Source organism: Macaca nemestrina, chromosome 8 (assembly GCF_043159975.1).
Source record: "Macaca nemestrina isolate mMacNem1 chromosome 8, mMacNem.hap1, whole genome shotgun sequence".
In the NCBI taxonomy this organism is placed as follows: domain Eukaryota; kingdom Metazoa; phylum Chordata; class Mammalia; order Primates; family Cercopithecidae; genus Macaca; species Macaca nemestrina.
The window spans coordinates 3,935,895-4,834,696 of NC_092132.1; the positions used below are offsets into that span (position 1 = coordinate 3,935,895).

At 47.4% G+C, this 898,802-nt stretch overlaps 7 protein-coding genes and 3 long non-coding RNA genes across 59 annotated transcripts; 5 read left to right on the plus strand and 5 right to left on the minus strand.

The window, feature by feature from the left end:
• The first annotated feature begins 18,311 nt into the window (after nt 1-18,311).
• LOC105488400 (G protein-coupled receptor 20) lies at nt 18,312-31,276 on the plus strand. Its single transcript, XM_011752395.2, has 2 exons — nt 18,312-18,428; nt 27,822-31,276. The coding sequence occupies exon 2, from the start codon at nt 27,846-27,848 to the stop codon at nt 28,923-28,925; it is 1,080 nt and encodes a 359-aa protein (XP_011750697.1). The 5' UTR covers nt 18,312-18,428; nt 27,822-27,845; the 3' UTR covers nt 28,926-31,276.
• Nucleotides 31,277-79,453: 48,177 nt separating this feature from the next.
• On the plus strand, nt 79,454-174,940 carry LOC105488395 (solute carrier family 45 member 4). Of its 4 annotated transcripts, none has more exons than XM_011752385.3 (8): nt 79,455-79,720; nt 131,185-131,824; nt 164,703-164,891; nt 166,688-166,867; nt 167,487-168,508; nt 169,305-169,404; nt 170,528-170,739; nt 173,895-174,940. In XM_011752385.3, exons 2-8 carry the CDS (start codon nt 131,584-131,586, stop codon nt 174,258-174,260), a joined length of 2,310 nt encoding a protein of 769 aa, XP_011750687.2. In that variant the 5' UTR covers nt 79,455-79,720; nt 131,185-131,583; the 3' UTR covers nt 174,261-174,940. The 4 variants fall into 4 exon arrangements, with proteins under 4 accessions (XP_070923822.1, XP_011750687.2, XP_011750688.2 ...); XM_011752386.3 differs by lacking the exon at nt 79,455-79,720 and adding an exon at nt 80,650-80,674; XM_071067720.1 differs by lacking the exon at nt 79,455-79,720 and adding an exon at nt 109,634-109,997.
• Nucleotides 128,829-129,762, minus strand: LOC139355733 (uncharacterized). Its single transcript, XR_011606669.1, has 3 exons — nt 129,678-129,762; nt 129,026-129,089; nt 128,829-128,924 (listed from the first exon to the last, which is right to left on the minus strand). It is a non-coding gene; the product is annotated as an uncharacterized lncRNA (long non-coding RNA).
• Nucleotides 174,941-185,186: 10,246 nt separating the features above from the next.
• LOC105488398 (DENN domain containing 3) lies at nt 185,187-259,412 on the minus strand. Of its 8 annotated transcripts, none has more exons than XM_071067719.1 (23): nt 259,214-259,412; nt 251,146-251,425; nt 249,533-249,644; nt 246,279-246,421; nt 236,765-237,015; nt 236,165-236,284; nt 235,005-235,223; nt 230,874-230,995; nt 225,769-225,924; nt 223,133-223,229; nt 221,244-221,347; nt 220,152-220,351; nt 217,906-218,427; nt 210,068-210,327; nt 208,789-208,959; nt 207,356-207,485; nt 204,755-204,862; nt 199,662-199,801; nt 195,495-195,661; nt 194,282-194,415; nt 192,250-192,368; nt 192,037-192,174; nt 185,187-190,665 (listed from the first exon to the last, which is right to left on the minus strand). In XM_071067719.1, the coding sequence occupies exons 1-23, from the start codon at nt 259,313-259,315 to the stop codon at nt 190,465-190,467; spliced, it is 3,996 nt and encodes a 1,331-aa protein (XP_070923820.1). In that variant the 5' UTR covers nt 259,316-259,412; the 3' UTR covers nt 185,187-190,464. The 8 variants fall into 8 exon arrangements, with proteins under 8 accessions (XP_070923820.1, XP_011750691.2, XP_011750690.2 ...); XM_011752389.2 differs by lacking the exon at nt 236,765-237,015 and adding an exon at nt 243,152-243,263 and having other exon boundaries at nt 192,037-192,171; nt 249,529-249,644; nt 259,214-259,411; XM_011752388.3 differs by lacking the exon at nt 236,765-237,015 and adding an exon at nt 243,152-243,263 and having other exon boundaries at nt 249,529-249,644; nt 259,214-259,410.
• A 300-nt stretch (nt 259,413-259,712) lies between these two features.
• Nucleotides 259,713-262,085, plus strand: LOC105488394 (uncharacterized). The gene is made up of 2 exons (XR_011606670.1): nt 259,713-259,960; nt 261,557-262,085. It is a non-coding gene; the product is annotated as an uncharacterized lncRNA (long non-coding RNA).
• Nucleotides 262,086-383,439: 121,354 nt separating this feature from the next.
• LOC105488393 (uncharacterized) lies at nt 383,440-426,554 on the minus strand. The gene is made up of 3 exons (XM_071067410.1): nt 426,470-426,554; nt 385,527-386,686; nt 383,440-383,678 (listed from the first exon to the last, which is right to left on the minus strand). Exons 1-2 carry the CDS (start codon nt 426,552-426,554, stop codon nt 385,653-385,655), a joined length of 1,119 nt encoding a protein of 372 aa, XP_070923511.1. The 3' UTR covers nt 383,440-383,678; nt 385,527-385,652.
• Nucleotides 385,744-742,985, plus strand: LOC105488506 (protein tyrosine kinase 2). Of its 38 annotated transcripts, none has more exons than XM_071067734.1 (37): nt 385,744-385,878; nt 427,521-427,612; nt 457,801-457,889; nt 496,966-497,192; nt 508,009-508,175; nt 524,709-524,796; nt 542,017-542,096; nt 542,379-542,441; nt 557,359-557,413; nt 568,693-568,833; nt 569,359-569,436; nt 583,733-583,840; nt 586,720-586,837; nt 597,652-597,682; nt 601,477-601,529; nt 620,577-620,660; nt 622,098-622,115; nt 623,352-623,396; nt 627,739-627,795; nt 629,960-629,980; nt 631,089-631,186; nt 640,314-640,398; nt 645,996-646,096; nt 657,741-657,856; nt 658,856-658,956; nt 663,057-663,146; nt 666,705-666,909; nt 684,713-684,824; nt 695,712-695,798; nt 699,307-699,444; nt 700,990-701,121; nt 715,572-715,634; nt 726,856-726,895; nt 728,305-728,411; nt 732,997-733,152; nt 736,381-736,461; nt 741,704-742,985. In XM_071067734.1, the coding sequence occupies exons 4-37, from the start codon at nt 496,998-497,000 to the stop codon at nt 741,914-741,916; spliced, it is 3,327 nt and encodes a 1,108-aa protein (XP_070923835.1). In that variant the 5' UTR covers nt 385,744-385,878; nt 427,521-427,612; nt 457,801-457,889; nt 496,966-496,997; the 3' UTR covers nt 741,917-742,985. The 38 variants fall into 38 exon arrangements, 37 of the variants coding, with proteins under 37 accessions (XP_070923835.1, XP_070923843.1, XP_070923834.1 ...); XM_071067735.1 differs by lacking the exon at nt 457,801-457,889 and adding an exon at nt 423,057-423,150 and having other exon boundaries at nt 385,767-385,878; XM_071067742.1 differs by lacking the exon at nt 623,352-623,396.
• A 7,101-nt stretch (nt 742,986-750,086) lies between these two features.
• LOC105488391 (uncharacterized) lies at nt 750,087-764,167 on the minus strand. The gene is made up of 3 exons (XR_011606672.1): nt 763,945-764,167; nt 761,170-763,814; nt 750,087-753,810 (listed from the first exon to the last, which is right to left on the minus strand). It is a non-coding gene; the product is annotated as an uncharacterized lncRNA (long non-coding RNA).
• Nucleotides 764,168-764,706: 539 nt separating this feature from the next.
• LOC105488387 (argonaute RISC catalytic component 2) lies at nt 764,707-883,980 on the plus strand. Of its 2 annotated transcripts, none has more exons than XM_071067764.1 (19): nt 764,707-764,855; nt 815,391-815,586; nt 831,014-831,134; nt 842,211-842,392; nt 844,322-844,458; nt 845,187-845,321; nt 846,156-846,243; nt 846,883-847,030; nt 847,844-847,963; nt 848,112-848,234; nt 852,828-852,961; nt 855,278-855,462; nt 856,956-857,115; nt 860,264-860,354; nt 863,156-863,350; nt 864,722-864,856; nt 868,579-868,680; nt 871,516-871,715; nt 871,976-883,980. In XM_071067764.1, the coding sequence occupies exons 1-19, from the start codon at nt 764,834-764,836 to the stop codon at nt 872,082-872,084; spliced, it is 2,583 nt and encodes an 860-aa protein (XP_070923865.1). In that variant the 5' UTR covers nt 764,707-764,833; the 3' UTR covers nt 872,085-883,980. The 2 variants fall into 2 exon arrangements, with proteins under 2 accessions (XP_070923865.1, XP_011750684.1); XM_011752382.3 differs by lacking the exon at nt 764,707-764,855 and adding an exon at nt 788,649-795,600.
• LOC105488388 (chromatin accessibility complex subunit 1) lies at nt 878,954-892,749 on the minus strand. Of its 2 annotated transcripts, XM_071067765.1 has the most exons (4): nt 892,430-892,749; nt 889,590-889,716; nt 886,389-888,965; nt 878,954-882,128 (listed from the first exon to the last, which is right to left on the minus strand). In XM_071067765.1, exons 1-3 carry the CDS (start codon nt 892,574-892,576, stop codon nt 888,844-888,846), a joined length of 396 nt encoding a protein of 131 aa, XP_070923866.1. In that variant the 5' UTR covers nt 892,577-892,749; the 3' UTR covers nt 878,954-882,128; nt 886,389-888,843. The 2 variants fall into 2 exon arrangements, with proteins under 2 accessions (XP_070923866.1, XP_011750686.1); XM_011752384.3 differs by lacking the exon at nt 886,389-888,965.
• Between the last annotated feature and the right edge of the window lie 6,053 nt (nt 892,750-898,802).

Below are 898,802 nucleotides of genomic sequence, written 5' to 3' on the forward strand. Positions count from 1 at the left end.
GGGCTTTCATCCCACCTCATTTTCTGGGAACCTCTTAGACCCTGGAGGGGCCCTCAGGGCTCAGAGACCACTGTCAAACCAGGAAAACACGCTGTTTCTGGCACTGAAGTTCCCAACCCTCAATCCAAGAACAATTTGGAGAATTTGTGATAAGGCTGTTTCTCCTGTTCTTTCCAGATTCAATGAATGTCCCTGAGCTGAGGAGAAGAGAAGAGAGATGAGGAAGGCAGAGAGGGGACAGGGGGAGGAAAGCAAGGAACAGAAGGAAGAAGGGGAGGACGGGGAAGGGAAAGAGAGGGAGGGAGAAAGGAGGGAGGTGGTGACGGGGAACATAAGAAGGGGAGGAGGCAGAAGATGTTCGGGGAAGGGATGAGAGATGGGCCTGGTGCCTGGGCCCCGTGCCTCCCACTCCTCAGCAGATGAGGCCTGTTGGGGAGGCTGAGGAAGGAAGATTGGTGTCCCCACAGGGAGCAGAGCAGGGCTGAATCTAGAGATGCAACAATGCAAAGGATCCAAATGTCCCCACCAGGCCCAGAAGAGGGCGGGGGCAGCTGGCTCCGGTGGGAGCCAGCTCCGGTGGGCTGTGCAGTGCCCAGCAGCAAGGAACGTGGGGCCAGGGCCTCCAGGCCTGATGTGTGCTGAGGCTGCATGCCGAGCCCCCCATGGGGAGCCCGGTGGGAAACAGAGGGCAGCCACAGAACAAGTGACCCTCCCTGGAGGTCGTGGGCCCCAAACACTGGATGCTGCCCAAGACACGGCAGGTCCAGGCTGAGGAACCCTGAGGTCCCGACCCTCTCACCATGGGACAGGGCCTGCAGGAGGCAGCCTCCAGGCCCCCTGAACCTGACAATACCTCGTCCTCCTGGTGTGTGAATCTGTCTTCCATGGCCTGGGATCCATCCGCGGTTGCCATCTCCCTCGTCCCCACCAGTGGGCACTCAGGGACAGGAGTTGAGTGAGGCTGCATATGCGATTCGGGGAACACAGGCACTGGTGGGAGCAGCACGGCTTGCTGGAGTCCCAGCTTCCTGGCCACTCTGGAGTCAAGGAAGGCTGTGGGTCTCATACCATGTCCTCAGAGCTGCTGACTGCCCTCCACAGGGGCCTTTTTCCCAGGAAAAATCTCTCATTCCTGGGACGCTACCACGGCCAAAAATATGGCCTGACAGGTACCCATCTGACGGGTGCTCCTCAAGCACCCATCCGCGGACACATGCTGGACCTGTACGATGCTCTAAACGGGGGGTGCACACTGCAGCCCTCTCAGCATGGGGGCCATGCACCACCCGTTACCAGGAGAGTCCCCGTGGACATCGGATTACAGCCTGCTGGGCTGGGCTGGGGAAGTGGCCGCCTTCAGCGGGGCACATGCCTCTCCAATCATCCCAGTCCCCCTCTGCAATGACAGGGCCCCAGGGAGCTGTGGAGAAGGGGATTTCTTCTTGCAAACAAAACCCCACAGGGAACCCCAAGTTCTAGCTCTAGTTTATTCCTCTATCCAGCAAGCATCAGTCAAACACCTCCTGCCTGCCAGGCCTGTGCCAGGACAAGGCGACACCAGACCCTGTCCTCCGGCTACATCAGGGAGGAATTGGCGAACAAGGGAAGGAACAACAGGAAGGTAGCAGTGGAGAGGCCAGGCGCGTGCGGTGGCAGTGGTAGTCCTCTGTCCTGCAAATCATCCAAAACCAAACAGCAAGGAAATGCAGGCGGGGAAGCAAACCCAGGAGCCCCTGATGCCCACGCTCTTAGCCACCCATCCACCTGGGTTCGGAAGATGCTCTCGGGGTTCACACTGAGAGAGAGGCTGGAGCTGGGCGATGGCCCAAGTGAGTTCAGAACAGGCTGTGGGGCGGGGGCACTCCCACATCTCTAGCAGGGCTTAGAGAACAGTCAAAAGTGGATTCCAGTCTCGGCGAGGCAGTGAGTATCCCCCCCTTGGAAGGTAATCGAACCTCTCTGGGGACTCTTGGGATGGTAGATGGGAGAGGAGATTTCTCCCCAGAGGGGAGACCAGCCTGCTGTCCCGGGCTTGGCAGCAGCTGAAACTCCTTTTGGGGAATTTTCTTTGGAGCTGATTTATGAGGCACAGGAAGAGCCCAGTGTGGTGCAGCCCCACACCGCTTGTGTCCAAACACAGCCTGTAGCTGTGGGCACCCTCACCCCCTGCTCCTGGCCCAGGGTGGGGCGACTTGCCAGGGCACACAGAGGCCCCTACCAGGAGCTAGCCTGATCCCTGACCTCTGACCCTGGGAGCATTTGGGCAGTGCTGGCTGAGGAAGCAAAACCGCCAGTGTGGCGTCCATCACACTTTCTACGTGTTTTAGCAGCCGGGTTTTTGTTTGTTTGTTTAAGAGACAGGGTCTCGCTCTGTTGCCCAGGCTGGAGTGCCGTGGTGCAATCATGGCTCACTGCAGCCTTGAACAACTGGGCTCAAACGCTCCTCCTGCCTCAGCCTCCAAAGTTGCTAGGACTGTGGCATGTGCCTCCACGGCTGGCTAAGCAGCAGATTTCTTCTTGCAAACAAAACCTTACAAGGAGAAACTCCAAGTTAGAGAACTAGCTTATTCCTATACTAGCAAGCATCAGCCAAACACCTCCTGCATGTCAGGCCTGCACATGACAAGGTGATACCAGGCCCCGTCCTCCAGACACATCAGGGAGGGGTCAGTGAACAAGCTAAGGAATGACAGGAAGATGCTGTGAGCATGGCCAGGCGCGTGCAGGGGCAGCGGCTGGTTCCCCTCCCTGCAGAACGCACCACCTAAGATAGAGGCTGCTCGTAACTGGAGATCAGCAACATCCCCTGTTCACAGAGAGGGAAACAGAGGCACAGAGGGAGCATGTGAATGCGGAGAGGGATCAGTTGAGGAAGGAATTCAATGGGATGAGGCGTAGGTATCTGCCCAAAAGAATTAAAAGCCAGGACTCAAACAAGAACTTGTGGGTGAACATGCGTAGCAGTGCTGTTCACAGTGGCCAAAGCCAGGAAACACTCAAATGTCCGTCAACCATGACTAGATGAACAGACAAAGAAAAGCTGGCGCATCTCTGCAGTGGAATGGCAGGCGGCCGTGAAAAGGAAGGGCACTCTGACCCAGGCTGCGGTGTGGACGATTCTTGAGAAAATGAGGCTGAGGGAAAGAAGCCAGACACGATAGACTGTATATTGCATGATTCCATGTACACAAAATGCCGAGAGTAGGCACATCATAGAGATGAGCACAGATTGGTGGTTGCCAGGGCTCGGTGGGAAGAATGGGGGTTCCTGTTCCGGGCGATGGAAATGTTTTGGAAGCAGAGATGATGGAGCTCCACCCTGTGAACGTACTAAATGAAGCCGGGGTGCACACTTTAACATGGTGACTTTTATGTTATGTGCATTTTTTCCCAAATAAGAACAGGACGCCGCTGTGAAGGGCAGAGACCGCTCATGGGAACTGGATGGCCAGGAAGCCACTGCTGTGTGCCAGGCCCCTTCCAGGCTTGGGGTCATGCCCCCTCATATTAGGCATGGCCACCAGTGTGAGTAGAAGAGATGAATGTGATGGGCACTTCAGGGACAAAGCTTTTAGGAACTGGTGCCCAGTTCTTCCACTCTCCCCTACCACAGGGGACCTGAAGCCTTGTGTTGAGACAGCACCAGCTACAGGCAGTGGTGGAGCCTCTGTCATTCGGGTCCCCAGGCCACCAAGGAGGAAGAGCCCCATCCCCTACCGCACTGACCAGCAATTTGTGGTGTGAGTGACACCCACACCTCCATCAATAAGGCCACAGAAGAATCAGGGGTGTGTGTGGCTGCAGCAAACCCAGATGGTCCTGGCCACTCACCTGCCCTGAGGGGCCAACATTTGAGCTCGGCCCTCAATGAGGTGAGCAGTGACCGGCCTAAAGGAAGAGCGCTCCTGGCCGAGGGAGGAGCAGTGCCAAGGCCCCACAGCAGATGTGTGCCTGGTGTGTTCAAGGACAGTCGGTGGCTGGCAGAGCCCACAGTGGGAGGCACAGGCTGTGGGGCCCCGGCGGCCCAGGTGAAGCACTATGCTCCCTCATCAAGGGATGGGAGGCCCTGGCGGTTTTCAGCAGGGAGGGATGCAATCAGATGTGGGCTCTAGGAGGATGCTCTGGGCCGTGTGGACACTGGGTACTTTGAGAAGCAAGTGGCAGGATCCCAGGCTTCTCAGTGAGGAAATTCAGGAACTCACATAATGGGAAGTGCAGAGGGACTGTGGGCTCTAGGACATGGTGACCATACCCAGCTGTGCGTCTCTAAGATTTTCCCCACCCTCATTCTCAGGCAGGCTTCCCTCATGCTCACAAAAAGGCTGCCTGTCTATCCGGGGACAGGAGAGAGCTCAGAACCCACAATAAGCCTCTGGTCACCTGTCAATGGCCCAAAGCCAGCTAGGCTAACCCACCCTAAACCAATTACTGGCCAGGAGGAAGGGTAGCCAATCTGTGATTTGTCAGCAGTGACAATATAAAACCCTCACAACCCAGCCATGCAGAAAAGGCTTTGAGAGCTCAGACCCTCAGAAAGCCAGCTCCGGCACTGCTCAGCCACTTGCCAAAACTCCCCACTGTCTATAGGGCAGAGCCCAGACTCCTGAGTGTGCCTTTCCAGGCTCTGTGTCCTTAGATGATTTCACCCTTGCAATGATCCTGAGAAGTTAATGTGATTACTCCCTTGAGAGATGAGGCAACCGAGGTACGGGGAAGTTAAGTAACGTGCCCAAGGCCACTCAGCCATCAGGTGGTGGTGGCAGGACTCACACCCAGACAGTGGCCCAGAGCCTCCCCTGCCCCTGCCACCAGCATCTGACTAGCGCTCTCCATGGCGGCCGTGGATTTCAAGCCCTCTGGCCTCTGCCTGAGGTTTTCTCTGCGGGTCATGCTGTTCGCTCCACGGCAGGCAGGTTCGCTCCACGGCAGGCAGGTTCGCTCCACGGCAGGCAGGTTCGCTCCACGGCAGGCAGGTTCGCTCCACGGCAGGCAGGTTCGCTCCACGGCAGGCAGGTCTGCTCCCTGGTCTTCACAGAAAACCAATTCGGGGATCCCCCACTCAAAAAGCTTTCCTGGGCTCGCTCCTCTTAGCAGCTTGAGGCCTCGCCTCAGCACTTCCCCTGGCCTGAGTGACCTCCAAGGCCTCGCCTGTGAGAACGAGGATGAGGCTGGGAACAGGGTGACCTGAGACACCGTGTGGAAAGGACGCCCCGAAACCCCTGTGGTCCCTGCGCTGTCTCCGGCCCCCCTCCCGCACCTGGAGTTTCCGCTGATGGTCCTAGTGTAAACACCAAGGCGGGAGGAGAAGAAGTGTCAGCCTGGCCTTAAACAAACCTGCTCAGCCGGAGATGGGGAGCAGGCTTGCAGGCAGCAGGGGCTCTGGCTGGAGGGATTTGGATGGGATTTAAATAGGACTTGGTTTACAGAGGGAAAAAATAATTATCTACAAGGCCTCGGATAAAGTAAAGCCCATTTGTTCGTGAGTGAATGAAGGAACACGTGGAAACTGATGATGTCTACCTGAGACTGGGCTCAGGCAGTTACTCCGTGGGAGCCCGACTGGAGGCTGGCCGTGGGAAACAAGTGGGCTGACCCCCGGGATCCACTCGAACTGGCATCTCAGTGTGTGCACAGGAGCCAAAGGCCAGCTCAGGCACAGCCACCCTGGCAGCACATCAGAATCATGGCAGAGTCTTTAAAATGCTGATGACCGGCCCAGCGTGGTGGCTCACACCTGTAATCCCAGCACTTTGGGAGGCCGAGGTGGGCGGTCAGGAGTTCGAGACCAGTCTAGCAAACCTGGTGAAACCCCATCTCTACTAAAAATACAAAAATTAGCCAGGCACGGTAGCGGGCACCTGTAATCCCAGCTACTTGGGAGGCTGAGGCAGGAGAATTGCTTGAACCCCGGAGGTGGAGGTTGCAGTGAGCTGAGATCGCACCACTGCACTCCAGCCTGGGCGACAGAGTGAAACTCTGTCTCGGAAAAAAAAAAAAAAATGGTGATAACCAGGTCTCTGCCCAGACCATTAAAATCAGCCTGTCTGGGCCAGGCCTGGACACCTGCGTTTGATGGGAGCTCCCGGTGGTTCTGATGCACAGGCAGGCATGGGCACACATGGGCTCACTGGACCCCACACAGCCACAGACCAGACCCAAACCACAACTGTTGCCTCATTTACTCCTCACACAGCCCCAAACATTGCTGTCCTCACTATGCAGATGGGGAAACTGAAGCACAGGGAGGCTAAGTAACTGCTTCTGGTAGGAGGCAGTGGGGCCTGGGTTGAGATCTAAATCTGCCATCCCAAAACGTCCCCATCACCCCGTTGATGGGTCACTTTTCTGTTGCCTCCTCCCTCAGATCAGGGTCCCCAGGGCAGATACTGTCCTCATCAGACCTGCAGTCCTCAGGACCATGTCCTCCCTCCCTCCGGACTTGCTCCACAGGCTCCTGTGGGGAAGGAGCTGTGTGCTGGAATGGGTGGGCCTGGGTCTGAGTCCGGACTCTGCCCCCTGCCAGCTGAGTTGGGACCCCTGGGCCCTTGGGTAAGGGCTGGGTCCTGGCAGGCCTCGGGGTGGAGAGGGGGTTGGTTCCTGGGTCTGGGGCTCTGGGGCAGGCAGCTCTGGTGGGCAGGGAGGTGCTTCACCCCTGCCCTGCTCCTGCCCAGGTAGAGGACGTGACACATTAAGTATTCCCCCGGACAGTGGACAGGGCTGGGAGGCTTCCGTCGCCCTGCCCAGCAGTCCCACCCAGATGGACCCAAATGCTGAGTGAGGAAGTGCAGAGCCCATGGCCCAGCTCCCAGCACGAAGAACACTGAGCCAGGGGCAGGCTGGCCCTGAACACTCGTGGAACTTTGGCAATTCCCATGCCTCTGGGCTTCGGGTTCCTCATGGGTAAATTAAGGAGTCTGGACTCAATCCAGTCAGGGCCATGCTGCCCGCTGTGCTGGTCCAGTGGGCCGGTTTCCCAGAGGGCCCGGGGGAGGGTGTCCATCCAGGTTCCTGGGGAGCAAGAGCCTCATTGATTGGTGATAACTGCCTGGGACCAGCCAGGGATGAGGCAGGCGTGCACCAGGGCTTCTCTCCAGGCCTGCTGCACCCACGACCTGGGAAGGGAAGTCGGCATTGAGCGACACATTTCTTGTTTTTTTTTTTTTTGAGACGGAGTCTCGCTCTGTCGCCCAGGCTGGAGTGCAGTGGCCGGATCTCAGCTCACTGCAAGCTCCGCCTCCTGGGTTCACGCCATTCTCCTGCCTCAGCCTCCCGAGTAGCTGGGACTACAGGCGCCCACAACCGCGCCCGGCTAATTTTTTGTATTTTTAGTAGAGACGGGGTTTCACCGGGTTAGCCAGGATGGTCTCGATCTCCTGACCTCGTGATCCGCCCGTCTCGGCCTCCCAAAGTGCTGGGATTACAGGCTTGAGCCACCGCGCCCGGCGAGCGACACATTTCTGCCTCTACTGGTGTATAGGCCTGATGGTGACATGCAAGTGACTGAACAATTAGACAGCAGAGGAGTTTCTGTACTAAAATTTATTTTGTATAAATTAATAATAAATACAAATCAGTGGAAAGAAGAAATTAACGGTCCCCTGCTTTCCCGCTGCCCAGAACGAATCCTTGCTAACGTCCTGCGAGCGTCGCTTCCAGTCGCTCCAGGCAGCTTTTCGCTGTTCTTTAAGGAAGAAAAGGACGTGTGTTTATAGAACGGCACGAGCTCACCGTAAAGATGTCAAACACGGCCAGGATGTACAAAGGTGAAGGACGAAAGCCTCCCGGACGCTGCTGCCTGGAACTAACCCCACACAGCGGTGTCCGGCCCCCCCGGTGGCCTTCTCTGCCAGGGTCCCGGAGAAGGACAGATAGACGCATGGTCGATTGGACAAGTGAGGCGGATCTTCCACAGCCCATTTCTCTGTGGGTGTTGACGGGGCTCATCTGAGGCTCATCCCAGTCTCTCTGACAGAAATCTGCCCCTGGAGGAGGGTCTGGGGCATGGGGGCAGAGAAGCCCTTCCCAACAGCTGACCTGGCTCTAACCCTCCAACTCTCAGTGTGGCTTTGGGGACGGCCTGCCCCACTGGCACTGAACGGGGCCGGACCACATGTGGTTCTAACCCACGTGGGTTTTTAGACCCTTGACAGCCCAGACGAACCCTCATGGCACAAACATGGGCAACTGCACACACACACAAGGCCTGGGGGTTCGTGAAACCATTGGAGCTTCCCAGGACCCCAGATCCAGATCTCTGAATCAAAGGATGTTGCCCGCACTTCCCCAGCTAAAGAGACGAAAGAGTCTAAGAGCTTCCTCTTGGAGAATGTTTTCAAATGACCTGACTGCCCACCTGCCCCCCACACAGGAGGTGCCTGGTAGAGACAGAGGCTGGACTGGTGGCTAGGACCCCAGGGTCTTTGCTGGGTCTGAGAGGGCCACACCCCCTTCCCCACCCATGGCCATGCCCTGCCTGCCCACTCCCCAGACACCCACAGGCAGGACGAAGCAAGCATCTGCTTCTACACACACTCCCGCAGTAGTCCACCCCCAGCAGTCCTGCCCCTGCCCCCGGCCCACCCAGAACTGACCCTCAGCCGTGACTCCCACCTGAGACCTGCTGCCCCTCCCGCCACCCACCTCTGGGGTCTCTCTCCTCCCACCCCTCCAGGAAGCCCCAACTGCTCCTCCACCGACCGCCAACCTTAATCCCACCTGCCACACCAGGCAGGGCCTTCAGGGACAGGGCTCCCCCGGGTCTGGCTGGGGTCTGCAGAGTTTCTCACTTACAGCCCTTGCACCCCATGGCCCGGCCCTTGTGGGGAACAGCACAGGTGGCTCTGTGCCCTGGTGCGGGGCCACTGTCGTGAGGATACTGCCATCACCACCATTGCTATCAGGAAGGCCATTTGTCCCCTTGTGTTTGTGGATCTGCTGCCTGGTTTCCTGCCGGGCTCAAGGCTCTCACACCCCCACAGAGAGGGGCCTGAGTCACAGGGTCAGGGAGGGCACCCAGTATGGGCACAAGGCTCATTTCCTGAGAGTGGGGCGGGGAGCGGGGGGAGTGGGGACTGGAGCCCAGAGTCCAGCTCGTCAGAGGGAATGCAGGGCCCCGAACCCAGACCATGACCCTCTTCAAAAGCAGAGGCCCGGGCAGGATAGGAACCGGGGAGCTGGCCCTCCAAAAGCACCCCTGGCCATGGGCAGCCACCCTGCAGCCTGAGAATGTGCCTGCCCCACCCAGGCGCCTTCACCTCTTCCCTGAGCTTCAGCCACTCCCAGTCGCTCCCACCAGCTAAGCAGCTTCCGGGCCTGCTCTCTGTCCTCCTGACACGCCTCATAAGCAGGAAGTGGTCTGGGGCCCTCCACAGGCAGGCCTGCTGGATCCCAGACCCCAGCAGCTCTACTTCGAGAAAGATGTGGGGAGCGCCTGGGAGGGGATGCAGGGAGTGCCTGGGAGGGGACTTTGAGCACCTCCCCATTCCTCACTGGAAGGAGGACCCTCACCTCCACCTCAGGTCAGGGCACAGAGGTCATGAGAAATGCCCGACATAGGGCCACCTGGGGTCTGTGAGAGGCTTTCTTAAGGGGGCCAGGGTAGATGGGGGGTAACCTGCATCGAACTGAGTGTCTTGATGGCTGACTCCAGTCAGAGGATGAGCCCTGATCCTGCTCACACACTGAGCCCTGATCCTGGTCACACACTGATCCTTGGTTGTAGTCACAGCCTGAGCCCTGATCCTGGTCACACAGTGAACCCTGACCCAGGCCTCACATTTGACCCCCCATATGGCCTCACGAGTTGGTCAGGACAGAGAGGTCAATGCTCTCGACTCCAAGTGAGCCAGCTGAGGCTCTGAGCCATGAAGCCCTGGCCTTGGTCAGCTGTCATGCTGAGACCTGAGCCTGGGGCTTAGATTTTGAGCCTGGTTCTCAGACTTTGAGCCTGGTTCTCGCTCCCACCTCCGAAGCGCCTGAGGACTTGGCCTCAGCTGGTGCCCTGGAGGAGCAGTGACAGAGTTGAAGGAGGTAGCCCCTCCTGGATCAGCACCCACGGGGCTGAAGGCAGAGAGGGTCTGTGCCCCAGGCAGAGAGTGAACAAAGGCTGGTAGGGGTCCAGAGCTAGGCAGAGCCAGGGCTGCCAGTGGGGGCTGAGCTCCCCTGGGAGGCCTCCAGGAAGACCGCTCAGGACAGAACAGGCCGATTTTAGGGGGTAGCAGAGACAGGGAAGGTACTTCCTTAGTGAGAGACTCCACAGCTCTTTGGACAACCTCAAACTGGGCCCCACCAGCAAGAGCTGGAATTCTGATCCCAAGGAGTCCTCGTCCCAGCTCCCAGGGCAGGCCCTGGCCACCCTCTGGTCCCTTTTTTAAGCCTCAGGTTTCTCATCTGTAAAATGCGGGAGACAATCAGGTTCACAGTGGCTTGTAGAAACTATTGAGGCTGTGTGCATTTCAGGATCTGGTTCAGATTTTAGAAAGACAGTAAGATGCACCTAGCGGATGTCACATACTCACATGCACCCCATGGGGTCTGGGAAGCACCTCCACCACGCACACTGATGCTTCTGCCGCGAGCCTCGTTGATATGCCCACAGGGAGGGACAGATGGATTCTGAACACCCTCAGGCTGGGTTCAGTCAGTTTATGCGGCTGAGTGAGCTTGTGGCAAACCTACCTAAGTGCTTCCCTATCTCAGAGCAGTTTGGATTTCGGGATCCTGGGTTGGGGCTTCAGCAGGCACACATGAGATCTGGTCTGCAGCCCTCACCAGGGCTCCGCCTACCCTGTTGGGACCGCCCATTGGTGGGTGCCATCCACTCCCCTTTGCTTGGTTCCCAGTGCCCTCCCCTGCCTGCCAACCAGGACACTTGGCATCAGCCTTCCGGAAAGTAACCTACCCCGCCAACAACAGCTTCCCTCCTCCCATTCCTGAGCACTCCTCCAGGGCGGCAGGCAGTCGGCAGAGGCAGCAGGCCTCTATAAATAGTGGCCCTGACTCCTCCACCGCCTCGCTGGGGTTGTACCCCCACTGCCCAGATGGACAGACCCAGGTTGGGAAGGAGACAGGCCGGGACTTGCCCAGGGCTCCCCTGGGAGGTAGGGGTCAGCCCTGGTGAGTAGGGGAGGAACCCACTACAGGAAGGTCTCTGCACAGAGAAACGTGAGGCTCACAGCCAGGGGGGCCAGTCCGAGACCCTGGGCTCACCTGAATGGTTCAAATCCTGGCTCCACCCCCCAGTAGCTGGGGGGTTCCTCGGAGCTTTAGTTTCCTTGCTTATGACGGTGAAGGTAATATCAGCAGTCCATCCCATGCCGCCATCCCCCAAGACCACTGCATCCCTTTCAGTCACTAAGAGATGGTCTCCTGGCCCCTAGGAGGAGAGGGCAGGGTGAATGGGTCCAGTTCTTAGGAGCCTCAAAACCTAGACAGAATGAGATGAAGCTGCAGCAGGAAGGACTAAGGTTAGAAACGGGAAAGAACTTCCTGTTCGTTAGAGCAGTGTGTGCCACCCCGGAAGGCTCTGTGGGGAAGTTTATACAGGCAGAAAAGGGGCCCAAGTGCTTGCAATGGGGCCATGCCAGCCTGGAGCCCTGCCCTTCCCACCCATTTTTAAAATGAGTAGGCATTCGCATTTATTGAGCTTCTGCTATATACCTTCCCACGTGCTCAGCAACAGAAAGGAGGAAGAAACAAGTGAAATGTTGGCCTTGTCTCGGAGGAGTCAAACATTTGGCTGGAGACAAACTTGGCTCAGGAGAATCCCAGCAAATGATCCAGGCCCAGACTGCCCTCAGAATTCAGGGTTAAGACAAACCAGTCAGGGCAGGCTTCCTGAAAGAGGTGGCCGTGTGGCTAGAGGCTGGTTTGGACCTGTGGGAAAGGCCTTCTAGGTGGCGAGAACAGTGGGCAGAGTTGTGCGGGTGGGAAGGCTCTCAGGCTTCTGCAGAGATGGTGAGGAGAAACCTTGGGGTCGCATTCTCGGTCCTGTGCTGGTGGCCAGTGCCTGGGAGGACTTGCTCCGGAAACCCTGAACCCAAGCAACTTCCTTAAAGTCGCTCTCAGAGCCAGAGAGTTCAGAGCCTGGGTCCCCGCATCCCGCTCCGCAGAGGTCACCAGTTCCCCTGCCCATCAGTGCCAGATGTCCAGCCAATAGCTTTTAGCATGTGCTGGCCTAGGTCGTTTCGGCCACTCACAGTGACCAAAGCTCATTGCTATGAGGGAAGGTGGAGGGGTCGGGCAGAGAACAGCAGCCACCACTGCAGCGTCCCTGCATGGACACTACCCCTGGACATCCATGCTCCCAGCTCCTAGGCCAGTGAGGAAGCCATGGTCGGGAGAACCCAGGTACCCAGGGCCGCTCCTCTGAGGCCTGCCGAGCAGACAGACACAGACAGACACAGCTATTCCCGTCCCAAGGGGCCGTCGGGGGCTGGGAAGTGCTGAAATAGAAAGCGGGTCCCGAGCCCTGCTGGGGACGTGGCCTGTTCTTGACCTGAGTGGACTGGGCCAACTCTGGAGGGAGTTGCAGCTCAGCCCAGCCCGGCCAGTTTGTGGTGGCCGGTCTGGGCCACCCCGGGCAGGCGCCTGGACCCAGAAGGGATCTTAGACCCCACACTCTCTCCCCTGGGGTTCCCAGGCTGTGGGGTCCTTGTCACAGTTCCCCAGGGGATGGGTTCCTGGAGCTTCCAGAGAGAAAGCAGGCCTGGCTCAGCGGGAAAATTTGGGGGCTTTGTAAAGGCTGAGAGACTCCAGCTCCACCCTCCTAACTGCGTGACCTTGGACAAGTGACTGCCTCTCTGAGCCTCCCTTTCCTCTTCTGAAGATGGGAACAGGATGCCCCATTATAAGATTATTTGGTGAAGTAATCGACCTGAAGTGCTTCCCCTGTGCCTGGCACGCCAGAAGCACTCAGTGAGTGGCAGCTGTTACAGGTTTGTCTCGGTGAGCACTGCTTGTTGAGTGACTGACCTGCTAGACCAGTGGTTTCAACCTGCGGATTACATCCCAGCAGGGCTCCACGCAGCAGTGCCTCGTACTCGGCCCTGTTTTGTGTTCCAGTGCCTGCGATAAGAGGTGCCAAGCAGGGCCCACATGGCCACCACCCCCAACCACCAAGCCCGCTGGACCTGTGCTTGCTCTGGCGCCTGTGCTGATCCCACTAGAGCCCTCCCTGGCTGGGCCAAGTGTCAGAGGAGGCCATGGAGGCAGGGAGCAGGGCCAGGCCCCTGAGAGGGCCCCAGGGCTTCCTCTCTCCCTCTCCCTGGGGAGTCTATTGCCCCAGCAGCCCCAACGGGGGTCAGACCCCAGAGTTTCGGCCGCCTCCTCAAACCCCAAGTGGAAGGCCCCGGGGTAGTGGGAGCCCAGTGGCCTGGCCTCTGAGCTCCCAGGTTCCCACCTGACTCTTCAGGGGCCAGCTGTGTGAGCCCAAGGGAGGGAAGGGACTTAGTCCCCTTGCTCCCTGTGGGGACCCTCACCAGGAGGTGGGTGATGATAAGTGCTAGTCCAGGCGCAGTCCAGGTGGAACGGGACACACGGGAAGCGATCCTCCCACGGTGGCAATCCTCGGTGCCCCCCACGGTGGCAATCCTCATCCTGCTGTCTCTGCCCTGGGGGAACCCGCCACTCACCCAGCACCTCACTCACCCAGCACCTCCTGGACTGGCCCTGGGTGGGCCTGGAGACCCAGATCATGGGAAGGGCACCCCCTCCCAACAGCAACCTGGCCGGCCACAAGGAGGCCAGGGCGTGAAGGGGCCCCCCTGCCCAGGTGGCAGGAAGACTGGCATGGAGCTGAGCTGCCTCAGAGTTTTGATAGCTGAACCCCCTCTCCGGGCCTTGGTCTCCTCATGTATAAAAGGTGGGGCCAACTTAGAGGATCCCAAGGTCCTCTGGTCTCAGTGTTCCCCCTGAGGCCCTGCTGCCCCATTCTGTAGGCTAAGACTCAGCTAGCCCCACCCACACGCCACACTCAGACCTCACCCCAGGCTCCTGGACACATGGCAAGGCCAGGCAGAGCCAGTGTGAATCCTGGGAGAGCCTGGGAGGCTTGTGACCAGACCTCCTCCACCAGCAATCCCTCCCGGACTGGGTCTTTGGAGCCTGGGACTTTCCCTCTGCCTTCTCACCAATGAGCCCAGCACCACCATCCCCCACCATTCCCTGCAGGGACCCTCCCTTGGCTCCATGGGGCTCAAGGTTGTAGCTGCTTCCATACGGGTCCCCGCAGCAGCACCAGCCCACGCTGGGTCTCACCACCGTGTGCCAGCCGTGGCCAGGGCCACAGCCCCGCCAGACCCCATGATGAGGCAGTGTTCTGGGGGTGCCCCTTCCCACAGTCCACGAGGCTGAGTTTAACAGAAGGATACTGGGAGGCTGCAAGCCAGGCATGGTTCCGGCCAGGGTCTGCATGCCCCCTTTGCTGTGTGACTTTGGACAGGCCTCGCTCCCTCTCTGGGCCTCAATTTCCCTGTGCGTAAGAGCAGGCGGTGAGATAAGATGCCCTGGAAGGACCCCTGAGTGTTGAGCAGGCATAGGGGGGTGTCTTGGGGCACTGAGGGAGCCAGCCCAGAGGGCAGCAGTACCAGCAGCCACGCCAGGATGACACCCTAGAGCTCCAGAGCCAAGCGCTAACTGTGCACCGGGCACAGCACCAGGTACCCTGGACGTCCCCGGTTGTGACTGGATTCCAGGCATTCATCCCATCTCTGGGTACCTCCCCACCCACCTCTCAAAGGCTCTGCCCTGCAGGGCCTCATAGACTGCTCTGGTTCCTCCAGCCTCCAACCCTTGGAGCCCCGACACGTTCTGCTACCGTCAAGTCCGCGTCTTCCCCTCAGATAGGAGGAGACCGCAGACTGAGCCCAGGCTGTCCCCTCACTGCTGTGGGCCTTGGGACTGGTCCTGCCCCTGCGCCCCCAACCCGGTTTCCTTGGTTCCCACTGTGGAGCTGAGCCTCCCTGTGGAGCTGCAATGTGGCCGGCAGGACCCGGCACTTCCTGAGAAGAGGGACACTGCTTCCCAGCCATCAGCACAGGCCACGGGGCTGAGGCTGAGGATCAGAGCAGACAAGAGAGGCACCAGGCTGGGCTCGAACCCAGGGCTGTGCAAGGGGCCCCCACATTCCCTGGACACGCAGGCTCACCTCTCCCTGGGGCAGAGAAGGGCCCCTGCTCACCCCAGCTCTCTGGCAGGTGCCTGCCTGCTACCCAGCAAGTCCAGAGTGCAGGAGAGGGCCTGTGGGCACGGAACCCCCCAGGAAGGAGCCTGCAGGTCTCCCGATCGCCCCTCATCTGGAAGCTCTGCACTCCCCCTCTGCCCCTCCTCCATAGCTCTGGCCTCTCGAGTAGGTGGGAGTCCTCCAGAGCTGGCTGGCATCACCCCATCTTGGCAGGTCCCCTCGGGCAGGCCTCACCCCTCGACACATGGCAGGAAACCGCTGCCAGGGGCCCGCGGCTGTTTACATCCTCAAGTGGCACCAAGACAAGGGTCCCTCAGGAAGACAGACAAAGTCTGCAGTGTCAGGCACCAGCAGGGGTGGCAGAACCCGCCTGTCACCACCGTCTGCAGTTCCCTGTTATCCTGTGCCCTCTCCATCCTGTGGACTGCTCAGTGGCCCGTTGTTGGCTTAATCCCTCAGGATGGGGACCCTGTAGCACCAGCACTGCCCGTGATGGGCGGGGCTTGTCAATCCTGATTGCAGCATGGGCGGGGCTTGTCAGTCCTGATTGCAGCATGGGCGGGGCTTGTCAGTCCTGATTGCGGCATAGGCGGGGCTTGTCAGTCCTGATTGCAGCATGGGTGGGGCTTGTCAGTCCTGATTGCGGCATTACAGGATTCCCAACTGCAGCCACCACAGCAAAAAGACCTTGGCATCACAGGCCCATCCTCCTGGAAGCACAGGCTCTCGGACCCTCTCCAGGGTCACCGGAGCTGCAGGGTCGAGTCTTGGAGTCAAGGTCAAGGATGGAGGACAGGAGCCATGGGTCCACCTGGCTCCTATGGGGGTTCACAAGGGGCCACTTCTGCATCCTGCCCAGGGTGGCCTGGTAGCCCTGCTGGTGGCTCATGTGGAGATATCATTGTGGCACTTCCCTGCACCCCATGGGGAAGGAGGAATGGTTAGGCTGCTGATGCCTCACCGCTGGCAGGGCCTCCAAGGATGCTTCCATGGGCTTGAGAGGGCTCTCCACCAGGCCCAGTTCCCTCCAATGTCTGCCTAAGGGGCCCCTCCCACTCTGCAAAGTGTGCTGGAGCCCAGGATGAGCGGTAGGTGTGCTGGAGCCCAGGATGAGCAGTAGGTGTGCTGGAGCCCAGGATGAGCGGTCCTTCCCTGCGAAGGTCCAGTCAGATACACATGAAGGGATCCTGACCCTGGGCACAGCCACTCTCTGACCTCTGACCCCAGTCACAGACAGCCTGGTCTGACTCGCCAGCCTGGTAAAGATGACAAGGGGGAAATTGTCCCTGTGCCCAGTCTCTTCTGAGGGTTGTGGGGGGTTGGCTCTGAGCTCGGGACCCCCATCCCTGGCGTCCCCCCAAGAGGATCCCTGGGTCCTGCTGAGAAGAATCTCCCTGGGGGAGGAGTCAGGGAGGCTGGCCTGGGCTGTGACCCCTCCCCAGGCAGTTCCCCACTGTTTGCTGGGGGACCATCTCTGAGATTTCTTTGAGAACAAGCCTGAGTGCAAGGCTGGAGCCCCAGGCCCTCAGAGGTGGGCATGAGGCCTGGCACCAGTGCGGTAACTCAGCCACCCTCGCCTGCTCAGGAAATCCGAGGCTCCTCTGGCTCCAGCCCTGCCCAATCTGGGCTGCCTCCAGGCTACCCCCACACAAAAATGACATTGTGTCCACCCCCACCTTCCACAAGCCCGGTGAAACCCTGCCTGCCGGGAGCCAGTGCTGGTCCAGAGAGGTGCGAGAGGCTGATGGCCAGAGACTCCTGTGCCTCTCTGGGCCTCAGTTTCCCCAGCTAAAACAGACATGACAATGTTCTAAAGGAGATAATTGCAGCCTGTGGGCTCAGCCCTGCGGCAGCAGGGAGGCTGCTCCAGAGTAAACAAACCCTCCTCTCCCAGAACTGTCAATGGCTCCCCGTTGCAGCACTCTGGTACCCATAGAGGCTGCTGAGACTTAGTGTGGAAGTCCCCTGCCCACTCCCAGCTTTGCTCCCCAGGAAGTATTCTGATGGCCTCCTGTCCCTCTGCCCATCTGGGCTGCCTGCCTCCCATTATACCTCCCTCTGCCCCCTCCAGGAAGCCTTCCCAGACTGCATCCCTCCCCAGCAGGCTGCGTCAGGACCCCAGGACCCACCTACTCTCTCTTGTTGTTCTGCATTGCAACCAGCCTGAGCTTGGGGACGCCCAGTGCCTCCTCTGGGGAGCCTTCCCTGAATCTCCGGTGTGCAGCATAACCCACTCAGCAGGCCCTCGGCGCTCAGGTGGCTTGAAGATTAAAGTGTGAGTATGAACAGAAGCACATGGGATGGGAAAGAGAGGAGATGGCGCTCTCGGCAGAGGAGACAGTACACAGTCCCAACCACTCCTCAACAACCCTGCTGCCACCCCAGGCTGGCCACAAGGCCTCCCGACTCTGAGGCTGTCTAGGGGGAGGGGCCCTCCAGCAGCCCTCTGGGATCAAGCCTGTCAATGAGCTCACGCTTCCTCCAGCACTGAGGTCCGGGAGCCATGCGCTCTCCCCACCTGCTGGCCTGGGTCATGTCCAGGTCTTTCCCACACACCCAACCCCATATGCCACGTGCCGCCAGTGCGTGGGTGCAAACAGAGGCCCAGATGCCAGGCGTGCAGGCTCTCAGTCATGGGCACACATGGACACAGCCAGACCCAGGACACATGCAAAACAGAGAACCATGCAGGAACCTAGGCTTGCGTGGGCTGAAGCCTCCGTGCACATGCCCCTCCTGGGAAGGAGCCTGGGCTTTCATGTGTTCCCACCTCCTGCCCCGTACACAGCACACACGAGTGCCAGCCACCGTCTCCTGGATGGTGCAGCTGAGGCTCAGCCCCTCCGTGCCTCAGTTTCCCACCTCCTGCCCCGCACATGACACACACAAGTGTCAGCCACCCTCTCCTGGATGGTGCAGCTGAGGCTCAGCCCCTCTGTGCCTCAGTTTCCCCCTCTGTCTCCAGTGGGTGTGGGGACTCTGGCACCCCAGGCCCCTCCGTGCCTCAGTTTCTCCTTCTGTCTCCAGTGGGTGTGGGGACTCTGGCGCCCCAGGCACCCTCCCTCGGGCTCTGAGCCTCGGCTCCTCCTGGGGGCGGGGAAGGAGCCTGCCCCGCCCCCACCCTGCCTTTGCCCAAAAGGAGCCCCAAGCGCTGGCCTGACGTCAGGCCCTAGGAAGGCGAGGTCCGGGCTGCATGCAGAGCTGAGAGCTGAGGACTCACATCTCCAGCCTGCCCGGGTGAAGCACGGTAAGTTCCCCTGTAGGCTAGCCCCAGCCTCCCTCTCCCCAGCTCCCCTAGACAGGAGGCTCCTGAGCTGCTCCCTACTGGGGTTCTCACTCCCAGCCAAGCAGGAGTGGGAAGGGAAGGGCAAAGAAACTGCCTCCAGATCCAGTCTGGGGAGAGCTCAGAGCAGGTCCTGCCTGACAGGGAGCCATTTCTCAGATGAGAAAACGGAGACCCGAGGGAGAACGCGGGCGCGAGCTGGGCCGGCTGCATAAGGGGGAGCTGGCTGCCCACCCAATTCTGGATTTCATTCATTCACTCACTCACCCCTCCATTCAACACTCATCGAGCATCTGCTGGGCTCCCAGAGCTGGGTCTCGGTTTCCTCACCTGGCAAGGCAGCAGGGTTGCCCACAGGCCAGGCCAGGGACAGAGCTGGGGGACCTCAGAGGCTCTTGGCAGGCTCTGGGGCCTCGGCCACCACCACCCCGCAGCTGGGGCAGGGCCATGGTGAAGGCTTTGTAGACACGGGCTCCAACGCCATGCTCCCTCTTCAGAGTGCCCGTCCTGCCATCCCACAGCTCAGGCCCTCTGCAGCAGCCTTGGTGCTTTCTCTACCCCTTAGGGGTGGGGAAACTGAGGCCCAGGGAAGACTTGCTTGCCAGCCCCCAGTGTGGACCTGGAAGCTGGCTCTAGCCCTGCAAAGCTCACACTGGGGCTGCGCTGTGAGAAGGCGGCGGGACAGGGTCCCGAGGGGGCAGCGGGCTGGGAACTGGCCAGCAGCCAGGGTGCTGGCGGGGCAGACGTGGAGCAGCTGGTGACCTCGCAGGATGGGGAATGCACCCCACAGGAGGCTGGGCCTGTCCACTTGCCCTGTCTTCTTCCTTCAACAGCCGGCCGTCTTGGGGCTTCCCTCCCCTCTCCCCACAGGACTCATCCAGTCGCTGGGCTCCGGGGCGGTCTGCTGTGTGGCCGTGGGCAAGTGGCTGCCCCTCTCTGAGCCACATGGTGCAGGCCCATCAGCAACGGTGGGGTCTGTGGCTGGAGAGCCGGGCGTGAGGGTCATGCAGTTTGGACCGTTTCTGAGCAGCTCCTGGGGTCCACAGGGGTGGTCTTGTTGTCTTCTTGTTAAGTAGTGTTAGCATCTCCTCTTTATAGATGAGGAAACTGAGGCTCAAAGAGATCAGAGGGGTCTTTTAAAATCATTTGCTCAGTCACTCAGCAGTGACTCAGTGACTCCGAGGGGCCAGCCAAGGCCAGGGCCCCTGAGGCACTCCAGTTCAGTGAGGGAGGCACAACCAACAGGAAAGCAGGGACGTAGGGAACTGCCCGTGGCAGGGCACTGCAAAGGGAGCCAGGCGGTGCAGGTGTGCGGGACTGCGGGCTCGGGAGGGCCTCCCTGAGGAGGGACGTCCGGGCCCAAAGAAGCTTAAGTTGACCCCTCACCGTACGTCCAGAAGCCCTCCCCACACCCCTGGCATCTCACAGAGCCCTGAACACAGACTCTCCTTCCCACCTCTGGCCCTTCATGCTCACTGTGCCCTTCCCGCTGCCAGGAACACTGTTCCCTCTGATCCTCCCGAGGCCCATCCCGGCCGTGACCAGTCACCTCTCACCCTACCCCGAACTGTGAGATCGGAAAGGTGGGGCCAGGTCTGCCTGGGACCCCTTTGTGCTCCCAGCTATGGGGTCTAAGTCCCGGTCTGACACCTCCAAACTGCACGGGGCCGTGTGGCCTGGGGCCTCTGATTCCCTCTGCACACAGGGCTGGGCACAGCAGAAGGCTGATCCCGGGCACTGGGACAAAGGGCCAGCAGGCAGATTGAGGCGGAGCTCAGCCCCTCCTGCACCCCAGCTGGGTGAGCCCGGGCACATGACTTAGCCCCTCTGTATTAGTTTCCCACAGGCACAGTGGGGCTGGAAGCACCCACCCGGGGCATCTTGAGGGAAGTCAATGAGACCCTGGGAAGGATGAGCCCAGCAGGTGCCCTTCGAATTGCGGGATCATAGCTCTCCCCCGGGGCAGGGGCATCCAGGGCACTAGGGCGTCAGAGGGGCTCAGGGAGGGCCCTGTGGGACAGTGACTGTGGGTGCCCGGAGCCTTCACCAGGTGGCACAGGCAGAGAAACAGCATTCCAGGCAGAGGGAACAGCACGTGCAGAGGGAACAGGCTGAGAGGACCAGGCTGAGGATCTTCAGGCGAAAGGACCAGGCTGAGGCCAGGCAGGTGTACATGACAGAATATGCCCGTCCCAGCAGCTGCTGGAGAGGATGAGGCTGGGGAGGGTATTTCAGGGGCTACTGCAGCTACAGCTATCCCAGCTAGAGGTGAGCAATGAACCCGGTGATGGAGAGGCAGGGAGGGGCTGGCAGGTGACATGCAGTACCTCCAACTGGCCATGCCCCTCCCAGAGACACTGGTGTTTCCGTCAAAGCCACGGTCTCAGCAAAAGGGTTCTCAGCTGGTGGAACTGAGGCAGAGTCGTGCCAGATGGGGCCCAGGTGTCCTTCCCCACAGAGCTCTGTCCGTGCCCACCAGCGACATCTCTCTCTGCACGGGGTGGGGGGAGCCCTGGCTTGTGGGTGTGGGGGCTGGGGAGAAAGACTTAGCTTCTGGCCAGGGCCACTTGGGACCTGCTAGGTGACCTGGGGTGAGTCTGACCCCATTTGGAGAGCTAGAGGCTCAGACTTTGTCAAAAACAGCAGGTGATAGTCAAAAGCAGATGCTGCCAAACCAAGAATAATCATAAAAATAAACAGGCAGACAGTTCCCCCAGTCATGGCTATTTTAGCCCTGGAAGGCCATGAGGGCCACCCTGTCTGGGGTGCAGGCTCAAGCACACACAGACCCGCGGGCACACATGCGGCCTCAGGGCCTCGAGAATCCCCCTGGGCACAAACTCCTGGTCCAGAGATGCCTAATCCAGCCCCTCTCTCCCCAGCCTGCGCTGCGCTCCACTCCGGCCTGCCCTGGGTCCTGCCAGCTTACCTGGGTCTGATTCCCAGCCCCACCAGCTCCATGCTGGGTAACCGTGAGGACACCACTCACCCCTCTGGGCCTCCGGTTCCTCATCTGTAACAGCTGGGACTGCTGTGTGGATGCTCAGAGCCCCTCTGTGGGGAAAAGGCTGGGCCCATCCTCCACACCTCCACAGGCAGCACACAGGGTCCTGAGCCAGACCCCCAGGCAGGCTCAACAGTCACCCTGGGCCACCTGCTGCCCTGGGGCTGGGGCCACTCTGCTGCCTGGTCTCACATGTGGCACGACGGAGGCAGACAGTCTGCTGGGCAGCCAAGAGAGAACTCCCAGGTTGGGGGTGGGTTTGAGAGGAGCCCAGGGAAGTAAGGACACAGCCCTGCCCACCCACCTGCCAAGGAGGGAGGCTGGCATGACCCTGGTGCCCCCCTGGAGACCTCTGGGTAGGTGCCAGCACCCCAAGTCCGGGGATCTGGCCTTCCATGGCCAGGTGCCCAGCAGAAATTCAACAAGCTGTGGGTGGGGGCAGGGAGGCAGCAGCCCCCATCAGTGCTCTGGGCACGGAGTGGTGGTGTGGCCATTGGGATGTATGGAGCAGGAATCCCCGGGGAGGGGACAAGGTCAAATAACGTCCATGCTCGATGCTCATTCCCACCCCTTGGAAGGTTCCCAGGACTGTGAGCTTCACAAAGGCTCTGAGAAGTCCTGTGCTGAGCACACGTGTTGGCCCTGGCCTCTCCCCGCCTGTGAGCAGGCTGGTCCAGTCAGGGCCCCATCCAGGTGCCAAAACCAGGAGCCTCCAGTGCTCCTATGTCACACATCTCCCGTGTTGGGGTATCTGCGGTGTTTCTCACTTAGTCCAGATACCCTGCCTGATTTCATCCATTCATTCAACAAGTATGGTTCCCAAAGTCCCAGCTGAGGGAACTGGGGCTCCCAGTGATGAAATGATTTGCCCGAGGCCTCGAAGGTGGCGGGTGGTAGAACTGGCTTGCAAACCAAAGACCATTGCCATCAAGAGTGGTGATGGGACCAGGTGCAATAGCTCACGCCTGTAATCCCAGTACTTTGGGAGGCCAACGTGGGTGGATCACTTGAGACCCGGAGTTTGAGACTAGCCTGGCCAACACGGTGAAACCCCATCTCTACCAAAAATACAAAAATTAGCCAGGTGTGGCGTGGGCACCTGTAATCCCAGCTACTCCGGAGGCTGAGGCATGAGAATCACTTGAACCCAGGAAATGGAGGTTGCAGTGAGCCGAGATTTCACCACTGCACTCCGTCTCCAAAAACAAAACAACAAAAAAAAGAAAAAGCAAGCAAGAAAGAGTGGTGATGGGAGATAGAGGGTGGGAAGGAATGTAAGTGTGGACACAATGGTCAGAGTGATTGGGACGGGCTTCCTGGAGGAGGTGTCAGCCTTGCTTGGCTGGGAGGACTTGTGGGTAGTGAGGATGGGGCTGGCAGTGGAAGCCAATTCCCAACCAGTACCAAGACACTAGGTAGGTAGGTTTCAGAGGGTCCAGGCCAGGTGGCATTCACCCTGAATGCCAGGGTGAGAAACCAGGCCACACCTTGCCAGCCTTGATGGGGCTTGCTCAGGGCGTTCATGCAGCCGAAGGGGAAGACGGGTGCTGCTCTCTGCCAGGCCGATCTGGGTGTGGGCTGGTGGGAGCCCTGCCCCCACCCACAGCCCTGCCTCGAGATGCTCAGAGTCCAGTGGGGAAGCCTGCAGCACACAGCAGCGCCACAGGATGAGTCCCGGGCTTGAGGAAGCGCAGGGTGCCCTGGGAGGACGCACCAGGGAGAGGCAGCCCAGGGAGGAAGAAGAAGGCTTCCTTAAGGAGGCAAGTCCAGGGGGAAGGCCTAAAAATGGGCATGAATAAGCCGAAAGGGAGAGAGCAGGAACAGCTTGGGGACGGGCCTGGAGGGCACGTGGAGTGTTTAGGCCCCGCTAGCAGATTCCTCTGCAGAAGCATCAGTCAGGTGCAGTGACTGGAGAGGCGCGTCCCCAGCCCCGCCCAGCAGTCTAGGCCTCAGGCCCCTCCCAGGGAGAACCCCCGAGCCAGCAACAGTCCCACCTTGGAAGGCTGTTTTGCGATGTGATACCTATGGGGAGGGCATGAGGGGCATCCTCCTCCACCCTCTGCCCCCTCCCCTGGAGGAGTCAGCAAAGCCTTGAAAGGCTGGGGCTCACAGCGGTGTGCCCACCTGGAGGGGCGGGGGCTCTAAGGGTCTGCCCACATCAAGGGGTGGGCCAGAAACAGAAAAGAAAGAGATGCCGCAGCACACCTGCCCCTGCCCCACCACACCTGCAGCTGGTGCTCCGTCTCAGCCAAGGCCCGAGACAGCCCTGCAGGGCAGCATGTCCAGCCATTCCCACTTCACAAGAGGAGAGACTGAGCCTCAGAGAGGACCCACCCAGGTCAGAGCCCTCCCTCCGTGCTGGCAGGGGCAGTGAGTAGTGTGGGAGCTGGACCTGGTCTAGGCTGCTCGCCCACTCGCCCTCTGAGTCCCCCGCTGGCAGCTTGTCCCATCCTTTCATCCTGAACCCCTACTCTGGGCTGGCACATCAGGACAAGAACCCTCAAGGGAGATTCTATTTTGCCCACTCTACAGATGAGGAAACTGAGGCTCAGAGACTGTAAGGCCACATAGTCCCTTCAGAGATGGAGTCAGGCTTTGGCAGGGCCATCCAGGCCAGAGCCGGGGCTCCATGGCCACACTCCAGGTCCCCACCCTGCCGGGTCTCCACTCACTGACTCTCAGCCCTGGAGAGCAGGCCCTTGTTCCCTCTGTTCTGTCCCCAAGGAAGTACTTGTGTGTGGGTAGGGAGCAGAGCAGGCCTGGGCCAGTGGGGAAGAGAAACCTCCCAGCCCTGGCACAGCCTCCAGGCCCTGAGCCCCAGTACCATGGCAGCACGGTCAGGACATGGTGCCAGCCCCTGCCTACGGGGCTCTGGCCAGTTGGCCCCAGCCATGGAGTCTGCTGTCTCAGACAGGCCCAGGGTACCTGCCAGGAAAGAGGGAGGAGACAGAGCCATCTCCCCCACACCCAGGTTTGGCTTAGGGAAACTGGGCTTGAGGACAGGGCCCTGCCTCCCCTCTCTGGCCAGCTCTGAGGGGAAGACCATGCCTCTCGCCTCAGTCCAGACTCCCAGGGTGAGGCAGAGCTGTGGAAGGCACAAGTGACCCCATTTAGCAGATAAGGACGGTCAGGCTCACTGACCAGGCCCAGGTCTCGGCTGAGGGAGTGGCAGAGCTGGACTCAAACCTGGGTCTCTGTGCTGGTGACTGCGCGTCACCCGGGCCCTCCAGAAAGCAGAGTCTGTGCCTCTTCCACAGGCAGAGCCAGGCAGTCCCGGGAGGGGCAGAACCTGCTCCTTTCCCTAGTCGCTCCCCAGGGGGCCACTTCCATGGGCCCGTGAAGGGTCTGGAGTCCCCGCCTGCGTTCCTCCTCCCTCTGAACAAAGAGGGTGGTGAGTGGGAGCCCCAGAGAGGCCCCTTAATAATGGAATCCGGACATCCGTCACTGTGGGAGGCAGGTGGGGACTGACAATATGGAGACAGAGACAGCCAGACGAAGCTGGGAGAAGAGGGCAGAGACAGGGACAGAAGGTCTGGGCCAAGGGCCCAGGTCGTGGCTGGGATCAGGGCTCAGAGTGCCACAGGAATCAATGCCCATTGTGCTATTAGTTTTTGTTGTTGTTGTTGTTGTTGTTGTTTTTGAGATGGAGTCTTGCTCATCGTCCAGGCTGGAGTGCAGTGGCGCGATCTCGGCTCACTGCAAGCTCCGCCTCCCTGGTTCATGCCATTCTCCTGTCTCAGCCTCCGAAGTAGCTGGGACTACAGGCGCCTGCCACCGCGCTCGGCTAATTTTTTGTATTTTTAGCAGAGACAGGGTTTCACCATGTTAGCCAAGATGGTCTCGATCTCCTGACCTTGTGATCCGCCCGCCTCGGCCTCCCAAAGTGCTGGGATTACAGGCGTGAGCCACCGCGCTCAGCCCCATTGTGCTATTAGGATTGGGGTCAGTGTGTGACCAGGGTCAGGCTCAGAGTGGGACAGGGATCGAGGTTCATCACCTTACTGGGATCATGGCTCAGTGTGTCACCAAGATGAGGGCTCAGCTTTGTTTGAGATCAGGGTCAGACCCTTAGTGTTGGGAATCAGTGCATGCTTTGCTAGCTCCCTCTCCTCACCATTGTGGCCTCTGGGGTGTCCGGCACATTCTGCCCATCCCCCCAGCTCCAGAGGCTGCAGAGCCCCCACATCCCTAGCCAGGACCCCAACACCTCAGCGTTGTTGGTGAGCCTGATGGGCTGGCCCTGGGGAGTTTTCTGGGAGGGCAGAATCCCCAGGGGCCAGGGTCACCCTGGGACTCGCTCCCAGAGGAAACGTTCTGTGTTGTTTACGATTTCTCTCTAATTGGGACACTAATATAGGCCCCGTACAGACAAATTGGAAAAGCAAAAGGCACACAGAAAGGAATCCCAAAATAGTTTTTTGGCCCTGCAGTCTCTCAGTCCAGCTGCGGAGCCTCCTGGACCTTTTCTGACAGTGTTTCATCCACAGCAGAGGAGGGACCCATCTCCTTCCGGGGACCTTCTGGGGCTCCTGAAGCCCACAGCCTCGAGACGCCAGGTTCCCAGCCCCCATGTGCCCAGCCACCTCCCCTCCCCTGGCTGCCTGCTGTGGCCCAAACCCCCTGACTCTGGTGGCCCACCAGGACTGAGGGAGGACTGATCTATTCATCCAACAAATGCACCCATCAATGCCCGCGTCTCAGGGCCTGGGGATAGAGAGCTTGCTTGCAGTCGGGGGTAGCTGGGAGCTGAGCCTGGGCCCTTGTGTGGTGGGGGTGGCAGGAGGGGCTGGACACAGGCTTGGGCAGCACTTGACTCCTCCCAGCAGCCTCCAGGGTAGCACGCACCCAGGGCTGGGGTCCCAGAGGCAGAGGGCATGCTGGGTGACCTCATGCAGGCACTGACCTCTCTGACCCTGAGGAAGAAGGTGGCCGCCCACTGGAGGGACCTGGCCCTCTGAAAGCAAGAGTTCTTTGCTGCCCTGAGCCAGGCCAGGGGCTGTTTGAAGTCAGGGCTCATTGTTCCCCAGGGGTGGGATGGGGCCACGCACTGGTCAGAGGGAGTGGCGGGGCGCAGCGTGTTTACAGCAGGCAGCCACCAGGAGGGGAAGGGGCAAGGGTCCTCCCTTCTCCAGCAGGTGGGGGAGGGGCGCTGTGCAGAAGAAACAGCCCACGAGCCTCCCCACCCTCCCTTACCCCAAAGGCTTCTCCTTTCTCCTGAAAAAGCCAGAATTGCCCTTATTTGGAGGGTCAGCCCAGCTCTAGGGTGGGGGTAGGGCCGTTAACCCTTCATTTATAAATAGAGGGATAAATCACTGCCGAGTTAAACACGCCAGGGCAGGAACATAAACAGAGTGGGTGGCTCCAGCACAGCCCCTCGACCGCTCCCCACCCCGGCCCCCCTGCCCAGGCCAGACGGGAGCTTGCTGTTTATTTGACTCACACCCTGGCTCCAGGCTTCAGCCCCAGCCAGCCACCCCACAGGGGCCTCTGTCTCCTTTTCTGTGGGTTGGGGGGATTATAGGGTGCCTGCCTCTCAGGGGCAGTAGGAGCCTGGGGTGCCCAGTGGGACTGGACCTTGGCTCCCATCCAGCCCCACTGGACAGTCTAGTTCCCTTTGTGAAGGCCCCTCATGAGGACCCCCGTCCAGGGCATTGACCTGACACTGGCCTTGGAGGAGGGGAGAACAGATGGGTGGTCCCGGAGGTTGGGGGCCATGACGGCGGGTGTGGGGACAGGGGAGTGGGCAGGGCAGTCAGAGGTCCCTACCACCAGCAAGGCTCTGGCCCAGCAGAACTGGTTCCTCGGCCACCAACTCTGCTGGTGCTGCTGTGCTGACCCGCTTGCTTCATCACCCCATCAGCAACGCTATCACAGTCATATAGATGAGGAAGCAGGTAGAGAGGCTACATGGCCTACCCAAGCACGCACACTAGTCAGTGGCACAGCTGGGTCTGGAGCCAGGCCCTGGAACTGCACACTGGAGCCCCGTGGTCGTGCCCTTATCAGCTCTCCATCCTGAGGACAGCCCTGCACTGCACATGTTTCCACCTCCTCCTCCTGACAGGACGGTCGCAGAAACCTCCACATTTTGTCAAGGCTCCATGCTGGCCAGTGCCAGGGCTGGAATTTGAACCCGTGTCTGAATCTGAAAGCCTGTGCCTTTTCTGCTGACGTCCGAGGCTCCCTCTGGGTAGAGCCAAGGGAGCAGGCATTTGAGGCCCCGGACCAGGCGAGGGCATGGAGGTGGGGGCTGCTGGGTGTGCCGGGGCAGATGGGCTGGCTGAGTTCCGGGCCTCAGGGCAGGGCTTAAGGCCAGGCTGGCGCCTGGGGTGACCTGGTCTCCTTGCTTCCAGGCCTGGGGTGTGCAGGCTGCCATCATGCCCTCTGTGTCTCCAGTGGGGCCCTCGGCCGGGGCAGTCCCCAATGCCACCGCAGTGACAACAGTGTGGACCAATGCCAGCAGGCTGGAGGTACCCCTGTTCCACCTGTTTGCCCGGCTGGACGAGGAGCTGCATGGCACCTTCCCGGGCCTGTGGCTGGCGCTGATGGCGGTGCACGGAGCCATCTTCCTGGTGGGGCTGGTGCTCAACGGGCTGGCGCTGTACGTCTTCTGCTGCCGCACCCAGGCCAAGACACCATCAGTCATCTACACCATCAACCTGGTGGTGACCGATCTGCTGGTGGGGCTGTCCCTGCCCACGCGCTTCGCTGTGTACTACGGCGCCAGGGGCTGCCTGCACTGCGCCTTCCCGCACGTCCTAGGTTACTTCCTCAACATGCACTGCTCCATCCTCTTCCTCACCTGCATCTGTGTGGACCGCTACCTGGCCATCGTGCGGCCCGAAGGCTCCCGCCGCTGCCGCCAGCCTGCCTGTGCCAGGGCTGTGTGCGCCTTTGTGTGGCTGGCCGCCGGTGCTGTGACCCTGTCGGTGCTGGGCATGACGGGCGGCCGGCCCTGCTGCCGTGTCTTCGCACTGACTGTTCTGGAGTTCCTTCTGCCCCTGCTGGTCATCAGCGTGTTCACCGGCCGTATCATGTGTGCACTGTCGCGGCCAGGTCTTCTCCGCCAGGGCCGCCAGCGCCGCGTGCGGGCCATGCAGCTCCTGCTCACGGTGCTCATCATCTTTCTCGTCTGCTTCACGCCCTTCCATGCCCGCCAGGTGGCCGTGGCGCTGTGGCCCGACATGCCACACCACGCAAGCCTCGTGGTCTACCACGTGGCCGTGACCCTCAGCAGCCTCAACAGCTGCATGGACCCCATCGTCTACTGCTTCGTCACCAGTGGCTTCCAGGCCACCGTCCGCGGCCTCTTCGGCCAGCACAGAGGGGAGCGTGAGCCCAGCAGCGGTGATGTGGTCAGCATGCACAGGAGCTCCAAGGGCTCGGGTCGTCATCACATCCTCAGTGCTGGCCCTCATGCCCTCACCCAGGCCCTGGCTAATGGGCCTGAGGCTTAGTCAGCAGGGCTCATGCCAGTGGCTGAAGGTCGGGGCTATCTGGGCATGCCAGCCTGGACACCCACCATGCCAGGGGTGGCAATCGGTTTCATCTCGATTGATTGGTGATGGCTACCCAGAACACCGCAATGAGTCTAAGGCCACTGTGCTGTGGTTGATTAGCAATGTCTGCCACTGGCTCCAGCTGGGATGTGGCGGCCTGAATGCCAGTGATTTGCTGTTCCTCGGGTATCACGTGCCCACTGAAAACTCACAGGGGTAGCCAGGAGCTGCTCCTCGCTTTGGCCAGTTTGTCTCCAGAAGGAGTTCCTCAGAAAAAAGGACAAAGTGGATTCCATTGATTAGAAGGATGAGATGAAAAAGAAAAAAGAAAAAAGGACAAAGAAATAAAGGTACTCGGAATTCCCAAGAGAGTTAACAACAACAATGCTCCCTCCAACACCCACACAGAAGGAAAAACAAGGACAGAAAGCAAAGGCCAGGGAGCATTAATGTTGCATTAATTGAGGTGTGGGGGAGTGCATGTCTCTGCAAGACCCCCCCCCACTTGAGGCCTCTGTGAATTGCACGATAGAACAGCAGACACCCACAGGCCGCTCTGCTGTGAGCAAGCACTTTGATATTTGGGTTGACACTTGAACCCGCAACAACCCACAAAGAACAGGCGATTTTTCATCCATTTCTTGGTGCTGGAGGGGTCAAGTGACACACACAGGAGCCACAGCTGGGAAATGGCAGGGTCAGAATGAAAACCAGCCCCACCTCCTCCAGTGCCCTTGCACCTCCTTCCACAGAGACTGCACCATCTTCCCAAAGCCCTCACTCTAGGAATAGCCTCAGAACGGCCCACCTGCTGCCCCAGGCAGACGGCAGTGCTCACTGTCCCATCCTATGGGTAAGAAAACCAAGAATGAAGTCGCACAGCAACGAACCCAGGCATGCCGGGCTGCAGCCACCATCTCCCCATGCAAAGAGCCATTTTTCTCCCCTCGGGGGGCAGAGAGGTCGTGACCAGCTGCTCTGGCCCAGCTCACTATGCGCCCCCCTGCCTTCACTAGGGAGGGAGCTTTTCTCTGGCTGGGGCCTCTGGCCATCTGCTCGGAGCTGGACTCCAGGACTGCCTGCCTTTGTGCCTTCTGCCGAGTGTCCAAGATCCCAACCCTTTCGGGACTGGTGTATGGGGAAGGGGGCCTGTGGCGACGGAGAGGAGTGTGGGGCATCCCTGGCACTTCTGGCTCCGAGGCCCTGCCATCATACCTGGCCATAGCCACTGAAGCAGGCGAGATGGGCTCGGGTGCCCAGGCCAGGCCTTTGGCTACAGAGAAGTCCTACATACTCAGGGTGACCGTGGCCTGTGTGGCTGCGAGCAGGAGGGGGAGGAGGAGGAAAAGACTGGGGCTCCCCGACTCGGCTCGAGGCAGAGTCTCCTATCCCCAGTTTAGGGTCCTGGACTTTATATCCCCGTGTTACAAATGGGGAAACTGAGGCTCAGAGGGAGAAAGGGGCTTGCCAAGGTCATAGAGTGAGTGTCTGAGTCATCCAAGGCCAGTACTGTCCTCACCAACCCCAACTGTGGCCATGTGGGGCAGCTGGGGTGGGGGGTGCTGGCCCAGAGGAGTCAGAGGCGTGCCCAGCAAGGTGGTGGAACTGCCAGGGCTGCTTCCTTCCTGGGTCCGGATGTCCAAGAAACAGTGGGTATCGCCATGGCCACCAGCATTCTTGACACTTACCAGGCACCAGGCACAATTCTGGAACCTTCCCCCAGCCCCTAGCTCTCTGGCGTGGTTCAGAGAGGGGCTGTGGCTTACTAGGGATGCAGGGTTCCACAAGGCAGAGGGGTCCAGAAAGGAGGCGGCTGGGGGACGGGGCTGTGCATGCAGAAAAACCCCACTGACCCCAGGAGCAACCTTCATGGCGGCTTTCAGGCAAGCAGGCACCAACGGCGAGCGAGCCGCCATTCCCAGGGCTGCGAGTCGGCACCCACGTGGTCACGCATCTAGAGCTGAGGAGCAAGGGGTCAGGGCTCAGGTGTCCTGCTCAGCCCAAGCCCAGCTGCGGGCGTCTCTTCCAGGCTCATGTGGCCCAGCAGTCCCTGAATGGCCTTGCTCCTCTGGGACACCCCCCCCCACGCTCACAAGTCATTCAGGGCCAGGGGCTCTGGACTCCACTCCTCCAGGGGCTGTGGGTCCTCCTGCTCCATCTTAGGGGGTGCCCAAAGCCCCAGAGACTACCTGCTGGCTCCTCAAGCAAGCTCTGCACGTGGCCTGGGGTATGACACCCCTCTGCCCTTGGTCCCACACTGTGCTGTGAAGATCCCTCCAGGCCGGGGCCGCAAGGAGGCAGGGGGCAGCGGGAAGGGGTGCTCAGGCGAGGGGGAATGGCCTGGGCAAAGGTGAGGCCGAGCGCCGCCTCGCTGGGGCCAGTGAAGGGCCTTCCGTGCAGCTTCCCGGCCCCCATTCCCCTGCCAGTGTTTCCTGCCCCTCCTCCTCCAGTGTTCCCTGTCCCTTGGGCCTTCAGCTTCCCTGTCAGTGCCCCCCAACCTGGCTCCATTCCTGGTTGTCACTCTAATTCATGCTGAAGAGTGAATGGCTGACACTTGAGGATTGCTGTGCTCAAAGAGGCAGGGCTTGCAATTTTTCTGGAACAATCCCTGTCTTCAGGCGGAGGGCTCTCTAAGGCGGGTGAGCCAGGTCCCCCTTTTTGTCCCCATGTCTGAAATCCCATCATTCAACTTGGGTTCCTCGGGCCTCAGAGGCTTCTCAGACTGCAAGAGGCCAGGAGGGGAAGGAGCTCCCTTGATAGGCAAGCCTCAATTTCTCGACACCCTACTCCTCTTTCTCCTCTCCTCAGCCTTATAGCTGGAGGGCAGGGGGCTGAGGGAGGGGGCACCCCAATGCCCTGGACTGCCCCACAGCTTCCCCAGCCGCTTGCTTTCTCCTCCCGATGGCTGGCTCCTTCCCACTTCAGCCTCCTCTGTACCCTCCACTGAGTCCCAGGAGCTTCAAAAGTCAGACCAAGACTGTCCTTGGTCCCACAGGGGCAGAGGTGAGATCTGTGCGCGCCCCCTCTCCACACTTTCATGGGGACAGAGCGTGAGATTTTTGCGCCCCCTCCAAGATCCCCCTTTCCGGATTTTTAAAACGCCCCAGTGACGTGAAATGGTGTGTGTATTTATATCCGACATCAACAATCTCCTGCACGAGATGGCCTTGTCCGGAATTAAAGTTGTTTATTCTATTCCTGCCCACGACTCTGCTCCTGCCGCTGGTGGGGGGCATGGAGCTGGCGGAGGGTATGGAGCAGGGTGGCGGCCCTACACATGCTCCAACTCCGTGTCCTGCGGACCAGCAGGGCTCCACGGGGAGGCAGTGACGGCAGTTTCGTGGTTTTGTCATCCCTGCTGGGAGGCAGATTTAGGGACCTTGAGCTCCGCCCAGCTCTGATGGGCAGTGGATGGAGGGGGCACAGGTGGCCGACTTGCCGGCAGGGTATGGGCACAGCAGCTTGGGTGGGGGTTGGCATGGACCAGCAGAACAAGGGGGCTCCATCCCTGATCCCAAGCCTGCCTACCCAGGGCAAGGACGTGGAGGTGGGTGAGGCAGCCAGACCACCCACAGCCACTGAGTCTCCTATCATATCAGCAGAGATACGGCCTAGAAGGAGAGGGAGCAGATGGGTTGGCTGCTCCGACACCCCAGGCAGAGGGAGGACTGGCCGCCTTGTGGGCCTACTAAGTGCTGCTGCGTGGCCCCTTCTCTGAACCTGGGAAGGTGGGATGGCCACCTCCATTCCCGGAGGAGAAACTGAGGGGGTGGCCAGGTAGGGGGTTCAAACCAGGGCCCCTGGGTGCCCAGTTCTTGGTGTCTGGTCTGGCGCAGCGGAGCTCCGGGTGGGGAGGCGCTGTCTGGGGGCTCATCACTCCCACGGTCTGGCACCCGCGGCAGCCGGAGGCGTCTGGAGGTAAATATTAGGGTCTGTTTAGATTAAGCTCCATTAATAGCAGGAAATGTCGCCTGGGTGCCTGCCCCAGCTTCCTGGGGGCCTGAAGGCATGGGGCGGGGTGGGGGTGCACTGTCTGAGCTGGACACCCCTCCGTGTGCCCTATTGGAGCTGGACACCCCGTATCTCTACCCCTCCACGCCCTGCTTGCCGCCTCACTTAGCGGCTCCGATTCCAGCCTCCCTGCCTCTTCACACACAGTCCTTCTTCTCTCCTTCAAGGCCTCCGCAGCCCAGCGCTCTGTGTTCCCCACCCCATCCCCTCTTGGGGTAAGGCCTCATGGGATGAGAGGGGACCCACGGGGCCACATTTGCCTACCCTCCGGAGCCGGGCCCCCGCCTGAAGGGGTCTGTGCGCCCAATTTACAGAGGAGAAAACCGAGGCTCGGAGACATCATGGGACCAACCCAACGTTCCCAGGCGCCACCTCAAAAAGGAGCTGGAATTCCCCTCCCAGCCCTGCCTGACTCCAGGGTCAAGGCCACCCCTACCTCCTGACCCCCTAACAGGAGTCACAGAAAGCTGTGGGCCAGGGAGAGGGGCAGTCAAGCTCAGCGTCTGCAGGTCTCTGACTGTGGAGGGGCGGGCCCAGGTGCAGGAGGGAGCGGAGGGATGAGTAGGAAAGGCGGGAGGGGAGAGAGGGGCCCAGGGGAGGGGCTGCGGTTGGAGGGCCAGGACAGGCCTGGGGAAGTGGCTCCGCCCATGAGACCAGAGTCTCCTGCTCCCAGGCCTGTCCCCTGCCATTCCCTCCCCCTGGATGGTCCCTCACCCAATCTCCTCGGACCACCTGCTCTGTGACTCCTGGCCCTCACCCCACTGGCCCAGCAGCCTGTGCTTATCCCTAGCCAGGGCCTTCTGCTTGTCACGTCCCAGCCCCTCCTCTGTCCCTGCTCTTCCTGGGGCCGCCTCTTGAAGCTAATTCCTCCCCACCCCCACCCCACCCCCACCCTAGGACAGGCCAGAAGGCCGAGCCTCGCCCTCCAGACTGGACCCTGCCCCACCTTTCCTCGGCCTCACTGATACCTCAAGGACTCAGCACAGATGACCCCTTTACCACCCCTCGGCTCGTTCTGGGCCTCCAGACGTGTCTACCTAACCCTCCCCTGCAGCACCTCCCCGGAACTCAGCTGGAGCTGACGCCAGGCCCCTGCAGAGCCCTGGGGAGTCCTGTGCTCTTGTGCACAGCTGCGGGGTTGCTCAGATCCTACCCCCATGTGGCCAGCCCCAGGGAGAACGGTCAAGTGTTGGGCACAGGACGGCGTCACCCAGGAGGGCTCCAGTGAGGAAGACGTGCTCGACGTCCTTCCCTCCCGGTCATCTCTTTGCCCACCTGGGCCAGAAGGGACTTCTTCCAGATGGCTCCCAGCTGGCCTCTCATGGAGGGTGTGGTGCTGGGAGCGCCAAGTGACGCGAAGATCTGGACAGGCCAGCAGGGCCAGAGGTGTCGTACCCCCGTTTTACAGATGAGCTCACCTACTGCGACCACACACCCTGCTGCCCTGTCCAGCTCGGCCCCTGATTCGCTGATTCCAGGTTGCCTCTGAGCCTGGGCTTTGCCCCTGTAGGTGGGAGCCTAACACCAAACTGCAGGTACCCCTTGCACCTGCCCAAGGGAGGCAGTGGAGGCCTGGCAGCTCGGGGGTCCCCCTGAGACCTCAGCCATGTCCCTGCCCCTCTCTGGGCCTCAGTTTTCCCATCTGTAATCCAGAGCTTAGAACAAATGGATCCCTAGCCCTGGTGTGCGAGGCACCCACCCAGTGCCTCTGGGCCCTGCCCGCCTCCACTGCTGCCCCAGCCCTCAGCACAGCCTCTGCCTATCACGCCTGCATGGGGACGCCCTCCGAAGCTGACGCCAAGGGCTGCCGTGGGAAAGGCTCTCTTTTTGGTAAACCAGCCCCAGGCTCTCTGTCTGTCCTTCTCCTACAGCCGCCAGCTCCCCAGGGCACCAGCGTGGGAGTCCCGGGCAGAGCAGGGAACTCCCCGAGCCACACCACAACCCAGGCAGGCCTCGGGACGCTCTGTGCTGAGACGGAGTGGAGGTGGGGTGTGAACCTGGGTGGGAGGAGTGGGCCAGGTGGGCTGTCACCTGTCCTGCACTGGAACATCGGGGACCCGGGTGCCTCCCTGGCACGTCACAGCATCGAGGGCCCCTGGGTGTCCAGTGTGCTGTCTGACCTCCCAGTGAGAGCTGCCCTTTGAACTAGCACTTCACCCCAAGGGCCAATCAAGAAATGCCACATCATCGATGTGCTTACGATTTCGATGACATTGTAGCATCACTGGGTTTTGGGGAATCCTGGGTGTTTTACATAAAGGGAGTCCACAGGCATCTTCAGCCACCAAGGGTCCCTGGGGGAACAGGCACCGACCATCTGAACCTGGTGTGTCTGGGCAGGGCTCCCAGGGGACTGGGAGGGCTGGGGCCACCACTCTCCTGGTACCTGCCGCACTGCCCATGAGAGGCCCATCCCCTTCCAAATGCATTGCACATTTTACAAACTATTCTGCTTGGAAACTCAGCAAACGAGCTACCTGTGCCGGGAGGGGGGCAGCACGAGGGCCCAGCACCCATCGGGCCTTCACATCCGGGCCAGCACCTGTGTTCTGCAGGCATCCAGGCGGTATCAGTGACCTCGGGTCAGGGTTCTCCACTCACCCCCACAGGCACCCCTCCTAGTGGTCTGGTGGGGTTGCAGGGTTGAGGTCCAGGAGTCCAAATCCCCCACCTCAACCATCCTTTCCAGAACAAAGCCATGGAAGGGTTCGGGGGAGCTCCCAGAACCCTAACTCAGAAGATCACAGAGAGGCTGCCACCGCCAGCCCAGAGCAGGCCCTCCAGAATACAGCCCAGGTAACAGAATGGCCCGGTCGCTGGGCCCCTGAATCACACTAGCCCCTGAGCAAGTTACACATCTTTCCTGAGCCTCAGTTTCCTCTATGTCAAGGGAAGATTACGGACACGCTCTGCCTTAAGGCAAGGTTGCAATAAGTAAATGAGTGCGTGTGGATCTGTGTGTACGCATGTGTTGTGTATGCCTGTGTGTCTGTGTGTCTACATGTATGCAGGCATTCATGTGTACATGCAGGAATGTGTGTGTGTGCGTGTGTGTGTGTCTCAGTCCCCTTTCTGTTGCTATATCCACATGAACAGAACACTACAAACTGGGATAATTCCTAATGACTAGGAATTAATTGGCTCAACAAATTCCAGAGGCTGGGAAGTCCAAGATGGAGGGGCCCCAACTACTGAAGGCGAGACAGAGAGAGAGACACAGAGACAGACAGCGTGCCAAACTTGTCCTTTCCTGAGCAACCCACTCCCAGGATAATGAACCATTCCCTGCTTTTACCTTTTGTTGCTTTGGGGGAAAAAGAACCATTCCTGAGATAATGCATTAATCCATTCATGAGGGTGGTGCCCCCATGACTCAAACACCTCCCAAAGGCCCCTCATTCCAACACTGTCACACTGGTGATTGAGTTTCTGATATGCGAACCTAGGGGGACCTGTGGGAACTATAGCAGGATGCATGTGTGAGTGTGTGTGTACGTGTATGTATGTACAGTCATGCGTCACTTACTGGCAAGATACATGCTGAGAAATGCATCATTAGACCATTTCCTCACTAGGTGAACATCACAGACTGTCCTTACACCAACCCTTTCGGAATGGCCTCCAGCAGCCCTTGGCTGTACACTACAGCCTCTGTACACTACAGCCTCTGTACACTACAGCCTCTGTACACTACAGCCTCTGTACACTACAGCCTCTGTACACTACAGCCTCTGCTCCTGGGCTGCAAACCTGTACCGCATGTTACTGTGCTGAATCCTGTAGGCAACTGTAACGCGGTGGTTGGCAACTGTAACGCGGTGGTTGGCAACTGTAACGCGGTGGTAAACAATCTAAACTAGAAAAGGTAACTCATTGTGCCATAGTGTGAAGACTGCTAGGACATCATTGGGCAACAGCAATTTTTCAGCTATTTAGAATCTGATGGGACCACTGTCATAACAGGCAGCCCATCATTGACTCAAACGTTATGTGGAGCATGGTTGTATATGTGTCATGTATCTGTGTGTATGTTCGTGTATCTGTATGTGAGTCTGTGTGTATATTGTGTATGTATGTGCATATATATGTATGTGTATAGGCATGTGAGTCTGTGTGTATGTTTGTGAGTCTGTGTATGTATTGTATATGTGATGTGCGTATGTACGTGTGTATGTATGTGAGTCGGTGTGTATGTCTGTGTGCACGTGTGTGTATGTTTGTGTTTGTATGTATATGTATATGTCTGTATATTTGTGTGTGAGTCTGTATATGTGTGTGTACATGCATTTATGTTTGTGAGTCTGTGTGTGTATGTGCCTATGTATGTGTATATGTGCATGAGTCTGTGTGTGTGTCTGTGTGTGAGTCTGTGTTTGTGTGTGTGTATGTGAGTCTGTGTGTCTGTGTGTATGTTAGTCTGTATGTGTGTGTATGTGTTGTGGGGGAAAGAAAGAGAGATCAAACTGTTACTGTGTCTATATAGAAAGAAGAAGACATAAGAGACTCCATTTTGTTCTGTATTTGAGATGCTGTTAATCTGTGACCCTACCCCCAACCTTGTCCTTGCAAGAGACATGTGCTGTGGTGACTCAAGGTTTAACGGATTTTGGGCTGTGCAGGGTGTGCTTTGTTAGACAAGTGCCTGAAGGCAGTATGCTTGTGAAAGGTCATCACCATTCTCTTAATCTCAAGTTCCCAGGAACACGTACACTGCCAAAGGTCACAGGGACCTCTGCCTAGGAAAGTTAGGTATTGTCCAAGGTTTCTCCCCATGTGATGGTCTGAAATATGGCCTCGTGGGAAGGGAAAGACCTGATCATCCCCCAGCCTGACACCCATGAAGGGTCTGTGCTGAGGAGGACTAGTATAAGAGGAAAGAAGGCCTCTTGGCAGTTGAGATAGAGAAAAGCATCTGTCTCCTGGCCCGTCCCTGGGCAATGGAACATCTCCGTGTAAAACCGATTGTATGTTCTGTTCACTGAGAAAGCAGAAAACCACCTTAGGGCTGAAGGTGGGACGTGCTAGCGGCAATGCTGCTCTTTATGCACTAGAAAGGTTTATGGAGATGTTTGCATATGCATATCAAGGCACAGCACTTTTCCTTAAACTTATTCGTGTCACACAGATCTTTATTCATATGTCTTACTGCTGACCTCCCTACGATGATCCTATTATCCTGCCACTTCCCTTTTTCTAAGATGGTAAAGATAATGATCAATAAATAGTGAGGGAACTCAGAGACCGGTACCGGCGCGGGTCCTCTGTATGCTGAGTGCTGGTCCCCTGGGCCCACTTTTTCTTTCTCTATACTTTGTCTCTGTGTCTCATTTCTTTTCTCAAGTCTCTCGTTCCACCTAACGAGAAAGGCCCACAGGTGTGGAGGGGCAGGCCGCCCCTTCAATGTGTGAGTGTGTATGAGTCTGTGTGTATGTGAGTCTGTGTGTGTATGTGAGTCTGTGTGTATATGTGAGTCTGTGTGTGTGTGTATATGTGAGTCTGTACATGTGTATGTGAGTCTGTGTGTGTCTGTGTGTATGTGTGTGTATGTGAATGTATGTATGTGTGTATGAGTCGGTGTCTATGTGAGTCTGTATGTGTGTGTCTGTGTGTATGTGAGTCTGTGTATGTGAGTCTGTATGTGTGTGTATGTGTGAGTGTGTATGAATCTGTGTGTATATGAGTCTGTGTGTATGTGAATTTGTGTGTATGTGAGTCTGTGTGTATCTGAGTCTGTGTGTGTGTGTATGTGTGTGTATGTGAGTCTATGTAAGTCTGTGTGTGTATGTGAATCTGTGTGTATGTGAGTCTGTGTGTGTGTGAGTCTGTATGTGTGTGTATGTGAGTCTGTGTGTGTATGTGAGTGTGTGTGTATGTGTCCTCCCATAGTGTTTGGCACTCAATTAGTGATTGAACTGAGCTAATGAAAGGAGCAGGGCTGTCCTCTGGAAGTCCCCAGCATGTTCATTCGTTAATTCAATCAACAGTTTCTCTACCCACCCAGTGCCAGGTGTAACTGAGTGCCTCACTCCCAGCAGAGCATTTGCCTACACACACACACACACACACACACACACACACACACACACACACACACTTAGTCTATGCACCATGATCACAGTGGCCGACCCCTCCACTGGGGCTCATTCCCCTGGGGCCAGCCCTATTTTCTCTGGGCTTCCCCAGAACTTGCACACACGTGGGGGTGGGCAAAGCTAAGTGGGCACATTCTGGGCCCCAGACCAGCCGGGGCAAGCCACTCCAGCTGGCCCCAGCCCCTCCGCTGATCTGCTGGGAATGCCCGCAGGAGGGAAGTGCCTGGGGCATGTGACCACCAGGTGGCGCTGCTGGCCTGGGAGAGGCTGCAGAGGCACCTGGACCCTCTGACCTTCCTCTGCCACCTGTCTCTCAAGGAGTTGTCACCAGAGCTGGGCAATCCAGGAAGAATGCTTGGAGGATCTGTGACTTCCTGACTGGCCTGTGAGAGACCGCCCCTCCCTCTAGGTCTCTTTCCCCGCCTAGGGGAGGGCTTGTGCTCAGGGGTCACAGCCTGGAGAGAATGTCTGTACTCCTCCTTACCTGAGTGACTTTGCAGGTTCCTTTGCCATCCCAACTTGGGGACAAGTGAGGACGTCTTCACCGTGTGCCTGCCCCCTGCCAGCCTTGCAGATGGAGTCGGGTACAAGTGCCCTCCACCCTCCACGCACAGGCAGGCTAGCTCCTCCCCCCTCTGTATACCCGGACATGAGGGGTTCTTTTTTTTTTGAGACGGAGTCTCCCACTGTCACCCAGGCAGGAGTGCTGTGGTGCGATCTCAGCTCACTGCAACCTCTGCCTCCCGGGTTCAAGCGATTCTCCTGCCTCAGCCCCCCAAGTAGCTGGGATTACAGGTGCGCACCACCACGCCCAGCTAATTTTTGTATCTTTAGTAGAGACAGGGTTTCCCCATGTTGGCCAGGATGGTCTTGACCTCGTGATCTGCCCGCCTCGGCCTCCCAAAGTGCTGGGATTACAGGTGTGAGCCACAGCGCCCGGCCTGGAGGGATTCTTACAACACCTCCTCCCAAGCAGAAGGAGGCTGAGGCACAGGAAGTGAGCCCTCGCTCTGCCCAGGGCACACAGCTGGGTGCAGAGCCCACTCCTCACCTTTGCCTTCTCTCCAGGTCCTGACGCAGTGTGCTGCCTCACAGAGAGAAACTGTTTTCCCTGTTGTAGAGATGGGTGGGGAGCATGCAGGGAGACAGAAAATGCCTTGTCTGGAGTCACCCCAGCGAAGAGCAGTGGGGCTGGGGCTGGGCAGCTGCATATGGATCAGGGGGCCGCTGGGGCGCTGCCTCTCCTTCTGGATGACAGGCTGCACTTGCAGGGACTTGGGGGAAGCCAAGAGTCCCCACGGCCATCCATGGTCCCCAGGTTAAAAACCTCATTCACCACTTGTGAGCCTAGAGAGGCCAGAGCCCTCCACCCCAAGTCACATAGCCTGGCAGCCGAGCCCACTGTGTCACACAGCCTGGCAGCCGAGCCCACTGTGTCACATAGCCTGGCAGCCGAGCCCACTGTGTGGGCAGGAGCGAGAAACCAGCCCGATGGCTCGGATGTCCTGACAGACAGTCCTGAGCATTGCTAACCAGATCACTGGCACTTGCCCCAAAGCCGGGTGGCAAGGGAGAGAGTGCTTTGGTGTGTGTCACTCGGCGGTCTCTGGCCCCTTGGGTCAGGCAGAGGGGACAGGCCCCATCTGTAGGGACAGAGGGAGACAGTGACAGTGTCCAGTAGACCCCTGGCCCGACAGCTGGGCCATGCCCCTGCCTGTGTATCCATCTGCCCACTGAGGTTCAACTGAGGGTGGCCTGGCCTGGCAGGTGGGCACAAGGCCCAGGTCCCAGATTTCTAGAGAGGTCGATGGGACCTCCTGTCAGGGGGCCCAAGGGAGTGGGCAGTGTGGTCGCTGGGCCCTGAGACCCTCTGGGGAGCCCGGGCATGGCCGGGCCAGGGGTCTTTCCATCCCACTCCAGCTCCCAGGCTCCGAGTCGCCTGCCACCTGTCTCACTTCCTTCCTGTCCACCAGCCCGCAGGCTCCCTGCTGCCACCTGCTCCAGCGTTCACTCTGCCTCATCCCTAGGCCTTTGCTGGACTGGGGGAGGCCGGAAAGATGGAAACAACTCCAGAAACCCAGAACCTTGATTCTTTTTGTTTGTTTTTAGTTTTGAGGCAGGGTCTTGCTCTGTCGCCCAGGCTGGAGTGCAGTGGTGCAATCACAGCTCACTGCAGCCTCGGCCTCCTGGGCTCAAGCAACCCGCTCACCTCAGCCACCCTCACCCCAATGCCCATAGCTGGGACTACAGGCACATGGAACCATGGTCAGATCTTTTATATATATATATATATATACTTTTAGTAGAGATGGGGTCTCAACATGTTGTCCAGGTTGGTCTCCAATTCCTGGGCTCAAGGGATCCTCCTGCCTCAGCCTCCTAAAGTGCTATAATTAAAGGCATGAGCCACCGTGCCTGGCTGATTCTTTAAACCAGGATTTGAAATTCTTTCTTTGTATCTTGTCCCTGCAGTAGCTAATAGTTCTAGAACCTTCTATCCATTCACTTCCCTCTTCCCCTGTGGCATGACCCCCACAAATCTTTCACAGAGGAAGCCTCAGGCCACAGTGCTTTCCAAGGACCCCTCTAAGGGGAAAAGTTGGGGGCCAGCCTGAGGGAAGGGGCTCCCGCTGTGTCTGTGTGGGAGCCCTTGGGAGATGATGCTGGCCCCCCAGGGTGGGTGCTGGGCCTGCGGGGGAAGGTAGAGATGCCACACCTGAGAGCCAGCCCAGGGGTCCGTGGGGCCACGGGTGCAGGGGAAGGAGAGGCCGGGTGGTCAGATAATACACTGCCCACCCCAGGGCCCACCTGAGCCCATGCTAGGTACATTGTTTGTGGGGCTGGGACCAAATCCCAGGTCCAGCCCTTGACTGTTGTGTGACCTTGGAGGAGGTGAGTTCACCTCTGTAAGCCTGTTTGCTCCTCAGTAAAACAGCCATACTCATGCTAACTTCTTGGGTGGTTGAGATGAAATTCTGGGGAAGGGGCAAGGCACACAACTTAGCACCACACACAGCCCATCTATCATCCAGTATGCATTTATTGAGCATCTACTATAAGCCTTGGCATGGAATCAGGATGAATGAGGGACAATCCCTGCCCTCAAGGAGCCCGCAGCTCCAATCCCGGGCAGTGAGGGCCTGTCGGAAATGTAAGCTGGGCTCAACTGCCTGCAAGAGAGGTGGGAAAGGCTTTTCAGAGGAAGTGACATTTAGCTGGGTTTTGAAGAATGAGTAGGAGTCTGTATCTGGAAGGGCATCTGCTGCAGCAGGAACTGTGGGGGCAGAAGTAGAGATGCAGCTGTGTCGTGGAAGCACGGGGGTCACAGGGCCTGGCTGGCTGGCAGAGGAACCTCAGGAAGGTCACCTCCCCTCTCTGGGCCACAGTTTCCCTATCTCTGAATGAGGATAAGCATGTCCACCTCCCAAATGGGGCGGTGGCTGTGGCAAGCGCGAGGTGAATGCTAATGTTCCCCATTTAATTTTCCATGTTCTGTTTTGAGGCCAGTCAGGGTTATTTCTGTCCACACTCAGCTATTTCCAGGCCCAGAGTCCTCCTTTCCCACAGAGGACAGCGCTGGGCCTGCCCCAGCCCACTGCCTACTCCCAGGCCGTGGTGGGAGGCCGAGGCAGGGGGCACCTGGAGAAGAGATGCAGACTCAGGATGGATCAGAGGCAGGGTGCGGCCCCAGCCACTCCAGGAAGCCCAGGGCTTCAAGGGCCCCGTGTGAGGTCCCCGAGGCCAAGCAGCCCCGTTCCAACCCCCTTTTCCAGGTGAGGTGGGATGGAAGCTCCCATGTAGTCAGGGTAAGAGAGCAGAACATTCACCATGCCCCCCAGAGACTGCCCTGCTGCTGCCCAGCCTGCCCAGGCAAGGAATCTTCCCATCCCCACAGCCACAGTCCTGGTGGGCCCCACCCGGGCCCCTCCCTGGTCTCCCAGCTGCGCAGTTCCCACCATCACCCGCATTCCGGCCCAAGGGGTTGACCCAGGGGTGTGACATCCGGGAAGACAAGGGGTGGGCGTAGGGTGCTGCCTGACCTTCTACAAAACAAGTTGTCTTCCTGGTAGCCCTGGGCAGCTGGCCAAGGGATGGCCCATGGGGGCCCCGCCCTCTAGCCAGGTTCCCTGCTGCTGGCCAAGAAGCTGGGGTGCTCTGGGCCGCCTCCCTCTCCCTTCTGCAAAGCCCTTGATCCCCACAACCTCTCTCCCACCCTGAGAGCCTGCCAAGGGTCCTTCCTGGCCGTCCCTGGGCTCGGCCTCCTTGTGGTGGGGCACAGGATTGGGTGGCAGGAAAGAACAGGGGTGGCTGGGGCTGGGCAGCCAAGGTGGGCAGAGAAGAGGCACAGAGTGGCAGGTGGGGAGGGAGGGGCACAGCTGGAGACAACAGCGTGTGGAGGCTCTGGGCAAACACATCTCATATCCAGCCCGTTCTGAGCGATCCATCAGTGTGGCTGCCCCTGGAATGTGCGGGGGTGCCAAGGCAGAGTTGCAGAGACTGTTACTGATATGCGTCGTGGGGTGAGTCGGGGTGGGGGACATATATCCCCACTTAGAACTCTGCATTGTAGATCCCATGCGTCCTGACACCTCAGTCTGCTAACATCTAGAAACCTCAGCATTTGAGAATCTTCAGGTCCAAGGGTTCTGAGAGCTTAGAATTGTAGGATTTGTGAATTCTAGAAACAGGCAGGAAGATCACCTGCAGGGTGTCTCCTCTGCTCATGCGGCCTGGAGGAACCTCTCGGTAATCCCTGGCCGACCCCTCCCCAGCACCCAGCCCAAGAAGCAGCCTCAACCACCTCCCTTCCCAGCCCAGCCTCAGCAGTTGCCCAAGCTGCAATACCTCCTCCCATCCCCATCCTCAGACAGCGCATCCCTCCTGCAAGGTCCAGTCTGAAGCCGCCACCTCCCCCAGGAGGCTTAGCCGTCCTCCTCAGCCCAGCCTGACTCTCAGGATCACGCTCACCCTGGGGAGGCTGAAGCCACCAAGTCATGGTCCCAGTCCCAAGGGGAGGGCAGGCCTAGAGCAGGGGGAGGTGTGGTGAGAACACAGCCTCGGACCCACAAAGAGGAGTTCAAACCCCCTCTCCAGCCCAAATGGCCTGGGCAGTGCCCTTGCCCGTCCACTTCAGTGGCCTCACCCGACTACTCACGATGGCTGCAAATGGAAACCGCCCACGTGTCCCTCAGCAGCTGAAAGGATGACTCCACAGTGGACAATTACTCGGGTGTAAAAAGGAGCAAAGCACTGGCACATGCGACAACGTGAAGGGACCTCAAAGGCATCATGCTAAGTGAAAGAAGCCGGACACGAAAGGCCACGTAGTGAACACGCCTCCAGAGACGTCCAGAACAGGCAAAGTCAGAGGCAGAACGCAGACGTGCCAGCCAGGACTGGCTCCCTCGGGGGCTCCCAGGGGGGATCTGTTTCCTTGCCTTTTCCAGTCCCTGGGGGCCCCCTGGACTCCGTGGCTGCGGGACCGGATGCCAAGGCCCTGGGGCAGGGCACGACCACCAGGACCCATTGGGAGTTGGCATCTGACTCCCTTCCTCTGCCCTGGGTGCCCCCAGTGAGGAAGAGCAGACTCTCAGCAGCTCTGCCCAGAGTGGCCTGGCCCATCAGCCACGTGCCCCCTCAGCCTTCCTGCAACCATTCAGAGACAGCAGTAAACCCTCCTCCATCCCAGTGTGTGGGCCCAAAGCTGAGATCCCAGCCCAGGTCTCCCAGCTCACAGCACTGCCCGGGGCCACCCTCCTGCTAGACGTCACCACATCAATGAGCATCTATCCTGTGCAAGGAAGAGGCCATCGATGGGGTCCAGGTGAGGGGACAGCCAAGCCCACCAGGAAGTGGCCTTCCCTCACCTGCCCATTCTGGGCCAGGTCAGCTCCAACTGGAGTCCGAGCCCAGGCCCCTCCAGTGGCCTCTGCTGGCTGCAGCAGACTGACCACCCTGGAGACCCTCCTGTGCCTGCCCCAAGACCCTCCATGCCACCCTGCCTCCAACTTCTGTCTTCTGCCCCCACCGCGCCTTCGTGGCCCTGCAGGCCGCCCATGCTCTGTAAATCCAGCCCACCTAGGCACCCCGAGAGACATCGGACCCATCACATCCTGCTCCCTCCTCTGCCCCCACCCCCATCCGACTGGCACTCCCTTAGGGCAGCTCCTTCGGGTGGTGTCCTCTCTGAGTCCCAGGGCCTAGCACTCAGCAGGCCCTGGGAACATCAACCAGGGGCCCTTGAAGCTGTGTCCCTGGACACAGTCCCTCTGCCCCAAGCCCTGGCACTCTCAGCCCAGGCTTGGCAAAAGCTCCTTGTCCTCCAAGGACTCGGCTGCACTAGCCACTCAAATAAATTGATGTTCCCATCTCCGCTGACTCACGGATGAGAACATGGGGACTCCTGCCAATGGCCACACGCACCCCCAGCCCCACCTGGGAATAGCACTGCACCCTGCGGGGACAATGTCATGAGCCTGAGAAGCCACCAGCTTCCCCCACTCCATCAGCACCAAGCTTTAGCCTGCTTGAGCTGTTGGGGGCCCCCTGCCTTGGCACTGTTCCTAATAGAGCCTAGGCTGTTGTGTGAGCCTTACAAAGAGGAGGGATAGGCCGGGCGCGGTGGCTCAAGCCTGTAATCCCAGCACTTTGGGAGGCCGAGACGGGCGGATCACGAGGTCAGGAGATCGAGACCATCCTGGCTAATATGGTGAAACCCCGTCTCTACTAAAAAAAAATACAAAAAACTAGCCAGGCGAGGTGGTGGGTGCCTGTAGTCCCAGCTACTCGGGAGGCTGAGGCAGGAGAATGGCATAAACCCGGGAGGCGGAGCTTGAAGTGAGCTGAGATCCGGCCACTGCACTCCAGCCTGGGCGACAAAGCGAGACTCTGTCTCAAAAAAAAAAAAAAAAAAAAAAAAAGAGGAGGGATACCAGGCATCATCTTACAAATGAGGAAACTGAGGCTTGGGAAGGGGAGGAGGTTGTGGGTCCCCGTTCCCTGCCTGCTGTAACACTGTAGGCTTGGGAAGGGGAGGAGGTTGTGGGTCCCCGTTCCCTGCCTGCTGTAACACTGTAGGCTTGGGAAGGGGAGGAGGTTGTGGGTCCCCGTTACCTGCCTGCTGTAACACTGTAGGACTCAGAACCTGGCCAATGCCTGGAGGCGGCTTCCTCGGCCAGAACTGAGCCTCAGGCTGCTCCCACCCCATCTCTCCCCCAGTCCCATTGCATATGGAAACCAGAAAATCAATCCTAAGTCCCCTAGTCAAATGAACGGACCCTCCTCTTGGCCAAGGACATTCCAAAGTTAACCTGAAAAACGAGTTCAGGCTGCGGTGGGAAGCGGGAGCCGGATACACCTTGCTATCCCTCCTCCCTTTTGGATTTCTGGCAGAACGGTCTTTCAGTCTGATAAGAAACATCTACCATTGATTCTCTCTGAAGCCTGCTGCCTGGAGGCTTCATCTGCATGATGAAACCTTGGTCTGCACAACCCAGTATCTTAACCCAGGCATTCCTATCTACTGACAATGACTCTTTCAACCAACTGCCAATCAGAAAAACCTTCCAATCTGCCTATGACCTGGAAGCATCCCCGCTGCCAGTGTTCCGCCTGTCTAGGTGTAACCAATGTACAGCTTATGTGTATTGATTGATGCCTTGTGTTCCCCTAAAATGTAGGAAACCTAGCTGTGGCCTGACTACCTTGAGCACGTGGTCTCAGGGTCTCCTGGGGCTGTCATGGGCCACCAGCCATTCATCGTTGGCTCAGAATAAATGTCTCAAATACTTTAGGGAGTTTGACTTTTTGTTGATATATACCTCCAGGCAGGTCTCACTGCAGACTCACTGGGCCTCGGGGGCCTCAAGGACCAGTGTGGCCCCTCCTCTTGGAACAGACAGCAGAGGGAATCCCCCCAAGCCAAGAGGACTTGGGGACCCTGTGGCCCAAATGGGTCATTTCACAGAATGGGAGACTGAGGCCCACACAGGGAATGGAGAAGAGTGAGGTGGAGAAAGGCCCTTCCCAGCCCTGGACGGCCCCTTAACCCTTTTGTTCCCCCTCGCTGCCAGGCTTGTGGCTGGGTAGGCCTGGGTCTGCAGCCCTATGGGGCCTGGAGGGACAGCTGTGTGAGCAGAAGGTGCCTTGCGGGCCAAGGCAGAGGCATCAGGGCCCAGCCGCGTTCAGCAGGAAGAAGGTCTGTGAGTGGAATGTGGGGGTGCAGCAGGGTAGGGGGTGGCCAGCCTGCAGCTCAGATGCTGCTCTGGGGCCTCAGCTGTGACCACGCTCAGCCTCTGTGTCCTCCCCTGTAAAATGGGAGGAATCGCCTTCCACACAGGACTCAGGGCTGGATGAGGGCTGGGTGGCCACCACCACCTGCCCTGGGACAGCAGGAGCTGCAAAGTCAGGCTCAAGGCCTGGGGGAGGAACCTAGTGCTGGGTGCCCAGAGCCCAGACGAGATGGGTGTGGGGGCAAGGAACCTGGCGCTGGGTGCCCAGGGCCCACACAAGATGGGTGTGGGGGGAAGAAACCTGGTGCTGGGTGCCCAGGGCCCACATGAGATGGGTGTCGGAGGAAGACGACCCCTCCCAGGGCACCCCAACCAGGACTCAGGGACTTTGCCCACAGGTTACCCTCTGGATCTTTTGGAACATTCTGCTGAATAAAAACTGGATTTAAAAAAAGAGGCCAGGCACGGTGGCTCACGCTTGTAACTCTGGCACTTTGGGAGGCCAAGGTGGGCAGATCACTTGAGATCAGGAGTTCAAGACCAGCCTGACCAACATGGTGAAACCCTGTCTCTACTAAAAATACAAAAATTAGCCTGGCGTGGTGGCGCATGCCTGTAATCCCAGCTACTTAGGAGGCTGAGACAGGAGAATCACTTGAAACCGGGAGGCGGAGGTTGCAGTGAGCTGAGATCGCGCCACTGCACTCCAGCCTAGGCAACAGAGAGAGACTCCATCTAAAAAAAAAAATGAAAAATAAAAAAGGTATATTCTATGAAACTCTATTTGGGGTGTGCTCTCGTTTTTAACAAGTATTTAAGAAGTATGCTGGTGCAAGGTGTCTCTAAATGCTTCACAGTGTTATCTTCAGCAAACATTTTATCTGATGGTCTTTTGAATGAGGAGCTCCTGAACATTCGGCAGAGGAGGCAGAACAGAAGAGAGAGGGCAGGCAGGGGCGTCTCCCTTCTAATCAAGGTATGACTAAGGGCACAACCTTATTTCCAAACTGAATAGTGGACAAACCGGGAGAGGGAGAGTCTGGCAGGTTGAAGCGATGCTATCAGTGCGGCTGACATGTCAATCACGGGGCTGGCCACCGTTCACAGCTCTGAGGCTTCTGGATCTTTTCTGCTTCTACTCTGCTCAGGCAAGCCTAGCCAGGCAGGGACTGGAGTGGGGGGCTGTTTTCCAGTTCACAGAGGAAGTCACAAGGCCCTATGACACTCGGGGCCTCGGGAAAGCCAGCCAAGGACCAGGACAGCTGTTTCGGCCTGACAGCGTCTACTCTTGGGTTAAGCATCACCCTCCGTTTGAAAAATAGAAGTGAGGCTGGCAGTGGCTTATGCCTGTAACCCCAGCACTTTGGGAGGCCAAGGCGGGCAGATCACTTGAGGTCAGGAGTTCGAGATCAGTCTAGCCAACATGGTGAAACCCCCCGTCTCTACTAAAAAATACAAAAAACTAGCCAGGCGAGGTGGCGGGCGCCTGTAGTCCAAGCCACTCGGGAGGCTGAGGCAGGAGAATGGCGTAAACCCGGGAGGCTGAGCTTGCAGTGAGCTGAGATCCAGCCACCGCACTCCAGCCTGGGGACAGAGTGAGACTCCATCTCAAAAAAAAAAAAAAAAAAAAAAATTAGTCGGGCGTGGTGACAGACACCTGTAATCCCAGCTATTCAAGAGTTTGAGGCTGGAGAATTGCTTGAACCTAGGAGGCAGAGGTTGTGGTGAGCCGAGATTGCACCACTGCACTCCAGCCTGGGCAACAGAGCAAGACCCTGTCTCAATAAATAAATAAATAAAATTTTAAAAATAATAATAATAAAACAGGCTGGGCATGGTGGCTCACGCCTCTAATTCTAGCACTTTGGGAGGCCGAGGTGGGTGGATCACTTAAGGTCGGGAGTTCAAAACTAGCCAACATGGTGAAGCCCTGTCTCTACTGAAAATACAAAAAATTAGCGGGTGTGGTGGCATGCACCTGTAGTCCTAGCTACTTGGGAGGCTGAGGCAGGAGAATCACTTGAACCTGGGAGGTGGAGGTTGCAGTGAGCTGAGATCGTGTCACTGCACTCCAGCCTGGGTGACAAAGCAAGACTCCATCTCAAATAATAATAATAATAATAAAACAGAAGTGGCATGGTGGTTGACACATGTAATCCCAGTACTTTGGGAGACTGAGGCAGGCAGATCGCTTGAGCCCAGGAGTTCAACATTAGCCTGAGAAACATAGTGAGACTCCATCTCTACAAAAATAAATAAATTAATTAGCCAGGCATAGTGGTGCCCACCCATAGACCCAGTTACTCAGGGGGCTGAGGCAGGACGATTGCTTGAGCCTAGGAGTTCAAGACCAACCTGGGCAACATAGGAGACTTTGTCTCTATTAATAATTTTTTAAAATTAGCCACGCCTAGTGGCACGCACCTGTAGTACCAGCTACTTGGGATGCTGAGGCAGGAGGATCACTTGAGCCCAGGATGTTGAGGCAGCAGCGAGCTGTGATCGTGCCACCACACTCCTGCCTGGGCAACACAGCAAGATCCTGTCTCTAAAAGGAAAAAAAAAAAAAAAAAGAAGCAGCAGCATTCGAAGGAGGATCACAGAAGACCCCCAACTCCCTGGTGATGTCACCCTGAAGTCCAAGAGAGCTGAGGCTGGAGTCTTGAGTGGAAGGACCTGGCCTGGATTGGGCTGCAGCCTTGGGGTGGAGCTGGATCTAAGACACTGCTCTCTATCACGCCGGGCTTCCCCTGTGGCGCGGCACAGCGTGGGCTGGGCACCCTGTCTGGGATCAGCGTGCTCCCTGCAGGATGACAGGGTAGGCCTTAGGGACGTGTATGGGACTCACCACCCACAGCAGGGACCCAGGTCCTTCGCCATCTGGCTGGGGTCAGCCTGCCTGATGCATTGCTTCCTGCTCACCACCCCCAAGCAACACTGCAGTCACTGCTTACTTCCGTACCAGGCCTTCGCTGCAGTCACTGCTTACTTCCGTACCAGGCCTGTGCACTTGCTGTTCCCTCTGTTTCCCTGGCCTTTCCTCAGGAGAGCTTCTATGCCTCCTTCAACACACAGCTGGGCCGCTATGTGGTCTGGGAAGCTCTCTCTGAGCAGAGGCAGCCACTGTACCCCAAGGCCCGTGGGCCCTCGTCCTCACCTCCATTCAGCTGTGGCCCTGCTGGATGGTCACCATCCAAGTTGATACTCTTTCCCAGGGCCCTGTGAGCCCAGGGACTCCATCTGCTGTCCCCCGACTCCCTGCTGCACCTGGCCCAGGGTTCTCCACGAGGAGCTACTCCATGAAGGCTCAGGGACCAAATGTGGAAGCCCCAAACATGGGCTCCAGGGAGGAGGAGAGACAGGCAGGGGCATGCCGTCAGATAGGGACAGTGAGGACACAGTTCACATGCTGATCTGTGTCATCCACATAGGAACCTGGGGAGATGCCATTCTCTTCTTCCCAAGCTATAAGAAAGGGAAACTGAGGCTCAGAGACATAAGAAACCTGCTGGGTTTCAGGAGTCTAACCTACCAAGGACCCCAGGATGCCTCACACCCTCCCCAACCCCACTTCCCAGCACCAAGTTGAAGACAAACTGGACCCACACCCTGACCAAGGACCACCACCACCTGCCGCTGCCCACCTGCAGCCCCCAGTCTTCCTGCCTGGAAGCAGGCATGAGAGTGCGTGTGCACATGTCCACACAGGCATCTGCTGCACACCCACCGGCTTTCTGGTCCCCTAAACAATCTGTCAGCTGTGACTGCCCACGTCCTGGCCCAGGTGTGTGCAGAGGGGTGGGATTAGGGAGGGAGCCTGGAGGATCTGCAGGGAAGGCCAGGTCCGGGTCAGGGACTCAACCAAGATAACTGATGGGGTGGAGATGGCTCAGGCTTTGAGCAAGGACTTGGAATGTAATCCTGTGTCCAGATCCTTGTCAACAGGAGGCTTAAAACATGAGCAAAAGGTTGGCACTCAAGAATGACTGGCCTGCCCCTCCAGGGCCCAGGTAGGGCACACCTGTTGGGTCAAAGCTCTGGCTTCTGGTCCAGCAAGATCCAGCTGAAGATGGTTACTAAGAGGCCTAACTTCAGAAAGCACCCTAAGCTCTATTACCTCCTGAGCCTCGGCCCTGGTCATTCCTGATACTCGTCGAGCCCTGACCTCAATCATAATCTGAGCCCTAGCCCTACCCACAGTCTCAACCAGGGGCCTTTATCGGGCAGTGCCAGTGCCCAATGAGTCCTTGAGCTGCAGCTCCATGACTTCTTGGCCCCAGCTCCAGCCCCTGAGGATGTCAGAGCTGCGTCCCCTGCCTGCGAGCTGCCCCGTCTCTGGACCCCCAGCCTGCAGCTCAGTGGGAGTCCTCAGGGCTGGCAAGCGTGCTCCGCATGGATCTGGGCGCCAGGTGCTGGGTGGAAAGCTGCATTACATCTGCTCTCCTGGGCACCCAGCAGGAGGCTGAAACAAGGGACTGGAGCTGAGGGTGGCGATTTCTCTCCAGAATATTTCCCATGCTCCTACTGTTTGCCAGGATCTGAAAGACTCACAGGCCCATGGGTTCCCCTCTCTCCCAGGCTGCGGTCCACAGAGGAGGTGCCAGCTGTGTGGGGTGCTGGGCATTTGAGCAGCCTCAGGCAGCCGGAGGTGTCAGCCAGGCAGAGTGGACAAGAGCCATGCAGACAGAAGTGCAGGGGCCACTGGGAGACCCCAACAGTCCACAGGAGGCTGGGGCATCTGGGTGGCAACAGGAGGGTGGTGAGGACCCAAGGCCTGGAGGTCAGAAAGGGGATGGCAGCAGACTCTGGGAGAGCAGTGGGGCTGGGACAGAGAGGGATGAGGGGCTGTGCATTTGCCGGGGTCTTGGCCTGTGGTTGGGAAGCCTGGGGTTGGGTGGGGCTGGGGATAAGGGCCTGAGCTGAGCCCCAGGGCTCTGGCGAGGAGGCTGGGAAAGCGGTGGAGGTAGAAGACTGGCAGGAGGTGTGTGTCTGTGCACACGGGCGTACACACACACACACACACTCACACTGTGTTTGCACCATTGACTCCTGGGCAGATGCTTTTCCCCACTACCATCATAACTTCCCTTCCCCTCCACCCTGCCAGGACATCTTTTCCCAGACTTCCCACTCCCAGGCCATTGCCCCACTTTCTCCCCATCTAAATCTTCCCAAACTGCCAGCTCTCCTCCTCCCGGAAGTCCTTCCTGCCAACTCCTGCCCCCAGGTCTCCCCATTTTGGCAGAGGTTGGCATGCAGTGACTGTCCCTCCCTTCCCCAGCATCCATCCAGCACCCACCGCAGCCAGACCTGTCCTGGATCCTGAGGGCCGAGGCACATGACATGTAGACATTCAGGGGACAGGTGGCATCCTACTGCACGTGCATATCCTCATCTAGCCCTCACACTCTGAGGGTGGGCACTGAGACAGTCCTGTTATGCAATGAGGAAACCGAGGCAGGAGGCTAAGACACTTACCCTCAGTCACAGAAGGAATTTTGTGTCTGAAAAAGACCAAACTCCCCGCCTCCAGGTCTCTGTAAACATCTCTGGGAAAGGGTTTGGCTGCCTCTGCCATGGGATCGGGGCTGGTCATGGCCTGCCTGCGGTCTCACCCACCTGTGTCCTCCGTGGGTCCCTGCACACAACCCCAGGCTTTCCTCCAGCCCTTTCTCTCACCCCTCCCTTCACGCTTTCCTCTGCTGCTTCCTCCTCCTCTTCCCTCCCACACTCCTGTCCATCTTTGGTGCAAAGACATGAACTTGCTTCCCACGGACCCTGATCCCATCCCTTCCAGGCCCCATCTTGACTTCTCTAGGTCTTTTCCTAAATAAATTCCAGGGAAGGACTGGGGGCTGGTCTCATGGTGATGGGCTTTGCTTCCTTTGCCAAGTGCTATCACATTTCATCTTTGCAGTGACCTGGCTTCATCCAAAGCACCAGGCCCAGCCCCTCCAGCCTCACCTCCCTCCACCAGCCGCCCCTTTCTCTGGCTCCAGCCCCTCCCTCCCACCTCCAGACCTGTCCCCAGGTGCACTCTCTCCACCCATCTCCTCCTTCACCTGCTCACCCCCTGCCCTCCACAGGTCCAGTTGAGATGCTGTTTGCTCCGGCAGCCATCCTGGCCTGCTCTGTCTCACCGATGATCCTTTGCAGTGTCCCTTCCCTCTGCCTGCAACACCCTGTCCCACCCTCCTTCTCTGGAAGCCTGGCTCTTTGTGCATCAGCAGGGGAGATGAACCAAATGCTCCGGATGGTCCAGAAATGCCATTCTTCTGGGCCTAGAAAAGAGAACTGGGTAGGAATCTCTTTTGAGGGGCCAAACCAGATGCCAAGCCCATGAGCCCAAGGATGGCATCTGCTCAGAGGGGATTTTTCTAGTTCTCAGGGAGGGCTGTAAACCTAAAGGCAGGCGCTGGCACAGTCACCCCGATGTCCAGGGGCACACTTCAGCCCTACCGGAACACCATTCCCTGCTCTGTGCCCCCTTTGCTAGAGATCAGTGTAAACACTAGCCCAATTATTTATTGTCAAACTAAATAGACAGGCTTCAGACTCTGGCAGGATCTTCCCATTGAATTCTCAAGAACGTATTTTTGAATTATATCTTAGTATCCCATTTGATAAGAGGACACCAAGGCTCAGAGAGGTGAAGTAATTTGCTCAAGGGCACACAGCCCATTGTGACTGAGCAGAGCTCGAATCCAGAACTGCGGAAGCCCAAGGGCAGCCTCCCTCCCTCTCCGTCAGCTGCCTGGCTTCACCCAGCCTGCTTACAGGGACCTGCTGCCCCCACCTGGGTTAGGGGTGGGCTCTAAAGATGATCACGGTGCTCCTGGCCCCATCATCACATAGGCGGGGCTCCATCCTGCTTCTGCCACAAGCTGGCTGACCTTAGGCAACTTACCTAACCTCCCTGAGCTGCTGCTTTCTTTTCTGCAAATGAGTTACTAGGATTTATCCTGCATAAACAAGACATGTAAAAAATAAACCAAAAGGCTCCACACAAAGCCTGCTATGCAGGTCACCCTCAGTACGTGTCAGCTTCTGCAACAGCTCATGACTGTATGCTTAACACTGGAAAATCAAGGAGTGTTACAGGACCAGAGCAATAAGGCCCCAGTGATGGGGTTTCAGGCACTGTGACAGCATTCAGGGGTACAGGAAGCTCCACAAAGGCCCTGAGGCCCATGGCCCCTCCCCCCGGCGGTCACCAGGACAGGTGGAGCAGTTATGGGCCCTCGGGATAGATGACCTGTTGCCGTCCATTCTTTTCGGGGTAAAGTGCTCCCCTCCTTTCAGGGAGTTTATGGGGAGCCCCCCTTTCTGCTTGGTCCTGGCCTGAGCATCTCCCAGCGTGGTGGTGCCACTGCTCTGTTCCCTGATGCCTCTGCCCAGACCTTGGCTGCAGGGCCCATGTAGCAGAGAATTACTCCCACTTCCATAGACAGTCCTGAGGCTAAGAGCAGAAGCAGGTGCTGGCCCAGCACCCACCTCTCGTCCGCATCCTTTCCCAGACTCCCTTCCTTCCTCCACACATCCTGGACACGCCCAGCTTGGGTCCTTGGCCGCACAGCCCTCAGCGTAAACCCAGAGGTCAAGTAGGTACCCCTGGCCACACGGGCGTAGGAGCGAAGTCCTGCAGGGCTCCCCCTCCCCTAAGCTTCCAGCCAGTGCCCCCACCCCAGCTTCGTCTGGGCTTCGAAGGCTTGGTGGAGCCCCTGCGAGATGCTGCTCCCGCGGAGGAGGCCTGTCCCATTGCCGTGGGTTCACTCTTCTGCCACTTTATTTTCCCAGAAAGGCAAAAGACAACTTGGGATAGGAGAGTGGGGACAGAATAGAGTCTGATATACTTGAAATTGGAAGCAAAAATCCCAGCTCCCAGGGGCTGGGAGAGAGGCCGAGGGCAGTGAGAAGGTGGAGCGGGGACACACCAGGACGCAGGAGTCTGCAGGATCACAGCCGAGGGCGTGGGGCCCACCTGACCAAGCAAGAGCAGGGGGCCCAAATTAGGAACTTCCCGAGGGGAGCAAGCCCTGGAGAAAGCCCAGCGTGCCCGGCTGCCCTCTGCGTCCCCACGGGCTTCTACACCTCTAGCCCACAGGCGACCCGGGCAGGGACCTGACCTCGACTCTTCTTGCCCGCAACCTCCTGCACCAGCGCCAGCAAATGTTGCCCCTCCTGCTGCTCCCCAGCTTAATTCCCAGCTGAAAACAGAGGAAAGGCATTGGCAAGACCAAAGCCACTTCTTTCCGGAGGCCCTGGATTCTGAAGCAGGTGCCCAGGTGTACGGCCACACCGGACTCCCTCTCGATCCTCCCTGGATCTGAGCTAAGGCCAAGGGCCGGCCCCAGCCCTGGCTGCCTGGTAACTATGCCCAGAGGCCCAGCACAGAAGGTGTAGCCTGCAGAGGCACTGGGCAGAGGGACGGAGCCCTGAACGTGCGCAGAGGACACACCATCTGCGGGAAAGCAAGGCCATGGGACTGAGTGAGTGGTGCAAGGTGCACTGCCCACCAGCAGGGACCCCCATCCATGTGCTACGTGCTCCTCCCAGGCCATCCAGGTGCCTCTGCTAGAGACAGTCACAGTTTGTGATCTGTTCATTTGATTAGTGTCTGCCACAGCCTGTCAGCTCCCGGAGGGCAGGGTTCTGTCTCTGTCCCTTCCAGCTGGACCCCCATATCCTAGCAGGAGCTCTGCCCATATTTGTGAGAAGAAGAGGAAGAGGGAAGGAGAAGCAGGCACCCTAGGGCCGGCACAGAGGGCAGGTTGGAGGGTCTGGGGAACTGATTCAGAAGATGGATGTGGAGCAGGGGTGAGTTACCCTCCACAGCAGCTCAGAGTTTGAGTCCTGGGAGCAGAGTTCAGCCCACGTGAGAAGAGGCCACATCCCAGGAATGAGGAGGTGGGCCTGACACCTTCCTTTGTGGCTGTGGACCGCTCTCCTTTAGGGACCACGTGCACTCACTGCCATCTCATGCTGGCCCTAGGAGGGGTGAACACCCTGATACCTCCATTTTCACAGAGGAGCAGCGGGAGTCCCAGAGGTGAAGGTCCTCACCAGGCAGGCAGCTGGGATCTGCTCCTACACTTGTCCTCTGCTGCCCCAGGTGCAGACAGGGGCCGAGGCTGAAGCAGGAGCTGGCCTGCTTGCCTGCTCTGTGTTCCCTGAGAACCCTGGCAGTCTAGTGGGGGCAACCCTGGCACTTCCAGAGACCCCGCGCTGTGCGGGGGAGCCCCTCATGGGCTCAGGCGCAGGTGCATGTCCTCCCTGCCCCAGAGGCTCTCGCCTCCTGCCACAGCTGGGGGCCGCCTTGGCTGAGAGCCCAACAAAGTGTGAAGTGCTTCCCGAGGGAGTCCCCGGGGAAGCCCCAGCCCCGCCTGCTGTGGCTGCATCAAGGAGGCAGCCTTCCTTCCGGGCTCATCGCCTGGGCCTCTGGGGTCAGGCCTCGGGTCACCCTCCGGCTGGGACAGGAAGCCTGACATGAGTCTGGAGTTGGGGGTAGGGCAGGGCCGGGAGCCGGCCCAGCGGGATGGGGATGCCGGCTGTCTGGGCAGACACCAGCAGGGTCAGGGAGGAGACTGGGGCAGGGTAGCTGCCCTGTGACCTGCCCCCCAGGGATGCCGCAGAGCCCAGGCCTGCCCCTCCCCTCCCGTGCAGGCTGTGATGGGCTGGCATCTGAGGGGAGGGCCAGGAATCCCGCCACAGCTCCAGGCCAGGCACCATCTTTCCTGCCCTAGAAAAGGGCCTCCCTGCCTCTACTCCGGCCACCACAGCCCGATGTCCACATCTGTGTCATCCAAGACTGCAGCCTGAGTCTCTTCTGAGTACGTGAGGTGCAGCTAGTCCGAACTGAGTTGTATAGTAAGCGTGGAATACGTCCCCACGTAGTATGGGACAGACAATGTGAAATACCCCATTCATACTTTGTTATATGAATGACACGTTGAGATAATATATTGGATATATTAGATTCCATAAAATATTTTATTAAAATAATTTGCATCAAATTCTTTTTCCCTTTTCCTAACGTGGCTACTAGAAAATTAGAAATTATTCACAAGGCTGGCATGAGATTTCTATTAGAGAGTGCTGTCTCTGACAGAGGGAGTGTCTCCAATCTAATTGACACCCGTCCCTCCCTTGCTTAAATAAAGCCCATCGGGTCTGGGGAAAGTCTCCCGTATCCAGTGTAGACTTCTCCCAGGACTCAGTCTCACCTCTGCCCGCCAACCCCACCTTCCGGCTGCCCCTGTGGGGTCACATCTCCTCCCACTGCTGGGCCCCCGTAAGCTGCTCCTTCGCTAGGAGTGCCCTTCCCTAACCCTGCTTCCTCCTTTGTCTGGTGATGTCCTCTGGGCTTTCACAGATGCCGGGAGTGTCACCCTTTCTTCAGTGCTCCCATGCCCACCTCCCCTGTCCACCCCCAGCAGCCCCTGCCTCTACTCCACTGGCTTGGGCTCAAGAGGCGGGGCACGGTGCCGGGCTCAGGTAACTTGCCTCGGAGCGTCAGTTTGCTCATCTGTGAAATAGGACCCACACTCATGGGACCCACGTCCCAGGCGGTCACTCAGCTCAAGCGAGGTCATCTAGACAGCTCCCTCGGGGCTGCTGCACAGAAGGAAGCTTTGGCTGGAGGATTAAATGTCCAGGTCACCAAGCTGGCCACCCTCCTGAACAAAGCTGGTGAATTCTGAAAGAAACAGAAAAAGTGTTTCCTGAGCACCAGCCCTGCGCTGGGCCCGAAGGTGATCGAGCAGGTCCAGCCTGGCGCCTCCCAGTGCTGTGCTGAGAGGGCCTCTTCACCTAGGGCAGGGCTGGCTTTCAGACCAAATCTGGCCAGCCACCTGTTTCTGTAGGACTGCAATCTAAAATGGTTTTTACATTTTTAAATGGTTGAGAAGAAAACTAAAGAAGGGGCCAGGTGCAGTGGCTCACACCTGTAATCCCAGCACTTTGGGAGGCTGAGGCAGGCAGATGACCTGAAGTCAGGAGTTCAAGACCAGCCTGGTCAACATGGTGAAACCCTGTCTCTATTAAAAATACAAAAATTAGCTGGGCGTGGTGACGCGAACCTGTAATCCCAGCTACCAAGGAGGCTGAGGTGGGAGGATTGCTTGAACCCGGGAGGTGGAGGCTGCAGTGAGCCAAGATCGCACCACTGCACCCCAGCCTGGGTGACAGAGCGAGACCCTGTCTCAAAAAACAAACAAACAAAACGAAAACCAAAGAATGAGAATATTATATGAAGTTCTATTTTCAGTGTCCACGAATCAAGTTTTGTTGGAAGCCAGCCACACCCACTCCTTTACATCTGCTCTAAGGCTGCTCACAAACTGCAGCTGCAGAGGTGAGTCTTACAACATAGACCTCATGGCCCACAAAAGAGAAAAGATTTACTCCCTGGGCCCTTCCCAAAGGAGTTGGCCAACCCCTGCCTTAGGTAATCCTCCAACCCCTTGGGTGGGTGCTATTGGCCAAGGAAGAAACCGAAGCACAGAGGGACTAAGTGTGTCCCCTGAGGGTCCCAGCCTTTAGCTGTGCTCCTACCCGTCATGATGCCTGGTGCCCACCCCCAGCCCCCGGACCCAGAGGTCAACTACGAGTCCTGCTTTTCCCGCCCACCTCACACCCAATCTTGGTGTTGTCTTGTTTTGTTGACTATGTGCCGTGTTCTTAACGTGAAGGCGTCACTCACACTTACCGGAGGCCCTCGTCTGCTGGGCGGTGCTCCGTGCCTCACACACATCTAAACAACCTTAACAACCCCCTGTCATCTGCCGGGGCTGCCGGAACAAAGTTCCACTCGCCAGGCCCGGGCGGCTGAAACAACAGGCATTTATTGCCTCGCAGCTCTGGAGGCCAGAAGTCTGAAATCAAGGTGTCAGCAGGCCGGGTCCCTCCGAGGGCCAGAGGGAGGGGTCTGTGCCAGGCCTACCTCCTTGGCTTGCAGAGGGCCGTCCTCTCCTTCATGTGGCACATCTGTCTCCAAATCTCCCTTTTTCTAAGGACACAGTCACATTGGATTAGGGCCACTCCAATGACCTTATTTAACTTGATTACCTCTGTAGAGACTCCCTCCAAATAAGGTCACATTCTAAGGACTTCAATTTGAATTTGGGGAGTTGCAATTCAACCCGTAACACCCCAAGAAAGAAGACCCTCCCCCCATTTCACAGATGAAGAAAGAAGACGCTCCCCCATTTCACAGATGAAGAAAGAAGACCAGGCTGGGCGCGGTGGCTCAAGCCTCTAATCCCAGCACTTTGGGAGGCCGAGACGGGCAGATCACGAGGTCAGGAGATCGAGACCATCCCGGCTAACACAGTGAAACCCCGTCTCTACTAAAATATACAAAAAACTAGCCGGGCGAGGTGGCGGGCGCCTGTAGTCCCAGCTACTCGGGAGGCTGAGGCAGGAGAATGGCGTGAACCCGGGAGGCGGAGCTTGCAGTGAGCCGAGATCCGGCCACTGCACTCCAGCCTGGGCGGCAGAGCAAGACTCCGTCTCAAAAAAAAAAAAAGAAAGAAAGAAGACCCTACCCCATTTCACAGACGAAGAAAGAAGACCCTCCCCCATTTCACAGATGAAGAAAGAAGACCCTCCCCCATTTCACAGATGAAGAAAGAAGACCCTCCCCCATTTCACAGACGAAGAGGGCTGGGACCCCTGCTTCAATGTGGGCTGGGGGCTGCAGCCCTCCCTGGAGAGGGAAGCTTCAGGAGAAAGTGGCTCCCAGCCTGGTGGGGCGAACCAAGTTTACCAGGTTGATTGTCACAGCTACATTTCAAAATCTAGGCCCTTGCAACAGCCTCCTCCTCCTCGGCCTCCTCCTCCTCGACCTCCTCCTCCTCGATTAATTGACCTCAGGTGCCCACAGGGGTATTGGTGTGTCTTCTCCAGGTCCCACCCCGCCTGAGGAGCTGCCCTGGCACCTCCAGCCCGGCTGCCCCACCCCCGGTTGGCATATTCTCAGCTCGGCATATTCTCAGGTCAGCCTGCTGCTGTCTAGCTGTGCGCCCCGGCAGGCATCTCTCTGTGCCCACCTGTGAAATGGGTGTGATGTAGCTCACATGAGTTCGTACTGTAGCAGGAAACCCCGAAGGAAACCCTGAGCCCTAGAAGGAGCTTTGCGGGAAGCACGCTGCCAGAGACCCCCCAGTAAGCAGTCACGGCCATCTGCTGAGCTCCGGGGTGAAAGCTGGCAAACTGGGGAAATATCTTCAGTGCTTAGGGCACTCCTGCAGGGCTGGACTTGCCTAACGGCGGGGTAGGCAAAGTAGAGCTGGACCTCGGGCTGCTTGCTCCAACCAAAGCTTCCCCTCCTCCACCCCTCCTTGTCCCCACCCCTCGTCCTCCCTGGCCTCCAAGTCCCCACTGTCTCCAGTTAGTCTATCGGGGTATCCGTGTCCTTGAGCTGGTCCCAGCGCCTTTGTTCTTTTTTTTTTTTTTTTTTTTTTTTTTGAGACGGAGTCTCGCTTTGTTGCCCAGGCTGGAATGCAGTGGTGCGATCTCGGCTCACTGCAAGCTCCGCCTCCCGGGTTCACGCCATTCTCCTGCCTCAGCCTCCGAGTAGCTGGGACTACAGGCGCCCGCCACCTCGCCCGGCTAGTTTTTTGTATTTTTAGTAGAGACGGGGTTTCACCACGTTAGCCAGGATGGTCTCGATCTCCCGACCTTGTGATCCACCCGCCTCGGCCTCCCAAAGTGCTGGGATTACAGGCGTGAGCCACCGCACCCGGCCCCCAGCGCCTTTGTTCCTGCTCTGGAATAGGAATGGCCAAGAAAGCCTTTGGGAGGGGTGCTGCGTTTTAGTTTAGATTGGAGGGCATGCGAGCTGGGCAAGGCCGGGCAGCATCTGACTGAAGGAACAGTGTGTGCAAAGAGGCCAGAGTGTGAATGACCTTTGACCCCAGGCCCTCTCTCCTTGCCCCCACCACCCCACCCCCGCCTTCTGTGGCTGTGGCCCTCCAAGGGGCTGGCAGCCTTAGAGGGTCTCCAGGCCTTGCTGTTTTTGCAGTGCTGCTCCTTCAGCCCGGAATGCCTTTCTATCTTCTCCGTCTGCAGAGACCCTGCCTGCCCCATACCTCCTGGCCAGGAGTCCAGTCCCTGTGTGCCCTTCACGTCCCTGGGCCTCAGTTTCTCCATTCACAAAGTGGGCTGATCCTGTCCTTGCCGCCCCTCATGGTGGGGGTTGGTTATAGGGTCGGCAGAGCCCCTGGAAGTAGAATCCTCTGTCAACCACATGATGTCCTATGTGTGTCGGGGCCACAGCAGGTGGCGGGGGGCTCAGACCCAGGCATGGCAGGCACCGCGTGCAGCTTGCTCAGCAGCCCCAGGGCCTCCCCATCCCCCGGGGGGTCATGTAGCAGCAGCCACGCCACGGGGCGCTGCCGGGGTCCATGCCGAAGGCTGGCCAGTCTCAGGACCGGGGCCGGCTCTTGTCTCTTTGTTTTTCTTCACCGTTCTGGGTTTGATATCAAGGGACTGCCACGTGTTGATGCGAGAGCCCACTGTCACCCCCAGAGCTCAGTCAGAGCTGGGGCTGTGCTTCCCGGGGTGTCATGCTAGGTGACCTAGACAGAATGCTTGTAGTTCCCCAGCAGCTTCCAGGAGCCTGAGAAGCTTCTGGAAGGAGCTCACTCTCAGGGGTGCTCTGGCCTTGGGCTGAAGAGCTTGTGTCTCATTGCTGCCGTCTCATCGCTGCCCACTTTATGGAGGGCATATCACACCCTCCTGCAAGCCCTGTGGGCCGGTCGGGCTGCATTCCCTGTCACGGATGAGGAGACTAAGGCTCGAGGTGAAGGCTCCTCCCACCCAATGTGGGCAGAGTCCTGGGACGGAGCACAGGGTTCTTGAAGGAGCCACCAGGGATAAGCAGAGACCTTATTCAGGGGACCCCGGGATTATGGCCAGCTCCGGAGGCAGATGAGTGTCCTGGAGCCACCTGAATGGGGGATCAAGACCCTCCAGCCCATCCAAGTCGGCACCTCCTATAGCAGGCCAGCCTTCCTGGAGCCTCCGTGTGGCACCACTTCAGCCAGGGCCACCCATTAGTCCTCCCCTCCCAGGGCCCCTGAGGTGGGTACTGCTGGTGTTCCCACTGTACAGGTGAGGGGACCGAAGTAGAGCCCAGTGCTTCCCAGCAGCCAAGGTTGGAGCCAGCATTCCAGCCCAGCCCTCTGGCTTCTGAGCTGAGGCCCCGGCCCCTCCACCACACCCCACTCATGGCGACGAGGGGAGGGAGGGCCCCTGGACTCTTCGTCAGGACAGATACGTGAGGCCCAGAGGAGCACAAGGCCTTCCGGAGGGCTCCAAACACGGCCAGGACAGACTATGCCCTGGGCCTGCACAGCTTCTGGTGGCTTCACCCTGGGGAGCCCAGAGCCCAGGCATGAGGCTTCTGGTCTTGTGTCTGCTGCAGGCCGGTCAGCAAGACTCTGTGCCTTGGACAGCCCTGGTTGGGCGGAGCAGCCATGTTTAAGGTGGGTGGGTTTTGTTCCTCACTGGCCTCCCACAGACCAGGCTCTGGGCTGGGCACCAGGATGGGATGGACAGCCTTAGTCCCTGCAGAAGTCACCAGGCGTCATCACGGGGGCCGCTGGGAGGTGGCAGCTGCGCATCAGGGTCCTCCCCCGAGAGGCATCTGTCCACCTGATCAGTGCTGTGCATGCAGCCGGACGCACAGGAGTCTGCACACAGGACTCGCCTGGTCAGTGAGGCCCGCATTTCCAAGCCCAGTGGGCCCACAGGACAGTGGCAAAGAGGCTGTGACTGGCATTCCTTGCAGAAAGCAGGGGTCTCCTCGAGGGGCGCCTGGAGACACGTCCCAAAACAGCTGCTGGGCCGAGAGCCAACAGGGTGCCCAGCACGGGTAGATGGAGCATCAGCCACTAACAGGAGGAGAGGTGGGGTGGCCTTGGCTTTCAGGGACCCCCACTGAGGCCCAGGCCATGGCAGCAGGAAGAAGGAGCTTTGGTCCTGCGCCTGGCCAGTTCCTGTTTCTCTGAAGCTGTTCAAACCCTTAAGCCCAGGGCAAACTCCCTCAGGAAGACGTGCACGACAGACAGAAGCGTGTGTCAGAAAAAAGGGGCAGGGGACAAAATGCAAAGCAAGACACCCTGGGGCTGGGGCATGGGACACTGAGGGACTGTGAGTGTGAGCAAGGGACAGGAGGGGTGTGTGTGTGCCTGTGCAGCGGGGCACACCCAGCGGGGCAGGATCTGTGGGCACACATAGACCAGCGGGACAGTGGCAAAAGGGGAGTGTGGGACAGCTCCCGGCGTGGGCACGTGGATGTGTACATGTTTGTGCATGCACACGTATGCGAACCTGTTCACCTGCAGTCTGAGGCAGAATGTGGGCACACCTGTGCGCTCTCAAATCCCCATCTGGTGCCCTGGTGGCCCCCACTCAATGGGCTACAAATCTCTCTCATTGGCATCAGAGAAGTGAATGCTCACAACAACCTGTACCAGTGCCATGTGCTATACACATGGGGAGACTGAGGCACAGAGCAGTGAAGCAGGTTGTCTGATGTCATAGCTTGCAGAGAGTGGAAGGGACTCCAACACCTGGGTCCGACTGTGCCTGTGCCCTTTGACCCCACCCCATCTTGGGGCCGGGATAGCCAGGATGCAGCCTCCAGGTGGGCCTGGGGTTCATTCATCCATGAAGCCAGCCTCTCATGGCCCTGGAACAAAGGGGCTGAGCTGTGGTGTGTCACCTGCTGGGCCAGCATTCACAGCAGAATCCCTGACCCTCCCCGGGCCTCTGTGAGGGGACGTCATGGCCGAATGTTGTATATGTGGAAAGTTGGCCTCGACCCTCCATGTGATCTCCCCAGTCACAGACCCGGCTCCCCGGACATGCCTGCCTCCCCCGGTGGCTGTGCACCTGCCCTCACCCTGGAAGCTGGTGGGACTGAGGCTTTGCCTGGAGGCCCAGGAGGGTCAAGCCCAGCTCCTCAAAGCCATGCTCTCTGGAGACTAAGGAGGATATCCCAAAGGCCCGGACCCCCCACGGCTGGGGCCCCCAGACCAGCTGCAGCCGCAGAAGTTCCTGCTTTGGGAAGGAGCGGGTGGGGAGGGCGTAGCCTGAGGGTGTTCCAGGTGTGGGGTGTCAGCAGGGTCAAACCAACCTAGCAGGTTGAGCAAGAACTGGGTTGGTCTCGTTCATTTCTGTACCCCACCCCTGCAGGATGAGAGTGACCTTATTACCGGCCTTAAGGACAGCCTGGGGCAATGGACACAGGGGCCAGGGCTCTGCCTTCCCCTAATGAGTGTCCAGGCCACTGGGCCACGCCCAGGCCCATTTCTGCATCGGTAAAGGGGGATCAGAATATGGCCCTAAAATTGCAGGTGGCCTCAAATGAGCAAGGGATGAAAAGTGTCGGCCGGGCGCGGTGGCTCAAGCCTGTAATCCCAGCACTTTGGGAGGCCGAGGCGGGCGGATCACAAGGTCAGGAGATCGAGACCACAGTGAAACCCCGTCTCTACTAAAAATACAAAAAATTAGCCGGGCGCGGTGGCGGGCGCCTGTAGTCCCAGCTACTCAGGAGGCTGAGGCAGGAGAATGGCGGGAACCCGGGAGGCGGAGCTTGCAGTGAGCCGAGATCACGCCACTGCACTCCAGCCTGGGCAACAGCGTGAGACTCCGTCTCAAAAAAAAAAAAAAAAAAAAAAGAAAATTGTCTAGCATGGAAAATGCTCCACGGATGTCAGCTGTCATTGGTCATTGAGGCTCAAATGGCATCATGGCTGTGAGAGCAATGGGGTCATACCTGTATCAGAAACCTGAACAGGAGTTGAGGGGCAGCAGGGGGTGAGGGGCCCCCCAAATGCCCAGTCACCTCTGGACTCAGAGATGGTATACTCTCACATCCAGCCCTTTGACCAACACAAGGCTCCAGTCTTTTTATTTTGTATTTTATTTTATGTATATTTTTATTTTTATTTATGTATTATTATTATTTTTTGAGACAGAGTCTCACTCTGTTGCCCAGGCTACAGTGCAGTGGCGCGATCTCTGCTCACCGCAACCTCTGCCTCCCGAGTTCAAGTGATGATCCTGCCTCAGCCTCCCAAGTAGCTGGAATTACAGGCGCCCACCACCATGCCTGGCTAATTTTTGTACTTTTAATAGAGATGGGGTTTCACCATGTTGGCCAGGCTGGTTTCAAACTCCTGACCTCAAGTGATCCACCCGAAATCCCAGCCTCCCAAAGTGCTGGGATTATGGGTGTGAGCCACTGTGCCCAGCCATTTTTTGTATATTTTTATTTCATTTTATTTTGTTTTATTTTTAATTTTTAAAATTTTTTTGATTTTTATTTTTTGAGGTCGAGTCTCGCCATGTTGCCCAGGCTGAAGTGCAGTGGTGCAATCTTGGCTCACTGCACGCTCCACCTCCAGGGTTTACGCCATCCTCCTGCCTCAGCCTCCCGCGTAGCTGGAACTACAGGTGCCTGCCACCACGCCCGGCTAATTTTTTGTATTTTTAGTAGAGACGGGTTTCACTGTGTTAGACAGGATGGTCTCGATCTCCTGACCTCATGATCCTCCTGCCTTGGCCTCCCAAAGTGCTGGGATTACAGGCGTGAGCCACCGCGCCTAGCCCTTATGTATATTTTTAAATTTTTGGTAGAGACAGGGGTCTCACTTTGTTGCCCAGGCTGGTCTTGAACTCCGGGACTCAAGCGATCCTCTCACCTCAGCCTCCCAATGTGCTGGGATTACAGGCATGAGCCACCGCGCCCAGCCTTACTTTACTTCTCATTCGAGTCCTCTTGCTGGGGAAGAGGCTCCACTATTAATGGCCCTGACCACTCTTGGGATCAGCAGTCTGGACTCTATGGCTGGGTGACTTTGATGTGTCATTTAACTGCTCCAGGTCTCAGTTTGCTCATCTGAGCAGAGGGAATCGTGTTAGCACCTGGTCCAATGAAGCAGGCTCTTAGAGGGTTGGATGAGTTGCTGTGAGAGGTGCTGGCCCTTCAGTCCCACCAGCGCCCTGGCTGCCCCTGCCCTGTCAGCAGGCTCAGGCCTCCTCCTCCCAGCCAGCCCCTGCACCCCAGTCCCTCCTGCTCTGGGGCCTCAGAGTTCTCCCGGGGAGGCACCCCCCTGCCCCTCCGACAGCCTGCACTCTCCCCAGCCCTGTCTCTGGTCTCTGGGGATGGGTTGCCAGGGGAAGGGGTGGGAAGGAATGAGAAGAGGAGTCAGTTTTGAAAGAATTCTCAGATGGAAAGGCCTCAAAGGAGCTGGTCGCCTGGTCCAGGCCTTGGGGAGCAGGAGTGTCAAGAAGAAAAAGATGATTCTGGAAGCTCTGTGAAGATGGGCATGGAGAGGGCCAGGCTGGCCACCAAAGCTGAGGTCTCGGGGAGGTGGGAGGCCGGGGCCCAGCAAACCAAGGCCATGTAGCTCTGTCCTTCCAGGTGCCCACCCGCCCAGTCCCTGAGCCTGCACACCGCTGCACAGATGGCAGAGCAGAGGGCTTAGAGGTCCCCCAGGCAAAGCCTTCAAGCAAGAGGTGGGCGGATGGGGCCTCGAGGCTGCAGGGATTTGGCCATTCCATCAAGCTCCCAGAGGATGGTACCCACCCGGGGACTCAGCCACCAAGGTCCCCTCACACACCAGCGTGCCTCTTGTTGGGTTTTTTCTTTCCAGGGCACTCCCCACCCTCCCCTGCTCTCCACCCTGGCCTCACCCACCCTTCCGCACCCATCCGCCCCCATCCACCCCCTTCCACCCGCCATCCTTGTCTGCCTCACGCAGGTTCATTCCTTTCCATTGTCTTCTGGACTCTGGTCCACCCAAAGTGGGCGGCCTCCAGAGCAGGGAGTGCCCACCGGCTGCTAGAGCAACTACTGTCACCTGGCAGGAACCCGCTGGGGCCACTCAGAGCCCGTGGAGACCCACTGTCTGATAACCAAGCCCTCTTCACACACAGGTGACTCCAGCTCCCGACACTGGCCAAGCACTCATCTTGGCCACCATCCTCTGTGCCTTTGCTCAGGTGGTACCTGCTGCCTGGAATGCCCACTCCTTCAAGTGACCCCGACTGCAAAGCCTTCTCCAGAGAGCCTTACTGAGTCCCTGGGGAGGGACGCTTCCCTGGCCCTCCCCGAGCCTCTAAATTATCTTGGTGTGTTGTACAATTGAGACCCGACTGGGCTGCCTGGGAGATGGGAGGTCATTCAGGGCTGGGACTGTGGCTAAGTGGCCGTTGAGTCTGTAGTACCTAGGACAGGTCCTGGCACAGAGAAGATGGTTCTCAAATGAAAGAGAAAGAATGATGAATGGGGCTACTGGTTCAGAGAAAAGAGACCAGGTCACCCTGAGTCCACTTTAGGGCTGTGACTGTCACATCACCTTCATGCTGAGTCCTGGCCTCAGTCACAGACTGAGTCTTGATGCCACTCCTTACCAATCCTCATAACTGACCGTCCTGATTCACACTGAACTCTCTAGTCACATTCTGAAACCTGTCACAGGCTGCACTTTAACCCTGGTCACACACTGAGCCCTGATCCTGGTCACACACCAAACCCTGATCCTGGTCACACACTGAGCCCTGACCCTGATCACACACTGAACCCTGATCCTAGTCACAGACAGAGCCCTGATCCTGGTCACTGAGCCCTGACCCTGGTCACACTCTGAGCCCTGATCCTGGTCACACACCAAACCCTGACCCTGGTCACACTCTGAGCTCTGACCCTGATCACACACTGAGCCCTGACCCTGGTCACACACTGAGCCCTGACCCTGGTCATACACTGAGCCCTGACCCTGGTCACACTCTGGGCCCTGATCCTGGTCACAGACGGAGCCCCTGGTTACACATGGAGCCCTGGCCCTGGTCATAAACAAAGCCCTGATCCTGGTCACAGATGGAGCCCTGACCCTAGTCACATACTGAGCCCTGACCCTGGTCACAGACAGAGTCCTGGGCCCAGTCACACACTGATCCCTGATCCTGGTCACACACTGAACCCTGATCCTGGTCACACTCTGAGCCCTGATCCTGGTCACACACTGAGCTCTGTCCCTGGTCACACTCTGAGTGCTGATGCTGCTCACACACTGAGTTCTGACCCTAGTCACACTCTGAGCCCTGACCCTGGTCACACACTGAACCCTGACCCTGGTCATACCTTGAGTCCCGATCTTGGTTACATACTGAGTTCTGACCCTGGTCACACTCTGAGCCCTGATCCTGGTCACAGACTGAGCCCTTGCTTGGACATTAATCCCTGACCCTGGTTATATGTTAAACTCTGATCCTTTCCTCGACTTAGCATTGGCTCTCATTTTACCCACTAAGCCCTGACCCTATTTGCTTCCCGGCTGAGCCTAACCCTGTTGACTGACTTGTGACCTCTTTGCTATCTGCTGTACCCCTCCCTCACCAGGTAGCCTGGAAAAGGGCTCCCAGCTCAGCTCCACCCAAATCAGAGGTGGGCCTGGGAAGTGTCTGCTCCGGCTGCAGTTGAGGAGGGTGGAGCCTCCCTTCCCACTCATGGGTTGCCAGGCAGTCTGCTGCCTCCACCCTAACCCACTGGCCCAGGGTGGCATCAGCACAGCCGCCCCCACCTCCCAGCATGCTGTCGAGGGGCTGACCTTGGGCACTTGGCCCAAATACTCAGAGCCGGAGAGCCCAGTAAACACCCTGGAAAACAAGCCTCCTGGCACCACTGCCTCGGGAAATGGGGTCAGCCCTCTCTGCAGCCTGCGTTCCTGGCTCCAGACCTCAGGCACCCCGGGCAACTTCTCTTGGGCTGTCCCGCCTAAGGGCCAGACAGTAGCAACCCTGCCATGGGCAGCTGCCTAACAGGCTGCCACCCTTGACCCAGGATGCCCTGCTGCACCCAGTTGCTATGGCCCCAGTCGCCTTTGGCTTCAGCATTGCCCTATCCCACCTCCCTTTTTGTTTTTTTCTTTTGAGTCAGGGTCTCACTCCCATCGCCCAGGCTGGAGTGTAGTGGTGCAGTCTCATCTCACCGCAGCCTCAACTTCCCAGGCTCAGGTGATTCTCCTACCTCAGCCTCCCAAGTAGCTGGGACTACAAGCGCACCATCGTGCCCAGCTAATTGTTTGTATTTTTAGTAGAGATGGGGTTTCACCATGTTGGCCAGGCTGGTCTTGAAATTTCAGGCTCAAGTGATCTGCCCACCTCAGCCTCCCAAAGTGGTGAATTACCACTGGCTCACTGCAGCCTCAAACTCTTGAGCTCAAGTGATCCTCCCTCCTCACTTTCTGGAGTAGCTGGGACTAGAGGTGGGTGCCACCATGCCTGGCAAATTTTTAAAATTTTCTGTAGGGTCTCACTATGTTGCCCAGGCTTCAGCTGATCTTCCCACCTTGCCCTCCCAAGTGTTGAGGTTACAGGCACGAGCCAGCATGCCCAGCAAAAACCACTATTTGTTAAGTGCCTGTGGGGTGTTGTGTACCCACGCTTAGACCAGTGCCCAGCATGGATGGGGCCCCATTGAGGCTTTGCTGAGCCAACGAGGGCTGGCTTCACACCCACATTTTCCCTGGTTGCTTCTCACTAGGGCCTTGGCAGTGAGGTGCTAGCACCCCACTTCACAGGTGAGAAAACTGAGGCTTCAGGAGGCTTATGTAAGCTTTTACAGTCGCGTTCTACTCCCAGCCCTCCAGTGATTGCGCCCTGCAGCTTCAATGTTTACCAAGAATCCAGCCACGGCTCCTCCACTGCCAGCACCCTGCCTGCAGCCATCAGCTCCCTGAATTGTCAAGAAGCATCCCGCGCCCTGTGCCCTCCAGCCACCCTCAGCAGCAGCCTGAGCCTTTTTAAAATACCAAGATCCCTGAGTCCCTCCTCTGCTCAGACCCTCCTGGGGTTCCTGTACCCCACTCAGGGGGCTTTGCTGGCCACCTGCTATCCATAACAACAACTTCCTTGCTCTGCCCTCTTCGCGTATTTAGTACCACCCGGTCTTCCACTATGTATTTATGGCTATGTTTCTTGGATGTGACACCCTTGAGAGCAGGAACTTTATCTATTTTGCTTCACACTCCATGGGACCCTGACCACCTGTGCTTCTTGCAGAATGGGAGGATGCATGAATGAACGCGTGTGTGCATGAACGCAGGAACGTGTGAGCACGTGAGTGAACAGGAGAGCATCAGACCTGGGATGTGCCCCATTGCCACTAGTTTCTCCAGGGCGTGCCGTTTCCTACAGGGCCTCCTTCTAGGGGAGGGCACATGCCTGTACCCACCTGTACCCTAGACAAGATGCAGCTGGGAGCCAGGCCAGGCACACTCGCTCATTCACTCCTTTCTTGTCCATTCCTTTGCAAGTTGTGAACTGTGTACCAGGGACCCAGGGATGGACAAGGTGAGCTAGAGCCCACCCACATAGTGCTCACAGCTGAGGGCAGCGGGTTGAAGGCAGCTGGGGCTGGAAGGGGGCTGGCTGGCAGGGGGCTGGCTGGCAGGGCCAGGAGAACTGCAGCAAGGGGGCTCAGGGCAGCACTACTGTGCCTGATGGTGGGGTAGAGGGTGTCCAACTCCCACTGGGAGACCAAGCTAACTCCTCTGCCCATTCCCTCTCTTCCTTCAGGCCCCTCCTCAAAGTCCCCTTCAAGGGGGAGTCCCCCTGCCCCCTTCCCTGCATCTCCACAGCAGCTGTCACTGGCCAGCTTACTGCACGTCACTTGCTTCCTTGCTCCTTGGCCATCTCTCAGCGGGGATGCAGATTCGAGGAGGTGTGGCCTCCCTAGCATCTATGGCAGGGTGCCTGGAGCAGAGCAGGTGCTCAATGTTTTTTTTTTTTTTTTTTTTTTTTTGAGACAAAGTCTGGCTCTGTTGCCCAGGCTGGAGGGCAGTGGCACGATCTCGGCTCACCGCAACCTCTGCCTCCCAGGTTCACACCATTCTCCTGCCTCAGCCTCCCGAGTAACTTGGACTATAGGCGCCTGCCACCACACCCGGCTAATTTTTTGTATTTTTAGTAGAAACGGGGTTTCACCGTGTTCACCAGGATGGTCTCAATCTCCTGACCTTGTGATCCACCCGCCTCGGCCTCCCAAAGTGCTGGGATTACAGGCGTGAACCACCGCGCCCGGCCAAGGTGCTCAATGTTTAGTGACTGAGTGAATGAACGAATGAATGATTAGAAATCACATAGGCCAGCCTTTGGCACCTGGGCAGGTCTCAGTGAGTATTAACTATTGGTGCAGTGACACCCCAGGTGAGCTCTGGTCCTGCCCTTGCCTTTTAGGCCCCCATCTGTAAGGGAAGACAAGAACTGACTCCACAGGTCTGCTCAGAGGCTCCAATGAGACTGTGGACAGGAAAAGCATGTTGTAAAGTATAGGTGATTCTTTAAATGATGATTCAGGACTTAAAGCCTAGGTGGGCTTTATTTTTGCTATGTGCTGGGGGAGGCAGGAATTATTGAGAGCTGGGGTGGTCTGGGAGGGCTTCCTGGAGGAGGACACATGGGACAGGCAGACCCAAGGGAAATGCTGGGCACTACCAGCAGGATGAGCAGTGTAAGCAAACCCAGGAAAAGGGAGAGCCAACCCAGAGGGCTGAGGGGGCTGCTGACTGAGCAGGGGCAGGGGTGGGAGTCTGGAGACGAAGCTAGGCTGAGGACCGTGGCCTGGAGGCGATGTCTGGGAGGGAGGCTTACCCTGGGTTCCACCCTGCCCTGGTGCCATCAGCAGGTGGGGCCTGCCCCAGGGACCTTGGGTGGGGTGACCCCAGACATCACCTGCCTTTAGCCTTCAATGTGAAAAGCCGTGCCAGATGCCCCAACCTGCTGGCTGCCCCAACCTGCTGGCTGCCCTGGGTGGCTGCCTCCCTGCCTCCTCTCCAGGTCACCCTGGTCACTTGGTTCATGGCTATGGCTCCAGTGCCAGCCCCTGTACTGGGCCCTGCCCCTCCACCCCATCCTGAGAGATGGGCTAGAGATGCTGGCAGATGCAGCAACCACTCCACACTCTGACAGTCTAGGAGCCCCTGGCAGGCCCCGTGACCTTGTGCAAGGGGGCACGAGGACTCAGAGCCAGATGGCCTGGATTCAAACCCTGGCACAGCCACTGACTCGCTACATGGCCCTAGGCCTGCTACCTCTCCTCTCTGTGCCTCAGTTTCCTCTTCTAGCAGATGGGGAATCTAATGGCACCCAGGGCAGGGCTGCTGTCAGCACGAGATTACTGTGATCAGGCAGGGGCCCAGCTGGCTTCAGAGCCTTGTGGTAACTGATCCGCATCATTATCTGGGCCCTGACCGGCCCAGCTGAACAAGCACTAGCCAGCCGCTGCCCCACTAGGCTCTAGATCAAATTTCTCAGCCCCACCCCATATGCCCCACACACGGGCCTCAAGGAGCTCTGTAAGACCCCCATCTGGAGGCTTAAAGACCTCCTCAGGAAAGAGGCCAAATGCTGAGGCCCCTCAAACCTGGACAAAGTCAGTGTCTGATCATGTTGACTTATTTTCCAGGTTTCATTGTGAGATATAAGACAGCTACAGAGAAAGGCATAGCAGAGCCGCAAGCGTGCACATCCCGCTGCCGGGCGGGTGTGGAGCCTGCCCCAGCCCCTCACCCCTCTCGTGCTTCTGAAACCTGGCCTTTGTCCAGGGAGGGCCCATGTGGGGAACGCCCTTCAGTGAAAACCTGCCTCAGTCTCTTCTGGGGAATCTTCAGGGTCTGCCCAGGCCTGGAGGACCAGCACTGTGCTGACAGCCACAGCCAGTCCTGGGCAGCTGCCCTCTCCTGGCACTGCGGTCACTGATGAGCTCTTCCTAGTAAATGACCTCCACTGGGCCCTGCACCATCATTTTCTCACATAATCCTCTCATACAGTCCTTTGTGCTAGAGAAACAAAGATTCTGTCCACCTCACCGATGAGGAAACTGAGGCTCAGGGAGGGGAGGGGGCTCACCAGGACACAGAAGCGGTGGAATGACCGGGATTGTATTGAACTTCCAATGAGACACACCAGTATCTGCAGCCGTGTGGCCCCAGGTGTCCATGTGACCTGGGGTATGACCCCGAGTGGCTAGATCACTCTATCACCAGGTAGCTGTGTGACTCCTGGTGATTGCGACCGTGGGCAATCGCATGCCTTCAGGTAGCCACGTGACCCCAAGAAGCTCACATCATAGGATGCCACATGGCCCCTAGGTGGCCATATGACCCCGGGCAGCCGTATGACCCCAGGAGGAGAAGCTGTGGGACCCCAGAAGCCCACTGCTCTTAAGCCAGTTCAAGAACCTGGAGGTTCCAGGATTCGTGTCCCAGCCCTGGGGCTGCCCTGAAAGCCCTTGGCTGCCCAGGACACTGGGTGGGCACATGCCCTTTAGGGTCTCAGGTCCCCTCAGGGCACCTTTCTGGGACCTGAGGGGTGTGGACCCCCCACCTGCCTCCCAGGGCTCTGGCCCCTACCCTCTGCAGAGCTCACGCCCTCTCCATTTTGCCTCAGGGCTCGCAGAGATTAGGTATTTTCTCCAAGGTCACACAGTAAGCTAGAACTCTGCTCCCGCGCCCTTAGCCACACCTAAGCAGAGGCTGCTCCTGGGGAAGGGGTGGAACGGGAGGGAGGACGCTGGCAGGATGAGTAGACACAGCCTGAACATCAGCACCCTAACAGCGAGAGCCAAGCGGGGCAGTGTCTTAGGAACACCTGGCGACACATGAGCATGCTAATTGACATGTTGGGGCTTTGTGAACGAGTTTGTTTAAAAACATGTTCGTTGCATTGAAAAGAGAAAAGATTTGTGAAGGAGCACAGGAAGTGTCACTAAGGGACTGTCTGGCTGGGACACTGCTTCAGCTCGTCCCCTCTCTTTCCTCCCTCTTTGGGACCCACCTACTTGCCCCGCGCCCTGCCGCCCCCGCCCCCGCCCCACCACTGTGTAGGCTGCAGTCTCTGGAGAGAATCTTGTGCCTCCCTTCTCTAAGGAAGCTGGGCAGGGGTGCAGGGCAGCTGGAGCACAGCAGGCCCTCGGTTAAAGGCGGGTTGTTGTTTGAATCATAGTAAAATTGGAGCCAGTTCATGGAGGGCTTCCATACGTACCACCTCCCTCCCTCCCTTTCCTTTCGAACTGGGATCAATGGTTATTGCTCTCAGACACTTTCTCATGGCAGGAGAGCACCAGGGACACTCACAGAAGAGAAAATGGCAAATGCCAAGGACCGGGGGTGGGCTCAAAAGGGTGGCACAGACAGTCACCTGGTGTGACAGAGGAGAGAGCCAGGGGAGGGGGGACCTGCCAGGCCTGCCAGGAATGTGGAGTTCCCGGCGCCCGCGGGCTCTGCTGGCACCCGCATGCCTCACCAGCCCTCTAGCCTCCACCTCCTTGGGGGCTTCCTGCCCGGAAGCCCTCCTGCTCTTCCTGGGAAGAGAGGCTGCTCAGGCAAGTCACGCTAACTCTGAGCCTTGGTTAGTTTGTCTGTGCAATGGAAAGGCTGACAGAGGGCCAGGGAACCTGAGGGCAGGGGCTGGAGAAGTCTGAGTGGCCTTCATTCCTTCTCCTTCTCTCTCGGTTTACGTGTTGTGTGGAACACCTTCTACCTCTCTCCCATGGCCCAGCGTGTTCACCACAAGGTCCGAAGAGGGGAGGCTTGTCTTTTCAACCAAGGTAGGAGTTGTCCACGCCAGGTCACCAGCTGGCCTCTGGCTTGGAGTAGGTCACAGCATGTTTGTGGGATGTGGATGTTTTGCACCAAACGGGTTCTTTCCCTTTCATTTATGAGGCACAGAGAAGGAGAGGAAGGGAATGATGCCCAGCAATGGTAAGATGGATGTGTTCACGGACATCATGCTTTCATTCATTCATTCAGCCCGTTCACCTAAACTAACCAGATATGACCCCGGTATAACTCCCGGCTCTATCTCCTATCAGCTGTGCAGCTGCAGGGACCAACAACCCATGTCGCAGCTTCCTCCTCCGCAGGATGACATCCATCTCACAGGAAGGTGTGCACACATGAGGGCTGGGGATGAGAGGGGCCTGGCCCCGCTCCGAGGCATCCCCCGGTGAGGCATGGAGAAGACAAGGTTGGAACCTAAGCAGCAATGAAGGCCTCACACCCTGGACTCGCCCCAGCATCGGTGCGGGGGGTTGTTGTGCTCACAAAGACGCAGGATTTGCCACAGCATTTGTAGGGCCCTTCTTCAAAGCAGTGAAGCATTTAAAGATGGCAACAGCAGAGCGCTAAGCCAAGCGTGGAGCTATTCTGAGCACTGGGTATGTGTGACTACACAGGACAGCTAAGGGCTCAGGCACACCTGCTTCAGAGCCAGGCCAGAGTCCATGTCTTTCTGACCCCTGGGCAAGAGGGCTTCCCCTGTATCAAGCTCTCTCCTCACAGGACTGGGGGACCAGTCATTTAAGGAGGGGATGGAGTGGGGCAAAAATGTGTGGGGGCCCCGAGGATTCCATTCCCAGGCTTCCATGGGCAGCTGGACAGTGGGGCCATAGGCCATGGACACATCTCACCCTTCTTGGTGGTGGCAGGTGGGATGAGGCCCTGGCAGGGTAGGCTGGGAAAGAGTGCTGCAGGGTGGCCCTGCCACTGCCCTCTTGCACAGGCATGCACACACACATGCACATGCACACACATGCATACACACACATGCACATGCACACATGCACACACACGTGCGCACACACACATGCACATGCACACACGCATGCACACACATGCACATGCACACACATGCACATACATGCACATGTACACACATGCATGCACACACACATGTTGAGGTGCTTGCACAATGGGGATATACTTTTTCTTTTATTTTTTTTTTTCCAAGATGGAGTCTCGCTCTGTCACCCGGGCTGGAGTGCAGTGGCCGGATCTCAGCTCACTGCAAGCTCCGCCTCCCGGGTTTACACCATTCTCCTGCCTCAGCCTCCCGAGTAGCTGGGACTACAGGTGCCGCCACCTCGCCCGGCTAGTTTTTTTTTTTTTTTGTATTTTTTAGTAGAGATGGGTTTTCACCGTGTTAGCCAGGATGGTTTCGATCTCCTGACCTCATGATCTGCCCGTCTCGGCCTCCCAAAGTGCTGGGATTACAGGCTTGAGCCACCGTGCCCGGCCGATATACTTTTTCTTAACCTTACTCTGATCTCTGTGTTTAACTCCAGGTTATAGAAATAAATCAATTGGATGTTTCCACATCTCAGGCTTAGAAACTGCCTTCTAAGTTTCATTCACATGAAATTTCATGCCTACACTTCCATTCTTTTTTTTTTTTTTTTGAAACAGGGTCTATCTCTGTCATCCAGGCTGGGGCACAGTGGTGCAATCATAGCTCACCGTAGCCTTGAACTCCCGGGCTCAAGTGATCCTCCTGCCTCAGCCTTCCGAGTGGCTGGGGTTACAGGCATGTGCCACCACACCCAGCTAATTTTTGAATTTTTTGTAGAGATGGGGCCTAGCTATGTTGCCAGCCTGGTGCATACACTTCTATACTTGCATTCAGTTACTCTTCTAGAAACTTTTTTTGTTTTTGAGATGGGGTTTCACTCTATCGCCCAGGCTGGAGTCCAGTGGTGTGATCTCAGCTCACTGCAACCTCTGCCTTCCAGGTTCAAGTGATTCTCCCGCCTCAGCCTCCCAAGTAGCTGGGACCACAGGTGCACACTGCCCCAATCAGCTAATTTTTGTATTCTTAATAAAGCTGAGGTTTCGCCATGTTGCCCAGGCTGGTCTAGCACTCTTGAGCTCAAGCAATCCACCACCTCAGCCTCCCACAGTGCTGGGATTACAGGCATGAGCCAACATGCCCAGCCCCAGTAAATATTTATGGAGTGCCTACTACAAGGCTGACCCTACACTGGGCTCCATGGCTACCATGGCTGGTATGTACCCCACTATGCGCTCCTTACGGCGAGAGATTGGATCGTGTTCCCAGCTCCAGTACTAGGACCCGGCAAAGCGTGTGGCACATAGTAGGCACACACTCAGTAGTTGGTTACTGCATGAATGATAATGAAGACAATTCAATCAATACTAGCAATTTGTGAATAAACAAAGTCTTTGCCTATCTGTCCTCCTGATTGTATTGTCATTTTTAAAAGCATTGTTTTGCTATTTTGTTTAAGCTTCATGACAACTTGTGAACTAGGTACTATTAGAATGCTCACTTACAGAAGAGGACTCAGGGAGGTTAAGTAGGCGCCCAGGCTCACACAGTTGGCTCACAGCACAGCTGGAATTGCCACTGCCGCCATCCTTTGGCCATTGAAATAAAAATCACCAGGGAAGTAGATATACTGGTTGACCACTCACGATGTGTCTGATGCTGCTTTGGACTCTCTGTCTACAGATCACTGATGTACTTATTAACCCTCTGTTGAGATAGTGCATACACATGGAAAAACACACACATCTTTTATTTATTTATTTACTTAAATAGAGATAGGGTCTTGCCATGTTGCCCAGGCTGGTCTCAAATTCCTGGGCTCAAGCAATCCACCCTCCTTGGCCTTCCAAAGTGTTAGAATTACAGGCGTGAACCACTGTGCCCAGCAGGCACATGCATCTTGACTGCACAGCTGGAAAAGTCATCACAAATTGAGCACACTGTAACCAGCACTCAGACCAAGACACAGAACACAGCCAGCCCCCTGACACGTCCTCTGTGCTCTGCTTCCTGGCTCTGGCACCCCTCCCTCCAAGGGTAACCACTATCCTGACTGCTAACCCATATACACATTCTACCACTTTATCCACATGGAAACATATATGGCTTTTTATCCTCTGGCTCCTTTTCCTCAACATCATCTGTGAGAGTCATCCATGTTGTTGTGTGTAGTTGTCGATTATTCACTGTCATTGCTGTCATTCCACCGTGTGAATATATCACAATTTATGTATCCATTTAATGGCTGATGAGCATTTCAGTAATTTCCAGTTTGGGGCAATTATAAACAGTGCTGCTAGCAACAGAAACATGATGTTAGGTGTGTATCCAGGAGCAGAATTGCTGGGTAATCAAGGCCTTTCAAAAAGATTTTGAAAGTTGTACCACTTTGCATCCCCACCAACAGTGCCTGGGAGTTCCAGTTGCTCCACTTCCTTGTCAACACTTGATATTGTCAGATTTTCCCATTTCCGATGCTCTTGGAGACTCTGCTCTGCACTTCACTTCTAAATTCCTTTAGCAACGGGTGAGATGTATCTTACGATTTCTATTTTACAGATGAGGACACCAAGGATCGGAGAAATGAAGTAATCCCTCCAAAGCCACTTAAACCCTGGCAAGGGCACAGGGCTGGGACATTAACAGGGTTGGCCTCAGCCCATCACATCTGTCTGTTAAAGTCGCCTCCCCAGACCTTGTCTTGATGGGGTTTCCCAGCAGCCGTGCCCTAGGGATTGTGGCCCTTCTACACGTGGAGAGAGACGGATCAGTGCCCCTGGCAAGGGCCAGACCTGAGAGGGAGGCCCAGACTCCAGGAAGCTCTGGGTCGGGTCTTCTTCCCGCCCTGCTCTCCAGGCTGGAGAGGGGGCCCGCAGAGTGCGGGGCGTTGCGTCAGTTGGGGACGGGGTTGGCCCAGGACCAGGCAGGTCTTCGGAGGGTGCCAGGGAGGGGAAAACAGGAGAATTTTCTACTGCAGCGGAGGAGGGGCTGCAGCACCTGGGTGGGGCCCACCTCGCTGCGCCTCGGGCAGGGGCGGAGGGGCGGGAGGCTGCTTGCCAAGGGGCTGTGTTGCCGGGGGACGGGGCCTCGCGGCTAGCCGGACCCCTCTGCGAGAGAGGTGCGAGAGGAGCGGGGAGAGAAGGTGGGGATGGGCGGGGGCCACCTCCTACGGCTGCGGAGAGCGATAGGGTGGATTGGGGGCCAGCTCTTCAGGGGGGAGGGGGCGGACGCTCGGTGCGGAGGGGCCGGGGCCGGGGTCGGGGTCATAGCGGGAGGAGGGCGGGGGCGGGGCTGGGCTAGGGCCGGGGGCGGGGCCACGGCTAGACGGGGGCGGGAGCCGTGGAACCCGCGGGGGCGGGGCAGGGGGCGCGGAGGGGCGGGGCGGCCGTTCGGGGGCGGGGTGGGCGGCGGAGGAGGCCAATGGGCGCGCGCGGCGCAGACCCCGCCCTCCGAATCCCCGTCCCGCGGCGGCGGGTGCTGCATAGTCATGAGGCGCAGGGGCCGGCGCTGCGTCAGCGGAAGCGGCGCGGAGCGGCTGTTTCCGACCCGATAAAGCGGCGTTGTCTCCGCGCGCCGGCCGCAGCCTCGCAGCGCTCCCTCCGCGCCCGCGTCGGTGACTGACTGACCGCCCGGCCGGCCGGCCGAGGGAGCAGCCCCCGCCCGGACCCGCCGCCGCCTCCCGACCCCGGTGCGCCCGGGGCTCCGCGCCCCCGTCGCCCCTGCCCGGCCCGGCCCGGCCCGGCCGCCCCGCCGCCCCCGCGGCCCCGGCCGGAGGAGACAGGTGAGTGGCCTGCCGCCCGCAGCCGCCCACCCCACGGCCCTCTGCACCTCGCACCTGGGCGCTGGACACCTGCCGCCTCCCCACCCCCACCTCCTGCACGGCCTCGGCCTCCAGGTCGGGTCCGCGCGGCAGCCGCAGACCCGCACCTTCTCCGGGGGAGGGGACCTGCCCCCACCCGGCTTGCGCTGGCTCCTCAGGGTTCCCCCATTACTTCCCGCCTCCTCTTTTCGGATTGCACCTGCCCTGGTCCCCAGCCCTGCACCCTCTCTGATTCCCCCACCCTGGCCTCCACCCCGGAGCGCGCGCCTTCATTTGGACCCGGCCCCCTTTCGCACCCATCAGTCCTCCCCACCCTCAGTTCCTCGGATTTCTCTACCCAGAGAGGAGCCTGGCGCTTCTAACTCCTGATCCTGACCCTGTCCTGTCCTCCTAACCCCTGCCTGCTGTCTCTAACTTCTGAGAATTCAACCAGGGATGCACCACTTGCGAAGTGGCCCCCTCTCCCCTGTCTGGACCGGTCCTCCCAACCGAACACACTTCCTTCTTCCCCTTCCCCCTCCCCTTCTTCTTCCCCTCCTTTCGCTCTCCCCAGTGCACACACGCCCCTCTCAGCACTGCTAGCCAGTGTCCCCCACCTCGGACCCCCAGCCTGCACCGCCAGACTGTGGCTCTGCCCCGGTCTCATCGGCACTGTGCTCCCTTGTGTCCCTTTGAAGATACCTTGATTTTCTGAGGCCGACCTTGTCCCTGGAGGAAAGAGGCCAGGGCATCAGTTCATCCAAGCCCAGAGTCCCTGCTCTGTGGAAGTCTCCGCACCTTTGCGTCTCAGCACCCGCTGCCCCTTTCCTCTTTGAGCTTAACCCGTTCCTCCCCCAGGTATCCTGCTCTGGATTGGAGCACATCCGGCAGAGGCTTTTCCAGCGGAGGCGGATCCACACGGGGCCCAGCCTCCTGGTTAGCTATTCAGAATGATTCTTGAAGGCGGGGGCTAGGGAGGGCTGGGAAGGGCCGCTTGACCTCCTAAGGAGCCTGAGGTTTCTTGTCTCTCCAGTGCGGGTCACTGATGGAGTGTGGCTTCAGGTTCACAGACCTAGCCGTTGACCTCCATCTGATATCTCAGCTGACTCCAGCAAAACGGGGCTTGTCGTTTTTATTATTGTTATTGGGCTGTCTTTTCCAGTCTAGGACCCAGAGCGAGGAGGGTTTACCAGATGAGTGATTCAAGTAATTGTTGTGGGGTCATATGATTCTTGTGGGCTGGCAGATTCTGAATCGAAGCCCATTTCTGCTGGGGAGAAGCGCCACTGCATCTGCCTGGCATTACTGAGAGCGCCCTGCGCTTCCATTCCCCAGACGGTCTCATCCTTCCTGTGTCATTGGCAGACAGGTAGAGTGTGGTAGGAATCTTTTCCTTCTGCTATTTTGTGCTGGCTTTAGGAAAAAGTAAGAAAACAAAAAGCTGGAGTATTGGTGTACAGGTCAGGGAGTGTAGCGCATGGGGATCAGAGCAGGTAACACTCACCGACCTTTAAATAAATGTATGATATCCTCACTTTCCTGCTAGGTTTGAATTATTGTTAAAAGATCAAACAGAGATTATTTAATGCTTGGGAGAGGTTTTGCAGAAGCCACTTGAGGATGAAAGGCAGTCGTGCAGGTTCCGGGTGGAGGAGACTCAGGCGCGGTTAAGAACTCATGTGCTTTTAGAGAGGCTGGGGAACTAGGTCGCCTTACACATTAAGGATTTCACATCCATTCAGGCTAATTGTTTTTGTGGCAGTGGCTGTAAAGGAAAGAAGCAAATCGTTTGAAATGTGTTTGAAATACATAACTGGGTATTTAAAGGTGTATTTTTGTGGTCCAGGTGTTCACAGGGCGGGGAGGGGGGAGGCTGCCCAGGGCCACCTCCCGGGGCTTGTGGGGGGAGTGGCCTGCTGCCCTGCCGAGATGCTTGCTGCAGCTTTGGCCCTTGTTGCATCGTGAAAGCCCATCAGAGATTGGACTGGGTGAGCTCCAAGGTGTCTTGCAGCTTGTAACACCCTCTAACTTTGCTTATTGGAGAGGAGGGGGTGGGGGAGGGGCGGAGCAAGCCTGTAAACCGGATTCTGCCTCCTTTCCGTGAGCCCTGAGATCCCTCCCCAGCCCGCCCCGCAGATCTGCAGGGAAGGAGAGGGCTGCGGCAGCGGCAGCTCCCCGCTTTCCCGATGGAGGAAAGGAGCGGAGGAAGGTATTTCAGCCGATCTTAAGGTTGCTCGGTGGTGAATGGATTGTATCTGTGTTGTCAGGAGAGAGGTGGGGAGGACGGAGGAGCGCAGCGCTGGGGTTCGGGCTGTGATTGGCGTTCTGACTGTGGTGCATCCCAGTGCCCTCTCCCGCTCTTCCCGAGGGCCCCGACGCCCAGTGGCTGGCTGGGCTGGTTTGTGACCAACAGCCTCGTGGCCTGACACGGAGTGAGGGTGACTGACAAGCACTGTAGGTGGCAGACAACCCCAAATTGCCAGTGCCCTTCTTGGGAACACCCCTGGCAGAGTCATGTCTGTAATTTGTGGAGCCAGAATGTGCTGGAAGCCGCGTTCCTGCTAATGATGGGTGAGGACTGCTCCTCACTGGCCGCCTAGGTTCCCCAGGTTTTCATCACTGCGTAATTATGCTGACGGAGGCGCACTTAGTAAAACACCAGCAGCAGGGTTGTCTCCACCTGAGCCAGGAAACAGATCTGACCAGAGGGAGCGAACCTCTCAGCTGAAGAGCAGCCTTGTAGAAAGGAAGGGGTGAGAGAGGACCCCAAAAGCAGGCGTCTGCAGTGGGTTTTCATGCAGAGGACCTGAGCGACTGCACCTCCCCCACCCGCTCCTAGACAAGGTCCCCTTGTTTAGATTAGCTTAATTACCCCCACGAAAATCAATGAACAAGGATCTTTTTAAATGTGAAACTTTCAAAATGTGCTCCTAGTGGCCTTTTCCCCCCAGTATCAAATGCTAACTAAGCCTTTGTGAAATCAGGCACTTTCAGAGGACTGGGAGACCTCTTTAATGTTCATGGAAATGAATCTTCTCTACTCTGGATCAGGAGGGGGCCTGCCGAAAGAGAAGCTTGACAGGTCATATCGCCATTTTCAACCCCTTGCCATTTGGGTGGAGGTGACAGGAGAAACAGCTAGTGGAGGCCTCATAGTGTTTATGAAGTGGCCTCCTTGGCAAGTGACTTTTCGAGGAGGCATTTTAAGATTAAAAACATCCACAGACTTAGAGGGCAGCCGCATAGCCCACTTAGTGTTTCATATCCCGGATAGAGTGGCCCTTGGAGAGCCGTGGGTGGGTCGCCATTGTCCCCACCTCAGACGACGTGGGTGTTAGTGCTCCAGAAAGGCAGTTGGTAGGGGTCATTTGTTGGTGCCACTAGTTAGATTTCGGGAAACAGCACAAAACCCTGATGATGGAGAGAAGGGCTCTGAGTTCTCTTTGGCTCAGCTGCTGTGTAGCTTGGGGACGTCAGGTGAGAGGGAGAGGTAGTTCTCTCTCTCCCTTTGTTTTTGATTTTTTGAGAGAGAGTCTCGCTCTGTCACCCAGGCTGGAGTGCAGTGGTGCAATCTTGGTTCACTGCAGCCTCCGCCTCCCAGGTTCAAGTAATTCTCCTGCCTCAGCCTCCCGAATAGCTGGGACTATAGGTGCACATCGCCATGCCCAGATAATTTTTGTATTTTTAGTAGACATGGGGTTTCACCATGTTGTCCAGGCTGGTCTTGAACTCCTGACCTCAAGTGATCTGCCCACCTGGGCCTCCCAAAGTGCTGGGATTATAGTCTCTCTCCTTGACGTGCGTGTGTGTGCATGTGTGTGCGTGTGTGCGTGCATGCGTGTGTGTGCATGCGTGTGCGTGCATGTGTGCGTGTGTGTGCATGCATGCGTGTGTGTGCATGTGTGTGCGTGCATGTGTGCGTGTGCGTGCATGCGTGTGCGTGCGTGCATGTGTGTGTGTTTAAGAGTCAGGGGATCTCATTGTGTTGCCTAAGCAGGTCTTGAACCCCTAGGATCAAGTGATCCTCCTGCCCCAGCTTCCCAAGTAGCTGCTGGGATTATAGGTTCATACTACCACACCTGGTGGGATTTCTCTTAAGTGAGAGGGGCTGGGCTGCAGCTGCATTATTTTGAGGGTCATCCCAAGGCCCACCTTCCTGTCTAGTGAGGGCTCCAGAACACAAGTTCACTCTGAGAGTCTGTGGGGAGCCCCGGGAGGCAGGGGTGTGTGTGTGGGAAGTAGTGCTGGGCATTTTGTCCCCAGCGCAGGAATAAGGGTGCCAGCCAGTCCAGAAGTGGGATCCTGAGGCAGCTGAAGGGATTTGCATAACCTTTCAAGTCATTGAGCCCGGCCATCTTACCCTCCCACCTCTGCTGGGCACAGGCCCTGGTGAGGGAGGTATTGTTCAGACCTGGGTCTCGGTACTTTCATCCTCCTAAACCTGTGGAAGGATTTTGCTGGCAGTGAGAGGAAGCGTCATTCCTGAACTCTGGCCCAGAGGTGCTGAATTTGCTGCATTGAAAAGTGGCTTCCCCCCTGGGATTCTTTAGGCTGCTTGCTCTGAGTTTTTGTAGTTCACCCTGAGGTTTCTCCTGGGGTTCTGCCTGGAAATCCTGGAGCCACCTGAATTGACTGGCAACCAAATTTTTCCTGTTTCAAAGGAAGGAACATCTTGATTGAAAAATGCATAGCAAACCCTTGAAATAGATAATAAAGAGGGATCAACACAGTGTGCTTACCTGGTCAGGTGTGGTGGTCATTGTACTTTTATATATGACCCTGATTGCACAATTTTAGGACATCACTCAGGCCGGGCACAGAGGCTCGTTCCTGCAATCGCAGCACTCTTGGAGGCTGAGGCAGGAGGATCACTTGAGTCCAGGAGTTCCAGGCCAGCCTGAGCAGCATGGCAAAACCCCAGCTGTACAAAAAATACAAAAATTAGCCGGGCATGATGGCACATGCCTATAGTCCCAGCACCTTAGGGGGCTGAGGTGGGCAGATTGCCTGAGCCCAGGAGTTTGAGACCAGCCTGGACAACATGGCAAAACCCTGTCTCTATAAATACAAAAAAATTAGCCAGGTGCGGTGTCTCACATCTGTGGTCCCAGCTACTCGGGAGGCTGAGGCTGGAGGATTGCTGGAGCTCAGGAGGTCCAGGCTGCAGTGAGGGGAGATCACACCCATGCTGCACTCCAGCCGGAGCAACAGAGTGAGACCCTGTCTCAAAAAGAATAAAAATAAAAATTAAAAAAAAGACATTGTAAGTCCGGAAAACAACGAGTAAGTTCCTTGTCACCAACAATTTAGTCGTCATTTTAGGGAAATACATTTATTCAAGAGCATGGTTTTTGGTTTGGTATATGGGAAGGGAATATTTTTTAAGTTCTTCGACGGGGAGTGGTTTGACATCTCCACGCTGGAGATGAAATCGCGTCTTAAGAGCATGTTAGACATGAGGGGAGGGGGACTGCCTGAGTGTCGTAGACGCAGCTCTTCTGCTGTCAGTGATGGGTGAGTTAGGAATGGTTTTTAGAGTTACGTTGCTGTCAAGCAGAGGCCTGCAAATATTTTTGCTCATGTGTTCTGTAAAATAACTTTGAGGCCTGGCACGGTGGCTCACGCCTGTAATCCTAGCTCTTTGGGAGGCCAAGGCACGTGGATCACCTGACGTCAGGAGTTTGAGACCAGCCTGGCCAACATGGCAAAACCATCTCTGCTAAAAATACAAAAATTAGCCAGGTGTGGTGGTGCATGCCTGTAATCCCAGCTACTTAGGAGGCTAAAGCACAAGAATGGCTTGAACTGGGCAGGGGGGCGGCGAGGGGAGGTGGGTGGGTGGTGTTGGTGATGGTGATGGTGGTCGTGGTGGTGGTGGTGGTGGTGGTGGTGGTGAGCCGAGATTGCGTTACTTCACTCCAGCCTGCGCAAAACAGCCAGACTCCGTCTCCATCTTAAAAAAAAAAAAAAAAAAAAAAAAAAAAAAAAAAACACTTTGAAAAACAATAGACACGTTTTTAAGTTGATGTTTAAATTTTTTGGTCCTAATTTTAAACAACTGCAAAAGATGCAATTTCTAGCATAATGTTGGCATTTAAAAGTAACCTTAGTATTGCTTTTTAAAAGGTATCCAATGTTAAATATCCTAATGATGCCTGTCATTAGTCACCCTTTAATAAAATGAACAAACCGTTCTTAACAGTCTTGACATGTCATGTTTTTTCTTTGTGAACTTGTATGTTTGCTCCGTTTGAAAGTCTTTTTATCCCTCATTCTTCTTTTCCTTTTTTTGAGACAGTGTTTCCCTCGGTCACCCAGGCTGGAGTGCAGTGGTGGGATCAGGGCTCACTATAGCCTTGACCACCTAGGTCCATGCAATTCTCTCTCTTCAGCCTCCTGAGTAGCTGGGACCACAGGTGTACGTCATCATGCCCAGCTAGTTTTTATTTTTATTTTTTGCAGAGATGGAGTCTCACTGTGTTGCCCAGGATGATTTTTTTTTTTTTTTTTTGACAGGGTCTTACTCTGTCCCCCAGGCTGGAGTCCTGTGGTGCGATCATGGCTCACTGCAACCTCGACCTCCTGGGCTCAAGTGATCCTCCCACCACCGCCCTCCAGGTAGCTGGGATTATGCCCAGCTAATTTTTTCTTTGTGCTTTTGGCAGAGACGGAGTTTCACCATGTTGCCCAGGCTGGTCATGAACTCCTGGCCTCAAGTGACCCTCCCTCCTGCCTCAGGTTCCCAGACTGCTGGGATTGCAGGTGTGAGCCATCGTACCAACCTATGGACTGTTCTCCATACTTCTCTGTGACAAAAGTATATATATATTGGAATTTCAAACATTTCTGTGATCATTAGGCTATGTTAACATAATCCAGAAGAATGTTTTTTGTCATTGTAATTATCAGTACAGAATTGATCACAGAAGCATAAATATCATTGATCTTGATAAACAATTACTAAATGCACAAAATAAAATTACATTGGAAGGAGATCTCAAAGAACTGGGGGGCGGGGCCCATTTAAGGTACCTTAATTAAAGGGATAATTGAACTGTTTTGGTATCAGGTACACCTCTGTTGCTGGAACATTGCCTGGGAAGAGTGCCTTCCTCTTGTCTAGGCGGGGCAGGTAGGGTGGAGGTGGGGGCTCCCTGGGCACTGGGACTCTCTCCACGGCAGCTTCTCAGGCAGTCCAGTTTTAGGAAGGCGTTTATGGGGACCTTGCGGCTCTCTGAGTTCCCCACACCGGAGGCCCTCTCAGGATGCCCCTGTGTTTGCACAGGGTGCTTGTGGTGCCACCGCGCTTAGTCCACAGGTAAGGCCCATGCCACTTTGTCAAATCACGGTACCCATGCTGCTCTGTATTAAGCTTTATTATTTAATTACATGTTTTCTAAATGTGCTATGTTAAAGGGCAGAAGATGAACCATTTCATGAGCAAGCATGTTGCAGCATTTTTATTTGGTTGGGCTAAAATAGTAAGCCTATGGAATTGTGCCTTGGGTTAAATTTTAATTCGTCAGAAAGGTGTGTTAGAAGCAGAGAAGACCAACATGGCCAGACTTTAGATTTGTTAGCGGTTTTTGCCTGGCAGGAATCTGGTCACCCTGCTCCACCCTTCTTCCTGCAGGGGCATCACTGTGCCCGTTCTGGAGCGGGGCAGCTGGTCTCAGGCCATCAGGTCGCCGCTAGGATCAGGGCCATGGGGTGGATTGGGAAGGTGGGCCTCTCCCTGAGAACCAGATGAGGCGGGTGCGGGGCATTGATACTTGGTCTCCCTGAGAATTTGCGCAGATCTGGAGATGCTGAAAAAGTAGAAAGATTTACTATTTTTAGCCTTTAGATCTAATGAAATTAGGTATGAAAATCGGTTTAGTAACCAAAAAACAACTACTTCCCTTCCCACTCAGAAACAGCATGCTGAGGACTGAGTGCAGTAGAACTTTGCGTCGTGTGATGGTTTTATGACATAAGAGGAGATTTGATGGAGCTGGGGTCTCTGGTGTCTCCCAGCCACTCGCCCAACTCTGTGGAATCGGTAACGTGGGTCCGCCTGAAGTTTTAACCTGTCTTCTGTCCTCAGGGCTGGCCATTAGGAGTCCACTTAAGAATGCGTCACTTCCAATTCGGCTGTACAGATATTTGGGGAGGCAATGACGTCCTCCGTGGGGCCAGTGCCTTCGTTCCAGGGATGGGTGAGGAGAGGAGCAGTTCCAAGGTCATGTTCTAGGAATCCTGCGCTTCAAACACCGAAGAATAGGACCAGGAAGACAGGCCAGCCCCTAATCACCCCATAGAACCGGATTAGCCTCCTTTGGTCCCTTCTCCAAAGCAACAAATCCTTATTTTTTTTGGTATTTTGGGTGTCGATACTGAAATCAAGGTTTCAGGCTCTTAAAAGACTTTGAGAGACGTTTTGGCTGCTGAAGAAGACCAGGTACAATGGAGTCCAGTTGTTTCTAGAAATTCCTGCCCGAACCTGGGGCTTTACTTCAGTATGCAAATCTGCTCCCAGCCAGGAGTACTAGAATAACTGCTAGTGGTTTTTTTCGTGTTGCTTACGTAAAACGGCATTAAAAGCTTGGAGTGTGGACGTCCTCCCCCATCAGGGCCTGCGCACCACCTCCCTCTGCTGGATGGAGCCAGATCCCGGGGCTGCGGCCACGGCTGCTCCGCCGTCGTCAACCGTGCCCATTCGAAAGGCAGCTCTGATTTGGTGGCAAGAACGAAGCCCACAGCTCAGGTGGTCTTGTTATGGACTTGCAGCACTTGCAGCCTGGAGCTGGTGTCCCTAGTGTGACAGCTGTCTCCCTAGGTAAGCTGAAGGCAGTGTCAGGGCTGTTGAAAACATGTCTAGCCCACTACTGAACTATTGAGGTGTTGAGAGCGTTTTTAATTCTTTTTTTTTTTTTTTTTTTGAGACGGAGTCTCGCTCTGTTGCCCGGGCTGCAGTGCAGTGGCCGGATCTCAGCTCCCTGCAAGCTCCACCTCGCGGGTTCACGCCATTCTCCTGCCTCAGCCTCCCGAGTAGCTGGGACTACAGGCGCCTGCCACCTCGCCCGGCTAGTTTTTTGTATTTTTTAGTAGAGACGGGGTTTCACCATGTTAGCCAGGATGGTCTCGATCTCCTGACCTCGTGATCCACCCGTCTCAGCCTCCCAAAGTGCTGGGATTACAGGCTTGAGCCACCGCGCCCGGCTGCGTTTTTAATTCTTAAAGACATGGGGTTCCCCGTCTGCTTTCTCCTTCAGTGGAAACCTGAAGCCTGGCGTCCTCATTGTGGGTGGGGTACAGGGAGAGTTTACAGTCCGGGCTGGGCCCTCCTTGGCTTTGTGACCTTCCAGAAGCCACCCAGTGCTCAGAGCTTCTGCTTCCGTGTGGTAACTGGGACGTGTGAGGGGTCTGTCTCCAGCACTCAGTAGGCACCTGAGAAGGGGTCACAGCAGCACTCACGCTGCCAGACAGTGCGGCATCTGCATCCGTGCTGGGCGCCCAGCTGGGACCTCTGGAGCAGCGCCTGGTAAGGGCGCTGATGAGGGAGAGGAGCCACCGGGTACGGCCGGCCTAGTGCAGTTGTGGGCCCCTGGGTCGCACTGCTCCTCAGCTCCCCCACCCCCTACTGAAAAGTGCCTTTTGTCCTGTGCCTGGAGAAATGCGGCAGTGCCCTCCATGCCTTGGATTCGACTGAGGCAGCTTTTTGGTCATTCCCCATGCCGGGTAGGTGCTGCTGGAGGGGGCTCTGTGGCCAGCCCTGCTGTTGGCCCACACGAGATGCTGGTTCCCACACCCATCTTCCCTGGCCAAGAGCTTGGAAGGAAGGACCGCTGTCTGCCACAGGTATGGGCAGCTGTGCCCAGCTGGCACTGCCCTCTGGGTTGGCTCCCTGGCTCCTGCAGAGGTCGGGGAGGAGGTGCTGCCGCTCCCTTTTGTTTCCTGGTTGTTTCTTTCAGGCTGTCCAGTTGGCTTGCTGGGTGAGCCTTTGGTGCCCACTTTTGCCCTCTTGTTGGGCACTGTCAGTAGGCTCAGACTGTGAGCTAGCAGGGGACTGGGCCTGCTGTGGGTTGTACGTTCCATTCTGGAGATGGTCCCTAGGTGGCTGCTCTGTGCCAGGCGTGAGGCAGGTGCCTGAGAAGCCAGCCATCTGGGCAGGGTGATGGGGCAGGCCTGGGAACCCCAAGGAGGGCATCTAACCCATGGCTGGGTGCGGAAAACGTCTGAGCAGGTGGTCCTTGAAAGAAACAGAATGTTGTTCTTAAAATCTTCTTACTATGGATGTTTCAAGACATGCCTAAAAGTAGTGAAAATAGTGTAATCATGTCATCCTCAATTCATCACCCGTTAGCAATTTTGTTGACTCTCGCTAGTCTTTGAACTGAGTTTTCAAGGACACGGCCTGTGGGATGAAGGGAAGAGCTTTGCAGAAAGAGCCTGGGGAATGTGGACATGAGGACACGGGGGATGGTGGGCCAGTCGGGTTTGCCACAGGGGCTGTGCCCGCGGCGGTGGGCCTTCCGAGCAGCACTGTGGTCCACCTTCCACAGCTGGAGTGAGGAGCTGGGTGAACAGTCACATGGAGAAGATACGGTTTTTTGTTGTTGTTGTTGTTGTTGTTGTTTTTGCGATTTTGGGTGTCGTCTTTCTCTTTAATACCATGGCTGTGTGTGAGAAAAATCTTGGTAACTTTTCCTGAAATGAAATGAGGTAATGTTTAAAGCTAATCAAATTTAAAATAAAATTGGAACATTGTTTTTCAACAAGTGAACTAGCCAGTGGCAGTTTTGCTAATTCAAAAATCTATGCAAAAAGAAGAAAGCATTTTACCATTTCCTAGATCTCTGCAAATGGAAAGTCTGCAGGTGCAGGCTGTGTGTGGCAAGGCCGCTGGCCGGGCTATCAGTCCCGGGTTGGTTCCTGACAGTTCATGCCGTCTTCACAGCAGTGCGACTGTGCCGATAAGGGCCCTGTGGCTGGTTCCAGTTTGTGGTTGTAAAGTTCAGACAGGTTTTTGATGAAGTTTTCTGGGTCTGTGGGAGAGCCTGGAAGTTCTGTAAATGCAGGCGGTGGTTTCTGCCTGGTGATGATAGGGTTCTAGGAAATAGGTTTTAAACATTTCCATGTGGATTTTCTCCTGATCCCCTCAGAGCCTTGTCCATCTGGGGATTTATTTTTGCCCACACGGTTCTGCCTCGGCTTAGCAGGCCTTAGGCGTGGACCCCAGGCCTGCCTCCCCCGCCAGCATCCACTTGCCGCATTGCCAGGCAGGGAGAGTGCCCGGCGCCCACCAGGTGCCTGCCTCCTCTTGGTGGAGCCCTGTTGCATTTGGCTTTAATAACTCACAGGGGAAGGTGGCCAGGGGGCTGCCTGTGCTTTCTGAAGCACCATGTGGATGGTGTAGAGGAGAATCCAGAGGGAGCAGTTTCTGACCCTCCTCCCAAGGCCCTCACTGGTGTTTCTAGTACAGTGTGGCAAACCTTGGGGGGGACTCAGTAACTTAGGGGGGTCAGGCTGCTTCAAATACATACCATAGACCACGTGGCTTTGCAACAACAAACATTTCTTTCTCATGTTCTGGAAGCTGGAAGGCCAAGAACAGGGCACAGGCAGATGGGTGTCTCCTGAGGACCCATTTCCTGGTTCAGATGTCGTGCCGCCTTGCTCTGTCTTCGTGTGATAAAGGGCATGAGGGTCTTTCCCTCTACTTTTTTTTTTTTTTTGCGCAGCAGAGTCTCGCTTTGTCACCCAGGCTGGAGTACAGTGGCATGCTCTTGGCTCACTGCAACCTCTGCCTTGGCGGGGGGGTGGGGGGTGGGTACAAGCAATTCTCCTGCCTCAGCCTCCTGAGTAGCTGGGACCACAGGTGTGCACCACTACACCCGGCTAATTTTTGTATTTTTAATGGGGGTGGGGTTTCACCATGTTGGCCAGGCTGGTCTTGAATTCCTGACCTCAGGTTATCCACCCACCCCGGCCTCCCAAAGTGTTGGGATTACTGGCGTGAGCCACCACGCCTGGCCTTCTTTTTTTCATTTTAATTAAAGTTTTTTTTTTTTTTTTTAAATGAGGTCTTGCTCTGTTGCCCAGGCTGGAGTGCAGCAGCCCAGTCATAGCTCACTACAGCTTGAATTCCTGGGCTGAACCATCTTCCTGCCTCAGCCTCCTGAGTAACTGGGACTACAGGCGTGTGCCACCATGCCTGGCTAATTTATTATTATTTTCTGAGACAGGGTCTCACTCTGTTGCCCAGGCTGGAGTGCAGTGGTACCATCTCTCAACTCACTGCAACTTCTGCCTCCTGGATTGAAGCGATTCTCGTGCCTCAGCCTCTTGAGTAGCTGGGATTACAGGTATGTGCCACCATGTCTGCCTAATTTTTGTATTTTTAGCACAGACCAGGTTTCACTGTGTTGGCCAGGCTGGTCTCAAACTCCTGGCCTCATGTGATCCGCCCACCTCAGCCTCCCAAAGTGTTGGGATTACAGGCATCAGCCACTGTGCCCTGCTAATTTTAAGTATTTTTATATAGAGAGGGTCTCACTATGTTGCCCAGGCTGGAAGCCTGTCTTCTAGGGGCCAGGCTTGGATGGTGGTCTTGCCGGGCTGACCCCGGGCTGTGGACACCTTGTCCCTTTGTGCCAGAGGGGGAAGAGCTCCGGCACCAGAGCCGGGGAGCCTCTCATGAGACGAACTCCGCACCATCCTGGGCTGTGCGGGGTATGGGGCTGCTGGGCTGCTGGAGCTCTCAAGGCCTTTAGCCTTGAGAAGTTGTTTTCTCTCATCACATTGACTCAAAGGGTGACCTGCTTGGGTGCTTCCAGTCTCTGGAGACCTTTCAGACTGATGTTGGGTTCTGAGTGGTCAATCAAGGGGCGTCAGTCAGTGCTGCCGTGGGGCAGTTCAGGGAGGTAGAGTTGTGTTTTCTGCATCCCCCTGGGTGCTACGGAGTGGAAGTGGGTGCTCCAGACCAGCTTCTTTGTATCTTAGATGCCTTCACGTGATTGCAGAAGGGATTTCCTTATACCTGTCCCCTGCTGAGTGCTGTAGTTCCTGATAACATTGAAACTTTCAATGTTAATAGCCCTGTGATGTGCTGATATCTCCATTTTAAAAAGAGAGAGATCTTCATGGAGGCATGGAGCCTAACTTGGAAGGTGGCGGCCCTGGGAATTCTGCCTGGTGCTCTTGGGCTCTTCCTGCCAGGACCAGGAGGTCCTGCAGAGATTGGATCCTGGTGCTTCCCTCAGGGGCCTGGGGCAGATCTCTAAGTTCTGGGAGCCCCAGGGCCCCGCCCATAAAGCAGGCATGGTCCCAGCATCCCTCCTGCTTTCCTGTCACAGGGGCTGCCTTCCCTGGCTCACGTGCCTCCAGCCTGTGGCAGCTCCTCTCTGACCACACAGCGCTGCTTCCTCCTGTCCTGCATGTGTTCTCACTTCCCCCTCTGGAATGTCCACACCTCTCTGCCAACCCAAGACAGGCCTGCCTGCGGCTGTTTCCTGAAGCCCAGTGGGAGGAGTGTCCCCGGGGACCTGCTGCCCCCGCTCTGCTGGGCGTGAATGCTCCATTACCTGCCAGTTCCTGACTCACCTTCGAGCTGAGGCTGCCACCTGGGAGTGCCCTGGGAGCCCCCAGAGGGTTAGGTGAGGCCTGGGTTTGGCATTGGCCCCCAGTGGGGCTCTGCAAGTGGTGACTTAGGAGCTGACTGCCTCCCAGGGTGCCTCCCATCCAGGGGTCCTGCACCAACTGGGCCTGGGGCTCAGCACCACCACGCCCCTCCTGTGTATTGCCCTCTGTCTTCACACGTGTGTTTCTTCTGCCATGCCAGCTGGTGGCCCCCATTTAGCACAGGCTGGTGGCCCCAATTTAGCACCCTGGGACATGGGTTACCATGTAGAGCTCACAGCCTTTCCTGCCATGGGAGTGCTGGTGCCGTTCCACTGCTCACGGGGAGCTGGCTGTGAGGGGACCGCTCTGGGGAGGCCTCATGGGGCTTCACAGTCCCAGCCTTGGACCAGCAGGGACCGTGTGTCCCAGCAAGCCTCAGGCCGGCCTTGTCCCCACTGGCCATCTGCCTGCAGTGCTGCCTTGGAATCAGGTTGGTGAGGCAGGTGCTTGGGTCAGGGCTGCCTCTGCGACCTCCTGCTCTGCTTCCAGGCAGGGGCTGCCCCAGGTGCACATTCCCTCTGCACACACTGGTCCCTCCTGATGCAGCTCACTCATCCACAGCAGGTGTTGACTGAGACCCCCTTCTGTCCAGCCACCCTGACCAGTGGCCATGGGTTTTCTCAGGTGGCACATGTCCCCAGGAGCTCAGGCAGGGTCCCTCGGTTGGCCCTGGGGGAGTGCTGTGCTAACCGTATGCAGAGACCCTGGTCCGCAGAGATCCTGGTCCAGGGACTCAGGGCCTCCTGGTCGGCAGCGTGGCATGCCCAGGGGTCTATTTTTTGCTCCCAGCTGGCCTGAATCCCCAACCAGATGTCTCAACCCTTTTTCAAACCACTCTTTCTCACTTTTTCTTGTGTAGATCTTTACATTGGATGAATTTTTTTTTTTTTTTTTTACATTTACTTTTTTTTTTTTCTTGAGACAGAGTCTTGCTCTATTGCCCAGGCTGGAGTGCAGTGGCACTATCTCGGCTCACTGCAAACTCCACCCTCCAGGTTCAAGCGATTCTTGTGCCTCAGCCTCCCAAGTAGCTGGGATTACAGGTGTGCACCGCCATATCCAACTGATTTTTGTGCTTCTAGTAGAGACGGGGTTTCACCATGTTGGCCAGGCTGGTTTCGAACTCCCAACCTCAGGCAATCCACCCGCCACCCTCCTCGGCCTCCCAAAGTGTTAGGATTACAGGCATGAGCCACCGCTCCTGGCCTGTTACCATTTTTTGATTGCAGAGAAGTTTTATACACAGAAAATGCATTTCCAAGCGTGCCTTCCCCCTTGTCCCAACACTCTTAAGCTAAGCTCAAAGGCTGCTATGCCACACTATCTTCATAGTACTTTTTGGATTCCATCCTATACTTTGTACAGTGCTGTGATATGTATTTTGTTTTATTTTATTTTATTTTATTTTATTTTTTGAGACAGAGTCTCGTTCTGTTGCTCAGGCTGGAGTGCAATGGCGTGATCTTGGTTCACTGCAATCTCCACCTCCTGGGTTTAAGCGATTCTCTTGCCTCAGCCTCCCAAGTAGCTGGGATTACAGGCACCTGCCGCCACTCCCGGCTAATTTTTTGTATTTTTAGTAGAGACGGGGTTTCACCATGTTGGCCAGGCTGGTCTCGAACTCCTGACCTCATGATCCACCTGCCTCAGCCTCCCAAAGTGTGGGGTTACAGGTGTGAGCCACTGCGCCTGGCCGCATTTTTTCACTCTGTGGGCTTGAGGAAGCAGGTGTCTGTAGTCACAGTGAATTGCTGGCATGCATTACGTAGGCCCACACATCCAGCCTCGGTGGGGGTGGGAGGTGGGGGGTGGGGGCGCTGTCCTCGAGTCACCATGCGTGTGGGTGTCCGATCCCCATTTCTGATGACTGACCTGTAATCTGGGCCCTGGGGGGTACGTAGGCCTCTTGCCTGAGTGTCCCAGAGTCAGGCATCTGCGCACTTGTCTGTCCTGCAGTTTAGAACCAGCTTCAAGGCTGATGGTTCTAGTCTTGATTTGTTAACAAACTGATCAAGAATTTCTTAGAGTCACCCTTCATCATTGTTGATAGGGTGTGGTTTTTGTCACTGACACCTTCCGTGACCCATGAGGACTCTGTCTGCCTGTGTGTGTTGTGGAGTGATGTAAGTTGCTGTGTCAGTCAGGTCCTCGTGTTGCCCGGCGGCAGGTGGCACCTGCAGAGAGAGAGAGGAGGCAGTGGAAGGACTGGACCGAGGGTCAGGCAGGGCTGAGGGACACCAGCAAGGAGGGGTGAAGCCTCATGCTGTTGCTTCCACTCCAGGCCCAAGTGGCACACAGAGCTGTTACTGGAACCCCCCAGGGGAGCAGGGGTGTAGGAGTGGGCCGCAGCCTTCTGAGGAGGGACCTGAGGAGCCTGTGTGCTTGGCCAGCCTCCCGCCCTGGGCAGGTGGGGGCTCTTTGCTCCACGGCCTCCTTGTGTGGTTCCTTGTTGGGTGGGAACTGTGTCCATAAGTTTACGGTAACTTGGAGCCTTGGGAAGGAAGCAGAAGGAGGGGACTGTGTTGGCCCGCATAGCTGAGGAACCTGAGACCAGAGCCGGATTGGCGGGCCCATGTGCTGCGTGGCCTGAGCCCAGAGCTGGAATGGCAGGCCCAGGGTGCGGCGTGGCCTGGTCGGGGATGTATGCGGGTCTCCTGAGTGTGAGCCACTCTTCTCCTGTGAGAACCTGCCCCGGGTTGTGCATGGATACCCGCTTGTCTGCTGCACACGGCTTCGAGGCAGCTCCAGGGCGGTGAGGGGTGGGGAGTAGGGCGCACGAGGTCTGGTTTCTCTGTGCTGTGATACCTGAGTTAGTGCATGGCCTCCCAGCACCTGGCACGCAGGAGCAGCAGCTCTGAGGGCCAGGCCAGTATGGTGGCCGGACCCCGGAATCTGAGGGTTGAGTGGTGGTGTCCCAACCGCTTCTTTAAACCTAACATGGAGATGAGATGAACGTTTTATCTGGAGGACGGCTCATGCTTTGGTTATGAAATGTGAAACCAGTATTTTGCTGTTTTTTTCTAGCTCAGTCTTTCCTTGGCTGGGTCTGTCCTGGGTTGCTTTTCAAAATGCATGAGTTAACACCCTATACGGAGGGTTCACTGCAAGCTCACTACTACCCTGGCGAGCCACGCCAGTGACATTTACCCAGGGACTCCACTCCAGACACCACTGCTTGCCTGATTTATTTTATTTGACAGATGCCACTAGTTTTACCTGTAGTTGTTCATACCTTTGTCCATTCCTCTGGGATCAGTTCTAGAAAATGCGGTTTGACTGTTGCTTTCTGGCATCACCAAGTATGTGTTTGATAAGCTTCAGAAAATCTCAGCTCTGTAATGATCTGCGCTGTTCCTTATAGCTTTTCCTAAACTTAGAGAATATATTTTCCTTTGTTTCCGTTTGCCTGTGGTTTTGTTTGTTTTTTTTTTTGTTTCTGTTTGCCTGTGGGTTTTTTTTTTTTTTTGTATGAACCTAACTTGCTCAACTAAATTGTGAAGTAAACTGCAAAAGGGAGGACCCATTAAAATAAAAAAACTGTGAGAAGATAATGTAATAACCACATCACAACAAAAATTTATTTCGCCAGTTAGATGAACATGTGTGTGTCCCCCAGCCCTCTTTCTCCAGTCTGGGCTGGTTCTGGATCTTTTCTGGGTCATGATTCCTTTGAAGATCTGGTAAAAGCTGTAAACTTGTTCTCACAAAAATGCAAATAGATGCAATTTTGTATACAATTTAGGGGATATTTTGCTAGTGCAGTGGCTCATGCCTGTAATCCCAGCACTTTGGGAGGCCGAGGCGGGTAGATCACCCCCAGCACTTTGAGAGGCCAAGGTGGGAGATCAACTGAGGTCAGGAGTTTGAGACCAGCCTGGTCAACATGGTGAAACCCATCCCTACTAAAAATAACAAAAATTAGCCAGTCGTGGCGATGGGCGCCTGTAATCCCACATACTCAGAAGGCTGAGGCAGGAGGATCACTTGAGCCCAGGAGGTGGAGGTTGCAGTGAACTGAGATCGCGCCACTGCACTCCAGCCTGGGTGACAGAGCGAGACCCTGTCTCAAACAAAACAAAACAATTTAGGGGGTGTTTGTGTGTGTCCAGGGAAGATCCTCCCCAGGCCCCCCACATCCCCGCAGTCTCAGGACCCCAGGTTAGGATCACACACAGCGTGGGCTGCCTGGTCTGTCTCTGGACCCAAGGACAATGTGCTTGGCCTGATCGTTCATGGGAGCTGTGTTTGCCAGCCCTGGAGGAGGGCAGCCTGGTTTCATCCCCAGTGGAGATGAATCCCAAGGGTGGCTGTCCTCACGCCTGGGTGGTTGTGTTTCATGTCGTTGTCGTGACCGAAACTGGCCGAATCTGCAGAGTGACTGGAACACTGCCATGGTGGTGGCATGGACACCTCATATTTACTTTGTGGGGAAACATCAGGTAGTTAAAATTAGCAATGAGCACCACGGAAAGTCAAGGTTGTCCAAAAGAATTGTGCAATGTCACATTGAGAAATGTGGCAGAGATAAGACTTGGCAGCGTTGGAGTGGCGGGTGGAATTCTCAACCCTGAGCCCAGCCTGAGTGGGAGGGCCGGGCTTGGAGCTGCAGTGCTCGGGGCCTTTCTGTGAGTGCTGAGGAATCCTGGAGAGGAGCCTGGGGTCAGACACCTGCACGTGTGGTGAGCTCACAGCCAGATGTGCACCACGCACTTAAAAAATAAGATTCCTTTATACACAGTGCAGTGTTTGATTACCGTAGAAGATATAGATCATGTATAATATATACGTGTATATATTATGATATATGGACATGTATAGTTATACATAGGATGTGTAATGGTTGTACTGTCTAGTATAATGTAACATAGTATGTTCTTTGCTTTTTACTTCTTTAAAGTTCTTTGTAGGGCGATGTCTGGATATCAGAGTTCTCTGCTAGCTCATTTTCCCTGCTGAAGTGAGGGACTGCATGCTTTGTAGGGGACTGAGATCTGGGATCTGAAGCTATAGGGCCAGGGGCACCCCACTCCAGTGTCCGGGGCCTCCAGGGCAGAGGTGGCACTTGGTGAGCTCCTAGTGCTGAGCCCACCAAGGGTGGTGGTGCCTTGGAGGGTGGTGAGGCCTTGCCTTACCTGGAGTGTTCCCTGGGCTGGGCTGGAAGACCCCGGGCCATGGGCTTTAGCCCCCACTCCTGGCCTCCCTGAGCCCCCCTCTGCAGAGGCCCCAGCCACAGGGGCCCCCTGAAGGTCCCTCTGGCCCCTGGCCTCTTAGCTCCTCTTACTACAGGAAGCTGACCCTTTCTAGCATGGCGTTTGCCAGAGCAGGAAGCTGGCTTCTCAGCAGGCCAGCGGCTCTTCTCTGCCCAAGGAAAACCCAGTCATACCCATTTGTAAAAATCGCCCCTCTGCACTCTTCAAATAAAACTGATAATTCTCAGCAATCTGTTTCCCATCTGGAGCCCTGAAAGATTAGAATCCTTGTTCGAATGCTGAGCCACGGTTGAGATAACATCTTTGTTATCTCAAAGACTTCACTCCAGACGACTGTCATAGATGGAAGGGGTGAGTGAGTTAAGGGGAGCTAAGGTTTGGGACTTAGGTTTTTGATCAGTGTAGGATTTAATGTCTTTCACTAAAAAGAACAAAAGTACAACCCCTGTTGTCTCCAAGTCTCCCAAGCAGCAGCCCTGTTTCTCGCCCCTTCTCGAAAGTGCAGTGTGCACTCCCACTCCATCCCCGCCTCTGCCCCTCCTGCTCTCGCCCTGGCCTCTGTGCCCACTGCTCCCTGGCACCACCTGCTTCCGCTCATCCTCTTCCCCAGGCCCTGACTCCATCGCGCACCTGGCTGGTTTCATGGCTGGCTGAGGCCCTGCTTATTCCTCTGGGACCACATCTCCTGCCTCTGCCTCCCTCTTGGGAGCTGGGATCCTTTCCTGGACCTCTTTTCCCACCCACGCCCAAGGATTAGTGCCTCCATGTTACTGACTCATCTCTCAGTGCAGCCCAGACCGCTTCCCAAGTTCTCCTGCTGTGCCAGCTGCCTGGCCATCTGCATTTGGACAGGGAGTCCCACAGAAAATGTGGGTACATGGGGACTTGTGCCCCTTGCCCTGATCTTCCCCAACCCAGCAGTGGCTCTGCATGAAATAACCAGGGCCAGCACCCCACGTGAGTGCCGCAAGAGCAAGGGTCCCGTCCAGTCCCTGCTGTGTGTCCAGCAGACCTCAGGCAGTGCGACCCTGCTCTCTGCGGTTCGCTGGGCCCTGGCTGCCTCAGTCCTGCAGGACAGGACAGCACCATAGTCAGTACATAGGTCTGTGACTGTGTGACGTAGGCCTGTAGGAGAAATTCCTGTGTCTAGACGAGCTGGGCTCCAGAAGATCTAACTTGGTGGGGCAGGAGAAGGGTGCTACTCATGAGCGGTCCAACCAGGCGTGGTCCCCATCAGACACGGTCAGGGCCTTTGCCTGGAGCCTTGTCCCGTGGTGGGTCACTGTGTCGTTTGTGAAAATGTGGCATACTGGTGCACTTGCAATTTACAATTCTCTTACTGGACGTGAGCTTGAACATCTCTAAGTGCCATTTGCACCTCCTTTTCTGTGAACTTTCTATTTCTAGTGTTGGTTTCGCACTGGGCCACCAGCCTTCTCCTGCAGGTTTTGAGTGAGTTGCTCAAGGGCAGCCCTCAAGGCTCTGAAGGGCAGCGTGAATATGAATTCCCAGTCTGTCTTAAAACATTGAAGACATACTCAAGCCTGTGGCCCAGGCTGCAGTGCAGTGGCAGGATCATGTTTCCTTGCAGCCTGAAAGCCCTGGACTCAAGTGATCCTCCTGTCTCAGCCTCCCAAAGTGATCCTCCTGCCTCAGCCTCCCAAAGTGTGAGCCACTGCCAGAAAGGAGGCTGCTGACGTGACATGGGCTTGAAGAGGCAGGGAGAGTGGGAGAAATGTGGGGGTCAGCGCAAAGCCGTCTAGTCCCCCTCGGTGACTGGGCAAGAGGGTATGAGATGGAGCTGCTCTTTCCCTGAGCCCTGTCTTCCTCCTGGTGCCCCTGGCCCGGGCCCTCCTGTGTGCTGCCCTGTGGACTGTGCCCTGGGAGGTCTGAGAGCTGTCTCCTCACCGCCCCCCTGAGGCCTGTCTGCAGATGCTGGAGATTCCAGCAGTTCCACCCGGCTGCCTGCTTCTGCCCAGCAGAGAGCCTGCTGTACCTTGGCAGCTCTTGAACAGAGTGGCAGGTGAGAGGAGGCACTTTTCACCTGTTACGGCCTAAAGCATTCTCTCACTAGACTGACAAGATGCTGCACAGAAGATCCTTTTTAGCTAAAGACATGCTAGTGTTCACATTAAAGACAGTATTCAACTGTCTGTAATTGTCCAGTCAGCCAGGGAGGCCAGAAGCCCGGCGTCCTGGCCATGGGAATGCGAAACTCCAGACTTGCTGTGAAGGGTTAACGAGGGACTTTGGGGAGAAGGCCGGTCTGGCAGGGGTACAGTCTGTGCTCTGTGCCTTGCCTGTGGGTTATTTCCTCTTGTGCAAACACCTGTGGTATCCAGGCGACCTCACCTATCAGACCGTCAGAGCGGCTGAGTCATGATGCTGTAAGTTAGTATCCGCCAGGAGAGGTTTTCCTAGTTGCGGTTATGTCTTCTGCCTGTTAAAATCAGTCTTTTGAAGAAAGCGTGAGCTGTGCTGAGTTTATAGTCTGTCTATTATAGGTTGCTGCCGGGCTCTGAAGGCCTCTCTCTCATGATGATACACACGCCTTCGTGGGTGGTTTTCAGTTGTAGAATGAAAGCGTGTAGAAGTGGAAGGAACCAGGAAGGTGCTCTGTTCACACCCTAAGGCTTTGCACGTGACCTGGAGTGGTCAAGCGACTTCCTCAAGGTCACACGGTGCTTGGTCGGCCTGGGATGTTTTCTGATAGTCTTAGGATTCAGTGATAAAAGTACTAACTAGGATGAGTTCAGGAGGGAGCCCCATGGCCGACGGTGAGAGAACTCTGCAGCTCTTCCCCGCCACAGCTGACATTGAACTATGGAGTTATTTTGGTTGGCTTCATTGTAAGGTTTAAAGTAGTTCGTGAAGAGCAGTTGCTTCTGTTTTTCCCGAGTCTTGAACTTAACTGGGGAAAGATGTGGGAGAGGTTGGAGGCCTCTTGACTATGGGGTGGAGGCTGCTGCTAATAGGCAAACAGGTGGGAAAGTTAAAGGTGGGGCCTGACCCGTTCCTAGGGGCTCCCGGCTGACAACAGAGGGGTCACATTGCTGGGGGGCAGGCTCTGAAGAAAGCATGAGCAGGAAGCAGGGTCAAATGCAGGTGAGCGCAATTACTCTTTTAAATGTTCCTCAATGGGGAAGTACTTTCTTGTGAAGTATAAATTCCTCAGTTTGTACCTGCCTTCATCTGGAAAGGGTTCCAAGTGGTTTAAATAGGGAGTGTGGGTAAAGGGTGCCCCGAAAGGGACCAGGAAGATACATTGGTAGGCTTCTGTGCTTCCCTGGCTCTGCCTTTAACAACCGCACACGTGAGGCCACCTCTCGGAGTGTGAGTTTCCTGAGGGCGCAAATCCCATGTCTCACGCAGGGTGGTGAGGGTGGAGGCCTTTTCCGAACCTGCAGTAAACCGCCGCCGCCCATTCTCCTCGGCTCCCGAGGGAAGGAAGGGTGTCACGAGCCCACACCTCACCTTCCGGAGGAGGGGCTGTGGGCGCCCAGTGCCTTGGGCGCCTGAAGGGCTGGAGCCAGGCCTGTCTCCCCTTGTGCCTTTTTGACTCCTCTGGCCATAGCTCCTGACCAGGAAGTCCCCAGGGGAGGGAAGCCAGTGTGTCCTTGGTCCCTGCGATGCGACTGCCCACACCTGTGGGATCAGTAACAAGAGCCACAGAGCCATGAGGTGCTGCTGGAGTCTGCCCCCGCCCTAGGCAACCGCAGGCCCCTCAGGCCGCTGGTTCTCCTGAGGAACAGCGTGAAGGAGATACCTGGCTCTGTTCTCACGTGAGAAGCACCATACAGGTTCCAGAGGTCTTGAGGGTGCCCTATTGGGATCATGGCTGGAACTCATGATCTCACATCTTTAGGATGCACTCGGGAAAGACCCAAAGCCAAGGATGTCTTCAGGTGCCCTGGGCCGGTCAGAAGCGGGCACGGGGCGTTTGCAGACCCCTGCCTGGTGTCGTGCTTTCTGCCGTGGATCGTGTTCCTGCCTCTCGGTCTTGTCCTGTTGGTCCTTGTTATCTGAGGGTGGCACTTTCCTAACTTGGGGTGCGCGTCTCTTGGGGAAATATGTTTAAATGGACGCGGCCATGGATGTGCAGTGGGTGGAATGCAGACCTCACAGGACTTTTAAAGATGCATTTGTTAGAGGCTGACTGCTCGTGTGGGCTTTATACCCCGGTCTTGTCTGAAGTGGGGTCCTTGTGCAGAAAAACGCCAACACACCGTGACCTCGGGCCAAGTGCAAGGCCCGTCACCATGGAGTGGGGATTCGGTAAAGGTTTAGTGAAGGTCGAACCCGTGTAACTGGGGAGCACATGGGGGAACCACCTATCTTCCAACATAGACGAGGCCCCGTCAAGGCGCAGGCCGAGGAATCTCAGCCACAGCAGTAAAGGAAGCCTTGAGGCTCCGTGACCCGAGGATGGCCGCTGAGGTGCGGGTGCGTTATGGTTCCCAGTGGACGCTCTCTGGTGGCTGCTGTTCCAGGCAGGGCGGGGCAATGACCACATGCTGAAGGCAGGAGCTGGCGTTTCACCCGCCCTCAGTCTGTGCTGGACCCCGCTGGGCCCCTGGAGAGGAGAAGCTGCCCATGAGGTGGGGGAAGCCTGCTTGGGAACCAGTGACCCCGAGCCCCACTGCCAGCTCTGGACCCTGTTCTGCTCAGGCCTCCGCTGGCTGCTGGTTCCTGTCAAGCCGGCCCTGCTGGGGGCCTAGGCCCCGGGGAGTTGGGGTGTGGGGCAGCTCTGCATGCCACGGCGGACGCTTGGGACAGAGAGCTCCTAAATGTCAGCCGTTACTGGGACGGGGGCGGGGCAGGGGGCACGGGCAGCTGTTCTCTTCCACTGTCAGGCCCTGGTGGGGACACAGAAGGGCCTCCCATGGTGGGGAGGGGCAAGGAGCCTCCTGCCCTTCAGCCCTTCTTCGTGGGACCCGGCAGACACCGGCAGGCTTTGTACTGGATTAGGCGTTTCATCCCCCAGGAGAACTTTGCCTTAACCAAATAAACAGAGTAGAGTTACTTGGGGCCACCGGCCAAACTAGAAATATTTTGGATCTAGTGATCTTTTTCTTTGGGTCACTTTTCACCGTAGGAGGTTTTGACCTGTATTCCATTTCAGAATAGGAAGAACGGCTTATTTTTCAGAGTGGCAAATAAGGAAAAGAATGAGAGTATCTCAGAGTCTCTGTTTTCAGCGGCCCTCCTGGGAGAAACATTTTTATAGACACCAGACGTCCTCGTCAGCCCCGCCAACTTTCCATCCCCGGATGGCCGTGGAGTGCCGGGGGCGGCCCCTCCTTCCTGAGCTGGTGCGAGGAGAGACCCGCACCGGCCAGGGTGGGCGCTGGGCAGGTTCCCTCAAGCACACACTGCCGCCCTGGCCCTGTGGCCACCTGTTCTTTGCTCTCGAGGCCCCAGGTCCCTGTGCCCACCAGCCGAGCTGTCTTTTGGGCTGTCCTTCTTACATCACAGACCTCAGAGTCTTCATGACTTGATGGTACACAATTGATCTAGGTGCAGGCAGTTTTGGGGAAGGTGACTGTCATCAAATGATCACTGAGTCATTAAGCAAATTGCATAACGTGTACGTGAAAGCCAGTGGGGAAAATGCATCAGCAGTCCTCGTTAAAGGAAGCTCGTGCCATTAAGATGAGCAGGAAGACTTCACGTCTCAGGCTTCCTCAGCCTCTTCAGGTGCCATGAGCTCCACAGAGCCTGCTTGGGTCTGTGTAGGTGAAACTCTCCTTCCACAGAGCTCATGTTCAGAGCTGGGCTTTGATGTCCCTAAATACTTTGTAACACGCTGGTTCTGGGAGTTTTCTGTTTTCAAATGTCCGGCCATCACGGGCCCTGCTATGGTAGGGAGCAGGGTGGAGCCAGAGGTTTCCCTTTGTAACCTGGCTGCGGTTGATTCTTCTGGGTCCACGTGGAAGCGTGGCTGGGCTGTACCCACACTGACACTTTCCTTCAGCTCCTTCAAGCTGCCCAGCAGTCGCTGTAGGAAAATCCTTGAGGCTTTGTGCTTGGGTGGCTGAAAGCTGACTGACCACAGCCCCGTGGTGCCCTTTGTCCCTTGCTGCCCCCTGGGACTAGCCTAAAGCGTAGGCAGGGCTGACACCGATGTTGATGCCTGGAATTGATTTCTGGAGCGGTTGGGACATCCAGGGATGCAGTGTGAGAAACCTTCATTGGTTCTCCTCTCTGCTGCCTTACCTGTCCCAGGGCGCACTGCACTGGGAGCTAGAGGTAGGAGCTTTGGGGCTGGGAGGGAACCTTCCCAGGACATGAGACTGTTGGGCCTGCTAGGAGGCCAGGCACTGCCATGGGTGCTCCTTAGAGAGAAGTACTGAGGCTGCCTGCTTGTCTTCGCAGAGGCTCCAGTGTTCTTGGGGTGTCTTAGCCTTGGCTCCCCCCAGAGTCAGGCTTTAGAGGTTCTGCTTCTAGCTCAGGACTTAAGGAATCACGTGTTTGTGAGGTTGTGGGATAGGAGAAGCAGTGATGTGACAAATTTTGGATGCAGAAAATCATAAAATCACAAACATTCCAGAGGCAATAGCGGTGGTTTATCGGCACTTCTTTATCCCTTCAGGCTTTGCCAGAAACTTCTGCCGGCTTCTGGTGCTGAGCCTCAGGCAGGATGCTGGTCTGCGACTTTGCTGCAGGGCTGTGCAGGTCTCCCCTGATGGCCTGGGCACAAGGCCATGCTGACATCGTGTGGCCCCTGCTCCGCATCTCTGACTCACGTGCCAGCCAGTCCAACTTCTGGGCACCCAGACGAGAAGTCACTGTGGCACTTGAGCAGGAAGGGAGCTGAGCTCAGGCCCACAGACTTGAAGCCGCGTGTTCAGGCGCTGGAGGCGTACAGCAGACTCTTGCGACGTCGTCCCAAATCGCGAAGGCAGTGCCAGCCCTGGGGAAGGTGGTTGACTTCTTGGCATCTGTTACCTGTAGCCCAGGCCTTGGATGATGGGTTGAAGTTTAATGTTGTGAAGTGCAGAGGGAAGGCGAGTGCAGAGTTCATGGGAAAGGGAGGGTCACATCCACGAGCTCTGCACGGGGGCGGTGTGAGCTGAGCGCAGCACCCCTGAGCGGCGGCCCAGCGGGAGGGCAGCGATGGAGAGGAAGGCTCAGAAGTGCAGTTTGGTGGAGGCGGGGCCCCCTAGCCAGTGAGCATGACAAGCAGCTGCTTAAGTTTGTGGAGCCTTCTTCAGACTCATTCAGAGCGGTTGGCCGGTTTTCAGGAAATTCAAGGAAACTCCATCGTGGGGCTACCTCGGAAGGCAGGGGGAGCATAGTGTCAGGTCGGCTCTGCTCATGCGTCATTGTCCTCTTTGCCGAGGGCCCCCCTTGGTCTCCCGGGCTCCGTTTCTGCCCTGCAGGTTTGAGGTTGGGCAGAATCAGCTTGGATGCTCCTTCCATCCTCGACATCCTGAGACCTGGGCCTCCCTGTGTTTCTGACGATCGTCCTGCTTCCAAAGGAGGTTCCCATGCGTCCTTCGATTTGCTCTGGGTTTCTCCAGATGAGGAATCGGAGGTCAGTCCTGGAAGGCCCATGGCTGACCCATGTCCTCACCAGCCATTTGTCCTGGTGTTAGGAAAGGTGCCTTGCGGCTCAGGGCAGGAGCCAGCCATGTGTCCTGGCATTAGGAAAGGTGCTGTGCAGCTCTGGGCAGGGGCCAGGCTTTCACTGGCTTTCAGATAACCAATGCGAAGCACTTACTAACCTAAGGTTTTCGTTTTCCAAACCAAAAATGTATCCCTTTTAGTGACAACTGGGTAAAAATCCTCATGAAACCAATGATATCATCATTATTAGATGATTCTTTTATTCTTTTGAGCCATTGAAACAAAAATTAGACCATGTTTAGTAGCTGCTGCTTTTCCGCTAGATCGTCCTGTGTTTTTTGTCTTTCAGGTTGAGTCTGTGTATGTGCAAACACTGTCATGTATCGAACCAAGGATTTGACTCATCCTAAGGCCATTTCAGAAAGTCGCCTTAGTTGACACTACCTTGTCTCTGAGAGCAGTTGAGGTGCCATGTGCTGCTGCAGCGCTTTAAGGCCAGTGGCAACCACTCTGTCCACGAGAGCCTGCTGTGACAGGCACTGCAGTGTGTCACCACCTGCCCTTTACAACACTCGCAGTGTTGCTCCCATTTACAGGTGGGGAAACTGAGGGCTGATCCTGTCACCGTCACAGCTACTGTAGGAGACTGATTCAGAGTATTTTGTTTTGTTTTGTTTTTGAGATGAGTCTTGCTGTGTCCCCCAGGCTGGAATGCGGTGGTGTGGTCTCGGCTCACTGCAACCTCCGCCTCCTGGGTTCAAGTGATTCTCCTGCCTCAGCCTCCCGAGTAGCTGGGATTACAGGCCCCCGCCACCATGCCCTGCTAATTTTTGTACTTTTAGTAGAGACAGGGTTTCACTGTGTTGGCCAGGCTGGTCTCAAACTTCTGACCTCAGGTGATCCACCGGCCTTGGCCTCTCAAAGTGCTGGGATTACAGGCGTGAGCCACCACACTTGGCTGAGACTCATTCAGACTTTTAAAGTCCATTTCTCTACACCAGGGGAACTCGTGCGATGCTGAGAGGATGCCTGGACCCCGCTGTCTTTGAGTAGGACTGTGTACAGGATGAAGGCAGCCTGGTGTAGGACGCACAGCCCGGTCTTGCGGAGACCTCACGAGGCCCTTTTCCCTTTCCTCCCCTGTGAGGAGCAAGGTCGTGCTAAGACAGTCCTTCGGGAGGTGCCTGGACAGGGCCCTGCTCTCTGCACACCCACCTGTTGGGGAGGATTCCAGTTACCTGTGCGAGTCAGGCTCTGTCCTGGCAGCTTGCTTCCTGTGTGTGTGGAGCTGCGTACTGTTGCATTACACGGACAAAGACCCCCATGGTGGAGTTATGGGTGGGGCAAAAACACACCGTGCAGAGGGTGGGCCGGCCCAGCACCCACTCAGCCTGGCTGTTTGGAGTCTCGACCTGGGATTGCTGATGGCGTGTGACCCACTGCCTCAGAGCTGGCGCCAACACCATGTTGCATTTGGTTACCCAGGCAATTAACTGTCTTTCAAGAAAGTAAGTTGGTATCAAATCTGAGCTTGAATGCTCCTTTGTTCCCTTTTATTCCAACAATCATCTTAAAACCTGTCCTTTTAGTTCTAAGTTCATTTTCCACCTATTTCTGTTTGCTGTGGGTGGCTTATCTGTTGCCAGGCACTTGGCCATCAGGGATCCAGGAGACAGAGTCGCAGCCCCACCTTCACGAGCCGGTGACCCCAGGACAGCGTGGGCAGGGGGCACGTGGGGCCCAGAGGATTGGTGCCCTTGCCCTGTCTCACTCACGGTGCCCAAGGTGAGTCCTGCTCAGCTCGCAGGGGGCTGGATGCGGAGTGTGACACGGAGCGAGGGGCCAGTGTGGCGCTGGGTGCAAGGAGGTGCCTGGGGAGTCGAACTGTGTGCAGCAAGGCTGGAAGCAGTGCCTGGGCCAGTGCCTCGCTGCCCTGTGGCCGCCGCCGCTGGTTCTTGCTTTAGAACTGCTGCCTTGGCAGCTTTCACTTCTCATGTAGGCGAGTCCCAAGCTAATATTTATCCTCCAAAGTATCTTAACAATGCTAGAGTGCTGAGTATTTGGGGGGTACTTTATTAATCTTTGAAAGAGTTATTGTTACGTTGATAAACTGAGGCACTGTTTACAATAGCCAGATTGTGTTTGGACTTGCAGCCTTTAATTCTGCAGTTAGTTTTTGTTTGCAGATGGAATTGTTTTGGCTGTTCTTGTAAAGACTCCTTTGTTCGTGTGGGTTTTGTTTGTTGCCGGCCAGCACGGGGCGTGTGCCAGCGAGGGCAGCCTGGCCAGGGAGGGGTGCGCAATGCGGTCAGGTGTTTCCACTGCATGATTGGCAGACTTCTCGGGAATGCGGAATTGTGTACTTGAAGCCCCCAACTTTTTATGAGTTGTCGGTTTACAACTGAAGGCATCTCCTTCCAGAGGGAAGGCTGGCCTCCCTCATCAAAGACTTGCAACATATGTGAAAGAGCAAGTGGCAGATGTAAGAATGGGGTAGAGAGCATTGAGGTGTGGTCCGGAGGATTTCAGGTGTAAAGGAAAATTACACTGATAGCCAACTTGCTCCTTCAAACAGTCAGCTAGGAGTCTGTCCTGCGGAGGGTACTTTTTAGTAAAGCCAGACTTGTCCTGGCTCCCCTCCAGAACCGTTTCCTTCACCTGGCAGCCATCCTGAGCTTCTGAGTAGGCGGATGGGAGGCAAGGAAAGGGCGCTTAGCACGGTGGGGACGCAGCCAGGGCCCCGAGGCCACAGGGGCTCCCACGAGCATCGGCCCTTCCATCCCAGGCTGCGTGGGGGAAGGAGGCGAGAGGAGAACCAGCAGAACCTGGAGGTGGGTCCCAAAGAATGTGGGAGCCGTCACAGAGGTGGGGATCGTGGGGTGAAGGCTGGAGCTGGAAGGTCTGGAAGCCAGGCCCAGCTGAGCCTGTGGAGAGAAACTGTGCCCACAGGCTGGAGGCCAGGGTAGGGGCTGGGGCCTGGCTGGTCTGACCTTGAAGGGGACAGAGCAAGCTGAGGTGGGCTGCCCTGGAGGCTGGAGCCCTGGGACCCAGCAGCCTGGCAGTGAAATGTGCCTGGGGGCAGCAGGAACAGAGCCCGGGGCAGAGGATGCCCCCAGCAGGTCTGAGCAGCCCCGCTGTGCCCTGCAGTGCCGCCCACTCGCTTGCGGGTGCTTCTGTGCCCTGTTGAGACGTTAGCAAGGAGCCCAGCTTCCTCTCTGATCAGCTGACTGCATTGCGTTTTCCTGCTCACTCGCGGTTCCTCTATTTTCCCCACCTGCTTGCCTGCGCTGCCCCTGGGGGCTGTGGTCAGCAATCAGCTGCTGGTGGCCAGGGGGCGGAGGCCTGTCTGTCCTTCGGCCGACCGGCCGCCCGCCCCACCTCCACCTCCACCTCCACCACAGGTGCTCACCCCCGTCTTGCCAGTGTCCTCGCGGGTTTCACAGACCGAGGAGTCCCCGTTGGCTCAGTTGTTTGGGTTGCACTGAGATCCCTTCGGGGAAACCCACTGTCTCACTAGTGTGGCCTCAGCCCAGGCTCCCCACGTGCCGCGGGAGCTCAGTTCAGCTGCCTGGTGCTGGGGCTGTCGGGGGGCTGCTGCTGAGGCAGGTGCAAAAGTGTAAGGGTGTGTCCTGGAACTATCCGCAGATGAGAAGTGAACTGTATTTAAAACAGTGACTTATAAGCCAGGCATGGATGGTGGCATGCATCTGTAGTCCCAGCTGCTTGGGAGGCTGAGGCTGGAGGATTGATGGAGCCCAGAAGTTGGAGGTCACCCGTGAGCTGTGATTGAGCTGCTACATTCCAGCCTGGACCACATGGTGAGACCTTATCTCTTTTTTTTTTTTTTTTTTGAGACGGAGTCTCACTCTGTTGCCCAGGCTGGAGTGCAGTGGCCGGATCTCAGCTCACTGCAAGCTCATCCTCCCGGGTTCACGCCATTCTCCTGCCTCAGCCTCCGAGTAGCTGGGACTACAGGCGCCCGCCACCTCACCCGGCTAGTTTTTTGTATTTTTTAGTAGAGACGGGGTTTCACCAGGTTAGCCAGGATGGTCTCGATCTCCTGACCTCGTGATCCTCCCGTCTCGGCCTCCCAAAGTGCTGGGATTACAGGCTTGAGCCACCGTGCCCGGCCGACCTTATCTCTTAAAAAAATTTTTTTTGCACGTTGGGAGGCCGAGGCAGGTTGATCATGAGGTCAGGAGATTGAGACCATCCTGGCTAACACGGTGAAACCCCATCTCTACTAAAAAAGTACAAAAAAATTAGCCGGGCATAGTGACTGGCGGGCGCCTGTAGTCCCAGCTACTCTGGAGGCTGAGGCAGAAGAATGGTGTGAACCTGGGAGGCGGAGCTTGCAGTGAGCGGAGATCATGCCACTGCACTCCAGCCTGGGCAGCAGAACAAGACTGCGTTTCAAAAAAAAAAAAGTTTAAAGATAACACAATTTAAAGTTTTTTTTTAAGTAACAGGATTGACTTTTTGGTGAACTAAAAGTATAATCTCAAACATACATTAATCGTGTTTATTTTAGCACATGTGGTATCTGTGATAAGCTTTCAGGTCTCACTGTCATTTGAAGTTCACATAAAGTAAATACGGTTTATTGATGAATTTGAGGACTCCATTGTGACCAAAGTAGCTTGGCTTAATTATTTTTCTAGGTTTAAACACTGTTATGTGTCAGCTTCATGAACCTTTGTCCAGCGTTTAGCAAGGTTTTAATAGTCCGGCAGGGATGAGTTGACATTTCTGCAATTAGTCTTGTTGGTGGCCCATGATGGTCCTTTCATTCCAGTCCTCACCGGACCCGAACCTGCCTTGTGTCCCCAGATGAGGAGGATTCTGATGAAGTTCGCCAGTGTCACAGGATGCAGACAAAATGATGTCTGCCCATGTGTGGCCAGCGTGTGTGGCTTTGCATTGCCCATTGCCGTTGTGGCGCACCCGTCTGTAGAAGGTGGCACAGGCGCCTCACCGCTGTCCTGGGCATCCTTCAGAGCCTGGCTAGCAGGTGTCCGAGGGCTCTGCCTGCCTTCCCTTGCTGCTGGGAGCTTGCTGGAGGTGACGTCCTATGCTGGCTCGCAGGAGGCCATCCAATCCTGGAGGGCAGTGCTTAGGCTGGGGGGACGTCAGCACCTAGGAATTAATGAGTTGGAAAGGGACCCGTTGATGTATTCAGCTGAGGAGCCCACGTGAGGCGTTTGGTCGTGGGAGTCCAGCGCTGTCTGGGCCTCAGGCAGGGGGGATGCTGTAAACTACTCAGACAAGAAGTAGAGCTTCTGAGCCCGCGTGGGCCTGTGGCAGGCCGTGTCCTGTGGTCTCTTTCAGCCTGGAAAGAAGGGAAAAGAGCAGTGGACTCCTTTCTCCCTGGTAGGCTCAGTGCCTTGTAGTTGGGGCTAACTCATACCTGTGAGTACAGTGCTGTGCAGAGGCGTGGGCGACACTGGGGCAGAGTCCCAGTGAGGTCCCCACCAAGGATCCTGGAGGAATGAATAGCACCCGGGTTTCAAGAACATTTGGGAGGAACCTGCTGTTTTCCCGGGTAGGGTTATGGACCTGCCCCTTTCATGCCGATGCCAGATCAGGGAAGGCTTCTGTAGTGTTTCTGTACCAAATGGCTGAAGCCACCAGCACCTCACGTCCCAAGTCTCTGTTGGAAGGTCTAGGCCATCTGAGATTCAGTAAGTCATCTGAAAACACTCCTGAATGTTATATCATGTATCCAGACTTGTGTGATGTTGGACAGGGAACCAGAAAATCTGTTTTTAAAGGTAATTTATTGTTGGTTTGTTTGTTTTAATTAAAAGTAAATTTGGCCAGGCGAGGTGGCTCACACTTGTAATCCCAGCAATTTGCGAGGCTGAGGAGGGAGGATCGATCCCTTAAGCCCAGGAGTTCAAGGCCAGCCTGGGCAGCATAGTGAGATCCCATCTCAAACAATCAGCTAGGTGTGGTGGCACATACCTGTAGTCCCAGCTTCTTGGGAGACTGAAGTGGGAGGATTGCCTGAGCCCAGAAGGTGGAGGCTGCTGTCATCTGTGATTGAGCCACTGCACTCCAGCCTGGGTGACAGAGCAAGATCCCGTCTCAAAAAAAAAAAAACAAGTAAAGTTTAGGTGCTGTAGGAGCAGACAGACTCTATGAAACATGCAGAAATAACACCTTTTTATCTGCATCCATACCTTTCTAAAGAACTCATTGTGATCATAATGTACACTTGATTTATAACCCGCTTAAACTTAATAATGGGTGAGTATATTTGCATGTCAACAAATTGTCGTTCATCATGATTTTTATGTGGATGTGCCATACTTTATTTTACCAATCTTTTTTGGACATTTAAGGTGTAGTAAGCATTGCTCTGTAGTGTTTTGTGTTTGTTTTTTTGTTTTGTTTTGTTTTTGAGACGGGGTCTCACTATATTGTCCAGGCTAGAGCACGTCACCTATTCACAGGTGGAGTCATGGTTCACTGCAGCCCCGAATTCCAGGGCTCTAGCGATCCTCCTGCTTCAGCCAACTGAATAGCTGGGACCACAGGAGCATGCCACCAAGCCTGGCTTCCTGTGGCTTTGTTTTCTTATGATAAGTTCTAAAGGGTGAAATTTTGGGATCAAAAGTTGTACTTATTTTAAGTTTTTGATACGTATTAACCAGGACTCCAATTTTTAAGAAGTCATTTTTGTTGACTTCGGGACTGTCCCAATTAATTCCATAGGTGATATTGTTTATCTTGAACGTGGCTGCTGTCCATAATCCCAAGAAAATGCTTGGTTCTGAACAGCTGACTTTTCCAGATAAACGAGGGGCTACTCACTGAACTATAGACTGACTTTCCTCATCACAGAAAATGGGGGACCACGAGGTTATGGGACGACTCCTGTCTCGTAGAGGAGGGGAGATGTTCCGTGGGTTTTTAGTCGAAGCCCCAGTGTGGTTGGGGGAATTCAGAGCTGGCTCTCGTTGACACCACCTCCTCTAGAGTTGTCCAGCCACTTCCCTGCATGGAGACAGGAAAGCACGAGAGGAAGTGACCATTCTGCCCTCTCTCCTGTCTCCCGTCTGCAGTGGCTCTCTGAACTGGAATGCCCCTGAGGCCCCCTTTTCCTTGTGGTGAACCCCTATTGTGAGTTTACACGAGGGGTCCACGAGGAAGTAGAAGGGCTTTGCAAAGGGCCACAGAGCATCATGAGATACCCTGTTGGAAGTGTCATCTAGAGCCCATGTTTTTAGTGGCTCAGCCGTGCCATGCCATCCAGTAAGTAGCAGAGGTGACCCATTCTGTCCCTCGAGGTGGCTGGCCTTCAGCCTTACTTTCAGGCCGAGCCCCTGGTATTGAGGAGAGTGAAGGGGAGAGGGTCCCATGGTAGTTTTGTTGTTTTCTTGGTCTTAGAAAGTAGGAATAAATCTAGCCCCAGGCTAAGGCCATATGTAAGTGTTCGTCCTTCACCCATACTTTAGTTTTTTTTTTTTTTTTTTGATCCCGGGTTTGAGCGATTCTCCTGCCTCAGCCTCCCGAGTACCGGGGATTGCAGGCTCCCGCCTCCACGCTTGGCTAATTTTTGTATTTTTAACAGAGACTGAGTTTTACCGTGTTGGCCAGGCTGGTCTTGAACTGTTGACCTTGGGTGATCCACCCACCTTGGCATCCCAAAGTGCTGGGATTACAGGCGTGAAATACCACACCTGGCCCAAGCTGTATTTTTTTTTTTTTTTTTTGAGACGGAGTCTCGCTCTGTCGCCCAGGCTAGAGTGCAGTGGCATCATCTTGGCTCACTGCAAACTACGCCTCCCGGGTTCACACCATTCTCCTGCCTCAGCCTCCCGAGTAGCTGGGACTACAGGCGCCCGCCATCATGCCCGGCTAATTTTTTGTATTTTTAGTAGAGACGAGGTTTCACCGTGTTAGCCAGAATGGTCTCCATCTCCTGACCTCGTGATCCGCCCGCTTCAGCCTCCAAAAGTGCTGGGATTACAGGCGTGAGCCACCGCGCCTGGCTCAAACTTTACGTATTTTTTAAAAACGAGCTTTGACTTTAACATTTCCGAAATATCCATCATACTTCCCTTCAAACACACGGACGTCGTGTGTCCTGAGTGCACACCATAATTGAAAGAGCTCTGTATCATTGGACAGTTAGCCGTTTGCGGTTTTCACTTTTGTAGCACTACGTTCACTAATTTTCTGCTTGCGGATAAGTTCAGGACCTGGAAACCACTTTGATTTGACTTGATTTTACATGGAAGTACCATCAAAAGGTCTAATTCCATCTTGGCAGTCATTAGTGGTATCCCTAAATTGTGCCCTGTCTGTGAGGTCAGTGCTTGATTATATGTGTGTGATGTGAGGGTTTCTGCTTCCATGTTTTGATACCATTTAGCTGCTTTGCCTGCTGTCAGGAACACGCGACCTGCCTCTCCCACGCTGCGCGTGACAGGCTGAGTTTATTTCTACCTGGGTTTGCTCCTAAAGTAACCGAGACTCAGAGGAGACCTAGTTTATCCTAGGACTTATGGGCATTTCAGGTCGATACTGGCGCCTGATTTTCCTGAGTTTCCCAGCTGAGATTTCAGGGGCTGCACAGGCTGGAAGCATGCCGCCGTTTCCATGGCAGCCAAAGCGTCCTTGGGACCCTGGCGCACACACCAGGTCAGTGCTTGAGTGTTTGGGAAGAAGGGCACACCCCTCATTGCCTCTTAATTGAAAATGCAAAAACCTAGTCAGCTGATGTGCAAATCAAGGAGACTATATATAGGTAAGAAGGGAGATGAGCAAAACTTTGTTCTAGCAGAAACTCAGCGGTGCAGGGGATATTTTCTTTTGGGGGCAGCGTGTCCTTGTTTTCGTGTGATTTCCTCTTAAATGAGCTTTTCTCGCGTGTTTGCTACGTGTCGGACACTGCATCTTCTTCCTGTTGATGTTTAGGTAACAGTTTGTTTTAGTAGATGAAGAGGGATTCTGTTTAAAAAGGTGTCTTATTTCAAATCGTAACGCCTTAACCCTTAAATTTTAGAAAGTGGAGTAGTAATTGGAGTATTTACTACCATGTAAATTGTCACTAGCCTTTGCCTGTTTAAGTACACTGTTGTGTTTACTTTACGTCTGGTGTTGTGGAGGGAAGGGGGAAAGCTGGGGGGCCTGTTGGAACTCAGCTCCAGGCAGCCCTGGCGGGGAGGCTGTTTGACCGATGTGCCTGGGACACCACCACTGAGGGGCAGCGGGCAGAGGTTATAGCAGGAGTGGGGTTGAGGGCCTGAGGGTTGCAGGGGCCATGTGGCAAGGGCCCTGTGGTTGGGCTGGGCTGGCAGGCTCTCCGGAAGGGCTTGGGGAGCCAGGTGGGACCCCGTGAGATGAGGAATGGCTGGTCTGACTCGGTGTTGTAAAGGACTACCCGGTTCACAGTATTGAGAGCGGGCACTGAGGGTAAGGGTGGAAGCTGTGAGACCAGTCATGACCCTCCTGTGGTAGCCCGGGCGGGAGATGCACTGGCGTGGAAGTGGAGAAGGTAGGAGGGGAGGTTCTGGGTGCACTGGCAGAGCCCGGTCTGCGAGATCAGCCGTAGCGTGTGAGCTGGTGAAAACCTCACACATGACTTCCTGTTCAGATTTGGGCTTTAGTGTATTTTGGGGACTGTCCTTACCTGCGTCGGCAGGCTTCATAATCATGATTCTAAACTGAATGAATTTCTGATTAGAATATGGCAACCAAGAAGACTGCATTTCCTGTCTCTATATGGTTCTTGAAGATCAGGAAGGTCAATGAAAACGACAATTTTTGAAAGAGACCCTTTCAGCTCAGCCTGCCTGTGTGTTGGGTGCACACATGAGTGCATGTGTGTGTACGCAGGTGTGTGTTGTGTGCACGTGTGTGAGTGCATGTGCATGGTGTGTTGCACGTGTGTGCGTGTGTGTGTACACAGGTGTGTTGCACATGCGAGTTTGAGTGCGTGTTGCGTGCACACGTGTGTGAGTGCATGTGTGTATGCAGGTGTGTTGTACACGTGGGTGTGAGTGCGTGTGTGCAGGTGTGTTGCACGCGTGTGTGCATGTGTGTACACAGGTGTGTTGCACACGCGGGTGAGTGCATGTGTGTACGCAGGTGTGCGTTGCATGCACACGTGTGAGTGCATGTGTGTACGCAGGTGTGTTGCACATGTGGGTGTGAGTGCATGTGTATGCAGGTGTTTTGCGTGCACACGTGTGTGCATGTGTGTGTACGCAGGTGTGTTGCACACGTGGGTGTGAGTGCATGTGTGTGTACACGTAGGTGTGTTGCATGCACACGTGTGTGTGCATGTGTGTATGCAGGTGTGGGTTGTGTGCACACGTGTGTGAGTGCAGGTGTGTGTTGCACACGCGGGTATGAGTGCATGTATTTGTATGCAGGTGTGTTGCATGCACACGTGTGAGTGTAGGTGTTGCACACGCGGGTGTGAGTGCATGTGTGTACGCAGGTGTGTGTTGCATGCACACGTGTGTGAGTGCATGTGTGTGCAGATGTGTGGCACACGTGGGTGTGCATGCATGTGTGTATACAGGTGTGTTGCGTGCACATGTGTGAGTGCAGGTGTGTTGCAAATGTGTGTGAGTGCGTGTGTGTACACAGGTGTGTTGCACACACGGGTGTAAGTGCGTGTGTGTATGTAGGTGTGTGTTGCATGCACGGGTGTGTGCATGTGTGTATGCAGGTGTGTGTTGCTTGCACACGTGTGTGAGTGCATGTGTGTGTACACAGGTGTGGGGCACATGTGGGTGTGAGTGCATGTGTATGCAGGTGTGTGTCGCGTGCACAGGTGTGTGATTGCAGGTGTGTGTACACAGGTATGTGTTGCACATGCAGGTGTGAGTGCGTGTGTGTGCACAGGTGTGGTGCACATTCAGGTGTGAGTGCATGTGTGTGCACAGGTGTGTTGCACACGTGGGTGTGAGTGCATGTGTGTGTACGCAGGTGTGTGTCACGTGCACGTGTGTGAGTGCATGTGTGTCTACACAGGTGTGTTGCACATACGGATGTGAGTGCATGTGTGTGCACAGGTGTGTTGCACACGTGGGTGTGAGTGCATGTGTGTGTACGCAGGTGTGTGTCACGTGCACGTGTGTGAGTGCATGTGTGTCTACACAGGTGTGTTGCACATACGGATGTGAGTGCATGTGTGTGCACAGGTGTGTTGCACACGTGGGTGTGAGTGCATGTGTGTGTACGCAGGTGTGTGTCGCGTGCACGTGTGTGAGTGCATGTGTGTGTCTACACAGGTGTGTTGCACATACGGATGTGAGTGCATGTGTGTGCACAGGTGTGTTGCACACGCGGGTGTGAGTGCATGTGTGTGCAGGTGTGTGTTGCATGCACACTTGTGTATATATACTCAGTGTCTGTCCTGTGCTGTGTCAGTGCTGGGGTGGTGTCAGGAAGCGTGTTGGTGAACTGCGGCTTACCCCCACACCCACGACCATATCAGTGAGCATGGCTTCCCCCTGCCCCCCGCCGCCCTCGCATCGCCAGTTGTTTGGGGGATAGAACATTGTCTACTGGAGGAGAACTGAGCTTCCCTGTCCCATTCTAAAATGGGGTCAGGAAGGGGATTACTCTGCTGCCTGCTCCCATTGGATCCACCCACAGCCTCTCGAGGTAGAGGCAGGCACCCCGTTGTCCAGCTGTGTGTGGCCTTTCTGAATGATGTGGTTCTTGGGCATTTGAGCCAGTTGCCAGCCATGTGCCCTGCCCCACAGGTCCTGGGAGTTTCTGGTAAGATTCCACAGCTGTTGGTAAGTCTGAGGTTTGCCTTTGCAGATGGAAAAATGGCTTCCAGAATTGAGTGTGGTGCCAGCCAGGAGAGCCCAGGAGTTGTGAGGTGATGTTCTAGCCTGTGGGGCAGGGGCCTTGCCACCAGCGTCCTGCAGTTGGCTGTGACTTCACCAGCAGGAAGGTTATCTTCTCCAGGAAGTCTTTGGGTGCTCTTCTAGTGAGCTCAGTTGCCAGTGGATTTCTCAGCCATAATGTGTGGGGTTAGCCCCGTGTGCTGGGCTCCGGAGGGGTGCGAGCGTTCTGGCTGGTCAGTGACTATGAGAATAGCGTTATTGGTGTCAGTCAGAGCCTTTGTGGGAACAGCGCCGTTGTGGGTCCTTTACTCCGGCTTGGCGTTAGCACCCAAGATGCTTCCTTTGCTCATTTTCAGGTCGTTCTGAGTCCTTGTCTTGCCAGGCCATGCTCTCTGCCTGCCCCTGGGGTCAGGAATCTTGCAGTGGCTGGGGAGACACAAGCACAAGACTGACTAGACATGGAAGTACGAGCTGGTCGAGCTGGTGCTGGGGCTGTGGGGACCCAGAGGGAGTCCACCTTTTGTCATGGGGCCCAGGGAGCCCCGTGGGCCGGGGGAAGGGCCTTTCGGTATGTGCAGTTTACTGTTGAGAAAGCAGGCCCAGCAGAGGGAAATGAGTTTGCACCAGGCCTCCAGGAGGTCGAGGTCTGGGCGAGTCTGTGAGGTCACGTGGGCATCAGACACAGGACAGAGGCTCTGTCGCCCAAGTTGGAGGGCAGCGGTGCAATCCTGGCTCACTGTAGCCTCCACCTCTTGGTCTCAAGCGGTTCTCCCACCTCGGTCTCCTGAGTAGCTGGGACTACAGCTGTGTGCCACCAGACCTGGCTAATTTTTTTTTTTTTTTTTTTTTTGGTAGAGATGGGGTTTTGCCATGTTGCCCAGGCTGGTCTGGAACTCCTGAGCTCAGGCGATCCTCCTGTGTCAGCCTCCCAAAGTGTTGGGATTACAGGCGTGAGCTACTGCACCTAGCCTGTTTGTTTAATGCATTTATTTATGTAGAGATGGGGTCTCGCTATGTTGCCCAGGGTGGTCTTAAACTCCTGACCCCAAGCAATCCTCCCTCAGCCTCCCAAAGTGCTGGGATTGTAGTGGTGAGCCACCACACCCTGGTTTTCTTTATTAATGGAGTAATTATGGGTTGGTCTGGTCTTCTGCCTTTTGCACTTAGGGATTCATTTCTTTATGTGGGTGCCTGTGCTGGGTGTGTGCTGGACCCAGAGGTAGTCCAAGCACACTGTGCCCTCAGGGTCTGTGGGGCAGGAGGCAAGGTCTGCAAGCAGGCGTGAAAAGGGGCAGGGCAGGGGTCTGGAGGAGGCAGGAGGAGCCAGGGCACTGTCTCGGCCTTGGGCCAGGCCACCCTGTATGGTCAGCAGAGAAGTGTAGGGGAAGGCATGCTCAGGGCATGGGCACTGGGCTGCTTCTGCTGTGGGGATGCCAGCCATAGACATGCTGTGGCCATACGGTGTCCACTCACTCCCGGGGGCCCTTCCAGAATTTCCTCGATTCAGTTTCTTCATACTTAGGGTATTTTATAAAGACACGCACAAATGTACAGACACAGACAGATATAGATCCAGAGATGCAGAAACAGACACACATGGACACAGACACACGTACACATACCCACACAGACTTAACACACACAGGCACACAGAGGCAGACACACGGACACACCCACACCCCCCCCCCCCGACACAGACACACAGGTATTGACACACAGACAAACCCACACATACACCCACACACACACACACACACACAGGCAGACATCGACACACACACACCCCCCCGCACGTACACAGACACATAGGCAGACATCGACACACACACACACACACACCCCCCTGGCCTCTGCCCACTCCCCTGTGCCGCTGGAGGTTCACAGCACGCTCTGATTGAAAGGAGAGCAGAGAAGAAGGATGTGTGGTCTGCTGTGCGTCCTTTTCGGTTTCTGAAGTGCCCTGACTTGTGGCACAAAACACACAAAGAGGGTTATCGGAAGATGTAAAGCACAATTAAGCTTTAGATCATTCATTTCTAGAGTGTTGGGGTGTTGTTCTAACTGGGATACTCTGAGGGTAAAAGGGGGGACACAGTAGCCGCCCCGCCAGGGTGACAGCGCAGCCTGGAGCTGTTGGCGTGAGGCAGTGCTCGTGACGTCCCCTCTGCCGCGTGTGACTCAGGAGTGGCCGTGGTGCAGACTCTTGGTCTCTGATCCAGTGGGTCTGGGGGGAGCCCCAGAACCTGCAGTTAGGGAAGCCGCTCGACACTGGTCCACGTGAGGTGCTGAGTATTTGAAGGACGCCAGATGTCACATGGCCTCATTGAAACTGGTATGAATTTTGTATTTCTTTAGCCCACGTGTCTTGGGCTAGAGGCTCCTTGTGTGATGAGAGGCTGCCAAGCTGGATTTCTACAGGCGATGCATAGCACACCTGGAGATGGGCGCCTCCGCGATTGGGCACTCTCAGGTGTAAGCAGGTGGCACAGAAAGCTTCCCCAAGTGCACGGCGGTCAGCATGGATGCCCCTTAATTCCTTTCTCATGAAGGGTTTTGGTTTCTTCCTAACCCTGGACAACAGGGGATTATCAGGAGTTTTTGATTGCCTTATTTATTTATGTAAATACAAGGACACAACATTGAAAATCAACAAACTTTACTTTCTAGAGCAGTTTTTTTTTTTTTTTTTTTTGAGACGGAGTCTGGCTCTGCCGCCCAGGCTGGAGTGCAGTGACCGGATCTCAGCTCACTGCAAGCTCCGCCTCCCGGGTTCACGCCATTCTCCTGCCTCAGCCTCCCGAGTAGTTGGGACTACAGGCGCCCGCCACCTCGCCTGGCTAGTTTTTTGTATTTTTTAGTAGAGACGGGGTTTCACCGTGTCAGCCAGCATGGTCTTGATCTCCTGACCTCGTGATCTGCCCGTCTCGGCCTCCCAAAGTGCTGGGATTACAGGCTTGAGCCACCGCGCCCGGCCAGCAGTTTTAAGTTCACAACAAAATTGAGAGGAAGATAACAGATTTCCCGTGTGCCCCTGCCCCCACTCCCAGCCTCCCCCAGTGTCCATGTCACCGGCCAGAGTGGGACATTGATTACGGTGGATGAGCCTGCAGTGACACGCCTCTGTCACCCCAGTGTGGAGGTCACGTCAGGGTCTCCACTCTGGGCGCTGCAGCTCCAGTAGGCTGGCAAATGCATAGTGACATGTGTCTGCCATTAGAGTGCCATACAGAGCAGTTCCACTGCCCCGACACCCTCCTCCGCCTCTCTTCCTCCCCAGGCCCTGGTCACCGCTGCTCCTTTTACTGCGTCCTTAGTTTTGCCACTTCCAGAAAGTCGTCTGGTTGGAATCATGCAGTTGGAAAAGCCGTTTCAGAGTGCCTTCTTTCCCTTAGAAATACGCATTCAGGGTGCCCGCGCATCTTTTCATGCATGGCTTCAGGGCTCATTTCCGTTTAGCGGCAAATGACATTCCATCGTCTGGATGTTCCACGGTTTATTCAGTCACCTATGCAAGGACGTCTTGGGTGCTTCCAAGTTTTGGTGATGATGAATAAAGTGGCTGTCACATCTGACAGCCGCACAGGTTTTTGTGTGGACATAAGTTCTCAGCTCTGTTTGGTAAATACCAAGGAACTTGGTTGCCGGATGGCATGGTTGAAAGTATGTTTGGTTTTGTGAGAAGTGGGCAAAGTGTCTTTCGGAGTGGTTGTGGCATTTTACATTTCTGCCAGCAGTGAGCGAGCGTTCCTGCCCGACATCCTCTCCTGCGTTTGCTGTTGTCGGTGCTCTAAGCCTTGGCCGTTCTGATAGGTGTGTGGTGGCACCGCGGCTACATCCGCTTAAGGACCTCGGGTGTGGAGCATCTTTCCATATGTTCATTTGCTGTCTGTGTATCATCTTTGGTGAGGTGTCTTCAGACTTTTTGCCATCTTTTCCCCCACATAGCAAAAGATCATTTATTGGCTCTTGTTCTTCCAGCTCTTTGCTTTGAAACTGAGCATACACTACTCTGTAAGCCTCAAAATCCAACACATCACGTGCATCATACTTTCTATAATGAGAATCCATCTCACACAGTGTAAAGCTACTGCACTGCCTCAAAACTGCAATTCCCCGGCACTGTCCGGCATCATCAAGTAGTCAGAGCATTCTTGCCCGCACAGGGCTTCTGTGAACTCTGCAGGCACACATGTGCACAGTCGCACGCTCACTGGTGAGCCTGCCTCCCTCCCACAGCATCTCCACTCCAGTGCAGGAGCCTGGTCTGTCAAACCGTATAGCCATGCAGGCCCCGCGGGACATGGCAGCATGTGGTCTGCAGGCTTCCCAGAGCTGCTGCCCTGGCATCGTTCCTGAAGGACAGCAGTGAAGCTGCTGAGGCCAAGGGAAGGCCAGAGTCCAAGGAAGGCTGTGGAAGTGTCACCAACGTCTCCTGGCTTGTGGTGAATGCAGCACTTGCTTTATGTGCACACCGATCTGGCCGTTCACAGGCAGGTCACCTTCCCCGTCCTGCTATCCCCCACAGTTCAGGGGCCTGCCCACAGCTGTCCTGGGGCTCCCTTGCTGCGTCGTGTTGCTTGACTATGTGCCTACTCCGAGTCCAGTATAGCTCAAGACAGCTTGCCAGGCCAGGGTACCACAAATTGTTAGAAAATTAATATTTCCTTCATTTCAATATCTTAATGGTAGAGTGATGGCGAACGTTTGTGGGAATACGGCACTTCAATATCTGGGTCCTCTTGTTAGGTCCGTTTTGGAAATTTCTGCCCTTCCAGCACACACTGCTTCCAGTCTTTGCCACTCGGAATGCCCCACACTTCCCGCCCAGCCAGGCACGTGCCAAATACACGGGGGGAGGAACTTGTAGAAGCGCTCATTTTCTTTTCGTTGAGTTTTAAGGACTCTTTGTATATTTTGGATGCCAGTCTTTTATCAGATAATGTCTTTTGCAAATACTTCTACCCCATTTGTGGCTTGTCATCATCTCTTGACACACACTGGTTTTGTGTTGGAAGTCAGTGGGATTTCTCACAAGCTTTTCAGGAAATAGCCTTAGAAGCAGAATTGCCAATGCTGCTATTAGTGTTCCTCTCCATGGCCATCTGGAGAGGCAGGAAGACACGTGCTGGCCGTGACTGGGGGAACTGCACTGGTGAAGATGGAACGGGGCCGTCTGAGGCTGATGGTAGTAGTGGGTTTGTCTGACTATGGGTGCCCCTACTCATGCCTGTTTCTAGGTGGTGGGTGCAGAAAACACACAGCTGTTCCGTGAGCTGGCCCCCATCAGCATGTGCCACCCACAGGCGGTGCCTGCACCCCACGGCGTCAGGCCCATGCATACATGTACATGCGCTTCGTGTGTAGGGCTGTGAAAGGAGCAGCGCATGTTTGTGGTCACCGTGCGGACGTGTGTTGTCCGGACTCGCTAGACCACTTCCCGGGAAGCGTGGCTCGTGGAATTCTCCTGTCGCTGTTGAACGCTGGTACTGTGCTGTAGATCTGAAAGTTGGACCCAAGCTTGAGATGTGTGTCAGCAGCAACTCTCCAGTTACCTTTTTGGTGAAATGTAAGTTGACAGCCAGCTTTTCCACTCAGCAAATTGTAGGAAGTCATGTGTTTTGGCATCAGTTACCCTTAAATTAGAAACAGGACAATAGAGGAAGTTGTTGATTGGAACAATTGTAGTTTCGCTTGTCTGAGTGCATCTGCGAATCATAACAAAATTGTTGTCACCGATTGCCCCGACAATCGCTGGAACAGGCTCCAAAGGGAAGCTTGCTTTTCTATGCTAGGGAAAATCTGCCCGAAAAGTTGTACTTTTCTTTTGAACATAAGATACCAGAACAGGTCACAACTTAACTTTTGAGCTTCTCTGCATTTAAAGCAGCTGAGGTGGCGGCGGCTCTCAGGGGTATAGGATTGCCTGTGCTGGGGGAAGGAGGGGCGTGACGTCATGCCTCGGTCGGCCGTTTTCAGCTCTGTACTGAGAAGAATCATTTTCCTGTTTTCAGATAATGCTCTCGTGCTTATAGAAAATAGTTTCCTTACAGAAAACAATTTGCTTGCTCTAAGAAAGTGACCTCATGGCTGTAGTTTGCTGGGCGTTGGACTGGTTTTATGGTGTCTGATTGCCCCCGCTCAGTGTGAAAACACACCCTGCACTGGTGCCCGGCCCCTCCCTGCACACTCCTCCCTTCTCTTCTTAGAGCTGCTTTCCTTTCATTTCTTGTGAGGCCCTAGAGATGAAGTGACTGGGGGAGGCCGTGAAGGGAAGGATTTCAAACTGCCTCAGAGGCTTCGTGTTCAGGAAATATGCACCACATGGGCCCTTGTTCCAATCCCAGCGAGGGCTGTGGGTGAGGAGGACCAGAGGGCCTAGAGGTGTCCACTGCTGTCTCTCTGGAAATGGACCATCACATCCAAACATGTGTCCATGAACTTTGGAAATACGGTCCATCTTTAAGTGGGGGGCTGTGCATACTTTGGTAATGGTTTGGTAGACTTGCTAATTTGATTATATTCTTTTTTTGGTCCATTCTCGCTCAGACAACAAAAGAATTAGATTGTAAACTGAAAATATAAGAATGAATAGCCTTAATTAGATGGGAAGGGACACAGGGGCCTTTCCAGCATGATAGACGGGTTCTGTCTTGATAGGAATGTGTTGAAACTGTCTGAGTAGTACATTCTCACTACATGTAAATTATACCTGACTTCGTAAACAACACTTACCAGCTGTCATGATCTAGCCAGTTAGAGAACATAAGGGCAGAGGAAATCCCATTTGCAGTGACCATGACAAAGGTTAATTAGGAGAAAACGTGGAAGACCGTGGAAGGGCTGCTTTTAAGTTCTCCCCAAAGGCGCTAGGGAGGACGTGGACAGGTGCAGGAGCGCTGTTGTTCTTGGAGAGAACAACTCAGCAGCCTGAGGATATCGGCTCCCCCCAGGCTAGTTTATAACATTAATGGAATCTCAATAAAAATACCAACAAAGACTTTTTTCCCAGAGCGAATCAGTCTGTTCTTAAAGTTCATAAAGTTCATGTGCTCATGAAGTTCTTGGCAATAAACATGAGAGAATTACTAGGACAGCGCTGATGGGGGAGAAGCAGCAACATCAGGACCCTCCCCTCCCCCAGCAGAGGTCGAGATGTCCCGACAGCCTCTCTGCCTCCCGCAGCTAGGTAGACAGGCACACGGGTGGGACAGATTGCAGCCTTGAGAAACGGAGACGCGCACGTCGACATTTGGTGTGTGCAAAAGAGCAGTCCCAGGGCTGGCAGTGGACTCTCAGATCAATCATACTGCGACACCCAGAGGGCCACTGGGAGACGCAAAGTGGCTGCTAACTCACACCACACTCGAGCATATGGATCTGAGGCCTCACAGGGACCCACATAGTTTTCCACTGGGAGCTGTCATCTGGGTTGAACATTCAGTAGCCTGTTACATGGATTTCCTGACCAAGACATGTTCTTGTGTTCTTAAACGTATCAGAATTTGCTAGTACCTTTCCCATGGGCTGTGGGCCCAGTAACCTGTCCTTCAGCCTTGGCCCTTTAACTGAAGAAATGCTCATGCTGGTGCTTCCGGCACCAACCCGGAGGCTACCAGCTCTCCTTTCAGAGTGGCCAGTGCTGGGGCCGGGTCACCATGGCCTTCCCTGTGTGCTGTCCCCTGCAGTTCCACCCGCTAGATCTTTCCGTATTGACTAGGTGATATGACCTTTAACTAACTTACTTTCTTTTCTTTTCTTTTCTTTTCTTTTCTTTTCTTTTCTTTTCTTTTCTTTCTTTCTTTCTTCCCCCCCCCCCCTTCTCTTTCTCTTTCTCTTTCTTTCTTTCTTTCCTTTCGAGACGGAGTGTTGCTGTGTCACCCAGGCTGGAGTACGGGGGCGCAGTTTCGGCTCACTGCAACCTCTGCCTCCCAGGTCAAGAGATTCTCCTGTTTCAGCCTCCCCAGTAGCTGGGATTACAGGCACATGCTACCATGCCCAGCTAATTTTTTTTTTTTTTTTTTTTTTAAGTAGAGATGGCGTTTCACCATGCTGACCAGGATGGTCTTGATCTCCTGATCTTGTGATTCACCTGCCTCAGCCTCCCAAAGTGCTGGAATTACAGGCGTGAGTCACTGCACCCGGCCATGACCCTTGATTCTAAGTACAACACTTAAACTTTATTTTTAAATTATTTCCTGACTTCTCCTAAAATGCTTACAGAATCCCCAGGGCTTGGCAGAAATAAAATGTTTGGAAGCACCAGCTGCACCAGGTGGCATCCTGCTGTGAGCTGTTGGGTGTTGTCTCCAAGATACTCACCTTGAAAACTGGGTTAGTCCAATGGGTGCATATCCTTGAGGAAATTAAGGTTGGTTAACATGAGGTGATGTTGTTGTGATGGCTAATTTAGCCTTGTTAAGATTACTGTTTGGACAGTTGCCTCAACTTTGCCTGTTTTTAGAAGCTCGGAAGCTTGCATTGGTGTTGACACCCTAGGTTGATGACATTCCTTGGATAAGTTCATGAAGGTATGAGACATTTGGTAGATTTTTGTACTTACTGCTACTTTAAACAAAGTCAAGATATCTAAAGATATTTGTTGTTTTCATCAATATAGATGCCAGTGAAGTCACCTGTGTAAAATCCGTGTACTGTGCCCCTGCCTCTGCCCTGCTTGAGGAAGGCAAGCCAGCTGTGTTCATGCGTAGGCTACTTGCGTAACAGGTGACACCCGTGCCATGCTCATGCTGTTTCATGAGGACTTCAGGGAGGCATGAGCCGGTGGCTGGTCACCCGGAGCACGTGGGCATAACTTGAGCATATAAAATAGTTTCCTTAGAGACTGGTGGGGTGGGGAGTGGTTTTCCAGTGCAGACACCCCATAGTACCTATCAGCTGATCAGCCTTGTTTGTTCATTTGCTTCATTTGTTCATTTAACAAGCCTCATCGAGCTCTTACTGTGTGGCTGGAAATGGTGCATATGGAAGGGAAAGCCCAGGTTCAAGAAGGATGGACATTGCCCACTGGGGACTGATGCTGGGAGATCTGGGGACAGATGAAAGCAGGGGATGGGGGTCTCTTGAGGGGGCTTCTCTCACTGCCTGGCAGGGTTTGGCCATCCACCAGTAGCTGTCATAATCCTTTGTGCAAGATGGGGATCACCCATTCTAAAGGGGTCCAGTGAGCCCTGAGAAGAGTCTCTCAGACTGGGGTGGTTGAGCTGAAGGTGGGAAGGGCAAGAGGTGGAGATGCATGGCCGGCAGCATGGGCAGAGCCAGGCTCAGCAGAGAGACTGAAGGGAGCAGGCTGGCGGAGAGGCAGCCTGCTCCGAAGGGTGATCCCTCGACCGATGGGCAGCACTGCCCAGGCATGGTTCTAGAGCTAGGGGGCCTGATGTGGGGCCTGGGTGCACGGCTGAACGTGCAGCGCCGTCCCTGGCAGGCTGGGTCAGCAGTCCCCCAAGGTGTGAAGCCGTCGTGCTGGCCCCTCAGCCTGCTGAGCAGCGGTGTCTGGCGGCTCGCCCTGACCGTAGCCATGCAGATGCTCTGGCGGTGTGAGCTAGACGCCTTTCCCACCCAGCGGCTGGTCTCCCTCCTTTTCATCTTCTCTTTGAAAGGTCAGTTTTACACCGGTTGTTAGAAGTTTGGTAGGAAAGCCCCAACATTTCAGAGGAACTCCAGTGAGGTAGCTGACTTTCCATGTCAAGGGAGCCACTCCTGCACCACTCTGTCCTTCTGTGGATTTGCAACTCTGTTACTAAGAGTAACAGTACTGTCCCCTCCTCCCCCTGTTGTCGCAATCAGAGATGTCTCGAGTCATTGCCAAGTGTCCCTGGAGGGTGCAGAGTTGCCCCCGGTTGAGAATCGCTACCTTCAAATAATTCATATATTACTTTATTACAGACATTTATTGCCTAACTGTCAGCTCTTACTGAAATGAATCTTAGGAACAGAGACTGCTTCACTTCAGGCACAAGTCTCTGAGGACACCGCAATGGGACAAAGGGCCAATTGAGCAGAAGTGCAGGATCAGATGTTTATAATTAAGTCATTAGGATTTCTTAGAAAACTAATTGCTTTTGTTCCTGCTCAAAACCCAGCTGATGTGTTCAGTCTTTGCAGACGTGTCTGGGTGTTATTTCTTCTCACAAAAATGCCTCCTCTTACCTGGTGGAAGAAAGCAGTTAAAATCATTGACCCTATTCTGGTACAAGATTGACAGACTGAAAACAGGGAAAATCGTGACATTTTCTGTTAGGAATGATTCCAAAAAGGTGGGGGCGGAACAAGAATAGCAGAATGTTGGTCCTTGTTAAACCTGATGGTTTCTTATACTATTCTGTTTACTTTGTGTATGTTGGAAATAGTTCTGGCCGGGCGTAGTGGCCCACGCCTGTAATCCCAGCACTTTGGGAGGAAGAGGCAGGTGGATCACGAGGTCAGGAGATCGAGACCATCCTGGCCAACATGGTGAAACCCTGTCTCTACTAAAAATACAAAAATTAGCCGGGTGTGGTGGCGCACGCCTGTAATCCCAGCTACTCGGGAGGCTGAGGCGGGAGAATCGCTTGAACCCGGGAGACAGAGGTTGCAGTGAGCCAAGATCGCGCCACCGCACTCCAGCCTGGGCAACAGAGCAAGACTGTCTCAAAAAAAAAAAAAAGTTCCATGACAGAGTTTTTTGAAAAAATATTGCGGTAAGGTGACAGTTTGGAAACTCTTGTTTTAATTGAGGTGTTTCTATGGTAGAGGACATTTGGCAAAGTTGAAAGAATTCTCAGATAAGGGCTGTCGTGTGGAATTGTAGCGACGTTCGGGGGACGTAAGAAGCAAACACATAGGTAGCACTGCTTGAGCCTTTGGTTCTGAAGGAATTAGTAGGCATTCTGGTTTCCGCTGCGGCGTGAAAGAAGATGTAGGGAAGAGCTGGAACGGAAGAGCCAGGTGCACGGCTTCCTTAGGTGCTATACGGAACCTCCCGTACAGAGAGCCCTCTGTCTCCTGGGGCCCCCGCGCCGGGGACCCACCTTCTCCGTCGAGGCTGCGTGAGAGAGGAGCCAAGTGAAGACGGCACCTCGAGGTTTCTGGTCTCTGGGGAGAAAGAGAGGAGCTAATTAAGACCACCTTTGGTTCGGTGGAAATTAATGAGAAATACTTTTATTGAAACCAGTTGTTGGAAAAATTCTCAGTAAGGTATTGGCCCATAGACCGGGTGCGGTGGCTCATGCCTGAAATCCCAGCACTTTGGGAGGCTGAGGCAGGCAGATCTCGGGGTCAGGAAATCGAGACCATCCTGGCAAACACAGTAAAATCCCATCTCTACTAAAAATAAAAAAAAATTAGCTGGGTGTGGTGGCGGGCGCCTGTAGTCCCAGCTACTCAGGAGGCTGAGGCAGGAGAATGGCATGAACCCGGGAGGCGGAGCTTGCAGTGAGCCAAGATCGCGCCACTGCACTCTAGCCTGGGAGACAGAGCGAGACTCTGTCTGAAAATATAAAAAAATAAAAAATAAAAAAAAGATACTGGCCCACAGACCTACCTTCATATAACCTTGAACACCATTTAGGTATGTTTTCAGGGGCTCTTTCTGGCACTTCAATTGAACTGAACCCGGTGTCTGGAGACCTAACTCCAGAAGTTCTGAACTTGGGGTGTTCCACATCCCCGATCTTATCTTACCTGTGGAGAGATTGACCTCATTTCCTCAAACATTTCCAAGGCAGCATTTCCAGTTGGCTTATTTCTGCTTTATTGTATGTGTTTGTCCAGGTGGAGAATTTGTCACCAAGCTGGGTTTGTCACTGGAGGCAGGGTGGTGGAAACGCGAGGGTTGGGGTGATAGGGTTCCACAGACCCTAGCAAAGCTGCGTATGGGTTGGGAGTCTCCGAACCCGTAGGTACCATAGTCAGAGTTTGGCACATGCGTGCATTTTTTTCTGAAGAGAAGGTCTGTAATTTCATTTTATTACCAAGAGGTTTTATAACCTAAAGGCCAATATCACAGGGTTCCAGGTGCCTTTGGGTAGATTTCGAACTCCCTGCTGGACAGAGAATCATGCTATCCTCATTCCATCCAGCCTCCTCCTACTTTTAATTTTTCTTTTTTTTCTTTTTTTGTTTTTTGAGACAGGGTCTCTGTCACCCAGGCTGGAGTGCAGTGGTGCGATCTTGGCTTACTGCAGTCTCCACCTCCTGGGTTCAAGTGATTCTCCTGCCTCAGCCTCTGGAGTAGCTGGTATTACAGGCTCCCGCCACCATGCCTGGCTAATTTTTGTGTTTTTAGTAGAGACGGGGTTTCGCCATGTTGCCCAAGCAGGTCTCGAGCTCCTGACCTCAGGTGATCCACCTGCCTCAGCCCCCCAAAGTGCTGGGATTACAGATGTGAGCCACTGTGCCCAGCCTGCTTTTTGTTTTTCATTTCCACCTGTCCAGGCAGGGTCTAAAGTTTCCCTTTTTGGCTGGGCACAGTGGCTCATGCTTGTAAATCCCAGTGCTTTGGGAGGCTGAGGCAGGGGAGATCGCTTGAGCTCAGGAGTTGGATACCAGCCTGGGCAATATAGTGGGGACCTTAGAAAAATTAGCTGGGTGTAGTGGTGCACACCTGTAGTCCCAGCTACTCGGGAGGATGAGGTGGGAGATCACTTGAGCTCAGGAGTTTGAGGCTGTGCACTCCACACTCCAGCCTGGGCAACAGAGCGAGACCTTGTCTCTAACAAATTAGACTTTTTTAAACAAAAGTTTAACCTTTTGATTCTCTTTTTCCTACCTTCCCCACTTTTCCCTTCACCTCCTTACTTCCCTCTCATGATATCTGCAGCCAAAGGGCGTCGCCAGCCGCCTCCAGCCTGCTGGAATAGTTACGTGCTGTGGTATACGGGGTGGACGATATTGTTACTGGCCAAAGAGTGAATATTTCTAGCGTTTTTCTCTGTCTGCTCTTTGATCCTGCTTTCCTTGATTGCCCCACCTTTGTCCTTCCCCAGGATTCACTTCCACATGAGAAAATGTTTTTCGAGAACGTAGGTTTGGTTGTTAGCACGGACGTACCCAGAGTGAGTGGCAGAGAGGCGTGTGATCTCGGGGCAGGTCCTTGGGGCACACAGCTTGCTCGGGGGTCAGGCGGCGCTCCACAGGGCCATCTGCTGGCCGCCCCTGACTCTGGCCGGGTTGTTTTCCTGTTTTGCAGATCATCCAGTCACTCGATGGGGATTACCAGCGGAACACCTGTTTGTGTCACCTTCCCACCTCTCTGTAGCAAGAAAATTCACTTCAGCACCTCTTCAGTAATAATGATGAAACTGGTATTAACTGAATGGCAATTATGGATTTTTAACTCTAATTCACAGTAAACCAGCAAGCCATATGTTTAAAATCCAACCAAAAATCGTTGTGTGTTGCTGCATGTCTCATACCATTGTGAGAAGTTGTGAGACACCCACCTGTGCAAAGAGGAATGTAAGTGTTACTTGCCCGAGGAACACAACCGAAGCAGAAAGAGAAGACGTCTTATTTATCATTACAGATAGATGAAAGCATTATTTATATAGATAGAATATATAGATAAATATATATATTTTTGGTGGTAATGAAAATGGCTCCGCAGAATGCCGACCCGGAATCTATGCAAGTTCAAGAGTTATCCGTGCCCCTGCCGGACCCACAGAAAGCCGGAGGCGCAGAGGCCGAGAACTGCGAGACCATCAGCGAGGGGTCCATAGACCGAATCCCCATGCGCCTGTGGGTGATGCACGGGGCGGTGATGTTTGGCAGGGAGTTCTGTTACGCCATGGAAACCGCTCTGGTCACACCAATACTGTTGCAGATTGGTAAGTCTCCTCCCCGTCTGTGCGCAGTGTACGCTGAGCGGAGTGCTAGCGGACTGGGCGTGGCTCTGATCCTCCGGAGGTGGAGGATGGCATGTCCTGGAGAACCGCGGGCACAGAAGTCTTGGTCTCCTCTCCCTTCAGCCTGCCCTGATGCTGGTTTTCTTCTCCTGTTTTTAGCCAGGTTTGGGGAGGAACGATCTTCGTATGTTGACGCTGAATTACAGTTTTGGCAAAGTAGCTGAGTGTCTGGGGCAGATTGGCACTGAAACATACTGACTCTCAGCCGGGGCCCATCTCCCCCGCTGTCCCTGCCAGGGCACAGTGAACGATGAGCAAAGATTAGGGTCGCCAGCACTGACAGTCACTGGCTGTGTCATGCAGGCGAATTTGGGAGACCCTCTGTGCCACACTCTGATTCTTCGTGTGTAAAGTGATTGCAATCGCACACCAACCCAAAGAGGGTCCCAGGTGCACTTAGAACAGTGCCTGGCTGTGGGAGACACTGAAAGATGCTGTCATCTTATCATTGTTGCTGTTGACTTGAATCCAAGGTTATTGTGGACGGTAGATGGCTCAGTGACAGGCATTTCCAAAAGCATGAAAATTCACAGTCACATGCAGGTGGGCATGAAAACACAGAAATTCACAGACACGCAGGTGGGCATGAAAACATGGAAATTCACAGACACACGCAGGTGGGCATGAAAACATGGAAATTCACACACACATGCAGGTGGGCATGAAAGCATGGAAATTCAGACGCGCAGGTGAGCAGGAAAACACGGAAATTCACAGACACTCAAGCGGGCGTGAAAACACGGAAATTCAGACACGCGCAGGTGAGCAGGAAAACACGGAAATTCACAGACACACTCAAGTGGGCGTGAAAACACGGAAATTCAGACACGCAGGTGGGCATGAAAACATGGAAATTCACAGAGACACACACAGGTAGGCATGAAGGCACGGAAATTCAGACACACGCAGGTGACCAGGAAAATACGGAAATTCACAGACACACTCAAGTGGGCGTGAAAACACGGAAATTCAGACACGCGCAGGTGGGCATGAAAACACAGAAATTCACCAACACTCACAGGTGGGCATGAAAACATAGAAATTCAGAGACACTCAGGTGGGCATGAAAACACAGAAATTCGGACTCACAGATGGGCATGAAAGCACAGAAATTCAGACGCGCAGGTGAGCATCAAAATACGGAAATTCACAGAGGGGTACAGGTGGGCATGAAAACATGGAAATTCACAGACACACGCAGGTGGGCATGAACACATGGAAATTCACAGAGACACGCAGGTGGGCACGAAAACAACGGAAATTCACACACGCATAGGTGGGCGTGAAAACACGGAAATTCAGAGACACCCACAGGTAGGCATGAAAACACGGAAATTCACAGATGAGCGCAGGTGGGCATGAAAGCACGGAAATTCACAGACACAGGTGGGCGTGAAAACACGGAAATTCACAGAGACACGCAGATGGGTGTTAGAACACGGAAATTCACAGACACACACAGGTGGGTGTGAGAACACGGAAATTCACAGACACGCAGGTGGGCGTGAGAACACGGAAATTCACAGACAACGTGCAGGTGGGCGTGAGAACACGGAAATTCACAGAGACACGCACAGGTGTGTGTGAGAACACGGAAATTCACAAACACGCGCAGGTGGGCATGACCAGACTCACATGTGCAAGATGTGTTTCTTCCAGATTACTGGGCAAGAGAGCGGGGACCCTGTAGGGAGTCCCCACGGGGAGTGTCTTGGGCCCGAAAAGTTTTGTCAGAATGTTTAGTTTTCCTTATGATCTAAGGAAGTTTTGAGATCTGTCATTTTCCAAACCCTTAGCCATATAAGGTATCTGGGTAAGAGGCAGACAATTTAGAAGCATCAGTTTTATTCTAGAATTCCACATGTTGCACAGTAAAGTATTTTTAAGCCTACTTATTTTGGTGGTTTTAGGGATATTTGTTGGTACAAACATAATAAAGTGTTTCTTGTTCCGTGAGCGCTCACTCAGCGCGGCTCCCTCGGTTACGTGCACGGATCTGACTCCAGCATGAAATTGTAGCGTTTTCTCCCCCTGTGTGCGGGGCGGCCCTGCTGGCATCGGCACCGACTCCCTGTCACCCTGCCGTGGAGCTGATGCTCATTATTACCGAAATCACAGGAGATACTGTGTCCATCCCTCGATCGTGTCGCTTAATACATTAATGAAAAAGCACTCATCTTACTTTTCTAGTGCTTCCATTATTGCATTTCAGCGTGCTTTTCCGTTTGCAGTCCTGTGTCTTTTTTGATCTTTAAAAACCTTGTTTTGAGAAGGCTTCGTGAGAAGGCCAGAGGACCTGGGGCTCAGACACGGTTAAAGGACTCTTTTCTGGAGGGCTGGGGAGTCGGACGTAGGGGACCGGGTTCAGGTCGCGCTTTCGTTCTCTCCTGTGTGTGTCACTCTACATTTATTCTGCTTGTGCTCCCTGGGTGCTCATCATATCCTAGGGCATGGAGGGCGGACAGGACCCACATCTGTGGGCTAGGGGGCTTTGCTCTGTGGCAGGGGGGCACTTCGAGAAAGAAAGTGACCCGACCAGCGAGGGAGAGAAACGGGCTGGGTCAGCGTGGGCAGGCCTGTATGGAGAGCAGGGCAAGGGCTCTTGGGCATCGCATCCAGAGGCCGAGGGAGGGGAGACCTGGATGTGTTCATGGAACTGAAGGACCACTTCTGTGACTAGACCTTAGCCAGGGAGAAGTTGGGTAGCAACTAATTTTACTAAACATTTATTTTGTCCCTTCAGTGTGTAAGGACTTGGCACTGAGGCAATTATGAAAGCATTGTCATAACAAAGCTCAGGCGGTTGGAGTTACGAATTGGGCACCATCCTTCAGTTTCTGGACAATGAGTTCTGGTCGTGGTGACAAATACAAAATTTAGAACCTCTGGTTCCTGAGAATGAGTTGATATGATAAAGAGTCGTTAGGAACTGCTTTTCCCTAGTTTTCTCTATGGCGGATGATGTGTATTGTGGCTTTAAAAACCTGAATGCTTCCGCGACACCTTGGAATTTTCATACTTTATAGATGGTGGGTCTCAATTTCTATACAGCTTAGCACATTGCGTTGTTTGGTTTTGATTATTACATGAGACTTGTATAGATTTGAGAAAATTTCGGAGGACAAATACAGACGCTCCTCACCTTGCAGCGGGGCTACGTCCCAGTAAACCCATCGTTGAAAATATCTTAAGTTGAAAATGCGTTTAACACACCTACCCCACCGCACGTCATAGCACAGCCTCACCTTTCTTAACCATGCCCAGAACACTCACATCAGGCTGGGCACGCTGGCTCATGCCTGTAATCCCAACACTTTGGGAGGCCGAGGTGGGAGGATCACTTGAGCCCAGGAGTTCAAGACTAGCTAGGGCAACATACTGAAACTCCGTGTCTACAAAAAATAAAAAATTAGCTGGGTGTGGTGGTGTACACCTGTAATCACGGCTATTCAGGAGGCTGAGGTGGGAGGATTGCTTGCACCTGGGAGATGGAGGCTGCAGTGAGCCATGATCATGCCACTGCACTCCAGCCTGAATGACAGAGTGAGACCCTGTCTCAAAAACAAAACAAAACAAAACAAAAAAGAACCACTCACACCAGCCTATAGTTGAGCAAAATAATGTAACACAGAGCCTATTTTATAATAAAGTGTTGAAGATCTCATGTAATTTATTGAATACTGTACTCAAAGTGAAAACCAGTGTGTATGAGGACTCAAAATACGGTTTCCAGTGAATGTGTATGGCTTTCACATTAGCATGAAGTTGAACAATCGTAGGTCCAACTGTCATAAGCCCAGGACCTGTCTGCATATGTACTTCACTACACTATATATGTAGTGCATATTAAAGGTAGCTTTCCGAAGTTGCAGGGGTGTCTGTTCCATATAAACCTCCAGAAATGGTGACTGAAATGGGAAGAGTTGTAGTAAGTGGTTAGGCTGTGGCAAACTGACCCTAACCAGATGAAAGTAACCTTTATTGACCCTAAGCACTACATAGTTCACGTAAAACTATAAGCCCTGGTCTGTGTTGAGCAGGAGAGTAGGAACTGTGAATAGAAGGTATTTTTACAGGTGATAGGAACAGGGCTTTAATGAGTTTGTTCTTAGATGTGCTTAGATTGAGTCCAGACAACAAAAGGCCCAATTTATTTCTCCAGGTTTGACTGAAATTACACTTACAAGGACAACGTAGTGACCCAAGTTTTCCCTGATCGGAGTGGGAGTTTCTTTAAAGAGTTGTCTGCCGTCCGTACCCAGAGATTTGGAAATACTGTTCCCCCAGTCTGGGCAGTTTGACAGTTGGCATGAGATGTCCACAGTGGTGTGGCTGTCGCCATTAGGACCTAGAATATTTTCATCACCCCAAGGCTCCCAATGCCCCCCACATCAGCCACTGCACTGCCCCCAGCCACCACCAACCTGCCTCTGTTGTCATGGTGCTGCCCGTTCTGGAATCAATGTAAATGGAATCACATAGCATATGGTCTGGCTCTTGTCACTTAGCATAATACTTTTCTGATAGATTCATCCATGTTACTGCATGAATCAGTACTTTGCCCCTTTTCAGTGCTGACTAGTGCTCCACTGAATGGACGTGCCGTCATTTGTTTTCATCCATCAGGTGGTAGAGATTTGGGTTGTTTCCATTTTGGAGGCTGTGATAATAAAGCTGCTGTGAACATTGACCTGCAAGGCCCTGTGTGGATGTGTTTCATTTCTCATGAGTGAGTCACTGGGAGTGGCTTGCTGGGTCCAGTGCTTTCCAGGGCATTGGTACCTCTTGCATTCCTACCGCAGTATAGGAGAGTTCCCATTTCTCCACATCCTCGCCAACACTTAGTGTTGTCAGTCTTTTTAAACTTCATTCATTGAAGTGGGTGTGAGCCATATCTCATTGCAGCTTTAATTTGCATGTTTTTTTTTTGTTTTTTTTTGTTTTCTTTAAGATGGGGTCTCACTCCGTCACCCAGGCTGGAGTGCCATGGCACTATCACAACTTACTGCAGCCATGACCTCCTGGGCTCAGCTGATTCTCCCACCTCAGCCTCCCAGGTAGCTGGGACTACAGGTGTGCACCACCACACCCATCCAATTTTTGTATTTTTTGTAGAGATGGGGTTTCACCATGTTGCCCAGGCTGGTTTCAAACTTCTGGGCTCAAGCCATCTGCCCACCTCAGCCTCACCAAGTGCTGTAATTACAGGTGTGAGCTACTATGCCTAACCTGTGTGTGTGTGTGTGTGTGTGTGTGTATATATATATATATATATATTTTTTTTTTTTCTTACACTTTATTGAGACAAGGTTTTGCTATGTCACCCAGGCCAGTCTTGAACTCTTGGACTTACGTGATCCTCCCACCGTGGTATCCCAAAGTGCTAGGGTTACAGGCGTGAGCCACTTTGTTTTGTTTTGTTTTAACAGGGACTCTGTTTCCCAGGCTGAAACACAGTGGTGTGATCATAGCTCTCTGCAGCCTCAACCTTCCTGGGCTCAAGCGATCCTTCCGCCTCAGCTTCCTGAGTAGCTTGGACTATAGGCATGCACCACCATACCTGGCTAATACTTTAAATTTTTTACGGAGATGGAGTCTCATTATGTTGCCCTGGTTAGTCTAGAACTCCCGTGCTCAAGTGATTCTCCTGCCTCAGTCCCAAAGTGCCTGGGCTATAGGCGTGAACCACTGTGCCAGGCTCCTCGTCATTTTTCTAATGATACCTTTCAGAAAGCAAAAGTTTTAAATTTTGATGAAATTTGGTGTATCAAATATTTTTTTTTGTTCTTTTTCAATTAAGAACTCTTTGCCTGATCTGAAGTCTTTTTAAGAGTTGGAGGGTCTCGCTACATTGCCTGGGCTGGAGTGTAGTACTGTGATCATGGCTCACTGCAGCTTCAACTCCTGGGCCTGAAGTCTTAATGATTTTCTCTTACGTTTCCTTCTAGATTCCTTAATAGTTCTCTCACCTAGGTCTGTGATCCATTTTGAGTTCATTTTTGTATACCATAAGAGTTGAGGGGTTCCCCCTCCATCTGGCACATGGAAATTGAGTTGTTCCAGCACCATGTGTAAAAAGGCTGTCCTTTCCCATTGAAATCCATGGCGCCCCTGTTGGCATTAACTGACCACCTATATTGTGAATCTGTTTCTAGGCACTGTTCTGTTCCTTGGATCTATGAGTCTGTTCTTGATACAATTGATTAATTTCTGTAGTTTTATGGTGCATCTTGAAATTAGGAAATATACCTACCTTTTGAAACTTGTTTTTGGCCAGGCATGGTGACTCACACCTGTAATACCAGCACTTTGGGAGGCCAAGGCAGGAAGATTGGTTGAACTCAGGCGTTCGAGACAGCAAGACCTCATTTCTAAAAAAGAAAAAGAAAACTTGTTTTGGCTGTTGTAGGTCTTTCACATTTCCATATAAATTTTAGAATTATCAATTTCTACAAAAAGCCTGCTGGATTTTTACTGGGATTGCGTTGAATCTGTAGAGAATTGACATCTTAATTTTGAGTCCTTCAATCCATGAACATAATAGATCTTCTCGATACATTTAAGTCTTTAATTTCTCCTAGGAATGTTTTGTAATTTTCAGTATGTAGGTCTGTCACATACTTGAAGTATTTCATTGTATCATGTTATTGTAAATGGTACTGCCTTAATTTCCACTTCTGGTTCTTCATCGTTCTGTAGAGTAGTATAACTGATTTTTATATATTGACCTTATACCTTGCAATCTTGCCAGACTCACTTAGTAGTTCCAGTAACTTTTAATTATAAGACCTGTATTGGTGTTCCTTCTTTCCTGATATTGGTAATTTGATCAGTCTGGTTAAAGGTTTATCAATTTTGCTGGTCTTTTCAAAGACTCTGCTTTCAGCTTCATTCGGTTTTTTCTTCTGTTGTTCATTTCTATTCTGTTAATTTATGCTCTTATATTCATTTTGTTTTCTTCTGCTTACTTGGTTTTTTAATTTGCCATTTTTCTAGTTTATTATTTTTCTATTATTAGATGGGGTCTCACTGTGTTGCCCAGGCTGGCTGGACTGAAACTCCTGGGCTCAGGAGATCCTCCTGCCTCAGCCTCCTGAGTAGCTGGGATTGCAGGTGTGTACCACCACAACTGACTACTTTTTCTAGTTTAAGGTCGAGCCTAGAGCATTGGTGTTTTTTAGACTTTTCTTTCCTAATAAAATCATTTATTAGAAATGGCTTCATTTCTAATAAATAAAATTGCTGGTATGCAGAGGGGTCAGGGAGGAATATCAAGAGACTGTAAGAGACCCCTGAGATACCCTCTGTGTGACCCCGGTGACCTTCATCCCCTGGTTTTCACGGCCTTGTGCAATCCCCTCCCCTTGAGTAATTCCTGTTAACCAATAGAATATGGCAGCACTGAGGGAATGTGGTCTGATGCGAACGTGTGACTCCACCTTGCTGGGAGATCCTCTCTGTTGCTGCCTTGGCCTGCACATTTTGATGAGTCAAGCTGCTTTCTTAGAAAGACCCATATGGCGAATAACTGAGCAGGAGGCCTCAGCCAACACCCCCAGGGCCGAGGCTGTCGGTCCAGGAGCCTGAGAGAGGCCCTAAGCCAGAGCTACCCCACAGAGCTGTGCCTGGATTCCCGGCCATAGGAGCTGTGTGGCCGTAACTGTCGCTCTGTGCCGCTGGACGCTGTGCAGTTTGTTACGCGGCAGCAGGAAACCCGAACACATGCTCAGAATATTCTGGTGGTCAGACTCTTGGACTGCACTGCTTCCCCCTGTATAACTTAGGGTGCGTTGGTATCTTTCCCATTGTCTGAATCCTCATCTTGGTAGAAGGGGTACGAAAGTACTGCAGATGAAGCATGTTTGTATTGATAAATATCTCAGCAAAAACCTTAGATGATAACTCGTTTTGAAATATCAAGCAATAGCAAGTCTGCCCTTTCTCTCTTCCCCAGAGAAAACTTTCCCTTTGGAAATCAGCAAACTGGAAGCTGTGAGAAGCAAATTAGCTCCATCTCTGCCATCAGCAGAATCAGTAGAGGAGTTGTTCGAAATCTAGGAGCAGCCAGCTGATGCCTGTGTGTGTGCGGTGGCCCTTGATGGCAGTTTCCTAAAGTGATTCACCCTGCACCATCCTTACTCCAGGCAGTGTGCCGTCTTCTGCAGACGTCAGTGGTGACACTGCCTGTGATGCTGCTGGCAGACAGTGCTGCTGCCCCTGGGAGGCCCCTCCCTTCCCCCCCGGCAGACAATTCTGCCGCCCCTGGGAGGCCCCTCCCTTCCCCCTGCCCTTGATTCCTGGCCTGAAGGCTGGTCTTTAGGTCCCGTTGCTTCCTCTTACTTCCTCCCATGTGGCCTCCCTGGAGTCCTTGCACCACACACAGTGGGGTTGGGACACGCTGAGGGTCTGTGAGTCCCATCTAGCTCTAAGGGTCCAGCTTTCTCTGAGTGACAGTTTGGGAGCTGTCTGCCATCAGGTGACTTTGGTGTGCTCGTGATGCTGAGACCAACTTTTTGGGGTCTCCTGGGAGACCCTGATGCTCTGGGATTCTCCAGGCTGCCCCCTGGGTCAGCCTTGGGGGAGGCAAGCAGTAAGGGGGGCTCTGGGAACCCTGGACAGAAGAGCGGAAGGCCCATTGTTCGTTTAGTGATGAATTAACACTTTCCTTTATGATGATGATTCAAGTCCTGTTTCTGGTTTCTCTTTCATTTCCATTATTTGCTCAAGTGACAGAAATTTCCTGTCCCTCCCCAAAACGGTGGTGGTGGAGGTAGCAGCAGCCAACAACCCAATGTTGGCTCCTCTCGGAGAATCCAAAAATCGATCGTTTTCCATGTGTGCAGCCTTACTTATCTCTGCAGATACCAGCATCTCGTTTCTTCTGGAAGCGTGTGCAGAGTTAACACATATGATGTGCTTAGAACAGAGCCTGTAATTTTAGCTGTTATTACTGTCATTATTTATTTTTTTTCTCCACTTGGGTTCCTAGTCACCGGCCTTGGTAACTTTCATCGAGGGCCTCCCTCGCACTGAGTGTTGAAAAGTCACTCAGTGGTTCAGTTTGCACCCCATTCATTGCACCCCAGTACAGCCCAGCCTCCACCTCCCCCCCAACCCCCACATGTCTTCTTGCTGAATGCACAGGGATGTCCTCATTTCCAGACTCGAGGTTTTCTGGGCCCTGGTGCTGGCCCTGTCTCCATCGCACAGGACTGAGTGGGCCTGGCTTCCGGCTCTGCCTTCCCTCACTCTTTTCCTGTGTGTGTCCTGTCCTGAGCCCCATCGGTGTCACACTGGACAACTCCAGGGTCTGTCACACTCAGTACGTTTGAGAGAGCAATGCTTTCAAAAATGGTGCTGTGTTGGATTTGATGAAACACAGCCCATCTATCTCCAGGCCAGACTTGTCTCTGCAGCTGTTTACTGCTCACGTCCGCCTGTCCTGGCCCCGCTGCATGCTCCCACTCAACACACTCCACAGTGTGCGCCTCTCTTCAGTGTTCACGTTGCTCCAGGACCCCCTGCAGCCCTGTCTTTCCACCCCTTGTTCCTGCAGGATGCCCTCTCCCTCCTAGACGGTGCATCCCCTAAGGACCACGTCCGACTCACCTTTGTTCCAAACCATGCCCAGCATGGAACAGAGGCTTGCGGGAATGAAGGAATGACTTGCTGATGAAGGGGAAATTGACGTGCCTTAGGCGCCTCACATGACCACCGGCCAGAAGCTGATGCATTATATTCCAGAGGAGGCTAGAGGCCATTCTGCCTCCGGCCCAGGCATGGCTGGACTCCATCTGGAGCTGCTCACTTGGAGGAGGCACAGGGGAACCTCCTGCAGGCAGGGTAGGGAGGAGGCCTTTCAAACCCAGGTGTTACCAGTCAGCACTGTGGCCAAGACAGAACCTCCTGTGACCTCAGGACGGGCGGAGCGCACCGTGAAGAATCAGGGGCAGTCTCCCAAGTAGCCGAGTTGATTGGGAGGGCAATTGGGTATACAGCTGACCCTTAAGCAAGTCGGGTTAGGGGTGCTGACTCCACGTGCAGTCAAAAATCCATGTGTATCTTTTGACTTCCCCTAAAACCTGACTACCGATAGCTTCCTGACTGGAAGCCTTACCAATCATGTAAGCAGGCAGTCAACACATCCCTTCTATGTTCTATGTGGTATATGTTTACAGCCAAGTAACCTGAAGAAAACAGAGCTAAGAAAAGTATAAAGAAGAGAAATGTATTTCCTATTCGTTATGTGGAAGTGGACCGTCATAAAGGCCTTCATCCTCATCTTCATGTTGAGTAGGCTGAGGAGGAACAGGGGTGGGTCTTGCTGTCTCGGGTGGCAGAGGCGGGAGAAAATCTGTGTAAGTGACCGGTACAGTTCAAACTCACATTGTTCAAGGGTCAGCTGTATTTAAATTTATTTTTGAGACAGGTCTCTGTCGCCCAGGCTGGAGCACAGTGGTGCGATTACGGCTCACTGCAACCGTGACCTCCCAGGCTCAAGCCATCCTACTGTCTCGGCCTCCCAAAGTGCTGAGATGGTAGGTGTGAGCCACTGTACCCGGCCTGTATTTAAATCTCGCAAAGTTTCTGGCAAATATCATTTCAGTGTTAGTATGGTTGATGGCAAGTGGTTCTGTTTTTCTGACAGTGGAAGGAATGGGTTTTCCTGTTCTTAAAAACCCTTTCTAGTTTGTGGGAATAAAAGCGCCATTGACACAGATGCCATTGCGCTTCCGTGCTTGCCGCAGCGGGGGACTGTGCACCTGGCGGAGCTGCCCTCGGTCACGTCCCCACACCACTGTGTAGGCTCGCTCATGCCTCACCCTCACTCCCACATTGGAGGACCTGCTGAGCCACATGCGGTGTCTTGGGACACAGAAGGCAGACATAGGGTCCCCTGACCTTCCGGCAGCCCAGTGGGGAGAACAGTCGTGGAAACAGGTTGCTGCAAGGTGGTGCTCAGAGGGGGTCTGACAGTGTGTGGAGGGACCCCAGAGCAGGAGTAACACTCCCAACGCTAGCAGGTTTTTCTTTTTTTTTTTTTTTTTTTGAGACGGAGTCTCGCTGTGTCGCCCAGGCTGGAGTGCAGTGGCCGGATCTCAGCTCACTGCAAGCTCTGCCTCCCGGGTTTTTACGCCATTCTCCTGCCTCAGCCTCCCGAGTAGCCGGGACTACAGGCGCCCGCCACCTCGCCCGGCTATTTTTTTGTATTTTTTAGTAGAGACGGGGTTTCACCGTGTTAGCCAGGATGGTCTCGAACTCCTGACCTCGTGATCCGCCCGTCTCGGCCTCCCAAAGTGCTGGGATTACAGGCTTGAGCCACCGCGCCTGGCCAACGCTAGCAGGTTTTTCTGTGGCTCCCAGCAAAGCCTTGGAGGTGGAGCCTCTGTCACCACCCAATAGACGGGTCCTGGCCCTGCCTGCTCCCTACTGCACATGGGCTGGCTTAGCTTTGAAAATCCTGTCTCCTCTTGTGAGATTCTACAGCCTCCTGCCACATTTCCTGGCCTGGGATCCACATTCAGGTCCACATTCAGCTTCCTTCGGTGTTTGTATAAACCCAGGATGGTGGTGGGTGGGCTCCCCCGACACGTGGCCTCCAGTCTCGGGCCTGTGCATTGAGGTGCTCGTGGAAGACAATATCTGCCGGCTCTCTTCCCAGCAGCCTGTGAGTGAGAGCAGGGAGTGGCAAGCTGCCTAATGGAGGAGTTTGGCTCAGCGACTTGTCCAGGGTCAGTGTGGGCTTGTTATCTGGGGCACTCATCGATGTACCACGGGAGCTGCGGCAAGCAACCAACCAAGCAACTTTGTATTCTCATGAGACCCTCAGGTTCTTTTTCCCAGCGCTCTCTTGCCTGTTCTTGATAATGGGGGAGTATGGTGTTCTGTCTGATACTGGAGCCTGCATTGCTAATCGCAGCACTTCCCGCACTGGTCTAAACATCCTCTGTGGGAGAACGATGTAGAATTGTCACAGCCAGGAGCCACGTTCATTCCCGCTGCGGAGGTCACTTGGGCCTGGCTTGTTAGATACCCAGGTTTAAGAAATGTAAAAATCATGATGATTCCAGTACTTACTTACTTTTATTTCTTAAATTCTATCTGTCACATGAGCTGGATTATTTAGAAGACTCTGGGCCTTTCGGTCATCGTCCTGGTCGTCCCTGTTAGTTGTGCAGGATTTTGTTTTCCTTTTATGGTGAAGTTTGAGTCTGTGGGTTTTTATTTTCAGTTGCCAGTTGTCCCGTGATCTCAGCTAAATGTGCATATAATGATGGCCGCACTTGGCGGGATGCGCTTCCCTTTTCATCTCATCTGTGCAGGGAGCTTGAGGACAGGCTCCCAGCCACAAGGAGGACTGCCCACTCACTCTTTTCTGTCTGACCTGGAGATTCGGGCGGTCCGCTGTCCATGCGAAGGCCACCGCACACTCCCTTGTCTTGTCCCTGTATGCACCATGACTTCACAGTGGCCATCTCTGTCCCGGCAGGAATAGCCCTGCGCCCCCTTCTTCCTGGCCAGGGTGGGACCTGAATCCTTGATTCCACACAGCCACCTCCTCTTCTGAAGGTGCTCTAGAGCAGAAGCAGTGCTCCCTCCTAGCGCTGCGGGGATTGCTGGGCTCCCAGGCCTGGGAGGAAAGGCTTGGAGGTGGCACAGAAGGCGGTGGGGGTGCCCGGACTGCTGGCTGGCTGTGAAGGGAGAGATAGCCCACCTGTCCCCAGAGGGCCCTGTCAGCACCATCCCATGAGCAGGTCCTGCCCCACAGAGCCAGCCCACCAGCGGTTCCCAGACCCTCACCCAAAAGGGAAGTTGTTTTTCTTTCTCTTTTTTTTTCTTTGACTGTGTTGTAAAGGATGCAAAGGAACTGTTTTTAAAATATAAATTCTACTTTCTTAAATGGACAGTGCCTTCACCAAGTTCAGAGTTGAGAAGTTACCATAGGGCAGACTGCAAGGTTTCCATCCACTCCTGTCCCCCAGGCTCCCATCTGCCTTCTCCAAAGGCAGCAGCATCCCCAGCTTCTACACAGTTGCACCCCAGGCAAGCGTCCTTGGACCTCGCCACTGTCCCCAGAGCAGCTCTTGGAGAACAACAGTGCAGATAAAGCCCCTGGTTCTGCGTCCACCACGTTGCCCATGAACCGTCTGTCGCCCTCCTTGGCTGTGCTGCGCGGCGCCCTCCTGGCTGTGCTGCTCCTCCGCCTGCCCGCAGAGCCACTGCTCACTGCAGCCTGGCCTGTTTGTGAAGCTGTGTGTGTTGTGCACTACATTTCCACACCATTTATTGAAAGATGCGCTTCTGGAGGAGACTTTTACAGATATGTACATTCTTAGCCCCAGGCTCAGAGTAAAGGAGTTGAGAACACACCCACAAACCGGTGCCCGTAGGCCCGCAGCACCACCCCGAAGTGGGGAGAGGGGAAGGGTGTGAAGTGGCCCCGATTTTAGTTGAGACCCAGGAAGATCCTCCCCGTCCCATGGATCCGGGCGGCTGCCCCCGGCTGCCCTCGCAGGATGGTCTGGAGGGCAGAGGAGGGCTCTGGGAAGCATCCTGCAGGCCCCGCTCTGCACATCCACGAGCGTCTCCCCTGCAGCACGGCAGGCGATGCGTGTGGCGTCTCAGAGCTGGGATCCAATCACAGTGTCGGGCAGCCAGTTTCTCATTTTACTTATTTATTTTTGAGACAGGATCTCGCTCTGTTGCCCAGGCTGGAGTGTGGTTGTGTGATCACGGCACACTACAGCCTCGACCTACCAGGCTCAAGCAATCTCAAGCGATCCTTTCACCTCAACCTCCCGGAGTGCTGGGACGACAGGCGCCGTCCCCACCACTGGGCCAAAAGGCATGTTGTGGAACCAGGCTCTCCGGAGCCCTTTGGGAGCCAGCCCCCTGTCTCTGAGTCACGCTCAGTTCCGTCGGAGCATCCTTCCCGCTGGGGTGTGTTGTTCCCATGTAGCCGTTTTCCCTTGGGAAGGAAAAGTCCTGTCTCCCCTCCTGTTGATTGTTTTCTTCTTGGTTCAGGAAGTATACTCAAGGGAAAAGGAAAATCATGTAAAAGAAAAAAGGGGCGTTCTTTGTTGCAGTCTCAGTTTGACTCATGAGTTAGAACTAGATTAACGTGAGAGCCTAACTTCTCTCCACTCGACAAAGATCGTGAGCAATAGAGCATCTGAGAATGAAGAAGTGACGTCTGCAGATTTATTTGTGGGGGAAGTCAGGTTTATTCTTGTCCGTCTCATTCAGGAGGCTGGGCGTGATGACTAAAGCTATGCTCACTTTATATTTGTCCATTTGTTTAAAACACCAGACTTTCCATTCTTCATTGTCGTTCCGTGTGAATCGAGATTCCTAGGATACGGTTTGTTGTAGCTTGAAGCTCGCCTTTTCTTCCTCTGGGAAAAGTCTACTCTTTAAAAGCCTGCCTCACACAAAACACTGGAAGTTTAAAAAAATACATGAAGTGCTGGTCACTTCCCTCCACTCCCTGAGTTGTGTGGGGCCCTGACCATTTGATGCTGGGTGCTGGTGGGAGCAGGTGTGCAGAGATGACTAGGCCTCAGCCCCACACTGAGTCACCTGCAGAGGCCATGCCCTGCAGAGCCCAGTCTCATGAGCCAAGCCCTTCTTAGGAACTCAGCATGTTGCCTCTAAAACTGGGAGCCTTCTTATGCAACTGACGATGGCTTAGTGTTGAAATCCACCTGAAAACACATCTTTGGCAAGAATTGAGAGACATTCCTACTGTGTTCAGGTGAAAATGCACCTCATGATGCTGTGTGCGTGCGTGTGCGTGCGTGTGTGTGTGTGCGTGTGTGTGTGCTTTGCTCCTGCACCCTCCTGGAGTAAGCACGCACTTTGCTAAGCAGGTGACTAAGCAGTTGGTTACTTTCTTTCTGCAGGACGCATCTAACTGGGCAACTGTGTGAAACTTGGAAGCTGAGTTGTGTTGCAATTCCCTTGCCTGGGAGGTTGGCAAGTATTTTAATAGTGCACTTCTGCAGTTCAGATACACTCGATGCCTTTCTGGAAGTTCCTGTGTGTGTGATGACACTCTGAAAGGGGTTCAGTAAACCTATTTTGTTTTGTCTGAAAACACCCAGTGACCCAGGGGTGTCTGCAGATACCACACTCTTGGTTTGTTTTCCGATTTTGAAAAACCACACTCAGCACCTAGCTAACCCTAAACAGTTTCCTTTCTGGCAGGAATAATTCCTAAGGGACATGTTTGCCCCAGTCACGGGGGTCACCCAGCAGGGCTTTGTCACAGCAAGCATCTGGGGACTAGAGTGGACCCTGCAGAAATTCACTGCGTGGCCCAGGCAGCAGCCCTGGCTCATAGCATCCGGGTGGTTGAGATTTTCTCCGTCATGCTTCTGGTCTGATGGTTCTTTCCTCCCCATACTAACTCAGATGAGCTGGAAACTGCTGTTGAGGAACCTGGGGAGACTTTACTAGAAGAGTACCTTGCACTGGGGTTTCCCAGGCGTCCTTCATAGCACCTCCCACAGCCTGGGCTTTCATGGGGCTGCGTGTCTGCAGCTCCTCAGGGCAGGGCAGCCTGCTCTGCCCCCCGCCGGCCTCCTGGCAGCTATACTGTGGGTGCAGGCACCCCACGTCTAGTATCATGCCTGGTATTGGGGAGGGTGCTAAATAACTCTATACTCAAGGGCTCTTCGAAGTTACAGAGTGAGCAGTGTCTCTGTAGGGAGAGGGTGGTGGATGTTGGATGAAGCTGGAGAGCTTGGTGCCTGCTGCCCTCCAGGGGCCGGGGGAGATGCGGTGGTCAGGGAGACTGTGAATGGCCATAGCTGGATAGACTCAGTGAAAAGCTGTGTGATTCCACTCCTAGGAGGGCCCTAGAAGTGTCAGATTCATAGAGACAGAAAGCAGAATGGTGGAGGCTGGAGGAGGAGAGAGGAGTGCATGTTTCGTGGGGACAGAGTTTCAGTTTGGGAAGATGACATTGCTCTGGGGTGAGTGGTGGTGATGGTTGCACAGCAGTCTAAGGGTACCTGCTGCCCCTGAGCTGTGCACTTACAGTGATTAAAAAGGTAAATTCGATGTTGTGTTGTTTGATCACAATATAAATGTGAAAAAAATGGAACGACTTGACAAAGCTAAAAGTTGCATTTCCTGCTGACTGGAGGCTTAAAGCTTGATGGTGACGCAGGCCCAGGCTTGGAGCTGCGACTGCCCACTCTAGTCCAGTGGGAGAGGGTTTGGAGACTTGGGCAGGCGTCTGCTGCCCCGGTGTCCTAGGCATCCACGGTGCAGCACAGGTGGCCTGTGGCCAGCTAGCTGCACACCAGAGGGAGAACCATGTATGTGGGCTGGACAGCATTCCAGAGATCTTGACCAAAATAGTTGAAAAACTTCTTGTGCAAGGATGTTTTGTTTAGACTGGAAGCCTGGATTTCCTTGCATTTCAGATCATTGTATTTTTTAAACAATAAAATGTCAACTATGGTAATTTTTCCCAAAGAGTTACACGCCTATTATTCTTTCATCAAGTACTTACGGAGCACCTACCTGCTAGGTGCTGGGCATCGTGCCCAGGGCTGGAGGTGAAACGGGCAGCCCGAGGCCTCCAGCTCACTTGGAGACACGAGCACGTGACCTGGCGCTCCCAGTTCGGTGAGGTGAGAAGCGTGCTGAGAGGAGACACTGGCCTGCTGTGCACTCGCTCCAGGGATCATGGAGCGCCACGTCCGGGAAGGCGTGGAGGGCGGCGGTGAGGGACACTGTGTGGCTTTGGGGTGAGGGTTGTGATTTTTGCCCTGGAGGCCCTCCAGGTCTGGAGGAGAAATATTAGGAAGGACAGTTAAAATACAAGGCATTAGCTGCTCGCTTCTAAAGGTAAGCATGGAGTACAGGGGAACAAGGCAGACGGACACCCAGCGCCATGCAGACAGAAAGAGGGGCTGGAAGCCAGGGGGCACTGTCTCCAAGTTGCAGGGGTGAGTAGGGGTCCGTGAAGTAAGGGTGGCCCTGGGCACAGTCTGGGCTGTGGTGTAGTGGGGAGACCGTGGCATTTATGGAAATGGTGACTAGTCTAGCATGGCAGAAGTGTGTGAGCTCAGTGCAGAGTGGTGTGACAGGCAGGGAAGGACCATATCACAGGAGGCCTTACATGCCACTCCAGGAAGGTGATTTACAGAGAAACCTGAGCAATTCTGCCCTTTTTCAATATTGTGCATATGAGCAGTGGTAAAGTAACAGTTTTTAAATCCTTTATGGTAAACAATATATCATATTTTGGCAATTTCCAAACTTACTAGATGACTATAATTTTCAAAATCTTAGAACATGAACCATAGACATTTGAATTAAGACCAAAAAAATCAATTATTTCTGCAGAAAAATGATCATTTAACAAAAGCCAAAAGGAAATTAAATATTAACAAAACATCACAAATATGTTTGAACCGATAGGACTAGATACCAGCTAGCTCAGGGACCGATGGAGGTTCGTGTTAATCTGTGGGGCCATGTGTTAGTGCTGTCTGTGGCACCGCCCAGTGACTCTCTGAGGAAGGGTGCACTGTTCTCAAAGGAATTACTCCATAAATGTTTAATATTTCCCTTAAACATGTATCAAAATAAAGTTAAAGTACGGAAATACGTGGGTTTTTTGTGAAAGGAAGTTTTAGAATAAATACGGCAGTTACTTTGCCCTTAAAAGCAATTAGTATGCGATGTGTCCACCAGCAAGATGCTTCCCAGATGATGGTCATTTTGTCATTTAAAAAAACGGACTATTTAGATGTTACAGAAGATACGAACACGTGTGATTATGTGAGTAGTAAGTTAATAGGATTTGTCTTTGGGTGCAGAATAGGTTGTTCGCCCCCTTTTTAAAGTGAAGCATGGGCTTGGATGTGTAGACATATTTTCTAGCTTATACACGATTTGGGAACGTCACAGAAACATTAAATGTTGAATTGGAAGTAACTGTTAGACACTCAATACCAGAGGATTTAGGTATAGATGTGTTACGCAATGGAAGACTTCGGGGAAACTGAGAGTTTGAGTTCCAGTGTGAGGGCAGTCAGGGCTGGGTGAGCGGGAAAGTCTGGGGACAGCTTTCTCTGGATGTCCGCATGTTGAGTTAAATATGGCTTGGGAAGCCAGTGCCTGGACTTTCGTGTTAGGGATGAAAGTCATCAGGGACAGTCGGCACTGCAGGCTCTACTCAGGCAGGGGAGAATCCAGGCACTGACTGTAATGTTTTTGTTTTTGTTTTTGTTTTTGAGACGGAGTCTCACCCTGTCACCCAGGCTGGAGTGCAGTGGCACGATCTTGGCTCACTGTAACCTCCACCTCCTGGGTTCAAGCGATTCTCCTACCTCAGCCTTCTGAGTAGCCAGGATTACAGGCACACACCACCACACTCGGCTAATTTTTTATATTTTCAGTAGAGATGGGATTTCACCATGTTGGCCAGGCTGATCTCGAACTCCTGACCTCAGGTGATCCGCTCACCTCAGCCTCCCAAAGTGCTGAGATTACAGGCATGAGCCACCACGCCCAGCCAACTCTTAATGTTTTGCACATTTCAATCCAGTTGTTTATTTAACTTTTTGAACATGCACACGCTTACATTTTTCATTTGAGAACGTGACTAATGAGAATTGCTGCCCATGTTTTGATGGCGAGGTTTCTTTTGTTTTTGACCTACTAGCAGTTTTGTGTAATGCCTGCCCCTCTCTTCCTCTTCCGTAAACCCAGGACCTGAGACCTAAGCTCTGAAATGCTTCCCCATTCTCTGCCAAGCCCAAGGCCAGCCTGGCTCCCTGTGGCTTTTTGTTTTCTTCGGATAATTCACCAGTTCTTATAAGCTTACTTTATGTTATAATCGTTGTGGGGTTCACAGAGGGTCTTTGGTCCTTCATATTCTTCAGAATACGAATACGTCCTCCTCCGTGACAGCCGAGCATGGTTTAACTGCAGCCGCACCGGAAGTGCACTCTGTGGACACACCGGCTGTGCCCTGGGTTGAAGTGCCCCTCACGGTAACCTGACACTCATGATTTATAAATGGAGCCGCCTGTGTGTCTCATGCATTTAAATTGCTTCACCTGCATGAAGAAGCGGGCGGCATTTGAGCAGTCAGTGCTGTTCCCTGTTGGTTTCATATCACCTGCTTTTCAGCACTGCTGCTGCTGTGGATCAGGGACTTCAGAGTGTGACAATCCTGGACAAGCCTTAACAAGCCCAGCCATGGCTCCTGTGGGTAGAGAGCTGAGCTGGTCACCTGCATCTTCACTAGGAGATGAAGCAACAAACTCAGTGCTGGGAAAGTCAGTTTTGGTTTGCAGAGAGCCTGCTGAGAACCTGCGAGGTAGCAGGCGCTTTTCTGTCCTCAGGGAAGGCAGACCAGCGCAGGGACACACATTTAAACAGCCGGTATCATGGTCACCAAGGGGGAAGGCCGTTCCAGGCTGGGGAGCAAAAGCTCACAGTGACGCAGTCCGGGGAGGTCGAGTCCCGCCGGAGCCCGGCTGTGCTGGGAGGAGGGGCCGGAGCGGAGTCTGGAGGTGAGCTGCATCCAGCTTTCCTGTGCCAGTGCAAGACCTCTCCGAGGCCTGTTGTCATTAGTGTAGTTATCAGGGAGGTCATCTCAGGCCACCACCACAGCCATGGCAGGGTCTAAGGGCCCTCTCCTGGCTGCGCACAGGAGAATATCCCAGGGCAGGCAGTCTGCATCAGGACCTGGGGTAGATTCAAGCTGGCAAGTTATACACTCCCTGTCCACCTCTGGACCCTTTGCTGGTGCACACGGAGTTCTTTTGGGGAAGCCAGGCCACCCAAGACCCTGTTTGGGTAGAAAGATGCTAAATATAGTAACAAGAAAGGGAAGTGTCAAAATGGGATAGCAAATAGGGTTCAAATCGCCAGCCACGAGCAGGGAACAAACACGGATGCCCCTCTTCAACACTGGCCGGGGAGCCCACCCCACACCTTTCAGTCCTGGGAAGAGCCCAGGCTAGGCCCACGAGGAGGTGGCCTCTCTGTCTCTAGAAACCAGGGCTCCAAAGGGAAAAGTGACCTCCTTGAGGTCCTGACGGCGAATGAAGAATCTGAATTGGAGCCACCCTTTCCTTCAAACCAGGATGCCCTCCACCAGCACCATCAGGCCAGGGCTGAGGTTTCCGAGGGACGAGATGTGAATTAGGCCTCAGTGGACATAGAGAAGTCCCCACTCCCTCAGGTGAGCAACGCAGGCCCCGATGTTGGCGATGATTCACTAATGGTTTATGCGGACAGCGAGCTGTTCAGGATGACTCAGTTCTCATAAAAGCCCAGTGATGATGTTTACAGATTTCTGCAGATCAGGAAACGGACACTCAACAGAGCTAGTCGATGGTGGAGCTGGGATTCAGACTCAGAATCAGCCTCCACTCAACCATGGTGCCATAGTGCCGGCCTCTGAAGGCCAGCTCAGCCCAGAATCAGGCCCAGCCACAGACCCACTCGACCTGCCTAGCCAAGGCCCCACACCAGGGAAAAGAGCAGAGCAAAACGGGTGCCACACTCCACAGCCGTTTCCCAGGGGCATGCCATCTTGGGCAGAAGTGTCATAAAGAGAGATATTGTTAGAGGGTTTTTTATTTCATTTTCTTATTTATTTGTTTGTTTGTTTATCGTGAGACAGCCTATGTTGCCCAGATTGGAGTGCAGTGGCGCACTCCTGGCTCACTGCAACCTCTGCCTCCTGGGTTCGAGTGATGCTTGTGTCTTAGTCTCCCAAGTAGCTGGGATTACAGGCGTCTGCCACCGTGCCTGGCTAATTGTTTTCTGTTTTTACTGCAGATGGCGTTTTACCATGTTGGCCAGGCTGGTCTCGAACTCCTGGCCTCAAGTGATCTTCCTCAGCCTCCTAAAGTGCTGGGATTACAGGTGTGAGCCACCGCACCTGGCTGGTTTTTTTTGTTTTTGTTTTTGTTTAATTTTTAAATACCCAAGATCTTTATTGAGAAACCGTAATAATAACCATCAGTAAGAATTCATTTTTTCCTTAATTTCCACAAGCTTGCTAGTTTTAACTTAATAGCATTCTCAAACCACTTCTAAACCAGTGTGTGGCAGGAGGCAGGGTATAATGAACAAATGTCTGCAGCCCAGCTGTGTGCTGGAACCAGCTCGTACTGGCTCCTGAGAGCCAACTTAAATTTTCAAAAACTTTGTGGGCTGATCGTTAAACACATGCATTGTGGAAAAGTTACGTGCTTACAGTTGATTTAGGTTAGCAGAGTTAACGCGCACTTAGCACTTCCTGTTGCCCGACTCCCTTTCGCCTCGGTGTGTCTGCCTGCCGTACCTGCAGGGCACAGGTGCTTCTCAGCACTGGCTGCCGCTCCTCTCAACTCCCGTTCAGTGACGTCACCTCAGCAGCTTGAGATTGGGCGGGGTGGTAGCGTCTGCACCACGGAAAGTGGCAGCCACTGAAAGGAGACGCCAGTCCAGCCCAAGCTGGTCGTGAGGCGCTTACCTGGGAGCCACTGAGTGTGTGTGTTCACCTTGCAGCTCGTGAGCAGTCACCTGGGAGCCGTTGAGGGCGTGTATTCACGTTGCATCTAGTGAGCGCTCACCTGGGAGCCACTGAATGTGTGTGTTGACCTTGCAGCTCGTGAGCGCTCACCTGGGAGCCACTGAATGTGTGTGTTGACCTTGCAGCTCGCTCACCTGGGAGCTGTTGAGGGCGTGGGTTCACCTTGCATCTCGTGAGCGCTCACCTGGGAGCTGTTGAGGGCGTGGGTTCACCTTGCATCTCGTGAGCGCTCACCTGGGAGCCGTTGAGGGCGTGTGTTGACCTTGCAGCTCACTCACCTGGGAGCTGTTGAGGGCGTGTGTTCACCTTGCATCTCGTGAGCGCTCACCTGGGAGCCACTGAATGTGTGTGTTGACCTTGCAGCTTGCTCACCTGGGAGCCGTTGAGGGCATGTGTTCACCTTGCAGCAGCAGCGTTCCCTGTCTTCACGTGAGGCCATGGCGTGATCATTCCCTGCTTGGGCATTTGGGGTGTTTCTGGCCATTCATTATAATCAAAGCTATAAACAGCAGTATATAAGGGTGGCAGTTGGGTTTCCCCTCTGTCCCTAATTCAAACCATAAAGCCTTATAGCTGAAGGGGACATTTGCTGTCATCTTATCCAAGCCTTGGACGTGAACCAGCCCATGGTCAAAGCATGGTGTGCAGAGCAGTGGGGCTGGCGTGTGATGGATTGTTGAGATTCCACGGCCTCATGTGCAGGAGTCTGAGGTGGGTTCCCCCGCTCAGTCCCTAGTATCTATGAGCTTGGGCAGATGATATAATCCATTGGAGGCTCAGCTTCACCCCTGAAGACCCCTTCTGTAGACCGGCTGCAGAGGTGAGATGCAGAGCCTGAGTCGGGCACTTGGCATAGGGCCTGGCCCCACTGGAATGTGCTGTTTCTGCCATTTTAACTGGGCCTGGGCAGTGCTATGTGACCTGGAGCCTTGGTGACCTGGGCGCTACTTTCCAGTGCCCGTGGAGAGAGGAGAACCTTGGTAAAGAACGGAACTGGGGTCTCCTGATCTCGGGCCGTTTGCCCTCACCAGGCTTTGTTGAGAGGTGACCGGCACTTAGTGTCGCAGTGTACTGGGCCTTCCACACTCGGACCAGTCTCATGTGGCAGTAACTTCCTAGTGGCTCAGCGCCGTGTGGGGAGAGTGCTTCCTACTGTGCCTCTCAACGTAGTGGGCTGGGCAGGGCCCACAGTGGCTCTGTGTCTGATGGGGACGGGGGTCCCCCGTGGTCCCTGGGTCTCTGCCTGTGCCTTGGTTCTAGGGTTCTTTGTCTAGAAGATGCCAGGTGGCCAGGTGACCCGAACACTCAGTGTGGGTACCACAATGCCAGCTGTCCGCCCACCTGCTGTTGCCAGGTGCTCCCGCACATGACATCCGACTCCAGGTAGCTGCACAGCAGCCCTCTGGGAGCAGCCCTCCTAATGTGTCCTGTTGATCCAGTGGTGACCTCATGATCCAAGCTTTTGACCTCGGGGACTTGACTGGTCATCTGGTCCACAGAGTACTAGGTTGGACCAAACCGGCCTCCTCATGGTCCTCCCCCCACCAGCTTGCAGTGTGGCCTTCACGGGGACCTCTGTGTCCCAGCCCAGGCACCTTTGAGGGGTCCCTGCTGCCTCTGGCGTGAGGGGCCACGCCCTCAGCCCAGAGCCAAGGCCTTCCTGGCCTGGCTGCCGCTGCCCTGTCTCCGGCGCTCCTTCCCACACTGTGCCCTTCATCCTACCCTCTGCACCCGGCCTGGGACCTGCCAGGTCCTTTCTCTTCCGGGGTGACCTTCAGCCCTAGAAATGTGACTGAATGTGGCTCCTCCCACACTAGTGTTCTTTGTTTGCAGAGAGGGCCTGTCAGATGCTGGTCTTTCCCCCATTTCACAGGGGAGAAGACAGGCTGGGAGGGGTGGGGGAAATGCCTCACTGGGTGTCACATGCTGTTGCCGCTGCCACCATAGTGTCCCTGGAGCAGGAGGTGCTGCCCCAGCACCTGCATTCCTGAGTCCCCGGGTGGGGCAGGTCTGGTTCCACGTCATCGGAGCTGTCATCAGCGCCGCGTCCCAGTTTGGCAAAACGCACTCACCACGTCTGTGCCACGTGCTCTTCGGCAGTATTGCTCTTCTTCTCATTTCTTCAGAAAATGGACAGTGTCAGCACTGCACTTCCCTGGGCAGGAGACTTCAGGTGGCTAATTCCACAGGAAGATAGTGTCAGGTATAGGTGCCGGAGCAGCGGCCGGACCCTCCCCAGGTGCAGCGTGAGCTTGGGCAGCAAGGCCGGGGCAGCGGAGGCGGCACTGGCCTGGGCGCTGCTCCTGGCAGTCCCCAGCCATCAGGGCCCTTCCTGCCCTGCTGCTTACCCCATCCCAGAGCTGGGCACACCTGGGGCTTCAGACCTTCAGGTGGCCGCCGGAGCTGCTGTCTCAGGGCCTCTCTCTGGCACAGCTGTTTGTCTCCAAGGACTGTCCTGTGAGTGTACGAGGCCCTGCTGGCTGTGCTGGGAACCCTCGGCACCCACAGGTCTTCGCGGCCGCTTCCCTCTCTGCCTTCTGTCCCGAGAGGCTTTCTGATGGAAGGGTGGGGGCTTCAGGAGTGGCCCTCCCTTGTTGAGATGGGGTGCTCGATAGCGCCTTTAACTTTGAGGAACTCCGGGGCCCGGCCCTGATAGCCACAGTGGGTCTTACTTGAGTCGGTGATGCAGAAACGGAGGCCTGTGCTTCTTCACCTTCTGGGAAACCTACTTCCAAGAGTCTATTCACCGGGCCGGCTGTGTTGTGGAAAATAGTCTAATACGGCCTCTGATATGTAATTCATTTACCGAGAGTAAGTGGACTTGCAGAGAACTTTCTTACCATCGTATGATGGTGCTGTGGTGTTATCCTTCCAGCGTTTTGAACTCACTGCCCGTGGACGTCATCAGAACACCACGGCCGCAGGAGTGCAGGCAGGGATCTAGTGTTGGGCGCTGAGCTGTGCGCGCCGTGTTCTCCTTTAATCTCCAGAATGCCCACCTTTCCCAGCATGCCCATTTACATGCAGGGCAGCATGTTCGAAGCCCAGGCTGCTCCAAAGTCCCGCAGCCAGAGTCCTGCAAGCTCAGAGCTGAGCATCTCTGCCCGGAGGCCATGTGGTCCCTGCCGTTGGCCAGGCCCTGGCTGTGAGGGAGGTGCAGGTTGGGAAGTCTGGCTCATCACCCGGCGGGTCTGTGGCCAGGGCCCACCTAGCACGTGCTGGAGTGGCAGCAGGGTCTCTCCTATGGGTGGAGGCCGTGGTCTGCGGGCGCCGTCACCCACCATGTGCTTGTTGAGAGCCTCCTACGACGCGGTCCTGGATGGTACGGATGCCTTAAAGCTCATGGCCTTGGCAAAGGAGTGCCTGGACGCCAGGGGAGCCGCCCCTGCCCGGGGAAGGCACTGGCCGGGCCCTCCCCAGTGGCCATGGCTGAGGCCCTGAGTGGAATGTGAGCCTGGTGTTTTCTAGAAGAGGAGGTGGGGTGGGGTGGGCGGCTGGAGTCTGGTATGGAGAGGGAAGCGGCCTGGCATGGGCTGCCCAGACAGTGGGTAGGGTAGGGTCTTGCGGGCTGCAGGCAGCAGGGTGGACTCTGAGGGCACTGGACGCTGCGGCGGGTGTGAGCAGTGAGTTTTTAGGTGGTCACTCTGGCTGCAGGTGGTGGGTGGGTTATAGAGGATGAGGGAGGAACCAGGGGTCAGTTGGAAGCCTGCTGTGCTCACAAAACTCTGCTCCTAAGAGTGCAGCTCTTTTAAGGGCACTAAGCAGTTACTGAGTGTCAGGTAAGGGGGAAGGTCGAGTACTTCAGGCAGAGGCAGCAGTGTCTGTGACGGTCCCATGGGCGGGAGGAGCTGATAGGAGACAAGTGTATGACGGGGATGTGTGGCCGAGGAGGCAGCGGCACCTGGTGCCAGATGGGCTGTGTGGCGGGTGGTGTTGGTGCGCGGGGTCCTGCCAGCATGAATGGTGGGTGACAGAGCCTTTTCTCTGAGATAGGGGATCCCAGAGGAGGTCTAGATATGAAGCGGCAGATCAAGAGATGGGTTTGGGATGTATTGAATTAGAACTTTCCTTTCTCTCCTCTGCGGCCTGGGGTAGCTGTCGGCTTCTGAAACTGATGAGGCAGCTGAGGGTATGGCCAGCTTTGACCCCTAAGCTTAGCGAGGGCTGCAGGACATGGACTGCATTTTGTGCTCTTCAGGAAGCTTCCGGAATCTCAAACCAAAGGCCATATGGTTGCTTATACAGCTACGATAACATCACTGTGTCATCACAAAGATGTTTGCTTATTGCAACATCTGTTTGGAAGAGCCGTGAGGATGGGTGGCTGTGCCGATAGGGCAGAGAGCAGCCCATGTTCCAGCCGCGGGGGGTGCGAGCCCCATGAGCCAGCCAGTGAAGACAGGTGACTGCCAGTGAAGACAGGTGACTGCCAGTGAAGACAGGTGCCCACAAGTTGGACACAGGGGTCGGCTCTGAGACAGTACAGCAGCTGCAGAATGTTCCTGCTGGCTTTCTGGAGCGTCAGTGTCCTGCTTGAGCCTGGCCGAGGGCCTCTAGCCAGGCTGTTGAGGCACCCGTCCTTGTTGAAGAGGAGAAACAGTGGCCCCCTGGGAGTTGCTGGGGGGCACTTGGCACAGGGCTGCAGGGACAGCATCATCGCCCTGGAAACGAAGTCCAGCCTCAGGGCCGTCCCGTCCAAAGACCCTTCGGAGTCTACTGAGGTCAAATTAATGGAGTCTTCAGAAAGGCTAGAATGCGCAATTTCAAAACAGCTGCCTCCACCCAAATCACCCCATGTAAAGCTTGCAGTGAGCCACAGCCTCTTGGGCACCCGACAGCTCCACTCCACACAGCTCTCCCCTCAGGGCTCTGCCTCACCCTCTAGAGATGAGGCGCTGGGTCCCGGCTTTCAAGTTTCAATTCCTCCTCTCCTATGAAAGGCCAAAGCCCGGGAACTTATTGTCTCCTGCCCCTTCACCGCCAGATTCCCCCGCAGGGCTCAGGGAGCCATAGCTGGCACTCTGGGAGGGGATGGGTGGGCCATGGGTGTTGGAGTGGGGAGGCAGCACATGTGAGAACACTCAAGATGCTGCTGTCCCCCCCACCCTAAATGATGGCCCATTTGCAGTAGGCTCAGAAAAAGCACCTGATCTTGCCCTTCTTTTCACCCCCTCCCTGCCTTCCTGTGGCTCTAGTGGTTCTGGAACATTCCTTGCAGCTGTGGGGCCCTTGCCAGCACAGAGCCTCGGTGCCAGGGGACCCAGTGCCAGTGGCCCTTCCCCTCTTGCAAGCAGGTGGCCCGAGCCCTGGGGGCCCGGCTCCCCTGGCCCAGTGTCTTTCCTGTCTGAGGCCCTTCAGAAGTGGCTCCCGACAGGGTTCCTTGACTTAAATTCATCAGAGGTCACTCAAGGATGCTAAGCCTTTCCCACGCAGGACTTGTGCTCACGAGTTTCACGGCACTGTGGCATTTGGTCCCAGCACAAAAGTATATCTCTATGTGGAAGCTTTGTCCATTGAAAGAAAGGATGCAAGTTCCTGTTCCCATTGCGGATCTTTTGTTAAACATTTATAGGCGACTTTCCCACTCCCTGGCACACCCCCCCGCCCCCGCCAGCCTCCCCCCACCAGAAAGTCCCAGTTTATCACACACGGCACTGTGAACAGGAGCCGCCACACGTGACCCGAGCGTCGCCCGTGACCTCACACAGCCCGCGGCCGAGCGGTGACACAGTGAGTATTTCCTGTGAACAGGGAACCTTCCTGGTCCCACCATTGTTGTTCAGCTTTTCCCTGGGAAAAAAACAAAACTTATTTACTGGGCCCGGCGTTGTGTTTGTGTGGAGCCGGGCTGGGAAATGCCCCATCGGAGGCGTCCCAGTGGCAGCCCCCTGCCGCGAACCGGGGAGACCGAGTTCTCACCACTGGGGACGGCGGAGCAGGATCCGCGAGGCAGGCAGGCGGCAGCTGTGCCCTCCCAGGGCCGCTTTGAAGATGTGATGAAAAATGTTTATTTTTCTTGCCAAGATGCTTAAAACAAAGGGAGCTGTCCCCTGTTACTCGGGACCACTCAGTCCTGCAGCCCAGCTCTGTGGGCACCCGGCGGGCATCCCGTGGCCGTGCTGCCTCAGGTGCTGGGGACTGAGATGGAGCTGCTGCCTTCCTATTGGGCTTGAGTTTTCCTTGCAGCCTGGAATTGAAATTGACTTTTAGGCCGACTGGGGAGGGAAGAATGAGACACAGACACTGCTGGCCCTGTCCTGGCCCCCGGCCTATCTCTCCATCCTCAGCCTGACCTGCTGGTGGTCCCTGCGGCCTTCACCCCATGACCACTCCCGAGGGAAGCCTCCTGCGCCCCTGGCAATGCTCCTTCCCTGCGTACCCCAGTCATGGGTCTCCTGCTCTGGCCAGATTCTGGGTTCCTCCAGAGGGGACAGGCCAGCACCTGGGGTGGTGCCAAGCCCACCGAGAGGTTCAGCAGCGACAGCTGTCGTTGGGTGTAGATGCTTGGTGCTAAGGTGCACCACCCCCTCCAGGGAAAGTGCACGGGGCAGGGCACCTTGCGCATCAGCATTGAGAGCGCCCCAGCAGGAGGCCCCATGTGGTTCTTGCAGCACTGAGCACTGTGGGTGGGAGGCACAGGTGGTGGTGCCACGGCGGGCTCTGCCTTTCCACTGGTCCCCTTAGAATGTGCCAAGTGCCAGTCCCGACGTGCAGACTTGGGCTTGTCTAAGCAGAGGGGAAAGATGAGAAAGGAAGCCCCGCAGTGTCTTGTTGAGGATTGGAACACGGCCCCTGATACCACAGGGTGTAAAGTTAAAATCACGATGTCAGGCCACGAGGAACAGTCAAAGGCTTCTAGGCACAGTCCGTGACAGCTGTGTGGTTTGAGGGGCCGCCCTGGGTCCCAAGGCAGGCCAGCCAGGTGTGGGGGTGAGTTAGTGGGGGGTCAGAGAGAGGCGTGGGGGGGCCTGACCTAGGGCTGGGGGCTGGCAACACAGGAGAGACCGGGGCCAGGGCTGCACAGGGGCCAGGTCAGCTGCAGGGGCTATAGGAGTCAGAGCTGAGGGCAGAGGGGAGGAGGCTTGCTGGTGGAGGAAGACCTGGGGCCAGGTCCCACCAGGCTCTGGAGGGACCTGTGGGGCAAGGGTGGAGAAGCGGCCTCTGCAGGAGGACTGGGAGCCAAGGGCCTGGTCTGGGCCCAGCGGTTCCCCCAGTGCCCTGTCTCTTGTCTCCTGGGGTGAGAAGCCTCCCTTGTGGGGACGGCTGCCTGGTCCAGGGCTGCTCGGACCCAGCGTCTTCCCGTCTCAGGGCTGGCAGCACGAAGGCAGGACAGGCCTGTGCACGCAGCACCCCCTCTAGATTGGGTGGGCTGGGTCGCACCTGCAGCTCCTCCCCGCCCTCCTGACACCCAGCCAGCGCTCGGGGCAGAAACCAAGCAGGAAGGTGACAACTGGAAGAGGGAATGCCTGGGTTTCTCACTTGGCACCGCTTTTAACCCGACTGTTGGCCTTTGTTGATGCAACACAGGGTGGCTAAAACTTGGATGGGTAACTTCACTCTGCCTTTCTTGAAGAACCCACAGGCAGAGTTAGGGTGGAGTTAGGAGATGGGGCGGGAATTTCAAACCCTCGTGTTAAATAAAACCGTGGACATCTCAGAGGAATGTAACAGTATAGTCTGTGACGTATCAGTCACAGTGGATACAACTAGGATACAACTCAGTGTTATTAGACATTTTTTTTTTAAAGGAAAAGGCGACCCTTGCTGGAGGATGGCAGCAGTGGAGGCTGACCCGCGATGTCGCACGTCGCACTGGTCAGAGGGGTGTGTGTAACTGCGCCCAAGAACAGAAAGCACTCTCAGAATGGAGAGCAGGGAGTCCCAGCAGAGAAACGGTAGCTACAGAAAAAGAGCCAAGTGGAAATTCTAGGTCTGAAAAATAAAGTATCAAAATAGAAAATGAACCAGATGGGGTTAACAGCAGATAGGAGAGGACAGAAGAGTCAGTGGACTTAATGATTCGTCAATGGAAATGATCATATGGAGATTAAAGCTTGAAAAAAGAAATGAAGAATGCTCCAGGAAACAGAGGGATGATCTCAAAGGTCTGTCTGTCATGGGAACCTCAAAAGAAAGGAATTAGAGAATGGAACGTAAAACTTTTGCAGGGGCAGGTACAGTGGCTCAGCCTGTCAGCTCTTCAGGAGGCCGAGGTGGGCAGATTGCTTGAGCTCAGAAGTTTGAGACCAGCCTGGCCAACATGGCGAAACCCTATCTCTACAAAAAATACAAAATCTAGCCGCCGGGTGTGGTGCACACCTGTACCCAGCTACTCGAGAGGCTGAGGCACAAGAATTGCTTGAATCCAGGAGGCTGGAGGTTGCAGGGAGCCGAGATTGCACCATGGCACTCTAGCCTGGGTGACAGAGCAAGACTCTGTCTCAAAAAAAAAAAAAAAAAAAAAACCTCCACAACTTTGAGGTAAGACATAACGGAATGTTTTCTAAACTTGGTGAAATGTATAAATCTACAAATTCATGAAGCTCCAGAAAGCCCAGCCAGGATGTGTGCACAGAAATCCGTATCTAGGCTCGTCATTGTCCAACTGCTGAAAAGTAGCAGTAAAGAGAATCTTTAAAGCAGCCGGAGGAAAAGAGATCATTACATACAAGAGGACACTCATGGGAATCACCACAGCCGCCCTGTCAGAAACCACGGGGTTCAGAACACAGTGGATCACATCTTCAAAGATCTGGGCTGGGAGGAATTAACCCAGAATTCTGTGTGCAGCAGAAATATTCTTCAAGAATAAAAGTGTAATAAAGAGAGTTCAGACAGAATCGAAGAGCATTTGTCGTCAGCAGAGCCCCTCCTATTAGAAATGCTAAAAAAAAAAAAAAAAGAAAAAAGAAAAAACCTACAGAAAATCCTTCAGGCTTAAGAGAAGGGCTATCAGATGAAAAGTCAGAGTTTTCAGAAAGGAAAGAGGACTGCTGGAAATGGTGAAGTGGGTTGGTTCAGGTCAGCTAGCATTCCAGCCCTCTGTGGGTCGCAGGTCCCATCTGGTGCCAGACTAGGGCGAGTGGTGCGGAGAGAGGAGGGAGCGGTCTCTCGGGAGCGCAGTGGGCGGCTGAGGTGGCTTCAGTGCTGTGTGGAAAATGCAGGACCTGGCGTGCCCAGGGTGGGCGGGGGCCTCCTGGGTGGATGGCTCTCAAGGAGTTTGAAAAGTGACAGCAGGAGGGGTTCCCAGGCAGGGAGGTGAGAACCAGCGTGCTGCTAGAGGAGACAGAGCCCTTCTGGGAGCCCAATCCAGAGGAGCCAGGGCCGCACACGGGCCCCCTGCCTGTCTGTGTCGCTCAGGAGCAGCCCTCCCCTCCCCACCATGACCGAGATGCGGGGGGAACAACGTGGCTTCCCAGGGCTATGTCCTTGGGGGTGGTCCTGCCCAAATGTGACCCAGAGGCAGCCAGCTTGGGAGCCCCAGCTGGGTTTGCTGACATATTGGTACAATCTGCATGTGGTGGGAGTAATAACCGCCTCCCAGTCTTTCTGAAGTTTTGAGTGTCGTGCCCTCTGCGTAGTTTTGATAAAGAGACTTTTCTGGGAAATAGGCTTCCTGATGGATAATTATTAACAAGGGCAGGGACTCGGCTCCAGTGAAGCTGAGGAACCCGCGTCTGCCATGTAAACTCTCACCCATCCAGCGGACATGCTCCACAGACTTCTCGCTTCCCGAAACATCAGTCCTTTCTGCTGACTTCTAGTAGGAATAAAATTCACCCTTCCTGAAGTTGTGTGCAGTGCAAAGGTCAAAGCAAACACCTTAAATTCTCGGCCGAACGCGTATTTGAGTGGACACATTAGCAATAATTTTAAAAGGTGCTTCCCTCCTCCTCTGAAAATGATTTCCTCCTCCCACACAAGCTTATTTTTCTTGCTAGTTCAGCACAATATTCTCAATGGATTTTGGCAGTGTAAAATGTTAGCCAGATGAACCGCTGGTGTGCCAAGCACCTTTACTTTGTGAGGAAGCGTTTTACTGACATACAGCATGGGGAGAGGGCATAGATCTCAAGTCCCCTGCGGGATGAACTGGCACCACGTGATTGAAGCGTGGGACTCCCATCCGGATCAAGAACAGACACCCGGCCCCGAAGCCCACCCCACTTCAGCCACTGCCCCCTGCAAGGGCGACCGGCACCCGAGTTCTCACAGTGGAGAGTCCTTTCCACGCCTTTGGACGTCACACGACAGGCGTCAGAGGTGTGTGGTCATCTGTGTGGGCTTCGCTCAGCACTGCGAGTGGGCTCGTGTGCACGGCTGCACGAGGCAGCTGCCCGTTCCCATGCCGTGGTGCTTGTGACTGCTGACATTGCGTGCCCGCCTGGTTGGCGATGGACACACAGGTTTCTGTGATAGGGAGGCAGCGTGTAAACTCAGGGACAGAGTTTGAAATCAGGTAACCCTGGGCTGAAATCCTAGCTGTGTGACCTGGGGTAGATTACCTAACCTCTCTGAGCTTCAGTTTCCCTGTCTACAATAGGCACAGTATTTCCTACCTCCCTGGATGGTCAGGAAGGAGAATGTGAGCGTGATAGGTGCCATCTGCAACCCTTTGGCTCCAGCTGGACACACTTATGGTGCATCCCCCCACCCCCACTCAGTAGCCACACAGAACAGCCTTTTGCCGGCAGTGGGGACCCTCCGCAGGACCCTCTGTGGTACATTTTCAGCCAATGAGGTCCGAAGTCGTGGGCCCTTCCTGCCTCTGTGAAGCTGCAGTCACCGTCCTGCTCTTGTAGACCGTCTGGTGTCAAGGGACAGTGGCCCTGTGCCTGCCACCCTCAAAGTGGCCTTCAGCAGCCCCGAGGCCCTGGTCAGCGCCAGCAGTGTGGAGGGGCTCTCAGCCCTGTGTCCAGCCCCGGGCGGGGCGCCCTCCATGTGCCTGCACAGTCAGTGTGTGCTGCCCCTTAGGCTGGGGCCTGTGCAGGTGGGGCCCACTGGCCCTCCAAGGCCTGGGTGCTTTTCTCTGGCCACCTGATGCTTATAGTTGGGGCCGGTTTGATTTCAGATCATCTGGCCTTGCAGAAAAAGGGAAGTCTACTCCGTGGAGACAACCTGAGCGGGGGGTGTGCGCATGCGTGCATGTACACAGCGGCACCTGCCTGTCGCGGGGCTCCCAGGCAGACTGTGGCAGAGCCCGGCCAGTGCCTGCCTGTGCGACGGCCCTCGTGTCCCTTGCAGGCCTTCCGGAGCAGTACTACAGCCTCACCTGGTTCCTGAGCCCCATCCTTGGCCTCATCTTCACACCTCTCATTGGGTCTGCAAGTGACCGGTGCACCCTGAGCTGGGGCCGCCGGCGGCCTTTCATCCTCGCCCTCTGCGTTGGTGTCCTCTTTGGCGTTGCACTTTTCCTTAACGGCTCTGCCATCGGTAAGTTTCTCGGCCACACCTGGCGTCCTCACAACACAGACGAGGGCCTGGCCCTGGGTAGCTCCACTCAGTAAAAGCTGAATGGTGTTGAATATTCAGGCTGACCCTCTGTGGGCCTGGCTGGGCAGCCGAGGCCGCCCTGGCGGTAATCACCCGTGGTAGCGCTGAAGCCGGCCCCATGTGGGAAAGCTGGAGGAACCTGTTCACAGGGAAACGCTTCCTGTTGTGATCATTTGTTTTTAATGCGTATCTGACACCACGTCCTGTTTCCAGCATTCTTTCAGAAATTATCTTTTCTTTTTTTGTTCTCCTTTTCTTCGACTTGGTGTTAAAATGTCCAGAACCTGGTTTGATGTTTGTGTTTTGCCTTCTTGGTTGTTGTTTCCTTTTGAATTAAAGCACCTCTGTGTGGGAAAATAGTTTTTGCCTTGAGGGCACCCATCAAAAACTGTTAAAAACATTTTTCTGGCAACAGCTTTTTGAGACAGAGGAGCTTAATCTGTCTTCTGAACTAGAGGAACTTGCCCTGGGTCTGCACTGATGCAGAGGGAGCTGAGGAAGTTGAGCGGCAGGAGGAGAGGCCCTGGGACGCTTCTCAGAGCCCGAGTGGTCACTGGCCGTGGGGTGGGCTTTGTCGCCAACAGGCGATGCCTCTGATTGTGTGCAGGGGTGCGGCTGCCCTGGCGCCTGCTGGGCGCGGAGCTGCCGGCCCCCTGCCTGTCTGTGTCCCTCAGGAGCAGCCCTCCCCTCCCCACCATGACCGAGATGCGGGGGGAACAACGTGGCTTCCCAGGGCTGTGTCCTTGGGGGTGGTCCTGCCCAAATGTGACCCAGAGGCAGCCAGCTTGGGAGCCCCAGCCCCTCTGCCTCGGAGCCGTCGCCTGCCCGTGGTCTGAGGAGGCCAGCAAGGACCACCTGGGCAGAAAGCCCGTCTCCCGCGCCTCCCGAGACGGGGCAGGTGTATCTGCATTCAGGCTAATCACAGCACCTTGGGCCTGGGTCCCGGGCCCTGGCCCGCAATCCTCTCATCTTGTCAGGAGGGCACTGCGTGTCTCCCTGATGGGAAGTGGAGACCCAAGTTGAGCCTCAGCCATCAACATTGATCTGGATTCAGGGCCAGACTCCCCTGAGGCAGGAGGGACATGTGTGGGGACAGCTGCTTTTGAGTGCCGGCAGCCCACTGCAGGAGGACTCGTAGGTGAGGCGAGGCCCCTGGCACCTTCCTCTGCAGAGCCACGTCTCCTGAACCCAGGCTGCCCTGAGAGTTTGTGTGCAAAACCCCCAGAGTTTGGGGCATCGTTTCCTTTCAGACCTAGATCAGGCCCAGTAAAACCCCCTGCGCCTGCCTTGCCAAGTCTTGTCAGTGTCCCCTGCGGGTTGTCTGTGGCGTGAGCACTTTTCCCCGTGGGCGTCTGCTCTACCATGTGTGGCCTTCTTAGCAACACTGAATTCATGCTTCCAGCACAGCAGCCGTCCTCTGACCGCCAGGGTCGAAAGGTCCATTCTAACCCTTTCTGTTTGAAAAAATGTCAAAGGCAAGTAAACCCTTGGAGGTGCGGTAAACAGCTAACTGAATGGGGAGAAAATCCCTGGAACCCACAGAAGTGTGTAAAACAAAGCCCAGCTCCTTTTCACTGCCTTTGTGCCTAAGAGCCTCTCTCTGTCTTGCACAGGAAGGCTGGCGTGGTTTTGCGACCGTGCCCCCTCCGCATGCCCCTTCCATGTGGCTGTTTGCTCTCAGGCCCACCCTGGCCAGTGCTTGAGTACCTGACCGCCCTTCCGTGTGCTCTGCGCAGGTCTGGCCCTCGGCGATGTCCCCAACCGGCAGCCCATCGGCATCGTGCTCACGGTGCTGGGGGTGGTGGTCCTGGACTTCAGCGCCGATGCCACTGAGGGGCCCATCCGCGCCTATCTGCTGGACGTGGTGGACAGTGAGGAGCAGGACATGGCCCTCAACATCCACGCCTTCTCTGCCGGTAACGCTCCTGCACCGAGCCAGTGTGGCTGGGCTCCAACGTGCCTGGACCTGGTGTGGGGAGGGGACGGGAGCCTGTGTTGTCGGCGCTGCCTCATCAGGCTGCATGGAGGGTTGAAGCAGTGGGCAGGGTCTCAGGACTGGAAGGTAACCAGGGGCAGCCCCTCCTGACCACTGAGCACAGTAGGGCCGAAGCACTGAGGAGCCTCAAGGGGCAGGAGGCCAGGCCTGCAGGGAGTGATGTGCATGCTTGCACAGTGAACCTCCCGGCCCTGCCCTGACATCGCCCTCCAGCAGGGTGTGTTCCCACCCAAGGTGAACGTGGCCAGCTCCTGATGCAGAGGGAATGCCCATCAGTGCAGAGAGGCGTCCACTTGTGTCTGCCCGGGGGTAGTCTGCCCTTCACTGATCAAGCGGCAGTTCTGTTGGGTCGGAATTCTCAGACCCAGGAGCAGCTGCAGTTTCTTATTTTGCTTTTCCTACTGCTTTCTCCTTCTCCATCCCCTGACTCCTATCATGAGGGCATCCCTGGCCCCCTGTTAGAGGGAGAGGCCCTCCCAGAGCTTTCCCCCCGTGGCCTGGTGCCACCAGCTCACTGGCTGCTGCTTCCTCCCATGCAGGCCTCGGCGGGGCCATCGGCTACGTGCTGGGTGGGCTGGACTGGACCCAGACCTTCCTGGGCAGCTGGTTTCGGACCCAGAACCAGGTGCTCTTCTTCTTCGCCGCCATCATCTTCACGGTGTCCGTGGCCCTGCACCTGTTCAGCATCGAAGAGGAACAGTACAGCCCACAGCAGGAGCGCAGCACTGAGGAGCCCGGCGCCCTGGACGAGGGCGAGCTGCACAGCATCCCTGCCTTCCCGGACGAGGTGCAGTCGGAGCACGAGCTGGCCCTGGACTACCTGGACGTGGACATGGTGCGCAGCAAGAGTGACTCGGCATTGCATGTGCCGGACTCTGCACTGGACCTGGAGCCCGAGCTGCTCTTCCTGCACGGCATCGAGCCCTCCATCTTCCACGACGCCTCCTACCCTGCCACCCCCAGCAGCACCAGCCAGGAGCTCCCCAAGACCAAGCTGCCCCGCCTGGTCACCTTCCTCAAGGAAGCCGCCAAGGAGGACGAGACTTTGCTGGATAATCACTTGAATGAAGCCAAAGTCCCCAACGGAAGCGGCTCCCCCACAAAGGATGCCCTCGGCGGCTACAGCAGGGTGGACATGAAGCCCTTGGCCACGTCGGGCTCCGTGCGGCGGCGGCGGCATGCGTTCCGCAGGCAGGCCTCCAGCACCTTCTCCTACTACGGCAAGCTGGGGTCCCACTGCTACCGCTACCGGCGAGCCAACGCGGTGGTGCTGATCAAGCCATCGCGCAGCATGAGCGACCTGTATGACATGCAGAAGCGGCAGCGGCAGCGGCACCGGCACCGGAACCAGAGCGGGGCCACCACCTCCAGCGGGGACACCGAGAGTGAGGAGGGGGAGGGCGAGACCACCGTGCGCCTGCTGTGGCTCTCCATGCTGAAGATGCCCAGGGAGCTGATGCGGCTGTGCCTCTGCCACCTCCTCACCTGGTTCTCCGTCATCGCCGAGGCCGTGTTCTACACCGACTTCATGGGCCAGGTCATCTTCGAAGGCGACCCCAAGGTGAGTGCTCAGCCACCGGAGCGGAGCCGCCCTCTCTGCCCACCTGCAGGTCACTGAGAAGCTCACAAGCTCTTCCTTGTGCCCACGCATGTCAGGGAGGCCGCAGGGTGCCTCCTGTGCAGGTGAGGGACCCACGGCCGGCAGCTAGCCCACACTCTCCTCTGGGAACTTGGTGGGGGCCATCCTGGGGTCACGGGGTGGGTTGCAGTGAGGCCCGTGGTGAGCAGTCGTGAATGTTGATTCTGGTGTGAACGGGGTGTCTGTTACTGTGTGTAACAGCAAGTAAGTAAGATAATGGCCTGCTGTCGCCCATGCCAGGCTCCTTGGCGGCTCTTCTGGTCCCTGTGGTAACGGCTGGGTCACACCTGTGGCTGCGTTTGCCAGGAGAACCAAGGTGCCCTCAGCACATGCTCGGGCCTCCTGTCTCCACACGGTCCCTCCGTTCCTGGGTCCAGTCTGAGCTGCTCCATGCAGTGGCTCCGAGGGCTATGGCAGAGGCTGCGGGAGTGTCACTTCTGCAAATCCAGACCAGTCCAGACTGGGGACAGGGGAGCGCACCGAACACTCCGCGTCTCGCTGTGGCGGCAGAGTCACATCACAGACCGTTCGCGGTCGGGGGGGCATGGAAATGCTTCACAGATAGCAACCGACTTGGGGTGGGCTCTCCTCCTGGATGGGACTTGCCCGTCACCGCTCTTAGAATGAGCAGCTGGCCAGCAGTTCCCATGGGAAATACGCTCCTGGGCCTGGAGGGCCTAGCGGATGCCCTCGTCAGCCCGTCTCATTTCCGGAACAGGCCTCCTCGAACTCGACCACCTGGCAAGCCTACAACGCCGGGGTCAAGATGGGCTGCTGGGGCCTGGTCATTTATGCCGCCACTGGTGCTATTTGTTCAGGTAAGAGATCCCCAAGTCAGGTCAGCACTCGCACCCCAGAAAACTCTCAGCGATTAGAAATGCGGACAAGAGAATCCTGCACCTTAGAAGCTGGGGCCATCAGTCACACCCTGATTTCTGGGTCCCTCAGAACAGGACAGTCCCTTGGGGAGAAGCATCGAAATTCCCATTTCCTCATTTTAGGGAAAAAGGCCGCTGTGGGCTGGCACCAGGAGCAGTGTGTTTTGAGACCCCTTTGGGGCCTGTCCTGCTTGTGCGGTCCCATGATGCCATCCCATGTCAATGGCGCCTCCTGACACGCTGTCCCTGGCCCCAGCACAGAGCTGGATGGAGGCCTGGCGATCAGAGCGGTGGTGGAGCAGGGCCCAGGCACGTTTCACCCTGAGGGATGGGGCTGGGGTGGCAGGCTTCCATCCTGCAGCGAGGCTCACCAGGAACCAGGGGTAATTGGGTCAGGGGTCTCTGAGCCGAGTACAAATCGGGCTGGCCCGCCTGGACTCTGAACATGGGAAGGCCAGCTTCATTTCAGCCTCAGCTGCATGTGAGGATGGCCGAAGTAAATGCATCTTGGTCAGTGGCAACCAGCGCAATGGTAAACAGCGTTGCCACTACTTGAACAGAGGAATTCTCAGCAGAGCACTTTCCCAGAGGAGGTGACATCTGAGCCGCCGGGTCAGGAAGGGTGAGGGAAGAACAGAGCGGTGCCCATGAGAAAAAACAGCAAAAATGCGTGTTCCCAAGGCAGGACTGTCCACTGCTGCCCACATCAGGAGAAGAAATAGTCCCAGGTGTACAGCCGGAGAAGGCCCTGAGTGGACCAGATTGGCCTGGCAGGGCAGGAAGGCCCCTGGGAGCTGCAGGAAGGGCCGGGTTATGAGGTCTGGGACAAGGAGGGCCGACTTCTGTCTGTGGTGCTGGAGCCACTGGGCATCCCGGCGGGACCGTGAGCTTACAAGCAGGTGCCGGAGGCCTGTGCTGGCTGTGCCTGCCTGAGCGGGTCTGGGTTCAGCTGGAATGAGTGGAGGTCGGAGGGAATGTGGGGGGTAAGGGAGGGATGGTGGAGGGAGCCTGACAGGAGCCAGCCACCTGCCTACTGTCCCTGTCCCTGTTCCCCTCTCTGCAGCCCTGTTACAGAAGTACTTGGACAACTACGACCTGAGCGTCAGGGTGATCTACGTGCTGGGGACGCTGGGCTTCTCCGTCGGCACAGCCGTGATGGCCATGTTTCCCAACGTCTACGTCGCCATGGTCACCATCAGCACCATGGGCATCGTCTCCATGAGCATCTCCTACTGCCCTTATGCCCTGCTGGGCCAGTACCATGACATCAAGCAGGTGCGTCCCACTGTAGCCGTGAGAGCTGCACTCCAGCCTCCTGAGCGCCTTCCCTCCACACAGAGCAGAGCCCTGCGCTTCATGACACAGATGGCCCTCCTCCCTCTCCGGTTCTGAGATGGCCCCTTCCAAAGCCCACAGAGCCACCACCTGCCCCTGGTTGGTCCCTGGCCACAAAGGGTCTTTTCCTTCAGCCACTCCCACCCCCTAGCACCTCCCAGAGGCTTCTGGAGGCAAAAGCACGTCCCTGCCCCTTCGGTCCCCTCAGGCCCAATCACGTTTCCCCGAGGGGGAAGCTCCAGCCCAGCCTTGTCCACTTGGATGGGAGGAAAACCACCCAGGTATGCCTATACTTCCTGGTAGCCACATTTAGAAAGTGAAAAGGCCAGTGAAAACCATTTTCATAGCATATTTTATCTAACCTGGTGTATCTAAAACATTATTTCAACATGTACTCACGAAGAAAGTCATTGCGATACCTTACACTCTTGCTAATCGTTGAAATTGGGTGTATGTTACATCAGAGCACATCACAGATGAGACAAGCTTTATCTCAAATGCCCAGTAGCCACAGCACAGGCAGACTCTTGCCTCTTTCTGGACTTTATGCAGCTGAAACATCTGGCTTCTTCCTCTGGGATTCACTCACTTGCTTGCTGGCAGCAGCATGGCCAGCCTTTTCATGTCACAGTGTGTGGCCAGATGCACCCTGCTTTGTGGACCTTTGGGTGCTTCCAGGTTGGGGCTGTTGCAGGTAGCACTGGAGGAATGTCCCTTGCCATAAACACCTCCTGTTGTGCCCATGCTCTTGGTTGATAGTCTCCTTGGAGAAGATGTGGTGTGTGTGGTTTGAGGTAGGGATTCAAGACTTTTATTTTTTCCCCTACATATGGGTGTCTGCCCAGGTCATGACCCAGCGCTGTTCCCTGGCCCTCTGTGCAGTGCCATCTTTGCCATAAATTGGGCTTCCATGTAAGCGTGTGTTTCCGCTTTCTTCTCTTCCGCTAGTATGTTTGTTCTTGGACAAATGTCAACTGTCTCAAACTAGTTTTATAATAAGTCCTGAACACTGGTAGTAGAAATCCCTCAACTTTGTTCTTCAAGATCGTCTTGGGTATTCTTAACCATTTATTTGTCATCTAAATGTTAGGCTCAGCTTATGGGCTTTTAAAATTAGAAACACATTATATGGGTCAATTTGGGAGAGTGAATGACTTTGTAGTATGGAACTTCCTAAGTGTGACATACCCTTCTATTATTAATCCTCAGTGCATCTGGAGATTCTTTGGGCCATCTACGTACACAGCCACATCATCTGTGTCTAATGAGCGCTGTTTTCTCCTTCCTGATCCTTCATACCTGTTATTTATTTTCCTTGCCTTCTTGGAATGGCAGGAACCTCCAATACTAAATACATAGAAGTGGTGTTTGCTCTTTCAAACCCAACAGGGGAATATTTAATATCTTACTAGGAAGTATGATGCTTTTTTTTTTTGTTTTTTTTGAGATGGAGTCTTGCTCTGTTGCCCAGGCTGGAGTGCAGTGGTGTGCTCTCGGCTCACTGCAACCTCCACCTCCCAGCTACTCAGCCTCCTGAGTAGCTGGAATTACAGGCGCCTGCCACTACACCTGGCTAATTTTTGTATTTTTAGTAGAGATGAGTTTTCACCATGTTGGCCAGGCTGGTCTCGAACTCCAGACCTCAGGTGATCCACCCATCTCGGCCTCCCAAAGTGTTGGGATTACAGGTGGAAGCCACTGTGCCCAGCCTAGAAGTATGATGCTTTATTTGTGTTTTTTTGAGAATGCGTCCATTTCATCTGCACTTTCAGAATTATTAGCATTAAATTGTTTTCTTATGATCTAATGTGATGGAACCTATAGTGATAACACCTTTTTCCTCCTCTATTAGTTATCTGAGACTTTATTGATTTTATCTGTGTTTCAAAGAACCTTTGGTGTCTCAGTCCTCCCTGCCGCGTGTCCATGTGCTTGTGCGTTCATTGCCACCCTTTGCTGTCTCCTGCCTTCCGTTATGTCTTGGTTTAATTTGCTGTTGCTCATTTCTTACTCTGATTTCCAGCCTAATATTTGCATTTAAGGTCAGTTTTCCTCTACACACACCTTTAGCTGCACCGTGCAGGTTTTAATGTTGTGTTTACTTTTAAAAGACTTTTATAATTTTCATTGTGATTTCTATTTTGAACCATGAATTATTTAGAAGGACATAGATGGATTTCTGACATTTGGGCTTTTTCCAGTTGTCATGTTGTTACTGATTTCCGGTGTGATTCCTTAATGGCTAGAGAACATACGCCATGTGACTGCAGCCTTACAGTTAGCTGGGGCTTCCTTTGCGGCCCAGCACATCACGCATGTCGGTAAATGTTCCATGTGCGCCTGGAAAGAATGTGGGTCCTGCATCTAGTGCCCCGTCTCTGTCAGTGAGGTCAACCTTGACATTGCTTAGCTCTTCTCTCCTCTTATTGCTTTTGTCTGTTTTATGAAAGGTATATTACAGTCTCTCACTGTGATTATGGTACACACATTCAGAGCTGCTTTAAAAGTTGTTTTAGCTTCTTAATGGACTGACCTTTTTTTCCCACTATCTCTAGGAAAAAGCCTCTGCGGAGATGCTGTCTAATAGTAGTAATAGATGTACGGCAGCTTTCTTTTGTATGTTTGTGCAAGAAACACAAGTGAAACTGCTCAATCTTTCCGTGGGTCCGGCCTCTTTGTTGCACGTGGCCACCTGCAGTTATACTTTGGGAGGCATCAACCTGGGCTCACAGGACCCCTCTCCCCTCAGCCCCTGCTGGAGACCACCAGGGTGAGGGGGAGCCTGCCTGGTGGAGCGTGGCCCTGCCACCTCTCCTTGAGACTCGAGGCCAGGTTCCTGGGAAGCCCACGTCCCGATTGGATTGACAGAGTTGCTTCCACGCCTGCCCTCTCCTTGAGCTAGAACTTCCCACCTCTCCCGCCTGCAGTGCTGGGCAGGAGTTGGGGGCTGAGGGTGCTCAGGCAGGAGTGGTTGCCAAGAGACTCGGTGGAAGACAGGTCGTGTTTCCAGGCTTCTGGGTTAATATTCACAGTTTTGAAGTGCTGGTGGCGGCTGCCTTCTCCAGCCACTCACCGCCTTGTTTCCTCTCTTGCAGTATGTCCACCACAGCCCCGGGAACTCCAAGCGAGGGTTTGGCATAGATTGCGCCATCCTGTCCTGCCAAGTGTACATCTCACAGATCCTGGTGGCCTCCGCTCTCGGGGGCGTGGTCGACGCAGTGGGGACTGTCCGCGTCATCCCCATGGTGGCCTCTGTGGGCTCTTTCCTGGGCTTCCTGACGGCCACATTCCTGGTGATCTATCCTGACGTGTCAGAGGAGGCCAAGGAGGAGCAGAAAGGCCTGTCTTCCCAGCTGGCCAGCGAAGGCGGGGCCGGTGGGAGCAGCGAAAAGCCCACCGCGCTAAAGCTCACGCGGAAGGAGGGCCTGCAGGGACTGGTGGAGACGGAGTCCGTGGTCTGAGCCACACTCCCGTTTACACACATTCCACCGGGCGGGCGGGCGGGCGGGTGGTGTGGCCAGGCCACAGGCGGGAGCAGAGACACCGCGGAACCCTGCAGCTGCTGTGGCAGACCCGGCAGTGCGGGCCAGAGCCCCTCCGCCCCCATAGCCACGATTCAGCAGTCGTAGCGTAGGTTTGAGCTACTAGGCAAAAATACCACACTAACCACTTTTTCGATAATTAAAAAAATCATTTGAAATATTTTTTTTAATTGAAAAAGATCTTTTAATTTCAGCTCTTTTATTCTGCAGGTATATTATTCTGCATGTTTTAAAATTATATAAAACATTTATAGAGACAAGCAATTTAGAAAAAATAAGATTTTGCATTTCTAAAATTATAATTGAAAACAAAATCTGACATTCTCTGCTACGTCTTATCTGAATGGTTCAGATAATGGTAGTGTAGCCAGTGACTAAAGTATTTTTACCAAATTTCCTCTCTGTAGACGCCTGCAGGTATTGACGTCTGTCAGGTCTCGTCGCGTTGGCTGGTGCCGCAGCTGTGGAGAGTCTTTTTCTTTATGATTATTTTAGAAAAAAAATTTTCTTTTCCGCAATGTGGTTTTCTTAGAAGAACAGCATGTCTTTTCCTCAGCGAGTTTGGCACATTGTGCCCAGGGCAGCCCTGTCCTTGGGCAGCGGCCGCACACCAAAGCTGGGAGGAGGCTGGTCCGGGAGGCCTGGGCAGAAGACAGTGATTCGCAGGGGCGGCTCCCAGACACCGTGCCCAGGGATGGGATGGGCACCACCTGGGGGCGGAGCGTGAGCCCCAGACGGGCTCCTGCGTGTGCGCGCGAGTGTCTGCGCCCAGCCACGGGACGCCGCTGGTCCCGTCTGAAGGACTCTCTTAGGAGGCCAGGTTGCCCCTCCAGACCCCTCCCAACATCGGGGAAGGAAACGTTGACTTTCACTGCACTTTGATGCGTCTCTAAACCATTTGCTGGCGATTCCTGAGAGCAGAGCTCCCGGTGGGCCCTGCCTCCCCCGCCGCAAGGCTACCTCGGGCGTGTGGATGTGCGAGGGCCTCCCCGCTTGTGAAGGGGACATGCGTGCTGGAACCTGTCAGAACTCCATGCCTTCCTCGCCTGCTCACCTGTTCGACGCTGGAATCAGGACAGGTGCAAAGGGAAGCGTACGTCTGGGACAGCGAAGGCCCGTGTCACTGGAGGGTTCCGCACAGTCGTTCTGGTTTCAGCAAATAAGCAAAACTCGGGCAAGTACTGCAGCTATTTGGAAATGTTTTCCAAACCACAGTCTCTTTAGAACTAAGCCGTTGCTGCTCTTCTGATTTGAAGCGGTCAGTGTAAGCTTACTGAGATCAGGAGACGGAGGCCCCGCACATCATACGGATCAAGTCAGACAATTGTAATACTTTTGCTGCCTCAAGTTGTTTTTTAAATAAAGTACTTTGAAATGCATGAGAATCATGCTGCAACATAATCATTCTAGAGCAAATATATATATACACACACACATATATATATATATTTCAAGATGAAGCTAAAGCAGTTTTGGAATAAATTACTTGAATTTTCTGTGTATTTAGAGGAACGACTGTTTAATGTACTTGATGGGCCTCTGGTCTTGCCATGTCTCCTGCCGCTGGTGGCACTTTGTAGATTGTGTGTTTGTGTCCGGGTGGCAGTTGGGTGCCTGCTCACGCGTGGTGTGTCCGCCAGGCCACGGTGTCCCAGGATCGCAGAGGACTGACTTCAAGAACATTTTCTGTATGTGTGGAAACTTGAGAATGGCCTTGTGAATCTCATGCTTGGACAGGGTGAGTCCGACTACTGAAAGTGCTGCCAGCTTTGCTGCGAGCCCTCCGGCCAGCGGGAGCCCCGTGGACTGGGCACTCTGGCCCTTCTTCTCTGGGGGACGGCACCCCTGGCTTCCTCACCTCGGCCGGGCATCTGTGGCAGCTCACTCTATGCAACTTGATCCTCTAGTGGCTTTAAGACTGTAGGTCCCCTCTCTGAGACCTGGCTGTGCTTGTCAGGACCTCGAGGCGCAGCCCCCGTCATAGCTGGTTTCTCCAGCTTCTCATCCGGACAACTGTAAAACAGATGGCGGCAAGAGAGCAGCAGACATGGGGTGGCAGCGGCCTGACCCGAGTCAAGATCCGACCCAAACCACACCAAACATGGGTTCGGCTGGGGGCCGCCCCTTGCCCAAGGCTTCCCACCCTCATCTGAAGGTCCAGGGACCGGATCCAGGGCTCACCAAAGCCGATTCCTCACCAGCTGGGAGCGCAGAAATCTCAGGGCCTGGCTGCGACTTGAGTTTGAGGAGGAAGAGGGGCCTCGCAACCCCCGTCTGAACAGTGTGTGAACCCTTGAGATCCCAGCCTCGACTAATCTGAAGTAAGGATAACAAAGACCATTCAGTGCCCTGCGCATGACCTTGCCACAGTCGCTGTCAGAGTATGAACGCGCCGGAAGCCAGGGCCAGCCAGGGACAGGCGTGACTGTCAGGTGCTCCTCGGTGACAGGAGTCAGTGGCCGCACACTTTGTAGACTCGTCAAGTTATCAGCCCTTCAGGTGTTTGCAAGCAAAGCCCTTCTTAGTGTGCAGGTCAGTGTGCGGACCCCAAATGTGGGCACCGCGGGGGCTGGGGTCCGGGGTCAGTAGAGTCGGTTTCTGGAGCTGCCTTCCTGGGAGGCAGGCACGGGTGACCAGGGCCCTCGCAGTGCGTGTGGGCCCGGCCTGGTCACAGCGAGGACCAGATCGCCGCATCCTTTAGCCTCAACCCCTCCCTTGCACTGAGATTATTTCCAGATTGCACTCTCTTGAACCTGTCCGTGTCGTCACCTTGTGTCTTAAGGGAAGCCGAGAAGGGCAGGCGGGCCGGCTGTCTTGTCTGCAACACGCCATTGTGCCCGCAGCTTGTGTTGGTCAGGCTGCCGCTCAGGTGTCTGTGGCTTCTAACCTTGTACCTCAGATAGATGCAGTACCAAGGCGGGGCTGGGGACACTGGTCAATGTCAAAGGGGAGGTGCTCTGGCTGGCAGCCTTGCCCCAGAGGAAGAGGAGGCCGTGCAGGTGCCCCTTGGGGAAGGTGGCCAGCTATCCAGTGCTGAGGACGCAGCTGGAGTATGGCTCATGGCACCCTTGGGGTTTGGGCTGTGCAGGCTGGTGTCCCAGGTGCCTCTGCGCGCTGGCTGGAGTGTCAGGCAGGGTGTTGGTGCGTCGAGTCTTGTGTGATGCGCACAGACCGGTTACCAAACTAGGAGAACGTTGATCTCGTTTGTGGTGGTTTTGTTCCCTATACAAGTCAGCTAAGTAAAAAATCTTTTAACGAGCTTCCCCTTAACACACGGCAGAAGTTTCCAGGTGCCGGAATGCGAGCTGGTGGGAAGGGGCAGAGGCTGTGAGCTCCCAGCTGGGCCGGTCTTCCTGTGACCCCTTTCCCAGGTCTGTCGACAGACTGGCATCATGACGTTCCTGGCGGCTGAAGAGCTAGCTTTGGAGTGTTGTTTTTCTCACTCCCAGGCAGGCGTCTTAGCTGGAATCATCCGACCTGCCACTGAACATGCCAGCGCCGTGTGCTGTCTCTTGGATACCTGTCCTTGAAAACTTCAGGCCCCTGGGAGAAGCACTCCCTCCAGTCCTGTCCCCTGGGGGGAGGTAGGGCCGCTGAGCCCTCCTCAGATGGTTAGTGGCTTCCAGCAGCTCTCAGGAGTGTTTCCTGAAGACCCCAGGTGTGGAGGACTTGGTCTGTGACCATCTAGAACCCCAGAGCTGAACAGGAAGCCGTCCTTGCAGCAACAAGAGGGGTGGAAGGGGTGCTGCGGGCTGCCCTCGGCTCTCCCACCTCTGGGGCGGTGATGTTCAGGTGATAAGTTTGAAAAATACTCAAAGATACCAACTCTTCCTTTCTATGGCTAATGGTTTGTGCAGCCACCAGCGATGGCGGCCCCTATTAGAGACCCAGTTTGTAAAACACCAAATACTGCTGCTGTCCACACTAGACATTAACCGAAAAGATGGACACCTTTTCCCACGCTGTTTCGCTTCTGCCTCAACTTTGGTCCAGCTTTAGCCACCACACAGCGTGCGAGGGACTGCTGCTGCGGAATCGGCCTCATCTGTCCCTCCGCCTCCCACCAGCACATGCCGCTTCTGAGAGACACCAGCTCCCTGCCTCCAAGCCTGCTACCACAGGCCTGTCGTGAGGGACCCCCGCTTCCGAGAGCTCCTGGGGGGGGTTCTGCCCTTCACCGCCTGGGAGAGGTGTCAGTTCAGTTCCGGGTTGAAGAGGCCCGTGCACACAGCATGTTGGGGACCCAGCCTAAAGTTCTTGTCACCTCCTCATGCAAAGCCAGCCATCACTCTCCGGCCAGATCCCCCAAACCTCAAGGTGGCCCCTTGACCAGCCCCTCCTTGGGGCCTCCAGGAGGACTGAGCACCCCTCCCAGCGGCATCCCCTTGCCCTCCACAGGGCTGCCAGGGGCACGTCGCAGGGGCACCGTGGACTGAAACCAGCCCCTGGTGACAGAACGACCCGTTTGTTGGAAATGCCTCGTTGCCAGAGGAACTCCCCAGGCATCTCGGAATGAAACTATTTAGTTCCATTGTGAACTGGCCACAGGACAGCTTTTTATCAACTTATTAAGTTGGAGCACTATAATAGCTCTTGCTGATTTAGCAATGGTATAAGTGTGTGTTAAACACATAATGTTACATTTTATGAGGAGGTCGTAAGGAAGGGTCGTATCACTCGACTCTTTTCTATTAGTTGGGTGACAGTGGCCTCATGTTTGTGTCTGTGTGTACACAGAGCCCTTGGGTTCTGCTCTGTTTCTTTGCCAGGTGAATGTTTGTGGCATGCGCTGCTGTCCACGCCCCTCTGTCCTGCACAGGGTTCAGCTGTGCAGTGCCCTGATTTCTTCCATGCACAGAGAACCTCCTTGCGTCTGTTTCTCTGTTCCTCTGTGGCTGACTCAATAAACTTTTTCCCTCTGACATGATGATGTGGGTGTGTCTGTCACTTCCCTATGGTCTCCTGCCTTCTGTCTTCCTGGAGCCTAGTGGGTCTAGTAGGCTGAGGCCTGCAGAGAGGAGCCGGGCCCAAGTATGACAGCATTTGTTCCCCAGAGACCCCGTCAGCTCACAAACCTGGGGCCTGTCCCTGCAACCCGCGCACAGGCCCCCTCAGCCGTAGCCCCTCCATGGGTGCTCCTTGTGCCTGGAGGTGTGAGGGGTCTTGGCTCAGGCAGGGTTGAGGCCTAGGCCTTCTGCAGGCCTGTTCTGGTGGAGTCAGGGTGGGGCCCGCAGTCTACCTCTGCTGAAGGGTTCCTGACTGTCTCTGAAGCCAGTGTCCTAAGGAGGCAGCCTGTTTGCTGTTGCTGCCAGCAGGAGTGGCCATGCTGGGCTGAGGACGGGGCGCCCGGTGTGTGCGTCTGGCTTTGGCACCCCAGGGGACATAACAGGGTCCTGGGGCGGCCGGAAGAGCGCTCCATTGACCTTCCTACAGGCAGAGTGAGTCATCTCTGTCCTCTGGCACCTCACTGAGGGTTGTGGCTGGCAGTTGGCAGTGAAGGAAATGAAAGGGAGGGGACTTGCCCCAGGTTACCCGGCAGCTGGGGTTTGAATCCGGAAGCGAGTTTTCTTCAATGGCTCTTCTGATTTGTGGGGCATGGAAGGGGTCCCAGCAGGGCGGGGGTGTGGGGTAGAAGGGATCTGCTTAGGCTAGGGAGAAAGGGAGGAGGGACTTTGATAGTTGGGGGGTGTCACCCCAGGGCTCCTGGATGGGACCTGTGCAGTTGGGGGCCCACGGAAGCCAGGAGCCTCCGGACCTGGGGACAAGTCCCAACTGGGCCAGTCTGGCGCTGTTACCTGGGTGCCCTGCTGCAAAACGCAGGCTGATCGCCCTGTCGTGGGGACTAAAGGGATGGCCGCCGTCCTTCGGCCAGATGGGAGTGGGGCGGAGAGCCAAGGCCGCCCAGACTCCGCAGCCAAGACCCCATTTGCCCTCTGGGACTCCGCTTGCCCTCTGGGACTTTGCCCGGGACCCTGCCAGACGCCTTGGCTGATGACAGCCCACGGCGTCCCCCGTCGTCCTCCCGGTAAGCGCAGCCCCGCCCTATCCCGCCCCGCCGTCCCTGGCAGGGAGGGGCCGCGGGAGCCTCCGCCCACCATGGCACGCCCCGCGCCCCCAGAAGTGGGGCTGGGCTTTGGGAACACAGGTGGAGGCTCACGGCCGCGGAGGGCGGCAGGACCCAAAATCCAGGCGCTTCTCTCCCAGGTGGAGGAGGCAGCCAGCGAGAACAGCTTCCTGCAGGGGACGCCCGGCCACCGCACCACTGTGGCCACGGAGACGCTCCCCGCCGGGGCGGGCCTGGAGCAGTGGGAGCCCGAGACACCGGGAGCCCTGCACCCCTGTGGCCGCCCGGGGCCCAGTGCCTGTGGGCAGGGAGGTGGAATAGGCACCCCACGAGGACCCCCGCCCCCGGGTCGTGGGCGGCCATGACGGCGGGGCAGGGGCGAGGGGCGTGTGTTTCTCCGCCCCCCTAGCTGCCTCACCCGGCGCGGGTGCCTGGCCCGCCTGAGCGAGCACCAGACCTGCACCCCGCCAACGCGCCCCCGAGCGACCAGGCTAGGAGCGGACGCCGGGCACTGCGCCCCTTTCCTGGCCTTTCCCCAGGATGCTCACCAAGGATGACCCCTGTGTGCCCAACGGCCATCACAGGGCAAGAAGAAGTCGCCAAGACAGAGAATCGGTGCCCCAGGCCTCCCAACCCGCAGTCTTTTTGTGTGTGTATGTTTGTTTGTTTGTTTGTTTTTGAGACGGTGTCTCACTTTGTCACCCAGGCTGGAGCGCAATGGTACAATCTCAGGTGACTGCAACCTCCGCTTCCCAGGTTCAAGCGATTCTCCCGCCTCAGCCTCCCAAGTAGCTGGGATTACTGGCTCCTGCACCCGGCTAATTTTTGTACGTTTAGTAGAGATGGGGTTTCACTATTTTGGCCAGGCTGGGCTCGAACTCCTGACCTCAAATGATCAGCTTGCCTCAACACTTGGTCTCCCAAAGTGCTGGGATTACAGGCATCTTTGTCTCCACACTACTGTTAATTTTTTTTTTTTAATGAAATTTGGACCACTATGCAGAGTTTTGCAATCTACATTTTTTATTGTTTAGCAAAATATCTTAAACTTTCCTTGTTCCTGCATGTAGACCAACTGCATTCTTTAATAGCTGTTAGCATTCTAGGGTATGACTTTTCTTTTTTCTTTTTTTTTCTTTGAGACAGGGTCTCCCTCTGTTACCCAGGCTGGAGTGCCTAAGCTTGATCATGGCTCACTGAAGCATCCTGGGCTCTGGCCATCTTCCTGCCTCAGCCTCCTGAGTAGCTGGGACTGAAGGTGCACACCACCATGCCCTGCTTTTTTTTTTTTTTTTTTTTTTTTTTTTTTTTTGTAGAAATAGGGTTTCCCTATGTTGCCTGGGCTGGTCTTGAACTCCTGGGCTCAAGCAGTCCTCCTGCCTTGCTCAGCCTCCCAAAGTTCTGGGATTACAGGTATGAGCCATTTGTTTGCCCATTTTTAAATTGAGCTGTTCATCTTGTTATTGATTTGTAAAAACTCTTTATATATTTTGGATAAAAATTATTTGTCAGATACAGTATTGCAAATATTTTCTTTTTTCCTTAATGATATATTTTGATAAAGTCTAATTTATCAATTTTTTCTTTAGTGTTTAGCTTTTTTTGTGTGTGCTTTCTAGAAAAATCTTTGCACCAAGGTGGCAAGGATATGCTTGTTTCTAGAGCTTCTAGCTTTACAGTTAGGTCAGTGAGCCACCTTGAGTTAAATTATGTGTAGTGAGATAAGTGTTGAGCTGCTTCCCTTTTCCATACATTTATCCAGTCGTTGCAGCACCATTTGCTGAGCAGACTTTCGTTACTGAATTGTCTTGGATAATTTTTGTTTTGTACAGTCAGCTGACTTTATGCTTGTGCATCTAGACCCTACATTTTGTTCCATTGGTTTAATTATCTATATTTATGTCAAATCCTACCCTATTTTAATTACTATAGCTTTTTGGTAAAGCATAAAGGTATACCAGGCTTCTAGCTTGAGCCATCCCACCTGGCTTGATCTTCTTTTTGAAGGTTATCTTAAATATTCTACTTTGCATTTCCATATATATTATAATCAAATTCGCAACTTCTTTTTTAAAAATTATGTTACCATTTTGATTGGGATTAAATTGAATCTATCAGGTCAATTTGAAGATAACTAACATCTTTAAAATATTTAATCTCCCAGTCCATGAAAATGGTGTATCTTTTATTTTGGTCTTTAACATTTTCTCTGAGCAATGTTTTTGAGTTTTCAGTCTTTTATATCATTCATTAAATTTATTTCTACTGAATGTGTTCTTTTATGTTACTGTATTTTAAAAGTTTACAAGTTGTTTTCTGTTAGAATATAGTAATGCAATGATTGTATATTGACCTTGTATCCAGTACCTTATAGAAAAAAACTAGAAAAATATTCTAGTTTTTAAAATAGATTCTTTAGGATTTATATAAATGGTCTTGCTGTCTTCTAATAAAGACGGCTTTGCCTCTTCCAGTACAATTATCTTTTTTTTGCCCCTCATGTTCTGCTGAACCAGTACAATCTTTATGCCTTTTTTTCCCCCTATTGCCCTGGCTAGTATCTCTAGTACAATGTTAATAGTAAGGGAGAAAGTGAATATCCCTGCCTTGTTCCCATTCTTAGGGGGAAGGCAATTAGTCTTTCACCATTAAGTATGATGCTTGTTGTAGGTTTCTTGTAAATGCCCTTTATCAATTTGAGGAAGTTCCTTTTTTCTGCATCTATCGAGATGATCGTTGCTCTTCTCCATTGTTCTACTGATATGTTAAGTTACATTGACTGAATTTTGAATGTTAAATTCACCTTGCATTTTGCAACCCCACTTGGTCATGATATATTAACCTTTAAAAATATTGCTGGATTTGATCTGCTAATATTTTGTTTAAGAAAGTTGCATCTGTGGTTTGGTTTGGTTTTGTTTTGTTTTTGAGACAGAGTTTCACTCTTGTTGCCCACGCTGGAGTGCAATGGCACAATCTTAGCTCACTGCAACCTTTGCCTCCCAGGTTCAAGCAGTTCTCCTGCCTCAGCCTCCCGACTAGCTGGGATTACAGGCATGCACCACCATGCCCAGCTAATTTTTTTTGTATTTTTAGTAGAGATGGGGCTTCTCCATGTTGGTCAGGCTAGTCTCAAACTCCTAACCTCAGGTGATCTGCCCACCTTGGCCTCCCAAAGTGCTGGGATTACAGGCGTGAGCCACCGTGTCCGGCCCTTTTGTTGTTGTTGTTTAATTGAAGTTTTTGAGGAACAGGTGGTGGTTGGTTACATGGATAAGTTCCTTGGCGGTGATTTGAGATTTTTGTGTACCATCACCTGAGCAGTGTACACTGTACCCAATGTGTAATCTTTCATCCCTTGCCCCTGTCTCACCATTCCCCTCTGAGTCCCTAAAGTCCATTGTATCATTCTCATGCCTTTGCATCCTCATAGCTTAGCTCCCACATATCAGTGAGAACATATGATGTTCTCCATTCTTAGAATAATGGTCTCTAATTCTATCCAGGTTGCTGTGGATACCATTACTTCATTCCTTTTTATGGCTGAGTAGTATTCCATGATGTAAATACACCACATTTTCTTTATCCACTCGCTGATTGATGGGCATTTGGGCTAGTTCCATATTTTTGCAATTGCGAATTGTGCCGCTATAAATATGCACATACAAGTGACTTTTTCATATCATGACTTATTTTCCTCTGGGTAGATACCCAAGGAATTTTGCATCTATATTTCTGATGGAAATTGATCTATAATTTTACTTTCCTTTAAGATCTTTGTCAACTATAGGTTCATGCTGGTCTCCTAACATGAGTTTGGAAGGGTTCTCTCCTCTTCTATTCTTCTGAAAGGGTTTCTGTAAATTCTATTATACCATACTTAAGGGTTTATTAGAATTAACTAGTGAAAGCAATTGAGCCTAGAGAGCTCGTCTTTCTGGGAGATGTCTTCTTTCTGGGAGATTTTTGACTACAAACCAATTGCCTTTATAGACGTAAGACTCCTCAGATTTTATTCCTCTTTGTGTTGGTTTCATGAAGTTATTTTTAAGAAATTTGCATATTTTATCTAAACTAGTTATTCATAATATCTTTGTGACGTATGTAAGATTTGCATCCCATTTCATTCCTGATATTGGAGTGAAATTCGTGCATGGGTGTGTTTTTCTTGATCAGCCTTGATAGGGGTTATCAATTAGAGAACCAACTTTTGCCTTTGCTGATTGTGTTCCCTTTCATTGAGTTTTGGTCTTTATTATTACCTTCCTTTACTTATTTTGTTTAAGTATGCATTTATTTTCTACATTCTTATGATTAAAATTTAGATAGCTGATTTGAAACCTTTCTGCTAATAGAGGCATTTAAAGTTATAATTGTTCTCCTTAGCTACATCTCATACATTTTGGTTTTTAATCTTCTTTAAAAATGAAGAGAGAGCATCTCCCTGTGTTGCCCAGGCTGGTCTCGAACTCCTGGGCTCAAGGGATCCTCCTGCCTTGGCCTCCCAAAGTGCTAGGATTATAGGCATGCGCCACTATGCCCGGCCTGCATCCCACACATTCTGATATATTGCGTTTTCACTATCATTCAGTTCAAAATATTTTCTAATTTCCTTTGTGTTTCTTCTTTGACTGATGGGTTATTTTGAAGTATGTTAATTTCCGAACAAAATTTTAATTTTGGGATTTTTAGGCATATTATCACTGTTGATATCCCATTCCATTTCTGTGTGGTCAGAGAACATAGTCTGTAATATTTAAATCTTCAAATTTATTTTATAGCCCAGCATGTGATCCAGCTTGATCCCAGCATATGATCCAGCTTGATGAACGTTCCCTGTGCACATGAAAAGAATGGATATTCTTCTGTTGTTGGCTGTAGTGTTCTATGTCAGGTCAGGCCGGTTGACAGTGTTGCTAAATCTATATCCTTGCTAATTTTTTATTTACTTTTTCTTTTTTTTTTTTTTTTTTTTTAGACGGAGTCTCGCTCTATCGCCCAGGCTGGAGTGCAGTGGCGCGATCTCCGCTCACTGCAAGCTCCGCCTCCCGGGTTCACGCCATTCTCCTGCCTCAGCCTCCCGAGCAGCTGGGACTACAGGCGCCCGCCACCTCGCCCGGCTAGTTTTTTTTTTTAGTGGAGATGGGGTTTCACCGTGTTAGCCAGGATGGTCTCGATCTCCTGACCTCGTGATCCGCCCGTCTCGGCCTCCCAAAGTGCTGGGATTACAGGCTTGAGCCACCGCACCCGGCTATTTACTTTTTCTATCAATTTCTGAGAGAAGAGTGTTAAAATCTCTATGATTGTGGATTTTGCCTGTTTTCTCCTATAGTTCTACCATGCTTGCTTCATAACTCTTAAGTCTCTATTATTAGTTAATTCATCTTCTTGATGAATTGACCTTATTGTTATTATGCTTTCCCTGTTTGTTTCTTGTAGTGTACCATGAAGTATGTTTTGTCTGACAGTAATGTAACCATACCAGCTTTTTAATACTTACTGTTGGCATAGTAAAACTTTTTCTTTTTCTTTGTTTTCAGACAGGGTCTCACTCTGTCACCCAGGCTGAGTGCAGTGACATGATCACAGTTCACTGCAGCATTGACCTCCCAGGCTCAAGCGATCCTCCCACCTCAGCCCCGTGAGTAGGTGGGCTACAGGTCCACACCACCACATCCGGCTAATTTTTTAATGTTTTTATAGAGATGGGGGTCTCACTGTGTTACCCAGGCTGGTCCTGAATTCCTGGGCCCAAGTGATCCTCCTGCCTCAGCTTCCCAAAGTGCTAAGATTATAGGTGTGAGCCACCACATCCAGCCTAAAACTTTTTTCATCCTTCTACTCTTACCTCATTTGTGTTTTTATATTTAAAGTGAGTCACTTATAGACAACTTATAGTTGGGTTTCCTTTTAGATCTAGTTTGACAGCCTCTGCCTTTTAATTGGAGTATTGCATCCATTTACACTTAATGTAATTATCAATATGGTTAGGTGGAAGTCTACCATCTTGCTACTTATTTTCTGCTTGTCACATCTGGCTTTTTGTTCCTCTGTCACTGCTTTCCTGTCTTTTTTGGTAAATCTTTTTTAATATTTAATTTTGTAGCCATCCCTGTGGGGATGTCAGTGATGCTCAGGCCCCACTACCTGCACCATTGTCCTACTGCATCTCCTTTGAGCCTCCTGTCAACCTCTGCACACAGGGCCTCAGCCCCTAGCCCCGGATGCCTACCACTAGACCCAGCAGAACCGTAGCAGTGGTTTGCTGGCCCAGCACCTAAAGCCGCAGAATACGCCCCCTTGGCCCTCAGGGAAAGATGCAGAGCTAGTGCGACTTACTCTTCTTCACCACCAAAGTAAGGTGAGTTTCCCCCCTCCTTCATCCCAGGATCCTCCCTGAATGGGCCAGGGGCTAACACATCTCAGGACCACCAGCCTCAGCCCCTCCCAGTGCCTTGTTAAAGGTGAGAGCACTGGCGGAAAGAAAGGCTGCACGCCAGGGCAAGAGCAGCTTCTGAGGGCCTCCCGAAGGCCAGCCCTACCTTCTTGGAGGGAGGAGTATATGCCCCCAACCTCCGCTTTGCTCTTAGTACTTGGACCACAGTATCCTGGGTGTAAAATGGGGGTGATCCTCTCCATGCCACAGGGTCCTGAGGGTCATACACAACCGTGCCCCTAAAGCCCCTGGCACAACACCTGACCCCGGGGCACACGGGCAACACACAGGCAACAAACGAGCTGGGAGAGTTTCCTGTGGCTGCCAGAACAAACACCGCAAACAGGCGTGGCGGTGGGGGTCATGCACCTGACATTTATTTTCTCACCATTCTGGAGGCCAGAAGTCTGAGATCCAGGGGCCGGTAGGGCCACACCCACTCTGAAGGCTCCGGGGGAAGAAGCGTCCTGGCCTCTTCCAGCTCCCCATGGCTCCAGGATCCTGGGCTTGTGGCTGCATCGCTCCTGCCTCTGCCCCTGTCTTCACGTGGCCTCTCCTTATGTGTCTTTTCCTCTCCTCCTTAGGACATTTGTTGCTGGATTTAGGGCCCGCCCAGAATCCAGGAGGGGCTCATCTTCAGATCCTTAATTACATCTGCAAAGACCCTTTATCTAGGTAAGGTCAGATTGACAGGTCCCGGGGGTCAGGACATGGACATATGTTTTTGAGGGCGCCATTCAACCCGCAACAGGAGCCATCGCATTCTCATTTCTCCTCCCTTAATGTTTTCACGGGCCCAGCACACAGGCCAGGATGGCCCATTCTTTGAGATGTTCCTGGGAGCCCAGCAACAGACTGGGTGTTCAGTGTGCCCCCGTCGGTCTCCATGTGGGCCCTGCAAGAAGGAACACCCCCGCTTTACAGGGGATTCAGGGCTTGTGGCCAGATCTGCAGCTAGGCCTGGATAGCTCTGCAGCTAGGCCTCCCAACTGGCCCCAGTGCATCTGCCGTGCCTGTGACCCCAGGCTGTGTCTCTAAGAATCCACCAAGGTTCCAGGGCAGATAACTGCAGAGCTCCTCGCAGTCCTATGCACGCCTCGGCTCACACTGCAGCTCAGCGGCAGCAACGCAGGCAACAGAAGCCAGCCCTGTGTCTGTGAGCCTCTGCCTTGCCTTCTGGGGGATGGCACAGTATTGCTCCAAGACATGCAGACAGCTGCGGACAGCAGAGACAGTGAGGCAACCCTGCCGCACTCTCCAACCATGCCCTCCTCAGCCATGCGGAGAAAGCACCCCTTCATCTGTGCAAGCAATCCTCAAGAAGTAGACAAAATTCACGCACTTTCAATTCAGATGTTACAGTCACATCCAATGCTAAGGGCTGTCCTTTGAAAACAGCTGATGTACACACATCTTCCAAGAACAAATCATGGAAATGTTACCAGGTGATTGTCTCTACAACCTCTGCCTCAGTGATGGGGACTTGGGGTAAGCTTTTGGTTGGCGTTGTGAACAGTGCCCGCTCCCTAAAGCAAGCTTTCTTTTCTGTTGTTTGAAATACGGCAGGAGAACTTAAATTCTATTAAAATATTTCCGGTTCAAGAGAAATACTTTTTTGCCCCAATTTAATTCAGGTTTCTAAAGCAGAGGCAGGGACGGCATCACAGTCTGTTGAATGAATTCCGGCTCATTTGGGGCCTTTCCATGACAAATCGCTCCTAATGGAATCTCTCCGAAGCACAGGGAAAAACATTGAAGGCATCAGAGTGCCCTTTCCATTTCAGTAAACACTGGCCGGGATTCTGTTTGCATCACACAGAATCAACGTGGAACCCAGGCCTGCCCAGCACATGTTCTCCCTGGCTAGCACCTCGTTCACGTCTGTTTTCTCTTTTATATGAGTGACCATTTCCTAAAACGCAACACCCTGTCAAGTAAGATCTTGGAAGTTATCACCATGGAGAAAAGACCTGAAGAATCTGCATTAAAATAACGTGACCGGTGCCTAGAGTGAGGAAGGAGCCCGTTCAGAATGGTCCTGGGTCATTTTCAAGACCTTCCCCCAGTCACTGTTGGGTGAAGTGAGGAAGCTGGACATCAGTGTTTATTAAACCAAATTTATTCTCCACAAGCTGAAGATACCTGAGGTTACATGAGGACTGGCATTAAATAATGTATACATGTATTTCTGACAGGCTTTTATCATAAGGATTCATGTATTTACAGAAGCAAAACCCAACCTCTCCCCAGCTAGAAAGTGGAAAGGTGTTCCCGCTGCAGGCACAGCCTTGGGGGAGGATGAGGCCACACAGTTCTGCTCCGCCCACATTCTCAGACTGCCCCAAGGAGTTAGTGGCTACGCAAAGCTGAGCCTTGGGGGAAAACCTGGTCCATGGTGTGGACTCTCCAAAATGCAGACCCAACCAGAGACCGGGCCCACCTTTCCATCTGGAGGCACTGCAGAGTTTCTGAAAGTGGCCCATCCCAGGAGCCTGGCAAACACCCCCAGAGACCCTCAGGATGAGCCAGCTCTGGGGCTGCGTCTTGGGAAGCCAGGGCTCCATGGCCCAGCTTGTGGATGGGTGCCCAGGGGGCAGGCCCCACGCCCTCAGCACGTGCTGAGATGCTCCCTCCAGCTCCAACCACCACACCAGAACCTTCCATAGAACATTTAAGTAATGAAATCTCAACATTACAGTAAAAAGGTGCAAAGGGTCTCTTTTGCAAATATTTCTGTACAGCTAAGATCTTGCTGAGTTCAGTAAAGCATCTTGCACGTACACATGTGCAGTGTGCACGCGAGTTCCGGGAAACTGAACGGCACACTGCAAGACGAGATCATACATGATGGTATTTTCCTGTTGATCCCGTGTAGTTTCCTGAGCATTGTATTTTAGATGGAACTTTTTCTGGTCTGTGATCTTTGGTAGAAAAAAGGTCTCTAGGATTATTATAAAAATTTTACATTTACTAAAAAGAAAAGGAAAAAAGACAGCTTGCCTCAGCTGGCCCAACCCCTGTCCCAAACACCTGATCCCAGGGTGGTCCCCTCCATCTGAGTAGGCCCTGTCCACCTTCTCTGATGGGAGAGAGACCACAGTGGTTACCTGAACCACCCTTCTCCCAGGCCTCTCTGGAGGTCCCGGGGCCCCCGGCTCACTGTCATGTGCCCAGCCCAGTGTTCCTCGGTGACTCATAAGGACTGGGTGAGTGAATGAATGAAGTAAGGAAAGGTAAAACCAGAGACGTGAGGGCCACGGGTCACCTGTGACTCGGCCAAGCTGCTGGCTTCAGTGCCAGCCCCTGGTTGTGGATTCCAGAACTTTCTAGGCAACACACAAAGTAACCTCCCAGCAGAGGTTATCACAAACAAGATGCAGCTGCCCGCCTGAGACACACCCCAACAGGAAACACCCTTGGTGCAGTCTAACCGGGGTGCCCGAAGGCCTGAGAGAAGGTGCGTGGCCATGGGTCTTGCGGCTGGCCACACGGTAAGCGGGCTCCACGCCGAGCCTGGGCTGCTCTGTCCCGCCACTCCTCTGGGCTTCTGATCCTGGCGGGCTCTAGGGGGCAGCCTGTCCCCACACACAGGGCACGGTTCCACTCGGCAGGCTCAGCCATGTTTACTCCCCTTTCCAAATGGCGATCTTCCCCTCCTCCCTGCCCGACCCACTCAGCACGTATCTGTCCTCGGCCGAGCACAGTGTCCTCACGGTGTCCGTGTGCGCCACCAGCTCCTTCTCCACGGTCTTCCTCTCCGCATCAATCACGTAGATTTTCCCCCTGGGTGTTCCCTGCCACAGCCCTCGGCTGCCCACCCAGACCTGCCAGGGAGAAACAGGAGTGGTCAGTGGGGAAAGAAGCCCCTCCCAGGCATGCCAGGGCTTTGACCGGCTACCCGGAATGGATGCGTGTGCCTCCAAATCTATGGCCTTCCTGGAGAGGGGCTCTGCCGCCTGAGGGTCAGGGCCACCTGGCAGGTGCAGAGGACCTTTCTCAGGCTTAGAACTTAATGGCCAAGGGGCCTCTAGGGAACAAGACTGCACTGCGTGCTGGAAAGGTGCTGGGGGTGCATCTTAAGTGTTCTCACCAAACAAAAAATGCCACCTGTGTGACGTGACAGATACGGTAATTAGCTTGTGATTGTTTCACAATGTATATCGAAATATCACCTTGTATACCTTAGATATATATAATTTTGTCAATTATATCCCAATTAAGTTATGGGGGAAAATGCTAAATGAATTCCCCTCTCCCGCCCCCGCCCCACCATGTCTCAGACTTGCTCGGGGCCTGGAAGTCCAGCTTTCCTTCCAATTTCTCCCTTTTCAGATGAGAATGTCTAGCCTCTGCCTGGCCCAGCCTTGTATTTTGGGAAGAGACGACTGTTTCTAGCTGCGCAGGTTCACCGTGGAAGAGAGGTGAGTTCTGCCCCAGGTGGGACCCGCCCACAGCTCACCCACATCGGAGGGCACTGGCTTCACTTGGAGATCTGGGGCTCCGAACTGATGCTGGCATATGGGCTAGGACTTCGGGGGATGCAGTGACGGAGGGGGTGTATTTTGCATATGGGACAGATGTGGATTTGGGGGGCCAGAGGGCAGACTCTAATGGGTTGAACGGTGTCCCCCCAAATCCATGTCCTCCCTGAACCTCAGAGAATGTGAGCTTCTTTGGAAACAGTCTGCAGATAGTTCAGATGTGGTTAATCCAGTATGACCAGCATCCCCATAAGAGACACACACATGGAGAGAGAGCGCCGTGTGGCGCAGGCACAGATTAGAGTGCCACGTCCACAGTCAGGGCACGCCAAGGATGGCGGCCACACGAGCGGGTGGCGGAGAGAAGGGCCTGGAGTGCACGCTCCCCCCGAGCCCCCAAGGGAAGCAGCTCTGGTGACACCTTGGTTTTGGACCTCCGGCCTCGAGAACTGTGAGAAAATTAAATTCTGTCATTTGAAGCCATCCAGTTTGGGGGAATGCACTGTGGAGTGCTTGGACCACACCATGAAACCAGCACATGGTGACCTGTGGGCCCGCTGGTGCCAACCCTGCGCGTGCCTATTAGGAGGGGGGCCTGAGAGGCTAAGGCAGGAGGGCACGAGGGCGTGCGGCTGGCTCTCGGGAGCATGGGGACGCAGTCAGGGCAAGTGAGACCTGGAGGGGATGCAGGGGGTGGCGGGCCCTCCACCCTACCTGCTTCTTCACCCGGATCATGCAGATGATCTCAGAGCAGTCCTTGAGGGGCACCCTCTGCGGGAGCTGGGCCAGGTCCTTCAGGCTCCAGATGTAAACCTCGCTGTGTCCTGCACAGGCCGCCCACAGCTGCTCCTGCTGAAACACAGGGCACAGTGTGGGCTGTGGGCCCGGGCCACGCGCATGCTAGGCCCACAGCCCCTGCTGGGATACCTCAGGAAGGAGCTGGAAGGCCAGGAAGGAGGTACTGATGTCTTTGAAGTGCTCTTCAATCTTCAATTCTTGACAGAGGAATCCATTCGTTGTCATGACCATGATGCTGTTACCTGTGCCTGCGGAAGGAAGGCGCTAGGATGGGGCTAGGCAGCGCCATTGGCAATGTAAGAGGCCAGCACCAGAGCCGGGCCCACTGCTCTTTCCAGCGTGGTGACAGGGGTATCGCCATGTGCCACATGGCGCCTGAGGTGCGCACGGGTGAGGTCTACCGGGAAAAAATGCAAGATAGAAACCTGGGTCTTTAAGAAGAAATGAAGGTCACCAGAAAAGGTAAATATGTGGGCAATTTCTTAATTTTTCTTAATTTTCTTGAAAGATCATTGACTGCTTAAGCAAAAAATTGTAAAGAATATATTATTGGGATTACCACAGTTGACACTGTTGTAAACTTCTTACCCTATCTGTGAAGCAGTATCATAGTTAGTTAAGGAGGAGGGTGATCGGTTAAGGTTGCATATTGCAATTCTTAGAGCAACCACTGAAAAATAAAACAAAAATATAATGCTTAAAAACAATAAGAAGATTAAATTAAACATAAAAATATTCAATACAAAAGAGGGCAAGAAAGGAAGACAAAACAAACAACAGATGAGGTGAAGAAGGACAATTGCTGGCTTGCACCCAACCACGTTGCTACTGGCCCTGAAAGTGAGCGGAACAGTGGGCAGGGGCCTGCACGGGCACTGTTCCAGAGGAGGCGTCAGTGGGCACCGGGCACATGACAGAGTGCTCAGCACCATCAGCCGTGAGGGAGCCACAAATCCAAACCACAGGACACCACTTCACTCCCACTGGGATGGTGTCAGTAAAAACAGGTGAGAACCAGTTTGGGTGAGGATGTGAAGAAATGAAGCCTGAGACTGCTGGTGGGGTGGAAGCTGATGCCGCCACTTCAGAAAACAGTCTGACAGTTTTTCAAACAGTTAAGCAGAGTTAACCCAGTGCCCACTTGGGGCAGGGGAAGGATGAGCAAGTTGTTCCATATGCACACAATGGAATATGACCCTGCAAGAAGGAACGAGCTATTGATATTGATACTCAGAACGTCAGCGATGAACACCGTAAACATTCTGCTGACTGAATAAAGCCAGATACAGAAGAAGGCATACTGTAGAGCCCATTTATAGAAAGTTCTGTAAAAATCAAATTCAGAGTGACAGAACTAAGAGCACTTGTATCCCTGGAATGGGAGCGTGGCCTGGAAAGGGGCGCAGACGCTTCCAGCTGTGATGGAAACGCTGCATATCTTGACTTGTTTCATGGTTGTGTAGTTTAGATGTTTGTCAAAACACAACAAACTGAGCAGTTTTTGGCAGGCTTTACTATATGCGAAGCATGCTTCCATTACAAAGAAGAAAATGTATTTCCAGCCGTCACTCAAGTAATCTGGCACACGCCGAGGAAGACCTCAAAGTGAAGGCAACTTCCGTGCTCTGGGGTGTCCAGAAACGCAGACACAGCCACCAGGCAAAGCACCTGCTCCTCCCATCACCCCCTGGCAAAATGCCCAGTCTGGGTCCACGGAGAGTCCCAGGCTGCAGCTCTGTGCCAAGCGGCCGAGGGTAACAGGGCACGGGCTTGCCAGCTGCCCCAGGTGTGGAGACATGACGCACACACAGGCCTCCCAAGAGGAGCAGCCGTGACTCCGGGGGACACCTGGGCCAGCTTCAATCCCAGAGCAGGACACAGCGAAAGCCAAGGTGAGGGGCAGGAGAGCAGTGGTGCCTCCGGGCAAGGCAGGTGTCCCATCAGCCACCGGGTGGAAAAGCTGAGGGAGGCCTGGGGAACCCGCAGGAGCAGCAGTGCAGGTGGAGTAAAGGTTTCTGTGGCCACAGAAAGGGAACCCAAGTTTAAAATAAAGACCGGAAAGGCATGAAGCAAAGGAAGGAGGCTTTCTGCTCTCGTTCAGCATCCTTTTCCCAGAGCAGGGAGGTAGGCTGCCCGCTCTGAGGGCAGGGGCCGGACTTACAGCACCACAGGTGGCCACCGTGCAGTCTGATGGATGTGAGGCCGCCGCTCGACAGCTGGAAGCGGCCGGTCACCTGCAGTGTGCTCACATTCCACGCCAGCACCGTGCCATCCATGCTGCATGAGTACACCTCGCTGGGGGCACAAAACACACACCCACACACCTTTAACTCGGGCCCTTGAAAACACTGCGCAAGTTTTAACCCAGGGAAGAACCAAGTCGCCATGAGACAAAATGTGCTCAACATGATAACCTGCAAACATGATAATAACGTGCAAACATACTGTGAATGCGGCCACAGCCAGGCTTGGCTCAAATGTAACTGACTCGGCAGAAAAAGACGGGTTTCTCGGGACATGCACCTCTCCCACTACCACAAACCGCAGGGTCAGTGAGGTGTTGGTCATAGAACCACAACATGACCATGAACTGAAATGGAACCTCGTCACAAGGGACCAGGGAGCCAGCACACTCCTCAGAGCTCTCAGGTGACATGGGCTGGCTGCAGGTGCAGGTGCAGGTGGCTGTGGGGCGGGGCTGGGCTCGAGCCTGCACCCTGCGCCACCCTTGCACCTCCTGAGCCAGCTTTGTTTCCAGGCTAGCACCTCCCTTCCCACCCCAGCAGGGCCTGACACAGGCACCCCTGACACTGAGTCAGGGGAAAAAGGAGTGGGGAGTGGAGCCCCTCCCCCAGGGCTGGGGCTGCCTGGACCAAGTGGGCAGCCTTGAGCACCTTCCCCACCACGGGCCTCTGCTTGAGGAGACCCCACCTCCTCCTCCCATCTCCCTAGACGCCCACTGTGTCCACCACTGCTCCCACTGTGGGACATGGCAACAAACCGGCAGCCCAAGGCCAACACTGAGCACGCAGGCGATTCCCAGGCGAGTGCAGGCTTCTGACACCATGGCTGGTGCTCCTCTGGGAGGCTGTGCCCTCTTGGGGCTGCCCCAGGCCACCATGCCCACAGCAAGCTCAGCAGGAAGGCCAGGTGTGGAGCCTTCATCACCACGCTTGGCCCCCGATGGTCTCATGGGTTCTCCGCACCCGTGAGCAGAAGTGGACCGAGGACACCACCCAGCTTTCCTCGTTCCAGATCCACTTCACTCTGTACGCCCTGCCTGGCCCCTGTGGGCATGAGCCTTGGGAGCCCTACCCGCTGTACCCTCTGCCCACCCATGAGCCAAACAATCCCTTCTCCCCAGCAGAGCCCACCTGCACCTGGGTACCCTCTGTCCGTCCTGCACAATCAAGTCCGTGACACTGGAGCAGTGGTCTGTGAGCTGCTTGTTGCAGGACATGCTGTGGACGTTGATGATGTAGATGACAGAGTCTTCTGAGCCAACCCACACCTGGTTCTGGTCGGCCATCACCATGCAGTTCTAATGGGAGGCCACAGGAATGTGAGAAATCAGTCAGTCTCGATACTGGTGAAGTCATATTCTATACATTTACTGCAAATGCTGAATTAGCAGATATGGAGCCACTGCTCCTAGGGGACACGCCGGCTCAGGGTCCTGGGAGCCTCTGGCCCTGACATTCTCATCCACCCATCAGTGCATAACCTTGTTCTCTGCGTGCTCTGTTTACAGACACCTCATTGACTATGTATGGTTGACTCATTAACACGGAACCCACGGCTGCCAGCACTATCACTGCGGCCTGAACCAAGCTCATCTCACACATGCATTTTCTCTGCAAGACACGCCAACGCCTCCTCATGCTTAGGGAGCTGGATGCTTGAGGCTATCTGAAATGGCAAAATCACCAACAAAAAGCAAAAACGCGTGAAAACCGTGGCACCAGTCAGGCCAAGGAAAGGACACCCATTGGCCCAGAAAATACACATCGGGCGACTCAAGTTTCTCCCCACTCTGTGCACGTGCATGTCTGTGGATCGCCAAGAAAATGCCACGAGTATCTGTTTTGGGAGTTACAAGTAAATATTAGCAGGTAGTCGAATTTGCAAATACAGACTCTCTAAATGATGAGATCGATTATATATGAACGAGCAGAACTGGCAGTGCTCCCAGGGTCTAGAGGGTGTGCTCAGGGTTTCTGGCTAAGCAAAGTCAACACAATGATTGCGTTTGGACTTTTTGAAATCAGAATTTTTTAAATTTAAATTTTAATTTTAATTTTTTGAAACAGGATCTCACTCTGTCACCCAAGCTGGAGTGCAGTGGCATGATCGTGGCTCACTGCAGCCTCAGCCTCCGGGGCTCAAGCGATTCTCTCGCTTCAGCCCCCCGAGTAGCCGGGACTAGAGTCATGCGCCACCACGCCTGGCTAATGTTTGGCATTTTTAGTAGAGATGGTGTTTCCCCACGTTGCCCAGGCTGGTCTCCAACTCCTGGATTCAAGCAATCTTCCTGCTTCGGCCCCGCAAAGTGCTGGGATTATAGGCGTGAGCCACTGCGCCCAGGCTTGACATGCTTGTAACTAAGAATGAGCTGAAAAAAATTAAATTTAGAAAAATAATTTCCCTAATTTTTCCTTTTTTTTTTTGTTTCATCTAAAGCATTACTAGACTTTTGTCAATATTTTTACTGTATCATGGATCTTATTTATCATCTGAGACTCATGATTTGAATATGGGGGGAAATGACTTAGCAATCTCTTATTACCTTGCTAACATGTAAAGTTTGCTATTCAGGTATCTCAGAGTGGTCCCACCCTCTTGGTGGTATGTACTTGAATTCACAGTATTTGTTTTATAGCAGTTTTGCAAGCACATACTGTACCATGGATTGCCACATTATTTTTAGACAAGGGAGCACAGCCATCAAAATTGATGCCACGGCCGAGTGTAGCGGCTCACACCTGTAATCCCAGCACTTTGGGGGTCCGAGGCAGGAGGATTGCTTGAGCCCAGGAGTTTGAGACCAGCCTGAGCAGCATGGTGAAACCCACCTCTACTCAAAATACAAAAATTAGCCGGCTGTGGTGGTGCGCACCTATAACCCCAGCTATTCGGGAGGCTGAGGCGGGGGTATCACTTAAGCCAGGAGGTCAGGGCTGCAGTGGGCAGTGACTGCACCACTACACTCCAACCATGGGCAATGCGAGTGAGACGCTGTCAAAAAAAAAAAAAAAGATACCAACCAATGCCTAATATATACTTAGGTATATACTCCATTGGAGTGTTCTTTTCACATTAAACATGGGAAAAAAAAATAAATCCTATCATGCTCGAGGAATAAGGCATGAGCGTTTCTCGGCAGATCCCATGATGCGGTGGCTGCTCGGAGGGTGAACCCACTGGATAGGAGGACAGTATAGATGCGAAAATATTTTGAAAAGTATAAAATGCAATTTAAATGTGAAAATCATCTGCAAATCCGTGAGCAAGAACAGAAGAAACATGGACAAAGGGCGCACAGCCCACGGTGCGGGGGAGTGTGGGGCCGCAGAGCATGGGGAGCTACTCGGCAGCCTCTCGGGCAACAGGGAAGTGCACACAGATCTGCAGGGAGGGGCAGCTCCAGCTCTGACAAGCAAACAGGGAAAATCCCCAAGAAATGATAGTCTGGAGGCAGGAGGGGCCGCTGGAGGCCTGGAGGGATGAGCAGGGCCGGAATCCCAGCTTCCACACTCAGGATACCACAGTCATGGAAGAGGCGACACCATGGCACTGCCAAGGACACATTACTAAAAATGTATTAACAGTTGTACTTGTTTTAAAATTATCAGAAACAATTCAAACTTGCTTTAAATCGGGGGCATGCAATCTTTTGGCTTCCCTGAGCCACACTAGAAGAAGAAGAATTGTCTTGGGCCACACATAAAATACACTCATATTAACGATCGCTGACGAGCTAAAAGGAAAAAGATTGCCAAAAAAACTTATCATGTTTTAAGAACGTTTACGAATTTGTGTTGGGCCTCATTCAAAGCCTTCCTGGGCCACGTGCAGCCTGCAGGCCACAGGTTGGACAAGCTTGCTCTAAATGAAAAGCCCAATGTGCGACGAGTGGACACTGAGTTTTGCTGGGCCCTGGTCTCTGCCACCTGGCACAGGGGGACAGGATAACACTCAAGTCACTGCAGAGGCAGTTGTCTCCTCTTTTGGTCCAAAAGAGACCCAGTAACCACTATGCCACAAGGAAACACCAGGGTTCCCAGGAAACTCTGCAGGTTCATTTGAAGGCCCTGGTCCGTGGGAATCTTAGTGCTGCAGTATGGGATGGAAGACACTGTTCCCAGCCTGGGCAACACGGCAAAACCTCATCTCTACAAAAAATACAAAATTAGCCAGGCGTGGTGGCGGGCACCTGTAGTCCCAGCTACTCAGGAGACTGAGGTGGGAGGATCACTTGAGCCCAGAAGGTCGAGGCTGCAGTGAGCCGTGGTTGAACCACTGCACTCCAGCCTGAGCAACAGAGCAAGATCCTGTCTCAAAAAAGAAAAAAAAAGGAAATTGTTCCCAAAGGGTCATGTGAGGCCCCTAATAAGCAGGCAGAGACCACAATGGCTCCACTTCACAGAACTGACATCTATTTTTTTATTATTATTATTGTTTGTTTGAGACAGGGTATGGCTCTGTCACCCAGGCTAGAGTGCAGTGGCGCAATCCTGGCTCACTGCAGCCTCGACCTCCTGGGCTCAAGCGATCCTTCCGCCTCAGCTTCCCAAGTAACTGGGACCACAGACACGTTCCACCACGCCCGGCTAATTTTTGTAGAGATGGGATCTCACTCTGTTGCCCAGGCTGGTCTCAAACTCCTGGGCTCAAGGCAATCCACCCACCTCAGCCTCCCAAAGTGCTGAGATTACAGGTGTGAGCCCCTGCAATCCACCTTTATTTATTTATTTATTTATTTTTGAGACGGAGTCTTGCTCTGTCACCCAAGCTGGAGTGTAGTAGCCCGATTTCGGCTCACTGCAAGCTCCGCCTCCCGGGTTCACGCCATTCTCCTGCCTCAGCCTCTCGAGTAGCTGGGACTACAGGCGCCCACCACCATGCCCGGCTAATTTTTTGTATTTTTTTAGTAGAGACAGGGTTTCACCGTGTTAGCCAGGATGGTCTTGATCTCCTGACCTCGTGATCCGCCCACCTCGGCCTTCCAAAGTGCTGGGATTACAGGCGTGAGCCACCACGCCCGGCCGAAATCTATTTTTAGATGGGGGCCTGAAATCTACTTTTAGATGAGAAAGTCAAAGCCATTATCTTCTCCTTCAATAAGGACATGTAAGTAGAAGGTTGGTACAAGCTTACATTTAATTTTAAAACACTAGGTAAAAGTTAAGACCCCCTGTTTACAGAAACTGAGTGATGCTGTGGAATAGTTTGTATCCTCCTGTCGAATATGGATGAACACACTTAGGTTTCAGAAATCACGTGAATCCAGAGGCTTCTTTCCTGACACTTCATGTACTCACCACTTTTGCAGTGCCCACTTTAAAGGAGTGCTGGTGGATGGTCCAGGAAGAAGCATCGAACACAGTCACCTTGCCATCGCTCAGAGCACACCATAACTTGGGGTGAGCATCTTCAACTTTTTCGGCTGGGTCAAGATGCCCTAAAGAAGAGAGAGCAGCCCAAAACTGTTCGGAGGGAACGCTTTTGCTGTAGCACCAGGTGACTGGTGCCATTACTCAGGTGTCTCTTGGACCCGCCTGAGAGCCATGTTAGGTGCTGGACATACAAAGATGTGCCTAGGCAGAGGCTGCCCTGCCCTCTGGGAGCTCAGAATCAGAGGGGGCAGCTGGCTGGTGGGGGGGCCACACAGATAGGGGCAGAGCCACAGGCGGACGCAGAGCCGAATGCCCGCGAGCTTTGCTAAGCCAGGAGCTGCCAGCTGAGTGATCATTCACTAGAGAAAACAGCCAGGCAGAGGGAACCGGAAGAGGAGCAGGTGGGCACAGAGGGAGGGAGGCAGGGAGGGCGGGCAGCTGGAGAGATGGCGGCAGGGGCCATGGCGCCCCCCTCACCCTCGCATGCTGCGGGCTCCACATCCTTCTCAACACTTGGTGGTGTCCATCTTTTTAATTTTGGCCATTCTAAGGGTGTGGAGCTTTTGGCTTTTAAATTGTGCTTTAAGTGCATTTCTCTAATTGCTAATGAGCCTGATGGCTTTAACTAGCCATCCCCATGCCCTCCTGTGGGAAATGTCTGTGTCTCATTCTCCCTAGTTTGTAACTGTTATTATTATTTTTGCTTTATTTATTTATTTATTTATTTTATTTTTTTTTGAGACGGAGTCTCGTTCTGTCGCCCAGGCTGGAGTGCAGTGGCCAGATCTCAGCTCACTGCAAGCTCTGCCTCCCGGGTTTACGCCATTCTCCTGCCTCAGCCTCCCCCAAGTAGCTGGGACTACAGGCGCCCGCCACCTCGCCCAGCTAGTTTTTGTATTTTTTTTTTTTTTTTAGTAGAGACAGGGTTTCACCGTGTTAGCCATGATGGTCTCAATCTCCTGACCTCGTGATCCGCCCGTCTCGGCCTCCCAAAGTGCTGGGATTACAGGCTTGAGCCACCGCGCCCGGCCTATTTATTTATTTTTTTAATAGACGAGGTCTTGCCATGTTGCCCAGGCTGGAATGCAGCAGCATTCACAGGTGCGATCACAGCAAACCACAGGCTCTGACTCCAGGGCTCCGGCCACCCTCCCGCCTCGCTGGGACCACAGGCATGCCCAGCCAGCTGTCCCGGTGTTCTGGATATGAGCCCCTAACTGACTCCATGGTGCTGTATTCATAAATTACATATCAAAATACCATAAAGCAAAAGACTGGTGAATCTGACTACATTAAACACAATGATTTTAGCAGCAGCCATTTTAAAGATCCTTCCCAGTCTGCAACTTGCATCTGCAACCTCTCAGAAGTGTATTCTGTCCATTTCCTGTGGCAGGGTCTGGTAAAGGGGCCGTAGGCACCGTGTCCGACCATGAAGATGGCAAGAAGCCTCCGAGACAGCCCAAGAAGCAGGCCCCGGAGAGGGACAGGGATGATGAGGCTTCCAGCAGAAAGCAAAACGGACCAGAACCTCAAGGGGCCGAAAGCACAGGCCGCAGGGAGGCCCAGCCACAGCTGGAACTAAGACCCCTGGCGGAAAGCACGTGCTCCCTGTGCCTGGGCGGTGGCGGCCTGGACTCCACTCCTGTTTCAACACCTGCATCCCTGCCAGGACAGCTTTTGCCATCTTCACCTAGAGTGAGCGTTGCCCTGGAGCCTGTTGCACGTTCAAGAATAAACTTTAAAAATCTGACAGTGGCACGTCACGTGACACCTCTAGTGGCTTCTCACCGTCATTCCCACCTGAGCTGTGAATGTAAGGTAAAGCCGCCCAGAAGCCTGCCAGAGGGCGCTCTTTGGTCTTCTCCCCTCAATTCTGTATCACCATGAATTAAACCAGCTCATTTGAAAGGAGGAAAAAAAAAGGTCTTCTTTTTAAAATCATTGCTTTAGGCCAGCTGTGGTGGCTCACACCTGTAACCCAGCACTTTGGAGGCCAAATCCGGCAGATTGCTCGAGCTCAGGAGTTCAAGACCAGCCTGAGCAACATGGCAAAACTCCATCTCTACAAAAATATATATATACAGAAATTGGCTGGGCGAAGTGGTGTGCAGCTGTAGTCCAGCTAATCAGGAGGCTGACGGGGGAGGATCGCTGGAGCGCAGGAGGCAGAGGTTGCAGTGAGGCGTGATCGCGCCGCTGCACCTGGGTGACAGCCAGACCCTGTCTCAGAAAACATAAAAATAATAAAATCATTGCTTTTAATATAGTCAAATTCAACACTGTTTTCCTTTATGGTTAGTGTTTTTATATACAATTTACGAATTTTTTCTTTACCATAAACTCATGAAAATATTCTTCTACCCTGTCACCTAGAAGTTTGCTTGCTTTCATTGTTCACATTTGCCTGCTTTTACCACCGCATTTAGATTTCAGCCTCCTTGGGCCTGACCCTGGTGCGGTCTGAAGGGGCGAGGTTTCACCTTTCCCCCGAGGATATTCAAGCGACCCCCGGCCCTGGGGAGCTGCCTCCGTCCTGAGTCCAGAAGGGCAGGCCTCCCGGTCTCTCTGGGGTGCGATTCCAGTGGTCTGTTGCTCCGATGGGTGAGACACTGCCCTGAGGGGCACGCTCCCCCTGGGCAGAGCCTGGGCTGACCTGCGGCCTTACGGCCTGCGGGTTGGTTCTCCTCACTCCTTGGAACCTGTCGGAGACCCAGCCCCAAGCTAACAGGAGTAACAGGACTCCCGCTTCTTGATGGGGCCTGACCACCTCTTGTCCCTGTAATCCCAAAAGGCTTGCAAAAGCCCTGCTCGGCTACCAGCTTCTCGGCCACCCCTTCCAGAATTGGCAGCCACAGGAAAAGGCGGTTTCCCCATTCTCCACGGCTGCTTTCCACGCTCTCTGCAGGCCTTTGAGATGCTCCTGGAGGGGAAGCCGCCTGAACTCCTCGCTCATCACAACGGGAAGCCCAGAGTGAGTTTCATTTCAGGGAAACCAACCGGGACCTAAAAATACCATGCATTCAAATGCCATGGCCAAAGTGTCTTGATCTGTGGAGTTATCTCTGGCGAAGTCGGCACAGAGCCCGGCTTAGACACATCGGGTAGGCCTCACGCGGGGCGGCCCTGATGACGCTGCCTGCTTGCTCAGACAGGGTCTATGGCGTTCTTGGGTTTCTTGGCATCCCGTGAAGAGAGAAAAACTCTCTTATGGGGAAATCGCTTCACACACAGCTTCTCTGCCCACCTGAAGCATGAGCTCTGTGTGTGAACAGCCAGGTGCTCTGTGAAGCCGCAGACACGGCCTGTGAGAAGCGGTGACGCCTACGGCTGACACCTGCAGACGCAGATGCAACAAAGTGACGATTTTAAAAATCCCTTCTGGGCTGAGTGCAGTGGCTCACATCCGTAATCCCAGCGCCTTGGGATGTCAAGGCGGGGAGATATCTCTTGAGCCCAGGAGTTCGAGATCAACCTAGGCAACATGGCGAAACCCCGTCCTTTTTTAAAAAACCCGTAATTTTTTAAAATCACCTGGTTTTGGTGGCACATGCCTGGGTTTGGTGGCACGAGCCTGGGGTCCCAGCTACCTAGGAGGCTGAGGCAAGAGGATCACTTGAACCCAGGAGGTCGAGGCTGCAATGAGCCGTGATTGCACAACTACACTCCAGCCTGGGCAACAGAGCAACAAGACCCTGACTCAAAAAAATAAAAAACATAGCCGGGCACGGTGGCTCAAGCCTGTAATCCCAGCACTTTGGGAGGCCGAGATGGGCGGATCACGAGGTCAGGAGATCAAGACCATCCTGGCTAACATGGTGAAACCCCGTCTCTATTAAAAAATATAAACAAACAAACAAACAAACAAAACTAGCTGGGCGTGATGGCAGGCACCTGTAGTCCCAGCTACTCGGGGGAGGCTGAGGCAGGAGAATGGCGTAAACCCAGGAGGCGGAGCTTGCAGTGAGCTGAGATCTGGCCCCTGCACTCCAGCCTGGGCGACAGAGCGAGACTCCGACTCAAACAAAACAAAACAAAACAAAAAATAAAAAATAAAAATCTTTTCTGCCTAGAACTGTATTCCTTTGTTATCCCACACCATGAACCCTCAACATAAGCTTCCCTGCTGCATTCTCCATAAGCCAGAATTAAATAAAACTGTTTTCCACAGTTTAAACGTGCAACATGACAGCCATCTTTGTTTATACCAAGACCCTTGGCCGCGCCCATTTCCTTCTCCTGCCACCACCCTGATGCGGCATGCAGGGTCCCAGGAAAGTCAAGCACAGTAGGCAGGTGCAGGTGCACCCAACGGAGAAGAGGGACTGGCAGGCACTTAGGGCTGCACAGGCTCCTTGTCATTCCAGTTGCTATGACAACAAACATCTGAGGCGTCATCACCTTATCACAGTGACAAAAAGATCCGATTAAGAGCTTCTGGGGAAACAGTATGAGCGAGAATCACCTTATCACAGTGACAAAAGGATCCGATTAAGAGCTTCTGGGGAAACAGTGTGAGCGAGAGTGCTTTAGAAAGTGCCAGTGTGTTAGCCGGGCATGGTGGCAGGTGCCTGGAGTCCCAGCTACTCGGGAGGCTGAGGCCGGAGAATCACTTGAATCCAGGAGTTGGAGGTTTCAGTGAGCCGAGATTGCACCACTGCACTCCAGCCTGGGTGACACAGCAAGACTCCGTCTCAAAAACAGAAAGAGCTAGGGTGACCGTCGACTGCTCTAGAAGGTGAGGGATGGCAGCCCTGGGGCGGGAGCTCAAGTGCTGGTGCCATTTCCATCAACCGTGGGCTCTCAGGCTCCGGTCACCGTGAGGCCAAGTCCACAGAGCGGTTGGACCAGCTGCACACATGTCACTCAGCACTTCACCTCAGAAAGCAACAGGCACCTTGTCCCCACTTACTCCGTGACACTGGCTCCCCTTTCACTTCGGGGCTGACCCTGAACCCAACCTGAGCGTGTCAGGTTGTCTGAAAACTGGCAGGGAGGAGTGGGCAGAGGGGCCTTACCCGGAGTGTAGAGCAGCGCGTCCACCGCTTGTGGGAACATCTCCCCTGCCGAGGGGTTGATTTTATGCTTCAGTGTTTCCACGGTTGTCTTCGGAAGTCCCATGGGCACTGAAACACAAGACACTTGGAGTGTTACTGTCACGGCCTCGAGGAGATGGACGCGACGCAACAGCCTCACGCACTCTGATTTCTGCAGAGTATCAGCTTGCAGGTAAAACTTCCTAATTTGTGAAAACGAAACTCTCTTGGACCCGGGGCGCTGAAAGAAAGTCACGCACTCTCGGCCTCCTTTCCTGGTTGTCACCTGGTGTGCGAGTGAGTGGCCAGGCGCATCCCCCACCTGTGTCCACACCACGCCTCCACGCCCCTATGCCTCGAGCTGCCTTTGTTTAATCGCAGCCTTCTTCTCTGCTCCTGAGCCATCCCATCTGCTTGCTACACCCAAACATAACACAATGCCCAGCAAAGCGGAAACATAACATTCTCCTCAGTAACGAAGGCTTCCCAAGATGAAACCCAGAGACCTAACCCATGAGCGCAGTTTCCCAACCTAGAACCAGGGGCACGTGGGGCTGGATAATCCTGGCTGTGGGCGAATGCCCGGCATCCTGTGTGCCGTGGGATGTTGAGCATCATAAGATGCCAGTAGCATCTCACACACAACCACAGATATCTCCAGGCGCTGCCAAATGTCTGTCCGCAGGGAGGGGTGCAACGTCGCCCCTGTTCAAAACCACTGCTCCTCAGGATATCCTAACGCTCCTCTTGCTATCCAATCCAACCCATGTTTCCAGGCAAAACCTAAAGCGGCCTCCTGCCTGGAGGCCCCTGGGGCCAGCCTGCTCTGCGGCCTCTCCTGCCATCCCCTGCGGGCGCCTCGGCCTCCTGCATCAAGGACTTCCTCAGTCCCCGCCGTCCAGGGCCTGCCCCTTAAGTGCTGCTCTTCCATCATTTTGTTACTCTCACGACCACCTGAGAGACTGGTCCCGTTATCCCCATTTTGAGAAAAGAAAGATGAAGAACCCGACACACATCAACATCCGTGATCGACTGAGGATCGCACTGTCAGCAGGGGGTTGAGCAGGACTCCGCACGAGGCTGACGGGCTCCACCGGGCTGCAGTGAAAGCCAGCTGGCCGCGGCCAACGCCTCTTCAGCTCCTGCCTCGGATTATGACACCTTCGGTTATTATTTAATTCCGTACAGTCGGAGACCTTCCATCATGACTTGCCCATAAGCTACTAAATTAAGCTCAGGCTCGTGTGTCATGAGCTTTACCCATGGGAAAATGTTTTCGGATTTGTGAGGAGGGCGCGGGAGCCAGCGCACCGCACCGAGTGACACCAGCGTGGCAGCCCCCCTCTGCCGTCATGCGCTGCTAGCAGAGGCGTTAGAAGGCTTTCCTGTAAACGCCCGACAGAGATTAGTCATGAGTTTGGAATGAGATCAACCGCTGAAGTAGGGCGGTTGTTTGATTTTGTTCCCAAGAGAAAAAAAAGAGCAATCAATGTCTGGTTCCAGGACTGCTGGACAAAAGCTCCTTCAGGCCACTCGGCCGGCCTTGCAGGAACACAAGCACCTGGGCCTGGCTGCTGCTGCAGCTCAAGGTCCCCCGGGTCACGTGGGAGAGGGATTCTGTGCCCAGAAAGTGGCAGAGGTCCTGCAGTTGGTGACAGACGCCACAAAGAGAGCAAACTGTACCCAAGCGAATAAACACGTAAGTGAGGTTTGTTCCTAATTCTGGGACAATGTTTTAAAAAGCCAGAGTCCCCTAGATCTATGCCCAAGGGAAATGAAAACAGGTGTGTACACCAGAGCTTGCACATGAATGACCACAGCAGCCACAACGCAGAGACCACGCCAGCGCTCACTCACTGATGAAGGGACAGACCAAACGTCCTTCACCCGAACAATGTCTATCACTCAGTCACAAAAAGACCAGAAAACCCTCGGCTTGAAGACCTTCACGAGAAGGAAATGGGAGTCCAGCAGCAGCCCCTGTGGCTTCCAGAATGCAAGAGCCAGATCCACATCTACAGGATGGCCAGAGGGTTCCTGTCTGGGACAGCTGACCCCATCAAGAAAACAGCGGATCCTGACGTGCAGGGCCTCTCCTCACCCACGCAGCGGCGAAGCCCATCAGTCAACAGGCCGGCTGTGCAGAGGTGCCCAGCTTCTCAGCAGGTGCATTCCTAACTGCAAGCCCCAGACACGCGCTCCCCGCCAGTCAGAGATTCCAGGAGCCGCTCCACAGCCTCCCACAGGTTTCCACTGTGCTTCCGCCAGCCAGAGGAAAGGCTGCTGTTTGCAACTAAGAATCACCACAAACGCTTGCAGCGTACTCTGGAATGCTATCCAGACACACAAACGACGAGGTGCCTCAATCGGATGGATGAGCAAGGGGCTCCAAGGTGCACTGTGCAGTGAAGGAAGGAAAGATGCTGGACAAGGTGTGCGACTCGAAAGTAAATTACAAATATAAAAGAAAAAACCGGGAGATCTGGGCTCGGTTCTACTTGATAAAACAGACATCGACCAGATAAAATCACTTAAGGTGTGTAATCGGGACAATGATCCACGCTAAGAACGAGCATATCTTACCTTCTTTCCTCATCTTATCGAAGTAGGATAACTTGGAGGCAGCGTAGATGGCGCCTGGTGACTGCAGCGTGCCCACGACGGCGTCCATCAGCAAGACGTGGGTCAGTGCCTGCTGGACGTACTGAGGGTCCTAGAACAGAAACACGTGCCTTTCAAAACAGCAAGAATCGCTAAGGTCAGTTCACTGGAGACCTTGTCTCCTCACACAGAACAATCCTTCCAAAACGCATGTTTTCAAAGTGACATGAAGAGTTTAAATCACCGATGAATTTGGATCTTATGTCATATATTTTTTCTCTTAGTTAAGACAAATATGGATTGTTCATACCAGGGCTTGGCCAGTGTTTTCTAGAAGGGGCTAGGCAGGAGGCATTTCAAGCTTTGTGGCCAGTCTCAGCTGAGATCACCCGCTGCCTGCCACTGCGGCACGGGAGCACCCGGGGACATTTCATAAACAAGCAGGCAGGACTGTGTTCCAGTAAAACTTTACTTACAAAGACAGTCCATAGCCCTACGGGCTTTGGTTTGACTATGCTGGTGTATGCTCTATAAACCAGTGGGTACAGCATCAGATGGCTAGTCCAAAAGCCACAGGGCACTGGAATCTTAGACAGGACCCAGTCACCCTCCGCCCTGTGACCGGGAACTTCCTGTATTAACAGCAGCCCTCCTGCTGTGGCCCCATTGTTTCTCCTAGCACTGCCACTGCAGTGGGTGCCATCGTCCCCGGCATTTCTCTGAGGATTGGTGGGGCTATGCACCTCCTCATAACCTGGTGAGCGGTTCCCTTTCTATGAGTTCCACGTTCATGGTCTTTGCCCATTTGCTAAGGTGTCTTCCTGTCTTGTCCCGCCCTTGAGCAGCGTGGATGCCTCCCCTACACACCACCTGCCCATGGTTCCCTTCATTATGGTGCAATTGTCATTTGATATCATCAAAGCTATCAATTTGGCCCAAAGTAAATCAAGGTACAACAATCCCTAGAAAATCATCTTAACCCTGTGGAAGGAAAGCAGCACTGTCCCTGCCAGATTCCAAATCCCGTGACCGTGAAGAGTCGCTCAGAGCAGGGGAGCCCAAAACCCCCAACTCCAGCCTGCGGGTGTGGAAGCACCAGCACCGTCCAGCCCCTAGCCCCACTCTCTGGGACGTCGCCACCCCGGAGCGGGCAGTGGAGCACCCACACCTGCCCAGACCGCCCTGCGTCTTCTCATCATGCCCTTCCCTAGCGCCAGGAGGCCTCTCGCTGGGCCACACAGACCACGACATCTTCAATGCTTCTGTCAAGATGGTGCCCGACAAACTCACTCTGCTTAGGAGACCCAGACCTGACCCCGAGCACTCACGGCTGAGGACCACCACAGGACCCACAGGTGGTGAGAGGCCCCCCGAGGCAGCCACAGCAAAGGGCAGAGGGGACCCGCGTCTCCCACCTTGTGGTCATCGGCCAGCTTCTTCCCAGCCCACATCTCCTTCACCATCAGGTGCCAAAGGTCACACTCAGTTTTCAGGTTGGCTTCGAAGACTTCTTTCTTGGACGCCACTTTGATTTTTAGAGCGGGTATTCTCCTAAGTAGAAATGCAGTAGAGGTGCTCCTCACCTCCTGCAGAGGCAGAAAAGAAAGAGTTAGGAAGGTCACACTCAGAGAACACGTGGATTAACCAGAGACAGTGGCAGAGCGGGCTCTGGAACCAAGAGGCAGATGGGCTGCAGGCACGCACCCTGCTGGCACGCGGAAGGCAGGGCCGGGGCGAGGGGCGGTATTCCCGTGGACGGCAGGTGGGACTCGCCGGGGTGCAGCACCTACACGCACCCACACAGCTGGGCTCGCCCAGTGTCTGAAGGCGGCGCATTCTTTCACAACCTGAAATACGTCTCTCTCCCGCTTTTTTTTTTTTTTTACTTCCATCTCCCTTTCTTGGTACTTATTTACCTTTCTTTGGAATTCTAGAAGGAAGTCTGGCAAAGCAGGTGTGGAGAAAAGAATACACTGAAGGCCAACAGCAAGAGGTGGATCTACTGGCCGAGCATTTACTATGGGCTGCGACTGTGGCTTGACTGCCCTTCCGGCTTCTATGACCACTCAGCAGGTGATCACATAAAACACTCGGGTATCTGACGTGCCTCTTATAGTCCCCTTAAATCTGGGAAAACAACTACAGGCGTAAGATGAATCAGGATGAAATTCAGATTTCCTCGACAGGGAAAATGACTACCTTTAACGTATGATGCTAAAACTGTTCGAAGATTTTTTAATTGTTATAAAATAAACTTGTTATGTTTTACATGAACCAGGTCTGACTGTGACTAGAAAATGTGAGCTACTGTGGCTCACTGTGGCCGGCACACAGCAGTTTCTCAGTAGACATCTCACGGATGAACGAACGCATCCTACTGTCCCTAATGAGAATGTCAGCCCACACTGCTTCTTGCTTCCTGCCTCCCAGATGCAAGTCAGTTGTGTTAGAAAAGCAGTTACCATTCTAAGCCTGCTCCGTACGTAAACGATTCAATCCCCACCACCCACTGAGAAGGTATCAGCCTTATTCCTGCTTTACGGATGAGCAAACTGAGGGACAGGAAGCCAAGGGGTCTGCAGAAGGCCTGCGGCTGGTACTTGGCATGGCTGGCAGAGAGCTCAGGGCCCGCTCCAGCCATCTGCCTCCTAAACACAGGTGGGGTCCGGCGCCGCCTGCCCGTGCTGCCCTTACCTCTATATTTCTGAAGGTGGAAATCTCCACGTAGCCTGGCCTTCCTTCGGTGAGGAGGAACAGACGCTTCTGGGTCATGGCGATCTTGCCAACGCCTAGGTTCGTCCTGACGGAGCTGGACAACTTATACACACACTCGTTTTTATCCAGGTGTTCCATCACCAGCCACGGCAGACTGACCTCCTGGGCTTCTGCTTCTGTCTCCTTCCAGCAGTTGTAGAAATCTTTGAATGTTTCTGGGTCGATTTGTTTCTGCTGTCCTTAGTTTTATAAGAAGAAAAGAGAGGTATCTTACAGGCACGTACATCGGGAGCCGCAAGGGCCTCTGCACGACCTGAAGAAACCACGAACTACCGGAACCCGGCAGCAGGTGGCGCCAGCACTGGGCACTGGATGGAAACTGCCTAGAAGGTTTTCCGGGGCCTTCCCGGGCAGCCCAGGTGTGTCCAGCTGTCAAGGGAGGGGCACACGATCTAGGCTGAGCCCGCAGCCCTTTCCAGCCCCCCACTCTGGGACGGCCATGGGACCTGCTTCAGGTAGTCACAGCAACTCCTACCTTTGGGTAGGAAAGTCCTTTGGAACAAGGACACTCTTCTAATGGTGACAAAGACCTTCCTCATCACTAGAACTGGTGGCCACTGTCTCGGGGTCACGAGGGGAGCTAGTGCTAGGATGAAGCTAATGCCGGGAAGGTTGGATCCTTAGCGACACTGCCCTGCCACTGAGTCCGCCTCACCTGAAACTGGTCTGACCTCCACACTCTTTTGTTACAAGCAAATCATTCGCTTTTGTTGTTTGCAACTGAAATCATCTCCGCTGATGAGAAGCGGTCACCTTCCCGCGAGGCCAGCACGCACGGGCTCTGGGGTCAGAGGGGCCTGAGCCTGAGGCCGGCTTCATGGTTGTTCACAGAGACTCCTGGCAAGTCGTGGAACGAACCTGCTTATCTGTCAGCTGGAGATGGGACGACCCCTCGGAAATCCCAAGTCCCTGCCGGCAGGTCCTGCCAACTCAGGCCCCTAGCCTGCCTGCTCGGCTCTGCCTCCACCCTGTGTCCCAAGCCTGTCTGTCCCTCTCTCCATCCCCTGACGTGCGGCAAGTCCCCCTCAATTCTGCACAGGAAACCCCTTCTCAGTGGCTCCTGCCTTCAGAGCCAGCCCCACTCACAGCCTGCTTCATTCGGCACTCAGAGCCACTTTTCTAAGATGCAAGGAGGAGCTCCCGCTCCCGTTTTCAACACTCAGGGCTGCTTCTGTACACCACCGCCACATTCCTCCAAGATTGGGCCCCACCTACCCACCCACAGCCCAGCCATACCACGCATGCTCCCAAACAGGGCGTGTTGTTACACACACACACACACACACACACTCATCCTGCCTGCTCACACCAGGAAACTCCTACCCATCCCTCAACACCCGGGTAGACGTGCCCATGCACAGCCTTCCCTGATAAGAAAGAGACATGCTGGCCAGGCCACTGCTGAGCTGCACACACGCTTCCCTTACCGCACTGCTGTGTCCAGCAATACTTGCTATACGCCAAGAACCACAATTCACTCGATACGGGGTCCTACTTACAGCCACCTTGTGAATGAGGTGGCTCATTCACAAGGGGAAACTGAGACATGGAGAGGAAAGCCCTTTGCCAGCACACCTGGGCTGTGAGGCCTGGCAGACGGTCTGCCCAGAGCTGGGGTATGCCTTCCTGCTGGTCGCTACTTGAAAGGGGAGTACCTGTGACCCCAGATCCTCAGATCCTCAGATCCCGAGTCTGAAACCAGAAGACGTGGCTAGTGGTCCAGCTCTGCCACGCCCCTGCTCCGATTCCATACCGAAGCGTCAACAGCGACGCCTGTCTAGGGAATCTGCTCTCATGGCCACAGCTGAGTCCGGGACAACTGAGTTGTCACGGCAGCAACTTAAAGAGGAACGCCACGGGAAGAGAGTCAGCGCTGTCACAGGCTCAGGAGGAATTTTTTATTTTTTTTTTTTTTTGAGACGGAGCCTCGCTCTGTCACCCAGGCTGGAGTGCAGTGGCACGGTCTCGGCTCACTGCAAGCTCCGCCTCCCGGGTTCACGCCATTCTCCTGCCTCAGCCTCCCGAGTAGCTGGGACTACAGGCGCCGCCACCTCGCCCGGCTAGTTTTTTGTATTTTTTAGTAGAGACGGGGTTTCACCGTGTTAGCCAGGATGGTCTCGATCTCCTGACCTCGTGATCCTCCCATCTCGGCCTCCCAAAGTGCTGGGATTACAGGCTTGAGCCACCGCTCAGGAGGACTCTTAGTCTCACTTCGGAGTCACAGGCACTGGGGGCCCTGCAGGGTGAGCTGAGCAGGAAGGCAGCACACGGCGGCGCAGGCGCCAGGCGGTTATGCGAAAATCTCCACCAGGTGGCGGGATTCCCAATGAACTCTTCTTTTTGCCTGTCTGTATTTTCTAGTCACCAGATCCAAACAGAAGAGAAATATGCAGCAGTAAGGGTCTCTCTAGGTGCAGGGTGATTGTTCCAAAGAAGTCACAGAAGAAGACAAAGGAGGGTGCTGTGGCCCAGTGGGCAAGGCCTGTCAGGCCAGGTCTCTGCAGCCCCTGTGCTGGGCAGTAAGGTCATCTGTGAGGTCGCAAAGAGCATGTAGGTCCTTCCCCGACTCCACACCTAAGACTGTTTGCCAGAGTCCCTCTTCTGTTTCAGAAATACCATTCAACACAGCCACCTCTGCCTCGGCCTGGGGCGCCTCAGCCTATACTTCCCAAGGGTTCTGAGTTGCTGGATTTATTTTAGTTTTTATTTTATTTTATGTATTTCATTTTCTTTTTAAAAAATTTAGAGACAGGGTCTTGCTCTGTCACCCAGGCGGGAGTGCAGTGGTGTGATCATAGCTCACTGCAGCCTCAAATTCCTGGGCTCAAGCCATCCTCTAGCCTTGGCCTCTCAAAATGTTAGGATCACAGGCATAAGCCAAGGCACAGACTCTGGGTTTAAGGCAGAAGCACTTGTTATGTGAATCACATCACATAAAACAATCTTTTGGTCAGGTGGCCAGGCGAGGAGAGGCCCAAAAAACAGGAAAAGGAGAGTGAGTGAGAATGAATGGGCAAAGCCATCACCTAATGAAGGAGCCAGACACCCTGAGTGTGGAGCCCCAGCCACGGGTCCTGCCCCTTGCACCACTCAGGGCAAATCTTCTAGCTACCTGGTCCACAGCAGTTACTGGGGCTGGGCAGGGTGAAGTGAGTGTCACCAGAGCCTGATGCAGCTTCTTCTCACAGACAACAGTGCTGACCTCAGGGTGAGGGCACTCAGGGCTCTAGAAAACCCCAACCATGGGAGGAGCAGCAAGACCAAAGTCCCATCAGGCAAGAAGCAACACTCACCGCAGCTGCCGCCAGTGCTCAGCCAGCTGTGGACACCACGCCACCAGCACTGCAGCAGAACAAGACAGTGCATGCCCAAGGTCACTGTGCACACCCACCACCACGCATACCCACAGGCACTGTGCACACCAACCGCCACTGTGCACATCCACTGGGCACACCTACCCCAGTGCACACCCAGACACTGTGCACGCCCACCACTGTGCACACCCACCCGCACTGCACACACCCACAGTGCAGCACGCCAACGACTATGCTCACCCATAGACACTGTGCACACCCACCGTGCATGCCCACCACCGTGCACACCCATACTATGCAGCACGCCCACCACTATGCTCACCCACAGGCACCGTGCACACCCACAGACACCGTTATGCACACCCAGACACCGTTATGCACACCCACAGACACCGTGCACACCCACAGACACCGTTATGCACACCCAGACACCGTTATGCACACCCACAGACACCGTGCACACCCACAGACACCGTTATGCACACCCAGACACTGTGCATACCTACCAAAGTGCAGCCACTGTGCACACCACTGTGCACACCTACCACAGTGCACACCCCCAGACACTGCACACACACCCCACCAGCACCATGCATACCCATGGCCACTGTGCACACCCATTATGCACACCGACCACTGTGCACACCCAGACTGTGCATGCCCACTACCGTGCACACCCACGGCCACTGTGCACACCCACTGTGCAGTACAGCCACCACTATGCACACCCACAGACACCATGTACACCCGCAGCCACTGTGCACACCCACTACTGTGCACACCCATGGCTACTATGCAAACCCACAGCCACTGTGCACACCTCTGGACACCAGGCACACTCAGGAGCCTGTGCGATCCACAGCAGCTGCCATGCACGCGCTTGTTGCACAGGCCCACGTGGGCACAGTGCCCAGTCCTCATTTGACTCCAGTTCCACACAAACACCAGCTGTTAACCTCGCTCTCGTCACCCACACGCCTCCAATACAACTGTTCCTGCTCAGCTCGGTGGCGTGCAGGCGACGTCACCAATGGAGCTGTCCATGGATGTCTTGCTTCCGCACGGCCACGCTGGAGGCGGCAGACACGTCAGCGTCCCTGGGGAGGGCCACCTCACGGGCAGCTGCAACAGGGAGCATATTGGCCTTGCGCTGTTAATAGCATATTTTGCCATTAAAGTATGTAATGATGAAATTGCAATAATTTTTTTGAAAAAAATCTCTGATGTATTCTTGTATCACATAAATTCATCCAAAGATGGTGACACTGAGCTCTGACCACTTTTTTTTAACAAATGCCCATTTGGCCAAAACATATATTAGGTGCTGCTTTACACTGGTAACTTCAGGCTCACATATCCCAGAATCAAGACCATTTCCTAACCTAATCGGCAACGTAAGCAAGGCCAAAGTGACAACAGGGCCACTGATGGCATTATCCCAACCAGCCAGGTCTGCTGGACAGGGCCCACACACCCCACTGCAAACCCCCTTCCCGGGCTCCCTTGCAACTGGGCGGCCACATGACACGATTCTGCCCAATGAGAGGAAACAGAAGTCACTGTGTGGCAGGGGCGGAGGTGCCTTAAAAGGTGGACGGACCCTGCTCTTGTGGTGCTAATGCCCACGGCCGGCTCGTGACCAGGAGTCAGCAGGCTGCTCCAGGCCACAGAGGAGTGACAGAAGGAGCTGGCCCAAGATGACTCCTGTCACATGAGAGACAGGCACCCCCAGTGGGATTCAGCCCCTGCCCTGCCCCACAGGTGGCTGCTGGGTGGTGCTCACCATCCACAGGAGCTCGACGGAAGTGGGTCCCACCCTGCCCTGCTTGGCTGGTGCCTCGTCGCAGTGTCCCCAAAGCACAGCACGGGAAGTGACCACAGAGCATCTGAGCTCACCCTCATTGGACTCAACAACTGGGACCAGTGAGCGCACGACTGATGGCTTCACCACACAGGGAGAGGTACAGCGCGTGCACACACACACACGCAGGCTCTCACACACATATACATACACACATTTTCATACCCACACACATTCATATACACACACACACACATTTTCACACTCACATTCATACACACACACACACACATTTTCACACCCACACACATTCATATACACACATACACACACACATTTTCACACACACATTCATATACACACATATACACACACATTTTCACACCCACACACATTCATATACACACATACACACACATTTTCACACCCACACACATTCATATACACACATACACACACATTTTCACACCCACACACATTCATATACACACATACACACACATTTTCACACCCACATTCATATACACACATACACACATTTTCACACACACATTCATATACACACATATACACACACATTTTCACACCCACGCACATTCATATACACACACATTTTCACACCCACACACATTCATATACACACATACACACACATTTTCACACACAAATTCATATACACACATACACACACACATTTTCACACACACACATTCATATACACACATACACATTTTCACACACACATTCATATACACACATACACATTTTCACACACACACACATTCATATACACACATACACACTCGGCCATGACATCCCTCAGAGGCCACAGACAAGATAAGCAAGGAAACCGCATTCCGCAGCACCTGTTCACAGCCGGAAGAGCGACCTGCCAGGCCTCTGTCACCAGGACAGCTTCTCCCGAGGGCCTGAAGATCCCTACACATCCGTAAGGAAAGGAAAAGCAGCCCAAGATAAAAATGGGCAAAGATCATGGCAACGCAGCTCGCAGAAAAGAAACCAGAACTGCTCCCGAGCACGTGTGCTGTTTGCGACGTCAGTGTGGCATCCTTGCACACTCACAACGGGTGAGAGTCGAGACCGAGGAACGTGTGCTGCCTGGCAGGATGGAAGCGCAGCCCTCGCCAAGCCCGAACGACGGTTCTCACATCTCAAAGCAGGCCCTGGGTACACATCTGAGAGGGACTGACCCACACATACTCCAGGAAACAGGTGCGACACCACTGATGGTGAAACAGGTGGACAAAAGGTGCCCACACACTACAACACAGGCAGTGGTTGAAGTGAATGAACCCAGCGGATGTGGAGCGACACAGATACGTCTCAAAAACACCATGAGTGAACAGCACGTGCAAACTCAGACATACAGTGGGACAATTCCCATTCTCCCGCTTTTGTGTTTAAACTCACAAAACCTAGGCCCTGTGTCAGGTGCATCCGTTTGTAGTAAATGCATAAAAACATGGCCAGATAAAAGAGCTCCAGCTTGGGACAATGGCTCCCTCTGGGGAGGGAGGGACAGAGGCGCACGGGGCCCGCGCTGGGTCTAAGCACAAGCCCACTGCACTCCATGGGAAACGCAGCAGGTGTCAGTCTGGGCGCAGGACCGTGACATTTGTCACAGGACCCTGGCATTTGTCCCATGTCCCTGCTTTTGCATGTGTCTGCAGCATTTCAGCCGAGGCCATGGTTCTGTATAGATGCTGAGCAATTCTCCCAGGCAAGGAGCGTCTTCATCTCCCATCAGCAATTCTACGTCCCTTCCACCCACACAGAGCGCAACTCAGAGCCCAGCCTGGCGACGTGTTTAAGATCTCAGCGACAGGCACATTGCCTAAGGGCCCCGCCAACCACACCCGTTCCCAGGTAAGTGCCCAGAGCAACAGTAAAGACCACGGTGCTGCAGCGGTCTTGCCTGTCACCTGCTGGCGGCTTACCTCACCACTGCTGTTACCTGACCATTGTCGTTAAGTATTTAAAATATATGGACCAGCCATGGTGGCTGACGCCTGTAATCCCAGCACTTTGGGGGGCCAAGGCAGGTGGATCATCTTGAGGTCAGGAGTTCGAGACCAGCCTGGCCAACATGGTGAAACCCTGTCTCTACAAAAATACAAAAATTAGCTGGGTGTGGAGGCACATGCCTATAATCCCAGCTACTCGGGAGGCTAAGACAGGAGAATCACTTGAACCCAGGAGGTGGAGGCTGCAGTGAGCCAAGATCGTGCCATTGCACTCCAGCCTGAGAGACAGAACAAGACTCTGTCTCAAAAATAAATAAAGTAAAATAAAATATATGGGCCTGGCTCAGTGGCTCATGCTTGTAATCTCAGCACTTAGGGAGGCCGAGGTGGGTGGATCACTTGAGCCCAGGAGTTCGAGACCAGCCTGGGCAACATACTGAAACCCTGTCCCTACAAAAAATACTAAAATTAGCTGGGCTCAGTGTCACATACCTGTAGTCCCAGTTACTCGGAAGGCTGAGGTGGGAGGACTGCTTGAGCCCAGGAGGTAGAGGTTGCAGTGAGCTGTGATTGCACCAGTCCACTCCAGCCTAGGCGACAGAGCCAGACCCTGTCTCTAAATAATAAAATCGGTGATGGTGCCAGGCGTCCTCTTACCTACAGTCAAGGCCTCGAACAGCCGCTGGATGGTGCTGGCGTCCTTCACGATCCCTGACTCCTGGACCCGCTTCATGAAGTCGTCCAGCTGCATGTACTCCTTGGGCAGCTCGAAGTTCTTCACGTGGTCGTCCAGCTTCGAGGCCTCGTGCGGCTTGTCCAGGATCTCGCTGATGAGCCGCATCAGCTCCGGCGCCCGCTCCGCCTGCGCCCGCTCGGGGGCAGACATGGATTCCACCGTCCTCTTCACCAAATCAGCGGGAAAGATCCGTATGTCTGTTTTATACAGATTCTGGAAGTCCAAGAGGGCGCTCAGCAGCTGTCCTTGCATCAGATGAACGAGCCCTCGGAGGTAGAAATAGCGGGCCAGGAGCAGAGAGTTATCAGGGGCCAGAAAGTCCATGGCCTTGCTCAGCAGGGTGACAAAGTCGGCATAGTACGTCTGCACGCACTCGCTCACCAGCGGAAAGTGGATTTCGGGAATCTTGAATGTATATGGGGACTGCGGCGTCACATTCAGAACTAAAACATTAAGGGGAAAAAGGAGACCATTAGCACAGCCCTTACAAATGAACACGTGTCCCTGTGACATCATCTTGTCAAGGACGATGTTTCTCTGGATGCAAAATAAAATGAGAATGGGTGTGTCCCTCCAGAAAGCGCCACGCACCCACTGCCCTGGGAGGCATGAGAGAACCCTCACTTTGCTCCCATGGCACCCCCGGAAAACAGCAGCCAGCATGCACTGAGCAATCTGACTGCTACAACCACTAATACTATTGAGGTATCGGGTACTGAGGCTTTATTTGAGGATGAAGCTAATAGTCGAAGCCAAGATGTACTTGCTAGGCAGGATGACCACAGCCCTCGGGGTCATCAAGCTGTCGCTCATGCGGCTCCTGGGGTCCGAGCACAGTGATCAGGAGGAGCCGCGTGGTGCTTGCTGCCTGGGCCTGAGACAGCAGCTGCAGGTGCCCCGGGGGTCAAGGCCCCGGCCTCCCAACAGTTTCTCCCATCCACTAGGGACAGGATGTACCTCCCTGAGAAGGCGCCAGGCAGGACTCAGCCTCTCCATGCACTCCCGTCTCTGTAGAAATGTCCCAACCACAGTCACAGCCCCTCCCCATCCCTGGCCCTGCTCACTTTAGCCCTGGCCCTGGAATGCCAGCTCCACGAGGGCAGGGGCCCTGGGCTCCTTCACAGCTCTGGCTCTAGAAAGTGCCTGGTGCCCCCGCCTCCTATCACACGTGTGTATGTGTAAATATGTTATTTATATACATGCAGTCCACACACACACACAGACACACACAGCCTGCGGTGCCTGGTGCCCCCGCCTCCTATCACACGTGTGTATGTGTAAATATGTTATTTATATACATGCAGTCCATACACACACAGACACACACAGCCTGCGGTGCCTGGCGCCCCCGCCTCCTATCACATGTGTGTATGTGTAAATATGTATTCATACACATGCAATCCACACACACACACAGACACACACAGCCTGCAGTGCCTGGCGCCCCCGCCTCCTATCACACATGTGTATGTGTAAATATGTATTCATACACATGCAATCCACACACACACACAGACACACACAGCCTGCGGTGCCTGGCGCCCCCGCCTATCACACATGTGTATGTGTAAATATGTATTTATACACATGCAATCCACACACACACAGACACACACAGCCTGCGGTGCCTGGCGCCCCCGCCTCCTATCACATGTGTGTATGTGTAAATATGTATTCATACACATGCAATCCACACACACACACAGACACACACAGCCTGCGGTGCCTGGCGCCCCCGCCTCCTATCACATGTGTGTATGTGTAAATATGTATTCATACACATGCAATCCACACACACACAGACACACACAGCCTGCGGTGCCTGGCGCCCCCGCCTATCACACATGTGTATGTGTAAATATGTATTCATACACATGCAATCCACACACACACAGACACACACAGCCTGCGCTTGTGAAGGATGCCGAACCATGCAGAGCGCCCGTTATCTTTAGCAGTGACACTGGGTGGCAGAAAATACAGACAAGAAACAATTTTCTAGAAGGCACACAGTTGGCAAAATGAATATTCTAAACATTTCAAATAACTCGGCTGCTAAAACAAGCCCACTCCTCTCCCCTGAAACAAGTTCCAGTTTTGCTCAACGACTTGCAGTGCAGGAATGGGGGGACCGACACACAGCACCACGATGGGGGGCAGCCCTTACCTGCGCCGCTGCCCGTACAGCCTGCGGTGTCCGTCAGCCGGAGCGAGGAGTTCCTGGGCGCCAGCTCAGGCATGGCGATGTCCTGCAGGTTGGGCATGCTGACCACCATACGCCTGTGGGTGACCTGCAGGTGCGAGGACTTCCGAGACGCTATTTTCTCAACAGTCGGTCTCCTTGGACTTACAAGCGTTCCATTTATTCTGGGGTAGGAAAAAGCAACGCTTTACTTTATAGACACAATAATGATTGCAGAATAAACCTAAACTAAGCATTATCCCCAGTGTAACAAAGAGCATGTGATACTCTTACAGACCAGTGGAAAGCAGACTGGTAAGAACGTGTTGCCCAAATCTCACCAAGTGCAGCCTCAGGGAGACCCAGACGCAAGCCCAGAAGAAACCATCATAAGCCAACAGGAGCCCTGACTGCAGCGGACGCATGTTGGAGGGTGCTCAGGCAAAGAGCAAGGAAGAGATGGAAAACAACAGGCTTCGAGGATGGGGGGAGGTGGGAAGAGAGAAAGGAGATGGGAGAGAGTGACACCAAGGAAGACACAGGGCCGCAAACCACGGGGAGCACGCTAACATCAGGCATGTTTCAAGCGTTCCCTCAAGAAGTAGAAACAGGCCAGGAGTGGTGGCTCATGCCTGTAATCCCAGCACTTTGGGAGGCTGAGGTGGGTGGATCACCTGAGGTCAGGAGTTCGAGACCAGCCTGGCCAACATGATGAAACCCCATCTCTACAAAAATACAAAAATTAGCCAGGCATGATGGCGGGCGTCTCTAATCCCAGCTACTTAGGAAGCTGAGGCAGGAGAATCACTTGAACCCAGGAAGCAGAGGTCGCAGTGAGCTAAGATTGCGCCACTGCACCCCAGCCTGGGCAACAAGAGTGAGACTCTGTCTCAAAAAAAAAAAAAGAGGTAGAAGCGTAGAGAGAAGAGCTTCCCAGCTGTTGCCCAGTTCATCATGAGTTTCTAAGCACAAGGCATTTCCTGTTGACTTTCTCGTTTACTCATTTGAATAAAACTGAGGTCCTTGGACACTGTGATCCCTAAAGAGCTGTGGATCCAAAACACGACAGTGAAGCACCTGTCCTCCTCCGACTGGGTGTCGAGGTCCATCTGAGCAAAGGCGTCCATCCTCCTATTGAGCCGGGCTTTAAGGAAAGAATGGAACATGTAGGTGTCTAAGACCTGGAAAAGACAGAAGGCTGGTCACTGGGCTGTGCCGACTCCCCAGGTCCCTGCTCCAAAGCCCCTGAGCCTCCTGGCACAGAACTGGGCACCACCACTCATGCCCAGTGGATACTGACTGAGTGAACCAACTCGAGGGTTTTCTGTTCTTCCTCATTCACAGAGGAGAAGAAATGGCGGCCATACATTCACACAGCGGGGCCCACATACCCACCCCGTGAACAAAAGCGTATTTCATCATAGCTAAAAGAGGTGGACACATGCTTCTGGCCATAAGGCACTAGGCAAGGCTCAGACATATCCTCTTGACATAAACTGTAAGGAAACTCGATAAAAAAGAGAAACGACTGTTTTCAGACACTGGACAAGAGGCAGGCTCGTGGCTGGTACAGCCGCAGCACTGAGGGTGTGGAGGGAGCTCACAGAGGCTGGGGCAGCCGGAAGCCTCGGGCTTCTGGAGAGGAGGGAATGATACAGGGAGCCTGTATCAGGTCTGTATTAGGAGCCTGTATTAGGAAACCTGCATCAGGGTCTCCCTAAGCCTTTGCTGAATACCCCGCTGCCCAGGCATAGGGCGAAACCGCATCAAACCAAAGAATGACTGGGAAGCTGTCAGCAAAACTCTCCAAGCTCACAAGGGCAGAGAGCCAGTCACGCTCCCAACAGCCAGGGCGGAGGGTCCTGGCTGACCCCCAGCCATTCAGGAGACCCGGGGGGGCGGGGGCACATCACTTAGCAGATGGGCTAGATTATAAACCAACCCTAGAGAAAGGCTATTCTCGGCCTACCCCAAAGCTGTAAAAAAAAAAAAAAAAAAACCCAAAAGGATCAAGGGACTCTTCAGGCAGCTTCTATCGCCTGCCAGGGCAAAGCCCCCGACGTGATTATTTTTTTGTAATAGTCACAAATGGAAAAACCCAAATGCTCAGTAGCAGGTGGACAGAAGAACGAAGCGCACTCTGTCCCAACCACAGGACATTCCTAGCAAAAAAAGGAGCTGCTGCTGAGACACACAGCAGCCCAGCTCGGTCCGAGGCAGGAGGCTGAGGGAGAGAGACAGACAGAGCGCAGACCGTACGACTGCACAGCCTGAGACTCTGAGACGGGCTGACCGTCTATGGGGACGCACGCAGGTAGAGTTGCCGGGACCTGGGGAGGGATGGGGCTGACTGGGGTCATGGGAATGTTCTTTCTATGTCCAGGTTGAGGAAGTGGTGATACAGATATGTACATTTGTCAAAATCCATCAAACCACACACTTGAAATGGCCATATTTTAAGTAAATTATATATATATATATATTTTTTTGAGACGGAATCTTGCTCTGTCACCCAGGCTGCAGTGTAGTGGCACCATCTTGGATCACTGCAACCTCCACTCCCCAGGTTCAAGCAATTCTCCTGCCTCAGCCTCCTGAGTAGCTGGGATTACAGGCACCCGCCACCACGCCTGGCTCATTTTTGTATTTTTAGTAGAGACACGGTTTCACTATGTTGGTCAGTCTGGTCTCAAACTCCTAACCTCAAGTGATCTGCCCGCCTCACCTCCCAAAGTGCTGGGATTACAGGCGTGAGCCACTGTGCCTGGCCATAAGTAAATTATACTCTTAAAAAGCTGATTTTTTAAAAAAAGAGGGAGAGTCACATGACCAAAAGGAACCGTGCTAAAACAAACTTTTTGGAAAAATTGATACACTTGAGAAAATTTATTTTGAAAAGTATTTAAATACAGAAAAGGATAATGGACTGAACACACATAGGCACACCCACATCCCACAGCTCTCACCTGCTTATAAAACTGATGGTCCCCTGCAGCCCTGGTTTTGAGAAATTCTTCACTATTAAAGACTCTGTGTTCATAATTTAAATGATTCTTTACATCTCTGACAAAGAGAAAGATAGTCTGAGTGCTAAAACATTCTTAAATACATGAAAAAATAGACCACTTTTAGTAGCAGAAAAATGGTTACAAGAGATACAAACTTTGAAAAAGCTGTATTCTTCAGAAAGATTCTTGATTACCAAAATGATACGACATGGATGTATTTCGTGGTCAAGCATAAATTTCCCCCAACTAGAATGAAACTCCAGGAGGCAGTGTTCCTGTCCTCACCTTCCTCCAGCCCACCATTTCCTTATGCAAATTAAGACACAAAAATCAGTTGTAGTTCACACACATGAAACTGAGTTCAGGGTGGGGAGCCCAGAGGGGCAGCTAGACTCTCCAAGTGCTAACCAGCTTGGCCGCCAGCCTCCCCAGACAAGTCACTTCACCTCTGTGTTTGCTTGTTTGTTTAGATGGGGTCTCGCTCTATGGCCCAGGCTGGAGTGCAGTGGCACAATCTTGGCTCACTGCAACCTCTGCCTCCCGGGTTCAAGTGATTCTCCTGCCTCAGCCTCCCAAGTAGCTGGGATTACAGGGACACACCACCACACCTGGCTAATTTTCATATTTTTTGTAGACATGGGGTTTCACCACATTGGCCAGACTGGTCTCAAACTCTTGACCTCAGGTGATACACCCACCTTGGCCTCCCAAAGTGCTGGGATTACAGGCATGAGCCACCACACCTGGCCCACTTCACCTCTTGGTACCCAGTTTCCTCAGATCATGTTATAAACCCATCGAGATTTTAGCACGTGATCTCCCAGATCTAAAGTAATATACAAATAGAACGAACAACCTTACAGGGCATAGTTAGTACATAATCTGTTTAGTGTTTTCCTTGAGAGAATAAGTTATTTCATCTAGGGGAAATAAAGTTTTATCATCTGTAATCATATCTTCTGCTTCTTTTTATAAAGAGCCAGGATCTTGCTATGTCGTCCAGGCTGTTCTCAAACTCCTAGGCTCAAGGGATCCTCCCGCCTCAGCCTCTCGAGTGGCTGGGACTATTCTGCTTTTCTGTCAACTCATTGAGCTTGTAAAATATTAAGAAATTAAAAAAAAAAAAAAAACTTGTTCATAAAATATTTCATTTTCAAAGAACAAAAGGAAAACAACATATTTAGGACCACACTAATTATTGCCTCTTTGGGCAAAGATAATATCACGTCTGTAATACACCATCCCATTTTTTCCTAATAAATTATTCACTTTATGCAAACAAATACATCAAAAGAATAGGCCATTCAGGCCCAGCGCGGTAGCTCACACCTGTAATCCCAGCACGTTGGGTGGCCAAGGCAGGAGGATCACCTGAGGTCAGGATTTGGTGACTGCCCTGGCAAACATGGCGAAATGGCCACGTTTTGGCCCCATCTCTACTAAAAATACAAAAAATTAGCTAGGCGTGGTGGTGTGTGCCTGTAGTCCCAGATACTTCTGAGGCCGAGGCAGGAGAATCACTTGCACCTGGGAGGCGGCAGTTGCAGTGAGTCGAGATGGCGTCACCGCACTCCAGCCTGGGTGACCGAGTAAGACTCTGTCTCAATAAAAAAAATAAAAATAAAAAAGCCATTTAAATTTCCATTTTGAAATAATTACACAGAGTACGATCAAGCCAGCAGCCTCTGTGCTAACCCCCTTCCAAAGCAGAAGGCCCCTCAGGAACAGATGAGGCTAGCATCGGGGGTTCCTCCTGGACTCAGGGAGCAACCAGCGAGAAGGAGAGGAGGAACACTGCCAGAGAAAGAAAGGGTGGGTGGGAGAAGGCCCAAAGGCTTTTGTATTACCAAGTACTTATCTATGAAGCTATCATTTTTGCCAAACATTCCTTAAGTGACCGCATATTTAGGCCAGAAATAGCAACTCAATACCTGCACCATATCACACTGAAATAAACACACTTGACTTGTCCACTTAACCAATTCTAGCTCAAGCACTGGGGAAGCAATAGCATGCGGGAGGCAGCTAATGCAGTAATTCCTGGAATGAGGAGAAAGAAAACTCGCTAACGGGCACATCTTGAGTGTCCCACCTGTCCTGTGGCTCTCCCATAGATGGTTTCATCATCTAGCTTACGAGTCACATCAAAATGGCCTGTCTGTCCCTCACCAGCCCCTGGATGCAGGCCTCGTGGGACAGAGCCCTCCGTGGACTGAGCCAGAGACCGGAGCCAGTACAGGCCAGAGTGACAGGTGCTCCCTGCAGGTTAATCAGATTTGTGTCTTCCTAGAGGGCTGTCCCAAAACAGCCACCTGCAGGGGGTCACCAGGAGAGGGTGTTAGGAAGGCACAGTCACCAGCAGGAGAGGGCGTTAGGAAGGCACAGGCAGGGTCAGAGTCAAAAGAACAAACTTCCCGTAACTGCTGATTGTAACAGTCACAAGAAAAGCTTTGGCGGAGCGGGGACCGCTGGTGTTTGCCAGGCAGATGCTGCTAATGGCCTGCCCTCTGGGGCAGGGTGCACGATCCCCATGAAATGAATGGCTGACTGGCTGGTTACCTCCTCATGGACGCCGGAAACGTTCTCTCACGTACCTGAAGATGCTCACAAGCAGCTGCAGGGTGGTCTGCTGTATCTGGCAGTTGAGTTTCTGCTGCCAGGCCCGCCGGTGGGCTTGGGCCTCGTTCAGGTCTGTGCTGGAGAGGAGGTGGGCGGCATGCAGCTCGTGGTGGAGCTGGAGGCTCTGCACCCTGGAAGGAGGCAGACCGAAGCTGGCTCAGCCCCAGCGCCACGGGCCACGGCCGCCCACCAGCGGCACACGGCCCACCAGGTAAATGAACACTTCGCAGGCTCAAATACCGATCAATAATTTGAGGGGCGGGTGATCGTTAAAAGTACATCACTGGGGCTGGGCGCGGTGGCTCACGCCTGTAATCCCAGCACTTTGGGAGGCCGAGGCGGGTGGATCACCTGAGGTCAGGAGTTCAAGACCGGCCTGGCCAATGTGGTGAAACCCCGTCTCTACTAAAAATACAAAAATTAGCCAGGCGTGGTGGTGGGAGCCTGTAATCCCAGCTACTCGGGAGGCTGAGGCAGGAGAATCGCTTGAACCTGGGAGGTGGAGGTTGCAGTGAGCCGAGATCGCGCCACTGCACTCCAGCCTGGTGGACAGGAGGGAAACTCTGTCTAAAAAAAAAAAAAAAGAAAAGTACATAACTGGAAGAGTGGGTTCACCTCCACACACGGACTCACATGGGCCTCGACTTGGACTCCGCACACTTCACCCAGGCCAGATCATTCCCTCCTGCCACTGTAGTGAGGGCACTCCCCCTTCTAGGACACCAAAGGCTTCCAGGTAAGGCTGCCTCTTGACGGGTCACTCAGGGCTGCCTAGAAGGGACAGTCACGGCTCCCCCATGGCTTCCCCTCTGTACTTCCTGCCCAGGCAGGATCAGATGCCCCTCTGTGCCCTGCAACAAACGTCCTGAGTGTCACCACTCTTGGCCCACCAGGACATGGCCACAGGCTCACCCCAGAGGGCCTTACTCAGGGACAGGAACTCACAGATATCTGTCAATCCTGAGTCACCATGAGATTGGACCCCTGGCCTTCCCAACACCACTCAAGGCTGCATGTCTAGAGGGACGTTAGAAATATACAAAATAAACAGAACCAACGCATATCTGGTCACACATATTTCTTGAGGACCTACTATATCCTACTTTTGCCATACACTGATCTGTGTGCTGGGGAAGGGTGGTGGACACAGGCCAAGCCCCTGCCTGCATGGCACTTTCATGTGAGTGGGAGGAAGTAGGAAAGAGACAAATCAAGAAAACAGGAGATAATAGGGACATCAGGCAGAGACGCACGTCAGAGCGATGGGCTAGAGAGACATGATGGTCAGATTGAGCGAGTGGAGAAGAGTTCTCCCAGGAGATGACCTGGAACCAGAGATGTGACAGGAAGATGCAGACGGGGGACCTGATGGACCCAGTGCGGCCCAGCATGGTGGCCGGGGTTGGGGAGGGTGTGGGCCGGGTCAGCATGGCTGGCAGGAGCCAATCTTCTCTGTGATGGGAAGGGCGCATTGGCCACAGGCCCCTGCCGCTGCCTGATCCTCCTGGAGACAGGGACAGAAAAAGGGAAGAACAGGATTCTGGGTGGAGTGGCCCACCAGGGGAGTGGCAGGCAGGCGGCGCCACAGCCAGGGTTCTCTCCAAACATGCTGAGGGGCCAGCCCAGCCCTGGCTGGCCAGACTCACAGGACTTGGGCAACTACCCCTGCCTAGAGGAGTCTCAAGAACTGCGATGTTTACCAGCATTAAACTGGCCTTTCATCTGGAAGAACACGTAGAATGCCAGGGAAAGAAATTTTGATGACTTCCCTCATGTAAAAAGGGCTATGATGCCACCTGGAGTGGCAGCTTCTCTTTCTGCATCTTCTGGTGCAGGGACAGTGGGGTCTGAAGGAGATGGCCATCCCCTCCCCCGGGATCCCGTGCCTCCCTCACCCAAGACGCAGCCAGCACAGCCCTGAGCTGGGGACCCTGCCCCTGCTGCCCAGGGAGAGAGTGACTTCCATCAGAGACGAGGACAGCAGTGCAGAGAGTGACCAAGAACCAAGGGTGCTGGGGAAAGCTGGGGAAGAAGGGGGCTGCCCTGTCCCTCCCAGTCACATGCCTAGGTGCAGAGAGATGCACATTGCACTCCGGAGCCCCCTGAGGACGCCCCCCGACACACACCGCAGCCCACAGCCCGTATTATGAGCTCAGAGGCCTCTTATAGACAGGTCACCTATGGCACATGGATTAGCTCGTGTTTATAAAATAGTCTCCAAAAATGAGACTGTGGGAGACACAACATCCTGCATCCCCATTCTGGGGGATCTAGCCAAAGCGGGGTCCAGCCTCCGCACCGTGTGCTTTCCTATTCCGGAATTCTAACAAGACGACGAGGACACAGGCGGAATCCCACCTTCCTGGAAATGCTCAGAGCTCCACCACAGTCTCACAAAGCTCAGTTCTGTTTCAGAATGCCACACTCTAAAAGTCAAGGAAGCAGCTGTGGCTTACCAGAAAGCAACTGAGATTGGGAAAGCACGTGTCTCCTTCAAAGTTCACACAGACGACAGCTGCCAACAGAACAGCTGCTCAGGTGCCCCTGGCTGGGGAGGAGAGCCAGCGATTCCACAGCCCAAGCAAACAGAAACAAACCTTGCCTGTGCGAGACCATCGCTTGGCTTTAAGGCCTTAGGGAATTTTTTAAGATGCAAGAACAATAATAAAGGTAGTTCTCTGGCCGGGTGCGGTGGCTCACACCTGTAATCTGAGCACTTTGGGAGACCCAGGCAGGTGGATCACCTGAGGTCAGAAGTTCGAGACCAGCCTCGCCAACATGGTGAAACCCGGTCTCTACTAAAAATACAAAAATTAGTCAGGCGTGGTGGCGGGTGCCTGTAATCCCGGCTACTAGGGAGGCTGAGGCAGAAGAATCACTTGAACCTGGAAGGCGGAGGTTGCAGAGAGCCGAGATCATGCCACTGCACCCCAGCCTGGGGGACAGAGCAAGACTCCATCTCCAAAAAAAAAAAAGGTAGTTCTCCTAAACATTTACAGAAAACTTCCAGGTAGAAGGAATAATCCACACCAAGGTAAGAGTCAGAAATCAGAAAAGCCAGGTGAAAGGCCAGGCCAGAAACCCCGCTCCTCCTTCCCACTCCTCCCAACGCAAAGACAAAGGAAGGCGGAGAGAAGACAGGTGACTGCTGACCCAAATCCAGACTGCATCACAGGCTTCACCAGGAGCAAGTACAGCCTGGCTGTCTGCAAGCCTCAGCGCTCTGCTCCCTCCAGCATCACCTCCACGACCCGCACTCGGGGCCTGACTGCAGTCGGATCCCACAGGCTGTGAGGACTCAAGAGCAGGATCTCTCCTGCTATCATTTTATAAAATGCTGAAGGGAAAAATGAGCTCCACAGAGCAACCCCGAGGGAGCCCTGGCACCGAAGCTGAGTCACTGCTTGGGGCACACCCAAGAGGACCCAACACCTCCATCCTGACATCATTAGCAACTACACCTCCTCTCACCCTCCCCTGACCAAATCCCTGCCAAGCCTCTCCACCTCAACAGAGGCCTCAGGGCCCCCAAAGCCTGAAATATTATTTGACCCTTGTTGGAAAAAGTTTGCTGACGCCTGATCTAAGCCAATGAGGTTGAGTAACAGAGATGAAAGAAAACATAAACTATAAAACACTACGAAAAAATTAAGTTCCAGGCCGGGCACGGTGGTTCACGCTTGTAATCCAGCACTTTGGAAGGCCAAGGTAGGCAGATCATGAGGTCAGGAGTTCAAGACCAGCCTGGCCAACATAGTGAAACTCCATCTCAACTAAAAATACAAAAAATTAGCCAGGCATGGAGGTGCAATCCCAGCTACTTGGGAGGCTGAGGCAGGAGAATTGCTTGAACCCGGGAGGCGGAGGTTGCAGTGAGCCAAGATGGCGCCAATGCACTCCAGCCCAAGCAACAGTGTGAGACTCCATCTCAAAAAAAAAAAAAAAAAGAGAGAGAAAGAAAAAGGAAAGTGCCAATACAGTGCCAGGAGTGAAAGAAATGGACAACTTCTAGCTCGGAGAGAATGGGTCATACCCATCAGAACCCAGCAGACTGACGAAGTCATGGGACAGGGGCCATGGCTGTCCTGTCATTAGTACACAGGCACTGCCCAATTCCGGGTATATGTTGGGGATGCAATACACATCCAGTGAGTGAATGAATGAATGAATGAATGAGTGAATGAATGGATAGGGAACTTCAAGGATCACAGGCACAGGAGCCTGGGGCACAGGAGAGGTTGGGTAGGTTTCCTGGGGCATGTCACTGTCTCTCGACTTGAATTAATATTCAGACAAGATTGGAATAAAGACAAATCACTTTCATTTCAAAATATTCACGGCTGGGCGTGGTGGCTCATGCCTGTAATCCCAGCACTTTGGGAAGCCAAGGCGGGCGGATCACTTGAGGTCAGGAGTTTAAGACCAGCCTGGCCAACATGGCAAAAACTGAAAATACAAAAATTAGCTAGGCATGGTGGCGGGCACCTGTAATTCCAGCTACTTGGGAGGCTGAGGCAGGAGAATCACTTGAACCCGGGAGACAGAGGTTGCAGTAAGCCGAGATTGCGCCACCGCACCCCAGCCTGGGCAACAAGAGTGAGACTCCATCTCAAAAAAAAAAAAATTCACAAATAATTTCCAAACTATAATACATAAAACATCTATCAATTATATAAAATTGGGGCCAGGCACGGTGGCTCACGCCTGTAATCCCAGCACTTTGGGAGGCCGAGACGGGCAGATCACGAGGTCAGGAGATCAAAACCATCCTGGCTAACATGGTGAAACCCCGTCTCTACTAAAAATACAAAAATTAGCCGGGCGCGGTGGCAGGTGCCTATAGTCCCAGCTACATGGGAGGCTGAGGCAGAAGAATGGTGTGAACCCGGGAGGCGGAGCTTGCAGTGAGCCGAGATCGTGCCACTGCACTCCAGCCTAGGCGACAGAGAGAGACTCCGTCTCAAAAAAATAAATAAATAAATAAAAATAAAAAAATAAAATAGGAAAAGATACTTGAAGTGGCAAATACAGAATCTGAACAAAGACAGTCTGAAATTCATACTATTATGTTTCCCATTACCTCTGAATAAACGTCTGGGCCGCCAGGAGGGGGACATCAGGAATGTCCACATTATCGTCCGTGGACTTGGAGTAGGTGATGCTCCCATGATCAATATTTACCAGAACTAAACCGTCAGCTTCCTAGAAAACAAGGAATCATCTGTAAAGATTGACAGAAGAATCTCAGAATTTGTATACCTCTTTGAAAACACATAAATATGTTTTGAGTTCACTAAGACAGTGTCATCGTTAATTAAATGATCCTCTTTAAAATGCACACATAGGCTGGGCGCAGTGACTCATACCTGTAATCCCAGCACTTTGAGAGGCCAAGGCAGGCAGACTACTTGAGCCCAGGAGTTTGAGACCAGCCTGAGCAACACAGTAATACCCTGTCCCTACAAAAAATTTAAAAGAAATTAGCCGAGTGTGGTAGCATGTGCCTGTGGTCCCAGCTACTCGGGAGGCTGAGGCAGGAGGATCCCTTGAGCACAGGAGGTTGAGGCTGCAGTGAGCTGAGATCACACCACTGCACTGAAGCCTGGGCAACAGAGCGAGACCCTATCTCAAATAATAATAATAATAAAATAAAATAAATGCACACATAGCCTCATATGTTCTACACCTCATATGTTCTACACAAAAATCTAGTATATATCATGAGCTACGTTAATGGGCTAAATTTGATTAAATATGCCTCTCTCTTATTTTTCTTAATTGTGGTAAAATAAACTGTATCAATGTAACCATTGTTAAGGGTGCAGCTCGACAGTGTAAGTGCATTTGAGTGGCTGTGCAAGCATCTCCCCCATCCATCCCGGAATGCTTTCATCATCCCAAACAAACTCTCACTATCCAGCACAGCTCCCAGCCTCCCCTCCACATGCGCACTAATCTGCTTTCTGTCTCCATGAATTTGACTCCTCTGGGGACCTCAAATGAGTAGATTCATGAACATTTGTTCTTTTGGGACTGGCCTATTTCACTCCAAGTTGACGTCTGTGAGGCTCACCCATCTGTGGCATGTGTCAGAACGTCCTTGGCTTCTTCAGCCTGAATAGTCCATTATGTGGAAAGACCACATTTTGCTTACCCATATGCCTTTCTCTTTCAGTGAAGATTCCAATACAGGCCGGGTGTGGTGGCTCACACCTGTAATCCCAACACTTTGGGAGGCCGAGGCGGGTGGATCATGAGGTCAGGAGTTTGAGACCAGCCTGGCCAACATGGTGGAACCTCGTCTCTACTAAAAATACAAAAATTAGCCAGGCATGCTGGTGTGTGCCTACAATCCCAGCTACTCAGGAGACTGAGGCAGGAGAATCGCTTGAACCCGGGAGGCGAAGGTTGTGGTGAGCTGAGATCACACCATCACATTCCAGCCTGGGCAACAAGAACGAAACTCCATCTCAAAAAAAAAAAAAAAGAAAAAGGAAAGAAAAGATTCCAGTACATGTTGTTGTCAAGGTTTCTCCTAGCCTGGTATAAACACTGCATGTACTGCTTTTGGGGAGTCTTAGAGGGAGCATTCCAGAACTTCAGTGAGGGCACCACCAACCCCCAACGTCCACTGTGTTGGCTCAGCTCCCCAGCCAGCTCTGCCCCTCCAAGCACGGGAGCACGGGCAGGGGCCTGGGCTAAGAGACCACACAACCCTGGAATGTTTGAGATATGCACCTGATGACTTGGAGAGGCTATTGTGACAGAGTACACAAATACTGAGTCATGTGCCTGAACCCCGCACTTCAATAGCCCCGGAACGCGATGCCAGGTTCCCGAGGAAGGCCCCGACTCCCCGGCTCTCATTCTGGGCCCGCCCTTTAGAGTGCGGTTCAGGCGGCTACGTGAAATATGCGCAAACACATTCTTGGCCTCAAAACCTTACAAGGCAAATACACAAAATGCTAAAGCAGCGAGGCACGCGGCTGGTCCCCTGGACGTGTGAACGCCCAGCATCTTTGGGAGATGCAAGAGGGTTTTGTGGAGGCGCATAGGATCACTCCAGCTCCTTCCTGCAGATTGCACCGCCAGCCACAAAAAACAAAAACACCCAAACAAACCCAGAAGAGCAGCTGCTTCTCCTCGTATTCTTCACAACAGGTAAGTGCCTCAAAGGTGTCCCCCGCTGCTGACTGGAACTGCTAAGCTAACATGTGAAAAAAAGCTGTCCGCCTAAAACAGCCTGAAACACGATTTTCTTCCCCTAATGACTAAAAAAAGAAACAACTTTAAACTGCAGAACACAGCTTATTTTCTCCTCGTCTCGAGGCGGGATGGATGACGCTTTTCCGTTCCTTCCACGGAGGTCTGCCTGGCCTTTTCCTGAAGTGTGTTTTCCCCAGTGAGTCACTCGCCTTGGCAGGAACACACAAGCACTTCTCCCCTGCAGCGGGGACCCTGGCCCGGCCCAACCAACGGGCCCTTCCCAGCACCTGCGGGGGAAGCATCCGGAGCCTGGGATTTGCTTTAAAATGCTCTGGGAAAAGCGGGGCTGGGGGTGACTGCGAAGCTGGCAACAGGCTGAAGACTGTGAGGGGTACATGACACACGCTGTGTTCTTCTATTTTTGTGCACACTTAGAAATTTTCAAAACGGGGCAAGGCATGGTGGCTCGCGCCTGTAATCCCAGCACTTTGGGAGGCTGAGGTGGGTGGATCACTTGAGGCCAGGAGTTTGAGACCAGCCTGGGCGACATGGTGAAACCCCGTCACTACTAAAAATACAAAAATTAGCCAGGTGTGGTGGCACGTGCCTGTAATCCCAGCTACTTGGGAGGCTGAGACAGGAGAATCGCTTGAACCTGGGAGGCAGAGGTTGCAGGGAGCCGAGATCAAGTCATTGCACTCCAGCCTGGGCAACAGAGCGAGACTCTGTCTCAAAAAAAAAAAAAAGAAAAGAAAGACATTGTTCAAAATGGAAAGTTAAATGTAAACCTACCCTGTACAAACCACCAATAAGCACAGGAAAAGACGCTGAACATCATTTGTCACGAGGGAAGTGCATATCAAACCACAGTGAGATATCAGCTCCTCCTCACCAGGAGGGCTACCATTAAAAAGGCAGACAACAACCAGCGCCGGCGAGGACGTTAGGAGAAGCTGGAACCCTCGTACTGCGAGTGGGAGTGTAAAGTGGCACGGCTGCCTTGTGAAAACAGCTTCGCAGTTCCTCAAAGGGTTAAACAAAGAGCTGCCTAACGACCCAGCAATTCCACTCCTGGGGACGCACCCGAGAGAAACAAAAGCACACATCCACACAAAAACTTGCACACAAGTGTTCACAGCAGCCAACAGGTATAAACAACCCGCATGGTCATCACTGAACAGTGTGATGAAGATTTTATCACGACGACCTCATTGTGAGTGGATGAACAAAATTCAGTCTATTTATACGATGAAACCCTAGTTAGCAATAAAAATAAAGTGCTGAGAGATGCTACCACGTGGAGGAGTCTCAGATCCAGGATGCGAAGTGGAAGGAGCCAGATGGAAGGACCATGGGTGGAGCGACTCTGTTCCCACCAGAGGTCCAGAACCGGCAAACCCAGAGACAAAGCGCATGGGCGAGGCTGTCAGGCCCTGGGGGCTGACTGCTAACGTGTGATGAAAATTTCCCTTCTAAAATCAGACGGCGGAGGATGGTTACACAACTGTACAAATATCCTAAAACCCACTGAATCATACATTTTCATTGGGTAAACTTTGAGGTATGTAAATTGTATCTCAATAAAGCTATTTTTAAAAACCAAACCCAGTCCGCCTCCTGGCATCACCGCAAGATTTAGCACGAATCCATCAGCTCACCCACTAAAAACACGCTGTGTCAGATGCACAGAGGGGCCGCAACAGCAGCACCTGTGAACACCTCCCTGCTGTGGGCCCGGGCTGGCAACCGCCTCACTCGGCCCCCACCGGGACAATGAGGTGGGCACACTCACTGGCCCGTCTCCACTAGGAGACTAAGGGGTCCCGACTTCACCACAGGACAATGACACAGCCAGAGAACAGCTGCTTCTCACGGTACCCGTGACCTCTCCGAGGTGCGCAGACCCCGCCTTCACCGCAGAGCACTGTCAGTCGCGTCTTCCCATGTGTCCCCATGATGGACTCACGGGAATTTAGCATTCCAAATCAAAGGTTCACTACTTAACCTTGCTGACTTCTTCGAAGTGGTCGAGATGGCAGCCCATGAGGAAGGACGTGGGGGCCATGACGAAATCTAGCATCTGGTCCGACAGGATGGGCACGAAGGGGTGCTGCCACTGCAGCGGATACAGGTAGGCCATGAAGCACTCAGCGACCAGCGTCAGCAGAGCCCAGTCCGAGGAGAAGAAGACGATCCGCTGTTCTGTCAGGAAGCATGTCAGGACCTGAGGGGAGAACCCGCCGCACTGAGTACACGCTTTAAAAAAAAAAAAAGGGCCGGGCGCAGTGGCTCAAGCCTGTAATCCCAGCACTTTGGGAGGCCAAGACGGGTGGATCACGAGGTTAGGAGATCGAGACCATCCTGGCTAACCCGGTGAAACCCCATCTCTACTAAAAAATGCAAAAAACTAGCCGGGCGAGGTGGCGGGTGCCTATAGTCCCAGCTACTCGGGAGGCTGAGGCAGGAGAATGGCATAAACCCAGGAGGCGGAGCTTGCAGTGAGCTGAGATCCGGCCACTGCACTCCAGCCTGGGTGACAGAGCGAGACTCCATCTCAAAAAAAAAAAAAAAGGTACAGACAGGGTCTCGCTGTGTTGCCCAGGCTGTGATCATAGCTCACTGCGGCCTTGAACTCCTGGGCTTAAGCAATCCTCCCACCTTGGCCTTCCCAGCAGCTGGGACCACAAGAACGTGTCTCCACATCCAGCTCATTTTAAAATTTTTTTGTAGAGACAGGGTCTCCCTATGTTGCTCAGGCCGGTCTCAAACTCCTGGCCTTAAGCAATCCTTACACTTCGGCCTCCCAAAGTGCTGGGATTACAGGCACGAGCCACCGCACCAGCTCATATACACCGCACCAGCCCAGTACAATAAAGAGAAAATGCTCGTAAACACACCACCCAACAAAACCAACAAACTGCGGGCTCTTCCCTGGTCTCTCAGCTCCACCTGCCAAACAAAAGCCACCTGAGACCCTGCAACGAGTGCCATTTGCAAATACCATGCACTGCAGGGAACGCTGGCTTTAAAAAATAATAATATACATTTTGAGTATACCGGTCGGTACATTGTGGAATAAACTCGCATCTTCATCTCTGATCATCACTCTGATGCCCCACTGAGCCAGGGAGCACAAGACGTGCTGGTCGGGGCAGGGATGCGCACCTGCAGCACCTTCTCAGGCCGGAAGCACAGCAGGGGCAGGTGAAGGTCCAGGTCCAGGATGGGGCTTTCGGGGTCTGCTCGGGCAGGAAACACAATCTGGAGCGGCTTCATGTGAAATACCTACGACAGCCAGTGCCCACCATTAGTTCAGAGAGCGGCTCCGGGCAGAGGCTGACATGCACTAGAGTCACTATTTCGGCGCCCAGGGCATCAGACTTAGAAAATGTCTCTGAAGACACAGGCTGCCACGTTCGATTCTGCAGAACAATCGAATGGTCTAGAGATACACAGAACTGCCGAGAAAGGCTCAAACATAAATTAAGTACTTAATGTCTTTTTCTAAGTAAGCCACAATTCCTTAAGCTCTAATTAATCAGCAGACTACTCATTGCCTAAACAGAGATAAACTACAAAGCAGATATTTGTCCCAATTAAGACAAATTCTAAATCAAGCATGTTCAAATTATTCTTAGGTATTATATATTCTTTTTAGTTACTGTATGCTATGAACTCTCTTAATATTTTCAATTGAACAGTCAAAGCTCCTTCAAGACATGTACAGTTAAAATTTTAAGAAAGACATTTTTCTAAACGTATTACTTTGAAGTCACACTTTGGTTCAAATTTTGTATTCACAGAATGGCTACTGAGACACGGCTGGACCTGGCGGAGGAAATCCAGAGGAGGAGGTTCAGTTCCTTCACTGAGGGAGGGCTTCTGAGCCTGCCAGGAAACGGGCTGCCAACAGCGAGTTCCCGCCACCCGGGTGCTGGCACGTGGGAGGCCCTCAGGAAATGCTGGGTGCCCGGCTCGGCACCCGAAGCTCCAGGAAACGAGCAGAATGGACGGATCTAAGTATAAGCAAAGCACAGGGAGACAGAGAGGAGAGACGTGATCAGAGCAGACGGCTGAGACTCCATCACGGGAGCGCCTGGAAGGGTGAGAAATCAAGAGAATCGGGGAGCCGAGGTTGGCTGGGGGAACAGGTCACAAACAAGGTCTCCAGTGGCCCTGCTTTCTCCCAGTCACCCAAGTCTGTATTCTAAGCATGCCTGCATACGAGAAACTGAAAACAAGAAAAGGTGGTAATTTCTTGGTGGTGGGGATACCAGCATTGCTTCCTAACGAGACGCAGGTCCTTGAATAACGTCATTTTGTTAGAATGTTGATAAGAAAAAGGAATTGCGTCCCAGCGGGGGGCACCTTCACATTCTCCTTATGCCCGTGCCCGGCTAGGTTTTTTCCAGATCTTCTGGTTTCCTGCCACATCCTGAAGCCCAACTGGCCCATGCGGACAGGTCCCGGTGTGAGCAAGCACGGGAGAGCATGGGATTGGCCCTGCCATAAGACAGCATCTGGCCAGGGCTAGTTCTTGCCTTGGCCCTAAGCTGCTGGGATGGGCTTTGTCCACCCTCAACCCTGAACTGCAATAAGCAGGTAAATGATGTTCTTCCTTATTTTAATCAATTGTTCTTAAATGTGTGTACAACTCCCATCTACTTCAATGTTTAATATCAGAAGTGCTTTGGGTCTTTATTTAGAAGTTCGGTAATGTTTTTATGACCAGTAGTATGCCATAGGAACTTAACTCTTGTCTGTATCAATTAGTTGATGGTGAAATTGATTTTGTGACCCAGGGCTTAATGTCGCAGTTTCTGAGAACCTGCCAGCCACACTAAGGACCTACTGTGCTTGGGTATCTTTGCTTTCTTGTTACCAGTTTGTTTACAGAAGCAAGACATGTTAAAAATTAGGCAAATTCAGCCAGGTGCGGTGGCTCACGCCTATAATCCCAGCACTTTGGGAGGCTAAGGCAGGTGGATCACCTGAGGGAATTCAAGACCAGCCTGATCAACATGGAGAAACCTTGTCTCTACTAAAAATACAAAATTAGCCAGGCACCATGGTACATGCCTATAATCCCAGCTACTCGGGAGGCTGAGGCAGGAGAATCGCTTGAACCCAGGAGGTGGAGGTTGCAGTGAGCCGAGATAGCACCATTGCACTCCAGCCTGGGCAACAAGAGTGAAACTCTGTCTCAAAAAATAAATAAATAAATAAATAAAGGCAGATTCATTTATGTCAATAAAGTTCTTTTATGTAAAAGAAAAGAAAGCAAAGTTAAATTATCCAACTCGTGGCACAGTATTAATAAATGTCAAGTTTATGTGAAACATTTTAAATATTTCAAAAAATACGGTGGCTCACGCCTGTAATCCCAGCACTTTGGGAGGTCAAGGCGGGCGGATCACGAGGTCAGGAGATCAAGACCATCCTGGCTAACACGATGAAACCCCGTCTCTACTAAAAATACAAAAAATTAGGCGGGCATGGTGGCGGGCACCTGTAGTCCCAGCTACTAGGGAGGCTGAGGCAGGAGAATGGCGTGAACCCGGGAGACGGAGCTTGCAGTGAGCCGAGATCGCACCACTGCACTCCAGCCTGGGTGACAGAGCGAGACTCTGTCTCAAAAAAATAAATAAATAAAAAGAAATGTGTCAACCAGCTATCCAATTAAAGATTAAAAAAAAAAAATACAAATGCTAATCACTCCACCAGCCTTTGGTTGGTCTCTAGAAAATCACTAGAGATTTTCTAGCATATAATATCCATAGTCTCTGAAGTGGGCTGTTATTTCACCCACTCCACAGAGGAAGAGACTGAGGAGAGAGATGTTTAAGGTAAACAGTTTCCAAATCTCAGCTTGATTTGAGCCCCAGGAAAGAGCAGGTGTCACACATAAAGCAACATAGAAAATGACTCAGGTACAGTACATGAGAGTGTGTGTGTGTGTGTGTGTGTGTGTGTGTGTGAGATTTTGCACACCCAATTAAGCCCAAGATTTGTGAAGCAAGTAAAATCAGTCCCTCTGGCAGGCAAGAAAATGCAGATGAGCGCAGAGTGAGGCTGTTTCTAGTCTTTGCCCTGCTCTGGCTGGTGGTCCATGCACCATCAGAGGAAGGAAGCTGAACGGGAACCAGGGAGCCAAGGCACAGGGCACGGCCCTCTCCTCTACTCCCTGTGCTATGGGGCCCCTCCCTCCTCCCTCCTTTCCACCAGCACAGATCAGAGATAACCCAGACCAGAAGTAACAAGACACAGACACACACACACTCAAAACACAAGACCCGTCTCACTGCTGCTTTCTAAAACAGCCTCGAAGCTACCTTGTTTGCAGTGGGTTCTAGAAAATACGGCTGGGTTAGCTCCTGCACCAGACGAGAACCTTGGCCTACACTGACCTCTTGGATTTATTCAAAACAATCAACATTCATATATGACATTCCCTAAAACAGATCATGAGCATTATACCAACTTAGAGCCAGTAGCTAATTAGACTTGATATGGAGAGCCGCACTGAGTCAAGCCCGATACAGACTGTCACTCATTTAGACACTGTGTCATTTAGACACACGCACAGGACACAGATCAGTGGGCACTGACTGGCTAACACTGGAACCCGAGGCATCCCTGCATGCGCTCGCCCACCACACAGCTCACTGCTGGGCAGCTCTGTGTGGGCCTGGCTGTGAGCCCTGGATATGCAGTGCTGGGTGTGGTCTCTACCTTCATGCAGCTCAGAGTCTGATGAGGGAGATGAACGTTAAACAAAAACACACACACAGAAGCCCTAATTACAAACTGTGCTGTGCCCTGCGGGATGAGAACTGGGTGCTATCAGAGAGACGGGGAGTGGGGGTCACTCAGGGAAGACGATCCAAAGACCTGACCGCTGAGAGTGACCAGAGATGAGCCACAGCTGGCCACAAGAAAACAGAGGAAACACTGTTTCTGGAAACAGTGTGTGCAAGGGCCCTGTGGCGGTAGCTTCACGGAATGGACAGGAGTCCAGTGAGGCCGGAGAGCAGCACGCCATGGGGAGTGGCATAAACAGAGCTGGAGAGTGAGACAGGGTCCGGGCTGCAGGAGTGAGGAAGGCAGACAATGAGAAACTGTTGTGGGGCTTGGGGAAGAGAAGCAATGTCCATGTGTTAATAATCTCTGCAGCCACCGTGCAGAGGACAAATGGAAGGGTCAAGAATGAACCAAAGCAGACAGGCCAGTGGTCCCCAAGTCACGCAGCGGGGAGCAGCTGGTGACCCAGAATTAAGTGGCAGCAAGGAAACGGGCAAACTGCAAAGGAACGCTGAAGGTAGTCCGGCCAGGCTGAGTGATGGACAGAATGGGTGAGGGAAGAGCAGGCCAGTGGCGACCCTCAGTCACCTTCCTCACGGGTGTGTCGAGATCAAGGAGCCAAGAGTCATCAGCCCAGGAGACATGGAAAAGCGCTGGGAGTGCTACGCGCTCATTCCTTATGTTCAAAGGCCGAGTGCGGCTCATTACTGCTGACCCTGAGACTGCTTTGGAGCCAGAGGTCTGGCTCTGTTCACTGATCGCACAGGCTCTCAGTAAATACTTGCTGAGTCCACAGAACAAGAACATAAACTTTAATGATTTCACTGCACATACTGTTGACAAGAAAATACCAACTATCCACATAAAACCGATGTACAAAACACATGGCCGATACACATTCCCTACAAAGGCTTCTGGGAGCAGAGCTGATGGAGACCTGCGGCCTGCTCTGTATCTGGACTGGAACGCACTGGTAGGATTTTCCACCCAGCAGATTGGTGGGGTTGGGGTAATGTTAAAAACGCACATTTTAAGTTCACGATCATGTGTCTTCTGATATGAGAAACTTATTTTTTCCATTGTCAGTAAAGAAAAATGTAGAAGATCAAGATTAAGACATATAATCTTTCAGAGGACTAACATAATGAAACTGAATCGACATTTACTAAACATTTTGAGACGTTTGACAGGTGTCTATTAAAGGAAAAAATAAAAAGCAGCATCCTAAGTACGGTTAAAATTAGTTTGGAACATGCTGAGTCAAACGGGTTTCTTCACGGAGCTCAGCAACCTGACATGTTTCTCAACAAACAAAAGGGGAAGGCGGCCAGCCACATCTCCAGCTTCACTTAACCCCAAACCCTGTGTCTTGAAATCACCAATAACATCTCTCAGAAAAAAAACCAGCTTGGGAAATGTTTGCCTGTTCATTAAATAACACAGCACTACATCTAAGAGTAACAAAAAATATAAAACCAGTTACTTCTCATTAATCACACTGTACAAGAGAAAACACTAACAAATGAAATACAATATCCAGGCCGGGCGTGGTGGTTCACGCCTGTAATCCCAGCACTTTGGGAGGCCGAGGCAGGCGGATCACAAGGTCAGGAGATCAAGACCATCCTGGTGAAATCCCGTCTCTACTAAAAATACAAAAAATTAGCCGGGAGTGGTGGCAGCGCCTGTAGTCCCAGCTACTCGGGAGGCTGAGGCAGGAGAATGGCGTGAGCCCGGGAGGCGGAGCTTGCAATGAGCCAAGATCGTGCCACTGCACTCCAGCCTGGGCAACAGAGCAAGACTCCACCTAAAAAATAAACAAACAAACAAAAAACAAACAAAAAATGAAATACAATATCCAATATTAAAGACAAATAAATAAATGAGAAATCTGTAATTTGAATAAATTATTCTACAAAGGATTCAGGTTTCCATGTATTATCTGCATAGGGAGCTATGAACTGACGTCCTAACCACTGAAGTACCCACGACATGTTACTAGCTCTGTTTATCACAGGCCGCTCTGTAAAACTCAAGTCTAAATATTTAACTTTTCACCTTTAGAAAGAGTATATAACAGTTTCCACAAGGACCTTGAGAAACATAACGTAAGCACAGCGTTAATGGAAAAATCAAACTCTCTAAAATATTTTAAAGGGGTTTATTCCCAGATGGCCGGGTTACAGTTTGGTTTTGTGCATTTTACAGAGACAGGAGTGATGGGCAAACACATACATCAGTCCCTGGAGGGTGATGTTGGTTTGGCCCAAAAAGGTGGGGCATCTCAAAGAGGAAGGAGGGCATAGTCATAGGCAGGTTTTAGGGATTCTTTACTTGACAATTGGTTGAGAAAGTTGAGCTACTGTCTAAAGACCTGAAGTCAGTGGGAAAGAAGGACTGAGTCAAGATAAGGGGGTGTGGGGCCGAGGCCCTTGTTACATCAAGGAAGCTTCACGGGTGGCAGCCCTCAGAGGGAAGAGATGGTGAATGGCTCTTTTCACACTTTAAAAGTGTCAGGCTCTCAGTTCATCGCTCCTAGATCTGGGAAAGGCCGAGAAAGGCAGGCCTGGCTGCATGAATAGACTCTCTACAGATGCAAATTTCCCCCAAAAAGACAGCTTTGCAGTGCCATTTCAAAATATGTCAAAGCAACATACTTTGCAGTAAAATACTTTGATTTTCTTCAGGGTCTGCTATCTGTCGTGGATGCTATAGCAGAGTCAGGCTGGAAAGTAAGCTACGTTATACCCGTTTAAGGAGCCCTTATGGTTGGTGAGGAGTGACTTCACCCTTGCTTTGCGTGACCTTAGGTTTTGTTCATAATTTGGAATCTTATGGCCACAGAGAGTCTGTTCTGTCAGTCTCAGGATCTCCATTTTAACCTAACGCCGGTCAGCGGTGCCTAAACTCCAAAAGGCAGCGGGCATAACAAGGCATGTCTGACCTTCCTTCCTGTCATGGCCGGGAATTTCATTTTTAAGGTTTTTCTAGGGTCCCGTTGGCCAAGAGGGAACCGTTCAGTCGGTAGGGAGGCTTAGGATTTTAGTTTTAGTTTACAACCCTATACACAAACACCCCACACACGCACGCAAGAGGGAGAGGGTAGAACCAGGCGTGTCTGATCTCCCTTCCATTCTGGCCAGTAATTCTGTTTTTTGGGTTTCTCTGGGGGCCCCTTGGCCAAAAGGGAGTCCAGTTAGTCAGCTGTGGGCGGGGAGGAGGCTTAGAATTTTATTTTAGATTGACAACAGCTAGAACTTCAGAAATAGTTGTAAACATTTACATTATCTTCAACGTCTTACTTTTACTATTTGCAAAGAGAAAACAATAGAATTTTCAGATATACTTTACCAAATGCAGTGGTCCAGGTGGCGGGCTGGGTATTAAAGATAGCTTGGCAGCAAAATCTTTTATAGGACTGTCAACTTCAAAATCTTTACAGAGCTTTAGATTAGCCAATAAACTGAAATTCAGAAAACAAAAATCAAACCGCAAAATGAAAATGAGAACCCAGTTATCATCCTTAGCGTTTCTAATCATACTGGAATCTCCCCAGGGTCTGCAGCAGCGGCTCCAGGACCTTGCATCAAGAGCAGAGTCACCAAGCTGTTGGACGGTAGCAGAGTGGCCCCAGGTTGGCAGTAGTGCCTGAAAGGTGGCACAAAGGGAGGTTTATTTTCAAAGGGGGAGGCCTGGTCATGCTTTGTTTCCTCATCTGGGTGCTAGTGACATGTGTGTGTTCAATTTGTGGAAAATCACTGGAATTTGTGTGTTTTTCTGTATGTGTGTTTTACCCCAGTAAGGAATAAAAGAACAAACATCTGGAAGGAGAGTGCTTGAAAAAGTCTGTTTCCAAAATGGACTCTGACTTTTAAAGTACTGTACACAATTTAAAATTGTAAGAGGGGCCGGGTGCGGTGGCTCATGCCTGTAATCCCAGCACTTTGGGAGGCCGAGGCAGGTGGATCATGAGGTCAGGAGATCGAGACCATCCTGGCTAACACGGTGAAACCCCGTCTCTACTAAAAATACAAAAAATTAGCCGGGCATGGTGGCGGGTACCTGTAGTCCCAGCTACTCGGGAGGCTGAGGCAGGAGAATGGCGTGAACCCGGGAGGCGGAGCTTGCAGTAGGCCGAGATAGTGCCACTGCACTCCAGCCTGGGGGACAGAGTGAGACTCTGTCTCAAAAAAAAAAAAAAAAAAAACTATAAGAGAGGTGGGTGTGGTGGCTCACACTGGTATTCCCAGCACTTTGGGAGTCCGAGGCGGGAAAATCACTTGAGGCCAGGAGTTCAAGACCAGCCTGCGCAAAATAGTGAGACCCCCGTCTCTACAAAATATTTAGAAATTATCCTGGTGTGGTGGTGCGCGCCTGTAGTCCCAGCTACCTGGGAGATGGAGCTGGGAGGATCACTTGAGCCTGGGAGTTTGAGGATGCAGTGGGCTATGATAGCGGCACTGCACTGCAGCCTGAGTGACTGTGAGACCTTGTCTCTCAAAAAAATTTGTCAATAAAAATTTAAAAAACAACTGCCCATACTCTGATTCCCAAAACACAATTAAATATACTCTTGCCCATTTTTTGTCCATGTGGAGACATATTTTGCATATTATCACGCTAACAGAACCGTTTTTTTAAAACTACAAATTCATGTTGTCACACTGCAATTTGAATCTCTGTCATTTGCCTCTTTTAGCTGCATTCTGTTTCCGTATTTTGCCCCTTCTAGTTCTGATCACACAGTAACGGGCACTGAGAAAGAAAGAAGCATGAAAATGAGCACATTTTTCAAGTTAAATATGTGTTTGCATTAATGTCTAGCAGGAGGATATGTGTTGCCAATCACAACACCTCCTTTCTTCCTGTCTTCCCAGGACATCTGTCTGGCCACCACCCGTTCATTTCAGCTAACAAAAGGTGGAACTAACCATCTACATTTTACAGAAGAGGAAACTAGAGACTAGTGAAAATGTTGTTTACCTTCAAGTAATGAAGATCATCAGTTAGTAAATAAAAGGGGACCACGTCCAGGCTTACTCTGTCACTTCCTGGGCACTGGTGACAGACATTCAGCAAACATGCGTATCCTCAATTCACCTGCTCATTGACTACGACCCAGTCAGCTCTCTGTTCTCAAACATATTTTATGTCTATGGCAATAAAATGTAGATTAGACCCAAACTATGTCTAAAAGCCAGTTATATTTTAAGACGTAAACCACTAAAGTGCTGGGATTAGAATTACAAGTCATTGATTTGAACAGTAAGGTTCCAGCTCACTCCCCATGGGGCTCATCCCTCTGGTCAAGGCAGAAGGTCTCAAATGACTGTGCTTTTCAAGAAACAGAATAGCACCAATTCAGCGATTTGCCATAGCTCATTCTCCAGCACGATGACACAAAAGGGAACGTTGTTAACTGCTTTCTCCTCGACCTTTAATCAAACAAGTACAAATTCTAAGACTGTAACTTTACGAGACTCAAAAGAAACGGCTCCATGCACAAGTGCCCACTGGGACTGACCATGTCTGAACTCGGACTACAGCCCCCGAAGTCACAAAAGCATCCTTTGATAACGAGAGCCTACTGGGTTCTACACGATGTCTTTCTGATTTTTCACAAGTTCTTTACGTTCTCAGCCTTTCTACTTACTATCAGCAGGGAGACAGTTACAGGTTCTACAAAACAAGATGGCAGGGTCTTGCTTTGTCATCTAGGCTGGAGTGCTGTGGTGCAATCACAGCTCACTGCAGCCTTGAACCCCTAGGCTCAAGCCATCCTTCTGCCTCAGCCTCCCCAGTAGCTGGGACTACAGGCACATACCACCACACCCAGTTAGTTTTTAAATTGTGTTTTAGAGACAGGGTATTGCTATGTTTCCCAGGCTTGTCTCAAACTCCTGGGCTCAAACAATCCTCCCATCTTAGCCTCCCAATACACTGGGATTACAGGTGTGAGCCACCACACCCAGCCAAGGTCATCTTTAAAATGTCAATAAACCTCATTGGAACAAACAGCAGCCTCCTAATATTCCCAGCTAGGAAAAGAGTTTTTCCTAATATATGCCTCTTTGTGAAAATCTAAACAAAATGAAAATCCTGCACATCAACCTTACTTCCCACAGTGTGGCTTTATCCCTTTCCTACCATGCCATTACCGTATGTTACCAGTCACAGAGAGGAGCGCCTGCTGCCGCACCCCCCTGCCCACTGCCCCCAGCCTTAAGCAGCAGCCTAAGAGGCACAGAGAACTGCCCCTCCTACCGCCCCCAGCCCCCGGTCCCCCAGCTCACTAGGGGAGGCACAGACAGCTGCACCCCTACCACCTCCAGCTCCCTGGTCCCTTGGCTCACCAGGAGAGGCACAGAGAGCTGCCCCCCAACCGTCCCCACCCCCCAACCCCCCGGTGCCCTGGCTCACCTGGAGAGGCACAGAGAACTGCCCCCCACCACCCCCAGCCCCCGGTGCCCCAGCTCACCAGGAGAGGCAGTCCTTGAGGGAGTTGTAATAGGGGAACCTGGAGACCACGCACACGGCGTAGGGCACGAAGCAGCCAGCAGCGCCCACAGCCGGCCAGGACGGCTCCCAGTGCGTTGTGCCATTGTAGAAACAGTACTCATCCTACATGAAAAGCAACAGTGACATTGTCACCTCCCCACCTTGGCAATTCCAGTATCTGTTTCCAGTTGGGTCATGTTTCAGCACAGAACAAGGTGAGAGTCCACCATCCCCACCCCTGCAACGCGTCCAAGCCAGCACTGGCCCTCCAGTCAAAGTCTACAGGGTCTCTGTTTGGTGCCTGCACCATTTGAGGTGCTGAGGCTACAAAGAGAGCAAGAAGCATTCCTGCCCCAGAGAAGCTGACAGCCTTGAGATAAGAAGGAATGCATGATTAGAGCACAGTAAGACCCAAGACACACAAAGGACTCTGCTTTACAAGGGGGGAAAATGCAGGAGCCACGCACAGGAAGCGGCACCCGCACGTGCCCAGGAGGACAGAGCAGGAGAGGAGGCCTCAGCCTGTGTGGGAGCCACAGCAGTAGTGTTCTAGAAGACCCAGAACACCGCAGGGCTTACAAGTGGCAAAGTATTTGGGGCTCACCAACTGGGCCCTGGGGAAGTGTTGTCAGTTTGGGGTTTTTTGTAGGGATGGAAGGGCATGATGATAGCTTCAGTTTGGGAAATGGCTGGATTTAGGGTACCTATAAGATATCCAGGTAAAGGGAGACGTCCAGGAAATAGTCAGCTACATCATTCGTTTATCTAGCAAAATTTAATAAACATCCGCTTTCCGAGGGTCAGTCTACTCAATTCCAACCCTGCCTGCTGCTGTGTCATCTCGGGCGGGTCTTTTAACCGGTCTCTATCACCATGTCTCCATCTGTCATTTCCCAACCTCATTCACTGTGGTTAGGATTAAATGAATGACTCTACACAAAGTGCTTACATCATGCCTGGTGCTGAGCTGCTCACGCGCGTGCGTGGCAGCTGCTGCTATTGTTACAGTAGCCGGGGGGAGCTGCAGCTACCCAGACACAATATGGTTCCCACCCTCAAGTCACGTAGTGTCAAGTCAAATCACGTAGTGTCGGAGGAAAGGCAGAGGAGAGTGTATGAGAGGGGCTGGGGCTGTGTTATCAATAGAACGATAGTTGCGGGCTGGGCATGCAGCTCACACCTGTCATCCCAACACTTTTGGAGGCTGAGGCAGGATTCCAGTAGTTCAAGATCAGCATGGGCAACATAGCAAGACCTCATCTCTACAAAAAATAAGAAATATTAGCTGGGCACGGTGGCGCGCACCCGTGGTCCCAGCTACTCAGGAGACTGAGGTGGGAGAATCCCTTGAGCTAGCCCTGGAGATCAAGGATGAAGTGAGCCGTGATCGCACCACTGCACTCCAGCCTGGGCGACACAGCGAGACCGTCTCAAAAAAAAAGAAAGAACGATAGATATAGCAGTCATCCGGATACATGGTGAAGAAGGGGAGGTGAGTGCTGTGGGGCCTGGGGACACCCCGAAACTACACAGCTGCTAGGAGGGCAGGAGCGGGGCCAGGCATGCCCACGCCAGGCCGGCAAAGTGGGAACAGTGGCATCTGCTGTACTAACGCAAACCAGAGGGGCTGCTCCTTTGTTTAACATGTGTATTTAATGATAACGAAAATAACATGCTCATTGCTCCTGGTAGGTGTTACTTCACAGACAAACTCCCAAGGTGCTTTTCTGAAAGATCCAACATTGTGGATCCTTTCTCATCTGGAACACCGGCTACACGGAGGGGCAGGATTCTCCACCTTCCTTTCATCCCTCATTAACATAACCCTGGAAGAAAGGCCAGGCACTGCTGGCAGCCAGGTCACAGAGGCAGACGCCGGTCCTCTGCATGCACCGCCCAAGATCTGACCTTGGTTCTGCTCTCAGCACACTGTGAAAATGACCTCTCCCAAAAACATAAGATTATGCATTCAGAGCATCAAGTAGTAAGTTTTGCTCCTGCATATTCATTAAGAACATCCGGGCCTGTCAGTGCTGCCCCATGAGTTTCCAGGGACAGAATCCATGTGATTATACCTCACACCTCCCAATACTCAGTGTCACACGTGTCAGCACGCTTCTATCAACAAAGAAAACACGTGCCCTGGGCTCCGAGGGAATCCAGGCCAGCCACTTCTCTCGACTGCATGGAACTCACAGACTTCCCTTCATGGCACCAGGGCACCTAAACTAAGGCTCTGGCTCACTTTTTGCTTCGGGAAACCCTCTGGACGTGTGCAGCTGGTCACCCTGCAACTTTGGATACATCATTTCCCCTACAAGTTCCCCAAAGGCCCTCTGATTCACACACGGCCCTACCCACACAACACTCGCAATATGTGTGACAGACCTAATATGCTGTAAAGTCCAAACTCCAATCGCTCACACCGAAGACAAAAGGCAGAAACAACCCACAGGTCCGTCGACGGATACATGGAGAAATAAAATGTGGTCCATCCAAACGATGGAATGTCATTCAGCCATAAAAGGCCACGGGGCACTGACACATGCGTCCACGCACAGGAACATCAAAACATGCTAAAGGGAACAAGCCAGACAAGCAGGCCACGTGTTGTAGGAGTCCACTCACACGAAGTGGCCAGAATAGATACATCCAGAGACAGAAAGGGGATTAGCCAGCCAGGCGCAGCGCTCACACCTGGAATCCCAGCACTTTGGGAGGCTGAGGCGAGTGGACCACCTGAGGTCAGCAGTTCGAAACCAGCCTGGCCAAATGGTGAAATCTCGTCTCTACTAAAAACACAAAAATTAGCTGGGCCTGGTGGTGGGCGCCTGTAGTCCCAGCTACTCAGGAGGCTGAGGCAGGAGAACCACTTGAACCCAGGAGGTGGAGGTTGCAGTGAGCTGAGATGTGCCACTGCACTCCACCCTGGGCGACAGAGTGAGACTCCATCTCAAAAAAAGAAAAAAAAAAAAAAGGGCAGCAGATTAGCCATCGCCAGGCAGGAAGGGGAAGCAGGACTGAAGCCTTAATGGTATGGGGTTTTCAGGGATGATGAAAACGTTTTGGACCCAGACACTGGTGGCGGTTGCACAATGCTGTGGATGTACTTAATGCTATGGAACTGCACACTTTAAAATGGTTAAAATGGTGAATGTTGTGTTATGTGTATTTCACTATAATAAAAAATCTAAACCCAATGTCAGAGGGGAGTAACGGGAACCACCTACGTGCAGGGGCCGGTAGTACTGGGCCACCACGCCGTAGGTCCTATTCCCGCAGACATCGGTCAGCACCAGGAAGTGGACGCGATCCTCCTTGGGTTCAGTGGCCACGCACACACCCCCTGCAAGCAGAAAGAGACAAAGAAGAATCCTGTTCTTGCCATGTGGCCTGGGTTACCCACGAGCTGATTACTTCACAGTGTTCAGGACACACCTCTCCAGTCATCAGTGGCAGCGCCTTCATGTCCAAGGTGAGTTCATTCTTCCCATCATGCCTCTGGCCATCTCTCCTCCCTGTGTCCCTCCCCACACAGCAATTTCTTTACAAGCTCTCAAGCACCTGCTAGCCAGTGCCAGGGCTTGCTGGGCGCAGCCGCCCATCTGGCACCTGTCCTGAGTTTATAATCCCTGTGACCAGGAAATAGCACCAAGTTCTGAGGTGGGTGCTTATGCTAGGTGCTTTGTCTGACTTTCCTGAAGGCCACCAGAAAAATAAAGCCCCAAAACGCAAGCTCACCTGTTAACCGGAACTGGTGAGCCTGGGGACTAAGTGCAGGCCTGTGCTTCTTGCCCCAGTGAAACGGAAAACAGGAGGTGGGAGGGGGAAGCTCAGGCATGCTGGGGTGGAACAGTTGCAGATGAACTGGGTATATATATATATATATTTTTTTTTTTTTTTTTTTTTTTGAGACGGAGTCTTGCTCTGTCGCCCAGGCTGGAGTGCAGTGGCCGGATCTTGGCTCACTGCAAGCTCTGCCTCCCGGGTTCACGCCATTCTCCTGCCTCAGCCTCCCGAGTAGCTGGGACTACAGGCGCCCGCCACCTCGCCCGGCTAGTTTTTTGTATTTTTTAGTAGAGACGGGGTTTCACCGTGTTAGCCAGGATGGTCTTGATCTCCTGACCTCGTGATCCGCCCGTCTCGGCCTCCCAAAGTGCTGGGATTACAGGCTTGAGCCACCGCGCCCGGCCTGAACTGGGTATATTTTTAACCCACCTGTCACTGCAAGACTTCATTTTAAGTGGAAGGGGAAAAGCCTTGAATGCACCAGGAACAAATGGTTTTACCTGGCAGTCCACACAGCCTCCCTTCCAGGACTCAATTCTCCAAAACACCAGGACCACACTCAATGATTTACATTTCTTTCAGCTTTAAAATCCCCAAGGTAGGTCGAGCGGTGGCTCACACCTGTAATCCCAGCACTTTGGAAGGCCAAGGCGGGTGGATCACTTGAGGCCAAGAGTTCAAGACCAGCCTGGCCAACATGGTGAAACCCCTTTCTACTAAAGACATAAAAGCCAGGCGTGGTGGTGCGCACCTGTAATCCCAGCTACTTGAGAGGCTGACGCAGAAGAATCACTTGAACCCAGGAGGCGGAGGTTGAAGTGAGCAGAGATTGTGCCACTGAACTCCAACCTGAGCAACAGAGTGAGACTCTGTCTCCACACACACACACACACAAATCCCCAAGATTAAGAAAACTAAATCCCACAGAAGAGGAGGCAGTGAGGGTCCCTGGCTCTGCCGCTCGCGCCACTTCCCTTTGCCTGTGGATTTCTGGGAACAGATCACTCTGGGCGGCCGGCAGCAGGAGGCCCCTAGTGGTGCCCACCTCCCAGACATACCTGGAAAGCACAGCTGGGGCAGGGCGAGGAGGTCCACGCCGCCGGGGACGGTGACATCCTCAGGCTCTGGCACTCTGGAGGGCCCTGAGAGGCCTTTCCACTGCTCTGGTCTGGGCCTCTCTCTCTTCTTTCTGAAGGAGCGCCTCCTGGTTTTACCGAGAGTGCCGCAGTTTGCACCAGCCATTTGACTGTCCCCTTTACAGATAAAAGGAGGCACGAAAATGGACAAGACCTCTGGATCAAGAGCAGAAAGATGTTTGACTCCCTTTTTCTGAGCAACCTAAGAAAGGGAAAAATAAGAGTTACTTCTTGTTCCAGGGTGCCCTTTCTGTCTAAGCTTCACTGTTTTTCTCCTCCCCTCGGTGCCCACAAACACTAGCGCCTCAGCACTGTCATTCAAAGGTGTCACTGGTGTGAGTGGCTTTTCCCACCTGAGGCTCCTGACAGTAAAGGGCTCCTGGGAAGCGTGTTTTAGGAACCTGCCAGGCCCTACAATCAGGGAAGCCATGTAGCCTCGCAGAGCCTGGCTCTTCAGCTGTGCACATGGACAGCAGGACCTTGCCTCCTTCCTATAAAGCACTGCGGTCCAGCCTGGGGACTGGGATCCAGACCTGAGCTCAAGTCCTGGCTGTGCCTCCACCTCCTGGCAGCAAGCTTCTTTGTCCCTTTAAGGGGCGAGTACAGGGAATAAGGGAGACAATGTAGGTCCGGTACTCAGCCCAGTGGGGCTGCCAGGAGCCCATGGATATACTTACTGTTCAGCCCGCGCTGGGTGGGGGGCAGGCTCTATATTGTCAAACCCCATACACACATTTACCAGGGCCACGGCCTCCGCGCCCCCACCCGGGCCGGTGCTGCCTCCTTTCTACCACACGGATCTGGGAAGATGCATGGGGTGAGAAACGGCACTGGTGGGTACAGAGGAGACACGTGCCCTTCCTCGGCTGACCAAAGAGCCCTCGAATCAATAAAAGGGGGGCATTTGGCCTGTCTCCACTTTAACTTGGCATAATTTTTGTTTTCGCCTTTTTTCTTCCCATCCTTCCCTAAAATAATATAAAGCACATGGGCTGTCCCTTCGATCTCTCTTCCATGTTACTACTATGCCCAATACAGCTCCTCGTACTGAGCTAGCACTAAACAAATACTGCTGCCCGGCTGAGTTCAGATCTTTCCAAGGTGGGTAAGCTGCAGTCTGTGAGCGAGAAGGAAGTGGTTCCGGTGCTAAACTAGCCTGAAACAGCAAAGCCTGAAGCAAGAGGCCCTGGGTACCCAAGGCATGGAGAGACAGGAAGCGGCCGAGGGCAGGTAGTCAAGGGTCTTTTTTTTTTTTTTTTTGAGACGGAGTCTCGCTCTGTCACCCAGGCTGGAGTGCAGTGGCACGATCTCAGCTCACTGCAAGCTCCGCCTCCCGGGTTTACACCATTCTCCTGCCTCAGCCTCCCGAGTAGCTGGGACTACAGGCGCCTGCCACCTCGCCCGGCTAAGTTTTTGTATTTTTAGTAGAGACGGGGTTTCACTGTGTTAGCCAGAATGGTCTCGATCTCCTGACCTCGTGATCCGTCTGTCTCGGCCTCCCAAAGTGCTGGGATTACAGGCTTGAGCCACCGCGCCCGGCCTGGTAGTCAAGGGTCTTTAAGGGACGCTAGAAAGGACAGCATTGCCGGGCACAGTGGCTCATGCCTGTGATCCCAGCACTTTGGGAGGCCAGAGCAGGAGGACTGCTTGAGCCCAGGAGTTCAAGGCCAGCCTGGGCAACAAAATAAGACCTCGTCTCTACAAAAAATAAAAAAATTAGCCAGGCATGGTGGCGCATGCCTGTGGTCCCAGCTACACGGGAGGCTAAGGCAGGAGGATCGCCTGAGCCTAGGAGGCTGAGGCTGCAGTGAGCTGTGATCACACCACTGTACTCTGGCCTGGGTGAAAGAGCAAGACCTGGTCTCAAAAAAAAAAAAAAAGGAAGGAAGGAAGGAAAGAAAGAAGGAAGGAAGGAGGAAGGAAGGAAGGAAGGAAGGAAGGAAGGAAGGAAGGAGGGAGGGAGGGAGGGAGGGAGGGAGGGAGGGAGGGAGGAAGGGAGGGAGGGAGGGAGGGAGGGAGGGAGGGAGGGAGGGAGGGAGGAAGGAAGGAAGGAAGGAAAAGAAGGAAGGGAGGGAGGGAGGGAGGGAGGGAGGGAGGGAGGGAGGAAGGAAGGAAGGAAGGAAGGAAGGAAGGAAGGAAGGAAGGAAGGAAGGAAGGAAGGAAGGAAAGGAAGGAAGGAAGGAAGGAAGGAAGGAAGGAAGGAAGGAAGGAAGGAAGGAAGGAAGGAAGGAAGGATAGCACCACCACCCAGAGAAATGGGACCTTGGCTGATAGAAAAGGCACAGCCAACACTCAACATTCCAGTAAGACGCAGCAGTGATAAAAGGGGAGCTCTTACGCTGGAAGAAATTTCAACAACGGCAGCAGTTTCCATCAGTAAGCACACTCTAATCTCTATATGACGATTTGCATGCTACATCACTCAAATTCCGTCAACAATTGCTTTACATTTGGAGAAAAAAATGTATCAGTAGGAACCAGGACAAAACATGGGAAATCCATATTATTGTATAATGTAAAAGCTCTAGTGTAGCACGCATTAAAGAAGTCCATTTCCTCAATTACATGTCACTTTCTCTAAAACTTTCCTATCAGAATTGGACGGTTCTGACCTAACAAACGGAGCATGTTCAAGGCAGCACATGAGATGAGTGAGCAGCCCTCCTCCTGGATCCTGGAACTGCCTTGATCCCGCCTCCCTTCTGGTTTCCCTTGGTCTGACAGCTCCTCTCTGGCCCCCACAGACCCTTTTCAGTCCTGCTTACATGTTGCGACTCCCAGGCCTGGGTCCTTCGCCTTCCTCCTGGAGGACCTCAGCACTCATAGCACAGGCCCAAACGGACAGCCCAGAGCCCTACTCCCAGCCTACAACTCTTTCCAGTCCCAGGCTCCCCCTGACTGCCTCCTGCCACCCTCACAGCACCTCTGGGGTCCCTTAAACTTACAGTCTCAAAAGTTAAGCTCCTGCTAGTTTCCAAAAAGCCTGATCTTCCACCTAAGTTCTCTGCAACAAATACAGTGCAGTTCAGGTCTTCAGAGCTGGGACTCCAGACCCTTGGGCCCTGCCCCCATCATGCCCCACCTGCAGACCCACACCTCAGCCACTGGTCCTGGAGAGCCTCTCCATCAGCTCGCCGCTGCCCCACTGCACCATGTTTGCACACCAAGCACCTGCGTGACCCGTGGCTCCGGGCAGGTAGCGAGTAACCAGAAGCAAAGCCTTGGAGGTTTCTGTCAGGAGAAGAAGGAAGACACTGCCTCCCACCCAGCCCAGGGCTCCCCACTAGCATCTGTGTCCACTCTCTCAAAGAGGGACGTCCCTGTCTGACTGCAGACCAGATACTTTGTGGCCCCAACCCAGCCCTGAAGCATCACAGTCCCATCCCCACATTGAAGAAAGCATGTTTGTGTCACCACGTCATGATACTACATCTTCCCATGTGTCATACGTGGGCATGAGTCATAGGACAGTGCACCCCTGAGCAGCAAGCCAGCTCACTCCCTAAGCCAGGATGCCCCCAGAGCCAAGCATGACTAAGCCCCCTGGGGTTCTCAGGACACACAGCACCTCTGCAATGACCCTGCTTTTACCCTGCTTTCCCCTGCTCTTCCATGGGCTCAGGGCCCAGCCCCTTACTGCTCCACCTGCGCTGGGGCAGACCCTCCACCCCCCACACTCACTGAAGAAGGTCTTTGCCACCCTGCAGCCAGGACCACAGGCTCCTCCAGGCCTCCACCTCCCAGCTCATCACCCCCGGAGCATCTCGGCCCTGCCCAGCGGTATTCCACTACCTTCCATTTGAGGAGGTGCGGTGCAGCAGAAATTGTGTTGTATTCCTCTCTGTCCCCACATTTAGCAGAGAAGATGACTGAGGCGATACTGTTCCTCATTCACACTCCTGGCACCTGGGATCTCTTAGAGGCACTCTCAGCCTGGACGGAATATTGGTTCGGTTGACTTGACTAGTTCAGTTGGTTGACTAGAGTCAACACCTGACCTGTCATTCCTCTAGTTATCTCTAGTCACTTATAATGATGTGCCCCAGATCCAATCAACTTGGCATTCAGTTGCTCACCATACACCTGTTTTTTCTCAGGATGAAATATCTGTTGTCTTTTCTGAATGGACAAGCAATACAATCTCATTTTGAAAAATAACAATATAGAGGCCAGGCACAGTGGCTCATGCCTGTAATCCCAGCACTTTGGGAGGCTGAGGTGGGCAGATCACCTGAGGTTGGGAGTTTAAGACTAGCCTGACCAACATGGAGAAACCCCCTGTCTACTAAAAATACAAAATTAGCCAGGCATAGTGGTACATGCCTGTAATCCCGGCTACTCGGGTGGCTCAGACAGGAGAATCACTTGAACCTGGGAGGCGGAGGTTGTGATGAGCCGAGATTGCACCATTGCACTCCAGCCTGGGCAACAAGAGCGAAACTCCGTCCCCCCCAAAAAAAAATAAATAAATAACAATATAGAAATAATAAAGGAGCTAATAGAAAGGGATGACATACTTTGTACAGGGTGGCTACATCCTTCCCATTTTATGCATTTTTATGCATTTTATACATTTTAATGCATGTATAAATGTATAAATTTGTTTCACAAATGTAGTAATCCTACATAACAGGTTCCATTAGCTGTTTTAACTACTCCATGTGGCTGACCTCCCTATTCACAACTGTGCAGTATCACAATAACACAGCATGTGTCAACTCAGTCATGTATTGACCCAGCCTCCTCCCAAGAGATGTGTGGGTGGCTCTCAAGTCTTCACCACACTGAACAGAGCAGTGACACACACTTGCACGCACCCAGTTCTTTCCCTAGAATAAATTCCTGAAAATGGAAGTCTTGGCACAAGAGTGTTCAGAGGTTACTTGGTGATATAAGCTGTGGCTGCCCTCAGCCACCAGACCCCACCACCACTGAGATGCTAGTCACCTCTGCCAGTCTGTGGCAAGACGTGAGGTCATTTCCCGTTCTTCTGTCCCGGGTGCGGACTTACTAAACCCCTACCCAATCACCATCATTTTGGTTTTTAAAACTGCTAATTAAAAAGCAAAAACCAGAACACTCTAATTGACTTGAGTTACTTAATTTCTAAGTTAGAACACACAGTGGAATTCATCTTCGCTATAGGATTGGCCATTATTAAGGGGATAAAACAAATTCATAGATTTTTTTTTTACTACTCTCCAACTGTTTAGTTAGAATTAAATGAAATTTAAAATCCAGTTTCTCAGCTCACTGGCCACTCTACAAGCTCAGTGACCATATGGCCAGTGGCTATTGTACTGGACGGTGCAAAGAGAGGACACAGACTGCCATCACCCAGGAAGATCGGCTGGCCGGTGCTGTTCCGAAATGGAAAGTCAGGATGATGTCCACTAAAAACCATAATAATGGAGCTTCACACGCACAAATTATGCAGGTGACCTGCACTATGGAAGGTACTCAGAACACTTTCCACCCCTGTGTGATGGATTTATGATGGATCCCGTCACACCTATGTCTAGTCTCCATAGCAACTAATAAAGGGGTGGCGGTGAAGGGCTCTATATTAAAGGGGTGGAGGGGAATGTAACTAACCACAGTAACTAACATCAGTCTACGTTCTCAAATTCTCCGTCACCATTCCCAACAAAACAAACACTACTCCCCCTTCTAGGAAATGAAACAAAAAGGGGCCTCCGCTATCCAACATGAAGCTGGATATTCCTCATACCTCCGGACCTCTGTTTTCATGTGTCATCAAGAAGGAATGCCTGGGCCACAGAGAAATGGGGATTTGTAAAAGTCAAGGTAAAACTTATTTAAAAGTCTTCGACATTCAGGCCAGGTGCGGTGGCTCACGCCTGTAATCCCAGCACTTTGGGAGGCCAAGGTGGGCAGATCACAAGGTCAGGAGATAGAGACCATCCTGGCTAACAGGGTGAAACCCCATTTCTACTAAAAATACCCAAAAAATCTGCTGGGCATGGTAGCAGGCACCTGTAGTCTCAGCTACTCGGGAGGCTGAGGCAGGGGAATGGCGTGAAGCTCCAGGGAGCGGAGCTTGCAGTGAGCTGAGATTGCACCACTGCACTCCAGCCTGGGAGACAGAGCAAGACTCCAACTAAAAAAAAAAAAAAAAAGCCTTGGACATTCAAAATAGAACTGCCGGAAAAAACCTAAATAAATAAAATCATATGTTTGCTTAACTATAACATCAATGTTGACCTTAAAAGTAGGATGGATCCAAGAAATTGAATCCATCCCCTAATGCTCCTTATTTTCTTAGTCCTTCACCATTTTTCTTTCTGCCCTTTGCCAAACCCCTAACAGAATCAAAAGACAAAGTAAAGAGGACAAAGTTAAACACGCACAGTAGCACACTGTCCATACTCTCACTTAACCTGGGAACATGAAAATGTTGTAGCGTGTTTAGTTCAGGAATGCACCATTGGCAGGGCGCAGTGGCTCACTCCTGTAATCCCAGCACTTTGGGAGGCTGAGGTGGGAGGATCACTTGAGCTCAGGAATTGGAGACGAGCCTGGGCGACACAGTGAGACCTCCTCTCTATTAAAAAATAAGAATAATAATAAAGAAATTAAAAAAAAAAAAAAGGAAAGCACCACTGCAAATATTCCAGTTGATTCACTCTGCTCTCAAAAGACATGTCTCACACCAAGCAACTAATACCATGTTGTAACCGCCCCGGAGGAAAGACGTCCAACAGCTGAGGAGACCACAGCAGCAACTAGGTCATTTCTTATTCGAAGAAAAAGGAGGCAATGCCATTTGGCAAATTCGAGGTAGAGAGACAAATCAATTCATGACGTTGCGAGGAGACAGAGTTCAAACGGGATCTACTGACATGACAGGGCATTGAGGGGAAGGAAAGGTTGAGGGAAACGCGGAAACTATTTCCATAGGAGAAGGCTTTTTCACTGAAGTCGAAACTGGCTTTGTACTGACGCCTAGCAAGGGAAACTCCCTGGACACTCACAGACATTCATCTGGTTACTTGCAGGAACATTCACCTTTCCGGGTGACACCCTCTGCCCTGCAGTCTTTATTTTCCCTGGATAGCCCAGTATCATTTAAATACTCAGAAGCCTCTCTGCCTTTCAGTGCTGTCGTCTGCAAAGAGATGAACGGACCTGTGCAGACAGCTAGCCAGTGATGCCGGGATCTCCTGGTAACATGACCCAGTCACTGTGTCACAGACAGGCGGGCCAGGAGGAAACCAGAGCCACAGATGGATTCCAGGGAAAGCCAGCGTTACAGAATTAGGAAAAGCTGGGGAAGAAAAAGGAAAACGAGAATTTCCAAAACTGCCGCTTTCCCAGCAGAAGGGAGATGAAGTTGTCACTTTGGCTGCGAGGGTGCAGAGATGGAGGAAGGGTTGGGGGTGGGGATGGTACTGCAAGTGAGAAGAATAGCTATAGGCTTCATGGCAAAGCGGTTCATGCAGAATACGCGAGGCCGGCGGCTAACTCCAAGACTTGCTCTCTCATTATTCCGTTCTGGTGCAGAACCCACTACGCAGGTGACAACACATCCCAGCATAAAGAATGAAATCATTCAGGGCTGGGCCCGCTAGACCGTGAGGCTCCGGCGGCTTTCGCCCGTTGTCTGGTGCACCCCACCTTCAGCACCTGCCCAGGATGGGGGCGATTGAAGACAGAGGCCCCAGAGACGCTCCGAGGCGAGGCACCCCCAGATTCCCGGCTGGCAGCCCAAGTTCGCAGCCGAGGGCCCAGGGCGGGGAGAGAAGGGGAAAGGAAGGAAGAGGAGCAGGACGCTGCTCGGGGGCACCTGCCTGAGTTCAGACGCCGTCCCCGGCCACAGGCGCGCAGGGTCAACGCCTGGGGGACCAGGACTCAGCCCTCGGAAAGTCCGCCCCAGCCCGCGGGGCACCCGGGCACCCGCTCTCCGACTACTGCCCCGGCTGCCGCCTCGCGGCCCACGTCCGCCTCAGTTTCCCCTCCCGCCCCTTACCTGCTCGAGACCTCGGAGGCTGTCCCGGGGGGCGCCCAGCAGCGCGCACAGCTCCAGCAGCCTCGAGGGCAGCGACAAGTGCTGCGACGCAGCCTCCGCCATGGCTGCCCGCCGCCCGCTGCGGGTACCGCGCTCGGGTGCCTCGGCCGCTCAGCCGCCCGCAGACCCCTGGGGACCGGCCGCGCAGCCTGGGGTTCGGGTGCGCTGCGAGCGCCGTCCGCGGGGCGGGGCTGGAGGCAGGGCCTGGAGGGGCGGGGCCCGAGCCGAGGCGGGGCCTGGAGAGCCCCCGCGGATCCCGCGGGGAGACAGAGCTTGGGGGCGGGGCTTGACTGGATGGGGAGGTGCTGGGCGGGGCCTGGAGTGGCTGGCCCGGCCCCAGGGCCGGGGACTTAGGGGCGGGGCCAGTCCTGGGGCGGGTGCTGCTGGAGACCCGCGCGCGGTCGTCATTTCCGAACCGGCCTGCGGGCTCTGGCGCGTGCGCGGCGTCGTAGCACGCGCCCCCTTCCTTCGGCCCGGCCCCGCCCCGCCCCCCGGCAGCCCGCTCCCTGGGGAACCGAGGGAGGAACGGGCGGGGTCCTCAGGTGCCCGGCGACGTCATCCAGCCCCCAAGGCTCCAGGGCGCAAAGGGTCCCCTGATCTGGCAGTCCCCGGACCCACCCTGGAGAGCGTGGGGGCACAAAGGCCGGACGCGCCGCCCGCCGCCGCCTCCAGGAAGGCCTCCCTTGCCAGGACAGCGGAGTTGGCCGGGTGTGGACAGCAGGAAGGGCCGGCGGGAAGGGGGTTGGAAAGATCCACTCCTGGTTAATAACTCTGCCGGGTTAACCTAGGGCCGGCCATGTCCAGTACGGACTTGAGTAAAATTCAGCAGGAAAGGGAGCAGGGTGGGCGCTGCTAGAGGGAGGCTTCAGGACTGAGGGTCAGAGGCCCAAGGCCTGGCAGGGCCCTTACGTCGTGAGCTCCAGGGAAGCTCCAGCTCCATCAGGTTGGCCTGATGACCGGTGGACCACGGGCCTCTTCCAGCCTCAGGCTGACCCCAGAGAAAGGGCAGCCCACAAGCCCTGGAGGCCGACTTGCTGCCTGGTCATTGCTGCAAAGCCTGGAGGGGGCCCAGGCTCAGTCCCCGCTGACCTTCGGCTCCCTTTACCCTGCCATAGCCATCTGTGTAACCCAGGGGAAATGATTCCAAAGGGACTTCCACTTCTGATAAGCTATGATTCTGTTTTTTAAAAAACAAAACTCTAAATTGCTTAATGTCAAACATCTGTCATCTGCTGAACAGGAAAAGGAACAGTAGGTACAAAGCAAGGCAACATCAGAAAGGGGAGCCCTGAGGAATGTCTCCCTCCTTCCGCAAGCTGGGTGAGGTCGTGACTGCAGCCTGACTCACCGGTTTTCTTTTGCTTACTAACCTAAAGATGGTGAGGATCCACTGGTTCTCCCTCAGGCCTGGAGGCTGCCTGCCATGGGTGGCTCTCATCGGTGATCTGAGGCCACAGTTGTTATAGTCTCCGACTTCAAAAGAAAGACCGATTTCACGCACAATTGCCTGTCTCTCTCGACAGTGGCATCGGTTTTTTGTTGTTGTCTTTCTGTTTGTTTTTGAGACAGAGTTTTGCTCTTGTAGCCCAGGCTGCAGTGCGATGGCGTGATCTCAGCTCACCGCAACCTCCACCTCCCAGGTTCAAGCGATTCTCCTGCCTCAGCCTCCAGAGTAGCTGGGATTACCCACCACCACACCTGGCTAATTTTTGTATTTTTAGTGGAGATGGGGTTTCACCATGTTAGCCAAGCTGGTCTCAAACTCCTGACCTTAGGTGATCTACCTGCCTTGGCCTCCCAAAGTGCTGGGATTACAGGCGTGAGCCACCACGCCCAGCCTCGGTGGCCTCATTTTTAGCAGCCTCTGCAAAGCGCACAGTCTGAGTCCATCGCCCAGAGTCCCCAGCATGCAGGAGAGAGGCTCTCAGCCTGGGCTGGAGCCATGAGCTACTCCCTGAGGGCCTGGATCTGGCTCCTTTGTGTGTTGCTGTGTGACAGGTGAGCTCAACGGCCCTAAGCCATGACTTCCTGAGGGGCAGTGGTCAAGATTCAAGGAGGTAAACACATGGCAGCTCTTGCCACAAGGACCCAGTGAGGCTCAAGTGAGAGTAGGTCTCTGCTGTCCCTTTATTGCCAGAAGGCCAAATGCTTTAAGGAAGAGAGCTCCAGCAGTGTACAGAGCTTGCAGTTGACTCCTTTAGGCCCCCTTTTCTTCCTCCTTAAAACCAGATAATTGGGCCAGATGACCTCTGAGGGGCTCCCAGCTCTGCGCTTGTTAATACATTCCTGTCTCTCGTGCCACAGGTCCTTCCAAAGTGCCTACAGAAAGCTTTGGCCCATCCTTGAAAAATTGCTGATGGGTTTGGAGATACAAGGTGGAGATGACTAGCAGTCAAGCTCAAAGGTGGAAAAGTCACATCGAGGCAGATGAGCAGATGAGGGGACCTAGAGAAGAAGAGAGGGGCATGGAGAGCCCAGCCAGCAGGAACAATTGCCCCAGTAGGCAGCACTGCCGCACATCAGAGTCAAGGAAAGCAAAGCTCAGACTGGATAAAAGAAACCTGCAAACACAGTCAGTGCTCACTGCATGTGGGCTCAGAGCACGTGACCCTCCTTCCCTGTGTATTCCTGTGAAATGGGTTTACTGCTCTAACTCTCAGGGACACTGTGAAGATCAAACAAGAAAATAGAAATAAACATAATTTATAAACCATAAACTACCGATACCAAAAGAGGGGCGAGCTCAACATTGCGAATGTGCTGATACTAAACGGTTCACTTTAAGATGGTCTTACGGTGTGTGAATTTCACTCGAATAAATTTTTTTAATGGAGTTTATGGGGATGCTGCAGGATGTCAATAACCTTTGGACATTTTAGCAGCACTTTAGGCATTAAAATTATTTTTTTAAAAATATAGGATGAAGGGAAAAGCTTCTTGACATTGGATTTGGCAGTGATTCCTTGGATATGACCCCAAAAGCACAGATAACAAAAGAAAAAATAGTTAAATTGTCTTCATCAAAATTAAAACTTTTGTACATCAAAGAACTCTTTCAAAAGAGTGAAAAAGTCACAGCATAAGAAAATGTTTGCTGATCATATACCTGATAAAGAATTAATATTGGGAGCCAGATGCAGTAGCTCATACCTGTAATCCCAGCACTTTGGGATGCCAAGGCAGGCAGATCAGTTGAGGTCAGAAGTTCGAGACAAGCCCAGCCAAAATGGTGAAACCCCAGCTCTACTAAAAATGCAAAAAGTAGCCAGGCGTGGTGGCGGGCACCTAGCTATTCGGGAAGCTGAGGCAGGAGAATCGCTTGAACCCAGAAGGCAGAGGTTGCAGTTAACCAAGATCATGCGACTGTACTCCAGCCTGGGTGACAAAGTGAGACTCCATCTCAAAAAAAAAAAAAAAAAAAAAAGAGTCACTATTCAGAATATATTAAGAATTCCTACAACTCAACAACAAAAAATATCCAGCCCAATTAAAAAATGGGCACGGACCCAAATCGACATTTCTTAGAAGACACACAAATGGTCAATAAGCTCATGAAAAGATGTTTAACATCACTAAGCATTAGGGAAGTGCACATCAAAGCTAAAATGAGATACCACGTCACACTTATTAGATGTTATTTTTTAAAAATAACACAACAACAAAAAATAAATGTGGGCGAGGATGTGAAGAAATGGAAACCCTTGTGGACTGTTGTTGGGGATGTAAAATGGCACAGCTGCTGTGGAAAACAGTATGGCAGTTCCTCACAAAACTAAACAGAATTACCACATGACCCAGTGATCCTACCTCTGACATATACTGGAAAGAACTAAAATAAGGCGCTGGAACAGACACTTGTAACCCAGGTTCACAGCTGCACTATTCATAGTAGCCAAAAGGTGGGAGTAACCCGAATGTCCATCAGTGGATGAACGGGTAAATAGATTTTCTTTCACTGGCAGTAAAAGCTGTGACTCTGGAGGCAACTGCATTTCACACAGCTCTCCACACAGGTGAGTGCACGGCTGTCTCGTCTCTTTCCTATGCTGTGTCTTCAGAGCTAGCTATGATATGACATGTTGTGATATGTACGTATTGAATATACGTCTTTCCCATACAAATGCAACCAGTTTATTGAGGGCTTGATGGAGGATGTGGAGTGTGGGGGAACGGTCTTACATTTCCAATTTAAAAATCTCAACAACAACAAAATAGGGGACAGAAGGGCAAGAGTTTTGGTCTTCTCTAGAGCAATGGCACTCTGTCCCTAGAAGAATGGTAGGAGCGGGGCATGTTCATATGTCCTTGAGGTGTGACCGCACATGGGCACACAGTAGCCCAAAGCACATCCCAGCCGGGAGCAGTTCCTTTTATGGGGCCGCCTGGGCAGGAGCCAAGGTGCTGGGTTTGAAACAAAAAGGAGTGACTGTCCCACACTAAGTAACTCACCAAACCTCACTGACCTCAGTTTTCTTATCTGTAAAAAGAGCAATGCGGGGCCTGGCTCAGTGGCTCACGCCTGTAATCCCAACACTTTGGGAGGCCGAGACAGGTGGATCACCTGAGGTCAAGAGTTTGAGACCAGCCTGGCCAACATGGTGAAATCCTGTCTCTACTGAAAGTACAAAAATTAGCCAGGTGTGGTGGTTCATGCCTGTAATCCGAGCTATTCAGGAGGTTGAGGCAGGAGAATCGCTCGAACCCAGGGGACGGAGGTTGCAGGGAGCTGAGATCGAGTCACTGCCTCCAGCCTAGGTGACAGAGCGAGAGTCCATCTCAGGAAAAAAAAAAAAAAAAAAGCAATGCCTACGTTGCAAAGCTGCTGGGAAAATCAAATATGCCAATAGATGTGGACGAGCCCCACACAGAGAACGGAAAGCTGCCTGCGTAACTATTATATTAGAGTGTTTGGACAGACTAGGGAGCTATCGTACCTGCATTAAAGGTCAAACTTTGGGGCGTCTACGAGACCCATCACAGTCTGGCCTCAAATAAGTGTTCCCATCGCACCCCTCCTGAACAACTGTGACTCACCCACTGTCCCCCTAAACATGCCCTTCCCTGCAGGCTGCCCAGGACACACTTTTCCTACTCAGTCTGCAACCCACCTACTCGTCCTTCCAGGTCTTGCTCAAACAGCACCTTCAGGGGAGCCGCCCTCCCCTCATCCCCAACTCTCCCGGCGAGAAGTGGGGCTCCCCCTAAACTCCAGAACCCTCCACCCTGCGTTCCAGGCGTTTCATTCTCAATGGCCTGGTACAAATCCTGACCCGATATTGGTAGGTATTTGACCTTGCACAATGCGTGGAGTGTCCCAGAGACCGTGGTCGGTGATAAAGGTGCAATCGGCGTTGCCCTCTGCTGTCATCGTTCACAGAGATTCTCCACAAGGGCCGGTCTCCCAGCTTGATGGTGAATGGGGAGCAGGTGAAGTTGACACACATACCCCAGAGTGCACAGCCCTGAACGTCCACACATGACAAACACACAATCCCGTGTGTAGTATTTGGATGCACTCTACCTTGTTACAACTGGAGTTCAAACAATTGGATTATGTATTCCTCACATAAACTTTGAAGTGGGGTTAGCTGGATCTGCATGCAATGATACACACTAAGCTTCAGCTTTTCTGGGAAAGCATAATCACGTCTCTGTAAGCAAAGAAAAACACAAGTCTGAGTGAGCAGCTGTCTCCAACAGCGACATGATGGGGACACTCTACTGCCATAGTGCAAGTCACATGCAAACACTTCCAAATCCAACCCCTGCTCTCACTAGCCCTGTGACCTCGGAAGTCCCTTAACCTCCCGAACTTTGGTTTCCCCGTTTCTTTTGCAATGTTTATTGACCACCTGCTATATGCTTGGTCCTATGATAATGGCTAAGAACACAGAAGAATAAACTAAAACTATAGACCTCCCCACTCGACAAAGAGCTCACAGTGCAGAAAATGTGTGTTCAGTGGAGAGAGGGAAGCAGAGGTTGCCCTGGAAATAGAGAAGTAGGACCCCTGACCCAGCGGGAGATTCAGGTGAGAGGAGAACACAGAAAATCAACCATGAAAGGGGAAGAGGCATTTTCTGGGGGAACAAAGGCATAGAGGGCAAGGCAGGCTCAGCAGCGGGAACAGCACCGGCAGAGGCAAGGCTGCAGGAACAGCACTGTGTGTGCAGAGGCCGCCGCACCAATGCTTGGATGCTGCCGAGAAGTGCCTGTTTCATGCTTGTTGTGCTGCCCAGTCCCTGAAGCAGTGCCCAGTGCATGGCAGGTGCTCTGTACACACCGAGGGGAGCAGTGGAGAGGGCCAGTGGGCTGGCGTCTGTCCTGGGGTAGTAGGAGGCTATTAGGACTTTGACCAAGTTAGAAATGGTTCCAGACTGGTATTTGAGAAAGGGGACCCCAGCTGCAGGGAGAGGCAGGAAAGTGAACATGAATACTGCAGTCTCCAGGCGAGGGCAGAGGATCCAGACAGGCTGGGAGGGGAGCAGCAGGAAGACGGGCAGGAGGCAACTCAGGAGCACTGGGATGGGGTGGCGGTGGAAAGGGGGCCAGGGGCCATCCACGTCTCAATTCTCAAACTCCACAGGTGAGATTCAGCTCCTGTTCCACCACTGCAGCTTTGACCCCACCGTACTCCAGTGGCCTGTGGGCCTGTCCTCCCATGGGCCTGTCCACTCGCTGAGGGCAGGGCCTACAGCTGAGATGCTCCTGCTGTGTCCCCAGAGTTGCACAGAGCAGGTCCTCACTCGTGTGGGGAGAGCCCAGGAGCACCAGGCTGGCAGGGGCAGGGGGAGGCGGGGTGTGGAGGAGCCCCCAGGGGGTTGGTTTGGGACAGGTTGACCTTGCAGAACTGTGGACATCTAAATGGGCCATCCTGAAAGCGGTGTGTGCATCTGTGTATGTGCATGTGTGTAGTGTGTGTGTTTAGCAACTGTGTGCTGTCATGTTTAGGCCTGAGCCTTTCTCCCTTCTCTCGTACTGGGAAAGGGAGGGAGAATTGTAGACAAAGCCAGAACGCAGATACAATGGGGATGGTGATACAGACTCTGGGGAATAGACACCAGGGAACAAGCCCTTCACCATCCACAGTGAGAACGGTCACGTGATGGGGTCCCAGCAAACAGCACAGGTGCTGTGAACATCACCGTTAACCATGCCACAGGTGGGCCGCCTCATCAAATGCCCCTGGCTTGCTCAGGCAGCCCCCTCCTGTCCTAATCAGCTATCAACCCATTTATGAAAAGTTGGTTTCCCTTTAAAATATGAATAACTAGGCCGGGCGCGGTGGCTCAAGCCTGTAATCCCAGCACTTTGGGAGGCCGAGACAGGTGGATCACAAGGTCAGGAGATCGAGACCATCCTGGCGAACACGGTGAAACCCCGCCTCTACTAAAAAACACAAAAAACTAGCCGGGCGAGGTGGCAGGCGCCTGTAGTCCCAGCAACTTGGAGGCTGAGGCAGGAGAATGGCGTAAACCCGGGAGGCGGAGCTTGCAGTGAGCCAAGGTCCGGCCACTGCACTCCAGCCTGGGCGACAGAACGAGACTCCGTCTCAAAAATAAATAAATAAATAAAATAAAATAAAATAAAATAAAATAAAATATGAATAACTAAGAGGAAGACACGTGTTGTCAAACACGTAACTGTCTGGGCTCACGTTAGATGGTGCAACCTCTACCTGCTGAGTTCATGTAGACAGTGCAAGTTCTGAGCTCAGTCTCGCAGGGCTTTGGAGGGTGCAATGGCAGCTCTCAACACTGGCCACCAGTAAGACCCATGCGGAAAATTTGGACAAACCCCTATGGCCAGGCCCTGCCCTCAACCGCTCAGAACATCTAGGGGGCTGGGGTGTGGGCAGCGGAGGATCCAGCGGCGTCCCCAGGTGACTCGGATGTGCAGCCAGACACCGCTGCTGGGCTAATGCTGTATTTTGTCATTTGTGAAACGAAAGTAATGACACTTCCTCCTGAATGAGGAAAACATTGGGCTCCCCTCCATAAGCACTTACTGCGTGCCTACTCTGTGCTGGTTCCCGTGGTGCCTACCAGTGCTGGCACACAGTGGGGCTGAACACACGTGGTGAGTTCAGACCTGCACTGACCTGCACCTGGCTCAGCACCTACAGGCTGGGTAACCCTGGGCCCCTTGCTGAACCCTGTGGACGAATGTTCCCATCACCTGGCCCTGTGGCTGACACGCACAGTGACAGAAGTACCATGAGTATTTGACGAATAAAAGCATAAAGGTTAAATTCCACTGCCCACTGATCATGGCCAACCTATGCAATGGGCTGCCAGTCAGCAGAGATTCGCTAACCCCACATGGAGTACAGCACACACTGTGATACCACTTCACAAAGTCCAGGAGCAGACAAAGCACAGGTAAGTAAGAAAACCACACAGAGGATCACCGCAGGGTGCACACCACGTGCAGGGTGCTGTACTCCCTGGGGGTCCCTGGGGCCATCTTGGTGGCACCCTGTTCCTTCAGCTGGTGGGACAGAGCTGTTCATGTTGTAGTGATTAGATATATTCTTTGTAAATATGAGATACTTTATCAGGAAAAAAAAAAACATCAGTGGTCTCATCTCTTTTTGGAATTCTACTGTGTCTAAAACAATTGCCCAACTGCAGATATCAAGCAACTGTCTTAGACTCCAATCCCCAAGAAAACTGCCTAAATCTAGAAAATGCCGGACTGAGGAAGAACGATAAAAAGATGGGAAAGGGGCGTGTTCCCTGGCTTCCTTTGTTGCCCCACAGCCTGGAGGCCTGATGGTGAGAAGGGCCTTCCACTCTAGGCAATGCCTGCTCTGAATAGCCCCTAAGGAGCCATTGAAGAAAATTCGGCCGGGCATGTTGGCTCATGCCTGTAATCCAGCACTTTGGGAGCCTGAGGCAGGCGGATCACCTGAGGTCAGGAGTTCAAGACCAACATGGCCAACATGGTAAAACCCCATCTCTACTAAAAATACAAAAACTAGCCAGGCGTGGTGGCAGACGCCTGTAATCCCAGCTACTCAGGAGGCTGAGGCAGGAGAATCACTTGAACCCGGGAGGCAGAGGTTGCAGTGAGCCAAGACTATACCACTGCACTCCAGCCTGGGCAACAGAGCGAGACTCAGTCTAAAAAAAAAAAGGAAATTCTAGGAAGCCAGGGCTGAGGAAGGACGTCGGGAACCTGTTGCTCCTGCTGGCAGCTCAGAGCTGCACGGCTGAGCAGCCACACTCACTTGCGACATTCTCTTCCTCCTGGGTATGAAGAAAGACAGGAAGCTGTGGTCTGGCTGCCGCTATGTGCTTGGTCAGGGAGGAAGGGGACAGGTGTGAGAACTATCTTAACCCATCCGGACTGGGAATCAAGGCAAACAAAAATAGACAACTGACAGTAAATAGGCAGAAAGGGGGAAGTTAGGTGTGAACGCCACTCACCCAGGGCCCAGGAGGGAAGCTGGACCTCCCAAGGTTATTGAAAGGCACTCTGCACCTGCGGCCTGCTGCCCTGGATGCCCTGCCCCCTCGTCCTCCGTGGCCAACTCCAACTTGCCTTTCATCGACTCAGATACCAACTCCTCCAGGAAGCCCTCTCTCACCTGCCCCCCTACTTCCTCCATCCAGGCTGTGCTGCCCCCCACACCTCTCAGAGCCTCCTCATGTTGCTCCTGACCATGACCATGTGGGGGGCAAACCCGTGTCCTTCATGCCTCTCCACAGCCCTGCCCTTGGGCCTCCAACTATGAGCCAACCTGACCCCTCCCTTGTCCCCACTCCAGAGCCACCGCCAAGCCCCCACACATGGGCACTTCTCATGAGGTCCTTGTGGGAAGGGCACTGTCACTGGAGGCAGAAAGGCCTGGGTGCAAGCCCCGCTCCACCCTTCGCTGGCTGTAGGGTAGGGAGGTCGCCACACACACCTCAAGGGACTGTCGTGCAGAACAGGATGATGGGCAGGGCCTACTGTTGGGTGGCGCTCAGTGACTGCCAGGCACCCCCTGCTCCCCCAGCCTCAGGCTTTCCCCCAGTCAAGACCCACTGGTTCTCTGCAAGGCAGGGCAAGGGCAGACATGGCAAGGGGCCACCCTAGTGGTGGTGACGATGGCTGCCGGTCACCTGAAGCTGGAGGCGTTCCGCGTGTGTGCACATTCTCTTACCGATCTTCTCAGCAACCCTATAAACCCTATCACCCCATTTCACATATCAGGCACCTGAGGCTCAGCCAGGTCAGCCACATGGCCAGGAGCATGCAGTGGTGAGCAGGGGAGCAGAGGTGTACGCCTGGGAAGGTCCAACGCCAAAGTCCAGGCGCCAGGCACTCCGGGGAGGAACTGCTTCTCCACATGGGGCCAGAGCCTTCCCAGGCTGGACTTCCACTCCTGTCCCCCAAATAGGTCCTGCCCACCCTACCCCGTTGCCCCTGCTGCAGGTGGTTCTAAAGTTTGCTTGGGGCCAGGCACGGTGGCTCACACCTGTCATCCCAGCACTTTGGGAGCGGGCGGATCACGAGGTCAGGAGATGGACACCATCCTGGCCAACATGGTGAAACCCCGTCTCTACTAAACTACAGAAAAAAATTAGCCGGGTGAGGTGGCCCGTGCCTGTAGTCCCAGCTACTCAGGAGACTGAGGAAGGGGAACCATTTGAACCCGGGAGGCGGAGGTTGCAATGAGCCAAGATCGTGCCACTGCACTCCAGCCTGGTGACAGAGCGAGACTCTGCCTCAAAAAATAAATAAATAAATAAAATACATAAATAAATAAATAAATAAATAAAGTTTGCTTGGTGGTCGACAAGACCTCCCATGCTGGAGTCTTATAATTAGAAGGGATTTAAAACCGTCTGGCCAAACTCAGTCAACTCTAACTCCTCTGGGCCCAGCGAAAGTTCAAAGCCGCTTCCTCCGATTCATTCTCACAGCGCTTTGTGAACACCCCAGTGGGGCCCCAGTGGCGTAGATGCGGGGGCAGACCGGTGGCTTCCCTGTCCCACTGCACCCAGGCAGAGGCTTCTGCTGGGTCCTGAGTGCAGTGTGTAGCTAGGAGGCTTGGAGAGGACACAGGGGCTCCCGGTCATCCAATGCCCAGATGGGGCTCAGGAACTCAGACAGAGCCCACAGGGCCAGGCTGCAAACGCCACATCCCCTCTGCCTTGGGCAGGAAAAATGCCTTCCCAAGAGCAGGGGCCACACCTTCTGAGGGCTCCCAAATCCCCCAGCCTCCAGGGGCCCGTGCAGGCCAGTCCCCAGCAGGGCACACTTTTTCCCAACAGCCCAGGACGGGTGTCTGCCACCCACCCCACAGGGCAGGGCATGACCTCCTGGAGGTGCTGGCCCAGCTAGCAGGTGGTGAGGTTGGGGGCCAACCAGGCACCACAGGCCTTGACCACAGGCACCCCCCTGACCCCTGGGCCTGGCTCAGGCTGAACTCAAAGGCAGCAGGCCCCCAGGTAAAGGCAGGGCAGAGGCCTGGAGGCCAGCCACCACCCAGCCCTGTCACTCCTCTCCCATCCGACCGTGGGCGGAGCCACCGACAGCCATCACCCAGGGATGTGTGTGTGTGTGTGTGAAAGAGAGAAAGAGGGACAGACAGAGAGGGAGAGGGAGATAGGAAGAAGGAAAGAGTTGGGGAGAGAGAGGGAGACAGAGAGAGGGAGATAGAACAGTCTGTGGCTCCGTGGTAGGGGGTGCCAGGCAAGGGGGGCTCTCCTGAACATGCGTCACCTCTGAGTCCCCACTCACCCTTGACCCACTGAGACGTCCTTTTCAAGCACCTGGAATCTTTCCAAGAAGTACACACACAGATCTTCACGGCGCCACCAGGAAAAGGAAGGAGCCGCACGTCCTCCCCCACGCATCTAGGAACCCTCCCCCAGGCAGAGGGAGGAGGCGGCAGGCCCCATCCCATCAAATCATGTGGAAAAGCCTGGTGGGGAGAGTTGGCTAAGGGTGGATTTGTTTAAAAACAGCAAAGGCCTTGGGCCCCAGGTTTTCGCACCTGTGGGCTCCGGGCCGCAGTTTGTTTCAGGAGCTCTCCCACTCCCGCTAGGGAATCAGACCCAGAGGAGAGGGGTGAGGAGCCCGTGTTCTCTGGGCCCACACTGGTGACTGCACTGACACCCAGGCTGGGAACCTTCTCCCCTGCAGGTGGGGATGCCACAGGCTCCTCCACTCCCCATTCCCACCTTCTTCCACTCGCTCCAACTCCCCCAGAAGAGAGGGTCCCAGGAACCTGCAGGTGGCTCGGCAGCTCTCCTCCCAAACCCCGCTGCTCAGCCTCTACCTCCAGCTGTCCCCCACGGCCCTCACCCCTCCTCTGCTCCTCTCCTGCCCACCTTGCCCACTGGACTGACTGGTCGTCCTGGGGTCTCAGGTCAGCACCATCAGCACAGATTCTATTGACAGTGGAACTAGAGCCTTCCCAGTGAACACCCCACCCTCCTGGGCCATGCCTGTAAGCTGGGGCCAGGGTACCCCCTCAGCTTCATGCTGTCCCCTACCCCAGTGCTAGATTGGGGAACCACATCTCTATGCCAGCCAGCAGTGTGGCGGGGGACAATAAGGTCAGGGGCTAGACCACCTCCCACAGTGCCCCCTGAGCCCTGAGGACTTCACCCCCTCCTGGGGCTCAGCATCCTAAGCCCAGACCCATCTCCTTCCCAAAACCCGCTCCCCGCAGAAAGAGGTCGCACCTCAGCAACCACAGCTGCCACCCTGGCTGACGGAGCCAGACACCTGGGTCAGCCCGGCCTCCTCATGCCACTGCTGGATGCTGGGCACTGGTCCAGTCTTCCCCGTCCCCACCGAAGATGAGCCCCTGCCTCTCAGGCCTGACCGCACTACATCCCTGCATCAGCCCAGCGCCTTGGGAAGCCAACACTGAGACACGATTAAACAGGCAGGAGCTGAATGACAGGCACCTGTGGGATAACCTGGGGATGGAGCTGGGGGCTGGGAGGGCCCTCGGAAGCTGGAAGGGAGTGAAGTGCCCCAATGTCCAAGTCTACCCAGAAACCCCGAATGCGACCTTATTTGGAAATAAGGTCTCTGCGATGTAATGAGCTGAGTGAAGATGAGGTCATCCTGGAATAGGGTGGGCCTCAGATCCAATGGCTCCTTATAAGAGGAGAAGCCAGCCAGAGGCACACACAGGGGAGACGAAGGCCAAAAGTGGGAACATGCACAAACCAAGGGACACCGAGGATTTCCAGCCACCACCAGGAGAGGCAGGCATGCCTCCCCTCCCCCAGCCTGAGGGGAAGCCTGGCCCATTCACCTTCGCTTTGCACTCGACCCCCCTGCCCCCCACATGCCCATCGCTGGGAAGTCTGGGCTCAGTGCATCGTCTGTATTCAAAGCATTGTTTCAAGAAACGAGTGAGTGAGCAAATGAACTCAAATGTGTCCTGCTATTGTGTTGTTGCTGCATGAACCTCAGCAGAGCCATATGTTCATTCAGCAGCGGCCAGGACCTGCATCAGGTTCCAGAAAGCAAAGAAAAGCAGCAAGGCCCCGGGGTCAGGGGCCAGGTCCAGGAAAGGAGCCCCACCCAGCCAGGTGCAGGGTGCAGGTGAGGCTCTCATAGCCCCGGTGCCTCCCTGTGGACTCACGCTCACGGTCCTGCGCTCCCAGAGCTTGGGAGATGGCGGGGGTCTCTCCACTCTGCGTTCCTCTCCAACCCCTGGTCTGAGTGCCGGGGCCTGCTGCTGCCCTTTGCTCCCTCTCCCATCCCCACTGCCACAGGCTTGGCACCCTCCTGCTCCCAGTCACCACAGCGCCACCCCCCACCCTGATGGAAGAGCCTCTGGGCACAGGGTTCTGGATTACTCTAGTCCTGTGCTGCCCACACGGGAAATCAGCCACACAGGGTGCGTCCCAATGGAGCTGTGCTGTGGGTGTGAAATACACATGATGTCAAGGACTTGGCAGGAAAAAGAATAGAAAATACCTGGTTATTCATTTATAGATTGATCACATGTTGACATGATAATACTTTCAATACAGTGATTAGTAAAATATCATAGGAAAATTAATTTCACCACCTTCTTTTTTTTTGAGACGGAGTCACACTCTGTCGCCCAGGCTGGAGTGCAGTGGCGCGATCTTGGCTCACTGCCATCTCTGCCTCCCAGGTTCAAGTGATTCTCCTGCCTCAGCCTCCCAAGTAGCTGGGACTACAGGTGGCCACCACCACACCCAGCTAATTTTTGTGTTTTTAGTACAGATGGGGTTTCACCTTGTTGGCCAGGCTGGTCACGAACTCCTGAGCTCAAGTGATCCGCCTGCCTTGGCCTCGCGAAGTGCTGGGATTATAGGTGTGAGCCACCGCGCCTGGCCTCTTTTTACTTTTTAAAATGTGGTTTCTAAAATTACATCTGTGGCTCGAATTCTATTTTTTTAAAACAATTTTATTTCTGATCATTATGAGTACCTGTACTTATATATGTATATGTGACACAGGCATGTGACACATAATGACCACATGAGGGCAATTGGGGTATCCGTCACCTCAAGCACACGTCATTTCTTTGTGTTAGTAACATTCCAGTTCCACTCTTTTAGCTGTTTTTAAATATACAGTAAATTATTGTTGACTGTCTTCACCCTGTTGTGCTATCAAATACGAGATCTTATTTATTCTAAAGATATTTTTGCACCCATTAACCATCCCCATCCTGCAACCCTTCCCAGCCTCCGGTAACCATCCTTCTACTCTCTGTCTCCGTGCGTTCAGTTGTTTTCATTTTTAGCTCCCACATATGAGTGAGAACATGCAAAATTTGTCTTTCTGCGCCTGGCTTATTTCACTTAACGTATTAACCTCCAGTTCCACCCATGTTGTTGCAAATGACGGGATTTCAACGGATTCTATTTCTTTTGGACAGCGCTAGTCCACTTGTAATGAGTCTCTTGAAAAGGAGTCTGGAAGGCACCTCACCTCACATTAACCGAGTGCCTGTAAGTCAGGGATGCGGAGATACGTCAGTCAGGGTCCTGCCTTCTGGGTCCTCCCAAGGGGCCAGGTGACCTGCTCCAGGCTACACTCCAAGGCCAACGAGGGTGCAGGTTTTAGAAGCGGGTCTTGGGGCTTGCTAAGCATGGGTGTTGGTGTTTTCTTCTCAGAGAGGCTGGCATTCCACCATGACTGACAGAGAAGCAAGGTTCCCCAAACCCAGACATTGGAGGAGGATTTACAAAAAGAGCTTCTATGGTTTTGTATTTACTATGGGGTTTTTCTTACAATCATCTTACAATTACGATGGGGTTTTTCTTACAATCATTTTCTTACAATAGCCCCTTACAAAGGGGACTATTTTTATTAACCACTTTTTAAAGACATGTAAATGAAGTGCCGAGTCAATCTGTAATTCTGCTTTCCCTTAATGTGAAATCTTTCTTTAGACTAAAACTTGTTTATGTAAAAGAAGGTTTACTGAAATAAACCATGTGCTTCTCATGACCCAATCACTCCGCAAGTCTTTTTAACCTCCAAGCTGGTCAGAAAGGCTGTTCCTGTCACCTCACCACGCTGGCCGCAGTTTGGTGATAGATACTGAGTCCCCTGTTTAGTTTTCCCGAAAGCGTTGCATTCTCACTCTGGTTTTTGCTACCTTATCACAAGAGCTAAGCACCTGCTTTTGCTGTGTCAACATCCGGTTTTAATCTTCCCAACTAGCTCATAGTTGAAATACCTGGCAAGTGTGTAATTGATCATTCTAATTGGAGACAAACACCCAGAGAAACATAAAGGATGCATGCTGGGAAGCACGTGGCTTCCTCACAGTCTGCAAAACTCCGCAGAGCTCTTTAACCCTGGTTTATGGAGAGTCCTCTGCGTATTGACGACAGCCGTACTCATTGGGTTTTGGAACCATCTACACATTTTCCATCATTTAATCCTCCCCATACTTCAAGAGGGAAAAGCAAGCATGCCCACTTGACACAGAGAGAACTGGGGGGTCCCAGCTAGCCAGCAGGTCACCCTCACTAGGGGCCCGCTTTGTCCTGGGGACTCCGAACAGGCTTCTCCTATCGCTTCCAGACTCCCGTTAGTCCTGCTTCAGAAGAAGTCCTGCTCAGAGGCACCTCACAGCAGGTCTGCAGCTGGGAGTCCAGCCCCCTTGTCCACATCCCTGGTGAGGCCTGGTGCCCTGCCGTGTGCAGCAGAAAGAAGCACTGGTGCTCTGCCCTGAGGCCTCGCCCCCTGCACTTGCCGCCACAGTCCAGTCTTAGAGCATCTTTGTAGCCCTGGCCTCTTGGGCAGAGCCCCCGTCTGCCTCCTAGTCATGGCTATGGGAGACCACCCCAGGCAGCCTTCCTCCCCAGCCTGGCCTGGTGGAGCCCCCTTTGGACCCTGCTAGGGTCTTGGCTGGACCCCAGCTCCCCCGCTGAGCTGACATTTGTAGCCACAGGGAGCTGGCCATGCTCCTCTGGTAGCAGTTTCCTGGCCAGGCAGCCACATGCTGGCCTAGGGGCCCAGGCCCTACTGATCTCTCCTCTTCCAGGAAGCAGCTCTCAGCACAGCCCTAGCCCGGAAGAAGGCTGGAGGTGCCACCTGACCCCCTCGGCCTCCGCACTCTCCTCTGCCCTGGTCCCTGCATCTGGCAATGCCTCCCAGTTTCCCTCTCCTGGCGAAGCACGAGGATTGTCAGGCACCTACCCTGCTTAGGATTCTCCAGTGGCTCCCAGTGCCCTCAAGACATGCTGCAGTCCCGTGGCAGATTCAAGGCCCTCCACAGGGCAACATGTTCCATTGAGATCCCTGCCAGCCCCTCTGCACATTCCCAACCCCCACCCAAGATAATCTTGGCTACATCTAATTCTCCAGCCCTTCTAGCCCTTCCTTGCCTTTGCCCAGGTGCTCTTCTGCTCCTTCCCCACCTGCTCCATGCAGTGCCTCCTCCTGACTCACCTGTGCAGGCGTTCCCTTGCTGGTGCCCTCACCCCGTGCACACACTGCTTTGTAACTACAGAACAACTACTGCAACTCAGAACAGGACGTCAAATTCGGGTCCAGGAATGGCGACCTTGCAGGCATGGGGCTAGACCCTGGAGGCACAGGGATGGACAAGGCAGGGTCTCTACCTATGAGGGGCTTAACTGCTTGTCCAACAAACAGGTGCAGAAACAGTCCATCCCAACAGAATTCCCCAAGGACAGCCCCAGAACGCCGCAGATACAGTCCGTCCCAACAGAATTCCCCAACGACACCCTCAGAACACCACAGAAACCGTCCTTCCCAAAAGAATTCCCCAACGACAGTCCCAGAACACCCCAGAAACAGTCTGTCCCAAAAGAATTCCCCAATGACAGCCCCAGAACACAAGGGCGTTGGAGCCACGCTGTGGGAGGAGGGGCTCAGGAAGTCTTCCCGTGGGGGAGGCTGTGTTGGCAGAAGCTGGAGTGGCCAGCATCCTGGTTTCCCCGGGACTGTCCCAGATCTAGCACTAACAGCTCTGGTTCCCAGGAAATCGCTCAGTCCCAGACAAACTGGGAAGGTCGGTCACCATAGCAGAGCCAGGTGGCAGCCTCTTCCTGGTTCAGAGGCAGAACCAACGGGGGAGCAGCCTGGGGCCCTCAGGAAGGGCTTGCTTTTAGCAGCCAATCCACTGAAATCCCGAAGGACCCCAAAGCTGGGTGCCCCCACCGTATTCTGCGTACCCACTGGCCCATCCTCCCAGACCCTACACATAGCCCCCAACAGCCTGGCAGTCTCCGTAGAATGTGTTCAGGTGTGGCCCACTTGAGAAGCAGGTTCAGGGCCCAGGGTGATGGTCTCGCATGAGTGAATGAATGAATGATTAAGTGAACACATGAATGAACATACGGCTCCTACTTTCTCTTTTTCTTTCTTTTTTTTTTTTTTTTTTTTTTGAGACAGAGTCTCCCTCTGTCGCCCAAGCTGCAGTGCTGTGGTGCAAACTCAGCTCACTGTAACCTCCGCCTCCTGTGTTCAAGGGATTCTCTTGCCTCAGCCTCCCCAGTAGCTGGGATTCCAGGCACCCACCACTGTGCCTGGCTACTTTTTGTTTTTGTTTTTACTAGAGACGGGGTTTCACCATGTTGGCCAGGCTGGTCCCAAACTCCTGATCTCAAGTGGTCTGCCCACCTCTGCCTCCCAAAGTGCTGGGATTATAGGCATGAGCCACTGTGCCCAGCCCCCCTTTCTCTTTAAAGACATTTTGCAAATGAAGGGCAGAGCTGGTGGATCATTCTTACCTCACATATGCACCCCTCCCATGACAAAAGCGAATTTTCATTTAATTCTGCCCCTGCCCTCCTTCTGTTCTCAACATGTGATGGTCCTGCCTCACTCAGAGCAGAAGCAGGAGTGTGGGTCCCTTGCTCACGGCTGTATCCGCAGAGCCTGGATCAGCCCCAGGAGTGGAATGGGGGCTCGTGAGAATTCCTGGGATGAAGGCTGAAGGAATCCCCTCAAATCCTCAAGACGAGCCACGGGATTCCCCCTCAACCCAACCCTACAGATTTCCCCACCCTGACCAGAACGTCTCCAGGGGCTCCTGCATGCATCTTGGCTGGAATGAGAGATGGACACGTGGCCTGCGTGGCCTGTGGGGCCATCGCAAGAACAGCATCAGGACAACAAAGCTGATGCGGGGCCTAATAGCTCAGGAACTTGGTGCTGTTGATAAGCAACTACATCTTTTTTTATTCTAAAGATTTTGTTTTTGAGACGGAGTCTTGCTCTGTCACCCAGGCTGGAGTGCAGTGGCGCGATCTCAGCTCACTGCAACCTCCGCCTCCTGGGGGTTCAAGCGATTGTCCTGCCTCAGCTTCCTGAGTAGCTGGGATTACAGGCGCTCGCCACCACGCCTGGCTATTTTTTATATTTTTAGTAGAAATGGGGTTTCGCCATGTTGGCCGGGCTGGCCTCGAATTCCTGACCTCAGGTGATCCACCCATCTCAGCTTCCCAAAGTGCTGGGATTACAGGCATGAGCCACTGCACCTGGCCAGTTTTTGTTTTTTGGGCTTTTTTTTGAGACAGGGTCCTGCTCTGTGGCCCAGGCTGGAGTGCAGTGGTATGATCACGGCTCACTGCAGCCTCAACCTCCTGAGCACAAGCAGTCCTCCCACCTCAGCCCCCCAAGTAGCAGGGACCGCAGGAGCACACCACCATGCTGGCTAATTTTTGCATTAGCCTCAAAGAGGAAGGAAATTCTGATACGTGCTGCCACAGGACCGAAGCCTGAGGACACGGCGCTCCGTGAAAGAAACCAGTCAGGAAAGAGTAGATGCCGTGGGATTCCACTCACCTGAGTCCCTAGAGACAGAGAGAAGCGTGGTGGGTGCCGGGGCCTGGGGGAGGGGAATGGGGAGCCAGTGTTTCATGGGATGGAATTTCAGCCTGGGAAGATAGACAGTGAGGAGCGTGGTGGGTGCCGGGGCCTGGGGGAGGGGAATGGGGAGCCAGTGTTTCGTGGGGTGGAGTTTCAGCCTGGGAAGATAGACAGCGAGGAGCGTGGTGGGCGCTGGGGCCTGGGGGAGGGAAATGGGGAGCCAGTGTTTCGTGGGATGGAGTTTCAGTGTGGGAAGATAAAGTCGTTCTGGAGATGATGGTGGTGATGGTCGTACAATGTTATGAATGTGCTTAATGCCACTGAACTGCACACTTAAAAGTGGTAAACATGGCCGGGCGCAGTGGCCTGGCCAATATGGTGAAATCCTGTCTCTGCTAAAAATACAAAAATTAGCCGGGCATGGTGGCAGACACCTGTAGTCCCAGCTACTGGGGAGCCTGAGGCAGGAGAATTGCTTGAACCAGGAAGGTGGAGGTTGCGGTGAGCTGGAGGAATTTTACAGTCCCCAACAGCCCATGTTCCCAGCACTGCTACCTTCTTGCCTCACAGCCAATGGCAAGGATGGGTTTGTGCCCCCAAAACCCACCCAAGGTGGGCAGATGGACTGGCAGGATCAACTCTGTCCTCTAATGGGTTCCCGTGAGGAGAGGCCCCAAGCACAGCCCCACTTCATTGTTTAAAACCTTTTTTTAAAACAGTATCTGTCGCCCAGGATGGCTGGAATGCAGCGGTGCCATTGCAGCCCACTGCAGCCTCGACTCCCCCAGCTCAAGTGATCCTCCTGCCTCAGCCTCCCAATTAGCTGAGACTACAGGTGAGCATCACCACACCCAGCTAATTTTTTCTATTCTTTGTAGAGACAAGGTCTCAGTATGTTACCCAGGCTGGTCTTGAACTCCTGGGCTCAAACAATCCTCCTGCCTCAGCCTCCCAGTGTTGTGATTACAGTCATGAGCCACCGCACCCAGCCAAAACTTATTTTTATTACCCAAGTCATACACATTCATTGTAGAAAAAATAGAAAATACATATAAACAATTGGCAAAACAAACAGCAATCGCCTGTAATCCCAGCACCCAGAGAATTTATCATTAACACCATGTATGACCCAGATTTGTGCAGAGAAGTGCATGTCAGCATTTTTAGAGGCTGATTTCATATTCGTATCTCCAGAGGCCATGTGTCTCCTGCTATGACATGGACAAGATGAAAAAAGAAGGTGGAGAATGTGAGGAACGGGGCCTGATGGATTCCAGTAGGGGAGGGCCCTAGTAGCCTCCCGAGGGATGGCGTGATGTAACACAAGTGGCTTGACCTTGTCCTTACACCTTCACGGTTGGAATTTACCCTAAAAAACAACCGACCAGGCACAAGAAGGTGCTGTGGTGGACGAGCCGTGCCAGCGGCCACATCCACATGATGAGCACGATGCTGCTACCAAACAGAGGTGTGGAATCTACGTTCATGAAACATGGGAGGTGCGAGCAGATTCATGGTTTTCAAAACTGACTGTTAGTTCCTCAACGGATGAAACACAGGGTTGCCATCAGTCCCAGCAGTCCCACAGCAGGGACCTCACACCCCCAAAAGAGCTGCAGGCATCACACCCCCAAAAGAGCTGCAGGCATCACACCCCCAAAAGAGCTGCAGGCATCACACCCCCAAAAGAGCTGCAGGCATCACACCCCCAAAAGAGCTGCAGGCATCACACCCCCAAAAGAGCTGCAGGCATCACACCCCCAAAAGAGCTGCAGGCATCACACCCCCAAAAGAGCTGCAGGCATCACACCCCCAAAAGAGCTGCAGGCATCACACCCCCAAAAGAGCTGCAGGCATCACACCCCCAAAAGAGCTGCAGGCATCACACCCCCAAAAGAGCTGCAGGCATCACACACCCTAAAGAGCTGTAGGCATCTCTCACACCCAAAAGAGCTGCAGGCGTCACGCACACTCAAAAGAGCTGAAACTGGTCTTCAGATACTTGTACATGAACGTTCATAGCGGCATTATTGATGACGGCCACGATGTGGAAACTACCCAAGTTTCCATCAACAGATAAATGAACACATCAAATCGGGTATCTCCATACAGTGGAGTTGTAGTCAGCCATGTGAAGGAATGAAGGGCTGACTCATGCTACAACGCGGGTGAACCTGGAAAACACCGTGCCCAGAGAAAGAAGCCAGCCACAAATGCCCCCACCTTGTATGATTCCATTTATATGAGATGTCCAGAATAGGCAGAGCAAAGAGAGAGAAAGTAGATTGGGGGTTGCCAGGAGCTAGGGGGAGGGAGGAATGAGAGGTGACTGCTGGCGGGCTTGGGGTCCCCTTCTGGGGTGATGGAGCTGTCTTGGAACTGGACAGAGGTGGCGGTAGAAGTTAGTGAGTGCAGTAAGTGCTACTGAACTGTGTACATCAAAATGGTTAATGGTGAATTTTGTTATGTGAACTGAGTTTTCCTTTAAAAAAAAAAAACTCTGAGTGGTGCTGTAAGGCCTCGCTTCTCAAAGTGAGGTCTGAGGACCAGCAGCGTCTCATCAACCCAAGCCAGTCAAGAATGCAGAACCCCAGGTTCCACCCAACCTCCCCTGCTGTGGTTGTGTGGACACACCCTCCAGTCTGAGAGGCTGTTTAGCAGGGCACGTCCCAAGAGGAAGGGCTGTGCTAGATCCATCTTGGGGGTCCCAGCTCCCCCTTATCCCTCCTCAAGAGCTCACACCCTGACTCCTGCAGGCTACACTGGACCTGTTTGGGGAGACCCTGCTCCTCCCACACCCCCTCATTCCTGCAGCTGTGATCACAGCTGATTGGACCAAGGGTGGTGTCTGACAGCAGTCCCTGTAACCTGTGCTGGGTGTCCTGGCTCATCAAGGTGGGCTCTGTCTCTCTGGGATCTGGCCCAGGAGACCCCTGGGAAGCTGTGCTGGGAGCAAAGGAGGAGAAGAGCTGCTGCTCAAGGGGAGGAGCCACTGCTGGGGGCCAGGGCCCTTCGGGCACCTCCAGCCACCCACTCGTCCCGCCTGCAGCTTTAGGTTCAACAGAGTATGGACAGTGTGTGGAAACAGGATTGGATGAAAGGGCTGATCTAATGTGAATAGACAGCAGGGAAACCCAGCGGGGCCTCTCTGTCGGGATTCTTCCCAGAAGGATGCGGGGCAGGACCCTCTCTACAACAGGGGTCTTAGGACCCGCAGTCAAATGAAGTAGTCAGATCGTTTCTTTAGGGCCAGTTTTTACACAGAAAGTCAGAGAGAAAGTTTGCGTCATATTTTTAGGTTTTACGGCTGCCTTTGGGAGAAAGGGGTTCTGGCTTCCAGGACCTGCCTTGGGGAAGAGGGAGTCTAGTCTCTGGTTAGCCTTTGTGGGAGAAAGGGTCTGAGACAGGAGGGCAAGAGAAGGTCAGAGAAACACTTCTGCTTTTTTTTCTTTTGAGACAGGATCTCGCTCTGTCACCCAGGCTGGAGTGCAGTGGTGCGATCAGGGTTCACTGCAGCCTCGACCTCCTGGGCTCCAGCAATCCTCCCACCTCAGCCTTCCAAGTAGCTGGGACTCCAGGCACACCACGGTGCCTGGCTCATTTATTTTATTTTCATCTTTTGTAGAGATGGGGGTCTCACTATGTTGCCCAGGCTGGGCTCCAACTCCTGACCTCAAGTGATTCTTCCACCTCAGCCTCCTAAAATGCTGGGATAACAGGCGTGAGCCACCACACTCAGCCAACTTTTGCTTTTGAGGCTGCTTCTGAGTCCCTCATTTTGGGGTGTTGTTTTCTGAGCCCCAACAAAGGTCAACCTCCCAAGGCCCCTGGGGCTGCAGATGAGGGGTCTGGAGTGGGGTGGAGGTGGGCATGGGCAGGCTCAGGGCCAGGCTGACTTGGCTCACAGGGGGGCTGTGTGTCACCCTAGGCTGGGCACCTTTCCAGCCTCCACAGCCTCACCTGAATAATGGGCAGAAAGAGGCCAACCTTGCAGGGAATTGGGAACACTAGAAACCTCCACGGGGACCGTCCTCAACACAGCAGGGCCTGCAAGGGGGCTGTTACCCAATCTGGGCAGCACCTGCCATGGAGCCCTGGGGGTGGATCCTGCTGTTATTGGCACTTCGCTCCAGAGGCTCTGCAGGAAGTGGGGAGGTTGCACAGCCACAAGGAGTCAGGGCCACTGTGCCAAGAGGCCTCCACTGCCACGGCCACGCTCCCCGGGTCAGGACCCTGGGGCCTCACAACAGCCTGAGAGAGTACCAAGCACCAGCACCCAGAGGGACTCAGTGGAGAGGCCGGGCACCTGTGTTCCAGCCCCTCTCTTGCTGGGCCTTGGGTCCAGATCCACCGCCACGTGCTCGCTGAGGTTGGAGCTGTCTTTCATCCCCATCCCCAGGACCAGCCCAGGGGAGGTGCCAGTAGGACTCAGGAAGACAGTGCAGAGCTCCCTGAAAATCAGGAACAGGTGACCCTTGGCACAGTGAACACAAGCCCAACTCAATGGTGAACAAGCTCCAAGTCACGCAGTGTCACCCTATGTACTTGAAAGCATTTGATTCTCTTATGCTGCACTGAAAACAGCCTTGGCCAGGTTAGGCGGGAGAGGGAGGAAGCAAGATTGGGAAAGACTTCACGGAGGAGTCACTGTTTGGCTGGGGTCTTGAAGGGTGAATAGGAGTTTTCCAGGCGATGAGAGTAGAGAGAGGGGGACAGGCACGGTGGTTCATGCCTGTAATCCTAGCACTTTGGGAGGCCAAGTTGGGAGGATTACTGAGCCCAGGAGTTCAAGACCAGTCTGGGCAACTGGCTTTATAGAAACCCTGTCTCTACAAAAAAAGGAGAAAAGAAACTACAAAAATTAGCCAGGCATGGTGGCACATACCTATAGTTCCAGCTACTCAGGATGCTGAGCTGGGAGAATCAATTGAACCTGAGAGGTCCAGGCTACAGCAGGCTGTGATGGCACCTTGCTCTCCAGCCTGGGTGACGGAGCGAGACCCTGTCTCAACAACAACAACAAAACAAACAAACCAAAAAACACAAACAAGAAAATAGAGAGGCAGCTTCAGAAGAAAGCTCATTCCCCAAAACACAGTCCGGAGTGGCCCAGCAGCCTCCATCTCACCTGGGTCTCAGGGTCTCCGGCCTCCCTGAGGCCCCGCTGCATTGCATTAATGATGCCCAGGGGAGGCGTGCTCCTGTGAAGGTTTGGGAGGCACTGACCAATTGGCAAATACTTTCAGGGAGCGCCTGTCAGGCCTCAGGGGAGGCACTGGGGGCCCAGACATGAGCAGGCTCTGGACACTGCAGGGGCCCAGCCTGATGGGGAGGAGGGCGGCGCTGCCCTGAGCGGGCATATGCTTCTCTAGGTCTCCAAGGGGGAGGTGGTGTCCACGGAAGAGGGTCAGGTTGAGGGCCCTCTAGGTGCCTGGCAGAGGCATGTGGGCGGGCAAGCCTGGTTTACTTGGGGGCCTGCAAACGGCTGGCCTGGAGGGGGATGACATGAGGACAGGGTGGGCTGGGACATGCTGGGAGTGCAGCACCTTACCACCCAAAGGGCATGTGGACCCAAGCCCGGAGGAGAACTCTGCCACTCAGCAGTGACGGCCCGGCAGCTGTGCAGACACAGGTGAGATCCTGCCAGGGGTGCTCTTGGCCGCCTCTGAGCCACTTGTGCTGCAGGGCAGCTCCTGGCACACCACTAAGCACCCCAGCACCGAGTCTCGGCCACCCCAGCACCGAGTCTCAGCATCTCAGAAGCTGGCTCAGCCCAGCCCCCGGCAGCACCAGTGCCCAGGGCCTCAGGCCCCCAAGGGCAGCCTCAACCAGTGAGGGGTAGAAACCCCTAAAGCACCCAAGGGGTCCTCAGAGGGTCCCCAGGGATGATCTTGCTGATGTTCATTTCTGTCACTCACAACTTAAGGAGATCTGCACGAGAAACCGGCTGCCACCTCCAAGTTGCGCCCAGCAAGGGGTTGGGGGAGCCTCGCCCCGTGAGTTCTGCCAGCCTAGTGCCTGTTCGGGAGGAGCAGTGGCACCAGGAGGAAGTCTGAGCCAGCTCTGCCCACTGAGCGCTGAGCTTGGAGAGGGCTGCCAGCTTTGCTCCAGGCCGCTGTTCTTTCTCCCTCCCTGGCCCTAACTCCTGCACCCACCGGGAGCACTGAAGGGGTCTGGCTGGTGAACATGTCCCAGGAAAAGCATGGCAAAGAAGGCAGGAGGAACCTTTAGCATCAGAGCCTGCACCAGCAGGACTAATCTCGAGCAGCCCTCGCAGCAACCCTCAGAGTGGGGAGAACCATCCCCATTTCTCAGATGAACACACTGAGGCCCAGGGAAGGGACACAGCCTGCCCTGGTCCAAAACCTGGTTCCTCCAGCTTCACAGCAGGGGCTGAGTTACTGCCCCAAAATGTTTGCAGCCAGGGTCGTGGTGACTGCGAGAACTGGAAGCTGTCCCATCACCTAACAGTGAGTGTGGTCAGGGAGTGAACGAAAGGCACGGGAATCCATCAGTGGCTCTGGGGTAAGGACGCCACCCCTGGCCCGCCGGAAAACCTGTGCACCAAAGAGCTGGATGTGGAAAAGTGGGCCCTGAACCCAGTTTCACCCCGATGTGGTCATTCACAGGGATACAGATGGGTCATCAGAGCAACACGGCCGTGAGTGTTCCATCCTAGCACCCCAGGCACTGTCCCCACGCGCTGCCCTTGGATGCCCAGCTCCCCCAACCAGGCGTGGGTCTCCCCAGAAATAGCTTTGCTCCATCTCACTCTTTCACTCATCTCCCCTGTGAAATCACCTGTTTTGAGTCCTATTCATGGGGACAGCTCTGATAGTCATGAAAATCCCAATAGGCATGCTGTAGTGCTTTATTAATATTATTATTATTATTATTATTATTATTATTATTATTATTATTATTATTTGAGATGAAGTGTCACTCTGTCACCCAGGCTGGAGTGCAGTGGTGTAATCTCCGGTCACTGCAACCTCTGCCTCCCAGGTTCAAGCAATTCTCATGCCTCAGCCTCCTAAGTAGCTGAGACTATAGGCATCTGCCACCACGCCCAGTTAATTTTTGTATTTTTAGTAGAGACAGGGTTTCACCATGCTGGCCAGGCTGGTCTTGAAATCTTGACCTGAGGTGATCCGGCGCCTCAGCCTCCAAAAGCGCTGGCGTTACAGGCGTAAGACACCATGCCAGGCCAATAGTGCTTCATTCTTTATCATGTACGTGCAGACTTGTTATAAGCTCACTTGACCCTCATAAAAACCCTGTGATGGGCAAGGCAGAGGTTGCCCATCTTAGCCTGGGTTCCCCGGAAGCCCACTGTGAGACAGGATCCCAGGTGCAAGCTGTTTATTTGGGAAGTGACCCCGGGAGCAGTGGGAGGGCAGTGGGGAAGGGCACAGAGAAGGGGGAAGCCACAGGGGCGCGTTCATGGTACAGTGACCACCTGCCTGCTTTGCCCAGACCAGAGAGTTTTCTGGGACGTGGGACTTTGGATGATAAAACTGAGACCCTCCTAGACAAGCCAGGACGGCTAGTCTCCCTGGTTCGTGAGCAGAGCTCTCCTGTGAGCAGCTGGCCTCTGTCCGCTGGGGCTCTCGGGCAGATGCTGCAGAACTGGCCTCTGAGCTGGCCCCCACAAGGAGTGAGGGAGCTGGGGTGCTTATCCTCCGTGACCCAGGGCCACATGAAGAGCGGTTCCTGGGCACAGCTCCCTGGCACGTGCACTCTGTCCTCCAGGGGCTGCTGGAGAGCGTTCCTCTGGCCAGACACAGCCCTCAGGCAGAACCACGAGGGTGGCACAAGAGGGGATCATAAATGTCAAGGGGGCGTTGGGGCGGGGACATCCGTCGTTCTTGCTTCTTCATGGCCTCCACTGAACAGGCCGGGAAACAAGCTGTGAGAGCCCACAGTCGTGGAACTGGGCCGGGGCTCCAAAACCCTCACCCAGACATTGTTCTGGGCTACTTACAAATAATTTTGTTACAGTCATTTTGTCAAATCTATTTTAATTTAATTTCCTCTCCAATATCCAGATCATGGTTTTTTCCCCTTTTTAAAACATGATTCCAGTGAATAAACACCTTGTTGGCAATGATTCATTCCCAAGCCACCCTGTGAGGAGGGTCCGCCAGACACTCCTGGTCTCATGCCAGTATCCACGCTCCCCTTCATCTCTGCGAACAGAATCCTTCTATTACTGGGGATGGCAACATGCCCAGCGAAACAAATGACATTTGCCAGCCTCCCTTGAAAACAGGAACGAGCAAGCTGCCCCTGGTGATGCCTCCAGGAAAGTTCTTGTGCACGACTCTCTTCCTTCTTTTCTTTCCTGCTCCCTGGAGTTGAGATGTGATGGCTGGATCTTCAGCAGCCTATCTGTACCACAAGGTGATAAGGATGGCAGAATAGAAAAAGAGAAGGTGCCTGGGTCTCTGGTGACCATGGAGCTCTACTAGCCATAAATTATGTAGTTCCAGATTTTTTTTTTTTTTCTTGAGACGGAGTCTCGCTCTGTCGCCCAGGCTGGAGTACAGTGGCTGGATTTCACCTCACTGCAAGCTCCGCCTCCCAGGTTTACGCCATTCTCCTGCCTCAGCCTCCTGAGTAGCTGGGACTACAGGCGGCCACCACCTTGCCCGGCTAGTTTTTTGTATTTTTTAGTAGAGACGGGGTTTCACCGGGTTAGCCAGGATGGTCTCGATCTCCTGATCTCGTGATCCGCCCATCTCGGCCTCCCAAAGTGCTGGGATTACAGGCTTGAGCCACCGCGCCCGGCCAGTTCCAGATTTTTTAATGTGAGAGAAATCAGCTTTTACGTTGCTTAAACCACTATTGTTTGAGGTTTTCTATTATATGTCGTCTACTCTAATTCTAATGGCTGTGGAAGGTATAACTCTTATCTCCATCTTATAAAATTTGACATTAAGCACCTACTATGGGCCAGGCTCCAAGCTGAGCTATTTACATATACAGTGCGATCTTGGGATATAAGAAATAAGGGTCTCTACCCCTGGTTCCTGGCATACAACTCCTGAAACCCTGGTAATCTCAGAGCTCTAAGAATGCCTTTTGTGTGCTTTTGAGATGGCTGATGCCTTGGGACTCCTGGATCACTTCAGGATGGGGCGCTGGTTGATCAGCCTTGGGACTCCTGGATCACTTCAGGATGGGGCGCTGGTTGAGGGTTGATCACCTGAGATCAGGAGTTGGAGACCAGCCTGGCCAACAGGGTGAAACCCCCTTTCTATTAAAAATACAACAATTAGCTGTGGGTGGTGGAGCATGCCTGTAATCCCAGGAACTCAGGAGGCTGAGGCAGGAGAATCGCTTGAACCTGGGAGCCAGAGGTGGCAGTGAACTGAGATCGCAGCACTGCACTCCAGCCTGGGTGACAGAGCGAGACTCCATCTCAGAAAAAAAAAAAGAAGCAACCAAGCTTGTCCAACTCATGGCTCAGGACAGCTTTGAATGCAACCCAACACAAAGGAAATCCAGCAAAGTAAATTCTTAAACTTTCTTAAAACATTATGAGATTTCTTTTGTGATTTTTTTTTTTTTAAGCTCATAAACTATCATTCATGTGAGTGTATTTTATGTGTGGCCCAAGACAATTCTTCTTTCAGTGTGGCCTGGGGAAGCCAAAAGATTGGGCATCCCTGGAGTAGACAGTTGGGTCTTTCAACCCCATCCCCGCTTCTCTGGGGAGTGAAGTGGAAGCTGAAGGCTGTGTCGATCACTGATGGCCAATGACATAATCAGGCATGCCTATTTAAGGAAGCCCCTCAAAACCTCAAAAGGACAGGGTTCAGGGAGCCCTCAGATAGCTGAACACATGCAGGTGCCTGGGGGTGCCGCTGGGAGGGCCTGGGAGCTCCGCGCCCCTCCCCATGCCTGCCCAACACGTCTCTTCCACCTGCTGTGCATCTGCACCTTCGTCACAGCCTGTGTCATAAATGGGTAAACGCTGCTCAGTGCGTCCCTGAGTCCTGTGAGCCGCTCCAGCAAGTCATCAAACCCGAGGAGGGGGTCGTGGGAACCCTGATTCATGGCAGGTCAGTCAGAAACACAGGCCACACCTAAGGCTCGCGACTGGCATCGGAAGTGGGGGCCATCGTGTGAGACTCAGCCCTCCAGGTGGATGGCGTCGGAATTGAATTAAATGAGAGGACACCCGTTGGTGTCAGCTGAGGAAAAGAATTGCTTGCTGGTGGACAGAAATCCCCACACACATTTGGATGAAGTATTCCGTGCTGAGTGGCAAATGATGTGTCTGAGAGTAGGAAAAAACCCATTTGGTTTTGAATCTCAGATGCTGTCTTATTAATTCTCACAGCGGCTCTGGTGGTAGGTTTCATCATCCCATTTTCTAGGGGAGGAGGCTGAGGTCAGGGAGGTAACACGGCTTGCCCGAGTCAGTAGCCAGGCCGGAACAGAAGGCCTCCTGACTCTGGGGTCCTTCCTGTCCTGTCCCAGCCACCCCAAAGGAGAAGAAGCTAGTGAAGGAAATGTTCTCAGCAATGGGACGGTGAGAAACAATTTGGGAGTAAGCAGAACTTTCTGGCTCCCCTAAAGCTGCAGTGCCAGAACCTGTCTGTTCACAATGTCAACCAACCACCTGCTAAACATTTAAACATTTAAGCCCTCCGGGACTCAGTTTTCTCATCTGTAAAGTGGGTGGGGTAGGGCTGGGCTGCTGTCAGCCATCGAGACACCCCCAGCTCACCTCTGGGATTCTAACAGTGTCCTCGCACCTGTTTTGTTTGTTTTTAAAACAATTCCATTAAAAAATGAGCAAAGGATCTAAATAGACAGACAGACATCTCTCAAAAGAAGACACACAATGGCCAACAGGTGTATAAAAAAAATGCTCAGCATCACTATCATCAGGGAAATGAAAATCAAAACTGCAATATGATATCATCTCACCCCAGCCCGAATGGCTGTTATTAAAAAGGCAAAAAATAACAGTGGCAAGGATGTGAAGAAAAAGGGACTCATCCCCTGGTTGGTGGGAACATAAATTAGTACAGCCATTATGGAAAACAGTAAGGCGATTTCTCAAAAAACTGAAAGTAGAACTACACGCCATCCAGCAGTCCCACTACTAGGTATTTAAAGGAAAGGAAATCCATCTGTTAAAGGGATGTTTGCACCCCCATCAACACTAACGGCAGCACTATTCACAATAGCAAAGATACGGACTCAACCGGAGAGCCATCAACAGATGAATGGATAAAGAAAGGGCGGTCTATTTACACAATGGAATACCATCCAGCCGTAAAATAAGAATAAAATCCTGTCATTTGCAGCAATGTGGATGGAACTGGAGGTCATCGTGTTAAGTGGAATAAGACAGGCACAGAAGGACAAATATGGCACGTTCTCACTCACACATGGGAGCAAAAAGAAGTGTATCTCATGGAGGTAGAGAGTAGAATGGTGGTTAACAGAGCCTGAGAAGGGAAGGGAGGATGGGAGAATGAAGAGAGGGTGGCTAACGGTACAAACATACGGTTAGATAGGAGGAAAAAGTTCTGACGTTGGATAACAGAGTAGGGTGACTCTAGTTAACAACTACTGTATATTTTACAATAACTAGAAGAGAGGACTTGAAGTGTACTCAACACATACAAATGATGCATACTCAATGCTGGGCACCAGTGGCTCACGCCTGTAATCCCAGCACTTTGAGATGCTGAGGCGGGTGGATCACTTGAGGTCAGGAGTTTGAGACCAGCCTGGCCGACATGGTGAAACCCCATCTCCTAAGACGACAAAAATTAGCCTGATGTCGTGGCACATATCTGTAGCCCCAGCTACTCAGGAGGCTGAGGCAGGAGAATGGCTTGAACCTGGGAGACAGAGATTGCAGTGAGCTGTTGAGATGGCACCACTGCACTGCAGCCTGGGTAACAGAGCGAGACTCCAGCTCCAAAAAAAAAAGTGGTACCTCCTGGAGATGATGGACACCCCAAATACCATGACATGATCATCACATCACACGTACTGTGCATGTGGGAGAATATCACACATACCTATGAGAAGGTGTAGGTTTTATGTATCAATGAAAAACAGCATTTCTGCCAGGCATGGGGGCTCACGCCTGTAATCCCAGCACTTTGGGAGGCCGGGGTAGGTGGATCACTTGAGCTCAGGAGTTTGAGACCAGCCTGGCCAACATGGTGAAACCCCTTCTCTACAAAAAATACAAAGGGCATGATGGCAGACACCTGTAATCCCAGCTACTCTGGAGGCAGAGGCAGGTGAGGCTCTTGAACCCGGGAGGCCAAGGCTGCAATAAGCCAAGATCACGCCATTGCATTCCAGCCTGGGCGACACAGTGAGACTCCGTCTCAAAAATAACAACAGCAACAAAATTCCCTTTCCTCCCCGACAAGGGGGGTAACATCAGAAGCACTACCTGAGCCCCTGTACAGGCTGGGAGGGAAATGTTTCTATCGTTTGAGAACCTTCTGGATCAGGCAAGAGCCCTGTGGAAGCGAAAGAGGAAGCGTCCTTCTGTTTACCTCCCTCTGGTGGCGTCATACTTCCTTGCTTTGTGCATAACCTGCAGGCCGGGGGCCCACCCGTCCCCTGGGAGCGCCTGGCTGGCTCAGAGGTCTCTGCAGAGCAGTGCAGAGCAGGCTTTGGCTGCTCCCCCAGAAGCAAGAGCTGCTCCTCTGGAGCCCATGGTGCTCTCAAGCACTTTGGTCCAGCCGCCCTTGGCAACGGCAGCACAGAGGTCAGCCCTCAGTGGCCAGCACATCCCACGGGGCGTCCCTTGGTGCAGTGGAAGGGGGGATGGCCGCAGCCAGGGCTGGGGGTCCTCCAAGAGGGCAGGGATCCCAGAAGGCACAGGTTCCAGCCCCAGTGCCTGGCTTGAGAACTGTGTCTTAAACAATAGAATTCTTTGTTTCAAAGAAAGTTTTGGCAAATCCCAGTGAAGCTGGGTGGGAGTGGGAGCTCAACCTTCCCTGTCCCTCCTCCTGCTCCTGGGACTTACAGAGGAACTCAGGGCCCTGGGAACATGGGGCTTCCAGGTCTGGAGCAGTGGGGCCTCCCTTTGGTCTGTCTTCAAATGGTCTCTCTTCAAATGGCCACTCTCACGACCCACAAGGGCACCCTTGTGGGTCATAAGAGTGGCAGTTCCCAGGCTGTACGTAGCTGTTCCGCTACGTACCCCGAGCCCGTCGCCTGGTTCACTCTGTCCAGGGTGCCCTGGGATGCAGGCTTACCATGTCACCCACCCCTCTGGCCTCTGCCCCTACCTGGAATGCACCTTGTGGGGTTTTACAGAACTCTGTGGAGTGGCATATCTGCAGGTGCTCAGAGAGGACACATGAGAGAAAGCTCTTAGGACAATGCAGGGGCTTAATAATGACATGCTCAGATGAGGTCCCATCTATCCTGAGAGTCAGGACATCTGAGCTCTGGTCTGGCTCTTTTGTCCGTAACTAGCCTGGAACCCCCACCCCAGGGCCTCAGTCTCCCCATGAGTGAAATAAGGGCCTGCGCATGGGGCTCTGTGGGCCCTCCCGGTGCTGACACTGCAGCTTTGCCACTGTCAGACGCAGCTGGCTGGGCTGAGTGGCAGCCTGGGGTCGGGAGGGGCTGCTTCTGTCCTCCGTGTGACTGTGGGCAGCGCACTTCCCTGCTGGCCCCAGGTTCCTCCTTGGTCTGGGGGAGGGTGTGATCACGTGGTCAGACACCATCAGGCCTTTGACCATCCTGCATCCTAGCTCTGGCTACAGCCAGGGTCACAGGGCCTCTCGAGAGAATGAGCTCCAGCTGAGACAGCAGGCAGGTCTGCAGGAAGGCCGGAGGTCAGGCTGTGAGACCCAGGTCAACGCTGGGCAGGAAGCAGACTCCTGTGAGGCCCCCGAGCAGTGGCCACACTGGCCTCTCACAGACCTAACACCTGAGGGCAGGAGGGGAGCATCTGCAAAAGCTCAGACACCTCCAGGAAGTTTCGGGCTTTTCTCCATTTCTAATCTGTGTGTGGTTCTCTGATCCAGCAGTTCTCAACTGGAGGAAATTTTGGGCCGGGCACTGTGGCTCACGCCTATAATCCCAACACTTTGGGAAGCCGAGGCAGGCTGATCACTGAGGTCAGGAGTTCAAAAGCAGCCTGGCCAACATGGTGAAACTCCATCTCTACTAAAAATACAAAAATTAGCTGGTCATGGTGGCAGGGGCTTGTAATCCCAGCTACCCGGGAGGCTGAATCAGGAGAACTCCTTGCAGAGGTTGCAGTGAGCTGAGATCACACCACTGCACTCCAGCCTGGGCAAGAGTGAGACTCCATCTCAAAAAAAAAAAAAATCAACTGGGGGAAATTTTGTTCCCAGGGAATATTTGGCAATTTCTCGAAATGCTTTTGATTGTCACAACCGTTGGGGGTGGGGGTGCTACTGGCATCCGATGCGCCAGGGAGGCTGCTCAGCACCATGCAGTGCATGGAACAGCCCCTCACCAGAGAATGAGCCCCAAATATCAGTGTCAGGGTTGTGAAACCCTGGTCTACACCAAATCCCGTCCACTCTCCAAAGCCCTGCTCCAATTCCACCTCCTCCAGGAAGACATCCCTGGTCCCCAGTGTGTCATTAGCGCCTCCATTGGTTTTCTGATATTCTTTGTATTTGTGGTAGCAGCAACACTCTCCTACAACGCGAGTAGCACCTACCATTTCAAAATCGCTCTCATTTCTCACCTTCTTACACAGCCTCAGAGAAACATACAAAATACGCGTGCACCTTAGTGAATTATCATAAAGTGAATTCCTTTGAACCACTTTCCAGGCCAAGAAAGAGACCTTTGTTGCCCCTGACTCCCCCGAGGTACAATAACAGCCCTGTCTGCTGCTAAGCAACCACCGTCCTAACTTTTAGGGAAATAGCCTCGTTGTGGGTTTTGTTTTACAGGCTTATCACCCAACCCAACCATCCTTCTCTAGATAATGTAGTTTAATCTTGACCTTGTAGACATCTTTTTTGTTTTTTTTTTTGAGACTGAGTCTCACTTTGTTGCCCAGGCTGAAGTGCAGTGATGCAATCTTAGCTCACTGCAACCTCCACCTCCCGAGTTCAAGCAATTCTCCTGCCTCAGCCTCCCAAGTAGCTAGGATTACAGGTGCACACCACCACACCTGGATAATTTTTGTATTTTTAGTAGAGACGGGGTTTCACCATGTTGGTCAGGCTGGTCATAAACTCCTGACCTCAACTGATCCACCCGCGTTGGCCTCCCAAAGTGCTGGGATTACAGGCATGAGCCACCGCGCCCAGCCTTGTAGACATTTTCGATGTGCCTTTTGATAAGCTCTTGTCACCTGCAGGCGTGCCTCCCTCCTTGTCTTTTCCTCGCCCTGTTTCCTGCAGCCTGCACTGTGTTGCTTCAGGCTCACTCTGCTGTTTGACACCCTCCTCTGTCCTCTACATTCTCTGCAAATTGGCAGCTGGGTCTAGAAGCTCCGTCAGGCTCCTATTCAGTCCCTTGGGCGAGTCCAAAGGTTGTCTTGTGTTCCCACTGCAGGGCACGGGAAGGCCAGCTTGTCTCTCCCCTGGTGACATCAGTAGCTCCTGATGCTTCAGGCCCAGGCCCATTAATTCATCGGGGGCTGCAAAATGATGCAATTCTGACTCTAATGTTCCTGTTTTAGTTATTCTGTGGCAACCTTTTAGAAAGAGATGCTTCTTTTCATCTGCTGCTGGCTACCCAGTGGCACAGTTCAAATAAGAAATGGGGCTGGGCCAGCCGTGGTGGCTCACGCCTGTAATCCCAACCCTTTAGGAGGCCAAGGCAGGTGAATCACCTAAGGTCAGGAGTTCAAGACCAGCCTGGCCAGTATGGTGAAACTCCATCTTTACTAAAAATACAAAAATTAGCCAGGTGTGATGGCATGCACCTATAGTCTCAGCTACTCAGGAGGCTGAGGCAGGAGGATCACTTGAACTGGGGAGGTGGAGGTTGCAGTGAGCTGAGATTGTGCCACTGTACTCCAGTCTGGGTGACAGAACAAAACTCCGTCTCAAAAAAGAGAAAAAAGGAATGCATCTTATCTTCTTTACCAGTTTTGAGAGAATGACTTAGTTCCCTCTCATCTTCCATCATGGAACAATCAAAGTTTTCTTGTTTAATAACACTACAAACACATGAATTTAAACATATTTGAGGCCGGGCGGGTGGCTCCCACCTGTGGGAGGCCGAGGCGGGCAGATCACCTGAGGTCAGGACTCAGGACTAGCCTGGCCAAAATGGTGAAACTTTGTCTGTACTAAAAATACAAAAAAAAATTAACTGGGCCTGGTGGTGCGCACCTGTAATCCCAGCTGCTTGGGAGGCTGAGGCAGGAGAATTGCTTGAATCCAGGAGGCAGAGGTTGCAGTGAGCCAAGATCGTGCCACTGGACTCCAGTTTGGGTGACAGAGCAAGACTCTGTCTCAAAATAAATACATAAATAAACAAACATTTGAAAGCTTCAATCGATGGCAATGACTATCCTTTTCCAAGCTCAAATGGTCCCATCCTTGCCTAGTGGATACCTCTTAAGTTGGCTGCGGAAGCCTTGGAGGTAACCCTGCTGTCTTTGACGGTTTCGTGCTGTGCAATGTGTCAGGATGGCCCCACTCACCTTGCAGATTTCCTGCTCCAGACCTGGAATCAGCCATTGCTCCAAAAGCCCTGGTTTCTTGCTATAGGAGTTTGTATTTCAAGACCACAGTGTGGATTCTAGGGATGCTCATTGCTACTGGGTTGTTTCCGACACACCCCCCCCCATCCCCGCCTTAAGACCTTTACAGTAGACAGAGCTAGGAAATATACCAACATTTTTTGTAAAACATAAAGGGCCTCATGAGTTCAAATATTTCCAATTAGAATTCAGGACTAGAGTTTTGACTTAAACTCTTCTATATTACATTTGCTGTCTCCTTTATTCCACACTTAGAACTCTGCCTCTCAGGAAAATTAATGTACACTGTCTCTCATAGTTGTTTATGTGCTCTTCTCCACTTTCTGTACTCAACAGTCTTGGAATAACAATAGTAAAATCCTAATAACAAACACCACTACTGCTACTAATAACACTACTGCTACCAATACTCTACCAAGATTACTGAAAACAATTACATTGTTCTCATATGCTCTCCCCATTCTCCATCCAGTTTTCATATCCCATCTATATCTACATGGTCAGAGAATGTAGCCATCACATGTAAAATGTACAGTCCTAACAAGGGGAAAGGAGTGAGGCTGGCAAAAAAAAAAAAAAAAAAAAAGTCAAATAAGCTATAAGTCTGCCTTTCTTCTTGGTCCTCCTGCACAAATAGTTCACAACCTTCCCACATCCAACTTATCACCAGACCTTTGGCTGATAGAAAAACGCAAGTTAGCTCCCTGCAACCTTGGTGTTAGCGATACTTCACGTGGCCCACTCCAGCACACAGCTCAGGCACCATCCTATGAAATCCTCAGCAAGCCTTTGTCTCCTGGCCATCAGCTCCTCTCTTGCTGATCTGCCCATTGCACCCTTGCAACGTATTTTCATACTTTATTTATTTATTTATTTTTGGAGACAGAGTCTCACTGTCCCCCAGGCTGGAGCGCAATGGTGTGATCTCAGCTCACTGCAACATCTACCTCCCAGGTTCAAGTGATTCTTCTGCCTCAGCCTCCTAAGTAGCTGAGACTACAGGCACGCACCACCATACTTGGCTAACTTTTTGTATTTTTAGTAGAGACAGGGTTTCACCATTTTGCCCAGGCTGGTCTCGAACTCCTAAACTCACGTAATCTGCCCACCTCGGCCTCCTAAAGTGCTAGGATTACAGGTGTGAGCCACTGCGTCCTACCTTTCATACTTCAATAAATCCGCCTTTCTTTACCTACGACGTCTTGGTAAATTCCTTTACCTCCAGTGACACTGGCCCCAAGTAGTCACTACCCAAGACATTATACTCTCCTTTTTAACCTTCATTTAGCCTTGGTTCTTTATCTAGTGCTTCTGTTAAGGACTCTCTTTGTTGCCTGAAGGTCATTCTCTGATAGGGTCCTTGGGCCCCTCAGGCCTTGAGAACATTATTTCCTGAGTCCTTTGGGGCTGCTTTTTGTTTGTGCCTTTTATACTCGAAAGTCTGTTTTGCTGGGTGCATTGTGCTTGGCTCACATTTTTTCTTGAGTATTTTAAGTACAGTATGTTTCTCCTTTTTCTTCTGGTAGAACATGTTTTGGTTGAAAAGTCGGACGATGATCTAATTTTCATTTTAGTATAAGTCCCTCACTCTTTTAACCTGTACTCAAGGATTTTTTTTGTTTTTTAAAGATTGGTAATTTTACTAGAACATGTTTTGGTATTAGTTACCCTGGGTCTGTATTCTCAAATATATGGTGTACTCTTTCAACATGTAGTTCCAAATATTTTTGTTTTAGGGAAGTTTTCTGAGGTAGGGGTGTTTGTAGTTATTCTGTTCCTTTCCTAGGGTCATCTCATGGAAAGAGATGTTAGTCTCGTCAAATGTTTCTTCACTGCCTAACTTGGAACCTCACTGTTCCTAGACGTCACCTCCTGCTGCCCCTGGCTCAGGGAAGGCACCTTAGTCTCTCGGCAGAGCAGGCCACAGCCTCCAACACCCAGACCAGCCCCCTAGCCAGCTGCTTCTGCAGCCAAACACCTCATTGTCCAACCACTGCCTGAGTCTGTGGGTCTACCTCACCCTCATCCGACATCCACAGGGCAGCCAGAGCCCCCAGGTCTCAACACACCCAGCCCTAGAGTGGCAGGCAAGGTTCCCTGGGAGCACACCCTTGTCTCTATCTTCCTCTTGTCTTCTGGTCACATCTGTGCTGTTGCTGTGAGTGGGCTGAGGATCTTGAGATGTGAACCACTGTGGGTTTCCCCCGGACTTCCTGCTACCCGCAACCCTTCCCCCATCTGGGGTGAGTGGCCCAGGAAAGGGGTGGCAGAGCGATTCTGCCACCCACGAAGAACAGAGGGGCTGAAATCGAGGCTGCAGCAGAAACCCAGGCTCTGGCCGTGCCCTGCCTGCCACCCAAGCCTGCAGGGAGGGCGATCCAAGGACCAACACAGAGCCGGTCCCACCTCGCTTCAGGCCAAGTCCCTTTCCAGGCTGGGGTGGGAATGATAGAAGCTCAGAAAAGTTTGGGGGGACTGGAACGCCCTTTCCTTCACCTTCACTCCAGCCCGAGGCAGCCTCCCAGGCAGACACGTCTAGAGTGGCAGAGCGCATGTCTCCCGGGGCCCAAGAGTGCAGCTTTGGGCAGACCCACAGGGGCCTGTCTGTTAGACACAGGGCCCACAGCCATTTCCTGTGTGGTGAGATGCCCAGAGACAGACGGAGCTGGGGCCACCCGAGCAGGCGTCAACATGCAGGGTCAGAGGCCCCAGCTTCATGCCAACCACAGCCTGGACTAGGACAGACTCCCAGGACAAGAGGAGGCCCCAGAGGAACTGAGAATAAGCCAGATAGCTAGGAACAAGCTGGCCACGGCCCACATCACATTCAGCCCTAAAGCCACATGCAGCATCGGGTACGGGGCGGGAGCTAATCAATGTTTGCAGAACTGGAAATCCCAAGTCATGTGAACAGAAGAATAAGCACACTGTGTTTGACTGGTCAGAAAGCCAAGGAGCTTGCCCAGTCATCCAGCAAGAACGTGGGGACGTTGGGGTCTGAGCCGGGGATTCTCTGAGGCCTGAGCCCAGCCCACCACCCACCCATCATGAGCCATGCTGAGTGCTAAGTTGGCCCCAGCCTGGCTCCTGGCTGGTCTGGGCAGGCCACCAAGGCCCTGAGGCTGCAAGAAGGTGTCTGGCTAATCCCCAGGGAGGGCACATGTCCGGGAGGGAGGCCTGGGCCTCTCATGGAGCCAGGGGGTGGAACTGAGGCCTGAGCAAGGGCTATGTGGCTCAGCTTTGGAGTGTCTCCAGGAGAGAAGGGTGCATCCCCGGCCGCAGAGCAGACCCTCCCGGCCCATCCACCCCACATGTGCCCAGAAGAGGAGGAGCTTCTCAAACTGGTTCCCCAGGGCCTGGCCTGGCTGGAGCCCTAGCTGTCCACTCTCCTGGCCTGAGCCGGGTTTGATTTCCTGCTACTTTGGAGGGGAGGGGTCCCGAAGCACCTAGGCCCCTCCCACTCAGAATGCAAGTGCAGCGGCTGCCAGAAGTCACTCATTCATTCGCCGATTCCGGCTGTGCGCTGTGTATGTCAGGCACTGTTCTGGGTGAAGAGGGCGGCAGAGAGCAAGCTGGCAAGCTGGCCTCGTGGAGGTGGCATTCTAGCGAGGGAGTCAGACACCAAGTAAGGGGTGACATGGAGAACACAGCTAAATTGACACAGTGCCAGATATTGTTCTAAGTGTTTTGTTTATGTCACTTAATTGTCACAGCACCCATGACATAGATATGTTGCTGTCTCCACTTTGCAGATAGGGAGGCCAAGACACAAGAGTGAACCCAGGAAGTCTGCAGCCAGAGTCCGTGTTAAATACATGAAATGGGGAGGGGATCAGATGTGGGAGTGCAGAGCAGACAAGGAAAGCAGTAGCAGGAGAGAAGCGCATGTGTGTCTCTGTGTGCATGTGTGTGTCCATGCATGCATCTGTGTGTATAGGCATGTGTGTATCTGTGTGTATAGGCATGTGTGTGTGCATGTGTATGGGTGTACATGTGTATAACTGCATGTACCTGTGTGCATGCATGTGCATGTGTGTACTGTATGTGTGTATGTGTAGGTTGTGTGCATGTTTGTCTGTCTGCATGTATGCATATGTGTGTTTGTGAGGGGGTACATGTGTGGCTATGTGTGTATATCTGTGTGTATATCTGTGTGTATATCTATCTGTGTGTGTATCTGTGTATATATCTGTGTGTGTGTCTGTGTATATATCTGTGTGTGTGTCTGTGTGTATATCTGTGTGTGTCTCTGTGTATATATCTGTGTGTGTATCTGTGTGTATATCTGTGTGTGTCTCTGTGTATATCTGTGTGTGTCTGTGTGTATATCTGTGTGTATATCTGTGTGTGTATCTGTGTGTATATCTGTGTGTATATCTGTGTGTGTATCTGTGTGTATATCTGTGTGTATATATCTGTGTGTATATCTGTGTATGTATCTGTGTATATATCTGTGTGTATATATCTGTGTGTATATCTGTGTGTATATCTGTGTGTATATCTGTGTGTATATCTGTGTGTGTATCTGTGTGTATATATCTGTGTGTATATCTGTGTGTATATCTGTGTGTATATCTGTGTGTATATCTGTGTGTATATATCTGTGTGTATATCTGTGTGTATATCTGTGTATATATCTGTGTGTATATCTGTGTGTATATCTGTGTGTGTATCTGTGTATATATCTGTGTGTATATATCTGTGTGTATATCTATCTGTGTATATATCTGTGTGTATATATCTGTGTGTATATCTGTGTGTATATCTGTGTGTATATCTGTGTGTGTGTCTGTGTATATCTGTGTGTATATCTGTGTGTATATCTGTGTGTATATCTGTGTGTGTATCTGTGTATATATCTGTGTGTATATATCTGTGTGTATATCTGTGTGTATATCTGTGTGTATATCTGTGTGTGTATCTGTGTATATATCTGTGTGTATATATCTGTGTGTATATCTGTGTGTATATCTGTGTGTATATCTGTGTATCTGTGTATATATCTGTGTGTATATCTGTGTGTATATCTGTGTGTGTATCTGTGTATATATCTGTGTGTGTATATCTGTGTGTGTATCTGTGTGTATATATCTGTGTGTATATCTGTGTGTATATCTGTGTGTATATCTGTGTGTATATCTGTGTGTGTATCTGTGTATATATCTGTGTGTATATATCTGTGTGTATATCTGTGTGTATATCTGTGTATATATCTGTGTGTGTCTCTGTGTGTATATCTGTGTGTATATCTGTGTGTGTGTCTGTGTGTATATCTGTGTGTGTCTCTGTGTGTATATCTGTGTGTGTGTCTGTGTATATATCTGTGTGTGTCTCTGTGTGTGTATCTGTGTGTATATCTGTGTGTATATCTGTGTGTATATCTGTGTGTATATCTGTGTGTGTATCTGTGTATATATCTGTGTGTATATATCTGTGTGTATATCTGTGTGTATATCTGTGTGTATATCTATCTGTGTATATATCTGTGTGTATATATCTGTGTGTATATCTGTGTGTGTATCTGTGTGTATATCTATCTGTGTATATATCTGTGTGTATATATCTGTGTGTATATCTGTGTATCTGTGTGTATATCTGTGTGTATATCTGTGTATCTGTGTATATCTGTGTGTGTCTGTGTATATATCTGTGTGTGTATCTGTGTGTATATCTGTGTGTATCTGTGTATATATCTGTGTGTATATCTGTGTGTATATCTGTGTGTATATCTGTGTGTGTATCTGTGTATATATCTGTGTGTATATATCTGTGTGTATATCTGTGTGTATATCTATCTGTGTATATATCTGTGTGTATATATCTGTGTGTATATCTGTGTGTGTATCTGTGTGTATATCTATCTGTGTATATATCTGTGTGTATATATCTGTGTGTATATCTGTGTGTATATCTGTGTATCTGTGTATATCTGTGTGTGTATCTGTGTGTATATCTGTGTATATATCTGTGTGTATATCTGTGTGTGTATCTGTGTATATATCTGTGTGTGTGTCTGTGTATATATCTGTGTGTGTGTCTGTGTGTATATCTGTGTGTATATCTGTGTGTATATCTGTGTGTGTGTCTGTGTATATATCTGTGTGTGTGTCTGTGTGTATATCTGTGTGTGTGTCTGTGTATATATCTGTGTGTGTGTCTGTGTGTATATCTGTGTGTATATCTGTGTGTATATCTGTGTGTATATCTGTGTGTATATCTGTGTGTGTGTCTGTGTGTATATCTGTGTGTGTGTCTGTGTATATATCTGTGTGTGTGTCTGTGTATATATCTGTGTGTATATCTGTGTATATATCTGTGTGTGTGTCTGTGTGTATATCTGTGTATATATCTGTGTGTGTATCTGTGTATATATCTGTGTGTGTATCTGTGTGTATATCTGTGTGTGTGTCTGTGTGTATATCTGTGTATATATCTGTGTGTGTATCTGTGTATATATCTGTGTGTGTATCTGTGTGTATATCTGTGTGTATATCTGTGTGTATATCTGTGTGTGTGTCTGTGTGTATATCTGTGTGTGTGTCTGTGTGTATATCTGTGTGTGTGTCTGTGTATATATCTGTGTGTATATCTGTGTATATATCTGTGTGTGTGTCTGTGTGTATATCTGTGTGTGTATCTGTGTATATATCTGTGTGTGTATCTGTGTGTATATCTGTGTGTGTGTCTGTGTGTATATCTGTGTGTGTGTGTCTGTATATATACCTGTGTGTGTGTCTGTGTATATATCTGTGTGTGTGTCTGTGTGTATATCTGTGTGTGTCTCTGTGTGTGTATCTGTGTGTATATCTGTGTGTGTGTCTGTGTATATATCTGTGTGTGTCTCTGTGTGTGTATCTGTGTATATATCTGTGTGTGTATCTGTGTGTATATCTGTGTGTGTGTCTGTGTGTATATCTGTGTGTGTGTGTCTGTATATATATCTGTGTGTGTGTCTGTGTATATATCTGTGTGTGTCTCTGTGTGTGTATCTGTGTGTATATCTGTGTGTGTGTCTGTGTATATATCTGTGTGTGTCTCTGTGTGTGTATCTGTGTGTATATCTGTGTGTGTGTCTGTGTATATATCTGTGTGTGTCTCTGTGTGTGTATCTGTGTGTATATCTGTGTGTGTGTCTGTGTATATCTGTGTGTATATCTGTGTGTATATCTGTGTGTGTATCTGTGTGTATATCTGTGTGTGTGTCTGTGTATGTCTGTGTGTATATCTATCTGTGTGTATATCTGTATGTGTGTGTCTGTGTGGGCCTTGGGGGAGGTTGGTCACCATCTCTTCAGTCTTGTGGGTGGATTGCTCTCTGGAGGGGTCTCTCCCAGGCACTTGAGGTGGGCTCCCTGTCTCCATTATGTGATGTGACCAGGGCCACAGAAACCAGGCTCCCTATGCCCACGCCCACCCACTTCAGACCTGGAGAAGGGAGGTAGCACACACAAGGGCACACACGGCTAGAAGCCTTACCAAGCAGATGGATGCAGAGATGGCTCATTCATTCATTCATTCATTCATTCTCCTAGACAACGAGGCAGACAATGCACTGAGTTCTGAGGAAGGACCGGGGGAAGGAACCATATTGCTGGGGACACGTTCAAATCCCAGCTCTGCCTCTGCAGCTATGAACTGAAGGAGCGCAGGCCTCCCTTGGAAAGTTGCCCTGGGGATCGGGAGCCATCGGGCTGTGAAGCACACACCCCCCCGCCTCCTGCTGCCGCACAACCTCATGCCCCCTTTCCGGACCTCTTTTCACCCTGTCTGGGCCTGGCAGGCTCAGTCCTGTCACTCCTGCCCTCCAATGTCCAGGGGAGCTTTGTGCACAGAGTCGGCTGCTCCGCCCACATTCTCCCCTGCTGGGGCTGGACAGAGAGCTGGGGCTGTCTGCCAGAAGAGGCAGGCCCGGTGTTCTATAGAAGGCACTGGGCTGCAGAGGCAGGGGTGGGCTCGAGAAACAGTGCTCCTCGCACAGGCAAAGATGGGAAGGCCCCAGTATGGGGCACTGGGGCCCAGAGAGGGACTGTGAGCTCACAGGTGGCCATGCCAGAGACTTGCCCTAGCAGCTGGGTGTCTGCTCCTGATAGGATATGGGGTTGCACCTGCACAGAGTTGACGAGAGGAGATTTGCAATGTGGAGACATCCTCCCTCACCCCCAGCATAAATAAGACACATGGAAGAGGTGCCCGGAGCACTGTGTTGAGCGTAGACACCACCCGTGTAGACAGCCGCACTGTGGCGCATTGTCGAATCGGGTGAGTAGATGGAACCTCAGGTCCCAGGTCCCTCCATCTTTGTATGGGTTTGTTTTGCTACCGCTGTTCCGCACAGCCCCCCAGTGCCTGGCACACAGCAGGTGCCTGATACATACATGCTGAATGAATAAGGAAATGGACAAATAAGAAGGTATGATGGAAAGGACTTATGCTGCCAGGAGGCAGGGAGGTTCTGGGTGACTTTTTTTTCCTTTTTCTCATTTTTAAATGGCTTTGTAATAACTACACTATATATAACTTCTAATATGAGAAAAAACAGTTATTTCAAAACATTGAAATAACCACACAGCTGGGGTAGCCACAGGGACATGAAGGGGCTTTTGGCCAGAAGCAGCCCTGTGACTCCCTCACAGTCACAGTGACCAACATCGCGTCCGCACATGGCCACGATGTGGATGTGTCCCAGGAACCACTGGCGCCAAGGGCTGGGCTGGGGCTTTCTTTCCTTTTCTCATTTCCTCCATGGCTATCACATTCCTGGGTGACCAATCATATTCAGGAAGAAAGGCAGGGTGAAGGTGCCCCCTGTGCAGGGGGAGTCAGCCACGGAGGTGGGGGTGGGGGCCGTGAGGGTGTGAGGGCTCTAGAGCCTGGGCTGCTCACCTCACTTCCTGGAGCCCCCATTTTCCCACCTGTAAAATGGGGTGCTGGCACACACCCCCGGCGGTTGTGAGAAGTGGCTGCTGCCGGCTCAGCAGCACTGTGTGCCTGGAAGGCCTCTTTCCTTCCCTTTCCCTGCCCTGCTGCTCACAGGGTTGAGCAAGACTCTGCTTATGCCGGTTTGCTGCCCACAATCTCAGAACCCACAGTGGCTGCACCTGACTTGGCTGGGTCCCGCCCCACTCATCACTGGGCGCCACAGCCCTGCTGCTGGGCTGCAGACACCTCGCCCCTCTGTAACATGTGGTCAGTAGTACCCATCTCTCAAGCCCCTTGAGAGGAGTGACTATGCTCAGAGGATCCTCTGGCCCCAGCCCCACCCTCCCTTGTGGGGACCTGCACTTCCGCCAGCAGCTTCCTCTACTGTGCCTCGCCGCAAATATGATCTTGATAAATAACTCATCTTCATCTTACTGAAAGGACTTAGGGCAGAGATCTAGTTTACAACATGGTCCCCACAGTGTCTGGCTCCTAGTAGACTTCAAAAAATACTTGTTGGATGGATGCGTCAAGAGGTAGACGGGTGGGTGGGTGGGTGAACTGGAGAATGAAGGATGGGTGAGTGGCTGGGTGTGAGTTTAAGTCACCTGTCACCTCCTTAGAGCTTGCTAATGGCGGAGCTGGCAAGGGTCCCACTTCAAGTCCAGACACTCACCACTTCTCTGAAAGAGGTCTGTGCTGCGTTTCACTCACACCCAACAACATGTCTGCATTCACTGGATCTGCACATCAGGGACCCCCACAATCGTACCCCTCTCCTGATTCCTCCCCTGGGATCCACCCCGGGAGGTTCCAGCCCCTCCCATCTAGGCGCATGTTTAATTTCTTCCTCCAGACATTGACAAGGTCAGTGTCACAGACCCGGAGCACGTGGCATCACCCAGAGCTTCACTCAAAGAGCCCCACATTGGTTTAATGTTCTGCTGTCACCATCAAGGAATGATCAACAATTTTTCTTTTTTAACTTATCCATATCGTGAAACAGATTATGTTATCTTTAAACTTGTGTTTTGTAAGTGAAATCCAATGGGACAGCGTCAGGTTGTGTGAGCAGAGGAGACCTGCGTAATCCAAGTGTCCGGGTCCTTGCCGCCCTGTCCACATGCAGCGTTCACCGTGTCCCGTGAGCACAGGATTCTGGTGGGGCCGAGGTGCCTGGGACGTCTGAGATCTGGGCTCCTGTGGGGTGTTGGCAGAATGCACGAGCCCCAAAGGTGACAGCGGGTTTAGATTTGTGCAGCCTTCCCATTGTCCGGTAAGATCGAAATACACGTGCCTGTAGGAATTGTGCACTACACGCGTGTCATTGTGGCGCATCAGTGCACAAGTGAAACGCCTTGCGCCTAAGACGGCATCACACCACGAAATGATGAGCCGAACGATTCATGCCAATGACTCGACTGCTTGTTTTTCCTTTACTTAGAGTGACATTAATTACCAAACTTAAGGCAGCAGGGCAAGTCAGGAGGAAGGAAGGGAATGGGAGGAGCCGGCGCTGAGCCCCTCAGGCCCTGAGTCCGGGCGCTCCCGGGGCGCAGGAGGACCACTGGTGTCACTGCACTTCCCGCAGAAAGACCCCTGGTGGTGTCCACGGCCATTCCTGTGTGGGCTCATTCATTCATTCAGCCGGTCCCCCGCAGCGCGCCCCGCCCACCTTCAGCGTGGCCTGGGACAGGACACCGAGGGGCTCCAGGTGGGGATCAGGCTGGGGAGGGCACTGCAGGTCCAAGCGGCAGGTGAAGGCGAGGAGGAGACACAGCCGGGCCCACGAGAAGAGCTTCCTGTCACTAGCAGGGACAGTGCAAGGGGGGCACTGCGAACACGAGGTCCCTTCTCTCCCGTGCCTCAGAGTCCGCAGGAGGAAGCTCAGTGCCTGGCTCCGGCTCGCCTTCCCAGCAGCAGGGAACTTCGCGGAGAGGGCGCGCGCCCCCTAGCGGGCCCGGGGAAGAGGCCGGGCCGGTCCCAGCCTCCCCTCCCTTGAACACACCTCTCCGGAGGCCAGCCTCTCTGGGGAGGAGAGGATGCCCAGCAGGCCGTGGTCTCAGCCGAAGCTTCAGGAGGGAGCTTAGCCTGACCCTGTAGGGGACTCTGCAGGGTGAGCTTGTGGCAGCAGGGCTTTCCTTACTCCCACTGCTAGTGGTTGGCTGAGGGCTGCCCTGGGAGATCTGAATTCCCAACTACTTCTGACTCTGCATGTATAGACAAAGCAGAATCTGGTAGCCCAAGATCAGTCCTTCAAATAAAAGCTTCAGGTTCCAGCCCTCTAGAGGAAGCACACCCAGGTCAGGGGAAGGATGCACACCCGCCCACACAGTCTGTGTGCACAGGTGCACAACTGGGGCTCAGTACGGAGAATGCATACGGGACTTGCCTATGCACAAACTGTCGCTGGAGACACCGGGAGTCTGGCACCAGCGGCTGCCTCTGGGGAGGACCTGGGAAGCTGGGCAAGTCACTCTTCCGTACTCTTTTTAACTCTGCACAACAGATAACTTTTACCTACTCAAAAAATATAATCACATTAAAAGCCAATCTTGCCACATTCGTGGATCAGAAGGCTTACTAGTGTTACAATGGCAATACTCAACAAATCGATACATGGATTCTGCGCAGTCAAAATCTATCAAAACCTCCCCTGACTTCTTGGCAGAAACTGACAAGCTGAAACTAAAGTTCATACAGAAATTCAAGGGAACCAGAATAGCCAAAACAATCCTGAAGAAAGAATAAAATTGGAGAAGCCACACTTCTTCATTTCAAAACATACTACAAAGCTACAGTAATTAAGATTGTGTGGTACTAGCATAAAGATAGATGAATGGAATAGAATTGAAAGTCTAGAATAAGCCCTCACAATTATGGTCAGTTGATTTTTGACAGGGTGTCAAGACAATTCAGTTGGGGGTAGGGAGAAATGGTCTTTTTAACAAATGGTGCTGGGACAGCTAAATATCCACATATAAATGGATGAAGTTGCACTGCTCCCTTACACCACTGTGAAACCGATATACGGGATTTCCTCCATGGTTCCTGGCTTGTAACCCCCATAGCCCTTGCTATAATCTTTTGTTATAATGTTGGGGCACTTTAGGCCTCAGGAGCAGGCTGCAGAAAGCAAAATCTCTCTGACCTTCTTCTGTTTTCCTTTTATATGCCCAGACAGGACTCTAACCAGATTGTGGGCCAAAAGACGCTCATTCAGCCAGGCGCGGTGGCTCATGCCTGTAATCCCAGCACTTTGGGAGGCCGAGGCAGATAGATCACCTGAGCTCAGGAGTTCGACAGCAGCCTGGCCAATATGCTGAAACCCTGTCTCTACTAAAATACAAAACGTAGCCAGGCATGGTGGCAGGTGCCTGTATTCCCAGCTACTCAGGAGGCTGAGGCAGGAGAATTGCTTGACCCAGGAGGCAGAGGTTGCAGTGAGCCAAGATCGCACCATCATACTCCAGCCTGGGCGACAGAGTGAGACTCCATCTCAGAAAAACAACAACAACAAAAAACAGGCCGGGCACAGCAACTCATGCCTGTAATCCCAGCACTTTGGGAGGCCAAGGCAGGTGGATCACGAGGTCAGGAGATCGAGACCATCCTGGCTAATACAGTGAAACCCTGTCTCTACTAAAAAATACCAAAAAAATTAGCCGGATGTGGTGGCAGGCGCCTGTAGTCCCAACTCCTGGGGAGGCTGAGGAAGGAGAATGGTGTGAACCCAGGAGGCGGAGCTTGCAGTGAGCCAGCCTGGGGAACAGAGCGAGACTCCGTCTAAACACACACACACACACACACACACACACTCATTCCAGAAAAGGTCCCACCCCATACTCTGGAGGAAGGAATGCTACACGGAGGAGCCAAGAAAGGTCAGAACAGACAGGCCTTGCTGGGTTCCGATCATGTTCTTTTTGTCCAGTCACATTTCTACATGGTTGTTGATCATGCCTATGTAAAGAAGCCGCTATAAAAACCCACAAGGATGGGTTCAGGGCTTCCAGATGGCTGAACAGGTCCCTGGAGGGTGGTGCACCCAGGGAGGGTGTGGAAGCCCCTCACCTCTTCCCCATGCCTTACTTGAAGAATCTTTTTTCTTTCTTTCTTTTCTTTTTTCTTTTTTCTTTTTTTGTTTTTGTTTTTGTTTTTGAGACAGGCTCTATTGTCTAGGCTGGAATGCAGTGGCGTGACCACAGCTCACTGTAGCCTCGAACTCCTGGGATCAAGCAATCCTCTCACTTCAGCCTCCAGAGTAGCTGGAACTACAGGTGGACATCACCACATCAGGCTAATTTTTTAATTTTTGTAGATATGGGGTATTGCGATATTGCCCAGGTTGGTATCAAACTCCTGGCCTCAAGTGATCCTCCCGTCTCAGCCTCCCAAAATGCTGGGATTCCAGGCAGGAGCCACCACGCCCGGCCAGAGCGTCTCTTCATCTGTATCCTTTGCAGTTTCCTTTATAACAAACCAGTAACTGTAAGTGAATGTTTCCCTGAGTTCTGTGAGCAGCTCCAGCAAGTTAAGCAAACCCAAAGAGGGGGTTGTGAGTAACCCAAATAGAAACTGGTCCGTCAGAAGTTCCCGAGGCCCAGGCTTGTGACTAGTGTCTGGAGCAGGGGGGAGTTTTGGAGACTGAGCCCCCAACCTGTGGGATCTGATGCTGTTTCCAGGTAGTGTCAGAACCGAAGAAGAGGACCCCCAGCTGGAATTGATTGCTTGCTTACCGGGGAGCAGAAATCCTCACATATTTTGGGGTCAAAGAAGTCTTTGTGCTGATTATTATTGTTTTGGTGTGAGCAGAAGAAAAGCACAGTTTGAAAGGTTATTTTAAACAACCATATACAAAATTTGCTAAAAGTAGATCAAAGACCTAAACATAAGAGCTAAAACTATAAAATTGTTAAAAGAAAATACGGGAGTAAATAAATCATCACCGGTCAGACACGGCGCATGGTGGCTCACGCCTATATCCTAGCACCTAGGGAGGCAGAGGCAGGAGGATAGTTTGAGCCCAGGAGTTCAAGACCAGCCTGGGCAATGTAGCAAGAGCCCATTCTCTTTTTCAAAATTTTCTAGTTTTGAGACGGAGTCTCACTCTGTCACCCAGGCTGTAGTGCAGTAGCATGATCTCGCCTCACTGCAACCCTTGACTCCTGGGCTCAAGCAATTCTCCTGCCTCAGCTTCCTGAGTAGCTGGGATTATAGGCACCTGCCACCATGCCTGGCTAATTTTTGTATTTTCAGAGGAGACAGGTTTTCGCCATGTTGGCCAGGCTGCTCTCCAACTCCTGACCTCAGGTGATCCACCGGCCTTGGCCTCCCAAAGTGCTGGGATTACAGGCAAAAGCCATCGCGTCCAGCCAAGACCCCATTCTTGATTTAAAAAATAATAAAGGTAGCCGGATGTGGTGGCTTATGCCTGTAATCCCAACACTTTGGGAGGCCAAGGCAGGCGGATCACCTGAGGTCAGGAGTTCAAGACCAGCCTGACCAACATAGAGAAACCCTGTCTCTACTAAAAACATAAAATTAGCCGGGTGTGGTGGTGCATGCCTGTAATCCCAGCTACTCGGGAGGCGAGGGCAGGAGAATCACTTGAACCCAGGAGGCAGAGGTTGCAGTGAGCCGAGATTGTACCATTGCACTCTAGCCTGGGTGACAAGAACAAAACTCCATCTCAAAAATTAAAAAAAAATAAGTAAAAATAAATAAATAGAATTCATCATGACCTTGGATTAGGAATGGTTTCTTAGCTATGACATCAAAAGCACAGGCAACAAGAGGGGAAAAATAGATAAGATAGGTGGCTTTCATTAAAAGTAAAAACTATTGCTCTTCAAAGAACTCATTGAGAAGTGAAAAGACAAGCCACAGAATGGGAAAGAATATTTGCAAATCATACATCCGAGAAAGGATGTGAATCCAGAACATATGAAGAGCTCTTACCACCTAAAAATAAAAAGGCTAACAATCCAATTCAAAAATGGGCAAAGGATCGAAAAAGACATTGATTTCTTCAAAGAAGATACACAAACAGCAACAGCACACGAAAAGACGTTCAACATTATTGGCCATCAGAGAAAGGCAACCAAAACTAAAATGAGAGTCCACTTGTTTCAGTCTGTTTAGGCCACAGGGTGGCTTAAACAACAGAAATTTATTTTCTTACTGTTCTAGAGTCTGGCAATCCCAAGATCAAGGTCCCGTCAGGGTTGGTTTCTCACACAGCCTCTCTTCCTGGCTACAGACAGCTGCCTTCTCATAGTGTCCTCACATGATAAGAGAAAGAGAGAAAAATCTGGCATCTCTTCCTCCTCTTCTAAGGATGCCAGTTCTCTCGGATTAGGGCCCCAACCTCCTGACCTCATTTACCTTTAATTACCCCCTTAAGGCCCTGTCTCCAAATACAGTCGCTTTTGGGGCTAGGGCTTCAACACATGAATTTTGGGGAACACAATTCAGTCGATAACACTGCTCACACCCACTAGGCCGCTTACTCAAAAACAATGACAAGTGTCATAGAGGGGATGGAGGAATCGGAACCCTTGGGCCTGCTGGTGGGAAGGTGAAACGGCACGGCCACTTTGGAAAACAGTCTGGCAAGTTCCTTAGTCAAACGTGGGGTTTTCATATGACCTAGAAATTCCACACATAGGCCTAAGAGAATTAAAAACATGTCAACACAACACACATATACACAGATGCCCACAGCAGCATTATTCATAACAGCCAAAGTGTAGGAACAGCCCAAATGCCCATCAACTCATGAATAGATAAATAAAATGTGGACTCTCCACATAAGGGAGCACTCTCTGGCAATAGGGAGGAATGAAGTACTGGCACACGGTATGCAGCCTCCAGTGGATGGACCTGGAAACATGCTGAGTGAAAGAAACCAGACACAAAGGGCGCACTTTGCATGATTCCATTTACATGAAGTGGTCCAGAGAAGGCAAGTCATAGTGACAGAAAATAGATCCGTGGTCATTTAGGGTTGAGGGTGATGGGGAAATTGGGAGGTGACTGCTGTTTTTTTTTTGTTTTTTTTTTTTTTGAGGTGATGAAAATGTCCTGGCCAGGTGTGGTGGCTCACGCCTGTAATCCCAGTGCTTTGGGAGGCCAGGCCGGGCAGATCACCTGAGGTCAGGAGTTCAAGACCAGCCTTGCCAACACAGTGAAACCCCGTCTGAAACCCTGTCTCTACTAAAAATATGAAAATCAGCCGGATGTGGTAGGGGGCGCCTGTAATCGCAGCTAATTGGGAGGCTGAGACAGGAGAATCACTTGAACTCGGGAGGCTGAGGTTGAAGTGAGCCAAGATCGCACCATTGCACTCCAGCCTGGTAACGAGACTGAAACTCCATCTCAAAAAAAAAGAAAAGAAAATGTTCTAAAATTGATCATGGTGATGGTTGCACAAATCTGTGAATATACTAAAAATCACTGTACACTTTAAATGGGAGAATTGGATAGTATATGAATTCTGTCTCAATAAAACTCTTCCAAAACAAACCAATAAACAAAACCAGTCTTGGGAGGAGGGTTTAATTCAGCTGTAGACTGTGAGGACGGCTGGAGCTGGGCTCAAATCTCAGCGCTCCACTAACACCTGTGCCCCTGGAGCTGCGGCTTCACTTTGTAAACATGGGTTCCCCCTCTGTGACCTGGAGCCGGTAACATCACCAGCTCTGGGGGGTTAAGGCAGATGAGGCAAGAGACTGTCTCACAAGAAGGCTGCCCCCAATCCAGGCTCAACCCTGGGGCCGTGGAGTGCTGTAAGACCTCTCCAGCCTCCTAGCTGACCCCCACCCCCTCCCCGCTCACATCCCTGACACAGGATGCAGGTCCTGGGACCTTTGGGACCCTCAGTGACCACCCCACTTACGTCTCCAGCCTCTGCACTCACCAGCTTCCCAAATGTGAATGTCTCCCCAACTTCCACGCCTTTACTGTTGTAGATGGAATTGTGGCCCCAAAAAGATATGCTCAAGTCTGAAGCCCCAGTGCCTGTGGATGGGACCTTACTGGGAAACAGGGTCTTTGCAGACATCATTCAGTTAAGAAGAGGCCATGCTGGATTAGGGTGGGCCCCAAACCCAGTGGCTGGGGTCCTTATAAGAAGAGGGAAGTTTGGAAAGAGAAAGGCAGGAGAAGGCCAGGCAAGGATGGAGGCAGAGATTGGAGTGGTGGCTACAGAGCCAAGGAAGGCCATGTATGGTTGGCAACCACCAGAAACTAGGAAGAGGCAGGGAAATACCCTCCCCTTGAGCCTTCAGAGAGAGCATGGCCCTGCCCACACCTGGATTTCAGACTTCCAGCCTCCAGAACCACGAGAGAATAAACTCCTGGTGTTCTAAGCCGCCCAGCTTGTGGTGCTTGGTCATGCAGCCCTGGGAGACAAATTCACTGACCTGTTCCTACCACAATGCCACTGCCATTCACCTTCCCCTGTCCCAATACTGCCCCATTCTTCCAGGTCCATGTCAAAAGCCTTCTCTTCCTCCAGGAAGCCTTCCCCAGGCGTCCTCCTTCCTCCTCCCCCTCCCATTGCCATACCACCTCTGCAAGAGTCTGCTCCTGCCCCCAGCATCCCAAAGCACCCTGTACCCGAATATAAAATGTATCACATTCTGCCCTAATGTGAAATATGCTAGGTGACCTTCTTGAAGCGTTTCCAAAGATGCTTCCTTCCTGGAAGGAAAGGGGTTTTGAAGGATGAGTAAGAGTTTGCCAATTGGCCAAAAGTTTGATGGCTTTGTCCGGTCAGTGAGTTTATTTATTTGCTCATGTATGTATTCATTCAATAAGTATTTGTTGAGTAACTTTTGCACTGACTTGTTCCCCAGAATGTGACCCCTGGGGGCAGGATAGCACCTCATGGATCTCTGGCCATACCCGTCCCGCCCAGGAGCTTCTGGCAGCTCTGAGTCAGCCTCAGCCTGAATTTATGCTTAGCCAAGGTTTGTGAATCAAGGGTGTTTTCTAAGTGTGTGTGGCAGGAGGAAGAGGACAGAGGGCCTCCAGGGTTAGTGAAAATGGAGGCCCCGCTGTGTTGGAAAGCACACCGGCTGGTCAGACGGTCCCAATTCCAAATCCTGGCTCTGCTCCTTTCCAGCCCAGTGGCCTGGCAAGCTCGAGGGCCTGCTGCTTCTGTGCAATGGGGACCCTGGAGGCATCCCTGCCGGGCCCTGGAGCCCCTCCCGCAGTAACTAGTGCCGGCCAGCAGGGGGCACAGTCGACCCTCCCCGGGGCGAAGGCCGGGCTGAATTCCAGGCGGCGTTAGAGCCAGTGCCCCTCTGCCCACAGGCCCCCAGCAGAGCTCCAAGATGCTGGTGACTGGCCAAGAAGGAGCAAGGAGAGTGGTGAGGCTGGCAGGGGCCAGATCACGGGAGCCGCTGGTGGTCTGAACACAGGGGAGCCACGGGGTTGGGTGTGCATCTCGAACTTTCTCTGAGGCAGTGCGGTGGAAACAGGCCTGATGCAGCAGGAAGGCCTGTGAAGAGGCCAGTGCCATCTCCATGGGCAGTCCCAGAAGGTCAGGACTCCAGGCTGCTGGGGCCAGGCTCCTCAGCCTGGCCTTTCTCAGTGGCCAACGACAGAAACCCACAAAGGGCTATGCGGTGGGAGGACCCAAGGCCTGCCATGCAGCTGGCCTGGAGGATGCTGGAACTAGGGCTGGGAGAGCTGTGGGACTCCCGTCTGGCTCTCCTGTGTGCTCCTCTCCACTTCATGGCCTCCTTCCTCTCTCCTGCGGGTGACCTTTCTCCACGGGTAGTAAGTGTGGCCCCTGACAGCTCCCAAGCCTTGTGTAAAAGTCCCAGGGAAGGAAGTCAGGGGCCCCTCTCAGGCAGCTACCCATCCCAGACCATTAGTCTGTGCCTGGGGACAGTCAGGCAGCAGCATGGGGTCCCTGGGAACCATCTGGATGGGGCAGGGATACACAGCTCCCGGAAGGAAGGAGACACGTCAGACCTCTGCAGCCAGCAGACCCCGGCGGTCCTGGCCTCGCAGACACCTGCTTCCCAAATATGGACTTCCCCTCGTTTACACAAAGGTCTGTGTGATGGCCCAGACAGCTGACACGTCAGGCCGAGGCACACGTTTCCCAGCATGAGCCCACGTGTCTTCCCGAAGACCCAGTGCAGGAGGGCTTGGAGGCATCGTGAAGATCTAGGTTCAAGTCCTGGCTCTATCACTATGGTAGATACACATTCTTTAGTATCCTTTCATTGAGAGGCAGGCCCTGTGTCTGCTCAGCCAACAAGATATGGCAGCAGTGATGTACTTCTGGACCTGGGCTTGGAGAGAAGGACAGTTCCTGTCTCTAGGCTACTTGCTCTTAGAATTCAGCTGCTGCAGTGTGAGGAAACCCAGGAAGGCGCCTCCAGCCCACAGAGAGCTCCCAGCACACAGCCGGCTCCAGCCAGCGGACCAAGGGTGCGGCCCCACTCCGAGGCGGCTACCTCGGCTCATGGAGCTGCCCCAGCAGATGCCACAGAGCACAGCCACACTGTCCTCACCAAATCCTACCCAATCTGCAGGTTTGGGAAGAAAACAAAATGATTTATGAAATGCTTTAAGTGGCTGAGTTTGTTACACAATCAATACTAGAACCCTTATCATGAATATGACCCTGGGCAAAATAGTCAAGTTCTATGAAACATGTTTCCTCATGCAAAAGTGGACAGAGTCTCCGCCTTGCAGGATTCCAGCGCAGGGAAAGCACCGAACACAGCACAGAATGGCTGTGTGGGGAGTGGCCCGTCATTTATCAGTGGCTACACTTGAGGGTGGACTCTTGAGGACAGGGACAGCCCCCATCCACCTCTGTGTCCCCGGCACGCAGTAGCTCAGAGGAGTTGAAACAAAAGGCCCTGGATTGTGTTCCTGTGGGAGCCCCCACATCTGAGTCCTCTCTGGGGATCCCAGTCCCCCACCTGCCTGGCCTGTACCCCACCCACTCTCTCCCAGATGGGCTACACTGCCGCCAACATGCATGCCAGCTCGGAGTGCCCTGCAGAAGCTGCACGTCAGCTCAGTCTCCATGCACTAAGGCTTTTCAAGGGGGCCGAGTGCCCACCTGGCACCTGCACCCTGCTAATGGGCCTCCCCAGCTGGCATGTGTCCTGCCCCTCCCTGCCTGGCCTAACCCGCTGGGGCTGCAGGCAGGAGCTGGGGGTTCATGACCAGATGAAGGCTTTGGGGTTCAGTGTTGTCCAGCCTGGACCCTCAGGCTTCGGGGGAGCAGGGATCCCGTCAGGGAGCTGGGATCAGTCGGCACCCGGCCCAGCTCCGTTTCTCAATTTGATGCAGGAAGTCACTTGGGAAGTTTGCAGAAGGCTGAATCAATTTTATTCTCAAGGTAAAGCATATGCGTGCGCGCGCGCGCACACACACACACACACACACACACACACACACACACACACACACACACATACCCTAATCCATGGGGGAAGGCAGGCAGGCAGGAAGAAGCCAGACAAAGAATAAATAATGGTACTTTGTAATCCAAGCCACAAGCAGATGGCCGGGGAAGGCCAGGAGTTCTCTGCACAAAGCCACTGCCCCAGTGCAGCACGACCCTTGCCAAGGTCACAGCCTGGTGGGAAGGAGGGGACAGACAGTACACGCCCAGATGTCAGAGTAAGGGGGCCCCCTTACTGGGCCCAGGAAGAGGCCTGCTCTGACTCTAATCTTTCTGAATCTCTTATGATCAGGACAGAGACACACAGTTTGTTACACCATTACCACCACGCCCTTTCCCGGGGCTGAGGCAGCCTCACGTGCCAGCTGGGGCCAGGTAGGCTGCAGAAGCGGGGGAGAGCCTTGGTGTCAGGGAAGGCAGGGCGGGAGGGTGAAGGGGATGAGAGCAAGCAGTCCCAGTGTGGAGCCAGCACCCGCAGGGGCCCAGAGGTCACTGTGAAAGGACACGCGGGCTACAGGCAGGCAGGGCTGTTTTTAGCCCTGTGCCTTTCCTGCTGTGTGTCCTTTGGGAAGTCACTCACCCTCTCTGTACTACAGTAGTGTGGCCTGTGAAATGGGCCACAGCTGCTCCTCAGAGGGGCATGGGTGACTGTGTGTGCACCTAGCTGCCCGAGGGCTTCCCCGCCAGTCACCATCCTGCCTCAGCCTCTCAAGTAGCTGGAATTACAGGTGTGCGCCACCATGCCCAGCTAATTTTTGTATTTTTAGTAGAGATGGGGTTTTGCCATGTTGGCCAGGCTGGTCTGGAAGTCCTGACCACTGCACCCTGCCAGTCAGCTCTTTCTGAAAGCTCTCAAACACAGAAGGGCTGATGGCAGCAGAGCATTAAGGAACAATGTGGCCTGACTCCTTCCTGATGAGGCCTCCATCCAGCTCCTGGCTTCCTGCTCGGGCACATAGGCTGGGGGTCCAGCATGTGGAAGTCCTAGGTTTCAATGTGTTGCAGGCTCCAGTAGTGGAGAAGGCACTGGGCTGGGTTGGCCTCCTGGCCAGACCCTAGATGTGGAAACTGATTTCCATCATCAAGGCAAGAAAATGAGAGAAATTACAGAAGGCATTTTAACACATCTGCAGAATTAAACAGACAAAAAAGACAAGAAGGAGATGAAGGAATTGACTGATAGAATCATGACACTGTTTGGTGAGGAACTGTTCTTGTATCTATCGATTAGCTGCAAACATCTCTTATATACTTGACCAAAACAAAAACTTTGCCAGATTTTAAAAAGCAGAGATTTTACAGAACATTTCTCCGATCACAGTCCAACAACATTAGGAATTAAAAAAAAAAAAAAAGATGACCAACAGTCTAACAACTTGGAAGTTAAGAAACATTCTGGCCAGGCAAGGTGTCTCAGCACTTTGTGGGGCTGAGGCAGGAGGATTGCTTGAGGCCAGGTGTTTGAGACCAGCCTGGGCAGCATAGTGGGACTGTCTCTACAAAATAGTTTTTAAAAATTTAGCCAGGTATGGTGGTGCATGCCCGTAGTCCCAGCTACTCAGGGCGGGGGGTGGGTGGTTGAGGCAGGAGGATTACTTGAGCCCAGGAGTTGGAGACTAGCCTGGGCAACATAGTGAGACCCCATCTCAAACAGCAACAACAATGGCAAGGCTTCTGAGGCTGTATATTGAGGCTCAGTGGAAAAAGTGCTGCTGCTCTTCACAGATGGCAGCCATAGACAAAAGAGTGGTGGTCCCGTGGCCATGTGTACACTGCAGTGAGCTGAATAATAGATAACAATAAATAGTCATACTGGATATCTTGGCCCCCAGAGATACCCAGGTCCTAATCCCTGAAACCTGTGGAGGTTACTTAAGACAGCAAAAGGCTTTGCAGATGGGATTAAGTTAGGGACCCTGAGATGGGGAGATTACCCTGGAGTATCTGGATGGGCCCTAAATGCAATCATAAATGTGATTATGATGGAAGTCGCCCGGTCATGGTGGCTCATGCCTGTAATCCCAGCACTTTGGGAGGCCGAGGTGTGCAGATCACTTGAGTCCTGGAGTTCAAGACCAGCATAGCGAGACCCTGTCTCTACAAAAATATATACATGTGTAAAACTTTGCTTGGCATGGTACTGTGCACCTGTAGTCCTAGCTACTTGGGAGGCTGAGGTGGGAGGATCACCTGAGCTTGGAGAGGTCAAGGTTGCAGTGAACCTTGATCACGTCACTGCACTTCAGCCTGGGTGACAGAGTAAGACCCTGCCTCAGAAAAAAAAAAAAAAAAAAAAGGGAAAAAAAGGAGCTTACTGCCCTTGGGGACTGGGGGCACGGGGACCACGGGAAGAGAGAGTGGCAGATAAAGTCATAGACCTGAGCCTATCCAGAATCCACGGCCTGGGCACAGCATCTGCCATGTGGACGCCATGGACACACGGGTCTCCCCGGGACAACAAAAGTAATAACAGCTGTATCGTGGTCATTGCATGTAAGAGTTGAGAAGACAAGCAGAAAGAGGTGAAATAAAGTACCCAAAACCAGCACTGCCAGAGGAGCTGGGACCCACACACAATCCTGGCTGTGTGACCTCAGACAAATTGCTGAACCTCTCTGTGTTCTGGTTTCCTGATCTGTAAGATGGGCTTACTAATGGTGCCTGCTAAGGTCTGAATGTGTGCGCCTAAATTCTCATGTTGCAGCATAACCAGCAATGCCATAGCACTAACAGGCCTTTGAGAGGTGATTAGGTCATGAGGGTGGAGCCCTGGAGAATGGGATTAGTGACCTTATAGGAGAGGCACAAGGGAGCCGTTCATGCCTTTTTCCCTTCTGTTCCACCATAAGAGAACAGTGTTCATCTTCCTAGAAAGGATGCAGCAACAGGGTTCCATCTCGAAGCAGAGAAAACAGTCCTCACCAGACACAAACCTGCCGGCACCATGATTTTGGGCATCCCAGCCTCCAGGACTGTAAGAAATAAGTTTCTATTGTTTATGAATCACCCAGGCTGTGGCATTTGGTTATAGCAGCACAGACCCAGACAGCAGCCTCCTCAGAGGGTAGCTGCAAGGGTTAAATGCAAGATAATTCTTGTAAAGTACTTAGGACAGCAGCATCCACAGTTAGTTACCTCCACAGGTTTATGTGCCCCCCCATCCCGTTCCCCAGGAAGGAGCACACAGCGGCCCAGAGCCCAACCTAGGGCACCCAGAGTTCTGGGCACGCCTGGGCCTCTCTCTCTGAACACCCCCCTTAATCCAGGCCACAGCGGACTCTTGCCCAATGAAGTGGTGGGGGATGCCCTACCCCTCCTCCCCCAGGGACACAGAGGTCAGTCAGAGGTCTCCCATCTCCAGGTCCAACAGGCCAAGCCCTCAGGAGCTCTCAGCATAGCCAGGAGCCCTGGAACCCCTAATGCCCTGAGAGAAAGGACCCCCCAACCCTGACTTGGCCCTTTCCTGCAGGGTGTCAGCAAAAGACCCGAGAGGCTGCAGCCCAGGCTGTTGGGGACAAGGTTTTCCAAATCCACTTCTGTGACAAAGCACATCCATTGTTCTGATTTTATTTATACTCAACATGTGCTGATAATGAATTCTTCTCAACAATATGGGGTAAAGGAAATGTCCAACTTCTGAAAGCCTCCTCTACAAGGCTGGTGGGAAGTTCAGTGCAGTCATTCCAGGACCCCTGCTTCCCCCAGTCACCCCTCAGGGTCCAGCTGTGCCCACGTGGGAACCCGCAGTTCCTCAGCTCCTGGGCTGGGCCCAGTCACCCTTGCAGGATCCTGGCCACAGTGAGGAACCAGGTGCCAGGGGCCACATCCTGAGGGTCATCTGCCACCTGCCAGACACCTGAGGCAGGCACACAGCTCTGCCTCCCTCCCGAGCTGGTGAGGAGCTCTCAGAACTTCCCTCTGTCCTGCCTGCCCCACTCCGGGTCCGAGTACTTCCCCCTCCTCCCTGTGGATGGGGAGACAAGAGGCTAACACCAGCTGGTTTTTGTCTTCCTAAGCTACAAATCCACAGGTGCAAGTCCCTTTTGTGTTTAAAATACAAAAGAAGAAAAGAAAAGAGAGCAAAAGTAAAGATCAGGCATTGAGCTCTTTGGATGTTTGAAGTCTAGAAGTAGGAGCAGTTGGGGCATGGCATATCTGGGAGATAGCAGTTATCCCAATATTAGTCAGGGGTCTTCAGAGACAGAGCAATAGGAGATGGATGGATGAATGGATGGAGAGATGGATGGAAAGACAGACAGACAGATGGATAGATGAATGGATGGGTAGATTGATGCATGTATAGATGGATGGATGGATGGATGGGTGGATGGATGGACAGATGGATGGATAGATGGGTGGATGGACACACAGATGGACAGATGGATACATGAATGGGTAGATGGGTAGCTGGATGGATGGATAGATGATTGATTGATTCATTGATTAATGGATGGGTGGGTGGGTGGGTGGATGGATGGATGGATGGACGGATGGATGGATGGATGGACAGATGGATAGATGAATGGATAGATGGGTAGATGGATGGATGGATTGATGATTGATTGATCCATTGATTAATGGATAGATGGATGGATGGATGGAGATATAGAGAGATATGAGAGGGATTTTTGAGGGGAGTGGGCGCACTCCATCATGGAGACTGAGAAGTCCCACCACAGTTCCCTCCACAAGCTGGAGAACTCTGCCGGCAGCAGAATTCAGTTCAAGTCTGAAAGGCTCAGAACACAAGACGCCAATGCTGTAACTCTCAGTCCAAGACCAAAGGCCTGAGAACTCGTGGAACCACTGGTACAAGTCTTAGAGCCTGGAATTCTGATGTCCAAGGGCACAGGAGAGAGTCTCAGCCCCAGGAGGGAGAGAGGAATTCACTCTTTGTCTCCTTTTTTAGGCTATCTGGGCCTCCAGTCAACTGGATGGTGCCTACACTCACTGGGGACGGGTCTTCCCTAGTCAGTCTCCTCTGGAAGCAGCTGCACAGACACATCCAGGAACCACACCTCACCAATTCTCTAGATACTCCTCAGTCCAGTCCTGTCGATGCCTACGATTAACCCTCATAGTCCACACGTGCTGGGCCTGCTATCTCTCCCCAGCCGGTGGGGACCTGACTAGGCCAGGGATGGGCCCAGCTAAGTAGCCTGTTGGAAGCCTGGGGAGGGGACTGGCATGAAGTCTGAGGACACCTGCTCCAAGTTAGCAACCCAGAGGGGTCAAGTTCAAGGCTCAGGCAGAAAGTTCAAAACCAGGTTGATGGGCCAAGTGCGGTGGCTCATGCCTATAATCCTAGCACTTTGGGAGGCCAAGGCAGGAGGATCACTTGAGGTTAGGAGTTTGAGACCAGCCTGGCCAACATAGTGAAACACTGTCTCTACTAAAAATACAAAAGTTAGCTGGGTGCAGTGGCACATGCCTGTAATCTCAGCTACTCAGGAAGCTAAGGCAGAAGAATCCCTTGAACCCAAGAGGTGAAGGTTGCAGTGAGCCGAGATCACACCACTGCACTCCAGCTTGAGTAACAGAACGAGATTCTGTCTCAAAACAAAAAACAAAACAAACAAACAAAAAACAAAAAACAAAACCAACCAACAAACAAAAAACCCAGGTTGATAGAAGATGGTAGATAGATGCCAGGCAGGGAGCAGGGAATCCTGGCAGGCTGGGGCTAGGATGCCAGCAAGCTGAGGCGAGTGGCTTGGAGACCCTGTCCACATAGAGATGGATGCCACTGCAGGTTGGCAGGGGTCTAATGGGACCTCCCTTGCGCCCTGTGCCCCAGTCGGCCAGCCAGGCCCTGTTTGCCACACATTTCCCAGGGCTGGATTCTGGTCCCACCTTTCCTTGCCTTGTCATATGGTCCCCACTCAAGTCCCATCTGGGTTCTGGCCATAATCCCAAAAGACACAATCCCAAACACTATAATTCCAAATGTTAAAATCCTAACAGAGTAAAATCTCTACAATCTAAAATTCACAAAATCACAATCCTAAAAGATCAAAAATCCTGGAAATATAAATCTGGAAGAAAATAATTTTTCAAAGTCATTTTAAAAAATTATTTACATTTTTAACAGGAGATTTACATGAGAAACATTAAAACATGACAGAACACTTCATAGGCCATTTTACACAAGGAAACAGGCAAAAATGACATACATATATTTCCAAGTATAAATAGGTACACTAACAACAATCAGGAGGGTATGACAGTTATGAGCAGACAAAAAGTGAAATGTATAAGCACACAGCACTGTGGCTAGAAATTAACCACAGCTGGTAATTGTGTGCACCCAGCTTTATAACTGTGGTCATCTGAAATACCCCGATGGACAACCTAAGTCTTTGACAAGATCAATCAAAAACCATGATGGGGCCAGGCGCGGTGGCTCACACCTGTAATGCCAACACTTTGGGAGGCTGAGGCAGGCAGATCATCTGAGGTCAGGAGTTCGAGACCAGCCTGACCAACATGGTGAAACCCCGTCTCTACCAAAATACAAAAATTAGCTGGGCATGGCGGCGGGCACCTGTAATCTCAGCTTCTCGTGAGGCTGAGGCAGGAGATTCGCTTGAACCCAGGAGGCAGAGGTTGTAGTGAGCAAGATCACGTCATTGCACTCCAGCCTGGGGGACAGAGTGAGACTCTGTCTCAAAAAAATAAAAAGAAAAAATTTAAAAACCATGATGGGTCATCACAGCACAGGCAGTCACCCAAAGAGCCGAGCTCTGAAGACATTTTGTCTTTCACAAATACAGTCATATAAAAAGAGCGCCTATTCATTTACTGAGGAAGTTTCGATGTTTTTCCATACTTGTCCAATGCTTACACACACAGTCAGCATGTGATAATGCAGCTTCATGGAGTCAAATTTCTAATGTCAAGGTAGCAGAAGAGAAGTCCCAGCTCTCAGAAAGAGACCAATTCAGGCCAGGCACAGTGGTTCACACCTGTAATCCCAGCACTTTGGGAGGTCGAGGCGGGAGGATCACTTGAGGTCAGGAGTTCAAGACCAGTCTGGCTAACATGGCAAAATCCTGTTTCTACTAAAAAAAAAAAAAAAATACAAAATTTAGCTGGGCATGGTGGCGGGCGCCTGTAATCCCAGCTACTCAGGAGGCTGAGGCTGAGGCAGGAGAATTGCTTGAACCTGGGAGCGAAGGTCACAGAGCACCAAGATCATGCCACTGCACTCCAGCCTGGGCGACAGAGTGAGACTCCGTCTCAAACAAACAGAGACCAATTTGCCTTCTTACTTTGTTCTCTCAGGCCCCTGGCCAATTAAATGGTGCCCACCAACAGCGAGGGGAGAGCTTCCCCACCTAATCCACCTAGACTCACTTACCAACCGCTTCTGGAAGAACCTTCACAGAAACACCCCAATTTTTTTTTTCTTTTGAGACAGGGTCTTACTCTGTTGCCCAGACAGTAGCACGATCCCAGCTCACTGCAACCTTGACCTCCTAGGCTCAAATGATCCTTCCCCCTCAGCCTCTCAAGTAGCTAGGACCGTAGGTGTGCACCATCATGCCAGGCTAATTTTTGTATTTTTTTTTTAGAGATGGGGTTTCACCATGTTGTCTAGGCTGGTCCCAAACTCCTAAACTCCAGTGATTTGCCCACTTCAGCCTCCCAAAGTGCTGGGATCACAGGCATGCGCCACCGTACCCGGCCCACGCCCAAATTTCTTAATTCAGTCAAGTCAGCACCTAAAATTAAGTCCATAAATCCACCCATTGTCAGCTCAGCACCCATAGGCACCTCCTGAAACCATACTATTTCCAAATAAAGAGAACAACAAGGTACTAGCTCGCCTGACTTGATGCAGCAAATACAGTGCAACTATCTTGTGTACAACCGAAAACGCACTAATCCTTTCCTCGGAATTTGGCTTTCAAGATTTCAACATTCAAGATTTTAATCTCTTGGAATTGTGATTTGGGGGATTTAGACTTTGGAGATTTTGACCTGTTGGGGTTTCAGCGTTTGGGATCACGGCATCGGGATTGTGTCTTTTGGGATTATGATCAGCACCTGTACCATCTACCTGAGTTGGTCCCTTGGAACCAGCCGGAACTGGACCTGCTGCATCCCCCTTTGGGGAATCATGACCGAGCCCACCAGCCTATCGTTCTTCCTCTCCCACCCATCATCCATCCACCTACTCCCCCATGAAATCTAATCCAGCAACTTTTGTCTTTCGTCGTAATCCTTTATTCTTACTGTGTTACCCAGATGTAAATTGATTCAACAAGTACAACTTACCCACCCACTCCTTTATCCATCTACCACTCACCTGCCCACCTATCGAGCCACCCATTCACTCGTCTGCCTACCTATGTATTCACCATTCCTCCTCTACCTATCTATCCACATAGATTCCCTCGCCCATCTGTCTATCTACCTATTCACCTATCCATCACCTCCCTACCTGCCTATTCACCCACCTATTCACTTATCCACCCAGCCAGAGATCCAGGATCCCTCCACTTCCCCATCCAACTATCCATTATCACCACGCATCCTTCCATCCTCTCTCCATCCACTCTCTCCATCCATCCCACCATCCCCCCACCTACCTTGCCAGCAATCTCATTCCTTCTTTCATCAAAAGCCCTGAGCAGCTACTGTGTTGCGGACCTTGTTCCTGGGGGCTAGTGATATATAGAGATCATTAAGAAGGCTACACTCAACAGCAGGGAAGAGGAAACCCACATATGTGAGCATGGCGGTGCAGTGTGGCGACAGCATGAATGAATAGAAGATGTCCAGGCTGCAGTGGCTGAGGCGGCGGCACCAGCCTCTTTTTGTGGGGACACTAGGAATGTTTCTCAGATGATGGCACATTTGGGCTTCAACTGATGCATGGGTGGGCATGCCCCAGGGAGTGAGGGGACAAGCAGGTGCAGAGGTGCACAGGTGTGCACAGAGGTGACAATTTCACAGCTGGGAAGATGTTCTCAGCTGGAAGGTGTGAGCAGCGGCTGGAGAGGGATCGGGCTGGGCAGGTGGGTTAAGGTCAGACTGCAAAGGACCGTGAACTTGGCTGTGAGGGTCTAGTCAGCTCCTGGGAAGCAGCCAGACCCACAGAAGTACTGAGGCTACGCCTTACCCCAGCAGCCCTCCTCCTCCCATCACTGCCCTGCCACGCCTCCCTCTGCCTGTCTGCACCAGCCTTTCACCCAGCCCCTGTCCCGTCCTGGCCTCCACCTCCACTTCTCAACTCCCCCAACACCAACCACTTGGCACCCCTGATAGTCCCCAAAGCAGCGTCTGCCTCACCTTGTCTTCCCACGTGCTGTCCTACATCCTGGGGCACACGCCTTTGCTCTTGTTCTGAACCAAACTCCTTGACATCCACTGTAAATGACACCTCTGTCCCCTCCCCACCCTCCAGGGCAGTGGACATTTCCACCCCACCCATCCGACTTGCCTGCATCTTGAACAGACCCCCTCTGCCATTTTCTCACCAGTGTGTGTCAAAGGGCCTGCGTCTCCTGATGGGTTGAGACTGTGGAGGCAGGAACAGTGCCTCGTCCACCTCTGTAAACCTGGTGTTTCACATGGTTCCCAGTATACAGCAGGTGCTCAATAGGTGCATGTTATGTAAAGTGAATAAATGGTGGAAAATAACTTTCACCCTTGTAACCTGGAAGGCCTTACGTTACCCTTAGCCAATTGTGAACTCTGAGCCACCGAGGCCGTCAGGGTCCACTTGTGAGTGAGGATCCCTGGGAGGAAAATGACTGGGAATATTAGGGAAAACAGGCAAATTAAAAAATAAAACAAAATATTCTGCATAAAATGGAGCCATCACAGGTCAGAATCACCCTTTGAGCCCCCAAGGATTGACCCAAGAAAACAGTGCTTGGAATTGCGGTCAGGTGGGTTTAAATCCATTTGCTGTGTATCAGCTGGGGTACCCTGGCAAGCTGCTTGGCCTCGCTGAACTCAGTCTCCCCATCCGTCAAGTGGGTCCAAAAAAGAAGCATGAGGCCCTGCTGTGTAGCCCCAGGTGTATGCACCAGGCCCACCCTGCCCTGCCCAGCTGGCTTGCAGACCAGTGCCAGGGCCCCTCCCAGCTTCCCTGAAATCCACAGGCCTTCCTAGGCCTGCAGTTTAAATTAGGCCCTCTGTTTTCCCTCTACTTGGCGCAGAAGGGCACCATCTATCAAGCACTTCCCTCGTGACAGGCACGGAGCCAAGGTTCCTGTTTGCTTCTTCTGATCTCCATAAGGGAGGCAATGATGCCATCCACAGGGGACAGGGACACTTGGAGCGGTGAACGCACTGCTGAGGTCGCTCGGTCAGTAACTGGTGGAGACTTAGACACGAGGTGTCTGACTCCAGAGCCCCTGGCGGCCCAGAACCGAGATCTTGACTGACTTTGGAACCACCGAGAGCTGCACAAACACTGACGCCTGGGACCCCCAGGTTCGATTTCACAGCCCAGGCTGCTGCCTTGACCAGGATTTTCCATGCTCCATGGGTAACGGGCAGTGGGAGGGACGCTGCTCTCTGTCATCTCCACACACAGACCTCTGGTAGTGGGGGTGAGTCCTGTGCATCCTTCTGTCTGTCCCTGCCTGCAAGTTCCACGTCCACTCTCTCCCCTGCTGCCCACAGACTGGGTCAGGGCCCCTTTGTAGGATCCTTGGAACCCTCCAGTTTCACTTAAGGCTGGCCCGGCTTCCCCCTGAGGCTGCCCAAGAAGGCCTCAGGATGGGCTGATGGTGTCCCCCCCCATGTCCACTCAGGACCCCGGAATGGGACCTTATTTGGAAATGGAGATTTTGTAGGCGTAATGAGTTAAGATGCAGCCATGCTGGATGACAGTGGGTCTTAATCCAATGGCTGGTGTGCTTCTAAGCAGCAGCAAGGACACAGAAACACGCAGGGGAGGCCATGTGCAGACCACAGCAGAGACCAGAGGGAGGCAGCCACAAGCCCAGCCGTGCGCGGAGCCACCAGGAGCTGGAAGAGGCAAAGAAGCTTCCCCCAGAGCCTTCAGAGGGGGCGTGGCTCTGCCAGCACCTTGATCTCAGATTTCCAGCATCCAGGGCTGCGAGAGATAAATTCTGTTGTTTTAAGCCAGTTAGTGGCAGTTTCTTAATGGCAGTCCTGGGAAACAAATATGAGGCTCATTCCCTCATTTCCTGCTCCGGTGGAGTTCTAGAAACAGCAAAAGCCCTGCTGCTTTGGGGGTGTGCTTGTGCAGGGGCAACTGTGAGGACCTGCCGCCCAGCCCTCCAGCTTCAGGGGCTGCCAGACCCAGCTGCCGTCCTGCCTCCCACGTGGGCTCCTGGCTGGAAACTGAGTGCAGAGGGGCCACCAAGGCAGGCCCAGTCCTGAGAGGCGCATGCTGACTCTGAGGGGCCACTTACACTCCAGGACTCCTGATGGCCTTGCCAAACCTTCCAGACTCAGGGCCATCCAGTATGCTCCTGCAGCCCCCTCCCTCCCCGTAAAAATGTTTCCGAGGAGCTAACCACTCTGGGTCTGGCCCCTCGGGACTCCTCCCAGCCACCGCCCCATCCGTATGGCCATCCCCACAAAATAGGTGCCCAAACTGAAGCTGAGAGAGGGGAATCGACTCGCCCAGGGCCACAGAGCTGCCCTCCACCCCCAGCCCGCCCCCACCGTCAGATCAGCAGTTCTCAGAGGCCTGTTGCCATGGTGCTGGAGGGAGGAGCAGATTCCTGAGCTACATCCAAAAATACACACCAGCTCCTTCCTCCCTCCTGACTTCCCTTCTCCCAACCAATGTCAAAGCCTCCTTTTGTGCAGCCTGAGGTCCAGGGCCACTTCCTCCCAAATCAGCCACGCAGCAGCCGGGCGGGGGAGCCCTGACTTCCTGGGCTAATGTCTCCAGACCCCTCACCACCCTCCGACGATAAACCACGGGTGGTTCCCAGAGCAGGCAGGTTCTTTCCTGCCTCTGTGCCTTCCCGCATGCAGTTCCCTCAACCAGAATGTCCTTCCTCTTCCTTCGGGTCCCAGCTCCAGCTTCACGTCCACTGGGAAACCTTCCCGGAGGCTCTGCCCCCACCTCCAGCACAGCCGTTTTCTTGTTGTACCCTGGGGTGGTTGGCAGGCCTGACGCTCTCACTGGGATGTGAGGAAGGAAGCGGGAGAGAGAGAGAGCTGACGAGATACAAGTCCCCCCAGTAATCCTCCCACATTCACACAGATCCCAGGCGTGCTGGTCCTGCTCACCACTGCACCCACAGCTCCTGGCACAGGTCTCAGCCCTTTGCAGCCCAGCAGGTTCCTGACCAATGACGGGCTGCTTCCTGGGGGTCCCAGCTCACTCAGCTCTGTTCTCCAAGGGTCCAGAGTGGGTGCTTGGGGAATGTGTGGAGTGAATGAATGAACGCCAGGCTCTCTGCAGGCTCAGGCGGCTTTTCTGAGGCATGCATTCACCCGGACCTCTCCAGGACTCCACACGAGAAGGCCCACCTCAAAGCCTACATCACAGGGTGGGCTTGAGGTGGAAGAGGGAACGAAGCAGGAATAGTTACCAAGGTCCTGAGCTGTGTATGCACAGCCCGTTCCTCAGTTAGCCCTCATGACCACCCTGGCAGCAAGGCTGAAGAGTAACCAGTAGGAGACTAATGAAGAGACTGTAGGTCAGGGAGGTGAAGTCACTGGCAACAGTCAGACACCGCTGCTGTGGAGCCGACCTGACTGGTGCTGGCCACCCGGGCACAGAGGAAGGGGGCACAGGCGGCTCTGAGAGGGGCCTGGGGCTGAAGGGCACATAAGATCTCAGCCACAGGTCACTAAGAGCTCCCGGTGGTGGCCCCAGCTCCAGTGGTGGGAGAAACCGGTCAGACCTGTCAGGTTCCCAAAACTTTCCACTAAAAACCAGTCTTCCCGGCAGAGGTTACCTCTGAAACAGAAGGGGACTGTGGGCGGGGAGCAGAGAACTGGCAGCTTTTACTTTGCACAATTCCATAACGATTTGGATTTTTACCAAGAGCACGGATTACATTTTTTTTTAATAAAAAGAAAATTAACATCTGACTACCCAAGACCTCCACCTTCCCTGGAGCCTTTGGCCCTCGAGGGCAGGTGTGGCAACGACCAGTGATTCTGTCTTCCACTAGCCCTCAACCAGTCTGCACCTCCTACTGGCTAGGCCACGCACCCAAAGGTGCAGGTTCGTTATTTATTCATTTGCTCATTCACTCCATCACTACTCTGTGCCAGACCTTGCTCTGGGTACTATACAGGGAGTCAGGCCCCTGCCCTCAAAAAGTTGCCAGTCTAGTAGGGAGTCAGGCATGAGAACCACACAGCACAAAACAAAGGGGAAAGCACTGAAAATGAATGTGAGGTGGGAGTGTGGCTGTGGGAGCAATCTGGGAGGGCTGCACAGAGGAAGTGACCTTTGAGTAGTGCCTTGGAACATGAATAGGAGTTTGCCACAAGGAAAGGAGCTGGGGAGATGTTCTGGACAGCAAGGAGACTGTGAGCAAAAATGTGGGGGTGACCCAGGCATCAGGAGAAGTTTAGGGCAAATGGAACATGGGTTGTGGGGTCTGGGATTGGGGGCAAGGGATCAGGCTGGAGATGAGGACGCAACCCAAAGTCTCAAGGTACCTAGATGACCAACAAACGACTTGGAATTTTTCCTTTGGGCCAATGACTTTGAACTTGCTTGCTGAGGCAGGGCTTTTAGTTTTGGGTTCTGATCCAGTAGGCCAGGGTAGGGCTGACACTACACGCTGGCAAAGCTCCCCAGCAGATTTTGATGGCAGAGGGTGTCCACTGCTGCAGCCGGGACCGCTAGAACTGGAAAAGCAGGAAGTGACAGGGTCCAGCTGTAGCCTTGCTGTGAGGACACAGTGCGCCAGTCCTGGAGGGCCACCCTGGGGCTGAGCTAGGGTGGGACTGCTCTCGGGTAGGGCTGTGGGGCAGAGAGAAGGGGGTGGGCTTGGCAATATGGTGCATGTGAACACGGCGGGGACCCCCAATGCCTGGCTGGGGACAAGGCAGGGACAGGTGACTGAGTCAAAGGTCCTTGTGCCCAGCACTGAGCCCTTGGCCCTCCCACAGGGCAGCTCAAAGGAGCCACTAATGACCCCAGGTCACTGTCCCTAGAAGTATTGCTTCAGAACACCTTTTGCTGAGTGGCTGCAGGACGGGGGTCTCCTCCTGTGGGGAGCAGCTCACCTCATGAGCTCCCTGGTCCTTGCACATTTCTGGCTAGGAGGGGCCCCAGGAGCTGCTCCCGTGGGAGATTTGGAAGGAGGAGGTGAAAGTGGCAGCAGCAGTTTGTCGCTCACACGTGTTGCTATTGATCTGCGTGCCGCCTCCCTGGCGTGAGGCAGTAGCAGGCCACAACTGGCCCACATTTCCTTTGTCCCATTCTTGTGCCAGGTGTGTTTAACTGTGTGACAGAGGCCAGGCTCAGTCAGGCAGGGCGCCCGCACCACCCAGGGCACTGGCAGACACGAGTTTCAGCCTACACCGCCGGCTCCAGCTCACACCTGTGGTTCCGGCTTGTTCTCTCTCTCACCCATGTGTCCTCCCTCGTCCCTCCCCGCCTACCGGTCCTGTGGACCCAGAGCTCCAGCGAGACTCAGGATGGCAGTTATCTGGGGACCGCAGGCTGCCCCCACCACCAAGCGCGTGCATATTTGGATACACATTCTGTGGGGTCTGCTTCTCGGGTTGAGTCCTGACCTGAGGCCTCTCCCACTTCCACACTCAAAGCATAGCCGACGTCCCTGACCCCGTCGGGGGCACAGTTGGAGACCCCCTTCCTACGCCAACACACATCACATGCACACAGTGAGTTGTGGGAGCAGAAGGGTAAACAGAAGCCCTGCTTGGTATTTCCAGGCTCACCAAGTAATGAACATCGCCACTGGTAGAGTCCCCGTTGGGGTCCTCGGAGCACCCCCTGACTGCCCTACCATGAGATGGTAAGCAGCTATATCTTCAGAAGAGTAAACTGAGGCTCACAACAGTGAGCTGCCTGAGGCCGCAGGGATGAGGGACAGAGCTGGGACTTAAACCCAGGTCATCGGACTCCAAGACACTCCGCTTCGGACCACATAGCCAGCTCTCTGGAGCGCCAGTGGGGGACTCATTCTCCCTGCCCCCCATCCCCACCCCCGCTTACTCATCCACTCAACATACCTTCCTGTGCCTGGCCCTGCTGCACGGGCGGGGATGCAAAAGTGCTGAGTCCTGTTTCAGGGTGTCTGTCTCCAAAGGCAGCATGAAGGTGTACCCTGAGGCCCCGGCTTCAACCCCTGCCTACGCCTTTCCTTCCCTCTGTGTGGCCTGGGCAGGAACAGCAAAGTCTTGGCATGAGGCAGCCCCAGGTTCACATCCAGGCCGCCCCACTGACAGGTGGGGTCTTGGGCAGACACATACTTTTCGGCCTCAGTTGAGGGGAGGACCACCCCACTCAAGGAATCAGTGAAGATCCTGAGTGTGGGGCTCTGGGCACAGGGCAGGGCACAGAACTGGGGCCAGAGAGAAGCCCACTCCCTTCCCACAGTCCAGGCACCGTCTGCCTCAACCTACTAGAGCCAGCTCACCGGGGGTTTTCCACACCTGCTGGCCTTGTCTGCTACCAATTAGGAAGCAAGGTAATTACACAGTGATCGCAGACATGTGCTTCTACTTCTTAATGAGCTGTGGGTGCTCAGGCAGAAAGGGCAGCAAGGGCTCCATTCTCTGATATTTGAGGGCTGGGCAAGCTGCAGGGCCCTGAGGGCCAGCTGGAGCAGCAGCTTTCAAGCCTTCTAACCTGGTTGGTGCCTGAATACATTCTACAAACAATGCCTTATATGGACACCCAGCATCAAAACAGGTGAAACCTGGGCTACCTTGGTGGAAGGGGAATGTGGAAGGTGGGGGGCTGGCAGAAGAGTCCAGAGTCCCATTCGCCCCAAGAAATAGGGTCTGGGATGGTCTTGGCAGTGCACTCAGGGTAACCAGAACAGAGGGGGACCCCAAGGGAGAGGGGCCCAGCAGCCACTCTTCACCAATTGGTATTGGCATGGAAGGATTTCATTATCTTTTTTCTTTTTTTTTTTTTTTTTGAGACAGAGTCTCACTCTGTCGCCAGGGCTGGAGTGGAGTGCAATGGTGCAATCTCGGCTCACTGAAACCTCCGTCTCCCAGGTTCAATCGATTCTCCTGCCTCAGCCTCCTGCCTCCTGAGTAGCTGGGATTATAGGCACACACCACCACACCCAGCTAAATTTTTTTTTTTTTTTTTTTGGTATTTTTAGTAGAGATGGAGTTTCACCATGTTGGCCAGGCTGGTCTCGAACTCCTGACCTCGTAATTCACCCACCTTGGCCTCCCAAAGTGCTGGGATTACAGGCATGAGCCACCGCGCCCAGCCAGGATTTCATTATCTTAAGAACTATATGTTCACACCCGTGTGGCAGGGCCAGTTAACTCAGCTTTCACAGTAAGAAGTCAGTCTATACAAATCAAAATAGAAATACATCCTCGAAAAAAATCATAATGATTTCAACCTGTTAATGTTTTCACAGTTTCTTTTCTTAAACTTAAAGGAATGTTTTTGGGACACTATGTCTCATATAGAAGAAATATTTATGTGAATACAACAACTCCATTGACTTCCCTTTTACTTCCTTCTGTTAAATCCAAGTAAATAAATTTAAAATAGTATCCAGTAAAATAAATTTAAAATAGTATCCAAAATATGGCAGGGCACAGTGGCTCAGGCCTGTAATCCCAGCACTTTGGGAGGCAGGAGTGGGTGAATCACCTGAGGTCAGGATTTCAAGACCATCCTGGCCAACATGGTAAAACACTGTCTCTACTGAAAATGCAAAAACTAGTCTGGTGTGGTGGTGTGCACCTGTAGTCCCAGCTACTCGGGAGGCTAAGGCAGGAGAATCACTTGAACCTGGGAAGTGGAGCTTGCGGTGAGCCAAGATCTCACCACTGCACTCCACCCTGGGCAACAGAGCGAGGCTCTATCTCAAAAAAAAAAAAAAAAAAAAAAAAAGTATCCAAAATCTGATCCTTCTGGTTTTGTAAAAGTATCTCGGCCGGGCGCGGTGGCTCAAGTCTGTAATCCCAGCACTTTGGGAGGCCGAGACGGGCGGATCATGAGGTCAGGAGATCGAGACCATCCTGGATAACCCAGTGAAACCCCGTCTCTACTAAAAAATACAAAAAAAAAATTAGCCGGGCGAGGTGGCGGGCGCCTGTAGTCCCAGCTACGCGGGAGGCTGAGGCAGGAGAATGGCGTGAACCTGGGAGGCGGAGCTTGCAGTGAGCTGAGATCCGGCCACTGTACTCCAGCCTGGGCGACAGAGCCAGACTCCGTCTCAAAAAAAAAAAAAAAAAAAAAAGTATCTCTGCCCATCTGTTCCTTCATCCATCCTGTTTGTGTATTTGCAGATAGCGTTGTCCAACATAATGTTCACCAAATATCAATGGTTATCTCTGGCTGGTGGGATTTGGGATTTTTTTTACTTCTAACTTTGGAATTTTCAGTATGTTTTGATTTCATTATATGTAATGAATAGGTATCACTTTTATTTTTGAAAATTTTAATTTTTATGAACTAGTTTTGGCTTGAGTTAAAAAATTATGGCCAGGCACAGTGGCTCATGCCTGTAATCCCAGCACTTTGGGAGGCTGAGGCGGATGGATCGCGAGGTCAGGAGATCAAGACCATCCTGGCTAACACAGTGAAACCCCATCTCTACTAAAAATACAAAAAAAAAAAATTAGCCAGGCGTGGCAGCAGGCGCCTGTAGTCCCAGCTACTTGGGAGGCTGAGGCAGGAGATTGACATGAACCCAGGAGGCAAAGCTTTCAGTGAGCTGAGATTGTGCCACTGCACTCCAGCCTGGGTGACAGAACGAGACTCTGTCTCAAAAAAAAAAAAAAAATTAATTAATTAATTAAAAAATATATATATATATATAATTTTTTAAAGCAACAAATTCTGATTACTTTTCTTATGGAGAACTACTAGAAGAAAACATATTAAGACCGTTGACGAGAATTGATTCCGGAAATATTGAAACGATGGATGATTGCTATTTCTTATTTTTACTTTTTTTGTTGTTGTTGGTCTTTTTAACATTTCTAAAAGCAGGAAAAAACAATTTTACTTTTAAAATAAGGAGAAAAACAAATCATGGAGATTGTGAAACAAAAGCAGCTGACATAACAGCTTGGCGATGAATTATTCATTCAACAAATATTTATTAAACAACTTGATGTCAGGTTCCAGTGTTCACTGTCATTTTATGGCTTTAGGTTTTTGATTACTACATTCTAAAGCTTTATTTTCTCTTTTCTTGTACATTTTCCCTGCAATTATCATACGTTGCCATTAGATGACAGTAAGCATATCTATTCTGGGACATACATGCTTTGCTGGTGTCTCCGCTAAGACTTTCAGTGAAGCCACCTGTTACAGATTTGTGAGTTCTCATTGATAACACATGCTTTTGTTGTTATACCATCTAACAATGTTTTCTTTTTAACTTGGAAACATTATAATTCATAACATAATCATGGCTCTCAACTCTTTGTCTTCCTCAAATAAATGCTTCAGACACAAGTCAAACCCATGATACAACAAACAAACGCGATGCGTCTGCACAGAGGCAGAATGGCCAAAGGCAAAACACCTCGGCTTTGGAAGTGGATAGATCTCAGTTCACATCCTGGCTCTATCACTCCCTGGCTTCATCATCTGAATGAAACTTCTTCGCCTCTTTTGGCCTCAGTATCATTTATCTGCTGGGGACTTAATGGTGCCCATATTGCAGGATTGTTTTGAGATGTGCATGAAATGGTGTAGGTAAATAAATCAGGAAATAGCAGTTCTTATTATTCCTGTTGCCATTTTCACCTGGAAAATGCCTAGACATTCTTGAAGACCCATGTCTTAGTCCCCTGGGGCTGCTATAACAAAAATACCATAGACTGGGTGGCTTAAACCACAATGATTTATTTCTCTCAGTTCTGGAGGCTGGAAGTCCAAGATCAAGGTGCCAGTGGATCCAGCGTCTGGTGGGAGCCTACTTCCTAGTGTGAAGGTGGCAGGTGCCAGGATCCTCTCTCCTGTGTCTCTTCTTGTAAGGACACTAATCCCATTCATGAAAGCTCTACCCTCTTCTAAAGGCCGCACCTTCTAAAAATCATCACATTGCCGGGCGCGGTGGCTCAAGCCTGTAATCCCAGCACTTTGGGAGGCCAAGGCGGGCGGATCACAAGGTCAGGAGATCGAGACCACGGTGAAACCCCGTCTCTACTAAAAATACAAAAAATTAGCCGGGCGCGGTGGCGGGCGCCTGTAGTCCCAGCTACTCAGGAGGCTGAGGCAGGAGAATGGCGTAAACCCAGGAGGCGGAGCTTGCAGTGAGCCGAGATCGCGCCACTGCACTCCAGCCTGGGCGACAGAGCGAGACTCCGTCTCAAAAAAAAAAAAAAAAAAAAAAAAAAATCATCACATTGGGATTAGGATTTCAACATAAGAATTTTGGGGGTCCACACATTCAGTCCATAGCAAGCCAGCTCAAATAGCTCCTCCTCAGTGAAGCCTCCATTCACGTTCCTAGTCCTCTGTTCTGTATTATAGTCCTTAACCTATTAGGCTGTCAGTGTTTGCTTTATATCTTTTGAGGCTGTGTTATCAGGTGAATGCAAATTTGGGGTTTTATATCTTACTGTTAGAATGACCATTTTATTCTTTTGAAATATCCCTCTTTATCTCCTAAGGTCAATTTTGTCTGATAATAGTTTATACCAGTTCCCTCCTTTCTTTCTTCTTTCTCTGTGTGTGTGTGCACATGCATATATGCACATATGTATGTGTGTGTATGTTTGCATGCATGGTATATTTTATTCATCCTTTTACTTTCAATTTTTCTGTATCCTTATACTTCAGATGCATCTCTTGAAAATAGCAAATAGTTGGGTGGTGGTGTTTTTTTTTTTTTTAAACCATCCTGGCAGGCCGGGCACGGTGGCTCACGCCGGTAATTCCAGCACTTTGGGAGGCCGAGGCATGTGGATCACATGAGGTCAGGAGTTTGAGAAAAACCTGGTCAACATGGCAAAACCCTGTCTCTACTAGAAATAAAAGAAAATAGCTGGGCGTGGTGGCATGCATCTGTAATCCCAGCTACTTGGGAGGCTGAGGCAGGAGAATCGCTTGAACCTAGGAGGCAGAGGTTGCAGTGAGCCCAGATAGCACCACTGCACTCCAGCCTGGGTGACAGATTGAGACTCCATCTCAAAAAAATAAAAAAGCCTGGCAATCTTTGTCTTTTTACTGGTGCATTTACATTTAATGCAATTACTGATATATGTGGGTTTAAATTTACCATATTATTGTTTGTTTTCTATTTGTCTTATCGAGTCTCGCTCTGTCGCCCAGGCTGGAATGCAGTGGTGCGATCTCGGCTTACTGCAATCTCCACCTTCCAGGTTCGAGTGATTTTCCTGTCTCAGCCTCTGGAGTAGCTGGGACCACAGGCGCATGCCACCACACTGGCTAATCTTTTGTATTTTTAGTAAAGACGGCTTCACCGTGTTAGCAAGGATGGTCTGGATCTCCTGACCTCGTGATCTGCCCGCCTCGGCCTCCCGAAGTGCTGGGATTACAGGCGTGAGCCACCGTGCCTGTCCTCTACATTCCTTTTTTCCCCTGTCTTGCCCTTTTACTTGGTTATTTAAACATCTTTTGTTATTCTATTTCTCCCTTTATCAGATTATTAGTTATGCATCCTATTATTTATCTTTTAATGGTTACTCTACGAGTTACAACATGCGCCTTGAGTTTTAAGACATTACCATAACTTTTTAAAAGCATTTATCACTTCCCAGATAATATAAGAATGTTGAAATTTAATTCCATAAACCTCTTTCCTAAGTTTTGTACCGTTGTTAATTCTTTTTATTCTATGTATGTTTTAAATCCCATAAGATGTTACTGTCATTGTTAGAAACAGTTAATATTCACTTAGTTTTATCTATATATTTACTTTTTTGGACACTATTTCTTTTAGCATTACTACCTTCATCTGGGATAATTTTCCTTCTGCCTGATGAACTATCTTTAGTGTTTCTTCTAGTGTGGACCTGCTGATGACAAATCCTGACAGCTTTGGTTTATCTAAAAATATCCTTATTTCATGTTCATTTTCAACTGTATTTTAGCTGAGCTTAGAATTCTAGATTTGCAGTGGTTTTCTTTTTAAGAGATGGGGTCTCACTCTGTCACCCAGGTGGGAGTGCAGTGGCATGATCATAGCTTAGTGCAGCCTCAAACTCCTGGGCTCAATCTGTCTCCCTGCCTCAGCCTCCCAAGTAGCTGGGACTGCAGGTATGTACCACCACACCCATCCTTCTGTTGTTGCTGTTGTTGTTGTTGTTGTTGTTGTTTAGAGAGATGGGGTCTTGCTATATTGTCCAGGCTATGGCAGTGGCTTTCTTTCAGCACTTTGAAGACACCCTACCATTATTTTCCAATCTCCATGATCTCTTCTGAGAAGTCAGCTCTTGGTTCTATTATTGCTTCACATAAAATCTTTTTCGCTAGCTGTTTTGAAGACTTTCTCTTTGACTTCATTTTTCACTAGTTTGGCAATGACATGCCTCACTGTGACCTTCTTTTTATCCACCCTGTTTGAGACGGAGTCTCGCTCTGTCGCCCGGGCTGGAGTGCAGTGGCCGAATCTCAGCTCACTGCAAGCTCCGCCTCCTGGGTTCATGCCATTCTCCTGCCTCAGCCTCCCGAGTAGCTGGGACTACAGGCACCCGCCACGTCGCCCGGCTAGTTTTTTGTATTTTTTATTAGAGACGGGGTTTCACCATGTTAGCCAGGATGGTCTTGATCTCCTGACCTCGTGATCCGCCCATCTCGGCCTCCCAAAGTGCTGGGATTACAGGCTTGAGCCACCGCGCCCGGCCTGTTTCTTTCTTTTAGAGACAGAGTCTCACTCTGTCGCCCAGTCTGGTGTACAGTGGCACCATCATAGCTCACTGCAGCCTGGGACTCCTGGACTCAAGTGATCTTCTGACTACGGCCTCCAAAGTAGCTGGGACTATGGAACTACAGGCACATGCCACTGTACCTAGTTAATTTAAAAAAAAAAAAGAATTAATGGGGCAAGGTCTCTTAAAAAACAGCCTTGTTGTCCAGGCTTGTCTTGAACTCCTGGCTTCAAGCAATCCTCCTGCCTCAGCCTCCCAAAGTCCTGGGATTACAGGCATGAGCCACCATGGCCAGCTACAGCCATTATTTCTTCAAATATTGGTTCTGGCTTATTCTCTCCCTTTCTTCTGGCTTCTGGGACTGTAATTGACATATGTTAAATTTTTTCACAATGCTTCATATTTCCCTCATGTTTTTGTCTATATTTTTCATCCTATTTATTCTTCCCATGCTTCAGTGTGAACATTTCCTGCTCACCTAAATTCTAGTTCATTAATCCTCTTTTCTACTGTGCCTAATCTGTTGTTAAATCCTATATTGAGCTGTTGAGCTGTTGGTTTTAGTTGTTATATTTTTTAGTTCTACAACTACTTTTTAGTCCTTTTTTTTTATTTTGAGACAGAGTCTTGCTCTTGTCGCCCAGGCTGGAGTGCAGTGGCACAATCTCGGCTCACTGCAACCTCTGCCTCCCGGGTTCAAGTGATTCTCCTGCCTCAGCCTCCTGAGTAGCTCGGATTGCAGGTGCCCACCACCACACCCAGCTAATTTTTGTACTTTTAGTGGAGATGAGGTTTCTCCATGTTGGCCAGGCTGGTCTCGAACTCCTGACCTCAGGTATCTGCCTGTGTCGGCCTCCCAAAGTGCTGGGATTACAGGCGTGAGCCATCGTGTCTGGCCTACTTGGTTCTTTTTATAAGTTCTAGTTTTTGAAAACTCTCCATCTTGATATCTATATGTTAAACATTAATCACAGTATTTTCAAATCCAATATTATATCACTTGTGGGTTTGTTTTCATTGTCGGGGTTTGGTTTGGTTTTTTCCTCTTGCTTTTCTTTCATTGGCTTTATTTGATTATATACCTGGTAATATTTTTCTTTTCTTTCTTTTTTTTTTATTGAGACGGAGTCTCACTCTGTCACCCACACTGGAATGCAGTGGCGTGATCTGGGCTCACTGCAACCTCCATCTCCAGGGTTCAAGCAATTCTCTGCCTCAGCCTCCCGAGTAGCTGTGATTGCAGGAGTCTGCCATCACGCCTGGCTAATTTTTGTATTTTTAGTACAGACGGGGTTTCACCATCTTGGCCAGGCTGGTCTTAAACTCCTGGTCTCATGATCCACCCGCCCCAGCCTCCGAAAGTGCTGGGATTACAGGCGTGAGCCACCGCGCCCGGCCTTTGCCTGGTAATTTTCTATTGAACACCAGATTCTGTGTTTAAAAAAATCACAGAAGCTCTGGAGGATTTCATCTTCCCACAGAAATGGTTTAATTTTCTTCTGGCTGGCAGTTAGAGTTAGGAGAGATTACTTGGTACAAACTAGGAAATGAGAGAAACTGAGGCTGAATTTCAGACTTTGTGAGGATTGGCCTTAATCCTAGAGCATAGTTTATGTTTATTTTGAGGTTGGACACATATACCTCATGATTTGGAGGCACAATGTATGTTCACCATGATGATAAGAGAACCAAGCATGTGTGATAAGAACACAGATCACAAGATTAAATCTGGCAGGGGAATCCAGGAAGGCTTACTGGAGGAGGCACCCATAAACTGGCCTTTGTGCCAGTTAGGATTTTAGTCTGCTACATGTATAGCAACCCATCCTAGTGGCTTAACCATGAAGGATTCATCTTTCTTGTGAAACAAGAAGCCTGGGCTGGGCCGGGCGCGGTGGCTCAAGCCTGTAATCCCAGCACTTTGGGAGGCCGAGATGGGCGGATCACGAGGTCAGGAGATCGAGACCATCCTGGCTAACACAGTGAAACCCCGTCTCTACTAAGAAATACAAAAAATAGCCGGGCGAGGTGGCAGCGCCTGTAGTCCCAGCTACTCGGGAGGCTGAGGCCGGAGAATGGCGTGAACCCGGGAGGCGGAGCTTGCAGTGAGCTGAGATCCGGCCACTGCACTCCAGCCTGGGCTACAGAGCGAGACTCCGTCTCAAAAAAAAAAAAAAAAAAGAAGCCTGGGCTGGAGCAGCCATTTGAGACGCAGTGTTTACAGGAGTCTCCAAAGAAAACCAGGGCTGTTTACAGGCCGATCTTCCTTCGATAGCTCTGAACTTCCATTTTTTCCCCATGGCATCTTGAGACTGCTGAAACTTCAGCTTATTCTCTCAGCAACCACTTTTTCGGGGGCTTTTTTGGCCTCTGCCCTGTGAGCAGCTCAGGATTCAGCAAACATCATGAGGGCAATAGCTGCATAGGATGCCAGGCTCTCTCCTCCTTTTTTTTTTTTTTTTGAGACGGAGTCTCGTTCTGTCACCCAGGCTGGAGTACAGTGGCCGGATCTCAGCTCACTGCAACCTCCGCCTCTCGGGTTCAAGCAATTCTCTGCATCAGCCTCCCAAGTAGCCGGGATTACATGTGCCCGCCACCACACCCGCCTAATTTTTGTATTTTTAGTAGAGACAGGGTTTCATTATGTTGGCCAGGCTGGTCTCGAACTCCTGACCTCAGGTGATCCTCCCGCCTCGGCCTCCCTAAGTGCTGGGATTACAGGTGTGAGCCACCGCACCCAGCCTACTCTCTCCTCTTTAGTCTCCTTTGGTCAGAGTTCTTCAACCCCAGGAGCCTTGGTAGCCATGAACGCCAGTGGTTGTCTCTCTAGCTCTGGGAAGCTGCAGAAGCTACAATGCTTCAGGTTGGAGCACACCCTGAGGTGGAAAGCGATGGAGAAGGTCTGTCTGACTTTATCATGTTCCCGTCTTTCTAGGGTCTTGACCCCCACAATTGCAATGTACGCTACAAAGCTCTCCAATTGGTTTTTCTTTCTTTCTTTCTTTTTTGAGATGGAGTCTTGCCTTGTTGCCCAGGCTGAAGTGCAGTGGTACGATCTCAGCTCACTACAACCTCTGCTTCCCTAGTTCAAGTGATTCTCCTGCCTCAGTCTCTTGAGTAACTGGGATTATAGGCGTTTGCCATGACACCCGGCTAATTTTTTGTATTTTTAGTAGAGACAGGGTTTCACCATGTTGGCCAGGCTGGTCTTGAACTCCTGACCTCAGGTGATACACCCGCCTCGGCCTCCCAAAGTGCTGGGATTACAAGCGTGAGCCACCGATTGATTTTATTTTGCAGTGTTTCCGGCCTTCGTAGTTGTCTTCTGCGTTGGCTTACTATGCGCTACTCCAGCATAGCTGGCAGCAGAAATTACGACACATTGTTGTAAATGCCTGTGCACCCGACTGCACGTCAATGCCTCAAGGACAGGGACTGAGTTTCCTTCCCTTGGTATGGACATTGCTGCCACCAGGAAGGCTCTTCTCATCTCAAGTCTGGGTGGCACCCCGGTCTGCACCTGCAGCTCCACACAGCGTCCCTCACTATAACACACCTTCCGCTAACTGCCATTGCTCTTCTACCAGTCAGCCTCCCTTCCGAACACTGGCAGCCTCAGGGCAGGCAGGAGCTGTGAGCAAATGCAAGCTGAGTGAAGGCCAACTCGGGGCTTTACTCAGCACCAACTCCCCCAGTCCCTGAAGACCACAGGCTCCTGAGAGCAAAAGGAAGCAAGCATCAGGGCAGAGAGGGCATTGAGTAACTGAGGGAACCATGCCAGCCTTTTAGATCCTTATGAATGACTCTTGGACACGTCTCAGGATGTCCTGGCCGGCACCCGCTGACTGCTCCAGCTTCGACAAAGCTACTCAGGAATGCCCAGGCTTAAGGGGCTCACTAGCCTCACGTGCAAGAGGGACAGTGGGCAAGCTTGTGCCTGTACGTCCAGACTACACGTGGGCCTGCACAGACACAGGCAGGGAGCGCCTTTAGAGGACACCGTGGATGTGCTGCCTGGGGACAACGGGGCCTTCTGCATCTGCAATACCATGGTCGTAGGTAACATGTACTCAACACTTTGTCACTCACTCTCCTCAAGTAATCTCATTGGCATCTCCTGGATGTTGGCAAAATGATTCTCTCTGAGTTACACGTAGGAGAATGAGGCCCGGAGAGCATCATGACTGGCCACGTATAAACTGGTAGAGCTGGGTTGGACCTAGGCAGCCTGACTTCGAGCCCATGGGCACGGCCACTAGGTTTGGCTACCTCCTAGCACGCCTGCAGAAAAGGTTCTGAAGTTCTCCTACCCGGGGCTGCATTTCTGAAAAAGTCAGCTCTTGGTTTGTGGCTCTGACTACCTCTGCTAACAGCCCTCTCACTGATCTCTTTGCTGCCAGCTCCTGCCCCTCAGTCTCCACCACACTGCCACTGGGATCTCACCAAGCCGCTTCTCAGTGTGGTCAGGGGCACTCAACATGGAATCAATCTGAGCTGCTGCTGCTTTTTTTTCTTTGAGACAAGGCCTCTCACTCTGGTGCCCAAGCTGGAATACAGTGGCATGATCTCAGCTCACTATAACCTCCGCCTCCTAGGCTCAAGTGATCCTCCTGCCTTAACCTCCCGAGTATCTGGGACCACAGGCGCATGCTACCATGCCTGGCTATTTTTTTTGTATTTTGGTAGAGATGAGGTTTCATTATGGTGCCCAGTCTGGTCTCAAACTCCTGAACTCAAGCAATCTACCGACCTTGGCTTCCCAAAGTTCTGGGATTACAAACTGAGGTTTGTTGTTGTTGTTGTTTTGTTTTGTTTCATTTTGTTTTTTTAGACAGAGTTTTGCTCTTGTTGCCTAGGCTGGAGTGCAGCGACACAATCTTGGTTCACCACAACCTCTGCATCCCAGATTCAGGTGATTCTCCTGTTTCAGTCTCGCAAGTACCTGGGATTACAGGCATGTGCCACCACGGCCGGCTAATTTTGTATTTTTAGTAGAGATGGGGTTTCTCCATGTTGGTCAGTCTGGTCGTGAACTCCCAACCTCAGGTGATCCACCCACCTCGGCCTCCCAAAGTGCTGGGATTACAGGTGTGAGCCACTTCGCCTGGCCACGATCTGAGCTTCTTAAGGCCTTCATGATCAAGCTCATTATTTATCCCCCATTATAATCACCACCTCCTCATGGCAACACACACATGCATGCATGCACACCCTCATACGCCTATGTGTACGCACACAGACGTGTGTGCATACATGACCCACGTGTTGTGTGTGCACATGTGTATGTGCAGGTGGACATGTATGCACCCACAACCATACACAGAAATGTTACATCCCTCTGACCAGAGTGAACTACCTCCTGTTTCCATGGAGTCCTCACTTCCCCACCCACTGCCTCGCTGCAGGCTCTCCCTGCACCTGTTGCCTGCTGGGTTCCTACCCAGCTAAAAAGATGAGGCAGACCCCGCCAGTGCCCTCCCAATATCCATGCCCCCGCTGCCTTACTAACAGAGCTCTGACTTTGTTCTGCCATGCTCAGGTCAAAAATCTCTTTTGCAGTGAGGAGTGACCTTGGGGCCTAGCTCAAAAGTCTACCAACTCAGACAATGTGAGCTTGGCTGACTTTTTGCTTTTCAACCCTCACCCTTCCCTCCTTCCCTCCTTTGGCTATAAACCCAAAGCCTAGAAATACAGCTGCCATATTGCAGCGTGAGGACAAACACCATACTCTACAGAGGGTAGAGCGGGAAGCTGGAAGGAGCCGCACCCTTCACAGCCTTCTCGAGTGGCTACTGCAGCCCTGGACTGCCTCCTTCCAGGCTTCTTGCTTTGTGAGAACAGTAGTCTCTAATGGGCAAGCCGCTATGGATAGTTGCTGGCATATGTCGCTGACTGAAATCCTAATTGGCAGCCGGGCGCTGTGGCTCACACCTGTAATCCCAGCACTTTGGGAGGCCGAGGCGGGCGGATCACGAGGTCAGGAGATCGAGGTCATCCTGGCTAACACAGTGAAACCCCGTCTCTACTAAAAAAACACAAAAATTAGCCGGGCATGGTGGCGGGCGCCTGTAGTCCCAGCTATACGGGAGGCTGAGGCAGGAGAATGGCTTGAACCTGGGAGGCGGAGCTTGTAGTGAGTGGAGATGGTGCCACTGCACTCCAGCCTGGGCGACAGAGCGAGACTCCGTCTCAGGACACCTCCCCCAGTAAGCCTTCCTGGATTCCCCTGCCAAATTTATCTGGTGCTCTGTGTTCTTATCACATGGGGTGAGTTATGTCATCATCGCAGTTCATGTACACTGTGACTCCACATCATTAGATTCTCCTGTCCTTCACTCACAATCAAATGTAAGCTTCCTGGGGCAGGCCCATCTCACTTGCCCAGGCATCCCACATTCGTCTTAGCCTAGTGCCTGGCAAGATGACTTTGTACAACGTTGAAGAGAGAACAGAGGCACCACTCATGGAGCCCGGGTTCACGTCCTGGCCACCATGTCCCAGCTCTGTGATGCTGAGTTACCTGTGTAAGCTGCTGTTTCTCCATCTATACAACTACAATCATTCATCTCCTGGGTGTTGCAATGTTCAGATGAGTTCATCCATATGAATAAGATTTGGAGACAGAAAAGCTGCACTGTACAAAATGGAAATTATCATCAACGTCCGTGTCTAGTAAGGGTTGCTGAATCAGAGCCTTGTCATTCACTTAGGACCACAAATAGCAACACACACACACACACACCGGATACACACACACAAACCATACACACAGGCATGGACAAATCTCTTAAGCCAAAGCAACTTGAACTTCCCTTGGAGGCCACCCAAACCAACCTTACCCACAAGATGGTTCATGCTTGATGACATGGTGCTGATTTGAGAACTAGTTGGACTTCTATATGTTGTTTTCTTTGGACCAAATGTGGTGTCATCACTGTATATTTTGGCATGTGGAGTCCCTGCTCCCTCACACTGAGACACAGGGGAGGCCTTTAGATGGCTTCACAAGTGAGAGAGCTGGACATAAAAAAAACCTTTCAGCCAGGCGCGGTGGCTCACGCCTGTAATCCCAGCACTTTGGGAGGCTGGATTACGAGGTCAAGAGTTGGAGACCAGCCTGGCCAACATGGCAAAACCCCGTCTCTACTAAAAATACAAAAATTAGCAGGCATGGTGGTGGGTGTCTGTAATCCCAGCTACTCAGGAGGCTGAAGCAAGAGAATTGCTTGAACCTGGGAGGAGGAGGTTGCAGTGAGCTGAGATCAAGCCACTGCACTCCAGCCTGGGAGTCAGAGCAAGACCCAGTCTCAAACCAAAACAAAACAAAAACCCTTCCAACCAAGGCTGTCTAACTGGAGGTTTGGAGAAAGGTAGCCTGGCCCATCCCAGTGCCTGCAGCAAGCAGAGGGCCCCGCTCCAGGCCTGCACCTGGGCCTGGCAGGGGCAAGAAAACCCAGCCTGGCTCAGGGCTGGCTCAAGGCAGGCAACCAGGGCACTGAGCCCAGGGTCAGAGGGTCCCAGGCCTCTCTCCCTCGTGGTTCAGAAACAGTATCCAGGTTGCTCATTCATTCAACAGACATTGCCTGACCTCCTACTGGGTGTCAGGCCCTGGGCTCGGCTCAGGGAGCACAGACTAGGGAAGGAATAGAAAAGAGACAAACATCTGCTGGGCACCCTCCTTGGGCCATGCACTGTATTGGATAATTTCAAGAATTTCAGGCCGGGCGTGGTGGCTCACGCCTGCAATCCCAGCCCTTTGGGAGGCTGAGGCAGGTGGATCACAAGGTCAGGAGATCAAGACCGTCGTGGCTAACACAGTGAAACCCTGTCTCTACTAAAAATACAAAAAATCAGCCGGGCGTAGTGGCGGGCGCCTGTAGTCCCAGCTACTTGGGAGGCTGAGGCAGGAGAATGGCGTGAACCCGGGAAGCGGAGTTTGCAGTGAGCCGAGATCGCGCCACTGCACTCCAGCCTGGGCGACAGAGCAAGACTCTGTCTCAAAAAAAACAAAAAATGAAAACAAAAAATAATTTCATTCAATTGCTGCACTGTAATCCCAGCTACTCGGGAGGCTACCCTTTGAGGCATTTGCTTATTTTAAATAGGTGTGACCAACTTTACTGGCTTAAGATACAAATAATGTCGATTTTAAATATTAAAATTACTCTCTTACTGGAGCCTCCCAGATCAGCCAGAAGGCCATCCTATCTCTCTCTCTCTCTCTCTCTCTCTCTCTCTTTCTCTGTTTCTCTCTCTCTTCCCTTCCTCCCTGCCTTCCTCTCTCTCTCACTTGCCCTCCTTCTTGCCTCCTGTTTAGAGAGAGGAGAAGCTCAGAGCAGCCTTTTTGTGGGCCTGGGTTTCACCTGCCAATGCTCTGCCACACACCCACCACATGGTCGGGTGCCACCCTCGCCCAGAGGTGTGATTCTGCATATCCGGCCTGGCAGCAGCTTCTTGTGAATGGGGTTGGAGGTGGGCAAAGAAGGTCATCCCCAGGGCTATAGCCATACTACAGGGTTGGGCTCGTGCCCTTTAACAACGAGGGTTAGCATGAGGCCCCACACAGACCACGGTTGCTCCTCAGGGCATGTAACTCAGCACCACGCACCTTGCCAGGGTGAGTAGGAATCAGGTCCCGCCTCTCTCCACATCCACTTTGTTCCTCCCATGCCCCGACCTGCTCATTAGCAGGAAATCCAACATCTCCATCTTGGGGCCTCTGCCCTCCTTGACTGTTGCAGAACAAACAACAGGTGCTGTGCTCTAGGGTCCAGTTCCAATTTGGGTCTGAATTTTCCAACAGCAAATGCACAGAGGACACCTGGGTGCTCCTATTACTCCCAATAAAAAAGAGAAAATGGGACTAAGAGGGAAGAAGTGACCTGGATAAGCCACATGGCTGGGAAGTAGCAAGACCAAGAGGCAAGCCTGAGTCTGCCAGACTCCAACTGGGGACTGTCTCCTAATTCACTGCTGTACCAGTGTGGGGTTCCACCCATCAGAGATGAGACAAGAAACAAGTACTCTTTAGGGGATGGCAAGGGGGCAACCTTGGGGCAAAACTCCAGGCTCAGAGAGGATATGAGGGATCTGGGTGGAGCCAGCTAGATGGCAGGAGTAGGGAGGACCGTGTTTTTTCCTGGCCAGGAGCCCCGTTGGGTTGGGGTGCATTGGAGGAAAGAAGGACGGGTTGTGGGGCCCCGACCAAGCCGAGCACAGATCATGTCCCAAGGGCAGAGCCAGGAGAATCTAGGGCAAGTCCTAAGTGCTGGGATGAGACCTCATATTGGTTAGGACATTTCTCCAAAGAAGATGTGTGAGTGGCCTAAAAGCACATGAAAAGATGCTCAGCATCATTAGTTATCAGGGAAATGCAAACCAAATCCACAGTGAGATGCCACCTCACGCCCATTAGGAAAGCTACTATCAGAGGAGAAAAGCGAGTGCTGGCAAGGATGTAGGGAAATTGGAATCTCTGCCAGGCCAAGTGGCTCATGCCTGTAATTCCAGAACCTTGGGAAGCTGAGGTGGGCAGATCCCTTGAGCTCAGGAGTTCAAGACCAGCCTAGGCAACACGGTGAGATCCCATCTCTACTAAAAATACAAAAAAGATAGCTGGTTGTAGTGATGCACGCCTGTGGTCTCAGCTACTCAGGAGGCTGAGCTGAGAGGACTACTTGAGCCCGGGAGGTCGAGGCTGCAGTTAGCTGTGATTGCACCACTGTACTTCAGCCTGGCTGACAGAGCAAGACCCTGTCTCAAAAAAGAGAAAGAAATTAGAATCTTTGTGCACCGTTGCAGGGAATGGCAGGTGGTGCAGCCGCTGTGGAAAACAGTATGGTGGTTCCTCAAAAACTCAAAATAGAACTACCATATGATCCAGCAGCCCCCCTTCTCGGTTCATATCCCACAAAACTGAAAAAGGGACTCTCACAGATATTTGCACACCCATGTTCATGGCAGCATAATTCACAATAGCGCAAAGGCAGGAGCAACCCAGGTTTCCATCTACAGACGAACAGATCAACAAAAACATATTTTGTTGTTGTTGTTGTTGTTGTTGAGACAGAGTCTCGCTCTGTTGCCCAGGCTGGAGTACAGTGGCGCGGTCTCGGCTCACTGCAACCTCCGCCTCCCTGGTTCACACCATTCTCCCGCCTCAGCCTCCCGAGTAGCTGGGATTATAGGTGCCTGCCACCACGCCTGGCTAATTTTTGTATTTTTAGTAGAGACGGGGTTTCACTATGTTGGTCAGTCTGGTCTCGAACTCCTGACCGCTTGATCCACCCGCCTCCGCCTCCCAAAGTGCTGGGATTACAGGCATGAGCCACTGCGTCCGGCCAATGAAATGTAGAATATATAAAACAAAACATGATTCAGCCTTAAAAAGTGTGAAAATTCTGTCCACGCTACCACATGAATGAACCTTGAGGACATTATGCTTTTGAATTAAGCCAGCTAGGAAAGGACAGATGCTGTATGAGTCCACTTATGTGAGGTGCCTGGAGAGTCACATTCATGGAGACAGAAAGCAGAACAGTGGGTGCCAGGGACTGTGGAGAGGAAGGAAGGGGAGTCAGTGTTTAATGGGGGGACAGAGTTTCAGTTTGGGAAGATGAAATCATTCTGGAAATGGATGGTGGCGATGTGTGCATAACAACAGGAATGTACTTAATGCTACTGAAATGTACACCTAAAAATGATGAAGATGGTAAGTTTTATGTTACGCATATTTTACCACAGTTAAAACAACAACTATAATTGTTTTATTATTTTTCACAATCCCTGTGGGTGAGGAATTTGGGAAGGGCTTGGCTGGGATTCTGGTTGGTTCTGGATGGTTTTGGCTTGAGGTCTTTCATCAGGCTCTTATCTCCTTGAAGGCAGGAACCAAGTCATAGTTATCTAACTGACTGACTGACTCTTCCAGTCTGGGGGGCCTCTGGGAGCACTCGGACCCTGGACAGCCAGGCAGCACAGGGGCTCAGGAGCCCAAGGCCCACTGCCAAGAAGGAAGTGCCAAACAATAGCCCCCAAGAGGCCTGTCACTCTCACAGCCAGATTTGCACTTCCAGGGACAAAGGAGATTTCCTCTGTGGGAAATGATACCTGAGGGAGGGCTTCCTGCAGAAGCCAAGAAAGCGCTGGAGAGGAGGACAGCAGCGGGGAAGTGAGCTCTGGATACTCATGTCCCTGGTCAGGGGCACAAAGCCAGCCCACAGGCCACTAAGGGCCTGGCATATTCTACATGAGTTGGGCTCTGAGCCTGGAGGTCAGCGGCCAGGGCATTAGGGTCATGAAAACACTCCTTTAAACCCCGGCTCCCCGTGTACCCTCTGTGTGACCTACAGCCCTCTCTGTAAAAGGGGGACAATGATGAATTCAATGTTCATTGGGCATCTAGGCACTGAGGATAGAATCGCAAGACCAGACCCAGGCTTGCCCTCACTGTCCTCCTGGGGAAAACCAACAAAATAAACAGAGGCAAATAAAAATAAAACACCATGAATCCCAAGTGTGGGGTTGTTGAGGGTGTTGATTCATCTCACCCCCTCACCTCTGCAATTAGAATTAATTAGGAAACAGAATCAGCAGGTGGTAAAGGCTGAAATGTCAGCTCCGTGCTGGAAATGAGAAGCTGCTAGAGTTGTTCTGACTCAGAACCAGATGGGCTCTTGCTCCTTCCTCCTGAATTAAACACAAGCATCCCGGGAAGGGGCCGAGCAGGGCCAAACACGGGTGGTGCCCAGTAGGGGAGAGCTGGCCATGGGGAGCCATCCCAAGGGCCACAGGCAGGCTGGGCCTCCCGGACTCCGCAGGAGCCCTCTCCCCAGGGAGTGATGGGGAGGGACCAGTGCTGTTCTGCCCCCACCCAGTGGAATCAGCCTGCCTCCATGGAAACCTGAGGAGGGGGCAGAGGTGTCCCTATGGCAGTAACAAGTGTTCTGCAGGACCCAAATAGGGGCTGAGATCTGGAGTGACAGGCTAGGGCAGGTGGTAACCAAGCCAGGAATAGGGCAAGAAGGCAGAACCAGCAGGTGAGTGGGTTTCTGTGTGTGTGTGTGTGTGTGTGTGTGTGTGTGTGTGTGTGTGTGTGTGTAGGGGTCTTTTCCAGAAAGATGAACTGCCAAGTGCACAGACAGAGGAGGAGACTCTGGTGAAGTCCCGGCCCAGAGCTCATCTCCATTGTGAGGGGCCTCAGGAAAGGGCGCCTTCCCAACCCCTTTCCTGTCACTCTGCTTGGAGCTTGGAGCCAGGCCAAGGGGGAGACCATGAAGAGGAGTGCAGGGGAAACAGGGAGAAGGGGGGAGGACTGAGAACTACTTGGTCGGGACCAGTCAGAGGGAGGGAGGGGAACATGAGGGCTGGAAGCAGAGGGGCAAGCGGTGGAGGCTCCACAACAGGGGTGAAGCTGCGGTGGAAGACGCACCTGTCCCCAGGAGCGGGGGTGAAGCTGGGGTGGAAGACGCGCCTGTCCCCAGGAGCAGGGGTGAAGCTGGGGTGGAAGACACGCCTGTCCCCAGGAGCTCTTGGTCTTGCTGCAGGCAGAAGAGAACCAACTGACTGGGTTTGGTCGGGGGGTCACTCCTGGAATCCCAGCACTTTAGGAGGCCAAGGTGAGTGGATCACTGGAGGTCAGGAGTTCGAGACTAGCCTGGTCATCACGGCAAAACCCCATCTCTACAAAAAAATACGAAAGTTAGCCAGGCGTGATGGTGCACGCCTGTAGTCACAGCCAATCAGGAAGCTAAGGCATGAGAATCTTTTAAACCTGCGAGGTGAGCAACAGAGCAAGACTCTCAAAAAAAAAAAAAAAAAAAAGGGACAGATGGCCCTGAGCACTGAGCACGGGAGCTGTGGAGTGGTGGGTGGGCTCCCTGTAGGGCCCTCCCTGGGGCAGGGCTGGCCCTCCCATCCCTGCAGTTGCAGAGCAGCCAGCTGTCCTCCCAGGTGAGGTGGGGTCCGATCATTGTCCCCGTGTGTAACAGTCTGAGTTGTGTCCCCTAGGAGATCTGTTCAAGTCCTAACTGCTTGGTTCCTGTAAATGTGACCTTATTTGGAAAAAGGTCTTTGCAGATGCAAGTGAAGGATCTTGAGCTGACATCATCCTGGCTTTAGGGTAAGCCTTAAATCCAATGATTGGCATCCATATAAGAAGTGGGAAGACAGAGAGGGAAAACCATGTGACGGTGGAGGCAGGACAAGCCAAGGAATGCCAGGAGCCGCCAGAAGCAGGAAGAAGCGGGGAGGATCCTGCCCCAGAGCCTTTGGAGGCAGCGGCCCTGCCAGCACCTGGACATTTGGCCTCCGGAACTGGAAGAATAAATTTGTGTTGTTTGAAGACACCCTGTTGGTGGTCATTTGTTACAGGAGCTTTGAAAACAAATATACCACAACAGCCCTTCCAGGGTCCTGCAAGCCTGCAAGCAGGTGACAGAAACGCAGGTCTCGTTGGCACCCCCATGCAATGGAGCTTGGCCGGCCACGGCCACAGGGGCAGCATGTGGGAAGCGGGAAGGCAAACATGCTCTAAAGGCGGCGCTCACCACGGCTGGTCTGGGGGCTGATGAAGTTTCAGCCTGTGCTCCTGAGACAGCTGAGACTCTCCCGGCCTGAGACCTGCAGACCTCAAGGGGAAGCAATCTCAGCGAAAGTGCCGCCTGCGGTCCGCGGTCAGGCAAGGAGGAAGTGGGTGAGCACAGCAGGAGCTCAAGGACGGGACATGGGGGTGTGCCCAGCAAAGCGAACAGCAAAGGTGAATTTGCCGGGATGCTGATAAAGCTTACACTTCTGTGCCCCCTCTAAAGCCCTGTACCTGCTTTTGTAGTTTTTTCTTGAAGGGGACGCCCCTCAATTGTATCAGCATCAGGTGCCACGAACCCTGGATCCCTCCCTGCTAACACCAGGGCCGCAAGAGCATATTGCACATGCAGAGCCAATTGTGTTGATGTTTTCTCAGGTTTTCTGTTATCTGACCATCCAGCCAACCAGTTTTTTTATGCAGCCGTTCATGTAGCCCTCTACACAGCCAGCCAACCTCCATGACTGAGTCTCTGCCACAGGATATACTCTCTACTCTCAAGAGACTCATGCTTAGAGGCAGGGGAAAGGGGGCATAAATAAGAAGCAATTAAACTGGCTCTGCCAGGAGGAGCCGGAGGCAAGAGGAGAGCTGAAAGGAAGAACTGTGATGGGAATGGTTGCCTCAACCTGGAAGTCAGGACCGCCCTACCATGGAGGTGACCTGAATTTTGAAGGATGCGTAGGAGTCACCGTCAGACAAGAGGGAGGGCAGCTCAGGCAGGGGAACAGCAGGGGCAAAGGTATGGGACAGCGCAGGGCACTTGGGCACTCACTGTGACTCAGCCCTCCTGTGGCACCAGGACTGCTGGATGGAAAGGGAAGAGCAGGGAAGGCCAGGGCCAGGCAGTGGGGAGCGAGGGCAGGAGGAGAGACGGGTAAGAGGGCCTCGCGGAGTGTGCGGGTTTCCTGTGGCTGCCGTGACAAAGCACCTTACACAGTGGGGGCTGAAAACAGCAGAAATGTATTGTTTTACGGTTCTGGAGACTGAAGTCTGAAATCAAGGTGTTGCAGGGCCAGGCTCTAAGGGCAGAACCTTTCTGCCTCTTCCGGCTTCTGGTGTCAATCTTCAGTGTTCCTTGGCTTTCAGCTGCCCCCCTCCAATCTCTGCCTCCAATGTGGTGTTCCTGTCGGTCTCTTGTACCTCTTCTTATAAAGACAGTCAGAAAAGTTTATGCCCTCCTAATTGAGCCTAACGTGATTGCATCTACAAAGACCCTATTTCCAAATAAGGTTCTATTCACAGTTACTGGGAGCTGAAGTTCAACAGATCTTTTGGGATGACATAATTCAATTCACGACAGGGAGGAAGAATTGCGACGACTTGCTACTGATGTGATGCCGTGGAGTGAGCAGAAAGCTGAGGAGTTCCTGGGTTTAGGAGGAAGTTGGGACCCACACATGCTGGCCTGGATGGCCCTGGTCAGGAGCTGAGGTCTCTAAGATGAGCTGGGCATGGTCTGTGACCTATAGGAGCTCCTGGTCAAGCAGGGAGGCAGGAAGGAGCCCAGACCTGCCAGGCACAGAGATGAGCATGTCTTAGGGACACAGGGCAGGGGCAGAAGTGGCCTGAGGGAGCAGGGCAGGCCCCAGAGAAGTACCTGTAGACTCGAGCCAAAAATGCCGTTGTCGTCTCTGACTGATGGCTCCTGGGTGTGCCCATCCAGCCTGGCCTCTCCTGAGCGCCTGGCTCCTGTGTGTATCCACCAGCTCAGTCCTCTCTGTCCCGTCAAGTTCCACACACCCTCAGCCAAATCCACCAGCCTTGCTTTCCAAAACGGCTCTTCCTGTCCTCAACCCTGGCCTCTTCAAACAGGGCTCTCTGCGAAGTCCCTCGACCTGCCCTTGAGGGTGGCCTTCCCACAACCCCCCCAGCCTCCACCTGCACCTGAGCCTTACTTTCACTTGTTCCCAGGGTCACCCAAGGCTTCCAAGCATTTAGGCAGCAAGTAAAAGAAAACAATCCTTCCCAGCTGCCTCTGCCCGGCCTCCAGCAAGCTCCAAGCTGGTGCATGTTTTCTCAACTTTCTTTAAAAACAAGGTATAGGCCGGGCACGGTGGCTCACGCCTGTAATCCCAGCACTTTGGGAGGCCAAGGCAGGAGGATTACGAGGTCAGGAGATCAAGGCCATCCTGGCTAACATGGTGAAATCCTGTCTCTACTAAAAATACAAAAAACTAGCCAGGTGAGGTGGCGGGCGCCTGTAGTCCCAGCTACTCAGGAGGCTGAGACAGGAGAATGGCGTGAACCCGGAAGGCGGAGCTTGCCGTCAGCCGAGCCCGCGCCACTGTACTCCAGCCTGGGCAGCACAGCGTGACTCCATCTCAAAAAAAAAGGTACAGTTATCCTTCGATATCTGTGGGGGGATTGATTCCAGGACCCCCACAGGTACTAAAATCCAAGGATGTTCAAGTTGCTTACATAAATTGGAGTATTATTTGCATACAACCTACACACATTCTCCCAGATACTTTAAATCATCTCTAGAGTACTTACAAATACCTAATATAATGAAAATGCTATGTAAACAATTGTTACACTGTATTTTGAAATTGTGTATTATTTTTATTGTTGTATTGTTATTTTTCATTGTGGATTTTTTTCCCCCAAATGTTTTCAATCCACAGTTGGTAGAACCCAACCCACAGATCCCCGCAGCTATGGAGGGAGCCAACTGTCATCGCGGTCCCTCCTCCTAAGTTCGTTACAAAGAGTAAATGAGAAAATACATAAGAAGGACTTGGCACAGTTCCTGCCAGATGTTATCACTGTTATTATTAGAACCAAAGGAGACCTGTGGAAACTCAAGACCCAGAGGGTTAAATTTACCGGGGCCTTTGATGGAACTATTCACAGATCTTTGGCCGGATGTAGTAGATCATGCCTATAATCCCACAAGTTTGGGATACAAAAGCAGGAGGATGGCTTGAGCTCAGGAGTTTGAGATTGGGCAACATGCCAAAACCCTGTCTCTACCAAAAATTAAAAATTAGCTGGGCATGATAGTGCACGCCTATAGTCCCAGCTACTAGGGAGGCTGAGGCAGGAGGATGGCTTGAGCCCAGGAGGTCAAGGCTGCAGTGAGCCATGTTTGCACCACTGCACTTCAGCCTGGGTGACGGGGGAAGACCCTGTCTCCAAAAAAGCAAAATATATATATATACACAACGTTTTGCCTTGAGGAAAGTAAACTTCTAAAAGATTGTTGGACTTGAAAATGGAAGCATAGATATAAACTAACTGGGCCTTTTTTTTCTATGGAGAACTCCCCTATGGACGGTCTAAATTTCCTATTACTGAAATCTACTATGCCCACTCACCCAAACCTAGTCCCCCTTTTTTCTTCATTGTCTCATCACCTCAGTCACATTGGGGCAGAAAAATGTACACTTTAAAGGGATTTCACGTGTGCCCACTGTTTATTCTTTTTTTTTTTTTTTTTTTTTTTTTTTTTTTTTTTTTTTGAGACGGAGTCTCGCTGTGTCTCCCAGGCTGGAGTGCAGTGGCCGGATCTCGGCTCACTGCAAGCTCCGCCTCCCGGGTTCACGCCATTCTCCCGCCTCAGCCTCCCAAGTAGCTGAGACTACAGGCGCCCGCCACCACGCCTGGCTAGTTTTTTTGTATTTTTAGTAGAGACGGGGTTTCACCATGTTAGCCAGGATAGTCTCGATCTCCTGACCTTGTGATCCACCCGCCTCGGCCTCCCAAAGTGCTGGGATTACAGGCTTGAGCCACCGCACCCGGCCATGCCCACTGTTTATTCTTATGTCACTTAAATGTCGCCTCTGCTATGTACAAAAGCCTGGTTGAGATGAGCACTTAGAAGGGGCAACATTTGGAGGGTTTAGCCTCACAGATGGTCGACTCTCTGGGTTGGCAAATTCCAGTCTGGCTTCCTTTGCTGTTGTCACGGAGTTGCCGTTGCCATGGCATTTGTGTGTGTGAGGGAGACGATCCTGCATCTCGTCAGCTTCTGGAACACTCACCCAGAGCCTCGGAACAAGGTGGTGGGAAGACCGTCTGCAGAGAGAATAAAGGAGCGTGGGAAGGAGTCATTCTGGGCTCTCGCACCCTGTGTTAATAGCAGCTGGGGAAGAGGAAGGGGTGCCTCTGTCATCTCTAAACCAGAAGGGATGGATTAAGGCACAGTGCAAATATGGACAGGGGTGACTGCAAGGCCTGCTGGGGTCTCAGCAGCACAGGCCAGTGAGGCAGGGGATGTCAGATGGAGGGCCTTCTACTGGCTTTATGCCTGCCCCCTCCCCTGCATCAGCCAGCTCCCCATTCGACAGCCTAGGTCACATTTTTAAAACATAAATTACATCATTCCACTGTTCAAAACCCTTCGGTGGCCTCCAGTCACCCTCAAAATGGAATCTGAGCTCCCTTTTTGGCCTACAGAGCACCTCATGATCTGAACTCCACTTCTGAGCTCTCCTTGATTCTTTCATCTGGCTTCCCTCACGGCCCTCCGCCCCGGTGGAGCTTCCTTCTGCTGTCCCTCATATTTGGCAGGTTCATTTCCTCCTCAGGGCCTTTGCACGGGCAGTTTCTTTCTGGAAGGCTATTTGTTCAGGTTTCCACAGGAGGGCTTCTCCTTGTCATTCAGATCTCAGGTCCAATGTCACCTCCTCAGAGAGGTCACCCCATGTGAAATGCACAAGTACAGATCCCTCGGACCCACTACATTTTCTTCATGTCACTCAGAGCTATGATCTGTTACTTGTTTGTTGCCTGTCTCTCCTAATAGAACAAAAGCCCAGTGAGGACAGAGGTTTGCCTGTTTCCCAAGAACCTAAATAAGTGTATGGCACACAGAGAAGCCAGCATTTGTTAATGGATTCTGAAGGAATAAGTGACCAGCAGCATTGGAACCCATGGTCTCCTTTCCTCAAAGCCAGTGCCCTTAATACTGGAATAAACGAGGTACAAGGCCTGGAAAGGCACTTCTCAGCACCCTGAGGAGGGGCAGACAATACCACAGAAGTCCTCAGCCACAGACCCCTTTCCAAGGAGACTCCATTTCTAGGGATCAGCTCTTTGATGGTTAGTTGGTTAAAACCATCACGCTGTGTCAGTTGAAAAGAGACTCGTCTAGAATCCTGCTATGGTCTGAATGTGTCCCCCCAAAAGCCTGTGTTGGAAACTTAATCCTCGAGGCAACAGTTTTGGGAGATGGGGCCTCATGGGAGGTGTTTCGGTTACCAGGGCTCCATTCTCATTAACGGGTCAGTGCCAAATCTGAAAGGACTTGAGGCTGTGGGTTCCATCTCCTGTTCTTTCTCACCCTCTCGCCTTCCACCATGGGATGATACAAAAATGCCCTTGACAGATGCCAGCACTTTGATACTGGATTTCCCAGCCTCCAAAACTGAGAAATAAATTTCTTTCCTTTATAAATTATGCAGTCTGTGGTATTCTGTTATAGCCACATAAAATGGATTATGACAAATCCTGATCTTGTTCTTGACAGTAGATCCCAGTAACAGACCATCAGACAGTCTGTTATTCCTGAGATCTGATCCTTGCCATTCAGATCTCAGGTCCAAGGTCACCATCCCCATTGCCTCCTCATTATATGCCCAGCAAATGTGTAACTTGATGCCTGACTGTGCCTGCTCCTGTTCCCCTCTCACGCTTCTCCACTGCCCAGACTTTGGAGCTCAGGTTCTGGCCATGTCTCATGTCAACGCTCGGCTGCCTGGACCCTGGAGAGCTGGCGCATTCTGTAGACAGAACCCCAAATCTATAGAAGCTGGTCTGTTTACACTGGGGGTGCTCAAACTAGGGCTGGGATCCAGGAAGCTGCACTTTAACATGCAACCCGGATGCCTCATGCAGGGAGCAAAACTCCATCGCCCCAAGCAGCACCACTCACCTGCTGGCTAAAGAAAAGCTTTGAAAGTGGGATGGGGTTCCAAGCAGAGGACCAGCTTCCCAGAAATTGATAATGGAAAATAAAAAGTACAAAAACCATGCCGGGGAGGAGAGGGTGGAGGTGTCTGCTCAGATCCAAGGATTGGGTGCGGAGTGGAAAATTCCAGAAAAGGGGAGATGAGGTGGCAGGAAGGGTGGGGGCAAGGAAGGAAGAGAGGGTCCAGGATGGAGTTGTCTGTACTGGATAGGAGTGTCTCAGTTAAAGCCAGGCACCAGGAAGAAATAAATTCTCATGGTTATAGGTGCACCCATTTCTTCCATGCCCTCTGTGTACCAGCTGCTATGCTCATTCCTTCGCCTGTGTCATCTCATTCAACCCTGGCATCACTGAGAGTCAAGATCACACTCCACATCCATCCGATTTACAAATTCATGCAATTCACAAGTTTTCTTCTCACTCCCCATCCCAACAAATAATGCCACCAGGAGACAAGAATGAACAAGACAAGATTCCCACCTTCAAGGAATCATGGATCCAGTGCTGGAGGCAGGGCACATACCCAGAAACATAGAAGACACGTGAGACTGCAGGGGCGGGACAGTGTCTGGCCTGAGCTGTGCCCTTCAGCTTCCGAGACAAAGTGCCCGTGAGGCAGATGAAGTCCACTGCCGCCACGTGCAGGTTGCTCGGGGACTGCCTCTACTCCACGGGTGCTCAGATCGAGGCCACAGATGGCTGACTTACTTGAACAGCCTGCTGGGCTTTGCAATCTGGTTTCCTCAATGTTGTGCTCGGTTCTAGAAACTGCAGCCCGCAGACAGCGAGGTCACTTGGCTCCTGGATGCGCTGCCCTATCTGGACCTTGTATCCCTGGGCCATGGGCTGTGAGGCAGGGAGAGGGGCGGCAGCTCAGGGCAGCAAGCCTTGGTGGTGGCGTCACCACAGAGACACTGGGGGATGCCCGGGGCAGCAGGGGTGACCTGCAGAAGGGACAGAGCAGCTCCCGGGCAATCCTCGGCCCCACCACGACAGACTCACAGGGGCTTGGCTGTCTCATGACATGAGCAGCTTGCCCTGGCTTTGAGGGGAATCTGAGGAGCCTGACCCTGGAACTTTCTTTTGAACCTCCCGGGTTCAAACAATTCTCCTGCCTTAGCCTCCCAAGTAGGTGGGATTACAGGTGCACACCACCATGCCCAGCTAATTTTTTTTTTTAGTAGAGAGAGGGTTTCACCATGTTGGCCAGGCTGGCCTCGAACTCCTGACTTCAGGTGATCCACTCATCTCGGCCTCCCAAAGTGCTGGGATTAGAGGCATGAGCCACTGTGCCAGCCTGGAGCTTTCTTTTTAAATACAGAACAGAAAATCTTGGCTGAAGGCCCTTTACTGCTGAGCTTGCATATTTATCTGTGTGTAAATCAAACCCAACAAGACCACCAGTGAAGTGTAACTGTGACATCTGACATGAAGGAAGGAAGCACTTTCCATCAACCACTCATGCCTCCTTGTTCTTGTTGCCTCCACATGACGCAGATGACTACACAGGTCATTGGAGCTGCCATTTAATTTACAAGGAAAACATTAACTCCACGTTTTTACTTTTCAGCTCTAAAAGACAAGCATTTATATCCTGATTCAGATCGAATGTGTAAAAGTCTCTTCCTGGTCTCAGAATTCGTTTATTTGTTTCTCAGAGATCATAGTTATGGCCCTTCTACATGCAGGGTTCCGTGCAAAGTGCTGGGAAGTGTTTAAATGAAGGGAAAGCAATGAATGCTTGAATGACCTCATCATCAAATATTAATAGCAATCATGTAATGAGTTTCTATTAGGCATCATCTTTATTTCATGTAATCCTCTTAAGAACCTTATAGTAACATGCATTTGGCTGCAGATAACAGAAAACCCAACCCTCTGGCTTAACCAAGAGGAGATCATTTCTCACCTAACAAGTTCTCCAGAGATCAGCGTTCCAGGACTGGTGTAGTGACTCAACAACCTTGTGAGAGACCAGACCCAGATTCTTACTGCCTTTCCACTCTGCCTTCTGTGGTGTGCTGGCTTTTGTTATCATGCTGGTTGCTTCAAGGTCACAAGATGACAACTCCATCTCCAACCCCAGCTTCATCTGATAAATAAGAACAATGTCCACAGGCACCACTAGCCGCAAAGAGATTTTGGAGGAGCACGTCAGGTGGGCACATTGCCATCCCACACAAAATTAGGATCTGTTGGTAATGAAGAAGGGGAGTATGGACCCTGGGAGAGAAACCAGCAGTTTCAGCCGAACTATGCGATGGATATAATCTTCCTCTTACAAATGAAGCTCAGTGGCTGGGCGGGGTGGCTCACGCCTGTAATCCCAGCACTTCGGGAGGCCAAGGCGGGCGGATCACAAGGTCAGGAGTTCAAGACCAGCCTGGCCAATATGGTGAAACCCCGTCTCTACTAAAAATACAAAAACTATCTGGCCATGGTGGTGGGCGCCTGTAGTCCCAGATGCTCCGGAGGCTGAGGCAGGAGAATCTCTTGAATCTGGGAGGCGGAGGTTGTAGTGAACTGAGATTGGGCCACTGCACTCCAGCTTGAGCAACAGAGCTAGACTCCGTCTAAAAATTTAAAAAATGAAGCTCAGTGAGATTAAGTTACTTGCCTGGGTCCCATGACCAACAAGGGAATGAGCCAGAACTTGAAAGTGTATTTGAATGATTGCAGAACCCATGCGCTTTGCACTGTGAATTTGGGTAACAAAAACATAAAACACAGGCTGGGCGCGGTGGCTCACGCCTGTAATCCCAGCACTTTGGAAGCTGAGGCGGGCAGATCACGAAATCAGGAGATCGAGACCAGACTGGCCAACATGGTGAAACCCCATCTCTACTAAAAATACAAAAAATTAGCCGGGCACGGTGGCACATGCCTGTAGTCCTAGCTACTCGGGAGGCCAAGACAGGAGAATTGCTTGAACTCAGGAGGCGGAGGTTGCAGTGGGCCGAGACGGTGCCACTGCACTCCAGCCTTGGTGACAGAGTGTCTAAAATAAATAAATAAACAAACACAAAGAATTTTTCAAGGCCGGGCACAGTGGTTCACACCTGCAATCCCAGCACTTCAGGAGGCTGAGGCAGGAGGATAGCTTGAGTCCAGGAGTTCAAGACCAGCCTGGGCAATATAGTGAGACCTTGTCTCTAAAAATAATAACAATAATAACATTAAATTCAAATGAAATTAGAATTATTTGTAGGATAGAGGTGCTTATTGGGTCCCCTGTGTTGCCAGGATCAGGGCCAGGACTGGGACACGGGGCAGCTAGGAGACTCCTGGAAAGGACAGGAAGCATGGTAGAGCCCCTGGGCCTGGCCCATTCTGGGCTGTCTTGCCCACTGTGGTCAGCAGGCCTTCTTTGATTCAGTGTCTTGTGGTGACTCAGTGTCTCTCCATCTCCCCCGAGAGCTCCTGCTCCCATCAGCCAGCTCGGAGCTTAGGCTTACTCAGAATTGGGTTTCCAACACCTCCTGCTTACTCAGGGTTTCCTCTCGCTTACTCATAACCTTCTCTCTCCCATGGCCGTCCTGGCTCCTGCTGCTTCAGGGCTCGCTTTCTGTGTTTCCTTTTAGCTCCAGCTCCCACCACCAACTCTGGATTCTTTCTGCATCTCCCCATCCCAGTGAATGAGACAGATCAGCTGGCCAATTGTCCTGGCCTGGGCAGCTTCTCAGGTGCAGGAGGTCGACAGCATGACCACCCTCAGAGCTCGTCTCTGAGAGTGAGCTGCTCACTCCACTTTGGTGGGGTCTGGGGCCATCTGCTTGAGAAGCACCTAAGATAGTTTCCCTTGGAAGGGAAGGCATATGCGGGCAGCACCATGGATGTATCTGGTACATCCCCTCTAACCTGCCTGATGCTTCCAATCAACACCTCGATCTCCCACAAGCACCCCTTGCCTGCTCAGCCTCTCAGCACCTTTGCTCATTTGCCGCCTTCTGCCTGGAGTGCACTCCTGCTCTGCTATCCCAGCTCTGATGCCACCTCCTCAGTGGGATCCTCCCAGACCACCACAGTCAAATGGCACCTTTCCCTTCTTAGGGCCACTAAATCCCTTTGTCCTGCTTCCTTGGGAGTATCTCATGACACTTTGACTTGTAATCATTTGTGTGTAATGGTCCCCTAAAGATGTCCGCACACTAATCCTTCTGCCCTGTGAATATGTGTCCTTACATGGCAAAAGGGACTTTGCAGATGTGATTAAATTATGGATCTTGAGATGGGAATATCACCCTGGAATATCTAGTGGGCCCAATATAACCAAAAGGGTTTTTTGATTTCTTTCTTTTTTTTTTTTTTTTTGAGATGGAGTCTCTCTCTGTCGCCCAGGCTGGAGTGCAGTGGCACGATCTCGGCTCACTGCAAGCTCCGCTTCCCAGGTTCACCCCATTCTCCTGCCTCAGCCTCCGGAGTAGCTGGGACTACAGGCACCCGCCACCTCGCCCAGCTAGTTTTTTTGTATTTTCTTTTTTACTAGAGACAGGGTTTCACCGTGTTGGCCAGGATGGTCTTGATCTCCTTACCTCGTGATCCGCCCATCTCGGTCTCCCAAAGTGCTGGGATTACAGGCTTGAGCCACCGCGCCCGGCCAAAGGGCTGCATCTTATACATCTTTGTACACATTTGAAAAATATCTACTGATCACATTATTCTGTTAGCTATTAACTGTATCAATCATTCATTCAGCACCCCTTTTCTACCTTGCTCTGAGCTTCTCCTACTAGAACAGTGTTGGGAGGAAACATTTTCTAGAGGAAGGGAAAACATCTTCCCTGGACCATCAGTATCAGTCCAGCCCTCCATACATTTTGGATGTGTGTGTGTTTAGGGACAGGAACTCTGTCATCCAGGCTGGAATACAATGGCACAATTATAGCTCACTGCAGCCTCAAACTCCTGGGCTCAAGCAATCCGCCCATGTCAACCTCCCAAAGCACTGGCACGAGCCATCACACCTGGCCCATATTTTTATAATAACATAAAACAATTCTTTTACCATACAATTCACATATATTGTAAGGAAGTGTTATAAAATTTCAAGGAATATCTTGCTTCAAGCAAGTGATTTTGGCCTCCATTTCAGGCCACCTGATAAGGTTTGAGAACTAGCCAAAAGATAAGATCTAAACTTTTGCAGCTTGCGTGCAAGGTAGTCTAAACCTGTCCTCTCCAGAGTCCTCAGTGGCCTTCCCTGCCACGAAGCCTCCACACTTGGCCTGTCCAACGCCAGGATTCTACCAATATCAAAACAGTTCCATGTTAGCAAATGTTTTCCCTCCAGCCTAGGGAGACTTTTCCAGCCCTGGCCCAGCCCTGCTCCTTCTGGAAGATTCGGCACAGTTGCCATATCCCCTAGGAAATGTCCTCCTGCATGCAGAGGTCAGCGGATGGTGGCTCCAAGCAGAGGTTGAGAATGTTAGTCGTTCGAGCTACACCATCTCTATGCCAAACTGTTGCGCCATGGAGAAGCAAGAGGCCACAAGAGTGTTCTCCCCTTCTGCTGGGGACAGTACTGAGCAGAGTTTAAGGTTGCGGCTTCTCAATATTGTCTCAGTCACATGGCGCCAGCTACAAAATTTGTGGAACTCAATGCAAAGCAAAAATGTGGCACTCCTTGGCTGGGCGCAGTGGCTCACACCTGTAATCCCAGCACTTTGGGAGGCTGAGGCAGGCAGATCACTTGAGATCAAGAGTTCAAGACCAGCCTGGCCAACATGGCAAAACCCTGTCTCTACTAAAAATACAAAAATTAGCTGGGTGTGGTGGTGGGTGCCTGTAATCCCAGGTACTCAGGTGGCTGAGGCAGGAGAATTGCTTGAATCCAGGAGGTGGATTCAGTGAGCTGAGATCACGCCACTGCAGTCCAGCCTGGGAGACAGAGTGTCTCAAAATAAAAAGGAAGTGTGACACTCCGGCAGGAGGGGGAAAGGGGAAAAATGGAAACTATCTCCCCTTGCATGGCCATCACCCCAACCCATGGTGGAGGGCAACCCCCAAAAGATGCACCCTCTGTACCCAGACATATTTGGTACCTGGCTCAGAGGTAGGTGCCATGCTGCTGCCAGCCAAGGATGGGGACAGCCACTGCGGTGTGGGAGGCAGCCCCAGACACTGTGGAAGGCAGTGTTGCCACCACTAGGGGTGAGCATAGGAAGAATGAGCTGGGTGTGCCCAGAGAATCAGGACTAACACAGGGAGACAGGGAGGGGACAGGGGCGGGGCCATGTGTGAGCTGAGGCTCCAAGCCCCAGTGTGTGCTCCATTTTCTTATCAGACTTCGCTTACACAACACAGATTCAAGGATACAATTATTAAGAATTTCAAGTTGGTGACTGCAGAGCATTAACCCCCAATCATAGGTCCCCCTTCTGAACATGAGGCCCTCTGTGACTGTAGTGGTCACATGCTCCGGAAGCCAGTCCTACAGGCACACTCTGCTCCATCTGCCAGACATGGCAGCCTGGGCCTGCTCACCCGCTTCCCGCAGATGTGGCCCTGCCCATCCGTCAGGATGGCAGCTGTGGGTCAGGCCCCAGCCAGTCTCCAGCAGCGCTCACAACAGTCTCCAGGAGGGCTTGTCTAGGACATTCTGGGCAGCCAGCATTTGCTTGGGCCATAATGGCCCCAAGAGAACAACCAAGAAGTCCAGGCCCTTGTCAGAAATACTTCTTCTTTTTTTTTTTCCTGAGAGGGAGTCTCGCTCTGTTGCCCAGGCGAGAGTACAGTGGTGTGATCTTGGCTCACTGCAACCTCTACCTCCTGGGTTCAAGCGATTCTCATGCGTCAGCCTCCCAAGTAGCTGGGATTACAGACACCCGCCACCACGCCCAGATAATTTTTTTATTTTTAGTAGAGATGGGGTTTCACCATGTTGGCCAGACTGGTCTTGAACTCCTGACCTCCAGTGATCTGCTCGCCTTGGCCTCCCAAAGTGCTGAGATGACAGGTGTGAGCCACCATGCCCGGCCAGAAATACTTTGCTTATTCCCTACCCCATCAGCCTGATGCCATCCCACCCCACACACCAGGTCCCCAACTGCACCCTTCACACTGACAGGAATCTCAACAGAGAGCTGTTCACGTGCCCACAGGCGCCCTCCGCAGATGGAGAAACCAGTTCAGAGCTTCAAGGCGACACAGCTGGAGAGAGGCTGAGCTGGGCCACACCCTGAGCTGTCAGACCTGAAAAGCTGTGCTCCTACCCAGCTCTTCCCCCATCTCCGCATTTGTGAGGCCGATCCAGCTTCCTTCCTGGCTGGGCTGCTGCCATTTTCCCCCCTGCCATATGTACCCGTTCCCTGAATTTACATTAATTATTCAAGAGCAAAATGAGCACTGGCTTCTGAATAGCTAGCACATCTCCATGTGCCTAAGACTGCTCTCCAACGCACTTTCCTGGAAGGCAGGCAGCAGTCCCGGGCCCCCTGCTCAGCCTTTGCCTCCCTGTCTTTGGTTTGTAGCTACATTTCCCCCTTTCCTCTTTTGGTATGTTTCCCTGTGCTTATTAGATTTCTTCGCAGTGGCTCATGTATTTTGATGTCCAGTTAGTAATTTCTGCCTCCAGGAGGGCTGACCAGTATGGAGACGCCCCCACACTCCCTGCGGCCTCTCAGGCCTTACCCGTCCTGCTGGTAGTCACCCTGATCTGCACTGTTGGGAGGGCCAGGCGAACCCCAGAGCTCCAGGAAGCACAAACTCCTTATCTATTTCCTCCCAGCCATTGTTTTGTCTTAAAATAGGAATACAACACTAATATATTTTGCAGGCAGGCATGCTTGCTGGATAGAGTAAGTGTTACAGAATGCACTGACAGGGACCACGGGAGGGCTGCAGCAGTGGGAAAGACAGGGACTTTGGAGCTGGGTTACCTGGGTTCCAAACCTGGCTCTGCATCTATCACAGCTGTGGGCTTCTGGGCCAATTACCCCAATCTGGGCCTCAGTGTTCTCATCTGTAAAATGGAAGTAACAGTAGTAACTACCTCATAGGGTTGTTGGTAAGTTTAAATGGATTAAGACTGGTAAAGCAATTGCAATGGGGCCTGGCACATATGAGTGTTACACAAGCGTTTGCTAGATAATTGACACTTTCCTATTTACTTTTTGAATTCTGGACCAAATGAGAAGGAAATCGGAAATCTGAAGATCAGCTTTATCACCGTTAGGGCTGAATTTGAGAAGGCTTGACTCACAGCCACCCTCATACACTCCCATAAGAATTCAGCATGCCTCCTGCTGTGGGCTTGCTGGGGACTGTTCTGGAAGCTCCCTGTGTCCCCCTCACCCTCCACCAAGGCTAGCAACCAGAGGACAGGGCAGGCTGGTAAGGGAAAGAGCTGGTGGGGCCGAGCACACCCAGTCTCAGGATTCCCAGATCAGACAAGCTCTTCCCCCAAAAAGAGGGCACAGGAGAGGCCAGAGCAATCCTCCCCTTCTCTCAGACTTGGGGGCTTGAGAACAGTGGGGGAGCCTTCCCATCTACGGAGGACACTAATGACAGCCATGAATGAAACACCTGCTGTGCATCGCACACATGGGTCTTGTTGCTCTTTGTAACAGTTTACCAGGAAGCATCACCCTTCTCATTCTTAAGATAAAGCCATCAAGACACACAAAAGTTAAGTGACTTGCCCAATATCACACACGAGGAAACAGCAGAGTTAAGATGGCTGTCTGGAGTTCTTTCTTTTTTTTTTTTTTCTCTCAAGACGGAGTCTCACTCTGTCGCCCAGGCCCTCCCAATCCTGGGTTCAAGCGATTCTCCTGCCTCAGCCTCTCGAGTTACTGGGATTACAGGCATGTGCCACCACACCCGGCTAATTTTTGTATTTTTAGTCGAGACGGGGTTTCGCCATGTTGGCCAGGCTGGTCTCAAACTCCTGACCTCAGGTGATTGACCGGCCTCAGCCTCCCACAGTGCTGGGATTCCAGGCGTGAGCCATGGCATCCTGCCAGCTGCCTGGAGTTCTAAGGCATGTGCTCTCTCCCACCTGACCTAACCCTGTCCAGCTGAGTAAAGTGCAGATTCACAATTGTTCTGAGAAGAGAAAGCAGAGTTTGGTAATAGGTAGTGAATACTGTCTCTTTCCTTTGGAAGAGAAAATGCTCTGGGCATTGACACTCTGTTCAGGATCGAGACACAACGTGGTGAAGGTGGTGGTGCACACCCCCCGCCTCTTCTCTTAAATGTGTCCCGGTAGCGGCTGGGGAGCCGGTGTCCTTATGGGGCTACACACGTGCTCCTAAGGGGGTGTGGCAGACAAGAGAGACAGAGTCCCTACCACTGAGCCCCGCAGACCCAGGCTCCCAGGTTCTGCCTCTGAGACCCAGACGCAACATGGTGTGACTGTCGCTGTACTGAGAGGAGTACCAGAAAGAGCAGGAACAGAGAGTAACGACCTCTGGAATCTCTCAGGGAGACGCCGTGACTTACAGGTGGACAGGCTTAGAGCAGGCACGCTGAGCAGTCGGGTCAGCACGGGGAAGGCCTGAGAGGAGGGATCAGTCATGTGATTTGGGTGCAAGTAACATAAACAAACTCTGGCTGGCTGTAGCTCAAAAGGGATGCATTGGACAGATGCAGAGAGGTCAGCTCTCACAGTGACAAGGAGGGCCAAGGACCAGGCTTCAGGTAGCCCAGGAACTAGGGCAGCCCTGCGTGGGTGGCCTCTGCCTGGTGGGCCTGGCTTCTTCACCTTTTCGGAGGTGATGAGGAGCCGCCGAGGGTCTGAACAGGAGTTTGTGCTCTTGGAGCACGGCTTGTGGGGAGCAAGAGGCCAGTGTGGGAAACTATTACCGTAACACCCAACCGAAGGGAAGAAAGCCTGACCTAGAACAGCACCGATAAAGAAGGAGATCACAGGGGGATGGGCTAGAAAAGATTGAGGAGGCAGAATGGACAGGGACTGGTAGCCAGTTGGAAGAAGGGAATGGGGGCAGAGAGAAGAGCTGGGGGAGGGTCTGGGTCGGGGTAGAGGTTCCAGGAGTAGTAACAGCCTGGTGGAAGAGGGGAGCTTCTGTTTGGGGTATGCTGAGCATGTTGAGCTTGATACGCCAGCTAGACCTCTGGGTCTGGAACTCTGGGCAGAGATGTGGCCCAAGGTTCAGATTTGGGGGCCATCAGGGCAGGGTGACCAAGGAGACTGCGTGAGAATCATCAGAAGTGCAGGAAGCCCAGAAGGAGGGGAGAAAAGCTGGGCCTGGGGCCACGCCCTCATCACTCCCTGCCTCTCGAAGGCGGGCACCTCCTCAGTCCTGACCTCTGAAGCGCACACTGTGGTCTGCACAGGGCTCCGGGCTCTGCTGGCACCTGGTGAATGCTCTACTGGAGCCTAAGTGACCTCTGCTTCTTTGATCTTCCAGGGCACCTGGCCTAGCACTCAGCACTTAGTAGGTGCTCAGTGAATACTTGTACCTGGACTTAATTGGAGGGAGACAGCAGGCTGCAGTAGGTGCTGTCTGTGTACCAGAAATCAGGCATCTTCAGGGATGACCTGGAGGGCGGTGTCCACAGCTGGGCACGCTTTCTGCCTCCCAACCCTTTAAGGCAAACAGCTATGTTTATTTGAACAAGAAACCTCGACTTGGCATATCCGTGAACAGAAAGGGAATACAGGCTGACACATCCCTTCCAGCTCTCAAATCCTACGTTCTCTTGAGAAATACAAATGAATCCATACATTTCAGGACAGGCCACCCACTCCCACCAAAGGAGGATCCCAAGGGTGATGAGTACGCAGTGTTCTGGCTGGGTTTGAGATCAAATTCTTGCCTTACAACCCCTCATTCACTGGCACCTTGTGCCTGCCATGATCCTGACTCAGCATCCTTTGATCCTAACGCCCTTGTCAAGGGCGCCTTGGCCAGCCCTGCTTCTCACAGAATGATCTGGGGCTCTGGTCTCACCTATATGAAATCTCAGCTGGTTTGTAACACCAAGTGCCTTGCAATTTGTTTGTCTTCAAAATCTGCCGGCTACTATAAGTCACTCTATTGGAGGTGAGGAATTTTCCCAAAGCGTTGTTTTAAAACAGGCAAAGTGATTTATTTACTGAGCACCTACTGCCAGCTTTGCACTTCGTGTGCAAACAAGGCTTCATCCTTGCCCACGGAGACAGCTGTGGGTGGGGACTGCTAATGGCTTGTCACAGGCTAAATGTCACCCTTTTGTGAATTCATAGTTGACAGACCAGGAAAGTGAGGCTGAAGAGGGCAAACTGGCTTATGACTCCCGACTCTGTATTCTTGTATTCTTTTCTCCAAGGCAAAGAAAAACCTGCGTTGGCTTTTCACCAAAAACCAGAGAGCTGCTGTTTTTCCTGTCTCTGAGGCATAGATTGCATTTCCACCCCACTGAGTCACCTGGGTTTTTTCCAGGTAGAGATGGCAATTACCAACCATGGCAAACCCAGCATTACTAGGCCCCTGGTGGAGGTGGTTCTGGGCTGCAAACAAGTCTCAATTTTAGAGAGCTTAAGTCCTTCTTATCCTAAGGAGTTTACAGGTTAGGCAAGTAAAAAAGTACAAAACAGCTGGGTGCAGTGACTCACGCCTGTAATCCCAGCAATTTGGGAGGCTGAGGTGGGAAGATCACTCGAGACCAGGAGTTTGATACCAGCCTGGCCAACATAGTGAAACCCTGTTTCTACTAAAAAGTACAAAAAAAAAAAAAAAATTAGTTGGGTGTGGTGGGGGCACCAGTAGCCTAAGTTACTCAGGAGGCTGAGACGTGAGAATCGCTTGAACCTGGGAGGCGAAGGTTGCAGTGAGTTGAGATTGTGCCAGTCACTCAACAAAGGCTGAATTCAGTATGTGGTAATCTACATTCTTAGCCGGGTTCTGCCCAGATCTCCTGCGTTCCTCACGTGACTCTGTGCTGATTTGCTGAATGCCACAAGTGAGTCATTTACCTTGCTATGCCTCTGTTTCCAAATTACTGTGATCATACTGGTTAGAAACACTGTAAGAAAGACTAGATACCATCTGCAGAGTTTGGGGGGTGGTGCCTGGCATGTCATGCTAGGTACAAATGACAGAGTTAAGAAAGATAAAAACATTCCCTGCCTTTAGGAACGCCCAGGTTAGAGCCTGGGGGTTGGGAGGGGGCAAGAGAATAATTAAAACAAAGGATGGCAGAGCCAGACATGGGGACTGTTTGGAAGCATAGAGCACAGCATTGAACCCAGACTGGGGAACCTGAGCTGGGGGCTTCCTGGAGGAAGTGACAACTGAGCAGAGTTGAGAAAGATGGGTGAGGAGGGCAGGCCAGGCCTAGGAATGGGCCAAGGGCATTTGCTGCAGCAGGAGCAGCTTGAGCAGAGGCAGAGAAGCTGAGAGGGGTGGGAGATGACTTTGAGGGGTGGAGCTGAGAGTTTATGGGGGTTGGGGGAGGAGGCTAAAGCAGTGGGTAGAGGCCAGATTCAGAAGGGCCTTGGGGGCCAGGGGAGTGGGCACTGGCACCCACGTGGGCTGCTGCTGAATGAGGGTTGAGTCAGCTCCAACTTGGTAATGGGAGCATGGGGACAGGATAGAGGGACCCGAGCTAAGGAGCAATCCCTGATGGTTTCAGGCCTGCCTGTGGAAAACCGCAGGGATGCCAGATCCAGCTCGAGATCATCTCCACTCTTAGTTGGATTCTGCCTAGAACTCCAGTGCCCACACGGCTCTGGTCTTTATTTGCTGGATGCTACAATTGAGTCACTTTCCTTGCTTCATTCAGTCTCCCCCTTTGGGTGACCATGCTGGTTACCAACACTGTTGACAAGTGATATGGTTTGGATCTGTGTCCCCACCCAAATCTCATGTTGAAATGTAATCCCCAATGCTGGAGGTGGGGCCTGGTGGGAGGTGACTAGATCATGGGGGTGGTTTCTAATGGCTTAGCACCATCCCCCAGTACTGTCTCCTGATTGAGTTCTCAGGAGATCTAGTTGTTTAAAGGTGTGTAGCACCTCCCCCAACCCTTGCTCCTGCTCCAGGCTTGTAGGACGGTCTGCTTCCCCTTTGCCATCTGCCCTGACTGTAAGTTTCCTGAGGCCTCTGCAGAAGCAGAAGCCGCTCTGCTTCCTTACAGCCTGCAGAATCGGTATCTCTATAGCAATGTAAGAATGGCCTAATACAACAAGGATGCTGTGGGAACGAGGCGATGCGTCTAGAGTGTTAGGGTGTTCAGGGGAGTGGGCGCAGACTTTTCCCCTGTCATTTATTGGTGGCTCTGGTGCTTGTGAACTTCTCCCAGCCCGGCCGCTAAAGTATGTGCAGTGCCTGTGGGTTGTCACACACGTTAATTATCTGGTGAAGGTTATAAACGACTGCTTGCTTTGGCTAGATAACTTTCAAGAAAAGGGCTTAATCACCGTCACAGTTAAATGCAATAGCATAAAGCTGGAGAAGATGAAAAGGAAAATTGCTCAAGCTAAAGAAAAAATGACATTTCAGAAGAAGCAGAAGTAGAGATGAAGACCAATTGTAATTTAAAGTGACAACAGGCCAGATGACATAATTGCTAGCGTCTGGGTTGTTTCATGTTAGAAAGAGGCAGGTACACACCAGGCCAGACAAGAGGCCCTAGGGCAGGGGACAAAAGGTTTGACCCTAGGCAGTCTCTTAACCTTGCTGTGCCTCAGTTTTCTTATCTACAAAATGAAATAATAACATCTAATATGTAAGTGACAACGAGAGAATATGAACTCACATGCCTGAGATCTAACAGGTGCTCAAAGACTGTAGTCATGATCGTTGAGATTCATATCAGAGGAAACAAAAAGTAGGCACAGAATTAATCGGTGCTTAGAATGAATTTCATTTTGCTGGTCTAAAATGGAGCTTTGTTTTAAATGGCCCTGTCTTATTTGTTTCCAAATCATGACAGTATCATCTTATCAAATGAGATAGCATGTAGACAGACAATGGTATGCTTGTAAATTAACAACAGGCTCTTGGTGGGGAGGATCCCGATTTACGGTGTTTGTCAGTTTCCGTAGTGTAAATGTTTCCACCATGACCAATTTTAGGCTATCAATGTGACGTTACTGAATGCAGAGTTGGGAAGAAGGAGGCATGGTAGCTCATTTACACAGTTTTATTCCCACCATATAGATAACAATAGACAAAAGCATAGGTACTTGGCCGGGCGTGGTGGCTCAAACCTGTAATCCCAGCACTTTGGGAGGCCGAGACGGGCGGATCACGAGGTCAGGAGATCGAGACCATCCTGGCTAACACGGTGAAACCCCGTCTCTACTAAAAAATACAAAAAACTACTGGGTGAGGTGGCAGGCGCCTGTAGCCCCAGCTACTCGGGAGGCCGAGACAGGAGAATGGCGTAAACCCGGGAGGCAGAGCTTGCAGTGAGCTGAGATCCGGCCACTGCACTCCAGCCCAGGCAACAGAGCGAGACTCTGTCTCAAAAAAAAAAGAAAAGTACTATGTAGTAAAGCAATTAGGGAGTGCCGAGTTGTAAATATCTTTTACTTTCTTTCTTTCTTTTTTTTTTTTTTTTTTTGAGACAGGGTCTCTCTCCGTTGCCTCGGCCCAGGCTGGAATGCAGTGGTGCGACCTCGGCTCACTGCAACCTCTGCCTCCCGGGTTCAAGAGATTCTTCTGCCTCAGCCTCCCAAGTAGCTGTGATTACAGGCACCTGCCACCATGCCCAGCTAATTTTTTTTTTTTTTTTTTGAGACAGAGTCTTGCTCTATTGCCCAGGCTGGAGTGCAGTGGTGCGATCTCGGCTCACTGCAAGCTCCACCTCCTGGGTTCACGCCATTCTCCTGCCTCAGCCTCCCGAGTAGCTGGGTAATTTTTGTATTTTTGGTAGAGACGGGGTTTCACCATGTTAGCCAGGCTGGTTTCAAACTCCTGACCTCAAGTGATCCACCCGCCTCAGCCTCCCAAAGTGCTAGGATTACAGGCATGAGCCACCACGCCTGGCCACCTTTGTTTTTAATAGAATTTATTGTTTTAAAATGTCTATGTTTAACCATCAGCTCTCATGAGTCAGCATAGCTAGCTCCGACACTCACTGCTTCATGCAGAGTACCTGGTGTGGAGAGCGGCACACAGCAAGAGCTCAATGTATGTCCATCCCTTTTCTCCAGCTCTGACATCATCTCACCGGCTATGAGGTGAGAGGAAAAGAGAGAAGAGGGAAACGACGGTGGAAGAAAATGCAAGAGGAACCACAGTAAGATGGAGCATGAGCTCAGTCTGGAAGGTTCTAGACCTTTCAGAGATGAAGAATTTCTATAAAATGAACTAAAGTGTGGATCCATGGGGGATGCTTGTTTCTTGTGGCTGCCTTACACCAACGCTCTTCCACCAGTATGAGACTCCCAGGGAGTGGACAGGACTCTTCCTCCCACTATAGAAACCCAACAAGGATTCTCCTGCTCTCTCCCCCTGGCAGCCAGGGCACGGAACTAACCAGCCGATTGAAGGCACCTAGGTGGAAGTTTCAATCTTGAGCAGTGATGGGAAGATAAGATCACTGCAAGAATAGATTCCTGGCCGGGTGTGGTGACTCATGCCTTTAGTCTCAGCACTTTGGGAGGCTGAGGCAGGCAGATCACTTGAGGTCAGGAATTCGAGACCAGCCTGACCAACATGATGAAACGCCATCTCTACTAAAAATACAAAAATTAGCTGGGGGTGGTGGCGCATGCCTGTAGTCCCTGCTACTCAGGAGGCTGAAGCAGGAGAATCGCTTGAACCTGAGAGGCGGAGGTGGCACGTGCCTGTAGTCCCTGCTACTCAGGAGGCTGAGGCAGGAGAATCACTTGAACCTGGGAGGTGGAGGTTGCAGTGAGCTGAGATCGCACCACTGCACTCCAGGCTGGGTGACAGAGTGAGCCTTGGTCTCAAAAAAAAAAAAAAAAAAAAAAAAAAGACCAGATTCCAGGTGGTATATGTGGCAGGGCAGGTGTTCTTCTAGAAAGCCCCCAATCTCCTGCTCCTCAGTTTCCCTTTGACTCACTGAGTCCCCCCAGAATCCTTCTGTGGCAGATCCTCCTGGGTGCTTCCTCAATTTCATTCTAATATATTTTTTTTCCAATTTGTGATTTTCTGGCTAAAAGACTTCATTTCCCATCCTCCTTTAAAGCTGGTGTGGCCGTGTGAGTGGGTTCCTGCTTAAGGAGTGTATACAAGAGCATAAGGTGGAGCCTTTGGGAAAGTGCCATTTGGCTACTCCCCCTTCTTCCTTCCTGCTGCATGGAACGTGGAAGCAACGGCCGGAGCTCTAGCAGCTATCCTAGATCTTGAGATGATCTTGAGAATGGAAGTCATGCTTGGTGGAGCAAAAACATAGAGTCTGGGGCTCTGATACACTTATGGAGTCTCCAGATCAGTTCTCTTCTTTCTGCCTCTGGGTTTTGTGTAACAGAATTAACCCCTATATTTTCCCTGTTGTAGCTGGGACTTTTAACCACAGCTGAAGCTAATCCTACTGATAGACCTTCCAGTAAACCTCTTCTTGGGTTGGTTTCTGTAGGTAGCAGCCTTACTAACTCACACTCCATTTGTTCTCTCCTCCACAATCTCAAGCCCCACATTCTGGCTGGCCAAGTCTGGCCTGCCTTGTTAATGACCCAGCCGAGCCTGCCGTCCTCCCCAAAGGACATGTCATCTCACACTCCTGTGTCTCTGCACATGCTGTGCCTTCTGCCACGGATGTCCTTTCCTGACCTTGTCTACTTTTAACACTCGATGCAAACATCACCTGTGCAGCAACATGGCTTGGATGGCTCTGTGTCATAATTACCTGTTTACTTGTCTGTTCTCTACCAGACTGTGAGCAACCTGGTGTTTAGCATGCTGTGCAGCGAGTCCTGGGGCTCAACGCATGTGGCTTGAACGAGGGAATGAACATTATAGACATGCGAGGTGATCTCAAGTGTTATAACTAGATCCATCAATCTCTTGCCCAGGCCTGCTGCCTACCTGGCTGTTTTCACACATGGAAGAGATTTCTGTGCGTCACCAGGGCTCATTTCCTGCCATAAGGCACTGCTGTCCCTCATCCATTCCAAACACCAGTCTGATTCTGAATGCATGATGTGAGACTTGAAGGTGTTTGGGACATTAACATTGTCCCTAAAAGCAACAGAATAAATAAAGTAATGGATTATTACTCAAAGCAAAATAAATAAATATCCATCCCTACTGATATAAATGACTGAATAAAATAACAAATACGGGAGGAGACAAATCTCTTATGCAGAAGAATCCCAATTATTTATGTGGATACCCCACCCTCACGGTGGGGGAGCATCACTCTTCATTCTTGAGGTATGGCTGAAGTATGGGTGCATATAGTGGCTTCTTCCCAAAGTGTAGAGTTTTCAAGGGAGGGTGGGGAGGGTTACTATAAGTTGGAGAAAACTGACAGACACTACTTAGCCAGTGAAAAAGGTCAACACCAACAGTCACAATTCAGGCCGATAGTATGTGCCCTCGATAAGATATGAGAACAATGGCATCCACCTCTGTGGTCCTCCTCCTGATAACCTATAATTCCAGGCTTGTCAATGGAAAAAATCAGACAGATTCCAATGGTGGCTCATCCTACAATAACATCCAACCAGTAGTCCTCAACACTGTCAAAAAAACAAGAAAATTCTGCTGGGTGCAGTGGCATGCACCTGTAGTCCTAGCTACTTGAGAGGCTGAAGTGGGTGGATCTCTTGAGCCCAGAATTTCAAGGCTAGCCTAGGCCACGTGCAGTGGCTCACACCAGTAATCCCAACACTTTGGGAGGCTGAAGCAGGCAGATCACCTGAGGTCAGGAGTTCCAGACCAGCCTAACATGGTGAAACCCTGTCTCTGCTAAAAATACAAAAATTAGCTGGGCGTGGTGGTGCATACCTGTAGCTACTCAGGAGGCTGAGGCATGAGAATCGCTTGAACCCAGGAGGCGGAGGTTACAGTGAGCCGAGATCACACCACTGCACTCTAGCCTGGGTGACAGAGTGAGACTGTCTCAAAAAAAAAAAGAAAGAAAGAAAGAAAGAAAAGCTAGCCTAAGCAACATAGCAAGACCTCATCTCTCTCTCTCTCTCTCTCTCTCTCTCTCTCTCTCTTTTTTTTTGAGACAGAGTCTCATTCGTGCCCAGGATGGAATGTGGTGGCGAGATCTCGACTCACTGCAACCTCCGCCTCCCAGGTTCAAGCGATTCTCCTGCCTCAGCCTTCCGAGTAGCTGGAATTACAGGCATGTGCCACCATGCCCGGCTAATTTTTGTATTTTTAGTAGAGACGGGGTTTCACCATGTTGACCAGGCTGGTCTCGAACTCCTGACCTCAGGTGATTCACCTGCCTTGGCCTCCCAAAGTGCCGGGATTACAGGTGTGAACCACTGTGCCCGGCCTCATCTCTTAAATAAATAAATAAAACAAGAAAATTCTGAGAAATGGTCAAAGCCAAGAAGAGACTTAGGAGACACGATGATTGAATGTTATATGGTGTCCTGGATGGGATCCTGGATGGGATCCTACTGAAATACATTCGGTAAAAATGAAGGAAATACGAATTAATTATGGACTTTTGTTAATAATAATGTATCAATATTTGTTAATTAATTGTAACAAATGTATTTTACTAACGCAAGATGTTAATAATAGGGGAAACTGGTGTGGAGTATATGGGATCTCTGTACCATCATCTTGATTTTTGTGCACATCTAAATCTTTTCTAAAAAGGTCTATTAAAAAGAAAAAATAATGTTCTCAAGACACTTGGGAGAGAAACAACAACAATATCTATTATTAATTGGGGGGCCCATAACCTCAGATATGTTGCCAATGATCCTTTTTTATTTTTTTTTTCATTTTAACTGTTGTACAATGTTTATCTCAGTCAATGATCTTCAGCAACTCTATGGGTAGGTGTCTCTATCAGTCAGGGTCATTTGTTAGCAATAGAGGTCAACTCTGGCTGATTTCAAGGTAACCAGAAAGGGGAGGACAAGGCACAGTCCTAGCACTGAGGGACAGCAGGCAGGCAGCCGGGCCAGCTCTGCAGGAGCCACACCGGTGCTCATGTGGGAGCTTGGGAGCGCTGTCTCATGGAAATGCCTCAGTTCTGGTTGCCTTTTCTCTCTGAGACTCCAGAGTGGCATTTCTGGGAGAGAGTCAACGGCCCAGAAAGCTGGGTACCATACTTGCCAACATCTCAAGTTGGGCCAACCCTTAGCAACCCTACAGGGCCCATGAAATGTAGGTGAGGCGTGTTCCTGAGGGAAAAGCGGGGTTCTAGTACCAGAACAAGGAGGCAAGGAGGGGATCTCCAGTATCCCTTCTCTTTCTACTGGCAAAAAGCCCCCTCCCACTTCATGTCCCTGTGGTTTGGGTTGACTCTACCTCCAGTTTCGGGCCAGGTGTAGAGCCTGAGCCTGGCCAATCAAAGCAAAGGAGACTTTGGCTTTAGCTGCTGGAAAAGGCGCAGGCTTTTCTACATGGGTCGTTGAAGGGACAGGATAGAAACTGTGGGTGGGGGCATTTTATCATCACAGGGGGAGAGCTGTGTGAGACTTGAATGTAAGGCTGAGAGATGGAGTGAAAGTTCTCAGCAGATATGCCTCAGTCAGCCTGACTCTGACTCTGAAGTTCCAAGAGTGAGTCAGTTCCTTTTTTTTTTGTAAAAATGTATGATTCAATGATTTGTAGTATAGAGTTATGTAACCATCACCATTATCTCATTTAGCATGATATTCGCATCAGTTGAACACAGCAGTTGAAGGATATTTTGAAACATTCAACCATTGTCTTTGGATTTGCATACTGTATATGCAAAAGTTGTATATATTATATACAGGTAGAAGTAACATGTGAAGAATGACACCAATTCTTGATATTGCTGACTAGAAAAATATTAAATATGAGAATGCAAATAAATTTGTTAAAATTTAAGCAAGATTTAATTATAATTTTGACATTAAATTTAAAAATTTCAACTGTATTTAAATTTGATATAAAATTAATATATTTTGATATCAAATTAATATATTTGATATAAAATTAATGTTTGATATTAATTAATTATAGTTTGTACTTAACTTTTCATTTAATAGAAGATTTGGAATAGAAATACAGCCATAGAAACAAATAGTTGCTTTGTAAATATATATGAAAATATTAATTTTTTATTGTTCACATTGCCCTTATATATTCTATTCTGGTGAAAGCATATTCAAATATGTACATTTTGAACAGAATCAAGTCTTTTTAGTATTTTATGTTTTTAACTTTGTTTTTGAGATAGGGCCTCACTTTGTTGTCCAGGCTGGAGTGTGGTGGCACAATCTTTGCTCACTGCAGCCTCAACCTCCTGGGCTCAAGTGATTCCCCCATCTCAGCCCCCCGAGTAGCTGAGACTACAGGCATGTGCCACTATGCCATGCTAATTTTTGTATTTTTTGTAGAGATAGGGTTTTGCCATGTTGCCCAGACTGGTCTGGAACTTCCGAGCTCAATCGATCCGCCCTCCTCGACCTCCCAAATTGCTGGAGATTACAGGCGTGAGCCACTGCACCTGGCCCAAGTCTTCTTTTGTTAATCATTTATTTATTTATTTATTTATTATTTTGACACAGAGCTTCCCTCTTGTTGCCCAGGCTGGAGTGCAATGGTGTGATCTCCGCCTCCCGGATTCAAATGATTCTCCTGACTCAGCCTCCCAAGTATCTGGGATTACAAGCATGCACCATCACGTCCAGCTAATTTTGTATTTTTAGTAGAGATGGGGTTTCTCCATGTTGGTCAGGCTGGTCTCGAACTCCCAACTTCAGGTGATCTGCCTGCCTTGGCCTCCCAAAGTGCTAGGATTTCAGGCATGAGCCACAGTGCCTGGCCTTGTTAATCTTTTGAATTAATGCTGTCCACAGTTTGTTGCATGGAACTGCAGCTGCTCTGCACACTGTTATCAACTCATAGCAGGATAAGTACAGAAATTAAGAATTTTAGAAACTTTCAAAGCAATTTGACACAGTTGTTTTGACTCTAATAACAAAAATTGGCTCATGCCTGAAATCCCAGCACTTTGGGAGGCTGAAGTGGGAGGATCACTTGAGCCCAGGAGTTTGAGACTAGCCTGGGCAACACAGCAAGACCCCATCTCCACAAAAAACAAACAAACAAATTGGCTGAGTGTGATGGCACATGCCTGTGTTCCAGCTAATCCGGAGGCCAGGGCAGGAGGACTGCTTGAGCCCAGGAGGTCAAGGCTGCAGTGAGCCATGATCATACCACTGCATTGGAGCCTGGGCAACAGAGCAAGACCCTGTCTCAAAAAAAAAATTGAGGCTTGTGTCTTGTATGTCTTTACTATGTATGTATGTATGTATGTATGTATGTATGTACATATTTGAGACAGGGTCTCACTCCGTCGCCCAGGCTGGAGTGCAGTGGTGTGATCCTGCCTCACTGCAACCTCTGCCTTCCAGGTTCAAGTGATTCTCGTGCCTCAGCCTCCTGAGTAGCTGAGACTATAGGTGTATGCCACCACGCCTAGCTAATTTTTGTATTTTTGGTAGAGACGGGATTTCGTCATGTTGTCCAGGCTGGTCTCAAACTCCTGACCTCAGGTGATACACCCACCTTGGCCTCCCAAAGTTCTGGGATTACAGGCATGAGTCACTGCACCTGGCCTGTCTTTACTTTTTACATTCTTCATTTCTAATTTTTAAATTACATTTTACAAAAGTATGAGTCCACAAAACATTAAAAAAAAAAAAAAAAAAAAAAAACCTGCTCCATACTACAGACAGTTTGAGAAGCATTGCTTTAGATCATTGAGAATTAGCACAAGTTAGGTGGGGTCCGGTGGCTCACACCTGTAATCCCACCACTTGGAGAGGCTGAGGCGAGACGATGGCTTGAGCTCAAGAGTTCGAGACCAGCCTGGGCAACATGGCAAAACCCTATCTCTACAAAAGATACAAACACGCATCTGTAGTCCCAGCTACTCGGGAGGCTGAGGTGGGAGGATCACTTGAGCCCTGGAGGCAGAAGTTGCAGTGAGCTGAGATTGTGCCACTGCACTCCAGCCTGGATGACAAAGTGAGATCCCATCTCCAAAACAAACAGACAAACAAACAACCCCGAAAATACAAAAATGGAGCTCAGGAAAAAAAAAAACAACAACAAAACAACAAACAAACAAACAAAAAACAAAGCTGAGAAGAAGAAAGAAACGGGAACTCTTCTAAGTGGCAGTCTGTTTAAATTTTACAAACTGAAACAATGGAAGCCTCCTGTTGAACATAATTCCAACAAGATTTGCAAGATTTGCAGAGAGGACATTTCTTTAATGAGGAATTAATACTAACCAAAACAATGAAAAAGATCAAGAAAGGGAATTTTAGGCTGGGCATGGTGGCTCACACCTGTAATCCTGGCACTTTGGGAGGCAGAGGCGGGCGGATCACCTAAAGTTAGGAGTTCGAGACCAGCCTGGACAACATGGTGAGACCCCATCTCTACTAAAACAGTACAAAAATTAGTTGGGCATGGTTATGAATGCCTGTAATCCCAGCTACTTGGAAGGCTGAGGAGGCATGAGAATCACTTGAAACCGGGAGGCAGAGGTTGCAATGGGCTAAGATTGTGCCACTGTACTCCAGTCCGGGCAACAGAGCAAGACTCTCTCTCAAAAAAAAAAAAAGAAAAAAAAAAGAAAAAAAGAAAGAAAGAAAGAAAAAAGAAAAAAAGAAAAGAAAGAAAGGGAATTTTATCAGTTCCATGACTAGAACTGGTCTGATGGCATCCCTGCAACTGCATGGTCATTATAAAGTGAAGAACTTAATGCAGGGAGAAGCCATGTAGGCCTCACCTCCTCACCTAGACTCTTTCTAGTCGCCTTCAGGGCAGGCATGAAGACACAAGCCTGTAATCCCAGCAGGTGCTGTGGTGCTGTGAGCACCATTTCAGAGCCAGACAAGCTGGGTTTGAATTCTGGCTCTGTTCCTTACTTGCTGGGTAGACTGGAGCTGAATAGTCATCACCTTCTGGACTCAATTTACCCATCTGTAAAACATGCTTAGTAATACTTATCTAAGGCAGTCGTGAAAAGTAAATGAGATAATAAATGATTTGAGGCAGAATTCCCCAGAAAATGTGAACATTTTTTCCCTCTAAAGGCTGTTGTAGGGACAGTAGCAGGTACAGAGCACTCATTAGCTCTAGATGAACTGTGATTGGAGCCTTTGCTACCAGGTCCAGACTGAAGGGGTATCTCAGGTCAGGCAGGTGGGGGATTGTTCCTGGCCTGGACCTGCTGAGCCTTGCAGAGGGGAGGATTTTCCTTCACATGCAGTATTTTGGAGGAGGGGGTTTGGGGGTGGGAGTGGGCTTGGGGCCCAGGCCAGGGAGCAGTATCCCTGGGACAGACCCCTACAGTGAGGTCCTGCTCTAGGCACTCAGCCTCCTGACAGGGCTTGCTCACTTCCACTCAGGGGAACTTGGGGGCACTGAGTATGGGTGAGACCTTGAAGAGGCCCTGTTAGTGCCTCTTGCGCCACAGGGTCCTGGAACACCCTGGTGGGGTAAACTGGGCGCAATCTATGTGAGCAGGAGGGGCTGGGATGCTCTTCAACCTAGGAAGAGTTGTTCCCACCTCCCCGCAGGAGATGGGCACCCCTGCGGGACCCCTCTTCCCCCTATCTCTGCATTCCTATGTGACGTGTCTGTGGAAAGTGAAATTTCAACTTGTAGTAAAAACCTGCATAGAGGCCAGGCATGGTGGCTCACGCCTGTAATCCCAGCACTTTGGGAGGCCGAGACGGGAGGATTATTTCAGGTCAGGAGTTCGAGACCAGCCTGGCCAACATAGTGAAACCCTGTCTCTATTAAAAATACAAAAATTAGCCGGGCATGGTGGCGGGCACCTATAATCCCTGCTACTCCAGAGGCTGAGGCATGAGAATCACTTGAACCCAAGAGGCAGAGATTGCAGTGAGCCGAGATTGCGCCATTGCATACCAGCCTGGGCAATAGAATGAGACTCAGTCACAAAAAAAAAAAAAAAAAAAAAAAACCCAACAACCCTGCATAGCCTAATTATTCTGTGAGCCCAGAATGTTCCTGAATAGCGACCACGGATTTGTTTTGCTCACTCCTGGGCAAGCTGCAAGTGGTGACTGTGGCCTCAGCAGAGGGCAAGGGCCCATTTGACTTTATACGGGACAGAATTTGGAGGTGGGAATCTGTCTTCAGCCCCCTCCTCTACGCCTGCTTTCCTTCTAGATGTCTTCCCTAGGGGCATCCTCTGCCCCTGCCTTCTGCTCTTCCACTCTCCCCATTTTACAGAGGAGGAAGCTGAGACTCCGGGAGGTTGAGCAGCCTGCTTGGGGCCATGGGGTTGTCATGTGAGGGAGCTGGGATTGGAGGTCAGGTCTGTCAGACCCTTTCTCCATTCCACCACTCTCCAGATTCTTGAGGCCCAGCATGCCGTGGCGATGTGAGAGGCCCATAGCTCTCAGGGGCACATTTAACTGGATTGAAAAGTACCCCAGGCACCTGTCCCCTGGGTCTCACTTTCTCTCATTACAGCTTCTCCAGACAGATCTGCAGGGTGGTCAGCTGTGATGTGGGCAGGAACCTGGGCTTCAGCGTCTCTTCTGTGATATCAGCTTCCACGCCCCCATGACTGTGCATCCACCCCTGGCCTTAGTGTGTGTTTCTGCTTCTCCAGCGTGAGTGAGCCCCTCCTGGGAGGGAGCCCTTAGCCGACCAGGGAGGTGGGGGGCTTTTCAAGGGGGAACTGCTCCCAGGCTCAGCGCAGCTGCTCTGCCAAGACACAGGAAGCTCTTCCTGAAAGCTTCCCACGCAAGGTCAGCGCTCAGCCCATCTGGCGCAGTGCAGGAAGGGGAGAAGCCAAATTGTGTTCTCTGCTTTGTTTTTTTGTATGAGGGTATGAGTGCATCAGAGACTGTGCTGGGGAGAGGAAGGAGCACAGGCTTTGCAGTTGGACAGATGCAGCCTTGAGTTCCAGCCCTGCTATCTGACTCATTGCTGCTGCTGCCTTTTTTTTTTTTTTTCTGAGCAGTAGTTCTCAGTAGTTCTCTTTTCTTTTTTTTTTTTTTTTGAGATGGAGTCTTGCTTCTTTGCCCAGGCTGGAGTGCAACGGGCCAACCTCAGCTCACTGCAACCTCTGCCTCCCTGGTTCAAGCAATTCTCCTGCCTCAGCCTCCCAAGTAGCTGGGATTACAGGCATGTGCCACCATGCCCAGCTAATTTTTGTATTTTTAGTAGAGACAGGGTTTCACTGTGGTTAGCCAGGCTGGTATCGAACTCCTGACCTCAAGTAATCTGCCCGCCTTGGCCTCCCAAAGTGCTGGGATTATAGGCGTGAGCCACTGCGCCTGGCCATCTGAGCAGTAGTTTTCAAATTTATAAAATGGAGGTGCTGATAATAGCGTCTACATCACAGGGTTGCTATGAGGTCTAGAGACAGTGTATACAGGTTCTGACCCACAGAGACTGAGAGAAGTCAGCCTTCCTTGACTCTGTGCTCTGGTGGTCCTTTGAATACCCCCTCCATCATCATGCAAATTATTAGTAATCCGTAAAGCAATGCTATAGTCAATCAATAACACCTATATATGCTAAGCACCCTGCTGTTTTATGAGAATGGTTTGTTTCCTCTACAACCTAATTTTTTTTTTTTTTTGAGATGGAGTCTCGCTCTGTCGCCCAGTATGGAGTGTAGTGGCACCATCTCCGCTCACTGCAAGCTCCGCCTCCTGGGTTCACACCATTCTCCTGCCTCAGCCTCCTGAGTAGCCGGGACTACAGATGCCCACCACCACACCTGGCTAATTTTTTTGTACTTTTAGTAGAGACGGGGTTTTCCTGTGTTAGCCAGGATGGTCTCGATCGCCTGAGCTCACGATCCGCCCGCCCTGGCCTCCCAAAGTGCTGCAATTACAGGCGTGAGCCACCACGCCTGGCCTCTCTACAACCTAATTTTAATGTACATCCTTTAGAGTCTCCATTTTACAGATGAGAAATTGAGGCTCAGAGACATTATACAACCTTCATAGGTTTATTGGTGAATGGTTAAACTTGAGCCTGGGTCTGTGCCAATGTTCATCTTACTCCTCAGCCTGAGTTCTTAGACACCATAAAGTATGCCCAAGAGGTAAGACAAGCCACTGTTTCCTAGGTTTGTCCCTTTTCCCGTTTGTATCTCTGTCTGCCCTTCTCCTTTGCATTACTTCTTCCCACCCTTTTCTGATTTTCTTCTTTTATTCAGCATAATAATAATCAAAGCTGCCCTTCAAGAACGTCAGTTTCAAATGTATCGTGGCAGAGTCCAGGAAACAATATTGTGTAACACACTACCTTAAAACCTAAAGGCTTAAAACCACATGTATTTTATTGGCTCACAATTCCGTGGTTTGGCGATTTGGGCTGGGTTCAGCTGGGCAGTTCTTCCATCAGTCTCTCCAGGTCTTATGTAGCTGCAGTGGGCTGAATGCTTCACAGGGGCTGGGAGGTCTAGCACAGCTCACTCACATGTCTGGAGGTGGCAGCTTGCTGGCCAGGGTGCTCAGTTCTCTTCCACACGGCCTCCTCATGAGGCTAGCTTGGGCTGAAGAGGGGGAAAGTGAAAGCAGCACGGCTTCTTGAGGCCTAGGCTTGGAATTTGTACAGTGTCACTTGTGACACATCCTATTGGTCAAAGCAAGTTACAAGATCCATCCACATTCAAGGGGTGAATAAATTCCACCTCTTCTTGGGAAAAGTGTCAAATAATTGATGGCCATTTTTAGTCTACCATGCTAAGTGCAGCCCCTTCCCCCAAAGTTATCCTTAATGCAGTCCCTTTGTGCCTCCACTCCCTTCTTTTAATTCCCATGCTCTTCTTATCCTTGTAATAATAAGCTCTCACTTCACATCACCCAAAGCTTCGTTCATTCACTGGACAAATACTTATTGTGTGCCAGGACCTATTAGTGAACAAAACAAAGCCCTTGCTCTAATGAATCTAAGATTCTAGTGGAGAGACAGACAATCAAGAAATAAACAAGAACACAGTGTTGGGCCATGGAGAACAATAGGTACTTTGGAGAACAACAGAACAGACTAAGTGTGGACTGTGTGTGAGAGGATGGCAGGGCAATGGGTGGTTCCTATTATATACAGAGTGGTCGGCTGGTATCAATGAGGTGACATAAAAGCAGGGTCTTGAACGAAGTGAGGAGCAAGAAGTTCCAGACAGAGCAAACAGCACGCACAGAGGCCTGAGGCTGGCATGGAGAGGCAATTCCTTACAAGTTTATATGTAGTAAAAAGTAACAAAACCCAGAAAAACACCAACCTTAATACATCTCATTAAAGAACAAAAAAACCCAAAACATTTAAATATGGTAAAATCTTGATAAGCAAAAGCTTTTTTACTTTTTACTTGATTTATAGCTCCTAATGTAATGACGTGTGTCACCTCTCTGGGCTTCAGGGTGTTCACCTTTCAAAAAGGCCTCCCGTGCCTGTCTGTCCTGCCTCCTGGCTTGCGGTTAGCATCAAAATGACACCATAAAAATGAAAGTTGCAGCCTTGAGGGTTCTTCTGGTTTCATTTCCGACCGCAAGGTTGCCAGAGTGACTTTTTTTTTTAAGTAACACAAATCAGTTATGACTTCCTGCTTAAAGCCCTCCAAAGGCTCTCTGTTGCCTAAAGTATAAACTCTAGGCACCTAAGCAAGGCCCCGCGCAGCCGTCTGCATTTTTCAGTCCCTCCAACCTCGCCTTTTGCTATTTCCCCCACCCCACCTACGGCACGTTCCAGTCATAACCAACCAGCTCCTCGCTGACAAACTGGCTCACACCGCGGAAGCCCGGGTGGGTGTCGGGGCGAGCCTTCCCTCCTTCGCCTGGAGGAGTCCGGCTCAGGTCTGTAGGCCTCAGGAGGGACTGCGGGGCTCGTTCCCTGCTGGCGTTCATTTAGGTAACCTGTCTACCTCCAGTGGACTTCTAAGTCCCTTTCATGATTTTTCATCTTCCAAAATCAAATCATGGCCCAGCCCAACTTAGCTATAATGCCATGAAAAGAATCTCTGAGCCTCAGTTTCCTAATCTGCAAAAAGGGCCCAGGAACCGCTCGTTAGGGTCGGTGTGGTGCCTGGAGAGTGCACTGCAAGGCCCGGGGTCCGCAGCGGGTGCCCAACTCTGGGGGCGGGGCGGCAGGGCAGCTCAGGAGGGAGGTTCTCCAGAGGGGACCCCTTAGGGATTTGGGGGCAGGGAAGGGGACAGGGAGGGCTTTCCCGAAGTCCGTCTAATCCCGCTGGCTGAGAGCGCGGCAGGTGGGACCCCAAGATGTCCGCTCGGCGGGGCGACCCCGGCCACCCCCGAGACCAGGGCTTTCCCCGTCCGGCCGCCACGCCCGCGCGCGGCCTCAAGCCACCCCGAAACTCCGGCCTGGTCACCACAGAGCAAATTACCGGAGCGGAGCCTGACTGCGCGCTGGGCATGCGCGGGCAGCGGCGCGCATGCCCAGTCCCCTCGAGAGGCGGAAACTTCTGACGGAGACGGGGCCGGGCGTGCGCTGCCGAGGGAGGGCGCGCGCCTCAGCCGGCTGCCGCGCACGCGCGCGGGCCCGCGCCGACGCAGCACGGCCCCGCGCCGACGCAGCACGGCCCCGAGGGCGCGAGCCCGCGCCGCCGCAGCCGCCGCCGCCGGGCCGGGACCGCTGTGCGCCCGCGGCGTGAGGCGTGGGAGGTAGCGCGGTTGCCGTCGCCCGGCGCCGCCCCGTCGTCGTCTGCCTTAGCCTCACGGCGCCCAGCCGCGATCCGAGTGAGTGCGGGGCGCGGGGTGCGGGGCGCGGGGTGCCGGGCGCGGGGTGCGGGGCGCGCTTCTTCGGTGCAGCGGTCGTGGGCTGGGCCGCGGCCCTGAGGGCGGAGGGGCAGAGCGGGGCCGCCCAGCCAGTCCCGGGGCGGATGCAGCGGAGACCGGCCCCTCCCGCGCCCCCGGTCCCGGTTCTGGGAGGAGGGGAGGCCGGTGACCGTGAGGAGGTTGGGGCGCCCGCGGAGGCCGAGAGGCTCCGAGAGGCTCAGAGGCTTAAGGAGGTCAGGGGGCGCGCGCTGGGAGGCGGGAGCTTGGGGCGCTGGGTGGTCGGGAGGCTTGGAGAAAACTGGGCGGCTGAGGGACATGGGGAGGCGGGGGCTCGAGGAGGTCGGGGATTCCGGGGGCGCGCGGGGAGGCCAAGAGGTTCGGGGAAGACAGAAAGGCTGCGGGACGTGGGGAGTCCGGGGGACGTGAGGAGGATGGGGGGCGACTTTCGAAAAGGCCGGACTTGCGGAGAGGCCGAGGGGCCTGAGGAAGAGGAGGCGGCCGGGGCTCGGGGGGCGCGCAGGGCTGCCAGAGGCGGAGGACGGACCGGCCTCCGCCGGAGCGGACCCAATGCCTGAAAAACAAAAGGGGAGAGGCAGGAGGAGGAAGAGGGAAATCGCGGGGACGCCGGCAGGGTTCGGCCGGACGCGAGAGGGAGGCTCGCGACGGCCCGACCGGGCTCCGGGCGCGGCCCCGCGAGCAGCCAAGGGTGGGCTCCGAGCGGCCTGCCGGTGCCGGAGCTCCAAGCCCGCCGTGTGCCCGAACGCAAACCCTCAAGTTTGATAGAGCCCCGTGGGTTTCTTGGCGGGAGCCCTGGAGCCCTCACTGGAGTCCTCACTGGAGTCTTTGTGCCTCCCAAGTTTCCTCCTCTTCTCCGCCCCCAGCCCCCGACTCTGCCGCGGTGGCTTAGGCGCAACTGTTAGCCGAATTTCTGTCTGGGTTCCTTGTGTAGCGGCATCCTGTTCTTTCTTAGAAGGTGGTGTGTGTGTGTGTGTGTGTGTGAATTGGTTTCATTTAATTGCAGGATTTTGTAGCTAAAATCAGTGAGGGTAAAGTTCCCCCCCCCCCCCGAGTCATTTCAACAGTGTCTCATTCTTGTATAGTTAGCCTGCAGCTGGGATTTTGGCAATGAGACTAAGATAATAGTAATATTGTAGTAATTATGGGAACTGGTTATACATTCAAGCTGAAAGCTGAAGGCAGTGCAAGAGTTTGGAGATTTGTATTTATTTAAGACTTAACCATCGCTGGGATTTTTACTTAGAATATAAACGTTTTCATGGCCGGAAAAACAGACCACTACTATATGAAATGAAATACCAGAGCCTCAACCTTAAATTTTATTTGGGAAACGGGTAATGAAAATGATGTCTTCGAGAGTTGAGCACTCTGTCCCATGTTTGAAAACTTCTGAACAGTCGGATGCAAGCACACGGATGTAGTTAAAAGACACATAAAAGTAAATAGCATTCAACGTATTTTTGTTGGGGTACAGTATAGGTAATATTTTCATGCAGTTATACTAGTCAGTTAATTGGAAAAGCCTTATGACATTCAAACAAGGAACATTTTAAGGATGTTTTTGTCCCAGTGTCTTTGTGTTTTGTATTTGTGGTTGTCCTTGGAGGGGAAAAATAGGCTGAACCTACCATCACTTTGAACCTTCTTGTTTATTAAAGTGCAGAGACATCAAAGTCAATATTATAACGTTTTCCTTTAAAAAATTTCAGGTCACTATCAAATAATCTAGTTTAATAATGAACACAGGCAAAGATTATTTAAAACACATGTTTCCTTTTAAGGGCGCCCACAATCACCTGAGACTTCAGTGTAGACGCTGATTAGGAGGACATACAACATCATTAAGTGGTGGTGCATCAAGAAGCAAGTCATTGGGTAAATAAAGACATGGAAATCAAAACTCCGTGTTTACGATTTGGGGCAAAGAATACTGGGGCAAACTCTGAGAGGAGACGGGACCTAAAAAGCCTTATTCTTTGAGGCTGGAAGCCCACTGAAAGTGAATAATGTTAGATTAGGAGTGAAGTTCCATGAATCCAGCAGTAAAATTGTGAGGAGGCAGTGAGGATCATTAAAACGTTTTATACTAAAATGTTTTTTGAAAAGCACCATGTTTCTTGATGGAAATTACATAACTTACTCTCTCAGTCCTCAAAACCATGTTCTCCAGCTAGTCAGATGTGTGTTCTTTTAGGGAGTTGGAGAAATTGTCTAAGAAAATCCTATTGTTAAAGCTACCCTCCTTAAAAAAAAAAAAGATTGGGTCCTGTAGAGGAAATTATTTATATTGTATTCTATAATGTAAAAAATAATTTTGAAAACTGTCCTTTCCTGAACGTTGATTTGAGTTAGAAAGGTAGGATCTTAGTTCATATCTCTATAGGTTATGGAAACCTTTTTCCCTTTGTATTTTGTGATGTCTTAATTTTTAGAAAATAATTAAAATTATCTTAAGAGTTACAAAAGATGCATTTCAAAGTGTTAATATAAAATTTTAGTTTTTAAATTTAACATTTTCAGTTTAGGTATTCTAAACTGATGTTGATTTAGACCTCGATCAATTCTTGTTTTAAATTTCAGTAACATTAAAAGTTATACTATTTTTATCATATTTGAAGTGAATTTTTCTTTTTTGCTAGTGAAAAACATCTGAGAAAAGTTTAGTTCCTGTAGTACAGGCATATCTTGGTTTGTTTCTAGACCACTGCAATAAAATGAGTCACACACATTGATTTCCCAGTGCATATAAAACTTTTGTTTACACTATACTGTAGTAAGTGTGCAGTAACATGTCTAAAAAAGCAATGTACATTTCTTTTTTTTGAGACAAGGTCTTGTTCTGTCACCCAGGCTGGAGTGCAGTGGTGCAGTCATAGCTCACTGCAACGTGGACCTCCTGGGCTCAAGTGATCCTCCTACCTCGGCCTCCCAAAGTGCTGGGATTGCAGGCGTGAGTCACTGTGCCCAGCTAATGTACGTGACCTACTTAAATACTATCGGTCATCTGAGCCTTCAGCAAATCATCATCTTTTTGCTGGTGGATGGTCTTCCCTCAATGGTGATGGCTGCTGACAAATCAGGGTGGTGGTTGCTGGAGACTGAAATGTCTGGCAGTTTCTTAAGATAACAATTAGGTTTGCCACATCAGTTGACTCTTTCTTTCATTAAAGATTTCTCCGGAGTATGTGATGCTATTTGAAAGCATTTTATCCACAGCAGAACTTCTTTCAAAATTGAACTCAGTACTCCCAAACACTGCCATTGCTTTATCAATAAGTGTATGCAATATTCTAGATCCTTTGTTGTCATTTCAACAGTGTTCACAGTATCTTCACCAGGGGTAGATTCCATTTCAGGAAACCACTTTCTTTCCTCATCCCTAAGAAGGAACTCCTTATCTGTTCAAGTTTTATTATGAGATTGCAGCAATTCAGTCACATCTTCAGGTTCCACTTCTAATTCTAGTTCTCTTGCTGTTTCTACCATATTTGCATTTACTTTCTCTACTGAAAACGCGAATCCCTCAGTTATCCATGACAGTTGGAAGCAAGGTCTTCCAAACTCCTGTTCATAATGCTATTTTCACCTCCTCCCATGTATCACGAATGTTAATGGCATCTAGAATGGTGAATCCTTTCCAGGATGTTTTCGATGTACTTACCCAGATCCATCAGAGGAATCACTATCTATGGCAGCTTTACCGTTATGAAACATATTTCTTTTAAGACTTAAAAGTCAAAGTGGCTTCCTAATCTATGGGCTGCAGAATGGATGTGGTGTTAACGAGCATGAAAACCTCATTCCTCTCCTTGTCCATCTCTCTCAGAGCTCTTGGGCAACAGGTACTTTGCCAATGAACCGTAATATTTTGATAGGAATTTTTCTGAGCAGTAGATCTCAACAGTGGGCTTAAAATATTCAGTAAACCATGCTGTAAACAGATGTGCTGTCATCCAGGCTTTGTTATTCCATTTGTAGCGCAGAGGCAGAGTAGAATTAACATTGTTCTTAAGGACCCTGGGATTTTCAGAATGGGAAGCTAACATTGGCTTTAACTTGAAATCACCAGCTGCCTTAGCCCCTAACGAGAGTCAGCCTGTCCTCTGAAGCTTTAAAGCCAGACATTGGCTTCATCTCTCTGGCTATGAAAGTCTTAGATGGCATCTTCCAATAGAAGGTGGTTTCTTTCTTCATTTAAAATGTGTTGTTTAGTGTAGCCACCTTCATCAGTGATCTTAGCTAGATCTTCTAGATAACTTGCTGCAGATTCTCCACCAGCACTTGCTGCTTCATCTTGCAATTTTATGCTGTGGAGATGGCTTTTTTCCTTCAACCTCATGAACCAACCTCTGCTAGCTTCCAGCTTTTCTTCTGTAGCTTCCGCATGTCAATTTACAGAATTGAATAGGAACTTTCTCTGAATTAGGCTTTGGGTCAAGGGAATGTTATGGCTGGCTTGATCTATTTGGACCACTAAAACTTTCTCTATACCAATAATAAGGCCGTTTTCTTCACCTTTAAAAAAAATTTTTTTTTTTGAGACACAGTCTCACTCTGTCACCCAGACTGGACTGCAGTGCAGTGGCGTGATCTTGGCTCACTGCAGCCTCCGCCTCATGGGTTGAAGTGACTCTGGGGTCTCAGCCTCCTGAGTAGCTGGGATTACAGGTGTGAACCACTGCGCCTGGCCAGGGCTGTTTTACACTCTTGTCATTTGTGTGTTCACTGAAGTACCACTTTTAATTCGCTTCAATAACTTTTCCTTTGCATTTACAACTTGGCTGTTTGGCACAAGAGGCCTCACTTTTGGCCTGTCTTGTTTATTTTATGTTATTTATTTATTTATTTATTTATTTATTTATTTATTTTTATTTGTTTTGAGACAGAGTCTTGCTCTGTCCCCCAGGCTGGAGTGCAGTGGTGCGATCTTGGCTCACTACAAACTCTGCCTCCTGAGTAGCTGGGACTACAGGCATGCACCACCATGGCCGGCTATTTTTTTTTTCTTTGTTTTTTTAGTAGAGACGGGGTTTCGCCGTGTTGCCCAGGCCATTCTCGAACTCCTGAGCTCAGGCAATCTGCCTGCCTTGTCCTCCCAAAGTGCTAGGATTACAGGCATCACCGCTGCACCCGGCCCTATCTTGATTTTTGACATTTGTTCTCACTAAGCTTAATAATTTCTAGCTTTTGATTTAAAGTGAGATAGGTGGGACTCTTCCTTTCACTTGAACACTTTGAAGCTGTTATAGAGTTCCTTTTTTTTTTTTTTTTAGACAGGGTCTTGCTCTGTTGCCAGGTTAGAGTGCAGTGGTGTGATCTCGGCTCACTGTAGCTTCTGCCTCCCAGGTTCAAGCGATTCACCTGCCTCAGCCTCTGGAGTAGCTGGGACTACAGGCATGTGCTGCCACGCCTGGCTAATTTTTTGTGTTTTTAGTTGAGGCAGGCTTTCATCATCATGTTGGCCAGGATGGTCTTGATCTCCTGATCTTGTGGTCCACCTGCCTCGGCCTCCCAAAGTGCTGGGATTATAGGAGTGAGCCACGTGCCCGGCCTTTTTTTTTTTTTTTTTTTTTGAGACGGAGTTTCACTCTTGTTGCCCAGGATGGAGTGCAATGGCGAGATCTCAGCTCACCACAACTTTTGCCTCCTGGTTCAAGCGATTCTCCTGACTCAGCCTCCTGAGTAACTGGGATTACAGGCATGTACCACCACACCAGGCTAATTTTGTATTTTTAGGAGAGATGGGGTTTCTCCACATTGGTCAGGTTGGTCTTGAACTCTCGACCTCCCATGATCCTCCCGCCTTGGCCCGTTATAGAGTTGCTAATTGTTCTAATTGCAGTATTCTTGTATCTCAGGGAATAGCAGGCCACAGGAGAGGGAGGAGAGCAGAAGAGACAGGCCAAGTAAGTGGAATAGTGGAAATGCACATGTTTATAGAGTAAATGTGGATCTCATGTGGGTACAGGTCATGGTCCCCTCAAAACAACTACAGTAGTAAGATCGAAGACCACTGATCATAGGCCAGGTGCAGTGGCTCACACCTGTAATCCAGTGTTTTGGGAGGATTGCTTGAGGCTGGGAGTTCAAGATCAGCCTGGGCAACATAGTGAGACCCTGCCTCTAAAAATAAAAAGAGATCACTGTTTACAGATCACCATAACAGATGTAATAATAAAGTTTGAAATATTGTGAGAATTACCAAAATGTAGCACAGAGACACAAAGTGAGCACATGCTGTTGAATAAATGGCGCTGATAGACTTGCTCGATGCAGGGTTGCTGCAAATCTTAAGTTTGTAAAAACTTTTTAGTAAATGCTGTTAATTATAGCCTGATTTGCGCAAATACTCTAATGAAACGGTTTATAGACAAAAGAAGGAAGTTGATGTTTTTGCCTTAGTGGCACTCTCCTCCCCCTTAGCAGTTGGAAGCCTCAGAAAAACACTAGTAGCATCACTACAAAGTTTACATGTTTTTAAGAACATGAAAGTATTTCCTTACAATCCTTAATTGAATTTTATTTAATTGAAATCTACCTAAATCTTACTGATACACATTTTTTTTTACTATAAATTCATTTTTTTTCAGAAACAGATAAATGACAAAAATCATACATTTGGGTGGGGTGTGGTAGCTTACACCTGTAATCCCAGCACTTTGGGGAGCCGAGGTGGACAGATCGCTTGAGCCCAGAAGTTTGTGACCAGCCTGGGCAACATGGCACAACTTGGTCTCTACAAGAGATGCAAAAATTAGATGAGTGTGGTGGCGTGTGCCTGTAGTCCCAGCTACTTGGGAAACTGAGGTGGGAGGATCACTTGAGTTTGGGAGGTCGAGGCTTCAGTGAGCTGAGATTGCACCATTGCACTCCAGCCTGGGCGACATAGTGAGACTCTGTCTCAAACAAACAAACAAAAAAAGAGTCACGTTTGTGGGTTATGTGTGCCTAGGGTCTCTTTTTTGCCCTCATATTCCTTATTAAAATTCCTGCATTTTGGGATTGGATTCTGCTGTGAACTGTAGGTGCTTGTTGTGTCTTTGTCTCTCTTGACCAAAACACTCTATGTTTGTCTTTGCTGGTCCGATGAAAGAGCTTAGCAGTTTTATGTGTTACATATTTTGTAGTGAAATGTGTGTTGTCTTGTGAGAATGTAAGCTCCACGAGGGCATAAACTTTGTTTTATACATGATTGAATCACCAGTGTCTTACACAGTAATATTTATTGAATGAGTAAATGAAAGAACACAGGTGTATTAATGATTATTGGAGAACTGTTACTTGCGTCAGTCAGGTGTCTACTATTTTGTTTGCCCTGGTAAAGAACCTCACTTAAAGATTACATAGGGGTAAGGCACGGTGGTGCATGCCTGTAATTCCAGCACTTTGGGAGGCAGAGGCCAGCCGCTCACCTGAGCTCAGACTCACATAGGACTTGATACCAGGGAAGAACTTGGGGTTATCTTTTTTACCTTTGTCTACCGTATTTTAAATTACTACTATCAGACTTGGGCCAGGAAAAAAATACTGCTCTGCTCTTTCATAATTTTGAAACTTTTTTTTCTGGAAATCGATCTTGTAGGAATTGATTCGGACTCATCCTAAGTTCTGAAGACATAGTAAGTTGTTTGAGGTGACACAGAATGATGGAAGTTTTGATTACTTGTCCAGAAGCTCTAATGTATCTTTTGCTAATCAACTGGATTAATTGGATGCTTTACAAAGGTTTAACATTATGCCCCTAAACCATTTAAAAGAACAAACATCTTCCTAATATTGAAGTGTGTGAATTATGCACTGTGCCGCTCATCCTTGACCTTGTTCAGAGTCTTTTGCTGCTGTGCTGCTGTTGAGATAAAACATTTTGAAAGTGACAGTTCAAAATACATTCACTCCGGTAATGGAAGTCAACATTTGGGTACAGAATCTGTCCCTGAGATTTTGCAGTTTGCCTTTCAGTGAGTTCCTCTATAGTCTTGCTATAGTGTGAGGGGGTAACTCATTCACACTGTTCATGCACACATTCCAGTAAGCTCCAGGGGCTTTCAGTGGTTTTCAGAGTAGTGACAGCATTTGTAGCATCACTGTCATCTAGAAACTTGCTAGAAATGCAAGTGCTGAGGCCCCATCTCTGGCCTCTTGAATCAAACGCTAAGGGTGGTGTTCAGCACGCTTTTTTATTTTGTTTTGTTTTTGAGACAGATTCTCTCTCTGTGCCGCAGGCTGGAGTGCAGTGGCGCGATCTCAGCTCACTGCAACCTCTACCTCTAGGGTTCAAGCAATTCTCCTGCCTCTGCCTTCTGAGTAACTGGGACTGCGGGAGTATGCCACCACGCCCAGCTAATTTTTTTTTTTTTTTCCGAGATGAAGTCTCACTCTGTTGCCCAGGCTGGAGGGCAGTGGTGCAATCTTGGCTCACTGCAACCTCTGCCTCTCGGGTTCAAGCAATTCTCCTGCCTCAGCCTCCTGAGTAGCTGGGATTACGGGCGCACACCACCACACTAGGCTAATTTTTGTATTTTTAGTAGAGATGGTGTTTCACCATGTTGGCCAGGCTGGTCTCAAACTCTTGACCTCAGGTGATCTGCCCGCCTCTGCCTCCCAAAGTGCTGAGACTACAGGCATGAGCCACTGTGCATGGCCTATTTTGTTTCATTTTAAATTTTTTTTGCTTTTCTTTGAGACTGGGTCTTGCTGGAGTGTAGTGGCGTGATCACCGCTCACTGCTGCTTCGACCTCCCAGGTTCAGGTGATCCTCCTGAGTAGCTGGGACTACAGGTGCATGCCACTACGCCTAGCTAATTTTTGCATATTTTGTAGAGACCATGTTACCATGTTACCAGGGCTGGTCTTGAACTCCTGGGCTCGAGCAGTCCTCCTGCTTTGGCCTTCTGAAGTATTGGGGTTACAGGCATGAGCCACCATGCCTGGCTTCGCAAGCTTTGTAAACTTGCTGTCTTGGTGCTTTGATGCATGTTAACGTTTGTGAACCGCTGCTTTAGGATATTTTGAAAGAAATGCAAGTCATAGGAGGCAAAAATTAGTCTTAATTTGAGGTATGTGTATGGTATCTTCTTGGCCACTTAGATTTGCTAAGGAGATTGCCCTCACTTCAGGAATCTAAATGTGTTTTTTAGGATTTTCAGAATCTTGGGAAGATCTCACAACTGCTTTTGTTAAGATTTTGAATGTTTTATGCTGAGACTGATTAATTATTTTAAATCTTGGTTTGGAATTTGAATGAACAATTTTACATTGAAATAGCAGTTTGTATGGCTCCTGGACTTGTGGCTTTTGGCAAATGTCAGTAGAGTGTGTGTACATGTTGGTGCTTAAGGCACAAGCTCCCTGGTGGTTTTGTTTTGGTGCTAAAAAATTGGCTAACATATAATAGAGTCAGGGTGATTGCCAAGACTTGGGGTAATTAATGAAGCTGTATTATGTGAATTGATTTTTATTCCTGGTATTGAATTATTGCCTAAATTTAATACATTCTTTTGCCTTTTGCCCTTTCTCCTAAGAAAAGCTTAAATAAAAATTAAGCAGTCCACAACGATGAAGTTGGTGATGTCCCTTAAATCTGTTATATCTTATGCAGAATTAGACACATAACTTGGCAGACAGAATGTTGTGAGCTCAGAGATGAGGCTTCTGTATTATCTGTTAGGTATCTTTGAGTCCCACACAGCTTGATCATAATACCATTATAGGTGGTCAGTAAATAATGTAAGGAATGAAAAAGAGTCTTCCATCTATTCTGTGGATTTTCAGCGTGTTGATAGTTGAGGAATTTAGATACATGAAAGCCTTGTAAAGCATTTCAGAAAAGATCAAATGTCTGAAGGGAGTCAATTAGAAAGACTAAAATGACTTTGTTGTATAGTCTGTGTTGTAAAGGGTATTTAAGTATATGAAAGTTAACAAGTTAGAGAAGAAAAGTAGGGATGAGCAAAATTAATGTAATCTAAAAACAACGAGAAGGATATTTCCACATGAATTTCCTACTATGATCTTTCAACTGTGCAGCTCAATGAAAGCAAAAATAATAGAAATGAGATGGTGGGAAAATTGATCTGGAACAATTTCTTCTTGAAACAATTTGTTGGCCTGGCATGTTGACTCACGCCGGTAACCCCAGCACTTTGGGAGGCCAGGGCAGGAGGATCACTTGAGCCCAGGAGTTTGAGACTAGCCTGGTCAACATGGTGAAATCTTGTCTCTCCCAAAGAATATGATAATAATAATTAGCCAGGTATGGTGGTGCATGCCTATAGTCCCAGCTGTTTAGGAGGATGAGGTGGGAGGATTGCTTGTGCCCAGGAGGTCAGGTCTACAGTGAGCCATGATCACACCACTGCACTCCAACCTGGGTGACAGAGGGAGACCCTGTCTCAAAAAAAAAAAAAAAAAAAAAATTGGTCAAGGAGAGTGAAACTTATAACTTATAGTCAGTTATATTCTGCGATGACCATTGTACTTTTAAGAGTGCCTGGCCTATAGTAGCTTTTCAGGAAATGTTAGTAAATAAATGATTCTTGTGTTACTTGTCACTAAAAGGTTAGGCTCCAATCATTGACCATTTTCTCAGCACAGTTTCCTCTTCTCTGCTTTTATAACCCGTCTCCCTTTTGCACCCCTTTTGGTGGTTTCTGTAGTGTATCACCTTGTGGTTTTAAATAGCTTTTTTCTGATTATAATGAGGTTGCACTTTTTTTTTTTTTGAGACAGAGTTTTGCTCTTGTTGCCCAGGCTGGAGTGCACTGGTGCAATGTTGGCCTACCGCAACCTCTGCCTCCTGGGTTCAAGCGATTCTCCTGCCTTAGCCTCCCGAGTAGCTGGGATTATGGGCATGCACCATCATATGCAGCTAATTTTGTATTTTTAATAGAGATGAAGTTTCTCTATGTTGGTCAGGTTGGTCTTGAACTCCCAACCTTAGGTGATCTGCCCGCCTCAGCCTCCTGAAGTGCTTGGATTACAGGTGTGAGCCACCGTGCCTGGCCGAGGTTGCACTTTCTAAAATAAATTTGCGGGCCATTTGGATTTACTGTTTTGCCAAGTGCCTGTATTTTTCTATTAGGTCTTCTGTTTTTTTTTTTTTTTTTTAAATTCATTAATTTGTAGCCTCTGTATATATTCAGAATCCAAGTCCTTTGTTGGTTTATACATCTTGCCACTATCTCCTACTTTGTGGCATGCGGTTTCACTGACTCTCAGTAGTTTTTGTTTGTTTGTTTGTTTGTTTCTTTGAGATAGGGTCTTGCTTTGTTTCCCAGGCTGGTGTGCAGTGGTGCAGTCATAGCTCACTGCCAACTCCAACTCTTGGGCTCAAGCAGTCCTCCTCCCTCAGCCTCCTGAGTAGCTGGGAATACGCATATATCACCCTGCTTGCTAATTTTTTAAATTTTTTTTTTTTTTTAAGAGATAGGGTTTTCCTATGTTGTCCAGGCTAGTCTCAAACTCCTGAGCTCAACCAGTCCTCCCGCCTTCACTTGCCAAAGTATTGGGATTACAAATGTGAGCCACTGTGCAGAGCCTCAATGGTGTTTTTTTTGATAGAAGTTAAGTTTAATATAGTCCAGTTTATCAGTCTTTTCCTTTATAGTTCCTACTTTTTTTTTTTTTTTTTTTTTTTTTTTTGAGACGGAGTCTGGCTCTGTCGCCCAGGCTGGAGTGCAGTGGCTGGATCTCAGCTCACTGCAAGCTCCGCCTCCCGGGTTTGCGCCATTCTCCTGCCTCAGCCTCCCGAGTAGCTGGGACTACAGGCGCCCGCCACCTCGCCTGGCTATTTTTTTGTATTTTTTAGTAGAGACGGGGTTTCACTGTGTTAGCCAGGATGGTCTCGATCTCCTGACCTCGTGTTCCGCCCGTCTCGGCCTCCCAAAGTGCTGGGATTACAGGCTTGAGCCACCGCGCCCGGCCAGTTCCTACTTTTTTTTGTCTTCCCCTACCCTGAGACTGTGAACTAATTCCTCTGTTATTTTCTAAATGTTTAATAATTTTGCATTTCATCTTTATAATTCACTTGGAATTGATTTTGGTGTATAGTATAAGGAAGGGATTAAATCAATTTCATTTTAGTATGTGTACATCTAGTTATCCCAACACCATTTATTGAAAAGAGTATCTTTTTCCCTGCTTCTGCAATGCCACTTTTGTTGTAAATCACTTGTCCATATACGTGTGTGTCTTTTTTTTTTTGAGACGGAGTCTCGCTGTGTCTCCCAGGTTGGATTGCAGTGGCGCGATCTCGGCTCACTGCACCCTCTGCCTCCCGGGTTCACGCCCTTCTCCTGCCTCAGCCTCCCGAACAGCTGGGACTACGGGCGCCCACCACCACGCCCTGCTATTTTTTGTATTTTCAGTAGAGGCGGAGTTTTACTGTGTTAGCCAGGAGAGTCTCGATCTCCTGACCTTGTGATCTGCCTGACTTGGTCCGAAAGTGCTGGGATTACAGGCGTGAGCTACTGTGCCTGGCCATGTGTGTGTCTTTTAGACTCTTGTGTTTTTGGATTTTTTGATTCCACAAACACTAAGCTGTCTATAAATTATTTTAGCTTTATAATAAGTCTTATCGCGTTGTGGAACCCTTCCTACTTGGCTCTTCTTCAAGAGTACCTTGGCTGTTCTTGACATTTTGCAGATCGATACATGTTTTAGAATTACTTGTCAACTTCTAAAATAATTCTTCCAGATGTTGTTTGGGATTACATTGACGGTCTACATCTATTTGTGGAGAATTGGATTGTTACAGATCTCTGAATATTTTTGTACAAGGCTTTGTATGGGTGTAGACTTTTGTATCTCTTGGGAATGGTTGGACTAGGACTGGAATGGCTGTATCATATGGTAGGTGTATGTTTAACTTTTTTTTTTTTCTTTTTGGAGACAGGGTCTCACTCTGTTGTCCAGGCTGGAGTGCAGTGGTGTAGTCATGGCTCACTGCAGCCTCAGCCTCCCAGGCTCAAGTGATCCTCTGACCTCAGTCACTGGAGTAGCTGGAACTACAGGCACTCACCATCACACATGGCTAATTAAGAAAAAATTTTTGTAGAGACGAGATCTAGTCGTGTTTCGCAGGCTGGTGTCAAACTCCCATGTTCAAGCAATCCTCCAGTCTTGGCATTCTAAACTGCTGGGGTTATAGGAGTGAGCCATATCACCTGGCCTGTTGAAATTCTTAAAGTGCCAAACTGTCTTCTAGAGTTGTACCATTTTGCATTCCCACCAGCAGTGGATGAGAGTTCTGGTTGCTCTACATCATTAGGGCAACACTTGATATTGTCAGTCTTGTACATTGTAGCCATTTTAATTCGTTGTGTAATGGAATTTCATTGTGGTTTTAACTTGCGTTTCCCAAATGACTGATAGTGTTGAGCATCTTCTTGTATGGTTATTTGCCATCCGTATATCTCTGAAGAAGTGTTTAAATCTTTTGTGCATTTTAAAGTTGTTAGTTGGGCACTGTGGCTCACGCCTATAATCCCAGCACTTTTGGGAGGCAAAGGCGGGTGGATCACTTGAGGTCAAGAGTTGGAGACCAGCCTGGCCAACATGACGAAACCTCATCTCTACTAAAAATACAAAAATTAGCTGGGCATGGTGGCGGACGCTTGTAATCCCAGCTACTCAGGAGGCTGAGACAGGAGAATTGCTTGAACCTGGGTGGTGGAGGTTGCAATCAGCCAAGATCCCACCACTGCACTCCAGCCTGGGCGACAGAGTGAGACTCTATCTTAGAAAATTGAAAAAAAAAAAAAAAAAAAAAAAGGACTGTTTTTTTCCTCCATTTTTTTGGGTTTTGAGGGTTCTCTATATATTCTGGATACAAATTGTTTATCAGATACATACTATACTTTTCTCCCAGGTTATGGGTGGCTTTTTCATTTTCTTAACAGTGCCTTGTAAAGCATAAGTTATACATTTTGATACTGTCCCATTTATGAGTTTGTTGCTTTATGGGTTGTGTTTTTGTGTATGTGTTACATTTAAGAGTTGCTTAATCCTAGACCACAAAGGTTTTTCTGATTTTTTTTCTCCTAGAGGTTTTAGATTTTACATTTAGGTTTATGATTTAATTTTTGTTTATGGTATAAGATTTGGATGCAGATGATTTGTAGGATTCTTTTGAGGCCTGGAATGAAGGTCGCTTCCTCCAGAGAACACTTGTTTTTTTGTCAGCCAGTCTGGGATCTCCTTAAACTAAATTCAAGGCTTGAGGTTGTTTGGACCCCTCATAGATCTAGTTCTGCTGGATAGTTGGTTCATTACCAGTTTATTCTCTGGAGGTGTGTAGCCTTTTGGGTTCTTGCTTATTGTAGTAGGGTTTTGGGTTATATGCTTTGGAGGACCCAGTCTTTTATTCCTGTCTCCCCTCTCTGCACTGTCATAAAAATGAAAGTTGAGACTTTTCAGAATTAGCAAGTGCCCTGAGGGCAGAGGTGGTTTCTGTGCTTATCTCTTTGGCTTCCTGGTTTCCCTTTAATTTTTGCCTGTTATTTCTTGTCTTGTCAGATTCTGGTTGCTTTTAAGATTAGAAAAATAGTCTGTCCATATTTTCTTTTAGTCTTTTTCAGGAGGAGTGTTGGACCAAATGACATTGCCTGAAATTAAGAAGCCAAGACACGTTTTTTTTATTTCACTCCAGAGTCTAGACCTGAACCTGATGTCTGATATGGTAACCACTAGCTACAAATGGCCAATTAAATTGAAATTAATTACAGTTAAGCAAAGTTGAAAGGCCCATTCCTCAGTTATGCTAGTCCCACTTCAAGTGCTCATTAGCCATATGTGGCTAGTGGCTACCACATTGGGCAGCGCTGGTATAGAACATTTTCATCATTGCAGAAAGTTCTAGTGGATAGATATGGCTCAACTATGAAAACCTCATCAGGGACTTGCACTGGTATGTGGATCTGCATTTGAAAACCGCTAATGTGGGTATCCTTGCTGTTTGAAGTTTGAATTTTTTGGAATCTATGTAGCTAGACAGATGATTGCGCTCTTTTAATAGACTTCTGTGAAATCTATCCCTAAGGTACAATGTAGATTCTTAGACTGGTTTAGGTGGTGAAATTTGAATCTGTGGCACACTGAGTAGATAACTATTAAGTATTGATATTTTAACTTACAAATATCTGTCAGTTTTAACTGAGAAATTTTGTGAAAGCATTTATTATATGTTGATCTGTGTCTTAGACCCAGTGTCTCCCACTGCACCTGCCCTGCCGTCCCTGCCCATAGGCAATCATAGTGCTGTGCAAAGTTGCAGGGCACTATGGGGTTCTGGCAGGGGTGTCACAGCACCCACTCTTGAGAGAACAATAGGAATTAGCCAAGTGGAGAGGGGAAGGATGGGGGAAAAGGTTCTAGGGAGAAGAAAGCATGGGCAAAAACCTGGATGTTGGTGAGAACCATGTGGAGATTGGTTTGAAGCATCTTAAATTTGATTTCTAGTATCAAGAGAGGTAGCTGAAACCACAGATTTAAAAAAATGTCATGAGGCCAGGCACAGTGACTCAATGCCTATAATTCCAGCACTTCAGGAGGCCTGGGCAGGAGGATCAGTTGAGTGCAGGAGTTTGAGACTACCCTGGGGAACATTGTGAGACCTTGTCCCTACAGAAATTTAACAAAATTAGTTGAGCATAGCGGTGCATGCCTGTAGTCCCAGGTACTCAGGAGGCTGAGGTGGGAGGATTACTTGAGCCCAGGAGGTTGAGGCAGCAGTGAGTTATGATCATGCCATTGCACTCCAGCCTGAGTGACAGACTGAAACCCCCATCTCACAAAAATAAAAAAAAGAAAAAAAAGAAGATATAAAAGGAAAAGCTACGTCAGGCTATTCTGTCCATTCACACAGTATTTCCTATTAACTGGTAATGTAATGTTGTTATGGTTGTATTGGGATCTCTTGTTCTAGCTCACAGAGTACCAATCTTTTGAGTATGTGTCCACAGTTGTTAGGGTCAGAGGACATGCCTGAGGTAGTCCCAGCTGTCCCTTTCTGCCAACTTAACCGTGTACTAGATTCATGCCTGGTAGTTCCTGGGCACATTTCAAGGAACTCCGGGGATGTTGAGTGGAGTCATTGCCTTATTGTCTATTACTCTAGAAGGAGGAAGGGTTCAGGTAAGTCAGTAAGTTAAGCTGTGGTTTAGGCTCTGTACAAGAGCCTAAACCAACCAACCAACCTTCCTCCCTCCCTCCCTCCCTCCCTCCCTCCCCCCCTCCCTCCCCCCTTCCCCCCTTCCCTCCCTCCCTCCCTTCCTCCCTTCCTCCCTTCCCTCCCTCCCTCCCTCCTTCCCTCCTTCCTTCACTTCCCTCCCTCTAGGAGAGTGATGAACCAGCCTTCTTGTACTGGAGGAATACACCATCCATCTTCATAAAGACTGGCAGGCACATGTACAAGTTCACCAGTTATAATGCTTTTCTTACACATTAAATTAGAGAAGTAGGTGTTTGTACTGGGGCTTCAACAAGGACTTGGAAAACTTTAAGATAATACAACTACATAGTATTCCTTTAGGTGAATGTCTTTTTACTTTCTCAGATCATTGATGAAAGCCTTAGCAAAGTTTTTTTTGAAACAGAGTCTCACCCTGTTGCCCAGGCTGAAGTGCAGTGGTGTGATGTCAGCTCACTGCAACCTCCAACTCCTGGGTTCAAGTGATTCTTCTGTCTCAGCCTCCCGAGTAGCTGGGATTACAGGCACCTGCCACCATGCGTGGCTCATTTTTGCATTTTTAGTAGAGACAGGGTTTCGCTCTGTTGGCCAGGCTGGTCTCGAACTCCTGACCTCAGGTGATCTGCCTGCCTTGGCCTCCCAGAATGCTGGGATTGCAGGCGTGAGCCACTGTGCCCGGCCTAGATTTTAAAATAAGCATCTGTTTGTTTGTTTTTTTAGTTGCCACTAGTAAGGATGATGGAAAACTATATTTTGTACTAAGGATTTTGAAAGATAGAATTCTTTCAAATGAGAATTCTGTGACTTTTCTGTTAAATGCGTATTTAATAACTAAAATTAAAATACAAAGCTTCAATTTGAAAGCCTTGTGGAAGTTTTCAAACATATACAGAAACAATGTTGTAGTGAATTCCCTGTTTATTCATTACCACTTTCAACCATCGTCATTATTTAATAAGTATTGTTAACTTCTTAAAGGTACTGGTTCATACTTAAAAGTTGTGAAGGCACTTGCTTTTGAAAACGTATGCTGGCCGGGTGCGGTGGCTCACGCCTGTAATCCCAGCACTTTGGGAGGCTGAGGCGGGCAGATCACGAGGTCAGGAGATCGAGACCATCCTGGCTAACACAGTGAAACCCCGTCTCTACTAAAAATGCAAAAAATTAGCTGGGCGTGGTGGCGGGTGCCTGTAGTCCCAGCTACTCAGGAGGCTGAGACAGGAGAATGGCGTGAACCTGGGAGGCGGAGCCTGCAGTGAGCTGAGATCCGGCTACTGCACTCCAGCCTGGGCGACAGGGCGAGACTCCGCCTCAGAAAGAAAAAAAAAAAAGAAAACATATGCTAACATTGGACAACTCTTGGTAAAATGTGACATAATTCATGATGCATTTCTTTAAAGAAGATAAGGAAGGAATTGAATATAGCTCTGCAGCTTTTCTAAGGTTCTTCTGTGAGTGGGTGATGCAGCTGACTGTCCTGTATCTATCTTTTTTTTTTTTGTTTTTGAGATTGACTCTTGCTTTGTCGCCCAGGCTGGAGTGCAGTGGCGCGATCTCGGCTCACCGCAACCTCCTCCTCCCGGGTTCAAGTGATTCTCTTGCCTCAGTCTCCTGAGTAGCTGGAATTACAGGCACCAGCCACCATGTCTGGCTAATTTCTGTATTTTTAGTAGAGACGGGATTTCACCATGTTGCTCAGGCTGGTCTCGAACTCCTGACCTTGTGATCCACCTGCCTTGGCCTCCCAAAGTGTTGGGATTACAGGCGTGAGCCTCTGCGCCCGGCCCCCATATCTATCTTAATGATCCAGTGCATATCTGTCTTAATGATCCAATGTGTATCTTAATGATCCAGTGAGCTAAGCAAGGCAGTGGGGACTCTCCACAGACTTGGAGCCTTTAGTTGGAAGGTTCTTTTCTTAAAACTGTACTTGAGTCAAAATAAACTGTAGCTTGCTGTGCTTTGCTATATTGGTTTAATGTTCCTGATAGCAGTACCTGTCTGTTTTTAACTGAGTCATTGTTTTTTTTTGTTGTTGTTTATTTATTTTTTTTAACTGAGTTGGTGGTGAAGCATGGAGCTTTAATAGAGCAAGATTTATCCAAATATGCTAGTCTTTTTCCAAAAATGATTAAACTGAAGAGATACAAAATAATATGTGTAAAATATAAGGTAGAGATGAAGAATGCTCTGAGCTCTGAGAACCTGGAGGAAGGAGAAGGACACCCAAGTCAGCCTTGGTTAAGTCCCTAATTATGCCCTAGGTCAGGGGCCAGCAAACTTTCTTTGTGAAGGGCTAGACAATAAACATGCTAGGTTTTGTGGGCCACCTGTGACGTCTCACAGGTACTCAGCTCTGTTGTACAGTGCTACAGCATCCATGGGCTGTATGTAAAGGAATAAGCTGGCTGTGTCTAGTAAAACTGTATTTCTAGACACTGAAATTGGAATTTTCTATAATTTTCACATGCTATGAAACATTATTGTTTTAATTTCTTTAACCATATACAATGTAAAAACCATTTTTAGCTCACAGGTTGTACAAAAACAAGTGGAGCCACATTGGCCTGTGGGTCATAGTTTGCTGTTCTCGTGTAGAGGGTGATAACAAAGCAAACTCCTAGGTACCTCCTGCCCAGCTTCAACAGTGGGATTTTCCCATGCCCTTGAAAGGCCCACGTGTGTTCCCTGATCACATCCCCTTCCCTCCTGCCCCACAGGTTCTGTCCTATCCCACTCCCACCCCTCACACTGGTGCCACTCTGTAAGTGAAGCCTTATGTCACCCCTCCTGAAGACATCCTCCCTCGCTGCGCTCAGTACCTCGTTTCTCTTCAAGCCCTTTTCACCATCTGTTACTGTTTGTATTTTACTTTCTAGTTTCTTTCTCTCTTGGCAGTGACATAAAGTCTATAAGGGCAAATGTTTCTCTGTTCCCTGTTGAATCCCTGACATTTAAAACAGTGGTCATTGAATGATACTGTTTTTTACCTTTTCTTTTTCTTTTCCTTTTTTTTTTTTTTTTTTTTTTTTCCAGAGCAGGAGTGGAAGTTTATTGAAAAGTTTTAGAGACTGGGTGCGGTGGCTCATGCCTATGATCCCAGCACTTTGGGAGGCCAAGGTGGGCAGATCACGAGGTCAAGAGTTTGAGACCAGCCTGGCCAACATAGTGAAACCCCATCTATACTAAAGATACAAAAAAAAAAAAAAAAATTAGCTGGCGGCGGTGGTGGGTGCCTATAATCCTGGCTACCCGGGAGGCAGAGGCAGGAGAATCGCTTGAACCTGGGAGGCGGAGATTGCAGTGAGCCGAGATCACGCCACTGTACACCAACCTGGGTGACAGTGTGAGACTCCATCTCAAAAAAAAAAAAAAAGCTTTAGAGCTGGAAAGAGGAAAAGTAGACTTGGAAGACTCCCAAGCAGGCGACTTGAAGGACAAATACCTGTTTTTACCATTTATTCACGTTTCGTCTGTTTTGAACTTTATTTTATTTATTTATTTATTTTTTTGAGACGGAGTCTCGCTCTGTCACACAGGCTGGAGTGCAGTGGCACGATCTCGGCTCCCTGCAACCTCTGCCTCCCGGATTCACGCCATTCTCCCGCCTCAGCCTCCCGAGTAGCTGGGACTACAGGCGCCCGCCCCTGCGCCCGGCTAATTTTTTATATTTTTAGTAGAGACAGAGTTTCACCATGTTAGCCAGGATGGTGTTGATCTCCTGACCTCATGATCTGCCTGCCTGGTCTCCCAAAGTGCTGGGAGCCACTGCACCCAGCCAAACTTTATACTAAGGGTATCATGCTATATGTCTTTATATGACTTGATTTTCTTTTTTCCTCCCATCTAGTACTCTGATTTTAAAACTTAGGTGCTGTATGTTAGTTTTCATTCATTTTCACTGTTGTGTAATCTGGCCTACAATTGATGGGCGTTTGGATTGTTTGCAGTCTCTTAGTAGGGCAAATACTGCCACACACGTGAACACTCTTGTTGCTCATAGACATGGATGTGCATGGTCTATGTATCTAGGAGTGTGATTGCTGGGTTATAGGGCTGACCAGTCTTCAACCTGGCTAGTTAGCCAAATTGCTTCCCAAAGTAGTTATACCAATTTATATCACCACTAATATAATGGCTCCTTGTATTAGTTTGTTTTCACGCTACTGATAAAGACATATCTGAGACTGGGTAATTTAGAAAGGAAAGAGATTTAATTGACTTATATTCCACATGGCTGGGGAGGCCCCACAATCATGGTAGAAGGCAAGGAGGAGCAAAGTCACATCGTACATGGATGGCAGCAGTCAAGAGAGCTTGTATAAGGGAACTCCCCCTTTTAAAACCATCAGATCTCTTGAAACTTACTCACTATCACGAGAACATCATGGGAAAGAGCCCGCCTTATGATTCAGTTACCTCCCACCGGTCCCTGCCACAAACATAGGAATTGTGGGAGCTACAATTCAAGATGAGATTTGGGTGGGGACACAGCCAAACCGTATCACTCCTGTTGTTCCACATCCTTGTCTGTAGTTTATTTTGTCTGACTTTTTCAGTTTTGTCATTTTGGAGGTTGTGTCATATCTTTTTGTGGCTTTAATTTGAACTTCCCTTATTAGTAATGATGTTGAGCCACTTTTAATATATTTGCTATCTGTTTTGTCTTCTGTGAAGGACCTATTAAGTTTCTGGCCTTTTTTTTTTTTTTTAATTGACTTGTAGCTGTTCTATGTGTGGATTGCAATCCTTTATCATTATGTGTTGTGAATATTTTCTTCCAGTTTGTGGTTTGTTTTTTTACCTGTGAGGTGTTTTGGAACTAAAGTTCTTAATTTTAATATCATAAGCTTTATTTCTTTTTTCCTTTATGATTAGTACTTTTTATTGTTTTGATTTATTTATTCTCTCTTTATCCAAGGGTTAAGTTTTGATGTGAAGTATTTTTAGTTAGTTCATAAAGCATTTATTATTATTATTTTGAGACAGAGTCTCATTCTGTCACCTAGGCTGGAGTCCAGTTGGACCAGCACAGCTAACTGCAGTCTTTTTTTTTGGACAGAGTCTCGCTTTGTCGCCTAGGCTTGAGGGGAGTGGTTCTATCTTGGCCCACTGCAGCCTCCGCTTCCTGGGTGCAAGCGATTCTCCTGCCTCAGCCTCCTGAGTAGCTGGGACTACAGGCATGCGCCACCACGCCCAGCTGTTTTTTTTTTGTATTTTTAGTAGAGACAGGGTTTCATCATGTTGGCCAGGATGGTCTCAATCTCCTGACCTTGTGATCCACCCACCTTGGCCTCCCAAAGTGCTGGGATTACAGGCTTGAGCCACCGCGCCCAGCCTGCTCACTGCAGACTTGACCTCCCAGGTTCAAACGATCCTCCTGCTTCAGCCTTCCGAGTTTCTGGGACTAGCAGGTGTGCACATCACCACACCTGGCTAATTTTTAAATTTTCTTTAGAGACAGGGTCCCACTATGTTGCCAAAGTTGGTCTCTAGCTCCTGGGCTTGAGCAAACTTCCCGCCTTGGCCTCCCAAAGTGCTGGAATTACAGGCATGAGCCACCACACCTGGCCCATAAAGCATTTATTGTTCTATTTAATAAAGATTAATATTTAGACATATTTTGTAAATTCTAAGATTTCTTTGATGATTCATGATTTATTTTAAAGTGTTTGATAAATCACAAACAAATGAACTTTTTTTCAGTGTATCTTGTGACATTTCTAGAATTGGATTATAGTCAGAAAATGTGTTCTGTATGGTACCAATTCTTTGAAATTAGTGTTGTCTTAAATAGACCTATATTGTAATTGACTTTGGCTAAAATGTTGGTGTCAACTCAGAAACTTTTAGATACCTAGTCACTTAAACTCCAGCTATGCCTAATTTATACCTTAGTTATGAAAAAAAAAGTAGACTAACAGATTATTAGGCTTTTAAAACAGTTAATAGAGTTTCTGTTTATTTTCTGCCTCTGGAAACACTTGTGTGTTTTCTGGTTGAAGTTGGGGTGTTAATGTACATTGTCAACTTTTGGATTCTGTTCTACCCAAACTGAAGCTTAAAGACAAGTGACTGTCTCAACTGCCAGTTTGTTTTAGCTTAGCTGACAGGCAAGGGGTTCTTGCTGTGACTGCAGCTGCTTTCTTTTCAGTGGCATTTGTTAATTAAGCTGTTTAATTTTGTGTTGCTCTCTCAAGGACTGATTGTTAAGGAAGAAAGAAGATTTTTAGCTTGTGGTTATGCTGGGTCCTTTTAGCCTGGTGTTTATTTTGGGTGTCCATTTCATTTTTTTCTCCCCAGAAAGTAGCATTAACTTGAAAATTATCAGAGTTAAATAGTGGGTCAGAAATTAAATTTTATCTGTCTCCTCAATCTCAGGCATTAGTACTTGAAGTGTCTAGGTATTGTGGTTTGTGTAGAGAGGTATTGTGTAAGTGTCTAGGTGTTGTGGTTGTGTAGTCTATTTAAGAGAAAACGCATTTTATCTAAGAAACAAGACCCAACTTCAAATATTGGCTCTGCCTTTAGTCATGTGACTTGGTAAGTTAGTTTCTGTGCTTTTCAGTGTCTTTATTTATGAAGTATAGTTTTTATGGTCTTAGCCTTTGAGGTTATATGTGCAGTTACTGTGTAGAGTGGTATACAAATGTAAGGTGCTAATGTTATTAATAGTATCTTTAACAGACGTAAGTAGTGTTTTACTATTAAAGGCACAGGTCCTTTCCATTTGTGTGTTTAACCAGTTCTTGAGCTGGTTCATTCAGTTAATTCATTTGTTTGCCATTTAAAAAATACTGTTTTGTGCATGGTACGGTATTAAACCCTGAAGGTATAGACTTGAGGGGGAGTGAGACTGATATAGTTCTGTGGCATGCAGCATGATGTGTGCAGTTGTGTCTTAGTGTGCTCTGGCAATCTAGAGGGTAAGTCCCTCGCGATGCCCAGCCTCAGGGGTCAGCAGACTTCCCGTTAAAGGCCAGAGAGTAGAAACTTCAGTCTTTGGGGGCCACATATACACATACAGCCTATCACATATCCTCTCGTTTTTTCTTCCTTTCTTCACCCCCCCCCCCCAGTGCTTTAGTAATGTAAAAATCATTCTTAGTCCAGGAACCATATAAAAACTGGCTGTTGACTAGATGTGGTGACCTCTTTGTAAAATGTTGTTCAGTGGAAGATGAGAAGGGCATTCCACTCATGTGCAAAGGCATAGAGGTGTGAGAGGCTGGGGTTTTGTGGAACTGAATATTTTTATCACATCTGGAGAAATAGGTTGGGTTGGGTAGAGAAGGAGATGCAGTTGATACTGGGCAGGATCAAAGCAGTTTGCACTTGATTCTGATATAAATTTTTTATGTCCTAGCACAGTGAGAACAGATTTGGATGGTAGGAGGATGGCTGGACTAGAGGCACAAGGGTCAGTAAGGAAGGTAGTAATCCACATTAGAAGGGGAAAAGTCACCCAACCTTTGTCATTAAGGAAATGGCTCACCTGCTGTTATTTAGTAAAGTGAGAGGGATAAAGTTCAGAGGTTGAATTTAGTAACACACAGTCTATTTAATAATAGACTATATGTTCTTTTAATTATATTGTACAAATAAATGAAGGACTTAAGGGCACAACTGAGGAAATGGAGAGTAGGGATTGATTTGAACCCTGTTTCTGAGTTAATCTACAGGTGTGACTAAGTGAAATGGCAAGGCTGAGAGAGAAGGAATCCAGCGTAATTCCAGGATGGCTTCCAGATTTCTTCTTTGGTGATGAGTTCATGAAGCTCTTTTTGCTCTTAATTTTTTTTTCTGGAATATATTAGTGATTGCTTTGAGGAGGGAATGTTGTCTCCTAGGTCCATGAACCCCTGAAATTCTAAGCAGAATTGTGTATGTATGTGAGCTGTTTTTCCCTGGGGAGAGAATTCTAGAGCTTTCATCATATTATCAGAAAGGAGTCCAGCCAAAAGGAGGAACCACTTTCTGTTAGATTGTACACATCTGGTGTACTCTCAGGGTTTGTGTTGGCAAGGGCAAAGCATCATCCCAATCACAGGATTTTTACTTTAAATGTAATACATCTCAAACTGCCGAGTAAAATGCAAACACATGGAACTGTTTTCTAAGTTGAACTGTATCAACCAGCAATTGGAATGTTTTTCCCCAGTTTCTCCTCCTTTCCGAAAGACAAAACAAGACACATTTTTGGTACACGGAAAGCCAGCCGGAGACTGACAGGCATGGAGTGCTTCAACATGCTATGAACATTAGAGAAAGCTAAAGTTTGTAGAGTATTAGCATATCTTAGTATTCATGTGGCTATGAGAGATGGTGTCACTTTTAGGTAGGATATACCAGTACCATAAATGAGTGTAGTTTCTTCAGTTGGATTAGAAATGTGTGAATAGTGAGTTGTAAGACAATCCCTAAATCGTGCTGTCATGGTGAGCCCTGAGTTGAGCACAGCAGGAGAAGCAGTGCGGCTGGTGAGCAGTTGTTGAAATAGGAGCATCAGGCAGATTCATGTCGTGTTCTGGAGTCTGCACTGGATTGGTTCATATTTGATGTCAGCATTATTACATGTAATTTAGGGATTACAGACTACAGATAATAGCAGTCCCTGCAGAGATTTGATGAACTTGAGAAGCTGCTCCATACGGAGCAGAGAGAACTTAAGAGAGGAGAGAGTGGAAATGGGGCAATCTCTAAGAAAGTTTCTCCTTTCCTGTTGAGAAAAATTGTGACTTCTATTAAAGGCAAAGTGTGATGGGGCAAAGATACAAGAAATGATGGAATCTAGCAGTGGCATAGAAGTCAAAAGTGAAAACCTAGACTGATTAAGATACCACTCTCAGAATTCAGGCTGGGGATAATTGTAATCCCAAGGCAGGGAAAAAGCTTTGAATCTACTTTGCCTAGGTCATGGCAAAGTTTCGGTGGCAAGTTTTGTTTTCTGTTTGGAAAAAATAGTATTAGATCCTAAGGAATTGCCCTGAGAAATCAGGTAGCAGAAATAACTTAGTTTAAGTGCATGTTGTCAACATGTGGGTTAATTTTTAACAGTACGTGGCTGATTATGTGGTTGGCAAAAAGTTGATGTCTTTGAATCATCTATCCTGTGAGTTTGCCTTTTTGACCATTTTATTGGAAAGCAAACTTTTCTGCTGGGGTGTGTGTGTGTGTGTGTGTGTGTGTGTGCCCCTTTTACTCTTTGCTTTAAGTAATCTAGAATTTTTGGGATATATCTAAACTTAGGATCCAAAGCATTTACTTTAGAGATGAGTAAATAATCCAGAAAAGTCAAATGACCATTTGATGGAGAATCGTAGGTGAGCTTACTCTCCAGCCCCATCCAAAGGTCAAGCTTGGTGTTTCCTGTGGCTCAGGGTCCCCAGGTAAACAAAGACAGCCTTATCAGACAAGAGCTTCCAAGAGCTTAAAGATTACCTCCCAGGATCTGGGCAAAGGGCCGAACTTTTCTTTTTTTCTTTTTTTTTTTTTTGAGGCGGAGTTTCGCTCTGTCTCCCAGGCTGGAGTGCAGTGGCCGGATCTCAGCTCACTGCAAGCTCCGCCTCCCGGGTTTACGCCATTCTCCTGCCTCAGCCTCCCGAGTAGCTGGGACTACAGGCGCCCGCCACCTCGCCCGGCTAGTTTTTTTTGTATTTTTTAGTAGAGACGGGGTTTCACCATGTTAGCCAGGATGGTCTCGATCTCCTGACCTCGTGATCCGCCCGTCTCGGCCTCCCAAAGTGCTGGGATTACAGGCTTGAGCCACCGCGCCCGGCCCTGAACTTTTCTTTGAGCAAGGTGGTTAATCCTTTACTGCATAAGCCCTAGCAAAGCAAATTATTATTTCTGTCATTACTAGGGAGTTTAAGAAATTATTATTGCTCTTAGATAGAAGATATGTTGCAACCACATACAGTAACACGAAACTGAAAAATCAGAATTTCTACACACAGGTGAGGATGTCTCCAGAAGTGTGTCATACTTGACATCTGTTCTAACATTTCTATCAGGAATTTGAATAAAGAACAGGAGTTACACTGGGAGATAGCTCATTTTTAGAATTTTAGATTTTTAAAATATTTTGACAGGTGGTAATGAAGTGGTAAAATCCATAGGGTGAAAATTGTCAGCAATAAATGTAAAATGGCAGACTTAGTTTAAAAGGAAAAGCAACTGAGAAAGTTAGAGCTGGACAAAACGTGTCTACCTGTGTGCAGAAGACCTGGGAATCTAGTTGACTCAAACAAGGATTGGCGAACTTTTTTGTAAAGGGGCAGGTAGTGAATATTTTAGGTTTTGCAGACGAATAGGCAAAACAAGAATAGTATGTAGGTATTTAAATAATGAGAGAAAACAAATTTCCACAAATTTTCATTGACAGAATTCAAAATATAAAAAAGTAATTGAGGCTGGGTGCAGTGGCTCATGCCTGTAATCCCGGTGCTTTGGGAGGCCGACAGAGGCAGATCACTTGAGGTCAGGAGTTTAAGACCAGCCTGGCCAACATGGTGAAACCCCATTTCTACTACAAATACAGAAACTAGCCAAGCGTGGTGGCATACGCCTGTAGTTGCAGCTACTCGGGAGGCTGAGGCAGGTGAATGACTTGAACCCGGGAGATGGAGGTTGCAGTGAGCCGAGATCATGCCACTGTACTCCAGCCTGGGCGACAGAATGAGACCCATCTAAAAAAATAACAATAATTGAGCATAATTAAAAAAAAAATACACGTCTAATGAGAGGAATGGATTTCTTTTTCTTTCTTTTTTTTTTTGAGACGGAGTCTCGCCCTGTCACCCAGGCTGGAGTGCAGTGGCGCGATCTCTGCTCACTGCAAGCTCTGCCTCCCAGGTTCACGCCATTCTCCTGCCTCAGCCTCCCGAGTAGCTGGGATTACAGGCGCCCGCCACCATGCCCGGCTAATTTTTTTGTATTTTTTAGTAGAGACGGGGTTTCACTGTGTTAGCCAGGATGGTCTCGATCTCCTGACCTCGTGATCCGCCCGCCTTGGCCTCCCAAAGTGCTGGGATTACAGGCGTGAGCCACCGCGCACGGCCTTTTTCTTTTTTAGGGGAGGAGGTGGACAAGTTTGGCTAAATTAGAGTTTGAACTTAGTGTTTACTATTATCAACATCAATTACAGGTGTTCATCTCTTAATGCTAATCTGCAAGGAGATTTTGCATATTTTATCTTTGAAAATGTCTTAATCCTGACAGGATACATCCAAATACTGATAGCAGTTCAGGAGCATATTCGTTGCTTAGAAGGCATTTATAGAATTCTATAGATTCTCCTTGATAATTGCCTTCTAGCATGTCATCGCATTACAGATTAATCACTTCCTATTGGTGGTTAGATGGAAACACCTCAGTTGCACAGTTAAATGGATTTTGAAATATGTAAATTTTCTTTGTACTTGCATCAGAGTTTGAAAAATGCTACTGGAATGTAGTTTGAACCCAGAAAATATATCCGCTGCAAATTTGCACAGTATTGAAATTTTGCTTTTTGTTTTAACTTTTGACATATAAGAAGTAAATAAAGAAGCTTTTAGTGCAACTTGTGATTCAAATGTTAGCTGTCATTGAAATGACTTCACTGCAGTATAAGTTCCTCATATAAGTTACTGTTTTCCTTTGTAAACTTAGGTTGAATCCATTAAGAAACATCAAGTCTGTAGAAGAAATTGATTGCAGAGCTATTCAGCGTTTGGTAACAGTGTTAACTGAAGGAGGTTCTTTTAGAAAAATTTGAGTCTTGACTCTGAGGTCATAAAGTTACAATAAAACCTACCACTGTCCGTTTAACTGCTGTGTGGTAGGACAAGTCAAGATACTCAGTTTCTATTTCTGACAAACTCAAGAAACTGAGAGTGGTTAAGTCTACAAGAGCTAATGAAGTTCATTGTGGATGCTACTGGTCCAATAACACCTGACAGATTTAAATACTTTCTACGTAGTACTTGCTGATGAATAATCGTAACACTTTCTTTTTTTTTTTTTTTTTTTTTTTTTTGAGACGGAGTCTCGCTCTGTCACCCAGGCTGGAGTGCGGTGGCCGGATCTCAGCTCACTGCAAGCTCCGCCTCCCGGGTTCACGCCATTCTCCTGCCTCAGCCTCCCGAGTAGCTGGGACTACAGGCGCCCGCCACCTCGCCCGGCTAGTTTTTTGTATTTTTTAGTAGAGACGGGGTTTCACCGTGTTAGCCAGGATGGTCTCGATCTCCTGACCTCGTGATCCGCCCGTCTCGGCCTCCCAAAGTGCTGGGATTACAGGCGTGAGCCACCGCGCCCGGCCTACACTTTCATAATTTTTGTAAATTTGTGCAGCAAATCATTTTTCTGCTCCCCATATATTTTTACTATCACCAGTTGTCATGCATCTTAGCACATTCCACTTCAGGTTGTACTAAATTAGTGTTCAACTTTGAAAATATTCTTTCTTGTAGTTCCACACCCACTGTTCTTAGAGACTAATTTTTTTGTTACTTCAAGCTTGGGATTGACTCCTTGAATAAATAGTTGAGCAATGTCAACAACCAAGGAAAATCATTAAAAAATTATTTGCCTTGTTTTTGACTGACATTGATGTTGTTCTCCATATCCTCAACTCTGAGCAACTGTTCTTACTGAAAAGCTTATAGTCTTAAGCAAGATTTTTTTGTTTTTTTGTTTTTATGACATATTTCTTTGTCTGTTGTAGTCAGACATGTTTGTCTGTTGTAGTCAGACAACTTAACATGGTTAAGTTATTCACATAAGATGGAGGGTCATTTACGGTTTTGAGCAGAGAAGTGATGACATCTGATTGAGGTTGACTTCATCTACAATGTTGAGGATAGGCATTAGAGCAGCAAGGTTAGAAGCAGGGTACCTGTCAGGTGGCCATTGAGTTCATTTGAGTGAATGGTGATGATGGCACAAGTCGTGGTGGTGGTGGAGGATGTGGAGCAAAGTGGACAGTTTCTGGGCAGATTTGCCTGGAAGAGCTGACATTATTTGCTGACAAGGTTGAACGTGGAGTGTGAGGAATAAAAGAGACAAGGATGACATCCATTGTTTTTTGGCCTGGACAGCTGGAAGAAGGGAGTTGTCAAGAACTGAGATAGAGAAGAGTGTGTAAAGAAGGTTTGGAGGGGAAAGATCAATATCTGAGCTTTGAAATGTCTCTTGGACATTTTTATTCACTTAATTGATGTTTCTCTTCTCTAAGGATCTAGAAGCTGGTCCCCAGCATAGTGTATCCATCAGGATTTGGTCAGGAAAAGAGAAGCTGCTCTAGACACTTTTTTAAATACACAGAATTATAGTCCTTCACTACTGTTGGAAGGGTTGGAGAATTGAAGGTCAAGGAAGCAGCTGTTTACAGTGTGTGCTTCCCAGGAGCTCATCTGAGATGGGCAGTGGTCTCAGAATTGAAGCCTCTGCTACAGTGGTTGAAGTGGATGGTTCTTGGAGTCTGTCTCCGAAGCTGCTGGAAATTCCTAGTAGGAGCTGCCCTATCTTGGTCTTAGTTTCTGAAGTAGGTGAGTTATTTTTTTCTCCCAGCACATCAACCTGCAACTGCCTCCAGAGGGTAGTGTTCTCTTCCATCTTACCAGTCTTTCACGAGTTGCTCTTATTAGTTGACTCTAACCCTGAGTTGTAGCAGCTTGGGGTTTCTGGGAAATGTAGTTCTGGCTTCCCTATGTCACACAGGTGAATATAGAAGGTGGTGGTAATGATGCAGAATTGACAACAGTCCAGCACAACAACCAGGCAACTGGATTTTCAAGTTGGGATTTTGGAAGAAATCTGAGCTAGAGTTAGCATAAAGCTAGCTTTTAAAGTGAGCTTGCCTAGGAGGTGAGCATAAATAAGAGAAAGGACAGAGTCTTGGGGAACTCTAGAATTAACAAGTTTGCAGGAAGAGGAAGAACAGCTGTAGAGACTGGAAGGAAACCACCTGTGAGGTAAGAAGAAAACCAGGAGAAGATGGTGTCCTGGAAACCAAGAGAAGGGAAGCAGGAATAATTACCTGTCAGTTGCAGCTGACAGAGGAAGTAATATCTAAGTATTGACCATTGGATTTAGCAGTATTGAGGTCATTGTTAATCTTGGATAGAGAAGTTTTGGTGGAGAGGTGCGATAAAGGGAAGATAATTAGTGATAGCAAGTATATTGTGTGTGTGCTTGTTTATAGGATTATTTGTATAATAGCTGTTTTAAAGTCTTCGTGAAATAATTCTGACCTTTGTGTCATCTCAGTATTGGCTTGTCTTGATTTTCTTTTTCCATGGGAATTGAGATATTCCTGGTTCCTCCTATGCAGAGTGAGTTTGGATTGTATCCCCCACTTTTTTGGATATTATGTTAGGAGGAGACTGTGGGTCTTGTTTAAATATGCTGATTTGGTGGTGGTTTGAATTCTATTCCTCCCTCATCCACCTGCTACTGTTTACTTTTCGGAGTCTTCAAATAGCTTCTGCAGTTATTCTGTTCAGGCTTTCTAGTTGCTTTCGAGAGGAGTGACAGGGTGCAGTGTGCTTGTTTTTCCTTATCTAAACCTGAAGCTGTTCACTTTGCAAACTGCTTCTGTTACTCTGGTAATGGTCACCAGTTTCAGCTGGGCCAGGATGCTCAAATGATTTTGTGTCCCTGATCAGTTATCTCTCTCAGTCCCCATAGGAATTGCTGCTTGAATTATTTCTTGAATTTGGTGTATAGATAGATCCTTTTTTTGGTATCTGTTCCCATAGAGTTTCTTTTGGTGTCTTTCTCAGGTAGACAACATGGCCCTTATCATGTACCATGATAGCCATTAGTTCTCTCAAGTATGATGGATGAGTTGTCTTGTGTTGAATGTATTGACTATGCCTATTGATTAGTTTAAGTAGAATAATATCTCTTTGACATTTTAAGCCTTTCACATAATATAATTTTGTGGGGATAATTTTTACAGTGCAGAATAGAACAGTGGTGAAGAGCACAAGCTATAGACAGATTTTTTCTTTGCATTCATATCTGATCTTTGCTCCCTGTATGATGATGACCAAGCTCCTTAACCTCTCTAAATCTGTTTTTTCTCATCTGTTAAGTAGAGATTATTGTAAATTGTAATTCTTTTGTAAATGTGATATATAGTTCTTAGTGCTTGGCTAGTCATATAAATAATTAAAACTGATTGGTTTTTTAGGGCAGGATCAACTTGATGTTCATAAGTACAGTTTGTAACAATGTAGTTATTTCTGCTGTGGGAATTGAAGGGCTAATCTTCATCATTACCTGATTTATATTGATCTGAAAACTGTAAAACAGTTTATATTTGTCATTTGCTATGCATCCAAAATGGGCAAGTTATTACTGTTAATACTGGTTTTTCAAAATTCAGTAATTTTATAGCCTCTTTTCTTTTAGGGTATTGGTTTAGTCAGTAACTTAGTACCAATTGGATGGCAAACGCTGTACTAAACACCAGTGCAGAGATAGTGAATGAGACACAGTATTCCCACCTTTGAGCAGTGCCAGTCTAGTATTAGAATACTTTTGGCTAGAAAATTATTTTGAAGCATAAAAGAAGCTTTTGTTTGTTCGGGTGATTTTCATAACATATTCACATTCTTGATACATTTTGGTTTTTCAGAAGGTTACTTCTGGCCTGTGTTCTTTCAGAATATTGGTTGCAGCTTGTGTTAAGTGCAGGAACTGTTGACAGACTGAGTTTAGAAGAAGGGAAAATTGGTATAAAGTGGTTGTGTATTTTGAACATTGGGGAGCTTCATAGATGAGTTAAATTGTTAGGAAATAGCTTAAGAAATGTTGGGTTTAGGCCGGGCATGGTGGCTTACGTCTGTAATCCCAGCACTTTGGGAGGCCGAGGCGGGCAGATCACGAAGTCAGGAGTTGGAGACCAGCCTGGCCAACATGGTGAAACCCTGTCTCTACTAAAAATACAAAATTAGCTGGGCGTGGTGGCAGGCCCCTGTAATCCTAGCCACTCGGGAGGTTGAGGCAGGAGGATTGCTTGAACCTGGGAGGTGGAGGTTGCAGTGAGCTGAAATTGCACCGCTGCCTTCCAGCCTGGGTAACAGAGAGAGACTCTGTCTCAAAAACAAACAAAACAAAACAAAAAACAAAGAAAGAAATACTGGGTTTGAGCCTTGTTTAGCACTTAGCGTCAAACAGACATTTTCTTTTCCAGGGGCTCATCCTACTTGTTTAATTCCAGCCAGATAACTTATAATTTGTCAATATGTCATATTGAACATTACTTAGCTGTGGTAAGAACTTTCTGTCATGCTTGCTTTGGAAAGCCCAGATCATGTTTATTGTTTTAACAATATTATGTGGTTAATTTAGGAAGCAAGAATAGCAGCATGATTTTGAGGGCTGATAAACCAGCGTTTGAATCCCTGATCTCTCCCTCCTTTGCTGTGTGACCCTGGAAAACTTAGTAATTTCTTTAAGTCTCTTTCCTTGTATGTAAAGTGGAAAACAATTACAGCAACCAGTTAGGGCTGTGAGGAGTAATGAGCTAACATAGACACTCCACACACAGGAAGCTGCTATTGTTATGATCAGGATTGTTATTTGGCGGTAGTGAGAAATGAATGATAGAAGGCTGGCCAAGTTGGATTGTGCATTGAAATGAGAACATTGAAAGCTAGGTGGTGAAAGGAAATATTCTACGTGATAATGAAGCACAGATTTAGTGTGGTATGGAAAATTTTGGTTTGCAGGTTAGAAAGGGAACAGGGTTCAGAGCAGCCCAAGCATCTATTTATACCTATCTTAAAATACACTCATTCATGCACAAAGGGTAGGGAATATCCATCTTAAAATATCTTCAGAGTTGAGAACGTGAAGATAAACATATATATCATTGTATAATAAGCCAACTTTAATTTTTCTTTATTCATCTGGAGAAAAAGAATTTAAGACTTTTAATTTTATAATTTGAGAAATAGCTACTTTATACTCTATTTGAACTAGTTCCAATTTTTATGCTTATATTTTATCAGTTTCATAGTTACAAATAGATTTCTATTCTTAGTAAAGATGGATTAAATCATGGAATAAGGAGAGTTAGGATTGAGGAGAGTTAGGCTTGAACATGCATTAAGTTGCCTGTTGCTAAAACAGCAAGTGGGCAGTAAGCCTAGTGTTGATAGAATGGAGGCTTGTAACTTGCTTAAATTCTCCTTAAACTACATAGAATAAAACATAAAGCAAAAAGCGATTATCAGAATGTGACTAAGGTACTCAGTGCTAGTGTATCCATTCATTTATTCATTAAGTCATTCATGCATCATATAAATGTTTATCGATAATCATGTGCTCTAGATGCCGTTTTAGATAATGGTGCATACTGTTGGGTATACAATGGTGAACAAAAAGCAGATGTGGGGAGTAACTGGGATGGTTTGTCTTTGCATTTAATGAAGAGAAGAAAGCCACTTCCAAGAATGTCAGAGTAATTCAACAAGTGATGTTTTTTAGATTTACACTCCTGATAGAAAGGAGGCAGGAAAGGCAGAGTGCATGGAAAGAAATGCTTCCAACTGCAACCAACTGGAGCTTTTTAGACCTTTACTTTGGTTTTAATTAATAGTGCTTAAGTTTTTTACCTGGTGTGTAGATCCTGAGGCTGCAGAGCTGAAAGAGATTGTCACTGTCCCAAGAATCTTTTTCTTTTTGAGATGGAGTCTTGCTCTGTCACACAGGCTGGAGTTCAATGGCGTGTTCTTGGCTCACTGCAACCCCCGCCTGCTGGATTCGAGTGATTCTCCTGTCTCAGCCTCCCGAGTAGCTGGGATTATAGGTGTGTGCCACCATGCCTGGCTAATTTTTGTAGTTTTAGTAGAGACAGGGTTTTGCCATGTTGGCCAGACTGGTCTCGAACTCCTGACCTCAGGTGATCCACCTGCCCTAGCCTCCCAAAGTGCTGGAATTACAGGTGTGAGCCACCATGCCTGGCCTAGAATAGTGTTGTTTACTTGGAGGAGGAAGAGACTGATAAAAAAGGCAAAATTTTAATGACCATTCTAGTAAGCTTCACCACAAGATTCCTTTGGGGTAGTGGTCATGTCGCTGGTACCATGTGTGTCCAGTACCTTGTGCAATGCCTGGCTTGTGTCTGTCACTTAATAACCTATATTGAGTGAAGAAATGCTGTGGAGTGCAGGAGAGGGGCATCTAATCTGGGGGGAGACAAAGCAGCTCCCACCACATGTACATCCAGTTTAGCCATGGGAAAAGATCTAGGTAGAAGGAGCAGCAGATGGCATAGAGATGTGAGAGAAAGTACAAGTTGCTCTGTAAACTGACAATGGTTTAGTTTTGCCAGAGTGTAGGATTCATAGGAGGCAGTGCTGAGAGACATTAGACTAGAAAGTTAGACTTGGCTTGACCAGTAAGGGTCATAATAAAGAGTTTGGATTTTGTTAATAGTAATAGTGTTTTTTCCTAAACAGTAGAAATCAGGTTTCCTAATGCCCAGGCCGACACTCTTCATATTACACGGTGCATGCAATGTCAAAAAAGGATTATTAGGTTTTAGGTTCCATATCCATTCATGATAGCAGGACCATCAAAATTTTGTAAAGCCATTGGTGAACATTCTGTCTTTTGGAGAGAAAGAGGATATAGGATAAATACTTGTTTTCTTGGGAGTAAAGAATATGTAGTTGAAACTCATTAAAGGGCAAGCAAGGTCTGAGTGTTTTTGAATTTTTTTTTTTCCTGAAATGATGCCAGGAATGTATAGTAGATCTCTGTACATTAATAAATGAAAAAACTTTTGTATTTGCATATACTGTTGCTAGCATTATACATGGTTCTGAAAAGTGATAGTTAAATGAGAAATAGTCTCAGTGGCACATGCCTGTGGGATCCTAGCACTTTGGGAGGCGGGGAGAGGCCAAGGCGGGTGGATCGCTTGAGTCCAGGAGTTTGAGACCAGCCCGGGCAATATAGCAAGACTCCCGTCTCTACCAGAAAAAAAAAATAATAATAATTAACTGGGGCGGAGGGTGGTGCCCACCTGTGGTCCCAACTGCTTGGGAGACTGATGGAGGAGGATCACATGAGCCTCGGAGGTTGAGGCTGCAGTGAGCTATGATTGCACCGCTGCAATCCAGCCTAGATGAGAGTGAGACCCTATTTTACAGGAAAAAAAAAAAATTAGCTGGGCGTGATGGTGTGGCTGAGGGAGGCTCAGGTGGGAGGATTGCTTGAGCTCAGGTGTCTGAGGTTACAGTGAGCTAGGCTCTCCTCACTGCGCTCCAGCCTGAAAGATAGAGCGAGACCCTGTCTCTTAAAAAACAGGTAAATTACTGATTATGGTTCAGTGGACTGAATCCTGTGGTAGAAACATTGATGCGTAGGGTAGTGCATCCACATCAATCTTGGGTGGGAATAGGGCCATGGAAGGCAGGTTTTTGGTTACACTTGAACTGAACTTTGAAGGATGATTAGGAGTAAGCTGGGTCGGGGAAGGGAAGAACCTTGCAGGCAGAAGGACTGGCATAAGAAAAGGCTTATTTGTAAGAAATAGCATGGCACATTAAGGGAAGTTGAGGTTTTTCAGGATGACCCTACCATAGAAAGGGAATGAGCAAGTGATGGAAAATGAGATAGGAAGCTAGTGGTTTGGTTCTGTTCTTTCTCTCTCCTTCTTGCTCTTAACTCCCTAACCCCCAACCCCCGTCAAGTTCTCCTCTTCCCTGTTCCCCCTGGAATATTCTAGTTGGAATGGGATGGTGAGAAATATTGCGAGGAGGAAAAGGTAAAGGCTTAGAAGGTATGCTTTGATGCCCCAGATAAATGTCAGCAGAATAAGGGAACACAGTTGGAAAATTGCTTTGCAAAGCAAAGAATTTCTAATATCCCTGAAAGTAATGAGAGCTATTGAAGACTTTTGAGTGGTTCACATAATTTGTTTTAGGAAACGTCACTCAGGTAGGTACTGGTGAAGAAGCTGAATTGAAGGGGGCACTATAATAAAGAAAGTAGATCAGTTAGGAGGTTTTGTTTTGCTTTTGTTTTTTGCAACACCGTAACTTGAACTAAATGGATGGCCATGGGATTGGAGAGCAGGGATTTTAGGGGTGAGAGATCAGTGAGGTGAAAGCGTTAGATTGGGTAACTCGTCATGGTTAAGGACAGGATTTTTGGGGTGAGACACCTGAATTTGATTCTTAGTTTGGCTTTTTATTATTATGTGACTTTGGAAAATTAGATAACCTTCTAAATCTGAACTTCTGGAAATGTGTAACAGGAATAATTCCTTGAGAGGTTGTTTTGAGGACTGAGTACTCCTAAGACTCTTAGCACAGAGTATAGCTCGTGGAAAGAATTAGTTAAGAGAAGGTGCTATTATAAGGTGTTCGTTGTTATAGGGTATATATTTTTATAGGACGAAGAACATATATAGACTGTATTAGAGGGAGAGGCAAGGCCTTAAGGTTCATGCATATTAGTATCAGTGGTCTGTTATAGGGCTCAGGAAACTATAGCACATGGGCCAAATCTGCTTTTGTAAATATGTATTTATTGGGATGCATTCAAATTGTTTATATATTGTCTATGGCTGCTTTTGCACTGCAAAGGGAATATACTTAACACAAAGAATAGGGTCCCCAGGAGAGTACTTAAAGGGCAAGCAGAGGAAGCCTAGGTAGGTTGGGTGGGGGGACCTACAAGGGCCAGGAAGTTTGTAGGATTGCCATGAATGAGAATGTTACAAAGGAGGGTGGACGTTCTGTGGGTTTTTTTTTTTTTTGGGCGGAGTCTGCCTCAGTTGCCCAGGCTGGAGTGCAGTGGTGCGATCTCCGCTCACTGCAAGCTCCGCCTCCCGGGTTCAAGCCATTCTCTCGCCTCAGCCTCCCGAGTAGATGGGACTACAGGCGCCCGCCACCACGCCCGGCTAATTTTTTTTTTTTTTTTTTCCCAGTAGAGACGGAGTTTCACCGTGTTAGCCAGGATAGTCTCAATCTCCTGACCTCGTGATCCACCTGCTTCGGCCTCCCAAAGTGCTGGGATTACAGGTGTGAGCCACCGTTCCTGGCCTACTTTTGTTTAAAAAATATGTATGTGTGTAACCACATTCAGTTAAAAAATGATTGCCAGCCTTTTATTCCCTTTCCCATCATCTTCTGTGACAGTCATTTCCATTAAAAAAATAATTTTACACCATATTAAGTGTCTCTAAACATTAGGATTAACTTTTGTATAGTTTTAAACTTTATAGGAATAGAATTATACGGTATATATTCTTTTGTGACAATTGATCTGTGACAAATTGACACTGTAGAGCAACAGGGAAGAGATACTTTTTTGGTAAATGGTGCTGGGTCATTTGAGTATCCGTATAGGGAAAAATAATAATTTGCTTCACACAATAAAAAATTTCAAGTGGATTTATAGATATGAAAAGATTAAATAAAACTGGTATAACGGCATTTAATAGAAATATATTGTGAGCCACATGTGATTTTAAATTTTTCTAGAAGCCAAAGTTAAACAGGAAAAACAAATAAATTAATAATATTTTGTATTTAACCCAGTAATGCTCAAAGACATTTTAATTTGCGAGTAATTTAAAAATTATTAGTATATTTTATTTTGGGGGGTGAGGATACCATAGTTTTAGCAATTCAATGTGTGTTTTACACTTACATCTCAGTTTGGCCTACTTTCAAGTGCTCCTTAGCATGTGGCCAGTGGGTACTATGTTGGAGAGCATAGTTTTAGAGGATAATGATGGATAACATCTTATTATCTCTGGACACAAAAAGCAACCATAAAAGAAAAATCGATGAATTGTGCTACATTAAAGTTAAGACATCATATTCCTCAAAAGACATTATTAGGCTTCGCGTGGCTTTTGTAATCCTAGAACTTTGGGATGCCACAGCAGGAGGATTGCTTGAGCCCAGGAGGTTGATGCTGCAGTGAGGCATGATCACACCACTGTACTCTGGCCTACAGACATTATCTCAAAAACAAAAAATTATTAGGAGAGTGAAAGGCAAATTACAGAGTGGGAGAAGATATTGGTAAATCTTAGTTCTAACAGAGTTTACATAAAAAATACGTAACATGTCAAGAAAAAGGTAGTTCACTCATTAGCAGGATGGACAAGAGACTTTGAACTGCTATTTCATGAGTGATAGATGAAATAAAATCTATCACTGTGGATTTGTCTTTTTCGTTTTGTAATTCTGTTTTTGATTTTTATATATGAGTTACTTAACGACAGGAAATGCATTAGGTGATTTCATTGTTGTACAAACATCATGGAGTGTACTCAGCAAATTTAGATGGTAGCCTACTGCATGCCTGGGCTATAAGGTATAGCCTATTGCTCCTAGACTGCAAAACTGTACAGCATGTTACTGTACTGAATATTGTAGGCAGTTGTAACACAGTGGTAAGTATGTGTGTATCTAAACATAGAAAAGGTACAATAAGGATATGATAAAAAAGATTAAAAAATATGCCTCCTATAGGTCTCTTACATGCATGAATGGAATGGAGCTTGCAGGACTGAAAGCTGCTCTGGGTGAGTCAGTGAGTGCGTGGTGAGTGAATGTGAAGGCCTAGATTATCACTGTACACTACTGTAGATTTTATAAACACTGTACACTTCAGCTACACTGTTTATAAAAATATTTTTCTTTAGTAATAACCGTAGCTTACTGTAACTTCATAAACTTTTAAATGTTTCTAAACTTTTGACTCTTTTGTAATAATACTTAGCTTACAACAGAGACACATTGTATGGCAATACAATTATATATGTATATATATTTCTTTTAATACAGGGTCTTGCTCACTATCTCAGCTCACTGCAACCTCCCCTTCCCAGGCTCAAGTGATCCTCCCACTTCAGCCTCCCAAGTAGCTGGGACTGCATGCGTGTGCCACCATGCCCAGCTAATTTTTTCTATTTTTTTCTGTAGAGATAGGGTTTCACCATGTTGCCCAGGCTAGTCTCAAACTTCTAGACTCAAGCAATCCATCTGCCTCGGCCTCCCAAAGTGCCGGGATTATAGGAGCGAGGCACTGCACCTAGCCACTATTTTCTTTATATCCATATTCTATGAGCTTTTCTGTATTTTTAAAAAATTTTAATTTATCATTTATTTGTTTGTTTTTGAGATGGAGTTTTGCTCTTGTTGCCCAGGCTGAAGTGCAATGGCATGATCTCGGCTCACTGCAACCTCCACCTTCCGGGTTCAAGCGATTCTCCTGCCTCAGCCTCCGGAGTAGCAGGGACTACAGGCATGTGTCACCGTGCCTGGCTAATTTTATGTTTGTGGTAGAGACAGGGTTTCTCCATGTTGGTCAGGCTGGCCTTGAACTTCTGACCTCAGGTGATCTGCCCACCTCAGCCTCCCAAAGTACTAGGATTACAGGTGTGAGCCACAGTGCCTGGCCTAATTTATCGTTTTTAAACTTTTTTGTTAAAATGAAGACACAAATACACACATTAGGGTAGACCCACACAAGGTCAGGATCATCAATATCAATATCTTCCACCTTTGTATCTTGTCCCACTGGAAAGTCTTTAGGGGCAATAACACATATGGAACTGTCATCTCCTAGGTTAACAGTGCCTTCTGGAATACCTCCCGAAGGACCTGCCTGAGCCGTTTTACAGTTGTTGTTGTTGTTTTTAAATAAGTAGAAGTCGTGTACTCTACAGTGATAATTAAAAGTGCACAGTAAATAAATAAGTCAGTAGCATAGTTGTTTATCAAGTGTTATGTACTGTACGTAATTGTATGTGCTATACTTTTAAACGACTGGCAGCACAGTAGGTCTGTTTTCCCCAGCTTCACTAAAACACATGAGTAATGTGTTGTTTCCCCCAAGTGGCTTTTTTTTCCTTCCCCTCTTCCCCGCCCTCCCGTGTTCTCTATCTATTGTGTTACAGAAATTTCTCACATGTCTGGTATTCATTTCCTTGTGGTGAATCAAAAAAATTCTTCGGAAGCTTTAGTAAGTGAGTTCAGCCTTTTGACTCTGACTTTTGCATCAGGATATTCTGGATGGCCCATTTGTTGGGAAATCCCCAGTGTTGGTATCTTTAGATCTTTCTTCTTAGACTTATCAGGTTCCTGCAGGGTAAAGACCTGACTCTCTGAAGTTTGGCAGGAGAGTGCATAGAGGGTGGTGGAGGAGCTGAAATGTGTGTTCAGTGACTAGATCGACCTCTGTTTTGTACAGTTGGGCAGGGTGGCTTTTGTCTAAGGATGCTCTCCTTTTCCAGAGAGCCCCCAGTCTTCTGTCATGGTTGGGGAGTCCCATGAAGGCGTGGTGTTGAGACTTTAGCTGCATCGTAGATAGTCTTCACCCAACCTCCACCATCCTTTTTGCCTCCTCCTTCTTTACCCCTTATTCTGTCTGCATTTAGTGCTGCCAGTTCTGAACCTTCTCCCGACATGGCTGTGGAAATGGAATTGGTTCTTAGTGTTTTTGGCTGCTGGCTTGGTCTGGCTGCATTGGGCCTGCTGAGTCATTTGCTGTGCTTCCAATCTTTTATAGTTTGTTTCCTCCAAGTTTTTCTGTTTTCTTGTTTGTTTGGTTTCTGTCTTCGGTGTTAGAGGCTTTTCTTGTAGCTTCAAAAATTCTGTTACTTTTTCTTTCATTTCTCCCTGGCCCGTGGGTTTGCTTTTTAAATTTATCTTTTTAATATGTCTGTATTAGTTTGTTCTCATACTGCTAATAAAGACATACTTGGGACTGGGTAATTTATAAAGGAAAGAGGTTTAATTGAATTCACAGTCCCACACGGCTGGGGAGGCCTTACAATCATGGCAGAAAGTGAAGGGGAAGCAAGACGTGTCTTACACACGGCAGCAGGCAAGAGAGTGTGTGTGCAGGGGAACTCCCCTTTATAAAACCCTCAGATCTTGTGAGACTTACTCGCTATCATGAGAAGAGCGTGGGAAAGACCTGCCCCCATGATTCAGTTACCTCCCACCAGGTCCCTCCCACAACACATGGGAATTATGGGAGCTACGATTCAAGATTTGAGTGGGGACACAGCCAAACTGTATCTATCTCTTTTGTATAATTTTAGTGGAAGTGAAATAGATATGTATATTCTGTTTGCCATCTTCCTCTGAATTTGTTAGCTAACTTTGTCAGATTAATTATGCCTGTTGATGTTTTAATGGTTCTTAGTTATTTCATGTATATTTCCTTCAACTAAAATATGGGTGTGAAGACAGGGCTTTTCCAAATTTGTTATTCTTCATTCATATGTATGGTAAGCAGTGAAGAAGCTGACTGTAAGGTGGACAGTACAATAAAACCTTGAAAAAAACTAGTGAAATAATGGTGGTTTTATATGTATCTCATATATAAATATATTATTATGTATATATATATATCTCTTGTCTTTCAGGTTCTCTTTGCAATGGAAAGAGGAAAGAGAAATTAGAATTGTTTTTTAAATTGTCATTTGATTTCTTCAGAGTTATTGTGGCCTTCTGAACTGTGAGTATAATTCTCTTGCTATACTTGTGTCTTGAGATTTTTGGTTTTGTTTTTTCTTTCGCCTTAGTGTCTCTTTGTCGTACAATGGAAATAAACAAAAGGTAGTTGATTTTGCAGAGTGGGTTAGGGAAGAAATAGAAATCGTTTAGTGCCTATTATGTGTAGATACTTTATATATTTTTTTCTGAGGTAGTATAATAATGGTTAATAATAACATGCTTAGAATAGTGTCTGGTACATTATAAACACTCTAAGTTACAATTACTAATTGAATCCTCACAATAACTTTATAAGTAAGGTTTACTGTTCTTCCCTATTTCACATTCGCATAAACCAAACTACAGAGAGGTTAGAGGTTACTAAGTTAGGGCCGGACACAGTGGCTCATGCTTATAATCCCGGCACTCTGGGAGGCGGAGACAGGAGGATCGCTTGAGTTCAGGAGTTTGAGACCAAGTGGTTGGGTGCGGTGTTTCACGCCTGTAATTGCAGCACTTTGAGGGTCTGAGGCAGGTGGATCACTTGAGGTCAGGAGTTCGAGACCAGCCTGGCCAACATGGCGAAACCCCATCTCTGCTAAACATACAAAAATTAGCCAGACATGGTGTTGCACCAGCTGTTGTAATCGCAGCTACTTGGGTGACTGAGGCAGGAGAATTCCTTGAACCTCCATAGGAGGGGGTGGAGGTTACAGTGAGCCGAGATCGTGCCACTGCACTCCATCTAGAGCAAGACTGTCTCCAAAAAAAAAAAAATTTGAGACCAGCCTGGATAACAACAAGACCTTGTCTCTCTGAAAAAGACATAAAAACAAAAAGCAAAAACCAAAAAAAAATCTGACAAAGGGGGTTGTTACAGAATCTCCCTTATGGGGTTATTAACGAAGATGCTGTGAGATATGCGTAAGATGTTCACTCAAAATTGTTAGCAATGATTATTTGGTGCCATTTTTCTCATTTTAATGAGCAGAAAACCGAGCTCTAGAGAGATTATATTACCTGTAATTTGTCAGTTTGTAACTTGTAGATCTTGGTGCATGTTTCACAGTTTAGAAATCATACAATTGAGGGTAATCCTACTTTGTCTTGTTTCCAAAGATTGCTCTTTCTTCTAAGTCTGGTGGTAAATTGAGGACGGATATGTTCATAGAATATTTATAAATCTCTTTTGTAGACATTTTGTTTTATGTTGTTACAGTAAATAGCTCATGAACTTGGACTTCATGGAGTCAGAATTCATGATAATTTATAGCTGTATTGAATTTGACTTTCGCAAGTGTTTTTGGAGTACGGACCTAGGATTATTTTTTAATTTCCACATGAGTGTCAGTGCACGTCTTTCTTTGTTCTCTTTTCTCTCCCAAATCTATTTCTAGGTATTAGTGAAGGGAAGTTATGTCATACAGTTTCCATTTCTTTGCAAGGCCTAGAAGTCTTGGTCCTGTGTCCCCCTGTCCTTCATGGGCTAAGGGAGAGGAGCCTACTCTGTCCCTTGTGCTGTGTCACATGTGATTATGTCACAGTGTGAGAAGGTCACAGCCCCTCTGTTTGTGTCCTCCTATTTCCCTCCCCCCTGTCCGTATTGTACCTTTCTTCCTATAACAGTGCATTCTGTTTATTTGGGTGCGAGTCCGTGTGTGAAGGCAGTTTTTGTTATTTCATCTCTGCTTAACCGGCAGTTAACTTTCACTAAATGCTGAATTAGGACTGTTTAATGCTTGTCACAAAATAAGTTCTCTTTTCTTAGTAGATCTGAGCAAAAGAAAGAATACCAAATGTAACTTTTCAGCAGCATTAGCTGTAAAAATATTTCCTCTTGGTATAGCACAAGACAGTTTCATAGCAGAAATACAAAACTTAATATTCTTAGTGTAATGTGCTGGAAAACGAAAGCCTAAAGAGAGCTGAGATGACAAACCAGTTCTTTGTGACCCAAGAGCCAGCTTATTGGCTCATTGGAACTTTAAGAAAAAAAGTGTTTTTTAAAAAAATTTTTCTTTACAGATAGAGTATTGCTCCATCACCCAAGCTGGAGTGCAGTGGTGTGAGCATAGCTCACTGCAGCTTCTGAACTCCTGGGCTTAAATGATTCGCCCATTTCAGTCTCCCAGGTAGCTGGGAATATAGGCACATATTCGAAAAATTTTTTGTAGAGATGAGTCTTCCTTTGTTTCCCAAGCTGTTCTCAAACTCCTGGCTTCAAGTGATTCTCCCACCTCAGCCTTCCAGAGTGCTGGGATTATAGGCATAAGCCACCGTTCCTGGCCTTATTGGAACTTTTTAGCTATAGGACAACATCTACCCATCCTCATTTGTCTTTTTAAAATCACTTGAAAATATGTAAACCCAGGAAAATAGCCAGTGTTCCTGTAATTCCCCCCTCCCCCACAAATTCTGGACAGATGGTCAGGCCATATGTGTAAGTCTGACTTCCAATCCATTGAATTTCATGATGTAATGCTGAGATATAGGTCCCTTATTTCAGAGTTCCCCGTCATAAGTCCCTTGGGCCATTTGAGCTCCTGCAGTACAGGTCTGGTTCCGAAGCAGCTAGCTTTGGCAGAGTTGGTTCTTGGTCCTTGCCTTGATTTTAAGTGACACATTGGAAGACAGAAATTTGGGAAGGAGGTGTTTTAGAACCAGAATTCTAGGCAAGCAAAGGAAAGTCTGGGAGGAATTGAGTTGCTGGGATATATATGGAGATAATTTTCAGGGTTAATGTGGTATGGGAAGGTGGTGGACAGAAAGGAAGGCCTCCCTGAGCCCCTTCTGCAAAATCCCGTATTTGTGAATAAAAGCATCTTTTATAGCATGTGGGCAGATGAGCACAGCTGAGATAGATTGGGAGTGTTGACTCAAAAAAATACTTTTTTAATTATTTATATTATTAGGTACCTCCTAATATGTAGTGGTCCCTCCATATCTCTGGGGAATGGTTCCAGGATTCCCCCAAGATACCAAAATCTGTGGAGCCTGTCTCTTACATAAAATGGTGTAATATTTGCATATAACCTATGCATGTCCTCTCATATACAGTTGCCCCTGAACAGTGCGGGGTGAGGAGTGCCCATCTCCTTTGCAGTTGAAAATTTGTGTATAACTTTTGACTCCCCAAAACTTAACTACTAATAGTGTCACAGGATCCTTGGGGTGTCGCTTCACCAGCCAGAAATCACGTTGGCCGGTGGCACCTTCTGCCTGAGTACTGCCCATGCCCACTGGGCTTGTTCCGCCCACTCGGCTTGGCATGCTGTGCTTGGCTCACACTACAAGCCTGGATCCCACACCTGCCAAGGGCGAGCCAGGTGTGGAGTTGTGAGGGATGTGTGGGTGTGTGAGCATGTGGTCCAGCCACCTTGCACACCCGGCTGCTGTAGCAGGGTGGACAGCTCCAGGCACTGGCACAGGTGCTGGTTCTGTGCAAGGCTACAGCTGGACCAGATGTCCTGCATTAAGCTTCTGCTGTGGGAACCTGCATCTGGATGAGGGGAACAAGGTGGCACCAGAAGAGTGGAGATGTCAGGAACTGCAAAGCCCCAAAGAGGGTGTCATAGCCCTGGCTTGGGGGTTCTCTTCTGCTCGTTGCTCACAACATGGCAAGCAGGAGGCCATGTTTCAGTGCTGTTTGTGTTATAGCTCTTTCAGTTCCTCCGTTCGGCAGGTCCCGAGTTCTTATCCGGTGTCCAGGAAGAATGAGGTACACGGAAAACTGGAGGGTGAGCAAGGTGGAGAGGGGCTTTACTGAGCAGCAGAACAGCTTTCAGGAGACCCGAAGTGGCTAGCTCCTTTCCACAGGCAGGTCATCCCAATGAGTGTCCAGATCTCAGCAGAGAGGAGACTCGCAGTGGGTAGCTCCTTTCCACAGGCAGGTCATCCTGGTGAGTTGAAGGGACCCAAAGTGGGTAGTTCCTTCCTGCAGCTGGTAGTCCTAACATCTCCGTGAGTCTGGCTGAGTCTGGGGCTTTTAGGGGCTGAGAAGGGAGGAAGTGCCGTGGGCGGGCCCGTAAAAAGCTCTGGAAGTTCTTACTCCAGGCCACGGACTCCACCCAGAACTGGTGGCCTGGCCCCTGGGCTTCAAGGCTTCAAGGCCCCCTGGCTTGAAGGTGGAATTTCACGGGGGACCTGCCCCTTTCTACCCAGAAGCCTTTCTGCCTTCTCCCACCATCAGCATGCCATCCATGGCACCTAGGCTGTTTGTAACGAGGTGTGCCTGCAGGCCTACACTGAGCCACTCTCAACTCCCTCTTGGCCTCCCTCCCATGCTTGTCGGTGCCCAAAGTCTGGAGTGGGCCAAGGCGGCAGGGGGCTGGTATGTCAGCACTGCCTCGAGTGTGCTCACACTTGGCCAGGTTGTGACAGACTCAGGCTCAGCCACAACTTTGCTCTGCCCTGGAGTGGGCTGGGGAGAGGCCAGGAGCCTGTGAGGGCAGGGGGGCTTCCTGGACCCCTAAGAACGCAGGGATGCCCAGGTCTGGAGCCGAGGCTAGGAGGCTGCAGCTGTACCTGGGAATGCGGGGCTCCCCTCTACCAACTCAGTGGGGGATTGGGATTCCCACCTGTTCCCAGCTCTTGCTGGCCCTACTGCAGCCTGTGTCTTGGCAGCAGCCCCTCCAGATTGGCTTCTGCTGCCATCAGTACGGTAGACTGGAAGCCTTATTGAGAATATAAACAGTCGATTAACACGTTTTGTATGTTATATGTATTACATACTGTATTTTTACAATAAACTAGAGAAAAAAATATTAAAATCATAAGGAAGATAAAATTACTTATTCATCAAACGGAAGTGGATTGTCATAAAGATGTTCATTCTCATTGTCTTCATGTTGAGTAGTAGGCTGAGGAGGAGGAGGAAGAAGAGGGATTGGTCTTGCTGTCTCGATGGCAGAGGTGGAAGGGGAGGCAGGAGAGGCAGGCACACTCAGTATAACTATTATTGAAAAAAATCCCTCTATACGTGGACCTGCACCATTCAAATCCATGTTGTTCAAGGGTCAACTGTACTTTAAATCATCTCTAGATGGCTTATAATGCGAAATACAGTGTAAATCCTTTGCAAATAGTTGTTATACTGTATTATTTGGGGGATAATGACAAGAAAAACGTCAGTACATGCTTAGTATAGATGCAACCATTGGTTTTGTTTTTCCTCAAATATTTTAGATCCATGGTTGGTTGAATCTGGATGTGGAACCCACTGACATGGATGGCTGACTGTATTGTATGTTAAACTTTATCATTTGTGACTTCTCTGTTTTGAATGACCTGTTGATTTTCTGATTTGGGATATAAAGGTTTAGCTTATTTATGTTATTCCCCATATCTCTTCCTGCATTACTTATTGTTAAACAGTTTATATGTGTATTTTTCTTTTAGAATTCTTCTATTGTAGTTTTAACAATGTCTGTCTTTTGCTTGGTTTATTGATTTATGTCAATATCTTGATTCCTTTGTAAGATAAAGATAGTATTGCCCTAAATATTGACTCTCCCCCCCAATTCCAGCATGTCTGCCTGTTCTGCCTCGTATTTTATGTTTTTGTTATTCCTTTTATTTTGGGATTTTTACGTTTGCATTTTATCTGCAACTCCAAGTGTTCTGGGTACTGCTCATGGGTTGAACTCTAAAACTAGTTTATTTTTAATGTGAAGTTTTCTTGAGCTTTCCCAGCTTAGCTTTCTTTCAAGGTCGGTTTTTCTCTTTGTTTTCTCTGGTACTTATTTCTTTTCATGACGGTGGTATTCCCTGTATGTCTGATGATCCTTTATTGTCTGTAAGTGTATAGGGAAGCAGGACTAGCCACTTTTCTGAGTTAGATTTAGCCCTTGATGGGAATTCAGAACTGAAGTACTTTGCTTCAGAATGCCTTTAGTCTGTGGGCCCCTAAATAACAAAATAAAGTAGAGTTTTACTGTAAGGATGTTAACACCTATACCAGAAACCTTTGCTTTATTTTCTAGAGAAATAGCCCCTTGGGATTTTTTAAAAATTAAAAAAAAAAAAAATTTTTTTTTTGGTCTGAGGGTAAATGCTGAGTTAGCCTGGGCACAACTAGTCAGTTAAACCCTCTGTTTTCACCCCAGGCTATTAGCATCAGCCCTCACCAATACCTCATGGCCAGGCCCAAAGCCTCATCAAGATTCACTTGAGTTTTGTCTCTGTTTTACACATCACTGTGCATGTAGCTCCTCTTTAATAGCTAGATATTTGTTGAATTCTCGTCTTTTGGTGGCTCTTCCCTTCCTCTTATTTACCTTTAAAAAAAAAAAAAAAACAACGTGAATACTTCAGTTTCACTGAAGTCTTCACAGGAATAGAACTCATTACTCCATCACCTTGAACTTGAAACCACTGAGGATTTTAGGAGGTGGGGTGGCATGTTGATCTGTAAGGTGAGGGTTTTAAGAGGTAGAGTGATATGTTGGTTTGCTGTATGGCTAGTTTTAGAGTTAGATGAGCCCGAGTTCACACTTTGGTGGTGCCACTTTTAGCTGTGGAACTTTGGTCAAAACATTTTATTTTTCTTTTCCTCAGTTTCCTCATTTATTGAGACATTGTTTGTACAAGGTGATGTGGGGACAGTTGAGGTAGTTCTTTTATAATGCTTCTGTATTTCTCTAAAGTAGGATTTGAAGTCATCTCCTAAGAATGAGTAGAAAAAGCAGTGCTGGGGTTGATTTGATGATAGTGGAGGAGGTTTGAAATAGGGGTAGTGAAGAAGAGGAGAGAGCCAAGCAGGGATGGAGAAGGCTTGCCTAGGAGTGTTGTGGTTCAACTGAGATTGGTGACAGTTAAATTAGAATGTACCTATTTTTTTAGTTGATGGCGTTTTTGTCTGGTGCTAGCCCCTAGCAGTCCAGGTATATAGTCTGGTATAAGTTGTCCTTATATTTGTATTGAATCATGAAATGGATTTTTTTCCAGGCTTGTTTATTGGAAGGACGGTGGGAGTTGGTAATACTGGTAAAGGATTGGTTTAAACTATGACTTTACAATTCAGGAAATGTTTGTTGAGCTTCTACTAAGTGCTTGGCATGGTTCTAATTGCTTTAGATAGGTGTATCAGTAGACCAAACAGAGTCTGTATAGTGTAGGGAAGCAGATAATAAAAAAAAATAGGCAAATAAGTACATCATGCGATGTACTGGAAGGTGGGACATGGGATGAGAAAAAAGTAATGCCATAGTGTCAGTGAATTTGAGGTCTGAATAGGGTAGTCTTAATAAGCCTCATTGCAAAAGTGAGCTTTGAGCTAAATACAAAGGAGATGGGTGTATTCATGCAGGAAACCGCAGGCTCCTGTCCGGTCTTCCATCTGCTTCCCAGAAGCTATGGAAATAATCTGTTTTAGGTGTTGATTTTAGCATTTACATCCTTGTTTCCTAATAGTATTTGTGTGCTCCATTAATTTTAGGAAACATTATATGCTGAACTCCTATCATGGTAGGTAGGGATTTTCTCTCTCTTACGTGGTCTTTCCTCTCCCCCATCTTCCTCATGTAGTTCTAGAACAGTTTTTGTTTAGATCCGTATTTTCGTTTTTAATTATTTTGACTTTTAAATATAACTCAGTATTGAGCCAATTAAAGTAGTGTGGTTACATTTCTTATTCAGCTTTGTTTTTCTTGTTTTCTTGGACTGAAAATTGCAGTTGTCCCTCTTGTTTGCTTAATATTCTTTTTTTTTTTTTTTTTTTTTTGAGACGGAGTCTCACTCTGTCGCCCAGGCTGGGGTGCAGTGGCCGGATCTCAGCTCACTGCAAACTCCGCCTCCCGGGTTTACGCCATTCTCCTGCGTCAGCCTCCCGAGTAGCTGGGACTACAGGCGCCCGTCACCTCGCCCGGCTAGTTTTTGTATTTTTTGGTAGAGACAGGGTTTCACCGTGTTAGCCAGGATGGTCTCGATCTCCTGACCTCGTGATCCGCCTGTCTCGGCCTCCCAAAGTGCTGGGATTACAGGCTTGAGCCACCGCGCCCGGCCAGTTTGCTTAATATTCTTAGGTCTGGCTAAGATTTCCCACTCTGACAGCTCTGTAAGTAAAGCCTCTCAATTCATTTCCATGCAGTCAAGTGTATTCATTTTGTCTTCACCCCTGAGACAAACCCCTCCTGGAGCTTTCCTTCTCCTTTTCCCTGCTTCAGTCTAGAGAGGTTGCTTTCTAGACCTGCTATAAATGGTACCAGGGTGGAGAAACCTGTGGTACTAGCAAAAATAAGGTGAGAACAGGTAAGACAGGTAAGTAGAAAATACTGATTGGAAAAATTGATGGGAAGGACAGAGGAGGAATGGAGATGATTTCTTCTTGGGGAAGTGTATTAAGGAGAAACTGTAGTTGAGGAAGGTCATTCTAGGTAGTAAAAATGGTGCCAAAAAAAAAAAACCATGGAGATGGAAGTGATCTGTTATTTTTTGGTGACTTGAAAAGCCTGTTTTGTGTTACCTTGTTAGATTATGTGTTTATTAACTTATTGGCTTTGCCCTGAAGAGCTTTAAAAAAAGTTTAAATGGGAATTGTGACAATCAGGCCCTGAAGAGCTTTAAAAAAGTTTAAATGGGAATTGTGATAATCAGAATGTTAAACACCGATATATTTTTTGTTTCATTTTTTTGAGAAATAAAGATCTCATTTTGTCAACCAGGCTGTAGTACAGTGAATGGCATGTTCATAGCTTACTGTAAGCTTGAGCTCCTGGGTTCAGATGGTCCTCCTGCTTCAACCTCCCAAGGAGCTGAGACCACAGGCGTGAACGACTGCGCCTGGCTAATTTTTAAAATTTTTTGTGGAGGAAGGCGCTCACTATGCTGCCCAGGCTAATCTCAAACTCCTGGGCTCAAGCGATCCTCCTGCCTTGGCATCCCAGAGTGCTGGGATTATAGGCATGAGCCAGTGTCCGGCCTTGATGGTAAATTATTAATGTCCTAAAATCTGAACATAGGGTGTATCAGGAACACTTGAATTCAAGTGATAACCTTAAGCTGTTGATTTTATGTATTGATTTACAGAAAAATATTTATACATTGGTTACAAAAACTTAATAATCTTGGCATCTAGCTATCCAAGCCAATTCATCAGTGCAGGAATGAATGCTGTAGTACCACTTCAGCTTTCAGGCAAGAACAAGGTGAATGACAACAGGAAATTTAAGAAGCTGCTCCGTGTTTGGCCAAACTGGGGAGAGGGCAAGCAGAGAAGTTGGAAAAATGTCATTGAGGCATGTAAACTCAACTTTCGTTTGTATGGCATAGCTATATAGAGAAAATTAAGCCATCAATAATGAGATACTAAAAAACAAAGAGATTAGTTCCTTTCTAAAAGAAGCATTGCTCAGTTTGAAATGCTGAGGCAAAATGCTAAGAGATAAGGTTCATAAGTGGTCTTCATGATTGCAAACTCTAGGGTACTTTTTGTGTAAATGCATGGGACTTCTCATGGATGATCAGGCCCTTATATTCAGTGGGTGCACTGTATACAGATATGACTTGCCGTCTGAAGCTTTGGCTTTTTACTCAGTTTTGTGAAGAGCACATCTTTCTCATCTTTATTTACATTTGTGATTCAGGAGTCGTGGCTGAAAGAAATAGTCCTAAATCATAATAGCTGTCATGTGTCAGTCATTGTGTTAATTCAAATCTTAATTCTTTACAGCAACTCAGTAAGGTTTCGGTTACTATTCTCATTTTACAGATGAGAAACTGGGCTTAGAAAAGTTAAGAAAACAGTCCAAGATTCCTTGTGGCAATATCAAGTTCTCCATTTCCTTACAGTAAAGCTTAGCCCTTAAGCTTAACCACAGTGCACAGTTGGGAGTCATACATTTAACAGAGAGAAGAATAGTGCCACCTACTGAATTGCCAGTGACCCTTTCCCCTCTAGTATAGTACTTCCTTTTAAAATGTATCAGTCGTATTAAAATGCGGTATTTCTGCAAAGCCTTGCAAATGTCTTAATCATCTGTGTTGCTGGCTCATACTGAGGGAAGAGTGTAGTTTCATAAAATACTTGTAAAAACAGGGAAAATTTTGATTTCCTGATTCTGAATGTGGGCAGGCAACTTTGCGTAGGATCTTACCTTCAGAGAAAGGAAGAGACGGGGATGAGTGTTTTTTTCTTTGAATCCATCTTTGCATATCATAGTGTTGTGAGTTGGGGTGGCAAGTAGGCAGTTTAGATTTTTACCCAGTACTCATTAATTCCAAGTGGCTTAACAAAATATACAAACACTTTAGCATTTTTTCCTTGATAAACTGTCTGATTAAAAAGGATAGGTGTCTCAATAAAAATTTCAATGAAAGAGTGGCCAAAAGATTTGAACAGATGTTTCATCCATTTCATATGAATGAGAGTAAGCACACAAAAAGATGTTGCACATCAGTAGTCATTAGGAAATGTAAATTACAAACACATGAGATATCATTGCAACCCTATTAGAATGGCTGATGTTAAAAAACAAAAAGAAGATGACAGTGCCACATGACAAGAATGTGAGACAGTTAGTACTCTCCTGCTTTGCTGTTGGAAGTGCAAAATGTTACGATTGCTAAAGAAATTAGTTTGGCACTTTCTTATGAAGTTGAACATAGACTTGTCACCCAACCCAGCAGTCCTACTTCTAAATATTTACTCAATAGAAATGAAAACATTTTCTTACAATGACCTCTCTGTGAACGTTTATAACAGCTTTATTTGTAATCACTGGAGACAGCTCAAATATCCATCAGTTGATAAATGGATAAACAGATTTTGGTACACCTATACAGTGGAATCCTGTGCAGCAATAAAAAAGGAACTAACTGCTGACGCACCTAACAAAATGGGCAAATCTTCAAAGCAGTCTACTAAGTGAAAGCACAAAACTCCATATGACTGTGATTTCATTTATATAACATTTTGGTAAAGACAAATCTGTAAGAACAGAAATAAAATCAGTGGTTGCCTGGGGCCGAAGAGAGAATTGAGTACAAAAGAGCATGGGAGCACTTCTTGGGGTGATAGAAGTAGTCTGTATCTTCAGCATGATGGTGGTTACACAGACCCATTTGTATTAGGCTGTTCTTGCGTTGGTATAAAGAAATACCCAAGACTGGGTTATTTGTAAAGAAGAGAGGTTTAATCAGCTCACTGTTCTGCAGGCTGTACAGGAAACATGGCACCGGCTTCCAGGGAGGCATCGGAGAGCTTTTACTCAGGATGGAAGGTGAAGTGGGAGCAGATGCATCACATGGCGAGAGAGAACAAGAGAGAGAGTGGGAGGTGTCATACACTTTTAAACAACCAGATCTCACGTGAACTCACTTATCACCAAGGGAATGGCACTAAGCCATTCATGAGGAATACACCCCCATGATCCAAACACCTCCTACCAGGCCCCACTTCCAACACTGGGGACTACATTTCAACATGAGATTTGGCTGGGAAACAGATCCAGTCCTTATCACCATCCACCTAATGTTTTTACTGTGCAAGTTATGCCTCAAGAAATAAAACTTTAAAAAGAGAAGAAAAATTTGACTTACATGCAAACAGATATTATCCATCTACTCTTGCACACATATATGCACACACACACATACACACACTCATTAAAGCTTGAATTTTCTTTTCAGTTGGATCAACATCTATTTGTCTGGATTAGGTATCACCAGAGTTTAAGTGAAGTAGATTTCAGTGTAGACACTGCTTTTGAAAACACAATCTTGGAGTCCTTGGTTCATTTATGTAATCTGATATTTTTGTGGCCTAAAGGCTTTATATTTGTCTTTGTATGAGACTGTATATTATAAAGGTCATATAATTAGCAGAAATAAAAGATGTTTAAAAGTTATTTTACTATTTGTTGCTCAAGTTCTTGTAACTCTGGAGAAAAATAGTTTTATCAGCTTTATAAATAAAAATGCCATTTCTTATATTGATGAAACTATGCAGTCTTCAGCTCCATCTTTTAGTTAATGAGCTATAATGATAGGATACATTTATGTTTTAAACTGCTAGAATTAAGAACGTACACAGTAAGCCTAGGTGCAGAGGTTCATGCCTGTACTCCCAACCCTTTGGGAGGCTGAGGTGGGAGAATTGCTTGAGCCCAGGAGTTTGAACAACATGGCAGCACCTCATCTCTACCAAAAATTTTAAAATTAGCCAGGTGTGGTGGCACATGCCTGTGGTACTCAGGAGGCTGAGGTGGGAGAATTGCTTGAGCCTGGGGGTGGTCAGGCTGCAGTGAGCTATGTTCACCCTACTGCACTCCAGCCTGGGCAACAGAGCAAGTCCTTCTCTCAATTAAAAAAAAAAAAAAAGAATATATGCAGTAAATAATAAAAGTTAGTTTCATTGATCTTAAGGCTTTGTTACAATTATAAATTAAGTTTCTTAAAAGTACTCATGAAGTTGGGGTGGTAGTTCATACCTGTAATCCCAGCACTTTGGGAGGCCAGGGCTCGTGGATCACTGGACCTCAAGAGTTCAAGACTAGCCTGGCTAACATGGCAAAACCCTGTCTTGCCAAAAAAAAAAAAACCCAAAAGTTAGCTGGGCATGGTGGTGCATGCCTGTAGTCCCGGGTATTTGGGAGACTGAGGTGGGAGGATCACCTGAGCCTGAGGGGTCAAGGCTGCATTGAGCTGAGATCATGCCACTGCACCTCAGCCTAGGGGACTAAAGTGGGACCCTGTCTTCCCAAAAAAAAAAAAAAAAAAAGTTGCTCATTACTACTTTGTGGTACTTGTTGATGTCCTGTGGAGCGGCCAATTAGCATTTTTTTCCCCAATAAACTCTTGATTAAAAAGCCACGACACTGAGTAGGAGTGGAATCAAAGCAGAAAGTTGTGTGTTCTAATTTTCATTTAAAAATCAGTTTATTTTAAATGATGAGCTCATCATTTTATGATCTTCAGGATATGCTATAATATGTGGCACTAACAGAATCAGTGATAGAATGAGGTGCATTACAGTAGGACTTCCTTGAGTTGTTTTTTGTTTATTTAATGCATATGCTCTTCTGTGTCTTGAGGCGTGCCTTGCTGTCTGCAGAAGATGAGACCTGTTTATTACAGCCTCTGCAGAGTACTATTTATGTGTTGATCACACAGTATCTACTGGTAGCTTCTTTGACAATTGGTGTTTGGGAACAGGAGGGAGATTACTGATTGTTCTGCTTTTTGTATTTTACTGTCTCACTCCGTCCTTGTGTTTTTCTCTGGGAATGCCTTCATTAACTTAACCTTGGTTTTGAAGGCTTAAAAGTGTGCTGGTATGCTTTTTAGAATTGGTGACAGTTCCAGTTGGTGTAGCCCAGGTGGCAGTCATTCATGGTTCACTTGTCATTGCATGAACTTAGGATAGCTGTTCATGTTATGTTCATTTCACTTGAATTTATGTGTGTGATTGTTGTATTATACATGTTGAATTTATTTTTTTTATTAAAAAATTTTTTTTTGAGATGGAGTTTCGCTCTTGTTGCCCAGGCTGGAATGCAATGGTGTGGTCTCAGCTCACTGCAACCACTGCCTCCTGGGTTCAAGCAACTCTCCTGCCTCAGCCTCCCAAGTAGCTGGAATTACAGGTACTCACCAACATGCCTGGCTAATTTTTGTATTTTTAGTAGAGGTGGGGTTTTACCATGTTGTCCAGCCTTGTCTTGAACTCCTGACCTCAGGTGATCTGCCTGCCTTCTCCTCCCAAACTGCTGGGATTACAGGCATGAGCCACTGTGCCTGGCTATGTTCATATTAAACAATTTTATTTTAAGCCTACAGCACCTAGTGTTTTCAGGCAGCCTCCCAATCCCAATAACTACTAACCAGACCCCACACTGCTTAGCTTTTGAGATTGGGTGGCATGGCTGTAGACCATGGTCATATTTTGGCAAGTAATGTCCCTTATAGCAGTTCTTTACCTTGATACAGGATCCTATCTGGAATCACTTGTAATATATAGTCATGACTCTTTAGTCTTTTTTTTTTTTTTTTTTTTTGAGACAGAATCTCGCTCTGTCACCCAGACTGGAGTGCAGTGGTGCTATCTCATCTCACTGCAAGCTCTGCCTCCCAGGTTCAGGCCTGCCTGAGTCTCCTGCCTGAGTCTCCCAGGTAGCGCCATCCACACCTGGCCAATTTTTTTGTTTCACTATTTTGGCCAGGCTGGTCTCAAACTCCTGACCTCAGGTGATCCACCTGCCTCGGCCTCCCAAATGCAAAGTAGCATTTCTTTCCTGGTATACAGGATGTTGTATTTTTCATCATAAACATAACTGTTAATCCCAACTTCTTCAAGCAAAAGTCTGTGTTTATTACTTGCCCATCCTATCAGGGATATGTTAGGATATGTCAGTGTGAACAGTAAGTATAGCTGGAGCTAGTGATGAGTAAATGTGAATAGAAGAAAAGTAAGTGGATTTATTCTTTCATTCAGGACACAGTTGAGTGCCTTCAGTGGCCCAGGCCCCATGCTCTACTCTGTTCTCTTGTTATTTTTCCCCACTCATCTTTCAGATTATTGCTTGGTGATTTGGAGTTGTTTTTGGCACCTCCCCTAGTTTTTGGTGTAAATTTTAGTAACTCAGTCTCTCCCCTTTAAAAGATATCTTTCTTAATTTGTGACATCGAGATTATCACTAATAAATAGTTAATGCTAGAGTAGGACAAATATCAAAATAATTTTGCATTATATAAAACTTTTACAAAGTGATTCACCATAAAGTGAATAAATGTGTACATACTACCTAGTTTTTATCTCCTAGTGACAACAGCTTTGAAATTAAAAAATCCTGGTAGAATAATGGTGTTTGGGTATATGTATGACATAGGTGACAACATGACCTAGAATGAGGGACTAGGTGTGACTTCTAGGCCACATGGCCAGAATGGTATGTAAGATTTGACTCGGGAAGATTTGTGCAACCCCAAATGATAATTTTATTCTGGACCTGTGGGGTTGATGAAGGCTACCTGTTGGACTTGTGTGGAAACTGGATCCTAAATCTGTCATCTTTTGATGGAGTGGGGGCAGATGAGACTTGATCATTGTTAGAGCTGAACTTGCAGTATATAGAGCTGAACTTGTATAGTACACATATCAATAGCAGTGATAGATTTCGGAAAACTTGGATCACTTATGTATGCTTGTCATTCTTCTGCAATTTCCTGAATGAAAAATTTTGAATTAGTAAACATTTAAAAATGTATAGCTTTTTTCGAATCTGGCTTTAAATGTTTAGAATAAGTCTTTGGATTTAAAGGTTAGGATATACTTTTATTCATTACACAATAAAGTTTACTGTGCATACATCTGGAAGATTGTTCAGACTGTTGAAGATGTATCCTTTGTTTGCCCCAGCCCTTTCCTTTTCTTCCCCAACCCTACTTTTTATTCACGTAAGAAGATGGAAGAGGGAAGGAAAGCAGGGTGTGACTTTTTATGCAAAAATATTCTTTTTTTTTTAAAAAGTACTGAGAATGGGGTCTTACTATATTGCCTAGGCTGGATTTGAACTCTTGGGCTCAAGCGATCCTCCCGCCTTAGCCTCCTGAGTAGTTGACGTTACAGGCATGCACCACTGCACCTAGCTAAAATATTTTGATTATGAAAACAGAGTCAGTTTGTAAGTGGATTTTATTGAGAAGAAGAGGATAACAAAGCTTGGTCAAATGTTTGCATGGCATTTGTACAGTAATCATGATGGCTGTTTTTATTTTAGGACATACTGTGGCTGCTGCCAGACATTTACCCAAAGGGTGGCGCAGAGTTGTTTCCTCAGCTGAAGCTCTTTGTTTTGTACCACTGAGCTGAGGCTGGAGTTGCCCCCAAAGCAGTGGTAGGGCACTTCCCACAAGGGAGTGCTCCAGACTATCCTGAGATGGGGCTGGTTGGGATTCCAAATAAAGAAGTACTAAACACCAGGGTGATCAGTCTAGAGCATTTATTGGGGAAACTTACGGAGGATTGCGACAATCCTCGTGACAGACAGCAAAAAGGAGTGGGGCGGTGTTCTCTCTAGATGTGTATGCAGCAAGGGGATTAATGTGTGGAGTTTTTATGAGAGTTTGAGGAATTTGTCTCAGGTCCCGGGCTGGTTTCTTTCAGTGTTTTGTGCAGCAACTTAGATACCTTTATCAATGCCTGGGAATGTTCAAGGCTCCATACTGAGTTCAAGCCTGCTAGGGAAAACCTGTACGTGGCTGGGTCACAGAGTGCTCAAAGGATTCTGATATTTGGTCAGGACATAGAATGAAAGCACAGGGAACAGGACAGCCCTACACTAGTGGACTTAGTGATGGGTGCCTTCTATTTGCATCGTCTCTCTTTGCATGAGGGGAGACAAAGATACTCTAGATTTAGTGCTGTGAATTGTGTTAGATGTGAAGAGGAGGTTGTGTTGTCTTCTTAGATAACTGTTAGAATAATGTAGAGATCAATTAAGTTTGAGGATACAAAAAACGAGATTGTACTGAGTATTGTTTTCAGCAGAAGAAATAATTTCGGTCATGTTCTTTTTGTTTTGTTTGTAAGAGATGGGGTGTTGCTTTGTTGCCTGGGCTGGACTCGAACTCCTGGACTCTGGTGATCCTCCTGCCTCAGCTTCCCAAGTAGCTGGGACTACAGATGTGCAGCCCTGCCACTGTGTCCCACTGAATCATATTTTATATGGAAAGATAACATTGTAGTAAATTGTCTTGTGTTTTTGTGGTCACATTAAAAATATGTAAATTTATTTGATATATTTTGGGACTAGGAATATGTGGTTACATTAAACCCTGTATGTAGTAATGCCAGTATTTTCGTTTTCTTTCCAATTTTTGTTAGATTAAATCAGATTTCTGTTTTTTGGTGTTTTTTATATTTTTATTTTTTACTTAAAGATGACATTTGATTTCCTTAAACTTGGGAGATACATACTAGCACATTCCTGTAGTCAAAGGTGGTTCTTAGGTAGTAATTCAAGGGTGCCATTTAGAGTATACTTTAAGCCACCTGTAATTATGTCCAGGCTTTATATATACTTATAGCATAAAAATAAACTTTCATTCTCTCATATTTAAGTCCATTTTATATAGACAAATTCATGGCATAACTTTATTTTCAGAAAATCAGGTGTGGAAATACTTAAAACCACAGCTGAAGTAAATTATAATTTCCCCAGGAAGTAAGTATAAAAGTACGCAATAATGAGTATAAAAAGAAAATTTAAATTCTTTAACATATATTTTGTGGTTTCTTGCCCTCCATCACTTATTTTAAAAAATGGATGGTCTTTAAAATATGCAAATTAGGTGTATATTTTAATGACACCTGTACAACAGGAGATCCATGTTTCCGTATTACATTAATATAAATCTTATTTGTCTAGGATCAGAAATCAAATGCTTTTAGTTGTTGCTGTTAGTTATCTTTACATCTATTTTTGATGTGTAGTTTTCCTCTTTGTGAATAAACTATTAACTATTAAGATGCATGGAAAGGCCATATCCCAAAAGAACAGTAGTCATTAAAATAGCTTTATGTAATTAACTGAAAGCAATATTTTTCTCTAAAAGGTTATCTTCCTAGAAAGTTAAAAAAACAGATGTTGTTCTGTAGAATATCTTTGTCCTGTTGGACTGAGGAGCTGCAGATAATGGTAATTTTTATATTTAAAACTGTTGTGGGACTTAAGTTTAAAATTTTATGTAGTTGTAACTTTGCCATGCTTAAAAATCATAGCAACCAAAGTGTCTGATGTGATGTGTGCTGTGATACATTCGGAGATGGCTCTTTAATTTGCTGGTGGAGGTGTGAAGGTTAAGGAGATCCAGTTTTTGAATTGGTTACAGATTGTTTCTGAGACAGATCAAGATCTGATCTCTTTTTTTTTTTTTAGGTCAACTAAAGATGCCCCTGAAACATAACAGCATTGGTCGGGTGCAGTGCATCAGGAAGGCCCCCACATTTGCATCCCGAGTAGAAAGTGGGCCCAACAAGTTGTTCTTTTTGCTTTTAGTTGAGGTGTCTTTTATTATAGTGGCCCCTCTTCCTCTGTTTTACCTTATACTTCGTTGTAGACTTCGTGAGTGCTCAAGACATTGCTAAGAATTTAGGATGATGTTGATTTATGTATACAGTACATGTTTGTCTTCTCTTGACCTCTTTAGGTGATAAAGATGTATAAAAATTGATCCTGCTTCTCGTTTTCCCACAATTGATTTTATTAGTTAAAAAGATTGAATTCACAAAACTATAAGGTTCTGACCTACTTAATTTTTTTTAATTTTAGAGACCAGAGTTTTACTCTAGCTCAGGCTGGAGGGCAGTAGCACTATCATAGCTCACTTGTAGCCAAGCAAACCTCCTGTCTCAGCCTCCTGAGTAACCAGGACTACAGGTGCGTGCCACCATGCCTGGCTGATTTTTAAAAATTTTCTTTTTGAAGAGATGGGGTTTCACTTGGTTGCCTAGGCTCTGATCTACTCTTAAAAGCTGAGGACAGGTCAGGTGTGGTGGCTCACGCCTGTAATCCCAGCACTTTGGGAGGGCCGAGACAGGCAGATCACAAAGTCAGGAGATTGAGACCATCCTGGCTAACACGGTGAAACCCTGTCTCTACTAAAAATACAAAAAATTAGCCAGGCATGGTGGTGGACACCTGTAGTCCCAGCTACTCGGGAGGCTGAGGCAGGAGAATGGGGTGAATCCGGGAGGCAGAGCTTGTAGTGAACCGAGATCACACCACTGCACTTCAGCTTGAGCAATAGAGCGAGACTCCTCAAAAAAAAAAAAAAAAGATGAGGACGTACTGAGCATTAAGATAACATGAACAGCGCATTAGGAAAAACCTTTCATTTTGTTGGTTTCAAATAATAGAGTGAATCTCAGATAGAGGTCTTTGCAAGCCAGTTTGGCATTGGATTCAGCTTTGAACCCCTCCCAGTCTTCCCTTGTCTCTAGTATAGGATAAACCCATTTATAATCAGGCGAGGTCTTAATAACTTTCTTCTGGGAGGACCTGTCTGCAGTTGATGGGTCCTGAGGCCAGAGAACCATGGATACATCTCAGCCTAGGTGTTATTTGTGCTCTGTAAGAATCTGTCAGGAAAGTCACTCTGAGGTATAGGTGCTTACCTCTGGACCTGGGGTGCTTGCCTTCAGTAAATTGTAATCCTGATTCTTGATTCCTTCTTGAGTTATTAATATGATTCATTTTTTCCTTTCCACAGTAGTTCCTGCTGTAATATGCTCTGGGGCCCTGGGATGTTTCATGGGTATAAAGTAGCTTTTTTCCTTCTGTTTGGTTCTATCATTTATGGACAGTTTGACTAATAGATATAAAATAAACATTTATATGTTGTTGAAAAGTTGTTCTTATCTTCCCCTTTCTTTAATGGTCTCAGTTCTAATTAGCTATACACATTTAACTATTGTGATAATACTTTTAACCTCTGATTGACAACTTACTTAACATCATGTGTCACTTGTTAATGTTGTAATTGCAGTACTGATTCTTTACACGAATTGGCTATTAGAAAAATGGATTTGTGTGGTGGATTTTCCTTCAGTTTTATTTTTTATGTTTTAATCATTTTACTGTGGAAATTAAAAAATATTTATAAAAGAGAATAGGATAATGAGCCCCAGTTGTAACATTCTGTTGCCTGTTCCAGACTTTTCTTTTTGCTGCGAGTATTTTAAAACTAATCGTAGACATCATATAATCATATAATTTTACCCATGTGAGTTCAGTATATATCCCTAACAGATAAGAACTTTTTAAGAAATACAATCACAGTTTCTTGGTAGCTGGCTTTTAGAGGTTCAGTTAGACTGAGGTTCAGTTTTAGGGGGTAGTAATACTTGCTGTTGGCTTCACATCCTCCTTTTTGGGACAGTAAAATTAATCATTAGTTCAGATGGTGTCATGATTCTTCCCTCCAGTGTCTTTAGCAGTCATTGATGGCTCACACCTGTAATCCCCGTACTTTTGGAGGCTGATGCAGGAGGATCACTTGAAGCCAGGAGTTTAAGATCAGCCTGGGCAACAAAGCAAGAACTCATCTCTACAAATTTTTTTTAAAAAATTAGCTTAGTGTGGTGGCGTACACCCATAGTCTCAGCTGTTCAGGAAGCTGAGGAAAGAGGATCAGCTGAGCCCAGGAGTTCAAGTCTGTTTGTTTCACTTTTGCTTTTGACTATTAGAGAGCAATGGGAACTCTCATACACTATTGATGGGAGCATGAATTTGTACACCTACTTTGGGCAATAGTTTGTCAGTACCTACTAAACATTAAACATGTCCACATTCTGTGATCTAGTGGTTCCATTCCCATGTGCATATGAAACAGAAATATGTGCACATGTATACCAAGAGATATACAGAAATCAGCAGATACCACAAATTGGGGCTTCTCCCTTTCAGTCCCTGCAGAGCTGGTTGTTAAATGTTTATCAGCATATTTTACATGCATATATCCCTGTCTTTGACATACATTGATGTATTTATGGTATCTAGAACAATGTTTGGCATATAGTAGGTGCTCACTAAATAATTCTTAGCAGAATTAATGGAAGAATAATCCTTTTAGGGTGGTTTTTGGGTGATTGGGAACGTTGCTAGTTTGTAGGACTCAGTTTATGGATTTTATTAGTCAGGAAATTTTGGGTTGCAAATGGCAGAAGCACACCTCATATTAGAAAAAGCACATATCATTTTAAGTAATTTGGAATCCCAGGGGTTGGGTTGGTTTCAGATGTGATACGCTGCTTCCCTCTACTTTCTTCTTTCTGCACCACAAGTTCGTCTTGGGGAAAATTCTTCTTATTCTTCCTCTACTGACTGGTATCAAGGGACTAGCGTACTTCAGTAGGTCAGTGTTGGGGTTGTGTGGTGGTGGAAAAGAGGTGCAAGGTAATTGTACCCCCCTACTATTTGAATGACTCAGATTCATGGTTCTGTAGAAGTTGGCTAAGTAAATAAATGATGCTGGACAGGTATCCCTGCATAGTTCCCTTATAAGAATTGTCAGGTTTTACAGGCTGTCACGTAAATGCCTGATGTTTTACTCTTAGAAAAGTCCTTGTATGTAGTTTATGCCCTTTCTACAAATAGTACTTACAGAGATGAGAATGCCTTGTTGAAGGTCACACTATAAGTTGAGAAAGTGCATTTGAATAAAATTGTGTCTTAACTCCAGGAAACAAGAATTTCCATTCTTACAGGTAACTTATTTTAAACATTGAGCAAATTAAAAGTATAAAACGTTGGGAAAGGGGATGGTGATTGTTGCTAAGAAAAGGTGAAGTTTTGTTCAAGACACTCAGCATTTGGCTTGAGGGTAGCAAGTACAAGTAATTATCAAAAATTGGTAGAAAAGTATAGGGAAAGGAAAGATCAAAATGGAGTTTTTAATGTCTTCTTTTTCTATGTAAACACAGTAACAGTCTAATATCTAACTCCATTTTGAGCTCTTTCTTTTCCCTACAGAAAACATCTTGTGAGAGATCAATAGAGAGTTGTTTTCAGAAGTGAACTTTATATGCAGAAAATAGGAGTCAGTCTATAATAACAGATGGTCAGAAAATTTCATCACTATCATAGCAGAGGCTTAGCAGAATATAACTTGATAAACATTACTTGTTTAAAACTTTGAGGCCGTGTAGCAGAAACATTGGGGAGGTGTTATTTCTCATGGGTGGTTTAGATCTCTTAGAGCGTTCTGGGCCATTGTAAGGTCTTGTGCATTTGTTCTGAGTCAGATGGGAAGCCACTGGAGGATCTTGAGCAGAGGCGTGATGTAAATTTTAAGAGACTTGTTGGGATGGTTGTGTTCTAAAGAAAAGGAATCAAGGATGATGTCAAGGTATTTTCATTAGCAGCTGGGAGAATGGAGTTGCTACTTTCAAAAACTTTTTTTTTTAATTTTAGCTTTTAGAGATAAAGTCTCCTTATGTTGCCCAGGATGCTAGAGTGCAGTGGCTATTCACAGGCGTGATCATGGCATGCTGACAGCCTCAGACTCCTGTCCTTAAGCTATCTTCCTGCCTCAGCCTCCCAAGTACCTGGGACTACAGGCACATGACACTGACCCCAATGCTATTTACTGATTTGGGAAAATCTGTTTCAGGATTAGGTTTTGGGGGGAAAGCCAAGGGTTTATTTTTAATTTCTTATAATTGTAAACAAGATTTTAGAGCAATGATTTGTTAGATTCATGATTTCTGTAATGTTTATAGTTCCTTTAGGAATTTTAGTTATTTATTTGTATTTCTTTTTCTTTCTTGGTTGATCTTCTAGAATTTATTGTTTCTGAATACCAACTGGTGGCTTTTATTTGTTAAAGGTATTTTTTTGTCCTTTAGCTCTATGTCATTTATTTTATATTTATTGGTTCCTTTTCCTTATCTTCTTGTGTGGAACTTTAATCTTTGTCTTGTAAGACTTGAAAATCTCTACTCACTGCCTTTTAGAGGCTTTGTGTTTTTTTTTTTTTTTAATTGACATATAATTCACATATTATACAATGACCACAATCACCACCATCAATTTTAGAAATTTCTATCACCCCAAAAGGAAACCCCATACCCACCAACAATCACTCTTTATTCCTTATCTTTAGTCCAAGGAAACCACTAATCTACTTTCTTATAGATTTGCCTATTCTGGACATTTTGTATAAAAGGAATCATGCTGTATGTGGTCTTTTGTGGCTTCTAACACTTGGCATAATGTTTTCAAGGTTCATCCATGTTGTAGCATGTATCAGTACTTCATTCCTTTTTATTGCTGAGTAATATTTGACAATTAATACACCTTTATACAGTAAGAATACTAATGCTCTAGGATTTAGCCTGCCAAAACCTTGCCTGATTTTTCTGTCTTCTGGCAGCAGTTTTCTGTGAATGCACAGGCTAGATTCTCCACCTCCTTCTTCTTCTCAGAATTGGTAAATATATACTAAAGGTAAACGTAACTGCAGAACATCAGCTGAACTTCTGTGGTTTTGAAGTTTTTTAGCCCCTCCTGTTCTTACTGTCTTCAAAGAGATTATTTTTTATATTTTATGCAGTTTTTCTATTTTTTCTAAAGGAAATGCTCTTCTATTGCCAGCTGTTGCATCTGTCTTGGATTTAGAAATCTCAATTCTTTTTTTTTTTTTTTTGATTACTGTTGTTAGAGATCCTGGTTTTAAAAAGTCAGGGGACCATGTGGGGTGGCTCACACCTATAATCCCAGCACTTTGTAAGACTGAGGTGGGCAGATCACCGGAGGTCAGGAGTTCAAGACCAGCCTGGCCAACATGGCGAAAACCCATCTCTACTAAAAATACAAAATTAGCTGGGCGTGGTGGCACACATCTGTAATCCCAGCTACTTGGGAGGCTAAGACAGGAGAATCACTTGAACCCAGGAGGTGGAGGTTGCAGTGAGCCGAAATGGCGCCACTGCTCTCTAGCCTAGGCGACAGAGCAAGACTCCATCTCAAAAAGGCAGGGGAAGGAGGACTCTTAGTGAGTTAGCTATATACGAACCCCCATCTCGTTTGTCTTCTGTTGTGCCCTGATGAGGCAGCTGATTTTAGTTTCTGCTGCTGTTAGTCAGGATCCTTGGACAGAAAAAGAGTGAATGAATACATTATTTCTGCTGTATCATGCATGATGCAAATATCCATAATTTTGCTAACAAGTTCTTTTATGGCTTGTTTCCTTTAAAGTTCAGACATTTTATGAATTCAAGAGCTTACTGGTCCAGTGTAAAAATTACATTGTAATTGTTTCAATTAAAGTAGATATGACTTTGACAGTTTTGCTTACTGTAGTTCTGGTCCTTGAAAAAAGAAATGGTGGCTCATGTCTGTAATCCCAGCACTTTGGGAGGCTGAGGCAGGCGGATCACTAGAGGTCAGTAGTTCGAGACCGGCCTGGTCACCATGGTGAAACCCTATCTCTACTAAAAAAATACAAAAATAAGCTTGGCTTGGTGGTGGGTGCCTGTAATCCCAGCTACTTGGGAGACTGAGACGTGAGAATTTGCTTGAACCTGGGAGGTGGTGGTTGCAGTGAGCCGAGATTGCACTACTGCACTCCAAACTGGACAACAGACTTTATCTCAAGAAAAGAAAAAAAAAGAAAATATCTTTATTCTTAGAGTGGAACTTTAAAAATTGAGTGATCATATTTAACATGCATTGAGCAGAAACGTTTCTAGTTTCACAAACCTCTGAGAGTCATGTGATTGAGGAGAATGGGGTCAGTGGGAAAGAGTAGAATGTGGATCTTTGGACAGTGCCAGGACTAGGCTGAGGCATTTGTCTTGACATACTATCTAAAGAGTCACCAAAAACCTCAGTAATTAAGATGAATAATAATTTATTGCAGCTTTTTTTTTTTTTTTTTTTTTTGAGACTGGGTCTCACTCTGTTGCCCAGGCTGGCGTGCAGTGGCCCAATCACAGCTCGTTACAACCTCCACCTTCTGGGCTCAAGCAGTCCTCCCCCTCGGCCTCCCAAGCTGGGACTATAGGTGTGTGCCACCACAACCAGCTATTTTAAATTTTTTTTGTAGAGATGGGGTCTCACTATGTTGCCTAGGCTGGTCTCGAACTCCTGGGCTCAAGTGATCCTCCTGCCTTGGCCTCCCAAAGTGCTGGGATTACAGGCATGAGTCATTGTGCGTAGCCTACAGTATTTTTAACAATCAAAAATTTATGCAAAAAAATCTATAATGAGCAAGATACTTTCAATTTTTTAATTTAAAAAAAAAAACCATGAGGTCTTGTTCTGTCACCTAGGCTGGTGTGTGGTGGCACAATCATGGCTCACTGCAGCCTCAGCCTCCTCCGTCTCAAGCAGTCCTCCCACCTCAGCCTCCTGAACAGCTGGGACTACAGGCAGGCGCCACCACGCCCAGCTAATTGTTTTGTATTTTTTATAGAGATGGGGTTTCATCTTGTTGCCTAGGCTGAAGATACATTTTAAAGTAAGTTTTAAGAAGGTATAGAAGAGTATGTAAAATGCATTATATTGGTGTAATGCAAAAGAAACTGTATCTGCATATGTGTGTTCTTGTATATGCATGGAACACCTCTAGAAGATTACACAAACAATTAGGAACAGTGATTCTATCTAGAGAGAATGTGATGGAAAGAAAATAGGGTGAAGTGGGGGGTGATGTTTATGGTTCATTGCATATCCATTTGAATTTTGTACCATGTATTTAATAATTGTATTTTATTTTCTTTTTTTTTGAGACAGAGTCTCGCGCTGCTGCCCAGGCTGGAGTGCAGTGGCGCGATCTTGGCTCACTGCAACCTTCGCCTTCTGGGTTCAAGCAATTTTTGTGCCTCAGCCTCCTGAGTAGCTGGAGTTACAGGTGTGCGCCACCACACCCTGCTAATTTTTGTGTTTTTAGTAGAGATGGGGCTTTGACCATGTTACTCAGGTTGGTCTTGAACTTCTGGCCTAGATCCGCCACCTCAGCCTCTCAAAGTGCTGGGATTACAGATGTGAGTCACTGCTCCTGGCCTGTATTTTCTTTTTTTCCAGTTAAACTCATAGCAAATATATCATGCAGGTGTATTTTCTGATCAAAAGAATAAATGAACGTAAAAAGCAAATATATTAAAGAAACAATATCCAGTAAAGTCCTTAGTACTTAGAAATGAAATACCTTTCTAAATAATACATGAGTCTAAAATCAAAAGAGAAATTAGAAAATGTTTCAAAATTAGAAAGTTATTTGAAACAATAGTAAAAATATAACATCAGTCTTTATCATGCAGCTTGAAAGAGTACTTAAGAGGGAACTTTATAACTTTAAGTGCTTATATAACTAAAAGGAAAAAATTGTCAATTATCTATGTTTTTGCCTTAAGAAGCTACAAAAACCCAAAATAATGAGAAGTAAAGAGAGATCAGCAAGAGTGTGGTGCAATGGAACATAGGACAGAAGAAAAAGGAGTTTTCAAATATCTATTTCTCTTGAAATCTTTGCAATTTAGGAATGGGAGCTGCCTCTTTTGATACATTTTCATTGTTGTTGTTGTTGTTGTTAATGAATATTTTCCAGGGTCAGTGAAAAATTTTCAGACACACCATTTAAAAATAGTCATTCATTTTGATGTTCCAAGGTTTATTTATTCACTCCCCTTCTATCAAGCATGTAGGCTGTTAACAGTGTTTCAGTATTACAAATAAACCTATTATAAGCCTCAAACTGCCTTCAAACTTAGAGAAGATTTATTGGAGGTTTGTTAGACCAATCTCCCAGAAGTTAGACTTCTGGGTACTCTGATTTGTGTGCTTGTCTTCTGATGGTCTGTGAACTCCTTATGGGATAGGACTCTGTTCCAATTATTTTGGGATCCCTACTGCTTAATTTATTGCCTATGCACAGAAGAGGCAGACAGTAATGATGCACTTACAGTGACATGGAGCCTTTATTATGGGTGCTGTCAAAGCCCTTTATGCTTATAATATTTAATTATCATAATTGTGAAAAATACATACCATTTTAAACTTTAACTGACAAGAAACTAAGCAATAGAGAGAAAGTTAAAAAAAAGTGCCAGGGTCACACATCTAATACTATGTGGCTGAGTCTGAGTTTTAAGATACTTGAAATAAACTGAATGGACCTTTAAATTTAGGGTGATGGAGAAGATGATTTGGGCTTCAGAGTTGCATGTGGCTTTGACATTTTACTTTTACAGTCTAATTGTGTCACAAGTCCTTGTGTATGTGAGCCTCAGTTTTCTTTTTCTTGAAAATGATGATATTAGTAATTACTTCCAAGTTTATTAGGGGAGCACATTTTAAAACACATACATATAAAGCCACCTTATACAGGGCTGGAACAATATTAAGCTCTTAGTCAGTGATTGGTTGTTGTCTCTTTTTCCTGTCTCTCTCACTTTAGACTTGTTCTTAAGCTCTCAAAGCTTTTCTCTTTTATAAAAGTAAACATAATTATATTTGCAGATTTGTTATAAAATATAAATGAGATTTACTCTTTAAAAATGATTTTAACATTTTTAAGTTAAAAAATTGTGATAAAAATGAATTTTAAAAAATTTGAAATTTGACATTTACCAGTTTTTAACTCTACTGTTCCAGTAGTATTAAGTATATTACATTTTTGTGAAACAGATCTCTAGAATTTTTTTCATCTTGAAAATGTGAAACTCTATGCCCATAAAGCAGCTTCTGTCCTTCCAGCCCCATCTCCTGGAAACCACTATTCTACTACCTACTTCCGTAAGTTTGACTGTGTTAGGTATGTTATATAAGTGGAATCATATGTTATTTATTCTTTTGTGACTGGCTTATTTCACTTAACATAATGTCTTCAAGGTTCAGCATGTGTTAGAATTTCTTTCCTTTTTAAGGCTGAATAATATTTCATTGAATTTATATACCACATACTTTTTATTCATTTGTGGACAAACACCTGGGTTACTTCTACCTTTTGGCTATTGTGAATAATGCTACTATGAATATGGGTGTTTGAATGTCTCTTCCAAACCCTGCTTTTAATTCCTTGGATTATACCCAGAAGTGGGATTACCGAATCTTTATGGTGGTTCTAGTTTCAGTATTTTTAGGAGCCTCCATGTTGTTTTCCATAGCAGTTGTACCATTTTACCTTCCCATCAACAATATACAAGGGTTTCGATTTCTTCATATCCTTGTCAAACCTTATTTTCTATTTTTAAAAAATGTAGCAGCTATTATAATGGGTGTTAGGTTGGTTTTAACATTTCTTAATGATACACATTTTTAGATAGAATTAGAAAAGTGACTCCTGAAATCTCTTGGTCAGCTGGAATAGCATCCATTCATACCAGCATGACAAAACCAAAAGCATATGGGAGGGAAATTGACCAAAAAAGCCAACTACTGTGTAGCTCCGTTTGGAAAGAAGAAAAGCTTATTTATGTCTGTTGCTTGGAATATAGATATGGTGAGGGATAGATCCACACTAGATGCTACTGATATATCCACATATAGACACTTTTTTTTTTTCCTTTTTGAGATGGAGTTTTGCTCTTGTTGCCCAGACTGGACAATCTCAGCTCATTGCAACCTCCACCTCCCAGGTTCAAGCGATTCTCCTGCCTCATCCTCCCAAGTAGCTGGGATTACAAGCATGCGCCACCACGCCCGGCTGATTTTTTGTATTTAGTACAGATGGAGTTTCACCATGTTGGGGTGGTGTTGAACTCCTGATCTCAGGTCAACCACCTGCCTCGGCCTCCCGAAGTGCTGGGATTATAGGTGTGAGCCACTGCGCCTGGCCTGATACAGAGTATGGAGTCTGTAGTAATGGTTAGCTTTTTCAGGCTGTCATGAGGGATAAATTTAAAATGTATATTGTTGATTTTTCACTTTTAGCTGAGAAATGCAGGTTGTAGAAGGGATTTACATTTACCACAAGGGGTCCTCCTGACACCATCAGACCCCCAGGCCAGTATTAATATGTCTGTGACTGCAAAGCCCAATTTCTGACGAATAACCCAGAACCTTTACAGCCTTATCCGTGTTTTTCTCTGCTTCAGTTAGCTTGGAAAGTTAACCTAACTTGGAAAGATACAATTGCTTGATACTGTTGCTATTTGTTAAATAAGGTGAGCCGTCAAACTGTGGATAAATTGCATTTATAGGGTAAAAAAAATTGATGGTGATTAAATAAGTTGCATGTGTGTATATGCATTTTCCATAAAATAAAAGTTCTATGTTTCTTTTGGACAATGTTAGTGTTAAGTAACTACTGGATTGCCTTTTGATATTTGCATTATTATGGTCAGTATAAGCAAAAAAAAAAAAAAAAAAAACCCTCTGTTTTATAACATGTATGGATAGATTGAAAATTTTGGTGAGCTTCTTATTCTGTCCTGTGTTATCATGCTTCTACCACTGCATCTGAAAAACGAATGCAACGTCTTCTTACAGATTTCAGGAGCCTTTAAAAGAAAGCAATTACAGCAGTTAACCTCTCAACAGTTTCTAAATCTGGAATTGAGCTTTGATCTCTGTCTGTATGGCAAAACAAAAATAAGAAATTATCATTAATTAGAGTCCGTGAAAATATTGCTTAGATTAATAAGGTCAGGGTTTTGTTGTTTTTGTCTTTTTAGATAATGAAATAGTTTTTATGCCATTAATTTTAGAGGTACTTGAGAATACACATTTTATTGTCTTACCCAATTGACAGAAATATTAAATAAGGTTTTCATGGTAAGAGTTGCATTTTCCCATCTATTTTTTGTATTTCACTGTTGCTTAATTTAGTGGTTATAGTTATTTTCTGGTGATTTTGATACATCTGTCAAGTACCAGCTACATGTCTAGCAGGTAGTGTGATGACTTTTATCTGAATTTGTATTGGGGCAGGATTACTGACACCAGAGGGCTATCACATGAGCCTCACGATTTGGTGAATTAGGATGTTGCATGGGGATAAGAGCAGCTTAATCTATCCCATATTCTTTGCTGTGTTTCTTCTCTTCCTTTCTTTGTCCCGTTGGTCCTCACTGTGATTCATTTGCCCTTTGTAGGCCTGTTTCCAGACTCTTCTCTGGAAACCTTTATAGCATCTGGAGGTAGGTGATACCATAGGTGGTGGTTTAACTGTGTCATCTGACTGGTGTCCAAGTGCCTGATGCATATCCCAGCTCTGCAACTGATCAATTAGTTGTAATATTAGGTATGTTACTTAATTTATCTGTTCCTCAGTTTGTTCATGTGTCATACGTGGATTGTAATATTATCTATGTTGTTGGTTGTTAAAAGTATTAATTGAGAAAATAGGTGGAAAGCACTGCAGCAAATTGGTGAAGTACGTGGACTCTGTAGCTAGACTGCATGAGTTTGATTTCCAGCTTTGCAACTCAAAAGTTCTGTGACATTGTGAATTTAAGTTACCTGGTCTCTCTGTGCTTTGATTTCTTCATTTGTAAAATGGGGATAACAGTATCTACCCCATGGGTAGTTTGTTGTGATAGGTAGGTGAGTCAACATTTTTAAAGTTATTGGAAGAAGGCTTGGTACAGAGTTAGCATTCACTTGGTATCATCATGTTAAAATTCTATTTTCATTATTATTAGCGTTGCTATTATGCTATTTTGTGACTGGCACGTAGTACTCAATAAGTGATAGGTATTGTTGCTCTCCTCATTTTACTGATGAAGAAACTGAAGTTCAGGATGTTGAAATGATTTTCTTTGTCTCACAGGCAGAACTGGGGTTCCTTTGCATCTTCCAGTTACAAATTCAGTGCCTTCTGCAGTTTCCCCAGAGCTCCTCAAGAATAACGGAAGGGAGGTATAGTAATTGTTAAGAAACTTTGCAAAGAAAGTGAATAATGCCAATACTGTCACCTTTTGGAATTTGTTGGTATTTCCTGTTGTTTGTCTTTGGAAGGTGATTAGATTTATTATGACTAATATTTCTTTGGTCTTAACCGAGTCATAATTTTTGTTGATAGACTAAAATTTTTGAAAAATTGTTTTCGTGGTGGAAACAGCAAGACAAAATGACAGGAATGGTAATTAGTAATCTTACTGGAAATGAGCGCAGTATAAGATACCTGACATTCTAAAGTTAGGATATATTGTAATTATCAAGTGCTAATTGGAGGAACCATGTTGTAAAACTGTCGAAGTTATTTAAATCTGTAACTCCCTGATTGATGCAAACATAAAAGAGGTGAAAGATGATATATTTAGAAGTATACATGTATGATATGAATAATAATTTTTTTTTACATTCCTCCTGTCGATTGGCATAAAAGCATTTATCAGTGCTTTACTTTGCCAAGTAGTGCTGCCATGGTGTTTGGTATTCCTTAAGAGAGACAAACTTATGACAATTATATGAGAAATGTGAAAGTTAGGCTGGTATTTTGTGAACTGCTTTTGGTGACATTTACAAGTAGTTCATTTCCTAATAGTTCATTCCTAGGGACCTTCTCATATATGGTCATGGTTTTGTAGGTAAGTCAGATTGGACAAAATTGTACATCATATGAAGGGGTTTAGAGTTCTCTCTTATGCTTACTGATCTTGCGTATAACATTGTTTGCAACCCTGATGATTTTATGTAATCTCACACACTATTTTCATTTGTGCTCTATTAAAATTTGTGGTGAAAGTTTTAATAGGAGTATCAGTACAAAATTACGTGATTTTTTTTTTTTTTATGTGGGGTGGGAAGAGGCAGTCTACGTGATTTTCCTAGACTTTATGTCCGTTTTTCTTTTCTCATATTCTTGAGAAAGCAAAGTTTTCATAATGTTTAGTTCACTTATTCATTCAATAAGTAGGTACCAAGCCTTTGTACTGTACTGAGATCTGGAAGTGAAGCAGTGCCCGGGATGGAGGCACGCCATACTGTCACTGATGTCCGGACATACGTATACCTTCTCTGTGACCATAGCCTTGAAAAGAAAAATTCTCTTTGCCATCTTCTCATTACTTAGAGGTGATAGGCGGGTCGGTGGAATATGGCCTACACATCTTACCATTTTAGTAAGGCCCTGGAGACAATATGTATAGGACAGACAGAATTTCCGTCACGGAGCTTGCATTGTAGTAGGGGAAGCCAGGCAATAAACTGAATGTTTAAGTAAATCATGAGGTGTTTTAGAAAGTTGTAAGTGCTGTGGGAATAAAGTGAAGCAGGGAGAGCAGATGGGCCATGCAGTTTCAGACAGGGTGGTCTGGATAGGCCTCGTTGAGTAGGCGACATTTGAGCATAGATGTGGCAGGGGGAAGGGAGCAAGCCATGTGGATAACGCGGGGGCAAGAGTGTCCCACATAGAGGGACATCAGTGCAGAGTCCCTGACGTGGGCAGGGAGTGGCAAGGAGGTCAGTGTGGTTCGTGCCAAGGAAACTAGTGGATCCTTGGCGATAGAGGGGAGCCATATCACGCACGACCTTGCGGACTGTGCTAAGTATATAGGTGCTGAACCTGGGAAAGTTGGGGAACTGTTGGTGAGTTTTAAGCAAAGGAGTAAAATTGTGTGATTGATGTTTTGGAAGGATCAGTGCACAACTCAGAAGAGTTGTGAATAGAGTGTAGGGCGGTGAGAGCTGGAGCAGAGAGACCAAGTAGGAGGCCTATGGCTATAATCCAGGCAGCCTGGACCGGGGTAAGGCCAGGAGATGTGGTGAGAAATACATGTATTCTGATTATATCTAGAAGGTAAAGACAAGAGTTTACCTTTCAAGTAGGATTTACCAGAATTGCTGTAAAATATGCCAGTACTAAAAGAGTTTCATGTAAAGGTCACGCAACTTTTAAATAAGTGGTTGGCTTTTATATTAGTATGTAGAATTCATAAATAAGGGAATATAGAGGACTGCTTACCCTTTTTCACTTACATTGCCATTATCTGTAGTCTGTTTCTGTTCAAGATGTCACTGGATTAGGAATTTAAAAGCATAATTTGTCAGGAAGAAAATAATAAACACTGTATCACCAAAGTAGCCAGTACTTGCCTCATTTTGCAGCTCTTTGACCTTGGGCAAGTTGCTTGGCCTCTCTGAACTTCATTTTTGTCTTCTGTGAAAACAGGGAAGTAGCTGCTTCACTGAGATTGTGTTATGGATTAAATGCAGTTTTTTATATATAACTATAGTTGCTCGATAAAAGGTATAGGTTATTGCTAGCAGTATCACCTGTATCCTCTTCAGTTCTTCTCTGTGGCATGAGTTGGTTCCTAACATTTCCATAGCTGCTGTTTCAATCTGGTCTTTACTTAGTCTCCTTGGTCTCTGACCTGGGTAATTTATGCTCTTTCATATCTTAACATCTTCCCATACTCTCAAGATCTTGCACATTAGGAGATGATATTTGGATATTGAAATAAATTATGAAGTAGTTGCAGGGATAGGAGAGAAAACCCCCATCTACTGGTCACTTTAAAGTCACAGAAACCAGGTTCATCCCTCTCCCTCATTCTCTATATTCACTTTTCTTGTTTGTCCTCTTGTCCTGTCTGTCACTGCAACTGCATTAGCTCCAGTCACCACCACCCTGTGCTTATATGACTCTCTCTCCTGCTCAGCTGGTCCTGTGGCAGCTCATCAGTCTGACTAAAAAATCCTTTCTACGGTGGGATGGTGTGCTGTGGTATGAAGACCCTGGCATCTTAGATGAGCGAGTGGGCTTGGTAGATTATTGAAATAAATTATGAAGTAGTTACAGTGGTAGGAGAAAAAGTGCCCATCTACTGATCACTTTAAAGTCACAGAAACCAGGTTTATCCCTCTCCCTCATTCTCTCCATCACTTGTTCTCTTGTCCTCTCTGTCACTGCGACTGTATTAGCTCCAGTCACTACCACCCTGTGCTTATACCACTCTCTCTCCTGCTCACCTGGTCCTATGGCAGGTGTTCAGTCTGACTAAAAAATCCTTCCTGTGGTGGGGTGGTGTGCTGTGGTGTGAAGACCCTGGCATCGTAGATGAGCGAGTGGGCTTGCTAACTCCTGTGCCTCTTCCTAGTCTATGACCCTGTCTTTAGTCTTAGTGCTCTCATTTTTAAAAGAATTTTAATACCACATTTGCTTAAAAGATGGGAAAATTACATGTAATCAGTACTTTGTGTGTAGAATATAATTGTAGGTTGCTAATGAAGGTAGCTTTTATTTTGTAACTTTTGACAGCCATAAGTTGCAAGGTGGACTCAGTGTGCTTGGATTATTTGTACAGTCTGTTAGTCGATGGCTCAGATTAAATTCCAGTCTGTTCTCACGGGAGTGGGTCAGATATGCTTGCTGGTGAATGTGCTCTTATCCTTCCCATCATGGCAGTGGTCCTTTACAGTCTTGGTCTCTTAGTAATGGTGGAGGCTGGGGATTGTTTTTCATGTATTCTAGTTTATCTAGTTGCTTATTTCCTCTGTTCTTTTTCTAGCTTGCTTGCGTTTTTCTGGAGCCTCTTTCTTCCCAGTGTTCCCTGGGGTCATAGTTCATGCTGGTGAATGATGTGTTTTCAGTGGAGCATAGAAGAGGTCACTTGAACTCTGGCTACTATTAGGAGCCTGGAAGTAAACCTAGAGACAAAGCCATCATCAAAAGTAGCATGTTAGAAATGAAACAACTGTCCTGGGGCATCACTGGACACAAATAAGCCTCTTGTTCTCCTCAGGCTTTGTTAAGCTATTCTTTTCAGAAGTTAGTGACTTCATAAACAAAGCCTTGGTCATTTTCACTGTTCAGTAAAATACTTGATTTTTGATTGGTTTATACAAGTGTACTACTAACAAAATTACCCACATTTGGGAAAGCTAGAACTGTAGAGTCTCAGTGTGTCTTATGTATGTTCAGAGAACAAAGGCACCAGGAGCCTAGTTACTAATTATCTTACTGCTAAAGTGGAATGTGTTTAGATAGCTAAGTTTTTGAGATCATCTTGACTATCTCACAGTTTGAATGGAAAAACTAAGTAGCTCTGCATTTTAAAAAGTTGCTAGTACAGATTGTAAGGTTGTTTTTCTGTCTGTCTTCTTTAGTATGAGTTTATTACTCGCTTATGTTTTGAAACTAAGGAAGGAAATCATGCCTCTTGGATCCCTCAATATTCCCTAAGCTAATTTTAAAGAATGTGGCTACCTCAAATTCTTGATTTTCTGTTTTCGAGAGAGTTTTAAAAATTTATACACTTACTATGAGCGTACCAACCAGGAAAAATATTTTACCACGAAAATATTTGGGTACCTATGGACATAGAGACATAGATAGATCAGGATTTTTTTTCCACAAAGGATTTTTATTTCATCAAAGTAATTATTTTAACTCTAAGGTCATAAAGAATTAGGTTAGTAAAATGACAAAGGCATGACTTTGAAAACAAAAATGGTTTGAGAAGCCACCTACAGACATGATCTGGGTCAGACTTGATTTGCAGCTTACTCGATTTTAGAATCGGTTGTCAGTTTTGTAAACAGAAGACTGCTGGATGAATTGAATAGAAGGGTGAGATTAGCATATTAATAAGTTACTGGCTACTGGCCTTCTTTTTCTCCTCCCTCTTTTCCCTCCCTCTTTCTCCTTCCCTGAATGAATCTAGGAATACAGACCCGTGGGGTCACATTACTAGCTGGTTTCATTCTGTTCAGTAGCTTAATCTAGCCAGGATGGTCTGTGTTTCAGATTGCGGAAGCATGAGAAGATTCTGTAACTGAGAGGCATTCTTCAAGCTGCTGGAAAATATTACAGAAGGAACACCTTCCAAATTTTGCTTCAAGCTCTGAAAAAAGGAGCACACAGGGGAACCTTAGTCTTGCTTGTGGATCGAAGCAAATACTATCACAGCGAGGAACTGGGACTTTGTGTGCGGACTCCTGGCTTGATCTTATAGGATTGGGTGTATGTTGTTGGAACTGGCAGGCCAAGAGGCCCTGAAACCAGCAGGTGCCATCTATATGGAGAAAAGCGGCTGTAGTCCATTTCCAGTGTGTTGGGCTAAAGGTATAAATAACTTAAAAATACGTTCAGTTTTGTTAAAATTCATGCTTTTGCACCGAAAAGGTAGATAAATGTTTTTCAGAATTTATTTCAATATATTTACGGTTAAAACTTTGAGGAAAAATGGAAATTGATTTGGTATGGGTTTACAGCTATTACATGAAACCAATTAGATAGCTTTTCATATAGTAAATGAAAATATTTTTTATGGAAACGAATTTTAAGTGCATTAAGCTATCTTTTAATGTTCTGTCCCATGTCTCTTAATAGTTTTATTTTTTCTTTTAATTTAAGACATCTGTATGTATTCTGTAATCTGGAAGTTTTTAAGGAAAAAAGGAATTTTAACTTAAACAGGGTTGTAGGAAAAAAGAGTAACATGTATTTTTTACTTTAAAAATTAGTTTTCTTTACTCACTGTAAAGATTGTATATTCAGTTTGAAACTCCATATTATTGTAAGGTGGGCTTAGGAATACCATGCATAAACAGTTTTCTTTCTTAATGTTTTTAGGGTTTTTATTCACATAAAAATGTAAATATAAAATACAGCATTTTCATTGTAACATTCAAGACAGTATTTGGGAAACATATTGAGAAGTTAATGCTATGTAATTTGTGCTTGACTACAAGCAGATCAGCTGTTTTGCTTACAGTAGTAGAGAATGTATAAGTTAGGAAATAAAGTTCTTAATGAAGAATATAATAAAAATATTTTTTATTATTATTTCAAATATATTTAAATATAATGTGACTCCACTTAGGAAAAATTTTTAAAAGGAGGAAGCTGCACTGTTGTAAAAGGTTGCGGTTTTATAAGTAGAGGTATAAACTGATTCATTTTAGTTTTTGGGGTAAAAATTTTGGTACCACTGGGATATTGGTGTGTTAGCACCAAATTACAGTTTCACCATTAAAATGGTTTTTATTTAGTTGTTACTGTCATCTATTGATTCTTTCCTAGGCTTTTAAACATTTACAAAACATGCGATATAAGAACTATTTTAGTATTCACTTTGTTCACTTGTTTGTGTAATTAGATACTCAGAGTAAATATTTTGCTGAGTTAAATTCACACTCTTGGATTTTAAAGAGTTTTGGGAATGGGAACTTTTTAAAATTTTAGTTTCTCAGCATCAGAAATGTATAGCATAAGTGAGTGTGACCAATAGTGTTCATAGCCAAAGAATTCTATACTTGTTGAAAATTTTGATCTTTTCCTGGATTTGCTGGAGTTCGTTTGCATATTGCCACCTCCATTGTATGATAACATTGTGTTAGCACTGATGATTAACAATAAGGCTCTGATTTCCTTCTTGGATTCAAGATCTACACATCCAGTACCAGTGGGATATTAAATTATCAGCTACTGGATTTCTTTTTATTCAGTGTGACTTTAAAACTGTGAACTTTGGAAGAAAAGAGATTATAGTGTTTTTACTCACCCCAAAGCGATTGATGGAAACAACTTATTTTTCAATTAAGTTTGCTGGCTGTTAGAACAAATGAATAAAACTATTTTTAACTGAAATATGCATTATGATAGAGGTTAGGGTTGGGTAAGAGAGAACAGAGCTCACACATATAAAAGATGGGAAAAGGTAGGGATCGTGTCAGGGGTCAGAATCAGTTTCCTGTGTAGGGCCGCAGCAAGCCATCTCCTCATGGTTTTGCTTTTGAGTTGTTCAGAGGAGGTTCTGACAAAACCTAGGAGCTGTTGTCCTGTCCCTTCTTGGTGCTGCAGACACTGCTTCCATTGTGATTGCCCAGTGTGTAACTATCTTAGTAAACTTCCTCTCTCTCCCCTCATGTTACTCTTGTACCAGGACAGGAAGGCAGGAAACCTTGTTTTTATGCTGGTTAACTTTGTGTGATAAGGACAAAGATGTTGGTATATAGGAATTGGCTGAATTGGTTATATTCAAGTATAAAAGCTACAACTTGTAGATAAAGACACAGTAAAAAGCTCAAATCCAAATAATACACAAATCTCTATCTGCAGTTAGACATTCTAAACCACACGTTTGATTTTATCAGTCACATTAACCTCAAAAAGCACAGCAGTGTCCCAATTTAAGAAGACACATAAAATACCAGGACAAGCTAAAAATAATAGAGCAGACTATATTTGTATCCCTTGAACTGAAACCTTTAAGGTATCCTTAAAGCATTCTGGGGCGTTTGAACCAAGCTCATTGTGCAGTTGAATTTGGTGTAAAGAATCCACCTTAGGTCCCATCCAAGGAAGATTATATTTTAAAGTATTAAAAAGGACTTTGTTTTAACATGGGTTCAACTACATCATGATTTTCTAGGTTTAAAGACAGTTTTGATTCAGAATATTGAATTAAATGTAAATGTTCACAGTGTTATTTTAGGTTGCAAGACTATCAAGTGCAGAAAGTCCTGTTTGGGGAGTTATTTGATTATATCAGTTTTTACATTATTTATTTCATGTTTTTGAAAGGCTGGGAAGGACTAAAGAGTTTCAGAGATTTGGTTGTTAAATCCTGATCTGATCTCTTGATTTCTCCAGGTTTGGGCCTTTGTCCTGTTGCTCATTAATAGCACAATTATTTTATCTTTTCAGTGCCTCAGACACCCCAAACTCTTCCTCTCAGGCCTTTATACCTTCTGTTGCATTTTCCTAGAGCCATCATCTCTGCATTCTCTGACTAGCCAGCTCCTACTTAACCTTTTAGGTCTCAGCTTAAATGAGCTCCATGAGGAAGTAAGTGTCTTCATCTTTTACTCACTGCCATATGCTTGGCACATACTAGGTGTTTGTGAAATATTTGTTGAATGAATCAATGACTAGTGTGCAAAGAAAAATACCTCAGAGTAGAATGCATGGTACTGACATTAAAATGCAAAAATTACCGTGGGAATCTCACTCCGGTGCTCTCATTCCTCTCGGTCTAAACCAAGTTTTCTCTAATGTTCCCTCCTATATCCTTTTCTTCTGGTATTGTATAACACTTACTGTGATTTGTCGTTATATACTTTTTTGGATTTCTGTCTTCTATTAGACATAAACTTCACAGAGATAGTGTCAGTTTTTTTTCTTCTTGACAAATAGTTGACATAAACGATTATTACTTTAATGAATGAATAAATTCTATATAGGGTTAGATTTGATTTTAAAAGGCTCTTTCAGAGCTAAAATCTTGTGATTAATACAGTGTTTTGTAGGTAAATCTAGTTTTAGGATCATTGAACTGTCAGAAATAAATATTCCATGTCAAACTTTTGGCCATTCTAATTTCGTTGAGTTTGTGTTCTCTTTTTTCTCTTAGAGTAAAAGTGTATACCCCGGGTTTAAACATAGCACTCTGCCCATAGTGGGTGGCTAATGATGCTTTGGTCTTGAGCTGTTGTTAATTCCTATAGATTTATTTTAATATCTCACTGAATTTTTTGCAGTTTCTTTCCCTCTTCTCTTCTCTTCTCTTTTTTCTTTTCTTTTCTTTCTTTTCTTTCATGGCAGAGTCTTGCTCTGTCGCCCAGGCTGGTTCAAGCAATTCTCCTGCCTCAGCCTCCCAAGTAGCTGGGATTACAAACGTACACCACCACACCTGGCTAATTGTTGTATTTTCAGTAGAGACGGGGTTTCACCATGTTGGCCAGGCTGGTCTCAAACTCCTGACCTCAAGTGATCCACCCGCCTTGGCCTCCCAAAGTACTAGGATTATAGGTGTGAGCCACCATGCCTGGCCAATTTTACAGTTTCTTTCTGCTTTACCTCAAATCATGGCATTTTAAAAGAGAGCTGTGTTTCTTAATAGCTAAAACTTATTCAGAAATACTACATGCCATGCTGTGTTCTGAGCATTAAACATGCACAAAAAACATACATGTTGTCCCATTCTCACAAATGTTTGTAAGCTGTCTGAGATGGGAAATATCATTATCCCCATTTTACAGATGAGATAATTGAGGTACTGATAGATTAAATAACTTGACAATTGTTGCTCAGCTAATATAAAAGGCAGAGCAAGATTCTGAACAGTGGGAATCTAACTGTAGTGCCTGTATTCTTAATCACTATGCCATACACACCCAAATAGAAAAATGGTAGGATCATAATGGAATTGTCTATTTCATGTAATTTTGGCATTTTGATATATGTACTGTGTCATCTACTCTCAGATGTTTTCGTTCATTCATTCATTCATTCATTCATTCGTTCATTCCACAGATATTTAATGAGCACCAAGTATGTGCCAAGCCCAGTGTACTTGGCATATGCCAGTGAGTCAGAGATACCTACTCCTTCATGTAGTTATTCTTCCAAGTGAGGGGAAACAGTGAATGACAAAAATAATAAATAAATAAATTGGTTAGTGTGATAGAAGGTGTTAAATGTTACGGTGAAGGTGAGGTCAGATGACAGTCTTATTATATAGAATATCTAGGTGTAGACTGCACTGAAAACGTGCATTTTATTGAAGACTTGCAGGAAATATGGGAGTTAGCCAAGTGGATACTTGGGAAAAGAAAGTTCCAAGTCGATTGCATGGGTAGAGCAAAGGCTCTTGCTGGGGAGAATGGCATTGTGGCCAGAACAGAGTGGATACGGGGTTATGGCTATCTCTCCAATTCTTCGTGCCTACGAGGTGGTGGTTTAACCAGAGACACAGGCATGGGTTAAAAGTGAGGCCTGCTAGAAACAAGCCACAGTTTGCCCATCTATTCTAATCCACATTCCTTAAAAATAGCTCCATGAGAGGAGTGAATTGGCCTTTAAATATCCTCCTGTGGGAAACACATGCCTCATTCTGGTTCTCTCAACAGATGTCTTAACAGAAAGACTGGTGAACTCTCCCTTTTCATTTCTATTTTGAATATTCGTAACATCAACTCATCCACAAACATAAGGCAGTGGGTATTAAACTTTATCTCATATTCTTTTCTGGTCCTCATTATTAGTATTTGGGGAAGAGACTGCTGGTTTTGCCCAGTTTTTTCCTCTTTGTATATAATTTTAGAGCTGTCAGTGGATAGGTTTCTTTTTTGTGTTTTGAGACCAAGTTTTGCTCTTGTCACCAGGCTGGAGTGCAGTGGCGTGATCTCGACTCCCTGCAACCTCCGCCTCCCAGATTCAAGTGATTCTCCTGACTCAGCCTCCTGAGTAGCTGGGATTACAGGCATCCACCACCACACCCTGCAAACTTTTTTTGTTTTTTGTTTTGGTAGAGATGGGTTTTATCATGTTGGCTAGGCTCGTCTCGACCTCCTGACCTCAGGTGATCTGCCTGCCTTGGCCTCCCAAAGTGCTGGGATTACAGACATGAGCCACTGTGCCCAGCCTGGATGTGGGGTTTTTACTCAAATATGACCCTCTATGTGAAGGAGAATAACAACATGTCCCATATTATGCTTATTGACCCGGTGTTCCTTGTGTTTAGCATTCCCACTCCCAACCTTCTGAGTGTCCTGGTTTGGGCAGTAAGTTATATGGGAACCCTAAAGTGTGTCCTCCTTTGATCACCCTATATGTATGTATGTACCTATGTGTGTATGTGGCATGGTCTCGCTCTGTCATCCGGGCTGGTCTCAAATTCCTAGGCTCAAGCAATCCTCCCACCTCGGCCTCACAAAATCTGGGATTACAGGTGCGTGCCACCACACCCAGCCCGATCCACTATTTAAAATGGACTCATCCTCCTGCCGTCACTGTACCCCATCCCTGGTTCTCTGTCTTGTCTTTCTATTTGCTCTTAACCACTATCTAACATACCTAATGGTTTATTTATTTACTTCTTTGGTTTAGCTGCTGTCCGTTAGTGAAATGTGCACCCTATGAGACAAGGGAAGCCTTTCTGTCCTCCTCATTGCTGTTTTTCCACTGCCTAAGACATAGTAGACTTTTTTTTTTTTTTTGGAGACGGAGTTTTGCTCTTGTTGCCCAGGCTGGAGTGCAGTGGCGCGATTTCGGCTCAATGCAACCTCCGCCTCCTGGGTTCAAGCAATTCTCCTGCCTCAGCCTCCCGAGTAGCTGGAATTACAGGCTTTCATCACCATGCCCGGCTAATTTTGTATTTTTAGTAGAGATAAGGTTTCTCCATGTTGGTCAGGCTGGTCTCAAACTCCCAACCTCAGGTGATCCACCCACCTTGGCCTCTCAAAGTGCTGGAATTATAGATGTGAGCCACCGCGCCTGGCTGGTAGACTCTTATTTTAAATGGATGAATGAATTAAATCTTGTCTTCTGGGAGCAACAGAGGTTTCAGTCATTAGAAGCAAATGAGAGAGTGATGGAGATTTTTGTGGAAATTAAAAAACACTTGTTCTACAAAGAAGGGAACAACAGACACTGGGATTTACTTGAGGGCAGAGGGAGGAAGGAGAGAAGCAAAAAATAAATAAATAACTCTTGGGTACTAGTCTTAATACCTGGATGGTGAAATAATCTGTACAACAAACCCTCATGATAGAAGTTTACCTTTATAACAAACCTTCACGTGTACCCCGAACCTAAAATAAAACATTTTTAAAAAAAACACCCAAAACTTGGTCTTTCTAGTGCTTTAAGGGTTAGTGACTCTGATTTTTGTAAAGGGTTGACAAATCTTTGATTTCAGATTAATCTATAATTGTTTAAACCACAAGGAATTTATTGTAAATCCAATGGTTTTCTGTGTGTTTTTTTTTTTTTAACAGTGTTCAGTTAGAGAAAAATCTAACTTTAAAACAGTTATCCCTGATTATTTTAATTTTGCATTTGAACATTATTTGTATACATTTTTATAATGTCACTGATTCGTAGCTTACGTAATTTTAGAATTGGATTTAGGTGTATATTAACTTCTTTACCTAAAAAAGTAAAATACATTTATTTTCTTTTTGTTTTTTTTTTTTTTTTTTTTTTGAGATGGAGTCTTGTTCGACGCCCAGGCTGAAGTGCAGTGGCGTGATCTCGGCTCACTGCAAGCTCCGCCTCCCAGGTTCACGCCATTCTCCTGTCTCAGTCTCCTGAGTAGCTGGGACTACAGGCGCCCGCCACCTCGCCCGGCTAATTTTTTGTATTTTTAGCAGAGATGGGGTTTCACCGTGTTAGCCAGGATGGTCTTGATCTCCTGACCTCATGATCCACCCGCCTTGGCTTCCCAAAATGCTGGGATAACAGGCGTGAGCCACCGCGCCCGGCCTATTTTATATTATACCTTTCTTTCTTAAAAATTGTATAAAATGAGTCATGTTTTAAGTGTTTTATAGAAGTTTGATGTTGGAATGAAACCAATGATTAGTAAATTTTTTCTTTGACTAAAACAATAATGAAATCTTTGGTTCATTTGGTGATATTTTTGGTTGATTTTCCATGTTCTTATTCTCATAGATTTTGGTTAATTTTTTTGTTACTGATACAGTGTTCAGTTGAATTTGTAGGCTTGTGGATAGGAAGTCTCAGCAGTTTATAAGTTGAACTAATATATTTCCCTTTTTCAAAAATTGGGGCTGTGTTGAATCTATGGATTGATTTGGGAGAATTGACTTACGAACAATATTGAACAATACAGTAATGGACATTGTATATCCAGTTATTTAAGTCTTTTTTTTTTTTTTTTTTTTTGAGACGGAGTCTCGCTCTGTCACCCAGGCTGGAGTGCAGTGACTGAATCTCGGCTCACTGCAAGCTTCGCCTCCCGGGTTTACGCCATTCTCCTGCCTCAGCCTCCCGAGTAGCTGGGACTACAGGCGCCCGCCACCTCGCCCGGCTAGTTTTTTGTATTTTTCAGTAGAGACGGGGTTTCACCTTGTTAGCCAGGATGGTCTCGATCCCCTGACCTCATGACCTGCCCGTCTCGGCCTCCCAAAGTGCTGGGATTATAGGCTTGAGCCACCGCGCCCGGCCCCAGTTATTTAAGTCTTGTTTAATTTTTCTAAGCAATGTGTAATAGATCTTAATGTGGCAGTCTTGGTGGTTTTTGATGATATTGTAAATAATAATTTTTGGCTTTTAAGTTTAGTTTTCTGGCCGGGCTCAGCGGCTCATGTCTGTAATCCCAGCACTTTGGGAGGCTGAGGTGGGCAGATCGCGTAAGGCCAGGAGTTCGAGACCAGCCTGGCCAACATGGTGAAACCCTGTCTTTACTAAAAATACAAAATTAGCTGGGTGAGGCGGCATGTACTTGCAGACGCAGCTACTCAGGAGGCTGAGGCACAAAAATCACTTGAACCTGGGAGGTTGAGGTTGCAGTGAGCAAAGATTGCACCACTGCACTCCAGCCTGGGCAACAGAGTGAGACTCTGTGGGGAAAAAAAAAAGTTTAATTTTACAATTCTTGGCCTAGTGTATAGAAATAGATCGTCTTACTAGTTTATCTTGTAGCCTTATTATAAATTCACTTATTAGTTCTGGTGATTTGAGTATAGAAAATCAAAATAAATCTGAATGTGTTATTGGCAAATAAAAACCGTTTTGTTTTCTGACTTTTATATCTTCATCTGTGTCTTTGCCTTGACCAGGACCTCTATTATAGTATTGAGAAATGATGAGAGGAGACAGATTTTCCTTTTTTTCCCCCTGAGGGAGAACATGTTCAGTGTTAAGTATGTTAACTTTAGTTTTGTCTGTTTTGTTTTTGTGGATATCTTTTTTCTTTCTTTTTGAGACGGAGTCTTGCTGTGTCGCCCAGGCTGGAGTGCAGTGGTGTGATCTTGGCTCACTGCAACCTCCGCCTCCCAGGTTCAAGCTGTTCCTCTGCCTTAGCCTCCCAAGTAGCTGGGACTACAGGCGCATGCCACCAAGCCCGGCTGATTTTTGTATTTTTTAGTAGAGACAGAGTTTCACCATATTGGCCAGGCTGGTCTCAAACTCCTGACGTTGTGATCCGCCTGCCTCGGCCTCCCAAAGCACTGGGATTACAGGGGTGAGCCTCTGTGCCTGGCAGATACCTTTTTTCAAATTGAAAAAGATTGCTTTTAATTCTTAGGTTTCTGAGAGGTTTTTTTTCTTTTTTTTATTATTATTATGAGAGGTTGTTGATTTTTGTCTAATGCTTTTTCTGTATCCAGTTGCTCATATGAATTTTTCTGTTTTAATTTTTATAATGTGATGAATTGTGGTGTTTAAAATTTGTATTTATCTTTATTTTTTGAGAAATGAGGTCTTGTTGTTAATATGTTGCCCAGGCTGATCTCAAGCTCCTGGGCTCAAGAAGTCCTGCTGCCTCAGCCTCCTGAGTACCTGGGATTATAGGCACGAGCCACTGTACTAATTATGAATTCGTTTTTAATGTTAAAACAATCTGTGTTGCTGAGATAAACCCCACTTGATCATGATGTATTATCCTGATTTTTTGTTTTTTTTCTTTTATAGAGACAGAGTGTTACTCTGTTGTCCAGGCTAGAATGCAGTGTCATGATCATAGCTCACTATGTCCTTGAACTCCTGGGCTCAAGCAGTCCTCCTGCCTCAGCCTCCTGAGTAGCTGGGACTATAGGTGCATGCCACCACACCTGCCTAATTTTTAAATTTTAGTAATTTTTCTAGAGCCGAGGTCTTGTTTTGTTGCCCAGGCTTTTCTTGAACTTCTTGCCTCAAAAGAGCCTCCTGCCTCAGGCTCCCAAAGTGCTTGTGTTATAGGCATGAGCCACCACGCCTGGCCTATTCTATTTTTATATAGCTAGATTTGATAATAATTTGTGCAGATTATTTGTACCTATGTTTATGAGGGATATCTGTTTGTAATTTTTTTCCTTGTAATCATTTTATCAAGTTTTCATATCAAGGTACTGGTGTTCTAATAAAATAAGTTGGAAAATGTTCCCTTTTTATGTTTATTTATATGATTAATTATGTAAAGTTTAAGAAAAACATTATAGTGATAGTAATAGTAGCACTTTCGGTGGGGTAGTATTAATTAGAAAGGAACATGAAAATAAAACATTGATGGAAATATTCTGTATCTCGGTCTAGGGTGGTAGTCATAAGGGTGGAGATAAATGTACACACGTATGTATATATGTGTATTTTAAAAGTCATTGAGCTGTTCACTTTAAGATTTGTGTATTTTATAAATTATACTATTAAAATCAGACTATAAATGTGTCTCACACTTAACATTGCATTTCTGAAAATCAAGCATTTTTCTATTTTGCAAAGGGAAAATTATATACATCAGCAAAAAACATTAAACCAGTTTCTAAAAAAACTGTAAAGACTAGATGTGAACAAAATCTAAAATGTAAGATTGAAAAGTATTTAAAACATTGTTTCCTGATTACCAGACAATATGGTTAACAGTTGTTTGTATGTGGAAAATGTGCCTGCTGTTCACTAAATATTACAATGTATGATAAAGCAATACAGCATGAAATAAAATTGCCAGAAAAAAAAGGCAGACAAAAACCTACAATAAAAAAGCACTGGGTGCTGTGGCTCATATCTGTAATCCCAGTGCTTTGGGAGGATGAGGTGGGTGGATTGCTTGAGCTCAAGAGTTTGAGACCAGCCTGAGCAATATGGCAAGACTCCGGCTCTACAAAAAATAAAAAAAAAAATTAGCTGGACATAGTGGTGTGACACTTGTAGTTCCAGCTACTTGGAAGTCTGAGGTGGGAGAATTGCTTGAGTCAAGGAGGTTGAGGCTGCGGTGAGCCGTAATCACGCCACTGCACTCCAGCCTGGGCGACAGAGCAAGACCCTGTCTCAAACAAACCAATTTCCTATAATTATGAAATGAGATTTGAGGCCTTTAGAAAGTTGAGGAAGGAGGTGAAGAGCTTGAAGCAGTCCTTGTAATTGGTCAGGGAATGGGGCAGATGGTTTTGGAGAGAATGGGGCAATTCAGGCCAAGAAGTTACTGAGATGTCCTGTCACTTCGTGTGACTATAGAGCTGGGAAGATTCTGGATGATGTTCTTTCAGTGGTTGATGAATTAGAGTAGGAAAATGGGAAACTAGAACTTCGTTTGCATTCCCATTGGCTGTATTCTTAATTCCTCTGTTTGGGATTATAGGAAGTATTAGAGTATCTGTAGAAGGAAGACTTCTTATAGCAGTCACTTTCAAGTGTTGGAGTCCCTTAATTTTCTGATTTTTGGCCTCCTTTTCAAACTGTGATTATGAGACTCTACAAGTTAAGTCCTACAAAATTTAGTTGGATTGTAACTTGAAACTTTTCCATACATACTTTTGTTTAAAATTATATATGAAGTTTTAAAGATATAAATTTATATTGGCCAAAAAATATTATGTTGAGAGATGTGTGTAGTCTTTGATGTTAAAAAAAAAGGCAAGGGAAAAATCCAGGACCTTGTTAACCAGGGAGGGAGATGTTCTGTGGGTGATGCTAGAGTGTTGTATTTCCTTCAAGGTCTGTTTTGTTACCTCCCCTACTCTTTTATTTTTCTAAGAAACAAAATACTGTTAGAGTATCATATATGTTAATACTGTTTTTTGACTGTGAAAATCTTACTGTTTTGTAGAATTGGCAGAATCAATGAGACAGTAACAAATCCTGACTATTGTATATTCTTATTTTAACTTTTATGTAACTTCATAATGGAGTTGTATACTCATGGTAGATTTTCAGTTTAGAAAAAAAACCATATTTTTTTTTTAATAGGACAAGCTTTAGGAGAAATTTTTAAAGGAACATTTGTGCCTAATTTGGTTATTGGATTATGAATACGTTTCAAATATACCAGATGTTACCATAGTAAGAATAGTCATCTTTTGTTTCCTTTTTTGACAACCATTTATAAAGATGTGAGGGGTAACAGGAAAGATGTTGATTAGGACTAGTTAATGATTCCATGGGAGGGTCTCAGTAGATTTCTGTTTGAAGCATATTCCTACTTTGAATTCCCCTTTTCTTGGCCTTAGAAAATTCAGTTCATCCTTCTTTAACAACTATTATTGTCTGTTGAATGCTAACTTTGTTTCATGTATCTTGGTAAACACTTTATTATTTCAACTCCCACTTTACAGATATGGAACTTGTGGTGACTTAAGAGTTGTATAGTTGTGAGGGCTAAGCACAGTCCTTGTATGACAGGTACCGCTGCCCTTCAAGATCTTATTCAGACGTCACCACCTGTAAAGCTTTTCTTGATACGTGCTAGTTCCTTAAAATTTCTACCGTCTTCAGTTGTAGGCTCAAATATTAGATTGGGCTTGCTTCTTCAAAATTTTATTTTGGGGATTTAGGTGAAGTTTTAGCTGTCCTGTAATCTGTAGGGTCTTGCTCATGGAAAGTACATAATGGCTCAAGGTAGAGATAATTTCGTCTTGAAATTCTGAGGGATATACTTAACCACTTAAAGTCATCAAAGCCTTAAGAGTTGAAATGCTGTTGTAATAAATTATCTATTTTCCTTACTGTGGGTTGTCTGCATATAGAGGTTCTCCTTCCTCCCCTCCCCCCTCCCCTCCCCCCTTGCCCCCCTCGCCTCCCCCCTCGCCTTCCTCCCTCGCCTCCCTCCTCCTCTCCCCCCTCCCCTCCCCCCTCCCTTCCTCCTGGATTCCAGTGATTCTCCTGCCTCAGCCTCCCAAGTAGCTGGGATTACAGGCACATGCCACCAAACCCAGATAATTTTTGCTTTTTAGTAGAGACAGGGTTTCACCATGTTGGCCAGGCTGGTCTCAAACCCCTGACATCCCAAAGTGCTGGGATTACAGGCGTAAGCCACCGTGCCCGGCCCAGTTTCACATATTTTACTATGGAAAATTTCTGGTAAAACATAGTGTGTTGAATGCATTCTTATACTCAAAATTGAGAATTAAGTGAGATTTGGCATGTTTTCTCTCTCCTTGGCCTCTGGAATCCTGGCAAGAGACTGAAAGGTTCTTTTCTTTGGAAACTGGTCTTAGCAAAGGGCTCACTTTGGACATCAGGAGAATTGGCCGCTTCTGAGGGCTGTGATATGGTTTGGCTGTGTCTCCACCCAAGTCTTATCTTGAATTCCCACATGTTGTGGGAGGAACCTGGTAGGAGGTAAATGAATCATGGGGCAAGTCTTTTTCGTCCTGTTTCTGTGGTAGTGAGTAAGTCTCACAAGATCTGATGGCTTTATAAAGAGGAGTTGTCCTGCAAAAGCACTGTCTTTGCCTGCCATCCATGTAAGTTGGGACTTGCTCCTCCTTGCCTTCCAGCGTGACTGGGAGGCCTCCCCAGCCTTGTGGAACTGTAAATCCATTAAACCTCTTTTTCTTCCCAGTCTCAGGTACGTCTTTATCAGCAGCGTGAGAACAGACTAATAATACAGGCTACTTCTCTGCTTAGCCCAACCACCAGCACATTGTGCTCACATTCAGGGCTTTAAGCCAAGGATGGACAGCCAGATATTTAAAGACAGCCTCTGTTTTCAAAATGTGAGACCAAAACAAACAGAAAAAAACAACTTGTGGGCAACAAGATGAAACAGCAAGCAGAAGGAAGCTAAAAGAAAAATATTAGTATCTCCAGAGAGCTGAGAGATTTGCACCCAGGAAAGACAAGTAGGAGTCTTCAAAAGTACTCCTATCTGGGCGCGGTTGCTCACACCTGTAATCCTAGCATTTTGGGAGGCTGAGGTGGGTGGATTGCTTGAGCCCAGGAGTTCGAGACCAGCCTGGGCAATGTGGCAAAGCCCCGTCTCTACCAAAAAATACAAAAATTAGTGGGGCATGGTGATGCACACATGTAGTCTCAGCTACTCAGGAGGCTGAAGTGGGAGGATCGCTTGAGCCTGGGAGGTCAGGGCTGCAGTGAGCCATGATTGCACCACTGCACTCCAATCTGGGCAGTAGAGTGAGACCCTGTCTCAAGAAAAGAAAATATTATGTCCAAAGAATAAGACAATTTAAGAAAGCACAAATAAACTCTGTAGAAACATTGGAAAGTAATGTCAAAGATATCTCCCAGAACATGGAAAGAAAGGACAAATTTAAGAGAAAAGAAAATAGGATGATGAATCCAGAAGGTCTAGCATACAAATAATAAGAGTTGAAAATAGTTTGTAATTATAACTGAGAAAGAAAAAAAAGGATAAAACAGCCTCAAAGAAATTATGTAAGAACATTTCCCCAAGCCAAAGGATAAGGGTTTCTGGTTTGAAGGTTCCCAAATCGTGGAACCCCTTTAGCTGCCTCTCTGACTTCCTCACAGGCCCTCTACTCCTCCTCCGTTCTTTCTAGCATCAGTGCAGGCATAATGTATTGTAATAATTATGTAACAATTTTGATATTTTTCTTTATAATGCCTATTACAATTGTTTTTTTTAATAATATTTGTTACATTTGTAACTAATTTTGTATATGTGTTTGTCTGTTTCCTTACCAGGCTAAAAACTTTTAGAGTGAGATTATATATATGTATTTTAAATTAATTTACCTTCTATATGGGCACACCTCTTGCAGTACCTAGCCTAGTATAGTAGGGGGCTCAATAAATATTTTTAGAATGTAATCTGCGGGAGGTGTGGCACATTCATGAGAGGCATGAATAAATGAAGCCAGATGGCTTTGCAATAGTAAGTTGCAGCTCGCTTTTGGCTGAGTACTGTGATGATGGGAAGTTGCTGCAACTCATCTGTGTGTTGCCACACAGCAATATGGACCTCTAGTAACAGGGTTTTCAGGAGAATTGAGAAACCCAGTAGGCCCAGATGCAACAGGGCTTAGTTGAGCTGAAGCGAGGTTGATGGAGCTAGACTGCCCAGGGTTGAGTTCTGTGTTCTAGGTACAAGTATACCTCCGAGATAATTGTGCTTTTGAATCCACACCACTGCAGTAGAGCAAATATTAAGTGTGCAATACCATTCTTACTTTTTTTAAAAAAAGTAATGCCGTAATTTACAAATACTTTATTGTTAAAACCAAAAAAAAAAAGGCTACTCATCATCTGAGCCTTCAGTGAGTCAATCTTTTGCTGGTGGTGGGTCTTGCCTTGATGTGGACCAAGGTGGTGGTTGCTGAGGGTTGGGGTGGCTTGGCAATTTCTTAAAATAAGACAAGAGTGAAATTCACTGCATTGATCGAATCTGTATATCACGATGATGTTTGGTAGTATTTTACCCATGGTAGAACTTCTTTAAAATTGGAGTCAGTCCTCTAAAACCCTGCCATTTCTTTATCAACTAGGTTTATGTAATATTCGAAATCATTTACTGTCATTTCAACAATGTTCACAGCATCTTCATCACTGGTAGATTCCTTCTCAAGAAACCACTTTCTTCATGCATTCATAAGGAAGAACCTCCTTATCTGTTCAAGTTTTATCGTGAGATTGCAGAAATTCAGCCCTATCTTTAGGCCCCCCTTCTAATTCTAGTTTTCTGCTATTTCTACCGCATCTACAATTACTTCCTCCAATAAAGTCTTAAACCCCTCAAAGTCATCTGTGATGGTTAGAATCAACTTCTTTCAAACTCCTGTTTATGTTGCCTTTTTTTTTTTTTTTTTTTTTTTTTTTTTTTTTTTTTGAGACAGAGTCTTGCTGTGTTGCCCACGCTGGAGGGCAGTGGCGCAATCTTGGCTCACTGCAACTGCCTCCCCCCAGGTTCAAGCAATTCTCCTGCCTCAGCCTCCCAAGTAGTTAGGACTACAGGTGCCCACCACCACACCCGGCTAATTTTGTTGTTGTTGTTGTTGTTGTTGTTTTAGTAGAGATGGGGTTTCACTATGTTGGCCAGGCTAGTCTTGAACTCCTGACCTCACGATCCGCCCACCTCGGCCTCCCAAAGTGCTGGGATTACAGGCATGAGTCACCGCGCCCAGCCCATGTTGCTATTTTAACCTCCTCCCATGAATCACGAATGTTGTTAATGTCATCTAGAATGGTGAATCCTTTCCAGAAGGTTTTCAAGCTACTTTGCCCAGATCCTTCAGAGGAATCACTATCTATGGCAGCTATATGTATTTCTTAAATAAAAGTCCAAATGACTCCTTGATCCACAGTCTGCTGTATTAGTCCATTCTCACACTGCTATATAGAAACTGAGACTGGGTAATTTAAAAGGAAAGAGGTTTAATTGACTCAACAGTTCTGCATGGCTGGGAAAGTCTCAGGAAACTTACAATCATGGTGAAAGGTGAAGGGAAAGCATGGCATGTCTTACATGGCAGCAGGAGAGAGGTGAGAGTGCAGGAAAAATTGCCGTTTTTAAAACCATCAGGTCTCGTGAGAACTCCCTCACTATCACAAGAACAGCATGGGGGAACTGCCCCCATGATCCAGTTACCTCCTACCAGTTCCCACCCTCAAAACATGGGGATTACAATTCCTGTTGAGATTTGGGTGGGGACACAGCCAAACCATATCAGCTGCAGAGTGGGCATTGTATTAGGCAGGCAGGAAAACACTCATCTTCTGGTACGTCTTCCTCTTAGCTTTTGGATGACAGGAGTATTGTAAATGAGAAGTAATATTTTTAAAGAAATCTTTTCTTCTGAGCAGTAGGTCTCGACAGTGGGTTTAAAATATTCAGTAAACCATACTATAAACAGATGCGCTGTCATCCAGGCTTTATTCTTCCATTTATAAAGCACAGGCAGAGTGGATTTAGCATCATTCTTAAGGGCCCTAGGATTTTCAGAATGGGAAATAAGTGTTGGCTTCAACTTAAAATCACCAGCTACATTAGCCCCTAGTGAGAGTCAGCCTGTCCTCTGAAGCTTTGAAGCCAAGCATTGACTTCACCTCTAGCTGTCAAAGTCCTAGATGGCATCTTCTAATTTCTTCTTCATTGTGTCATTTAGTGTAGCCACATTAATCAGTGATCTTAGCTAGGTCTTTTGGACAACTTGGTATGGCTTCTCCACTGGCACTTGCTGCTTCATCTTGCACTTCTATGCTATGGAGATGGCTTTTTTCCTTCAACCTTATGAACCAACCTCTGCTAGCTTCAGACTTTTTTTTCTGTAGCTTCCTTACCTCAATTTATAGAATTGAAGATGGGCTTGCTCTGGATTAGTCTTTGGTAAGGGAATGTTGTTACTGTTTGATCTATCCAGACCACCAAAACCTCGGTGTTGACAATAAGGCTGTTCTGCTTTCTTATCATTTGTGTATTCAGTGGAGTAAAATTTGTATTTCCTTCAGTAACTTTTCCTTTGCATTCACAATGAGGCTTTTTGGCACAAGAAGCCTAGCTTTTGGCTTCTTTCAGCTTTCGACATGCTTTCTTCTCTAGGCTTAATCATTTCTGGCTTTTGATTTAAAGTGAGAGGTATGGGAGTGTTTGTTTCACTTGAACACTTAACAGGCCGTTGTAGGGTTATTAGTTGGCTTAATTTCAGTATTGTTGTGTCTGGGAATAGGGAGGCCTTAGGAGAATGGGGAGAGATGAGGCAGCAGCGGGTTGGTGGAGCAGTTAGAATACACACACGTATCAACTAAGTTCGCTATCTTACATGGGTGCCACGTGTGGCACCCCAAGACAGTTATAATAGAAATATCAAATATCATGAATCAGCATCACAAAAATAATAATAATGAAAAAGTTTGAAATAATTGTGAGCATTACCAAGATGTAACACATTTAGTAAAGTGGGCATGTGCTGTTGGAAAAATGATGCCCATAGACTTGCTTGATGCAGGGTTGCCACAAACCCTTTAATTTGTTTTTTGTTGTTGTTGTTTTGTTTTTTAAAAAAGGCAGTTGGACGGATTGTCAATTTCTATGATTGTTGGGGAAGGCAAATTATACAGGGCCAGGGAAGATGGTACAGGTTGAGTATCCCTAATCCGAAAATCTGAAATTCGATATGCTCCCAAATACTCAGCTTTTTTGAGCGCCAATATGATGTTCAAAGGAAACTTGTTGGAGCATTGCGGATTTTGTATTTTCTGATTTGGGATGCTCAACCAGTGAGTATAATGCAAATATTCCAAAATCTGAAAAATAAATCTGAAACTCTTCTGGTCCTAAACATTTAAGTAAGGGATACTGACTCAGAGAAGAGGGCAGAAAGGACCAGAGTGGTTATTCAACAGGTTAGTAGATTGAACCAGCACAAGATAAAGCAAGCATGTGTTGGAATGTCTAATATAAATTTTTTCGCTAGGACCAGTTGGAATATCCGATTGTGTCTTCTTCGTTCGGTAAATCGGATTGAGCAACTGTCTTCATAGTACTGAAAATAGTAGAAACAGTGAGATCTGCTTGTTCGGTCTTCACTGGTATTCTTAGTATAGGCTTCAATCTTAATAAATGTGAGTTTCTTAAGACATTGTGTCAAGTAACTCATTTCACTGATTTACTTGTTATTGGTATGTAAATATTGTACTTATTTTTGAGGTATATGTGATACCTGAATACAATATGTGATGATCAAATCAGGGTAATTAGGATATCACCTCAAACATTTTTCTTTCCTTTGTGTTGGGAACATTACAATTCTCATTTTAAAATATACAATAAATTATTAACTGATTTTCTTGCTGTACTAACCAATACTAGAACTTATTCCTTCTAACTATATTTTTGTACTCCTTAACCTACTTCTCTTTATCCCCTGTACCCTTTCCCTTCCCAGCCTCTGGTAACCACCACTCTACTCTGTACTTCCATGGGATTCACTTTTTTTAAGCTCCTAACTGTGAATGAGAACATGCCATATTTGTCTTTTTGTACCTGGCCTATTTCACTTAAGGTAATGACCTCTGGTTCCACTCATGTTGCTGTAGCTGACAAGATTTCGTTCTTCTGTTGCTGAATAATATTCCATTGTGTATATATACCACATTGTCCATGTGGATTCCATATCTTGGCTGTTGTGAATAGTGCTGTAATAAGAATGGGGATGCAGATACCATTTCAATATACTGATTTCCTTTCTTTTGAATATGTATTCAGTATTGGGAGTGCTGGATCGTATATTTTATTTTTGATTTTTTGAGAGACTTCCACACTGTTTTACATAATGGCTATACAGCTTTACATTCCTACCAACAGAGTGTGTAAGCGTTCCTCTTTCTCTGCATCCTTGCCAGCACTTGTTATTTTTTGTCTTTTTTGTAATAGGTATTATAACTGAGGTGAGTTGGTATCTCATTGTGATTTTAATTTGTATTTTCCTGATGATAGTGGTGTTGAGCATTTTTTCCATATATACCTGTTGGCCTTTTGTATGTCTTCTAGTGAGAAATGTCTGTTCAGATCTTGTGCCCATTTTTAAAACAGGATTATTTGTAATTTTGAGGTTTTTTTTAGAGACAGGATCTGGTATGTTGTGTCTTCATTCTCATTGGTTTCAAATAACTTACTTATTTCTGTCTTCATTTCTTATTTACCCAGTAGTTGTTCAGGAAGAGCAGGTTGTTCAGTTTCCATGTAGTTGTGAGGTTTTGAGTGAGTTTCTTAATTCTGAGTTCTAATTTGATTGCACTGTGGTCTGAGAGACCCTTTGGTATGATTTCCATTCTTTTGCATTTGCTGAGGAGTGTTTTACTTCCAATTATGTAGTCAGTTTTAGAGTAAGTGTGATATGGTGCTGAGAAGAATGTGTATTCTGTTAATCTGGGGTGGAGAGTTCTGTAGATGTCTATTAGGTCCACTTGGTCCAGAGCTGAGTTCAAGTCCTGAATGTCCTTGTTGATCTTCTGTCTTGTTGATTTTGTCTTATATTGACAGTGGGGTGTTAAGGTCTCCCGCTATTATTATGTGGAAGTCTAAATCTCTTTGTAGGTCTCTAAGAGCTTTATGAATCTGGGTGTTCCTGTATTGGGTGCATATATATTTAGGATAGCTAGCTCTTCTTGTTGCATTGATCTCTTTACCATTGTGTAATGCCCTTCTTTGTCTTTTTTGATCTTTGTTGGTTTAAAGTCTGTTTTATTAGAGACTAGGATTGCAACCTCTGCTTTTTTTTTTTTTTTTTTTTTTTTTTTTGCTTTCCATTTGCTTGGTAAATATTCCTCCATCCCTTTATTTTGAGCCTGTGTGTGTCTTTGCACGTGAGATGGGTCTCCCAAATACAGCACACCAATGAGTCTTGACTCTTTATCCAGTTTGCCAGTCTGTGTCTTTTAATTGGGACATTTAGCCCATTTACATTTAAGGTTAATCTGGGACACAGCTAAAGCAGTGTTCAGAGGGAAATTTATAGCACTAAATGTCCATAGGAGAAAGCAGGAAAGATCTAAAATTGACACACTAACATGACAATTAAAAGAACTAGAGAAGGAAGAGCATACAAATTCAAAAGCTAGCAGAAGACAAGAAATAACTAAGATTAGAGCAGAACTGAAGGAGATAGAGGCACAAAAAACCCTTCAAAAATCAGTGAATCCAGGAGCTGGTTTTTTGAAAAGATTAACAAGATAGACTGCTAGCCAGATGAATAAACAAGAAAAGAGAGAAAATCAAAGAGACACAATAAAAAATGATAAAGGGGATATCACCACTGATCCCATAGAAATACAAACTACCATCAGAGAATACTATAAACACTTGTATACAAATAAACTGGAAAACCTAGAAGAAATGGATAAATTCCTGGACACACACACCCTCCCAAGATGAAGTCGAATTCCTGAATAGACCAATAACAAGTTCTGAAATTGAGGCAGTAATTAGTAGCCTACCAACCAAAAAAAAGCCCAGGACCAGACAGATTCACAGCTGAATTCTACCAGAGGTACAAAGAGGAGCTGGTACAATTCCTTTTGAAACTATTCCAAACAATGGAAAAAGAGGGACTCTTCCCTAACTCATTTTATGAGGCCAGTATCATCCTGATACCCAAACCTGGCAGACACACAAGAAAAAAAGAAAATTTCCTCGATGAACATCAGTGCGAAAATCCTCAATAAAATGCTGGCAAACTGAATCCAGCAGCACATCAAAAAGCTTATCCACCATGATCAAGTCAGCTTCATCCCTGGGATGCAAGACTTGTTCAGCATACGCAAATCAATAAACATAATCCATAACATAAACAGAACCAATGGCAAAAACCACATGATTATCTCAATAGATGCAGAAAATGCCTTCAATAAAATTCAACACCCCTTCATGCCAAAACTCTCAATAAACTAGTTATTGATGGGACATATCTCAAAATAATAAGAGCTATTTATGACAAACCCACGGCTAATGTCACTGAATGGGCAAAAGCTGGATGCATCCCCTTTGAAAACCGGCACAAAACAAGGATGCCCTCTCTCACCACTCATATTCAACAAAGTATTGGAAGTTCTGGCCAGGGCAGTCAGGCTAGAGAAAGAAAGAAAGGGTATTCAGATAGGAAGAGAGGAAGTCAGATTGTCTCTGCAGATGACATGATTGTGTATTTAAAAAACCCCATCATCTCAACCCAAAATCTCCTTAAGCTGATAAGCAACTTCAGCAAAGTCTCAGGATACAAACTCAGTGTGCAAAAATTACAAGCATTCCTATACACCGATAATAGACAAACAGCCAAATCATGAGTGAACTCCCATTCACAATTGTTACAAAGAGAATAAAATACCTAGGAATCCAACTTACAAGGGATGTGAAGAACCTCTTCAAGGAGAACTACAAACCGCTGCTCAAGGAAATAAGAGAGGATACAAACAAATGGAAAAACATTCCATGTTCATGGATAGGAAGAATCAATATCGTGAAAATGGCCATACGGCCCATAGTAATTTATAGATTAGATGCTATCCCCATCAAGCTCCCATTGACTTTCTTCACAGAATTAGAAAAACCTATTTTAAATTTCATATGGAACCAAAAAAGAGCCTGCATAGCTAAGACAATCCTAAGCAAAAAGAACAAAGCTGGAGGCATCATGCCACCTGACTTCAAACTATACTACAAGGCTACAGTATACCACACAGTATGGTAGTGGTACCAAAACAGATATCATGGTACTGGTACCAAAACAGATAGACCAGTGGAACAGAGGCCTCAGAAATAACACCATACATCTACAACCGTCTGATCTTCGACAAACCTGACAAAAACAAGCAATGGGGGAAAGATTTCCCTATTTAATAAATGGTGTTGGGAAAACTGGCTAGACATATGTAGAAAATTGAAACTGGATCCCTTCCTTACATCTTATACAAAAATTAAATCAAGATGGATTAAAGACATAAATGTAAGACCTAAAACCATAAAAACCCTAGAAGAAAACCTAGGCAATACCATTCAGGACATAGGCATGGGCAAAAACTTCATGACTAAAACACCAAAAGCAATGGCAACAAAAGCCAGATTGACAGATGGCGTCTAATTAAACTAAGAGCTTCTGCATGGCAAAAACAAACCAAAAAAGCTATCATCAGAGGGAACAGGCAACCTACAGAACAGGAGAAAATGTTTATAATCTGTCCATCTGACAAAGGACTAATATCCAGAATCTTCAAAGAACTTTAATTTACAAGAAAAAAACAATCCCATCAAAAAGTGGGTGAAGGATATGAACAGACACTTCTCAAGAAGACATTTATGTGGCCAATAAACATATGAAAAAAAGCTCATCATCACTGGTCATTAGAGACATGCAGTTCAAAACCGCAATGAAATACCATCTCACACCAGTTAGAATGGCCATCATTAAAAATTCAGGAAACAACAGAAGCTGGAGAGGATGTGGAGAAATAGGAACACGTTTACACTGTTGGTGGGAGTGTAAATTAATTCAACCATTGTGGAAGACAGTGTAGCAATTCCTCAAGGATCTAGAACCAGAAATACCATTTGACCCAGCAATCCCATTATTGGGTATATACCCAAAGGATTATAAATCATTCTATAAAGACACATGCACACGTATGTTTATTGCAGCACTGTTCGCAATAGCAAAGACTTGGAACCAACCCAAGTGCCCATCAATGATAGACTGGATAAAGAAAATGTGGTGGCCGGGCGGTGGCTCACGCCTGTAATCCAAGTACCTTGGGAGGCTGAGGCGGGTGGATCGCCTGAGGTCAGGAGTTCAAGACCAGCTCTGACCAACATGGCAAAACCCCATCTCTACTAAAAATACAAAAATTAGCCATGCGTGGTGGTGTGCGCCTGTAATCCCAGGTACCCAGGAGGCTGAGGCAGGAGAATCACTGGAACCCGGGGGCCAGAGACTGCAGTGAGCCAAGATTGTGCCGTTGTACTCCAGACTGGGTGACAGAGCAAGACTCCCATCTCAAAAAAAAAAAAAAAAAAAAAAAAAGTGGCACATATACACCATGGAATACTATGTAGCCATAAAAAAGGATGAGTTCATGTCCTTTGCAGGGACATGGATAAAGCTGGAAACCATCATTCTCAGCAAACTAACACAGGAACAGAAAACCACTCATAAAGTGGGGGATGAACAGTGACAACACATGGACACAGGGAGGGGAACATCACACACCCAGGGCCTGTCACGGGGTCGGCGCGGGTAGGGGAGGGATAGCGTTACGAGAAATATTCCTAATGTAGACGACGGGTTGATGGGTGCAGCAAACCACCATGACATGTGTATACCTATATAACAAACCTGCACGTTCTGCACCTGTATCCCAGAACTTAAAAGTATTTTTTTTTAAAAAGCCAGATCTCGCTTTCTTGCCCAAGCTGGAGTTCATTGAGCATGATTTTAGTTCAATGTAACCTCCAGTTCCTTCTATTGAGTTTTCTGAGCTCTTCATAGATTCTGGTTATTAATCCATTGTCAGATGGGTAGTTGCAAATACTTTCTCCCGTTCTTTTTGTTGCCTTTTTGCTTTGTTAATTGTGTCTTTTGCTGTGCAGAGGCTTTTTATCTTGATGTAATGCCATTTGTCTTTATTTTTGCTTTAGTTGTCTGTATTTTTGAGGTCTTATATTGAAAAATTCTTGTCGAGATCAGTGTCCAGAAGTGTTTCCCCAGTATTTTCTTATAGTAATTCCATAGTTTCAGGTCTTAGAGTTGAGTCTTTAATTCCATGTGGATTTGCTATTTTGTGTATGGTGAGAGAGAGAGAGATGTAATTTCATTGTCCTGCATACAGTTATCCAGTTTTCTCGGCACCAGGTATTAAAGGAACTATCATTTCCCCATTACATGAACTCGGAGGCTTCCTCAAAAATGAATTGGTTGTAAATGTATGGATTTATATTTGAGATCTCCAGAGTTTCATTGCTCTATGTGTTTTTATGCCAGTACCATGCTGATTTGGTTACTATAGCTTATTGTAACTTTTGAAGTCAGGTAGTGTAATGTCTCCAGCTGTGTTCTTTTTGCTCAGGATTGCTTTGGCTATTCAGGGTCTTTTGTGGTTCCATATAAATTTTAGGATTTTTTTTTTCCTGTTTCTGTGAAGAGTGTCATTGGTATTTTTATAGGGATAGCATTGAATCTGTAAATTGCTTTGGGTATTGTTGCCATTTTAACAATATTATTTCTTCCAATCCATGAACATGAAATATTTTTCAATTTTTTTGTGTGTGTCCTCTTCAGTTTCTTTCTCTTCTTTTCTCTTTTTGAGACAGTCTCACTTCATCACCCAGGCTGGAATTCAGTGGCACAATCTCGGCTCATTGCAACCCCCACCTCCCGGGTTCAAGCTATTCTCGTGGCTCAGCTTCTCAAGTAGCTGGGATTACAGGCATGTGACACCATGCCTGGCAAATTTTTGTAATTTTAGTAGAGTTGGGGTTTCACCATGTTGGCTAGGCTGGTTGTGAACTCCTGGCCTCTAGTGATGCGCCTGCCTTGACCTACCAAAGTGCTGGGATTAAGGCATGAGCCACCATACCGAGCCCCTCTTCAATTTCTTTCACCAATGTTTTATAGTTTTCCTTATATAGATAATTTACTTCTTTGGTTAAATTGACTCCTAGGTATTTGATATTTTTTGTAGCTGTTGTAAATGTGATTGCTTTCTTGATTTATTTTATACATTGTTCGTTGTTGGTGTATATAAATGCTACTTATTTTCGTATGTTGATTTTGCATCCTGCTACTTTACTGAATTTATCAGTTCTAAAAGCTTTTTGGTGAAGTCTTTAGGTTTTTCTAAGTATAAGATCGTGTCATCTGTCAACAAGACTAATTTGACATCTTCCTTGTCAATTTAGATATCCTTTATTTCTCTTGCCTAATTGCTCTGGTCGGGACTTTCAGTACTGTGTTGAATAAAAGTGGTGAGAGTGGGCATCCTTGTATTGTTTCAGATCACAGAGGAAAGGCCTTCGCTTTTTCCCTCAGCTTGATGTTAGTTTGTGAATTTGTCGTATATGGCCTTCTATTATTTTGAGATACGTTCATTCTATACCCTGTTTTTTGGGAATTTTTATCATGAAGGGATGTTGAATTTTATCAAATGCTTTTTCTTCATCTATTGAGATGAGACCGTATGGTTTTTTCTCCTTTGTTCTGTTAATGTGATATATCACATTTATTGATTTGTATATGTTGAACTCTCCTTGCATCCCTGGGATGAATCCTACTTGATCATGGTAATTGATCTTTTGAACGTGTTGTTTAATTCAGTTTGCTAGTATTTCATTGAGGATATTTGTGTTTACGTTCATCAGTGATGTTGGCCTGTAGTTTTCTTTTTTTGTTGCATCCTTGTCTGGTTTTGTTATCAAGGTAATACAGCCCTTGTAAAATGATTTTGGAAATATTCTCCCCTCTTCAATATTTTTGAGTAGAAGAGTTTGCAGTAGAATTGGTATTACTTCTTAAAATACTTTTTGTAAAATTCATCAGTGAAGCCATCAGGTTGTGGGCTTTTCTTTGATGGGAGACTCTCTATTACACCTTGTATCATTGACTCATTAATTGGCTTATTGAGGCTTTCTGTTTCTTCATGGTTCAATCTTGATAGGTTGTATGTGTCCAAGAATTTATCAGTTTCTTCCAGCTTTTCTAATTTGTTAGCAAATATTGTTCATCGTAGTCTCTTTAAGAGTCTTTGTATTTCTGCAATAATGGGTATAGTGGCTGAGTTTCAAGAAAACCAAGGGAATCTTGGTTAACTCTTTTTGGTTTATTTTTCTTTTGGTAATTGTCTTTTATTTCCTGGCCTAGAAAGTCCCTTAGCCAGAGTCAGAAGCCCACCTAGATTCAAGGGGAGGAAATACAGATTCCATGTATTAACAGAAAGTGTATCAAAGTCACATTGGAAAAAGGGCATATTAAACATTAAGTAATTTAATGTTAGCTGCTTTGTCTAGTAAAATTAATTTAGAAAATTTAGGTTAGCTTTTTATGAGAAAATAAAATCAAGTGTTATAGAAAAGACCAAAATGATTGAGAAGATAACTTTTATACCAGTTTAGTTTAAGGAGTCACTTTAACTAGAAATATTACCCAGATTCTTAAAGCTCTTCAAGTTAGGTCATAATTTCTTTTAATTTAGCTGTCTCAATTTGCTTTCCTTTGCTTATTCTCACTTATTCTAACAGCAAGCTACTCGTCTTTTTGACACCCTCCCTCCCTTTACAGCTTCAGCAAACATCTCAAGTTTTATTAAAGGGTAAGTGTACTTAAAGCATAATGAGGTGGTTCTCTTGGTGGGATCTTAACATGTACAGTAATTATAAATGAGGTAATTCTGGAGTAAAGAGTAGGGTGTTTATTATGTTCGTTGCATTTTTTCCCCCTTTTTTGTATGTGCTGCTTTATGTAGCATTACATCAGGTTGTGGGTTGAGCCTTGGAACTTAACTCCAGAGTTTATTAACACTTGTTTCTTCACATCTGGACTTGGAACTGCCCTATTTCTTCAAGAGAAGAAGAAAGAGTTAGGCACTGAGAACCCTTGATATGTTTCCTATGTTAATTAAAGGGAGAACTAAAGTTGTAGACAGCTGAGCAGCAATTATTGACATTCCATCTTCTCTCCCATTCCAGTCCGCATTTGGTCTCTTGCCTACAGTGATTTAAACTGGGCAGCCTGGCTGAGCTAGGACTCAGTAAAGTGCAGTCAGCAGACTAGTATTGGTGCTGGAACTATTAACAGCTTAGGACAAGATAAGGAAATTTGGTGTAAGCATCTAGACACCTTACGGCAATTTGATAGTGATTTTATATCGAAATTCTAATGACGGAAATTTTGTGTTTGGCTTAGGTATGTCTTTTTTTAAAAAAAACTTCATTTTTCTAGAAATTCCTTTTCATTGTATTTTACAAAAGAATTGGTCTGTGATAGGTTGGAAATTAAAACTGGTTCTTCATCACAGATGAGAAGGACTGGTCTAAGCCATGTAAAAACAGTTTTTGGTTTTAAAATCTTTTCATTTCTGCTTTGATAATTTATTGAAAAAGATATTCTGTAGTGTGCAGAAGTGGCAGATCTCTGTGAATAATTAATCTTGAAAAGTTTTTAAAAATGTAATTGGTCACAGAAACAAGGGCTACGATAACAAAGTCCTGTGAAAAGATTACCTTTCCATGGTGAGGGGGTGAAAGAAGACGTTCTTCATTTAGAGACAGACAAAGAATTGGCAGCCCCAGCTGTTCAACTTTAGCCAAGAATCAGAAACAAATACAGAACCACACAAACAACACAGGGAAGTCTGTTAATTGGTAGAAACAGAATAGTCATTGTAGCAGAAAGCAACTCTTGAAACTTGTCATTCTGTAGTTGAGGCCATTTTTTTGAACTGACCAACCTGTGATGAGTGCCCAAGGAGGTGACCCAGATGCCAGGATCTCAGAACCCTCAAGACCAACAAAAAGACAAACATGAAGACATGTGAATGCCACCAACAGGGTACTTGGGAGGATAACAGCATGAGGCACAGACCTTCCCGGAGAGAGTTGAAGAAGGCCTGATGGCAAATATATTGCCTATTTGAGAATTTATAGCACAGATCAGATTTTGACAAGCAGATAAAACATTAAAGTGTAAAACAAAATAGCATTCTTTTTTTTTTTTTTTTTTTTTTTTTTTTTTTCTTTTGCTAAGTTCTGAAAGGATAGGAGCAAAATCACATTCTATAGTGGAAAACTGCTTCATTCTGGTAACATTGCAACAGAGGTTTATCTTGTAAAAAATGTTTTGGCCTAGTTTTTGAAGATAAATGATAGTTTTATTTGTTCTTTCCTAACCTTTATGTTTTACTACCCCACCCTTTTTTTGGGGGTGTGGGGCAGCTATGGTACTTGGCAGTGACTTCTAAAACAATGCTGTACGCAAGTGGTAATGGTGGGCATCCATGTCTTATTTCCAGTTTGGGGAGGGGAAATTTTTTCCCACTAGTATTTACATTTCATATAGATACTCTTCATCAGATGTACGAAATCTCATCCTATTTCTAGTTTGCTACGAGTTTTTATCATGAGTGGTTGGTAAACTTTATCATATGTGTTTTCTGCATGTATCAAGGTAACTGGCTGTTCTTTCTGAAAATGTGGTAAATTACACTGATTGCTTTTTGAATGAATACCTTTCTTTTATTCCTAGAGTAAACTTTTGGTCATGACATGTTATTCCTTTAAAATATTGCTGGATTAAGTATGCAAATTGTTAAGATTTTTGCATCTGTGTTTATAAGAAAGGTAGACTTATATCATTTCTCATCCTGTTCTGTCAGGTTTTGATATCACTGTTCTGCAGGTGTCATAAAACAAGTTGGGAAATGTTCTGTATCTGTTTTCTGGAAGAATTTGTGTAAGATTAACATTTCTTAGTTTGTTGAAAGAATTAAAATGTTCCTTTGTGGGGAGGATTTTAGATGGACTATTTTAAATAGAACAGTCTAGTTTCATTTTATATTGTTTCATTTTGCTGTGTTGTGTTTTGCAAGGAATTGTGCTTATCTAAATTTTCAAATTCATTGGCATAAAGTTATTAATAATCCCTTATTGTATTACTCATTATCTCTTACCTCTTATCTTCTCCATTATTGATGTTGCTGGTTTCTCCTGACTCATTTTATCTTTGATCAGTCTTTCGAGAGGTGTTTCAGTTTTTTTTAGAAGAGTAACTTTTGATTTTGTTTTGCTTTTAAGTTGTCCTTTTAAATATGCATTCTTCTTTTAATTAAAAAATTTTCATTGGTACATAGTGGGTATATATATAAATTTATGGGGTACATGAGATGTGTTCATATAGGCATACAGTGCATCATAATCACATCAGGCTAAATGGGGTATCCATCACCTCAAACATTTCTCATTTTTTTGGTGTTACAAACATTTTAATTATACTCTTAGTTATTTTTAAATGTACATTTTTGTTGGCTGTAATCCCTAGTTGTGCTACCAAATACTAGATGTTATGCATTCTCTTTTTCTGTAAATTAACCATCCTCCCTTCACAGATGTATATTCTTAGAGATACTCAACTATCACTTCTAATACATGAATTTAAATATGTAATTTTTTTTTTTTTTTAAAGGAGACAGGGTTGTGCTCTGTTGCTCAGGCTGGAGTGCAGTGATACAGTCATAACTTAAGCTCTGGGGCTTAAGCAGTCCTCCTGCCTCAGCCTCCCAAGGAGCTGGGACTATAGGCACACACCACCATGCCCAGCTAATTTTAAAATTATTTTGTAGGGATCTCACTGTGTTGCCCAGGCAGGTCTTGAACTTCTGGCCTCAAGCTGTCCTCCCATCTCAGCCTCCAAAAGTGCTGGGATTACAGGCATGATTCCCTGTGTCCTGCCAAACATATAGATTTTACTCTAAGCATAGCTCTGTCTACTTTCACAGTTTTGATATTTCTTTTCAGTGCATTATTTAATTCAAAATACTTTTGAGTCTCTTTTCGACTTAAAGGGTTACTTGAAATACACTGCTTAATTTCCTGACAATGGAACATTTTCTAGTTATTTTGTAGTTGTTGTCTAGCCTAATGCTAGACACAGAATATACTTTGAATAATTTTAGTCCCTTGATATTTATTGAATCTTGCTCTTTCACTCAGCATATGGGCAACTTTAGAAAATATTTCTTGTGTACTTGCAAAGATTATGTATTATCCTATTAGGTATAGTGTCAGTTAGATCAGATTTGTTCATCGTGCTCTTCAGATCTTCTATAGGGTACCAAAAGTTATAAGGGTGTATTCATGTATACTCAGAAGTGCCACCCCATTCCTGCACTTTCCATCTTGGTCACACCTCTCCCATGTGTAACCAATCTCACTGGACTCCCATTTCTACTTTATGGAGTTATTTTGCACATATGAGCAGACACATTTGTATTTTCCTATTTTCCCCATTTTATTCAAAAGGTATGCTGTGGCTGTGATTTGCACTTTGGGTTTTTAACTTAATAAATCCTGGAAATCATACTTAGTCAATTATAGGGCTCTTCTTTCCTTTCCCCCCGCCCCCAACAGATTCATAGTACTCCATTATGGGAATGTACCATAGTTTATTCCATTAGTCTCCCATGAATGGGCATTTAGGTGTTCCCTAATACTTTGCAAGGCTGCAGTGAATAACCTTATGCATATGTATTTTCATGTTGTTGTTAAACATATCTCTTCACTTGGGATGATTATAACAAAATACATAAACTGGGTGGCTTATAAACAACAGAAACTTATTTCTCACTGGTCTAGAGGCTGGAAGTCCTAGATAAGAGTGACAGTATGGTGGAGTTCTGGTGAGGGCCCTTTTTTCCGGGTTTCAGACTGTGGACTTAGATGCTCAGGCATATCTCTGGAGAGCAGAGACAGGAAGCATGCTCTTGGACTTTCACAAGGACACTAATCCCATTCATGAGGGCCTCACCATTATGACCTCATCTAGTCCACATTGCCTCCAAAAGACCCTACCTTGTAATAGCATCACATTGGGGAGTATGGTCTCAACTTACTAATTTTGGGAGCACACAAATGTTTAGTTTGTAACAGTGTATCTTTTCATAAATTTCTAGAAGTGGAATTGCTGGATCAGAAGGCACATGTAGTTTTGTTATTGTCAAATTCCTCTTTATCCATATGATAGAAAATTCACATTCCCATGAGTAGTGTATGAGAGTTCCTGTTTCCCCGCATCCTTACCAACGGACAGGGTACTGCTGTGACCTTTTTAAAAAATCGACAGTTGTTTATGTATTTGTATTTTCACAGAGGTAAAATTCCCATAACATAAAATTTACCATTTTAACAACTTCAAAGTGTACAATTGAGTGTTTTTTAGTATATTCAACCATCACCATGATCAAAATTCAAACCATTTCTCTCATCCCCAAAAGAAACTCCTTACCTATTAGCAGTCATTCCCAACTCTGCCCTACCCCTAGCCACTGGCAGCTGGTAATCTTTCTTCTCTATAGATTTGTGTATTCCTTCATATAAGTGGAATCACAATTTGTGATCTTTCATGTCTGATTCCTTTGTAGTATAATGTTCTCAAGGTTGCTCCGTGCTGTAGCATGTATCAGTGCTTCATTTCTTTTTTTGCTGAACAATATTTCATTGTTGGGTATACCACATTTTGTTAATCTGTTTATCCAGTGAAAGATGTGGATATTTGGGTTATTTTCACTTTTCAGTGTTGTGGGTAATGCTGCTGTGAACATTCACATGTGAGGGTGTTTCATTTTGTTTTGTCTCAGGGTCTCTCTCTGTCACCTAAGCTGGAGTGCAGTGGCATGATTACAGCTCACTGCAGCCTCGACCTCCTGGGCTCAAGCAAGCCTCGGCCTCCCAAGTAGCTGGGACTACAGGCACATGCCACCATGCCCAGTTAATTTTTGTGGTTTTTGTAGAGATGGGGTTTTGCCATGTTGCCCAGGCTGGTCTTGAACTCCTGAGCTCAAGCAATCCACCTGCCTGAGTCTCCCAAAGTGCTGGGATTACAGGCATGAGCCAGTATGCCCAGCCGTGAGTTTTTATTTGGACATACATTTTCAGTTCTTTTGGGCGTATGTCTACCTAGAAATGGAATGGTAGGTTCACATGGTAACTCCGTGTTTAACCTTTTGAGGAGCTGCCAAACTATTTTCATAGCAGTTGCACCATTTTATACTCTTCCAGCAATGTAGGAAGGTGCCAGTTTCTTCACATCCTTGCCTACACTTGGTATATCTTTTTAATTAATTGGATTGTCTTTTGCATTCTTTTCTATCATTTCCCCCCTCATTTTAAAAGAATTTCTGTATATATATAGGGTATTAGCTTATTTCTGTGATATATGGTACATGTGTTTTTCTTTTGTGCTTTTGGCATCTTTTGACTTGGTTTATGGTTTTCCTTTTACTGTGCTGTCATATCATTTTTTTTTTTAACTAATTGGAAAGTGATTTGGATGAAAAGATGTTATTTGTGCTTTGTTTGATACCAATAGAGGGTTGGCCCTTTTCTTTGCTGGGCAGATAGTGGGGAGCTGACAGGGTCTGGCTCTGTCCCCCAGGCTGGAGAGCAGTGGCACGATCTCGGCTCATTGTAGCGTTCCCCTACTGGGTTCAAGTGATCCTCCCACCTCAGCCTCCCAAGTAGCTGGGACCACAGGCTTGCGCCACAACTCCTGGCTCTTTATTGTATTTTTTTGTAGAGATGGGGTTTTGCCAAGGTGGCTAGGTTGGTCTTGAACTTTTGAGCTCAAGCAGTCTGCCTGCCTCAGCCTCCCAAAGTGTTGGGATTATAGGCATAAGCATCTGTGCCTGGCTGGATCTGTGGTTTTGTGTTTGTGTGTGTGTTTGTTTTGAGACAGTCTTACTCTGTGGTCCAGGCTGACGTGCAGCAATGTAGTCAGAGCTCACTATAGCCTCAACCTCCTGGGCTCAAGCTGTCCTCCCACCTTAGCCTCCTGAGTAGCTGGGACTACAGGAACACACTACCATGCCCAAGCTAATTTTTGTATTTTTTAGTAGAGACAAGGTCTTGTCATGTTGCCCAGGCTGGTCTCAAACTCCTGGGTTCACGCAGTCTTCCCGCCTCAGCCTTCCAAAGGGCTGGGATTAGAGGCATGAGCAGCCATACCTGGCCTGCCATGATGGTTCTGAGCAGGTATTGTACTCCAGGTTTACAAAGTTCCCTTTGCTTCTGCACCCAGCTGTTCTCGTTGCAAGCCTGGGAATGTCCTGATATTATTCTGGTTTATTCCTGAGGTCTTACTCCTGTTTTCTAAATGCTTTCACTGTTTTGAGAGGCTCCTTCTCAGCTCAGGTTCAGGATTCAGTAACTGTCTTCAGGAGACAACCCGCAGAGTGTTTGACACAGTCTCCACCCTTCCTTCTCACCAGAATCCAAGATTTGATCTCTTGCTGCCAAAAGCTCTGCTGGTTTCTCTCCCATTAGTAGACTTTTCCTGGCCCTTCAAGCTCTGAAGGGCTCAGAATTGGCAAATGCCCTGTGGGAAAAAGCAGCCAGTTGTTAAGTATCATTTCCCGTCTTCATCTGTGTCACTCATTGTCTTGGTTGCCTCAGAATGTCTTCGTCTTGAGCCCTTCAAACATTGTTTGGGTTAAAAAGATTTTTAATCTGGATTTTCGTTTTTCTCAGTGGGTGTTCAGGCTTGTGCAGGCTATTTCTTCACACTCAAATAGAAGCTCTTTATCACACTTAAAAAATGTAATTGTGCATGCTTTTTTCATTTTGTTTTCAGTTGCTCTCTGTCTGATTCTCCTGTTAACAGTGAGTTGGTTAAGCCAGGGACCTTATTTTAATTATAGTGTTGTTAATCACCAGTGTGTAGTATATGTAATGACATTCATTGAATTTGTATTATACGAAGAAAGAACTTTTCTCTTAGGTAAAAGTTTTCAAAAGTAGGCAGCAAATTCACAAATTTGGCTTTGCTATGAGATTTTCCAACAAATATAAAGGCTATGATAATAAAAGGGGTGGGGATGGGGGTGTTATATTGTTTGTAGATACTTTTTGACACAGCTGAAATTGGAGTCCTGGCCTTTTAATAATTTGTTTAACAAATATTTATTCTGTAAATCAGGTCCTACTCTGGGTGTGGGGAGAGATAGCGATTATTTTAGTGGGTTAGGTCTCTATTCTCCTCAGGCTCCTTCTGCATATAACTTGAGAGAGTATAGGACATTTCGTATAAACATCAACATATCACATTGTAATTGGTAGATTTCAAGTATTATACACCAAAAATTATTTTGTTCTCTTAACAGAATATGACAGATACCTAGCATCTAGCAAAATAATGGCAGCTGCTTACCTTGACCCCAACTTGAATCACACACCAAATTCGAGTACTAAGACTCACCTGGGTACTGGTATGGAACGTTCTCCTGGTGCGATGGAGCGAGTATTAAAGGTCTTTCATTATTTTGAAAGCAATAGTGAGCCAACCACCTGGGCCAGTATTATCAGGCATGGAGATGCTACTGATGTCAGGGTAAGTACGTTTTTCCATGAGACATCTTTAATGTTTATTTAGGTTAAAATTTAATGGCGTGTATGAAGAAAGATAGTGTAATAATTTTCATTTAACTTATCAGGGACTTTTCATATTACAGAAACGTTATTTTTAAGATTTATTAGTTAATATGTGACTGATCAGAGTTCTAATTGTTGTAAAGTTTCTTAGAAAAATAGTGACTGAATCATATTTTAGTCATAAAATGCCATTGACTTGTTTTTCCCTCGTAGGTTTCTTTTTTTTAACTCTTGGGTGAGTACTAGGAAACAGTGCAACTAAAATAGCCTCTAATAACTCAAGAAATAAACTACTTTTCTAGAAAGTGTAATTTTGAAGGTATTTGCATGATTTCAGATAGGATAATTTCTTTTAAAACTCTTGAACATATGCTGTGTGTCAGACACTGTGCTAGGTTCTGAAGATGTGAAAGGTCCCTGTGAAGTCCTTGATCTTACAGCTTCGAGCCTGTAGAGGGAGAGACATCATGAATGTGACTATAGCACAGTGCAGAAATGCCTCAGGGAGTTGTTGTGGAAGCTTGGAGGAATAATACCTTTTAAATGTAGAAGTTAGTACTGGAAAGTATTTCCTTTGGGTCTGGGAAGTGAGTAAAGATAGTGATACAGAATTATGGGAGAAGAGCATGCTAGGCAAAGGTAACTACATCTCCCTGAAAGTGGGGAATGAGAAGGTAGCACTGTGATTTCAGAAAGCTGAGTTCAGTATTTAAATGTTCAGTATTTGCTTAGGTGAAGTGTTAAATACCTCCTCTTTCTTCCCCTCTCCACCTAGTCTCTATTCATCTTTAAGGAGTAGAAGTTTCCGTGACAAGGAAGTTTAGATACGTCTTTTTTATTTTCTTTCTTTCTTTTTTCTTTTTCTTTTTTTTTCTTTTTACAGTAGCTGAATTAATTAATTTACTACTCTCTAACTTACATGCCCTTATTATTTTTAACCAAAGCAAAGGGATTGGTAGAATTTAGATTTAAGGCTAAAAGGTCGGGCACAGTGGTCCATGTCTGTAATTCCAGTACTTTGGGAGGCCAAGGTGGGCAGGTCACTTGAGGTCAGGAGTTCGAGACCAGCCTGGCCAACATGGTGAAACCCCATCTCTACAAAAAATACAAAAATTAGCCAGTTGTGGTGGCACATGCCTATAGTCCCAACTACTCAGGAGGCTGAGACAGGAGAAACACTTGAACCCAGGAGGCAGAGGTTGCAGTGAGCTGAGATCGCGCCACTGCACTCTAGCCTGGGCAACAAAGCGAGACTCTGTCTCAAAAAAAAAAAAGAAAAGAAAAGAAAAGGGATTTAAGGCTAAAGTCTTATCTATAAATTTTACATAATTTTTTGTTACCTCTAAATTTTAATATTAGCGAACCATTTCAAATGGATTATTAAAAATATGATAGCCTCTTTTTTTACAAACTCTTTATGAAGTTGGTTAGCTTTTTTGCTTTTTCTGTTTTTTTCTGCTTCTGTGTTTTACTTTTAACTTTATAAACACTGTCATTTAGTGGAAAGGCCTGAAATGAGGGTCCTTCCGTAAGGTTTTTCAGATAATTCATACTGGAAAGAAATCTTGATGTAACTTGATGTAAGGCTTTTAGTGTATATTCTAGTCTTTGTAGATTTCAGATACAATGAATGAGGAAACTCTTCAATAAAACCATTGTATCAGCCCTAATAAACTTCAGAGCATTCATACAGGAGGCAAACCTTTCGAAGATTATGAATTTGACAAGACATTTAGAAAAAATGTTCAAGACTTACATCAGAAAACTCACCTAGGAAAGAGTGTAACAAATGTGCCATGGTTTTAGTATCAAACTTTCTTCATGTAAGGGGATTACTACCATAGAGCCAGTGTCAATGCAGGCATGTCAGCCTGTAGCCAGTGTTAAAAACTTCCTAGTCATACATTCATATTGTGAAGAAAAATTTACATCAGATGCAAATGTGTAAGTTATCAGAACTCATTTATCAAACTCGTGAGTATCAATCTGATCAAATGTATGTGACCACAAACAAGGTGTTTTATTTCACAGTAATTGGCAAATCATCAGTCAATGATTTTCAGATTGAGGCAGAAAAATCACAGTTGGCATTGAATTCACCATAGCCTTTCCTGGGATAGCATGAGGTTCTCATGATACTGAGTCACTGTAATGGAAGATTGGATGTTATTCATAACCCACTTCCATTGAATGCTTTAATGCTATAACATTTGAAAATGCAATATCGTAATTGTAAATTAATGAGTGGATTTGCACATCTGAAGAACATAAGAGGTATCAGACAAAGGAACATTGTGGTTACAGAGTATTGTCAGGAAAGAGAAAAATGGAAGAAACATGACAGCATTTGAAGGCCTGATGACCTTAGAACAGGAAGTGGGGATTGTAGGATTTAGATTGAAGAATTAGATTAGTAAAGAATCTAAGTATAATTACTTGTCAGAAAGAAACTGACCACTGAATAGCATCAAAGGGCATGCCACACAACTTTTCTGAAATGATACAGCTTCTTGTTATTCAGGTAGTGAATAATTCGATTCAGTCTTAAACTCATAGCTACATTGTCCATTATCGTAGCCATGTGCAGCTGTTGAGCACTTGAATGTGGCTAGTCTGAATTGACATGTGCTATAGTATAAAAATATATACCACATTTCAAAGAGTAAGAAAACAGAATAAAATATCTCATCAATGTGTTATGATTACATGTTGAATGGTAATACTTTTGATATAGTAGGTTAACTATATTACTGAAATTGAATTCACCTGTTTATTTTTTACTGTGGCTACTAGACATTTTAAAATTACTTATGTGGCTTGCATTATATTTCTGCTGGATAGTTGAGCTCTATAGAAAGCAAATTCTCAGAAAGACTGCTTGGATCAGAAAAACTAAAACCTTTTGAGGAGTTTAAAGATTTGTTTTCACCAAGAATGGATTTTTGTAACATTTCATTGTAGAGGCTTTCTCGTGCTTCACTTAATAAGTATTAGTGCTTTTACAGTTGTGTGTGCTAATTGTATGTTAATTAATGTTTGGTTGTTGAAAAGATTCACAAGATTTCACTGTTTATAGGCAATGTCCATTACAGCGACAGTAGTAAAATGATACTCATTGAAGTGATCTGGAGATCTTGGGTCCAGGCTTCTTGGCCTTGGACATGATTTTTCTGTAGATGTGAAACCATTACTGGCTTATGTGTAAAGCACCTTGGTATGAGGAAGTGGTAGGGATCTGTGAGAGGGTCACACAAGCATTTCCATCTACATAGCCAAGCTCAACCTGTGGACCTCCCCAGGCGCTGCCAAAATCAGATGCACCTTGTCAGTCCAGTTATTATTACAAAATCGCACTGACAAGCTGGTATATTCTGCCCCTTAAACAGCTCAGGATCCCATGATCACAAACATCACTTATCTTGGCCATAGCTTTGGCCAAGTGTCAGTACCGTGCTTCGGGCAGCCCTAGAGATAAGCGTGGGGTCAATCTAGAACAGCCAAGAGAAACCCAGGCTATACAGTGTTGAATAAGACCAGTCATCTAGAAACATGGCAGTGATAATTCAGAAAAATAATGACATAAAATTCCAAATTCTACTGGAGAAATCGCCTATTTAGGAGAAAGAATGACATTTACACCAGACTTTTCATCAGCAGTGCTGGATGCAAGAAGATATTGGAACAGTATCTTCAAAGGACTCAGGGAAAATAACGTGTACCTTAGAAGTCTATATCTGATAAACTGTGAATCAAGATAATGTGAAATGAAGGTATCTGCAGAGAAGTAGTGACATAGAAAGCTAATAGCATGGGCTGTCTTTGAAACAATTAGATGATATAATTCTGCTTGGAAAAAAGTGAGCCCAGAAGAAGATACTGTAACAGGATGCAAGAGACAGTGGTCCATTGTCATACTTGCTGCCTTGTATGCTGTCTTGTACCTCTCTTAATGTCCCCGTAGTCTCTTGAATCTACCACCATGATTTAATCCAACTTTCTGCCTATTCTCCATCTGTCGCCATCCTGTGATTGGTCTCATTCTAGATTTGCAACCTTAGTGCTACCCAGCTGTCAAGCTGTATCCCTCCATCTTGTTCTCTCCTAGACAGCCATTTCAAACCTCCTCCACTTTCATGAACTGCAGCACTTGAAGAAGTCCACACATTTCCATGTCTTCCCTTTCCCCAGCATTTGTACCTCACTTCTCTGTCTTTAAACTTCTTGCTACAAAATAACCACCCAGTGCTCCTGTCAAAGGGTTACCTCATCTTTTAGTCACTTAGATCCATTTGCAATCATCCTTTATTCCTCTTTTGCTCTCAAGCCATATCCAATACATTAGCTAATCCTGTCCACATTATCTTCACAAATATATCCAGAACCTACCCATTTCATATCGCCTCCACTGCTACCCCTTTCTTTGAGCTCCTCTCCAGTAGCTGCCTTAAAATGTCTCTTCCATACATTATGGCATGGTATCCTAACTGACATCTTGTTTCCCTACTTGCTCTCCTTAGTCTGTTGATAACCCAGCAGCCAGAATGATCCTGGAGAGATAAAAGCCGGAGTACTTCACTCCTCCACTCAGAACCTGGTGTCATTTAGTCAACATGATCCTTCGAGAGTCTCACCCATCTCCTCTACCCCATCCCATCGTGCCCTGTCACCTTCTGTCCTAGTCACTCACTTTTTCTTTGTTTTCTGTTTGTCTAACATGCCAATCACTGAATCAGTGATTTGCTTAAAACCCCCCAAGAGCTCCCCATTTCTTCCAGACTAAAAGCCAGATTCCTTTTGTGGCCTACAAGGACCTACAGGATCTGGCTGCTTGCTTGTTCTCACTCTGCCCTTACTAATTCTGCCTCCAGGGACATCCCAGTCTAAGAATGCTCCCTTATGGCTCACCATTTCTGTTCTTCTGTCATTGTTTTATTTTCTTCAGATCATTATTATTGACATTGTCTTGTACTTGATTTGTTTGCTCATTTATTAGCTGTTTTCTTCCCCAACTTCTCAAGTTCTGTGACATCAGGGATCTTTGTACTTCATGGTATTATTGCCAACGTCTTCAACAATGTCTAGCAGGCAAACACCAAGTGCTCAGTAGGTATAGGTACTTTTGTTGAATGACTATATGGCATCCAAGGCGAAATGGAATATTTCTGACAGAAATATGTTAGGAGAATTGGCCACAGAAGTAGAAAGCCTTAATTGACAACCACAAATATATTGATTTAATAGCCAAAGATTATGCCTATTCAAAGCGATACCCCACTTTACTGATATCTCTATCAAATCTTTGTACCTAGCTTACTTTTTAAAAAGACATTACAGGGATGAGAACAAATAATTTTATGCCCATACACCAGGCAAGTACTGGGCAAATACCATATGATGGTGCTTAAGATTGCACCACCATTGAGTTCTTGGACAGTATTCTTATCACATTCAAAACCCCTTAAAACTTTTCTGACTGGTACATCGAATTTTTCTAAATATATAGCATAGCCACAGGTTTCAGTACTACTCATGAGCTAGTAGGGAATGGTTGGTAAATCTGAATCTGTAATAATTGTAAATGGAAAAAAATCAGTTCATGTAGTTTGCTAAAATATAGGTGTGTTGGGTTGGATTAATACTAATTACTGTTACCAAGCTGGTAGTGAGAAGACTAGCAATGGGAAGTAACATTGTGTTCAATTTAAAATCATCATTCTGATGGTAATGGGAAAATTTTCAGTGATTTGGGATTCTGCAAGAACAAACTGTGCTATAAACAACTGGTATCTGTAGGGGAAGGGAATTCTTCAGGGAATTTTCCCTGAGTTCGGCCGTAGGGAGGTGCCTGGAGGACTTTTCAGAGCAGTCCAGTGGTCTTCAGTGTTTATTGTTAGGTGTCGTCACTGCACACTTCATGTTTAGAAGTGTAAGCTGTTCTCTCTGATAGAGGAGCAGTGAATGTGTATTTAAAAACATTTAAAAACAATTAATTGATTATTAATAAAAATCAGTTAAACATTGATTATTATGAATTCAAATAGTTTTGATTCTAGAAAGGACTATGAAGGTCTTAGAAAATTAAACTCTTCCTTTACAGGATGGAAAGTATCATCTAGGAAGAAAGCTAGAAAGGAAAGCTTTAAGAAAAAGCATAAAAGCTGTGTTAAGGAGAAGAACCTAAGCTAATAGAGCATGAGAAAGAGAAACATTTTGATTTCAAAATCCTTAGAGATAGTGATTGAGGTAGTGATTTCCCATAGGTAGAATGTTGGCTCCTAAAGATGCCTGCATCCTAATCCCCAGAACCTGTGCAGATGTCCTCTTACGTGGCCAGAGGTACTTTGTAGGCGTGATTAAGGCTACAGACCTGAAGGTGGGGAGATGATGAGTCCTTCACTGCAATGGGCCTTTTATTACTGTGGTCAGTGGGAGGTGAATATGAAAGAAGGATCAGATGCAACATTGATGGAAGGAGAAGACCATGAGCCAAGGAGTGCAGGTGCCCTGTAGAAGCTGGAAAAGGCAAGCTAAGAGCCTCCAGAAAACAGCACGTCCCTGCTGACATCCTTATTTTAGGCCAGTGAGACCCATTTCGTGCTTGTGATTTACAAAACTAAAAGGTAATGCACTTGTTGTGTTTTAAGCCCCCAAATTTGTGGTGATTTATTACGGAGGTAATAGGGAACTAATACAGTGACCGTGGACCATCAAGATAAAAAAGTGCATTCTTTGTCTTAGAAGACTTTTAGAAGGACTCCTAGTTTAGTACTGGACCAAGAGGAGGAAATGTACTAGGTGTTGGAGAACAGGATTTGAATTTCTGGATCTTGTTTTTTGATAACCCAGTGATGAAAGCCTCCAAGAAGAATGATAGGAATCCCTTGGTTTTCTAAAGCTGAAGAGTATCTGAAAGAGAAACACAATGAGAAAAAGAAACACTATACTATAGAAGAATCAGTAATGATGATTATATTTGGTAATTCTTAGGAAGCAGTAAGGAGATGAACAGTGTCATCAATGTGTGTTGCTTCAAATATCTCTTCTAGTAATAAATCTGAAAATTAAGTGTGAGGCTATAGCTAAAAATATAAAATATCCCTTTTTGTCCCCTTTTCCCCACAAACCACTTAATATTCATTTGCACATATTCATTGTCATGTCTTTGTCCTGTGAGACTCTAAGACATCTGAGGGTCAGGATTGCATCTTAACCGTTATTGTGTCACTAGCATCATGCATGTAGTGGGCACTTCAGGTGTTCATGAATAAATGAATGAACATTCATGAAAGAATGAACATGGAGGAAAGAGTCATGTAACCTATTTCGAACAGTGGTGAAGGTCATTTGTTTGAAAGTACTATCTCAAAGGTAAGTGGCTAAATGGAACCAAGCAAAATAATAAAAACTTTCAGAAATGAACAAAACTATGGCCTCATCTCACTAGTGAATAATCAGGGAAATTAAACCATCATAACAACAGTAAAATACCTGTGGGAGTTTTTTTGGTCATCAAATTGATCATCCTAAGATTAATTTTACTCATTATTAATGTGAGATAAATGATACTTTGTAACATTATGCATCAAGTATAATTGGTATAGTTTTGTTGATGGGCAGGAAGTTTGGTTGTACTTATCAAAATGTTTCAGTTAAAGGAAATTTTGCCTGTTTCTATGCAGTGGTCATAAATACTTTTGATGACAGCTAGAAGAATGTTCATAGCAGTATTTTCATTTACACCTTCCTTTCTCCCTCAGAACAAGGAAATCTTTATTCATCAGTAGTAAAATGACCTTGCACATTTAATGTTATGTTTCTGATAAGATACAGGCATGATGTAAACACTGGCTTCTTTTATTTTAACCTTAAAAAGAATCCTTTTACCATGAATGTCTATATGAGAATTTAATCAGAAAAGTTGTGTATTTTTGACACTTGGGATATGAGAGACAGGTTTCAGAGTAGCCAACTGTTGTTTTGTATTTCATAGGACCATATAGATGTGTCTTCAAAGCCACAATGAGAAATTTAAATTTAATTCTGGTACCTTTAGTGGCATTTTAAACACCCATGTCCTATTATCTTTTTAGAGACAGTCATTTTTATTCTAAATGTATGCGTGTGTGATGTGAAAATGGGGCACTTCCATATGGCAGCACTGTAGAGTTGGTTGAGTATACATTCCTCACTAAATACATAGTTTTCAGAATTATTTGTTGAGTTATCCAGACCAGATATTTAGTTCTCAAAATTACTTAAGTTGCTGAGTATATACATTTAGCACCACATATTTAAGCACTTTGTATATTTGTAATGTTTGCCGTTACCCAGAGAAATTTATAAGCGTGCTAGAGAATGAGCAGTAGTACAGAGTGCAATATGGATGCATAATGAGAAAGCAAAAAATGAAACAGAAGGTAATATCTGTGTGTTTATTGCTTTTCACTATTCCATGGAGAGTGAAAATTGAAAGCTGGTTTACTCATGAGGTACTACTGTATGCAAAGGCAGTGTTACTCAAATCCACACTTGAAGTCACTCTCAGTCTCTTCAGGCAGCATGATCAAGTGAATGTAATAAGATTCTCTCTGTTCCATAAAACTCCAAGACAGAAACCTGCCTTTCCCTAACAAATACCACGGTTCTGGGCTAAGCCTCTTTGAGACTGGTTTGCTGCAGGTCTCCTATATGTGTGCTGTGAGTTCAGAGGAGATGAAGTGACTTTTTCATGGGGTCACTACAGAAGGCAACCAGAGAAGCTGGGCTTTTTCTTAGGATGTGAATGGTGACAATTATAAGAAATGATTTGTGTTCCTCACTGCCTTATATTCAACATCAGTTTATGGAATGATAGACCAAGTGACCTGAGGCAGATGTCTAGAGACCAGTGTAGACATTGATCGCAGCTCTAACAAGAGAGAGCTGCCTCTTGAATTGGTAGTAGTAGTGAGTTGTGGAGCAAGGAGACTTACTGACCTGTGCTTTACCAAGGGTAACTAGTGTTGGTGTGTACTAGGTGTTGACCTGGCAGAGCTGGACAGGGAACCAGGAGCTTTTGTGGGAATTTCGCAGAGGTGCTAGCTTCCATCCTTTATAGTTCAGGGATTTGTGTGTTGTCAAGAAGCTGCAGAAGTCACTTCTGAGAGAATTGTTAAAAGGTGCTCCTTTCTCTAGGCAAGTTCCCCACCCCAGAGTACAAGGTTTAAAGACTAGAATGTGGACTCTCTGCCCTCGGCTGGACATCCTTGTGTAGGTAGGGTACTATCATTTACAGTGGCCCTGTCATGAATTCTGGGCCTTGGATCAAAAAGCCAGGAAGAACATTTTATGCTTCTGTCAGTTCCACATAGGAGTATGTAGGCTGTAAGCATCCTTCCTGTCCTGATGAGAATTAATCATCTTTATGAACCTGTCTTTGACTCTTCCAGCCTGGTCTGTTGTTCATGCTTTCTCTCTTGATACCATGTTTACTCCCTTCCTTTGTCCCTCTCTCTGCCACTTCCTGTGCTTGATAAACAACTTTGTACCTGGGATTGAGTTGTCTGAAAGAGAGATTGACTCTACCACTTCATTCACTCAGTGCCCTGGGAGGTCTGCCACATACCAGGTGCCAGTATCGGGAGCCCAGCACAGCAGCACACGTCCCCGGTGTGCATATACTGGGTTTTGGACAGTTTTTGTATATGGTACATGTTACGATTTGTCTTAGATTATGGAGAAGACTGGGGATAATATCCTTTATTATGATCAGCAGCATTGTGCTGTAATAAAGCAATACTTGGTGAGTGCAGGAACTTTTATGTATGTCTTACAAGTTTTATTATAACTTCAATTAATTGCAATTCTAAAAACTAGTGATTATTTTCTTTCATGGACATTTTCATTTTAATATCAGCATCATTTAAAAAAATACTTGTCTTATCACCTAAAAGATTGAGGTCACAGTTGGTTGTGATTTGCATACCCTCATGTAAAGGGCAGCAGATGGTTCTGTCATGTTCCCAAATGAGTCTTCTATACATGCTGCCCACTTAACAACATATTCTCCCATGGCCCTCATACCTAGGTAGGTACAGGGCAAGAGTCAGTTCTAACACTTAACCTGTCCATTGCTCCAGGAGAAATTTCACCATCTCTAAGGAACATTCCCTGATGACCTCATTCAAAGGTGACCTTCTCCTCTGAACTCAAGGGAACACATGTTAGAAGCATTAGATTTGGGAATATTTTTAAAGAGCAAGTAATAAACTGATTAAGCCCTAATTCAAAGAACTTTTCATGTATCTCCAGTGTCACCAGAAACATAGCCTTAAGTGTGTGTTCCTGAATGTATGTTTTTTAAAAAAATGATTATGAATGTTGCAGCCTGGTCTTGAACAGTATGATCTCCCTGTTCTAGAAAGTATAACCCCTTCCTTGGGTCTCGACCTTAGAAAGTAGTAACTGAAAGATAACTGGTGTGCTTTGATAGGTTTGGGGGATGATGATAGTGGAATTGCAGAAATGTATTTTTAAGTTTACATGCCTTATTAATGACGAAAGGAGATAATCTCTTTATGTTTTCTTTTCTAAAACTTCTTGTTCTTGAAAATACTATTTCAGAAACAAAGATTCCTAAGTCATTTATTTAACTTGATATTCTCATACCAAAGATTTCTGATAATTGACTAACAGAAATGAATATTGCATTACTTTTTAGCATATAGTTTGTTTTTTTTTTTTTTTTTTTTTTTTTTCAGTTTATAACAGTCATTCTTGTGGGGGGTATGTTTTAGGGCATCATTCAGAAGATAGTGGACAGTCACAAAGTAAAGCATGTGGCCTGCTATGGATTCCGCCTCAGTCACCTGCGGTCAGAGGAGGTTCACTGGCTTCACGTGGATATGGGCGTCTCCAGTGTGAGGGAGAAGTATGAGCTTGCCCACCCACCAGAGGAGTGGAAGTAAGATACAAACCTGCTTTGGTGTGATGCACACTTGATTTCTTTTGCTTTTTAAAAACATGCACAAGATAACAAATGTATATGTTTAATTTCCACACTGCTTGTCATTACATCTCTGGTATAAATAAAATTGGTTAGTAATTATTAACCAGTGATCTCTTCTAGACCTCTAGTCTAGCTTTTGGATATTATTAACTATACTTTGAGCCATCCGATTTCAGGCTTCTGTGATGGTCTTTTGCTAGCTGATTTCTCACAGTGCTACTTTGTTTCAACCTTTGCTCCCAGTAAAACTCAAATCCTATATATATATATATTTATGTTTTCATCCCTTGTCATCCTTTTATGGAGCAGGAGTTGCTATCACACCTAAATACCTTATTAATGGGCTACATAGCTTGTTTCACTATGCCATGTAATCTAGAGCACACCTACAAAGAGTAAGTGTATATTTGATATTCACATGCAATGTTAAAATTAGGAAGTAATGTCTTAGTGACTCCTGTTGAAATGTTAAGGAAAATAAAATTATTTCAGGGCAAATTAAAAGAATTCCCTATAATTGTTCTTTTTCTGGTTCTCCCTAATAATTTTTTTTTTTTTTTTTTTTTTTTTACTATTAAGCAACTCAAGTTGTTAGTAGGAAATTGTACATCTAAAATACATTTGAGAGAGGTGTAACTTGTAAAAATGGGCTTCTTTTACTAGGGCTCTAATTTTTATAGGTAATGCTACAGAAATAAAGACAATTGTAGATTGAAGAGTGCATTCAAAGGGTCAGTAACTTTGAAGGATCTAGATTAATTAGGGTAGACATTTTAAAAGAAAAAGCATGTTTAGGTGAATAATTTTTGTTTTTTGAGACAGAGTCTCGCCCTGTCACCCAGTCTGCGGTACGGTGACATGAACATGGCTCACTGCAGCCTCTTGGGCTCAAGCGATTCTCCCACTTCAGCTTCTTGGGTAGGTGGGACTGTAGGCACACACCACTACGCCCAGCTAATTTTTGCATTTTTTGCAGAGATGGGGTTTCAGCATGTTGCCCAGACAGGTCTCAAACTCCTGGGCTCAAACAGTCTGCCCACCTTGGCCTCCCGAAGTGTTGGGATTACAGGTGTGAGCCACCATGCCCAGCCTGAATAAATCTTATGTTGAATAACACCCTACCCCAGTTACAGAGTTCATCAAAGAAATACAGTTGTATTTTCAAATTTGTCAGATAGCTGGTACCAAGTTAACAAAATACTCCTTGAGAATATAGTTTGGTTGGTTCACATCAATGGCTAGAGAAGATTTGACCTCCAGCTATTTAGTCTGTTTAAGCAAGTAAGCATTCCAAAACAAAGGATATGTAAAAGTTAGATTAAAATACCTGCAGGGTTTTTGTTTTGTTTTGTTTTTTGAGATGGGCATCTTGCTGTGTTGCTTGGGCTGGTCTTGAACTCCTTTACTAAGGTGATCCTCCTGTGTCAAGGTACTTATTTAACACAATTATATTATCTTGGTTTATATGGACATGTCAGATGCCGACTTTGTCATAATGAAGTCCTTAGTGCTCAATAAAATGGCCATTGAATCTAAATCTCTTAGTAGATTGTTGTTGTTCTTTTAAGCCAATTTATTTACTTTGTTTCAAGTAAAATTGAATAGGCACTGCTTTACTGACTGGGTCTTGAATCCTCAAAAGGAAGAAAAATTTAGATGGGGTTATATAGAAGTTCTCATAGATTGACCCTACTAGATTAAAGGATGATCAAGATATCGCTCCTCATAATAATACTAATGATGATGATGACATTGATGCCTTGTCATCATGAGTGGCTGAGCCAGGGACTCTGCCATCTGTCTGCTTCTTACACCAGAAAACTTAAATATACATTTCATTTTACTGTTCCCAAACCCTATGAGTTAGAGACTATCGTTGTTCTTATTTTACACATGAAAACAAAATTGATAAACTTTTAGTTACGTAGTTTGTGACACAGCTTTTGATTTGAATTTAGCTGTCTGGATTCATAGTACAGGTTTTTAAAATTAGATTGCCTATCTCAATATAGGAATAATGTTGTCTTAAACACTCTGAAAATGTAGCTAGGCTTTTAAGATTAGTGAAAGTTGGCCGGGCATGGTGGCTCACATCTGCAATCCCAGCACTTTGAAAGGCCGAGGCAGGCAAATCACTTGAGTTCAGGAGTTCAAGACCAGCCTGGCCAACATGGGTGAAACCCTGTCTCTACTAAAAATACACAGATTAGCCAGGGATGGTGATGGGTGCCTGTAATCCCAGCTACATTGGAGGCTGAGGCAGGAGAATCACTTGAACCTGGGAGGTGGAGGTTGCAGCGAGCTGAGATCATGCCATTGCACTCCAGTCTGGATGACAGAGTAAAACTCTGTCTCAAAAAAAAAAAAAAAAAATTAGTGAAAGTTACATGCATAGTAGGTAGAGATGATGACAGAAGAAAATGTGACAGATAAACTGATGAGGTATTTTCAAGAGTTATGAGGGTTAATACTGATGGTTCTGTATATTTCAAAGGGGAGGAATTTAAGTGTCAGTAAGGAGCAGGAGACTATCAAAAATAACCAAGAGAATTTGGATAGTCCAAATAGAAGTTCCAGAAATCATAGGATAGATAAAATAGCAGATTAGACATAGCTGAAAAATTAGTAAACAAGACAAAAAATTTCCCGGAACATACCACAGAGATGAAAAGATGGAAAATGTGAATGTAAGTTGATGTAACATAAAGAGTAAGAAGGTCAACCCATTCCTAATAGAAACTCAAGAAGAATAAAAAAGAATGGGGAAGAGAGGAGATAATCCTAAGAGATAATGGTTGAGAATATTTCATAATCAATGAATGACATGAGCCTTCAAATACAGGATTAACATAAAATCCCAAACAGAGTCAATAAAACTAAACTGATGCTTTGGCAGATTGTATTAATAGTAAAATATTGTTGTACCAGAGAACACAACAGGATGACACCCAGAGAAAAATTCAGACTTTTCAACAACAATAATAGATGCCAAGAAAATAGTGGGATAATATGTTCAAAGTGGTGGGGAAAGTAGCTGGCAACCTGTATTTGTTTGCCCAGTTAAATTGCCATTCAAGAACAGGGTGAGATAGAGACATTTTCCTCAGAGGATTTACCACCAAAGGAACCTCTGACAAAAACACTTTAGGAAAAACGAAAGTGATCTCTGAAGGGGAGGGTCTCGGATGCGAGATGGAAAAAATTGGGTAGATCTAAATATGCATTGGCTCCATGAAATAAAATAGTAACTGAATTTGAAGAACTCACACATAAAATATAAGCAGAAAGGGAACAAAGTATATCAGACAAATAGTAACCAGGGGGAAAAGGATTATACCCTGTTAATATCATGTGAAAAAAATTGTAAACATCTTTTAAAGCATCATTAGGCATGTAGAAGGCAATTACAATACAAGCTATTATCACCAAAAATTTAATAAATATTCCTCACTTAGCTTCCTGGATACCAAACTGCTTTGGTTTTCCTTCATTGACCATTCATAGTCTTTCTGAACTGTTTGGCTTTTAAATGTTGGGGTGCTCCAGTAACCTCTTTTCTTCTCTTTTGTTCTCCCTACACCTGCCTTGGGCATTATATCATACATTTGATTGGATGGAGGTGGGAAACTGATAAATTAGTGCAATAACTCAGGCAAAAATCCTAAAAGATGGTGCAGTAGGGGAATAATAATAGAAGTGGTGAGAAACAGTTGTACAGGGTTGTGTTTTTAAGGTGGGAGCTGATGGGATTTGCTGATGTATTTTTTAGAATGTAAGCCATCCAATTCTATTTGTAAATCATTTGGGCTCAGAAACTTCCAGTAGTTTCTCATCACACTCAGAGCATACTCTGGAGTTTCTGATGACCTCACAGTCCTTATCTCCTTCTGCTCTTCCTCTTCCTCCTCCACTCTGGTGACATTGGTCCCTTTTATTTCAGTTTTCCTTCCATTAAATTCTTTAATATATTTTAGAGTTCTTTCCATAAATACTCAAGTTGGGATCTGATGTGATGGTTTCTTCTCTATTGCCAGACTTTTTAGTTGTTGAATAATATAGCCCTTCATCTTAATTAAGGCTTTCTTTGTCTCACCTCCCTTTTTTCCTTTATCTTTTACAACTTTTCACATATTCAACTCTAGCCCCCTGGCTTTCTTATTGGGGCCTTTGAACTTGATGTGACTCTGCTGAGTATGTTCTGCCTCTTCCAGGCATGGCTTGGACCTCCTCATTCCAGGAATGTGCTTGAATGTCACTGCTTCCCTATGGTCTCCTACTGGCTACCTAAAGAGCCCACTGCCTACCTGAAGCTCCTTGTGATTTTTCATCAGCTCATATAGTGTGTTAATTTTTTACAGACTTCTGAAGACTGATATTATATATGTGTTGTCTATCTTTCTTTCTCAGGGACTTTGTTTTCTTCACTCCTCTATTCCTGGTTCTAGTCATGTCTGGTATACTATAGGCACCCAATAAACAATATTTGAATAAAAACTGAATAAATAATATACTGATAATGCATGTGTAAAAGAAGCCCAGACGCAAAGTAATGTGATGGTATAGAAACTTGTTTTCAACTAGGAACCAAACAATATTAGCGTAAGTTAATAACAGTATTACCATATTAACACATGTTGTTTACTGTGTGTCAGACATTTGATGTAGTACATCAAAATTAATTTCTGTTATGATAGTCTTATGTAGGTACTCTCTTTTTGCCATTTTACTTGTGAGAAAGCCTTAGTTTGGAAAGGCTTAATAACTTTTCCTGGAGATATATGGCTTAAATCGGTGGTATAGTAGAAATTGAATCCAAACACTTAGCTGTTTCTTCTCTACTCCTGTATTAGATACGTAAGTACAAGAAGCTGAACATGACAAATTTTTTTTCTGTCACCTGCAGACATCTAAGTTCATAGGTGGGTATGTGAAGGCAGCTGCAGTTCTGGCTTTATTTCTGAGGAGTAAGATCTCAACAGTCAAATGAAAGTTCCAGGACTCAGCAATATAATGGGGTATAAATTTTGATTTCCATGACATTTTTGGACATAGCTTCTTCTTTTGTGCTATCTGCTGTAGATTCTATTCATACTGTTGAATAAACCTGAAATATAGACTTGTTCACTTGGTCTTCACTCTTTAAACAGCTTGGTAAACTAGCTTGCTGCACACATATTTGGTCGTAACTGTCTCAGGCAGGATGACCTTAGAGAGCTCTGTCATGACATGTTACTGGTTGAAAGGAAGGGCTGGATTGATAAATGGCTATCCATGTAGGAAGAAGAACAACAAAATTGGATCCTACCTCAATACACAAATCTATGAGATGTACAAACATCACATGCAAAACTTTAAAAAAACATGTTTTGTGGGAAGTGTAATTGAATGTGTCTCTGACCCTGGGTTAGGAAGATTTTCTTAAGAGCTCCAAAATGTTCACTATAAAAAGAAAGAATGGCAAATTTTACTGTACTAAGATTAAGACATTCTGCAAAAGATACATTTTCAAAGTACAAGAACAAGTTGCAAAGTGGGAGAAGGTATTTGTAACACATGCAGTCAACAAAGGGTGGTGTTAAAGAGTTCTGATCAATAAAAAATTGCTGACGGGGCACTGTGGCTCATGCCTGTTACCCCAGCACTTTGGGAGGCCAAGATGGGTGAATCACCTGAGGTCAAGAGTTCGAGATCAGCCTGACTAACAGGGTGAAACCCCGTCTCTACTAAAAATACAAAAATTACTGGGCATCATGGCAGACGCCTGTAATCCCAGCTACTGGGGAAGCTGAGGCAGGAGAATTGCTTGAACCTGGGAGGCAGAGCTTGCAGTGAGCCAAGATCGTGCCGCTGCACTCCAGCCTGGGTGACAGAGCAAGACTCCATCTCCAAAAAAACAAAAACAAAAACAAACAGACACCTCAATAATAGATAGGCAAGAGACATGAAGGTATTTTCATAAAAGAAAAAATAAGTTTGGCCAGTTAACATAGAAGGCACTGTCAGCTTCATTATTGATCAGGGAAATTCAAATCAATAGCTCAGTGAAACTCTGCCTCCAGTTGGCGAGAAGTCAACTGTCTGACACTCTCTATAGCTGGAGAGGCTGTGGACCTGACAGTCTTTCACCTGCACTGCTAGGGAGAATGTTTTAATAAATTGGTGAAACCACCTGGGAATCCAGCTTGGCATCCTCTTGAATGTCAAGTGATTACATGCCCTACCATCCTGCAGTTCTCCTTCAAGTTCTTTCAGAGACTCTAGCTCTACTTTCTATACTAGGCTACAACTGCAATAATGTTCATGGCATAAGCAGTGACAGTTAAGTCACTTGGGGATTATTCACATGGTAGTAGAATGTCACACAAGTCAAAATTAATGAACTACAGGTACGAGTAACAATATGAATGAAGCTTAGCTGTATAACATCATGTGACAAAATAAGTCCTAGCACAACTTTGTGAGTACGCTAAATACCACTGATTTTCTTTCACATCTTAAAATGGTTAATATTTTATGTGAGTTTTACCTCAATTTAAAAAAGTCCTGGAATATGACGTACAGCATGACACACTTTTTATAAAGTAAAAGTGAAAACACCTAACGAGATTGTTGGGAACACATGTTGGTTAAGACCACATAGAACATATAAATAAGGGAATGGTAAATTCCTTCAGAAGTCACTGGAAGGCCCAGAGCCGTGGCTGGGGTAGCCGCCAGCTCTTCGCAATCCCCACACAGGCTCCAGGGGAACTTGTGTTGACCATTAGGGTCTGAGGCTGCGTTTGAAAATCACTCCTGAAGTGTGCATGTGTGCCCCAGCCTGTCCCCAGTGCTTTTTCAGTCAGTCCAGGGGCAGGTGGGAGCTTACCTATTTCTGGGATGCTGGGAGAGCCTAGTTAAGTAGGTAGTATTTGTTAGGAGCTTGAGTCAGGCAAAACTGTTTAAATTATGCTACCAGATCTAGTTTATAATACAGTAAAAGATATGAAACTTTGGGAGATTTCCAACAGATTTAAACTGTAAAGTTTTTCACTCAAATAATTAAGTGAATTATAATTTAAATTATATTGATTGTCTGAAATCACCTACATAGAGTGATCTGTGTGGCTTCTGACTGAGTTAATTGGATATCACTATTCCTTTCAGATGTCGAATTCAGGGATTTGAGGACCAAATCTAAGAGAAGCCTTTTTTGGCATTTGAGAAACAAAATTTACTGATTTATTATTAAACATTTACTGAATACTTCTGTGCCAGATACTGACAATACCAAGGTGAATACTTTCCTTTGAAAACAACTGATTCAGCATGCCTGCTTTCCTTTGAAATCTTACATTCTTCACCTTAACTCGCTCGCTCTCCCTCCCTTCCGCCTGCATTTGGTACAGTACTGGGTTGCCATAGCAATATATAAGAAAATGAAAGACGAACCCCTGCCCACCAGTATTACAATTTAATCCTGGGTTATACAGTTGAATTCTTCCCCTGTTCTGTCTCCTCCAGTGTCTTCCTGTTTTCTGATTCTCTTCTCTCCCACTTACCTTCCTCTCTGTTTTCATCTTCTCATGGCTTTGTAGCATCATGACAAGGCTCCTCTCTGAATTCTTTTCTTTCCCCAAGTTCCTAGTTTTTAGTGAATTATTATTTCTCCAAGAGTTCTCTCCTCCTCGAAAGTACTGAAAATGGAATTGAGTTAAAATTTTGAGATAACATGGGGAGATATTGCATGTTTTACATTGTTAAGTCTCCCTATCAGCCTTATGTTGTCTCTCATCTTTAATCAATTTTTTATTTATTTACTTATGGTCAACATATAGATTGTATAATGTAGGCTGTAAAATATATATAAAAGTAGGAAATTTAAAAGCATGCAGTGGGCCACGCGCGGTGGCTCACACCTGTAATCCCAGCACTTTGGAAGGCTGAGGCAGGTGGATCACTTGAGACCGGGAGTTCAAGACCAGCCTGGCCAACATGGTGAAACCCCATCAGTACCAAAAACACAAAAATTAGCCAGGCGTGGTGGTGCACGCCTGTAATCCCAGCTACTTAGAGGGGCTGAGGCAGGAGAATCACTTGAACCTGGGAGGTGGAAGTTGCAGTGATCTGAGATAGCATCACTGAGTAGCTGGGACTACAGCCTCACACCACCACACCTGGCTAATTTTTTTGTATTTTAGTAGAGATGGGGTTTCACCATGTTGGCCAGGATGGTCTTGATCTCCTGACCTCGTGATCCGCCCGCCTTGGCCTCCCAAAGTGCTGGGATGATAGGTGTGAGCCACTGCCCTCGGCCTAGTATGGTTTATTTTTTAAAGAAAGTCTTGGTTAAATAGTTGTTTTGAGACAAGGTCTTGCCCTGTTACACAGGCTGGAGTGCAGTGGTACCATCATAGCTCGCTGTAGCCTTGAATTCCTGGGTTCAAGTAGTCCTCCTTCCTCAGCCTCCCAGTTACCTAGGACTAGAGGTGTTTGCCATCACACTCAACTAATTTTTTTTTTTTTTTTGAGACAGAGTCTTGCTCTGTCGCCCAGGCTGGGGTGCAGTGGCCGGATCTCAGCTCACTGCAAGCTCCGCCTCCCGGGTTCACGCCATTCTCCTGCCTCAGCCTCCCGAGTAGCTGGGACTACAGGCGCCCGCCACCTCGCCCGGCTAGTTTTTTGTATTTTTTAGTAGAGACGGGGTTTCACCGTGTTAGCCAGGATGGTCTCGATCTCCTGACCTCGTGATCTGCCCGTCTCGGCCTCCCAAAGTGCTGGGATTACAGGCTTGAGCCACCGCGCCCGGCCTCAACTAATTTTTAAAATAATTTTTTTGTACAGACAAGTCTCATTGTGTTGCCCAGGCTGGACTCCAACTCCTGGCCTCATATGGTCTTTCTGCCTTAGCCACTGGGATCAGTGTTTATAGTTTTGACTACACTAATTCAAAGGTCTTTTTTTGGCAGAGGAGAGGGGAGACAGGGTCTGTCTTTGTCATCCAACCTGGAGTGCAGTGGTGCAATCATGACTCACTGCAGCCTTAACCTCGTTGGCTCAAGCCATCCTCCCACCCCAGCCTCCCAAGTAGCTGGGATCATAGGCACATGCCATCACGGTCGGCTGATGTTATGTTATTTATGTTATGTTATGTTGTTATGTTATGTTATGTTATGTTATGTTATGTTATGTTATGTTATGTTATGTTATGTTATGTTATGTTATGTTATTTTTAGTAGAGACAAGGTCTTGTTATGTTGCCCAGGCTGATCTCAAACTCCTGGGCTCAAGCACTCCTCCTACCTTTGTCTCCTAAAGTGCTGAGATTACAGGCATGAGCCACCATGCCCCACTTCTGATTCAAAGGTCTTATTTCAGGTTTTATTTATTTTGTTATTGCTTTTAATGGTTGTCATAGCAAAAAGTATTCTTGACAAAGATATGCATAATTAAATAGAAGGGATACCACTGTGTGTGTGTGCTTTATCATGATACTGATTTTTCATTACCAATCACCAATTATGTAAACCCTTGTTGAAATTTGGTCAGTGAATTTCCATATTCCATGATCATTCCTTTCAATATAATTGATTTTGAAATATATTTTCATATTTTAACATCAGATTTTTTTATTTAGTGGAGAAATCTTGAAATGTTAGAAATTTTTGTTTTCAGATTTTTTATGAGCAGTGCATCCACTCCTTTTTGGTGACAAAGTTATAAATTCATGGAAATAGTTTAGACTTCAAAATGGTCTGTCCATAACATGACAACATGCTTTTCTTTGTTGTTTTTTAAATTTTAATCATGGATTAAAATTTTGGCCAGATAATTCTATGTTGTGGGGAGCTTTTGTATATATATGTTGTATGGCTTCTACCCACTAAATGACAGGAGCCCACCACCCCACCCTCTTTAGTTGTAACAAGCAAAAGTATGTCCAGTTACTGCCAGTTGTCTCCTAGGGGAAACAGGAAGGGGGCAGAATCTCAAGGTTCAGAACTACTGCTCTAAAATATAACCAAAAATTGTTTAAAAATCTCCAAAAATTATTCTTAATTTCATAAACTATCCCATCAGTATTCAAAGTTTGACTTGTTTATTAAATATCATGACAAAATTTTTAAAGATAAATTATTTGAATTAGGATCCAAATTAGGTGTGCCCTTTGTCTTTTCAGTCTTTTGTAGTCTATAGCATCTTCATTCAGTTCTCCCCTTTACTTGCAGTTTGTGAAGGAAGCTGTGTTACTTGTCCTACAGGTTCCCCTCATCTGGATTTTGTCTGTAACATCTGTGTCCTTTGTCTCGGATGCCTTCTAATGTCTTCTCTGCAAAGCCTTTGTGTCATCTTTACTAAGTTAATTCTTACTCTATAATATATTCCTATTATGAAGGTTATATTTTATTATTTCTGTTTACCACTTATTTCTAAATTGAACACTTAGCTCACTTGTTTTCGTTCATTCATGTTTACCAGTAAATGTATTTTACTATAAATAGTCATTTTAGTTTTGTCTGTGTCTCACAACTTTGTTAGATAGTGTTTTATTATCAATCAGTGTTTTGATATTTGTTTCAAGATTTTAGGAAGAAACCAAGGGGTGGATTAAGTGTGTTGTTTAGGTTTCTACCATATGTGCTTATAAAACAAAAGATTATTGGTTATGGATTTATTTTGTTGCATTATAGGAAGAATAACAATTTTATGGTGTTGACTCTTTTTTAACTATGTTGAGATGATTCTTTGTGCCTTAGTACTTAGTTGATATTTTCATTCCTTCTGAAAAAAAGGTATGTTCTCTTATTATAAAGAGGGTGAGTGTGTTTGTGTACATTTTTTCAAGCTTATTGTCATATTATTTGAAGATTATATTGTTCATACTTTGCTTGAAAAGTGACATTTAATGTATTCAATGTATATATTATACACATATATTTTGCTACATGCTCATCTCAGAAGAAACTATTCAACTGTAATTGTTGATGTACTTTTTTTTTTTTAGTAATTCTGTCTTGTGATTCTTTATGATTTTAAGGCTATGTTGTTAAGTACGTGTAAGTTCATGATTATAATATATTCATCTATACTTTCTGTTAACAGTACGTAGTGCCCCCTCTTTGTTTATGTGTTTCCTATCAGCAACATATTTATTATCTTTGTATGAAATGAATTGTAGCCCATTAAATTAGAGGTGTGCCCATTCCCAATTTCATTCTCTATTCTTTGCTTCTGGAGGTAACTGATATCCTGATTTTTGTCATAATCATTTTTTTGTTTTAAAAAAAAGTTTTACTACTTACGTATTGTCCAAATCTGACATCATGATCATTCATTATCTAAATCGGAAAAAAGTGGCTTCATTATGCTGTTAAGGGAAAGCTGTGCTGATCAGTCAGTCTCCCTGAGGAGAACACACTACTGATACTATACAAGGTTTTTGGAAGTATGAAATTGAGAAGCTGGCCAACTTTCAGAGGTGGGAATGGGTTGGCATCAATTTTAGACACATGGTTACACAAGTTAGACTGTTCATCTTTAGAAGCATGTTCTTTAGAGTTAGTTCCTGTTTGGCTGAATTAAAGAAGGAGCTGCCAATCAGTTGACCTGTAGATGCATGTTCGTTGAGGCAAGTTATCAGTTGATTGATTAAAGGTGCTTTAAAATTAGTTTCGAGTTGGTCTGTGGCTGTACAACTGGAATTTATTGACCAAGCTGATTTAAAACTGGTTTTGTGTGTGTGTGTGTGTGTGTGCGCGTGTGTGTGTGTGTGTTGGGGGGGGGGGCGGTGTTTGTCACCACAGCTACAAAAGGGTCAGTCTTGTATTTGTGGGAATTTAAAAATTCTCAATATAATATCAAAAGTTGCAAAATAGTACACAGAAATCCTATGTACCCTTCAGCCAGTTTCCTTAAATATTAAAATCTTATATAATAAAGCTAGTAAAACCAGGAGATTAACATTGATGCAGTCCTAGTAACAAATCTATATGACTTTTTCACATTTCCCAATTATTCCACTTACCGTTCCTTTTCTGGTTCAGGACCAATTCAGAACACCACATTATGGTCATGTCTCCTTAAGTCTTCTCTAATCTGAGACAATTCCTTAATTTGTGTCATTATGACCTTTACATTTTTGAAGAATACTCACTGGTTATTTGTATTGTGTTCTTCAATTTGAGTTTGATATTGTTTTTTATGATTAAGGTTATGCGTGTTTGGCAAAACTGCCACAGTCAAGATGTCCTACCTTTCTCGTTGCATTATATCAGGAAGTCCATAATGATGACACAACTCAATTTACAGGTGGTTCTAACTTGGATCATTTGGTTAAGATAATGGAAGCCAGGTTTCTCCACTACAAGGTTACTGTTTCCCCTTTATAATTAAGAAATATCTTCTGGGAAGATACGTCGATACTGCAACATTCTCTTTCTCATTTTCACCCACTAATCTTAGCATTCATTGATGATTCTGTCTTGCAGTGATTATTACTATAATTGTTGCTAAATGATAAATTTCTCTTTCCATTCTTCCCTTTTTTTAAAAAAAATGGAAGTCTATTGTAAGAACAGACTGTTCACACCACAGTTTTTTTTATGAGGGCATCTGTGTTGTGTGAAGTTAATGCTTTGTTTACTTCACTAAAGACAGACTAGCTAGCTAACCCTTCTCAGTATCAGGACTATCATATTCTTAATCTAACTCAGCTTTTCAAAAACATACTGTCTTCCTCCTTATCCTCAGTTGGTTACTTTTGGGTGTCTTAGTGCTCATATTTGGTGGTAAGACTGAGGAAGCTAGATGACAATGGCATGAATAAGAACATATTGCCTAAGAGTAGGAACAGAAGAATGATTTTATTTAGGGCATAGTATTTAGCTGCTGTTGGGAATCCATGGAGAGGCATATAGCAGAGAAGTGGAAGTATGTGTCAGGATGCAACTAGACTCTTAAAATGGCAAACAGACGTGTAAAGAAAATGATGAGTTTTGTGTAAGAGAGTAGAGTAGGGATGTCAGCTCTAGTGGGGCACGAGAACATGGTGTCAGACATTGCAGTTTAAGGACTGAGGAAAGTTTCAGTAGGGTTTTGTGTGAAATTTGCTAGACTGTAGTGTGTTGAAGCAGGGAACAAAGTTCTTTTTAACTTTCATTTTAGGTTCAAGGGTACATGGGCAGATTTGTTACATAGGTAAACTGCATGTCACAGGGGTTTGGTTTACAGATTATTTCATCAACCAGGTATTTTTTCTGATCCTCTCCCTCCTCCCCATCTACCACTCTTGTTAGTCCCCAGTGTCTTATTTCCTGCTTTATGTGGATGTGTTCTTGTCGTTTAGCTCCCATCAAAATTCTTAACATTATCTAAAGGCCTTGTCTAACTTCACATAAGCAGGCTTGAGTTAAGTTCCTTTCTGTTTTTAAGACATAGGTGCCTTCTCCTCGTTTCATTGTGCCTTTAAATATTCATGTTCTTGCTGGAGAGGAATCCCATGCCTACCTCTAAATAGCTGTGGGATCTAGGGAAGATTATGTAATTCCCTAAAATTGTCTTGCCAATCTGTGAACATAAGGTGAATATTAACCTGCTATTATTTCTCACCCAGAATCTTGCTGTCTCCTCCTAGTCTCCCTACTTCTTCCTTTGGTCCCCATTGTCTGTTCTGCATGGTATATACCCTAATCATGAAAAATGAAAATCCTGTGATGTCACTTCTCTGTGCACAGCATGCCCTTGACTTCCTTTCTCATTGAGAAAGAACCCTGCTATCATGACTTGTAAGGGTCTGTGTGAAGCTTCATTTCTACTCACTGCCCTCATGCAGGCTGTCCCAGCTACACTTGTCTTCCCAAGCATCCTCCAGCAGCAGGGCCTTTACATAGTCTGTTCCACCTGATTAGAACACTTTTTCTCTGCACATAACTGTATAACGCCCTTCCTCATCTCCTTTGTTTAGATCTTTGCTCAGATATCATATCAGAGTGTCCATCATTGACTATCCTTTATAAAAAAATACTTAATCATTTGTTATTCCCCTTACTTTGATTTTTTTTATGACGTTGACTGCCATCTCACATATATTTGTGTATTTGCTGTCTGACTTCTGCCACAAAAATGCAGACTTTTTGAGACCTAGCACTTTGCCTGTTATTCACTGTTGAATTTCCAGCACCTCCAACTCTATGTGAGACATGATCTGTGCTGGAATAAACAGTTATCGAGTTATTACTAATGATAAACCTTAGAAACTATTTATTATGATATGCCAGTGACTGTTCTGGGTGTTTTGTGTCTACTGACTCATTTACTTGTAACATCCTTATAAGGAAATTGAGGCGCAGAGAAGTGATAGCTGACAGTGAATAAGTGACATGGCCCCCCGTAGGTGATCTTTATCTAGAGCCTATGTTCCTTGTGCTCCTCTAAAAAGAAATCTTCTGTGTGAAATGCTTATCACAATTCCTGTCATACCCTAAATATTCAGAAAATGTTAGTTGATAATCATCAGCAGCATCAGAATGCTGGATTTGGAGCCAGGCTGCCCATTGTTTCATTTTGAACCTCAGTTTCCTTGTCTTTAATATGGGAACTTCCTGCCACCAAAAAAATAAATAAAATGGGAGCCTCCTTGGACCTGTTTGAATCAATGACATATAACCCTGGAACTAATGATTTTTTGCTGAGCATTTTTTTAGTCTGCAGAATGCGAATAATTATACCTTTCTTCTCTGATTATTAAATTGATTAAGAGAAATAGTGCACGGGCCAGATGTGGTGGCTCACACGCTTGTCATCCCAGCACTTTGGGAGGCTGAGGCAGGCGGATTTGTTGAACGCAGGTGTTCAAGACCAGCCTGGGCAACATGGCAAAACCCCAGCTCTACAAAAAATACAAAAATTAGCCAGGCATGGTGGCATGTGCATGTAGCCCCAGCTACTCAGGAGGTTGAGGTGGGAGGATCACTTGAGCCCGGGGAGGCAGAGGTTGCAGTGAGCTGAGATTGTGCCACTGCACTGCAGCCTGGTCAACAGAGCCAGACCCTGTCTCAAAAAAAGAGAGAGAAATAGTGCACATAAAGTAGTTATGTGCCTGGTAAATCCTAAGTTGAAAATAAATGAAATCTGTTATACTTGTATAATAACCCAGTGTAGAATATCTACAGTAAGTTATTGAAGTCTTTCTGAGAGTAAAAGTGAAATGGAACCGAATTGTTTGGCAATTTTGTATTTTAATAAAGTGGACATTTATAAGTCTTAGCAGAACTTGTATATGTGTAGCACACTTTGCTTCCTCAAAAGATTGCATTGAAATTTTGTTGAGTGGTTAAAAAAACAATACCATTAAGCTACAGGATGGGAGATGATATTCACTGTGTCTAACAAAGGCCTCAAATCTAAAATATATAAAGAACACCTGCAAATCAATAGGAGGTAAAGGCTTCAAATCTAGACTATATAAAGAACACTTACAAATCAGTAGGTGGTGAAGGAGAAAAGGTAGACCATTTAGTAGGAAAACAAGGACAAAAACTTGAACATGGCCAAGGGTGGAGGCTCACGCCTGTAATCCCAGCACTTTGGGAGGCCAAGGTGGAAGGATCCCTTGAGACCAGGAGTTCAAGACCAGCCTGGGCAGAAAAAATAAAAAACTCAACAGGTACTTCACAAAAGGGGATATTCAAAATGACCAAAAAGTATGTGAAAATACTCACTTTCATTACTTTTACCAAAGAAATGCCAATTAAAATCACCATGCACTATTACAGTATGCCAATCAGAGTGAGTAAAACAAAAAAGTTAGAAAATGCCAAGTGGAGAAAAGGATATAGAGGAACTGGAACATCCCCATGGTGTTGGTGGAAGTTTGACTTGTTACAAACTCTTTGGCATGCTGTTTGATAATATCTGCTAAAGCTAATGGATGTATTTGTTATCCAGTGCTCCTAGGTATATATGCAACCGAATTGTGTACATATGTTTGCCAGAAGACATTTAGAGTGTTCATATGGGTAGAGCCACACATACACATAAAGAGAGAATGAGAAAGATAAAGAGCATTCTGGTGATGTTGGTTTGTTTTATCCATTCTTAAAGCTTAGCTTTCTGAGCAAGTAAGAGTACATACTGTGCAATCCACTGGTAAAAATTTAGACATGGGAAGTCGTGGAAGATGTTAGAAGTCAGGGCAGTTCTTCCCCTGAGCAGTGGTGGAGAATGACCCATGGGGTTGGAAGGACTTCTGGGCCTTAAGAGGCCTCTTAAGGCCCAGAAGTCCTGTGCTCTGTTTCCTTGAATCACTGAGCTGTAGCACATCTATGATACGTGCTCTTTTTTCGTGCTAAAATGTTTAAAAATTACATTTAAAGATTAATTGATTATAGCTTATATTTAAAATCATCTTTCAGAGTAGGAATGCTATACTCAAAATAATATTGTAATTGTAGACTATAAATTGAGAAAATGACTAATTTGTAATTGTTCTGTTTTGTGAATTATTTTTAGATATGAATTGAGAATTCGTTATTTGCCAAAAGGATTTCTAAACCAGTTTACTGAAGATAAGCCAACTTTGAATTTCTTCTATCAACAGGTATTAGAGGCTGCTTTAATATACTTTTTTGTTTGTTTCTTTGAATCCTATTTATTACGTATTTTTATTTTCAAATTTGATTAAAGCTAACATTTGGAGGAATAGAAATTTGTTGCTGAATGGCAATAAGAATATTTTAACTAGTATGGAATTATTAATTTTTTTGTTCTTTGTGAGCTTTTGTATACTTGAGTAAATCTTAAAAGATAACTTCTATTATATGGAGACAGTAAGTCTACAATCATTTCTTGAGCTTTAAATACTATTATTATGCCTGAATATCAACGAATTTGTCATAGGTAGAGATTGTTGCAGAGCCGACTATACCCATATAAAATTGATTTGCTTTGCTTTTTACCCCGTAAGGCATCAGATAGACAATAAATATATGTAAGGTAAAAGGCCAAAAATGTTAATAAACGTCAAAAAGACATTTGTACGTATAATTTTGTCATTAAATGTACTTGGTAATTTTTTTTGCTTTAATAAAAATATTTATTAACTAACTATTCCGGACCTGAAATGCAGAAATAAATCGCATAATCCACACCTTTAAATTCTTCTGTCTAGTGGAGGATTCCTGTAAACAGTGACTTTATGTTTGATCCTTTGCTGTTAGTAAGCACGAATGATGTGACTGTGCATAGAAGAGTCTGCTGACCTAGTATAGATTTGGTATTGAGATGGCTCCACTGAAAAGCATCATTTGAGTAGTCTCCGACTTTGTAGAATAAAGAAGAGTTGTGTTTTCTAGACAAGAACACGGAGGGGAGAGAGAGAATGTGGTACAGTCTTAGCTAAAATAGTTCATAACATTTTGGTGAGAGAGGGACCACAAACATCATGTAAACAGGGGTTTAGGTTTTCTCCTGCAGATATTGGGAGCCATTTAAAAACCTTAGTTAGTGAATGCCTTAACCAGAGTTGTTTTTGAGACCACTGTGATTAGATGGCAGTATCAGGGATATATTAAATTTTTAAAGGATTGCAAGCATGTTTAGAGGCTCTTCAATCATTCTGGCAAGAAATTAGATAAAAGTGAAAGTACATTATAATACGCAAATTTAGTGGATGGATTTGATAGGACCCAGAGATTGAACTAAAACAGGATGTGAAAATAAGGAAGAAAAAGGCTTATTATGTAAGTCTAGGCACTTACTGCCGTGAAAGAGCAATGGTGAATTAGATTCAAAAGAAGGAGGTAAGAAGGTAAGTTGTTCTATATTTTTCTGTGTGAGATAATGATAGATGTTACCACTTAAAAGGTTCAAGCTGAGAGAGTAGAAGCTAAGGAAGTTTCCAGCTGTTTGCAGGGTTGTGTCTGTTTTCATCTTGTCTGTGAAGAAGTCGTCACATAGGAGATAGGTTGGGGACTGCTGCTTTACCTAACACCTTTTTGGCACCTGCGACCAGTTTTGAGGACAGTTTTTCTACAGACCAGAGCCACAGGGTGTTGGGGGTTGGAGTGTAGGGGGATGGAGTGTAGGGGAATGATTTTGGGATGAAACTGTTCGACCTCAGATCATCAGGCATTAGGTTCTCATAAGGAATGCGCAACCTAGATCCCTCGCATGTGCAGTTCACAACAGGGTTTGTGCTCCTGTGAAAATCTAATGCCACTGCTGATCTGACAGGAGGCATAGCTCAGGCGGTAATGCTCGCTTGCCCACAGCTCACCTCCTGCTGTGTGGCCTGGTTCCTAATAAGCTACTAACTGGTACTGATCCATGGCCCAGGGTTTGGGGACCCCTGAGGTAAGGGATTGGTGACAAGTTTTGAAGGTTTACGATAATACAGAGTTGAATAAGAGAGGAATTTAAGTTGGTAAAATGGGAAGATTAAGAAGGCATTTTCAGATTCCAGCTGAGCTTATTGGAAGCCTACTCATTGCAAAAATAATGTTCAGCTTACAGACTGGTTCTGATGTACTGTTACATCTCATCCTTTAGCAGTCTGTTGAACTTCATATTTTGCCTAAGGAGATAATGAGAGTTTAAATAACTCATATTTATTTAGTATTTTTCTTTTGGTATGTGATCTGTGTCACTATTGGTATTATTTCTTGGAAAAAAATTCTACCCACCAAGGACATACATGGGTACTTTAGTAACACTGATTTCTGGAATGCATAATACAGGACTAAGTGACTCCTTTTTATAATTTCTAGGCTAACCTAAAAGTCTGCAACTTTTTTGTTCCTTGTTCACACTGTTACTAGGTTGTCCTACTTTTTCTTTGTTGGAAGACTTTCCTATATGATAAAGTGAGTACTGCACATACCAGTGTATCCCAGATTTTATTTTACTAATAGGATATATCTTATGGTAGTCTATAGAATTCAGTTCAGCGGTTTTTATAAAACCCAAGAGAAAGCTAAGTGTAATGAACCTTTTAAAAATTCAGTCTATCCTTGATACTGCCATCCAGTCAGAGTGGTCTAAAAAAAATTCTGATCAAGACATTCACTAAGTATAGTTAAGTGTTAATGAAATTTTGCTTAAAGGAATATGCAGTCATGTGCTTGTTCTGTGTATAATAGCTCTGTGATTTTAGGTACCTCTGAGTCTCTTTCTGCTTAATTGTTTTATATATTAAAATATAGATATGGAATAACTATCCTATAGGACTATTATGTTCATTAAATGAGATAAAATTGTCTGCCATATAATTGCCCAGCGACATTTTGAATTTCAGTCTGTAGACAGTAGCAGACTTAGAGGATTCAGCATTTGCCATTTGCATGTCACCATACAAGTGTGAGCTGCACATTATGGGATGGTACATAGCTTTCCTTTTTCCTTCCTATGTGTACTCTGTAGAACCTTTCAGCTCCTCCACCCCACTCTTTGCTGTCATTCATTTCTACAGTTTCTCTTTTTGTCTTTTTAATTTTTAAAAATCTGTTATCGAGTACATTTTAATATGTTTTTAAATTTTATTTTATTTTTATAGAGACAGCGTCTTGCTCTGTTGCCCAGTCTGGAGTGCAGTGGCATGATTATACCTCACTGCAGCCTTGAACTTCTGGGCTCAAGCAATCCCCCTGCCTCAGCCTCCTGAGTAGTTGGGACTATAGGTGCATGCCGTGATGCCTTGCTAATTTTTAAAAAATTTTTTGTAGAGATGGGAGTATTGCTGTGTTACCCAAGCTGGTCTCAAATTCCTGTCCTCAAGCAGTCCTTCTGCCCTGGCCTCCCAAAGTGCTGGGAGTACAGGCATGAGCCACCATGCTTGGCATGGCACATTTTTAGAAAGTTCAAAAAATACTTCTAAAACATTACTTAAATTTTCTGTATTCTAATAATCACTTTCATTTTGTGTATCCTTTTATAATAGTTTATCAAGTACATACATTTTAAAAGAAAGTATAGTCATGGTCACTTTCCTTTCCCATTGGTGTCTGGCAATGTCGTCGTTTTTCCATGCCAGTGTTTCAGGCTCAAGTAATGGTAATTGGAGGGAGTTAAAGGTGGTACCAAAATCATAAAAAGGGAAGGGAGGAAGAAAGAAAATACTATGATTGACTGGGTGCGGTGGCCCACGCAAGACCCTGTCTCAGCAACAACAACAAAATACTATGATTTGTCAAAATTAATGAATTGGCAGTATACCAAAAGCCTTGAATATGTTCATGTCCTCCAGTTTGTTGGGTGACCCTATTGACTGCCATCTTTACTGTAAGTGAAAAACAGTTGAAACCTTGGCAGTTTCCTATGATTGGACCTAATAATTCTACTTTTATGAATTTATTCAAAAGAAATAGTAAGATTTACACATGTATGCATACATATACAAGGATGCTTATAGGCATATTACAGTAACAAGAAAGAAATTAGAGGTGTTGCAGATGTCTTTCAACAGGTTAAATGTACTGAGTTTCAAATTTATGTATCCCTCATTAACAGGGAGGTACAACTGTTCATAGATGTGGAAGGTATTAACAGCATTAAATGCTGTTGTTTAAAACAGGCCATGTGTATAACATGTATAATTTTCATTTGTGTGGAAAAAAAGCATATTTTTAAGTTTTACCCTGATCTGGCAAGAAAGTTCTGAATATAGTATGAGTTTTTATTGCTGGTTTGGTAAGTAATTAAATATTTGACTTCTCCTGGTAAAGCCTCAATGCAGAATCTGCCCTACCACATGCTTGGCAATTCCAGAACTATTATGAGTGACCCATATATTGTCCTACACAGGCAGCACCAAACTTGGGAAAGGGTTTAATTCCAAAGTTACAAAATCAGTTTGGAATCCAGAGTTTTCTGCTATTTAAACACATGTGCAAATGGGGCGCAGATAAATCAGTAATTGTCCTCATCAGCTTTCTATAGCCAGAGTATATTTATCTGAGAATGCAGCTGAAACATTATGTAAGTATTGTGTGTAAGAACCTTCACTGAAGTATGAGATAAATTAATCACTTTATAATGGTCTCAGAATGTGATGATATGCATTCTCTGACCTTTAAAGTCTTTAATATTTGATGCAAACATTTAAGATGGTTACATATGTACATAACATACTTCCACTGAATTCTAGGCTAAATCAGTGATTTTTTGGGGGCTCAGAATTTGATGATATTGATACTTTTTAATTCTGTAGATTCTATAATATCTAATATATATATATATATATATATATATATATATATATATATATTCTTTTTATAAGGTGTGATAATTGGTGATATAATGAATACCCGTGACCCTACTGCTCAGATGAAAAGAACATCCTGATACTTCCCTGTCCCATGTTCCTGTAGCCCACCTCACTGTACACACTGCCCTTTCACTCCACTCAGGGTACTGTTACCCTGAATTTTGTTTTTATCCTTCCCATGCTTGCTTTTGTTTGCCAGTTGTCATGCTTTTACAACATGTTTTTATTCTTCAGTTCTACCCTTAAGGTAAAAGCTGACCTTAAGTTCTCCCATACACTTCTGTATTCCTGTCATTACTTGAGTATCTTTTGTTTTGTTTTGTTTCCTAGCTCATGTAAGCATTCAAGAAGATTAAAAAAAATTAATTTGTTCAGCATTTTTAGTTGCTTTCAGCTAGGAGGTTGGTCAGGACATTCAGTATACCTTGTTGGTATAAATGGAAAAGTGATCATCCATGGATTTAATAATTTATCTCTTTAGCTCATTTTGAAAATAATTTTGCATTGTAGTTAGATACTGTGGCTCATTTGATACTAATTGTTTAAGTTCTGTATGGACTTGTTTCATCATCTTACACATATTTAGATATTGTTAAGGTTCCAGTTTTGCTTGAGTGGAATGTGTCTTCTCTAATTGTTTGGCACAGGCTCAATAAATAGCCATTCAAGATTATAAATTGTGCTGTTTAGATCTATCTTTCTAATATTCTTTTTTTTCCCTGCTTGAAAAATAGTATTGCTGGGCACACAAATCAGGGTAGGCATTTTCTGTCAGCATTTTGATGGTTATTTCCTACTGTCTTTAATTGTTTATTTGCTGTTGAGAACTCAGCTCTCATTTTGTCTTTCTGTGTAGGTGACCTGTCTTTTCTCTCTGGATGGCTTGAAGATCCTTATTTCTCTTTGGTTTTTGCAGCTTCATTACAAACGAGTCGTGGATTTTCTTTCTTTTTTTTTTTCTTTTTTTATTTTTCTTCCCTTGCTTGATCTGTGTCATGCTACCTGTACCTCTAGGGTCGTTTTCATCAATTCTGGAAATGTCTTAGATGTTGTCTATTCCGATATGACCTTTTCTCAGTTTTTGTTGTTTCTTCTGGGATTTTGGTTTAGATCTATGTTAGAACTCCTCAGTCTCTCCATGTGTGTTAGCTGCTTGTTCATGTTTTTAATTTCTTGTCTTTCTAAAGGATACATAATTCAGATCAGTCTAGTCTGTCAGATTACCAGCTTTCCTCAACCGTGACCAGTTTTGTGTTTGGTGCATTTATTGATTTTTTTGCTTATGATTAAAAAAATTTTTTTAAATTGCCAGGCTACTTTGTATGGCCCTTATTATTTGCTAATCTCTCTGCCTTTTATTAATATTTCTTTTACCATTCCATATATAATGAATGTCTATTCTGAATATGAATTATAGCATCTGAAGTCCTTGGGCTCTTCACATTTGTTGTTGGTGGCTTTCACAGTGACTTTTTTCCTTGTGTGTGAGTTCTGAACTCTTGTTTTGTTGAACTTCACATGTGGAAATCTTTAGGGCCTAGTTTGGAGATTCTTTCCTCTAAAGGTTTGTATTTGCTTGCTGGGAAACAGAAGTTACTACCAAATGGAGACCCTTTGAGTAGATTTTGAAGATGTCGCCTTACTACATGAATCTTAAGATAAGCTCTCTCACTTTGGGAAAGTAAGGAGCAGTGGTCAGTCCTCAGCCAGCTGAGAGTCCACTGTTCCCATATCTTACAGCCCATGGCTTCTACCAGGATCTTAGCTTGTATTTATTCCTATTTCATCACTCTGCCCCATTTTCCTTTACCTTCTTGTGACCTCAGTAATGTAAGAATAATTGTTATAATGCATCCAGAATCTGATCCTGGTTTATATAGCAGGTCCCTTTAGCAATGCTGTTGGAATCCTAAGTCATTGAATTGTTATGATGCTTAATGGCCTTATCACACTTGGATTCATACAAAGGCCCCTTGTAGAAGGGAGCTTGGAGATTCAAGGAGCTGATAAAAAGCCACTGTGGCTGGAGGGCAGGGTAACAGATGAGACAGTAAGGGGTGGCTTGAGATGCCCTTTTCAGTCATCTGACCTTGATAGTGAAGACACTGAGAAGCCAGAGAAAGTTAAGTGCAAAGGGATGACAGAGTTCAGATCCAGGTTGCAAAAAACGTCGTTCTCACTGTTCTGCTAATAGTATATAAGAAGGTAAAGGTTACTATGTGGAGACTTACTGGCGTCAACAAGCTTCATGACTGAGTGTGATCACTCTGATCAATTGCTTACATTTAACTGTGGGGAAATTATTTCTCTGTACCTCAAAGTTTTATTTTTTCTACGACATTGTATTATGAAACTTCAGATGTACTGCTGTGTTAAAAGAATTTTATAATGAACACCAGCATACCAACCACTTAGATTCTACTATTCATGTTTGTTATGTGTCTTTTATTACATAACGGTTTTTATCTCTCCATCCCTTTAGCCATTAATCCATTTTAAATTTTCATACATTTCGAAGTAAGTTTCAAGTGTCAGCACACTTCAACATAAGTATCATTAACCTAGAATTCAGTATTCAATTACGGTTTTTGTTTTGATTTATACACAGTTAAATACATAAATATTAAGTATACATTTACTGAGTTTTCACTGATACATTCACCAGAATAATCTGAATCCCTATGGAATGTAGAATATGACCATCACCCCGGAAAGTTTCCCACTGACCCTTCCCAGTCATTCCTTGCCCCCAGTCATGGGAAGCAACCATTGCTCTTCTGTTTTTCCCACCGTAGTTTAGTTTTGCCTGTTTTAGAATTTCTTATAAACAGATTTTATAGTGCACATTCTTTTATGTGAAGTTTGTTTTCTCATGATGTTTTTGAGATTTCAGTAATTTTTTTATTGTTGAGTAGTATTCTATTATGTAAGTATATTGTAATGTATTTATCCATTCTTCTGTTGATGAACATCTGGACTGTTTCCCCCTTTTTTTTTTTTTAACTATTAATGAGATGACTAGGAACATTCTTTGGCAAGCATTTTTGTGAACATGGGCTGGGACTTTAATGTTAGATGAAATTTGTATCTACCCTTTGATCCTTCACGGTTGTATGATTTTATATTCCCTCCAGTAATGTATGAGAGTTCTGGTTGCTCTACATTCTATCCCGCATTTGATGTTGTCAGTGTTTTGTTTTAGCCTTTTGACTGGGTGGGTATGTGGTTGAATCATGTGGTGATTTTATATTCACTTCTCTGAGTACCAGCTAATCGTTGTTTGCGTTGTTTATTCTTCCATGTGCATATTGAATGTTAGTAGGTCTCCTTTTTTGAAAATATGGTTAAACCTTTTTGCCCAATTTGTATTGTTAAATTGTGCACTTTTTCTTCCCAATTTTTTTAAAATTGTGGTAGAACACGTACTTAACCATCATAAAATTTTCCATCTTAACCATTTTTAAGTGTGCAGTTCAGCGGTGCTACATACATTCATAATGTAGCACAACCATCCCCACCATCCTTCTCTGTAACTCTTTTCATTTTATAAAACTGAAAGTCTATAGACAATATTTCCCCATTTGCCCTCCTTGCAGCCCCTAGCAACCACCATTCTACTTTCTGTCTCTATGATTTTAAAATGTAGGACTTTTCATATGCCTTGGATACTAGCCCTTTGTCACAATGTTATGTTTTGCTAATATTTTCTCTGAGTCTGTAGCTTGTCTGTTCATTTTCTTAACTGATCTTAGGTTTTCTTTTTTTGTTTTTTTGAGACAAAGTCTTGCTCTGTTGCCCAGTCTGGCGTGCAGTGGTGCGATCTCCACTCACTGCAACCTCTGCCTCATGGGTTCAGTGATTCTCCTGCCTCAGCCTCCTGAGTAGCTGGGACTTCAGGCGCCCACCACCATGTCTGGCTAATTTTTTGTATTTTTCGTAGAGACAGGGTTTCACCATGTTGGCCAGGATGGTCTTGATCTCCTGACCTCATGATTTCACCCACCTCGGCCTCCCAAAGTGCTGGGATTACAGGTGTGAGCCTCCGCACCCGGCCCTTTTTTTTTTTTTTTTTTAAAGTCTGGAAAATGGGCAGAGGGGATTGTTGTGAATCTTCAGTGAAACAGCATATCAAAGCACTTAGAAATGTCTGGCACATACTGAACACACTCCTTAGTGTTCTCTGTTTTAATTTCTATGCAGATGAATCAATATTTTTAATGGGGCCAGACACGGTGGCTCATGCCTGTAATCTTAGCCCTTTGGGAAGCTGAGGCTGAAGAACCACTTGTGCTTGAGTTTGGGCTGCAGTGAGCCATGGTTGTGCCACCGTACTCCAGCCTGGGTGACAGAGCAAGACTCAGTTTCTAAAAATACATGTATTTTATACATACATATATATGTATATATTTGGTTTAGCCAGGGCAGAAATAAAATTATTATGTTTAAATTATTTCTACCACCACTCCTATCCCATGAAAAGAAGAGAGGGAGGGAAATAGATGGATTACAATAAAATACCCTAATTTTATTATTTCTCTTTCTGAAAATTCATCCAAGTCCATTTTGGTAGGGGTCATGAGGAAAACACTGACAAGTGTTTGAGTGTTATATTACTGGTTGGACATAATTATTAAGGATGCACATAGTTGCATTAAAAGATGGCCTAAATGTGACTACCAATGTGGAAATTTCAATGACTCACTAAATACTTTGACCTATTTGTGAATATTCTGAAATATAGTAATCAGCATGCTCTAAAAATAAACTAGAATCTTGTTATTAACACTATTCACTGTAGAGCAGGAATTTATAAAAATGAGTTTGACAATAAAGCTAATGACTCATGAGAAAGCAGGAAAAGTTTGTTTTACCCTGGAATCAAATTTTTTCTTTGCCATATAACATTTATTTTTTCTCTCTCAACTTTGATTTGTTAAAGTTATAAGTATTTCATTGGCAACTTTTTGCAAATGGCGGTGGCTGTTAGTTTGAAGACCAGTGTCCATGTTTAGTCAAGAAGTCATATTAGTCTGCATTGAGGATGCTGAACTTGTATAGAAATCTTTTAGCACTGTTGAAACGTTCAGCTCTTCAGATGCCTGAGCTTGATGTGAGTTTGTCATTGTTTACACCTACCGGAGTTAAGACTTAGAATGAATATGTCCACCCATTAGCTTTTAAATGACATTAAATAATCAGTGGTTTCCTTGACAAAAGGAGTTTCAGTAGGAAGTTGAAGAGAATACTGAGTCTAGAACTGCAACTTAACTCTATAATATAGAATCTAAACTTAACTATAGAATCTTGTGAGGTGCCGGGGCGTACTTACTTATTGGTCAACTTCCTTTTATTTTTATTCCAGTTTTCTTTTTTATTTTTACAAGTTTTCAGATAATTGTATCATTAGAAATTGACTTCCTTCTCTCTATTTTCTTGGCCTTAAAACTGTCAGTTAAGAAACATTTTGAAATTGCAGGTCTAAGAGGGAAATCTTAGTTTAAGCCTTAGTTAAGCCTGGCATTCTCAGGATGGGAATTATCAGCTGCCCTTTTCCAGACAAGCTAAAATGTAATATAGGTCTAACTCTCTTATTAGAAGGTTTATTTTCTGTGCTTTGAAGATTTAATTGTGTACATTTCTTCTCCCCTTTTCACTCTTGTGTATTTTTGGTAATTGAAGGAGAAGCACTCATGGTTAATAAAGAGTGTAACATTCATACACACGTGTGTTTATTGTGGCACTATTCACAATAGCAAAGACTTGGAACCAACCCGGATGTTCATTAGTGATAGACTGGATTAAGAAAATGTGGCACATATACACCATGGAATACTATGCAACCATAAAAAAGGACGAGTTCATGTCCTTTGTGAAACTGGAAACCATCATCCTGAGCAAACTCTCGCAAGGACAGAAAACCAAACTCCGCATGTTCTCACTCATAGGTGGGAATTGAACAGTGAGAACACTTGGACACAGGAAGGGGAACATCACACACTGGGCCTGTCATGGGATGGGGGGAGGGGGAAGGGATAACATTAGGAGATATACCTAATGTAAATGATGAGTTAATGGGTGCAACACACCAAAATGGCAGATGTATACATATGTAACAAACCTGCACGTTGTGCACATGTACCCTAGAACTTAAAGTATAATAATAATTTTTTAAAAAGTGTGACGTCATATGCAAAAGTTTGCCAAGCAGAGACTCTGGCCTGAACTTGAGTGTTTAAGGTATGTGTTGGAGGTCAGTCTCATAGGCATACAACCGCCTACGTGACTGACCTCATTTATTCACATTCCAGACCCTAGAGAGAAAACAGGTGTTTACCATCAAAACTGTGTGCATAAATTATCTGGTTCAAATTGGTGGCCAGTTTTTTCACCAGTTGGTGGTCAAATTTTGGCTGTCTTCAGGTATGCAAAAGTGCTCTTATCAGACAGAACATTTCAGGGGTTTAGTTTTTAAGAGACTAAGGTCCAGTCCTGAAAATATACCTTTCTTGGGAATAAACAGGATTTGAGCATCCCAGACCTGCCGCTGAGTTAACATTTTCCTGCGTAATTTGCCTTTTCTTTCCTGGAATTAAGTTACTTCTGCTCAGTCTTCAGCTCTTAATTTAAATGGTGCTTTCCGTGTAAAGCACCATTTACTTGTGCATAGTACCCGTACATTTCTCATATAACATAATACACATTTAAAAATACAAAATTTGTTTTATTGAGGTATAATTTGCATACAATAAAATAATCAATTTAAGTATGCAGTTTAGTAAGTTTTGACATTTGTATACAGTCCGGTAATTACCACTTCAGTCATGATCTAATCCAATATAGGAATAAGGAAATTGATATTGGCAGAATACTGTTAACTAGACCGCAAACCTAATTTAGATTTCACTGATGTTTACACACACTCAAGTGTGTGTGTTTGTGTGTAATTCTGTGCGGTTTCATCACAGGTGCAAATGTATGTAATCATCATAATCAAAATGCAGAACTATCCTGTGAACACAAAATCCCTGTTGCGTTATTAGTCACATGCTATCCCATCCCTAACTCTAGCAACCACTGATCTGTTGTTTATACATTATACTTAACTGTTGTTAATCTGTGGTACCTACCAACAGGGTGTGCATTCAGTGAGAGCAAATAAGAAGTCTGTCTTCTTCACCGCTGTATCCACAACACAGTAGGGCATGGGTTTTAGGTACTCAATTTATTATCTTCAGTAATTTAATATTGAAAATTGACTTTTAATCCTAATGCCCTGATATTCCAAACTTTTAGATGAGATTTGTTAGAAGATGTCATGAAAAAAGTCCAAGAAATAAAGGAAATTTTTGAAGTTTGAGAAATCAGATTGTATGTGTGCATGTGCTCCCACCCAAGTACACATGGGCACACACACACTCAACATCAAATTTTCTTTTAAAAGATTGCTGTGCAATTGGATTCTTCATTTACTACTTTTTTTTTTTTTTTTTTTTTGAGATAAGGTCTCGCTCTGTCGCCCATACTGGAGAGCAGTGGCACGATCTCGGCTCACTGCAACCTCTGCCTCCTGGGTTCAAACGATTCTCCTTCCTCAGCCTCCTGTGTAGCTAGGTCTACAGGTGCACACCACCATGCCTGCCTAATTTTTGTATTTGTAGTAGAGAGATGGTTTCACCATGTTAACCAGCCTGGTCTTGAACTCCTAAACTCAGGTGATCCACCTGCCTTGGCCTCCCAAAGTACTGGGATTGTAGGTGTGAGCCATCATGCCTGGCCCCTTCATTTACTTCTGATAAAATTTGGGGTTACTTAACCATTATAAATGGACAACAAAGAGAGATAATGGAAACACTTGTTATCATATAACTTTATGGTCTATCCTCAATAGAACATTCAAAGTAATTATTTTTAAATTAAAATTTACCATTACCTTTGTGTAAGTTCCATGTATGTTTTATTCACTACAATATCCTGGCACATGATAGTCATTTTGTAAACATTTGATAAATTAATGCATAACTGTTAAATACTATGTTAAATGACATTGAATTGTTTAAATGTATATAACTCATTAAGATAGCATAATTGTTCATTTGTATCTTTTTATAGCTTAGGTATGAAAGAAGAAAAATTAAATTAGGATTAATTTGGAGCTGCCATTGAGTTCCATCTGTATATAAAATACTTCACCGAATCTGACAAAAACTCAAGTCAACTAGGCTCTGAGAGTAAAATTACTTGCTTTTGTTCACCCAGCTAGTAAGTAAGCCTAGTCAGTTTTACCTTTGTCTGCCCTCTGCCCTGTCCTCTTTCGGTGCTACCAAGGAATTCTGAGTCCAATTGATAAATTTGTGTAGCTGTTAGAATATTCAAAAGAGACCAAAATAAGACAAAATCTCATGTGGTAGCCAAAGCATTGAGTTGACATATGCAATACATTATGGAGTAATTTAGCATCAATATTTTCTATTAGAAAATGTGAACAGTTTTTATGTTAAAACCTGTGCTTCATTCTATTACAGAGTGAGATGAAGGAACTCCTTAATACACATACAATACTTGCACAAAGAAAGAAGTCCAAATCCATCCTAGGTTTTTTTTTTCTTCTTTTTCTTTTTTGATGCGATCTAGGCTCACTGCAAGCTCCGCCTCCCGGGTTCACACCATTCTCCAGCCTCAGCCTCCTGAGTAGCTGGGAGGCGCCTGTCACCAGGCCCAGCTAATAAATAAATATATATATATATATATATATATATATATATATATTTTTTTTTTTTTTTTTTTTTTTAAGTAGAGACGGGATTTCACTGTGTTAGCCAGGGTGGTCTCGATCTCCTGACCTCATGATCCGCCCACCTCATCCTCCCAAAATACTAGGATTACAGGCGTGAGCCACTGCGCCTGGCCCATCCTAGTTTTTTTTTTTTTTTTTTTTTTTTTTTTTTTTTTTTTTTTTGAGACAAAGTCTTGCTCTTGGCCCTCAGGCTGGAGTGCAGTGGCACGATCTCAGCTCACTGCAACCTCTGCCTCCTGGGTTCAAGTGATTCTCCTGCCGTAGCCTGCCAAGTAGCTGGGATCATAGGCATCTGTCACCATGCCCAGCTGATTTTTTGTATTTTTAGTAGAGGCGGGGCTTCACCTTGTTGGCCAGGCTGGTCTCAAACTCCTGACCTCAGGTGATTTGCCCGTCTCGGCCTCCCAAAGTGCTGGGATTGCAGGCGTGAGCCACTGCGCCCAGCCAACAAATTGATTTTTAAAAATCAACTTTCAGAAGTCTTCTTTTGGAAGAATCTTGCAAATTTTCCTGGACCTGGATATAATCCACAATAGAAAAAGAGAATACAACATAGTGACAGTGTTCCAGCACCTTAGGAGATGCGCGATGCATGTGAATCTGTTGTGGTTGATACTCGGGATGCAAGGGTAAATGAGAGGTGGTTCCTGCTTGTTAATCTTCATTCTAATAGAGAATAACTGCACTGTGGAAGGGTTCACAAGTTGTAGGTACAAACTAAAGCTGGAGTTTTAGGGGTTGATAGATCTAGATTTTGAATCCTGACTTTAATACTTGCTTAACACAAAGTTAAGTTTTCTGATATTTATATATAATAGGACTAATAAACTCTACCTTGAAGAATTATTGTAAAGATCAGAAATATATGTAAAATGCTTAGCGTAGTAACTGGTCCCTGGTGGATACTCCTTAAGTAGGATTATTATCTACTGCTATCATTTTGATAATTCTTTCAGGCTTTTTCTGAGGCTGTAAAATGGGGATGATAATAGTACCCATCTCACAGTGGTGGTATGATGATTAAATGAGTTATTACATGTAAATCTGCTTGACATGGTGCTAGGTATATATACTTTATAGAAACTTAAATGCTTGATAAATTTGGTTTCACAAATGATAGCAGTTCTGCTGGGAGTTAGTGAAAGAGAGGTAGTCAAGAAGTGTTTTATAAGGGAAATGAACCAAGTGTGTACATAATTCTGAGTCTTGAAGCCCAGCCTCAGGATGTGACCTCCTCGCTCAGTGGCTTGAGAGAACACTCTCTAGAGCCTAGATAACAGGGAGCATTGAGACACTGAACAGAGTTTGCTTTCTCTCCGGCGGCAGAGGGGAAGCTGCTTTGGGGCTTGAGGGGAGGATGCGGGTCTGTGGTGATGCCTTATTCTATTTCAGATCTATACTCTTTGCAGAATACTTTGATCACGTCGGGCCACAAATAGATTCAGTCTGTGATCATACAGTTCTGATAATCGAGATTAAAGCTACAGGAAAACAAGTCTCAGAACTTTGAAATCATTCTCATAAATGAGATTTTTAAAATGAAGATTATTAAATTATAATTTCCCCTTTTTTCATTTTTACAATACAAATTTCATTTTGATGATGAAATATAGCATTTGATTATTTTTCCTACCTGTGAATAGTGTTTAAAAATTGTGGCAATTAATCTTCAAGATTAATTGAATTTCATAATGGTGCATTTTCCTCAACATGTAATTGGTGGTCTGCAGTAGTTCCTCTGAAATCTGCATCGGACAACTAAAAGCCACTGAATGTTTCCATCAGAGTAGCTGTGGTATTTTTCTGCCTATCTAAATACCTGTCTTGGTTTAATTCTTGCGCCTTTATTTTTGTGCTCGATAATAAACCTAGTTATGATGCAAAACAGGCTTTAGATTGAGACTTATTTTTTGTTTTGTAGAAACAAGAGCCAATTGAAGTTAAACAAATCGTTCTAGACCTAAAGCTTTTTACTTAACTGACTGGATTAATTCAGTTGCAGTTGATCAGTCTTGAGTGCCCGCTATGTGGAAGTAGTAGAAACTGTTGTTCCTTGTAAAGGATGGAAAATACATATGGAAAATAACATTTATGTACCCACCCTCCAGTTTGATGACTGTTCACTCATTTGTTTACTCATTCATTCAATAAATATTTATTGAGCACACAGACTTAGATGCTAATGCAGAAAATAAAGGAAGGTTTTGAGACAGAATATTCCTTAAATCAGTAATAGCACATAGTTGTCTACTGCTAGCTGAGGGAATGTTTCTCCTACTTTAAGAGAAAATAATGAGTAAATGTTCATACTTTTTAAATGCATATTAAGTTATGAATTCCTGGTAGGTTACAGAGAGTATTCCCATCTGATGTCTTTTATCTTCTCTGTAACAGAGATATGGCAGGCTTACTGGAGGACGTATGAAATCAGTGAATTGTAGAGCTTCCTAGGCAAGCATTGTTCAATTTCCAGATAGTTTTAACTGGCCATTTGAGATTTGTCTTCATGAGTTGAAAGTGGAGTTTATACTATGATTTCTCCAGCTGCTCATCTAAGCATGAAGAGGATGAGTGGGTAGGTTCAACATGGCTTGGGTTTACCAAGCAATTCAAACAGAGGGATAATAGGAGACAGGGGAGCTGGTTGTCTTTGCAAGAGATGGTCATAATGAGGAACCATCCAGTATGAAGTAGACAAAGATTGGTATGGAGTGAGAGGTGAGTTAACTGGGGATGGAACTCTTTGAACAAATGAGCTAGCAGGCTAGTAGGCAGTTGTTGAAGAACGGGATGTTTGAACATTTTTTTAGGGCAGAAGTCAAGATACTTTTTGTGTAAAGGGTCAGAGTAAATATTTTAGACTTTGAGAAACGAGGCAAAATGGAGGGTATTATGAAAGTACAGAACAAGAGAGAAGACAAATTTGCACAAATTTTTGTGTTGATAAAGTTCATAATAGAGTGTAGTTTTCTAGTAACACAGGTGTGCTGCTGAAGAGAATGGGATGCTTCTTGGAGGAAGGGGGGTAACATTTCATGTGAGGTTCAAAATGGGTGCGCTTATCAAAATAAATTGCAGATTTTAATCTCTTCAGGCTAATCTACAAGGAAATGGTACACATTTCATCTTTGAAAATGTGTTCACAGTAACAATTACTTGCAAGTATTGATATCACTCTTATCAGCTTTTAAAATTGAGTTTATTCATTGTTTAGAAGGCATTTCAAGAATTCCATTAGATTCTTGTCTTTGCTTTAGACTTTAAGCTTGTATTACTTTGCAGATTAATCACTTAAAATTGATGGTTAGATGGAAACACCTCAGCTGCACATTTAAATGGATTTTGAAGTATGTAAATCCTTTGCCTTTTCATTGGAGTCCAAAATATGCTGCTGGAACTGTAGTTTGAGGTCAGAAAATACATCTGCAAATTTTTGTAGAAATGGAAATTTCCCTTCTGGTTTTCACTTTTGACAGCATGGGAAGGGTGTGGAGCAGCTGAAGGTTATTATGATTCAGACTCTATTCATTGTTTCTTAATGTCCCATTTAAGTGGTCATAGATTATATGAGCTTTTCTTAATAGGAGACCGTTTTATTTCTTTAATATTTTTTGGTATAACTCATGTTTATATCTTTAACATCAAGCATAATTACTGACACAATGTAAACTATATGAAAGGTACTCAGGAAACATTTATTGAATGCATATATCTAATATTTTTCTTTTAAAACAGTGTTGTTTATCCTATTCCTTTTGTTGTAGGTGAAGAGCGATTATATGTTAGAGATAGCTGATCAAGTGGACCAGGAAATTGCTTTGAAGTTGGGTTGTCTAGAAATACGGTAAGATGGTAACTATACATTGAGGCCTTTATTTATCAATTTTTAAATTATTTTTGAATATTTTGCAGGTATTTTCCTTTTCTTCATAATGATTATCAGTGAAATACTGAATAAAATTTGAGTAAATTATGAACTGTTGGTTTGGTGCAAAGATAATTGCAGTTGTTGCCATTGATTTTATTTATTATTCAGCTGCCTCTCCCCCAGTTTTTATCATTTAACAACATAACCTTTCCTTATATATACATGTAAATGTATATCTTCCCTCTTCCCTGATTTTAGGCGATCATACTGGGAGATGCGGGGCAATGCCCTAGAAAAGAAGTCTAACTATGAAGTATTAGAGTAAGTATTATACTTATAAGCTATACCTGCAAATATGCGGAACTAAATTAGTTTGTAGTTTATCTTAAAATTAAATACTGATACTGAAACACTACTATTTCTAAAATTTTATGTCTGGAAGAGGAAAAGAACAGAATCCTTGATGACATTAATTGTGTTAGTAAACATTTAGATTTGTTGATAGATGTCTTAAAGCTAATATTGTATATGGCCTGTTAACGTACACATTTTGTCTGTGTAGAGTTAATCATAGCAAGGTGATATTTTTTCTAATTTATATTGAATTCTACAGCTGCCTATAAATTGCTTATAAATTATTGTTCGTAGTCTCCGTATAAGTTACTACAGATTGTTTTTCACAAACGGAGATACAGAAGTTACTCACTGCTCATGTATCAGAAAAATCTAGAATAACTAGAAATTTTTCCAATAATGAAATTAATTTGTGCATTAGACTGTTATATTAGATTGTATTAAATTAACCCAATCTGGAGTTTACGTTGTGGGAGACTAGAAGCCCTATACTTCATCTTTTTCATAATTAATTCAGCAAAAGATAATTGAACATTGAGTCCTTTGTAGCTAAGTGCCGGAGATTCGGAAATAAAACAAAATTTTAACCCCCAGGAAGCATTTCACTAAAAGGAAGACTCTCAGACAAGTAAGCAAAATTATAACATAATGTGCTAGAAATGAAAGTGGAAGTATCAGCTGGGTGTTTGCAGGAGAATGGTGCTTGATGTGTGAGGTGTTTTCACATGGAGATGTTATTTAACCTAAGTCTTAAAGAATGAGTGGTTCACAAAGTGTAGGTATGTGGGGTTTGTTGCATGGGACCCAGGAAGCCAGTCAAGAGGATAAATCAACATTTGCAAAGGCATAGAAACATGGACCATCAGGCAAAGGTTAGGAAACTCTAAGTTGGTTGTGAGTAGATAGAATAGCATTCTTATGAGGGAGATAGGGACGTGTATACAGGGACCAGGTCGTTACCTCTCTAGTACATTATTCAAAGAGTCTGGACTTAGCCTTTGAGCATCGCTAACTCATCATTTCAAGCAGGACAATTATATGATGAGATTCGCAAGTTAGAATTCCATATTTGTGAGATTAGAATTTTATTAAAGAAGTTTAAAGATGGAAGCAGTGAGTCAGGAAGCTGCCGTACCTTTCTTGTCCATGTGAGAATGATGAGGCTGTGAGACAGAAGGAAGCAGTGGCCATGGAGACCTGGGCTAGCAGAGGCAGAGTCTGTGTGACTGGAGCCTGATTATATTTGAATCAAGGACAGGGAGGAACCCAAGGAGTCTCTTGGTTTTCTCTCATGGGCCACTATGGATACCAGTCACAGAAAAGCAGTGTGCTTGAGGAGAAAGAAAACAAGTTACTTGGAGCATGTTGATTTTTAGTTCTAAGGGAACATTCATGTTTTTTAAAATGAAAAAGGAAAGATCACTGTTCGTTTATTTCACTGTTATGAAATCACAAATACCAGCAGCATTAAAAATCATCTCTTATGGTACTCTGTGCTTAGATCTTGGTTTCTAGTACCATTCTTCAGTGGAAGGAACCAGAGCTCCTTAGAAAAATGCAGTTCGAGGGAGAGGAGAAAAAATACAAGGGTGAGCCCTAGAGCTGCTTGTAGTGCCAGAAAGAAGGAAGTGCTCAAAAAGCAAAACGATGGGGCCGTGTCAGAGGATGAAGGAGCCAGTGGAAAAAGTTCCCAGTGACAAAAGCTGGAACAATTTGAGCAACAAATTAAGTTACATAGTAATAGATTATAACCCAAAGTATGAATACCCATGAATCCATAGTAATATAAATACTTGAATCAATAAATATTTAAAGGAGCAGTGACAAATTTCCTCTACAGAAAAATTCCAAAAAATTTATGTAGATTCCCTCTCTCAAAGGAGGTAGGGCATAAAACTCATCTCTAACATATGAGCTACATTTAGTGACTTGTTTCTAAAGAGTATAATAAGGAAAGGAAGTGTGGGGAAAAAGTAACTTTACAGTGAAGAAACCTGACAGGCATGACCTCAGCCAGGTGGTCAAAGTCAGCATAACCAGTGATCAGTAGTGTTGATAGTGTGCAACCATGATGTAATGTGTTGAGAAAGACACTTTACCTCTGTAGCCTTCCTCATAACAAAACCCCATAACCTGAGTCTAATCATGAGAAAAAACATCAAACAAATCCCTCTTTAGGGACATTTTACAAAGTACCTAACCAGTACTCCTCAAAATTGTCAAGGTGATGAAGGAAACAGTGGAAGTCAGAGAAACTCACATATCCAGGAGTTGCCTAAAGAAACATGATGATTACATGTAATGTGGTGTCCTCAATAAGATCTTGGAACAGAAAAAGGATAGGGAAAAAACTGATGAAATCTGAGTACAGAGTTTGTTAATCATAATATATTCATACTGGGTTTATTATTTGTGACAAATGTACCAAAGTAATGCAAGATATTAATAGTAGGGGGACCTGGATGTGGACTATACAGGATACTCTCTTTGTAACTCTTTTGTAAATCTAAAACTATTGTAAAATAAAAGGCCTATCTAAAAAGAAAATCCTGATGGGAGAATTAAGCAAGTAGTTAGAGATGATCTAAAAAGGTACAATAGATGGCAAATAGTTACGTGAAGTCAAGAGAAGAGTGCTAGTTCAGTGGCCTGACTGAGTTACATACAGGGAGAGGACTCCAGGAACACATGTGATCATCTTTCAGGGTCGCTGTGGAAGCCTACCCTAGTGTAGTGACTGGGGAAAAAGAATGATGTGATTTGTATTCTACCTATCTCTATGTGAGGCCAAGACAGGAAAATGAAATAGCAACTGAGAGATAGAGTCTGTGTGAGAACCAGAGGTGTACAAAGGAATGAAGACAGCCAGACATACTGTCAAAAGGATACAGGAAGAGAGATACTTGAAAGAAATTTCCACGAATAATACATTGACATGTTTTTAATCGCCAAAACAGTTAAAGAAAAGCAGATTATCTGTCAAGGTGAATTTCTGAGTGGTACGTTTGGAGAGAAGAATTTTAAGTTCAAGATCTGTTTGAAATGAAAGTCAAATTTTGCACTGAAGTTGGTGTAAATTGGGCTTATTTCTAGAAATTACAGAACTTCAGATGATCAGAGAAGAGACGAATAGAAGAGGACAAATTAGGGCTTTAACCAGTGCTTTCAAAACGTTACATAGTTTTTGTCAGGGGTCAGTGAAATGGAGAATATGAGAATTGCTATACATGTCTACGGCCATACCACCCTGAACGTGCCCGATCTCATCTGATCTCGGAAGCTAAGCAGGGTCGGGCCTGGTTTGTACTTGGATGGGAGAATTGCTATACATAAGTAAGGGCTTGTGATTATTATTGCTTGAAACAGAAGAACTAGACAGCATGAGTTTGTAAATTAGATCCTTCTTAGAGGACTGCATGGAAAGTTGAATTATCTGTTGTTTTGATATGGCTGTTTCATCTTAGTTAATTTATATGTGCGATATTTAAAGTAAGTAAATATGACAGTTAAAAGAAAGAGGAATCTTGAGTTTCTTGTAGTTCTAGGATATTATTGTGCTTATTTTGCTGTCCCCTCTTTCTAAATTCCTGTGCTTTTGTTCCATGTTAGTGATTCTTTGCAATTATACAACTTGTGTGAATTCAGCACCCTGTCTCCTTATAAGTAGATTAGTTGAGTGACTTCTTAAAGCAGAATATCTGGGTTCAAGTCCTTATTACACCTTGACTATTTTATTTGCCAGGTTTTATTAGTAAGCTCTTGGTGTCTGTTTCCAAACGTGTAAAATGGGGATATTGGTGATACATATATAGGAGCGTCGTAAGGAGTGAGATAATTTATGTCAAGAGCTTAATACATATTGTACCCAACACTGAATAAATGCGGACTATAATTATGATTATTATCCATGGGAGATACTGATTGTCAGTCAGGATGAAAACCAAACTGTAGAGTTTCTTTAAAGAGCATTAAGAAAAAAAAAATGATAGAAAACAATGTTATTGTTCATCTGTTGGTTTAATTTTGAGCCCTTTTAAAATGATTTTTAATTTATTTGTTTTCAAAGGTAATAATACATTCTAGTTAGAGAAACATTGAAACTACACTGTCAAATAAGAAAATTTTTTCAACTCCTCTTACTGATAACCATCATCATAGTTTTAGTAAATATCCTTATAGCTCTCTGTTTCAACAATTGTGTGCGCATTCAATGCATAGTTTTAATATAAGTGGAATGATCCTATATGCATCTTGCCTTTTTATTCAACTTTATGTTTAATACATCTTTCCATGTGACTAAATAGAAATATACATTAGTATATAGTCCACCCATGAGTATACAATACTACATTTAAACAGCCACATAATAGTTGACATTCAGTTCAGGTTAATAATAGTGTAAGGCATGGTGCCATTTTTTGTTCATTTTTGCCTATATGATAGGCAACAGATGATAACTTGCTTTATATTAGTTTGATTACTGGTAATATTAAACCTCTTTGCATATATGGCCATTTTTAAGTTTTTTTGTAAATTAACTATTTTAAATAAGCTTTTCTAATATGTTTATTTTTTCTTTATTGATCTTAAGCAGTGTTTGTCATGTTAACACTATCTTGTAATGTTAGTTCTGTATTTTCTTTCCTAGCTCGTCATTTTCTTTCAACTATGTGTATATGGCTCTCATCATACAGAAGTTTGTCTTTCTTTAATGTAGTAAAATGGTATTTTCATTTTGGTTTTTGAGTTTTAAGATCCTATTTTTACAAAGGCATTCCAGAAGTTAAGATTGTTAAATGTTTGTTTTGAAACTTTTGTGCATTCATTCTGTTTTTATATTTTCAAATGTGTGGATTTTAAAAATATTTTCTTTTTAAATTAACTTTTGACTTAATGGCATTATGCTCAGATAGCATGGTCTGTGTGACAAGAGCCTCTCAGCTTTTGTGGAGCCTTCCTTTGTGGACCCTAGAATAAGATCATTTTCCCCTAGTGTTTTATCATGAAAAAGTTTCAAAAATACAAAAAAGTTGAGAGACTTGTTCAGTCAGCATCTATGTGTCTAGCACCAGAATGCTACAGTTATTAACATTTTGTTGTATTTGCTCTGTGTGATCAGTTGTTATAAATGTTTTAGTGTGACTTAAAAAATGCATTTCCTATTCAAGCTTGTTAACATACCCATCTGTGATAATGACTTTGCCAGTTTCTTCCTATAAGTCTATTTATTTTTCCTTTGTATTTTGAGGCTCTTTTATTTAAACATCCAAACAATATGCGTTTTTGGTAAATTGAATCTTGCATCATTATGTAGTGATCTTCTCTATGCCTGATAATTTTTTGTTGTTGTTGTTGTTGTTCTGAAATCTGTTTTGCCTTCTTTGGTTAGCCTTGACCTGGTTTATACATTACCATTTTTTCACTTTCAACTTTTGTGTGTCCTTATACTTTTTAGGTGTGTCTTTTAAAAATGTCATAGTGCTGGATTTCTTAAATCCAGTTTGCTAAGTATGTCTTTGAACTGATAGGTTAAGTACATTTGTATTTCTTAGGATGCGTGATATATTGGACTCGCTTTTATTGTCTGTTTCCAGTGTCCTAGAAATGAATTGTGTGTGACTGCATGTGCTGTTTATTTCTTAGTTGGTATTCTTAGTCCACATTTTCTTCTGTAATTACTTTGAAATTTACAAACATCTCTACTCTTTCATTAGTTACCCTTACATTTAACCTTCTATATTAACCAACTCCAGATTTTAAACTTATCTAACCCTGTCTTAAAGCAAGGACCTTGAAACACCTTAAGTCTCCCCATCTTCTTCCAACTTACACATCATTTTTTCCTGTTATTTTAGTTGTATCTTTTCAAAATTGAAACTCCAAATATTAGACATTATTATTATTTTATACAGTTATTATTTTTGGCTTTCCCTGCATGTGTATTATTTTATTTCTTAAACATCCTTTATTGGGCCAGGTGCAGTAGCTCATACCTATAATCCCAGCACACTGGGAGGCCAAGGTGGGAAGATGTGTTGACCAGCATGGATAACATAATGTTGCAAGACCTCATCTCTACAAATAATTTTAAAAACTAGCCAGGTGCAGTGGCACGCAGCTGTGGTCCCACCTAGTTGGGAGGCTGAGGCTGGAGGATTGCTTGAGCTCAGGTTGTTGTGGCTGCAGTGAGCTGTGATCATGCCACTGCACTCCAGCCTGGGCAACAGAGCAAGACCTTGTTTAAAATAACCATGTTTGTATCTCAGACCACCTTTCTGGTATGCTTTTCCTTTTGTTCCAAATATATTGTTCAGATCATTGGGTTTTTTTTCCTCAACACCGTAAAGATATTCTGTTATGACTAGAAATGTCTATTGACATTTCTTTGTGGTTGCTTTTTCTTTTAAGGTCCTTTTCCTACTTTTCATCTTTTCTAGTTTTATTCATGTCTTGTGCTTCGATTTCTTTTTATAAATCCAGTTGGAATAAGGCATACTTCTCAATTCTGTAGATTCATGTTTTTCATCTGGAAAATATATGCCACTGTCTCTTTAATAATCAATAGATGCATTTCTGATCTTTGCTATCTCTTACATTTTTTGTATTTTCTATCTCTGTCTCTCTGGATCCTCTTTTTTGGGGGGGATTTTTCCTTGGATTTGTTGTCTAATTCTTTAATTCTCTTCAGTAGTATCTTTATGCCATACGTTGTTCATTTATTTCATTCTACCACTTACATTTTTCATTTCTAGACGTTCCATTTCATATGATGTAATCTTCTTCATGCTTGGTAACCTCTGCTATGCGCATCTGTGGTGTTTGCACCATTTATTTCTTCATGTTTTTTATGCATAGCTGTTTTCTGTTCTGTATTTGACAATAACCTTGAGGTACTGGGATGTCTCAATCTGCTGTTACTCTGACTCTCACTCAGGCCACCAAAGTGGCTTGAATCAGAGGCTAGTGGCCCTAGACTGAGCAAGCTGAATTCCAGGGGGCTTAATTTCCACTGTTGCGGCTTCTGACAAGAGCCAGGAAATGATACCACTTCCGACTCCCTCAGGTCCAGTCTCAGTGCCCAAGTGCCGGGTTCATCGTCCCCACCTTGCAGGTACCGTCGGTCCAGAAAGCCAAAAAGTTTCCCTTCTGCATGTCGTGCTGTGTGTGTGTGTGTGTGTGTGCGCGTGCGTGCACTGGGGGCATCCTAGAAACCTGCATGTTTATCTCCCTATTGCCTAAACATTCTTCATTGTAGCTCAATCTATCTTTCCAACATCAGTTTCCCTTTTTCTTTTACTTTGAAGTGTTTTTTTGTTTGTTTGTTTATTTTGTATTTTGAGACGGAGTCTCACTCTGTCTTCCAAGCTGGAGTGCAGTGGCACGATCTCAGCTCACTGCAAGCTCCGCCTTCTGGGTTCATGCCATTCTTCTGCCTCAGCCTCCTGAGTAGCTGGGACTACAGGTGCCCACCTCCATGCCTGGCTAATTTGTTGTGTTTTTAGTAAAGACGGGGTTTCACTGTGTTAGCCAGGATGGTCTCGATCTCCTGATCTTGTGATCCGCCCGCCTCAGCCTCCCAAAGTGCTGGGATTACAAGTGTGAGCCACCGCACCCGGCCTAGAAATTTTTAATATGTAGTTTCTGATGATAAAATTCTGTTTTTAAATCTCTCTCTCTTAAAAATTTCACCCTTGTTCTTGAACAGTAGCTTAACGGATGCTGGTCAAGCAGTCTTCCTACTTTGGCCTCCCAATGTGCTGAGATCATAGGTATGAGCCACCACACCTGGCCCAATAATAGCATACCAGCAAAAACATTAACCTATTTATATTTTATATAATAAAGATACTTAACAACATTGCATTTGGTCCTGTCTTCCATTGCGGCCATTGTAAAGGCTGATGCCAGTGCTTTAGGAGTGGCCTGGCTGAGAGGATGTGCAGGGACTTGCATGCATACACCATGGCTGTTCTATCACAGGAGCAACTGGGGACCCTAGCGGCCCCCATACCTCAAGGAGAGCATTGGCATTGCTTTTTCCTATTGGTTTTGGCTAGTAACTTGGAGCCATTTAGAAATTTATTTATTTCTTCAGTACAGAAAGGAAGTATACATGAATGCAGAATACTACTTGTTTCTTATTAGTTCTTTTCATGGTTCTCTTTTTCCTTTCTAATAAGAAAACTCATGAAATGTTCCACATAATTTATTAGATTCTGGCAGGAATTTTAAAGTCAAACTCAGTTGTTTACAGCCTAATGCAGAATACCCTTTCAGCTTTACTGTATTTTTTTTTTTTTTTTTTTGAGACGGAGCCTTGCTATATTGCCCAGACTGGAGTGCAGTGGCGCAACCTCGGCTCGCTGCAACCTCCTCCCAGGTTCACGCGATTCTCCTGCCTTAGCCTCCCAAATAACTGGGATTACAGGTGCCCGCCATCATGCCTGGCTGATTTTTTTTTTTTGTATTTTTAGTAGAGATGGGGTTTTACTATGTTGGCCAGGCTGATTTTGAACTCCTGACCTCAAGTGATCAGCCCACCTCGGGCTCCTTAAAGTGCTAGGATTATAGGCGTGAGCCACCACGCCTGGCTGCTTTACTGTATTAATAAATAACTTTTTTTGTTTCTGTTTGTTTGTTTTGAGACAGAGTCTCTCGCTCTGTTGCCCAGGCTAGAGTGCAGTGGCATGATCTCAGCTCAGTGCAACCTCCAACTCCCAGGTTCAAGTGATTCTCCTGCCTCAGCCACCCAAGTAGCAGGGATTACAGGTGTGCACCACCATCCCCAGCTAATTTTTATATTTTTAGTAGAGATAGGCTTTCATCATTTTGGCCAGGCTGGTCTCGAATGCCTGACCTCTAGTGATCCACCCGCGTTGACCTCCCAAAGTGCTGGGATTACAGGTGTGAGTCACCATGCCCAGCCATAAATAACTATTTTGAGTTATACTAGTACTGCTACCGCTAAGGCACAGTTTCTGAGAGTGAGACAAATACTATCTAGAAACTTAAGGGTTTTTTCTTTAAACCAGCTAAAGAGTTCATTAGTCTTTCTTTTTCATGTCTTTCCAATCTAGGAAGAACCAAGGTACCTTTTTTGTAGGCAAAGGAGAAGACAGTGAAGTCCCCCAGCCCCTGTCCCTGGTACGTTACTTCCTGTGGGTTCACACAACAGGGAACAACTGGAGTGTAAAACAGACAATACTTTTATTTACATCTTTTGTAAATAAGAGGTGAGGAGGAGAGAAAGCAGCTACCGTCTGGTCACAAAAACATCCCCAGCTTCTAAGTAGAGATCCAAAACACTTCTAGTATTAAACATTGGAATAAATGTAAGCACACATTTTTAAAAGTCTGATTAAAAAGAAGACATAATTATTTACCCAGTTATTCCAGTTCAAGGTCATGGGTGGCTGGACTCTATCCCAGCAGCTCAGGATGCAGGGCAGGAGCCAGCCCTGAACAGGATGCCATTCTTGTCACAGGGAATACTCTCTCCTCCCTCCCTATACTCACTCATCCTAGGACAGTTCAGATACCAGTTCCCCTAACATGCATATCTTTGGGATGTGGGAGGAAACTGGAGTAACCATAGAAACCCCACACAGACACAGGGAGAACATGCACACTCCATATAGTGACCCAGCTGGGAATCGATTTTTTTTTCTCATCTACATTATAATGAAACAACATTAAATAATAGTGACATTATTTATGAACCTGCTGTTTAGTACTTTCCCTTAGAGGAACATAGGAGAAAACATAGTCACATAGCCATACCTTGCTACAGAAGAGACTGGGGAAGGCAGCACTGTACCTGACCAAAAGACAACTTCATCCCCAGGATGAAGGGAAGAATGTCATTAAGAAACAGCAATCTCCATTGCAGTTAGATAATTTTAGCGTTTGTCTATTGTTAAGAGGCTTGAGTATAATTTAGAGGTGAAAGTACCACCATACTATTTCTGAATTAAATATACTCAATTCTGACAGTTTTGGAGAAAAGGTAAGATAGAGTTACTACATGGAAATGCCTGTTTAAGTTATATTTGAAGTTAGTTTTGGCTGCATTTTTGCCTAGGTTTTAAGTATTTGAGGGATTGTGTTCACAAAATATTAAACAAGGTCGCCAGACAAGAATCTTCTCAGAAATACTGCCAGAAGAGAAATAAATTTACCTTTGACATAAGAATTTGCTTATAATAAGGTTAGTTTCTTTTTAATATGTAAAGACAGTTGATTGCCATCGGAGGCTTCTGAAAGCCAGCTGTGTTACGAATTTGTAGATGTGAATACACACGTGCAGGATAAGACCACAGGCTGGGACTAGACGGGCACTGTAGAGGATTCATCTCAGTGAGTGGGGTATGCTGATGGCAGTCAGCTGGTGCAGGTGGGGAGGGGCCCTCCTACACAGCCTCTTTTCCTGAACGATTCTGGATGGCCACTATGGTGTGAAAGGAGGAATACGAGGAGGTGCACAGTCATCATGCAGGGATGTGGGAGGGCAGAGCTCTCTAGGGATTTTCCAAAAATGCTAAATGGCAACAGGAATCAGTGGAGTAATGAATGGGATTTTGAGGTTTAGCAAAAGAGAACGAAGACCACATCAGTCAGCAGTGTTCTAAATCTTTCACTTAAAGGATAGAGGTCAGTTAAACATGAAGAGAGTTCTGGTTAAAATTGGCCACAAAAACCTTAAATCTCGATGGCTAAGTGCATTGGTTTTAAACTCTTATAGTACCTTTCACACTGTGTGGTAGTTAGTTGTTTATGTAATTATCTCACTTAAGAAAAGGAAACATATTAGTGATTTTTCTACCCCATGATCTCTTATGGTGCCTAGTATGTCATACAGTCTCCGTGAGGAAGTAAACGAATACAGCCTCTCTAGTCTTTGTAGCTTCAAATCTAAATGATTTGAATCTTAGTGAATAGATCATAGAAACTGTTTTTGTTAGTTCTGAGAGAGAAGTAGGAAAGGTAATACTTAGAAGCCCTCTGCTATGTATATACAGGCAATCCCAATGAAAGGCTTCTTGTTTAACGTACAGCTGTCTCCTGTAAGATCTGCTGCCTTCTGCATTGTCATGGTAGAGCTCTCTCCTCACCCCTCTATACCTCCTTTCCCCAGTCTTTCTGAGCAAGGCAGGAACCTTGTGTGGTTGTGCCTGTGGTAGCTCTGCACCTATCCCCAGTGCTCATGCATTTCACCCGTCTCTGCCCTTACTGAGGAGCCTTTGGGCCCACAGCAGCAAGCCCTAGAGAATGAGGGTGCCCGAAGTCCTAGATTCATTGCTCTGTCGCAGCCCCACCCATTGCAGCTTTCTGCAACAATGGAACTGTTCTGTGGGTGCCCCACTGAGTTTGGTGGCCTCTAGCCCCACGGGACTGCTCATCACTTGAAATGTGCTGAGCATTGCAGTTGGGAACATAATTTTTAATTTAATTCAACTAATTTAAGTATAAATAGCTACATATCACTAGTGGTTGCATATTGGGCAACACAGTTCTAACCTAATGTTAGTGTCTTGTCATCTGTGTATGGGTTCAAGAGTTTTCTCTGAACTGATGTGGGAATCTAATAAACTGATGCTTGGGTTTGGGAACTGGGGTTTGGCAGTATTCTAAAAGCTTCATGTGAGCTAGTTTTTTATTACATGAGTTTAAATGCATTTAGGACATATCCTTTGACAGTTAATATAGTCAGGAATTATTATATGATAAAGGTTAGTAATTATGTTTTGTTTATGATGTATAAGTTGTATTTGTTGTTTTATTCACATACAGGACAGTTGTATAGAGTTTGGGCTCAAAGAAGGTTTTTATGCCACTTGAGGCAAAACTACTGCTTATTAGAGTGCACGTTGTAAACCAGTCCCAGACACACAGATCGTGGAGAGAGGCGACCTCATATTAAAAATGGGACAGCCTACAAGTCCCTGCTTGGTTTCCTAAGGCTTTAAATTTAGATATCTATAATAGGCTTTCCCTAAAATCTTTTAACATAGTGCGTTAGGTGTGCTCAGAGTCCTCTATCACAAAACCTGAAGTAGTTTGACTTCTAGATTAAATTAAAATGTGTTAAAGGCAGTGTTGCAGACTTTTTACCATGACCTTGTGTGCTTGAGCCTCATTTTTATTTTCTCAACTGCCAGGTGTCAATAAAGTTCTAACATATGGACAAATGTTACAAATTCATTATTACTCAAAATAAGTTTAAGAAAATCTATACTGTATATATGCTAATTATTGGCCTTCAGGTGTTTTTTTTTAAATGGAGTTGTCTTCACCTTTGAAGTAAAAGCAATACCTAGTATTCGTCTTTATTTTCAAAAAATATATGCTTCCTTTCATTTTTCTTGAATCATACAACACTTTTTGGTTTATCTTTAATTTTCTTATTTGTGACAGCAATGAATATGGTAAGTTTTTTATTTCTACCTGGCTCTGAGAAAAATAGATGTGTAACTGGGTTGACTAATAGCAGTTGACAGCCACACAGTCGGGGAGAGGATATTCCCTGCCTTGGTCTTTCCCTCAACCAAATACTGACATGGCCAGTTGCCTTCTTGAAATCCCTACTAGAAGGGCATGTATGTACACCTCGCCCAGCCTCACATGTCTAAAATAGAACTGTTGATGCCCACCCACCTTCCCGTTCTCGGTGCATAGCTTCAGCATTCCCTCACACCTCATGTCCACTCACTCATCCCTGTTGCCTCTGTCCACAGTAGCCCCTGAATCTCACGACTTCTCACGACCTCTACTGTCCACCAACAAACCTCAGGTCAGGCCATGCCTCCTTCTGCATTAAACAGTGAGGCACACAGGGCATGTAGACCAGAAGCTGTCCAGACAGCAGTGCTTTCTAAGGCATTCTTCTATGGCAGAACAGAAACTACCCCCTTCACGTTCCAGGAACTTCATAAACAGTTTACTTAAACCTCAGCACCACTGTGTGGTAGTAGTTCACATCCCCACTTTACAAGTAACCGGAGGCTCACAGGTGTTAACAGCAAGTCCATCCTATGGCAGAGCCAGGATTCAAATTAAGAACTCTCTGAGGCCGGACGCAGTAGCTCATGCCTGTAATCCCAGCGCTTTAGGAGGCTGAAGCAGGCAGATCACTTGAGGTCAGAAGTTTGAGACCAGCCTGGCCAACATGGTGAGACCCTGTATCTACCAAAATTACAAGAAATAGCCGGGTGTGGTAGTGCAGGCCTGTAATCCCAGCTACTTGGGAGACTGAGGCACGAGAATTGCTCGAAGCCTGGGAGGCAGAGGTTGCAGTGAGCTGAGATTGGGCCACTGCACTCTAGCCTGGGTGACAAAGCAAGACTCGGTCTCAAAAAAAGAAAACCTCTTTGATATGAAAATCAGTGCTTGCTGTTATGGAATAGTGGCTTGAAAATGTAGATAGAGGCAGAAATGATCAAGAATACCGCCTTGTAGATTCCAGAGTGTGTCTTTTGTGTACTAATTTTGCTACTTCCCAGTAATGATTGGCATCAAAATCCTTAAAATGCAAAGACGCTGTGTTTTTAGGAGGCAAAATGAAAAGGAAGAACTTGTGTGGATACTTTTCCCCCTTCATATCCAACTGTCAAAATAGATAATGATAGTTCTGTAAAGGTAAGGAAGGGGAGTTACAAACAAAAGTGGCTAGAGACAGAAATGTAAAATCAGTAGTTGTATGAATTAACTGATGGGTAAAACCAGAAAGTAGTATATCATAGAAGCTGAGATAATTTTAGGATGTAATGAACATAGTAATAGCAGAATAAGAAAGAATGAGAACTGAGACCAGTTTTGGATTTAGCAGAGGAGGAATTCATTGGTTTAGGTACTACTAGCAGTCAGATTATAGAACAAGGGATTTAAAATGTTTGAATTATAGTATCATGACATGATGTCTATAGTTTTGTTTATAACGCCAGCCAACTTACAGTTATGGATGAAGAAGTCATCCCTGTTTCTTGGTACTTTATATTCAGTTTGTTATATGTGATATATTATGTGATTCTGAAAAGAAACCTGTATTTCCCTTTTCTCCTTGATCCTTTTATGTGTCTCCTGACATTCCTTAATGTCGTCAGAGGCATTATTTCGTATTACTAGCACACGAGTGACACCTAGTGGCCAAAACATCTGAGTAAGTTAGTAACCAAAGTACTAGGAAAAGAATCAGCTGTTCTTTCTAACCTATTTTCTTGGCCAGAGCGTTGTGGTTCTTGATAATAATTTAATTTTGTTGCCTGACTTAAAGAACATTGCTGTGATTTCCATAAATTAACCTTTTTTACCTAGGGCAAATCACGTAAATTTATCTGTTTTTTTTTCTCCCCCTAATGTGAAACTGAGATAAGCGAATGAGTCCCTTGATCAAAAAAGTCTATTTTTAAATATAGTCAACTTTTAGGATAAACCTAAGGGATTTATTTCTGTAACTTGTAAGGCATATCCTGAATCATTTACTAATCAGGCTAGCTATTTTCTCTACAAATACAGTATTACCCATTTGGAACTGATGTTTATAACCTTCAAGCAATATCTGAAAAAGGACAGTTTTTAAAATACATTATGATTTACAAAGAGGGAATATTTTAGAAGAGTTTTCAATAATAAGGGTAAAAGGAAAAACCAAAAGGATTTCTATTTAAATCAACTTGTATTTGTGTTTTCTGTACATATCTAGAAAATGATTTGTCCCATCCTTCCTGTGAATATACTGGTAAATTAAAGCATTATTATACTTGTTTCCTTCCTAAATAATATATGGAACGTTAAATAATTTACAGTGCTTTTATGTTCTTGCAAGTTTGTCATTATATTAATTGATTTGGTGGTGTTATTTGTTAATACGCTTCTTTTTATATTTCAGAAAAGATGTTGGTTTAAAGCGATTTTTTCCTAAGAGTTTACTGGATTCTGTCAAGGTAATTAGAGTCTCCTTTATCATAATAAAATAACAAAATTGTGCCAAGACCTTCTCCACAGTGATAAATTGCTTTTGGGAAAGTAAAGTGTAGTTTCCTTCCTTCCATGTAAAATATATGATTTTAAAAACTGACATTTATTCTAGTCACATAGGTTTTTAGTATAGCTTTCTCCCATAAAACGTGGTTTTACTTCTTGATTGTATTTGATACTCTGCTAAGCATAAAACTAAAAAAGTTACGTGCACAGTTATTCCTGTCATCTAGGTCTCTATAGGTTCAAATATTTTGACATGCAGAAGAAAATGAGCAATATGTAAAAAAATTGTGATGGTGGAATCATTAGTATTGTGTGTATGTGTGTGTGTGTATGTGCACGCACATGCGTGCGTGTTAGTGCATTTTGAAGGTGTGTCTTTTGTTTTAACTCTTTGGATGCTTCCCCATATTAGTAGCTTTGGCAGAGCCTCAGTTCTTGTCCTTCCCATATCCAGCGTGCAGAGCACCTTGGAGTGAGGTGGGAGGACTCTGAACTGTGATTTCCCCAGCTAATCCAGAGCACACATCAAGATTTTCAAGCGCAGCAGGGGACACAAACTTTAGGGTTAAGACAGAGTCTGGCTTAGATGAGCTCTGCCGTTTTCTAGCCTCAGGGTCTGGGGTCTGGTTTCTTATTTCTACAGTGAAGAAAATAGTATTTTGTAGGGTTGATGTGAATATTTAACAGATTAGTAAATATATTACTTAACCACAGTACCTGTCACATAGCAACAGTGGATGTTACTGCTCTTACTTTTTATTATTTCAGAGATCATATTCTGCATGCCATCAGCTGAAGCCCAAGCAGGAGAAGACATACGTTATGAGAAAATGTAGCTAACTTTGGATAAATTGCTTCATTTTTTGGTATTTCAGTATACACATCTGTAAAATGGGGATAAAATCCATTTCTAACACATGAGATTAATATGAGGATTAAATCTTAGACCAAAAGAGACAACTGTCAATGTCATGTTGATTATCATTGGGTCAGAGTGTTGGTATAATTTATCAGATGCAATCTGTGACAAAAGCTCTGTATTCAGATATCTGGGTCCTGCTCTCTGTCAAACCCATCCAGAATAGGACTGTAAGGATTAGTCACTGGTTCCCTGACTCCAGAAAGTAACAGTATCCCTTCCTCTCTCACATAGCTTCTTGATAATCTCATAGGAAAAAACATAAAAGTGTTGACTTTAAAATACAAAGCATTCTACAAATGCAATAAGACATGCATTTAAGAATAGTACAGGAAAAATATACTCTTTATATCAGGCTCTTTTTCTAGTGACGCTACTCAACTTTTTGAGTGTTCCTTCAAGTTTCCTGATCTATTAGTGAAATACTACAGTAAGTTGTTAGGGAACAGAGCGCACTCAATTTAGTGTGGTTGAGGCTAGGACTACAGATCTAGACACTGTCCCAGTCTACAGGTAGCCCACAGACCATTGGCATGAGTGGGTTGAGTCAGATTTGAAAGAGAACAAAGAGTTTTAAATGAAGTTTGGCACAGTGGAAGGGGAATGAGAGAGAATGACAGAATTATGTCCTTTGGGAGAGTTACTAGGTGTGGGTGACCCATGCTCTTGGAGTTGGGAGAATGGGAGATTCAGTTTGACCTGGAATGTTTTTGGTGTGGGAGCTGAGAAGGCATGAGAAGACCCGTAAGTGGAAGGGATGCTGCTGTGCATAAACCTGCTGGGTGTTGCAGTGAGGAGGATAGTGGAGACATTCAAACAAGTGTAAGCTACAGTCTTAGTGAATTTACATTGTTATTGGATAGAAGAGTACCCTACCCAAAGTGCTATTGATGGTTATATCACATTAGTAGTATTGGTCAGTGGTTTTCAGTTACGAAGCACTGGGTGGCCTCAGAATTATTGCAAGGTCTCCTTAAATTTGTATGTGTATAAACAATTAGGAAAAGTTTGACTGTTGTCATTTAGGAGTCCAGTACATTCTCGATTTTTAAAGGATCCCCATGCTCAAAACAGGGAACCACAGGTACAGGTCACAGGTGACCAGTGCCATGGTGTGAGTGTAGCCAGAGTGAGACAGATGCCCAGAGAGGTTCAGTAGAGGACTGGCCCTGTCTCCTCCATGACTACTCCTTCCGAACCTCTGCTTCAGTGGTCCCTCTCCTGCTCTTTTCATGGTAAATACTCTCTTCTATCTTGGGACCCTGTTTAGTTTAGTATCTTAACTTTTAATTCTACTTTTCTCTCTCCTTTTTTTTTTTTTTTTTTTTTTGGAGACAGAGTCTCCCTCCATCACCCAGGCTGGAGTGCAATCGTGCGATCTCAACTCGCTGCAACCTCCTCTTCCCGGGTTCAAGCAATTCTCCTGCCTCAGTCTCCCAAGCAGCTGGGACTACAGGTGTCCGCCACCATGCCTGGCTAATTTTTGTGTTTTTAGTAGAGATGAGGTGGTTGGGCTGGTCTCGAACACCTGACCTCAAGTGATCAGCCCACCTCGGCCTCCCAAACTGCTGGGATTACAGGCGTGAGCCACCGTGCCTGGCCTCAATTTTTAATTATATCGTTTGTTACTTGATTGTATTTTATCTGCCTTCCTCCACTCTATTTTAAGATTCTTGAGGGCAAAAACAATATCTGTTGCCATCTCCACTCTACACCCTTTGTTTGACATAGTGCCTGGCATGTAGTAACATTTGGTAAATCCTACTTAATGAATAACAGCAATATGATGAGTAAAATCAGGGGAGACCCTTTCTGGACACTGAGTACAATGTGAACAAAAGGCGTGAAGACAGGATTAAGTAAGACTCTGTAGAAGATAGTAGAATTGAAAAGCTAGAAAGTTTCTTTCCTTGGGTATGCCTTCTCTACTGCTCTCCATCCTAACCCTCCTAAAGAAAACGCCTCCTCTGCAGGGGATTTGTGCAGGTATCTTAGAATATGTTTCCAGGCTATCCTTTAGGCTTCCATTGCCCTGGCCTTTGCTGCTGACTCCCAGGTGCTTTTTTTTTCTGCCATCTTGAGCTGTGTCTAGCTATCAGGTGACTCCTGGTAGCCAGAGAGGGCTCACTTCCTAGAAACAGTGAGCCCTGATAGCCAGAGAGGGCTAACACCCTAGAAACAGTGAGCCCTCTCTGTTTCTAGGCTCTCTAGGAAACAGAGGTCAGACAGGATGGGGTTTTGGCTGAGTAGAGTCAATATGTGATGATTGTGGGCTGTCACTTGATGTGGGTTTAAATGCTCAGATAGGAGTTGAGGGGGATTGGGGACTCACTGTAGGGTGTGTGGAGTGTGCAGTATGATCTCTTTTTGGATTTTAGAATATAAAACCAACAGCAACATGGAGCACAGATTGAAAGCAAAAAGACCAGAACTGAAAAGAGTTGAGAGGTGATTAAGGAAGATGAGATGTGCAGTGATCAGGGCCTGGATGGAATGGCTTCTGTAAGAATGGGAGGGAAGGATGACTAGGGGGACTTGAGAAAACTTTTTTTTTTTTTTTTAAAGAGACAGGGTCTCACTCCATTGCCCAGGCTGGAGTGCAATGGCACGATCTTGGCTTGCTGCAGCCTCAGCCACTCAGGTTCAAGCAATTCTCCTGCCTCAGCCACCTGAGTAGCTGGGATTACAGGCATGGATCACCATGCCCAGCTAATTTTTTTTTTTTTTTCTGTAGAAACATGGTTTTACCATGTTGCCCTGGCTAGTCTCGAAGTCCTGAGCTTAAGCCACCCATCTCCACCTCCCAGAGTGCTGGGACTGCAAATGTGAGCCATCACACCCAGGCCAGAAAAATAACAGATGTGCTTTTTGAGCAATTCAATTGTTGCTGATTTTGATGTAAATAGAATTAATTTTTAGCTACTGTTAGCTATGGATTCATCAGATTCATGGAGTGGCTCATAAATAAGGTTCTTAGAACTGGTTTCTCACATGCCCTTTTTAATAAGGGAATCAGTGTAATTTTGTGTACCCAAAAATGTGTATTTGGCTTAGAAATTCATATCCTTAGCCCAAGATTTTTTTCACATTTGACATAAATTCTTTGAACATTGTACTGATTGCCATGAAACTTCTATGGAATATGGTACCAATATATGCCCATGGGGGTAACAACTATAATACAAATTAGATGGTGTCTAGATAGTTCCTTCTTCAAAGCTACTGCCAGTGAAACTTCAGCTAACTAGAAATTCACACCAGTTTCATGTTTCTTCTGAAATAGCTCTATAGAATGGCTAGGTCAGTTAACATTGGCTTTTCCATACACAGGCTACATTTGTTTCCCCGGTAATTATTTTGTTTTACCTGCTTTTTTCCCCTTTCTATTTATATTTGTAGAGGATTATTTATAATAACATTCACATTGAATTGTTGAAAGATTGCTTTATTATCTTTAGTGAAACTTGGATTAGCTGTGTTTTATGCCAAAAATGGAATCTGGGATATATGTGCCTCAATTACTAAGAATAATTTGCAAGTATTTTAATTTCTATCTCATTGATGTTAGTAGTTTTAAAGACACATTTGAAAAATCACTGTACCAGTAAAACTGTCAAACCCAAATTAAGGGACATTCTACAGAATTCTGATGATTACTCTTGAAAAATATCAATGTCATGAAAGATAAGACCCAGAAGCTGTAACAGCTGGAGGAGGCTGAGGAGACAAGATATGTAAATGCAGTGTGGAATGTGGAGCAGTGAAAGGACATCAGTGGACAAACTAGTGAAATTGGAATCACTTCTGTAGTTCAGCGAATGTTGTCCTACCAGTGGGTACCAAGGGTGCTTCCCATTCTGGCATTGCAGCTCTACTCTGAGCTTAAATTAGGCAGCAAGTCAAAATAGGCAAATTTTAATTTATTGCAATATAATTCACAGTAGAAACCTAATTTCAGAATTAGAAATGTTAAGAGATCAATAGTTATCAGTTTTTTTAGTATCTGATTCTCAAGTAATAATGTGGTTTCCTAGAATACTACCAGGAACACATGATTTTATTCTTGGAGAAAATAGTCATTATTTTCATTTCTAGGATGAGCAGATAACTATTTTAAGCTTAACATTTTCGCCAAGCACAGAAATGCGTAGCTTGGTACGGTATTCAGCAGTGAATTCCTGGTATCTACGGTGTGCCAGGACCTGAGTTGGGGATGCTGGGAGGGAGTGAAACCTGGTTCCTGCTTACGGATCTTATCATCTGATGTGGGCCCTGTAGATAGGAGTAAGAAGAAGCTCTCTTCATGCACTTAGCATTTGGTGTTTGGGTTGATAAGTTATTCCTTAAAAACTCCCTTATTGCAGATTTTCCTTGGCATTGCCTTACACCCTTGGCATCTGGGAAGCCCTAGGAATCTATCAGCATCTGATAATCATTAGGTTGACTAATAGGAAATTATTTTTATAGCTCAACATGGATGAATAGCAGCAGTTTCTTATGTTTCATCCTAGTAATACCACTTCATTTTGAAAACGTATCACATTCTTAGTAAATTTATCACTATACATAAATTGGTTTAAAATAAACTAGTGTGCATAGATAGATGCCTTGTTTCCAAAATCCAGGTAACACAAGCAGGTGTTGAAACTTGAAATGAAATGCAGAACAGTCTTGTTTACTGATACAGGTTCTGCAAGTGTATTGATTAATATCCAGAGATTCTATGCAGTTAGATTTTGTGGAATTTTTTTCCTCACTGAGTAATTAGGAAGGAACTAATGCATTCTAAGATATCCTTCTCATAAAAACTAATTTTGGAGTTTCTTTCAGACAGCAAAGATTTTCTAGTTTCTGTCCAGCACTGAACACTATAGGTTTAGAACTCATAGTCCTCCTTGGCAGTCACATTTAAGTACAGACCATAAGAACTTGGGTATATTCCTGCCAAAAGTGCCAACAATTTTTGTTGGTGGAGAACGAGAGAGTTGTTTCTGTGTCCATAGGAAACTAACTCTGAATGATATCGTTTTCCTTTCTCCAGTTGCTTGAGCTTATTGGTTTGTTGTGTTGTATGTTGCTCTCACTTCTTGGTTCCCAGCTTGTTAATGTGTAGGATTAGCAAGGTAACACTGCCTACAGAAAAAGCAGCACGTTTTCCCACATTCAGCTGAATGAGACAAATACAGTAAAATTAGAGTCCAGACTGTCTGTCTCTTAACATTGCATAGTTATTACTTTCAAACACATTTGCCGCAGTTACTTGCAAATTTTCCAGCAGGTTAAATTATCGGAGAGAGCAGTTGAGTTCTTTACCACCACACACATTGCATGTCTAAGAGTTTGGGATGAGAAAATGAGGACCAAACCAAATTGACTCACTTTATTTAGCATAGGGTTGATGGCTTCAATCCCTGTCGTAGAAGAACAACACACAACTTCTTTTAAGTTTCTTAGTCATCAGGAGATGCTGTTGCCAAGAGAAACAAGGAAGGCTTGAATTTAAAGGAGACAGAGGGTAGAGAGTTGTTGGGTTACATTTGAAGAATGTTATGGGTGTAAAGTCTAACAGGACTTAGCTACTGGTCTAATGTGAGAGGAGGAAGAAGAAAGTACAGGGCCTGGCCTCAGATTTCTGCCCCGTACACATAAGTGCTCTCTACTGCTACTAGTCAAGAGACAGAATATTGAAGCAGAATCTGAATTGGGTGAGACTGCCAATGATGCATTCAGCTGTGTGAGTGGTGAAATAGAAGTGCCTTGAGACTATGGAGGTCAAAGGGAAGGGGTATAGGAAAGAGTAAGTTCAGAGTGATAGAGTTGGAACTAAGTCAGATGTAGTATATGTTAGGGTCCAATTAGGTAGGGCCAATAAGCCACCACAGCTGGAATCTCAGTGCTCTTAGTGATAGGTTTTAGATGCCTGTGGAACTGTCAGGTAGGCAAGTATGTATACATATATATATGAGCATTTGAAGCTCAAGAGCAGATTCCATTTCCTCGGCTTCATAGAATATTTTAGGTTAATTTTAAAAAGCATTGAACAAATGAGCAGATGTCAGTATATAATATTATTGCCAATAGTTTGTATATAAACCAGCAGCTGGTTGAGAATTAGTTCCAAAGCAGAGAATTGACTTTTTTTCTGGATCTATTTTATATAGTTTTTGATCAATGCATCTCAGTATTTACCTGAGTTGAAATATTCCTCTTAGAGTCATGAATGAATATACCAACATTTGGTTAATGTTAATAGAAATGTTTTGTCATTGTGTTCTGGTCCCTGTGCTCAGTTGACAACTGTTCCTTGCAACCGCTACCATATTGCAATTTATTGTATCATACACTTAAAGAGATTTATGATATTCCAGGGCTTTTACTGGACTTATTTTCTATTAATACTTATAGATAGGAGACATTTCTTACACTCAGAGCATTTGTACATTGAGGCAGCATGTTCTGTGATAGAAGTTTGAAACTAAAGAAGTCTGAACTATCTTCCCACTTACTTACTAGAAAGTGAAATCTAATTTATCACAGGATAGAACCAGATTTTATTCATTCATATTATCTGAGAGTTTGCCAGAATCCAAGTTGTTATGGCAGAAACATATAATTATTCGTTGTAAAGCACAACATCGAGTTTTAGCTGCGGGCTACACTCTTTTCTTTGGGGTAACAAGGCAGCACATGCTCCCTTCTCACCAATGTGGATCTTACATAAGTGCCATGTCTAAAAATACATTCAAAACAGTATGAGACCCATAGGGATGTGGTGGTTGTTTGTTCCTGGTTTCTTCTATCAAGCAGAGCATCTTAGAAAAGGAGGTGTTTGAATTGGTCACATAGCAAGTAAAAAGAAATCAAGCAGTTCTGGATTAGAATCACGATTCTTCTACCCCGTCATTGGTTGGTACCTAATGTTTCAGAGTCTCTGTTTGCTCAGTAATATATGAAAAATAGTATCTTCCTTGCAAGGGTCATTGTGAAGACTTTGTTTATTTTCACAGAAGGGCCTACAGATGTCTTTTCTGGCATCATTTTTTTGGGGGGTGTGTGTGTGTTTTAATCAGTGCCTAATAGCACTATATGCACAGAATTATACTGTTCCTCCTGTAGCCATGAATGAAGACCAGAATGCTCTTTTTCCAGCTGCACTCTGAATTTATTGAATACCTGTTCTGATTATGCAGTGTATGCCAAGTGCCAAGCACAGACTAGAATTTCCTTAGTGGATTTGTTCTGGGTCCAAAGTGTAGCGGGCCTGCTTCTTAGAGACTGCTTTATATTCAGCAAACTCCCAGGCTACTATATTGTTAGTTTATAAGGAGAAAAACATCTCATAGGTAGCTACAAGCAGTACTCAAATCTCCATGTCCAATCTGCATGCTCTGTTGTAGAGTCTGTCCTACATAAGTGATCATAAGCAGAGAATGTTTGGAAAGCCTGGAGTCAAACCAAAAATATGCTTCTCAGACTTTTGTTTATAGAGCACCTGAGGCTGACCAACTCACTCTCTGTGTGATACATTTTATAGTCAAGCCTTGCTAACCTTGAACCCATTTTATTGCTCTTCAGTTTAAGTTCTGTGAAGCTGTCATTAATCCTTTTCAAAACAGGTATAATTCTCTTATTCCACTCTGTCATACTCACCTGTCAAAACCTCAGCCCTGGTTAAAACCAACTGTTGGTCAGCTTACTTGGCTTTGGCCTTCTCTTTTGTCTTCATTTTATTTGCAGGTGACATCCAGTCCTGTGTATTTAAATACTTCAGTTGGTCGCTCTGAAATTTCTACCAACAGTGCTGCCCTCTCCTGAGCTCCAAACTTATATCCAAATGTCTCCTTGATGGTTCATGTTGGAAGACTTTACGATCAAACACGTGTACAGGATTAACATGACTTTATTTTTTTTTTTTACCACGCCTGCCTCTTATGTTTGCCTGTTTGTTCCATCTAAAACTCTAGTTTTCCTGTATTCTTCACTTTCTGGTTGTCTTGCATATAATATCCAAATGTCCCAGAAGTGCCCTTTTCTCTCGTTCACCACTACGTTGGGGTCCATGCCACTAGTGGTTCTTCTTGGTCTGTTACAGTGACCTGAGTGGTCTTTCTGCTTTCACTCCTGCACACTCCCCCAACCCTCTGTGTGCAAGAGCAGAGCGAACTTTTTAAAATAAAAGTCACATGCCTTAGGTAATCCTCCCATGTCCCACTCTCTTGGCTCATTGAATTCCTGTCTTCAGGAATCTTGTCCACTACCTTACCTCAGCCTCTCACTCTGGTCTTACTCATTTCCAGTAATTGAACCCCCTCCCTAATTGTGTGTATCCTTCTCTGACCACAGCTCCTGTCTTTCCAGCTCGCTTTCTGTAGTATCCCAGATCCAGTAATCCTTGGATCCCACTAGGACCTTCAAGCCACTACAGACAGGCTGTCACCTCCATGACCCACCAAAGTACGCCATGCCCTCCTAGTTCACCGTGTACCTGACTTAGCAGCCACACTTCAACCTGGACCCCTGACTGCTCCCCATCTCCCTGACCCACTGAGATTAGCAGGTTACCTAATCCATCTTCCCTGTCTGCTAGGCCAGCCAGGACCTCCCCTCGAACTCCACTGGGCCCTTACTGGCGTGCTCGACAGCTCCACTTAGATTTCTTGTATTCTTCTGGCATTCTTTCTGACCTTCACCCACCAACCTGTTCCTCTCACAATTTTTGTCATTTCAGTTTAATGGCAGCTATTAACTATCAGCATATCCTGTTGGTTCTGTGTTTAAAATAAATCCATTGGAGTCTAGTTACTCTTAAAAAAAAAAAAAAAAAGAAAGCTAGGATCTGACTACTACTCACCCTCTTTCTGGTTCTGTACTTGTGCCAACTGTCTCCTCCTGCCTGTATTATTTGGGCTGCCCCGACTTGGTTTCTCCTGCTCCTTTCATACTGTTCATAACACAGTGGCCAGAGTATCCCTGTTAAAACCTCATTCAGGCCGGGCGCGGTGGCTCATGCCTGTAATCCCAGCACTTTGGGAGGCCAAGGCAGGTGGATCACTTGGGGTCAGGAGTTCAAGACCAGCCTTACCAACCGGATGAAACCCTGTCTCTACTAAAAATAAAAAATTAGCTGGGTGTGGTGGTGCATACCTGTAATCCCAGCTACTCAGGGAGGCTGGGGTAGGAGAATCGCTTGAGCCTGGGAGGCAGAGGTTGCAGTGAGCCGAGATCACGCCACTGCACTCCAGTCTGGGGGACAGAGTGAGACCCTATATCCAAAAAAAAAAAACCTAGGTCAGATAATGTCACTCCTCTGCTCAAAGTCTCCTGAGGACTTGGCAACTCCTCGGGGTCAAAGTCAAGTTGTTACCATGACCTGCATTCTCTTGCCCCTCTTCCTTACACCTCATCATGTTCCCTTTATCCATGGCCGCCTCAGGCTGCTTCACACACCAAGGACTAGGGGCTTGCTGCTTGGAAAGCATTTCCCTCCACTATGCAGATTTCCATGTGTATAAGTAGAAAACTCAAATAAGCAAAAAAGGACCAGAAGACCACCTATCATCTTCACGATAAAAGCGAAAGCATCGTTGCTTTAAGTCATTCGTGGATACATTGCTGTGTGCTCACCAGGACCCACACGTGTGCTCTTGCCTTTTAAAGGCATCTGTACTCTACGCTGACTTTTTTGTCATCTTTTTTCATGTAACAATGTGATATGAGTTTTAATGCCAGTAAATTAGTTCTCCAAAACAGTTCTTGAGGCTGCATAGAATATTGGTTGAGAAGATAGATACACCATAATTTACGTAACCAGGCTCTATATTACTGTAAACAGTTCTGCAGTGAATCTCTTTGTTCCTGAATCTTTGCATGTATCTCAAAGATAATGTTCTGGAATTTTATTTTCTGGATCAAGCATTGTGGTTTTTTAAAAGTTTTTGATTTGTGCTGTCCTTCAGAAAGATATAGTTTTTTCCCTCCTAACAGTGGAATGTGTGAGTACCTTTATACCTTTTGCCTGGTCTTTTCTGAGTCATGTGCACATATAGGACAAACTTCTGTTTAAGAAATAAAACTCTGTACATGAACTTTACAGGTAAAAATGGTTAAAATGGTAAATTTTGTGTTATATGCATTTTGCCACAATTAAAAGAAATAAAGCTCTGATAAATACATTTATGGTTATTTGACAAGTATACTTTTTGGCAGTAATATGATTGTAGGTGTTAGTATGTAGTTGGTAGGAGAGAAATCTTACTATTATTGTTTTGGTCTTTACTCATTGCTGAGTTTTTCAAGATTTTTGGTAATTTTGTCATGCAGGCCAAAACACTAAGAAAACTGATCCAACAAACATTTAGACAATTCGCCAACCTTAATAGAGAAGAAAGTATTCTGAAATTCTTTGAGATCCTGTCTCCAGTCTACAGATTTGATAAGGAATGCTTCAAGTGTGCTCTTGGTGTAAGTATGGAAATGTGGGAAATAGTGGGCTAGTTTGATTTTACTTTTTCTTGTCTCTTACTGTATATCTAAATTTCTGATGAAAAAAATGCTAACTTGTCCCATTTTTTCAATGAAATGATATTTTGTCATTTTACCATGTGAAAAATAGAAAAAGAAAATAATGTGAGAATAAAATCACCTTTTTAAAAACAGCATGCCTATTTTCATAATTAGATTTTTTAAATTTTATCCCTGTGATTTGTTAATTGTTATCTAAGGGCTAGTTTACCTATTTAGATAATCATCCCAGAGAAACTCTTGGCATCAGGCATGTTGAAATAAGCACAGTACATCTTTGTATAGGCTTAACAGATCCTGGGTCAATTATAGATATTTAAATATTTTATCTTATTTGGTTAGATAGATTAATAGCAAACCAAACCAGCCCCTGCTTTGGTCCTTTAACATATCCACGGCTCTTTATCTAAAGTATTTCTTTTTTCCTTCTGCCACCTCTGTTCTCACTTGCTTCACCTTCAAAAGTCAAGCTGGATTATTTCAGTGGAATTGGCAATCGGCCCAGAAGAAGGGATCAGTTACCTAACGGACAAGGGCTGCAATGTAAGTCTGCTCTGACCTTTCGGGAACTTGGCTTTAGACAAAGAAGAATCAAATTAAGGAAATGGGGCATTCTTTTGGAAAAGATCATTTTACAATTAAATTTTCCTATTGCACTGCATTTATTATTCAACAGAGTGGAGCACAAGTAAGATAAAGTCTAGACGCTGTTGAAATACCTCGGAATTACTTAGTTTTGGAAGGAAAGGAATCATACAAATCTTACATGTGTTAGTGAGACCTGAATGGGGTTGTTATCTGGAGAAGTTTTAAATGCTAATTTTTAAAATTAAGTTCTGTATATGATTTGGGTATATTTGTACTGACATCTTATCCTCTGAAACAGCCTTTTCAGGTTATTTCCAGGAAAAAAATATTATACATTCACAATTCTCTTGAAAGCCTTATTAGCCTTATTTACCTTGAGGAAAAAATGTCCATCAGATGGAAACTCACACTTCTACCCCAGACCTCACTTCTTTTGTTACTTTCCTAGCAGAAGGGCTGACCATTTCCTGTGTGATCCTTCTCATTCTTCCAACAAGTATTACTGAGAACCTGCTTGGTGCCAGGCAGTCTAGAGGTTTGAGATAAAATAAGGAACAAAACAGAAGTCCTTTGTCTTATATAGCTTATAGTCGAGTACACAAAATAAATATGGAATACATCTGTGTCATACAACAATAAGTACTGAGATGAAAAGTAGAACAGTGTAAGGGTGGGCGTACTGAGAAGGGCATACTCCCATTTAGATGAGTGTTCAAGGAACATGATTCTAGGGGGTTCTCAGGCCTTGCACTAGTAACAGTTCTTTTCCACTTACATAGTTTAGTGATTTGAACTTTTTACTTAATTTATTCATACCTTGACCTGTACATATAATTTTCTATACATATATAATTGTGCCAAACCATGTCTCACCTGCTTTTTTCCAAGTGTACTCTGGTTTCCATTCTCACTCTGCTCACCTCCTGCCTCTACCATTTCTCTATTCTTTTCACTTCAGCCTTCTCTGTAACCCCCCACCCCCTGCCCATGCTTAACATGTAAGTGACTTAGTAATCTTCTGTGTTTTCCCCCATATTCCTGTTTTGTTATTCAGAAAGGGGGTCATCATCAGGCACACTGTCCTATTTGGTTATTTCACTCTGTGAACCTGGTAGAAATTTTTCAAACCCCCCCCCCTTTCTTTGCCCCTTCCTCTCTGGGGGCCAGTTGGGATTCTGTGAAGGGCAATTACTTTGCTTTTAGATTTCTGCCCCAAGACAATGACGTAATAAATACTCGTTTATATGTATCTATGTGCTGCTGCTTTTTCTCCTTATGGAAGAGATGTCCGAGGATGGAAGTGCAGGGTTCATTCAAATAGTTGTAATTTTAAAAGAAGCTGTTGGATTGCTTTTTCAGAAAAGCTAGAAAACTTCATATTGTCACTGGCAGTATATGGGAGTACTATTTTCACACTCATTGGATAGCAGTTCTAATAGCTCTTTTAATTTTTCCATTTTAATAGGTGTAAAGTTTTTCTTGTAACTTTTTTGCTCACTTAGATGTAAAGCAAGGACCTACTAACTTTAAACATGTTTTCGTGTCTTGGCCATTTCTCTTCTCACCTCTGTGAATTAACTGCTCATATCATATACTTTGCCTTTTTTACCAACACAATTGTCCTTTTAAATTAGTAAATCTCTTCACACATCAGGGAAGTCAGTGTGTTTTCCTGTTATCTTTTTTTGATTTTTTTCCCCCAAATCTTGTGTTGGCTGTTGACTTTAAACAGACCAGCCTGCCTTGTCCCACACCCTAAGGATGACCACTGTCCTGACTTCTGCCATCACTGATTAAATCTCATTAAATGCTGCTGTGTCAGCTGGATATTCACAGAGGAAAACAGAATACATTTTTGTGAAATTTTGTGAAAGTGAGGTTTGTTTGATACTATGTTTCAGGACTTCTTTTATACCCTTCAATAAGATCTCAATCTTTTTCATATAGGTTTTCCATATTAAACAAATTCATAAGTATTTCACAGTTTAGGGCCTTATTTTGAATGATTTTTTGGGTGTTTTTTTGCCACTTACAATTTAAAATTTATATTGTGAGCATAGAAGGATATTCTTGGTTATTGTATATCATATAGTCTGCAACCTTATTATTAATTAAATAGGTTTTTTATTAGAGTTTTGGATTTTATAAGTATATAATGATGTAATCAACAAAAGAATAATTGTACCTTTCACCTTACACAATTTTTTCCTTAGTCACAAGGAGCTCAAAGATCATGTTTAATAACAGGGCAGTAGACAATATTCCTATTTTGTTTTAGATTTTAATTTATCAATTAAAAGTGTGTCATTATTTGGGATTGTTTTTGTTGTTGAGTTTTAATAACATGTCTTTAATATTTTGATCTTTTGCATAGAGTTTTCTTCATGAGTAGCTCCTGAATTTAATCGAAGACCCTTTTAGCGTCTATTGATATGATCCTTTTTTCTCTTTTAATTTATTATTATAGTAGATTATATTAATAGTTATGGTAATATTGAGCCAATTAATAATATACAATATTCTTGTAAAATATTGAGTTATATTTGTAGAATTTTTACAACTATTTGTGAGATTAATCTAGACTTTTTTATGTTAGCTTTGTAAGACATGGTGTTACAGTTATATTAATTTCATTAGGTGAACTGGAATCTTTTGGTGATTTTTTTTTAAACTTTTTAAGCTCAGGGGTTCGTGTGCAGGTTTGTTATATAGGTAACCTCGTGTCACACAGTTTATCATGCAGATTATTTTGTCCAAACCCAGGTATTAATCCTAGTACCGATGAGTTATTTTTCCCAATCCCCTCCCTCCTCTTAGCCTCCACCCTCTGGTAGGCCCCAGTGTCTGTTGTGCCCTCTGTGTGTCCTTGTGTTCTCATCTTTTAGCTTCCCTTATAAGTGGGAGCTAAAAGATGCAGTATTTAGTTTTCTATTCCTGTGTTATTTTGCTAAAGATAATGGCCTCCAGGTCCATCCATGTTCCTGCAAAGGACATGATCTCATTCTTTTTTTTTTTTTTTTTTTTTTTGGCTGCATAATATTCCATGGTGTGCGTGTACCACATTTTCTTTATCCAGTCTACCATTGATGGGCATTTGGGTTGATTCCGTGTCTTGGCTTTTGTAAATAATGCTGCATTGAATATACATATATATGTGTCTTTATAAAAGAACAATATATATTCCTTTGGGTATATACCCAGTAATGAGATTGCTGGGTTGAATGATACTTCTGTTTTTAGGTGTTGAGGAATTGCCACACTGTCTTATTATTTTATGTATTATTGTCAGGTACGTTCCTTCAATGCCTAGTTCATTGAGGTATTTTAACATGAAGGGATGTTTAATTTTATTGAAAACCTTTTCTGCATCAGTCAAGATGATCCTGTGGTTTTTGTTTTTAGTTCTGTTTATGTGATGAATCACATTTATTGATTTGTGTATGTTGACCCAACCTTGCATCCCAGAAATAAAGCCTACTTGATCATGGTGGATTAGCTTTTTGATGTGCCACTGCTAGGTTTGGTTTGCTAGTATTTTGTTGAGGATTTTTGCATCTATGTTCATCAGTGATGTTGGCCTGACGTTTTCTGTTTTTGTTGTGTCTCTGCCAGGTTTTGGTATCAGAATAATTCTGGCCTCATAGAATGAGTTATAGAGGAGTCCCTCCTTTTCGGTTTATTGGAATAGTTTTGGTAAGAATGGTACCAGCTCATCTTTAGAATTCAGCTGTGAATCCATGTGGTGCTGGGCTTTACTGGGTTGGTAGGCTATTTATTGATTCGATTTCACAGCTCATTATTGATCTGTTCAGGGATTCAGTTTCTTCCTGGCTCAGTCTTGGGAGGGTTTATATGTCCAGGAATTTATCCATAGCTTCTAGATTTTCTAGTTTATGTGCCTAGAGGTCTTCCTGATATTCTCTGATAGTTATTTGTATTTCTGTGGGATTGATGGTAATATCCCCTTTATCATTTCTAGTTGTGTTTACTTACGTCTTCTCTATTAATCTAGGTAGCAGTCTATTTTGTTAATTTTTTTTAAAAAAAAAACAACTCTTGGACTCTTTTTGGTTTAGCAACAGGCAGGAATGGTTTTTCCCATCTCACTCTCCTTCAGTTCATCCTGATTTTGGTTAGTTCTTGTCTTCTTCTAGTTTTGGGTTTGATTTGCTCTTGGTTCTCTAGTTCTTTTTTTGTGATGTTGTTAAACTGAGATCTAACTTTTTGATGTGAGCATTTAGTGCTATAGATTTACCTGTTAACACTGCCTTACCTGTGTCCCAGAGATTCTGGTACATTGTCTCTTGGTTCTCATTCATTTCAAGTCACTTCTTGATTTCTGCCTTAATTTTATTATTTACCCAAAAGTCATTTGGGAGCAGGTTGTTCAATCTCCATGTAATTGTGTGGTTTTGAGCAAATTTCTTAGTCTTAATTTCTAATTTGGCTGTGCTGTGCTCTGAGAGAATGTTTATTATGATTTCAGTTCTTTTGCATTTGCTGAGTACTCCAAGTTTACCTCTTCACACTGCCTTACCTGTGTCCCAGAGATTCTGGTACATTGTGTCTTGGTTCTCATTCATTTCAAAGAACTTCTTGATTTCTGCCTTAATGTCATTATTTACTCAAAAGTCATTCAGGAGCAGGTTATTCAATTTCCATGTAATGGTGTGGTTTTGAGCAAATTTCTTAGTCTTGATTTCTAATTTGTGCTGTGCTCTGAGAGAATGGTTGTTATGATTTCAGTTCTTTTGCATTTGCTGAGCAGTGTTTCGTGTTCAATTATATAATTGATGTTAGAGTATGTGCCATATGGTGATGAGATGAATACGTATTTTATTGCTTTGGGGTGGAGAGTTCTGTAGATGTCTATCAGGTCCATTTGATCCAATGTTGAATTCAAATCATGAATATGTTTGTTAATTTCCTGTCTCAGTGATCTACGTAATATTGTCAGTGGGGTGTTGAAGTCTCCCACTACTATTGCCTAGGAGTCTCAGTCTCTTTGAAAGTCTCTAAGAATTAGATTTATTATTATGAGTGCTGCTGTTTGGTTTTTTATATATTTAGGATAGTTAGGTCTTCTTGTTGAATTGAACCCTTTACCATTATGTACTGCCCTTCTTTGTCTTTTTTATCTGTGTTGGTTTAAAGTCTGCTTTGTCTGAAATTAAGATTGTAACCCCTGTTTTTTTTCTACTTTCCATTTGAATGATAGATTTTTCTCCATTCCTTTATTTTGAGCCTGTGTGTGTCATTGCATGTGAGATAGGTATTTTGAAGACAGCATACCAGTGAATCTTGGTTCTTTATCCAGTTCTGTGTCTTTTAATGGGGGCATTTAGTCCATTAACATTCAAGGTTAGTATTGATATGTGTGGATTTGAGCCTGCCATCATGGTATTAGCTGGTTATTGGGCAGACTTGTTTGTGTGGTTGCTTTATAGTGTCACTGGTCTGTGTACTTCAGTGTGTTTTTGTAATGATTGGTAACGGTCTTTCCTTTCCATATTTAGTGCTCTTTTCAGGAGCTCTTGTAAGGCAGGTCTCATGGTAACAAATTTCTTCAGCATTTGCTTGTCTGAAAAGGATCTTATATCTCCTTTCTTCTTTATGAAGCCTAGTTTGGCTGGAATTATAACATTTTGGGTTGGAATTTCTTCTAGAATGTTGAATGTTGGCCCCCAATCTCTTCTGGCTTGTAGAGTTTCTACTAGAGGTCTGCTGTTTATCTGATGGGCCTTCCTTTGCAGCTGACCTGGCCCTTCTAGTTTCCTTTAACATTTTTTCTTTCATTTTCACCTTGAAGAATTTCATGATGATGTGTCTTGGGAATGATCTTCTCTTGGAATATCTTACTCTGCCTTTCCTGAATTTGAATGTTGACCTCTCTCGCTAGGTTGGAAGTTTTCATGGATCATGTCCTGATATATGTTTTCTTAGTTGCTTACACTCTGCCTAGCTCTTTCAAGGACACTAGTGAGACATAGATTTGGTCTCTTTACATAATCCCATATTTCACAGAGGCTTTCTTCATTCCTTTTCATTCTTTTTGCTCTATTTTCTGACTGTCCTATTTTAGAAAGACAGTTTTCAAGCTCTGAAATTCTGTCCTAAGCTTGGTCTGTTATGCTATTAATACTTTATGGTTGCATTATGAAATCTTTGTGGTGTGCTTTTCAGGTCCATCAGGTTGATTATGTTCTTTTCTATTCTGGTTATTTTTTCTCTCAGCTCCCGTATTGTTTTACTGTGATTCTTAGCTTCCTTGTATTGGGTTTCAATGTACTCCTACATGTCAATGATCTTCATTCCTATCTATATTCTGAAGTGTATTTCTGTCATTTCAGCCATCTCAGCCCAGTTCAGAACCCTTGCTCGAGAGGTGGTGTGGTCATTTAGAGAAAAGAAGGCACTCTGGCTTTTTGAGTTGTTAGAGTTCTTGCAGTGGTTCTTTCCATCCTGTGGCCTGATGTTTCTTCAGCCTTTGAAGTTGCTGAGCTTTGGATTTTGTTTGTTTCTTTGTTTGTTTATCCTATTTGATGACCTTGAGGGTTTGATTGTGGTAAGGTAGACTCAGCTGACTGGCTTCATTTTTGGAATATTTTGGAGGGCCAATGCGCAGCTCCCAACTCCTGGACTGTGTGCTCTAATTCTAGGAGACTGGTATTGGGCTCCAACTTCGTTCTCTGGCTCCCGGAGGTTAGGAATCCACTGTGCTTGCAGGGTGGTGGGGGTGCTCCCAGACCACTGGTCACTACACTCCAATGGGTGGTGTCAGCCAAAGCATTTCACAGTGTGGTGGCATAGGATCCGTCCTTGTTCCCATGTGCCAGCAGTAGTGGCAGCACAGTGGGGTCCACGCTCATCAGCCAGGCAGGTTGCTAGTGGGTACTGGGGTTCCTGTCTCCATTCGGGCATTCACTACAGTGGCAGTAGCAGCATGGTTTGGGTGGGGGGGTGCCTGTTGGCAACTGTGCAGCATTGGTGCTGGTGGTGGTGATAGCACAGGGTTGGGTTGCTGGCAGGTCCAGGTCTGTGTGTGCACTCTGTGTGCTGTAAGCATGGGCGTTTGCTCAGGGTAGAGGAGAATCTGCTGTTCTCTGTGCCTGCTTTCACTCTTGGGGTAATGTTGACATAAACGTGGGGTGCTGGCAGTGGGGGCAGGGCTCTTTTGCTCTGTGCCTGCCAAGGCTCCAACTGAGGTGGCAATCAGGCATAGGTAAGTTTGGGGGTTGCGTGCACACATATACTGGTGAGGCACGGCAGGCAATACCTGCCTACACACACAGGTGCCAGCAAAACTCTGTTAGGGATTGCTGTGGGCTAGAGGAATTTGCAGTGTAGGGAGGGAGCGGGTGGGCTGGGGTGTGGCAATGGGGGCTGCCCCGCTGGAGCCCTCTGCTGGTCAGCCACTGCAGGAGCTATGATGTGGGCCCCCAGGGCACCCAAGACTACCCTGCAAGCCGGCAAGTTCAGGCTGGGGCCCTAGGAGAAGCCAGAAGCCCAAGGGTGCTCAGGTCGGACTAACCCCCTTCTGATAGGTAAGCTCACCTTGCAGAGTTCAGGTCCAACAGTTCCCCTAGGACTCAAGTCTCTTATGAGAGCAAGTCAGGGCTTCCCTGGCCGTGTTCCACTACAGACGCTCCTGCACCAAACCCTCTGGTCTCCACCTCAGCTGGCTGCTATCCCTACCACTTCTCTAAGCAGCTCTCCCAGCGACCTCAAGTGTCCGTAGTAGTTGAGGGGCCCCATGCTGGGATTTAAGAGGCCCGTAGTGAGAGCAGGTTGCTCCTTGCCAGTTCCACTCACCCATTCCCCCAGGGTAATTGTGGGCCAGAAATGAGTCTTGGTGCACCGTAGCCTCTTGCAGGGTTCCCAGCTTCCTCCCCTTCAGCCAAGCATCTGTGTCTTTCCTTCATCCACTCTCGGTGCCTTCCCTCTCTCTGGTGGTTTTTAATGGCCTGAAATATTTTAATTCAAATTGGAATTGCATGTTTTTTAAAGATTAGGTAGAATTGATCTATGTAACAACATGATGCCTTTTTAAATGGTAGGTGTTTATCTTTTTAATCACTTCAATAGTAATAGATCTTTTTTGAGACAGGGTCTCACCTTGTCACCCAGGCTGGAATGCAGTGACACGATCATGGGTTACTGCAACCTCTGCCTCCTGGGCTCAAGCAGTTCTCCTGCCTCAGTCTCCCAAGTAGCTGGGACTACAGGTACACACCATCACACCCGGCTAATTTTTGTATTTTTTTGTAGAGAGGGAGTTTTGCCATGTTGCCCAAGCTGGTGGGCTCAAGTAATCTGCCCACCCCATTCTCCCAAAGTGCTGAGATGACGCGTGAACCACTGTGCCTGGCCTAATAGTAATAGATCTATCCAGATTTTCCACTTGTGTCAGCTTTGGTAATTTAGCATATTATCCATTTCTCTACATTTTCATCTTGCTGCCATAGAGTTGCCTCTCATAGTTCTCTTAAAATCTTTCCAGTAACTTTGTCTCTATATTCCTGTTTCATGCCTAAGCTCTTTTGATTTGGCTCTTTTTCAGACTTGTAAAGGTCTATCTATTCTCTAATTGATTTTTGAAGGACAAGTTTAGTGATTTATTGCAGCAGTACTCTTCATTTTCATTGATTTCAGTATTTTTCTTCATTAATTATGTTTTTATAGTATCTTCATTATTTTTGTCCTTTTATTGTGCTCTTCCCTTTAAGTGCATCTTTAAAATGTATTCTTGTTTACATTGGAGGCCATTTTCTTCTTGCACAACTTTGAATGTGTCTTACCTTTCTAGGTATGTGGTATTCTTCTTTTCACTGTATTTCTGTATACTCATTTGAAATTTTATCTTTGGCCAGGCACAGTGGCTCACACCTGTAATCCCAGCACTTTGGGAAGCCAAGGCAGTCATATCACTTGAGGTCAGAAGTCTGAGACCAGCCTGGCCAACATGGTGAAACCCCGTCTCTACTAAAAATACAAAAATTAGCCAGGCGTGGTGGCGCCTATAGTCCCAGCTACTTCAGGACACTGAGGCAGGAGAATCGCTTGAACGTGGGAGGCGAAGGCTGCAGTGAGCAGAGACTGCACTCACTGCTTCTCTCCAGGCTGGATGACAGAGCGAGACTCCATCTCAAAAAAAAAACAACAACAAAAATTTTATTTTTATTTCTCTTTTTCATTATAGCATTATTTAGAAGAATATTAATTTTCAAGTAGCCCTGGGGTTTTATCTCATTTTTATTTCTATGAGCATATTATGAGCCAAAAATTTCATATTGGCTTATAAGCAGGTAATATGATTTTTAAATGTTAACTGTTTCACATTTGTTAAGATCTTCTTTATGGCCAAGCGTATGATTTTTGTAAATGTTCCTTGAAAATATATATGTTTTCCATTTGAGTTTATCAGGACCTCTGTGCCTATGAAATAAGAAGTATTTGTTACATAAAGTAGAAGAAAGCAAGATTGGAGCAATCAGGATAGATCCCCCAGAAGATTCCATACACTGCACTTCTCACATTTCCCTGCCACACTCCTCCTCCTCCTCGTTTTTTTCTGCCTCCCATGGGTGAACTTCATGTTCCTGAATGAGACCAACCCTTTGCTAGGTAATGGCTTCTATCCCATCTTACCTGTTCATGGTAATTCTTCAATTCTGCCCACTCTTTCCTGTAGCAGCAGACATTTCTGTCAGCATAGAAAAATGTATAGTTTCTCTTGTCCTAAAATGCCCTCTTTTAGCCCTGTGTCCCTCTCTCTCCCTGGTCTCCTGTCATTTATTGCAAAACTTCTTGACAGATTATCTAACTGCATTGCCTACAATTCTTCCCACTATCTCTTCAACCTGCTTCAACCAGACCTTTCCTGCCTACTGCCATTATTCCACCATTGTCCATCCACCAATGCCTTGCCAAGGATAACAGTGATCCTCCTGTAGATAAACCCACTGGGTACTTCTGAGTCCTTATCTACTTTACTTGACTTCTCAGTGCTGTCCAACAGCAGCATGATGCAAGCCTCATAGGTAATTTAAATTTTTCTAGTAACCACATTTAAAAAGGTAAAAAGACAGGTGAAATTAATTTTAATATATTTTATTTGATCCACTATATCCAATATATCATCATTTCAACATATAATCAGTATAAGAATTCCCGAGACTTTATCTTATTTTTATCATTCCAAGTTTTTGAAATCTGGCATGCATTGTACCCTGCCAGCATATCTCAGCCTGGAGGAGCCACATACCACTGGGTACTCCATAGCTGTGTGTGGCTTCCTGCCACCAATTGAACAGCACATCCTCAAGTGCCCTTTCCCTCTCTTTTTGCCCTTGTAATGACCATTTACATGCCTATCTTGAGTGTTACCTTAGTCATTTTGCATATATATTGTGTACAGCTGCCTTGTGCTAAGTGGTAGGCTAGATTCTGGTGGTGCAGTGTTGTACCTTTATGTAATATACCTGGTCTTAAGCTTGTGTTGCCCAAGTCTTATTCTCTTTTTTGCAGTGAAACTTTTTCTGAGGCTCTATTTCCTCCCTTCTCTCCTTCCCAGTAAATTAGATATTTTTATACAGCACCGTGTATTGCTTTGTTATAGTCCTTATCACAGTTGTAATGGTTTACTTGTGCAATATTTGTTTCAAGTCTGGATTCAAGTTATCATTGTTTGCTGCCATATTTCTGATACTTGGAACACAGTCTTGCACCTAATAACTTCTCATACTTCATTCACTTACATGCCAGGCATGGCCCTGCTTCCGTGTAATCTGGTGGTGGACAAGGTGGACATGATACTCCCATCCTCATGGGGTTTTCCTTCTAGTTATAAAATAGGATATAAGAAAGAAAATAAGCAATATAAATAATGTGATGTGCTAAAGGGCTATAGTAGGGTGGTATGAGAGAGAGTATCTGAGTGTTTGATTTAGAGTAGGTGGGCACTGCCAGCCCCTGTTAACCCTGTTCTCTTTATAACATGTTTTAAATTATCTTTTGCTATCCTGAAATTAAAATTACAGAGCATGTTATTCCCCTACTCAAATAATTTTTTAAAATCTCTTTATCAGTATCTAAAAGTTCAGCACAATACATTGGAAGGCACTATAGTCAGATGCACCCACTTAGTAATGACTTTTAATTTGAGGGAGGGCAATCAGAAGTCACTCCATACAAGTGGGATAGGAAAGTGATAGGGAAAATTAATGTGGCTGACCTTGGGGAATAATGCCAGAATGAGGCAGAAAAACAATTTTAAAAAATGTAATTTCCATAATCTAGATGTCTTACTATGCCTTCGAATTTTTTCTTAAATTATGTGATAGCAATAACAAGGACTAATTGAGATAGTATTCCTCATTTCATGTGTCACCACCAACATAATGATGTTCAGCTCTCAGTCTGTTGGAAGGAGCCTCTGACATCTTCTGTTACATACGTGCATGCAGTAGCTACAGATGCAAACTGATACAGGTGTGTCACTGACCAAAATAACTATAGCAAGTCTTACCCTTGGTGGTGTCATTCTCCAAAACGGTGAGCGACTCTTAATAAAACTTCAAAAACAGCATAATATAGGATTCCCTTGCATTACACATAACTTGCGTTGCTGGAAAATTCAATGCAGAGCATACTTTGTGGTTTTAAACAGACTTTGTTTCTAGAGTCAAATTTTGCACTGACATAAATACACACCAGGATATTTGAAAGCCATTGAGGATACAGGACAATTTTTTATTGTGCAGGAATTACCCATGCTTCACGTGACATCTAGCACCCTTGGTTATCTTTCATATTCCTTATTAGTTGGTCAACTAAAAACAGCCCACCCCTGAAATGGTTCTACCCCAACGAAACTAGAGCACATATCATCAAGACAAGATCATAACAGTAAGTTAGGTCAGAGAGGCAGGCAGGGGTCAAATCATGTAGACAGTTTGCTGATAGAAGTCATGCTGTGTAAATCATGTAAGTTATGATGCTTTGTATTGTACCTTTTTAAGCAGGGGAGTGATATGATCTGGCTTCCAGGTAGGGACATTATATTGTAGCATGGATGAAGGGAAACCAGTTAGGAAAAATGGCAGGACTCTAAGCAGAATATCATATGGTGGCCTGGACCATAGTGACAACTGTGAAGATGGGAAATAATAAACACATGGATTCTGGATGTTTGGAGCTGAAGTTGCCAGGGACTTGTGGAGAGATTGGATAATGGGGAAAGGGAGAAGAATCAGTGAGAATGCCTTTATTTTTGTTTTTATTTTTTGGCTCAGGATCTGGTTGAATATGATCCTTTTTTTTTTTTTTTTTTTTTTAATTTATTTTTTTTGAGACACAGTTTTGCTTTATCCAGGCTGGAGTGTAGTGGCATGATCTCGGCTCACTGCAGTCTCCAACTCCGTGGTTCAAGTGTTTCTCCTGCCTCAGCCTGCCGAGTAGCTGTGATTACAGGCACATGCCACCACGCCCAGCTAATTTTTGTATTTTTAGTAGAGACGGGGTTTCACCGTGTTGACCAGGATGGTCTTAATCTCCCGACCTCATGATCCGCTCGCCTCATCCTACCAAAGTGCTGGGATTACAGGCGTGAGCCACTGCGCCCGGCCAAATGTGATGCTTTTTATTGAAGTCAGGAAGCCTGGAGGAAGAACATGTTTTGAGAGAGTACCCTTTTGACTATGTTGTTAGTAATCTCTCGCAGACACCCATGTGGTAATATGACATAGGGAGTTGGATGCATGAGTCTGAGTTCCAGGGAGATGTCAGGGCTGGAGATGGTACTTAATGCGCCAGGACTGTATGGTATTCGTTTGCCATGGCACAACTAGGGGGAATAACAGGGCCCACCCAGCACAGAGCTGTGCAGCCCTTTCACATTTATAGATTGAGTAGGAGAGAAGCCAATAAAAAGAACTGGGAAAGAGAGACCAATGAGATGGAAGAAACCCCAAAAGGGCAGGATGTCCCAGAGGATAAGCGGGAAGAATATGCAGAGGGACTGTGGGACATGCTGTGGAGAAGCCTAGGCCCAGAGAATGGAGGACTGCCTGTGGCCTCCTGGGGGAAGACAGGAGCCCCGCAAAACATACGTCCCTACAAACAGCGCAGGAAGATGCTTTGCTGGGAAGGGCAGCTCAGTGTGAATCTTTTTTTGAACAATTCCAGCTCAGTTGTAGTGGCATCGTCTGTTCTCCATGAAATGAGAAGGGGTATTAGCTGTCAGAGTGGCCTTAAGCAAGCAAACTGTTTTGAAGAAATGTATAGGAATCTTCACATGCAAAATGATCATCCTCATGAGATGCTAGAAGGGTGGAAGATACATGTATCTTCTATATGTATTTTTTTGAGGAAGGGTCTCACTGAGTTGTCCAAGCTAGAGTGCATTGGTGCAGACTCAGCCTCCTAAGTAGCTGGGTCTACAGGCACAGACCACCATGCCTAGCTAATTTTTTTTTTTTTTTTTTTTTTCTGGTAGAGAAAGGGTCTCACTATTTTGCCCAGGCTGCTTGAACTCCTGGCCTCAAGGGATCATCCCACCTCAGCCCCTCAAAGTACTGGGATTATAGATGTGAGCCATTGCTCCCAACTTTATTTTTTTTCTTTTTAAGAAAGAGAGTGTTTATTAATTTGTGCAGCAGTAATAGAAGGAAAAGAAAAAAAAAGAAGCAAAAGTTTATACTATTTAGGAAAATGACCATAGACTCTCCTGGCATGTCTTAAGAGGTTATTCTGTATTGGGAAGGGCCCTTTAGATACCTACTGTCTCCCTAGCTACAGAACTCCAGCAAGTTTTAGAACTTACTGTAGCCCAGGGTGCATGGAGAGTAATCCCAGATCCTCTTTCTTTGGGAATGGGAGCAGAATGTTCTCTCTAAGAATTCCGTATGTTTCCTCCCAGGCTGGCAAACGAGTCAGGCCAAAGGTTGCTTCAGCTTCCCTCCTTCCTTTATCTTCTGTTCTCTCTCGGTGGTAACTGTACTCTCACTCATCCGACTCACATATGGGTCTCCTCAGCACATCACAGAGAGCAGACCTGGACCTGACCTTGAAGTGCAGGAGACAGTCTCAAGGCTGCTCCCCTGGGGCAGCATGGAGAATCTGGTTTTTTCCCCAGACCTTCAGTCTTAGGGAGGATGTTTTCAGGACAACAAGGATTTCACAGAACATTTACAGACTCCGTGAAATGAGTTTTTTATCCGTAGTCTAAAGATTTTACCTTTCCTTTTTATAGCCCACACATCTTGCTGACTTCACTCAAGTGCAGACCATTCAGTATTCAAACAGTGAAGATAAGGACAGAAAAGGAATGCTACAACTAAAAATAGCAGGTGCACCCGAGGTAAGGAACTGTTACATTCATCATTAAGGGAAAATGGTAACATAGTGGTGTTTTAGAACTATTGACTTCTTTATGAAAAGGATGAAGTTTTCATGGATCATCAGAATCACAACTTTCTTACATATTGAAAGGGTTACATTACAAATAATAATGATTAAATATCCCCAAGAATAGGACAGGAGACAGATTTAAAAATCATTCAAGAACATTATTGTAAAGATAATGATGATTAAAGATTATAATCAGGCCAGGTACCATGGCCCACACCTGTAATCCCAGCACTTTGGGAGGCTAGGGAGGGCTGTTCACTAGAGGCGAGGGGACACATGGTGAAACCCTGTCTCTATTAAAAATACAAAGATAAACCAGGCATGGTGGTGCACACGTGTAATCCCAGCTACTTGCGAGGCTGAGGCACAAGAATCTCTTGAACCCTGGAGGCAGAGGTTGCAGTGAGCCAAGATGGCACAACTGCACTCCACCCTGGGTGACAGAGCAAGACTGTGTCTCAAAAAAAAAAAAAAAGGATTATCATCAAGTACCAAGGAAATTAACTTCTTGGAATTATATGTACAGTCATGTTTTGCTTAACAACAGATACATTCAGAGAAATACCTAATTCCCTGATTTCTTTGTTATGCAAACATCAGAGACTGTTCTTACACAAACCTAAGATGGTTGTAGCCTGCTATACACCTAGGCTATACAATATAGCCTGTTGCCCCTAAGCTACAAACCTGTATAGCATATTATTATACTGAATAATTCAGGCAATTGTAACACAGTGGTATTTGTATCTCTAAATATATGTAAACATAGAAAAGGCACAGTAAAAATACAGTATAAAAGATAAAAAATGGTATACCTGTATAGAGCCCTTACCATGAGTGTGCTCGCAGGATTGGAAGCTGCTGTGGGTGAGTCAGTGAGTGAATGGAGGGTGAATGTGAAGATCTACGACATTACTGTGCACTACTGTAGTCTATAAACACTTTACATACTGTATATGAAGTATACACCATATACTTCAATTTATTTTTAAAACCTTTTTCTTTAGTAGTAAATATTAGCTTACTGTAACTTTTATATTTTATAAACTGATTTTTTTCAGCTTTTTTGACTCATAATAACAATTAGTTTTAAATATATTGTACAGCTGTACAAAAATATTTTCTTTTTTTACATAATTATTGTGTAAGCTTTTTTCTAGTTTTAAAATGATTTTCTCTATTTTTTACTTTTTAAAATTTTTGTTAAAAAGTAAGACACAAACATACACACTAGCCTAAGCCTACATAAGGTCAGGAATATCCATATCACCATCTTCTACCTCCACATCTTGTCCCACTGGGAGGTCTTCAAGGGCAGTAACCCATGAAGCTGTCACCTCCTATGAGATCAGTGCTGCCTTCTGGAATACTGCCTAGAAGCCCTGCGCGAGACTGTTTTACAATTAACTTTAAAAAAAAAAAATAAGTAAAAATACACTCTATTTTAAAAAAAAAACAGTAAATACATAAACCAGTAACATAGTCATTATCCAGTATTATGTGCTGTCCATAGTTGTATGTGCTGTACTTTTATAAGACTGGCAGCACAGTAGATTTTTTTTTACAGCAGCTTCACCACAAACATGAGCATTACAACTTCAGGATGGCTATGGCATACCCGGCAATAGGAATTCTTAGCTCCATTATATAAATCTTATGGAACCACCATTGTATATGTGGACCATCATTGACCAGAACGTTGTTATGTGGTGCATTGACTGTATATATACTGTAAACTGAGTTAATTTCCACACTGTGTTGTCCATGGTATTCTCTGGGTAGAAATAATTATTACGTGATTATAATAATAATTATTATATGATTATAATAATTATAACAGCAGCAGTACCTGATACTGGGCACATGCTACCCGTGGTTCTTTATGCAGAAGCCAAGAGAAGCTGTGTCATTCTCACAACCAAGGAAGTAGATACTTTGATATACTTTGGTTAACCCCATTCTGTAGTTGAGGAAACTGGGGCATAAGAGGTTGGCCACATCAAGTAATTGACAGAGATGGGGTTCATACCCAAACAGTCTGGATCCAAAGCCTATATTCTTAACAGGCAACAGTGATTTAAAACAAGTGGCATGAGAAAGAGCCATTTGGCAAATGCTGCCTAATGTGGTCCTTTCTGCAAGATGGAGAAAATACACTCATGTGTGAAAGGATCTGGACAGTCTGGTGGCACACATGGTTGTGCTGGTGTGTAAAGCATGTTTTTTGAAGCTCATCTCTTTCCATCAGCACACCAGGATTCTTTGGTCTGTTATGGCCAGTTCTCTGGGTGGCTTTATTTGCAGCACTCCTCACTTTGGCGGATGCCTCATCACTCTTCTGCCCTGTGTTTCTGTGAGTTTGGTGACATCTGAGGGGCTCTAGGAACTCTTGTTGATTCTGGAGATTAAACAAATACTAATTTTCTTTTACATTAGAAATTATGATGGATGGTTGATAAAAAATTTAGTCCACATGAGTTTCTGATAGAAGTCATACTTTAACTTGCTGATTGTCTAAATTCTTCCCTTAACTGGAGTATGCCAGAGGGGCCAGACATTCTGAAGGAAAATATTTTTTCATCTATATTTATTCTAGAGCCCCAGTTTAAAAGATTTTTCTGTTTTCATCTGGGTTTGCGTTTGTCACATATTCTAGGAATAATGTCCTTAAATATCAGATTTCCTTTCTCAAATCTTATGACAAATCTTGTTTCATTCCCACTCTTCTCTGTTTTCAAGTGTATAGAGATGTCTGATGTCATAGCACAGCTGCCCTTTGCTTACAGGGAAGAACAATAAAGTCTGTTTTCTTGGTCTATTCTCCTTTAGCCTCTGACAGTGACGGCACCATCCCTAACCATTGCGGAGAATATGGCTGACCTGATAGATGGGTATTGCCGGCTGGTGAATGGAGCCTCGCAGTCATTTATCATCAGACCCCAGAAAGGTGAGGTGCTGTTTCTGAGCATTCCCAATTACATTTCTACCAAATATTTAGCTGAGCTTGCCCCTAACAGCCTGTTTATCCTCTTTTAGGTAACTGTAAAAATGAAAACCAAATGAATAATTCAACTCAGTATAATCTGAGTACTTACTTTTCTAGGGATGGTGATCCATTTCACACCTTCCACAAGCTGGGAGCTGGGTTTGAATAGAGCCTTAAAAAAAAACATTGTATGTGTTTTGAGCTACCTACTTAGAGGATTTTCTAAATTACCATTACTATTTTTAAATACATTAGTATTTTTAAACTTTTGGGTTTAAATAAAATTCTGGTTTTAAAAAAAGGAATCCCTTGTAACTCACTGTAAATAAAGTATCCTCTCTATTTTTTCTTATATATCTCAAAAGCTTAGACCATTTGAAGAATAAAATACATTCTAAGTCATGAATCTTTAAAAAATCAAAGATTAGAATGAATAAATATCCTAGAAACATCACTATGAAAACGGTGCGGAGTTTCTGCAAGCATATAATGAGGAATGCTTTTGAGGATTTGGATTTCTAAAAGAATCAAATGAAAATATTCCCAGCAGGATAATAGCATACATAATGTGAAGCAGGAAAAGACTGAATTTGGAAATTATGGGACTTAAGTTCAAATCATGAGTCCTCTGTGACACCATCTATAAATTACTTTTCTGTGCCTCAGTTCTGTTATCTGTCAAACACGAAGAACAGTAACTGTCTTCTATGGTATTAGGAGGATAAAGGACTTATTTGTTTATAGGCTTGGAACTATGCCTAGCACACTTGATGCTCATAGATTTTAGTTATATTGTTGTTCCTGTTGTTGCTACTAGTTTAGTCTGATCTTGACACTGTATTAACCTAGACTTTGAGATACCTCATCTGTAAAAGAATGATACCTACTTTGTAGGGTTGTTAGACACGTCCCAAAGAGTAACTGTAAAGGAGCTCACACTGTGGAAGTGGGGACTCTGAATGTGGGTTTTGTCCTTATTGCCAAGACCCTTTCTAGCACTCACCTCAGTGACTAGGATGATTGTAGAGGGAAAAAAAAAATCCTGAAGTGCAGTGTGGTGTGTGTTCAAGTCAGCGGAATTGTATTAAACAGTGATGAGGATAGAGAAAAGGCCAAAGCCCAAGTGAAGCAGATAGAAATGCAGAGGATCCAGCCTTGCCCAGCAGGGAAGTACTCTGTTTACAAAGCAGTTTGAGAAAGGGATGGTGTTTGCATGGGAGGTATATGTGTGTGTTGTGTGTTTTGTAGAGAGGAGTCATTGGACCCTTTATTTATATATCTCAAAAGAGGTAAGTGATGGCGCTGTGCCCTGAAAACAGCAGCTGAAGCCATGAGCCTTCGCTGAGTAAACATAAATCTGTGTGATTCCAGGACGTGGCTTTTTCTAGAGAAAAAGTGTTTTTCCCACAGTGATCGCACCAGTAAGGCCTATTCGTATATTTTTCCTAACTTTTCTTTGTATAAAACAGAGGAATGAAGTTGCTTTCAGAAATCTCTAAAGTTACTCTCAGTTAAAGCCTTTGCAGCTATAGGTCTTGATTTTTCACTTTGTGCTTTATTTTTTATTTTTATTTTTGACATTTTCTTCTTCCAGTGTCACACTTTATACTTTAAACAGGAGTATATGCCTTATAAATATTATTTAAATGTTTTCAGATAATTTCTTTACATAAAGATAGCAATTTAGGAAAAATGTTAAATGTGATAGATTGACCATTTCCTTTTTAGTAAATAATTTTTTATCTTTTATCTTCAGTTTACCAAAAGGTCCTTGAAATACACATTTAAAAATAACATTGGTATGTCAGGCATTAAATGAGCCTTCCATGTTTAAAACGTAAACATCTTCCTATATTGATTTCGCTATTAGCTAGCTTTTTTTGATCTCTAGGGAGAAACATTTTGATTTCAAAACATGAAATGTGATGCTTTTTAAGCTATTTGTTCATATGAAAAGAGCATTAATGAAAATACTTGTCATGAAAAACTAGATAGGGTATTGGTTGTTTCCAATTTTATATTGTCTTTATAAAATGAATTATTAAACTTGATAATTTTCTTATTCTCAATCATAGCATGTTTATGTATTATATAACTATTTCATCGTAGATCCCTAAGGTGAAGATATATTGCCTAGTTAAAATAATATTAAAGGCAAACATCAAACATCTTTAGTGGGTTGTAGTTAGAAATACATGTTGACACAGCACATGTGCATCTTTTAATTGAGATTTTTTAAGAATTCAAATGTTAAACATGTTTCTACAACTCTAATGTACCATTTTCCTGGAAACATGCTTTACATAATAATTATATATGCCCATCTGTCTTCTCTAGATCATAAACTACTTATACATGTATACGTGTATATGCATAACATAGCATGACAGTAATAAGTGATCAGTACATTCTACATGTGAACTGGGTGTGCCCAGATGCATTTTGTTAGTTCTTTGATCTACCGTAGTTACTTTGGATTTATAAAGTGCTTTTTAAAAGGGATGTTACCTTGTCATAGTGGCTCATGTCTGTAATTCCAGCTGCACAGGAGAATCCCTGAGGCCAGGTATCTGAGACCATCCTGGGCACACTGTATCTAAAAAAAAATAAGTTAATTAAAAAAAAATAAAAATAAAAGGTGATTTTACTGGGGAGACCATAGTAAGAGCCACAAGCCAAATTGTCCTGGACTACATTCCACCACAGTCTGCATAACCTTGGCCCTTACTGTAGGACATTATCTAATCTACACCTTACCTGAAAGAAAGTTTACAATCAATTTTGCAGTGTTAGTAAAATTCTGTAGTAATATTTTTTCAGAGGAAAGTGAATAGTGTAATATAGAGTTGTAATTACATAATTTTAAGTAGGTTTTCTATGTATAGAATGATGGTGAATACTGTACATTTCAAGGGAGGGAGTGAATGCTTCTAAGCATGACAAATTCTGAAAGATATAAAAATAAAATTGTTATATTTAATTACATAATTAAAACACTTATGTGCTGCTGAAGTGAGCACAATTGCATAATTAAAACAATTCGTTTAGTACAAGGTAACATTTTTAAAGCTATGATGACAGGGGAAGATATCTATGACACATATAACAAGTAATTAAAATTTCTCATTTTCAAGTATTCTTCCAGCTCATTCAGTAAAAGACAAGCTAGTATAAAAATGGGTTACCTTTTAGAGGAATGGACACACAAATGTTCAGTGAATATATGGATACAGTGATATATTTCATTTTATATTTACTACGTTGACTAAAGAAACCTGATAACCACCACTGGCAAGACTTCTGGAGAATACACTCTCATGCCTGTGTCATTGTAAATTGGTACATTTTCAGAAGACAGTTTAGGAGTACTCTGCCCATTTGTCTGCCTCTTGGAAATCAGTCATGCAAACCACTGACCTGAGGAGGATATTCACTATTGCATTGTTTATAAGAGCAAAAAATGAGCAAAAATTAATAAATGAGGGAGTATGCATACATGATGTAATACTACGCAGCTGTTTAAAAAATAGCTCTATTAATGTATTAAAAACCTACATGTAAATGTGTGTGTATGTCTCCAAACTTTTGTATTTATAAGCATTAAATAGTCTGGTAAGTTAAGTCACCAGTTTCAGTTAATGAAGACTTCTAAGAAGAATGGAAGTACATTTGAACAAAAACATTAACTCCCAGAATTAGACATTTTAGGTAGTGAGTCCTTAGGGTTTTCTTAAATGCTGCTTCTACTGATGGTGTCTGTTGCCATTTTTCTGTATTCCATTATTCTCTTTATAAAAATATTCTCTCAGAATCCTTCTGTTGCTTATCTCCTTCTTTATACCTGCCTTTCTACCCACGCCCAGCTACTTAGGAAGTCTCCTATTAGCCAAAAATATAATAATGGATTCTTTTTTCTTTCAGGAAATAGAAATTTCAACAGCGTGCAAACAGAAATCACACTAATGTGTCATTTGAAAGGCTATATTATTAACAGTTTGGGTATGAGTAAGGTGGTGGTGCTGGTGGTGAGTGGTGGTCATGTTCATGGGATAATAAACTTATCAGGTCTTTTCAGTTACTCTGAATTTGGTCTTCCTGGTGTGACTTGGTTATTTTGCTTGAAATAGATGTTCAAAATGTCAACAAGTGATGGCTTGCAGTTTGGCTTGAATTCCTATGATGTGCAGTGAGTTGTATATATACAGCATTAAGCCTCACAACCATCTCTGCAAATTAGAAGAATTAAACAGTTTTTCAGAAAGAGTAACATGGGGTCCTAGGCTGATTTTTTTCTTTCTTTACCAAACAGTGGTTGGAGAGTCTCCCAAGTGCCAGATACTCCGCTAGGTATTAGGGATGCCATTGGGCAGCTTAAGTCTTACCGTAACCTTAGGCAGGTTGAATAGTCTGTGGAGAAGTATGATATGTGGCAAATACTCTGTGGATGCAGCAGAAACATAGAGGATGCCACTCAGTGCAGACTGAGGTATTCCAGGAAGGGCTCCCTGCAGGAAATAGAACTTGAATTGAGCTTTGAAATATTGAGGAATGTTTCTACCCGAATGAAGGAAGAGCACCTTTCAAGGCATGTGTGGTATGTTCAGGGGAATACAATGTGCAGCAGTATAGAATCAGGGAATAGTGACGAGTAATACCGAAAAGCCAGATTGGCCAGACCAAACACTGCATGCTTTCAACATGTAGTTGTTGAGCTCCTCCCATTTTCCAGGCACAGTTCTAGGATAGAGGTTGTAGCAGCAAACAAAATAGACAAGGTTTTGCATGCATGGAAATTTTTTGTAGGTGAGGACGTACATGCAATAAACAGAGTAAATTAATAGAGAAAATAAATACTGTAGCATATAATATATCAAATGGTGTTGAGCTGTATCGAGAAAAATAAGACAGGGAAGAACGTAAGGGATACAATTTTAAATAAGGTTTTCAGGGAAGGTCCCACTGAGAGAGTCGCACCTGAAGGGATGGAAAACAGAACCTACAAGGATATCTGGCTATTCCCTATTAAAGGCTGGGGAGTGCTAGGAAGCATACCTGGAACAGCAGAGACCCAGGTCACTAGAATGCCTAGGGGGGTGATCCCAGGGCTGGTGGTTGGTCAGGATGTAAAGGCATTGTAAGGGCTTTGGCTTGTACGCAGTGATTTGGGAAGCCATTGGAGGGTGTGAAGAGAGGAGTTAATGTGATCTGGTTTATGTTCTAGAATAAGTACTCTGGCTGCCGTGCTGAGAATAGACCATGGTAGGTCGGCCTGGGTACAGATAAAGTAGAGGGACCAATCAGGAGCCTATTACCATGATGTAGGCAAGTGATATTTGGGTCAGGGGTTCTGGAATGACAGTGACAAGTAAGAGGACTTTGGATAGAGTTGGATAGTAAAGCCTCGCATTTGCTACACTGGGTATGGATTGGGGAGCAGCGAGGCCCTGTGATGACTGCTGGCTCCACGTGAACAATGGGTAGTATGCAGGTGCACCCACCAGGACTCAGTTCTGAATATCGGCAAGTCCCAGCAACCTTCAGACATCCAGAGGGAGGTGTCAGGTAGACAACCAGATGGAGAAGTTCAGGTCAGGCGAGAGGTCCAAGCTAGAGGTATGCGTTTGGGGGCTGCAAAGTGTGGGTGGTATTTGACGCTTTGAAACTGGATGAGGTTACCAAGGAAGTGAGGTTAAGAGGTACAGGTGTGAGCACTGGGTTATCTAATCTTCAGACCAGGGAGATAAGGAGGAACCAATAAAGAAGACGAAGAAGAGGTGCCCTGAGAGGACAGAAGAAAACCATGAGAATATAGTACAAGGTTCAGGAGGCCCAGGGTGGGAAGCTCTCAGAAGGACAGAGTGATGAGCTGTGTTAATTGCTAACTGTAAGTGAACAATTGGGTTTAGCAAGGCAGATGTCATTGGAGATGCTGAAAGAGTATTTTCTGTGTATGGGGGTGGAGGGAACTGATTAGAATGAATTCAAGGGCAAATGCAAGGAGAGGAACTGTGGACAGCAAGTGTAACTACACAAGAGCTGTCACCAAGGAGCTGCCTAGAAGGGCACGAGAGTGGTGAGTGGTAGGTGGGTGCCTTCTCAGCCTCCCATGCCACTCTACAGACACAAGGCAAAGATGACAGGCAGAGCAATGTTTGTGTGCTGAGAGAAGTGAAGCAGTGCCTCGTAAATTAAGCTGGGGTGTTTAAATCTCATCCTGAAAGTTTTTGAGAGACACTAAAATGTTAAGCATAATAACTTGCTTGGTTGATGAATTTGTAATTTGGGAAGTTTATTCTGAAATCATTTAGCTCAGATGGATTGGAAGAGAGGACCGGTTAGGGGGCTGTTACATTAATTCAAATTAAAGAGGTTAAACCAGGGAGGGCTCCATGTTTCCTGGTTTGCCAAATTAAGGCTGCAGGAAAGAAAGAGTCTCCCTCACCATTGAACAAAGTCCTCAGCTTCACTGTGGTCAGGCCAGCATGAGCCAGTCACTGTGTCCTGCTCAGCAAAAAGGGAGCTCACCCTGAACTCTGTAGATAGCCGCCTGGCTCACCTTCCAGCCAGCCACGTGCACGGCTCCTTTGGGTGACAGCTCCGAGACTTGACTTCTTTTATACATTCATTCCATTGGCAGCCACACACACCTGTGGAATTGTTTTCCTTCTGTTTCTCTGTGCTTCCTGCACAGGTTTGTCTGTTGTTACTAGTGAGTAGTTTTATCAAAATGCAAAATGCCTGGTCCTTTGACAAGGAGTGTTGACTAATCTTAAGAAACCCTTCATCTTTTAGTTTCCTGCGAACGAAGTCTTTTACCAACTTAGCATCTTAGTTCTTTATTAGGATTAGGCCGTATGTATCGGGAGAACCCACTCCCGATGGTTAACCTGGGTTCTTTTCTATTTCCTAAGTGTCTCGGCTAGTTTGAGAAATAAAGGGAAAGAGCACAAGAGAGAGAAATTTAAAGCTGGATGTCACATGTCGGCAGATTCTGTGATGTTCCCTGAGCATAAAACCAGCAACTTTTTATTAGCGATTTTCAAAAGGGGAGGGAGTGCACGAATAGGATGTGGGTCACAGAGATCACATACTTCACAAGGTAATAAAATATCACAAAGCAAATGGAGGCAGGGCGAGATCACAGGACCACAGGATGGGGCGAAATTAAAATTGCTAATGAAGTTTCGGGCACACAATGTCATTGATAACATCTTTTTTTTTTAATTATTATTATACTTTAAGTTCTAGGGTACATGTGCATAACATGCAGGTTTGTTACATGTGTATACTTGTGCCATGTTGGTGTGCTGCACCCATCAACTCGTCAGCACCCATCAACTCGTCATTTACATCAGATATAACTCCCAATGCCATCCCTCCCCCCTCCCCCCTCCCCGTGATAGGCCCCGGTGTGTGATGTTTCCCTTCCCGAGTCCAAGTGATCTCATTGTTCAGTTCCCACCTATGAGTGAGAACATGCGGTGTTTGGTTTTCTGTTCTTGCGATAGTTTGCTGAGAATGATGGTTTCCAGCTACATCCATGTCCCTACAAAGGACACAAATTCATCCTTTTTTATGGCTGCAGAGTATTCCATGGTGTATATGTGCACGTTTTCTTAATCCAGTCTGTCACTGATGGACATTTGGGTTGATTCCAAGTCTTTGCTATTGTGAATAGTGCCGCAATAAACATACGTGTGCATGTGTCTTTATAGCAGCATGATTTATAATCCTTTGGGTATATACCCAGTAATGGGATGGCTGGGTCATATGGTACTTCTAGTTCTAGATCCTTGAGGAATCGCCATACTGTTTTCCACAATGGTTGAACTAGTTTACAATCCCACCAACAGTGTAAGTGTTCCTATTTCTCCACATCCTCTCCAACACCTGTTGTTTCCTGTTTAATGATTGCCATTCTAACTGGTGTGAGATGGTATCTCATTGTGGTTTTGATTGGCATTTCTCTGATGGCCAGTGATGATGAGCATTTTTTCATGTGTCTGTTGGCTGTATGCATGTCTTCTTTTGAGAAATGTCTGTTCATATCCTTTGCCCACTTTTTGATGGGGTTGTTTGTTTTTTTCTTGTAAATTTGTTTGAGTTCTTTGTAGGTTCTAGATATTAGCCCTTTGTCAGATGAGTAGATTGCAAAAATTTTCTCCCATTCTGTAGTTGCCTGTTTGCTCTGATGGTAGTTTCTTTTGCTATGCAGAAGCTCTTTAGTTTAATTAGATCCTGTTTGTCAATTTTGGCTTTTGTTGCCATTGCTTTTGGTGTTTTAGACATGAAGTCCTTGCCCATGCCTATGTCCTGAATGATATTACCTAGGTTTTCTTCTAGGGTTTTTATGGTATTAGGTCTAACATTTAAATCTCTAATCTGTCTTGAATTAATTTTCATATAAGGAGTAAGGAAAGGATCCAGTTTCAACTTTCTACTTATGGCTAGCCAATTTTCCCAGCACCATTTATTAAATAGGGAATCCTTTCCCCATTTCTTGTTTTTGTCAGGTTTGTCAAAGATCAGGTGGCTGTAGATGTGTGGTATTATTTCTGAGGGCTCTGTTCTGTTCCATTGGTCTATATCTCTGTTTTGGTACCAGTACCATGCTGTTTTGGTTACTGTAGCCTTGTAGCATAGTTTGAAGTCAGGTAGTGTGATACCTCCAGCTTTGTTCTTTTGACTTAGGATTGTCTTGGCAATGCGGGCTCTTTTTTGCTTCCATATGAACTTTAAAGCAGTTTTTTCCAATTCTGTGAAGAAACTCATTGGTAGCTTGATGGGGATGGCATTGAATCTATAAATTACCTTGGGTAGTATGGCCATTTTCACGATATTGATTCTTCCTATCCATGAGCATGGTATGTTCTTCCATTTGTTTGTGTCCTCTTTTATTTCACTGAGCAGTGGTTTGTAGTTCTCCTTGAAGAGGTCCTTTACATCCCTTGTAAGTTGGATTCCTTGGCATTTTATTCTCTTTGAAGCAATTGTGAATGGAAGTTCATTCATGATTTGGCTCTCTGTTTGTCTGTTACTGGTGTATAAGAATGCTTGTGATTTTTGCACATTTATTTTGTATCCTGAGACTTTTTGCACATTTATTTTGTATCCTGCTGAAGTTTCTAATCAGCTTAAGGAGATTTTGGGCTGAGACAATGGGGTTTTCTAAATATACAATCATGTCATCTGCAAACAGGGACAATTTGACGACTTCTTTTCCTAACTGAATACTCTTTATTTCTTTCTCTTGCCTGATTGCCCTAGCCAGAACTTCCAACACTATGTTGAATAGAAGTGGTGAGAGAGGGCATCCCTGTCTTGTGCCAGTTTTCAAAGGGAATGCTTCCAGTTTTTGCCCATTCAGTATGATATTGGCTGTGGGTTTGTCATAAATAGCTCTTATGATTTTGAGATACGTTCCATCAATACCGAATTTATTGAGCGTTTTTAGCATGAAGGGCTGTTGAATTTTGTCAAAGGCCTTTTCTGCATCTATTGAGATAATCATGTGGTTTTTGTCTTTGGTTCTGTTTATATGCTTGATTACGTTTATTGATTTGCGTATGTTGAACCAGCCTTGCATCCCAGGGATGAAGCCCACTTGATCATGGTGGATAAGCTTTTTGATGTGCTGCTGGATCCAGTTTGCCAGTATTTTATTGAGGATTTTTGCATCGATGTTCATCAGGGATATTGGTCTAAAATTCTCTTTTTTTGTTGTGTCTCTGCCAGGCTTTGGTATCAGGATGATGTTGGCCTCATAAAATGAGTTAGGGAGGATTCCCTCTTTTTCTATTGATTGGAATAGTTTCTCTTATCAGGAAACAGGGTTTGAGAGCAGACAACCTGCCTGACCAAAATTTGTTAGGTGGGAATTTTCCTTGTCCTAATAAGCCTGGGAGTGGTACAGGAGACCGGGGCTTGTTTCATCCCTTCAGCTACAGGAGATGGGGGCTTATTTCATCCCTTTAGCTTCGACCATAAAAGATGGCACGCCTTTAGGGGGTCGTTCATAGGCCTACCCTCAGGGCGCATTCTGTTTCTCAGGGATGTTCCTTGCTGAGAAAAAGAATTCAGCAATATTTCTCCTATTTGCTCTTGAAAGAGGAGAAATATGGCTGTGTTCCGGCCAGTTCAAAGTTACCTCTCGTTCCCTGAACATCGCTGTTAACCTGTTCTTTTTTTAAGATGCCCAGATTTCATATTGTTCAAACACACATGCTCTACAAACAATTTGTGCAGTTGACACAATCCTCACAGGGTCCTGAGGCTACATTCATCCTCCTCAGCTTACGAAGAAGATGACTGAAGGGATTAAGAGATTAAAGTAAAGATAGGCGTAGGAAATCACAAGGGTATTGATTGGGGAAGTGATAAGTGTCCACAAAATCTTCACAATTTATGTTCAGAGACTGCAGTAAATACAGGCATAAGAAATTATAAAAGTATTAATTTGGGGAACTAATAAATGTCCGTGAAATCTTCACAATTTATGTTCTTCTGCCGCGGCTTCAGCTGGTCCCTCCGTTCGGGGTCCCTGACTTCCCGCAACAAGTACCCTTTAAACAATTGTATCTAATAGTCAGTGTATGTTTGTTATAAATATTGAAAATAAAACCATGAGAACCTAAGGTAGACAGTGTAGCAACTTTCTTTAAAGGGTCATTGCTGGAATACCAACATAGGCCTCATCCTTCTTCCCTGAATCTAGGCACCATCTTTTCAAAAGGAGTGAAAAGAGCCTTATACATCTCTTGTCTTTTTCCCCGCAGAAGGTGAACGGGCTTTGCCATCAATACCAAAGTAAGTACTGCTTTTTTTTACTGTTATTTTGTTTTGTTGGGAAGTTTAAGGAAATTTCCATGCTTTATTCATTTTCCTAAAAAAATTAAATTCAATATACATGATCAAGGAACTAGGAAACAATTCTAGAAAGAAATCAAGTCAGTTTTAAATTTTATTAAGTATTTAGGCTTAATCAAAAAGTTTCAATTTTTCCTTTAAGTTCTATGGGAGAGCTAAAGAATAATCATAATGTCGAGAGCCTGTTGTTAAACATTTGCTTCATATGTTATTGCTAATCTTTACAAGAACCTGAAAATATGTGGCATTCTGGCTATTTTACAAGTATAAAAATTAAAAGAAATGATTTATGTTAATTTTCTTGTTTATTTCCTGAATTTCGTAGTAGGTGTGTTGATCTACAAAATTAAAAGAATCAAATAGTAATACCAAAATAACTTATATAATTTTATATTCTCAGCCAATTTGCTAGGAACTGGGGACTAAGATATGAGTGCTAAAATCTAGGCAATCAGATACACAGGTAAACACACAGTTATAGCTGTGTGGTAAGTGCTTGCAGAGATGTTTGCACTTTCCAAGACACTAAAGAGGAACAGTGAGCCTAAGAGACCACTGGAATAGAGAGGGTAAGGCCTGAGCTTTGTTCTGTCCCTCTCCTTGTTCTCCGTAGCCAGTCCATTACTATTTCCTCCAGTTCCATGTTCTAAATGGATCCATCTGCTTCACCACCTTCCCACTGTGTCTCCCCTGTGTTTAGCTATCTGGGCTACCCAAGTACACTCCTGTGTTGGGGGTCCCCAAGATCTAGGAGTCACAAGACTCAGCTATGATGTATTACAGCAGATAGACACAAAGCAGAATCAGCAAAGGATGAAGGCGCATGGGGTGAAGTCCAGGGAAAACCAGACACAAGCTTCCAAGGGTCCCTTCCCAATGGAGGCCAAAGGACACTCTGAATTCCCCAGCAATGGATTATGACGACCTGTGTGAAATGTTGCCTACTGAGAAAGCTCGATAGAGACTTGGTGCCCAGGGTTTTTACTGGGGGTTCTTTATATGTGCACACTCTGCCTGGCATGCATCCAAACTCCAGACTCCCAGAGGGAAAGCAAGAGTTCAGCATAAACCACATTTTTTGTACAAACATTTTAGGCATAGCGTACCATACCTGTCAGGGGATGGTGGCAACTCCGTGAAAATCCGAGTTCCCAGATACCAGGCAAGGGACAATCGTGTAAAGTCAGTCACAGTCCTGCTACATTAACTCTTTTCTGTGTACTTCTGCTAAATCAGTCTCTGTCCAGTGTTGCTCCTTAGCCTATCCGTGCTCTGTGCTACAGCTTGAGGAAGCTTTCCTAATTAAATATCTTAGATGACCTACTCTTGCTCTTAGGATACTTTGCAGTTATTCTTAACCTAGCTTTCAGGAGCCCGTGTGATTGTTCCCTGCTCACTTTAGCCTTGGTTTTTGTTACTCCTCATACTATTCCTCAGGTACACTGAACTTTTTTTTTAATTCCAGGAGCAAACATCCTTTCTTTTCCCTGAAGGTCTTTGCCAGTATTTTGTCTTTGCATGATTCCCTCTTCTTCCAACCCGCTTTTCCTTGCTAAGCCCTACTCATCTTCTAAGTCTCATTCTACATCACTTCCTGTAGAAACCTCATTGACCCACTCACAAGCCAGGAGAGCATCCCCATCATGTTTTCCTATGATCGTTTCTAGTTATTAATTGCCAGAGTCCTAAACATGGCCTTTTAACCTGTCTGCCCTCCCCGGGCAACCTGGCGAGTTGCTGACAGCCAAGGTCATATGCAGTACTATGGGCCTCGCGCAGGCAGGGTCTGCAAGTGGCTGGTGCACCTCTAGCTTTGGACAGTGCACTCTACAGCATCAGCAGTGTCTGATAGAGGTTCATTTGGGGTCATATCAGGGCAGGAACTAATGTTTATTTAGTGTACCTTTAGTTGTGGGAAGTTAAGGGATAATTTTGGGATTAAAATCAAAGCTGGTCAATGTGGTGTGTTCCTGTGGTTCTGAGGCTGAGGCAGGAGGATCACTGAAGCCCGGGAATTTGAGGCTGTGGTGTACTGTGATCATGCCTGTGAATAGCAACCACATTTTAGTCTGGGTGACTTCATAAAACTCCACCCCATTTCTTACAGACACACACACATATAGAGGAATCATGAACATAGGTATGAAAGTGAGTGAGGAAGGTAGTACATTAGAAGTGTTAACAGATACAGGAAACTAAATAAATGAAGCAAACTTTACAAGAGTGGAATTTCCACAAATCTTAAAGCATCAGGACACCATTATTGCTATTGATCAGATAAGTGCTGAAATCCAAGCTGTCGTGATAAAGTTGCTTAGCGACAGCATACATGACTGTGATGCGGACAAAGGAAAACCCCAGTGTTTTGGCAACAGAACAAGGAAGGAAATGATGTAATTTGTTGATTTAAAATGTGTGTCCTCTGACTGCCCAATATAGTTCAAAGGTAAGTTGTGATAAATCATGTAGCTGCAATGAAAGAGAAAGTAATGAGTTGTTAGAAAACAATTTTGATTAAATTTTTATACTAAAGATATAAAATTTCAAATATTTGGAGAATTCTGTAAAACGAACACAAGTCTATGGCTGTTTGCCGTGATTATTATAGAGATTATACAGTTTCACATTAAATAGTTATAGTGCTTCAAAACGATGTACAAGTTGAGCATTTCTAATCTGGAACTTCAAAGTTCAAAATGCTCCAAAATTTGAAACTTTTTGAGACCAACATGTTGCAGCAAGTCGAAACTTCCTCACCTGACCTCATGTGTAACAGGTTGCAGTCAAATCTTTGTTTTGTGCACAAAGTTATTTAAAATATTGTATGGAATTACTTTCAGGTTACATGTATAAGGTGTATATGAAACATAAACAGATTTCATGTTTAGACTTGGGTCCTATCCCCTAGGTTCCTCATTATGTATATGCAGACATTCCAAAATCCAAAACATCTGAAATTTGAAACACTAGATTCTAGTTCCAAGCATTTTGAATAAGAGATATTCAACCTATATTGTTTTAAGTGTCAGTATTTCATCTGGAAAAGGTTTGCTTTTATAAAAAGACCAGGTAACTTTGACATCTAAAGACTGTGTGGTTCCTTTTTTCCCTGTGTTTTGTGTTTTACTAACTGTACTTGCATTTTTTAAATGGCAGAAAGACTTTTGGCCAAAATTTTATTTTTTGTGGGTAAATATGTAAAACTAGCATTAAACCATTTCATGAAGCAAGTAGCAAGATACAGTGAGATTACTTTTTTAAGTATGTAAGTAATAGTACATTTTAATATATTTCTTGATAATTTTTTACATGCCGTAAGTTTAAGAAGGACCAGTCATACTATAGTATTTCATGTTATGTTTTAGAGAGCAAAATTCACTTCCAGGTGTATGGTTTTTCTCTTACAACTTTGGGGCAATCCTTTACTGTGTAGCATTTACATTTACATTTTTATTTAACCCATTCATACCAGATTAAATTGTATTGCATTGTTTTAAATTATTGTCAAGAGTATCTTTCTCACAACAGTTCAACATTCCTTCAGTTGTGTATTTTAATTTCTGATCTTTAAAGCATTAAAGCAGCCTGGCTATTTTAATAGAATCCAATTTTTAAAGAAATCACCTGTCTAAATTTTGTCTTCCTCATCCAAGGCAGTTCCCTACTTGATGAGGCCGAGTGGTGGGGTCCTGGGGAAATTGCAGGGCTTACAGCTTTGCTCTTGTCTGTCACAGGTTGGCCAACAGCGAAAAGCAAGGCATGCGGACACACGCCGTCTCTGTGTCAGGTAAGGGGCTCTAGGTAGCAGACCTCGAAAAGCACTGTCATGGGGTAAGATGATCATAGATGTCTATTTTTGGTACAATTGCTTCATTCTAGAATAGCTTATGAAAATAAGCATTCTGGCTATCTAAATTTGTATAATTTTACCATCATTAAATAGTTTTCAGTATGGCTCATAGATTTTATTTTTTTAGATGGGACATAGGTAAAATACCAGATCACTCAGCAAGTTATATAGAATTCCAAATTATTTTTGGGTTTTAATAATATCATGTTAATCATATCCAGAATGAAGTTGCCATTATAATTTATCTTTGCAATTCAGTAGAATATACTTTGCATATTTATTTTTTGAAGTTCAGGAAATATGAGATATTTTAAAACAATTTTTGTATTTCACAATTAATATGCTGTTTGAATATTGCTTTTTTAAAAATATAGTTAAGATACTGGCATGAGCATTATCTTAACTATTTGCTGGTGCGATTGTGTTGTACTTTCCTTGGTATGTTTCAAAATAGATATGCCTTTTTCCCCACTTAAAAATGTGGGAAATAAAGGAAAGGGGGAGGATGAGAAAGCATCTTCTGTGGGCCCATTTGATATCTTAAAATACATATGCAAATATATACATCTGTATATGCACATATATACATACATAACCGTATACGCACATATATAATTTGTTCTTATGTATGTGCATACATATATGTTACATTTCTGAAATAATAGTTTCCTTTTAACTTTAGCATCTCACTTAGAAAAGACCCAATTCCTGTTTATTTTGAATCAGTTTTTTTTGGGACAGAGTCTCACTCTGTCGCCCAGGCTGGAGTGCAGTGACGCGATCTCAGCTCACTGCAACCTCCGCCTCCCAGGTTCAAGCAATTCCCCTGCCTCAGCCTCCCAAGTAACTGGGATTACAGGCACCCACCACCACACCCTGCTAACTTTTGTATTTTTAGTAGACACAGGGTTTCACCATATTGGCCAGGCTGGTCTCAAACTCCTGATCTCAGATGATGCACCTGCCTTGGCCTCCCAAAGTGCTGGAATTATAGGTGTGAGCCACTGGGCCTGGCTTCCTTGTTTGTTTTTCTTTTTAATTGTGCACAAATGTCCCATAAGCCCTTCCTCAAGAAGTATTCTTGCTTGTATTTGCACACTTGGCAAAGATACTCAATAAAGGTGAATGATGTGTGATACTGCCGAAGTCCTACTGCTTGAGAAATCATTGCTCACTTCCTCATTAAGTAGACGGTTGGAGTGCTAGAGCTGGTCTTATGGACAGCTTCGGGGTTGCCAGTATGTTCTCAGGTAACAGTTAATCATCCTTATAAGCCTAGTTGTGACTTCATGGAGTAGCCCTAGTTTACAGTAGTGACACTGGGGCACTAAACAACACTCAGTGTTTGCATTTGTTGAGTCTGTGGTGGGTACAGAGAGTTGGCGAACTTGCCAGGCCCTCATGGAGTTTGTAATCTAGTTGGAGAGAGAGAGACCACCACACATGCTACAGTCATAGGAGGGAGCAGCTGCTGGGCGTCAAAGGATGTTCTGCAGGATGTTCTGTAGAGTAGGTGAGATTTGAGCAGGGCTTTGAATAACTCACAGGCCCTTTGGTCCATCTTCTTGCCAAACTGTAAAGCAGCTTTTGGGATGAGCCCTGGGGACTTCCCTTTTGGTGCTTGCCACACACTGTCTCCACAGTCTCCCCAGACTTGATCAAGAGAGAAGGGAAATGTCCCATTATGTTAATAAGGACTATTTCTGGCATCTGTCTTTGGGTAACAAAGTAATGAAATGTAATAAAATAGGCCCCAGCAGTACCTTCAAATCTTTTTCCTCCTATTTTACTAATCTCTTTTAATCAATACTCTCCTTTCAAGGTTTAAACCTCAGATGTGTCTTTTAGCAGCTGGTCACCACCAAACTTTTGGATTTTACTTCTTCCAGCCAACCCCCACTTTATGATCTCAGTGTTTTCATCCTATTTCAGAACCCCATTAAGAATAAAGTTAGCTGGCATTTTATGAGTACTTTTGTAGATACTGTGTTCCAGGCTCAGGTTTATGTTCTGTGTTCTTGTATATGTATCATCTCATTAGTCCTTACAACAAATCTATAAGATAGTTTTTCTTATTGTATAGCTGAGGAGACTATGTCCCAGAGAGGTTAAATAATTTGCCCAAGGTTACACAGTTGCTAAAATCTGGAGTCATTATTCAAACTCTAATGTCTGGCTTTAACACCCACCTGAATTACTTGTGATCCTGCTTTCATTGTTTCTTCCTAGGTATTCCTTAACTAGGAGTTCATACTTCAGTACCTTCTCCATGTTAGTTCTTAGATTGCTACCATGTTGATTTAAATAGGCAGTTCTCTGGTGAGAAACTTTTAGTAATAATTTAGTATCCATCAGATGAAGTTTGGGCTCCTCAGCTTAGCCCTCCAAGACCTTTCATTATCTGCCCACCACCCACCTTTCCAGTCCTCCCTCGCCTCCTCATCTACATTGTTCTTTAGCCAAAAAAAGTTGGTGGCTGTGCCTCTCCCAACCTCCTTATCTCTGTTGTTCTGCTTGAGCTATTCCATCCAGACTTGCTCTTTTCATCATTACATGTAAAAATATTTTCACTTTCAGAGTTAGTAATACTTCTATATATGACTGTCACTTAGGTGATTTAAAATCCAAGCAAAGAATAATTGGTGTCCAGTGGATATTTAATGACATAGCATTAATTGTTCAGTCTCTCGTTTGTCCTTAGTCATTCTACCTACTACTTGCTCACTTACGTGGAAACCAAACAAGTGTGGCATATTTCTTTTCTTGTATTCCGGCCCTCCCTCCCTTCCTTTCTCCCTTCCTTCTTTCCTTCCATCATCCTGACATTCAATGGTGTGTTATGTTTCTATCTTCCACAAAAACTATAAAACGTAAAAACTGACCAGCCTAGCTGGCCAGGAACCAGTGCATTGTATTTAGCCCCAAAGCTGGTAATTGACATTTCTAGGGACATCTTTGTTAAGCCAATACCTAGAAAAACAGTAATATTACTAAATCCCAGGGTTATTTCTTACCTGCCTACCTGGAAACACTGTACTATGTGGGATGTAGTGCTGACACACCATGGCAGAGGCCCTACTGCTCCTGGATCCTTGTGATATTCTGCATGTGCTTCTTCACAGTGAGCCTGTTCAGTGTCTAGGATAGTAGGGTGAGGCTGCAATCAACTATATGCCAGCTACAATTACTTGTTTTTCTGTCATACGATAGCTCATTTAACCCCCAACAAGCCCTAAGGGATTGATGAGACCTCACTTTTACATTAATCGAGCCAACAGGTAGTTCTTGAGTGCCTGCAGCATGCCAAGCACAGAATTCTAGATACTGGAGTTTACTAGAACACAAAGCCACGTCCCTCCCTTTATGGAGTTTACGTTCTTGTGAAAGAGTCAAGCCATAGATAGTAAATTAAAATAAAGCAGGTAAATTGAGAGCAACAGGAAAGCTGTTTAAAATTGTGATCTGTATGACAATAAACCTGTATATGTATTAACTCTTGTGGGATTGTAAAGCCCTTCATAAATGCTAAATATTATTTAATCCCACAGTGGCCTTGCAAGGTCTTTATTGTCTCTCCATTTCACAGATACAAAGAATTAAATTCAGAAAGGTAAGCAAACTTGTTCAGTGTCACACAGCTTGAAAATGATGGCACTAGGATTGGAACTCAGGTCATTATTACCCTCTAGGCTCTACTGCCTGTCATGAGCAATTTGAGAGTGTACTCCCCTGTACTGATGAACTACTGTTACACTCCCAAGTGTCGATGAAGGTGGAGAGTCTTTGTGGGATTTGTCTGGCTCTCCCGTTTTTCTTCACAACCAAAGAGTTCTTACCTGACCCAAGCCTGAGCTCACATGTCAGTACCTCATAGAAACCTTTCCTGACTACTTTAAGAAGATCTGGACTCTTCCTCCTCAGAGCACTATACATTTCTCTCTCATGCATAGTCCTAAAATGGATGTCATTGTGTTTTAGAAACCATCTTGTCCATAAAACCATGAACCCATTGCATGTAAAGACATGTTCTGTTTATCTCTTTATTGTCTGGGATATTAGTTTTATAATTGTTTTTAAATAAATCCATTAACTCCATAAGGTATGGAGGTATGCTGGGACTTAGAGGAATGCATTCTGGGTAGTGAGAACAGACAGCAGAAAGGCAGGAATGTTTGGAGCAATGTCACTGGGGTTCTCAAGGGGTTACCTGTAAGCTTGTCACTGTAAATTGTTCTAGATTTTTTTCCTAGGAATCATTGTAAATAGTTCTAGATTCTTTCCTAGGAGATGTTGGGCAAGGGAGGAGAGGATAACCAACAGAAAAAGTGAGAGTCTAGATAACTTTAGGACAGTTTGCAGCTCTTAGTGGATCTCTCTTGATGGCAAATAAAGTAATATCCTTACATTCCAGAGAGAAGATACCGGGTACTTTTTCATTATTCATTGCAAAATAAAGGTAGTTATTGGATCACCTTCAGTAAGATTGCAATGACAGTTGATGTTGAATATATGAACAGTGTATCTTTGAAATTCACACAGTATTTCTCTATAAAAATAAGTGTAAGATTAACAGAGATTTACAAAAATATCGAACAGAACAACATGTTTTCCTGCCTATATTCTTCTGAGAACCTAAAGAGGTCTTTTTTTAGCCTAATTATTAAGTTATAAAGAAACTTGTGCTTATTGTGGAGCTCAGGTACAACTTAGAACATATCTGAAATTTGAGTGCTGCAGTCTTTCATAAAGTATGCTGAAAGAGGAGATGTGGCATCTACGGGGAGGGGGTGCTTAAACAGTGGTAGTGTGGGTTAAAATTACCCTGGAAATCAGATAGTTCCAAATCAGTGAGTAAAGCTGTATTTTAAATATTTTGAAGATATAAACTTGGGGTTTTTGTTTGGTTGATTATTGTGTTTGGGTTTTTTTTTTTCTTTTCTAAAATAACCAAGCCCTTGATCAAGCAGTAAAACCTTAATTATGACCAGAAGTACAAGATAACACATGATAGTAGTACCATTGCATTATGCACATGACTCTTGTTACGTATTTGGATTACACGTGTGGGACTGGAGATAATACAAGTTTTCTCATCTGTATCTCTGTCATGTAAACCAATGTAGTGATCTTTTTCAAATGCTTGATTTGATTGTCTCTAAACCCTTCATGCTAAAGGACAATTATACTACTTTGTGATACTTTTTTTTTTCCCCCATTCTGTCGCCCAGGCTGGAATGCAGTGGCATGATCTCGGCTCACTGCAACCTCCGCCTCCCACGTTCAAGCAATTCTTCTGCCTCAGCCTCTCAGGTAGCTGGGACTACAGTTGTGCACCACCATGCCCAGCCAGTTTTTGTATTTTTAGTAGAGATAGGGTTTCACCATGTTGGCCAGGCTGGTCTTGAACTCTTGACCTCAGGTGATCCACCCACCTCAGCCTCCCAAAGTGCTAGAATTAAAATTACAGTCTTGAGCCACCACGCCTGGCCCTTTGTGATACTTTTTCAGTATTTGTTGCAATTTAAATAAATTTTTAATTTTCTAACAGATTATTTTGGTTCAGTTGTTTATCATGCAGCATAATTTCCTTTATTTAAGATTACTTTTAGGTTTTCCAGGTTAGTGACTGGAAATTATTCTGAACTATTAAAACATCTAATGAAATAAATATTATTTGTATTTTGTATTAAGCTGCTTCATTACAGATTCTAAAACAGCTCACTTGTATATGCAAAGGTGGTTTGTAAACTGTAAAGTTCTATAAAATGTAAGGTGGTATCATCTATAATAATTACTGCATTTTATCTTTCTGTGTGGTCTCTGATATACTAGGTTTGTTACCTATTCATGACTATGCCACTTATAAATACAGGTAGTTATTTACATATGCATGTGGCTTAGAGATCATGCCTGGCCCATCCACAAGTGTCATTTTGTTTAAACCTCATGAGAGTCTTCGTAATATTTTCACCTTACACATGAAATTAAGACACTCAGAGCCGAAGTGGTTTGGCCAAGTTCACACACCTAGTGAGTAAAAGCCTGCTGGAAATCTTGATCTTGGACTACAAGGTTTGTTCTCTTTACATTAGACCATATTGACTCATTTATTTCTTTTTTTTATTTCTTTTTTTTTTTTTTTTTTGGAGACACGGTCTCCCTCTGTCACCTAGGCTGGAATGCAGTGGCTTGATCTCAGCTCACTGCAGCCTCAACCTCCCGGGCTCAAGCAATCCTCCTGCCTTGGCTTCCCAAGTAGCTGGGACTACCGGTGTGCACCACCATGCCTGGTGAATTTTTATATTTTTTTTGTAGAGACAGGGTGTCCCTATGTTGCCTGGGCTGGGCTCAAGCGATCCGCCTGCCTCTGCCTCTGAAAATACTGGAATTACAGGTGTGAGCCACCGCACCTAGCCTATGTTGGCTCATTTCTAAAGCTTGATGATATAAATGTGTGGAAGGGAATAATACTTTGGAAGAGTTTGAGTGTGATTCGATTAAGGTTCTTTTCCCCCCATTTATTAGGAATAGGATAGTACTGACTCAGTTCCAACTCTTTCATTAAAATTCAGAAATGTGCCCTGTATTCAAGTTTGAAAAAGGTTCTTCTGTCTAGTTTTACACTCTAGTTTCAATTTTGATAATGCTGTGGGTTACCAAGGTAGCCTCTGTTGCTGAAAGCTTGATTTAAATGCTAGCCTTTAGGAATTAAAAGGGGAAAGAAAAGAAAAAAAAACTTTGCCTTAATTTTAGAGCACTATCACCTGTTATATAAGTAGTTCATTTTTTTCCCTACCAAATCCAAGGGACGCTGAAAAAATTAAAAAGTAAAACTAAATTTAGGCCAGGCACAGTGCCTCACGCCTGTAGTCCTAGCACTTTGGGAGGCCAAGGCAGGCAGAGCCCAAGAGTTTGAGACCAGCCTGGGCAACATGGTGAAACCCTGTCTCTGCAAGAAATGTAGCCAGGCGTGGTGGCGTGTGCCCATAGTCCAAGCTACTCAGAAGACTGAGGTAGGAGGATCCCTTGACCCTGGGATTTGGAGGTTGCATTGAGCTAAGATCACCCCACTGTACTCCATCCTGGGTGACAAAGAGAGACCCTGCCCCCTCCCCCCCCAAAAAAACAACTAAATTTTAAAAGATAAATTCATTTTTGTGAATTATATGATTTGTGACATAATGTAATCAAATTAATTCTTCTAATAATTTTTCTGTGCACAAAGTACTAGGTGTTGAATGTTATTGACCTATTCCTAGTACCTGGCTCACTGGAAATTATTCTAGTTTCAACAGTCATGAATAGTGTTTTGTAGTCAGTCTGGTATTAGGAGAGACTCCAAACCATTGAGAAGTGTACAGTTGTCACTGACTTCATACAGACTGGCTGATTGTGTTGTGCATGAATAAGGAAGTGAATAATCAAAATAGCCCAGCTGTGCTACCTTCTTTCCTATAGCCTTCCCTCTCCCACCATTACATCATTTGAACTCCCTATGCCACTACTGAGATTTGGGTGTTCTTCTTAGTCATACCCTTTCTTCTATGGGTTCTAAAGCAGTTGAGAAGAATACTTGGAAGTCATGTAGGTTTTGAAATATCAACATCGTATGTTGTTAAGTAGTATCTTGAAAAAGGACCCAGAACCACTCCTTCACCCTTGAGTTGAACTTCTTGTCTCAGCTGCAGTCAGTGCAGACAGTGCAGACAGAAACTCACAGACCTCCCTGGCAAGGGGTAGCCTGAGGCACTTTCAAATTTTTAAAAAGGCTAAATGAAAAGCTGAGCAATAATGAGTACAACAAAAATCTAAAGTGGATTTTTGTTTTTATAAACTTGTTCCAGCCCACAGAAATCCAGCTCAGTCTTAAAATTTTGTTTCCAGAAGAGATTATTCCCATCTTCTCCCAAGCAGCCTCCACGCTATAAAGGAGAAAGAAATATATGAGAGTATTATAAACAAAAATGTATTTTTGTCTTTATAAAATAAATGCTTCACAGTTGGCAGTGTTGGGTATACTTGGCTCATGAACCATCTTGATCCTCTGGCGAAACTTATTAACAATAATTAAGCTTCTCAGTCTTTTTTAAAAAATGTGTTACTAAAACACAAGAAGCCCAAGTATCATCATCTTACCAAATATAAAATAAATATTGCTATCATCAAAAGGCCTAGTTTTTTTTTCTTTGAAGAAAATAATTTTAAAGGGAATGCTTGAAAGTTTAAAATATAAATTCTAGAATTTGACCTCAAGTCTTCCCCCACCCAGTTTGTAGCTTATAGCTATACAATAATTGTGGATTAAAATCAAACTGCATGAGTCAAGACAAAATATTTTTGATACCTTTACAAAGAGGAGACCATGGAAATGAACAAATATTAAGTGCCTACTGTGCTTTTGAATTTTGAGTTTTTAAAACTTTTTATGGAAAATTTCAAACATATACAGAAAAGAGAGAATAGAATTGTATCATGATTTTTCATATCATCATCACCCAGATTCAGCAACTAAAATCTTCTAGCCAATTTTATTTCACCTCTGCCTCCATCCGCTTACATACACACATAATCCCTACTGGTTATTCTAAAACGAATCTAAGGCATATTTCACCTATAACTATTCCTAAAAGATGAGACTCTTTTTTTTTTACAAAACATTATCAGCTATCCAGTCAGTGTTCAAATGTCCCTTATTGTCCCATTTTCATATGTGGTTTCATCTAAACAAGAGTCAGACAAGAAGTACTTTGTGAATTTGCTTGCAGCATCTCCTGTATGTGTCAGCTAGACCTTGTTGATTGTTTGTTAACTAGTTGCAATTAATCTGTTGAAGAAATTGTGTCCGTTTTCCTATTCTCGTTCTGGATTAGGCTGATTACATCTCTATGATGCTGTTTTGTTTAACCTATTCTTTTCTGGCCCCTTTATTTCCCATAAGCTGCTTGTTAGAATCTAGAGAAGTTTGATCCAGCTTGGACTTGATTTCCGCCCCGCCCTGCTCCCCCACCCCGCCGCCAAGAAAACTTCATAGGTGATGTACATCTGGTTGTTCTTTGTGATGTGAAGACTAATCAATGGGTTTAGGTCCCATCATTCTCTGATCCATACATGGGAACGTCCCCATGAGCATTTCACCTAATAGTTTTAGCAGCTATTGACATTAATGCTTAGGTTTCATCAGAGGCCACAAAATGGCACCCTGTGAATCCTGCCATTTCTTCTCCCTTTGTTTAGCTGGAATGCTTCTAGAGACAGCTTTCCCTCACCAGCTGCTTCATTACGCTCGGTAACAGGCTTCTTCTGGGAAGACAGGAAAACTGCCTTTTCTTTTCCTTTATTTACCAGTTTTTAAAGTAATAAATTTTACCTTGCTAGTCAGATGTCATTCTTTGAGATTTTCTTTTTAAAATGTCAGTATGAATTTGTGTGTTTTTCACATGTTGGGATAGGAGGTTCCCCCGTGACCACCCCAGGTTGGATGATTACTGGGAAACCTGTTTCCTGGAACACAGAGCTCAGGTAGTGTGCAGCTTTGTCAGCACCACACCCTCATGCCCAAGGAGAAGAACAGAATTGAGAGGTATGGTCAAAGGAGAATATCGCCTTACTTATGTAACTAGAAATAAAAAGGAAAATGCTAATCCAGTTGAACTATTCTCATTGTGCTCTTTATCCCATTCGTACCTGTTCCTCCGGAAGCCCCAGACTCCCTTGTTGCTCACATACCCTCTGCATACCCCCTGTTTTGTCTTCATTGCTTGATTTCCCCCAACTTCTAAAACACTACACCTGTGTCTTCTGGGGCTTCTCTCTATATTCTTCTTTGTCACCTTCCTCTAACTAAAACTCTGGAGGTCACTGATACCCCTTGGTGCCTCTGTAGCCCTACTGATGATGTCTGAGAACCATGGTAGCACTAGCACTGGAGATGAGGTAAATATCCCTTGATTTTCATTGCCCCTTTCAGACTCTTCTCCCTCAAAAACACCAGCTTTGAATCTCACATATCAGAACAAGGCTATCCTATGTTCCTCAAAGTTCTGAGCACCCAGTTCACTGTCACTTCTCCAGCATTCCCCCATCGTAGTTTGGAAGGATTTCAGTAATCATGGTAGGCAGTTCTTCCAGCATGTTGTCTTTTTTTTTTTTTTTTTTTTTGTGGAGATGAAGTCTCACTCCGTCGCCCAGGCTGGAGTGCAGTGGCGTAATCTTGGCTCACTGCAACCTCTGCCTCCGGGTTTCGAGCGATTCTCCTGCCTCAGCCCTCCGAGTAGCTGGGATTGCAGGTGTGCGCCACCACACTCAGCTAATTTTTTGTATTTTTAGTAGAGACGGTGTTTCACAGTGTTGGCCAGGCTGGTCTCAAACTCCTGACCTCAGGTGATCTCCCTGCCTTGGCCTCCCAAAGTGCTGGGATTACAGGTGTGGCCCACTGTGTCTAGCCCCAGCACCTCTTCTCTCCATTCTTCCAATGGTGCTGTATGCTATTCTCGTTCCTGTAGGGCCTACACTTTATCTACAACTATGACTTTCCTATAATTTCAATTTTAAGAAAGCCCTCTCTGACCACCACCTCCAATTTTTCTAGCTTGTTCCTTGATCCCATCCCCATTCTGCTGTCTACATCACACTTTTGTGTCTTCTCTGGTTTCTTAACAAGCCTAAAACCCCTGATTGATAATTGTATCCTTCCCTGGCATACGTCCTCATCATCTCTGACCTACTGTTTTGTTTGTTTTTAACTCACTTGGCAGAAACACTGCCAATAAAGCCAGCTTGTTCTGTCCCATGTCTGCTGTAGCACAACTGAACCTTAAAGTGAATAGCACAATTAGATCTACTACTTTTTTTTTTTTTTTTTTGGAGACAGAACCTCTCTCTGTCACCCAGGCTGGAGTGCAGTGGTACGATCTACGATCTTGGCTTACTGCAATCTCCGCTTCCTGGGTTCAAGCAATTCTTGTGCCTTAGCCTCCTGAGTAGCTAAAACTACAGACACTTGGTTAATTTTTGTATTTTTGGTAGAGACAGTATTTCTCCATGTTAGCTGGTGTCAAACTCCTGGCCTCAAGTGGTCTGTGTGCCTCAACCTCCCAAAGTACTGGGATTACAGGCATGAGCCACCAGGCCCAGCCCAATTAAGTCTAACTTGTTACCAGTCTACCTTCTATCACTTGTTACCTGGTCAGGAATTTTCCCTGCTCTACTACTGTTAGATTTTTTCCCTATGTGCAGCAAGCCAATCATTGTGGCAACAGGTTTTGCCAAAGGGAAAAGATCTTATTCCCAAGGCTGCAATGCCATGTGAGAGATGAGAGAACAGATGTCAAATATGCCTCCCCAAAGATGAAGTTTTAGGGATATTTATGGGATAAAGGAGCAGGGCAGTTGAAGGCATGGGAAAAAGTGAGTGGGTATAAGGAAAAGTGAGTTAATAAGTGATCTGCACACACATAGGCTTTCTGACTCTTCATAGAAGGCATGTTCAGAAAATGGTAGCATTACCATGATCTGAGGGAAGAGTTTGCAGCTCTGATGTCATATGGTCGTCTCTCCTGCATTGGCATAAGCCCGTTTGAAGGATCAGTGGCCTCAAGCTGCTTGAGCTGGGCAAGAGCTGCCCTCTGCTTTCTGAAAAACAACTTAAAGCACCCATTACTGCAGTGACCTACAGGAAGCTAGTGGGAGTTTAGTTATGGATTGTCTGGCTATTTGACTTGCTAGTGGGAGTTTCTAAATCTTAAGTGACTAAAAGCAACTGATATTATTTGGATATTTATTCCTGCCCAAATCTCATGTTGAAATGTAATCTCCAGTTTTGGAGGTGGGGCCTGGTGGATGGTGCTTGAATCATGAGGCAGATCCCTTATGAATGGCTTGGGCCATTCCTTTGGTGATGTGTGATCTCTGGTTCTGAGTTCACATTAGAACTGGTCCTTTAAAGTATGTGGCTCTTCCCCACCCCACCCCTTGCTCTTGCTTTTGCTGTGTGATGTGCCTGCTCCCTCTTCACCTTCTGCCATGATTGTAAGCTTCCTGAGGCCTCCCCAGAAACCGAAAAGATGTCAGCACCATGCTTTACATAAAGCTGGCAGAACTGTGAGCCGATGAAAACCTTTTTTCTTTATAAATTACCCAGTCTCCAGTATTTCTTCATAGCAATACAATAACGGCCTCATACAGCAAACAAGGCAGGTTAAGTTTGGCAGGCTTAATCAGGTTAGCTCTGGTTTCATTTGCACATCACCCACTCTGATTTCCCCACCTTAGTAGCCCCCTTCTGACATCACTGGTCCCCTTATGATAGAAGAACTCTTTATGTGAGTTATTGTGATTCAGTGTTGCTCCTTATTGAAATTGCTGTGCTTTTGCTTCCAGAATACCATATTCTTCCTGCCTCACTCCTTGTTATTCAACACTTCACGCCTGAGGATCCCAGGACTCAGTTCTTCTGACACTTTGTGTCAGCCACAGTCACCCCTTTGGGGATCTCATTGTGTTTCATGACTTAATTATGCTGGTGACTCTCAGATTGTTATCTTAGTTTTTCAGACTTCTTTCTTGAACTCCAGACCCCTGTGGCCACTACGTTCTCACCAGTGTGGAATCTAGTGTCTCATAAGCATTTCAGAGTTAATATACTCGAAATGAACTGATATTCACACCAAGCCTGCTTCTCTCCCCTTCTCCACTCACTAAATGGCACTACTTTCCTTCTGGCCGATCAGATCATCCTTGGGGTTATTCTTGATGCTATTCTCTGTTTTCTTCTCCCATATCCAATCTATTGACAAATCCAAATTGTTCCTGGAAATAAACTCTGTACTTATATTAATTTTGCATAAGCTTTTTCCTTTAAGGTTTACACTGGGAATATATTTAGAAGACCGAGTCATAGATTGAAGTTGCCCTGTATATGTACTCTGATTAGTGGCAATTACAAGTGGATTTATAAAGGAAAAAAGAACAGACAGTTCTTAAATTGTTTACCAAGAATTTGCATTAAAATAATATAAGTATTGGCCAGGTGTGGTGGCTTACACCTGTATTGCCAGCTCTTTGGGAGGCCGAGGCAGGCGGATCGCCTGAGGTCGGAGGTTCCAGACCAGCCTGGCCAACATGGTGAAACCTGTCTCTATTAAAAATACAAAAATTAGCCGGGTGTGGTGGCGAATGCCTGTAATCCCAGGTACTCAGGAGACTTAGGCACAATATTTGCTTGAACCTGGAAGGCGGAGGTTCAAGGTTCAAGGTTCAAGATTTGCTTGAACCTGGAAGCCAAGATCACGCCACTGCACTGCAGCCTGGATGGACACAGCAAGACTCTCAATGATAATAATAATAAACTATTGATTGTCCATTGTTCTTTATATCACAGATTCCAGGAACATGAAGATAATGTTTTAGTGGTTTAGGTGCAGTGGGGAAGATGCCCTTAAAAACAGTAATTTCCTTTATAAGTGTAAATTTCTTTGACAGAGGATTTCAAAACAGGCAGCTAAATGTCAGAAAGTTGTATTTTGGAGACTGATTTATTTTGATAGGTGTTCTTTTCAACTTAGCTTGTTTTTAATTAGATTACTGACTTCAAGTTGGAGCCCTTTAATGAATTGGGCAAATAAAGCATTTGCAGTTTTCAGGGCCTAATATTTAAATATTTGAAAAGCAGGCATAACTGGAAGGCTCAGCGTAAAAATCAAGGGCCTAGTATGGTGATTCACACCTATAATCCCAGCACGTTGGGAGGCTGAGGCAGTCAGATTCCTTAAGCCCAGGAGTTAGAGACTAGCATGGGCAACATAGCAAAACCTTGTCTTAAAAAAAAATCAAGGACCCCCCCCTTTTTTTTTTTCTAATGGTCTTTTTTTTTTTTTTTTTTTTTTTACTTTTTTATTTATTATTATTATTATACTTTAAGTTCTAGGGTACATGTGCATAACGTGCAGGTTTGTTACATAGGTATATTTGTGCCCTGTTTTAAGGCAGGGTCTTGCTTTGTTGTCCATACTGGAGCGCAGTGGCATGATCTTGGCTCACCACAACCTCCATATCCCGGGGTCAAACATACCTCACACCTCACCCTCCCAAGTAGCTGCGAACTACAAGCACACACCACCACACTTGACTAGCTTTTGTATTGTTTGTAAAGACAGTATTTTGCCGTGTTTCCCAGGCTGGTCTCCAACTCCAGAGCTCAGGTGATCTGCCCACCACTGCCTCCCCAAGTGCTGGGATTACAGGCATGAGCCACCATGCCTGGTTCCCACTTTTACATTGAATCCTGGTTCCCCCAAAAGAGGGAAATACCATGGTGTTTACTGAGAGGGGTTCCTATCCAGACCCCAAGAGAGGGTTCTTGGATCTGGCTCAAGAAAGAATTTGAGGCAAATCCATAGGATAAAATGAAAGCAAGTTTATTAAGAAAGCAAAGGAATAAAAGAATGGCTACTCCGTAAGCAGAGCAGCAGTGTGGGCTGCTGGACTAAGGATACTTATAGTTACTTCTTGATTATATGCTAAACATGGGGTGGATTATTCATGAGTTTTCTGGGAAAGAGGTGGGCAATTCCCAACACTGAGGGTTCCTTCCCTTTTTAGACCATACAGAGTAACTTCCTGACCTTGCCATGGCATTTGTAAACTGTCATGGCACTGGTAGGAGTGTCTTTAGCATGCTAATGCATTATAATTAGCATATTGTAAGCAGTGAGGATGACCAGAGGTCACTTTTGTCACCATCTTGGTTTTGGTGGGTTTTGGCCAGCATCTTTACCACAAGCTGTTTTATCAGCAAGGTCTTTATTATGACTTGTATCTTCTATCAACCTCCTGTCTTATCCTGTGACTTAGAATTCCTGACCTCCTGAGAACGCAGCCCGGTAGGTCTCAGTCTTATTTTACCGAGCCCCTATTCAAGATGGAGTTGCTCTGGTTCAGATGCCTCTGACATTAGGACCAGGCTACATAATGTTCCACAGTGTTCCATGCTGCAGAGACATTCCTGCGATGCTAATGGGTGACCCAACACCAATCAGCCCATTCTGCCATCTGCCATAGGAGTCTTACCCCTTGGTGGTGTTTCCTTAGCCTCCAAGTGTTCAAATTTTGCTTTTCTTATCTAAATGTGTAGAGAAATAAGTAGCCCTCTGCAGTTATAACCATTCACTGTGACCACTGTTAGCCACTCCAAAACTGCCGCTTTTGCTGGTGACTTGCCAATTGATCACATGTTGCCACACATACAAAGGTCAAGTTCTCCCTCACAGTATGGAGTAATCCCTGTACCCCAAAAGCCAAAGAGAACAAGTAACTCAGTACAAAAAAGAACAGAGAATGAGAAGAGTGACATCGTCTGTCATTTTTCAAAGGCTTCCTGGGAGCCTTCTAAAAGGGAATAGGTAGGATTGCAGTAAGCTAGTTGAGACTGAGGTAAATATGAACCAGCGTAATCACATAGAAAGTTGGACTGGTAGGCCGGGCGCGGTGGCTCAAGCCTGTAATCCCAGCACTTTGGGAGGCCGAGGCGGGTGGATCACGAGGTCAGGAGATCGAGACTATCCTGGCTAACATGATGAAACCCCGTCTCTACTAAAAATACAAAAAACTAGCCGGGCGTGGTGGCAGGCACCTGTAGTCCCAGCTACTTGAGAGGCTGAGGCGGGAGAATGGCGTGAACCCGGGAGGCGGAGCTTGCAGTGAGCCGAGATCATGCCACTGCACTCCAGCCTGGGAGACAGAGCGAGACTCCGTCTCAAAAAAAAAAAAAAAAAAAGTTGGACTGGTGAGAAAGGAAAAGTTGCTCAGAGCAGCCTGAGGTATGTGAGGTCTGCAAAATTTATCAGGCCCAGAGAGGCAGGAGTGCAGGGCTTCAGTCATGCCCTCCTCACCCCTATCCTGCACCCAGGCCCGGAGCAATTGTTGAAAAGCATTTTTTTCTTGACTAGCGGCCTTACCCATTATCTTCACATTCCTGGAATTTGCGAAACAATGTAGGAACTCTCTCTTTTCCTTTAAAGGGAAATATTAATATTCTGAATGACTCTTGACATCATTCAGAATAAAAGCCAGTGCCCTTACCATGAGCTAAGAGGTCTTAGACACTCTGATACCTCACTGAGTGTGTCTCAGTGCCACCTCCCCCTTCCCACTCCCAACTCTTCATCCGCCTCACCTGACTTCCCTGCTGCTCCTCAGCATGTGCTCACACTGACCTCTGCAGAGCCAAGGCCTGTGTGTCTGCTGCACTGGCCTCCCCTGATGTGTGCATGGTCCTTTCCCTCTCCTCCTGAAGTCTTTGCAGATGACTTCCTCCGTAATCACCATATTTAAAATGATAGCCCCACCTGAAAATACTCCTTCTTCTGCTGGTTTTTCACTAGCACTTACATGTTGACATCCCATATAATTTACTTATTTTATCTTCCTTCTCCCTTACTAGGACGTAAGTTTAGGTGTCTGTTTTGTTCACGCCTCTAGCTCCAGCACCTACATGGTATGCCTAGTTTATGGCAGGTATTCAATAATTAAAGGGATTATCTTGAATACAATAAAAGTCCTAATCCTTTTTGTTTTTGTTTTTATGATGTGTGGTAATATTCTTGGTATTACTCAAAAAGAGTTGTACTTTTTTAGAAAATTCACTTTTTCAGTTAGTATAAAGAATATTCAGTCCAGTTTAGAAATGAACAGTAGGAAAATAAGAAGAGCCAACACTTGTGGAGTGATTACTCTGTTCTAGGTGCCCAGAGAATCCCATGGAATCCTTTCCCAACCTCCTTACTGGAGGTAGCTTCCGTTATGACCCCATTCTACAAATGAGAGAACCAAGGAACAGAAGTTGAGCAATGTATCCAAGGTCAGAATGAGTAATTGAGCCAGTATTTGAATCCAAACTGTCTGGCTCCAGAGCTAGTGTTCCATGTATCTTTTATTTTTCTGTAACTTTACCCTTGAGAATGGTTGTAAGAATAGTAATGTGATGTCTCTCATGTTCTTTCCTCCAGTTCACTATGTTTATGTTTTGGCTCACTTGCTTTATCACTCTATAGGTTTTTTTGTTGTTGTTAGTTTTTTTCCTTGAATCATGTGAAAGCAAGTTACAGACATGGTGCCCCTTATAAACATTTCAGTGTGTGTTTAAGACCAAAGATGTCATCTTATATGATCAGAGTATAATTATCAAAATCAGGAAATTTAATACTGAAGAAATGCTCTTATCCACAGTCCAAATTATTTCATCCCAATAATGTCCCGTATCGCTATTGCTTCCTGATCTTTCCCTTTCCCAGCCTCTAGTCCAAAATCCCATCCCGCATCAAACAGTGTATCCAGTTGTCAGGCCCATTTTGGCGAGACAAGGTCTCCCTCTGTTGCTAGGCTGGAGTTCAGAGGCTCTGCCTCTGTGGTCCAGGCTCTACCTCCTAGCTCCAGCAATCCTGCCAACTCAGCCTCCTCAATAGCTGGGGCCACAGGTGCACAACACCACACCTGGCTAATTTTTGAATTTTTTTGTAGAGACAGGGTCTTGCTATGTTACACAGGCTGGCAGGCCCATCTTCTTAACTGAGAGACCAGTTTATACTTTACTCTAGGGCCATCATATACAAACTCCAGAAATTTAGTGTGTGTAAATGTAGCTTTTCAAATCAAGCAATAAGATGAAATTGTCAGTAAATGTTAATGGGATCAGCCGGGTGCAGTGGCTCATGCCTGTAATCACAATACTTTGGGAGGCCAAGGTGGGCAGATCACCTGAGGTCAGGAGTTTGAATCCAGCCCGGCCAACATGGTGAAACTCCAACTCTACTAAAAAAAAAAAAAAAAATTAGCTGGGCGTGGTGGCAGGTGCCTGTAATCCCAGCTACTCGGGAGGCTGAGGCAGGAGAATCCCTTGAACCCGGAGGCAGAGGTTGTAGTGAGCTGAGATTGTGCCATTCCACTCCAGCTTGGGGGACAAGAGCGAGACTTCTTCTCAAAAACAAACAAACAAACAAAAAATGTTAATAGGATCAAAGCATGCCGTTTGAAAAATATTACTGAAGCGTACATTTCTGTTCTCATTTCTGTTCCTAATATGTTGACAATGTCAATAAGATTGTTACCATCTTGGTGGGGCAAACAGTCCTGACCCTTATTCTTGGGTCCATACTTCTGATCTTTCTTTATGATACCCTGTGAGTATGCAGTTAAATGTTGATGTTACCTGTGTCTGTCATATGTTAATGACTGCTGCGTCTTAAAGGGCTACATTCCTGCGTCCCTGGCTTTGACTTCACTTTCACACTTGTCCACAATTGCTATTACCATACTGCAATTGCTGCTTGCTTTCTCATTTTGCTATATGCTTCTGGAGAGCTGAGATGTGTCTTATTGATCCAGCTTTTTGACTCTAAAATGAGCTTTGAGTACGTGAATGAGTGAGCAAATGAATCAATATTGCTAGTAGAGGTTTTGCAATTTATGTTTTCAAAGATCCTCATCACCGGTTTTTATGTTAAGGTAATTTATGTAAAGTATATAACTCAAGAGCTGTGAGTGTCTTTGATAATAATTTGGGGAAAGTTGTTCATAAAACTGTTTCACAAATGAAGAACTGCTATTTTTCTGCTATTTTTTTTCTGTATGGTTGAATGTATTCACAAGAGTCTTGAATTATTTATTGATCTTTGTTTTTTCCTTTAAATGTTGTCATTTGGAAAAATATCTGAATGTTCAATTGGCTGGCTCTACAGAGCTGGGAGAGTCTTAAGTCTTGTTTCTGTATCAAGTGCTAATCTACAGGAAATTCAATTTTAAAATATTAGTATGTTCTTTAAAACTCTAGTCAATCATAGTAGGAAATAAGGCATGCCAATGGTCAAAATAAAAGCATTGCAATTTTGTATCTGTTTTTATAGATAAGCCTTTAAATGTAACAAAAGTTGTCTTTTGTATTGAAATAATTTGTTTCTATTTTTCTCTTTCCCCTCTTGCCTCTTTATAAAGGAGTCAGTCACTGCCAACATAAAGTTAAGAAAGCTAGGCGCTTTCTCCCTTTGGTCTTCTGTTCCCATGATCCTCCTTCTACGGGTACTGCACTCATATTTGCACAGGCTCTCCTATTAACCAGAGCACTCCAGAGAAACTAACTCTAACTTGATGCTTATAGATTATCCTGAACAGATCGTAGCTTTATCGAATATTAGTGTATGTGCTGTTCATTGTTCAGAAGCAATAACGGGGTTGGGGTGGGGGCAAGGTTTTATGTCTGACCATCTTTGGGTTACTCTCGTGAAAAGAAGATTTTTTGTTTGCCTGTTTGCTGGTTTTTAAATGCATGACAGGGCAAGAAGTTGTTTCTCAGTTTCATTTGTGCTGTTTGAGTGTTTTCCCACAGAGGTCAGCAGGATCACACTTTTTGCATTATGGATTTCCTAATATAGCATGCAACTGAATGAAGGAGAATGGTCATAGTGACTCCCTAGTTGTCTGCTTTTCATGCTTTGGGGACAGATACTTAGGGCTGCTGCATAGTAGAGACAACTATACCATTTGGAGCATTTTCTAGAAAAGCAAAGATTGTTTACAATAATTGAAACAGTAATTTCTCCAAACTATTCAAAACAAAATTTCTTCCGTGCAAACTTAAATGGTAACCTTTGTTGTCAGCAGAGCTTCAAGTACCGCACTCCCCACAGTTTATAGTAGTGGGCTTGGCCTGTGTCTACCTTGTAATATTTTTTTTTTTTTTTTTTTGAGGCGGAGTCTGGCACTTCTTGCCCATACTGGAGTGCAGTGGCCCGATCTCGGCTCACTGCAAGCTCCGCCTCCTGGGTTCACGCCATTCTCCTGCCTCAGCCTCCCGAGTAGCTGGGACTACAGGCGCCCGCCACCTCGCCCGGCTAGTTTTTTTGTATTTTTTAGTAGAGACAGAGTTTCACCGTGTTAGCCAGGATGGTCTCGATCTCCTGACCTCGTGATCCGCCCGTCTCGGCCTCCCAAAGTGCTGGGATTACAGGCTTGAGCCACCGCGCCCGGCCTACCTTGTAATATTTAAATCCCACTGGCTCATTGGAATGGGCTTGCTAAGGGGTTATTCCCTTCTTATAACTAAACATACAGATTAATAACTAGCTTATTTGCATTTTTATCTGAGGGGACACAAGTTCCCTTTGAGGAAGGTAGAAACCATTTTTAAAATTTAATTGTAAGAGGCAGTCAAATTAACTTTGCTTAGTGTGGCAGAATCCAGTTTACACTCTAATACTTTAGCTGTGTAACTTCGTGTAATACATTGACAGCTTTAAACTTGGCATTATGCCCTCAGATTCAAGTAAACATACTACCACTACAATCCTTCTTTATCTTTTGAATTAAACCCTGGGGGGTAATTTTTTTTATTTTTCTTACACTTTGGTTTACTTGTCATTTTAATAGTGTTTTCCCCTCTCTTCCCTCTTCTCCTTCCTATGTCTCCCTCCCTCTGTTCCCTACTTCCCTTTCTTTGCATGCCACCTGGATCTGCAGATGAAATTAGTGGGGACGGTAATATTTATTTTCACATTTGTGTTATTGCGATGATAATTATTTATGGAAATAAATATAGTTTAGTATTTAATGAAAGGCAAAATGTGCTTTTGATCGAACAGAACCAAGTACAAAATGGTATGCAAAAATGATATTTTAAAAATTGCTTAGGGCTTTGGCATGGAAAGGATAACTATCAATTTCTTAATCACATTTTAGTGGTAAATTTGAGTTGTATGTATTCCTAGTAAATTTTCTAGATTTCATTATTAAAACTTTTCTGAGAGTTCTTAAAAAATGTCAAAAGCAAAATTAGTAACACTTGAAAGCCATAAATGGTAGAGGCCCATACACTCTGTTTCACAAGTATAATATCTACATGATAATTCTTAGTTTGAGAATGAGATAGTAGAAAGGAAAGAATGAAAAATGATTTTAAAGACTCACAGAAACTAACAGAATTAGGGAAATAACAGCAATAATGATAACTGGTTTTTCAAACGGTTGATAGCACTTAAGGTAGAAATTTAAAAGTTTAAAATCACATACTATGTCTTACATTTCCCATCTACTTGATATACTGCTTGCATGAAACTAAACTCCTTTATACTAAAAGAGTAAGATTTTATAAAGTAAAATTAAGAAGGAATTGTGGCCGGGCGTGGTGGCTCATGCCTGTAATCCCAGCACTTTGGGAGGCCGAGGTGGGCAGATCACCTGAGGTCAGGAGTTCGAGACCAGCCTGACCAACATGGTGAAACCCCGTCTCTGCTACAAACACAAAAAATTAGCCGGGCGTGGTGGGAAGTGCCTGTAGTCCCAGCTACTCAGGAGACTGAGGCAGGAGAATGGCGTGAACCCAGGAGGTGGAGCTTGCAGTGAGCCAAGATCGTGCCACTGCACCCCAGCCTGGGCGACAGAGCAAGACTCTGTCTCAAAAAAAAAAAAAAAAGAAGAAAAAGAAAGAAAAGAAGGAATTGTGTTTTTTTCCTCCTGATTAAATGAAAGAATGCTTTTACTGATGATTTCACCTATGTTCATTTTTGTAATAGGATAGAGATATTGATAACTTGAGTATAACAAGCTAAGCAATTTCAGTAAAAGGTCTTAAAAGTGCATGTTCTTTACAGGATTTGAAGTCAGAGATTTGAGCTTCATTTTTAGACTGATTCTGTGATAATAAATTAGCAGCTGCAATTCATCAAGAGCTTTCTGCACATGACACTTTACTGACTTGATTTCTCATTCTCACAGCAGTCATTCAGAATATCACTGGGTATTGTCCTCACTGTTTTGCAGGTGAGGAAAGTGATAATCAAAGGATTAAGAGGGACTCTAAGGCTGCTAGAGGCAAGTGGTCAGGTCTTAGGCTCCAGCCTTGCCCTTTTTCCACTGCCCCATCCAGTCAGCAACTGACTAGCTAAGGGATTACGAGCAAATTGCTTTATCTCTTGGGTGGTCTTCATCTGGGAAAGGTCTCAAGTGGTTGTTGTGAGGATTACTCTGTAAGCATCAAATTTTAGATAAATGTCTGCAAACATTTTCGTGTATTTTCCCCACCTATGAATTTCTCAATACTATGAATTAGCCAGGGCAAGTGTATTTAACCCATTTTACAGGTGAATAAGCTGAGCTGTAAGGCTAGTCACTTATTCTTGGTCAGTAAGGCCCATGGACCAAATGTGGCCCAACTGTTTTTGTATGCTACAGTTTTTTGCCTGTGAAATAGGGATGGTGATCATAGTACAACCTCAAAGAATTTTGCTGAGGATTAAATGACAATATATGTAATTATTTACAACAGAATGTAGTATATGGTAAGCTCCCAATAATATGATTAGTAGTCAATGTCATTATTAAATATAGAATGCAGATCTAGCTTCATTTGTGCCCAGGCCTTTGAACCTGTTTCCTTTTTTCTTCTTATTTTCCTTATTTTTTGAATTAAACCTTGGGGGGTAATTTTTCTACTTTCCTTAAACTATGTTACACTAACATGTGGAGGGCCCAGAAGTTTCAGGCTGGACTCCAATTTTTTAGGGCCCTTGAGTATGTAAAAATACCTATTATATCAATGTAATACTATCTCACAATCCTAAAAGCCAGGAAAGAAAAGCAAAATACAACCACATCAATGTCAAGAATTCTTGGGAAGGCTGGGTGAAGTGCTCCTGCCTATATTCTCAGCATTCTGGGATTACACTTGAACCCAGGAGTTCGAGACCAGCATGGGCAACATGACAAACCCCATCTCTACAAAACATATAAAAAATTAGCAGGCATGGCGGTGCATGCCTGTAGTCCCAGCTATTCGGGAGGATCACTTGAGCCCAGGAGGTGAAGGCTGCAGTGAGTCAAGATTGCACCACTGTACTCCACCCTAGGCGACAGAGCAAGACCCTGTCTTCAAAAACAACAAAAAAAGAATTCTTAGAAATATACACCAGGTATTACAATTTGAAAACTCATATATAGAAGGTTATAAACTTTTGCAGATCATGTACCTGCAACATTGCTGATTTTACTCCATGAATTCTCTATTCACATTACCTCATAGTACACACACCTGCACCCCAAATATAAGTAATTCCCAGACAGCTTTGATACATCCACAAAGATTTTATATACAATTCATACAACTAAAAAAAAAAAAAAAAAAAAAAAAAAAAATTTACAGATTTTCTGTTGTGATTGTATGAATTAACTGAAATATATGCAACATGATATTTTCAACAATGTGTGCTTGCCTGATACATATTAGCCTATTTATTTTTACTCCTTCACAATTATTTTAGAGGTTGGTATCTCTACTGAGGATTTTATAAAATGAGACAGTCCCTGAAGGACTGCTGTCAAACCAAAAAGATTGGCTGAGAGTATCAGCACATGGGAATCCTAGGTCCTCAACTGCCAGGTCCTTTTCAGAGAGCCTTCAGAAGCAGCAAAACAAGAAGAAGAGCTACTGTTCCTTGATGATCTGTTATGTGCAGGGCACATCTCCACTTTCTGTTGTGTCTCCTGTAATCCTCATAACAACCCTACAAGGTGGATGATGCTATTTTACCCACGAGGGCACAGCTGAAGTATTGCCAGGTGAAGTGACTTTCCAAAGCGCAAGCATTTTTCCCCAAATGGGCTTGTGTATTTTGTCACATGTTTTGCAGCTCTGCCATTCACTTCTGTGCTGCCTCACACAGATTAAATCCTTTGCCTCAGTTTCCTAGAGGTACAGTGTTCCTTTACTGATTGCTGCACTGCATTCATTCTTTTGGTTTAGCATGTGTTTCTTGAGAGACCTTCTCTGTGCTAGGCACTGCTTTAGCTGCTGAGGACACAGTGTTGAGCAAGATACATGAAGGTTCCACTCTGGTGTCTGTTCCATTCTGGAGAGGTGGGCATACAGTTCACAGGAAACAAAATTATATCAGTTTGTTTTAGGTAATGAGGAAAATGAGCCAGGGAACATGATTAAGAACAATGAGATGGGGGCAAATTAGTTTGAGGAGAGATCTCTGAATAGGTGGCTAAACCCAGAATTGGCTCTAGGCCAACATAAGCTTTGGTGCATCATGGTAAAGCCCTCAGTTGGAGGTCACTGCCACTGGTGTTAGCAGCAGCTTTATACCCTTCTTCATTAAGGCATTTTACAACCTGTCACCTGAGAGACTTGGGTTTCTGAACAGGCTTTTAATGAACCTTTTCAGCCATATGAAGCTGTGGTACTTGTGGTGACAAGTGCAAAACATTTGCTTAGTAACGCCATGAGCTACGTGCAGGGTTGTAGAGACTCTTCAGCAGTTTGGGTTACAGGGCAGCCTTGGGAAGGGAAGCAGAGGTGCAGAGTTTGAGTGGCTCTTTCTCCCAAAATCCTGCTGCAGCAGAGCCAACTCATGTGCTTTACTTCTAAAAGCACATGCTTTATATGAAAGGAAGCAGTGAGGGTGCCAGGGCTGTTGTGTAGAAAGGCAGCTTTAGTTTCATTCATTTTCTGAGGAGAGCATCACAAAATTGAGCATGTTAAACTGTGGAATCAAAAGAGAAATGATTGTGAATGGCCATTTGTGTGGCTTCTGTTGCCTTAGCTGTTAGAGTAGATTCCTCCCTCGCTTAGTCCTTTTTGTTGCAAGTATGTTAGCAGCTTCCTTCCATCCCCAAATTTTCTTTCACAGGGTCTTTTGATAAGCCATCTTACACAGAAGCAGAGCTATAGGCCTACAGATGCCAATTTACTGTTCTTAGTGTTTGCTGAAAACAGATTAAGAGGGAGAAATACAGAAATAAAAGAATGTATGATTTGGAGTCTATTAAAACTTTGAGTATTCTTATAAATGTAAAAGAATAATATAGATTGTCTGCCTGTCATATAGGACTTAGGAATAGTTTACAAATAATAACTGTCTTAAAGAGAATTGATTTATTGGTGTTATATTCTGCTTCCCCAACTTTTTTTTTGCTGTAATCACTTTTAATGATGATTATATAATAAGAAGTGAATTCTTCCACTTGTAGATTTGATCTCAGTCATTACCATAGATGTGGAATGATTGATTCCCAGTGACTGTAAACCATATATATTCTCTATTTTCTTTGAATTCTATACCTTTAATATCTGAATGCAGTAATAAGGCAGCACAGAAGAAAGAACTTATAGCTTTTAGTTTCTCTGGTGTTAAACAAGGATGCTAGGTCAAAATATCAAAATAGAGCTCCTTGGAAATGATGCATCACAAAATACTGTCCCTGCTTTACTGACTCACAAGAATGGCCCAGCAGTTAAAATCCTTATACATGGAGCAGCTAAAGATTTTCCTTTTTCCAGAAAAAGAAAAAAGACAAGGCTGAAGTGATTTTTCAGTATAGTTGTTACCCACATGAATGACTGTTTTCTTCAGATGGGTATTTTGAAATTTCCCATTAATACAGTGGTGGACTTTTAAGTTGTTGTATTACCCAAAAAGAGTAGATAGATACCTTGGAACTTCTTGACATGATCTCAGAAAACTTCATTTTAATATGCTGCTTATTCTCCTTTTTTTCTTTTTAGATCTACCCTTTTGACATTAATGCCTAAAATATCTGAGTTTGAAAGTTAGGAAACAAATTCCTGTTGCATTTCTCAACCCTGAGCAAATGGAATGAATTAGCACAGTTAATCTCAAAAATTAGGCTGCCATTTATTTTCTAAAGGTTCCATTCAGATTATGCTGTCAAGTCTAATTGTTAATAAAATCAGATACTGTGTTTTGGAGATAGCGGTCTTACTTGGAGAAAGCCCAGTAGACAACTGTAGTTTTAAACATGTATTTGGTGTAGTTGAGGAAGAGCTTTGCGGTTGGTAGCTTGGTTAATTTGAAGCATATACATAGTTGTTTCATGTCTTTCTTTTTTTCACAAAGGCTTTCTGTGTTAGCCCTGTTTGCTCTCCGATAGACAAGTCTGTGTATTATAACGTATTGGACAATGATGTCACTTTTATTTCCATAAATGACTCATGTGTGAGCAAAATTTGAGTAATAGTGTTTTAAGAATATTTCAGCATGGTGGAGGATTTAAGCAGATCACTTTGCCTGTTTTAATTATATGAAATACCAGGAGGTCAGTTGTTTATCCTCTTTCAACATATTTGTTTCTTTTCCTGCAGAAACAGATGATTATGCTGAGATTATAGATGAAGAAGATACTTACACCATGCCCTCAAGTAAGTAAACTTCTGATTTTGTTCTTGCTCAGACTTGACAGGTACCTCCTTGCATTTAAAAGTTACTGATACTTACTCTCTTTTTAGAGCCATTTTTAATACTTCTTGGGTGCTGAACAGAAATATTCTTTTCAACCTTTACCATTCTATGTTACTTACATATGCCCACTCAAAGGTCAGAAGCCTAAAACTCAAATGTCTGTAATAATTTTTAGTTACAGGATTTTTGTAATCTTGTTTTCTGACTCTATCGTAATAGAAGCTTTATTGATTAGGGTATTTTCTGTCTGTAGAAAATTAGTATTATTGGTTAAGTATATATGTGAATGTGTGTATGTATACACACACAATATATATACACACACATATATGTATAATACACATACATACACACACGTATACCCATACATTTACACACATATAGTCAAAGATTTGCAGTTTCCCCCTTGAAATTGTTTATTCTTTGTTGCCATTGACTAACCAATACAAATAGCTTCTAACCATCGTCAGTCTGTACACCTCAGGGATGGGAAGTGTGGGGAGAGAAACAGAACTCTTAAAGGACCTTCATACAGCTTGGAAATGTCAAGATTCTGCTTCTCTCTGTGATATGCAACTTGTTGATTAAGGAAAGTCTTGAAGCCCCAGGTCTCATGTTGGAGTATGTAGTCTCCAGATCTTGAATTAGATAAGCTCTTGAAATTTCATTTGCATAAAAAAAATTATTTTTTAATTTTCTTTTCTTTCTTTTTTTTTTTTTTAATGTTCCACACAGTACTGGCTTGAGTTAAAAAAAAAAAAATTAAACCTGCCTTTTAAAGAGTCTTCAGAAGTTTTAGTAGTTAATTCAAAATCTGAATGTCCTGATTTTAGTAGAGCTATATATATTTGTAAAATAAATGTTATAGGTGCCTTATTCTGTTGTATAAATATTCTTATAAATATTCTTATTTGAGTGTTCTGTATACATTGAGGAAGCATTACCAGAATGAAGAGAAACAACCCAGTGTTGCCTTTCAAGTGTGCATTGTGCCCTGTGGACCCATGTCCCCTTTCAAGAGCTTCTTGACTAGAGAGTTATTCGAAAGAGGCCAGAGCTGAAACTTGTGTGTACATTTTGATTGCCAGTATCAGTTTGAAAAATTGTTTAAACTAGGCCGGGCGCGGTGGCTCAAGCCTGTAATCCCAGCACTTTGGGAGGCCGAGACGGGCGGATCACGAGGTCAGGAGATCGAGACCATCCTGGTTAACACGGTGAAACCCCGTCTCTACTAAAAAATACAAAAAACTAGCCGGCCGAGGTGGCGGACGCCTGTAGTCCCAGCTACTCGGGAGGTGGAGGCAGGAGAATGGCGTGAACCCGGGAGGCGGAGCTTGCAGTGAGCTGAGATCCGGCCACTGCACTCCAGCCTGGGTGACAGCGCGAAACTCCGTCTCAAAAAAAAAAAAAAAAAAAAAGAAAAGAAAAATTGTTTAAACTTAGGTTTAACTTTTTGGCATGGTGACTCACATCTGTAATCTCAGCACTTTGGGAGACAGAGGCAGGAGAAGTATTTGAGGCTAAGAGTACGTTACCAGCCTGGATAACATAACAAGATACTGTCTCTACCAAAAACAAAATAAATTAGGCGGACGTGGTAGCACGTGCTTGTTGTTTCAGCTACTCGGGAGGCTGAGGTGTGAGGATTGCTTGAGCCTGTGAGGTCGAGGCTGCAGTGAGCCCTGATTGCACCACTGCACTTGGCCTGGGCAACAGAGTGAGACCCTGTCTCAGAAAAAAAAAAAAGAAAGAAAAAAAAATATCAAAGCACTTGTTTACTTTTTTGATTAGCCATATAGTCACTTGTACATTCCTGCAGGTACTCCAGTTTTTATTTTTATATTTATTATTTATACTTGAGCAGTAAATGTCCAACATGGATTTCATCCATACCCCACAAAAATAAGTTATAGGAACTTTAAAGCATTGTTTAACTAACATTGAGTTAACTTGAAGATACTTAGTTTTTACTTGTATTTAGTTCTTTTAAATTCATATTTGTGCTTAAAATATTTTAAAAATTATTATTGAAATATTCTCTTCAAGTTTGTGTTGTTAACCTAATTGCTATTAGTTATTTCTAAGCAAGGTCTTCAATTTTTTTCTCTCTTAATTGCAATACAGAAAGCTATGGAATAGATGAAGGTAACAGGATTCCTTTAAATTAACTGCATTTGCTTGCAATTGCAACCTATGGAGTGATATGGGATGTTTCAGTTTTTGGTTAACTTATTTTTAAACTATTTGTCATTGGTTTACTCATACTGTTAAATCAATGGAACTACTAGCTAAAGTGATTTTAAAGAGGGAAATAACTATCTAAATTTTGGGTTGAATGTTCTGTATTTATAATTTGATAAACCAGGGAGAACATGTAAAAATATTTGGCTCTTGGTGTATTTCATTGGTGATTACACTGCTGGAACATATATGCGATAACCTATAGAGATGAGTTTCTTACCTGAAATAAATCAAAATACAAAGTAGCTAAATGGGTTATAATTGAATCTGTTACATTCCTAATGGGCATTTTCTTTCCATGTGCCTCAAAAACCTACTGAATAATCTATTTGGTATAAATTACAATAACAATACATTAATTTGAGGCACATTGTCTCAAAAGTATAAAGTATTTATGATTTATAATGTTGATATGTCCTACCTTGATTCTGAGTCATCTAATTTTGAATTCGTTTTAAGAAACTACCTCTTTAAACTCTTTTAGCTCCATGAGTAATATAGAGCTAGGATTATCATGAAGTGGAAAACTCTTAAACTTTCAAAACATAAAGTTTACTTATGACATAATTTTATGTTGCTTCCATATTTACAAACTGTAGTTATTTGTAAAATAATTGCTTTAAATAACTGTGCTTTTATAGCCTTCATATATTAATACCTAAACTAATAGTTCTTAATAATTAAGCATATAATTTAATAGTTGGAGCAATTATTTAGAAAACTATCAAATAGATATAAAATAAATCAGAAATTTAAAAACTCCTAGGAACTACATGAAAAATATCTACCTTTAGTAGAACTCATTGTTTCAGTAGTTTCTAATACCATAACTAATTATGTGAATTCCTGTGAAAATATCGTTTAAGAGAATTCCACTCTGTTTAAAGCATTTTCATAGATTGATGTGCCACAGATGAAACTTTTACTATGGATGATCAAGAAATATGTCAAGTGTTAGTTCTACGTTTGGAATATTTTACTTAAGTATTAATATGTGAATTATGTTTTACAGCCAGGGATTATGAGATTCAAAGAGAAAGAATAGAACTTGGACGATGTATTGGAGAAGGCCAATTTGGAGATGTACATCAAGGCGTTTATATGAGTCCAGTAAGTCTTTTAAGACTACCAAACAACTAGATTAATTTTGACTATTTAAGTTTAAATTGCTTTTGTTTGTCTTTATGAGTCCTTAGTTCTTCTAGGTATTAATATTTACAGGTGTCTTTTATAAAGCTCTTCATAAATGTCAACTTATACTTGGCATAGTCAGAAACCAAAAAGTGGCAACAATAGCTCCTACAAGGCTGGGCTTTTTATTCATTTTACTCTTTCAGCCTTTGTCATCGGTAATAGTTTTTATAGGTGACTGTTCTTTGGATGGAATTAGCAAATCAGACGAGAGTCAGAAACAGTCAGTATACCTAGTTTACCCGCATTTTTGAGAAAGGAACATTGATTTGCCCCAGTTTACCCTCCAAAAGAGATTAATAAATTTTAAAAAAGATTGCTTTAGGCTGGGCGCGGTGGTTCACGCCTGTAATCCCAGCACTTTGGGAGGCTGAGGCGGGCGGATCACGAGGTCAGGGGATCAAGACCATCCTGGCAAACACAGTGAAACCCAGTCTCCACTGAAAATAGAAAAAAAATAGCCGGGAGCAGTGGCGGGCGCCTGTAGTCCCAGCTTCTAGGGAGGCTGAGGCAGGAGAATGGCATTAACCCGGGAGGTGGCGGAGCTTGCAGTGAGTGGAGATGGCGCCACTGCACTCCAGCCTGGGTGACGGAGCGAGACTCCGTCCCAAAAAAAAAGAAAAAAAAAGATTGCTTTAATAATAGCTTAATGGAGGTATCATTTGCTTACTATGAAGTTCACTCTTTTAAAGTATACAATTCAGTGCTTTTCAGTGTATTCACAAAGTTGTGCAGCTATCACCACAGTCAATTGGAACATTTTCTTCACCTCAGAAACTTTATACCCGTTAGTAGTTAATTCCCATTCCGCCCTTCCCCAGCCTCTGGCAGCCACTCATCCACTTTCTGTCTCTATAGATTTGTATATTCTGGACATTTTGTATAAATGAAACTATGGGTTTTTTATTATTGGCTTCTTTCACTCAGCATAATGTTTTTAAGGTTCATCCGTGTTGCAGTATTTGTCAGTACTTCATTCCTTTTTATTGCCAAATAATACTCTTTTGTATAGATATATACCACCTTTTGTTTATCCATTCATCAGTTGATGAATATTTTGGTTGTTTCTACTTTTTGTCTATTGAAATGTTTCTGTGAACATTCATATATGAGTTTTTCCGTGGAAATATATATATAATATATGTAATATATATGTAAAATATATGTATTATATATATAATATATATATATATTTTTTTTTTTTGGTGAGGCGGAGTCTTGCTCTGTCGCCAGGCTGAATGAAGTGGTGTGTTCTCGGCTCACTGCAACCTCCGCCTTCTGGGTTCAAATGATTCTCCTGCCTCAGCCTCCTGAGCAGCTGGGACTACAGGCATGCACCACCACGCCCAGCTAATTTTTGTATTTTTAGTAGAGATGGGGTTTCACCATGTTGGGCAGGATGGTCTCGATCTCTTGGCCCCATGATCCGCCTGCCTCGGCCTCCCAAAGTGCTGGGATTACAGGTGTGAGCCATCGTGCCTGGCCCTGGATATATGTTTTTAGTTCTCTTTTGTATATGCCTGTCAGTGGAATTGCTTCATCATATGGTAACTATTGTTTAACTCTGTGTGTGTGTGTATGTGTGTGTATGTGTATGTGTGTGTGTGAGAGAGATAGACAGAGAGACAGACAGGATCTTGCTCTGTCAGTCAGGCTGAAGTGCAGTGACACAATCATGGCTCACCGTGGCCTCAAGTTTCTGGACTCAAGTTATCCTCCCTTGTAACTAGGACTACAGGCAAGTGCCACCACACATAGCTAATTTAATTTTTTTTGTAGAGACAGCGTCTCTCTACATTTCCCAAGCTAGTCTCCAACTTCTGGATTGCAGGCATGAGCCACTGAGCCAGCCAACTTTTTCTTCCTTTCTTTTTTTTTTTTTTTTTTAGGACAGGGTCTTACTCTGTCACCAAGGGAGTACAGTGGTACAAGCATGGCTTTCTGCAGCCTCAACCTCCCAGACTCAAGTGGTCCTCCCACCTACCAAGTAGCTGGGACTACAAGTATGTGCCATCATTCCCAGCTAATTATTTTATTTTTTTTTTAGAGACAGGGTCCCATGATGTTGCCCAGGCTGGAATGTTTAACTTTTCGATGAACTGCCAAAATGATTTCCAACACAGCTGTACCATTTTATATTACTAGCAGCAGTGTATAAGAGTGCAAATCTCCACATCTTCACCAACATTTGTTATTGCATGTCTTTTTAAATTAGATTGGTGATTTTTTAAATAACATTTTAGACTAATAGTACAGTCATGTGCCATGTGTAATGATGGGGATACTTTCTGACAGATGCATCTTTAGGCGATTTCATGATTGTGCAAACATTACATTGTATACTTATGCACACTTAGATGGTCTAGCCTACTACACGTCTAGGCTATATAATATAGCCTGTTGCTCCTAGGCTACAAACTTGTACGGCATGTTACTGTACTGAATACTGTGGGCAGTTGTAGCATGTGGTATTCGTATATCTAAATATAGAAAATACTGTAAAAATACGGTATAAAGTATAAAATAATGGTACACTCATATAGGGCACTTACCATGATTGGAGCTTGCAGGACTAGGAGTTACTCTGGGTGAGTTGGTGAGTGAATGTGAAGGCCTAGATTATTACTGTACACTACTATAGGCTATAAACACTACACTTTGGCTACATTAAATTTATCTTAAAAACTCTTATTAAATTAACCTTAGCTTATTGTAACCTTTTTACATCATGAACCTTTTAAGCTTTTTTCTATTTAAATTTTTTAAACTTTTTTATTAACTAAGATACAAACACATACAGTAGGCTAGGCCTACACAGAGCCGAGATCATCCCCATCACTGTCTTCAGCCTCCACACCTTGTCCCACCAGAAGATCCTCAGCGGCAGTAATGTGCATGGAGATGTCATCTCCTAGGGTAGCAATACCTCCTTCTGAATACCTGCAAAAGGCCCTGCTTGAGGCTGTTTTACAGTTAACTACTTCTTGTTTTGTTTTGTTTTATAAGTAGAAGGGGCTGGTGTGGTGGCTCATGACTGTAATCTCAGCACTTTGAAGACTGAGGCAGGAAGATGACTCGAACCCAGGAGTTCAAGACCAGCCTGGGCAACTTAGTAAGACCCTGTCTCAAACAAAAATTTGAAAATTAACCTGGCCTTGTGGCTCACACCTGTAGTCTCAGCGACTTGGGAGGCTGAGGGAAGATCACTTGAGTCCAGGAGGTCAAGGCTGCAGTAAGTCTTGTTCACACCACTGCACTCCAGCCTGGACAAGAGAGTGAGACTCTGCCTCTAAAAAATAAATAAGTAGGAGTACACTCTAAGATAACAATTAAAAGTGTAGTATATTAGAGAAAAAGAAAAAGTATAGTAAATACACAAACCTGTAACATAGTCGTTTATTATCATCATGTATTAATCACTATACATAATTTATGTACTATTGTATGACTGGCAGTACAGTAAGTTTGTTTACACCAGCATCACCATGATCACATAAGAAATTTGATTTCTATGATGTCACTAGGCAGTAGGAATTTTTCAGCTTTTTTATACTCTTATGAGACCACTGTGGTATATGTGGTCCATCATTGACCAAAATGTTACTTTGTGGCACATGACAGACATGCTTGCTCAAGAAACTGTCTTTGAACTAGAATAGTAGCAGGTGAACAGAGATGGCTCTAATAAAGTTACAATAACAGGGAAAATTAACTCATTTTATACCCCTGCTTGGAAACTACAAATCGCCATTTTTTTCCTCAGTAACTCCATGTTTACCCATTTTTAAGTGTCCTTTACATGTGTACTAGTGATGCTCTGAGCATTACTTTTATAACCCAAAAGTTATAAAAGGTTTTTATCAGAAGTAACAGATAATTGCCACCAATAAACTAACCAAATTAGTTCAGTGTTTTAAAGTTCAGTTTTGAAAGCCTTTACTCTTGTTCTTATATCAAATTGTATGATTTATTATATATTTTAGCTGTTTTTACTCCTTCTTCAATTTTTTTAAACTATGGGGTATTATCTATATTCCACATTCTCTTAACTCTGCACTTAGAGGCAAAGTGGAGTAGAAGGAGCAATGGATCCAAATTTAGTGGGAAAAACAACAACAAACAAATTTAGATCTGGCTCTGCCTCAGTTTGAGAAGGGGGGAGATAAGGTGACTGCATTACTGGAATTTAACTAAATTATCTCTGAGCTTCCTATAATCTCTACAATTCCTGATAGGTAAGCATTCTAAAGTTCCCAGAGTACCATGACTTACACACAGCTGATAGCAGGATAAGTGGACTTTATTTCATTCACTTTTAAAATATGTAATCCATTTTAGTTGTGAAAATACAAGATGATTTTTTAAAATAGCCATAATCTAAATTTATTTATTTATTTATTTATTTATTTATTTATTTGAGACAGAGTCTCGCTCTATCGCCCAGGCTGGAGTGCAGTGACGCGATCACGGCTCACTGCAAGCTCTGCCTCCCAGGTTCATGCCATTCCCCTGCCTCAGCCTCCTGAGTAGCTGGGACTACAGGTGCCCACCACCACGCCCAGCTAATTTTTTGTATTTTTAGTAGAGACGAGGTTTCAACAGGTTAGCCAGGATGGTCTCGATCTCTTGACCTTGTGATCCACCCAAAGTGCTGCGATTACAGGCGTGAGCTACCACGCCCAGCCTTGTTTTGTTTTGTTTTGTTTTGTTTTGAGACGGAGTTTCGCTCTTGTTGCCCAGGCTAGAGTGCAGTGGTGCAATTTCAGCTCACTGCAACCTCTGCCTCCCGAGTTCAAGCGATTCTCCTGCCTCAGCCTCCCAAGTAGCTGGGATTACAGGCATACACCACCACACTGGGCTAGTTTTGTATTTTTAGTAGAGATGGGGTTTCTTCATGTTCTTCAGGCTGGTCTTGAACTCCCGACCTCAGGTGACCCACCGCGCTCGGCCGATAATCTAATGTTTACTGAATGTTTGTTGAATGAATTCCAGTCCCTGAGGATTCACATTTTGTTAAATATCTTTTTCTTTTTCTTTTCTTTTTTTTTTTTTTTTTTTTGAGACGGAGCCTTGCGCTGTTGCCCAGACTGGAGTGCAGTGGTGTGATCTCTGATCACTACAACCTCCGCCTCCCAGGTTCAAGTGATTCTCCTGCCTCAGCCTCCCGAGTAGCTGGTATTACAGGCACACACCATCACACCCAGCTAGTTTTTGTATTTTTAGTAGAGACGGGGTTTCACCATGTTGCTAGGCTGGTCTCGAACTCCTGACTTCAAGTGACCCACCTGCCTCGGCCTCCCAGTGTGCTGGGATTACAGATGTGAGCCACCATGCCCGGCCTGTTAAATATCTTTCTTGTGTATATTGTATATGTTTGTTTTGTTTTTAATGTGGGAGTCTAATTTTATAGTGCAAAGCAATCTGTTCATTTCTGTAAGTTTCTATTTTAAATCCTTTTTCTAGAACATACTCTTTAGTATTCTATAAAATCAAATAATATTTTATCAAGCATTCTTGATAACTGGTCAAAATGTAACTTGGCATAAATTTCATGGGCAAGGACCTACCATTGGGTACTTTAAGATTCAGTTAATTATTTCAGCAATTTTGTAACCATTGTCTGCTCTGTGACAGCTTCTGTTTCTAGATGGTGCAGGGGGGATATAACTTAATTCTACCCAAGGCACAAGTTGACAGGCAAAAAAGACATACACTAAATCCCAAGAGGGTCTGAGAAAAACAATGCATGGACAAGGGGAGGTCAAGATGCTGTTCCACATGGGATGGTCAGAAAGACATTCTGACAAGATGTGTTAGCAGAGCTTTGCAGTAAGACAGAGAGTGGAGCATGAGCATTCTCATGGGGAAGCGTGTTCTAGGCAGAAGGAACAGCCAGTGCCAAGGCCATGAGGCAGGGCAGGACAGGACACCACCAGGAGGCCCGTGTGACGGCAGAGTAGAGGGATAGGAAACAAGGGGAAGGCAAAAGGAAACCTTTTGGAGGCTAGGAGAGCCACCAGGGGGCATGTGTGGGGCTGTGTGAACCTTGAGGGTAAGAATTTTGACCTTCATTCTGAGAGTCAGTAAACATGAAGTTTATCTGATTGGCACATATTTTTTTCTTTATTAGGCAAGGTTATCAGGCTTGTATTTTCTTTTCTTCAGGCACCTGCTGATCACTTGCACATTCTCTCATCATTATTCCCAGCCTTAAAATTCATTATTAAATCTAATTTTCTCTTAATTCATTCTAGAATAGCTTTTTTCTAGATTTATTTGTTAAGATATTTTAAATGTCTACTAGTTGTTATTAATTCAGAGCCTAATCATGGATCTCTTGTCTAGGCATAGTGGTCACAGGGTGCTATTTTCATTGAACAATGAAAAACTTCTCTCTTCCTTAAATATTGCCTGTATTTTACAGAAGATTTTAAAAATCTATTTCAAGTAATTACAGATTAGTAACTTTTTAGTTTTTAGAAAAAAGCCTTTGCACATGTTCTGGTCTTACTTACTTTGAACTGACCCGTTCTCCAGCAGTCTGATCTCTGTAACTGGCCCTTCTGACAGTTGAGCATTCCCCATACCTCTGCTGTCCGCTTTAGCAGCTGCTAGCCGCATGTCCCATTCACCAAACTGATGGCTGAGCCTCTTGATCTGCTCGTATGTGGCATTTTGTGTATTTGCCAGCTATGAAATCTTATGCTTAGCATTCATTTGAAACCCTAGGTCTTTAAAGAGCAGTATTTTGTTTGCATTTCCTTAGACTGTCTTAATAAAGCACCATATTTACTGAGTATTTGATTAGTTGACAGGATTGATGATGGTTTTATGGTCTTACGGAAGATTTTGTTGCTCTGATCATCTATAGAATGGGCATTTTCTGTCAATTATACAGTATACCAACCGTACGATTTTCTCGTATACCTGTTACTTGCCGCCAGCCCCATATTTAGCTGGAAAAAGAATTCATGGTCATGGTCCTAAAGAAGTATACAGTCTAATTAAGGAAGACAAGACTAACTCATTCAAAGCAAAGTGGTTATATTTTAGCACAGATATGGTTACTGATTCTAAGGTTGTAAACTCAAACATTTAGTAGATAGATATTCTGAGCTCTTGTTCACATTCTGTGTGAGCCAACTACTCTGTCCTCCAAGGGCTATGTCACCATTACCACCTGAACCCCTTCCTTGAGGCATCTGGCACATGGGCATGCCTCCTCCGGAGGTGAAGAAAGGGACTGCAGTCCCTGAGCCGATGAGGCAGTTCTCTTACCATTCAAATTTCTCTTGTTTGAAAATGTTTTATTTCCTGGAAACATATAGTATACAACTAGTGTGAAGTCTAAAATAAATAAAGGTACTTAAAGTATTTTGAAAATATGCGACAGCTAATTTGTTAAACAAAACACAATTTAAGGTATTTTTAAAATATGACACATCTAACATATTAATGAACATCTGCATTTAAAAGAAAGATATTAATAACATTAATTCTACAATTCTTTACTGAGCATATAATATGCATCAGCTATACTAATGGGGATTTTTTGACACAGAGGACAGGCAAGTTACTTGCTGTCTTGAAACTTACATTTTAGTGATGGAGAATAGACAGTAGTTACGTAAATGACAATATTATCTCTGTGTTATGTATAATTATATAAAATGGTGTTAAAGACAGTAATAAATGTACATAATGACTTTTTGGCTTTCAGAGCAACACATTTTCTTGGTTTGTCTCCTACCTTCCTGGTCATCCCTTCTCAGTCCCCTTTGACATTTTCCGCTCTTCTCCCTGACCTCTTCATGTTGAAGAGCTTCAAAGCGCAGTTCTTGGACCTCTCTCATCTCTCTTGGTGATTTCGTCCAGTCAGATGAGCTAGGCTACTTCTGGATTTCTATGTCCAGTTCAGATTTCTCTCTTGAACGCCAGTGGCAGTATCCTACTGGTCACTTCACCTGTGTGACTTGGCTGTCTTACTGACATCTCAAGCTTATTACATCCCAAGCCGAGCTTCTGATCTTCCCCTTCCATCTTGTCAGTTTTTCTGGTCAAAAACCTGAAGTTGACTCTCTCACACCTGCATCATGAACCACCTTTGCCCTAGCTTCAGAGTATAGCCAGAATCTCAGCCCTTCTCTCCACCTCCACTGCTAGCATGTTTGTCCAAGCCACCATCACCTGTCACCTGGGGTACTCTGGTAGCCACCCATAGAACTCCCTGTATCTCTAAACTTGCCTCTCTGCAGCCATTTCTCAGTACCACAGCAGAATGGTCCTTCAAAATTTTGGGTCAGGCCATGGTACTCCAATGTCCAAACCCTACCTTCGCTCTCCATTTCACTTGAGTAAAAGCCACATCTTTCTATTGGCCTTGAAGACCCTGTGTGGTCTGGCCCCTTTGTTCCTCTCTGACTCTGTTATCTTCACCCTCCTACCTTCCACCCTCTGTGCCAGCCTCACTGGCTTGCTCATGTCCCTTAAGCACACTATGCACTATTCCCTGCTGTTCCTTAGCCAGCTCCCTCTCCTCCCTCCTTCAGTTTTTTGCTCTTGTCTCATCTGCTCAGTGAGGTGCACCTCATACAGCAGCCTCCATCCCTGTCTCCATATCCTGATCTGCTCTCTCCCTTTTCTGTAACGCAGTTACCTTCTAACATACTATGTAATTAATTCCTTATTTATTCTCTGTGTTCCTCACTGGAGTGTAAGCTTGACAGGTACAGGGACTGCTGCCTCTGCTGTTCACCAGTGTATCCCAAGCACTTATAATAGTACCAGCCACATGGTGTATCTTCAATGCATGTTTGTAGATGAATGAATAAATGAATTGCTGTAATGTTTCACATGCATGACCGTTTTTCTCAGGGGATTTTATACTGAGTGTTTTTAAGTATTCCTCTCATTCTTGAGATTTTGCCTTTCTGATTCTGTCTGGTCCATAACCCACATAGTTGCAAAACAGACAGCTTTTCATGAATCGATTAATATAGCAAACCTTTTTGCATGTGTGTGTGATTCTATAATTTCCCTAACACAGGAGAATCCAGCTTTGGCGGTTGCAATTAAAACATGTAAAAACTGTACTTCGGACAGCGTGAGAGAGAAATTTCTTCAAGAAGCCTGTAAGTTTCTAGAAATTTCTGTGGAACTCCATTTGATTTTCTATCTGTGAAATCCAAACTGTGTCTAAAGAAATAAGAAAAATGATGTTTTGACTTTTAGGAGACAACTATGTTTATTATTTTGCCTTGCAAATTAATGTCTAAATTTGTATAAGCACCTATCTACAGATTTTTCCAGGTAAACCATCATGTTTTATGTATAAAGGTAGATTGATGTACATTTCCTTTATACTTCGGTACTTATGCCATTACACATCTTTGCACTGCAATTGGTGCAGATATATAAGCGATCCTAATCTTGATGCTGCCCAGACTCTGGGAATGTAGAGGTGAGCATGACACACGCAGTCCCTGCCCTGATGGAGCTCATAGACTAGTGAAGGAATAGGGCTCTATGACCATTCCCCTTGTCCTGCTACAAAATCAGAACAAATCACCCAGGCCAGGTGCGGTGGCTCACGCCTGTAATCCCAGCACTTTGGGAGGCCAAGGCAGGAAGATCATCTGAGGTTAGAAGTTCGAGACCAGCCTGGCCAACATGGTGAAACGGTCTTTACTAAAATTACAAAAAATTAGCCGTGCGTGGTGGCATGCACCTGTAGTCCCAGCTACTCAGGAGACTGAGGCAGGAGAATAGCTTGAACCCCAGAGAGGGAGGTTGCAGTGAGGCGAGATAGTGACACTGCACTCCAGCTTAGGCAATAGAGCAAACTCTGCCTCAAAAAAAAAAAAAAAAGGAAAGAAAGAAAAAGAACAAATCTCCCAAAAAGAGGCCAGGTGCGGTGGCTCACGCCTGTAATAAGTACTTTGGGAGGCCGAGGTGAGAGGATTACTTGAGCCCAGGAGTTTGAGACCAGCCTAGGCAACATGGTGAAACCCCGTCTCTATGAAAAAATTTAAAAATTAAAAAAATTAGCTGGGCATGTTGGCACATGCCTGTAGTCCCAGCTGCTTAGGAAGCTGAGATGGGAAGATCACTTGAGCCTGGGAGACCCGTGTCGCAGTGAGCTAAGATCGCGCCATTGCACTCCAGCCTAAGTGACTGAATGAGACCCTGTCTCCAAAAAACAAAACAAGAGAAAACTTCATGCAAGAAGAGACCTCAGCAAAGGACTCTTCTGATGGCTTCCCAGGTAACTTTAGCTAGAAACAGTTATCTTTTTTTTTTGAGGCAGGGTCTCTCTCGGGTCTCGCTGTGTCACCTTCTGGACTCAAGGGATCCTCTCATCTCAGGGCTGCAGATACCTGGCACTATAGATGCACGCCACCATATCCAGCTAATTTTTTTTTTTTTTTTTTTTGGAGAGATGGGTTTTTGCTGTTTCCCACGATGTTCTAAAGTTCTAGGCTCTGCCTGCATCAGCCTCCCAGGGAGCTGGGATTACAGGCATGAGCCACTGTGCCCAGCCCTTAAAAATAATTTTCTCCACCTCCATTCCTCTGACTCTTGGTTTGTGCCTCCTCTGAAGAAGCTAGCTTGAGTGAGCTCTGCATGAATAGGTCTTCTTTCCCAAATGTAAGCTCTTCAAGAGCAAGGATCTTGTACACATCAACCTCTTCCTTAACTGCCCTCAAGCGGTGATTTTCCTCTTCCTCCTTTCCTATGGTTTGCCTCTTGTCATGCTTCAGGCCCCAGCTTAAACATTACCTCCAATAGAGAACCTTTTTCTGACCACCATATTTAAAGTCTTCCCTTAGTATTTTTTGTCACACAAGACTACGACATTTTTCTTCCTAATGATTCCTAATTAAAGCTACATTGTTTACAAATGATTATTGTCTGTCTCTTCCTCTCGTCCTCTAAGGCCTTAAGCTCCCTGGGGACAAAGACCATGTCTGTTTTGCTCACCACTCCATACTCAGTGCCCTGTACAGTGCTTGACACCTAGAGAACACCTGGTAGATGTTTGTCATTCTGGTGTCCTTCATTATGTGTGCATCAAATGAATGCCTTCTGCTTTCTGTTGTAAATATTTACCACCTAACAGTCCAATAAATTGTAATTCATAGAGTAAGCCATGTGGTGACTACATTAATTAAGTCTCAGTACATCCTTAATCCTATTCCTGAATCTTTGACTTAAGATACAAGAGAAGGCCTGGCCAGTGACTTCTGTCTTGACTAGTTCATTTCTACATAGCACCTAGGCCAAGAAAACAGACCACATCAGTCATCATCACCCAACACCATGTCTGCCTTACCTTTGCTGGTATTCTTGTGCATTTTATATTTTCAAAAATGCAAATTTTAAAAATTGGTTATCTCTTCCTAAAATTCTGAACAATTACTGTGTTGTGATTTTGTAGGACTTTGGAATTGTCATTACAAAAATCAGTTACATTGTTTTATAGGAGTAATCAAGTCGGGCTAATGTTTTTGTCTTCGAGAGGGTTACTCAGCAGTTATTTCAGGGAAATATGATAGATGCACTGTATCTAAACTTCTGTAGGGCTTTACCAGGCTATGTATAAGAGAGAAAATATGGCCTCGATCAGGAATAGTTAAATTTTTTCTTTAAAGGGCCATGTAGTACATATTTTAGGTTCTGCAGATCATGCAGCCTCTGTCCCAAGTATTCAGCTCTGTCATTGTACATCCATAGACAGGACAGAAAAGAATGAACAAGAATATGTTCCAGTAAAACTTTATTTACAAAAGCAGATGGCAGCCCCTGGGCCTTAGCTTTCTGCCCCAGATTGGTATATAATAAGGTAAACTATTCTATGTGTTGATTTTTAGTTCAGTTTGGATAGAGTTTCCTAGTGGCCACAAGACTCTCTTAGCCTTGTGCTGGTTTGTATTTCTAATAATTACTTCTGAGGAAATATGAAAGGCTTGATAATTATATGTGAGAATAATGTAAAACCAAATGTTAAATAGTTACTTATATTAAATTGAAAGTAGAGTTGTAGTAAATATGCTGGGTGCCTGAATGTTTATCCAGAAATATCACGGTATAAGCAATGAACTGAATGTGTCAAGGTGAGATTTAATTATATGTTTTGGATTATATGCTGGGTGTTTACATTATATGGGTTTTTGTTGGTGGTGGTTGTTGAAAAAACCTGCCAGGTCCTGTTCTTGGAATATGAGGGAAAACTTGTAAAACACATAAGTGAGCTAGATAGAACACCCACTAATATTGTTTTGCCCATTTCAAAGTCTTTGCCCATTTCAAATAGATCATTCCTCACAATGATCAATACCAGCTGCTCTGTAACATGTTGGCAATATTACATGTTGATCATATTTTTAAAATTACTTCTGTTATTCTAATTTCCTTGCTTGGCATCAGAATTATTTTTCCCCATTTTTATAGTCGTGAAATCAGGTGTTTTTGGACCCACTGGACCACGTCACCTTCAAAATCACTTCCAGTTTTGAGATCCTATAGTTCTGTGAATTCTGTCCTGTCTTACTAATCCTAGGATACTGTGCAAGTAACCTTAGCCCTGACATTAGAAATTATAAATGCATACACCTTAACATACATGTCCACACACAGATGTGTATGTCTCTATGCAGTGCCCTCTTGGTCATCTTGGCTCAATTAGGCAGTCAAACTCATGTTACTGCCATAGGCCACATTTGGCATCAGACACTCCTGAGAGTACTACATAAACAAAGTATGCCAGAAAGGCAGCAGCTGGCATTTCTCTCATGTGAAAGTCCTCACGGCTGTCCTGGAAACTTTTTTTTTTTTTTTTTAAGACGGAGTCTCAGTCTGTCGCCCAGGCTGGATGGAATGCAGTGGCACAATCCCGGCTCACTGCAATATCTACCTCCCAGGCTCAAGTGAGTCTCCTGCCTCAGCCTCCTGAGTAGCTGGGGCTACGGGCGCACACCACCACACCCAGCTAATTTTGTATTTTTAGTAAAAATGGGGTTTCACCATGTTGGCCAGGCCGGTCTCAAACTCCTGACCTCAGGTGATCCGCCCACCTTGGCCTGCCAAAGTGCTGGGATTACAGGCGTGAGCCACCATGCCCAGCGGAAAATCTTTTTTAGGGCCCTGAAAGCAACCATTTAAATTTAAGAGGACAAGACCACAGTGGTGGATGCAGGAACAATTTATGTCCAAGATAGAAATCTTTCGTGAGTGCCCCATGGGTTGTGCTTCCAGGATCTTGCAAGGAACACACCTAGTTACCATAGTCTCCACACTCAGGGCAGCTTCTAGCTACAGCTTTGCACCAGGTATTTTTAGTCCCATTTCACTTCCTCCCCCAGCAATTTACCAGTCAAGAGTGATTTTTACTGTAAAGATGGTTGCTTACTAAATGAATTACACACTCCTACTTATCAGATTTCTAGAGGAAAACCTAGGAATCTAGCCCAAGGTCAGATCTGTCCATAGGAAAAAAGAAATGGTCCTCTTCTTCTTTCTTCTCCTCCTCTTCCTCCTCCTCCTTCCTTCCTCCCCATCATCCTCCTCCCCTTCCTCTTTCTCCCCTTCCTCCTTCTCCCCTTCCTCCTTCTCCCCTTCCTTCTTCTCCCCTTCTTTCTCCTCCCCTTCCTTTTCCTCCCTTTCCTTTTCCTCCCTTTCCTCTTCCTCCCCTTCCTTCTTTCCCCCTTCTTTCTCTTCTCCTTCCTTTTCCTCCCCTTCCTCCTCCTCCCCTTCCTTCTCCTCCCCTTCCTCCTCCTTCCCTTCCTTCTCCTTCCCTTCCTTCTCTTCCCCTCCCCTTCTCTTCCTCCCCCTCCCCTTCCTCCTCCTCCTCTTCCCCCTCCTCTTCCTCCTCCACCTCTTCCACCTCCCCTTCCCCCTCCTCTTCCTCCTTCTCTTCCCCCTTCTCCTCTTCCCCCTCTTCCTCCTCTTCTTCCTCCTCCTCTTCCCCCTCCTCTTCCTCCTTCTCCTCTTCCCCCTCCTCCTCCTCCTCTTCCCCCTCCTATTCCTCTTCCTCCTCCTCCTCCCCCTCCTATTCCTCTTTCTCCTCCTCCTCCTCTTCCCCCTCCTATTCCTCCTCTTCCCCCTCCTATTCCTCCTCCTCCTCCTCTCCCCCTCCTCTTCCTCCTCCTCCTCCCCCTCCTCATCCTCCTCCTCCCCTTCCTTCATTCTTCTTCTTCCCCCCTGCCATATATGCAGAAGGAAAGAAGGGTTTTTCTTAACAGTGGTTATCTTACACCTCAATAGTAGGACATACCTTTTTGTGCCAATTTATGCCCATTTGTGAGCTGAACTGACCTGTGGAGTTGAGTTTAAAGTTCCCCTATTGCCAGCCTTATGTCTTAATTGAATTAGTCTTCAGGAAAGCTGAAAAGAGTTTTCAGAAGTATAACTAGGCCGGGCGCGGTGGCTCATGCCTGTAATCACAGCACTTTGGGAGGCCAAGGTGGGTGGATCACGAGGTCAAGAGATCGAGACCATCCTGGCCAACATGGTGAAACCCCATCTCTACTAAAAATACAAAAAATTAGCTGGGCATGGTAGCGGGCGCCTGTAGTCCCAGCTACTCAGGAGGCTGAGGCAGGAGAATCACTTGAACCCAGGAGGCGGAGGTTGCAATGAGCCAAGATTGAGCCACTGCACTCCAGCCTGATGACAGAGCGAGACTCCATCTAAAAAAAAAAGAATAACTATGGAGAACTTTTTTCCCTAGTAACAATGCGTCAGTTTGACCATCCTCATATTGTGAAGCTGATTGGAGTCATCACAGAGAATCCTGTCTGGATAATCATGGAGCTGTGCACACTTGGAGAGGTACTGTGATCCCCAAACCTTACCTTCTGGACTCAGTGTTTGATATCTTTTGCTTAAGAAAGGGAAATATAAACAGTTTATATCTTGGATTTTCAGGAGAGTTCTGATTTAGGATGTGTCTCGTGTGCGTGTGAAGAGACCACCAAACAGGCTTTGTGTGAGCAACAAGGCTGTTTATTTCACCTGGGTGCAGGCGGGCTGAGTCCAAAAAGAGAGTCAGCAAAGGGTGGTGGGATTATCATTAGTTCTTACAGGTTTGGGGATAGGTGGTGGAGTTAAGAGCAATGTTTTGGGGACCGGGGGTGGATCTCACAAAGTACATTCTCAAGGGTGGGGAGAATTACAAAGAACCTTCTTAAGGGTGGGGGAGATTTTAAAGAACCTTCTTAAGGGTGGGGGAGATTACAAAGTACATTGATCAGTTAGGGTGGGGCAGAAACAAATCACAATGGTGGAATGTCATCAGTTAAGGGTATTTTCACTTCTTTTGTGGATCTTCAGTTGCTTCAGGCCATCTGGATATATATGTGCAGGTCACTGGGGATATGATGGCTTAGCTTGGGCTCAGAGGCCTGACATTCCTGTTTTCATATATTAATAAGAAAATAGAACAGTGGTAAAGTGTTGGGGCGGTGAAAATTTTTGGGGGTGGTATGGAGAGATAATGGGCGATGTTTCTCAGGGCTGCTTCGAGTGGAATTAGGGGCAGCGTGGGAACCTACAGTGGGAGAGATTCAACTGAAGAAAGATTTTGGGGTAAGGGGTGACATTGTGGGGTTGTTAGAAGGAGCGTTTGTCGTGTAGAATTATTGGTGATGGCCTCGATGAGGTTTTGTATGAATTGAGAAACTAAACGAAAGACACAAGGTCCGAATAAAAGAAGGAGAAAAATAGGTATTAAAGGACTAAGAATTCGGAGCACCCAGGACATCCAATTAGAGAGTGTCCAAGGGAGTTCAACGTTATTGTTTGCTTGATTGGCGAGTTTTTGGGCTCTATCCTTGAGTTTTTTTATGTTGTCATATGCAAGGCCAAATTGATTTAGGTAAAAATAACACTCTTCATTTTACAAAGTCCTCCTTTTTCAGCAGTGAGTAAATCAAGGCCTCAGCGGTTCTGGAGGACAACTGCAGCCAGCTAAAGAGTCAACCTGGGCTTGAAGAACAAAGTTTGTGAGATATCTGTAACACTAGCAGAGAAGTCATTAGAGGGGCTGTGGAATGTTGTGGCAGCGGTTGAGATGCCTGCTATTCCAGTTCCGAGTGCAATAGTGGAGGCAGAAAGTCCTAGACCCACAAGTAAAGGGATTAGTGGGATGACTCTTTTTTGTTGTGTTGATATCACGAGGGGAACAGGCAGTTGTTCGTTCCCATCTGCAAACTGGATTTTGGTGGTAAGGAAGACTAAAGTACATGTGCCTGTCCAGTTGGCAGGTAGGCACATGTAGGTGGAAGAGCCACATAAAGAGAAGAGACCTTGTGCCAGGCAGAACTGGAAATGTAAAGTGAAAAGGTGAGAGGGTGTCCTGACAGAGGAGTCCTGCACCCCAAATCCTAGAGCTCCAGCAAGGGCAGCAGCCGTTAGAGGTTGTAATGGGGACTGATGGTGCACCTGCATAGAGGGAGGGGTTCGGTTCTCATGGTGTATGAGAAAGCTCATAGTGTCTACAAGTGACCTTTCACTGCCATTCATGGGGCTGGATATAAGCAAGCAAGAGGAGGGGCTAGGAGGAGATTCAGACAAGCAGGGGGAGGGTAACCAAGGATGGAGTGAGATGCAGGGTAAGTGTCTTCCTAAACAATAGTGACTGCCAGTGTTTTTGAGTTTGTCAGTAATGATAGAGGGCTTATCTGTAATGCAAAGTTGGAACGCTCCCATCTGTTTGGTAATGTGTGTGGCTGGGTTCTGGAGATAAAAAGGAACATTTGGACAGTGGAAGGTTGCCTAAAGGGATTCCAGGAGACTGTTGTCGGGAGATGCATAAAGGAGTGGCAACGGGGATAGTTGTTTGTGTGGTTAGGGATCCAAATATGGGGGGCGTGGAATTGACATAAGGAGAAAGGTGCCATAGGTAGATGCAGAGAAGTGTGGCAGCTTGTTGGTGTGAAATGTCTGGGGAGTTCTCACCAAAACTGTCTAGAAAGTAAAGAAGTTCCTCAGGCGGGTAAAGATGAGGACTTTTAAAGGAGGTTCTGAGGTGCAGGGAGACGGGAGAGGTAGCCCAGTCGGCCTGTAGAGTGGGGATGACTGTAAAAACAGGAAGAAAGGGAAACGCATAGCCAACAATTCTTTGCTAGAGAAGGATTGGAGGCAGTGAGGAGAGTGGGTGAGATTAATAGTATGTTGGAGGTAACTAGGGAGAGGTAGAGAGTGGCATAAGAATAGGAATGAGAATAAGAGTGAGTATAAAAGTAAAGAATAGAACTTCATCAGGGTGGGAGTATTGGAGGGTCCCTTGCCACTGAAGATCTTCTTTCTGTCCACTTCAAGAGAGACTTAAGGGTGGTGATTTGAGGTAAAACCAGGAGCCACTAAATACCAAGAGCCTGAGAAACTGAGGTGGGAAGGCCAAACCGAGGAATTATGTCTGTCAGAAGGGAGGAAATGACCGCAGTGGCCTTCTCAGACCCTGTGGGAAAGGCCTCTACCTATCCAGTGAAAGTGTCTACCCAGACCAAGAGGTATTTTAGTTTCCTGACTCAGGGCGTGTGAGTAAAGTCAATTTGCCAGTCCTGGGCAGGGGCAAATCCCCAAGCTTGGTGTGTAGGAAAGGGAGGGGGCATGAAAAATCCCTGAGGGGTGGTAGTAGAATAGCAGATGGAACACTGAGAAGTGATTTCCTTGAGGATAAGTTTCCACGATTGCAAGGAATTGAGAGGTGCTAAGAGATGGGCTAGCGGCTTATAACCTACATGGAAGAGCTTATGAAATGACAACAGAATAGAATGGGCCTGTGAGGCTGGAAAGAGATATTTTCCTTGATCCAAGAACCATTTGCCTTGTGTGGGATGAGATTGATAGGTGGAAGTTTCAGTGGTGGAGTAGGTGGGAGTGACCAGATGAGGAGAAAAACTGCTGTAAGGGATAGGAGTTGGAATGCAGCTGCTTTTTTAGCTACCTTATCAGCATAAGCGTTGCCCTGAGCGATGGGATCTGATGCCTTTTGATGGCCCTTGCAGTGTAAGACTCCAGCTTCCTTTGGAAGTAAAGCGGCCTTGAGAAGAGTTTTTATTAAAGAGGCATTAATGATGGAGGACCCTTGTGTAGTGAGGAAACCTCTTTCAGCCCATATAACAGCATGGTGGTGCAGGATATGGAAGACACATTTAGAGTCAGTATAAATATTGACGTGTAATTCCTTTGCAAGAGTGAGGGCTCAAGTTAAGACAATGAGTTCAGCTTGCTGAGAGGTAGTGGAGCGGGGCTGAGAGGTAGTGGAGTGGGGCAAAGAGGTAATTTCAATGATAGATGTGGAAGATACTATAGCATAGCCTGCCTTTGCTGGTATGTGGCAGTTAGGCCTGGTGGAACTGCCATAAATAAACCAAGTGTGATCAGGAAAGAAGGAGGAACAGGAAAGAAGGAAATGGAGTGAATGTCAGGTGGATCAGAGAGATACAGTCGTGGGGGTCAGGTGTGGTATCAGGAATAATGTGGGAGGCTGGATTGAAGTCCGGGCCAGAAACAGTGGTAACTGTGGGAGACTCAACAAAGAGTGAATACAGCTGAAGGAGCTGGAGAGCAGAAAGTATATGTGTCAGGTGGGAGGAAGAAAATAGATTTTGCAGGTTATAAGAACTGTAGAGAGTGAGTTGAGCATAGTTTGTGATTTTGAGGGCCTCTAAAAGTATTAGGGCAGCAGCAGCCACCACACACAGACATGAGGGCTAGGCTAAAACAGTAAGGTCAAGTCGTTTAGACAGAAAGCCTACAGGGCGCGGTCCTGTCTCTTGTGTAAGAACTCCGACCACACAGCCCTGCACTTTGGCTGTGTGTAATGAAAAGGGTTGGGATGAGTTAGGGAGAGCTAGTGTGCGGGCAGCTTCTAGGGCTGTTTTTAAGGAACAGAAAGAGGAGTAGCAAAAGGATTTAGGATCTGTGGGGTCAGCTAGGTTTGGTTTTGTGAGTTTATATAATGGTTTTGTTAGGATGGCAAAAGCAGGTATCTAAAGGCGAAAGTATCCTACCGTGCCCAGGAAGGAAAGGAGTTGTTGTTTTGTAGAAGGGGTTGGGGTTTGGGAGATTAGCCGGACACGATCAGCAGGGAGAACACGTGTATTTTCATGCAGAATTATGTTGAGATAGGTAATGGATGAGGAAGAAATTTGGTCTTGACTGAAGTATTGGGGGCTGTCCTTGAAGCCTTGCAGCAGTACAGCCCAGGTAATTTGCTGAACCTGATGGGTGTCAGGGTCAGTCCAAGTGAAAGCAAAGAGAGGCTGGGATGAAGGAATAGTAAAGAATAGTAAAGAATAGTGCAAGGAATAGTAAAGAAAGCATGTTTGAGATCCAGAACAGAATACTGGGTTGTGGAGGGGTTGTGGAGGGAGGTATTGAGGATAGGAGAGTATATGGTTTTGTCACCACAGGGTGGATAGGCAAGACAATTTTTTTGATAAGGTGCAGATCCTGAACTAACCTGTAAGGCTTGTCTGGTTTTTGGACAGGTAAAATGGGGGAATTATAAGGAAAGTTTACAGGCTTTAAAAGGCTGTGCTGTAACAGGCGAGTGATAACAGGCTTTAATCCTTTTAAATCTTGCTGTGGAATGGGATATTGGCCTTGAGCGGGGTAAGGGTGATTAGATTTTAATGGGATGGTAAGGGGTACATGATCCGTCGCCAAGGAGGGAGTAGAGGCGTCCTATACTTGTGGTTTAAGGTGGGAAGATACAAGGAGAGGATGTGAAGGAGGCTTTGAACTGGGGCAAAAGGCGGCATCGAGGTGTGTCTATAGCCCAGGAATAATAGTCAGGGAAGCAGATAATTTAGTAAAAATGTCTCGACCTAATAAGGGAGCTGGGCAGGTGGGGATAACTAAAAAGGAGTGCATAAAAGAATATTGTCCAAGTTGGCACCAGAGTTGGGGAGTTTTAAGGGGTTTAGAAGCCTGGGCGTTAGTATCCACAACAGTTATGGAGGCAAACGAAACAGACCCTTGAAAAGAGGGTAATGTGGAGTAGGTAGCCTCTGTACTGATTAAGAAGGGGACGGATTTACCTCCCACTGTGAGAGTTATCCGAAGCTCCGTGTCAGTGATGGTCCAGGAGGCTTCTGAGGCTATCAGGAAGCGTCAGTCTTCAGCCACTAAGGCGAGAAGATCTTAGAAGGAGACAGAGCCTTGGGCCAGTTGGACAGTCCAATCTCCAGTGGCGTCCCGCACAGATGGGACACAGCTTAGGAGGAATCCCGGGCTGCGGGCATTCCTTGGCCCAGAGGCCAGATTTCCGGCACTTGCAAGATCCTGGGGGAGGAAGTCCTGAAGGAACGCCTGACTGCTGTGGCTTAGGCATTTTGAAGTTTTTGTGTGCTGGAGATACGGCTGGGGTTTCTCTCACAGCAGAGGCAAGTAATTGCAACTTTTCTCTATTATTGTACACCTTGAAGGTGAGGTTAATTAAGTCCTGTTGTGGGGTTTGAGGGCCAGAATTTAAGTTTTGGAGCTTTTTCTAATGTTGGGAGTTCACTGGGTGATAAAATACATATTAAGAATAAGGTGGCCTTCTAGCCCCTCTGGGTCTAGGGCAGTGAAACGTCTAAGACTTGCTGCTAAACGAGCCATGAACTGGGCTGGGTTCTTTACCTTGGATAGTTTCTTTAAGTTTGTCATAATTAACAGCTTTATAAGCTGCCTTTTTAAGCCCTTCAAGTAGGCAGGAAAACATATAATCTCACCTAGCTATACCTGGGGAATTGGCCTGATAGTTCCATTAGATAGTTCTAATGCCTTCCTGCAGGTCTGGCTCATGAAGTCAGTGGTTATCAGCGTGAGATTTGGCTAGAGAAGAAAACTCTTTCCCATTCATCTGGGGAGAGGGTAGAAGTTAGGATGACATTTAAGTCACTCCAGGTTAAATTGTAGGACAGTTAGATATCGGATTTCCTGTATATATTTAGTGGGGTCTGATGAGAAAGAGCCTAAACACTGGCTGATTAGGGAAAGGTCCGATAGAAAAGCACATGTACCCTAACTGTGCCTTCAGCTCCAGCCACCTCTGTAAGAGGAAATTGTTGGGCAGGTGGGGGAGGGCTAGTCACGGAACGAAACTGTAAACCGGACCAGGTGTGAGGAGGGGAGGTGATAGAAGGATTATAGGGTGGGAGAGCAGAGGCTGAGGAAGAATTGGGGCCTGGCTTGGCCTGGTGAGGAGCAGCCTGGGGAGGAGGGGAGAGGTCAGATGAGTCTGTAGAAAAGGATTCAAAGGACTCAGAGCTTGGGGTGGAGACTAAAGGAACAGACAGGAGAGAAAGAAAAAAGATTTGGGACAAGTCGCATTGGGAGCAGAGACTAGGGAGGGACCAAAGTGTAAAAGAATGCCTGGACGTCAGGAACCTCAGACCATTTGCCATTTTTTGATAAAAGTTATCTAGGTCTCGTGGGATGGAGAAATCAGAAGTGCCATTTTCTGGCCACTTATAACAATTGTTGAGTTCGTACTGGGGCCAAGCGGTGTTGCAGAAGAAAATAAGACACTAGATTTTAGGTCAGGCAAGAGTTGAAAAGGTTTTCAGTTCTTGAGAACACAGGTTAAGGGAGAGGAAGGGGGACTGGAAGGTAGAAGGTTGCCCATAGTGAAGGAGGCAAGTTTAAAGAGAAGGGTAGAGACACGGAGAGAAGGGGTGGGGAGCAGCCCTGGGCTGCAACGTGGGTGAGCAGCCAAAGCAGGGGTCCCCGCAATTGACTTGCCACCAAGGGAATGTGGGTGAATGACCAAGGCAAACGTCCCCACGGAGATCAGACACCAATGGAACGTGAGTGAATAATCAGAGAGGCATCCCCGCAATGATTAAACACCAAGGGAAGGGTGCCTTCTCGAGTTCGTGATCGGCACCGGAGTTTTGGGCCCACAGATAAAATGTGTCTTCTTTCTCTCTACCAGAAAATGAAAGGAATTGAAATTCAGAGAAGGGAGATATTGAAGGGTAGCACCAAGATTGAAAGGAGAAAGAGGTTGAGGGATAGTGAGAGAGGTTGGAGAAGAGAGTAAAAAGAGGCCGCTTTCCCCAGTTTAAAATCAGTGAAGTGTTCCTTGGGCTGGTTGGTCAGAGGACCCGAGGTTGTAGGTGGATCTTTTCACGGAGTGAGGGTGAGGACAGGGGACTGGTCTCCCGAAGGAGTCCCGCTGTCCTGGGTTTCGGCACCAGATGTCTCACATGTACGTGTGAAGAGACCACCAAACAGGCTTTGTGTGAGCAACAAGGCTGTTTATTTCACCTGGGTGCAGGCGGGCTGAGTCCAAAAAGAGAGTCAGCAAAGAGTGGTGGGATTATCATTAGTTCTTACAGGTTTTGGGATAGGTGGTGGAGTTAAGAGCAATGTTTTGGGGACCGGGGGTGGATCTCACAAAGTATATTCTCAAGGGTGGGGAGAATTACAAAGAACCTTCTTAAGGGTGGGGGAGATTTTGAAGAACCTTTTTAAGGGTGGGGGAGATTACAAAGTACATTGATCAGTTAGGGTGGGGAAGAAACAAATCACAATGGTGGAATGTCATCAGTTAAGGGTATTTTCACTTCTTTTGTGGATCTTCAGTTGCTTCAGGCCATCTGGATGTATACGTGCAGGTCACTGGGGACATGATGGCTTAGCTTGGGCTCAGAAGCCTGACAGGATGTATGTCATTAGGTTTTGGTTCCAAGAATGTGGGTATAAATATCTTCATCATTAAATTCCCAAAGCATCCCCTTATGCAGTACTGGCAGCAATATCTTTCCCAGCCAAGTACTTTATCAGGACTGGTAGCAGCAGATGGCCAAATGTTTTTGTTTTATTTTGTTTTCTCTCTGGTGCCATTGCCTAAAAAACTAGCCCATTGATCTGAGGATGAAGCAATCTTAATGGAGTTTGGGTAAATTAATGCTAAATTTAGGTAAATCTAAACATTTCCTTAATCTTTTTGGGAATTCACTTTGTAGCATCTTTTCTTTGAGAGACAAGTTCTCCTTCTGTTGCCCAGGCTGGAGTGTAGTAGCATAATCACAGCTCACTGCAGCCTCGACCTCCTGGGCTCAAGCAATCCTCCCCCCTCAACTTCCTGAGTTGCTGGGACTACAGGTGCATGCCACCATGCCCGGCTAATTTTTTAATTATTTATAGAGATGGGGTTTCACTATGTTGCCTAGGCTGGTCTTGAGCTCCTAGGCTCAAGTGATTCTCCTGCCTTGGCCTCACAAAGTGTTGGGATTACCTGGCTGGTAATACCTTTTAAACCAACTCATTTAAATCACCATTTCTTTTTTCTTTTTTTTCTTTTATTTTGAGACAGAGTCTCGCTCTGTCACCTGGGCTGGAGTGCAATGGCACGATCTTGGCCCATTAAAACCTCCGCCTCCCAGGTTCAAGCACTTCTCTTGCCTTAGCCTCCTGAGTATCTGGGACTACAGGCATGTGCTGCCATGCCCAGCTAACTTTTGTATTTTTAGTGGAGACAGGGTTTCACCATGTTGGCCAGGCTGGTCTCGAACCCCTGACCTCCAGTGATCCTCCTGCCTTGGCCTCCAAAAGTGCTGGGATTACAGATGTGAGCCACCGCACCCAGCCGTACTCTTTTAAAAATGATGACATGATTGTATATTTAGAAAACCCCATCGTCTCAGCCCAAAAATCCTTAAGCTGATAAGCAACTTCAGCAAAGTCTCAGAATACAAAATCAATGTGCCAAAATTACAAGCATTCTTATACACCAATAACAGACAGAGAACCAAATCATGAGTGAACTCCCATTCACAGTTGCTTCAAATAGAATAAAATACGTAGGAATCCAACTTACAAGGGATGTGAAGGACCTCTTCAAGGAGAACTACAAACCACTGCTCAGTGAAATAAAAGAGGACACAAACAAATGGAAGAACATTCCATGCTCATGGATAGGAAGAATCAGTATCGTGAAAATGGCCATACTACCCAAGGTAATTTATAGATTCAATGCCATCCCCATTAAGCTACCAATGACTTTCTTCATAGAATTGGAAAAAACTGCTTTAAAGTTCATATGGAAGCAAAAAAGAGCCCGCACTGGCAAGACAATCCTAAGCCAAAAGAAAGCTGGAGGCATCATGCTACCTGACTTCAAACTATACTACAAGGCTACAGTAACCAAAACAGCATGGTACTGGTACCAAAACAGAGATAAAGACCAATGGAACAGAACAGAGCCCTCAAAAATAACACCACACATCTACAACCATCTGATCTTTGACAAACCTGACAAAAACAAGAAATGGGCAAAGGATTCACTATTTAATAAATGGTGCTGGGAAAACTAGCTAGCCATATGTAGAAAGCTAAAACTGGATCCCTTCCTTATACCTTATACGAAAATTAATTCAAGATGGATTAGAGATTTAAATGTTAGACCTAAAATCATAAAAACCCTAGAAGAAAACCTAGGCAATACCATTCAGGACATAGGCATGGGCAAGGACTTCATGTCTAAAACACCAAAAGCAACAGCAACAAAAGCCAAAATAGACAAATGGGATCTAATTAAACTAAAGAGCTTCTGCACAGCAGAAGAAACTACCATCAGAGTGCAGGCATCCTACAGAATGGGAGAACATTTTTGCAATCTACTCATCTGACAAAGGGCTAATATCCAGAACCTACAAAGAACTCAAACAAATTTACAAGAAAAAAAACCCCATCAAAAAGTGGACAAAGGATATGAACAGACACTTCTCAAAAGAAGACATTTATGCAGCCAACAGACACATGAAAAAATGCTCATCATCACTCACCATCAGAGAAATGCAGATCAAAACCACAGTGAGATACCATCTCATACCAGTTACAATGGCGATCATTAAAAAGTCAGGAAACAACAGGTGCTGGAGAGGATGTGGAGAAATAGGAACACTTTTGCACTGTTGGTGGAACTGTAAACTAGTTCGACCATCGTGGAAGACAGTGTGGCGATTCCTCAAGGATCTAGAACTAGAAATACCATTTGACCCAGCCATCCCATTACTGGGTATATACCCAAAGGATTATAAATCATGCTGCTATAAAGACACATGCACACGTATGTTTATTGTGGCACTATTCACAATAGCGAAGACTTGGAACCAACCCAAATGTACATCAATGACAGACTGGATTAAGAAAATGTGGCACATATATGCCATGGAATACTATGCAACCCTAAAAAATGACGAGTTCATGTCCTTTGTAGAGACACGGATGCAGCTGGAAACCATCATTCTCAGCAAACTATCACAAGAACAGAAAACCAAACACCACATGTTCTCACTCATAGATGGGAATTGAACAATGAGAACACTTGGACACAGGGTGGGGAGCATCACACACTGGGGCCTGTCATTAGGTGGGGTTGGGGGGAGGGATAGCATTAGGAGATATACCTAGTGTAAATGACGAGTTAATGGGTGCAGCACACCAACATGGCACATGTATACATATGTAACAGTATGTATATACATACATATGTTGTGCACATGTACCCTAGAACTTAAAGTGTAATTAAAAAAAAAACTGTGAGTAATCGAGTGAACAGCTCTCTCACTTTCTCCAGAATACAGAAACAAATCAGTGCATCACCAACACTTGGAAACTCATTAAACAAGTTCTTGTGCCCCACCCCAGGCCTGCTGAATCAAACACTGGGCGGGGGGGCGGGGGAAGCACCGTGTGATTTCATCAGCTGAACATCTCTTCCTCCTCCACCCTACATTTCCAAATCAAATGGAGTGCTGATTATAATTTCTTGTTCACAGTATTTTTCTGCTTTTGCTTTTGGAGAGTTTGCTAATTCTTCTGGCTCAAAAAATATGGCTAAATATTTCTCTCATCGATTATTTAGAATTAGGTATTGAATGTGTATGCCTTTCTTTGCCATGTTAGCATTTACCTCTATTAATGGTGTCAGTGGTAGCACGAACAAGTAAGTGCAGTGTGATAAATACCCAACATGACTCTTCTGCATCCAGGACCTCATGGGGAAGGAAATAAGAGAGAAGATTCCTTCTTGTCTCTGCTTTCTCCTCATTACATTATCCTCGTATCTTCCCAGAGCTACAGTAAAGTTTGAAGTGGAGATAACTGACTGTATTAGCCTTGTTTGGATAGTAACTAGATCGTTTTTCTTCCAGTTATTATTATTTAGCAATAATTTGTACTGTGCTTTTATTCATTCCCTTGAAGCATATCTTTCTATATTTTTTAAGAAATTTGTCTGTAGTCAAAAAGATTTTAATTTCATGATAGGATTTCAAGTAAAAAATAATCTGAATCCAGAGTTTAAATGTTTCATTTATTATGCTTTGTTAGAAGAGACTTGAAGCCATTCTAATATTATTAAAAATGCATTGAAAACGGCATTATTGTTGAATGTACCTTTTTGCTTTTGATTTCAATTCACTGTCACTAATTCTTTCTTTCTTTTTTCTTTTGGCCATTGTTCCAAAAGCTGAGGTCGTTTTTGCAAGTAAGGAAATACAGTTTGGATCTAGCATCTTTGATCCTGTATGCCTATCAGCTTAGTACAGCTCTTGCATATCTAGAGAGCAAAAGATTTGTACACAGGTAAGATACAGTCATAAATCTGTTAAGTTCCCTTCTGAAAAGTAGTGATCAAGAAACAGGGACCTATTTGGACCGTCTTTGGACCCAGGGATCCCTTTGGTACCATTTTGTACCAGTTCTACAAAATTGTATTCTGTATATCATTGGAATCTATTGTACACAGTTAATAGCAAGTCATTCTGCATTATGTCCTGTCAGAGTGAGATGCCAGGGCTTGTTAATACACAGTTACAGGATTTTTACACACGTGCAGTTTAAACATTGTGATACTTTCAGGTCACTTATTCCTTACACAAACGCTATAGAGAACCTGTACTTGGCAGCAGAGCAGTGAACATGTGGAAGTGGTCTCTGAAACGAATATTGTCCTGGAACTTCCCGGGACAACACAGCCTTATGAGTGACATCTGTTAGCATTCTGCAGAATTTCTGTTTATAGCCTGAGTCTCTGTTTGAATGCAAGTAAAGACCCTTAAAATTTGTTTGCCAAGTATCATATTAGAATTGGTGTTTTGTTATCCGGCATTAAAACAAACTTCATCCAAAAAAAAAAAAAAACAAAAACTAAGGCTCTGAAAAAATCAACTCCATCAGCAAAATCATTTAAAAGTTTTCAGAAGGCAACTTTTATCTAATGATATCCCTTCAGGAATGGCAGTGTTATAGGCCCCAGTTATATATCACTGTCTATCAGTTAATGCAATTGGTAATATGGTTTTATGAACAGTAATAAGGATTTTCATTATTTTAGAATATACTTTGCCATCATTCAAAATAATCATTTATTAATGGGTAAATATCTGGCAAAAAGAATATATATGAAATAAATTTTGTGTGTGGGTATATATGAGATTTATTGTATATATCCTATAATATCATATAATCTGCTTGCATTGTATATAAGCTGTCTTTCAAAGTGCCTATTGGTATGTCTTTATCTACGAGCTTATAGGTTTGTTTTTCTTATTTTAAGTCTTACTGTCTGAAATTCTTTATCAGGGACATTGCTGCTCGGAATGTTCTGGTGTCCTCAAATGATTGTGTAAAATTAGGAGACTTTGGATTATCCCGATATATGGAAGATAGTACTTACTACAAAGGTAAGAAATCAGGGCAGTACCTAAGAAATAGGCTTGGAATCTTTAACGTATTTCTAAAAACAGTATGTTCTAATACGTTCACCTGATCTTTGACAGAGATATAAAGTTAACTAAATGGAGGAAGCAACAGTCGTCTCAGTAATGGTGCTGGAGCAGTTGGACATCCTTAGGCAAAAAATATACCTCAATTTAAACCTCTGAATCCCATTTCAGATTAATAACTCAGAGTGGATTATGGACTCAATTACAAAATATTAAACTTTTAGAAAAAAACATAAGAGTAAATATTTGGCATCTAGGCCTAGGCCAGGGATCCTTAGACTTGACACCAGAAACAAGGATTCATAAAAGGAAAAAGTTGATAAACTGAACCTCATAAAAATTATAAATTTTTGTTCTGCCAAAGACCCCGTTAAAAGGATGAAAAGAGGAGCTACAGAGTAGGAGAAGATGTGTGCCAGGCACATATCTGACAAAACTATTATCTAGAATATAAAAGGAACTCTTAAAACGTAGTAAAAAAATGACACAAAGAATGCACTTAGAAATTGGCAAAAAAATAGGAAGGGACATTTCAGTGAAGAGGATATATGGATTGCACATAAGCATGTGAAGATGTAGATGTTCCACATCTGTGTCCATTAGGAAAATGCAAATTCAGAACACAATGAGATTACAGTACATACCTGTCAGTTGTTAAAGAATATGCTGGCGAAGATGCAGAGAAACTAAATTGCTGCTGGGAATGTAAAATGGTAGAGGCATTCTGGAAGAGAGTTTGGCAAATTCTTTAAAAATTAAGCATACAAGTATTATATGACCCAGGAATTGCATGTCTGGACATTTCTTCTGAAGAAATGAAAATTTGTACACAAAACCATACTCAAATGTTCATTGCAGTTGTATCTGTAATAGCCAGAAATTCAAATCAGCTCAAATGTCTTTCAGTCAGTAGACACGCCATCATCTTACACCAGATGCAGCTGGTTGTATCGATTGCCTCAGTGAAGGGGATCTGACTTAAAGATACGCAGGCTGCTAACTTCAGCACCTTGGATCCATTAGTTTGGTGGGATTTTTGTTTGTTTGCATGTTTTGAGACAGGGTCTCGCATTGTTACTCAGGCTGGAGTGCAATGGCGCAAACATTGCTCACTACAGCTTTGACCTCCTGAGCTCAAGAAGCCCACCCACCTTAGCCTCCCAAATTGCTGGTACTACAGGCATGCGTCACCATGCCTGGCTAATTTGTTGTAGAGATGGGGTTTTGCCATGTTGCCTAGGCTGGTCTTTGATCAAACTCCTGGGCTGAAACTATTCTCCTGCCTCCACCTCACAAAGTGCTGGAATTACAGGCATGAACCATCAGGCCCAGCCTCCATTAGTTTTTTTAACTGAAATCTAGCTTATGTCAGTTGTCTTTAATTTTGCCAATCTTGGAATCACATTGAATTGGTTCTTCAAATTATTACTGAAATAATATTTTTCTGAATAATGTTTTCATATTCCTAGAACTTTAAGGTTTAGATAAATCCATATTGTGCTATTAATACTGCTAATTATGACTACCATTTTACAAAGGCCAATTTCTTAGGGTATTTGATTTTTATATTGCAACAAAATGAACCCAGATTTTTACATGCAAAGCTAGTCTCTTATTTTAATCTCATAACTATTTTCTTTCCATATATCGTCTGTATATTATTGCCTGTCACTTTGATTTTTAAAATTCATTTTAAATTTTTATTTTATTTTATTTTGAGACAGAATCTCGCTCTGTCGCCCAGTCTGGAGTGCAGTGGCGCTGGCTGGGCTCACTGCAAGCTCCACCTCCTGGGTTCACGCCATTCTTCTGCCTCAGCCTCCCGAGTAGCTGGGACTATAGGCGCCCACCACCACACCTGGCTAATTTTTTGTATTTTTAGTAGAGATGGGGGTTCACCGTGTTAGCTAGGATGGTCTTCATCTCCTGACCTCGTGATCCGCCCACCTTGGCCTCCCAAAGTGCTGGAATTACAGATGTGAGCCACTGCACCCGGCCTAATTTTTTAAATTAATTTTTTAAATTAAAATTTTTTTATGACAGGGTCTTGTTCAGTCACCCAGGCTGGAGTGCAGTGGCATGAGCACAAGTCACTGCAGCCTCAACCTCCTGGGCTCAAGTCATTCTCCTGAGTAGTTGGGACCACAGGCACATGCCACCATGCCCAGCCAATTTTTTTATTTTTTTGTAGAGATATGGTCTCACTTTGTTGCCTAGGTTAGTCTTGAACTCATGGGCTCAAGTGATCTTCCCACCTTGGCCTCCCAAAGTGCTGGGATTACAGGCATGAGCCATTGTGCCCAGCTACCTGTCACTGTTTTTAAATGATCCTTTGATATATGAAAAGAAGATCAGTTGTTTATTCATTAAAATTATTTAGTCATTTAACTTAAAAAAGACAAAGTCAGCTTTTCACTATTTTTAAATACATTTTATATCCAGCTTTGATCTTAACTGTCCCAAGTCCTAGAATTCCAATAAAGAGCTAAATTCCAAGTAGTATGATGTCCAGATTTTCGTATCATTCGAACAGCATTTCAAACAGGCAGTTGACAAATTCACACAAATATTTTCTCAGAAAGGTTAATAAGTATACATTCCATTAGGCTATAGAAATAAGTGCAAACTCCAAATAGAGATTCTTCAAAATACTCCTCTTTCTAGGAATTCTAATAGTCTTCAGAGGCAACTCATTGCTTACAGAAGAAAGTCCAGACCCTTGACATGCTGGCAGAGCCCAGCTACTCATGCTCCATGCTTTTCTGAATCAGAGTGGTATTCCTGTGCCCTGCTCCCTTAACCAACCCCTTCTGCTCTTACATCCTCTCCCTGCAGCCTTCCCTGGTCATCCTCTCAGTCACTGTTTCGTCTCCACTTTCAGGACACTTGGCATGCATTCACTATCTCTGTTACACCTTGTATCAAATTTGAGTATACTTCTGTCTGCCTTTTAGAATGAGAATTCTTTGAAGAAAAGGACTCGGGATTGTTCATCTTGAGAACTCAGCAGTTGAGGAAATGTTTGCTAAGGTTTTGAGTGGCTTGCCTTTGTGGCACAAAGAAAACATTTAGGTCTGAAAAGGGAGCTGATTTCAGGCTTCCCTAGAGAAGTCATTCTCAACCCATTGCCCCTTCCTGCTCCTCACATGCCTGATTATTTGTGGAGTCTGCGTTGGTGCATTCACCTAGTGGCTAACATGTGTTTGTAATTCCCAAAATCAATACTCAAGGTGCTTTCATAGTCATTTGAGGACATGCACAGAGCAACAAAAAAATTGAGTATTCCCTAATACCAAAATGTGCAGCTGAGGTTCAGCAAGGCCGCAGTCTCTCCCTTCTGTCGCAGCCAGAGGTGGGAAGACAGGGTCAGGGCTGGGAGTGAACGGCACAGGGCAGAGCCAGCAGCTCCGGCTCTGGTGCTTGGAGAGGTTTGAATCCCAACTCTGGTACCTGTTAGTGGGGCAGTCTTGGGCAAGTCACTTAACACATCTGAGCGTCCTTTTCTAAAAGAAATATAACCTACCAGAATGAGTTGTTTGATGAGTTAAGATTGTAATCTATGTGAGATACGAATATATGTGTACATATTTCTCCTGAGAGCAGTGGTTCTGTGTTTGCAACAACTTTATATAACATTAACTACCACCAGTGAGGATCGACTATATATTATTTATTATTAGCAGGATATGTGTATAGCAAGCATTCTAAGCTACAGATAAGTATCTCTTCTGTAAATTGTGGAATCTTACATAATGGAGTTGCACCTAATACCTGCACCTAAACCCCTGGTAAACTGGGGTTTGCTCTCCCTCCCTATTCTTTGCCTCTCTATAGAGAAAAGGACATTAGTATTTTATTTATCTACCATCTAACCATTCCTCACCCCTAAGTGACCTCAAAACATAAAGGAAATGAAAAGTAGTTCTCCCAAAGAAATGGAAGATTCAAGGGGTCAAATAGTTAAAGCTTTTTCCTTTGATACTGAAAATCTCAGCTTGCTCTGTTAGATTCTTAAGCAGATAACAAGGAAAATTTATTTTCTAAAATTAATCTTCTAGCTTCCAAAGGAAAATTGCCTATTAAATGGATGGCTCCAGAGTCAATCAATTTTCGACGTTTTACCTCAGCTAGTGACGTATGGATGTTTGGTGAGTATTCTTAAAAGTTTTGTATTATTTAAAAATTATATTTCATATGTTATACAAAAAAAAAAATCTCTCTTTGGAATATGTAGGTTGATTTGCCTTCCCTAACCTGATCATCTCCTCATCAGACTTCTTTTGATTAATTTGACAATAAATAGCCTGGCATCTACTGTGCATCAGCTTCTGGGCACAGCTTCCATAAGGGTCCACAGTTCTGATTGCCCAGCTCCTTCCATCACTCTTCCTTTCTGTTCCCCTTTGCTGTCTCTTCTTTCCTCACAGGGGGATATTTTGCTCATTTCCTTCTTTCTTTTCTCTCTCTCCCTTAGCCGTCTAATTCATTCTTTTCATATGAATGACATTAAACAGTAAACACCTGGCCCCTCCAACCCTGAGTATCTAAAATTCTACCTTGTCTCTTTATTCTGGGGTCCAAGCTCCTTCCTAACCTATCTCAAGACTTGGAAATTTGATCCTTTGTTTTCTGTAGCTTCTGCTTTTTTGATAATCTCATTTGTTCTTCCTCACCTGCTGTAAGGTCATCATTCTCCTGCTCAGTGGTTATTGAAATTCCTTCTAGCTGGTGTAAAAGTGTGGCTCTCATTTATTCTTTGCTACTTATTTAAAATACTTTATCCAAATTTTAAAATTACTCACTATTTTTAACATGAATGGCTCTTCCCTCGACCCCACTCTTCATTTTTCTTGGTGTTATTCCTTCTACCCAGAATGCCTTATCCTTATACCTTCTTCTTCCAGTTGAAATCCTACCTAACCCTCAAGGTCCACCTTAAATGTCCTTGAAGCCTTCCTCTTCCTTTCTGTACATTTCCTACACTTTCTCTCTTTGTCATAACACTCATGTTGATTCTGTGAATAGACTTGTGGACATGTTATCTCTGCTAAATTAAAAACTACTTTGGAGGAGATGCCCTGTTAAGATTATGTACTTTTTTCCTCTTATAAATAAAAATAACTGATCAAGTATGTGTTCTTATGTTTTTTTCTTCTGTTTACTTACTGTTGATTCTTAATCATCATTTAATGTCCCAATAGATAACTAGGTGAAGGAAGGAACTTTCAAATAGAACAGGATATGGCATGACATGATTAGAAAAAGCTCTGAAGTCCAATTGATGTGGTTCAAATCCCAAGGCCTTGATTATTAGCTGTGTAATCCACAGAGCAAGTAACTTACCTTTTCAGAGAAATTTCATGTTTCAAAACTTCTAAGATGCCTGTTTTTTTACATGTTGACATTTCTAGAACTGGAGTGTATCTTAAAATCAGTGGCATTTTACAGTCGGTAATAATTGGAGGCATTTTTTAATGTAATTATACTTGCTTTCACTCGTGGACTTTGTTTTGTTAATATTGTTACTGTAGTGTCTGAATGACTTTGAAAGAGCTCTTTTGGTAAGAATAAAATAAAAATTCTAAGAGGGAAGAAAGAATTGTATCACACTTTAGTTTTCAACATTATTCTCCCTTTTTTGGTCATATAAACTAATGATGTTTCCTATAATCAGTGGATGTGATTTTTGTCAAATGTGATATAATGCAGTATTTAAAGAAACATAACATAAGGTTATTGTGAGGATTAAAGGTAAGATATGAGGCTGGGCGTGGTGGCTCATGCTTGTAATTCTAGTACTTTGGGAGGCCAAGGAGGAAGGATCACTTTTAACCCAGGAGTTCAAGACCAGCCTAGGCAACATAGCAAGACCCCATCTCTACAAAAAATAAAAAAATTAGCTGGTTTGGGTTGCGTGTGCCGATAGTTTCAGCTACTCAGGAGGCTGAGGTGGGAGCATCACTTGAACCTGGAAAGTGGAGGCTGCAGTGAGCTGTGATGGAGACTTTGTCTCAAAAATATATGTATTTGTAAAATGTCTAAGAAGTGTGCCAGGAACACATTAAGTTCTCCAGAAGTGATACCCAGTGTTGCTACTACTGATGATATTGTTGTAACTTCTTGTGAGAAAAGCAGTACTAAGGCATTATGTTTGTTAGGTACTCTTTACATTGAAATTCTTGGATTCTTGGCTAAGTTCAGAATCTAATTCACATCAAGATGGTAATATGCCTTGCTTCCTTTGAGGCAGATTTCACTCTAGGTTCTAAAGATGCAAAAATAAACTCACAGTTCCTTTCTTCAAGGCATCAGTTGTACATTGTTTTGTGATAGAAGTAGATTTGAAATGACAGAAACTTTTCCCAGAGGAAAAGCATTATAAAGAACTACATTACAAATGTACCTACAAAGAAGAGAGCTTGTGAGGAAGGTAAAGGGATGTTTTTGGTGTGTTCCACAGGTAGCAAGAAGCCCAGAATAACCAAGTGCAGAGCAGTGATGATAAGGCACTAGGATAAAACATCCGCCCTTTACACCACCAGTTCTCTCCATTTCCTTTCCATTGGCATTGTATGTTCATTGCCAGTTTTAGGTTTCTTGTTTGTTTTAAAGGTGAATTTTTAATTTTTTTTTTAAATTTTAGATTCAGAGGGTCCATGTGCAGGTTTGTTACATGGATATGTTGCACAGTCCTAAGGTTTGGGCTTCAGTGGAACCTACCACCCAAATAGTGAACATAGTACCCAATGGGTAGTTTTTCAACCATTACCAACCTCGTTCCCCCCCTGCTCTTTTATTCCCCGGTGTCTGTTGTTTCCATCTTCATGTCCATATGTATCCAGTGTTTAGCTCCCTCTTATAAGTGAGAACATGCAGTGTTTGGCTTTCTGTTTCTGTATTAATTCACTTCGGATACATGACTTTCAGTTGTTTCTGTGGTGCTGCAAAGGCCATGGTTTCATTCTTTTATGTCTGCATAGTATTACATGGCATGTATGTACTACATTTTCTTTATCCCATCCTAAAGGTGAATTTTTAAGGATTGTTCAGAAGATACTGAGAAAGTATTGGATTTCCCAAGGGTAGAATGCAAGTAAACTTTTTGCGGTCACACTGTGGCATTTATAGACAAGATGACTTGAAGCCCAAAGAAGTTCACATCTTTCCTGGGGGAAAACAGTGACCAGTCCATCAATCAACCAGATAATGACGCCTTTATGCACTCTAGATAAGAAGAGGCCAACCTTGTTAAGGGAAACTTTTTAAGGAATCTTAGTTTTCCAAAAGCATAAGACTTAACACTAGTATTTTCTTTATTGGACCTCAGGTCAGCTGCTCTAATTATAAACAGGTGAGACTGAAGTGGGGCAGATTAAAATTCAGCGTTTCCTGAACTAGTTCATTAAGCCACGAAGTACCACTGTAGCTAGTGGGCAATTTTCTAATAGTGTTTTTCTAGAGAAATAAACTGAGAAAAATTATAGCATTTTCCTTGATAATAATTTAACATTTCATTATTTACATCATATTAAATCATTAGGTTATTCTTATTTTATACTAGAGTGAATATAATGCTGCTTTGGTAGATAACTTGCCCATTACCTCCCAGCTGGTACTCTAGTGCCTAGAAAAACGATTTTCTTGGAACCTGGGAGTTACACTCTTCATACTGAGCTCACTGTTGTGTTTTCATTCCCACTTGACAGGTGTGTGTATGTGGGAGATACTGATGCATGGTGTGAAGCCTTTTCAAGGAGTGAAGAACAATGATGTAATCGGTCGAATTGAAAATGGGGAAAGATTACCAATGCCTCCAAATTGTCCTCCTACCCTCTACAGCCTTATGACGAAATGCTGGGCCTATGACCCCAGCAGGCGGCCCAGGTTTACTGAACTTAAAGCTCAGCTCAGGTAGGAGTTGGCGGGAGAGAGGGCCTGGGGGTGGGGGCAGATTATGCTGCTTCTCCTCCTTGCAGTAATAGCATTTTAAGGTCATTATATCAGTATGTCTAAGGCCGAACTATTTTTCATTCAAATGCAATTACTTCTAAAATTGATTTGCATTTCTTTTTACCTTGCTAGAGTCTTAAGTAAATTATATCTTTAAAATTTTAATAAAGCTCCAATTATGGTCAAATCTCTCTCCCCTAGCTTCTGACTTAGCATGGCTTGCAAGATCCATAATAACATAGTCCCTAGTTACCTCACTCATCTCATCTAACACAACCCTCTATCTCTATCTCCCTCACACTTTATGATCCAGCAATACCTACTTATAATTCTCCTAACACAGCTCACTGCCTTTTCACATGCTGTCTTCACTCCCAGAAATCCCTTTCCTGACCTTTGCCACCTGTAAACTTTTATTCAGTTTTCAGAACCCAGCTCAGATGTTACCTGCTTCAGGAGGCCTTCCTAATCAGCCTTGCCCCGAAAGAGATAGTTATTCCTTTGGCACCTTTTGAATACTTCTGTTTTTATATTTAAAACATCCATTGCTTGTTCAGGTGCCGTTTTGTGGCTCCTACTTTGTGCCAGGTACTGTTAAACCCCTGGAGGAAGCACGCAGGGACATTAGTGTGCTGAATCCCTCAGAGAAGCATGTGTATACTCTACCCTGTTGCCTGGCCTGGAGAGGTTCTTGTTTGCTTGTCTGTGTCCCCAGCTATACTCAGAGCTCTTGACGGGCATCATTGTGTCTTACTGATTTCTGTAGCCGCAGTGCCAAGCATAGGATCTGGCACCATATAAGTGCTCAATAAACATTTGTTGAATTGAATTGAATTGGAGTCTAGAATGAGACTTAATACTGTAATAAACAAGATATTGTAATATAACACATAGGCATGAGAAGCTTTATTATATAAACAATACCATGGTTCAGTGTGTGCTGTGTTACCTGTTTTCACACTTGGGGACTTCCTCGATTTTACGTGAGTGTTTATGGGTTTGTTTTTCATGCTGTATTTTAGTCTTTTTCCTAAAAATCATCAACTACAGCATCCAGGCTTTCACCATCTAGCCCAGCCTTCTCTCCACATGTTCAAGCTGTTCAACCTGCTAGACAGGATTACTTTTAAGGAGAATATTTCAAAGAAGAATTAAGACCCATAGATAGAAGCACAAAGGATTCATCCAGTCTGAAAATGTTTGCTAAGCACCTTTGTTATTCTAAGCTAGGTTCTTTGGGTTCAACAGTGAACAAGACCCAATCCCTGCCCCCAGAGAGTTTAAAGTCTGGTGGAGGAGACCGAGGTATCACCGGTTATTACAATACAGTGAGCACCACATCAGAAAGACCAGCCACACTCTTGGTCTCCGTCCCCATAACTCTCACGCGCTGGCCTGGTTCTACTTTTCAAGGCCCCATAGAACAACCCTACTCTGCCTTTCACACGATAGGCCTTCAGGGTAATTCTAAACAGCTTCCTTACCTCCTCTTAGCTTCTTCTAGCCAAAAATCTTCAGTTCCTTAATTAATTCTCATATAACTTAACTGCCTATTCTCTCACTTTTACAGCTGGTTTTTGGACATGCTTTATTGCATGTTTTGCTCCTATTTGTTCCTCCTTGATCCTTCCTCAGGATTTGACAGTTTCTGTCCTTGACATTGTTCCTCTCTGATACCAGTTCTATCACCCTACCTTCCTGGCATCTCTTTCTACCTCACTGACTTGCCATCTCTCCACCATTACTATGAGTATTAACTGAATCTCTGTTCTCAGCCTCTTACTTTCTCCCATTTTCTCTCATTACTCTTCCTGGATGTCTGACCCATTCACACGGCTTTGCTTCTCACCTCTCTCTGTCTGTAGTTCTGGTCCTGCCCTTTTCTCAAGTCCCAAACTTACATTTTAAATTGCTGGCTGGGCATCATGTTTATCCAGAAAGCAAAGCTGTTACATTCTCCTCTAAGCCAGCCCTTCCTCCTCACTTCCTCCAGGTTGGAATAGTGCCTTTATCTTCGTCACCATCTTGGAGTCATGCTTCACTCCTTGTGCACACCCCCCATCCTCCATCCCGCGCTCTTCTCCCATCTGTCTGGCATGACCAGCTTAGTCAGTCTTCCTGAACTGTCACTGGAAAAATAACTCCTCTGGTCAAAACAACTTTCAGTGGGGTTTTGTCACCTTTCATGTTTGGTTAAAGGCTTCCACGGTAACATTTAGGCCTCATTACATTATGGCCTGAGATTGTCTTCCCATCCCTTTCACACATGGTAGCTAAACTAACCCTCCTCTCAGCCCAGGATGCCTCCTCCTTCACTTGGGGAGATCCTACCCATCTTTCTCGGCTTCTTTCATGCACTGGGTCTTCTGTGACTTCACAGCCGACTGGCCTCCATCCTCTGAGTCTCCAAAGCTCTTTGTTCTTATCAGGCTTACCCTATGCTGCCGTAGATGGCTGCAACCCGTGTTCAATTCAGTTTGATAAACACTGTTGAGCACCTACAGTAGCTGAACCTGGTGCTAGTCACTGGGGCAAAGATGACTAAAACACTTTTCCTGCCCTCGAGGAGCTCACAGTCTAGTATGTCTCATCCCCTACTAGACTGAAGCTCCTTGAGGACAGGGATGGTCATACTCACCTCGGTGTTGCCTGAACCTCCAGGCCAGAACCTAGCTAGCTAGATACAGAAAGGGTCACCCAGGCACTGAGTTCAAGGCTTAGAACATATGAGTGATTCTTAACATTAAGGAATGCTCCACTGAGGTAAATTATCTCCAAAAAGTATCCAATACATATTTTTAGAACTACATATAATTACTTTAAATATGTACCTGTAGTATAATTTATGGATATCTTCTTATATACTACTAGCACAGGTAATTCAGCATTCATTCATTCTGCGTTGTTCTGTTTTAGAAATGGTGTTTAACTTTGCATTTTGAACATATATAATTGGGCTACCAAATAGGCCACCATTTTATATTATAAAATGTAACTATATAATATAATTGCTTACTTGAACATTTACATATAACAGTATATCACAATAACTAAATAGGTTACTAATTTTTTCAAAATTTTTATTATTTCCAGGATTTTAACAAAAAATAAGTTTGGATAGCCCTTTGGTAGTTAAAAACCTTGGTAGTTAAAAATGTTTCCCAAATCCCATTCTTCTTCTTGACCTCGAAAGAATTCTCCTTCCCTAGCTCAAAAGAATATTTGCAAGTAGACTCAAATTACTGTGGGATTCCCCTTATCTTTAACTGGAGTGTATGTGTGTGTATTTTATTTTGTTGAGGCGGGATCTCCTCTGTTGTCCAGGCTGGAGTGCAGTGGCACCATCTCTGCTGCCTGCAGCCTCCACCTCCCATGCTCAAGTGATTCCCCCACCTTAGCTCCCGAGTAGCTCAGACTACAGGCATGCACACCACACCACCACACCCAGCTAATTTTCTGTATTTTTGGTAGAGATGGGGTTTCGCCATGTTGCCCAGGCTGGTCTCAAACTTCTGAGCTCAAGCAGTCTGCCCACCTTGGCCTTTCAAAGTGCTGAGATTGCAGGCATGAGCCACCATGCCCAGCCTTGTATATTTGTTTTTGACTATATTAGTTGAGAAGTGATTTTTGGTATGGAACCTTTTGGGCAAACTCATAGGAAAATCACCTTGGTCATACTTTGATGAGGTGATGTCTATGACTCAAGAAACCTGTCCTTCCTACATCCTGTTTATTCATAGGTATTAATTCATTGAGAAGTAGAATGAGATTAACCTGCAAGTGGTCTGTTATCAAGTATAAAAAATTCCTCAATAGGAATACCTTTAATTGATCAATACTGAAATTTTCTTATAATGCATACTTTAGCATTTTTGTGCTTTATGACTGTCAGGTTATAAGAGCGCACTAAGTATTTTTTGAGTGAGCGCACTAAGTATTTTTTGCCTGGGCGCAGTGGCTCACTCCTGTAATCCCAGCACTTTGGGAGGCCAAGGCGGGCGGATCACCTGAGGTCAGGAGTTGGAGACAAGCCTGGCCAACATGGTGAAACCCTGTCTCTACTAAAAATACAAAAATTAGCCGGGCGTGGTGGCAGGTACCTGTGATCCCAGCTACTCAAGAGGCTGAGGCAAGAGAATCGCTTGAACCTGGGAGGCAGAGGTTGCAGTGAGCTGAGATCGCGCCATTGCACTCCAGCCTGGGAGACAAGAGCTAGACTTTGTCTCAAAAAAAAAAAAAAAAAAAAAGAAAGGCATTTAACTGCTGATTAATTCAGTTAATTCTTTGTGAAGTACTATGACAGGGAAACCATAATAAACAGCTTTAGTATTTGCCTTTTTGCAGGTATATTCAAAAATAATATGTCCCAACAGTACTCTTCTTGACTAAGGTGTTGGTACCACTATTTTAAAAAAGAACATCAGCTTTATCTCAGATTAGAAAAATATTTTAGGTTAATATTAAAATTCTTAAATATATTTTAGGCAAATTAGGGCAGTAAACAAAATTATCACTTTAAAATTTTGTGTTATGATTTTTGTATATTTTAAAACTTTTTATTGGTGTTTAATAAACACACCAAGAAGTGACAGTTTACTGGATTTCCACCAGTTGGATACAGTGTGTCACCAGCATCCAAAATGAAAGTACTACCAGCATCCCAGAAATCTTCCACATGCCCCTTTCCAATCACTGTTCACCCTCCACGGGTAACCTCTATCTTGACTATAGATTGGTTCTGCTTGTTTTTGAACATGATGTAAATGGTATCAGTCAGTACTTACTTCATATATATATAATTTATTTTACTCAACAGTTTGTGGGATTAATCCATATTATTCATGTAGTTATACTCAATTCTCATTGTTGTATAGTGTTCCATTTGTGCATATACTATAGTTCATTCTACTGTTGGTGAAAATTTGTATACTTCTAATTTGGGGCTCTCAAGAATATTGCTCTATAAATTAGATGATATAGTGAGTGGTACGTAAACAGATTTACCTGATGCTTTATGTTCTAAAGAACACCAGTCTTGTAAGTATCACCTTGGAAAACAGTCCCTGATTTTGAACTGGTCTTCCATCATTGAGCTCTTTAGGAATATTTTTAGAACCAGTACCATGTGCATTGATAGCAAGTCTCCATCCTCTACAGTTAGCTCTTCTAGTTATAACATTGAAATAGCTAGTAGTTATAGAACAATTTCTGTTGGCAGGCATTGTGCCATGAACTTTTATACACTATTTCACCTTAATCCTCACAGTCCTGGGACATAGAGGTAGTATCTTCATCGTCAGTTTACGATGATGAGGAGACTGAAACTGTATGGTTAGGCACCTGACAGAAGGACACAGAGCTGGAATTCACCTGAGTCCAGAGCTTGAGCTATGAGCTGTCATGCTTTACTGACTGCCTTGATGTTTATTGGCTAGAAGTCATTAAGTGTGCCTGCCATTTTTTGATTTGGACTGGTGAGCAGGTTGTTAATATTGGTTAGTTAAAAAGGAAAAAGAAAAAAAAATACTATTACAGAGAATTCCTGCAGCTGATTTTCTTACATTGTTTATCAACCGAAGTCCTTAAAGGGAATGGCAGCATCATTAGCAGATGCACAGAGGCCCTACCCACAGGCTTTGAGGGGGACAGGGCTTCCTTGTGTACTTTCAAAGTATTTTCTTACTGGTGTTACTTGTTTTATTGGCATATTTTGAGTGTGTTGTATTTTGCTGCTGTGGAACACAATAATTTCACATACATTGGGGAGCAGGTTTGGAAGTTTTGAACAAGTCACCTAGAGTTGACTTCAAGTAGATCAGAGCCAAACCATGGCACAGTGTCATCCAGAGAGCCTGCTGGGAACTGCTTGTATACAGAGCTTTCACTCCAGCTGGGGGGTGTTGGAGGTTTTTGTTTGGGGGTTTTTGTTTTTGATTTTGTGTGTGTATGTTTCTTTTGGTTTTTGATTTCTAGTTATTTGTCTTAACCATGTGCTGTCATGTTTTGCTTCTTAACTTTATCAAACAAAACCAGCCTTTGGGAGAATGTTTGGTCAGGGCTATAGCTTAGCTCAGCATGGGTGCAGACAGATTTTCTTACTTTTTTCTCATATCACTTCTCAGTATCATACCTAAGTGAAGTTGCAAGGCATCTAAGGAACACAAACTATTTCAGTTGATCTGTGAGACTGCCAGTTCAAGCTATTATAGCAACACCTTGAGAGTAAATGGGCATGTGTGCGTGTAAAATTTTTCAAAGAATGTTTAAAAGATTGTGTGGCCTTTGGCAAGTTACTAAGCCTCCCTTGTAAGAGCAAGATCACAAATATACTACCCATATTCTCAAGATTAAATAAATAATCTGGCCAGTCTCAGTGGCTCACACTTGTAATCCCAGCACTTTGGGAGGCCGAGGCCTGAGGTCAGGAGTTCAAGACCAACCTGGCCAACATGGTGAAACCCCGTCTCTACTAAAAATACAAAAAAATAGCCAGGCATGGTGGCAGATGCCTGTGAATCCCAGCTACTCAGGAGGCTGAGGCAGGAGAATCGCATGAACTCAGGAGGCAGAGGTTGCAGTGAGCCGAGATCGTGCCACTGCACTCCAGCCTGGGCAACAAAAGCGAGACTCTGTCTCAAACAAACAGATAAATAAATAAATAATCCATGTCCATTGCTCATGGTAAGCACACACACTGTGTTAGCTAATTTAGAAGTAGGTAGTAGTAACAACAAAGCTTTCCTTGAAAATCCAGAAGGGACCTGGCAATCTTAGAGTACAGAAGAGTTATCAGTTATAATTAGACATCCTTAAAAATATATAGTTATTTGTATTTAATTTTAAGGTAACCAGTAACAGAATTGTGCAGAATTATGAGCTTTGGAATGACAGATCTCACTTTGAATCCTGACCCCACCACTTTACCGTCCTTGGGAAACATCTTTAGCTTTTCTTTTCTTTTTTTTTTTTTTTTTTTTGAGACGGAGTCTCGCACTATCATCCAGGCTGGAGTGCTGTGGTGCAATCTCTGCTCACTGCAACCTCCGCCTCCCCTGGTTCAAGCAATTCTCTTGCCTCACCCTCCCAAGTAGCTGAGATTACAGGCGTGCACCACTGTGCCGGGCTAATTTTTTTTGTATTTTTAGTAGAGACAGAGTTTCACCGTGTTGGCCAGGCTGGTCCTGAACTCCTGACCTGAAGTGATCCACCCTCCTGGGCCTCCAAAGGTGCTGGAATTACAGGCATGAGCCACCATGCCCGGCCTTCTTTCTCTACTTTTCTAAAAAGTGTAGTACTCTTTCTACTCAGTAGCTACTTTCTAGGGTTCTTATGAGTTTTGAGTGAGTGTTAGCTATTCTTATTATTCAGATAATAAGAATACCAAGATACTTGAATTTTAAAGTATTAATCTGTGAACAGCATCTTAAACATGTTTAACCTGTTTTGGATTCTTCACTTATCCCACAACGTGAATTTTAAATTAGAAGTCCTAGGTTTGATTAATGACATGAAATTGCTTGTACTACTGTGTGTTTTTTTTAAGTGATTTTGTATTTGCTTCCAAAATTCCTTTCAAAGGTGGTGTCTCAATTCCTCTTTAGTCATTATACCAGTTTGTTTTTTTTTTTTTTTTTTTGCATTGCTATGCTGTTGGGTCTAGATATTATCTAGAAGAGTAATCTGTTTCACAATTATAGCTATGTACAGTTAAAATGTTCACAACGTGTGAACTTTAGGAGTTTGTTTGTGTTCTGTTTTGGCCCTCAGTCCTCCCAGTGATAAAAAGCAAACTGCAAATCTGAATTTAATAGGAATTTAATGTAAAATGTAAATTGTTTCTACTGAAAATTATATCTTAGCTGCTTCATATCTAACAATAATTCTTACCCCTCATTGGGTCTCACCCACACATCTCTATCGTAGTACTGTCTTTGCACAATTTGCCAAAGTGCACAATTTGGCACTTTGAAACCAATAACTTAACATCTACCTCTCTTTCTCTGCCTTAATTTTTTCTCAGACTTGCATTTTAGCAATACCTTTTGTATTATGTTTTTAGTGCTTGCTCTGGAAATTACACTATACATCTTAACTTTTCATAGTTTACTTAGAGTTAATCATTGTACTTCATATAAAATATAGAAACTTTGCCATCAGGAATGTCCATTTACCACCGCTACCTTGGTCCATTATGCTGAAGTTGTCATGTATGTTACACTCACATATGCCATTAACCTCACAAATGATTATGATTTTTGTCTTGAATACCATTTTAAAGAAAGTAAGGAAACTCTTCTATATTTAACTTCGTACAGTGCTCCATTCTTCTTGAAGAACTTATTTCCATTTGGTTTCCCATCAGATGAAGAATTTTTTTAGCATTTCTTGTGGTGCACATCAGTTGGTGGTGAATTCTATTAGTTGTATATTATCTAAAAATGAGCTGAACTTAACTTTGTTGACAGGAATTTCAGGTTAACAGAGTTGTAATTTTTTTTTTCCCAGCACCTTAAAGATGTTCTTTTACTGTCTTCTGCCCTGTTATGTTTAATGAGAAGTCACTGGTCATACAATTGTTACTTTGTATGCAGTGTGTCATTTTTCTCTGGCAGCTTCCATGATTTTCTTTCTTTGATTTTTCAACAGTTTAAGTAGGATGTGCTTGGGTGTGGTTTTCTTAATGTCAATTGTGTTTAGGATTTGCTGATTCAAAAGGTTGAATCTATAAACATATCCTTTATAAAATTTAGAAAAACTTAGATCATTATTTCTTCAGATATATTTTTCTGTTCTGTTTTCCTTCTCTTCTTCTGAGATTCCAGTTGCATGTGTGTTAAGACTTCTGATGGTGTCCTTCAGGCCAAGTCCCAGAAGCTCTCATTGTCACCTTCTCTTTCCCTTGCTCTTCCTCCTCTCCCCATTCCTGACCTTCCCTGCTTCAGATTGGATCATTTTTATTCACTCACCTTCAGGTACTCTAACTCCTTTTCTATCATCCCTATCTACTGATCACTTCATCCAATGGAGATTTTATTTCATATACTGTATTTTTTGGTAATAGAATTTCTGTCTGGCTCTTTTTTTTTTTTTTTGTATTTCTCTGCTGACATTTCCTGTAATTCATTATGAATAAATTTTCTTTTATGCTATTGAATATAATAGCTTCTTTTAAATCCTTGCTAATTTCAACATCTGAGTCATCTGTAGAATCAGTCTCCTTTAAATTTTTTTTTCTCTTGAGAATGGGTCACATTTTTATGTTTTTTTGTATATCAAGAAGTGTTAGATTATATCCTAGACATTGTGGCTGATGGGTAGGTAGCAGAACTTCTTTCCACTGTGAGCAGCAGTGCAAATCTCTGTTCAATTATTTTAGCCTTAGCTAGGCAGCTTGGAGTCTGCACTGTGTGCATGCTTCTAGGATCAGCAGAGATTTATTTAGAATATATACTCAGAATTTGAAACACTTCTTCCCTGGCTGTCTTCATTCTGGGATTTCTCCCTTCCCTTTTTTCCGGTTACCTTTATGCTAGCTGTGGTTGCTCCAAACTCATTTCTCTGGTTGTTCAAGCCAATAACACTGGCGCCTGCCTTCTCACTAACGGCCATTAGAAAGTGGGGACCCACCCAGTGCCATTCTCTTCCTTCTCATGACAGCTCCCTCCAGAATCTGGCTGCCTGTGGTTGCTCTCCCATGCTGTCATAGTTGTTTCTTACATCCAGAGTATATAGTTCCTATCTGCAAAAGGTTGGTCAAATAAGAGCTACTCACACGTAGCAGAAACAGAAAAAGATGTCAGCATTTTAAAGTAACATTTGCGGAGGCTCATGCCTGTAGTCTCAGCAGCTCAGGAGACTGAGATGGGAGGATCACGTGAGTCCAAGAGGCCGAGGCTGCAGTGAGCCATGATCGAGCCACTGCACTCCAGCCTGGGTGACAGACCACAATCCCAATTCAAAAAATAGAAAAAAATAAAACAATCTTAGCGGATATCAGGGTTTTTTAAAAATAATTTTGAGATCGATATAGCACAATAACCAAACAAAGGCTTTATTTACTGCAGTTGGAGAAACAATAAGAGAGAAATGTGATTTCAATATATCCATGAAACTGAATTTCCAGTCTACCACTGGTGACTAAAGGCCATAATCTCCAGCATTACTGCTTATGAGAAAAGAGAAAAAGAGCAGAGGCATAAGCAGCAATGCTGTGATCATGACCTTTAGCCACTAGGTCAGCTACTTCCAGGTATACCATCCCTAGCTTCATCTCAAGCCTCAGACTTGTTTTCTGCAAAGATGGTAGGGTTTAGTTTGGTTTGGTTTGGTTTGGTTTGGTTTTAAAAGGTCAATTCCATTCCTTTGTAGTGAGGCAGCTTTGGCTAATTATAAGAGATCATGTTTCAAAACCGGTATTCCCGTGAACTTGCCAAAACAAGCCAGTTCCCGCTTGACTTTTTTTCCTTCAAATTTATTGCTGCTCTTTCTCTGGGTGTTTTCCAGATTAACTTAAATAATTGCAAACCCAGACTGATTTTATGTCCAAAGCAAATTTTATGATCAGGATCGTAAAACAGATCCTTTGTTTTACGTGATTCCTTTGTTTAAGTATCAAAATTCAATCTTTTTAAATAAGTTTTTCTTCCTGCATTTAATAAAGCAAAAAGTATTTATTACATTTAAAAGGAGAAATGTTTTGTATTTGCAAAGAGAAAAATTAGTAGTACAGTCAGTCTCAGGGAAAATAGTACAGAAATGAAGACAAAAGCACAGTTCTTTCCTAGCGGTAAATAAGGCAGGTAAAAGTACAGAGCTAATTAACATTTACTTAGAAGTTTACTAATTTTTCATTAATACATATGTTATTTCTCCATTCTAACAATAGATAGGGTAGACTGTGATTTTTACTTATAAATGAGAAAACAGGTTCAAGTAGGCAAGATCTCCTCTGGGATTGCATAACTCACCAGAGAAGCAGCTTCGATATCTATCCGTTGCTTCTTCTGGGACAGCTTGAAGAACTCAAACACTTAGAATCAATTGGCCTTTTCTACTTCTGAAAATTGTCTTTATTGGAGCTGTACTTTTGTGTCTTAGCTCCATACTGGAAATGAAGGACCGCTTTCTTGCTCACCATCAAGTTGTATAGGGAGTGTTGCAGGCCAGAAGAAGAAAATCAGACCACCTGTTTTTATGTCCTTTTACTGTGAATTGATCACTTCAATGATTTTATTTTAAAGTAAGAGAAGTAAAAAATAAAACTAACACTAAATAAAGCACTCCTTTCCCCTCTTCAGGATTCTGTTCCTTAGTGGTGCACGTGGATCAACAAAGTGTAATTATCGTTGTGCTAATGTTTGTTAAATGACAAGTCTCAGCTTTCATTGTTCCATCTATTTGCAAGTTTGAGACTTGGAAACCACCATTCTGGGAAAAAACATGAGGGCTCATTTGTTGCCAGTTCACATTAGGCAGCTAAGAGCTTTCAGATGGAATGTATTGCTACTAAAAATATTTATAGTTTGGGAAAATATGCTTCAATTTGACCTCCTTGATACTCTGCACATTCTAGTTTGTTACTCTGGATTCTTCAGCAGCTGTAAAGAGAAAAGTTCAGTACTGTCTCCTTGTGCCCTCTTACTCCATCTATGGACTAGTCTTCCCATTGTAAAAACAGATATTTTTTATGAGTTATTTATATTCTTGGTTCCTCTGAGCAGCAAATTATGGTTTCTCAGAAGCATTTTGACATGCTATTTTGGGTATGAGAATGAACTAGTGAGATTGAAGGAACTTGCTTCCCAGTTGTCATTATGTTCTTTGAGGAACAAGTCTGGGATGTTTAATTAAAGAAATATAGGCCGGGCGCGGTGGCTCAAGCCTGTAATTCCAGCACTTTGGGAGGCTGAGACGGGCGGATCACTAGGTCAGGAGATCGAGACCATCCTGGTTAACACGGTGAAACCCCGTCTCTACTAAAAAAAAAAAAAATACAAAACACTAGCCGGGCAAGGTGGTGGGCGCCTGTAGTCCCAGCTACTCAGGAGGCTGAGACAGGAGAATGGCCCGAACCCGGGAGGCGGAGCTTGCAGTGAGCTGAGATCCGGCCACTGCACTCCAGCCTGGGTGACAGAGCGAGACTCTGTCTCAAAAAAAAAAAAAAAAGAAATATAGAAGTGTCTGTAATATGCAAGTGATACTTAGCTTACAAGAGAAATTAGATTCATGTCTGACAACTGTAGGGAGCTTACAAGCTAAATCCCACAACATGGCAATATGTGATTAAGGGCTGAAATGAAACATTCAGACAATAAATTCAGTGGGTCAGAGAATAGGGGAAGTGTGTGTGGGTAGGATATATCAGGGCAGATGGAGCCTGAGAGGGTCTTCTTGTGGCAAGGGACTTCACGGGACCCTTTTAGAGATTCTTGGGGAAAACAGTAAGTAGCCTTAAGACCAGAGTGGCCCATTTCACAAAACAATCTGTGTGAAATAACATTGCCTGATGAGAACCCTTTGAAAACGGAGTTCCCGTTGCCTTAAAGAATATGTCCCACTTACCCTTCTCTCAGCTTGCCTGTATTTTAATTATTTGAAGGAGTAGAAGAAACACACTTGTTTTTCCCAATTTTTTTTTTCTTGATTTTTACGGACTTTTTACCTGTTTAAAACTTTTAGGAACTCTAACTGAAGGTGTGGTGTTTAAGGGTCAGGAGACAGAGAGCAGGGCACCGTAAAACCACCAACCAGAGATGTGCTTCTCTCTCAGGCCAGCTAGGCCTTCTTTGTTCCTGGTCTCTGACTGGTCCCCTGCTCCCAGTGACCATCTTGAGGAAAGCTGCCTGCAGGTCCTTTCCTGTTTGGCCAGTTGAGAGAACAGGGGCTAGGCATGGTGGCTCACATCTGTAATCCCAATACTTTGAGAGGCTGAGGTGGGAAGATCACTCCAGTCCAGGAGTTCAAGACCAGCCTAGGCAACACAGTGAGATTTTTATTTATTATTTAATTGTTACAAAAAATAAAAAAGAATCCGCCAGGCCTGGTGATGTACCTGTAGTCCCAGCTACTCAGAGAGCTGAGGTGGGAGGATTACTTGAGTTCAGGAGTGATCGTGCCGCTGAACTCCAGTCTGGGCTACAGAGTTAGACCCTGTCTCAAAAAAAGAAAAAAGAAATTGGCCAGGCACAGTGGCTCACACCTATAATCCCAGCACTTTGGGAGGCCGAGGCAGGAGGATCACTTGAGCCCGGGAGTTTGAGACCAGCCTGGGCAATAATAGCGAAACCCTGTCTCTATAAAAATAAAACTAAATTTGAAAAGAACAGGAAGCTTGATAATGTGCTCTTCTTGACTAGTCAGTAGACCTGCTCCACTGATAGGGCTTTATTCATCCATTTACCTGTCATTTATTAATTCATATTATGCTTCAGGGTCAGTGCTAATTCTGAGCATTTGAAAGTGGGCCTTCGGGTAACAACTCTTGGCCTAATGGGAGCAAAAGTCAAACAAACAGATATTTACAATGTCTTTTGGCAAGAGTTAAGAGCAAGTTAGGCACTAGTTTCTTTGGAAAAGAGTAAGGAGAGTAATGTAACTTAGCCTAAAGGGAGGAGGGAGCTTCAGGTAAGATTTTTCTGGAGGAACTGCTATTTGACACTTGAAATACAAGTGAGAGTTGGCCAGAGAAAGAAGAGAAAGGTGTTCCAGGCAAGAGACACAACATAAAGAGGCATGGGAGAGCATAATGGGTTCAGAGAACTTGCCAGGACTTAAAGGAAGAAGGGCTATAGGTGAGGAAAAAGGGAAGTGAAGCGAGATTAATCACTTCACTTTTAAAAGCAATGGTAGTTCCCACCATGTGTGCACGTGCCCCAGCTCTAAAAAAAAATACGTATTTTTAACTCCATTAGCAGCCTTTTGAGGTATGGATTTACTGGTGTTTTACAATCTAGAAAGTTAAGATATAGCTTCCCACGTTTTCATTGGTAAATGTTCAGGACTGGGTGAAGCTATATTAGCTCATACCAAAGTATCAACTCCTATTCCTTATAGTTGTAACATCTTTACATTTGTCAAGTTCAAAGGCGTTGTATATCAGTGACTGCTTTAGCAGGCATATTGTTGATCTGTTGGTTTGACTGATGGCCAGTCTTAATAGTTGTATTGCTAACACTTCATAGGTGATTTGATGAATTTATAAAAAGACATGGTTGCTCCTTTGAATTTCAAGCTCAACTTGGATTTTAACTCATTTGAAATATTTGCACAGGCGTATAGTGTAAGCCTCTAATCCCAGCTTCTCTGGAGCCCAGGAGTTCAGGACCAGCCTGAGCAACATAGTATCACTCCATCTCTTTTTTAAAAAATAAAAAATAAACAAATAAATAAATAAAGGTAGGAGGCCAGGCGTGGTGGCTCATGTCTGTAATCCCAGCACTTTGGAAGGCCAAGGCAGGCGGATCACTTGAGGTCAGGGGTTCGAGACCAGCCTGGCCAACATGGTAAAATCCCATCTCTACTAAAAATACAAAAAATTAGCCAGGCGTGGTGGCACGTGCACCTGTAGTCCCAGCTACTTGGGAGACTGAGGCAGGAGAATTGCTTGAACCTGGCAGGTAGAGGTTGCAGTGAGCTGAAATCGCGCCACTGCACTTCAGCCCATTCAACAGAGCAAGACTCCGCCCCAAAAACAAAAAAGAAAGAAAAGAAAAAGACTCATAGCTCTTTGTGGGAATGGTAGCCATTAGCTACACAGGTTATTATCTGATGGGGAATTTCTAATAGTTCTTTCGATTTTTAAAAGTCTCTTGCATTTCAGAGCTCGTCCCATAAGCTGTCTAATTTTCATTTAGATCTTCTTCACAACAACCCTTCAAGATAGGTAGTTAGGGAGGCACCCCATTTTGTGGATGAGGCTTGGAGGGACAGAGTTGTCCATGGTCTGTCTGTGGCAGAATTTAAACCTGATCTCCGTGTGACTCAAACTCCTTGAGTTTGATTGAGCCTTATTGTTTTCCCATTCAGTTTTTTTTTTTTAACCACTAATGATCCCTGAATTTACTCAGCTTAGTTAAACATCTAATAGGTAATGATAATGCATGTATTTTATCCATATACAGTATTTGTTCATTTAGCAAATATTTAAGTGTCAGCTATGTGCAGGCACTGTTTCATTCAAAGTATAACAAAAGGTGTTTAAGTCATAAATTAAAATATATAAGGAAAATTGAAATATAAAGGTGTTTGTTTTCACATAAGAAATGGACAGAAACCATTGCTATGCTTTGGACATGTAATGCTTGTTACATGACCAAAAGTACACAAACATTATGTGCTTGGTGTGAGTCTGTAACTGTAACCTGCTGAGACGCTGGGACTCTTCCTCCCTAACCACCCCCAGTGCCTGGGGCAGTGCCCTCTCCCGCTGAGTTCTGCAGCTAGAACGCACCAGGCCAAGCTCTTCTCTACTGCTCAGTCACAACACTCATGTCCTGTTTCAGTGTGTTTTGTTGTTGTTGTTATTGTATGTATGTATGTATTCATTTATTTATTTATTTTGGAGACAAGTCTCGCTCTGTCACCCAGACTGGAGTGTAGTGGTGCTATTTTGACTGACTGCAGCCTCCACCTCCCATACTCAAATGATCCTCCCACCTCAGCCTCCCAGAATGCTGGGATTACAGGCATAAGCCAACTTGCCTGACCCTGTTTCAAGGTTTTGAGTATTTCTTTTCTCTTAGACAAAGCACCTCAAAGACCTCGTCACGTGCCTCTTGCACAGAGCAAATTAGCAAAGTTAGCAAATACTTGCTGAATGAGCAGCCCTCAAGTAAATGCCATTAGAAATGCCCACTGATGACAAGTAATGCTTATAGCAGATGCTCTCACAGCCATGATCTCCCTTAATCCTCCCAGCAGCTGAGGGGAGCGTTCTTCTGATCAGAGGGGCAGGGCAGAGAGAGTGGCCCTCTCAGGACCCCTGTGCTCCTTCCCCAGACCTGTCCCTAAACTTCCCTGCACCACTCACCAGGAGTCCCCTGGGCCTGGCACATGGGACCAGGTTCCCAACAGTGCTGGCACCCAATGAGCATCTTGCCTGTCAAGGCTGCTGCACAGTTCTTAAATACTGTGAAAAGTTTTGTGGTTTTGCTGAGCCACGATCATCTAACTGGAGCAAGAAAGAAACCAAAACCATATCTTGAGAATGGAGTGGGACTTTTGACTAAAAGCTTTTTATGTAAAATGCTTATGTGATTTTTTTTTTTTTTTTTTTTTTTTTTTTTTTTGAGGTGGAGTCTTATTCTGTTGCCCAGGCTGGAGTGCAGTGGCGCGATCTCGGCTCACCACAACCTCCGCCTCCCAGGTTCAGGTGATTCTCCTGCCTCAGCCTCCCGAGTGGCTGGAACTACAGGCATGCACCACCACACCCAGCTCATTTTTGTATTTTTAGTAGAGACGGTGTTTCACTATTTTGGCCAGGCTGGTCTTGAACTCCTGACCTCGTGATCTGCCCACCTCGGCCTCCCAAAGTTCTGGGATTACAGACGTGAGCCACCACACGTGGCCCTGATATGATCATTTCTTGAGGCAGACATTCCCTTTTGTTTGGGGGATGAAAAAAGTCTTACCATCTGTAGTGATGGTTTGCTGACTTGGGGCAGTTATGAAATGATTTTTGTCTCTTTTCCTGACTCAGAAGGTGACTGTGTAAGTTGAGTTGTGTGAGAAACAGCACACTCTTAGCCTCCAGCCAAGCAGGAATGTCTTTTTAAACAGCAAATTCCCAGATTAGAAAGTCTGGTGCACTGATGTCACTCTTTCCTGAGTAATTTCTGGCTGGTTGTTTACTGCATACTATCTACCAGGAGCCTAGAAACTTTGAATGAGTGTCTTTATTAGAACTCTAGAGTTGTAGGAATGTAGGAAGAGCTATTTGCCACAGTTAAGACAAGGGTTTCAAACTGCTGCCTGCTGAGCCCTGGGGCATCTGCATGGAATGGGAAACTAGCAAAGTCTCGCTTTGGCTGCATTCTGAGGGGTTTATGTGATGGCAAACAGCCAAGATGAAGAAGCTGCCTAGCAGTCGCTGCAGAGGCTCCAGCGGCTGCAGCATTATATGGGACTTCAGATAGCTTCTGAGTAGTCAAGCAGTGGTAAGTAGCAGTGTTACCAACTATGGGGTGTCCAGCTTAAAGCAAGGAGTATTTTCAGAAGCACTTGTAAATACTGTCGCGTTTTTGCTTATTTTCCTGATCAGATAAAGCACCGGTTAAGCTGAACGATAGGAAGATTGTATTGAGCAATTTAGGGAGATTATTGGCCAGATTGCTAATTGATCACGTAAGTGCTGGTGTGATCACATTATGTGTGAAAAGAATCTGTCCTCAGACATGTATATGCTTGATAAAAGTGCTGCGTGGGATTTCTCAGAGGAATTCTGTTCTGCTCAAGATCAACTTTGGCTTGCAAACATTTCATCTTGGCCCGTCCTTCATTTTCTGCAACTTCTTTTTCTTACCAGCTGTCTTTTTCTTACCTATGGCTGTGCTTTAAATGGACTTGCCCATTTGGACCAAGGCTATTCTAGAATCATTTCGTGAAGACTTAGAAACCTGATCCTTCTTTCCCCTGTGTCTAGGATCCTTTCTTTATTGTTATCATGTACTGTTAGCCAACTGGTGTTCCTTAGATAACTCAGGGTGGGGTCTCGTGTGTGCTAACTCTGGGTTGTCAGCTCCCCTAAGACAATGTGTTGTCTCTCTAGCACAATCCTGGAGGAAGAGAAGGCTCAGCAAGAAGAACGCATGAGGATGGAGTCCAGAAGACAGGCCACAGTGTCCTGGGACTCCGGAGGGTCTGATGAAGCGCCACCCAAGGTAGCTACAGTCCTCACCCCAACTCTGGGGTTGCTTTTACTAACTTTTGAGATTTACAGTTAGGCAACTGTTTTCTATGAGGAGAAAATCAAATATCAGGTTATTCTAAGAGTAATAGTTATAACACCAACTAATTGTTTCCTTTTTGCTTGTCTTCTCTTATTACCCTCATGTGCACTCACTTTCCTCATTTGTATTTCAAGTAGGGGTTCTTTGAAGCCATGAGCAGTTGGATTAGATGTCATCTTAAAATGCTTTTCCTATGCTGCCGTAACTTGGAGGAGGTTTTCCCTTTGTTGGTTGTCAGAGATCTCCCTAATGATCAAGTCTGGATTAAAATACCAAACTAGGTCACAGATGCTTTGCATTTTGCTTTATTTAAAAATGAGTCTGTTTCCACCTGACCATATTCCTTTGTTTGGTTTTGTTGAGAACTCTGCACATTTTTTGCCTTTTTCTTTTCGTAGCTGGTGGCTGGGTTGTTTGTTGGGAAAGAGAGCACATTGCAGTTGCTTTTGTTTCCTTAATAAGATCTTCCAGCAGCATCCTTAGACCCTACTTGCCCACTTATGTTCATATCCTTTACTGGTGCCCTCTCCTGCCTCAGAGAGGTCAGCCCGGCCCTTTTACAGCTGCTGGGCCATGCCATGGCTGGGGGTTTTAGACAGAGTGACACTTTCCCTAGATTAATAAGTCTTTATATACCATTGGCTTTTGATAGGATGCTATTTTCACACACTGGGTTACTTGCCATGAATACTCCAATTCTGTTCTTTTTCTCGAAAGTTAATAGATAATAGGATTTTTTGTAGTTAGTAGTTATTGACTACCACCATTTGATATTTGATTAGTTAAAAAATATATTAAGAAACTTTGATAATTCATTTTCTTTATGAAAAGTATTCAGAAATTTGATAAGACAAAGTACTGTTTAAATATACCAATTTTTTTTATCTTGAAGGCTGAAAACTTTTATTTTCTTGGTCGTCATTTTGAACTCTGTAACATTAAACATACATTGAAAGTGAAAATGTGATTAACACAATTATGCAGATGTTTAGAGACAGAGGGTGCCTCAGACCAGCCCCTTCTACAGAGAGAAGGACCGAGGCCCAGAGAAGAAACACATACCTGTCTGATGGGTGTTACATTGAACGAGGAGGCAGTGGGAACACCTGATGTTTCTCTGTCATTCCCAGCTTAACAACAACAGGAAATCCTTAGTTACCCACAGGAAAAAACAAACATGTACCCCACATCCCAGCATCTGAGGCTCTCCGTGTTCTGTTTACAAGTTTGCCTATTTTTAAATTTGTTTACTACTGCAGAATAGTCCAGTACTGAGAGTCGGGAGAATCTTATCATTAACTTCTCAGGCCTTGAAGTCAAGTGGATTCATTCACATGGGGGTCTGCTATTTACAGTCTGATGACTGAGCAGGTCACCTACCTACTCCAGATCTCACATTCCTCATTTGCAAAATGACTATTTGTATTCCCTACCTCTTGGGTGGGGATGTTAGAAGATAATTCACTGTCCAGCACTTTATTTAGTACACAAGTGCAAAGGAACATAAGTATTTGGTAATGAGCACCAAAGAATGCAACACTTCCCTAAAACTCACAGGATTAAATCAACTCTTCAGCTACACATATGTCTATATCCCAATCTGCTGGATTTTTAATGAGCTTAATATGACTGATTTTCTAAATTAGGTTCATGGGCAGCGGTGATGAGGCTTCTCAACTTCTTTTTTGGTTTCAGAGTACAAAGACTAGTTTGGCTTAAATATTTAAATATCCTTAACCCTTCTTTTTTTTTAAGGTATTTTCAAAATACATATTTTGAGATTCTTTTCTATAAGCACATTGTTGCACTCTACACAAAGGTTTATTTGTTAAACAGATAAGGAAACTATAGCCCGCTGTGTTTTTGTTAATTAAAGTTTTATTGAAACACAGTTTTATTGGAACACACCCATTTATTTGTGTATTATACACAGCTGCTTTCACCCTACACAGGTGTAAATGAGCAGTTGTGACAGAGACAGTATAGCCTACACAATTTAAAATATTTACTCTTTGACCTTTAAAGAAAATATTTGGCAACCCCCAGATTAAAAGTTTTAATGGTGACCGGGCATGGTGGCTCACCCCTGTAATCCCAGCACTTTGGGAGGCCAAGGCGGGCGGGTCACCTGAGGTCAAGAATTTAAGACCAGCCTGGCCAACATGGTGAAACCCCGTCTCTATTAATATCCAAAAATCAGCCAGCCGTGGTGGCGGGCACCTATAATCCCAGCTACTCAGGAGACTGAGGCAAGATAATTGCTTGAAACGGGGAGACAGAAGGTGCAGTGAGCCAAGATCACGCCATTGCACTCCAGTTTGGCCGATAAAGTCAGACTCTGTCTCAAAAAAAAAAAAAAAAAACTTTTAATGGCTAGAAAATCATCTAAAATAGCATAGATATACAGATACTTGATGATTATTAACAAATACTAGTATGTTAATTGTTGAACTTTCATGCCAGTCAGAATCAAGTCCTGTATGCAGTTTTTACCTTCTCAGTGTTCATCTTTAGAATCAAATTCTGCTTTTATGGTCACAGTATTTGGCACATCTGAAATGAGTCTGTGATTTCCAATTTGGTAGGCCACTATTTCCTCACTTCCTGTACTTTGTAAAGTGAGAATTCGTTAGATTCTGCTGAGTTTTCATAATTCTGCTTGTGATATATTAGAATAAGTAAGTCTTAGATTTATTTTTTTATTTTTATTTTTATTTTTTTGGAGACAGAGCCTTGCTCTATCGCCCAGGCTAGAGTTCAGTGGTGCTATCTCGGCTCATTGCAACCTATGCCTCCTGGGTTCAAGCAATTCTCCTGCCTCAGGCTCCTGAGTAGCTGGGATTATAGGCACCTGCCACCATGCTTGGCTAATTTTTGTGTTTTTAGTGCAGTCAGGGTTTCACCATGTTAGCCAGGCTGGTCTCAAACTCCTGACCTCAGGTGATCCGCCCACCTCAGCCTCCCAAAGTGCTGGAGTTTCAGGTGTGAGCCACCACGCCCAGCTGTCTTACTTAGATTTTTTTTTTATTTCTACCTTCCTTTCTTTTTTTAAAATAAGATGGGGTCTCACTATGTTGCCCAAGCTCTCTTGAGCTGCTGGGCTTAAACAATCCCTTGCCTCAGCCTCTAGAGCCACTTAGATTTCTGAAATTTAGATAGGATCTCAGGCTTCTGTAGATAAATTTTCTGTTGTTAATACTAATATAGAAAAATTTTAATGTAGCTTAATTAGTTTTATAAGTGAAAACTTGTATAAGTTTTATAGGTGAAAAGTCTTTCTCTTTCCCAATCAAGATTCAAAATTAAGTTTACTTACATACAGGCCGGGTGTGGTGACTCACACCTATAATTGCAGTGCTTTGGGAGACTGAGGTAGGAGGATCAGTTGAGCCCAGGAATTTGAGACCAGCCTGGGCAACAGCATGAGACTCTTATCTTTACAAAAAAATTTAAAAATTAGCCAAATTTAGTGGCATGTGCCTGTGATCCTAGCTACTCAGTGGACTGAGGCAGGAGGATCACTTGAGCCCAGGAGGTCTAGGCTGCGTGGAGAGCCATGTTTGCACCTCTGCATTCTAGCCTGGGCAACAGAGCAAGGCCTTGTCTCAAAAAAAAATTAAAAATTTTTCAATTTTTTTTTAAAGCTTACTTATACTTGGTTAATAGTAAGAGCATTATAACCACAAAGCCAATTATTAAGAATATGTATGGATCGCTTCATCATGCTTAATACCAATTTTTTCATATAATAATCATCTTTAGAGAACTTTCCCTGAGACAAGCCCTGCATGGGAGTAGCGCATTAAATGCTCATTTTCATCTGTGCCTGTTGCTTTCCTGCAGATTCCCACTGGATCAATGGAGAGCCTCAGGATGAAGGTATCTTAGAACAGCCATTCTCAAAGTGTAGTTCTTGGACCTCTGTAGGTCCCCATGACCATTTCAAAGGTCCATGACATCAGAACTCATCTGATAATGTTTTGTTATTTGCCTGAGGCGGGTGGATCGCTTGAGGCCAAGAGTTCGAGACCAGCCTGGCCAACATGGCGACACCCGGTTTCAACTAAAAATACAAAAATTAGCCAAGCATGGTGGTGCCCGCACTTGTAGTCCCAGATACCCAGGAGGCTGAGGCACAAGAATCACTTGAACCCAGGAGGCAGAGGTTGCACTGAGCTGAGATCGCGCCACTGCACTCCAGCCTGGGAAACAGAGCGAGACTGTCTCAAAAAAAAAAAAAAAAAAATGTTATTTGCCTTTTCCACTAATAGAACTGCTGACACCTTAGCACAAATCAGGACAGTGGCATGAAGTTGTACTAGACATCACTGTGTTCTTCACCCCTGTGCTCACACACAAAAAATGCCATTTTACAGAAGAAAGGCCTTGATGAATCTGTGAAAAATATCTGACATGAAGACCCAGGAAGGGCATGTTAGCCCTGCTGCTGCACACCTAGACGCGATGTCTTGTCTTGAGAAAAGCACTATACAGTTGAGTTGCAAGCTGGACTAAACACTTTTTTTTCATGGAAGGCCAGCTTGACTTGAAAGAACAGCTGGCAGACATACTGTTCAGAGTTGGATATTTGGTAGACATTTTCTCAAAAGAGAAAGAAGTGAGGCTGTGACATTGAGGAAAACAACTATTTGTTACCAGTGATAAAATTTTTGTTTTCAAGCAAAAATTAGAGTTTTGAAAAACTTACACCGTGATCTTGACAGCTTTCTAAATTCTTAGACTGTTATAGTAAGCTCAGGATGATATTAACATGTGTTATTTTAAAAATGTATGTTGTTTACTGAAATGTGTTAACATTGGGAGGATCTGTGCAGCTCAGTAAATCAGTATCTTTCAAATGACCTACACAGGATGTTAAAAATCACACATGAGTATAAGTTCCATTGAAACTACAAGAAAAAGTAATGGATTTTTTTTCCCTTTTTTTTTCTCCCTTAATTCTATGGATTTTAATGTAACAGATGATACCATTGTAAATTCCATATTGCAACTCACCTTTAAGAAGCTGTCACTAGCCGGGCGCGGTGGCTCAAGCCTGTAATCCCAGCACTTTGGGAGGCCGAGACGGGCAGATCACGAGGTCAGGAGATCGAGACCATCCTGGCTAACACAGTGAAACCCCGTCTCTACTAAAAATACAAAAAATTAGCCGGGCGTGGTGGCGGGTGCCTGTAGTCCCAGCTACTCGGGAGGCTGAGGCCGGAGAATGGCGTAAACCCGGGAGGCGGAGCTTGCAGTGAGCTGAGATCCGGCCACTGCACTCCAGCCTGGGCGGCAGAGCGAGACTCCGTCTCAAAAAAAAAAAAAAAAAAAGAGAGAAGCTGTCACTTGCATTTTGGTGTCGAATCAAAAAACAGTACCACAATTGTGCTCAAAATCTACGGAAATACTCCTCCCTTTTCCAGTTGTACAGCTCTATGAGTTTACTTTTTTTCCCCCTCATGTACTGCAACAAAAGAGAATATCGTAAGACTGCAGAAACATATGAGAACCTGCTGCCTTCTGTTAAGCCTAACATTAAAGCGAATTTACGTAAATGTAGATGTACATGTGTTCTTCTCAGTTTGGTTTGTTTGGTTTTGAAAAGGTGGTTTTTTTAGTATGTGATGAGCTTATTCTTAAGTGAATTAATAAATACTTTTTAGTATCTGTTTTAATTTCTAACAGTATGAGTGTTGGTAGTTATATTCCAAATAAAAACTCTTTAGAGTCCTCAGTAATTTTTGAGACTGTATAGGGGTCCTGAAAATGATGAAATGTTTGAGAATAACTGCCTCAGAACATTGTTCTCAACCCTAATCAAACCCAGCACAGCATTTATATAAAAAATGATTTTATAATGTCCCATTTACTAATCCTGAAATAAAATACATAGGTAATAGAATGACTTACCAATTTCAGAATATCAGTGGAAGAATACTAGTGTTTGGAGACCCAACTATACAGGAGAAATTAAAAAGAAAATCATTTTTTATAACGTTATGCATGCATGTATAAAGCACTCAGGTCGAATGACATTGGGAGACATGGTGGCATAGCCAGATCCTTACACCTCTTTGTGGACTCACCATGAATACAGCAGTGACAGAGCAGACCCCCACAGCTATAACTGATAGGAATTTCATTAGTCTTGGTGATGTCATTTTCTAGAATGGTAAGAAAATCTTGGTAAATTTTAAATGAAACATAATAAAATTGCCCATCAGTATACACGGTAGTTGCTGTCCTGGAAAGTTCAGTTCCTCATAAACTATACAGAATACCTATACAAACTATACAAAATATATAAAGCAGAATTCATTCTGTGTTCAAGCGACAGGGATTTTATTGTTGCTGTTGTTTTACTTACATAAAGTTGAGAGAAACAGCAGAAAGTCCTGCGGGGACCAGGCATGGTGGCTCATGCCTGTAACCCCAGCACTTTGGGCAGCCAAGATGAGCTGATCACTTGAGGCCAGTAATTTGAGACCAGCCTGGGCAACATGGCGAAACACCATCTCTACTAAAAATACAAAAATTATCCAGGCGTGGTGGTGTGCACATGTAATCCCAGCTATTCAGGAGGCTGAGGCACGAGAATTGCTTAAACTCAGGAGGCAGAAGTTGCAGCGAGCCGAGATCACACCACTGCACTGTAGCCTGGGTGACAGAACGAGACTCCATCTCAAAAAATAAAAATACAAAAATTAGCTGGGTGTGATTGCGCATGCATGTAATCCCAGCTACTTGGGAATCTGAGGCATGAGAATCACTCAAACTCAGGAGGCAGAGGTTGCAGTGAGCCGAGATCATGCCACTGCTCTCCAGCCTAGGCAACAGAGCATGACTGTCTCAAAACAGAAAAAGAAGTCCTGTGGGATATGAAACAAATCCTGTTGTTCAGGCCTGTCCCCTCACTGCCAGAAATCTCACTTGCTGACCTCTACCTTAATGCCAGTTGTGCGATCATGGAAAGCACCCTCACTAATACAGTTCTCCCTTGATATCTGCAAGGGATGGAGATTAAAATCCACAGATGCATAAATTCCTTACATAAGATAGCACAGTATTGCATATAACCTACATACCTCTTCCAGTATACTTATTTTTGTTGTTGTTGTTGGCTTGTTCTGTTTTTTGAGATGGAGACTCTCACTCTCCAGGCTGGAGTGCCATGGTGTGATCTCAGCTCACTGCAACCTCTGCCTCCCGGGTTCAAGCTATTCTCACGCCTCAGCCTCCCAAGTAGCTGGGATTACAGGCGTGCGCCACAACACCTGGCTAATGTTTTTGTATTTTTAGTAAAGACAAGGTTTCACCATGTTGACCAGGCTGGTCTCAAACTCCTGACCTCAGGTAATCCGCCCACCACGGGAGCTGGTTATTGTACTCCTTTTGTCATCGACAGTAGGGAGGCATAGAGAGCTGAAGCACCCTACTGTGAACACTGACAGTCTGGCTCAAAGCCTGCCCTCTTGACCACCATGCTAACCTCCAATTTGTAGAGAACAGAAGTAGAGCTGTTTTACCAATACAGTTGTGCTCTCCATGGCTGTTGGTTAGCAACATTTGATTTTGTGGTGTCCTTTGTGCAAATATTTTGTCTATCATAAAACATATTTTCAACTTTTTACCTTTTATTTTTATTTTGAAATGGAACCTTGTGTTATCATTTGCTACCCAGTTAAGTCTTTGCATCACTGTGAGATAGTTTACATTGGTTTTGCCATTCTCTGATCTATTTATTTTGTATATTCCTTTTTATTTGGTGAGTCAGAAGTACGCTTTTAGAATAGCATCATGGCACAGCAGATTTTGGAGTCACGCAGTTCTACCACTACCACCTATATGCCCCTATTTAGATTGCCCAATTTATCTGAGACTCTGTAAAATAGGGATTATAATATTGCTTCATAGCAATGTCGTGATCAAGATTATCAAATTGTATGTAAAGTAGGTAGTTCAGTACACACAGAATACACAGTAAATTGCACCTTTTTTTTTTTTTTTTTTTGCCTGAATTTATCAAGAGTGCATCACTGTGCAGCTGTCAGCTCTGTTTATTGTTCCAGTCCCCGGCTCTGCCTCATTCCGTTCTTGGACTCCAAGAGCATTTGATTCAGGAAACCCTTTCCCCTGCAACCATTATTAATGCTTGTATATTAACACATATCTTTAAAACAAGTACAAAGGTAGCCGAACTCTTTTTTTTTTTTTTTTTTTTTTTTTTTTTGCCTCTTTTAATTCAACACAACCATGTCGTAGAACACCCTTTGGAAATTGCCACCATAGCACACAGAGTAGAGAAAAGCCTAGAATGCTCTCTTTATACCCTTTTCCTGTTTGGGGTGTCTTTGGGGGAATTCATGTTGTTATTTAGTTAAGTTTAGAGCAGACTCTATCTGGAACACTGCTTGAAACATGACAGGGCTAAGCGAAAAGGAAGGATTTTTCGCCCTCAGGAATTTAGCAGCTCATAATAGCAGGGGTAGAGCAAGTGCAAAGTACCTGCGACCCAGGGTAGGGTTTGAAAAAGGCCTCCTTAGGAGAACAGAGGACATATGTTTATGTTAGGCTGGCAAAAGCAGGAGCTGTTCTGTGAAAAAAGTAACATCTAAAAGACTGAAAGGATCAGAAGTATTCTACAGATGGAGGGAGGAGACATTCCAGGCAGAGGGGACAGTATAAGCAAAACTGAGGGGGACGTGAGACTGATTTAGAGACCAAAACATACTCTGGACCTAACTAGAGCAAAGCACGTGTTCACCCAGCACTGTGGGAGAGAGACAGGCACTAAAGAGTTTTCTTTCCTAAAAGTGATGGGACTTAAATCCATTTCATTTTATTCTGGACTTAATTTGGCTAGACAGTAATGGGTTTCCACCTTGTTAAATCCTCCAAGTTTTAAAAGACTTTATTGACTTCTTCGAGACTTCTGTTTCAGACTAAATTGTTCTTTCACTATGAACTTTGAATTCATTTATCCCAGAAACAAAGTGAGAATTTAAGACCTGGAAGTGACTTTAGAGATCCTCTAGCTCACCCCCATCTTATGGATGAGGATCTAGAAGCCAGTCAGTTTCATCACTTGACCATAGTAACACAACCAGGAAGTAGGCAAGCAATAGAACACAAGTGCCTTCTCTGCAGGTCCCGGACTGCTGGACAGAGAGCATTTGGTTCCCTCGGGCTCAGAATATTCAGTATCCCATTTTGTTATTAATGATACTTCAATAGCTTTATTAAGATACAATTTACATACCATACGGTTTATCCACTGAAAGTGTACAGTTCGGCTGGGCACAGTGGCTCACTCCTGTAATCCCAGCACTTTGGGAGGCTGAGGCAAGCAGATCACTTAAGGCCAGGAGTTCAAGATCAGCCTGGCCAACATGGCAAAACCCTGTCTCTACTGTAAATACAAAAATTAGCCTGGTGAGGTGCCGCATGCCTGTAATCCCAGCTACTTGAGAAGCTGGGGCATGAGAATTGCTCAAACTCGGGAGGCAGTGGTTGCAGTAAGCCGGGATTGTACACTGCACTCCAGCCTGTATGGTAGAGTGAGACTCTAAATAAATAAATTGTACAATTCAATGTTTTTTAGTATATTCAGAGTTGTGCAACCATCACCACAACCAGTTCTAGGACTACTGTTTTTAGTAGAGACGGGGTCTTACTGTGTTGCCCAGGCTGGTCTCAAACTCCTGGGCTCAAGTGATCATCCCACCTCGGCCTCCCAAAGTGCTGGGATTACAGGCGTGAGCCATAGCGCCCAGCCTAGAACATTTTTATGAAATGTTCTAAAATGAAATCCTGCACCCATTAGCAGTCATCCCCCATTTCCTCCTCCTTCCGACCGCTGGCAATCACTTATATACTTGCTGTCTATATTAATCTTTCCTAGTCTAGGTATTTCATTAAAGAAATCGTATGTTCTTTGTGACTGACTTTTTTCACTTAGAATGTTTCGAAAGTTCATCTAAGTCGTAGCACGTGTCAGTACTTTATTCCCTTTAATTACAAATAATATCCCTTTCATAGGTATACAGCATTTTGTTTATCCATTTATATCAGTTGACAGACAAGGACTGTTCCCCATTTTTAGCTACTGTGAATAATACTGTTAAGAACATTCATATACATGTTTGTGTTTACTTATTTGTTTTTTTCAAAGATACAGTCTTGCTATGTTGCCCAGGCTGGCCTCTTAATTCCTTGGCTCAAGCGACCCTCCCACTTCAGCCTCCTGAGTAGCTGATGCACATGTTTTTGTGTGGATATATACTTTCATTTCTCTGTTACATATACCTGAAAGTAGAATTGCTGGATCATATGCTAGTTCTCTATTTAGTTTTTCAGGAATAGCCATACTGTCTTCCATAGTGACTACACCATTTTACATTCCCATCAGACTGGCCTGATTGGTTTTCAACTCCTGACCTCAAACAATCTGCCCACCTTGGCCTCCCAAAGTGCTAGGATTACAGGCGTAAGCTACCGTGCCCTGCCCAAGATTTAAGTTTTCTTCTAAGAATCTTAGAGTTTTTAACTTTTACATTTAGACATGTAATCCATTTCGAGTTAATTTTTGTGTGTATTGGGAGGAAGAGGTCAAACTTCTGTTTTTCACGGGTAGCTGTCCACTTGCCACAGGATCATTTGTTGAAAAGACTGTTGTTTCCGCATTGAAATGTCTTAGCATCTTTTTATCATTCTTCTCAACTAAGCTCTATTAGGAAAACGTCTTTCTCTATTCATAAAGTACAGGTTTGTCAAAATCCAGAGGTTCATTCATATGATGCTCTGTTGATTTTACAGCCCAGCAGACCGGGTTATCCTAGTCCGAGGTCCAGCGAAGGATTTTATCCCAGCCCACAGCACATGGTACAAACCAATCATTACCAGGTATGCCAGTCATTACGGGTATAAACTGTGTTACTTGATTATTTAGCACTTTTGGGATAGAGAGGTACATTGTGCATGTTTTTATTTGTGTACTTATGAGTATGATTTGGCCGATAGAAAGCTGGGAAAGTGGTTACCCTAATCATTGACTGATGTTGTCTCAATACCCCACACAGAGGGCGTTTGCTTTCACGCCTTCTTCAAGTGGACAGGGCCAGGGCCTGCTGCCATTCTTAGGCACGTTTTCATCCACTCGCTATGGTAAAAGGCAAGGTGAAGCCAGCGGGCACACACTCTGCAGAGGGAGTACTGAACTGGACAGTTTTTATGGAAGGCAAGAATAAAATTCAAAATTAACAGAACCCAGATGAAATACCCTATGGACAAGTGTGAAAAGTGTTAGATTTATAGACAGATACCCTGTGCAAATTAAAAAAAATTATCCTTGAATGAAAAGGGCCTGAAACAAAGTAAACAATTCATTTGTTTCAAGAAAAAGTTATTAACTTTTACTGAGGTATACCTTACAATGCGCACAGGTCTTTGTTCCGACAGATGCATACCCCAGTGCATCCCATCCTCACTTCAGGATATAGAGCGTGTCTGTGACCCCGGCAGTTCCTTTGTGCCCCTTCCCATCAGGCACCTCCTGCCCCAGGAGCAACCACTCTTCTCACTTCTAGTATCAGAGATTTCTGCTTGTTCTAGAATTTTATATAAATAGATCATATAGAGTGTGCTTTTTAGGCCTTATCTTTTTTTAACTCATTGTAATGTCTGTAGAAGTCAGAGTCCTATTGAGGGTGTCGGTACTTAACCTTTCCTACCTCCTTCACAGAGTTGTTGAAAGCATGGTTTAAATTAAGGCCTCTTGGGTCAAAATGGGCAAAAAATCTTAACTTTGGTACTTAACTGTCAGTAATAAGGGAGAATGTAAGCACTTTCTTATTAGAAAAGATAGGTCAGTGGTAGTTTAGAACAGCAAATTTCAGCCTCTTTAGCCTCCAGATTCTAATGTATTAATTCTGGAGCCCAAGAATAGCTTATCGTTAGCAAGCAACCTCAGTAGGTTCTGAGGTAGATGACTCAGTCAGACCTATGTTTTGGGAGACATTGTTCTGAGATGGCCGCTTGCCTGGCAGAAGAGGAGTGAATCATTTTTCTTGGGCACCTGTCTGTTCATTCAGCAGGGTTGCACTGAATGTTCATCTACTCTGCCTGGCACTATTCTAGGCACTGGGAATATGAAGACAAATAAAGTACTCTTTTTTCTCATGGAAGGAGCTCACAGGGCCCTTTGTCAGTTTAGATTACTACCAGTTCCATAAGTGAAGAAGCCAAAACCCTGACCCAGCACAAGGGTCAGAGCAATGGGAAGTACACAGGTGGCCTAAAGAAAGAAACCCCACCTCTATGATTGCTGAGAGACCCTGAGCTCTGGCAAACAAGCAGATGGGCCCCAGAGTCTGTGCCTGGCTGGTATGGAAAGTGAACTGGCCCTGAGTGGGAATTGAATACGAGCATTGTTTTGAGAAAACATGACAGCACCTGCTTAATGAGACAAGCTGTTAGCAGAGAGACAGTTCTCTTTGTGTCCCAGCAGGCCTGGTCTGTGGCACTGTCAAGATTTGAAACTCTCATATGTGTTTGTTAGTGGCTGTCTGTCACCAGTGCAGTGGAAGCCCCTGAGAGTGAGGACTTGTCTCTATTTTAAGGGCTTAGAACAGCGTGTAAAAGTGAGTAAATAGAGAATTAAGTAAAACATTGATTTTTTTCATTGAACTAATGTGTGATTAACCTTTCCCAAGCCTAAATTTTCCTCTCTTGTAAATGAGACCAACTATGAGACATTTCCTGAAGTTACTTCATTTTTAGCCTAAAGTGATCCTTCTACATGGTTACTATTATGTAGAAAACTGCCTTAGACTATTTTAAACCTCCTTGTGAAAATTCCTAAATGTTGTCTGGCAATAATATGTCCCTTTTCACCAAAAATCTTGATATAGCATTTTGCATTTAGTAGCAGTTTTTATTATTAAGATATTTTCATTCAAATAAACTGTGAGAACTAACTATATGTCTCACTTGAAAATTCATTAATTTTATATTGTCCATATGGAGTTTTGGTATAAATTAATGCCTAGAGACCGAATAAATGCACAAAACCTTTGTTGAAGGGTGTGTTGATATTTGGAAATACAGTTTTGGCTGTGCTTTATCTCACTAAAAAATTAACTGACAACACCCACCATGCAGCACTAGCCTAATGAGGTGTGGAAACTAATACTGATTCTGTTCTCTGTCTTTCTCTTGATTGAGAGAAGGAACCATATAAAGAAACCTGTCTTATTTTCCCTCTGCCTTGAAATTTTTCTCTATGTCCAACCGAATGTCTTCTCTCTGCCTTAGTCATCATTGTTAGAATTTAAAGGTACGACTTATCCTACCATCAGCTCTCAGGTCATTAGAGGACAAACAGTTGAGGGGTTTTGTGTGTGTGTGTTTTGTTGTTGTTATTGTTAGGGGATAGTGCTTGGTTGGGCAGGAAAGGGGGTTTCTAGAGCAGAGTGTGGCACAGCCATTTTTGTGGCTTCCTGTTGCTTTTGCATCCAAGGATGGCCTGCCCTCATTATTTTAGTAAATGTGAAATTCCAAAGAAACAATTTCTTATTTTCTAGTATATACTTGCACTAGCTCTCTAATGCAGCCATAACAAATGTCCTTTCTTGAGACTTTAGCTGAGAGTCCATTTCCTTGCCTTATCAGCTTCTATAGGCCACCCACATGCCTTGGCTCACAGTCCCCTTACTCCGTGTTCTGAAGCCAGAAGTTTTTTGGGTTTTTTTGTTTTGTTTCGTTTTTTTGTTTTTTTGAGACAAGAGTCTCGCTCTGTCACCCAGACTGGAGTGCAGTGGCGCGATCTCGGCTCACTGCAAGCTCCTCCCCCCGGGTTCACACCATTCTCCTGCCTCAGCCTCCCGATTAGCTGGGACTACAGGCGCCCGCCACCGCGCCTGGCTAATTTTTTGTATTTTTTAGTAGAGATGGGGTTCACCGTGTTAGCCAGGATGGTCTCATCTCCTGACCTTGTGATCCGTCCACCTCGGCCTCCCAAAGTGCTGGGATTATAGACTTGAGCCACTGTGCCCGGCCCAGAGCCAGCAGTATTAACTCTCTCTGACCCTTCTTCAGTGGTCCCATGTCCCTCCCTCCTCTTACACTTCCCTCTTGCACTTTTAAGGACCCTTGTAATTACACTGGACTCACTCAGATATCCTGGATACCCTCCCATCCCAAGGTCCTTGACTTACAACCACATTTGCAAAGTCTCTTTCACCATGTAAGGAAACATATTCACATGTTCAAGGGATTAGAACATGGGTATCTTTGGGGGGCCATAATTATGCCTACCACAATATTCTCTGTAATTTTAGTTTCCTTTGTGTATGAAGCAGAACTGTGCAGATGTTATAGTTGAACATTACCTTGCCTCCTTACTCATTCACAGGTTTCTGGCTACCCTGGTTCACATGGAATCACAGCCATGGCTGGCAGCATCTATCCAGGTCAGGCATCTCTTTTGGACCAAACAGATTCATGGAATCATAGACCTCAGGAGATAGCAATGTGGCAGCCCAATGTGGAGGTAAATCGGGTGTCTTGGGCTTCAGTTTGTTAACTTATAAAGGATGGCAAAGCTGGGCATGGTGGCTTACACCTGTAATCCCAGCACTTTTGGGAGGCTAAAGTAGGAGGATTGCTTGAGCCCAAGAGTTTGAAACCAGTCTGGGCAACATAACGAGACCCTGTCTCTACAAAAAATAGAAAATTAGTCACGTATGGTGGTATATGCCTGCAGTCCTAGCTACTCGGGATGCTGGGGTGAGAGGATCGTTTGAGCCTAGGAAGTTGAGACTGCAGTGAGCTGAGATCGTGCCACTGCACTCCAGCCTGGGCAACAGAACAAGAACCTGTCTCAAAAAAAAAAAAAAAAAAAAAGTAACAAAGCATGGCCTAAGACACCTTTTATTTCTAAATCCTAAGATTTATTGATTTTAATGACTTTTTTTTTTTTTTTGAGACAGAGGCTCACTCTGTCTCCCAGGCTGGAATGCATTGGTACGATCTCGGCTTACTGCAACCTCTGCCTCCCAATTGTTTGAGGCAGATTCAAACAATTCTGCCTCAGCCTCCCGAGCAGCTTGGATTACAAGCGCAAGCCACCACGCCCAGCTCATTTTTGTATTTTTTAGTAGAGGCAGAGTTTCACCATGTTGGCCAGACTGGTCTTGAACCCCTGACTTCAAGTGATCCACCCGCCTCAGCCTCCCAAAGTGCTGGGATTGCAGGCTTGAGCCACCATGCCCGGCCATATTTTAATGACTTAATTCAAAGATCAGGATACTCCATCTACTCAAATGCTTTCTGGTTTCATGAACTTTTTTAACTAAAAGAACCCAGGGAGAAATACTAAAATCTTTAGTCCATATATTTGAAAGGCAAAGCCCTCAGTGGAATATAATCAGCATATGCATGAGGCCAACGAAGAAACAGGAAGACAGAGCATTCAGTTCTTTGGATCATGTTAATTTTTACTAAATTTTCCTGGTAAAACCAAGAACTACTCTTACAGTTTAAAAATTTATTTGAGCTGGGTACAGTGACACACACCCATAGTTGCATCTACTCAAGGGGCTGAGGTGGTAAGATAACTTGAGCCTAGGAGTTCAATGCCAGCCTGGGCAACATAGCAAGACCCCATCTCATTAAAAAGAAAAAAAATTACTTATTTGAATAAAAGAGCATCTATAGTTGTCTGCTACTTATGTTCTTTTATTTAATATTTAATACTCTATAATATGTATCATATTTCAGCCTTCTATTCTAGATTGTTTCTACTTTTTTACTATAAGTAACAATGTATTCTTTGCACATATTTTGTGTTATTTCTTTAAAATAGACCCCTACAAGTGAATCTGTGAGCTAAAGGGTTGTATACTTGTTAAAGATGCTTGATGCACATTAAATTGCACCCTGCAGAAAAGTTACTCCCACAAGCACGGTATGAGAGATCCTGTTTCTACCATACTTGCTGTTCTGCTTATCTTTTCTTGAAAGACGCATAAAACAATGTAAGAACATAGGAATAGACTTAAGAGACTGGACATGCTGTTTTCAACCCTTCTTCCAGGACTCTACAGCATTGGACCTGCGAGGGATTGGGCAAGTGTTGCCAACCCACCTGATGGAAGAGCGGCTAATCCGACAGCAACAGGAAATGGAAGAAGATCAGCGCTGGCTGGAAAAAGAGGAAAGATTTCTGGTAATTGTGTTTCTGAAAGGCTTCTTTGACTTTTTAAGCCATGTTAGAGTCTACTATATTGCAAATTATTGCAAAATGTTATGTTTCAAAGCAGGAGAGTTAGTTTTACAACTACTCCTTAAAACTTGCAATAGGCCGGGGCCGGGCACAGTGGCTCAAGCCTGTAATCCCAGCACTTTGGGAGGCCGAGACGGGCGGATCACGAGGTCAGGAGATCAAGACCATCCTGGCTAACACAGTGAAACCCCATCTCTACTAAAAAAAAATACAAAAAACCAGCCGGGCAAGGTGGCGGGCGCCTGTAGTCCCAGCTACTCGGGAGGCTGAGGCAGGAGAATGGCGTAAACCCAGGGGGCGGAGCTTGCAGTGAGCCGAGATCCAGCCACTGCACTCCAGCCTGGGCAACAGAGCGAGACTCCGTCTCAAAAAAAAAAAAAAAAAAAAAAACTTGCAATGGGCCGGGCACGGTGGCCTATTTGGGAGGCTGAGGCAAGCAGATCACCTGAGGTCAGGAGCTCGAGACCAGCCTGGCCAACATGGTGAAACCCAGTCTCTACTAAAAATACAAAAAGTAGCCAGGCGCATGCCTGTAATCCCAGCTACTTGGGAGGCTGAGGCAGAAGAATTGCTTGAACCAGTAGGCAGAGGTTTCAGTGAGCCGAGATCATGCCATTGTATTCCAGCCTGGGCAACAAGCGAAACTCCATCTCAAAAAAAAAAAAAAAAAAAAAAAAAAACTACTTGCAATAATATGGCTGGATGTGGTGGTTAATGCCTATAATCCCAGTGCTTTGGGAGACCAAGGCAAGAGGATCACTTGAGCCCAGGAGTTCAAGACCAGCCTAGGCAACACAGCAAGACCCTGTCTCTACAAAAAATAAAAAAAATTAGCCGGGCATTGTGGCTTACACCTATGGTCCCAGATACTTGAGAGGCTAAGACTGAGTCCAGGAGTTCTAGATTGCAGTAAGCTATGATTGTGGCACTGCCCTCTAACAGATCCAAAATCCCTGTATCCAAAACCCATAAGGGCCATGTGTGTTTCATAATTCAGTATTTTTTAAATACTAAAAAGTTAGTGTAATATGCTGAACATTATACATTATTTAAGACTCTAACAACATGCCAGAGTTAAAACCACCAGTATTTCTATAGCAAAATGGAAATAATCACATTAACAGTTAAATAAAGATTATAAGATGCTTCATCTGTTCAGGTTTTACTACCATATTAGTTTGTTTCAAACATAGAAAAGCACACTTAACATTTTCAGAACTTTTTAGGTTTTAGAAATGAGGATAGAGGAATGTGGACTTGTCCTTTTATTATCTTCATTTTAACAGAACAGGAGAGAGAGACCCAGAGAGCCTCTGTGCCACAGAGCAAGACGGTCTCTTACAGGAAAAGAAAAAAGAAAGAAAAAGCTTGCGATAATGGATTATTTGCTTTTATAATTATCTTTTAGGGATAAATTTCTCTAAAATTTTAGTAGTATCATTTTGGGCTCAGAGCTATGAGCATTTGTTTGGTTTTTCATTACCGCATTGTTTACCCAGAAACAACTCCTGCTTCCATGTCAGCTTACATATAAACTATTGCATCTTGCTACTGCAGGCTGTGTAACAAGACAGCTAAGATTTGCCTTCCTGGCATTTATGGCTGATGTGAACCTCCTTCCGGATGTGTCTGGACATATGCATGGGAAATGTCTTCCTTCAGGCAACCCTTATTGAAAACCACTTCAGAAGTCCCTTGGGGACAGAGAGGAAGTGGTGGGACAGAGCAATCTCTGTATGTTACTTGACACAAAGGTCCTTTTAGACTCATGGTCCCTGCTGCCAAGCAATTCTGTGCCCTCAGCCTCAGAACTAAGGACTGTGAGAACCTATTCCCCACTCTCCTTGAACCCGGAATAGCTATTTCAGTCTTCCTGTAGTTGCCTCAATCATATTATGGCCGAAAGAAGCCAGGATTCATAATTTAGAGCCAGTAACTTTACCTGGTCTCTCATGCTTTGCATCATTAAACATTCACTGACACTAACTTTGTGTTAAATTTAACCAATTTAGAATTTTGAAAGCATAGGATAAAACTTTCCTTCTGAATTAAAACAAATCTTGAGATTGTAAGGCAGATGGGAAAAAAAATTGTTATTTTTAGCCTGGCACGGTGGATCACACCTGTAATTCATCCCAGCACTTTGGGAGGCCAAGGTGGACAGATCACTTGAGGCCGGGAGTTCGAGATCAGCCTAGCCAACATGGTGAAACCCTGTCTCTACTGAAAAAAAAAAAAAGAAAAAAAGGTGCAGTGACTCATGCCTGTAATCCCAGCACTTCGGGAGGCTGAGGCGGGCTGATTACTTGAGGTCAGAAGTTCGAGACCAGCCTGGCCAACATGGCAAAACCCCGTCTCTACTAAAAATACAAAAATTAGCCAGGTGTGGTGATGCGTGCCTGTAATCCCAGCTACTCAGGAGGCTGAGGCAGAAGAATTGCTTGAACCTAGGAGGCAGAGGCTGCAGTGAGCCAAGATGGCACTCCAGCCTGGGTGACAGAGCAAAACTCAAAAAAACAAAAATTAGCCAGGCATGGTGGTACACACCTGTAGTCCCAGCTATTCAGGAGGTTGAGGCATGAGAATTGCTTGAACCCAGGAAGAAGTGGTTGCAGTGAGCTGAGATTGTACCGCTGCACTCCAGCCTGGGTGACAGAGTAAGACTCTGGAAAAAAGGGAAAAAAAAATGTTATTATTTACTACCACTAATCTGAGTGAATTAATTTGGATATTATATCTATTCTAAGAACATATGTTCTCTAGCCCTACATTTCAAAACTATTTTTTGTCCAGATAGCCTCTTTTACCAGGCAGCATTGATTTGTATTTTTAAAGGTAGATGTTATAAATTCTCCGAGCTAGAGTTCTTGTATTTCAGTCCCATATATGACTGCATTTGGACAAAGGGTTTGCTACCAAATGTTGTGAAATGCTACTGCTGTTCTATTGCTCTGACAAAGAAGAACATCAGGAAGAGCAGAAGAGGACCCTGTGTATCACTAGGGGTATTGGGGGAGGCAGCAGAGTGGATAGCATTTGAGCCAAGGCTTAAAGGAGAAATTGGAATTTTTAGGGCAGACAGGCTAGGGAAATACATTCCAGGAAGAGTGAAGAGTGTGGGTAATGACATGGGGTCAAAAGGCTATATTCCAGCCAGGCACAGTGAATAATCTCAGCTGCTCGACAGGTTGAGGCAGGGAGATCGCTTGAGTCTAGGAGTTTGAGAGTAGCCTGGGCTTAGCAAGACCCTGTGGCAAAAAAAAAAAAAAAAAAAAAAGCCCTAAAGGGAGGAGGATCAAGTACCCAGAATTCCTTATATAAAATGTCTAATCTCTAACAAAAAATTACAAGACATACAAAGGAACAGAAATATATATGAATGATACACAAAAGAAAAAAAGACTGTTGTGGCTGGGCACAGTGATTCACGCCTGTAACTCCAGCACTTTGGGAGGCTGAGGCAGGTGGATCATCTGAGGTCAGGAGTTCAAGACTGGCCTGGCCGACATGGTGAAACCCCTTCTGTACTAAAAATACAAAATTGGCATGCCTATAATCCCGGCTACTTGGGAGGCTGAGGCAGGAGAATCGTTTGAACCCGGGAGGCGGAGGTTGCAGTAAGCCAAGATCATGCCACTGCACTCTAACCTGGGCAACAGAGCGAGACTCTGTTTAAAAAAAAAAAAAAAATGCACACACACAAACTGTATTATAAGAACTTCCTGTATCTGGATGTGACCAAAGCAGAGCATGTTTGTGGGGAAATGGAAAATATTTCTTACTATGTGTTTTGGGTTTTGTTTTTACCTTAATAACCATGTAATTGGAGCATCTTCATTTGGTCCTAAACCTGTCTGTTGGGTAACTTCTGAGATAGCTTGCCTGGTGCTAAACTTGGAGGCCATGATGGCATCGAGGCAATTTCCCACTCAAGTACCTTTCCTTTTTTTTTTTTCCCCAAAACAGGGTCTCACACTGTCACCCAGGGTAGAGTGCAGTGCAGTGGCACAATCACGGCTCATTCCAACCTTGACCTCCTGGGCTTAATCTGTCCTCCCACCTCAGCCTCCCAAGTAGCTGGGACTGCAGTCACGCACCACCACGCCCAGCTAATTTTTGTTTTTGGTAGAGTTTTATCATGTTAGCCAGGCTAGAACAAGCATCTTTCTTAATGCTCGTAAGTTGGTATTGTATTTTTATCTTTGCTTGTTTTCCTTACTAGACTGAGCACCTCATGAGTGCAGAGACCATGGACCATGTCTTCTTTTTGTGTCACCTCAAGGATGACACATTACCTACACCAGGGTTTCTCAGCCTGGGCATTGTTGACATTTGGGACTGGGTAATTCTTTGTTGTAGGAGACTGTCCTATGAATAGTAGGAGTTCTTAGCAACATCTCTGGCCTCTACCCACAAGGTGCCAGAGAACCTTACTGAGTGCCAAGCGTGAAGCTTGAATGAACTTACTGTATTATGATGTGCAGTCCTGCGTTCTCTCCCCCAACCCCCTGTACTCTCACACATGCTCACTCTCACCCTCTTTCTCTAATAAAACATAAATTCCTTAATGGCAGCAGCTGTGACTTAACTGTCTTCATCCTGCTTCATTTTTCTCCTAATATTTCTCACTGTGTGACAATGTCTCACTTGTTTTCCTGTCTCCTCCACTAAAGTGTAAGCATCACAAAAATGAGAACTTTATTTATTCAGCACTCTCCCCCAGCTCCTATAGTACCGTTTGTTCAGCAGTAATAAGGCTCAAGCAGTATTTATTAAGCGAATGAATGTACTGCCATACAGTGTTAAGCATCTAAATGTTAGAGGTCAAGAGGGAGGAAGGAAGAATCTGGGGCAGGAATCATAGCGTTTGTGTCACTATTTTTCATCTAAAAACAAGTAATGCATGAACCCTGGGGAAGTAGATATAATTATTTTACAAATGAATAAATTAAAATGTAATAGACATAAAAGTCATGGGGGACCTTTTAAAGTTCAGTTCCCCGGGACTAGAGAATTGCAGTGGATCTGGAAAGGCCAAGGACCTAGAGTGATAAGAAGCACCCCAGTTGATTTTTGAGACGTGGTCCCAAGGTCACTCTCTGATGTTAGGCCTGGCAGTGTTTTTTAAGATTTGAAGCAGATGTCATCTCAGAAAGATCACCTTAGGGTCGGGCACCGTGGCTCGTGCCTGTAGTCCCAGCACTTTGGGAGGCCGAGGCGGGTGGATCATCTGAGGTCGGGAGTTAGAGACCAACATGACCAAACCCCATCTGTACTAAAAATACAAAAATTAGCCAGGTGTGGTGGCGCTGTCCTGTAATCCCAGCTACTTAGGAGCCTGCAGCAGGAGAATTGCTTGAACCCAAGAGGCAGAGGTTGCAGTGAGCTGAGATTGTTCCACTACACTCCAGCCTGGGTGACAGAGTGAGACTCTGTCTCAAAAAAAAAAAAACCACTTTAGCCTTGCCTTGCTGACTGATGGCTCAGAGGGCAAGATAGGAAATGCAGAGATCCATTAGGAAGTTGAGTGGTCATTCAAATAAATGACAGCAGGATCTAAGCTGGAAGAGGCAAAGTGGGAAGGAGCAGAGAAAACAGACTTAAAAGGGACAAGATTGGTGAATTGGTATAGGAGGTCAAGAGGAAGGAAGAATCCAGGACAGAAATCATAGCATTAGTGTCACCAAAAGTAACATTGTGCTACAAAATGAAATAAAATTCAGAATGAGGAGTCCATGTCAGGGAAACATGATGATGCCAGGTTTGGACATTTGGGATATGCAAATGGGAATGCAGAGGAGGTGGCTGGATATCAGGCATAGAGCCCCCAGGAGGTGGTCTGGGCTAGAGATTCAGATTTTTAGACAGCCGCATGGAAAGCTTGGCAAACTGGGAATAACGCCTGGTGCAGGTGTAGTGTGAGGACTACCCTGACCATCTGTCAGTTGGAAGGTAGTGTGTGTCGGATGTAGAAGCGCTTGTGACACTGTCGAGTGGTGATGGTGGCAGCTAGGTGTCTGGGTATGCACACACATGCTTTATGGTCCTTCATTTGGTGAAGGGACTCTAACAATGATAATTGTATCTCATTGTGGTCCTTTTTATGCTGTGTATGTGTAAAAATTACTGTTGGTTTCCATGGTATCTGCTATTTACAAGCTTGATTCTGTGCCTTGGCCTTTGGCATGAGCTAGACCCAGAGCTATTGGTCTGTGTCCTTGTAGCCACCAGGCCAGACCACTGCACCTACTTTTAGGTTAATCAGGTCATTGTTGAAGCTGTGTGTCATAAGTCTTTCTGTCCTCTTAGGCCAAGGAAGCTTCCAGTACAGGGCTTCTCAAACTGCATGGAAGGGCCAGTTTGTATCTTTCTAAACCGTTGCAGACCAATACTCTTGTAAAATAAAATTTCAAAATCATTGACTAGAAAGACATAAAAATATAAGCCAGACTTTTTTGACGGCCCAAAAATTACTGTTTCAGATTGCTATAAAAATGTCTAAAGATGCTTACCGGGCCGGGCACGGTGGCTCACGCCTGTAATCCTAGCACTTAGGGAGGCCCAGGCGGGCGGATCACGAGGTCAGGAGATGGAGACCATTCTGGCTAACATGGTGAAACCCTGTCTCTACTAAAAAATACAAAAAATTAGCCAGGCATGGTGGCAGGCGCCTGTAGTCCCAGCTACTTGGGAGGCTGAGGCAGGAGAATGGCATGAACCCAGGAGACGGAGCTTGCAGTAAGACGAGATCACGCCACTGCACTCCAGCCTGGGTGACAGAGCGAGACTCCGCCTTAAAAAAAAAAAAAAAAGATGCTTACCTGCTGTTTTCATCTTCATAAACTGGTTCATTCCCAGACCCACCCAGACCTACTGCTCTGGTCCTGCCATTTACTTCAGTAAGGTCAGCTCTGCACCGTGTTAGATAAGTTCTGTTCTTATTTAAAAAATTAACTTGCTTTAGTATTACCCAAATTTTAGATCAAAACCAATGTCTTTTGAATTCCTTCTGCTTTCAGAGATCACATCATCACATCATTTTTTATGGTTGCTACTGCTAGTCACATCTCTTACTTTTTGAGTACTTCAGTGGGTCAGGAGTCCCCCCTCTGGATCTCTGCATTATCTCAACGACTCTGCACAGAATGTGTTTTATCGTAGCAGCCCAGATGCTCTTGCTCAAGGTCAGGTGGCCCCACAGAAGATACTCTGTGCTATACCTAGCTCTCCTTTTTTCTTTTTTTTTTTAATTGAGACAAAGTCTCACTCTGTGGCCCTGACTGGAGTGCAGTGGCACAATCCTAGTTCACTGCATCCCTAACCTCCTGGGCTCAAGTCATCCTCCTGCCTCAGCCTCCTTCCAGAGTAGCTGTGACTACAGGCATACGCCACCAAGCCTGGCTAATTTTGTTAGTTTTTTTTATAGAGATAGGGTCTCACTTTGTGGTCCGTGCTGGTCTCAAACTTCTGGGCTCAAGCGATTCTCCCACCGTGGCTTCACAAAATGTTGGGATTACAGGCATGAGTCACCCCACGGCTGGTCCCACACTCCCTTCTCTTGTTCCCACGTCAGATACTGTCCTTTCTGAAATAGTTCTGTGCCTGCAAATATACTCTGAAAGCTGTCTTACAAAGTGAGTGCCAGAGAGTGCTGGCAACCTTAGTTAGAACCTCAGTTGGTTGACAGAGCTTTCTTTCCTATTGGGCATTGCTTAAAAATAGAGTAACTTTGCAACTTGCTTCTTTTTATTACTGTGTGCACAATAATTTTCTAATGTGGTACTATGCTTAAAACAGGATTTTAATTTTAAATGAGAAAGCCCTGTCTATATAAAGCCTACTTTGTGTTTTGAGAAAGAAATATGTGAGCATTTTTCCCTCACATAGCAGATCCAGTCAGTCTGAATGAAAGATGAATGCCAAGACAGGGAACTAGAAAGCAGTGGCACAAGGCTGTCTGTCTGAAGCCAGGCTGCTGTCCCTGCATGTGCTATGCAGCAGGGCCACAGCTCTCCTATTTTTGCCCTCATACCAGATTCCAGATTTGAAAGCAATACAGTATAGTGAAAAGAGAAAAGACTGAGCTATAAACCTTAAATTTGAAGTTTTCCAGAGCCATACCCACCCACATGAGAGTAGAGACTGTAGCTAAAAGGAAGTGTTTTTTTGGTTTGTTTTTGTTTGTTTGTTTTGAGATGAAGTCTCGCTCTTGTCCCCCAGGCTGGAGTGTGATGGCGTGATCTTGGCACACTGCAACCTCCGCCTCCCGGGTTCAAGCAATTCTCCTGCCTCAGCCAGCCGAGTAGCTGGGACTACAGGTGTGCACCACCATGTCCAGCTAATTTTTGTATTTTGAGTAGAGACGGGGTTTCACCATATTGGCCAGGCTGGTCTTGAACTCCTGACCTCAGGTGATCTGCCCACCTCAGCCTCCCATAGTGCTGGGATTACAGGCGTGAGGCACCGCACCTGGCTGAGAATCCATTCTTTCTGATTGACTGTCTCTGGCTGTATCGCTCTTCAGTTCCCAGTGGGCCCTCATCTTTCATTCAGGAGGCCATGTGTGCTGTATGAAGAAAAAAGCTCAAGTATTTATTTCATTCACAGAACACAAGTAGCTTTGATTTTAAATGGATAAGCCTTTCTCATTTTAAAATTAAAATCCTGTCTTCAGGAAAATACCACATTAGGGAATTACACATTAAAGAAAGTCATTTCATGAAATTTATATAGAAATAAAAACAGATTAATTCATGTAAACACATGAAACATAATAGCTTACTCTGTAGGCAAAAATATAAATGAGTTGCATTTTTTGTTTAAGTAAAACAGTAAATATTTCCTGCCTATAGAAGGTACTTACATCTGTTGACTGATTGAAGCCCACCTCCACTGTTGAAGAGCTGTGTTACCCCAAGCAACTAAATCTTTCTAAGTCAAGTTCCTCGTCTATAACATATCTCATGTGCCTTGGATATTAATTGAAGCATTCCTTCAGCAAATAGTTACTACACATCTATGTGCACAATGCTGCCAGGCACTTCTTCAGTTCTGATAATGACTGATTGAGGTAGGTATTATTCTACCTATTTTACAGGTGAGGAACTGGGCCTAGACAGGTTATATGCCTTGTCCAAAGGGGCATGGACAATCAGTTCGCTAGAAAAATGCACAGAGCGTTCATTTCCTCCACCTGTTTGTCCCGTGTTCTACCAGGTAACAGAGATGCAGCGGTGAAGCAGACAGCTTCATAGCCTCTGTCTTCATGGAACTTTGCATCTCATAATAAGAAACAGAAATGTTCAACTATTTGGGGAAAGGGAGGAGGAGAGGAACAAGTCACAACAATATATTTGAGTATCTTCTTTATGAATTGGTTGAGAGTTCTAAGATGACAGCACAGTGGTGCTAGGGCGCAGTGAGAGAAATGCCATCACACATTACTGACGTAGATGAGAATCAGGACAGCCTTGAGCAATTTGGAAACTTATACCAAGATTTTTCAAATGTTCCAACTCTTTGACTTAGGAATTCCTTTCTTAGAAATCTGCTCCAGAGCCAGGCACAGTGGCCGAGACAGGAAGATCACTTGAGCACAGGAGTTTAAGACCAGCCCGGATAACATAGTGAGACGCCCCCCCATCTCTAAAAGAAAAAGGAAAAAAATCTGTCCCAGGGAAACAATCAGGGACTTAGTCAAAGATTTGTATACAAAGGTGTTCATCTACAACCTATTTATAAAGGATTTTGAAAATGACCCTAATGTCCAACAATAAAAGAACTGTTTATTTTAACTCTTATGTGGCACCAACTTAGTACTTTGCAAATGTTAACTCATTTCATACTCCTAACAATCCTATGTGTTGGTTACAGTTACTGTTCCATTTTAGAGATGAAGAAATTGAGGCCCAGGTCACACAGCTTGTAAATACTGGAGCCTGATTTGAACCCAGGCCACCTGGTGCCACAGCCCACACCCTTTACTACCATTGTCTATTTTATGATGATAGTCATGCAGTGGAACATTGTGCAGCCTTAAGCATTGTTTTGTCAGCTTGCCCTGTGTAAATGTTATGTGAAGGCTGCAGAATCATATAATGTGGTTCCATGTTTGTAAACATACATTTACACCACAGTATTAACTAATGATAATTACTTTTACATTTTAATTACTCCATAATAACTAATGACAATTATTTCCAAATGGTAAGGTTGAGTGATTTGTAATTTTTTCATCTATTTTCGCAGTATCTTAATTTTTCTACAGTAAGTGCATGTTTCGTTAGATTATTGACAAATGAGGGTATATACGATATTTTAAAATAACCAAAATCCTGTAACTATTAAATGACCACATCATAACTTGGGCCTGGTGGGTCTTTTGTTTTCTTAGACTGTAGCTCTAACTGGGCATGGTGGCATGCATTTATAGTCCCAGCTACTCCAGAAACTGAGGTGGATGATTGCTTGAGGCCAGGAGTTCGAGGCTGTAATGCACTATGATTGTGCCTGTGAATAGCCGCTGCACTCTGACCTGGGCAGCAGATCAAGGCCCTGTCTCTTAAAAATAGAAACTGTTGGCCGGGCATGGTGGCTCACATCTGTAATCCTAGCACTTTGGGAGGCCAAGGCGGGTGGATCATGAGGTCAGGTGATCGAGACCATCCTGGCTAACACGGTGAAACCCTGTCTCTACTAAAAATACAAAAAATTAGCCGGGCGTGGTGGCGGGCGCCTGTAGTCCCAGCTACTCGGGAGGCTGAGGAAGGAGAATGGCATGAACCTGGGAGGCGGAGCTTTCAGTGAGCTGAGATCGTGCCACTGCACTCCAGCCTGGGCAACAGAGGGAGACTCAAAAAAATGAATAAATAGGCCGGGCGCGGTGGCTCAAGCCTGTAATCCCAGCACTTTGGGAGGCCGAGACGGGTGGATCACGAGGTCAGGAGATCGAGACCATCCTGGCTAACACGGTGAAACCCTGTCTCTACTAAAAAATACAAAAAACTAGCCAGGCAAGGTGGGGGGCGCCTGTAGTCCCAGCTACTTGGGAGGCTGAGGCAGGAGAATGGCGTGAACCCGGGAGGCGGAGCTTGCAGTGAGCTGAGATCCGGCCACTGCACTCCAGGCTGGGCGACAGAACGAGACTCTGTCTCAAAAAATAAAATAAAATAAAATAAATAATAAAATAAAATAAAAATTGTTGTCCTTCCTGCTACAAGAGAGTCAAACCTAATCACCTCCACTCTCTGTTTAGAGCCCTTCAACAAAACCCCTAAGCAGACCCAGCTCCCAGCTTGTCCCTCAAGTAAATGGGCAAAAGAGGAAAGGATAGTTTCAGACATTTTAAAAGTTGCAAGAATGGTACAAAGAATTCTCACATTCCCTTTACCTGGAGTCTCCAGTTGTTAACATTTGACCTCATTTGCTTTGCATATTTGTACATACCATTTTTTCTGAACCATTTGGAAGTAAATACCAGATATCCTACTTTTTAAAATAGTTCAATGTGAATTTCCTAAAAGTAAGGATGTTCTCTTAAATAACCACAGCCGAGTTACCAATGTTGGGAAATTAGCAATAATACAATACTGTTAGCTAATCAACAGACTCTTCATGTTTTACCAGTTGTCCACAGAATGTCCTTTCTAGAAAAAAGTCGTGGATCGTGAGATGTATTTAGTTATCATATCTCTTGAGTTTCCTTTAAGCTTAAACAGTTCCTTGGTCTTCCCGAAATCTTTCCTGACCTTGATATTTACGTTGAGTAATGTTCTGTGAATTGTCAACCTGAAGTCTCGTCTTCTCAGGTACTTTTTCTCAAAGTCCATTGTGTTTTGGAATATTTTTCTTAAGTATATCTGGGATGTTTAGGCCCCAGAAAGCTGCCTCTTCATTCAGACAGTAGCAGAACCTCAACATTCCATGGAATAGAATCTGTGAGTTCTACTCCATGGAATAGGACCGCCCCAGCGAGTTCCCCTTCAGTTGCCAGTTGGAATCAATGGTTGAAATATTACGTGTGTTTGCCTGGTTTCCTTTCTGTCTATTCATGTCTATCTTACCTGTCAGAGAAGATTCTATGCTGGAAGTCAGGAACTACCTACCTCTCAGTTTTCTCTGGAGCTCTTTCACACCCAACCACAGCTGTCCACAACTAATGGGATAGGCCTCTCTGGTAAGACACAGCATACTTTCTGCCATAGTCGCCAACTGCATGCCTCTGGGTTTGACTTCCCCTGTGTGGGCATTAGTTATATATATCACATCTGCAGTAAGAATTCATTTTTTAAATTATTGTTCCTTGATATTATAGTACATATAAACACCGTACAATGTTTTAAGTTATGCTTGTCAGAGTTTGGAAATACTTATTCTAAACTTTTCTGGTTTACTCATTGACAGAGTTCTAACAGAGCGAAGTCTTGCTTAGTCACCCAGGGTGTAGTGCCATGGCACAATGGTAGCTCACTACAGCCTCAGACTCCTGGGCTGAAACCATCCCCCCACCTCAGCCTCTCCAGTAGCTGGGACTCAGGCACACACCATCATGCCCAGCTAATTTTTAAAATTTTTTTCTTTGTAGAGATGAGTTCTCACTATGTCACCCAGGCAGGTCTTGATATCCTGGCCTCAAGGGGTCCTCCCACCTCAGCCTCCCAAATAGGTGAAATTGCAGGCACACACCACCACACCCAACACTGCATTTGAGGATTTAGGTCATTTTCCACCTATATTTAGCTATTGTTTTTAAATGAATATTTTTACATTAAAGAGAACATCTTTTTTTTATATAGTAGCATAGAGGTTAATTCAGTCAACATTGATGTGTTGAGTGCGCACCAGCCGGAAACTGTGCCGGGCACTAGGGATATGGGGCTGATATACATGAGCTGTTTTGTAATTCTGTTGAATGAACAGGTAACAAGTAAGTTGTGACTTTTGCCCTCTTTGCTTACTCTCTGCTACTGCTGTCAAGTCTGTCTATTCTGTTTCAGGATGCCTCTGATTATTAGAATGTTTTTCCATAAGTGAGCCAAAGTCTGCCCTAAATTCAGGGACAACACGCAAGTTTCACCTTTTCCCACATGGAATCCCTGAGGACTGTTAACAGCAATCAGCCAGAGCCCCCTTTTAGTGATTAGCCATCAGGAGCTCCTTTACCCACTTCCTGGTAGGAGCTGTTCTCAGACCTTAGCCAACTACCTGCAGGCACTGTGCCTGAGAGGGAAAGAAAGGGGGAAGGGAGGAAGAAGGCAAAGGACACTGCAGGGCCCCTGTCCTGGAAAGTCTGTTTACCTCTGAGCCATCAGAGGATCACTCTTATCTTAATGGTGGCTGTGTCCTTTACCAACTTCCTACTACACCCTGGCACCCACCACTGACCCCTGCTTTCATTAGAGATAGTTAAGACAGAGGCAGAAAGCCTAGGAGGAACTGGTACAATGAAAGGGGTTTGGGCTACAGCACTGGAATTGGAAAAGAAGGGAGAGGTGAAGCTTATGTCTCGATCCCCTACCCAACAAGTGGTTGCAGATGGTGTGCTCAGTGACAGGTTCAGGTGTGGGGAATAGGAGATACACAGACAAATAAGACATCAAGATGCTCCATCTCTAATGAGGGAAGTAATTGTGCATGATATGTGCCAATGTAGAGAGATATCTGTAAGGCACAGGCTAAGAAGCGACCAGCTCTGCTTGAATTAGGAAACATGCTGCCCAGAAAGGGTATCTGGCTGAGCCTTGAAGAGTAAACAGAAGTTTTCCAGGCAGAAGTATGTGGCCACTGTGGCTGAAGGCTCCACGGAACCCATGCTGCAGGAGCACGGGGTTGTTTTCATGAGGAAAAGCCTTTCTGCCCTGTTCCTTCACCATAAAGACATGTAGCCTACTTCGTTTATTCTGATACTGGTGAAATTTCTGTACTATTATTTACATGAAATCTAGATTTATCTGTTTGGTTTCTATATTCTAGATGCAGTGTGGGAAAGCAGTCTTGTAATTGAATTCATTTGCTGCTTTGGCAAGACAGCCAAATCCGTATGAGCCATATTCTGTCAGAAAGCCGCAAGTAATGCCTGGTATTTTTATCCTGGGGTTGCAGGTCTCTGAAGAAGAAAGCCTGCTGTGCTACTTGGAGTAGAAGTGAAGTGTAGGTTCTCCAGCACTGGGTGGGCCAGTGCAGGTGCCAGTCTGTAAGGTGTGCGTGTGTGGAGAGGAATGCGGTTCTTCCCAAGGCAGCCAGCCTTCATTCATCATCACTGGAATTCTTTTGAAATTGGGGAACTTTCCACTATGAGAACAATTGTGTTATAAAGGAAGGAATTTAATACAGAATCTGTCGATAATTTTCAAATCAAAAATGAAATTGTTTTGATTTTGTTTTAATTTCTTCAGAAACCTGATGTGAGACTCTCTCGAGGCAGTATTGACAGGGAGGATGGAAGTCTTCAGGGTCCGGTAAGCCTGAGTTTTCAGCAGGATTTGATTTCCAGTTCTCCTGTGCGTGGACCATCAATGTTTATGTCATAAGATTTCCAAATTGACTTATAGTTGTAATAGGGAACAGAATATTCTATAAATAAAGTTAACATTTTAAGATTCTGAAAATCTGTGATGTACAGCCTAGAATTTTTATTCAGATACAGAAGTTGTCTGCACTATTATTGATAAAGGCTTTTTCATTTAACTTTTATTTTCATTTCAGGGGTACATGTACAGATTTGTTATATAAGTAGATCGCATGTTGCTGGTGCAAGGGCTTGGTATACAGATCATTTGGCACCCAGGTGATAAGCATAATACCTCATAGGTGGTGTTTTGATCCTCACCCTCCTCCCACCCTCCACCCTCAAGTAGGCCCGGGAGTCTGTTGTTCCCTTCATTGTGTCCATGTGTACTGAGTGTTTAGCTCCCATTTATAAATGAGAACATGTGGTATTGGTTTTCTGTTCCTGTGTTAGTTCACTTAAGATAATGATAATTACCTCTAGCTCCACCCATGTTGCTGCAGATGAAATGATCTCATTCTTTTTGTGGCTACATAGTATTCCATAGTGTATACATACCACGTTTTCTTTATCCAGTCTATCATTGATGAATATTTAGGTTGATTCCGTGACCTTGTTATTGTGAACAGTACTGTGATGAATATAAGCATGCATGTGTCTTTATGGTAGAAAGATTTATATTCCTTTGGGTGTGTGTCCAGTACAGAGATTGCTGGGTCAAATGCTACTTATGTTTCAAGTTCTGAGACATCGCCAAACTGCTTTCCACAGTGACTGAAGTAATTTACATTCCCACCAGCGGTGTCTAAGTGTTCCTGTTTCTCCACAACCTCGCAACTGTTAATTTTTTGACTTTTTAATAATAGACATTCTGACTGGCGTCAGATGGCATCTCATTGTGGTTTTGATTTGCATTTCTCTAACGATTAGTGATATTGGGCATTTTTTCATATGCTTGTTGGCCATGTTTATGTCGTCTTTTGAAAAGTGTGTGTTCATGTCCTTTGCCCACTTTTTAATGGGGTTGTTTGGTTTTCTTGTTAATTTGCTTTAAGTTCCTTATAGATGCTTGATGTTAGACCTTTGTCAGATGCATAGCTTGCAAATATTTTCTCCCATTCTGTGGGTTGTTTATTCTGTTGATAGTTCCTTTTGCTGTAAAGAGGCTCTTTAGTTTAATTAGGTCCTATTTGTAATTTTTTGTTTGTTATGATTGCTTTTGCTGTCCTCATCATGAAATCTTTGCAAGGGCCTATGTCCAGAATGGTATTTCCTAGGTTTTCTTCGAGGGTTTTTATAGTTTTAGGTTTTACATTTAAGTCTTTAATTCATCTTGAGTTGATTTTTGTATATGGTGTAAGGAAGGGACCCAGTTTTATTCTTTGGCATATGGCTAGCTTCTTGTCCCAGCACCATTTATTGAATAGGGAGTCCTTTCCCCATTGCTTGTCTTTGCCAGCATTGTCAAGGATCAGATGGTTGTAGGTATGAAGCTTTATTTCTAGGCTATTTTGTTCTGTTGGTCTGTATGTCTGTTTTTGTACCAGAACTATGATGTTTTGATTACTATAGCCTTGTAGTATAGTTTGAAGTCATGTAATGTAATGTGATGTCTTCAGCTTTGTTCTTTTTGCTTAGGATTGCTTTGGCTCTTCAGGCTTTTTTTTTTTTTTTTTTTTTTTTTTTTTTTGTTCCATATGAATTTTAGAATAGCTTTTTCTAATTCTGTAAAGCATGTCATTGGTAGTTTGATAGGCACAACATTGAATCTGTAAAGCACTTTAGGCGGTATGACCATTATAATGGTATCTATTCTTCCTATCCATGAGCATGGATTGTTTTTCCATTTGTTTGTGTCATGTCTGATTTCTTTCAGCAGTGTTTTTAATTCTTTATTGTAGAGATCTTTCACCTCCCTGGTTAGCTATATTCCTGGGTATTTTGTGTGTGTGGCTGTTGTAAATGGGATTGCATTCTTGATTTAGCACTCAACTGATGTTGTTGGTGTAGAGAAATGCTACTGATTTTTGTACATTGATTTTGTACCCTGAAACTTTGCTGAAGTTATTTTTTTTTTTTTTTTTTTTTTTTTTTTTCTTTTTTGAGACGGAGTCTCGCTCTGTCGCCCAGGCTAGAGTGCAGTGGCCGGATCTCAGCTCACTGCAAGCTCCGCCTCCCAGGTTCGGGCCATCTCCTGTCTCAGCCTCCTGAGTAGCTGGGACCACAGGCGCCCGCCACCTCGCCCAGCTAGTTTTTTGTATTTTTTAGTAGAGACGGGGTTTCACCGTGTTAGCCAGGATGGTCTCGATCTCCTGACCTAGTGATCCGCCCATCTCGGCCTCCCAAAGTGCTGGGATTACAGGCTTGAGCCACCGCGCCCGGCCTGAAGTTATTTATCACAGGGGTCCCCATCTTCCTGGGTCACAGACCGGTATTGGTCCATATTCTGTTAGGAATTGGGCCACACAGCAGGAGGTGAGTGGTGGGCTAGCCAGCATTAATGCCTGAGCTCTTCCTCCTGTCAGGTTAGTGACAGCATTAGATTCTTATGGGCATGTGAACCCAATTGTGAACTGCGCTTGCGAGAGATCTAGATTGCACACTCCTTATGAGACTCTAATGCCTGATGATCTGAGATGGAACAGTTTCATCCCAAAACCATCCCCCACCCCATCCCCTGAATCCGTGGAAAAATTGTCTTCCACGAAACCTGTCCCTGGTGCCGAAATGATGGGGGACTGCTGGTTTATCAGATCTAAGAGCTTTTGGGCCAAGACTATGGAGTTTTCTGTATATAAAATCATATCATCTGCACACACAGAAGTTTGACCTCTTCTTTTCCTATTTGGATCCCTTTTATTTCTTTGTCTTGCCTGATTGCTCTGCCTAGGACTTGCGGTACTAATGTTGAATAGATATGATGAGAGTGGGCATCCTGGTCTTATTTCAGTTCTCCAGGGGAATGCTTCCAGCCTTTGCCCATTCATTCAATAAGATGTTGGCTGTGAGTTTGTCGTAGATGGCTCTTATTATTTTGAGTTATGTTGGGTTATGTTCCTTCATTACCTAGTTTTTTGAGGGTTTTTAACATAAAATGAGGTTGAATTTTATTGGAAGCTTTTTTTTTTTTTTGCATCTATTGAAATAATCCTGTGGTTTTTGTTTTTAGTTCTGTTTATGTGATGAATCACGTTTAATTGATTTTCATATGTTGAACCAACCTTGCATCCCAGGGGTAAAGCCTACTTGTTTGTGGTGAATTAGCTTTTTGTTGTGCTGCTGCTGGATTCGTTTTGCCAGTATTATGTTGAGGAATTTTGTATCTATGTTCATCAGGGATATTGGCCTGAAATTTTCTTTTTTTGTTGTTTCTGCCAGGTTTGGGACTCAAAATGATACTGGCCTCCTAGAATGAGTTAGAGAGGAGTACCTCCTCCTCAATTTTTTGGAATGGTTTTAGTGAGAGTGCTACTAGCTCATCTTTGTACATCTGTTAGAATTCAACTGTGAAACTGTCTGGTCCTGGGCTTTTGGTGGTTGGTAGGCTGTCTATTACTGATTCAATTTCAGAGCTCATTATTGGTCTGTTCAGGGATTTGATTTCTTCCTGGCTCAGTATTAGGAATGTGTATGTGTCCAGGAATTCATCCATATCTTCTACATTTTCTAGTTTATGTGCATAGAGGTGTTCATAATGTTCTATGATAGTTATATGTATTTTTCTGTGGGGTTGGTGGTAATGTCCCCTTTGTCATTTCTGATTGTATTTATTTGGATCTTCTCTCTTTTTTTAATTAGTCTAGCTAGTGGTCTGTCATTCTTATGTATTCTTTCAAATAACCAATTTCTGGTTTCATTTATCTTTTGTATGTTTTTTCATGTCTCAGTTTCATTTAGTTCAGCTCTGATTTTGGGTATTTCTTGTTTTCTGCTAGCTTTGGGGTTGTTTTGCTCTTGTTTTTCTAGTTCCTCAAGGTGCAATGTCAGGTTATTAATTTGAGATCTTTCTAACTTTTTGGTGTAGATGTTTAGCACGATAAACCTTCCTCTTAACACTGCCTTAGCTTTGTTCAAGAGATTCTAGTATGTTGTATCTTTGTACTTATTAGTTTCAAAGAATTGCTTGATTTCTGCCTTACCCGGAAGTCATTCAGGAGCAGGTTGTTTAATTTCCATGTAATCAAATGGTTTTGAACAATCTTCTTAGTACTGATTTCTATTTTTATTGTGCTGTGGTCCTAGAGTGTGGTTGGTGTGATTTTGGGTTTGTTTTTAATTTGCTATACAGTTGTTTTATAACCAATTGTGTGGTTTATTTTAGAGTATGTATCATGTGCAGATGAGAAGAATGCGTATTCTGTTGTTTAATCATCAGGGACGTTAGCCTAAAGTGTTCTTCTTTTGTTGTTTCTGCCAGGTTTGGGACTCAGAATGATTCTGGCCTCCTAGAATGAGTTAGAGAGGAGCACCTTTTAGTAATAAGCCAGACTCTCTGTGACCTAAAGAAATATGTACGTCATTTCTCAGCCTTTTGGCTAAGATCGAGTGAAGAAATATATACACATATTAGCTGTTGTTAACACAAGCTGTCATTTGCTAAATTTCTTGTTGTTGTTGTTTTCGTTTTTGTTTTGAGACGGAGTCTCGCTCTGTCACCCAGAGCTGGAGTGCAGTAGGGTGGTCTTGACTCACTATAACCTCCGACTCCCAGGTTCAAGTGATTCTTGTACCTCAGCCTCCCGAGTAGCTGGAACTACAGGCATGCACCACCACGCCCAGCTAATTTTTGAATTTTTAGTAGAGACAGGGTTTCACAATGTTGGCCAGCTGTTCTCAAACTCCTGACTTCAAGTGATCCACCTGGCCCATTTGCTAAATTTTTATACTCTTACTATATGGTTATAAAAGTCTCCGGAGTCACAGAAAACTTGTTCAAGCAAGATTTTTTTTCTTCTGGATGTTGCAGGGGGAGAATGCCTGAAATTCTCTTTAAAGAGCTAGTTTATGATTATTCCAATTATATTTAACCCATTTATGCCTAGTCTTCCATTATTGGAACGCTAAGCTTGTGGGAGTTATTTATATCCTACTGCCCAAGGTCATTGCCAGTGTCTGATTTTTCCACACCAAAAAATTTGCAGCCTCCAGCATAAATAGGACTTATTTTCACACCAATTCTCACTCCTTCTTAACATTTTAGGACCAACTACGTGTTATGCATTAGTCTCTTCAACATAAGGAAGCGGCCAGTTTGGGGTTGGTTGGCTCTTGTTTTTCTAGTTCCTCAGGGTGTAATGTTAGGTTATTAATTTGAGTAATTTGAGATGTTTTTGTTTTTGTTTTTGTTTTTTTTGAGACAGAGTCTTGCTCTGTCACCCAGGCTGGAGTGCAGTGCCAGAATCTCAGTTCACTGCATCTTCTGCCTACCAGGCTCAAGCAATTCTCCTGCCTCAGCCTCCAAGTAGCTGGGATTACAGCCACCCGCCTAATTTTTGTATTTTTAGTAGAGACGGGGTTTCACCATGTTAGCCAGGCTCATCTCGAACTCCTGACCTCCAGTGATCCACCCGCCTTGGCCTCCCAAAGTGCCGGGATTACAGGCGTGAGCCACTGCACCCAGCTGAATTTAAGATCTTCTTAACCTTACTAATTTGAACAAACCAACGCCAAATTTCCATCAGCAAATGTCTAAGTTAAATGCAGATTTCCTTAAACATTTGCTGTGCCTGTGAGGTAGCAGAGTTATGGAGTTAAAGTTTTACCCTAATAAGGGTGAAACTACTGAGTTGACTTCTAGTCACATGTGTGTGTATGCAACTGTCAACACTTACCTTAACATCTTGCAAACATTTTTTCTATATAAAATAGCACCCAGTCGGGCACACTGGCCGACATTCTTTAGTTCATGAGCAAGGAGGTTTCATTATCAGCCATTTAACATTCCCATACACTGAGCTCCTTCCTTGTGTTGAAGAGACAGATGCATAACAAGCAGTTGGTCTTGGTGTGAAAATAAGTCCTATTCAAGATACTAGCTATTTAGAACATTGCTAATAGGAAATTTGTTAGATAAGGAAAATTCTTTGTGTTCCAGTGTGTGGCCCATAGAAGGTACTCAGAAAAAAATGTGAATTTGTTAATTAATCAAACCTGGATAGAAGGATTATGCAGAAATGCTTTATTAATAAGAACTTGTGGCCAGGAGCAATGGCTCACGCCTGTAAGCCCAGCACTTTGGAAGGCCGAGGCAGGTAGATCACCTGAGGTCAGGAGTTCGAGACCAGCCTGACCAACATGGTGAAACCCCATCTCTACTAAAAATACAAAAAAATTATTCAGGCTTGGTAGCAGGTACCTGTAATCTCAGCTACTCAGAAGACTGCGGCAGGAGAATCGCTTGAACCCGGGAGGCGTAGGTTGCAGTGAGCCAAGATTGTGCCATTGCACTCCAGCCTGAGCCAGAAGAGCAAAACTCTGTCTTTAAAAAAGAAAAAAAGAACTTCTAAGACAATCAGATGACACACGATGGGCCCACCTAAGATCTCGGTTTGCTTTGTGCCAGGTGGAGGTAATAGTAAGAGTGCTTAGTGCTAACTGACGACCTGGCTTAGTACTGCGAGGTGCTGTGTCGCATCACTCTTGACACATCGGGTACTGTCGTCATCCACATTTCACAAATGAGTAGACCAGGACTCAAAGAAAACTTGCCTAAGTGCCCCCATTTATGCACATATAGCCAGCCTTTCTCAACAGACTTCACTGACTGCCTTCCTGGGGACTGTTAACATGCTATGACCATTTCTGGTTTTTTTCCCCTTTTGTGCTTTCCTAAAGATGATAATTTGGTTTTGGCCCTATTTGTGAAATGCTCCAGCTTTTAACACTTTTAGAAATGTGCCACGGCTTCAGGGAGAACCCTTTGACTAGAAAGCCATGTAGACCGTAAATGGATGTGAACTAGTTAGTAAACATTAATAACTGACTAGTGGAAAATTGATCCCATCAGTGTGCATAAAAAGTAAAAATTTATTTAGACTTTAACACACAGGTTGACAGCATGTTCATTTTGTGATGACAGCCTAGTTGTCTTATTAGGTAAGTGTTATTAGCCTCAGTTTACAAATGGAAAAACCAAAGCCCCTAGCAGCTCTGCACCTTTTCCAAAGTAGCTGGGTCCACACAGAACCTTGCACGAGGCCTAGCTCCACACACTCATCCTGTCAGACTTCTGAAGCAGGGTCTCTCCTTTACTGTACCTGAGTACCCGAGCAGGTTGTACGTGATCACACATTGGCTAGATTACTCCAGGATGTTCTGAGAATAGGATTTTCTAGTTCATCAAACTTTCTTGTTACCCAAGTATCAACCAGAAAGTTCTTTGTATTTTTAAACCTTTTAAAATGAGCATGGGGCCAGACGCGGTAGCTCACACCTATAATCACAATACTTTGGGAGGCCGAGGCGAGCAGACCACCTGAGGTCAGGAGTTCAAGACCAGCCTGGCCCACATAGTGAAGCCCTGTCTCTACTAAAAATACAAAAAATTAGCCATGCATGGTGGCACACACCTATAATCCCAGCTACTTGGGAGGCTGAGGCAGGAGAATCACTTGAACCTGGGAGGCAGAGGTTGCAGTGAGCCAAGATTGTACCACTGCACTCCAGCCTGGGCAACAGAGCAAGACTCTAGCTCAAACAAATAAACAAAAAAAACATGGAGAGCACTCAGCTGGCCGTGAGCTTGCTGGCTGGGGACAGGCGCCACATAAATTTAAAATTTTTTTAAATTTAAAAGGGCATGGGTTTTATTGCCTGAAGCGGTGAGTACAACACAGCCAATAGACACTATCTGTTGTTAAGTATTGACCCGTTTCCACCATTCCCTGCCCTCACGCCTCTCTATCTACCCTGACCACCTCGCCGTTCATCACACATTCGATGTGCCCTACTGGGACTCCTCTGTCTCCAAGCTACTCTTCTCCCAGGTTGCTACAAGTGTTCCCTTTCAGGGATCACTTTCTTAGAAGGCCTGACCTTCCTACTTAAAACTGCAGCTTTGGTCTGGGGTAGTGGCTCAGGCCTGTAATCCCAGTACTTGGGGAGGCCAAGGTGGGTGGATCGCTTGAGCTCAAGAGCTTGAGACCAGCCTGGGTAACATGGCAAAACTTTGTCTCTACAAAAAATATAAAAACTAGCCAGGTGTGGTGGCGTGCACCTGTGGTCCCAGCTGTCAGCTACTCAAGAGGCTGAGGCAGGAGGGTCACTTGAGCTCAGGAAGTTGAGTCTGCAGTGAACTGAGATCACAGCACTGCAACCTAGGTGACAGAGTAATACCCTGTCTCCGAAAAACAAAAGGGCCAGGAGCAGTGGCTCACGCCCGTACTCTCAACACTTTGGGAGGCCCAGGTGGGCGGATCACTTGAGCTCAGGAGTTCAAGACCAGCCTGGCCAACATGGTGAAACCCCGTTTTTACCAAAAATGCAAAAAATTAGCCAGGCATTATGGTGGGCGTTTGTAATCCCAGCTACTTGGGAGGCTAAGGCAGGAGAATCACTTGAACCTGGGAGGCAGAGGTTGCAGTGAGCCAAGATTGTGCCACTGCACTCCAGCCTGGGCGACAGTCAGACTCCGTCACTCACTCACTCAATCAGTAAATAAATACCAAAAAACTTGTAGCTTCTCTCCTTCTATCCCAGCCATCTCCTTTCTTTGTGGGATACAGCTTCTCCTAACAGAACACAGAATATACTAATACATATTCATTGTTTATTATCTGTCTCCCTCCACTGCATTGTTAGCTGTTTGCTTCCCAGGCAGGATCTTTGTTTTTTAGCTCGAACAGTGCCTCGAACAAAGCAGGTGTTCAATAACTGTTCATTGAACAAGTGAATGATATGAAAATGATCTGTAAAGGAGAAAGTGCTACACAAAAATAAGTTGATATGGTATCATTCTTCATACCTTCAGGCTCCGAGACTTTTTCCAAGTCTTTAAAATCAGAGGTGTTAAATGACATGTTGAAAACAACTTGATCGTGTGAGGGAGGAACAATTTTAATTTTGTGTGCTATTTTTATAGCCCTTGTATTGTGAAGAAGTGGATCTCTTTTCAGTAGAAAGTAAAGCACCTTGAGTTAGATCTATTAGCCAGTTCATTATTCTAAAGTAAGCGAGAAAAGTCTTTCTTTTCAGAAGTAGAACATAATTCCAAAAAGATTTCCTTCCAGGTAGTTAGCCTCAGAAAGACTATTTCAAGTGCAGTTTCAGGTATGACAACTTGAAGGAGAACTGGTGTTAAGTGAAACTTTATCGTGTGCCTGGAACAGAAGTTCTGGGCTGTGGTTTGGCTTCTCTGGCTTGGCCTGGAACTGATGGAGGTATAGCAACAGGTCCTGACACACACAGTGCTTTGGGGATGATGACAGTGTAGGCCCATGGGAATCTACACACCCAGTGCTACCAAGCCCCTTTCCATCATTGTTCTGGTTGTACCCGTTTTTGTGATAAGCATAGTTGGGAGGCCAGGCAGGAGAAGATGCAGACACTGGGAAGTCCTGGGATTTTAAACCCTATAGAGGTAAACTGGAGACATCCATATAAGAACATTTCAAAATTTTTTTATTTGTATAAATTTAAGGGGTATAAGTGCAGTTTTTTGTCATGGATATATTGCATAGTGGTGAAGTCTGGGCTTTTTGTATAACCATCACCCAAATAGTGTACATTATACCCATTAAGTAATTTCTCTTTTTTTTTTTTTTTTTTTTTTGAGATGGAGTCTCCCTCTGTTGCCCAGGCTGGAGTACACTGGCGCAATCTCGGTTCACTGCAACTTCCACCCCTCCAAGGTTCAAGCAATTCTCCTGCCTCAGCCTCCCAAGTAGCTAGGATTACAGGCATATCACCATGCTGCCCGAATTTTTTTTTTTTTTTTTTTTTTTTTTAGTGGAGACGGGGTTTCACCATGTTAGCCAGGATGGTCTCGATCTCCTGACCTCATGATCCGTCCGCCTCGGCTTCCCAAAGTGCTGGGATTATAGGCATGAGCCACCGCGCCTGGCCCCATTAAGTAATGTCTTAACGCTGTCCCCCCCTGCCCACAACTCTTCCAAGTCCCCAGTGACTATTCCACATTCTTAGGTACATGTGTACGCAGTATTTAGCTCCCACTTATGAGAACATGCCTGATTTGATTTTCTGTTTGTAAGTTGTTTCACCTAAGATAATGGCCTACACATTACTGCATCCATCCCCACTGCTGCAAAAGACAAGAATTTATTTATTTATTTACTTATTTTGAGACAGAGTCTTGCTCTGTTGCCCAGGCTGGAGTGCAGTGGCGTGATCTCGGCTCACTGCAACCTCTGCCTCCTGGGTTCAAGCAATTCTCCTGCCTCAGCCTCCCAGGTAACTGAGATTACACGCATGTACCACCATGCCCAGCTAATTTTTGTGTTTTTAATAGAGACAGGGTTTTGCCATGTTGTCCAGGCTGGTCTTGAACTCCTGACCTAAGGTTATTGCCTGTTTTGACCTCCCAAAGTGCTGGGATTACAGGCATGAGCCACTGTGCCGAGCCAATTGTATTCTTTTTTATGGCTAAATAGTATTCTATTGTATACATATACCACATTTTTTTTTATCCAGACATTCATTGATGGATACTTAGGTTGATTCCGTATCTTGGATATTGGGAGTGGTGCAGTGATAAATATAGCAGTGCAGGTATCTTTTTGATACAATGATTTGTTTTCCTTTGGCGTATACGCAGTCATGGGATTGCTGGATCGAATAGTAGTTCTATTTTGAGTTACTTGATAAGTAGTTCTATTTTGAGTTCTTCCAGTTCATTTTCCATAGAATTTGCACTAATTTACATTCTCAGCCGTGTAAGAACATTTTAAATGGGTTATGACCACCGTATTTGTGGTTCCAGAGTGTCCCATGCTTGCTTCTCTCACAGCCCTTTCCACACATCCTATTGGCATCATTTGCTTATTTGCCTGATCCCCCACCCCAACTGAGATCTTATGCAGCACCCTGTCTTGTTCATTTTGATACCCCAGAATCTAGCCTAGAAGTTCAAGGAGGTAGATAGACAAGGTGGGAGAGAAAGGTCATTACCCAATTGTATATACCAGTGCATTGACTGAACTTTTCTTTTCCCACAGATTGGAAACCAACATATATATCAGCCTGTGGGTAAACCAGGTAAAGAAGAAAAGAATTGGGCGGAAAGAAGTTAGTTTAATTTGATGAAAGCAGGTTTTGAATGTATATGGTGTCGTAGCTTTGGAATACCCTCATGATTAATTTTGCCTCTACAGACCACAGCAAGTACGATGTTTACCACATTCAGCTCATTACTAGAGTATTGGGAAAAAGAATTTGTTGGTATAATGCATCAGAAATACCTCCTTAGGGTTGCAGTGAGCCAAGCTCATGCCACTGCACTCCAGCCTGGGTGACAGAGCAACACTTGGTCTCAAAAAAAAAAAAAAAGAAGGAAAGAAATGCCTCCTTAGAATGCAAGATTAGAGTATTTTGTAAGAACAGCAGTAGGCATTTATTTAGGAGTGGTTTCTTTCTCTTTCCTTTTTTTTTTTTTTTTTTTTTTTTTGGAGACAGAGTCTTACTCTGTCACCCAGGCTGCAGTATGGTGGCGGGTGCAATCTCAGCTCACTGCAACCTCCACCTCCTGGGTTCAAGCAATTCTCCTGCCTCAGCCTCCCAAGTAGCTGAGGTGTGGTGCACACCACCATGCCTGGCTAAATTTTCTTTTCTTTTCTTTTCTTTTTTTTTTTTTTTTTTTTAATTTTAGTAGAGATGGGGTTTCACTGTGTTGCCCAGGCTGGTCTTGAACTCCTGAGGTCAGGCATCCGACCACCTCAGCCTCCCAAAGTACTAGGATTACAGATGTGAGCCACAGTGCCCAACCTTCTTTCTCTGTTTTTTATTTATTTATTAATTTTTTTTTTTTTTTTTTTTGAGACAGAGTCTGGCTTTGTCGCCCAGGCTGGAGTGCAGTGGCCGGATCTCAGCTCACTGCAAGCTCCGCCTCCCGGGTTTTCGCCATTCTCCTGCCTCAGCCTCCCGAGTAGCTGGGACTACAGGCGTCTGCCACCTCGCCCGGCTAGTTTTTTGTATTTTTTAGTAGAGATGGGGTTTCACCATGTTAGCCAGGATGGTCTTGATCTCCTGACCTCGTGATCCGCCTGTCTTGGCCTCCCAAAGTGCTGGGATTACAGGCTTGAGCCACCGCGCCCGGCCTGTTTTTTATTTTTTTGAGACAGAGTTTTGCTCTTGTTGCCTAGGCTGGAGTGCAGTGGTGCTATGTTGGCTCACCACAACCTCCACCTCCCAGGTTCAAGTGATTCTCCTGCCTCAGCCTCCTGAATAGCTGGGATTACAGGCATGCACCACCACACCTGGCTAATTTTGTATTTTTACTAGAGACGGGGTTTCTCCGTGTTGGTCAGGCTGATCTCAAACTCCCGACCTCAGGTGATCTGCCCGCTTCGGCCTCTCAAAGTGCTGAGATTACAGGCGTGAGCCACTGCCCCCAGCAGTTACTCTTTCTTAACACACATGACTTAATGGCAATTGTTCTCTCTCACCAGATCCTGCAGCTCCACCAAAGAAACCGCCTCGCCCTGGAGCTCCCGGTCACCTGGGAAGCCTTGCCAGCCTCAGCAGCCCTGCTGACAGCTACAACGAGGGTGTCAAGGTGGGCATCTGAGCCTGTGCAGCACCTTCTGCTTGCAGGATTTGTGGTGTCCCCTAGTTTTCAGTTGACGGTGTTCATGTCATAGAATGGAGTTGGTGCTGAAAATAGAACAGTGCAGAGTGGAACTGCAGTGAGACCCAGTACTCAATTGGTCTGGTTCTGAACCCCTCTGAGAGTCAGGGAAAAGCTTTATGCAAATATTTTCTTTTCCATTTTCCTCTCAGTGTAATAGATTTTAGGAACTCAGTCAGATTCTGATTTTCTACACACATCTTCCTCTAATCAGACAGAATGTTTTCTTTAGGGTAAAGTGCCGAGATTGTTTCTGGTTTTAAAAATTAATTAAACCAGGATGCTTGGGGTAAGTGAGGACTTTCGTAGGCTCCAAGTTTGTAAGTGTGGCTTCATGGAAGACTTATTTATTTTCTATTTAGAGTTAGAATTGGATTTGTAAAAGCAGTGTATGCTGAGTAGAGCCATCCTCAAACCAAGGGGAGTGTTTGACTCACGCACAAACAACCATAAGCTTCTGAGTTTGGCAGTCAGAAGTCAGGTGCAGCCTGCCCCAAGGGGTGCCAGCTGGGGCTGTTGGTGCCTGTGACTCTCCTGGGTCCCCACCAGCCCTCACCGAGTGCTGGAGCCATTAGAGCAGCAGCCCTCCTCCCTGAGAGATCTGACGGAGGAGGCTCTTCTTTTCTAACCTGGGTCCTGTAAGGAGATGGGATCTTCTTACTTTCCACTTAAGATAACAAATTACCTCTCAAAACAGACCCTATTCCTCAATTCTTATATGCCTTTTATTCACATTTTAATATCTCTAAAATTGGGATGGTGTTTTGGTTTAATTGGCAGGATTTTTTTTTTCTTTCTTAGTGGTTCATTAAAAAATGTTGCATCTTGGGCTGGGCACAGTGGCTCACGCCTGTAATCCCAGCATTTTGGGAGGCCAAGACGGGTGGCAGATCACGAGGTCAGGAGTTCGAGACCAGCCTGGCCAACATGGTGAAACCCCGTCTCTACTAAAAATACAAAAAAATTAGCTGGGTGTGGTGGCGCACGCCTGTAATCCCAGCTACTCAGGTGGCTGAGGCAGGAGAATCACTTGAACCCAGGAGGCGGAGGTTACAGTGAGCTGAGATCATGCCATTGCACTCCAGCCTGAGCGACAGAGCAAGACTCCGTCTCGAGGTTAAAAAAAAAAAAAAAAAAAAGATGCATCTTATAGTGGAAGACATCTTAAAATCTGAAAAATATCACATCAGGTTAAGATAAACTTTGCTTTACCAGTAACCACCGTTTATTGAATGGCTTCCCTTCACCAAGTTCTGTGGCAGTCCTTTTTCATGTATTATCAGTTCTCATGTCAACCTCACAGGATTGGTAGTGGTATCATTTCTCAAATGACCAAGGCTCACAGAGATTAAGCAGTTTGTTCAAGGTTACACAGCCTCCACATAGCTGAGCTGTGCTTGGCCGCAGGCTTGGCTGAGCACGTACTTGACTCAAAGGCACTGGCCTCCAAAGCTAAGCTTAGTTAGATGTGGATACATTGTTGTCTTCTCAGAGTCATCAGAAAGTTAGTCCAGGGTAAGAGAAAATGTCATCTCCAGGCCCAGAGTGATAGCCTGCAGCTTAGAGGGCACACGTTTGCCAGTGTTCATTGAGGAGGTGACCAGAGGGTGAATGGGCAGCCACTGGCACAAACTAGCCTGCTCTCTGTGGCCATAGTGAAAGTACCAGCTGGGCTAGGGATGCCTCTGCCCTTAGGGTTGGTGCTCAGAGTTCATGCCAGGGGCTTGTAAGTACCTGGGAATCAGGAACTTCCCCAGTTCACCAGGCCTCCAATCCCTAGGATGCCTCCTGACAGTTCTGTTAAAGACACACTGTCTTCTCCAGGGAAAATTGAGGAAGGACACACCCTTCCCAATATTGGCTTCTTTCAGTAAATTTCAAAAAAGGTGCCAGACATGGTGGCAGACCCCTATAGTCCCAACTACTCGGGAGGCTGAGGAAGGAGGATCACTTCAGCCCAGGAGTTTGAATCTGGCATGCGCAGCATAGTGAGACCCTATCTCTTTAAAAAAAGAAAAGGGGACAAAATGAGATTAATGAATTACTTCTTATTTTCATAAGCCAAAAGAACAGACTTTCAAAATGGCTTGTATTACAATGAAAAACCAACTTTAGAGGTAGATCAGGTACCACCTTAGAATTCTGACATATGCTTATGTGTCATAGCTGGAATAACATAATGAATATAATTAGGAATACCCTTAATGTAGGGTATGAAGCAAATTGAAATCTTGAAAATAATGTGTACTTAAAATATATTAAGTAAAGATTTCCCCCCCTCCCCCCCCACCGAGACAGAGTCTTGCTTTGTCACCCAGGCTAGAGTGCAGTGGTGCAATCTCGGCTCACTGCAAGCTCCACCTCCCAGGTTCACGCCATTCTCCTGCCTCAGCCTCCCAAGTAGCTGGGACTACAGGCACCCACCACCACGCCCGGCTAATTTTTTTTTTTTTTTTTTTTTTTTTTTTTGTATTTTTAGTAGAGACAGGGTTTCACCGTGTTAGCCAGGATGGTCTCGATCTCCTGACCTTGTGATCTGCCCGCCTCGGCCTCCCAAAGTGCTGGGATTACAGGCGTGAGCCACCGCACCCGGCCTAAGTAGATTTTTAAACAATGTGAAATATACACCTGTTTCTTCATTGTCTGCTTGGTAGAGGTCATTGAATCCATCCTAAAAGAACAGTCATGGTAGTGCATGCACACTGGCCAGGCTGGGCCTGATATCTTTAAATGCAGCCCCAAGTCAGGAATCTTTATGATAGCATTATGGCTAGATGATGAAGTGGATCTCACGGATATTGGGGGGCTGGGCTCAGGAATTGAGGCTGCTTTAGTTTCTCCTGAATCTCTGAGAATTCAGATGGGCAGTTTTCAGTAATTAAAACCATATGTCCTCCTCCTCCTTTCTTTTTGAAGAGCCCTCATTCTATTGATCTTGCACTGCTGCTGGATTGTTCCTCGGGCTTTGCATGTTCCCTGCATTTGTTTTGTAACTGAGCATGGTGCATGGCAGACCTCTCTGTGCAGTGTGCTGGGGCAGTGAGCAGGTGGCACAGTAGCCACACCCTGGCAACAGTGAGTGAGAGCTGGTGGGCAGGCTTGGAAACTAGCTCCTTTTTGTTCTGCTCATGTGTTTTTATGGGGGATTTGTCTGATGCCTTTATTAATATTGTTTTTCTTTTTTCCCTTTCTCTGATAAATTCCTTTAACTTTTCCTCACCTTCCGTTCGACAATAGCCATGGAGGGTAAGCACATTGTGTCTTTGTGTGTCTGTCCAGCTCTCTCTATCACACCTGGCTCTGCATGTAACTTTGGACTGGAAAGCAGGAAGCCCAAGTAGGAGGGCACTTCGGCCTGGTTTGTCACCTCTCATGACTGACAGATGCCAAAAGCAGTGTTTATATATGCTAAAGAATGAGACATGCACATCTTTGCAGTAAATGAATTATTCTTGTGCTTTTCTATCTCATACCCAGACTTTGGAACAACCAAGAATTAATCTGTTCCAGATTACTTGGGCAAAAGCACCCAAGGGTTTAGAAATTGGAATATATTTAGACTGAGCACTGGCAGCAGGTTCATGATTGAACTATATATGCTACAAGTTAGTCTTCTTTAAAAAGTGTATATATATACCATTTTATTCCTGCTATAATTCTAACCAGTTGGAATTTTTAAATACTGCTGAGGATTTCCCAAAGGCCCTCATGTTATTCCACCATCAGTGCTCAAGTTATCTCAGTAACATTTCTTGATGTCTCTTCTGTGCCCAGGCCCTAGGTGGACATTGTTACATCTTTGGCCTCATCTTTCCTCATCACAGTTGCCCGGGTGAGAGAGCTGAGGCTTTATAAGCGTAGGCCCAGGTGCTTTCCAGCAGTCAGCACAGAGCTGGCTGAAACCAGGGTCTCTGACAGGGAGGCTCCTAGTGACACTACTACTGCTTTGACTTCAGTCATGACCTGCAAACAGATGCTATCCCCTTAAAGTGCATTCATGTGTCAGCTTTTTATAATTGTAGAAAGAACATGTTTCCTTTAGGCAGCTGAGGGCAGCTAAGCTGAGCCATACCGTTTTCACTGCAGAATTCAAACTAAGTGGAAATCCTTATAGTCTTCATGTAGAATATTTAACTCTTTAGCCAAATAAGTAATTTTGTCTAAAATTCAGTAAATCCTCAGATGGATTATTATCTTGTGGTAAATGATTTTGGGGTGAGGGGACGTTGAATCACGTCTCTGAAAGAATCTGGGGTTTTTAGTATAATATGTATGATTCCATCTCATTTCCTTTAACTGAGCTCAAAGTTAGAAAAAAATATTGCCTAATTTATCACTTGGAGGAATTACTTTACTGTCATTCTCAATCTGAACTATATCCCGTACACACAAGAAAATCAATGACCTTCTGCAATCTGTTTTCATCTCTTGTAAAGACCCTCTCTAGCTTGATTGTGGTGATCTCACGCCATCTGCTGGAGAGCAGAAAAATGACTGGCTTCTGTGTTGTCAGCTTCAGCCCCAGGAAATCAGCCCCCCTCCTACTGCCAACCTGGACCGGTCAAATGATAAGGTGTACGAGAATGTGACGGGCCTGGTGAAAGCTGTCATCGAGATGTCCAGTAAAATCCAGCCAGCCCCACCAGAGGAGTATGTCCCTATGGTGAAGGTAAAACACAGTCACATTGTGTACTGGCAAAAATGTTCTTGTTTCCTGGAAGCTGTGGTGCCAGCTGATAGATGTCTCTAGGGACCCCCACCCCACCAAAGTCAGAACGGATGCTTTAGAAGGTCTTCACCAAGGCTCCACACAGAGACAATGTCAGTGAGAACCGCAGTTATTCTGGAATGCTGTTCCTACCTTATTTTCATCTGTCAGTAAACACTAGGATGGGAGTGTCTTGAAGCAGTACACTCTTTTAATAATTATCGCTCATACATAAAGTCTGCAGTGAAAGAGAAAGCTGCAAAAGTATGCTTACAGTATGATGCCATTTATGTAAACTTGAAAAACATGCAAAATAATCCTGTGTAAGACTTAGGGAGATGTGGTTACGTTGTTAGAATGAAAGATAAGTAGAGGAATGATCATTATCAAATTCAGATCCCACACCTCTAAGGAGGAGCCAACTGAAGAAAGGTACATTGGGAGGATTTATCTGTGTTGTTCTTCTTAAGCTGAGGGTTGGGTATGTGGGTGTTCATTGAATTTTCTTTTAAAAAGAGTAAAAATAAATAAAAATACCATGCCAGTAAACTAATGTTTTCCAAATTGTGTTCAATGGAGTGGGATCCTAGGAGACAGTGACAGGTGTTCTGTGAAAAAGACTGGGTGCAGTGGCTCATGCCCTTAATCCCAGCGCTTTGGGAGGCCGAGGCAGGCAGATCACTTGAGGTCAGGAGTTCAAGACCAGCCTGGCCAACATGGTGAAACCCCATCTTTAAAAAAAAAAAAAAAAGGACAGTGGGTTCAAGGAAGGTCAGCAATGGCTCCTATTAAGGAGTACAGACTGGCATGTTGGGTGCACAGAGGTGTGTCCTGCAGTTCAGAGAGTGTGGTCAAACTTTGCTGTAAGCCAGTATTTCTGAAACATACTCGAACATACTTTTTTTTCATTGTAGTAAAATACACATAACATAAACTACCATCTTAACCATTTTTAAGTGTACATTTCAGAGGCATTAGGTACATTCACAATGTTGTGCCACCCTCAGCACCATCCACTTCTATAACCCTTTCCTTGCAAAACCGAAACTCTGTGCACTTGAAAGAACACTCCTCTTTTCCCTCCCCCAGCCCCTGGCAACCGCCATCCTACTTTCTGTCTCAATGAATTGACTACCCTAGGTACCGCTTGTAAGTGGAATCATACTGTATTTGTCTTTTTGTGACTGATTTATTTCACTCAGCGTAGTATCTCAGAGTTCTTCCATGTTGTAGCATGTGTCAGAATTTTCTTCCTTTTTAAGGCAGAGTAATACTCCACTGTGTGTTCACGCCACATGTGGTTTATTTACTCAGCCTCACAGGGTACTGGGGTTGCTTCCACCTTTCAGTTGCCATGAAGAGTGCTGCTGTGAACATGGATGTACAGATATCTTTTTGAGACCCTGCTTTCACTTCTTTTGAGTGTATACTCAGAATTGCTGGATCACTGATAATTCTATTTGTAATTTTTTGAGGAGCCACCATTCTGTTTTTCACAGCAGCTGCACCATCTTACATTCCCACCAACAGTGCACAAGGGTTCCAGTTTCTCCATATTCTCACCAAAACTTGTTATTTTCTGGAAGGTTATTTTGAAGCTTGGGGTTTTGTGTGTGTGTTTTAAAAACTAATTGTCATCCTAATGGATGTGAAGTGTATTTAAGTGTGGCTTTGATTTGCATACAGGTCTTGAACATCTGTTTGCTTTTTGAGCATTTGTGTATCTTTTTCGGAAAAATGTCAAGTTTTTTCTTTTTTTGGCCTGTTTTTTAAATCATACTGTATTTTGCTGTTGAGTTATAGAATCCTACAATTGTTGTTTTTGGGTTTTTTGTTTTGTTTGAGATGGAGTCTCATTCTGTCATCCAGGCTTCCAGGCTGGAGTGCAGTGGCACGATCTCGGTTCACTGCAACCCCTGCCTCCGAGGTTCAAGTGATTCTCCTGCCTCAGCCTCCCGAGTAGCTGGGACTACAGGCATGTGCCACCACACCTGGCTTATTTTTATATTTTTAGTAGAGACGGGATTTCACCCCGTTGGCCAAGCTGGTCTCAAACTCCAGACCTCAGGTGATCTGCCTGCCTTGGCCTCCCAAAGTGCTGGGATTACAGGCATGAGCCACTGTGCCTGGCCGCTACAACTGTTTTTTAGTATACCTATTAGCAATCTTTGCAACAGCTTCTTATAAACCATCAATATGGAAAAAGCTGCTTGAAAGTTGTAATGTTTCATGGAAAGCACAGTTAATCCATTCTGGTTCATTTTTCTGAAGTGTATCACGTAATAGTTTTAACCAAAGTTCTTAAGGATGAACTTGCATGAACCCACAGCCAAGTTTAAACAACTCAGCAGTAGATGAAACCATTCAGAATTTTGTACATTTTAAGATTTTATATGGTGATTTTATAGACACTACTTTTTTAACCATATTCCTTCAGCCAAATGACATTGTTTTTGTATGTTGATCCAATTATAAGTAACTGTCATTTTCTTGCTGGTTTTATTCATATTACATGTAATTTGATGTCTTAGTCATTATATTATTTGATCCCCATAAGGATGACGGTAATAAAAATTTGGAGTTTAAAATTATTTGTTTTAAATCATAGTTAGACTGTTTTTGCTACAACTCGGAAGTGGCAGGGAGCAGTGTTTCTGCCCAGTGTACATAATAGATGAAGCCTGAGATTCAGAATGGGGTCCAAAGCAAGGCTGCCCCCTTGCATCCGGGGCAGTAGTGTCATCTCTTGCCAGCCTCATGAAGTGTTTGAATGTACCTGGGTGAGAACACATTCAGTGAACACACTTGGGGAAAGGTGTTACTATTTATCCTAACCTGTGTTGGCAGGGTTGGCATGTTGGAGCCAGGAGGGTGGTATAATCTGCTTGGAAGCAGTAGATGAGAAAAAAAAAATCCTGCTTTCCACCCTCAGCATCTGTGTGACTTTTCTTACATGAACTTCTGTTCTTCAACCCGCTCGTTAGGGTATTAGAGCAATGAATAGTCAGATCTAAATCTTTTGGGAGAAAAAGGAGCTTCATGACTTACAAGATAGGGCTTAGCACTGAGAAAAAGAAATACAGAAATTTGCCTTGAAACTTGTGGAAAGCAAATTAAAATATATATAACTGAAAGGCATAAAAATCCTTTGTGTGTGTTCTAATATTGGTTGTGATTCTTGTCTGTTAGGAAGTCGGCTTGGCCCTGAGGACGTTATTGGCCACTGTGGATGAGACCATTCCCCTCCTACCAGCCAGCACCCACCGAGAGGTAGGGCACAATCTTTCCCTTGCAGCCCTCTGTGACAGCACTGGGTAGGGACACATTCAGGGATGTCTGTGGTGCTGAAGGCAGCTCCTCAGTCTGTGGCCGACAGAGACATCGACTGCCCTACAAGCGATGACCTTCCCTCTAACACTGGCCCCAGCCAGGACTGGGCTGTTCATTCTAGGGCATAGGGGTGGTGTGGAGCAGTGGCCGCTCAAGTTCCAGATTCTGGGTCTTCCTGCTGCTAGTCCACTGCAGAGCCACTGTGCGCGGTCCTCACCCGAGATACAAGTGGCTCTGAGCAGTGGACGAGGAAGGCACATGGGAAACTGCTGCTGGTGCCGTGAACCTCAGAGGTAGAGGAATGCTGATATGAATGGGGCGGGTATTGTGCATGGTCTGCCTCCTCGAATTCTCCGTAAAAATAGTTGAGCTTGCAAATGATCCTGGTTTTCCATTTCAAGTAGTAATATAAAAAATTTATTTTAGGCCAGGCATGGTAGCTCACGGCTGTAATCCCAGCACTTTGGAAGGCCAAGGCAGGAGGATGGCTTGAGGCCTGGATTTCAAGACAACATAGTGAGACCCTATCTCTACCAAAAAATTAATAAATAAAATTATTGTCTTAAAAAATTCCAGGCCAGGCTCAGTGGCTCACGCCTATAATCTCAGCACTTTGGGAGGCTGAGGCAGGCAGATCACGAAGTCAAGAGATCGAGACCATTCTGGCCAACATGATGAAACTCCATCTCTACTAAAAATACAAAAGGTAGCTGGGCATGGTGGCACACGCCTGTAGTCCCAGCTACTCTGGAGGCTGAGACAGGAGAATCACTTGAACCCGGGAGGCAGAGGTTGCAGTGAGCCATGATCGTGCCACTGCACTCCAGCCTGGCAACAGAGTGAGATTCCATCTGACAAAAAAAAAAAAAAAAAATCCTTTTAAATTAATAAATGTCTTTAAGAAGCTTCTTAAGGCCTGAGTGTGGTGGCTCACCCCTATAATCCCAACACTTTGGGTGGCCAAGACGAGGATGGCTGAAAGCCAGTTTATGACCAGCCTGGGCAACAAAGTGAGACTGTCTCTACAAAAAATTTTTTAAAATTAGCTCTGTGCAGTAACTACTCAGGAGGCTGAAGCGGGATGATCGCTTGAGCCCAGGAGTTTCAGACTGCAGTGAGCTAGGATCAAGCCATCATACTCCATCCAGGGTGACAGAATAAAACCCTGTCTCAAAAAGAAAATGTTTTAAGGAATAAAAGTTGATCCAAAATACCGTAGCCCAGCAACAATTATCATTTTTGCTACCTTTTGGCAATTTTGTTTCAATTATATGACTAACAAATGAAAGGAAGCGCCTGCATTTGTTGTAGTGTCTTCGAGCCTAGGATGTACACTCTGTGGTTGGGATTGACAAACGCAGGTGGGATGCATCCCCACTACAGAGTCCAGGATCTGCAGGCTTCAGCCTTGCTCCCTGCTGACTCCAGCTGCCTGTTGTTCTCGTTTCTAGGGCAGCATAGGCAGTCCTTCAGCACAGCACACACTTTTTGTTTGTCCTTTTTATTTTGAAACCATTTCAGATTTATAAGAAAGTTGAAAGATTAATACAGAGAATTCCCAACTTTCCTTTTAGTTTCACAGCCTTTTAACGTGTCAGCACATTGTCATCCCTGCTCCATTGTCTGTGTGTGTACACACATCACTTCCTGCTGTCCAGCAGCTTGAGAATGGCTGTGTATCTAATGCCCTCTTCCCCTTTAAGATTTCCATTTATATTTGTCATAACAACGCCATTGTCCTACATAACCACCACACAATCACCACATTCTGGAACTTTAACATGATGCAATGCACTGTGCCACTCTGCAGGGCATGTTCCAGGGTCGTCGGTTGTCTCTGTAGCACTTTCCCCTCACCTGCGAGAGCCAGGCCAGGATCACATTTGGCTCGTGTTGCTTTCTTCATCAGCCTATCATCTGAAATGGCTCCTCAGCCTTTTTTTTTTTTATCTTTCATGACATTGACATTTTTGACAAATATAGGCTCAGTTATTTTATAGAGTATTCTTAAAGTTGGATTGAGGGATATTCTGTAAACATTTGTTTCTTCCTAGTGAGATTGAGGTTTTGCATCTCCAATCAGGAATACAACATAAATAATGCTGAATTCTTCTCAACATCATACCCAGAGACATACGATGTCCAGGGGATGTTCCAGTTGACGAACTGGACATAGACTTCTGAAGGACGGTTGGACACAACTCCTGTTGGTGATTCCTTTGTAAATGGCATCGATTTATATGCATAAACCCTTTAACATGTTTCTGAAAAGGCCTCTGACTGGTGCCTTCACATCCCAACCAAGTGGTGTTCTCTGTCTTATCTGCTTCAACGGGCCTCTGGCTTTCCATGACAAGCCTCAATTTTGCCCCAAAGCGGAGAAGTTCCATATACCAGAGGCAAGAAAATGGTGTCCTACCAAGTGGATGTTTTAGCAGGACTATTTGTCAACACCTACTCTAGTTGATAAAGTCAAAAGTAATCTTTCCATCTCCCGTGATTCCAATACACAGATTGCTCTCCTGTATACATTATTTTTTTAATTATTAATTTTTTTTTAGACAGGGTCTCACTCTGTCACCCAGGCTGTAATGCAATGACTCCATCACAGCTCACTATAACCTCCAACTCCTGAGCTCAAGTGATCTTCCTGCCTCAGCCTCCCAAGTAGCTGGGATTACAGTTGTATACCACCACGCCCAGCTGATTCTTTATTTTTTTGTAGAAACAGAGTGTTACTGTGTTGCCCAAGCTGATCTCAAATTCCTGCTTCAAGCTATCCTCCTACCTCAGCCTCCCAAAGTGCTGGTGTTACAGGCGTGAGCCACCACACCTGGCCTTAAATTATTTTTGAAAAGAAGAGGAACCTGTCTTTGATCCTGCATCTGCCTTTCCATGTCCTCATGCCTCCTCCTGTCCCCATTGTATTTCCTGAAAGAGCAGCCCATCCCTAATGGGGCCAGCTCCTCACGTAGCAGCTGCACTCAGCGCCCGCTCAGAGCATTCCAGTGCTCCAGCTGTTTGGAAATCTCTCTGCTGTAACGGCCCTTCAAGGTCTCCTAATTGCCAGAGCCCCTGCTTTCCCCTCAGTCCTAACTCCCCCTTGAGACTCCCTGCTCTGGCCCAGAGCTTCCTTACTTCTCTCCTGCTAAGACCTCTGCTCAGGCTTTTGTTCCCTGCCACCCTTGAGTGTGATCATCTCCTAAAGTGCTACCGCTTGTTTTATTAAAAAATACTTTTTCACTTTGGTAGTTCTTCTCATTCTCATAGATTAAAATATTTGATGTCTCCCAAACCTGTGTTGATTTTGTGGAACCCCTCCCTGAGCTTTGATCTCCAACTGTCTGTCATTGGCAAGAATGGTCTGCTTTCGTTGTTTGCTTCCACAGTCAAGTGACAACACCATGCTTTTGCACATCTGCTCCCAGCAGTTCCCCATCCCCTACACACATGCAAGTGACCACACACCTTCCATCTCTCATCAGGTCTCAGGTTGGTCCCTTCACCCGCACATCCATCACCTCTCCTCCGAAGATGGCCCCTTAGATGGTTTATCTGCCTCTTGTCTCTTCCCCTTCCCTTCCATTCAGCCTCCACATTGCTGCCAAGAGCCATCTTTCTAGAATCTCTCTCTAGATTTTGTCATTCTCCTTCCTAAAAATCTCTTACCCTCTTGCCAAGTCCTGCCAAATAAAGATCAACTTGGTGTGGCTTTCACAGTTGAAGCCAGCCTGCTTTTACAGTATAGGCCAAATTCAGACAAATTCTCTCTGTGAAGTCTTTCTGACCCTCTCTGATACAGAATGCGTTGCTTCTTATCTGCGTGCTTTTCTACTATGTGATTTATTCCAGTGTTTTATAGGGTCCTGTGTATGCTTTTCCCACTCTAGACTGCAAGTAAAAACAGGTCTTCCTTCTTGTGACCACAACACCAAGTGTCTTGTACATAATAGGTGCTTCATAATTGATAAAAGAGCAAATGGATAAATCACCATTGGTTGAAGAAACAGATAAGAAGGATCATTAGACTTTCCCATGCAAAGCATTCTAACCCTGTAGGACAGCATTGTGTGTGTGTGTGTGTGTGTGTGTGTGTGTGTGTGTGTGTGTGTGTGTGTATGCATGTGCACATAACGGTTTGGCTCTGTCACCCAGGCTGGAGTGCAATGGCACCATCTTGGCTCACTGCAACCTCCGTCTTCCAGGCTCAAGCCGTCCTCCCATCTCAGCCTCTTGAGTAGCTGGGAATACAGGTGCACACCACCGTACTCAGCTAACTTTTTGTATTTTTTTGTAGAGATGGGGTGTCACCATGTTGCCCAGGCTGGCCTCAAACTTTTGAGCTCAAGCCATCTGCCCACCTCAGCCGCCCAAAGTGCTGAGATTTTATAGGAGTGAGCCACTGTGCCCTGCCACCATCCTTAAACCATTTTTTGTATAGCCAAGGAACGTCTTGAGATAGAGTTGGCATAGTAGAAAGCACAAGACCGGAAGTCAGGACAGAGGGTTTTATGCTGGCTTGGAGACTAACGAGCTGTGTGGCCTTCAGCACATCTTTCTGTATCTCAGTTGTCCACTCTCTGATGTCAGAGTGTTTGGAATAGATGATCTCTGAGGTTCTGTCAGATTCTGTGGTTCTATTATGAAACAAAAGCCCGGCCAGTCATTTGAGATTAATAAAGTCTAAACAGTGAGCACAAATGGAGACTTAAGTTAGTCATGGTGTCAGGGAAGGCTTTGAATGGAAGGAACAAGATGCTGGATCTGCATGTGTGAATGGGCATGCACACACAGGCACACTATAATAGCTGAATTTCTAAAGTAAGTAAAAAATTTTTTAAAATGCATAAATGTAGTGTGGGAAGTTAAAATAAGAAAAAAAAAATTTAAAGATTGATTTTTACGTCCTATTGCTTCTAAGAAAGATTTATTTGCAGGAAATAAAGTTTTCTTCTCATGGAGGCACTGAAAGAAAGGCTCATAAAAATTCCCTGAAAAGTTCATTGGTGCAGGGCTCGGTGGCATGTGCCTGTGTTGCCAGTTAATGGAAAGGCTGAGGCAGGAAGATTGCTTGAGCCCAGGAGTTTGAGGCAAGCTTGGACAACATAGTAAGAACATCTCTCTAAAAAAGAAAAAAAAGATCACTGGAAACAGTTCTCCTGAACTATCTCTTGTCTTTCAGATTGAGATGGCACAGAAACTATTGAACTCTGACCTGGGTGAGCTCATCAACAAGATGAAACTGGCCCAGCAGTATGTCATGACCAGTCTCCAGCAAGAGTACAAAAAGCAAATGCTGACTGCTGCTCACGCCCTGGCTGTGGATGCCAAAAACTTACTCGATGTCATTGACCAAGCAAGACTGAAAATGCTTGGGCAGACGAGACCACACTGAGCCTCCCCTGGGAGCATGTCTTGCTACCCTCTTTTGAAGATGTTCTCTAGCCTTCCACCAGCAGCGAGGAATTAACCCTCTGTCCTCGGTCGCCAGCACTTAACAGCTCCAACTTTTTTGAATGACCATCTGGTTGAAAATCTTTCTCATATAAGTTTAGTCACACTTTGATTTGGGTTCATTTTTTGTTTTGTTTTTTTTCAATCATGATATTCAGAAATGTCCAGGATCCAAAATGTGGCATTTTTCTAGGAATGAAAATTGTACATGAGCTTTTAAGCATCATGAAGAACAGTTTATGTTCACATTAAGATACGTTCTAATGGGGATGGCCAGGGGGTGACATCTTAATTCCTAAACTACCTTAGCTGCACAGTGGAAGAGGAGAGCATGAAGCAAAGAATTCCGGGAAACCCAAGAGGCTGAGAATTCTTTTGTCTACCATAGAATTATTATCCAGACTGGAATTTTTGTTTGTTAGAACACCCTTGAGTTGCAATATGCTAATCCCACTTTACAAAGAAAGAATATAAAAGCTATATTTTGAAGACTTGAGTTATTTCAGAAAAAACTACAGCCCTTTTTGTCTTACCTGCCTTTTACTTTCGTGTGGATATGTGAAGCATTGGGTCGGGAACTAGCTGTAGAACACAACTAAAAACTCTTGTCTTTTTTCACAGAATAATGTGCCAGTTTTTTGTAGCAATGTTATTTCTCTTGGAAGCAGAAATGCTTTGTACCAGAGCACCTCCAAACTGCATTGAGGAGAAGTTCCAGAACCATCCCCTTTTTCCATTTTTATATAATTTATAAAGAAAGATTAAAGCCATGTTGACTATTTTACAGCCACTGGAGTTAACTAACCCTTCCTTGTATCTGTCTTCCCAGGAGAGAATGAAGCAAAACAGGAATTTGGTTTTCTTTTGATGTCCAGTTACACCATCCATTCTGTTAATTTTGAAAAAAATATACCCTCCCTTTAGTTTGTTGGGGGATATAAATTATTCTCAGGAAGAATATAATGAACTGTACAGTTACTTTGACCTATTAAAAAGGTGTTACCAGTAAAGTCTTGTTGTAATATCCTTTCTTTTGGTTCTATTTCTTCAGATGGCTTTATTTTCAGGTGACTAGTCAGATAAGATAACATACAAGAGAGCTCCCAATAATTATCAGGAAGCCTCTCACTAATTAGTTTCCCCTTTTTTTTTTGTTTAATATTCTAAACAAGTCAAAGATGTTACCACAGAAGGGTAGCCTGGCATAAGTTAACCTTTTCATTCCATTGTCACCTATTAAATGCAGAGCTCAGGATGGAAGTAGCAATGGTCTTCAATGAAAGAACCTTCTCCTTTGCAGGGTCTCAGTATTCCATAACTCGGACTCAAAGCATAATTCACTTGTCAAGGAAATTGTTAGCATCTCCCAGGCCCACCCTAGTCTTGCTAGAATCTCCGTGAGCCACAGAGCAGGGAGCAGATAGAACTGGGATCTCCAGTACTAGGGACTCAGAGACTCCAAAGGGAGGGATTTGAGAGAATTTTGTCCGGGTAAATACTCTTGGGTGCAAAAGCAGCTTCATCTTTGGATCTGTGACAGTTACTTCATCTGAAGCAAATGTCAAGGGAATGTCATCCTTGTGAGTTTTTTCTAATTTTTGGCATTCTTGGGTCTCTTACATTTCCATTTCCTCATGTTTAAAGTGGTGATTATGAGAGTGAGCTAAGTCCAGTGTAAATGGTAAAGTGCTCTACATACCTTGTCAGGGACATCGATGTTTGACCTGTCCAGTCTACTCTCAGAGGTTTAGGAGCATCTGTGGCCTTCACCCACTAGAAACCAGTAGCACTCCCACCAAGCCGTGACAACCAAACTGTCCGCAGACATTGCCAAAGGTTCCCAGGGGAAGGAGGGACAGAACCACTCCAAGTTGAGAACCACTGTTTCAGATAAGAGTTTACCTGCAGTTAATACATTAATACATTTTGCCTCATGGTCTCACTTAGGAACACCTAGAATTGTCGGTAAGTTTCACATCTTCCTATAAACCAAAGAAAATTTTGGTTTTTAGAGCAGGTGGAGAGATCAACATCTCTCCACATCTCTCAACATCAGCGCATGGGCCAGAGGTCAGAGGTCAAGCACAGCCACCAGAGTTGAGCAGAGGCAGTTCACATCCTGTGAACTTAGTGGCCTGAAGGGCTATCAGGACCATGAGGTGACTTCCATTACAAAACAAAATGGAGAATTTCAAATATAAAGACCCAGAGAAAAGTTCATTTGAAAGTGAAAGTGTTCAAATTACTCAGCTTCAGTATACTACCTCAATAACAGCTGCCTAATGAGACAAACCATACATGGCAGCACCTGAAAACCTGTCCAAGTTAGCTGGGAGAAGTGTTCACAATCTCATCATTTTTCTCCTATTTTTTTATTTTACATTATTAATAAGTAGATAGAGAAAAGGGTGCATAAATGTAGATCTTACTGAACTTTTCCCAAACGAGTGCCCTCTTGTAACTACACGCAGGGTCAGAGAATAGTAACATCACCCCGGAGGTCCTGGCTCCCTCCCGCACTGCTCCCCTAGAAGGGCAATTACCACCCTGCTTTGCTTTTATCAACTTGAGTAGGATTTAACTTGCATACAATAAGAGCCATTGAATAAACAGCTCAATTTTTTTTCAAATGTATACGTCCAGTTAGTGACAAGTACGAGGAAGATGAGAAAGAGCCAGCACTTGGGAAGTGCCCTCATGCCTCTGGAGGGCAGGTCCCTATTTCTTCTTTGTAACCTCTGGTCTGGTCTCCATCGCTAGAAATGGCTTCTTACACTTCAGACTGCTTCTAGAGCTACACCATATATACTCTAATTTCTGGCTGCTTTCACTACGAGTGATGTTTTTGCATATCCATGTTGTTTGTATCTGAAGTTCATTCTTTTTTATTTCTGATAATACTCCATGGTAAGAATATATTGCTGCCTATTTCCCTGTTCACCTGTTGATAACTCAGACTCAAAGCATAATTGACTTGTCAAGGAAATTGTTACAGCATCTCCCAGGCCCACCCTAGGCTTGCTAGAATCTCCGTGAGCCACCTGTTGATGAAGGGGACATTTGGGTGGTTTTCAGTTTCTGGCTATTAGAAATAAAACTGGGGACAGTGTTTCCATTCCTCCTGGGCAAGTAAACTATGAAGGAAAGTTCTGGAACATCGGTAAGTGTATGCTTAACTTTATTAAAAACTGCCAAACTGGTTCAGTGACTTTATACCATATTCATGGATGGACATTCCAGTTGCTCCACATTGTCACCAACGCTTTGTAGTGTCAGTTGTTTTTATCCTCCATATCTGATGAAGTTGAGTGGTTTTTTCCCCCCTGTACTTAACCATTTATGTTTTTGTGAAGCATCTGCTCAGATACTTTGCGTTTTCAAGAAAACTGGACTGTTCGTCATGTTGCTGTGGAGTAATGGGTGTTCCTTATACACTCTGGATACCGGTCTTTGGTCAAATACTTGTTTTCTAGGTATTTTCTCTCATCCTGGGGCTTGACTATTCATTTTCTTAACTGTACCTCCCTGTATTTTTATCTGAAAAATTGGCAGAGGGGTTGTTATGATTGGGATTTCATTGAGTTTATAGATTAGTTTGGGGAGTATAGATGTATTAGAAATTGAGTCTTCAGAAACATGAACTTCTTTTTTAAAAAGAAGATCTTGGCCAGTCGCAGTGGCTCACACCTATAATCCCAGTACTTTGGGAGGCCAAGGCGGGCAGATCACCTGAGGTCAGGTCAGGAGTTTGAGACCAGCCTGACCAACATAGTGAAACCCCATCTCTACTAAAAATACAAAAATTAACTGGGTGTGGTGGCATATGCCTGTAGTCCCAGCTAGTCAGGAGACTGAGGCAGGAGAATCGCTTGAACCCAGGAGGCGGAGGTTGCAATGAGCCAAGATCAGGCCACTGCACTCCAGCCTGGGTGACAGAGCAAGACTCCATCTCAAAAATAGTAATAATAAATAAGATCTTTAGCCAGGTGTGGTGGTGTGCACCTGTAGTCCCAGCTACTCTGGAGACTGAAGTGGGAGGATCACTTGAGCCCAGGTGGTTGAGGCTCCAGTGAGCTGTGCTCACCACTGCACTCCAGCCTGGGTGACAGAGTGAGATGCTGTCTCTTTTAAAAAGTAAAATAAAAAATACTACTTGTTTTGGCAGCACATATACTAAAATTGGAACTATACAGAGATGATTAGCTTTAAAAAAATTTTTAAAGCCTGGGTGTGGTGACTCACGCCTGTAATGTCAGCACTTCGGGAGGCCAAGGCAGGTGGATCACCTGAGTTCCCCACTTATCCTGTGCCTCTTTCTGTGCCACTGCTGGAATGCAGTCAGCTTGCACAATGGTAAGGATCTGTTGGCAAGGGTTACAGATTTTACATGTTTACTTAAATCTGCTTTGAATTGTAAGGGGTCATCTTTAAGTTAGGGACATCTTTAACAGTAACTTTTGCCCCTGCCTGTGACCAGGGATTACACACTACAGCTACTATGCACCAAGAATTCAGTACTAGTTCAGGCCAGGCACAGTGGCTACACGTGTAATCCCAACACCTTGGGAGACCGAGGTGGGCAAATCACCTGAGATCGGGAGCTCAAGAACAGCCTGACCAACATGGTGAAACCCCGTCTCTACTAAAAATACAAAAATTAGCCAGGCAGGGTGGCAGGTGCCTGTAGTCCCAGCTACTCGGGAGGCTGAGGCAGGAGAATCGCTTGAACCTGACAGGTGGAGGTGGCAGTAAGAAAAGATCATGCCACTGCACTCCAGCCTGGGCAACAGAGCGAGACTCTGCCTCAAAAAAAAAAAAAAAAAAACCCAGGTGTGATGGTGTGTGCCTGTGGCCCCAGCTATGTGGGAGGCTGCAGTGGGAGGATCACTTGAGCCCCAGGGGTGGAGGCTGCAGTGAGCCATGATTGTGCCATTGCACTTCAGCCTAGGTGACAGAGCAAGACCCTGTCTCAAAAAACAACCACGGTTTATTATATACAGGGTCATACAGTACGGCCAACGATGCACTACAGATTGTACACCAGCTAACTGCACCAGAGTTTGAGTATTACAGTTTATTATATACTGGGGTTATACATTGCAACTGACTAGGTACCATGGGTTGCGCACTACAAAGTAGGAGTCAAAGGGTGGAGACCGTTCTAGCCTATTAAGGTCAAAGTTCCAGAACAAAATGAGACGCTGTAGGTAATGCCTGAGGCCTGGAAGGAAGTGTGGATTTGGCCATAGTAGGAGTGGAGATGGGCTGAGGTTGAGATGAGAAGAGTCGGGCAGGTTGTGGGAAGACCCATGCTTGGTGTTTTTGTGGTCCACTGAAGTATACAGGACGCTGTCAGCAGCAGCCTCTAGTTCAACTCATACCACCTGAGTGATACGAGGCTTATCCCTGGTTCACAGGTGAAGAAACAGTTACACAGTAATCTGACAGCCACGTGGTTAGTAGGTGCCAGAACTGGGTTGGAAGCTGGGTCTGCCTCACGTTTAGGACTGTAACAACCACTAGGCTAAATGCCTCTCCCAAATTCTCCCCAGGGATAAAGACCGCACAAATTACATTTTGAAATTATCTGATACCTGACAATATCAGAATTGTCATATTTGTTTGGATTTCCCATCCACACAACCCAGTAAAATCAAAGCTCAATGCCAAAGTAAAAAGGCATTGGTGATGTACCCCAAAGGTCTTTCGTCCAGAAGGTCTAACCCTTTGCAGATGACTGGACACGCTGGAATGATGAGCCCAGAGGGCTCTGATCTCCACCTAAAGTGACACATCCTTTGTCCTTTAGTTGTCCCTCATGTTCTCTCTCAATGACAACAGCTAACACTGAGTTCACATGTGCCAGGCACTGTCCTCAGTTCTCACAGTGACCCTCTAAGGCAGGAGGGCTTAATCTCTTCACTTGGAAATGGGGGTTTGGGAGTTTAAATTATTAGGTCACCTTGGCGCTGGAACCCAGCCCCTAGGTGTCCTGGCTTTCAGGCTTTTACCAGGTTTAGCAATGACCAGGTGTAGCAGTAATGAGGAGGGCTGTGTGTTGTTTAAAACTTTTGAATCATGCCTGGCTTTAATTTGTTATCTTTCTGCAAACAAACAGACTGGGCATAATGGCTGACACCTGTAATCCCAGCTACTCGAGAGGCTGAGGCAGGAGGATCACTTCAGGCCAGGAGTTTGAGACCAGCCTGGACAACATAGCAAGACCTTGTTCCTACTAAAAACTAAAAAATTGGCCGAGCACCATGGCTCATGCCTGTAATCCCAGCACTTTGGGAGACTGGGGCAGGCAGATCATGAGATCAGGAGTTTGAGACCGGTCAGTATGGTGAAACCTCATCTCTACTAAAAATACAAAAATTAGCTGGGTGTGGTGGTGCGTGCCTGTAGTCCCAGCTACTCGGGAGGCTGAAGCAGGGAAATCGCTTGAACCGGGGAGGCGGAGGTTGCAGTCAGCCAAGATTGTGCCACTGCACTCCAGCGTGAGCGACAGAACAAGACTCCATCTGAAAAAAAAAAAAACTAAAAAATTAAGTGGGCATGGTGGTGCATGTCTGTAGTCCCAGTTACTCAGGAGGCTGAGGCAGGAGGATTGCTTGAGCCCAGGAGTTCAGGTTTACAGTGAGCTATGATCACCCACTGCACTCCAGCCTGGGTGACAGAACAAGACCCTGTCTCTTTAAAAATAATATTTGAAATGTAACTGGAGTGTTATCTCGGACTATCATTTTCAAGATCTACTGGATAAAACCCAGATAAAGCTTCTGTCCAACATCATACTGGGTGGGCACTGATTAATGAAGTAATTAAAACTGATTTTATTAAATCATTTTAATATGCCGTATTAAAATGCTGTAACTTTGGTCAATCCTCATCTTATTTCATCTTATCAAATGCTTCATATTTTCTACTCCTAACAGCAAAAAGTAAAAATGATATGTGAGCTTCCAGAGTGATTGTGGTGTATATATATGTGTGTGTGTGTATGTTTATCTATACACACACACAAACATATATACACTTTTTCTTTAAAAAACAAACAGTGAGGCCCTCCTTTGCAGAGTGATTGTTTTTTAAGCAGTGTGTGACTTGGTTTCTTTACATTCATAAGAAAATCTGGTCATGATATTTAACAGCATGGATGGAGTTACTTCTGATTTTTATATTTGATTTTCATTTAATAAATCCCCAAAGCCAAAAAAAATCATTATACATGTTCACACACATTTACCAAATGAATTTCATGCTTTCTAGCATACTCCTTACTTCGTAACTTACTACTCTAAGCACACATTATATTGTATTATTATAAATTATGTTAAAGTGGATACAGTATGATTTATTTTCTTGCTCTTGTAACATGGTAAAATAGATACATTAATTATATATCATTTTAATGTTTACTTGACTGCATTTAGCAATCTGTCTTACAAATACATTTTGTATTTCTCCGTGGCTTCTATAATAATCCTGGAAATGTGTATTAGAACATTTATTTGAATTGAAAAATGAAGTCACGTAACAGAAAGTGAGTCTATCTGGCTTTCTTGTTTGACAAGGGGGACGGGCTCTGCAAACCAGATATCAGATGCCATATTTTTCCATAAATTGAATAAGCTAAATCTACAGTTATAACTTTGACAAAAATGTATTAATATTTAAAGAAGTAATATAACTTTTACTTAAAAAACATTTTATTGCAACTGGGCAAGGTGGCTCAACCCTGTAATCCCAGCACTTTGGGAGGCTGAGGCGGGCAGATCACCTGAGGTCAGGAGTTCAAGACCAGCCTGGCCAACATGGCGAAATCCTGTCTCTAATAAAAATACGAAAGTTAGCCAGGTGTGGTGGCGGGCGCCTGTAGTCCCAGCTACTCCAAAGGCTGAGGCAGGAGAATTGCTTGAACCCGGGAGGTGGAGGGCAGTGAGCGGAGATTGTACCACTGCACTCCAGCCTAGAGCAAAAAACAAAAAAAACAAAAACATTTTGACCAGGCGCGGTGGCTCACACCTGTAATCCCAGCACTTCGGGAGGCCAAGGCGGGTGGATCACAAGGTTAGGAGTTCAACATCAGCCTCGCCAAGATGGTGAAACCTTGTCTCTACTAAAAATACAAATATTAGCCAGGTGTGCGGTGACAGGCGCCTGTAATCCCAGCTAGTCGAGAGGCTGAGGCAAAAGAATCGCTTGAACCCAGGGTCGGGGTGGAAGGTGCAGTGAGCCAAGATCATGGCACTACACTCCAGCCTGGGTGACAGAGTGAGACTCTGTTTCAAAAAATATATATATTTATTGGCAAAGACATAAATGATTTAACAATATTTTTATGTTCCTCACACCTTACTGAACATATTAGGTTAAACTTGATCCTTTTAAATTAATATTAGATATCAGCCTCAGAAAATTCTTTTTGTTTTCATTGAGGTAAATGTACATACAGTGAAATGCACAGTTTAATGAATTTTGACAAATGCATACACCTGTGTAACCATCACTCAAATTGAGACACAGAACATTCTCATGGAGAGTTCCCAGCCCATAGGCAAACACCGTTCTGATTTCCAACAACATAGATTAGTTTTTGCCTGTTCTTGAATTCACATCAATTGAACATACAGTGTGTGCTTTTTTGTGTCTGGATTCATTCACTTAACACAATGTTTTTGGGATGCATCCATGTGGTGTTTTTTGTTTTTGAGACAGAGTCTCACTCTGTAGCCCAGGCTGGAGTATAGTGGCGCAATCTCAGCTCACTGCAACCTCTGCCTCTTGGGTTCAAGTGATTCTCCTGCCTCAGCCTCCCGAGTAGCTGGGATTACAGGTGCCTGCCACTGCACCTGGCTATTTTGGGGGAGTTTTAGAGACAGGGTTTCATCATGTTGGCCAGGCTGGTCTTGAACTCCTGACCTTGTGATCCACCCGCCTCAGCCTCCCAAAGTGCTGGGATTACAGGCATGAAACCACGCCTGGCGTATAATTTTATTTTTAATTGCCGAATAATATTCTATCGTGTACATATACTACAGTTGGTTTACTATTCTCCTATTGATAGACATCTGATTGTTTCCAGTTCGGAGCTTAATGAATAAAGTGGCTGTAAACATTTGTGTACAAGTCTTTTTGGGTAGGTATGTTTTTATTTCTTTTCCTTTTTTTTTTTTTTTTTTTTTTTTTTTGAGACAGGGTCTCACCCTGTCACCCAGGCTAGAGTGCGATGGCATGATCCGAACTCACTGCAGCTAGGCATCCTCTTGTCTCAGCCCATAAAATGTCGGGATTACAGGGATGACCCACTACAACTGGCCAACTGTTTGCTTTTGTGAAGGTCTGTTCAAATTTTTTGCCTATTTTTAAAAACTATTTATTTATTGAGATAGGGTCTCAGTCTGTTGCCCAGGCTGGAGTGCAGTGGCTCAGTCATGGCTCACTGCAGCCTCCACTTCCTGGGCTCAGGTGATCCTCCCACCTCAGCCTCCCCAGTAGCTGGGACTGCAGGCATGCACCACCACATCCGGCTAATTTTTGTGTTTTTTGTAGAGATGCAGTTTTGCCATGTCACCCAGGCTGTTACCCATTTGTAAAAAATTGTTTTATTTATTTATTTATTTTACAGTGAGTCTCACTGTGTTGTCCAGGGTGGTCTTGAACTGTTGATCTCAAACAATCCTCTTTCTTCAGCCTTCCAAGTAGCTGGGATTATAGGCGTGAACCACTCCATGTGGCCTTTTGCTGGTTTTTAAAAATCAAGTTGTTTATTATTGATTTGTAGTCATTCTTTATATATTCTGGATATAAGTCCTTTGTCAGCTATATGTATTGCAAATATTCACTCTCAGTCCATGGCTTGTCTTTTTATTTTCTTAACAGTATATTTTGATGAGCAATAGTTCTTAATTTGAATGAAGTTCAAATTAACACTTTTGCAACTACTTAGTGCTTTTTGCATCTTCTCTAAGACATCTTTGCCTGCCCCAAGGTTGCACGATATTTACCATATTTTCCTCTAAAAGCTATCTCACTGCAGCTTAGACCTCCCAAGCCCAAGCGATCCTCCTACCTCAGCTTCCCAAGTAACTGGGACTTTCTTTTCCCCTTTTTTTTTTCTTCTTGAGACAGGGTCTCACTCTGTCACCCAGGCTGGAGTGCAGTCACATAATCAGAGCTCACTGCAGCCATGAACTACTAGGATCTAGGTGTATGCCACCAAGCCCATCTAATTTATATATTTTTTATAGAGACGGGGTTTCGCCACGTTGCCAGGCTGGTCTTGAACTCCTGGGCTCAAGCAGTCCTCCTGCCTGGGCCTCCCAAAGTGCTGGGATTACAGGCATAAGCCACTGTGCCCCACCATATTAGTTTTATATTCAGGTCTATGATTTGTCTTGAATTAGTGTGAGGGATGTGAGGTGGATGTTGAAGTTCATTATTTTCCATATGGAAATCCAATTATTCCAGCACCATTTGTTGAAAGAAATATTTCTCCAATGTCTTGCCTTGGTACCTTGGTCAAAAACCTATTGGCCATTTATGTGTGGATTTATTTTTAAACTTGCTATTCTGTTCCACTGTTCTCATCTGTTCTTAGGTCTATACCACATTGTCTTGATTACTGTAGCTTTATAACGACTCTTGAAATCAAGTGTAGTCAGTCTTTAAATTGGCTATTGCAAGTCATCCAATTTTGTTCTTTTTCTCCAAGATACTTTATTTTTGGCTCTTCTAACTCACTTGCAGTTATATTTACATTTTGGCACCAATTTGTCAACTTCCATGTTTTAAAAGGCCCCTTGGGATTTTGACTCAGTTAGCTTTCACTGTGTAACAGCACATGTTCACCTCGAGACACCTCTGTGCATTAGCTGGCGGTTGGCTGATGCAGCTGCATGTGGCTGGGAGGCTCTGCCTCCAGATGGACCTGGCTTCACATTCCCTTGGCGACCAGGCTGAGGAAGATGCAGGGAGGAAGGTTTCTCTAGGCCACCTGGCTGGGACCAACCCCGCAGCCAGACGGGGCAACTGCATGTAAGCCTCTCAGGGCAGGACTGCTGACATCCTGTCCACCGCTGGTAGTCACATGGTTGAGCTCAGCACCACTGGGCTGAGGAATCAACTGTGAAGGCAAGGGAGCGATGACTTTTGGACAGTAATCTCATCTATCACACCTTTCTGCAGACACCCAGACTCAATTTGGGTCACAAAAGATCCTTTTTTTTTTTCTTTTTTTTTCTTTTTTGAGACAGAGTCTTGCTCCGTCGCCCAGGCTGGAGTGCAGTGGCCGGATCTCAGCTCACTGCAAGCTCCGCCTCCCAGGTTTACACCATTCTCCTGCCTCAGCCTCCCGAGTAGCTGGGACTACAGGCGCCCGCCACCTCGCCCGGCTAATTTTTTGTGTTTTCGGTAGAGATGGGGTTTCACCGTGTTAGCCGGGTTTGTCTCGAACTCCTGACCTCAGGTGATCCACCCGCCTCGGCCTCCCAAAGTGCTGGGATTACAGGCGTGAGCCACCGCGCCCGGCCACAAAAGATCCTTTTGAAAGCCAGGTGACTTCAGTTGTAGCTTCCATCACCCTGAGGCAGGACGACTGAGTGGCCAGCTATGGGTCCTCACCCAGGACTGTCAGGAGAGCACCGTGTGAGTTCTGGAGGATAGCCTGGGAGGAGTCAGAGCACTGAGTCACTGTAACAGAATTTCCTTCCATTCTCACCCATGCTTCCTGGGACCGCAGCTGTAAGCACTGACATTCACAAACATGGGGGATGGAAAAGAATTGTTGAAGAGCCCTGAGTCCATCAATGGGCCACCCGGTTCTTCCTGAACCTGGGAATGAGAAAAAGAAAGGTTGACTATTTTCCTTAAGAGATTATTTCCAACAAAAATGTATACCTAATGAGTGACACTTTCATGACTAAGAATTATTATTCAAACTTTGTAATACATTTGTGTTTGATTAGTTGTGTGCTGACAATTGTAATAAGTAAACCCAGAAGAATTTTTTCTTTTTTTTTTTTTTTTTGAGACGGAGTCTCGCTCTGTCGCCCAGGCTGGAGTGCACTGGCCGGATCTCAGCTCACTGCAAGCTCCGCCTCCCGGGTTTACGCCATTCTCCTGCCTCAGCCTCCCGAGTAGCTGGGACTACAGGCGCCCGCCACCTCGCCCGGCTAAGTTTTTGTATTTTTTTTTTAGTAGAGACGGGGTTTCACCGTGTCAGCCAGGATGGTCTCGATCTCCTGACCTCGTGATCCGCCCGTCTCGGCCTCCCAAAGTGCTGGGATTACAGGCTTGAGCCACCGCGCCCGGCCCAGAAGAATTTTTTCTAACACTTGGTCTCACAGGAAATAAAAACGTAAGATTTCAATTTATATATACTTTTTGTTGTAGACAAGTATATAGCATAATCAATAAGATTTTCAAACATAAAAGAATTTCCTTAGGATAAAAACATGTGGAAGAATTAAAATGGAAAATGGGTTCTGTGAGGAATGGGTTCTGTGAGGAAAGAGCAATGTGAAATATTAAAGAAGAGGTGGTTCAGGTACAGTCCTCCGTGCCCTCAGAGTCAACCAACTGTGGATGGAAAATGTAGTCAGGCCTATGATGGTTCTCTCTGTACTGAAGGTGTACACACATTTTTCTTGTCATTATTCTCTAAACAATACAGTATAATTATTTACTACATGGCATTTCACATTGTGTTAGGTATTAGAAGTAATCTAGGCCGGGCACGGTGGCTCACGCCTATAATCCCAGCACTTTGGGAGGCTGAGGTGGGCGGATCACGAGGTCAAGAGCTTAAGACCACCCTGGCCAACATGGTGAAACTCCATCTCTACTAAAAATACAAAAATTAGCCAAGCATGGTGGCGGGCACCTGTAATCCCAGCTACTCGGGAGGCTGAGGCAGGAGAATTGCTTGAACCCGGGAGGCCGAGGTTGCAGTGAGCCAAGATCGCACCACTGCACTCCAGCCTGACAATACAGCGGGACTCCGTCTCAAACAAACAAACAAAAAGTAATCTAGAGATGATTTAAAGTACGTGGGAGGATGTAGGCTATATGCAAATACTGCACCATTTTACATCAGGGACTTGAGCTGTGCATTTCGGTATCCACTGGGGGTCCTGGAACCGATGCCCCACAAATACAGAGGGACAACTACACTGTTTTGACTGGATTATATAAGATATCAAATCGATATGGTATTTTTCTTTTCCATCTGGTTACATTTTTAAAAGTGATATGACAGTTTTATTTTTAAGTGTCAATATTTACAATGTTCCAGAAGTTGTATTCTTTGTAACTATTTAAACGTACATAATATTTTAGGTGTCAACTTAATATGTAAGGGGGGTAAAAAAACATTTAAAATGACATTTGGGGGTATGTAAACAAAACTGAAGACTGCCGATGTCGAGTGCATTCAGTGTACGGTGGAGTCAGAAGAAACCCAGAGATTGGCTACAGACTCCCTGGTGTGATCGTGCCACTGTACATGCTGGGACTAAGCTGCTGGGTTCCAGCTTGGCTGTGGGATCCCTCTGCCTCAGTTTATCATCAGAGGATGAGGGTAAGTGTTCCGAGGCTTGAATGAGTAAACACTCATGCAGTGCCTCGAACAGGTACTTGGGCCAGAGAAGCGCCCTGTGCCAGTGTCTGCCTTTTGATGGAAATGCATCTCTTAGGAGGCAGTGCAGGAGCCCATGGGCTGTTAGGTCATCTTCCCATGGACCCGTGCCGAGTTCTGCTTCTTCAAGAAACACAGAACAAGACTTTTCCCTTCTCTATATGTGAGCCCAATAAGAGTATATTAGTCCACTTTGGGCTGCTATAACAAAATACCATAGACTGGGCAGCTTATGACCAACAGAAATGTATTTCTCATAGTTCTGGAGTCTGCAAAGTCCAAGATCAAGGCGCCAGCAGATTCAGTGTCTGCTGAGGGCCTTCTTCCTGGTCCATAGATGAGAGCTTCTCCCTGTATCCTCATGTGGTAGAAGGGGCAAGGCACTTACCTGAGACCTCTTTTTTTATTTTTATTCTTTTTAGAAATGGAGTCTTGTACTGTCACCCAGGCTGGAGTGCAGTGGTGTGATACATCTTATTATACCCTTGAACTCCTGGGCTCAAGAGATCCTCCCACCTCAGCATCCCAAGTAGCTGGAACCACAGGTGCACACCACTGCAATGGGCTTTTATTTCCTCCCCCCCAAGACAGAGTCTCACTCTGTCACCCAGGCTGGCGTGCAATGGGGCAGTCTTGGCTCACTGCAACCTCTGCCTCCTGGGTTCAAGCGATTCTCCTGCCTCAACCTCCCAAGTAGCTGGGATTACAAGCCCACACCACTATGGTGGGCTAATTTTTATATTTTTAGTAGAGACGGGGTTTCACCACGTTGGCCAGGCTGGTCTCAGGTGATCCGCCTGCCTCAGCCTCCCAGAGTGCTGGGATTACAGGCGTGAGTCACCGTGCCCCGTCGGCTAATTTTTTTTTTCAAGACAGAGTTTTGGCCGTGCATAGTGGCTCATACCTGTAATCTCAGCACTTGGGAGGCCGAGGCTGGTGGATCACCGGAGGCTGGGAATTTGAGACCAACCTAGGCAACATGGCAAAAACCCATCTCTACTAAAAATACAAAAATTAGCCAGGTGTGTTGGTGCACTCAGCTACTCAGGAGGCTGAGACATGAGAATAGAATTGCTTGAACCCAGGAGGTGGAGGCTGCAGTGAGCTGAGATCGCACCACTGCACTCCAGTCTGGGTAACACAGGGAGACTCTGTCTCAAAAAATAAATAAAGAAAATAAAGAAAAAGAAAAAAAAAAAAGATGGAGTCTCGCATTGTTGCCCAGTCTGGTCTCAACTCCTGTTCTCAAGCGATTCTCCCGCCTTGGCCCCTTGAGGAGCTGGGATTATAAGTGCCAGGCAAACAAGGCCTCTTTTATTTTATGTATTTATATTTATTTTTTGAGAAAGGGTCTTGCTCTGTCACCCAGGCTGGGGTGCAATGGCATGATTTCAGCTCACTGCAACTTCTGTCTCCTAGGCTCAAGTGATTCTCCCACCTCAGCCTCCCAAGTAGCTGGGAGTATAGTCGTGCGCCACCATGCCTGGCTAATTTTTGTATTTTTCGTAGAGATGGGTTTTTGCCATGTTGGCCAGGCTGGCCTCAAACTCCTGAGCTCAAGTGATCCACTAACAGGGCTTCTTTTATAAGGGTGCTAATCCCAATTGTGAGGGCTCCATCCTCATGAAACAATCACCTCCTAAGGGCCCCACCTAATACCATCACCTTTCATGTTAAGATTTCAACATACGCATTTTGTTGGGGGAAACACACACTTAGATGATGGCAAAATGTTTGAAACAGTGACTCCTCCCACCCACTGCCTGAAATTGTCCTGTTATGTATCCTTCTGCTTCTCAATTCTGATGGCCCTCTTCCATGTGTGATGCCACTGGGAAATGCAGGCTCTTGAAACAGAGGAGCTTAGGAGAGTGTTGGGCTGTTATGTAGAGAGTATCCACTAAGGGACCAGGCCCTCATCAGGAACGGGACACATGTGCTCTCACTGTTGGTCACAACCAGCCATGTTCCCAATGAGGAGGCCACACCAGTCTCAGTGGGCTCACAGGGTATCCAGGACTGGGTTCCAGAGCTGCACACCCCACCTGCTGCCTCTTCACAGAAGTGGGGCATCTACCTTCCTCAGGCTAGTGTTGGTGGAACAAAAACACAAAGCACAATGTCAGTGCCGTGCCATTCCCTGTCACCCCAGCGTCCCAATCCATGAGCTTGCCGTCTCCCTCCATTGTGATATTCTGTCATGTTTCACAGATTTCTGTGCAGAGGTTTTGTACATCTTTCTTTTCATTTGTTCTTCCATTTTTAACTTTTCTTTTTTCTTTCTCTTTTTTAGTTTTTTTGACGGTCTCCCTCTGTTGGCCAGGCTGAAGTACAGTGGCGTGATCACAGCTTACTGTTGCCTTCAATTCCCAGGCTCAAGCCATCCTCTTGCCTCAGCCTCCCAATTAGCTGAGACTACAGGTACACGCCACTGTGTCCAGCCTCATTCTATTTACATTTTATTTTTAGGCCAGGCCTGATGGCTCATGCCTGGAAACCCAGCACTATGGGAGGTTGAGGTGGGTGGATCACTTGAGGCCAGGAGTTCGAGACCAGCCTGGCCACCATGGCAAAACCCCGTCTCTACTAAAAATACAAAAATTAGCCAGGCGTGGTTGTGCACGCCTGCAGTCCCAGCTACTTGGGAGGCTGAGGCACGAGAATTGCTCGAACCTGGGAGACAGAGGTTTCAGTGAGCCAAGATCACGCCACTGCCCTCCAGCCTGGGTGACAGAGTGAGACTCTGTCTCAAAAATAAATAATTTTTTATTTTTAATTGTCATTAGTATATAGAATTATGGTTAATTTAAAAATATTGGTCTTATAGCCAAAATCCTTGCTAAACAATGTATCACTATATTATTATTATTTTTTTTTGGGTCGGAGTCTTGCTCTGTCGCCCAGGCTGGAGTGCAGTAGCTGGATCTCGGCTCACTGCAAGCTCCGCCTCCTGGGTTTACACCATTCTTCTGCCTCAGCCTCCCAAGTAGCTGGGACTACAGGCACCCGCCACCACGCCCAGCTAGTTTTTTGTATTTTTTAGTAGAGACAGGGTTTCACCGTGTTAGCCAGGATGGTCTCGATCTCCTGACCTCGTGATCCACCCGCCTCGGCCTCCCAAAGTGCTGGGATTACAGGCGTGAGCCACCACGCCCGGCTATATTATTTCAAAGAAACATGATGCTAGATAAGAATAATAGTTTAAAGGAGTCATTGTGGAAAAGCTGAAAGTTGACAGTTGTTTACATCATTATATGCTCGGCTTCTTTGACAATATTTACTTAATGTTTCTCCCCATAGGAAAGATAGGTTTTGTTTTGTTTTGTTTTTCAGATAGCATCTCGCTCTATCACCCAGACTAAAGTGCAGTGGTACGATCACAGCTCACTGCAGCCTCAGCCTCCCTGAGGGCTTAGGTGATCTCCCACCTCAGCCTCCTGAGTGACTGGGACTACAAGCACACAACCATGTCCCACTAATTTTTGTATTTTTTGTATAGATAGGGTCCCACTCTGTTGCCCAGACTGGTATCAATCTGTGCTCAAGCCACCTGCCCACTTCAGCCTCCCAAAGTGCTGGAATTACAGGTATAAGCCACCATCCTTAGTGAAAGATAGCTTTTCTCTTTTAACTCCAGAAAATGCTACAAGATGGATACACCACATCCACACAAATCTCCCAAGGAATTTAGAGAAGATGCATTTGGATGAATTTGTAACTCTTGACCTTAAACAATTTGGGGCAGCACCTCTCATTGTGCCCTGGGTGGTCCTCACATTAGGCTTAGAAACACTAGCTGGGCTGGGCGTGGTGGCTCACGCCTGCAATTCCAGCACTTTGGGAGGCCGACGCAGGTGAATCGAAAGGTCAGGAGTTCGAGACCAGCCTGGCCAATATGGTGAAACCCCATCTCTACTACAAATACGAAAAATTAGCTGGGCATGGTGGCACATGCCAGTAGTCCCAGCTACTCGGGAGGCTGAGGTAGGAGAATCGCTTGAACCCGGGAGGTGGAGGTTGCAGTGAGCCGGGATTGTACCACTGGCACTCCAGCCTGTGCAACAGAGTGAGACTCCATCTCAAAAAAAAAAAAAAAAAAGAAGAAGAAAGAAAGAAAGAAAGAAAAAGAAACACCAGCTGTCCTCAGGCTGGGGCAAAGGAAGGCAAGGGCACCCACACCTCGTAGGTGAGACACCATCCTTTGAAGAGGAACTACATTCAGAGTTAAATTTAGGGAGCTGTAAGTAAGTGTGCCAGACTAAAAGGCAGAGATCAATGCCTGCCTGAAAAAAATACAGTTTGAAAAGAAAAAAATAATAAAACAAAAATAAAATGCAGTTTGACTGGGCATGGTGACTCACGCCTGTAATTCCAGCACTTTGGGAGGCTAAGGCGGGCAGATCACTTGAGGTCGGGAGCTCAAGACAAGCCTGGCCAACATGGTGAAACCCCATCTCTACTAAAAATACAAAAACTAGCCGGGCGTGGTGGCATGCGCCTGTAATCCCAGCTACTGGGGAGGCTGAGGCAGGAGAATCACTTGAACGCGGGAGGCGAAGGCTGCAGTGAGTGGAGATTGCACTCATTGCTCTCCAGTCTAGGAGACAGAGCAAGGCACTGTCTAAAAAAAAAAAGAAAAATGTGATTTGAAAGGTGACAGAGGGCCAAAATGAAGTACCTCTTGTCTAGAGATGGTTACCTGGAGAAGCAGAAGGTGTGGCCTGCATTCAGACCTGTTCACCAGTCAAGGGAACACCATATCCAGGCCCCTCCACCCCATCCTGCCAAGGGGGCCCGGCTGGCAGACCCAGTGGAGGATGGCACTGGCAGATTTTAAAGAGAGTATCATGGCCTGTTTTTGTTCTGTTTCTGAAACAGGGTCTCACTCTGTCACCCAGGCTGGAATGCAGTGGCACAGTTACAGCTCACTGCAGCCTCGACCTCCTGGTCTCATGCAATCCTCCCACCTCAGCCTCCTGAGTAGCTGGGACTACAGATGTGTGCCACCATGTTCAGCTAATTTTTAATTTTTATTTTGTAGTGATGGGGTCTCCCTGTGTTGTCCAGGCTGATCTGGAATGCCTGGCCTCAAGCAGTCCTCTCACCTTGGCCTCCCAAAGCACTGAAACTCTGGGCACAAACCACTGCATATGGCCTGCTTAGTTGTAGTTGTTTTTTTTTTAGATGGAGTCTCGCTCTGTCGTCCAGGCTGGAGTGCAGTGGCACAGTCTTGGCTTATTACAACCTCCACCTTCCAGGTTCAAGCGATTCTCCTTCCTCAGCCTCCTGAGTAGCTGGGACTACAGGCGCGTGCCACAACCAGCTAATTTTTTATATTTTCAGTAGAGACAGGGTTTTGCCATGTTAGCCAGGATGGTCTCAGTCTCCTGACCTCATGATCCACCCACCTCAGCCTCCCAAAATGCTAGGATTACAGGTGTGAGTCACCGCTCCCGGCCACCTGCTTAGTTTTTAATTAAACACACACACACACACACACACACACACACACACACACACACACACACACACAGTCTGGGCACAGTGTCTCACACCTGTAGTCCCAGCACTTTGGGGGACTGAGGTTGGTGGATCGCTTGAACCCAGGAATTTGAAACCAGCCTGGGCAATGTGGTGAAACATCATCTCTACAAAAATTAGCTGAGCCTGGTGGCATACTCCTGTAGTCCTAGCAACTTGGGAGGCTGAGGTAGGAGGATCACTTGAGTCCAGGAGGTCAAAGAGGCTGCAGTGAGCTATGATTGCACCACTGCACTCCAGCATGGGCAAGAGTGAGACCCTGTCTAGAAAAATACAAAAACAAAAAAATAAGGTCAGGTGAGGTGGCTCATGCCTGTAATTCCAGCACTTAGAGGGGGCCAAGGTGGGAGGATCACTTGGGCCAAGCAGTTCAAGACCAACCTGAGCAGCATAGTGAGACTTGTCTCTACAAAAGTTTTTAACAATTAGCCAGGCACGGTGGCATGCACCTGTGGTCCCAGCTACTCAGGAGACTGAGGTGGGAGGATCACTTGAGCCTGGGAAGTCAAGGCTGCAATGAGCTGTATTTTCACCACTACGTTTCTGCTTTGGTGACCCTGTCTCAAAGTATGTATCACTCAAAGAATCACAGACTATTAGAGCCGGAAGGGATCACAGAAGACCTCTATCTCCATGTTTCCTAAAGTATGCTCCGTGGAACCTCGAGGTACCTCGTGAAAAAAGGGCTCTGTGGCTAAATGGGTTTGGGGCAGGTTGCATACTCTCTCACGCCCTCCTTCCTCTTTGTAGAAGCATGACTCTTCTCACTTTGCTAAAGGCTCTGAGAAGACCTGCAGACAATAAACTTATGTATTGTTGTTTGATCCAGTGCTTCCCGATTTACCTGACTTCCCAAAGCTTCTTTAATCATGTGCAGAACATGTTTTAGGAACAAATGATTTGCTCCAGTGCCTGCATTTTAGTCTTGAAGAAACAAAGGGCCCCCAAAGCCGAGGGCTTTGTCAGCCCTGTGGCCCCAGGAGCTTGCTCTGTACTGCCCCAAACCCCTCCTTTCACTCTCATGGCGAGTTGGTGCCTTAGACCAAGTACACCCAGCGTGCAGACCCGCAGTCCAGGCTGCTGCAAATGTCCCTGGCTGGGATTAGAGCATCTTATCAAAGCATCAGGATCCTAAAACACAGAGGAAGGAATTGTATCAGGGAGAAACACTGGGTCCAGAAGACCCAGAGTCAGCCCAGTCACCATCCGGGTGTGGATGTGGGTCTAGGGGAGAGAGCAGCAAGGGCTGGAGACATGTCCCAGCAAGCACCGAGAGGCACAGTCAGATGAGTTAAGCAGGTTCACTGATGGCAGGAGAGGCAGCAGGCAGAGGGGACTGCAGTTCTCAGCTCGGCTGGGTGGTGGATCTGTTAGCCATGCTGAGTGAGGAACACCAGAAGAAAAGCAGGTTGGGAGGAGGGTAGCGATGGGGCTGCAGGAAGCGGGCTGAATTCCTGAACACAGGTGTGGAGGGTGGAGACCTGGAGACGATGGGCTTATCTAGGAAAAGAACAGAGGGAACCCCCCACCGGTTCCCCACCCCCGTGCCCCAGAGGGCGAACTCAGTGACTGCCTGGGCCCTGGGGATGGAGATGGGGCAGACAGCAATGGCACCCCTCCGCCAGCAGAGGGCCACGGTGTCAGCCACATCCAGAGAGAAGTGACACAATGAAGCCCTCACAGACATTATCTTGCCTTCTGGAACTAAACCCTAGCAACAAAGTTCCCCAGCACAGCGCTCAAAGGAGCAGAAGGCGGGCTGAGGGGAGCCAGTGACAACAGAGCCTTCTGGGCCTTTGCCGAGGCGTACAGTGGCTGACAGCAGGGCAGCTGGGCCTCAGGGATTCCGGGCAGAAACGAGTTTTGTGGATGTGTCAGGGAGACAGGGGCAGAGAGAGAGGGTGGGCAGCTGCGAACTGGGGAGACTGATGCGGTGGCACGGTTCATCAACAGGAAAGTGGTAACATTCGTGATTATTCAAAAATTCCCATGAAATACTATAGCAAAGGTACGGAAAAAGTATATAAAACGTAAAAGTGCAGTTTAAGGGATGGCCGCCGAATGCAGGGCAGCACTGCAGGAAGGAACAGGCCTGGCACCTCCAAATCCCCCAGGGCTCTGCTGGGGTCACAGCCCACCCACCCCAGCTGTATTCACCATTCTGACACTTAGAGTAACCACCTTCTTGCTCTTCTGTCAATTATTTACTACTTAATGATGCATCCCTAAACAATGCAGTTTAATTTTGCCTGTTTTGGAATTTTTGTGAATGGCTAGATTCCACCCTGTGAAGATGACCACTGTTTCTCCATCCTGCCTTCCGTGGTATTCAGTGCCGCGCAGTCCAGGCTGTGATGAACAATGCCATGCACACTGCCACCCGGGTTTCCCGGTGCTCATAACTACACATTTCAGGAGCACGTTTTGTATCAGCAACGTGGTGAAGACTGATGTCCTTTTGAGTTTTCGGAGGAAGTGCTGGTTCTCCGGCCCTTCTTCAGGGCTGTCCTCCAAGACTGCACAGAACTAGTTAGGACCAACCTGTTGGCTGCGGAGCTCCTGGCAGTCACAACTCCTGTTTATTCTTCGCCTGGAACAGGGCCTTGCACCCAATATGCAGACAGCCGATGCCACGGGGTGAAGGAATGTGCCGGGAAATCTGGAAAAAGGCGACCAGTCACTGTAGACTGTGGGTCACCCTCTGCCTTCTAATCCCCCGCCACTCAGGGGAGAAAGGAGGTAACCACAGGCTGGCTTTTCCAGGAAAGCCGCCGAAAAACCAGACGGACCCAGCGGGACGGCACAGAAATGCTCGGAGGCGCACGACGTTCCGAGGAGGCCCCGACTGCTGGAATGGGCATGTCCGCTGATCTGATCCCTGATACCAGCTACAATGCACTAAAAACTTCTTGGACTTTCTAACTGCTGTAAACGGATTAGCTGGGTTCTGGGGCCGCGCCGGGAGGTGGCGGTGTGGTCCTGCGCGAGCGGCCGGCCGCGTTCAAGTTCAAGCTCCGGGCTGGGAGGCAGCTTCCCGACCTCCGTGTTTCTGTAGTAACTTAAAGAGCCAGGCTGGGGGCTGAGGGGCTCGCGGGGGAGGGTTCCTGCCCCCGGGGGCGGCGGGGAAGGCGAGGGCGCGTGGGCGACCCCGCTCCGGCGGCACAGCCAGGGGGCCCGGCTCCTCCCCGTCGGGAAGACGCGGCTTCTCCGGGCGGCGGGGAAGGGTCCCCGGGGCCGCGCCCGCCCCCGCGCCACCCGGGCCGCGCCGCCCTCGGCCCTCGTCCCCGCTCCCGCCCGCGCTTCCCACCGCCCGGCCAGGTCCCCAAGCCCCTCCCCGGGTCCCCGCCCCAGGCCCCGCCAGACCCGGCGCCGCCGCCGCCGCCGCCCCCGCCCGCGCCCGCGCCCGCGCCCGCGCGCCCAGCCCCGCTCCCCCCGCGAGCGCGCTCCCGCCACCGGCCGCGCCTCCCCTCCCCCTCCTCCTTCCTCCCCCGCCCTCCCGCTCCCGCTCCCGCCGCCGCCTCCGCCCGCCGCCCCGGCCGCGTCGGGTAAACCTGTTTGGAGAGGCGGCCGCGCCGGGGCGGATCGTGCGGCCGGCGGCTCCCTCGCGGCTCGCGGCGTCGGGGCCCGTGGCGCGCGCGCGGCCGCCCCTCGGCCCCGGAGCCCCTCGGCGGCGCCACCATGTACTCGGGAGCCGGCCCCGGTGAGTCCTCGCGCTCGGGGCGCCCGCCCGGCCGTTCGCGCGCTCCTGCCCGTGGTTGGCGGGCCCGGCGCGGGCGGCGGGGGCCGGGGATCGGGGGGCCGCGGGGTCGGGGCGGCGGGGGCCGGGGGCGGGCGAGCCGGGGCCGGGCTTGGGGACTCGGGGAGCGGCGGCGGCGGGGCCGGGCCGGCCGTTTTCTCGGCGCCGCGTTGGACGCGCAGCCCCGGCCTCCTCGGCCCCCGCGAGTCGTCGGGGCGCCCCGCGCGGCCTGGGCCCCTCCCGCGCCTCGGGCCCGCGTCCCAGCGTCCGCATCCCCCGCCCGGGGCCCGGCGGGCTGGGGCCGGGGCCGAGGCTGCCGCCGCGTGTAGGCCCGAGGCCCGGAGCGCCCCGCTTGGCCCGGCCTCGCTGCCCGCGCGGGGATGGGGGCGCCGCAGCCCGGCCTGGCCCGGCCCTAAGCGCCCGAGGGGGTGGAGGCCGGCTCGGGGCGCCCGGCTCGGGGCGCGCACGGCCGGGAGGGGAGGGGGCTGCGCCGGTCCCGACCCCAGCCGCCGCGAGTCTGAGGCGCGCTCCGCTGTGGTCCAAGATTCTTGCTGCCAGCACTTCTTCGGCCCCTTTTCCCAAGGAAAGTCTGGAAATGCTGAATTTTGGCCAATTCCTGTAGTTAGGACTGCCGCCTGGAAGGGGGAGGACGCGGCTCCCCGGAACCCTCAAACTGCGTGCGCGGCTCGTTCTCATTCCAGACACGCCGGCCTCCCCATTCAAGTGCTAATTCCTTTTACAATTTCCTAGGAGAGGTGAGGCGAGGTGGATTCCTGTAGCACCCCTTGTTGCTAGTCGGCCTTTCTCTGGAAAAGTTCTAAAAAACTTAAAGCAGTAACGCATTGTTTTTCTTTTTAAATGCAGAGTAGAAGGCGGTTTCCTTGCTGGGCCAAGAAAACGGTCAAGTGTTGTACTGCTTTTGGCGTGCTCCCACCAGGCACGTGGCTCCTGGCTCTCCCGGCCGGCCTGGCCGCTGGGACGGGGCACCGCCTGCTCCCCTTTGTCCGCTGGGCCCCAGTCGGGCCGCAGCCTCGCCAGGCTCGGGGCTTATGTTTACCCGGCCGGTGAGGAGGCTCGCATTCCCGATGCTGCCCTCGCTGCTGCAGACCGGCCCCAACTTGTGCGGCCCGGGAGGCCCCCTGGCCCACCTGGGTCCATTGATGGGGGCCCCCACTGCTGAGGCTGTTGGCTCTGTGCCTTGCGAATGTCGCGTCTTTTTTCTGATGTCATTTAGAAAGCTTCAACAAGGCGGAGTCTGACCAACTTTTCAAGCCATGAGGGCTATCAGCAGTTTGAAGAATGATTTTCCCCCTACACCTGGGAGGGCCACAGTCCTGGAGCAGATGCTGGCCTCTGGAGGCCCTGAGTGGCGAGGCGCCCTCGTGGGAAGGGACCGGGCATCCCCTTGTGTGAGTTGGGACCTTCCAGCTCCTTCCTATAGAGGAACACAGCACACACGGGACTGACAGCACATTTGTTCAGGTTATCAGTTTTAAAAGTTGGAGGCCCAGAAAAAGTGAAGAGCCTTGAGGAAGGTCAAGCTTTCCGTGTTGTGTTTTGCGTGTTAGTTAATTCGCTCCGCTTGCGGAGGTTGCTGGTGTTTGTGAAGACAGACAGCCAGGGCTCAGAGAAGCTGAGAACTTCACCAAGGTCACGCAGCAGTGAGTGAGTGTCGGGACCATCAGTCGGACTTCCGAGCTGGTTCTCTGGGTGCCTTCCTCAGGGCAGTGCCTTTCAGGCCCTATAACCCAGACCCACAGCAAGAAGTGTCTGTTAGGGCTGGACTGGACCAGCACCTGCCCGCCTACTTGTCATTGACAGTGAGGCTTCAGGAAGCAACCCCAGCTCACTGCTGTTCTTTACTGTGTGCTCTGCCCTGGGACGCTGGCTTGTCGATTTCATTTGTCAGCGTACCTTGGCCCTCAGGATCCGCAGGCTTGTTTCTGTCACTCGCTGCTGTTTGGAGATTGTTGCTGTGGTGTGGGCCTGGTAGGGAGCGGACCCTCTGGAACAGGACAGTGGTTGAAAGAATAAATGTGTCTGCAGGATAATTCATAGCTAATGGCAGGATGGGAATGAACCCAAGTTTCAGGTTGTACAAACGTGCTGTAATTATAAGTCTGTGGTGCAGTTCAATTTTATGCTACACATTAAGGCTTTTAATTTTGTGTAAAAGGAATTTTTGGAATAGTCTTCATTGAGACTCTTTTTAATCTTATATTTTCTAATTTAGAATTATAAGACATTCCATTTGAATTATAGAAAAATTACATTGAGAGGCCAAGGCGGGTGGATCACGAGGTCAAGAGATTGAGACCATCCTGGCCAACACGATGAAAACCTTGTCTCTACTAAAAATACAAAAATTAGCTGGGCGTGGTGCTGCGCGCCTGTAGTCCCAGCTACTGGGGAGGCTGAGGCAGGAGAATCGCTTGAACTCTTGAGGCAGAGGTTGCAGTGAGCCAAGAGGGCGCCACTGCACTCCAGCCTGGAGACAAAGTGAGACTCTGTCTCAAGAAAAAAAAAAAGGAAAGAAAAATTACAAATAGTTTTGCTACTTCCAATTGTAACACCCTTATTAGGCAACTTACTAATTTAAAAAACAGTTCACAATAGCTCTACATTATACCAATCACAAACAAATGCTATTACATATGTGAATGCTATTTAGAATCTGAAGTTAGAAACGTGACTGTTTTTTCCATTTTTTGAACTGAGTTATTAGGATGGGTGGATTCTCCGGTGACCTTGAACTTTCATTGATGAACAAATTAGTTGTTTGGTTTTTTAACCATTCAAAGGCCTTGAACTGTGTCTGGTGATCGCCTCCCCCAGGATATTATCTCTTATGACTTTGCTACGCTTTCAAGCTCCTGTGTATTACACCCCTCGCAGATTTGCCACAAAGTAACCTCTGTGACATCTAAGACTTGACAGTTGTCTAAATAGGATTGTGACTTTGAGAAGAGCTGACCTTCACCATGGTTTATAGAGCCATTTAACTCCTCCTGCCCCCTCTCTCCCTACCCCTAGTGGTCCCCATGAAGCTATGGCCAGTTCTCCCAATACTGGTGCCCATTTGCCATGGCAGGATATCGTGGTCTACCCATGGGGCAGCAGACATGGCTGAGGCCATCGCAGTATGGCTGGGTATGTGTGCAGAGTCCCCCTTGGGTCTTTGATAAACCCTGGGGAATAATTTAAGTAAGTGCATAGGAAAAAAGATGTAAATGCTTCCAAACTCCTAAAACCTGTACAATTTGAAGAAGCAGAATTATTTTTTAACTTCTAGTTTCTATCTCAAAAGTGTCCCCAATGCCAGTCGGGCTTATTCTGTCTGAGCTGTGCAGTGAATGCTCTCCTGTAATGGTCCCGTCTCAGGTGGTTTTGTTTAATGAATCGTTATTCTGAATCTTCGAAACGTAACATTTGAGTTTTAAAAATAGTTAATATTGTGAAATAATTGAAAAGACACAAAAGTAGAGTGACTTGTTTAATACCCTCCCATTTATCCATTACGAAGCTTCAACAGTCATCAAGGTTTTCCACATTTGCTTCAAATATGCCCCTTTTCTTTGTGGACATTTTCCAAAGTGAATTGCAGACCTGTCATTTTACCTCGCTATTTAAGTATGCGTGTCTAAAGCAATGGAGACATTTTGAACATACCCCAGTGCCGTTATCACAGTTAACAGTCTGTGATCAATTTCTCTCATTTTCTCAGAAATGTGTTTACAGTTGGGTGCTTTGGATCCTGAATTTTAACAAAAGTTCACACACACATTTGGGTCTCTGCCTTCCACCTCTAAAGCTAGCCCACCCTCTCTCTTCTCCCTGCATTTGACTTGTTATATTTATGTCTTTTTTTTTTTTTTTTTTTTTTTTTTGAGACGGAGTCTCACTCTGTGGACCAGGCTGGAGTGCAGTGGCCGGATCTCAGCTCACTGCAAGCTCCGCCTCCCGGATTTACGCCATTCTCCTGCCTCAGCCTCCCGCCACCACGCCCGGCTAGCGTTTTGTATTTTTTTAGTAGAGACAGGGTTTCACTGCGTTAGCCAGGATGGTCTCGATCTCCTGACCTCGTGATCCGCCCGTCTCGGCCTCCCAAAGTGCTGGGATTACAGGCTTGAGCCACCGCGCCCAGCCTTTTTTTTTTTTTTTTTTTGAAACGGAGTCTTGCTCTGTTGCCCAGGCTGAAGTGCGGTGGCACCATCTTGGCTCACTGCAACCTCCTCCTCCTCCCGGGTTCAAGCGATTCTCCTACGTCAGCCTCCTGAGTAGCTGGGACTAAGCCACCACGTCCAGCTAATTTTTGTATTTTTGGTAGAGATGGGGTTTCACCATGTTAGCCAAGCTGGTCTCAAACTCCTGACCTCAAGTAATCTGCCCATCTCAGCCTCCCAAAGTGCTGGGATTACAGGCATGAACCACCGTACCTGACCTCCGTCTTTTAAAATCTCTTTTCTTCCGAGCATTTGTGCCTCCCCTCCTGCTCCATTTTTTTCTTTAATGGTTTTAGAAAGAACCTCATTGCTCAAAATCTTTGTTTTTTGGTCTCCATTTTGTTGAGGGGGGCTGTTTGGAGACCCAGTTGCTCATGGTTTTAATTCTGACACATTTAAGTGGTGTTTTGTTTTGTTTGTTTTGTTTTGTTTTGTTTTGTTTCTGAGAATTGGGGTTGCTCTGTGTTGCCCCAGCTGGAGTGCAGTTGCATAGTCATGGCTCACTGCGGCCTCAAACTCCTGGGCACAGGCTGCCCTCCTACCTCAGCCTCCCTAGAAGCTGAGACTACAGGCATGTGCCGCCATGCCCAGCGAAGGTTTTTTCACTTTTTTAGAGGTGGAGTCCTGACATGTTTCCAGGCTGTTAAGCATGTTTTGGGGCAGGTCCCTTTGCATGTTTAATTTTCAGTTGCGGCAGAATCCTTTTTGTGGTCCTCTTTCAGCAGAAGCGACGCTGTATAACCTATGGCAAATATGGAGGAGAACTGGAGAATCTTGCTCAGTTTATCTCATAATTATTTCAAATAAGAGGGATTCTTTTCTCCCCAGTGTTGGGTTGGGAACGGCTCCCTCCTTCAGTTACCTCTGCCCTTATCGTTTGTGGCCAGCTCTGCGCTCCCTGTGGTTGCTGCCTCCTCCTCACTGGGGATCTGCTGGCCCACGCCACATATTCAGAGCCCTAAGCCTGCTGCTGCGGTCAGGGGCCTGCACTTGTTCGCCGTAGCCACTATTCTAATTTTTTCCTCCAAAAGTTTAGGAACTTGAAACCACTCTTTGTTCTCGGTCCTTTACACGTTGTGACCAAATCACCAGGCCCCTCTGGTTTCTCTCTCCATGGAGTTGTATCCAGGGTGAGTAGACACTTCATCATCTGCGCTGGGAGTTTTCTCCAGGGCAGTGGGCACCTGTAAGCTTTCCCTGGTACGACACAAGACCTGTCCGCGCAAAGCGGGGTGGACGGGCGGCCTCTCAGGTTCAGTGCATTTTTAAAATCTGGGGCTTGTGTATAGCTTAAAGACGAACAGGCTTGAACATTTTAAACTTGTTTCACCCCTCATGGCACTGCACTTCCTGAAATCCTCATAAAATCTGATGGGCGTGAGTGTGGTGTCATTGAGGTTGCCACTGGTTCTTTCCAAAGGGTGCTGACGCGCGTCCCCGTGGTGAGCTGGGAGAAGCAGGGTGTGGGAGGTGGGCCAGGCCTCCCTCTGTCTGCCAGGAGCCAGGCTGTGTGGATTGCGTCAGGAACTGGAAGCCCTACCTCTTTCTTTTTTTCCTTCTTTTTTTTTTTTTTTTTTTAAGACGGGGTCTCACTCTCATGGCCCAGGCTGGAGTGCGGTGGCACAGTCAAGGCTCACTGCAGCCTCAGCCTCCCCTGGCTCAGGAGATCCTCCCACCTCAGCCCTCTTGGGCAGCCTCCCAGGTAGCCTACAGGTGTGCACCACCGCACCTAGCTAATGTTTTGTAGAGACGGGGTTTGCCCTGTGTTTCCCAGGCTGGTCTGGAACTCCTGGATTCAAGTGACCCACCTGCCTCAGCCTCCCAAAGTGCTGGGGTTACAAGTGTGAACCACTGCGCCCGGCCCCTGCCTTTTTCCTCTTCTCACTGTTGTCGAGGTGGACAGACAGGAGTCTGGTCAGAACTCCAGCCCCGTCCACATCCGCTTGCGTGGTCTCAGTTTTCTCGCCTGTGAAGTGGGGACTTTGGCCTGGATGCCTAGCGTCCTCTCCAACCTGACTTCCCTCATACAGTGACTCTTCTGCCTTCCCACCTGGCCCCGGCCAAAGGGCACGGGCGCCTCTGCTGGAGGGGAGTGGCACGTTCCCCACAAATCCCCACGAATCCTTAGTCTGCATACTGTGACCCAGGACAGAAGAGAAGGTGCTGGAGGCCTGCAGTGACAGCCGGAGTTGAGGTCACATAGGCTGGCAGAGCCTGGCTCCTACTCTTTCTTGCAGTGTTTCTTTTCCTGTTTGATGTGTCAAAAAAATCCATGACTCCCAGAGTCAGGCATTTATTATTATTTTTTAATTTCTAAATTAATTAATTAATTAATTTTGAGACAGAGTCTCTCTCTGTCGCCCAGGCCGGAGTGCAGTGGCACACTCTCGGCTCACTGCAACCTCCGCCTCCCGGGTTCAAGTGATACTTGTGCCTCAGCCTCCTGAGTAGCTGGGACTACAGGCATGCGCCACCACACCCAATTTTTTTTTGTATTTTTAGTAGAGATGGGATTTTGCCATGTTGCCCAGACTGGCCTCGAACTCCTAAGCTCAGGTAATCCACCTGGCTCAGCCTCCCAAAGTGCTAGGATTACAAGCGTGAGCCACCATGCCCGGCCTATTATTATTATTATTGTTATTATTTTGAGATGGGGTCTCACTCTGTCGCCCAGGCTAGAGTGCAGTGATGCAGTCACGGCCCACACGGCCCACTGTAGCCCTGACTTCACGGGTTCAAACGATCCTCCCACCTCAACCTCCCAAGAAGCTGGGATGATTTTTTGTAGAGATGGGGGTCTCCCTGTGTTGCCCAGGCTGCTGTCACTCCTGGCTTCAAGTAATCCTCCTGCCTTGGCCTCCCAAGGTGCTGGGATTACAGGTGTGAGCCTCCACACCCAGCACAGAGTTGAGCATTTCTTAGAAGCATCTGTGACCTGGGCCAGGTTTGGGACCCACTGGGTTTGGGATAAGGGTGGGGAGGGAGGTAGAAGCCCTGGAGCATCCCCATGGGAGTGGAATTGAGGGAGGGAGGAGCCCATGCCAGAAACCTGGAGGACAGCTCCAAGACAGTGGGGTCAGCGCATCTGTGGGAGATAGCGTGTTGGGTGCCCCACAGGGGACTTTGTGGGGTTCTCCTTTACTGATGAAGTGTGCAGTTCTGACAAGTGGCCGCCATGCTTGTGTGCGGTGCCCCCTGTGGTTTCATGTTGCTGTGAACACCACTAGTCCACTACCAGACGGAAGGGGACTTCTGAAGGTGATTACTGGCGCTTCAGTAAATGCCATGCAAATTGGCCAATACCTGTTTTTTTTTTTTTTTTTTTTTTTTTTTTTTTTTTTTTGAGACGGAGTCTCGCTCTGTCGCCCAGGCTGGAGTGCAGTGGCCGGATCTCAGCTCACTGCAAGCTCCGCCTCCCGGGTTCACGCCATTCTCCGGCCTCAGCCTCCCGAGTAGCTGGGACTACAGGCGCCGCCACCTCGCCCGGCTAATTTTTTGTATTTTTTAGTAGAGACGGGGTTTCACCGTGTTAGCCAGGATGGTCTCGATCTCCTGACCTCGTGATCCACCCGTCTCGGCCTCCCAAAGTGCTGGGATTACAGGCTTGAGCCACCGCGCCCGGCCGGCCAATACCTGTTTTTAAGGACCTGTATCCCAAAACAAACAGAACTGTAGCAAGGCTTAGAAACAGCCAGACTCAGGAACTCAGGTGGCTCCTAACCCGAATCTCTTATTGTAATTGACATCCATCTTGGGAAAATCCTACTGGGGTAGTAACTCAGGGCAGCGTTGTCCTTTGCCGTGTCGTTGCTGAGTGTTTCAGCTCTGGGGTTTTGTCCGTAGAGAGTTAGGGTACTCTGCGGCCGGAAGGCAGCCACTAGACACTTTCATCTTGCAGCTGTACCTAAAAAGATCCAAAACCAAAGTTCACAGGTCATAGCCATTTGAGATGTTTGTCAGGTTTGACTCGTGAGTAAAATAATACAACTATTTTGAGTTTGTGTTTCCAACATCATGCTGACTGGTTGGAGGCGTTTGCAACAGCGCTCTTGTTCCGACGGTCGGAGGACCCTAGGGTGCTTTGCCCTGTTTGTTTTTGAGCTTTGATGGTGAAAGGACCCTCCTGTGGGACCCACGTTCCCAAGCCTCTCTGGCGTCTTACTCTAAGTGAGCTTATTTAGGGCGGGAAGCTGGTGGGCACTGGGTGTAAATGGGGACCCTGTAGCCCCTGCTTTGGGGTGGGTGTCCGAGTCCCTTATGATTGTAGGGTGATCAGTGCCCTGTTTTGTGTGGCGCTTGGCGTGCTTGGAGACCTGGATACCATTCTGGTCTGAGCACGGCCCCATGCTCGTGTGCAGGCTGAGCAGTGGGAATGAGAAGCCTGGGGAAGCCCTGAGGGATGGCGGCCTACCCTGCTCCTCAAGCTGGCAAGCCGGGGCATCATTTGTTTTACGCTGTTTTTGCAGGGACAAAGGAGTTAATAGAGTGACACAAGTAAAAAATGCAGAGAAAGCAAGGAAGATGCCAAGAGTGATGAGGGGGTGACTTGGAGCAGATCTGTGTGTGGAGGTGCCTGAGCTCTGGGGAGTGGCTGGGGGCCCATGTGACGTTGCAGGATGCCCGCCTCAGCATGACACCACCCCCAGCGCAGGCTCAGGTCAGGCCCACCTCAGCGGAATCCTGGGCACGTGACGGGCGTCTCGCCTCACCTCTCTGAACCTCAGTCTCCTCTTCGTACAGAGTGAAAACCTCATTCTCGTGGTGGCGGTGCTTTGATCAGAGCAGATGACGCGGGCGACCTGCAGTTGCGTCCCACATGCGGGGCCCTCAGAAGGTCCCTCTGATGGTGACTGTTACTCCCTGTGGTGAGGGCGTTCCTCTGCCTGGCAGTAGGGCGGGTGCTCCTCCTCCCTTTGATCCTCTTTGTTGACCTCTGGGTCTTTACTTTGCAAGCAGGGAGGGATAAGAAAACATTTTAAAAAACTTATCTCTGATAAATAACACTCATCTGTTTGGTGTCCACAGCGGTCTTGAGAGGCTCGGGCTGGGGACCCAGAAAATGGCCTGTGTCGCGCAGAGCTCACCTCCATACAGACCCAAGTGCACCGGACCCCAACAGCACTTGGGGACCTTCCTTGCCCTCTCGTAGACAGGAACAACACTGAAAGGGCGCCAGCTGTGCCCCCCGGGCCACGAACCAGACTGAAGCCGGTGGAACTAGAAAGCCACGTGCTGCCCGTGGCTTTGCCGTGGTGGCTCGAGTGGCCCCATTGGTGACTGGGGCAGGGGGACGTTGCTGGGCACGCTTTGGTCCCTGTGCATGCTGCTGCTTCGTGAAGTATGCAGTTTGCAAGATGCTAAAATGCGTGGCTCACTGTAAGAACGGTCACGTTAGGTGTGGATGGATTCTCAGTGCTGAGACGCTCACTCATCACACCTTAACTTCGCTGTTGGCCCTGGAAGCTTTTTGGGGGGTGGTCCCTGTTCTGTGCAACTCCCCTGAGGAGTGCAGAGCATTCTCCTGGAATGTTCTGGAACACTTGAGGGTAACCCTGTGGGCATAGCCTAGCCATTCCAGGACTGTCTGGTGAACGCAGGATCTGGGTCGGGGATGCACATGGTGAGTCGGCAGGAATTCCGGTTGGACTCCCCCGGGGAAGCTTCGCAAAGGATGTGCCATTGGAGGGAGCCAGGCTGGGGTGAGGCCCGTTCATGGCGTGTGATTGAGGAGAGGGCTTGGCGGCAGCATCAAAACAGAACTCAGCAGTGCGCCAGGTGTAAAGCACCCCCTGGGTACGTAGGATAAAAGACCATGGTCGAACAGGGTCAGGGGCTGGGGTTGGGGAGGGGCGAGTTGCCTGGTGATCAGCACAGACCCACCAAGAAGAAGCGGGACTGGGCCGGGCGCAGAGGCTCACGCCTGGAATCCCAGCACTTCGGGAGGCCAAGACAAGCTAATCACCTGAAGTCAAGAGTTCGAGGCCAATATGGTGAAAACCCGTCTCTACTAAAAATACAGAAATTAGCCGGCCTTGGTCGCGGGCGCCTGTAATCCCAGCTACTCGGGAGGCGGAGGTTGGAGTGAGCTAAGATCGCACCACTGCACTCCAGCAAAGGAGGGATGCAGCCAGGGCCCAGGTGCAGGCTGAGGCAGGGAGGTCAATACCAGGGACGTGCAGCAGGGACCAAGCAGAGGAGGGATGCCAGCTGACTTAGTCTTTAAAAGGATCCCTGTGGCTACTGTGTTAGAAACAGACCAAGATGGGGGGGGGTGGAAGCAGAGAGGCCTTCCTGGAGGAGGCTGCTGGGATGGTCCCAATGGAGGGCATGCGCTGGGGTGAGAGGACCACTGGAAGGAGCGGGAGAGGGGTGTGTGCCATGCACTGTCCCCTGCCTCCAGCGTGGTGTGTCCGTGGTTGATGCTGCTTCTCTTTGAGCCCCGTCCCATTTTGCGTTTCTCATTGCAGACCCCAGTGGCATCATCTTGTTGACAGATGTTTCAGAAGATGTCACCACATGACAAGGGTGTGTGTCTGTCTCCCTCTCTGCTCCTTTTATGCCCCCCATAGTGTCTGGCATCTGAAGGCCAAGCCTTCCTCCCTGCCGGGGAGCACACGGTGCCAGGGTTGCCCATTGCTCACTGGTGTGGATGTTCACAGTTGGCGGCCTCGGAATGCGAGGACCAGAGCCTCCTCCTGAGCCCCCAGCCTTGCTGTTTGTTGGGGACACTGGCTGCTCAGTGCTGCCGTCTCCCGCAGCTGCGTCTCCTGGGTGTAGCCCGGCGTGTTCTCTGTCCCGAGTGTCTTTCTTGCAGACCGGTGGTTGGAGCTGTAGGGGTGGTTGGATGCAGGCTCTCCAAGTTTGGGTTTGTTCTGCCGCTGTCCATCCCCGTCCAGGTTGAGGTGGTCATGCGCCGAGCACGCCAGCTCTGTGGCCTGGGGTGCGTGCAGTGTTGATGATCTGGCTTCACTTCTACAAATGGGGACTTGCCCTGCTTGGCTGGTTGGGGTGTGCTTGAAGACAGGGGCAAGGCTGGCCCCAGTGGGCTGCCTCCCAGAGTGAGGCAGGGCTCCAGAGGAAGCGGAGCCGAGTGACCCGGTCGAGACCTCCTGGGCGGGGGCTCTTCGGAGCTGGCCTGAGGAGAGTGGGTGCCACCCATGCAAGCCAGTGTGAGTGTCTGTTATGTACAAGCTTGGTTCCAGAAACCCAGGAGGGGACGGTCCATTGCACTCACCCTGCATCTTCCTGGCTCCCTGTGCATCTCGCCCTATGGTGGGCTCTCCTGTCCACGTGTTTCCATCCCCCACTGTGACCTCCTTGCCCCGGGATCATCTTGGTTCCCTTGTGTCTACTTTGCAGTGTTCGCCATGTGTTTTCTTTTACTCACTAAAGGCTTACTGCCTTTGGTCATTTCTTTAAGAGTTAAATCTGCATGTTGAAACTCACTTGCCCTATTGAAAAGTTCCATAGCCATCCCACCCTGGGACCTCTTCTTGTGGTTTGTGGCTCCGTGACAAGTGGCCTCCCAGGGCTGTGTTTGGGGTGGGAGGTGGCGTCTGTGGCCTGGCAGGGGTGATGACGGTGGCCATTATGGAGGAAGGGGCCATGGGGCCGCATCCCGTAGCTCTGATGGAGACAGGTAATGGGTGTGCACGGGAGGGAAGCATGGCCACGTCAGAGGGCACGCAGCAGGACGGTGCCCTCTGTTCCCACCAGCCCTGTCCTTCTGGGGGTTGCTAGGTCCAGGCGTGCCCCGTGTCCATCCCGGGGTCAGACCGTTGACTGGCTGCTGGAGGCTGAGTGCCTCCCTGTGTGCCCTCAGGAGACAGGTCAAGGCTGGAGTGCCGGGGGGACATGTGGCAGTGACATCAGATGAACCATTGTAAGATAAACAATTCAGTGGCATGTAGCGCATTCACTGTGTGGTGCAGCCGTCATCGCTGACTACTTCCAGACCATCTCATTCCCCCAAGAGGAGACCCCATGTGCATTCAGTCGTCACCCCCATTCCCTCCCACCTAGCCCCTGGGGACTCCCCGTCTGCGTTCCGTCTCGCTGGATTGACCTATTCTGAGTATGTTCTACAGATGAGGCCACACAGCCAGTGAACGCTTGTGTCTCCTTCCTTCACTCGACATGTCTTCAAGGCCCACGTGGCATCAGTGTTTCATTTCTTTTTGTCATCAAGCATCTGAGTGGATGGATATGTCCCAGTTCATCCATAATTTGTCTTGTTTCCACCTTTTGACTCTTATAAACAGTGCTGCTGTGAGCATTTGTGTACAAGTTTTCATGTGGACGTGTGTGTTAATTTCTCGTGGGCTGGGTGAGATGGTGACTCTGTGTGTAACTGTTTGAGGGCCCGCTGAGCTGTTGTACAGTGGCTGCACCATTTCCATTCCCGCCAGCCACTGGCGAAGGGTTCAGTTTCTCCCCGTCCTCATCAACACTTGTTATTATCATCTGAAACTTTTAGAAAGTGAACCATACTAAACCATTCCTAGCAGATTAGTTACCAGAGTGAAAAAAATGTTGGATGTAAGATGTCTTGCCCAGATCACCTAATGGATATTAGGTGTGTTCATTTCTTCATGCCAGAATGTACAGCATATTTGGAACCTGGATGACTAAATGAACATAATAAAGGTAAACATCATTGAACAAGGCTGAAAAGGGAGTCCGGTACCCACACTCCATCCTGGATGCCTCATATGTCAAAGAAGCTTGTTCTCTGAGTCAGTGTTGAGTGACAGCTATGCGCTGGGGTCATGCCCGCGACTGGGGACAATGGTGAATGGACACAGTCTTGGCTTCTGCCCTGCGAGCTCACAGTCTGAGTCATGAACGCAGATGTGAGTCTGTGAGCAGTCACACAAATCCATGGAAAATGGCAGGTGTCTCCAGCGCAAGCAAGTGCTTGGTCCAGTAGGAGGGGCAGGAATGTGGCCCCGAGCGTGGGGTGTCAGGGACTGCTGCGGCCAGAGGCTGCCAGAGCACGGCCATCGTCCTCCAGCCCAAGGAGGAGCAAGTGTGGGAGACAGCGAACCCACCGGCTGCAGGGTGGAAAATGGTTGGCACGTGGCTTGGAGATCATCAGAAATGGTACCTGTGAGGGCAACTGTGGGCGGAGAGATGGAGCAAATGTGATGTGAGGGAGAGGCTGGTGAGAACTTCTGCTCCTTTGGCATGGATGGGCACAATTCAGGAGTCAGGGAGATTGCTTGAGCCCAGGGGTTCCAGGCTACAGTGAGCTATGATTGCGCCACTGCACTGCAGCCTGGGTGATGGAGCGGGACCCTATCTCTTTTTTAAAAAGAAAAAAGAAAAGGAGACCAGATTTATGTTGAATTTGCAAACTTTGAGGAAAAAAATTTTTTTTTTCTTTATCTTGGGGACAGGGTCTTACTCTGACACCCAGGCTGGCTTGCAGTGGCGCAATCTCAGCTCACTGCCTCTGCCTCCCTGGCTCAAATGATCCTCCTGCCTCAGCCTCCCACAGATGCATGCCACCATGCCTGGCTAATTTTTTTGTATTTTTTGTAGAGACGGGGTTTCGCCATGTTAGCCTAGGCTGGTCTCAAACTCCTGAGCTCAAAGCACTCTGCCCGCCTCAGCTTCCTAAAGTGCTGGGATTACAGGCGTGAGCCACCATGCCCGGCCGAGAAGTTTTAAAGGGCTTTTCATTGTGGAAAAATTCAAATGTACTTAAAAGTGGAGGAGGAAATATAAGGAACTCTCATGTGACCATCACTCAGCCTGCCCTCCTCTCCTGCCCCGCACCCTCCACCGTTTGAGTCATATCATTTCATCCATAAACATTCTCTTACCATTGTACTTGACAATGATTTTAGGCTTACAGAAAAGTGTCCAGAGTAGTGCAGGGCTCCTATAGATGGCTTCCCCTGTTGCCATCATCTTGTCTGATCCTAGGGCAGGTTGGCATTGCTATAGGCCTCTTACCCGGCCTGCAGCTCTTAGGCACATCTGTCCATTTGACTAATGGCCATTTTCTGGATATTCCATGTTCGCTGCTGGAGCCCCCTCCTGCCCAGGCTCCCATGTGGCCGGTGCTGTTGCCTGAAGGCTCCTCTTCCTCTTCCCTTCCTCCTGACCTGGGACCCCTTCAGGTAGCCCCGCATCTTTTCAGCGTGCCTCTTCACATTCTCAGTTTCTCTTCTGGAACCTGCAAGCTGCTCCGGGCTCCTTGTATTTTTCCTGCACTAGCCCGTTTCATCCCTGAGCTCCTGTTCTTTTATTGGAGGATGGTGCTAGAAACACAGGTCTGGACGCAGGCAGGAGACACACATGTCCACACTAGCATGTGTGTGCACACATGCTTATCCACTGCATTCATGTTGAAAACCATGGGATCATACCAGCGTTTCAGATTCACGTCCACCCCAGCAGGGTTTCTCGCCTCCTCCATTGCTTATAACATTAACAGGTGTTAAGAAGCCTGGCGCTCACTGTCCACAGTGTGTCTGCTTATTCGTTGAAACCTAGCGTGCCCGTAGAGTGTGGAGAATTGCCGGCCCTCACCCCTGCGAGACAGACTTTCTGACCGGAACCCTCATATGTGTGTGTGGCTCTTTTTGTCTGTGGCCTTCCAGTGCAGTTGGAACGCTGCTTTCAAGAGTTGCCTGGGGGAGGTCCGTCCTCCTCTGCTCTGCAGTGCAGTGAGCGCGAGGCCTCCCGCGGCTTCCTTAAGCCTCTGGCCTGCCTGGTCCCTGGCGCCAGGTCTGTTTTCCCTGCTCCCTTCTCTCTGACCCCCTTGGTCTGAGCCGCACCTCTCAGCGTTGCTGGGCCACGTTGTTGTTTTATTTATCTTGTGTCCTTGCATCCGGAGTGGTAAGACATTCAGTGGATGGTTTGTGGATGGTCATTAGTGGTCCAGAGCGGTAAATGAGGCTGTTGTTCGCGTTGCACTTACAGCTCCTGTTAGGGAGCCGGTCCTGGTGTTGCCCGTGGATGTTAGGGTTGCTGCCGAGCCTGCGCCACAGCCCATCCCTAGCGACTTGGCGACAGTGGCTGCCAGGTGCGGGTGCGGCTGTGTCTTGTATGTGTGTGGGCAGCCCAGGGCCAGGGGCCCCCTCCTTCCATGGCAGCCTCTGTCTGCATCACAGAGATAAGGCCACGGCCGCCACCAGGATAAGCAGCCAGCAGCTGCTCTCAGAGGAGCCGCCCTGACCCCTCCCATCATGCCGCCGTGGGGTTTCCACACAGAATTTTCCTTGGGCAGAGTTGCTTTTTGATTCTAGTTTTTTAAAAAAACTGTTCTTTCCATCATGATAGAAAGACATGCTCATTTCAAATAATTTAGACGATGTGGAAATAAAAGGAAAAGAAAAATCACCTGTAATATTACTCACAAGAAATATGTTTTCTTTTTTTTTTTTTTGAGACAAAGTCTCACTCTCTCACTCTGTCACCCAGGCTGGAGTGCAGTAACACAGTCACGGCTCACTGCAGCCTTGGCCTCAGGAGATCCTCCCACCTCAGCCTCCCGGGTAGCTGGGACTGCAGGTGCACCCCGCCACCCTGGCTGATTTTTTGTGTTTTTTGTAGAGACGGGTTTTCACCATGTTGCCCAGGCTCACACGTTTTCTATACATGGGTAGACAGTTGGGATCAGCCACATTTATGATTTTCTGTCTTTCTTTTTCAATTGTCTTGAGCATTTCTGAGTACTATTTATTTGGGGGAGGTATATTTACAGTAGTTTTGGGTTTTTTAAGGTCTTGCTTTGTCACCCAGGCTGGAGTGCAGTGGCATAATCACAGCTAACTGCAGCCTCAACTTCCTGAATTCAACTGTTTCTCCTGCCTTGGCCTCCCGGAGTGCTGAGATTATAGGTATGAGCCATTGCGCTTGGCCAACATTTTTTTTTTTTTTTTTCCTGAGATGGAGTCTTGCTCTGTCGCCTACGCTAGAGTGCAGTGGCACGATCTCGGCTCACTGCAACGTCCGCCGCCCGGGTTCAAGTGATTCTCCTGCCTTAGCCTCCCGAGTAACTGGGATTACAGGCGCCCACCACCATGCCCGGCTAATTTTTTATTTTTAGCACACCCTTAGCCTCCCAAGTAGCTGGGATTACAGGCGCCCACCACCATGCCCAGCTAATTTTTTATTTTTAGTAGAGACGGGGTTTCACCATGTTGGCCAGGCTGGTCTTGAGCTCCTGACCTCATGATCCACCTGTCTCAGCCTCCCAAAGTTCTGGGATTACAGGTATGAGCTACCACGCCCGGCCCAACTTTTTTTTTTTTTTTTTTTTTTGGAGACAGTCTCACTCTGTTGCTCAGGCTGGAGTGCAGTGGTGCGATCACGGCTCACAGCAGCCTCAATCTCCCAGGCGCAAGCAGTCCTCCCACCTCAGCCTCTTGAGTAGCTGGGACTACAGGTGTGTGCCACCACACCTGGCTTTTTTATTTTTTAGTAGAGACAAGGTCTCACTATGTTGCCCAGGCTGGTCTCAAACATCTGGGCTCAAGCAGTCCTCCCACCTCAGCCTCCTTAAGTGCTGGGATCACAGGCCTAAGCCACCATGCCCAGCATCCAACAATTTTGTTGTTGTTGTTGTTTTTATTTTTCTTTTGAGACAGAGTCTCTCTCTGTCACCCAGGCTGGAGTACAGTGGCGCGATCTCGGCTCACTGCAAGCTCTGCCTCCTTGGTTCACACCATTCTCCTGCCTCAGCCTCCTGAGTAGCTGGGACTACAGGTGCCCGCCTCCACACCCAGCTAGGTTTTTTTTTTTTTTTTGGTATTTTTAGTAGAGATGGGGTTTTACCATGTTAGCCAGGGTAGTCTCGATCTCCTGACCTTGTGATCCGCCCGCCTTGGCCTCCCAAAGTGCTGGGATCACAGGCGTGAGCCACCGCGCCCAGCCCGCATCCAACAGTTTTTAAAGTAAAAGGATGATGGCAGCACACAGATCAGAGGTTGGGCTCCTGTGGGACAGGATCACGCCCGTGGGCAGCTGTGCTCGGTTCTTGATTATTCTCCACCCACCAGCTGCGTGACCAATATTGGTGTGTCATCAAAACTCTTCATTTGGGCATGAGAGTGGTGTTTCTCAGCCTGGCGCAGTGGCTCACATCTGTAATCTCAGCATTTTGGGAGGCTGAGGCAGGTGGATCACTTGAGGTCAGGAGTTGGAAACCAGCCTGGCCAACATGGTGAAAACCCCTGTCTCTATAAAAATACAAAAACTCAGCTGGGCATGGTGGCAGTTGCCCGTAGTCCCAGCTACTCAGGAGGCTGAGGCAGGAGGATTGCTTGAACTCTGGAGATGGAGGTTGAAGTGAGCCGAGATCTGCACCCCAGCCTGGGCGACAGAACGAGACTCCATCTCAAAAAGAAAAATAAACAAAAAAGAATGGTGCTGCTCTCACAGGGTCACTGAGATTCAACAGGTCAGTACGCCCGAGAGCGTGATGTGCAGCGAGCACTTGTGTTAGCTGCTAGTTGTGTTGTTGTTTCTCTTACATATATGCCTAGAACACCCTCTTTTTCAGAGTGCTTCCTTCCAGCGTCTGACAAGGTGTTTGGGGATGAGGGGGGTCCACTCTCTCACTGCCGGAGGCTGGACCTGCCTCCCGCTGCATCCCGGCATCCCGCATCGTCGCTTGCAGAGAGCAGAGCTGCAGGAAGCATTTGGTGGAGGGTGCGCGGGGGTGGAGGGTGTGCGGGGCTAGAGAGCGGGGCGGGGATGGACAGGCTGCCTGGTGAAAACACACAGGGCTCCGCTGGACGCAGTCAGTGCTGATGTGTGTCCCTTTCCTGAGGGCCGTTTACAGGTGCTCCTTGTAAATCCACCTGTGCTCAACCCCTGCTGGGTGGAGGCCATACCGCAAGGTTGAGCGAGGTGGGGGCAGTGAGCTGTCTCCCCCGAGGCTCTCCTGTTCTGTGAGCCTGCTATCGGGCAGTTCTAGGGGCTCTGGCACCAAGGCCCCGGGCTCCTACCCAGGCCCTGCCCACTGCTGCTGCCTCTCTGCCTGGCTCCTCCTCTGTAAAATGGGGATAATAATAGTGACTGCTGTCATTGTTAATTATTATAAATAATACCTATGTGCTCATAGGAAATTACGTGTCATAACCATCAGAATATGACCATAACGCATTGCATTTTATTATAATTTAGTTCTTATAAACAATTGTTGATTATAATTCGTTGCAATTATTAATAAGTGATTGTGTTAATTACGTAATAGTTACTATAGTTAATAAGCGTTGTTGTTGTCATAATTAGTAACAGGAATTACACTGTGGGAGTGAAGTGAATTAATGCATGGCAAGTCTTCTTGGAGCATAGGAAGCCCCTGGTGCCGGCGGCTCGCTGTTGCGATGGGTGGCAGGGCTGTCATCGGTCCTTTGAGGAGTGAGCCTCTCCTGTAGGAATCTCAAAATGATGCTTTGGTAAGATTGTGCCAGTGCTGCCTGGATAAAGCAGGGTACAGGTGGGACGGCGGTTGGGGTCTCCTGAGGAGTCTCGTCTGGCATGGACTGTGGGGTGTGGGAGCCTCATGGGGCTTGGTTACAAGGGTGCTTGTACAAGAATGTGGAGGACTCAGTGCAAACCTTGTCTTGTTCTGAGGAAGGCACGTGCTCTGAGGGGGAGCCTCTTGGCTCGGGGCTCGCTGATGACAGGGTACGTGTTGATTCAGATGGAAGATACCAGAAAGCATGTTTCTTACAAAATGCCCTTGTAATGGGAACAGGCGTCTTTTGTTCTTTTAAGTGACTCTGCAGGTATTTGGTCCCATCGTTTGCTTGGATATTGTCAAAGTTTGTTTTCTAAACAAAGCCCCAAAGAGACAGAGCAAACACAGGAGTGCTGCAACTCAATCGTGTGTTTAATTGAGAACAGACCGTGGGCAGGATCTGTGGCGCGCAAGGGGCGTGGCTGTGGTGAGGCCGGATGGGCAGGAGTGTGGTCTGGTTCTGAAAAGCAAAACCACCTCGAGCATGGTAAAAGTTTCATTTCACTGTGGCTATCCCTAAACATCGGCTGTAATGGACAGAAGCCACCATTTCCCACCTGATGTCAACCACTTCTGTTCTGTCCCTGAAGTGTCAGCTCCTGGCCAGGCAGTGGGGGGGCCCCACTTCATGCTGGTTCTGTGGCTTTGAACTCACGAGCCTGCCACCCTTCTCTGAGCGGGCTGTGTGCCGGGCGGAAACACTGCCTGGGCCGGGGCCACCGTGGCGTGAGAAGGGCCGCCTGGGGGCCCAGGGCCTGGAGCAGGTGGGCAAGGAGTGGGTGCTGACTGTGTGCTCTGGGCCGTCGGCGCAGAGTCTTGCAATTCTGGCCAGGGGGCTGTCTCCGTTATTTCACTCCCTGTTTGTTTATTTTATTTTGGTTTGCTTTGTTTATAATATTTTATTTTGAGACCAGATCTCACTCTGTTGCCTGGGCTGCAGTGGAGTGGCACGATCTGGGTTCGCTGCAGCCTTGACCCTCCTGGGCACAAGGGATCCTCCCACCTCGGCCTCCCAAAGTGCTGGGATTACAGACATGAGTCACTGTGCCAGCCTGCTTTTGTTTATTTCAAAAGTGGAACATTTTAAATGCTGTGTTTGGCAAATCAGGACTCATACAACAGTTAGTGGAATTGCGCTATGGATAATGAATATGTGAATGGCAGTGTCAGCAGGGAGTGGCCGCAGGCTTGGGTGTGATGAAAAGATGGTACCAAGAGACACACGGATGGAGTCTGAGGCTACAGGAGTGACTTGAGCGGTCAGAATGAGTTCTCATGACTTCAGTAACAGCAGCAGCAGTTACCAAGGGCATGGCAAGCGCTGACTGCCAGGCACTGGCAAAGGGCTTTAGGTGTTCATGACTCTGTGGGTCCTGCCGTCCTTCCATTTTGGAAGTGAGGAGACTGGGGCACAGAGGGGTTCAGGTCACACAGCAGTAAGTACCGGATCCTGGATTTGGACCTGGCGGTGCCTGCAGGTTCTAGAACCTTGACTTGTGTGCTCATGGTCTGGTCGTTGGACCCCAGACCCGGGCGGACGTCTTAGTAAAGTGTAGGCTGCATTGTCACTGCAACAGGTTGCTGAAGACATGAGGAGAGTAGCTTGTATGGCTTTGCCATAGTTATGCAAACATGCAGGACTTTTAGGGGACTTCTCTGAAGTAGAGCAAACTTCATTAAGGAATAAAAGGAGAAGATTGGCTCAGAATTTAGTGGGTTTGGATTTCCCAGTGTTTTCATTAAGGAATTGGTTGAATGTGTTTTTTTTAGGATACTGTTTTGAATAAATGAATATTGACTTGAGTCCTGCCTTTGCTTTTGTTTCGTTTTGAGACGGAGTCTTGCTGTGTTGCCCAGGCTGGAGTGCAATGGCGTGATGTCGGCTCACTGCAACCTCTGCCTCCCGGGTTCAAGCAATTCTCCTGCCTCAGCCTCCCGAGTAGCTGGGACTATTGGTGCTCAACACCACACCCGGATAATTTTTATAGTTTTGGTAGAGACGGAGTTTCGCTGTTGGCCAGGCTGGTCTCGAACTCCTGACCTCAGGTGATCTGACCCCCTCGGCCTCCCAAAGTGCTGGGATTACAGGCGTGAGCTACCACGCCTGGCCCCTTTGCTTTTGCTTTTACATCGTGGGTTTCAGTCTCTTTCGGTCTGGTTCCCTCTGGTGTACCCTGTGCGGCTGACTCTGTAGGGTACAGATCACTGAGAGGATTTGCAGCGCCTCACCCCTGGGGCTGACGCTTGGGACATTTTCTGAAGCTCCTCCTACGGCTTCCTGATAGCCGAGGTCGATCTCCACATGCTTCTGTGGAGCATGATGCCAATTGGATAAGAAGGTGAAAGACCTTTGTAAAGCTCCTCTCCAGCCTCCCTACGGGGACCCTTCTCTTTTACATCACAGCGGAAGAGGCTGCTCTTAGGGAGGGGTCTGGGAACACAGTTGAAGGTGCATGTTTTTTTTTTTTTTTTTTCTTTAAGTTCTAGGGTACATGTGCACAACCTGCAGGTTTGTTACATATGTATACATGTGCCATGTTGGTGTGCTGCACCCATTAACTCATCACTTACATTAGGTATATCTCCTAATACTATCCCCTCCCCCTCTCCTCTCCCCACAATAGGCCCCGGTGTGTGATGTTCCCCTTCCTGTGTCCAAGTTTTCTCATTGTTCAATTCCCACCTATGAGTGAGAACATGTGGTGTTTGGTTTTCTGTCCTTGCGATAGTTTGCTGAGAATGATGGTTTCCAGCTGCATCCATGTCCCTACAAAGGACACAAACTCATTCTTTTTTATGGCTGCGTAGTATTCCATGGTGTTTATGTGCCACATTTTCTTAATCCAGCCTATCATTGATGGACATTTGGGTTGGTTCCAAGTCGTTGCTATTGTGAATAGTGCCACAATAAATATACGTGTGCATGTGTCTTTATAGCAGAAACAGAAGGTGGATGTTTCACAGCCATTTGGGGTGCCCTGCGGCCCTCTGCTTCTGTTGGTCACCTTGGCGTGCGCATTGATCTTCGCCCTTTAGGCCCTGGCGCTGCAGCCATCAGTGCATTGAAGTCTGGTCCCATCATGTGCCCAGACTTTGCTGGGCTTGTGTGCAGTGCCGGGTTAGAGCTGGGGATAGGAGGACACCCAACTTCAGGGCAGGTTTCTTTGTGTGCTTTTTTTTTTTTTTTTTTGAGATGGGATTTTGCTCTTGTTGCCCAGGCTGGAGTGTGGTGGCGCAATCTCGGCTCACTGCAACCTCTGCCTCCCAGGTTCAAGTGATTCTTCTGCCACAGCCTTCCGAGTAGCTGGGATTAAAGGCGTGCACTACCACGCCTGGCTAAGATTTTGTATTTTTAGTAGAGACAGGATTTTACCATGTTGGCCAGGCTGGTCTTGAACTCCTGACCTCAGATGATCCGCCCACCTCAGCCTCCCATAGTGCTGGGATTATAGGCGTGAGCCACCGCGTCTGGCTTTTTTTTTTTTTGAGACAGAATTTTGCTCTGTTGCTCAGGCCAGAGTGCAGTGGGAATGATCATGGTTCACAGCAGTTTCAACCTCCTGGGCCCAAGTGATCCTCTCATTTGAGCCTCCCGAGTAGCTGGTACCACAGGCATGCACCACTACATCTGGTTACTTTAAACATTTTTGTTGTGGAGACGAGGTCTCTCCATGTTGCCCAGGCTAGTCTCAAGCCCCAGGACTCAAGCGATCCTCCTGCCTCGGCTTCCCTAAGTGCTGGGATTACAGGTATGAGCCACCATGCCTGGCCAGCTGTATTTATAGTCTGATAGAAACCAGACCCAAATTTCTGCAGTGGTCTTGTGGATAGAGTTCCATTTGTCATTGATTCTGTCAGTATTACCGTTATTCCTGAGGAAACCTCAGGCAGGGCTGCTGTGTTTTTAAGAAAATACTCTAGATGACAATCCACTCCCAGAAAGGGATGTTCAGACGGCAGCTCTTCAGCCGTTTTCGGTCAGGGCCTCCTTACATTCTTAAGTTACTGAGAACCCCAAAGATCATTTGTTTATGTGGGTTATATCTATCGTATTACAAATTAAAACAGGAGTTTAAAAAACATTTGATACAATAAATGTCATTTTATTATATTAAATATGTATTCATATAATTGTTTTTATGAAAGATAATTTCTTCTAAAACAACAAAATATAATAAGAGGGGCATAGTTTTACATTTTTCCTAAATCTCCTTCAGGTCTGCCTTAATAGAAAGCATCAGCTGGCTTCTGGATTCCGTTGACAGGGGTATGTTGAGGTTTTTTTGTTTTTTGGTTTTGGTTTTGGTTTTTGAGACGGAGTCTTGCTCTGTGGCCCAGGCTGCAGTGCAGTGGTGCAATCTTGGCTCACTGCAAGCTCCGCCTCACGGGTTCACACCATTCTCCTGTCTCAGCCTCCCGAGTAGCTGAGACTACAGGTGTGCGCCACCACGCCTGGCTAATTTTTATGTATTTTTAGTAGAGACGGGATTTCACCGTGTTAGCCAGGATGGTCTCGATCTGCTGACCTTGTGATCCGCCCGCCTCAGCCTCTCAAAGTGCTGGGATTACAGGCGTGAGCCACCACGCCCGGCCAGGGATATGTTGTTTTGGTTTAAGTATAAGGAAAAAAAAAAAATCTGGCTGGGCTCCGGTGGCTCATGCCTGTAATCCCAGCACTTTGGGAGGCAGAGGCAGGCGATCACAAGGTCAAAAGATCGAGACCATCCTGGCCAACATTGTGAAATCCTGTCTCTATTAAAAATACAAAAATTAGCTGGGTGTGGTGGCGCACACCTGTAGTTCCAGCTACTCGAGAGGCTGAGACAGTTGAATCACTTGAACCCAGGAGGTGGAGGTTGCAGTGAGTCAGGATCGCGCCACTGCACTCCAGCCTGGGCAACAATGCAAGACTCTGTCTCAAAAAAAAAAAAAAAATATATATATATATATATATATATATATATATATATATATATATATATGACCTCATACAGCTTTGTAACTGGAAGGGAGGGTTATTTTCAAAGCCTTTTCAGATAATTACGGATATTTATTGCTACTACACCAAAACTCGAAAAGCAGTAGTTTCTTTTTTTTTTTTTTTTTGAGACCGAGTTTTTTGGCCTTTGTTGCCCAGGCTGGAGTGTAGTGGCGCAATCTTGGCTCACTGCAACCTCTGCCTCCTGGGTTCAAAAGCGATTCTCCTGCCTCAGCCTCCCAAGTAGCTGGGATTACAGCCCCCTCACCCGGCTAATTTTATATTTTTAGCAGAGATGAGGTTTCACCACGTTGGCCAAGCTGGTCTCAAACTTGATCCACCCACCTCAGCCTCCCAAAGTGGTAAGATTACAGGCGTGAGCCACCACGCCCAGCCAGAAAAAGCAGTTGTTTCTTGAAAGTCAGCCGCAGTGTAGAATTGCAGCCCAAATGGATCCTGCCTTCCATGTGGTTAGTCCATCATGCACTAGGCGTCTGGAACACACTGGCTCACGGAGTTACACGGGCCTTGCAGTAGTGACACATTTAGCAGCACAGATCATCAAAACATCCCATTCACGAATACTGTTGAACTCACCAGAATTTTTTTTTTTTTTTTTTTTTTTTTTTTTGAGACGGAGTCTTGCTCTGTTGCCCAGGCTTGATCTCGGCTGACTTTGATCTTGATCCCAGGCTGAGTGGCATGATCTCGGCTCAGTGTAACCTCTGCCTCTCGGGTTCAAGCGATTCTCCTGCCTCAGCCTCCCGATTATCTGGGACTATAGGCGCCCATCACCACGCCCGGCTAATTTTTTGTATTTTTAGTAGAGACGGGATTTCACCGTGTTAGTCAGGATGGTTTTGATCTCCTGACCTCGTGATCCGCCCGCCTAAGCCTCCCAAAGTGCTAGGATTACAGGCGTGAGTCACCGCACCCGGCCGAACTCACGAGAGGTCTTTTAGGTATTTGGAAGCATGAAGCTCATGGTGGCGAATATAAGTTTTCCACAATTCTAGTTTTTATGTTAAAGCTTGAATTTTATGATTGCAACAAACACCGTCAGCCATTTTCTTTGAAGTGCAGGTCACTCTGTCTCCTTGGAGAAGACATCTGCCCAGCACCCTACTCCAGGCCACAGCTCGAAAGGCCACACTCAAGTGCCTGTCCTCAGGGTAGCCTCACACTTAGGGGTATGTGGGTACGTGCACCTGCCAGTTCCTCACAAAGAACATTCAGAAGGCTTAAGAGGCTGGGCATGGCCAGGCACAGTGGCTCACGCCTGTAATCCCAGCACTTTGGGAAGCTGAGGCGGGCAGATCACCTGAGGTCAGGAGTTTGAGACCAGCCTGGCCAACACGGTGAAACCCCATCTCTACTAAAAATACAAAATTAGCCTGGTGTAGTGATGGGTGCCTGTAATCCTAGCTACTTGGGAGGCTAAGGGAGGCAGAGGTTGCAGTGAATTGAGATCATGCCGCTGTACTCTAGCCTGGGCAACAGAGCGAGTCTCCATATCAAAAAAAAAAAGAAAAGGCTTAAGAGTCATTGTGGAATAAACTTGATTCTTTTTGCTGCTTTCTCCGGGACGTTCTGAGGTAGGCCGGTTCTGTCCCTGTACTGTGCACGTGCTGTGGTGGTGAGTCCAGTGTCTGAGGGCACCGCCGGGCACTGCCGCCTGGCGCTGTGCAGATGCACCGGCTGTTTCACCCGAGCCCCCGGAGCAAATGTCAGCACCGGGAAAACAAGCAGCTCTGGCCCTGGGGACCCCCCTGAAGCTCCCCAGACCACACTTAGAGAGCCGCGAAGTCAGAAGACTCCTAGGTCCTCTTCTGTTTAACTCTCGAATGATCGCACTCACGCGCGTGCCTGCTTAATCCCGGAGTGTTTTGGAGAGATGTTCCACTTTAATTAAATTGTATCATGATTTACAAACATGTTTGAATAAAACCACCCAAGAAGACCATCTGATTTGGAATCTAAAATCTCATGTGCATGGAGTGGCTGCCTGGCTGAGTCTGTGAGGGATTTGGGGGACTGTGTGTTTTTTTCAAAGTCTTTGGATGGACCGTTGCTTTGAGCAGATGGGGGGTTGGCCATGGGCAGGACAAGGGCTCCTAACCCCTCTGGTGCAGAGGCAGTGGGGCCCAGGGGCCTGTTGCCTTCAGGAGCCAGCCTGGGCTGGGCGTGTGTTCTCTTTTGGGCTGCAGGTATGGGAGCCGGGCTCCCTGCTCATGGTGAAAATAGGCCGCTTTCAGGAGCAGTGTCTTCAGAGAGTTGGAATTCTCTTTGTGCTTTTTGTGGAGAAGTTTTTAAGTTATTCCCTTATTAAGAAAGCCTCTGGCCAGGCATGGTGGCTCACACCTGTAATCCCAGCACTTTGGGAAGCTGAGGTGGGTGGAAACCTGAGGTCAGGAGTTCAATACCAGCTTGGTCAACATGGTGAAACCCCATGTCTACTGAAAATACAAAATACAAACAGTTAGCTGGGCATGGTGGTGGGTGCCTATAATCCCAGCTACTCGGGAGGCTGAGGCAGGAGAAGCACTTGAGCCCGGGAGGCAGAGGTTGCAGTGAGCCAAGATCATGTTCCACCCTTTCCTGATCTCTTGTCTTTGCTGTCTGTCTTGGTTTTTGGTTTTGGGGGTTTTTGTTTTTGTTTCTTGAGACAGGATATCCCTCTGTCACCCAGGCTAGAGTGCAGTGGCTGATCATAGCCCACTGCAGCCTCAACATCCCTGACTCAAGCAGTCTTTGTGTCTCAGCCTCTCAGGTAGCTGGGATTACGGGTATGCACCACCATACCTGGCTTTTTTTTTTTTTTGTAGAGTCAAGGTCTTGCTGTATTTCCTGTTTCCCGGGCTGTTTTTTAATTCCTGGGCTCAAACAATCCTCCTGCCTTGGCCTCCCACCATGCTGGGAATTATAGGTGTGAGCCCGTGTGTCTGGCAGTTGTAGTCTGTCTTTTTCCGTGCTGGGATTACAGATGTGGGCCCCCGTGCCTGCCGTTGTAGTCTGTTTTTTGTCTTTTTCTGGGCAGTCATTTGTTTGTACAACTGATGTCTTGAGCACCTGCTCTGTGCTGGGCCCTCTTCTAGATGCTGAAGAGAAAGGAGCAACCAAAACAGAGCATTCCTGCTGTCGGAGAGCTATGATCTGGGGTGGAGGGGGATGGGCAGACAGACTCAGGATGAAGGGCAAGGTGTGTTCAGGTAGGGTGGTTAGGGAGGCCTCACTGAGATGGCAGATTCCTGAGGGAGTGAGGCCGCAGCTGTAGCAGAGGGAGAATTGATGGCCAGGCTGGTGCGGCAGCAGCGGGCCGGGTGATGGGTGGGCCGCCGTGCCGACCTGCTGTGGCCACACTCCTACTTGCAGAGTCTCAAGGTTGCCAGCTGTTTAGACAATACAGACTGACCCCCAAGTGTGGGCTGGAGCCCGTGTGATCTCCCCAGCCCACCCGGCAGGCCCCACTGCCCACCCACCGCACTGCCGGGTGCGGTGCCCATCCTGGGTTCCCCGTTTCTGCTCATGGAAATTCCTTCTTTCCAAGATTGGCTCAAAACAGGTTTCTTATGGAACTTTGCCAAATAGCTGAGGATCCCGCAGTCCTCTCTGCAGCCGCTTAGCACTTGGCTCACGCTGGCTTTTCCTTTCCATTCTGGTGATGTACACAAGCCTGTGGCCCGCAGGGAAGGACTGGGAGGTCCCTGAGGCAGCATCCTGTTCCCCGCCAGGCCCCTGGCACAGCGGAGCCTCCAAGAGATGCTTGCTGGATCTGCAGACATTTTTCGGGGTCCTGTGGGTGTTAGGCCTGGTGAGGCAGTGACCCGGTGGTGGAACCGAGGTGGTGGGTGGGGACGGCCTGTGGTGTATTTGGGAGGAGCAGGACCTCACCATGGGCCCCCTACACAGTTGCAGATTCTTGCGAGGGGTGCCCCATCACCCCACGGGGCTGACTCAGGTATCCAGACATTGCCAGGATGCTGTTCTGTGACCCTTGCTGCCCTGGAGCAGCTGAAAAATATTAGATCTGGCAGGGACACTCCTCACTGCCTTCGTCTGACTCAGGGCGTTTTAGGGGTGTCGGATCAGTGGCCCCAAACTGCAGGTGTTTGGCCTGCGCAGCAGAGGCTGGGGAATGGCACTTCCCTGTTGATCGTCCTGGCTGGTGCCTGCCTGGGTGGCACTGGATGCAGTCCCAGGTGGCACATGGTGCCGCCAGCCATGACCTTCCCTCAGCCTGGACCTGCTCCGTCCGTGGTGTCTGCTCAGCTCCCCGCTCCAGTCTCCTGCTTGCTTAATGCCTGCCTGCCAGCTGCGGGCAGCTCAGGGCCCTGAATAGCACTGGGAGGGGACAGAGAGCTGGCAAAGCACAGGAGCTGCAGACCTGTCTGTTGGGGTCTCCACGGACGACTGTGGAGAAAACAGTAGAGGGTGACATGGCTGATGTCCTTGGGACTGTGGTGATTTGCACAGAGAAGGAGACCAGGGAAAGTAGCCACTGTGCTGCCAGAGCTCTGCAGATTTGCTGCCTGCCCTGGGGATGTGACAGGAGACCGGAGCGTGCTGGAGGGGAAAGAGGGCAGAATGGTAATCAATGGCAGCGTAAGAAGTGCCAAGTGTAACATCCACCTCTCACAGGTTATCTCTGTCTAATGCTAATGTCTGAAAAACAACAGCTTTGCTTTCTCCAGACAGAGCTCACAAGCCCAGATCACCACTGTGTGTTTAGGAGGGGTGGTTAAAGGTCTAAATAATCTGTTGTTGCTGACAATTCATTCATTCTATGTGTCCTTCACCAAAGACCACAGGGGAAGGTATCAGTTCCTCCAGGGGGAGTATAAAGGAGCTACGTGCTGAGCAGATTCATTGATTATTGATTAGATATTCCATATGTTTGTAAAGTATGTGGAACAAAACGAACCGGTTTAAAGTACCTAACTCAGCTGCGTTAAGTCTGTCATGATGTTGGGCGTGCATCACTCCATCGAGGTCCGGACGTTTCCGTCACCTGGAGCAGAAGCCCTGTGCTCCATGAGCAGCTGCTTCCTGTGGCCCCCTCCCAGCCCCTGGCAACCACCGCTCTGCGCCGCATCTCCATAAGTGGCCTGTTCTGAAGTCATACGTGTGACCTTTTCTGTCTGGCCTCTTTCGCCTAACAATGCTGTAAAGGTCCATCCATGTCATAGCAGGTGCCAGTGCCCCATTCCTTTTCATGGATGTGTAATATTCCACTGTATGGATAGAATACACTTTGTTTATCTATTCATTTGTCAGTGGACATTTGGTTTTTTCCATACGTGTGTGTGTGTGTGTGTATGTGTGTGTATATATATACACACATACACATAATTTTTCTTTAAGAGATGGGGGTGAGACGGGGTCTCACTAGGTTTCCCAGGCTGGAGTGCAGAAGCTATTCACAGGTACAGTAATAGCACATTACAGCCTTGAATTCTTGGGTTCAGGCAATCCTCCTGCCTCAGCCTCCTGAATAGCTGGGACTTCATGTGGATACCGTTGCATCTGGCTCATTTTTAAATTATAGAATTTTTTTTTTTTTTTTTTTAATTTCAGACGGAGTTTCACTTTTGTTGCCCAAGCTGGAGTGCAATGACATGATCTTGGCTCACTACAACCTCCGCCTCCTGACTTCAAGCGATTCTCCTGCCTCAGCCTCCTGAGTAGCTGGGGTTACAGGCATGTGCCACCATGCCCAGCTAATTTTGTATTTTTAGTAGACACGGGGTTTCTCCATGTTGGTCAAGCTGGTCTCCAATTCCCGACCTCAGGCGATTCACCCGCCTCGGCCTCCCAAAGTGCTGGGATTACAGGCATGAGCCACCTTGCCCAGCCTTAAATTATAGAATTTATTATTATTTTTATTTTTTTGAGACAAGTCTTCCTCTGTCACCCAGGCTGGAGTACAGTGGTGCAGTCTTGGCTCACCGCAACCTCCGTCTCCCAGGTTCAAGCAATTCTTCTGCTTCAGCCTCCCGAGGAGCTGGGACTACAGGCGCATGCCACCACGCTCAGCTAATTTTTGTATTTTTAGTAGAGACGGGGTTTCGCCATGTTGACCAGGCTGGTCTCGAACTCCTGACCTCAGGTGATCTGCCCACCTCGGCCTCCCGAAGTACTGAGATTACAGGCGTGAGCCACCCCTCCCAGCCAATTATAGAATTTTTAATTTGCTATGCTTCCAAGCCTTGCCAGGATGATAACTTTGTATGTAACTTTGTCAGAATGTATAGGCTTAGTTTGGCTGGTTTTTTTTCACATTGTGCTGAAAGCATGAACTTTTGGAGAATGTTTAGTGAGTCCTCAATGTTGTGGAGAGGTTCTTGGAAACTGCATTTTTAAGCAAAACAAAGTACATCAGGTTCTTGAATAATGTTTTGTTTTAATGTTGATTAGGAAAAAAATATTTGTTAAACATCATGTCACTTAAACTTGCCGTTTCCAAGAACTGTCAACAGTGTTAAGTGAACTGTGTGCTCCTCGCCTGCTCTCGCGGTAGGTGGGGGCTCCACGCTCCTGCTGCAACGTCTTCCTGTGCTGGAAATGGGTAGAGGCATCTCCCTGGGTCCCCTCCTTAGGGATCAGAATCTACTTGGTTTCTTCAGACAAATTAAAATGTCATCGATGCCCTGGGAGGATATACCTCAGTGGTATTTCTTGGCATATTTAATTATGGAAAAAAATCTTACTTTATTTATAGTAAACCTTTTTGAGTTGCAAATATTTTACTGTGAGCATGATTGATTCATAATTATGAGAAAGCAACTTAGTCTGCATAATTTGTTTATAACATTGGTCATGTTGAGTATATTTGGAGCCTCGAAGGCATGGAATATTGAGCAGAGTGCGGAAAATAAAGCGGTTTTTGACACCGTGCTTCATTTTGCAGGTACTAACTGACTTGTCCATTTGCTAAGCCTCATCCCACCCGGCAGTTTTCCTGCCCAGCAGCTGTTACCGCCCCCATTCTCACTTGGCCCCCGTGCCAGTTCGGAAGCCTTTGAGCAGGTTTGTAGCTTTCTCCTCCCTTCCTGCAGAGAGTACCTTTAATTTAGCTCCATCAGCCACTTGTCATCATTCCTTTTCTTGTCCAAGTTTATAGTCAAGAGCGGTGGCTGGGAACTAGAGCTACCCCTGGACCAGCAGGGGGATGGGTCTTCATCAGCTGGGTCCCGGCGTGGCTTCTGACCTACCGCTGGGCACCCCTGCGAAAGCTGCAGATCCTCCCCCAGAAGACAGCATGCGGTGACTTGCACAGCCTCAGACACGCCTGGCGTGGTACCCCCATGCATCCTCCCTACCCCAGAGCCCTGCACCCCGTCTGTCTTCAGCCCAGGCTGAAGACAGCCTGGTCACTCCTTCATTTGCTGATATATTTTCTAAGCCTTTTTATTGTCTCTTTGTTTGAATGGGTATTTGTACACATAATTAGCGTTAATTTCAACATCGCTAAGCGTTTTTGCTTACGTAATTTTCAAGTTCTTGAACATGAACTCCCAGCTGGATGGAAGGTGCCACTGAGCAGAGACCAGCATGGTGCTTCTAACTTTCAGACAGTGCACAGCACGTTTCACTCATTCTGATGAGCTTGAGAATGTATCTGCTCCAGTGCGTTGTTTCCCTGGTGCACCTCAAGGGCTTGTGGCCTACAGCAGCATTTCCTACCGTGTCTGAGCCTCCGGGGCTGCTGGGACTGCATGACCCAGAGGGACGTCTGGTCAGAGGCCAACTTAACCTCTCGGTCACCTTGGATGGGGTCTTGCATGGGCCTGGATGATGGGCCCACTCCACGAAGCTCCTTCATCCTGAGGGAGGGGCAGCCCATCCCCGGGAGAAAGGAATCCCAGCAGAGGGCACAGCAGAAGCAGCTGACACCTTTGCAAGCCCTGAGGGATGCGGAACAGTCATGCCTGTGCCATTTGCCAGGCAAGGCACATGGCTGAGCTTGAGTCTATGGAAGGGGCCACAGCAGTATGGGGCTGGAGTGAGCCCCTCTTGAGGGAGTCTGTTAAATCCGGCCCCACTGGAGCGCAGACACAGCTGCAGCGCGGATGAGCCTCAGGGACAACATGGCGCGTGAGGGAGGCCAGGCACAGAGGGCCACATGCACGACTCCACCTCTAGAAATGTCCAGACTAGGAAGAGCCATTGAGAGAGAATGCAGGTGCGTGTGCCAGGGGCTGGGCTTTGGAGGGAACGAGGTGTGACGGCTTAATGGGCACGTGGCTTCTTTTGGGGGTGACAAAGGTGCCCAGGAATTGGGTGGTTGCATTGGTTACACAACAGCGTGGATATGCTAAAGGCCACCTCAGTGTACACTGGAAGATGGCTAAGGTGGTAAATTTATCTGAATTTTAACAAGAAGAAAAACCGGGCCCTGGATCCCTCCTCTCATGCACATTTGTCATCCCAGCTCTGCCAACGTAGCCCAGTGTGGAGCTTGAAGGCACCGCACCCTCTGCTTTGAGGTGTGTGTTTTGGCTGACAGAATTCCCAATGAGATCTGGGGTTCCGCCGTCTGCTGAGCCAGGTCCACGGGGCCAGATTAGACCCCATCTGTAATCTCCGCCACGCCGCCGTGGGGGCCTGAGTCAACCCGCACTGTCTGAGGCCCCCACCAATTCTGGGCTGGTCTCTGAAGTTGGGGCCAGCAGCAGGCCTGCCTTTCGGATAGCAAATAATAGAAGGAAATCCATAATTATCATTTAAAAGATGTGGCCAGAACACTGCACGTGGCATGGCCTGCGATCCAACATGCGTGCAGGGGTCATCGTTAACTTTTCTTCAGTCCTCTGAGGAAGTAGAACACCATTTCGATTTGTTTTAAATTGTGAGCTCGTCTCTCTTCAGGAAGGAATTGATCAAAGAAGCAAACACTCCTGGATATTTTGTCTGCTTGATTTTCAGCAATTTACTCCTAATTAATTATTCTGACTAGGAAAAAAATGGTAGCTCTCCGGGATGCCAGTGTTTAGAATTGACATTTCAAATAGCTGGTTGGACAAATTGGGGAAATTTTCTGATTTCTGTCATTTGTTAAATTTGCTTTTAAGTATCCCTCAGGGAGCTGTATTCATTCCAAGTGCGGGGAATTAAAGTTGAATCTCCATGCAATTGAATTAGCCTGAGCCACGAGGATGGGCTGCAGAAGCCTGCTGAAGCTTACAGGGAGATTTTACTTAAAGCTAAAGCTTATTTCACGGAGTCTGTTCTGACTGTTTTCTAACACCACCATGATGTACAGTTTACTGTTCCACGTGTGCCCTGTTTTGTTAACATTGGAACAGTTTTTCTTTTCACAATGTACGGTGATTGTAATTTAAGATAAATGTGGGAGTATTCTTCTACCTAAGGAAATGCTGAGTCGAAATGCTGGATTTCCAAATATATCACAGGGGAGAGGACAGTTTTTTCCCTTTATAATGACAGTGTTGCCAACATGACCTTATAGCTGTGTAGGCTGGGGATATTTTGATGTGTAATAAGAAAATGTCACAGAAGAGATAACATCAATAGAGGCTAAACTTTCCCTTCATGATATTTATTTTTAACATCTATTCCACTCTGTAATACGGACCCTCGGCCGGGCGCGGTGGCTCACGCCTGTAATCTCAGCACTTTGGGAGGCCAAGGCGGCTGGATCACAAGGTCAGGAGATCGAGAACATCCTGGCTAACATGGTGAAACCCCGTCTCTACTAAAAATACAAAAAATTAGCCAGGCGTGGTGGCGGCGCCTGTAGTCCCAGCTACTTGGGAGGCTGAGGCAGGAGAATGGCGTGAACCCAGGAGGCAGAGCTGGCAGTGAGCCGAGATTGCACCGTGGCACTCCAGCCTGGGCGACAGAGCAAGACTCCGTCTCAAAAAAAAAAAAGGACCCTCATGTGTTCATGTGGGAAACCTAGTGACTAGGGAGGGAGGGATATGATCGTTGCGGTGGATGAAGTTCTTAAAACAAATGAATGCAAACTCAGTGGCTCTTGCAGGAATCCAAGCCCTGAAGAAGCTTATTTTCCCTTCATGTAAATTTCCAGGGCTGTGTGGGCTTAGCTGCTCTGCTCCATGCAGCTATTCAGGGATTCAGGCTGCAGGGCATCTTCATCCCAAAGGGGAGAGACCGTGGAGGAGGAGGCTGTGTGGTTTCTGTGTGCTGGCCCGCCGCTGACCTGCCTATCACGTAAACCTGCCAAAGCAGGGTGCCTTACCTAGGGGTAGGAAATATTTGGGGGAAAAAAGCAATAAAAAATATTATAAAATTTGAAAGTACAGTATAATAACTATATAGTGTTCGTTTTAGGTATTGTAAGTAATCTAGAGCTGATATAAGGTAGATGGGAGGATGTGTTCAGGTTCTAGGCAAACACCAAGAGACGACTCTAGCTGGCAGCCACATGCTCTGTTGCTCCAGAAAAAGAAGCAACCAGGCTGGGGCAGACAGCCCCAGACCGTGCCATGGTTGGGGAGCGAAGGGAGAACTAGAACCTACCTGGAGACCATTCACCACGTGGTTCATATGCATCAGCCTCACACTTGCCAGGCATGGTTCTAAGCTCCAGGATAGACCAGGGGCAGAAACAGAGACGTTTCTCTTTGGGTGTGCCTGGTTCAGGGAGGACCCGCGATGTAGTGTGCCAGGCAGCAAGCACTGTCGAGGTGAGCACAGCGGGGGGCTGGAGCTGCTGGGGCACGTACCTTTTTTAACAAGGTAGTCAGCAGGCTCTAAGGAGGTGACATGGAACAAAGACCTGAAGGAGGTGAGTGGGTGAGCAAACCGCAGGGATCTGAGGAAAGAGTAGACAGGAAGTGCAAAGGCCCTGGGGCGGGGAGCGTGTTGGGTGCCTTGTGGCCGGAGGGCCTCAGAACCCGTGGGAAACTGACTGCCTCCAGGTGCAGGTGAGATGCTACTGGGGGACTTAAGAGTGGAGGGATGACCCGGTCGTCCTTCCTGGTGTCTCTAGCTGCTGTGTGGACACAGGGGGCCTTGGTGGGCGCTGTGAAGTGATCCAGCTGGGGGAAGATGGCGGCTTTGGCCTGCATGCAAATGCTGGAGGTGAAGTTGACAGATTCTGGGCACAATTTGAGTTTTTTTGTTTGTTTGTTTTGTTTTGTTTTCTTTTTGAGACGGAGTCTCACTTTGTCGCCCAGGCTGGAGTGCAGTGGTGTGATCTTGGCTCACCGCAACCTCTGTCTTCCCGTCAATCCTACGGGGTCTTGGTGACCCACTCACAGGGGTTTGAAGGAGGCAGAGCAGAGAGAGGGAACATAGGACAGACGTGGCACCAGCAGACATGGAGGCCTCTTTCCAGAAGGATGTAACTCTCCTCCGAATGGGAAAACAGAGCATGTTTTGGATTTCTTTTTTTGTTTTTTGAGACAGAGTTTTGCTCTTGTTGCCCAGGCTGGAGTGCAATGGCGTAATCTCGGCTCACTGCAACCTCTGCCTCATGGGTTCAAGCAGTTCTCCTGCCTCAGCCTCCCAAGTAGCTGGGATTACAGGCACCCACCACCACGCCCGGCTAATTTTGTATTTTTAGTAGAGATGGTGTTTCTTCATGTTGGTCAGGCTGGTCTCGAACTCCTGACCTCAGGTGATCTGCCCGCCTCAGCCTCCCAAAGTGCTGGGATTACAGGCGTGAGCCACCGCGCCTGGCCCCGTGTTTTGGATTTTTAGACCCCATGACGCTGACTCCTCCATGTGCTGCAGGAGTCTGAACAGAGGCTACAGTTAACACAAGGCCAGGAAGCAGAGGCCTTGCTAAACGCAAGAGTAATTAAAGGACATGTCTTTCGAGTAGACTTCCTACATGTCCCACTTTTGTGCCTTACAGCGTTTGTTGTTTGTAATGACGTTTTGTAGAAAATAACTTTTCTAATTGTTGCTCACATATAGGAATGCATTGTGGTTCAGCAAGCTGGCTGGATTCTTTCTGGCTCTAACAGTGCGCCTGCAAAGGTGTCTCGTCTTCACGGAGGCCGTCACGTTGTCTATATGTGTCTTTGTGTCCATTTGCCTTTTAAATCATGAGTGGGCAGGGCACGGTGGCTCATGCCTGTAATCCCAGCACTTTGGGAGGCTGAGAGAACCAGATCACTTGAGGTCAGGAGTTCGAGACCAACTTGGCCAACACGGTGAAACCCCATCTCTACGAAAAATAAAGAGCTAGCCACGTGTGGTGGTGGGTGCCTGTAATCCCAGCTACTCTGGAGGCCGAGGCAGGAGGATCGCTTGAACCTGGAAGGCAGAGGTTGCAGTGAGCCGAGATTGCGCCACTGCACTCTAGCCTGGGAGACAGAGTGAGAATCTTGTCTCGGGGAAAAACAAACAAACAGAAAAATCATGAAAGAATCTTGATTTCCAGACAGGTGACAAGATGTAAACCATAGAAGGGATGTCTGCACACCAGGTACCTCATTTAGAGAGATGGCTTTGAGCACCCCGGACGAGTGTGTTAAATTTCTCGCTTAGGTGGTGGCCTGGACCCTTTAGGTAGTGTAAATTCAAAACCCAGACCTGGGAGTGTCGGACCCGGAGCTGCAGGTTTTGGGGGGTTGGGGGCATTCACAGGCCCTCCTGCTTTTCTTCTTTCAACTCTGGTTGCTCTTGGGCAGGCTTCGTCTTCATCATCCCAAAAGATGTTGAGCCCTTGGAATCCAACAGACTTTGTTTCAGATTCCAGCACGCGTGTTTCTGCTGTGGCCCCGGTGGTTAATTTGGCTTCCCCCGTCTCATGTATGAAACGAGCGGGTGATAATCCTGGTCACGGAATTTTGTGTTCTGGTTAAGAAACCACAGCGGCGTCACCACGTCGTGGACGCTCAGTGCACATCCCTTCGATGCTGGCCTGTAGGTGGGATGGCAGAAACTTCAGATGTGGGGACAGTTTCGCTCTGGGGACTGCTTCCCGAGCGGGCGCATCCTGCTGGATTTTAACACTGCTGGGCACTGTGAGGTGGCAAGATGAGGAGGCCGACCCTGTCCTCACTGGGCTCCGGGTCTGATGGGAAGACCTGCACCTCTGCCTGTGAGCTGCGGACTGCAGGGTAGCGTGGCCTCGGCGTGAGCAGCAGGATGGGAGCCTCAAGGAGGGAGAGCTGGGTTTGAGGAAAGTGGCCTCTGTTGTCGTGTTTCTGTCGTTGAGCAGATTGAGCAAAAGCAGAGGCAGGAAAACGCATGGGGAGGCTGGTGGTGTGAGCCCACCGTTGCCATGGGTCCTGCAAGGAGGTGGCCGGGTTTGGGCCCTGAAAGTTTTGGAGAAGAGTTGTCTTGTGCACAGTTGTCTTGTGCCATCTAAGTTAATTCTGCCCCGTTGGGGCAGGTGTAGCTCCAGTTTTCAGAGGAGGAAATAGGGCTGGGGGGTGGCAGGCAGAGGAGCAGCAGGCCAGAGTGCCAGAGCAGGCGGAGAGCAGCCAGCACGCGCTTCCTCCTGGTGGGGCTCAGACAGGCTCGGCACGCAGGGCTGTCGGGCAAGTGGGAGGAAGAGCTGTGGCTGAGTGGACCGGCGGTCCAAGGGCACTGTGGGCTCGTACACACAGGGAAATGGAGGCACTCCCAGAGGAGCTGACTGTCAGGCCCGGCACAGGTTGAAGAAGGGCTAGGCATTCTCCTGGTAGGAAAGGTGGCTGCGAAGCAGGAGAGATGTAAACTCTTGTCTCTGGGTAGAAATGTCAGCAGCATTTGCTTTTTCTCAGGTAATGGAACACAAACGTCTGCTTCCTGTTGAGTCCTGCTGCCTTTGCCAAAGAGAACTTTTTTTGGTGCTGTGGCTTCAGAACACCTGACCGCAGCCCTGGAAGTTGTCCTCCAGCACAGAACACACCGTCTTGGGGTTCAGGCGTCTTCCCATACGGGTCGTGGACACTCGTGTGGGTGTCTGTTTCCCGACCCCAAGGCCGGCAGTGGCTGAGCTGCTCTGTGGGACCCCAGTCCCTCTTGCTGTCCTGCATCATCCCCTCCTTTCTCACCCTCCTGGGTTAGATCTTGTACAATAGTAAGCTCAGTGTTCAACCTGGCACCCAGAAAGGAGAGCCTTGCGCCCTACAGCCCAGCATGGGGCCCCACCAGGGTCAGGGCCTCCCGCAGCCCAAGCATCCGCTGGCACTGGCACTGGCATCTGCTGTGAGGCCCCTGGCGGGCAGGGTCATCTCTTGGTCCTCCCAGGTGGCAGATGACGCAACACCCCGGCGATGAGTGGAACGGGCGTGTGCGTTTCAGCTGATGAACAGGAGATGTTGATGGATTTTGCTGCCTCGCTGATAAAAATAGACATTTATTCTTAGCAGAAAGGCTAAGATGTGTTAGTAACCCTGTGGGACGGAACTTAGATGGCAGTTTTTCATTTTTGATGTCTTTTTTTTTTTTTTCTTGATTCTTTTTCCCTTAAATAAGGCCTCAGAAGCTAATCTTGTAGATCAGGCTGAAAGTGACAGGAGTGGGCCTGGGATTTCTGAATGCTCATTTCTTCTTCTTCCCTCGTCGAGATTCAGGCTTGAAGCCAGGAGGCCGTCCCCCTGGAAAGGGCCCCCACTCAGGCAGGGAGGCCAGGGTGGCCCCGCCCAGCCCCCCTTCGGTGTCCCTGCCTGCTGCCAGAAATGGAGTCAAAGAAAGCCATGTCAGCCAGACTTCAACTCCAGCTGGGTATGAGCACCTTGTGCCACCGCTGCCCACGCCACCCTGCATCCACGCCGTGCTGCGTTGGCGCTGGAGAGGCTGGGAGGCTCTGGGAATTGGAATCCCTGGCTGTGCTTGCCGGAAAGGGTGTATGTAAATGAGGCGGTTTTCCTGCCACCTCTGCAGATGATTCAGCCCAGCAAGTGTGAGGAGGGAGGGGACGTCCCTGCCGGAGCTGGCCAGGCCCTCCCCACACCGTGCAGGGCGTGGTTATAAATGAACGAAACAGCTCTTCTGATGAGTGGTTTTTTCCTTCTATACAATTCCAGCGTGAGTTCGCTTTAACCATGATGTTAACCCACATTGTGGCTTTAGTTTTCTATTTCAAACAACATGTTCATCAGCAACAGGGCAGAACAGTGGGACACACTCTAGGGCCAGGGTCCCTGTCTGTACCTTGGCTGGCTGGCTGGCACCCTCAGGCAGGTCCCCCTGGGCTGGCGGGCACCAGGGGAGTTCTCCCGGACAGGGCTGTGTCTCGCAGGATGAGACAGTGGTCACAAAAACGCAGCAGCCATGCGATGACATGGGCGCGTCCCCCACCCTGGCCACTTGCCTCTCCCCTGCTGTTCCACCAACTACCTCCTAGCCTCCATGTGACCGGGACGTGCTGCCTCACCTGTAATACCACTTTGTTCATCTGTGAGACTATGCTGGGCAAACGGGCTCACTGCAGATCTTGAATTGGGCACTTTTTAAATCTCTCCGGGCATCTGTTAAATGGCAAAATGACTATCTGTGCTTACGTCTTAAGCTTCTGTTTTCTTTTCTTTTCTTTTTCTGAGATGGAGTTTTGCTCTTGTTGCCCAGGCTGGAGTGCAATGGTGCCATCTCGACTCATCGCAACCTCCACCCCCAGGGCTCAAGCGATTCTCCTGCCTCAGCCTCCCAAGTAGCTGGAATTACAGGCATGTGCCACCATGCCCAGCTAATTTTGTATTTTTAGTAGAGATGGAGTTTCACCATGTCAGACTGGTCTTGAACTCCCGACCTTATTGGTCAGACTGGTCTCGAACTCCCGACTTCAGATGGTCTGCCCGCCTTGGCCTCCCAAAGTGCTGGGATTACCAGCATGAGCCACCGCACCCAGCCAGCTTCTATTTTTCTTTAACTTAGGGATATGTCAGAGGAAAATAGAATGATGTATCTGACACTCATCCTCCTCCCAGAATTTGTTCATTTTTTAAGAATAATTTAGTTTTGAATAACAAATATAATAAACTTACTTAAAAAATACAGACGCACAGGCCAGGTGTAGTGGCTCATGCCTGTAATCCCAACACTTTGGGAGGCTGGGGCAGGAGGATCGCTTAAACCCAAGAGTTTGAGACCAGCCTGGACACCACAGCAGGGCTCCATCTCTATAAAATATATATATATATAAAATATAATATTAAATATATATATATATATATATGTAGCCTGCCATGGTGGCACACACCTGTAGTCCCAGCTATTCAGGAGGCTGGGGCAGGAGGATCGCTTGAGCCCTATGATCGCACCAGTGCACTTCAGCCTCAGCAACAGAGTGAGACTCTGTCTCATAAAATAATAAAATATAAAATGAATAAATAGAAGCACAGAGAAGAGTAGAAAGACTATAGCTTGACCACTCAGGAGTAATCACGATAAATATTTTGTTTTATAATCCTTCCGTAAGTTTTCCCTTTCATACACCAAATGTGTACGTGTGTATAATACAGGACAGATGGGATTGCATCAAACACCTTTCTGAAGCTTTTCCCCACTTACCAACACATGGAACTCTTTCCGCGTAATTGATGGAGAAGCACGGTGTCACTAGACTCTCCTCAGTTCATTGAACCCATTTTCTGCTGATGGACCTTTCAGTCCTTCTCAGTCTTTTCACGTGTAGACGCCTGAGTATTTCCTTAGGACAAATGCCTAGTTGCTGAGTTACTAGATCAGAAGGCTTGTAATTTTAAAAGGCTTCTGAAACAAACTTGAAATCCTCCCACATGGATGGGAGTGGCCATTTTTTCTCATACGCACTATCCAGTCATATCCCTCATCATTTCCTGTTGGAGTTTTTGATTTCATTAATTTATATAAACTGCATATTTAGGTTTATACCTTTAGGTTTGTGTATTTATGATGTCAAACAAGTTTCCCAGTTTGTCATGCAATTAGAGAAATATGTGCGTGTGTGTATATATATATATACACACACACAGTGGTTTTTTTTTTTTTTTTTTTTGAGACGGAGTCTCACTCTGGCGCCTAGGCTGGAGTGCAGTGGCCGGATCTCAGCTCACTGCAAGCTCCGCCTCCCGGGTTTACACCATTCTCCTGCCTCAGCCTCCCGAGTAGCTGGGACTACAGGCGCCCGCCACCTCGCCCGGCTAGTTTTTTGTATATTTTTAGTAGAGACGGGGTTTCACCGGGTTAGCCAGGATGGTCTCAATCTCCTGACTTCGTGATCCGCCCATCTCGGCCTCCCAAAGTGCTGGGATTACAGGCTTGAGCCACCGCGCCCGGCCGACACACAGTTTTTGTCTTTCCCTTGAGACAGGGTCTCACTGTGTCACCCAGGCTGGAGTGCAGTGGCATGATCTTGGATCACTGCAGCCTTGACTTCCCCAGGCTCAAACAATCCTCCCATCTCAGCGCCCCTGAGTAGCTGGGACTGCAGATGCATGCCACCATGACTGGCTAATTTTCTTTTTTTTTTCTTTTTTTTGTTTGGACAGATGGGATTTCACCATGTTTCCCAGGCTAGTCTCGAACTCCCGGCCTCAAGTGATCCACCTGCCCTGGCCTCTGAGAGTGCTGGGATTACAGGTGGGAGACACCACGCCCAGCCAGAAATCTTTTGCAACCTCTTTTTGGTTCTAAGAAAGAGGGCCAGGCGCAGTGGCTCACGCCTGTAATCCCAGAAAGAGCATTCCCACCCCAAAACTATAAAATGTTATTAAATTTTAAAATATTTCTGTGGATGTTTTTGTTCCATTTAAAAGTACTACCTATTTACAGTTTCTATTTGAAATTTATTTTGTAATAAGATGTGAGAGGGAGCTCACCTTATTTTTTTCCTTCAAATATTCAGAAAATTGTTCCGACTGAGTTATTTCTCTCCTGTCCCCTTAACTGGCATGCCCCCTCCGGCCAACCCGAGTGCCGCCAGTGGCTTCCCTGCCCATTCCGGGAGATGGTGATGGGTTTTCTCCCTGCCCTCTTCTGAAGATGAACGCCCTGAGAGCAGGAGCAGGAGGTGCTCAGGCAGTGTAGGGTGAGTGGCATTGTGCGTTGAGGTAGAGTTTAGGAAACCATTAGCACAGGGCTTGGCACCGGCAGACCTCACTGGTGGGCAGGTGCTCCTGTGCTCGCAGACAGAACTGAGGGAACTGAGTGAACCTGGTGAGGATGGATTGTCATGCATTTGGTTCCTCCAGCTCCTTTTGTTTGATTTAAGCATAGCTGTTATCAAAGGAGTTCAAGGCAGTGTGGCCTGGTGGCAAGGCTTGCGTACTCTGGTAGCTGTGAGTGCTGTGTGTGAGTCCCAGCTCTGCCTGTCAAGCGTCCTTGCGGACACCTCGGACCACATCTGTAAGGATAGGGATCCTGCCTGCCTTGCACATGGTAGGGATTAAAGGAGGTGATTTGCCTGAAGGTGTCTTCACTGTGCCTGGTACAATGGTGGTGGCCATTGCTTCTTCAATTATGGGAACTTAAAATGTGAATACACATGTTAAAAAGGGAAGTAAACATTTTATGTAGGTATTGAGAAATGTTCTAGGTATCTAGGATGAATCAGTTACTGTAAAAGGGCACAAAGTTTTTTTGTTTTGTTTTTAACTTTCCTAGCTGCTTAGCACAGATGTGAGGCATGAGGGTGGCAGATCAGTGTATGTCGGCCGGGCACTGTGGCTCACGCCTGTAATCCCAGCACTTTAGGAGGCCAAGACGGGTGGATCACTTGAAGTCAAGAGTTTGAGACCAGCCTGGCCAACATGGTGAAGCCGCGTCCCTAGTAAAAATACAAACATTAGCTGGGTATGGTAATACATGTCTGTAATCCCAGCTACTCGGGAGGCTGAGGTGGGAGAATCGCTTGAATCCAGGAGGCGGAGGTTGCAGTGAGCCGAGATCACACCACCGTACTCCAGCCTGGGCGACAGACCGAGACTCCATCTCAAAAAAAAAAAAAAAAAAGTTACTGTCTATTTTTTTTTCTCTTTGAGACAGAGTCTCGCTCTGTCGCCCAGGCTGGAGTGCAGTGGCACGATCTCGGCTCACCCCAAGCTCCGCCTTCCGGGTTCACGCCATTCTCCTGCCTGAGCCTCCCAAGTAGCTGGGACTACAGGTGCCCACCACCACGCCCAGCTAATTTTTTGTATTTTTAGTAGAGACGGGGTTTCACCGTATTAGCCAGGATGGTCTCGATCTCCTGACCTCATGATCCTCCCACCTCGGCCTCCCAAAGTGCTGGGATTACAGGTGTGAGCCACCACGCCCGGCCTATTGTCTATTTTTATTGATACATAATAGGTGTATGTATTTTCAGGGAACATACATGTGATAGGTAGGTCAGATTCTTGTATGTTTTGGGTGAAAAAAGGATTCCGTTTGGAGAACAATACTCTTTCTGAAGTACAAGAGATGTCACGTGGACCTGCGTCAGGGCAGTCAGCTGATTTGATGGCTGATGTTGGCGGAGGGGCAAGCTGGAAATCACAGCCCCAGCCCAGGTGCCCTGGCTGTCACCTCACCCCGTGGAGCTCCTGGCTCCTCAGCTGTGCAATGAAGATGAGTCCAAGAGAGAGGACCTGAGAAGAGACAAGAATGTGCTGGAAGTCTTGTACTGGAGTAATGTCGATGCTAAAGAAACGCTGGCTTCTTAGTTGAAACAGGCCGGGTGCCATGGCTCATGCCTGGAATCTCAGCACTTTGGGAGGCCAAGGTGGGAGGATCACTTGAGGCCAGGAGTTTGAGACCAGCCTGGGTGACATAGCAAGACCCCTGTCTCTACTAAAAAGGATAAAATATAAAATAACCAAACGGTAAAGACTATTTGTAAAAGGTAGAGTAATAGCCTTCCTATGAATGCCTCATGGTTTTGTCCTAAAAACAGTTGGGATTGAGTCATAAACCCATGAGGCATTTTTACTAAGAGTTGGTGTAACAGCAAGATATTTTTTTATTCATCTGTGCATTCATTCAGTCAACAGTTACACAAAAACAGACACAGTCCTTACTATGTTGCAATGCCTACATTCTAGTGGGAGAGGCAGATACAGAGTCAGAATTACGAAAGAAATCTAGAGTTGAAACCAGAAAAGGCTGCAGAGAAGAGTCAGAGAAATGTACACATAAGGCATTCTTTTTTTTTTTTTTTTTTTTTTTTTTTTTGAGACAGAGTCTCGCTCTGTGGCCCAGGCTGGAGTGCAGTGGCTGGATCTCAGCTCACTGCAACCTTCGCCTCCTGGGTTTACGCCATTCTACTGCCTCAGCCTCCCGAGTAGCTGGTACTACAGGCACCCACCACCCCACCCAGCTAGTTTTTTTTAGTAGAGACGGGGTTTCACCATGTTGGTCAGGATGGTCTCGAACTCCTGACTCGGGTGATCCACCCACCTCAGCCTCCCAAAGTGCTGGGATTACAGGCGTGAGCCACCGCGCCCGGCCTTACTGCAGTATTTCTAGTATTGTTGAGTAAAGACAGATGGTGGATCAAAGGGGATGTTTTTGACTTGTGAGGGAAAATGTATTCAAAATTTATGGGGAAAAGTTTTCTTCGTAAAGAGCACAGGGGTGGCTTTCAGGACTGTTTCTCAAAGAGATAATGGTGGTTGCAGTTTCATTTTGAACCACAGACATTTATTTTAAAAACCCCCTGTAGAGGAAATTCCATGTTGATGGTTAGTCATCTGAGGGAGCTTAGTCAGGTGTTTGTTTATAGTGAGTCCTAGACTGTATGGATGTGTCATGCTCTTCCTGTGCACACTGTATTTCTCACTAAAATAAGGGTAAAATATTTTCAGTCTATTACTCATTAAACCAAAAGAGGGGAGGGAGTGGTTTCGGGGTGATCATCAGTCTGATCTGGGGACGTGGGCTGCGTGTGTCGGCCTCAACAGCGGCACTCTATCTTCTCTGGGGGGTTCTCCCTGCTGTCCTCGCCCAGCACCTTCTATAGCCCCTGCCTTTGGGGTGACTGCTGCCCTGCTCACGTTGCCTCCCCTGGCCCATTCTTTTGGTGTTGCCAAGAACTAGACTGAGACAGCTTGGAAATGCTCCAATAATTTCTACTCAGGGAGAACAGAAACGAAAGCCTTCCAGGAACTGCGCCCCCAGAACACAGAAGTGCTCAACAGAAGTGCGAAAACGCTGCTGGAGGACAGCCCCGCTGCCCCCGCGCTGAGGGCTGCCCCCACCTGAGGCTGCACCCAGAGCTTCCTTCCCTGCTTCATTCCGACCCAGCCTTCCCATGGGCCCAAGGGAGTGAAGGCAAAAGCTCCTTCTCAGGGTGCGGATGCAGCCAGGGAGTGGTGGTGGGTGGCCACACCCGGTGTCCCCATGCCCACACAGGAGGAGGGGCAGGGGCCATTGCCTAAGCGGGGACCCATGAGGTCCTGAGGCTGCAGCAGGGTCTGTCCCCAGGGCAGAAGGGGCCCAGGGCTCCGGTCGATTGCCAGAGTTCCCCGGCATGGATTCTGTGTGCCTGTGCCCCAGCTGCCCATTGCTACATTGAGACCCCGTCGGTGGCATCAGCTGGCTCCTGGGCCGATGCCCCTGGTTTTGAGGAGCACTGATGCCATGGCTCCTGCTCAGAGCTGAAGGGTGTACTCCTCCTTCTCGCTGAAGAGCTCTGGCTGGAGGCGAGAACAGCGCCCCCTGTGGAGGGGGTGACCGGTCCCTGGCGAGGTGGGTTCTGTTGACTCCCTTCCGCTGTGGGGCGTGTCTGTGCCTCCGCTTCCTCGGCATCCGTGTTCAGGCGGGTTCTGTGGCCAGAAACCTGGGGCCCCCACCTGTGCCTCCGCTTCCTCGGTGTCCGTGTTCGGGCGGGTTCTGTGGCCAGGGACCTGGGACCCCTAAAGCGTGAGGGTTCCTTTTCCTCCCCATCTTGTCACATTTGACTTTTGGTGTGTCCTCACAGACCTGGGCGGCTCCAGAGCCCCTGTTGAGGTCAGTTTGCCCCTGTTTGGGAGTCAGACCCGGGGGAGGGGGTAGAACACATTAGCTGGGGACCCAGCTCCAGCCATCCCTGCACAGCCATGGCACCTGGGCCGGACGCGTATCTGTGAACATGGGCTGGGTGAGGCTTTGGCTTTGGCTCTAGCTCACCGTGGGCTCGTTGGTGGCCCGGGCCTGGCGCGGCAGACAGTGTACAGTTGTCTGCACTGCTGCTGACAGGAGCAGATGTTCCGTCTGCATTCCCAGCACACATTCTGAGACCGTCTCCATCCGTTTCACCAGAAAAGCTGCCGTGACTGTGTTTAGCGTCAACTTGCGTGGCCCTAAGGGAGGCTTGCCTGTGTAGACAACAGGTGAGTTGTCACCCACGTGTCCTGATTTTAGCAGGAGAGTACAGCTTGATAGCATGTACTCTCTGGTCTGTGCTCACTGAGCCATCACTCCGTCCTGTTCTGCTGCTCGAGCTGACGGCACGGATCTTGGTGGCTGCTCCGCACCTGACTTGGCCCAGGGTGTGGCACAGAAGTGCTTAGCAGCCCTGAGCTATCTTTTTCACTTTCTTTGGCCTGCACACTTTCTGGTTGATGCCCAGTGTCATGAATGCAGAGTTCTAGGAGGACCGTCGGGAAGCATGGCTTTGAATAATGACTCACTCCGGAGCTCCGGAAAGTGCTTTGCGTGTCATTTGGGTGGCAGATCGTTAACCGTTTACATCCCCTGAGACATGGGTGCTGAGCACCGGGCCGGCTTCCTAGGAGACAGCCATGGGCCCCTGTGCCAGCCTCACAGCAAGGCTGCCACCCAAGCTCAGGCCGCAGCTGCGCAGCCTGTGGGTGCTGACCTGGGCCTGGGGTTCACTCGCCAGTAGCTAAAGCGGCTTCACGCAAGAGCTAGGCTGTTCATTTATTTAATGACTTTGAATTTCTGCAGCTGCTCTCCCCGACCTCAGGGTACACATCTGCGGGGGATCCCGGCAGGCCTTCACTTTACTCTTCATGCACCAACTTTCCACCCGTCCCTGTCCCTTACTTAGATAGCCCTCAGGGCAGGTGGCACAGAGTCTGCTCCCCACGTCCCTCCCTGAAAGGTCGGGGAGGAGCCAACTCCGAAAGGGGTTTCTTCGGGGGACCACCTGCTCCTGCAGGAGGCTCGCCTGCTGCCCGCCTCTGCTGACGTCCGCTGTGTATACTGAAACTTTTTGTTCCCCGTGACCCAATTGCTCACACAGGAAGCCGATTACTCATTCACTATGTTTCCCTTTCACTGTGTGAGATGCAGCTCTAAAAATGGAATCTTAAACGTGCTGAGTGATCTCGATTCAGTGAACGTGGCACGGCTGTGTACGTGACGCTGCGCTGGGTTCCGGGCTTTGCTCTCCGAACTCGCTCTCCAAGGAATGGGTATGGCCTTAAGTGCAGAGGGGTTGCCAGCCCTGGGCCCTGGGTAGCCATCGCCCCTCCCAGGAGCAGCTGAGGTCCCTTCCAACCACAGGCACACTTTACTTTATTGCCCTGCACAAAGAATGTGTGCTTTTCTCCTTCCTCCCTTCCCTCCCTCCCTCCCTCCTTTCTTCCTTTCCTCTCTCCTTCCTTCCTTTCCTCCTTCCTTCCTTCCTTTCCTCCTTCCTTCCTTCCCTTCTTTCTTCCTTTCTTCCCTCCTTCCCTCCATCCTCTCCTCCTTCCCTCTCTCCCTCCCTGCCTCACTCCCTTCCTTACTCCCTCCCTCCTTCCCTCACAAGTGGAATGTTTGTAGCAGCCTGAGGAACTCTTTTGGTGCCATTCTTCCAATAACGTGTGCTCACTTAGTGTCTCGATCAGCATTTTTTAAGCAATAAAGTGTTTTTAAATTAAGATATGTACATTATTTACACACAATGCTATTACACAGTTAGTAGACTACAGTATAGTGCAAACAGAACTTTTGTATGCACTGGGACACCAGAGCATTGGCGTGACCTGCTTCATTGTGGTGGTCTGGAACCGAGCCTGTAGTGTGGCTGAGGTGCACTGTGCTAGGATCCTGGGATTCCTGAATGAGAGGATTTGCCTTTCTGTTTCCAAAGGTTTCAACCTTCAATGCAGAGACAAGACTAACACTTATGGAAGCAACTGGAAGAAGCCCATTTAAAATAAGACTGTTTGGTTAGTTGGTGGGTAGGACATGTGGCGGGGCGTGCCGCCTGTGGCCTGGGGAGGAGGTGCCCGTGGGGTGTCCGGAGAGAGCGTCCACAGAGAGGTGGAACCTCGATTACTCCTTGGAGCATCCTTGGAGGATGGAGGAGATGGGGGAGGATGGCTGCTCCTAGTGGGCCTGGAAGTAGTGGGGAGGTGAGGTCGAGTCTTGGATGCAGGCCAGGGATTTGGGACTCGGCTGTTGGGCAGGCAGCGGCAACCAGGACCTGCCCCGGGAATGCCAATGTGGTGGCATCTTCTTGGTGAAGGCATCCCAGATGCCCCCTCCTCGCGGGCGTTCATTTCTTCAACAGAGAGCACATGGAGAGCGCATCCCTAGGTGGTATTAGAATTCCCTTTAAAACCATCCGTGTCAAATGTGGCGAGTGCGTGTATGGCCCATCCATGTCTTGTAGCCTCTTGTACATTTGGTCCCCACCTTGGTGCATTATTCACCTGTCGGGGCCAGGGGCTCACAGCCCGGGGGGGCAACCAGTCATCCCCTCCTTCCTCGTGCATGGGGGTCGTGTCCGCACACTTCTGCTCTGTCTCCTCTCGCACACTTTGGCTTTGATCCTCCAGCTTGTATCTGCAGCTTACACATGGGACTCCCTGTGAGTGATCACAGTGGATTTCAGGCACCCCGAGGTCTCAGGCCTGCAGAGGCGTCCTCGGCAGTGGAGTTGCCTTCTTGAAGGTGCGGGAAGGTGGACCCTCCCCGGCCCTCTGCCTGAAAAACTTTTGCATCTTTAACTTGTCATTTTATATTCCACGTGCCTTCACGTGAAATATCAGTATTTTCATTATTGAAAGCTAGAAGCAAGAAAGAACTATTTTAGGAAATTGCACATTTTGTGAATTACCGCTGCGTTTTCCCATTGCCTTTATTCACAGGGGTTAGTACCACCGGCTGCGTTCAGGTTTCTCATCTCTCACGGCAGGTGTTGTGGAGGAGGAGGTCTCGAGGGAGGCTCCTTGGGAGAAATAGGGTCAGCCTGAGCCCTGGGCCCGAGCTGCGTCTGTGCCAGGACTCTGTTTGGGGGCCGCTGGGAGGGGCCTGGTTTGGAGCTGGCCTGGCAGCCCTGCTTCACCTACGAGTCGCTCGTGTTCCAGCCCCAAACCTTCTCGCAGCCAGCAGTGTGCCCCTTTGTGGTGTGGTTGTGAGGCTCGGTTCAGTAACCGCATGAGCACCTTGTAAGCTGGGAGTCACCAAAGGACAGTGACTCTCCTCCCTGAGAGGAGCATGCCCGGCCCTGGAATCGAGATTGGCCATGGGGCTGGATTCCTGGGCTCTGTCCTAGACGTTTCCTGGGAGCCATCTCACTGGGTGGTTGGAGCCACTTGAGAATGGGGCCACGTGTTGGTGAGCGCTTTGTTCTACTCCAGTGTGGCGTATGGAGAGACTCCCTCAAGGGAGTGGCTGGCTCCACTGAGCCCACCTGGACTGCAATGTCCACTCCCAGTCACGGTTAGGGTCCTTGCTGGGAAGGATCTTGGTGAGCTGCTGAGCTTATGAAAAGTCATCAGACGTCATCCTGTGGATGACTGACACCTGGAAACTGTCCCTACTGGCAACATGGGCGCTGCTTGAGGACTCTGTTTGTTTGTTTGTTTGTTTGTTTCAAGATGGAGTCTCACTCTGTCACCCAGGCTGGAGTACAGTGGCATGATCTCGGCTCACTGCAACCTCTGCCTCCCAGGTTCAGGCGGTTCTCCTGCCTCAGCCTCCCGAGTAGCTGGGATTACAGGCACATGGCACCACACCCAGCTAATTTTTGTATTTCTAGTAGAGATGGAGTTTCACCATATTGGCCAGGCTGGTCTCGAACTCTTGACCTCAGGTGATCTACTGACCTCGGCCTCCCAGAGTGCTGGGATTATAGGTGTGAGCCACTGCGCCCAGCCTGACTTGGTTTATTTTTGTAGCCTTGGCCCAGGGCATGGCGCCCAGCCCACAGGGGCACCCGCTGTGTGCCGTTGAAGGGTGGAGTGTCGTGGAAGTCTGTAGATGTGTCATCTGTGAAGTCATGACAGCTTGGTGGAAGACCACGCTGCCATGACCATTTCCAAATGGTGTAGCTCAGTGAGCTTCATCACCTTGAAAGCGTGTTCGTTTTCTCATAGGAAACGAAATTTAAAAAAATAATAATTCAAGGAGTCTCTGAGTTTTTCTAGGTCAGAAATACAGTAAGAACAGCTCATATTATTTTTAGTAGAGTCCTTTTTCTTTCTGGTGAATGTCAGTAGGGATTGAAGTACATGTGATTTGTTTTAAATGGAAAAGGGATGTCTTTTTTTAAACAGACATTTGAGTGAAAATTGAAAGGATTCTTTTATTGAAAAATGTTTATTTTTCTAAATCTACATTTTGAACTTTACTAATATGGAGCCACTGAAAACTTGAGTTGGGATGTAGTTTCTGCTGCTTATGGGTGATAAAAAGCATTTCCTGAGTAAATGAATGGTTTAAAGAGCAAGGAGGGAAGGGCACCACCTTGACACTTTCAGGCTCTTTGCCTTGTCTCCCTTGCTGGTAATTCACGCTGCCTCATCTGTCCAGTGTCTGAGACGGGAAGAAATAACAGAAATGGACATAGCACGTTTGATCACCGATGACTTGTTATGATACATTTTAGGTAAATTATTGGCTTAATGTTGAGACGCCTCCTCTGTGGAATGCGATATTGGCCTGGACATGAATGGAAACAGCAGAGGGGGGCATATGGTGGCTCGGGGCCGAGGGGTGGGAAGGGCCACAAAGCAAGCCTGCTCCCCTGTTAACGGGTGTTCTCTCTGCCATTCCAGCACTTGCGCCTCCTGCACCGCCGCCACCCCCCATCCAAGGATATGCCTTCAAGCCTCCACCTAGACCCGACTTTGGGACCTCCGGGAGAACAATCAAATTACAGGCCAATTTCTTCGAAATGGACATCCCCAAAATTGACATCTATCACTATGAATTGGATATCAAGCCAGAGAAGTGCCCAAGGAGAGTTAACAGGTATTACGTTTCATCCTTCATGACCTGTGTAAGTGGTCTGTGCAGACAGACATGGCATTTAAACTAATCAACTCTGAAATTCTCAGCAGACCCACCTGGCTTTTTTCCAGAACATTTCAGCTGCATTTGTTTTTCAAAAACAGTTTTTCAGAGTCAAACCTATGGATTGGGGGGAAAAAAAAAAAATATATATATATATATATAAAATATATAAATATATAAAAATATATAAAATATATAAAAATATATGAATATATAAAATATATAACTATATATAAATATATTTTAAAAATATATATAAAGTTTTTGTATTGAGACACAGTTTCAGGATAGTGAAATACACTCATCGTAAATGTACAACTCGAAGAATTTTGACAAATATACATATACCGATCACCCTAGAAAGTTGCCTCATACCCTCTTCCAGTTACCCCAGCCCCTAAAGTCACAGTGTTCTGCTCTGTGTCACATAGATTAGTTTCTGGGTCTGTCTAGTGACACAGCCTCAATCCCGACTGCTTTTACTCAGCAGAATTTATGAGACCCACCTGCGCCATTGTGTGTATTCGTAGCTTATTTTTATTGCTAAAGAATACTCTATTGCCTATTTCATAGTCTGTTTTTCATCTTCCTTTTAAACACATGGGCAGTCTAGGCTGTGGCCATTATGAATAAGGCTGGTGTGAACATTCTTGTTGAAGTTCTTTTTATGGAGGTGTTTTCATCTCTCTTAGATAAGTACCTAGGAGTAGAATTGCTGGGTCGAAGGGTAGGTGTGCGTTTAGCTGCATGTGAACCTGTCAAATAAATGGTGTTCCCATGTTCCCATCCGTTTTCCTCCCATCAGCTCCGCTGAGCGTTTCTGAGGCCACCCACCCCCACCAGCGCCCGGTGTGGTCAGGCGTTTTTTGTGTGTTTCGGTGGGTGGACAGTGGTTTCTCATTGTGGTTAATTTTCATTTCTCTGGTAACTGATGAGCTGAGCGTCTTTCCGTGTGTTTATATATTATTTTCATCGATAAAGTGATATATTATTTCCAGCAAAGTGTTGAAGTATTTTGCCTGTTTTTTTTTTTTTTTTCACCGAGTTTGTCTTTTTGTTATTGATCCATGAGAGTTTTTAGTATATTCTAGATGCATGTTACATTTGTCAGGGTCCTCCAGAGCGACAGAACCAATAGGATAGAGATATAGTCATGTACCGCATGACAGCGTTTGGCCAGTGACAGACCACATATACCACAGTGGTCCCAAAAGATTGTAAGGGAGCTGAAAAATTCCTATCACCTACTGACGTCATAGACCACGTAACGTTGTAGAGCAGTGCATTACCCTTTCTGAGTTTAGATTTTTTTATTTTTTATTTTGAGATGGAGTCTTGCTCTGTCACCCAGGCTGGAGTCCAGTAGCATAATCTCGGCTCACTGCAGTCTCCATCTCCTGGATTCAAGCGATTCTCCTGCCTCATCCTCCCAGGTAGCTGGGATTAGAGGCACCTGCCACCACACCTGGCTAATTTTTTGTATTTTTAATAGAGATGGGATTTCACCATATTGGCCAGGCTACTCTCAAACTCCTGACCTCAAGTGATCTGCCTGCCTCAGCCTCCCGAAGTGCTGGGATTACAGGCATGAGCCACTGGGCCCAGCCTAGGTATATGTAGATGCACACATCCTTACCATGGTGTTGCAATTGCCTGCAGTGTTCAGTAGTCACATGCTGTACAGGTTTGCAGCCTAGGTGTGTGGTAAACTCTACCTCGTGGGTGTATGTAAATATACTCTATGATATTCACACCGCAATGAAATCGCCTGAGTGAATTTCTCAGGCCATATCCCCATGGTTAAACCACACATGACTGTACATATATCTATAGATATGAGAGGGGATTTATTAGGGGAATTGGCTCACATGATTGCAGAGGCTAAGGTGTCCCACAGCAGGCCATTTATAACCTGGAGAGCCTAGAGTGTCAGTAGCGGGGCTCAGAAAGCCTTATAATCAGGGAAGCCAAAGACCTGGAACCCACAGGGCTGCTGCTATAAGTCCTGGAGCCCAAAGGCCAAGGGAGCCTGGAGTTCTGATGTCCAAGGCAGGAGGAAGACAGTGTCCCAGCCCCAGGAGGGAGAGAAGAAATCACTCTTTCTCTCCTTTTTTTTCTATCTGGGCCCCTAGCTGATTGGATGGCACTACCCACACTGGGGGCAGATCCCCACCCGGTCCCTGACTAACACGCCGTCTCCTCTGGAAACAGCCACACAGGCATACCCAGGAGTCATGCTTTACCAGTTCTCTGGATTGTTCTTTAATCTAGACACATTGGCACCTAAAAACCACCATCATACGAGTCTATACTGGGAATATTTTCTCCTAGTCCAAAACTTGTCATCTCACCTTCCTAATGGTGTCTTTCTTTTAATGAGCAGAGCTTTTTAGTTTTGTTGAAGTCTAATTTATAAATTTTTAAAAACAGCTGTTACATAGTATATTCTCTCTAGGAAATTTTTGCCTACCTAGGGATCATAAAGATATTCTCCTGTTTTTATTTTAGAATTATAGTTTTTGCTTGCATATTTAGTCCGTGATCCATCTTGAATTAATTTTTATGTATGGTGTGAGGTAGTGGTCTGTTGAAAATACTTTTCTTTCACCCACTGATTTACCTTTTGACTTTTGAAAAAAATCATTTGATTGTACAGGTTGAGTATCCCTTATTCAAAATACTTAGGACTAGAAGTGTTTCAAGTTTTCATTTATTTATTTATTTATTTGGATTTTGGAATATTTCCATTATGCTTACCAGTTGAGAATTGCAGATCTGAAAACCTGACACCCAAAATGCTCCAGTGAGCATTTCCTTTGAGCGTCATGTTGGTGCTCATAAAGTTTCAGATTTTGGAGCATTTGGGATTTGGGGTTTTCAGATTGGGGTGCTCAACCTGAATATTTGTGTGGGTCTATTTCTGGATTATCTTTTGTGTTGTCTTTAGGCCAGGAACTCTTGGTCATTTTAACTATAGTTAAGTGGTAAGGCTTGAAATCCGATTAAGTAATTCCTCCAAATTTGTTGTTCTTCACAATTGTTTTAGCTATTCTGGATCTATTGTTTTTCCAAGTACATAGAATAATAAATATAAACAACTCATCAATTTATGCTAGAAAGCCCCTTTGAATTTTTTATTGTGGTCACTATGAATCTGAAGTGTGCTGTGTTTTTGGATGCTATTATAAATTGGTGTGTAAATTTTTCTTTTCCTGGAATGGTGGGGAGTGACTACTGTTGAGTATGGTGTTGATTTTTGGGGTGGTAAAAATGTTCTAAGCCATGGCGATGGTTGCAAAACTGAATATGCTAAGAGAGAATGTCTGGGAACTTAGTTCTCATATCTGTAAAACTAAACAGTTGGAATCACTCAACATGTCCAGAGTATGTTGAGAGTTCTATGAGATTCTTTAAATATGCACTTACTAGAACGTGTATTTCTGAACAAAAACTATGTGCACCACTGGGTTAAGCAGCTTTCTTTACTAAAGGTCTTCCTAGATCTTTTAGTATATGTCATTGCTGTGTGGCTCTCCCTCAGTGGGACTGCTGGTTTGTTTTTGCATTTCCCTGGGATAGAACCCTGTGTGAATCTGTGATTTAGGGGGTACTCTTAGAAGCAGAATGAGGGCATGAAGCAGTATACACATTTCCTTTTTCCTTTTTTTTCTTTTTTTTGAGACAGGGTCTCACTCTGTTGCCCAGGCTATAGTACAGTGGCATGATCTGGGCTCACTGCAACCTTCACCTCCTGCGTTCAAGCGATTCTCGTGCCTCGGCCACCCATCTGGAGTAGCTGGGATTGCAGGCATGCAGCACCACAACCGGCAAATTTTGTGTTTTTAATAGAGATTGGGTTTCACCATGTTGCTCAGGCTGGTCTCAAACTCCTGCCCTCTTGTGGTCTGTCCGCCTTGGCCTGCCGAAGTGCTGGGATTACAGGCGTGAGTCACTGTGCCCAGCTAATTTCTGTATTTTTAGTAGAGACAGGGTTTCACCATGTTGCCCAGGCTGGTCTCAAACTTGTGGCCTCAAGCTGTCTGCTCACCTTGGCCTCCCAAAGTGCTGGGATTACAGGTGTGAGCCACCACGCCTGACCCATATTTTCTGGGCTGCTGACTGGTGCAGTGGCAGGTGGGCCCTTAGGCCATCGACCACAGTATACAAGCAGCTTTCTTTTATGAAACTAGGCATGGCCAAGGCTTTGTCATCTGACACCAGAAAGAGGCTGAGGGTGATGAGAACGTGGTGTCTTTCCAGGACTGTGCTACTACACGCCGGTGGTTTCGCCTGCCAGGGTCGGGTCACGCAGTTGGTAAGCAGCAGATGCAGGGCAGGACCTGCATGCACGGGGCCAAGGCCAGCCTATTAGGCTGTGAGCCAGGTTGAGAGTTGCTGCCTAGACCTAGGAACCTTTAGGCCCTATCTCAAAATTGTAATCAATCAAAACAGCATAGGAAAATGCCAGAAGTAAAATGTTTGTGCTCGCAAGACCTGTGTGGGAACCCTGGCCTGCCTCGTAGGACCCTCCTCCCAGGACCCACGTTCCTGAGACCCCTGCTCAAGCATCAGCTGCAATGCCCTGGAGGTGCAGTGGTGGCTGAGGCAGACGTGGCTCCTGTCCCCATTGGGGAGGTGGATGGTGCCCATGGTCAGTGCTGCTGGAGGGGAGCTCCGAGTGCAAAGGGAGACGAAGGTGGGGCCCTGAGCCCGTCATGAGTCTGGGCCCGGGGAGCTCCTCCGTCCTGCTGCCTGGCATCTCCTAGCCATTTCTTTCCACACTGCAGCCTCTGTGAGAGCAGGGATGGCGTCTTAGTTGTGAGTTCCCAAACCTCGTGCAGTGCCCCGGGTCGATGTTTAATGAGTCCAACACAGAGACTTTGTCCAAGGTCATGAGAAAGATGCTCTTGCACCTCAGTCACCTCGTGACGACGTTCTGACAGCTACCTAGTGAAGCAGCCTCAGTGCCCTCAGGCCCTGCAGTACAGTCCGCCCTTTCCCAGGGCTGCCGGGGTGGGGTTTGGTGCAAGCAAGACCCCTCTTCTCAGGAGCGTCCTGTACAGCTGTGGGCACCGAGGTGGCTGCACAACACAGCCAGTCTTGAGCCAGCCCCAAGAAAGCATGGGAGCAAGGCCCGCACAACCTAAGCCTTGCTGAAGTCATGTGGGCCTTGCCCGCCTGCTCTGTGCTGAGAAGCACGGGTGGGCTGCGAGGAGGAGATGGGCTCATCTCCCTTCCCCTGCCCCTCTTCCTCCTTGTTCGTCTTGAGCTCCGTCGTCAAGTGGCCCCAGAAGAACTAGCAGACGCGATTGTCCTGTGCTGTGAAGCGGAGGGCCGGGCAGCATGGCTGCGTCACACTCAGCCTCGCACCTGGAGCTCTGTGGCTCTGGGCATGAGCCACTCACAGGAGTGCAGGTGGGCCCTGCCTCTTTAGAAGACAGTCTGGTGCGGGTGTTAAAGCAGAAACACTTCCGACACACCCGTTCTCCTTCTCAGTCTCTGTATCTCAAGGAGATGTATAGGATGACTACTTTGAACAAAAAAGAACAACGAAAGACACCATCTGAATATCAGTAGGAAGCGACGGGTTAGAGGAGTGCACTGGGGAATGCAGTGTGGCGCTTGGCAGCAGGGGAGTGGGGCTCCCAGGTTGACCTCCAAGCCCAGAAACACAGGCAACTAAGTAGCAAGTGGTTAAGTGGTAAACACTAAAGGCACATGATTACTGGTCTGTAGTTCTAGACTTGGTGGCCACATTGTATACAGTTAGGAGGAAAGATCTCAAAGACACAGAGTAGGAAAATGGGAGCCTCAAAAGTGTGGGTTTGATACCGTGTGTATAAAAATAATAAAGCACTGTATTTGTACATAGCTATGTGTTTATGTGAAAGCATAGGTTTGAAAAGGATAAGGTTACTTCTTAGAATGGAGATTGAAATGAGTGGGTAGTGGAAACAGACTTTTAGCTTTTTGGGTTTTTTTATTTTTCTTTTTCAAACAGGGTCTCCCTCTGTTACCCAGGCTGGAGTGCAGTGATGCAATCATGGCTCACTGCAACCTCGACCTCCTGGGGTCAAGTGATCCTCCCACCTCAGCCTCCCAAGTAGCTGGGACCACAGGTGTGCACCACCACACTCCACTAATTTTTAAATATTTTGGAGAGATAGGGTCTCTCCATGTTGCCCAGGCTGGGACTTTTAGCTTTATCGTTATGTGAAACTTTCGATGAGAATGTATTAAGGCAAAAACTGTGTAATTAGAAATTAATGAAAGGATGACATTTGTAAAAGAGGGAACCTGTCAGAGTTATGACAAAAGGGCAAACAGGCAAACAGGGCAGGCCTGATTCCCTGCATTAGCAAGCACGCTCTGGCTTCTGCGAGGCGGCCCTGGCCCTGTGTGGGGTGCTGCTTGGCACTGTCCTCGTCCTGGGTGGTGACTGAGGAGGGAGTTGTCCCCGCTTAGGACTTGGCAGAACGAGCACTAACAGCTTGGCAGTGGTTCTCCTTTTCCTTCGTTTCAACATGGGTCACGCTCTAAGAGGCTGGGGGCCCACCGGTGGACGGAATGCATGCAAATGGGCTCCTGGGCTGTCATCTTTGTTGGGAAGTCAAGAGCAAGCCTGAGACCTGGTTGGCCAGCAGAGCCGGCTCTCCAGAAGCAGGGACACTCGCTCAAGTGCTTGCACTGGATTGAAACGAAGAACCAGATTCGGGGATTCCGAGAGCAGCGTCCCCAGGTGGCTCCATGGGCTGGCTGGGAGTTAGTGCCTCACAGGTACAGTTTCACTTTGGGGAAATGAAAAACATCTGTGGACGGAGGGTGGTGATTGTTGCACGACAGCATGGACACACTTAGTGCCACTGAACTGAACCCTCAGTTGAAATGGTCAATTTTATGTTATCTGTATTTTATCACAGTTTTACAAAGAAAGAAAATTCACTGCCAAGTATGTGGTCATCTGTGTTTGAGGAGGGAAGGGACCGCCTGTGTTAGAGTTAGGCAGCAAGGTGCCATCCTGCTGCCACAGCCACGCGGTCCACGATCGGCCCCTCCTCACCCTCAGCAGTGGGCCCTGAGGCACGGGGGCTGCGGCAGGTAGCCAGGGATGCTCGCTCTGGGCGGTGGATGCCTGAGTGGTGGCCAGGATTGTCTGCCGGCCGACTCCACGGGTGTGCATTGCAGCCCCTCGGGGCACTGCCTCGCTGGCACGACCGAACAGCCTCCTTCTCTTAAGAGATCTGCCCAGCCCAAACCGCACACCGTGTTGGGTGTACAGGACGAGCTGGACCTGACCCTGCCTCCAGGGGCCCACAGGACGGTCAGTGAGCGGAGTCATCATGCCGAGTGCTGGATGGGGCTCACGACAGTGAGTATTCATCCGGAGGAGTCTCCAGTAGCGGGGCTCGGTTGTATTTCCTTGAATCCTGTGTGTGTGGCTGCCTGCCGTAAGTCACTGAGAAGTGCGTCCTGCTCTCTCTCCTGCCGCCCCCATCCCCTGGGCCTGTTTCTGGGCTCTGGGCTCTGTCCCGAGCTCTCTGCCTGCCTCAGCGCCACTGCTTCCCTCCAGGTGCTCCTCCTCAAGAATACCTGCCAGCCTTTGTCTTTCAGATTTCCACTTCTATTTTAGGATGAGTTTATTAAATCCTATCAAACAAAAATACATCCCACTCTGGATTTTTACTGAAATTAAAAGGATGGATTTGTTTGACGAAAATATTCTGATCCATAAACATGGTATATCTCTTTACTGAATTTTTTTTTTTTTTTAAGTCAGAGTGTTTCTGACTCTCAAAGAAAAAATTTCTGGGCCAGGCAAGGTGGCTCACGCCTGTAATCCCAGCACTTTAGGAGGCTGAGGCGGGCAAGGTGGCTCACGCCTGTAATCCCAGCACTTTAGGAGGCTGAGGCGGGCAAGGTGGCTCACGCCTGTAATCCCAGCACTTTAGGAGGCTGAGGCGGGCAAGGTGGCTCACGCCTGTAATCCCAGCACTTTAGGAGGCTGAGGCGGGCAAGGTGGCTCACGCCTGTAATCCCAGCACTTTAGGAGGCTGAGGCGGGCAAGGTGGCTCACGCCTGTAATCCCAGCACTTTAGGAGGCTGAGGCGGGCAAGGTGGCTCACGCCTGTATTCCCAGCACTTTAGGAGGCTGAGGCGGGCAAGGTGGCTCATGCCTGTAATCCCAGCACTTTAGGAGGCTGAGGCGGGCAAGGTGGCTCATGTAATCCCAGCACTTTAGGAGGCTGAGGTGGGTGGATCACGAGGTCAGGAAATCAAGAGCATCCTGGCCAACATGGTGAAACCTCATCTCTATTAAAAATACAAAAACTAGCTGGGCATGGTGGCACACTCCTGTAGTCCCAGCTACTGGGGAGGCCGAGGCAGGAGAATCGCTTGAACCCAGGAGGTGGAGGTTGCAGTGAGCCGGGATTATGCCAGAGCACTCCAGCCTGGCTTATGAGCGAGACTCCGTCTCAAACAAACAAACAAAAAACTTTGTGAATACAGGTTGGGACTCGGAACCGCCATGCCTGCCTCCATCCTCCCTGTGCGTGTAGCTCTGGGAGGACCCGCACCTCAGCTGCACCCCTGCTATGGGGAGGACCACACTGCTTTTGGCTGCCACTCTCCAATTGTGGGGCAGACAGGTGGGGGTCAGGGCAGAGGTCTTTTCTTTTAGAAACTAGAAGGAGAAGGGAGGCCAAGGTGCAGGGTGGCCACCGATTCTGAAGTATGTAATCAATGATGTATTGCCATTATGTTACATTCTACAATTAAATAACTGTTTCCAAACACAGCGGTTGCGTATCACCAAGTCACTCAGGAATTCCTCTGCTGTGATACGCAACTTAGAGTAGCCACGAGATTGTCTCATAGGGAAAAAAGGAGGGGGGAACTGCCAGTGTACTGCCAGGGACCAAATCTTTGTGGAGAACCTGGATTTCATAGAGGGGAGAGAACGGGGAAGCCGAGGGACCCATCCCTGCAGGAGGCGGTGCTTGCAGGCATCATCACTGAGATGTTTGTTGGATGGCTGACTCCGCCACTCCTTTTCCGCCACCTCTTTCACTGAGAACACAGGAGTGAAGAAAGGTGCACTGGAGGGCAACATGCATCTTTATCCAAGGAGGGGCATAGGCAGCACTCACCCTGTGCGTGGCCCGCAGCCCAGACCGGGAGGCAGCGCTCTGGCTTTCTGAAGCTCCCTTTTGCTCTGTAGCCTCTTCTGAATTTTCAGCAAATACAGTCCTAATGTCCAGCAGTAATGACAGTTTTTTTCTTCCTTACAATCCCTTTCTTGCCCTGCGGTGGTAACTGTGACCTGTAGCGCGGCATTGAACAAAAGCGGTGATTTGGGCGTCTTTGTTACGTTGCGAGCCTCAGGGAAAGTTGGTTTGCTGTAGACTTTGAGAAGGTTTCTGTGCAGATTTCCTACCAGATTAAGACTTCCTTCTATCCCTACTTCTCTAATTTTTTTTTTTTTTTTAAATCATAAGTACCAGGCATGATGGCTCATACCTGTAATCCCAGCACTTAGAGAGGCCAAGGTGAGAGGATTGCCTGAGCCCAGCCTGGGCAGCATGGCAAAGTTTCATCTCTACACAAAGTTAGAAATTAGCCATTGTGGTGGCATGTGCCTATAGTCACAGCTACTTAGGAGGCTGGTTGGGAGGGTCCCTTGAGCCCAGGAGTTCAAGTTCGCAGCGAACTGTGATTGCACCACTGCACTCCAGCCTGGACAACAGAGTAAGATTCTGTTTCAAAAAAAAAAAAAAAATGAGTGGATGTTGAATTTTATTAAATGCTTTTCTTGTACAACTTTGAAATTGTCATAATTTTTCTTTTTGTTTTTGTTGTTTCGTTTTTGAGAAGGAGTCTCGCTCTGTCACCCAGGCAGGAGTGCAGTGGTGCAGTCTCAGCTTACTGCAACCTCTGCCTCCTGTGTTCAAACAATTCTCATGCCTCAGCCTTCCAAGTAGCTGGGACTACAGGCATGTGCCACCATGCCCAGCTAATTTTTTTTTTTTTTTGAGATGGAGTCTCACTCTGTTGCCCAGGCTGTAGTGCAGTGGCATGATCTCAGCTCACTGCAACCTCCGCCTCCTGGGTTCCAGCCATTTTCCTACCTCAGCCTCCCAAGTAGCTGGGATTATAGGCACCTGCCACCATGCCTGGCTAAGTTTTTGTATTTTTGGTAGAGTTGGGGTTTCACTATGTTGGCCAGGTTGGCTAATTTTTGTATTTTTAGTAGAGACAGAGTTCCACCATGTTGGCCAGGCTGGTCTCAAACTCCTGACCTCAGGTGATCCACCCTCCTCAGCCTCCCAAAGTGCTGGGATTATAGGCGTGAGCCACCGTGCCTGGCGAGCTAATTTTTTTTATGGTTTTAGTAGAGACAGGGTTTCACCATGCTGGCCAGGCTGGTCTTAAACTCCTGACCCCAAGTAATCCACCCACCTGGGCCTCCCAAAGTGCTGGGATTATAGGCGTGAGCCACTCCGCCTGGCTACGATTGTCATAATTTTTCTCTAACATGTTACATTGATTTTTACAGATACCAACTTTTATCAAGATATAATTCACGTACAACAAAATGTTGTTTTGTACTGTTTTAAGTATAGGCACACCTCATTTTATTGTGCTTTGCTATGTATGTATGTATGTATGTATGTATGTATGTATGTATGTATGGAGTCTCACTCTGTCGCCTGAGGTGGAGTGGAATGGCATGATCTCGGCTCACTGCAACCTCCGCCTCCCGGGTTCCAGCGATTCTCCCGCCTCAGCCTCCCAAGTAGCTGGGACTACAGGCACCCGCCACCATGCCTGACTAAGTTTTTGTATTTTTGGTAGAGTTGGGGTTTCACTATGTTGGCCAGGTTGGTCTCGAACTTCTGACTTCATGATCCGCCCGCCTCAGCCTCCCAAAATGCTGGAATTATAGGCATGAGCCACCACTCCAGCCTGTGCTTTGCTTTATTGCCCTTTGCAGGTACTGTTTGTTGTCGTCGTTTAACAAATTGAAGGTTCATGGCAGCCCCGTGCCAAGCAAGTCTTATCAGTGCCCTTCATGTCTGTGTCAGCATTTTTAGCAATAAAGTATTTTTTAATCAAAGAATGTACTTTTTTTTTTAGACACGATGCTATTGCACATTGAATAGATGGCAGTACAGTGGAAACAGAACTTTTCTGTGCACTGGGAAGCCAACATCTTTGTGTGACTGGCTTTTTTGTGACATTTCCTTTATTGTGCTGGTCTGGAACCGAACCCACAGTATCTCCTAGACATACCTTTATATAGGCCTATGATCTTTAAAAAGTGTATACACTCCCGTAAGAACCGCCACAATCAATAGGACATGCTAACAACCCCAAAGCGCCTGCCCCATTGCAGTTAAGCTTGTCGTCCCCTGCCCCAAGGCAAACCACAGACCTGCTTTCTGTCAGTATAGATTGTTTTTGCCTGTCAGAGAGTTTCCTATACATGGAATCATTATCATGGTATACCTGTTCCTCCTGGTGGCTGGCTCTGTTCCCCAAGCGTGTTTCTAAGACACCCGTCATGTTGCATGCAGTGGTGACTCAAGTACTGCATTGTGTGGGTCTGTCCACTCACCAGCTGATGGACATTGATTTGAATTCTTTTAGGTTTGGAGCTGGTGTACACATTTGTATGCAAATGTTTGCGTGGATGTGTTTTTTCATTTTTCTTGTGTCAGATGTTGCTGGACAGGGTGGTAAATAGACATGGACCTTTGTAAGAAACTGCCACACTTTTTCCCCCAAAGTAGTCGCATCAGCCTCGTAGAAAAGAGCTTTTCCCTCCGCCTTCACCAGCTCTTGGTATTGATACCCGTTCCGATTTTAGCCTCTCTACTGGATGTCTGCAGCTTCATTTCCACTTCCCTAAAGCCTAGTGATGAACCCCCTTTAATGTGCTTATCCGCCATTTGTGTATCCTCTTCTGCCACATGTCTGGTCAAATCTTTTGCTCATTTAAGTTGGATTATCTGTCTTACTGAGTTGTAAGAATTTTCCTAAATACATTATGCTTACAAGTTCTTTGTTAGATGTGTGTCTGTGTGACTATGGAATATTTCCTCCTAGTTGATTGCTCTTTTTGTTTTTGTTTGTTTTTGAGATGGAGTCTCACTCTGTCATGCCCAGGCTGGAGTGCAGCAGCACAATATTGGCTCACTGCAACCTCCGCCTCCTGGGTTCAAACGATTCTCCCGCCTCAGTCTCCCAAGTAACTGGGATTACAGGCACCCATCACTACACCTGGCTAACTTTTTGTATTTTTAGTAGAGATGGGGTTTCACCATATTGGCCAGGCTGGTCTCAAACTCCTGACCTGAAGTGATCCACCTGCCTCCCAAAGTGCTGAGATTATAGGCGTGAGCCACCGCGCCTGGCCTTGTCTTTTCATTTTTATAATGGTGTCTCTCTCTCTCTCTTTTTTTTTTTAAGAGATGGGTAAAAGTTTTTAATTTTAATGAAGCCTAGTTTATGAATTTTTTTCTTTAAGAACACATTTCTTAGAAATTGTTGTCTATCCCAAGGTTTAGGAACATTTTTCTCTTATGCTTTCTTGGATATTTTTCAGTTACAGCTTTTAGGTTTATAACCTGTTTCATGTTAATGAATTTTATAATGTTAAATTCAACCTTTTGTTTCTGGTATCAACTGAACTTTGACACGATGATGTATTTTTGAACATGTTGCTAGATTCAGCTTGTTCCTGCCTCTGTTTATAAGTGATTGGCCCGTGATTTCTTAGTACTCTTCCTGTCTAGTTTCAACCTAAAGGTTTTGCTAACCTCATAAAATGAGTCAGGGTGTGTGCCGTCTTACTGTGTTCAGGTCAAGTTTGAATTAGGCCAGAATGATTTGTTCTTTGAACGTGAGTAGAACCCACCTTCCCTCCAATGGAGCCATCTGCACCTCAAGTTGACTGTGCTACCCTGGCCAGGGAGATGAGGTCCTCCGAAGGTTGCGGACCCTTTGTAATGGTTTGGAGAGAGCGCGGAGGAATGAGCTGTCCTCTCGCAAGAGCTGCAGGGCACACCTTGTCTTGGGCAGCCCAGAGCAGGTCAGGGAGGTGCCAGGTGAGATTGTGCCCTGGCTGCCCGGTGGGCATGGCAGGGATGGATGCCGGGGCCATGCTGATGGCCCTCGGGGCTATACCCTGCCCAGGCTGGATCTCCCAGCACTGTCAGAGGCGGGTGCAGCTTGGTGGAGCCCTCAAAGATGTCACTGAGAGGCTCTGGGCATCTGCCACGGGCACTCCCCAGACCGCAGGTGTTGAGGGCAGGTTAGCTGGATCCTTGAGACCCTCTTCCTGAGAATGTTGGAGGTAGACCCAGCAAAGCCATTCTGAATAAGCCCTCCAGGCCAGCTTGCCTCGTCTTTTGGGAAAGGAATGGAAGGAGTTGGCGGATTCTTGCTTCCTGAGAGAGGACCGAGACTCTGCCCAGGAGAAAGACCATTCTAGCCGCGCTGTGTTCCTGCCTCCCTGTGGAGGTTTCTCAGCGACTCCCCCGCCCCCACCTTCGTCTCTCCCTCTTTACCACATCCCCTGAGCTGGCATTTCCTGGTAAAAAAACCCGAGATGTTGAGCACCCCGTGGGCCTCTGCGCTTCCCTCACTTGGGCCTCTGTGGGCAGGCAGGGACCCCAGGTCTTCATATTTGCACTTCATCAGGCATGGTGTGAGAGGGTAGGCATTTAGTGAGCTGAGTTAAAATGCCTCAGAACCCCTCTGAGCTGGGCACAGTGACGCATGCCTGTACTCCCAGCACTTTGGGAGGCAAAGGTGGGAGGATTGCCTGAGCCCAGGAGTTCGAGACCAGCCTGAGCAACATAAGGGAGGCCCCATCTCTACAAAAAAATTTAAACATTAGCTGGGCATAGTGGCCTGTTGCCTGTAGTTCCGGCTACTTGGGAGGCTGGGATGGGAGGATTGCTTCTGCCCGGGAAGTCAAGGCTGCAGTGAGCAGTAATCGCGCCACTGTACTCTAGTAAGATAGAGTGAGACCCTGTCTCTAATAAAATAAAATAAAACAACCACCTGAAATGCCAGGAGAATGCTATGCCCAGCTGGCACCTCTTTGGAGCAGAGCTCAGGCCAGCAGGAGGTTTGCAGAGTGTGTTTCTGGAGGCCTGTCTGTCACGGTGGGGAAGTAGGGGTTGGGGGGTGGAGGGTGGGGATCATGGAGCACTGCAGAGCAGCTTCCTTGCATCTAGCAGCCTTCTGCCACTGGAATGCCTGAGCCCCCAACACCAAAAACTCAGCCCCTCCCAGCAGCAAGCATCCGTTTCATACCGTGGCTCTGCAAGTGGGCTGAAGTTTGGCTGGGCCCCTGGGTCAGGCTGGACTGGAGGGGCAGCAGCACCCAGGACTCGTTCTTCTGGCGATCAGAGGAGCACAGAAGGCCAAGCCAGTCTCACAATCCCCTTGACTGGGGTCACACAGCAAATCCTAGTGGCCACAGTGAGGCCGGCAGACAAGCCGAGCCACACCTGCCAGTCTGTGCGCATAGTAGGGAGTCGTGCGGGGGCATGGCGCCTGACCCTACCTCCGTGGAACACAAATGTCACAAGCTCTGTTCTTCTTCTCGTCAGTGCCTCCAGGGAGCTCCGGGGGTTCTGGAAGTGTCTGCCATCTGCTGTATGGGGCATGGAAAGTGCCCAGCGCATACCAGGTTCTCCCGTGTTTCACTCAGTGCATGAGCACAAACCCACTCATGGGTCTGGTTTGCTTCTGTATAGAAGTTGGAAGTCCTGTTGCCCAAAGGAGCCACAGGTCTTACAAAATTGCTTTAAAAGTAGCATCAGAGGGCCAGGCGCGGTGGCTCACACCTGTAATCCAAGCACTTTGGGAGGCCGAGGCAGATGGATCACTTGAGGTCGGGAGTTTGAGACCAGCCTGGCCAACATGATGAAACCTCGTCTCTACTAAAAAAAAAATACAAAAAATTAGCCGGGCATAGTGGCGGGCACCTGTAATCACAGCTACTCGGGAGGCTGAGGCAGGAGAATCACTTGAACCCAGGAGGTGGAGGTTGCAGTGAGCTGAGATCGTGACACTGCACTCCAGCCTGGGCAGCAAGAGCGAAACTCCGTCTCAAAAAAAAAAAAAAAATTAGCCGGGCGTAGTGGCATTAATCCCAGCTACTCATGAGGTTAAGGCAGGAGAATTGCTTGAATCCGGGAGGCAGAGGTTGCAGTGAGCCGAGATCACGCCATTGCACTCCAGACTGGGCCACAAGAGCAAGATTCCATCTCAAAAAAAAAAAAAAAAAATAGCGTCAGAAAAATATCATCCTTGTATGCCATTTTCTTCATTTTATTGACATTTTGCCCGACTTTTGTCTTTGTTTCAGGGAAATCGTGGAACACATGGTCCAGCACTTTAAAACACAGATCTTTGGGGATCGGAAGCCCGTGTTTGACGGCAGGAAGAATCTGTACACGGCCATGCCCCTTCCGATTGGGAGGGACAAGGTAAGCTCCCTCGGGTGCCCTTGGTGGAGTAATGTACGGTGAAGTAAAGCTCACACGTGTTATAAAGTCCGTCATGCCTGTTCTCATACACGAAACCATTTCACCGAGGAGGAGAGAGCAGCTCGTTGCCATGCGCTTAGTCCTGAGGTCCATAAAAACTACCTTCTTTTTTTTTTTTTTTTTTTTTTTTTTTTTTTTTTTGAGACGGAGTCTTGCTCTGTCTCCCAGGCTGGAGTGCAGTGGCCAGATCTCAGCTCACTGCAAGCTCCGCCTCCCGGGTTCACGCCATTCTCCTGCCTCAGCCTCTCGAGTAGCTGGGACTACAGGCGCCCGCCACCTTGCTCGGCTAGTTTTTCGTATTTTTAGTAGAGACGGGGTTTCAACATGTTAGCCAGGATGGTCTCGATCTCCTGACCTCGTGATCCGCCCGTCTCGGCCTCTCAAAGTGCTGGGATTACAGGCTTGAGCCACCGCGCCCGGCCAAAAACTACCTTCTTTGTATTGTGGCTTTCAGTGATAGGGGTTTAACTTATTTAGGTCCTGACACAGATACGGAGAACTTGTTGAAACCACCAAAGTTTCAGTACAAAGTACACAAAACACAAGCCACAAACCGCCGTCAGACAAGAGCCTAGAGTAAGCACCAGTATTCTAAAGACCTGCAGAGGCCAAGCAGGAAGATGCCTTGAACTCAGGAGTTCGAGGCTAAGTGAGCTCTCTCAGTGCGCCGCGAATTCCGTCCTGGGTGACAGAATGAGACTCCATCTCCACAGGAAGGCCTATGGAAAAGCACGTTCATGTAGGGGTTTGTGAGAGAGACATGGCAGTGAGGCCCAGTTAACATTCTGCTCTAGCCGGTGACTCATCTGAAATTAGAATGATGGTGATTAGTCAACCCAGAAGGAGTGGGTATATTAAAATGTCACCTTCTTTTATTACCTTTATCCTTATCATGGCTTTATTTAAAAAGTAATAAAGTTTCTGCCCAGAAGTGTCACTTCTTGGGAGTGTCTTTCAACAAGTGTGCTGCTCCAGAGTGATACGGATGTTATTTGTAAGTAGAAGAAGAGCAGAAACCCGGCTCAGACATAGTCTTTATAGGCCGGGCGTGGTGGCTCACGCCTGTAACCCCAGCATTTTGGGAGGCCGAGGTGGGCAGATCACAAGGTCAGGAGTTCGAGACCAGCCTGGCCAACATGCCGAAACCCCGTCTCTACTAAAAATATAAAAATTAACTGGGCATAGTGGCGGGTGCCTATAATCCCAACTACTCTGGAGGCTGAGGCAGGAAAATTGCTTGAACCTGGGAAGCAAAGGTTGCAGTGAGCTGAGATCGCACCACTGCACTCCAGCCTGGGCAACAGAGTGAGACTCAGTCTCAAAAAAATAAAAAATAGGCCGGGCGCGGTGGCTCACGCCTGTAATCCCAGCACTTTGGGAGGCCGAGGCGGGCGGATCACAAGGTCAGGAGATCGAGACCACGGTGAAACCCCGTCTCTACTAAAAATACAAAAAATTAGCCGGGCGCGGTTGTGGGCGCCTGTAGTCCCAGCTACTCGGGAGGCTGAGGCAGGAGAATGGCGTGAACCCGGGAGGCGGAGCTTGCAGTGAGCCGAGATCGCGCCACTGCACTCCAGCCCGGGCTGGGCGACAGAGCGAGACTCCGTCTCAAAAAAAAAAAGTAAAAAAAAATAAAAATAAAAAATAATCTTTACACATACTTTAAGAAGCGAACACATCAGAAACCAGGAATGTAACAACTATGAGAATGAAAGGCTGATTCCCTCTGGGGAATTCCCTCTGGGAACAACGTGCACAGTTTGCTTTTGCAACCCTGAGTCCCTGAGAAGGAAGCCAGCTCGGTGTGCAAAGGGTCTCAGATTGCTGCCAGGGATGTCTATTTTAGTGGGAGAGCAAGGGGCCTGCTAGCAGCTCTCTCTACAGACGTTCAGTCTTCTTCCTTTTGAGACAGGGTCTTGCTCTGTCGTCCAGGCTGGAAAGCAATGGTTCAGCCATGGTCGCCGTAGCCTTCAATTCTCAGGCTCAAGCGATCCTCCCACCTCAGCCTCCAGAGGAGCCAGCTTTTCATTTTGATGATAATCTTGAAATGAATAAGCTCCTTTCAGCCTTTCTGGGTGGTCAGCAGGGCCCAGCAGTCTCCACGCCCAGTGATGCCCCTCCACGTCGCCACGCTCTGACAAGGCGAGAATGTGCTGTGGCTGAGCAGAGGCCGAGTTACGATATGGGGCTCTGCAGAAAGTGACCTTGTGGCTGTAATGGGACGGTGGTCTGTGCACTGTCACCGCCAGCCCAGGGTGATGAATGTTGGGTTTCTCAATGGGAGCGAGTCCTAGACCAAACGCCCATCAGTTCAACGTGATCACCCCTTGCCAACTAGCGTGCCGTGGAGTTGAAATGTAGTCATTTTAAAGTTCTGTGCTTAATTTGCATTTGTTTTTACTTAAGTTTTATAAGAAAGACAGGCATGAGGAGTTTATGCACAGTTTTGTCTGTACATATTTATATTTACACACAGGGCGGGCATCAGGGTAGTTTTTCTGAAAAGGGGCTTGGGGAGTCTATATGGTATTTGATATTTAAATTCGAGACCTGTCTTTGTGGAAATTAACTGCGCACACACTCTGGGGTAAAACTAGATACGAGTGTGAGGCCTGGCTCCACCCTTCCTGTGGTGGGACCTGGGGCACCTCAACTGGCCAAGCCTCAACTGCCTCACCTGTAAAACAGAGAGATGGCAATAAAAACTACTTCCCAGGGGCTTTGTGAGAGTTCAGTGAGCATGTACATCCCTGCCCCGTGCCCGTCCCCTGCAGCCCCAGATGGTACATCTCCCACCAGCCCGAGCCGGTGCCCGTGCTGCTGGCCCCATGCCACACGTTGAGTAGCGAGGGTTTAAAATTCTTTGTTTAAGGCTAGGTGCAGTGGCTCATGCCTGTAATCCCAGCACTTTGGGAGGCCGAGGCAGGTGAATCACTGGAGGCCGGGAGTATGAGACCAGCCTGGCCAATGTGATTAAATCCCATCTCTACTAAAAATACAAAAAAAAAAAATTGGCCAGGCACGGTGGCACACGCCTATAGTCACAGCTACTTGGGAGGCTGAAGCATGAGAATCACTCAAACCCGGGAGGCAGAGGTTGCAGTGAGCCAGGATCACGCCACTGCACTGCAGCCTGGGTGACAGAGTGAGACTCTGTCTAAAAATAAAAATGTAAACAAAGCTTAAATTGCAGAGCTGCAGATTTCTGGCCCTGGTCTGTCAGCCTTGCTGATGGTCAGAGTGCTTTTCTGGGGTGCCCACATGAGTCCTCATACGTGCAACCCTACACCCACTAGGCGTTCACTCCCTCTTAAGTTTCATCCCAACCATCCTTGTTCTTTTGTCAGATGAAAAGCTCAGGTTGGCTGGGTGCGGTGGTTCACACCTTTAATCCCAGCACTTTGGGAGGTCAAGGTGGGCGGATCGCCTGAGGTCAGGAGTTCAAGACCAGCCTGACTAATATGGTGAAACCCCGTCTCTACTAAAAATACAAAATTAGCCGGGTGTGGTGGAGCAGAACCGTAATCGCAGCTGCTCCGGAGGCTGAAGCATGAGAATCGCTCGAACCCGGGAGGCGGAGGTTGCAGTGAGCTGAGATCGCACCACTGCACTCCAGCCTTGGGCAACAAGAGCGAAACTCCATCTCAAAAAAAAAAGGAAAAAAGAAAAGCTCAGGTCCCAGAGGGCATAGAGAACCTACTCGAAGCCACTGTGTTCGTTAGTGTGGGGGTTCTCTGGGTGCAGACCACGCTTCTCCTACTGGTTTGGGGGTTCTGTAGGATCTCTGCGGGGTGCAGAAATTAACCCCTTCTGTCTGAGAGCCTGCGTAAGGAGGTGTCCCCATGCCCATCCTCTCGCATCATGTCCCAATGTCATCTTTGGGTTTTCTCTTTTTTCTGTGAAGTACTTTTTCGTGCCGCACTTGTGGTAAGAGCGGAATCGTTCTGGTGCTCCATTACCCTGGAGGCTCGTGGGGACTCTGGCAGCTCTGGCCCAGGCCTCTGTGCAGAGGGCCCGTGTCACATCGCCCTTACACACGAAGCTCCTAAATCTCCTACTGCAATGTTAGCCTGCCTGCCTTCATCCCAGCCCCTGTGTGGAAAGAGAGACGAGTTCTCCCAGGCCCGGGAGACGCTGGGACCGCCCAGCCGCACTCCCTCACCTCCCAGAACTGGAGATGGAGACACAGGAAACTATACAAGTTGATCAGCATTTGGGGTTGAACTCCTGGGTCCTTTTTTGAAGGCATGATTTGTGTCATCTGTTCTTGACTCTGGGTCCAGCCCCATAACTCCCCTTGTCGGGGCCCATGGAAGGTCTGCAGCTCCCTGGAGCTTCTCTGCTCAGTTGAGTAGAAAATTTAGAAAGGTGGCCAGAAGGAGCACCGTTTAGGAACATACGGAGACAACTATAAACTCCCTAAATAACAAAAGGCAGGTGGCATTGGCCTGGAAGGGATTCGGCTGGTGGAAGGTGAACCTGAGAATGTATTCCCACATCTCCCTGAAGGATCAAATTCAATGTCTGGGTTGACACGGTCTGGGAGTGGTGGTGGACAGCACAGGTGTCTCCTTCCCAGAAGGAAGTTAGGGCGGACCCACAGCTCAGATCAATAGTAGACCCTGCCTGGAAGCAGCGTACCTTGGGAGAAGACAGCCATGCACAGAGTTCTCTGTTGAAGGAGATGGTAGTTTGGCACTCCTGCCTGTCCACCTCTGTGCCCAGCTCAGCCATGCTATGGCCACAGGTGTGCCTGGCTGTTGCCTGCTGACCTGGGATGGGAGTGTCTGGCAGCAAGGGAGACCAAGGGCTCCTGAAGCAGTGAAGCTTCTGCACTTGAAGGCTCGGGTAGAGAAGGCAGGGGGCGAGGAGAGGCCTAGGAAGCCATTGGGGGCTCCGCTTGGGCAGTGTGCGGCGGGGAGCCTGCTTAGCCTGGGCCTGGCCCAAGCATCTTTGGGGCTGACCTGCTACCTCTTGGGGCCAAGGGTCCCCTCGAACGAGCCAGGTGCCTTGACTTGAGCCCACCCCAGTACAAGGTGGTCAGGAAGTGGTGTCGAGCGCTAGCTGAGCAGCCACTCCCTGTACCTGCTCTGTCATCTGCCAGGTGACCTTGAATTCCCACTACACTTTGCAGACATGATGGGTGGGACTGGTTTTGGTGCTGAGGTCTTTTGGGGGTCAGTGATCTGCCTTTGGAGAGCTGCTGCCCTGCAGAGTCACAGCATGCCTTTAGACCTCAGCGCCTGGCACATTTCAATAAGACGTGAGCTGCACGGCCCCTTGTGGGAGGGGAATGTGGTACGCAGCCTGGCAGCTGTCTCTCAGCCTGGGCTCAGCAGGTGTAGTGGGTGTGGTCGCTCTTCCTGCCGCCCCAGGGAGGCCACGTCCAGGTCGGGATCCTCGTGGCCAGCCAGACGTGCCACGCCTGCAGCGCCTCCCTTGCCCCTCCTCAGCGACAGTGGACAGGGAGGCCATGGGCTCAGCCAGGGCCATAGCCAAGCTTAGTGCAGGAACAGCCTTTTGAAAGGTAGCTGTGCCTCTGTGCCTTCTCCCTGGCTCCATACACAGTTTCTTTGTGCTCTTTTTTTTTTCCAGACAGGGTCTCTCTCCGTCACCCAGGCTAGAGTGCAGTGGCACAATGTCAGCTCACTGTAACCTCCACCACCCGGGCTCAAGTGAGCCTCCCACCTCAGCCTCCTGAGTAGCTGGGACTACAGGCATGTGCCACCATGCCCGGCTAATTTTCTTTTTGTAGGGACAGAGTTTTGCCACTTTGCCCAGGCAGGTCTGCAACTCCTGAGCTCAAGCGATCCAGCCCGCCTTGGCTTCCCACAGTATTGGGATTACAGGCGTGAGCCCCGGGCCGGCCTCTTTGCATTCTTTAGAGTGCTGTTTTCCCTTTGTTGTTGAGTTGTGTGATGACACCGAAATGGGAATGACCCCATGACAGCCCTACTTCTCTCACCCTGAGGATTTCTGGACAGGGAGGCCAGCTTGTGGGTTTGGCTTGTCTGGGGAGATTGGATGTCACAGCTGCCTCCCCATGCTCCAGGCCCTGGATTGGAGTCCTAGGCTGACATTTTCTATTATCCATGTTCAGAAAATGGCAGTTGGGCCACTCCCAGATGGCAGCACTGCAACACAACTGACGACAGTGCCCTGTGAGGTGGGTGGGGCCACCTACTTGTGCCCTTGTGTGCAGGAGGCCAACGGAGCCACCTGCCCGAGGCAGCCATGCTGGGAGTGACCTTCAGATGTCGTGTCATTGGGACCGAGTGCTTTGGGCTGTTGAGAGGCAGCAATGTCTCAGGTGTGGACCACCTGCTGCTGGCAGCCCAGACGCACACGGGGCCTGTCCCTCAGAGAGCCGCGTGCCTCCTGCCCTCATGGCATGACGGCCGTCGTAAAATCTCCACGCGGCCCTAAGCTGCTGCATGTGAGCACCAGCCAGCCACCGTGGACACGGGATGGGCAGACAGTTACAGAGCCTGGGGTGACTCTGGTGTCCTTTCTCTGCGGGCCAAGCGGAGGCTAGACCACAATACATTTACAAATTAGAGTGTATTTTGCTGTGAGAAAATAGACCCCTTGGAATTGCCCCTCAGTTTTGACTACAGAGGTTTTTGAAGGGTGGCGTTGACAGGCGTCCGATTCGTGCCAGGGCACGGCACTGTAGGCTGGATGCTGAGTGCTGTTGCCGCAGATGTGCTCAGGCCTAAAGTACCTCCTGGCCGGGGCGTGTGTGAGATGGAAATGCACGCACTCTCCTACTCCCAAGCTTACTCCACCTGCACACTGTGACCTGGGTGTGCTGTTTCTGGCCAAGGGGAATGGCACTCCCTTCTCAGTGACCGGCCACTCCTGTTGGGACCAGGTAGCTGCCAGTCCGAACTGGAATCGTCCCCCGCATGCCCAGCCAAGCCCCTGTTCCTGGGCCCATAGAGACTCTGTCTCCCTTTCTGAAGTCAGACAGTTTGACGGGGGCACTTGCCCCTCATAGCCCAAAGAGGCTGAGTCAGCCCCTCCAGAGCTGTTTCTTTAACTGACAGAGCAAGACTCCTTCTCAAAAAAAAAAAAAAGAAAGAAAGTAAAGGGGGGAACCAGTGAGTGCAGGAGTGCCTGCCATGTTGCCATGTTACGTCAAATGTGCATTTTCAGTTACTGTTACTTGTGTATGATTTATTTAGAATTTTATTATGAAGTACCACTAATGAAAAAGAAATATATATACAATTGACCTTTGAACAACAAAAAAGGTTAGTGGTGCTTTATTAGTCTGCTTTCATGCTTCTGATAAAGACATACCCAAGACTGGGCAATTTACAAAAGAAAGAGGTTTAGTTGGACTTACAGTTCCATGTGACTAGGGAAGCCTTGCAGTCATGGCGGAGGGCAAAAGGCACTTCTTACATGACGGCGGCCAAAGAGAATGAGGAAGAAGCAAAAGCAGAAACCCCTGATAAACCAATTGGATCACTGTCACGAGAATAGCACGGGAAAGACCAGTCCCCATGATTTAGTTACCTCCCTGGGTCCCTCCCACAACATGTGGGAATTCTAGGAGATACAATTCAAGTTGAGATTTGGGTGGGGACATAGCCAAACATATCAGGCACTGATCCTCTATGCAATCAAAAGTTCATTCATAACCTTTTTTTTTTTTTGGAAACAATTTCTCTGTTGCCCAGGCTGGAGTACCGTGGCACAATCACAGCTCACTATAGCCTTGACTTCCCTGGCTCAAGCGATCCTCCTATCTCAGCCTCCTGAGTAGCTGGGAGCACAGAGATGGGGTCTCCCTATATTGCCCAGGCTGGTCTCCAACTCATGGGTTCAAACTGTCCTCCCACCTCAACCACCCAAAGAGCTGGGATTATAGGCGTGAACCACTGCACCTAGCTGTGTATAACTGTTGACTCCCCCAAAACTTAAACTACTACTAATAGCCTATTGTTGGCCAGAAGCCTTACCAATAACATAAACTGTAAATTAATATGTCATATGTATTATATAGTTTATTCTTCTTTCTTTCTTTTTTTTTTTTTTCCACTCTGTTGCCCAGGGCTGGAGTGCAGTGGTGCTCTCTCTGCTCACTGCAACCTTCACCTCCTGGGTTCAAATGTTTCTCCTGCCTCAGCCTCCCAGGTAGCTGGGATTACAGGCACCCACCACTGCACCTGGCTAATTTTTGTATTTGTTTTGTTTTGTTGGGTTTTTTTTGAGATAGAGTTTCACTCTCGTCACCCAGGCTGGAGTATGGTGTCATCTCGGCTCACTGCAACCTCCGCCTCCCGGGTGATTCTCCTGCCCTGGCCTCCCGAGTAGCTGGGATTACAGGCCCATGCCACCATGTCCGGCTAATTTTTTTGTATTTTTAGTAGAGACAGGGTTTCACTGTGGGCTGGGGTGGTCTCGAACTCCTGAACTCGTGATCCGCCTGCCTTAGCCTCCCAAAGTGCTGGGATTACAGGTATGAGCCACCACACCCGGCTGATCTTGTTCCTTTTTATGGCTGCATATTATTCCACAATGTATGATATGGTTACAGCTAGTTTCTGTATTTTTGGTAGAGATGGGGTTTTGCCACATTGGCCAGGCTGGTCTTGAACTCCTGACTTTAGGTGATCCACCTGCCTGCCTCAGCTTCCCAGAGTGCTGGGATTACAGGCATGAGCCACTGTGCCTGGCCCTATATAGTTTATTCTTACATTCTTAAGCTTGAGAAAAGTTATTTAAGAAATCATAAGGTAAAGAAAATATACTTACTATCCATTAAGTGGAAGTGGATTATTATAAAGGATCCCCTCTGTCTTCATGCCAAGGAGAGGAAGGAGGAGCTTGGTCTCGCTGTCTCGGGTAGCAGAGGCTGAAGGAAATCCATATATAACTCCACTTGCGTAGTTCCAACCCATGTTTTTCAAGGGCTAGCTATGTACATACATTTAAAGAGTGGTATTAAACCACATCCTGTACCCCCCACCCAGGCCCAGCTGTTCCCTCCTCCCACCCTGAAATCCCCCATGGGCCGAGCCTTGATTGCATCCTCACCCCCTGCCACCCGCTCTGCTGTCCTGATGACTTGAGTGAAGCTGGCCCTTCCCTCTGTTGGTTTCCTCAGCTGTGCTGTATCCCCTGTGCGTGTGACTCTGACTTCCGGAAGGAATCGTGCTGCGGTGCCCTTCTGTGGCTTGCTGCTTTTCTTGCTATTCGATGTTTGAAGTCCATCCAGCTGGAAGGATTTGCTCGTTTTTCCTCACCCTCATCTTTTGCAGATGGTCCTCAGGGCACGGCCAGTTTGGGGCCGTCGGGCACGACAGTGCTCTGAGTGCTGGTGGGCATCTGCCAGAGCCAGCCCAGGCCCAGGTGGAAAGGGTGTGTACCTGGGACCCAGGTGGGCAGGTGACATCTGCAGAGTCTGGTTGTTGCTCTGTGAGGTTCAAACAAGGTGTGGCAAGAAGCCAGGCCCTGAGCGACAAGTGTGAGCAGATGGGAGCCGGGCATGGGTATGGTGGGCAGTGGGCGAGCAAGCGAATGTGCCTGGTGCCACCAAACAACACTGGGCTGGGGCATGCCGGCAAGCAGGGTTTGTGGTCCTGAATCAGGGAGGGCACCTCAGGTGAGCGGAGCAGAGGCAGCGGGCCCTGGGCAGGGTAGGAGAGGCTGGTGCTGAATACCTGGGGCCCTGGCGTCACACATGGAGTGGGAAGGCCTTCGGGGTCCAAATTCCATCTCTGCCCTTTCGTGGCTTTGTGGCCTTGGGCTATTTTTTTAAGTCTGGGTTTCTGCGTTTTCATGTATGAAAAGTGGTGAGTCGGCCAGGCACAGTGGCTCACGCTCGTACTCCCAGCACTTTGGGAGGCCAAGGTGGGAGGATCCCTTGAGCCCAGGAGTTCGAGACCAGCACAGGCAACATGGTGAAACTCCATCTCTACAAAATAAAAAACTAAAAAATTGTCCAGGCGTGGTGGCTCAAGCCTGTAATCCCAGCACTTTGGGAGGCCAAGACGGGTGGATCACGAGGTCAGGAGATCAAGACCATCCTGGCTAACACGGTGAAACCCCGTCTCTACTAAAAAAAAAAAATACAAAAAACTAGCTGGGTGAGGTGGTAGGCGCCTGTAGTCCCAGCTACTCGGGAGGCTGAGGCAGGAGAATGACGTAAACCCAGGAGGCGAAGCTTGCAGTGAGCTGAAATCCGGCCACTGCACTCCAGCCTGGGCGACAGAGTGAGACTGCGTCTCAAAAAAAAATAAAAATAAAAATAAAAAATTAGCCGAGCTTGGTGGTGTGCGTCTGTAGTCCCAGCTACTTGGAAAGCCGAGGTGGGAGGATCCCTTGAGCCTAAGAGGTCAAGGTTGAAGTGAGCCAATATTGCGCCACTGCACTCCAGCTGGGGCCACAGTGAGACCCTGTCTCAACAAAAGTGGCGAATGAATTTTCCCTTGCTGGGGTCACTGGGCATGTGAGGATAAAGTATATAACATCCGTAAGCTGTCACGTCGGTGTTCCTCAGACACTGGGAAGCATTATCAGCAAATAGCGAAGTTGCTTCACGCGTCACCTGAGTGGGCTTGTGTATGTCCACGTATTTGGAGGTATGAGGCCCAGATCGCGATTTAACTGCAGGCTGTGAGTAGCGGAGTGGGGTTTGCAGGTGACAGCAGCATGATCTGGCGTTAGGTGCAACTTGTGGGTGAGGGAAGGGGCCATTCAGAGACTGGGGAGGAGGTAGTGAGTTCATTGTTTGAGGGTGAAACAAGAGGATACGTTTTCGACCACTGTCAGTACGCTGGCCACGGCCACACGTGACTCTGTACATAAGTGAGTAGTTTAAAATTCAGTTCCTTGGTCATATTTCAAGTGCTCCATAGTCACATGTGGCCGGTGGTTGGCTAGAGGCCTGGGCAGGGACTTCCTCACCCAGGAGTAGACGTCTGGAAGCCAGCCACTGCTGGGCTGCGTCCTCCCTGGGGCTTCGCAGGAGGGAGTAACCTTGTGTGCCTTGGATCCTCGCAGGTGGAGCTGGAGGTCACGCTGCCGGGAGAAGGCAAGGATCGCATCTTCAAGGTGTCCATCAAGTGGGTGTCCTGCGTGAGCTTGCAGGCGTTACACGATGCACTTTCAGGGCGGCTGCCCAGCGTCCCTTTTGAGACGATCCAGGCCCTGGACGTGGTCATGAGGCACTTGCCGTCCATGAGGTAAGGGCGCCACACGGGACCAAGGGTGGGGGAAATCCGCTGCGGCTCCGAGGGTCCCCTGCAGGGTGAAATCTGTCCGAGGAACGGCTCATTCTCGGAACCAGGGTGGGAATGGTCACGTAGGTTTTCTGTGATGAAGATAACACAAATGGTGCTAAGGTGGAAACAGTGTTAATATAAACATAAGTCACCAGCATTCTCGGCCTGGCCCGAAAGTGTGGCCTCCCTGTTTGTGCGCACATTGGTGCCTTCGTGTTCCGCGCAGCCCTCTGCCCCCAGCACTTTTCTGCTCCTCTCTGGCCCTTGCACTTGGGACTCGTGATAGGAAAGTCATGCTGTTCCCAGTTTCGTGCTGCACACGTGTCCGCAGCTCTGGGGACCTTCACCGCTGCTTTTTGTGATTGTTGGGGACGTCTTTATTCTCAGGATTACTCTTTTACCACAAATTGCCACGCTTGCGATTGCTGGGAGAGGATGTAGGGACAGTGTGAGGGCTCACAGTCGGCCCGGTTGCTGGGCAGAGGGTTGCGCTAATTTCCTGAGTCCCCCGCTGTTGGAGGAGCAAGGCCAGCTCAGCACGTCAGCCCTCAGTTTCCCGCCCCGGAACACCTGCCCTCACACTGGTGCCTGGGAACAATTTGAGTTTTCAAGTTTCGTCTCTTTCGAACCAAAGCCTACACCGAAACAAAGCCCCACACTCACACACCCCAGGACTGACCAAAGCTTTAAGAGTCCAGGAGAGCATTGGGGCTTCCCTCATGGAAGAGAAGGTGCTTCGAGGTCATGTGTAAGATTTTTAGGGGACCATGGTGTTCTCAGTCTTCAGGCATGGGAGGAGGTGACCAAATACAGGACAGGCTGTCGCTCCCAGCAGGAACGCACCTTCCCCCACGTGTAATCTGTCTCTGCTTTGAACTATCGGTAGAGGAAGGCCGTAGGTATGTGGAGAAACAGTCTAGAAGGATGGTTGCCAAAATGGCATCTACTTTTTCAATATGGAGTTGCAGAAATGACTGTGATTCTTTTCTGAATTCCTTTGGATTACTTCCATTCACTTTATAATCAGGGCGGAAACTGCCGTTTTCATTTTGGGATAAGAAGAGCAGCCGAGGCAGGATTATTAGCGCGTCTCAGGTGGAGAGTGAAGGGGCCATGGGGGTGGTTGGGTCAGCGCAGCCCACAGGTAGGGAGTGCCGAGGCCCACCGCATGTCTTCCCTTCAGCATCATTAGTGACGGCGCCTCCTGGGCCACCAGACCCCTCGGTGCCCGTGCAGTAGGCGAGGCTGCTGTGCTGGAGAATGTGTCTGCTTCAGTCGAGTGGCTCTAGTCCGGCCAGCACAGCATCCCTCCCAGGCCCGGAAGAGGTTGTGAAGCCCTCATGCTGGCCCTTCCACCTCCTGCGGGGGAGCCCACAGCAGGCAGCTCGCGGCTAAAGGAGCTGGCAGATGCTGGGTCATGTGTGGACAGCCACACGGCCAGAAGCGGCACATCTCCCCACGGCTGAGGCTGGGCCTGGCTGCGGCTGGCACCTGGCAGGTGCCCACTTCCACCTGCGCTTGGGGACACCGGCCCGGTGAAGTGAAGAGTAGACAGTGAGGACAGTAAGGCGAGACGAAGCCAGGACAGGGAGCCTGGACCAGAAACACACCAGGTGCTGGGGGTTTGTGCTCCACCTGTGCGGTGCGTTTAAACATCTTTCACCATTCCCCAGTGAGGCCACAGGTCCCCCAGCCTGCTGCCGTTACAGCGTCCCGCACAGCAGGCCATGTACACAGGCTGGAGTGCCGCGTAGTGAACATGGATTTAAAAGGAGGGGAAACGGAGCTCTGATGAGGGTGTGGTGGGCACAGACAAAGCCCACCCAGAGGCCACTGTTCCTTCTGGAAGACGCATCTGACAGGTGGTGGGGTGGGGTCTCTTGGTTCCAGGTACACCCCCGTGGGCCGCTCCTTCTTCACTGCGTCTGAGGGCTGCTCCAACCCTCTTGGCGGGGGCCGAGAAGTGTGGTTTGGCTTCCATCAGTCTGTCCGGCCTTCTCTCTGGAAAATGATGCTGAACATTGATGGTAAGCAGTGCCCTGGGATCTTCACTGCAGGGCAGGGCTGGGCATGGGCTGGGGGTCAGGACCCCGGTGGCGGGGTGGCTTGTGGCCAGCTCCACACATGGCCTCTGTCAGAGCCGGCGCTGCTGCGTGACACCTGGCTGGTCTCACCTGCAGTGCTGGGTGGGTTAGGGCAGTGGCTCTCAGGCCAGTGTGGAGCCACCAGGAGGTCGTGCCCTCAGAGGCTGTGGTCAGGGGCTGAGGCGGGCCTGAGGATCCCGCTGTTCCGTGCAGGACATCTGCTGCCCTCTCTGTGAAAAAGACGAGCGTGAAGTCCAGCGAAAAGGATCGGTCTTCTCATTTGGGAGTTTATTATTATGAAAAGCTCTAGAAAGGAATGAGAATTCGATCTTGCTCAGTTATACATTTATTGAAAAAGAATTACATAAAAGGGAATGGTGAATTTCAGAAATATCTCCACCAGAAGGTCCCCAGAAAATCCTACCACACTGGCTTCTTTCTCAGAGGGTGTCGCCCTGACCAGAGGGAGGGTCAGCAGCTCGGGCCTGGGCTTGTCACTGCTGGCCTGCCTGTCTCTAGGCCCGAGGCTGGCCTTGGTAGGGAGTGAGAACCCCGGCCGGGTGTCCCCACCATGGCTGGCCTGGCCTGTGAGGCCCCTCCAGGACTATGGGCCTGTCCAGCAGCCCCGCAGTCATGCTTAGGCCTTTGCCTCTGTCTTTTCTCGCCTACAGTGTCGGCAACAGCATTTTACAAGGCACAGCCAGTAATCGAGTTTGTTTGTGAAGTTTTGGATTTTAAAAGTATTGAAGAACAACAAAAACCTCTGACAGATTCCCAAAGGGTAAAGTTTACCAAAGAAATTAAAGGTAATGAACTGTCCGAGCACACCTGGCTAAGGGCTGGGAGGCCCCTTCCCGGTCTGCCTCCAGGACCGCATTTTGCGGTTCTGGTTCTTATGTGCGTTTAGGGAGATGGGGGTGGCGGAATTTAGCCATCAGATGAAGTAGCACGGAAATGAATTAGACCCATTTCCCCGAGCAGGAGTGGGCGTTTCCTAAATAAATACAACCCCGTGGGGTGGGGGTGAGGTTGAGTTTGGGGAGTCAGTCACGTCTGAGTCATGATATCAGGACTAGAAGCAGCAGCGCGGCTGTGATCAGCGTTTCATAACGCTGGAACCTAGGATGCATTTTCTTTTGTTTTCATTTAACTTTACACAACCCGGCAGGCATCTGTAGCCGGTCAGCCTGCTTTCTACTCCCAGAAACTCAGACTGGGGGGTCTGGGACTTGTCTGGGGTCCTTCTACCCATCAGCAACAGAGTGGGTGCCTGCCCCTGGCTCCACAAACCCTGCCTACTAAACCCGTCCTTTTGGAAGGCCATTTGCAGGGCCATCCGCAGTACCCCGTGTTACCACAATGACCCACGAGGGGCACAGAATAGCACGAGGGTGGACACCCGATGCTTTAAGCTGAGCCTCCCCCCCACCATGGGGTATTCTTGTAGGTGAGATGGACCCAGCTGGGGTGGCCTGGGGGTGACCTGTGGGTCAGCCTCCCTAGGGGAGCCCTGCAGCCCTCTGGAGCCCCCTTAACTTGAGTCCGCAGCCACATTCCTATGAAAACTGATTCTCGGGAAGTGGCGCTTGCACTCAGGTCGGGACAGCCCAGACGCTGATGCCTGTGTTCCGTGTCCCCAGGTCTAAAGGTGGAGATAACGCACTGTGGGCAGATGAAGAGGAAGTACCGCGTCTGCAATGTGACCCGGCGGCCCGCCAGTCACCAAACGTAACACGCCCTTCCTTTCAGACTCTCTTGGCTGGGGCCCCCAAGGTCACCCCGATGGGCACACTCTGGAGCCACGATTCTATGCCCATTCTCCGGAAAGGACCATTTCGTGCTGTTTTTCAATCCTAAAATTGTCCCTTACATGGCTCAGTAGATTCCAAACTTCACCTAAGTTTGTGAGGCGTCTCCTGCCGTCACCGTGCAGAGGCCCTGGCTGCCAAACCGGCCTGGCCTGCTTTCCTCGTCCTGTCCTGGGGGCTTCAGGCCTTCTGGGCACTGGGAACGCGCGGCATGTAAACGGCTTCCAGGGTCGCCACGGTCTGCTGGAAGACGCACAGACCTTTCTGGACGCCTCCATTCGTCCTGACTCCTGTACACACACTGTGACATTGTGGGTAATTTATGAGTAATGACGCCTGTAGGTATTTTTTTGTTTCCCAACTCCAGAAACAAAATGAGAATTTAGGGGCTCAGGAACATTCCAGATAACCCAAAGCACGTGACGTGGTTTTCACTCCCAGAAGTGCTCTGAATGTTTGCTCCTCACATGTCACCCTAAAAAGAAAAACCAAATGAAAAGCAGCATGAGGGAAGGGACCCCGGGATGACCTCGGCCTGAACAGCCCTTTTGCTCCTCAGATTCCCGCTGCAGCAGGAGAGCGGGCAGACGGTGGAGTGCACGGTGGCCCAGTACTTCAAGGACAGGCACAAGTTGGTTCTGCGCTACCCCCACCTCCCATGTTTACAAGTCGGACAGGAGCAGAAACACACCTACCTTCCCCTGGAGGCAAGTCACCCTCTCCCTGTGGTCTCTGGGGGCTTGGGAGGGCAGTGTTCCGGGCTGGAGCATGCAGCTTCCAGAAACTGCCGAGGCCCCAGTCAGGTACAAATGGCACTGCTGCTGCTGCTGCAGGAACTCGGGTGGGTTAATGGGCTTTGTTGCACCTCGGTTTTGCCTTCAGTAAAATGGGGTCCGCAGCTCTCTTGTGGGATTGGTGTGAGCCTTGACTGAGATTGTGTGTAACGCGCCCAGCGGGCCCCGCAGCCGGAGGCAGGTGTTCTGTCACTGCACGCTTGCGTCATTCACTCTCCTCTAACATCACGACTCTTTGAAAAAAATCCTTGCCTTGGGAAAGGGTCAAATTCCGACCCTGAGCCATGTGCTGTAACTCTTCCCTTGGTGTTTAGATTCTGGCACTTTGCTGTCGTTCAGTAGGGCTGGGCAGCTCCAGTGCCTTGTCCCATAGGTAGACGTCTTTCACACCTGCAGCCGCTTTCATGCCCGCAGCCACCGAAGACTGGAGAAAGCCCAGAAGTGCTGGTGTCAGGACACAGCCCCGTTGACCTGGTGGGCTGGGCACAGAGGCCGTGGGATCTGTGTGTTCGCGCGACATGGGGTTTACTTAGCAGGGATTTCTGTTGTGAAGTGGAAGGCCGTGGAGCAGCCCCCACAGCAGACACCTGCATGGCGCTTCATAGCCCAGGGATGAGAAAGAGACAGTCCCAAGCAGAGACAGGCCACCAGCCCCTGAGTCCCCTGCCCGCTCCCCTGGTCACACCAGTGCGGCACTGATGACCTGTCTCTATGTCCTCTTCGCAGGTCTGTAACATAGTGGCAGGACAAAGATGTATTAAAAAATTAACGGACAATCAGACCTCAACCATGATCAGAGCGACTGCTAGGTCGGCACCCGATCGGCAAGAAGAGATCAGCAAATTGGTGAGCGTCAGTCCCGGGCAGGGCCGCCCTGTGGAGTCCAGTCCGGTTGCCCTGGCACAGAAACCTCTGATGCTTGGAACGGATGCAGCTGCTAGAGAGATGGGAGGCCCCCACCCACTCCGTGCGTTTTCTTCTTCCCCTTTGCCAGATGCGAAGCGCAAGTTTCAACACAGATCCATACGTCCGTGAATTTGGAATCATGGTCAAAGATGAGATGACGGACGTGACTGGGCGGGTGCTGCAGCCGCCCTCCATCCTCTACGGGGGCAGGGTACGTGCGGGGCAGCGGGGACCGTGTGGCTGCGGGGCATGTCTCTGCCCCGCAAACCCTCTCAGGCTCTGAGCCACTGGCCGCAGTGTAGACTGTGTTCCATGCAGGAGAATCCTTTCTACCCCGGGCTGAGCCTGTTAATGGCGTGAGACTTCATAAAGGAATGACTTTCCTTGGGCCTTTTTAAAGTTTTTCAGAATTACCCTTAATGTTTTCAGAAGATAATTTTTATTATCCCATGAAAGTTTAGAGAGTGCCATTCTTCGCGTGACGGATGCTCACCGAGGGTCAAATTATTTCCCAGAAGCCTGTACTGCTTTTGTATTCTTTAACTTTTGCTATGAGGGTGTTTGGTAACAGTTTTTTGTCCTTGCTAATTAAATTCTAGTTGTTTGTTTTGAGGCAGGGACTTGCTCTGTCACCCGAGCTAGAAGGCAGTGGCATGATCATAGGTCCCTGCAGCCTCTAACTCCCAGGCTCAAACAAATCTCTCTCCTCAGCCTCCCAAGGAGCTGGGAATACAGGCGTGAGCCACTGTGGCCAGCCCTTAACTTCTCCTTTTCATCAGTGTGGAACCAAAGGTGTCCTGAGCACTGAGCCCTCCGACGTCTCCTCTCATTTCCTCCTGGGCAGACCCTCGGGTGCAAGCACACCACGTCTGGTGGGAGGGTCCAGAGGTGACCACGCTGGGAGGGACACCAGGGCTCTGCAGGGCCTTAGTGTCAGAGGTTACTGACTTTCTTTTTTTTTTTTTTTTTTTTTTTTTTGAGACGGAGTCTCGCTGTGTCTCCCAGGCTGGAGTGCAGTGGCCGGATCTCAGCTCACTGCAAGCTCCGCCTCCCGGGTTCACGCCATTCTCCCGCCTCAGCCTCCCGAGTAGTTGGGACTACAGGCGCCCGCCACCGCGCCCGGCTAGTTTTTTGTATTTTTTTAGTAGAGACGGGGTTTCACCGTGTTAGCCAGGATGGTCTCGATCTCCTGACCTTGTGATCCGCCCGTCTCGGCCTCCCAAAGTGCTGGGATTACAGGCTTGAGCCACCGCGCCCGGCCCGAGGTTACTGACTTTCTTAAGCACCTGGCATCTGTGTAAGCGTCTGCCTAACCTTTTACACCCTAGTTTCTACCTAACGGAATTTTACCCTCATCCTCAGGACCTGGAACGAGGTTTTGGTTTGTTTTTTGTTTGTTTTTTCCTGTCTTATTTCAAAATATAGGTTCTGGGCTGGGCGCAGTGAGTGGTTGGCATCTGTAATCCCAGCACTTTGGGAGGCTGAGGCGGGTGGATCACTTGAGATCAGGAGTTTGAGACCAGAAACCCTGTCTCTACTAAAAATACAAAAATTAGCCTGGAGTGGTGGTGCGTGCCTGTAATCCCGGCTACTCAGGAGGATGAGGCAGGAGAATCACTTGAACCCAGGAGGTGGAGGTTGCAGTGAGCTGAGATCACACTGCCGCGCTCCAGCCTGCGTGACAGAGCAAGACTTGTCTCAAAACATAAAAAATACTTTAAACAAAAAAGTTCTGTTTTTTAAATGTTTCAGAATTCAGCAGATTTAAAAGAATGAGAGAAAAGGGTCTCTTTTTTTCCCAGTTCTCGGTCGCCCTCTCAGGAAGCAATTGGTGTTCTTTCTCCTTTGTAAAATCACCCAGGGATGATTCACCCCTTTTTGTGAAAATAATAGCAGTACCTGTATTTCTGTGCCTCGCTGTTTTCTAGCTAAATATTTCCGTAGAGCTCACTGAGAGGCTGCTGGTCGTTCTGTGTTGCTGTGCGTGCGTGTCTTGTCCTCTGGCGCTGTTGCGTGGGACCCCATCGTGTAGGGGTCTGTGTCCCTGGTGGTGGGCACAGCCATTCCTTGTCTCTCTGAAAGGAGTCTGAGCGAGGCCCTTCAGCCCTCCCTGGCTTGCTTGTCCCCCCAGGCCCCAGGTGCTGTATAAACACAGCCCAAGCCCAGGAGGAAGAGCGCATGATTCCGCTTCATGAGTTAGGGAGGAGACCCCAGGGAGAGCAGAGGAGTGCCTGCCCCCGTGGGGGGACGGGGCTTTTGAACCCAGCGCCGCTTCACAGCCCTGCTGGCTTCTTGGAAGCCCTCTTAGCAAGGGCAAGGGCAGTGGTTGTCTGAAAAACAGAAGCACTGTGTAAGCCAACCTTGCAAAAATCTCAGAGTGTAGGGATTAAGAGAGCTTGTAGACTGGGTACCACGGCTCATGCCTGTAATCCCAGCACTTTGGGAGGCCAAGGCAGGAAGATCACCTGAGATTAGGAGTTCGAGACCAGCCTCTGGTCAACATGGTGAAACCCTGTCTGTACTAAAAAGTACAAAAACTAGCCAGGCGCCTATAATCCCAGCCAACTCTGGAGACTGAGGCAGGAGAACTGCTTGAACCTGGGAGGCAGAGGTTGCGGTGAGCCGAGATTGTGCCACTGCATTCCACCCTGGGCAACAGAGTGAGACTCTGTCTCAAAAAAAAAAAAAAAAGAAAGGCCGGGCGCGGTGGCTCACACTTGTAATCCCAGCACTTTGGGAGGCCAAGGTGGGCGGATCACCTGAGGTCAGGAGTTCAAGACCAGCCTGACAAGCATTGAGAAACCCCTTCTCTACTAAAAATACAAAATTAGCCGGCCGTGGTGGCACATGCCTGTAATCCCAACTACTCGGGAGGCTGAGTCAGGAGAATCGCTTGAACCCAGGAGGCGGAGGTTGCAGTGAGCCAAGATGGTGCCATTGCACTCCAGCCTGGGCAACAAGAGCAAAACTCCATCTCAAAAAAAAAGAAAAAACAACCTTGTAATTTGTTTGAGACAGAGTCTTTCTCTGTTGCCCTGGCTGCAGTGCAGTGACGTAGTAATAACTCACTGCAGACTTCACCTTCCAGGCTCAAGTGATCCTCCCACCTCAGCCTCTCAAATTGCTGGGACCACAGCCACACCACCACACCCAGCTAGGTTTTTAATGTTTTATAGAGACGAGGTCTCACTATGTTACCCAGGCTGGTCTTGAACTCCTGGGCTCAAGCAGTCCTCCCACCTCAGCACCACACCTGACTGAGCTTGTAATGCTGCTGTTAATACATGAATACCTTTTTCCAGATCTCTAAAACATTTTAATGTGAGGAAACATTGCTGTCCCCTGCCCTACCTACCCCCGGTCCATTGTTAGTGCAAAAAAACAAAATATCCTTCAGAAAGCAGTGTGTACAGCAGGAGTTCTCGACCGGGCATGACTTTGCCCCCCAGGAGACATCTGGCAGTGTCTGGAGACATTTTTTATTGTCACAACTTGGGGGTGAGTGGGATAGTCTACAGGGCACAGGACAGCCCCGTGACAAAGAATCACTGAACTTCAGATGTCAGTTGTGCTGAGGTTGAGAAGTACCTGTATAGTAAGAGCCTGTGTGTGTGTGTGCGTGTGTGTGCATGTGAGTGCGTGTGTGTGTGTGTATGTGTACTCCCTGTCTGGAGCCCCAGGCTGTCTGTGAGACTCTTGCACACAGGGAGGCTGGTGGGAACAGGCAGAAGTTATAAAAATATAGGAAGCAAAGCATTTATTTCTATCACGTGTCTGATTTCTACAGCAGGCATTTTGTACGAAATGTTTTCTACAGAAAAGATTTTGTACGAAAAATGTTTTCTGCTAAAAAAACAAAAATCTCTACAGAGTAAATGACAGCAACTCAGGCACAGCCGCATCCTTTAGTGATGCCCCCAGGCCTAGGAGTGCCTGTCGGTCCCACAAAGGACCCTTCCTGGCCCACCCTTCTCTTGAGAAGCACTTGAAGCCGGTTCAAACATTCCTTAGGTGACAGTGCTCAGGGCTGGTCCTTTCTAGCTGAGAGCTGACAGCGTATTTGCACAGCTTGCCTTTCTCTTCTCAAGTGGAAGTAGCTCCCATTTCCGACACAGCTGCAGGCAGTGGCATGCTGAGTGGAAAAAGCTACGGGCTCAGTCCCAGCTCTGATCTCCCCTTCCCACGTCATTGATGATAGGGGAGCGGAAATGAGGGAAAGCTCAGTATAGAACAGGAGACCTTCCTGTGGCATGGCAAGGCACTTCTGTTTCTCCAGGCTACTCATGAGGTTGGATAGAGCTTTGGGCCTCCCTCCTCCTGGCTTAGCCCCCATCTGTCTGTTCCTCACTTACCCATCCATCCATCCATCCATCCATCCATCCATCCATCCATCCATCTATCCATCTATCCATCTATGCATCTCTCTCTCCATCCACCTACCTATCTTATCCACTCATCAACCATCCACCCACCCACCTTATCCGCCCATCAACCATCCACCCACCCACTTTATCCACCTATTAATCATCCGCCCGCCCATCTTATCCACCAGTCATCAACTGACCACCCACCTACCTTATCCACCCATCAACCATCCACCCACCCATCTTCCACCAGCCCGTCCATCTACCGTTCCTCCGGTTGTCTGCATCACTAGGCAGTTCAGAGACAGGAGACAACACAGCAGTTCTTTCCCTGAGAAGCCATTGTTGGTCAGGGGGACCAGCAGTGAGAGTAACAAAGTCTAAGGTTGAAGGACTAGGTTTTCTATTTTTTCTCACCCGGAACCTTTTGCCATTTGCAGAATAAAGCGATTGCGACGCCTGTCCAGGGCGTCTGGGACATGCGGAACAAGCAGTTCCACACGGGCATCGAGATCAAGGTGTGGGCCATCGCGTGCTTTGCCCCCCAGCGCCAGTGCACAGAAGTCCATCTGAAGTAAGCCCTCCACAGGCAGAAGCTCCGGCCTGGGGGTCCCGCCCAATGGGCAGCTCGAGTGACCACTTGCAGGACTGACTCTGGTTGGGGCGGGGGTGAGGGCACTGGCATGGGTTTTGGTGTCAGGTTCATCAGCCTTTCCCTGTCAAATACCATTGCCCAGGCCAGGGCAAGACATGCTGCCCCGTCGGTGCCCCTCACTCCTGGGACCTACCCTCGCAGTGAGCATGGAGAAGTAGCGCAGACCATAGACGAAACCAAACAGGATCTGAAGGAGGTTTATAAGGAGGGGCAAAAGAGAGAATTGGATTCAAAGAACTCCAGTTATTTAAAAAAAAATAATTTAGCTCCATATTTGTGTAAATTAGAAGGAGAAAGTGAAGACAGAATCAGGAAGAGATGGGCACAGTGGCTTAGGCCTGTAATCCCCAGTACTTTGGGAGGCTGAGGCAGAAGGATCACTTGAGGTCAGGAGTTTGAGACCAGCCCATCTCTACAAAAAATACAAAAATTAGCCAAGCGTGATGGTGCCGCACCTATAATACTAGCTGCTCGGGCCGCTGAGGCTGGAGAATCGCTTGAACCCGGGAGGCGGATGTTGCAGTGAACCGAGATCACACCACTACACTCCAACCTGGGTGAAAAAGCAAGACTCCATCTCAAGAAAAAAAAATAGGCCGGGCACGGTGGCTCAAGCCTGTAATCCCAGCACTTTGGGAGGCCGAGACGGGCGGATCACAAGGTCAGGAGATCGAGACCATCCTGGCTAACACGGTGAAACCCCGTCTCTACTAAAAAAATACAAAAAACTAGCCGGGCGAGGTGGCGGGCGCCTGTAGTCCCAGCTACTCGGGAGGCTGAGGCAGGAGAATGGTGTAAACCCGGGAGGCGGAGCTTGCAGCGAGCTGGGATCCGGCCACTGCACTCCAGCCTGGGCGACAGAGCGAGAGCGAGACTCCGTCTCAAAAAAAAAAAAAAGAAAAGAAAAAAAAGAATCAGGAAGAGATGGTGAAGTAGAGAGGTGGAGAGGCTGGGAGTGTTATCTTCCTTCCCAGACAAGGGGAGTGATTAAGAGGAGAAAAGCTTTGGTTCAGGTCTCTGCCACCTGCCCAGGTGAGCGCCGGGCCCTCTAGGAAGCCCAAGTGCCGTGGAAGGGCCTGCCCTCACCCAGGACGCTCGCCTTGACCAGCACAGCTGTGCCAGGTACGAGCCCAGCGGGACTGTCGGGAGCACACAGCAGGGTGGCTCATGCCTTTTTGCCAAACTTCAAAGGGAACGTGAAGTCTTTGTTTCCCCGCTCTATGGGAGCAGCAGGAGAGAACTCCAGCCTGTGAGGTGTAGCCGGTCCCTTGACAGTTCCAGCAAGGGCTGGCTGTGAACGGGCACGGCCCTGGGAGCTGACGTCTTGCTGGCAAGTGGCCATCTGTCCTTCTGAGGCCACCTCTTGTCCACACTGCTGGCAGAGGAGGTGGAAGCCCAGAGAGGATGTTTGGGAAGCAAACTAAAGTAGGTTAGTTGTGAACACGGGGTCACCTCCTGCCCCTTCTTCTGTCCTTGGCCCCTTGCTTCACTTTGGCCTGGAGCTGAAGATACAGGTGGACACACATGTGTTTCTTGACCTGATCTAATGTACAGGAAATTGGACACTGGCTGGGTTGGAGTGCCTTGTCCTCGCCCTTATTGTAGAAGGTGACATGATTCTTAGTCTTCAGCTTAAAATAGAAGCCGCTGCCGTGCCTCGCACCCCGCCCCAGCTTCACCAGGCCGGCCGTCGCCAGCTGCCACCACTCCTCGGGCTGCGGGCTGTTGGATTTTCTCTCATGATGATGTCATACGGTCCAGGTTGTGCCCATCAGAACAACTGGGGGAAAAGATCCAAAAGGACAGTGAGCTGAAAATCTCCCTCTGACAGTGCTGGTCTGCGCGTGGGGAGAACGCTGGCCCCCTTCACAGGAGCTCCAGGGGCTGCTCGGCAGTTTACGGGGACAGCGTTGCGTCCGCACCGGGGCCGCCACAGCAGCGAGGCAGCGTGAGCACAGTTTAAAGGCTGCTGTGTTACGGTAGCAAGTTAGCTGCAGGTGACTTTCGAGTGCGCTTACGTGTATGTTGAGCACACTTAACCTTTCTCATGAGGCAGTATGTGTTGGGAGATGTAGCTCTGAATTCTGGCCTCGTCCAGGACTTTAAGAACAACTTTGACCTCAGTGAAAGTGCTCTGGGCTTTGTAAAAATGATGCCCTTGTGTTAGAGCCTCTGGTCGGCCTGAGTTCTCCACCATTCCCAGTGCACCGTAGTGAACTGAGCCTTCTCCTGCAGGTCCTTCACAGAGCAGCTCAGAAAGATCTCGAGAGACGCCGGCATGCCTATCCAGGGCCAGCCGTGCTTCTGCAAATACGCGCAGGGTGCGGACAGCGTGGAGCCCATGTTCCGGCACCTGAAGAACACGTATGCAGGCCTGCAGCTGGTGGTGGTCATCCTGCCTGGCAAGACGCCCGTGTACGGTAGGTGTGGGCGCTCCGCTGGCTGCAGGGAGCCGTCGTGGTCTCCATGGTGTTTGTTCCTGCCTGAGCCTCTGTGTGTTTCTGCTGCACTGAGAAAGGTGATCCTTTCGGGCCTTCCAGGAGGCTGAGGAAGAAGACGTGGCTTCTGATCACTGCCAAGTCTGTGTTCGGGGCCTCCCCGTCGTCCTGTATGATGCCGTGCTCGTGGGCAGTCAGCACCTCAGGTGGCACATGCCTTGGCACATGGGTGGGCACCCCATCCATCACACAGCATGCGTGTCGGCAGGATGGAGGAGCGTTTGTTTAACGCACAGAGCGCTGCACCAGGGTCAGCTCCTGCTCGGGACTCAGCCCGTGTGTAACCTCTGTGCCCACCTCAGAATTCTGTGGCGTTTTGCCAAAGTCCATGCCAGGGGGTCACCCACAGGGCCCCACGCCCAACCACAGACAGATTATGGACATGTAAAAGCCACACTTCTCTAAGTTCGACATCCCAAAAAAAGAAGGGAAGAAAAAGCTATTGGTGTTGACATCCTGTAACATTGTCCCGGGGTCACCATTTCCCCAGATCTGCCCAGTGAGCAGCTGACCGGTTGCTTCATGAAAGAGACCAGGAATAGCGGGGGGTGGGTCCATGGAGCTCTTTGATGTCAGGTTTACATCTGCCAAGGATTTTGAGGGTGCCAGTGTTTTTATTTTTAACCACCAAAGCATTTGCTTGCAGCCAGCGCACCGTGGTGTGAGTGACCTTCCTTTTTTTCCTTTTTTTCTTTCTTTTTTTTTTTTTTTTTTTTTTTGAGACAAGGGCTGGCCCTGTCTCCTAGCCTGGAGTGCAGTGGTGTAATTTTGGTTCACTGCAACCTCTACCTCCCGAGTTCAAGCGATTCTTCTGCCTCAGCTTCCCGAGTAGCTAGGATTACAGGCACACACCACCATGCCCGGCTAATTTTTGTATTATTAGTAGAGATGGGGTTTTGCCATGTTGGCAGGGAGCAGGGTGATAACATGGGAAGAACTCTTGGCCTCAGGTGATCCGCCTGCCTTGGCCTCCCAGAGTGCTGGGATTACCAGTGTGAGCCACCGTGCCCGGCCAGTATAAGTGGCCTTTCTGAGCAGAAGAGCCAAGTCCTTCCTTTTAGCTGGGCTCTTTCTCTCCTGCCCTGGGGCCCCTAGGCCCCTAGGTGAGGCATTTAAATTGGAGGGATGAGATAGACTCACTCAACTTCCCTTTATGAGGGAGGGGAAGCCCGGCCTGGGCAAGGCGGGCACAGCTGTGCTGGAGCCTGGACTCCAAGGAGCCTGGCATCCCCCTCAGGGCCAGTGACCCTCTTCTATCGCCGACCTTGGACAGAGGGGACATGCAGAGCTCAGCACAGCTGCCATGGTTGCGCTTGCCAGATGGGGGCAAGAGGGCTGGTGGCAGCTGCCGCTCCCAGGGCCAGCTGAGGAAGGGGCGCCAGCAGAGCTGTGTGTGTGCCTCTCGTGCCCCTTAGCCGAGGTCAAGCGCGTGGGAGACACAGTGCTGGGGATGGCCACGCAGTGCGTGCAGATGAAGAACGTGCAGAGGACCACACCGCAGACGCTGTCCAACCTCTGCCTGAAGATCAACGTCAAGCTGGGAGGCGTGAACAACATCCTGCTGCCCCAGGGCAGGTGAGGCCCGGCCCCTTTACCTCCGCCTGCGGACCAGGGCACGGAGGGACGCCTGGCAGGGTGGGGTGCGGTGTGCAGGGGACATGGGGACACAGTCCCCTCACCTGGGCCCAGCACCGTCCTGGCCACAGCAGAGCAAAGATGTTAGACACAGATCTGGCTGCTCAGGCTCTGCTGGGGACCAGGGGCGTCTGCAGGAGTTTGAGCATTGTGGTCAGGTTTCCAGACAGAGAAATTCGTGCCTCGAATCCCAGTGGGCAAGGCAGAGCAGGGCATGCCTCGGATGGCCAGGAGATGGGCTTCCCTGGCTCGGCAGCAGCAGCTACTGTGTGGACCAGGGCACCCCCATGCTTCCCACGCCAGGCTGGTCATGGATGCTGCGTCGTGCTGGGACTTTGGACTGAAAAACTCCTCATGGGAGCACACGTTGGCAACTCCCAGACCAGGATAGGATGTGTGGCCAAGCAATGGCCACCCGCCTGCCTCAGAGGTCCGGGGCTGACCGCCGGGGATGGGAGTTGGGGGCGATGGAGCTGCACCCTCTTCTGGCACCTCCTGACCGGCTGAGCGTCCAGCTATTCTAGGCCAGGGCCATGGTTTGCTTCTTCCCTGCCTCCAAAGCCACCAACCTGTGATGTAGGCAAGAAAGATGTCACCACACAATGACAGGCATCTTTGCCAACCCTGGCAGTTGTCTTAACATTTGGACGACAACAACAGAGAATACGTAGAATCAGATTATTTGTGCATTTGTGCAGAAGGGAACTGGAGGCTGTAGGCAGCCCCTGTGGCGTGGACCTGTTGGAGCTCCCAGTCAACGGTGGGGCTCAGCTGATAAAGCCATCCTGAGCCAGGCAGTGCGCTAAATCTGCATCACTGGCACACCGTAACAGAGTTAAGAATCCTAAATCGAACTGCCTTAAGGCAGTGACCCTCTGTGTTTGGAAAGTGGGGCGGTGGTGAGCCCCCGCTGTGTGCACAGGCCTGTGCTGGGTCACCACAGTGTCCTCACACCTCAGTAGCTCTCGAACCCCAGCGGGGCTTGTTCCCAGAGTGTCCTACTCAGCAGGACTGACCGGGAATTCCCACCGCTAGCAAGTGGACACACACAGTGTCAATGCTGCTACATGGGGGACCAGGCTTTGAGAGCCACCGAGTAACACGCACCCAGAAACAGTCTGTTGAATTCATCAGGGAGCAGTGTGATAACATGGGAAGAACCTGGATTCCCAGTGGAACGGCTGTGAGCATGGGTGCGGGCTCTGTGGTGAGACAGGTTCATGGGAATGAGCAAAGACCAGTCCCGAGCTGGCTGGGGACTGAAAGTGCTGCTCCTCAGTCAACAGGTTCTGTATTTATTGAGTACCTACTGTGTGCAGAGTTTGGGCCATAAGCGGACAGCACCGGGCCGGAAGTCCTGGTGGAGGCACCCAGGTCGTGAGCCTATCGTACAGGCGGCAGGTGCACAGCAGAGCCATGGGAGGGCCGTGAGAGCAGACAGGAGACAGGTCCGCCCACGTGCAGTTCCTGGGGGCCGCTGGGGAACCAGGGCTCCCTCGGGTGAGCTGGGGTGAGCTGGGGCTGTCGGAGGCACCCGACTAACAGTATGGCCAGCTCTGGCTCCATGAAGCTGAGAGGGGCTGGTGGCCTGGGCCAGGCCAGGGCAGGGGCACAGGGTGGGAGCACCTGGACTCTGAGATGTTTTGAAGATAGAGCCCTGGGGCTTGCTGGCAGGTGGGATTGGGCTGTGCGTGAAGGAATAATCAAGGCCCTCGGCCTGGGCTGCAGGAGAGACCTCGTCGTCATTAGATGGGGAGGCTGTTGGGAGGGTGAGCACTGGGCATGGGTGAACTGGACCCCACAGCCTCAGCAGAGCATCTGAGTACGGGTGATGAGTGGATGGTGGGAACCAGAAGGCTGGTGTCAGGGGAGACAGGATCCAGGAATCCTTAGCAGACAGGTGGTATTCCAAGCCCTGGGCCCTGGAGAAGGCTGGAGTTCACAGCCTGGAGAGAGAGGAACCAGCAGTGGAGATGGGAGAGGCTGGGGCAGGGAGGCTGGCCGCAGGGCCCTAGGCACCAAGGGAAGTGTGTCCCGCAGCAAGCCAGGCGCAGCAAGGCCTGAGGCTCGGCCATGGGTCTGGGTGATGCAGAGGTCATTGGTGACCTTGGGAAGAGGAGCCTTGTTGCTATGGCCATGAGAAGTCTGACTAGAAGGGGCCTGGGAGCCAGCGCAAGCAGTGATGGGTTCAACTGAGACAGGGAGCTCTGCCGGAAGGCAGGCGATGGGAGTGAGAGAGTGTGGGCGGGGAGTGAGTCACAAGCACGTGGGGAAATGGATGCGGGGAGAGGGCAGCAGAGGCAAGGGCCCCATCTGCCCAGTTTCCAACAGGCAGGGCTAGCAGAACGGCCGCTTCTGATACTTCCTGATGTTGCCTGCAGCAGCCGAGCAAGGCTGGGTGGGGTGCGGAGCAGTGCACTCTCAACCCGGCAGCAGAGTGGGGAGGGAGGTGCTGTCACCACCTCCGCCTTTCCCGGCGAGCCTGTCCCTGCCCCCGTGCATGCTGACTCCCGAGGGTCACCGCTGGGATACACTCGGAGTCTGGAAGTTCTCCATGGGGTGGTTTTGCTGCCAGGGGACATGTGGTCATGTCTGGAGACATATTGGGGTGTCAGGCTGGATGGGGTGCTACTGGCATCCAGTGGGTGGAGGCGAGGCATGCCTCTCAGCGCCTGCCCATGCTCGGGACAGCCCCCCACCCCAACGAAGAGCGAGCCGGCCCCCGCGCTGGTGGTGCCGAGGGTGATGGGAGAAACCCTGGCATGGGTGTGGCTGCAGAGGCAGTAGAAGGTGGAAGGATGAGCCCTCCTAGGCCTGAGCCGCAGCCTCAGCAGCTGTCAGCCCCTGGCCTGTCTGGTCTGGAGTACACTCCACCCAAGCCCCCCAACCCCCTGCTCTTCTGAAGCAGATTTCAGATCTTGTATCATTTAATCTGCAAGGTTTTTAGTATTCCTGTTAAAAAATAAGGATTCTTTTCAAAAGTATTACCATGATACACTGACCACCTCCAAAAGGTGATGATGGCACCTACTGGGGTCGGAGGTCCAGCGTGTCTCACCGTGGCCCCTGACGCCACTCCTCTCCGCAGGCCACCAGTGTTCCAGCAGCCCGTCATCTTTCTGGGAGCGGACGTCACTCACCCCCCCGCCGGGGATGGGAAGAAGCCCTCCATTGCCGCCGTGAGTGTCAGCGCTTTTCATGGGTCTTCCATTGACAACGTGTGGGACCCTGTCGAGGTCCCACTGCCACAGTGTGGCCAGGGGTCCTTCCTGAAAGGCATGGGGTCACACTAAGCGGTAGGGACGGCCAGGGTAGTGTGGGGGAGAGGTGTTTGGAGCGGACACTATAATGACACAAAGTAAGTTCCAAGAAGCAGTCAGAGGTGGGGCATAGGGGCTCATGCCTATCCCAGCCCTTTGGGAGATCTGAGGTGCAAGGAGGCCCCCTGCACATGGGGGCCTGACTGGCCGGTGCTAGCCTGGGGTATGATGACCCCATGCCCCCACGGCATGAAAACTCTGGCTTTGGACCCAGCCCCAAACCTCAGACAGGCCCGTGCTGCTTCTGTTTTCTTGTTTCTCTTGGACAATGAGCTTCATGTTTCAGAACTTTCTTGGGTGCAAAATGAGGAAACAAATTTTGACCTCATGGGAGAATTAGGAAATGATGTGGTTAAGCCCCTGGCACGGTGCCTGGCACAGAGTAGATGCTCAGAAAATGCTGACATTCCAGCCTGGGCAACATGGCGAACACCCATCTCTCCAAACATAGCTCGGGGTGGTGGCATACGCCTGTAGTTCCTGCTACCTAGGAGGCTGAGGTGGGAGGATTGCCAGAGCACAGGAGGTCGAGGCTGCAGCGAGAAGAGATCGTGCCGCTGCACTCCAGCCTGGCCAACAAAGTGAGGTTTTCTCTCAAAAAAGAAAAAAGAAAATGCTACCATTATTATTTCATTAGTTGGGAGAGAATATGGAACAGGAGAATCTATCTGGGACACAAGGAAGTCATTCGAGCTGCCCCAGGTGGAAGAAAAGCAACCTGGTATGTGCTCTGGTGTTATTCAGGGCACACTTCCTTTAGGAAATGCACACTGCATCAACTAATTCCTGCCACTTGGCCCGATAATCACAACCCCACCACTCCCACGCATACACCACTGCTCACTTTGTTGAGTCAGAGTTTTGGTGGTGGTTGTTTGTGTTTTGTGTTTTTTTTTCTTCCTTTTTTTTTTTTTTTTGAGACAGAGTAACTGTCACACAGGCTAGAGTGCAATGGTGCAATCTCAGCTCACTGCAACCTCTGCCTCCCGGGTTCAAGCAATTCTCCCGCCTCAGCCTCCCGAATAGCTGGGATTACAGGCACCCACCATCATGGCTGGCTGAATTTTGTATTTTGTAGAGATGGGATTTCACCATGTTGGCCAGGCTGGTCTCGAACTCCTGACCTCAGGTGATCCACCTGCCTCGACCTCCCAAAGTGCTGGGATGACAGGCGTGAGCCGCCGCACCTGGCCATGCTGAGTCATTTTCGGCCCTTTCCTCTGATGGCGAAGCACTGCATGGCCGTCACCGAGGCACAGCTGGGCACCAGTGTGCCCAGGAGGGAGCCAGGCACAGAGGGGAGCCCCCAAGGGTCCTGCAGCTGGCTCTCCCTGTCCCCACCTCACCTGGTCCCCATTAACTTTGTTTTTTTCTGTACAAATGTTATAAAGCATTCAATTATATCTCTGGCTTTTGGAGCCTTGGGCTGTTTTTTTGTTGTTGTTTTTTGTTTGTTTTTCAAGTTTTCAGAAACAGAGAAATCTGCGTGTTTATCCCCTGGGCCCCACAATTCTCAATCAATAGGAACAGATTTCTGTTTATGTTAATGTATTTCTGTTTATACCAACTGGAAACATTACAGAGTTTATTTTTCTCTTGGTTTAAGAGAAAAATTATAGCCCAAGGCAGGACAAAGGACGTGGAATAGTGGGAGAATTAACTGGGGAAGAACTTGTTCTGTAAGGATGTACGAAGAGGGAGGCAGATTGCCAAGAAGCAGTTCCTATTTTTCAGTGACATGAGAGGTTTTATTTCCATCAGTGTTTTTCAAAGTAAAGACCTCGCCTTCCCCAGCCAGAGGGTGGAGCGGCATGCGGAGATCTACCCGGTTCCCCCCATGGGCTGGGCCACCTCATCCCTCACGCTTACTTGGCCCCCGACAGAAGAACCGCAGAGCCGTGCTGGGCTCCCTCTGTCTGCCCTCTTTGTGGCTGGCACCTTCCAGTGGCTGCTTGCCTGGCTGGTGTGCCTTCGGGATGCTCTATGTTGATGTGCTTGTAGTTTCTTTGGAAGAAATAGGGACACTCCCACCCATTGCCTTCTTTGGACTGATTAATTCAGCCACATCTGATCCCAAGCAGAGGATAGTTCTAATCCGTTTTTTTTTGTTTTTGTTTTTGAGATAGAGTCTCACTTTGTTGCCCAGGCTGGAGTGCCATTGTGCGATCTCAGCTCACTGCAACCTCTGCCTCCTGGGTTAAAGCAATTCTCCTGCCTCAGCCTCCCGAGTAGCTGGGATTATAGGTGCACACCACCACGCTGGGCTACTTTTTGTATTTTTACTAGAGACGAGGTTTCACCGTGTTGGCCAGGGTGGTCTCAAACTCCTGACCTCTGGTGATCTGCCCGCCTCAGTCTCCAAAGTGCTGGGATACAAGTGTGAACCACTGTGCCCGGCTGGTTTTTTTTTTTTTTTTTTGCTTTTTTAACTATGTAACTTGGCAAACTTTTATACTTCAGGAAGTATTTATGAACACTATTGCCAGACACCGAAAGCCTAAAGGCTGTGAGTTCACACCCAGCCAGCCATTGTCACTGGACTGTGATGTGAGTTCCAGGGTGGGGACACTTCTCGTCCCCATCTTCCCGAGAGTCCAGGCACACGCCCAGGAGAGGAAAGTTTCAGGAACCCTTGACCACACTCACTGCCTGTTCTGCAGGTGGTGGGCAGCATGGACGCCCACCCCAATCGCTACTGCGCCACTGTGCGCGTGCAGCAGCACCGGCAGGAGATCATACAAGACCTGGCCGCCATGGTCCGCGAGCTCCTCATCCAGTTCTACAAGTCCACGCGCTTCAAGCCCACCCGCATCATCTTCTACCGTGACGGCGTCTCCGAAGGCCAGTTCCAGCAGGTGGGCGCCTCTTGGAACCTCCTCACCCCTTCTCCAGGGTCTGTCATTCCCCTGTTTGTGCAGCAGAACCACACTCAATGAATGGCAAGAATGATGTGGCTTTCATTCAGCCACAAAGCTGATCTAGTCACAGCATGGAAGGGGGTCCAGGGGAGATGGGACAAGAGGCTGTCGAGACCCTGACACTGAGGCAGGACAGAGGGAGAGGAGGAGGGGTGGGAATGGGCCTGGGGACCAAGAGATGAGGGAGAGATGCTTGAGTCCAGCTGGCTCACAGAGCAGAGCTCCATCTGGGGGCCTCCCAAGGGCCTGGCTTTGCCTTGCAGCCTGTGGAGAGCTGTCGGGTGTCTCTGCGAGGCAGGGAGCTCATTGCATCTGGGGACACCTGTCTGCAGTGTGAGAGGTGTGGAGGCAGGGCCAGGAGGAGGGATAGGTGGCAGCTCTTTTGAAGGAAGGGTCGCCAGGATGCGGCCACTGTCTGGATGTGGAGAGAGGGATGGCCGCATCTTGGCGGCCATGTGGAGAGTGGGTCACTGCCGGGTCTGGACAGGCAAGGAAGCCATCGCAGAGGGGCGAGGGGAATCTCATTGCTGTCTTTGGTTGAGAGCTTGCGCAGCAGCCCCAGATCAAGGTGACCTGTGGGCAGGAATGAGTCCATCGTGGCCTGGAACTCGGGCGATGGGTGCCCTGAGTGTTTCTCCCGTTGACTAGAGCCGATTCCTCCCCACCTCTCGCCATGTCACACTGTCGCTTCCTTGGGAGGTGTTAACAAGAAAAGCAGAAGAAAGCTGTCACGGACCTGTTGGGGGAGGAGCCCCACACAGTGGGGTGGGAAGACATCCTTGGTGGCTGCCCCAGGAGCTCAGGACCTTGCCCGCCTTGATCAGGAGGCTGGATGGCACGCAGCCTAGCTTCCGCGTTTGCCTTCCAGTCCAGAGTGAAGCAGAGCTCGTTCCCGAGGCCCATGGCCTCCTGGGAGGACAGAATGGATACATTTGACCGGCCAGCCCCTCCTGGCTGGAGCCTGCCCTGAGCTTCTGCAGGAACTTGGCCTCTGCGTGTGCCTTCTCGGCACACAGCCCAGCCTGCACCCCTGGCCTTGGCCGTGCCCCTTGCACACACAGAACCTCCTGGGCCCTGCAGGGGAAGTGTTCTTCCCGTTCCTGAGTGCCAAGCCCTCTCCTCCTGCATCCAGGCCTCCCTGCAGAGAGGATGGTCTCTGCCCTCCTGTGTTTTCACCTCACCGTGAACACGCTTACTGTCTCAGAATCACCGCGGCTGGGAGTCCTAAACCCAGAACCCGTGCATGGGACCGTTGCTCACATGTACTGCCATCTTTAAGCACGACCTTTTCCCCGTCCATGCCCCTAGGTTCTCCACCATGAGTTGCTGGCCATCCGTGAGGCCTGTATCAAGCTGGAAAAAGACTACCAGCCCGGGATCACCTTCATCGTGGTGCAGAAGAGGCACCACACACGGCTCTTCTGCACGGACAAGAACGAGCGGGTGAGTTTCTGCACGACTCCAGGCACGGGGCACGGTTCTCCCCTCAGCCCCACACCCCAAGCACGCTCACAGAGAACGTGCTGGCCCCAGTGCCTCTGTCCCAGGCGACTCTGTCCTCCAAGGGACTTCAGGGGATCCAGGTTTAGGCACTAGAGAAGGCTGTCCTTGATTTGGTAAAGTCTTTTTTGTTGTTGTTTTGGTGAGTTTTCTTTTGTTTTGTTTTGTTTTAAGATGGGGTCTGGCTCTGTCACCCAGGCTGGAGTGCAGTGGTGCGATCATAGCTCACTGCCACCTCTCCCTCCTGGGCTTGAGTGATCTTCCCACCTCAGCCTCCCTGGTAACTAGGACTAAGGCATGCGCCACCACACCTGGCTAATGTTATTTTTACTTTTTGTAGAGGCAGGGTCTCACTGTGTTGTCCAAGCTGGTCTCAAACTCCTGGGCTCAAGCCATCCTCTTGCCTTGGCCTGCCAAAGTGCTGGCATTACAGGTGTGAACCACTGTGCCCCACCAAAAAGTCTTCATTTATAAGTCCCATAGGCCTAGGCTAGGTCTAGGCACAAGATGTCACTTATCTAATAGATTAGCAAAAGAGGCGACTCTGAAAAGGGCCGCATTAGAAACCGCAGCACAGAGCCGTGCAGTCGTAGAGAATTGGCAGAGTGGCGCAAACTCGGACCCCCCGGCAAGTCCCTGTGGCAGGGCTGGAAGGTGGTGCTGGGGGGGAGGAGAGATGGCGGCATTGAAGCACCACGGTTCATCTCACGGGTGTTCTGGAAGGAGAATGTGGAGGAGCAAGAGTTGCAGACAGAACAGCTGAGAATTCTCCACAGCTGACGAAAGCTAGGACACCCAGGTTAAAAGTGTTCTCCGTGTTCCTAGTAGGATAAGTAAAAATAAACTCACATCTATCCACATTGTCCTAGCTGTCTAACGTCAGGGTAGCTGCCTAAGGAAAGAGACCTGCCCAGAAAGGAGGCCTTGGACTGAATCAGAAGACCTTGACCTGGTCAGGGCAGGGCCAGAAGGCAAAGGGTTAACATCCACTCGGCACCCAGGAAAGAAACTTAGAGTGTTAGACTCCCTACGGGCACGCCCCTGCGAGGACACAGGGAAGGCTTACTGTGCAAATGGAAGGCGAAACAGAATTTAAGCATCACAATGAGGAAAAAGGGTATTTTATCACAGTAAAAGGAATCATTCACCAGGCCAGGCGTGGTGGCTCATGCCTGTAATCCCAGCACTTTGCGAGGCCGAGGCAGGTGAGTCACCTGAGGTCAGGAGACTGAGACCAACCTGGCCAACATGGCAAAACCCCCTCTCTACTAAAAATACAAAAACTACCCAGGCATGGTGGCAGGCACCTGTAGTCCCAGGTACTCGGGAGGCTGAGGCAGGAGAATTGCTTAAACCTGGGAGGTGGAGATTGCAGTGAGCCAACATTGTGCCACTGCACTCCAGCCTGGGGGACAGAGTGAGACTGTCTCAAAAAAGAAAAGCAAAAAACAAACAAATAAGTGGAATGATTCACCAAAAAGATATAGCAACTAATGAGCTTGAATGTACCTAACACCAAATTATGTAAAGAAAAAAAAAGTAAAGCAAAAAGTAACAGAATTTTAAGGAGAAATTGATGAACACACCATCAAGGATGGGTATTTTTACACAGCTCTTATTATACTGTTTCCAGACCAAAATGAAAAACTAAGGATAAAACACATGGGGCCAGGCATGGTGACTCATGCCTATAATCCCACTACTTTGGGAGGCCAAGGTAGGAGGATCGCATTAGTCCAAGAGTTCAGGACCAGCCTGAGCAACAAAGTGAAACCCCATCTCTAAAAGAAATTTAAAAATTAGTTGTATATGGTGGCATAAACCTATGGTCCCAGCTCCTCAGGAGGCCAAGGCAGGAGACTTGCTTGAACTCAGGAGGTTGAGGCTGCAATGAGTTGTGATTGTACCACTGCGCTCCAACCTGTCTTAACAACAAAACAAACCCCTGAAAATTGGAAGAGTGAAATGAACAAGCCAAGCCAGATCCAATAGTTAGACAGAATCTTCCCTACAAATAGCTGGGTTCACATGGAAGGTTATAAAAGTTCTACCAGGACAAAGGAAGTCTCAGGAGATTTCCAAACTTCAGTCTTAAGCCATATTTTTTTAATCATTATACAATTAAATTTTAAATCAACAGTAGAAACGAAGTTGAAGAATGTTTTCAACTTTCAATTCACTGCTGAGTACCTCATGCATTAAACATGTAACGAGAATAGAAATCACAAAGTACTCAGAACCTAACAAAAACGAGAATGTCCTGTCAAGGCTTATGCAATGCAGCTAAAACAGTGCAGTCTGTAGATTTAGATGAATTTGTTGTACAACAAGAAAGCGATAAAATAAGCCTAAAGACAGGAAGGATGGGAATAAGAGACCTCAGTCCCCAGGAGTCAAGGGAAGGCTGAGGCGCTCATGGCCTTGGGTGCCTTCCCCTGTCCTCTTCCTCCCCGCTGCAACCCCCAGATCTCTGTTGCCAGGAGGCAGGAGGGCTCCAAAGTCAGCTTACTCCTGGTGACACCTACACGCCACTTCTCCATCCTAGAGTGGAAACTAATGAGGTAGAAACTGAAGAAGAAATAAAGCAGATGAACAAAATCCAAACCTACTTTGAAAAGAGATATTAGAGCCAGACTCGCTGGCTCATGCCTGTTAATCCCAGCACTTTGGGAGGCCGAGGCAGGCGGATCACGAGGTCAGGAGTTCAAGACCAGCCTGACCAACATAGTGAAACCCCATCTCTATTAAATACACAAAAATTAGCTGGGCGTGGTGGCACATGCCTGTAATCCCAGCCACTGGGGAGGCTGAGGCAGGAGAATCACTTGAACCCAGGAAGCAGAGGTTGCAGTGAGGTGAGACCACGCCATTGTGCTCTAGCCTGGGTGACAAAGCAAGACTCTGTCTCATATATATATATTTTTTTTTTTTTTTAAGGTTGCAAAGAAGGGAGCACACTGGAGATTCTTTTTTGTATATATATTTAAAATTTGTACAACTAAAAAAAAATCATCAGGGACCCTGCTAAATGCTGGAGCGGGGCTTGTGGGATGGGAGTTTGCTGCTGTGGTGGCCGTACCTGCATCTCGGCTGGCTTTTTGGTCCATGCTTGTGACCTTGTAATTAAACCATTGAATGGTTCTATGTACCGCCCTGGCCTCTGGGACAGTCTCTAATGGAGCCGCCCTGCTCTCTCAGGTGCAGGGAGCAAGCCACCAGCAGAGCACGGGGCTCCTGACAGCGTTCACGCTGGTGTGCCTGTGCTCGGATGAGGGCCTGTCCGCAGCCAGTCACCTGGTTTAGCTTTGGATTTGTATGTTGGTGACAGTTTCCATCTTGACCTCCAATCAAAACAGCACCAACAGTAGTGAGGGACTCTTAAGGCATGAAAGGCACGTTCTGCAGTGAAGACTGCATTTAACTCATGGGCCTTCATGAGAGTTGGCGGAAAATAACCCCAGCCCACATAGAACATTCGCTAATTTAACTTGGCGATTAGCACTTGTTAAATTGTATTTAACATTATACTACTGAGGACCTGTATTAGCCAATTTAAAAACTTCAAAATAGGGCACCCTGGCCAGTGGGCGGCGCGGCTGCCTGGCTCGCCTGCTTGGCTCTGCCGGTCCCTGGCCGTGTCTAACGAGATGCCTGTGTTGCCGAAGGTTGGGAAAAGTGGAAACATTCCAGCAGGCACGACTGTGGACACGAAAATCACCCACCCCACCGAGTTCGACTTCTACCTGTGTAGTCACGCTGGCATCCAGGTAAGGATGGGAGCCCCCTTTGGACAGTCTTGGCCATCTGCCGTGTCATCCCCACATTCAGCAAACACTTGCCCTCTGGCTGGCACGTGGGACGTGGTGTGTAGGGCCCAGATAGCCAGTAGCCAGGGAACCAGGAAACCCAGGCTGTGCCTGGTGCTGGGGTGGGGGTGGGGGGCTGGGAGGTGGTCAGCATGGACCTCCCAGGGGAAGGAAATCCCATTTGGTAGGGCTGAGGAGCAGGGAGCACCAGGGCCCGTGGGGAGCTGGGGATGTGGTGTGGCTGGAGCTTGGTGAGGTCTGAGCAGGAATTGAGGCACTCAGGCTGCCGTGGGGTGGCAGCTGGGAAGGCCATTGGGAAGCTGCGGTAGGGGCCACGTGGGGCAGCCTCGGTGTTGGGTCACGAGCACTTGGCGCAGTCAGCCTTGCCGTCCCATCTTCGCGTAATCACTGGCCAGGGCCAGACTCCAGCCAAGGACTGGGCACTCAGAGAAGATTGCCATGGTGTTGGTTATCACCTCGAGGCTCTCCTGGGTTCCTTCATGAGGGGACCCCCATCTGGCCGAAGGCGATTCTTGTGAGCATTGAGCAGGTGCAGGAGCACCATGTCCGTGGTAGGAGCTGCCCCATCCCGGCTCTGCAGAGCCTCGGCCTGGGGACAGGAGGAACCTTAGTCACGTGCCATCCCTTCCTGCAGAGAGCTTGATCAGAGGTGCTTTTGGTTTTTCAAAGTATAAGTAAGGACTTGAATATCCCTTCCCAAAGGATTTGAACCCTAGAGTTTGAGGATTTGCTATGAACTTTGTACATACCTTTAATATTCCATTGGAAAGATTTAAAAATGTCACGTTGTTCACATGCCTGACAGAGAAGGAATAGGGGCTGGTGAGTCGTGGCCTGTGGCCAGGTCCAGCCTGCAGCCTGGGAGCTGAGAGGGGGTTCTGCTGTTGGAAGGGTTGAGAGTGGGTTCTGCTGTTGAGAAGCAGGCGATGGAGTGTGTGCAGGGTTTGTGGTGCTTCTTGGTGCAAAGCGCCTGTCCCAGTTTTGGCTTGCTTTGCCAGGGCTGTTGAGATGGGCCTGGGGCCATGCCCTGCCTGTGTGTGCCCTCTGTTCAGGCTTCCCTTCTGGTGGGGGAGCCTCAACCACCAGGGCCTCCCGGGCGTGTTTCCTGGGCAAACTCCTCCTTGAACTTTCTACCCAAAGTCTTTCTAATGGGCGATGCTTCTGTGGTGAGCTGTTTATGGCCCAAGGCTGCCACTGCTGCTGTGTCCTTAGTAGACCCACGGAGACAGATGCCCTCACTCCCCCAGGCCCCGGGACGGCCACCAGTCACACACCAGGAAAGGGGTGCCAGAGCATGTGCAGTGGAGCATCGGGGACGAACGTTCCACTGCCCACCAGCACCAGGGGCCTCAGCACAGGGCTAGACACAGAGCAGGTAGCAGGGACTGTGCTGGACAGGTTGTTGTCAGAAGGGCCTGGGAGGCTGGCAGGTGGAGCCGGCGGTGAGGCAGGCAGGCAGGCAGCGGCGGCAGAGAGGCCTGCAGTCAGCAGCTAGTGCTGCTTTCATTTCAAAGGATCTCCAGCCGCAGGAGGTGTGTAAAATGGTACTCACGTTCACACTCTCACTTCTACAAGGTTACTGCTAATGTGTAATTTTTTTTTTTTTTTAGACGGAGTCTCACTCTGTCGCCCAGGCTGGAGTGCAGTGGCACGTACTCAGCTCACTGCAGCCTCTGCCTCCCAGCGATTCTCATTCCTCAGCCTCCTGGGTAGCTGGGATTACAGGCGCACGCCACCACACATGGCTAATTTTTGTATTTTTAGTGGAGAGGGGGTTTCGCCATGTTGGCCAGGCTGGTCTCGAACTCCTGACCTCAGGTGATCTGCCCAGCTTGGCCTCCCAAAGTGCTGGGATGACAGGCGTGATCCACCACACCTGGCCTAATGTGTAACTTTTGTTAGAGGTCTTTTTGTTGCTGTTATAAATCAATTATATAAAAAGTAAGATACACAAATGGTACTGTTATTGTTACGTCCACTTTCATATTGCTTTATATCTTTTTTTTTTTTTTTGGAGACGGAGTCGCACTCTGTCCCCCAGGCTGGAGTGCAGTGGCACAGACTTGGCTCACTGCAAGCTCCGCCTCCCGGGTTCACACTGTTCTCCTGCCTCAGCCTCCCGAGTAGCTGGGACTACAGACACCTGCCACCACGCCCAGCAATTTTTTGTATTTTTACTAGAGACGGGGTTTCACCTGCATGAAACCCTGGATGGTCTCGATCTCCTGACCTCGTGATCTGCCCGTGTCGGCCTCCCAAAGTGCTTGGATTACAGGCGTGAGCCACCGCACCCGGCCTACTTTATATCTTTGCTATGATTTTTCTGTGTGTAAATAAATGTGTACAGTTTTACACATATGGGGCCATATACTATATGTAGTTATGATGCTTTTTTTTGAAACAGAGGAGTCCCTCTCTGTTGCCCAGGCTGGAGCACAGTGGCAGGATCTCGGCTCACCACAACCTCCACCTCCTGGGTTCAAGCGATTCTCCTGCCTCAATCTCCCAAGTAGCTGGGATTACAGGCGCGTGCCACAGTTGCCTGGCTAATGTTTTTGTATTTTTAGTAGAGACGGGGTTTCACTATGTTGACCAAGCTGAACTCAGACGCCTGACCTCGTGATCCACCCGCCTCGGCCTCCCAGAGTGCTGGGATTACAGGCGTGAGCCGCCGCATCTGGCCTATGATGCATTTTTAATATAAATCTTCTTCCACAGTATCCTTTTCAAGATTTTATGCAAGTCCAACTGTCTAATCTTCTGATCTGCTTTTAGGGGACAAGCAGGCCTTCGCACTATCACGTCCTCTGGGACGACAATCGTTTCTCCTCTGACGAGCTGCAGATCCTCACCTACCAGCTTTGTCACACCTATGTGCGCTGCACACGCTCCGTGTCCATCCCAGCGCCAGCATACTACGCCCACCTGGTGGCCTTCCGGGCCAGGTACCACCTGGTGGATAAGGAACATGACAGGTGAGTGGCATTCCCGGCTGGAGGCCACAGCAGCGGTAGTTTTTGCCACGGGTGTTGGCAGCTGCTTTTCTGAGGAAGCAGCAGGGCCCCAGCAGCTGGAGCCAGCACCCTAGAAGGCCTTATTAGTGGCATGGCCGTCAGCGTGGGACTTTCCCCTCCCCCAGGTTCCTGCCGTGCCATCCCGACTTAGTTATCGACGCACCGCCTCATCGTGCATTAAGGCTGCACATTCTCATCCTCTGTCTCTCTCATCCCTGCAGTGCTGAAGGAAGCCATACCTCTGGGCAGAGTAACGGGCGAGACCACCAAGCACTGGCCAAGGCGGTCCAGGTTCACCAAGACACTCTGCGCACCATGTACTTTGCTTGACATGTTTTAGTGTTTAGCGACTGTGTACCGAGTGGGATTCACGAGACCAGCTACCCTCAGACCAACAGATGGCCAGCCCTTCCGTGACAGCCAGCATTGAACATGAGACGTCATTGATTTTATTAGATTCTCCGTTTTCCAGAATGCCTTCCGTCCCAGATTTCACACTTGGATTTTGAACTGCAGACCTGTATGAGAACCCAATGTCATAGGAAATATGGTTTGCTAAAATCTATAAGCTGCTTATTAAAATAGAGTCCCGTGTTTCCTAAAAATCTAAAACCAGTCTATGAACTCAGGGCTTTAAAACATTTTTAATTTATTTGGTCATTCAATTTACTTGTTTTTAATACATGATTCTCTATGAAATTGATGGGCTCAAACTAGCTGTGAATCTTCTGAGAGTGAAAGCAACACAAAACACAATTGTGGTTTTAAAGCCTTGAACATTCTGATGTTGTCACTAAAGTTGATTTCCGGGCGATGCTCGTGTGCCGCTGGCGTGGCTCACCCAAGGTCCTTGACCGAGGGCCGGTGGCCATGCAGAGGCCTCCGCAGGTGCCGAGTTCTGCCAGCACTGCCCTTCACCCGGCCTGAACTAAGGAGCAGTGGCAGAAGGTGGGCCCCGTGTGTTTACAGCATTTCCAGGTCCAGAGAGGTTGGCAGACAAGTGCCATTTTAATAAAAATGTATTTAAAAAAAGAAAAAAGACAATATACTGACAGTCTAATCATCAGATTTGTCCTATAGGACTGTGACATTTATTTTCCAAAGTTTTTAAAGAATACGGGTCTGTGGTGATGAATACAGTACAATCCTTTTTCACTGTTATGTCTTTAATGTAAGAGAAAATTATATATATCTGGTTTGCAGTATTAATGTGATAGATAGATGCTGTTTTTTTCATTTTATTGACTATGGGGTGCTTCTGTGATCTGTTTAGCATATCAAGAGTGTTTTGGAGCCTGGAGACGAGACTGCCTCTCAGTTCTTAGTGCTTAAGGACAGGAATATGCAGTTAACTTAATGTGACAGCAACCCGCTTCCCCCCGTGGAGACTGTGCAGTGTGTACCCTCGGGAGGGGCGGGTATGCTCTCTGCGCCGCTCGCCGCCCTCCCTGCCGCCTCATCCCCCTGTGTCACTCACTCAGCTGATGAAGCACAAGTGGAAATTACTTATTCTGGCATTGCTGGGAAACACATTCGCGTGTCGGGACGCACTCCTCTCCGTGTGCGCTTTTGTCAGATGACTTTCATAGATCTATGCACTGAGATTTGTAGAAAGCTGTCGGTGGTGGCTCTGCTGGGCGTGAGGCCGTCAGTCACAGCGAAGGAGCCTGCCTGGCCCTGGGAGGCCCAAGGATGGCAGGGCCAGCAGAAGGCATGGGCCATTCTTCTGGGGTTTGCATGTGGGGTCCCAGGCGTGGGGTTGCCAGTCTAGAAACTGTTGCACTAAGACTGACACTGCGGACAATTTTGAAGGCTAACAACAGACAACTCTGTTTGTGCTGAGTGCGCTTTTTGTCCCTGTACAGTTTTAGTAAGACTCAAATCCGCGTTCCGTGTAGAGGCGTCAGGAAGGAGGCGAGCCTCCCCTAGTGCTGCTGTGCGCTCCTTAGATCCCCTCTTCCTGCTGCTGTTCCCTCCCCGGCCCTGAGCGACACTTACCTCGGCACTGTGGTGGGGTGGGGTGCCAAAGGAGCTGCCTCCTGCTGAGCGGCACCCCCGCCGCCTTTGTGCTCAGCTGCTTCGGAGGCAGCAGGAGGGGCAGCAGGCCGCCGGTGGGGGGTCGCCAGACACCTCGCCTGGATGTTGGCGGCAATGACAAAAGGGATGACTATTATTTGTGAAGACGTGTACTCAGAGTGGTGTGTGTGTGTACGCACGCGTGTGTCCCTGTGTGTGTGTGAGTGTCTTATTAATGGCATTAGTCTCTTCTGGCTGTATTTTTTTTTTTTTTATCTTTTTAAATGACAGAAGCCCCCACTCTAAGAAATCGCAATTCCCTGTTGTTTTATTGGCAAGTGGCACTTTCTCCTGTTTTCAGAAGGATACAGACATGCTCGTAGCTTAAATTAACAGATGCATTCAAGCTAAGGAGGGAATCTTGTGACTAGTAACTTTTCAAATTGGAAATTAGATTAGTTTCCAGCCATTTTTAGAATCATCTGGAACTATGTGTCTCGAAGGTGTGTTTCTTGCACCTGCATCAGGCTCTCTGTCTGGGGGATGGTGGTTCTTGTTTAAAATGCAGATTTGTGGGCCTGCTGCCACCTCCTGAGTGCGGTACTTCGGGGCTGGCCTGGGCATCTGTGTCTAAGCGATGGCCTGCAGCCCTGGGCTCCCTGGGGTCTGAGGACCCAGCTCTGGCAGCACCCGGCAGGGAGGAGGTGCTTCCTGAGCAGATGCCTGGGACAGACTGGGCTGGCAGAAAAGTAGGACTACAATTTTTTTTTTTTATCATTTTGAAGGAAAAGTTTTCTTTTTAGTGGGCCAGAGTACTTTGAGAAGGGTACTTTTTTATAGCCCTATGCTTGTTTTATAAAACTTTTAATATTAAAAACATTAATAGACCAAACATCTCCAGCTGGGTCAGCTGAATACCTTTGTACATGTCTGATGATTCAGAGTTTAAATGGCTGTAGTTACAATTTCTCAGGTAAACAATTGTTTTCTCAAATTTTTACCAATCCCTGCATTATTAGGATAAATTTTGAGACAGTGTAAAACCTCAAAGTACAGTAGGGTAAGTCCCAGCCCTGTTCACGTGGAAGCCAGAGGTGGCCCCTTCCCCAGCATCTGATCGTCTGATCCTGTGGGTGCCTGGGGCCTCACCATCCTTCCCCGTCCAATGCTGCCCGCCCGGGCCTGTTGAGATTTGAGGGGTGCCCACTCGCTGGCTTTGTCCCCATCCCACTGTTAAGTAAGGTGTGCCTTGCTTTAAGCAAACTGAATGTGAAAATTATGTTGTAGAAGTCTGGGTTTGTTTAAAAGAAAAACTGGGATTTTTATCTCATCTCTTTAAAAGAGGTCTCCTGATTCGATTCCTGTACTGGGACTCTTCCTGGTATTTTTTACATGTTCACTTTTTAAAAACATTGATGTACTCCCATCCTTTTACCACTAACCTATCACATTTGACAAGTTCTTGCTGTAATGACGAATCTATTAACGAACACCAGGGGAGCCGTGGAAAGCTGCCCTCGTGTGTGAGAGCCGTGCGGTGACGCAAAGCCACCATCCTGTTGTTTGTGTGTCCTAAGCTCAGATTTTCCTGGTTTGGATAAATTTTGTAAAACTGGGCATAGCTGTACTTTTAGAAAGGGATTGTTTTCCTTAGGTTTTGGTTTTCTCTGGTTCAAGCAGTCTTTACATGCAGACATTTTATAGCACATTAGGGTCTCCCTTTTCTTTTCAAGATGATGTTGCTTTCCGGTGGTGGTGTCACACTCCTTTGAATGAATGTTTGCACTCTAGAACCACGAACGATGCGTGCCCATTGTACAGCTTGCCCAAGAGGGAACTGTTGGAAGCGGGCGGTGACCTCCGCCCTGTTTGTTTGAGGCTGACCCAAACTGCTGTCACTGATGTTTACCCCGGTGACTCAGCGCCCGTTAGAACAGATCATGTCAGTTCAGTTCCTGTAGTGGGGTTAGTAGGTGGGGGGTTTTACTGTTGTTGTTATTTGTTACTTTTATTGCTATTAAATGCAAATATTGCTATTTATTTTTTCCTTTCTGCTCTGGTTTGGTTTGGCCGACACAGATATTCCAGTGCATGTGGTACCTAATGGATGTGATAGAAATGATTTCCCCAACTTTTATAAATTACCTAATGTTTACCTTCAAGTTTGCTGGATGATTTATTTTTGAAAGCCACAAATGTGATTTTTCTGGATGAATTGTTTTTCTTATATATGCAGCAATGTAATTTTACATTGATCTGCGGGATGGTTTAAATTTTATTTTTACAAGGCAGTTTTTCAGTCAAATTATATATTTGATACAATATGCTAAGGATAGACCGGCCACACGTCGGGCAGCCGGGACACCAGAGTGTCCCCAGGAGGCCTTTGGGGCTGGGGCGGCTTCTCGGCTGCCCGTGCTGGTGGCCCGTGGCTTGCTCCCTGCACCTCTGGGAACTGGTTGAGTCCTTCGGTGGGACTGTGACCCGCTGGACAGTTAAAAGGATTTTTCATGGGCATTTTTCTACACATAAGGCAGTTCCATTAGGAGGAGCTTTAGAAGTCGACATAATCCAGACAGTGGACAATCCCAGTGGCCCAGACAAGCCATACGACATTTTCCTGTGACCTCTCTCTGACCCATCTCTCACGCTCATGAGAAAAGGAATGTACAATAACTAGAAACAGAAACTCCCTCAGTGCTCATGCGCCTCACTCGCAGAACTCGAGTGTTTTATTTATGTTTGAAGTCCTTCCCCAAAGTGACCGAGAAGTTGCGCTCTCGCTGCCGTGCCAGCAGTTTCGTCTGCTGTGATGCTCTTCGGTGCAGATGCACTGCACCTGTGACTTCGTCTTGGGGGTGCCCCTGTTACACACACACATGCTGACCCTTTTCTGTAAGGAAAATCTTCAACTCAAAATAATTGCACTGATTTTTTGACAATTCTTTTTACGATGTCCCACTTTGCATCTGCTGTACTCGTTTGAGATGACTGTAAATAGATTTATGTTAGGAGAAGTGATGTGAATGCACCACGCGGCTCTCTTGTGGAGACACTGCCTCGTATTCAGTATTATGTGTTAGAGTTGTGTGGACTTAACTCTGTTCCGCCCTTGAGCTTCGTATCTGTTGACCATTTATGAAGGACAAGTTCGCCTCATTTTCTTTTTCTTTTGAAGGGAAGTTTTAGATCTTTAACATACTAGGAGAACATGGTCTCTTGGTGCCTGATGATTTAGTCCTAAGCAGACTCATTGCAGTCTTGTGAACACTGTTGTGGTCTGTTTGAGTCCTCGTCGCTTACCATGGCTCTCCAAAGCATGGTCTTCGCGTTCCACCCAGCCTGGGACAGTCCGGATGGGAGGCGTCTGCTCCGCCTGCTACCAGGACGCGAGGGCCTCCTTGCGTCTGTGGTCAGAGTCATTTTAAAGCCATGAGGTCACTGTTGTGTCAAAGCTGTCATTTGTGCCCGTTGTTTTGCTAGAGTAGCAGTGTGTGCTGTAGCCCCCGTGTGTCACTCTGTGGTCAGGCTACCCTGTGTCACCCCCAGCAAGAAGTATTTCAGCCCAGACCAGTCTGTGTGTGTGTCCGAGTCACACCAGTGCCATTACGGTGCCCTCGCTTCTGCTTCTTTCAGTATGTTTTGCCATGTTATTGTCTAAAGTGAATGTATTGGCTTAGCCAAATCACTACAGAAGGTGGTTCCTAAATACCTTTTAGTTTAAAAAAAATGCAGATAAAGGCTACCTCTGAATTCTCAATACATCATCATGTTTGCTCTTAAGTGTAGCTGTCCACACTGAAAACAGCCAATATGTTGCCTGAATAAACTGAATTGTGAACATCTATCTGTTCAGTTCTGGCTTGAAAACGTGTGTGCCATACTGTGACCCACGGGCAGCCCCTCCTCCTCTGCTGTGTCAGGTGGACCAGGGTCACCTCCATGCTGCGCAGCTTTGAGATTCTAGGATTCTACGACTGGCACGAGTGGCATGGGAGGGTTCTCTGCACGGGACAGCATGCTGTCCTTCAGGCCGGCAGGAGCCTGCACAGGTCTGTGTGTGGCAAAAGCTTGGAACAGCCTGTGTCCTGCCTGGCTTTTCACTTTCCTGTTTAATATAAGAAAGCACTTTTTTTCTGCTTTACGAATGGGTTGAAAATGGCCTCCTCTGTCCTCTCCTCCCTTATACCCTCTGTAAAATCACAAAGGTGCTTCAACACCGACTGTCGTGCAAATAATACATTTAAAATAGTTGCATGGTTTCAAGGACAGTGCAGATGTAATTGGCCTTTGACTTTGGGACCTTGGGTTACTCTCACTCCCTACTGCAAAACAAACTAAGGGTTGAAAACAAAGCATTCTGTTCAAATCCAGGGCCCTTTGTTTGAAAGAACACAGGGCCCACAGCTGGTGTTTTGAAGTAGAAGTTCCCACTAGTGGTGCAGTGGACCGTCTGAGGCTGACTTGCGGGAAGTCGGTCCTGGGAGGCTCTGAACACCCCTCCCTGTGATTAACCACTTTGCTGTCAGAAATGTCATTTTCCCCTACACTGTGCTGTGGGCCTGGGCCTCCTTCTCTTCTCTCTTTGGGTTCCGTATGTTCCCCGATCTTCAGGTTAGCACTCACCCCAGTTTCTCCATGAGTTTACTTCTGAGTTGGCAGCCGATGGTTTACAGTTGGAGGCATCTGGGTGTTTGGAGGTGGCCCCGCTCTTGTGTTGGTTGCTCATCAGAGATTGAGTTTGGCCCCGGCGGTTCTACTACGTCACTACCTGGAAGCAGTTGCCTTTAACACTGCTGTTTGGGGTTTCGATGCTTTTTACGCTACGTTGCGTGCTTTAATTCCAGAAGAGCTAAGTGTCCTTTGCAGTCTCTCTCAGAATGTTTTGTAATTCTGCCACCAGACTGTTCCGTGCGAACAGACCTCAAGAGGCTTGGGCACTCGTGGGTGTCCCACTGCCTGCTGACCCAGGGTACTGGCTGCTTGGGTCTGCTGGGCTGGCCTTGGGCTGTCAGAATCTGGTCCAGGGTGTTTGAGGGGACACTGCACGGCTGCTCGCCCCTCGACTCAGTCATGGGAGCTGCGGCACGCAGACCCACCACAAGGTTCCTGCACGCGCATCTCCGGAATGCTGCGCTGGGGCTCTCCCACCGTCTTTGCGTTTGTGAGAATTTACTCAGAAGTGAGAGAACTGAAGATTCCTGGTGCTTTTGTTAACACATTTCTATCTTATTGGTTGATGTGGAAATTTTAGATGTGTTAGGTCTTTAAATGCTGTGGGTAGTATGACTAAAGGGTTAAGTCCTCGCCTCACCCCCCAACCCCCTTTTGGGAGGTAGGAAGAGGCTAAATTATCTCCTATTTAAAACCTCCTTGGATTTAAGTAGTTCAGAGTTAAAGCTAAAACACCAAATATTAACTCTTTCCCCCAAGTGTCTCCAGGAACTGGACGTTGGGGCCATTCTCATTCAGTTCTTTCTGAAGCTTCAAGGTCCTTAAAATGAGGGAGTTGATCCCAAGAACACCCCACAGCACCGACCAGCGGGGCACAAGGCAGGCGACTTCATAGATTGGGGTGCTCGTGTAGGGGTCCGGGACTCCTTTGAACTCTGGGAGTTGTGTGCACAGTCTTGGGTGGGAGAGGGCAGGTCCCTCTGTCCCAAGAAGCCAGTGGTGCCCAGGCCTTCCTCTGTCTCCATCGGTGCCAGCCTGATCGCGTTCTGGAAGACCCAGTCTCAGATTCTGTGCCTTTAAAGTCCGGTCCTCAGTGTCCTTTCAGAATCATTTTGGGGCTGTGTTTCTCTGGGGAACTAAGCCTGTGCCATTCCACAAGGCAGGCATGGACCTCCAGCCTTGGAAGCTTGCTTTCCGCTCCTCAGCCCTTGACTTGTAAACTGTGATGCCATGTGGTCTGGAGCCGCGGGGGACGCACTTGGTCTCATTGCGGAAAACGCTTGGTTCCAGTCGTGTGGTTTTTCCCATACCCTGACCAAGTCCACCTCTGCCAGGATTGCAGGAGATTGGTGCAAGACCCATCTCTTCCACGTTGACCATGACCATCTGCAAAGCCTGGTGGTCTTGTTCTCATAGTCACTCAACAAGAATATTTATTGTAATGGAAGTCGATTTTTTAAAAAGGAATTGGAATCATGTCTTTGTAGAAATTATGTGTGTGAAGTCCTCAGCTGTAAGGTGCTATTCAGTCCTGTGACCCTTATTTTGGAATGCTCTTCATTACTGTTGCTCTGTTTTGTGACTTCCTGGGAAACCGCTTACTTCGGTGAGATTTCACCTTGAGCTGCGCATATAGGACACCAGTTTTGACTTACCTAATGGGCAGGTTTTCTCTCCAGCTTTTTCAAGCCAGGTATTGAGCAGTTTCTTGGCTAATGGCCTAATGAGAAACCACCTTTCCCTGTCAAGGGGTGATTTTATTGATTTTAAGCAGGGAAGTAATCCCACGTACTTATTTCTTAAATACCTAGAAAGTTCTTCTTGGTGGCTCCTCTTGGCCCTCCCCTCTTTCTTCCCCAGCCCACCATCCTGAAAGGCAAGGAATGGCCTCTCCCTCCGCAGAGGCACAGGCTGCAGAGGGAGCACTGTGGCGGCAATCCCAGTTCCTCGTCAAAGCCAGACAGACACGCGCGACTCAAATCCTACAGTATGGAGGGTGGCGTTGCGTTGAAATTCCGGGCCTGAGTTTGATAGTGGATTTTAATGTAGTTGTTAAAGGTATGAATTCATGTTTTGTAACTGTAGAGGCAAGTTTTTATTTTTAAAAAAGTTTTGAGAGAATAATTTATAAGTTTCTGTGCAGCAAAGTGGCTAATTACTCATTAAATACAGGAAAAGAATGTAGTATCTAAATCCAGCTTTTTCTTACCTCTGGTACACTTCAGATTACTTACCTAATACATATTGAGGGGTTTTAACCCTTAGTTTTATCAATTTTTCTAGTTTTATTTTATTTTTATAAAATAATTGAAAAAGAACCAAAAATGAATTCAAAAGTTCCATAGATGGATTTTTGCCCCTTCTTAATTTTCCCCCACAATGAAAACATTTTAGAAGACATTTTGAATCAAAATGTATTACGACCATTGAAAGTTCACTATTTTCTAAGAAGCTGAGCAGCTCCAAGGGCCTCGTTTCAGGTGGTACTTTCTATGTATTGTCTATGGGCGTGTTTCTACCTGTACAGTGGAACCATGTGACCATGTCTTGTGCTTGCAATATAGAAACCATGCAGTGCTGTTTTGTAAATTGACAGTTTCTGTATAAACTCTTATTTATATACATTGGCCTCTCTGTATGATTTTCCATTTGCTACATGAATTGTAAAATTAATTATAAAATTATAGTACCTGCTAAATACAATTCTGAGGCTTCATGTCATTGTCTTTAGTTGAATACCATGCTGTGTGTCTTGAAGATGTCCACGCTTGCATGATGCTAGGTGGCAATGCCACTTTAAATTAAGCCTTAATCAGATGTTAAATTTGTGAGTTTCAGAGTATGCAAAAATATTAGGCAGAGTGAGTGTAAACTGTTCAGATCAAGATGCTGTATCATAATTCAAGTTATTTTTTCTGGAGTTAAAGGGAAGCATTCAGTGACCCACCTCTCTGTCTCTCTCTCTCTCTCTCTCTCTGTCTCTCTCTCTGTCTCTCTCTCTCTGTCTCTCTCTGTTTCTCTTTCTCTCTCTTGTCTAGCTTGGCTGTGGCCATAGCTTGATGAAAATGGACCATTGTGCATTTCTGTGACAGTCAAAAAGACCTGTTCTAAAAGTCTTGCGACTTTTTCAGGGTTTTTTTTGTTATTTTTTTTTAATGTTTCTTTTTTTTTTCTCCCTCCAGTCTGAGATTTCTGTGTGGCTGATGGAGAGTGCAGTTTGGGCGTAGGTCTTATTTGCAAACCTGCTCATGTTCTAAGCTTTCTTCAGGTAGTACCACCTGTCATCGCTTCTGCATATGATTTAAATGGATTTTTGTGTTTTGATAAAAGTATCATAAATTTAGAGATAAAATGGAGGGGACCCAGCTTTCTTTACAATGTGGATCTACCTCAGTTAAACAGTTGGGTGCTATTACTAAGTCTGTCAAATTTAATTGGAAAAAGTAACCAAACAGTGAGATACAACTCCACATGAAACTTGAAATTGTAATTTCCGTTTATTTAATGATATTTTTATTTATTTGTGCCTTTTATGTTGAACCCCAATGCATTGAAAAAAAATCAGTATGAAACAGTACATATTTTATTTATATTACAAGTGGGGAGAAACGTCCAATTGGTCATGGAATTTGATAGACTTTCCCCCAGCCAACTGCTGCAGTGTATTATAATCCCGACTGCCCCCTGTGAAAAGAAAAAAAAAATGTCCAAGAGCAAACTTAACATTTTACAATCAATAAAGTCCAAACTCCTCTATGCACATATTTATAGCTTATCACTTCATTTTCTGTGCCAGTGAAGGGGCGGCCAGAAAAAAAATCCCAAGTACCCTCATCATTGCTTTTCTAGCCATTCATGCCCCTTCTTCCTCTGGCACATTTTCTAAGAGTTTATTTCATAAGCAGCAAATGGACTGTTGTCGATTTCATCTCTCCTGACCTACCTGGTGGAGGTGCTAATGGCCATGGACAGAAAGGGGCGAGCCAGAGCTCGTGGCTTTGTGGAGGCAGAGGCCTGCATTCAGCAGCGGCCCTGTGTGCCTGTAAGTTAGGGAGGCTTTCTGACAGGTAAGAAAATGAGATAGGTTGATGACTTACCATGCTTTTATATTTGGCAGTTTACAATTCTAGACTTTTCCTACTATGGCGATCTTTTTTTACTTAATTCTTTGGAGGTAACAATATTTTGGAGTCTTAAGAATTTGATTTTATACCAATAAGAAATAAAAATTAGGGATCTTTCCTGTAGTCTATAGTTTTACTATTTTAAAGAGATCTCTGAATTTTACAAGAGAACCAACATTCCTTAATGGCAGAACTTTGAAAGTTGATTTGGGAGGCTTTTTGCTGCAGGATCTCAAAAATAAAAAGAGAGATAGATGATTCTACTTAAATGTTTTTAATTTTCTAACTTCCATCAGGTTGATACTTAAGCTCTATTTTGTAAAGAGTAAATCATCCTTCAGTATGCTGCAGAAGATGATCAGCATTCTTGCACTTTCTCAGTAATAAGACGCGCCGGGCAATTGGCTCCCCAGGACGCATTGTGTTTTTAACCTAACGAGAGGACTTTGGGGCAGGTGATTAAATTTATATAGGTACCTCAAGAAAAAGAACCTGAATATGCTGCATTTTATTTCTTTAGCTTTTACATGTAGCATTTTGTTTTGCTTTTGTTATTTTTGTTTAGATATATGCTTTTTGGACCCCAATAGACTGTTGAAAGAAATTTAAAAATTACTCTTGTAGGGATATAGTATCCTTAAAAAAATAAAAAATAAAAAAAATTGCTGCAATATCTGGCTCGAAGGTTGCCCTATATTAGAACATTAGCCAAATACACCCGAGGAGGCGGATACTATGTTTATAAGCAGACAATAATGTTCTGAATCCTTTCTGTTCATGCTGCTTTCTTAATTCATTTCTCCATGTCATCAAGAGGTTGGGTAACTTATTTCTAAGCTCAAGGTTAAAAATCATGTCACCTTTTCTTTTCCCCCCAACACAGACCTCAGAAAAATTGCAATTGAGGAAGTAGCATGATTCTAAATGTGTTGCTGAAATCAGGCAGCCCGCGCCTCTGGTCTCTCCAGAGAGCCCGTCTTCACATGTCTCTTCCTCAGCACTCACCCGAGACTGACCAGATGGGGGGCGGTCTTGATTGTCAAGATAAAACTGGTGAAGAAAGCTAAATGCTGAGAAACTGAGCATCTATTGTCGTGTTTAAGCTTAGCTGGGTCCTTTCTAGTTTGTTTTTACAGCTTACTAGGTTAAGTAGTTTGCACTATTTTTGCAATAAATTCATGGAAAACCTAACAGTTACTTGTTTTGTTTCTTACTGTGTGTATATAAACTAATACTAAAAGTTTGGCATAGTGTTTTTTCACCTCCTTACATAACCCCTAACATGCACAGAATGCTGTAAATCTGATAAAATATGATGTGAATGATATTTTATAAAGTTATTTTGTATGGTGTCAATTTTGTTTTGCCTCATAGTATGTCAGCAAAAAATGAAATAAAAGTCCTCCTATTTACAGCTGCCTCTTCCAAAAATCTTCAATTCCTCACGTACTTCTTTAGGCGCTTCCTTCTGCACAGGTTGATTCCAGTTCCCGAGGCAGAAGCATGCCTTCAGGGATGGAAGTCCAGAGCCCTGTTCCACAAACGGGGCTGTTCCTTGAAGAACGTACTTGGCAGAGCTGGGCATTACCCAAGGATTTGGGTTTCGGGGATGGGAACCACAGGCATGAGTTGGGCGAGTGGGAACAGCCATGGTGTCTCGGATAGTTGGCTGTTGCTGCTCTTGCAGCATGCGAAAGGATGAAGAAGCCATTCAGCTAAGCCCATCACGAGCAAGGTCCTGAGTTCTGTGTTGAGTGTGGGAACCTGAGCTGGCACCGTCCTGGTTCTTGGCCTAGCCAGCCACTTTGTTACTGTATCCTGGCTAGGTTTACAAACATTGGCACTGCTCCCAAATCCCTGGTGGCCTCACCCTGACTGGGCTGTTTTTGACTTCTGCTGCTGTCTAGACTGAGAAGATGACGTGCTGGGAAAGGAAAAGGGGTTTGTTTTTTTTTTTTTTTTTTGAGATGGAGCCTCACTCTGTTGCCCAGGCTGGAGTGCTGTGGTGCAATCTCAGCTCACTGTAACCTCTGCCTCCCGGGTTCAAGCGATTCTCCCACCTAAGCCTCCTGAGTAGCTGGGACTACGGGCCTGTGCCACCACCATGCCCGGCTAACTATTGTATTTTAGTAGAGACAGGGTTTCATCATGTTGGCCAGGCTGATCTTGAACTCCTGTCCTCAGGTGATCTGCCCACCTCGGCCTCCCAAAGTGCTGGGATGACAGGCGTGAGCCACTGCACCCGGCCAGGGTTTTCCTTTTCTTAAGAAAGCCCCAAATGGCAGCAAATCCCTAGGCTGTACATCACTGCTAAGGCAGGCCAAGGTTTTGTCCTGATTTCAGGTTTCCAAATTTTAAGAACAATGTTACAGAAAATGTGAAAATTCAGATAATCATCTCTAGTCACAACACATAGGTAATTAACCTTAATATTCTGATCTATCTTGTTCCACAGTCTTATTTTTTAAACAAAAATCAAGATTTCCTTTTTTTTAATGTATCTAGAACCCTTTACTACAGAATTCTTAGTATACTAAGCACCTCTGTGCCCGGTGGCCCTGGGACACGCTGGTCAAACCGGAAGAATACACAGAAACTCATCTACAGCAATATACTCGCTTGATGTGGCCTCTGTTATATTCTCGCTATTTCACCATCATTTATTGAATGGCCAGAAGCAGTAATGATTTAACACTTGCAACCGGGAGCAAAAGATTCATCTTCATAAAATCGTTTTGATAATCTGACAGCAGTATGCTAGTTGGAAAGAGGAAAGGCTGTAGGCAGTGTGAGGGAACCAGTTAGGAAGCTACTGTAACAACCTGGCACCTGGTTCAAAGAGGAACTGAAAGGGTAAGTGTTCCCTGAATGATCGGGTTGTAAATACTTATGGTGCCTTAAGAGTGCTTCAGGCCGGACGCGGTGGCTCATGCCTGTAATCCCAGCACTTTCAGAGGCCGAGGTGGGTGGATCACTTGAGGTCAGGAGTTGAAGACCAGCCTGGCCAACAGGGTGAAACCGCGTCTCTACTAAGAATACAAAAATTAGCCAGGCGTGGTGGTGCGCACCTGTAATCCCAGCTACTCGAGAGGCTGAGGCAGGAGAATCACTTGAACCTGGGAGGCAGAGGTTGCAGTGAGCTGAGATCGTGCCATTGCACTCCAGCCTGGGTGACAAGAGCAAGACTCAGTCTCGGAAAAAAAAAAAAAAAGATGCTATTAAGAGAATGAAAAGTGGCTGGGAGAAAATGTTTGCAAATCTCCTATCAGGCAAATAACTTGTATTAAGAATATATAAATCTCTCAAAACTCAATAAAAACTGATACCAATTTTTGTAGAGGCTGCAGAGCCACTGGAACTCACTACTGGTGGGACTGCAAAATGGCACAGCCACTTTGGAAAACAGTTTGGCAGTTTCTTAGAAACTTCTGTATCCCATTCCACTCATAAGCATATACCCAAGTAAAATGAAATCCTATGTTCACACGAAACCTGTACACAGGCCATGTGCAGTGGCTCCCAGCGCCTTGGGAGGCTGAGGTGGGCAGGTCACTTGATTGAGCTCAGGAGTTCGAGACCAGCATGGCCAACATGGCGAAAATCCATCTCTACTAAAAATACAAAAATTTGCCAGGTGTGGTGATGAGCGCCTGTAATCCCAGCTACTCAGGAGGCTGAGGTGGGAGGATGGCTTGAACCCAGATGGGAGAGGTTGCAGTGAGCCAAGATCACACCACTGCACACCACCCTGGGCAGCAGAGTTTGTGAGACTCCATCGCAGAAAACACAAACAAACAAAAACCAGTACACAAATACTTACAGGGCTTTATTAATTGTAGTCATCAAGGCCAGGTGTGGTGGCTTATGCCTATAATCCCATCACTGGGAGGCGGAGGTGGGCGGATCATTTGATGTCAGGAGTAGAGACCACCCTGGCCAACATGGTGAAACTCCACCTCTACTAAAAGCACAAAAAAATGAGCTAAGTGTGGTGATGCCACGCCTGTAATCCTAGCTACTCAGGAGGTTGACACACAATCACTTGAACCCAAGAGGTGGAAGTTGCAGTAAGCCATGATCATGCCACTGCACTCCAGCCTGGGTGACAGAGTGAGACCCTGTCAAAAAAAAAAAAAAAAATTACAATCACCAAAACTAGAAACCATCTATATACCTGGAAAATGGATAAACAGTTACAGCCATACAATGGAATCCTACTCAGCAATATAAAGGAATGGACTGCTGATACCTGTGACAACACAGATGAATCTCAAATGCATTCTGCTAAACAGCAAAACTGCAGACTCAAATGCTACATACTGAATGATTCCATTTATATGACATTCTGGAAAAGACAGGTCAGCAAACTGTGGTCTGGAAGCCAAATCCAGCCATTTTTTAATGGCATATAAGCTAACAAGTATTTACATTATTAAATGGTTGGAGAAAATAGTATTTCATGACACATGAAAATTACACAAAATTCAAGTTTCAGTTTGCAGAAATAAAGCTCGATTGAAACACAGCCGCCTGCATTCCTTCATATATTGGCTGTTTTCGTACTACAACAGCTGAGTTTAGCAGCAGCAACAGAGACTATAAAAGCCCACAAAGCTTGAACTATTTACTGCATGGCCCTTTCCAGAAAAAAATTTGCTGACACCTGCTATAGGCACACAGAATAGCTTGACAGTTGCTAGTTTAGTAAAAGGTGGGGAAGGAGTTGGCCACAAGGGAATTTTCTAGAGGGTGATGTAGTTGTTAATTGTGGTGGTGGTGGTGGTGACTTGACTGCATTTGCCAAAACTCAGAACTCTACACCAAAAAGTATTTTTAAAAATATTTTATTTTAAAATAAATGCTAATGAACAAGAGGGACAGAAAACACCAGTAGTTGCCAGGGTGCAGGAGAAGAGACTAAGTACAGGGAACAGGGGAATGTCCTGGGTGATAGAACTGTCCTATCGATTGGTTACAAAACTATGCATTTGTCAAAATTCACAGCCTAGACACTAAAAAGGGTGATTTTACTGAATGTAAATTATAAACTTTTTTATTTTTAAAAAAGAGATAATGAAGGCCAGGCATGGTGGCTCACGCCTGTAATCCCAGCACTTTGGGAGGCTGAGGCGGGCAGATCACTCCCGAAGTCAGGAGTTTGAGACCAGCCTGGCCAACATGGTGAACCCCATCTCTACTAAAAATACAAAAATAGGTTGGGCGTGGTGGCACACGCCTGTAATCCCAGCTACTCGGGAGGATAAAGCAGGAGAATCACTTGAACCTGGGAGGTGAAAGTTGCAGTGAGCCGAGATAGCGCCACTGCACTCCAGCCTGGGCGACAGAGTAAGAATCTGTCTTTAAAAAAAACAAGATAATGAAATGAGAGGAACCAAATATTTACCCTATGTGGGGTTTAAAAAAAAAAAAAGGCTTATGATAGGTTTTCTCTTAGAGACAGTAAAAACAAGTGCCAGGAATTGAAAGCAAAGAACAGTAAGATGAGAGAGATCTTCAATATACAAAATGTTTCAAAACTTTTTTTTAGTACAACATGCTTATACAAGAGGTAAGACTTATTTTTGTATTTGATTTGATAATTTGACTTGGAATTTTTCTGTGGGAATAAGTGTTAGAATGCTTATTTTTAAGTTTCTCAAAATTTGCAGGCAGTAAGCAAGGCCTTAAAGCCACAGAGGGCTCTAGAACTAGTTCCATAAAGCATTTTACTGTAAAAACATGTACAGATCTTTAATAGAAAAGTATGTTTCTTTACAGTAGAAAAATATCTGAACAGTCAACTTAAGACAAAAATTCAAATATAACATACGACCTATAAACTATATATTTAGCTAAAACTGAATCGAGCTGTTTATAAGAACTGATTCCAAAATATACATACATGAATTTACATAACTGATACATAGAAGTTCTTCAAAATCGACTGTAAATTGAAAAGTTAAAATTGGCCTTGCCTCTGCAGTTTGGAGCTGCAATGGCTGCCAGTATCGGCTGCTTTCTTGGTGCCTGAGCTGCAGGGTGGGCCTGTCAAGGAGGGACTGCTGTCTGGGTCACTTTCCCTCTGGCTGTTTGTGGCGCAGGTGCATGAGGTGCTCAATCTTGGCCTGGAAAGAATACCTCGAAAGAATATCACGCACTGGAAGTCTGTGAGGAAGTGAAGACGCTAAAAGCGGGCAGTGCTGTGTTTACTTATAGACAGTGGAGCGGGTCCAGGGCAGTCCTCGCCAGGCTGGTTTTTAAAGCACTTTTTTGGTTTAGGATTCAGCTTCATCATGGTCACTTTCATTATCATTGTCATTCTCCTCATCTTCTTCCCTCTTTTCCTCTTTAAGCATTTTCAGGTATTTACTAGCTAATATCTTCTTTGGTAATATATCTTAAAAACATAAAGCTTACATCAGCAATTGGTTATGGTAGACTATGAACACAGCAATGCACATTTCAAAATGTACTAGTTCCTGCTTTGACCTCTACAAGAGGTTCCAAAACAAGATGAAATTCAGGCTACATTTCTGGGTAAAATATCACAGAAACTAGCATTGTCTCCTAACAAATGCTATAGGCCTCTTTCCATTATTCCACTGAGTACAAACCATGGTGTCTCTATGAGCTGCTTTTATAAGCAACCCTGCCCGATTACCTGAGATAGGCTAGGCTAGCCCCAGGGCAGACTTAAGCTCTAACTATGGGCATGTGGACCCACCCTGAGTTTTCCCTTCAGTGGCAGGAAGGGTCGCTGTAAAGGACTGCCCAGCACAGGCGGCCAACCAACATCTTCTGAATGCTGTTGGCTTCACTGTTGTTCTAGGTGGACCACATAACACACACATTCAAACAGAGAAGACTAAAAGTATCTTCCTGTGACAGCTCATAGCACTTTGCGGCCTGCAAAGAGTAGCAAAAAGTCTAATTCCATGAAAGCAGAAGGGAGGCAAGGGGTGGGGAAAGAGCTATTGATTACTAATCATTTTTTAACCAGAATGTTTCAAAGACTAAGTACCTGCAAGAAACTGAAAAGTTTCTGATTCCTGTGCAGTATTTGCTAAATCACTGTAAGTCAGTACTTTCTTTTCCTTTCCACTGCCGTGTCTGTAGGAATAGGTGGCTAGGCATTGAACAAAGAGCTCCTAAAACAAAATGAAAAAGGAAAATAAAAGGTGTGCCTTGAAAATGTACCACAGAGCTTAATTTTGTAAAATTACATTGCTGATACCTTATTATCAGGCTTAAAATTACATTAAGATTTCAGATTATCTTGGTTTCTTAAATTACAAGAAATCACTGCGGAGGCCGGGTGTGGTGGCTCAACACTTTGGAAGGCTGAGGCAGTCGGATCAGTTGAGGTCAGGAGTTTGAGATCACACTGGCCAACATGGTGAAACCCCATCTCTATTAAAAATAAAAAATTAGCTGGGCATGGTGGCAGGTGCCTGTAATCCCAGCCACTTGAGAGGCTGAGGCAGGAGAATCGCTTGAACCTGGGAAGTGGAGGTTGGAGGTTGCAGCACTCTAGCCTGGGCGAGACTCCGTCTCAAAAAAAAAAAAAAAAAAAGAAAGAAATCAATCACTGGGGAAAAGAAAAACATGAGGTCAGAAAGAAAGCAAAGCCGGTATCAAAACTGGCAGAGAAGCAGGCATTTTCCAGAGGCTTTAGATGTCTAACTTATGAAAAAGATTAATCATAACTGTTTAATGGCCAACCTCTAGAATAAAAAAAGAAGCGGCCAGCAGTGCTGGCTCACACCTGTAATCCCAGCACTTTGGGAGGCCGAGGCGGGTGGATCACAAGGTCAGGAAATCGAGACCATCCTGGCTAACACGGTGAAACCCCGTCTCTACTAAAAATACGAAATCAAAATTAGCCGGGCATGGTGGCGGACGCCCGTAGTCCCACCTACTGGGTAGGCTGAGGCAGGAGAATGGCGTGAACCCGGGAGGCGGAGCTTGCAGTGAGCCGAGATCGCGCCACTGCACTCCAGCCTGGGAGACAGAGCGAGACTGTCTCAAAAAAAAAAAAAGAAAGAAAGAAGCAAAAAGCCATTCAAAAATTCTATTTGGCTCAGTAATACATTTTTAGTCTTCTATTTGCATACACTGTTTCTAAGGTGGTTCACCTACAACTATAGTGACCACAACTCACATTTTGCCGAAACTTTTCTATTCTAGAAACTAACGTACAATCCTCAGACCTAATGCAACAACCGGAACTGATCATCTTCTCCCTCCTGCACCCCAGTTCTTATAGCAGGGCCAAGTCTTCATTTTTACAGAGGCTGAACTGAGCCTTTCTCAAGGTTTTGACTTTAATGCATCTAGTTCAGTTAATAAGGGATGATAAAGACAGGCATGGTGGCCTGTAATCCCAGCAGTTTGGGAGGCTGAGGCAGACGGATCACGAGAGGTCAGGAGTTCAAGACCAACTTGGGCAACATGGTGAAACCCTGTCTCTACCAAAAAGTACAAAAATTAGCCAAGTGTGATGGCAAGCACCTGTAATCCCAGCTACTCAGGAGGCTGAGGCAGGAGAATCACTTGAACCCGGGAGGCAGAGGTTGCAGTGAGCCGAGATCACGCCACTGCACTCCAGCCTGGGCAACTCCATCTCAGAAAATAAGGGATCAGAAGTGCCTGCATAAATCCTCATTCCTTAATACCAACAGAATGAAACTGTACAGGAAAACACAAATGCCCCCAGATGACCCCAGGGTCACTTTCCCTCTGGCTGTTTGTGGCGTAGGTGCAATAATTGCTGAATATGCAATTATCTCCCTGGGCTCTAGGAAAACATGGCTCTGATATAAAGCGGGCAAGAAACCTGTAATTTCCCACTTCCTTTAGTTCTAGTCCAATACTGTCGGAACATCATATACTTAACTACAAGTAGGGACTGGAAAATGGAATCCAAGGCAAGCCAAAGCATTTAACTGTGTAGCTGAAACATGGCCCAGTTTCAGAACAGGAAAACATCTGGCCTAACACTATCAAGACGCAATTTCTTAAGAAAAGACAAAATTAACTATTTTGCACCCAAGAGGATGCTAAACAGGCTGTAAAACTAAGTTCCCTGGACTTCCTTAAATTCTGGTTGCGGTATGTGCTGCCTCTTAAGACGAGGGGCCAGGTGTGGCGGGCGGGTGGGCTCGAAAGCCTCGGACCGCTGGAGCTGGCACCGCACCTACGGGGAAAAAAGCCTCGAGTGGCGGGTGAAGCGCCTGGCTGCACCTCCCACGGGACATTGGAGGAGTCAGGGTCCCCAAAGCACGAGCAGGCCAGTGACGAGAAAAGGAACGCCGGGAGTGGGAATCTCGGGCGAAAAAGCCCCCAAAAAAACCTAACGAGAAAAGCGCCACTCGACACCGACGCCCACGGGTAGAGCCGGAAACTGCGAGCCGCACGCGAGGGAGGACGGGAGCGTACAGGTAGGCGGGACGAAAGGCACGCAGAGGAACGCGGGAGTTTACAGGTTTGCCGGACGGAAGCGCGCGAGAAATGGCGGGAGGACAGTGGGGTGGGAGGGGCGAAGGTGCACAAGGAAGGGAGGGGCGGGCGGAGCGAAGGAAGGAGAGAAAGGGCGGGAGAGGCGCGCGGTAGGCGGGGCGAAAAAACTCGGGAACCGGAGGGAGCGGCGCGGGGTGGGCGGGGCGAAGACGCACGAGAAAGTGCAGGGGCGCGGGGGCACCGTGGCGCGCGCCGGCGTGGGACGGGGACAGCGGGGCGCGCGCGAGCCCGGCAAGGGCAGCCGGCGGCGCGCGGGCCCAAGGGGAATGGGCAGTGCCCGGAGCCCGGCGGGGCGGGGCGCGACGGGTAAGGGCGGCCCACACCTCCGCCCTACCCCCTCACCGTGGCCTTGGCTGTGAGCACCAACGCCTCCTGGTTGATGCTGGACACCTCGGGGGAGCTCTTCATGATGACCCGGATGCGGGATAGAGGCAGCGAGATGAGCCGCTGCTCCCCGCACTTGTCTTTGCCCACGACCACGTCCGCCATCTTCCCGCCCCTCGCGCGGGCGGCAGCCGGCGGGCCCGACTGCTAAGTGGCTGCCTTGCCGGCCAGCCGGTGGGTGCGGGGAGCCGCGCCCGCTGCCCCGTGGGAGTTGTAGTGTGGGGAGGCGCCGCCGCGAGGCCTGGAGCGGCCCGTCCGGGAGACTACGAGCTCCGTGATGCCTCGCGCGCCCCATCTGCGCATGCGCCGCCCTTCGGCTCCTCCCCCCCAACCGAGTGTGTGACCTGATGTGGAGCCAGGAGTCCAGAGTCTAGTGAGGGGCGGGGGTCGGGGCGCTGCGGGGGCGCGCACTTCTCGGGAGTCTCCGAGCTGCGATCGCGGACTACGATTTTGATCCGGGTGAGGGCTCTGCGAATGGGCAAGCAAAACCCTCTGAGTCCGGGCCTCGTCGCTCGGTGCTGTGTGTTAAGGGCCTGCGCTGTGCTAGGACCGGGCGTGCCGCCGTGGGCAAAAGTGACGCTTTCCTGAAGCACAAAGTTCTGGGGGGGCGACCAAGCGGCAGCGGATGCGTCCTGCGCCGGTAGCCACGCGGCCGGTGGAAGAGCAGAGACCAGCACGGGCCATGCGGCGGGGCCGGGCTTGCTGCACCGCTCTGCGCTGCGGGGTGATGGGGAGAGGCGCCTTCACTGGGGGTGAAGGGCGGGGAGCTGCCCAGAGGAGGTCCTGGAGCCTGGTGGGAACAGCCTCTTCGGGGCTGCTCCGAGAGACCGTGTGCAGAGCCTGGCGTGCTCGCTGAGGTCTGACAGGCAGCCCGGGGCTAGGTCCTGTTGGTTTTTTTTTTTATCTAAAAAAAAATGGGAAGTCGTGGTAGGGTTTGAGCAAAGGAGTCCCGGGCAGTTTTTTTTTGTTTTGTTTTTTTTTTTTTTTGAGACGGAGTCTCGCTGCGTCGCCCAGGCTGGAGTGCAGTGGCCGGATCTCAGCTCACTGCAAGCTCCGCCTCCCGGGTTCACGCCATTCTCCTGCCTCAGCCTCCCGCGTGGCTGGGACTACAGGCGCCCGCCAACACGCCCGGCTAATTTTTTGTATTTTTTAGTAGAGACGGGGTTTCACTGGGTTAGCCAGGATGGTCTCGATCTCCTGACCTCATGATCCGCCCGTCTCAGCCTCCCAAAGTGCTGGGATTACAGGCTTGAGCCACCGCGCCCGGCCCGGGCAGTTTTTAAAGGATCCCTGCAGCTGCGGGCTGGGAGGGGGTGGGTGCGCTTAAGGGCGGAGTCTCAGAGACCAGGTAGAAGATGATTACGAGAACCCAGGAACTTGGCCCTCAGGAGGCCGGCGGTACCAAGGGGACAGCAGCTGGGAGGAGAGAGGCAGGAGATGGTCAGGGGCCAGACCAGGGAGGGCCGTGGAGACTGCAGAATTCGCTCTGAATGAGTGGGGAGGCCCTTGGAAGAGTAAGGGGTCCAACTTAACAGGTTTTTTTTTTGGTTTTTTTTGTTTTTTTTTTTTGGTGACGGAGACTCGCTCTGTCGCCAGGCTGGAGTGCAGTGGTGCGATCTCGTGTCATTGCAACCTCCGACTCCCTGGTTCAAGCAATTCTCCTGCCTCAGCCTCCTGAGTAGCTGGGATTACAGGCACGTGCCACCCAGCTATTTTTTTCTATTTTTAGTAGAGACGGGGTTTTACCATGTTGGCCAGGATGGTCTCGATCTCCTGACCTTGTGATCCGCCCGCCTTGGCCTCCCAAAGTGCTAGGATTACAGGCGTAAGCCACCGCCTCCGGCCACCAACTTAACTTTTAGCAGGATCATGGGAAGTGGTAGGGTTTGGGGTCTGATTTCAAGAGGGAGCTGATGTGGAATATCAGCACAGCTTACTGAGATATCAGAAAGGCCTTGGTAAAGAGCTATTTACGGAGATAGGGAGCACATTTTGGCAAAGGTTTGAATTGGAGGGTGTTAAGTGTAGTGTCATCTTCACCACTGTGACCTCAGGTCCTGGCGCACATAATTGAGCACAGAAATACATGTCAGGCATTGCTAAGCACAAGGGTACAGCCAGTGAGCAGGGCTGCGTGGTCCCTGCCCTCTTAGAGCTGACCTTCAGGTCTGAGGGAGACTGAAAAATAAAGAATACCTCCGGCTGGGTGCTGTGGCTCACGCCTGTAATCCCAGCACTTTGGGAGGCCGAGATGGGTGGATCACCTGAGGTCAAGAGTTCCAGACCAGCACCACTTGCACTCCAGCCTGGACAACCAGAGAAATTTTGTCTCAAAAACAAAACAAAAATTATTTTTATTTATGTATTTATTTCGCTCTTGTTGCCCAGGCTGGAGTGCAATGCACACTCTCGGCTCACTACAACCTCTGGCTCCCAGGTTCAAGCAATTATCCTGGCCCAGCCTCCCGAGTAGCTGGGATTACAGGCATGTGCCACCATGCCAGGCTAATTTTGTATTTTTAGTAGAGACAGGGTTTTGCCATGTTGGTCAGGCTGGTCTTGAACTCCTGACCTCAGGTAATCCTCCCACCTCAACCTTCCAAAGTGCTAGGGTTACAGGCGTGAGCCACTGCGCCCAGCAAAAAAAAATTTAATAGGGCATCATGGCATGCACCTGTGTTCCCAGCTACTCTAGAGGCTGAGGCAGGAGAATGGCTTGAGCCCAGCAGGTCAAGGCTGCAATGAGCGGTGATTGTGCCACTGCAATCCAGCCTAAGCAACAGAGCAAGACCCTGTCTCAAAAAAAAGTTTTGGAGAGACCAAAATGGGCGGATCATGAGGTCAGGAGTTCGAGACCAGCCTGGCCAACGTAGTGAAACCCCATCTCTACTAAAAATACAAAAATTAGCCGGGCATGGTGGTGAGCGCCTGTAGTCCCAGCTACTCAGGAGACTGAGGCAGGAGAATCACTTGAACCCGGAAGGCAGAGGTTGTAGTGAGCAGATACAGCGCCACTGCACTCCAGCCTGGGCAACAAAGCGAGATTCCATCTCAAAAAAAAAAAGTTTCAGGCCAGCCACAGTGGCTCACACCTGTAATCACAGCACTTTGAGAGGCCGAGGCAGATGGATTGCTGAGGTCAGGAGTTCCAGACCAGCCTGGTCACCATGGCAAAACCTCGTCTCTACTAAAAATACGAAAATTAGCTGGGCATGGTGGTGAGCACCTGTAATCCCAGCTGCACGGGAGGCTAAGGCAGAAGAATCACTTGAATTCAGGTGGAAGGTGCAGTGAGCCGAGATTACACCACTGCATTCCAGCCTGGGCAACAGTAAGACTTCCTCTCAAAAAAAAAAAAAAGGTTTTGAAGGGAGCAGATCCACTTTAAAAGCACACACTAGTTCTTGAGTGATGACGAAATTGCACGGTGCCTTATGCAGAGCCAACGCCTGGCAGTTTGCACAAGCAGGAGGTGGAGCTGCAGACTCCCTCTCCCTCCCAGCCTTGCCTCTGTAAGTGGGAAAGCCCTTGACATTCACAAAAGACGGGCAGGCAACTGCTACACAAGAGCAGCTTACACAAGAGGGTCCTTTGGTCCACACAAGAAACAAGCCATAGTGATGACATATTTTGAAGCTGGTAGATGTTTTGTTTCCCTAGCTGGCTATTGTTTTTTGTATGGCTTGTCTTTCTCTTTTGAGTATGTGTGAGAACAGGGTGGGTTAACATTAGGAAAGAGCACGGAAGAGGAAGGAAGGAGGGAGGGAGGGAGGGGAGAAAGAATAGGGATGAGAAGCTCAGCTTGTAGAATGGGCAGGTGATGTTTGCAGTTATTAATAATTTGAGAAGTAGAGAAGCCAAGCGGAAATCCAGACTGGAAAAGAAGTGCTTACCATTTGGAAAAAAAAAAAAAGCCAGTGTGGTTGTTCACAGCTGTAATCCCAACACTTGGAGACTGAGGCGGGAGAAATACATGAAACCAGGAGTTTGAGACCAGCCTGGGCAATATAACAAGATCCTTGTCTCTACAAAAAGAAAAAAAAAAATGTAAAAAAGGAAACAAGCTTTAAACCTAAATGGCAGAATTCAAGACTGTTATCCTTGAGAACTTCCCGGCTCTGGAAAAAGCTCAGTGAGTGAGTCTCATCCTGTTGTTAGCTCCATTTTTTAGGGGCTCACTTTGTCTTAACGACAGTGCCTCTGCACCATTCTCATGGGCATCCCAGGGTGGTACAAGGCAGTTTTCTGCACTTCCCAGAATGCCCTGTTGGCTGGCTTCTGGGTAGGTTCTGCAAATTGGAGGCTCCTGTGAAAGATTGCTGTGGGGTGGGAGGAAGAAGCCTGTTTATCTGCCTGCTGACTGCAGGGTAGTGACTGCAGTGGGGTTATAGGGATCACCACCTGCACATGTGGTGCTTTGAGCAGCTTCACTCTTTTTTTTTTTTTTTTTTTTTTTTTTTTTTGAGACGGAGTCTCGCTCTGCCGCCCAGGCTGGAGTGCGGTGGCCGGATCTCAGCTCACTGCAAGCTCCACCTCCCGGGTTCACGCCATTCTCCTGCCTCAGCCTCCCAAGTAGCTGGGACTACAGGCGCCGCCACCTCGCCCGGCTAGTTTTTTGTATTTTTTAAAGTAGAGACGGGGTTTCACCGTGTCAGCCAGGATGGTCTCGATCTCCTGACCTCGTGATCCGCCCGTCTCGGCCTCCCAAAGTGCTGGGATTACAGGCTTGAGCCACCGCGCCCGGCCATGAGCAGCTTCACTCTTAAGTGTCTGCTCAACAGTGGCAGCCCTGGAGTCCTGGAGCGAGTGTGGGCTCCGGGCCAGGGGCAGTCCCAGCTTCCTGATCTCTAGGTAGCATCTCCTCCCTTTTGCTCTATAGCACCTCTGCCTTCTCAGTCACACACCTTCTTCTCAGTCATGCGCCTCCAGCGCTGACAATACCCTTGAAAACAATTCTCGGCCAGGCGCAGTGACTCATGCCTGTAATCCCAACACTTTGGGAGGCTGAGGCAGGCAGATCGCTTGAGGTCAGGAGTTTGAGACCAGCCTGCCCAACATGGTGAAACCCCGTCTCTACTAAAATACAAAAGTTAGCCGGGCATGGTGGTACATGCCTGTAATCCCAGCTACTTGGGAGACTGAGGCAGGAGAATCGCTTGAACCCAGGAGGTGGAGGTTGTAGTGAGCTGAGATCACACCACTGCGCTCCAGCCTGGGCAACAGAGGAAGACTCACTCTCAAAAAAATAAAAGTAGAAATAGCTAAGAAGTTTCTGCTTTCCTGGTTGAGCGTTGAAACATTCATACTTGGAGCCCCCCCTGGAGTGGTCCTTGGAAACACCCACAAAAATGAGGATCTGGGGCTGTTCATCTGAATTGATTGCGCTGGTATGTAGAGAAGCCCTTACTGACAGCATGCCCTGGCAAAGTAGTTACTGAAACCATCACCTGTCATTGCCTGCATGGAGTGTCCATTGAAGGCAAAGTTGCCACAAGTGGCCACCATGGTGGGAATGGTGGCCACAAAGCTTGTGGGATGGGCCAGCTGCTTCTGATTGCATTGGAGAGATTTCAGAAAGAAAAAAGCTCAATAAAAGCTGAGGCATTCTCATATCAAGCATGATGAAAGAACCAGTTTGTGTGATGGCCAGAAGAGACCCTTACCTTTCGTAGCCTAGAGGTTGATGGGGCCTGGAGGCAGAGGTTGCAATGAGATATCGCGCCACTGCACTCCAGCCTGGGCGACAGAGCAAGACCCTGTCTCAAAAAACAAAACAAAACAAAAAAACTTACTACAAAGCTACAGTAGTCAAAACAGTGTGGTACTGGCATAAAGACAAACATACGGCCGGGCACGGTGGCTCACACCTGTAATCCCAGCACTTTGGGAGGCCGAGACAGGCGGATCACAAGGTCAGGAGATTGACACCATCCTGACTAACATGGTGAAACCCCGTCTCTACTAAAAATACAAAAAAATTAGCCGGGCATGGTAGTGGGCACCTGTAATCCCAGCTACTCGGGAGGCTGAGGCAGGAGAATGGCATGAACCTGGGAGATGGAGCTTGCAGTGAGCCAAGATCGCGCCACTGCACTCCAGCCTGGGCGACAGAGCAAGACTCCACCTCAAAAAAAATAAAAAATACAAACATACAGACCAATGGAATAGCATAGATAGCCCAGAAACAAATCCTTGCACATATGGTCAAATTATTTTCAATAAGGATGCGAAGACCATTCAATGGGAAAAAGTATTTTCAACAAATGTGCTGGGAAAACTGGATATCCATATGCAAAAGAATGAAGTTGGACCCTCATCTAATACCATGTGC

Excerpts from the sequence above, each read along its gene's own strand:
- LOC105488387 (XM_071067764.1), top strand. The coding sequence starts at position 764,834 with ATGTACTCGGGAGCCGGCCCCG. Across the intron at positions 846,244-846,882 it reads CGGCCCGCCAGTCACCAAAC|ATTCCCGCTGCAGCAGGAGA; the intron begins GTAACACGCCCT and ends TTTGCTCCTCAG. Across the intron at positions 863,351-864,721 it reads CCGAAGGCCAGTTCCAGCAG|GTTCTCCACCATGAGTTGCT; the intron begins GTGGGCGCCTCT and ends CCATGCCCCTAG.
- LOC105488395 (XM_011752385.3), top strand. The coding sequence starts at position 131,584 with ATGAAAATGGCTCCGCAGAATGCCGACCCGGAATCTATGCAAGTTCAA. Across the intron at positions 131,825-164,702 it reads ACCAATACTGTTGCAGATTG|GCCTTCCGGAGCAGTACTAC; the intron begins GTAAGTCTCCTC and ends TGTCCCTTGCAG. Across the intron at positions 169,405-170,527 it reads CACTGGTGCTATTTGTTCAG|CCCTGTTACAGAAGTACTTG; the intron begins GTAAGAGATCCC and ends CCCTCTCTGCAG.
- LOC105488398 (XM_071067719.1), bottom strand. The coding sequence starts at position 259,315 with ATGGCGGAGGCTGCGTCGCAGCACTTGTCGCTGCCCTCGAGGCTGCTG. Across the intron at positions 237,016-246,278 it reads CTCAAGGACTGCCTCTCCTG|ATCCGTCCATTCTGCTCGTT; the intron begins GTGAGCTGGGGC and ends GCTTATACTTAG. Across the intron at positions 210,328-217,905 it reads GTTCGAGGCCTTGACTGTAG|GACAGCAGAAACAAATCGAC; the intron begins GTAAGAGGACGC and ends TATAAAACTAAG.
- LOC105488393 (XM_071067410.1), bottom strand. The coding sequence starts at position 426,554 with ATGTCGGGAGAAGGTTCAGAACTGGCAGCACTAAATGCAGACAGAATA. Across the intron at positions 386,687-426,469 it reads AGGCAAAAAGGATGGTGGAG|GGTTTGCGTTCGGGCACACG; the intron begins GTTGGGTGAAGA and ends ATCAAACTTGAG.
- LOC105488400 (XM_011752395.2), top strand. The coding sequence starts at position 27,846 with ATGCCCTCTGTGTCTCCAGTGGGGCCCTCGGCCGGGGCAGTCCCCAAT.
- LOC105488506 (XM_071067723.1), top strand. The coding sequence starts at position 462,942 with ATGTTGTTGGAACTGGCAGGCCAAGAGGCCCTGAAACCAGCAGGTGCC. Across the intron at positions 597,683-601,476 it reads GCTTTGCCATCAATACCAAA|GTTGGCCAACAGCGAAAAGC; the intron begins GTAAGTACTGCT and ends TGTCTGTCACAG. Across the intron at positions 699,445-700,989 it reads TGTGGCAGCCCAATGTGGAG|GACTCTACAGCATTGGACCT; the intron begins GTAAATCGGGTG and ends CCCTTCTTCCAG.
- LOC105488388 (XM_071067765.1), bottom strand. The coding sequence starts at position 892,576 with ATGGCGGACGTGGTCGTGGGCAAAGACAAGTGCGGGGAGCAGCGGCTC. Across the intron at positions 889,717-892,429 it reads TGCTCACAGCCAAGGCCACG|GAGCTCTTTGTTCAATGCCT; the intron begins GTGAGGGGGTAG and ends ATTTTGTTTTAG. Across the intron at positions 888,966-889,589 it reads AACTTTTCAGTTTCTTGCAG|ATATATTACCAAAGAAGATA; the intron begins GTACTTAGTCTT and ends TATGTTTTTAAG.